At 33.4% G+C, this 1,153,433-nt stretch overlaps 41 protein-coding genes, 5 long non-coding RNA genes and 1 other non-coding gene across 143 annotated transcripts; 23 read left to right on the top strand and 24 right to left on the bottom strand.

Annotated features, from left to right (window-relative positions):
* Positions 1–3,446: 3,446 nt before the first annotated feature.
* Positions 3,447–112,235, top strand: LOC141454872 (glutathione S-transferase-like). The gene is made up of 5 exons (XM_074129541.1): positions 3,447–3,603; positions 29,358–29,506; positions 31,277–31,447; positions 106,652–106,794; positions 107,869–112,235. The coding sequence occupies exons 2-5, from the start codon at positions 29,365–29,367 to the stop codon at positions 108,034–108,036; spliced, it is 624 nt and encodes a 207-aa protein (XP_073985642.1). The 5' UTR covers positions 3,447–3,603; positions 29,358–29,364; the 3' UTR covers positions 108,037–112,235.
* Positions 5,806–13,585, bottom strand: LOC141454873 (uncharacterized). The gene is made up of 3 exons (XR_012458999.1): positions 13,455–13,585; positions 13,143–13,240; positions 5,806–6,315 (listed from the first exon to the last, which is right to left on the bottom strand). It is a non-coding gene; the product is annotated as an uncharacterized lncRNA (long non-coding RNA).
* A 2,247-nt stretch (positions 112,236–114,482) lies between the features above and the next one.
* Positions 114,483–118,373, top strand: LOC141454858 (fas apoptotic inhibitory molecule 1). 3 transcript variants are annotated; one of them, XM_074129507.1, is made up of 5 exons: positions 114,483–114,624; positions 115,419–115,659; positions 115,741–115,954; positions 116,075–116,124; positions 117,108–118,373. In XM_074129507.1, the coding sequence occupies exons 2-5, from the start codon at positions 115,546–115,548 to the stop codon at positions 117,258–117,260; spliced, it is 531 nt and encodes a 176-aa protein (XP_073985608.1). In that variant the 5' UTR covers positions 114,483–114,624; positions 115,419–115,545; the 3' UTR covers positions 117,261–118,373. The 3 variants fall into 3 exon arrangements, with proteins under 3 accessions (XP_073985608.1, XP_073985606.1, XP_073985607.1); XM_074129505.1 differs by having other exon boundaries at positions 114,520–114,624; positions 115,499–115,659; XM_074129506.1 differs by having other exon boundaries at positions 114,548–114,765.
* Positions 118,374–121,454: 3,081 nt separating this feature from the next.
* On the top strand, positions 121,455–139,556 carry LOC141454966 (uncharacterized). Of its 4 annotated transcripts, none has more exons than XM_074129693.1 (14): positions 121,455–121,585; positions 127,381–127,507; positions 127,637–127,793; positions 127,866–127,991; positions 128,373–128,528; positions 128,786–128,903; positions 129,081–129,338; positions 129,623–129,843; positions 130,345–130,492; positions 130,592–130,768; positions 131,506–131,918; positions 136,559–136,745; positions 137,263–137,464; positions 138,516–139,556. In XM_074129693.1, exons 2-14 carry the CDS (start codon positions 127,404–127,406, stop codon positions 138,706–138,708), a joined length of 2,460 nt encoding a protein of 819 aa, XP_073985794.1. In that variant the 5' UTR covers positions 121,455–121,585; positions 127,381–127,403; the 3' UTR covers positions 138,709–139,556. The 4 variants fall into 4 exon arrangements, with proteins under 4 accessions (XP_073985794.1, XP_073985795.1, XP_073985796.1 ...); XM_074129694.1 differs by lacking the exon at positions 121,455–121,585 and adding an exon at positions 123,006–123,161; XM_074129695.1 differs by lacking the exons at positions 121,455–121,585; positions 127,381–127,507 and having other exon boundaries at positions 127,654–127,793; positions 128,357–128,528.
* Positions 127,680–133,505, bottom strand: LOC141454978 (uncharacterized). Of its 2 annotated transcripts, none has more exons than XR_012459070.1 (3): positions 133,191–133,505; positions 127,908–127,984; positions 127,680–127,811 (listed from the first exon to the last, which is right to left on the bottom strand). It is a non-coding gene; the product is annotated as an uncharacterized lncRNA (long non-coding RNA). The 2 variants fall into 2 exon arrangements; XR_012459069.1 differs by lacking the exon at positions 133,191–133,505 and adding an exon at positions 128,729–128,867.
* Positions 139,557–140,378: 822 nt separating the features above from the next.
* On the top strand, positions 140,379–164,803 carry Dlg5 (MAGUK family member discs large 5). 2 transcript variants are annotated; one of them, XM_074129689.1, is made up of 30 exons: positions 140,379–140,673; positions 141,244–141,342; positions 142,826–142,964; positions 143,410–143,575; positions 143,680–143,838; positions 144,349–144,510; positions 144,632–144,874; positions 145,232–145,431; positions 145,538–145,692; positions 146,492–146,708; positions 146,817–146,952; positions 147,693–147,823; positions 149,519–149,654; positions 149,750–149,872; positions 149,985–150,222; positions 150,468–150,650; positions 151,345–151,450; positions 151,656–151,825; positions 152,771–153,072; positions 153,155–153,315; positions 153,888–154,064; positions 155,752–156,017; positions 156,704–156,866; positions 157,996–158,151; positions 158,240–158,364; positions 158,449–158,671; positions 159,850–160,073; positions 160,213–160,442; positions 160,557–160,776; positions 161,700–164,803. In XM_074129689.1, the coding sequence occupies exons 2-30, from the start codon at positions 141,297–141,299 to the stop codon at positions 161,807–161,809; spliced, it is 5,067 nt and encodes a 1,688-aa protein (XP_073985790.1). In that variant the 5' UTR covers positions 140,379–140,673; positions 141,244–141,296; the 3' UTR covers positions 161,810–164,803. The 2 variants fall into 2 exon arrangements, with proteins under 2 accessions (XP_073985790.1, XP_073985791.1); XM_074129690.1 differs by lacking the exon at positions 153,888–154,064.
* Positions 157,204–163,127, bottom strand: LOC141454977 (uncharacterized). Its single transcript, XR_012459068.1, has 3 exons — positions 162,988–163,127; positions 157,994–158,168; positions 157,204–157,505 (listed from the first exon to the last, which is right to left on the bottom strand). It is a non-coding gene; the product is annotated as an uncharacterized lncRNA (long non-coding RNA).
* A 1,307-nt stretch (positions 164,804–166,110) lies between the features above and the next one.
* On the top strand, positions 166,111–173,579 carry LOC141454968 (uncharacterized). Of its 3 annotated transcripts, XM_074129698.1 has the most exons (12): positions 166,474–167,213; positions 167,534–167,757; positions 167,846–167,974; positions 168,108–168,681; positions 168,779–168,960; positions 169,768–169,957; positions 170,043–170,155; positions 170,379–170,600; positions 171,898–172,023; positions 172,284–172,520; positions 172,857–172,883; positions 173,406–173,579. In XM_074129698.1, exons 1-10 carry the CDS (start codon positions 166,635–166,637, stop codon positions 172,378–172,380), a joined length of 2,436 nt encoding a protein of 811 aa, XP_073985799.1. In that variant the 5' UTR covers positions 166,474–166,634; the 3' UTR covers positions 172,381–172,520; positions 172,857–172,883; positions 173,406–173,579. The 3 variants fall into 3 exon arrangements, with proteins under 3 accessions (XP_073985800.1, XP_073985799.1, XP_073985798.1); XM_074129697.1 differs by lacking the exon at positions 172,857–172,883; XM_074129699.1 differs by lacking the exons at positions 167,846–167,974; positions 172,857–172,883 and having other exon boundaries at positions 166,111–167,213.
* A 447-nt stretch (positions 173,580–174,026) lies between these two features.
* Positions 174,027–185,809, bottom strand: LOC141454964 (importin-4-like). Its single transcript, XM_074129691.1, has 19 exons — positions 185,586–185,809; positions 184,642–184,814; positions 184,084–184,258; positions 183,146–183,331; positions 182,805–183,062; positions 181,800–181,994; positions 181,460–181,681; positions 181,023–181,284; positions 180,500–180,619; positions 179,742–179,977; positions 179,542–179,647; positions 178,973–179,051; positions 178,323–178,477; positions 177,974–178,176; positions 177,172–177,333; positions 176,199–176,407; positions 175,404–175,536; positions 174,927–175,101; positions 174,027–174,321 (listed from the first exon to the last, which is right to left on the bottom strand). Exons 1-19 carry the CDS (start codon positions 185,637–185,639, stop codon positions 174,197–174,199), a joined length of 3,228 nt encoding a protein of 1,075 aa, XP_073985792.1. The 5' UTR covers positions 185,640–185,809; the 3' UTR covers positions 174,027–174,196.
* A 1,015-nt stretch (positions 185,810–186,824) lies between these two features.
* Positions 186,825–241,541, bottom strand: bchs (WD repeat and FYVE domain containing 3 bchs). 4 transcript variants are annotated; one of them, XR_012459067.1, is made up of 63 exons: positions 241,271–241,541; positions 239,794–240,043; positions 239,248–239,496; positions 239,016–239,168; positions 238,753–238,945; positions 238,478–238,664; positions 238,214–238,380; positions 237,041–237,243; positions 236,807–236,955; positions 236,550–236,671; positions 236,270–236,437; positions 235,630–235,745; positions 235,315–235,554; positions 235,083–235,240; positions 234,358–234,496; positions 233,585–233,737; positions 232,343–232,557; positions 231,920–232,215; positions 231,271–231,507; positions 230,686–230,858; positions 230,455–230,552; positions 229,951–230,081; positions 224,722–224,858; positions 224,301–224,484; positions 223,120–223,391; positions 222,473–222,705; positions 222,138–222,380; positions 221,174–221,391; positions 220,622–220,803; positions 219,815–219,963; positions 219,225–219,405; positions 218,378–218,560; positions 210,180–210,381; positions 209,545–209,749; positions 209,012–209,104; positions 208,785–208,938; positions 208,342–208,506; positions 208,096–208,257; positions 207,023–207,174; positions 206,732–206,852; positions 205,609–205,789; positions 205,332–205,495; positions 204,323–204,555; positions 203,633–203,749; positions 202,969–203,107; positions 202,671–202,882; positions 202,460–202,592; positions 201,260–201,413; positions 200,251–200,485; positions 199,816–200,036; positions 199,344–199,440; positions 197,719–197,878; positions 197,247–197,474; positions 196,273–196,464; positions 195,161–195,410; positions 193,929–194,245; positions 193,171–193,429; positions 192,329–192,440; positions 191,959–192,150; positions 191,064–191,187; positions 189,836–189,953; positions 188,864–188,929; positions 186,825–188,765 (listed from the first exon to the last, which is right to left on the bottom strand). XR_012459067.1 is itself a non-coding variant. In XM_074129685.1 (61 exons), exons 2-60 carry the CDS (start codon positions 239,992–239,994, stop codon positions 191,088–191,090), a joined length of 10,680 nt encoding a protein of 3,559 aa, XP_073985786.1. In that variant the 5' UTR covers positions 239,995–240,043; positions 241,271–241,541; the 3' UTR covers positions 186,825–189,953; positions 191,064–191,087. The 4 variants fall into 4 exon arrangements, 1 of the variants encoding a protein (XP_073985786.1); XR_012459065.1 differs by having other exon boundaries at positions 186,825–188,929; XR_012459066.1 differs by having other exon boundaries at positions 188,864–189,953.
* LOC141454965 (uncharacterized) lies at positions 211,444–216,982 on the top strand. The gene is made up of 2 exons (XM_074129692.1): positions 211,444–211,679; positions 213,728–216,982. The coding sequence occupies exons 1-2, from the start codon at positions 211,632–211,634 to the stop codon at positions 216,824–216,826; spliced, it is 3,147 nt and encodes a 1,048-aa protein (XP_073985793.1). The 5' UTR covers positions 211,444–211,631; the 3' UTR covers positions 216,827–216,982.
* Positions 226,005–229,484, top strand: LOC141454975 (uncharacterized). 2 transcript variants are annotated; one of them, XM_074129720.1, is made up of 4 exons: positions 226,005–226,161; positions 226,241–226,337; positions 227,916–228,123; positions 229,120–229,484. In XM_074129720.1, exons 1-4 carry the CDS (start codon positions 226,145–226,147, stop codon positions 229,326–229,328), a joined length of 531 nt encoding a protein of 176 aa, XP_073985821.1. In that variant the 5' UTR covers positions 226,005–226,144; the 3' UTR covers positions 229,329–229,484. The 2 variants fall into 2 exon arrangements, with proteins under 2 accessions (XP_073985821.1, XP_073985822.1); XM_074129721.1 differs by having other exon boundaries at positions 226,020–226,161; positions 226,256–226,337.
* A 1,972-nt stretch (positions 241,542–243,513) lies between the features above and the next one.
* On the bottom strand, positions 243,514–244,216 carry Chchd3 (Coiled-coil-helix-coiled-coil-helix domain containing 3). Of its 2 annotated transcripts, XM_074129719.1 has the most exons (2): positions 244,064–244,216; positions 243,514–243,964 (listed from the first exon to the last, which is right to left on the bottom strand). In XM_074129719.1, exons 1-2 carry the CDS (start codon positions 244,214–244,216, stop codon positions 243,653–243,655), a joined length of 465 nt encoding a protein of 154 aa, XP_073985820.1. In that variant the 3' UTR covers positions 243,514–243,652. The 2 variants fall into 2 exon arrangements, with proteins under 2 accessions (XP_073985820.1, XP_073985819.1); XM_074129718.1 differs by having other exon boundaries at positions 243,514–244,216.
* On the bottom strand, positions 244,110–268,442 carry LOC141454962 (uncharacterized). Of its 2 annotated transcripts, none has more exons than XM_074129688.1 (27): positions 268,249–268,442; positions 266,803–267,142; positions 261,764–261,995; positions 260,480–260,932; positions 259,242–260,244; positions 258,675–258,784; positions 257,746–257,994; positions 257,323–257,626; positions 256,977–257,104; positions 256,515–256,732; positions 255,746–255,896; positions 255,424–255,633; positions 254,224–254,356; positions 253,846–253,970; positions 253,614–253,717; positions 253,247–253,419; positions 252,810–252,972; positions 251,908–252,034; positions 251,369–251,610; positions 251,119–251,271; positions 250,836–251,012; positions 250,076–250,264; positions 248,919–249,083; positions 248,368–248,520; positions 247,690–247,930; positions 247,411–247,590; positions 244,110–246,148 (listed from the first exon to the last, which is right to left on the bottom strand). In XM_074129688.1, exons 2-27 carry the CDS (start codon positions 266,881–266,883, stop codon positions 246,027–246,029), a joined length of 5,586 nt encoding a protein of 1,861 aa, XP_073985789.1. In that variant the 5' UTR covers positions 266,884–267,142; positions 268,249–268,442; the 3' UTR covers positions 244,110–246,026. The 2 variants fall into 2 exon arrangements, with proteins under 2 accessions (XP_073985789.1, XP_073985788.1); XM_074129687.1 differs by having other exon boundaries at positions 260,480–260,935.
* A 293-nt stretch (positions 268,443–268,735) lies between these two features.
* LOC141454973 (cytochrome c oxidase assembly protein COX18, mitochondrial) lies at positions 268,736–272,566 on the bottom strand. Its single transcript, XM_074129717.1, has 5 exons — positions 271,451–272,566; positions 271,241–271,381; positions 271,006–271,164; positions 269,813–269,937; positions 268,736–268,846 (listed from the first exon to the last, which is right to left on the bottom strand). The coding sequence occupies exons 1-4, from the start codon at positions 271,874–271,876 to the stop codon at positions 269,878–269,880; spliced, it is 786 nt and encodes a 261-aa protein (XP_073985818.1). The 5' UTR covers positions 271,877–272,566; the 3' UTR covers positions 268,736–268,846; positions 269,813–269,877.
* Positions 272,567–272,670: 104 nt separating this feature from the next.
* On the top strand, positions 272,671–282,259 carry LOC141454969 (uncharacterized). Of its 4 annotated transcripts, none has more exons than XM_074129702.1 (7): positions 272,671–272,876; positions 275,462–276,267; positions 277,476–277,700; positions 278,162–278,279; positions 279,327–279,566; positions 279,649–279,822; positions 281,554–282,259. In XM_074129702.1, the coding sequence occupies exons 1-6, from the start codon at positions 272,848–272,850 to the stop codon at positions 279,812–279,814; spliced, it is 1,584 nt and encodes a 527-aa protein (XP_073985803.1). In that variant the 5' UTR covers positions 272,671–272,847; the 3' UTR covers positions 279,815–279,822; positions 281,554–282,259. The 4 variants fall into 4 exon arrangements, with proteins under 4 accessions (XP_073985803.1, XP_073985802.1, XP_073985805.1 ...); XM_074129701.1 differs by having other exon boundaries at positions 272,673–272,876; positions 275,459–276,267; XM_074129704.1 differs by lacking the exon at positions 275,462–276,267 and adding an exon at positions 273,748–274,172 and having other exon boundaries at positions 272,677–272,876.
* LOC141454976 (uncharacterized) lies at positions 281,694–299,724 on the bottom strand. Of its 5 annotated transcripts, none has more exons than XM_074129724.1 (5): positions 286,236–286,852; positions 285,982–286,144; positions 285,229–285,379; positions 284,780–284,930; positions 281,694–283,966 (listed from the first exon to the last, which is right to left on the bottom strand). In XM_074129724.1, exons 3-5 carry the CDS (start codon positions 285,322–285,324, stop codon positions 283,863–283,865), a joined length of 351 nt encoding a protein of 116 aa, XP_073985825.1. In that variant the 5' UTR covers positions 285,325–285,379; positions 285,982–286,144; positions 286,236–286,852; the 3' UTR covers positions 281,694–283,862. The 5 variants fall into 5 exon arrangements, with proteins under 5 accessions (XP_073985825.1, XP_073985826.1, XP_073985828.1 ...); XM_074129725.1 differs by having other exon boundaries at positions 285,982–286,158; XM_074129727.1 differs by lacking the exons at positions 285,982–286,144; positions 286,236–286,852 and adding an exon at positions 299,564–299,724.
* A 772-nt stretch (positions 299,725–300,496) lies between these two features.
* Positions 300,497–305,451, top strand: LOC141454972 (actin, muscle). Its single transcript, XM_074129716.1, has 4 exons — positions 300,497–300,653; positions 301,809–301,974; positions 303,872–304,250; positions 304,589–305,451. Exons 2-4 carry the CDS (start codon positions 301,849–301,851, stop codon positions 305,212–305,214), a joined length of 1,131 nt encoding a protein of 376 aa, XP_073985817.1. The 5' UTR covers positions 300,497–300,653; positions 301,809–301,848; the 3' UTR covers positions 305,215–305,451.
* Positions 305,452–307,730: 2,279 nt separating this feature from the next.
* On the bottom strand, positions 307,731–329,197 carry LOC141454970 (tachykinin-like peptides receptor 86C). 10 transcript variants are annotated; one of them, XM_074129706.1, is made up of 11 exons: positions 328,497–329,193; positions 317,408–317,540; positions 316,854–316,965; positions 315,611–315,712; positions 314,687–314,821; positions 313,934–314,005; positions 312,439–312,589; positions 312,169–312,365; positions 309,301–309,429; positions 308,583–308,632; positions 307,731–308,055 (listed from the first exon to the last, which is right to left on the bottom strand). In XM_074129706.1, exons 1-11 carry the CDS (start codon positions 328,578–328,580, stop codon positions 307,841–307,843), a joined length of 1,380 nt encoding a protein of 459 aa, XP_073985807.1. In that variant the 5' UTR covers positions 328,581–329,193; the 3' UTR covers positions 307,731–307,840. The 10 variants fall into 10 exon arrangements, with proteins under 10 accessions (XP_073985807.1, XP_073985806.1, XP_073985809.1 ...); XM_074129705.1 differs by having other exon boundaries at positions 314,687–314,817; positions 315,607–315,712; positions 328,497–329,192; XM_074129710.1 differs by having other exon boundaries at positions 307,893–308,055; positions 308,587–308,632; positions 314,687–314,817; positions 315,607–315,712; positions 328,497–329,197.
* An 87-nt stretch (positions 329,198–329,284) lies between these two features.
* Positions 329,285–351,060, bottom strand: Cad96Ca (tyrosine kinase receptor Cad96Ca). The gene is made up of 10 exons (XM_074129737.1): positions 350,733–351,060; positions 340,027–340,268; positions 338,869–339,184; positions 338,065–338,264; positions 337,189–337,314; positions 336,976–337,108; positions 334,632–334,784; positions 334,106–334,287; positions 332,724–332,863; positions 329,285–332,220 (listed from the first exon to the last, which is right to left on the bottom strand). The coding sequence occupies exons 1-10, from the start codon at positions 350,791–350,793 to the stop codon at positions 331,854–331,856; spliced, it is 1,920 nt and encodes a 639-aa protein (XP_073985838.1). The 5' UTR covers positions 350,794–351,060; the 3' UTR covers positions 329,285–331,853.
* A 101-nt stretch (positions 351,061–351,161) lies between these two features.
* LOC141454984 (uncharacterized) lies at positions 351,162–353,156 on the top strand. The gene is made up of 2 exons (XR_012459077.1): positions 351,162–351,295; positions 351,453–353,156. It is a non-coding gene; the product is annotated as an uncharacterized lncRNA (long non-coding RNA).
* On the bottom strand, positions 352,416–402,986 carry Klp31E (kinesin-like protein 31E). Of its 5 annotated transcripts, none has more exons than XM_074129732.1 (25): positions 402,644–402,986; positions 370,154–370,376; positions 369,402–369,647; positions 369,074–369,292; positions 368,704–368,983; positions 368,126–368,328; positions 367,861–368,050; positions 367,295–367,609; positions 366,856–367,089; positions 366,568–366,767; positions 366,285–366,461; positions 365,466–365,647; positions 365,012–365,198; positions 364,757–364,912; positions 364,481–364,620; positions 364,120–364,362; positions 363,213–363,320; positions 361,319–361,472; positions 361,109–361,235; positions 360,398–360,575; positions 360,173–360,313; positions 359,626–359,746; positions 359,076–359,246; positions 358,788–358,987; positions 352,416–353,783 (listed from the first exon to the last, which is right to left on the bottom strand). In XM_074129732.1, exons 1-25 carry the CDS (start codon positions 402,679–402,681, stop codon positions 353,729–353,731), a joined length of 4,488 nt encoding a protein of 1,495 aa, XP_073985833.1. In that variant the 5' UTR covers positions 402,682–402,986; the 3' UTR covers positions 352,416–353,728. The 5 variants fall into 5 exon arrangements, with proteins under 5 accessions (XP_073985833.1, XP_073985830.1, XP_073985829.1 ...); XM_074129729.1 differs by lacking the exon at positions 352,416–353,783 and adding an exon at positions 354,478–356,611 and having other exon boundaries at positions 361,130–361,235; XM_074129728.1 differs by lacking the exon at positions 352,416–353,783 and adding an exon at positions 354,478–356,611.
* Positions 402,987–404,090: 1,104 nt separating this feature from the next.
* Positions 404,091–531,678, bottom strand: CaMKII (Calcium/calmodulin-dependent protein kinase II). Of its 28 annotated transcripts, none has more exons than XR_012459073.1 (22): positions 530,588–531,436; positions 468,340–468,434; positions 465,978–466,070; positions 462,413–462,472; positions 462,259–462,313; positions 458,969–459,107; positions 451,174–451,276; positions 451,001–451,084; positions 449,836–449,930; positions 449,207–449,329; positions 448,657–448,740; positions 448,513–448,573; positions 435,314–435,403; positions 430,777–430,836; positions 425,839–425,937; positions 424,415–424,471; positions 420,205–420,270; positions 416,133–416,208; positions 415,300–415,394; positions 415,104–415,215; positions 414,493–414,715; positions 404,091–410,482 (listed from the first exon to the last, which is right to left on the bottom strand). XR_012459073.1 is itself a non-coding variant. In XM_074129740.1 (22 exons), the coding sequence occupies exons 2-22, from the start codon at positions 530,650–530,652 to the stop codon at positions 414,580–414,582; spliced, it is 1,848 nt and encodes a 615-aa protein (XP_073985841.1). In that variant the 5' UTR covers positions 530,653–530,746; positions 531,541–531,678; the 3' UTR covers positions 412,308–414,579. The 28 variants fall into 28 exon arrangements, 23 of the variants coding, with proteins under 23 accessions (XP_073985841.1, XP_073985840.1, XP_073985843.1 ...); XR_012459072.1 differs by having other exon boundaries at positions 414,490–414,715; XM_074129740.1 differs by lacking the exon at positions 404,091–410,482 and adding an exon at positions 531,541–531,678 and having other exon boundaries at positions 412,308–414,715; positions 530,588–530,746.
* LOC141454983 (decapping and exoribonuclease protein-like) lies at positions 452,023–456,348 on the bottom strand. Its single transcript, XM_074129763.1, has one exon. The coding sequence runs from the start codon at positions 456,144–456,146 to the stop codon at positions 455,070–455,072; it is 1,077 nt and encodes a 358-aa protein (XP_073985864.1). The 5' UTR covers positions 456,147–456,348; the 3' UTR covers positions 452,023–455,069.
* A 1,121-nt stretch (positions 531,679–532,799) lies between the features above and the next one.
* LOC141454980 (glutamine--fructose-6-phosphate aminotransferase [isomerizing] 2-like) lies at positions 532,800–552,256 on the bottom strand. Of its 3 annotated transcripts, XM_074129734.1 has the most exons (17): positions 552,075–552,255; positions 547,456–547,563; positions 546,355–546,444; positions 546,107–546,273; positions 544,679–544,825; positions 544,154–544,295; positions 543,684–543,701; positions 541,040–541,063; positions 538,575–538,726; positions 537,297–537,420; positions 537,060–537,175; positions 536,783–536,981; positions 536,438–536,682; positions 535,698–535,853; positions 535,484–535,612; positions 535,012–535,146; positions 532,800–534,318 (listed from the first exon to the last, which is right to left on the bottom strand). In XM_074129734.1, exons 1-17 carry the CDS (start codon positions 552,079–552,081, stop codon positions 534,208–534,210), a joined length of 2,070 nt encoding a protein of 689 aa, XP_073985835.1. In that variant the 5' UTR covers positions 552,082–552,255; the 3' UTR covers positions 532,800–534,207. The 3 variants fall into 3 exon arrangements, with proteins under 3 accessions (XP_073985835.1, XP_073985836.1, XP_073985837.1); XM_074129735.1 differs by lacking the exon at positions 543,684–543,701 and having other exon boundaries at positions 552,075–552,256; XM_074129736.1 differs by lacking the exons at positions 541,040–541,063; positions 543,684–543,701.
* Positions 552,257–554,294: 2,038 nt separating this feature from the next.
* LOC141454990 (uncharacterized) lies at positions 554,295–622,768 on the top strand. Of its 15 annotated transcripts, XM_074129778.1 has the most exons (20): positions 554,295–554,780; positions 557,233–557,379; positions 595,747–595,942; positions 596,625–596,794; positions 597,357–597,662; positions 597,741–597,863; positions 599,910–600,166; positions 600,252–600,586; positions 600,758–601,000; positions 601,088–601,268; positions 601,811–601,909; positions 611,139–611,256; positions 611,459–611,596; positions 611,713–611,757; positions 612,605–612,697; positions 614,887–615,027; positions 616,360–616,430; positions 618,081–618,096; positions 619,823–619,831; positions 621,057–622,768. In XM_074129778.1, exons 2-20 carry the CDS (start codon positions 557,275–557,277, stop codon positions 621,063–621,065), a joined length of 2,655 nt encoding a protein of 884 aa, XP_073985879.1. In that variant the 5' UTR covers positions 554,295–554,780; positions 557,233–557,274; the 3' UTR covers positions 621,066–622,768. The 15 variants fall into 15 exon arrangements, 10 of the variants coding, with proteins under 10 accessions (XP_073985879.1, XP_073985880.1, XP_073985874.1 ...); XM_074129779.1 differs by lacking the exon at positions 619,823–619,831; XR_012459078.1 differs by lacking the exon at positions 619,823–619,831 and having other exon boundaries at positions 616,360–618,096.
* Positions 622,769–624,031: 1,263 nt separating this feature from the next.
* TRNAE-UUC (transfer RNA glutamic acid (anticodon UUC)) lies at positions 624,032–624,103 on the bottom strand. Its single transcript has one exon. It is a non-coding gene; the product is annotated as a tRNA-Glu (tRNA).
* A 1,432-nt stretch (positions 624,104–625,535) lies between these two features.
* Positions 625,536–636,283, top strand: LOC141454856 (uncharacterized). The gene is made up of 2 exons (XM_074129501.1): positions 625,536–625,750; positions 635,768–636,283. The coding sequence occupies exons 1-2, from the start codon at positions 625,551–625,553 to the stop codon at positions 636,102–636,104; spliced, it is 537 nt and encodes a 178-aa protein (XP_073985602.1). The 5' UTR covers positions 625,536–625,550; the 3' UTR covers positions 636,105–636,283.
* Positions 636,284–649,707: 13,424 nt separating this feature from the next.
* Positions 649,708–672,484, top strand: Sesn (Sestrin). Of its 5 annotated transcripts, none has more exons than XM_074129767.1 (8): positions 649,708–650,137; positions 662,522–662,701; positions 663,745–663,927; positions 665,704–665,956; positions 666,283–666,557; positions 667,306–667,496; positions 667,905–668,049; positions 669,302–672,484. In XM_074129767.1, exons 1-8 carry the CDS (start codon positions 650,117–650,119, stop codon positions 669,386–669,388), a joined length of 1,335 nt encoding a protein of 444 aa, XP_073985868.1. In that variant the 5' UTR covers positions 649,708–650,116; the 3' UTR covers positions 669,389–672,484. The 5 variants fall into 5 exon arrangements, with proteins under 5 accessions (XP_073985868.1, XP_073985866.1, XP_073985867.1 ...); XM_074129765.1 differs by having other exon boundaries at positions 649,709–650,137; positions 666,283–666,563; XM_074129766.1 differs by having other exon boundaries at positions 649,709–650,137; positions 662,528–662,701; positions 666,283–666,563.
* A 798-nt stretch (positions 672,485–673,282) lies between these two features.
* On the bottom strand, positions 673,283–693,551 carry LOC141454988 (muscle-specific protein 20-like). Its single transcript, XM_074129772.1, has 5 exons — positions 693,406–693,551; positions 678,762–678,843; positions 678,156–678,285; positions 673,751–673,871; positions 673,283–673,659 (listed from the first exon to the last, which is right to left on the bottom strand). Exons 1-5 carry the CDS (start codon positions 693,427–693,429, stop codon positions 673,468–673,470), a joined length of 549 nt encoding a protein of 182 aa, XP_073985873.1. The 5' UTR covers positions 693,430–693,551; the 3' UTR covers positions 673,283–673,467.
* On the top strand, positions 682,470–688,677 carry LOC141454987 (myophilin). The gene is made up of 4 exons (XM_074129771.1): positions 682,470–682,658; positions 687,006–687,205; positions 687,513–687,633; positions 687,724–688,677. Exons 1-4 carry the CDS (start codon positions 682,653–682,655, stop codon positions 687,904–687,906), a joined length of 510 nt encoding a protein of 169 aa, XP_073985872.1. The 5' UTR covers positions 682,470–682,652; the 3' UTR covers positions 687,907–688,677.
* A 3,125-nt stretch (positions 693,552–696,676) lies between the features above and the next one.
* On the bottom strand, positions 696,677–701,619 carry LOC141454986 (serine/threonine-protein phosphatase 2A regulatory subunit B'' subunit gamma-like). Its single transcript, XM_074129770.1, has 9 exons — positions 701,295–701,619; positions 700,906–701,030; positions 699,916–700,139; positions 699,456–699,624; positions 699,093–699,281; positions 698,886–699,022; positions 698,157–698,370; positions 697,416–697,543; positions 696,677–696,835 (listed from the first exon to the last, which is right to left on the bottom strand). Exons 1-9 carry the CDS (start codon positions 701,341–701,343, stop codon positions 696,733–696,735), a joined length of 1,338 nt encoding a protein of 445 aa, XP_073985871.1. The 5' UTR covers positions 701,344–701,619; the 3' UTR covers positions 696,677–696,732.
* Positions 701,620–714,055: 12,436 nt separating this feature from the next.
* LOC141454862 (uncharacterized) lies at positions 714,056–716,420 on the top strand. Its single transcript, XR_012458994.1, has 3 exons — positions 714,056–714,371; positions 715,432–715,582; positions 716,153–716,420. It is a non-coding gene; the product is annotated as an uncharacterized lncRNA (long non-coding RNA).
* Positions 716,421–742,961: 26,541 nt separating this feature from the next.
* Positions 742,962–744,280, top strand: LOC141454891 (rho guanine nucleotide exchange factor 16-like). Its single transcript, XM_074129578.1, has one exon. It carries the CDS (start codon positions 742,977–742,979, stop codon positions 744,006–744,008), a length of 1,032 nt encoding a protein of 343 aa, XP_073985679.1. The 5' UTR covers positions 742,962–742,976; the 3' UTR covers positions 744,009–744,280.
* A 56,294-nt stretch (positions 744,281–800,574) lies between these two features.
* Arp5 (Actin-related protein 5) lies at positions 800,575–808,851 on the top strand. Of its 3 annotated transcripts, none has more exons than XM_074129651.1 (12): positions 800,575–800,795; positions 800,882–800,979; positions 801,121–801,337; positions 802,442–802,725; positions 803,311–803,526; positions 803,615–803,695; positions 803,801–803,929; positions 804,799–804,887; positions 806,038–806,218; positions 806,302–806,401; positions 807,476–807,759; positions 808,548–808,851. In XM_074129651.1, the coding sequence occupies exons 1-12, from the start codon at positions 800,693–800,695 to the stop codon at positions 808,776–808,778; spliced, it is 2,013 nt and encodes a 670-aa protein (XP_073985752.1). In that variant the 5' UTR covers positions 800,575–800,692; the 3' UTR covers positions 808,779–808,851. The 3 variants fall into 3 exon arrangements, with proteins under 3 accessions (XP_073985752.1, XP_073985753.1, XP_073985751.1); XM_074129652.1 differs by having other exon boundaries at positions 800,903–800,979; positions 807,464–807,759; XM_074129650.1 differs by having other exon boundaries at positions 800,576–800,795; positions 807,464–807,759.
* Positions 808,852–811,961: 3,110 nt separating this feature from the next.
* LOC141454946 (glutathione S-transferase theta-1-like) lies at positions 811,962–814,170 on the top strand. The gene is made up of 6 exons (XM_074129662.1): positions 811,962–812,097; positions 812,173–812,321; positions 812,402–812,489; positions 812,570–812,723; positions 813,420–813,597; positions 813,867–814,170. Exons 2-6 carry the CDS (start codon positions 812,207–812,209, stop codon positions 814,031–814,033), a joined length of 702 nt encoding a protein of 233 aa, XP_073985763.1. The 5' UTR covers positions 811,962–812,097; positions 812,173–812,206; the 3' UTR covers positions 814,034–814,170.
* Positions 814,171–815,322: 1,152 nt separating this feature from the next.
* Positions 815,323–950,887, bottom strand: LOC141454944 (serine/threonine-protein phosphatase 2B catalytic subunit 3-like). Of its 8 annotated transcripts, none has more exons than XM_074129659.1 (16): positions 950,650–950,887; positions 926,948–926,987; positions 881,845–882,048; positions 865,327–865,451; positions 858,267–858,378; positions 857,071–857,216; positions 851,987–852,126; positions 851,266–851,343; positions 848,841–848,934; positions 848,626–848,752; positions 846,836–846,916; positions 836,210–836,236; positions 827,229–827,313; positions 826,806–826,903; positions 826,192–826,415; positions 815,323–825,654 (listed from the first exon to the last, which is right to left on the bottom strand). In XM_074129659.1, exons 3-15 carry the CDS (start codon positions 881,951–881,953, stop codon positions 826,213–826,215), a joined length of 1,425 nt encoding a protein of 474 aa, XP_073985760.1. In that variant the 5' UTR covers positions 881,954–882,048; positions 926,948–926,987; positions 950,650–950,887; the 3' UTR covers positions 815,323–825,654; positions 826,192–826,212. The 8 variants fall into 8 exon arrangements, with proteins under 8 accessions (XP_073985760.1, XP_073985761.1, XP_073985756.1 ...); XM_074129660.1 differs by lacking the exon at positions 926,948–926,987 and adding an exon at positions 937,374–937,525; XM_074129655.1 differs by lacking the exon at positions 926,948–926,987 and having other exon boundaries at positions 827,229–827,304; positions 950,650–950,886.
* A 2,074-nt stretch (positions 950,888–952,961) lies between these two features.
* Positions 952,962–962,751, top strand: LOC141454855 (glutathione S-transferase-like). The gene is made up of 5 exons (XM_074129500.1): positions 952,962–953,102; positions 956,660–956,796; positions 957,599–957,766; positions 961,933–962,075; positions 962,376–962,751. The coding sequence occupies exons 2-5, from the start codon at positions 956,664–956,666 to the stop codon at positions 962,562–962,564; spliced, it is 633 nt and encodes a 210-aa protein (XP_073985601.1). The 5' UTR covers positions 952,962–953,102; positions 956,660–956,663; the 3' UTR covers positions 962,565–962,751.
* Positions 962,752–973,611: 10,860 nt separating this feature from the next.
* Positions 973,612–987,480, top strand: LOC141454950 (phospholipase B1, membrane-associated-like). The gene is made up of 8 exons (XM_074129669.1): positions 973,612–973,751; positions 980,270–980,442; positions 982,129–982,387; positions 985,543–985,769; positions 985,846–986,005; positions 986,664–986,809; positions 986,908–987,076; positions 987,169–987,480. The coding sequence occupies exons 2-8, from the start codon at positions 980,293–980,295 to the stop codon at positions 987,330–987,332; spliced, it is 1,275 nt and encodes a 424-aa protein (XP_073985770.1). The 5' UTR covers positions 973,612–973,751; positions 980,270–980,292; the 3' UTR covers positions 987,333–987,480.
* LOC141454954 (uncharacterized) lies at positions 982,694–984,526 on the bottom strand. Of its 2 annotated transcripts, XM_074129674.1 has the most exons (3): positions 984,257–984,523; positions 983,772–983,854; positions 982,720–983,033 (listed from the first exon to the last, which is right to left on the bottom strand). In XM_074129674.1, exons 1-3 carry the CDS (start codon positions 984,499–984,501, stop codon positions 982,795–982,797), a joined length of 567 nt encoding a protein of 188 aa, XP_073985775.1. In that variant the 5' UTR covers positions 984,502–984,523; the 3' UTR covers positions 982,720–982,794. The 2 variants fall into 2 exon arrangements, with proteins under 2 accessions (XP_073985776.1, XP_073985775.1); XM_074129675.1 differs by lacking the exon at positions 983,772–983,854 and having other exon boundaries at positions 982,694–983,033; positions 984,257–984,526.
* A 4,076-nt stretch (positions 987,481–991,556) lies between the features above and the next one.
* On the bottom strand, positions 991,557–992,699 carry LOC141454953 (B-cell receptor-associated protein 31). The gene has a single exon (XM_074129673.1). It carries the CDS (start codon positions 992,571–992,573, stop codon positions 991,878–991,880), a length of 696 nt encoding a protein of 231 aa, XP_073985774.1. The 5' UTR covers positions 992,574–992,699; the 3' UTR covers positions 991,557–991,877.
* A 540-nt stretch (positions 992,700–993,239) lies between these two features.
* On the top strand, positions 993,240–995,406 carry Pfdn1 (prefoldin subunit 1). 2 transcript variants are annotated; one of them, XM_074129676.1, is made up of 4 exons: positions 993,240–993,400; positions 993,607–993,729; positions 993,899–994,027; positions 995,177–995,406. In XM_074129676.1, the coding sequence occupies exons 1-4, from the start codon at positions 993,368–993,370 to the stop codon at positions 995,267–995,269; spliced, it is 378 nt and encodes a 125-aa protein (XP_073985777.1). In that variant the 5' UTR covers positions 993,240–993,367; the 3' UTR covers positions 995,270–995,406. The 2 variants fall into 2 exon arrangements, with proteins under 2 accessions (XP_073985777.1, XP_073985778.1); XM_074129677.1 differs by having other exon boundaries at positions 993,399–993,522.
* Positions 995,407–997,149: 1,743 nt separating this feature from the next.
* Positions 997,150–1,012,323, bottom strand: LOC141454948 (inositol polyphosphate 5-phosphatase OCRL-like). The gene is made up of 17 exons (XM_074129667.1): positions 1,012,023–1,012,323; positions 1,011,693–1,011,873; positions 1,011,471–1,011,605; positions 1,010,660–1,010,766; positions 1,009,829–1,009,968; positions 1,009,573–1,009,743; positions 1,009,111–1,009,267; positions 1,004,847–1,005,025; positions 1,003,626–1,003,847; positions 1,003,400–1,003,535; positions 1,002,812–1,002,991; positions 1,002,233–1,002,329; positions 1,001,166–1,001,303; positions 1,000,964–1,001,061; positions 999,981–1,000,310; positions 999,605–999,716; positions 997,150–998,428 (listed from the first exon to the last, which is right to left on the bottom strand). The coding sequence occupies exons 1-17, from the start codon at positions 1,012,083–1,012,085 to the stop codon at positions 998,232–998,234; spliced, it is 2,643 nt and encodes an 880-aa protein (XP_073985768.1). The 5' UTR covers positions 1,012,086–1,012,323; the 3' UTR covers positions 997,150–998,231.
* A 248-nt stretch (positions 1,012,324–1,012,571) lies between these two features.
* PolQ (DNA polymerase theta) lies at positions 1,012,572–1,039,260 on the top strand. 4 transcript variants are annotated; one of them, XM_074129663.1, is made up of 26 exons: positions 1,012,572–1,012,809; positions 1,013,149–1,013,260; positions 1,013,394–1,013,509; positions 1,014,223–1,014,347; positions 1,014,502–1,014,630; positions 1,015,152–1,015,353; positions 1,015,436–1,015,572; positions 1,016,227–1,016,375; positions 1,016,452–1,016,664; positions 1,017,259–1,017,392; positions 1,017,584–1,017,886; positions 1,018,264–1,018,434; positions 1,018,512–1,018,662; positions 1,019,101–1,019,344; positions 1,019,890–1,020,010; positions 1,021,022–1,022,343; positions 1,022,802–1,023,424; positions 1,023,519–1,023,712; positions 1,029,586–1,029,715; positions 1,029,890–1,030,071; positions 1,030,156–1,030,254; positions 1,030,336–1,030,513; positions 1,033,765–1,033,916; positions 1,034,121–1,034,385; positions 1,037,342–1,037,526; positions 1,038,838–1,039,260. In XM_074129663.1, exons 1-26 carry the CDS (start codon positions 1,012,720–1,012,722, stop codon positions 1,038,976–1,038,978), a joined length of 5,868 nt encoding a protein of 1,955 aa, XP_073985764.1. In that variant the 5' UTR covers positions 1,012,572–1,012,719; the 3' UTR covers positions 1,038,979–1,039,260. The 4 variants fall into 4 exon arrangements, with proteins under 4 accessions (XP_073985764.1, XP_073985767.1, XP_073985765.1 ...); XM_074129664.1 differs by lacking the exon at positions 1,012,572–1,012,809 and adding an exon at positions 1,012,880–1,013,011; XM_074129665.1 differs by lacking the exons at positions 1,012,572–1,012,809; positions 1,013,149–1,013,260; positions 1,013,394–1,013,509 and adding an exon at positions 1,013,579–1,013,714.
* CRIF (growth arrest and DNA damage-inducible proteins-interacting protein CRIF) lies at positions 1,024,363–1,025,362 on the bottom strand. The gene has a single exon (XM_074129672.1). It carries the CDS (start codon positions 1,025,310–1,025,312, stop codon positions 1,024,539–1,024,541), a length of 774 nt encoding a protein of 257 aa, XP_073985773.1. The 5' UTR covers positions 1,025,313–1,025,362; the 3' UTR covers positions 1,024,363–1,024,538.
* LOC141454949 (ribosome biogenesis protein BOP1 homolog) lies at positions 1,025,675–1,028,276 on the top strand. The gene has a single exon (XM_074129668.1). It carries the CDS (start codon positions 1,025,825–1,025,827, stop codon positions 1,028,102–1,028,104), a length of 2,280 nt encoding a protein of 759 aa, XP_073985769.1. The 5' UTR covers positions 1,025,675–1,025,824; the 3' UTR covers positions 1,028,105–1,028,276.
* On the bottom strand, positions 1,035,062–1,036,399 carry LOC141454951 (hydroxylysine kinase). The gene has a single exon (XM_074129671.1). It carries the CDS (start codon positions 1,036,290–1,036,292, stop codon positions 1,035,213–1,035,215), a length of 1,080 nt encoding a protein of 359 aa, XP_073985772.1. The 5' UTR covers positions 1,036,293–1,036,399; the 3' UTR covers positions 1,035,062–1,035,212.
* Positions 1,039,261–1,153,433: the final 114,173 nt, after the last annotated feature.

Below are 1,153,433 nucleotides of genomic sequence, written 5' to 3' on the forward strand. Positions count from 1 at the left end.
TCAACCTCTGGATTCGAAAATAATATACTGAAGCAGAAATCTCTTTCATTCCTGTCCAACTAGAAAAGTGTTCTTTATTTTTCCTTTTATTTGACAATCATAACTTAAAATTCGGAATACCGTTATTGCCTCCAATCCAATTCTCGCCTGAATTTCGAATTACCATTATAAAACCATTAAAAAAATAAGAAATACTTGTCCACTTTTGTAAAAAAATATTTGACTTTTCCTTCAGTGCAATAATAATAAACAGTTACTGAGATATGGAAGGCTAAATTTTCGTGGATTTCAAATACCTTCAAAATTCAAACCTATATATCTCTTTTCGTACTCATGAGAATCCAATCAAATCTGTACCAAACTGTAGAGAAAAGTAAACTCTACAGTAGATATAAATTGAAATGTATTAGCATAACTAGTTACTGAGATATGGAAGGATAAATTTACGAGGTTTTCAAATACGTTCAAATTTTAAACCTTTATATCTGTTTTCGTACTTTTGCCAATTGAATCAATTCTTTACCAAATTGTAGAGAATAGTGAACTGTATAGCAGATATAAACTGCAATGTATTAGCATAACTAGTTACTGAGATATGGAAGATTAAAATTTAGTGGTTTTCCAATACGTTCAAATTTCAAACCTTTATATCTGTTTTCGTACTTATGCGAATTCAATAAATTCTTTACCAAATTGTAGAGAATAGTGAACCCTATAGCAGATATAAACTGCAATGTATTAGCATACCTAGTTATAGAGATATGGAAGGTTAAATTTTAGTGGTTTTCAAATACTTTCAAATTTCAAACCTTTATATCTTTTTTCGTAGTTTTGGGAATTCAATGAATTCTTTACCAAATTGTAGAGAATAGTGAACTATATAACAGATACAAATTGCAATGTATTAGCATAACTAGTTACTGAGATATGGAAGGTTAAATTTTAGTGGTTTTCAAATACGTTCAAATTTCAAACCTTTATATCTCTATTATATACTTTTGCGAATTCAATGAGTTCTTTACCAAATTGTAGAGAATAGTGAACCCTATAGCAGATACAAATTGCAATGTATTAGCATAACTAGATACTGAGATATGGAAGGTTAAATTTTCGTGGTTTTCAAATACGTTCAAATTTCAAACCTTTATATCTTTTTTCGTACTTATGCGAATTCAATGAATTCTTTACCAAATTGTAGAGAATAGTGAACCCTATAGCAGATACAAATTGCAATGTATTAGCATAACTAGATACTGAGATATGGAAGGTTAAATTTTCGTGGTTTTCAAATACGTTCAAATTTCAAACCTTTATATCTGTTTTCGTACTTATGCGAATTCAATGAATTCTTTACCAAATTGTAGAGAATAGTGAACCCTATAGCAGATATAAACTGCAATGTATTAGCATACCTAGTTATAGAGATATGGAAGGTTAAATTTTAGTGGTTTTCAAATACTTTCAAATTTCAAACCTTTATATCTGTTTTCGTAGTTTTGGGAATTCAATGAATTCTTTACCAAATTGTAGAGAATAGTGAGTTCACAGTTGTATAGCAGATATAAATTGCAATATATTAGCATACCTAGTTATAGAGATTTGGAAGGTTAAATTTTAGTGGTTTTCAAATACTTTCAAATTTCAAACCTTTATATCTGTTTTCGTAGTTTTGGGAATTCAATGAATTCTTTACCAAATTATAGAGAATAGTGACTTGTATAGCAGATATAAACTGCAATGTATTAGCATACCTAGTTATAGAGATATGGAAGGTTAAATTTTAGTGGTTTTCAAATACTTTCAAATTTCAAACCTTTATATCTGTTTTCGTAGTTTTGGGAATTCAATGAATTCTTTACCAAATTGTAGAGAATAGTTACTTGTATAGCAGATATAAACTGCAATGTATTAGCATACCTAGTTATAGAGATATGGAAGGTTAAATTTTAGTGGTTTTCAAATACGTTCGAATTTCAAACCTTTATATCTGTCGTCGTAGTTTTGCGAATTCAATGAATTCTTTACTAAATTATAGAGAATAGTGACTTGTATAGCAGATATAAACTGCAATGTATTAGCATAACTAGTTACTGAGATATGGAAGGTTAAATTTTAGTGGTTTTAAAATACGTTCGAATTTCAAACCTTTATATCTGTCGTCGTAGTTTTGCGAATTCAATGAATTCTTTACCAAATTGTAGAGAATAGTTAACTGTATAGCAGATATAAATTGCAATGTATGATCATTACTAGTTAGTGAGATATGGAAGGTTAAATTTTCGTGGTTTTCAAATACGTTCAAATTTTAAACCTTTATATCTCTTTTCTTACTTTAGCGAATTCAATGAGTTCTTTACCAAATTGTAGAGAATAGTGAACTGTATAGCAGATATAAATTGCAATTCATTAGCATAACTAGTTAGTGAGATATGGAAGGTTAAATTTTCGTGGTTTTCAAATACGTTCAAATTTCAAACCTTTATATCTCTTTTCATACTTACGCGAATTCAATGAATTCTTTACCAAATTGTAGAGAATACTGAACTGTATAGCAGATATAAATTGCAATATATTAACATTACTAGTTATTGAGAAATGGAAGGTTGAATTTTAGTGGTTTTCAAATTCGTTCAAATTTCAAACCTTTATATCTATTCTCGTACTTTAGCGAATTCAATGAATTCTTTACCAAATTGTAGAGATATGTTAACTCTATAAATAAAATAATTTAATATTAGAATTCGTATATTACCAGGTGTATAAATTTCACTTCTTCTTTTTATTTTAATACAATGTAATAAAAGTTTTAATTTTCCGATGAAATTAACCAGTAATTGTTTGATTTTTGTTTTATTTTTAATAGCAAGTCAAAGAGCAGGCCAACCAAAGTAAAACATTCTTTAATTCTCCTTAATTGTTAATACAATGCAGCTGAAATCCTTGTATTAACCGACAAACTAGGGGAGAATTGCTCCTTTTTTTTTAATATTAATTTTCCAATCGAATTTAAAAATTCTGGGATTTCCTGTGTATACATTTTACCATTGGCTCATTGCCTAGTTAGTGGGATATTTGGCAGTATGAGGTTGCCCTGCCTGGTGCTTCCTGATTTCTAATACTGCAGAATGTCGTATTTTCCTTTAATGACTTTAAATTTAAAATGATTTTTAGTTAAATAGAAATAACTTGAAAGTACTTGGGCTTCGCCATAGTCTTTCATAACTGGCGTCCTGAGCTTCGGTGTTAATAATTCTAAAATATTTTTGAAATTATTATCTTCTTAATTGACATTTTTTTGATTTTGTTTATACAAAAAAAAAAAAAATCTTTTATAATGGACATGGCAATCGTTGTATAAGCGCACACTCTTCAGTTCACAGAGGGCACTATGTGGTTAACTGTTTGGCCGCATCGAGGCAGCTCCGTACAGAGATAGCTAAGTGGCAAACCCCTGTGGCGGGGCTGTAGGACATTCAGTATATAAATTTTCTGGAACTAGGGGATTACGCGGTATACCCTAACTTGTCTTCAGATAGTATTGCGCTGTTCGCAGTTCACCTGGACCAGAAAACCCCTTCCAAAGCCGAAGTGTTGACAATAAAGGTGAGCGGCTTCCATAATTATTTATTATTTATTAATTTGGGTAAAATTGTTTTAGATATTCTTCTAAAAATTTGTAATCATTTTTTTGTTTCATTGATTTGTATCGTTTGTTTTTTTTAAATTGCATTCTAAAAAAAAAGTTTCAGTCTAACTCTAGAAAATTTTCAGCTAACATTACATTCATTAGACGTCTTATTATTTATCACTTTTGGCACTAATTTAGAAAATGAGTTTTTACTTCATATATATATATATATTTAGGTCCCTCAGTCCTAAAAAGTGATATTAATGGTCTCTTTTTTGTCCTTTATATTATATATTGTGAACAATATATACGCTCATAACAATTATAGGTAGCTTAAAAGTTTTTTCGTGGTTGGTTATAAATCACAAGGCCTGACCGCGAGGTGGTTTCCGGTCAAAATTCCTCCACCGGAAGTGCCGCTTTTCTGAATTATTCTTGTAAGATTTCCTCTTCCGCAATAGTTCTTACATTTAACGGTCTCAAACAGATCTAAAAAGGAGCGATATCAGTTTTCTTCTACTGAATGCAAGGCTTATAGCGCCTAAGTTGTTGCTCTTATTAAAAATAAACAAAATAAGAATACCTACAGCTTATCTTTTTTTTTAACAAAATACTACATTGGACTCCTAAGTTATGGATGTTAAAAAAAATCGAAGCACAAGCGAAAATTACAGACCAGAAAGCTTACTAAGCTTAGTAAAAGTTTGGAAAATTTAATTGTTTACAGATTTTTCAATTTCACTTCTGAAAAAAATTGCTGCCGAAAATTTAATGATTTAAGGCGCGTCAACATCTCAGGTTATTGGCGCCCAGAGCTTTTTTTCAGTGCACTGCCGGCCTCCGGACAGTGATCTCTTCGTTACAGACAACACTGTCTCCATCACCGGACAGTGTGAGCTGTAAGAAGCTCCTAGGAAGAGAGAATCTACGGGGCCAGCCGCTGGATTCGAACCCGGGGACCTCCACCTTGTTGAATCCAATACGCTAACCGCATAGCTAATCCCTTTCCCTACTGAACTCTGTTGTTGTATTAACTATTTTCTCAGATAGCTATTCATCTCTTTTCATCAAACCAAATTTTTGCGAACCCCACTGGAGTTCTAATGTCTGCGTTATTCATGCTAGTTTCCTAAATGTACTGTAATTGATTCTTAGTTATTTGCATATATATAATGATGGTATCCCTGAACTTGAAAATAGAAAACTGGCTCTTTCCGAAGATACACTTACTGGGTTACACTGAACGTTCAGAAAATAAGTACATACTTTTATTAACCGAAAATAATAAGCCTAAATTGAATAAAAAAAGTTTTTGTTTTTTTTGCACCAATGGTAGCCGGTAATTTCTGAAGATATAGTGATAACAATGTAATCAATCAAATCGCCACTTTTGTGGGGTACATCTTGACGCCAAGTTCAACTTCTACTTCCTGCATCAAGACAACTTGATTGATCAAAAAATCTAATTTGAACACTTAGGACTTTCTCTAACTTCAATTTACTATAATTAAATTCTCTTCAAACTTATAATTAGTACGAAAATGTAGTTGACTTTAAATATTAGGGATGTTCCGCTTCAAAAATATCCGAAAAAAACTGCAAAAATCAACTTACAGTCAGCTCAAGATTCATGCGTCTATAGCTAAACTAATTGTTAATGGAATAAAATTGTTATTCGGCCATTTTAAGACGTTACTATAGACGAGCGGTTAGATAAGAGGCCCGCCAAGCTAAAATATATTGCTGTATTGGGTTTGAATCCTTGTCTCTAGGTCTTGGGTTTTAATTTAATGATTTATATGAGAAATTTGTAGTAAAGTATGTTAGTCTTTTGTTCTTTTTTTTTACTTTTAAATTGTCAGCCATTTTGATACTGCGCTTGCGAAAGTTAATACTCGATCTCAATCGATATCAGAATCAATTATCAAAAAGTTAACAATAACTCAAAATAACAGATTAGTGTTAGGTTCATTTAGTGCAAAGTTACACCAGAATGGGCACATGCCAAGATAAACCTGTGCTTCCAAAAGTGTGGATTTGATTATAAAAACATCAATTTATTTAATTTTTATAAAATATGTCACTTTTTATCAATTCTATGATAAGAAACATTGCATGTGTAGAGCTTTACGTCAAAAACTTATCAAGTGCAATTTGGTGCAAGTGCAATTGGACGTGTTAGGAGCAAGGTTTTTTTATTTTAGCTTGCCGTGAAGGTTGTTTTATTGTAAGTTAACAACATACTAGGCGTTTACAAAAAAGTTATTTTACACTTTACCATTCGAATAGAATCAATATATTGTATGACCTAGTTTAAAAAGCAAAAAAAGAAAAGTCCATTTTCTATAATTGCTAAATAATGTGTCCATTATTATATTAAATTTAGTCAAAGAAGTTCCATTTTCTATCGGCTGTTTTATGCACTATTTCAACCTACGCATAACTAGTGAGTTCCTATTTTTTTACAATAATCGACTAACAAAATAATAAAATATTATAAATTTTCAAATTCATTACAAATAATTACAATTTTAATCTTGAAAGTTGGCAAAACATCTTGTAAATATTTTATGTATTAAATTTTAGTCATCACTGTTCGGTAACCTAAGAGAAACCTTCTTACATAGTGGTTCGGTGGTATCTGATTTTACGCGATGGTAATGAATATTTTTCTGAAAATACTTCACCTGAAATTGAATAAATTCCAGATAATTAGAAGATAACCTACTTAAAACTTACTAATATGTATGAACTAATGAACAGCAATATTAAAACTGTCCGGTAGGACAGTTGTATAAGGGTTGATCGTCAAAAACTGCACGAAAAAGCGTAATGTTGAAAGACACCCAACTTTGACAATTTTTTCTCTTTTTCTGTAAAAGATAAAATTCCCAAATTTTCGTTAAAATATTGGGCAAACCCTCCTTTATAACAGTAATTTTTTTGCAACAACCCAGATCTAATAGGATCCGAGAAAAAAGTTGCCGAAAATAAGCAAAAACCGCTTTTTCAAAAAATGTTCTTGTTCTTGTTGTTGTTGTTGTTACCTTTTTTGTAAACAACGTAGCGCCTAAACGCGTGAACCAATTTTCATGAATGAGGTGTCATTCGATTCGGAATTTTATGTAGATGTGCCTTTTGGGGGTCTCGACGCTGTACATCAAATGGGTTATTATTACTAATTACTCTGTAAATCTCGGCCCGATTTTGATAAAATTTGGTAGGATGATAGGGTTAGGGCTCCCCTACGTAATATTAAAGCGGCGATCTGCTCTTACACTTATTAAGGGGAAGTATAGCAATCATTTCAAATTATCGACACGTGAACCGATTTTCATGAATGAAGTGTCATTCGAATCGAAATTTTGTACAGATTTGCACTTTGAAAGTCTCGATGCTGTGCCTTATAAGGAGAGGAGTTTGCCTCACCCAAATAAGGCCCTTTCTAAAAACTATTACCAATATTTCTATAACCCTTAGTCCGATTTTGATAAAATTTAGCACGAAGAAGCGGTTAAAGCTCCTCTACGTGGCTGTGAAGTGCCATCATGCTCTTACTCTTACCAAGAGGAAGTACTGCAATCGTTAAAATAATCAATAAGTGAACCGATTTACATCAATGAATTGCCGTTCGATTCAAAATCTTTGTCTGTATTCGCAGTTTATTTTTCTTACTCCTCTTAAAAGGAAGTACTGAAATCGCAGTTTAATTTTTCTATTTACGTGCAAATACCTTCCTATTTTATTCAAAACGCTTTTTCAAAAAAATTGTTATTGAGGATGGTTTGTGGACCGCAACTATAATCATTCTTTAAAAAGATCTCTTCAGTGGTAGTTACGGTTCCGACTTAACATCTTATCAGGTTATAATGATAGAATCGCTTATTCCAAATTTTAAAAAAATCTGTAAAGCAGATATGTAACTATACAAAATAGACAAAAAGGAAAATCTATCCAAAAGGTACAAAAATCTCCTTAACAAAAACTTACAGTTTAAAAAGTTAAGTATAAGGGTTGATTAAACGCCAAAAGGTACACAAATCAGCGAGTACCCAACATTTCATTAATACTTCATTGACATAATTTAAGTAATTTTACTGCATTAATTTTCATTAACATTTTTTAGAATTATTAGATGTCACAGACCCTTATGCTGGCCATTTTCATCTACAATATATTTGTTCAAGTAGCACACCATTTAACTTAAATTGATTGACTGTAATATCTTTTTATCTATATATATGCATTTTAATAAAATTTGCATACTTTTTAGGACAGCTAATTATTCCAGCATTTTACTATAAGTAAAATTAGGGGAACTAAATTAAATTAAAATTGGAAATGAATAATTATTGTTGAATAATCTACTTGTTAGTAACTGTGTGTTATTTGTGCTCACGAATATTTCGGTGAGACGAATTCAAGACTGAAATATTGTTTTAGATCCTCCGTGATTCAAATTTTTTAAACAGTAGCCGACTCTAACTTTGTCTTTTTCTACTTTAACAAGCATGAATATGTGTCAGAATAAAGGGCACATTAAAGAGAAATCATAAGAATAATTTGGAATAGAGTTAAAATAAAGTACCTATTTAATAACGAAGATATAATATACATTTTATAACAATTATAACAAAAAAATATAAATGAACTGGCCAGCATAAGGGTCTGTGACGTCTAATAATTCTAAAAAATGTTAATGAAAATTAATGCAGTAAAATTACTTAAATTATATCAATGAAGTATTAATGAAATGTTGGGTACTCGCTGATTTGTGTACCTTTTGGCGTTTAATCAACCCTTATACTTAACTTTTTAAACTGTAAGTTTTTGTTAAGGATTATCTACTGTTGCCAATCATGGTAAGTACAAAAAACATTAATTTACAAAAAAAAAATGTAATTTGCAACCAAGTAAATATTTAACGTATTTATGTTTTTAACTTTATTTTTACACTTATAAAGCTCAACTTAATTCAATATTCTAAATTTTAATAGGTACCTAACCTTCAGCGGGTAGATTTTTTTCTTTAAATTAAGGGTTTGTCTTCCATGTATTGTTGAAACAATTAAATGCACCCTTCAGAAAAGCTATTTACAGTTGTTCAGGCAATAGTTCAGATTTTTAAAAAAAATAATTCACCAGGTGAATTTCACTTAAGAAATACTTTATTTCGGACAGTATTTTGAGTTTGTTCAATTTTGAAGTACTTCACTGACTAAAAAAATCTGATTTATACATTTTCATTAAACTAGAAGGAATTTTTAAAAAATATTTGTTGATAATTTAAGAATGTTCCGTCATTTGTACTGTAATGGCGACACCTGTATAAATACTGATAGCCAAATAATTTTCTAAAAAGACAGATTTCCAATTCAGCGTATTTTAAAATTGAGTGTTATTTTAAGTCTTAAAAGAAAGTTTTACCACTTTAGCGTATTTCAAAAATTGTTCGTTATTTTAATTATGACAGTTTTTCCACTTCAGCGTATTTCAAAAATTGAGTGTTATTTTAAGTCTTAAAAGAAAGTTTTACCACTTTAGCGTATTTCAAAAATTGTTCGTTATTTTAATTATGACAGTTTTTCCACTTCAGCGTATTTCAAAAATTGAGTGTTATTTTAAGTCTTAAAAGAAAGTTTTACCACTTTAGCGTATTTCAAAAATTGTTCGTTATTTTAATTATGACAGTTTTTCCACTTCAGCGTATTTCAAAAATTTTGTGTTATTTTAACTCTTAAAAGAAAGTTTTACCACTTTAGCGTATTTCAAAAATTGTTCGTTATTTTAATTATGACAGTTTTTCCACTTCAGCGTATTTCAAAAATTGAGTGTTATTTTAAGTCTTAAAAGAAAGTTTTACCACTTTAGCGTATTTCAAAAATTGTTCGTTATTTTAATTATGACAGTTTTTCCACTTCAGCGTATTTCAAAAATTGAGTGTTATTTTAAGTCTTAAAAGAAAGTTTTACCACTTTAGCGTATTTCAAAAATTGTTCGTTATTTTAATTATGACAGTTTTTCCACTTCAGCGTATTTCAAAAATTTTGTGTTATTTTAACTCTTAAAAGAAAGTTTTACCACTTCAGCATATTTCAAAAATTGTGTGTTATTCTAAGACAGTTTTTCCACTTCGGCTTACTACAAAATTGTGCGTTATTTTAACTCTTGAAAGAAAGATTTACCACTTCAGCGTATTTCAAAAATTGTGTGTTATTCTAACTAAGACAGTTTTTCCACTTCAGCGTATTTCGAAATTGTGCGTTATTTTAACTCTTAAAAGAAAGATTTACCACTTCAGCGTATTTCAAAAATTGTGTGTTATTTTAACTAAGACAGTTTTACCACTTCAGCGTATTTCAAAATTGTGCGTTATTTTAACTAAGACAGTTTTTCCACTTTGGCGCACTTCAAAACTGTGCGTCATTTTAACTCCAAAATTAAGACCACTGTAAGACTATAACTATCGAGTTATAGTCTTACAGTGGTCTTAATTTTGGAGTTAAAATGACGCACAGTTTTGAAGTGCGCCAAAGTGGAAAAACTGTCTTAGTTAAAATAACGCACAATTTTGAAATACGCTGAAGTGGTAAAACTGTCTTAGTTAAAATAACACACAATATATCGATATTGACGTTGAATGAATGAGCAAAAGTGAATATGAGAGATGTAATGCTTCTAAAATTTACGCATTATAATATTGATTGTGTAAGTCGATATTTTGGTTACAATAATTAGAATTTAGTAATTAGACGCCTCAAGTTAACAAGCAGCACCCTACGCTCATTAGTAGGTAGGTGGCTAGTAGCGTAGACTAGGACTAAATGGGGAGCTGAATTCGACTAATTCCCAGGAGTATAGCTGGGTGTGTGCGTTGGTCCGATCTATCTGGTCAGACTCAATACACTGACGTCTGCTGGCACTGGCTAGGAAATGATGGATGTTGACTCTCAGTTTTAGTGGGAGGTTTTTCCAAGTTAGATATTGCGAATATGTATATATATATATATTGTAATCCCAATGAAGTTTCCATCAAATTGATCCATTTATCACCCAGAGAGGTAGCAATTTGTCATTCATATTTTGCTTTCTTTTTTTAAAATGGAAATTTCGTACATTCAATGGCGTCTATTGGAGAATTAGTGAAATACTGGAATTCCATAAAACAAGAAGTTTGTCCAACATGGCCTCTGAGAGTTCGCCAATCTGCGCATGATTATAACACAAAAAGTAGAAAAGTTGAAATTGTGTTGATCAAAATACATATTAAGCATCGTAAGTGTCCGTCTACTGAATCGATTTTCCATTTTGTTGTTGTTGTTGTTGTTGTTGGGGTGGGGGGAATTTATAGGAAAAGTTCTTTTACGATATCTGCCTATTTATTTGGAACTCTTTTCTCCCAGAAGTCTTTCTTCGAGGGCATTTTGGGGAGGGGCCTTCTTAAGTGCCTGTCCCGTGGAATTTTTGGGCCCACCCCTTTACTTACATAATGTTTACTGGAAAACTGGGGGTTCAGTAAGGTTACTGAAGAAAATCACGTAAACGGAAGTGGGAATCTCTTTAACTTCCGTTTGCCGTCTATTCAATGATAGATCTAATGCTTTTGTTTTCAAAATTCATGTCTTGAAAATTTAAGTTTAAGAGGATGTATTCCGGAAATTACGATTTTTTTTTTTTTTCTCTAGTGAACCTGTTGGGGAAGCACAAAATATATTAAAATTATAGCGAGTCTGAAAGGAAACAGGAAGTCGTGGGCGTGTTCACATTAGATTTATCTTTTCCATCGTGTTACAAACTAAAATCCAATAAAATGTGTGCGCCGTCAGAGGAGACAGAGGAGAGGTAAATTGAAGCTTCTATCGCTAACTCGATGCGACCGTAAGAGCTTGTTTTGCCGCCTTCGGGCTGGCGGGCTTTTCCCCTCACACTTCTGTTCGGGGCAAAAAAACAACTCTAGACTAATCCTGTGAAGCCTGTACTCGTACTGGTGCTCCTCTCTCGACACACAGAAAGCATTGCAATCAAGCAGATATTCTATTTCGGGTTTTACCGGAAATGCACGCTATGAAGTCTTCCTTTTTTTTTTTTTTATCTACGATCTTAGATATTGCAGAATCTTCTCAGGCCGCTGTATTTAAAGCTACTTTCAAGAGATGACAGACAGTACCTCTAAAGTGCTATTCCAATTTGAAGTACGTCCACATCATCTGTAAAATATTAATCTGTTTCCTTCCATTTAATTTATTTATACAATTTGCAGAGTTAGGAACGCAGGAAGTGAAACAGGTGAACTGTGGAATCTATTAGACGGGATTAGCAGGAGGAGTGAAACTACCCATTGGTTGCACTGCTGACATGATACCCTACTTTGATAGTCAATCCCGAATGAGATCTCGTGACAACTGGCGCTGTGTAGTATGGGTATTTCCTGGTATTCTTTCTTGGCTAGTGTTGCATTACCAACGGAATGTCAAGATTGTTATGTAGTGTCAGGTTTGTGACGTAGAACGGGTGATCAACTATTTGTCGTCGTGGTCTTTTAGCTCATAATATCTGTACTGTCCGTATGTTTATCTGTCAGGCTGGGCTCTCAGAGTTCTAGTACGTAGGTCCACATAGATTGGACTATAGAGATGTAAATCAGTCTTTTTAGTTCCATCGTAAACAATTTGTGCTTATACAGGGTGAACCAGTAAGTATTGTCCATAGGCCTACTGTGTGTAGTACATCTAAAGTGGAGTTCAATGACGTATTGGCCAACTTCATATTTTCCTCTGTTCTTGAGTGACGTCACTTTAATTTTTTTTTTTCTAAAATCATTACTTTTTTTCCAATAAAAATGCTATTACTCAGAAAGTTTTAGTCCGAATTCGATTCTGATGACACGGCTAGAAAGGCAGATAAATTTTCTAAAAATTGACACCATTTCGAAGCATAAGTCATTCTCCAAACAGCCTCAATCTTCCTCCTGGATACTGGGGAAAATAAAAGTAATCGAAATTTTTAAGAAAACTCATTAGGCCCTTATGTGATCATTATCAGACCCTAGGTGCTGGCACTTTTTATAAAAGTTTCCTTGTCTAATGGGCTTTCAAACGGTATATCATTTTCCAGGATTCCTTTTATCTTCGTATGAGAAATTACGTTTGTTTTGCAAGAAAACGTGTTTACGAGCACTCAACAGTGTTAATTTATCAAGTTGTTTAATTCATTGAAAACTCTTTTAGATGGACTAGTAGTCAATTTTTAAAAAGTCGATTGTCTTAAAATAAGGAAGTCAAAGGTTACAAATTGCACTTTAAACATTTACTTCTGATCTCACTGAAATATTTGAGAAAATGTTATACCGTATAAAGTGACGTCACTCAAGAACAGTGGGAAATATGAAGTTGGCGAATGTCGTCATTGAACTCCACTTTAGATGTACTACATACAGTTGCAGCTGTGGACATTGACTTACTGGTTCACCCTGTATACAGAGTATATACATTTTTTTTATACAAATTTTACTTACATCTGCTGCTAGCGGAATATCCAAGTGTTGCAATTTTTATTCCCCCTTTTGTATTTCCTTTCAAATAAAAGTATTTTATATAATCGCCTGTCAGCTGGCTGTAATTTTGATAGATAATAGATCGTTTACCAGAATTCAATTTTAAAAGATCGATTGGTGAATTAAAAGAATATTTTGACAAAATTGATAGATTGATTCGTAATTTGAGGTTTTCATTTGATTGACAATTCTTGTACATCTACTCGATATCTTTTACAACAATCAACCTAAACAATGATTGCCAAAAAATGACTTACTAAATATGATTCTTACCATACGTCATTCTTAAATTACCCAACTAAACTAGACACAGAGATGATGTTTATATCCTGAAAAGGTTGAAATCATCACGCGAATCACTATTTTACAAGGAAATATTGTTATGTTAGTGTCCAAACTGTAGTGACACCTAAACGAACTGAATATTATCCCTCCCGGAAACCTGGAATAGGAACTGGAAGGGGAAACTATTGGAGGAAACATGACGTCACAGTTACCACAAAACCACATTTACATTCCTGTTTTCTCTTTTATAAAAGTAAAGTAGAGTAATCGCCTATTTTTTTTTTTCAGGCGGGGCTTAACGTTGCTACTACTAGGTGTCCTGGACGGGGGCGGAAGCTCATAATTTACTATAAACAATTTTTTCGTAACAAATAAAAAGTAGTCATACGCAGGAGTCGAACCGGCGATCTCTGAAACACAAAGCCACTCTCTTGACCACTACACCAACACCCGCCCCTTCAAAAAAAACCAAAAAGTTTTTTCAAACTCAGCGGAACAATAAGACATGTACCTGTGGTGAAAGCTTCATTTTGAGATTGTTCAACTCAAAACTGACGCATCTGAAACCTTGGTTGCGAACATGCACACACACGACTTCCTGGCAAGCTGCTGACCTGTACGAACATGTTCACTTACACTTAAAAGTGTCCAATTAACTGATTCATTCCCTGAAAAATGATTCAAATTAAACCTTTCGATCTAAATGTGAAAAATTTTATTCCGTTAAATGGCGGAAGTCAGGTTTTCCGGATGGGAGCCAATCTAAATTTAAAGTTTCAGCTCCCTGCGATTTTTGTAGTTTTGGGGGGAATATTTTTTTCTGAAAACCAGTTTTCTGACTCAGAGGACCGGAAAACCTCGTATTTCCCACTTCCCCACCAAACTAGTTAGCATGATCACAAATAGTTTCCTCCTACCAAGGAAGGGGAAGCAATAAAATACAAGAAAAAAAGAAAAAGAAGTAAGTTTCCAGAAGCAGGAAGTCGATCTCTTTTATTCCAGGCCGCTGGTCGAGATACAGCAGGCCGTGGAGCTACTTTACTCTGGTGATTATTGATCTAGCAGGCGTAGGACCTGCTCTCCATTCAGATTGCTATAGAATTCTTTAGAGCAAAGTGTTAGAGGAGACTTCGGCATTCAAGGGCCATTCCCGTTTTCAAAGATCTCTCACTTAATACCCCCCTCAGACCACCTCCCTATTGGATTACTTGACGGTTATAACTTTTAGTTCAAAGTTTAGCTTGCATCTCTTACTTTATCTCAATCTCTGGTCTCGACAAGAGTTTTCTGATCAAGTATTTTCCTCATAGCACCGGAAAAGCATGTACACACGCTTAAAGTAAAAATACTAGGTTTTTATTTATTAAGGAAATCGCAAAAATAGATTTAGTGAAGCGCATTTTCGGTGGACGATTTTTCTTTGGGGAGGTTGGGGGCCGGGTGATTATCAAATAATTGGTTGGAAACGTGATTTTCCCGGCTTGGCGCAGATTTCCATTTCATTATCAATTGCGTGTGTTTTCTTTTTCCACATTTCTCTCAGTTTCCTTGTTAATTAATTTTTTGCTTGTTTAATCTTTCAATTTTAATTAAACTGGGCTTGTTTACTAGAGTTCACTTCAAGAGATTATCTCAGGATGCTGAGCTTATAAATAATCCTGTTGAAACTTGCTGCAATCGCTAAGTTTCAATTAAAAAAAAGGAAGGAAAAAACTTTCTGTAAAACATTGAGTTAATATGAAACGGGAATTTACAAGTTTCTCTAACATTCTGGGACTGTGGTAATGTCACTCAGAGGGTTGAAAAGGAATTGGAAATCTGGAGTTAAAATGCTTGCTACCTAAATTTGGATCAGATGCGTGGGGGAAAAACCTCTCTTGGGTAGGACAATGAGTCCATCGCTGGCGAGCATCTGCACTTTGGTCCATTAGTACAGACCTAGCGGTTGTTGATGCTTTTAGGGCTATAAACCAAGGTAGAAGTCCATCTTACTGGGCTCTATCTGTCTGGCAATCGGCAGCCTACCTATCCTGCTGGAATGCGTGGAATTCCTTGAAGGTTCCTTCTATATTGCAAGGACCAAGCCCTAAGGTCTCCTGGTAAGAATCAACTTTCTCTTATTATTTGCCATGCTGCTCTCTATTCTTTGGAGCACGGTGGGACGGAACCAATGCCCCACGGCACCGCAGCCACCAAGAGGCTTATTGTGCCTTCCCCTTTAAGTCTAGTAGGTGAAACTTCCCCTTCTAAGAAGGTGGAGGGTTTTCCCTAACAGTTCCTTCTGCGCTACAATCTCCTCTGGTCTCAAGGTACCAAAGATTTCGTAGCGCAGTCTCCTTCCGCCCTGTGAGTAGGCCTGTAATCAGAGTGATCTGATTCCTGCCCAAACCTAGAGTCACTTTAGTTCTTTGTCCGCACAACAAGGGCATAACCCTCTTGCTGTGTTTGACCCCAGGAAGCATCACCCAGTACTTTTCATGTTCTCTCCAGATCCAATCTCTGAGAGCCTCACGAACTGCACCCCTAGTGATCCCCAGGACTGGTTCCGGGCCAATGAAAGGAGTACTAGCTCCATTCCTGGCCAACTGTTCTTTGGAGCAAATGAATACCGTCTTAGTTTTCAGATCTCCCCGGGCATCCCGTGAGTCCAGGAATCGAGTATGCACAGAAGAGGGTTGCGTTGGTTAAACGACTTCTCTGTATCGTTATCTCTGCAGCCTGCCGATCTTCTAGAACCCGAGTGAAGCGTAGTACCGGATAATGTTGAAATTCTCTGCCGATTGTTATCAGATGTCAGGAGGACAACTCTGCTTGATTATAGCAGGTCTTGTGTCCGTCACCTAGTCCAGGTGTTGAGGACAATCTCCCTTGCTGTAACACCAGTTTAATGGCGACCTTATCCAGTCCTCTAATCTTCAAATCCAAATTTATTGCATTTGAAACTTGAGCCTTGAACTCCTTTTGATAAGAGGAGTTCTAAGGATGCCATGGTTTCCATAAACTCTTTTCATGTAATCATGAACCTAAATTGAAGCCATTTTTAATATTAAGCACGTAATTGCGAGTCGGCAATTGGAGGAGATGGAACAGTCTTACATCCTGCCTCCTTGTGTGAGAAATCCTGTAGCCTGGCATGTTCTTGAGGAAGTAGTATGCAAAGTTTATAAAAAATAGTTGGATGCATTTTGGAGATTATCTCAAAAACAACTGAAAAATAGCTTCAGAATGGTCGCAACTTCCGGTTGATGTATTTTAGCTACAATTTTACTACTGGAAACGATAATAGAACAAGGGGATAGTAAATTTCCGTTTTGTGGACTAGAAAACATGAATTTCCTGTGAAAATCCGACACGATTGCAAAACTTCCTCTGAATTAGTAATAAAAGAAGGTAAAAAAAAAGTGTTACAAAGCTGGAATGCAGGACATGCCTTGTATTCATGCAGGATATCCCAGCGCTTCTTCCTCAGGTGTCGCAATACCTCTGAAACTGAGTGTGAACTTTGGTTGTTGGTGGAACTGTTTAAAAGTGAATTATAATGGATTTCACGGCACCTGTGTAGCCCTGCCTGCGGTTAAGCGCAAGCCCTCTCTGAGGGTGGTATTTGTTAGCGAAACGAGTTGTGCGAGTCTAAAGGGCAGACTCCACACCCTTCAGCCACTTTGTGAATGTAACCTGTTCTCCAGGATAACAATGCTTCCCTTTCAAGTCCCTGTGAATAGCAGCAGGGTGTGCGCCTCAGCAGAGTGTGCGTATTTATTTAGAATGTAAGGTTAGCTAGGAGATCAATATGTTATACTCGTAACTGTGAAAATTTTTGCTACCTGGAGGCGGAAAACTATAGCGGAGGTGGCAGATGATTACTACGAAGTTCTCGGTCATCTTCCACAAGGTAATCCGCAAAATGGACGCATCCAATCAAAGGAATCGTTTTCCCATTTTCTTTACTTTTACTTCCTCCTACTCTTAGTGTGAGAAATGTGTCCGTGTGCGTGTGTGATCTATGAGTGGGCGTGTCTGCGCGTGCGTGTAAAAGCGGGGGAAAAAACATTATATCGGAAATGAAAAATCGCACAGTCCTGTCGGAAAGGCTTACTTAGTAACTCTATCATTAAACGACTACTAAAAAGAAAATGCCAACACTAAGCAGATAATTTGTTAGCTACAAAACCGTTCATTTGTAATTTACAAACTGTCTTCTTTAAGGCTAATGTCCCAAATAACAAATAATGTACTCAACGTCCATGGTTTATCGGATATCATGTGTCCGGTGGGATGAGCGAGAAGAGTAGTCATTTAGAGTAATGGTGGAGTCTCTGTGCTGGGTAGTAATGGGTACAGACCCCAGTCTCTGGGTATCCCACTAACCCATCTGTCTTCATTATCTCCAGGCGTCCAACCAGCTGACGACAGTGTTTTTTTTTGTTTTTTTTTTTGGAACACCTGATGTATTTCTTTAGATTTAGCAGCTGATTTATTAAAATTGTAATCTTGGTGAATATAATTAGTCATTCATCTTGGTTATGGTGAGATACACTGCACAGTTATTATAACGGCAAATTTGCTTGAATTAACTGTAACCATGGAGATACCATAAGAGGTAATGCAACCTCCGGAGCTTCTTTCAAGGCTAAGAATTCGGTGCTTTCCAGAATTTATCTCGTTCTTCCTTGTGGTAAAATGAGCCGTGAACCCGGAATAAGTGGTAGTTTAGGAAGGAGCGAGGTCTGGCCAATGAACAAGACCAAATTCCAGATCACTGATTTTAGAGGCAATCTGCCGCAGAGTGTGAGGACTTGCATGATCATGCCGCAGAAGAGCATTATTTCCTGTTGATTAAAGAGGAACTTACTTTGGACAGCAAGCTCACTTCCTAATTAGAATAGAGTTCCGCTTTTCCGGAAGCCAATGGGAAACCCTTCACGCCTTCAAAGTGCCACTACATCCATTTGCAATCCTTTTTACTTCTTAGTTGAGACAAAACAGGACTGGCCAGACTTGAACTGACAAAGAAAGCCTTGGTACATGGCCAAACAGAGTTTAAGCCCTCTTGTTGGAATGACATTTGGGTCTAATTCCCATGTTCCTATTAAGGAAGATTATGCAATTCTTGACCCGCTTCCAAATTTTGTACGACCTGCAGCTTTCCGTTAAAACGAGTGAAGGATCGGAGAATGTCCCGCCATTGCGCTTCCTCCTCTGAAATCCATAAACCAATTCGGTGCGCCAAGAATCGTCTAAGCATGGCTCCCCTCAACTTTATCAATTTCTCAAGCTTCAACCTTTCTTTAAATATTGCTCGAATTTCAAATTTTAACTCACTCAGTTTGTATTTTTTTTAAAAAACCAATTCATCACGGTCTAAACCCTTCTAAAGATGCTGTTTATTTTCCAGGAATGGCAACAAGTATTTTCTCATCTAAGTAATTGATTTTAGATCAGCCATTCAATAATTATAAAAAAAAATGCCCGAAACATTTTGTTGAAATCTGTTTTTAAGAATTTCTCATCTACCAATCTATCAGGGTAAAAAGATATTGATTTGTCAATCTTACACTTAGTTGTATTACGTTTTATATACTGTACAGTGATGCCGTAATTCCGGGATGGGGCACTGCTAGGTACGACATATGACGTCACCATCGCACTGACGTTAGTACAGCTGATATTTGATGCTATTTTTTCGTGGAAAATTCAAGAGCTAAGGTGTGGCTATTAAATAACAAGACTGATGCTGCTACAGTAGAACTATGCATACACCAAATCCCAACGACCGACATCTGTGCACAGCGTAAAGCCTTCTCTTTCGATTGCAGCGTCTCACGTGTTTGTAGAGAAATCTGTCTGACCGGAACCGTCGTTTGTGTAAGAGGTGTTAGTGTCGTTTTGCCGAAAACATGATACTACACATGTAGTAGAGCAACGAATTGTCGTGAAATTTCACATGAAACTTGGGTAAAACCGCTACTGAAACTTATCTTTTATTAAAAGAAGTTTATGGCGATGAATGTTAATCACGAAGCGCTGAGTTTTTGAGTGATTCAAGCGTTTCCAAGATGGCCGAGAAGACGTCGGAGATGATGACCGCCCGGGTCGCCCTTCCACGTCCAAAACGGATGAAAATATCGATTATAATTAATCAACATTACTACCGTGAGGTGCTTGCTCAACTCCGTGAATGAGTAAGGAAAAAACGACCCAATTTGTGGAAGAACAAGTCACGGGGTTCTCCATCAAGACAACGCGCCGGCTCACCCTGCATTGTGTCTGTCAAGACGACGTTTCTAGCCAGGTACAACATCGCAGTTTTAGGCCATCCGCCTTGTTCGTCTGACCTCGCGGCCCCATGTGACTTTAGATCTGTTCCCCAAAATCAAATCTGCATTAAAAGGATCACGATTTCAATCCGTTGAAGCTGTGAAAGAAAAAGCAGCACGCCTCATACAGGAGCTCACAGAATAAGACTTCCAGCACTGTTTCGAACAATGGTAAATTCGCTGTGGAGCGTTGTAGGGATAGGGGAGGGGTGTATATTGAAGGTGATAATAACTAAATATGTATAAATTTAAAATAAAATGGTTTTACAGCAATAGTCTCGTTATTTAATATCTACACCTCGTATTCTGGCAGTTAGGATGAATGCCTCTAAAGTGCCAATTTGGTGAAATGAACGGTCCTGTTACTTATGTGCACGATTAAGGGAAAGTTATAATTAGTTACCAAAATTCCAGAATTTCGATTCCCCAACCGGAAGTACTAATTTGGTGGAGAGATTTTTCTCTAGAGAGAGTGTACGGTACAACAAGTTAAGTTCTTAAGCGGGTGACAGATCATGATGACATCAAGAGATAATCTTTTGCCAGAAGGAGAAGGAAAGCAGCTTATCATATCCTGTTTTCACTGCCAACGCTATCGTCAAGATAACGATATGAGTTATTTTTTTGCGGCCAGAGGAGATCATATCATAACAAAGATCTCGTGGGCTTTGTAAGAAGTGGAAGGATTTACTAAGACTAGACTATCTTGAGGGATGGTGCTGTAAGCCTCTTGGCTGCGCTGCCATTTAAACAGGGCCCCGCCCACTTACTTAACAATTAATCATCATAATCATAAATCTTGTAAACTTTTATTTGAATCATTGTTCTTAAAAAGATTCTCTTATTACAGTTCCTGCTGGACGAGTTGGGAGAATGTTTCCCTTTATTGGTTTTAAACTAAATAATTGTACGAGGTAAACATGCCGTATTTGAAGTAATGTTAGCTAAGTAGCCTGAGAATAGTATTAAACGTCATGCGAGATGTCCACCCCATTTTTTTTTTAGTTTTTATCAAGAAGATACACAATGTCCTGACATTACGTTATTCGACAACGAGTACAAATATAAATATACTGCCATTTAGATAATAGTATATAAAAGACGTTGCGATAGGCACGGGTATTACAGAAATAGCATTACATTAACCTTATATCCCCTGGTACATCCTGTGTATCATTGGGCGGACACAATCGATGGACGGCCTCCCTCCCCTCAGGGGCCTTCATGACTGACACCCATGCAATTTACCATTAACAGCTGATCAACTCTGTTAATTCCCTTTTTATCCTTTCATCATTGCTTTCTAATCCTTTCTCCTGTAATTGTATCCCTCACCATCAATTGGGCGGGAAACAGAACTGGTAGCTGGAAATGCTCAACTGTATTCTCTAACTGAAATTATTACAGCTAGTCCAATTACAGGAGATTTTACAGGAGAAGACAACGTGTCAACAAAATTACAGGCGATAAGAATTTCAGTAAATTTTCATTTCCTTTTTCAGCGCTCCAACTTTAAAATGAAGTTAAAAAAAAAATTATTTTACATTCAAATAGAACCCAACTTTAAAAGTTCATTTTAGATTCAAGTACGCATTCTAAAAAAACGTATCTCGTTCCTGATTGGTTCATAGGGAGCCAAAAATTTCAGTCTTAGAATTTAAATTTATCACGCTTGTTTTCAATCTCAAGAAGTAGTAAATGAACTGACGGAAACATAAGTGAAGTCGAAATCTTAACACTATTGATTGACCTCTCAGGGAAATCAGAAGTAAATGTTTAAACTGCTATTTTTCTGCAACCATGTTGGAATGTTCTCATTACTCAATTAGAATCAGCTGTGTAATGCCCAACTTTACCTCACTAGTGGGGAAAAATTCCCGTTAGTGTCACTTTCCTCACTAGTGAGTGGAAAAACTTTATTGTGCTTCCTTGATATAAGAAGTTTTGCTATTAAATATTTTCTTTAATAAACTTTAATAAGCTTATTTAACGTAACTAAATAATTAAAAAACGAATATTAAAAAATAAAATAATAATTGAAAGGAATATAGAAATAAAAATAATATTTTAATAAATAATTAGATATTTTTAATTATAACAGTTAAAAAGGTTATAGTGTTACCTTATAGAAATTTAAAATGGATTCTAGTGATTCCTGTTTAGTTAATAACCCTAATGGTTGCAGAAAAAATATAATATTTAACTCGAGTTTAAAGTATTTTCCTCACACTCGGCAATTTGCACTTGCACTCGCCTTGCTTCGCTCGCTCGTGCGTGCAAACCCTGCCTCGCGTGAGGAAAAGTACTACTTTCCACACTTGTTAAATAAATAACTATTTTTAATTTTAATTTTTAAATAGATGTTTGGAAAAAAACCCATATTTTTTCATTATAAAACTTGCCAACCTCCTTCTAACGACCACCTCCAAACAGCGGCCACTTTGCTTTCCCCCGCCAGGGTCCGTTATTGAGAGGTTCGACTGTATATAGTTCCATCTAAATGAGAGTTCACAAAAAAAACGTATAAATATTTTAATTTAAAAACATTTATTTATTACCATCTACATGAAGAATGGTGTATTAAACTGAAAATTCCATCTACTTCTTTGTTGGATTTAAGAAAATGAATAAATAAGTAGAAGTCACCATCGTTTAAAGCGAAAGGTAACTTTTGGAAAACTCTCTCTCTAGTTCAGTTCCAAAACATTACTGTGGAAATTCGTTTTAGAAAATTTAGTGCAACCACAGTGTGATGAACTCTTTAGAGCAGGGAAATCTGGTGTGTGGTAGTAAAAGATTTGTATTTGGCATGTTGTGGAAGAGTTTGGTAACGAACTGGTGCTTTGTGACAATAAGGGAAATTGTTGCGAGTTATTATGACGTAATAGACGCAACAGTCAGAGCGAACTGAAGAGGAGTACGGTCACGAGTACATAATCTTTGTGTTGTTAGTAGGAGCATGTATAATGCTGATGTATTAGCAGCTCTTTATGTATATATTTACATACACACACACAGATGTTATACATATAAATATATTAAATTACAAGGGTTTGGGTTTCAACCAGCATCCTGACCATGTGTTGGTGTTAGTGTTCATTGCATAGACCGCAAGTGCTACCAGAAAGAGGTATATATATATATATATATATATGTATAACTAGACACAGTGCTACCAACCCACTTTGGTGCTGGCACAATGGGCTCCTACCTGAGCCCGCTCCATGCCCTACAAGTTCCTGCCTGCCTACATCCCGCAGGGCTAGGCTTCCTAATTAGAAACAAACATGCAGACATACAAAACCCAGTACTGAACACAGAACTTGTTGTACATACAGCTTTTATGTAGACGTTTGTTTACTTAACCCATTTCAAAATACGAGTACAATTCGCGCCATTTCACTTCTCTTATTCCCGCCACAATTTGAATAGCTAGTTGCAGAAATGATGGTATCTCAGAAAAAAATATTTTACCGCTTTGATAAATAATTGAATTTCATTCATTTCCCTGTACTTTATTCATTATTGTTACAAATCCCTGGGTACCACTCTATAGCCAGGGGGTCGGCAACCTATTTTACGTAGAGAGCCATTTCTCCTTAAATAATTTTAATAAATCTTACCAAGAGCCGCAAGGATGATAGTGTAAACAAACTCTGTAGATCATTTGTATTCACAAATTATTATTTTATGATATTCAATAACATTTAAATGTTTTATATATTTATTTTCACATATTGCAAAGTAAATAAACAAATAAATAATAACTATTCTCCTGGACGCCCGCCCGTTCGCTGAAGTGGTGGGTTCAAAGAGACGGTGATCTGGCCCTTTGTGGTCAATACTGTTTTTAAAAACCCTTATTTAACAGCAATCCTCTACCTTGTACTGATCTGGTGCGCTACCTTGGGCTCTACATAGACAAACGATTCACGTGGAGCCCACACACTAGACTTAAAAGACAAAGCAATGACGAAACGTGTGAAACTGCTTTACAGACTTCTTGGACGGCGCTCCAAATTACCCATTGAACTCAAACGATTAATATACAATACTATTCTCAAACCTATGTGGGACTTACAACACTAGAGCTGTGGGGTTCAGCCAAACCTACAAAACATACGGACAGTACAGGACATTTCAGTCAAAACTACTGCCGACAGATAGTTGACGCTCCTTTCAACGGTGACTAACCTCACTCTTCACACCGACCTCAACATTCCCTTCATAGACCAACTCGCTAAGACTAAATATTAAAAATTCCATACTGCTCTCTCTACTTGCTCCAATCCTCTTGTACTGTCTCTCGCCTCCTCTGACATCCCTAATAATCCTGCTCGCCGACTGAATCGCCAGTGGCCCCGCGACTTCCTTATAGTCTGAAGAACCAAACGCCATATTCTCCTCCTCGTATTCTCCTATCTCTCCTCTCTCCTATAAAGAGTGCTACCGCTGGGTAGCTTCTCTCCTCCTGCTCTCCTCCCGCACCAGTTCATCTCATTCAACTCCTATTTACTTATTGTATATAATGTATACAGATTGTAAATTACAAAATAAATATTTAAAAAACCCTTAGTATTTATTAATTTTATTTTTTTAATTTCAAAAACGCCACCAATTTTTTTTGGTTTTAATACTAAATAGGGTTTTAGGGGAAAATGGCCGATCTGGTTGCGAGATAGAGTTGAATCTCTCTGCCCCTCTCTAAACGGCCACTTCAGAATAATCTACGATGACATCACTTCCTGTTTTTGTTTCCCACAGAAAATTCTCAACAATTTGATTAGTAGCTTCTATGGAAGAGCCAACCTTTATCGTAAACACAGGGTATGAGGGAGAACCGAGCCAATAAGCGAGTCAAACTGTGGATTAAAACGGGGTTATTATCGCCCACTCTGTCAATATGTACACGGGCAAACATTGTTAAGCAATATGGGATAAAGAGAACACGGCCTGGATTAGCCTTATATCCCCGGATATCGATGTACCCTTGTTTACTTCTCTTAGTCTGGCTAAGAGGAGAGGGTTGTTGTAATCGTGCTGTTTATAAGTAATCACCGGAAGTATTAGTTTTAAGCTGCCCCTTGAGCCCTGGAGAAGTGGTTTTTACGAAGTGCTCCTATCGTCTAGGGTGATATTGGATATCCTTGAATCTGTCAACAGATTTAGCGTTATATTGTACGATATATGTAACACACTGAGTAATATTACTCGTATTTACGGTGATTACTTGATTTACGCACAATTCTAACGTTAATAATTAGATTCTCACCTGAAACTAAGTATCTCACCTGTATATCCAGGTGTTCTACCATTTGCGTACTTTTAGCGAGACCCCACAGAGTAGCGGAATCCCCAAAAATTAAAAGCCCTGCAACCAGGAACTAACGAAGGGTGACTTAAATTCAATACTTAAACTGGACCGAGTAGCCTACCGGCCGGAAATAGGTAGATGCTATAAAGTCACGCTAAGTTGATTATAAGTAAGTTATGGCCGAAGTAAAATTAACGATGACGTCAAGGTTTACTTTGTTACTTGTAATTTAGTCATTCCCAAAGTCATTATCGTGTTGCTGGTGGTGCCTGGAGCTATTATGGAAGGGTCTTCTTGCAAGGTCTTTTTTTTTTAATTATTGTTTACACTGCCTAAGTGTGTGTGTGTGTGTGTGTGTGTGTGTATGTGGAGGGGGTGGAATTATCACTTCCGGTCTTAGTTCCTTCTTATCAGGGGACATGGTTTTTGGAGAGGATGAGAGGATTGAACGTAAGAGCACTTTTTTCGACCGCCACTTCTTTGCAGCTCTGCGACCGCTTTTCTCTAAACTTAAGCTATTAACTGGCCAGATATGGGTCTGTATTTATTTTTCTTACTCGCCGTTTTTGCTTCCTTGAGGAGGAAGTGCGAAAATGTACTCTTTCGCAGACGATGGAACACCTGGCAAATCTGGATTGGACTAGCCAATCCGATCATCTGATAAGCACTGCTCATTAACTTCATTTACGATTTCAGCTGTTTGGACAAAATCCACGTTTTGATATCATGTTTTTTTTTTTAAATTATTGATGTAAAATTTCTCCTAATATGCCAACGGAGTCAACTCCACCGTAGAAACTTTAGTAACCGATCGGCCGCCCCTTGCAGGTTTCCATCTGTGGTTGCGGTTTCTGAGTGCTCCTTCCCGTGGAAAAATCTTTCTTTTTTTTTTTAATTTATTTTGTTATTTACAATCTGTATACTGTATACAATAAGTAAATATGAAGACTGAATATGGTGAACTGGTGCGGGAGGAGAGCAGGAGGAGAGAAGCTACCCAGCGGGAGCACTCTCTATAGGAGAGAGGAGAATGTATGGAGGAGAATACGAGGAGGAGAGAGGAGAGTAACAATTTAGGTCTTCAGCCTACAAGGAAGTCGCGGGGCCACTGGCGATTCAGTCGTCGAGGAGTATTAGGGATGTCAGAGGAAGCGAGAGACAGTACAAGAGGTTTAGAGCAAGTAGAGAGAGCAGTATGGAATTTTTAATATTTAGTCTTAGCGTGTTGGTCTATAAAGGGAATGTTGAGGTCATTGTGAAGAGTGAGGTTAGTCACCGTAGAAAGGAGCGTCAGCTATCTGTCGGCAATAGTTTTGACTGAAATGTCCTGTACAGTCCGTATGTTTGTAGGTTTGGCTGAACCCCACAGCTCTAGTCCGTAAGTCCCACATAGGTTTGAGAATAGTATTGTATATTAATCGTTTGAGTTCAATGGGTAATTTGGAGCGTCGTCCCAAGAAGTCTGTAAAGCAGTTTCACACGTTTCGTCATTGCTTTGTCTTTTAAGTCTAGTGTGTGGGTTCCACGTGAGTCTTTGGTCTATGTAGAGCCCAAGGTAGCTAGCACCAGATCTGTACAAGGAAGAGGATTGCTGTTGAAGAGGACCAGGTGGACAGGAGCCCCGCCGGAGAGTAAACGTGGCATGCTGTGGCATTTCTATGGGTTCATTTTAATCCGCCACTTCTTTGCCCAGGATTCTATTTTATGTAAATGTGTCCTGTAACTTGTATGAAGCTGATGAAGGATGTGTACTTGTAGCTAGTATGGCTGTGTCGTCTGCATATGTACAGAGTAGTGGAAAAATCTTAAAAGGAAATCGAGACCAATCTTTATTCGATCGCTAATTGCTAACTAAATTTTTCACCACCACCTTTAGAATTAATTTCCGTTGGCCACAAACAGACCAGTACAAAGAGTTTTGTGACGTCACGATATCCTAGTTTATACATTTTAATGAAATGAATACGTCCCCTTCAAATAGCTGGCTAATACAAAAACTATTGCAATGACGTAGGTTACGTAGCGATACGAGTACCATTTATTATACAAACTGATGTAGATAGCAACGCCATCTCTGTGCACAGCCAAGAAGTTCCGTTCTTGGCCGGTAATTCATTGCAAAGTACTGATAACAGCAGCCAAAAGTGTTGGAAGATACTAAATCTGACTTCTGTCTAAATAGCAAAGAGGTTTAACTTGCTAACATGTTTTTTGGTAGAAATAATTAGATTATCTTTTAGCACGCCAGCTAAAACTTAGTGGCGCCCTTGCCTCCGCCTGCACTCCGCGTTCGGTGTCTTTCGCCTGTTTTCTCCAAAACGGTTACCCCCCGCCCCCGCCCCATCACACACAAGATTGATTGCTAAATCCTATTCAAAGGGGATTAACTTGTTAAAATTGTAAATGGTGTATTCATGTAGTTGTGAAAAGTGCCAGCTCAGATTATTTCCATGTGTATTGTTTCGTGTTTCAAACCAATTTACTTGCTTTCTGCAATAGTAGAGATCTGTTATTTGGGATATGCGGTTAGTTATTTTAATCTAAATATAGAGTGTGTACAGCTGGGCACCTAGCACCCGGAAAACCATTATGGTTTCCACCATTTGGTTTGTCCTTGGAAGCTGGTAATAGTTTTATTGATCTTTGAGGCATCAGGTTTTCGAGTTCTTGCTGTTGAACTGTGGCAATTTATTGGTTCATACCTTGAAGTTACCTTTTAGTTACGTACAGTGGTCAAAAAAAGTATTCATACACAAAAGTTTTCTTACTTTATCTACTGAACTTTTGTTTCTAGGATGACTATTTCTTCAGCACTGAAATCGATGATAGTAACAATGAATTTAATGCTCTCATTTTCTTTTATAAACATAAAGAATTGATTAAAAAGCAGAAAAATAATTTATAAGTAATAGGGAACTTGAACCAAAAAAGATAATAAAAACTGTCCAGCACGGAGGAGGCTGTGTGATGGTATGGGGCTGCAAGAGTGCTGCGGAAGGGGGAGAACTTGTCGTCATCGATGGTACTCTTAACGCTGAAAGGTACGTGGACATAATCCGCCGTAATTTAAGCAAAAGTGCTGGTAAATTGGGGATCAAAAGCAGATACTTCTTTCAACAGGATAACGATCCCTAACATACAGCCAAAAAAACTAAGGAATAACTAAGCTTTATAATGCCCGGAAACAACTTCTCACCCCTCCACAGTCTCCGTATATAAACCCTATTGAAAACTTATGGTCTTGTTTGGAGCGGAAAATTCGAAAATTGAAATGTTCTTCTAGAAAAGAGCTCATAACCAATTTAAAGAAATCATGGGCAGAAATCACATCTCAAGAGACACTAAAGCTGGTGGAATCTATGCCAAGGAGGCTTCAGGCAATAACAAATGCAAAGGGATTGCTTACAAAATATTAGGTCTTTAGTTTTGCCTTAATTATAACATTCAGACTGAGTGTTTGATTACTTATTTTACGTACAATAAATTATTTTTCTGCTTTTTAATCAATTCTTTATGTTTATAAAAGAAAATGAGAGCATTAAATTCATTGTTACTATCTTCGATTTCAGTGCTGAAGAAATAGTCATCCTAGAAACAAAAGATCAGTAGATAAAGTAAGAAAACTTAATGTATGAATACTTTTTTTGACCACAGTACATTCAAAAAGTGTTTCTGTTGCAGGATGATTTTGGCTGGAAAAATCAGAGAGAACTTGATGAACTTTAAAGTTTTCACTAAAGAAAAGTTGTGTGTGGGTTCACTGTAGACTAGAGTATAACCCTGGACCACGCGGAAGGAAAAGCCTTCATGTATTCAAAATAAATTCATAGTTGGTGAATTTCCCACAAAGTGAAAACTTTCCCCGACATAGAAAAGCTTTTGTGAAATGACTCTTTTTTTGTTAATTCGTCCTTTAGACAATAGAGAACTTTCCAACCTAGATGAAAGTTGCACGCTAAAACAGTTTGGGTGTGGTAGAAATATTTAGGAACTTAAGAGCTGGAAGGAAGTGGAGGGGTTAGAAATTTAAAGATCGCCTTTAGCGGAAGTCAAGTGAGTGTGATGGCCGATCTTTTGGGTGAGATTAATGGAAAATGTGAAAACTTATTGCACTAAAAGCGCATCTGGAGGAGTGTTGAGTGACTAAAACTCCTTGCAATCACTCACTAGTGACTGAAAGATATTACTTCCTGTAATGTAACAATGCGACCATTGTTTTGACTAAAGACTACTTAATGTGTAATCTTTTTCTGTTGGCAGAGATCAAATGGCTGAAGAACCCAAATATAAGTTAATGTACTTCAACGCTCGTGGTAAAGCTGAACACATTAGATTTATCTTCGCCTACGCAGGAGTCGACTACACTGATTATAGAATTCCAAAAGAGAAATGGCCAGACATGAAGAAAAGTAAGTTTACACCCCATTGCTAAGTCTTAGAATGTATGAATGGGGGCTTGGTTGTTGAGCTTAAAGTAGATGCTTCTTTGCATCCAACTCAATCTCAAGTTGCCGCTATTCTAAAATAACTTGGCTGATCTAAATTCACTATTGATCTTCAAGTTCTGCTTCCATAAACATAAGATACTTGAATGTTAATCATACAATTTACAGCTTAGCCCAAGTCTCTTGTGTATCAAAATTGTGTTATTTATTTTGGGAACATTTTCTACTATTCAGTTTTTTTAAATTTATGTTATGATTATTATGTTCTACTTTTCAGTATAGTGCACATATAAGATTATTCTAGAATAATTTATTACTGAAACAAAACATAATAATGTGCGTACATATTGAATAATAACTAGAAGCCAGCTAAAGTAAACTGTAATAATTAAAATTATAACAGAGGTTAATTACATAAGTTATCGCATTTGTATTTATATTACATTCAACAAAATTATATTTAGAATATTATACAGTTTTTTTGTTGTCTAAAAATTATTCCAAATATTTGATTTAGATAGAATAGAATAGAAAAGAAATTTATTATTCTGGGACAATTGTCCCCTAAGAATAAATACAGGAACAAATAGAGGCCTTAACAGTTTGGCCTATGATTATACAGAAATTAAATAAATAAATAAGTATTTACAAAAAGTGAAAATAAAAATAACAGCAGAAATTAAGGAAATAAATTAAAACAATTAGAATTTCGGAGGAAGCTGAATAGACAGGAGATAACTGAATAGACGGGATTTAAAGATGGATAGGGTAGGAGCATGGCGGACAGTTGATGGCAAGGAGTTCCAGAGAGAGAGAGAGCACGTATTAGGAAGGACTTGTCAAAGGATGAGGTACGGTGAGAGGGAATATAGAGATCAGATGAGCGAGATCTAGTATTACGGGAATGGATCGAGGATTTAAAGATAGGTAATTTGTAATGCTTAGTTCACCAACTAGCACTTCTAAATTTATGCTACAGACTCTTAACTGTTATGATCACTCTCAGAAGATCATTTTGTCTAAATGGCAACGGGTAAATCAAATGAATCAGAGATCCTGGTGATTTTGATCTATGGAGAAAGACGTTTTCCTCAAGTAAACATTTGAAATTCCGTCCGCCAACTCCTCCTGTTCCGCTATATCTCGTTCCAAAGACTTAGTTTAAATACTGAATTTACTTGAGCTATGGATTAGTTACAGCTTCTGATGCTGTAATGTAAAGTAAAGTAATCGTCCATTTTTTCAGGCGGGCCTTAACGTCCAACTACCAATTAGATATCGTGGACGAGGGCGGAAGCTTATACTTCACTGTAAACAATTTTTTTCTAACAAATAAAAAGTAGTCATACGCAGGATTCGATCTGGCGAACTCTCACTCACAAAGCCACTCTCTTGACCACTAGACCAACACACGTCCCATCTCATGCTGTAATGCAGCGAAAGAAAATGCCTTAATTCCGAGTTTAAAGACAATTGCTCAACCTGAACTACCTATTTAAAGAATTTATTTGTTTTTTTTACGGTTTTGAATTAAGTACCCAAAATGCTTTAAAACTTTATGCTTATTTTTTTCTGTACTTCTGAGGTGAGATGAGAGAAATTTCAGAGTTTGTAGTTTAATAACTCTGAAGTTTGTTAGAATGTTTGTGATCATTGTGCTAAGAGTGACAGAGAGAATGCAAACTGGTTACAAGTTAGCGAGTATTTATGCCAGAAATCATTGATCTGTTCCAGCAATGCCGTTCGGAGTGGTGCCCGTGTTGGAGATCGAAGGCGTAGGTCTTGTAGGGCAGAGCAACGCCATTGCCAGATATCTGGCACAGAGGTACGGCTTGGCCGGCAAAGACCCGCACGAGGCCCTGCAGTGTGACGCCCTAGTCGACACTTTGGCCGATCTCAAGCAAGGTAGCTTAGCTTATGTGTGTTTTTGCTGCTCCCTCACAGGGGAGCGATCAGATTTAACCTACAAAGGAGTTTGATCCCAACTAAAGTATCAATGGTAAGCTGGTTTCTGTTTGCTTTTTGATGCGGCGAAGGCAAGACTAGGGTTCTGATGCAATCTTCACGTACATTCACGCGGCGGCCTCTGGTCGTCATCGTCCAACAAGAAGAAAGGCACGTTCGTTTGTTCGTTGCTTCTGTTTTCAAATCTTGATTGTGGGTTTCCACGTGAGACGTTTGTCAGAAAGCGGCCCAATTAATTATTGGTTAATGTTACATAATCGATAATGGCGAAGTTTTAGGGCGACGTTCTACCCTCCGCTCTAAAGCCCAGAAGTGCTTTGAACGTAATTTCCCTCGACAACTTATCAAACACCGAGATTGTAATGCTTAGCTTCTTTGTTCACCGTAGGGATTTGCGACTATTCTAATTCTGCAATACCCAGTTCCTATTAGCTCATTAATAATGACAAGAACTTAATATCTTTCTAATATCTTCACTTTTTTTCACGGGTATTAATTGCCCGGAAGTGCGTCATTACTGTAGTTTATGAAAAAGTATTACGCGCGTGGAAATTCGAAGCACAGTTTTTTGTTTATTTAAGTTAGATAAGAGATAAATATAGAATGGCGTTAACAATGAAATATAAGAACCCTAATTCCACTGAGGACTACAATGGGGAACAGTCAACACAGCGTTTGTATTAAATACCAAACTGTTTACAATGAGCTCATCAGACAGATAGTAGGGGAGGTTAACGCAATTTACGTCATTCTGGGATCTCAGTAGTAGTTACGGCGGTAAATATGTCACGCGATAGTTTTCTTTTAGTTTTAAATTTATATTTATTACTAGGAATTGTTTAATAATAAAGTGTTTACATTTATTTATTTACTTATTCACACAATGAGGTTATGCATAAATTATGTTGAAGAGGTTTTGTAATTAGTTTAGAGTAATTAGATTAGTTTGCAGCTACATTCTTAGATTATCTTTTTCTGATAATTTATTCTTAAGTTGTTCACGGCTCAGCCATCTTCTGATAGAGTTATCAAGGCGTCACGGTAGCCGAGCGGTTACAGGCTAGACCAGTACCCGCAAAACTAGATGTATTGCGGTACTAGTCCATATTCCCAATGGTTAATATGAGAACTTTACAGTGAAGTATGTTAGCCGGTTGTAGGCTAGACCCGCAAAGCTAAGATGTATTGCGGTATTAGACTATATTCCCAATAGTTAAAATGAGAAATTTATAGTAAAGTATGTTAGGCGGTTGTAGGCAAAGCTAAGATGTATTGCGGTATTAGACTATATTCCCAATAGTTGAAATGAGAAATTTATAGTAAAGTATGTTAGGCGGTTATAGGCTAGACCTGCAAAGCTAAGATGTATTGCGGTATTAGACTATATTCCCAATAGTTAAAATGAGAAATTTATAGTAAAGTATGTTAGGCGGTTATAGGCTAGACCCGCAAAGCTAAGATGTATTGCGGTATTAGACTATATTCCCAATAGTTAAAATGAGAAATTTATAGTAAAGTATGTTAGGCGGTTGTAGGCAAAGCTAAGATGTATTGCGGTATTAGACTATATTCCCAATAGTTAAAATGAGAAATTTATAGTAAAGTATGTTAGGCGGTTGTAGGCAAAGCTAAGATGTATTGCGGTATTAGACTATATTCCCAATAGTTAAAATGAGAAATTTATAGTAAAGTATGTTAGGCGGTTGTAGGCAAAGCTAAGATGTATTGCGGTATTAGACTATATTCCCAATAGTTAAAATGAGAAATTTATAGTAAAGTATGTTAGGCGGTTATAGGCTAGACCTGCAAAGCTAAGATGTATTGCGGTATTAGACTATATTCCCAATAGTTAAAATGAGAAATTTATAGTAAAGTATGTTAGGCGGTTGTAGGCAAAGCTAAGATGTATTGCGGTATTAGACTATATTCCCAATAGTTAAAATGAGAAATTTATAGTAAAGTATGTTAGGCGGTTGTAGGCAAAGCTAAGATGTATTGCGGTATTAGACTATATTCCCAATAGTTAAAATGAGAAATTTATAGTAAAGTATGTTAGGCGGTTGTAGGCAAAGCTAAGATGTATTGCGGTATTAGACTATATTCCCAATAGTTAAAATGAGAAATTTATAGTAAAGTATGTTAGGCGGTTGTAGGCAAAGCTAAGATGTATTGCGGTATTAGACTATATTCCCAATAGTTAAAATGAGAAATTTATAGTAAAGTATGTTAGGCGGTTATAGGCTAGACCTGCAAAGCTAAGATGTATTGCGGTATTAGACTATATTCCCAATAGTTAAAATGAGAAATTTATAGTAAAGTATGTTAGGCGGTTGTAGGCAAAGCTAAGATGTATTGGGGTATTACACTATATTCCCAATAGTTAAAATGAGAAATTTATAGTAAAGTATGTTAGGCGGTTATAGGCTAGACCTGCAAAGCTAAGATGTATTGCGGTATTAGACTATATTCCCAATAGTTAAAATGAGAAATTTATAGTAAAGTATGTTAGGCGGTTATAGGCTAGACCTGCAAAGCTAAGATGTATTGCGGTATTAGACTATATTCCCAATAGTTAAAATGAGAAATTTATAGTAAAGTATGTTAGGCGGTTGTAGGCAAAGCTAAGATGTATTGCGGTACTAGTCTATATTCCCAATGGTTAGTATGAGAAAATTTATAGTAAAGTAAGTTAGGCGGTTATAGGCTAGACCTGCAAAGCTAAGATGTATTGCGGTATTAGACTATATTCCCAATAGTTAAAATGAGAAATTTATAGTAAAGTATGTTAGGCGGTTGTAGGCAAAGCTAAGATGTATTGCGGTACTAGTCTATATTCCCAATGGTTAGTATGAGAAAATTTATAGTAAAGTAAGTTAGGCGGTTATAGGCTAGACCTGCAAAGCTAAGATGTATTGCGGTACTAGTCTATATTCCTAATGGTTAATATGAGGAATTTATAGTAAAGTATGTTAGGCGGTTGTAGGCTAGACCCGCAAAGCTAAGATGTATTGTTGGTTTAGTGGGTTCGATACTCCGTCTCTAGGCGTTGGATTTTATTTAATGGTTAATTAAAGAAATTTACAATGAAGTATGTTTATAGGCATTACTTTACCTTACTACTTACTTTCTGTAGAGTTATCCAGACTCAGCCCAATTAGGTGAAAACCACATTTGGGGGGGGGGGGTTCTCAATACAGATATTACCCTTACTCAAGCTTCCGTTTGGAGGAGCTTTGGAAGGAGAACTGGCTGACAGCTGGTTGGCCGCTTGGGTTAATCGTAAAAAGCGAGGTCCTACCAGTTAAAATAACCACGCTACGTAAGAGGAAGTGTGACGTTAGTTCTTAAATATTTGAAATTGAGTTTGTTTTTTTTTACCGGAAATACATGTCTGTCTGTCTGCTGGTAACGGCAGTTGTATTTTTCACTTCATCTGTATTTGAAAGATGGAAACTTAAATTTAAATGATGTTTATCTATTAAAATTCAAAACCCGCAAGGGGTGGCTGTTGCATGCAGAGACCTGGGGGTAGCGATCGCACGGGTATCCCAGCTCAGGACACCATGCGCAATCACCACAACAAACAGTACACAATACACTTACACAACAACACATACACAATGCAGACAAGGTCATGCACAGTACATAACCTAGGGCCACCGCCCCTAGGCTTTGGCGTATGCCTAGGGAGTAAAGCCTCAAAATCACAGGTCCTCCAAGTTAACATGGGGTTGGGCGTGGGGCTAACAACTCCACACCGGAAAAAAGAATATTGTTCAGAAACCACCAAAATAAGTGGTGGAGGCCTTGGTCCTTTTAAGGACTGTTGAGCCTTAGAGAAGAAGAAGAATTATAATTCAAAAAAAATAATTACATTAAAACGTATTTCATTTAGAGGAAGTCATGCGAGTGGCCACAGCTAGATTCTCTCTCACCAGATTAGTTTGTGGCCCTCTCCAGCTTCCATGCTGGCTCCAGAAAGTATTAAAAGATTTAGTAGCTTTACTACTTCCTCCTGCCGGTGGTGCACTTAGTAAATTGCAATTTTAACAAATTAATAAATGAATAATTCAGCTGCACTGTTTTCATGCTACTCTGCATACTTCCGTTTTCTTTTTAGTTCAATTCAGAAAAAAAAGGAGATTTCATTTTTTATTTACATTTCCGGTTCATCCTTCACGCACCCACTCTAATAACGATCGCGCTTTATGCAAACTTTATTACTTCTCTTTCGGAGCCGTTCGGAGCGATGTTGAGAGCATCATCTCTCTCTTTTTATCTATCCCTCTCATTCTAGTAACATTGTATCCGTGGTCACGTGGTTTTTCCTGTACTACAAGCTATTGTAATGGTGCAGATGTTTTTTTTTTTTATGCTGAGACTTCATCGGGAATATCCGGTTTTAAGTTCTCTTGGGTCTGTGTATGTTGGTATGTTAGTCCATTCAGCGTGCCCCAAAAAAACCGGACGCATTGTTCCTTATTTTGGTTCTTATCTAAATAAATATCGAATCTGAACATTATGATGATAATTTTTTTTCCCCCCTTTTTGTATGTTTCTAGTTATGTAAACTAACCTGAAGGGCACTGAAAACGGTTATATCCATGGAAACCCGAAAATAGAAAAATCTCTGCACGCACACTAGGGGATGATAGATGGTTTGGGAGGAGAGAGAGAGGGAGGGAAAGACCGCTGGACGCGAAAATAGATATCGATTTCACATAACATCAGCCACAGGAAAAACTTTTCACTTTGAAGACTTGCAGAATATTTATAGCGCCACTCCTATTGGGCTAACATATTTTAAAATAACTTTCTATAATCACGTTTACATTGTAGTATTATTACTACAGCGTGAAGTTATTAATAATTCTCTTTTTTTTGTTATTGTATGGAAAAGATCTCTTGTTTAGGAACTCCAGCAGGACATACAAATTGTAACCTTCCTTTGGTTACCATTCAGACCACTTAAACCCTTTATACTTGATTTTTACATCAGAGTTTAGGCGGTTATAGGTCTAGTCTATATTCCCAATGGTTAATATGAGAAATGTATAGTAAAGTATGTTAGGCGGTTATAGGCTAGACCCGCAAAGCTAAGATGTATTGCGGTACTAGTCTATATTCCCAATGGTTAATATGAGAAATTTATAGTAAAGTATGTTAGGCGGTTATAGGCTAGACCCGCAAAGCTAAGATGTATTGCGGTACTAGTCTATATTCCCAATGGTTAATATGAGAAATTTACAGTAAAGTATGTTAGGCGGTTATAGGCTAGACCCGCAAAGCTAAGATGTATTGCGGTACTAGTCTATATTCCCAATGGTTAATATGAGAAATTTATAGTAAAGTATGTTAGGCGGTTATAGGCTAGACCCGCAAAGCTAAGATGTATTGCGGTACTAGTCTATATTCCCAATGGTTAATATGAGAAATTTACAGTAAAGTATGTTAGGCGGTTATAGGCTAAACCCGCAAAGCCAAGATGTATTGCGGTACAAGTCTATATTCCCAATGGTTAATATGAGAAATGTATAGTAAAGTATGTTAGGCGGTTATAGGCTAGACCCGCAAAGCTAAGATGTATTGCGGTACTAGTCTATATTCCCAATGGTTAATATGAGAAATTTATAGTAAAGTATGTTAGGCGGTTATAGGCTAGACCCGCAAAGCTAAGATGTATTGCGGTACTAGTCTATATTCCCAATGGTTAATATGAGAAATTTACAGTAAAGTATGTTAGGCGGTTATAGGCTAAACCCGCAAAGCCAAGATGTATTGCGGTACTAGTCTATATTCCCAATGGTTAATATGAGAAATGTATAGTAAAGTATGTTAGGCGGTTATAGGCTAGACCCGCAAAGCTAAGATGTATTGCGGTACTAGTCTATATTCCCAATGGTTTATATGAGAAAATGTATAGTAAAGTATGTTAGGCGGTTATAGGCTAGACCCGCAAAGCTAAGATGTATTGCGGTACTAGTCTATATTCCCAATGGTTAATATGAGAAATTTAAAGTAAAGATTTGTTTCTAATAAATAAAAAGTAGTCATACACGGGATTCGAACTAGTGATCGCCCACTTACAAAACCACGCTCTTAACCACTAAACAAACACCTGCCCCAATACTTGATGTGTATAAACGGATACAAACTATTCGTCGCACTCTATAAGAACACAATTTCTCTCTTATGTTTGACTTCTAGGTGGGGGGAGGGGTTACGACTTCCGCTATCAGGAAAACCCTGGATCTAGCGATTAGATGTTCCTCCAGAATTCTGCGGTGCTTCCAATGTGCACAGGAGTATGAGAAAAGTGGAAAGATATAATGGGAATATATTTGGATGTAGATCACTTCCGAGTTTGTAGAAGCCTAAAGCTTCTACAAAAAAACTTTAGAATAATCTACGGAGTCTAACAGACTACAAACTAATTACATCCCAGTTTGGGAGCAAAGGGAAAGGGAAAGAGTCAGTGCCGCCTCATCATCCTTGAAGATAAGCCACTACTCACCCAAAGCCCATCCTGCAGAACTTATAGTTAAAGCAGAAATATAATCTGTATGTTACTTTGGACCCTTTTATGATGTCCGCCCGCATACTACCCCTACATACGCCCTAATCCTGGCAGTTACCAAGATATGCCCTTTGGTTTGTCCCTTCGTCTGTGTGTTTACTATGTCTAAAGCTAGTAAAGGAAGTAAGAAAAAAAAAAAGTAATCCCTTATTTTCACTTCCTCTTTGTCATATTAAGAGGAAGTATTGTGATCGATTGCGGAAATTGGGTTTTTGCCGGAAATACACTGAGTCCGCAAAGTAATTATTAAACTCTGATGTGCACACTCGCACGACTTCCTTTTACCGCAGATCACGTAATTAAATTACCTTGAAAATATTTGCACTAAAAAGCAGTTGAATTCCAGATTCTTCATATTCACCCTTTATAGGTACCATTTCCGGAAATATCGCGCCAAACTACCAAAAAGTAATTGTTTATTGAAGTGCTCTTCCGGAAACTAACTTTCCTCAAAGTTATTTTTTAGAAAATCGCACGAGACAGATCAGTTCGGATCAAGGTGGCATTTCCGGTTGGCAGTTTTTATTCAAAAACTTAAGGCGGAAACTTGAACTTGTCGAATAACTTCCGAAGTTTGTCGAAAACTGGACTCGCAAAACTTCCTTTAAACTGAGGAAATAGAATGTGTACGGCTAGTCAACCTGTACACCGGGGGGCCGTCCTTGGAGCGCTTATTGTGAAGGAATGGCTGCCTTGATGAAATGTCGCCTCTTTCTCCGGCTGCCCTTTACTCGCTCTGCCCCCAAAGGGAACGGCTTCCGTTCGGTTAAAGCTTTCTCCATTATGGACATTACGTAGCACTTGGAAAAAACAGGATGTGAACACTACGACACTTTCTCTTACTGCAGTTGTTTCAAAAGTGCTCTGAATGACCCTGCCGTTCGAGTACGGGCCGCCGAATGATTCAGCAAGGATTTTTTTCCGCTCAGAGAATTAGATTCCAAGTTTGGAGAAAATGTTTGCGATAGAAACCTTGCGGATAGTAGTACGAAGAGTGAGTCCCTGAGTCCTCTAGATTATTTTCTGGACAAAGCAATGTCTTCTAGTGGCCGTGCTCCATCTACAGTGTCCTTCGCATTGTTCATATACATAAATAAAAGGATTTCCGGCATTACAGTCTCATTTCCATGGGGGCCGACTAATAATCGTATTCATAAAACTATTTGCGTCCTATCAAAGCAGGTCACTTCCGTCTACATCACCCGCACCCAGCTCACAGGAAGTTAATATTCTCTTAAGCCAAAGCAGTCAAGGTTGTTGTTTCCCCAAGTACTGGTTTATAGCCCATGTTTGGCGACTAGAAGGGAGATTGCATGCCAGTAAACCTCCCCTTCCTACTCTTCATCGCCAAACACTGATAACCGCAAAGCACTAGTTCTTGATAGAGATAACAATCTCTAGGCTGGGAGGACTATATTTTGGTGCTACATTGACATCCCGTAGCAAGAAGGAAGCGTAACTTGTGCTAGTATATCTTGTTTGTCGACCTCCACCTCCCCTTCCCACAAACATTGCTTATCTCCCTGGCTGGGAGGTGTTAGACTTCTTATAGAAGATAATGAGCCTTGGCACCTCTATAGCCTTGACTGGCAGCCAGCTCTTCCATCCAAACTGGGAGCGCGGCACTATGTAAATCCTTCTGCGAGAAGGATCAATGGCATTGCCGCCTCTCCGAGGTGGCGGCGGGGCGAGGGCAATCCAACTCAAGCGATAATCTCAATTTAAACGCTCTCTCGCGCTTTGCACGTGATGAGATCTCGTGATTAGACTTATCGATCCGATAAGCAGGCCTTTCTTGTTTCTTTATCTTGCTCTCGGCTAAAAATAGGCAAGTTTTGCGCATCCTGCCATCCTAATTTAAATAATTTTTACAAAATACTATTCTGATAATAATCGCAGGAACTCAGTTACACTCTTAATTTTCTTGGTGGCCCAAAAAATTGTATGCACAATAAGAACTTTAAATAACAATAAAGTGAGTTTTTATCAAAATAAGTTTGATTTTTCATAATGTAATAAAATGTTCAGACATTAAGTACTTGTTTTTGTGAACAACTGATTTCAAAGTTCTGGTTCCGGCATTGCTGACATCGCGAACAAAGTGGAGTCACGAACATTTCCTTTGGTATTCTCGTTTTATGGCTGTTCCCAGTTCTGCAACTGTTGCAGTTCTCCACAGCGGGTGTTTTCCCTTTTATGGGCCCTCTTATAAGTAAAACATCGTTGTCCAAGGCACCACGGTAGCCGAGCGGTTAGAGGCAAGACCCGCAAAGCTAGATGTATTGCGGTACTAGTCTATATTCCCAATGGTTAATGTGAGAAATTTATAGTAAAGAAGTTAGGTGGTTATAGGCTAGACCCGCAAAGCTAAGATGTATTGCGGTACTAGTCTATATTCCCAATGGTTAATATGAGAAAATGTATAGTAAAGTATGTTAGGCGGTTATAGGCTAGACCCGCAAAGCCAAGATGTATTGCGGTACTAGTCTATATTCCCAATGGTTAATATGAGAAATTTATAGTAAAGTATGTTAGGCGGTTGTAGGCTAGATCCGCAAAGCTAAGATGTATTGCGGTACTAGTCTATATTCCCAGTGGTTAATATGAGAAATTTACAGTAAAGTATGTTTGCTAGTCGCCTCCGTCCATGACACCTAATTGGTAGTTGGACGTAAAGGCCGCCTGGAAAAATAGGCAATTACTTTACTTTACTACCCCGTGGTCCAATCCACGTTTTCCTTTTTGGCAGAATCCTGTTGGATATAACTTTTTGAATGAATCCTGTTGAGAATGAAAAGCCTCATATTGAAAGGTTTCTAACGGCTTGGCACGGCTGGTCGCAGCAAGTTCAAGATAACGATACCAGTAACAGTAGCCGCTAAAAAGAATTTGGAAACCGCGATGTGCGAATTAACAGGTCCCTAGTAGAGGCAAAATGGCCGGAAATAGATCTAGGAGCTTTCGAACCTGGAGAATTGTAGCAACAGGAAGTGGAGTGGTTGTCCCCCACCACCCCCAGTTACCCCCATCAGGAAGTAGGTGAGGAACAAAACTGTAAAAACCAATAAAATTACAAGAGTGTTAGCGGGCGATAAATCGCCATGATAGTGATTAGAAAACTTTTTAATGGCTCCCGTACGGACAGAGTTACGTTTTACTTTGTTGAAACCGGAAATTTAATGGAGAACAACATTATTTCCTTTGTACTAATTAAGGTATAAACTAGGTCAGCCAATCCTATTAGATCTGCGGTATCAAGCTAGACATCAGCGCCATCTATCTAACTTTGATTCGCTTTTATCTGTCTGTGTGTTGGTGAGATGGGGCAAACCCCAAGCACAGAACTAACGTTATTGTTAGGGACTTAAATTAATTTAGCAACTTAAATTTTATTGATTATAAAATGTAAAATTTGCCACTTAGAAGTGGCAATGTAAAGAGTGTGATTGCCTCTAAAGCGCCACTTTACTTGAGTATTACGTCATTATCGCGGGTTTATTAATAGTGAATATTATTTTGCTGCAATAACAAACCGGAACCGGAAATGTGGTTCTCTTCTTTCTCTTAAAATTTCATAAGAGGAAATCTTTTAGATTTTGATTTTCCACCAGAAATTTAAGGGTAAGGAAAAGCGATTTTTACCAATAGAACGTCGAGAAATAACAACTCTTTCCATGCAAAGAGTTGGAGGTGCACATCAGTCCACCGGATATGCGACTGCACGGCTTGGCATTTTGACATTTTCTAGACCAGGGGTCCCCCAAACTTTTTACACAGGAGGCCAGTTCACTGTCCCTCAGTCTGTTGTAGGGCCGGACTATAAAAAAACAACTACGAACTAATTCCAATGCACACTATACATAGTTTATTTTGAAGTAAAAAACAAAACGGGAACAAATAGAATATTTAAAATGAAGAACAAGTAAATTTAAATCACCAAACTGCCCAGTTCTTCAATGGGAACTATGGACCTGCTTTTGGCTAATGAGATGGTCCAATGTCCGGTTTAGTTATAGTGCTTTGCCTTTCTTCCTACTTCTGGCTGTTATTTCACACTGCTTCCGGAGCCGTGACGTGAACGTCCCGAGTCACCGGAAGTAGTACTGTGCTCCAGTGCTTTAGGAGCACAGGATGTGGATCCTGTCACTGACCACCAATGAAAGAGATGCCCCTTCCGGAAGTGCGGCGGGGCACGGATAAATGGCCTCAGGAGGCCGCATGAGGCCCGCGGGCTGCAATTTGGGGACCCCTACTCTAGACAGACTACATGTGTGTCCATTTTAACTTGGATATATCGGATGTTGGCCTTAATTTGATCTACAATATTTTCTAAGGAATATTGATTATTAGAGAAGGTCTGAGGTAATGTGATGTCACTTCAGCAGTAAGATAAAAAAGTTTTTAGTATGAATTCCATGTTTTAAGAAAATAAGAAGAAAAAATCGTTATCCAGATTTTTCTAAATAAGTCCTACTGCGCATTGAATGATTCTCGCCGTCTGTTTTGATTGGTTCTCCAATCAAGGAGGAAGTCAAGTCATAAAAAATCACTCCCCAGGCGAGATATGGTCGATTATTTTTAGAACTATTTTAAGTTTTTTACAATTTATGGGATATAAGGCGAGTGTATGTGTATGCTGTAAAAATAGATCTGATCCAGCGCGTACTGCACATCTACGCGTGCATATTGCAATGCACTGTCTAGGAGAAATATTATGGACTGGCGATACTAAGTAAACATGCACTTTGTATTCGATCTATGTTAAGAGCCACTTTAATTGATAATCAGTTCAGGGTGCATTTTTCTTGCATTCTCCTCCTACTGTACCGAGTAAGAGGAAGTGATACAACCGTGGCTAGTTTGATATCGAGTTTTGAAAACGGAAACATCCGTTTTGTGAGGCCCCCCTGACCAAAAATTTGTTTTGTTTTTTTTAACGAATTACTAGAATACCACATTATCTGAGATTAGCTGTGGAGTTTGTGGTAGCTCTATAACTGTATGGACGATTTGTTTTTAAAAGAGAATCGGCCAACCGAAAGTGCCGCTTAATGTTTCGATTTTTCATTCTTTTGAGATTTTCTTTTACATTTTCCGAAACATGTCCACCGATTTTCCCTCTTGGAAAACTTGGGATATGTTTATTATGCATGACTTTTATTTGAAAATATTGTTCAGGAAAAAATTCTGCAAGGATACCCTTGGGCTTCCTCTAAAGTACCAGTTCATTAGTATGGACTTACCACTTAATAAGGATTAAGAACCCAAAATTGCCAAATCGAAGATAATTGGCTGACTGGCATTGTCATTAGGAACTTATTAATTATTTATTATTATTTTTTGTGAAAAACATAAGTTTCCGGAAAATGAAATGATGTAAACTGTGATGAGAGGAAGTCTAGCCAGTTTCCACCATGAGTTTGAATTATTTAAGACAATAAAGTTTAAATATAATTAACCAATAAAATTCTCGTCTATTTTATCTAATTAGCTTTCAAGGTCACCTCCCCACTCACCGGTTTACGAGAAGTTCAGGTGTTGGGAGTGTTGTTCACACAGGTGTTGGAAGTGTTGTGTGTTGTGAAGTCAGGAGAGACTCCAGGTGCACTAGCGCTGGAGTATGTTCCAGGTCAGGGTTCAATCATCGATCCAAAAATCTTTCTTCACTATTGTTGTTTCCAACCTAGGTAGTTTTGCAATGATCTGGGTGAATATTATCTAGTAATTAGAGAATTACTGCAGGTTCATTTGGCTTGCTCTTATTGGTTTGAGAAGTTATTAAGATCAAAAGCCGATTTTAGGTTAGGATTTCGGTTAATTAGGTAATTTTTAATGTGTTTTTTTTTACTTCATAAGGAAAAATTGAAAGTGGACCAGAGAATTAGGTAAAAATATTTTTCCAGATTCAGTGATTTAGCGACCAACTAATGTGACAGCTTTACAGAGTCTAAGATTTTGATGAAAGTTTAAGAGAAGATGAAAATATAATATTAAGTGACTGTTCGATTCCTTACCAAATATACAGGATGAACCAGTAAGTAATGTCCATAGGCCTACTGTGTATAGTACATCTAAAGTGGAGTTCAATGACGTATTGGCCAACTTCATATTTCCCACTTTTCTTGAGTGACGTCACTTTATACGGTATAACATTTTCTCAAATATTTCAGTGAGATCAGAAGTAAATGTTTAAAGTGCAATTTGTAACCTTTGACTTCCTTATTTTAAGACAATCTACTTTAAAAATTGACTACTAGTCCATCTAAAAGAGTTTTCAATGAATTAAACAACTTGATAAACTAACACTGTTGAGTGCTCGTCAACACGTTTTCTTGTAAAACAAACGTAATTTCTCATACAAAGATAAAAGGAATCCTGGAAAATGATATACTGCGTTAGAAAGCCCATTAAACAAGGAAACCTTTACAGAAAAGTGGCCAGCACCTAGGTCTGATAATGATCACGTAAGGGCCTAATGAGTTTTCTTCAAAAATTTTCTATTACTTTTATTTTTCCAGCATCCAGTAGTAAGATTGAGGCTGTTTGGAGAATAACTTATGCCTCGAAATGGCGTCAACTTTTAGGAAATTTATCTGTCTTTCTAACCGTGTCATCAGAATCGAATTCGGACTAAAACTTTCTGAGTAATAACATTTTTATTGGAAAAAAAAGTAATGATTTTAGAAAAAAAAATTAAAGTGACGTCACTCAAGAACAGTGGAAAATATGAAGTTGGCCAATACGTCATTGAACTCCACTTTAGATGTACCACACACAGTTGGCCTATGGACATTGACTTACTGGTTCACCCTGTATACTTCATTTCAGTATAAATACCAAATTACCAACGGGCAATATCTTTTCCAAAAGTAGAAATGCTAAAAATAAAGTAGTTTTTAAATACATTAGATGAAGTATGGAAGGTAGCAGAATGTAGTAGTGACAGGTTATGTTTATGAGTTAATAAAGAAGGTTGTATAGCTGCAGGTTAAGTTGCTGTTTTGCGCGTCAGTGTTGTTGTTATGATTGAAGCTGGCCAGAGAGTTACCATTGGAAAACATTGAAATAAATCACCGCCGGCGGTGGGAGGAGAGAGGAGGGGATTTATTGCTGTCTTCACGTTTATTTTCTCTGCCACTTCTTCTTCTTCTGTCTTTTTATGTGCCCATCTTCTTTAGAAGCTTTCTCTTATCTTTTCTAGGGTCTCTGGTTGATATTTCATCTATCTGTGGATTTGTTTTCTGGGTAAACGGAAAATTGGAAAGCTACCTTTGAGTAGATCTACTTTGTGATTTGAAATTCAATATCGTATTCCATTCGGATGGGTTTCAACTTACTCATTAATTTTGTTGAAACAGTTTTGGTTTTTACAGTCGAAGGATTTAAAATATTTTGATTGAATAATTCAATACTTATTTAATCAATTGCTCTTCCCTGGAATTGAGCTACTTTTATTACGATTCCATTCCAAAGCTATGGACTTGGTCTTCCGCAGGGAATAATTAAATCGTTGAACCTGCAGGACTTGAGCTCTGTTCGAAATAAGTATAAGATTACGAGGTGTGGCCATTAAATAACGAGACTCTTGCTGTAAAACATTTTATTCTAAATTTAAACATATTTAGTTATTATCACCTTCAATATACACCCCTCCCCTATCCCTATAACGCTCCACAGCGAATTTACCATTGTTCGAAACAGTGCTGGAAGTCTTTTTCTGTGAGCTCCTGCAAGCCGCTTTTTCTTTCACAGCTTCAACTGGACTGAAATCGTGTTCCTTTTAATGCAGACTTTGACTTTGGGGAGCAGATCTAAAGGTCACATGGGGCCAGGTCAGGCGAATAAGGCGGATTGGCCTAAAAAACTGGGATTTTGTACTTGGCTAGAAACGTCGTCTTGACAGGCATAATGCAATGGAGAACCCCGTGACTTGTTCTTCCACAAATCGGGTCGTTTTTCTTCCTTACTTTTTCACGGAGTTGAGCAAGCATCTCACGGTAGTAATGTTGATTAATTATAATCGATATTTTCATCCGTTTTGGACGTGGAAGGGCGACCGGGGCGGTCATCATCTCCGACCTCTTCTCGGCCATCTTGGAAACGCTTGAACCACTCAAAAGCTCGCCCACGTGATTAATAATTCATTGCCATAAACTTCTTTTAATAAAAGATCAAGTTTCAGTAGCGGTTTTACCAAGTTTTAATGTGAAATTTCACGACATTTCGTTGCTCTACTACATGTGTAGTATTAATGTTTTCGGCAAAACGAACGTGAGATCGGCAGTACGACATAAACACGTGAGACGCTGCAATCGAAAGAGAAGGCTTTACGCTGCACAGCTGTCGGTCGTTAGGATTTGGCGCATGCGTAGTTCTCAGTCTCGTTATTTAAAAGCCATAACCTCGTATGTACAATAGTTCTAATTGGCAGTCGTTGGAGTTTTCGTTACGCCAAGTGTGAGTTGGTACTACTGCTTGATCGTATCAAGTTTCCAGTATTAAGTACTCACCGGAAGTACACGTTTTGTGATCCTCAAAGTACGAAAAATAAAGCATCACCTGCGTTTGAGTGAACATGAGCACTCGGGCTCAATAAAAAAGTCAGAAGGACGTTATATTTCATGTGTGAGTTCCCATGGGACCCAACAGGAAGTTAGCTGTCAAAATACCGGAACCAGAAGTACCATTTAAAAATGATTTTACTTCTTTAAAGATTTTCTTATATTTCACTTAATTGTTGAACATGTAGATCCTGTAACTTCCTCGATAAAAGTGAGTTCTGAGGGAGAAGTAGGGGTTCAGCTTCCCTCTACTGCATGAATTCTTAGCTTGGGTGGGTATTCACCGATTTCTAAAGATGAGAATTACCAACAAGTCGATAATATAAAATATATAAGGTATTACTTGACATTTTTCATTTATTTTTTGTCGAGGCACTTCCAGGTTGAATGGCGAGGGGCATTTTTAATTAATTTTAGCGCCCCCTCCGCTTATATGATATTAGAGAGGGCTAAATGAGTCGCTGAAATTCCAATTTTCTTGGAAAATTCCTCAAACCGGATTTTCTTGAAAAGGTTTTTCCGTTTCAGTGAATTTCACTTAAGCTAAAGGTCCAAGAACAGTGATTGTCTGAAGAGGAAGTCATGTGAGTCTACACCCCAGATATTATTCAGTCGCCAAAACTAAAAATATGAGAGAAATTGGGTTATAATAATTGTCTTCTTTTTCTTCTTCTTCTTCTACGGTATTGTTGCTAAACTTCACTTTCTTTTAATTATCTGTTTGGAGAGTTGATAGTTTGCAACATTTTGTGGTGACACATTTAGTGGTCGCGTTGCTCTCAGTATCCTGTCTTAAAATCGATTGTCCTAAGAGAAATGTTTTCTTCCTATACTCTGAATTCAATGATTACTTTACCGAAATGTAGAGAAATGTTAGCTGTATAACTGGCATAAATCGCATTGTTTTAGTATTAATAGTTATTGAGATATGGAAGGTTATATTTTCGTGGTTTACAAATACGTTCAAATTTCAAACTCTTATATCTCTGTAAAAACTTATGAGAATTCAATGATTTCTTTACCGAAATGTAGAGAAATGTTAGCTGTATAACTGGCATAAATCGCATTGTTTTAGTATTAATAGTTATTGAGATATGGAAGGTTATATTTTCGTGGTTTACAAATACGTTCAAATTTCAAACTCTTATATCTCTGTAAAAACTTATGAGAATTCAATGATTTCTTTACCGAAATGTAGAGAAATGTTAGCTGTATAACTGGCATAAATCGCATTGTTTTAGTATTAATAGTTATTGAGATATGGAAGGTTATATTTTCGTGGTTTACAAATACGTTCAAATTTCAAACTCTTATATCTCTGTAAAAACTTATGAGAATTCAATGATTTCTTTACCGAAATGTAGAGAAATGTTAGCTGTATAACTGGCATAAATCGCATTGTTTTAGTATTAATAGTTATTGAGATATGGAAGGTTATATTTTCGTGGTTTACAAATACGTTCAAATTTCAAACTCTTATATCTCTGTAAACACTTATGAGAATTCAATGATTTCTTTAACGAAATGTAGAGAAATGTTAGCTGTATAACTGGCATAAATCGCATTGTTTTAGTATTAATAGTTATTGAGATATGGAAGGTTATATTTTCGTGGTTTACAAATACGTTCAAATTTCAAACTCTTATATCTCTGTAAAAACTTATGAGAATTCAATGATTTCTTTACCGAAATGTAGAGAAATGTTAGCTGTATAACTGGCATAAATCGCATTGTTTTAGTATTAATAGTTATTGAGATATGGAAGGTTATATTTTCGTGGTTTACAAATACGTTCAAATTTCAAACTCTTATATCTCTGTAAATACTTATGAGAATTCAATGATTTCTTTACCGAAATGTAGAGAAATGTTAGCTGTATAACTGGCATAAATCGCATTGTTTTAGTATTAATAGTTATTGAGATATGGAAGGTTATATTTTCGTGGTTTACAAATACGTTCAAATTTCAAACTCTTATATCTCTGTAAAAACTTATGAGAATTCAATGATTTCTTTACCGAAATGTAGAGAAATGTTAGCTGTATAACTGGCATAAATCGCATTGTTTTAGTATTAATAGTTATTGAGATATGGAAGCTTACATTTTCGTGGTTTACAAATACGTTCAAATTTCAAACTCTTATATCTCTGTAAAAACTTATGAGAATTCAATGATTTCTTTACCGAAATGTAGAGAAATGTTAGCTGTATAACTGGCATAAATCGCATTGTTTTAGTATTAATAGTTATTGAGATATGGAAGGTTATATTTTCGTGGTTTACAAATACGTTCAAATTTCAAACTCTTATATCTCTGTAAAAACTTATGAGAATTCAATGATTTCTTTACCGAAATGTAGAGAAATGTTAGCTGTATAACTGGCATAAATCGCATTGTTTAAGTATTAATAGTTATTGAGATATGGAAGGTTATATTTTCGTGGTTTACAAATACGTTCAAATTTCTAACTCTTATATCTCTGTAAACACTTATGAGATTTCAATGATTTCTTTACCGAAATGTAGAGAAATGTTAGCTGTATAACTGGCATAAATCGCATTGTTTTAGTATTAATATTTATTGAGATATGGAAGATTACATTTTCGTGGTTTACAAATAAGTTCAAATTTCAAACTCTTATATCTCTGTAAACACTTATGAGAATTCAATGATTTCTTTACCGAAATGTAGAGAAATGTTAGCTGTATAACTGGCATAAATCGCATTGTTTTAGTATTAATAGTTATTGAGATATCGAAGCTTACATTTTCGTGGTTTACAAATACGTTCAAATTTCAAACTCTTATATATCTGTAAACACTTATGAGATTTCAATGATTTCTTTACCGAAATGTAGAGAAATGTTAGCTGTATAACTGGCATAAATCGCATTGTTTTAGTATTAATATTTATTGAGATATGGAAGATTACATTTTCGTGGTTTACAAATAAGTTCAAATTTCAAACTCTCATATCTCTGTAAACACTTATGAGAATTCAATGATTTCTTTACCGAAATGTAGAGAAATGTTAGCTGTATAACTGGCATAAATCGCATTGTTTTAGTATTAATAGTTATTGAGATATCGAAGCTTACATTTTCGTGGTTTACAAATAAGTTCAAATTTCAAACTCTTATATATCTGTAAACACTTATGAGAATTCAATGATTTCTTTACCGAAATGTAGAGAAATGTTAGCTGTATAACTGGCATAAATCGCATTGTTTTAGTATTAATAGTTATTGAGATATTGAAGGTTCAATTTCCCTGTTTTTCAAATACGTTCAAATTTCTAACTCTTACATCTCTCTAAAAACTTATAAGAATTCAATGATTTCTTTACCGAAATATAGAGTATAAATAGTAAGCTGTATAACTGGTATAAATTGCATTGTTTTAGTGATAATAGTTATTGAGATATAGAAGGTTAAATTTTCGTGGTTTTCAAATACGTTCAATTTTCAAACTCTTATATCTCTGTAAACACTTATGAGATTTCAATGATTTCTTTACCGAAATGTAGAGAAATGTTAGCTGTATAACTGGCATAAATCGCATTGTTTTAGTATTAATATTTATTGAGATATGGAAGATTACATTTTCGTGGTTTACAAATAAGTTCAAATTTCAAACTCTTATATCTCTGTAAACACTTATGAGAATTCAATGATTTCTTTACCGAAATGTAGAGAAATGTTAGCTGTGTAACTGGCATAAATCGCATTGTTTTAGTATTAATAGTTATTGAGATATTGAAGGTTCAATTTCCCTGTTTTTCAAATACGTTCAAATTTCTAACTCTTACATCTCTCTAAAAACTTATAAGAATTCAATGATTTCTTTACCGAAATATAGAGTATAAATAGTAAGCTGTATAACTGGTATAAATTGCATTGTTTTAGTGATAATAGTTATTGAGATATAGAAGGTTAAATTTTCGTGGTTTTCAAATACGTTCAATTTTCAAACTCTTATATCTCTGTAAACACTTATGAGATTTCAATGATTTCTTTACCGAAATGTAGAGAAATGTTAGCTGTATAACTGGCATAAATCGCATTGTTTTAGTATTAATATTTATTGAGATATGGAAGATTACATTTTCGTGGTTAACAAATAAGTTCAAATTTCAAACTCTTATATCTCTGTAAACACTTATGAGAATTCAATGATTTCTTTACCGAAATGTAGAGAAATGTTAGCTGTGTAACTGGCATAAATCGCATTGTTTTAGTATTAATATTTATTGAGATATGGAAGATTACATTTTCGTGGTTTACAAATAAGTTCAAATTTCAAACTCTTACATCTCTCTAAAAACTTATAAGAATTCAATGATTTCTTTACCGAAATATAGAGTATAAATAGTAAGCTGTATAACTGGTATAAATTGCATTGTTTTAGTGATAATAGTTATTGAGATATAGAAGGTTAAATTTTCGTGGTTTTCAAATACGTTCAATTTTCAAACTCTTATATCTCTGTAAACACTTATGAGATTTCAATGATTTCTTTACCGAAATGTAGAGAAATGTTAGCTGTATAACTGGCATAAATCGCATTGTTTTAGTATTAATATTTATTGAGATATGGAAGATTACATTTTCGTGGTTTACAAACAAGTTCAAATTTCAAACTCTTATATCTCTGTAAACACTTATGAGAATTCAATGATTTCTTTACCGAAATGTAGAGAAATGTTAGCTGTATAACTGGCATAAATCGCATTGTTTTAGTATTAATAGTTATTGAGATATCGAAGCTTACATTTTCGTGGTTTACAAATACGTTCAAATTTCAAACTCTTATATATCTGTAAACACTTATGAGAATTCAATGATTTCTTTACCGAAATGTAGAGAAATGTTAGCTGTATAACTGGCATAAATCGCATTGTTTTAGTATTAATAGTTATTGAGATATGGAAGCTTACATTTTCGTGGTTTACAAATACGTTCAAATTTCAAACTCTTATATCTCTGTAAACACTTATGAGATTTCAATGATTTCTTTACCGAAATGTAGAGAAATGTTAGCTGTATAACTGGCATAAATCGCATTGTTTTAGTATTAATATTTATTGAGATATGGAAGATTACATTTTCGTGGTTTACAAATAAGTTCAAATTTCAAACTCTTATATCTCTGTAAACACTTATGAGAATTCAATGATTTCTTTACCGAAATGTAGAGAAATGTTAGCTGTATAACTGGCATAAATCGCATTGTTTTAGTATTAATAGTTATTGAGATATCGAAGCTTACATTTTCGTGGTTTACAAATAAGTTCAAATTTCAAACTCTTATATATCTGTAAACACTTATGAGAATTCAATGATTTCTTTACCGAAATGTAGAGAAATGTTAGCTGTATAACTGGCATAAATCGCATTGTTTTAGTATTAATAGTTATTGAGATATTGAAGGTTCAATTTCCCTGTTTTTCAAATACGTTCAAATTTCTAACTCTTACATCTCTCTAAAAACTTATAAGAATTCAATGATTTCTTTACCGAAATATAGAGTATAAATAGTGAGCTGTATAACTGGTATAAATTGCATTGTTTTAGTGATAATAGTTATTGAGATATAGAAGGTTAAATTTTCGTGGTTTTCAAATACGTTCAATTTTCAAACTCTTATATCTCTGTAAACACTTATGAGATTTCAATGATTTCTTTACCGAAATGTAGAGAAATGTTAGCTGTATAACTGGCATAAATCGCATTGTTTTAGTATTAATATTTATTGAGATATGGAAGATTACATTTTCGTGGTTTACAAATAAGTTCAAATTTCAAACTCTTATATCTCTGTAAACACTTATGAGAATTCAATGATTTCTTTACCGAAATGTAGAGAAATGTTAGCTGTGTAACTGGCATAAATCGCATTGTTTTAGTATTAATAGTTATTGAGATATTGAAGGTTCAATTTCCCTGTTTTTCAAATACGTTCAAATTTCTAACTCTTACATCTCTCTAAAAACTTATAAAAATTCAATGATTTCTTTACCGAAATATAGAGTATAAATAGTAAGCTGTATAACTGGTATAAATTGCATTGTTTTAGTGATAATAGTTATTGAGATATAGAAGGTTAAATTTTCGTGGTTTTCAAATACGTTCAATTTTCAAACTCTTATATCTCTGTAAACACTTATGAGATTTCAATGATTTCTTTACCGAAATGTAGAGAAATGTTAGCTGTATAACTGGCATAAATCGCATTGTTTTAGTATTAATATTTATTGAGATATGGAAGATTACATTTTCGTGGTTTACAAATAAGTTCAAATTTCAAACTCTTATATCTCTGTAAACACTTATGAGAATTCAATGATTTCTTTACCGAAATGTAGAGAAATGTTAGCTGTATAACTGGCATAAATCGCATTGTTTTAGTATTAATAGTTATTGAGATATCGAAGCTTACATTTTCGTGGTTTACAAATACGTTCAAATTTCAAACTCTTATATATCTGTAAACACTTATGAGAATTCAATGATTTCTTTACCGAAATGTAGAGAAATGTTAGCTGTATAACTGGCATAAATCGCATTGTTTTAGTATTAATAGTTATTGAGATATGGAAGCTTACATTTTCGTGGTTTACAAATACGTTCAAATTTCAAACTCTTATATATCTGTAAACACTTATGAGAATTCAATGATTTCTTTACCGAAATGTAGAGAAAAGTTATCACCATAGCTGGTATAAATCGCATTGTTTTAGTATTAATAGTTATTGAGATATTGAAGGTTCAATTTCCCTGTTTTTCAAATACGTTCAAATTTCTAACTCTTACATCTCTCTAAAAACTTATAAGAATTCAATGATTTCTTTACCGAAATATAGAGTATAAATAGTAAGCTGTATAACTGGTATAAATTGCATTGTTTTAGTGATAATAGTTATTGAGATATAGAAGGTTAAATTTTCGTGGTTTTCAAATACGTTCAATTTTCAAACTCTTATATCTCTGTAAACACTTATGAGATTTCAATGATTTCTTTACCGAAATGTAGAGAAATGTTAGCTGTATAACTGGCATAAATCGCATTGTTTTAGTATTAATATTTATTGAGATATGGAAGATTACATTTTCGTGGTTTACAAATAAGTTCAAATTTCAAACTCTTATATCTCTGTAAACACTTATGAGAATTCAATGATTTCTTTACCGAAATGTAGAGAAATGTTAGCTGTATAACTGGCATAAATCGCATTGTTTTAGTATTAATATTTATTGAGATATGGAAGATTACATTTTCGTGGTTTACAAATAAGTTCAAATTTCAAACTCTTATATCTCTGTAAACACTAATGAGAATTCAATGATTTCTTTACCGAAATGTAGAGAAATGTTAGCTGTGTAACTGGCATAAATCGCATTGTTTTAGTATTAATAGTTATTGAGATATTGAAGGTTCAATTTCCCTGTTTTTCAAATACGTTCAAATTTCTAACTCTTACATCTCTCTAAAAACTTATAAGAATTCAATGATTTCTTTACCGAAATATAGAGTATAAATAGTAAGCTGTATAACTGGTATAAATTGCATTGTTTTAGTGATAATAGTTATTGAGATATAGAAGGTTAAATTTTCGTGGTTTTCAAATACGTTCAATTTTCAAACTCTTATATCTCTGTAAACACTTATGAGATTTCAATGATTTCTTTACCGAAATGTAGAGAAATGTTAGCTGTATAACTGGCATAAATCGCATTGTTTTAGTATTAATATTTATTGAGATATGGAAGATTACATTTTCGTGGTTTACAAATAAGTTCAAATTTCAAACTCTTATATCTCTGTAAACACTTATGAGAATTCAATGATTTCTTTACCGAAATGTAGAGAAATGTTAGCTGTGTAACTGGCATAAATCGCATTGTTTTAGTATTAATATTTATTGAGATATGGAAGATTACATTTTCGTGGTTTACAAATAAGTTCAAATTTCAAACTCTTACATCTCTCTAAAAACTTATAAGAATTCAATGATTTCTTTACCGAAATATAGAGTATAAATAGTAAGCTGTATAACTGGTATAAATTGCATTGTTTTAGTGATAATAGTTATTGAGATATAGAAGGTTAAATTTTCGTGGTTTTCAAATACGTTCAATTTTCAAACTCTTATATCTCTGTAAACACTTATGAGATTTCTATGATTTCTTTACCGAAATGTAGAGAAATGTTAGCTGTATAACTGGCATAAATCGCATTGTTTTAGTATTAATATTTATTGAGATATGGAAGATTACATTTTCGTGGTTTACAAATAAGTTCAAATTTCAAACTCTTATATCTCTGTAAACACTTATGAGAATTCAATGATTTCTTTACCGAAATGTAGAGAAATGTTAGCTGTATAACTGGCATAAATCGCATTGTTTTAGTATTAATAGTTATTGAGATATGGAAGCTTACATTTTCGTGGTTTACAAATACGTTCAAATTTCAAACTCTTATATATCTGTAAACACTTATGAGAATTCAATGATTTCTTTACCGAAATGTAGAGAAATGTTAGCTGTATAACTGGCATAAATCGCATTGTTTTAGTATTAATAGTTATTGAGATATGGAAGCTTACATTTTCGTGGTTTACAAATACGTTCAAATTTCAAACTCTTATATCTCTGTAAACACTTATGAGATTTCAATGATTTCTTTACCGAAATGTAGAGAAATGTTAGCTGTATAACTGGCATAAATCGCATTGTTTTAGTATTAATATTTATTGAGATATGGAAGATTACATTTTCGTGGTTTACAAATAAGTTCAAATTTCAAACTCTTATATCTCTGTAAACACTTATGAGAATTCAATGATTTCTTTACCGAAATGTAGAGAAATGTTAGCTGTATAACTGGCATAAATCGCATTGTTTTAGTATTAATAGTTATTGAGATATCGAAGCTTACATTTTCGTGGTTTACAAATAAGTTCAAATTTCAAACTCTTATATATCTGTAAACACTTATGAGAATTCAATGATTTCTTTACCGAAATGTAGAGAAATGTTAGCTGTATAACTGGCATAAATCGCATTGTTTTAGTATTAATAGTTATTGAGATATTGAAGGTTCAATTTTCCTGTTTTTCAAATACGTTCAAATTTCTAACCTTTATATCTCTCTTACTATTCAACAGAATTCAATTATTGTTTACCGAAATGTAGAGAATAATTAGCTGTATAACTGGTATAAATCGCATTGTTTTAGTATTAATAGTTATTGAGATATGGAAGCTTACATTTTTGTGGTTTTCAAATACGTTCAATTTTCAAACTCTTATATCTCTGTAAACACTTATGAGATTTCAATGATTTCTTTACCGAAATGTAGAGAAATGTTAGCTGTATAACTGGCATAAATCGCATTGTTTTAGTATTAATATTTATTGAGATATGGAAGATTACATTTTCGTGGTTTACAAATAAGTTCAAATTTCAAACTCTTATATCTCTGTAAACACTTATGAGAATTCAATGATTTCTTTACCGAAATGTAGAGAAATGTTAGCTGTGTAACTGGCATAAATCGCATTGTTTTAGTATTAATAGTTATTGAGATATTGAAGGTTCAATTTCCCTGTTTTTCAAATACGTTCAAATTTCTAACTCTTACATCTCTCTAAAAACTTATAAGAATTCAATGATTTCTTTACCGAAATATAGAGTATAAATAGTAAGCTGTATAACTGGTATAAATTGCATTGTTTTAGTGATAATAGTTATTGAGATATAGAAGGTTAAATTTTCGTGGTTTTCAAATACGTTCAATTTTCAAACTCTTATATCTCTGTAAACACTTATGAGATTTCAATGATTTCTTTACCGAAATGTAGAGAAATGTTAGCTGTATAACTGGCATAAATCGCATTGTTTTAGTATTAATATTTATTGAGATATGGAAGATTACATTTTCGTGGTTTACAAATAAGTTCAAATTTCAAACTCTTATATCTCTGTAAACACTTATGAGAATTCAATGATTTCTTTACCGAAATGTAGAGAAATGTTAGCTGTATAACTGGCATAAATCGCATTGTTTTAGTATTAATAGTTATTGAGATATCGAAGCTTACATTTTCGTGGTTTACAAATACGTTCAAATTTCAAACTCTTATATATCTGTAAACACTTATGAGAATTCAATGATTTCTTTACCGAAATGTAGAGAAATGTTAGCTGTATAACTGGCATAAATCGCATTGTTTTAGTATTAATAGTTATTGAGATATGGAAGCTTACATTTTCGTGGTTTACAAATACGTTCAAATTTCAAACTCTTATATCTCTGTAAACACTTATGAGATTTCAATGATTTCTTTACCGAAATGTAGAGAAATGTTAGCTGTATAACTGGCATAAATCGCATTGTTTTAGTATTAATATTTATTGAGATATGGAAGATTACATTTTCGTGGTTTACAAATACGTTCAATTTTCAAACTCTTATATCTCTGTAAACACTTATGAGATTTCAATGATTTCTTTACCGAAATGTAGAGAAATGTTAGCTGTATAACTGGCATAAATCGCATTGTTTTAGTATTAATATTTATTGAGATATGGAAGATTACATTTTCGTGGTTTACAAATAAGTTCAAATTTCAAACTCTTATATCTCTGTAAACACTTATGAGAATTCAATGATTTCTTTACCGAAATGTAGAGAAATGTTAGCTGTGTAACTGGCATAAATCGCATTGTTTTAGTATTAATAGTTATTGAGATATTGAAGGTTCAATTTCCCTGTTTTTCAAATACGTTCAAATTTCTAACTCTTACATCTCTCTAAAAACTTATAAGAATTCAATGATTTCTTTACCGAAATATAGAGTATAAATAGTAAGCTGTATAACTGGTATAAATTGCATTGTTTTAGTGATAATAGTTATTGAGATATAGAAGGTTAAATTTTCGTGGTTTTCAAATACGTTCAATTTTCAAACTCTTATATCTCTGTAAACACTTATGAGATTTCAATGATTTCTTTACCGAAATGTAGAGAAATGTTAGCTGTATAACTGGCATAAATCGCATTGTTTTAGTATTAATATTTATTGAGATATGGAAGATTACATTTTCGTGGTTTACAAATAAGTTCAAATTTCAAACTCTTATATCTCTGTAAACACTTATGAGAATTCAATGATTTCTTTACCGAAATGTAGAGAAATGTTAGCTGTGTAACTGGCATAAATCGCATTGTTTTAGTATTAATAGTTATTGAGATATTGAAGGTTCAATTTCCCTGTTTTTCAAATACGTTCAAATTTCTAACTCTTACATCTCTCTAAAAACTTATAAGAATTCAATGATTTCTTTACCGAAATATAGAGTATAAATAGTAAGCTGTATAACTGGTATAAATTGCATTGTTTTAGTGATAATAGTTATTGAGATATAGAAGGTTAAATTTTCGTGGTTTTCAAATACGTTCAATTTTCAAACTCTTATATCTCTGTAAACACTTATGAGATTTCAATGATTTCTTTACCGAAATGTAGAGAAATGTTAGCTGTATAACTGGCATAAATCGCATTGTTTTAGTATTAATATTTATTGAGATATGGAAGATTACATTTTCGTGGTTTACAAATAAGTTCAAATTTCAAACTCTTATATCTCTGTAAACACTTATGAGAATTCAATGATTTCTTTACCGAAATGTAGAGAAATGTTAGCTGTATAACTGGCATAAATCGCATTGTTTTAGTATTAATAGTTATTGAGATATCGAAGCTTACATTTTCGTGGTTTACAAATACGTTCAAATTTCAAACTCTTATATATCTGTAAACACTTATGAGAATTCAATGATTTCTTTACCGAAATGTAGAGAAATGTTAGCTGTATAACTGGCATAAATCGCATTGTTTTAGTATTAATAGTTATTGAGATATGGAAGCTTACATTTTCGTGGTTTACAAATACGTTCAAATTTCAAACTCTTATATCTCTGTAAACACTTATGAGATTTCAATGATTTCTTTACCGAAATGTAGAGAAATGTTAGCTGTATAACTGGCATAAATCGCATTGTTTTAGTATTAATATTTATTGAGATATGGAAGATTACATTTTCGTGGTTTACAAATAAGTTCAAATTTCAAACTCTTATATCTCTGTAAACACTTATGAGAATTCAATGATTTCTTTACCGAAATGTAGAGAAATGTTAGCTGTATAACTGGCATAAATCGCATTGTTTTAGTATTAATAGTTATTGAGATATCGAAGCTTACATTTTCGTGGTTTACAAATAAGTTCAAATTTCAAACTCTTATATATCTGTAAACACTTATGAGAATTCAATGATTTCTTTACCGAAATGTAGAGAAATGTTAGCTGTATAACTGGCATAAATCGCATTGTTTTAGTATTAATAGTTATTGAGATATGGAAGCTTACATTTTCGTGGTTTACAAATACGTTCAAATTTCAAACTCTTATATCTCTGTAAACACTTATGAGAATTCAATGATTTCTTTACCGAAATGTAGAGAAATGTTAGCTGTATAACTGGCATAAATCGCATTGTTTTAGTATTAATAGTTATTGAGATATGGAAGCTTACATTTTCGTGGTTTACAAATAAGTTCAAATTTCAAACTCTTATATCTCTGTAAACACTTATGAGAATTCAATGATTTCTTTACCGAAATGTAGAGAAATGTTAGCTGTGTAACTGGCATAAATCGCATTGTTTTAGTATTAATAGTTATTGAGATATTGAAGGTTCAATTTCCCTGTTTTTCAAATACGTTCAAATTTCTAACTCTTACATCTCTCTAAAAACTTATAAGAATTCAATGATTTCTTTACCGAAATATAGAGTATAAATAGTAAGCTGTATAACTGGTATAAATTGCATTGTTTTAGTGATAATAGTTATTGAGATATAGAAGGTTAAATTTTCGTGGTTTTCAAATACGTTCAATTTTCAAACTCTTATATCTCTGTAAACACTTATGAGATTTCAATGATTTCTTTACCGAAATGTAGAGAAATGTTAGCTGTATAACTGGCATAAATCGCATTGTTTTAGTATTAATATTTATTGAGATATGGAAGATTACATTTTAGTGGTTTACAAATAAGTTCAAAATTCAAACTCTTATATCTCTGTAAACACTTATGAGAATTCAATGATTTCTTTACCGAAATGTAGAGAAATGTTAGCTGTATAACTGGCATAAATCGCATTGTTTTAGTATTAATAGTTATTGAGATATCGAAGCTTACATTTTCGTGGTTTACAAATACGTTCAAATTTCAAACTCTTATATATCTGTAAACACTTATGAGAATTCAATGATTTCTTTACCGAAATGTAGAGAAATGTTAGCTGTATAACTGGCATAAATCGCATTGTTTTAGTATTAATAGTTATTGAGATATGGAAGCTTACATTTTCGTGGTTTACAAATACGTTCAAATTTCAAACTCTTATATCTCTGTAAACACTTATGAGATTTCAATGATTTCTTTACCGAAATGTAGAGAAATGTTAGCTGTATAACTGGCATAAATCGCATTGTTTTAGTATTAATATTTATTGAGATATGGAAGATTACATTTTCGTGGTTTACAAATAAGTTCAAATTTCAAACTCTTATATCTCTGTAAACACTTATGAGAATTCAATGATTTCTTTACCGAAATGTAGAGAAATGTTAGCTGTATAACTGGCATAAATCGCATTGTTTTAGTATTAATAGTTATTGAGATATCGAAGCTTACATTTTCGTGGTTTACAAATAAGTTCAAATTTCAAACTCTTATATATCTGTAAACACTTATGAGAATTCAATGATTTCTTTACCGAAATGTAGAGAAATGTTAGCTGTATAACTGGCATAAATCGCATTGTTTTAGTATTAATAGTTATTGAGATATGGAAGCTTACATTTTCGTGGTTTACAAATACGTTCAAATTTCAAACTCTTATATCTCTGTAATCACTTATGAGAATTCAATGATTTCTTTACCGAAATGTAGAGAAATGTTAGCTGTATAACTGGCATAAATCGCATTGTTTTAGTATTAATAGTTATTGAGATATGGAAGCTTACATTTTCGTGGTTTACAAATACGTTCAAATTTCAAACTCTTATATCTCTGTAAACACTTATGAGAATTCAATGATTTCTTTACCGAAAAGTAGAGAAATGTTAGCTGTATAACTGGCATAAATCGCATTGTTTTAGTATTAATAGTTATTGAGATATGGAAGCTTACATTTTCGTGGTTTACAAATACGTTCAAATTTCAAACTCTTATATCTCTGTAAACACTTATGAGAATTCAATGATTTCTTTACCGAAATGTAGAGAAAAGTTAGCTGTATAACTGGCATAAATCGCATTGTTTTAGTATTAATAGTTATTGAGATATCGAAGCTTACATTTTCGTGGTTTACAAATACGTTCAAATTTCAAACTCTTATATATCTGTAAACACTTATGAGAATTCAATGATTTCTTTACCGAAATGTAGAGAAATGTCAGCTGTATAACTGGCATAAATCGCATTGTTTTAGTATTAATAGTTATTGAGATATGGAAGCTTACATTTTCGTGGTTTACAAATACGTTCAAATTTCAAACTCTTATATCTCTGTAAACACTTATGAGATTTCAATGATTTCTTTACCGAAATGTAGAGAAATGTTAGCTGTATAACTGGCATAAATCGCATTGTTTTAGTATTAATATTTATTGAGATATGGAAGATTACATTTTCGTGGTTTACAAATAAGTTCAAATTTCAAACTCTTATATCTCTGTAAACACTTATGAGAATTCAATGATTTCTTTACCGAAATGTAGAGAAATGTTAGCTGTATAACTGGCATAAATCGCATTGTTTTAGTATTAATAGTTATTGAGATATGGAAGCTTACATTTTCGTGGTTTACAAATAAGTTCAAATTTCAAACTCTTATATCTCTGTAAACACTTATGAGAATTCAATGATTTCTTTACCGAAATGTAGAGAAATGTTAGCTGTGTAACTGGCATAAATCGCATTGTTTTAGTATTAATAGTTATTGAGATATTGAAGGTTCAATTTCCCTGTTTTTCAAATACGTTCAAATTTCTAACTCTTACATCTCTCTAAAAACTTATAAGAATTCAATGATTTCTTTACCGAAATATAGAGTATAAATAGTAAGCTGTATAACTGGTATAAATTGCATTGTTTTAGTGATAATAGTTATTGAGATATAGAAGGTTAAATTTTCGTGGTTTTCAAATACGTTCAATTTTCAAACTCTTATATCTCTGTAAACACTTATGAGATTTCAATGATTTCTTTACCGAAATGTAGAGAAATGTTAGCTGTATAACTGGCATAAATCGCATTGTTTTAGTAATAATATTTATTGAGATATGGAAGATTACATTTTCGTGGTTTACAAATAAGTTCAAATTTCAAACTCTTATATCTCTGTAAACACTTATGAGAATTCAATGATTTCTTTACCGAAATGTAGAGAAATGTTAGCTGTGTAACTGGCATAAATCGCATTGTTTTAGTATAAATAGTTATTGAGATATTGAAGGTTCAATTTCCCTGTTTTTCAAATACGTTCAAATTTCTAACTCTTACATCTCTCTAAAAACTTATAAGAATTCAATGATTTCTTTACCGAAATATAGAGTATAAATAGTAAGCTGTATAACTGGTATAAATTGCATTGTTTTAGTGATAATAGTTATTGAGATATAGAAGGTTAAATTTTCGTGGTTTTCAAATACGTTCAATTTTCAAACTCTTATATCTCTGTAAACACTTATGAGATTTCAATGATTTCTTTACCGAAATGTAGAGAAATGATAGCTGTATAACTGGCATAAATCGCATTGTTTTAGTATTAATATTTATTGAGATATGGAAGATTACATTTTCGTGGTTTACAAATAAGTTCAAATTTCAAACTCTTATATCTCTGTAAACACTTATGAGAATTCAATGATTTCTTTACCGAAATGTAGAGAAATGTTAGCTGTATAACTGGCATAAATCGCATTGTTTTAGTATTAATAGTTATTGAGATATCGAAGCTTACATTTTCGTGGTTTACAAATACGTTCAAATTTCAAACTCTTATATATCTGTAAACACTTATGAGAATTCAATGATTTCTTTACCGAAATGTAGAGAAATGTTAGCTGTATAACTGGCATAAATCGCATTGTTTTAGTATTAATAGTTATTGAGATATGGAAGCTTACATTTTCGTGGTTTACAAATACGTTCAAATTTCAAACTCTTATATATCTGTAAACACTTATGAGAATTCAATGATTTCTTTACCGAAATGTAGAGAAAAGTTATCACCATAGCTGGTATAAATCGCATTGTTTTAGTATTAATAGTTATTGAGATATTGAAGGTTCAATTTCCCTGTTTTTCAAATACGTTCAAATTTCTAACTCTTACATCTCTCTAAAAACTTATAAGAATTCAATGATTTCTTTACCGAAATATAGAGTATAAATAGTAAGCTGTATAACTGGTATAAATTGCATTGTTTTAGTGATAATAGTTATTGAGATATAGAAGGCTAAATTTTCGTGGTTTTCAAATACGTTCAATTTTCAAACTCTTATATCTCTGTAAACACTTATGAGATTTCAATGATTTCTTTACCGAAATGTAGAGAAATGTTAGCTGTATAACTGGCATAAATCGCATTGTTTTAGTATTAATATTTATTGAGATATGGAAGATTACATTTTCGTGGTTTACAAATAAGTTCAAATTTCAAACTCTTATATCTCTGTAAACACTTATGAGAATTCAATGATTTCTTTACCGAAATGTAGAGAAATGTTAGCTGTATAACTGGCATAAATCGCATTGTTTTAGTATTAATAGTTATTGAGATATCGAAGCTTACATTTTCGTGGTTTACAAATACGTTCAAATTTCAAACTCTTATATATCTGTAACACTTATGAGAATTCAATGATTTCTTTACCGAAATGTAGAGAAATGTTAGCTGTATAACTGGCATAAATCGCATTGTTTTAGTATTAATAGTTATTGAGATATGGAAGCTTACATTTTCGTGGTTTACAAATACGTTCAAATTTCAAACTCTTATATCTCTGTAAACACTTATGAGATTTCAATGATTTCTTTACCGAAATGTAGAGAAATGTTAGCTGTATAACTGGCATAAATCGCATTGTTTTAGTATTAATATTTATTGAGATATGGAAGATTACATTTTCGTGGTTTACAAATAAGTTCAAATTTCAAACTCTTATATCTCTGTAAACACTTATGAGAATTCAATGATTTCTTTACCGAAATGTAGAGAAATGTTAGCTGTGTAACTGGCATAAATCGCATTGTTTTAGTATTAATAGTTATTGAGATATTGAAGGTTCAATTTCCCTGTTTTTCAAATACGTTCAAATTTCTAACTCTTACATCTCTCTAAAAACTTATAAGAATTCAATGATTTCTTTACCGAAATATAGAGTATAAATAGTAAGCTGTATAACTGGTATAAATTGCATTGTTTTAGTGATAATAGTTATTGAGATATAGAAGGTTAAATTTTCGTGGTTTTCAAATACGTTCAATTTTCAAACTCTTATATCTCTGTAAACACTTATGAGATTTCAATGATTTCTTTACCGAAATGTAGAGAAATGTTAGCTGTATAACTGGCATAAATCGCATTGTTTTAGTATTAATATTTATTGAGATATGGAAGATTACATTTTCGTGGTTTACAAATAAGTTCAAATTTCAAACTCTTATATCTCTGTAAACACTTATGAGAATTCAATGATTTCTTTACCGAAATGTAGAGAAATGTTAGCTGTATAACTGGCATAAATCGCATTGTTTTAGTATTAATAGTTATTGAGATATCGAAGCTTACATTTTCGTGGTTTACAAATACGTTCAAATTTCAAACTCTTATATATCTGTAAACACTTATGAGAATTCAATGATTTCTTTACCGAAATGTAGAGAAATGTTAGCTGTATAACTGGCATAAATCGCATTGTTTTAGTATTAATAGTTATTGAGATATGGAAGCTTACATTTTCGTGGTTTACAAATACGTTCAAATTTCAAACTCTTATATATCTGTAAACACTTATGAGAATTCAATGATTTCTTTACCGAAATGTAGAGAAAAGTTATCACCATAGCTGGTATAAATCGCATTGTTTTAGTATTAATAGTTATTGAGATATTGAAGGTTCAATTTCCCTGTTTTTCAAATACGTTCAAATTTCTAACTCTTACATCTCTCTAAAAACTTATAAGAATTCAATGATTTCTTTACCGAAATATAGAGTATAAATAGTAAACTGTATAACTGGTATAAATTGCATTGTTTTAGTGATAATAGTTATTGAGATATAGAAGGTTAAATTTTCGTGGTTTTCAAATACGTTCAATTTTCAAACTCTTATATCTCTGTAAACACTTATGAGATTTCAATGATTTCTTTACCGAAATGTAGAGAAATGTTAGCTGTATAACTGGCATAAATCGCATTGTTTTAGTATTAATATTTATTGAGATATGGAAGATTACATTTTCGTGGTTTACAAATAAGTTCAAATTTCAAACTCTTATATCTCTGTAAACACTTATGAGAATTCAATGATTTCTTTACCGAAATGTAGAGAAATGTTAGCTGTATAACTGGCATAAATCGCATTGTTTTAGTATTAATATTTATTGAGATATGGAAGATTACATTTTCGTGGTTTACAAATAAGTTCAAATTTCAAACTCTTATATCTCTGTAAACACTTATGAGAATTCAATGATTTCTTTACCGAAATGTAGAGAAATGTTAGCTGTGTAACTGGCATAAATCGCATTGTTTTAGTATTAATAGTTATTGAGATATTGAAGGTTCAATTTCCCTGTTTTTCAAATACGTTCAAATTTCTAACTCTTACATCTCTCTAAAAACTTATAAGAATTCAATGATTTCTTTACCGAAATATAGAGTATAAATAGTAAGCTGTATAACTGGTATAAATTGCATTGTTTTAGTGATAATAGTTATTGAGATATAGAAGGTTAAATTTTCGTGGTTTTCAAATACGTTCAATTTTCAAACTCTTATATCTCTGTAAACACTTATGAGATTTCAATGATTTCTTTACCGAAATGTAGAGAAATGTTAGCTGTATAACTGGCATAAATCGCATTGTTTTAGTATTAATATTTATTGAGATATGGAAGATTACATTTTCGTGGTTTACAAATAAGTTCAAATTTCAAACTCTTATATCTCTGTAAACACTTATGAGAATTCAATGATTTCTTTACCGAAATGTAGAGAAATGTTAGCTGTGTAACTGGCATAAATCGCATTGTTTTAGTATTAATATTTATTGAGATATGGAAGATTACATTTTCGTGGTTTACAAATAAGTTCAAATTTCAAACTCTTACATCTCTCTAAAAACTTATAAGAATTCAATGATTTCTTTACCGAAATATAGAGTATAAATAGTAAGCTGTATAACTGGTATAAATTGCATTGTTTTAGTGATAATAGTTATTGAGATATAGAAGGTTAAATTTTCGTGGTTTTCAAATACGTTCAATTTTCAAACTCTTATATCTCTGTAAACACTTATGAGATTTCTATGATTTCTTTACCGAAATGTAGAGAAATGTTAGCTGTATAACTGGCATAAATCGCATTGTTTTAGTATTAATATTTATTGAGATATGGAAGATTACATTTTCGTGGTTTACAAATAAGTTCAAATTTCAAACTCTTATATCTCTGTAAACACTTATGAGAATTCAATGATTTCTTTACCGAAATGTAGAGAAATGTTAGCTGTATAACTGGCATAAATCGCATTGTTTTAGTATTAATAGTTATTGAGATATGGAAGCTTACATTTTCGTGGTTTACAAATACGTTCAAATTTCAAACTCTTATATATCTGTAAACACTTATGAGAATTCAATGATTTCTTTACCGAAATGTAGAGAAATGTTAGCTGTATAACTGGCATAAATCGCATTGTTTTAGTATTAATAGTTATTGAGATATGGAAGCTTACATTTTCGTGGTTTACAAATACGTTCAAATTTCAAACTCTTATATCTCTGTAAACACTTATGAGATTTCAATGATTTCTTTACCGAAATGTAGAGAAATGTTAGCTGTATAACTGGCATAAATCGCATTGTTTTAGTATTAATATTTATTGAGATATGGAAGATTACATTTTCGTGGTTTACAAATAAGTTCAAATTTCAAACTCTTATATCTCTGTAAACACTTATGAGAATTCAATGATTTCTTTACCGAAATGTAGAGAAATGTTAGCTGTATAACTGGCATAAATCGCATTGTTTTAGTATTAATAGTTATTGAGATATCGAAGCTTACATTTTCGTGGTTTACAAATAAGTTCAAATTTCAAACTCTTATATATCTGTAAACACTTATGAGAATTCAATGATTTCTTTACCGAAATGTAGAGAAATGTTAGCTGTATAACTGGCATAAATCGCATTGTTTTAGTATTAATAGTTATTGAGATATTGAAGGTTCAATTTTCCTGTTTTTCAAATACGTTCAAATTTCTAACCTTTATATCTCTCTTACTATTCAACAGAATTCAATTATTGTTTACCGAAATGTAGAGAATAATTAGCTGTATAACTGGTATAAATCGCATTGTTTTAGTATTAATAGTTATTGAGATATGGAAGCTTACATTTTTGTGGTTTTCAAATACGTTCAATTTTCAAACTCTTATATCTCTGTAAACACTTATGAGATTTCAATGATTTCTTTACCGAAATGTAGAGAAATGTTAGCTGTATAACTGGCATAAATCGCATTGTTTTAGTATTAATATTTATTGAGATATGGAAGATTACATTTTCGTGGTTTACAAATAAGTTCAAATTTCAAACTCTTATATCTCTGTAAACACTTATGAGAATTCAATGATTTCTTTACCGAAATGTAGAGAAATGTTAGCTGTGTAACTGGCATAAATCGCATTGTTTTAGTATTAATAGTTATTGAGATATTGAAGGTTCAATTTCCCTGTTTTTCAAATACGTTCAAATTTCTAACTCTTACATCTCTCTAAAAACTTATAAGAATTCAATGATTTCTTTACCGAAATATAGAGTATAAATAGTAAGCTGTATAACTGGTATAAATTGCATTGTTTTAGTGATAATAGTTATTGAGATATAGAAGGTTAAATTTTCGTGGTTTTCAAATACGTTCAATTTTCAAACTCTTATATCTCTGTAAACACTTATGAGATTTCAATGATTTCTTTACCGAAATGTAGAGAAATGTTAGCTGTATAACTGGCATAAATCGCATTGTTTTAGTATTAATATTTATTGAGATATGGAAGATTACATTTTCGTGGTTTACAAATAAGTTCAAATTTCAAACTCTTATATCTCTGTAAACACTTATGAGAATTCAATGATTTCTTTACCGAAATGTAGAGAAATGTTAGCTGTATAACTGGCATAAATCGCATTGTTTTAGTATTAATAGTTATTGAGATATCGAAGCTTACATTTTCGTGGTTTACAAATACGTTCAAATTTCAAACTCTTATATATCTGTAAACACTTATGAGAATTCAATGATTTCTTTACCGAAATGTAGAGAAATGTTAGCTGTATAACTGGCATAAATCGCATTGTTTTAGTATTAATAGTTATTGAGATATGGAAGCTTACATTTTCGTGGTTTACAAATACGTTCAAATTTCAAACTCTTATATCTCTGTAAACACTTATGAGATTTCAATGATTTCTTTACCGAAATGTAGAGAAATGTTAGCTGTATAACTGGCATAAATCGCATTGTTTTAGTATTAATATTTATTGAGATATGGAAGATTACATTTTCGTGGTTTACAAATACGTTCAATTTTCAAACTCTTATATCTCTGTAAACACTTATGAGATTTCAATGATTTCTTTACCGAAATGTAGAGAAATGTTAGCTGTATAACTGGCATAAATCGCATTGTTTTAGTATTAATATTTATTGAGATATGGAAGATTACATTTTCGTGGTTTACAAATAAGTTCAAATTTCAAACTCTTATATCTCTGTAAACACTTATGAGAATTCAATGATTTCTTTACCGAAATGTAGAGAAATGTTAGCTGTGTAACTGGCATAAATCGCATTGTTTTAGTATTAATAGTTATTGAGATATTGAAGGTTCAATTTCCCTGTTTTTCAAATACGTTCAAATTTCTAACTCTTACATCTCTCTAAAAACTTATAAGAATTCAATGATTTCTTTACCGAAATATAGAGTATAAATAGTAAGCTGTATAACTGGTATAAATTGCATTGTTTTAGTGATAATAGTTATTGAGATATAGAAGGTTAAATTTTCGTGGTTTTCAAATACGTTCAATTTTCAAACTCTTATATCTCTGTAAACACTTATGAGATTTCAATGATTTCTTTACCGAAATGTAGAGAAATGTTAGCTGTATAACTGGCATAAATCGCATTGTTTTAGTATTAATATTTATTGAGATATGGAAGATTACATTTTCGTGGTTTACAAATAAGTTCAAATTTCAAACTCTTATATCTCTGTAAACACTTATGAGAATTCAATGATTTCTTTACCGAAATGTAGAGAAATGTTAGCTGTGTAACTGGCATAAATCGCATTGTTTTAGTATTAATAGTTATTGAGATATTGAAGGTTCAATTTCCCTGTTTTTCAAATACGTTCAAATTTCTAACTCTTACATCTCTCTAAAAACTTATAAGAATTCAATGATTTCTTTACCGAAATATAGAGTATAAATAGTAAGCTGTATAACTGGTATAAATTGCATTGTTTTAGTGATAATAGTTATTGAGATATAGAAGGTTAAATTTTCGTGGTTTTCAAATACGTTCAATTTTCAAACTCTTATATCTCTGTAAACACTTATGAGATTTCAATGATTTCTTTACCGAAATGTAGAGAAATGTTAGCTGTATAACTGGCATAAATCGCATTGTTTTAGTATTAATATTTATTGAGATATGGAAGATTACATTTTCGTGGTTTACAAATAAGTTCAAATTTCAAACTCTTATATCTCTGTAAACACTTATGAGAATTCAATGATTTCTTTACCGAAATGTAGAGAAATGTTAGCTGTATAACTGGCATAAATCGCATTGTTTTAGTATTAATAGTTATTGAGATATCGAAGCTTACATTTTCGTGGTTTACAAATACGTTCAAATTTCAAACTCTTATATATCTGTAAACACTTATGAGAATTCAATGATTTCTTTACCGAAATGTAGAGAAATGTTAGCTGTATAACTGGCATAAATCGCATTGTTTTAGTATTAATAGTTATTGAGATATGGAAGCTTACATTTTCGTGGTTTACAAATACGTTCAAATTTCAAACTCTTATATCTCTGTAAACACTTATGAGATTTCAATGATTTCTTTACCGAAATGTAGAGAAATGTTAGCTGTATAACTGGCATAAATCGCATTGTTTTAGTATTAATATTTATTGAGATATAGAAGGTTAAATTTTCGTGGTTTTCAAATACGTTCAATTTTCAAACTCTTATATCTCTGTAAACACTTATGAGATTTCAATGATTTCTTTACCGAAATGTAGAGAAATGTTAGCTGTATAACTGGCATAAATCGCATTGTTTTAGTATTAATATTTATTGAGATATGGAAGATTACATTTTCGTGGTTTACAAATAAGTTCAAATTTCAAACTCTTATATCTCTGTAAACACTTATGAGAATTCAATGATTTCTTTACCGAAATGTAGAGAAATGTTAGCTGTATAACTGGCATAAATCGCATTGTTTTAGTATTAATAGTTATTGAGATATCGAAGCTTACATTTTCGTGGTTTACAAATACGTTCAAATTTCAAACTCTTATATATCTGTAAACACTTATGAGAATTCAATGATTTCTTTACCGAAATGTAGAGAAATGTTAGCTGTATAACTGGCATAAATCGCATTGTTTTAGTATTAATAGTTATTGAGATATGGAAGCTTACATTTTCGTGGTTTACAAATACGTTCAAATTTCAAACTCTTATATATCTGTAAACACTTATGAGAATTCAATGATTTCTTTACCGAAATGTAGAGAAAAGTTATCACCATAGCTGGTATAAATCGCATTGTTTTAGTATTAATAGTTATTGAGATATTGAAGGTTCAATTTCCCTGTTTTTCAAATACGTTCAAATTTCTAACTCTTACATCTCTCTAAAAACTTATAAGAATTCAATGATTTCTTTACCGAAATATAGAGTATAAATAGTAAGCTGTATAACTGGTATAAATTGCATTGTTTTAGTGATAATAGTTATTGAGATATAGAAGGCTAAATTTTCGTGGTTTTCAAATACGTTCAATTTTCAAACTCTTATATCTCTGTAAACACTTATGAGATTTCAATGATTTCTTTACCGAAATGTAGAGAAATGTTAGCTGTATAACTGGCATAAATCGCATTGTTTTAGTATTAATATTTATTGAGATATGGAAGATTACATTTTCGTGGTTTACAAATAAGTTCAAATTTCAAACTCTTATATCTCTGTAAACACTTATGAGAATTCAATGATTTCTTTACCGAAATGTAGAGAAATGTTAGCTGTATAACTGGCATAAATCGCATTGTTTTAGTATTAATAGTTATTGAGATATGGAAGCTTACATTTTCGTGGTTTACAAATACGTTCAAATTTCAAACTCTTATATCTCTGTAAACACTTATGAGATTTCAATGATTTCTTTACCGAAATGTAGAGAAATGTTAGCTGTATAACTGGCATAAATCGCATTGTTTTAGTATTAATATTTATTGAGATATGGAAGATTACATTTTCGTGGTTTACAAATAAGTTCAAATTTCAAACTCTTATATCTCTGTAAACACTTATGAGAATTCAATGATTTCTTTACCGAAATGTAGAGAAATGTTAGCTGTGTAACTGGCATAAATCGCATTGTTTTAGTATTAATAGTTATTGAGATATTGAAGGTTCAATTTCCCTGTTTTTCAAATACGTTCAAATTTCTAACTCTTACATCTCTCTAAAAACTTATAAGAATTCAATGATTTCTTTACCGAAATATAGAGTATAAATAGTAAGCTGTATAACTGGTATAAATTGCATTGTTTTAGTGATAATAGTTATTGAGATATAGAAGGTTAAATTTTCGTGGTTTTCAAATACGTTCAATTTTCAAACTCTTATATCTCTGTAAACACTTATGAGATTTCAATGATTTCTTTACCGAAATGTAGAGAAATGTTAGCTGTATAACTGGCATAAATCGCATTGTTTTAGTATTAATATTTATTGAGATATGGAAGATTACATTTTCGTGGTTTACAAATAAGTTCAAATTTCAAACTCTTATATCTCTGTAAACACTTATGAGAATTCAATGATTTCTTTACCGAAATGTAGAGAAATGTTAGCTGTATAACTGGCATAAATCGCATTGTTTTAGTATTAATAGTTATTGAGATATCGAAGCTTACATTTTCGTGGTTTACAAATAAGTTCAAATTTCAAACTCTTATATATCTGTAAACACTTATGAGAATTCAATGATTTCTTTACCGAAATGTAGAGAAATGTTAGCTGTATAACTGGCATAAATCGCATTGTTTTAGTATTAATAGTTATTGAGATATCGAAGCTTACATTTTCGTGGTTTACAAATAAGTTCAAATTTCAAACTCTTATATATCTGTAAACACTTATGAGAATTCAATGATTTCTTTACCGAAATGTAGAGAAATGTTAGCTGTATAACTGGCATAAATCGCATTGTTTTAGTATTAATAGTTATTGAGATATTGAAGGTTCAATTTCCCTGTTTTTCAAATACGTTCAAATTTCTAACTCTTACATCTCTCTAAAAACTTATAAGAATTCAATGATTTCTTTACCGAAATATAGAGTATAAATAGTAAGCTGTATAACTGGTATAAATTGCATTGTTTTAGTGATAATAGTTATTGAGATATAGAAGGTTAAATTTTCGTGGTTTTCAAATACGTTCAATTTTCAAACTCTTATATCTCTGTAAACACTTATGAGATTTCAATGATTTCTTTACCGAAATGTAGAGAAATGTTAGCTGTATAACTGGCATAAATCGCATTGTTTTAGTATTAATATTTATTGAGATATGGAAGATTACATTTTCGTGGTTTACAAATAAGTTCAAATTTCAAACTCTTATATCTCTGTAAACACTTATGAGAATTCAATGATTTCTTTACCGAAATGTAGAGAAATGTTAGCTGTGTAACTGGCATAAATCGCATTGTTTTAGTATTAATAGTTATTGAGATATTGAAGGTTCAATTTCCCTGTTTTTCAAATACGTTCAAATTTCTAACTCTTACATCTCTCTAAAAACTTATAAGAATTCAATGATTTCTTTACCGAAATATAGAGTATAAATAGTAAGCTGTATAACTGGTATAAATTGCATTGTTTTATTGATAATAGTTATTGAGATATAGAAGGTTAAATTTTCGTGGTTTTCAAATACGTTCAATTTTCAAACTCTTATATCTCTGTAAACACTTATGAGATTTCAATGATTTCTTTACCGAAATGTAGAGAAATGTTAGCTGTATAACTGGCATAAATCGCATTGTTTTAGTATTAATATTTATTGAGATATGGAAGATTACATTTTCGTGGTTTACAAATAAGTTCAAATTTCAAACTCTTATATCTCTGTAAACACTTATGAGAATTCAATGATTTCTTTACCGAAATGTAGAGAAATGTTAGCTGTGTAACTGGCATAAATCGCATTGTTTTAGTATTAATATTTATTGAGATATGGAAGATTACATTTTCGTGGTTTACAAATAAGTTCAAATTTCAAACTCTTACATCTCTCTAAAAACTTATAAGAATTCAATGATTTCTTTACCGAAATATAGAGTATAAATAGTAAGCTGTATAACTGGTATAAATTGCATTGTTTTAGTGATAATAGTTATTGAGATATAGAAGGTTAAATTTTCGTGGTTTTCAAATACGTTCAATTTTCAAACTCTTATATCTCTGTAAACACTTATGAGATTTCAATGATTTCTTTACCGAAATGTAGAGAAATGTTAGCTATATAACTGGCATAAATCGCATTGTTTTAGTATTAATATTTATTGAGATATGGAAGATTACATTTTCGTGGTTTACAAATAAGTTCAAATTTCAAACTCTTATATCTCTGTAAACACTTATGAGAATTCAATGATTTCTTTACCGAAATGTAGAGAAATGTTAGCTGTATAACTGGCATAAATCGCATTGTTTTAGTATTAATAGTTATTGAGATATCGAAGCTTACATTTTCGTGGTTTACAAATACGATCAAATTTCAAACTCTTATATATCTGTAAACACTTATGAGAATTCAATGATTTCTTTACCGAAATGTAGAGAAATGTTAGCTGTATAACTGGCATAAATCGCATTGTTTTAGTATTAATAGTTATTGAGATATGGAAGCTTACATTTTCGTGGTTTACAAATACGTTCAAATTTCAAACTCTTATATCTCAGTAAACACTTATGAGATTTCAATGATTTCTTTACCGAAATGTAGAGAAATGTTAGCTGTATAACTGGCATAAATCGCATTGTTTTAGTATTAATATTTATTGAGATATGGAAGATTACATTTTCGTGGTTTACAAATAAGTTCAAATTTCAAACTCTTATATCTCTGTAAACACTTATGAGAATTCAATGATTTCTTTACCGAAATGTAGAGAAATGTTAGCTGTATAACTGGCATAAATCGCATTGTTTTAGTATTAATAGTTATTGAGATATCGAAGCTTACATTTTCGTGGTTTACAAATAAGTTCAAATTTCAAACTCTTATATATCTGTAAACACTTATGAGAATTCAATGATTTCTTTACCGAAATGTAGAGAAATGATAGCTGTATAACTGGCATAAATCGCATTGTTTTAGTATTAATAGTTATTGAGATATGGAAGCTTACATTTTCGTGGTTTACAAATAAGTTCAAATTTCAAACTCTTATATCTCTGTAAACACTTATGAGAATTCAATGATTTCTTTACCGAAATGTAGAGAAATGTTAGCTGTGTAACTGGCATAAATCGCATTGTTTTAGTATTAATAGTTATTGAGATATTGAAGGTTCAATTTCCCTGTTTTTCAAATACGTTCAAATTTCTAACTCTTACATCTCTCTAAAAACTTATAAGAATTCAATGATTTCTTTACCGAAATATAGAGTATAAATAGTAAGCTGTATAACTGGTATAAATTGCATTGTTTTAGTGATAATAGTTATTGAGATATAGAAGGTTAAATTTTCGTGGTTTTCAAATACGTTCAATTTTCAAACTCTTATATCTCTGTAAACACTTATGAGATTTCAATGATTTCTTTACCGAAATGTAGAGAAATGTTAGCTGTATAACTGGCATAAATCGCATTGTTTTAGTATTAATATTTATTGAGATATGGAAGATTACATTTTCGTGGTTTACAAATAAGTTCAAATTTCAAACTCTTATATCTCTGTAAACACTTATGAGAATTCAATGATTTCTTTACCGAAATGTAGAGAAATGTTAGCTGTATAACTGGCATAAATCGCATTGTTTTAGTATTAATAGTTATTGAGATATCGAAGCTTACATTTTCGTGGTTTACAAATACGTTCAAATTTCAAACTCTTATATATCTGTAAACACTTATGAGAATTCAATGATTTCTTTACCGAAATGTAGAGAAATGTTAGCTGTATAACTGGCATAAATCGCATTGTTTTAGTATTAATAGTTATTGAGATATGGAAGCTTACATTTTCGTGGTTTACAAATACGTTCAAATTTCAAACTCTTATATCTCTGTAAACACTTATGAGAATTCAATGATTTCTTTACCGAAATGTAGAGAAATGTTAGCTGTATAACTGGCATAAATCGCATTGTTTTAGTATTAATAGTTATTGAGATATCGAAGCTTACATTTTCGTGGTTTACAAATAAGTTCAAATTTCAAACTCTTATATCTCTGTAAACACTTATGAGAATTCAATGATTTCTTTACCGAAATGTAGAGAAATGTTAGCTGTATAACTGGCATAAATCGCATTGTTTTAGTATTAATAGTTATTGAGATATCGAAGCTTACATTTTCGTGGTTTACAAATAAGTTCAAATTTCAAACTCTTATATATCTGTAAACACTTATGAGAATTCAATGATTTCTTTACCGAAATGTAGAGAAATGTTAGCTGTATAACTGGCATAAATCGCATTGTTTTAGTATTAATAGTTATTGAGATATGGAAGCTTACATTTTCGTGGTTTACAAATACGTTCAAATTTCAAACTCTTATATCTCTGTAAACACTTATGAGAATTCAATGATTTCTTTACCGAAATGTAGAGAAATGTTAGCTGTATAACTGGCATAAATCGCATTGTTTTAGTATTAATAGTTATTGAGATATGGAAGCTTACATTTTCGTGGTTTACAAATACGTTCAAATTTCAAACTCTTATATCTCTGTAAACACTTATGAGAATTCAATGATTTCTTTACCGAAAAGTAGAGAAATGTTAGCTGTATAACTGGCATAAATCGCATTGTTTTAGTATTAATAGTTATTGAGATATGGAAGCTTACATTTTCGTGGTTTACAAATACGTTCAAATTTCAAACTCTTATATCTCTGTAAACACTTATGAGAATTCAATGATTTCTTTACCGAAATGTAGAGAAAAGTTAGCTGTATAACTGGCATAAATCGCATTGTTTTAGTATTAATAGTTATTGAGATATCGAAGCTTACATTTTCGTGGTTTACAAATACGTTCAAATTTCAAACTCTTATATATCTGTAAACACTTATGAGAATTCAATGATTTCTTTACCGAAATGTAGAGAAATGTTAGCTGTATAACTGGCATAAATCGCATTGTTTTAGTATTAATAGTTATTGAGATATGGAAGCTTACATTTTCGTGGTTTACAAATACGTTCAAATTTCAAACTCTTATATCTCTGTAAACACTTATGAGATTTCAATGATTTCTTTACCGAAATGTAGAGAAATGTTAGCTGTATAACTGGCATAAATCGCATTGTTTTAGTATTAATATTTATTGAGATATGGAAGATTACATTTTCGTGGTTTACAAATAAGTTCAAATTTCAAACTCTTATATCTCTGTAAACACTTATGAGAATTCAATGATTTCTTTACCGAAATGTAGAGAAATGTTAGCTGTATAACTGGCATAAATCGCATTGTTTTAGTATTAATAGTTATTGAGATATCGAAGCTTACATTTTCGTGGTTTACAAATACGTTCAAATTTCAAACTCTTATATATCTGTAAACACTTATGAGAATTCAATGATTTCTTTACCGAAATGTAGAGAAATGTTAGCTGTATAACTGGCATAAATCGCATTGTTTTAGTATTAATAGTTATTGAGATATGGAAGCTTACATTTTCGTGGTTTACAAATACGTTCAAATTTCAAACTCTTATATCTCTGTAAACACTTATGAGATTTCAATGATTTCTTTACCGAAATGTAGAGAAATGTTAGCTGTATAACTGGCAAAAATCGCATTGTTTTAGTATTAATATTTATTGAGATATGGAAGATTACATTTTCGTGGTTTACAAATAAGTTCAAGTTTCAAACTCTTATATCTCTGTAAACACTTATGAGAATTCAATGATTTCTTTACCGAAATGTAGAGAAATGTTAGCTGTATAACTGGCATAAATCGCATTGTTTTAGTATTAATAGTTATTGAGATATCGAAGCTTACATTTTCGTGGTTTACAAATACGTTCAAATTTCAAACTCTTATATATCTGTAAACACTTATGAGAATTCAATGATTTCTTTACCGAAATGTAGAGAAATGTTAGCTGTATAACTGGCATAAATCGCATTGTTTTAGTATTAATAGTTATTGAGATATGGAAGCTTACATTTTCGTGGTTTACAAATACGTTCAAATTTCAAACTCTTATATTTCTGTAAACACTTATGAGAATTCAATGATTTCTTTACCGAAATGTAGAGAAATGTTAGCTGTATAACTGGCATAAATCGCATTGTTTTAGTATTAATAGTTATTGAGATATCGAAGCTTACATTTTCGTGGTTTACAAATACGTTCAAATTTCAAACTCTTATATCTCTGTAAACACTTATGAGAATTCAATGATTTCTTTACCGAAAAGTAGAGAAATGTTAGCTGTATAACTGGCATAAATCGCATTGTTTTAGTATTAATAGTTATTGAGATATGGAAGCTTACATTTTCGTGGTTTACAAATACGTTCAAATTTCAAACTCTTATATCTCTGTAAACACTTATGAGAATTCAATGATTTCTTTACCGAAATGTAGAGAAAAGTTATCACCATAGCTGGTATAAATCGCATTGTTTTAGTATTAATAGTTATTGAGATATTGAAGGTTCAATTTCCCTGTTTTTCAAATACGTTCAAATTTCTAACTCTTACATCTCTCTAAAAACTTATAAGAATTCAATGATTTCTTTACCGAAATATAGAGTATAAATAGTAAGCTGTATAACTGGTATAAATTGCATTGTTTTAGTGATAATAGTTATTGAGATATAGAAGGTTAAATTTTCGTGGTTTTCAAATACGTTCAATTTTCAAACTCTTATATCTCTGTAAACACTTATGAGATTTCAATGATTTCTTTACCGAAATGTAGAGAAATGTTAGCTGTATAACTGGCATAAATCGCATTGTTTTAGTATTAATATTTATTGAGATATGGAAGATTACATTTTCGTGGTTTACATATAAGTTCAAATTTCAAACTCTTATATCTCTGTAAACACTTATGAGAATTCAATGATTTCTTTACCGAAATGTAGAGAAATGTTAGCTGTATAACTGGCATAAATCGCATTGTTTTAGTATTAATAGTTATTGAGATATCGAAGCTTACATTTTCGTGGTTTACAAATACGTTCAAATTTCAAACTCTTATATATCTGTAAACACTTATGAGAATTCAATGATTTCTTTACCGAAATGTAGAGAAATGTTAGCTGTATAACTGGCATAAATCGCATTGTTTTAGTATTAATATTTATTGAGATATGGAAGCTTACATTTTCGTGGTTTACAAATACGTTCAAATTTCAAACTCTTATATCTCTGTAAACACTTATGAGATTTCAATGATTTCTTTACCGAAATGTAGAGAAATGTTAGCTGTATAACTGGCATAAATCGCATTGTTTTAGTATTAATATTTATTGAGATATGGAAGATTACATTTTCGTGGTTTACAAATAAGTTCAAATTTCAAACTCTTATATCTCTGTAAACACTTATGAGAATTCAATGATTTCTTTACCGAAATGTAGAGAAATGTTAGCTGTATAACTGGCATAAATCGCATTGTTTTAGTATTAATAGTTATTGAGATATCGAAGCTTACATTTTCGTGGTTTACAAATACGTTCAAATTTCAAACTCTTATATATCTGTAAACACTTATGAGAATTCAATGATTTCTTTACCGAAATGTAGAGAAATGTTAGCTGTATAACTGGCATAAATCGCATTGTTTTAGTATTAATAGTTATTGAGATATGGAAGCTTACATTTTCGTGGTTTACAAATACGTTCAAATTTCAAACTCTTATATCTCTGTAAACACTTATGAGAATTCAATGATTTCTTTACCGAAATGTAGAGAAAAGTTATCACCATAGCTGGTATAAATCGCATTGTTTTAGTATTAATAGTTATTGAGATATTGAAGGTTCAATTTCCCTGTTTTTCAAATACGTTCAAATTTCTAACTCTTACATCTCTCTAAAAACTTATAAGAATTCAATGATTTCTTTACCGAAATATAGAGTATAAATAGTAAGCTGTATAACTGGTATAAATTGCATTGTTTTAGTGATAATAGTTATTGAGATATAGAAGGTTAAATTTTCGTGGTTTTCAAATACGTTCAATTTTCAAACTCTTATATCTCTGTAAACACTTATGAGATTTCAATGATTTCTTTACCGAAATGTAGAGAAATGTTAGCTGTATAACTGGCATAAATCGCATTGTTTTAGTATTAATATTTATTGAGATATGGAAGATTACATTTTCGTGGTTTACAAATAAGTTCAAATTTCAAACTCTTATATCTCTGTAAACACTTATGAGAATTCAATGATTTCTTTACCGAAATGTAGAGAAATGTTAGCTGTATAACTGGCATAAATCGCATTGTTTTAGTATTAATAGTTATTGAGATATCGAAGCTTACATTTTCGTGGTTTACAAATACGTTCAAATTTCAAACTCTTATATATCTGTAAACACTTATGAGAATTCAATGATTTCTTTACCGAAATGTAGAGAAATGTTAGCTGTATAACTGGCATAAATCGCATTGTTTTAGTATTAATAGTTATTGAGATATGGAAGCTTACATTTTCGTGGTTTACAAATACGTTCAAATTTCAAACTCTTATATCTCTGTAAACACTTATGAGATTTCAATGATTTCTTTACCGAAATGTAGAGAAATGTTAGCTGTATAACTGGCATAAATCGCATTGTTTTAGTATTAATATTTATTGAGATATGGAAGATTACATTTTCGTGGTTTACAAATAAGTTCAAATTTCAAACTCTTATATCTCTGTAAACACTTATGAGAATTCAATGATTTCTTTACCGAAATGTAGAGAAATGTTAGCTGTATAACTGGCATAAATCGCATTGTTTTAGTATTAATAGTTATTGAGATATCGAAGCTTTCATTTTCGTGGTTTACAAATACGTTCAAATTTCAAACTCTTATATATCTGTAAACACTTATGAGAATTCAATGATTTCTTTACCGAAATGTAGAGAAATGTTAGCTGTATAACTGGCATAAATCGCATTGTTTTAGTATTAATAGTTATTGAGATATGGAAGCTTACATTTTCGTGGTTTACAAATACGTTCAAATTTCAAACTCTTATATCTCTGTAAACACTTATGAGAATTCAATGATTTCTTTACCGAAATGTAGAGAAATGTTAGCTGTATAACTGGCATAAATCGCATTGTTTTAGTATTAATAGTTATTGAGATATGGAAGCTTACATTTTCGTGGTTTACAAATACGTTCAAATTTCAAACTCTTATATCTCTGTAAACACTTATGAGAATTCAATGATTTCTTTACCGAAAAGTAGAGAAATGTTAGCTGTATAACTGGCATAAATCGCATTGTTTTAGTATTAATAGTTATTGAGATATGGAAGCTTACATTTTCGTGGTTTACAAATACGTTCAAATTTCAAACTCTTATATCTCTGTAAACACTTATGAGAATTCAATGATTTCTTTACCGAAATGTAGAGAAAAGTTAGCTGTATAACTGGCATAAATCGCATTGTTTTAGTATTAATAGTTATTGAGATATGGAAGCTTACATTTTCGTGGTTTACAAATACGTTCAAATTTCAAACTCTTATATCTCTGTAAACACTTATGAGAATTCAATGATTTCTTTACCGAAATGTAGAGAAATGTTAGCTGTATAACTGGCATAAATCGCATTGTTTTAGTATTAATAGTTATTGAGATATGGAAGCTTAAATTTTCGTGGTTTACAAATACGTTCAAATTTCAAACTCTTATATCTCTGTAAACACTTATGAGAATTCAATGATTTCTTTACCGAAATGTAGAGAAATGTTAGCTGTATAACTGGCATAAATCGCATTGTTTTAGTATTATTAGTTATTGAGATATGGAAGCTTACATTTTCGTGGTTTACAAATACGTTCAAATTTTAAACTCATATCTCTGTAAACACTTATGAGAATTCAATGATTTCTTTACCGATATGTAGAGAAATGTTAGCTGTATATCTGACATAAATCGCATTGTTTTAGTATTAATAGTTATTGAGATATGGAAGCTTACATTTTCGTGGTTTACAAATACGTTCAAATTTCAAACTCTTATATCTCTGTAAACACTTATGAGAATTCAATGATTTGTTTACCGAAATGTAGAGAAATGTTAGCTGTATAACTGGCATAAATCGCATTGTTTTAGTATTAATAGTTATTGAGATATAGAAGGTTAAAATTTAGTGGTTTTCAAATACGTTCAAATTTCAAACTCTTATATCTCTGTAAACACTTATGAGAATTCAATGATTTCTTTACCGAAATGTAGAGAAATGTTAGCTGTGTAACTGGCATAAATCGCATTGTTTTAATATTAATAGTTATTATGATATGGAAGCTTACATTTTCGTGGTTTACAAATACGTTCAAATTTCAAACTCTTATATCTCTGTAAACACTCATGAGAATTCAATGACTTCTTTACCGAAATGTAGAGAAATGTTAGCTGTATAACTGGCATAAATCGCATTGTTTTTGTATTAATAGTTATTGAGATATGGAAGCTTACATTTTCGTGGTTTACAAATACGTTCAAATTTCAAACTCTTATATCTCTGTAAACACTAATGAGAATTCAATGATTTCTTTACCGATATGTAGAGAAATGTTAGCTGTATATCTGGCATAAATCGCATTGTTTTAGTATTAATATTTATTGAGATATGGAAGATTACATTTTCGTGGTTTACAAATAAGTTCAAATTTCAAACTCTTATATCTCTGTAAACACTTATGAGAATTCAATGATTTCTTTACCGAAATGTAGAGAAATGTTAGCTGTATAACTGGCATAAATCGCATTGTTTTAGTATTAATAGTTATTGAGATATCGAAGCTTACATTTTCGTGGTTTACAAATACGTTCAAAATTCAAACTCTTATATATCTGTAAACACTTATGAGAATTCAATGATTTCTTTACCGAAATGTAGAGAAATGTTAGCTGTATAACTGGCATAAATCGCATTGTTTTAGTATTAATAGTTATTGAGATATGGAAGCTTACATTTTCGTGGTTTACAAATACGTTCAAATTTCAAACTCTTATATCTCTGTAAACACTTATGAGATTTCAATGATTTCTTTACCGAAATGTAGAGAAATGTTAGCTGTATAACTGGCATAAATCGCATTGTTTTAGTATTAATATTTATTGAGATATGGAAGATTACATTTTCGTGGTTTACAAATAAGTTCAAATTTCAAACTCTTATATCTCTGTAAACACTTATGAGAATTCAATGATTTCTTTACCGAAATATAGAGAAATGTTAGCTGTATAACTGGCATAAATCGCATTGTTTTAGTATTAATAGTTATTGAGATATCGAAGCTTACATTTTCGTGGTTTACAAATACGTTCAAATTTCAAACTCTTATATATCTGTAAACACTTATGAGAATTCAATGATTTCTTTACCGAAATGTAGAGAAATGTTAGCTGTATAACTGGCATAAATCGCATTGTTTTAGTATTAATAGTTATTGAGATATGGAAGCTTACATTTTCGTGGTTTACAAATACGTTCAAATTTCAAACTCTTATATCTCTGTAAACACTTATGAGAATTCAATGATTTCTTTACCGAAATGTAGAGAAATGTTAGCTGTATAACTGGCATAAATCGCATTGTTTTAGTATTAATAGTTATTGAGATATGGAAGCTTACATTTTCGTGGTTTACAAATACGTTCAAATTTCAAACTCTTATATCTCTGTAAACACTTATGAGAATTCAATGATTTCTTTACCGAAAAGTAGAGAAATGTTAGCTGTATAACTGGCATAAATCGCATTGTTTTAGTATTAATAGTTATTGAGATATGGAAGCTTACATTTTCGTGGTTTACAAATACGTTCAAATTTCAAACTCTTATATCTCTGTAAACACTTATGAGAATTCAATGATTTCTTTACCGAAATGTAGAGAAAAGTTAGCTGTATAACTGGCATAAATCGCATTGTTTTAGTATTAATAGTTATTGAGATATGGAAGCTTACATTTTCGTGGTTTACAAATACGTTCAAATTTCAAACTCTTATATCTCTGTAAACACTTATGAGAATTCAATGATTTCTTTACCGAAATGTAGAGAAATGTTAGCTGTATAACTGGCATAAATCGCATTGTTTTAGTATTAATAGTTATTGAGATATGGAAGCTTAAATTTTCGTGGTTTACAAATACGTTCAAATTTCAAACTCTTATATCTCTGTAAACACTTATGAGAATTCAATGATTTCTTTACCGAAATGTAGAGAAATGTTAGCTGTATAACTGGCATAAATCGCATTGTTTTAGTATTATTAGTTATTGAGATATGGAAGCTTACATTTTCGTGGTTTACAAATACGTTCAAATTTCAAACTCATATCTCTGTAAACACTTATGAGAATTCAATGATTTCTTTACCGATATGTAGAGAAATGTTAGCTGTATATCTGACATAAATCGCATTGTTTTAGTATTAATAGTTATTGAGATATGGAAGCTTACATTTTCGTGGTTTACAAATACGTTCAAATTTCAAACTCTTATATCTCTGTAAACACTTATGAGAATTCAATGATTTGTTTACCGAAATGTAGAGAAATGTTAGCTGTATAACTGGCATAAATCGCATTGTTTTAGTATTAATAGTTATTGAGATATAGAAGGTTAAAATTTAGTGGTTTTCAAATACGTTCAAATTTCAAACTCTTATATCTCTGTAAACACTTATGAGAATTCAATGATTTCTTTACCGAAATGTAGAGAAATGTTAGCTGTGTAACTGGCATAAATCGCATTGTTTTAATATTAATAGTTATTATGATATGGAAGCTTACATTTTCGTGGTTTACAAATACGTTCAAATTTCAAACTCTTATATCTCTGTAAACACTCATGAGAATTCAATGACTTCTTTACCGAAATGTAGAGAAATGTTAGCTGTATAACTGGCATAAATCGCATTGTTTTTGTATTAATAGTTATTGAGATATGGAAGCTTACATTTTCGTGGTTTACAAATACGTTCAAATTTCAAACTCTTATATCTCTGTAAACACTAATGAGAATTCAATGATTTCTTTACCGATATGTAGAGAAATGTTAGCTGTATATCTGGCACAAATCGCATTGTTTTTGTATTAATAGTTATTGAGATATGGAAGCTTACATTTTCGTGGTTTACAAATACGTTCAAATTTCAAACTCTTATATCTCTGTAAACACTTATGAGAATTCAATGATTTCTTTACCGAAATGTAGAGAAATGTTAGCTGTATAACTGGCATAAATCGCATTGTTTTAGTATTAATAGTGTTTGAGATATGGAAGCTTACATTTTTGTGGTTTACAAATACGTTCAAATTTCAAACTCTTATATCTCTGTAAATACTTATGGGAATTCAATGATTACTTTACCGAAATGTAGAGAAATGTTAGCTGTATAACTGGCATAAATCGCATTGTTTTAGTATTAATAGTTATTGAGATATGGAAGCTTACATTTTCGTGGTTTACAAATACGTTCAAATTTCAAACTCTTATATCTCTGTAAACACTTATGAGAATTCAATGATTTCTTTACCGAAATGTAGAGAAATGTTAGCTGTATAACTGGCATAAATCGCATTGTTTTAGTATTAATAGTTATTGAGATATAGAAGGTTAAAATTTAGTGGTTTTCCAAAACGTTTAAATTTCAAACTCTTATATCTCTGTAAACACTTATGAGAATTCAATGACTTCTTTACCGAAATGTAGAGAAATGTTAGCTGTGTAACTGGCATAAATCGCATTGTTTTAGTATTAATAGTTATTATGATATGGAAGCTTACATTTTCGTGGTTTACAAATACGTTCAAATTTCAAACTCTTATATCTCTGTAAACACTTATGAGAATTCAATGATTTCTTTACCGAAATGTAGAAAAATGTTAGCTGTATAACTGGCATAAATCGCATTGTTTTAGTATTAATAGTTATTGAGATATAGAAGGTTAAAATTTAGTGGTTTTCAAAAACGTTCAAATTTCAAACTCTTATATCTCTGTAAACACTTATGAGAATTCAATGATTTCTTTACCGAAATGTAGAGAAATGTTAGCTGTATAACTGGCATAAATCGCATTGTTTTAGTATTAATAGTTATTGAGATATGGAAGCTTGCATTTTCGTGGTTTACAAATACGTTCAAATTTCAAACTCTTATATCTCTGTAAACACTTATGAGAATTCAATGATTTCTTTACCGAAATGTAGAGAAATGTTAGCTGTATAACTGGCATAAATCGCATTGTTTTAGTATTAATAGTTATTGAGATATGGAAGCTTACATTTTCGTGGTTTACAAATACGTTCAAATTTCAAACTCTTATATCTCTGTAAACACTTATGAGAATTCAATGATTTCTTTACCGATATGTAGAGAAATGTTAGCTGTATATCTGGCATAAATCGCATTGTTTTAGTATTCATAGTTATTGAGATATGGAAGCTTACATTTTCGTGGTTTACAAATACGTTCAAATTTCAAACTCTTATATCTCTGTAAACACTTATGAGAATTCAATGATTTCTTTACCGAAATGTAGAGAAATGTTAGCTGTATAACTGGCATAAATCGCATTGTTTTAGTATTAATAGTTATTGAGATATGGAAGCTTACATTTTCGTGGTTTACAAATACGTTCAAATTTCAAACTCTTATATCTCTGTAAACACTTATGAGAATTCAATGATTTCTTTTCCGAAATGTAGAGAAATGTTAGCTGTATAACTGGCATAAATCGCATTGTTTTAGTATTAATAGTTATTGAGATATGGAAGCTTACATTTTCGTGGTTTACAAATACGTTCAAATTTCAAACTCTTATATCTCTGTAAACACTTATGAGAATTCAATGATTTCTTTACCGAAATGTAGAGAAATGTTAGCTGTATAACTGGCATAAATCGCATTGTTTTAGTATTAATAGTTATTGAGATATAGAAGGTTAAAATTTAGTGGTTTTCCAAAACGTTCAAATTTCAAACTCTTATATCTCTGTAAACACTTATGAGAATTCAATGATTTCTTTACCGAAATGTAGAGAAATGTTAGCTGTATAACTGGCATAAATCGCATTGTTTTAGTATAAATAGTTATTGAGATATGGAAGCTTACATTTTCGTGGTTTACAAATACGTTCAAATTTCAAACTCTTATATCTCTGTTAACACTTATGAGAATTCAATGATTTCTTTACCGAAATGTAGAGAAATGTTAGCTGTATAACTGGCATAAATCGCATTGTTTTAGTATTAATAGTTATTGAGATATGGAAGCTTACATTTTCGTGGTTTACAAATACGTTCAAATTTCAAACTCTTATATCTCTGTAAACACTTATGAGAATTCAATGATTTCTTTACCGAAATGTAGAAAAATGTTAGCTGTATAACTGGCATAAATCGCATTGTTTTAGTATTGATAGTTATTGAGATATGGAAGCTTACATTTTCGTGGTTTTCAAAAACGTTCAAATTTCAAACTCTTATATCTCTGTAAACACTCATGAGAATTCAATGATTTCTTTACCGAAATGTAGAGAAATGTTAGCTGTATAACTGGCATAAATCGCATTGTTTTAGTATTAATAGTTATTGAGATATGGAAACTTACATTTTCGTGGTTTACAAATACGTTCAAATTTCAAACTCTTATATCTCTGTAAACACTTATGAGAATTCAATGATTTCTTTACCGAAATGTAGAGAAATGTTGGCTGTATAACTGGCATAAATCGCATTGTTTTAGTATTAATAGTTATTGAGATATAGAAGGTTAAAATTTAGTGGTTTTCAAATACGTTCAAATTTCAAACTCTTATATCTCTGTAAACACTTATGAGAATTCAATGATTTCTTTACCGAAATGTAGAGAAATGTTAGCTGTATAACTGGCATAAATCGCATTGTTTTAGTATTAATAGTTATTGAGATATGGAAGCTTACATTTTCGTGGTTTACAAATACGTTCAAATTTCAAACTCTTATATCTCTGTAAACACTTATGAGAATTCAATGATTTCTTTACCGAAATGTAGAAAAATGTTAGCTGTATAACTGGCATAAATCGCATTGTTTTAGTATTGATAGTTATTGAGATATGGAAGCTTACATTTTCGTGGTTTTCAAAAACGTTCAAATTTCAAACTCTTATATCTCTGTAAACACTTATGAGAATTCAATGATTTCTTTACCGAAATGTAGAGAAATGTTAGCTGTATAACTGGCATAAATCGCATTGTTTTAGTATTAATAGTTATTGAGATATGGAAACTTACATTTTCGTGGTTTACAAATACGTTCAAATTTCAAACTCTTATATCTCTGTAAACACTTATGAGAATTCAATGATTTCTTTACCGAAATGTAGAGAAATGTTGGCTGTATAACTGGCATAAATCGCATTGTTTTAGTATTAATAGTTATTGAGATATGGAAGCTTACATTTTCGTGGTTTACAAATACGTTCAAATTTCAAACTCTTATATCTCTGTAAACACTTATGAGAATTCAATGATTTCTTTACCGAAATGTAGAGAAATGTTAGCTGTGTAACTGGCATAAATCGCATTGTTTTAGTATTAATAGTTATTGAGATATGGAAGCTTACATTTTTGTGGTTTACAAATACGTTCAAATTTCAAACTCTTATATCTCTGTAAATACTTATGAGAATTCAATGATTTCTTTACCGAAATGTAGTGAAATGTTAGCTGTATAACTGGCATAAATCGCATTGTTTTAGTATTAATAGTTATTGAGATATGGAAGCTTACATTTTCGTGGTTAGAAATACGTTCAAATTTCCAACTCTTATATCTCTGTAAACACTTATGAGAATTCTATGATTTCTTTACCGAAATGTAGAGAAATGTTAGCTGTATAACTGGCATAAATCGCATTGTTTTAGTATTAATAGTTATTGAGATATAGAAGGTTAAAATTTAGTGGTTTTCAAAAACGTTCAAATTTCAAACTCTTATATCTCTGTAAACACTTATGAGAATTCAATGATTTCTTTACCGAAATGTAGAGAAATGTTAGCTGTATAACTGGCATAAATCGCATTGTTTTAGTATTAATAGTTATTGAGATATGGAAGCTTACATTTTCGTGGTTTACAAATACGTTCAAATTTCAAACTCTTATATCTCTGTAAACACTTATGAGAATTCAATGATTTCTTTACCGAAATGTAGAGAAATGTTAGCTGTGTAACTGGCATAAATCGCATTGTTTTAGTATTAATAGTTATTGAGATATGGAAGCTTACATTTTCGTGGTTTACAAATACGTTCAAATATCAAACTCTTATATCTCTGTAAACACTTATGAGAATTCAATGATTTCTTTTCCGAAATGTAGAGAAATGTTAGCTGTATAACTGGCATAAATCGCATTGTTTTAGTATCAATAGTTATTGAGATATGGAAGCTTACATTTTCGTGGTTTACAAATACGTTCAAATATCAAACTCTTATATCTCTGTAAACACTTATGAGAATTCAATGATTTCTTTTCCGAAATGTAGAGAAATGTTAGCTGTATAACTGGCATAAATCGCATTGTTTTAGTATCAATAGTTATTGAGATATGGAAGCTTACATTTTCGTGGTTTACAAATACGTTCAAATTTCAAACTCTTATATCTCTGTAAACACCTATGAGAATTCAATGATTTCTTTACCGAAATGTAGAGAAATGTTAGCTGTGTAACTGGCATAAATCGCATTGTTTTAGTATTAATAGTTATTGAGATATGGAAGCTTACATTTTTGTGGTTTACAAATACGTTCAAATTTCAAACTCTTATATCTCTATAAATACTTATGAGAATTCAATGATTTCTTTACCGAAATGTAGAGAAATGTTAGCTGTATAACTGGCATAAATCGCATTGTTTTAGTATTAATAGTTATTGAGATATGGAAGCTTACATTTTCGTGGTTTACAAATACGTTCAAATTTCAAACTCTTATATCTCTGTAAACACTTATGAGAATTCAATGATTTCTTTACCGAAATGTAGAGAAATGATAGCTGTATAACTGGCATAAATCGCATTGTTTTAGTATAAATAGTTATTGAGATATGGAAGCTTACATTTTCGTGGTTTACAAATACGTTCAAATTTCAAACTCTTATATCTCTGTAAACACTTATGAGAATTCAATGATTTCTTTACCGAAATGTAGAAAAATGTTAGCTGTATAACTGGCATAAATCGCATTGTTTTAGTATTAATAGTTATTGAGATATAGAAGGTTAAAATTTAGTGGTTTTCAAAAACGTTCAAATTTCAAACTCTTATATCTCTGTAAACACTTATGAGAATTCAATGATTTCTTTACCGAAATGTAGAGAAATGTTAGCTGTATAACTGGCATAAATCGCATTGTTTTAGTATTAATAGTTATTGAGATATGGAAGCTTACATTTTCGTGGTTTACAAATACGTTCAAATTTCAAACTCTTATATCTCTGTAAACACTTATGAGAATTCAATGATTTCTTTACCGAAATGTAGAGAAATGTTAGCTGTATAACTGGCATAAATCGCATTGTTTTAGTATTAATAGTTATTGAGATATGGAAGCTTACATTTTCGTGGTTTACAAATACGTTCAAATTTCAAACTCTTATATCTCTGTAAACACTTATGAGAATTCAATGATTTCTTTTCCGAAATGTAGAGAAATGTTAGCTGTATAACTGGCATAAATCGCATTGTTTTAGTATTAATAGTTATTGAGATATAGAAGGTTAAAATTTAGTGGTTTTCAAATACGTTCAAATTTCAAACTCTTATATCTCTGTAAACACCTATGAGAATTCAATGATTTCTTTACCGAAATGTAGAGAAATGTTAGCTGTGTAACTGGCATAAATCGCATTGTTTTAGTATTAATAGTTATTGAGATATGGAAGCTTACATTTTTGTGGTTTACAAATACGTTCAAATTTCAAACTCTTATATCTCTATAAATACTTATGAGAATTCAATGATTTCTTTACCGAAATGTAGAGAAATGTTAGCTGTATAACTGGCATAAATCGCATTGTTTTAGTATTAATAGTTATTGAGATATGGAAGCTTACATTTTCGTGGTTTACAAATACGTTCAAATTTCAAACTCTTATATCTCTGTAAACACTTATGAGAATTCAATGATTTCTTTACCGAAATGTAGAGAAATGTTAGCTGTATAACTGGCATAAATCGCATTGTTTTAGTATTAATAGTTATTGAGATATAGAAGGTTAAAATTTAGTGGTTTTCAAAAACGTTCAAATTTCAAACTCTTATATCTCTGTAAACACTTATGAGAATTCAATGATTTCTTTACCGAAATGTAGAGAAATGTTAGCTGTATAACTGGCATAAATCGCATTGTTTTAGTATTAATAGTTATTGAGATATAGAAGGTTAAAATTTAGTGGTTTTCAAATACGTTCAAATTTCAAACTCTTATATCTCTGTAAACACTTATGAGAATTCAATGATTTCTTTACCGAAATGTAGAGAAATGTTAGCTGTATAACTGGCATAAATCGCATTGTTTTAGTATTAATAGTTATTGAGATATGGAAGCTTACATTTTTGTGGTTTACAAATACGTTCAAATTTCAAACTCTTATATCTCTATAAATACTTATGAGAATTCAATGATTTCTTTACCGAAATATAGAGAAATGTTAGCTGTATAACTGGCATAAATCGCATTGTTTTAGTATTAATAGTTATTGAGATATGGAAGCTTACATTTTCGTGGTTTACAAATACGTTCAAATTTCAAACTCTTATATCTCTGTAAACACTTATGAGAATTCAATGATTTCTTTACCGAAATGTAGAGAAATGTTAGCTGTATAACTGGCATAAATCGCAATGTTTTAGTATTAATAGTTATTGAGATATTGAAGGTTAAAATTTAGTGGTTTTCAAAAACGTTCAAATTTCAAACTCTTATATCTCTGTAAACACTTATGAGAATTCAATGATTTCTTTACCGAAATGTAGAGAAATGTTAGCTGTATAACTGGCATAAATCGCATTGTTTTAGTATTAATAGTTATTGAGATATAGAAGGTTAAAATTTAGTGGTTTTCAAATACGTTCAAATTTCAAACTCTTATATCTCTGTAAACACTTATGAGAATTCAATGATTTCTTTACCGAAATGTAGAGAAATGTTAGCTGTGTAACTGGCATAAATCGCATTGTTTTAGTATTAATAGTTATTGAGATATAGAAGGTTAAAATTTAGTGGTTTTCAAAAACGTTCAAATTTCAAACTCTTATATCTCTGTAAACACTTATGAGAATTCAATGATTTCTTTACCGAAATGTAGAGAAATGTTAGCTGTATAACTGGCATAAATCGCATTGTTTTAGTATTAATAGTTATTGAGATATAGAAGGTTAAAATTTAGTGGTTTTCAAATACGTTCAAATTTCAAACTCTTATATCTCTGTAAACACTTATGAGAATTCAATGATTTCTTTACCGAAATGTAGAGAAATGTTAGCTGTATAGCTGGCATAAATCGCATTGTTTTAGTATTAATAGTTATTGAGATATGGAAGCTTACATTTTTGTGGTTTACAAATACGTTCAAATTTCAAACTCTTATATCTCTATAAATACTTATGAGAATTCAATGATTTCTTTACCGAAATATAGAGAAATGTTAGCTGTATAACTGGCATAAATCGCATTGTTTTAGTATTAATAGTTATTGAGATATGGAAGCTTACATTTTCGTGGTTTACAAATACGTTCAAATTTCAAACTCTTATATCTCTGTAAACACTTATGAGAATTCAATGATTTCTTTACCGAAATGTAGAGAAATGTTAGCTGTATAACTGGCATAAATCGCATTGTTTTAGTATTAATAGTTATTGAGATATGGAAGCTTACATTTTCGTGGTTTACAAATACGTTCAAATTTCAAACTCTTATATCTCTGTAAACACTTATGAGAATTCAATGATTTCTTTTCCGAAATGTAGAGAAATGTTAGCTGTATAACTGGCATAAATCGCATTGTTTTAGTATTAATAGTTATTGAGATATAGAAGGTTAAAATTTAGTGGTTTTCAAATACGTTCAAATTTCAAACTCTTATATCTCTGTAAACACCTATGAGAATTCAATGATTTCTTTACCGAAATGTAGAGAAATGTTAGCTGTGTAACTGGCATAAATCGCATTGTTTTAGTATTAATAGTTATTGAGATATGGAAGCTTACATTTTTGTGGTTTACAAATACGTTCAAATTTCAAACTCTTATATCTCTATAAATACTTATGAGAATTCAATGATTTCTTTACCGAAATGTAGAGAAATGTTAGCTGTATAACTGGCATAAATCGCATTGTTTTAGTATTAATAGTTATTGAGATATGGAAGCTTACATTTTCGTGGTTTACAAATACGTTCAAATTTCAAACTCTTATATCTCTGTAAACACTTATGAGAATTCAATGATTTCTTTACCGAAATGTAGAGAAATGTTAGCTGTATAACTGGCATAAATCGCATTGTTTTAGTATTAATAGTTATTGAGATATAGAAGGTTAAAATTTAGTGGTTTTCAAAAACGTTCAAATTTCAAACTCTTATATCTCTGTAAACACTTATGAGAATTCAATGATTTCTTTACCGAAATGTAGAGAAATGTTAGCTGTATAACTGGCATAAATCGCATTGTTTTAGTATTAATAGTTATTGAGATATAGAAGGTTAAAATTTAGTGGTTTTCAAATACGTTCAAATTTCAAACTCTTATATCTCTGTAAACACTTATGAGAATTCAATGATTTCTTTACCGAAATGTAGAGAAATGTTAGCTGTATAACTGGCATAAATCGCATTGTTTTAGTATTAATAGTTATTGAGATATGGAAGCTTACATTTTTGTGGTTTACAAATACGTTCAAATTTCAAACTCTTATATCTCTATAAATACTTATGAGAATTCAATGATTTCTTTACCGAAATATAGAGAAATGTTAGCTGTATAACTGGCATAAATCGCATTGTTTTAGTATTAATAGTTATTGAGATATGGAAGCTTACATTTTCGTGGTTTACAAATACGTTCAAATTTCAAACTCTTATATCTCTGTAAACACTTATGAGAATTCAATGATTTCTTTACCGAAATGTAGAGAAATGTTAGCTGTATAACTGGCATAAATCGCATTGTTTTAGTATTAATAGTTATTGAGATATGGAAGCTTACATTTTCGTGGTTTACAAATACGTTCAAATTTCAAACTCTTATATCTCTGTAAACACTTATGAGAATTCAATGATTTCTTTTCCGAAATGTAGAGAAATGTTAGCTGTATAACTGGCATAAATCGCATTGTTTTAGTATTAATAGTTATTGAGATATAGAAGGTTAAAATTTAGTGGTTTTCAAATACGTTCAAATTTCAAACTCTTATATCTCTGTAAACACCTATGAGAATTCAATGATTTCTTTACCGAAATGTAGAGAAATGTTAGCTGTGTAACTGGCATAAATCGCATTGTTTTAGTATTAATAGTTATTGAGATATGGAAGCTTACATTTTTGTGGTTTACAAATACGTTCAAATTTCAAACTCTTATATCTCTATAAATACTTATGAGAATTCAATGATTTCTTTACCGAAATGTAGAGAAATGTTAGCTGTATAACTGGCATAAATCGCATTGTTTTAGTATTAATAGTTATTGAGATATGGAAGCTTACATTTTCGTGGTTTACAAATACGTTCAAATTTCAAACTCTTATATCTCTGTAAACACTTATGAGAATTCAATGATTTCTTTACCGAAATGTAGAGAAATGTTAGCTGTATAACTGGCATAAATCGCATTGTTTTAGTATTAATAGTTATTGAGATATAGAAGGTTAAAATTTAGTGGTTTTCAAAAACGTTCAAATTTCAAACTCTTATATCTCTGTAAACACTTATGAGAATTCAATGATTTCTTTACCGAAATGTAGAGAAATGTTAGCTGTATAACTGGCATAAATCGCATTGTTTTAGTATTAATAGTTATTGAGATATAGAAGGTTAAAATTTAGTGGTTTTCAAATACGTTCAAATTTCAAACTCTTATATCTCTGTAAACACTTATGAGAATTCAATGATTTCTTTACCGAAATGTAGAGAAATGTTAGCTGTATAACTGGCATAAATCGCATTGTTTTAGTATTAATAGTTATTGAGATATGGAAGCTTACATTTTCGTGGTTTACAAATACGTTCAAATTTCAAACTCTTATATCTCTGTAAACACTTATGAGAATTCAATGATTTCTTTACCGAAATGTAGAGAAATGTTAGCTGTATAACTGGCATAAATCGCATTGTTTTAGTATTAATAGTTATTGAGATATGGAAGCTTACATTTTCGTGGTTTACAAATACGTTCAAATTTCAAACTCTTATATCTCTGTAAACACTTATGAGAATTCAATGATTTCTTTTCCGAAATGTAGAGAAATGTTAGCTGTATAACTGGCATAAATCGCATTGTTTTAGTATTAATAGTTATTGAGATATAGAAGGTTAAAATTTAGTGGTTTTCAAATACGTTCAAATTTCAAACTCTTATATCTCTGTAAACACCTATGAGAATTCAATGATTTCTTTACCGAAATGTAGAGAAATGTTAGCTGTGTAACTGGCATAAATCGCATTGTTTTAGTATTAATAGTTATTGAGATATGGAAGCTTACATTTTTGTGGTTTACAAATACGTTCAAATTTCAAACTCTTATATCTCTATAAATACTTATGAGAATTCAATGATTTCTTTACCGAAATGTAGAGAAATGTTAGCTGTATAACTGGCATAAATCGCATTGTTTTAGTATTAATAGTTATTGAGATATGGAAGCTTACATTTTCGTGGTTTACAAATACGTTCAAATTTCAAACTCTTATATCTCTGTAAACACTTATGAGAATTCAATGATTTCTTTACCGAAATGTAGAGAAATGTTAGCTGTATAACTGGCATAAATCGCATTGTTTTAGTATTAATAGTTATTGAGATATAGAAGGTTAAAATTTAGTGGTTTTCAAAAACGTTCAAATTTCAAACTCTTATATCTCTGTAAACACTTATGAGAATTCAATGATTTCTTTACCGAAATGTAGAGAAATGTTAGCTGTATAACTGGCATAAATCGCATTGTTTTAGTATTAATAGTTATTGAGATATAGAAGGTTAAAATTTAGTGGTTTTCAAATACGTTCAAATTTCAAACTCTTATATCTCTGTAAACACTTATGAGAATTCAATGATTTCTTTACCGAAATGTAGAGAAATGTTAGCTGTATAACTGGCATAAATCGCATTGTTTTAGTATTAATAGTTATTGAGATATGGAAGCTTACATTTTTGTGGTTTACAAATACGTTCAAATTTCAAACTCTTATATCTCTGTAAACACTTATGAGAATTCAATGATTTCTTTACCGAAATGTAGAGAAATGTTAGCTGTATAACTGGCATAAATCGCATTGTTTTAGTATTAATAGTTATTGAGATATAGAAGGTTAAAATTTAGTGGTTTTCAAAAACGTTCAAATTTCAAACTCTTATATCTCTGTAAACACTTATGAGAATTCAATGATTTCTTTACCGAAATGTAGAGAAATGTTAGCTGTATAACTGGCATAAATCGCATTGTTTTAGTATTAATAGTTATTGAGATATAGAAGGTTAAAATTTAGTGGTTTTCAAATACGTTCAAATTTCAAACTCTTATATCTCTGTAAACACTTATGAGAATTCAATGATTTCTTTACCGAAATGTAGAGAAATGTTAGCTGTATAACTGGCATAAATCGCATTGTTTTAGTATTAATAGTTATTGAGATATGGAAGCTTACATTTTCGTGGTTTACAAATACGTTCAAATTTCAAACTCTTATATCTCTGTAAACACTTATGAGAATTCAATGATTTCTTTACCGAAATGTAGAGAAATGTTAGCTGTATAACTGGCATAAATCGCATTGTTTTAGTATTAATAGTTATTGAGATATGGAAGCTTACATTTTCGTGGTTTACAAATACGTTCAAATTTCAAACTCTTATATCTCTGTAAACACTTATGAGAATTCAATGATTTCTTTTCCGAAATGTAGAGAAATGTTAGCTGTATAACTGGCATAAATCGCATTGTTTTAGTATTAATAGTTATTGAGATATAGAAGGTTAAAATTTAGTGGTTTTCAAATACGTTCAAATTTCAAACTCTTATATCTCTGTAAACACCTATGAGAATTCAATGATTTCTTTACCGAAATGTAGAGAAATGTTAGCTGTGTAACTGGCATAAATCGCATTGTTTTAGTATTAATAGTTATTGAGATATGGAAGCTTACATTTTTGTGGTTTACAAATACGTTCAAATTTCAAACTCTTATATCTCTATAAATACTTATGAGAATTCAATGATTTCTTTACCGAAATGTAGAGAAATGTTAGCTGTATAACTGGCATAAATCGCATTGTTTTAGTATTAATAGTTATTGAGATATGGAAGCTTACATTTTCGTGGTTTACAAATACGTTCAAATTTCAAACTCTTATATCTCTGTAAACACTTATGAGAATTCAATGATTTCTTTACCGAAATGTAGAGAAATGTTAGCTGTATAACTGGCATAAATCGCATTGTTTTAGTATTAATAGTTATTGAGATATAGAAGGTTAAAATTTAGTGGTTTTCAAAAACGTTCAAATTTCAAACTCTTATATCTCTGTAAACACTTATGAGAATTCAATGATTTCTTTACCGAAATGTAGAGAAATGTTAGCTGTATAACTGGCATAAATCGCATTGTTTTAGTATTAATAGTTATTGAGATATAGAAGGTTAAAATTTAGTGGTTTTCAAATACGTTCAAATTTCAAACTCTTATATCTCTGTAAACACTTATGAGAATTCAATGATTTCTTTACCGAAATGTAGAGAAATGTTAGCTGTATAACTGGCATAAATCGCATTGTTTTAGTATTAATAGTTATTGAGATATGGAAGCTTACATTTTTGTGGTTTACAAATACGTTCAAATTTCAAACTCTTATATCTCTATAAATACTTATGAGAATTCAATGATTTCTTTACCGAAATATAGAGAAATGTTAGCTGTATAACTGGCATAAATCGCATTGTTTTAGTATTAATAGTTATTGAGATATGGAAGCTTACATTTTCGTGGTTTACAAATACGTTCAAATTTCAAACTCTTATATCTCTGTAAACACTTATGAGAATTCAATGATTTCTTTACCGAAATGTAGAGAAATGTTAGCTGTATAACTGGCATAAATCGCATTGTTTTAGTATTAATAGTTATTGAGATATTGAAGGTTAAAATTTAGTGGTTTTCAAAAACGTTCAAATTTCAAACTCTTATATCTCTGTAAACACTTATGAGAATTCAATGATTTCTTTACCGAAATGTAGAGAAATGTTAGCTGTATAACTGGCATAAATCGCATTGTTTTAGTATTAATAGTTATTGAGATATAGAAGGTTAAAATTTAGTGGTTTTCAAATACGTTCAAATTTCAAACTCTTATATCTCTGTAAACACTTATGAGAATTCAATGATTTCTTTACCGAAATGTAGAGAAATGTTAGCTGTGTAACTGGCATAAATCGCATTGTTTTAGTATTAATAGTTATTGAGATATGGAAGCTTACATTTTTGTGGTTTACAAATACGTTCAAATTTCAAACTCTTATATCTCTATAAATACTTATGAGAATTCAATGATTTCTTTACCGAAATGTAGAGAAATGTTAGCTGTATAACTGGCATAAATCGCATTGTTTTAGTATTAATAGTTATTGAGATATGGAAGCTTACATTTTCGTTTTTTACAAATACGTTCAAATTTCAAACTCTTATATCTCTGTAAACACTTATGAGAATTCAATGATTTCTTTACCGAAATGTAGAGAAATGTTAGCTGTATAACTGGCATAAATCGCATTGTTTTAGTATTAATAGTTATTGAGATATAGAAGGTTAAAATTTAGTGGTTTTCAAAAACGTTCAAATTTCAAACTCTTATATCTCTGTAAACACTTATGAGAATTCAATGATTTCTTTACCGAAATGTAGAGAAATGTTAGCTGTATAACTGGCATAAATCGCATTGTTTTAGTATTAATAGTTATTGAGATATAGAAGGTTAAAATTTAGTGGTTTTCAAATACGTTCAAATTTCAAACTCTTATATCTCTGTAAACACTTATGAGAATTCAATGATTTCTTTACCGAAATGTAGAGAAATGTTAGCTGTATAGCTGGCATAAATCGCATTGTTTTAGTATTAATAGTTATTGAGATATGGAAGCTTACATTTTTGTGGTTTACAAATACGTTCAAATTTCAAACTCTTATATCTCTATAAATACTTATGAGAATTCAATGATTTCTTTACCGAAATATAGAGAAATGTTAGCTGTATAACTGGCATAAATCGCATTGTTTTAGTATTAATAGTTATTGAGATATGGAAGCTTACATTTTCGTGGTTTACAAATACGTTCAAATTTCAAACTCTTATATCTCTGTAAACACTTATGAGAATTCAATGATTTCTTTACCGAAATGTAGAGAAATGTTAGCTGTATAACTGGCATAAATCGCATTGTTTTAGTATTAATAGTTATTGAGATATGGAAGCTTACATTTTCGTGGTTTACAAATACGTTCAAATTTCAAACTCTTATATCTCTGTAAACACTTATGAGAATTCAATGATTTCTTTTCCGAAATGTAGAGAAATGTTAGCTGTATAACTGGCATAAATCGCATTGTTTTAGTATTAATAGTTATTGAGATATAGAAGGTTAAAATTTAGTGGTTTTCAAATACGTTCAAATTTCAAACTCTTATATCTCTGTAAACACCTATGAGAATTCAATGATTTCTTTACCGAAATGTAGAGAAATGTTAGCTGTGTAACTGGCATAAATCGCATTGTTTTAGTATTAATAGTTATTGAGATATGGAAGCTTACATTTTTGTGGTTTACAAATACGTTCAAATTTCAAACTCTTATATCTCTATAAATACTTATGAGAATTCAATGATTTCTTTACCGAAATGTAGAGAAATGTTAGCTGTATAACTGGCATAAATCGCATTGTTTTAGTATTAATAGTTATTGAGATATGGAAGCTTACATTTTCGTGGTTTACAAATACGTTCAAATTTCAAACTCATATCTCTGTAAACACTTATGAGAATTCAATGATTTCTTTACCGAAATGTAGAGAAATGTTAGCTGTATAACTGGCATAAATCGCATTGTTTTAGTATTAATAGTTATTGAGATATAGAAGGTTAAAATTTAGTGGTTTTCAAAAACGTTCAAATTTCAAACTCTTATATCTCTGTAAACACTTATGAGAATTCAATGATTTCTTTACCGAAATGTAGAGAAATGTTAGCTGTATAACTGGCATAAATCGCATTGTTTTAGTATTAATAGTTATTGAGATATAGAAGGTTAAAATTTAGTGGTTTTCAAATACGTTCAAATTTCAAACTCTTATATCTCTGTAAACACTTATGAGAATTCAATGATTTCTTTACCGAAATGTAGAGAAATGTTAGCTGTATAACTGGCATAAATCGCATTGTTTTAGTATTAATAGTTATTGAGATATGGAAGCTTACATTTTTGTGGTTTACAAATACGTTCAAATTTCAAACTCTTATATCTCTATAAATACTTATGAGAATTCAATGATTTCTTTACCGAAATATAGAGAAATGTTAGCTGTATAACTGGCATAAATCGCATTGTTTTAGTATTAATAGTTATTGAGATATGGAAGCTTACATTTTCGTGGTTTACAAATACGTTCAAATTTCAAACTCTTATATCTCTGTAAACACTTATGAGAATTCAATGATTTCTTTACCGAAATGTAGAGAAATGTTAGCTGTATAACTGGCATAAATCGCATTGTTTTAGTATTAATAGTTATTGAGATATGGAAGCTTACATTTTCGTGGTTTACAAATACGTTCAAATTTCAAACTCTTATATCTCTGTAAACACTTATGAGAATTCAATGATTTCTTTTCCGAAATGTAGAGAAATGTTAGCTGTATAACTGGCATAAATCGCATTGTTTTAGTATTAATAGTTATTGAGATATAGAAGGTTAAAATTTAGTGGTTTTCAAATACGTTCAAATTTCAAACTCTTATATCTCTGTAAACACCTATGAGAATTCAATGATTTCTTTACCGAAATGTAGAGAAATGTTAGCTGTGTAACTGGCATAAATCGCATTGTTTTAGTATTAATAGTTATTGAGATATGGAAGCTTACATTTTTGTGGTTTACAAATACGTTCAAATTTCAAACTCTTATATCTCTATAAATACTTATGAGAATTCAATGATTTCTTTACCGAAATGTAGAGAAATGTTAGCTGTATAACTGGCATAAATCGCATTGTTTTAGTATTAATAGTTATTGAGATATAGAAGGTTAAAATTTAGTGGTTTTCAAATACGTTCAAATTTCAAACTCTTATATCTCTGTAAACACTTATGAGAATTCAATGATTTCTTTACCGAAATGTAGAGAAATGTTAGCTGTATAACTGGCATAAATCGCATTGTTTTAGTATTAATAGTTATTGAGATATGGAAGCTTACATTTTTGTGGTTTACAAATACGTTCAAATTTCAAACTCTTATATCTCTGTAAACACTTATGAGAATTCAATGATTTCTTTTCCGAAATGTAGAGAAATGTTAGCTGTATAACTGGCATAAATCGCATTGTTTTAGTATTAATAGTTATTGAGATATGGAAGCTTACATTTTCGTGGTTTACAAATACGTTCAAATTTCTAACCTTTATATCTCTCTTACTATTCAACAGAATTCAATTATTGTTTACCAAATTGTACAGAAAAGTTAGCTGTATAAGTGATATAAATTACAATGTTTTAGTGATAATAGTTATTGAGATATGGAAGCTTAAATTGTGAGGAAATTTTTTTGGAGATGAAGTAGTTTGGTACTTTATTTGGTGAGTACATCCCCCGGAGTCTAAGTGCAGTTAGTTTTTCTATTTAGGTTAAATTTTCAACAGAATAAACAAAAACAAAAATCAAAAAAGTTGACAATTGGCTTTAAATAGGTAGGTATCACTCATGGTTTGGTCTGTGGTGCTCAATAATATTGACATGTCATCAGAGTTTTTTGTATTATTTCGAAAGGGGGGGGGGCGCCAAATGGCTTGTATCAAGTGAAAACAAGGTTTTAGATTGAAATGTTATTTTTTAAGTCTTTTTCTTACATAATCATAAATATAAACACGTTTTGTTTAGCAGGAATCCAAGGTTCCAAGCATCCTTATCACAGTTAATTCCAGACTTGTATGTTGAATCGATAAAAATCGATTGTGTGCGATTTGTCGATCGATATATCGTCCGATAAACAAGGAAATGCATTGGCCAATACTCATATCGATTAATGATTGGCTACAGCCTGAAACTATGATTATTTACTAAAAAAAATACTACATTTTTTCTGTGAATTTTTTTTTTATTATTGTTTCTAGAATACTGACACATAGACATAATTAGTATGTCAAAATAGGCAAGTATGACGTCATATCGCTACAGTGAGGTTATCCAATCTTGTAGTCATACATTTACATATGATTACTAATTTTCAAATTATTTCATTTTCCTGGCTGGTTTAGCGACGCACATACAGACCATAGTTACTGTCACCAGGCAAATGAAAAAGGTTTTGCCTACATGTTAAATATTTTATTTTCGTGTTTTCCCTGGAAATATCGAGGTTCCCTGAATTAGGGAAAGAGTTTTTCTTTCTTTTTTTTTTTTAATTTAATGTGTGAATGAACAAAAATTTAAAAAAATAAAAATAAAATTTGCAGGGAGCTGAAGCTTTATATTTAATTTGTAGGTTAAGTAATTGTAACCTGGCCATAGAATCCCTTCACCGAAAGTGCCACTTTATTGCTGAAAACGTCTTTAAAAAAAAGTCAAAAATTTTTTTTTTCAATATTTGGGAGGGGGCGGAATTTTGGCATTTAGAGGGATAAGTTAAATGGTTCACCTCATCATCACCAAATCATCACCCCCAACAAACCCCTTTTTTTTAATATCAAGGCGATCGCAAATCGTTAATATGCGATGATTGTAAATATTTCCTCTCAGGCCAGAACGAGATAAAAGAACACTGTAACGAGTATGCTGGTTGCAATAGTTAGTATGCAGCTACTTCATCATTTTGATTGCTAGCACCTTGTACCTTAATCTAGAATTCTGAATGAGAAACATCTAAAATATTCAAGAAACATTTCTGTACCAAAGAAGTGTGCAGATTCCATTATTCTTCTATACGGTTCATTTAATCTATTCATATAAATTGTATGATGATCTTGAATGCTTCTTTCCGGTAGAAAATACAAATCTGATCGACAAAATTTTCTTCTCTCTTGGAAACATCCGGTCGCAGCTAGTTACCAGACAGACAGTAAAAACCACTCAGATGGTTTAAAATGGTATAGTATTTCCGGTGTGTGAACTCAATATGAACAATTGGACACGATTGCAAAACTTCCTGTTTGTTTGTACAGTTATAGAGGAAGTATAAAATTTGCGTAAACTTCTCTCTAGGAATACCATTTCCATTTATGATGAATCGATAAATATCGATTGTGTGCGATTTGTCGATCGTTTATATTTTAGCTAAATGTTTGGCTAAAATTGCGAATTTAAAGTAAATCCATAAAGCCTTAATGGATTTTTCACGAATATGACTTCTATGATTCGCATGAACTCGTCTTGCTTGACAAAACACTCAAGACTTACAACTCTATCCACATTAAGAACTCTAAGAAATATCAAAATCTTGATGGATTATATGTTGAGTAAAGTACAGTAAATCGCCTATTTTTTCAGGCAGGGCTTAACGTCCAACTACCTAAGGTGTCATGGACGGAGGCGACTAGCAAACATACTTTACTATAAATTTCTTTTATTAACCATTAAATAAAATCCAAGGCCTAAGACCGGGGGAATCGAACCCATTACCACAATGCTTATTAGCTTCGCAGGTCTTATATGTTGATTATTACCTCCTTCCACATCATCATCATCACTGCTCAGGCAATCAGAACTCCTTTGAACATGAACAGCGCAGTCACTGTTAGAAGTTACTCTGGACTGTACTCCATCTGCACCACCTGCTGGTGTCATTAAGTTCCAGGTCTATTCATAAGCAAGGTCTATTGTTATGACGTGTAGCCTATTTGATGCTCATGCCAAAGCAAGAGATCTACTATTTAATGATATTTTATCAAGAAAATTAAGCTCTTTATAAATACTTTGATCTGTCCATTAGGCTTTAATGTAATTTGTTTGAAAACAAACAAAGCTCCCTCGTATTTTCCTTTAAATGAAATTAATTTACATGGGACTCGATCTGTAATTTACAATAAATTGATGAAAATGTTTTTCTCCACAAAATTAATTCCACAAAGGTGATCAGTTTGGGAATATTGGGCGCATTTAGCCATAAAGAGAGAGAGGTTTGATAAACGCTATTAGGGCGTTTAATTAATTCAGAGGAAATCTAGTTATAATCTATACGTGTTTATAACCTTCTCATTGGATAACAAGACTGGGAAAGAGCGCGTCAATAGAATAATTACAGCTGTTCAATTTAATGAAAAATTAGTCGTTAATGTTTTTCTTTAATCCTGAATCCCTTTTGCACAAAATATCTCTTCACAGTTTAAATATTGTTCTTATTGATTTAATTTTCTAGTTGATCAAATTTACTTTTCTTCAATTTCTTTATAGGATTATTTAACAGAGAAAGTATTACCTTTAATTTATCAAATTACCTTTCAAATAAAGAGTCATTGTCTGTTTCCATTAAAAATTAAGAATAAATTCTGTTTTGAAATTCTCACATAACTTCCTTTACAATGTTCCTGCATTAGCTATGAGGTTAGCATACTGGACTCCCACGCGGAGGTCCCGGGTTCGAATCCAGCAGCTGACCCTTAGATTTTCTCTTCCTAGGAGCTTCTTACAGCTCACTGTCCGGTGATGGACAGTGTTGTCTGTAACGAGAGAACACTGTCCGGAGGCCGGCAGTGCACTGGAAAAAGCTCCGGGCGCTAATGACCTCAGCTGTTGATGCGCCAAAAAAAAAAAAAAAAAAAAAAAAAAAAAAAAAAAAAATGTTCCTGCAGAGACCTCGTCACAGCTGTTTCGTAAACAATGGATTTTACTAAAACTCCTTAAACCATGGTTTCGCCATTGACAGGTCAAGATAAACGAATAAAAAGAAAAAAACAAAACAAAATCAAACACGTAGTATTATTTCCGGCCAATTCTCCTCGCAGAATTGGGCGCCGATGGCCCTGAGATCAATTAACTACACGTCCTTATGTTAGCCAGTGTGTAGTCTAGCCAAGACTACCAACACTGGTAGTTTCTCGCTCCTAACGAGGGTCAAATTTGTTGCAAAAAAAATACAAATTTTACAATAAAACCTTAGAGCATTGTAGTTAGTTTTGTTCACGCTAGATTAATTTTAGTTTTGAAAACGTTTCCTTCTACATTTCTTTAACTACACGATATACATCGGATGCAGTATCTAGTTTCAAGGAGGATAGCTCACTAAATCAAAGTAAAATTGAGGAAGTAACGTACAGAGACAATAGATAACTAAATATTAGGGGTCGCTACAAGTTTATCCATGAAAGCCCGGCTGGTCATTACTAGGCTAGGTTGGCCAGAATAGCCTGGAGGTTGGCTCACTGAGTCGGCAGTAATACTCTCAAAGCTAGCTAGGGGTGTGACAACTTAAAGTGCGAACTTAAGATGGCCTCCAGCACTAAGTTCTTCCCCCCCCCCCCACTTAGATAAACCGTATCACAATGGGCTTAAGTTAATAGGATACCACTTAATCCTTCGGGCAGTTTTTCACTTTCCCTAGAAAGTGCTGAGATCGAATTAAAGGTTTGATGTTTACGTAATTAAAATTTCCTAATACTTCGAATTTGTACTTACAAAAAAAAAATTGAAGCTCAGGGCACCAATGACCTTAGATGTTGAGCGCCTTAAATTTAAAATGTATGTATCTAATATATAAATTAATTATTAAACAGACTTTAATAAATACAGTTTTAAATTTAAAATTATAAGTCAGCGATATCTTTCAAACACGAATGGAATTTGAGATACCCTTGTGTAACCTAAGAGAAACCTTCTTACACTAGCTTGACTTGTCTTGAGGTGCGGTGATGTTTACATAATTTAATTAATAGATAGTAAGGAATATTTTTCTAGAAATCTCTTGTGTTGGAAATTAGTAGATAACTTACTTAAAATTTACAAGAACACAGCAGTAGCAACTTAAACAACAGTAAGATTTCGTGCTACTGTTAGTTGGGAAAACAATTGTAAGTACGTAAATATTAGTACAAAAACATTAAATTTTAGTCTTTCTAAGCAATTTTGTTGCTTAATTTGCACACATAAAGTTTAAGTTAATCAAATATTCCAAATTCAATAACTTACATCTTCAACGTGTAGCATTTTCATCTAAGTTGGACTCCGTGGGTGAAAACTGTATTTCTACACTCGTAGAATAAATAACTATTCTCTAAATTTGTTTTGGTCAACTTGGTTGATTTCCTAAATGACTAGTTGTGCTTTTTTAAAGTAAAGATATTAACCGAACACTTCGATTGTTGAGAAACTTTCGGCAGTTGTTTTATTTTTTTCTTTTAATCTTTAATTTCCATTTTTTGTTCTTATTTTGCATGGCTAGTACTGTGGCAGTATCGTACCGAGGATGACCCCATCAAGAAGGAGGAGAGGAAAGCTAACCTGATGAAAGAAGTAATCCCTTACTACCTGAAAAGATTTGAACGAATTGTTAAAGAGAATAATGGTTTTGCAGTTGGTGAATCGGTCAGTATCTGCCTTGTTCTCTGGGAAGGGTATATATTTTTAAAATATTGTTTAGATAGATAATAAAGATGTATAGGTAATAGGTAATAAAGTATACTTTTTACTGATTATGAACAGCTTAATTTTAATGACAGTATTAGAGTAAAGAGAATGGTGAATAAGAAAAGTTAAAGCTAGATTTTACAGAATTAATTAAAAACCCCGCTGATTTGAGTACTCCATAACTTTGGTAAATATATTTTACACAATTTAATTTATTTTTCTTCAATTTGGTTCTTGATTTTCTCGTGTAATCTACATCCCCATCACTCATATTCGGAATTCGAAGTCTACTTCCAAGGCGCATCTTGATGATACAACCGTCGTTTTTTTGGCATTGGCTTCCGCCATTCAGCCAGCATCATCTAGGTGCTTATCACTAGAATATCACTCACTCTCCATTCTTTGCTTATAAATACATTCGCTTCACACATTCATCCCTCTACTATATACAACTATTTACATACAAACTTACAACTAATGGATGGATCAGTACTCTATATTCCTGCCATCCTTATAGCTTAACCTGAATTAAAATCACAGGAATCCTTCTCTAATCATTTTCTTCCATTCATTCTAATCGGCTATAACTTTTAAATACATTCATATTTCTTACCTAGCACTGCTACAGATGGTGGAGAATATTAAGTCTTCGTAGCGAAAGGGTGCATCTAAATACCTGTATATGTCGTCAAACATGTACTTGATCTTTTGTCAGTTAAATCGAAGAACCTGCTTTTTTGGTTATCTTTAGGAGTATTATTCAGTCTAATACTGCACTTCTTGGCGGCTGAATTATTAACTACATCATCAGCATATGCTGTTCGATGCGTCAGTCTGTAATGTAGGTGATATTCGGGGTGGCTTCGCAACCTAACAAACTGCTTTATCCCGGGGTAGTTAAAGTAATATTGGGTATAATGGAGACACCGAGTCCAATTCTGGACCATACTCTTTCTTGTAATTCCACACTGAGCATTTCAAAAATATTGTGTTCATTTTTCTGTGTATATTTCTTTCTTTTCTTTTTTCCAGGTCACTTGGGCTGACTTTGCTTTTGCAGTTTCTTTGGAAAATTTTGAATTAATTTTTGGTAATGGATCATTAGAGCCGTATCCAAATTTAAGAGCTCTGAAAAATATGGTCTTCTCTTTGCCAAATATTAAAGCATGGTTGGAACGAAGACCCAAAACTGAATTCTAAACAAATAATAAATTACAATAAAGAATATATATATTACGCCAGGTGGTAAAAAGTAAATTGGCGCATCGTTAAAATAACAAGCTGCCAGAAATTTTATTTTTAAATATCTGAGTTTTAAAAAATAAAAAACTAAAAAGTAGAATGCACAAAATGAAAAGCTTTTTATAAAGTTAAAAAGGAAAATCCAATAAACAAAAAGGAAACAAAGGCTGAATTTTTCTTTTATTTATTACAAAAGGTATATTTGATTTGTTTTGTAAATGACAATGAAATAAAAAATTAATTCATTTTTTAATACATATAATTCATTATTTTGGCAAATATTATTCAATTTATATTTTATATATTATTTTGAAAATCATTGAACTACCAAAGTTCGTGAACAGAAAATATATGTCAATATAATTATCAAAAATATATCAAATAATTTATTTTAATTTGAGTTTAGAAAGTCCATGTTTGTATTTTTTTAATTATTTTCCTTAGGATATGTTTAATGTACTATATATTGAATTGTATCTGCCGTCTCATTTAAGCTTAACCATAAACCAACATTAGAATTCATCAAATACAAACAATTATCTATTAAATAAACTAAATTCATGAAAATAAGTAAAACATCAGTATTTCCTTCATGATTAAATGTTTTGTTCTGTTTTTTAAAATGTTATTAGATGGCCTATTAATTTTCTTATATAAAGAAAGAAAAACACAACTTGAAAGGCATAATTTCACACAAATTTAATGTTGACTTTAAATAAGTTTGTTTTCAAATTTTCGGAGGAATATGCAGGTTTTGATGAATGAATTCTTCGGTATTATCTAAAATACTAGGACTCTCTTTAATTTTGTTCGTTGGTTGAAAATAAGTTGCATTTAATGATAAAAGAATTCACTATTTTATTTTTGACAGAATAAATATGTTTTAGCTAGCATTTTGAAAAATTTCAATTGATTATACAGAAATCTATTTGGACATAGAAAAATATAAATAATCTACTTCTATTTTAAGCAAATAGATTCCTTCATGCATCTGTTTTTGATTTTATTAAACATCTACATTTAGGGATAAAATAATTGATATTGTGGACCTGGCTGCTTAAATATTTATACCCTAAATTATTTAGTTTTGTAGATTTTTTTTTTTTTTTTGAAAGGTGCTTTAACAAATGAGATCATAGGCCCCCACACAGCTTTTTAGTGCACAGTTGGGGGTCTGGACAATGATCTCTACTTAGAGAAGAGAAAATCTAAGGGCTGGCAGTTGGAATTCAAGCAGAACTAACTGACAGAACTTGACTTGTACAAAAAAAAGCAGACTTCCAGCTAAAGCAACCGCGTAGTTATCATTGAGTTCGAAATCTTTGGAATCACCTCTTGTACTAAGTCAAGTATCATAGGTGGTAAAGGAAAGCCCTAATTAGGCTTAATAGCCTAAATGATCCTGCAGATTCTGCCTGAAAGCAGATTGGATAATTTATATTGGATGTGGAAGCTGTAAGAGAATATTTATATCCTGTCAGAAACATCATCTCTCTAACTTATACATATATTTTCATAAACAATGGGAATAACGTCAGAGGAAACAGCTCAGGTGAAACAATTAATTTAGTAAATGTGCTGTATTCAAACATTCCCATACTGTGGCCCCAGTTTCAGTTATAAAATTAAGGATTAAAAATGTAGGCAAAGCAACATTTTTAACAAAAGTTGAAACTCAAAAGAGTAATTTAGCAAAATGTATATTTATTGTGCAAGGTAAATGTATATTTTTGTTTCTAAAATAAACTCGACAGATCTAGGTGTACGTTAATTCTAGCATTAGCAGTGCAGCTGTTTAAAATTAACACTTCAAAAGGGAAATTTATTCATTCAAAAGAAGCCTGCGCAATAGGATGCGATTAAAGTGTAGAGTGTAGGGTTAGTGCAAACCTGGCCAGCCAGTAGTTAGTTGGGCGAACCTGCAGATGGTAACTTGCTCATAGCAATAATTGAGCTACTATCTTAGGCGATAGATCTGCTTTTCAAGAAAAGATTTTCCCCGCTTTATTAAAGTAAACTCTAATGAAAACAAATTAAATACTTAATCAATCCGGGCAAGAACGAAATCATTGAGTGAATCGATGAATAATAGTCCAAATTTTAGTAATATTCAATTACATGGCAATTTATTGCAGTAAAAGCGTTGGCTTAATAATAAGACAAAAAAAGAAGAAAGGTTAAACTAACCTTCAATTCCTTGTAGGTTATAATTTATAAACTCTCTCTCGTGACCATGAGCCGTTTTCTGTTTTAAAATCTTGAAAACTTTTTTGTTTTAATTCTTTTTTAATATGAAAATAAAATATATATTTTTATTTAGTGAGGAAAAAAAAAGTGATAATAATGAGGTGAGAACACTCTATAACTTTCTCTTTGCTACCATTCTCAAAATTGTGGAAATTTTCTGTAGCTTAATTTAACTGCATTCCTGTTGATCTTTTTTTCGTTTTCGTTTCTTTTTACAAAAGATTTATTTGGTGTATAGTTAAAATTATGTAGAACTTCCACTAGTTTTCTTCAATACTTCATTCATGACACTCGATCACTTGATCTGCCACTGAAGAACCATAAACACTTTCACTGTGGTAGTATTGCCAACAAAACTAAGAAAAATCATCTAATCAAGTCAGGGTATATTGTAACAATATTTAGGGCTAATCAGAATTTGCATAATGCTTGTAGAGTTTATAAATTCAAGAAAAGAATAATAATAGTAATGTTATAACCAAATATAATCAATGTTAAATGTAAAATATATTATGTATATGTTAAATAAATGTATATTGTGTAAGAAAAAAAATACATAAAAACAAGATATATATTTTTATGTGTCAAACTGTAGTTTATAAAGGATTATCAAGAAGTTAATTTTTTGTAAAGGTAAGCTTCTTAAGATTAATTAAAGAGTTTATATTTAAAAATATATAATATAAATAAAATTGTGAATAGTGTTTGTATAAAAATAACATGCCCTAAAAAAAAGAGAGTATATGTTTTGTAGTGCTGTTAGATTATATTTTGTGTAAATTTAGTAAAAGTGAAATAAAAAAAAACAAAAATGCACCACTATTTTGGCTATAAAAATTTTGTTTAATCAGGTACAACAGTATCGATTGAAAAGTACAGTTCGATTTAGGAATTTATTATAGAGAACTACAGGTGTTGAAAAGCAGGCGATTTTCCAATTAGACTTTTTTTCTAGAGATGTTCACCAGTAAAGTTTAAAAAAAATGGTCAAATTTAACGAATTTGTAACCTTTCATGTGGAGTGAAAGAATGACTACCTATATCCATTGTATTTTAAATTAATAAGGGGAACTTAATCGCTGATGTGAAAGAATACTTGTTTGGAGTACTTTTTGTTTCTAAGTGAAGCACCAGTACCATCCGCTTTAATCTTTTAGTTTTCTTTTAGTCAGCGAGTTCAACTGTCAAAAGTCCTCACAATGCACACATTGGAACATGTTACGCATAATTCACGTGCAAACTTTCAATATTTTTTCACATAGTCTTTTACCTTTACATTGATTTTCTTTCTTGGTTGTCCACAATTTTGCTGGCGAACTAGGAATTACTATTTTAAAAAAAGCAATTGTTGAACATTTTTCATCATAAGTAAGAATGCCATTCAGCCGGATGAGCTGCTCGAAAATCTCTTGCCATTACTGGAACTAGTCTGTCACTTGATAACTATTTTGTGATTAGCCTTGGCAACTTTAGGTAAATAAATATACCATTTGTACCTTACGTTACCATAACCATTTATACTTAATTAGACCCAATGCGAAGGTAACCTCAAATTGGCAAGTATCACTGAAAAACTAGCTTCTCCACTTTCAACTTAAACAAAGACAACCCATTTATTTATTTTTTAAAAAAAAAAGTTTAATGTAATCTTATCAAACAGGTATTTTATCGAAGTACAATTAATAACACTTAAAGCAATCTATTGAATCTGATAACCAAGATAATGGTTAAAATCTCCGAGATTTTTTTAAAAAAAAAAAAACAATTTAGGAAGTCTGCTGTAAAAATTCAATTTATTCTTATACATGAAATTGACACAATAATGAAATAGATTTATAACAAATCGTAAATAAATGTTAATTATTGTAAAAACAAGAACTACTCGTATTACTTTGGTGATTCATGAGGCATAAAGTTTTTTTTTTTTTTTAAATCAACATGTGTATCAAATGTGTTCACTTAGTTCAATAAATAAAATTTTAAAAGAAGCTATTTTCGTGTTTTTTTTTACTTCCTGAAGTTTATTTGTTAATCTATCTAGGATCTAGAAGTGTGTTCCTATATAAGTAGAAACCAGGGCTTCAATGTTACAAACATTTTCCAAATAATAAATCTACTGAGATGTTCTATGGGTACCTAAATAAATTTTAGAGACGATAAGTACTTGAAAGAACTATTTCCAACTTTGCGCACGTTGATTTCAATTACAGAGTTTTAATAACAAAAATTAGACGAATCTTACGTCATTTTTTATATTAATTACAAATTGGATATCATTAGGGCATGGGTTTTCATGATCATTTTTTGTAGCAGATATCTAGAGTATTGTTAACTTCAATAGTTAAATTATTATTCTTAAAGTTTCATAGTGGTATTAAATTACACAATTTTTACCTTTGTTTTACGAGATTTTTACATATTGTTAGTTTTTTATCCATACGCTTATTACCTGGCAAACACCATAAATTGTACTTGTATCGTTTCTAAAACCTTCAAACTTCTAAATTGGAATAAATGGTAACAAATTATCATGATCTTATAAACACAATAGTCCAGCATGAAATTATTAACTGACCGCAAGTACAAGTCCATGTTACCTAGTGGCAGAACATAGAACTAACAAGTGTAAATACTACAAAATAGTACATAGTACTGCCGCTAGGTGATAAGTGCGCATGTATTGCTGGCATTGACTGCCATCTAATTACATATAAACAAATTTTGTATGGGATAAGACGTCAGTATGACAAATAATGCACTTTAATGGAACATTAAATGCATATCTGTAGAACGTTAAAGCACATTCGTTGAATATTAATGCACAATAATGGCCATTGTCACATTATTAGTGCAAATTAATGGACATTTATGCACTTTAATTAAATGTTTTGAAACATTAGTGCACTACTAATGAATTTCTTCGGCTTGAAGTAACCGAGAATTTTATTTGTATTATACATATATGGGAAAACAGAAAATAATTAACATTTATCAATGTAGCAACCTAAACAGTATCCTGAAACCGAAAAAGTTTTTTTTTTTTACAAAATGTGTTTTAATGGGTTTTTGATGTGACCGTGTGGGTTAGTGTGAACCACTTATACTAAAAACGGAAAATCCCACAAAGTTCAAAATCGATATTTCGGCCAGATGCCAACAGAGGACGGAAAGTTGTAAGAAGCTCCTAGGTAGAGAAATCTAAAGGCCATCAGCTGGACTCGAATCTAAGGTCTTGACACTGGAATCCAGCATTGGCTAATCACATATCCCATTGCATATTCATATATTTATAAGTTGTACTATGGGATAGGTTCCCTGCAACGTTTCCATTCAATGTTTTACAATCTTTATAATGTTACTTAGTATTAAATGTAAACATCGTCGGATGAAAATTTACGTTCAGAGCGATTAAGTCGTATGAGTGTTCACAGCGTATTTTTCATTTTATTATTTATTTATTTACTTTTCTACTTGTTAATTAAATTATTATTGTATAAATGATAATATAATCATAACAGATTATATAATATAAATAACTGATATTTATTGTTATTTTCTTTAATTGTTTTCATCATTACTAATTTAAACTATTTATAAATTTCAGCTAATTAATATGTTAATCATCTAATTATTATTGAAATATTGCAATATTGTATTCTTCCATAACGAAGCATTTTAATTGGGATTCAATAATCTGGTTTTATAGTCAAAGGGGAATGTCTCCTACATCATAACTACCCTACCGTATTTGATAAATCCAACGCAATAAATGGTACTTAATTTTCATTTTTAAACATTACAACTTCATCACCATACATTTATTACATGCAAACAGAATATGATACAGATTTTCTTTTTCGTGAAAATTACAAACATCATTATCATTTTCATCAGTTTTGCCGGGGAACGTTTTGACGTAGATGGACAAGTTCCAACTGAAGATCGTTAAGTGATGATAGATAGATAGATTTATGCAAACCATCATTGATGTTTGGTAAGCATGGAATCAACAAAACAAACCATGTACATTAAACCTAACCAAAATATTACATATTTTCCCGTTTTATAAATAAATTTTAATTCTCGTAGGCATTTCTGAGCTGTTCGTTTTCAAATTGGCTTAAATAAACCAAAAATAATTTTCAAACGTTTACATATAATTAGCCTGAAATTAAATTTTCCTATTAAAAAAGAATCAGCGCTAGAGGCGTGTGGCAGAATGGAGAAGTAGTTACTGATGAGCGAGCACCGCTCTGTTACTGATTCACCAGCAAATGAATCCTGAGATAATATTATTCGGTGGGTAAAAGCAGTACATTACATTCAACCGAGTCAATCAAAATTGGAGCGCACCACGTGATTATTCCACCTGTCTGTATGTTGTTGTTGTTATTTCATGGACGCACTGTACACAACTATGGGTTGAACTTCACAAGTTACGTTTGTACACATGCTTATCTAGTAAACTATGTAGCATTCACTCAAAGTACTTGAGCACTAGATGATCAGAACATATCAAAAATCTGTTACCTATTTGCCCATTAATTAATTTTCTATATGCTTTATGCCAGCGATTTCCAGCTGTCTATTTTAAAGGAGAATATTATTGATTTCTGCTTGGCCTTGAAGTACTCTACAATGTCCAGCCACTGTTTAGCAAAAATATGTTCTAGAATAAACATCCGCACGGCTTTGTCTTACCAATTTAATTATTTATATTTATCTTCAATCAATAATCAGCTGCAAAGTCAAAGCAGTCGAAGCCAGTAAATCGAATTAATAACAAATATGAATGCCATGATGGCACGCCAGTTTGCTTCGTGCCAAAATATAAAGGTACGAAGCAGAGGTGGTCAACCAGAGCGCCGCATGTATAATAAACAAATAATACCAATAACAAATAAAATAAAGTAATAAAAGAGACGTATGCTTTGAATCGATTTATCCATTGAAAAAAGCAGCCGATGAGTGAATCGTTAGAAATTGGTCATATTCCTTTTTAGTTATTTTAAGATACAGTTTAGGGTTTTTGTAAACATATATTTTTTTTTCTATCTATTTGGTTAATTTTATTTTGTCTTCTTTTTATGCAGTGAATAATCCCGCTTAAGTCTGGAAACTAACTATAGAGTTAGTGATTAAAATAGAACATTCTGTTTACAAACATTTCCAGCGGGCAATTTACTTGGAATAAGCGACTGGCAGTACAGATTGCACACGATGAGTGGAGATGTTGTTGGAATATGGAAAGTACCTCTGCCCGATGGATTATACATCGTAGAATTCCAGCATGGTACTGCGACCGGTAAAAGAGTGGTCATCGTTAACGATAAAGTCAGTGATATGTTTTTAATTTGTTCTGTGCTTAATATGTTAATCATCATACTGCTTACTATTGCTTATCTTGTTGTCCAGGAAGTATTCAGATCTGACTGGATGTTCAAGCTGGTGGGCGATCAGGAATTTAAAATTGGTCAAGTTCCTTGTGTAATAAAAATTGAACCAATCTCTGGATTTTCTTACCAGTACTCCCTGGTGGTAGACGGTAAACCTTTAGAAGAGTTCACTAAGAGAAGATGCGACCGCGCGTGTACCTGGACAGTTGGCGGAGAGCATCGCGTGGTACTAGGTAAGATTAAGCAATCTCAACGATTCCATCAGTAACTTGAAATTTCTACTGTCAGTTCTAATCTAAATAATATTTTTTATTGTAGTGTTAAATAATTTTTTGTTCATTGATATGTTACAGAGAAAGATACCTTGGACATTTGGGTGGACGGCCAGAAGGTGGATGCTGCAGTAAGAATTTTAGTTTTCTATCCAACACCTTTATTGATTTAATTATACCTTAGAAAAAATCACATAAGATATATAAGGTTGTCACAAAAATCAAATATAACTAATCAAGCAAAAACTTCATGTCTCAGAGATTTGCCTGTCAAGCCGGTTGATGTTGAACTCTTGTGAAAACCGTTGGTTTTAACAATCGTTTAGATCGTAGTAACTTCTCTTTCTATTAGTAAATCCTTTTACGATGTTGCTGAAGTTTTTGATCTTTATTCTTTTAAATCCTTTGGTAAAAGATTTCCTAACCATGTGAGATTTGACTAATTTGTTAGGCTATATCTGTTTCGAATTGATTTCTGACTTAATTAGTGCCTTGCCTCCCTGGTTTAGCTTTCACCATCATTCCTTATAAGAAGCACTTGAATATGAACAGAAAGGTAGGATAATTTTCCTTTAGAATTGGTCTGCAGAGTTTTCTTGTGCTGTTCTTTAAATAGTTCTTATTTGTTTCTTCCGCTGTTTGAAAATTATTTTTCAAATGCTTGCAGTTGCTCTCCAGAGTTGAATGACAAAAGCCACCTGAGACTCGAACAAGCCATTTTAACTAGATGGAGGGCAACAAGCCCCACTTCATGCCCGGTTTTTTTTCAATATATGTGTTACTTTATTGCTCTTAAGGAAAATTCCTTATTTAGCACCTTTTAACTCAGAAATATATAGAAATGCATAATCTTTCAGTGTGCTGTAAAGTTTACAATGTAATAAGTTAAAATGAATAATTAAAATCATTGAAAATTGTAATATAAAGATATTTATTTGTTAATTTATTAAATAAAGTGCAGCGTTCGATAGTTGGATTTGAGCAAGCTGTTTCTTAGGAGCGTTTGAATCAATGTCATTTACAGTTTGTGAAGCCAGAGCTTTAAATCTAGAAGATGGTTTCTATCTATAAGTTTTCACGAGAAGTAAGAACATAAATGATGCTTTGATTGCAGGGAGAATTCGTAGATGGCGGTACGGAGACCCACTTCACAATCGGAGAGAATGTGGCATGCATAAAAGCAGTGAGCAGTTTCAATCGGAAGGAAGGCCTCATCTATAGTCTAGTATGCCAGAACCAAGTGGTGCCGCCCGAATGGGAATGCTGATCACATTGACATCTCTATCGGCAAGTCTGGTTTGATAGATATTGAGGGCCAGCATTAACATAAGCATAGAATTTCATTTTTTGAACTCCCTAAATAGAGACTTAAAAGTATTTGCATTTCACAGCATTAATTTTAACGTGTTCAGGACGACATGTGAAACTGTTATATTACCTTCTTAGTTACGTACTGCTCTTGCCATATTAGCATCATCATTTTTTGGCGTCAAATCGTGTAAAAAACCAAATGTTTCCCTTAAGACCGAGAAAATTCGATTAAATGCAACATAGATAGACTAGTTACTACTCTACGCCACTGCAATCCAGAGGGTTTTTAATAACTGGACGAAATCGCACCCTTGCGGACAATCTCTGAACTTCAACAATCTCTCGTGCTATTTTTTTAACCGCCTAGGATAGTGTATACTTTTTTTTTTAACCGGCTCTAATTCGTTGATGTTTCATGCACCAACTTTGATTTGAGTAACAACCAGCAGTATTGGCGGCTATGAGAAGATTGTCGGGAACTTCACCGTAAATTCGCAGTCAGCTATTCTAGTACCTGGCGGAAATCAGGCCACAGATAATTCCTCACTTGCATTCGCAGAGAAGAACTATCTGAGCTGGTGAACAAAGGCTTTGATAGTGGATCCCAAGCCATTCTAGGATTCTAGGAAATGATGACAGCAGATTTGTTGGCAAAGTTAGATGCATTACTCCGCAACAGTAACTCTAGTAGTAACACTAACACTAGTTTCACACACAATGCAGTAAATAGATCAAGATTTTCTTTTAATACAATTCGAGGAATAAGCTTCTTCTTTATTATTGTAACCTTTCTTAATAGGGCTTATTTCTTTAATATGTAAATTACTTATTAAGTCCTATAAAAATGTATAAATTAATTTCTATCAATTAAATAAATCTTAATGTTATTTATAAAAAAAAAAAAACTTGATTCCTTTATAATTCTGCACTTGAATTCCCATTTTCATTGTTGATAAGTACGTTGCCATGACTACCGCAGGCGATATGACATATCATACATTGTAACAAATAAAGAATGTGCGTTGTTTATCTTAAATTTTATTAAATATGTTATATATTTTTTCAACAAGCTTAAATTTTTCTATATTAACTTTCTCTTAGTTTAAAATTCTTAGAAGCAACTAACTAAAATGAATTTTTGCAAGAAAGTATTTCAAATGAAAGATCCAAACTCACAAGTGTAAACCGAAGTTTATAGAAAATCGTCCTGCAAATGTTCTTGGGAGAACCAGTTTTCAAAGAAAAATTGCGAAAAGGTGTATTTTTTTTAACGAGATCAAACATTCCCTTGTTGGAAAAGGGCACCAACACGGCCGTTCAACATGAAAATCAAAACTGGACTTACAAGATTCGTTGTCTTACTAATGAGGATTGGATGAATATCAGAGGTTAGCTAAACCCAATTCTTAAAGAATTCCATCCCATAACACTTGTTGTAACACCTGTATGACAGTGAGTAGAAAACCAAAATAGTAGACCCAAAAACCTTCTCACCGCCAACTTTGATCATTCTCATAGTCTAAAACGGGACTAAGCACTAAACGTAATGAACTCTCGTTGATTCGTTAATAGATAATGGTTGACCACTGATGTCTATACAGGCATCAGTGTAGCATGGCTTCCCTCGTAAAGACGTTTGAATTATAACCTTCGGCATGGTCCTCTAAGATAGTTAACTGTCCTTTAGAACAACCTAATGTTAAGGCGTTAAGTCAATAGCCCAGGTAACAGCTAAAGATCGAAACCTCTACCAAGATTCATTTGTTGGGAATGACGATCTTCGTCACTAAAGGCGCCCACTTCCTTACAAACAAGATTTCACACTCAAAAGCACCTTCAGTGCACAAATAAGTTGGAGAAATTTCACAGAATAACCATATAAAAAATTGCAATATATCAGTTTATTCTTTTTTTACAAAATGGCATAAAATTACTCCCTATAACTACTAACAATCTATGGAGTCAGTGCCTCTGAAGGGCTGTTCGCTAAATGTGCACCAACAAAACATTGAACTCTAATAAAAATTAAGAGGTTTTGCATGACTTAACAACAAAAAGTTGACTTTTGTTATTCAGTTTTTGTTATGTTTTCCAATAAATTGATTTATCTCGCGTTGATAACGTTTTTTGCCTTGGAAATTTGAATTTTTTTAATTCCAGATTTGTTATATAATAATAAACTAATTAATATGCTTCCTGTTTTTGTTCCCATTTATGAGAGGGAATTCCATTTTGAATTTATTTAATTACTTTCAATTTAATTAATAATTTTCTAAATTTTAATATGGTTAAAAAATTATTATAGTTTTGTCTTCTACTAAAAGTTTCTTTTATTAGGTAAGGAAAGCACTAACCAGGTAAGATTCTATCAAATTTTTGATTTGGAGTTCTCACTTTAACCGAAAATCTCACCTGTTTTGAGGCCCCCCTAGATCCAAATTTTATACTTGGATTCCTTCCTTTTTCAGAGCACATGACTGCTCCCTAGCGAACTAAGTGACTATGATCTTCAACTTTCTATATCGTTGCGTTTCTCTACAATTATTTCAATTATTTTATTTATTTATTTATACAGCGTTCCATTTCAGTATGATGTGCGAACTCGTTTATGTTAAATGTCTTGATTAAATTTCCTTAATTTTAGACTTCATGCGGTGATATACTGAAATATTTGTTGGAGACATGGCAGCATTGATTGCAATATACCAATGTATATTTTTATTTATAAATGTAAAGTTTGTATATAAATAAATTATTGCTGTTCATTCTTTTTGGTGACTGATTCATAGTTTCAATAGGATGAAAAAATTAATGCCAGTTTTCAGTCGTGATACATTTATTCTGCCCAGCTTTCGACCTAGGGACTAGTCATCTTTAGGACTAATTTACATTGTAATATTTTACATCATTAAAGGGTTGATGTGTCTCCTGTCTGTTGTCTGTTCATGGACTGAGTGTCTACTCTATCTACTAGCCCTGAAGATGACCTAGTCTCTAGGTCGAAAGCCCAGCAGAATAAATGTATCACGACTGAAACTGGCATTTATTTTTTCATCCTATTGAAATAAATTATTATTATTAATATATGAAGATCTCAAGAAAGGTGTTACTAGGTTTGCTCTGCTGTGGATATTAAAGTCTATTAGGATCGCAACACACTTTGTGACTTAAGGCGAACAGTGCTTACAGTTTGATGCTGATTTGAACCTTTTGAGAAAACTGTTGGATACAGGGATTAGTTGTGAGAGGAAAACTGTGCTGTAAAAGACTTAAGATTTTCTTTTTCCGATTAACAATTATCATAATTTTCGCTACGAAGAAGTGTAATTAGAATGAAACAGTACGAAAAATCTGCACTAAATATTAAATAGATAAAGTTAGAACGGTTCATTTTGTAATGTTGAATAAGTACCATTTTAAAAAAGTTTATTTTTCAGGGAACTAAAAAAATATTCAATTGTTTAGTTCAATTTGTGAATATATATTATATTTCAAAAATTACTTTTTAGCATTAATGTAGTTAGTATGCACTACATCTGTAGTACAACCACTTGTCAACAGATAGCAAAGGCTGCAGTTTTTTTAAAAAAAAATTCAAAGATCTGAAGTCTCCAGAAGCATTTTTATAGAAAAATATTGTAAACAAAAGTCATAGATCCACACGTGTGTTATGAGCACATCAAGTTTAAAAGAAATTGTTGCAGCCATTTTTGTTTTTTAGAATATTATTAATAAAATGAAAAAATATCGATAGAGCAAAGTATCAATTCCAATAGGATCACTTGGTCCAAACCTTATAAGCAGCTCCCATGGTAGTACCGATTCGAAACATAAAAATAGTATAAAAAGGAAAAGCAGGAAAAATCTATAATAGGGAATAGGAAATAGAGGTTGAAGGCTGTGAAGAAGTGGCAAGGCCAGGAAAGGAGGATGATGTTCCTGAATCCAGATTTTTGTAGAAAAGAAGCAATGTATTGATGAAGTGTCCTGTTTGTTTGTTTTGTTCCTTTATCTGGGGTGAAACCTTATCCTTGTGAGAAAGAATTCACTTTTTAAGATTTAAAAAAAATAGTTTATTACAAGTAATCATGGAGTAATTACAAAGTTAATTAATAAGATTATTATTAATCGCTATTATGACAAGTATCTGTATTGGAAATGACGAGCGGTAGTGGGGGGTCCTAATAGATAATCTGTATCAGAGTTCACATCTGCCATCAGTCACAAGGCTCCAGTTCATCGACATTACGAAGTGTGCATTCTCGACTACTGCAACTCAAGGTAGGTCTTTCAGAACTCTGTATGCTTCACCCATTGTGCTTTAAAATTTCACTAATAGTTGTAATAGTTACAATGGAACTTGTTGGCATGATGGCAGCACGCTGATATACATCTCACTATCTCCATGTTTTTTTGCCGCCTCTGCAATTTGCAGACCATGCCGTGTCCTCGGACACTACATACGTCAATTTATTTAAATGCCTTTTAGGAGTTTCAAATGTTCTTTTAATTGACAACTGTTCAATATACTAAATCACATTTTTGTCTTGTCTGTTACTTTCGTTTATGTTGGTATGTTTTGAAGCCTTGGGAGCGATTCGGATTCACAAAATTAAGTTTTATTTGGAATTACAAGACCTGAATTCAACGAATTTCAAACTGTGTCTAAGCGCCACTTATAGAATAATAACAACTAAATTTATTTTTTGAAGCACACTGTAATGAACAGTCTATAAGTTTTTGCAATTTTTCGAAAATTACTCCAATACTTATTTTACATATTACAAACATAATCTAGTTGTTCATAACCCGCGATTCGATATTGTTAAGCATAAGAGTAAATCAAATTTCAGTGAAAAGTAATTTTGAAAATGCAATTTTACTGGAAATGCATGTTTTGAAGAGGATTGGAGGACTTTAGAAAACGAATAAAATGTTTTTAGCGATAGTTTAGGTGTTTGAATATAATGTCCCAAAATTTGAAAATCGGGAATAGCTCAAAAACTAACATCTTGTAATGGTGCCAATATCTGTAGCTTGTGATACCAAAGTGTTGGCCGAAATCCATGTCTGGAAACTATTCGAAAGCCATTTTTTCAGTTTTAAGTGATTTTCTCAAAAAAGAATACACAAGTTTTTTAAAACTTTGTTTTCAATGGCATATTACTTCCACTTGAAACTTTTCCCCGATAAATTATTCTAGGGGGAGCTTAAGAGTTGCTATATTAAGATTTTTTAAATGTACTCCTTCAGAACAATTCACCATTCTGCACTGTACAATATCTGGGGACACTAAAAGCATTGATAGAATACCGATTTTAAGTTTCTTAAAATCCTTAAGTTTCTCGGTTTTTCGGTAGAAGATGGAAAAGGGTTATAATGGTTTTCTCTGCATTTGTTATTATTTCAATTCAAATCTCCAGTTTTTCCAATAATTTTATAGAAAAATTATTTTGAGTGTTGTGAGAAACAGAATGTTAGATATATGTTCTTCAAGGGAGGAAAGGTTCACGGCAAGTACGAGAAGAGTAGAAGATTGAAAATCTTGCTTAGAATCATATACTAACAGTAGGTATATAAATTTAACGGATTGTTTAATTTAATAATAATATATACGTTTTCAAATTTCAAATTTATGAGTTACCAATTGTAAAAATGATAAACAATTTTAAGCAACCCTGTTCTGTAACCAAGAGAAGCCTCCTTACTCTTACTGTTTAGTTATACGCGGTAAAGAAGATCTTCGATAAGAAAATTGAAAATAATCCGACTGCAAAAAAACTAAACATACTAGTATTGTAGTTTCAACTAATAAACAGCAAGAATGCCTACCATGTCAGTTCTGGTAATAATTAGAGTAAGTACAATAAACATCAATATATAAAAGTTGAATTGAAATTTATCTTAGCTTTAAAAATAATTTGTCAACTTCTAAGACTCAAGATTGTCTTATATTCTAAATTCAATAACTTACCTGTACTTCAGTGGATAACCTTAGAATTATTGAAACAATTTCAGAGTAAAATTAATATTGAAGTCTCGTGTATTTTCACATTCTCTTTCCCATATAAATAACTATATCTTTTCTATTTTAATTTGGATGTTCAACATCTAAGGCAGGCCACAACCACTTTTTTTGAATGCTGGCTTTAGTGGTCACTACAAAAAACTATTCTGCAATCCCTCTACGAAAAATAAGTTTTTGGGTGATTAGAAGTTTTTTTCCGTTAGATTGCCTGTTTTAATTCTCAACCGTTTCACCATTTTGCCTCCTTCATCTGTCCCTTCATTTTAGGAAAAAATGTTTGGGTTCAACCGATGTATCTCGCTATTTTATATAAGAAAATTGCAGTAAGAAAAAGAATATGATGTTTCCTTAATTTGATAGTTCTAAAGATTTGTTATTTATTTATTTAATGTCTAACGTTCTAAATCTATTGATACAACACCATCCTCGAAATTTTTCTTGGAATACCTGGATTTGAATCGTCCATAGTTTTCTCCTTTCTAGTAGTGTAATAAAAGGTTTACTATTTTTAGGTCCCTTGAATGCGGTATTCAATTATTTTTGTAACTTCATACGCTAATTGCAAACATGTACTAAATCTATAATATTTATTTGAAACATTTTTCCTGAAAAGTTCGATTAGGGCCATCACTTCTGGGGTTAAGTGGTCTGTATACTTCCGAGTGCAAATTATTTAAATATGTTCTTTCTCAATTTTCTTGGCTACCAATCAAGCGGCAATGATTAAATAGAATGTCCTGCAAAATTTTGGAAAGATATGTATGTATGTAAATTAGGTTATTGCAGAGTCCTACTGATTACCGCCGTGCTAGCACAAACAAATGCAAACTGATCATATGACATCACAATCTTCAAAAATAAGAAAAAAAAATTAATTATAATCAAAATATAAAAAGATATAATAAAAACAAAAAAAAAACAGATGACCCAATTTTAGCTAATTCTATAAAAGTAAAATTATAGATGTATATAAAATTTCCTCAGCAAGGACATCTATCGTATTCATGATAATAGCGAATGGTTCATTGAGCTATTTATCTAAATCAACCCAGTTAGATTTTGTTACCACTTTTAATATTGGAAAAATTTTATTTGACATATTTTGGGGATTTTTGTTTTGCACTAGGAACCCTGGATTTTGAACCACACTATCAAATAATTTGATCAAATATGTATAGTTATGTAATTAATTATTAAGTATTTAACATTAGCTGTTGGCAGGAGTGAGGCTTGTATTCATTATAATCCATACGTTAAAAGAGTTGAAGAAAATTTAATTTAATTTAATCTAGTGTTTACAACGAATAATAAAGATTGTACATACCAGATTTTTCTTTCTCTTACCAGGTTTCCAGGAAATTTTAGAATTTGAGTTTTAACTAAAAATATCCGTTTCGAAGACCCCTTATATGAAAAGTAGTTTTTCAACATTGGTCTGTATTATAATTGGACAATTATAATACAGACCAATGTTGAAAAACTTACTCAAAGACAAAAAATTGTAGAAAGTTCAAATTTGATATTACGCTTAGGTCTGTTTTAGAGAATCTACAATATTTTTATTAAAATCGATATGCTCAAGTCGTACCACTTTACAAAATAAATTTTTAAAATTTTCTCAAAAACGGCTTGAACTATTTTATTTAAAATTGGTGGAGTAATTATACGTCATTATTAATATTTGTTCTAACACATAAATAGTAACTAGCTATACACGGGATTCGAACTTAAAATTCCCACGTACAAATCATGCTTCATAACCACTGAATTAACATCCACCCGTGGCTACCTCGATAAATCAGTTTTCTTGGATAATTTGCAAAAGAAATTGTTGTACATTTAGGGACTAAAAAACTGTATTTTTTTAAAGCATTTTACGAAGTTAAAGCCATTATTGAGAAAAATGAAACGAATTCTGCCCTCTCAGAAGAGGAATGAGCAGAATTAGTGCGCTGAGCTATACAACTGCAATGTAGCTGCTTTATTACCGTATTACTGTGGCATTGGTCTCGAAAGGATATTAGTAGGGATTTATAACTAGATTTGTAATCTAGGATGATTTTTACCTAAATATTTACATTATAACAATATCAGTACTTGGCAAAGACCCGGCGGTTTTTCCAAACGACACCCATCCACCGCGGCCCCTGAAGCTGTTGGACAGGAGAAGTAACTTAATTATAGCCAGCATGCGACTACAATTCTACCCCAGAAGCAATTTATGGGCGAACTACGAATACTGCTGGCTTAAGAGGTTAGATCTTGACCCGAATACTGCTCGCTTAAGAGGTTAGATCTTGACCCGGGCCTAGTCAAGTTCCCTGGCGATATAGGTCCAGAAAACATCACTGAGCATCCCCCTTGGGTAGATCAAGCCCCTGAGCTGAATGTAACGGGTGGAGAGTAATCGTTGTTTGCTATATGAAATCTCTGGAATTTTGAGAATAGAGGTTATGATAAGAAAATACAACTGTTGGGATCTTGCAAAAGGGCATGCTTTTTTTCCTGCAAGAACTGCAAGGAATAATAGGCCTCTTTACTAAACAGGTTATTAATCTTTAAGAGCCTCTTTGCAGACTCTGGAAGGAAGTAATGGCCGGCCATGTTTAGATTGATTTTATGCATTCGCTTGGTTGTGGTACCCTGGAACCAAAGAAGAACATATAGCAAGTTAAAAAAAGAAGGCTTAACCTACTAAGTACTAAGCATTCAGGTAAACTTATTATAAGCCTATTAAGTTGCACTGCATTAGGAACAGGACTGCTACTTGTTCTTATCTAATAAGGAAACATTAGGGTGCGTAGTTTTGAAATCATAACAAAATATTTGCTTTGAGGCCGTCAAAAATAGGTTAGGAACATTACGTCTTAAGAGGATTAGCGTGAATAAGCTGAAGAACTCCCTGTAGACCATCTTTATTATTATTTATTCAATAACGTAATCTACTTCCAAATAGTAAACAAATCTGGTAGACCTAACACTACCAGTTTTTCTATTATGACACAAGTAATTGGACCCTACGTCACTTGGCCTAGTTCGATATTTATGTACGGTAGATAACTCGGATCATTAATTAAATATTGTCTTATTTACTGATTGATAAATTTAGTTAAATTTCTAGTTTTTGGACTTCTTTTTTTTTTTAAATACTATCAGTAGATAAAGTAAACAGATTCAAATTTTGATCTCATCGATACACAAGTTTTTAGGTCTACTGAAATTTAAAGTTTTCTTTCTCAAAAAATATACATATATGTCCATTAACGATGTCTTGTTCGCGATTTACTTAAGAATGATTTCTTTAAACTGTGCATGCACAACCCATTTGTAGATCTTACACTTTTTTATTTGGATTATTTTCTTAGAAACATTTCACTTTATTACTATTTGGGAGATTTTCCTCGGGTATGATCTGGTTGGGAAAACCTTATCCCCGTCTAATCCCAGATGCCTTGAAATGGCTACTCCTTATAAATATGTTTCAAATAAAAGTTATAGATCAACAATATTACATGAACTTCAAAGAAAATTTGATGTAGCTGCCATGAAATGAATTTCAAAAAAGTGGAAAATCTTTCTAGAATAAAAATGGGCACTCTAGATAGTGCAATTTAAAACAAAATCACATTTTAGCCTGGTTGCACGTAGTTGAAAGGTCAAAGTTGTGCTTTCCGTGATTTTCGGTTTTTAAATTTGCTAACCCAGTCAAAACTATTAGTAAAGCTTATAGCATGCATTTCCCTTTAAAATACAGAACTGAAAATCTATATTTATACTAAAATATTAAACATAACTAAAATTAAATCGTACTAAATTTGTGTAAAGAGGCATTTTACTATGTTTGAAGATTAATAAAGAATGTAGGGAAGGAATTAGTTCAGTGGTTAGTGTATACTGGATTCGAAGATCCCGGATTCGAATTAAGCTGCTAGTCCTTAGATTTTCTCTTCCTAGGAGCTTCTTAGAGTCTGCTTTGCAGGGAAATTTAGCCACAGGAAGTGATGTATACACGTCCTATTGTTTATTTTGTACTTTTTTTTTGTTTCAGCATTAAAGAAAGTATAACAGAAGATGGTTCTGAAAAAGGAGGTGATGGCCCCCTTGATTGTGGTGTCCAACAGACTGCCATTCGTATTGACGTACTCTGATAAAGGGGAACTTGTACGCAAGCCGAGGTTGGTTAATTTTCACGCTGTACTGCAGAATTTTACTTTTTTTTAAAAAAAAAAAAAAATACAGCATTGAAAGTAAGTAATTTTGTTATTGAACAAGATTAATACATGAATATTTGTTGGAAAGTATAGCGCTGGTGGGTTGGTGACAGCCGTGGCTCCTGTGGTCATCGAGTGCAAGGGTCTTTGGGTTGGTTGGCCGGGCCTGCACGGTTTGGGACCCACAGTCAAACTACCGGAGGCAGATTCCTCAGACAGGGCGCCCACCTCGGGACTCCTTTCTTCGCAGGTACCTGGCTAGGTTTTCCTTACATTTTAACATTAACAACAGTTTTGGTAACAATTTCTTTACTTGTTTAAGATAATTCCTGTACACATAAAGGAGAAAGTATTTGAAGCTTACTACAATGGATGTTGCAATGGGACACTTTGGCCGCTATTTCATTCCATGCCGGACCGAGCGGTGTTCAAGGCGGACACCTGGAAGGTAAGAACAGTCAGTTCTTCCTGGTTAATTCAGAAATACGAATGCAAATATCATTAAAAGAAGTCATTAACGATTCATTCTGGAAATTAGTATTATACAACTATTCCAATCTATCAACGATATTTACATTTTAAGCGGTCAACATATTCTTGTAAACTATATTTTTTAAATTACAAAATTTACACAAAATAATGTATTAATGCAATTCTAACGCAAATAATAGTTCGTTTTTTTTAAAATTTTAAAAGAACACAAGTTTAAGAGAGTGCCACTTCCATTAAACATGTAAAACACATTTGCTTAAAAAAAAAGATTTACTAAATTTGCGTAATTTACAGCTTTTTTTTTTTTTTTTAAAAAAAAAGAAATTATTATTTGCAGGCATACTGTCTTGTCAATGAAGAATTCGCTAATTGTACTCTAACTGCTTTAAGGAAAGTTTTGAAAGAATTAGATGCCCAAGGAAAAAGTAATATATCCCCAGTAATCTGGATTCACGACTATCAGTTGTTTGTGGCGGCCAACACTATCAGACAGGTGAGTAATGCCCTTCAAAACAGTGATATGTTATCAGTAGGGACCAACTCTCACCTTTAACAGCCTTTTACTTTGAGTAACTCTGTTAGTAGTCACTGAATAAGTCCGGGCCCTTATTTAAGCAAGATTTCTCATTTCTAGACCCCAAGTAAAAACAGTTTTGAAGCAAAATACACTGTGAGGCTCCGGACGCCAATTACCTTACATGTGGATACGTCTAAAAAATAAATCATAATGAACTATATTTGTTTGTACAGGTTTGTGATGAGGAGAATCTCAGATGCAAATTAGCATTCTTCCTTCATATTCCTTTCCCTTCCTGGGATATCATGCGCCTATTTCCCTGGGACGACGTTATTCTGCAAGGCATCATGGGTTAGTATTAATTTTTTTTTAAACTAAAGCTCATTTAATACATTAAAAAAAAAGGACTTCTAATCTCATGTCCGCCAAGAACTCAGGCCAACCCAATATACAAAGATTACTTTTATGAACAAGGGTTTAAGTTAGTTTAATTTAAAACTTTTATGATTCATATTATTTCAATTACAGCTTGCGATTTTGTTGGATTTCACATTGAGGATTACTGTCTGAATTTTATCGATTGTTGTTGCCGACGCCTTGGATGTAGGGTTGATCGAAATAAAATGTTGGTGGAATTGGCAGGGCGTACGGTACACGTCAAAGCGCTGCCAATTGGTATTCCCTTTGAGAGATTTGTGGCACTAGCAGAATCTGCACCAGTATACGTTAAGGATACTGATCAAGTAAAGACTATTTTGGGTGTAGATCGACTGGACTACACGAAAGGTGCGAATTTTTGTTATTATTAGTAGAATAGTACTATCATTGTTATTATTATCCAAATTTACTTTCACAATGTGGATTGCAAAAAGATAATCGTTTGACTAAACAAAGCTAAGATATAAAGACCTTGCCATAATTTGGTACACTTATGCCGTTTTCTCCTGCATACTTACGTTAGATTTTGTACCAAACAGTAATTTTAAAAACTATGTGTAATGTCATTGTCTTGTGTTTCTGTATGAGTTAATTTACGTGATTAACTTTAATAAATTGAAATTTGGTTTCAGGTTTAGTTCACAGAATATTGGCTTTTGAAAGACTTTTAGAGAAATATCCAGAATATGTTGAAAATGTGAATTTTTTACAAATTTCCGTTCCGTCGCGCACCAATGTGAAGGAGTACAAACAGTTAAAAGAAGAAATAGATCAGCTGATTGGAAGAGTTAATGGTAGATTTTCAAGGACAAACTGGTCTCCAATAAGATATATCTATGGATGTCTTACTCAGGTAAAAAGTTGAAACTTTGTATTTACTAATATTTCATGTATCTAATAATTTATTTAAGAAATAGTTTGTTGTAACAAAGGTACCACAGACACTAGTACCACTAGACAGGCACAGGGTGATTTGAAATACAGTTATCTTTGCTTTAAGCCTAATGCTTCTCTTATCCTACGGGAAGTAAAGTTAATAAGAGTTCACAAGTTTAAGCACGAACAATTAGTCATTTACACTTTTGCTTTTTGTAAAGAACGATTTAGCATAAACAGGATGTGCTTACGCAAAAACAAACTTTTTATAAATATCCAGTAACTTAGTACCTTGTCTGAATAAAAGACCAAACTTTTTCGGCATTATTGTTTTCATTTAAACATTTATTATTTAATTTTATTCAAACATCTTTTTTATTTTTGGAAATAAATGATCTTCTCCTCTCCATTTTTTTAATTATCTTTTCCATTTGAACAAACAATATGTTTTGATGAGCTTCTATAATTCTATTGATAGGAACAGCTGGCTGCTATCTACAGAGATTCATCGGTGGCTTTGGTCACTCCTTTACGAGACGGTATGAACCTGGTAGCTAAGGAATATGTAGCCTGTCAGATCAATGATCCTGGTGTACTTATATTATCACCGTTCGCCGGAGCTGGAGGTGGTTATTTTAAATATAAAATAACTAATTAAACAGCATTAATAAAGCTTCCGCTTTATTATTATTATTATAATATTTTTTGTTTACTATTATTATTAGGAATGATGCATGAAGCATTACTGGTGAACCCATATGAAATCGATGACGCTGCGGAAACTCTTCACAGAGCGCTGCGTATGCCTCTGGACGAACGGCAATTGAGAATGAGGCAGCTAAGAATTAGAGAACAGATGTTTAATGTGAATCATTGGATGCAGTCGTTCTTATCATCGATCGGTTAGTATCAATTAGATCGATCAGTATCATCGATCGATTAGAACATCAAAATGTTTAATATATCAGTAGAAAAACAAAATAATCTGCAACTCTGAAATAATGCTCACAAGTTTTTTCTTATATTTCTTCTATTAATTTATCTCCTCTGATATTTCATTATTATACAGCTGTGTTTTACAAAATTAAACACACTTTTTAGTATTTTAAATTTTTTACACCTTCTCCCCTTTGCAAATTTCATTTACATTCACATTTCATTAACTATTTACTTTTTTTTTTTTTACTTTTATAATTTATTTTAAGTAATTGTGTTCCTAAGGTTTCTCTCTTCGATAACAAAGACCTCTGTTTGGCTTTCCTTCATGACACTCAATGTACCGGAAGACATCTCTTGCTCGTTCGTCAGTTTTTAATTGGTTGGAAAATTTTCTCTATGTTGATTCCTGGTACCTTATTTAAATTATTTAAAGAATGCAATTAAAAATAAGGACTATTTCAACAATTTTAAATAAAACGAAAGTCCAATACTTGCAAGAAACTTGGTAATCGAGTAAACATAGAAACAAGAGCGTGAGACATATGTACGTGCATTCTTTCCCAATTTCATATTAAAAACAAAAAGTGGCCATATTCTTAAACCAAATCGATGCGCCTAAAATCGATGTTTTTATTGTTACATTGATCATTCAATTGGCGATAGAGTATAATTTACTTATTTTAGCTCTAAATTTGTCCAGGTGCGTTAACTGATGAAGATGAAGATCCACTCACAGCTAAAATGTTGCCATTATCTTTGGACGACTTTGATCATTACCTCAACCATCACATTGACGAGCAGTGCAAACTCTCGCTAATTCTGGATTATGATGGTACCTTAGTACAACTGGCCTCACATCCCGATCTGGCAGTACTACCTTCTGAAACTAAGAAAGTATTAGAACGTTTGGCAAACATGCCAGACGTAAATATAGCCGTAATATCTGGTAGGAGTTTAGAGAATTTAGTGCATATGGTTGGCATTGACAGTATCACATATGCTGGATCGCATGGACTTGAAATTCTCCATCCAGATGGTACTAAGTTTATGCATCCCGTGCCGAATGCATTCGCTGAAAAGTTGAGGGAACTGATGAGACTGCTTCAGGATGAGGTAACTAATCTAATATTTAATTACAGTATTAATTTAAAAATATTTAATAAGAGATACATACTATTAGAATACTTAACAAGGTTTAATACTTTTTCGCCCTTGTTCTAACAAGTGGACTCGTTTTAATTATTGGAATTATGACAGAATCGTTAAATTTGAGAATTATAGTTATCGTAATATTTGCTGTTCTCTCAGGTCAAATATTTTGATCGCCCTATTAATTCAAACTTAAAAACTTAATGAATGAATTTTCTATTTTTAGCGTTTTCCCCAAACTGATTTCAAACAATTTTCTTAGTTATTTTGCTAATAGCCATGAATTGAGATGGTGCTGATTTTCAGTTTTCCCTGGAAATATACTATTAACGGTTGAATTAGACGAAAATGTGATTTTTACAAATTAATGTGAGTATAGGCTGGATAACTCTAAAATGGAAAGTCGAGGAAAGTTTTTATTCAATACTTTAATTTGCTTCTACCAGGGGCTGTGACAAGATTTTGGTCAAAATCAGTGGATGTTGCTCTTTTCTTAAAAAGATACTTCCATTTTTAAAAAAATATTTTTATGGCAATAGATGTGTAAACTGTGTAATACACATGACTTACCCGTAGATGGACAACTTTCTATAACTATTATTTTACCGTGAAAATGATTTTCTGTGAAGTTCTGAGATGGGATTGGGAGTAAAGTTTTCTCATTCACTCTTGTATCGATTTTGTTTTTCGTAAGGTTCATTGTACAAACTGTATAATGGTGATAAATGTTTTTTTAAAAATCCGAGTTGTAGGAATTGTATAATTAAGTACTTTTAGAATTGTTGTAAGGAATAATCGGGTGAGTGTTCACTCCAGTTCAATTTATTTATGTTTATCGCTGATAAAACGATAATTAGCTAAGATTTATGATTTTTTTTATACCTTTTTTATTTCATCCTAATAATTTGTAACGTATTATTGGTTTTTTCTTTTATTTTTTATAAGATAATTTGTATTTTATCTTTTTCTGTTTGTGTATAGTTGTTTTGATATCTAATAGTTTAGATTGCATCATAAATTGTATATTTACATTTAGATGTAAATGTATATTTAGCTTCAATTTCATAATTGGATTCTGGTAATAGAATTAAAAAACTGATAGAAACACTCACATTTAGTTTCTCAATTATTAAAACCATAATTGACAATTTCTTAACAATAATAAATTTTACGTGAACGTGTTCAATTATCAGAATTATGTATACGTGATACTGCCTTAAATTATATTTCAGTTACCTAAAATTGTAGTTATTCTATTCCACCATCTTGTTGAGGGCTGCATCACACATTTAATTTAGAATTATTTCTCAAATTATACCACTGCCTTCTATAAATTTTAAAAGGGCGCCGAAATATGTACATTTATTCAATTAAGTTGCTTTTTTAAAAAGTTTTCTCATGAGGCAAAGAATTGCGATTACAAAAGTAAGTGAATAATAAAAAAAAAATGAAGAATTAGATGAAAGTAATGATAATATAACCGTTCTTAACCAAAGGATATGATTATATTGTTATATTTATTTCATAAATTGTAAAAACAGAGGACATACAAATTAGTACTATATTATTATTTTAAAATTAAACAAATAATAATAATAATAATAGTAATTATTATAATAATAATAACAATAATCGTAACAGTAATAATAATAATAGGCGCTAATGGCCAAGTTGTCGATGCGCCGAAAAAAATAATAATAATTTTTTTTTTTTTTTTTTTTTTTTTAAAGAGGGGTGAAATGCATCTTACGCACATTGTGCCGGACTCCCTCGCGGCCTACCGGCTAAAACACCCCCCTACTACCAGGCCTAGCCTGGATTCGCTTGTGCAGCACTACTTCAGGCTAGGCTCCTGTTCCTTACCCACTAGGGGTTATCCTCCTCTCCATCCATGTCTCTTCTTTTAAGGGTTAGAACTGCCCTTGTAAACATCGCCACAGCATTCCACTGCGCCCTGCCAGAGAGCATTATGCTTTGAAAGCGCTCAGGAACCCATTGACCCACTCTTTCTTCCAGATCTCTTCTGATACGACCCCATGTTTCGCACTCAAAGAATGTGTGATGGGCGTCGTCTCTTATTCCTGAACAGTGGGGGCAATTTCCCACCGACCGCTTCCCTATCTTCCGGAGAAACTCCCGGAAGTAACCATGGCCACTGAGGAGCTGGGTGAGGTAGTAATCTACCTCACCAAAACCTCTACCAACCCAACCTCTGACATCTGGGAGCAGAACTGCCGTCCATCTGCCACGAGTTTCCCCAGTCCACGCATCTTGCCACGCAGCCATTGTGCGTTCCCGCTCTTCTCTGTAGGCTGCTGCTCTATCGGCCTCCCACCTTCTTTCAAAGAGCCGTTTCCTCTCACCGGCCAGTAGCGCCACGGGAATAACTCCCGCGATCACCAAAATGGCCGGTTCAGAAACTGTTCTGTAAGCGGAGGCAATCCGTAACGCACCAACCAGTCTCTTTCTGTATACCTCCTTCTGGAGCGCGTCCGCCCAGATCTCAGCCCCGTATAGCAGTAAGGAGTGCGCTACTCCCATTAGCACCATACGGGTATGAGCCCTAGGGCCCCCTACGTTAGTCAGTAACCTACTTAACTTTCCGACATATTTTGATTCCTTATCGGCGGCCTTCTGTAATTGCTTGCCGAAAGTTAACTTGGCATCTAAGGTTACTCCTAGATACTGGACAGCGTCCTGTGAGACAATCGTCTCTGTACCCACCTTGAATGGGAGGCCCGTCTCAATCCGTCTCCTGGTGAGCATTACGACCTCTGTCTTCGCCAGTGCCAATGACAATCCGTGTGCCGCCATCCACCAATTTACCCTGCGCATAACCTGGTTTAACTTCAGCTGGGCTACATTGAGGTCCCGCGCCGAAATTAGAGCTGCTACATCATCCGCGTATCCTATCAACAGCGTTTCCTCCGGTAATATTAGCCGAAGTAACCCGTCGTACGTTATGTTCCAGAGGTCAGGTCCTAGAATCGAGCCTTGCGCTACTCCGGCCGTAACATTCATGGATCTAACCCCTTCCTCCGTCTGATATACTACAACTCGGTTACTGAAATAATCACCTAAGATCCGCTGCAGATATGTAGGGATCTTGAAGTCCTCTTCCAACGCGCGCATCGCATCTACCCATCTCAGCGAATTGAACGCATTTTTAACATCAAGTGTGACTAGCAGCACTATCCTTTGCAGCCACTGGGAGTGATCCTCCGCTCTTTCCACGGCTCTCACAACTTCCTTTATCGCGTCTAGGGTCGATCGGCCAGCCCTGAAGCCATACTGCCTCGGTGACAGATCTCCTGCCGCTTGCACATATTCAATGAGTCTTCCTCTAAGGAGCTTTTCGTACAGCTTCCCAGCAGTATCAAGCATGCAAAGTGGGCGGAAGGATGTGGGGAGTGATCCCCCTTTCCCTTTATCGATCAATACTAGCCGCGCCACTTTCCATCTGTCACAAAAAATTCCAGCTTTTAGGCATGCGTTAAACATTCCCAATACTAAGTCAGGATGCTGCTGAGCAACTTTCTTCAATATCTCGTTGGCAATGCCATCCGGGCCAGGGGCCTTTCTGGTTTTTAGGGTACGTACTGCACCCTCCAACTCTTCCTCCGTAAACAGAACGGGGGTCTCTATTTCGCCCCAAAGCCTAGCAATAATAATAATAGTAATTATTATAATAATAATAACAATAATCGTAACAGTAATAATAATAATAGGCGCTAATGGCCAAGTTGTCGATGCGCCGAAAAAAAAAATAATAATAATAATAGTAATTATTATAATAATAATAACAATAATCGTAACAGTAATAATAATAATAGGCGCTAATGGCCAAGTTGTCGATGCGCCGAAAAAAATAATAATAATAATAACAGTAATAATAATAATAATAGCTGGTTTGCTTTTCAAGTTTTAACTATCCTCTGTATCTACATTATAATTAAAATCCAACAGATAAATAACCTCAATGTTATTGTTGGGGACATGACGTATTACATTATTGCTGCTCTCACAAAAAGTTGTTCGAAATTATCGAAGAAGAAATCTAAATTACAAGCAAGTTTAGATATGTTGAACATTAAATTCTTCAATCTTGAATAATTTCATTACTTGAAATTTTGCTTCGGCAATACAAATACTAATTATAAAATAATAAATAACGTACATTCTCTTCAAATCGAAATTCTAGCAAAGCTTTTAACTCTCTATATTTTAAACGTTTAAGTTAAACAAAAACGAAACACAGATTACCAAAATAATTTACCCTGTGTTTGTTGACAATATGTTATAAAATGTAAAAAATATAATCATCAACAAAGATAAGGTAAATTATTTTTGTAAACTGTTCTTTTTACATCAAATTATGTAAATTATAAGCTATCATTGTCAAATATCTTCCACAGCCCTGAAGATGACCTAGTTCCTAGGTCGAAAGCTTTGCAAAAAATAAACAAAAAATTATGACTGAAATCGGGAATAATCTTTCTACTTTTTGGATTAATTCACAGAAACACTATAAACAGGGAAAAAATTCTGAAGTCGATCACGATTGCAATACTGCTTCTAAATAAAATTGCTAAAAATGTTGGCAGGTATGTCATGATGGTGCATGGGTAGAAAATAAGGGCATTTTGCTTACATTCCACTACAGAGAAACACCGTCATCGCTGAGGGATTGCATAGTTAAAAGGGCGTGTGAAATTTTCCATAAAGCTGGTTTTCAACCCCACAGCGCTCATATGGCCATAGAAGCAAAGCCACCTGTAACTTGGGATCAAGGTACATATATTCGGATTTGTTGCCTTTGATTGTAGATAATCTATTAATTATCAACCATGTTGGTGAAATATTAAATATAAAAACAATAGTCTTGGCACAGAGATCTTCAGGAAGTTCTAATTATTTAATTATTTTCAGATATTTTGACTCAATCAAAGTTAGTTCTTAATTGAATAACTAATAAAAAAAATAGAATTGAATAATAATTTATTTTGCCGATAAAAATATAAGTACTTAATACATAAAAACCATTACTCTTCCATGATGATCTGATGAGTTAATCTCACTGCAATGTTCACAAGAGAAGATATATTATACGCAAATAATATCGTATTCTGTGACTAACTCTGGGGTTATCCATCTGGGATGTGCGGTGGTAGCAATGCAATCAGCCCTTACAGATCTTGAGGATCCTATCCAACGATAATGCTCTTTAAATTAAGTGAACAATTTTTAAGCCAAGCTTCAAAGCACTTTACTCCCTTGACTTCTAATATATTTTATTATTTCTGATTAGGTCGAGCTTCTATATACATGTTAAGAACCATGTACGGAGTAGACTGGTCGGAGAGAGTTAGAATAATTTATGCTGGAAACGAGGGCGCTATGCAAGCTTTACAAGGTATTGCATGTACCTTCAGAGTAGATTCCTCGCCAACGGTTAGAACTGCAGCTGACTTCAGATTGGCTGGTTCAGATGAAGTTCTTACTATGTTAAAGTTAGTAAAATAATAATTCTCTCCTTTATTTATTTTTATGAACTGCATCTATAAAATTCTTCTACGAAATTCCAAAATTGAGTAAACAATTTCGCTGAGATTAAATACAATTTCTATAATCTAAAACCTTGGACTTTGTCTAGCCTCCATGATTCAAAAAAAAAAAAAAAAAAAAAAAAGGAAATGCATCTGTTATCAAGATTAATTAAAAACAAACAAAAAAATTATTGAAAAGATATGTACTTCTTATGTTGACATTTTGATGAATGTTTTGTTAATTTAATTTATTTTGTACATGCTTAAAATGTTTTTTGCCATGATTCCGGCAGACTTTTATAAAAACAAATTTATTTTATAATGTAGTACATAAAATAAAATAAATCAATAATAATAATTATAAGCTAAAAGGTAGGTATAGCAAATTCCTGAAAACTTAAATAAGTATATAATGTTTGTAGACAATTAATTACTTCTAATTTAGTAAAGATAAAAACTAAACTAAACAATAAAATGTAATGTTGTATAAGCCCCATTTGGACAAAAAAATAAAGTTTAGATTCAGTAAACTACTGATTTCGTGTAATATATTTTAGTAGGCTCAGTATGTGATTAAATGCCAATAATTTTGTACGGTTATCTAAAAAACTATCCGTTAATATTAATACTCACTTATTTAGGAGAAATGCACTTTTTCAAGTTTCATCTATGCAAGTTTTCATCTATAGAGTCGATAGTTGTACAGAGGAAAATAGCCTTCATACTTAGAATTTATTAAATTATGTAAATGTAAAGTACAGTTACCGTTACTTAGTATATCTGGAATGAAATCATTTCTTATAGGGTACATAAAAAAAGAAAAGGGTCATGGATAGCTTCTTTTACGTTAATCTAGCAAAGTGAACATAGCTTTTGAGGATCAATTTTATAGAAAGTATTTCTAAAACTGAATTTGATAAGATAATGATGTACACTAAGAATTTCTCTAACAACTTTACAAATATTATAAGGCAATCGCAAATCAATTGTTAATATTAAAATACTTTTTTTTCAGATGGGTTGAAAAGAAAATGAATTGTAGATCTCCACGTATGGTGACCTCACCGAGATTAACCCGTTCGCCGAAGATTCAGAAGAAACAACAATCTAAAGAGAGCATACACTCGCAGATGAGTTTTGAAGACGAAGATGACAAACTTCCTTTTATATCGAAAAATGGCAATGTGTTTATTCCACTTATCGAATAAGTTCTTAAAATTATTACCATTATTTAAAAAAAAAAAAAAAATCAATACGATTTTATAGAAACATAATTTTAAAAGTTGACTTTTTAAAAATAACTTAAAATATTTTTAAAAAATTGGTTTTTCAGTTCATAAATTGAAATGCTTTGAAATAACTAACTACGATTAAAGAAAAAAAACTCTTTTTCTTTTCACCATTTACCAAAACTCAAGAATCGTCAAAGGAAAAATACTTACAGGTCAAGAATACCACCATTTTAAATGTTTTTTGTCATTCTTGGCAAATTTCGATTGGTGGAACATTTAATCTGCTCAAAAAATTGCTAGTTTTGTTAAAAGATTTTAAGTACTTAGTAAAAATCTGTGCATAGGAACAAGTGATAATTATAATCTCTAGAGATTAAGAAAAGAAAAATAGAAACGAATTGTAAACAATATACGAGTATCCTTTTACTTTATTAATTAGCTTAAATAAGGATATTTGCGTTATTTTTTGAAATTAAAGTTAGAACACTGGTGCTGCTGCAATTAGTTTGATATTAGTGCAATTTTTAAGCCAATTGTAAGAATTTATATTTACTTATAAAACAATGTATAATATTGATGTTGAAGAATATATTTTTGTTGTTATAAATAGAAACATTTTATTCCTATTTATTTTTTTGATATAATACTTTACTGGTTAGGAAAAATAGTGTCTTATTACGGTCTCTAACTTCTTGAAATAATATAACTTTGCTTTTCAGTCTCCTCTGATACTATATAATTAACTCCATAACATGTAAATTGAAAGTATGTTTAATAGAGTACACTTAAAATGAATAGAAAATAATAAAGTGTGGTGAACTGAGTGTCCATTTCTTGACAGATTCCATCTTGTCCCGGAAATCACTCAACGGCTATCGCCCAAGCATCCTACGTTCCAAAATAAGGGAAGAGTGTTAGCTGGAATGGTCTTTGTAAAATTCTCAAAAAAACGGAAGAAACTCCAGGAAATTTGCATATTTTCTTCAAATCCGAATTTTTAGCAAGTTATCCTCTTCAATAATGTAAGTAATAAATGCATTTATCAGAATAAAGTGACATTTTGTTTGAATGACAATATTGCAACGACAATGTAAATTATGTTCCAAAGCCCTGAAGATGACTTAGTCCCTTTTTCGAAAGCTCGGTAAAATAAAAAATATAAGCTTTCAACATTTTATGATATTGTTTACTGAGAAAGAAAACTTTTTTTCTGAACTGTTTTAAAGTTGCCCACCTAGCTAATCTTTTTTCTTCACATTTGGGTTCAAGCAATACTACATAGCCTTATTTTATAGACCTGGAAAAGCCGTACATCATACTGAAGCATTTAAACAATAAGCTAATGTTAAGAGTTGATAATGCTTCTATCAAAAGTGATAGACGAAGAATAGATATAAGCTGGAAGAAAATGTTTTCCAAAATACTTGTGAAACTGAAAAGTTTGTATTTGAGTAATTTTTCTGTTCAAATTCGTTTTGTATATTTTGAGGAGTTTGTTAACATGTTTCTACAAGTCAACAACTCGAGAATTGTAAGAGAGGGACGGTAAGTTCTTAAGTATTTTTTTCTTATGTAGATTTTGAATTTGGCGGCCAATGATATCAACATTAAGTTACTGGCAAAATGGCCGGCCAGTACAAACAGCTGTTGCCTTCATCAGTATCTATTTTGCAATTTCCAGTTGGCTTTCCTCGTAACTTCTGCACTTTAGGGACAGTTTCACTATGCTTTTTAAGATTTGTGCTTGAAATAGGGCATACATTTATGTGTTTCTGATACTCTTGATAACCACAGGCCATTGATAATTTGGATATATTTTTAGCATGTCAATAATCTTCCGGTTCTACTTCTTTTTTCGAACTGCAGCGAATTGGTGTCGATACGTCTGTCAACCTAAGTGAATTCGGATGACCAGCACTTAAAAACAGATATCAAGTTAAGGTAAAAATACTTTTTTCTTCTGTTGAATCAACAATTCTAGATTCCATTTTATTGTTTAGGAGGTTGGAGTTTGTTTTCCATTTTCTTATAATTACTTTTTTTTCGTTCTATTTGTTTAACGTATATCTGAGTTCGAAGTTATTTGAGTAAGTGTTCAGGAAATAAATAATTTAACAATATTTTAGAGATAATATTACAGTGATAATGTTAAGTTGTGGCATATGATTAGGCAGAATACGATTCAAGTGTTTTTAAAAAATAATTTTGGGATTCCAAAGAAGGCTTTTATTTATAAGTGCTTTTAATTTTTTTTCATAGCCCGTTGATTGTTCTGCACCAGTTGATCCGGTCATTATTTCAGCTACGCGGTGGATTATTGCAAACACTTTTCTAGAAGGGAAAGCTTGTCTTACATAAATTTCAATGAAATAATTTCACTTTTAATTTTCTTTAAGGGTATTTAATTTTATTTCACGTTTGTATCAAAATATTGTACGTTTACTTCTTTAAAATGAAAAATGTCTCATTAACAATTTTTTCCAACGTTTTACCTTAATTTTTATCTTCTAGATGGAAGTAGACATTTAACGTAAAAATTATTTATGGGATATATCCATTAAATAATGATGTCTTCGGGCAACTCCTCACTTGATGGAGTATCTAATTCAGGTTAGTTCTATCTTTTTATAAATGTTTATGACCTTACTATTTTTCATCTCTCTGTACATTATTGTAATGAAACATTTCACTTTTTCGTAACCTGCAGAACTGGCAATTCGATTTCAAAAAACGTTCTTAGTGCTAATGTCAAATATTGATCAGGATTATATGTGCTTTCCTATTTCATAGCATTTTTTTTTTTATTAACGGAGTCCGCCCATCCATAACAAAATTTACATTTTTTTTTTTAAGAGTCAAAGTAAGAAATTTCAATACAAAAATTTACGGAGAGTTAAATAGAAAGTATTTGGGTCTTCCAGAGATTATCTGCAGCGTGAGTTTTTGAAAGTCCATTGAGGTTGCTGGGCTTGTATATTCAGTTTTTTTTTTTTTTGATGCCCCAAAGTAGTTAATTTTCTACATCTTTAAGGGCCCAATTGATAAAAGATTTTGATCGTCAAGTCAGGAGAATCGAACTAAAAACTCAACTAATCTCAAATCTCTTAAGAAAAATTGCTCGCCTTTGAAATGTTGACATTGTTTCCAAATCTTATTGAAGAAAATTTCATCATTTTCATAGAACTTGTGCTCGTCTTGTTCTGCTCTCACTCACATTCTTTGGCAGTCTTCTGTGCTGGTCGTGTGAATATGCTGAAAATGCTCGTTTTCTCCGAAAACATTTTTTTCCGGTTATTATACTTTTTTTTGGTTTTTATACAATTTAGAGTCATTAGATGACGAGACATCCTTTTGAATACTAAAGGTACAATTAACAAATTTTAATCTCTTGTCCGAAGCATTCGCTAAAAAGCAATGATTCAGTTTTAATTTTTTTTTCTTAGCAATATCACTTATAAAAATAAAAGTTTTAGCTCTTTCGATTTATTCTATTCTACTTTAATTCTGTTAGTAAAGTAATCGCCTATTTTTTCAGGCGGGGCTTAACGTCCAACTACCATTTACTAGGTGTCGTGGACGGAGGCGACTAGCAAACGTACTTCACTATTTCTCATTTAACCATTAAATAAAATCCAAGGCCAAGACCGAGAATCGAACCCAGTACCATAATGCATATTAGCTTTGCAGGTCACGCCTCTTAACCGATCGGCTACCGTGGCGCCTTTTTTATTCTATTATTTTATTCTATTTTTAATCCAGTTTTAAAATATCCTCCGTACATTTATTTTAAATGTTGTGCACATTTGTGTGTGGGCTAGGTTACCCGCAGGGACTCCAAGAAAAAAGAATCCTTGAAGAAAGGATTAGTCCAGTTCCCTTTCAAGTTTTAACTTTCATTGAACAAATTTTTATCCGTACATTTCTTCAAATTTTCTTGTACAAATTCCATAAAAAGATGTTTATAACAACCAGTCTTTTTAAAAATATTTTTGACTTTTTTCACATGTATATTTGCATCAACATTTCTCCTCATGTAAATTACTTTCTATCCTTATAGATTCGATTAATAATTTAAAATTAAAAATTGTTCCAGATACGCTAACTCGCAGTTATTCCACTAACTCCGAAAGAAGCAGTACAAGTGGAGGAAGAGAGAGTTTACCTTCTAGGGATTACGATGGACTCAAGTCACAATGCGAGAAAGCAATGCATGAATTGCAAGTGCTTAGGAGGTAACCTTTTTCGTGAACTGTATTCAAACGCGGCGATCCCGAGTTGGAATCCAGCTGCTGGCTCTTAGATTTTCTCTTCTTTGGAGCTTTCTTACAGCTCACTGTCCGGTGATGGACAGTGTTGTCTGTAACAAGAAGAGAACACTATCCGAAGGCCGACAGTGACTGAAAAAAAGCCCCGGGCGCCAATGATTTCAGATGTTAACGCGCCCTAAATTAAAAAAGAAATTAAACACTAAAATACCGTACCAAGCGAACTTTGTCTGTCAGGAAATAGGCACTGATTTTTTTTTGTCGAAACGTTTTAAATCAACGGAAAAATGTAGAAAAACAACCTTACTAATTATCACAAAATACACGCCAAAACGGAAGTTGGGAATCGCTTGAACTAACTCCCCCTTGAGAGCATGGATTGTTTTATTAATATTATTTGTGCTATCCTTAGACAACACAGCGAGACTGTACGGCGATGTGAGCATACCATGAAGGAATTAGATTACTACAGAGGACAGCATCATGCTGCAATGGCACAACTAGTGGAATCCGCCGCTCAGGAATCATCTTCGTTAAGAACTAAATATGAACTTGTCTCCGATCTCAGGACGAGTCAGGTATTTATGCTTACAATTTAAATAGTCTTTTATAATATGTACATATGTATTGTAGATTTTAATTGTACTTGTTAATTATTTGTTTGGCTAATTTGTTTTTTTAGGAAGGAGACAATGGAAACATCGAAGCTGTCAATCAGCTGTATCTGACAACACTGTCCAAATATGAAGCAATGAAAAGTGATTACGATAACCTTACTAAAAGATATGATACTCTGGCAACCTCACACACTGTTACCGTGGACAAATTAGAACTGGCTCAGGTAATTGGCTGATATCTTTTTGTATTTATTTGTAATTGTGTCAGTTAGGCGTATTAATGCCAGGATGAAGCCTGATGTTCTCAGTTCTGTGTTGGTCTGTCGATTTGTACTTCCGTTAGGGGTCAAGCAGCTAGAGAGCGGAGAAAGAGAAAATCTATGTCACGTCTTTTGAATAAAACTCTGCACTTTATAGACTCGATGAACCATCCTTCTTTCTTACAATTATGTAATGGACTTACCTACTTCAGTGTTGATGGTCGAATAATTTTATGGCTTAGTACCAATGGAAATTCCTTCTTTTCAACCTTTTACTTACGAAAATGTTGTTCGATCTTGAATACTTTCTCTTGCTAGATAAGGAAAGCATTGCAATCATGTTATCATTAGATTATTCTGCTAAACATTACAGGAAAATCATTTCTAATTAATTATTTCATTATTAACGTACTGAATACCTTCAAATTAATTAATTTTTACTTAAATTATTAATTGACTTATTTTAAATTATAGGAGGAAATGGCGCGAGTTAAAAAGCAGTGTGAAGAAATGATGAATGAAAGGAATTTAGCGATTAGAGAAAGAAATGGTCTGAAACAACAATGTACCGCGGCGATCCGACAATGGGATATAGCGTTAAGAGAGAGAAATGAATATCAGGAAGCTTTGGTCAAGGTAAATTATTATTTTTTAATTAAATAACATTACAAAAACTTGTAGCTGTTTAGATTGGTACACGTAAGTGGTAGGATTAGGAGAAGATAGTCTGGTGCATTAACTTGAAAGTTATTCTCAGGTACAACAACAACATGAGGAAGCTGTAAAAGAGATCAATCAGGCGATGGCAGTGCGAATGAAAGCAAGCAAAGATATTAAACGGTTAACGGAAGAAAGAAATGCAGCTATGCAAGAATATTCATTAATAATGTCAGAAAGAGACACCGTGCATAAGGAAATGGAAAAGCTAACTGAAGATTTGACTGGAGCATTCAAAAAGAATAGTATTTTAGAGGCAGAACTTAAGGAACTACAAGATGAGGTTTGTACAATTCTTGTGTTTTGTTTTTTTTTAATGAGAGGATTATTAGGATGTAGATTTCAGCGAAATTAGATGGTTTGAGTTTTCTGTTTTTCTAAAAATATAAAACTTTTTTTTTCACTTAGGACTTAGTTTACTGCTATTTATAATATAATTTTTAAAAAACTGATAGTCCACTCACAAGACCTTTTGTATCTGAGATTTACGTAATTAATTATTATTGGTACATAGGATTAGGATCATGTAGAAAGAAAGTTTTACTTTCGTTTCTTTTTTGTTGCTCTTCGCCTACCATTTACTTACTTCATTTATAGTTACTAAAAGTATGTTTAAGAATTGTTTTATAATCTATTGTAGAAAAAGGCCTTGGCGTATCAAGTTGAAACTTTAAAGAGAGAAATAGCATCTGCTCTTCACGATCGAGATAAGGCACTGAAAGAGTGTAACGATCTTAGAGAAAAGTTTGGCGAGCTATCCACGAGCAGTTCCTTAAAGGAAGACGATCACCATAGACGAGATAAGACCAGATTGCTCGTGCAAGGATACAGCAGAGAAAGGTTCACTTGATATCATTTTTTATGAATAAATAGTTAACTAATAGTTACTGAGTAAACATTTGCCTGAATTCTAAAACGTTTTCATGTAAATTGTAACCTTTAACAGGGAGAGTGGCAGTAAAGATGAATGCGAGTCTCAGTCAGGATCAATGGAATTGTATGTGAAGTGTCAGAAGGAGAGAATTGAGAATCTGGATCAAGCCGACCAAGAGATCGAAAGAATCGGTCGACAGAATGACAAGTTACAGGCCGAGTTACAAGGTACTTTATATACTAATTATGTTTAATGAATTATGTATTGTATTTAATGATTAGAGCTATGTTGTTTCGTCCAATCAAATGTATGAATACTTAAAAAAGACAATCAGAATGGGTAAAGAAATAAGTCAATCCCTGGTGCCGTAAATGAATGCTTGACGTAAAGATCAGGAATATTTGAGGAGGCAAAACGTCTAACGAAAATTCAAGTAAAGCTTTTGTCTTGGTTTCCCATGACATAATAATTGAGGAAAAAAAGATTTGTGTGATCAAAATATTAACCTGGACATTGGATTAAAGATTTGAAGATTGGAAAAAATCTCAATTGATAACTGAATAGCAAAAACAGGAACAGTTCAAAGAATTCCATAAGCCTAATTTCTGTCGTACATTGTTGTTTATGATCGTGACAAATGGTGTAGGATACAATGTCTCTGAAAGAATGGTGCTGCATTCTTATGATTGCGTTGTTACTACGGTTCAAAGGGGGTGAAATCATTGTTAGAAAGTTTGTGAAGAATTCACTGCAGCGGGCAGTAATTTGTGACTATGTCACGCCACAGACTAGCTTTTCCATGATCTGTAGATGAATTCCAGAACCTACTCCTAGTCTCAATGTTACAGTCTCCAGTTACAGATTTCAGAAGTTTCTGCTAGTTTACAATATTATTTTTGATATAAAAAATGTTTTAATTCATGGTTATTGTAATTATTTATTTTATGTGCCTGTGGTTTCTTTTATTGATGTTTTATACAATGTTTGTGACTGTAAATAAATATTTTTTTTTTTTTATTCGAACAGAAGCTTTACAAGAAGCGGAGGTGTGTAAACGCCGAAGAGATTGGGCCTTCTCGGAGAGAGATAAAATAGTATTGGAACGAGAAAGTATCCGCACACTCTGTGATCGATTAAGAAGGGAACGTGACCGAGCTGTCAGTGAATTAGCGGAAACTCTGAGAGACTCAGATGAAGTTAAGAGGCAGCGAGATACCATCACAAGGCAGTTGAATACTCTGAAGTGAGTCTCAAATTTTCTGCATTAAGTTAAATTAATAGAGTTGAAATTAAAAAAAGTCTGATATGAAAAAAAAACTGAATTAAATTAACATTTCGTTCTATTATTCAGGGAGAAAATGGAAGCACAGATTGAAAAAGAAAATCGAATGGTACAGCTTCATTCAGTCGGTCACAACTACAGTCATGATTCTGCTATAGATACGGACATGCAGGAATTCGATTCTGAAATGTTAAGCATTGATTTGGCAAGTTGAAATTTATTTAATTTAATGTTATTCACAATATTTACAGAAGATATAAAGAAGATATAAAATTAATGGAAAGATTTTCCATAGACTAACCTAGCATGTAATTTATGTATTTATTTCATATCGTACCAGATCCACACTCCTTGTATCGTTCCAAAATCCTTGTGGAATTTGAACTCTACAATTTAATGTTCGAAATTATTGCATATGCAACTTTACATTAATCAAGTACTTGATAGTTATTTGTTTCAACTTAATTGACTTCCATACCGGAAACATTTACAAATAAGTGGAAACAATCATGAATAGCACTAACATAATTCAGAATTCAAAACTAGCGATAGTAGTTTCAGGAGTCTATCATGCATTGCGATGGTTAGTCTAAAAAATTGTAATAAACCAGTAATTATGCGTTAGCTACATTTGAATTTACTTAGATTAGCTTTACTTGAATGGCCAAATTGTTCGGAATAGTGAACTCTTAAAAATAGATTTTCTCTTGCTAGGAATATTTACAACTCACTGGCCAGTTGTCAGTACTGAACATTTCTTAAAGCTGGCTGTGCATTATTAGAAGTTCCGGGCGCCAATGACTTCAGGTGTTGATGCGTCCTAAATTAAATTATAAAAATATTAATAGCGTTGAATTTAATAAACACTATTACTTTGTATTTACTGTTGGAAGACTATCGTGAGATGTAACTCTTCACTAAAAAAAAATTGTTTTGTTTTTACAGAATGGAATGAACTCTACTGAAGATTTAGGGGTAGAATTATGTGGTGGCCGCGATGATCCACAGTATCCAAATGATACAGGAATCTATGTATCTTCGGTGGCCAAAGGGAGTATAGCAGATGGGAAACTTAAGTAATTTTGTTATTCTACTTATTTTATTTTTTCTGATATTGATAATTTTTTATTTTCGGAGCGATTTGCTCATAGTCATTTCTAGCAGGCGTCCTTATTTTATTTTGTTCGAATAATAAGTTCAACTTCACAGACCACAATTGATTGCAAAGCCTTCATAAATTCGTTCCAAAACTTTAATATGATCGAGTGTTTTCTTATAAATGAAAAACATTTTACGCTCTCAAATTTTTCTTGTATTTTGATTATTTACTGCCATTTTTAAGATTCCTATCGGGCAATGATTCTTTACAAATTAAAAAAAAAAAAACTTAATACCTAGCTCAAACAATTTTCATTTTTTCCCAATGCTTTTCATATTTTATATTTTTAAGACAGTAGAAACATGATTTATGTTCATAATTTCAACCGAACAATCTACTCTTTAACAAAAACCTACTAGTTCAAAAAGTTGAGCAAGTAAAAGAGTTGATTAAAACGCTAAAGCTGCAGAAATCAGCAAGTAACAAGCGTTTCATTAAAAGATTTCATTAAATTCGGAAAAATAGGAAGGGAGATATAGAGGTTTGAAATTTGAAGGAATTTAAAAACCACCAAAAATATAACCCTCTATATCTCATTAACTATTATCACTAGAACATTGTAGTTTATACCGGTTATAGAGCTAAGTTTTGTCTACAATTGGGTATAGAATTCAATAAAATCGGAACAAAAGGAAGGGAGATATAGAGGTTTACAATTTGAAGGAATTTAAAAACCACCAAAAATATAACCCTCTATGTCTCATTAACTATTATCACTAGAACATTGTAGTTTATACCGGTTATAGAGCTAAGTTTTGTCTACAATTGGGTATAGAATTCAATAAAATCGGAACAAAAGGAAGGGAGATATAGAGGTTTGAAATTTGAAGGAATTTAAAAACCACCAAAAATATAACCCTCTATGTCTCATTAACTATTATCACTAGAACATTGTAGTTTATACCGGTTATAGAGCTAAGTTTTGTCTACAATTGGGTATAGAATTCAATAAAATCGGAACAAAAGGAAGGGAGATATAGAGGTTTGAAATTTGAAGGAATTTAAAAACCACCAAAAATATAACCCTCTATGTCTCATTAACTATTATCACTAGAACATTGTAGTTTATACCGGTTATAGAGCTAAGTTTTGTCTACAATTGGGTATAGAATTCAATAAAATCGGAACAAAAGGAAGGGAGATATAGAGGTTTGAAATTTGAAGGAATTTAAAAACCACCAAAAATATAACCCTCTATATCTCATTAACTATTATCACTAGAACATTGTAGTTTATACCGGTTATAGAGCTAAGTTTTGTCTACAATTGGGTATAGAATTCAATAAAATCGGAACAAAAGGAAGGGAGATATAGAGGTTTACAATTTGAAGGACTTTAAAAACCAAATTTTAACCCTCTATATCTCATTAACTATTATCACCAGAACATTGCAATTTTTACCAGTCGGACATTTCTATTAAACACACTATTCTATGTTTCGGTTTAAGAGTTGATTAAAAATAAATAAAAGTGAAAGCGTTGATAGATAAATCCAAATAAAAATATAATTTTTAATTCAAATAAAATGAATGTAGTTTTATCGGTAGTATAAGGAGGCAAAGAGATCTTTGGAAGGACCATTTTAATTAATTTTCAATTTTAATATCTGCAGACCATACGACTGTGTGGTAAGAGTGAACAATGTCGACTGTACAAATGTTAGCAAAAGACTTGTTCTGGAGACAATGAGATGCGTGGGCAATGCTGCTATTATGGTGGTCAGAAGAAGAAGGTTATACACGGCACAGGTTAGTTAATTATTAATTTATTTAATTTAAATTTTGAAGAATCTATTCACTTTATTGCAGCTGTCTTTTAATTTGTTTTTTTTTTTTTTTTGCAGTTGAAGTTGAGCAAGTATGACCATGGAATTACTCTAGAATCTGGTATTTACATTTCAAAAATTTCTCCAGGTTCTTTAGCAGCAAAAGAAGGCAATCTTTCCGTAGGAGATCGGATAGTGAGTGTAAGTAAATTGGCCAAATTTTTATTTCATGATTCATAAAGATTATAGTCGTGTGTTTTATTATCACAGAATTTATGTAAAATGGTGAGAGATTTGTTGTGATTTGCTATAGATTAACAACAAAACCGTTGAAGGAGTGATGTCAAGTCGAGAAGCAATGTCGCTATTGAATGAAGCTAGAGATGTTCTGTTGATTACCACTTTGAAGAGCTACAACAACATGGCCAGTTCGTCGCTGGTATCTGGGAGTAGTGCGGGCAGTTCCTCTACAGAAAGCCGCCAGATGAACTGCTCCACACAGACCTCTGTCGATCAGTTGACCCATTCTCCGCGCACCAACCTACCCACCGGTATCGTATCATATATCTTTTACATATTGTTTCATACAGAAATTTTTGAAAACCATAAATATAATAAGTCAGTTTTAACCTCTTGCCTACTATTTCTTATTATAGGGTGTGATTTTCTTTTCTTTTTATTATTCTTTTAATAAAATTTTCTTGCCAAGAAGGTTACAACTTTAGTTCACCATTTTAAATTTTTGTTTGCTATGAAATTTGTAACTTTTGTAGAAGGCAGTAGTTAAATTTTTTAGGTAACTCTCCGTCGCCAGTCTCAACCAAGTGGGTGAATCTTGCTGAAGAAAAGAAAAAGAATCGTAACTCTTCTCCTGTAGTAATATCGCCAACTCCAGCAGAATCACCCACGTCATCATTCGACAGAGAAAGAGAATCGGCATTAGGAGTACTCGATTCGGTTATCGCAAGCTATTCGAAAGGTTTGTGTACTTTTAAATTAACATATACTTTGATCAAATTTTATTAAATTTTCTTCTATTTGTTTTTAATCATAGGAATGACAAAATAATTTGGAAATTAGATTCGAGTACTTTATTCATGTACTGTCTTTTTGTTTGTTTTTTTTTCACGACGAAGCATTTCATAAAACTTCACATCAAAAGAAAAGTGACCCGAAGGATTGCTAATTCGGTGCTAGAACAAATGCTCTGAAAACGCACTCACAAACTCTTGCTAAGACTATTTCACTTAAATCGGTATTTTCTTATATTATTCTTATATCGGTGTGTAACCACCTAATTGTATCAAAAATTGATTCTGCACTTACAACTTTTTTGGTTTTAGGCTTAAGCCTGCCTTATACACTGATGCGAGTATCTATTACGAATTTATTTAAACACGATTTAAGTTTTTCTTTCGAACCGACTGGCCATTTTACTTTCTCTCCCTAGAAAAACTAGTAAATTTTCGCACATAATAACTTTTTGAACTTGAATTTTCCACCGGTAATATTCGTTTTGAGTCCCCTTAGTCTGAAAAATAGCCGGAAGCTATTATAAAATTTTTATAGGTTAAATTCCATTTTCATTTGGAGAAGATTTAAAAAAATTAGTGTGGTCTAAATTTCAAGAGACCGTTGCTTGAGTGATTCTATTGCCAAAAATTAATTTTCAGGAGGTGGAACCATTAGGGAGTCTAGCCGACATAAATATTCTAATGGAAGCGATGGAGTGCAAGGAAAATTAGCCTCAATGGATGGCGGAACCTGGCCAAAAGCGAGGTAGTTACCACCTACTCACACATTATTTATGCATTAAACAATATGGGTCTATTTATGTTACGAACTATTTATTCTTAGTAATGTGATTTTGATTAAGTATATACAGTAAGTATTGATAGTATTTGAGATAAAAATAGTTTAATAACTATTTCTGTAAAGGACTTGGTGATGAATTATGAATATGTTGTTATTTGTGTTGTTAAAGAGGGTGTCCGGCCATTGAAGCAGGAACCGCGACCATCCTGCCTCCTCGCAGAAAGACTCGTCTTCCATTATCCTTGTTATTAAATAATTCTCCCAACTATCTTAGCTTTCCTGCATGCTGCGAACAGAGCCGAGCTGACATGAAAGAGTTGGATTTAAACGTTAGAACAGGTAAAACAACAATATTGACTCATGGCAGCGTCTAGGTTCTGTAATGAGTTTTTAATTTTAAAGATCGAAATATATGAATGGGTGATTATACTTTTCAGAGCTTGTTTATTCACAAAATCAAACTTGGAAAAGTATTGTATAAAACGCTTTTCTTTCATTGCTAAAATATTTCTTTAGTCCACTATTAGTGAAAAATAATTATTTTTCTGCATCATTAGTGACAATAATTCTGATTATTCCATTGAAATCAGTGAATGAAGTGGTTATGTAAATTCATTTCTAGAAAATAACATTTTTAATTACTTAATTTAAATATTAATCTAGATTGACTAATAATGTCTAGAAAAATGTTGATGACTTTTCATTTTACAATTGAGGGCGATATTCCTGTTGAATAAAGTGAGAAATCTGAAATAGTTGAAAGGGATAGGTTATGAATTTAGATTATATCCATAAAACCTACCATCTCTGCTTTACTGATACAGCTGTAAGCGGAGTATTGAGTTCCAAAATTGAATATATCAAAATCAACTTTCAGTTTTTCCTTTTGATACCTACCCTAGCGTGTAAACATGGTTTATATTGCAGTAGCCAATACCACTTTATTCAGTGAATCTTTACTTTTTATTATCCTCTCTCCTTCTCGAAATTGCATCTTGAATTAACTTTTATATTCCAAGTGTACACCTAAAGTGAGAAAAGCACATGATCTGGAGCTGGAAGTGCACTCATACTCAAAAACCGGAAGTGCTTCAGGCCCCAATGACCTCTAATATTGGTTCACCTTAACCTGGAAGAAACCCCTGAACATGAAAGGAACTTCATAAACCAATCATCAACAAATACTGTCTGTTGCATTGGTTCACCTAACTCCCACAGTGTTGTGGCTAAATAACTTTGGTTTAAACAGAACTATTTAAATTATTTTTATGAACTTGGTTACAGGTAACGCCGGTAAGGAAGAGTTGGAGTACTATGTGAAGAAGAAAGGAACTCGAAATGAGTTGTTAAGCGGTACAGCAGGACCGGGCCCAGACGATACTTCGCCCTTAGTGGGCAGTGTGGTTACTAATGCTGTTCACTCGAGAATCCACTCTCAACTTTATCCTGGAGCTCCACACTATCCATTACCGTTTCTACAGCATCCTCATTCACATAGACATGGCACTGGAACTCCATCTAATAATACCAGCACTGCTTTAGCTACAACTACATTTTCATTTCACCCATCATACAATACTATACAGGTTCCTAACTATTCAACATAGTGTCGCATAAATTAATTTCAAATTTACCTTCAAGTAATTATGAAACTTCAATTAATTTCAGTATGGCGGCCACCGACATTCACCTTCCGCTGATTGCCACTACAATAAGATGAGGTCTGTCGAAAGTTCAGTAAGTGCAACCGATCATGATCTAGACCACTCCCATCATCACCACTTTACAGCTCCTGGAACGTTTCCGCGCAAGAGGGAAGATCGTTTTAGGTAAGTATACTAGACAGAGTATTAAAATTAAATTCCAATATGCCACAGTTCAGATACTTTTCATTCCTAAGAGTTTCACTTAAAACGAAAATGAAAAGGAAACATAGCAGATCACGGACCTTATACTCGCAATTTAGAATGTTTCGAAACCAAAAAGTGAGCAATGAGCCGCCACACAGTATACTGATTGGAGTGATAATGTGCACTTTATTTGGGCCCTCTAGAGGCAATAATGTGAGGATCTCTCTGATCAAAATTAATTTCAGAATTTGACCTATTCAAGTGGTGCAGGTAAGAGAAAGTAAGTAACTTTACATTTTTTTCGTCCAATCGCAAAATTTGAAATGCTACCTTCAGACACAAGAGCGTTACTGCTAGCCAAATACTTGATGAGCAAGAAGAAATGTTTATCTGCATCTGTAGTTACTAATTGCAGAATATTTTTATTTTATATGTTGAATACAAATACATTTGTAAAAACTGAATTTATATTTGTAGTTTTAGAAATGAGGATTAACAAATTATTACGTTGTATCTGTCTCTTTGTTACTTATCACAAATTAATTAAACAGGATTCCATCCAATCCATCCGTGGCGTCCAAGTCTAGTGGTGCGAAAGTGTCATCCAGTAGTATAGAAAAAACTTCAGACCGTGGTAGTCCGATGCCAACATTTCATGTTGAAGTACTTTCGCCAGGACATCGCCAAAATAAGACCACTTCTTTACCAGATTATTGCTGGCCCCACAAGTATTTATTTTTTTTATTTATTTGCACATTATTTGGTGATGGGATAAAGTCTTTTATTTATTTATTTATTTATTTTTTTGTATATTTTTTTGCCATTAACGGAAGACCCAGCAGCGCCCTTGTTCATTATCTTTATTTGTTTGAATTATAATTGATTTACCAAAAAATGTATACTTACTTTTGCATGGAAACTCTAAAACTTGTATTTTTGCAATTTGTTCTATCAATTTTTACCCAAAATCCTAGTATTATCATAGTGAGATGGTAAAAGTTAGGAATCCTGAAGGGATGAGTGGACAAACATTACTATAGGGCTCTAGTCTCTCCGGCAATCAACAAAAACAACAATTACATCACCCCATTTTGGTGGGATCAGTCACACACCCAGGCAAATTCCAGCTTCATTATCTCGTACTCATTCACATTTATACAGCTTTGCATGGGCTGACAGTTAAAAATCCATTAACATGTGGACGAAAGAGATCATTTAATTGCAATGTAATTTATAGTTTATTAGAAGTTCCTCGAATACATAATAGTCTACTAAAAATCCCAATGCAGTGATTAGTACTTTTATTCAACCGTTCCGAAAGATTCGCTTTTCTGTAAGACTGTCCTAAACGACATGAAAAGGCTTTTTAATTCCTCAGTTCTAGTCGGCAATTCCACGTGCAAGTCAGAAAGACGGTAAAATAAGTGACATTAAGAAGGAAGTTTTCAAATAAACAGTCAATTACAATATTGATGTCATTATTTTACAATTGAGGGCTATATTTCTCTGTTGAATTAAGTGAGAAATATGAAAATTTACAAGTAAAAGTGGCAAGTTGAATGGAAATACTTATTACCACTAAACGCATTTAATGAAATGCCTTAAACATTTCTTTGGACGAGCAGTTAGTTGTGTGACGAAAAGCCCCACAAAGTAATTAACATCAAATAAAATCAAATGAAATCGAAATTTTATCAGCTGATGCTAACATCGTAATATTTACTGTCATATGGTTTGCTGAAAATCCTAATCTTTCTCTACCTCACTATGATTTGTGCTAGGATTTATCAATTTCGTCTTTCGAAAAATAAAACTTCTTGCGTATTTTGATCTTGGATATCTTAATATTAACAATTTTACCTAAAGATGTATGATTTTATCATCGAAGTCTTTGTTACTTTCTCTTTTAGAAAAAATATGCATTATTCATGCCTGGTATTTTCAAAAAGTTATGGAAAGATCCATTATTTGCGGATATCACTAACATTATTTGCCTTTTTTTGTTATTAACATCTCACTAACATTTATTTTTAATCATTCAAACTATAATGAACAGGGGTAAATAAGATAAATTGCTATTATTCCGTAGTTTTTTTTTTCCTCTGCCGAAGCATTAACATGGAACTACAACTCCATTTTGCTTCTTGCTTGTAAACTTTACATTGGTTACCCCCAGTTGTTGGGTGCTTCTTCGTTCTTTTCAAAGAACATGGGCATGAGACAACATGCCCCTTTATGTAAGTATCTTCAAAACGGGACACTTGAAGCTTTTAAGTACTCATAAAGTTACAAAAGTATCGTGTGTAAAGAAATTTAGCTGTACGTACTGCTATTCAGTAATAGTATTTAGTAATTAATGGTATAAATTATGGCTTATTATTGCTTGAATCAAAAAATAAAATTTTTAAATTACAGACCCTCACCAGGAGAGTTAAGACGGGTACACATAGATAAGTCTTCAGAGCCGTTGGGCATCCAGATCTCATGTTTAGATAGTGGCGGAGTTTTCGTGTCTACGGTCAGTGAAAATAGTCTAGCATCTCAGGTTGGCCTCAGAGTTGGAGACCAATTATTGGAAGTTTGTGGAATAAATATGAGGTGTGCAACGTACAGGCTGGCAGCCTCAGTTCTCAGGCAATGTAGAGATAGTATCACCATGTTGGTCCAATATAGTCCTCAAAGTAAGTACGTTATATCTTATACAAATAATTCATCATCCACGTCCACTGTAGGTTTTTTTCCTCTAAAGAGCATTGATTGAGAAAATATTCGGTTTTTTTTTGCAAATAAGAATATCCTTTTAAAATGTAATTAATGTAACCTAATGGATAGATTAGCTAAATTGGCTTGCAGAAGCAAGCAAATCTTGGTTTGGTTTGAAATAAACAATGATGTCTTAAAATTTTCTTTTAAAAAAGTCTTTAAAAATCACTATCTGGTGATTACTAGATGTTTTGCAACGAGAAAACAAAAATATTCTGGCAGTTATAGTATTGATATGAAAATTAATTTTATTGATCTGGGAGCCCGTGACCAAGATCTGGTGGGATCATTTTTACGGCTTCCTCTGACTACGTTTCTAAGTATTCCATGGTCGTTGATCTAAGTACTATGATTCTTGATCTAAGGACTATGATCCTCGTTCTAAATACTATGATCCTTGTTCTAAGTACTATGATTCTTGTTCTAAGTTCACATTTATAGTCCTCCAATATGTACAAAATATTTAATTCTAATGAAGTTAAATCTGATAACCGCACACTTATAGGGAAAATATCATAAAAGTGAAAAATCCAGTAAAGTGATTATGGGATTTCCCGCAAACTTTTATTTTCTTTTACCAAACTTTTCCTTTGTTCGATTTCAGAGTACCACGAACTGGAGGGAACAGGCAGCAGTAGTGGTGACAGCAAAACGAGGTCTGGTTCTCCGACTCCATGTAATAGTCCGCGATCCAATCGCAAATCCTTACCAACTCATCTTACACAGGCTATTACTTCAATGGCTGTGTCTAATGCAAGTTCACCCAGGTATGTAAACATCCTACTGTCGGAGATCCTAAAATTAATATCTCGAAGTTTTTTTATTGCTCTCCAAGGGGCTACGCCTTTTTAATCAACCAGGTTAAGAAGGTGTCTTTGACGTAAAATTAGTTCAGAAGGTGGTTGTTGACCTCTTGTAGTAGTATGGAAATTCATGATGAGGATTGAGTGCAGAACATAATTTTTTTGTGAACATATGCGGCCATACGGTCTGTATGACTTTTTTCAACGTTTGATTGTAACTCATAACCTGAAATGGTTCATTTGAAATTGAAGACCTTTACCAACTGTTATTTGTGAAAGACTAAAATTACAACAAATAAATATTTTTGACATATGATTTATTTCTTTGCTATGACTGTGAACTACGTCGATGCATTGGCAATAGGATTCTACAATCACCATATAGTATGTTCGCTTGAAAAGGGCCTTGCGTGGTCAAGATGAAGATGTGCTCGATCGGAGCAGAAGGTTTTCCATGGATGTAGAAAAAACTTGAATCATTACACAATTTTGAATCAACGTCCTCTCAATGTCCTCGACATTCGTCCGGTCATCATTCGGGTGATACTCTTGGTGTTCACCGTTGCTTGGTGACCCTCTAGAAGTTCTTCCAGGATTTTCTTTCTAAATATTCGATAAATTAACTATTACATGAATCAATCTGGGGGAAACAAATGGTCATAAAGAAAAAGAAGCGTCTGCTAACTTCGCAAAATCAAAGGTATGAACTGTACTTCATTTTGGACGGCGATTTAAAGTTTAAGTAAAAGATTTAATTTGCTTTGAATATGTTTTAACTGGTAATAATATGTTTTATATGTAATTGAATGTGATTTTACAGGAGCTTACACTAATTCAAGATACAATCGCAGGTACATTTATAGTTAGAGTGAGTTTTCTTGTTTCTTTTGTCACCCATCCTTCCAGTTTTCCCAATTTTCTAGTTTATTTTCCATCTGATAATTACTTTTTCATCCCCTTTATAAGTGTTCACCTTACACCAAGTGTATTCTTTGATTATTACAGTTTTATAATCTAAATGGTGTCCAAAAAAGAAGAAGAAGAAGAAGATGGTTACTGAAAGGATAATTAATCTTGGAATTTTTGCTTACAGAGCGAGTCCTGTATGTTGTAGCGATGAGCCTCGCTATCTACTCATTGAGACACAAAAATGCAGCAATCTTGGAATCAGTTTAGTGGGCGGAAATGCTGTTGGTATCTATGTGCACAGTGTTCAGACTGGTTCTCTGGCTTACGAGGCTGGACTCAGGTATATTCTCTGCAACACTAGATGAATTTCAGCAATTATTTACTTTTACATTATATTTAATACAAAAATTATGCTTAAATAAAAATAGAATGGGTGATCGAATTTTGGAATACAATGGTACGGACCTGCGACAAGCTACTGCTGAAGAAGCAGCGTATGAACTTGCAAAACCTGCCGATAAAGTTACAGTTCTTGCCCAGTACTGCATTGAACGTAAATAATGATATCTTGCAGTCATTTCTTTTAGAAGTTGCATTTAAAATAAACGAGGCATTAATTAACTATCATATCATTTAGGGTACAACGAAGTGAAAGATAAACCTGGTGATTCCTTCTATATAAGAGCCATGTTCGACAGACTAGGAGATGTAGGAGAAGTACTGCAATTAAGATTCAAAAAGGATGATATCTTACATGTGGATAATACTATGTTCAATGGAGTGCCAGGAAGTTGGCGAGCTTGGTTGTTAGATGAAGATGGATTTAGGCAGCAGTGTGGGATCATACCTAGCAAATACAAGTAAGTTATTTAGTCAAAATTAAATACGTCACTTTTTGTTGTAAATTATTGTCACCAGAATTATATCAATATTTACTCAAAACTGATAAATTGTTTTAAAGACAATCTATCCCCAGTATAGTACGTGCAGTGTACTTCAGATCAAAAGTTGTATATAAATACATACACTAATTCTCGGAACAAATGCGCTGGGGAATGAATTTTGTTTACCATCCTGACAATGTCTTATGTTTTCTTTGACGGAAGGTAATCAAATGCTTTCTCTGCTATTGCTATCTTTTCGCTTACGCTTATGGTTTACGAGTAAATTGACTTTAAAAACATAAGTGCAGGAATTGAAAGTAGTGACTTCGTCACTGATCGGCTATAATTCGTAAACAAACTACCATTTAAGTGAAAATTGCGTGTAATCATTTGTTAGTTAATGCTCACTAAGTATTGAGGAGGTTATTTTGTATAACCTACTTTATATGTATATTCACGCAAGATAGTAAGATATAGTAATAATTGATTATTTACAATTAGGAATTACTGTTCATTATTTTTGGTGTCTGATTCATAGTTTCAATAGGATGAAAAAATAACTGCTAGTTTCAGTCATGATATATTTTTATTATGCCGAGCTTTCGATCTAGGGACTAGATCATCTTTAGGGCTAATTTACTTACCGATCACACTCAGTCCATGAACAGACAACAGAAGACACACCAACCGCCTAATGATGTAAAATATTACATTGTCAATTAGCCCTGAAGATGACCTAGTTTATCATGACGGAAACTGGCATTTATTTTTTCATTCTGTTACAATTAGGAAGTTATTAAGATGCAATAAAACAAAATAAAAATAAAAATAAGGGCTTATTTTGTGTGTGAGGTATATAAAATTATGATTTCCATAGATGTTATGTGCTTAGTCATGTAATTCCAACAGAAATAGCTACAAGTTCAAAGAAAGTGTCCCCGAATATTTACTTCTATTGATTGAATTTATGTTTCTTTTAATGACTGTGATGTCAGATGCTAAAAAATATCTAAGAGAATTAAGTCCTATTTTAAAAATTAGAAATATTTCCTCTATTTACTTCCGTAATAATCAATTAAATGTTAAAGTGGAAATTTCATCCATCAATAGAGAGGTGCAGAATGATATTTCGCTTCATTATTATTTTTTTTTAGAGTTGAAGAAGAGATGGTTGTCCGGCGAAGTTTGGGCGATCTTGAAGGTGAGGCCAGACGAGGAACAAGACGTAGTTTTTTCAGACGCAAGAAACATCAACGATCCGATAGTAAAGAATTAGCTTCTTTCTCCAACATCGGAGTTGGCTGGTACAGTGACAGCGGCATGCTCAATGAAGATGCTTGTCCTTTAGCTTCCTATCAACGGGTTATACGACTCAATTGTTTGTATTCATTGTTTTATTAATTTTTAAGATTAACATGATATAAAAGTCTTATCCTTCTATTATTGATTCTTAAAAGAAACCTCAGTTAATTTCTTCTTAATAATATCAGTTTTGTTAATAAGATGATTATATTTAGATCCACAGTTGAGAGCAGTGCTAGTGGTTGGTCCGCTATCAGACTGGGTCACTGATAAACTCATTCAAGATTTCCCCGATAGATTTTGTCGTTGTGTTCCTGAAGTCATGCACTGCAGTCAAACTATCATGGACAAAGGAGTAGCCGACAATGTCTTCGTTGATTATAGGAAAAAAGGAAGTTTCTTTGAATGTACTTCCGTTTCTGCTGTCAAGGATATGTGTGACAAGGTACTAAATGTTTTTTTCCTAAAAAAGTCAAGTAATAATTTTTAAAACTTAACTTATCAGAAAGATTATTTTATTATTATTAAAAAAGTAATAAGTGTGAATTATAATTTTCAGAATGTTCATTGTATCTTGGACGTGGCGTTATCTTCTGTAGAACGATTACATCGCCATCAAATTTATCCAATTGTTTTATTAATAAAATTCAAATCAACCAAACAGATAAGAGAGGTAAAAGACACTAGATTTCCATTGGATAAGGTTACTGCCAAAGCAGCGAAAGAAATGTACGAGCATTCATTGAAACTGGAATCTGAATATCGCCATCATATTTCAGGTAAGATTTTATATATATATGTAAACTACGTCATATAAGTAAATAAGTTCTTTATGATTAATTTTCTAAATGAAGATTGAAACTAAGTTTGGTATGAACTCTTTAAACAATTAGAACAAAATGTGACTAACTTCATTTTACCTCGCGAACGATGTTGAAAGCTTGGCAAAAAATAAAAAAACTGAAATCGGCAACAATTTCTCTTTTCTTTTGGTTAAATCAATTAGTCATCAAAAAAAAGATGAATATTGATCAGTATATTGTTGTTAAAGGGTTGCCCAAGGGCCGTGCGACCTGACCTTTGTTTCGTTAACCTCTGCACCTAACCTAAAACGTCTTTCAAAATCCAAAATGTTTTGAGGAAAGGAAATTGATTTGCTAGCCACATCTTTTTACCCTCAGAATGAGCATTAGCTACACTGAGCACATGCGACTATTCTCCTCTTCATCTCATCCTGAGAAGGCTTTTTTTTTCATTGCCACACCGATAAAAGAGATAAGAAATGTTCCAAAGTCAAAAGCGCACTTTCGACGCCGATGTTGGCATTTTTCTCTTAGCTCCCACTAAAAGAATGTATTTTACTTTCTACACCACTTTGTAATCTTTGTTTTGTCTTATTTCCATATGTGGTATTAGAAAAGTGCAATCTAAAATCTATCAAACGTAAATAGCGCAACATTAAATATGCTACTTTTCACAAGCCAAACATTTTATCTTCAGGGTAAATGTTTCAACTAAGGACAACAATTCCGTTTTGCAGCAACACAATCAGTGTGCCAAATCTAGAAAACTGTTTGGTGAAAAGTCAATGCAAAAAGATAAAACAAAACCAAAAAATCTAATGAATATTAATGGTTTTTTTTTCTGAGAAAACTGAAAAACTGAAGATTTACACTTGCAAATTTTTATATCTATTTTACAGCGGTGATTCCAGCGACTGGAGTGAATATAGCGTATATGTGCACCCAGATAAAGGCAGCTGTGGAGATAGAACAGAACAAAACCTTGTGGGTGCCGTACTGTAATCAATAGCAGTCGGTTTGCCGCTGTATACGCTGTTCCTATTGGTGTAACAGTGTCTGTTTGTGGAACAGTCCTATTACTGCTGTTGCTGTTTAACAAAAGCGGCCGCAGACTACTATCTAGAGTGGGCCAGTCTGCTTTATTTTGTCCAATTTTGTTCATGTGATATTTTATTTAATTTTTAAATGCATAAAAACGCTTAATTTTATTGTTACGCACACTATGTATGTATATATTGTGCAAAAAATAATTGACAGCCCGGAAAGAGTAAAATTTGGCGTACATTTTTTCTAGTTTACTAACATTAACAAAGCAATAAATTGTATAATTAAGGGGAGTGAATTACAATAAAGAAGTTTAATAATGCGTTAGTTTGCGTGGTCGTCACGAAAGAGAAATGCTTGAAATGAAGGGATTGCTGCGGTCTAATGGGATAAAAGGGTCCACCTTGAGCACACTTGTGTACTACTAGGTTTACTTCACAATAATGAACTTATCGTATGGACATCATTTGTCGTTTATCCAATTTAATAGGAGCTGGGCAGGCAAAGTTTGGGTGGCCACGATCTTCGCGCGATTACTTTCATTGCTGAATACCTTCCACAGACCAGGATCTCCATACTCGAAGCACTGACCAATGACTATATTCCGAAGTAGATTCTTGCTTCATGCATTTGCTTAACTGCGAATGAATTTTGGCAATTCTTGGTTACAAAGTAAGTTAAAATCTCTGCTTTTCATGAAATTGTAATAATTATTGAATAGAACTTCATAAAAACAAAAATTATTCATCTTGTGAACTTTTTATCGGTTAACCTGTTCTTGTTATTATTTCTCCTATTGAAATAATTCACTACTAATGTTAATGTAAATAAACAATAAAAGTTTCAAGCTTGTAACTTTACTTCTACTGGGCTGTACACTTCCATATGGGTTAATTGGCACCTAGTTTTTATAATATATATAGTTCCTGATGCGATAATGGACATGAATACGAAATTTTTGTAAGTATAAAACATTATAATAAGGGCCTAATTAAACAATCTACTACTATTAGGTCATTTTTGAAAGAATAATCAACATCAGTTTGCACCATTAACTTTACATGATTATTACATAAGTACTGATACTACCAACCTAAGTTATATTGTAAATACATATATATTTTTTTTATGCTAATTACTTACTATAATTTACTTTTTGGCTAATTTTGCTGAAAGGCAACAATTCTTATCGGCGTATTTTTTTCATACAAAAACAAAGTTCTTTTTCTTTACATCAATAAAAATTTGTACGAACAAAAATGTAAATCGAGTAAACTTGCCACAAAGTAGTTTTTTAAATATTTATTTGTTAATAGATTAAATTATTGAATCCTAAAACCATGCAAATATTTTTATTTTTATTCATCTTGTCTGTATATTTTCTTTAATTTTTGTATTACCTTCCAATTTCAAAGTTTGGTTAATCGATTTGTTTTAACGAATTTGACTTCCACAAAGTTTGGTTAATCGATTTGTTTCAACGAATTTTACTTCCGCCAATAAAGTTAATTTCTTTTAAAAACTTTGCAAAAAGTCAATTTCTGTAAGCGAACTAATTGAACCAACACTTAGAAAAACAATAATCTGAAAACCGCGAGAATAAAAGAAGTATGGCGATGCTGCATAGTAAACAATGTTCATAAAAAATGGAGGATAATCGTCTTTTTTTTTCTATTAACCAAACCTCTTTGTTTAATTTTGTTTAAAACTAAATAAGAATGTTCTATTTGAAATTGGACTGCCATTGAATAATTAGAATGTGTTTTTTAATTCGAAAAAATTGCTCAAATAATTTGGAGCAGGTGTTTACTATTGTTACTTTTACAGAAAAAAAAATATTTGCAAAAGACCATTTTCTCAGATTAAATGTCAGAACATAGAAATAGAATCCTTAGAACATAAAGGAAATATTGAAGAGGTTCTTTCCAATGATATAGCCTGCTTCGCTGCCTTTGACCTATTTTGGTTTTGTCTCATCTTCAGTTTTTAGCAGACAATTGGCAAGATTTTTACTTTTTCTTTGCTGCAGTTTTTGGATAAATCTATAAGTATCTAATAAAAAAGTTAAATTTAAGAACCTTACTGACTGAGTCGAGACTATCATGTAAAAGCTCTCTTAAGATTCATATGCAAATGGGTTACAGAATTGATTTCTCAATCGACTTTAGAAATCAATTAATCTTTCTAATAATTTATGTGTCCCTCAAGATAATTAAAGTTGTGGTATGGAGATTCGAAATTATTGTTTTTAAACTTTTATCAAAACTATTTAAAAAGACTTCTAACAAAACTAGTTATTTTTTAAGATATTTCGTTGTTTACATAAACAACGTTGTTTTCTGCATATTTCAACTCCAAAAAGCTACTACCGAAGAAAGGGCTCAAGCATTTGCTTAAAATATAATTATTTCAAAATACTCAATACGTAAAATATTTTTAAAAAAATCTTAAAAGTCTTGTGCAGAAATACTAGTTTACAGAAAACAAAGCACAAAACTTGTTAGCACTATGTACTAAGAGAGTTATTTGTAGTATAATATAAATCGTAAACCAAATTTGATTATTATACGTTCAGTATAATTATGTTTGCTTTTTATCTTTATATGTAGTTATTGATGTGTAAACTGGTATAGAAGTTGTTATGAGGCAGCAATACTTTAATGAATCTTTTAAAACCGCTAATTATCTGCTTTTGATATTTGTTAGGTATATAAATTAGTTTAAGTCAGAAAAATAGATTAGATTATCTTTACACTATTTTGGAATAGAATCTTTCATCTATAATTGTAAAGAATAGGAAAAAAAAAATGTATTCTTTTGAAGAACGCTGCTGTCAGGTAGCTGCATTTCATAGCTTTACTTATTCTTTAATGCCACAATTTAATATTCCAATTAATAGTTTTGTATTCAATATTTTTTCAATTTACAAAAATTTGTATTCTGCTCTTTGAAGATTATGGGGGGGAAAAAATTACAGATTAAATTTTATTTGAGGTGTAGTAAATATGTAATAATTATTTCTTTTGACAGAATTATTAACTCGCAATAATGTACCTCGTGCCAAAGACATTAATTATGCACTTATTTCCAAATTTTGATAAAAAAAAAATTCATAATTTCTTTTTGGATTATTGCTAATGCAGTAATTTCTAGGTATTACCTTATAATGGTAATGTTTTAATATAATTGAAAGCGCACAACTGAAATTTTCCTACAAAATTATCAATCTAGAACAAATCTTGTATATAATGAAATAATAGTACAGTAAATATTTGTTGTGTAGTTATTATGTAAGTTCTACTGCAGTGTATTACTGCGGCAATTCATGTAAAGTACTGCTAATAAGCCAAAATTTATTTATCCAACCTTAAAATATAATTTTGATTGCGATTTATACAAATATTAATTTCGCAAGAACTTTCAATATTATAACTTCGTTTAACATGCAATAAACAAACTGCTATTAAAGTTATAATTTTTCTACATCATATTTACCTAATGCTTAACAAATACTTTTTAATTAGATTGATGTGTAGAATGATTTTGAGTGCTTTATGGTCATCTCATTTACTTGTCTAGTCTGACGCTTGTACTCTTCTTCTTATTATATGCTGTATGTATTATTGTTATTAAATGTATTTATATTTGTATTTAAATTTATATTTCTGGTGGTTGAAATAAAAATTATATATATGAATTCAGCTAGAATATATTCTAGTTGAATTATATATACTATATATAATATTTATTTTTATTCAATTAATTTGTTTCCCAAGTCGACTTCAATGTTGCAAAACCATAAATGTATTTTTTTGATTGACAGTGAATTTAAGTTGCAGTAATAACCCCTGTATTGATAAGACCAATTAATCAGATATCGATCAACTATGACCACATCATACAATGAAATTTGATTTTACTTCCTTAAACTGTTCCTAAGTAAGCACAACTGAAATTAATTCAGGAAGAACAAAAGATGAAGCAGTCTGAAATTGTGCGCTCAAGTAAAGTTTAAACCCACTACACTCTACATCTATAACAATTACCTTAGCAAAATTTGAAGAATATAAATATGTACAATACATAAAATAAAGAAGTATAAATGTATACAAAAAACATTTCAACCTTCTTAGCTAAGTAAATAAGAGAAAAGTTAGGTGAAGAGGATTGGAATTCAGGGAAAAACGAGGAAAAACCTAGTGTAGAAAGTTAAATTAGGATATGTTTTAGTCTTCTGTGTCTGTATGTTGTAGAAGGATCATAGGAGGCTATGTCGCGGCATAGTGGATTGGGATGGTAGTCTAGGATGGAAAGGAGTTTGAGCAGACGATTTTTGATAAAGGAGTGTCTCACGTAGTCTCGTGGAGTGAGTCAATTCTAGTACGTCGTGGAGAGTCTGTTGCAAAATTTGATTTTAAAGAAAGAAACGAAGTAAATGAGGAGTGGTAACCAAAAAGGATATAGTAAAAAGAACTAAGGGTATACGAATGTTACTGAATGAATCAAATCAGAATTAAAGAAATATAATAATCTTGACTAAGGATAGTGTAAAATTATAATTGATAAGGTCTTCGTCTCGTAACCGGCCGACCAATGCTGATTGTTATAACCTCGTGCGTATCTCTCTCATCACTACTTACCTAGCCACCAGATGGAACTGTTAAAACTAAACCTTCTTTATGTTTACCATGATTTATAACCTACTTATGTGAACAGAAGATGTTTCGTAGTAGGTTCCAGTGAATTGGGATACTTAAAACAGTAAATTAATTAGTTTGCAGCATTAAATCATGTTAGGTGCCAATTTAGTTCGAACACCACAAGGTTTAAATATGCAATACGCAGAACAGTCAAGAAGTGCTTCCACCGATTGGGAATCAACTTTGCATGAACCATCTAATCCTATAAACAATTTTCAAGAAAAGGAAATTGAATGTTTATATTATCCATATAGTAGTGTACTGAATAGTTTGTCCGCCCAAGAACATTCTTGGAGTACTACGTCCTGTTCACAAAACGCTGGCCATAATCAGGATCAAGAAGGAAAAAAGAAGAATCAACAAGAAATTGAACAACAGCATCAAGCAGTTTCATCAGGCGAATCTCAGAAAGTAAAATTAGGATGTCCAATTGTTTCTACCTACCATGATTTTGGCAGCTATTCTTCATATTTCCATGATCGATCAGATGCAGATGTTTTAAAACAACAACAAAACTGTTCGATTATAAGTGATTGTGATCTAACGAAATTGTCTGATTTCGCACCAGATATAATCAATCTAGAAGGAAGTGTAGGCAGTGATCTTTTGAAAGTGGTCGATTCTGAAGAGGAAGATCTTGTCGTCGATGATTCTGAAACAGAAAGCGAGGTTTTTATTATTGTATTTTATATATTTTTATATTACCACCTGGAGAACAAGCCAATAACCTTAAAGAGCAAAATCTAACAACCTAAAGAGCCAATTTATCTAATTTTTGCCCAATATTTTTTGCAGTATTTTAAAATAATTTTGCGACAACATCCACAATTAGAGGGCATTGTTCCTTCCTTCATACATTGAATAAAAAAAAGTAGTAACTTCTAATTCTTTGTGTTTCTTTTTAATGATTAAATGACTGATCATTGGGGCATTTAATTTATTAGTACTGTCTTCAAATTGAGATTGAAATAAATAATTGTTATTTTTAGATATCTATTAGTGATACCAGTTCCTTGCCGACTCAGTATGAACGTCACTGCATGGTGTGTGGTCTACCACAATCACACACAGTAGAGGCCAACTTTTTACATGTTGACAGTACGTATCCATTGACATACGTGTCGAAGACTCCAGTGATTGTCAAGTTGGTGGAAATTATTCCTTCAGATATGCATTCAAGGTTGAACATTGGTCACAGTATAATATGCAGAAGGTAATGGCAGTTTGAGCAAATTATGATGTACTTTGAAAAAAAAGAAAAAGGTTTTTAGTTTTTTGTATTTATTTTGCGTATCTGAGAGAGGAAGGACCGCTTTTTCGTTCCTAGCTGCAGCATGCTGCCTTCCATGGCTCCCATCCTTCGTCAGGCATGTTAGAGACAGGGTCTCTCGTCTAGTATATTCTGCCATGGTTTCTACACAATTACAATTGTAACTTAAATTGTCATATTATTTGATACAAAGTTGTGGGACCGTTCACAACATATTTTTATAATAATTCTTTTTTCTTTTTATTTACTTTTGTATGTGCTACTGACATTCTTTTTGAATGCTTACATTACAGATGTTTCAATCTTATCGACACTGCGGAGAATCTAGAATTGAGATTGATTACAGTGAAACAGGAACTGTGTGACTTTGTAGCTAGAACTCAAGCAACTGCACCACTAGTTGAAGGGAGCAAACCAAATTTAACATCATTTAGACAATACGGTAGCCATGAGGTACCAACCTACAGTGCAGCCATTATGTCAGCAAAACCAACAACTTTACAATTAGCAGAATATCAGCGACATATTGCTGCAAATTGTGGTTTATCTGAAAACTTATACTTGACTAGTCACGGGCCATCTTATTTTTATAGAAACACTTTTACAGATAAGTGTTTCTTAGAAGTGGAAAATTGTGCACAATCCAAATCAGTTAACACAGTTTGTCCATCTCCAAATAGCTTACCAACTGATTGCAGTTCGAAATGTAATTTAGGTTATTCTCAGTTTGGTATAGCACTGCCGACAGAGAAAGAAAATCAGTGTTCACAAACCTATCTTAATTCACCTTCAGATACTGTCAGTAACAGTGAGTCTAATTTGAGAACATCTCAAGAGGAAATTTGTAAAGTAGAAGCAACAGAGAAGGTAAACTGGAACCATTTTTTCAATGGATCTCTGTTTAATCAATCTCACACCACTCTAGGTAAGCAGATTAAAAATTATAAATGTAATTTTCTTTTAGAAATCTTCAGTTGAAGAAATTATTACCGAAGAAATTGTAACTGTGGGCGAAGAAAATTCTGAGAAAAAAATCAAGAGAGTTTTTAAAAGCCGAGGTAGTTTCCAGTGCGATAGATGCGGGCGAACTTATTGCCAAAAATTTAAATTAATGAATCATTTGAAGAAGCATTATGACGATTTCAGGTATGATGTAGGAAACAACAGCTATTCGATCGTTCATTTCTTAATTATTTTGTTATTTCTTTGTTAATGTTGGAAAAGTGATCTACTTCGTATAAAAAACCACAATTTTTTCCCATCGAACACCTATAAAAGAAAAGTAATTGTAATTTACACTAAATATTTACTTAAAGGAATTCCAGCAATGAGACAAGTTACATTGATTATAAAAACATGATTTTATGTAATGTCTCCATTCTAAATGTAACGCCAGAAAAATAAAACAAAAAGTTTAGATTATATTTCGTGGAGTAGCCAAGCCACCTTAGAAATGAAGACACTTTGTAAGTAAAAGTCTTCAGATGGGAAAGGAATGCATTTTTCTTTACCGAAATGGTGACCTCTTAGTCGAACAGCCCTTTTTGGTGTTATTATTGAATTATTACTTCATACATATCCATTTCTGTTTGTGGCTAAAATAGAATCACCTTGCTACCTGAGTATTTTTTTCTCATGTAATCTCACAGCAGCACAAATAATTGCTGTGTTCAGCTGGCAATCATTAATCTACCCGTTTAATGTGACACATTGTAATGGAAATTGCAGTTATTCAGAATAATAATACATAGTGTGAATACAATACAACATAAAAACAGCCCATTTTTACGTTTTACTCGTTTTTTATCGGCTCTCCTGTCTACCAACGGGTCTTGTTTTCCTTGATGTAAACATTTTATGTTCTAAAAATGATAATAAATTTTTTTTTCTGTTTGTTGCTGCAAACAAAATTGAAGACAAATGTTTTTTTATCAAAATTAAATGTATTTTTAGATTTAAGTGTGAACACTGTTCCAAAGGCTACTCCACTGAACGGCATCTAGTGCTACACTTGAGATGCCATAATGATGTCAGACCGTACGTTTGTGAGAGATGCCCTGCTAGCTTTCTCAAAGCTGAACAGTTGAAAAGTCATCTACTTTTCTGCATTGACAAGATGTATTCCTGTAATAGTTGTAGTAAAGTTAGTTTTTGTATCGTTAGCATTTTGATTGGATATTTAATAACTAAAATTAACATAGATAACCAAAAAATGTTTTCCTCTACAGGTTTTTGTGTCTTCTGAAAAATTAGGTGAACATTTAAAATCTCGTGTAAGTAAGGACAGTTGTAATTCAAAAATAAAAAAATTGGAGTGTGAAATTTGTCACAAACGATTCAGGTATCTGATGTTTTTCTCATATAACTATTTCATTGTTTACTGATAAAGTAATAGAAAAATTAAAAAAAGCACAACATTCCCTAATTATAGATATATTAAATTCAAGCGAGGAAAAAACTGATGATATTAAGTGCAAGGAGAGGCGATTAGAAATGTGTTCACATTTCATATATAACAAATAACAACATATATTTTGTGAAAATCAATTGCTTTTCATTTACAGGTACCCTACAGATCTAATTAATCACCTCAGTTCACACAATGATGATAAGTCTTATAGGTGTAATATATGCGGCAAGTCTTACAAACATAAACGCCATCTCAACAGACATCATAGAGTTTCGCATTTGAAAGGGCAAGAAGAAAAGAATATGGATAATTTGGATGAATTGGTAGATAATATAACCAGTGAACAAGATTGTAAACAACAACCCGACATCAATATGTAAATGAATCCCTTTTTATTATAATCTTGTAAGAAAGAAAGATAATTGCTAAATTTGGTAAAACATGGAAATTTGAATGACCTTTCTTGAGAGTTTCGACATTTCAGACAACTTAATTAAAGCGGTTCATTACAAAGATTATACAGATAAACGCCAAATATCGATAAGTTTGTTTCCGTTCTATAAAGTGAAATCTTTAACTTCTAATATCTCGAAAACTGCTCGATAGATTTTTACAAAAATTTACACAATTATAGATAATAGTAGTCTCCATATTGGTAAAAGTTTTTTTTTTTTTTATTTTAATGAAAAATGTTTTTAAGGTAAGAGGTCAGCTCTTAGGACTGAATTTTAGAATTGGGAGAAGTGAGCAAGAGCATTTATGCAGTTTGTGCAATCTGGGTCAAGTGGAAGATGTCTACCACTACATTGCCGTTTGTCCTGTTTTAAGGGAGTTCAGAATTAAATGTTTTGGGACAAAACAATTAGGTGAACCCCAATTTTTAGAGTATTTGAATGTAAGGACTGGGCACAGCTTAATATGTATTGTATATGCGCAGGTAGATATAGGAAGTTTATGATAGAACAGTTTAATTTTTAGTTTCTTCTCTTAAATTTTATGTATTTTTGTTTTATTTTATTTTTTTGTTTGTTTTGTATCAAGTTAGAATTTTAGTTAGGTGCTTCTCTGCTGATGGACCAAGTCCATGCATTTGTGTTATATATTGTAATTTTTCTTCATTACGTTTATTGTAAATTGGAAATATACACCTTATTATTATTATTATTATTAGTAGTAGTAGTAGTCTCCATATACAGCTAAAATATAAACAAAATCTATCGTGTAGTTTTCGAGATATTTGTAGTTAAAGTTTTCTCTTTATAGTAGAGAAACAAACTTTAACTCTAAATATCTCTTTTTCTGCTCGATAGATTTTTACAAACATTTACACAATTATAGGCAATAGTAGTCTCCATATACAAGTAAAATATAAACAAAGTAGTTTTCGAGATATTTGAAGTTAAAGTTTTCACTTTATAGAACAGAAACAAACTTTAACTCTAAATAGATTTTTACAAAAATTTACGCAATTATAGATAATAGTAGTCTCCATTTACAAGTAAAATATAAACAAAATCTTTTATATTTTACCTGTCTATGGAGACTACTATTATCTATAATTGTGTAAATTTTGTGTAAAAAACTATTGAGCAGAAAACGAGATGATTTTATTAACAACGATTTTATATAATAAATATATACCCGGAATTTTGAATTAACGATTTGTTTTCCAGATTGAATGAAGAATTAAAGTCTGAAAGGAAAACGTCACAAAAGAAAAGGATGTGTCCGATTTGTAATAAAGTCGTTTGGAAACTTAAGACCCATATGATAAGCCATTCGAACATCAAAGGATTCAGGTAAAGCAGGTTCTTTATTTATTTATTTTATGTTTTTTTTTAATGTCAGAATTGGTTTGGGCTGGTAAACTGAATTTATTTTTAATTATTAATAAATTTCGCTAAGACGTTGACCTGTTAATCTACTACATACGATCTTAAAGGGGTCTATTGTGACAAGTTTTAATGCACTGATTTTTTTTTGTTTGTTTTTTGTACTAAGATAAGAACAGATTGAGAGATGACTATAATTATTCTAACAGCAATTTGTTTTTATACAGCTGCAGTTTGTGTAATGTGCAATTCACGCTGAAACAAGGCTTAGTCAGGCACATGCGCAATAAACATGCCGCTGAAGAAAGCAACAAGATCAGTTAGCGAACGATCATTGCTGAAAATAAATGTATAAATATAAATAGTAATATGTGATTAGAAGGTTTTGGGAAGAATTGTCGATAGAAAATTTGAATTAAAAATGATGGTTATATATGACTAGTAAGTCATCAACATGGTTAAATGTGAGTATAACTATAGAATAGAATAGAATATATTTTATTTTGCCTGTACATATGTTTTACATACAATAGACTCGTCATAATAATCACAATAAACTAGTTATAATGAACTTTGAAATGATCCGTCAAACAATGTCTTTGTACAATTTACTTCAGTTCACTCAACTTTGAAGTGAGTTACAGTCCATCTACTTGACAAGAAGTCCTCTATTTTATAAAACATATTATTCAATAAGAAGTCTTTAATAATTTTCTGAAATTCCTTTTTCTCTGTATTTCTTATTGATTGTGGAATTTTGTTGAACATCCTGGCTGCCATCATGCCCGGCGCCTTGTCAGACCTACACAATCTCCGTCTAGGCAAATGTAAGTCATTTTTGCTTCTTAAATTGTAGGAATGTTCATCACTTCTTAAAACATTTTTCTCGTTGTTCTTTATATGCATTATATTGGCATAAATAAATAACGACGGTAATGTTAATATTCTATTCTCCTTAAATAGTGGTTTACTTATCCTTAAATATGGTATAGATTAGTAATCTGCTCGTAGTAGAAATAATGTTGGCGATGATTAAGATTATTTATTTGTGACAGAAAAAAATTAATCACGACTAACGTTTACAACTATTTAGTAGCGCTTACAACTTATTAATGGTTAATCGTTACTAATATGACACGATTGAATTAGTCACGACTATTTAGTCTCGGACTAATTTTGTAATCGTAATTTTAGTCATGACTGAAAATTTTGCCCAACTCGTTGGTATTATCGTGAAAAAGAAAGCTTCATTATACAAGTAATTGATGATAAACCCTCTGTAAACGTTTATTTCATAGCATTATATGGGTTTGTAGATAATTATATAATTTAATAATTTTGATTTTCAGATTAGAAGTAGCCGATTGTGGAATATTGACTGAAAAAAGTCGTAAAACATTTATCAACTGGAAAAATACATTTTTCATCTTATAATTTTATTATGTATTTATTGTAAGATAGTTGTATTATATAAAAGAAACATTATTATTAGCAAAATAAAATGAATTCTATTTATTCAAAAAGTCTTCATTTATAAGCCAATGTTTCTCATAGTCCCAAAATTTTGTATTTTATTTTTAGTCAGTAAAAGCAAAAATATTAATTAAAAAAAAAATTACACTAAAAATTTATAAAATGGAAAAGTAATAGTTCAGAAAATAAGGTAGCAGCACCTACTGGACAATTGACTTAATACGACTTCCACAAGTCACTAGATAGCACTTCATATTACCTTAAAATATAAGAATAATGCTAGTAGAGGAGAGATGTGTTTGTTTGGATGGTCGAGGCGGAAATATTCAAATTTTTAAATCCACCACTCTGAAAAGTAAGAAAATTGGTCTGAATCACTTGTTTACCGGCTGTTTATGCCAGAGTGTGTAGAGAATTACTTACTATAGAAACATGTAGAAAATTGGCCTCATTAAAAATCAAAATATAAACAGTCAAAGAGAATTAAAACAAACAAATAAATTTAAATATATTTATTTAAACAGTAACACAATTCCTAAACAAATTAATTGTTTATTTTGAAAATAGTTCACTTTCAAAGCGCAGAATAGAAAGCATCATCCAGTGGTGACATGATAGGATCCTCTTTTTGCAGAAGTCAGTCTACACACACACACCACCTGTAGCATTAAGTTCCTGCAGCGTGTAAAGTGCTGGATACGTCTTGTGGTAACTGGGAGAGTGCCACAGTAATTTCTTGTGGGAAGGTAGTATTTACTAGCTTGATTAGATTCACTACTATCTCTTTAGTTTCTGAAAGAAATTTTAGCCTAAATATACATTGTTCTTTCAAGTTATTAGCATTCAAGTTTTATTATTAAAATATAGGGCTTATAATGAAGCTACACAATGATGCCAGCTTTAAAATTGTTGAGGGCGCCGATGACTCTATAGGGTACAGTATACCCATCTCTGAGGGCGTTCTTGAAGGGGTGATATTGCTATTTTCCTGGTATGTTTCAGATGTGGTAACCCTTTTTTTGAATGATCGAAACATTAACGGAATTAACATTAAGGGTGAAAGAGATCTCAGTTTTCTGGTTTATGACGATGACATGTCATTTCTATGTCACTCTTGGCATGATACGCAGCGTAAATGGTATATACTGACAGAATATTGTAAATTAAATGGTTTAACATTAAATACAAGAAATAAATTTTCTATTGGTACATCTCAATAAGGTCGAATTGGAAAGATCCAAGGGTTTTTACTTCGATTTAAATTCGATTATACAGCGCTGATTAGTGATCGCTATAACTTTTGTTCAAAAACAATAAAGATACAGTAAAATATCAATAATACAAAAAATACAAATATAATATACAAGACCATAATTATTGAATATTGAGAAACTAACCATCGTTTAAATTGTGCGAATGGAGAGTATGTGCAGCACAAATTACAATTTGAGCTATTAATGGTCTCAAATGATGACAACCATTTTGGAATAATAGTGTTAACGACCAATAAATGTATTTATCTTCATCGAAGTCCTCTCTTAATGGAAGTTTTGATACAAATACTGGTAATATCTGAAAGAACGTGGAAAATAATGTATTTTTAAAAAATAAATAAATTTAACTTAATAGATTTGGTTGTTAAGTAAAAAAAGACTGCCAGAAATCTCTAAAGTTTATTATATAATTAGTTCATTAAACTAAATGTCTGAAAAAAAAAATGCACTTTTTTTTCTCTTTCTGATATATGAATTCTTCGTTTCATTAAATTTACCCGTTTAAAAATATTTTTGCATTAGATTATGCAAAAGATAAAACTCATTGTTACCACGTTCTATGTGCTAATACTTTTAAAAAGAGGAAAAACTATAGATTACCTGATCTAAAGGTAGTAATTCTGAATTAGTGAGAATTAGTCGAGCTATTACACCGCAAGCGTTGTCCATTACTTTTCCATTCTTTTCGGTTGCTATTGATTGTGATAGCGCGGTCAGTAGTTCATTATAATGCCTTAAATAGTTTACAAAGTTAAGGAATGTTTAGAAATTACAGGCAACTGGTAAAAACCCATCCAAAGGACAAATAATAATAATATAGGGAAGGGATTAGCTATGAGGTTAGTATACTGGACTCCCACGCGGAGGTCCCGGGTTCGAATCCAGCAGCTGTCCCTTAGATTTTCTCTTCCTAGGAGCTTCTTACAGCTCACTGTCCGGTGATGGACAGTGTTGTCTGTAACGAGAGAACACTGTCCGGAGGCCGGCAGTGCACTGGAAAAAGCTCCGGGCGCTAATAACCTTAGATGTTGACGCGCCAAAAAAAATAAATAAATAAATAAATAATAATAATAATACCAAGGGAAGGGATTAGCTATGAGGTTAGCATACTGGACTCCCACGCGGAGGTCCCGGGTTCGAATCCAGCAGCTGACCCTTAGATTTTCTCTTCCTAGGAGCTTCTTACAGCTCACTTTCCGGTGATGGACAGTGTTGTCTGTAACGTGAGAACACTGTCCGGAGGCCGGCAGTGCACTGGAAAAAGCTCCGGGCGCTAATAACCTCAGCTGTTGATGCGCCAAAAAAAAAAAAAATAATAATCTCTCTTTCTCTTTAGAGAGATTAGAGAAAATAATATACTATTGTAACAACAAATTGATAATATGTAAAGGATACTTGTATAAAACTTGTTTGCCGTGTAAAGCCATCTCTCCTAACGCAAACAGTGAATTATTTCTTACATCTGAATTAGAACTTTTACATCTAGATAGGAAACATGTTAACAATTTATTAAGAAAACGTTCTACATCCTGACCCAGCGGCGCCATACATTCAGCCAGCGTTCCAATTGTGTTCGCTTCATCTTCATCGGCTCGAGCTTTACCCTGAAAATTATTAGTATTATTATTATAGAAAAGAATTAATAATTTAAGTCCAAATACAGGACTCTCTTTGTTTCTTTCCAAGCCTTTTCTCCATATCAAATTGGAAATATAATTAATTTTTGAACAACTGTCTCTTGGGAAAGGTTTATTGTTGTTGTACAGAGAAAATGTATGCTTTACAGAAAACATTCTGGCCTCCATAAATCTTGAATCTTGCCAAGAACTTATGAACTTATTAAAAGTATTTAAGTAAAGAGGGAAGAGAAATTATAGTCTTATAGTCATAGTCTTATCAATCATAGTCTTATTTTGTTCTAATTTTTGCCTAAGATTTCGACCAAGAGACTAGGTCACATCTACAGGGGTTTTACTGATTAATAAACTACGGTAAGTTAACAGTTATTTACATGGTGGTACTTTTTAGGACTTGGAGCACAAAGTTAAATGTTGCTTGTTTCTATGGTGATCACTATTTGTACGTCACAACAGTTAACAAACAGTTAAGTTTTGATGATACACTGATCATCGAGGCCAGAGAAATACTTGAGGAAAAGGGAAATATTAGATAAATGCATATAATTATACATAAACATCCAGTACAATGGAAATTTAAAATATATATACATATATATGAATTGTATGATTCCAGTAGATTTTTCAATTTATTAAACTATCTTGTAAGTAAACTTTTTATGAGCAGAGCAAGTGATCTTTATCTAGAAGCTACAACTGTTTACAACTTAAAAAAAAAAGGTGCCCATTACCAGTCTTTCCATAAAAAGAGGAAGCAGTTCGGCAAACAATGATAAAAATTCATCATGGGTCATGATGACGGCCAATGTTGGTACAATGAAACCTGCTGCGTCCATTAGATCCTCTTCGCTATTCCATTGATCGTCATCTTCCTTCCAACCTTGTGCTTCCGTCTGTTAACACACGCAACGAGTCAAATTAGCACATCAACCATAACTACTAGAGGTATACATATATTGAAAGTAATAATAGTATAAAATTTAAAAGTGATTAACTTTTTTTTTGAGTTGTATGGACCATTTGTAAAAACCATTTTACAAACTCACAGGACTATAAAACAGATATTTCTGATAAAAAAAAAACTCTATTAGTAAGTAAAAGTAAAAATCAGTACAATTAAGAAACCATTAGCAGTGTGAGAAGGCTTAACTTTCGTAAACACAACTTTATATTTGAACTAGCGGCCATCTGGATTTTTAGTCGATAAAATAACTTATCATATCGAGGTGAACTATCGATGAGTTGAAACGAGAAATATAACCTCATGTTCAATAAACAAGCATAACCATCTTAGCTTAGAACACAGAACATACTATAAAAGAATTCAAAGTGATTATCGTAAACAGTTCAAATTTCATTTGAGGTACGAACTCATTTTAACTATTTTACAGTTTTTTTTTTTTTTTGTAGACAAGGTTCTTAAATTTCATCTGTTCCAAGAATTTGGGAGAATTCCATTTTTTTTTTCCTAAATATTGAAATTATACGTATATTTTAATAGAAATTGACAAAATATATGAAAATATAACATACTCTGGAATTGAAAACATCTCTAACACAAGATATGACTTTTTCACGAATTGAAGAACTGGTAGAAAACTGTGATCCAACTTCTTTCAGCAAGAGTGAGAGTCCTTCCAAGGCGGCCATTACTACATCCTTATCATCGTCAATTCTGACCAGCATGGCTGCTTTGGATACTAGCTGTTCTGCCACAGAGCTAACGCTCACACCATCTGTGGTGGGCAGAAAAACCACAATACGTTTAGCATATTTCCATTATGCCTGTACGAAGGGATAATAAAGCCGACTTCGTTAAAGAAAAGCCCAATAAATAATAAATGAAAATTGTAAATACCAACATGAAACAAATCATACAAACCATGTTGATTATCTCTAGCAGCCACAATTTTGGCGTAAGTCGTACAGAAAGTAAAAGCTGCTTCCAAGGCAGCTTTTCTTACATCACTGTTTGGGAAATTCAATAGCCGAAACACTTCGACAAAACTTGGTTCCATAAATGGTAAGAAAGACTCGCTAAAATGGAAAAGAGAAAAAAATGAGCTTATTATTATTTATGTTTAATCAATACTATTCTTTAATTATTAAGTTTAATTAAGTCCTCCCCCTTTAAGTCCAAAATATATGTTCTTAAACTTGTTAAGTCTGTTGGTCGTAAGTGAACATCGACTCTCCAATTGTTTGAACGATTATAACCGTAAAAAAATTTTAAAACTTACTAATTTCACTTAAGATTTAATGCGAAATGAAAGTGATCATTAAAAAACAAATAGAGTTTGAGTCAATTACATAATTAGGAGGAAAAGATTAATGTACTGTTGTATTTGATCAATTTAATCCATTGTAATGCTCACAATGGCAATTTCTTACTTGTATTCTCAAGGTTTCTGCATACATTCTGAAGGTAGCTACATACACAATTCAAGGAGAGATTGCTAACCGGGATTAATTAATAGCAAAGAAACCAGTAAAACTGACTTGTTTTTTCCACCATTAAAGAAACTAACCCACCCTGTGTTAGCTGCCAGTTCACTGAGCGCCATGCAAGCTTCTTCTTTTTCTTCTATATAGTCATTTTCCACACATAATTCTAAAAATAAATAAATCAATCAATCAATAAAGTGCTTGTATCAGATGTGTAGGTTTGGGCACAAAAATACGACTACTTATATCCGTGAATCCTGGCGAGTTCTGTTGTAGTGTTTACAACAACAAGGAGAGGACCTGGAAGCGATTAGTAATCCTAGACTCTTCGGCTAGGTTGTGCATTTGTACAACGGAGTTAAATGTGTAGAGGCTTGTAATCAATCATAAATCGGCGTCCTTATTTCGACCCACGACTGTGCAGTGAAAGTTTCTCGAAGAGCAGGAAGATCGTGGGAAGGACATAGGGTACAAGACCTGGATGTGGGTTCTATGATAAACTAGTATAATCAAGGAGCTGTATACGCAGTAATTTGGCGGACTGGGTTACAGAAAAAAAGTATGTATATTATGATGTACTTCAGCAGGTCCCTTGCCTCCCCACCAAATGGTCGCCTAAAACATCCCATCGCAGTAATAACTGTTCTGGTACAAACCACTGTCTTCCCAATCTTCTTCCCCGCCGCTCTCCACTTCCTGTTCATTTTTACAAATATCGTCCAATCCTGGAAAGGTCAAATCTTCATTATCTTTATGAAATGCCTGCAAGATCAAATAACACAATTTGAAAAAAAAAACAAAAAACAGAAATGAAGAGAGAATATTAAAAAAAAAGAATGAAAGTAAAGTGACTAACAGTGGCGGTAGGTGCATCCCTCAGTGCTGTCAGTATCAGTGGCACAATTGTGGCCAACATGGGCGCCATATTCTGTTTTAGCACCGTAGATACTGATGAAAATACTCCATAAGAACTTTTCCTAATGTCTGGATCATTAGTGGCGGCCAACAGATCTAATCCAAGTTTTACCGTGTCAACCGCAAGCGATTCAAAATTCTTTGAACCAATACTTCGTGCCAACATTGCCAATGCATCTAAATAATACCTATTCATTATTAAAATAGTTTTTTTACATTAAAAACAAAACAGAAATTAGGTGTGAACTGTCGCAAGTCTTTCCTTACTTCATACTTAAGAACCTTTTAACTTAAATTAAAAAATGCTCAAAACGAGTTATCCTATAAAAATTATTCATACACAAACTTTTGATATAAATATGAAGTTTAAAAGAAAATTTGGAAGACATTTTAAAGAAAAATTCTCCGAAAAATTAAAAATCCATTAAGTAATTGGAAGTGTTGGAATATTAATTTTCGCAACAACTTTATTCGTTCTTTGTAATATGCAGGGAACATTTCACTCTAAATATCATGTTTTATAACCTCCCTTCTCAATGGAGTGAATGAGTTTTAAAAGCAATGCAGTGTAAGTTAATAACAAATACTATTAAAGACTAGTAAACACAATTAGATAATACTTAACTATTCTTTGCCTTTTAACACTATTTAATCAGAACAATTACATGAAATTATTCTTTATATATAAGTCTATATTACCTAGAGCTTCAACTTGTAACTGTATTTCCTCTTCGGGTGGATTATGGTTGCTAAGGTACTGCCTTAAAACTTGCAGTATTTGATCAAAATATGGCATTATGTCTTCCTTCATTGCACCCACTGTAATGGTAATATATTTTATTAATATTATGAGATTAATGCTCATCGTATGAGATTAGTGCATTGTCACTAGGAAATTTTAAAATATTTATCAATTTTCTGCGTTAAATTTTAAGGAAGGCATGTGATGCCTTTACATGATACTACTCTTGATAAAAGTAACATAGGTTTTTTTCAATAAGAATTACTTTTAAATTTTTCTTTAATGTGAATGAACAATTCTATTTGAGCGCACTCAGAAAGGTAACACAAAATATATTATAATTTTAAATGTTTAAAACATTTGTAAAAAAAGTAAACTATTGTCTTGAAACAACCCTCTCTCATATAATGAGGTGATTGAGATAGTTAGGGAATCTGAGCTCCTCTTATATAAATATCATAGATTATGCAGTTTTATTACCAATTGTTGCTATAGCTCCTAAAGCTAATTGCCTGATATGTTTATGATAAGGAGGTGAAGCCAATTGAATGGTACACAGCAGAAGTTCTTCAGCGTAGGGCGCTAAACCTTTCTCTAAATTTTCAGCAAACCGTTCAATGGCGAAGAACAGGCGATCAACACGATTTCCAAATTTTTCACCAGTTCTTCCCTTTGTTTGGATTTGTTTTAACTGATTAATCAGCAATGGTAATAAGTCAGATGATCTGCTACTAATTTCAGGCTGGAAAATATTTGTTTTAAATTTTTAGATTAGTTGCAAGAATTATATAAAATGTAGAGTTGAAAATTTTACTTCGTAAATCTATGGGGCCTCCCTCTTGCTACTGACGGTCTCCCTAATTATATTTATCAGTTATAAATCAGTACAAATTAAGTCAATTTTATCAGTTACAAACCTGCAAATGTTCAGCAAACTGACCAACAGTGAAGAGAGCAGCGTTTCTAGCGACTGGCTCAGAATCAGATATGCCTGCATAGATTAACGAGACGAACTGTTCCAGTAGATGTGATCTCACGTAAGTACTACAACCTTGACTGATTATACCCAAACATAGATAGGCTGCTTTCCTTTGGTATGGGTTAGTATGATTCTCAAATGGTGGTTTTATCAAGTTCATCTAGCAGTGGACAAATACAAAACAAAGTACACAAATGCTTAATCGGCTTACTTAAATGTGTCATGAGTTATTGACAACCAACCCAGTTTTAAAGAATAGAAATAAAAATCATAATTACCATTGGCTGTAATAATGCTAGCGGATTGATGTTCATTGCAATGTCGTCTAATGTTTCACAGGCACAAGTTACTAGTGTATCGTCTTCAGGTTCTGAAGTAAAATATTCTTCTAGATTGTCATCTTCAGGTTTCGAGCACATTATCGTGAACAATACATCAAGAACTCGATTCAGAAGATTATCTTTTAATAAACTCTTGTAAACAAAAAAAATAAATAGCAACAAAATACAAAAATATGTGAGTAATAAAAAGTTTTTTTTTTTAATTTTGAAATGAAAAATTGAATAATGATGAATTTTATAAAAACTTGAACAATTTCCGTGTAACCATGCTTTAACTTTTAACTGATAACCACCACCAAGTTGAAACCTTCCCCGAAAAACTGCTTTAAATTAAAGTTTCCAACAAAAAGGAAAAAGAGAAATAGTTATAAAGCTAAAATATTAAATGTATGTAAATAAGTTTAAAGGAAAGACTGTGGGCCATTTTCGAAAAAGTGAATAATCCATTTAGTTAAAAATAACTTCTGGTTGAAGACTCGTTTCAAACTCAATTTTACGGAAAGATTTAACCATTTTTAACAAAACAGCAAACAAAAAAATAGAATGGAATAGAAAAAGTGGCACTTTAGAGGAATCAATCCAATCCATCCGCTTTTCCTTAAGTTTTTCAAACAAAAGTTATAGATTACTTATTATTACATCAAGTTTGTGATTTTGTGACGTGTGGTGGAATCAGAGTAAGTAGTAAAAACCATTTCCTACTAAAGGGCCCTCAAATCTTATATTTCCGGTGAAACCTCCTAACCGGAAAACTGCACCTAGTAGAGTAAGAGGAACTAAAAATTGAAGTAAGAAGACTTTTGAGACATTCATACTCAAGGGACGCATCCACAATCTCCTCATTATATATTGCATCGAAAAAAAAATTAAATACATGTTATCAAGCTAGAAATATTAAATTTCGTAAAAGAAAAAGTGATTTAAACGGAGTTAAATAATTACCTTTACGCGAACTCTGGCTAATGTTCCAATAAAACTGAGGGCCTTGATTTTTACATCTTCAGATTTACAATTAACTACTAAATCTAAACAAGTATTTATAATTAACTTTAAGTTTGGTGTAAGAATTGCCATGCCTTCTCTTTCAGCAAATTCAAATAAGAAATCTAAAGCCTCGACTGCTCTATCTGGCCTTTTTTTAGATAAACATTTGATCACTTCTAATATATCAGGAACTGTCTCACTATATAGTTTATTCAACTGCAGCGAAAATGTAAACAAAATTAATATTAATGGAAAAACAATTATATTGAATAATAAAAAAAAAACAGAATAATCAATACCTCTTTATTTCCTTTGACAATGGGCGCCAGAAATGTTAAACCTAGAACGGCAAAGAAAGCCACTGGAGATGCTTTATCGGTTAGCGAACTCATTGTATTTTTGAACAATAATGTAAAAGAGTTGGCATGTGGGAGAAAAGAAATGGGCGATGTTTCTAGAAGAATGCAGCACGTGTAGAATCCCAACTAAAAAAATAAAAGTTATTGAAAACGAGCTGAAATTTATAAGAAACGCTAAATATTAATATAAAATTAATTAAATATTTGTTTAATTCAAATTAAATTATAAAACGGGTCAATTTATTTGAATATTTATTTATACGCCCAACACTCTTATCGGAATAAAATTCGTACAAATATTAAAATTATACTGACAAGCACTTTTCGGATTTATCGCTAAGAAAAAATTAAAGCAACAATTGGCCTACAGGATATAGCTAGATTAACTTTATGTTATCCATGGATCTAAATTGCAAGGAAAATACACGACATTCTCCGTGATTCTGGAATTATTGGTTATTATTTATAGTTTCGGCAAATATATTGCCTTCTTCAGGGAATTATAAATTTGTTGCGATGTGACAGTTATGATGATGTAGTAGCTAAACATATAACTCTACAATTTATAATTTCCTGAGGAAGGTAATAAATTTGCAGAAAATAAAAAAGTATAAAAAAAAGAAATAAGTCTACAAAATTTTATTGACCGTTCCTAAAAATTCCAAGGATAATCTTATTTTCTCTTAAATGTGAATCCATCAAATGGAAAAATGTGACCAACCCCAGGATATTGCTTACATTAACTTCCTTTATAGCACTATTGTGAGTAAGGTAAGTTGCCAAGATAATTCGGGTGAATGTATGGGATTGTATTCCACGAGGGACACTAAAACAAAAGTGGCCTAAATGTTTATGTTAACTTAAATTAAAAACATTACCTCTTTTTCATCATTATTACTACTAGTCATGGAATTTTGTAGAAAATGAAGTACTTCTGGCCAAGTTCCACTCGACATTTCATATTTAATTATTGTCCCAATAAGGACTGCAATGGATTTTTTCACAGATTTTTCTGTTTCAGTTACGAGAAGTTTCAAAATGTTTGCCTTCAAGCTAAAATTAAATAAACTGTGTATAATTTTTGCCTAACTTAAGAAACTCACTAGTGAATTCAACAAAATCAAACACCAATAGCAATTCACTATCTTTGTGAATAGTAATAATACATTATATTATTCATTTAAATGAAAGTTTAAGAGAAAATGTTTTGAGGCATTTTCGAGTAATAAACCCTGAAAGTAAAGATCTATTAAGCAAAATGGTTGTTCGGATTGTAAAATTTCTTCCAACTGGGAATTTTAGCAACACATTTAATACTCCTTAGCAATATATACCAGTTACTAGGATTAAAGATGCGAAAGAACACGAGAATTAGATTAATACAAAACATTGCTTCATAATAATCAAACAATTATGAACAAAAGCACATGACTTACTTAATCCTCTCATCCTTCTGAAGTTTTTCCCAAGCCGTAGATTTATTAAATTTTCGTTTGAGTATCAGAGCTGCATATTGTCTTATTGAGCAATCTTGTGCAGTAGCTAAAGTATGCAATAGAGCTGAATTAACGTGCGGTTCACATAATGCTCTTTTTAATTCTTGAGTTCCCTACATAAGAAAATTCAGATTAGATTAAATAATTAAGTATTTCATCAATTAATATTGCTTAATAACTTTCGTTAAAATGGCCCTAGATAGACAACATTTTGGTTCAATAATTTGCCGCAAAGTGTAGTACCAAAAAAAAAAACAGAACGGTGTGGCCAACAAAAATTGATAATTTTTTTAACTATTGCAGCAATTAGTTGCCGGCGTGCATGCTCAACCTTCAAAAGGAACTGCAGATTACTTGTAACTCTAGCTAGGTTTCACACGAAGACATACTTTCTAGAATTTGTAGTAGCTATTTCATTAGTTCAACATTTGAGGCTTAAAAGAAAGTAGACAACATGAATTCATATAGGTATAAAATTATTCAAATTGAAATTAAAATGTACAAAGATACAATTAATCTAATTGTACTAACAAACCTACTTATTTTACAATTTAAGAAGATGGCTAAGGCTAATAATCTAAAGCAAAATAATAATGATAACTAGAAAAAAAAGGAGCAATACTTGAAATAAAAACAAAATGATCAGTTAGTAGCTTCATGTGATAAGCTCTTTTTAAAATCTTCAATTATTCGATCTATATTTTAACTTAAGAATTAGGAAAACCGAAATTTAACATTCTTAAGTTGTTGCTGCGAATAATGTCAACTAATTTGGTCCACTTAATTTAACTGTTGGCTTAATTTAATCTGCTAAAAAATTAATTTTAATCCTGCTCAAATATCATTTAACTCGAAATTTAAATTAAATTCAAATACTGTCATACCTGATCAATTGATTCTTTACTATTACTCATAAGTTTTAGTATTATATTATCCATTATACGAAGTAGATTAAATACTCTTTAAGGCTAATTCTCAATCAACTACACGATTAATATGGAAATTTAGAACTAAAAAATAAGTAACTAAATATCAACTTGCGATCCAACATACTATGATCTAACATGTGATTAAGGTAGGTTACACTTCTCTGCAGCCTCTCACTGCGCACACAGAATATTGGTATTATCGATACAACAATGTTCGATTTATATTTCTTTCCACCAATAATTTTCTGCATTTAAGTGACCAAAAAAATAAGGAAATGCCTACTTTTTATGACGGGCTTCTAATGACCGAAAAATTCTGAAATCAGCAACGACTTATATTGCAAATTACGAGGAACTAAACTCTGCGCTGCATCCTCATAAAACTGTCTGTGTTGTCTATGAACCACTACGATCAGCAAGGAGTCCAAACTGGATTTTATGAGAGCCCGTTACAAACAGAATTTCGTAACTTGTAAAACAGCATTACAAGAACCAAGCGACAAGAGTGAATATGTAGTTTAGGCATCTACGTCTAATTTCCGGTGTAAACTTATTTTCGGAACTTTGAAAGGTTGCAACTTGCTCTTAGAATAGGAAGATTGAATTTAAGAAATAATATTAATTAATATACTTCTTGATTGAAATTTGATTTACTCTGTTTTGCCATTTCGGGCGTGGGAAATGAAGAGACAGGCCTTAGCGCAGTTAATGCACAAATAAATCCAAAAACATCAATCGTACACCATTCGGGCTAATAACGTGATTGTAGGAAGAAAATTTCTCATATTAGAAAAAATGTTTAAATGCTGCTCACAATAGTAATAAAACTGCATTAGTTTTATTTATATCGTCAAGAGGTTTGAAGAAGAAGGATATATGTACCTACTTATGAAGAATATTCTGCAGAAATATTGTCAGTAAAGTTAAGTAGTAAATCAGTAAAATTTAACAGAATAATGTCTTGTAGATTGAACGTAACATCTTGAAACAACGTTTGAATAAGTTAGTTAATCCCCCTTCAGTCAATTATTTGGACTTCTTTAATCAACTGAATTCAGTGGGGTTCCTTTTAGTAAAATCACTAAATGTTCCTGCACATGATTGAGGTTACAAGTGGGCAATGATGCCCAAGAAGGTGACAAAAAAGCTGTTCGCCACAAAACACTTTCTGAAGGACAACAAAATGAAAACATCTCTTCTTCACATTTACATTTTATTATTTATTTTATTACATTGCACTACCTGTTTTTATTGCACTATATCATTTTTACACAATATTGTCTGTCTCATTATATAGATTCTCTTTATAAAATATCAAGTACAACATTCAATTCTGACATTTTATATATATTTATATATATATATGGTGTATTTATAAAATTCAATTATATATATAACAATACTTAATACACCATCATCTTCAGCGATAAATACATATCTTTTTATTAAAAAATAAATAAACAGAACAATGTTACGTGATTTCTACTTAAATGCATTTTTATGTAACATTTTTTTTAGGATTGCAGTTATGTATAGATCTACCAGTTTGGCAAATCCTTTAAGGGCGGAGCCTACAATAGCACTATTGCACATTCCAAACTTAATACGGGTGAAGTTAGACAATATTTTGTCCTTAGTTGCTATACTGTTATATTTTGGGTTCGTTACTTTTAATTTGTGATCAGAAGTTATAATGTTGATTAAAAAATATACCTTTAAGGACCACGATAATATAATCTGGTGTGTAACTTCAACAAGATTTCTTTTCTGTCTTAAGCTCCGACCCTAGAGGAGTCTCATGTAAATGGTAAAGCCATACGTTAGGTATTGCCTTAATATAATATAAATTACAATTCTTGTAGAAGGAATTGATTTTCTGTTTAGGATAAATAAAACTGTAACGAGAAGCGGTCAGAAATTTTAGAAAAATAATAACCATACCAAAGTTTCTCCACATTATTATTCTATTAGATAATATTTATTTACTTATTCGAAAATCTTAAGTATCAGCCTGAGAATTTTACTAACAATCTAACTGCTTCGGCATCGGCAGAACGATTTTTTAAATTTATTTTTATTGCCAGTAGTCAAGGAACTGTGAAAAAGTAGACTTAGAATTTAGACTAGACTAAAATTTATTTAATGATTTTTCATAGATTTTATATCTTGAATCAAATGAATCAACTTTTTATCTGATAAATTAATTTGATGTTGATTTTTGTCCGTTGAAACAGTTAGCTGGGATCAGAAAGTTCAAATGATATTTTAAAGTAAAAAAGTAATCACCTATTTTTTCAGGAGGGGCTTAACGTCCAAGAACCAATTGATATTTAAAAGTAATATAATAATAAAAGTGGTATTTCTTTAAATACAAGACTACCAAAGGACCTAAAAAGTTTTGGGTCAAACCACTCAATAAGATGGGCCCCTTTACTGATTTGAATTTTTCAATTTTTTCGTGAGCTCCAAAGAAAAAGCTATGAAGGTTTTTGGGAGTTGTAAAGAAAATACTAGCCCGGAATCACTTTTGGTTTCATGAATCATGTATACAGTTAAAGACCTTCAGTTTTTGTGAACTTTTTCTATTCAGTCGATGAGATGCACAAGAGGCCATTTTTCTACTTGTATCCAATAAAATTTAAAGTAAACTGTTTAACTTTTAAAAATTTATTTTTGTTCAAGTTTCAGACACATTAGATCCCTTATCAGTTCAGCTGGGGCGGAGACCTTGAATTTTTAATTACCAATTATTAGAAGGAAGTTTTTTTTTTTTTCAAATCTGGCCGCTTCTCTTCAACTAATTTACAAATAATTCGAGAAAAATGATCGATAAACAAACCATTCAATTAATTGTGCAGGTAGAAAATATACCAAACCGTTAGCGTTGCTGCAATCCCTGTGTTGTTTGCAAATTGTTAAGGAAAGGAGATCACTTAAAAAAAATTTATGTGCTTGTTCACACATGTAAGGGAACTGATAACTCACTTCGAATCGATAGAGAGTGTACATACAGCCCTCGTTCCAAATTAAAACAATCCATAAAAAATAAAAAATTGAATTTTCAAATCAGACAAGTGGATGCAGTAATAAACAAAAATATTATGGTTATTTTTGGAAGATTTAATCTTAAGAAACCTGTTGGAATGAAAAAGAAAAGATTTTTCGATAAATAAAGAGACAAGTTTGAATAAATGTTAGTAGATAATAAATAAGAGCACTTCTAAAATCGTTACCTAAAGCGAGATTGAGAGAGCACAGCTGAAAGAAAAACGTTTAGTGGACTGCTGAGCGTTGAATGACTGAAATAAGTTAAAGCATATTAAGACTTTCACTTTGAGGTGAGTTAATTTGGCAAATTTTTTTTAAAAAAAAAAGTAACAGTTACCAGATAAAATAAACACATAGAGATCTATGCATAATCAGGATCATTAGATCATGATACTTGGGGTTTGGCATATTTACACTTGCCATCTAACCAGTAATAAATATTTTTCATTATTAACAAAAATACATACAGTATTATCTTCTTTTTTTTTTTAGATTAGTATAAATATAATAAATAATTTACAACAAATTAAAAATAAGTTATAGAATGTGGACCAGACAGTAGTTAATAATAAATACTTTTTAATAATACATTAATTTGGGAATATTTGGTACCGAGAGATCAGTTTTCTCACGCCAATTCACCTAATGTTTAATACATTTAGTTTACATATACATATTTATTACCTCACTGAGATACAGGTGATAGGTAGTTTTTATTAAGATAATTGTAACATAAAAAGGATTTGGGTAGAGTATTCGCCACTTTAAAAATACTTGTTATTCTACAACTCTTATTAATCATCTCGCAACCTATACATTAACTTCATTCGAATATAACCTTCATGCTCAAACGATAATAAAAAAAAAAAAAAAAAAAAAATGAAGAGAAATATTTATCACAGCTATTTTGTTTTAATATAAATGTTTATTTATATAAGTCAGCTTTCTTATTTTTATATAGTTATATATACAAAATATATCAACTAATATATTATTCATTAATATTTTTTTTTTTAAATCAGTACCTTCGGCCAACACTTTTCCGCAATATTAACAAAATATCCAATTTTATATTTATAATAATAGGTTTCTTAAACTGAGACCCACCGATTAAATACAAAGAATCCTTTCTCTATAATAAAGTATTTTATACTTACTTTAAATATATCTTCTTTGGAATGTTTATTTACTCCTGCCTTGACTTTTTTTGTTTGTTTTTTTTGTATGTCGTCAGTCACTCAGAAGCTTTTTCTTTGAGCGGAAAATAACCCTTAACTAGAAAATATGAGGGAAAAAAGTTATTAAAACATTGTTTTTAGAAAATATAAAGTTATCAGTTTCTATCGTTAAGAATATAAAATAACGATGCCACCTTTTAATAAAATAATTTGAAAGTTCTGAAAATGTTACTAAACTTTGTTGACGAATCACAGGTTTTTAATGTAAATATCTAAAACAAAACAAAAAAAATAGCCTAAAGCATAACTTGTAAAGTTTAAGAACTTTTTGTTAGAAGTCAGTCTACACTCCTTTATAGGTTTTTTAGCTATTGATGATTTTGCAAACTAAAGAATTGGTTGTGAATCTGTGTAGTCATTTTTAACTCTCGCAAGAGTAAAGTTTCTTAACTCTCTTTCTACTAATCTTTCTTGTAGAGTTCGTGATTGTATTTATTATTTCACTTGGGTAATTGTAGTGATGCAATTAGAAGGAACTAATGTTTTTCCTCGTGTAGTTTATTTGACTCCACGGGTGGATAGCTCTAGTATTTTTTATGGATCATCCGTTTATTAAGTTCTGAGTTTGCGGAATCCCGGTAACTTATATAAATAACATAAGCACGTATAATTAAATAATTTTCTGAAATGAGAGCATGCCCAATTTTGATGGAAAGCTCCAGCTTTTTAATGACTTGGTGAACACTGAACTCAACGAAATTGGGAACTAAGTACTAACCTGCTGCGACAACTCTTTAATGCTTATGGTTCTTCTATCTATTCTGCCATTGAAGAAAAACCAACATTTCGAGCATTGGTAATGAAATCTAGTTGACTGTTATAGTAACCTACATTAATGTAGCTATCATTTAAAACGCGAGGATTTAAGGTCTAATAATTCTATATTTAAGATAATGCATGCATTCGGACATGTTTATCCAACATTAAGTATCTTAATCCTTTTTCTTCAGAAATAACATAAATGATTTTGTTTAGTATTCATAATTTGGTTTTAAAGTAATTAATTAATTAATGGTAATTCACATTCAGTGAAATACGAATTAGAATTTATCCGAATTAATTTCTGTCAGGCTACAAAAATAAATAAAATATTAAAAGAATAATTAAAGAATATATTCATAAATGAATTTCACCAAAAAACACTTACCCATATGCAGAAGGATATTTAGAATCAATGTTGTTGTATTCTTAAGGATGTATGACATCCCTGGCATACTCTTACTGGTTTAAGGATCCTAAGACGGGAAATCTCTGATTCAAACCTACTGCACCTACCACGAAAAATGAAAACATTAGCCAAATGGAAGGTTTCAAAACGGCTGATTGATTATTTCAGTTATTAATGTCAATAAGCAGGTTATAGATCAGTAGGATAAGCTGTATAGTTAACTGAATTAAAAGTGACTAAAAGTAAAATAATATTCTTATGGACAAGATCAAAATAGTAAAACCCTCAATTTATCTATTTTTAAATTTTAATTCGTCTGAATCCTTAACAGAATTTTCAGAATTGTAAACTTAGAAAGGTGAGATCCAAAATGTATTTAAATTATAATGATAATTATCATTTTTAATCAGCATTCTGTAATATGATGTATATGTACACATATATCTAATCTGGTCAGAATTTTTTTTACTCATTCCTTCAAGCTGAAATTAGATTATGTAAGAAGTATCTGTCATCGACGAAATGTTTATATTAAATAAAGGTAAACATAGTATGTAAACGGTATGCGTTTGCTGGTTTCACTCACAAATACCGGGTGTTAATATTAAATGAATTAAGCTGGAATATTGCATCAACAAAAAAATAAATAAAATTGTTTATAAATTTGAATTGTTAGAGCATTGATTTTTTCTTTCTTAATGACATATATTTTTAATTTCAAGTTTATTTTCTAAATTAATCTTTTCATCTCGCTATTTTATTTTACAATTTTAAGAGACTTTTCATTTATGTTCATTACTTTCTATGTATTTGTATTGTTCAAACAAATTTAAAGATTATCCTCAGTTAAAAATGTAAAACAACTTTTACTAACTTGGAGCAGAACAATAGGCCACAATTTCTACAGTGATGCCTTCTTTCATAAATGGAAAATCTGACATGACAAGCCGTGCAAACTTCCGCTCCATCATCTTTCAACCAATGATCAGCTCTTCCAGGTTGTTCGGCAACACTCCAAGAGAACACTCGACCTCTTGCGTCGCCCACATACACTATTCGGTGATCCCTGTCATAATTTTTAACTCATTTTGATTAATAAAGTAATTAAGTTTTTAAAGTTAATTTTTTTATTTGGTTATTTTTTATTTATTTATTTCGTTAGCAGGGCAATTAATCTAAACTACGATATATACAAACAAAATAATAAATAACGCAAATTTAGGAAATAAATTACAATAACAAACCTTGATACAGCAAGTGCAGTTATGGAAGCCGGTTCTGCGTTATCCTTTCTATCGTATGCAGTGTGCATGGTCAATTTGCTTTTAAAAACTAACTGCTTTTGCCAAACAAACCCTGTGAAACATCCATTCAAATTCTTAACCGAGAAAAGAGAACAAAATTACTTGGATATGGACCACTTGGGCCCTCTAATGCGAGAACATTTGGGTCATTAAAAATTTGATAAAAAATAAGTTTTCGTATAAATTGGTACCATGATAAATGAAATTTGATATTTGATTGTTGAGTCTAAAAATGTATTGTCACCAAAATATGTATAAAATAATAGTCTAAAAGTCTAAGAATCAACCTGAAAAATGCAGGAAGAAATGAAGATAATTCAAAAAGGCTTGAAGAATATTTCTGCTTGGAAATATTCATATTCAATAGCTTTGTATGTAAAGTAAGTAAAAGTAAAGTAATGCCTACTTTTTCAGGCAGGCTTTACGTCCAACTTAGGTTAGTTTTATAAGTACAGATTACAGCCTTTTCACCTAATTTTTGCTTCTGATGCTTAATAGGTTAAACTTTTTTTTTTCTTGCAATAAAATGTACTAATTTACTAATTTCTAAGAAAAAATATACTAATTGTAATCAGAAATGAGATTTCTAACTTTTACGTTATTGTTTTCTACTATTTTGTTTTATGTTTCTTTTAAAATAAGGGAGGTATGACAACTAATGGGTGTAAATATGCGTTAAATGTACAACCGACAGTGTTTATTAAATGAGATTGACGATAGATATGTGAGACACCTTCTCAAAGAGCTAGCTGTAGATGTACATAGGTGGAAGAAATATTTACCTTCCCTCAATATATGATGGCTGTGTCTATTCTTTCTGACAGGAACTATAGGAACCGCTGAACTAACTGGCTCCTTAACTGGACAATTGGCATTTCCACCGATTTCACCAATCTCTTCACCATTACCACTAACGATAACAAAACTCTCTGTCAAAGACGTATCACTCTTGCTGGGCCTTATTTTACCAATATGCTCATCTCCTACTGTCAGAGATTCCACATCGGCCAATCTTCCAGAAAGGCATTCAGATTTGCGTAGCTGTGAATAAACAAATGCTATAGAATACGCAAAAAATTATTCATAAAACATTCAGGTTATTCGAACTTAACATATTATATTAAATCTAAAAAACAGAGAATATATTCTAATTTGCCAACAGTTACTGCGATCTTTTATAACTATTGTGTTGCCACAAGATTAATATCGACCCTAACCTAAAATAATTGCGCCAAATATCGAAATTACATGATTCTAAATAGTTTTACAAGAAAAAATATATATTCAAACCATCTCCACTAACTTTGCTCATCCTTAGGATTTAAAGTCTGATCAGGAAGAAAAATATAATTTTCACCAATTGTTTTGATTTTGAAAAATTGTCTGCTTGCCAAACCTCACAAACTTAAGCTTACATCCTCTAAGCTAAGGTAATGGCGGTTAAGTTGAAATAAGAATTTCAATTCCGCGTCGTACAATACGTACTCCGCTTTATAATGGCAGATCTTGAAAACTTGAATATACATATCTGGAATTATACCTGAGAATTGGCTCTTGCAGAAGACCTCCTTCTTCGAACCACAGGAGTAGGAGGTTGGGACTGCGGAGGCGATGAATTACCCGGACACTCAGAGTGCTCGTCCGTCACTACGACCACCACCTCCTCTACGCTCTGACTGTTTGGTTCGCTCTCTTGCGTCTCTACTTTGGCCAATCCGCTGGTGTTCTCTTCATCCTCTCCACTGCATCGCTCTTTTTCTTCCTCTTGTACATCTTCTTTCTTCCTTCCTCTTCTGCTACCTTCTGATTTCTCACCGTCTTCAGACAAACTACTTTCTGACCCGCTTTTGCCTAAACCTAAAAATAAGTTTCTTACTTTAATTTATTTACAAGGGTTTTAGAGTTGTAAATAAAAAAAAACCTGGTATGAACACTCAAACAGCATTCTGTTGCCTTAACTGACTCTAAAATTTCTGAAACGGAATTTTTAACAAAAAAAATAGATACCTTCATCATAATACTAAAGCTTACAACCATAAGTGATATTATTGTTCCCCAGTAGCCTACTAAAATCAAATTTAAAAAGGCAATGTGATGCGCCCAACTTGCGTTTTAATCAACAAAATTAAAAGTACACTCTATTTTGGTATACTAATATTCTTCCACCTTAGAAATTATTATACCTTTATATTCATAAATATTATTCAGGCGTTAAAACGGTACAATGTACTAAAACGGTACTTTAGAGAAGAACTTAACTTCTCTCCACCAAATAAACTTCGCTTAAATAAATGTTTTCAAAATCTGAAGAAATGTTACAAATAAAACTAATATGTGGCCTGACTATAAACTTTAAAAATAATATGTGTTTTCTAAAAAATAAAATTTAATAACGTACCACTTTCAGATAATCGATTTCCTTCATTTTGGAATCGAACTTTTATGTTTCATCTTTATTAACAAGTACGTTGAGCATTTAAAAAATAATGGGAAGAAAAAGTTGCTTACACAAAACTATTAAAAAAAAAATTCGCAATTTTCTAAAAATGTACACATTTTCGTTATACGAAGTACCGATAACCACACAGTAAGCTTAATTTCGCAAGGTTAATTTATAAGAATCACCTTCGATGTCTCTTTTCTCTTTCCTACGTAGGAAAAAGACGGAATAGTGCCTTGGTGAAGCAGATATTGCTTTTAAATTTCAAAATGATAAAAGTTGACTAAACATTTTTTAACAGGTAGGTGCTCTAGCAAGACAGATATACTAACTTTTACTATCCAGGCTAGTAGGATATTCAGTAGAGCCAGAAGTGACGTTCATCTGTTTGCCAAGTTTGTGCACAGTTGTGGCAGTTTCTCCTTCCACTTTAGCTTGAGGTTTCAGCGGAGGGGGCGCTTTTTTAACGAAACTTTTTCCAGAATTTCTGTCGCCATCTTCCTCTAACGATGATCCAAATTCGGCATTATCACCACCATAGTGTTCATCTTTTGGAACTTGCACATAGTCTACGGACCACATCTGCAATTTATAACGATTTTTATTAAAAATTAATTTCCCTTTTTTAAAATAAAAGTTTTTCAGTTTTTTCAAATTGAATCGAGAAAAAGGTAGGAGCGCTGTGATAACAGGAAAGAAATACTGGTCGCTCAATCATATCATGGAGAACTCTAAAGTTCGAACTTAGTGTATGCTCGGCTTTGTAGCCTAAAGAGAAGTTACACCATTAATGGGTAGATAAGATCCTGGACTTAGTACAAAGGAAAACCTACTTTGAAAAGAGTCGTGAAATTACCAAATTACTAAACTTCTATTCAATCGCTAATTATAAGCTTGAATTAGATAGATAGATAGATTCTACCGGGGGAATTGGCTATTCACAGCCTACGCCACCGCGACACCCCAAGGATCTATTGTGGCACCCCCCTAGTTGGAGACCCTCCCCCTATCCTGTCCTTAACCGAACTGTGGAATTGGGGGGGGGCTCCCAGGTGGTCAATCAGAGCACCCTCTCGAGTCCTGCTTGCCTTAAAAGCCTTAATAGGTCCGAGAGAGGGCCCTGGCCGAGGCTTGTTGGCACCAGCTTCTCTTTGCCAAAGAGGCGGTACCTTAGCCAGACCAGCCCCTCGCACTGACATACCACATGCAGTGCCGTCTCCTCTTCTTCCTGACAAAACCTACACAGGCTATCCGTTGCCAGGCCCATGCGATGCAGTGCTTATTTAATCTACAATGGCCAGTGAGAATGCCAACTGCTATCCTTATGGCCACCCGGCCTAGTTGGAGTAATTCTGCAGTTAGCTTGGGCGAGTAGCTATGGATAAACTTTTTCGCCTGTCTCTGGCCAAGCTTGAATTATGAAACCATTGAATTTTTTACTTACTCTAACAACACCATCTGTTGATCCAGTAAGCAGGACATTTTGTGAATCCCATTCTCTACACTGAGAGAAAGCCACACACAGTATCTGCTGCATTCTGTCCGCCCGGCCGACACTCGTGTTCACAGAACATAACTGCTCTCCGTTGATGGTCCACACATGTAGCCAAGTACCCGCACAAGTTCCTATATCTCCCTACAACCGGACAAGTAACACAAAAGTTTCAGAAATTCAATCTTATACTTAAATTTTAAGGAAAATAGTTCTTTTATTTTCAATTTTCTTTTACCCAAAATACAAGACGATGTTTTGCTATAGTGCAGATTTTTTATTTCGAGTTTTTCCAACAAACGTTTTGAGTCCCTCCGAATACGAAAAAGTGATTTTAAATGTACGTGCGACAGTATGTGTGTGTGTGTGTATGAGTTTGTCGTCAATTAACCTAAAATCGTAAAACCTCAGAAATTCAAATTTGATATTTTGCTTAGTCGACAGGACAAGAACAAGAACAATTTTTACTAAATCCAGCAATTGAATCAAGTTTCCGATACTAAAAGAACCAATATCGATAATGGCTCCAATGATTTGTTTTGATTTTAATGAGGTACACTTAATAGCACAGCTGTAGATCTGTAACTATTATTGGAAATATTTTTTTCTCCAGAAAATTCTCCGGGAGAAGAATGAGGACAGACTTTTCTCTAATGTTTAATTTCTGCGTGATGTAAAGACACATCACTTGTGTTGAAGATTTTAGCAATCAATTTCAAGTTAATCTTTTAAGTAATGCATTCCTTTTTTTAATTTAATTTTTTTGTTTTATCTAGTTCATGGTAGGAAAAATATTGTTTAACTAGTGCGGAAGTGTTTCTTAATAGAGCACTTATTTCACACTCATAAAAAGCAAACAATTTTCAGCATTAGCCACATAAATATTAATAAATTCTTAAATAGATAATATTAAAGAAAAGACTTACAGTGAGATCATTGATGGCTACAGCTGCAACAGGTGCATTATGTCCTGTTAATTGTCTAACAAAAATCCTATGACTTAGATCCCAAATAATTGCCGTCGTATCTCTAGATCCAGACACTATAACATTATAAGCAGGACTGGCTGCCAAACACGTAACCGCTTCATTGTGCCCAATTAATGTTTTAACTACATTTAGTTGCTTCCTTGCATATTCCCATATTGTCACCACCTATCCAAAACATCCTTAATATTAATAAATGTTCCTTTAAATAGTAATATTTTATTTATGTTTATGTTTTGTAACGCATTAATCATCCATCAATTTAATTATAACTGAATTTAATACTAAATATTTTTGCAAGCTTTGACGATAACACATTCATAGCGTTTTCCACCAGCTGTAAATTATTATTTCACAATTAACATAAACATTACGAGAGCTCAATATTTAAAGACATATTTGTAATACATACAGAGGTAGTAGCAGCTGTAATGACAGTCTTTGAATTAGGACAGACGCAGGCGACGATCTCGCCTGTAAAATGCATCACTGCTTCACATGTCAAAATGGCCTTATCGCTGTCGTAATTTCCCATCCTTAAAGTGTGATCAGCAAATCCCCAAGCCACATACCTAATAATAATAATTATTATTATTACTATTTAAAAAAAAAATTATAACATTTCTGCTAAAACATTGCTATGAACTACTCATCAGGTTAATTTTAGAAATTTTAAATAAGTGATTTCGGCTTTCCAATTCAAGTTTAAATTTGTCTTTTAATATTTGAAATGTATGAGCTTAACTGCACAAGTACTTCTTATAAAAAAAAGTTTTACTACTTTAAAATCGCTGAATGAATTTAATAAGTTTAATCACTATAAATTTAACTTTAATGAGAAGCTTAAGAACTAAAATCGAATCCAGTTTTTTAGATCAATGCCTCTAAAATATAAAATGAATTCCTTATTATAAAATAATAATCACTCTGATTTAAAATGAGCCCTCGTACTGGGTTAAACTTAACTCTGAGCATTAACCTTAACAAATAATTGTTGGTTGCCATTCTGTGCGCCAACATTATCACAATGGCCGGCAAAATGGCCCCTCTCCCAGAATCCCATAAATAATTTCAACTTAAAGTGATACGTCACTATTTGAGGGTAGAGCACAAATTTATTTATTAAAAAATAACGAAAAATTCTAATTAAAAAAAAATAAAAATTACAAAAGCTCTTTTCAAACAACGCTCAGATCCGTTAGGCTGGAAACATAGTGGAGCGGCGAGCAAAGCGGCGCTGATAGCGAAGAGCGAAGCGGCGAAATCAAACACAAGTAAACATATGGGACCGCGCATAGTGGCGAGCAAAGCGAAGATAGAGCAACTCTATCTATTTCTAGTTTTTGTTTTTGCCGCTTCGCTCTTCGCTATCAGCGCCGCTTTGCTCGCCGCTCCACTATGTTTCCAGCCTTATGGTCAAGTGACATCCAAAAGAACAGGTTATGGAGGTCATACCATTATTCCCAGGTGAGAATTTTTTTTATAATCCCTACTTTATTGCCTCTTTCCCTGTACACACTGCATGAAAATATATTTTAATGGTTGTACTAACATAGTTATGGGTTTCATGTTTATCGTTTGTCAATATACAATCCACTGTAGATTACTTAGGACCACAAGAAAATAACTTCTGAATTAAGTAAATTAGAGCTAAAGATAGCGCATCTAAGAGAAAAAGTATATACTGTATTTTTGAACGTTCAAATTTATCTTTCACTTTTGAAATCATTTACAAAAGTAAATTTAATTTTCTCAACTGTTTAATTGCCAAAGTTGAAATGTGCACAGTAAGTTCACAATATTTTAACAATGTGTAATAACATACACTGCTTTCGGCGCAGTTATAACCTAAATTTGAACAGATCGTGAGTAGTGGGAGGAATGAAGCAAAATTTAAACTTTGATCCCCCGATTAATTTCACCGACTTTAGTGAACCTTGAAGAAGTATCGAGTTTTGGCTTTCAGAAGTAAGCTAAAGCATTAATAAAATACGATTCACAATATAGTTCATATTTAAGCAAAAAAACAAGTAATACCTGTTATATTGAGGCGGAACTAAAACTTTATTCTGTTCCACTGCTAAAACTGAGTTCCGGTCGCATTGTATGATCTGTCCAACGGGACCCTTCAACTCTGTAAAATAATTCCAAATTAATCCATTTCACTTGTAATGTTTAAATTTTGAAGTCTTTAAAGCAACATCACAGATCTAACCAACACTGAAGCAGATTGAGTTTTATAATGGTTCTGCACTAAAGCTTTTTAGTAACTGGTAATTTACAATGTTCCAATTCTAAATAGAGTTACTGCTGAATACAAAGAGGTTTTTTACTTATCCTAAGTGAGAGAGCAATAAACTTACGTCAAGGATAAATTGCTGATTCTTATCGCAAATTAAAGCACGTTGAGTTAGCAACATTTTACCACAGCAGAAGTTTATGTTGAAAGCGTATAACGAAATTCATGCGGGCAAGGTCGCTAAAATAAGCTATTACAGAGAAAACAAACCTTTGATTGGATGAAGTGATGGCCTTAGATTGTCAAGGTTATGATAGAACAGCTTCTCTGGTGATAGGCAAGGTACAGCTGTTAGCGGATTTGCTTCTAAAACGGAAACCCTTTGACCTAATTTCTTAGCAGGATGCGGTTTCTTGAATAATTGTTTAGGAATTTGTCCAAAGTTGTTTATAAAACCGATGGTAGCATTTTTTTTTAATGGATCGTCAATGCTATAAATAAACAAAATTATTTACTTCACAATACAAATTACTTATAAACAGAAAATGGAATGAAAGTTATTCAATTGTTTTCAAGCCACATTAATAAGAGTTTAAAAGCGTCTGGCAGTAAAAAAAAATTTAAAAAAAGTTTGCTTTTTTGTCTAAGCGGATTTTGGAGTCGAAAAACTCGGCGTATCATGAACGGTTATAAAACACTACTAACTTGTATATATCAACATTGCCTTCATAGAAAAGATGATGGAATACATTTACAGCATCCACTGCCGCTTGGCCTTGCTGTTTACAGCCAAATATCAGATCGATCCAATGATGTAAATTCTGTGACACAAAATCGCATTCCAGAGCCTCACGGTGCACTCTTATAAATTCTCTTGGATCATTCTTCGCCCAGGGTGGTAATACAACATCGCCCAACTGAACACCATTTTGTTTGCATCCTGTGGTCATTATTATAAATATAAAGAAAGTAATTAGACTCGAAGTGTTTGCAATAGTAATTTAACTAATAAAGGTCAAGTGTAAAGGTAAGAGTTAAGGTTTAATTAGTGTGATTAACTAACTTTTTTGGCAAGAATATGAAACAGCTTGACATGAAATACTCACACGACTTTACAGTGCGCTAATTCTAAAATTTTGAAGAACCATTGCTCTTCTAAAAAAATTCCGAATTGCAAAGCACATTTAATTATTATTAACAACATGTAGTTTTTAAAATCGCATGTTACACCGAATAGACGTTATGATGCCTTCTTTTCACCAGCGAAATCTATCATCCCTCTCCTCAATAATGTTCTAAAATGAATATTCCTAGAAACAAAAATATTGTTCTACGCCTATGTTATGTGATTAACAATTAAGAGAAAATCATGGAAGATATTTTTGAGAAAATCTCGGGAAATAGGAAAAAACCTATCAAATTACCTCCCCTCAAGTGTTCTTGACACAATTTACCAGGAAACAAATTTTAAATAAATCGTAGACAACTAAACTACAATAAGAACGCCAAATTTAAAGAAAATCGTTGAAGCCAATTCAGGAAAAAGAAATCTATCCATAATTTAGAAAATCTTAAGGTAAAGAAAGTGTATTTCCAAAAGTTAAAAGTTCGATCATTAAAAAGAAACAGAAACCAAATACCGGACGAAACAATATTGTTTTAACTTTTAATTGTATGCAAAAATATCTTTTAAATAAACTTATATGGTACTAACCAAGGTCAAAATTGTTGGCGTTTGTTAGAAACTGAGGTAGATAGAAGAATTCGGGAATTAGCTCTTTAACATCCGCCATGTTGTGCTTAGAAGCAGAAAGCCAAGCCTCGCGAATACTGTGAAACATTCTGTCTGCTAAATCAAAATGGCCACCCTAAACATTTAAATTTACAACAAATTTACTTTTTAATACATAGTTTTTAACTGTTTTTTTTTTTTTTTTTGTAACAATTCATGTGAGATTAAAATTGAATTTTACAATTCTAAACCTCTACAATTCTCTGGGTGTCTATAAAGCTGTAATCGATTTAGTTAAAAAAAAACTATTAATGATTAGATGGAAGAATAAAAAGACCTACTACGAACATACAAAATTCAAAACGTTCAAAGAGAAATGAAGTGAATTAACGTATCCTCTTCATATTTAACTTTCACCCATAATTTCCGTGATGCCTAGAATCTAGGTAAGTTCTGGTCTAAGATTTCCTATGATGTGAAAGCCCCTTTCCTTTGACGGTCCTTAGTTATCCAGCATTGGGTTAAGACCTAGCCCTATGAATGAGTTCTTAAAGGCGCCTTTAAACTCAGGAAACATCCTGAAACCTGTCAGAATGCTTCGCAATCACAGTTTGCAATTAATGGTAAGAGAAAATATTGCGCAAAAGCAACAGCTGGGAAAAGCTATCCCTCGTAAAAAAGGGAGATTTCCCTTCTAAAATACTGCTCGATTGGGCTCATATTTTCTAGGGTCCCTGTTAAATTGTATCAGGAACAGAACGTAACCGCCATTAATTCTGTTTTACTGCGTTTTAATCACAACGTTGCAATAAGAGATCTCTTTCCAATGAGAATGAAGACGCAAAAAAACGACTGGTGAGTACGCCCATTATCTCTTAAAAAGAAAGGTGATTGCAAATAGAGACTTTACCTTCTCAATTCATGAGATTCGGTTAGAGGAAAGGATCACAAAACTAAGATGTACTGTGGTACTGGATTGGATTCCCGATCTAGGTCTTGGATTTTATTTCGGTTAATAAGAGAAGTATGGACGTAAAACCTGCCTGAAAAAAATAGATATTACTTAACTTAAATTACTTTGGTTCTTTCACTTTGGCTTAAGTCATGGAGTAATCTAGGAGAAAAGTATAACATCAATAAGAAAAATACACATTCCAGCAAAAATAAATTTGGTCAAATTACCTGCAACCTGAGGAAGTGTTGTGTAAATGGCTCCATACGAACAAGATATGAGCAGACAATCATGGCTGAAGAATAATGTGTTCCATAATGATAGGGCGGGGTCTCCCCATGTGGATCATCCCACTCCTTAAATCTAAATAAATAAAAAAATCATCACCACCCAGAATTAATTAGAAAATGGTCTACGAATGCCTAAGTAGGCTAATATTACCTTTTATTGAATTGAGCCAATCTTTCAGGGCTTTGAGCACCCATTGGCCTGGTAAAATCCCTAAAAGTTGTAGGATCCATAAGGTCTAACTGTTCAGATTCATAGTCAGCTAGTATCCAAGGGAAAACTGGATACTGCATCAAATCATTATAACTTCGTCCCGCCAATGTATTTAAGTGCATCAAATATTGAAAATTGGTCAGTTCGCCGCGCTGTAAAACACCCACAAAAGATTTATAATTATTTAATGGATATCATCAATTTTATTGAACTTTTAGTACTCAAAAATGAAACTTACAACCCATCTTTGTGTAACTGAAGTTTCTCCGATTAAGCTAGAAAGCAGGCTTGCCCCTTGTTCAACGTTAGCGGTCCTTTTCTGACCCGCGACCGATTGTTGTGCGCTGTCTGCTATTCCAGTGGCGAATGCCAAGAACCTGTCCAACAAAATTTAATATTCTTATGCCGAATATATTTGTAACTTAAAATATAACCGTTGAAAATTAGATAGTGCTAGGGCTCTTTCAAGGAATTTGGAGAAGCGATTGTAAGACGTCACTTGTCAAGAAGGAATGTTAAGTAGTTGATGAAGTAATCGTTATCTCATTGAGGCGAAAGTAACAAAAATAATTCGTAGGTTTACTATCAGTGCGGGACGATTCTTCCTGAAATAGTAATTGTGTGCGAAAGAAGAAGAAGAAGTATAAATGATTACTAATAATTATAAATAATCAAAACTGATATTGTTTAAGTTGGGACAATTAGTAGCGCAGGTTTCCGCAATGAATCAAGTTGAAAGCAGTTATATTTTGGTTTATTACAGACTGTAATCTACGTAGACCATGTCTAACTAGCAATACAGTAAACATAATTTTTATGTACCATTACAATAGTACGTATATTTAAAACGGAAAAAATAATTTAACTTTGGACATTTGTAAAAGTATATTCTCGTAGCTTACCTTTGATAAACTTTGTTTCTAATTTTCCTAGGAAATGCCAACAGATAATTTCTTCCATCACCGGAAAAAACTTCGAGTGCCATTGGTTGCAATAAATATCTCCTTTTATGTACTTCTCTAGAGAAAAAAACATGCTTTTGTAAGTAACATTACTAAAGTAATGAAATTTAATCTATTATTTATTAATTTATGTATAAATATGTAAATATATAATCAAATAAATAATAAACCACTTATTTAGCTTGCCCCATTCACGTGCTTTTCAATGGGTTGTTAATTAATAAAAAGTACCGAATGAAATGTATAAAAAAAAGGAAAAAAGTAATTACGTTCTAGGTGAAGCCAGAATTTGTCACAAACCTCACCAAATTACACTTCACTATGGCCACCGTATTCAACTATTTATCAAAAGCATTTGAAATCTTTATTTAATACATTAAATGATAAAATAAAACTTCTCTTGATTAGTTAAACATTACTTTCATTTTTTGAGCACGCCAACCATTATGAAATTCATTAAAGTTATTTACCAATTATGCGAAAAATATGGCATATTCATTAGGTTATGTGGTGGACATTTTAACGTTAGCTTTTGCTGGATGTAGATATTCACATTCATAAAAAAAAATAATTGAAAAAAATCAATTATTTAATATGAGTAAAAGTAGAAATATATACCAGTTTTCCTACCTTATATCCTCGTAACTAAACTTGGAACATTGCCTTTTCGATGAACTGGCGGTTCCCTGAGGCGGCAATATAGGTTCGTAACACTCTTGTGGCAACGATTCAATATCTCTGATCTCACGTGATTTTAGTAAAGTAAACCCATCAACAATGTACAAGTGTTCCTTGCCAAATAGCAATAAGCCTTCCATTGTATCTAATCCCTGTATCCTGGCGCATCTAAACATATGGCTTATCTGCAAAAGTCAAATCATATACAATAATTTCAAACATTAGAAGCATGAGCAAAGTAAGTCCATAAAATAAAAGGATAATTATCTTCTATAATTATTTAAAGAGAAGATTGTTAAAAAAAAGGTAATATTTGATTGAAAAGGGTGCTTAAAAATGAATTTATCAGAGCACCTACAAATTTAGGGTTAATATCATTTTATATAGAAAGTTTTTGGTAAAATAGCATTTCCAGTCCTCCTATTTTCTTCAAATTTTGTACTTTGGCGATATATTGGACTCACGTTAATATTGCACAGATGATAAAAATGTATATTACATAGAAATGGCACGTTAGAGGAAAGTCAGCCCCCCCCCCAACAGTTTCACGTAAGTTATAAAAAAAAAGTTTTAAATAAAGAACGTGACATTAGTATAAAGTTATATACACGTTTAAATAGAAAACCACTGACTAGAAGATCTCAAAAAATTAGAAAATTTATTCTACGGGCGGACTGCCTTTTAAAGTGGTAGATTTTCACTAAAATTTTTTCAATTTTCTGATTCAAGGGACTTCCAAAGATTTAATAACTAGAAAAATTAGAAAATTTATATTAAGGTAATATCTGAACTTGTGAAGAGTACGAGAGAATACAAATAGGTACCAAAATACAGGAATAGAATATAGTTGAAAGACATTTGCGAATAAATTACAGTAAATGACTTTTTTCTTCACTTGTGTGAAGTAAACACATGTACATGCATTGGTCTCGCGTCAATAATTGCTTGAAATAGATGAAACCTTTTCATTGTTTTCTAGCAGACGCAGAATGGACTGATTGTCAGGCGGAGACTCGTCTTCATTTCCAGGTCCTTCAGTTTCACATTCATCTCCTCCCTCATCAGGCTCGGACACGGAACGCTTTACAGCCCTGCGTAGGCTGACCTGATCCAAGTTATCTATGCCTAAAAGAAATTGTTCAATTTCCAATTTTTTCTACTAAATAATTTAATATTCATATTACATCTCATTGATGAAGTAAAGTGCAATAATTATAGTACTTATATATCTGTCCAACCTTGAACAGATGAGTTGTCTTCAAGAGTGTTTTCTTCGACACTACTCTGTTTGTCTTCACTTAGTGAATGGGTACGTTCCTGTGGATCTGCTCCGATATTGCCAATCTGCAGTGGTGCAACGTACTTCTGATAATATTCTTTGCTATCCCAACAGGTTGCCACCTTATATTTTAATGACCTCTAGAAAAACCAATTTAACTTCATTGCAATAGTTTTAACAAATATATTATTCTTATTAATAGAAATAGAAGCTTTAGACGTTACCAACAAAGCCAGTAATTAAATTAAAGTAAGAAGGTATTAATAACATCTATAAAAAAGATCACTACTAAGTAGAGATATGAGTAAATAATTACTCAAACGACTTCACTTCAAAAAAGTGAAACTCGAACTTCTCACGGATACTGAAGTTCTAGAATATGGGTTGTTTGTACAATACAATCATGTAACCAGCATTCCCTCGGTACTACATTAGTTTTTATGATTGTATAAAAAATGACTAGGCATGATTTTTGGAAGGTAATTTTGTTTGTTCAGCCGTCGGAACTAAAACTAACGATCGATTGCATCGAAATAAAAAATTGGGATAACCAAAAATAAAGATTTTTTTCTATTACTCTATTTATTTTTCGCTAATTTTGTAACTTTTATAAAATATAATTTTTTCTCTATGTAAAATTAGATTTCGCTCTACAGTTTTACTGAAAAACTCCTGTTTATTACAGATGGTTTTTACTCTTCAACTTTTGTTGCATTTTATCGAAGTTGTTAATGGAAGAACATCGAAATTTTCTCCGTTTCCCATTTGCCATTATTAATAATTTATTTTACATGAATTGAGGTTTCCCTACCCACTCAATTCTCTATACTCTCTATATAAATTTGTTGTCAAGACTAAAAAATATCAAGAAAAAAAAAAGAGGTGCTCGATAAAAAAGAACATTTTACTCAAAATCTCTTTTTAGGATTCTAAGATCAATTTATTTCCTTGAAACTCAATTACGAAAATCTAAAACGAATAAAATACTTCCTCTTACAGCTGTTAAACTCATGGTTTACTTCATTTTCATGTTTTTTTTTATTTCAAAATAAAGAATGACTTTTGAGGAGAAAAAAAATTACATTTTCACTTGAATCCAATTCAGGTCGGTAAGGATAATGTTTGTAAAACTGATCATTTCTCATCATTTTCTTTCTCATACGGCATGGTCCTTCAGTCATATCTAGCATCCATTTGTCCAATCTGAAATGAAAGCAAAATGATAAATCATAGTCTACAGCTAGTTATGAATTTTCCAAAGCTATTTCCAGATTATGGTCATGGAAATTCAGCCACTCACTGCAGTTAACTGAGAATGAATTAAAAAAAAAAAACTCAACAGATAAAATTTCAAATTTTATAAGCATTATCACCTGGAAGTTTTGACTGGGCCCCAGACAGCTCTTTCTCTTAAAAGTTCAGCTTCTGCTTGCAGCCATTCCTCCAGTACATATCTTTCAACATAATCCTGAGTAAGGGCGTGCTGCTTAGCTTGAACTTCCACCAACTCACGAACTAACTGAATCTAATCACATTATTTTAAAAATTTGGTTCATTTAAAAAACAATACAAAAAAAGAGGAAATATCTGGATAAACCACTAATAATATTAACTAATATTGTTAAGTATTAATATTATATTAATATTATTTCACAGCGAAGGCCATATTTTAAAAATTAATGATGTTTGATTGACCGTACCTGCTATGTAGGAAAGATAAAACATTTTTCAACTGTAAATATACATTTGTAGTGATCGGATTGTTTATTACATTACTAAAGGAGGATCATTTGTGCGACTTTTGCCTCAAACTTTTTACGACATTTACTGCATAATTTACTTGCATGCAATTCAGCGCCTCCATTGGGAAAGACTTAGCTCATGTAGGATAAATAAAGCCATTATTAATTGATTTCTCCTTTTCAAATTCAATTGGACGTTGGTCAAATTAAAGTACGATTTCTATCAAGACACAATTTTTAATTGCTTTCAAGTACTTAGTATTTAAAAAAACAGCAAATAGGCTTTATTTGCTTTTATATATCTTTATCATTTATATAATCAGTAAAGAAACTTCTGAACTGTGATGGTGAATAACCTTTAATCAAAATACTGAATGTCGATTTATTTAAATTTAGGATTTTGATGTAAAAATCTACATTTACTTTACCAGATACATCAGGCCTTCTTTTTGTAATCATTATGGCTTCAAACTTATTTATTTTTGACTTAATCCTTTACTATTGAAAGTATGTATTAAGTTTGTGGTGAACAGATTCGCTAAAGTTGCCAATAAGTTGTAAAAATCGCTGCGTTATAATGCACTATAGATAGATTTCATCAGACAAACTTAATAATACTTAAAATTAGAATTTTAATGAACACACCAAGCAACTTATACTTTTGTGTCCATTCTTGAAGTTAATCGTAGTAGTAAGTTAATCACCTGATGAGCTGTGGTGACTGCCCAGGTTGATTCCACGTCACTACTGCCATATCCACTTCCACTACCGCCAGATACTTGCGACTTCACTCTTAAGGAATCTTCTTTCTTCACCTTGGATCTGCTAGCCAGTCGCGTCAAGCCGCCAGTCATTTTCTGTATTTTCTGTAATATTTTTTTCAATAAGAGTAAAGAAAAAAGCTACAACAATACCACCGCTTTCAACAGAGCTGAACATTTTATAGTTACCGATTGTATTTGATTATGAATTTCCCAAGGATTTTTGTAGGTTGCCTTTCGTTCAGAATCTACATAAGCAAGCCAAATCTTGGTGGCCGTATCGTGAACTTGTTCTCTTATTGCCGCTAGTTCTGGTGCTTTATTGTTAGCAGCAATCAAAGACATCTTGAAAACCTAAAAACAAGTAAGTGAAAACTGAAGAAACCCTTGTTGGAATTGGTGATTAAGGTTTAGCAAATTCAAGAGATCCTGCTATGAATTAAAAAGATGAACTGTCCATTGTGATCTAAGATTTACAATAAGGGCAACCATAAGCTTGCTAAATCTTTACGCATTTAAATAAAAGAATTTTTTAAGTTTCAAAAACATTAAGGATAAAGTAAAATGAAACTACATTAATTAAAAATCAAAACTAAAGTTTATGGAATAAATCTAAATATAAAATTACTAACTTCTTCTATCAAAGGTTTTTTACAAACGTATAATTCATCCCAGACTCTTCTAGCAGCCACACCAATTAGGTTTTGGCCTTGACGAGAAGTCAACTCGTCTGATTCCTCAATCTGGGGATTAATATGCCATGTTGTCTTCGTATTTGTATCCATTCTGTAAATTAACTTTTGTTAGATGGTGCAAAAAATAAAAAATAGAATATGATGTTTTAAAAGCAATAACTTACAATATCTTCATCTCGGAGGTAAGTTGAAGCAAGCAATAAGTTAAGCAACCAATGAATTCTAATTCGTGATTACCAGCACCAAAAATTAAACTCCTGTATGAGTAAACACGATAGAAAACATATCAGTAACAGAAATAAAAAAACAACCTTACATTCAAATCCTACATATATAACAGCTGTATGTTTGAAATAAAAAAAAACTTCGAGCTATTTTTGAGAAAATCTCGAATAGTTTCCTATAATCGCGCTAATTTTCACTCAAGTAGTGATAACTGCTTGATAGAGGAGTTTCGAAGGCTATAGGATAATAAAATCTTAAGACTTTCTTCAATCACTAAAAATAATTATATGAATATCTAATGGTAATCTCTCTTTAAGGATACTTGGGAAATTTACATCTTTTCGAAATATAGTTTCTTACGTACAAACTTCCTCAAGAAATCGAAAAAATTTAACTAATCTCTGTTTTTCTTGTTTTAACCAAAGTTTCGAATGTGAATAAGACAACACAAAAGTAACCAACTTTTGTTTACCTGTTATTAGTTAATTTATGTAAAGCTTCTAAGACAGACATCTGATCTGCAATGGTATCAGTTCCTCTGGACAACAGGTAAAGTATCGTTCGGTTAAGACAATGGTATAGAGTATCCGTGCAACTGGATCCTTGCTTTCTTTTGGCCTGGATAAGCAGCTTCACAATAAATTCAAATATTTCGTGCGGATCTTTTAGAAGGACACCTACAAACAAAATTTTCTAGAAATACTAATGGTTTGTATAAAATCACAATTCTAGTCGTAACAACTTTTATCATAATTAATGTTGATATTTCGGTGTTTGTATAACCGCGATGTAAGAAGCTCTCGGGAAGAAAATATCTAAGGTGAGGAAGGATTTGAAACTGGGCCCTCCTTGTGAGAATCCAATGCACTTGTCACTGAGCAAATCCGTTTCTTACTTAATGCGTTATTCTGTTTTTGAGTCCTCTGATAAGCAAACGCAAATTTACTTACAATAAAAAGTTTCTTAATTGTATCAACTGCTATTAAACCAAAGAGATCGTATTGCTAAACTATGTCAAAAGTACATTGTAGAATAAATAAATAAAACAAAAATATAAAATTGAAAGAATCTACATATACAATATAATCATCACTTAATTTGGTTTACCTTGCCAAAGTTTATCTACAATTCTGGCAGATAAATATGATACATTTGGAGCTATGTTTTGGGCACAGCCTCCTTGCACGACTGGTAAGGCTGCTTGCTCACCAAGAAGTACATCCGCTGCCAGTAGATGGTCCATTAGTGCTCCTAATACTTCGGTTTGTATTCTTGATTGATCAGACAGGTTACCCATATCTCCGGAGCACTAAATTATAGAAAAAAAAAGTTTTTTAAAAATAATAATAATAATAATAAGTAGTAGCAACTTAAATCTATTAAATCAATTAATGCGTGGTAAAGAGCCAAGTTATATTTGTATTCAACATTTGTTTCAAAGGTTTATGATTAATCTAACATTTCAATAAATTAATTATTATCTATTCTAAGATTGTCATCAGTTTCTTTCTTTTTTTTTTTTTTTTTAGGTGTTCAGAAAGTTATTGCTGAATTTATCAAAGCACATTCTTCTTTAATTCAGACGAATTACGAAAATTTTTACAGCCACTTTAATGTTTCAATCTATTGCTAAACTCGAGGACCATAAGATAAAAATGAAAATGTTGATTTTAATAATAAATAAATTACTTGCTTTAATATGCAACTTTCTTTGCAGGCCTTATATGTAGTTCAGTGTGAATGTTGTGAGAGAGCGCTTGTTCGTATAGCACGGATACCCGCAGTGACGTCAACATTTTTAAAAAAAGTTGCTTTATTCTTTTATTTTTATGAAGGGTTCACAAGTACTATTTTCCAGAATATATAAATAAACAATAATTTTGATCGCCTAATCATCAGAAGTAGTTAAAAACCTTCCCGGTCCGATGAAGGCACCTAGTACCAAATTCAATGCTCATTGACTCATTTCTGTGTTTGAAGTATGCTGCCAGAGCGTTTGTTTGCGGTGAAAATAAAAATAAACCAGCAGAATCTCCAGAGAAGGTTAAAAAAATACAAGCATTCTACAATTAGAGATTTTTATAGTTGTTTCTTATTAGTTTTTGAACCAAACTCAAGAAAATCTCTGCAACTGATTCTTCGTTCAAAGCTACATATTTTAACTGCAGATACCAGTAGGGGTGCTAACAGATCGCTAACAGATTTAAATGAAATTATGAAATAATTAAATGAATTCTACAGATTAAATAAACGTAAACGCAAGCTTGAAAAATGTTAAATATAAAGTTAATTAAAGTGTCAAAAAAATACCATGTTTTAAAATATAATTTTTTTTTTTATAAAGTTTTCAAATAATTTTTAAAATAGCAGCTGTTATAATTTCAGAAAAAAAAAACACACAAAACAAACAATGATCATTACACACAATTTTAAATACACAGAAAGAAGATGTAAACAATAAAAATTTTAAAGTTCAAAATGTCAAGTTTTCAAGGGGCTATTTAGCTTTATAAATTCAACAAATTCAACACAAACATCACACAGAGATAAACAATTAGAATGAATCGGTTATCGGGGCGTATTCCCAGGGTGTTCTACCCTGAAAATGTAAGTAGTATCTGAAAAGTACTTTGATGTTTTTATATTGAGCCCTACTAACTCTATACAGTCCTCTATAGCGCCTAATAATTCGATTTTTCTTAATCTTTTTTTATATTCGTAACGAATTACAGAAATAAAGTAATGGAAATAAATATGACAATCAATCCGTACAGATAGAAAAGAAAAACCTGATAAAGTACCAGCACTGTCACTGATTAGATCTTTTAGAATTATTAATTGACATAGTACAACTTTCTCTGAAATCTGAACGATATATACAGTGGTCAAAAAAAGTACATATATACCGTTTTTTTACTTTATCTACTGAACTTTTGTTTCTAGGATATTTCTTCAGCACTGAAATAGAAGATAGTAACAATGAATTTAATGCGCTCATTTTCTTTTATAAACATAAAGAATGGATTAAAAAGCAGAAAAATAATTTATTGGATGCAAAATAAGTATTAATACACTAAGTCTGAATGTTATAATTAACGCAAAACTAAAGACCTAATATTTTGTAAGCAATCCCTTTGCATTTGTTATTGCCTGAAGCCTCCTTGGCATAGATTCCACCAGGTTTAGTGTCTCTTGAGATGTGATTTCTGTCCATGATTTCTTTAAATTGGTTATGAGCTCTTTTCTGGAAGAACATTTCAATTTTCGAATTTTCCGCTTCAAATAAGACCATAAATTTTCAAATAGGGTTTATGTTTATATACGGAGACTGTGGAGGGGTGAAAAGTTGTTTCCGGGCGATTCCTTAGTATTTTTGGCTCAATGTTTGGGATCGTTATCCTGTTGAAAGAATTTAGGCGCTTCGATGAGCACGCCAACTCTCAGAAAGCCTCGCGTCAACTTCAAGGACCCTTGTTACGTCACAGACCATCAGGAATCTATGCCAAGAAGGCTTCAGGCAATAACAAATGCAAAGGGATTGCTTACAAAATATTAGGTCTTTAGTTTTGCCTTAATTATAACATTCAGACTGAGTGTATTAATACTTATTTTGCATACAATAAATTATTTTTCTGCTTTTTAATCAATTCTTTATGTTTATAAAAGAAAATGAGAGCATTAAATTCATGGTTACTATCTTCGATTTCAGTGCTGAAGAAATAGTCATTCTAGAAACAAAAGTTCAGTAGATAAAGTAAAAAAACTTAGTGTATGAATACTTTTTTTGATCACTGTATATATTTAGAAACATTATTTGTCAAAGTCAGTCATAAGATTTGCCTATTTCTTGGTCATGAGGAGATACAATTCCTAAAGCTTAGTGTCCATATCTAAGGAATCACAACCTAACTCTCTCCCGCGTTTGGGCTACCTTACTTCTCGATCGCACAGTTCCAAACTGATACGTCTTTTTCTTAAATACATAGAAGAAAATAACGCCACTTCTACTTTGTATAATTCTCTCCTAAACAACGTACACATCTTCAACACTTCCTTCGTTCTCACTCAAGCCTATTTAATTTACTCAGTCAGTCGCCTAGGCAAAAAAATTTTTTTTTTTTACGTGTTAATTTTTGCTATATTAGCGTGACGGCGCAATAAGTTGCAATTGTAATTTTCAAGAAAAGTGTTGACGCTATTTTTAAGAAAAGCTCAAAGAAATAAATAATCCAAGTAAAATGCTACTTCCGTTTTTGGAATTTTAACAAACTCAGAATTTTAGCGGTACCTTTACTATCTAGGAAACATAGGATATGTTATAATATTCAAGTAGGCCTTTAGAAAAAAAAACGTACATAAAATTCCAGATAGAAATCAACATTTTGTATCCTCAACCCACCTATTCTCCTCAAAATATTTCAATTATCTCCTTGAAGTAAAATAAATTATTTTTATTGTGCTCAAAATTTAAGCGTAATTTGTGATGATTAAATTGTAATACTGAATAATTCAAGTGCAAAATCGATCAGTATTTCGTTGCATTAGTTATGAAAAGTTTATTGCGATTCCTGTACGGAATATTACACCAGATTGTTGTTAAGCAACATAGATTTTGAGAGATTTTTAAATTGTTTCATATTACGTATTTGTTTCAGGTCTGGCAACCCAAATTTACTGGGCTTGGAGTTATTCAGCCAAAAAGACAATTTGCCGATAAATTTCATTTCAGAACAATATGTAATCACTTATTAAAGTCATATGGATCTTTAAACAAGATTTATGCACTACCACATACTATAAAAAAGTATTATTCATGTTCAGAATGTGCCATTCGATACTTTAAATTACCATTTGATGTATTCAACATCTTTAGAAAAGGAGGAAAAAAAGATTGCAATAAACCAAAAGCAGCGAAACAAAAACAAGCTAAAAAGTCCCAAAAGAAGCAACATTGCAAACAGAAAAAAGAGAAGTCGAAATGCAAAACCGATCTAAAGAAACAATGTTTAAAAAAGAAAGACCATTCCTCAAAGAAAAAAGATCCTTGTGAAAAGAAAAAGAAAGAAAAGAAGGCTGATCCCTGTAAAAAAGAAGAGAAGAAGAAAGAAAAGAAGCATGATCCATGTAAAAAGAAAGAGAAAAAAGAAAAGAAGCATGATCCATGTAAAAAGAAAGAGAAGAAGAAGGATGACCCCTGTAAAAAGAAAGAGAAGAAGAAAGAAAAAAAGCATGATCCATGCAAAAAGGAAGAGAAAAAGAAGGATGATCCATGTAAAAAGAAAGAGAAGAAGAAGGATGACCCCTGTAAAAAGAAAGAGAAGAAGAAAGAAAAAAAGCATGATCCATGCAAAAAGGAAGAGAAAAAGAAGGATGATCCATGTAAAAAGAAAGAGAAGAAGAAGGATGATCCCTGTAAAACGAAAGAGAAGAAGAAGGATGATCCCTGTAAAACGAAAGAGAAAAAGAAAGAAAAGAAGGTTGACCCGTGTAAAAAGGAAGAGAAGAAGAAAGAAAAGAAGCATGATCCATGCAAAAAGAAAGAGAAGAAGGATGATCCATGTAAAAAGAAAGAGAAGAAAGAGAAGGATGATCCATGCAAAAAGAAAGAGAAGAAGGATGATCCATGTAAAAAGAAAGAGAAGAAGAAGGACGATCCATGTAAAAAGAAAGAGAAGAAGGATGATCCATGTAAAAAGAAAGAGAAGAAGGATGATCCATGTAAAAAGAAAGAGAAGAAGGAAGATCCATGTAAAAAGAAAGAGAAGAAGGAAGATCCATGTAAAAAGAAAGAGAAGAAGGATGATCCATGCAAAAAGAAAGAGAAGAAGGATGATCCATGCAAAAAGAAAGAAAAGAAGGATGATCCATGCAAAAAGAAAGAGAAGAAGGATGATCCATGTAAAAAGAAAGAGAAGAAGGAAGATCCATGCAAAAAGAAAGAGAAGAAGGATGATCCATGCAAAAAGAAAGAGAAGAAGGATGATCCATGCAAAAAGAAAGAGAAGAAGGATGATCCATGCAAAAAGAAAGAGAAGAAGGATGATCCATGTAAAAAGAAAGAGAAGAAGGATGATCCATGCAAAAAGAAAGAGAAGAAGGATGATCCATGTAAAAAGAAAGAGAAGAAAGAGAAGAAGGATGATCCATGCAAAAAGAAAGAGAAGAAGGATGATCCATGCAAAAAGAAAGAGAAGAAGAAGGATGATCCATGCAAAAAGAAAGAGAAGAAGAAGGATGATCCATGTAAAAAAGAAGAGAAGAAGAAGGATGATCCATGTAAAAAGAAAGAGAAGAAGAAAGATGATCCATGTAAAAAGAAAGAGAAGAAGAAAGATGATCCATGTAAAAAGAAAGAGAAGAAGAAAGATGATCCATGTAAAAAGAAAGAGAAAAAGAAAGATGATCCATGTAAAAAGAAAGAGGAGAAGAAAGATGATCCATGTAAAAAGAAAGAGAAGAAAGAAAAGAAGCATGATCCATGTAAAAAGAAAGAGAAGAAGAAAGATGATCCATGCAAAAAGAAAGAGAAGAAAGAAAAGAAGCATGATCCATGTAAAAAGAAAGAGAAGAAGAAAGATGATCCATGCAAAAAGAAAGAGAAGAAAGAAAAGAAGCATGATCCATGTAAAAAGAAAGAGAAGAAAGAAAAGAAGCATGATCCATGTAAAAAGAAAGAGAAGAAAGAAAAGAAGCATGATCCCTGTAAAAAGAAAGAGAAGAAGGACCATTGCTCTCATGTCGTCCCAATTGCAACATCTCTGACTGGAGGTATGATTTTCTTCCAAAATGCTTTCAATTTACTCGCCAATTATTCATTGAAGCAACTTTGCCTGCCTTTTTTTAAAATATTTAACAACCAAAACGCAGAAAATATCCATAAAAAAGATATGATTATGTTACGAATGAATTCTCAAAAATCGGGAAGTGCTGCAGAAGATCATTTACCAATAGAAAAAGAACTAAAAGATAAAAAGCCATGCCCTCAGAAGTTGAGCAATGACGATAAATGGTGTAATCCTGAATTAATGGACTCTCCTATAGACAGAAGTTACCATAATAAAGAGCCATTACCTTGTAAAATTGCCCGGGCCGGATGTAGAGTAAGAACATTGCTTAAGAACAGCGCTGATCCATATGCTAATAACAAGCTCTTTGAAAGCATTTCATTGTTTTTTATAAGATTATATGACAACCAAATTGCGGAAAATATTCATAAAAAAGATCTGATGATATTATCAATGAATTCTCCAAAATCGAGCATTAATGAGGAAGACAAAATTCCAGTAGAGAAGGAAATTGATAATAAAAAGCCATGCCCTGAGGGGAATGTTGGATTGGAATGTGTTACTGGTGAAATGGAATCTCCAATAGATTTAAGTTACTACAATAATAATAATCGATTACCTTGTAGAATGAATAAGAGTGACTGTGCACATAAGAAACAGCATAAAAACGATGCTGACCCCTACGCCAATAAAAAGCTCTTTGAAGGCATCTTATTGATGTACGATGAACTCAACGCAAAAATGCCAATAGCCAAAGATCTTGGAAGTAAAGGTTTTTTCCAAGAAGGAAGTGAAAAAGATTCAAGCTTCTATGATAGTGGGATTACTTCACCTATTGATGATAAAGCAGTTAATAACCGTTTTCCATGGAAAATAGACGGAAAAACATATCAACGAAATGAAAGGAAACCAACATGGGATCCGTATGATAACGCTAAACTGTTCGAAGATCTTCGAATTAATGTTTGATCTCAAGAGTTCCTGATGATAATACCAGCAGAAGAGCGCCAATAAACAATAAGCCGATACAGAAGTAAAGGAATTTAATGCACGTTTACAAAAAAAACTTTACACACAACATGTTTACATATTTAATTGTGAAAATTAATAAATGATTAATCCTTATTAGATTTCTCTTTCAATTATTATTTTATCCTTCTCATAGAAGTATAACTCTTAACTAATTTCTGTAATACTGTGTGAATTCAACGAAATATTCTATTAAAAAAAACAAACTTAGTTTTTAAATGCATTAGTTTGTATGGTATTGAACAAAAGATATATTTATTTACATTTTTAGTATAAACAAGCACGTCAATCAGTCTGGGATACTTTTACCAGTTTGATTGTAAGATATTTTTTTTAATGGCTTATCCTAAAGCATTCTTCTCTCCAAACCATCATTACTGCAAGCAAATCAAAGCAGGCAAGGAATAGCGCTTATTCTTAGTTGAATCTGCTTGTTATGCCAGAATGTCCTCCCACAACCACTGATGATTTGTAAGAAAGGATATTGTAAAAGTTTAAAATAAGGTTCTAATACTTGAAAAAAAAACAGGTTTTTTTTTTATAATGCTAATGATTAAAAATGCAATGCTTCTACTATAAAAAGTACAACTTTCGGGAAGAAAGATGTTTTAACTAAATATTTCGTCTAATTTGCCGTTAGCCTAATATTCGACATTTCAATCTGGTATTCTGTGGACTTATTCCCCTCCACCATAAAAAAAAAAAAAAAAAATTCTGTCATATAAATGACACATTTGAAAAACCGTGTCTCGCAAGTTTTCATGTAAAACTAACCTAAAAATTTTATTAAGATGGGATCAGGAACGAAAAAAGAACATTATCTGTTCGTAAATGCTTTTTTTTTTTTGTAGGTTTTCGAAATACATTTTTTAGAGCCCCTAAGGCATATTCAGAAGAATAGTGGAATACTGGCGACATATTATTGATCTAAAATAACCAGTAAAGATTTGAACAAAATTGTCTACAGGAAAACGAAACTTTGGTTCCTGAACGTACATGTACATATTTATCTATATTATGTTCTCGTATTCTTCCATGTACATTACTCTTTATAAAAGCTTTCAAACATTCAAGTATTTGTATCATCCGGTTATTTTGAATCCGGATCCTACCCAATGGAGCCTAGTGCACTTTAATCTGAGAAACCTTTTCAGTCGGAACCGATATTTAAAAAAAATATTTTTTTTTACGAAGATTTTGTCAATGGGATCTGAATGAAGATAAATAATAGAATAAAAATATTATTTTAATAAAAATATATACAAAAACTAAATAAATGAAGTATAATGTACAAAACATTGTAACCTTCATAACAGTACTAAGTAGTCAGGTTAAGTGAGCAGGATAGGAATGCAGGGAAAAAGAGGAAAGGAAAAACCTGCAGCTAGTGTTCCTATATTATACAGATATCATAATATTCCACAGGATATACTTAGTATTTTTATTTTTGCATTACCGGAAACTGTATAGTATATAATAAATGTAAGTTACCTCCAAAACAATATCCAAAGGCGGTGTGGCCTTAGCTGTGACCGGAAGTGAGAGAGAATTAACAATTATGAAACGAATGAAATCCATTACAAATTTGTGAGCTGGATGGCCAGCTGTGGCGGCCTCTTGATTTTGGTTACTTCCTTCCAATACATCTTTTGTATTTTCACCAGTATGAAACACCTGTGACCAAATACTGAATTTACAAGAACATAATAATTACTGTTTATATATATATATATATATATATATATATATATATAAAAATCACAATATGTGCTAAAATATTTCTTCAAATACTGAGTGTTCGTCTAACTTTTAAAACATTCTGCACGGTTTTTTGAGGAAATTATGTCCGTGCTGAAATCGTAATAACAAGAGAAAATGAGTTCAACTCCCCCAAAAAACCGATTCAAAACATAACAGAACGGATAATGCGCGACGTTTGCTCTTTTATGCCCTTGATACTTGAAGTTAATTTTTTGAAGTGAATACCAGTATATTTAGTTCAAAAATATTGAGACGGCAAATGTGACATTTTACTGAAACATAAGTGAAAGTCAAAATCTCTGCACAACCCTGATAAATCAACTCTCCTGTTGAAGGATGAAAATCCGAAACCGGCCAGAAATATAAAAACAATTGCCCGTGCACGGATAAAACCAAGGAAAAGAATAATAATCAAAGGGAAAATATTCCTTGTGATGCAGAGGTATTAGAGTTTAAATGAAATTAACAATTGCGAACTACATAATGATTGTCGATATTTAAGAATTTACAATTCAGATTCACTAGAAGATGAGGAAAGCAATGATAGAATGTATTAATTAAATTCAGAATAACTCACTTCATCTGCAGGTGTGGGTGGCTCGCTTGTCGCCGGGAATAAAGTATTGGCCAACGCTGTCAGTACCTCTTGTCCCATAAATATCGGCATCAAATGTGGATTACTATGATAAACCAAGAATAAAAACTGGATAATGTTGACGGCATAGTGCACCCTGTCGCATTCCGACTCAGTTGATGTTCTAACAACAACAAAAAATCGTTTCTTAATACAGGTCCATTTATTGATAATTTTACAAAATACATAGTTTTACACAAGAAAAGCTTTTTATTTTTTCTTTATTATCAGTTTAGAAGATATTTTCACTTAAGCTTTCCGTTTTGAACAATCAATTTAATCGTTTATTGATACATAAAAAGATACCTAAAAGTATTAAGTACGAGAAAAACATTCATTATCTGTCTTTCAGGAGAATTACAATTCGTAAACTTGTTGATTTTGGAAATCTAATACAAAAAAAAAGCCTGGTCCAGTCTTTCTCTATAAAACTCATATATTTTCATAATTTTTTTGAAAGAAATTTTGCTCATAATTATTCATTTGACATATTAGAAGCCAGAAATAAAAATATTTTTGAAATTAGAACTTACACTTTCTGTGGGCTGTACAGCAAAACTCTTACTGTTGTAAGCATGAGAGTAACTGCTTCAGGTACTAACGTAATTTTCGACATAACACTAGACATAGGCTGGTTGGCAGCAACACCAAAAAGTAAGCTCCATGCACTCAGTAAATCCAGCTGTCAACCGAAAGAAATAAATTAAATCTAAAAACTTATTGGACAAACATTTAAAATGGCTTCACAACATGAAAACTGAAAACATTATATACTAATTCTTAATAATGTTGGTTGAATAATAATAACAATAAGAAGGATATCACGTCAGGTTATGCAGCTGGGCTTCGGAGACATTCCACAAGATTGCGGCCTTATTGGCACATGATACTCCACCATGGATGCAGCAGAGCTAAGACTAACTTAAAGTAATGAGCTCTACTACAAATATTTCCCTCAACTGGTTCTTCAGGACAAGCCCATTACTAGAACCAAGTGGTCTTAAAGTTGTCCACATTTGTGCATTCTCGGCCGAACTGGTACGCTAAGTTGGAAAGTCTAGTGGCACATCCCGCGTATAATAATAAAAAAATAAAGCACTAAATATTAGTATGACTAGTGATTTAAGTTCACGGAGGAAATATCATTGATACAAATAATGATCTCCATCCACTATACTTCTAAATTGTAACCTTTAAAATAAGACTGGTCTACTTTTTTATTTACATTAAATTTGTTAATATTTTTTAGCTGATTTTAGCATCGCAGCATGCTATCGGTTTCGATTTTGAATTCATATATATTATCGCATTATATGTATTCAACAGATTGAATTCCTCACCTTAGATTCAGGAGGCATCAACTTGACAGGCTGTCCCATCATTAGGGCCATTAGAAGGAAGTAGATCTGCGAGACGTCAACATGATGCTGAAGAAGCCAAGTTAACTGGTGAAACCCTGGTGGGCCGCTAGTTTCAATTCTGTATTCCCGTTTAGGAATTGACGCTCCTAACTGACAACCCGCTGTGAACATTAACCAAAAATTCAAATCTCATTCCTAATCTCACTTTTCCTCCACTGTGCACAGTTCCGTGAATGTCTAAAAAAAAATCAGAACAGCATTGGAAAAAGGACATAACCTTGATAAAAATTGTCATAATCGAAGCTCATCAATTAAATGACAATCTCCTCGATTACAGAGTTTACTACATACATAACCGTAGGTGCACCATTTAACGTCCAGTTCATTAGTAAAGTAAAGATGCCCAACTCAGTGCGATGTTTGTTTTTTGTTTTTGAAGAGTAGATTAAGGAGAGTAAATAAACTGTAACTAGGTGAGCAACAAATAACTTACATTCTATTTATCATTACTAGTGAGGCAATGAAACCCACCTAAAACCACAGCCATTCTGTTCTGAAGAACAAGATCAGTATCTTGCAACCACCCTCCTGTGCAAGCTCCTTCTCTGAACTTAGTAAGCAGGGCTGGAATTGAACACAGAACCACCAATACTCGTAGTCCCCAAACCACGGTAGTACTATGCAGCTGAGGTTGGAGAAATAGAAGTGGCCAATCTAAGCCCAGTACTTGAGCAATTTCTTCACAAAAACTGAAACATAAAATTAAGCTATTAACCATAACTTTTAAAAGTGGAAATCATTTCTATTATCAAGGAAGTATAGAAGATATTTTTATTAAAAAAATATCAGAAACCAATCAAAATCAGCAAAAAGTACGTTGTGACCCAGGCCTTTAATTTATTTCCGGAATTTCTTTTAAACATTTATTTACCTTTAGTGTCTAACTATAAAAACTGGCCACTGAATGCTTAATTAGCAAATTTGTTCATATTAAAACTGTCCGGTAGGACAGTTTTATAAGGGTTGATCGTCAAAATTTTAAAATTTGGGAGTGGGTAATAAGATGTGGCGTGTGTATCACTCGCTGCAGCAACACAACCATTTATCAGTGCTGTAGCAGTAGAAGAGTTTGGGATGGAACAATTTGCAGGCTAAAACTACAGGTACTGTCTTCATGCTGGATATTCTTTTTTACCTAAGGAGTGAACATCTACGGGACGGCTGTCAAGACGCATAAAGAGACGTCCAGCTTAACCAGGCATTTTTTGGTACTTAGTAAGTGAGGAATATGAAAATGAGGATTTCCCATCAGATCAATGCAACGTCATGCGAGCAGCGATAAAAGTTAAAGGGGCGGAAGTACGCTTTTGTGTTAGAAATAATATTGCCTCAGAGTAAAAAAGAAAAAAAGTTACAATTTCAGTACTAGGAACTTCATTCAGACTACATACAAACAAGGGTTTAAGGAATAAATACAAATTCTTAAACAAATTACTTGGTATTGACATTATTTCTGGAAGTGAACAGCAGAGAGTGCAACAACTGTAAACATCTGTTGCGTAGAATGATGAAAGTTGCTGAGTCGGTGACACCTTCTACTTCGATATGATCGAATGAATTTTGCGAACTTCTAATGACCGGTTCTTGTAGAGGAACCTGTCGTTCATTCACCATCGTTGCATTATTAACACCTCCTCCTCCACTTCCCGGTAATGTAGAAACAATGAATTGTCCAAATCTGCCAAATTAATTCATTTTTTTTAAGCAATTTATACGTGTTCATTGAGCAAACAAATAAAATAGAAAACAGAAAACCAAGTAAGCACCTACGCGAGTAAATCGTGGTGATCAGGTTGTGCAAGTAACAAGGCACCAAGCAAATTCAACATCAACCCTCTAGTTTGGTTGCTGTTAACAGCTGGTAAAATAAAAAGTAGCCGCTGAACCAGACGCATTTGTCTTACTAAATTGAGATTGCTTCGTTTTTCGCTAGATTCTGCTACTAATTCATAGAGATGCTCAAAAAGACTCCTCTGTAAATCACCAGGTGCTTCGTGCCACACCTAAAAAACAATCATACACTGACGAATTAGAGATACAAAACATGGAAAATAAATGTCTACCGGAGCCGACAACTTTTTAAAGAGTCTTTTTTTAAAAACAAGTGAAAACAAAACACAAAATCTTTATTCGAAATTTATTATTTCTAAAGACATATTAGTTAAAAGGATATTATTTAAAAAATTCAAAAACTTTTTATAGTCCAAAATATAAATCAAAGAATATGAAAAAATCCGTCCCGTTTGAAATTGTATTGCACGGCACATGCTCGTTATCCCCCTTGTTGCCGTGAATAATAATTCAGATAACTTACTAGAAAAGCCAACTGGTGATAGAACCACGGGGAACTGATTAAAGTTCCTCTGATCTGTTCTAAAAAAAAAAAAAATTTTACTTGCAAACGTAATAAAAGCTACCTCAATATCACACAGTAGATCCTGGAATGCCATCACGTTCGGTATGGTTGATGTATGCGAAGCAGAATCCACAGTTCCAACGAGGCTGAATATTAAATGCAAGATATGACTATTTAACATGTTCTTCTTCCTTCTAAGTAGCATGGCTAAAGTTTGGTAGGCTCTGCGTCGGTCCATTTCGGCCTGTGCTACTCGATCAGTCTTCACCACGCACACCAGTGCTTTAACTCCAGCGTACAGGCTTTCAACGTCTTGTGCCATTGATATTAAACCTACAATAAATAAAGGTTTAATCATCAACAATACAAAAACTTAGTACTGAGTCATTATCCTAACGCGAAGCTTATTCATTTTTCAATATTCTCGCAATTTCAATATAAGTACGTAAAGTGGCAGAATAGATCTCTTTCACTTCAAAAAGTCGCACTAAAATTGAATGCACTAAAGAAAGGAGGATGGAGGACAAGTACCTAGAGATTACCCCAGACAAAATCTCCTGCACAGGAATGTAGAAATAACTACTTGTACTGTGATGGTTTGCAGAAATTCTTTTCTATAACCAGACTGCCATTAAATTTGTTGGAAATGCTTTAACAAACTCTGTTCGTAGTAAGGAAAATTCTGATCTTTTGGGTGCAAGGACATGTCGGCGTAGTAGAATAAGAGAAGGTTGAATTAATGGCGCTGCATCTCTTCTGTGGGACCCAAACTGAGGCTCAAGAAAGAGAGGAGGAAGTCAGCGGTGCTAAATTCTGGAAATTGACAAAAGATCTTTCAGGGCAATTATAATCGGAATAGATCTGGGCTTGCCTTGTCATAGAAAAAATAGGCTGTGCAAGTTGACGAATTAACGTCAACTCAGTGGGCAAAAAAAAAGCTTAATAAGACAGCACCAGCAGATTCTGAAAGGAGATGAAGCAGACTTTATTACAATTCCTGATGATACTCAAAGGAAAATTGAATGCCTAGACTATTTTGGAGAAGAATATACCCACGAACACTTTTTAATCTTTAATATATCTTAAGTTCCAAATTTGGAGGGGCCTCCAGCCAGAAAGTAAGCAGTCCCGCCAGTCGCCAGTTTGAGTCACAATAATTTGTGAAGGACGAAGTCCTCCCCAAAATAAGTTACAAAGATATATATTTCAATATTGTCTGGTATGTATTATCAATCCTCTTACCTAATAACAGCGAGCAACCACCCAGTGAATCTATCATCCTTGCTACTGGTCGGGCCGTGAATACTCGAACACCAAGGTAGCCTACCACTACTCCTCCAAGCGATCTAGCTGGCCCACTCAGGTGCCCCGCTGAGTTGTGCAACACTCTTATCGGCGTAGCGTTTTCATGAGAAGACATTCCTAACTATGTTTAAAAAGAATCAAATTATTATAACAAAAATAAAAATTAAGTTAAACATTATTTTAAATATATAAATCCATTCCTTAGTAAAATTAGGCATAAACAATCCAACATTTTGGATAACAAACTGTTCTTCTGATTAATACTAGTACCACAATAAATTTTACTTATTAAGTAATTTAATCAAGAGTAAAAATGCTTCAAACATAAATAAATATACTAGTAATTTCATTTGTTTACCTGTTTTGCAATAGATTTTGTGTCTGCTCTACTGTAAAGTTTCCTAATTTTGGACATCGTCAGATGTGAAACTGCCTTTGCATTAAGACCGAATATAATTTTCTCTTCAGCAACCAGGGGTGGCATCGGCTCATTTCCTGAAACAAACAGTAATGCTATAAAATTTCTGTTTTTCTTTTTATAAATTTCGTTTGGAAATAACCCTAAAGAAGGAAACTTTACTTCTTTCTAAAGACTAAGTTTCCATTAGAATTTTTCTTATTAGTATCCCTTAGCCTAAAGTTAAACAGATACTAAGTTCATGCATTGATGAGTGTAAAGTTTTGGTAAAATCTGATAACCAATAGCAGCTTCTTTACTCAAGAATTCCCCTCACCCTAAAAACGGCTACATCAAATATTTTTAAACTTCTGTAGCTTTTAATTTCAACGTTTTCTCAGAAAAATAATTCTAATGACAGTTCTGGAGGAAGGGTGGGATTATAATACTTTATAAAGTGTCATTTAAGGCCTCAACGTCTGAATAATATTAACAAAAATTATATACATAAAGCAAAATCGCGATTAGAAGAAAATTAGTTGGGTAAATTAGGTAACTTTATTAATCACAATTTTTGTCATTAAATCCTACATTACCGTAAAATTCTAAGCTTCAAGATAGTTTATTAAATCAATTGTGGTTCAATAAGGAGTACAGTTTGTACACAATTGTATAAATTTTATTAATTGTTTATTAATTATTAAATTCTTAATGAAATTCTTTTTATTAGATACTCTCTCAAAATAATAATAATAATTATAACATTTTAGACTTTATTATTATTAATAATAATAATAAATCCTTATAACAATTCCTCACTAGAGCCCAAATATATGCTTTCTTAATTTAGAAAGAAATATATAATTGATTTCAGAGCCACGTAGTTCTATTAAAACATAATTGGCTGGAATTGAAAATTTCATCCCGTTTGAAGTATTGTTTGTTTACAATGAAATGTTGAAAGTATGTAGAGCTTTCTCTATGATACTTTGAGAAGAAGGTTATTAGGTCAAACAATTAAAGGAAAGAAAGTTTACTAAACACTTATTTTTATTTAAAAAATCTATACATTCATTCTAAAATAACAAAAATGCACACATACTCATTCTACAACTTTAATACTAACAAAATTCATTGACCAAAAATTATATATTCCCTTTGAGGTAGTGCGTAATAAAAGAAATAAAAAGATATATTTAATATAGAGCATGATTATTTCTGTAAATAAAAACGATTAGATGGGGACCCCTCTCCTAGGTCAGATTTCAGTACAAAGAGCGAACAGCCAGCTCATTAAACTAGGGGGACAGTTTTAGTTCACCGCCTTCTGGAGACACATCATTCAATATTTTTTTTTTCCAACTCAATATTTACTTCGTTAATAATGCATCTTATATCAAGGTTAGTCACTAAATAAATTATTAGATAAATAATTAGCAAAAGTTTCTCTAATGTAAGTAATTTTCTGTCTAATTTTCAGTTGTTTTCTTTTAAGCTCAATGATAATTATTGTGGTTAGTGAATTAAATAGCAATTGTCCGAAACTGGGACCCAATCTATCATTCAACAGCCAGCAGGTAAATTTGTCAAAAAGTATCAATTTCAATATCGTACATTTTATATAATATTTAAAAAAAAAAAAACTTTTAACGGCAAATCTCTAGGCATTTTTTAAAATAATAGAAATAACCTTAACTATAACCCTCACACGACTTTCTCTGAGCGAAATTTTTTCAATTTCAATTTGAGTTTAACAAACTGAGTATTTACTTTCAAAAAAGTAAATGTAATAGCTGTCTATTCTGCCTAAAGTTAAGATAACGCGTACTAAATACAAGGTTCACTATTTAAATATTTGATCACTTAAAAATAAGATATCATTTATTTCTAAGACAAAATTCATTTGATTTGTCTAGCCAGCAATCGTTTCTTCAACTTCTTAGGTTTGTACCAAACCTAATAGTAAGAGCAAAATATTTTTACATCCTAAATTGACTATAAACTTACAATGTTTAGTTCTAGTGAGTAATTAATAAAACTACCTGTCAACTTCAAACGGAAAGCTTTCAGGTTTTCCCCAAGTTCTGGGTGAATAGAGTTCAGTGTATTATTTGTATTTATAACTAAATACCGTTTTATTTATTAAGTTAAGTTGAGTTAAGTTAAATTACTTGAATAATTAAAAATACTGTACGGCTTGGATAGAACCATCAGTTTTTATGATTAGCGTATTAGGAAGGTGCTTCTAATATAAACTTCAAAGTTATTGAAAAATTCTCCCTTCTGTCGTAATTAACGTTGCTTAATTCTGAAAAGTTTTGTATTGGACTTATGTTTGTCTTTAGACTCCGACACGAAATTTGTTTCAAGTTTTTTAGGTTTATATGATTTCCTCAGAAATGATTCTGACAATTTTCTAAATATTTCGTATGTTTTCTACTAAATGCCATTTAAAGGTGAGAGTGTCGCTCTACCTGGACATCAGACACAATCATAGATCTTAGCTATTTTCTTGTCTCTACGATTCCCATCTAAATTTACAGTTAGTTGCAAAAATAAAAAACAAATTGTAACCCCTAGTTGCAGTAGGAGAAAGTTGGGCGACTTTTTATCTTAGATTAGTTATTTTTTATTTAGTCTAATTTATTTGTAAATTAAAGGGTAGTTATTCCTCAATCCATCAAAGTTTATTATAATAAGACGTTATTACCAAAATTCAGAGCTTTAGATGTGACTCGTGTTTCATTAAAACGTTCCAATGTAAAACAATATTGTCGTTGGGATCAGCGGTCAAGATCAGTCACTAAGCCCATACCCTGTTGTGAGTTCCATTAATTAAATTTGACTAGTGACAAGTCTGATGTGAGAAACTGCACAATCATTCAGTTGACAGTCTCCCATTCTCACATCGTGATTGAAGCCTCAAAATATCTAGAAATCCATGAGTTTCATTAATCATTTATCACATTTGTCTCAAACTGACAAACTTTTCCTGGCAGCCAAGCTGTACAGACCTTATAAGGTGTTTTCAGAATCGGTTCAAATGAAACTAGTTACTACAGGAAAGATCATTTTTTTGTAGCACTAAGATCCAACTACATAATATTATATTTTGTATTGAAAGAATTCCTAACTACAAGGAATTTGTGGTCTAGCACTTTGGAGTTTGGTACGCGGTTCGTGGTATTGAGCACACCCATCAGCTTAAGAACAAGGTCAAAAGAAATAAATTGTGCCCTCAAGTAATAATAACGAACAAAAGTAATAATATTTGGGAATTCGAATGGACTATGAACGAAACTAGAAGATTTAAGTTGAAGGAAGATCCAAATAATCCCGGAAGGCTGACAAAAATGGTTAAAGGTAAAAATATATATGTAAAGTTAATTTTGAATATCAACTTGTTTCACTTAAATTAGTTAAAAGATACATTTATGTATTTAAACGATTGAAAAAGAGGTGGTAATGAACTTCAATATTACACCATGAGTGTTACCACTTCACTTGCGTATAGATTACAAAGAAAAAATTATCCTAACCATTTTTAAAAAGTATGTAAAAAATGAGCGAAAGAACTATTTCTCTTATTCTTCCAAGATTCCAGGAGTAATGTGGCGTAACGCTGCAGGTGGGATTTCAACAAGATATCAAAATAATTCTACTCACCCATTTGTAAAATGCACCACCAAATTGTCAAGGGCTAAATAAACGGTGCATTCGCACTGCTTTAATTTGAGCCGTCTCATTTTCTTCCCCTTGCGACAACTCCAACCTCCCCTAACCAAGCAAGCATTCTTTTCTTCTTCCAGTAGTAGAAATGTCTCGCTAAAAGTCCTGAATTATCTACCTCGAAAGTACGATTTTTTTTAGATGTAGGCAGCACAGAATTCGGACCTCATTTATGACATTTACCATCCTGACGATTATCAAACCATAGTGTGCAAAAACCGGCACAATATGCAAGCCAACATCAACAATATTTTCCGTTTCCATTGGATCAGAGCAGTACATTGCTAAATCATCATGATTCCTAAGAATGGATTAGCAACTGGTTTTTTGTATAAGGAGCCATCTCATTTGCATCGTACTGCGGCCTTGCGCTCTTACAACTGGTAGGCATTAGATAAGCAGATAACTAGCCTCAAGACGATAAATAATCACTCCTGTTTAGTGAGGTCTAAGCGACGATTTACTTAATATGCCTCCTCAGAGACTGTAAGGTTCGCTCTGTGGACTGCAACAAAATTAGCAAGCGGCTTCTAATTACCCTAGTGGAATAACAGGCGAGAAGTTATAACGGTTATTATTACTAAGGCAATACGAACCCAAACAACACCTAATTCCCACATATATTTTTAGGTGAGACGATCGGACAAATGCAGATCACAACCTTACCTGGAGTAAACAATATTTGGGCAGCAACAATTTGCAAAAGTGACGATACTCGAGTGGCCAGTGCAATTCTTTCATCAACGCCTGTATTCAAGAAAGAACAGGTAGAAAAATTAACAACAACTTTACACAATCAAGGACTCAACACTGACTATGTATATGACCGCTGCGATTAGACATGTGTTTCTTATTATTTCAAAAACTTCCCTGAGTACATTGCACAATACATGTAGTTTCAGAAGTCAAAATAGAACAGAATTTAGAATAAATGTGTAACACAGTAGCTGAGTATTAGGATACTTCTTTACCCTTGTAATAAATATAATTTTTTACTTTTTTTTTCTTTTAATAACCATTTGACATGAGTGATTCCTTACCTCATTTTGCAAACGAACTATTAATAATTAATGCAATTTTCTTTACCCCTGAGAGTTTTTTGAGGAAGCCCAGTCTCTTTTGCCCTTTTTTCTACTCTATCGTAACACGATTGCACTAGGAGAGTCTATTATCGAAATTCATTTCCAATGATGTTAAAAGTTTTTTGGAGTACTGTCTTATTAAAGTAGTAATTTACCTGATGCAACTTAATAGTATTGTAGAAAGCGCGAATAAATGAAATGGTAGAAGTCAAGCTTTAAACTCATATACTGTAATTATGGATTGAGAATAAATATTGTACGAAAACTATAAAAAAAAGGAAAGTATTAACTATTTCTTCCTACAAAATATACTTTTAAATAAAAAAACAATAGTAGTAAGATTAATACTGTGCAGATATCAACAAAATAAAAATAGTACCGTGTAACTGAGCCGCTTGTAGACTAGCCAGGTAATGAGGGCCTAACTGGTAGATTAGAGGAACTGTGTGAGGACTGATCACTTCTTCTATCAAATGACAAGGACCCTGTTTCCAAACTAATCTTGAGTATCTAAAATAACAATATAAATAAACATTATAATAAAACAAAAAAAGAAAAATGTCATCTTACAATAATGATAATAAAAATAATTATGACAATATTCACGAGCCTGTAATTTAAATTAACTATTTTCGAGAAAGAGAAGAATCTATTGTGTATAGAAATATTCCCGGTACAGTACTTTTCTTTATCTAGATTTTGCAAAACATTTAAACCCCCTTTACCAGTAGACTGTTTCCGACTATACTGTCCATAACCAGACAGTGAGCTATAAGAGGCTCCAAACAAGGGAAAATAAAAGGCTGACAGCAGAATTCGAACTCAGGATCTCTGCGTGAGTATACTTCCCCTTCATATATTATATGAATATTTACTACATTACCTTCTCCATATTGGCGGAGTGCCGATGTAGGCGTACACTGAGGAAGCTATGGTCAGGTTTGCAGCACCACCTCCAGGATTTTGAGATATGTAGTGTAACTGAAAGTGGTAATAATAAAATCAACTATCTATACAATTACAATGAATTAATACGATGGAAACTAATTTAAAAAAACAAAAACAAAAATGTAAGAATAAACAACCTTCTGATCACTATATCATTAAGTATTACCTTCTGGGTATGAATGTGATTGCCATCAACATAAATAGACAGTGCAGAATTTTTGAGGACAGCGCGATTCAAAACCAAAACTATATGGTGCCAATGACCTTCTTGTAGCAAATCTGGACACCAAACACGCGCTGTGTAGTCTGAGATGTTATCTGGCTCCCAGTCTGGACCAGCTAATAACAGTATAGGTAGCAAATATTCAAGATTATAAAATAAGATGCTATTAAATTTCCGATACATTCTAACGTATCAATATAAACCTATAACTAAAGAGGAATAAATATGTTTCCAAAAAACCAAACAAATATGAACGAGGACTGAACCAAAAATTTAAATATAATTTATTTTCAGTTCACTTTAATGTTTCATATTTTGTTTTCAGTTCACACTCGAATAATCACTGTTTTCTTACTCTAATGTTTCCCATAGATTCTAAGAACTAAATTTTGAGGTAGTAGGCTAAGATTCAAATCTTAGTGTGGTGAAAGTATAGAAAAGCTTCTATTTCAAATTCCATTTTCTATTTAAAGAATGTTCAATTGAAAAATGTTCCAATAACTTACTAAAAATGAAAAAATATATTACTGTGTGACAAAGGCGTTTCCTGTGTTGAAACTATGATTGCTTTGTCTCGTACAGATAGAACCACGGCTAAACATATCAGATGTGGTTCTTTATTTGATGAGGTAGATCCTGGTTGCAGACTCCTAACCAATGTTAATAATCTTACACAATGTGGATCCGTACGTGGATCAGAAAATCTTTCTACACAAATCCAAGTAGAATAACTCAAACCAGTCTGAGGTGGGAAAAGACGATCGCCTAGAACAGACAAAAATTCATTCTTTAAATCCATTTAAATTAAATTTGACCAAAATCTTACTGTCACCTCTGGGGGCACATAGTCAAAATAACAAATTTGAAATTTCTATCTTAGTGATACACCTCGCAAAAATATTCTTGCAACACAAATTAATTTGTAAAACAACACTCAAGTTAAAACCTTAGGTTCTACAAAAAATATTAAGCGAATTTAATTAATATTCATTTACAAAAACAAACTTTTTACGAATACAAATGAATGTTTGGTAAATTAACATAATATTAAGAAAAAACTGAAAGATTTAAGAGAAAAAAAAATTTAATAATAAGTTAATAAGGGAAAATGTATATACTGTAAATGAAAAAATGTATAAAAGAAAAGAAATTTCAAATATATTCAAGATTTATATACCTGCCCCAATGCCTTGAACTGAATCCGCTGTAGAGAGAGAAGTGGTCACATTCACTATTGAAGTGGGTCCAATCGACTGAGGAGCCACGCTTGCCAGGTACAAACAACCAAAACCTTCGCCAGACATGTCCATTTCAACAAAGGGTGGACTACTAGCAACCACACTTCCAGATCTTGCAGTAGTCATAGAAACCAGCGTTTTCACCCTTGACAAAGGCACTGGTCCACCACCAACACTATCACACATCTCATCTGCGTTACGACAGTTGAGTGGTTTACCCAGCCGCAAGAATTCTCTGTGGATTGTAATAAACAAAACGTTCTATTTCCAGCTAACTAGGTACTATAATGTACGATGTCTAAAAAACTTCTAATCGTTAAAAGAATAAACAAAATGAAAAAGTAAAAGATAAAGAAATTTACCTGAGATCGTTGTGCCCCACTGTTTGTCTAAATAGACGATCTGTCATATATTGAAGAGACTGATGCAAAGGATGTGTTTCATCTGTTAGACTGACCTGGCCAACTGATAGCAGCACCGCGGAAAGTCCTGCTTCGCACATTACCTGTTGATTCCTCTCGGATCTCACTAGAGACTTGATCATATCAACGCAAAACAATTGCAGAGCCAGTGACATCTAAACAAATTTATGAAAATTCTTGTGATAAATTTATTATTGCAATATAATAATATTGCTAAAAGAAAATTTTTATTAGCTCCATCAAAAGATAGAAAGTTACAAAAGGAAATTGGAAAATTCGAGGAAAAATTCCGACTTATACACAAAGTAAGGGTGGGAGAATAGTGTCTGACTAAACGGTAACTAGTATCAAAGACACCAAAGTTTTTGGGCCAAATTTTCGAAATTGGGTTTTGAGGTTCGAAAAAGTGGTTTTTAGAAGAATGTAGAAAATGTTCAATCTCAAAAGCAAAAATGGCAATAAACTTTATATTTCGATTAAGTCCAATTAGGTTCTTCTTATGAGGTAAATTTAATCACTCTTGGAAGTAGGACTTTAGCAAAAGAATTGTTTTAAGATTTTCACAAAAACGGTTCCACTTCCATTGAACCGTTTAGAATAAATATCTTTTGAAACATTTTTCCAGAAAAAAAGTCGATTAAGGGCACTTTTGAGAGGAAGTGCTTTTATTCTTATCACGAATGCTATTTTAATGAATAGTTCATGATGATACTCGTACAAACAATACGTTCCGAAATTGGAATATTATTTTTCCAAACAGTAATCTCTGCTTTTTCGCAGCCCGGACAAGTGTACAGTATAACTCTTTCGAGACAGAAGCTTCATAAGAGGAAGTCTTACAAACTTGAAGAATCGATTAATGTAGACGAATGCAATACGATTTCCTTCAGAATTACGAGAAAACTAGCTTGCGTTTTTCAATCAAAAAATCAAATTTTTCAGTCAACTTGGCCCAAACAAAAATATGCAGTGCCGGTTGTGAGTTTATAATACTGACCTAGCGGAATACTATTGCGATTCTGTAGCTATGAGTTCATTACACTCGTAGTGTAAGTGCTTTATGAACAGGAAACAGTCTTTCAACCATATTGCTAGACTATATGGTTCAATATTCTCAAATAAAGCAACCACTACGATCCAATTAAAGATCTGAATGTAAAACCATTATCAATTAAAACATACCTGACTATGACGATCATGGAACATTGCTGGCAATAAATGGAATATGGCTATTACAACGCCAGCATGAACTATTATTGGCTCAGGTGTAGGAGGTGTTAAATTCAGTGATGCTACCCTTCTGCTAGAATTTGGAGATTCTATCGACTGCTGATTCTGTAAATTTAAAGCATACATGAGAATAAAATAAAAAAAACGGTAAAAGATGGATCTCACACTAATTAACATAGAAATCATTATCTCTTGCGTTATTCTGTATTTTGGATTTATCGTTCGGGGACTTTGAAATGAGTTACAAATGAGAGTGAGATACTAAAGCTTGTTGCAAGGGTTTAAGAAAGTGTAAACACAACTAAAAACAATGAAATAAATTGCATGAGGAAAGGACACTCGAAATCGAGCAATTGCTCTGTAAAACCTTAAACTTCACCCTGTCATGAAGGTTCAGTGAACAAAATGTTTCGAAATGTTTGTATTTGTCACTTGTAAACTGTTTATTAATTCTCGTATGATAAGAAAAACACAAAAATAATAGATTTCTGAGATCAATTTTAAGGTAAAATAATATTATTTTCTCTTTTAGATAAACAAGAAGAGTAAATCAACCCCGAATGAAATTCTAAGGACATATACAACTTCTTATTTGTTTATTAGAATAATAATATACATTTGTAATAAATTTATTAGAAAAATGAGCATTCTTTAATATTTTGTTTGTCTTTTCCAGTTTGATCAAAAAGTACATTTATACAGGTAAATAAATATCTCATATATACCTCGATGTGTTTATGTGAAGGTGATCTGAAGTTTGCCGAAGGACAGTTAGGTTTATCAAACGCATCTATAGCCACATCGTAAAGAAGACGTAGCACGAGACAAGCGTAAGACAAATATCTAGGAATGCTGTCTGTCAAACTGTAAAACAAGTACCAAATACCATTAAAACACAAAAATAATGGTAATAATAAGTAATTAATGAAATTCATATTAAGAGATCAGTTTTTTATTAGAACATGGCAGGTAAAATGTGTCCTTGTGGATTGTACTGACTGTCTAATTAGGGCATTAAGGGTGGGTCTTATGAGCATCTTCATCGATCTTTCTGGAAGCGTCTTGAAGTTATTACAGACTAAGGCAGTTAGACCAATGGAGAGACAACCAAGATTTTAGTGTTTTATTTTTTTAGTGAAAATTTTTCTTCATCTTATAATTAATTCTCCAAGAGACGCCAGATGTCTCGGAGGGTTCCTTTTCGACAATCATCCCAGTGCCATCCATCCATAATGGCCGCATGATATCTTGGACTGTACTGAGATAGAGTTCGTTAAACCCAAACATTGGGTACATATCAAGTATCTCTATGGGTCCTGTCTATTGTGTATCGGTTTTTTGTGCTGTACTGTAGGCAAGCCAAGATCCCTGACGAAGTGACTCATTCGCTCATAACCTCATTATAATGTTTTAGTAAAGTTTTTTATTAAAAAAAAAAAATAATACTAACACAGCATCCAAGACGTTCGAAGCAAACAAATTTTGAAAGACCAAATCATCATTCGAAGCTGGCCAGACCGCCAGTGAATCATTCATCTCATGTAAAGTTGTTCGCTCACTAAAACATCCTAATAACCTTAAGGTATCGCATAAACTCGTAGTGCAAATCTAAAAAATTATTTACAAAAATTACTCTTTGAACCAGCAAAAAGCATTAAAATTGCTTATTTCGTTAATCTTACCTCCTGATGAAAGAATTTAGCATTAGCCGGTTCAAATCGCATAGCAACGGTAATAGCATTAAAAACTGTATGCAAAAGTGCCAACAATTGATGTGGTGTAAATTTATCCCATGGAGGCTGAGGTTCATCTTTAAGGCAATCTTCCATAGATACAATTACACTTAAAACATAAACAAATCCACCAACTTTTCGGAAGACATTTCTAGTTCGATGGCTTTCTCGTAAACATTGCAGAACACACTAAAAATAGATTATTAATCGTGTTTTTATTAAAGAGTTAAACATTAAAAACATAACTGTTATTATAGAACTTACCTTTAAAATATGACCTTTTAAAATTAAAGCATCCGCTGGAGCTGAATGCATCATTGCAAGTAACGTTCCCATGTCATCATCTCCACCACCGTTTAACATTAGTTCTCGAACAACACCTGTAAAATTATTAATAACTAGTCTCATACCGAAAAATATTAAAAAGACTTCATTTGAATGGTAAAAATCCGCTTAATAGGCAATGATTGCTCTAAATAGGCAATTATGCCTCATGTTCATAATTATTTGTATATCAAATGTTTGTCCTTGCTATTAGTATAATTTTTACAATTTCCATGTTGAGGTATAGGCGGAGAAGCTTACTTAATGCGGAGAAGCTCAAATTTCTTATAATACTGAGAAGTATACGCTCTAAAAAGTTATCTCATATTTGGTTTGATTTTAATTAGAGAACAAGCTGATTTGTTTTGTTCTATCCATTTTCTAAGAATATAGTTTGCCATTTTGTCTCTTTGATTATATTTATTTCTGTTGACGCTCATAACCAAGCTGTCGATGCGCCAGAGAGAAAACAAAAATTATTTCTGTTGTATCAAAAGTCTACTACACTCGGGTTTTGAAATGTAATCCATTAAAAACTCTACAACTTTATTATCCTACGCTACCATTATCTAAAATTTACCTAATGCTTGGTGTCTGCATCGGTCAAATAGAACCAGGTTTAGTGCACACTTTGCACCCCCACTCTCTCTGAACACGTTTGCGTTGTTGGTATTACTATTCAGTAAACAGGACAGCGCTTCAATTACCATCATTCCCAACTTTTCTTCTTTCTCATCGATAATGATCTCTTCAAAATTATGTAAATAAAACAAAACAAAATGGTTTCTAATTATTTATTGATTAGCCAATAAAAATTTGAAAGAGATCCATTCTGGCGTACCCAAAATTCATTTACTTACCAGATCCAGGCTCAATAGTTGGTTGTATCTCTTTCATCATTGAACTATATCGCTGCAAACAGGTGACGAATACCTCCAATATGCCAACCTCTCTGTATACATCTTTGAATATTGTATTGTGCCTGAAAGAAAACATATTTTCCTGTTAGGGGATATTTAACTTCATGTTAAGTAGTGTCAATTTCTTTTTTTAGAATATCTACAGTATAACATTGTAGTTATCTGAAAACAAAAACAAAAATTAATAATTTGCTTACTTCAGTATGTTTATCAAAGTCTGCATGCATATAATACTGCAAGATATAGAGTTATGTCCTTTTAGAAGGATTGATAATGAAATCAACTCTTTACAAGGTACAAAATTTAACTGAAATACAATGAATTCTAGAAGATGAAAGAATTTCTCCTGAAAATAAATAAATTGAAACAGTTAATATAATTTTAGGCATTTATGCTCGATAATTTCAAAAACTTATGTTTATGTAAAGTACCTGTATTTCAGCAGGTTTCAGGTGTATCTTTTCAGCAAACTGTGGCAACGTATGTTGACTTTCTAATATAAAATAATTGGCATTGTCTGCATGGTACACACTAGAAATTGCATCCAATATTGTACAGCAAAGATGGGCGGAATTTGATTTCAAAAAAAGAGATTGTAAAACTAGAAAAGCTTGAATATTCCGAACGCTGACGCCTGGATCAAAAGAAAAAAAAAAACAAAAACAAAGTTTAGAGTTCGGATTCCGTAAAAAATTATAGAAATGTATACCATTTATGCAATAAAAAAACTTAACTTCAGAGCATCAAACATGGAACCATAAAACTTCGAAAGCATACAATCGCAATGAAGTTTTACCGCTTATAAGTAGAATTGTGAACTCGAATAGTTCATTTACAATAGAAACTGTGTGATAACATGCTTTCGCAGATTTTTTTTCTGCCGTAGTAAGAAAGGTTTTCTATATTTCTGACCGGTTTCGGATCGGATACAGTCATATTAACCAGTAGTACAGACCAACTACATTTTGAGTAAATAATTCTTCCTAGCTTTAACAGAAAGTGACTATTTTCATTACAAAATTTAAAATTTAAGAGTTCCAATTCAATTCTACAGAAAATGAAGTTATAATTTGTAGAGTAGAAAGAAATTTTTCTGAATAGAAAGTTTGTTATTTTTTAAACATATTTAATGCATGATAACTTTTGAATAGATATTGTTTTCGCATTACTGGATAATCGCGAGATTTTATACCTTAACAAGGTTTCTACAGCACAACTTATCATTTTAATGAATTCCCTTCAATAAACGATCATCTGAGCGAACTTGATGAAAGTACCATGAAATTCTAAAAACCTGACGAAATTAAAGTAAAGAAGCAAGCTGAAATCTCAGGTTCACAGGTGTTTATACATTATGTTTACCAATAACGAAGACGACTAGGCGTTGGTTCTACAAACAAATGTTCAATGAAATATCTGCATCTTCATGTCTGAATGTATTAATTTATTTACCAAAATTTCGGTGTAATATAACCGGCTCTATGATTCCTTGCCTGTTTGGCAATGTTATATACTCAGTTTACTGATTATTTACACTCTAGGTATACAAAATTTCGTCTATTTTTTTAATATTATAAAATTATTAGTGAATACTAAATACAAACCTCGACCTGAAGGTTGAGGTAAAGAGAATCCTAACATTTGAAATAGCGTTCCCATGCTTGCTTGATTTGGTTTCAATTCATTTTGTCCGCACATAGACAAAGAAGCTATCATTAAAACAAGATTTCTCATAGCTTCCATCGCTTCGGCAGATTTGTCATGCTCTAATCTAAATACATAGAAGTAAAAATTAAACAACTTTCTTCTAACAATCCAGACGTAAGGGTCGTAGAAACTAGTAATTTATTCAAGAACTTAATGTTTACTTGAGCAAGAAGTCACTGAGGAATGTATATCCATGGCAAGTACGAAAGTCTTCTAAAAGTGTCTGTGATACTTCACTGGAGTCTTTTAGGAAGCAAAACACTGCTACGAACATTTCTACAATTTCAAGTGGAGAAAGATTCTGATTTCTTTGCATATTCTCCAAACAGAGTGAAACGCATCCTTTACCTTAATAATAACGAGTACCTCTTTAATTTCAAGATATTTGACATGGGTTTGAAATGGGTTAAATATAAAGTCAAAAATTAAAACTTACTGTGAATATAGGCGACAACTAAATGCGAAAGTCCATGCCTAGAAATAGTCATGAGAACTTCGGCGGCAGACTTCCGCCAGTGCACATTATGTGCAGGACACCAGCTGGTGATGGCAGAAAATAGAAGTGTTAAATCATCTTTACGAGACAATTCTTCAGCGGGTTCTACATGACTGCACAACCTTACCAGCACCTGAATTCAAAATATTTTGAATAGAACTTAGGCGAGCAATCTATAAATAAAAAATCAAAATAAAAGTCACCTGTACAAATATCTTCTGTAAGAGAATTCTTCTCTCGCGAGGTGAAAATTCACTTTCAGCTTCCGAAACGCTATCATCAGACATTTCTGGCAAATCGAAAAAAAGGTACAAACATTTGACTAGAGTTGATGGGAGGCTTACTGTTGTCATCACCTGTTAAACATTACAGATATTATTCCTATTGAAATTTGAATTGTAATAAATATATTTAAAAAAAATTCACACTACTTACCTGCACTAGCGCAGTGTCCGATGCAGCAGCAAGAAGATTTAAAGTAGACAGCAACATCCAACCGTTACTTGATTCTTCACAACCTTCTATCTCTAAAAACTTGGCAATAGCACAAGAGGCCGCCTCTGTTGACTGGTTAGAGGCACGACGCCTAATTTCAGAAACCATTAACTTCGAAACTTGTTGACAAAATGAAACGATATCTCTAAATTTTGCCGTCATATCTGAAGAAGGGCTGTTGCCAAACACCTAAAAATAATATATAGTTGAATTTTAGATGAATATTTTAGCGAAGTAAATTGAATTTCATAATTGGAAATATCTGTCAATGTTGTAAGAGATAATATTTAATAATATGTGTCTTTGACAAAGAATCTATTTCTCTGTTTTATCTACCAAATGAAAATTACTAATTACAATATTTACTAAACAATATTTTCACTGAACATTAAAACTGGCACTGAGATTGTATTGCCAATCAATCCCCCGTTTCAATATATAATCGCTAGGTATTTTATAGATAGCTATAAAATCAATTATAATTACTTTGCAGAACAAAGGTAACATGTTGTACAGTTTGTCGTCTCGCTCTTTATCACTAAGATTCTGTGCAGGATGAGTGTATTCTGAAAACAGTTTCTTTAGATGCATCAGACCTAGTGCAGCATGTTGAGCGGTACCAGCTTCATCGGGCACGCTGGTGTTGACAGCACCGCCACCACCTCGCAGCTTGCGCATGATGTTCATAGTGCCCCTCCGCTGGCTCTACTTGTTAATTCTTCAACTAGCTACCTCACTATAACCATATATTAATTACCATTACCAACTTTGAACCATTTAACTTTACTACCTACATAAAACATTTAAAAAACTATAAATAATGGAGCTTTTTTTCCTTCTCCTTCTTCAAAATTCACTAGGAAATTCTAGAAAGAAAACTGGAAGTAAGGGATAATTATTCAACGGTGCTCTCTCTAGTCTATAGTTTATTTCCTGATAACCACTAAACTTCAATACCACCGTAGATATTTGAGGAGGCTTTTCAAATGAGTGTATTCCCCTCTAATATCAGAGATATCCCACGAAGAGCGGGGATTTTGAAGTTAGTCTATAACTGGTGCTACTCATGCAACTAATATTCTGAGAGGAGATTCATCATTTTTGGAATTGCGGAAATTATCTACATTAGATATTTATCAGATCCGGAACATTTAACTTTTTCTTCCTGACCCCCAAGGCTTAATCTTAGTAGTAAGGATTAATACTTTAGTTTGCTGAAGAGAAATAATTCAAATTTAAAATTAAATCACGCTTAAATTATAGCAAAAGCTGAAAAGTTTTAACTAGTGAATTGCACCTTAAAAATAACAATTCCGGAACTTTTCAAACGAGTTATGAATGAGAATGTTTTTGGTTGTAATAAGTAATGTTAAAGTTATACACTTCATTTTCTGATAAAACTAAATTATTTATGTTAGGGCTTGGCATCTCAATGGAGAAATCCTTCATTATTTCATAAACAATACCAATTTCGCTGATACACTAACTTAAAGACAATTGCTATAATATAAAAAGGACTCGCTAATCACAAAGGAGATGTACTTAATACAAAAACTACGCCCTAAATAACGTATAAAATAATTTCAACATACATGGTACATCAAACAAACAAATGTGCAAATTCTATGTTGCATATGTGTAGTGCTTCAACGACAATCATGTAAATTAAAATATTTAAACTGCAGAAAATCGATTGCTGATTCAATGAAAAAATTTGTTGAAAGGAGCTAATTAATGTTTTATCCTATATGTTTTTTTTTTTTCAGACAGACTGCACAATCGTATTAATTAAGATAGCTTTCTCATCCTCAGTGTACCATCCAACTACATGAAAACAAGATAATCTAAGTAGTAGGCGAGAAAAGCCTGCATATCATTCAATTAAGGTAGAACTTGGATGCACAAATACATGATGTCAATCCTTTAAATTAATATTCAAAGTTTTTGCTTAGATCCAGCATACCTTTATAGGATTATCCGAAAAAATTTCCAAATGATCATACATTTTGTTCGGCAATCTCTTCAATCACAATATTTGACCACCGATAAACAAAATTACTACATTTTTCGACACAGCACATAAGTGTTACAGAAACATTTCTGTGTTCTTGTGTTATGTTTTGAGAGCACACCCAATCGAAAATACTGACGCCCTATATCTGCCAGATTTACATCACGAATAATCAACGACCAGCTGAGTGGGTATTATTGAGTGCCACCATTTGACACTTCATTCATGTTACTGCCACCAGTTAAGAGGGCGCATCGCGCACTATTCGTATTAAAATTGTTGCAGTTTATCACGAACTTAACAGTGTAGTTTAAAACCATCATTAACGGACAGCGAAACTGAAGAGGTTTATTTTTTTGCCTAATAAAATGAAGTCATAAAAGAAGCAGTTACTGTTGCCGCTTCAATGCTATCGAATATTCTTCAATATCAACCATCAGCGCATGGAGCTTGCCAATGCATTGCTATTTGCCGGCCAATGGCTCTTTCGTAAATGAGAAGTTCATTAGCAGTCGAGTCTCCTGGAAAAAAACTTTTAAGTATCGCACGCCTAGCCCCAGTACATCCGGCTTTCCAGCCAAATGCAGCTTCGACCCAACTAGAACCTAGAACTTCTCCACTATTTATACTTTAGGCACTGTCGACGGCGCACTTCCGCTACTGTAACAATTCTTGTCCAACATCCTTCACAATACCAACCTCCTTTTATAAGGCCCTTCTCTGTTTCGCCTCCTTCTTGGCTTAACTTCTAAAAGCTCTTAAGGATACCCTGCTTTCATTCATTCGATGGGTTCAAGCTAAAGGAGAACTTAATCTAGTTTAAAAAGTCGCCAGATCTGGTTTCCGAATAACTGTACATCTTCATTTCTTCTTACAAATCCAACGCTCATTTTCACAGACAGGTCTTAATATTCTCCGTAATATTAAATATACTGTTAGGGACGCATGCTGGATAATATCGTGGATTTTATTTGACATAACGTATGTTTTTCTATTTCTGACCGACGTTAGATTTTTTTATCAGTATTTTGTAGAGAATTGTTTCACATATGCTTCTTTTTTTTGGGTAGTATCATTAGTTCAAAGAGGTTTTAGAAAGTTTAGGGTTCGTTCCCCAATCTTATTCAAGTAATACATCATATACACACCTATTTAGTAATATACTCATATATGTTACAGCTTAACTAACAAATACATCAAATATAAATTAAATACACTCATAATAATATTCAGTTACTATATTTGACAATTAGAACAAAATCAATATTACTGAAATGCACTTTAGAGAAGTAAGTATACTCAACGGAAGCATTCCAGAATTAATTTTCACGAATAAGAGTTTAAACAAAGCATTCTTTATAGCAAAGGTTTAAAAAAGGGGTAAAATAGTTAAAACAAAAAACGCAGATCTGAAATAAAAAGTTCTCTGAGAAATTCGCACTTCTGGTATTGCATTTTAAATGTCATTTAGATAAATTCTACAGGAACCTCTTTCAAACAGTTAGGGATCAGTTTTAACGACAAATAGAGCTACACCTAAGGCAAGATACTTCTACTAAAAATTTCTTAAGGCATAAGTTGGTTCTCTAGTCGTATTTGTTCTATAAAAAAAAACGAGGGTTTAGATGTCATCTTAAATAAGCCCAGATAAGTTTTCTATTGTCTATTTAAAGATTTAAACATTTACATGTCTATTAAAGAAATGCCTTTCAAAGAAAAATAGCAGCTTTTCAAATTAATTTACAATGCAGTTTCGGGATTGTTACTTTGCCTCTTGTGCAAAAAGTAAGCGCAACGAATTAAATTCTCATTCTACAGCGATTTGCCATGTACTGTTTCAGATTAAAGGTTTGGTAAAAGACAATTACAAATATTAAAACTTACTCAAAAATTTGAAAGTAAAATATTTGCTATTTCAAGCACAAAATCTTTTAATTGTATATTGTACTTTCTTTAGCTGCACTTGTATTTATTTAAATTAACTTGCCTCTTACAATTTCACATGTTAATATCTCAAAGCGCGACCCGCGACTTACTGGATTTCATACTGTTCTAATGATGAATAATTGGCGAAAAGTTTACAATCAATATTAGACAAGTGAAAGAGTAAAAGTTATTACAACTAAATGTATTATGAACATCTATTTGATGAAAATAAATAAAGTTATCAAGTAGTTATAAAACAAAACAAAAAATGAATTATTAAAGTTTTATTTAACTAAATTTATTTACAAAATATTCTAAACAAACTTTAAGTAATTGTGTTTTTAACAACTTACTCTTTGCAATAATTAATGACTTAATTACCAAACTTCTTGACTTAAACGCAGCTGACTAAATTTTATCTTCATCTTGCAATTTGATCCTGGTATTTGTCAAACAGTTTGCGAACTGCTCCACTTCTGCAGCACAATTAAGTGGCTGTTGAGGATGACTTTTGTAACATTTAGTAACGTCGCTTCGTCCCCCTTGACAAGGTAATTTAGCATTTGCTGGGCGAACTTTCGGTAGTATCTTCTTGATTTCTTCAGTTGCTTTCAAATATTCCTCTTCCATGATTTTATCCATCTGTTCATGAGTCTTCTGTAATTCACCGATTCTCTTTTCCCAATATTCATTGTTCTTCTGAATCTCTTTTTCTAATACCTGTTGAATATCTTTAGATGTTATATAAGGTAAGCCTTGGATGGGCAAATTTTCTGGCACAGCTACATGATGAAAATGAGTTAATCCATAGTTCCTTACATTTGGTTTGCTTATTTCCTCTTCTTCTTTCTCCATAGTTTGATCAGTTCCTCCTTTTAAACGATCAACAACTGATTCAGAAACTTTTATCACAGACGCTGGATCCCCTTCGTTGTCAATAGAGATTCTTTGTGTGCTATGTTGTCCACCCATTTCCCACTATATTATGTTTTCTCACTATAATTGTATTATTAAATCTGTTAATAAAATAAGATTCCTGTAATTCATGAAAATATAGAATGCTACAAATTTATATTGCCATATCTAACCAAACAGCTGTACTGACTACTGTTTAATTAAAAAAAAAAAAAAACAACGCCTTTGAATTATCCAAAATATGTAAATAACCACCAAAGAATGTATATTTTTAATATAAAAATAAAAACATAAGTAAAATAATTTATAAATACTTAAGAATTAATTTATATATCATCTGAATCGGAAGGAACGTTTGGCCCTAGTGGTGATAATTCGAACTTACTTTAATATTTTTTGAAATTAAAATAATTAGGTTCACGCCAAATCCTTCTCGAAACGTTAAAATAAGCTCCCTAAGACGAATAATTATACAAATTACAGGCGAATATTAGAAGAATCATTGTTGTCCAGCCTTTCTTGTTTACCCAAGACTCAAAGCTTTGACTTTATTTGTATTAGATGCCAGTAATACCAGTATATCATCAATAGGATTAAAAAGCAAAGAAAAATTCCATAAATGGAGGAAATAATTCCATTTAAGGAATTTGGTGAATCGTAAAAGATAGAAGACATCTATGGCCATCGCCCTATGCTTGCTTTAGAATACCTGCTTAGAAATAAAGTTTTTGAACTATTTCTTTAAGTACTGAAGCGTAATTCTCTTCATTTCTATTTAGTGAGTCAAATAAATATAAACTTGAACATTTAAATGCGCAATTTATAAGAGTTTAATCTACAATAGTTTGTTTAAACATGACGTCTTTGTTGACCCAATGTGGACAAGGTGTTAAAATCAATAAAAAAAATAATCCATGTCATTTTATTTTATTTACTTTATTGTTTTTATTTTATAACCTTCTTATCAACATTACTATACTTTAAATAAAAATTAAAAGAAATTTAATAAAATTAAAAAAAAAAACAAGTGTACTAAGGAATAGGACAAAACATAAATAATTGTACAAATCTTGCTATTGTTTGGTGACTAATTTTATTTTCGGTGAATAAATAATTATGACTTCTGATAATGCCTACTTATGTATGTAATGTAAACTAAGATCTTCAGATTCTATCTTAAGAGTTGAAGTTTTTTTACGACCTCTTATTTAATTCAGAACTTATCAATCACTTATCACTTCTAATCTAATCAGAACTTATCGTCACATATTGTGACGCTAAAACACCAACTGAGGATGTTCTACCGAACCCCTAATTTTAATAAAAATAATTAATTAACTTCAGTAAATGTAACTGATTACAGTAAAGAAGCTGATGATTAATATTTTTGTGTTTGGGTACAGAGACTAATTAAATTATATCTGAAATAATTAAAATTTGTATGTAATATATTTTCAATACTTATCCATTTATCTTATGCAGAGCAGTTAATTTTGTTTATTATCCAATTTATATAATATACATTGTGTATTTAACAAAATAATTATGCATATTTTCTAAAATTAAACAGATCTTAGAAAGTAAATAAGCTTATTTATACAATTTTTCATTTTTAGAAATCATATAACCTATTTCTTAGAATAACCTTTTGTTTTACCAATCTGAGTTCTTATGTGCTGAATTTATCCTCAATGTGTTGTAATTTGTTTCAAAATAAATTGTTTATTTAAAACAGTTCTGCTAATTGGTTAGATTTCTCGAAAAATTGGCTTTAAAATAGTTTTTATTTTTATTTTTACCCATTTAACGAAGAAAGAGTATTCTCTACACTAGCTAACAAATTTAAAAATATTAATTAAACCAGTGGTCACAGAACTAATTTACTATGTATCCAGTTAGTAAAGTGATGCACCTTAGTATAGACTCCAGGACTATTCTTCTTGCCACATCCATGGCCCCAGCTGGTAATTCCGTATAGAGTAAAGCGATCTGTAAAATAGTTACCAGTTGAGTTTGTGTTTTTATAAGATGCTAGCCTAATCAGTGGTGTAGCACGTATTTTGGAGGTCTCCTTATTTGGGGGATTCTCGTTAAAAAAAAAGCAACGTTTGAGAGGAAGGATCGCCTCAATCTGGGGATGTTTGAATGAATAAACCCAAAAAGTCATATTCAACACATGATTCTTTGAGAACCTTTTTTACTTTCGTTTAAGTAAAAGGAATATCAAAGTTCTGAAATTTGAGTAGTTACATGGCATGACTGAATAGTAAAAAAATGTTTTTACCGCCTTGTACAAAGGATTAGATCTTTTTACTTGGAAAAAGTAACTTGGCATTCCATTTTGGTAATATTGTCGCTTTTAGTATAAGTTTTCGCCGAAATCGAACGGCCGGATGAGAGAATTTATCAATTCGTTTAAGATTTTCTGGAACATGACTCCAATGATTCCCATTCCTCCTTAAAATAAGACCAAATTAATATTACAATGGTCAAAAAAAGTATTCATACACTAAGTTTTCTTACTTTATCTACTGAACTTTTGTTTCTAGGATGACTATTTCTTCAGCACTGAAATCGAAGATAGTAGCAATGAATTTAATGCTCTCATTTTCTTTTATAAACATAAAGAATTTATTTAAAAGCATAATTTATTGTATGTAAAATAAGTAATCAAACACAGTCTGAATGTTATAATTAACGCAAAACTAAAGACCTAATATTTTGTAAGCAATCCCTTTGCATTTTTTATTGCCTGAAGCCTCCTTGGCATAGATTCCACCAGGTTTAGTGTCTCTTGAGATGTGTTTCCCGCCCATGATTTCTTTAAATTGGTTCTGAGCTCTTTTCTGGAAGAAAATTTCAATTTTCGAATTTTTCGCTCCAAACAAGACCATGAATTTCAATAGGGTTTTATTTTTCTGCTTTTTAATCAATTCTTTATGTTTATAAAAGAAAATGAGAGCATTAAATTTATTGTTACTATCATCTGTTTCAGTGCTGAACAAGTAGTCATCCTAGAAACAAAAGTTCAGTAGATAATGTAAGAAAACTTAGGGTATGAATACTATTTTTGACCATTTTATTGACAAGGTCGTGAGTAATGACTCAAGGTCTTATCCCGACAGGATACTGTGAGCTCGACTCACCTGACACTGTATATTAATTGTATTGCTTACCATGGACCGTATGTTCAGGTTCTCACGCCACTAGGTGTGACATAGTTTGATTCACTAATACAAAGCTATACCTACCTCCTTTGGAACACAACAGCGGACCACCCGAATCTCCCTGGCATGAATCACTTCCACCTGTGAGACTTCCAGCGCAAAACATACTTTCAGTTATGGCCTCACTTCCATAAACATCGTCTGACTTACATCGCTCTTGCGACAAGATTTGAAGCCAAGCTGCTCGTAAAGTTCTAGCAAATCCTGTATGTAACATATATCAAGATTGTTCATGAGTACCATATATTGTTTTTGCTCATGGTTTTGGAAATAGTTTCAACAATTTTTTTGAGATACACTTACCAGTTCCAGGACTACCATCTGATCCCCAACCAGAAATGGTGCAGTTAACATTTGAAACGAATTCAATAATATCTCGATCATTTGAAGGCAAGCAGGCTGGTGCTACCCATTTATTGAACATGAAACCGGGGTCTTTTAACTTGGCCACAGCTATGTCATTGTTCAATCGTGTTCCAAAATCCAAATTTGGATGTATCCAAAGATCATCCACTTCTATATCTTGTTCGGTCCCTTCATTTAACTGGAATAAATAAATAGAAATTTAAAAAAATGTAGATCTTCAACGAAGTTTGAAGAAATAAGTAAAAACCTTGAGAATAGTGGTAAGTCGGGTTCACACCAATGTGTTTTTTAAATATCGTGTTCATTTATATGTACTCAAAAATCTATCCTTTCATTCTTTTATTGTTTAGTAAAAACTAATTGATTTATAATAATAATAATTGATTAGAAATATATTATGCTTTTTCAAGGAGTTTTTGACTATCAACCCTATACAACTATCCTACCTAAAAGTTTTGATATATGATTTTATCCGCAACTGTGGACCTAACCACATTTACAATACATAAGTAGATATATATTAACTTACAAATTGTGAAACATCAATTACAGAAATAAGTCCAGTGAGAATTGTACAGAACATTAAGAAGAAATTTAAATCTAAACAAATTTTACCTCAGTATCGTAGTCGCCAGCTCTAATGTAGTAGTAAGACTTGATGTAATCTCTGAGACAATGTCCAGCAGTGAGTATGTGATATTTGGAAATGATCACCGCTCCACACCAATGAGAAGATTTACCAGATACACTCTTAACTCGAATACTTGCCTAAAAATTAATTTTACTGTAACTAAACTAAATCTCATTTTATTAATATTCTTGAGTAGAGGGTATTTTGATCAAGAAGAACTGAAAATGTTCAGTAATGTTTGTAGTAGAATTTATTCATAATTTTTTACTCTTAGCACTTAAAGAAATTAAGATTTAGAGTAGATACTAAGTCTATTGGCTAGAAAGCATAATCCACCATGACCAAACGATCTTTTGTGACATCCAACTAGTTAGAGCACCTCTTCGACTCTTCTCAGAATAACAACTCTAAAAGTTTTGTTAAAGCTGTGCAACACTAAGCGGTTTGTAAATTTCATTCGAATTCGAATTTTTATCGGCTTAACAATCAACTAAATCAATGATTCAAAACTACTAATTAACACACTGGAGCTCACCTGCCATGGATAATTGCCTTTTGTCGTTTCAAAGCCAGAAACCACCCTCGGCTTAAAGTCTGAAGAAACTTCATAAAATTCAGGAGATACCATGCCACATTTTTCGGGCAGAATGTCATCTATATTTATCATGTTGCTTTCAATACTGCTTGCATCATCAGCTCCCTTAAAAAAAAAATAGCAAAATATTTTTAATATTCTGACGGAAACAGGAGAATGTCACCCACTTCATAAAATACGTGACTAAGTTCAAAAATAGCGCAGAAACACCTGTATTTATTTATTTTATTGCCTGTTAACTGAAAAGTTGTAGCAATGGTTGATCGGATATAATCAATCTAGTAAATTATTTAAGTTAAATTTAGATAGAAATAGTAAAACTTATGTTAATAGCATACAGACAACACAAGATACATAGAAATAGAACACTATTTGAAAAAATGCAGATAAATAATATCAAATAGACATTAAGCGAGATAATTCAATATTGTGGCTGAATCAGCAATAAACTGGAAAAATGAATTAAACAATAAAGTTATTTTTCATTCTGCCAGACTTCTCGAGTAATTGCAATATACCGCGATAAAAGCAGTAAAAACCTCAGTCATCACAGCGTTGTCATAAACAATTTCACGATTCTTATGGTCTTCGGGCTAATTTCCAGCTCAAACAATTATGTTTTATATTTACAGCAAGAGTAACCAGTAATGAAACACTTTCCCCTTCTAAAATGAAGCACATCAATGTAGATAAGTGGAAATATAGATGCTGAAATTTGCTACAAGATGATTCTTTGCATGGTAGCGACACTAAGCATTCTGCCAAGTAGGCGAAAGGCTTTTTAAAACTAAGCATAACTCTCAGATTCTCCACAACTCAGAAATCAGGAAGCTAATCTTGTAAAATCGCTCTCCAGGTTCAGCTATTTATCCAATCTTTTATACTAACATTCGAAAAGAAACGTACAGCCAGCTGGAGAGTACTAACTCCATCAAAATCTCTAAAAATTCAATTTTCCTTGATCAATGAATCTTATATTTCTGATGAAATCCTCCTCTAACAAAGCAGTAAGAAAAAGTAAAAGTAATTGTTAGGCAAGCTTCAATATGTAAACTTGCAATTCAATTAATGGTTTATTTGACGCTTAAATTGATTACCTGACCACTTCCAGCGACATTAATTTTCTGGGGAGAACATGCAATAGCGACATCCTCGTTGTGTCTACAATTGGTCTGACCCCAGGGTTCATGAATGCAGTTGGATATGGAAGATTCATTTCCTCCACACTGGACCTGATCAAGCCAAATTATCCCAGAGCCTTGTCCATAAGCAGCATCTTTATAAACCTGAACAATAGCAAGAATTGGACTTTAGATAAATGGATAAATAAACTTTATCAGTAATACGTACAATAATTACAAACATGAAGCGCCAATAAGTGATTATATTAAAACCTTCATTACATAGTATAAAGGAAAGCTTAGGATAGGAAGAATAGAGAATATAGGGGAAAAAAGGATAGAAAAGCCTGCAGCTAGTTTGAGTAGATCATTGGAGGCCAGGTCGCAGCAGAATTGGTTCGGATGCCAATCTAGAGTGGAAAGGAGAAAACCTTACGATTTTGGATACAGCAGTGTAAGGGGAAAATGGATGCAATCTCAAGGAGTGTCAATCTTAGTGCGTCTGTCGCCTGTCTGTGAAATTTGTTTGACTGTCATGTACTTTTTCGCCATCAACGCGATAACCAGTGATTGTTAGCTTTTTATTTTATCTGGCATACTGGAATGATAAACAAAACATAATAGAGGAATACATGCACCAGTCAACTTGGAAAAAAAAGATGAAATGGTCTAAGAGATGAACGAGTGAACTGGCTCCGGGCAGCAATTTTAGCAAGTGGCTGATAAGAAAAATTACCTTAGCAGGTCCAGGAAACCCTAGCGAGTTGCAGACCACTTGGGCTTCATTTGAGGTAAAGTCGTCGTCGCAAACAGTGCCCCATATGCCGAATTTTTTCACCTCCAAACGACCTTCCGTCACTTTGTTGCTTCGGCTTTCTCCTCCAAGCCCAACTAATCTAACGGTGATTTCCTCCTAGTAAAATAATAATAAACATAATCAAAATACCATTTCAGGCACAATTCTAAGGATTAAAGCAGTAGAGTTGTTGGTTTCACAACACTCATCAAGTTAACTGTACTTGGCAGAATTGAGGCTTCTCATCGGATTTGTCAGAGCAGTCAGGTACACCATCACAAATGAAGTTAATAGGTATGCATTCTTTAGAGTGCACGCAATTCCAATATTTGCTTCCGCAATCCATCTCATTGGTTTTACAGACAACTCCAGCAGCCTGTAACATTAAAAAACAAAAACTAAAAATCCCAGAAAATTGAAATTCCTTTTTTAAATTTAAATAATGAATAAAACTTGAAAAATGTTTAGATTACCTCGTGCGGCTGACAGTTGTGAACACCCCATCCGGCATGTTTACATTCTACTAGTTTCTGCTCAGTTCCAGTACACTCTATGTCGTCTAATAAAAATGTATGATCACTTCCTACTAATGTTGATGGAAGAGTGTGACGTTTAACTTGTGCAGCTCCTAATGAATATCCAAGATGTCTGCAAGCAACATCTGCAGCCTTTAAGTCGAATTGATCATCACAAATCAGCCCCCAACGACCATTACCTGCAATCGCCATCTCAGATAAATAACTTGCGGGAAAAATAATGGAATATCTGACTCTTGGCAATTATTAAGTACATAAGAATACTCAAAACCTAAAAACATGGTTTTTAGAAATTGGTCGTTGTTTACGGAGAACACACTAACTCAAAAACATCTTTAGCCACAAATAAATTTCTGCAAAATGAATTTTATAGTTTTTTGAAGTAGTAAAACATTGATTATAAATAGACCCTTCCTCAGTTAATTGGAATTCTTAAAAATAGGAACAGAAGGTAATAGCATTTAAGTATAACATACCGAATACTTGAATAGTTCCTTCATTAGATATACTATTCCCGATCAATTTTATTTTGAATTCATTTTCAAGCCAACTGCAGTTTTTCTCATCTGATTTATCACCACAATCGTCTTTGTTATTACATAACTGAAATTCAAAAAATGTAATGAACAATTCACAAAGAACAGATTATATGCTAATTTATGTCAAACATTGGGCCCAAAACTACTTGCAATGTTAGCTTTTATTAAAAGCACTCACATTTTATGGGACGTTTGAGGACAACGTAACTATCCGCTAAAAAAATATTTCTGCGTTAATTGTTAATTAACTCATCGGTGATAAAGTTGAGCAAGAAGAATAAGTACTGATTGCTTTTGGTCAATTGTAGAAATAATATGCTCATATTTAAAGTAAATTTAATGAAATATTCAAACTTATATAATGCTTTATTATATGCCCTTTTACAAATAAGCAGAGGCGTATCTCGAATTTCCCAGATAGGGATGATTTAAGAAGTGCATTATTGTCAGAAGCAAGGCAAAGAATAGCCTCCTAAACCATGTCTGAATCTAAAGATATGGCTAAGAGTCTTAATCTCCTAAAAGAAGCTGAATGGACTTTGCATGTTTTTAAACCTAGGTTCTTCTGTAACGCTTTCTTAGTTAAGCAAGGTGAAACTCAAAATGCGGCCGAGAAGGTATGTGAAGCCTATTTTTACTCAGAGAACACCTCAGCTCAGAGTTTTCAAATTTTAGACTGATTCGATTTCTAAAACTTTCCATAAATTAGCATGCAAATATAATTTTATATACAAATATACAAGCATAAAAATATAGTTTAAAGCTATAATAAAAAGAGCATAAACATCTCGAATGATCGTTTTAATAGTTTTCAATATACTGATTGATAACAAGCTTACCGTACTGTTGCTCAAACACTTTCCATTGGAACAAACAAATGAATTTTCGCAGCGCAATGATTTCGATTTCAATTCATAATAATCAAGATTTTCTATATGTTCGTCAAGGGCTCCAGAAAGACCTAGATTGCTATCGCTTAAGTAGCACTTCTTATCTTTATTGCTACAATACAAATAAATAAACATTCAATAATTTGCCTTTTCTTTAAAGATAAAAATATGGCATACAATTTAATATATAAACTAAATTAAAACAAAAAAAGTCTGTATTTTTTCTGTCATTGTGAGAGTGCGGTAACTTCTTCCCTAATTAAAAATGCAATCGATTAAATTTATAGACACCACAATCGATTAAATTTAGAGGCACCAAGTCTATTAAAACTAAACACACACATACACGAAAGGTCCTTTTATATACTACTATGGATCATACTAACGAGTAGGAAAATGAACGGCAGTCTTCGTTGTTTAAGCAGTTCCTGGCACATGTCGATAAGTTTGCATTCTCAACAGTTTCTATATCATAACCAACAAGTTTAGTATGTGCGAAATGTTTAAACTTCAATAAATTATCTGTGCAGTTACGTTCATCAAGACCATTTGAACAATCCTATTAAAGTAATAAACAAAATAAAATACAACATATTCGTACAAATAATAAATGTTTCTGGTAGAATAAAAAATTATTTTAGGAGTGATACTCTTATATTTTTCAAATATTTCTTCCCTCTCATCCATGTTGAACATAATTAATATGTGATCAACTACTATTATTTATAATAATAGCAAAATTTCTGGACTTACTGAGTGGCCGTCGCAAACTTTCTCATTCGGAATACATTCCTTCATCGTCTGACAAGAAAATTGTTGGGGGTTACATTCATGTACAATATAACGAGCAGACTTTTCTGAAATACAAAATTAAAAAGATGGCAAAAACAAAGTTAAAAAGATTGGTATTAGAAGTTTATTTATCGGTAAAAAAATCTGGTAAAAACTTCAAAACATCCAAGATGGTTTACATTTAAATACCTACCTCTCATGCACTGGGGAATATCGCAGTATTCTTTGGTTATACCATCTGAATTTTTAACGAAGCACCAAGGACTTTTATCAGTTGCGGCTACATTACGGCAATAGTTGTGCCCAGATAGTGTTAATCTGTAATCATGAATTAGTACTGCAAATAATGGTCGTAGGCTCCGAGAAGTTACAAGAGAAGAACTGCAGGCTATTCTGATCAAATAACTACGCTAATTTATTTGCTTTATGCTATTTATGGTCAGATTTGTTCGGGGGCGCTATTATTAAGTCATTATTCTTCCTTTTATCATAGTACTGGCAAAGACCAAAGAGACAGGACATTTTAAACATATGGTAATGTTATAACTTAACTTAGAGTTACTTTACTTACTTCTTGTCAGCATCAGATATCTGATAACTAAGAAGAGGTTCTACCTCTTTGGTGTCCCAAGAAAGACACAATCTACCAGATGCCGTCACGTTAGCACCTCCACGATAATTGACTCCTGAATCAACTATACAGCCTGAGTAACAAATAAATAAATATAGCCAATTATTTATTGATAAACAATAACTATTAACAAAAATTTTATGATAGAAAGCGGTAACTTAATAAATAAATTAAAAGAAAAACAAATATGAAAGAAGTTTTACAAATGTCAGACTCGACATAGTTATTTTCAACAATGGTTATTGACCACAATGTTGTTTTTTAGGAAATAATAAATACAAAAATAGAATAACTAACTAAATTGAGAAGCAATGAGTTCAGTTATTTATTTAATTAAAAGTGTGGTGGCAACCTTTAAGACATCGTTTTCTGTTTAAGGAAACATTAGGCTTCACCTAATCTTTACGAAGACCATTAAAGTAATGCACTCTTAAGAGAAGATCCTTATCTGTACTAAAACTCGGCGGATCTATGTTTGCAGAACTATTAAAAGTCCTACCTTCCTCCTTCCATTCTTGGATTTCTTTACAACGTTTCAACCATAACAAAGGGCATAATCCTAAAGTGTACTAAAATCTTCTAATGAACAAAATAATAAAATGAACATTTAAGAAAATCTCTTACACCTTTGAGTTTCTTTTGTTTTTGAGACACACATTTATATATAAAACATACTTTTTTATAAAGTAGATAATAATAGTAGAGATAGCCCCTTTTGGTGGTTTGTCAATCAAAGTATTTAATGAAACATTATTTATTTCCATTAGATGAGAACCAAATTATTGAGATTAGTTGTATTACGATCGCAGTTAATTTTTGAAATTACATTTTCACCAGAAATGTATGTTTTAAGGTCTCCTGGTCTGTGTGTATATGTAGGATGAGTGAAAAACCAAAAAAATCGCGGAAAACTAAACTTCGTATACCGTTTTATTACTGTAATAGATTCTGTCACAAAGGTTTTGGCAGAGATTTCAAGTTTTTCTCTAAAATGGCTTCACAGACTTCCTTTAATCATCGACTGTTCTATACTATACTTTGAGAAAACTTTTCATAAAACTAACTTTAAACTTACAATTAACAAGAATACCTTGGTGAACAATTCTTCAATAAACGAATAATATAATGAATTATAATTACCAATTTTATCCGCCGCTCTTTTACAAATATAAGGTAAAGTATTAGCCATAGTTCCACAATCCTCTACATCCCAGAAGTAATACTGAGTGTCACAAAGACGGGTTTCTAATCCGTCCTGGAAGTTCGGGCAGGAAAACCATCGTCGCATCACTATACACATGGCCCTGTTAGGGTAGGTTTGAGGTGCCACTGTCTTGCTACTTCTCCAACCTAGAAAAAAAAACACAACTTTATTTTGTGTACTGTATCACTAAGGTGGACATTTTTTTTTGTTCTTTTATAGATATTTAAAGAAATTTGCATGAAATTACAAAATATATACCAGGCCACCAATTTTGGTAAGAGAAAGCATCTTCGCTGCCTTCCCAAATCCAAATAGGCATACCCATCACAGATACCCCAACGCCAGAAGTCATAATTGTGTCGACAGAATCTTGACGGACAAGCCATTCTGATATATAATCATTTTCCATCTAGAAAAATTAGAATATAACCGATGAGAAACTATTGTTTCGTAATTCAAAATTATCTCAATTTTTTTTCATGAATTTAGTTCACAAGAAAAGGTCACTGCGCACAAGACTAAGTTCACGGAACTAAAACTCTTCCAATATGGAACGCCTTAAAACGACATTCTAGTCCAAAATGTGATCAAATTTTGGCGTGCCAACACTTTTTGACGATTGATGTGTTCAACACTTTTATGCGAATTTTAAAAATCTAAAAATAACGTACAAAAACAATACAATGGCATCCTGTTTCCTTTTCCAATTATAATATTAAAAAGCAGGAATAGATTGGGTTAGTGGTCAGGACACTGGGTATTTCCCACATATAAATCAGGCTGGATAATCTTAGATTTTGTATTCCGAAGAAAGAGGTTGTTGTTGGAAAAGGGAAGATGATGAATCTAATCCCAAACGCAATTTAAATATAAATTGAGAATTGGTGTTTCGTATTAAGGCCTTCCATTTGGAAGAGGTATGGTTGTGCTATCTTTTTCGTCCTTTTTTTCCAGATCATTGAACTTTTAGTCTACAATCGATCCAGAATTGAAAAAGTTGTTTTAATCTGAAAATGAAAAACCTTACTTGTGACATAACATTGAGTAAATGGCCACCCAAAGTTTGACAGTGAGCTATAGCTTCTCCTTGACTAAAGCCAACTAACTCTTGGGCATTTTCTTCATTAGGTATCACAAGGTGATAACATTTATCCAAGAAAGACATCTCCCCTGGATGACACTGTGACTGAACATTACTACGACATCTAGTCCATACTGCATCTTCTTCCACATTGCAATGCTTCTCTGAAATTATATTAACTTCAAATTTAAGTTTTTAAAACTATGGATGAAAAGTTTTCTAAGTTTGTACGGAGCTGATTATTTTTCCGCTTTCCTCCATTTAGTCTGGCGGAAACATTGAATTCAAAAATATAGTGTAGACCTACTTACTAACTAACAAGATACGATACAATGAAAGGCATAAAAGATTATGAACTTTTTTTAAAAAAAATTGCAATCAGATTCAACATGTCCAAATTTTGCTTACCCTCTGAAATGTAGCAATCCAAAATTGATTCCTCAAAACCACCGCATCTGATGGTATTGCTGGCAATGTTTGCGCTATAAGATACATTTTCAAAAGCCGGCCTTCCTTGCCATAATAATTCAGCTCCCCTGATTAAAATTAAAATAAATTGAAACTAAAATTTATTTTTTAAAATCAAATATTTCCTTTTTTTGTTCACGTGGACTCTCAATTCAAAAAAAATAAAATAAAAATCTCAATGTGATGGGGTTCTTAAAAAATGAAACGTTGGTTAGGTGTCTTTAATTTCTATGCATTTTATATCATATTATAAACAAAGTGGAAGTACAAAGGGCTAGTAGATTACCTTTCAAATCCTAGAGATCTGCAAACAATGTTCGCTTCCTTCTGAGTCCACTGATTTCTAGAATCACAGAGCATGCCCCAGCCCAGTTCCTGATTAATAAAAATTTCAACATAACCTTCGCGATGACTAGGGCCGCCTCGAAGTCTCACAACTTGACCTTTATGTTTTGTTTCGTCCTCAGATATTCCATTTTTTATTAAAACTTTTCCAAATGAAGCCTCGCTAGGTCGGAATGAATGTTTGCTTCCATTACTGTTACCACTTTTTTTTATATTTTCTTGCTGTTCTGTCAGACAGTTTGTTCCTATTTGAATAAAGTATAGTTTATAATTTACTTATCTTCATGAAAATTCTTTAAAAATATTCTTTGTACTACTAGAACTTTCCTTTTAATAAAGTACTAAAATAACAGTTTTATACAACCTGTGCAATTTTTCTTATTTTCCACAGGAGTTTCTTCTAAGGAAGAACTGGCTGAAGAAAGGGTATTATTGTTAGGCTCGATAAAGAAACCTCTTAATTGAGGATCGTCTGGATGAGGCTTGTGAACAACGTTGTGTCGTGTTATAGAAGGCGGAGGCCTAGAAGTAGATCCTCTTCCAACATTCAAAGATTTTTCTTTAGCTACATTTAAAACTTGCTCAGATCCTTCTGGTTGAAGAATTTCCTGCTCTAAAACAAAGAAATTGGTGCACTAACACTCACACGACTGTCTCTTACCAATATTCTTCAAGTTCTAACTCACAAATATCCTTCACAATGTACGGATGGAATGATTTACAAAGTTCACAGAAAAGTCATTTTCCAAAGTATTTCCGTTTGAGAAATTTTTTCTATAAATTCAATTTTAGCGGTTAATTTAAACCTCTTAAAGAATTTGATTTTAAATATTGAAAAAAATTAAAATCATGATGTTCAAAAATAGAGATGGAGTTGTTTGCCGTGGATTACGCAACTCCTAAGACTTTTTCATAGAATGTAGAGAAGTCTGAGTAGAATATACTGAGAATATGCTAAACTCAAGCAGTTGCATCAACAACCTATTGTGGAGGAATTATATCTGTAATTATATCTATTGTATCTGTTGAAGTGTGGAGGAATGTGAGTCAAGCCTTCTGGGAATCGACGAAAAATAGACGTTGCTGCTGGGCACCTTAGCTTGGGAATTTGAAACTTCTTCATTATTGGGCAACAACAAAGCTAGTGCATTGTACGAATGTAAAGGAATCAGTCAAATTTCTGTAATAGAATTTTAGTCAGCGCTAACATTTCTGACTAAGTGGCTAGTTCACTTTTTCTGGCGAGAATACATAAAATACATACGCGAATCAATCAATAATCAACAAGGCTACCTGATTCAATGATTTGAAAATCGGTTTCAGTTTGCGTTCGATAGATTTCATCATCATCCGGACACTCTACCTTATCTGGATAATCACACATCAGCAATTGAGGATTAAATCTGCAATTAACAAATTTTCTTTTGTAACATGAAATGTGAATAATAATTCTGTGTAATGAATTAAAAAATTGTAATAAATATCCTAATGGGATTGTGTCGTATTATAAATGGAATGAATCATTTTTAGTAGAAAGAATTATACTTTTAATTTCTAACTAAAACTAAAACATTTAAAAATAAATAAAAAACATTTTTAAAAAAATCTGGTATGATGATCTGCATGACTTTCTCTAACAATGTTCTCTAAATTCTAGCTCACCAAGTTTCTTCAAAATCCTAATATTCCATTCATAGTTAATAAATATCTGTCTCTACTGTGGATGCCAAACTAAACGAGCTTATTGAATACAGTAGGTATCCCTTACTATAAAGTCGTCCCTATGTTGAAGTGTAGTAAATAATTTATGGTATTCCTAATTAATACATACGTTCAGTTATTTTTAAAAAAATTGCTTACCTAGTTCCATTACTACAACTCATCAAATAAGTCCTGCCATTGGAACAGCTGAGAAATTTTCCACAGTGGGAATGTGGAATCAACCCTGAGAAGTTAGGTGGACATTTCTCGAATCTAATTACTGATGATGTTTGGACAACTTGTGGATTTATTTGAGGAATACTGGTCTGTGAAGGATTAATTTTATAGCCTGTATCAGTATTAACTGTTGAAGTGTGGAGGAATGTGGCTGAATGTGAGTCAAGCCTTTTGGGAATCGACGAAAAATAGACGTTGCTGCTGGGCACCTTAGCTTGGGAATTTGAAACTTCTTCGTTATTGGGCTGTAATGATCCTAAATTGTTATGATTAATAGGATTTTCTTCAATGTTTACTTTGGGAGTATTCGGAAAGTTTTCTTTTGTAACTGGATTACAGTTGTGGTAATTATCAGGAAATTTTGGAGCGTTGGCTGAGCCGTAACCATTTTCACCATGAAAACTAGATTTCCTATTGTCAACATGCAATCCTGTGGAAGAATGAGGATTATCAAATGTAGGATCAAGTTCTTGTCCTTGATTCGAAAAGTGGGTATTGTCACAAGGAGCAAGATTTTTTGAAGTGCCACTTCCTGAAGAAGTATCATGAGATCTTTCATTAGCAGTTTGCCCGGAATAAAAGCCCGAAGAACCTTGTATTGAATCTTGTACACCCCCTGGATATGATCCTGGTGAAGCTTGTTGCGATGGTAAGACAGGCGGCCATTGCGGTGATCCAGGTGATGAGTGATCTTCGTTCTGAGTTGGCACCATTGGCCGCCAAGGCGGCTGCACCCCAGCATGGCTCACCCGTTTTCCTTGATAACTTCCAGCATTTTTCGTGGGTGGAAATGAAGGATTAGTTAAAACACTTTCAACTCGAGGCTGCCTTACATCTATGTCAATCCCATCAGAAGTTTGCCCGGTATTTGGAGGCAGATCTTTTCGCTGGGAACCTCTGTTGTCTATGGGTGTATAGATATCTCCTGTAATAAAAAAAAATCAAACTAACAGCGACTAAGAAGGCTTAAGGTAAAAAGTAATGTAAAGTAAAGAGCTTTACGTTTAATTATTTCGTGGATAGAGAGGACAACAAACACACCAGAATGTCATGAAAGCTTATCATCAATTTTTTGGAAAAGTCTGAAGCGAAGTGGGTGGTCTTGCATTTTTGGTGGTTTTGATGAAAGAATAAAACACTAGTTTCATAACAGACCATACCTGAAGGTACAGGAATAGTATGCTGGAACTGATGGTGATGGTGATGGTGGTGATGATTGTGATCATACTGATGGTGGTCGTGCTGATGATATTGATGACTGTGGCCGTGTATGTGATGATGATTGTGGCTTGGTTCGTACTTCTGTTGCGGATAATGATGGGCGTGATCTTGTTGTTGACTGTGTTGGTGAGGATGATTTGGTCCTGGCAAATACTGTTGGTGTTGTTGGTACTGATGTGTATGACTTAGATGACCGTGTTGATGACGATTTTGGCCCCGCTGATGATGGTTATTCTGATGTCGCTGTTGATACTGATGGCTGTGGCCCGGTTGATTTTGATTATGGCTATATTGATGTTGGTGATGATGCTCTGAAGGCCAACTAACATCACTACGCTTTTGATAGTTGCCTGGTCCTGTACCATAAACAGATTCCTTCCCATTAGGACGCCCTGCTAAAAAACAGCGAAAAAAACAAAATTAGAAATGAAAAGGAGTAAGAATTACGGTCAAGATGGGTTCTATGTGCAATCAGCTTAATTATAAGAGTCAAAGATTCTTTTATAAACATTTAATATTATTTACACTAAATTTCAGAACCATATCAAATTTTGCTCAATTAAAGACTAGTTCAAATTCTACAAATTGAGAAAACTTCAATATTTCAAATAAAATACTGGAAGGGATATAGAAATAAAATGTAATGATCTTGCATTGCGCTTAAATTTTACTTCGCAACGTAAAGTTCAGAACCATAAAAAATTGAGTTCCTACATTCAACTTTACGATCAAATGGGCCTACAGCATACCCAGACACCCAAGTTGTGTTGAAGACGGGGTGTCTTCCCTTTAACGTCTGATAATTTTACAGAATTTCCAAGTAAAGCCAATTAGAAATAACCGCATGGGACTCATGCCACCCCAACGTTTCTCATATGTTCTGAGTTGAATCCTTAAACTGAGGAACCATATTCTCCTTAGGAAGTGGATGAAAGAGAGGAGAATCGGAAATCAGGGACTTCTTACTGGAGCTCTAGGCATCCCTCCTTCATGACATTTGTCCTTTTGAGGTCGACCATGTTTATTCCCGACAATATTTTAAGCATCTGAAGAGCCACCCCAACAGTCATGGCATTTAATGGCAGCTAAAAATGATCAAACTCAGGGACTACATTTTTGGTTGCAATCCAAAAGAACTAACCTTAAGTTTGGAAGCTTTTGGAAACTAACAAAAAAAAATATATATAAGAGTCTGATTACACATTACTCAGCAGGAAACTTACCTGAAATACTTTGTTGTCTTTGCAATGAGCCAGTAAAGCAAGTGACTTTGTCTGGAAAATCACATTCCAATGTTTGCGAGTTGAAGAGAGTTCCAGGCGCGCATACACTTAACATTCCTCTTCCTTTCCAGCAATTATAGAACTTCCTACAATCAGGAGCATATGGAAACTGTCCAGTAGCGCTCCTAGGGCAACCTCCTCCATCCCATTCTGGGCTACTTCTCGATGACACCTATTTTAGGACAGGTTAACATAATTGAATGAAGAAACACAAAATGGAATGATCCATCAGAATAAAAATAAACTTATAATAATGAATTAATATACAAGCAGTGAAGCCTAGAATTTAGGAATGCTTTGCTAAACGGAATCTAATCTTAAATGTTACATCCAATTATGAGATTAGAAAATTATGTATCGAATGCAAATATACGTATTTATATCAAATATAGAAGAACGAATTTCTCCAGTAGTCTACATTTTTATTCAATTTCGCCTAGATTTAACTAGGATCATCTTAAGATCTGTGGAACATTGTCAGAATTTAGACTTAATATAATTCAAAGTGACATATATACTTCTATATGTATTAGTGTAATGCAATCTTATGATGAAAAATTGACACATATTCTTCAATTACTTCCTTGCTTGCTAACGGCACAACTTAGTTCGGAGTTCTCTAACTAACTGAAACTGTAAATTATGACCCAATTTGAAATCAGTAAACTGCTTGGCTAGCAGATATAAGTTTTCCATGCCAAACTCGCAAGGCTGTCGCTTAAACTTTTTTTTCTTGGTGGTTATAAAATCGTGGTTAACTTTTACATACATATATTAAATGCATGCCAACTGATCTGTGAATAATGAATATCATAACCTAATGGAGAGCTTTTGGTTTACCTCCTGTGCCAACTGCCAACCGCCTTTTTTACATTTCCGGGGTTTCGTCCCCGATCCTTGCAAGTGTTTCAACTAAAAAAACCTGACCAAATCTCCCTTTCTATCAAACTAGAAAAAGCACAGATTACTATTTCTGAACAGATTTTTCCTGTACTGATTTTCATATTACACTTATTTAGACAATTAGTGTCTGAAAAAAAGTCTAAAAAAACAATGGCAAAGCCTCCCGTCAGATTATATAATTCAGATATCGACTGGCGTGCGGTTGATTGTATAGGAAAGTACTATTTATTAACCTAAATGGCAGCGACTTCTAGCTTTTTGTCGCATAATTTTACGCTAATTTGCGGCTACCAACTTTTGATTGAACTATTTAAATTTAAATGAATACATTAAAACTGTCCGGTAGGACAGTTGTATAAGGGTTGATCATCAAAAACTGCACGAAAAAGCGTAACGTTGAAAAACACCCAACTTTGACAATTTTTTTCTCTTTTTCTATAAAAGATAAAATTCCCAAATTTTCTTCATAATATAGGGCAAATCCTCCTTTATGACTGTAATTTTTTTGCAACAACCTAGATTTGATAGATTTTGAGAAAAAAAGATGCTGAAAATGAGCAAAAACGGCATTTTCAAAAATTGTTCTTGTTCTTGTTCTTGTTCTTCTTGTTGTTGTTGTTACCTTTTTTGTAAACAACGTAGCGCCTAAACGCGTGAACCGATTTTCATGAATGAGGTATCATTCGATTCGGAATTTTATGTAGATGTGCCTTTTGGGGGTCTCGACGCTGTACATGGAATGGGAGAGGAGTTAGCCCCTTTTATGTAAGGCCCCCTCCAAAATTATTATCATTAATTACTCTGTAAATCTTAGCCCGATTTTGATAAAATTTGGTAGGATGACAGGGTTAGGGCTCCCCTACGTAACATTAAAACGACGATCTGCTCTTACACTTGTTAAGGGGAAGTATAGCAATTGTTTCAAATTATCGAAACGTGAACCGATTTTCATGAATGAAGTGTCATTCGAATCGAAATTTTGTACAGATTTGCTCTTTAAAAGTCTCGACGCTGTGCCTCATAAGGAGGGGAGTTTGCCCCACCCAGGTAAGGCCCTTTCTAAAACTATTATTACCAATATTTCTATAACGCTTAGTCCGATTTTGATAAAATTTAGCATGAAGAAGTGATCAAAGCTCCTCTACGTGGCTGTGAAGTGCCATCATGCTCTTACACGTACTAAGAGGAAGTACTGCAATCGTTAAAATTATCAATGAGTGAACCGATTTACATGAATGAATTGTCGTTCGATTCAAAATCTTTGCCTCTTTGCCTTTTAGGGAGAAGTACTGTAATCGCAGTTTATTTTTCTTACTTCTCTTAAAGGGAAGAACTGAAATCGCAGTTTAATTTTGCTATTTACGTACAAATACCTTCCTATTTTATTCAAAATGCTTTCTCAAAAAAATTGTTATTGAGGATGGTTTGGGGACCGCAACTATAATCATTCTTTAAAAAGATCTCTCCAGTGGTAGTAACTCCGACTTAACACCTTTTCAGGTTATAATGATACAATTAAAATTTATTATTCCCAATTTTAATAAAATCTGTAAAGCAGATCATACAAAAAGGAAAATCTATCCAAAAGGTACAAAAATCTCTTTAACAAAAACTTACAGTTTAAAATGTTAAGTATAAGGGTTGATTAAACGCCAAAAGGTACACAAATCAGCAAGTACCCAACATTTCATTAATACTTCATTAATATTTAAGTAATTCTACTGCATTAATTTTCATTAATATTTTTTTGAATTTATTAGATGTTTCACAGACCCTTATGCTGGCCAGTTCATTCATTTTCTTTTTCTTTTTTTTATGATTTAAATCGCTTCAACATCTAAGGTTATTGGCGCCCGGAGCTTTTTTCAGTGCACTGCCGGCCTCCGGACAGTGTTCTCTCGTTACAGACAACACTGTCCATCACCCGGACAGTGAGCTGTAAGAAGCTCTTAGAAAGAGAAAATCTAAGGGTCTGCAGCTGGATTCGAACCCGGAACCTCCACGTGGGAATCCAATACGCTAACCGCATAGCTAATCCCTTCCCTTTGTTCATTCATAATATTTTATTTTTTTGTTCTAATTATGATAAAATTTATATTATATCTTCATAATTAAATAGGTACTTTATTTTAGCTTTATTCCAAATTATTCTTCTGATTTATCTTTATTATGCTATTTATTCTGAGTAGTCACATGTATGTACGAGTATGTACATGCACGTTAAAGTAGAAAAAGACTAAGTAGAGTCGGCTACTATTTAAATTTGAATCACGGATTTAAAACAATATTTCAGTCTAGAATTCGTCTTTCCGAAGTATTTGTGAGCACAAATAACGCGTAGGTAATATCAAGTAAATTATTCAACAATAATTATTCATTTCTCAATTGTAATTTAATGTAGTCCCTCTAATTTTACTTATAGTAAAATACTGGAATAATTATGTTAGCTGTCATAAAAATATGCATATCTTATTTATCTTATATTCCAAATATATAATACTGTGGGAAGACCTAGATTGAGAATGTAATTGAAGAAAACTATATTATTTTCTATAAAGCCAGATTAATTATTACCTATTATTATAAACGTTTGACTACTTCATAAAATAACAATTACTTTAATCGAAGAATTAACTTAAACCAACGATTTTTATTTAAAAATAAAAATAAATAAATGAAATCATTGATGAATGTTGGTGTAAGCATTTTTTTAAAAAAGTTTTTGAATTTTCTAGCCTCATATTTTTTTAATAAAGTTTTTCTTTTTAACCTGTGATTAATAGTTTGTTGATTAGATATTACAGTCAATCTAAGTTAAATGGTGTTCTACTTGAACAAATATTTTGTAGATTAAAATGGCCAGCATAAGGGTCTGTGAAACATCTAATAAATTCAAAAAAATATTAATGAAAATTAATGCAGTAGAATTACTTAAATATTAATGAAGTATTAATGAAATGTTGGGTACTTGCTGATTTGTGTACCTTTTGGCGTTTAATCAACCCTTATACTTAACATTTTAAACTGTAAGTTTTTGTTAAAGAGTATATATTGGTTTGTTGTCAAAAATTCTAAAGATGTCCCAATAACTGATTTATTTTCTGCCAGCTTTAATATGACGTATGTTAGTCAGAGAAAAAAATTGTAAGAATTACCAACTTTTCAATCTCTGTAATTTTCCTTAGGCCACTCAGCGGGTGTTCCAGTCGTAACAACACACATATCTTACACCCCCAACACTTACACAATTAACATATTGCTGCAGAGATGGGGCTCGGCAACTATTTTGGTTTAGCGAACTCTTAAACTTAACTCCAGTTTAGACTATATTTCCACATTTTATTAAAGACACATTGACACTTTTTTGTGCCTATTATTTGGACACTTAGGGTGCCACCTACCAATTGTGAGTACTAGTAGCCGCTTCCTTTATAAACACAATCTACTGCAATTTATTGGTCCTTATTGAAAACTTACAACTTGAGATTTTAGTTACAAATATAATTTTTATGTAAAAATAAGTCCTATCTGACGTATTTTCCGAGAAAAGGCATAAAAAAAAGTGAGAGTGAATTTGCATAACACAAATAAGATTAAAAGAAAATCGAACAAGCCAGTAAAACTTAATTCTGCCGCTCACGAACTGACAAGAAAAGAAAGAGAAAAATTCTAAATGATGCAGAACTGTAGAAATAATTGTTAGGATCAGATTAAAGCTAAGAGACTGTTCGTGACTATGTTAAGTGAAATCAGACATTAGTGATGAAATGTTTGAATTTTTCACTTGTTGCACATAGCAATTATATTCTTGAGTACTTCACACTCAACATCTCAAATTGTTTCGTGCAGATTGATTTTATGAAATGTTAATCCACATTAAAATCATCAGGTTAACTGATCAAATTAATAAACTTCTTCACCTAATGATGGTTTACTGTTAACAAAGCTAATGCAAAATGAAAACAAGTCACAGGAGTAGCCGAAAGTGAATTTGTTTAAGGTGCTTATCAACTAATTTATAAAAGAAATCTTCATGAAGCTGTCCATACGTATATTGTTAAGATAAGGAAACTTACCTCCAAAGCATTAATGAAAAAGAATCCTAGAAAACTTTCAATAACGATAAGAAAATTGAAAAATATAAATAAATAATCCATTTATTTAAACAAACAATGAAAAAATAAACACTTTCAAGTAATTTAAATTAATAAAGTAATAATTCGAATGTAGGATAAACACGAAGAATAATGTTTAGCGATAAGAAAAGAGGTCAATTCCAGCTTCAATCTCAGGTCATACGATTAAAGTTCATGACGATAGAACTGATGTGTACATAATAAACAAAACTGCCATTTTCTTTATCACTTTTCCTGCAATCCAACATACAAATAACATTTCTAAGATTTTTCCTCAATTCTGAAAAATAAAAAAAATGCATTATGATTTTTGTTTTTATATTGAATATTTTATTTATTTTTTTTCTACGAAACAATGTTTATTTAGGAAAGATTAGAAACATTTAACTAAAATAGAAGTGAATGTGGCACTTTTAACAAGATTCCTGAGGCCATGCGCAGTAGTTCCCCTCTCAAAATTGTTGGAAACTGCAAGAGGGAGCCAAAACGTCTGCAAATTCTGGAAACTATGGTAACAGGAGACAATTGTATACATCAATACAAATAATCACTCAACTTTACTTAGTGATATAAAGAACAAAGAATACTGGCACCAGCCCTTAACAGTTAAATGTCGCTTAATTTCCTAGAAAATCTGATTTGATATTTTCCCATTTAAAGGGCTGAAAATACTACAGCCCTTTTTACTACCTTCTTCCCGCAGAAGAGATTCCAATCATATGAGTTGAAATGATGTCACGGAGAGGTAACAGAGACTAGTATTTGGGAATCAGGATGCAAGTGGAATGTTTGCTATCTAAATTTGGGCAGCAATCTAGGAGATCTCTAGGGCAAAACGTTGTGCAACCATCATTGGGCGAAGACATGCACTCGGATCTTGAAAACGGAAATGTGGTAGCACTTCCGAGGGGCACCCTATCACCGGAAACCCTTAGAGCTTTGAGCTGAGGAGAGGTGAGTGAGTTCCTTAGGGCCAGCATACGATATAAAAGTTCATTCTACTTATCTCCGCAAGTGAGAGCAAACGGCGAACCTCACAGCAATCCTGCTGATAACTGCCGGCGAGTCTTGTTTGTCTCTTAACTAGGATCCCAGTTTACGTCAGCAAGAGTAGGAAACGGTCTCTCACATTCTTTTTAATTGCGTTACAAACAATAGGTTATGGTTTAAGACATTCGTGAGATCAGAGACCTTACTGCAAAATGAAACCTGGATCTTGTAAAGAAGGGGAAGGCAGTAATCTATAAAAATTTGAGGGATGGTACTATAATAAGCTTCTTCGCTACAGTGCTCTTATCTAATCTGATGTTCTTTCTACATATCTACATTTAGCCAACTTGATTTCAAATTTAACATTAATTATCTATACATTCTCATCCCACTTACCTTGATGAAATGCATTCTATTCAGTGAATGCTCATCGGTCTTCATCAATGTCGGCATCATTCAACTTTAACTCTCCTTAATACTGCTTTCTTCGCTAATTATTTCATTATATTAATATTTACTGCTGAATAAATTGAACAAAAAATAAATAAATAAATAAACAGAAATAATAACTGAATAATAAATGAGCTATGATTTTTTTTCGTCTGATTTTTCTCTACTATTAAAGAAAGTAGAGAACAATTTGCCTCTCTCTTTTATATCAACCATGAGTTGTAGATACGGGTTGTCTAAGGTGGACGGCGTGTCTGGTATATGGAAAAAGTGTCTAACTCGATTCGACATCAAAAACAGATTTTGTCCCAAACCAATAACACTTGAAGTAGTCCAATAGAGACATACTGCCTGCAATTTAAACCCAAACTTTATAAATATCTAGTTAATATTAATATTGTATTATTAATAATTTAGAAAATGATTTACGTACGGAAGGCACCGTTGCGGAAATTGGTATCAGGGCAAGGCTCAAGCATCGAAAGAAGTTAGTGACGTACCTCTGAAAATTATGTCCTTGACGCACTCTTCTTAGAGCTTGCAACTGCAACGAAGTGAACATCAAAATAATCTTTTCCTTTTAGGAAAAGTGTAATAAAAGATTTTATTCATTTAACTGGAAGAACTGTTCACCTAAATTAGGGCTGATATTGCACTTTGTTCACTTAATACTTATTATTGATATTTATTTTTCAGTATGTAATAGAGTTGGGATTGTTATGTTTATTTAATAAAGTACCAAAATTTTGAAATTCATTCAATACTGAAAACTTTTTTTTGACAAAAGGCCTAACAGCTTTAGAATTTGTTAGGTTGGGCCAATGTTTTGAATTTTTCTTGCACAATATTAGTTTAAAAATTTTCTGGAAGGAGATTTGAAAGAAAAAAGGAAATGTCAAAGCTACCAAGATCCCAAGTTCATACAGCCATTTTAAGAGGAGCTAATCTTCTAATAAGTATTATAAAACTTGCAGGCGAGGTAGGTCTATCTCAATGTGCCATGAATAGCACTTGTTCGACATTGTAATGGTGCCTCAACTAAAGAAAAAGAAAAAAAGAAAGCATACGGTTGAAGTTTTTCAAACTCTTCTGAAAATACAGCCTTTTTTAAAAAATAGTATTTTGTTTATTTATCGCATCGAGGAAAAAGTAGCGGCAAGAAGTGCTGGGGAGTTGCACATTCCTAGTTGGTTATCGAGAGTGTGCTACCACAACTGAACTATAATTAGCACATGCAGATTGGGTGCACGTCTATAGTTCTGTGTTTTATTTGGTTTAATTTCTTGCGATATTTCATACCATGTATTTCTAATTGTAAAATAAAGTGCTACTATATTATAATTTATTCTTTAAACTCAGCTAAAGATAAATAATTGGATTGACAAGAGAATCTTAGTTTTGGACAATTCTTAATTGTCTAAGTTCAAATAAATAATGATTAACAAAAACGCTACACCATATAGAGTACTAATAATAAATCAAGATCATTTGCAATTTTAGTCTATATTACCTCAATTATAGTTAAATTAGAAATTCCCAGTACTGCAGGAAGGAACCACGTATGATCGGGTAACGTTAAATTAGGAATCCAAAGAAAGCCTCCGACACACATCTGAAGATATTGTACTTGAGCGGCTGCAATCAATTCATTAAGCAGGAATATCAAAATCTGGCTCTTAAGCTGTTTATTTCACTTCTATTATATTACAGGCCCAAATAAATAACATCAATGAATAATACATCAGAAAAGAAGTAGTTTTAAACACAGAAAATTTATCAATGACGAAAAGAGTGAGAACTCATTAATCCTTACAACTAACTTAAGAGTTATGGGGTGAGATCTTATGGGGATTTTCTCTACTTGCCTTTAGTTCGGCTGTAGAAAAAAAAAGGCCACACCCAACAAATCAGAGAATTTATCGACATTTAAAATGTAGCATCAAAGAGAAGCCCATGCATTTATAAAATGGGTCTGATAATTGGAAGTTAGGGTACTCAAAACCATAAAAGTGATCAGAAGTACTGTCACAACTTTTCATTTCTCAAAAAAAAAAAAAGGCCTTTCAACTTTTATTTTAAACATTTTTCCAAGAAAATTGGATTAAGGGCACTTCTAGCAAAGGAGATGGGTAAACTTTTTAGAGCAACATAGTCTCTTATCACTTTATTGGCGAGGATGACTAAATTGTATCTTGAATAATTAAATTCAAGGTATTAATATTCTAATTTATAAATAACTAGTTTGCTATCGAATCACTTTTATTGCTCGTGTCTAAACATATGTTCTTACACAACAAATTACTAGATAATAAATTTTAAATAATTAAAAATCAGTTATTGAACACTCTTTAACCCAAGGATTCATCATCATCTCAAATATAGAATAATAGAAATGTCCACCCAATTCTACATAAAAAATGTTGTATTAATTATCTATCAATCTGACCGATAACTTACAAAATAAAGAAGAAATGCAAAGTAACGAATTAACTAAGAGGTTAGTGCATTAGACTCCCTAACCGGAGATTTTGAGTTTGAGACCAGCCAGGCTTAAATTTTTTTTCTTACTAGGAGCTATTAAGAGCTCGGTGTCTGAAGGCTGGCAGTGGCCAGCGCTGGGAGTGCACTAAAAAAAGTCGGTTTGCAAATGACTTCAAAAGCCTTAAAGAAATGAAAGAAAAGAAAAATCAATACAGATCTTACTCTTATCATACCTGCGTCCGCAATCGGGTTCAGGTAGGCAATATTACGCAACGCAGCGGTGAGGAAAACCCACATTGGCAGCTGAAACCAAAGTGTTATCGTTCCTTTTAAAGGGTGGCAATTGTCTCTCACAACCAAGTTGTCCCATCTTCTTTTCAGCTAAAATAGAATAACCGTCTATTATAATACATATAAATACAGAAGTAGAATTATGAAAATGTTTGAAGTTAATCACCATTCTCTTATACACTATTCGCGTTCGTCTGTCATCCCACTTGTTTATTAAAGCAAGAGAGGCAACTTCTTTTTTTACTTCACTCGCTACTTCAGGCATTTCGATAAGCGCTAGATTTTCCACTTTTGAAATTATGTAAGCCTAAATAATGAAAATTATGTTAGAAATTTTAAAACTAAAATTAAGGATGAACATATAAACATCTTTTACCTGATAAACAGCGAGTGGTAGAGTTACGGCACTTCTGAGTACAATCGTCGTGCAGATAATTGTGCCCCACCATGGTAATCCTGTGAAATCATGCACTGACACAAGAAAATCCTTGGTATATTCAACAGGAGTACTTTCTGCCACCCAGTTATAAAAAGCTCTTCCATCCAGATGGTCATTAGAAAAATGTCTCCTTTGTTGTTTATGAATTTGTTTACCACTTAAAAAGGGTAAGGAGGTGTTGATTGCTAAACTGGCATTACAAAATGTATAACTATTTTTCATAAACTGATTTCCGTTATACTCACACAAACCTCGTGTTATTACGTTCATAGTAAATTTCGTTTGCCGGGCGAAATTTACATTAATTCGAGGCTGCAAGGTAGCAAGGACTTTCGGCAGCGTTCCGACAATAACCTGATGCATGATTAGCACTACAATAATTTAAATAGTTATTGTTTTGATGGAAATATAACGTGGCGCTCTTGTGTCTAAAACATTAAACAAAATGCCTTAAGCACGGACAAGTAATTTTAAACTATATCGCAAATAATACTGTTACGTCATGAGTTGTTGTCATGCCACAATTTTTTATTTTAAATAAAGGTAGTTAAGGTGACTAAGAAAGGTTGAATTTTTATCATATTGCAAATTAATAACTTGTCTAAATAAACAATTCATCTATGTATCAAGATTTTGGATTACCAGATATGCACTAAAGCTTTGAATTAGATATAGTTAGTGTGGCTCTAATCTGCAAACTCCTTAACGAATTATACAACTTAATGAAATACGATTTCATGCATAAATAATTGAAATTAACCTAATTTGAGATTAATTAATTCATGTAACAAGAGAAATGATGAGGAAGTTGTCCTTAGAGATTATTCACTTAGTTGTCTTATGTTACAATTACTTTCGAACTATATCCAGTAACATCAATTATATTTATTAAATGAAAAAAAAAACTTGCTAAATCACGAGTAGAAAACAAACATCAAATAATTAATTCCATTTTCTGGAGCATTAGTAAAACCACACTTTTCTACAAAATCGTAAATGATAAGGTTTCTTCTTACTGATTCACTATCTGAAATTCTGAATCTAAACCTAAATAAACTTTAGTCTAGGATGTCTAATAAGACAGCATTAAGCATTAAATTACAAACATGCCTGCAGACAGCAGCACTAAATATTGAGAAGGCCAGAAGATTCTAACTTTGGATTGGAAGCTTCTAACTTCTAATTCTAACCTAACAGGACAACAGTTGTACAGTTTCAGTGTTTTTGTGTTGTCGGACATAAAATATAATAAAAGTTATGATTCTCTCGTGATTTGTGCTTGTGGTTGTTGAGAAAATCCAATCTGATCTCTGTATATAAGTTTCTATTGGCACATGTCTTCGGAATTGATTGGTGAATTGGGGTAATATTTTGTGTGATTTTCTTCTTACTTAAAAATAATAGATATTAGCGTGTAGTAACGGTCGTCTTTGTCCAAGAGAACACGGAATTTAATTTTTATTACTCATTGTACTAGCATTATTACCTATACTTTACAATCTAGTTATTGTCGGTTTTATGATGAAAAACTACAGCATAATTTGAAAGTTTTTAGCTTAACATTCAAATAGATTAGTTGGTTACATGTGTTATTAAGATGTTGCTCATGCTAGCAAATTTCCTATGAAAATGCATTTCTAGCCGTGTGGATTAAAAATAAAAGGCGCCACAAACTTATGAAGAAAAACGAAATATTTTCTAGAGTATTGTTCATTGCTTTTGGTGAATGATTAATTAATACATCCTGAAGGAAGAAATTAAAGTCTAAAATTGGCAATTCTTTCTTCCTTCTGTAATTTTTCTCTTAGATGCTCTTTAATTTTACTAACCAACTGATTACTTAATTTCTTAAATTCACTTATTAATCGACTGTTAAACCGGTAATTATTAATGTCAGATTGGTATAAATTTCAGTATCTAGTTCCTCTAATTTATTTGAGGTACAATAAATTGATGGTCAAAAAACGGTATCCAATCAGCTTTATTGAAATTAACCTGAGAAATATTTATTTAAAATTTCACCCTAAAGGGAATTCTGTATTTTAATTATTCAAAGCTAGATTAAGAATTGATACAAATAATGTACATTCTTTTTTCCATAAATGTGATAAAATTGAAAAGAGGATGTGTTTAGTAAAACATTTCTGATTTGGCATTAAGGTTTATTTAGCCGGACAGAAAGTTTGGCCGGTAAAATATGTTTGCATGCGTGTGTGGTGTGTGGTGTGTTGCAGGCAAGTGGGTCTAACGATCGGCCAGAGTCCAGTCTCAAATAACACAGCCGCTCCAGTTGGATGCACCAGTGACGAAAGTTCTCCAGAAAGAAAACGACAATGGTCAGTAACATCTTCCGGTAGGCCTGTAAATAGGAAACGATTTCGGCACGCCTGGCTTATGTTTGATATATTCAAAGACTGGTTACGTCCACATCCAAGCCCGGAGCTAGCAAACTGTATCGTCTGTAATCGAGTAATCAAGGCAGGCAAAAGTGAACTGGAAAAACATGCTGCTGGAAAAAGGCATCTGAGCATGCTGAACGGCATGAATGCCGCTGGAGGAGGAGGAGCCAGTGCAGCGGATGGACGCCATACTCGCGGTCACTCTCGGCATATGGTCATACTTGGTCAGGATGTGGTCGAAGTAGATTCTTCATATGATGGTCTGTATCTTATGCAACTTAGTGCTTTACTCTACCTATTATGGTTAATTGACAGAAATAAACGCGTTGCCTTTTTTGTTTTGTTTTCAAAATGGTTTTTAACACAATAAATTTTTGTTCCAATAGTTATGATACCACGAAATTGAGTGATCTCCCACTCCCCTTAGCTCATTATACCCTAGATTTGTATTTGTGTAAGGTATCCCATTGATGTGGAACTATGAAACAACTGTTTCTCTGTTTTTAAGGAATTATGCATTGTATATTTGTTTACAATGAGAAACAAACCCCTCATAATACTTAAGCTAGGAAAAATGAAAAACAGAAAATAAATATTTTTGTTTATCACATTCACGTTCAAGTCCTATATTTTGAGCCTCTGCGCCCCAAAACCTGCCGCCAATTGCCAATTATTCAGCAAGCCATACACACACGACTTTCTCTAACCTGAAGTCTCAATGTTCTAACTTGACCAGTTTTAAAGTTTTATACTTTTCTCTAATCAATTGGGATGGAATATGTCACCAAGTTTCAAGCAAATCGCCTTTTCAAGAAAAACAGAAAAAAAGTGTGAAAAATCTCCATAATGGCGAATCAATTAATCGATTTTTTAGTTTTCCGCAGTTTTCAAAAAAAAAAAAAAAAAAAAATGGCATAAAGGTTTTCTTCTGCATCATCTCTCTGCATTTGTTGGGACTGGAGCTTTTTGGCAATGAATGTTGTTTGTGTTGGGCTGCCCGCAGGGACGCCAAGATTGGCTTATCTACTTTCCTCCTCGGAAATTTCTTAAACATTATTAGCTCTATTTTAAAATTATAGTTCCTTAACAGATTAATATAGAAATTCCAATCGGTTTAAAAGTCTTAATTTTTTTATCGGATGGACAAATTGTATTGGATGGGAAATAGAATTTTTAGAAACCAAATTATTTCCTGTACCAAAATATGACGACAACCCTTATACAACTGTCCTACCGGACAGTTTTAATTCATTTTATACATTATGTATTTTGTAACGTACTGTCAATGGCCAAAATATGTATTGTACATAGTTCTATTAAGTATATTTCTGTTTCAACCTCCAGTACAAGTCGAATACAGAAATGTTTTACTCACTCATTAATTTTTGTTTCTACCTCTTTTAAAGAAGTATCCGGAAGTTATCAATTCATTTTTAAATACAGAACTACCAATTTAATTTTTTTTTTGTTATTATTGAAAATATTTATTACTAATTGTGGGGGGATTAGTGCGATTTAAATGAAATTGAGAAAGTCGGTTTTTAAGCAGAAAAGTGGTTGGCATGGGGCTAGAAGGCGGCCTGGTCCACTCTGAGGTCGTCGTCATGGAAGAGGAAATGGGGGTCCCGAATGCCACCGCAGTCTACCAGCAGCAGCTGCCTGCAGTCATTACGACCTACAACGGTAGTGTGATACTGCCACCAAGTACCGCCCAAATCACTGCGACTCATACTGCTGATATGAATGAATCTGTGAAATTTGGGTGCAGCTCTATTGTGGAAATGGAACAGGAAGTAGTATGTACAAATCATGTGTCCCAAGAGGAAGTTAATATGGAATCCGCCAGTGCTATTAGAAAAACAGCAGTAAAATTAAATCCTCGCATGTCGTTAGAAGAGCTTGGATGCCACGATAATAATACAGTAGTCGAAGAAGAAGTATGTTGTCAAGAAAATGTGACTGCTGCGGCACAAAAACTGGACCATTCAAGAGATGATACTGTGTCAACTAATTTGTTAAGTAAAAGTTATGCTTGCATCCCAGATCCAGGTACTGCTACTCGACGCGGAGGTCCAGGACCAACTAAACGACAATCCCAACGTTATCGCAAAGCCTGGGAACAATTTCCAGAATTCAAGGACTGGTTAACATCACACCATAATGTTTATAGAGCTGTTTGTAGGATTTGCAACAAGGTTTTATTGGCTGATTTTACAGTTATTAAGGCACACGCCACCGGCCGCAGACACATGTACCTAGCTGAGAGAGTTACTAAGGGGAAACAGCGTTTATCTACTAGTAGAGCGGAAACTTATATGGAAGAGAGTGTGGTGGATGGCCTGACTGTTTCTTCAGGTGATTTTATACAGTATTGGAACTCGGTCTTTCCTGGGTGGAACGATTCTTTGAGTTGCGAATAACGCCGACATTCTCAATTTCATTTAAATTTACCGATCGGTCCACCCAAGGTCTGACCGAACGGGCTTAGCTGTGCTTTTAACGTTTCTCTTCATCGCCATTTGTCACGTAACAAATCGAGCGCTGGCGTATTTATTTAAACAACAGAAGAGTGCATTGTTGTCACTTTAAGAAACTTTTAAGTACCATTGTCTCACAAACCGTGGTAGTTCATGATCTACTTCAGATTAATACTTGGATTGATAATTTATTGTTATAAAAAAAGAAGCTTTTAAGCTTCACTTTGGCTAATGAAGAGCGGCTTATTAAAGCACAGTTTGAAATTATTTGTTTGCTTTTGAACTTTTTCTTTTATACTGTTTATTATAACTATCCAAATATCAGTTCAATATCATTGATATAACTTTTCCTTCAAAACGTTCTATAAAAAGGCAGAATTCAGTAAATGATTTCATTAGTAAAATCTTTGTACGGTAATTAATGTCCTTGAACTTCCTTTCGTTGATTTTTCGTTGATTGGGTTGGTCTCTTTCTCTCTCTCTCAATCTCTACCTCTATCCGGGAATATTGCATTGCGATCTCTTGTGCTACCCATTGGTACCAGTCGGACCACTCACTCTGCAATAACCATTCACTGAGGGGAACTCATTAAAATTCGCTTGATAATGAACTTTATCTCATGCCTCCGAGTTTCACACATGCTTTTAAATAGAACTGCCAAGATATTTATAATGCCGTAATTCAGGTCTTATGAAGACACCAAAGAAAACCTCCTAAAACCAGCAAGTATACTGGTCTTATACTACCTGAATTTCCTGAGAGTTTGTTTGGTAAACAATAACCCTCATCAGGGATATGTAGACAGTCCGAGCTACTTGAGATAAAGATGATTCTGCAATTGGTTTTCCTTTTCTTGTAATTTCCACGGAACACAGCTAACGTTAAATTTACTTACGTTATAGAAATGGCGAAACTACCCTGGAAAACAACAACAAGAATTCTGCCACTAGTTAATAATGCAGTAATTTACCCTCTTTTATAACTTGTTTGCTATTGTTTAGAAAAAGTTCTGCCTGTGTTAGGAGGTAAAAAAAAAAAAAAGTAAAAGTAAAATTACATCTCAGTAAAATAAAGATTGCGTATAGAGAGTGGTACACTGAGTGGAGGAGCCGAAGGAGAAAGTACGTTCAAAGAAGACTTTGAAAACAAGTTGCCGGACGTGAACAGAGGTAACAGCGGCGCTGGTGGCGGAGGCGCTGCTTCTGGACCTGCCCAGACCGGCGACAGCTCGCAGGCCAGTTATACCACGGGCATCTATGTGCCCCAGCAGAGAAATCTACCTCCAACACATAATCTCTCCAAAGCTGTAGGTATGGCAATCTTATTTCTTTCATGAAGTGATATCTAACTGTCATTACGTTTACATACGTTAGCAATCACTCTCACTCAGTTAGGAACTACAGTGTATGTCTAAAATATAATGGAAGTTAATTCTCTACTCCAAACTGACGATTTAACCTCTAATGGATGAAAATTCGAAAAACTGGGCAGTAAATGGTAAAACATGCGTGCTGTGATGTATAAAATCTATGATGACCCAGCATTAAGGACCCAAAAGTTTGCTTTGATGTAGGCGGCCCAATATTTATTTATCTTGTTCTTTTGCTGTGTCTTTGGTTTAGTATATTATTCGTATTATAAATAATTTTACAGTATAGTTATATCACAAAACCACACATATACTTTTGAATTCCGTTTATTCAAAAGTAAGGTCACTTATATTTATCTAGAGTATTTACTTTTTGTGTTTATTCTGATCTTCTATTTCTAGTGATGAGCCCGGCCCCAAATTGGAAAGCTACAGCCATCGTTAATGGCCACGTAACCAGACTTGATTTGAGCGATTATGTCGGAAGATATTTAATATTAGTGTTTTATCCTCAAGATTTGTGAGTATTTGTTGGCAATAAATTGTATACAATTTTTTTTTATTTTTTAATATGTATATATAAACTCACGAAATGTTACATTTCTAAAAAAGATGTGTTCTATGATTTTAGGTTTTTGGATTAAATTTTGGAATCAACAGAATTATGACATTCTTTTGAATTTTTCCGATACTTTTACATCTACTTTTTTTTGGCTTCAGTATATAATATAACTACTAGCCATAATTCGAAGTAGTTATGCTAAATAAAATTATGATTCAGTTTGCCTTAATGTCTCGATAATAAAACTAACAAAAAATAAATTTTTTCAATTAAATAACATTAAATTAAGTTAAATACCTGTCTATTTTCACTTTTAAGAAATATGTACTTTAGAAGTGTAATTTCATCGGAAATAAATATTTACTTAATTCACCATAACCTTCCTGAATATTTCATGATTTGTACAGCTCATGCGAGCAAACAGCGCACTGAGGAGTGTCTAGCTATCCTATTTTGTGGAGATACTATTTGATTTTGATATTTGCATGTTAATGATTGTGATGGCTGTTTATTATTGTCCCAGTACTTATTATATAGAGTTGCTTTTTTTCCCAGGGGTTGATGACGAATTTTTCTTTATCGAATATTTCTTGCTGCCTCAGCCATTTACTGTTCAAAAGTGTCTTTTATGGTTAAAAAATGCTGCAGTTTTGTTATGCTATTGCGTCCACCACCACATTCTTTATACCAAATGCATCCTAATTGCTGATGAACATCGACTTTTGCGTCCCCTTCAATCTTAATGAAGTTGTATTAATACAATTAACCATTTAGTTACTTTCCTTGTACTTACTTTGAAAATGACAGTCGAAACTGGAGTGTATAATATATATTCACAATTGAAATAAACTATTATACATCTCTTAATGTAAAAAATTAACAAATATAAATATTCTTATATTTTTGTTTGATATGTCCATAAAATTTATTATCTTTACTATTTGGACTCACTTTTATTAATTATATTTTATTAGTATCAATATATTTCACTTTTTCTTGTTTCAGTTCAAAGATTTGTGCAAGCGAAATAAATGCCTTGAGTGACCGTTCCTATGAGTTCCGCTCTATTCAGACAGAGATTGTAGCTTGCTCAGTGGACAGTCATCTGTCTCACCTTACTTGGTCCAAACTTTCCCGAGCTGATGGTGGTGTCAACCTTCCCAAAATCCCTTTAATAGCTGATCCAACCCACGCCATAGCAAGAGCGTATGGAGTGTTGCTGCCAGACAAAGGGCATACTCTCAGGTAGAGGGATCATATCCACTCCACTTTTATTTATGCTCTTTTATCCGATTTTATTGCTTATTTTTGAATTTGGTTTTGCCAGAGCTCACTTTATCATAGACAAACGTGGAATCCTACGACACATGAGTGTTACTGATACACTGGTCGGCCGGGGTACAGATGAACTGCTTAGAATTGTGAAGGCACTGCAGTATGTAGATGAAGTAGAAGAAGCCGTACCTGCAGACTGGTCACAGCCAAGCGAATAGGATTCATAGTAACAATAGTTTTTATGTTTTATTACTAGTTTTTATATTATACAAGTACTATTTTCCATTAATGTCGTAATTGTGGAAAACAGTTTTTAAAAAAACCAGCTTCCGGCGGTATTACTAATGATTTTCATTTTCTCTTACTCCATTAGATAAAGTTTTCTAATCGTGCAGATTTTCTGTTCTGGGATTTCACCGGAAAGTCCGTTTTAAGGTACCCTCTGAGCTTAGGAAAAATTGTTTTTACAAATTAGTCGATGTGAAAGCGTCTGTAATTATGCACAGTAACTAAAAAAAAAAAAATTGCAGAACGTTATAATTTAATATTTCGCTTAGGTAAGATCAGAGGATGCCGCATTAAAGGTTTTGGTCAAAATAAGTCTGCTGGAAAACTACTTTACTGTATTGTTTTATCAGTTTTTTGGAACAGAAAATTTCAAAAAAGATTCTAACTATTTTCCATTAAGCTATATTTGCTATTTTTATACAGTAGATGCAGTTCTATAATTTTATTTCTTGGAAAAATTATTGAAATAAAACTTTTTAGATCTAGATGTGTTCATTGTGTACCAAGTTTAAATAAAATCGCTAGATCCTTGATCTAAAAAATCTTGGAAACAGTTTTTCAGTGCACGAAATAAAAAAAAACAAAGTAATATCCTACGATTTTTCGTTGACATAGAAACAGGCTATTTCCAAAAACCTCTCTGGTCCCTCAAGTAACTTTAAAATATGTATTTTAGGTGAAAAGTCAATTTTGGAATTTGACATAATCGCAATCTCTTATTAGTTGTTGCAAGAAGAACTTAAAAACTAATTTTAACCAAATTTCGAGCATTAGCAGTCCTTGAATACGAGAAAAATGACTTCCAAACGTCACGCACAATTCTCAGATTCCAATAAAAGCAGTTGTCTGATCTCAAAATTCGCACGAGATAATCCGGTTCAATTTGATAGTTCACCGTATTTAACCTTCCGTACAATGCATTCTTCAAAAGTTGGTCACCCTACCAATATGCTTAAAATTATTATTATTTTTTTTTTTTTGCAATAGTCAAGTACTGTACTGATTTTAATAAGGAAGTTAAATCTTCCTCGCCCAAAATAAATAATTTAATAAAAAGTTAAATTCAATATTAATAATACAATTTAGAAGGTAAGTTGGCAATACTATTAAATGAAATTTTGTGCAGTAAGGTTATGTAGCATTGCCAGTAATGAAGAAAAATATCGTAAGTCAACATCACTAACAATAATTTGTAAAAAATTAAATAAAAATATATCTTATTAATTTGTTTCTTAATTTTTACAATATTCTAAACGCGATAGTAAGTCCTACATTCTTATAATCTATCTTAGCGTTCAACTAATATCCTTAATGATGGTTATGGTTTTTTCGACCGTTGTTGATACGATGATTTTTGGTGAATATCGAGGTGCGGTCTTAAATAAAAACAACTTTTTTGTTTTATACCAACTTTTCGGTAATTTTTACTACCTTCTTCAGGGTATTTTAAAAAAAAAAGGTTGTGAAATTTAATGTAGAGCTACGAGTATATCATCATAACTGTTGATGACAGTTCGATATTCACCAAAAATCAAATATCCTTAATATTGTATTTGAATGTAGTGCATTTATGTTCCAAACTATTGAAACTATTCCAGTAAATTAAACTTATGTATTACGAATTTTGAATAAATAGTTTATTATTTATTTATTTATTATTTTTTTTTAGATTCAGCGAGATATGTGCGGTGGATAAAAGAAGATAAGATGCAGATGTGTCCGAGTGGTCCAAGCTAAGCTCTCGCAGTTTCCTTTCTACAACCAATCTTAGTTACACAACTTTGTATATTTTTAGTTTGATATATGTACATTTTCATTGAAAAAAAAAAAAAAAATCCTCAGGGAACCATCAAGTTTTGGCTCTAATTTAATTGATTACAATTACAGTTTACTTGTTTCTCAACTGTAGTCATTAATTTGACATGATAAAAAAGGCCACTCCAGCCAAATTATGTTCTTGGACTTTATTTGACATTGTTGGCAAATTTGTTACTTATTTTAGTAAATATTTCTTTTTTAAATTAAACAATGAGTGATTAAGTTAGCTGTTAGGGGGGGGTCCCTCTATTAGGTTGTATGTGACAGTCTCCCTTAATTGCATTATTTTTTATCTGATATAGTACTGATTTGTAATTCAGTATTAATGAATAATTAAACTAGCATTTTTAAATTCTGAACTTAGAACTTAGTTAAATATGGTCTAATTCGTAATAATTGACTAGAAATAATTTCTTTAAGAACTTTTTGTTAGTTAAAAAAAAAAAAAAATAGCATACTGTACATCCTCTCAAATGTTCGGGATCGAATATAAAAAGTTACATGTTTGTGGTATTATCAGCTTATATTATCTAATTAAAGAATATTTTAAAAAATAATTTGTATTGTATTTATACTTCACCTCTTCATCAGTTTAAAAGAAGTGACTGTTTATTCTTCGTGTTTATTTCGGTAGTTCGCCGTACACTGAACGAAACGGAAGTGTGCAAGGCAGAAGAAACAGCTTGCCCTTTCCGCATAATAAAACCTTGCATCATTAAATTATAAAAAGAATAGAAACAAAAATTATTGAAAGATATTATTACTTATTTACGCTTTAGTGATGTAAGATCATTGAAAGATTGTTGAAAGCAAATATAGATTTACAGAACAAACGAGACCATGAACATTGTCAGGTGTCTTCATGTTTACTATTACTCTTTACTACAAATGAGATGTCAATTTGTAGAAACTTCTAACAATAATTTAATAAGATCATTTGTCCGGCAGTTCCCTGATGCTGTACCATTCGCTGCTTTAAATCAATACATTTTTCTCAATTGTCGGAATAAGAAGTGTATGATAAACTAATTTTGAAATGTATCATATAGTTTTATTTTATGCGAGTTATTTTTGCGTATAGTCTAGAATACCTCTGTGTATTTCTAAACCATCTTTAAGTCAATTTCTTTTTTTAATCATTTTTTTTTTACAATTTACTCAATTAACTTAAGGCTGCGCACCAGCTAGCTACTAAATTTTACCAAGAAGAAAATTAGAGGTCCAAAATCTCGTAACACCGTTAACTGCGGCAAAGATACTCCAGTACTTGTTCATTGATGTGTATATCGCTGGCGTCCAATAAGTGGCCAATCGCTTTTTACGATGCAGGTTCGCTAATCACTGAGCCTAAGAAATTTATTGAAACGGGACAAACTTTAGCCCATGGAGTTTTATCAAGAGTCCTTATGCAGCAGCTCAAGATCTATATCTTAACTTTCTGATCATCCTCTCGAGTGAAGAATGTTTATTCTTCAGCTCAATATAGTGGCAAGATAGTAAGATTGGTGCGGTTCAAGTTATATACAAATAATGGGCACTTAATTTTTGGTTAGTAGGCGTTTATTTTAAAACTGCAAGAAGTTTTTCTTACACTTCATGTACCTGGAGGGAAAAAAATTGACTAGTTCTTTAGCATCTAATTAATCTTTCTGAGGAAATCAGCCTAACCTGAATGCAATGAGCATTTAAACATCTCCTTGGGGCTTGTGGCACACAGTTAACGTGTTAAGAAAACTTGTGTAATTGAATTACTATTTACCAAAAGAAAGGCTGGAGAAGAAATGATGGGAATCAAGTCAGAAAAATCAAGACAACGAGTTTTTGATTACTTCCGCTTGCAACGAGTGTATATTTGGATGGAGCTTTTGGTTTTTTCAATGCAAAGGAGGCTTTTGATTTATCTGCCGTTACAATAGTAAATGATAATAATTTATTGAATAATTTTAATTTTTAATTCTGTAATTAGAGTACCCTTATTCCAAAATACAATTATTTTGAAATGTATGTTTCTTATATCCAAGATTAATTTTTGCTGTGGATTAATGGATTTAGTATTGAGATATAAACAGGTGCTACTGATGTTTTAATTGAGGAAATAACAAAGGAACCGATTAAAAAGAAATGTACGATAATAATTAGCATGCTATATTTTTATTAAAATCAATGCCTCATCAGTCTTTTTTTAACTTGAAAATCTTCATTTAATACACCCTTCATTAATGTTTCTTTTATTTGTTCTAGGATTCGAAACTCTTCCAGCAAGCCTGAAAGTTATATTTCCAGAATTAAGTGAGACTTTTTATACTAAATATTAATGATAGATCTAGAGGTAATTGGCAGCTCTAGATGTATTGTAGGTATTCATAAATATTCTATAAGGGAAGAATAAGTTAATTACTACGCCTCGTCTCTCTCCTACCCCATTTCAGTTTTCAGAAAATCAGTTTTTCACATCTCTCAATTAGATAAAAAAAAAAAAAAAGGAAACAGATGTATTCTATTAAAAACTTTTTGGGATCCCGATGTTTTTTTTAATAGAGCCCTTGAAAAGAAAGGTAAAAAGAGACAATGTTGCCAAACACTTTATTAAATTAAATGTTATATTTTTAATTGATTTTGTTTATTTTTTATTCTAATGGATTCCCGTTGTTAATAGTTTCTTTTTATGTATTGAGATATATCTTAAGACATCACGTCAGATTAAGACCTATCTTCAGGTACGAACTTGAAACGTCAAAGGGCAAGTATTCTAGATTCCGAAAAAATATAGTTTTTATGTAATTACCCACACTTTTTTTTTTCTTATTACAATGGATATTTTATAAGTTTGTAATTTTGCTATACCGAAATTATTGCTTCTTGTCAATGGGTCGTATTTGAAATAAATTCCTCTCTTTTCTTTGGGAAGAAACAGAAAAAGAGAAACATTCTTGGAAAGCAACCAAGATACGCAGGCTCCTCTTTGTTGATAAGAACTACTAAAGATAATAGTAATTCTACTTATATTAAGATTTTTTTTTTTTATTTAAAAAAAATGTTGGGCATTATTATTAGGACTGAAAGCAGCTGCATTTTACCTAGTTCCTCTCGGCTCGCCAAAAACCTACCACGGAGTACTCCCTCAAGATAGCACTTCTCACCTTCCACTTCGTCTTTTGCTTTAGTCAGAGCTTCTTTCAAATGTTGTATAATTTCTCTCTGAATTTCTATTTCTTGTAAAAGATCTTCCTGAAAATGAATTAAGTAATATCAAAACTTAAAATTACTTAAAACGAGCCCCAAGTTACATATAATTCGTCCTTTACAAATGGGTGCTTCCCGTTTCACTGGGAAATTTATAGTTAGACAAATATTAAAGACCGAACGATAGCTTTATATGGCAGGATCTCTTAACTTTGTCTTAGGTAATAATTAAGAATTAGCTGTAGAAGGCGTCATTTTGTAGAATAATATTTTAAATTTCTTGTCAATACCTAACTATGTGAACTGCAGAGTGTACTTTATCTGATTTAGATTTGACACTGACCTGCTCCTTTAGAAGTTCTGCTTTTTTTAATTTATTTCCCTTTCTCTTTTTAAATAAAGCGCTAAAACGATCAAAAACTTCGCTTTTAAATTCCATTTAATTTCCACGTCTTGCAGAGTGTTCCTATAAATAGCACTTAGTTTTCTTGGAACTGAAACAGAAAAAGAATACACAAATCTGATGAGAGTCGACTAAAGGAGACTTTAAAGACTTTCCAAACCTGAGTGGATTCTAAGTAGAATACTTGAACTCTGAGGGGTAACCTCAGTTAGAGCGAAAAATTAACAATTAGGGATGAATTCTCCCTCATACAATTCGCAGCTCTCTCCTCAATGCTCTCCATAGTGAAGTTGTATGGTCTTGATTAAAGAAACCGTACAAATTAAAGAACGTCACGCTTCTAAATTTTTTTTTTAAAAAAATAGTACCGCCCCGCATTTCTAAACTTAACTCGGTCATTTTAAAATCGTACAGATGTTTCAATGAACTGATAAAGTATGAATTGAAAGTTACAGGGGTAGCTACGATATGTGAGTTTTGATACACTTGATAAACAATTAGGGTGAGGATTGGGAGGGCTAAACGTGTAGAATTTTTTTACAACCTGTTTAGTTTTAAATAATTCACACTTTCAGTTTGTGTACTTATTTTTATTTATTATTATTATTTTTTTGTAATAACCATAGTAAAATACTATTTGAATAAAAAATAATTTTAATTAATCTTTGGTAAGTCAAGCAAAATGTATACTACCTTTTTCTAGTCACACTACCCTATTGCATTGGTAAGTTGAGGGCTGAACCTTTTAAATGTGATATGTAGTAGATGTCTACATTCCAAGAAAAAATACTTAAGGGAGCCATAATAATCTTTTTTAGGTTGCTGAGGATTTGACAGTAAGTACCCGCTCTAAACTCTACAATTTACAAACTGACTTAGAACTATCACAGTACTTCCTCGTGAAATAAAGTTTTAAATATGCTTAGGAAATGAAATAAGAAGTGTACCTGCTACTGGCATGTGGAAGTTTGAGTCGTCTAACAAAAAGAACTACCTCTTCTATCAGACATTCAGGTATCTCTCTCGATAAGAACTGATGCACGAGTTCCCCCACGTTAAAGATGTGCAAACATTATCTTGATTACTTTCAAAACATTTAGCAGGAAACACTTGCATGACATTCCATTTTTGCAGTTAACCGCCAAATTTTCAAAGCATTGTTACCAATTATTAGTTACTTTTCAAATTGTATTGCTTCACCGCACAAAACAATATTAGAGAATATCGTGGTCCCAGACTAAGTTTATGTTAGTTAGAATTGAATAGATGTCTGAAGAATGTTTGTACAGAAATTGAGAATTTAAAGGGAATCAGTCACAAAAACGTGTGATTACGGTAGACAATAAATAGAATTAAAATAGAAATATAGGTAATGGCAGATTTTTTGACGTAGCTGCAGCAGTTCCCAACTTAGAAATAGAAATAATGTTAAAAAAAATTGCTAGCAACACCAACTACTTATAGTTTTCTGTATCAACGATTAGGCACAATTTTATCTCGTAATTTTAATTTATTTCACACCTTATCTAAATTAATGTTTGTTTAAATATTGATTTTGTTGTTTTCTTGCATTAAACACAGAAATCAGGGTCGTTGACGTCAGTTTTCACACTTTTATTTTAATTCATCTGTTCATACATATATGTATGTATGTATTTCAAAAGTGAGATACACAAGACTAAATTTTGGTGGATTTCAAATTTGTACAAATATAATGCATTTGTATTTCTTTTCGTATTGTTCAGATTAAAATGAATTCTTTCCCACATTATAGAAAAAAGTAAAATTCATAAATGGCATAAATTACAATGTTCTGTTTTAATAGATGAGGAAAAATAGCAGGAAAAATTTAAGAGTTTTTCAAATACCTCCAACATTCAAATATTTATTCACCATTTCGTATTGCCCAGAATTCAATGATTTCTTTAATGAATTGTGGAGAAAAGATAGCTCTATAAGTGGTATAAATACTAATGATAGAAATTAAATTATTTCTTTACGAAATTAAAAAGAAAAGATAGGATCATAATTGCGATAAATTGTACCGTTCTAGTGAAAATAATTATTGAGATATGGAAAATTAAATTTTCATGGTTTTCAAATACGTTCAAACCTTTATATCTCACTTCCTGATGATCTGAATTCAATAATTTCTTTACGAAATTGTAGGGAAAAGGTAGCATTATAATTGGTATAAAATACATCGTTCTAAGGATAATGACAAAAAGAAGGTAGAAATTTTAAGGATTTCAAATTCCTATAAATTTCAAACCTTTATATCCCTCTTCCTAATTATCAGAATTCAATGAATTCTGTACCAAATTGTAGAGAAAAGTTAACTCCATAACAGATATAAATTGCAATGTTTTGGCATTAATAGTTTATGATGTAAGAAAAGCTAAATTTTCATGGTTTTCAAATACATTCAAACCTTTGTATCTTTTTTGAACTGATGAGAATTCAATAAATTCTCTACATTGTAGAAAAAAATTAGCCCTATAACAGATATAGTATATCACAATGTATTGGCATAAATAGTTATTGAGATATGAAAGGTAGAAAATTTGAGGATTTCAAATTCCTCTAATTATTAAAACGTGATATCTCTCTTCCTAATGAATGATAAGAATTCAATGATTTCTTCACCAAATTTAAAAAAACCGAAGGTTTATAACTGAGATAAATTGTATCGTTCTAGTGAAACTAGTTATTGAGATATGGAAGGTTAAAATTTCGTGGCATTCAAATATATTCGAAATTCAATCCCTTATATCTCCTGTCCTGCTGATGTGAATTCAATGATTACTGCACCAAATTATAGAGAAAGCTTAACTCTATAACAGTTATGAATCGCAATGTTTTAGCATAATTAGTTATTAAGATATAAAAGGTTAAACTTTCGTGGTTTTCAAATACATTCAAATTTCAATCCTTTATATCTCTTTTCGTACATATGCGAATTCAATGAATTCTATACCAAATTGTAGAGAAACAGTTCTATAACAGTTATTAATCGCAATGTTTCAGCATAATTAGCTATTGAGATATTGAAGGTTAAATTTTCGTGACTTTCAAATACGTTCAAATTTCAAACCTTTATATCGCTTTTCGTATGATGAAAATTCAATGAATTCATTACCAAATTGTAGAGAAAAGTGAACTCTATACCAGATATAAATTGCAATGTTTAAGCATAATTACTTATTGAGATATGGAAGGTTAAATTTTCGTGGTTTTCAAAAAGGTTCAAATTTCAATACTTTATACATATCTCTTTTCGTACATATGCGAATTCAATTATTTCTTTATCAAATTGTAGAGAAAAATGAACTCTATATCTCGTGATCTGCCCGATAGATTTTTACTAAAAATTATACAATTATAGACAATAGTAGACTCCATATACAGATAAAATATAAAGCAAATCTATCGAGTAGTTTTCGAGATATTTGAAGTTAAAGTTTTCACTTAATAGAACAAAAACAAACTTTAACTCTAAAAATCTCGTTTTCTGCTCGATAGATTTTTACTAAAATTTACACAATTATAGACAATAGTAGCCTCCATATACAAGCAAAATATAAACAAAATCTATCGAGTAGTTTTCGAGATATTTGAAACTGAAGTTTTCACTTTATAGAACAGAAACAAATTTTAACCCTAAATATCTCGTTTTCTGCACGATAGATTTTTACTAAAATCTACACAATTAGAGACAATAGTAGTCTCCATATACAAGTAAAATATAAACAAAATCTATCGAGTAGTTTTCGAGATATTTGAAGTTAAAGTTTTCACTTAATAGAACAAAAACAAACTTTAACTCTAAATATCTCGTTTTCTGCTCGATAGATTTTTACTAAAATTTACACAATTATAGACAATAGTAGCCTCCATATACAAGCAAAATATAAACAAAATCTATCGAGTAGTTTTCGAGATATTTGAAACTGAAGTTTTCACTTTATAGAACAGAAACAAATTTTAACCCTAAATATCTCGTTTTCTGCACGATAGATTTTTACTAAAATCTACACAATTATAGACAATAGTAGACTCCATATACAGATAAAATATAAAGCAAATCTATCGAGTAGTTTTCGAGATATTTGAAGTTAAGGTTTTCACTTAATAGAACAAAAACAAACATTAACTCTAAATATCTCGTTTTCTGCTCGATAGATTTTTACTAAAATTTACACAATTATAGACAATAGTAGCCTCCATATACAAGCAAAATATAAACAAAATCTATCGAGTAGTTTTCGAGAAATTTGAAACTGAAGTTTTCACTTTATAGAACAGAAACAAATTTTAACCCTAAATATCTCGTTTTCTGCACGATAGATTTTTACTAAAATCTACACAATTAGAGACAATAGTAGTCTCCATATACAAGTAAAATATAAACAAAATCTATCAAGTTGTTTTCGAGATATTTGATGTTAAAGTTTTCACTTTATAGAACAGAAACAAACTTTCACTCTAAATATCTCGTTTTCTGCTCAATAGATTTTTACTAAAATTTACACAATTATAGATAATAGTAATCTCCATATACAAGGAAAATATAAACCAAATCTATCGAATAGTTTTCGAGATATTTGAAGTTAAACATTTCACTTTATAGAACAAAAACCTAAATATCTCATTTTCTGCTCGGTAGATTTTTACTAAAATTTACATAATTATAGACAATTGTAATCTCCATGTACAAGGAAAATATAAACAAAATCTATTTAGTAGGTAATTGTCGAGATATTCCAAGTTAAACTTTTCACATTATAGAAGAGAAACAAATTTTAACTCTAAATATCTCGTTTTCTGCTCGATAGATTTTTACTAAAATTTACACAATTATAAATAATAGTAATCTCCAAAAACAAGTAAAATATAAACAAAATCTATCGAGTAGTTTTTTAAATATTTGAAGTTAAAATGTTCACATTATAGAAAGAAAACTAACTTTAAATATCTCGTTTTCTGCACGATAGATTTTTATTAAACATTATATAATTATAGACAATAGCAGTCTCCATATACAGATAAAATATAAAGAAAATCTATCGAGTAGTTTTCGAGATATTTCACTTTATAGAACAGAAACAAACTTTAACCCTAAATATCTCGTTTTCTGCATGATAGATATTTACTAAAATTTATACAATTATAGACAACAGTAGTCTCCATATACAAATAAAATATAAAGAAAATGTATCGAGTAGTTTTTTAAATATTTGAAGTCGAAGGTTTCGCTTTATAGAAAAGAAACAAACTTTAACCCTAAATATCTCGTTTTTTACTCGATAGATTTTTATTAAACATTATACAATTATAGACAATAGTAGTCTCCATATACAGATAAAATATAAAGAAATTCTATAGAGTAGTTTTCGAGATATTTGAGGATAAAAGTTTTACTTTATAGAAAAGAAACAAACTTTAACTCTAAATATCTCGTTTTCGCGACGATAGATTTTTGCTAACATTTACTCAATTATAGACAATAGTAGTCTACATATACAGAAAAATATAAAGATAACCTGTCGAGTAGTTTTCAAGATATTTGAAGTTAAAGTTTTCACTTTATAGAAACAAAACCAACTTTAACTCTAAATATCTCGTTTTCTGCTCGATAAATTATTACTAAAATTTATACAACTATAGATAATAGTAATCTCCATATAGAAGTAATATATAAACAAAATCTATCGAGTAGTTTTCCAGATATTTGAAGTCGAAGTTTTCGCTTTATAGAAAAGAAACAAACTTTAACCCTAAATATCTCGTTTTCTGCTCAATAGATTTTTATTAAAAATTATAAAATTATAGATAATAGTAGTCTCCATATACGGATAAAATATAAAGAAAATCTATAGAGTAGTTTTCGAGATATTTGAGGATAAAGTTTTACTTTATAGAAAAGAAACAAACTTTAACCCTAAATATCTCGTTTTCTGCTCGATAGATTTTTACTAAAATTTGTACAATTATAGACAATAGTAGTCTTTATATACAGATAAAATATATACCAACTCTATCGAGTAGTTTACGAGATATTGGAAGTTTAAAATTTCACTTTTTCAAACGAAACAAAATTTCAACTCTAAATATCTCGTTTCCTATTTGATGGATTTGCATGACATTTTATACAATTATAGATAATAGTAGCCTCCATATACAAGCAAAATATAAACAAAATCTATCGAGTAGTTTTCGAGATATTTGAAACTGAAGTTTTCACTTTATAGAACAGAAACAAATTTTAACCCTAAATATCTCGTTTTCTGCACGATAGATTTTTACTAAAATCTACACAATTAGAGACAATAGTAGTCTCCATATACAAGTAAAATATAAACAAAATCTATCGAGTAGTTTTCGAGATATTTGAAGTTAAAGTTTTCACTTAATAGAACAAAAACAAACTTTAACTCTAAATATCTCGTTTTCTGCTCGATAGATTTTTACTAAAATTTACACAATTATAGACAATAGTAGCCTCCATATACAAGCAAAATATAAACAAAATCTATCGAGTAGTTTTCGAGATATTTGAAACTGAAGTTTTCACTTTATAGAACAGAAACAAATTTTAACCCTAAATATCTCGTTTTCTGCACGATAGATTTTTACTAAAATCTACACAATTATAGACAATAGTAGACTCCATATACAGATAAAATATAAAGCAAATCTATCGAGTAGTTTTCGAGATATTTGAAGTTAAAGTTTTCACTTAATAGAACAAAAACAAACATTAACTCTAAATATCTCGTTTTCTGCTCGATAGATTTTTACTAAAATTTACACAATTATAGACAATAGTAGCCTCCATATACAAGCAAAATATAAACAAAATCTATCGAGTAGTTTTCGAGAAATTTGAAACTGAAGTTTTCACTTTATAGAACAGAAACAAATTTTAACCCTAAATATCTCGTTTTCTGCACGATAGATTTTTACTAAAATCTACACAATTAGAGACAATAGTAGTCTCCATATACAAGTAAAATATAAACAAAATCTATCAAGTTGTTTTCGAGATATTTGATGTTAAAGTTTTCACTTTATAGAACAGAAACAAACTTTCACTCTAAATATCTCGTTTTCTGCTCAATAGATTTTTACTAAAATTTACACAATTATAGATAATAGTAATCTCCATATACAAGGAAAATATAAACCAAATCTATCGAATAGTTTTCGAGATATTTGAAGTTAAACATTTTACTTTATAGAACAAAAACCTAAATATCTCATTTTCTGCTCGGTAGATTTTTACTAAAATTTACATAATTATAGACAATTGTAATCTCCATGTACAAGGAAAATATAAACAAAATCTATTTAGTAGGTAATTGTCGAGATATTCCAAGTTAAACTTTTCACATTATAGAAGAGAAACAAATTTTAACTCTAAATATCTCGTTTTCTGCTCGATAGATTTTTACTAAAATTTACACAATTATAAATAATAGTAATCTCCAAAAACAAGTAAAATATAAACAAAATCTATCGAGTAGTTTTTTAAATATTTGAAGTTAAAATGTTCACATTATAGAAAGAAAACTAACTTTAAATATCTCGTTTTCTGCACGATAGATTTTTATTAAACATTATATAATTATAGACAATAGCAGTCTCCATATACAGATAAAATATAAAGAAAATCTATCGAGTAGTTTTCGAGATATTTCACTTTATAGAACAGAAACAAACTTTAACCCTAAATATCTCGTTTTCTGCATGATAGATATTTACTAAAATTTATACAATTATAGACAACAGTAGTCTCCATATACAAATAAAATATAAAGAAAATGTATCGAGTAGTTTTTTAAATATTTGAAGTCGAAGGTTTCGCTTTATAGAAAAGAAACAAACTTTAACCCTAAATATCTCGTTTTTTACTCGATAGATTTTTATTAAACATTATACAATTATAGACAATAGTAGTCTCCATATACAGATAAAATATAAAGAAATTCTATAGAGTAGTTTTCGAGATATTTGAGGATAAAAGTTTTACTTTATAGAAAAGAAACAAACTTTAACTCTAAATATCTCGTTTTCGCGACGATAGATTTTTGCTAACCTTTACTCAATTATAGACAATAGTAGTCTACATATACAGAAAAATATAAAGATAACCTGTCGAGTAGTTTTCAAGATATTTGAAGTTAAAGTTTTCACTTTATAGAAACAAAACCAACTTTAACTCTAAATATCTCGTTTTCTGCTCGATAAATTATTACTAAAATTTATACAACTATAGATAATAGTAATCTCCATATAGAAGTAATATATAAACAAAATCTATCGAGTAGTTTTCCAGATATTTGAAGTCGAAGTTTTCGCTTTATAGAAAAGAAACAAACTTTAACCCTAAATATCTCGTTTTCTGCATGATAGATATTTACTAAAATTTATACAATTATAGACAACAGTAGTCTCCATATACAAATAAAATATAAAGAAAATGTATCGAGTAGTTTTTTAAATATTTGAAGTCGAAGGTTTCGCTTTATAGAAAAGAAACAAACTTTAACCCTAAATATCTCGTTTTTTACTCGATAGATTTTTATTAAACATTATACAATTATAGACAATAGTAGTCTCCATATACAGATAAAATATAAAGAAATTCTATAGAGTAGTTTTCGAGATATTTGAGGATAAAAGTTTTACTTTATAGAAAAGAAACAAACTTTAACTCTAAATATCTCGTTTTCGCGACGATAGATTTTTGCTAACCTTTACTCAATTATAGACAATAGTAGTCTACATATACAGAAAAATATAAAGATAACCTGTCGAGTAGTTTTCAAGATATTTGAAGTTAAAGTTTTCACTTTATAGAAACAAAACCAACTTTAACTCTAAATATCTCGTTTTCTGCTCGATAAATTATTACTAAAATTTATACAACTATAGATAATAGTAATCTCCATATAGAAGTAATATATAAACAAAATCTATCGAGTAGTTTTCCAGATATTTGAAGTCGAAGTTTTCGCTTTATAGAAAAGAAACAAACTTTAACCCTAAATATCTCGTTTTCTGCTCAATAGATTTTTATTAAAAATTATAAAATTATAGATAATAGTAGTCTCCATATACGGATAAAATATAAAGAAAATCTATAGAGTAGTTTTCGAGATATTTGAGGATAAAGTTTTACTTTATAGAAAAGAAACAAACTTTAACCCTAAATATCTCGTTTTCTGCTCGATAGATTTTTACTAAAATTTGTACAATTATAGACAATAGTAGTCTTTATATACAGATAAAATATATACCAACTCTATCGAGTAGTTTACGAGATATTGGAAGTTTAAAATTTCACTTTTTCAAACGAAACAAAATTTCAACTCTAAATATCTCGTTTCCTATTTGATGGATTTGCATGACATTTTATACAATTATAGATAATAGTAGTCTCCATATGCAAATAAAATATAAATAAAATCTATCGAGTGGTTTACGAGATATTTGAAGTTAAATTTTTCATCGTTTGAAACGAAACTAAAATTTAACTCTAAATATCTCGTTCCCTACTTGACAGATTTTTACGAAATTTAAATTTTCGTGGTTTTCAAATACGTTCAATACTCAAACCCTTATGTCTTATTTCTCGCTGATGTGAATGCAATGATTTCTGTAACAAATTGTAGAGGAAAGTTAGCTGTAAAACAGATTTAAATCGCAATGCTTTAGCAATAATTAGTTATTGATTTATGAATGGTTATATTTTCGTGGTTTGCAAACACGTTCAAACTTCAAACCTTTGTATCACTTTTCGTACTTATGTGAATTTAATGATTTCTGTACCAAATTGTAGAGAAAAGTTAGCTTTATAAGTGGTATAAATTGCTTCGTTTTAGTAATAATAGTTAATGATATATAGAAGGTAGAAATTTTGATGTTCTCAAATCCTTTCGTATTTCTAACCTTTTTTATCTCCCTACCTAATAATCCGAATTCAATGATTTTCTTACCCAATTGTAGAGAAAGGTAAGCTTTTTACTGGTATATCGTGGATCGTTTAAGTGACAATAGTTAATGAGCTATAGAAGATTTAAAATTTAGTGTTTTTCTAATCTCTTTAAATTCCAAACCTTTAAATTTTTTTTTCTAATGATCAGAATTCAATGATTACTTTACTGATTTTTTGGACAAAAATTAGCTCTATATCTGGTATTAACATCGATTTAGTGATAATGGTTAATGAGATATAGAAGCTAGAATTTTAAAGATTTGCAGATGAAGGTGTTGCTATCATATTTTTATGGCCTGAAGCAAGAATTTGTGTATAAATTGCGGTGGCTGTTTTAGATCTTTCTGATAATAACTATAAGATATCTATGTAAAATAATTATCGTCTTACAGAAATCATTACAATTTGCGGAGTTTCCGCAAATGGAGATGTCTGGCAATAGTTGCAGTAGATGGACTTGCTTGAAGCTCTGTGTGATTGGATATGAAGTTAAATATAGACAAGGCAGTGCTGGGTTTATTTAGGCCGGGATCCCCCCCCCCCCCACACACACACACACAAGTGCGAGTTCACACTTGGCACTAAAACTGGCCCGGTTCGGACGCACCGCTGTAAGGCCGCTCATTCATCTCGCAGCATCGCGCGCCATAAATAGTACGCGTTCTGTTTAAATTTTCTCACTTGTTTGGTGTTTGCGAGCGCAACAAACTGATCGGTGTAGCCACTGTAAACAATCATTACTTGTTTTCTGTCAAGGGTCTCTTTCCTGGGCCCTGCCACCAGTAAATTTTAAATTTGAAAAATGATTGCTTAGAAAAACTATAGCCAATTTTACAATTCACCACAAAAAACAATTTCTATGAATTCTTCTTAAATAACTTCCCTGAAAGGGAAATTAATCAAATCGTACAGATTTTCTATTTTGTGCTTACATCAGAAATACTCGTTCTAAGGTCTCCTTTTACAATAGAATGGTTATTTCAAAAAGTTTGTGTTATACGTGGTCAGCACAAACTGAACAGAAATAAAAAACCGTAAATAGTTAATATGTGAAATTTAGTTCAGGTGAACCACTTGAGGAGGTTAACATGATTTTAGCCTAAATAAAACCACCAAGAGTATCGCTTCTCTGAATCGATTTAAATCTGTGTTCTCAACATTTTTTTTTCGGCCCGTACCCCTATAGAAATTTCACTTGAACCTCACACCTCCTGAAATTTATATTTTGCTCAAGCATATATACATATAAAAAAAATCAAACCTATGGAGTGTTTTTTTCGGCGTAACTTGCCATTTAAGTACAATTTACGTCCATATCACATGGTATAATATTTAGGAAGATTAAAAGAATAATCTAAGGAAGGTTAAAACACCGATTTTAGAAAAAGATTTAAAGAAAGAAGCAAAGAAGAAAAGAATTATGCCAATTTCAATTATGATTTTTTTTATATTGCCTAGGTTTCGAACTTGAGACTAGGTCATCTTCAAGGCTGTGGAACATATTTTACATTGTAATTACAATCATTGTATTAAACTGAATTTGTGTAAAATAATGTAGATTACAAAGATGATTTACTTTATTACCTTACCTTATTTTACCTTACCTTAGTCATTATAATACAATCATTATAACTCTAATGTAAAATATGTTCTACAGTCATAAAGATGACCTAGTCTCCAGGTCGAAAGCTCGGCAAAATAAAAAATCATGACTGAAATTGGCATTATTCTTTTCTTTTTAATTGATTAATAAATCAATCACTAAAAACAATGTACAATACTTAAAAGAAAATTGTTTTTGCAACATTTTTTTAAGGAATCTTCATCATTTTATATCACTTCCTGCGACAAAAAATAAATACCTTACTGGTATTCTGTTTATTTCTTCAGTTTGATTTCTAGACACAGCCAAATCCGTAGGAAGTATTTGAGGTATCAAGCATATCCTAACCTGGCCATGTACAACTTTTCAGATTAGCAATAAGTTTTTATTTAATTAAAATGATGTTTTGAAGGTTTTTATTTTTAAGTTCCAAGTGTTTGAAGCGCTAAATAAATTGGTTGGCTACTTGCACTTCCATCCAAGTCGTAAAAATGTAAGTTACAACAGTAGTTAATGAGGCTAAAATTCAAAAAATAAATCGTCAGATTTTTAATAGAAAGGCATATTTATAAACATTATTATCTATTTATTATTATTATTATTATTATTATTGTATTTTTTGGTATCTGTCAGAAGGAGCGACATACAGTAAGACCCCGCTTAACGCTGTTTCGTTTAGCGCTGTTTCGGTTTAGCGCTCTTTTATTTCAAACCGGGGATTCCCAGAAATTGCTCGCAGCACTACGGGGATTCCCCGAAATTGTGGAAGAAATAGTGGAATTAGCGAAACAAACCGGTTTAGATGAGGTAAATGTGGAAGACGTCGAAGAAATAGTTCATGTTATATAGTTAGTAGAAACATATTAAGATAGCCTCGTTTAGCGCTGTTTCGCATTACGCTCTACTTTGATGGAACGTATCCCCCGCGTTAAGCGGGGTCTTACTGTATCTTGAAAATGAATTCATAGCTCTTTTAGAAGCGTTTCTGACAATCCAATTTTAAGACTTCATCAAATATGTAGGCGATCGGATGAGCGATTTCTAAAGTTGATTAAATGGAAGTTAATCTAAATAAGAGGGAAAAAAAAGTCTAATTGAGTGCAATGTGAAGTAAATGATAGAGAAAAATGTGTTTAGTTTCTCATAATAGATGTACAGAGTTGGTTAAGTGGAGGCAACATTCATGTAATTAGTTTATCAAGATTCTATTATTGCTTTTAGGATGTAGCAATTGTATGGTCAAAACCTATTTGTGTTCACTCTTGTCCTAAAAAATATGTATACCAAATTTGATCGAAATCGGAGCAATTTCTGGAAGCGTATTAAGAACATATACACATAAACAAACTCACCAAAAATTGGTAAAAAAAAAAATAAAATCTGATTAGGGAAGATGTGATTATGTTAATTGATTGGATTATGCGATATAGTATTTTTGGAAGGAAAATGCAATATTTTTGAAAAGCTCATTGTGACTGATGCGCTTAATGGTATGTGAGGTACCGTGTCTCAAAAAATGAAAAGTTCCAATTCGATGATTTATCTACGATGTTGCAGGCAAAATTGATCACTGACTTCTTTTTTATTTTTGTATTGATTGACTTTTATCCCTGACTCCATTTTTAGTATTAAGACAGTGTTTTAAAAAGAGGCTTCTACGTGTTTTTTAAAAGTAGGTATAGTGATTAACATAGGTAGTTATAAAACTTTTATTTTACATTTTCCCAGTTAAGTTTGATTAAGGGCAGTTCTTAGGGACAGTTTTCCCTTTATGGTGTCGACTGTGAAATTTACAGCCTTACAAACAGAATGTCAGTCACTGCTTCGTCACTAACTGTGCAAATTATGGAGTTAGAAATAATTTCAAATTAGAACAAAAATTGTTATTCTGCAGTTTGATAATTTTTTTCATATATGTAGAATTAGTTCTTCTGAACAACATTAGAGAGCCTCAAAAATTAAGAGTTGGAATTTGAACTTGCTGTGAACTCACGCATAGACCTGACCTCTCTTCCTCGAACTACAACTTATTTCGATCAATTTTTTTTTGTGCGGGGGGAGGAAACATTTTACTATTACGATAAAGTTTTTAATAACGTAGATTATCATTTAAAGACAAAAGTGGTAAGTCTTTTTCTAACTCTATAAATGAAAATGAAGATTAAAGCAAAGTGCACAAAGTCTTGCAACAATCCAGATTAGGGCAACTGAATAGTAACCATTCAGTTAATCTGTTACCTTCTACCTTATCAAGAGATCTGCAGAAAGAGAAATAGAATGAGTGTCGTACCAGCTTCTTGTCGTAGGATAAGGCTATTCTTCAGGAAGGCGCATGTTTCAGTTCAAACACGAACAGATAGACAAAATCAAACAAGATTCAGCCAGGTATTAATCAAAGGAATTTTAATGCATGCTACTACTGAAATAGTGATCTGCCAGAATATCTTAGGATATCCAGACGGTTCTAAACTACTTTCTGATATTTCAGTTCTGTAAATTTGAAAAAAATTATCACATTAAAGAGCAGAAATGACTGCTTCCCGTACAATGGATAGATTTTTAAGCAAGAATCATGCCGATAAGAACTTAATTCAAGTGCAGCCAAGGGTTTTGTCAAGTCTAATGAGATTAGGCGTAATAAAAATTTACGAAGAAAATTATACAAGTTTCACCTGAACTGAAGTGGGAAAATGTGCCTCTAGTATGTTGATTGTGCATGCAGAAGGTCAGGGAGCCGATGCAATCTAGGCATCAAAAGTGCTGACTACCGTATCTGTTGATTGTGGTTTCCATTTTTAAATTTCCACCAAAGAAAAATAATCATTCAATAGTTTCTAAAGTATTCAACACTTTCATTTATACAATTATTTGTTGATTAGCATTTTCTGCACGAAATTTAAGAATAGAAAAAAAAAGTCGAAGTGCTGTTGAGAGAATGATACTATGCTTATCGCGTATAATAACTCATATTTAAAAAAAAAATTGCAAACGCGAAATTTCCCACAAACTTACTTGTAGTAAAACATGTGGTACAATCTTAAAATTAATTACTTATTTCAAGAGATCTTTTTCTTATTAATTTCCTGTCGAGCTAATTTCGTTTTATTGAAATTTTAAATGCGTCTCTGAGTAAGAACGGTATGGCTTAATAATATGTTAAGTGATCCCAGTGAAATGTACAAAGAGTTTAGCGAAATAAATGGTAAGGATTCCAGAATTAAGAGTTGGAAGTAAATAAATACGTTCAAACCTTGATAATTAGGAGAAAGAGAAAATCTAGTGAGTGATCATATTTATTCGTCTACTGTTGCGAGGTTGATTTGGTGGCTTTAGGGGCACGAGAGGTAGTGAGTTTGGTTTATTATTTATCAAGGAGAAGGGGGTGCGTGATTTTTCGTTAAATTGTCTTAAATTTGCCGGGGCGGCAGGCAAGACCAAGGTATTTGTACCTATTTGGGCAGTAAGATCCCTCACCCCGGAGGGAGTGATGGTATCAGTTATTAGCGAAGAGAGAGAGACTTGCCACAGTTGGAGGGGCGGAGTGCGGGCATGCTCGCCATGAAAGGAAGAAGGAAAACTGGGCCTCAGTGTGTGTGTAAGCGTGTAAGTAGTGTGAGTGAACACTACTTTTGTCGCCGACAAAGGTGGGGGCCGCGGGCACCCAAATATGGTCTGAGGGGCGGCCCTGGTCGGCGGTATATCTAGAGGCTGCACCCCACTTTTCGGTTCACTCGCTAGGCCCACTCGGGAGCGTTCGCACAGGTACGTTCATCTCTGCACATCCTCCAACAGCCTCTTATTTTCTTACAATTTGCTTGATTTTTTTTTTCTTCCATATTTTGATCTCTAAACACTTGAATACAAAAATCAATTTGATCATTTAGTGTTTAATTTAATGGACAGCAAGTGACATTGTGACTAAACAGTGAAGAACTAGTGAATCAAAGTGGTCTAAGGGCATCTCATCTGTTCAAAATTTCAATTTATTTGAATTAAATTTTCTTCGTAAAGTAAGGAAGTGTACATAAGTGTTTCACCAATTAATTGTTCAGATTCGCGTATCTAATACCGTAATTATCTGTCGCTTTAGTATGAAATGAAGCATGTGAAATCAGATCCGTCAGAATAACCTAATAGTTTCCAAACTGCTATTAAGTAAAAGTAGGATCTTTCAATTTTGAATTTTCACCGGAAAAATATTGTTGAGCCCAGAGTACGTAGAAGTGGTTTTAACAAATTAATTTGAAAAACGGAAACTTTCAATTTAATATTTGATTTACCATTTATTATCTACTCATTTACTTTGAACTTTTTAAGCACACTTTATACTTTGACTTTAGAGATGGGAGCGGGTGAAGACAAGCTTTCGTCTTAGGTGCTATTTCCGCCAAGTGCACGGTTCTAACTCTTGAATAATAACTATGAGGTGGTCATGTCTAAATAGAACTCCGGAATGGAAGACTCAAGCGGAAGAACGACTGTTACTGATCGCGGATTTATACAATTTTCTAGGAATTCGCCACAAAGTTAAATTTGAATTTTGATTTAACATGTGTTAGGGCTATTTACTGATTTCAGCATTTTTCCTGGGGAACATTGATTTTGGAACAAATGCTAAGTTTAAAGAAAAATTAATCACGGTAGGGGGAAATCGTGAAAGAAAATTATTCTTGAATAGAGTTCTGACCGAAAGAAATTGGGCAATCATTTTTAAAAATTAAGAATTTTAACCCAGCTGGTTCTTTAGATTTAATTGACACAGAATTAAAATCTCTCAAAATTCTAGCATTTAGGCACGTTTATCAAAGTTTTAGACCTTTAGGTGCACATACATGAACACAAATACACACCTAACAGCTTTAGATAGAAAGAAACAGACACATTGTTTACTAATTTGTGCATTTCCAATATGTTCAGGTTTTAACGAGAGAAGACAAGGCAAACCCCAGACGACAAGATGTGTGACGATGATGTAGCGGCGTTGGTTGTGGACAATGGCAGCGGTATGTGCAAGGCTGGCTTCGCCGGAGACGATGCCCCCAGGGCTGTCTTCCCCTCCATCGTCGGCAGACCCAGGCATCAGGTCACTAATCAAATTTGTATTTTTTAAATTCTATTAAGCCAATGTCCTGCTTTTCTTACTTAAGAACATTCAATATTAAAAAGTTCAACTTAAAACAGCACTAAATCATTGATCTTAAATCACAATCAATTCTTTTCGTTCTTCCATAATATCATCCAGAAATTATCCACAATTTCATGATCTATGTCTAATATAGATTCTTGGAAATATAAGGGTTGTATAGATTCTTGGAATCAATTGCATAGCTTTTTTTAAAAAAGAATGATCCAAACATTCTGAGCCCCGAAAAGTTTAATCGGGTACCTAGACACTGTGTTTACGAACTACTGCCATGCTCGAGTCTTTTCTTTAGCGCTAACTGATTTCCGTTTTAACTTCATCAGTCGGATTCATCAAGTCTCTAAAGAAGCTAAAAAATGCCTTAAGTTTAACACCTAAAAAACTGATCAATCTGATGATAAATTAGTTCCTCTTTATAATCTCGATTGAGAAAGAAAAATCAGGGAACTTTTTAGAATTTAGAGAGATCTATATCAGTTTGCAGATTCTGTTATTAACTTGATCTTAAAGAAAACAAAAAAAATTAATTAGTTACAACGAATAAAAAGTCTAGTAACAGCATATTGGACGGGAAATGTGCTATCTATGTTTATAAGGAAGAGATGTGATCATTAATGAAATATATCGATTGGTGGAATCTTCAAAACTCCAATTAAATAATTTTTTTTTAATTTCAAAAAATTATTGGATGCTGTTTTTAAGTACCTCTTGGTCGTGGCAGAAATGTATTTATTCTGACCAATTTCAAGGGAACTCGAAAGTAGTAATTCAAATGTTACTTTTCTTGTTTACATTCTCTTCTGTTTCAAACAATCACTCTAAAATGTAAATATTACTGAGACAATTTTTACTCCTTGTCTATTTTAACCGCCAATGGAATTTAGAACAGAATAAGTGACTACTGTTGAACAGTTTAACGGAATGTTATATGACCAAAAATGGTAATAGGGAAGTTGGTTTGAGATATCTGGTAAGATGGGTAGTTATGTGGTGGTCCAATGTTAAAAATACGTAATCCCCGGCGAAGTGTACCATATTAGGCCGAGTGCGCGGCGAGGGGTTGGACTAAAAATAGAGCAGAGTGTTGCCCTTCAAGGCAGCGCTGGCCCACAAATAGTTTGGCTGCTCTCACTCGACGCATTGAGTCACCCCCACCCCTCCCCAAGCTACCCACAGCTCAAAAAAGAGTAACTCTCATTTACCATTATCTAAACTTAGGTTGAGCCACCCTTAAAAAAGGAACATTACCTTAATGCACTCAAATCGTCTTATGGCTTTTTCTAAAAGTGAATTAGAAAAGTTCTTGAAAGAGAAAATTGAGTTTAATCAAGTTTAACACCTAAACCTAAACGACAGACATTGAGAGTAAAAATGGCCTGGAATTTTGAAATAAATGACGGAGCTAAAAACTCTGCGCTGTCAAAAAATGAAGCGTGTGCACCTGCAACAAAACGTGTGGTGCATGTGCAATTATAAATAATGAACTTTCGTGGACAAAACCAGGGTACGTTGAAGATCTACTGATATCAAAGTTGATATGATTTATTTTCTTTCATATTAGCCGTCCTCTTGTATCCAAAAATCTGTGAGAAAATATGTGTTTTGATCGTAACTTACCTGTGTTAGGGTTAAATGAATTTTGGAGACTAAAAGCTGTTTTTTTCTAGTTACACATTAAAATCCAAGATGTGTTGCGTAAAAGTAATTTTTGAAATCAAATACCTAAATATAAAGATCAAGTTCTTCAAAGTGAACGTTTTTTTTTAGAGATTATTCTAACAAGTTCTCTGGACCACTATCTATGTTATTAATGATTATTGTTTTATGCTAATTACAGGGTGTGATGGTAGGTATGGGTCAAAAAGACTCATACGTAGGTGATGAAGCCCAATCCAAAAGAGGTATCCTCACCTTGAAATACCCAATTGAACACGGTATCATCACCAATTGGGATGATATGGAGAAGATCTGGCATCACACCTTCTACAATGAACTCAGGGTAGCTCCAGAAGAACACCCCATCTTGTTGACTGAGGCCCCACTTAACCCCAAAGCTAACAGGGAAAAGATGACCCAAATTATGTTTGAAACCTTCAACACCCCAGCCATGTATGTAGCCATCCAAGCTGTATTGTCTCTGTACGCTTCCGGTCGTACCACCGGTATCGTCTTGGACTCTGGTGATGGTGTCTCCCACACTGTACCCATCTATGAAGGTTCGTCTTTGTTTTTTTTTAAATAAAATATTTATATAATTGTCATAAATTGCTACAACAGACTACCAGTTTCGTTATAACTTTGCTAGTTTATATTCCTAACAAGTGTTGCACAAACATTGTAGTGTAAATTTTTCAAAAATGACAATTAGTGGAGAAGTATCAAAGGCAAAAGTTTTCTACCTATCTTAGATCTGTTTGATTAGGAGTCACTAATTATTCTATTCATTAACTTGCAAAGTTTTCAGATTGTGTAGTCGGTGGAGGCAATTTTTTTTAAAAACAACCAATTTTCCCAAATTATTGGGTAATGCAAAGGTAATGTTATCTTTGTGCAGGTTATGCCTTGCCCCACGCCATCCTCCGATTGGACTTGGCTGGTCGTGATCTTACCGACTATCTCATGAAGATCCTCACTGAAAGAGGCTACTCCTTCACAACCACCGCTGAGCGGGAAATTGTCCGTGACATCAAGGAGAAGTTGTGCTATGTTGCTTTGGACTTTGAACAAGAAATGGCCACCGCCGCTGCTTCCACCTCATTAGAAAAGTCCTACGAATTGCCTGATGGTCAGGTTATCACCATCGGTAATGAAAGGTTCCGTTGCCCAGAAGCCCTCTTCCAGCCATCCTTCTTGGGTATGGAATCTTGCGGTATCCACGAGACTGTATACAATTCCATCATGAAGTGCGATGTAGACATCAGGAAGGACTTGTACGCTAACACCGTACTCTCTGGTGGTACCACCATGTACCCAGGTATTGCTGACAGGATGCAAAAGGAAATCACCGCCCTGGCTCCATCAACCATCAAAATCAAGATCATTGCTCCACCAGAAAGGAAGTACTCCGTATGGATCGGTGGTTCCATTCTTGCTTCCCTGTCCACCTTCCAACAGATGTGGATCTCCAAGCAAGAATACGACGAATCTGGACCCGGCATTGTCCACCGCAAATGCTTCTAAACAGCTACCTTTTATTTTATTTATTATTTGGTCTCTCTTTGTTATATCTAAACAGACGCTCAGGAAAGAAGAGGCGAGTCGTACAATCTGAAAGGGCCTCATTTCTACTATACATTTGAAATGTAAATATACGTCACCAACATTTTATTTATAAGGGTTGTCTCTCTATATTGTTTATATTATATATATTTAATAACAACTTTATATTTAAATTACAATAAACAGAATCTTGCTTGATCTCTTTATCTATCAGTTCGTGGTTGAACTCAAACCTTTCTAATGACAGCCTCCTTGAAGTAAGGGCCATCAAATAGTAACTCCTTCAACACATTATTTTTTCTTTTAATGCAGATCTCTTGCTAATTTAGGAAGTAAAGACATACCTGGATGATTACTTTTTAGTGGCTCTAATATTGAGCTGTAGCACACCAGTGTACCTGTTTTTAGTTTAATTTAATGACTAGGGAAGAAAGAAAAAAGAACTAGTTTGTTCGACAAATACCATTTGTTGTTAGTAATCACTTCGTTAGGTACTTCGAAGGTTTTCTTTTGGAGGCTCAGAATACAATGCTGCTACTTTTATCTCCTGTTCATAGTAAAATTGACTACGAAGTCCGAAGGAGGAAGGTCTGGACTGTAAGAAGGATGAAGAAGAAGTTCAAACTTTAGCTCAATAATTTCTGAGGCAATCCGTGCAATGCCGTGTGGCCGTGTGCGTCTGTACCATGGAGAGAAGGGTAGACTGGTTAAGGTAGACATAACCACCTTCCTTAGTATTGATGGGTTGTTCATCCTCTTATCAAAACGAATGCTTTGAGATTACTTTATGCGCCGAAAATCATGGGATTTTTAACATATTTAAATCTTGTTTAAACTTCTGTTGAGGTGACAATTCTTGAAGAAAGACCTATAGCTTTCAAAGTCCTCGATGAGTAAGACACCCAAAACACGACTGACTACAAGTTTTTGAAAGTTTACATGAAGATCAGGTGCTCATAAAACGTCTCGAGTCAAGTGTTTCTTGGTCGCCCACAATAATGAAATAGCCCTTCGTGGTAAAGATTTGACTGCTCACCCCCAATTCTTTCATTTTAAATACAATTTTCTGGAAAAATAGTTTTTTTAAACTCAAAAGTTGAAAATCTTAAAATTTATTTATTGACTTTTTGCAAGTTTGAAAAAAATTTTTAGCATACTTCAGTAATAATGGAGAAAACTGTAATATTAATCTGTTACTTCTTTCAAATATGAAGATCAGGTATTATTCGCTAAATTAATCAAATATTGCCTCCACTGGTCTGTTTATGTTCAATGGTTTTCAATTCCACTTTTTGTAATTTTGGAATACTTTATAAAATGAGGTTCTCGAACACTTGCGGGGGTTTTGCGAGAAGATGGGCTACAGTTTTAGCAAACTAAGATCTTATATATTTAAAAAATACATATATAGGAGAAACATCGCAGTATTTTTTTATAAAAAAAAACTGTATCAACACACACGTATGACAAAAGCTTTCATCATAAAATCATCATTCTTTCCATTTGTGAAGATACTGAAATAAGTAACATATTTTTACATATCAAAGACGAAAAATAGTTCACGTTTGAAAATTGACATGAACAATTTAAACAACATAAACACCAACTTAAGTAGTATCTACCTGTTCAAACTAGGAAGCAATTTCTGTGTCTTTGTAAGGGTATTTAGTTTTATTTTAGCCATTTTGAGAGAATTGGATGTACTACTTAGCTCTGGCCGTTGTGCTATCTTTCATTCACAGAAATAGTAACAAATTGTGAGGCGATTACGTATTTTTCCAGTGGTTTTGTTACTTCTTAGAGCTACTTCAGATGCACTATTTTAGAACGAGTATTCTATTCCGCGTTCTTCCAGTGGTTTTGTACCTCTATTTTAAACAAATAATAGAAACAAATTTTCGACCCTTTTTTACTTAATTTTAGTAAATTAGGGCGTCACATTATGTACAGTCCGGAATGCATGCTGGCAATGACAGAAATAGCCGATTTCTAGTCTAACTAGAAGACAATTTCGTCTTTTTTCAGTGCTGTAACGCTTGTATTTTAGCGAATTAAGGAGATGATGTATGTAGTATCTGGTACTAGCCTTAATAGCTGTCAGTGACAGAAATAGCACCATTCTGATCAAACTAGGAGACAAAATAATCGCTAAAAAAAAAAAAAACCATCTCCGCTCAATCCATTTGTTTTAAATTTTGAACTTTTCCTAGCAGCTGAATTCTTATTAGTGCCTTGAAGGTAATGAGGCCGTACATTCGCCGTAAATTACACTTTAGAGGGAAGCTGAACTTTGCCGGAACTGTCCTTTTATGTGATTGGAATTTACGGGCGGAAACAGTACAAGAAAATTAAAGAAAATCTTTGAAACTTTTTCCATAAAAACATGATCCTCATTGACTGTCGATGGTGCTGCATTCTACGTTTCTTGTAAACAGCAAGGATATGGTTGGTTACTTTTAAATCGACACAATTACGTAATAGAATAATTTATTTGAGATTTAAGGAGGATGTCTCCAGCAAACTGAACATTTCATGAACTATCATACAGGAGACAAACATATTTACACAAGTTTTTTTAGATTGGCAGTCAGAGTAAACAGTCTGTGTTGGGCAGAGTTGAAAGTGTGGTCGAAAAGTGGCGTCGTTGTAGGGCAGCAGATCGGTGCTGCAAAGCGGTGTAGAGCTGCAACGGCATTGCAGGCTGCAGCGCGGTGTAGAGCTGCAGTGGCGTTGCACGCTGCAGCCGGCCGTTTTCAATCCGTCCCCTTGCTTCACCCACCGAGCCGTCTTCTAGTGTCCCTCCTGCAACATCAAGAAACGCTTCTTCTCTTCGGCTTTCATTCAACAACTATCATCAAAAAAGTTTTAAACCTTTGTTCTGTTTTTATGCAAAAATTATTTTGTCTAGACAATAAATGTGCTTGACAATTATTGTATAAAAAGGTTTTATTTATTAATTTAGCTTCTGTGGACTAATTTGTTATTCATTTGTAACACTCTTGTTTAACGTATATACTTTGTCGTTTTCTTATTAGAAAATTTTGCAACAGTCCTTCAGCGTTTAACTTCAAATTTGGTTGTTTGTTTTTGAGATCCATTGTACGTAAGTCATTCAGCAACCTCATTTCTTGTATTCAAAGGTGTTACAGACTGAACTCCAACCAACACCAATTTAAACTCTTCCAAACCTCTCACTTTACTCATAGCTTTAATTGATTTCACAAATATTCTGACTACTTACCAACTGAATGAAATAGACTCATAAAAAATTTAAAATTCTTTTCAATTGTATAAGTGAATAACTTAATCTGAATGCACCTTATACTCACTAACCTTACTGCGCACACTGGTAGTTGTTCCTAATGATTTCAACCACAGCCTGTAATAAATTATTAGAAATTAAAATATATTCATACCGCACTGTTGCAGCGTTTGAAACGGAATGCTTCTTTTTTGAAATGCACTAAATAGTCCAAATGGTTATAGTTCTCCTATAAAATAAAACTATAGCTTGTACATTTATCCTAACGTTGCTCTTGAAACCTAAAGAAGCTTCTGTTGAAGAGCAACGGTACTAAACGAAGAATTTTTAAAAAACGTATTGCTGAAAGAAATCGTTTAGTCTTTAAGTACTTTGCACTTTATTTTCATGTAAAAGTAATTAAAAAACTTTTATAGTTCTGTTTAGGAGGAGAGATTACCCCTCTGGATCTGCTTCTGTTTAGAATGCATGAAAAATGGTAAATTTGTAATGGTGGACGCATCCTCGATGAACGCGACATGCAGAGTAGTCCTGAGGACACTCACTACCTTTTTAAAACATAAACAGTAAATTATTTCATATTTTTCTTCACGGCGGCAATCATGATTGATTAATTCTGTATTCACAACTTGGGTATAATAGTTTTCTTGTACTATGGGATAAAGTTGGCTCGTCTTCCGCTACATTAACTCCGGAACCCTCCACAACTCAGCAACAGTTAATGACCAGCAGCGGTATTGGGATAGAGAGCAATCAAATAACTGTGAGCAATCTCACCTCCTGACCTTGAATAAGAGTGGCTGAATCTTCTGATGGGCGGAGTCTCCGCCCCGTCTAGATGCTGCGTGAGAGACTGTCTGGACCAGAGTTGACACCGCCATTCACACACGGCTTTCCGGAAGTATTCTCTGAACCTACGCACATACAATAATACGATCATTAGTACAGTTAGAATCTCTCTCTAAAATATGGCACCATCACCATCTCAGATATCTAAATTCTATTGACTCCAACCTGATACCCTCGAGAACTTTCAATCTTAAACAGAGAAAAATCTACCCAGTAAAACAGTATTTCCGTTAAAACGGTTTCGCTTCTTGCAATGTATCGCCTTACACACAGTGTACGCAAAGAGGTATTTCAGGGGAGTGATGTTTTAATTGAGAAAATAATTCGGACTAATCTAGTCTGGGCGATTACAAAATTGATCTGAAGGGCTAGATGTAAGTAGTGGTCGTAAGGAAGAGTTGCAGAGACTAAGCTCGATCACACACATATTTTTTCCAATCTCTATTAAAGTACTGAGGCAATCACTAACTCTCCGGTGGTCTTAATTTGGATAATTTACTACAATCACAATACTAGCTCGGCCTAAGAAGATAGAATCAAAGAAATAATCACGTTTTATAATATCTCTTGATTGAACTAAGATTTAGTAAAACGTTTGGCACAATGTAGTCCCCCCCAAAAAAATTAGCAGGCCTCACAATTTATGAAGAAAACCGTTAGTGCCATTTTCGAAAAAATGATTCATAAAACTACGAGTTTTAATAGTTTAATACTGGGCGTAGTCGCCATGAAGCTTCCAACTTCTGTTATCCATTCATACCGCCCACTTTTCACACCTCCACCTCAGCGCTCTGATTGGTTAATTATTCAAGACTAATCATTTCATAGAAAAACATTGTCTAGAATTTTTTTTTTTTACTAATTTTCCCCCGCAGATATTTGATAAATTATCAGATTTTGAAATAAAAATTTTCAATTTTTCAATTGTTAATCATGCTAAAGGATAAAAGAAAATTAAATAGATTTTTAGGATTTTAAAGGGGGGAATGGAAAATCGAATTCTGCTTCGATATGAGTCAGAAGAAGTAATTTCACCATGTTGTTATGTTAATATGATGCCTTTTAATAAAAAATAGATTCCCAAACATTATTGAATAATGTGTAGATTCCTGAGTGATCAATATGATCGATATGAGTAGTAACATTAGGCGCGAACACCTTTAATTCTTTAATGCAGCTCTTTTGACGATACATTTCGAATCGATCTGATCGAAACTGTCAAAGATCTATGAGGATGGCATCTTACATCTCAAAATCTATTACACGTTGAGATATCTTGTGAAACTACCATCTAGAGCAAAGGAATCTCTGAGATACCACTTGAAAGGCACAATAAGTTCATAACAATTATCACAGCATTTCGATTGTATTGAAACCTAACCTACTCACGGACAAGGACGAAGGAAGTAGGCCTATAGCTGCCTACGCGCAATGAAAGCTTTATTTTGGAAATTCGATTTTAAAATCAATTTGTTAATATCTCTTTTTTGGACTCAAAATTTATATTTTCTAAAAAAAAATTAAATTGGAAATCGAGTAAGTTGTAGTTTGTTTCTAAGTTCGATTACCGGACCATAGGATTCTCAATTACGTAAGTTCTCTTAATTACAGTTGTTAGTAAAGTGTGTTAGCTATTTACCATCCTCTACACCTGATCAATAGGAGGTTGTAAATTCCGCCTAAAAACATTGGGGCGGTTGAATTTATTTATTTAAAAAAAAAGGCTGAGAAAACAAAAAGAAACAACTGAAAGTAATTCATTAGGCGAGATGAGTTGCTTTAATTAAACGAAGTAATATTACAATAAAAAATACTTTCAGCCATTTGAAATGTTCATAAAATCAATTACTCCATAAAAGCTGCACTTTTAATTAAAAAAAAAAAAGCTCTGATAGTTCGTTTCAATTGTTTCTCTCTTATTCTTGAAGGAATTTTATTAAAAATTTCAGTCAAATTTTGAAATGAAGCTTTTTCAAAAAAAAAATTGAGATCAACGTTTCAACAAATATGATGTCGACTGGAATGAAATTAGACGTCACAAGTTATTTTTAAAGTTCAATAAATAGTCTTTATTAGGTAGTAGGATCTATTATCTATTCTGGAGACTTTTCTCTTTCTTGGTGAAATAAAAAGCTGAGGGAAGCGTGGCTATATATTCAACGGGCGGAAATAAGTTTGAAGCTATTTCGAGCTTTTTTATTTTTTCTTTTATTATCATTCTAACAGCTATGCTTTGGTGCCTCGCCACCGTTATGCTCAATATTCTATTTCAGAATGGAATAGACAATAACAGGCAAGTCTTTATAAACAAAACTGGGACTTCTTCGCACAATTTCCTCAATCAAAAATAACATCAAAACATAATAATGATAACAGCAGAACACTCCTTTGTACTAGTCTTTTCCAGCCAAGTTTACCACCTACCTAATTAATCAACTAAAGATACAGCTGTAACTTTAATTTTCTTTTCGATCAGATTTCCGTTTTCACCGTAAGTACTCCTTTTAAATTGTTTTTGAATACGTTTTCACAATTTCGACCATTTTTTTTTCTAAAATATCTTTTTTGTTCAATAATATCCCAAAATTCAAGTTTTTGATCAAATATTATCACTCATTAATTAATGACATTGAAGCTGCAATGATCATTCAAATTTTAGAAATTTCACAGCGAAAATAGATTCGAGATTTCACAGGCGGTTGGTGGTGTTCTATTCCATTTTTCATGTAATTTGTTCTATTTTTGTTTGTCATGTTTGTGCAGGACCATCCTGTACAACCATGAGCGTGGGCCGGTAAGTTTACCTGTGATTCATGGAGTAGTAGATGAGCGGATTGAGCATGGCGTTGCTCATCGCCAGCCAGTAGAAAGCCAGGTAGACATGTTGAACGTGTCTGGTGTAGACGAGAGCTGGCCAGTGGTGGGCGCACAGGAAGTAGCCATGATAGGGCAGCCAGCACAGTCCGAACACCAATACAATCACCAACAACATCCCTACCACCTGTACAGCATGTGCGATCTTCTGGTCCACTACAAAACTAATCTGTAACTCAGTAAGAGCAACTACAACTTACCTTGCGTTTAGACTTAATGGAGTCCAGCTGTCTTTGAGTGAGTTCGCCGATTGACCTGGAGCCCCAGAGTTCACGGCCCATGGCGGAGTAGCAACAAACCATCGCCGTCATCGGCACTACGTACGTCACCAGGAACAGCACTAGGTTGTAACTGTCACACAATTAAGAAACAAAAATCTGGTACAATCGCAACTTCTATCCAGAGCACTACCTCCAACTATGCATTAAATGCAAGATTTTGTAAAACCTCTTCATAACCTATTACCTCTAACTTCTGTTACTTCGGTTTTAATGAAATTAATCAAATATGTAAACAAAACTCTTAATTTGAAGAAAATTAGTTCATCAGGACCCAATCAATCATACGTAGCGTTATGTTCCAATGAAATGCAAAGATGGGCACTCTACATTCATATAGATCTGATTCTTTTATTTTGAAACACTGCAGAAGGCTTGGTTAAGCGAAGTTCTTAGGAAAGGTGTGTTCTTTTAGTGACGAACATCCGTAGAAATATCGAACTAAGAACAACTAAAAGAATACCATTTACACCAAATGAACACGAAATACTACAGCTCTTTCTCCAGTTCTAGTTTGCTCGTTTGAAAGGTACCTTTATGGGCGCAAAGAAGAGCCCGCGTAAAGGTAGTTTCCAAACAAAGGTAGACTGGATTTACTCAGGACTCCACAAACTCGGAGTTTGAAATAGAAAATTAGGTGTAACTTTGGGTTTTTAAAGTTCCGAGGAAGCTGTAACCTGAACTAACCATGTCTCCTTCAGTAAGCAGAACTTGTCTGCCAGTTAGAACATGATCGAATTGCTTCTACACGCTGCCGTTCTGTTCTATTTTTAAGTGCTTTTATTTTCAGTATTTTTTCAAAACCTCACATACAATTTACGGAAAATTTAAAAGAAGAAAAATGTCAGTCAGCTGTCAGATTACTAGAGAACTGCCACTAAGCGCTAATAACCCGGCTAAATCTGGCACAGCAGTTAACTCACCTGGGACCAACACAATTTCAGATTAGCGACCGTTATTGATCGCTCTGACGTAGTAATTGACCAGTAGATTAGAAACCAATCTATTTCAAATAATCAAAAGGCAACACTCAATATTTATACTCAAAAGGCAACACTCAATATTTATACTCAAAAGGCAACACTCAATATTATGTTAAAAATAAAAACTGTGATCTGACTCACACGACTTTCTTTCTCTACTACCACCGGATATTACAGCACCTTAGAAGGAATTTTTTCATCACTTTCAGTTAATACTACAGTTTCTGTACTTGATAGTTAATAATGAGACGAATGCAATAATGCACATTTTCATCAGTATGTAGTAAAAAAAACAATTAGAAAAAATGGAACTTTTCTCCTAATTTCACAGAATAGCTGCTAGTTTTGTATTTGATAGTTAATATTAAGGGCAACACTTGATTGTACGTCACGGGTCGATCTATTTTGAAAATGGGTTTTCAATCAATACTAACATGTAGTCCAAGGTGGAGACGAGAGGTTGTCCGTCTGGCCAAAGCAGGGTGCAAGCAGTCTGTCCACTGGGTCTGTAATCACGCCAAAATTTTTGTTAAAATTTTAACAGTTATTCCAGGAACTTCCAGGTTCTTAGATTTCTTAGAGTTTGTAGATAATTATTAAATGTCCAATCATTAAGGACGCTTTCGGATCATCTCCTAGTGCTTACTCACTCTATGTAATACCAATACAAACTGAGGTAAGCCAAGAATTTCAGTTTGGTGTTATTATTAAATATGAATATAAGTAATTATTCTCGTTACAGCTTCGTAGTGTTTTTGGAGAGACTAACTCCCTTAGCTCTCAGAAGGAAACTCACGTTAGCGAGAAGGGCTGCAGGAAAGGAATATGGGAACTGGAGCAGGGGATAAGGAACATGGGGGAAGTCAAGGTAACGGAAGCCTTGCATAAAGTTGCCTTGCTGTGAGCCAATAGGAGAGCTTTCAGTTAAGTCTTTCTAATTATAGTCATCATAAGTCTCCACCACTGTCGTTCCACTGACTGTCATTACCTGACGATTCTACACCTTGAATCTCCATAATTCAACGTTTCAAACATAAATGTACGAATGATGTACAAATCATTCTGAAGCACTAGATAAAGGAGGCTATGGCGAGTCTGGGCTCTCAAAACTCTGCACTTACACTTTAGAATCTAGAATGCTGCACGATCATCATATTGCCCACTTCTGCCCTAAAATCCTGACTTACTTGTGTGTAATGGTTGTCGAATAGAGCAGGCATGGAGTTGCTAGGAGCAAGCTTGCCGCCCAGATAGCCAGTATTGCCAACTGTGCGTTCGCCTTGGACATTCTCGGCTTCAGTGGGGTGATTATGGCCAAGTACCTGCGCACAAAGTGTGGATATCTTCTTAATAGTTAAAATTAAAGAACAACCTACCTACAGAGGATTCTAAAAATAACTATAATTCTGAATTATCTTCGAGTAAGCTGAGTGGTTATACTTTCTCTTAGTCTAGTAAAGGAAGTACGAAGTATCGTAATTGAACATTTTCAAGAACGAGTTCATTGATTAAAAAAAATTCCGTTTGCGAATAGTCTACAGAGGAATGAGTACACGTTTGTCAAAGCTGTTTTAGTAGCAGGAAACTCAAACTTAGAATTCCATTTGAATTCATTCACTTCCGTTATTAAGGTTCGGCCGATGTTCTATCAACTGGATGTTAATTTTTTATTGATTGGATTTTCTAGTTTTAGCTAATTTTCCATGGGGTACGAGTTCATCAACACAAAGCATTACTCAGTTGGTAAACCCGAGTCTAGATCACCATCAGACTGACTCATATCCCTAAACACCAATAAGACTGACGTCCTAAAGACCCAATGTTCGTGGCTCGAGTTCTCTACGGTTTTTCCCCCAAATTTCAATTCTCCCTATTCTTAGGGGCAACAGAGGGGGTGACAAAACTATTCCCGAAGGCAAATTCAAGACATTCTCTTCCCACAGAAAAGAGAGACTCTACGAGACCTTTCCACGGCTCGAAAAGATGGAAAATAGAACTCCTTACGAGCAGATCTCGAATCCTTAGCATCATTAGGCCACAAATACTAAGTCTCCTACTCAAAATAGGCTGCAATAACAACTACCAGCTAGTGCATGAGGTGTGAGAGGTACCTGTCGACGGTGATGCAGGTGAGAGTGAAGACGCTGGCCGCCACGCTCACGTTTGCCAGGTAGTTGTTGACGGTGCAGTAGCCGCTGCCAAAGGTCCAGTCACTGCCGAACAAAACTCACTTTTAGAACTGTTAAAACATTTGCCTCCATATTCTTGATGATCCGACATGATTGACCTGTCTCTGGAACCACCACTATGACACTTCAGCTTGTTAGAGGAAATCTTCAACATTTGAATGTTCTTATTTGAATATTTTACGCTGGGAATCGGAAAATCTGGGTTAACCAGAGAATCCGCCCTTAAGGACCAATTTTCCAGTTTTAAGAAATACTCCCATGACTTCCTCTGAGGGTCGCACAAAAAGCCTACGCCCCCCGCGACCTTACTGACTATTGTGGCGATCTTAGAACTTAGCGAACACATTATACGAATTTGCTTTGAAACATTTCTTCTGGGTAAAACATTTAAGGGGTAGGGCGAACAAAGCCCTTATTAGTGTGGTTCCAAAGAATTATTTTAGTATAATATTTGGATCTACCAATTGCGTGTTATTCTTAAGAATTGCACGAGTTACTCCATTTTCCGGTTTACCCCGATCGGAAATATCTCTTCACCGTTTCTATTGGTAGATCTTGTTTTTCTTCTTCTTCTTGCATGTCTACAACTTTTATTTGAAAGATTCTTAACAGAAACTTTGTTTAAGGGCACTTTAGGAAAAGGAAGTTGCGGTAAAATTTCTTCTAAAGAACAATTTTAGTGTTACACAGGGTTCTATGTCTTCGAAACTATTGTATTAACGGGAACTGAAATTGAGGCTACAAATTTCAAGTTTAGAGAGAATCCCTCTACAGCAAGTATTACTCTACTAAATCTGCATTCTGCAATTTCGATTTTCTTTGAAATTCCCATTTTTTTTTATTTAAAACATGGAACTAGCTCGCAGGACGTCAAAAGGTTTTCCATTCTTTAAAAAGGCAGTAAATAAATTATTCTTTGCTTTAACCTAAACTGTTTTTATTTTGATCAGGCGTAAAATAGAAACCTGGGTCCACATTGTTAGTGCAACATACGAGTATATAATGTAAACAAGTCCTATCAGTAAATAGCACTTTTGAAATGCAGATCAGGATTGGTGTTTGATAATGGTTAGTGATTCTGGGGCGAGAATCTCATTGTGTGGCTTAGTAATAACAAAGTTACCCTAAAACAGCACGAGATGCTGTACAAGAATGCATCACTTACTTGTTCACCATGTAGACGAAGTTGAAGAGACAGTTGAAAGTGGACATCAACAGATCCGAGAGGCTCAAATTCACCAAGAAATAATTTGTAACCGTTCTCATCCTTCTGTGTGCTGAAATCATTTATTTCTTTTTGCTAATATATTCACAATAAAATAATTACAATTGTAATATGCAATTTGGATTGTACATTGTACAATTACATGATTGTGTCGAATTTTGTAGAACTTCCTGTTCAACTGTTTCGAAGCAGTAGATAAATATACTGCTCGCCAATCGGCAGCGTCACTATCCGTTTAACAAATTTACTATCGACTCCGGAACTTTCGCAGAGCAATTTGGTTTTTGTTTTATTTTTAATGTTTAAAATAAGTTTACTGGGAACACTTTTTGAGAAAATTCCTTAAAACTTAATATTCTTCTGGACCAAGGACCAGGATACTCAAAAGAATTATTTAAAAAAAATGGGAACATTTCCCTAACTAAGGGGCTGAAAAATGACGATAGTTGCATGGTTACTCTAGTCAGTACAGAACAAGGTGGTTCTGAAGTTACCGAAAACACTCCAGATGACGATGAGGTTACCGGCCACGGCGACAAACACCATTCCAGTGAAGAGCCCTGCCCAGGCGAGCTGCAACTCCAGTGGCATTCTGGCTCCTCGGGCTCGTCTTCCAGGGCCGACAGTCTGAAATAGGCCCGAACAGCCACATTGTCAAATAAGTAACGTAAATTATTCTAAGCATCTTTATAAACAATTATCAAATGTTAAGAAGGAAGTTACACTTGACGGAATACTCTTCTCCGCTGGAACCAAGAAGATCACTGGACCACCCTGGTGCCAGCTGACACCACTCTCTCTTCATCAGGTGAAGATGATGAAACAATACCTCCAGGTTCTCAAGGGAATGCCAGGAAGAACAGTAGCAGCCGGTAATTAGGGATAACTACTTCCTGGTGCAAACTCTCTCTCTATCCCCTACTACCCCATCAATCGGAAGGGAACAGAAGGTTTTCACTAAGCTCTTGGACAAAACTTCAGCAAACTATTTTTTGAATTATGAAAGTGAACTTTGCTGGACGTGCAGCTTAATTAGGACATGAAAGTAAGTCCACTTTATTGTCTACATCTCATACTTGACGGACAAAACCATTAACAGAAAATTAAGAGATATTTCAAAAGATGGTAAGTGCTAAATGAGGAAAAAACGTGTAAAATACTTGGTGAGAAGAGCCTGAACGAGGAAAATTTATTGAGCGGTGAGAGAAGGCAAATATAAAAAATAAATGATTGAGGCCAGCATCGTTCATGGATTATTGTGATGGTTGAGGCCAAGGCTGGATGAGACTGAAAAGATACCTTCGCTCTCATCCCTAAAAAGAAAACCCTTCTCAATCATGAAAATTGCTCTCTTAAGTCCAATACAATGTAGGACACAAAAAATAGGGGACATTAAAGGACACGTAAAATCCCAAGAAATCCTAACAGATCGCTTTGACAGAAGCACGATTTCCGAGCTGGCGGAAAGGTAGTAATTAATTAATTTAAATTATCCTGGACCACTTAAAATTTCCTTCTACTCGTAAAAGGGACTTAAGCCTTCAATTTATATAATTGGGCTGCTTTCTTCGGAATTATTTTAGTAAAGGGTATACCTCTCACTGCAGCTCTGGTGTGTGGAGAAAGGGCTGATACCCACTCGTATTCCTCTTCCCTCAATTTTTTGTAACTCAATTTCCTTTAAACCTCGTACTCTCACTAAGAAGGTAGACGCCAATTATATTAGGTTAACTTGCTTCATTGTGAATGTGTTGAGGAAGTTTGGTTTTTTTAATTGTTCAGGAAATGGTCGGTGGATAGAGCCTCAAGCTCAAAAGTGAAAAAAGGAGCAATATCACTTTAAATTCAGGTTAGCAACCTCCCCTTCGAATGCCGTAGAAACAAAAAAAAAATCGATCAAAATACCTCAATCATCATTTTGTTGATGGTGTTTATTTTTTAAATTCTCTCCTAAATTACTTCTATAATTGATTAACTTTCGATTCTCTTTGCACTGAATCGCCCTACAACTTTTCTTTTGAAACAAGTTTACTGGAAAATTCGATTAAGGGAATTGTTTGTTAGAGATTCGAGTGCGCAGGCTTGCCTCTAAATATTGCCTTACCAGATTTTACAACTATTGAATGTTATAAAGAAATTATCATTTTAAATAATACTGACTTTGAACAAAATGTAGGAGTTTTGCAAGAGAAGGTTAGGTTACTGATTACTAGTGTGGGGAGGAACTGAACGAGTAAAAATAACTAAGTAACATCTGAGAGAGAGCATTTCCGCTAAAGTTCAGGAGAGATGACAATTTAAGCAGACAACGGGAGAGAACGTAAAGATCGAGGAGATAGAGATTACATAAATGTCAAAAAGCTCAGCTTCTGCCCTCGGTTTGAAGAATTATTTATAAAAATACTTTTTAGCTTTCGAAAATAGAAAAATACGAGAGTATTGGAAAATAATCTAGTTGGAAAAGGAGGAAAAGAGCATTATGTGATAGTTTTAAATGTTTTGCTTGTCAGTGCAGTTGACAGCAACACTGCTTCAGTACCGTAAATTACTATTTCTGCTGACAGCTCACTTTGTTCTTGTATAAAACCTCTTCTTGCTGTAATTCCTTTCGGCCCATGAAGGTTACCCTGTCACACCGCTGCAGCTGATCCTCACTAATTTTTGAAATTTAGTTTAATACGATTTGAACTTCAATTAAAATCTCCCCCCCTTAAACCATGCGAAAAGATCTGTGAAACCATGACTTTCTCTTACTGCAGTTTACGTATTTATATTTTCTTGAAACTTGGACTTTGTACTTAAGGCTTTAATCATACATTCTCACTTTAAAGGAACCATTTTCGTCAATGAAGTGGAAGATCCGGTTGGATGGTTTCTCCAATAAAAACATTTTGACGGTTCCGATGGTTAAACCTAAATCAAATTTGAACTTTCTGCGATTTTTTTTGGTCTGGACTCAGAGGACCTTGAAAAATTTGACGATTACAATAACTTTCCCTTAATCAAGTAAGAAAAGCGAAAATATTTCTTATAATCCACGACTCCTCTTATCCCGATAATCACAATTTCTTTGGACTTCCTACTTAACTGAACAATTCTGGTCGGCCAAGAAATATATTTAGGTATGAACTAAAACACCCTTTTGGGCTTCTAATCACAGCCTACTCTTTATAATAAAAAAGAGAAAACATTTTTCTAGCTATAATTAGCATCTAAATGAAATAGCTTTTGTAAAATAATTTAGTGTAATTTTGAGTTGCACACTCCAAATGCGGAAGCTATATTTAATAAGGTAGGATACCGTTGTGGTTTTAAGCACAAGCGAAGATTGGATTCCTTTAAGAAAAACCTAAAGGGAAATTTAACTGTCATATCCAAAAACCGTTCCTTCCTGTATTTTCCGTCTTGTACACACCTCATGCATATCTTTCTAGACTTTTCCATTTATTTCATTATTATATTGAAAATATTAAAGTTTATGAATATTTGTAGAGACCAAAGTCTGCGATCGTGATATTTAATTTCAGATATTAATGGAAAATAAGGAAATCTTTAAACGAGGTTGTAGAGTACAACTATTGAGAGAGAGAGAGAATTGATTTCAACCATAAGGTCCAGTCGGCCGAAATTAAAGAAAATTTAAATAAACTTAAAATATTAACTAAGTGATTAAAACAATTTCAGATAACCTGTGCTCGTCCATTGATTCAATTTTTGAAATCCAACTTTAAATTTGTTTTAAAACGGACTCAATTGATTGGCCGCTTAATTTTGGTAAGCAGAGTATTCTCTTAAAGAAGTAGTATCTTCTTGGTCAACTTAGTGCCGCAATCATAATCAGGCCTTCCCGCAACATATAAGTGCCCGGATTCCTGTAAACAACTTTCCTGGGAACTTTCCGAAATCGGAATTATCAGCGTGGCACTGTTTTAGGGGTCACTATATTCAAGTTACCGACAAGTACTAGCTTTACTTATCGAGCACTCTACTTATCCAAGCATCGACGAACAAATATTCAAATAAATGGAAAACAATATAAATAACCTTGGCGGCTATTTAAAAAAAAAAGGAAGGATATCAATATAAATGGAGTAATAAGAGACAATGACGTCAGTCGGGGCTTACTTTGATGTAAACTGATGAATTATAAATGATTGGGAAAGAAAATTCTTACCACTGCTGTTGCATGATTAACCAACTCGGTGAATCCCATTCACAATTAATCAATATTTACTAAGGACAACTCTTTAATATCACAAGATTGTGTCGTGTAGTTGTTTACTTTCTCTTTAGTTGATTATTTCCTCCAAGGCGTACCACAAAAAAAGGAAACCAAGCTGATTTGTCTTGCAGTCACTTTATTAATAAAGTATGAAAAAAAAAAAAATGCATACGCAAAAAATATTTAAAATATGAGTATTTTAATAATAATTATATATTAGCGAATATCATTCGGATAATTGAAGTCAAAATTAGAACTATTTATTCTAAATGTTTATCAAGAATAGTAAAAAAGTGATTGTATTGTGACAGAATTGTACTTTCATGAAGTGAGAACTTGCCTGTTCTGAATTACGGCTTCAGTTCTTAGTTTCATGCTCCTGAGCAAAGTGGCAGCGTGATTTTAAGGTAGATATTAGTGCGTATTTCTTATACGGTTCGCAAGCTCATCTAACTGGTCTTATATCTGGTATAAATTGGTGTTAAAGACGTATTCACAAAGAGTTATAAAAAAAAGTGAGTTTTTGAGTGAGTGAGTTGGCTACACTGATCAAAGTATGTATCCAGGCAACCAAACATTGGCACCTTGCCCTCTCGCCTCTTCATTTCAAATTATGTTTAAGTAAATAAAGGAGAAAAACATGTGTTCAATTGGAATTGTTTGTGAGGAAGCGGTTAGGCGGACTTATCTGCCATACTTAAATATTGATCTCTCAGCAAGAGTCCAATGAACTTTACAGCGTGAAAAGTAATTTGGAAAAACGGAAGTGCGAGCGCGAAAAGATCTGAAGGCACCGCTACATCAATATGTAACAGAATCAGGGGGAAGTTTGCATTCATGCTGGCCAACTTCACAGTCTATATTCTTGTTTCAGAGAGAGATAGATTGCTGACTGAATACTCATGGAGACCTACTTATCGTATGCCGCCCCCTGACGTCATCTCTGCCTCCAGCCACAGCAGAGGGCAGCGCACCCAAAATTAGGGCCAAAATATTGTCACAGTTTCACTTTGTTACCATGACAATATTTTCGCTGGTGGGGGACGTACATATGTAGGTATGAGCATTTTTTGGGAAAGTGATTGACTGCAATGGTTGTTCTTTAGATAATAATTGTTCATCGTCACCTTTCATCGGTTTCATTTTCATCCATTTTCAGAGATTTCCATCATCAGTTTGGTTTAGAGATTATTTGGTGTAGAGGCTATTTGATGTAGAGGTTATTTGCTGCAGAATTTATATTTATTAATAATTAATGTATAATTATAACTAAATAATATGGAGTAATATTAATCGAAGTTTAATATGCAATAATATAAAGCCAAGTCATAAATTATAATAAAATAAACATTATGATAGAAAGCTACATTATAAATACATATGTACATATGTACGTATGTACATACATATATGGCGCATCACGTCATTTTAGATAATCCATCCCATGTTCATCAGAAACCATGCAAACTAAAAACATGTATAAAACAAGACTTAGACTTTCATATAAAATAGATTCCGTTCAAACTGTGAACCGTGTGAATCCATAAAATGAAGATTAAGTTATGTAGAGATATAATTATGAAAACTGAGTAAAATGAGATGGCGAATTACTGAGAAAAACATAACCGCCAAACCAGGGAATGTAGTATAATCATTATTCACACTATTTTTTGCTCACTAAATTACAATTATAAGCAGATATTTCATCAAAGTTTCACATTGTTGATGACTGGCTAGAGTTGAGACGCTAGCTGCAATTTTCACTTCATTATCATCGCTGGTTGTGGTATAATTCCAGTTATCATTATTTGCTTATTGACTGATATTGTGAAAGAGCATTTTTGACTGTTCTTTGAAATTATAGTGTTCTCTCACTATCCAAGATCTTTGCTCAAAAAATACATTAGCAGTTTTATACCAAGTCGAAGAAGCCCTTCTGTGAATTTACATTTTCAGGACTTTTTAAGGACTTCATAGAAAAACTGTAACATATTCTCTTGCAAAAATTACCTTAATAGAATTTTCCAAGAAATATGCTTCAAATAAAAGTAAAGCAACATGAATGCAATAATTTAAAGAAAATTGATCCAGTAAAGTTACATAAAACGTTGTGTATTTTGCTCATTTTTCATGTTTGAATAATGGTAACCTAACCACAATAGGTAACCTAATTACAATCTCCTTAACAAAAACTTACAGTTTAAAATGTTAAGTATAAGGGTTGATTAAACGCCAAAAGGTACACAAATCAGCAAGTACCCAACATTTCATTAATACTTCATTAATATTTAAGTAATTCTACTGCATTAATTTTCATTAATAAGTTATTTTTTAGAATTTATTAGATGTCACAGACCCTTATGCTGGCCATTTTCGTCTACAAAATACATGTTCAAGTAGCACAGTAGATTGACTGTAATATCTAGTTATTTATAATAATCAAACTGTTAAATACAGGTTAAAAAGAAAATCGTTTTAAAAAATAAAAAAAAATTATGAGACTGAAAAATTCAAAACTTTTTTTTAAAAAAACTTACACCAACATACATCAATGATTTTGTTTATTTTATTTATTTATTTTTATTTTTAAATAAAAATCGTCGGTTCAAGTTCATTCTTCGATTAAAGTAATTGTTATTTGATGAAGTAGTCAAACGTTTATAATAATAGGTAATAATTATCTGGCTTTATCGCAAATAATATAGTTTTCTTCAATTACATTCTCAATCTAGGTATTCATCCCACAATGTTGTATATATGTAATATAAAGTAAATAAGATATGCATATTTTTAGGACAGCTAATTATTCCAGTATTTTACTATAAGTAAAATTAGGGGGGCTAAATTAAATTACAATTGAGAAATGAATAATTGTTGTTGAATAATCTACTTGTTATAACTGTGTGTTATTTGTGCTCACGAATATTTCGGTAAGACGAATTCAAGACAGTAGCCTACTCTAACTTTGTCTTTTTCTACTTTAACATGCATGTACGTATATGTGATTTATCATAATTATAACAAAAAAATATTATAAATGAAATGGCCAGCATAAGGGTCTGTGACATCTAATAAATTCTAAAAAATAACTTATTAATGAAAATTAATGCAGTAGAATTACTTAAATATTAATGAAGTATTAATGAAATGTTGGGTACTTGCTGATTTGTGTACCTTTTGGCGTTTAATCAACCCTTATACTTAACATTTTAAACTGTAAGTTTTTGTTAAGGAGATTTTTGTACCTTTTGGATAGATTTTCCTTTTTGTCTATTTTGCAAAGTTACATATCTGCTTTACAGATTTTTTTAAAATTAGGAATAAGCAATTCTATCATTATAACCTGATAAGGTGTTAAGTCGGAACCGTAACTACCACTGAAGAGATCTTTTTAAAGAATGATTATAGTTGCGGACCCCCGAACCATCCTCAATAACAATTTTTTTGAAAAAGCGTTTTGAATAAAATAGGAAGGTATTTGTACGTAAATAGCAAAATTAAACTGCGATTTCAGAACTTCCTTTTAAGAGGAGTAAGAAAAATAAACTACGATTGCAGTACTTCTCCCTAAAAGGCAAGGGGGCAAAGATTTTTTTAATCGAACGACAATTCATTGATTTAAATCGGTTCACTCATTGATAATTTAAACGATTGCAGTACTTCCTCTTAGTAGGTGCAAGAGCAAGATAGCACTTCACAGCAACGTAGAGGAGCTTTAACCACTTCTTCATGCTAAATTTTATCAAAATCGGATTAAGCGTTATAAAAATATTGGCAATAATAGTTTTAGAAAGGGCCTTATTTGGGCGGAGCGAACTCCCCTCCTTATGAGGCATAGCGTCGAGACTTTTAAAGTGCAAATCTGTACAAAATTTCGATTCGAATGACACTTTATTCATGAAAATCGGTTCACGTGTCGATAATTTGAAACGATTGCTACACTTCCCCTTAACAAGTGTAAGTGCAGATCGCCGCTTTAATGTTACGTAGGGAAGCCCTAGCCCTATCATCCTACCAAATTTTATCCAAATCGAGCCAAGATTTACAGAGTAATTAGTAATAATAATTTTGGAGGGGCCTTACATAAAGGGGACTAACTTCTCCCCCATTCGATGTACAGCGTCGAGACCCCCAAAAGGCACATCTACATAAAATTCCGAATCGAATGACACCTCATTCATGAAAATTGGTTCACGCGTTTAGGCGCTACGTTGTTTACAAAAAAGGTAACAACAACAAGAAGAACAAGAAGAACAAGAACAAGAACATTTTCTGAAAATGCCGTTTTTGCTCATTTTTGGCAACTTTTTTCTCGATACCTATTAGATGTGGGTTGTTGCAAAAAAATTACAGCTATAAAGGAGGGTTTGCCCTACATTTTAAAGAAAATTTGGGAATTTTATCTTTAGTAGAAAAAGAGGAAAAAATTGTCAAAGTTGGGTGTTTTTTAACGTTACGCTTTTTCGTGCAGTTTTTGACGATCAACCCTTATACAACTGTCCTACCGGACAGTTTTAATATCTGTTGCTGTGAGTTGCGAGTGAAGTGTATATTCAGCTCACAAGTTGCCATCAATATTTTTGCAGTTGGCTAAAACGACTCGATCCTGAATCGTCTTTTTCTATGTGTTACATTTGCTCTCACTGAAGAAGATCTTATACATGATAGGCCAGCCATGAAATTAATAACAATGTGAAAGATCAGCGAAGCGATCAAGTTACAGTGTTTGGTTCTGGCAGGGTACAATATATCATTTCGCACCAACAGGCCATCAATTTGTATTTCATAAATCATCGAACTAGGATGTGTAAGGTCAAGTTCAACTGATCGTTTCATTGGGACATATGATGATTTTTCCAACAACAATTATTTATTTCCTCCATTGTAGTGTTCATGACTTATTTTCAAAACAAAATGTTCATTAACTCAGCGAAAGAGCAACCACAGGAGAAGTTTTAGAAGTTATATAATTGTAAAATAACTAATGTGAACACGACTTTCTCTCGGAGTTCAAAGATTCAAAGTCCTCTAAAGTGCCGTTTCAGTACATTGGTACTATTCTAGCACCTATAAAATATTTATAAATATGAAATGGCCAACAAAAATTCTGTGTCAGGAGAATATCAGTCGAATTGAAAATGCGAACGGTTTTTTGTAGGTAGCTGCCAGCTGGGGAGTAATGTGATGCCATGCTTCCTTCAACAGAACTGTTACGTAAAATATGAGCTTTACTTTTTATTATATGAGCTTACGTAAAATCGAAGTGAAATACCTTCTTTAGTTCGAATTATGAGTTCCAAGAAAATGTATTACGTAACTTCCCAGCAAGAAAAAGTCGTACATATGTGGTGCTCATACCAGATGTAGCGAAGTGGAGGAAACAGTAAAGTGAACTAAATAAATAAAATTTAATCTATTCAGAGGTAACATAATCTTTGGCAAGCTGCTCTTTGTACTAATTAAATTTTCATTGTCATTAATAAGCATATCTGTCAGCTATTATAAATTAATCGAAATGCTAATTTAAACTTTGAAGTTCCAAATATTATAAATTAATTGAAATGCTAATTTAAACTTTATAGTTCAAAATATTATTTTGTTGCTTGTAAACGCACCACCTTGCAAATTACCAAATATTTCCTGTAAAAAATTATTGAAGGTAAACTTTATTTAACAAAAAAAAAAAGAAAAAATTATCGTATTTATGCAAAAAAAAATCTGCCAAGCAAAGACCGCCCTAACAGACAGACAAACAGCAATCAACCCTTCATTGCTTTCTACTGTAATCATCACGATAATAATTTACAAATTTACCTAAACAAAACGAAGTGTTTTGCAATTATGTGCAGCTCTAGTTGCAAGCTCCTAGCCACTTCCTGCGATTGGAGTCTTCATTCCCCTCAGCTGTCCCCCAAAAGATTTAATTTTTAATACTAATTATTATTTTTTCTGGAGAAATGCTGCAAGTAAAAGTAATTAGTTTTGTATCCATCTAACTGCGCCACAAAATGTGGTGTGAACACTTACTGCAGTTTACTCACTTTTTCCTCAACTCACTAAATTTTTCTAGTATTATAAAATTTGTAACCAAATTGCGCTAGGGAGCAAGCGATTCCAGAATGTTACTTCCCTCTCTCTCCCGAGTCCAATCCAAGGCTGGTAAGAGCTGACGATGTCAAAAGCGAATCTTACGAGGTACAGTAAGCCCGCCCAGATAACCAACCAGGGATATTTTATTCAATAACCAACGAAATTTTTGTTCTTGTCGACTGGTCAAGAACTGATGTATCGTATTACAGTTTTGTTTTTTTTCATTTCCAAACTGTTGCTTTCATTTAGAAAACAAGAAGATGAAGAAGTAAGTGCGAATCAAATTCCATTTTTCGTGATTTCTTTCTTTTAATAAGGATTAAGAAAAGCAAAGATATCAATCAAGCTTTCATTGGAAATATCCGATCTGCGGTCCCCCTCAGTTCGAAAAAGATTTTAGGAAATCGCTTTCGCGTGTTCAGAACTCTCTAGCACAAATCCGGCAAATAGCAGGGAGATAAAAAGAATTACTCAAACTTTATCCATTCATTTGTGTACCAAGATGTAAGCCGTGTTTAACTTAGCGGTTAACGCAGTCTCAACAAGAAGTTGGCACCTCATTTCATTTTTTTGAAATTTCTTCGAAAGTCACTTCACTAATAATTTTCTTGGATTTTTATTATTCATAGACCTCAAGACAAGTTACATTATTTGAAAGCTTGTTTTCAAGTAGATACGACCTAGGACACATCTAGGCTTCCCGCTAACGTGCCATTCACAAGAACATATGCTAAATCTACATAAATACAATAACACATTTTGGAAGGAAAATTGTGTTGCTAAAATTTTGAGTTTCAAGAAAATTCCCTAGGAAAAGTTTATTTTGTCGCAGAGTTTTCACTTTCATATTTCATATATTTCAGAGTTTTCATATTTTTTTTTGTACATTTTATCTACAAAGATTTTCTTTTAACTCAGTAGTAATTTCTGTCTACTTACATGCATGTAGATCCATATTTTTTTATTTGAATCACTTTACTAGGAAAAAAATGTTTGCAAACAGGATGTAGTCAAGTAACCGCAAGCTATAAAATGAAGTGAGTAAATTGCAGTCGAGCAAAGTAAACACTGAGTAAGTAGGGCCGTCCTTCTCCGTAAGCGGCATTGAACGGAACAAAGAAATGAAGACAAAATTTAAAAAGAGATGCCTTCCTTTTGCTAATGATATGCTGCCGCCAATACGAAATCAGATATTTCGCGGACCTTTGCTTTTTCAACAATACTCTGGGGGAAAAAAATAATTCAAAAAACGGAAGAAGAAAGAAACGTACCTGATAATTAGTGTGGTTGATCTGAGCTGAAAAATCAGAAACATTGATGTCGTAGAAGGTGTAGGGCGAATAGGTGACATTCATGACGTCAACGAAGCTGGAGATCGCGGTTGGCGGCAGAAGTGGATAGTGCGAGGATCACAGTGCCACTGAGGCGGCTCGCTGGGGGTGGCAAGCCACCACCGCCACCTGTTGCCTCAGACATCACCACTTCTGTCTACTCCCACCATTGATAAAATTGCTAGGTTCTCAATCTCCAATCAAGATATTCAATGCCCCATCAGTTGGTTATCACTTCCTTTTAACTGATTAACCTCCTAACGCACTCCACCGAATTAACTCCTTTGGAACATACTGATTTTTGTCATTGTTTTTGCTCACTCCTTGAACTTTGGTTTCATATTAAAAAAAATATTTATTCGCCAGTTACTTAAGCGCCTTTCCTTCCTGTTTATTCCCAATCTGACCAAAAAAGTGCCCGTCAGACTTTCGAGAAAAAGTGTTGCCTAACTTCCTATAGTATAAAATCATCACCTTAGGCTGCCAACTCTTGTATTTAAACTCGCACTTTTAGCCATATACTTCTAGACCTATGCAGTTCTTTGACCAATATGAGACAGAATTCCTATGCACGGTATAATTGTCAACTGGGATGGGCATCAGATGTTCCCTAAATGATCAAACAAATTTCTTGCAATGCTTTCTTTTATTATGACCGAGCCATGAAGAGAAAAGTGCAGTGGATCTGAAACGGACTAAAACAGGATTTAATATAGAATTAGCATTGGTCCAGTTCGTGAATTAAATATAATTTATATACAGCTAATAAATTACAAAAATATAAATAGTAACAGCAGAATTATTTATAAAAAAACAGTATTGTGTTATCACAATAAAGGTTTATGTATTAAAACATAAAGGTTGGCATAATTCTAAATTTAGAGAGGTCCAATGTGTTACATTAACTGTTCACATTAAATTTACACGAACCATCCAACCTGGTAATTAGTATAAAGTTTACAAAACAAAAACAAAAAATAGCAACAAAACGTCAGTATTTACATATTTAAAAAGCCACTTTTAATATTAAAACAGTTCTTTAGTGTCTTTTAATGGATGAGCAAGAAAAAGTTTTGTGGAAGTCAAAATGTCGTTTACAAAATATACATTTTAGCGAATACCACTGTGAGTTGGTTGTACTTAAGGTTTCACGGAATCAAAAGTTAAATTTAGGTTATAAAGTTTCTGTGACGTGTTTTTTTGTTTAATCTTTTATTGAAATTTACAATTGCAACAAGTAAATGCGGTACATGCTAATACAATGTTAGGATTATAGCTTTAATGGTTTATGTTTGTAAATGCCAATAATGGTAGTGGAGGATATATGTAGGTAGTAAGTTGTAAAATGTGCATAATCGTATCTTAGTTATAGTTGTAAACTTAACCATAGATTTATAAGAATTTGAAACCTTCATTAATTAAAAGTTCCGGTTTTTTTTGTTTTTTTTTTAACTATCTCCAAATCAAAGATGGTTTTAAAAAAAATTATTAGTGCATAACATTTAATTGAAAGAAAATCGGAATAAAGTGGAAAGTAAATAAATAAGTAAATAATATTGCTCCACTTTGAATGCTAGTACTATCGAAAGCGAGTCTCATTCAAAGAGAATATATAGTTTGAACTACATGAACTTTGTTTGTCCTTCATATCACAGACCCAGAGACTTCTTTTCATGATCAACAACATTACAGGTACTTCTTGAAACTGAGACAACTCTATTTCGAAACCTTGAGCTGATCACAAGACCCACAGGTGACTCAGATAAATTAAAAAAAAAGCTTTCTGAAAGTTAATACATGCACGCTAATAATTCAATAAATAGTACATACAAACAAAACACATATATATACATAATACAAATAAAAATTTCTAAAATTAAATTCCATTTGTTATTGCACTATTTACATATATTATTTCATAATCATAAACTAAAATAAATTATCAATTTTATTGTTAATATTACTTTAACAAACTGATAAAAGTATTGCATTTTGTTTTATTTAATACGATATGGCATAGGTCAGAGATTTACACAGCTGTGAAAATGGTGATAGAAAAAGTTGTTAATGAAGGCGGTTCAGTCTACAAGGTAATCCAATTGTCGAGAGTAAAATGAATGAAATTCAGCGGTTTCAGAGAGCTCAATTCACTTGAAGATGTATTGTGTAAAACAACTAAAAACTTTTAAATGTTAACTAAAGGCAGAATTGAAAAAGAAAAAATGCTTAGCCAATTTCCCCACATGAAATTCTGTAGAGTGCCATCTGATTTAGGGCCTGTTTCAATTTCTCACATTTTTAAATATTTATAGTGAATACCCACATTACATTATTTTACTATAAGTTTCACTTTGTCAGTTTCTCAACATTTACTTTGAACTTGATGGGCCACCAATTAGTTCAAGCCAATTAATTTACAGGTTGCATGGGAGTATTGGGCAGTCTGTAAACTGCGTCATTGAAGGCCTATTCCATAATGAACGCAAACATTTATGTAGTAAATATTCCAAGTTCAAAGCAAACATGACCATTACTTGCGACAAGAGTCTTGTTAATAGTTCTTGTCAGATTTTATTTATTAATTTTTTTTAATTACATAATTTTTGGGTATTCATATATTGAGGCCACATTAGGGTGAGTAAATTCTCGAGTGCTGAATCGTTTTCGTTTTTGACTTTTAGAGCAATCTTGCTCTTAAAGAACATACTCACGAGTGGTACCCGTGAGTTATTATTAATAACTCCCATTATTACATAATTTTTATGCGCCATAAAACTTTTAGAAATTAGTTATTGTGTCTTGAGTGCCACTTGCAACAGTTTATACACTTTATATTCAACCCAGTAAAATGAGGGAGTTGGAAACATCTGAACAATGAGGCCTGCAACAGGCATGTCGTGACCGCAATCTCAAACAAAATTGGTAGACCACAGACTATTGAGAATTGATTATTTCTGTAAAGATCAGCTAAGTAAAAATTTAAGTAAAAAGTTTTTAGTCATTAAAAATTTTTTTTTTGTTCATTTGTTAATAAGTACACCAGACTTCTTACCACCGCTTCCTTAAATATGTTAAATGCTTGCAATTAATTTTATTTATACTTTAGATAAACGTTTTCCTATTAATTTTACGATTAATTCCATTAGTCATCTAATTTAATAAATAAAATGGCAGTGAAGTAATGAACTCATAAAGCAGTCTGAGGTAAAGGAATCAGCGTCCTAACCTGAATTACAAAAGCGTTCTCCTTGCAAGACTCTTTTTTTAACTTCAATGGATGAACAAATGTAAACCATTTTAAACTTTCTCGCCGGACAAGGAGACTATATTATAATAAGAATGATCTGGAAATCTTTGCAGTTCAATATAATCGGTTTCTGATAACAGCAACTGCTCCAATAGATCGACTAATTCCGTAAAGTCTGGCCTTTCTTTAGGGTCTTCATTCCAACAATAGAACATAATATTGTAGAGTTCTCGACGACAATGTTCCGGCTTGTCAAGACGATAACCTTCCTTAACCTTCTTCATGACATCCGGCGCTGATAGACCTGGATAAGGTGTACTGCCCAACGTCACAATCTCCCAAACGAGTACCCCGAAACTCCAAGCATCAGATTTCACGGAGAACACATTGTCATAAAGAGACTCCGGTGCCATCCATCTAAACACACAGAATAAAATAATGTTTTTAAGTAGAGAATTGGATACTTGTGTTGGGTGGACTGTAATTTGAATATAATAATCAAGCAGGTTGAAAATAATTAACTTATTTCAGGAAAATTTGCCTTTTTTAACTATTTTTTTTTTTTACTTCTTATTACTGAACCAGCTCGAACGAAGCATTCACTATTTTGCCGAAATATAGACTGTGCAGAGTTATAGTTTCAAGACTGGAAACCATTTCTCCTAAAGTAAACTATTATGATTACTTGTAGTATATAATTTATAGTTCATAATAACTTAAAGAGTTAACACTATTTCCTGCAAGTTGTCAATGTTGTATTTTAATAAGCCGCAAGTATTTATCTAGTAAAAAAACTCTGAAAGCTCCTGGCTGGAAAATTGGCCAAAATTTTTCTTCCTCATTGGCACATAACAAGAGAAAATAAAGAAAAAAGAGATGTTTCGTTTCATTTGAGAGTCAAATTAGATGAAAAAACCTACCTAATGGGAAGTCGTCCTTCTGATTTCCTTTCATAGACATGGCTGCCTATTATATCTCTGGCGAATCCGAAATCCGCCACCTTGCACGTATGATCTGCGCTGACCAATATATTCCTGGCAGCCAGATCTCTGTGTATTATCTATAAACAAATCAACAGGCAAAACTGAGGAAATGTACCATAACTGGGTGCTTCATTGGCTGAAATATCGTTGAACTAAATTCTTAAATGTGCGTATTAACAGAAAGGGAGCTGAAAATTCTATTGAATATCTAATTACATCTCTAAATAATAGGAATCTGTAGTAAACACTCGTACGTCTATCTACAACACTCAAGGCTCTTAACATTTTGAATTCGTACTAAGTTTTCTGAATTGGTATTAAATTTTAGCAGGTTTCACCAAACGTTTATTATAATTAAGTTCCATCTCCCATTTTAAGAAATCCATTTAACTCTAAATAAAAATTATATTGATTCTAAATAATTGGAACAGTTTTCTAAAGAGCGTCTTAGTGTTTTGATAATTCTTCCATCCAAGGGGTTCAAAAAAAAAGAATTTTTAAAGAAACAATTCTTTAAAAAAAAGTAACAGTGTCTGATTAAAAGCTGTTAGTTCTTACAAACTAACTAAAAAACGCAAGAATAAGCGAGATGAATACACCCGGAAAGAGGAATTATGTAAGTACATAGATTCCCGGCAGTGTATCTCGCACCAGGAAGAATTATGGCCGCATTTTAATGAAACTGTAATCAGCAGAAATCAGGTACGAGGAAGGGAAATGTCAGAAATATAAGAAAATAATAAGGTGGTGGACTGATGCGCATAAAGGGAAAAACAAAGAAAATTGTGACAAAAATTGGACACAAGCCCTTTATTTACTCTCTGAAATTTGAAGATTTAACATCTAAAAGCAATTAATCTTCTCCTAGTTTACCTTTATCAGGGCAGCATCCCAACAATCTCACCACGTTCGGATGAGGATCCAGTAATTTCACACAGGTCAGGAAAATTATTTTATACTTTCGTTCCGACGAAACGACTTTATATTGACATGTGCCTTAACTATTGCACTCCTGGGATAAATTATAGACCTCCACCGCTGAGTGAATCGTGAAGCCGTCTCAGTCAAGGGTTGAGGTTGACAGGAAACATGAAAGATAAAAACTGCCAATGAGAGTATTCAGCTGAGCGAAAAGGCGAGAGTAAAACTTCTTGTAACGAGCGCAGAGATTAGGTTGGCACTGTTAGGTTGGACTGAGTGGTTCGGTTAGAGACAATGTACAGAGCAACGGTACTCAGGTGTAGAATTTTCGATTGTAGTGCTTGGAATCGATAGTTCTTGAATAGAATAATAACATTAATTATTAAGATGAAACTAACCCCTTTACTAGATAGAAACTGCATTCCTCGGGCGATCTGGTAACAGAAGGACGTGAGATGCCTCGATGTCAAGGTATTGCTCTTGCCGTGCATATTGTCATAGCTCCTGGTGGCTCGCGAGTTCCTCAGAAAGCTCTGCAGCTTTCCATTTGAAACATACTCCATTATTACGAATATCGGATCTAAAAAAAAAAGAAAATCGAAACATTTTAATTACTGTAGAAACCTGTAAAATGTACATAAAGACCAAAATGAGATCAAGTCATACAAAACAGGTTATTCTAAACTGTTACAAGTAAAATAAAGGAAACTCTGTAACAGAAAATAAACGAGAGGTAGAATTAATAAAGTATAACTTTTAATTATTAAAAAGTCAACTTATCTTCTCAGTTAACTGGATTTTATTTAACTTGGCATTACACCCACACAGATATATAGGATAGGGAAAATTAATAAGCCCTGTTTTTAAATTCTTTGAAATTTGAAGATTAAACATCCAAAAGCAATTAATTTTCTCCTAGTTTACCTTTATCAGTGCAGCATCCCAACAATCTAACCACGTTCGGATGAGGATCCAGTAACTTCATTACTTGCAGCTCCTGCAAGAGATCAATTCTCTCCCGCTCACCGGCGTTCTCTTTCAACGTTTTCACAGCCACGATCGTCGGGCCATCTTCTCCTGTAAACATCCATACACAATATTATTATGATAGAGGATTATGCCCTTACACATTTATGAGTGCAGTCAGTATACAGAGGAATGAACAAATTATTTCTAGTAATGGGTGTGCAAGCTAAACGTTATATAAGTTGATATTCACGCCATCAGTTGAATGATAGCTGACTATTGTGATTCTGGGAATAGATAGACCGAGACTTAGTGAGGGGTAAGGAGATGACGTGTTTAGGGCACCTAGGAGGTTATTCGACGTCCTCTGCCCTTCTTAGAACTCCCCTATAGAAGATCTGGGTAAATTGTTTGATCACCTGGAGATGAAATAGGATGATTGGTATCATCATCTCGTACCCAGAAAGGGCACGATAAATCTATTTGCTTCCAGGGCAGAAAACGTTGCTGCCACCATGTCCACCCTTAATCTCAGACTTAAAAACAGAATACTCTAGATGTAGTCTGAGCATAAACTACAGTAAAACGTTCGCGGCAGACTATTAAATATTTCCAGTCTTGCTCTAGTAAACTTTCATATATTATTAACTCTTGTTAAAATATTAATCTATATATATAAAAATGAATGTGTGTCTGTTTGTACTCGATAGATTCAAAAACCGTATATCCAATCGCCGTGAAAATTTGGGAAATTATTAGGTATATCCCCGGGAAGGTTTTTGCAAATTTTTTCTAAAATCAGAGTTGGGGTTCTAGGTGCACTCGAATAAATATCCCAAAAATATCAAAATAACATTTAATTAGTAATATTTGTTAAAAGTGTAACCATGAAAACCATGAAAAACAGTTTTTTGCAATTATTAATACGAGAATAAATTATACCGAAGATGGTGGAAAATCCATTAAACTAAAAGAACTCAACAATACTATTGACGTTGATAATCGTTGGGTAGTACCATATTCTCCATTACTACTAAAAACGTATAACGCACACATAAATGTTGGGTACTGCAATTCAGTGAAAGCTATAAAATATATTTGCAAATATGTGAACAAAGGAAGCGATATGGGAGTGTTTGGAGTGGAAAATACAACTGCATCTAACGATGAAGTCACCCAATATCAACTGGGACGCTTCATAAGTAGCAATTAGGCTGTATGGCGTATTACCTGTATATCATTTTCCATTCATGAACGATATTCAAGGTTGTTCATTTAGCTGTACATCTTGAAAATGGACAGCGTGTGTATTTTACATCAGAAAATGTACGTGCAAGAGCAATGTCACCACCGCCAACAACATTAACTGAATTTTTCACATTATGTAGAAATGCTACCTTTGCAAGGACACTACTGTACTCTGAACTAGGGGTAATTTTATTGTTAATTTTCATTTCGATGTATTGTATACATTTGGTCATTAATAAATTATGTTTGAGGTATCAAAACTGCCTTTTTGTTCAAACACAGCAACGTGTGAACGGGTACAGCTAGTATTAATTAAAATTAATGAAATAACTAAATTTTAAATTATTGATTTAAATATTAATTAACTTAAATATATATATAAATTACATATTAATAACTCATTAATATATTATTAACAATTGGTACGGAATCAAAATCGTAAAAAAATCGTCTTTTGCAGAAATAACCTAGATATTCAAGTAAATCCCTTGAAAGAATTCAAATATATCTAAAAACAAAACAAAAAAAACTAATACACTAATTTCTTTAAAAATATGAGTCTACCTAAGTTCACGTCTACCTAGGCGGCTTCTCATTAAAAAAAAACAACAACAACAACGGATTTACAACACTAGGTTAGCCTAGAAAGGAAGGTAAACATACCAGCTGCTTTTAGCTCTGTTAGACCAACTGTTAAAGCTATATAAGAACAAAATTGTGTGTTTTTCAACATTACGCTTATTCGTGCAGTTTTTAACTGTATGATCCGAGCGGTTAGAGGCGAGACCTGCAAACCTAATGTGTATTGTGGTACTGGGTTCGATTCCTAGTCTAGGCCTTGGATTTTATTTAATGGTTAATATGAGAACTTCGTAGAAAAGTTTGTTGGCTAAGTCCGGACAGCAAAATGAACGCATAATTCTTTAATTATTTTAGTGCTAAAAACTTCAAACTCATCAATACAACTTCAAAACGAATGGATAATTGTTTGGTCTTTAGACTAGCTGGCCGTGACAAATGCCAGTGAACAAATGGAATAACAGCCCATAATTACCACTAATGTGTTTTGCCTCGCACTTCCACACCTGTCCAAAACATCCTTCCCCCAGGATGTTGAACACTTTCAGCTGATGTCTAGGAAATTCCCAACGATCTTGAGTCTTTGTAGGAGGTGCCAGCGATGTATCCTGAGAGATAAAGGAGAGTTATTATTATACGAAATCTGAAAAAGTGGACGAATGTAAAAGTATGGCCTGTGTTGAAGTACCTGAGGAGCAAAATTCGGTCCTAGTTCCGTGTCCCAAGCCGTGTAACGGTTACTGAACGCTCTCGGACCTCGCCAGTGATGTAGCACCATCGGCTCCTCCGTTACGCCATTGGATGCCTTCTTTTGCTGCAACGACATGCAAAATGTGCATTCTATAAAATTACAGTTATCTCAAATAAAATAATTCAATTAATTTAAGCCATTAATAAAATAAAGAATATAAAATATGAAGAGAAGGATTTCCTTGGAGCCAAGGTTTAACACAACCAAGGAATGAAGTAGTCAGGACTCAAACTAAGAGCTAATCACAGTCTTGAGCCAATGGTTTCATTAATAGCGAAGGACTGCCTTTGAATATCTTCCTCACAAGAATTAAAACCGCAAAGAGGTTTTATACATTTATGGATATTTAGCCGAAAATAAGGAAATAAATGTGATGATTGTGACTTATAGTCTGTGCCTAAACAAGTTGGCGAGGCAGGAAATGAGAAAGTCAAGAACCTGGGCAAGCTTCCCCTTTATGTGGAGGTTATGCAGGACACCTCTTTTAAGTGGAGGAACTCAAAACTGATATTACAGATGAAATCTCAACCGAAAAACTTGATACGAATGAAATACTCCGTTTCTTTGGCAGCCAAAGAGAAACTTCTCACTCTTAAAAGGATATGAAAAGGAAGGAAATTGCAATGGACACTCTGACGATCTCAGCTGTGTCTCACCATTCTTTTATTTTCATATTACTGGATTATCTTCCCAAGATGCTGTGGCTATGAAAAACTGCACACGCCCTCGAAATGCGTTAATTGTCACGGATACGTGCTAAAAAAGAAAAACCCGTCTCCGCTTTGAAAGTGACCGTTATTGCACATAGCTAACCATTTCCTCTTTGCTGGGTTTCTTCTTTGTGCTGCAGATCTTCTTCCTGAACAGGTAGATGACAATGGTGGCCAATGCGAACAGAATGCAGACCAGAGTGACCGGCACCACGGTGAGTGCGATGTCCACTACGTTGGGTCTGGACTGGGTTGGCTGGCCTGAGGCCAGTTCCGGCCTCTGTGATGAAAAGTCGTCTAATTCTGTAACGAGTGCAAAGTTATTGTCGTAAATATATAGATATATATATGTGTGTGTGAGAGAGTATTTAAATATATATTTAAACACATATATGCGTGGAATACATTAACAATAAAGCAATTTTACAAACTAAAACTAGGATTCATAAAGTAACCTACTTTTCGAAAAAAATAAAAAATCGAATTACATTTATTCCAAAAACCATTTAAAACGGGTTTCGAATATTTGTAAAAAGTAAAGTTCATCTTTTATAAAATAATTTTCCTTATTTCAAATTATTAATTTTTTTGATTCACAAACTTCCGACTTTTTTTGACCAATAAAATAAACTTTTGAAGTTAGAAACAAATTACTCTTAGATAATATTTCAGATATTTGCATTTATTTTAAAAATATAAATATAAGTTAACGAACGTATTCCATTTGTAAACCCGGACATTCGTTATCCGAAGCAATTATCCCAGTGAAATGAAAACAAAAACAATTATTCTGTTCTAGCCTAAATGAGGAGGGGATTTAGAAACTAAAAGTTGTGTGAGTGATCTTGAAAAGGCCATTCACTGATATCAGCTGTCCGAAATCTAAAAGAGAATTTCAATGTGTCACCTGGTTGTCCAGTAGTTGACTTAGAGTTGGAAGGTGGACTAGACGAAGAGGAAGCAGTCGTGGCTGCAGTGCTGGTAGTAGGTTGCTGTGTGGTAGTGGATGCAGGAGGTCTGGATTTGGCGAGTACTGTCCTCAATGGCGGCGCCAACATAAGAGGTGGTCGGGGCATCGAGTCCGGACTAAACTGCAGAGGCACCTGGGCTGGCCTAAGACCACTAGCTGAACCATCCTTGGCCAGGATAATGGCCCAAACTGCACTCTTCTGCGTCAGCTTTCCATCCGTAACTGTTACATACAGGAACACATTTTCGCCAGCCTGCAAGAAAATTAAAAAAAACAAAAAACTTCTTTTAAAGTATGCACTTAGCTACAGTTATTTTGATGAATTGTAAGGTAATCAGCTCCAGATTTAGCGGAGAAAACTAATGGATGATGGTGGACCTGCATTTGGCACAGTCCGAGATGGGAGGGTCCTGAATCCTTTGGTAGCATTGCGCAAGTATGTCAAATAACTTACAGCCGTCAAACAAGAGGGTCGCATGTAGGAGGAGATTAAGTTCAATATTAACTACTCCTCTTATTTTACCCATAAGCATTACTTCAACAAGGTATTGGATGACCTTCTTGACAGTAAAGTACAAATGAGCAATTACTTTGCGGGCAGGAATATCCTGTGTAGTCAGGCATGAGAGGGTACAGTGAAACAAGGGCTGGACTAGTGTGGAGAAGAAAACCTCAAACTTTTAAATAAGTTCATCCTGGAGTACCTCACCAGACTTTGATTCTGATTAAACAGGCAGCTTCAGGTAATCCGTTAAGACTCCTAAAGGTGCTACAGCATACCTTCTAAATGGCTATAAATAAGTAACTCTCAGAAAATATCTTAAGAGGCTGCACCTTAGAGGATACAATGGGGAGTCCACTATTCATTCTGATTCCTCGCTGGGTAGTAATTCATAAACCCAAGATGCAGTTTCAAGAGATATCTTCTTCCAGAATTTGAAATTTTTTAACACTATGGAAATTTCAAAATCAGTTTACTTTTACGCTAAGAATAAAATAGTGTTTCCAACATGTTGCAGTAGTTGTCACAGTTCTAATTAGATATATTCAGTTACGGTAGATAACTCTAGGGAGTAGGAGAAATGATGAGATTACCCTGCCGACAAGAGACTGGTTGGTGTAGACCACGCCGGTACTGTTGTCAATACGAAAGGGCAGAGGTCTGGTGTCGTTGATTTCCAGATTGTACTCGTTTAGTCGTTCTAGTCCGTACACCAGATGGTCTCCCTCGGTGTCACTGCCATACACACGAGTCACCACCGACCCGACAGGCTCTGTTTCCTGGATCTCCCATTTCCTGTTCAACCTTAACACAGGAGGCGCGTTGTCCAGTTCACCTGCAATAGAAACAATAATTTAATACATAGTTCTTTGTTTAAAAGATTAGTGCAGTAATGGGTTTGCGTGCAAGTTTAGTAAATAGCTATGATTTGCTAGTTTATGCAGTTTACAGTTGGCTGACTGCCGGCTTTCTCTAGTGCTCTTTCAAACGGAACCTGACGTCATCAGTTTCCACTCTGATTTCTCCCTCTTTCTTAAAAGTTTATGAAATGAGCAAATTCGTACGGCAATACAAGATCGGTGCAGCCCTGAGACACGGATTTAGGGGGAGCCAAACCTCCTTCCCCACGAACTGGACAACACAAGACATTTTGACGACAACAAACAGTAGCATGACGCACTAATTGTTGTGAGCAAAACGCAGTTCTCTCAATAGAATACATTTTTAGTTTTATTATTTTAACATTTCAACTAAACAACTTCTTTTTCCGATGTGTCCAATACTCAGCGATTTCACCTTGTCTGTGACAAGCATATAAAGTGTATCTGCTGACAGCCTGTGCGAACTATACTCAGGCTTCAGTGGGCCGGTCAGACGATCGCCCGAATGGTCTCAGTCTTCACCAACAATAGCAACGACTGTGCCTTCGGTCCATCGGTGTTACAGCAACCCTCCTTGACAGTGCACCAGTTACAGGGTCATACCCAATTTAGACATAGAACTTCGGAGAACAGGAACTCCCCTCCTTCTGGGGAGTTCTTTTAATCAAATATTTCTGGAAAAAAAGTTTCGAGTCGAATTTTCACACGAACCTACGAACACAATAGGTGATACAAGATGAAAGAAAATCGTTCGAGCAGGTTTCCATAAAATCTTGGGCACTTTTCTTTTTCTAACTCACTGTTTTAGGTACTCGAATAAAATAAAAATTTAAGTTACGAGTGATTATTCTGGTTTTGTGAGTTCAAGTCTTCACATACAGACCAGTTGCTGCTAAAAACCAATTTTTCGTTATGAAAGACGTCAATTCTTTTATTTCCGGTGATAATTTTGACATTAAGAACGGGACACGATTGCAACACTTTGTAGTAAAAGGCGCGATAAGCATAAACTTGACATTATTATTGCTCCCGGTAAATCGATTTCTGAATGTTTTAAAGATTTCATGAAAATAGAGGCAATGGTTTCCCCAAAATTGGGAGTGCTATCCATCCTCCTCTAATTGACACATGTTCCCCGATATCCGTCAGATTTTCTGCTCGGAGCAGAATAATTTGAAAAACATTCCCACCTCCAACTGAGTTTGTGACTTATGATAACTTTCAGTAAATTCCAAATATGAGGAAAATTTTGTAAAAAAAAAAACCTCATGTGGAGGGGCACCAGAAGGACCCCCAAAGTTCTGTGAGGCAGCTCTTCAAGGAGCCATACTCGGGCATTGTTGGCTCGCCCGTGGGAGCGTCAGTCTGAGCTGACCAGCTGTGACCCCCGCCCCGAACAGCGCTACCTCTATACCTGCTGCACCGTTATCCGCCACGACCTGCTTCTCACTACGCACGCAGCAACAGGTATTCTAGACCTCCTACATCTACCATCTTTGCGAGCTTCAAGTGAATCAACGTCAGTAGTTCAGCTTAGAGCAGGTTTTTTTAAAATTAATTGGCTCTATTTTTGTCAGCCATCTACAACGGACAATTCATCTACAGAAAGGAATCTACTGTGAGCATTCACATGACCTCTTCCGCCACGATCTTGTTCTCTCCCAATACCATGGAAATCCTCAAACCTTTTGTTAGTAAATAGTTTCTTAGCGAAAAGTTTCAAGCCAATATGAAGGCCTAAAATAAATGGGTACAATGTAACCCATCCACCAACCTATAAAATGCAGAAAACTGAAAGTTACAGTCTATTGGAACCGAGAAATAAAACCCTGAAATTGACTTTTAGGGAAGACATTATTGCCCACTAATAACTCCGTTTCAATACACTTTCAACACGGAAAATGTTTCAACCCAAAATAACACACGCAGAATTTAAAGAAAATCAATGGAAATATTTTTCTAAAAAAAAAAAAATCGATAAATACTAAAAAATATGTACACTTCAGTACAATTGATTTTTCTAAAATTTGGAATGAATCTATTATTTTATTTTTGTTTTTAATTTTTTGAAATTAAAGTTATAGATTTCCATGAGTTTACACTGTTTAATGAATGTTCGGTAGTTTTGGAGGAAATCTCCAGAAGTAAGGTTACCCCCTGAGAAAGGTTACTTTCGATTGAGTGATTTTGAACGCTACAAGACGTCCTGTGATCCCATGGTGGTCCCTGAATGGTTTTCAAGTTACGAGAGTACTCATTTTTTTGGACTCAGCGGGTATCAAAATCTAATCTTTTCAATAATGTAGAAAATTAACAGCACGATCGCAATACGCGCTCTTCTGACTGGCGCAGACTCTTCACTCTAAATGCATATCAGAAAAATTCAGCATCAATACCCACTGAATGAACTGTCTCAGAAATCTTAGAGGCTGTCGCTCCCCTGTTTTTTTTTTTTTTTTTAAATTTAAGGCGTATCAACATCTGAGACTGTTGACGCACGGAGCTTTTTACAGTGCACTGCCCGCTTGCGGACCCCGTTTTCCAGTTACAGACAACACTGCCATCGGACAGTAAGCGGTAAGAAACTCCTAGGAAGAGAAAAAGCTAAGAGCCGTTGGACCAAATTTGAACCTAGGATCTCCGTACGGTAGCCAGTACGCTGAATACTGAGCTAGTCCTTCCTTATTGGGCAGTACTGTTTCCTTTGACTCCATTTTAATAACAGGGTGTAAAACTTTCACAACGGCCTGGCATTTAAAGCTTCACTAATGGACTGCACAGTGTATGACTAATCGCATAACCATGTGTGCAATGTAATCAGTGTAATCTTCGACCGGGAACAATTTAATTTACGAGAAAAATTAGTAAATAAAACTAAAGTAGTTTTCAGGCGGAAAGCGATCATTCATTTCATCGAAGTTCCATCTACTGGAAAGCGAAAGTTCAGCAGGCTGTTTACAGCGAGAACAGTCCTTCATTAAGTGACGTCATCATTTCACTATCGGTTAATGACGTGCTGTGTGGACATTGTCGAGAGTAATGTAAAGCAAATAGTCACTTTAAAAACGATTATAAAATCGATTATACTGTACGTTCAAGTACGTACAGTATACCAAGTTAGGAGTATATTTTTAGGAGTACTTTTTTGAAAAAATATCAGAAAGTGAAATATAATTAATTCCTTCCGATTAAGGAATGTTCTCGCTAAGTTATTATCCGGTCTTCCAGTGAGACCATCGAAATATTAAGTTTCATCTTCGTGTTATTTTTGGGTTATTTCGTTCACTCCCACCAACCACTTTTTTTCGGACTACGGGGACCTTAAAATGGGCATTTACAGCGAAAACTCGTTGAAAAAAGGATTGCAATACTTCCCCTAATTCGGCGTAAGAGAAAGAAATCATTCTATTTTACCTAATTAAATGGTAATTCAAATCAGTAAAGGGCCACAAGTTCATGTTAATCAACTACCTAAATATCAATGTATTCCATAATTACTAGTTCGAGGAGAAATCAATCACTACCAAAGGAAGGAAGGACCTTGATAAAGATTTGTTTTCATCATGTGAAGGTCTATATGATGAGTTCCGGGATTGACTATGACGTCACAGTTTGGAGTGTAATAGAAGAGAAAGCTGGACACGTTGTGCGTGAGTTAGTTGGTAACACTGACCATCTTACTTCCTCACTGCTCACCTCTTAACAATGCTGTTATATTATTAACCAAACTGTTAAGAGTTGCCATTGTGTTTGTAAACAGATTATCGCATAGCCTAATTGTGGGATAATCGGCTCTCTCCATTCACTTTCCCTTCCCGGACGGTCTCCTCACACACTTCCCAAGGTCGGTCATGGAGTACACTCGATTCTCACACCCAGTTAGATAATGTGATGCCTAATTTTCAGGTGGCCTTTACGTCCAACTAACACAATTAGGTGTCATGAACGGAGGCGACTAGCAAACATACTTTACTGTAAACTTCTCATACATACTATTAAGTAAGATCCAAAATCTACTATACCAGGAATCGAACCAAGTATCACAATACCTCTCAGCTTTGAGGACCACGCCTCAAACTGCTCGGCTACCGAGGCGTCTCACACCAAATTGTTTCAATTATAAATCAAAACCTGTCAATTCATGTGACTTTTTAACCTCGTTCGATGAATCAACAACATTTTTATGGCTTGGTTCATGTAACAACGATATGTAAGTTCTATTCAATCGTGGAATCCGATCTTTTAAACGTTGGCAAGTTTCTTCAGCACTGGCGATTTCCCTTTTAGCTTCGATTATAGCCTTCTCGAACATAGTGATAGCAGTTTCGGAAGAACGAAGACTGGCCTTAATCATAGACTTCTTATACTCTTCTCGAAAAGTTTGGTATCTACATGTCACGAAATATCTGTTGCGTGCATGCATTAGAGTACCTATGTCCAACGATTCTGTCTCGAATAAAAGGGTTCAGACAAGAAAAAAAAACAATCATAATTGGGCAAGTAATCAACCTAAGTATGAAGACCAATAAAATCTGGTGTTTTTATGGGGAAATTTTCGTGAACGGTGAGAGCATAGTGATTCCAGAACGAGGAAGGTGAGAGATGTGTGGTGGCAACACTGCCGGAGAGGACGCCACGAGGTGAAAGTAGGAGAGACGGTGTGCCACTAACCCACTGTAGGGCGACACACCCGGCCTTGTCCACTATCTGCGCGCGGGCATCCAGAGCGTCCGTTTGGGGGGGGGGAGCGGATCTAGTAAGAAAAGGAAATGGCCGGAAGTCGGGAAAGGGACCCTTTAAATACAAAATTATTGCTACTGAACAATAACATAACTGATCGTGACGAGTATAAAGGGAATTCTTTCGGTCAAACATTCTTTTTGTGCTTTCGAAAATTTTTGTGTTTCATTTTAATGAAGATAGTATAAAAAACTATAATTTCAGTAAAAAGTAAACATGTCTCAGAAGTGTAAAGTTTGAAGAAGTATCTAAATTTGAGAAGCTTGAAAACTGAAGTATAAGGAAGTTGAGCGAGAATGCGTAGAAAACATTACTGGTTATTTCCACCGGAAACTCATTCATCCAACACCGAACATTATTCAATTCTGTTTGAAATGTTTGACGTAAAATGTACTTTAGTGAGGTTAGTTATAGACTTAGATAATGAAGTGGGGCTCCAGAGCAGCCGCAGATAGTGTCTGCGGTCGAGCCAGGACACCGCAGGCGACCACAAAAACATGGATTCCCAACATCTAGCAGTTCTATTTAGTAAAATCTAAATGTAAAGTTTTGCTATTTATTTTCTACGACATTGTGAAAGTGGGTCAAAGACAGATTTAGGTAAATCTCTAGGTTCTGACTTTACTAGCAAGAGAAGGTATAAATATCTTTTTTAAGTCCCCCAAAAATCTAGATTAAATAAGTTAGTATTAATAATCTTTAAGTTGCAATGGAATTCAGCGAGACTGCGCACTGTCTCAGCACCATTCCTTGAAAACGGTTAAATCTGTCGTATTATTTTTGTTAATAGCTTGTAACGTTCAAATAAGTGCAATTACCATTACAGTTTAGATGGTTAGTTTATGGAAGCAGTGATGACAGAAATAAGTTTTCAGAGAATCAGAATAAGTTCTTCAAAATGGTGCACGAAACATGGAACGCTAAATGCGTGAAGATAAACTACAATGAAACAACCTCCATACTAAATTATTAGTAAACAACTTGTACTTCAGCTGAGGGAAACTCAAGTTTCACAAACTAGCCACATCCGGTGTTACAGCTACATGTAACATCAGGAAACTTTTAAACTAACGCCTGGTGGAGAAACGCTGTGGTGGAAAGTAAAAGCTGCAAAGAGAAAGTGGAAGGTTGCAACACCATAACCTTTTCTTATTTTCATTTTTGCAGTAAAACAGCTAGTGACTCATTCCTCTACATGTCAGAGTAAATTTCTGAGCATTCAGTCGTCATCTGAATAGGTGGAAACGGCAATTCAAAGAAAGGTTTTTACTGTATGCGTTTACTGGCAATGTGAATTCGAAGGGAAAATAACAGAAGATTATGGTCTAACTTCAACCTTCCAGGCTTTCTTTAAATATGGATTTTGCAAGAAATGTTAGCTGCCTTCAGTAATAGAAGAAGTTTAAGGGAAGTTTGACGGCACAGAACCCCTACTTAAAGCCAATTAATAATTTCAAAGCAGTATGCTTCCATCTACTTAAGTCATTCATTTATTACTGTTCATTATTTTTGGTGACTGAATCATAGTTTCAATAGGATGAAAAATAAATGCCAGTTTCAGTCATTATAAACTTCATTATGCCGAGCTTTCGATCTAGGGACTAGGTCATCTACAAGGCTAATTTACAATATACTGTTTTACATCATTAGAGGGTTGGTGTGTCTTCTGTCTTGTCTTGTCAGAAGTGACAGAAGGCACACCAACCCTCTAATGATATAAAACCCGTATATTGTAAATTAGCCCTCAAGATGGCCTAGCCCTAGGTCGAAAGTTCGTCTGAAATTGGCATTAATTTTTCATCCTATTGTCATTCATTTAGATGATTCACACCTCTTTCTAGAGATTTCATCGAATTCACCAAAATTAGCGACATGATTCTTGAAATCACAAAATAAATGACTTTTTTTTTTAGAATCCCTGCCGCACCAACTCAAATTGCTTTAAAACTGATTTTTCTTGATTGTAATGGTGCAACGCTTTTCTTAAAACTTAGTTCCTTAATTGCATACAGATCTATAACTGTTACTGGAGATTGTTTTTCACAGAAAATTTCATTTAAAGACACTTTTGGGGATGGGCCAGACATGACTTTAATGTGCCATTTTAAGGCAATTGTATAGTCGCATATTAAAACTGTCCGGTAGGACAGTTGTATAAGGGTTGATCGTCAAAAACTGCACGAAAAAGCGTAACGTTGAAAAACACCCAACTTCGACAATTTTTTTCTCTTTCTCTATAAAAGATAAAATTCCCAAATTTTCTTTAAAATACAGGGCAAATCCTCCTTTATAGCTGTAATTTTTTTGCAACAACCCAGATCTAATAGGTTTCGAGAAAAAAGTTGCCGAAAATGAGCAAAAACGACTTTTTCAGAAAATGTTGTTTTTCTTGTTGTTGTTGTTGTTGTTGTTACCTTTTTTGTAAACTGCGTAGCGCCCAAACGCGCGAACCGATTTTCATGAATGAGATGTCATTCAATTCGGAATTTTATGTAGATGTGCCTTTTGGGGGTCTCGTCGCTGTACATCGAATGGGAGAGGAGTTAGCCCCCTTTATGTAAGGCCCCCTCCAAAATTATTATTACTAATTACTCTGTAAATCTTGGCCCGATTTTGATAAAATTTGGTAGGATGATAGGGTTAGGGCTCCCCAACGTAACATTAAAGCGACGATCTGCTCTTACACTGGTTAAGGGGAAGTATAACAATCGTTTCAAATTATCGACACATGAACCGATTTTCATGAATGAAGTGTCATTCGAATTGAAATTTTGTACAGATTTGCACTTTCTGCAAAACTCTCCTCACAAGGAGGGGAGTTTGCCCCACCCAAGTAAGGCCCTTTCTAAAACTATTATACCAAATATTTCTATAACGCTTAGTCCGATTTTGATAAAATTTAGCATGGAGAAGTGATTAAAGCTCCTCTACTTGGCTGTGAAGTGCTCTTACACTTAAAAGAGGAAGTACTGCAATCGTTAAAATTATCAATGGGTGTACCTATTAATGAATTGTCGTTCGATTCAAAATCTTTGCTTCTTTGCCTTTTAGGGAGAAGTACTGTAATCGCAGTTTATTTTTCTTACTTCTCTTAAAAGGAAGTACTAAAATCGCAGTTAATTTTGCTTTTTCGAACAAATAACTTCCTATTTAATTCGAAACGCTTTCTCAAAAAAATTGTTATTGAAGATGGCAACTATAATCATTCTTTAAAAAGATCTCTCCAGTGGTAGTTACGGTTCCGACTTAACACCTTATCAGGTTATAATGATAGAATTGCTTATTCCAAATTTAAAAAACATCTGTAAAGCAGATATGTAACATTGCAAAATAGACAAAAAGGAAAATCTATCCAAAAGGTACAAAAATCTCTTTAACAAAAACTTACAGTTTAAAATGTTAAGTATAAGGGTTGATTAAACGCCAAAAGGTACACAAATCAGCAAGTACCCAACATTTCATTCATGCTTAGTTGATATAATTTAAGTAATTTTGCTACATTAACTTTTCCTTCACATTTTTTAGAATTTATTAGATGTCACAGACCCTTATGCTGGCCACTTCATTTACAATATTATTTTGTTATAATTATGATAAAATGTATGTTATATCTTCGTTTGTAAATAGGTAATTTGTTTTAACTCTAATCCAAATTATTCTTCGGATTTATCTTTAATATGCCCTTTATTCTGAGTAGTCATATGTACATGCATGTTAAAGTAGAAAAAAACCAAGTCAGAGTCGGCTACTGTTTAAATTTGAATCAAGGATTTAAAAGAATATTTCAGTCTTGAATCCGTCTTACCCAAATATTCGTGAGCACAAATAACACACAGTTAATAACAAGTAGATTATTCAACAACAATTATTCATTTCTCAATAGTAATTTAATTTAGCCCCCTAATTTTCTTATAGTAAAAAAAGGAATAATTAGCTGTCCTAAAAGTATGCATATCTTATTTATTTTATATTACATATTTACAACGTTGCGAGAAGAACAGCTACATTGAGAGTGTAAATGAAGAAAACTATATTATTTGCGATAAAGCCAGATAATGATTACCTATTACTATAAACGTTTGACTACAACATAAAATAACGATTACATTAATCGAAGAATGAACTTAAACCGACGATTTTTATAAAATAAAAAATAAATAAAATAAACAAAATCATTGGTGTATGTTGATGTAAGCATTTTTTTAAAAAAAGTTATTGAACTTTTTAGCCTGATAATTTTTTTAATTTTTTATAACGTTTTCTTTTTAACCTGTATCATTATCATTAGATATTAAAGTCAATCTACAGTAATATTTGAACAAATATTTTGTAGATGAAAATGGCCAGCACAAGGGTCTGTGACATCTAATAAATTCTAAAAAATGTGAAGGAAAAGTTAATGCAGCAAAATTACTTAAATTATATGAACTAAGCATGAATGAAATGTTGGGTACATGCTGATTTGTGTACCTTTTGGCGTTTAATCAACCCTTATACTCAACATTTTAAACTGTAAGTTTTTGTTAAGGAGATAATATACAATAATTGGCCTTCAACATGCCAAAAAACAAAACATATTTGAAGAAAACCGGACGACGGTGCCACTTTATTGTTTCATTTTAATTTTTCTTCGTTGAAATTTCCCAAAAGCTGCCGAAGAGTTCCATTTGAAGTTGGACGAGACTTATGTAAAGCCATCATTACGGTTTGTAATTTTACTCGTGAAGTATTGTTCTTACTTCTAAGTGAACTGTTAAGTCACTTTCTTTAGCATCACCATTTTAGTAAATAGTAAAAATCCGAGTTACGAAGTAAAACATGAGCAACTTGATTTAAGCGTGCAGTTAGGAGGTCGTTGTAGGCCACTCGTTTAAATCTCTGCACTGACTAGCAACAGGTGGGCACTCTTTTTCACCTCTATTCCGACCAAAATTATTCATTTTCATTTGCCTTTACTTCTTTTTTTTCTGTTTCAAAATTCATTTAAAAGTAAAAGGGTTTTGTAAAGGATTCTGATTTTAATTGACGTTACTGGAATAATGACGGCTAAGTCCCTGATAACCCAAGCACAAAAACATTCTTTACATAAAAATTGGTTTTAAAAACGCATGAAGAATGTGAAAGAAAAGAAATACCGGAGTTAATTTTTAGAAACCATTAGGAGACTGGATTATAACCATGTCAGAGCCTACTGTCTCATTAACTTGATGTATTAACGAGTATAATAATTAGTCTGCCCAATTAGTTGTTCAAATCTCCAAAACTAAGTGAATCAATTAATTCAGTATCTCAATCAGTCGATATTAGTTTGTTTCCAAATACTGATAGAATGGTCGTGCACAAACTATTTTGAATAATTACAAAATTTAGGTAACTTGCTGTATTTCAGTATAAACTATTTAGAATTAAAATTAATTTAAAAATGAAAAACAATTGCTTTAGGAGAAATTATCAATGTACCTTCTGTCATCTTATTTTAGTAATAATTTACCTTATATTGCATTCCATTAATTGCTCTTAATGAGTTTACTTCTGTGATAGATCAACAGATCGGATAGTATTAACACAAGTGCAAAAACTCATCCAATCTCAGAGAATACATGTATAGTATCTGCATTAATTTAAAATAAATAGGTATAATCATTTGTTAATATTAAAATAGCTTGATAATTAATTACCGATACATGTGGTGATGAAACAGAATATTAAAGCTGAATTCCAAAAAAATACAGACAACATTGTTCAGATGAGATTTATGAAGAAGACTTGTGGCTACAATGAACTATCCAATAGATTAGAGAAAACTTGAAACTTTATTCCCAATAACACAAATTCTAAGGCTACTTGCGGGCCTAACCGCGGCACTTCCTGCCCCACACAATCAGCGCACATCTGTTAATCAATGTTTACACACAAGAACTGGATACAAAATGGTACAATTCCAAGGTTTGCGTTTTGACGTACACTTCGATCTCCATTGACTTGGCCTGACTAGCCTACTGGATCTAGGACATTTCGTGGTCGGCCATCTTAGAGTCGGGTTTCCCCTCTCTTTAGGCATTCCCACTACTGCACACAAGACAGAACTCTCCTACTTACTGCGAGTTGTAATTACAAGTTTGGATATCTTGTCAAATTGAGCATTTTACGCTTTTCTGAGAGTATTGCTACGTAACATAACATGGTTTCTCAATATTGTAAACCAAAAACTGATGGGCTGTATGTAAACACCAATATGAATGTAAGCTATGTATATCGTATTACAGAAACGATAAGACTCTGTATTCTTGCCACCAACACGAAAGAAATGAAATGATGAAATTACTTACTGAAAAATCAGGTTTGACACTAACGAAACTTTTTTTTTTTATCGAAATTACTTTTTTTTTTTAACCTAGAATATGCAGCAACTAAAAGAATAGATGACTTCAATAAAATAAACTTTTCTCTAAAGAAATGATGGGTTCTGTTGAAGAGGCGTAACCACAAATTTTCCTAAAAATGAACTAAGATCAATATTTCGTGACAGAACAAACGAAATGAAACTGCAATTGCTAACGTCAACGGAAATGGTACCTTATTCGAATAACAATCTTTAATTTCGAAGAGTTTAGGAGAACTGAAGAAACAGATATTCAGTCACAGGAGAGTAATTTGTTTGTTGTATATGAGTAATAACAATAATAATAATGTGTTTATTTTGAAACAGTAGGTACAATAATTTTGGATATACATATATACAAAATACACTTGTACATGGAGCGTAGTCCGCCCGACAAGTTGACTCTCACAAGCTAAAAGAAAAAATTGAAAAGTATAAAATGAAAAAATTGAAATGTAAAATTAAATATGATCTGTTAACTCCAGGCTCTCCTGGTGTACTCATACAAATTGTCCCAGCCGTAGTCACCATTCAAATAATTTATCACCCCTTCATAAGATAAATAATTTTCCCCCTAGCCATCTGATTCTAAACTCCTGGAGTACGAGACCCAGAAAATGGACTACATTTTCTATTTCACCTGTATTTCAGGACATGTATAATAGGTACCAGATCTGCTGACGTTATAATTTAGCTTAAATAATTGGGCCCCTTAATTTGAAAATAACCTGTTTCTTGTAAACAGTATAATTGTCATTTCCCAGATAATGCCTCTCTCACCCAGATTTACTTTAAGCTCCTTGTATAAACAGTGAAACTGGGATTTATTCATACTTAAGCGCAGTCTATATGTAATACAGTATGTAATGATAATCAGTATGTAATACAGTATTGCTGCAAACTCTCGCAATCAACAAGAAATTTAGTGTCCTTTATAAAATCATGATGTTAGGGAATTGGGATTAATTAATAAACAATGTTTAAAAAAAAATGCATTTATTTTAAAAAGTGGTTAGTCTATAAATATTTTGGTTTGAATTTCTTAGTGTACTATTTATCTTGTGGCAAATACTTTTAAATGTCGTACATATAATCTGTTTATTGTCTCTTGTAATTTGTTTTATTTATATAAATTATTAAAATATTTACTTCTAACAACTATTTATAATGCGTATTTCAAGGTTGATTGGAAATTTTAACTGCTATCAAATTTGGCGTCGTCTCACTATAATGCTATTAACAAATTTGACTGATTTTAATAAAAAATACAAAAATATAAATCATACCTATCTTATAAAACGTTTGTTATGTACATACATGCAATATAAAATTCGCTAGCTTTGGCAATTGTTACAATTGTTTTGTTTAAAATCAATAAAATACTAGCAAGTTAATTCAATGATAACAAGTAGATAAATATGTTTAATAAATACAATATATTATTAAGAGAGATAACATTATACTTAACAACTTGATTGTGTCTTTACAAATTAAGTGAAATAAATTAAATCTCTATGGACAAAGCTAACAGTGAATTACAAAAATCAGCTGTTATTTCATTAAACTCGCCCTGTAATCTCTTGCCAGATAAAAGGGTTGTTTTGTTATTTTCTTTATCGCAGGAATAACATGGGAATAAAAACAGGAATGTATTTGGAGAACTTAAATGGATTTGAAAACAAAAAAAAATAAATAAATATACATAAAAAAAAAACAAATTTACAAACAAAATCGCTCGGCGGTTGTAATTTAAAATTTAGGAAGACTAAAATGAACACATTCATTATTTAGGCTTAATAAAATCTAAAGACGGGTATACCCTGTTGCTAAAATTCTGTCTAAATGAGCAAACTACTCAGAGGCGATTCTCCACTAACCTTTTGACCGCCTTTATTACTCACGACTTAAACTACCGTCATCTAATTCTCTAATTCTCTTGAACAATTCACTGGCCCAACGGATCGGTATTACTAATCTCTTTTTTAGCTTACCAATCGCATATTGCACCTTAACTATTTTTTGACTTGTCAAGAAGTGAATTAAAAAAAAAAAGTATAAGATTCTCAATTCTACTGATAGAATATAATAGCACTTGGTGATCTAGATCTCTATAGATCTTACAGTCAGCGCAAAACTAGGCTACCAATTTTATCAAGTGGTGGAGGGTTGGTCTGCAGAAATTTCGGCTATCACTTGATCTCGTCTGGCAGTTTCCAACACCACTGTCCGATACAATCTGGCCAAGAACCTCAGTATCTTCAACATCAGTCTGAACATCACCCTGCCAAGGTGTCATACTAACGAGTCCAATCGTTGATTCAGTCTCCATAACCGACAGGTGTTGTCACTAGAAACAGACAAGAGTTTAGTTATACTTAAGAAATCTATAATAGGAACCTATTGTTCTAAAAATTTAGTTGGGTCCGCAACTATTGTACTTAAGACATACGTCAAGTTTGTTTTCTGTATTTTTTACCGCTTCAGCAAATGATAATGGCCAAAAATCCGATACCGATCAAAAATAAAGAAAACAAGCTTTATAAAGTTTGATCACTCAGATCAAGAAACTTTCGACCACTTACTTTAATTAAACACCTCCTTTCTGAAATTCATTATAAGTTTAAGCCCATGATTAGAAGAAGGCAAGCTCACTGGATTAGCTGGAAAACCCAGTTTCGGTAAAAGTCACTTTTAGATTTTCTCCTCCTAGAAGCTCTGCAGCTAATGTTTGGTTTTAGAAAGTTCAGATAGGCTTAAAGCCTGCTAAGACCTGAGAATAGAAACAATGGCTACAAAATTTTCGCACCTCAAGAAAACAAAAAAACGCAAATATTGTCTCAACATGGTGCGAACATCTTGTACAAGTTGCAGGATCTAGCTGTCTGTTGATAGCAAAAAAGTTCACTTGTTAAGCGATCAATAGTTGTCCAAACAAACATTCTAGGGAATTCGGTCACGTAATGGAAGGAAACGAACAGTCTGTGCAGTACCTTAACAATTTGGTTATACTCGATAAGACAGGTTGTAAACAATAAACAATCTCAATCAAACAGCTGTTTAATATTGCTATCTTTTTTTGTTCTTAAACTATACATCTATTTAGATGACATTACGATAATACAGAGAAATTATTTTCCTATAATACTCAAATTCGCAGTACAATGAGCAATATTTTCCCTAATTTAAAATAAATCAATTTTTACAAAAATTTTATCATTTTTTTTATTAAAATAACCTCTTACATAGGCATACCTAAAACAATGTTAACATAATATACGAATAAAAATAATTTATTATAAAATATAAAATTATTACAATTAAACAAGAAACAACGATAAGGAATGTATTGTATTCTGTGATAGATAATGTATTTTCGGAGCTACAAAACTGAGATGTGCCAAAATCCGGAGCAACGTGAGATAAACCAAACTCACAAATACCAGTGTTACTTGAAAAATGTATCGAGACTTCTTTTTTTATGATTTCGAGTGGATTAAATCAGTTCTAAAATTTCGTATATAAATAAATACTTAAAAAAAAAAACAATCTCTTAGAAGTGAAATTAATGGCTAACAATTACTACTATACAACCTCATAAAACACGGGAGCGCTCTTCTGAGAGCCAGTCTCCAAGGAAAAGAAAATTTAATTAACTTGGATAGAAAACTAAGAAACAAGCCGAGTTGACAGTGATATGACACATAATAGATCTATGAAAATATTGGGTTCCATTTTTATACTCGGCAGAAGTTTTCCTAGGGTCTTCCATTATAGGACATTCCAAATCCCTTTCTGTTTGGGCCTACCTTAAGAACTCCTCAGAAATATCTAACTTAACATCTAACAAAAAAAAAGATGTTCATTTGCTAACTTAGGATATTCATCAGAATCTGAAATTCGATATAAAATTAATTGATTCTGGGCGCTCATTTCGAAGCGATCTTTAGCAGCAAATTAATCTCTTAAGTCCCTCAATAAGTTTACTTGACCTAAGCCGGACAGCCCTTATAAATTTACTTTAAAGAACACTTTTATATTCCATTCTTAAGAGAGTAATTAAGTTCTGCAGCAATAAAATTACTAAATTATCAATTAATTTGAAAAAAGATCTACAAATGAAAAAATATGTATATTAATTACAGAGAATGATCATAGTTTCAATATTTAATAAAACCTTGAAGATAAAATAATTTTATAGTAAATTGCACATTTCAAAAATATATACTAAACTACTATTTGGCATAATACTATATGTTTGTTAAGGCCTGCATAATTTTCATCTTTGTTAATTGAATACAATTCAATTGACTATAAAATAGAATTTCATGGCGCGTTACAACGTAATATTAATTACCGTTCTATTTACATAATTAATTGATTACAAACAAACCAAAATTATTACAATATTTTAAAGACATCGGCATCTGTTCACCATATGTCTTTATTACATAATAAAAGCTTATTTATGTTACATTATTTCAATTATTGCTAATGTTTTACAGTAAATAGTTAATTTGACTAGTTAATTGATTGTAATAGTTAATTGATTTCGCTCGACAACTTTATCGTTAAAAGCTCAGCCAATTGACAATAACCAGCTCCAGCAAATTATTTATTCTATTAAATAATTATTTTTTTTTAAAATAAACTTTAAACAGAATTTCGGATTAATTTTTTAAGCTGAATGACTCAATTATTATTTAAACGCCATGTCTTTGCTGCAACCAGCAAAAAACTTCTACGTTATCGAGCTATTATAATTTTGATTATATAAAAATGAGTGATTACATTGAAAATATGCAATGATCTATAATTTTGGAACATACTGATAACATTTTTAAAGATTTCATCAACTCGTCTAAACATTATTGTTCTTCTAATTGCAATCATGAAGCTAGATGTTGAAGCCTAAAGACTTATGAATTCAATGTTGTAAGTTTTAGAAAGCATACTTCAAGATTACAGTTTGACCAATTTTTTTTTTAAATTAGAGACTCTTTTCTGGAAGGCGATTTTTTTAATTTGTTTTATTATTATTATTTTATTTAAACTGATAACTGGAAAATATGGCCAGTTGACATAGTCATGATATCGGGTTGCGGCTCCAGCATAGTGCCGACCGCCACTGTTCCACTATTTGACGAGTTTTCCTTCCACATTTTCACTTCTCCAGTACTGTTAACAGTCAAACAACAAAAATGTCTGAAAATAACATTTCAGACGAGTTCTTTTTTTTTTGGTAATTTATAAATATTTATTTGCTCTTCATTTTGGTCAAGCCATTAGACACTCAGTGCTTAGTGCAACAAGTACAAAAACAAATACATATTTATGAAGCATAAGTTCAAGTGAATGTTTTCAATTTGATATTCCATTCGCTTCATTTCAAATTATATGTAAAATAAATACATACACGTCATGGAGGGTTCAGTAAGTTCGCACCATACATCTTTCGCACACTTCTGAACAAATACCCGCTACACTTTTACACATAAGCCACACCAACAGTGTAAAGGGAGCATTAGTGAAGATTATTTGCTACAGGGGTCGAGCTTAAAACAATTTATTGAGATTTGCAGTCACCATGTTCGCAATGGAAACTATGTGCTTGAATAATACCAAAGACTTAAATCGCAACCCTTTATTGCAGCCAAATTCAAGCTCTTCGACAAATGAACTTACTATTTGAAAGCAACATGCGCACTACATTGTTCCAACAGAATGATTATGCAGCAATAATAATAATAATAATAATAATAATAAAAACAAGGGAAGGGATTAGCTATGAGGTTAGCATACTGGACTCCCACGCGGAGGTCCCGGGTTCGAATCCAGCAGCTGACCCTTAGATTTTCTCTTCCTAGGAGCTTCTTACAGCTCACTGTCCGGTGATGGACAGTGTTGTCTGTAACGAGAGAACACTGTCCGGAGGCCGGCAGTGCACTGGAAAAAGCTCCGGGCGCTAATAACCTCAGCTGTTGATGCGCAAAAAAAAAATAATAATAAAAAAAATAATAAAAATAAAATAAAAGGCGTGAACACAAACACAATTTGCTTTTCCTACGATTCTTAAGTTTCTGACAAATTTTCTTCAGAATATTTAATTTTTATCAACATTATGTAAGTTAACATTATATTAGTTTATAAATCCTCACATTACACTAAAATATAACCTAAAAGGGAAGCAAATAACTCGTCCCCACAAAACGAATTTTTCTTGTAAAAGGATTTAAGTAAGGTTATACAGCTATGATGTAATATTTTTGCCTTGCAACAACCTCCTTGATCTAATGAGAGAATGTGATCCTTGTTCAGTAAGATTCCGGGTACGAATTTCTTCATGAGCATTGACACTTGCGATTTTCCACTTCACAATACAATTTTTCTTTTATTTTAAAGTAAATTTCCTTCATATTTAGTTTCGGGAATCTGAGACTTCAATATTCTATCCAGCTTCTACATTCACCTACACTCCTCGCTCTTACACATTTTATAATAAAGGAAACAAAACGACTGTTTTTTGTTTTTTTGTTAAAAAATCATCTTTTCATTAATTTTTGGTATTTATGATCATATACAACCATTGTATCTGACGCTTTAAGCATCTTCAGGTAGCTGTTGGATTACTCACAGACATCAGATAAAAAAGAAATAACTTCTGCACTTCAGTTTCAGCGAAATTATCACATTTACTTTCTCGATGGAAGTGGTGCTTCAGGTAATGCCTTCTCTTCAAACATGGAAGTTTAGCAAATAATTGAATCCTCTTTACTATAATAAAAATGCTATGGCCAAATATTTCAATAAAAAAAAAGAAAAAAAAAAGCCCCTCTCCTAGAATTGTCTTTAATAGAATTTTCAAATAAGAAAAATACTGAAAATTCCAAATAGAATCAAATCAGTCTGAAGTAAATTTTAAATGTTTCTCAGCCTTCAGAAAACTGAAATCAAAATTGAAACCTGTTCTTTTCAAGGGCAGATTTTTAGAAGACTTTTCTGTCGTAGAATTGTAGAGGTTTTTAGAAAAACTTCAAACGAGAGAAATAATTCTGATGTTCAAGGGACGAACTACTAGCGACCCTGGCTGAACGAGGATTATGGGAATCTATGCGCTATTAAAAGACAACTACCTACATGAACATGAGGCTTGCGTAAGATAGACCGGAAATACATTTGAAGATATGGAAGTCTATGCTGTACCAAGATTACTTACTATAATGTCATTTTTAACGCACTAATTTTTTTCAAATAGATCTAATAAACTTCAAAAGTAAATCTGAGTGCCAAACTACGGTATAAGCAGTTGTGTTTGTTAAGTAATACATGTAAGTTGAATGCATCAATAGTATACCTTGCCGCAGTGAATACATGCGATGAATTCGACACGATGGCGTTAATGGGTGAGGTATGGGCCTTGATTTCGGCCAGCTGAACACAGTTGTCAGTGGACCACAGCTTCACAGTACCATCTCTGCAACCAGATAGCAGTACCGAGCCACCCGGTGAGAGACACATGCCAGTCACCCAGTCTTTGTGAGCACCATTCAGCGACTGCGAACATGATCAACAAACCTTTTTGTAGCAACAGTACCAAACACCATGTTCTTTATTAATTATATGGATTCAGAAATTCACTAACCAATAGCAGTTCATGATTATCCAGGCTCCATTTTTTGATAATGCAGTCTCTAGAACCAGAAAAAAGTGTATTTCCTTGGATGGCAAGACACTCTATTCCATCGTAATGAGGAGGTTCCAGAGTAACTCTAGGCGTCAGTATACCACCTGTTTCTACTCCAACATCGAAAACCTGAAATAATCATCAAATTTATTAACTGGCAATCCAGTTATTCATATGAAGACCAGAAGGTGCCTTAAAAGCCACCTCCAAGGGGCGAATGGGGTATATTGCGCTTCTTACGGGCCTCGCGAATGAAAAGAGCTTACACTAGTTATTGAATTTGGCCAAATATTTATGAATCATATACATATATTAAACGAGTATTCTACTCATTCATTGATAAATAATTATATTTGTAAGCAAAGAAATCTATTAAGCGTCGTAGGGCGGAAATGAGCTAGCGCTCGGGGACCGCACCCCCCAAAAAAATTAAGCGTTGTAAATGATTAATATCTTTCTTTCACTCTCCTAAATAAATAGCTTCTATCGTTGTAAGAAGACGAATTACCTTGATGTAGTGGTCTTTAGAGCCGGTGACCACCAGATCCTCGCCAGTGCTAGACCCTGACACAGCCAGACACATAACGGCCGCTTGGTGTCCGCCGATCAATTTACCTATCACAGAGAACCTGAAACAATTTCGATAATACCGTGAGTAATTGTGTTGCAGAATATCTTCCTAGAGTTGAGATTTATAGACTGAAGTTGGAATGTTGTTTACATTGTTCGTATCTGTTTTGAAATTCAAACTATTTTCTGTCGTTACTAAAATCAGAGATAAACAAAAAAGGAAAATACTAGAAATGATTTACATAAAAAGGGCAAAAAAAGTTTGATTATCAAAACGGAGGGAAGAGATTTGCTCAGTGGTTGGAGAATATTAGATTCCTATGCGGAGATCCCGGGTTTGAATCCAGATTTTCTCTTCACAGGACTTCTTACAGCTCACTATCCGGTGACGGACAGTGTTGTTTGTTACGGGAGAATGCTGGCCGAATGCCGGCAGTGCATTGATAAAAGCCAAGAACTTCAGAGTTGAAAAAAAAATAGCTTACTTCCTGAGATCCCAGACACGCACTCTGTCGCCGGAAGCTGTATAAAAAGTTAAACCTCGATCATTGAGAGCAATATCACTAATCTGAGCTTCACCATTCGACATCTGATTGTTAGACCAGGTAGTAGACATTCCAGATGAACTAATAAAACAAAATGACTCCATTAACAAAATATCAGCCAGACTTTTCGTGAATTTTGGAAAACACCTAGAAATGAAATCCAACCTGAGCATGCGCACACACTTGGACGCCCTGATATCCCACACTCGAACTACGGAGGAAGAGACGCTGAACACAAGACGGCTGTTGGGTTCGAACTTGACGGCCACCACGTTGTTAGGATGTCCGCCAAACACCTGGCTCTCCTTCATCTCGGTCAGGTCCCACATCACCACATTGCGATCTGCATTGCAAAAAAACATGTTAAAGTAAATGTATGGAATTAATTTTTACTAACACCTGAAAGGGAATAATGAGAATGTAACCAATTTTAGAAATAGAGATTTCTGTCTAAATAATTATCTTCAGGAACGACTTTTTATTTTAGCGGATAGTACTTTTATCTGAAATGAAACTATTCGAGGGTCTTCAGTTCATTGTCATTAATCCGCAGCGGATTCCTTTTAATCCGAGCACGATTTCCTAATCAAAATAGAATTTTCTTGGCATTTAGAAATTTTGCGAAAATAATCGATAAATGGCCAAAATCTACTCCGTAAAGTCACACTTCTGCTACATGAATTTTCTTCCAATTTGTTATTTTACTAACTTCTGTTAATTATATCTGTTATTTATATTTTAGATTTAAATCCTTACAATATTTACCTTCCTTACAATATTAGTTAGAGCTGTAAACTCAAGAGAAATTACCAGATTGAAGGTAATTACAGTAAAATTAACCTAAGTACAATGAAAAAAACGTTGGGTGAACGATACCAGTGTTAAGGAAGACACTACCTCTGGAAGCGGTGAATAGGAACTCGTCGGTAGCATGTAACGCTAGAACAGCTCTGGTGTGACCCTCCACAATGTGCGTACAGTAGATGGGTGTTTTCTGGCCTCTCTACAGAAATATTACAGACTAAAGTTATTTACAGGAACAAAAAAAGAGCATGCAGCATTTTATATTATATGAACTAGACTTACTCGGGAAGCGTGTGCAGTGATCTTGCCAGACTGCCTACTGAGCGAAGTGGGCGCCGGCTGCGATGTCAGCCTATTGAACACGTTCTCCTCGCGACTGGTCTGCCGCCGGTAGATTGGTGGCGAGTTTGGCGGTGAACTGTCCAGCCCTTTCTCCCTGGATGGCGGCCAGGGTAATATTTTGGGGGAAGGGACAGGAAGGGGGAGGAAACAATGCATGAATGAAATTAGTTGCAAACCGCTAGTTAAAGTATTAACAACCACCAGCAACTCCACCTCAGCTAACTAGTTAATTGCTCTCTAGTTCAAAAAAAATTTTAACCCATCTAAAATCATTTAATTTAATAATTAATACTTCAATGTTAACTGCACACTTCTTGCAGAACCGGGTCGCTAAATAGTTATCATACAATGTAATAATTTTCTGAATTACCACAGTTATTGAAAGCTTATATTTGCAGACATATTTAAAAATGTAAGACACGATTTTTTGTAAAAGCAGATAAGGGTCAGTAAACACAACAGGAGTACACCAAGCCACTAAACTCCCACATCCTTGAAATCTTGGGTATTATATGGCTATAATAGGCCTCTGGCTACCGAAGAAGAAAGTGTTTCAAGTAAGAAGTCTCCATTGCTTACTTTATTTATAAAAAAAAATAGGAAATGTTCATCATATGTGAATTTTTACCATTCATTTAAACTTTAAGCATGCAATAAAGAAATTAAACAAGACGGCAGCGTCACGTGTCTAAAGACTAGAAGGATTCGGCTCTTCAAGCTCAGCGACTTACTTCACATTGTGCATTAGTCATTATTTCGCTTAAACTTTATGCCGGATCCTTCATTTTCTTCGAAAGAAAAAAATACTTTCCAATACGAAAATAAAAAAACCCAAAGCTCACCGAACAGGATCTGTCTGGGTTCAGGCAGCAATCTCTGATTTCCTAGGCGATTTAGGTGGGTATCTGTAGCAGTGCAAACCTGGAGCAGTACGCCCTCAAACTCTAACCAAAGTAATATTTATTTAAATATATTTATATTTAAATAAATATGTGTATGTTTTATTTGTATTTTTCATAAACTTTGAACTATTTTGTGTTACTACCTGTTGTTTCACTCTTTCACTATTCTATTTCAAAATTTAATGGTTTAACTCTTTATGAACTACTTTAATCAAGCACTTATTCTATTTATCTTTTTTGAATAACACCGAATTAATTGTTTTATAATTTTAAATAAGCAGTGTAAGTTGTTAAACTTTGGTTTAACTGATGATCAGAGTATTTTTGAAATTGGAGTCAGCTTTACTATATGAAACCCTAAAACCTTATATTACATCGCACAAATCTGCGCTTCGACGATCTGTCGCAGCGATTCAATCCTAAAAGCTTATATCGAATTATGAACTTGTGGTAATTCAAGATAAACAATCGATAAACACGATCGATGGACAAGATAAACGAAGTTAATAAGGGCAGGTTATTCAGTACGTGAAAGTTATTCACTTTATTAACTTTGTATTATGAGCATGCAGGGTTCAGTTAAAGATACAAAATATGAAACAATTGTTAAAATATAAATTATGTAAAGATTGTCATGACGACAACGACAGGACGTCAATCAATTGCAGGCTTCTGGTGGCAGGTACTGTGGTCGTCATTACTTTGTTAATATTCCTTATCTACTACATATTATACAAATGAAGTACTTTTTTTTTTTACGAAAAAAAAGCGAACAATAAGCTTATGAGTTGACGTGAAAGTGTCATTGATGTAACGCCGATTTGAGGAGAAATGCACAATCCTAGAATTAGTTTGGTAATACACACACACACACACAAAAAGAGCTACACATTTATTTATTAACATTAGGTTAATTGGGGGAGGTAACTTACATGGAAGGATGGTTGGAGGATGAAATGATGTAGGTTTTTCTGTTGACCCGCGGCGAAATGGACAGTCCTTTGCGCAGGGTGACTGGCGAGCCAGGCACAGATTGCACCCTAAACGTGCATTTTGTTGGTGCAATGTTGGTTTGGGAGCACATGTGCAAACACATAAAACAAGCTACTTACAGAACCCATATCTTAGTATATTTATAAACATGTGTAATAAAAATAAAAAAGATTTTCAAGTATTTTACAAACATGTAATATTAGAAATTTTAAAAATAATTCATGCCTTCAATGAGCTCAGAAAAATAATACAGAACCTTTCGCGGCGGCTTAATGGTGAAAAAAAAAAATTGAACTCCTTGATATTGGGTTACAAGGTCGCCTCGTGAGGGTGCGCAGAGCAACTTGATCGAGGGGCGACACTCAAATAAATAATACAAAGAATAACAAGCAACCTACTTTAAAATACATAAAAAACAAATAGTCCTTCAGAACATTCTGTCCATCCACTTCCCCCTAGAAGAGCCCTGTATCGAATCTTCCTGGACAAACATGTTCAATAAAGTTGTAGCCCACCATTAGGACAATATGAGTAGTTCTCAGAAAATCAGTCAGACTATTGGCAATCTAAATATAAAGTTTCAGTTAATAGCGATTTTTAATATTTAAGATATTCAGTTAAACAGACACATGAACTATTTTCTACATAATTAACGGGCATCAATAAAATGCTGTCGGTATCTGTCACAAATTTTTAGTCTACGCTGCGGAACCGCCTCTCGTCAATCGACAACTGTTTAGCAGGGCCCCAAATTGCATTTTAGGCGGACTTAACTACTACATTGGTTACAAATAAACAGATGTTAATAACTTAACAAATAAAAAGTTGAAAAAAAAAAATACTGACTTGATAGTGGTGAGGGACCTGGTCAGGGGTGGAGGCACCAACGCGGTCGAGGCAGTCTGTTCGACCGGACTGTTCAAGGCAGACTTACTGGCCTGCACGCCTGTCTGCTGCTGGCTCAACAAAGGCAATGGATTTGGAAAAAGCAATTCATTGGGCGCCAAAGCCAGCCGCTTTCTACGTTTTCTCGACACAGCTGGAGAGGACGAACTGTTGCTCAAGAATGGACCGATGTTACTGACACCACTGTTAAAAGCAATACATAAAATAATTCTCCTAGTTTAAAGATTTATAAAATAGTAATAAATAAAAATTAATTCAGCTTTTTAACTAATCGCTAACTGGTAAGTAAGGAATTACTAACTTGTCAATAGGAGAAATCGATCTAGAAGATTTACTGCTGTCGGGACTTGAATGTCCAGTAGATGTAGCTTCTTTGAAAGCGCCTTGATTTTGTAGAAGATGCTTCAATAGTTCTTCCTGCATCTGGCTGTCACGTTTCAGCTGTAACCAAAGCAATCTTATAATCAGAACCAGAAGAAGTTGTTTTAGATAGTTACTATTAACACCTGACGTATTATTTTTTGCATGCCTGATCATATATTAAATATTTTAAAAATAAAAATTTTCATGAAAGAACCTGCTCATTTTCTGTCTGCAGTTCCCGAAGAGTGGTATCTTTTTGGACGACCAAGCAGCTGTGGTGCAAGGCCATGCTGTACAACTTGTCCAATATGTAGGCTATTTCAGACACGTCGGTCATTGATCCCAACAAATCTCCGCTCTCAAAGACCACCTAATGTTTTATAGGACCAAAATCAATTTTACAATTTCTAGATACAAAAGACACTAAAAATAAAAATAAATAATTTTGCCAATAATTAATAAATTAGACCTTATTTTCTTCAACTTGAAGTATTTCATTTTGTAAATCAGAAATAGTCGCTTGGACATGTTCAAGGCTGGCTTTCAGGTTTTCTACTTCTTCTTGAACCAGTGAACTGTTCTTGTATCTAGGATCAGCTAGCATGGCTTCCTTGGCTTTCAGCTCTTCCTGAAGTTCAGCACGCGCTTCAATTTTCCTGTAATGTTTATAGAATTATAATTTATATCCAGATTAAAATTGCCAACTAATTACTATCTCTGTTCAGACAACCTTCCAAAAAAGTCAATCGTACTTTTTCTCTGAAGGCTGTTATTAGAATTTTAAATGACAAAATGGATTTTACTACCAAACAATCAGCTATGCTTGTTTCTAAATTTGTCATGATTACAATACTTCCCCTGATTAGCATTTATAGAACATAAGTGTTCCCAGGTAAAAATAAAATAAATAAATAAAAACCTACTTCTCCATTTCCCGCTCTAGTGTGGCCATGGAATGTTTGTTCATGGTGCTCTCAGAAATACTCTTCTCCAACGAGATCCACCGCTGTTTGGCCGCCTTCGGCGAGATACCTTTAGCACCCAACTTGCCCCTAGTACCTCTCAGACGATTGTGAGACTTTGCAACTCTTCGCAAAGCAGAAACCTAAAAAAAAAAAATCCATTTCTTACTACTGGCAATAATTCTTATTTTAAACCAAATATTTGATATAATCTAATAAATATATTTTATTGATAATAAATTGGATGTTTATGTGGGAATTTTCGTCGTTACTCTTTTGCAGTTACTCAAAGGTTCTAAAACCATATGGAAAGAAACCGCGTTGAAGTCCTTGACAGAAGGAGATTTCAAAAACGAGTATAAGAATCGATACAGTAAAGTTGAGAGAATTCTAAGTGAAGCAAATATCGCCAAAAAAGAGAAATCAATACTGGAAAACTAACAGTGAACGCTTTCAGAAAAAACAAAAAATCCAAAGCAGTTAAAGCAGGTATGTTTCCCTTTTGAAAGAAATGAAAAGTCAACGAAAGCAAAACAGCAGGGAAAATACCCATACTAACAAAAAATCCAAAGCAGTTAAAGCAGGTATGTTTCCCTTTTGAAAGAAATGAAAAGTCAACGAAAGCAAAACTTAGCAGGGAAAATACCCATACTAACAAATAATCCAAAACATTTTATGTAAGATTACAGTAGAAAGAAAATCTGGTGTAGGAAATTGGGTGGACGCTTAGTGCATGCACTCTATTGAGTAATGGAGGAAATGACAGCTTTGACAGCTTACCTCTTCCTGTTTCCTTTTCAAAACTATCGCTTTAGCTCTTTTCTCAGCTTCTAAATTCTTGATCAGATTTGCATCAAGCCTAGTTTGCTTTCTTAACTGAGCAATTTCCCTGTTACGTCTGCTTTCCGCTTCCTTATGTCTGGCCGCTTCTTCTTTCATCTTGTTCATTAATTTCACCTGCAGCGATAATAAAAACTCTTACTAAAAGCAAAAGCTTTTACAATGAGTTGGGAAATAAGCAGTACGTTGAAGTGTTACCGGCCAATTTAAAGACATTACCAACCTTCGTTTTCTTCATGTCACCGACTTCATTGGACAGTGTTCTGATCTGGGACTCGTACTGGGTCTGGCTTCTTAGCAGTTTAGCGTGCTCCTTCTTAGCCGACTGCAAGCTCTTCATTTCTCGCTGCATGTCAGTCAATTTCCTTTCGTATTCTTCCTTGATCTTCTTCACTTTTTCAGTCGGTTGTTTATTTTCGTTTGCTATCACACAGGCATACAAAAAAATACAATTAACATCTAAAATAGAAATCACGTTCAGTCTAGTAATTATGGAATTAATAGAAATTACTGTATGAGGCCAGAACTGCGTCTCGTTCCTGTTGGGTGGCCAGAATCTTCGCTTGCAGCTGGCTCAACTTGTCTTCATAGTGTTGTTTCATGTTATTCAAGCGCTTCTGCGCCTTCTCCAGCTCTTCTATCAACTGCTGCTTCATGCTAATCTCTGACGTGAGTGCCGCCAGCTCCGCACTGTACTCCTCCCCTGTTTCGGCCTCCTCGTCCTCGCTTTCACTGGAGCCACTCTCTGCAACCAGTATTATATTGGGCATCATTTAAAAAGCTGAAGAAGGAGATCATGAAATAAAAAGCTTAGAAACAAAGCAGTAATTTCTAGTAATCAACGCAGGAGAATTCAGGATAGCCCGCTGGTGGGCGACGGGTTAAAATAACTTTAGTATATCTTGAACACTGACAAAAGAAACGACGGCCATCTAAGAAGTAAGACTTACCCTCGTTAGAATCTGACTGATCGCTGGCAGATTCCTTTAATTTAGTTCTGTTATTCAGCTGGTCGACGTTTTTCTGTAGATCTTTCTTGGCCAGTTCAAGAATGCTGTCCACTCGGCTTTCACTGATCGAACTACCACCGGTGGGAGATGCTGGCCTCAAGCCTCCGCAGGTAATGCTGGTTCTGCTCCTGGACACCGCTTTACGCAGTTGGCCGCACACGGATTCAGATTCTAAAAGTTTTGCTCGAAGGCCCTCTATTTCAGCCAGATAACCTTGAATCATTTGACTCATGTCGTCGTTTTTATTTTCTCCATCTGTAAGGAAATGTTACCAACAATGTTACAGTGGCAGTTACATCAGAGGCGTGACGTGAATGGACAAAAGAGGGTTACAGTAAATTATGTTTCCGCTATCAATAGCAAAAGAAACGAACGTGTGAACAAGAATTTGCTGTTGGCTATTAAATCGAAGATTTGAAGGCAACTGTTGTTAAGAAGCAGACATGTTTTCTTTTAAAATAAAAGGCAAAATCTACTGAGAACGGCAGTAATGTAGCCGCACTGACCGCAATTGATCCACTGAGACATGGCTCTTTCGGCCAGTAGTTCGGAGTTTCTGGCCGACAGCGATTCTATGGTTTCCTGCATGCCCTTCACTCGGGTCCGCAGGTTGTCCAGTTCACTTTGTAGCAAAGTATTCTCATGGAACATATCATTCACAGCCTCTGATCCGTCTTCATTTATCACACGCTTGCCCTATCAACAAAGACACTATGGATATCTATTCCATTCAAAGATCCCTTAAACCTAGTAAAGAAGTTATCTACAAACCTGTTTATATTCCAGCAATTCTAGTTGCAATTGCTGAATCTCCTTCTTTAGTAAAGAGATCGTACGAGATGATTTGTCCTGGTTGATGACCACCTTGTTCTGAATATTTCTGGCACGATTGGCATAGTTCAGGGTGTTTAACGTTTCCATAAAGTCTCGATCGCTGGGTGACACGCAGGCGATCATCAGGGTGCGACTATTTCCTGGAAAATCATACATTGGTTAGAGCCGCCCCTCTCTTCCTGACCTGGTGGTTCGCTGAATCAGCAGCCGCAGGAGGAAAAACTACTAACATGGAGATAATTAAATTTTTCCATTTACACAGAATTGGAAAACCGGTTATTTCTGCTAGCAAGCCAGCATACCTTTAAGTGAAAGAAGGAAACCCACTGAGGCTGCTGATCAAATAATTTTTGTGTGAAAATGGTTTTCCAAGGAAAGAGAAAATCCAGCTCTTTCCCGACAGAAATGCGAACCACCCAACCGACGTAATAATTAGGAAAACTGCACTATCACAATACTTCCTACGAAAGATATCAGTGAGTAAAAATCAAACCGGGTGTTCACCATGTGCTCACCTCCTAAAGAATCCTGCAGAAGCCTAGTGAGTTTGCTGTCTCTGTAAGGAACATGTAAAGCCTTCTTGCTCTGGTCGCCGAGCGCAGAGATGACATTGCCCAGCGCCAGAAGGCCAGAGTTTATAGAGATCCCCTCCTTGGCACGTTCTCCGGTTGCTCCGGTTCTCTTCAGTCGTTCTGAACCGGCCAGATCTACGAAATGAAACTTTGCTGTGAGCGTTTCAAATTCTTCATCGCCGCCTCCGACGTCCGCCGCACCTTCATCCTCTTCAATGTCATGCTGCAATGGAAAAGAAAAAAAAGAAATTGAGCACAAGTTCGAGAAGTCGACGTGCAACTAAACGACTGCAACAATGTAATCTACAATCACCTCAAGTTTGACGAGCCGCTGCTGTTTGATATGCAACGTAAAGATGGCATGACTCCTGGATGACTGAGTGTTCATCTGGGTGCTGGCGGTCGTCCTAGATAGGGCGCCCTGCCTCAACCACTGTAGAGCTTCTTCCGCCGAGCTGACCCTTTCGCTCTTCACACCAGTCAGGTAAATACAGTGGCTGCAGTCCTCATGTATTCTAATGCCACTCTTTCCCTGTCGACAGAACATCAGGAAATATTACTATTATTATTATAATTATATTAAAATAATAAAAAACAATTATAAATATAAACATAATAAAATGGTAGGAGTAAAACACTACCTTGGTAGCCGAATAGTCCCTTGTCTGATCAAACAGATCTTTGATCTCCTCGTTGTACAGTTCCAAGAACTGGGCGGACACTTTGAACTGTGGTGGTGGCTGGCCCCTCGATTTTGCATCCTCTGTGATTTGGGCGATGCCAGAGAACAGTTCGTGTATGGCACGAGGAATTATGCCTGTCTGATCGCCAGACTGAAATTCCACATCAAAACCAGTGCCCATCGTGTATGTCTTACCACTACCGGTCTGAAACAATAAGGTGACGATAAATAATTGTTTTGAATAAAAAATAAAATTAGTAATTTAAAGAAGTAAGATGAAAGCTGAAATAAGAAAGTTTGATTCGGAAAATGTCCAGGAAATGGAGTCTCTGCACCAAATGCAGTTGCTCAATCTTCGTTCGACCGTACCTCCTTCGAAATGACAATTCTAATAGAAAAACACCTGTTCGGATACTTTGAAGCAAACAGGGTTCCCTTAGGCTTGGGGAACGAGTATATCGAAAACTTGAACTCTAAGTCGCTTGATTGGAATTATATGCTGGATTGAAAGAAAAAAAATATTGAAAAAATGAATTTTGGCTGATAATTTAAGATGAAGACAAGACTGAGCTTAAAAGAAAGAGAAGTGGAATCTTCGGAACATCCTGGGAGATGGTAGTTCTCTGAGTTCATTTAGTAAGAGAATGGAATAATTACGTAACATAAACAACCTTATGGTTCCTCTAAGAAGTTAACATCAGTGACTCTTACCTGACCATAGGCAAGCACTGTGGCATTGTATCCTTCCAAGGACCCTTGCACCAACGTCTTCGCGCATGTTTCGTAGATGGTAGCCTGGTCACTGAGCTGGTCGAATACATAATCGTAGGTGAAAGATTTGTCAGAGCCTAGGGTGACTTGAGGCTCATTTGGGGTAACGTTCGTACATACGCGGCACATATCTATGATCTCTCTGGGCAGCTGCGGACGAATCCTGCAACAAGCAAGTAAGGTAGAAAAATTATTTTTGATACTTTTAAAAAAGTGATCACAGATGTTTTTAGGTATTTAGAAGAATCTAGAATTCACTTGAACGTTGTGTGTAAATCTTTGCAGAAGTTTGCAGGATCAGTCTCTCTTCCCATCTTTCTTTCTATCTGTCGCCATGCATGCAGAAAACTGTGGTGTGAACGCTCACAACAATTTTAATAACGGCTATTTCCACGACTCAAAATCCGCACGACTACAATACCCTCTCTTACAGATAGAGTAGAAAAAAAGAAACAAACTTCTTCAGGATGTGAATAAAATGGTAAATTGCGTAAACAAAGACAAAGGCCTCCTACTGAACAAAAAAGGCCTATATGAATAATAAAATACCTGGTATTCACATGACTTGAATTTTAAGGGCCTTTCAAAGCAAGAAAATGTTTTAAAAATTGGTTTGTCTAAGAGCATAACATTTCCGGACTGCAGACATTGGCGCTGACTGTCCATAGAAAAGGACATGGTTCAAAACTTTTCGAGGAAGTTTTTAACGCCCAGAGAGCAGCTCTTCCAGTAGGTGATAAGAAACACTGACTCAAGGCAGTCAATGCTTTGTATCATAGAGGACAGGTAAAGATTTGCTGGCTGCGACAGACAGGCGACTGTGTCCGGTCAAGAGGTCTTTGTGAGTGAGATAGAAGTACAGAATACACAAATGCACTGCCATCTAGATAGTGGCGCTCTCATTAACATACTGGTGCTGTCGCACTCAGACGGTATCACTTCATTCATCTGTACAAGTTGATTGGAGAGACGGTATGAATGAACTGGCAGTGTGTGTGCGAGAACACCTCCCCTGTGTCCCTCTACCGGTCCGCTTCCCTTCCGCTCACTTCCTGTTTTAAAGTCCACTCTTACGTCTCTTTTAATTGAAAAAAAAAAAACCTTGTGTGTACACTCACTTGACTATCTCTTACGGCAATTCAGAAGTTGTTGACTTACGAGTATACACAACTTTAACACACCTCAAAATGCCATAAACGAATTTTCTCAGAGAAACTAATAAAATAAAACAATATTGATATAAACATGAAGTTTGGAGAAAATGTAGCAAGCAAAACTAAGAGAAAACTACATTTTGATTAATGTGGTACAATCTTTAGCGAACTTAGAATTTAATCAAGACGTTTAACTTACATTACTCAAGGTGTACATTTCTCTGAAATGCTATCTCTTCTCTCAAGTGTCCTTATCTCGAATCGTCCAGGAATAATTTATTTTTTAAAAGAAAGGTGCAGTAACGGAACGAGAATTTATTTCTTCCAGGCTATTCTGTACAGTTCGTGCACACATAAACATCATTTCAAAACAGTTTTTGGGAATGAGCTGAGAGAGGCTTCATTAAGGTTATATTTCAGAGTAAAGTACGGTTGCCAACTGTATAAAGTTGGTAAGAATAAAAAATATGAGTCAAATGTTCGATGTTTAAGGGAAATTTGCGAGTTATAATAACCTTGAGAATAGTAGTTAGTCGTGTGTGTTCAAATTTTTTGATGCCCGTTCTAAGAGGAAGTATTGCTTTAGTTCAACTTTCCTTTAACGCAAATTGTTTATAAAGAGGTTTCTGGTGGGAGGGCTCCGCACTCTTTAAAATGTTTTATTGACTAATTGTTTAAATTTAAAAGATCCTAAAGTACGAGTATATTAGTATAATACTTGTATAATCAAGAGATTACAAAATTTTTAGATAAGTGACAGTACGTCAGGCCGCCAACTGATAGTGAGTCATTGTATGTGTTATGGTCTCAACACTAACAACATTGCAGTGGCAACACTGCGCCCAGCTGATCGGCCCAGGACCGCCTCTCTAGTCACACTATCTACTAGTCATTCTAGCCAGCATGACTCTAGTCTAGTTCTGGTTCTGGGCTGGAGGTGCCAAAGTTAGAGCAAGAACAGCCGATTATCGGTTCCCACTGCGATACTATCTGCGGCGCCATCTGACGTCACTCCCACATAAACAAACTACATCATGAATTATAATTACACACTTCCTTATATTACCTTGAATACTGTGCAGGTTTCTTTTTTTGTATTTTTTAAAATAAATTTCTCACTAATTATTCAGGTAGAAAAGGTCACGCTGCTTGTGTCCTCCAAATCATCTACAGATTTAAAACTAATGTGGCGAATAATCAATTAATAAAATATTGTAATTGTGTTTGAATCAATTAGAACTCTTTAATTTCACTAATACAATCTTAAATCATCCACGGGTGGTCCATGAAAGAATTTTTAAACTGCAGTTTATGTATTCTGAATTCTGTTTCCGTCTACAAGATCAGTCTGACTTGAAGCCTGTGTATTGTTATTGGAGGAGATTCATTAGCGGAAATGAATAGTTAAGATGAACGTAACAACGCGCTGCATTGTAAGCATAGTATGTTTACACAGTGACAGCAATGCTCTTATATATCATTGTTGCCAACCTTATTGTTACAGAATATCCATTGTATAACGTATTCCTTTCTCTCGCTAGCTTAGTTGTCCTACATCCAGTTGCTACAAGGCGTGGCGTGCCGCATACAAGGAGGGCCTAAGATAAAAAGAAATATACAAGATGGGACTTGGGAAATTTAATTTGTGAGGCATGTGATGCTAAAAAAAATCACAGTTTTTTTTAAATTTATTCTTTAGACTTAATGAATGTTTCGAATAAATAAATAGAAAGTCTTTTTCTCAAAATTACGAATACATAACTTCACTAATACTAACTCCACTTAAAACGTAAACATATTGTAGATAGACATGAAGAAGTTTTTAAGTCTCAATCCGTATAATCTCCTTGGCGAGATTATATGAGATTATAATTAGGGAAAAAAGAGGAAAAACCTACCGCTAAAAGAGAATTTAAAGGAAAATATACGTAACTCTCTAATGTCTGAAGAGAAGGATCATCTGAAAGTATTTAGCGGCAGAGTGCTTAGGCTGACGATCTATACAGGTAAGGAGTTTCTATAGACGGTTTTGGAAAAAGGACTGAACTAGAAATATATCTTTTGGAAGGAGTCGGTACTAGTCTAGAGCAGAGTTGGGCACTGATTAAAAAAAAAAAATTAAATTCTAAATTTAATTGATTAAATTTATTTTTAATTTTAATCAGAATTTAATAGTAATTTTAATCATATGACAATTATTTAATCAATTAAATTTCAGATTTAATCGTTAATCAAACTAAAAAAATTATGATTAAATCTGAGAAATAAATTGAACATTAATTTTAATCACCGAATTAGTTCAATTTCAATCGTTAATCAAACTAATTTAATCATCCACTTTTATGGCTTTTCAACCAATGGTTCGAACCACGTATTGGCGAGGCCGTTTTTCTAAGCGTCTTCAATAAATACTTTTCGGTTAATTTTTGTAGACTTGGACTTCTTCACGAGTCTCTAGACCAGTAGTTCTTAACCATTTCATAGACGCGGAACACAATTATATGTATATATTTTCCTCGCGGAACACTAACATTAAATAATTTGAAATTCGGTATTTAGCAAGAACTTAAAATTAAATTCAAATTAAAAAAAAAAAAGGAACAATTTTTTGTTTTCCTATCTTAACTAAGTTTCCAAATTTCAATACATTTAAAATTTAAATTTTGCGGAATACTTGGACCATATTCGCGGAACACCGGTTAAGAACCACTGCTTTAGATCTTCTAAAATTATAGATCTGTGCACAAAATAACTATAGTTTATAATTGAGAAAAACAAAGTGTACAAGAGAACAACATTTCATACGAATACGTGGTTCACAGTGGGAGATATAGAACGGCCATAATTTTACAGAATTTCATGACCCAAAACATTTTCAACCCTTTATATCTTCTACCTTTTTAGATCTGTGCACAAAATAACTATAGTTTATAATTGAGAAAAACAAAGTGTACAAGAGAAAAAAATTCCATACCAATACGTGGTTCACAGTGGGAGATATAGAACGGCCAGAATTTTACAGAATTACATGACCCAAAAAATTTTCAACCCTTTATATCTTCTACTTTTTAGATCTGTGCACAAAATAACTATAGTTTATAATTGAGAAAAACAAAGTGTACAAGAGAACAAAATTCCATACTAATACATGGTTCACAGTGGGAGATATAGAACGCCATAATTTTACGGAATTTCATGACCCAAAAAATTTTCAACCATTTATATCTACTACCATTTTAGATCTGTGCAAAAAATAACTATAGTTTATAATTGAGAAAAACAAAGTGTGTAAGAGAAAAAAATTCCATATCAATACGTGGTTCACAGTGGGAGATATAGAACGGCCAGAATTTTACAGAATTTCATGACCCAAAAAATATTCAACCCTTTATATCTTCTACCTTTTTAGATCTGTGCAAAAAGTAACTATAGTTTATAATTGAGAAAAACTAAGTGTACAAGAGAACAAAATTTCATACGAATACGTGGTTCACAGTGGGAGATATAGAACGGCCATAATTTTTCAGAATTTCATGACCCAAAAAATTTTCAACCCTTTATATCTTCTACCTTTTTAGATCTGTGCACAAAATAACTATAATTTATAATTGGGAAAAACAAAGTGTACAAGAGAACAAAATTTCATACGAATACGAGGATCACAGTGGGAGATATAGAACGGCCATAATTTTACAGAATTTCATGACCCAAAAAATTTTCAACCCTTTATATCTTCTACCTTTTTAGATCTGTGCACAAAATAACTATAGTTTATAATTGAGAAAAACAAAATGTATAAGAGAAAAAAATTCCATATCAATACGTGGTTCACAGTAGGAGATATAGAACGGCCAGAATTTTACAGAATTTCATGACCCAAAAAATTTTCAACCCTTCATATCTTCTACCTTTTTAGATCTGCGCACAAAATAACTATAGTTCATAATTGAGAAAAACAAAGTGTACAAGAGAACCAAATTCCATATCAATACGTGGTTCACAGTGGGAGATATAGAACGACCATAATTTTACAGAATTTCATGACCCAAAAAATTGTCAACCCTTTATATCTCCTACCTTTTTAGATCTGTCCAAAAAATAACTATAATCTATAATTGAGAAAAACAAAGTGTACAAGAGAACAAAATTTCATACGACCTCGTGGATCACAGAGGGAGATATAAAACGGCCATAATTTTACAGAATTTCATGACCCAAAAGATTTTCACCCTTTATATCTTCTACCTTTTTAGATCTGTGCAAAAAATAACTATAGTTTATAATTGAGAAAAACAAAGTGTACAAGAGAACAAAATTTCATACGAATACGTGGTTCACAGTGGGAGATATAGAACGGCCATAATTTTACAGAATTTCATGACCCAAAAAATTTTCAACCCTTTATATCTTCTACCTTTTTAGATCTGTGCACAAAATAACTATAATTTATAATTGGGAAAAACAAAGTGTACAAGAGAACAAAATTTCATACGAATACGTGGATCACAGTGGGAGATATAGAACGGCCATAATTTTACAGAATTTTATGACCCAAAAAATTTTCAACCCTTTATATCTTCTACCTTTTTAGATCTGTGCACAAAATAACTATAGTTTATAATTGAGAAAAACAAAATGTATAAGAGAAAAAAATTCCATATCAATACGTGGTTCACAGTAGGAGATATAGAACGGCCAGAATTTTACAGAATTTCATGACCCAAAAAATTTTCAACCCTTCATATCTTCTACCTTTTTAGATCTGTGCACAAAATAACTATAGTTCATAATTGAGAAAAACAAAGTGTACAAGAGATCAAAATTCCATATCAATACGTGGTTCACATTGGGAGATATAGAACGGCCATAATTTTACAGAATTTCATGACCCAAAAGATTTTCAGCCCTTTATATCTTCTACCTTTTTAGATCTGTGCACAAAATAACTATAGTTCATAATTGAGAAAAACAAAGTGTACAAGAGAACCAAATTCCATATCAATACGTGGTTCACAGTGGGAGATATAGAACGACCCTAATTTTACAGAATTTCATGACCCAAAAGATTTTCAACCCTTTAAATCTTCTACCTTTTTAGATCTGTGCACAAAATAACTATAGCCTATAATTGAGAAAAACAAAATGTATAAGAGAAAAAAATTCCATATCAATACGTGGTTCACAGTAGGAGATATAGAACGGCCATAATTTTACAGAATTTCATGACCCAAAAAATTTTCAACCCTTTATATCTCCTACCTTTTTAGATCTGTCCACAAAATAACTATAATTTATAATTGGGAAAAACAAAGTGTACAAGAGAACAACATTTCATACGAATACGTGGATCACAGTGGGAGATATAGAACGGCCATAATTTTACAGAATTTCATGACCCAAAAAATTTTCAACCCTTTATATCTTCTACCTTTTTAGATCTGTACACAAAATAACTATAGTTTATAATTGAGAAAAACAAAGTGTACAAGAGAACAAAATTTCATACGAATACGTGGTTCACAGTGGGAGATATAGAACGGCTATAATTTTACAGAATTTCATGACCCAAAAAATTTTCAACCCTTCATATCTTCTACCTTTTTAGATCTGTGCACAAAATAACTATAGTTTATAATTGAGAAAAACAAAGTGTACAAAAGAACAAAATTCCAAACCAATACATGGTTCACAGTGGGAGATATAGAACGGCCATAATTTTACAGAATTTCATGACCCAAAAAATTTTCTACCCTTTATATCATCTACCATTTTACATCTGTGCACAAAAAAACTATAGCTTATAATTAAGAAAACCAAAGTGTACAAAAGAACAAAATTCTATATCAATACGTGGTTCACAGTAGGAGATATAGAACGGCCATAATTTTACAGAATTTCATGACCCAAAAAATTTTCAACCCTATATATCTTCTACATTTATAGATCTGTGCACAAAATAACTATAGTTTATAATTGAGAAAAACAAAGTGTACAAGAGAACAAAATTCCATATCAATACGTGGTTCACAGTGGGAGATATAGAAAGGCCATAATTTTTCAGAATTTCATGACCCAAAAAATTTTCAACCCTTTATATCTCCTACCATTTTAGATCTGTCCACAAAATAACTATAATTTATAATTGAGAAAAACAAAGTGTAGAAAAGAACAAAATTTTATACGATTACGTGGTTCACAGTGGGAGATATAGAACAGCCATAATTTTACAGAATTTCATGACCCAAAAAATTTTCAACCCTTTATATCTCCTACCTTTTTAGATCTGTGCACAAAATAACTATAGTTTATAATTGAGAAAAACAAAATGTATAAGAGAAAAAAATTTCATACGAATACGTGGTTCACAGTGGGAGATATAGAACGGCCATAATTTTTCAGAATTTCATGACCCAAAAGATTTTCACCCTTTTTATCTTCTTCCTTTTTAGATCTGTGCAAAAAATAACTATAGTTTATAATTGAGAAAAACAAAGTGTACAAGAGAACAAAATTTCATACGAATACGTGGTTCACAGTGGGAGATATAGAACGGCCATAATTTTACAGAATTTCATGACCCAAAAAATTTTCAACCCTTTATATCTTCTACCTTTTTAGATCTGTGCACAAAAAAACTATAGCTTATAATTGAGAAAAACAAAGTGTACAAAAGAACAAAATTCCAAACCAATACATGGTTCACAGTGGGAGAGATAGAACGGCCATAATTTTACAGAATTTCATGACCCAAAAAATTTTCAACCCTTCATATCTTCTACTTTTTTAGATCTGTGCACAAAATAACTATAGTTCATAATTGAGAAAAACAAAGTGTACAAGAGAACAAAATTCCATATCAATACGTGGTTCACAGTGGGAGATATAGAACGACCATAATTTTACAGAATTTCATGACCCAAAAGATTTTCAACCCTTTATATCTTCTACCTTTTTAGATCTGTGCAAAAAATAACTATAGTTTATAATTGAGAAAAACAAAGTGTACAAGAGAACAAAATTTCATACGAATACGTGGTTCACAGTGGGAGATATAGAACGGCCATAATTTTTTAGAATTTCATGACCCAAAAAATTTTCAACCCTTTATATCTTCTACCTTTTTAGATCTGTGCACAAAATAACTATAGTTTATAATTGAGAAAAACAAAATGTATAAGAGAAAAAAATTCCATATCAATACGTGGTTCACAGTAGGAGATATAGAACGGCCAGAATTTTACAGAATTTCATGACCCAAAAAATTTTCAACCCTTCATATCTTGTACCATTTTAGATCTGTGCACAAAATAACTATAGTTCATAATTGAGAAAAACAAAGTGTACAAGACAACAAAATTCCATACCAATACGTGGTTCACATTGGGAGATATAGAACGGCCATAATTTTACAGAATTTCATGACCCAAAAGATTTTCAGCCCTTTATATCTTCTACCTTTTTAGATCTGTGCTCAAAATAACTATAGTTCATAATTGAGAAAAACAAAGTGTACAAGAGAACCAAATTCCATATCAATACGTGGTTCACAGTGGGAGATATAGAACGACCATAATTTTACAGAATTTCATGACCCAAAAGATTTTCAACCCTTTATATCTTCTACCTTTTTAGATCTGTGCACAAAATAACTATAGCTTATAATTGAGAAAAACAAAATGTATAAGAGAAAAAAATTCCATATCAATACGTGGTTCACAGTAGGAGATATAGAACGGCCATAATTTTACAGAATTTTATGACCCAAAAAATTTTCAACCCTTTATATCTCCTACCTTTTTAGATCTGTCCACAAAATAACTATAATTTATAATTGGGAAAAACAAAGTGTACAAGAGAACAAAATTTCATACGAATACGTGGATCACAGTGGGAGATATAGAACGGCCATAATTTTACAGAATTTCATGACCCAAAAAATTTTCAACCCTTTATATCTTCTACCTTTTTAGATCTGTACACAAAATAACTATAGTTTATAATTGAGAAAAACAAAGTGTACAAGAGAACAAAATTTCATACGAATACGTGGTTCACAGTGGGAGATATAGAACGGCTATAATTTTACAGAATTTCATGACCCAAAAAATTTTCAACCCTTCATATCTTCTACCTTTTTAGATCTGTGCACAAAATAACTATAGTTTATAATTGAGAAAAACAAAGTGTACAAAAGAACAAAATTCCAAACCAATACATGGTTCACAGTGGGAGATATAGAACGGCCATAATTTTACAGAATTTCATGACCCAAAAAATTTTCTACCCTTTATATCATCTACCATTTTACATCTGTGCACAAAAAAACTATAGCTTATAATTAAGAAAACCAAAGTGTACAAAAGAACAAAATTCTATATCAATACGTGGTTCACAGTAGGAGATATAGAACGGCCATAATTTTACAGAATTTCATGACCCAAAAAATTTTCAACCCTATATATCTTCTACATTTATAGATCTGTGCACAAAATAACTATAGTTTATAATTGAGAAAAACAAAGTGTACAAGAGAACAAAATTCCATATCAATACGTGGTTCACAGTGGGAGATATAGAAAGGCCATAATTTTTCAGAATTTCATGACCCAAAAAATTTTCAACCCTTTATATCTCCTACCATTTTAGATCTGTCCACAAAATAACTATAATTTATAATTGAGAAAAACAAAGTGTAGAAAAGAACAAAATTTTATACGATTACGTGGTTCACAGTGGGAGATATAGAACAGCCATAATTTTACAGAATTTCATGACCCAAAAAATTTTCAACCCTTTATATCTCCTACCTTTTTAGATCTGTGCACAAAATAACTATAGTTTATAATTGAGAAAAACAAAATGTATAAGAGAAAAAAATTTCATACGAATACGTGGTTCACAGTGGGAGATATAGAACGGCCATAATTTTTCAGAATTTCATGACCCAAAAGATTTTCTACCCTTTATATCTTCTACCTTTTTAGATCTGTGCACAAAATAACTATAGTTCATAATTGAGAGAAACAAAGTGTACAAGAGAACAAAATTTCATACGACCTCGTGGATCACATTGGGAGATATAAAACGGCCATAATTTTACAGAATTTCATGACCCAAAAGATTTTCACCCTTTTTATCTTCTTCCTTTTTAGATCTGTGCAAAAAATAACTATAGTTTATAATTGAGAAAAACAAAGTGTACAAGAGAACAAAATTTCATACGAATACGTGGTTCACAGTGGGAGATATAGAACGGCCATAATTTTACAGAATTTCATGACCCAAAAAATTTTCAACCCTTTATATCTTCTACCTTTTTAGATCTGTGCACAAAAAAACTATAGCTTATAATTGAGAAAAACAAAGTGTACAAAAGAACAAAATTCCAAACCAATACATGGTTCACAGTGGGAGAGATAGAACGGCCATAATTTTACAGAATTTCATGACCCAAAAAATTTTCAACCCTTCATATCTTCTACTTTTTTAGATCTGTGCACAAAATAACTATAGTTCATAATTGAGAAAAACAAAGTGTACAAGAGAACAAAATTCCATATCAATACGTGGTTCACAGTGGGAGATATAGAACGACCATAATTTTACAGAATTTCATGACCCAAAAGATTTTCAACCCTTTATATCTTCTACCTTTTTAGATCTGTGCAAAAAATAACTATAGTTTATAATTGAGAAAAACAAAGTGTACAAGAGAACAAAATTTCATACGAATACGTGGTTCACAGTGGGAGATATAGAACGGCCATAATTTTTTAGAATTTCATGACCCAAAAAATTTTCAACCCTTTATATCTTCTACCTTTTTAGATCTGTGCACAAAATAACTATAGTTTATAATTGAGAAAAACAAAATGTATAAGAGAAAAAAATTCCATATCAATACGTGGTTCACAGTAGGAGATATAGAACGGCCAGAATTTTACAGAATTTCATGACCCAAAAAATTTTCAACCCTTCATATCTTGTACCATTTTAGATCTGTGCACAAAATAACTATAGTTCATAATTGAGAAAAACAAAGTGTACAAGACAACAAAATTCCATACCAATACGTGGTTCACATTGGGAGATATAGAACGGCCATAATTTTACAGAATTTCATGACCCAAAAGATTTTCAGCCCTTTATATCTTCTACCTTTTTAGATCTGTGCTCAAAATAACTATAGTTCATAATTGAGAAAAACAAAGTGTACAAGAGAACCAAATTCCATATCAATACGTGGTTCACAGTGGGAGATATAGAACGACCATAATTTTACAGAATTTCATGACCCAAAAGATTTTCAACCCTTTATATCTTCTACCTTTTTAGATCTGTGCACAAAATAACTATAGCTTATAATTGAGAAAAACAAAATGTATAAGAGAAAAAAATTCCATATCAATACGTGGTTCACAGTAGGAGATATAGAACGGCCATAATTTTACAGAATTTTATGACCCAAAAAATTTTCAACCCTTTATATCTCCTACCTTTTTAGATCTGTCCACAAAATAACTATAATTTATAATTGGGAAAAACAAAGTGTACAAGAGAACAAAATTTCATACGAATACGTGGATCACAGTGGGAGATATAGAACGGCCATAATTTTACAGAATTTCATGACCCAAAAAATTTTCAACCCTTTATATCTTCTACCTTTTTAGATCTGTGCACAAAATAACTATAATTTATAATTGGGAAAAACAAAGTGTACAAGAGAACAAAATTTCATACGAATACGAGGATCACAGTGGGAGATATAGAACGGCCATAATTTTACAGAATTTCATGACCCAAAAAATTTTCAACCCTTTATATCTTCTACCTTTTTAGATCTGTGCACAAAATAACTATAGTTTATAATTGAGAAAAACAAAATGTATAAGAGAAAAAAATTCCATATCAATACGTGGTTCACAGTAGGAGATATAGAACGGCCAGAATTTTACAGAATTTCATGACCCAAAAAATTTTCAACCCTTCATATCTTCTACCTTTTTAGATCTGCGCACAAAATAACTATAGTTCATAATTGAGAAAAACAAAGTGTACAAGAGAACCAAATTCCATATCAATACGTGGTTCACAGTGGGAGATATAGAACGACCATAATTATACAGAATTTCATGACCCAAAAAATTTTCAACCCTTTATATCTCCTACCTTTTTAGATCTGTCCAAAAAATAACTATAATCTATAATTGAGAAAAACAAAGTGTACAAGAGAACAAAATTTCATACGACCTCGTGGATCACAGTGGGAGATATAAAACGGCCATAATTTTACAGAATTTCATGACCCAAAAGATTTTCACCCTTTATATCTTCTACCTTTTTAGATCTGTGCACAAAATAACTATAGTTTATAATTGAGAAAAACAAAATGTATAAGAGAAAAAAATTCCATATCAATACGTGGTTCACAGTAGGAGATATAGAACGGCCAGAATTTTACAGAATTTCATGACCCAAAAAATTTTCAACCCTTCATATCTTCTACCTTTTTAGATCTGTGCACAAAATAACTATAGCCTATAATTGAGAAAAACAAAATGTATAAGAGAAAAAATTTCTATATCAATACGTGGTTCACAGTAGGAGATATAGAACGGCCATAATTTTACAGAATTTCATGACCCAAAAAATTTTCAACCCTTTATATCTCCTACCTTTTTAGATCTGTCCACAAAATAACTATAATTTATAATTGGGAAAAACAAAGTGTACAAGAGAACAAAATTTCATACGAATACGTGGATCACAGTGGGAGATATAGAACGGCCATAATTTTACAGAATTTCATGACCCAAAAAATTTTCAACCCTTTATATCTTCTACCTTTTTAGATCTGTACACAAAATAACTATAGTTTATAATTGAGAAAAACAAAGTGTACAAGAGAACAAAATTTCATACGAATACGTGGTTCACAGTGGGAGATATAGAACGGCCATAATTTTACAGAATTTCATGACCCAAAAAATTTTCAACCCTTTATATCTTCTACCTTTTTAGATCTGTGCACAAAATAACTATAGTTTATAATTGAGAAAAACAAAGTGTACAAAAGAACAAAATTCCAAACCAATACATGGTTCACAGTGGGAGATATAGAACGGCCATAATTTTACAGAATTTCATGACCCAAAAAATTTTCTACCCTTTATATCATCTACCATTTTACATCTGTGCACAAAAAAACTATAGCTTATAATTAAGAAAACCAAAGTGTACAAAAGAACAAAATTCTATATCAATACGTGGTTCACAGTAGGAGATATAGAACGGCCATAATTTTTCAGAATTTCATGACTCAAAAAATTTTCAACCCTTTATATCTCCTACCATTTTAGATCTGTCTACAAAATAACTATAATTTATAATTGAGAAAAACAAAGTGTAGAAAAGAACAAAATTTTATACGAATACGTGGTTCACAGTGGGAGATATAGAGCGGCCAGAATTTTACAGAATTTCATGACCCAAAAAATTTTCAATTCTTTATATCTCCTACCTTTTTAGATCTGTGCACAAAATAACTATAGCCTATAATTGAGAAAAACAAAATGTATAAGAGAAAAAATTTCTATATCAATACGTGGTTCACAGTAGGAGATATAGAACGGCCATAATTTTACAGAATTTCATGACCCAAAAAATTTTCAACCCTTTATATCTCCTACCTTTTTAGATCTGTCCACAAAATAACTATAATTTATAATTGGGAAAAACAAAGTGTACAAGAGAACAAAATTTCATACGAATACGTGGATCACAGTGGGAGATATAGAACGGCCATAATTTTACAGAATTTCATGACCCAAAAAATTTTCAACCCTTTATATCTTCTACCTTTTTAGATCTGTACACAAAATAACTATAGTTTATAATTGAGAAAAACAAAGTGTACAAGAGAACAAAATTTCATACGAATACGTGGTTCACAGTGGGAGATATAGAACGGCCATAATTTTACAGAATTTCATGACCCAAAAAATTTTCAACCCTTTATATCTTCTACCTTTTTAGATCTGTGCACAAAATAACTATAGTTTATAATTGAGAAAAACAAAGTGTACAAAAGAACAAAATTCCAAACCAATACATGGTTCACAGTGGGAGATATAGAACGGCCATAATTTTACAGAATTTCATGACCCAAAAAATTTTCTACCCTTTATATCATCTACCATTTTACATCTGTGCACAAAAAAACTATAGCTTATAATTAAGAAAACCAAAGTGTACAAAAGAACAAAATTCTATATCAATACGTGGTTCACAGTAGGAGATATAGAACGGCCATAATTTTTCAGAATTTCATGACTCAAAAAATTTTCAACCCTTTATATCTCCTACCATTTTAGATCTGTCTACAAAATAACTATAATTTATAATTGAGAAAAACAAAGTGTAGAAAAGAACAAAATTTTATACGAATACGTGGTTCACAGTGGGAGATATAGAGCGGCCAGAATTTTACAGAATTTCATGACCCAAAAAATTTTCAATTCTTTATATCTCCTACCTTTTTAGATCTGTGCACAAAATAACTATAGTTTATAATTGAGAAAAACAAAATGTATAAGAGAAAAAAATTCCATATCAATACGTGGTTCACAGTGGGAGATATAGAACGGCCATAATTTTTTAGAATTTCATGACCCAAAAGATTTTCAACCCTTTATATCTCCTACCTTTTTAGATCTGTCCACAAAATAACTATAGTTTATAATTGAGAAAAACAAAGTGTACAAGAGAACAAAATTCCATATCAATACGTGGTTCACAGTGGGAGATATAGAACTGCCAGAATTTTACAGAATTTCATGACCCAAAAAATTTTCAACCCTTTATATCTTCTACCTTTTTAGATCTGTGCAAAAAGTAACTATAGTTTATAATTGAGAAAAACAAAGTGTACAAGAGAACTAAATTCCATATCAATACGTGGTTCACAGTGGGAGATATAGAACGACCACTATTTTACAGAATTTCATGACCCAAAAAATTTTCAACCCTTTATATCTTCTACCTTTTTAGATCTGTGCACAAAATAACTATAGTTTATAATTGAGAAAAACAAAGTGTACAAGAGAACAAAATTCCATACTAATACATGGTTCACTAATAAATTTAGCTTTTCGTTCGGTTTTAAGAGCTCATAATGTGTAGGTCCTCGAATGTCCCACTATATACACAACATTCTTTTATTCAGAGTGAAATTAGGTTTACAGGTGGAAGGGCTAGGTTTTCCTGGTTCACAATATATCCTTTTCCTTACGATGTTTTCGTAGGTAATCTACTTTTCATCCCCAGTTATCATCCGGTTCAAGAAGAGCTCAATTTTGACCTCGAACTACGGATTTAGCCCCAATAGACTATTTTCAGAGGGGATATCTAAAAAATAAAGTGTACAGTAACCTTAATCCCTTGGCTTCAATCGAAGATCTGGAATATCGAATAGCTGTAGCCTGCCTAGATCTGGTTTGTTCCATTTGAAAAAAACTTACGATACTGTATCTGGGGAAATTGGGGTTTAAAAAATACGTCAATTACTGAAAAAAAATAGATTTGATTAAATACGTGTTTTCTATTTTTTTGAAATTTCCCGCCGTTTAAAAAAAAAAGTGGGTGGAACACATAACTCTGGTCACCCTGTTCATAAGTCTATTGAGTCGCCAACTAGGTTAAATGTGAGTGTAAGGTGGTCCTATCTAAGTATAGTGAGTGGTAAACTTGGTTAAATGTGAGAGTAAGGTGGTCCTATCTAAGTATAGTGAGTGGTAAACATGGTTAAATGTGAGTGTAAGGTGGTCCTATCTAAGTATAGTGAGTGGTAAACTTGGTTAAATGTGACAGTAAGGTGGTCCTATCTGAGTATAATGAGTGGTAAACATGGTTAAATGTGACTGTAAAGTGGTCCTATCTAAGTCTAGTGAGTGGTAAACATGGTTAAATGTGAGAGTAAGGTGGTCCTATCTAAGTCTAGTGAGTCGCCAACATGGTTAAATGTGAGTGTAAGGTGGTCCTATCTAAGTTAGTGAGTGGTAAACATGGTTAAATGTGAGTGTAAGGTGGTTCCATCAAAGTCTAGTGAGTGGTAAACATGGTTAAATGTGAGTGTAAGGTGGTCCTATCTAATTCTAGTGAGTGGTAAACATGGTTAAATGTGAGTGTAAGGTGGTCCTATGTAAGTCTTGAGAGTCACGAACATGTTATAGATGAGACACCAGACTGGTAGAATCAAGGTGCCAAGTTTGGGAAAGGTGATAATATTGATAGAGAAGAGGCACCAGCTAGGCGGAATAAAGATGCATTGGTCCGATTCTGGTTTAACCATTGGCAATGTTTGGTTTTAAAAATTTAATCTCTCATATTTTGATTAAATTAAAAAATTTAATCGTCCAAAGTGATTAAAACTAAATTTGGAATTTAATTCAATCAATTAAAATTATGATTATTTAATTTTAATCTTAATTTTTAGTTATGATTAAAAATTTTAATTGATTAAATTCCGATTAAATTAAAAGTGAATTTAATTTTAATCAACTAATTTGGGCCGATTAAATTTTTTAATTTTAATAATGATTAAAATTAAATTTCGGTTTAATTCAATTGGTTTTTAATTGATTAAATTTTTGCCCAACGCAAGTCTGAGGAGTTTGTTCCGTGTTGTCGTACGGGCATTAAGCGACATCGTTGTCACGATAAAAGCTTATCTAACCCCCCAACTGACGCTCATATTCAGATAAAGCAGCGGTGAAGGGGAGAGTGGCTTGCTGGTCAATATTATGTCCGGGCAATCAATATCTGTTTTTCCCCGCGAGCAGCTCGGTCTACATTTAATGTCTGCACTCGCTGTATTCTGCTACATAATTCTCTCTCATCAAAGATGCAGTACTAAGATCTATTTCTTTTTTCTATCAAACATCAAAATTGATGAAAGTTCGTCTATTTACCGCCTAACACTATTAAGAGGAAAAATGACAAGCACATTATTGCAATGCGAAATAAATGTTGAAGGACATGCATCCTACTTTAAAAATGCAACTTGAATAATAATGCATTTAACAGCAGAAAAAATTGTGTAAATGAGAGAGTTATAAAATAGCTTTAAATGTAACCACATTCTCCAACTAGAAGCCTATTTCCGTTGTTCATTCCAAAAGGAACGGCAGTTTTCTTTTGCTTTTTTTAAAGATAAAATTAATGACAAAATTGAATATAGTTATTCTATGTGTGCATTTTCAATAATTGAGTTTCATAATATAATTTTTCCAATCCAAAAAAGTGACCCAATTTTGCTACGAAATGTGCCAGTTAAATTTTGACTATGATCGTTGGATTTAGAACAATACGCTGATATTTTCAATTAAAACAATTAATTCCTTTCTCTTACTACTAGAGAGCATTGCAATCTTGCAGACATTCCATTTTGGAATCTCAATCGAAATATTCTTTATAAGATTTTTTGAGTGTTATATTTTTGATAGTATCCGTCGCAGTGCGGCATTATTGCAACCCTGACCGGCTACGCAATTTCATCCATCCTCAGAGATAGCTTAATCAGATTGGTGTTCGAGTTTTCGGTTTTACTTGTCACCCGTCTCGCACGACACTTGCAGATGAAGCAGGCAATGAGCGAAAGGACCTGCGGCATCATCATATGTTTTTATTGTCTATAATTACTGCTAGTGCTTACTACAAGTACTTATTGTATGGATCGTCTGAGAGAGAGACAAGATTTGAGATTGGAGAACTGCAAGGACATCTTGTACTGGTTCCTGATTATCGCAAGATTAGAGAAGAATGATATATATATAACCCTAAAGCGAGCCGCAAAGTCATTCTGGGACTACCGGATCCTAAAAAAAGAATAAATTATGATATCCTCTCCATAATAAATCAAACTATGACGTTCAGTTAATGACATCAAAACAGAGCACTAAATCAAACCTAACAGGTGACACTACAGAATTAGCCATGCTTGTTTATACACAATATTAATCATACGATCTGCCACAGCCTTAATAATCGTTACGTCTAGCTGATCTTTTCTTTTTTCATTTGATGTAAATATTCACGCCATTTTCTCATAGTTAAATTCCTAAACTTGGTTTTTTTACTAAATTTTCGTTGACTACAGAAAACAACACACACTCTATACTCCCGTAAAGTTGATATATTATTCCAATTATGCGTAATATTATGTGTATGTTAGTTCTGTGCCCTTAACCTGCAGTAGCACTTAAGAAGAAGAGCAATAAACTATGGAGGCAATTCAATTACTGAAAATAAGTAAAGATGAAAATCTACTTACAAAATGAAAGTTAGTCCAATTTAAATAAAGACATAATGAGATGAATTCACGTATTACGGTACGAAGAGCTGACCTCTGAGAGGTAATTGTCAGGTTTCCCTACTTGACGCACAGAGGCCACATTACTAAGGACGCAAAACCTAGTCGGACTTCCGACCCCCACCACCTCCTCAGAAGCACGCTTAAATGGCGTTTCCTGGCAAATAAACTTTGATCTGTAGTGTGCGCGCAAGTAGTGTGCAAAGATAAATAAATGGGTGGAAAAAAAAAATGCAAAAAAAATTATTTAGTAACGTCATATTTCTTTGTATGTTATATTGTAATAAATATTTTATTGCAGGAAAAAAGAAAACAGAAATTCTATCGACAGTTTGTTAGCATTTTCGAATTATTTAGTTAGCATTTGTAACGAAATATTTTGAAGAGTAGTACCTTACAGTACGAAAATATTAATTACTGGAGGCTTCTCCAAAGACAAAATGTGGGTTACATTTCATTGAAACAGATAAAATAATTAAAATAGCGACATTTAAACACAAATATATTTGTAATTTTAAATAATAATTAATACAAAATACAGTAATTAAAATTTTTGATAGGGAATCTACTAACTATCTACACTAAGACTACTTTGTAAACACTTCATTTCCCACTGTTTTTTTGTAGCTGAAGGTTGCGAAATTTTGGTCAGCCTGAAGAATTACATTTCACCTAGACTCAGCATTTAACTTAGTGGGCAGCATCACTGCTCCTCAAGACTAAAAGTCTCTTTTTAGAAAACTAGTCCTTAAATATCCCCAGGAAGAATGGAACTACTTTATTTCTCTCCAAAGGAAGCCCGGGAATTCGCCCATCACCTCAAGGTTCCTTTATTCTACTCAATCTTCAGAATTTACAACCTTTAGAATCATAAGAGCATAATTAGAAATGCCCTATCGGACAGGTTTTAATATGTTATAATATACGAGTAGGTATATGGTGTTTTGTATCATTGTATCAAACTAAATTATCAAGATATCATAGAAAAGCCGCATCTGTACATTGTGCAGTAGACCCTTTGGAAACTGAAAGCGCCCATGGCATCTGACGTTGTTTATTACCAAGACATAGTGAAGTTTAAAGATTAAAAGATCTTTCATTAAGGAAACTGGATTCAGTTTCCCATATACGTAGTTCTATCTAAAATATTATTTAGATGTCTCTACAAAAACGTTTTACAGAATAATAATCGGAGGTTTCATCAGATAAAGATTTCACAAATGAAATAATTAAGCTGCACTAACTGAGTTTAATAACAAAAGTTTCAGGAAAAATAACTTTCTTTGGATCATTACTCAAGCGATCTCAAACAGAGATTTCTATACTGAAGAATTCTGAGGAAGCATTTACATTGAAGTGCTCTCTTTGGACAAGTCGGCTTTTTTTCTTTGTCCTGCTGTTGAAAATCCGGATGTTGAACGCCAACACTCTCTGTTATAAAGCAGCGCGGCAGGAAGTACCAATGAAGAATAGTTTACTTAAAAATTTTCTTAAAGAGGAAGTGAAAAACGGAAAGTAAAATTCCCAGGTGGGAGTTGCCAGATCGATGAAGCCGTGGCACCAAACTACAGCACTCCGAGTTCCCCACGTATGCGTCAGTTAGCCGCTCTGCCAACCCTGTATTGACTTAATAATAATCTTTGCAGCGAACGATTACAGAACTGGATGGGAAATATGAAGCGACTGCCTTGGGCTTGCACTTTCTGCAGAAGTTTTTCAGTTCGAAACTCACGGCATCTCTTCTGATCAAGCAGCCAGTACTGTACTTCCGGAATAAAACAGTTTATTTCGTGAAATAAAGAAACAAAATTAAAGGGATTGCATAAAAAGTTAATTTGATGATGCAATTATTTGTTCACATGATTAAACGGATTATGAGACAAACGGGGACAATAGGATTAGTGCATTTAGATCTAATTACGTAAATACAGTGTGGTGAATTTGGAAAATTGCGAGCGAAGATTCTCATAACTTCCTTTTACCAATGCCGGCATAATATTAATAAAAGGATGTCGTCACAGCTCCTCTTGAATCAAGCTTCAAACCAAACATTATGTCCTAGTTCAAATTACATCCTATGGTTTTCGGGTTTCTCAACCCTGCGAACCCTATTTAAATATGGTATCCTACAAAAGTGTTACGAAAGAAAAGTAAATAGACCCAAAATTACGCAGTAAACTTTAAGGCTAAAACATTGGCTGTGTGTATTGAGCGGAAAACTAGAAAACCCATTTAGTAAAACGGAAATCCGGTTGGTAGATTTTGTACTTTTGATATTTTCCACTTTTGAGTGACACTTACCAGTCACACTACTGAGAAATATTATTTGGGAAATGAGGCCCCGTCAGCAAAGCTAATCTCAGAGGAGGGTTACTCACATGAAGGTCATTTAGTATTATAATGCTAGCAAGGCATACGTGAACACAAGATAACTTGTTCATTATCTAGTAATGACGTAGATAAAAATTTGTTCAAATTAAATATTATACAATCTGTGAACTAGAAGGCAGTGTGTGGGGTGTAGAACAATGCTATAGATAAGGTTACAATGTTTACACAAGAATATCTGAATAACCTTCCATTGGGGACAAGGTCCACTAAACATTGTGTAATTACAATAGTAAGACACAGTGTTCACAGTGTAAGGTTATTTATTGTTTGTAGCGAGATGCGTGCCACAGCGGGGGGGAGGGGGTACTTGAATCCTCGCCAGGTCACATCCTGTGTCCACCGAAACTACTCATAGTCTGCTTAAAAGTTCTTTGGTTACTGGCCGACACACTTAAATCTCAAACTGTGAGGGACACTAAGTTTTCAAGAGGAACCACACAAATCTCTCAGACCGCCATTATTCCCTCGATTCAGACCTGATAGTCTTACGATCATTGGGGGGGGTTAGTAATATGCAGTTTTCAAGCAGAAGAACCAAAGAAAAAAGTGGCTTATGTGCGTTTGTACAAGATTAATAAGAGAGAAATACGGGAAATCGTAGATGGTTATAATTTAATATTTCGGTGAGGAAACCTCCACAAGATGCAGTAATGGAGGTTTTGGATCAAATCAAATAACCGGAAATGCTACAAAAAGGGGTTCAAAATATCGGGAATAACATTAAAATGTTCGAAATGTTAAGAAAATAGAAAAATTAAGTGGCCAAAAGTGCCACCTAATAAATAGATTTTATAATATTTTAAGTATAATACAAACAAATACAAATATACAAACAAACAAAATCTACAAACATACAAATCTACAACTATTACTAGTTATATTTTTCAAGAAAAATTCGATTTAGAGGGGAGGGGAATGAAAAAATCTCTTAGAAATGTCCTTTTGAGTAATTTACCGCCATATCCCTGGGGTGTAGTTTAGGAGGGTAAAGGTTATTATTAAAATTCCGAGGTCGAAGAAAAATTCCTCCATCTGAAGTACGTCTTTACTTTAGAAGGATTTTGTTCACATTTTTTTAAAAAGAATTCCACAAAAAATAGCTCCAAGGTTTTTTCCGTCAACTTCAAGAATACATTACACAGACAAACACACTACAGCTAGTAAAATCCCTGAAAGGCTACAGTGTAATATACGGGGACTTAAAACCCCCCCCATAAATATCCGTTTAGGGAGATAATTTAAGAGTAAGAGTAGCCTGCGTGTAAACACAAAATTATTTTCAGGCAGAGGGGGCGCCAGTAAATTCTGTACGAAATGTGTAGTTCAGGGCCTGGGGCCTAAACAAAGTAAATTGGTTACAATCAGACCGAAATTGTTACCAGAATTATCGAAGAGAATAAATACTTCATTATGATCTAATTTAGATTAATTGTTAATTCTATTAATAAGTACGGAATTACTCGTTAGGGCTTTAGTGTTGGATGATAATTTTTGGGCCTAGGAAGTGATCAAGGAGAAGCAGTCAGAAAAGCCAATAGATCGCCGAAAGTGATCAGGTGTGTCTGCATGAGCAAGTTTCCATGGCAACACGTGTTTCCAATCCACAGACTAGAAAGTGACATCCTTGGACCAAAATCTAAAATGTCATGAACATATGTTCAACATAGTTTAGATTCAGTTCTACCTTTTACCTATTTTATGTTATTTTTATTTCTTTAACAGTAGAGCTCTGAATGAAGCAAACATGGCTTCCAACAACCAAGGTAGTGGAAAAACTCTGCCTGCGTCAGGTAGTACCTGACATGACTTCGTTAATGAACGCTTAAGGCAAAACTATAAGAGGAAATAGTGTTTAAAAAACAATAATACGCACGCCAGGGGCAAGGAGAGGTAAGTGACGTCAGCGCACGGTGAAGGCCGCCAGCGTCTTTTTTGAGACATTCGGCGGGAGTAATGTGTTCTAAGGTACCAATTGCACTTCCGCTGAGGCTGGTCACATTCACACCAGTGTTTCCTTCCGGTTTGACTCAGTAACAAAATCATCAGCAACAGAAGGCCTACACCAAAATTCTACTACATACAACACGGTGCTACCTCTAAGGTTGATTTTAGTCTCGTGTACCCAGGTAGGAATTGGCAACTTTTTGGGAAGCACACCAGATTTTTTTCCGTACTTGGCAGCAGCCTTCTGTTACCTGTTCCTCACCTACTTTGTACCAGTTTTTTTTTTCTAGTGACCTTTAAACTATGAAGTACAGGATGATTCTCTTGCCTTTTACAGGGGAAAAAAAAGAACCCATGGCGCACCCCTAACGAATAGGTGAGTTTGATAAAACAGCTGTTCATGACGAAGCAGTACTGGTTTCCGCCGAGTGTGCGCGTGTGCAGAACAGGAAGTTGACTGGCGGGGCAGATAGTGCACCACAGTTCGCTAGGCGACTTGCTGTCTACCCGGCCAGTGATAACAGCATTGGCTGCCAGCCCAACTTTACGCACACGTCGACTTATTCTGCTGTCAGTATTCCAAAAAACAAAGGGAGTTCATTGATTCATGTTCCATAATTTACATTACAACTAACTATTTTAACTTATATTATTATTAAGACAAAACGCTATAACGCAATAACACGAAAGTAAAAACATCATGAAAAATTATGTTAACCATCACAATACAATCATAACATTTCAATAGAATAGAATAGAATTTATTTGCTTTTAGAGTTACACTCTTTACAAATGGGTCTGGTCATAATTTTTAAAACAAAAGTAATTCTTGCAATAATTATAAAAGAAAATTTACAAAACTGGAAAACTGAAAGAAAACAAACAGAAAACAAGGAAAAAAGAAAGATAAAGAAAAAATACAATAATATAAAAGAAAATAGGCTAAAGCTAACATGCCAACATAAGATTCTCAATTTTACATTTTGTACATTTTATTAAGTTTGAGAGGGCAGAGTACGGAAGTAACTGTATTATTGAAGAAAGAATAATAACAATAACAATAACAGTAGAAATACCCATATTATCATTAAGTAACTTATTACAATAATTTTGTCGTATCTTTAAAGCTTCTAATGCAAAATAATAAATATCATTTAATTTTTCTTTAGAATTAACTGTTAATATATTAAGCAAATTTGTGAGATTAGGGAAATTTTTATTAATATACTTAACATAGATATCTGCTCCTAGGGTCATTATACATAGGAAATTCTATTAAAAAATGCAATAAATTCTCGGGACTACATGAATTGCAAATCGGGCATATTTCCTGAACTGTTTAACTTGAAATGTTCATTATTAAGATAAAAAGAAGGCGAATCAAAATTAGATAGGCGAATTTGAGAAACCAATCTATGCTTTCTAATAGAACATCTAAATTCAACAAAGTACTCTTCACCGCCCTTTAGAGAGCTAAAATGTCTAAATTCCTTATTATAATATTGAATGGATGACCCTATCGATATCAGACGATAACAAATGGTTACAGAATCGCTCATCAATATTGTTTATTTCAATACTAGAAAGGCTGCTGGAGTTTAATTCTAAAATATGTTGAGAACCAATAGGCAATAATTTGTTCTTAAATTGGGTATACCAGTTATAATTTACATTATTATATTTGCTACTATCGATTACTTTTAAAGCATTAAATATAATTTTTGGTAACCTCTGGTCAGTCGTATTTTGTATTTTATGAATAATAAGAGCATGAAGGAAAGGAGACCATTCTTTTCACTACTTCAGTCTCTGGATGAGGGAGACCAATACAATATGCGGCATAACTTAATAGAAAATAACGTATGATTAAATTTTAGGGAGATACAATCGATCTTGTAGATTTGGCGTTGTACAGCCACTCCCCCTCAACACTCTAAACTAACTAAAGATTCAGAACTCGAACTCTCTCTCAACTACCTCTTACTACTATTCTCATGATTCTAACTTACTAACTAAGGGACGAGTGTTGGTTTAGTGGTTATGAGCGTTGCTTTGTAAGTATGAGATTCCAAGTTCGATTCCCTCGTATTTAGCTTTTGTAAAGAGGTACTTCCGATTTTGGCAAAACCTTATTGTAGTCTCCCCTCTGTTGGCGCCCAAAAGTAATATTGTCATCAAATTTCTGCGCTTATTCGCTCAAGAGGTGTGGCGAGTACATCTCAGGTTTACTAAATCTTAAGTTGAAAACTTTCAGCCGATATTCGTCAATGTGGAAGAGTTTTTAGTAGAAGATTAACCTTCCATAGCTGTCCGAAGCCTTTATTCTTGTCCAAAAGAAAGTTGTCCTTTCAAGCTAAAAATGAATAATAAGAGCATGAAGGAAAAGTTGTCAAAGGAGTTCAGTGCACGTGGCACAGCCGGCTAAATTAAGAAAAGTGCCCGATCAGCAGGAGAAAACCAGGCATTATGTGGCACCGTCACGAGAGATGAACAAGCGCTAAAGGAAGTGACGTGGAAAGTGTAGCTTTAGTTTCGATTGGGGAGCGGCAAAGAGCGTTCTAACTGTGGCCTGGAATTCGAACAATCAGACTAGAACCTCTAGTCACGTAATCTGCACAAACTGCTGCGTCTGCGACGTCAGCAGGAAGTTCTTACTAGGTAGGGGAAGTATTGCAATCACAAGCGAATTTCGTTATCGAACTTGCGCCGGAAACATCGTTTTGATCCCGTGAGTACGAAAAAAGCAGCAAGTTCAAACATGATTGTGTTTTCCATTGGGGGAGCTGACAAAAACTTACCCATCAAAATCCACCAACCGGAAGTACCACTTCAAAGAGCGTTTTTCCAATTTTCTTTTTCGAAAATAGCTCCAAATTTTTATTGACTTTTGAACACTCCTGTTAATCGAAAACTTTTACTTCGAATTTTTTTTTTTTCCAGGAAATTGATTAAAGGGTCTTCTTGGAAACGGAATAGTCCCTTTAAAATGTTGTTTCAGAATAATGTGACGTACATAAAATTAAGTAGGTTGAAAATCGTCGCTAAACTACTAAATTTAAAGAACAGAAAGCCCACTGTGCGGAGATTGTTTTTTTTTTGACATTCTGCGATTAACAGTATATTTTTTGAAATGAATTTTGGTTTAAATATGTTTTTTTAAGGAACAATGAGTAAATCAAATAATGGGTGAAAATCGATTCAGTAAACAGGCAGTTCCGTTCGGTTTAATTATGTCCGGAATAATGTACTACGAGGTTTTAGGATGGCTGTGATTTCCGTTTCTACATCATGCTGGCCACACACTCACGTACAGACAAATTTGTAGAAACCACTGATTTTCACACTCAGGGGACTTAATATTTGTATTTCCGGTGAAAATTTAAAATCTGCTGGAAAACAATACTCACCTTCTTTTTAAGAGAAAGTAAAAAAAGAAAAATCAACAAGCGGGCTGCCAAGCGTCTCTGTCAGATTGTAGAGCACAATCTAGGCGGTGAAAGTTGGCTATCTCCATCAATTTCCTGCATCAATGAGCGACTATGGCCTAGTAAGGCTCTTACGTAATTATTAATTAACTATTGTTACGAGCTCACATGGTATTATTTGCGAAAATAGCCGCATGAAGGCTCCCAGTAAGCACAGACTTCAGATTGCGGTTTGCGGTCTCAACTCACTTTAATCTCCTGCGGTAGAAAGCATCCACTTGCACAAACACCAAAACCCGTACACTGCCGTCTTGATCAGTAATCACTTAAATCCTCTCAATTTGTCTTTCTATGTATTTCATCTCTTTCTCTATCCATTCTAAGCACAAAAAATGCCAAAGGTGCCGATTATACATTTTGACTTTCGCCGGAATACACGTTCTGTGGCTGCCTGAGTGAAAGGAAGTGCTTTCTACAAATTGAATTTTGGAGCGGAAAGTATGATCAGCGAAACTCAATCGCAGGAAGTCCAAGCCGACCAGTGAAGTCTCGTTACTGAAACGATTTTTGCAGTTTTTTTTGTTGGTTTTTCTCTAAAACGGCTGTAATCGATTTTCTTTAAAAATAATGTTTGCGATTAATTACGATTAAAATAATTGTTTGCGATTAGATCTCAATTTAATTGAAATATTTTCCCGGGCAGTTTGTAGTATTTAAATAAGTAAAATAATAACTAATTTCTTCAAATTAGTCGACTGGAAGAATCACTTTACTGCATCGATTTTCAAGCTTTTAGTATTTTATCGAAATTCTTTTTAATAGAGTCCTGTAATTTATTTGTGAACACGAGGTATTGTGGTACAGAGTTTAAGATTCATGGCTTTTATTTTTTGAGTTAAATGAGAAAATTTTGTAAATTTCGAGAGAAATTTAAATGAATAAATTGCGAAAAAGAGAATGACGTGTGCCAAGTTATAGCAGAGATATGTTTACCTTTTGTAAGAGTAAAAGAACCTGCATTAAGGTAACCTTTGGTATAAACAGGTTATATCGTACACCACGTAAACAACTCAGATAGTACTTGGTTGTTGGTTTTTGTTGGCGTAAATATGTGTCATTTCTCCTTCAGCTCATAATCCCACGCACGCCCTTGGACTAGGATCTCGGTCATCCTGCAATCACAGCTAATTTCCATACTGACGTCCACTGTCCAAGAATTTCTATTTATATAACAGAGTGTAGGCCTTCTTATGCAGTTACTGTAGCAGTGAATTGAATACAAAACGTCCGTCGTGGTCATTCTGCATTACAGGTATGTAACATAGACGAGATGAACTTCACTTAATGAATTGAAACTAGAGCTCATTGAGAATATAACAAATCATTCTCTTATATCAATTCAAATTCTTTCTTTTTCTTAAAACTCTGAATTTTATTCATACAGTTAATTCTCAACATGATGCAGTTTTCAAACTCGCACTTTACGCTGTAAGGTTACTCTAGAGGAGAACGTCCTCTTCTCTCAGAACTGCTCTAAAACAATCTTTTTTTTAATGATTCAAGTCTAAGTGTAGGTAATGTTTTCAGTTAAAAATTACAGCCGTCATTAACGGAGAAAAAATTCTAAAAAAAAAAAGTTAACAAGGAGGTATTCTTTTTAGTAACAGCTTCAGTAACAATGCGGGGTATTCAATATTTTGTGAATACTCGGGGGCGACCATTCACAGTAGGTTAGAAAGGGATCTAATCCAGGTGGAGTACATCTCCAGGTGAAAGCTTTGTTCAATTTGGAACTTCCTTTTGAAAAAACCAACGCACCCTTCAACATCCTCTGATCCCAAATACTTTGGGCACTATAAAAAAGAATGAACCTCGATACAATGATAAAGATCTGCAGTTTGGTTATTTATTTCCTTAATTAGAGGATTGTTCGTTAGCCTTTCTGGTGCTATTGAAAGTGAGGAAGTGATACTTGAGAAGTTAGTATTACTCCAGAATACTGTTAGTGGTGTACATATGTGCCTTCAGCATCCATCTTTCATTTGATCTGAAGCTATATCAATTAATTTTGATTTTTCCAGATTAACACTTTGAGGATCCATGGTCCACAATAATTTTCGAATTTTAAAATTAAATAAATGTTCTGCCCAAGACCTCAGAGAATTCTGGTCTCATGATCGCGTGTTATTTTCTTTAAAGTAAGTTGGAGCTTTAAGGTAGAAATTATTTCCCACATTTACCCAAATTCAAGTAGTTCTACAACATTAATGTGTCACAGGCAAGCCTCATGTCCTACTACAAATTATATCATTAAGAATAACGTAAATACGATAATGGACTTAGGATAGACCTTCAGGCACCTTACCATGGTACGGCTAGATAGAAGAAATACTCGTAGATTAGTAGATAGATAGCACACAGAGTAAATTCAGAATTTCGAGGGAAAAAATCAAACATTCCCATTACAGATTCTAGCAAGAATCGTTTGAACTCAAATGGAAAATCAACTGCGCAAAAAGAATCATGTTGACTCCTTCAGAGATCAGCCCAACCTGAGAGATGACTGGCCCAGATTTCGCTCAAACAGTCGATGACGAAACAACGAAAGATATCATTATATGCTATCTAAATGTATTTGTCAGGGGTTTGTGTGTAAGTATACTGTTTGAAGGAGCTGGAACATGCCTGCCAGCTAAATCTGACATCACCTGCCAATTATTTATTTACTAATGTGTAGTGTCTGCACTGATCCTCACAGTTATCTGCACTAATTTCTCACATCACTCCACGTAGAAAAGAGATGTGGTGGGTGGTTCTGGTGTCGTTGACTGTTATAAGTTAATGGTCAGCATGCTGCGCAAAGTCTCTAGTGGTGTCTAAGGAGAACTCACCTCTACCTCATAGCTGGACTTATTGCAACTAGCTAAGCTAATCAACCTGATGGTTTGGCAGAGCCAGCCAGTTTAATTTTGCACTCCAGAGATTTCGAACTGAGAAGCACATTTCCGGTGAAAACTAAGTATTCTAAAGTTAGTATGACTGCAGCTCTGGCTCTTATCAGTGATCGGAGAAAGCAGGAGACTCCAGAAATAGACCTACATTTGGATATTTAACAGGGCCAGCTGTGTTGGTACGAGAGAAATTGCTGTGTTTAAGGTGAACTCTATTGTCCGTGGGAACTAGTGGAATGTGACCCAATCTCAGTGGAGAGATGGAGGTGAAAGTTGGAGGCGTGCTACCAGGCGGTAATGTGCGCCGCTCTGACCGCAGTCTAGACCGCTTCAATCTACACAATTTTGAAGTTTATGTATAATAGATAAGAAGAAATAGGCAACCAGAACTGGCTGACCCTAAACGGCTCTCTCACATCCGCCGATTTAATGACTGCTATTAATTAGTATTTATGAGTGTCTTCCACATGTACCCCTAATAAACAACGATGTCACAGCTTTCCCGGAACCACACTAAAGTCATTCTTCTCTTTCAAAATTTTGAAACTCAGGCGAAGGGCCTAAAACATCTGAACAGAAATGAAAGACTATTGCGACAGTCTGGAGAGTTCCAAAATACTGGAGTCAAACATTTCAACTTCCTACTCAAAATGTTCGGTACGTAGACAATCTCTTCCGAGCTTGTAACCACACATGCCACGATCAGAGGACCACATCTAACACCCAGATAACCCTCTCCTCAAAGCCCCCAAAGAAGGTTGCTCCCGTTTCTCTAGAGAGGGGAGTGACCAGATTGTGTAGCTTCTTTCCGCTGCCTAACAATTCCTCCACTACCTGGCTACTACATATACTTACTAGGGAAGTCAAATGGCCTCCCAAACCCGAGCTTAACAGAAAAGGAGTACCGAGGGAGCGCTGGGGCTCCGAAGACTCCTTTGTCTGAAAGCGATCATCCTAGTGCCATCCATCCTTCGGCAAGGGTCACATAATACCTCGAGTTATACTGAGGTAGAGTTTGCCAGTGGTTCTCTAAGCCCAGACAGTTGCACGTATCCACTATCTCAGAGGTCTACAGGTACAATGAAGTGGCAACATAGCCGAAATAGAGTTCATAACCGATAAGATTGCTGTGCAGATTCTGTGCCAAATCCACCAACAAAATATTGGCAATTTGGACGTGACCATCCCGGTGATGTATGCCAGCAATGATACAGAATAAACAATTGAACAGTTATTTATTCAAACAATAACAGACAGAACGATGTTTATTACTGAGTAAGGACGCTGAATTGTGCGTGTGCAGTCAAATGGAAAGAGGCAAGCGAACAGGGAGAGGCAGTCTGCCAGATATTGGACATTGTGCTCTGAGAGCTGCAGTACTTCCGGATGTGGCTGTCCTTTTGCAAACAACTAGCTGCACCCTTGGGTTCTCCACCCACATCTGGCTGCCATTGCTTGAATCACATCACCCGTCCACACCAACACTCCGGATGGACTTGGGATACTTCAAGCCAGCGCTCCGTAAAAAATATTATTTACATGTGTGTCAGTTGGAAATGCGGACTTTACACTGTCGACACACGCTAGAGCAATGCATCCGAAATCGGAAACCTTTTCGTAATTTGTACTCAGATGGACTAAATGAAAGTAGCGTGGACACAAACAGGTAATGGCAATCAGTTTAAAAAGCAAATGCAACTAATCTAGGGGGAGGCAAAATAGCAATTTCTGCAGTCAAGTGACTGAATAAGCCGCGATACCATATCTAGGAGGAATGCTGAGGTCTAGATTTTTAAAATTTAATTTCGAATTAGCACCAAAGTTTATCCTTCTTGCCAGAGTGCAAGTGGTAGGATGGTATATTACATTAGAATAGCCCTTTAGAAGTAGGTCTAACCTCTCCCTCTATCAGAGGTGGCCTTCATCGAATTCTCCAGTCATTGTTCCAAACCACAGATTTAGAGCAATGAGTGTTCCAGGATTAAAGAAAATGATCGCTCCATTTTCTAGAAAAACTCAAAAAAAGTGGAAATCACCTCCGTATTTCTTCCGGTAATACTCCGGTAAAGGAATTTCGGCTGCTAAGTGGCTAAATAAGTACCTCAGAGGTAAATACGAAATATAAAATTTGACTTCAGCGATTTTTCGAGATCGACAAAAGTGTTCACACAGTGACCCATTCAGTAAAAAAGCACTTTGGACTCTAACATCTAGATTTGCCACGATCGCAATAGTTCCGCTTATAAGTGCTGTAACAGAAGGTAATGTATAGAAGTTGGGGAGGTAAAGCTAACAATGTGATAACGGCAAGGTTAACTCAGCCAGCAGACAGGTGTCACCTGAATATAGTTAATGCTTTTGTTATTTAATTAGTGCTCATCACCCAGTGATACCCCAACTCAAACTGATAAGGTTTGTTTTAATTTTAATGGAAAAATTAAAAAAGAATAAATAAAAGTAAAGAATTCTTAGTGAGTAGAACGGAATGTAAGATAAGTGAAGTTAGTTGAAAATACAGCTGGCTAATTACACAACAATACTCATGTGACGCCCAGTTCAGGTGGGCTGATCTCTTTCCTTAAATCTGTACGTGGGTAGCAATCTCAACACCTGGCGTAAATATTTCTCAATTACTGCAAAACAATGACAGATATCTGGAACTTATATTGCACACATTCCAAAATTAACTGTGTTCAGAATACCTGGGGGGGAATTAGGATCAAACAAGGGCAAAGAGGATTGAAGTAGTGAGTAGACATGAGTGACCGGCAGTAGTAAGCAACCAACTTCAACTCGGTGAATGAACTTTGCACCATTTGAACTGGAACTCAAGTATAGGGCATCTAGATCTGGTACACAAAATGGAGATGCACACTTAAAAAGGGAGAGTGACTGACTATAATTCCGCCCTACACTAGTGAACCGTACAACAGTGTGAGGGCCGGCCAGAATGAGGTTCAAGTGAAGCTGCAGAGTGCATCAACCAAGTTCGCAGATCGATAATGGGGGGCTGTCTTACTCTATCGCCCGGCTTACTCTAACCACAACAAAACTGCAAAATAAAGAAAAAAAAATTGCTTTCAATACTCTTCTACATTTATATCTAACCATCAAACAAAGCGTTAAATTAACCAAAAGTTACGTAAAACTGCTGAAAACATAAGTAACAAATGAATAAACATAAACAAACTTACCTTACAGCCACCCTGACACTGGACTCATCATCTGTCATGTTGATAGAAATTGGTTTGATGTTAGCTGGCAGCTGAGACTTGTAATGTTTTCAACTTTGGGATACACGTCCATGCAATTAAGTTTAATTCTTGACGAGAACATAACACTTATTTCTTTGTCAAATTAATTTTTGACTAATTAAAATTAACACTACTGATGATGTCAAAACTGTTACTGTTAAAACTATACAGGATATGAATTTTGACAACGATCTCCTCTGAGAACCGCTAACCGAGAACTGAACCTAAACTAACTTCACTAGTCGTTCGTGTGCTGTGAAGCAGATCCATGGTGGGGACCAGCTCAACTGCCATCTACCAACATAAACTGCAACTCAACTTGCCTACCAATTCTAGTCTTTTACCTTACAAATTTAAACGTCCTGACTAAACGTTCGCACAAAATGAAACTATCAGCTAACCTATAATATGCCTCTCATTTTCTACATTTTTCCTGATTTACTTAATTTTTAAGAACGTATTTTTAATAAACCTCACAAAAGAAGTTATCATAAGGTAATCCACATTATCTTCTGGAACATATGTTTAAAATACCATTGCAATGCCAACCAGATTAATAATTTCCAAATATTATAAATTTAAAAAAATATCAGCGATGATGAACACTCAAGAATCTTTCTCTTACCGTAATTTTACCTGATCAAGTTTACTTGAACTTTGTGACGAGAAATGTAAGTTCTGTTCAGTTCGTTTTACTACATCAGTAGTCAAACTTCCGGGAAAATTGAGCAAGATACGTCAATAATGAGTCAGTTTTATTTTATACTTCTTTTTTAGTGGATTAGCTTTAGCCTTCTGGGGAATTTTGAAAAGATGTTGAAAATGTTTGTTTTAAGAAAATTCTTGCCTCAACAAACATAATGAATGTTTTAATTAATGAAAATTAGTTATTAATCTAGAAGTCTTGAAGTACAGATTAAATAACAATGATATGTGATTCATAGCTGGTTTGTTTATTTCACTTTCATTTTTAATTTACAAAATTTGACAATCATTCGATTGTATTGATCTTGAGATAAGTTGATTAATGCTTGCAAAATCAAAAAAAATGATTACCTATTCAGGTAATGGCTTATTCAATCAATAAGGTAATATTAGGTAATCAAGTTGATGATGTTAAGACTTGTCTTACCGTCCTTCTCTCGTGTATTTTGATATGAATATGAGTAATGACAATGCTTGATTGATCATCATCATACTTCCAACAACTTATCAATGGTCATAGACGGTTAATAAATTTCTCAAATTGGCAGTGCTCACCTTTATACACGTTGAGGGCACCAGTCTACCCATTTTTGTCAAACACATTGAAAGATTCTCCAGTGCTGTTGGGATTTTTGTAAACTACACTCCAACCAGGGTAGAGGTGAAAACAATGAAAAGAGAGTTTTCTTTTTGAAATTTCGTTATTTTTATTTTTCAATTCAGTATCAATAAAATACTTAAAATTTGTCATAAATGTCAGAAACACATGAATATATATAATATATATATATATTTATATAATTACAACCAAAAGATAAAAACAATTTTTTGTTTCAATAATATATATATATTTATATAATAATAGTATTTGCAAAGTTTACAGAAAGAGCTTGGAGTCTGTGTTTGCCTTCTCCGCGATAAATAACGCTTCTTTAACTCTTTTTTTCTTTTTTACATTTTCTTTACTTTTATTTATTTATTTTTTTTTTTAGAGTAAAATGGCACTTCTTCTAAATATATATTTAATAATTTAAACAAACGAATTTTTAAAAAAATTAAATATTGACAATATTGTAATAGTATATTAATAAAGAAATGTACAATTATACAATGAAAATATTCATGTGATGGGCAAGCCTTCCTCAAAGTACTCACTAATTGTAAAATTGTAAAAAGAGTTTCCAATAATTATTAATTATTCTTACAATTATTATGTAGTAGTAGTTGATTTATTTTAATTAATTAATATTATTATTGTTTATTTAAAGAGAAGTTTGTAAAATGTGAATACGGCGGGGCGCAAGCAGTCACACACCACGAGCCCCTCTCACTAATTTTTTATTTCCTTCATCTCACACACAAAAAAATCCTAATTGAGGATTTGAATTTGTTTATTTGTATTTTATATATATATTACAATAATTAGAAATTATATTGAAATTATTTTAATGACTAAAAAAGTTTCGTTCGCACGATATAATATAAAGACAGTCTGCTTGAATAAGTTGCATTCTTTTTTTTAAAAACTTACATATCTAGATTTACAATTATGACATTTATCTGTACACCAAACTACACACTCACATATGTTCATGGAGCCTTAGATCCGCACGCATGCGCACACAGACATATACAAACAAATCGCTCTGTCACTTACATTCTCCTAGTCAATCGATTTCAATTACATTCGATTGGCCGATTGAAAAAGAGGAAAAAGGTTTCAACTTCATATTATTGCGAAATGTGAAATTTTAATTAAATACACACAGTGAGAAGTTTATGGATAACAGGGATGTGCGCCATTACTATTTGTTTTAAAATAAAACTTCATTGAACGTAAATTGGAAATTTTGTTACTTGAGCGTCGTACTGATCAGTAATCAGCTACAGCTGGTATCTTGTATGTAAATTGTGCACAATTCTAGTGATGGCAACATTCTCTGGTGCCAGTTTAGTCAAACATGAAATTAAATCTAATTCAAATAAAACGCTGTTCTTGCAGGATTCATTATATTTTCTATACTCCTCAACGAAATTGTACTTTTCGTGATTTAGGCCGGATACACTACTATTCAATAGACATCTTCAACTGTCTGTCACGGTCACCTTCACAACGAATAACTGCCTACGTGAAAAAGAAACTTGAGAATTTTACAGTAGTTAGCAGAAGAATTGAAGCCACCAATTTTGAGAGCTGTGCGGATCATAGGAGAGTCCGCAACAGACCTTCAAGAAGTACTAAAACAGCTGACTATCATCTTAGAATTGTTTTGATTGTTCCAAGTAGTTATGGACGCCAAATCACAATAACGCTGCGTTAAAAGTTAAGTTTAATGATGTGTCATTCTTTGATTTCTATTTCAATGAAAAAGTGCATCTTTTTCTCGGCCAAATTAAGGAAATACAACTATAAGTATCAACCCTCTACAAAACTGATGGAAACCCTAAGAGGTTGGACATATTGACATCTAGAATCGTGAATGCATACTGTGACATTGAACTTTAAAAACCCACCAAGAAAGCTACGGCATTGCTAACTTCCTCATTAATTCTGACAAGCTGAGTGTGACTGGACAAATCTGAACTTTGTTATTTTTATTACCAATAACTATAAATATCTATTTACATTGTTCTTTCAGACAAAATGACCATCTTGAAACCAGAGGTGCCCAACTTAGTAGCCGCAGGCCAAAGTTTCGATCCCTCAAAACTTCGATCAGTGATGTAGTGAATGTAGTGATGTAATTCTTTGCCTGTCTCAGGACCTTTTCTATATTTTACTTCCACAACTTGGTGATCGATGTTCTCAAATCGTTATAATGTCCAAACCAATACAGATGTTCTCATAACAAGTTTGATAGCAGTTCTCTTCATAGTTTTCTCTAAGAAACTCGTCTAGTTGTCTTAAAGCATCAAGAATCAGACTTCTTTGCTGTTTTTAGTCATAAAACTGGACATTTTTTTCCTCCCTCGGTAACTGGGAGAGAAATATTACGGATTACGCGGAGTGAATGTACCAGCCGCAAGGGGTGAGATCCAAAAAAATAAAATTAAAAAATTGTGTTTTCATAAGTGGTCAGCGAATACTTTGCAAACAAGAGCTTACCATTTACCATTTACAATCGACACCTCGGGCAATTCTTCATTGGGAACTCCTACACTTATCATAATAAATAAGAATTTGGTAAGCTCTAGAATATCGCTACATAATTTACTCAAACGCCGAGGCGAAGTATGGGAGCCATAAACTGTAGTTTTGCAGATCCAATTCTCTACTCTTGGAACGACTTTCTTTTTTGGAAGTAAGTATATTCGATTTGCTTTCCTGCAAGAATACTGCTGTGTTAGGTCATGTAAGGACAGGCAGATTATGTTTAACCATTCACACGTACAACACACAACGCTCGGATATCCATAATCCATATATGGCTGTCTGCAGAAGCACATTATAATACATTCGTCCCTTAATATAAATATTACGACTTAACTACTACACAGTAACCATACTGATGTTTAAGTAACCAAAATGAACCTTAGCTTCAGTTGTGTTCATTGAATCCCCTTTAAGATCACTCTTAAAAATATAACAATCAAGTATAAAGAATTATTTCTATAGCCCCATCCTAAATTTCAAAAAGTTCTTTTTATATTGACGCTAAGATTGATCAAATAATGCTAAAACGTAACTTTAATTTATAAATTATTATTATTATTAAAAAAATATGTCCATTCGCTTAAGTAGCACGAATCATACATAATGGAGTTTATAAAAGAAAATGTTTTTGTTCAGAGTTTTGTGTTGTGGGCGTTGACATCTGGATGTGCACCTGATCAACACTTCACTCTCGCACTAGTAACTGTCCTACGGATTCAGTGACAACTCTAGTGTGCCCTTTCTACTGCCAGGCCTTCCACCGTCTGCGACAACACTGACCAGAGAACAATTTGGAGTCAATGCTCCACTCGGGAAATGGTTCCCTAGGCGAGAAGTTCGCTGAATTTACCGTACATATATGGCAGTTCTTCAGAATAAAAAGAAATAAACTATATACATATATACGTTTTTGTACCGACATTTACAGTCCACTCTGGAGTCCGACTTAAATAGGATTAGAATTTTAATATCAACTGATTTAGAATGCGCAAGCTAGCCTAAAATAGATTTAGAAGCTGGTATAAATCTGTATAATCATTTTTGAGTAAAGAAAGAGGTGCTTTAAATAATTTCAAGATGTTAGAACAATCTTAAAGAACACATTTAAATAGCAGCTTAATTTTTTATCCAAAATAAGATAACTGAAAGCATTCTAAGCTTAGAGGTGGTAAAATTTTAGTAGAGAATTTTATCCAACCAGAGAACTTCTCTTTCAGTGCTGTCCACACAAAAGCATTTTCCTTGAATGTACGTGTTTTACAGATTACATTCCATTAATAGGGCAATAATTTATTAAATTATTATGCTTAGTTAAGTACACTTAAAATGAAAAAATATGAAATCCTGAAATGGTCTAAAATGAAAGGAAAATTAGAATTTAGCAAAGTGAAATGGCAGAGGCCGGCCTTCAATAGAACTTGCACAGTCACAAAACCTTTCACGAAATATTCTTAACTTCTTTTATATTATAGTTATTTTGTAATTTTTATTATTTATTTTAGTATTTGGTTTATAATATGAGGAAGGTCTCTTCGGGTGGATTACAATCAACAATAAATAGAAACAACTTGATTGGCTAGACGTTGGTGACCAGATATGCGCGCAAGCAGTACAGTAACTTGCCGTTGTTTGACCGCTTTAGTCAGATTTGCTACTATTTACAGCCTGAAGGAATACAATTCAATGTGGACAAACCCACTTCTCTCCATTAGTACAAACTGGTCACCGCTTCATAAACAGCTGTCCTTCCTTACATATTCTCATCATATGCTTCGGTCTATACACCAAACAGATCTACAGATCTTATGATTGCAGCATTGCCTAAAGTTGTGAATGCCGAATAACAAAACTGAATTCCCGCTTCCAACCATCCTCAAAAGCGGATTGCTTTGCAGCATATTTGTAAGTTAACTATGATATCTCAGGGGCTAAAAGACAGCGGATCTGGGACTTCCCCAGAGGAAGAAAGACGCACCGAATGATATCAGTAGACCTTGAAGCCATGCGAAAAAAAAGAAGCTACGATCATCGCCACTATTTCAACCTATTCTCCACCCTAGATGAAGATATTCAATGGAGATTGTGATGGGCAACCGGGTGGCCGAACGGCACATTGTGAACAAGGTAAGTTTGTCCGCCTCATTCATCAATTACAGGTGCAGTACTTGGACTGTGGCTCCATTCTGGGTAAACAAGCTGCTTCAATCTCCAATAACTTCGCCAAAAGGTCCGCGATGTTTTGATATTTTTTAAAATAATAACTACAAGTTTATTCTGTTTACTCGTCATCCAGTAAATCGAGATATCAACCAATGGATAACAGCGCAAACTTTGCCAAATGAATCACCCAGCAAGCAACAAGGCGAGAGACTATCGATTCCGTCATCCAAAAAAATGAACACCAGAACTAGTATCCAGTTAAATAATTCTATTCAAGAAAGTGCGAGAAGAACTTATTTCAAGTACGCTAGAAGACGATGCATGGTCTGACCCAAGAAGACCAACCTTTCACCCTTTTCACATCAGAGATCACGAAATTATTGACTAAGTACACTATAGAAAATTTATATATTTTGGGAAGAATTGATTTAAGCGCTAATTAGAAAAGCACAAATTTAAAAAAATCTAATTTATTCGACTACACGACAATTTGGTTTACTCAGCTGTGTCAATTTCAATTTAAGAAAGCAAATAATTCTAGTAAATGAAATACGTAGATCCGCTATAAATTGAGAATGACAATGACCCTGATATTCACTTTAAAACATGTAATGAATGGCCTACCAACTTTAAGACTGTCAAAGAAAAGTAAATCCACTGACATAGCAAAGGAGATCTGAAGGAAACAAATGGCATAAGTTGTAAATTAAAGTTCCGCTAGTAGCTATCGACCATGATCCATTTCCTCACGTTCGTGACAAATAACCCCCCGACAGGAAACTGGCATAACAGTCTTGAAATCAGCCTTCAGAGGACTCATATTTCACATGGACAGACGGACTTTTAGAAACAGCCGACTAAAGAGATGTTTTTACCTGTGTGGAATAGCTCTCACCGAAGGACATGCGGGTAAAAAGGTGTCACAGGGATCGCCGACAGAAGAGGGAATTCAGCTGATCAAAATTACATTGGACACAGGAGGATCGCTCTGCTGCAGGGACTGCACAGCAACTTGCTCCACAATCCCAACTATTTAATACAATCTTTTTTTAAGTTCTAATTTATTTTCTTTTTTTTTTAAATAGCTAATATATTTCACAGTTGATAATTAGGCCCAGTTTATCTAATAATTATCTTGGATTTCTTTTATTCGGTAATCAAAGTATTTAACACACCAATTAATTTAATCAATCAAATATTAATTCATCATAATACCCTTATTTTGCTTGTCTTTTTAAATTATTAATTTTAAAGTTTTGTTTAAATTTAAACATTTATTATAATTTGAAAGTTATAACAGCGTACGTTCATTGTACGAACATTGCATGTTGTGGTTAACACACAACTTGTGTGTTTCGACTTTCGTTCCACATAACAATTTTTATATACCAAAATTCAGTCATTTTTTTTGTTAATCTAGTAAACTAGAATGTAAAAAAGAATCAAAGGGATTGTTACATTTAAAATGTTAACTGATTCAAGGTGACTTAGGCGAGGGAACTGGCTGTCTGTGTGATCCCCAGGGAATGAATGGCCTTCAAGATCTGCTTTATTAATCTCGAAATGAGGTTTAACAGTTTTGTTCGCTTAAAACATTGAGCCGAGTTTTTTTTTTTTTTTTTCCACTACAGAATTATAAATTAGCTCGTGAACTTTCCATTTTATTATTAATTTAATGTTGGTACAAAATTCTTGAAACTGCTGCGTTCCTTGTGTTAGGTTGGTAATTCTGGTTGCGGCGTCGATATTTAGCTCCAATACTAAAAGGAGAATTAATGTGTGTCTGTAAGCCAGTGTTATGCAAAACTGCGTTATTATAATTTTTTTTTAAGAAACGATTGAAAATTTTAATTTAGTTTTGTGATAACACAGTTGATCGCATAACTGCATGACTAAATGTAGCGTCCTTAGTCATGATTCGGCTAAAAGTAATTTAATCGGTAACTATATAACCTAACCTAAAACTGATGTCTCTTTTTTTCATCCACAATAATTATACCCAAGACTAGGGAATTGAGCAGTGAGAACCGAGTGATACTGGATACAACGGAGTGACAACAAAACACTACACTAAATACTTAAAAAATAATGATTTAAGGTACACAGCTATACCAAATAGGCAAGGCATCTCCAAAAATAATGGGACGTCAGACACTTACATGTTAACAACAGGGTATCAGCCATGTTCCTTTAACAAACATGTTAGGCTTGGCATAGAACTGTAAAAAAAGGTATTTTCCACAATATTCATAATTTGGTGGCCATTCTTTGTTTTGTTTTTTTCTGCCACTGGTGTTAAATTATTGTATGAAATTTTTCAAAACCAAAGAATCATTTTATACAATTTCAATCGCAGAAATAACATAAAAAGGAATATTGCAGAAATGTTATTTTTCTTTGAAAGAATAGTAAGTAGGTATATTTCAAGCAAATATTAACAAATAGATGATATAAATAATCAATAAAATCCGTTATTAAACCCGGGTGAAAAGGTGTGTACCAGTAAAATGTTCGGATCGTTTCCAAACTACTAGGTTGTTCTAGAGGACATTTTTGTATGTTCTATTCGTTGATAAAAAAAAGGCACATAATATTTTATTTTGTGTTTTAGTACTTATTTTGAATTTTCGAAACAAATTTTAAAATTGTAGAAAAATCGAAAAGCGTTTGTTACAAACCTGTGACGGTTTAGTCTCAGTGGGGCCTTAACCAGTGCCATCCTTGGACATTGCTCTTAAGAAAATAACCAAAACCTCTTTAGACTCGTATACGTTCGGATTTTTGACAGATTCTGTACGATATTTCTGTACAGATTTGTGTTATTTTTCCTTTACTCATTTACACATAACAATAATAAAATATAATAATTAACAAATAATATTCAACATGAATATAACAAGAAATAACATCTGCTGTGTGAAATGGTAGTTGTACTATTTTGTTTCATGTACACGTATTCTGTGAGATTAGGAACATTTCAGCTGAGATTATAAAGTCCAAGTTGGGCACAGTGATTTACAGTTGATTTTCTCGACGTTTATAATTTTATTTTAAAATTATTTAATAATTTCTGAATGGTTTCAAACACAATTTTTAGTATCTGTATAGACAAGAATGTAATTCTTAATTAAGTTATGTGTTACACGATGAGCGCAAGAACAAAATGAATAAAAAAAACAGAAAATAAAATATTACGTGTGTTTTTATCAAGGCGGATAGAGCTTACAAAAACTTCCAAAATGAATTTCGATTCCAAGTTTAGCCGGGACTCTTTCTCATCTACCTGGTGATGCTAAATAATTTATTCCTTCTCAAAGTTTAAGGGATCACCAGCATTATATTAATTTCAATAAACCAGTTAGAAGGAAGGGATGGTGGATCTGTTGGCAGAGAAATGATAAGGGGGATGATGACCCCCAAATAGTAAACTTTGGAGGCGAGAAAGACATGCGGTAAGCGGAGGCATTGATAAATTATGATGGTCAGCAAGTCGAAGACTATGACGGTAAGGCTTACGCTACTAAGTAACATATTACACAGATAAACCTCGCTCATCTAAACACCTCAAAATCAAATAATAAAACATACAAAATTAAAACTAAATTTATTCGCACTGTCAACACTAAATGTACTGAGTTACACAATGTTTTGCTTCCACATGGAAACTTTGTAAAAAAAAAAGAAAGTTTTTCTTCCAGTCAGTCTCTACTAATTAATAAATATCTTCGATAATTTTGAATCTCTGATTTCCTTTATAATTTAAATTTGTTCATTTGATTACCTATATATTATCAGAGTAAGTAATGAACTGTTTAAAACAAAATTGGAGTAACAAAGACGAATATAATCCTTGAAAGTAATGCGGTTTGATTCAACTGTGGGGAACCATGGTGCATGTTAGTTGCGGTCGTGATGCGCATGCGTAGATACATTCAAACTCTGAAGTATCTGAAGACACACGATATACTCGTCGTACAAGTCACTTTGACAGGACTATCCTAGGAAAGTTTACTTGAGAAGGTCCTACTGTTTTATAATTTCCAATTATGGCAATTATTTTTTAAATGAGCTAATTGAGCTTGGAGCTAATTCTTCAACCTTCCATTTAATTCCTAATTGGAGGAAATATGCAGGCGATATACAGGACAACTTCTCCAGTAGTATATTTCTCAACAAACTGGACAGTTTGCTGCTCTTCAGTTCCCACTTATTCAGTCAGTTTTTCTTTTCAAACAAAAGAAATATTGGGCAATACGAGTACTATAAACCTTGTTAAGACAACACTGAACCAGCAACGGTTTTTTGTGCAGGTATCGGAAACAGGTGTGGAGCCCACTGAAAGAAGTGATCCTGCAATTTACCTTCAGTAAGTTACATTGAAGGAATATCCAAGTTTCATTGTTCGCACTCTAACTTAAATAGTATGTGAAAGCCGTTCGGGCTTCATGATGTACGGCCTCACATATCTTCGCTTCATTCCCCATTTATTAGTGAACCAAACCGAATATTTAAAGTAGAAAATAGAAGGGAAAACCCTATTCGGATATTAAAGTTTATTTTTAATTAATTAATTAATTTTTTTTTTAAATTTATTCCTCCAGATATTTTAATTATTATTAGAAAAAGTATTATATAATTCAAGAATTTGTAAAAAAGTTACCGATTAATAGGGACAAAGTTGGAGGAAGTCTGGACAAGTCTGGCAGTCAGAGTTATGGAGCAGACTGTCAGCAACCTCCAATCAAACGCGCTTACCAAAAATCAAATTTTTCTTTATTGTTTAAAATACTTGAAGTGTCCGTTTGGTTAGATGTGTTAAGGTAGACGACGGTAGTGAACGGACAGACAAGTGTCAGTTCTTGAGAAATTAAAAGTGGAACCCAAGAAGAGCGGTTCCAAAGTTGCGAGGACCAAAACCAAATGGTGGAATGATTTTTTTTTTCCCTGTTCTACAGGGTTGGTCAGAAAATGATAAATCAGCCAAAGTTTTGGGTTTTGTACTCAATAATAATCTTCTGGGATGCGCAAGAATGCATAACTGCATATAAACAGAGAAAGTCTTGTTTAGTAACAAGAACAAAAAAAAATTTAATTGAGTACTTCCGGTTAATGACGAGTAATTAGTAAGCGTAATAACTTCCGCGTTTGATGTCTTGTGTTAATATTATTTTCGTACGATACGATATCGAGATTTGTAAATAGTCGAATTGATAGTGGCTGTTCAAGTATTTGTATTTGGGAACAGAGCAACGTAATTTATTTTGTTTTGTTTTTTATGGCTAATAATTTCATTTTTAAACTTGACAAGGTTTAATTTTAGTAGATAATGGTAATGGGAGTAGATGGCATTGCTTTTAGAATATCAACCTTCTGGCCCTGAGAGGTTACACATTGAATCAAAAATGAGAAAGAAGGTGTTTATCATTTCCTGACCAATCCTCCAAAATAAAAATAAAAACCCACTGTTCGTTACAATTGTTCGAAAAAAAGCAACATTTCGAAAGGAGGAAGATACAACTGCTGCCACTCTCATTGACTTTGCTGACTCGGCAGCGTTGCAATGGAATTTCATAGATTTCCAATTCTAATATACTAACAAGAGACAAGAAAGAAGAGAGAGAGAGAGAGAGAGATCATATATTACCCACGTATTTAATTATAAAATAGGTGATTATATAGCGGAAGTGGTGTTAGTGTGTGGAAGCGATAAGATTTATTGTAATATCCGGTCTTGTAGAATAGTTGTCAAAAAAAGAGGGCGCCTTACTACCAAATATATTCCACATGTATACAATGATGACTATGACTTAGATGGCTGCGGAGGCGGGGGTACTGGTCGCCGTTTTCTTGGTAAGGACTACTTGAGAGCCGCCGGCGGGAACGAGAAAGGCGGGCTGTTGGAGGAGCGGTGGAAGTGCACGTTCTGCCACTTGCTGTCCTTCTTGTGCCAGACCCGGGTCTCCTCGCACTGACTACTGTGCGCCATGCCTTGCCTGCAACAAACATCTTTCTGTACTCGAATATCTCATTAACCATTAACTTCTTACTTAACTTCATCATCTTCTTTAAACTTGCAAAATATGAAGGATATTCTTATTATTACTATTGGGATGGGTCACGTGGACGTTTCGGGAAATAAGGAGGTGAAGAAAATAAACTGTTGGCGTTCTCTTTGAGCAAATTGCAACCTGAGTGTTATCCTTGCGTCCTCTTTCTTTGGGAGAAGCTAAATAGATACATTAATAATGTAGTTATGTATTTAGCTTGCTGCAATAAACTCTCTTTCTCTTCTAGAGGCAAACCAAACTCTGTGAGAGAGATGCTTTGGACATTCAGTCTCATAAATTAACGCTAGAACTCGCCCTTAAGAGTAAGACTTACTTGTCGATGTACTGGGTGAGCCTAACGTAGGCTATGCAGGCAGCTTCGTCGCCCAGCAGATGGACGTTCGGGTTGAGGATGGTGGTGTTGATAGCCTTGCAGTTCTTGATCACTAAATCAATTGCCAATCATCAAAACTAAGTAGTTCAATAATCATATATATTATTATTCTAACACAGATTAAACACAGAATTACCGTTGTCAAAGTAAAATTTATGAAATTCCATCCCTTCTACCAGATTGCCTAATGCTTCAGGTTCGAAAGCAGTCAGATGAGGATCACATATCTTTCTAAAAAAACAAAATTAAAAAAAAATTATTTCATATTAACATAAATATATTTTTTCGGAAGAACTTGTTCAGGAATATCGATTTGAGCAGAATATGAGAGACTTCGATATATCGGGAAAAGTGTGATATGTACTCGACTCGGAAGCTGTATTCTCTTACTATAAATTGTCTATTTATTTACGTAAACTATTAATATTTTTTTCCTTTATTTCTAGTTTAGGTTCACTTCATTTGTAATAAAATTTCATAGAAATAAAAGATAAAAGAGAAACACATGAAGGCTGATAGTAATTCCAACAAATCGGATCAAAAAAACAGTGCCCTGGCAATCTGAAAAGAAATAACAAATTCGCCTCCATCTGATTGGTCCATCTTAACGCACACACTAATCATACCTACTAACGTATAAAATAAATACATATTTTGTCGTCTTCAACGGGCCTTGAAACATCTATTGCAAGATGGAAACACCATCTCGATAAACTGATAACCGTAGGATTTCTTTTTTACAAGCAGCAATATTGCCAATAGAATCGGAAGTGGTAAGACTTATTTTTTTTGTCGTAATACCCACCCGTGATTTTATATTTAAGACATCTTCGTCAAATATAGCCTTTGCCTACTGTTCAGTGCAGTAAGTTGATGAAGTGGATCTTTGTAAACATTACATGCTGAATTCTGTTAGTTTTCTAATTAGTGGTTAAAATGTTGAAAAATGAATGTTATCAATGTACTCACGTGTAGGCGTCGAAATCACCCGTATTGATGGCTTCGAGTAATTGTTCAGTTATTTTGATAACCTCTTGTTTACGAGCTGTAACATAATAGAAAATAGAAAAATGGATGAAATGTAAGTAAATTTATAAAAAGAAAACACCCACCACACAACACACACATTGGTCACAAATGAAAACTCCCAAACACAAAAGAAATAAAAACTTTGCATGGTTACTGTGTACAATGTTACTTCTTAACTACCACATAGTGTGTGTTATTAAGTAATTATTGTAGTCGAGTCAAATGTTTTTTATATCGAACGTCTCTCAATATGCTCATTCGATGTTTTAATATTTGATTCGACTAAACTATTTATGGTAGGAGATAAACACGCCTGTGTGAAATATACTTGGTGCCAGTCTTCTTCTAAACTACACTTTGTATTCGCTTCTTGTTAACTCGCTGTAGCTAGATCTATTGGAATACAATGTGCGTACATAAATCACCACACTCACTTTGTTCATGCAAACTCAATTAAGTGTAAAAATAAGCGTCTCTATACGCGTATGCGTATTATTTTATTCAACTAAAATTTAAAAAACAAAATTCTGAATTTACTAAAAATAACAATTCCAAACAAGTGACACATTTTAAAATGTATTTGCTTTGTGAGAAACCATCATGAATAATCTCTAAAAATTAAATCCAGGTTTTCTGCTATGTTTATGGTTAGACTGATCTCAACTCAAGGGTGGGCAATATAAAAGTTTCCTTTAAGAGGTTTCGTGCCTCTCCCAGGTGTTTCATAATCAGTGTAAACATTTCTAAAAGATACGATTGTGATTAGCTAATGCAAAACATTTAATAATAAGGTAAATTTACAGCTGTTTGTATTCCCTTGTTCATTACAAACTGATTACAGCTTAAATATCAATTTAAGGGACACTCGCACGACTTCCCCTTATTAAAATTGTCGAAGAATTCATTTTTAGATTTATTCAAATTCTAAATCTAGAATATTTATCTAGATTGGGAGTAATCAATCATTTTATACCTCGACGACCACATTTGCATCTTAAGTGATAGCAAAATTTTCTCAGCACCCCCCTCCCGGTGGTAAAATCTATTGAAATTTACTCCATTAAAATTAATTATTGATTAGTAAAGTAAAGTAAAGCTAAGCAAATTGCCTATTTTTTCAGGCGGGCTTTACGTCCAACTACCAATTAGGTACCGTGGTGGCGACTAGTAAACATACTTTACTGTAAATTTCTTTTATTAACCATTAAATAAAATCCAAGGCCTAAGACCGGGAATCGAACCCAGTACCACAATGCATATTAGCTTCGCAGGTCTCGCCACTAACCACTCGGCTACCGTGGCGCCTTTATTGATGAGATCAATGAGGTAAATGCTGCGAAACTAAATAGATATCTGGTCCATTTTCGTAAAGAAAAAAACAGGTCCTACATTTTTGAAAATATTCAAACGGTTCTAGTTCCATCATAATACAATTAACAGCACCTAGAGCCCGACTCTACAAGATATGTAATAAGAAAACTGTTTTCAAACCTTGAAATAGATGATATTGAATATTACAAGGCATTTAACATTATTTTCCACACATTTGGATATGATGCAGACATAGGTTTTCAATTCCATCACTGCTGAAATCAGGCGAAACCCCTATCGGCCATCATGAAAGCTTGATTCGGTCACAAGTGGGAAGTGGGCATTTGGGACCGATACGACACTTTTTGGGGAAACCAAGCCATTTGTCCTCCAAATGTCCTTATTTTGCTAGTATTCTGAATAATTTTAAAAACTGAAATTATTGATTTAAGGACGAAGTTCGCCGACAATCGTACAGGCACTTAGACATAATCACAGAAAAGTGTAAAATACTTTCTGCCCAGTGTTACTTCAACTGGGTTGGGAAATTTCAAGCTCAAAATTATGTTTAAGCTCCTGACAGGACCTAACATTATACTATTAGTAGCGTTTCTATTAGTACATGGGTTATAGTTGATTCAGTCGGGTGTTCTTCAGTGATGATGTAGTCCAGAATTACACAACGAGTCAGCGTAATGCCTCCTGATGTTCCAACTTCCAAGCGATTTCTTAATTGTTAAAATAGAAAGATTTTTATTTCAAAGCTTCCTCAGAGCGAAGCTGTTTGCTTGTGCTTGAGATACGTTTTTACTTCAGTTTTCCTTTCTGGAACCAGTTTAATTAAAAGTTAATTCTGGCTTTCAATCAGTGATGATACTTTGATGATGTCTACGCTGAATAAGGCTAACATTGTGACGCATGTAGCGAAACTTACAATTAAATAAGTTTGTAATGAAAATTGTTAATTTGGTTCAGAACCTCGATAAGGGTAAATGTTTTAAATTATCTAATTACAATCTGATAATTAAAAATTTTGAAACTGACGATAAATCTCCTGAACGGTTCGAAATGTCTTTTTAATGAAAATTTAAAATAAAATAGAATTTTGAAACTGAATTTGGCTAGTACATTAGGCCACCACAAAATTAATACTTTGTTTACACAGAGGTCATCAAAAGGTCAAGAAGACGATTTCCTTCTAATTTGGAAATTTGAATGGAGTAGGTGTACATCTTAAAAAATGTCTTATACAAAAAAAAAAAAAAATACGAAAACTAAAAAGCAGCAGATTGCGAAAACGGCCAAAAATTTGGCCTTTCTTACAACAGAATATCGTTTTAATCACAGCCAAACAGAAAGAACAAAGTAAATGTTATAAAAGCCCATTTTTATTAAAACAATTTAATAATTAAAAAAAAAATGTGAGAAAAAATGTAATTAGTGAGAATAGGCTTACCTTGGTGCCCAGACAATACTTAACTATAGTGTACACCTAAGGTGGAGGAATATGTCAACTAGGTATCACTATTTGCGACGTACAAATGAAGCTATAGAAACGTCACGTCAGCCTTAATTTTCATGCCCAAACATCACTTCTACCAACCTAACTAGGTATAACAATTCTCTCCGCCCACTGCAATACTCCAAGTAAACGCACTTCCGCTCACCAATCCATTAAGAGGATGAAAAAGCTATGGGACAGCTTGCAAAAGGCAAGAAGCCTAGTGGGTGGGCAAGCTCATAGAATGGCTTTTCGCCATACTCATGATCTGAACCAGAGAAGCGTCATGGTTGAAATTTGGAGAACTCTTCCCAGAGGAACTGACGGTTCTTCCACAGTCGTTCAAGATCAAGAAATAAAGACAAAGAACAATACAATTAAAGACTCTAATGTCGAAGAAATGGGTCGAAGGTTGCTGCAGGATACACCACAAAACTCTTTGGCACAATTAAGTCAGCATGATGTGCGCTTCTTCTCATCTGGCATATGTGCTTTGCCCTAACCACTAACACCGTCCCAACTTAGCTTAGCTTGGCTCTGACAACTTGAAGAATAGAGCGCCTCATCTCCATGATTTTAAACAGATGGACTTCCACGCGGATATCCAGGGTTCAAGTGTTGTCTGTAATAATAAAACATTGTCAGGGGAATGGCAGCGCAAAACGACTGCAGGCGCCGATGACTTCAAATGTTGATGCACCGAATGAACCAAAATATGCATTTATTAATAATATAATATGTATCTTGCTATTAATTTTTATACGGGTTATAAGTAACTAAATGCAGTATTAAACATTTATATTTATATGAAATCTGTACTCGCTTCGGCGGTACATGTAGTATTATGAAATCTGTCTTTTATCTTAATATAAATGTAAATTTTTAAACTGTTCATCTCCTAATTTTTGAAACAAGGTTCATTAATGAATAAAGGCCTCACTGTCATACACCTTCTTTAGCTAGAGAAGAATCGAATGTGATGAGACTGAATAATCAATTTTGATTCTTCCATAATACTCAAGTTTCGAACTAATGTCGATGAAGACAACCCTCTCCTTTACCGAGCGATTATGGTTGGACTGCGCGATGGAGTATTGCAGCGCGTAATTGAAGACTATGACAAGATTTGTTTACAAAGTAGCACGGATACTGTCTAAATCCTCACACAGATTGCTCTTAGAGAGAACGGCAGATGCTTACCTGATCCGCAGGACGCCGTTGAGGAATGCTGGGAGTAAGTCTTGGTTGGGCACACTATCCTCACTTCTATCCAATGGGGGGAGATCGCCACATAACAATGTTTAATAAATAGAAAAAAAAAAAAAAAACAATCATAAAAATTTACAATCTCTTATTTCCAACAATTTCCCTAAATATCCCAGCTATCTTAATTATTAATTGTTTCAATATATTTTTCTTGATTGGGGGCGGGCTGCAACTCGGCAGTTGTGTGTGTAGACTACAAGTGTGTGACATGGTGTACTAGCTACTGTTCCCCATGCAGACCGTCCAGCTACTCTGATCATCCTCTACAGCTTGCGTCACCAAAATTTGACTGGGATCAAACGCCTAGCTTCATTCTTCATGACGGGAACAATGAGTTCTTATCCCCTGCAAAGGAATCTTACCCCTTATAGAGAAGGCTTTGGAAAGCATTGGCGAATTAGCACCAGAGGGTAATAACCCTGGATTTCTGTACTCCGATCTGAACTTGAAATAATCAAGATGCACAGTTTTGTACGGAATTTCTCTTCGAGGAGAGTACCAGACGCTGACTTGCGATAATGTCCCAACATTATCTAGACAGGAAATTCACGCAGTGATGCGTTCAGATTAACCTCTACCCGAATAGGAAACTAGGAATGTAACCACATGCCTTTCCGTTAAAAGGTGGAATTCCTTTGTTGATCATAACCTGGTAATGGTCCAATAAAGCTGGTACTGGCTGAATAGTAAACATCGTTTCTAAATGAAACTTTCGTTTTTCCAAAAGGAATGGACAGCAGTCATTGCTGGCAATAAGCTAGACAATACTACTGACGCAAATTACTGTAGAGGCAAATTCCTAGATGGTTCGGCCGAAATTGGCAACACCCCCTAGATCTGACAAAGCGAATTACCTTCAGCTATTTTGCAATCAAGAAAGTAGGCTGGCAGACTAAAAACTAAGATTTTAGTTCCAGTTTTCTACAAAGTGGCTATCTAAAGCGAGATGTCTTGGCGGAGCGTATTACGCCATCAGTGGTACAGATTGACTAGAAGTGTAAACAGGTGTGTCCCAAACATGTTACAAGTTAACCTTAGGTATTGAGATTTCAGGTAACAATCACTAAATGCCGTGTATAAACATTATATAGTGTGCTCTTGTATAAAAGCGACAAAAATTAATCCACTAAATACAAGATATATTCAAAAGAAAAATTAAAAAGAGAGAATTATGTTTAAGAGTTTGACATCACAGATGCAATAATATTAAATGAAAGCAGAGTGACATTTGAATTAATTAAAGATAATAACTGAGCCCCACACTCGGTGCTATAATCAGCATGCAAACCTTGCAAGATTCTTTGGCCAAGGTTCAAAACTGAATTCAGGCACAATAAACGTTTTTTTTTCTCTAGAGAATTTCTGACATGTGGCATGTATTCTGAAGTAAAGGCTTGAATAAACACTAACTAGTTATAAAATACTTGGAAGAATACGATTATTCGACCTCGGACAGGGTTGTCAGTTGATCTTAATTTCCGGGAAAGGTAAATCCTGAGACCTAAACTGCTTGTAATTCATTGGAAGAGCTCCCCAAACGGAGTTATACCTAGTCAATCCTAATCTCGATTAAGACAATCATTGCAGTTGACACCTCGATCTGATAATCGGTCACTTCAATATCCGGGAATCAACAACTATCCCAGGAAGTCATTCACTCAACACGGCAACTCGAAATGATAGTTCTGCTTCTTTAACCCACTTCTTTCCCAACCGTTCGATAGAGAACCTGAAATCAGAATAGATAGTCTTCAGCAGCATGAAAAGTCACTTAGAGCTCTAAATGGAAGTTTCAGCAAGTTTGTTCAAATATTCTTCAAGTCCCCAAAAAAAATATCAATGTAAGTACAAAAAAACGATCGATGTCTCATAAAATCCTTGAAAGCTGAGCTCTGAGCCAAGGTCCAGATCTACAGACAACAGGGATCCTGAGGTTGTCGGGTCAGCGAGAGTCAATTTTAGAAGAATCTGCTAGTGAACATTCCCTGAAGTAACCTGAGCGGTATACTCTTTCCAAGATAGTGTTAGTTTAGTAAACTGGTATTTCAAAAATAGAGCAGAACTGTGAACGATCTTCACCTAGCTAACACGAAATCATGCGAACAGCTGTGATTTAGTGAGTTAATCATTTCCAATCCAGAAAACCTCTCTCCTTCTCTAAAACATTGGATACCTGTTCCCTGAAATGTCGAACTGACAACCTCAAGCCCTGAGGCATTCCTCACTCTTCAGTTTTTATTTGCCACTTTTACCAATAGCTAGATTAAACTCTAAGAAACAACTGAATGCTTACGAAACATTTACGTTGCCTGCATTTACATAGAGAGGCTATTTTGTTGTTGTTGTTTAAATAATAAGAACAAGGTAAATCAGTGTGCGTGTAAAAGTAAACATTGCGATGGCTGTGGCTTTTGCAATTAGAAAAATATATTAAAATAGAAGATATTGGGGCGGGGCTGAGAGAGCCTGCAGCCAGTGTCTAGCTAATGTGGATATGGTTGTCCGATCACTTGGAGACGTCACCAAGTGCTCTCTGGCAGCTGGTCTACATAACAGTGCCATATCAATATTAGCTGAAACAACTAGACATCACATGTTTTCCAATAAGGTAATTAATATGAACCAAATCATAAAGCTGCCTAATGATGCTGTTCTTATGACAAGATCTGGACTAAACAAACTTCCAGGATACCAGCTAAATTGCTCTCACTATACTGACCGACTGAGACTGCCACTAGACATGTCGCATCTATCCTCTAGCAGAGATTAACATTCAATTAAAAGAAGATGCGACGTAATGTTTTCTGATTATGTTCAGCAACATAATTACCCAGTCTTATATTGTACAGAATCCTGCTTAACTTATTTCCTAATGGTATGATTAAATTTTAGCTTTATGTTGATCTAGTTACTGCAGGAAAGTTTGCAGAAGTATCAGTTACAAAGTTCTACAACAATTTTAATGGAAAAAGTCAACGAACCAATGAACAATGAACTAAAAGTTGTGTTTGCTTCTCAAGGTGGATTGTTGGATGAATAATGGAGGAATGGACGGTTGGATGAATGGGTCGATGGACTATGTTTCTGGGGAGTGGCTTCTTAAGGTGGATTGTTGGATGAATAATGGAGGAATGGACGGTTGGATGAATGGGTCGATGGACCATGTTTCTGGGGAGTGGCTTCTTAAGGTGGATTGTTGGATGAATAATGGAGGAATGGACGGTTGGATGAATGGGTCGATGGACTATGTTTCTGGAGAGTGGCTTCTTAAGGTGGATTGTTGGATGAATAATGGAGGAATGGACGGTTGGATGAATGGGTCGATGGACTATGTTTCTGGGGAGTGGCTTCTTAAGGTGGATTGTTGGATGAATAATGGAGGAATGGACGGTTGGATGAATGGGTCGATGGACTATGTTTCTGGGGAGTGGCTTCTTAAGGTGGATTGTTGGATGAAGAATGGAGGAATGGACGGCTGGATGAATGGGCAAATGGCTGGATGGGTCGATGTACTGTGTTTCTGGTGATTGAGAGTAAACAGTTGCAAGACCCTTTATAATATCAGAATGGCCACTGGATAACCACTTCTTACCTTAACGCCGTTAGCTTCACTACCAAAACATAGTAGTAATTAGGTCATTGCCAATAGTAGAAACGCAATTTTTTCACGGTGTATAAAGAACACCATTACCAGCTCTTATACAACTCCAACCTAAATTCTTGCACCATGGACAAGAGCGCTAGATAATGGACCATGCATGAGTATTTCTCTACACAATTAAAAACATGAAAAATTCTCAACTTCACAATTCAAATATTGATGGCGTTTTCCCTCAAAAAATATTTTAAAAAAATCTGTGCTCATATGTTTGGATATTTGCCTTCAATTGATTTTAGAAATCATAATGCGTTCTCCAGATTCAGAAGGAAAACAAATAGTAACTCTTTCAATAAGGTAGCCTTGAGAACGTAGCAGAGGATATTTTCCTGATCAACTATAAGATTCATTTCAAACGGAAGGAAGTGAAAAGATGGGTGTCGTGCTCCAGGAAACAACCATAAGTCATCCACTGTAGCAATGGTAATACATTATATTTGAATAAATTGAGAAGAGGAGTAGATATATATAGTATGAAGATGTTACCTGCTTGGCTGTCATGGGAGTCCAGACAGAGCCGCCGGTAGCAGTACTCCGATCCATCTAATGGCAGTCCATAAACATGCACACGCCAACAAACACAAACAGTATAATTGCACTAAATAAAAACAAAAACAAACAAAAAAAAAAGAAACAGAAATTATAAAATATAATAAATTTAAATAAGAAAAAAACAAAGAAAATTAAAAATAAATAGTGGCCATCTGCAAATTAATCCAAAACTTAAAATTTAAAAAAATGTCGAAAGAATAAATGTTGTGCAAAATTACCTAAATTAAACAAAAACAAAAACTAATAATCTTTTTATAATGGAGTTTTTCAGTACGTCTGTTTTGATGTTCGAACTCATTACAGTTTAAATGAGGTTCATTAATTAAATCTGATAAAGGATAACTCCTAAAATAAAAGAAATGCCTTAACCGAAAATGGTTCCCCTCACAGTTTTCTTCAGCCTTACTCACGGCTAGCAACATCTCTTTAAAATGGCATTCTCTACATTTAATTTCATTCATTGAATTCATTTATTATGTCAATTGAATTAACTGACTGACTGCATTTGAATTTGTTTTTTGTTTAGCAACAACAAAACATGATCATCAATAATCATCATTATTTTTCGCTATCTAGTAGTGTTGCACTAATTTTCTACAGCACTTATAATATGAAAGATCCATCTTTGATGACCATTTCTAATTTCTGCAACTGTTTATACAAATGCGAGATTATGGTAACAAGTCTTTCCACACTCAGTTGCTAGACCGCAACAATATCAAGAAATTTCGACTTTAAACTGGCAGCTATCTCTGACTGCGTTGTCCCTTAATTACACGAAAGAATAGCAAATTAAGTTGATTGGCTAGCCATTAATGGGGCAATATAGTTAAGGCTGAGAGATTAAGGTCTTGTGTCCTTTCTCATTGTTTCATCGTCACCCGCAGTGACCAGCTAGCAAGCTGTGACTGCTTCTGGGCTTCCTTCGGCCTTCCGCAATGAATCCTAGGACTGACTAATTTCGCTAATTAGAGAGGAAATAAATTCATTGACTTCCGCTCACAATGCCAGAGACGGAAAGTTCACTGTATTATCTCCAGTTTTGAACTAGTCGCTGTAAGAGCCCATTTGCGATGTGCTTAACTCAACAGCACTAACAATCACTTCCAGACCACGGTACAGGGTTAAGATTCTGATTCTACATGGTAAGTGAAATCAGAAAAAACCTTACGAGAGAATAACCCTCCAGGAACTTTTAATGAATTTATGGGGATAAAAATTAAAGAAAATTAAAACTAATAAAAATAAAATGATTTGTAAAACTGATAAATAAAATATAATTTTTTTTTTTTGTATTCGAGGTTATTTTTTTTTTTAAAAAAAGGTAGATAATGTATGTGAGAAAAGATTATGTTTACCTGAAGCGACAGAATCGCTCTTGTTGATGAAACTGGAGCCGGCGGTGTTTTGGTCGAGCCACTGTTGGCAGGTCCGTCTTAGCTCGACCTGGCGGCCATCTGTCGACGGAATAAATACACGAGGCATGCACATGCGTTATTCTCACACAATACATCCCGCCATTACAACAATTCCGTAACAAACATGTGATCACATCAAAAAGGAAGACATATATTTAACATTAAGTACAACCAAGAATGAAGTTTAAATTAAAAAATTTTAGTGGGTGGTAAGAAACAAGAAAGATTTGAAGAGCAGCGAAAGGCAAAAGCTGGCATAAGGCTCGGTTGAAGTCAAACCTGGCACCTACAATTTTACATCACTTTCTCTTTACCATTTCAAACAAGATATATGACAACAGGCGAGTTCATATTGATAACCTGCAATTCAGTTCTTAACACTGTTAAGGTTGCAGCATGTTTACTGTACATCCAAGAAAACATATTAACCTAGATTAAATAGAGTAACGTTCAGTGTTGCCATTTTCTTTGCAAACCAAATTTCCCAAAAAAAACAAAAATAAAAAAAAACAAAAAATGAACCTGAAAACACTGAAAGTTAATCTCGTGTTTGAAAAGAGGCAAAGTAATTGTTTTATAAACCTCAGTGATTATTACCAAAAAATACTTATTTTAATTTTTTCCAATTTATTTGGAATTTGGAGATATGAAAAAAGTTGTTAAACAAAAACCTTTTACTACTAAATTTTTGAATATTAATTTTATTGTTTGTTTCAAGTAGTTATAACTTTTTTGTTGCTAATATTAGTTGTAACTTACAAAAAATAGGCTTCTTTGCCAGTTAATTGTGAATAAAAAATAGATATTATAAAAGCCAACGTTTTGACAAGTAATGCGACCTTTCTCAAGATCTAGAACAGTACAAATAAGTATTTTTATTCTGTTATATAAACTATAATAAACAATAATTTACATTCAAGGAAGTTTTTCCCCAAAATATTACGATCGTTAACCAACACCTACTAAAAAAAAAAAATTTGCTTTGAGAGGACCGTCTATGGAGAGGATGATGGATGAAAGTACTTCACGTAACCTGAAGAAGACAGCCAATTTGTCGAAACGTTGGCGTAAAGACGGAGTTATTGTTTTATTATTTTGACCGAATCCTCGCTATTTCAATCCTAATTATTAAAAGTTTGCGGTCACTAAAGGATAATACAAATTCATTTTGGCTAACACATTGACTTTTATTCATTTTATGAAACTTCGAATAATTTTAGATAAAGAGGTAAGATCGAGAAAGCTTTTAAGAAATAAGTTATTTAAAAAACTACTGATTCAGGCTTTGAGAAAGACAATTATTTGTCGAAACGTTAGCAAATAAGTGGTTACTTTAAAAAAAGTACAGATTTTTTTTAAATCCAACAAACCAACAAATTGGAAAATATTATTAATATCATTAATAAAATCTCAGTTCCAGTAAATATTTGGAGCACAAATCTATGAAGTCACAAAATTGTGGTATTGTGGTAGATAAGCACAGTTCTCACCTAAAACAGGTTAGGGCAAACCAAGCCGCACGTATCTCTAGATCCAGAACAAATCAAACACTATACAGATGCTCATCCAACAGGTCAACACTCTTCATCGTTAAATAGCACAAATCATTTTTATTTAAAAAAAAGGCAAATAATTTCTTTCCATTCGCTTTGAGGCTGTCCGGTCTCTGGAGAGAGAGCCAACTGAAGGAACTGTTAGTCTCTAGCGCCAAGATAGCAGAGTTTGTTGCCCTCTGTTCAGCACACAACCACCAATAAAACGTATGCTCTTAAAACAAAAACCAAAAAGCACGTCTACAATCCATTTACAAATCTGCGGTACCTTGCAGCACAACTGCACCAATGTTGAAATCACTCGCGCCCGTCGTTTTGTTGCTACCCGAACTTTGAGCCAACGGGGTGGACGATGAAAAACTGGGCGATTTCGCCATTGTGGCTAGGATGGTGGCGGGCGAAGGGGGAGGTGTTCCGCCTGCTGAGTGCATAATCCTTTAATTTCAACTTTATTTAAATTGTCTAATCTATTTTAGGAGATAAGTTATGGGTGGAGTAGTCAATCCTGCAGGCGAGAGTGAGCTATCTGCCAGATCGCAGCACGGTTCATCCCTCTGGCCCACAGAATTAGTCAGATATGGATATAGATAGAAATGGAAGAGTAGCTGTTTCGACATGAATCAGCGATGAACTCCAATACAACAGCAAAACGCCGCATGTAACAACGCAAATTGCATCACACGAACATAGAGAATTTCTTCTTATATTATCAAAATACCATATGAGAAAACTCGTGTCCAGTAAGAGGTTGAATATTTAATATTCGTTAGGCGTTATGTGAAAGTTGAGGTAAAGGTTGATCCGTCTCTTAACTTAAGGTTTCCAAGTTCTAGACGAACAGCTTGAGATTTTACCTATCATTCTATTTGGGAATTCCAATTAGACGAGGTAAAGCTACCCTCTTAACATTACTTTTCTCTCCAGAGCTAGATATTGAGATTTCTCTGCAATTTACTTCGAGAATGCTGTTGAAATTTGATTTATTCATAAAATTAGAAAAATAATTATTGATATTTATATTCAGTACAAATATAACTAATTGATATCTATCTGTAAGAACTTATACAGTATTAATCTAACCAGGGTTTAAGTAATAACCATCCATGCAAAAACATAAATTAAAACAGCAGAATTTAAGTGAAAACGGATAAACAATGATACTGGGTAGTAAATAAAATAAAATTTAAACCAAGACTCAGCAAACTGCCTTTTTGTAGTCGGACTACTTGAGTTGTTAACACAGGGAAGTGGGTACACAGCACAACAAATTAAGCGGAAATATCTGGCAGGAACAGGAGATACAAAAGGCAGTAGTAACAATTTAAGGTTTAGAAATGAGACGCCCAAACACAACTGCTTCTACACCAACAAACTTCTTCACAAATACGTACAAAAAAATAAAAAGGCCCCACTTAATAGATATATTTAGAGATTACCTATATATACAAAACAAGATTATTTATTTAAAAAATACGATATATATTTCGTCTACATAATTAATCACATGCTTAGAGAGATAGTGAGAGGATAGGAGAAGCTATAGTCAGCTAAAGAATAGACACCCAACAATTCGGGAGGTTTACATGCAATCAATATTATTAACTAAAGAATAATCAATTATATTTTGGACTATAAATACAAATTACAAGTGTTACAATAGCCAATTAGATTGTGGAATAGTAGAGAGGGGGAATGTGTCCACCACTCTGCCATCTACCGCACTTTTCACTGTACTGAGCAACAACAGAACTCCCCTTCTCCTACCATCTACATTCTTGTCTCAGTTTTTGCTTATTCTTTCTACTTCTAATTCATCTTTTATACAAATGAACAATAATTATAGATTTCAAATAGAGACTTGCTGTCTGATCAGAGAATCTACTTTAGGAGTTATTCAATTACAGTTAATAAGATACAATATCTTATAGCTTCGTCTGGTATCCTGGTAGCTATTTACCAACATTACAAACTAAACAACCTTAAAAAAAAACTTATTGAAAGAAAACTTACAATAATCAGACAATCTGTACAACACTATCAATTATGTCTGCTTTACATACAACTTATTACTCAAATAATATATATTATCTGTACTGTAACTATAACAGAAATAAAAAAAACAATAAGTTAATTATAAAAAAAAGAAAATTTGATGAAAAAGAAAAGTGAAAGTGGACAAAGTTTGATCGTGGAGGCGGCAGCCCAGCTGAGTGGAGGTTACAACAGCCAGGTTCGGCTGCGGTTCTGCTAGCATGTCACTTTTATACTTTGTGTGACGAGAAAAGGAAATTAATGCAATGATGTCAAATGTACTTTTGCAATCTCCTCTAATTTTAATAGTCACTTGATTATTGCTACTAAAATGTCGAATTGTTGCTACGCAAAATGTTACCTTTACCCCCAAATTGCAGAATATCAATCGTCACAACATCAATAAAACAAAATGATTTTAAATCAGCTGGGATAAAAAATTACTTGAAGGCCCATTAAATTCCTTAGTTTGAACAAATGTCAACAGACAGTGTACAGAGCTGCATTGTGCTGCTATCTTCAGATGTCACACTTATCCCCGCCAGTGGATTTCAAATTGCTTACAGTCAGCCGAATATACTCAGGCAGAATAAAGTATTCGATACTTAAAGTAACCCGTTACATAAATCGAGGAATAATTTGAAAATAATCACCATTTATTAAAGAAAAAGAATTTCAGTAAAGGTCCTTTTTTATATTTATGCTACTAAGAATCGTCTTTGAAAAATATTTATGTACATTAAAATGCCTCTGAGTATTTTTTAGTTGTCACAATCGCTGCTCTCATCTCTGAACTAGGCAAAGTATAAAAGTACCAAAGTGAAGTTCCTTCAAAGGAGGATTCAAAGGTTCAGCCTCAGTTCTTCACCCCCAAAAAGTCAGGTTTAACATTATGAGCAATGAGGTACATATTTTCTCTTTGATTTCTTGGCCATCTGGCAACAAGTGAACTAACCACTAGTAGCTTGATATGTAGTACCTCAAAAAATTCGCGAAAATTCCAAGGAGAAATTAAATTCATGCTTATTTCTAAGGTGAGTGCTCAATACGGAGCGAATCGACATTCAGTAATCGATTGATTTTTTTTAGAGCGATCCACATCAAACTTTGTCAGTAAAAAAAAAAAAGAAAAGAGACGTGAACGTAAATAGATATTGATAATTATATTTATAATAATAATTTACTGTGAAACAAAATATTAAAAAGAAAAAAAAAATCAGAAATTAATGCGTGTAATAATATTTTAAATAAATATCAAGATGGAATGAGAGTTGAGTAGACAGTAGCTATTTACCTTCGGGCTCTTTTGCAATGACGGTCGAACAACGATCCACAGGCCCTTTCGACTTATCATCTGTCACAACAGAGACCATATAACAAACTCTAGTCTGGTACAATCAGTTTGCCCGCAATATATACATACATATACATGTAACAACATTATAACCTCAACAAGTTAGAATACTAATTTAGAACTAGTTAAAGATAATCAGCTGTTTTGTGACGACACCCAGTGTATAAACCCACCAGGTCGCTTGTTTTGTTTTTTTTCAGACTGTTATTTTCATGGGTTAATGAAAATACCTGAAATGCTTCTACTTCTCGCACAGATTTAAATAACTAACGGAGGAGGAGGAGGAGAAGGTCGTGGAGGAAATGAACAGAAATTATTTTCAAAAAGGAGAAAACTGAAAAAATTAAGATTGACTAAAACAATAAAATGGGGGAGCCTCTATAGGTTTCATGCAAGCTCAAGTTATTTAAATATGAACATGCTGGATTAATTTTCTTTAAGTAAGTGCATTCTATTATTCTATATAAGATACGAGGACGTTCTAGTTGATTTTGCATTTGGACAACCTGACCAACTCAGTGCAACCAAATGGTTGCATGTCAGGCACTGCCATTATTTTGTCTTTAGGCCAATCACAGTCACAAATTACTATGATTACAGGACACGCTGTCCTCACCAAATGCACGAACTCAATATGTTGTTTTACGGTCATCCTACCACGGTCATCCCGGATTCTTCCTTTACTAATAACATCTTTCTTTTAGCTTTCCTATTTTATTTTTTAAAGAAGTTTATTTAGCAACTCCAGAAATTCGTTTAGCTGCTCCAGAGATTAATACTGCAGGAGTTTATTAGCTTAAAAAAAATAGGCTCGCGGAGCTGTTCATAAATAAAGACCTTTTAAAAAAATAATAAATACGATGGTTAGCAGTAGATTTCGAAATGTAATTCCCTCGAGGTAACATGGAGTGTTGTATGATGGACCATGGATAAGACTGGCACCAAAATACACGAAGATGTCATGCTTACGGGTTCTATTACGTCACTAATTGCTTTCACCCCGGACGATAATGCTGACGTCTCCGCAGCAGCACCAGAACTTCAATCATTCTAGAACTGCCTTAAAGAATCAGAAATCACTATTTTAGGCAACACCTATCCTTATTAAAGGAAGTCAAATTTGCATGTTGTAACTTCCCCCGAAAGGGAACTAAACGAGTTAATTTATTTCAGGGATCTTGGCGTCCCCTCGCTCAAATCCCACTCAACTTTTATACCGCATGGAGCCGATCAATATTTGGCTTTGAATTTACATCCTGCAATTATTGATAAACAATATTTACAGCCAATCTAGCAGCAAGTCTATGTCATACTTACTCCGACCAAATGACGTCTTGGAATTTACATCTTTAGGGCAAACTCTAGTTCACTATTACTAGCGCTCATGCAAGCTCTCATTTATGGTGTACTTTGCGAAGATTTCTTTTTGAACAGACATTGATATGAGCCAAATTAGATACTGTAGATTGAAGTGGATTTAGCTTCAAGTTAGTCCTAACTCTACGTGTTTCCACATGTGGAATGCATGTTGGTACAACTGTTGCATCAACCTTGCTAGCAGTAATCAAGGTTATTTCTTTAAACAAAGGGTAACCTCCTTTTCCAAGTCAATAGTTTGGTTTTTCTTTATTCTGGAACTACAAGCCTGGAAAGTACCCATTCCCATAAACAACAAGCAATCAGAACTGAGCGGATAACAAAAATAACTAACTTCTTATTTACATTATTTTTGGAACAAGCATCTACTTACAATGCTACTTATTACGGTATTTATAAATCTACAACACCCTTTTTTTTTGCGTTAAATGTACAAATATTTATTTAAATTTATTAGCCGAACTACACTCAAACTACTTAAGAGATTCAAATGCTGGGATAATTGTATATTGTATACAGAAAGCAGCTAATAGGCTACCGGAAATAGACTACCAGAAAACCTGTTAGCATACTGTGGACCTACTCTCAGTAACTTTGCAGTACTGCGACTGTGCTTATGTAAACTTGGGTCTGTTAATAGCTTTTGCAACTATTTTGCTCCTTCCGTAAATTTAAGCTTACGAAAAATGAGGGAGTCAAAGTATTCTAAATTTTAGCCTAGCTGATACAGGGTACTGCTAAAATCGGCTAAAGTGAATCAACTCATATTATTTCAATAAACATGCTTCTTGGAACAGAAAGTTATTTGAAGATCCTTGGAAGAGAAAATCTAAGGGTCGGCAGCTGGATTGAACCCGAGACCTCCGCGTGGGAGTCCAGTACGCTAACCGCATAGCTAATCCCTTCCCTGGAAAGTTATTGAAAGTAACATCTATTCTCAGTCGAGTAAACGCTCAGATGATACTGCTCCATAAAGAATATTGCTAAGGGTGTCCAGGTTGTGGGTGAAGTGGGATTCTGCCGGGACGCCAAGTCAGTGAAGAGGCAGGTAATGCAAAGTTTCCTTCTATGATTGTGACAACTATGTCATCTTCAGTAACTATATTTGGCTTCAAAAGAAGACTGCTGGATGAGGTTGGTACCGAAGAATGGTTTTGTAGTCATGGCGTACATGGGCAGCTAGAATTCTCCCAATAAGTTAAACCTCCGCTTTATCTTTTATTGCTAGCGGTTGTCTAAGGTAATTTTAACTTTTTTTTTAGGAGCACACAGAATTGATTCAGTGCACTTAAGCTTCTTATTGTTTTGATGCTGTCTCGAGGAAACCAAAAGAGCCTACCTCGCTTTAATTGTACAGAAATGTATTCCTTCTTCCAACCTGGCTTAAAATCCAATGAACCAGCAGGTTAATTTTGATAGTTAAAAGTCGAAATGCTTTGTTGTAAAGAACTCGCTCTGTGGGGTCTAAACTTGTCGTATGCGAGTACAAAATCTGGGCTGATTGTTACAGCTACTGGCTGCAGTAATGGTACCAAGCTATCTAGTTACTCCATGTAAGGCTGTACAGGCAAATCGTTTTACATCATAAGTTAGCCTCTGCTGAATGCATACCAGATTTAACCAGGTAAGGATGATGATGCTTCCCAGTCATTCTGCTAACTCTAATTGGATCATGATGTTAAGACCATTCAGAAGACCCTGTCCCGGCATTTGTCAGTGTTATGTGATTATGAGCAAACTGGAAACTTCTAACTCAGTAAACGGCGGTTAGCCTCACAAGAGAAATCCTTATTGTTTTAAATTCTACTTCTAATAATAGTTCCAATTCGCATATTGGGAGCTGAAGAAAAGATGGTCAGTTTACATTCGGTAAGCAAAGAAGCGAACCGAAAGCCTCAAGAATGTAGATTTTGCCGTGAAGATCCCAGAGCCCTTTGATGCCTTTAATGAGTTGTGACAACTTCAATGCAGCATTTTAGAACTCAATACAGTTTAAACCTACTATTCCTCTTCCACAGATTTTGAACGAACTGGAATCAATCAACAGTTTTGGAGGTTTGGCGATTCCTCAAGATGGCATCAAACACATTAACAAGAAACTTGCCCGTCAATTTCAAGCAGTAGTAAATGCCCTAGGAGGGCAATCAGGTACTAAAAATGAAAAAATGAGAATTAAATAAAAGTTTTTTCTAAAAAATAAGATTTAAATAATGAAGTACGAGTACACACTTTGTGGCAACAATTTAAAAACAAATAAAAATGCACAAATAATTGAAAAAATTTTGCATTAATTTATTAAATGATAGGATAAATTCCTTGTTTTTATGAATGAATAATGTTTAGGTTCCACTTTGTTGGTTTCTCAAATCTTAACTTTATTTGACAATGACAAGGATGGTATCCGAATTGAAAGTCGTCCTCAGGCAAATACTGAAGTGACCGACATAAAGTGCGGACCTTTGACAGCAACAAGGATTCCATTAACTGTACTCTGGTATTGAACTAATACGAACTGCAGAGTGTGCACTCGGCGTCAACATGGATGCACCGTCAAGCTCGATTTCCGCAAACATTCAAATTCAATTCTGCAAACAGAATCTAAATATGACACCTAAGACAGTTCTAAGCACTTGTTGCACACACTTCTGCTACACAGGAAACGCCGTCTTTCACTGGCCCAACCAAATATTATAAAACAGGAACATTCGCGAAAAGTAGATATTTCCAAAATTTTCTCTGAAATGACTTACAAAGGATTTCTTAGTTCCCGGGACCTTAGAAAACCTATTTCCGTTCTAAAGGTTCTAAAATTTCGGTACGCTTACTGTGCTTGTAAAAGTTACACAAAGTTCGGTCCAATTTAGATGATACTTGGAAAAATATGGCGGCTTAAATGTTTGCAGCATGACGAGGGTGCTGAAGAGGCCACAGTGGTTGAGCCCTAAACCATAGATAACAGTTCGGCGACCCTAAGCTACATTCAAGTGTGTGTTTACAGAAATGGTTGGCACATTACTTTCAGAGGAAAAAAAAGAAGTTAATAATAAAATATGAAAGAAAGTCAGTCTGTACCAGAACCAAATGAATTCGGAATGATTACCTTTAACGTCGTCATCTTCCAGTGTTGTACTGCTGTCTGTGGACTCCTTGACCTGCGAGCCGTCCCCTTTCTTCGTTATGATACTGCGACCTGCAACCGCACCACATCTATTACTCGATGCTAGCCAGATAAACATCACATATCCTCCAACACCTTCCAACATTGCATTGGCTTGCACTCTAGGTGCTGCTCAAAGCTCTAACAAGCACATCTAGTGCAATTGTCACATTGAATGATTCTTTTTGCTATTTCAATAATAAAATGTAGAAAGGTGTAGAGAAAGGCTTAAATATATTCAGCAATCACGGCGAAAAATCAGTTTGCTAAAAATGACTGTTTTTCTGGCAGATGGTATGCTTCCGTGGTTCTTCTGACTGCAGTCAGAACTATTCAAATTAATAAAGCGTTTGGATTTTCTCTTTATAAAACCAACCTTTCTTTACAAAGATGTATAATGAAAAAAAAAAAATCCTTAAATCTAAAAAAAATAGTCCTGGGAAATAATTCAAAAAAAGCGATAGTTCTTTAACTGCATACTAGGAATACCAACTTACACTCTACCAAATCTTTGGTACCAAGATACCAACTTAAATGTATTTGAAGTAGTAATAGTACCCCAAAAACTGATCTTGTACTAATTTTAGAGTATTTGTAGTAGTGATGAAGCCCCAAAAAATTTAAGCTTCTTAAGTTTTACTTCCTTTGGCTTTTCTTATTTTTCTTTGTTAGCACGCGCACTGATCACACGCATTGTGCGAGAGAAAGAAGTAGATGAAGAGAATCCTGGTTCCACTGAAAAACCAAACTAAGATTACCTGAAAACAATAACTGACAATAGCTCTTCTAAGGTGGCTGGAAAACAGCCAACTCACAATGCACATCTTTTGCATTTATTGGAACTTTTGCACTGATTTTTCGCTGTAAATCTATAATAACCATTATAATATTTGGTCAAAAATTATCCATAGAATAAAATATATCTAATGAATAGTTAAAATGAATACAAATCAAAAGAGGGTGAGCAAGCATTCAATTGTGTCTAAAAATAATGGTTAAGAAATAATAAAGTAAAGCTACAGTTAAGAGCACCAATAGAATACATAAATACAAATGTTTACCAAATTTTGTACAGATCTATGTATATTTGACATGGATACAGGAACAAAATGGCGAATGGTCAAATAAAGTAGTGATCTATCCAAAGTAAAAGTGAGTTAGTCCTGTTCTCTCCAATATTCATGTCGTTTTCGTCAAGTAAAAACGTTCAAAACTCCGAAACGTAGAACCTCTAAGGTAAGGTTATTGATCCACAATGCCCAAAATATGGCTTCTACCATGGCCAACACCTGTACTAATTTTCTCCTTTTTACAGATTCAAGTGAAAAGTTTATTTTAACTACACTAATATGTTTTTTGTTTTTCCAGCACCATAATTATTAGGAAGACCTGCAAACTCTTTAAAATAGTCAGGTTATACACGTTCGTAATGTACACAGACTTTTCTGTCCTATGTCCTTATCCCACTTACATTGTGTCTTTTTTAAGAAGAAAAAGCAATTGTAAATGCTAAAAAATGTCACCTTTTTATTTTGCGCACAATTAGAACATGATAGTTGCACATGTTTACGTAGTATGCTATGTGCCAACAATATTATCTCAAATAAAGAGCCTCCCCTATTTCTGAAAGTAGATTTTTTATTCATGATAAACAAGTACAAGAACATGAAAATGGGGCATGCGGTTCTGCAGCATGCCCTTAGATTTCCCTTCCTAGAGGTCACAGTTAACTACGAGAGAACACTTTTCGTAGGAGGGCTAAGTACTGAAAACAACTCATGGTGCCAATCAATGACCTTATACATAAACGCCTTTATAAGTAAATAAAGAAAACAAACAACTTAGCAAAACCATTAGTATAAATTTATTCCTCCCCTCAAAATATCGTAAACTCCAGAACTGTTTAGAAAATCAGAAAATCAGAAATAAATATTAAAAGTTCATTTTAACATTTGAAATAATAATAGTAAGTTAGCACCGATTTGGGCACATAACTTTGAATTAGGCAAAAAAAAAAATGATATACAATATTTTGCCAACTCAAAAGAGACTAGAGATAAATGAGGTAAGCAAGGACATCCTATATGCAAACTTCTATTAAGATAACTGAACAGACGAAGCGCTCTCTGATCTGTTAGAGGTTGAACTGCCAGAAGTTAAGGACATCCTATTGATTAACTAACTAGGGGGAGATATCAGCAAACTTTTCCAAACAATTGCAGCGTGACAATAATTTATGAGATTCGCGGAAATAAAAGGATCTTTTTATTTCTTTGAAGGAAATTCACTTACAAAGAGCCAATGCTACAGAGAATGCGATGAATCCTGTCGTGTTGGACCGATCTAGTTGGCAGAGTTCGAATCTCGAGCAGATTTATTTTTAAGTATATCCACTAGTGGCAAATCACTTATGGCGCTTAAATGTGCCAAATTAGTTCACATTTGGACATAGGTTCGTTCTGATCGCATGGAACAACAGTAATGTTCACTGAATTATGTGTTCAGAAGGTTCCGGAACTAACAGATTTTTGAAGATATTCACTTTACAGCCACTTTGTGTTTGAGAACTGTTGGGATAAAACAACTACCTATGTAAGGTAACTTTCTAAATCATGCTTCTTTAAGACACCAGTTGTTCAAAACTTTTTATTTTTAATTAGCAAATTTTATTGAATGCCAAGAAAAGGTATTTCTTGTCTAACAGTAGCAGCAGATGGCTGGTCCATTAGGCATCTTCAAGGATTATATCCGTGTCTCTTGAAACACGTTCAGATCGTTTTTTTTGTTGTTTTTTTTGTAAACATTGACCTTATACATGATGTAAGATGTAACAAAGCAGCTTTATTTAGTAAAAGTATTAAATTATTATTTTTATGGTTTAGAGTAAATAGAAAGTGTTTAAAAGAAACATGCAGAGTGAAAATAAAAAATAAGAGCATGCACTTAGCGTAATTAAACTGAAGAACACATATATTGTAATGTCATATAAATAACACATATAAAACAGCGCGAAAACCAGAACTAATGGATGGTAAATGGATATGGATGATAAGAAACATGCAGTGAAATGTCCATACAGCTGGGCAACATCAACAAGCAGAGCAGCCAACCTCATGCCCCGCAGTCATGCCAACTTGCATCAGTTAAATCAACGAAAGTTAGTACGCCTTGTGAAGGAGTGTGCGCCGTAATGTTCTTTTGTGACGCTGTCGTATGAATTATGTGAATGCTAATCATTATACTAGAGGAACATGCACTGACATCTTCTCCAATTGATGGAATTTATATATAAAAAAAAAGAAAAGTAAAACTCTTTCACTTTGTTGTATCTTATTTCTTTATTTATATTATGAAAAAGTTTATAAGAGTGAACATTTAAAGAAGCTGAAGGCACCATACCAAGCAGCCTCTGTTTGCCCCGACTGTCCATTGCCCGTATTCACCATTTCCGTCGGCGTTCTGAAAGGAAGCGGCTTCTTTACGAAAACAGAAAAAATATTGCTTCACCAAACGATAGATTATTGGCCCTCTCTTGGGTAAAAACAAATTCGCAGCGGACGGAAGCTTCAGAGAAACTTGAGGAGGATATTTTCTGACAGTAATAGCGTTGAGGACAATTACAGAGCTGAGAACTTGTCAGATTCACTTATTGCTCCGAAAGCTAGTGATGCAGACAAGCACATGGTAGCTCAGCAAGATGCGAAATGCAGTTCTAATGCATGTGTGTTGCTCGAACCCTAATCTCTTGGTAGGTGATTTGAGGAATTTTTAAACCACCAACCCCTATAAGAAAAAGATGTAAGACCTCCCTCTACAAGGCAGGCATTACTCCACAGAGGCAAGAAGCACTCCGATGACGACTAATGAATGAAAAGACTAAACGCAACCACCAAATTTCACCTATTCGATGACATAAACTCCAATGAAGTCTTCTTAGAGGTGGCAAGATTGACACTTTGAAAAAAGGCCCGATCGGGACAAATCTAAATTCAATTATCGACATTATAGTTCTCTATCATGGCCAGAATTTGAAGTACTCTATTAGAAGTTAGTTAGGAAGATGAAAAGAGCAATGTTTATGAAGTTTGTAGATTTTAAATGCACGCATCAGAAGTTCCAGTAGAAAACCAACTAGTAATAACAGCTATTGCTGTATCGCAGGCGAAAAAATAATCTGGCGCAGTATCGAAATATTACCGAGAGCTAATCACTTTCTCTAAACAAAGGAACGCTATTAGCAGTAAATCGAAAGCAAAACATCGACTGTGCCATGGTGCCTACAAATATGAGATATATTTAAAATAATTATATAAATGGCAGAATATATCTTAAGCGAAACATAAAAACTCCCATTCAAATAAACATTGATTATAATATGGTTATGAACTCAAAATTGTAAAAAATTAAATAAAATAAGAAAAATTAAATTAAAAAAAAAAATTTAATCAAAGAAATGTATTTATTCTTACCACTTTCTGGTTTGGTGAGTGGAGAGGACACGTTACAGAGAAATACGAGGAGATAAAACAGACAAGACTGAATATAAATTGTGAAATTATAGCACAAATAATAGAGAGATATTGTAATCTTTCTTCTTTTTTCAGATGTAAATACATAATTTCATTATTTTTATTGATATTGTCTAGGGCATTGTTTACATCTACATATTGCTACACACACAATTCACTAGCCAAATCGTTTAATACATCTGTTTTGAAGTAGGTTAGGAGGAGACAGATTATGTTTTGTACAGGTTAATTATCCTTAACTGAAAATTCAGGACTTATCACTTAATTATTTTCTGTCAACATCCTACAAACCTTTATTAGTAAACTTGAGAAGTTAAAAATAAATAAATAAGGATTTCAGGCAATCATACAAAAATTATTCTACGGGCTAACATTTGCACAACGGTACCACTTTAAAGCACTAGCTAGACTCTCTATCAATATGCTTTTCTTCTCTTTTCATCAGTTCGACTGACTAAACGAATGCTCTAAATATTAATAAGAACTTCTTCTCACATTCCTTTAAATTTCATTAATTAGCTACATAAATAAAGTAGATAGTTGAAGAATGGAGTTTTAGTAAATAGAATAACAACTGAACTAACTGCACGGGCTAACTCTGTAGACCTCAGCGCTGCCAACTCACGCTAGTGTTTTTGTAAAAAATCTACAGATCTGGGATGCATAACCTGGCACTCACTAGAAGGGCGTTTAAGTATTAAAAAAAATCACACTAAAGTATCGCTATTAAAACAAATTAAATAAAAAAGAATTTTTTTTTTTAAATAACTGACAAAAGGAGTGGAAAGTTGCAGGAATTATAGCAGGTGGGATTTATGTATACAGTCAGGCTTTATATAAGTATTTAAAATGGCTTATAATTAATTTGTATTTGGTTGTTCCAGGATTATTTTCTGGGAGAATGGCTGCGCCCTGTTCTGCCCCTCGGATGCCCGGCATTTTCAACTACGCCCGGCTACTTCTCTTAGGACCGGGGGACATACTAAGGAAGAGATCCATCCTCAGTACCTATAAGCAGGGCCTTCTGCCGATCGCCAATCATGATTTTGCTTAGGGTCCAAAATAAAACTGGGCGAATGAAGTCCACACTTAACTCTAAAAGTACTTCACTTTTTATTAGAAGTACTTCAGAATTTCATTCTTTGAGTTGCATTATAGCACTCACTCACTTGTTGAAATAGCACTAGCTTTTAGAACGTACAAAAGCAATTTCAGTGGGGTCTTCTATCCAATAAACATTTTTCACACTCGATGTATTCTCTTAAGGCACTTGGAATATTTCTCGTCACTTTCAAATAACCAAAATGGCTGCCAGATATCCTTAGCTTTCCTTTCCATATGTAAAGATGTGAGCCCACACTGAGACTTTTCAGAGTAGTAGCTCTCCATATGTTGGAAGTGACGAATAGAATTCATTAAAGCAAGCATGTATTCTTAAAAACAGACAAATTCTCTAATAAGTTTGACATGCCCTCGGATAACCACGGTTGCAACCGCCAACAGTACTGGTGATACTATTTTTAAACTTATATTTTACTGTATTGCCCGCTTTTTGCAGCTCTCCAAGAGCAATGAGTATTTACATTTTGCAACAACTTAAGATTTTGGTCTTATGACTTAGCCTTTGGAAAAAATATTAACGAACAAAAATTGTTCTCATTTTAAAAGACTCTTCTAACAATGCCACTCTCACAAAATTTACAGAAGAAACGATTGCACTAACCTCCGATTAGAAATCTTTTGTTTTTTCCGTACCTAGTTTTAGATTTGAGCAACTTAAGTAAAATTGATCATTGTCTATCTAACCTGATTAGCGGGGATAATGCTGGGTAGGTTTATTGAAGAGTCAAGGGGTCATTTTCCCCTTGTTAAGTCTTCAGGACTGCTGTAGATCTGGGGCCCTGGGACCTTCTTCAAAAATAAAGCGACTAGATTAATTACAGAAAACGCAAAAACTTGAAAATCGCAGATATAGATATATTCCAATAGGCGTAGAACCCCTATTTCGGCAAAATAGCAGCCGAAGGCCTTAGGCTATTAGCCCCTTAGGCCATTAAATTAGGCAGAAGTAGAAAGAGACTAGGGCGCTCAACTTTGCAAAGTCTTTTTATCTATCCTAAACCCTTCCACCTTAATCCAGAAACAACCTACGGTTCACTACCCAAATTTCTTCTTGTTTAAATTTCTGTCTTAAAAAAGGTCTTAAAAATTGGATGAAAACATTGAAAATGTTTTAATAGAACAATTTTACATTAAAAAATAAAAATAGGACTAAGTAAGATTTGTAGACTACCTTAAACTATAGAGAAATAATAGAGGTTTAATATGGTGTTAACGTTAAGGTGGTCTCATAGCTAACATTAAGTCTGTAATAAGGTCACATTGTCTATGGTTAAGGCCATTTAATGGAGAGATGCTTTTAAGTAGGAAGGACCGCATACTAAAATAATTATATATATTTACAATAACTGAACAATAATAGTGATAACAAAACTTTTAAATCTGGATAGTTAAATGGTGATAGAGGCATGGCTACAATGTTCAATGCAAGTCAACATCCTTCTTAATTACTTTTGTCTACCACTAAACAAATTAAATAAAAACCAAATAAAAATTAAAAAGTTATAATAATAATAAACAATGGAAACAAGAAAATAAAAATAGTTCACTTAGAGGACAACAGCTATTACAAAGGTGAACATAGCAGGTTATAAAGGAGCAGGTCAAGTTTTAATTATTTTTAAGTTTTTAATCTATATAGTTTTATTTAGCATTGGAGTATTTTAATTAAACATTTTTCGGGCTCATGTTATCTCAGCCAATCTGCACATTTATTTGATAAGTATCTATAGATGCACATTAGATGAGATGGAAGACCATTGTAGTCAATTACAATGGGCACCATCGGTTCTGAAAGTGAACACATAGTTACTAGTAAATTATCTAGTGTGCATCCCCATCCTAGTTGCCATTTATTATATTTTGCAGAAAAAAATTTGGGATACACCTTGGCAAGTTATGCAGGAAACGCAACTGAAGGATGAAGTTGGTTTAAAACATAATTTTTGACCCCAATGGATTAGCGCATGGAGAATCTATTTACTTCAGACCCCTAAAGGAGGTTGTTTTAAAGGATTTTAGTTTGAAAATAGTTTTACTTTTAAATCAGCCTTTGATTTACAGACTAAAAAATAGTAGGCAAAAAACGATCTCGAAGTGAGGCGAGGCTTTTCCTGCTAAAACTAAAGTGATTCACCCCACAGAAGGCCTCTTCTATTCACTGGAGGGAGTGCTCCAAGGTGGTAGATGTTAGATAGTGCCCCAGATAACGCAAGCCAGGAAGTAGGTTCACTGGTCTGAGAAGCTAGCTCAAAGAACTACTCCCTGCTACCTCTACATGACACCATCACAACCACCAGGTACGCAAATCTGTTATACAGACTTGTATAGAGATACAATGTCCAGAAGAGCCTTGACTTTTCTAATATTCACCTTCAGCGGGCTGCTACTTTCTATAGCCATCTACTCATTTCTTTTTTTACGTTAATAAGAGCCCTTGCAATGTTGTATGGGAAAGGGAATATTCTGCTTATAGGGTGCGTGGCACTATGCGAGTACACTACAGCTGGTAAGTAAGCAGGTAGTCAGGGTGTTTTACACAAAAAACATTTAGCACCATCAAACGGCAACTTCAATTGCGTTGCGTTTCCTTTACCATTGCTCAGGATGTTAAACGACCATTACTGTTTTAGCCTTTTACACAACTAAGTACATAGTAAAAACCTTTCATTTTGGATTAAATTTTTAATTTTACTTTTAATCAGACATCACGATTAAATATAGCTGCCATGATATAACTGTTTTAAGTAGTAAATCACATAATAAATGTACAAGCATGCATAATGATAATAGATAATTTAAACTGTAAATACCTCACAGACCCCACTTGACCTTATTTAGTTGGGAGACAACCTCTACATGTGTGTTCCTTTTAGTTGCATGGATTTGTTGCACAAGAGTAAGTTCCAATCATCATACTCCCACCAAGATTAGCAAAACCAGCGCCTGGATTTAGTTCTACCAAGATCATGTACAAAGTTCGCCACTAACTAGCAGTGCACACAGGATAATCATTTCTCAACGTTACCTCTAACAAACTTTGTGATGAAATGCGCAAGAGCACTCCCAAAAAAAAACAATGTAATAACCTTCTTCCAAGTTTATTGTTGATCGAGTACTCCTACAATAAAACTCTTGCACTTTTAGCAGCAATATCATGGGAATAATAATACATAAATATTCTACAGGCCACGTCCATCTACATATCTCCGGGCTTCTTGAAAATGAAAAAAATTCGCACGACTGCCGTAATCATAACCGCGCAAAATCCAAATTGGATTATTACCGTTAACAACTTTGTAGAGTTATTCGACCATTTGTTTTGAGGAATTCTGACTCCAAAAAAAAAGAAGATTTTCAGAAAATGGTACGATGGACGTGTGTGTGCGTAAGATGAAAGATATCTCAAAAACTAAAAACCTAAACCAGATGAAACTTTATGCTTTGATTGAAAGCAATCAGCGAGGACTTTGCAATCTAAATCCCTCAACTGGAGCTACTTCTTAACTTAATAAACTTTATTTTTTACCTCTTTATTGAAGAGACTTTTTTGAAAATTTCTCAATGGATTTCAATTAATTTCATTACAGTTAAGCTACATACGTATAAATTTTGTCTATATAATATTTCGTGTAAAATTCACTTTAGAGCGACCTTTACAGTATTCGGGGAAGCTTAAGCGTGATTTTGTGAAATTTTCGAGAAAATTTAAATTATACATTATTTTTAAACTTCGGATATCTAAAACATTACCCCAATCAATAACCCCACACAATAATAACATTTTACTGCTTTTTCAGGATAACCTAAAACAAATTTTAAAGAAAAATTATGAAAACTGCACATAGTTTAAAGAAAAGCGTAGCCATTATCGAAAAAATGTCAACAGAATAAAAACATTGTTTATTAAAGAGTCTTATGATCGCATCCAATCAAAATCATAAGTTTTAGTTTTCTGAGATTTGTCCACTAAGGGAGGGGAACAGCTATGCGGCTAGCGTAATGGATTCTCACGCGAAGGTCCCGGGTTTGAATCCAGCTGCTGCCCCCCTTAGATTTTCTCTTTCTAGGGGCTTCTTACAGCTCACTGTCCGGTGGTGGACAGTGTTGCCTGTAATGAAGGAACACTGTCCGGAGGCCGACAGTACACTGAAAAATGCTCCGGGCGCCAATAACCTCAGCTTTAATCATTTAAAAAGAAAAAAAAATTGGTCCACTCGTCTTTTTAAATAATTTTTCGGACTCAGGGAATCTCAAAACGGATTCTACAGCAAAAAGTCGGATATGACGTGGTCACTTGCCTTAGCGTTGGTACAGAAACAGTTGTTTATATTATACATGTTTTTTAAGAGAATCACTTTCACTTTAATTTTCGAACACAAACTGAATCTAGTTGCTTCTAACGCCGTGTGACTGATTGTTAATTGGCAATGTATGTATATATAAATATAATTGGAGTGAGAGAACGAAGTGGGCATCTCGCAAGTTTGCTGTTGATGAATCTGCAAGGATAACTAAGAAAAGAACGACAACGAAATGGCTGTTCACTTTTATGGTAATGAGGCAGATCAAAATATTTGCTCGTTAAAGCAAACATTGGGGCAAATCAAATATATTTAAAGTAAAATAAAATACATGTATTGATTCAGTTTTGTTTATTAGCGAATTTAGTAATGTGATTGCGGTGATTCTCAGTTCAAATTCGAGTGGGAAATGCTTCCCTCATTCAGCTTGAGAATCAGGCTGTAGTGCGCTCTGATGCTTCAAGAACTCGTAGAAATCATCGCTATCATCCAGATCGTCTTCAGCTATGTCCTGACTTTCATCCTGTTCGGGCGGTCCCATCATTTCCGGCAAGTCTGGCGCCTTTCGACTTTCATCTTCCGCCGTCTTTATCACATACTCCTCCTCTAGTTTTGGTAAAATTAAGATTTTATTATTAGACAAACTTTAGCCGTACGTTTACACTATTTGGACTCTATCGGCTAATACTAGAACCTATCGGCTTATTCTAAGCTTTACGCTCAGACACCCTGTGCTCTCCCCGGCTGGTAAAGTCACAGGCTCTTTTTTAAAACGAAGTGATTATCAATTAATGGGCAATATGAATAAAATCATACGTTTTCTGGGAGGAAGACACTAAGCGACCTTACTAGCCAGGCGGTCAATGGCGATTAAATCAGGTTACTACTATTTTGTATAGCACTTGGTAAGTATAGCAACCTGCAACTCACTACTTGAACATCAAAAGAGGCGGCTAGAGAAAATTCTTTAACAACATGGTCACAACGTCAAGTGATCGTCGAGTCTGGTATCCCACCAATTGGAAAGTTCGTTTATTCTTTAGTGGTACGCACGTACTGTTATTCATATTGCCCAATAATCAACTCAATGAAAGTAAATCTTACCGCTGTCCGGTACTGACGTAGTATTATACTCACATTTTAAACACGAATCACAATTTACCATCAAGTGAAGGGAAGTAATGTTGTTTAGACAGATCTGTGCATTCTCTAGTTGGTAAAGTAGTTGATAAAATTTTGACTGGCGTAGTAATTCTAGCAATTCGCAACAATAGACCTTCACTCAAGGTCGTTTATCATTCGTATCCGATCGTGACCGCTGAAGATATCAATATTAAATAATAAATCTATTGTTATTCATGTATACGGTTCAGCTAAACCGAACTTTCTGTAAAATTATAATTATATTGAGCAAATCAATTATCTCTTCCTGGAACTTGTAAATAATAATAAACAAAATAAGATTTAGATATAAATTGTGAGCCAGTTCAAGAATAAGAGCCAATAGGTGATTGTGCCTTCTTCTCAGAGACACTTTAATTCATCTGTAAAGTTTTACAGAATACGGGCTAATCTCTAGATAAGAATGTAGCTGGACAACCTACTGTTGATACTTCAGTCAGTAGGGAGTTAAAATAGCCCAACTTCTGAGATTCTGTCTCTACTTAATCTTTTTGTTTTAGAATTGAAATAAGTCCATTTTTTGGTCTCAGAACTTCTTGTGGATTATTTATTTTACATTTCTCTTCATGTACAGTACATATCTTTGTCCCATTATAACCGCAGACTGGTTTGAGATTGTTAGAAGAACGCGCAATGAGATGAGTTTGATGTTCCAAAGAATTCAAGCTGATTCCAAATTTTTGTGGCCTTTATCATATCAAAATGCAAACCACCTTCAAATGTGATCGATCAGACAACCAAACCAAGTACCAAACAGTACATGCGCACTGTGCTGCTTCATTTGTGTATTCAAGTGTTTCCTCAGAACCAAAACTCAAATCGAATTCAAACCAATACAGAGATCCCGCATATGCGTAAATAATCACAAAACCAATTGGCAACTGATGACAAAGAATCTGATAGTACCTGAATAAGACGGCACTAGCTTAAACAAAAATTATTTAGCGAGAGAAATCTTCTTTGCGTAAAAAGGGCTTTAGACAAAGTATAAAGCTTCTTGCAAATTTCAGTTTTTGAAATCGAATGTTCAAAAACCTTCATAAACATACACAGGCTATCGTAGCGCATGTGTTTTGTACTTCTGACCGGTTGGAGTCGAATTCTTTACACCAATGAATTATTAGTTCTCTGATGATGGAGAAAAGCCCGAAAAAACCAGTCAAGCCACGACGGATAAAATCAGCCCATACAGAACATTTCATATAAACTTATCGAGAAACCAATAACAAAGGTGCTTTAATTTTCCTAACAATAGTAAATATAAACCAAACGGAGCTTATTGCAACAAATTAGAAGGTACAATTTTAGAAGATAAAGTATTCCAGAGCATCAAGTTCTAAGCATCTGAATTATGGGCTAATCCTATTGAATTATGCCTAAATTTAAAATTCTCAATATTTCCCAAGAATGCGCACTATTTAATCGATAATATTCTCTATCAATTTATTTAACAAGCTGTGGGGCCAACTTAAATTACCGTTGTTTTCCAGCTATATTTAAATGAGGCACTATATAAGCTTTATTTATTAATATCTCCAATTCAATCGACCTTAATATTGTTTTAATTTAAATGAAACTTTAGGGAAAATAAAAAAAAAAAGGTACAAATAAGTGAAAATAACAAAAAATTTTTTTAGAAAACATAAAAGTGAATACAAGTGGTTAAAACTGTCTGTAGAGATAATACGAGATATTAATGGCATTGAGTGAGATTTCTACCACATGAAACAATAGGGTTTTTAGAAGAAGGGTTAAATTGACCACAACTACACATAAGGTTCTCTTTACTGTTATATCAGTATTAACTCATGTACAACATCAATGGTGCCAACATTCGTATCGTGATGTAGAGAGACGTGTACGTGTTTTTCAGGTAGGCTAAAGGAACTTTTTGAAGACTTATTTCTTTAAATTTCTTTTTCTAGTAACTTTAATTTTTTTTTTCGCAGGGAGGTGGGTTAATACTTAAGTATTATGGAGAGAGCGATGGGGCCTGTGAGGTACTTACCATGAGCATCATACTTACTGGAGAAGTTACGCGTGGCCAGCATAGTGGTCAATATAGCGCCCTGTATAAACAAAAAATATAGATACAAATTATTTCAGCTCCGTTTCTCTTTAGTTCATCATTAATTAGCTGATGCTGACTTACTTTTAATTTGCGTCTGGCATTGAATTTCTTCAGGCAGTCCACAGTCTCCTGTCTGTGCACCACAGACGCCACTCTCTCCCTTTGCTGTAACATTGAATGGCTTACATTAGTTTAGTGTTTTGACCATGTCTATCATAAATGTACACACTACTACTACTAATTTTGCAATCTCGCCCAAATGTTTACAATTTATTGTTATTAAAAATAATTTCATTCAACATTTTTAAAGTTTATTGTCCAATTGTTTGATCACTTTCACCATTCTTAGAAGTTAGGTCAGTTATTATTCTTTAACCACAGTTTTCACACTTAATATGTTTGGAACTTATATGTTTATAACCTATCAGTCGAATGGTTGAAAAATAAAATATTTTGTTCAAATAATAGTTTTTTGTTTGTATGAACCTCACTACTGTTGACTTTTTAGGTTAACATTTTAGGCCTTGCAAGCCGGCTGAAGTAGGTAGTCCATATATTGAAGCAGCACTGTTCTATTTTCATATAAATCTTTATACTAGGTAAAGGAGGCAGCCGCTAGATATCAACTTACACAAATCCAGGGATGTTTCAGTGCATCCGATGCAGTTATCCTCTTCGATGGGTTTACAGTCAGCATTTGATTGATGAGGTTCTTCGCTTCCGGAGTGACCGTGTCCCACTCTGGTGAAGGATACTGTGAATCACAATAATATTAAGAATTCAAATTATACAGTTATCAACCCTACTTGTGCAAATTTATGAATTTTTTCATCTCTTATTCTGTAAATTAACTATCGAAATTCTAGATTCATTTAGAAATTCATAAGATGAATTCACTTAAGCCCACTTTTCTACGCCGGCCAGTAAAAGGGTTTGATATTATTTTTACCACATATACACATTTCTTAAAATATTTTCTTGTTTGTTAAATGATTATTTTATTTATTTTTCTGTTTTCATTTCTACGCACTTTCAAATGTAATAAGCCAAGTTATTAAATATTTAAAACTTGTCTATCTATTCTTCCTAAGAGTAATTGGATGACTCTCGACGATTAAAAGTTGTCAAATGCAATAAGCTCAGGCATTTACTGTACCAACTGTATCAGAATGTGGTGGTTAATCTAATGAAATTAAAAAAGTGTTACTTTTTTTATTGCAGTAAATTTAAAAACTGAATTTAGAATTAGAACATACTCACATCATAAGCACCAGCCTTGATCTGTCCATAAAGTCTGTGTTGGTCTTCGTCCCAGAATGGTGGATATCCCACCAGCAGTATATACAATATTACACCTGGAACAACAAAAGCCAAGCTTAAAAAAATTATATTCGAATGATGTGCAAAATTGGAAATGATATTTGAAAAAACAATATAATCCGCATTGCATCAAATTACAGACGTCCTCGAACTAAGGCGCATCTAATTTTCTAAGGCAAGGGAAGTTCTGCGATTACGTCAAACTTTAAATTTCGAGTCATCACTAGAAATATCTGTTTTGTGTGTTAGAATGTCAACAACTTGAGAACTGCAGTAAAATAGAGGCGTGTGAGTGCATTCAATGCATTTTGTAATCGATATTGTTTATAATATCCATCAAACACTTCTCGCAATCTCGCTTACTTTCAGTTCATGCTGTATCCAGCTCATGATAAGATCTAATCGATTCCAAAAATTGCCGAATTGAGTTTAGAGATTTAATGATCTTGCATAACTATTATTAAAACAATATTTTTAAAAAGTTCAAAATAAGGGGTGATTCATATTTCGGCACTTCTGTTATTAATAAATAGGGAAGCGAAACTTTTCTCTGATGGGTTTCTTAAAAAGAAAAATCCAGAAAAGGAGATAGAATGGATGGATGGAGTAAGGTAGGTCCAGGCGTCTACTGTCCTTGGTCTCGATTCTTTCTCCAGCAGCTGTAGCACCGTATTCTTATTCACGCATCAAAAAAAATTTCAGGCCAACTGGCATAACCCACTCAATCGTATTCGAGCAGCCGACAGTGTTGTTAGAAGTCAGTATGGAAAGTGGTAGTATTAGGAGTCCCGTCTGTGCCTAGGTTCTATGCCAGAATGTAACCTGAACGCGGGGCCCTCCCTCGCGATGGCTCTGAGCTGTGCATTCCTGACTGGCAACTGGCGTGAAAGCCATGATTGCATTTCTTGACCCGGAGTGGTAAATCTGTATTTGATAAGATGAAAGCTGGCTACCTCAGGTTATCTAAGTTCAGTCGTTAGAAAGGAGAGCTGCTAATTGAGATTGTTAACATTATATTACCTGATTTCACTCAATTTACAAAGAAAATAACAAAAGTGATGAATAATAAAAAATCTAACAAAAATAAGAATATTACGAGACATACCACAGGCCCATATGTCTACTGGTTTGCCATATGGTTCCTTTTTCAGCACTTCCGGCGAGAGGTACCCTGGTGTGCCAGCGAAACCTATCATCAAACCAGATTAGTGAAACTTAAACAATCATCAAGAGTATATTAGAAAGCAGAAACATCCAAAAAGCTGTTCGTTTACTTACCGAACCATGCTTGTTGTTCCCCTTGAACTTCAATGGCCAAGCCAAAATCGGCCAACTTCACAGCAGCGCCTTTGGCTTTACTAGCTAACAGTAAATTCTCCGGCTGAAATAAAAAAAAGTAATACACTATACTAGTCAAGTAAATCAGCTTTGGAGCAACGATTTAGCAGCGACGGCGATTAAAAGTCAGCATCTTTTCTACGTCAATAATCTAAAATTGGAAACTTTTAGGGAAAAGGTTTCCGTCGTCAGCACCGAATATGACTTAGGGTTCCAGAGTTCCTCAGACTGCTGTTCGGCAGCAGATGTGATGGAATCACCTTCACCTCTTAACAGAATCTTCAGTAGTTCTAAACTTCAGAAAACTAAACTCCGGAAGAAAAACAATTGTAAAGTTTCCATAAATTGTTTTGTTTCAGTTTAAATTTTACTAGATCACACCACAATATCATAATTGCACAAAAATTTTTAAGTGTCTAGTCATGGAATTAGTTCTATCTTTGTTTCTTCCAAGTGCACTTCTTAAAGTGACAGGGCCTTAGTCGTAGTTGCTGCTGATAATCGCTAGGAAAAAACTTAGTAACTTAGTTATTCCAGTTCAAAACATTGTGCTGGTCCATGCTGTCCAAATCCATGTTAATGACTACAAATGCTTATCTACTGAAAGCCTCTGGAGAGAAGCAACTAGTCAAACACACCTTCCAGGCGGATGAGTTTCCACAAAGTCTCAAAATGTTCATTGGGTTCATTAACCCCACACTCCAGACATCTTCCATTCAGGGCAGAATATTTTTTTCATTAACTCCTTTTTATAGATTATTTTAAGTCAGGGAAATTAATGTAAATAAGAAAGAACCATCTGTCATTGTTTATTTAATCTGCACATTTACATCGATTGTACATTATAATCAATAAAGCTTTCTTAAACAAATATTTGAAAATAAAGTTTTATAAAAAATAAAATACAAATATTCAACCAGGAAGAGGGTAATATGTTATAATAAACGAAGAGAAATAATACTAGATATCACAATAGGAAATAATAGAGGGCGATATGAATGGAGATGAGATTTGCTCGTTTATCGGCAGGCTTCAGATTCATAGCATTACAAGGAGTGATCTTACTCAACAATCGTAACTAAGACCTTACCATCTAGCTCTGCAACATACAGAACTTTCAATCATCTTGAACAACCAGAATTGTGGTCCTGACATAATTTTATTGGACGGAAGTAACTATTCTCTACGTAGTCAACTTCCACCAGTCAGTTGCGTAACTTTGATGGTGTCACAAAATGAAAGCATGGACTAGAAGATAGGTCTCTAGTTTGGAAAGCTTGATATGTAAAGTTGGACAGAGAACATTCACTCTGTCTCATAGTGAAATCTGGCAACTGCTCTGAGCGATGGACCCCCATCAAATTCAAAAGAAGAAGGAGCATCTCTTTTACCCTGTTAGATTGTGTTACAATCGCTAGTCTGCGATATTAGACATTTACAATTCTAAATTTGAAAAAAATGGTAGACTTTTTAAAAAAATGATTTTCTAACCAACAGAAATCGGAATAGTTCGTTTTAAAGTCTCGATATTTTAACTAACTGCAACCCTGTAAATTCTCATTTCTATTCTTATTGCCCATTGAGTACATAATTTGTTTAGAATACTTCAAACCTACCCAATAATTTTTTTTTATAGAGTATAACGTTAAAATATTTCTTGTCATATTACAAGTTACAAAATAATTTTTTTGGCACAATTAAATAATTCAGCCCTACGCATCTAATTAAACTTAATATTAATAGATTATTATAAGTTGAATCTTAAAAATCATTTGTAAACGCCGAGAATATGAAGAATATTCTATTTTTAAGTACAGGCTGTTGGATCTGACTTAAACTAGAGGAAGTGCTCAGAGATTCTGGCTGTAAAAGGAAGTGAAATGTCTGGCGCTATAGCCGCAAAAAGGAAAAGCAATATCAAGCAACAATGAAACCATTTCTAGTATCAAAAGTTCAAATTTCTAATTATTGTTTCGACAATACCTTCGAATCAAAATTTTACGGACTTGACATTACTTGTTCAGTAAGAGATATATGTTCAAACATATTTCAAACGGATTTCCGTAAGTCGGCTGATCCAATAAAACGAGATTACTCAGACATCTTAATTAACTCTTTGCGGCTAGGTGGGTTAAAAACTGTCCCACCTTTTGCTTAGTTTTTGCTGCATGGTGGGATATATTTTAACCCACCTCGAAAAGTTGAAGTTATTCATACATACAGCTTAATATTTATTTAAAGTTTTTCATTCAGTTGGCAGTGCAATGGTAAATGCGAAAATAAGTGAAATAATTTTTATATTCATTATAAACTTGACCGATAGTAAAAAATGGTGGCACCGCATACTGTTCTATTATTTGGGTGCAGCTGTTGTTAATTCATATATTGTTTATAAAAAATTGGGTCAAAACATGGAACTTAAACATTTCAAGGAACAGTGCGCTGAAGGACAATGCTGTAGTATATCTGCAAAGTACCGCTTTGTTTTGGTAAAAAGTTGTGTTTGAATGAACATCATATAAAGCATTAGTTGCATAGTGGTATTATACAATACCAGTGTCCCGCACTAAAAAAGGACTATTGAAATGGTATTAATTTTTTCTTTTCTTTTTTTCTTATTTCGAGAGTGATGATTATTTGAGAGGGATGATTACATCTGTAAGATAATGGGAATGAATGTTTATTCTGTTTAATGAATTCTGTGCAACTAGGGCTTTTAGTTTCTTTAAAATCGTGTGCCTCAAAGAGTTAATTTGAAGTTCTACCTCAAAGAAAAAAAAAATGAGATAGTAGTTCTGGACACGAAACAGAGTTAGGTAAATCTCCCAACTGGCATCAGACAATTAATGAATGTTTGGAAGCTTAGTAAAGACTAAGTGTGAAAGAAGAAAATATCCAGCTTTCTAGAACCTTGCTTTAATTAATTAGGCTTGGAAGCGCAATTTCTCCATCACATGAGAAATGTGGCTTTTGTAGAGCACAGTATAGATGAGAAAATATTTGAGTCAAGTGCTGTAGAACATCCAGCTAAAATAACTGTTTTGGTTGCTTTTGTCACACATTTTTTTTAAACACTGGCTTGAGTGGTGGAATTTATCATTCATTAGATTATTATGGAAGCCTTAACCCTGAGCTCAATCCATTCAACATACTCTTGTTTCTGTACATTACTGTAAATTTTTATAACACTTTTAACATCAGTAAAATAAGGATTCATAAAACATTTGAAAGAAACAAATTACGATATTTAAAACATAATTTTAACTAATTTTTTTTAAAACAATTTGTAATACAAATTTTTAACTGCTAACTGTTGATATTTAAAACTTAAGAATTTTAAAAACTTCTCCCCCTCCCCATTGGATATAAAAGATTTTGAAGCCAAGGAGGTTCAATCCGGCGAGAAAAAAAATATTTTCTCTTCAAAAGTTATGTAAGTCCAAGTAAGACCGCGGGAAAGAAATAAAGTGAAATCATATCGCACTGCAATTAATTAAAAAAAAAAAAAAAAATTTATTTAAAGATTAAAAAAATATGAAAGAAACATTTCTGTTTCTTCTTAAATGTCTTAGAGCGTCGTCTGTCGGACTCAGCTTATGCTGGTCATAAATAGCTTTTTTATTTGAGAGTTAATTCTCTTAATTAGACTTAATACATGTACATATATAATCAAATTAATGCAAGATATTTAATTATTCTAAACATCTCAGCTGAACATTTATAGTCTATAGTTACTTCTTTCAACAGCTAAAACATATATAAAATAGTAACATGGAATACCTCGTAGAATACTTATAGATAACTGGCTGACAGTAAGCAATGTGAGCTAAAAGAGTTTACCTCTTAAGAAAAGAGAAATAGCACGGTTCGTCTAGAGTTTTACACTTGACTGGATGTCCTGGCTTCCAAGAGAACACAAACACTTTCCGCTCTCGATTTGTCTCTTCGCTGGCCACAGTTTTCTTCACAAAGTCTAAAAAGTCATTCAGAAAATTCAAAGACGCAGCTGGCGTCAACGGTGCCCAGAATTCTGGAAACCTCCTTGTCAGGTCCTTAACTCGAATCCTTTCTAATCTAGTGACTATGCCATCATAATTGCGATATCCTACCAATATTGTTTGTATGCCGACAAGAAATGACTGGGCCCACCATTTACCAGACTTATATCTACCAAAAGAGATTTTATGTTTGGTGCAATCTAAGTGGATACATGTTTTGGCTTCAATAAATTCGGCTTGTCTGAGCTCTTCTAAACTGTTTATTTCCTTTTCGCTGACAATCCCATCCATTTCCGCTGCAAACAACAATCTGTGCTCATTTAATTTTGCTTCGTACACACAATCGAATTCACCTCCCTCTTCAGCTTCTTTTCCTGCGGGTTTCTCTAAAGGTTTATCACTAAATATGTATCCTTCAAATTTATATCCCCATGATGAACACCTTTTCTGATAATCTGAAGCATTATTTAGTCTTTCTTTGTCTTCTTCTGTCTCAAAAGGGTACATATATATTTTGTCTTTTTCCACTGAGGCACATACCACCCAACCGTCTCGTCTTTCAAATGGTGTATTCATTACTTTGGTTAATACACATCTAAATGATATAAATTCGCATTTTTTATAAAATTCTTCATCTTTTTGTGACTGAATCCACTCGCACAGAGCATTCATTGACAGATTAATGTTTGAAGATCTTTCTATTATATTTCCTTCATTCAAATCAAATCTCACAGATATACTCAAGTTAGTAAATTTCTTAAACAGATACTTTAATGCTGACATATCATTTTTATATTTTTTATCCTCACCAATCATTGTGTAGCATCCAACAAGCAATGGCTGTGTGTACGCTGGAAAATCGCGATGTCCATCTCTACAATAAGATGGCACTTCTAGTAATGACAGCTCACTCATGGCTTCAGTCGAATACACTAAAATAATGAAAATTAATGCACTGTAATGATGAACACAAATAGGCGACCTATTCACTGAAAAAGGAACACATTTACTTTACATTACAACCTTCACACCCATACACAACTTAGGCAAGGTTATAACAGTAGGAAGTTCAGCCGCTAGGAGCGCTATGTCACATTCAATAAGTTGCCTCAACTGCCTACTGAAGCATACTACTTACTAAGACATCGGTCCTCCCTATGTGATTATTTTTGAACGAAAAAAAAAATTAAAATTCAACCCTTAATATAATAAAAACTCTCAACTCAAAAGTTGAGTTTCTGTGATTGAAGGTGGATGGATAGTGGAGTTGACTTCTGAAGCTTTTGCAAGCCTTGTTAATTGATATATCACAATCGATTCAAGGGCCCAGACAATGATAGCTCCGTTGAGGTTATCAACTTAAATGAGTGCAAATGTAAGTGTAAGGAGTGGTAGCTGATGAACTTACGGCGCATAGCTAATATTAATGTTAGAATAATCCAATATGTCTTCATATCTAATATTAACTCAGAGAATTCAAGAATATTGGGTAAGTCCACCGAAACCCCAACTAATAGGCTACTTTGTAGAACCTAGATTTCGATCTGAAAAAACAACATTTTCTGATGAACAGAATGTTTTAGGTTCCTTAAAATATTACAATAAACGTGCAGATTTAAGCAGTGATAATTTATTTCCAATTTTTAAAAAAAAAACAGACAAACTTGAGAGAAAAGAATCATTTTTATTGCTGAAACCTTTGGAGGAATGGATTAGCAAACGTATTGAAATGGATGCTGTGAGAAGAGCGAAGTTTGTTACCGACAGAGAGACTTTAGCATACATACTGCAGACACCATCGAAATCATTTCAGTGGACGTTGACTTTGAAATACATAAATGAAAAATATTATATGTGGGGGAACGCCGGTGTTAAACCATGTGATAAACTCAGTTTTTTAGAAGCTGTAAAGCTTTCTCTATTTAAAAACATGCCTAACACTCATTCTCTGGACACTATTGGCGAAAAGGATCTTTTCTTTAATGAAGTTTATGAAATTCAGGTCGGTGACAGAAGTATAATATATTCTGCAGAGATCCCTGGTGTCTCAAGTGATAAAGTTGTTAATAATATTGAAGAACTCAGAGCGGCAACACATATTGATACTGCGGTGTGCAGTGATCCCAGTACTCCTGCCAATTGTCTAACATGCACATGTTCATGGACCAGAGCAGTTCTAATAGCTGCCGAACGAGTGATTCTAGCCTGCTCTAAGGAAAAGTACCCTAGCCGTTATAATCAACGTGCGTACAGTTGTGTCTTTCATCAAACAACTGTTGACGAATTGATTGCAACGGATATAAATCAATCAATTGGTGCACCTCAGTCGAGCTGGAATATCCTAGATGATTTGCTGGCGTTTATAGAAAGAGAAGTAGACAGTGATGCAGGTTCCTCCACTGCGACGTACGAGTTTGAGTTTGAAACGGACTCATCGATCAGCTGTAGAAAGATTATGGTCGCATAGCTGGAACGTAGGTTATCGTCAGTGACATTTACTAATTCCAGCCACAAAGTTAATGAAGAATTAGTTGAAGTGAGCAGCTCTGTTTATTATTAAAGTAATATCTCTTGCTTTACTAAGAAAATATGTGTTAATATATGTTTGCGAAAATAAAACATGTGTTTTATTTAACCCAATTTTGATTGAATCTGTCAAAGTTATCAAATAAATGTGGTTATTACAAAATAAATTTGGGGCGGGTGTTGGTCCTATGGTTAGGCAGCGTGGATTTTTAAGTGGGCGATCATCAGTTCGAATCCCGTATGTATCTATTTTGTTATAAAAAATGTTGATAGTAAAGTATGTGTTTCCGCCTCTCGTCCCAAGACACTTAATTGATAGTTGGACTTTAGGCCCCGCTTGTGAAAGTAGACAGTTACTCTACTTCACTAAACAAATTTTCTTAACTTTGATACACCCAAATATTAAGAGTTTTAATGATGCCCAGTTCTGCCATATTTTTCTTTTTTTAAAGTTTCGTGCTCTACTGCAAGTGTAATAATTATTAGCTTCACAATAAACTTTCAAAAATGAGTTTTTATCTGAAACACAAGTTTCAAGATTCTGCACTTTCTCCCTAGTTCAAACCATGGTCTATTTTGGTTCTAGCTGGAGTTCCGATGTCACCATCGGATCGCCAGACTGACCGGATTTGCCAAATTTGATGCAAATGGCTCTAAAGATCTACTTTTAAACTCTATGCACACATTTCGGACCATAACATTTATTTGGAAAATTTTTAGAGGACAATTCGATTAAGGACACTTCTCGGAGAAAATGGTGAATAGGCAATCATCTAAAGAACCTTTCGAGTATAATCTATGGCTTTAAGGTCTACATTTTGTGAAAGAGAGTTTAATTGTCCGCCTGAAACTTCGAATTCGTAGTAGAGAATTCTGAAAATGGAAATACCACTTTTTTGAATGAGATTTTTTGAAAAATGCCTCTTAGGATTATCTTTAACTTCCTGTATACACCAGAAGATTGTAATTTTTGTGGAAAAATCCGTTTTAGGCGTTATGAGTTGTAAGTTAAAATGTTGGACAGCACCTTGAAAATTGTAATTGTAAAATTAAAAAAAAAAAAAAAAAAAAATTCCATCGCGATATTTCTGCTATTTCCGCGTTAAGGAAAAGTACCAAAGCGATTTCCTGAAAAGATAAAGGAACCAGCAGTGGCAAAGCCTGCAGTTGAATAAATATAGAAACAAAACAAAAAAAAAATAGGAAGTTACCTTCAAGTCCCTGTGGACGACCCCATTCTGGTGGCAGTGATTCACACTCTCCAGAATCTGCTGTATACAATGTGATGCATCCGCCTCAGAATAGAACTCCCTGGCGACAATATCTTCAAACAGCTCTCCGCCTGTAACCCTGGCAACCACAGTTTTCAAAAGATCGTTAGTGACTTTTAATATTTTATTGAACAGGTATTGCAAGATCAGTTAAAACCAGTTTAATTTAGGCAGAACTTAATGGGCCAGCTTTTCTTCAACTACTCTGCAGCGGTTTATACTGACCTAACTGATGGAAAACTTGAAAATAAAAACACCAAGGATTGTCATTTCCTCTCAAACGTTTTATTACAAAACTCAGAATTTTCTGAATGCATTTAATTCTCATTTTAATCACAAAAAGAAACAAACTTTCACAAGATTGTGCAAAAGTGCGACGATACTTATCCCGGAATTACATATGCCTTAGTCTAAGACATGGAGTGCCCTTAATTTAACTTAACAGTAGAAAAGACGATAAGAGCCAGTTTTGTCTATCTTCAGGTACTATTTTAAAGGGAAATCAAAGGCAGAACCATCACAACAAACATACCAATCTAATACTCCAAGATTAGCTGAAACGACTGTACAGCCAAGTAGACTGGTAAGACTTCATAAAATTGGGAGAAAATACGAGGGTCGTTTGAAAAGTCCGTGCAAAGTCAGAGAGATAGCAACACTGGCGCGTATCGAGGTTATGTTTAGTTAGTAGCATCTCTTGGAAGAACACACACCAAGTTTCAGCCAGATCGGTCTATTTCTTAGTGTTTGGCATTCGTTTGAATCGAGGAAGTCGAGTGATTTTCAAAAAATGGACGAAAAATAATTTCGTGTGTTGATTAAACACTACTTTATGAAAGGCAAAACGCCTCAGGAGACTAAAGAGAAGCTTGATAAACATTATGGTGACTCTGCACCTTCGATTAGAACAGTTTATAAGTGGTTTCAAAATTTTCGGAGTGGCCATATGGGCACAAGTGACGCTGAACGTTCTGGACGCCCTGTTGAGGTTACTACTCCAGAAATCATTGATAAAATCCATGATATGGTGATGGATGATAGAAGAGTGAAGGTGCGTGAGATTGCTAGTGCTGTGGGCATCTCGAATGAACGGGTACATAATATTTTGCATCAACATTTGGACATGACAAAGCTATCCGCAAGATGGGTGCCGCGATTGCTCACGCTTGACCAAAAACGAAATCGTGTGAAGTGTTGCAAGGACGGTTTGCAGCTGTTACAGAAGAATCCGCAGGACTTTAAGCGTCGTTTCGTCACTGTGGATGAAACATGGATACATCACTACACTCCTGAGACCAAAGAACAATCTAAACAATGGGTTACCAAGGGGGAATCTGCGCCAAAAAAGGCGAAGACCGTTCCTTCGGCCGGAAAGATTATGGCGACTGTCTTTTGGGATTCACAAGGAATAATCCTCATCGACTATCTGGAAAAGGGTAAAACTATTACAGGTGCATATTATTCGTCGTTATTGGACCGTTTGAAAACCGAGCTGCAAGAAAAACGCCCACGATTGACCCACAAAAAAGTCCTTTTCCATCACGACAACGCACCAGCTCACACCTCAGCAGTTGTGGTCGCAAAATTAATGGAAATAGGGTTCCAACTCGTTTCACATCCCCCCTATTCTCCAGACTTGGCTCCCTCGGACTACTATTTGTTCCCTAATATGAAGAAATGGCTGGCGGGAAAAAGATTTTATTCAAACGAGGAGGTGATTGCAGAAACGAATGGCTATTTTTCAGACTTGGACAAATCCTATTATTCGGAAGGGATCAACAAACTAGAGCAGCGTTGGACGAAGTGTATAAGCCTAAAAGGAGACTATGTTGAAAAATAAAAATGGTTTACCCCAAAAAATTAAGTAGTTTTTATTTTTGCACGGACTTTTCAAACGACCCTCGTAGAGAAATAGCAGTTATAACAGAGAGAAAAATAGAGCATTCACAATCCTTCACTCAACCTCCCACCAATTACTTTAAGATTATGGTCAAAGAAAATTTCAAAAACAGAAGATATATGTTAGAGATGATACACTTGGCCAGAGATCTTAATAAATTACCTAACTCACAATTAACTTTAACCCAAATTTACACCTATAAAATTAAAACTCAGTCAAAAAGGGTATTAGCCACCATGACAATAATCTTCATATGAATTATACTCCTCTCACGCTGCACTCCTCTGCAGGGTATTAGCAACTGATACTAAAGGTACTCATTCTTCTCAAATCGTTTGGCAACTTGTGAAAGACAATTTTTTCTAGACCTACACCACCAAACCAGACTTCCAAACATTAAAATGAGTTTAAAAAAAGGTCAATAAGCTAGAAACTCAGACAGTAACTAAATTTTTTAGTTTAATTAAGCTCAATTTAATATTATTTACAAGTATCATGTAACCTTTATTTTATTTTAATGGTTTCCATGGTAAAATGGCTATTTATAAGATTTTATAATATAACTGAATTTATTAGTAAACCCAACCTCCCCCTTGATTTTAACCAAATTTTTACGGGAAAAACATTTCAAATAAAAGTAATAAAACTACTCGTCTTTTATAAATATAAGTTTGAAGAATGCCTTAGCAGTCGTTTTCCAGCAAATCTCAAAGAACTGATAAAATCGATTCAGTAATATTGCACTTACTGAATCGATAATCGATTTTGTCTCAAACCATTTTGTTCCGATACCTTATTGGGACGGCACCTAAACGAAATATGCAATTCTGCAATTTTTCAAGTATGAGTTATAGTGGAAATTCATACCTTTACCTTCATACAAATTTCAACAGTTTTTAGAGAGGTCGCCTTGTATTCTCTAGCTCTATTACTTTCAATGGAATCATTTTTCCAGCAATGTTCATTTTATGGCACTTTCCAGGAGAGAAGGGCTTCTCTCTCGTTGGCGACCTTTTGGTGTAATATACGGTCCTACGCACTGTATAATGTAAGAGTTAAAAAAAAATACGATTTTTAAGAAAATGTACAAGGTAGAACTTTGAAATTTGTGAAAGAGGTTCACAGATTATATTTATTTTTTGAGATCTCTAGTTCACACACATACTGAGCAAAATTTCAAATATCTAAGCTTCTTCTTCCTGCAATCAGCAGGAACAGTCTTCCTTATGGGGAAAAAAAGTTGTTTTAATAGGGAAATCTGGTTTCAACTGATATTGTAAGGTGGTAGTTACACCGATAGCAAGGTTAAAGCCTAAAGCTGAATACTCACAGATCGAATACCAGATAGTGGAAGTTCTCCTCCTGGATGCTGTCGTGGAGTCGCACTGCACACACACAAAGCAATTAAACTGGAGTCGCCAGTCACCTTGAATACTAGGCGATAATCTAGGACTGACTCTACAATCAGAACTAAACTTACTCACCAATGTTTGGATGCTGAAGCTTTCTGCATATCCTCGCCTCTCTTTCTAATTTTTGGAAATCTGCAACACACATACACAATGGAAACATTTAGAATGGCTAGCTTTCATGATCAGTGCTTAGATCTTGAGACTGGTAAATTTGTTACTATCTTTGTTCAATATTATTGAGCAATATCTGTCGAATTTCCGCATGGAGTCTCCAATCGGTTCGGACATGTTCAGATTAGGCGATTAGAGTGCTTACGAATTCTTCTTACTGAAGTATCTTGGTTCAAATCCTTAAAATTTCATCTTCCAACCGCGAATTTTTAAAAATAAATCAATTCCTACAAGCTGAAGTGACTAGTACCAGTGAGTAGCCAGTCTCACAACACAACTGCGCTAAAACGCATTTTCCAAGAAAATTATTCTTGAACATCCTATTGAAGAGTTTTCTTAAAATTATTCAATTCTTTTTTTCTTTTCTAATTACACATAAGTGATCTATTTCGATGGGTAGACGGAAAGTGGGAAGGCCTAGAAGGAGGTGGGACTAAGGAATTGGAGGAGGGCCTCAGAAAGATGGGAATCAGGCATTGCAGACAAAAAGATCAGGAAACAAATATTAAGAAAGTGGAGGCCAAGGCCCAACTTGGGCTGTAGAAACAAATGAAGAAGAAGAAGAAGAATGACTGTACATTACCTCGAAATGGCTCTTCTAGGGTGGAACACATCCACCTCTCCAAGAAGTGCTTTTTATCGAATTTTTGCTGAAGAAGTGTTTTAAACAAAACTTAGTGCAATCAGTTTCCATTGCTAATTACTGGCCGATCCCTGGAGGTTAGTAAACAAAAAATTGTCAATTTTGAGTTTCCTAAAGATTGTTTTTACCACAAACCACTTTTTAAGATTCAGGCCACGTGAAAATACTAATTTCTAGTGGAAACACAATCTTCAGAATTTGATCACGATTTTGTGAAATAACATCCGAGTTTGAAGCTTGGGAATAGTTGTAAAAGAATGTATGAAATCTACTGTCAAGTTAGCCCATTGACATAAATGCAGTTTTGTTCATTCATGTGTACCATTAGTACAGAAAAAAATAGTAAGAAATGTTAGTAAAGCTTACTTATTAATAAACAGGCATGAAAGAGAATTTGAGATGATTAACATGTAGTACTTACTCTCTCTCACACACAGAACGAGAATCGACTAGGAGTGGAGGAGGTAAATCGATATGCGAGTGACCCACATTGCCACGGAGCACAGCGCTGTGCCTACGGGCTGCTCGCACAGGTGGGCCACACACACGAGCACAGATCGATACCTCACATCTCCTAATCTCCTTAATGAACCTCCTCCACCTTGCGTCCGCCCATTCTTGTACAGTAGTTTCAATTATTTAATTACATTGGTATCAAAATCTATGATCAAAACCAATTCTAAAAGTTCCCTCATAGATTCCGACTTTGGTTCCTTACTTTTAGATCTAGACTTTTCATTCTATTGCTTCAGAATTAATTGAAAGTTTTAATTTAAAGTGGACTTTATTACTTGATAAAAAAAAGCAATTCTTCTTCACTACACTGAGAGTACACCCCCTCTTACATAAACTTTTTTAAAAATATTTTCCAATCCTCGTTACATTAAACGATTAATCAGAAACGAGGAATGAAAAGAGCTCCAGGCGCCAATTACCACAGATTTTTCGAGCCTTAAATTTAAAAAAAAAATGGTCAAGTGTCTAACATTAAACGTTGGAATTAAACCAAGATTTTACTGCAATCATCTGTATGTACCGCTGCAGATTTCTGACTTCTGATTTTTTCCTTCTTGAGAATTATTTATCTTGCTAAGAGGAGAATCAACTTTAACCGTTATTCTCATGGGCCAATATTTCAAGAAACTTATTTACTTTTACAAATCAAGAAAGGTACACCATCTTGTGAACAAACAGAACCATTAAGGTGCAACATATTGACTATTGCGATAAAGTGTTAGCCGAGGAATATATAGTTTAGAAGTATTCATAAATAATATTATTTCTACAGTAGTATTATCTGTTTTAAAATAACTAGAATTCTATTTGGTAATTTTTCTTAAACATTTCTAAAAATGTACATTTTCCAGCAGCTTTATTTGCTGACAGCCCTGTTGAAGTGAATAAAGTACATGGAATAATGACCTAGTTGAATAAAAGTCTCTTGGTCCTCTACCCAAGAAAAGACACTCAGAAAGAGGAGAAAAAAACCTTAATACAAAAGAGATTGAAAAATTATCAAACCAACACATGACTGCTTATCTTGATGGCCTCTTATGTTCTTACAATTGGTATTCTTTAGTTCAACACTTTGAAAAGATTATTTAAATTTGTAAATATGACGTAGTAATCAGTACTGCCATCACTGATACCTGGTGCACAGAGCCGGACTTGTCGATAAGAAGAAAACATTTCTATTGTTTCTAAAATCGAGAATCGTTGAACTGCTTACCAACCCTGGTTTATTCCTGGCTTGACTTTTGACTTTAGGCGCTTAAAGAAGCTGGATCTCTTTATAAATCGATTAATTATCGAGAGATCCGAATTATGGTAAGAAATAATAAATTACAGCAAGAGAGAGAAAGCGAAAGAATGAGTTTGCTGAGAATTAATAAATGGAGCAGATCATTATTCTGGACTTCTAGTACTACCCGGAAGGCAAATAAAAATGTGGGCACCACTGAGAGTGTGGCGTCCGTGTTGTCGCCGGCCTCAAGGGAAGGAGGAAACTCTATAGTCAGAGACTGCCTTCCTGATAATGATTTATAGCGGAGTCATACGGGCGTGGGCATCAGTAAAACCCGCCACAGTGTCCATTCCGTGGCGGCCGCCCGCCAAAGTGGCAACAATGATTTATTGTCGTTCGATCGCCGGACAACAAGAACCCTCCTCTCGGATCCCCAGGAACCAAGACTCCCAGAGTTGTTTGCGGCCTCCCACAGATAAATCTTCAAATTATTTAGTTAGTATTTATCAACTGGCAAATAGATGTCCACTCTGTACTGGTGTGGAACAGTACTTAAGAACAAAGTAGTGGGAGGAAAGATTGCAGTAAGTATTTGAATAAAACGAACTCCAAAATTTGAGTAAATTTTTACTTTTTTCAATCAGGGGACATTAAAAAGAATATGTCCATTAAAACTTCAAATCGAAAATCGCAGATTACAATTTCACTTATTAGTAAGAGAAAAAGAAGGATAGGAGAAAATAGGTATTAAAGTAAAGTAAATTGGGCGGACAGTGAAAGGACAAGAGGATTTGTTAGGATGCTGTATATTTCAGACTTTCTCTGGACAGAATGGAGCAGCTGGAGGCTCTGAGTTAGAGAGAACAAGTTTGCCGCTTTCTTTCACTTCCCAGAACCACAATAAAGAACGAGACGTCCAAAAAAAAAAAAAAAGTTCTGTCTTAGAATAACGAGTAAGTTCTTTTCTTAGCACATGTGGCGGTGTAATTCATTGCGAATGTTGGCACACCTGTCGCCACCAAAGTTATAGGCGCCCGCACCCTAAACACTAGGCAAATAATTGAACCAAATATAAGTACGTGGTTCCTGCTCGTCCATCCATCGACTGAACAGTGTCCAGTGGCCCTTTCTTGGATCTCGGGAGGCTATTTTCTCGTAATAACGTTCACAGTCTGTAAAATATTTAGTGCTTAAATTAAAAATTGTTAAATAAATAAATATTTATGCCTAAGATATGAAAATGATCTTTTACTGAACAACTAGCCGAGGTAATTACTTTTTAGCCATTTTATTAAGAATTCTACCTGTGTAACTTAACTAAATTGAAATGTAATACCACAAAATAGGACGTAACTTGAATGGGAACAATTATCCCCAGATAATCATCATTAATTAACCTAAAAAAAGGGTAACGATGCGCCATTGACCTGAACATGCCTGGTGATCTGGTATGATCACCTCACACAACTTGATCTTACATTAGCTAGAGAGAGAAACTCTCTTGCGGCTGCAAGGAGAGGGGTATTAGGGGTGGGTGGTGGAGAGAATTAGGGCTACACGGACATTTCATAGCCCCCCTTTGGGGTATGACCCGGATTGGATGGCAATATTTAATGGGTCAGTCCAATGAGCGAAGCTAGGCTAGATGTCGTGATTACAGCACGTAGATAACGGCTAGGAGTAATCGGCCGCTGGCCAATGCCATACTGTTTATAAAATATGCACTTCCCAGTGGCAATGCTTACCTGTATCTATCGATCAAACAACTCAGTTAATCGATATATGCTTTCAAAGTAATTAAAATTGCCGTTCTATGATCGAGTATTCTTTGCAATTTAGTTAAATGCATGAATTGTTCGCCAGGTCAAACACATTACTGCCAAATGTCATAGAATGTTGTTGAGAGGTGCCCTAAAAGAGCTATGATTAGGGAGGACCGATAGATGTGCTGGGGTATTACAATGGTACACCTAATTATACTACTTCATGGTCAGGCAGCCACGTGACCAAGATGAAGTGTTTTAATTGTTGAAATACAACTACTGAGTCCCCCTGAACAAGCGAACGTGTTTTTTTTTTTAAAAAAACAAAAGTCTGTGCTCCAATTTTTGAATTTCCATCAGTGAAAATGGCGGAAAGTTTTTGAATTGTTTAAGAAAAAGTTGCTTAGCACTTCAATATAGTTTCATTTTCTAATTGTTCGTTTATTATATATTTTGGTCACACAATGACTCACAGAAACCATTTATTTGGACTCGGGGGAACCTAAAATATGGATATTTCCTTAGATCTAAAATTTAGCATGATTTTATTACTTCCTTTTACCAGCAATAAGAGAAAGTGAAAAAGGTTTTATTTTTTCAAATGCAATTAAGCCTGGCAGTGTTGCCAAATTGTTATAGAGTTGTTGAAAGTTTTTCAGAAATATTTTTAACATGTGTGCCAACTATAGGAAAAAGAATTTATTATGTTGTTTCAGAGAATTTTCTAAGTGAATATGTGTGCATTTAGATCTCTGCGAATGGAGTTTAACTATTTATGTCGGTGTGTGTGTTTTTGTCGTGTGTCTTTGCACACACTGTTGAGGTGTGCACGCAACTTGTCCCATTATATTTTGATTTATGTTCACCGCCTCCAGTTATATAATATGTAATCAGAGTTATGGCCCATGTGTAAGGTCCTGAAACTGCCACATTGCTACCAACCTTCTCTACTTTTTACTCACGACAATTAATTTCGTGAACTGTTTTAATTTTGAAAGAAAGTAAGTTGAATATAATAAATAACTTTCTGAAATGTTGTTACTTTCAGAAAATTTTGAATTAATGCCCTTGAGAAATTATATCTGCTTTACCTCAATACAGATTAATACCAATTGGGTTGAGTGGACCAGCATCCCCCTTCTTGGCGTCTCTGCGGGTATCCCAGCCGAAGGAGTATCCTGAATTTGACAAGCATTTATTCGTGTACAAAATGATTTGCATACGCAATTTCAAGTTTTATACGCTTATTAAATACATCGTCGTAACTGGTTTGAGTATTATTTGAATGTCTTCTTCTCTATAAACCTTACAGGAGTATCTCTTGCCGCTATTGGCTTAATTAAATGTTCATCGTATTTTCTCTTATTTTAATAGGTAAGAGAAATTATTGTGAACAATGATCATGTAAACGGAAAATATCCGTTTGGAAGTTAGTTGAGTACGAAGAAGTGGTGTTTGTGAGTCTGCATCCGCTGTAGCTCAATAAAGAAAAATCTTAAAAAGTTGAAATTTATTATTTCGCCCACAAGTGGCGCACAAGTGACTGAGAAGTTAGAGGTTCATTAGCAGCACACTGGCCAAGGAGGATTAGTTGAAAATACTATTCATCTATTTTCTGGAACTGCGGGAGAAGATGATGTTAGGACGATAAGGAGAGAGTAATGATGAGTAGAATCACCTCTGGCCGACAATTTCTTCGTGTTGATGATCTTGGCAGCAAACTCCAGTCCGGTACACTTCTGCACACATCTTCTGACCACTGAGAACGCTCCTCTGAAACAGATCACAACGCCCTGATTAGCCCAGGTTACTTCTATCTGTAATCTTGAACACTGTTAAAGCTGCAAGGTAAAGCTCACTGGTCTGAAATGAAAGTTAATGTCACATGGTAATCAACATTTTGGCAACAATCTGGTTTTAAACCCGAAAAGACGATTTTCGCTGATCAAAGGAAACATTTCGTATAGATTCGCAGCAAAACTATGAATTTTATCATCAACTTGATTCGCATTAACAATATCTGGCTAAGCTTAGAATTGCCAAAAATGGCGCTTGTCCTGGAGAAGTGTTTAAAATAAAAGTTGTAGATCCACTTTGATAAATGAGTAGTTTCTAACTCAGAAGAATTGGAGCCAGTTTCGAGAAAATCTTAAAAAAAGGAAAAATAAAAACTGCTAGGTAAATTATTAACTTCCGGTCAGTCAAAATCGCATACAAGTTTGCAAAAGAAGAAAAACAAAATAATGGAAAATAAAACACTAGGGTCGATGAAAAATGGCTGCACTTCGAGGTATCTATGTTTTCCTCTTTATAGACTTAAATTTGAAAGAACCCGTGGGGGTGCGAAAAGTTTTGAAACAAGAATTAAGGGGTTTTTCCCATACTACCAAGTACATAAATACTCAGTTTAAAGAAAACCAGGGGCGGGTGTTGGTCTAGTGGTCAAGAGCGGGGCTTTGTAAGTGGGTGATCCCCAGTTCGAATCCCGCGTATGGCTACTTTTTATTGGTTAGAAAAAATTGTTTATAGTAAAGTGAAAGCTTTCGCCCACTATCCACGACATCTAATTGGTAGTTGAAATAATAGGCGATTACTGTACTTTAAAGAAAACCAGTTATGGAGGAAAAGGGATCTTTTCTGACAGAATGGTGAGAAGTGTTGGTCCAATTTTATCAGGACGATCGGTAGGGAATATTATATTATAAATGAGGTTAGGTTGGCAACATTTGGTTACGGGTGAAACGGCGTTATCTTTATAATATAGAATTCTGTCAGTTCGGTGAAATTTCTTCGATTATACATCGCTAGTTTACCCCAAAATATTGTCTGTAAGATGTCTGTAGAACAAGATATTCAGTGTATTACAAATAAATGGCTATCTCGTTTGAAAGATGGACAGTCTGTCATCCGCACCAACTGAATCGTTTTAATCATTCAGCTAATGGTGGCCAAGGATATCTCTCTAGTTCTTGGCAAGTTTGATTGGATCTTACCACTCCAGTGAGGTCATCTTCCGCCATCAACGAAATCAATGTTTTAGCCTTTATTTTACACAATTCGTACGCATGGGCGTCGCCAGCTTGTTTACAGGGAAGGGGGGCAGCTAATCTTTTATAGATTTTACAGGAAGTCAGTTTAAAGAAGTCGCATTATTAAGGAAATAACTGATAATTAATTAATTGAAAAGGATTTTTCAGGTTCATGAACAGTTTTCCAAGCTTAGTAATCGCAGACATCGACCTTACCTTTTCTGTGTTTATTTGATCAGCTGGTTAATCAGGCTGGAAACACATTGAAAGCTTTATCGTCACCGCTAATGTTAATTCAGCCTCCTTCTCCAAGACTTTAGTAACGTCCTCGTCGTTTAGCTCTCCACTTCTACTTTTCTTTCCTTTCCTTATTTTGCACCTAAGTTCTAACTATGCTTCTAGTCTCTCCAAAGCAGTGTTCCCTCTAATTTTTTGTGACCTGTGTGCACACTTTTTTAAGTGTGTGCAGTTTTTTCAAAAATAAACAAATTTTGCGCGGCAATTTAAAAAAGTGCATATAATAAAAATAATAATAATAAAAAAATACAATAATAGTATTAATATTCAGCCAAATTTTGTACCTACTTGCTACTTATACGCATTGACTCGATCTTACAGCATACCACACGTTACAACGGAACATAATTAAAAACAACATAAAACAAGTCAAATGATTAGTTCGTGAAGACAGAATTTAGCTGATTACTGTGGCTTCCCTTTTCCATTTAAATGAAAAATAAGAAAATTTAAATACTTAAAATGTAAAAACGTTGTCTGCTTCTAACTTTTTCAATTAAAACATTTGTCAAAACAAACAAACAATAACAACAATTCACAACCCATTAAGAGTCCATGAACAGACAAGACAGAAGACACACCAACCCTCTAATGATGTAAAACAGTATATTGTAAATTAGCCTTGTAGATGACCTAGTCCCTAGATCGAAAGCTCGGCATAATAAAGTTTATAATGACTGAAACTGGCATTTATTTTTCATCCTATTGAAACTATGATTCAGTCACCAATCATTCTGCATAAATTTACTTAAATTTACAAAAAAATTTTTGTGCGCGCAAATATTTTTCATGTGCGCTTTGTTTAAAATTTATGTGCGCGCGCACACGCGCACAGCTTAGAGGGAACACTGCTCCAAAGGGTAAAAACTGAAGAATAAAGCTTGCTATTCTCTTTTATTAACCCACTGTCAGGAGTAAAGAATTTGAACTGCGTGCCAAAATGCAAAAAATATGGCAACTCCAAGAAGGAGTCAAATTAAAGGTTTGAAACTTTCAAGTTGATACATTAAGTTAAGTAGCAAAGGATGAAAAAAACAACAATCACAAAAGAAGTTTAATATTGAGTTAAACCAATTACTAAATCGCTGTTCTCTTTTGGCACCTGTTCCCAGGGTTGCTTAAGGTGACGAAGTAAATCCTGCAAGTTGTTCGCTGAGTGGAGGGAACGCGGCGTCGATCCACACGTGTTCTGTTTGAGCACACATGTTCTGGGGAGGATGAGCTGCACAAGTAAAAAACTTCTACTTGTTCTGGAAATATCGAAAAGTTTAAGGCTAAAAATATCGATTCTCTTATTTTATTTCATTATCACCTGTACTGAGGTATATAAAAGGGATTGAGATGTTGATGAATACCTGAAGGACAGGTTTTTCCCTTAATTTAGTTTTCGTTATGCCATTTCCCTCTGACTATCCCCACTAGAACTTTACTACAATGTAAATGGCGTGCGAAAAAATGATGTGAGTCACTATAGCACTGCCATAAATACTTCAACGATAATACCATTTAGTAACACGGAGGTTATGTGATGCATAATACAGTTATCTAGCCATCTACTATTTCTAGTGAAGGCTAGAAAAATTGAACCAATCTATTTCATAATATGTGGAACTTCTAGTCACGATGATTTGGTTCAAAACTGGTGGCTTCAAAATCAAATATGGAATTGGTTCTGTCTGCGATTTTCTAATATTGAATAACACATTACAAAACTTACCAGTTTGTAAAAAAATCACTTTTTCTCATTCAGTGCACTTTAAAACGTATATTTTTGGCAGCACGATCTCTATGCCTATTTGTACAATTAAAAAAAACGTTGGTAAAAATGTTTATTGAGGGAGAACTCTGAAGCAACTAGTTCCTTTAATGTTTCATTGATGAAATTGAGAATAAATGCGCTTTTTGGGGGGGGGGAAATTGTGAATTTCATTTTGTGGTTCAGGATGCCTTTATTGATTAGGCAAGTAAAAATTTACTTCCATTGCAAAGTTGGGAATGTAACCTCTACTACACTAGCGCCTATGGCAGCATTTCTTACATATGTAAGTACTTTTCATGTATACATAAACATATGAATATGAGTACCTAGTCTACATAATGTATGAGATACATTTTATATGCAATATATGCTACATATGTAGATAGTCCATCTGCGGAAATAACTTTTATTTAGGGTATCAAGAGAAGGAAATAAATACGATGAGTGGTTTGGAGTTATTTCTGACAGAGTGTGCTCAGGTGGCCAGTGAGTGTTGCGATCTCGCGGCCGTCTAGCACACTACAGCGACGGAGCTCCTAATCGCACGATCTCGGTAACTAGAATGCTGTAGAACACGCCAAGCTACAGCCAAATGATCGCTAATCGCTAACGAGAGTCTAAGCGGTTGAAATTTCTGAAAATTATCTGCTGTGAACTCACAATACTTTCTCTCACTAGAACTCTTAAGGTTCTAACTTACAATTTACTTATTTTTTACCAACAATTGAGTCAATTTGATGCTGATTAAAATTATACAATTTGCAACTTCACATCAAATTGTAATGTACACCATTCCCTTATACGCGAACCACCCTAAAACGAATTATTCTACAAAAATGATTAAAGGAAAAATTATAAATCTGGATGATTGCAATATTTAATGAGCCATTTCCGACAAAGTTCATGAAATAAAGAGGTACTTCCTATTCTTCAAACTTGGTTTTAGCGAGCATTTAACCCTTAACAATAAACACCAGCTAGGATAGGATCCAATTCAGAAAAGTGGTTTTTTAGACCTCCTTTCCCGGAAATACCCTAAATGAAACTATTCAGAGGAAATGTTTCAAATAATGGTTCCAAAACCCGTCTACGGGAAATTCCATTTCAACCAGGAACACAGCGCTCATTAGATTGGCACTCTGACCTTCACAGAGCTACACCGCTATCTCTTTCTTTGATTTCTCTGAGGAAATCTTGATCACCACGCTGACCCATTCCGCAGACTGAGTAAAGGGGTTTTGATGTTTAAAAAAATATTTTGAAATTCGTCTTTTTAGTGACCAACACGTGCACGGCGAACCTTAGAGAATGAAATGTTATAATCACCTCCCACGGTTTCATTTCATTCTTTGTGCGTGCGTTTCCTGACAGACCGACACCATATCGACCAGGGCGACCCAATGCCGTATTCTTGGAAGTCAAGTTTGTAGCTAGTACTAGCCAAAGTTTGTTACTTCGTCAGGCTTTCTTATTTTCACCGCTACTAATCGATCACTCATTACGCATGTGCACTAAATGCTCATCGTTGCATATCGATAAAACTGTGGACATATACGTCAGCCTTGTGTTCTCAGAGCTTAAGCCTGTACACGCTATAATCTTTCAACTTCATCCCTTCGCAAGCATTCCTCCAGTTGTTTCTAATTTGAGTTTCCACAATAATCGAAATGTTTTCGATTCTTCTCAATCTGAAATTGTGTCCCCGCTCCCATGAAAATAAATCGAAGAATTATTCATTCACGAATAGATCCATGAAATGATTATTTATTGAACAAGCGTGTATAGTAGAGTTTCCATTCAGAGTTTTGGCCACAGGAGCGTAGCGAGTGGGCTCAGTCGAGGGAAATCACTTCCTCAAGAGTTCAATAGTAAACTTTTCCAGCAATCACTTCAATAATTCAGGAGATTTATGCTCTACAGTTACTCGAACTGGCCGCGTTCAAGTTTGCAGATTATTGGATTAACAGAGCTTTAATAAAGAAAGAAATATATTGTGATATAATTTAATTTTGTATCATTACTTTCTTATTCTGTCACGGAGAAAACCAAATGAAGTTATGGGCGAACTAAGCGCTAAGTATCTGATATTTTCAAGAAAAGATGGTTTATGAAGATGAGGAATTTGGTGAAGTTCTTGAAGAAAGTAATAAAACTAGCCGCCAGAGCCTGGTTTCACTCTATGATGTTCAGCGAGCCAAAATAACGTGAATGATCTGGGATCTTTCTAACCTAAAACTTGAAATATAAGAGTTTCAAAACTTTAGAATAGATATATCCTCGGCGCTCCATCTCTTGGTTTCTACTGATTTTTTGGGGGCGTAAAATTAAAACGTTTGTGGCCATTATTTAATATATTGTCGTTTTATAATGAGTTTGGTTTTTTACCACAGTTTGGAAATAACAACTAGGTTGTGTTTCTCTGAAAGAGAGTTTTATTTTGACATTAGTAATATTAATAAACATTAATTTTTTCGATACAAATTATTTAAGTGTTCTTCACTACATGAAAAAGAGAAACGACAGTCACAGTCGTTTATTTACATCACTATGTTTTTAGAACCTAACCTGCCCATTTTTCCCTACCCACGCTTCACTCGAAGCTACGAGCATGCGCTCTGAGATGGACGGAGTAATTTAAATTAAATATCTTTTAGTTATACAATATGTCATATTTAATAAAATAACGGTACTTCATTTTATGAGTAAAAAAAGAATTAGCGGTTTGTAGACGCGGGCTTTCTGGCTGTGTGGGTTTCCACAGTGAAGAGCGATTTCTATGACACAGTGCCAAGCGAAAATTATACATAATAAGTAGATATTCAATCCATCAACACAAGGCTGTCTCACACCAGGCGAACTGTACCCGTTGGTACTACGGCGGCAAGGAGTCGCGTCACGTCGAACCGGAGGTCACATGTCTGTATGAGACAATATTCAGAGCGCTAGGTTTCATTGGATCAGGTTAGTGCGCCATTATCTGACAGTTATTGAACCAGCAGTTATATCGGCTCATCAATACTTCGCTAACAAGCAGCCAAGGCCGTGCTAATGTCAAAACTATAATTTTTCTTATCGCCCAATAAACAGACTAACGGTCATTTCGGTTAAGTTGTTTAACCAATCCAACAATACTGTTTGCTGTACTTGCAGTCAGATCAAGCGGATTTGAAACTTAGTGAATTTGAAAAACACATTTGGAACTCGCATGACTTGTTTCAATTTTGACTGTTTTCAAGAAAAATCTAAAGAAAAATAAAAAATGAATTCCTATTAGGTCAGAATGGGAAGAAACGGACTCTGCAACTACAATAAAGCAAATCTGCGTGGAGCTACAGTGAATTTAATAACAAACTAGTTTTGTAGTACCTCTACCTTCTTCTAGTGCTCATTCTTTAACATAATCGTTCTATTTCGTGATAATGGATAAATCATTGTCTTGATGACAACCCTTCAGACGGCCCGAAATACCAAGAAACATGACTGCCGAACGTTCTGCGCTTTCCCGTCGTCATTGATTCGTTAGGCTTAACATATATGGCTCGTCAACATTATTCACTATAAAACTATTTAATTCCTCCAACAATAAATACTGTTAATTCATATTGCTCATTACAAGTAAAAATAAAGAATCATTTCAATTAGATTTCCATTTTCGTTTGTTTTCATACTTTTCTATTTTATAAACATTATATTTTTAATAAAAAGCTTTCTGAATTAACACTTTTTCTATATTTTTCTTTGTTCTGGAACTTTATGAAATATTTTGAACTCTGGTCGCCTTTAAACGAAGGGCTGCGATTGCGCCCTTCTTAATGCTGATGGTTTCTCTTACCCCCAAGGATCAAATTCTATATCCTACTATTCGGACTACAGGCACCTCAATAAACACGTACTGAGGAGAATTAAAAGAAAATTGTATGGGATCTCAAGAGAGGAATGTTAGTTACAGCAGCGGTAGAAAGGCAGCTGGACAGATAAGAGAACGAGCGAGTGCATGAGGCCCTCGGGCCAAATGGAACCCAGTGAACACCACCCTGTTAGCAAGTGGGAAATAGTGAAAAACAAACATGGCCGCGCACGTGGGGAAACTGGTGCCCCGGGATGATACTGCTCGACCTTTGGTCCTCCATTGAGATTTATGAAGACAAGTGACCTTTTATACTCGCAGCAACACTACCACCACCACGTTTTGGATTTTCATTGCATTCATGGTTGCCGCCTAATGAAAATATGAGCCAGCATAAAGCTTCATCATATTCTCCAATGGCTTGAGGTGGGACACGGAGTAGTTTGCCGCCTCTCGGTAAGCTACCGCCTCATTTCACACAAAAACACAAATTGTTGACTGTGCGCGAGATACTTTCACAACTCTACCTCGTACGCTTTGTTGACGATAAATTCGTGGCATAGGTATAGTTTAGCTAAAATAAATAAGGATGAAAACTGGGTACACCCCCCTGGAGTAGAGGTCGTTATGGCCCCCAGCCAGCCTTACACTCTCATCACTAGAAATCTACGTCGTAAAATCTGCGTAAAATAAATCTAAAATTCCAAATTTTAGAAACATATCCTTAACTAATATTGTGCAATTTAACAACAGAAACAACAGAATTTAGCAAGAAGAAAAAGGTATCTCGGTTTTGGTAACACATTTACTACCCTCATTAAGAATAAACAACAGATGGAATCACCTCCGAAGAACGGCACTTTTGAAGGAGTCTGCGCAAAATATCAATACACCCACACAAAGATCAATTAGTAAAAATCCTTTTTCGAACTCAGGGACCTCAAAGCAGGATACTTACGGTCACATCTAAAAATCAAAAATCTGCACAATGGCTTCTCTCACCTCAAGAAAAAAAAAGTTCCCTTACGAAGAATCTAATTGGCTGACGGAAGGAAGTAGTTGGGCCGCAAAACTTAGCGACTGAGTCTTAAATTCTTAGCCCTAATTAATTCCTCATCATCAGCAGAATGAGAAGCGGTGGCCATGGCAACGCAGTGCACAGCCTGCCGCATTCTCCAAACAGTGTTCAGACTTGTTGTTTAGCAATGCAGATGGAGGTGGTCTCTCCGTGCCGCCCTCTTGTTCTACTCCTCCAACTCTAATTGATGCAAATTGAATGTTTTAGCGAAAAATATTCGCCCTTACAAAAGCATAACAATGGAGGCGGCAGCAGAAACGCCCACCCCCCAAAGCAGACATTAATATTCATGGACTAGTTGAAAGTAATTTTATAACCTGTTCGTTACTCGCACGTAGGAGGAACTGTTACGATTGTGTCTTACTTTCAAAATTGTGTTAGCGCCTTAAATATTGGTTTTTATAGTCTAGTATAAGAATAAAATATTTTTAACGCTTTTGTTCTTAAAGATGTGTAGACTTATTATCTCACAAACGTATAGTTGTTTCAAGCTCAAAGTTAGTAAGTCTCTTCAGCACACCCGATACGAACACTTTGTTCCGATATTCCAGGAGGTTATACTTATGTAAACCTGAACTTGCAGCTTACCTCCTCCATTAGTGCTTTCTTAATATTACTAATGCAAATTTTCCCTTACCACGCTGATAATTCTAGTCTAATTAAAAGTCTTCCAAAGTTCGGTTATTAATAATTTAATATCTACTTTAAAAGGAGTTATTAATAAAAAAGGCAAAAAGTCAGCGCGCATCTGGGCTTGGAGAAGTTTGTATTACTTAGGTCCTAATGCCCCTGAGACGGCTGACTACCATGATGACGTCATCACATGTCATTGCCTTCTTAATGGATCTATAGTAACTCACTGGTATTAAACAAAACAAAAAACTATATGGTATTAACCATAAGGCGGCTTTCTTTTTATTAAATCTGATTCTATCACTGGCACTTCTTTGAAAATCTGAATTCTCAAAACATAATTAATTCTTATTAAAATTATTAGTCTCTAAAACAGTGGTTCTTAACCTTTTCATAGATGCGGAACACAATTATATGCATATATTTTACTCGCGGAACACTAACATTAAATAATTTGAAATTCGGTATTTAGCAAGAACTTAAAATTAAATTCAAATTAAAAAAAAAAAGAACAATTTTTTGTTTTCGTATCTTTCCTAAGTTTCTAAATTTCAATACATTTAAAATTGAAATTTCGCGGAACACTTGGACCATATTCGCGGAACACCGGTTAAGAACCACTCCTTTATATCTTCTAAAATTATAGATCTGTACACAAAATAACTATAGTTTATAATTGAGAAAAACAAAGTGTATAAGAGTACAAAATTCCATATCAATACGTGGTTCACTGTGGGAGATATAGAACGGCCATAATTTTACAGAATTTCATGACCCAAAATATTCAACCCTTTATATCTTCTACCTTTTTAGGTCTGTGTACAAAATAACTATAGTTTATAATTGAGAAAAACAAAGTGTATAAGAGAACAAAATTCCATACCAATACGTGGTTCACAATGGGAGATATAAAACGGCTATAATTTTACAGAATTTCATGACCCAAAACATTTTCAACCCTTTATATCTTCTATATTTATAGATCTGTGCACAAAATAACTATAGTTTATAATTGAGAAAAACAAAGTGTATAAGAGAACAAAATTCCATACCAATACGTGGTTCACAATGGGAGATATAAAACGGCTATAATTTTACAGAATTTCAAGACCCAAAACATTTTCAACCCTTTATATCTTCTATATTTATAGATCTGTGCACAAAATAACTATAGTTTATAATTGAGAAAAACAAAGTGTATAAGAGAACAAAATTCCATACCAATACGTGGTTCACAATGGGAGATATAAAACGGCTATAATTTTACAGAATTTCATGACCCAAAACATTTTCAACCCTTTATATCTTCTATATTTATAGATCTGTGCACAAAATAACTATAGTTTATAATTGAGAAAAACAAAGTGTATAAGAGAACAAAATCCCATACCAATACGTGGTTCACAATGGGAGATATAAAACGGCTATAATTTTACAGAATTTCATGACCCAAAACATTTTCAACCCTTTATATCTTCTACCTTTTTAGGTCTGGGCACAAAATAACTATAGTTTATAATTGAGAAAAACAAAGCATATAAGAGAACAAAAGTTCATTCGAATACGTGGTTCACAGTGGGAGATATAAAACGGCTTTAATTTTATAGAATTTCATGACCCAAAAAATTTTCCAACCTTTATATCTTCTACATTTATAGATTTGTGCACAAAATAACTATAGTTTATAATTGAGAAAAACAAAGTGTATAAGAGAACAAAATTCCATACCAATACGTGGTTCACGGTAGGAGATATAGAACGGCCATAATTTTACAGAATTTCATGACCCAAAAAATTTTCAACCCTTCATATCTTCTACCTTTTCAGGTGTGTGCAAAAAATAACTATAGTTTATAATTGAGAAAAACAAAGTGTATAAGAGAACAAAAGTTCATTCGAATACGTGGTTCACAGTGGGAGATATAAAACGGCTTTAATTTTATAGAATTTCATGACCCAAAAAATTTTCCAACCTTTATATCTTCTACATTTATAGATTTGTGCACAAAATAACTATAGTTTATAATTGAGAAAAACAAAGTGTATAAGAGAACAAAATTCCATACCAATACGTGGTTCACGGTAGGAGATATAGAACGGCCATAATTTTACAGAATTGCATGACCCAAAAAATTTTCAACCCTTCATATCTTCTACCTTTTCAGGTGTGTGCAAAAAATAACTATAGTTTATAATTGAGAAAAACGAAGTGTATAAGAGAACAAAATTCCATACCAATACGTGGTTCACAGTGGGAGATATAGAACGGCCATAATTTTACAGAATTTCATGACCCAAAAAATTTTCAACCCTTTCTATCTTCTATATTTATAGATCTGTGCACAAAATAACTATAATTTATAATTGAGAAAAACCAAGTGTACAAGAGAACAAAATTCCATACCAATACGTGGTTCACATTGGGAGATATAGAACGGCCATAATTTTACAGAATTTCATGACCCAAAAAATTTTCAACCCTTCATATCTTCTACCTTTTTAGGTCTGTGCACAAAATAACTATAGTTTATAATTGAGAAAAACAAAGTGTATAGGAGAACAAAATTCCATACCAATACGTGGTTCACAGTGGGAGATATAGAACGGCCACAATTTTACAGAATTTCATGACCCAAAAAATTTTCAACCCTTTATATCTTCTATATTTATAGATCTGTGTACAAAATAACTATAGTTTATAATTGAGAAAAACAAAGTATATAAGAAAAAAAAATTCCATACCAATAAGTGGTTCACAATGGGAGATATAGAACGGCCATAATTTTACAGAATTTCATGACCCAAAAGATTTTCAACCCTTCATATCTTCTACCTTTTTAGGTCTGTGCACAAAATAACTATAGTTTATAATTGAGAAAAACAAAGTATATAAGAGAACAAAATTCCATACCAATACGTGGTTCACAGTGGGAGATATTGAACGGCCATAATTTTACAGAATTTCATGACCCAAAAAATTTTCAACCCTTTATATCTTCTATATTTATAGATCTATGCACAAAATAACTATAATTTATAATTGAGAAAAACCAAGGGTACAAGAGAACAAAATTTCATACGAATACGTGGTTCACAATGGGAGATATAGAACGAGCATAATTTTACAGAATTTCATGACCCAAAAAGTTTTCAACCCTTTATATCTTCTATATTTATAGATCTGTGCACAAAATAACTATAGTTTATAATTGAGAAAAACAAAGTATATAAGAGAAAAAAATTCCATACCAATAAGTGGTTCACAATGGGAGATATAGAACGGCCATAATTTTACAGAATTTCATGACCCAAAAGATTTTCAACCTTTTATATCTTCTACCTTTTTAGATCTGTGCACAAAATAACTATAGTTTATAATTGAGAAAAACAAAGTGTACAAGAGAACAAAAGTTCATTCGAATACGTGGTTCACAGTGGGAGATATAAAACGGCCCTAATTTTACAGAATTTCATGACCCAAAAAATTTTCAACCCTTTATATCTTCTACCTTTTTAGATCTGTGCACAAAATAACTATAGTTTATATTTGAGAAAAACAAAGTGTACAAGAGAACAAAAGTTCATTCGAATACGTGGTTCACAGTGGGAAATATAAAACGGCCCTAATTTTACAGAATTTCATGACCCAAAAAATTTTCAACCCTTTATATCTTCTATATTTATAGATTTGTGCACAAAATAACTATAGTTTATAATTGAGAAAAACAAAGTGTACAAGGGAACAAAAGTTCATTCGAATACCTGGTTCACAGTGGGAGATATAGAACGGCCATAATTTTACAGAATTTCATGACCCAAAACATTTTCAACCCTTTATATCTTCTATATTTATAGATCTGTGCACAAAATAACTATAGTTCATAATTGAGAAAAACAAAGTGTATAAGAGAACAAAATTCCATACCAATACGTGGTTCACAGTGGGAGATATAGAACGGCCATAATTTTACAGAATTTCATGACCCAAAAAATTTTCAACCCTTTCTATCTTCTATATTTATAGATTTGTGCACAAAATAACTATAGTTTATAATTGAGAAAAACAAAGTGTACAAGAGAATAAAAGTTCTTTCGAATACGTGGTTCACAGTGGGAGATATAGAACGGCCATAATTTTACAGAATTTCATGACCCAAAAAATTTTCAACCCTTTATATCTTCTACCTTTTTAGATCTGTGCACAAAATAACTATAGTTTGTAATTGAGAAAAACATAGTGTATAAGAGAACAAAATTCCATACTAATACGTGGTTCACAGTGGGAGATATAGAACGGCCATAATTTTACAGAATTTCATGACCCAAAAAATTTTCAACCCTTTATATCTTCTACCTTTTCAGGTCTGTGCACAAAATAACTATAGTTTATAATTGAGAAAAACAAAGCATATAAGAGAACAAAATTGCATACCAATACGTGGTTCACAGTGGGAGATATAGAACGGCCATAATTTTAAAGAATTTCATGACCCAAAAAATTTTCAACCCTTTATATCTTCTATATTTATAGATCTGTGCACAAAATAACTATAATCTATAATTGAGAAAAACCAAGTGTACAAGAGAACAAAATTTCATACGAATACGTGGTTCACAATGGGAGATATAGAACGAGCATAATTTTACAGAATTTCATGACCCAAAAAATTTTCAATCCTTTATATCTTCTATATTTATAGATCTGTGCACAAAATAACTATTGTTTATAATTGAGAAAAACAAGGTATATAAGAGAAAAAAATTCCATACCAATAAGTGGTTCACAATGGGAGATATAGAACGGCCATAATTTTCAGAATTTCATGACCCAAAAGATTATCAACTCTTTATATCTTCTATTTTTTAGATCTGTGCACAAAATAACTATAGTTTATAATTGAGAAAAACAAAGTGTATAAGAGAACAAAATTCCATACCAATACGTGGTTCACAGTGGGAGAAATAGAACGGCCATAATTTTACAGAATTTCATGACCCAAAAAATTTTCAACCCTTCATATCTTCTACCTTTTTAGGTCTGTGCACAAAATAACTATAGTTTATAATTGAGAAAAACAAAGTGTATAAGAGAACAAAATTCCATACCAATACGTGGTTCACAGTGGGAGATATAGAACGGCCACAATTTTACAGAATTTCATGACCTAAAAAATTTTCAACCCTTTATATCTTCTATATTTATAGATCTGTGCACAAAATAACTATAATTTATAATTGAGAAAAACCAAGTGTACAAGAGAACAAAATTTCATACGAATACGTGGTTCACAATTGGAGATATAGAACGAGCATAATTTTACAGAATTTCATGACCCAAAAATTTTTCAACCCTTTATATCTTCTATATTTATAGATCTGTGTACAAAATAACTATAGTTTAGAATTGAGAAAAACAAAGTATATAAGAGAAAAAAATTCCATACCAATAAGTGGTTCACAATGGGAGATATAGAACGGCCATAATTTTACAGAATTTCATGACCCAAAAGATTTTCAACCCTTCATATCTTCTACCTTTTTAGGTCTGTGCACAAAATAACTATAGTTTATAATTGAGAAAAACAAAGTGTATAAGAGAACAAAATTCCATACCAATACGTGGTTCACAATGGGAGATATAGAACGGCCATAATTTTACAGAATTTCATGACCCATAAAATTTTCAACCCTTTATATCTTCTATATTTATAGATTTGTGCACAAAATAACTATAGTTTATAATTGAGAAAAACAATGTGTACAAGAGAACAAAAGTTCATTCGAATACGTGGTTCACAGTGGGAGATATAAAACGGCCATAATTTTACAGAATTTCATCACGCAAAAAATTTTCAACCCTTTATATCTTCTACCTTTTTAGGTCTGTGCACAAAATAACTATAGTTTATAATTGAGAAAAACAAAGTATATAAGAGAACAAAATTCCATACCAATACGTGGTTCACAGTGGGAGATATAGAACGGCCATAATTTTACAGAATTTCATGACCCAAAAAATTTTCAACCCTTTATATCTTCTATATTTATAGATCTGTGCACAAAATAACTATAATTTATAATTGAGAAAAAGCAAGTGTACAAGAGAACAAAAATTCATACGAATACGTGGTTCACAATGGGAGATATAGAACGAGCATAATTTTACAGAATTTCATGACCCAAAAAATTGACAACCCTTTATATCTTCCATATTTATAGATCTGTGCACAAAATAACTATAGTTTATAATTGAGAAAAACAAAGTATATAAGAGAAAAAAATTCCTTACCAATAAGTGGTTCACAATGGGAGATATAGAACAGCCATAATTTTACAGAATTTCATGACCCAAAAGATTTTCAACCCTTCATATCTTCTACCTTTTTAGATCTGTGCACAAAATAACTATAGTTTATAATTGAGAAAAACAAAGTGTATAAAAGAACAAAATTCCATACCAATACGTGGTTCACAGTTGGAGATATAGAACGGCCATAATTTTACAGAATTTCATGACCCAAAACATTTTCAACCCTTTATATCTTCTACCTTTTTAGGTCTGTGCACAAAATAACTATAGTTTATAATTGAGAAAAACAAAGTGTATAAGAGAACGAAATTCCATACCAATACGTGGTTCACAGTGGGAGATATAGAACGGCGATAATTTTACAGAATTTCATGACCCAAAAAATTTTCAACCCTTTATATCTTCTACCTTTTTAGCTCTGTGCACAAAATAACTATAGTTTATAATTGAGAAAACCAAAATGTATGTAATTGTCCAGTAGAGCACTCCACGATCCCGACCATTAACGCGAGTGCAGGTTAGAAGACTGTGAAGGTTCTTAGAAACTTAGAGAGTGACGCTCAGTGACTTGATTGTTTACATTGTGTAATTTTTATTTAGTTGGTTGAAACAACTTGTAATTTAATTATTCTTTACAGGTTTGTTTTATTTATATTATCTTTTGCAGGATTTATTTGTAACATTATTAAAATAATTTGTATAATTCTTTACAGAATAAATAAATCTGTGTTTACCGACTTTACAAATTAAATTACAAGGATTGAATACCAAGAAGGATGGATCATGAACCAAAGATATTTGTGCATATTATTAAAAAAGGTGAAAATGAATTTGAATTGGCTGGTTTATCTGAAGATAAGAGGTTATGGTACTCTTTACCCGTGGAATATCAGGATTTGAAGGTACACAAAATATTATCTACTAAATCATCAGTGAAAAGGGCGATTGTAGCAATAAAACCAATTAATGGGTACCGAAAATTGGGAGTTAAACTAGATGAAGAGTTAAAGAAAATATATTTTGATGAAGATAGTAATTTATGCTATACGAACATTTCATTAGAAGAAATCGACCCAAATGTAGATACAAATGGGAGATTTGACCATTCTGAAGAACAAAATTTAGTTAGGCGAATTAAAGAATTGGAATTGAAACTAAACAGTAGTGAGATGAAGTTACATGAAGTAGAAAAGAAATTTATACTGGATAAATTTGATAGAAAACAAAATTCTACAGAGTGGTTAAATCAATTTGAAAAAGAATGTGATAGACATAACGTTATGAATGCCTTAAACAGAATAGAAATTTTACGGTTTTTTTTAAGTGGTTCTGCCAAGGACTGGTATGAGGCTAATTTAAAGAAAATTGGTTTGTTAGATTGGCAAAAATGGAGAGATTCCTTTTTAATTGTATTCGAAGATAAAGGTTGGTCAAAGATTCGAAAGGCATATAGCTATAAATACTTAGGAGGGTCGTTGGTGGATTATGCCTTAGTTAAAGAAAGGTTATGCTTAGATATTGAGAGTAATGGCACAGTTTTATCTCGAATCAATATGATTGTGGTAGGATTACCAATAGAAATACAAAATTCATTAGATCGCCAGGCAATCGAATCCATTGAAGAACTTTTGAGGGAATTAAAAAAGTTGGAAGACTCAGTAATGAGAATACAGAAAGAGGTTATACAGCACCCAAGTAGCCACAAAACCAATGGAAAGCAAAATTTTAAAATTGATATGAAAAAAAAACCTAACGAATTACAAAAAAAACCGTGTCCCCTCTGTGATTCTTTAGGGTGGCCAAATCGGTACCACCCGATAACAGAATGTCGAAATAAAAATTTGCATGCCACGAAACAACAAGTTAATTTAAGTGAAGCACGTGAAGAGCCAGAAATTGATGACAAAGATTTAAACTAAAGAGCCCGGGGAATTTTAATCCACTAATTAAATTAAACGTAGTAGTAGATAAAAAGAGGAAAATAAAAGCCGTCTATGATAGTGGATCGAACATAAGTTTGATTAATCAGAGACTGGTAGATGCTTTGAAATTAAACTTGCTACGACATAAGAACGCATTCCGAACCATTAATGGATTAAATTTCTGTACAACCCGGGCAAATATTACATTAAGAATAGGAAATTTAACAAATACGCTTCATACTTATGTAGTCAAGAACAACCATTTTTCTTATGACCTTCTCTTAGGTCTTGATGCCATAAAAAAATTTAAACTTTGGCAAAATGATAAGTTAAAAATATTACAAAGAGATAACACAGGCAAATTAATTGATTTAGAGGAATTGAATATAACTACAACCAATTGCGAGGAGATTGAAAAAAACAAAAATAATAATAAAAAAGAAGAAAAATTAGATAGAAATATTTATAAAAAAGACGAATTAGATGGAACTATTAAAAAAGCAGAAAAATTAGATAGAAATATTGATAAACAAAGAAAAGTCCATGACATTAGGGATATAGAAGAGACATTACAAAGTCCTGTAGAGGTGAGGTTCAATGAATCTACTGAAATAAGCAAATATCTTGAAAAATTAGACCACCTTAAAGATGAATCTAGCAAATTACAAATTTTTAATATAATGAAGAGGTTTGACGATATTTTTGCAAAACATAAATTTGATGTAGGTAAAGTACAATCCAGAGAAGCTGAAATAAAATTGAAGACAGATGAGTACGTTACTATGCGGGCTTATAAATGTTCTAGGCCTGATGAACTTGAAATAAAAAAACAGATTAAGATGTTGCTGGAAGCAGACCTAGTAGAAGAATCAGATTCACCTTTCGCCTCCCCAGTTACACTGGCTTATAAAAAAGAAGACGGTCGCAGAACAAGACTATGCATTGATTTCCGGAAATTAAATAAATTAGTTGTACCCGAATGCTATCCGTTCCCTACAATAAATGAGGTAATAGATAAAATATCAAACTGTAAATTCTTTTCAGTTGTAGATATCAATTCTGCATTCTGGTGTATTTCAGTAAAAGCCGAAGACAGAGAAAAGACTGCATTTATAACTAAATATGGAAAGTTTATGTTCAAAGTCCTTCCTTTTGGTTTTAAAAATGCTCCAGCGATTTTCCAGCGAATACTTTCAAATCTCTTAAGGCGCAATAACCTAGATGAGTTTTCAGTAAACTACATAGATGATATCTTGATTTTTTCAAAAACTTGGCAGCAACATATGGACCATATCGAACAACTACTCATGGTATTACATAAAGAGGGCTTCAAGCTTAAATTGGAAAAATGTACTTTTGCAGCTAGTTCGGTTAAGTATCTTGGACATATTATTGAGGAAAACAAAATTTCTCCAGCTCAGGAAAATTTAATAGCTATTAAAAACCTAAAGAGGCCACATAATAAAAAAGGTGTACGCAGTATTTTAGGCACCATCAATTTTTATTTAAAATATATTCAAAATAGCGCACAAAAATTTGAACCGTTGCACCACTTATTAAGAAAAAATGTTAATTTTAAATGGACGGAGGAGTGCGAAAAGACTTTCACTCTAATCAAAGAATATCTATGTTCCTCACCAATCTTGTCCATCTATGATATTAACAAAGACTTATATATTGAAACGGATGCTAGCTATAAAGGTATTGGGGCAACAATGAAACAACCTCAAGCTGATGGGTTATTACATCCAGTGGCATATTTTTCGAGAAGACTATCGGAGAAAGAAAAAAAGATGGACGTCATTCATTTGGAATGTAAGGCAATTAAGGATGCTATTAAGTATTGGCAATACTATGTAATTGGTAGGGAGTTTACAGTTTGTAGCGACCATCGACCTTTAGAGAATTTGAGAACAAAAGCTAGAACCGATGAACTTTTGGGCGATTTAGTACACTATTTATCACAATTTAATTTCAAGATTGTTTACAAGAAAGGCAAAGACAATGTTCTGGCAGATATGTTGTCAAGGGAACCTGTCTTAGAATATTTTGAAAATGAAGATGCCATCAAAGTGGTAAATTTGATTCAATTAAATGAAATACTGAAAGATCAAAAAGAAAACGCCCAAGAAATTGATGCTACGAAACAAACAGAAACACGCAATAATATTATCTTTAAAAACTTACGAGGCAGAGCTCGAATATGGGTCTCCGTCCCATTTGGCATCAAATTAATAAAAAAATTACACGAGTATTATGGTCACATTGGGGTGGCCCAGCTCAAACAGAAAATTAGACAATTTTACTATTTTAGAAGACTTGATAAGTTAATAACCAGTTTTTGCGCAACTTGTTCCATATGTATGGAGAATAAAGTGCGTCGCGGTAGACTCATTGGACAAATGTCAAAACTTGGCCCCGCTTTAGAACCATACGAGATTATGTCTGTAGATTCTGTTGGCGGTTTTAGTGGAAATAGATCACCAAAAAAATTTATGCATATTTTGGTAGATCATTTTAGTCGTTACGCTTGGATATCCACTACAACGGGCCAAAGTGCACGAGACTTCATAAAGCTTATCGATCCTATTGCACAGAAAAACAAAGTGAAGATAATTTTAGCCGATCAGTATACAGGTCTGAATTCGGAAGAACTGAAACAATATCTGAAAAAAATGGAGATTAAATTAATATTTACATCTATTGATTGCCCACAGTCAAATGGTCCAAATGAGAGGCTGAACCAAACTCTAGTAAATAGAATTCGCTGTAAAATAAATAGTGGAGACACTAGAGCTTGGTCGAAAGTCGCAGAGGATTGTGTGGCCGATTACAATAAAACAATTCATTCCGCAACTAAATTCGAACCCGCATACTTACTTTTTGGACAACAATCCAACATTAGTCCGCCAGAAACTATACCCCAAAGGGATTTAGCTGAGGATCGGAAAGAAGCCTTTCAGAATTCAATGACTAGTTTTGAAGCCAACAAGAACGGAATTGACAAGAACAGACGAATTCATGAATTCAAAATTGGGGATCTAGTATATGTGGAAAACGGAAACAAACTCAATCGAAACAAAATGGATAGAGTCAGGATTGGTCCTTTTCCCATTACAAAAAGGATATCCTCCACAATGTATGAAGTAAATTGCGGCAAGAAGAAAAAGATGTCAAACTGCTTCCATACCAGCAAACTATCACCTTTCCTTGGAAATGTGACCTCAGAGGGGGAGGTGTAATTGTCCAGTAGAGCACTCCACGATCCCGACCATTAACGCGAGTGCAGGTTAGAAGACTGTGAAGGTTCTTAGAAACTTAGAGAGTGACGCTCAGTGACTTGATTGTTTACATTGTGTAATTTTTATTTAGTTGGTTGAAACAACTTGTAATTTAATTATTCTTTACAGGTTTGTTTTATTTATATTATCTTTTGCAGGATTTATTTGTAACATTATTAAAATAATTTGTATAATTCTTTACAGAATAAATAAATCTGTGTTTACCGACTTTACATGTATAAGAGAATAAAATTCCATACCAATACGTGGTTCACAATGGGAGATATAAAACGGCTATAATTTTACAGAATTTCATGACCCAAAAAATTTTCAACCCTTCATATCTTCTACCTTTTTAGGTCTGTGCACAAAATAACTATAGTTTATAATTGAGAAAAAAAAAGTGAATAAGAGAACCAAATACCATACCAATACGTGGTTCACAATGGGAGATATAAAACGGCTATAATTTTACAGAATTGCATGACCCAAAACATTTTCAACCCTTTATATCTTCTACCTTTTTAAATCAGTGCACAAAATAACTATAGTTTATAATTGAGAAAAACAAAGCATATAAGAGAACAAAAGTTCATTCGAATACGTGGTTCACAGTGGGAGATATAAAACGGCTTCAATTTTATAGAATTTCATGACCCAAAAAATTTTCCAACCATTATATCTTCTACATTTATAGATTTGTGCACAAAATAACTATAGTTTATAATTGAGAAAAACAAAGTGTATAAGAGAACAAAATTCCATACCAATACGTGGTTCACGGTAGGAGATATAGAACGGACATAATTTTACAGAATTTCATGACCCAAAAAATTTTCAACCCTTCATATCTTCTACCTTTTCAGGTGTGTGCAAAAAATAACTATAGTTTATAATTAAGAAAAACAAAGTGTATAAGAGAACAAAAGTTCATTCGAATACGTGGTTCACAGTGGGAGATATAGAACGGCCATAATTTTACAGAATTTTATGACCCAAAAAATTTTCAACCCTTTATATCTTCTACCTTTTTAAATCTGTGCACAAAATAACTATAGTTTATAATTGAGAAAAACAAAGTGTATAAGAGAACAAAATTCCATACCAATACGTGGTTCACAATGGGAGGCATAAAAGGGCTATAATTTTACAGAATTTCATGACCCAAAACATTTTCAACCCTTTATATCTTCTATATTTATAGATCTGTGCACAAAATAACTATAGTTTATAATTGAGAAAAACAAAGTGTATAAGAGAACAAAATTCCATACCAATACGTGGTTCACAGTGGGAGATATAGAACGGCCATAATTTTACAGAATTTCATGACCCAAAAAATTTTCAACCCTTCATATCTTCTACCTTTTTAGGTCTGTGCACAAAATAACTATAGTTTATAATTGAGAAAAACAAAGTGTATAGGAGAACAAAATTCCATACCAATACGTGGTTCACAGTGGGAGATATAGAACGGCCATAATTTTACAGAATTTCATGACCCATAAAATTTTCAACCCTTCATATCATCTACCTTTTTAGGTCTGTGCACCAAATAACTATAGTTTATAATTGAGAAAAACAAAGTGTATAAGAGAACAAAATTCCATACCAATACGTGGTTCACAATGGGAGATATAGAACGGCCATAATTTTACAGAATTTCATGACCCAAAAAATTTTCAACCCTTTATATCTTCTATATTTATAGATCTGTGTACAAAATAACTATAGTTTATAATTGAGAAAAACAAAGTATATAAGAAAAAAAAATTCCATACCAATAAGTGGTTCACAATGGGAGATATAGAACGGCCATAATTTTACAGAATTTCATGACCCAAAAGATTTTCAACCCTTCATATCTTCTACCTTTTTAGGTCTGTGCACAAAATAACTATAGTTTATAATTGAGGAAAACAAAGTATATAAGAGAACAAAATTCCATACCAATACGTGGTTCACAATGGGAGATATAGAACGAGCATAATTTTACAGAATTTCATGACCCAAAAAATTTTCAACCCTTTATATCTTCTATATTTATAGATCTATGCACAAAATAACTATAGTTTATAATTGAGAAAAACAAAGTATATAAGAGAAAAAAATTCCATACCAATAAGTGGTTCACAATGGGAGATATAGAACGGCCATAATTTTACAGAATTTCATGACCAAAAAATTTTCAACCCTTTATATCTTCTACCTTTTTAGATCTGTGCACAAAATGACTATAGTTTATAATTGAGAAAAACCAAGGGTACAAGAGAACAAAATTTCATACGAATACGTGGTTCACAATGGGAGATATAGAACGAGCATAATTTTACAGAATTTCATGACCCAAAAAGTTTTCAACCCTTTATATCTTCTATAATTATAGATCTGTGCACAAAATGACTATAGTTTATAATTGAGAAAAACAAAGTGTATAAAAGAACAAAATTCCATACCAATACGTGGTTCACATTTGGAGATATAGAACGGCCATAATTTTACAGAATTTCATGACCCAAAAAATTTTCAACCCTTTATATCATCTATAGTTATAGATCTGCGCACAAAATAACTATAATTTATAATTGAGAAAAACCAAGGGTACAAGAGAACAAAATTTCATACGAATACGTGGTTCACAATGGGAGATATAGAACGAGCATAATTTTACAGAATTTCATGACCCAAAAAGTTTTCAACCCTTTATATCTTCTATATTTATAGATCTGTGCACAAAATAACTATAGTTTATAATTGAGAAAAACAAAGTGTATAAAAGAACAAAATTCCATACCAATACGTGGTTCACAGTGGGAGATATAGAACGGCCATAATTTTACAGAATTTCATGACCCATAAAATTTTCAACCCTTCATATCATCTACCTTTTTAGGTCTGTGCAACAAATAACTATAGTTTATAATTGAGAAAAACAAAGTGTATAAGAGAACAAAATTCCATACCAATACGTGGTTCACAATGGGAGATATAGAACGGCCATAATTTTACAGAATTTCATGACCCAAAAAATTTTCAACCCTTTATATCTTCTACCTTTTTAGATCTGTGCACAAAATAACTATAGTTTGTAATTGAGAAAAACGTAGTGTATAAGAGAACAAAATTCCATACTAATACGTGGTTCACAGTGGGAGATATAGAACGGCCATAATTTTACAGAATTTCATGACCCAAAAAATTTTCAACCCTTTATATCATCTACCTTTTCAGGTCTGTGCACAAAATAACTATAGTTTATAATTGAGAAAAACAAAGGATATAAGAGAACAAAATTGCATACCAATACGTGGTTCACAGTGGGAGATATAGAACGGCCATAATTTTAAAGAATTTCATGACCCAAAAAATTTTCAACCCTTTATATCTTCTATATTTATAGATCTGTGCACAAAATAACTATAATTTATAATTGAGAAAAACCAAGTGTACAAGAGAACAAAATTTCATACGAATACGTGGTTCACAATGGGAGATATAGAACGAGCATAATTTTACAGAATTTCATGACCCAAAAAATTTTCAATCCTTTATATCTTCTATATTTATAGATCTGTGCACAAAATAACTATAGTTTATAATTGAGAAAAACAAAGTATATAAGAGAACAAAAGTTCATTCGAATACGTGGTTCACAGTGGGAGATATAAAACGGCCCTAATTTTACAGAATTTCATGACCCGAGAAATTTTCAACCCTTTATATCTTCTATATTTATAGATTTGTGCACAAAATAACTATAGTTTATAATTGAGAAAAACAAAGTGTACAAGGGAACAAAAGTTCATTCGAATACGTGGTTCACAGTGGGAGATATAAAACGGCCCTAATTTTACAGAATTTCATGACACAAACAATTTTCAACCCTTTATATCTTCTACCTTTTTAGATCTGTGCACAAAATAACTATAGTTTATAATTGAGAAAAACAAAGTGTACTAGAGAACAAAAGTTCATTCGAATACGTGGTTCACAGTGGGAGATATAAAACGGCCCTAATTTTACAGAATTTCATGACCCAAAAAATTTTCAACCCTTTATATCTTCTATATTTATAGATTTGTGCACAAAATAACTATAGTTTTTAATTGAGAAAAACAAAGTGTACAAGGGAACAAAAGTTCATTCGAATACGTGGTTCACAGTGGGAGATATAAAACGGCCCTAATTTTACAGAATTTCATGACACAAAAAATTTTCAACCTTTTATATCTTCTACCTTTTTAGATCTGTGCACAAAATAACTATAGTTTATAATTGAGAAAAACAAAGTGTACTAGAGAACAAAAGTTCATTCGAATACGTGGTTCACAGTGGGAGATATAAAACGGCCCTAATTTTACAGAATTTCATGACCCAAAAAATTTTCAACCCTTTATATCTTCTATATTTATAGATTTGTGCACAAAATAACTATAGTTTATAATTGAGAAAAACAAAGTGTACAAGGGAACAAAAGTTCATTCGAATACGTGGTTCACAGTGGGAGATATAGAACGGCCATAATTTTACAGAATTTCATGACCCATAAAATTTTCAACCCTTAATATCAGTGGTTCTTAACCTTTTCATAGACGCGGAACACAATTATATGTATATATTTTTCTCGCGGAACACTAACATTAAATAATTTGAAATTCGGTATTTAGCAAGAACTTAAAATTAAATTCAAATTAAAAAAAAAGGAACAATTTTTTTTTTCGTATCTTTCAATATATTTAAAATTGAAATTTCGCGGAATACTTGGACCATATTCGCGGAACACCGGTGTGCCGCGGATCAGCGGTTAAGAACCACTGCTCTAAAACCTAACCTAACATTTTAACTCAGAGAAATAGAGTCTCATCATTCCGCCAGAAAAGAATTTTGCTGGAGAAATGATAATAAATAAGCCAAAGTATCTGTAAAGTATAAATACAAAGTTTCAAAATGAAGCAGCGCAAGTCCCTGGACAAACCCTATGAATCCTGCGGCGCAGAGACGTGAACTGTCCAAAGTAGTAGACCAGCAGTTTTTAGAGAATCTTCGTGGTGGGAATAATGAGACGTTTATTCAGACCAGTGTATAGGAAAGGTACTTGGCGGAATAGGTCTAACCTAGAGTTTCGAAGACCTGGATACGCTATGAAGATGTAGTTCGTTTCATTAAATCTAAAAGAAAAAACCGGCTTGGGCATGAAACTACCATATCAGAAGTTAGTCAAGGCAATAACAAAAGAGATACTCCCTGGGAAGGAAAAAAGAAAATGCCCGAGGAAAACGCTTGACTAAAGACTAGCTGCTAGATTTTTCTGAATTTGGAAAATGTACCGCATGGAGTGTGACAAGGAACTTCGAGTGATTCTTCCAAATTGTCGTGTAAAATTAAAGTCAACTAAATGTTCTGTCAAGATAAAGAAATCTAACTAAATTGTGGCAATTGAAAGGCAGTTGCTCCAGAAATTCAGTGTTTAGTTCACTTCTGGAAACTAAAGAGGATATGTTACGGCGCTACCAGAATTTCGATTGAACAGCGGAGTATCTATACCATATAACCTCTTCTTGTTGACAATCTTGTGGGTTGTCTTTGTCGACCGATGGTGTTGGAAACTACAGCAAGATATTTCGCGCCAGTTGAGACAAAAAAGTCCAAATAATTTCTTTTGAGTACACAATCAGAGCTGAGTGTATGTGTGTGTGTGTGAAGTAGACACTATTAGAGGCTCACACTGACTACTCACAGTAACCGGAAATTATACCACTTCCGTCAGAGGTCTGTCTACGGGCATTCTTTTTTGAGCGGCATGCTCATTTCCTGGAGCCGTTACTCCCGCTCGGTTGGTTTGCCGCCCAACTTCACTTTTGTTAACTTTCTTTTGAAGAGACTTTCAGCTGTGGCAGCCATCTTATTCTGGGTTCAATTTATTCAGTAAGGCAGGCGGCGACCATGGTAAGTGCTCTTCGACTTAATGATGTGATGGTGTTTTGTCTTTTTATCTAAGATTTAGTCAAAATTGTGGAAAACTAAAAAAACAAAAATACATGTACAGAAAAATAGGACATCCGGTTTCGACCACAAATCTTCTTTTCCAATACCCTGGGGTTTCCATAGAAGAACATCATGATTATCTTAATGATATGTTTTCCAAACGAACCAAAACACAAAGCGAGATTAAGCCATCTTCGACCTTTCACATTCGGAGTTCTTAAAGCCTCATTTCTGCCCAGCAAGGGTAGTCAAATCTGGCAAGTGACCCTCATTCTTCACATCATCCTCTTCCTGCACTAATGACGACTCATATTTACGAAGTAGCTTCTAACTTCGCATCTCTCTAACGTTCGATATTCTTAACTCAAGTTGAGTGCAGGTAGCAACCAGTGGGCCAACCAGAATGTCTAGTTGAGCATTTTCTCCTGGTCTGTTTAACCGTTCACACGTCATTTACAAAGTCCTGAAGATGTTTCGATTTAACAATAAGAAAAGGTCGTCGATAAAAGTAAGAAAAGGTTTTCATTCATTACTAAGGTTTACATCAATTGTGGCTAAGTCAATAAGACCTTAGTCTCTCTCTGTCTCTAAGAGCTGCAGCTGGCCTGTTGTCCGAAGTAGGGGAGGAACTGCTTTGCCTTACTTCCCCTTCCAAGAGTTTCCGGATCGACTACAAATTACCGTACGTATACCAAGTCTAACACAATGATTGATAGAAATTTGGTAACTGAATTGATGGCGGTCCAAATAATAGTTATTTGGCACAGCCTGCTCGATTGTAAGTACATTATCCACTTTGAATTCAATGTGTACAGGCAGGTGAGAAAAACGCCAACAGTGTACTGGCTCATTGTTTACTACGAGATAGTTGAACGCTGGCCAAATTATAAAAAGAAAAATATACATAAACAAGAGTTAGTCGCCATGGCGACGCGGCCACATCCTCCTTGACATTTCTAGTTGGTCAGATAAACAGTATGACGTCACGTACTATATTGGTTGGCTTGCTTATCAGATTGAAGGTATATATACCCCCCTCTCCACGACCTTACTTAACCAATACGTGCATTGTTTTCAACCTTGTTTCTATATAATATAGATGGCTTTGTCTGCGAGTTCAATTTTAAGACAAGACTGGCAACACTGGTTTCCGGCCAAGTTCGTATCAGCTGTTCTTCAGATGCTAATCTGATCTAACTCTACTTCTTTACTAGCAAGATGTCTTCAACAGATACTGCTTTTCCACCGCCCCAAATTGGTAAATACAAAATTTCCCTCACGACTTAACCATTTACTTTCGACCAGAGCACTGATATTTATGATCATTCTCTACAAAAAGTATCAATTGTAATTGAGCTTATTCTTCGATTCGCCATATTGTAGAATACACTTAGAAATTTCAAATAAAACTTTTTTTTACTTGATTACGAAATGCACTCATAATGTAAAAGTTTACGGTTTACAGTGTGGGTAAAGCATTGTGTATGTTTTATTTGAAGACAATTATTATTGTAAGTTAGAACTGTAAGAATTATAATAGGGGAAACTTAGGTTAAGTGTTCACTGCAGATTTACAATTGTAACATGGTTACCAATAAATGTAACTAGGGTAAGGTATCTTACTTTATTACGCTGCCCTTGTGATTAGAGTGGATCGCCACGCAATCTAGTCTCCAATCTCCTTGGAGGATTACCTGGTATATAAGGTACAAGGTGTTCGATTAAAGGATTGAGCTCTACAACTTCCATTCGCAACATTTCCCCAGGAAACTAGGATTAAGAGACGGGAAGGGGCTGATTAAGGAGGATTAACTGTTTTGTTTAAATTATGAAGTTAAGGAAATGATGAATCGATTTGTGATTTTCTAGCAACCAGTCCTGACGATTTCCTTACTAATCGACTCGTAACTTTTGTTTCGATAATTTTTTAAAGAATGTTTTTTTTAGGGAGGGGCCAGTTTTAGGTTATAGATGGGGATTGGTTTCCTAACCAAATTATAATGTACCATTTCAGAGTAATTTATAGTTTTAAAAACTGGTAGTAAGAAATAAGAACGTTTCAAATTTGGTCCAGAAGGTGATGAACCAATCCATCAGCGTTGCGACAACATGAACCCCCCTCCAAAATAGACACCTTTCTTTGACGACTTAATGTTGACAACTGTGAGATCTACAGTGTGCGGTATGGAGTATCACTTGGTGGAACTAATGCCCCAGATTATGCCATGCACTTTGTTCTGTAAGGTATCGATCTATCTGCTCCATTGTTTGGTTCTGATGGCAGTGGTTAGGGCAGCTCTAGCCACAAGTAGCATTGATGGAACCATTGTGCGGCCATGCGCGTCTTTTGTCTACGATCTGCTATTGTCTTCACTTGCCAATACTCTTTAGCATTGGTACTTCCCTCTTTTGTAATGGAATTCGGAAATCCATCGAGAAGTTTACGAAATTAAGCTGCACCCGGAAATCACGTTTTGAGCTTCCCAACAGAATAAAACTCTGGTGTGACTCACATGAATTACTCTCATAGCAGTTTACTTAATTAACTTTTTTAAACTCTGAATGTTTACTAAAAAATCATCTACTTTAACATTATACATGTTCACATCGTAGTTTTACAAGACATCTCTACATAACGGGGCTAATACCAGACCTTTTTTTGCTATCTGAATCGTTCATTCCTGCTCAAATCTGAATCGTTCATTCTTGCTCGAATCTAAATCGTTCATTCTTGCTCGAATCTGAATAGTACATTCTTGCTCGAATCTAAATCGTTCATTCTTGCTCGAATCTGGATCGTTCATTCTTGCTTGAATCTAAATCGTTCATTCTTGCTCGAATCTAAATCGTTCATTCTTGCTCTAATCTAAATCGTTCATTCATGCTCGAATCTAAATCGTTCATTCTTGCTGATATTATCTAGCACTGAACTACCAACCATCTATTCAACTACATGCTTATTCAATAATGTTTGAGAAAGCAGTTTTCATTAAAAAACATAATTACATCACAAAATGGTGGACATACTTCTTCGGTCCCACATCTAAACAGTTTTTTAATTTTCCTATCTTTTCCGTTGTAATCATGAAAATCTGCTTAATTTAATTTTTTCTTTAAACATAAATAAGGTTAACCAATAAATATATGTTACATAGTCAGCATTGGAATAGTTATTTTCATTAAACATTTTTATTGCATAATCTGGTAATTTATCAAATACCTACGGGGGAAAAATTAGTAAAAAAAATCTAAACTATATTTTTCTGTTGAATAATTAACCAACCAGAATGCAGAGGTAGAGGTGCAAGAAGTAGGCGGTTGGATTAGCCAATCAGAAGCTGAAACTTTAATGGCGACCACACCCAAAGGCCCTCTCCTATCCGATGATTGCAATGGCTGCTTATTGAAATGGGCAAGCTTTACTAAGCTTTTAAAGGTTTTGAATGATCAAAAATAAACTATAAAAACCAATAGTTTTTACCCCTATTTTCCGAAAATAGCTCCAAAGATTTTCTTTAATTTCTAGATTGGTTGGGGGAGGGGGCAGCATAAATAAGTGTATGAAGTCTTTATTTCGTACAAAAGTCACTCCGCAGAGGAAAGTGTATTTCTTGGTGTGAATAATAACGGAAGGAAGTACTTCTTGCATGTTTCCGCTTTCTCAAAGCATGTGAGGAAATTCAATGTTCAGAAATGATTACAACTGCATTCAACCTCAACGAAAATCAGTCGGCAGTTTACGAGTGTTGATCTCTAAACGGTAAATGATTTCTAATGATTAATGTCTCTGCTAGCACAGGTTTTGCCTTGTGGGTCTCGTCTGCCAGGCACAACCATCTTAACAGAAAATCGTAGCCATACTTCTTGTTATAAAGAGAAAAAGAATGTAAAACAGAAGATAGCCCGATGTTGGAAGAGGTAAGTGATTGGAGGTGGGCGACTGGAGGCAGCAGACTCTCTCGTCTTACCACTTTTCTTGACCTGGAAGTTTCCATCTGAGTGGCTAGAACAGTTCACTGAGGCTGAAACATAAAAGTGTGTTCAGTGGAGCCTGAACAACAACAGTGACTCTTGAGACCTTATTTATTATCATCAGTTTTCTGGAGGGTGGCCCCTCGCCCTCTTTGTCCCAGTTTCGAGACAAATAGAGTGCGTTAAACTATACCCCCAGCCCACAGACACACACAAAGTGAACTTATCTTTTGTCTCGTCCTTTAGTTTTCTTCTGCTAGAATATTTTTCATTTTATTATTATTTAGAAATCTGTTTATTAAAGTGATAATTGCGGAAAACTTCCAAGCCCACTTCCGCCGTAAATATTTCTCAACTATCCGCACAAAACAGGACATCCACTACATCATCTACATCATTCTGGATGACTGGCGCTCTACTAAATAATTTACAGCCTCTATAAACTTGTTTGTTGGAACAAAATATCCTGTTATTAGATCTGTGTAGGTGTAAGCAGGTAAAGACAAGTACAGTCAGCCTCACTTTCAATAAAACTCAACAGAATAAAGTGAACCTCAATCAACGCTCAATCGCTGCTGAAGACAGTTTTGTCAGCTGGAAGCTCAGGAGTTTCTATGATTATGAGATCTACTACCGTTGCAGTAGATCTGGCAAATTGGTCTGTGAGACTATTTATAGACCACCTCTTCAGTGTAAAATCGAAGTCGAAAGAAAATTTACCCTCGTAAGTAAGTCTTACAAAAGTAAGAGACAGTAGTGTGAGTGTTCACGCAAAATTTTCGAATTGCAACTTGATTAAACAAACTCTTTTGTGCCCTACAGTCAGTTATTCGACAAAGAGATCGAATTAAGCAACGAAGTTATAAGTAATACTCAGTATTAGATATTAATGAACAATCGATCAAACTAAAAAAAAGAGAATTCAATAATCGGGCCACCAAGTTCACCGGAAGGGGGTGGGATGGAGCCTCACTACCACCACCACCTTCCTTCATGACATCATCAAGTAGCTGTTCATGTTTCTTCCTGTTCCTGTAGTCGCAGAACTGCCACTATCTTGCACACTCTTACGACTTCTTCTAATTTTTTATTTATCCCTTTAACACCACCTTTGTGGTTGACACAAAAACCAAAATATAAGCAAAAACTACATGTCTCACGAGATTCGTCTGTCAAGCCGGTTGATGTTGAACTCATTGGTTCAAACAATCGATTAGGATCCCAGTTTTCACATTGTTCTTTGACATCTTTTAGAAAAGATTGATAATTTTACTAAAAATCAATAATTATCACTTACTACTGTAAGAGAAAGTGTAGAAATGTAAGCAGTGACAGATAAACTGGGCGAACATGTTTACGAAATGCAAAATTCAACATTTGATTATTCCAATACAGGTAAATAACGTGATCAGCAATTCGCACTAAATCATTTAAATAATTTACATTGAGGAATTGCATTTTCTCTTTTGAAATGAATGGGGTAAGTAATGGAATGAAACAGAAATAATTAAGTTTAAAAGGAGACGAAGAAGGATGGACAATGAAGGAAGGATTGCAAGGAAGAACGCATAAGTGCTCATAACAAGGATAAAAAGGAACAGTGTTGATGGAGAAAAGACTTCTAGGATTCAATTAATGTAATTTGAGTGGATGGCGGACGAGGTACAATAGCACAGAAATTCAACTTGCTGAGCAGAACAGTGATTAAGGAGGCTGAGGAGCACGGGGGTAAGTATGCGTGCGGTCACCGTGGTTACCATCCGGCTATCAGCCGGCGGACTATCCTTACTAATATTCTCTAACGGCCATTCTCCGTACTGGACATTCAGGTTGGACGATAGTAATTGGACGATTAGCTAACCATGTGTGAGTGCACATGGACTGCCAGTGGTGCCCCATATATGTGCAGCGACAAAGTGCACATGCACTGCGAATGTCCATATATGCAGCGACAAAGTGCACATGCTCGACATGTCACTCATACTGACGTACACCGTGAGAACTACTTCCCTTGGCGCCTCCTAAGGGTTCTTCATTTCATGCCCTGAATGCTGACGACTAAATCTTCTTTTTTCTGTCAATGCCCAGCATGGATGTACTTCTTGTAAACATCTGCTTGTCATCTTAGATCGTCCATCAAGCAAATCACTCTGCTACCTTCGTTCGTGACTCAACTGCTGATTGGACTATTTTATTTACTCTTGTGTAACTCCATTTAATACAGTCAGAAGAAATGTTGTGATTGAGCAAAGGTTTTCTATCTCTTTCTAGAAAGAGAAATCTATGACGATCTTGGCAAATTCTCTCAGTAAACATCCGTTTTGTGAGGTCGCCTTAGTCCGAAAAACTGGATTTTACAATGTGGCGTGTATTTTAATAAAATATCTCCAAAAATAGAAACAGCAGGAAGTTGTATATCTACATTTAGATTGGATTCTCTGTCAGGCAAAGTAACTCTCAAAATTACTTTATTGAGTTTTTCTCAAAAGACTTTTCTCTAAAGAACCATTTGAGTAAAATGTACGGTTTTATGTCTTACCTCTTATGACGGAGAATGGAATGTGTAGCTGAAAGTTCGTCTGCAATGAAGATCCCACCACCGGAAGTAACTGTTTACAGAATCGATTATTACTGAAGCAAAGACGTCTTCCCAGAATCTATCTTGAATTCCTGAGAATAAATCTCAGCCCAAAGAAATTGGCCCAACAAACGTCATATCCAAATGAGAGTACTTTAATACCTTTGGTCGACTAATAACAGCAACTGTAGTGCGAGATGGTAACGTAAGTGGAGTCAAAATCTCTACACCTAGAGAAGTCCGAAACCGGTCAGGAAAACAAGAAATATACATGCTGCAACAAGATAAGATCAAAGATACATTTTTGGTAGAAACCATTTTTTTTCGTTCGGAAAGCACATCAAGAGGATATTTCCGGTGAAAATTTATAAATCTAATGTCAAAAAGGAAGCGAGAAATGTGGCGTTTCCGCTTGCTGCGACTTTTTGAATATCTCACATGCTTGCATACACACACACACACACATACATGTACGAATATAGTTCAAGTGGTAGCATTCTATTTTGAGTAATTACGCAGTGTGAAGGTTGGCAACACTGCTCACAGGTTTGTTTACTAGGTTGTTTGTGGGCTGGGGGAGTGTGGAATTATTTGTGTTCAGAGTTAGGTTACCTTCAATGTCAACAGCCCACAAGATAATCTCAGATTGGCTAGTTTTGAGATTAAGAACTGGCAGATTTAAGGGGGGACTGAGGAGAGGAAGTCAGAGGTCATGAACGCACTCTAGATGCAAAACAGAATGCAAGTACTTGTAATCTCATTGGAGGCGGACGACGTGAATCGCGCAATACATACGAAAGAAAGCCAACCCGGAAGCCACAACTTTGCCGAATGGTTTCCACTTAGTCGAACTAAAGGAAGGAAGTACTAATATCGCGGGGAATGTGCTGTTCCATCAGAAATGAAAGCAACTTCAAACTGATTTGTGATTGATTAGCATACTCAGAGAACTTAACCATCTACTGTAGTATAATACAGGTTAGGCAGCTCTATTAGTCTGCTTTAGGAAAGTTTCGATCCCTATCTTGAACATTATTTGGGCATGCGCAATGTAACTAAAGTGTTTTATCAGAATCAAATTAAAATAGAATTCAAACCACAAATTGATATTCACCAACGGAAAACTGGTTCTCTAACTAATTATAAGGAAGTGAATATCTACTACTATCGTCAAGTTTCGAACTCATTAATAGTCTTTAAACTCGTAATATTTGACCCAAATTAATTCTTATCAACAGTTTGTCAAAGTGTACAGTACTGCCTTACAATGAAACCTTCCCAACCAAAACGAAATTTACGGAAAAGCCCAAGAGCCAGTTAAACTGAAAGAACAATCCATTGAATAAACAGGTACTTCGCTTGAGTACAGACAGATTAAAACTGTCCGGTAGGACAGTTGTATAAGGGTTGACCATCAAAAACTGCACGAAAAAGTGTAACGTTGAAAAACACCCAACTTTGACAATTTTTTTCTATAAAAGATAAAATTCCGAAATTTTCTTTAAATCTTACTCCAAACCATCCTTTATAACTGTAATTTTTTTGCAACCACCCAGATCTAATAGGTTTCGAGAAAAAAGTTGCCGAAAATGAGCAAAAACGGCTTTTTCAAAAAATGTTCTTGTTCTTGTTCTTGTTGTTGTTGTTGTTGTTGTTGTTGTTCTTGTTGTTACCTTTTTTGTAAACAACGTAGCGCCTAAACGCGTGAACCGATTTTCATGAATGAGGTGTCATTCGATTCGAAATTTTATGTAGATGTGCCTTTTGGGGGTCTCGGCCCTGTACATCGAATGGGAGAGGAGTTAGCCCCCTTTATGTAAGGCCCCCTCCAAAATTATTATTACTAATTACTCTGTAAATCTTGGCCCGATTTTGATAAAATTTGGTAGGATGATAGGGTTAGGGCTCCCCTACCTAACAATAAAGCGACGATCTGCTCTTACACTTGTTAACGGGAAGTATAGCAATCGTTTCAAATTATCGACACGTGAACCGATTTTCATGAATGAAGTGTCATTCGAATCGAAATTTTGTACAGATTTGTACTTTAAAAGTCTCGACGCTATGCCTCATAAGGAGGGGAGTTCGCCCCACCCAAATAAGGCCCTTTCTAAAACTATTATTACCAATATTTCTACAAAGCTTAGTCCGATTTTGATAAAATTTAGCACGAAGAAGTGATTAAAGCTCCTCTACGTGGCTGTGAAGTGCCATCATGCTCTTACACCTACTAAGAGGAAGTACTGCAATCGTTAAAATTATCAATGAGTGAACCGATTTACATCAATGAATTGTCGTTCGATTCAAAATCTTTGCCTTTTAGGGAGAAGTACTGTAATCGCAGTTTATTTTTCTTGCTCCTCTTAAAAGAAAGTACTGAAATCGCAGTTTAATTTTGCTATTTACGTACAAATACCTTCCTATTTTATTCAAAACGCTTTCTCAAAAAAATGGTTATTGAGGATGGTTTGGGGACCGCAACTATAACCATTCTTTTAAAAGATCTCTCCAGTGGTAGTTACGGTTCCGATTTAACACCTTATCAGGTTATAATGATAGAATAGCTTATTCCAAATTTTAAAAAAATCTGTAAAGCAGACGTAACTTTGCTAATAGACAAAAAGGAAAATCTATCCAAAAGGTACAAAAATCTCCTTAACAAAAACTTAACAGTTTAAAAAGATAAGTATAAGGGTTGATTAAACGCCAAAAGGTACACAAATCAGCAAGTACCCAACATTTCATTAATACTTCATTGATATTATTTAAGTAATTTTACCGCATTAATTTTCATTAATATTTTTTAAGAATTTATTAGATGTCACATACCCTTATGCTGGCCAGTTCATTCATAATAGTTATAATTGTGATAAAATGTATATTATATCTTCGTATAAATAGGTACTTTATTTTAACTCTATTCCAAATTATTCTTCTGATTTCTCTTTAATGTGCCCTTTATTCTGAAGTTGTTACATATACATGCATGTTAAATTAGAAAAATACTAAGTTAGAGTCGGCTACTGTTAAAATTTGAATCTCGGAGGATTTAAAACAATATTTCAGTCTTGAATTCGTCTTAACGAAATATTCGTGAGCACAAATAACACACAGTTAATAACAAGTAGATTATTCAACATTATTTATTCATTTCTCAATTGTAATTTAATTTAGTTCCCCTAATTTTACTTATAGTAAAATACTGGAATAATTAGCTGTCCTAAAAATATGCATATCTTATTTACTTTATATTACATATACACAACATTGTGGGAAGAACACCTAGATGGAGAATGTAATTGAAGACAACTATATTATTTACGATAAAGCCAGATTGACTACTTCATAAAATAACAATTACTTTAATCGAAGAATGAACTTAAACCGACGATTTTTATTTAAAAATAAACATAAATAAATAAAATCATTGATGTTTGTTGGTGTAAGCAATTTTTAAAAAATTTTATGAATTTTTTAGCCTCTTATTTTTTTATTTTTATTACGTTTTCTTTTTCACCTGTAATCAATAGTTTGATTATTATAGATAAATAGATATTACAGTCAATCTGAGTTAAATGGTGTGCTACTTGAACAAATATTTTGTAGATGAAAATGGCCAGCATAAGGGTATGTGACATCTAATAAATTCTTAAAAAATATTAATGAAAATTAATGCGGTAAAATTACTTAAATAATATCAATGAAGTATTAATGAAATGTTGGGTACTTGCTGATTTGTGTACCTTTTGGCGTTTAATCAACCCTTATACTTATCTTTTTAAACTGTTAAGTTTTTGTTAAGGAGATATACACACACAGTTTACAATTTTATAAAAACCAGTCAGATATGTCCGATCTGATTAATCTGCACGATTACAATAACTTCCTCTTACTACAGTAAGGGAAGAGTAAAAAATCTAATCACGCAAAATAAAATCATTTCCGGTCTCGAAAAATGAAGTAAAAACATTGACATTTGGATGGTTAAAAAAATTAAAAAAACCAATCAATAACCTACCCGAGCGTAAAGGTTAGACACCAATAAGTGAGTTCCCGATCGAAATGTAGTGCGTTCGCCTGGCTGTTTCCATCATCTGTTCGCACATCCCAAATTTTTATTAGTCCCAAAATACAAGATTGCCAGCATTGGGAAAAGTTCACGTGAAAGGCCAGAAGGTGGAATTGAGTTAACCTTTCGCTTGCGAACGGTATTGACTTCAATCAGCCTTTTACGAGTCTACGTGCCGACTGAATGTAGCTGATTGGATAAATTTAAAAATTAGGGGTAGAGGGACGCACAACAAATATTACTTCATAACACGTTGGCAAACCTAGCATTATGGTGTACCATCGGTTTTCCTATATCAAAGTGAATTTCCTTCCGCCAAAAGTTCCTTTGATAGAATTTTACGGAAACTTTTTTTTTTTTAAAAAAAAAGACAAAACAACACTTTCCTCTAAGAGGGAAGTTTAGACCAAGTATTGTATTAGATCTTCGTCCAATAAAATATCTGTATTAATTTAGCCTGTGGCAGGGAAAGATCAAGACGAAATGGGTCAGTGGAGACTCGGAACAAGCTCGCTCTGTCTGCAGGCTTGCAACAAGCGGAGGGCGTACGGAGATTGGTTGCCAAGGAGACAGGAGTGTGCGTCCATTGCGCTTCTTCTTTCAGGATCACAAACCGAGCTAGAAGACTGGTGAGAGAGCAGGCAGGTCGATATCTAGCTGGAGTTCGGCGCTCTCCAACTCCTGAGATTACAACAGGTCCACTGCTTAGCTCTATCCCAGCTTCTTGGCTGCATTACATCCCAAATGTAATCTTTGAAGGCACGCTTCTTCATTTCTCTTACTGCTGCGATGAAGATTTGTTGCAATATATGTAATTATCGCAATAGTCCACTGCTTCTTAAACCTTTCGCAACCGCGACCCCTTTTTCAAGTGAAAACTTCATGCCGACCTCTTTATATCCGAACACCTAATGATTAGGCTATAAGTCGATTTAAGATCATATTTGGATACGATTATATAACGTAAGCTTATATATGAAAACATCACGCTGTAACATCGATAAATTTATTCTCGATTTTTTTAAACAGGAAAAAATTGAAGTTTGTAAAAATAAAAATACCGAATATTAATTTTAGGCTAATATATTTAGAAAGATATTGATAATTATAAAAGCAATTAAAACATCAAATCAATATCAACACTTTTTAAAGATAAAAAACATTAATATAAATTTTATTTTAAATTATCACAAATAAACATTAATTGTAAAACTAGAAAACCATATTAGAATCGTTTAATTAATTTTAATGAGAAGGATGTGCTAGTTTACCTTCACACAGTAAATTAAATCTGAGATAAATATTTGTTATTGAAGGCCTCTTAGCATTTTCAATGATTTTAAATATTGGAACGGTTCTTTGTGTTTTTATTGACGTTAAAGTTCACATAAGTATGTGGCGGCAAATGGCAAAAGAACTTTCAATGCTTCGTCAAGAGATTTTTTCCTTCTGCTTTAAGTCTCTCTACAAATCTAAGATTTTTGCCTGTCATGGCTGCACCACCATCAGAACAAACACCAATGCAGTTACCCCCACTCCAATCCCTCTTGTTTAGAAAAATCATCCAGTTTTAAGAATATGTCCCTGTTATATGATCCTTCCAATGCCCTGCAAAATAGCAAGTCGCAAAACAGCGAGAGGTCGCGACCCATGGATTAAGAAATACTGCAATAGACCACCATCATCATCATCAGAATATTCCTGTTCTTTTTACAATCTTCCATCTTTTTTCCCAGAATTATTATCTAACAACCGATTTACTTTAGCCCAATTGAAAGCTGTCTCTGAAAATGGTCAAATAACCTGTTGTTTTCGCTGGAGTACTTGGGACAAGAAAATGCCGCTACTTTCTCTTGTAGTTCGTTAAGGGACAGTAACTTAGAGCTCTTCATTCATTGATTTATATTCCAATCAAAGCTGCGTTTGAAAGCGGAAATATAAGTAGAAGCTGAACTACTCATGAGTAAACGCGATCATCGTTATAACGTTAGGTAGACTGCGGGAGTAGATGTAGCGTGAAGCGGACATGCAACAGGCTGGCCAGAAATATGTTTTATTCATTTATTGAATTGCAGGTTGTGCATGTTTTATATTTGTACATTTGGGTAGTAATGTCGACGGGTGGCAACACTGCGATGTGTCGGCCAGCGCACGAACCTCGTCAACGCCAGTCAGTAAATGAGTTAATCCCATCATGAGCACTCGTAATGGATGACGTATTTAGTCAACCATAACATCCGCTTAGCTCCTCAGTAACTGATATAGTGATCTAAATTCATTTTACAGTTGGTTTGAGGTTGTTTGAAACGGGGACCTCGCTAGGGTGTCCTTCAGGATGGATTCACTAACCGGGATGATTTAACTTTTTTGAAGTTCCATGTTTGAGGAAAGTGAGTAAGTTAGAGCTGTAAGACCAGCAGTCGTGTGAGTGCGGAAACTGACCGATGTTTTCCTATTCTCGAGATATTCAGTGGTAACTCGAGTCGAGAAGATGTGACTTCCTCCAATTTGAGGAAGTAATGTAATCGAAAAAAAAACCTTCCAGAAAACTAATGAGTGTGCTTAGATCACATTAAATACAAGCACACGTGTATGGAGGCGTCCAAGGGAGTGCAACACGTGTGGCCGACCACTTAACGAATGAGAATGCGACCTACTCTGGACGCAGACGCACTTTAATTAACATCGCCGCATAATGAAGTAGTCCACAGCCAGCTACAATAGCCAAACCATTTCTCTCTATTGCCCAGCCATTATGAAGAGGATGCTAAGCAATTTCTACAAGTAGAGTTAGTATGATATAATAAGAAAAAGGGAATTCCAATTCCATAACTTTATCTTGATTAGTTTGGCAACACTGCGCTCTAATAAAAAAGAGATTAGTCAGAGCCAATTATAAATCGTGTATCTTGGACGGCAGTATTCAATAAATGAAGACGCCCTTGGGGGCCAATAATTACTTTTTAAATTTCTGGCGATCACCCAGTGACGCGGAGACGTTGCAGACTCCACTAGATATGCTAATCACTTCCATTAGACATTTCCTCCTTCTGTCGAGATCATGTTCTGCTTTACTGGTGGCTATAAATAACGGTCCAAGATTTGAGGAAGCACTCCAGCTTCTTTCTGAGAGGAACTCCCTCCCAGTCTCTCCTTCTGTTCGTAAAATCTCGAACACAAGAAGAATGCAACACCATTTTGGCTATAACGGGCGTGCTTGAGACTGATCTGGCCTTCTGTAGGGAGGGAGGCTGAATCATTTGGCTTGAAACAAATACTAATTACAATTTTACCACTTTTTATTTCCCGGATGGAATATTGTTAGATCTACTAGGGCAAATTCCGTAGGGAACCAATTCAGTAATACCCCCTTCACTATATTGGTCCCTCCACTCAGCATGGTCCACTGTTTAAATATATTTTCTTCCATTTTATCACATCTATTTGATGCGGGCTATTAAAATTAAAAATACCTGGTTTACATACAAAGTAATATACCATCAAAGGGAAGGGATTAGCTATGAGGTTAGCATACTGGACTCCCACGCGGAGGTCCCGGGTTCGAATCCAGCTGCTGACCTTTAGATTTTCTCTTCCTAGGAGCTTCTTACAGCTCACTGTCCGGAGGCCGGCAGTGCACTGAAAAAAGCTCCGGGCGCTAATAACCTTAGATGTTGACGCGCCTTAAATCATTAAAAAAAAAAAATATATACCATCAACTTTATCAGCAGACTTCTTCTGCACTTTGCCAAACGAAATTACAGGCGTTGATTTTGTGTACGATGGGCATCAGAGAAAGCTCTAATCGATACTGGGGTAGAGGAAAGCATTGGTCGGAAGACACAATCAGTGGATGAGAATCGGCTAAATTCAGACTTGAACCTCAGGTGAAACATGAAGGAATCGATATAGGTGAAATAGAGATTACCAGATTCTCCTTAATAGAGTATCATTGCGTCACTTTCTCTCCCTAATTAGATTTTGTTCTGACGTAGCCGGATCTTTTTTCATTTCATTTTCTTTTTTTTTTTCTTTTAATATAATTCAATTTGATTCAGTCCCTTTCTAAAGGTATTTTCACTTTTTGGTGCTGGAACTGTTCAGACGAGCACTCCATATTGCACAGTACGAGCAGCTGCAGTTGCTTAGCAACGATTCACCCAATTCTAGATTTTACACTTTTGAATGTCCGGCTCTTTCTGACTAATTAACGTTCCTCTTTTTTGTTGTGCAAGGGAGGTGGGGGGAGCTTGCCATAACTTCTTCACCAGTTCTTATGGCGTTCCTTAAATAATAATTTTTAAAATATAACCAAAATTACGAAGGTGATAGGAAAGAACACATTTTACTGAACATTTTCCAGTTTTAGCGATGTTAGTGTTCGCCAATGTTTCCAATCATTTCCTTCAACTTTCTCATTATGATTGGTTATCTTCCATGTTCTGAGAAAAATTAGTCTCAATTATGGAGTTTAATTTTCATTTCATCAGTGTGTTTTCCAGCAAAGTGGTTATAGCAGGGACAGCACCACTTCTTGTCAAATCAATAGTGTGAAACTCTTTAATTCGGCTTCTTTAATGTGCCTTCATCAGACAAAACTCCACCAAAAAAAAAACGTAATTTTTTAATGCATAACTATTATCGTTGTTATACAGGCGCCACGGTAGCCGAGCGGTTAAGGTACTAGACCCACAAAGCTAAGATGTATTGCGGTTTAGTAGGTTCGATCCCCGGTCTCTAGGCCTTGGATTTTATTTATTGGTATTTAATAAAAGAACTTTGTAGTAAAGTATGTTTGCTAATCGCCTCCGTCCACGACACCTAATTGGTAGTTGGACGTAAAGCCCGCCTGAAAAAATAGGCATTACTTTACTTTATAGTTGTTATGCCCTAATCTTAAAAATGATTAAGTTCATAGAATTACATCATATTCAATTTAAAATCAAATAAAACAGTAATGAAATAAAAAGTAACGGCATAATTAAGACTGTAATTTTGTTTACAAAATAAGGGACATTACATTACGTCAAGTTATGTATAAGTAATAAGTCTTGAAACTAAAACGAAAAAATACACTTTGAATGTAAGTCTACTAGTTTTATATGAACATTTTCCCAAGAAATAAAGAAAACTTAACTAAAGGAAAGCTCTAAGGGGGAGATGAAAGCTCCCCTCTATACTTTGCTACAAAGTTTTTCCGAGTTTTTCTATAATTTCTACTCCAGACAGGATTTCCAGAAGGGTTTCCAATCTGACCACAACTTATCCCTAGAAACGCTTTCACCCCTTTATGTAACATTACCAATTTACAGCAGTGAACATTTATACGAGTAACATGAATCTTTTTAGTAAAAAATTCTGTTTCGGGGAAATGTAATCAAGTAAATGGCGGCTAGAGGAAGGCAGTATATCTTGAATTGTTTTCAAATAATAGACATAAATGTTGAGTGTAGGCAAGAACTCTTAACTCCCAAGAAAAATATCAGAGATAAGTCTGGCTTGGAAATAGTTGGTGTAAATAAAGTGTATAGGGGTTTGGGGTTTGGTCTGTTGTGCAAAATGTTGGAGCAGTTCTTAATGTGGAGGGGTGTAAGCTTTAAAGCAGGGAAGCAGCCAGCACAGAGACTCCAGCTCTGCCGCGGGGGGTGCCGCACAGTCGGCTCCAGCTATCGGCCGCGATAATTCTGGAAGTTTGCCAACTGGACGAGAAGTGCGATAAGAGTGTCTAGCAGCAGAAGCTCTAGTTGGAGGCCTCGAGTACCCTTCCTCGCTAATATTTCTGTTTTATGGCCCGTGTCGGGCACATGCCCCTCCACAGCATACTATACACCATCTCAGTCTCCATGTACTTCTAGCGATGTAACAAAACCCTCGTACATCAAATTAGTCGGCCAGACTATACCTAAACCGTTGTTGTTATAAATCACTTTAACTCACTCACACTTGTGCCAGTTTTTCAATCGCTACCACGAACGTTTTGGCAAGCAAGAACTCTTCTTTCACCTGTTATACCACAGTAAAACTCTTACCCCACAAAAAATATGAACCATTATGAGGTTTGGATTATAAGGTTTTGAGATATGGACTACAAGGTATGGAGCTTTGAACTATAACCAGGGTCAGAAACAAGTTCGAATCTACCTCACTAATTTTAGAGTTTAGAGGCAAACTTACTTGAGAGGCACTCCTGGGGACACTCACCTTTGGAACCCATTTATTTGAAACCCTATTCCAGAACAAGCAAATTAAGGGCACATCTTGGAGAGAGGCATTCCTTCTAAAGTTCTATTTCATTCCAAAGTTCGCTCCTAGGCACTGATTTAGCTCGAGTATTAAATATTGTAGGAGTTGCTGAAATTCCGAGTGTGAAGGAAGTGGCATTACCGGATGTGCGAACTTCCTGACTTTATCCTTTCTGGGTTTTGTCCGCAACGTTCTCCGCCGCCACAACAGAGCAGACTTACGCTCGTCTGAGACGTTTTTCGTGCAAATGAATTTTAAGATTGTTTTTTTTTTTTCTTTTCTAAAGAGAAGAGTGTAAGTAAAGAGTAAGTAAAGTAAAGTAATCGCCTATTTTTTCAGGCGGTGCTTAACGTCCAACTACCAATTAGGTGTGGTGGACGGAGGCGACTAACAAACATACTTTACTGTAAATTTCTTTTATTAACCATTAAATAAAATCCAAGGCCTCTAGACCGGGAATCGAACCCACTAACCAACAATACGAGTACATATTAGCTTCGCAGGTCTCGCCTCTAACCGCTCGGCTACCGTGGCGCCTAAGAGAAGAATGTATTTGGGCTTCTATCTAAAGTGCCATAACTGGGAATTTTACGGCCTTACCATTCCGCACAGTTACTATATATTGCTGGAATTTCCATTGAATGTTTTTACACGCTAGATAATCTTTTTAATTTTCCCGGAAACAGCTCCTCCCCCTTTCCATCTACCACACTAACTGTGACAGACACAAACGGCATTTTTACTCGGAAAAGATATTTTTCAAAAGTGATTTCTCTTTTCTTGGAAGTTTATGAATAAGGCGCTGCAATCTTTACCAAAGTGCACCTGATCATAAAAATGTAATGCAGAAACTTGTGGTCAAGTGCCCAAATAATTCTATTGGCTTTCTTTTTACTCTGGGAAGTGCTGTAATCTCGCCAAACTTTCATCTGTTCCCTTGAAGTCCCCTGAGTCTCTAAACGAATGGTGTGTAGAAAATGGTCCGCGTGTAGTTTACTAAAAAACGAAAAACATTGCAGGAAGTTCAGCCTCAATACTTTCATTTGAGAATCCCATGAGACTTAACAACGGAAGTACCACTTTACAGGATATGTGGGTACGTTTTCACATTCTACGTCTATTATTTGAAACAAAGTTTTTAAACTTTTTGTATTTTTTTTTTGTTTCCAATTTTTTTATTTAAACTTTAAACTGTATAAAGTAGTAAGAGGTCAATATTTTGGGCAAAATTTATTGTTTTAAGTAAAAGTTAGCTTCCTTTGGGAGTGTCACACCCCAGTTCATTTTAACACTTCCGTTAAATCGATTGTTGCAGAAATATATGTATTATAGAAATTAAGTAGGAGAGAGTTCTTCCTTGTTTCCTTGTGGCTAGTTCTGGCGGCAAGAGATGAGCCGTGGCGGGAGGCCGCAGTGCAGAGTATTGACCGGGGTGGGAGAAGGGGTACGCCCCCCGCTGGGGGCAAGAGTCACCGCCCCCCACAATCTCACACTCAAAATCTGACTCAGTAATATTCACCTGTTAATTTTCATTAAATTTTAATAATTTTATTCGCAAAGAAAATTAGGTAACAAGTTGCACTCCACAGGTCAGGATATCCTCCTGTGACAGGAAGAAGGAAACGTACGAGTGACCAATGGGGTATTCTATCAAATCAACAAGTTGCAACTTGGACTTGGAGAATTAAGACCAAGCCAATAACTATTACACGTGGCTGAACACAAGGGTGTACTTTATCGTCTGCTCTGTCCTACTTACACGTGTTGACGTTAAGCACGTGTAATCGCTAAGTTCTCTTTAGCTTTTTAATGTCTCAATTAAAACTAAAATTGGGAAACTGATGGAAAACTAAAATTTATGCAATAAAGTGAAACTTCCGTGGAATAGACTTCTTTTTAAGTAACAATTTCAATCAAATAAATAATTTATATTAATATTTTACAATGAAGAGGCTGCGAAATACCCTATAACACTTTGGAGGGAAGATTGTCCAAACTCTAACCAAGAACTCAAGTCATATCTTGTAGATAACTGTTGTAAGAGACCATATGTTTTGACGTGTGAAAGGTTAACTTAAAACAAAAGGATTCAGTAAAATGGGATGGGACGATTTTGACCAAATCCTTAATGCCGCATCTCTTAATCCCACGACCAGAGTTAGGGAGCGACACCCTTAGAGGCTCTGGTCGACCGCAAACATCTGGCCAATGCACTTCCAACAACGGATTGGCACCAAGGATGTTCTCCTCCCGCTCAACTCGTAACCACAATTATTGGAGTTAATGCCTAACGCCATCGACTACTACCAAGCAACTGGCCCGGGAATTTGGCTTCCGCCTGTAGTTCAGAGTTACATAAAGTATAACGCCCGATAAACTTGTCTTCTATTAATTTGTGATCATTGTCTGAGGGATAAAGGTTCACTAACCCAAGATACTTGCAGTCAAGGTCATAGGATCAGTGTGAGCAAGGAAAAAAGGGAAACCTCCAGTGGCTGATAGCCTCCGTTAGGAAAAGGTCAATCGAAAGCACTGACAGACAACAAAGCTTTTGTAATTAACTTTGGAAAATAAGTTAGAGACATGAAGTTAGAGGAACTAATGAGTTTGGAACTTAATTAGAACCGCATTCAATTAACAGTCAGTGTCAGGTGCACTCACCTTATTATAACCTTCCAGAACAAGATAGCCTGCCTGAGTACTGACCCAGACAATTTAGTAAAATCTGAAGCTTCTTTAATTAAAACTGCAATCAAACGGCCCTTCCTACAATTAAATAGTTGTTTTGCTTAAATATCGATATTATGTATAGAGTACGAGCCTGTTAAACTAGCGGTACTAGGAGGAACCATGCCCATTCTGCCACTCATTTTAAGATACCCTGTGACAGAAAAACCGAGGTTTTAGCGAATGTTCTGAGTGAATCTACCACCATAGTAACTCTATCAATGGTTAAAACAAATTAGAACGATATTTCATTAGATATTATATGTATGTTAGAATCGAGGCGCCACGGTAGCCGAGCGGTTAGAGGCTAATATGTATTGTCGTACTGGGTTCGATTCCCGGTCTTAGGCCTTGGATTTTATTTAATGGTTAATAAAAGAAATTTACAGTAAAGTATGTTTGCTAGTCGCCTCCGTCCACCACACCTAATTGGTAGTTGGACGTTAAGCCCCACCTGAAAAAAATAGGCGATTACTTTACTTGTTTTATATGTAGAATCTCCGAGTGTCTTTCATAGATTGAGCGATAGGTGAAAATTAAGGACACGAAGACTGTTCCCGTATCTTTTGCCTAAAAGAGTAGTTACCAAAGGAACAGATGACCATGGAGTCTGCGGGAAAAGCAAAAAGTGATATTGAGATATACTGTGAGTATCCCAGAGCTACAGCCAACCACCCAACACGAAGCAGCAGCTAAAAACTGCTAGGCCTGGTAGCCTGGTTACCTGCAAAAGAGCCGGCATCAAACTGACTCAGTCAGCGAGAACTCTGGTCATTACGTAAGACTGGAGGAAGAGTGGGGCCTTGCGGGAAGGGGCGAACTCTAGTGATGCCCGCGGCTAAATATAAACACCACGATGTGCTTACATAATGACCTAAATAGCGGGCCCCCACTACGGGTCAAAGCGGCCCGCCACTCACACTTTCTCCTCTCACCAAACTTTGCCCTGTTATCTAGCTTCTACTTGGAGGCGGCACACACTCGTCAAATAGCTTCCTGTCCGCCACAAGGTACCAACATTAGTCCCTGTGCATATGCAGTGCTTCATGTTTTTTAACATGTTACCTTAGGGTGTCTTATTTAGGGACATCTGATTTATGCTTAACATTAAAGTAATCGCTACAATGTTCTGCCTTATCAAATATACGCTATTTGCAATTTGAAAGCAAGAGGAAGACCTTTTCATTTTCTCATTGATGGCAAATTGGCTGCACCTAAATAATTTGAGAAGAAGGAACTAGCGTACTAGCAATCACTAGGGATTTTTAGTCTGGAATTATGAGGCAGTTGGCAGCAGTGAGGGAGAGAGAGAGACCAGGATTGAAGATAAGGGGCGGCCGGGAGATGCAAGCCGATAAGAGCCAAGGACCTTGACCGGCTGTGGCATCCGGGCACTCCCACTTCCTGCAAACGCTACTCACTTCCTTTCCTGCTAATCACTTCACACTTCTAACCTCATACTCCATATTTCTGCTCCATTGTGTCCAAACTCCTAGTATAATGTTCATCAGATCATCCTAAAGAAAGTCACTCCAGTATTTTAGAACATCCACAATGGGTGTCTTTGGCGGCTACTTCTCAAATGTCTAAAGATGAATAATGCTACTGGTGAAGGTAAAAGTTGCACAAATAATATCACAAAATCTTGGTCGAATTCTCTCCCGCGCAATTCTGTTTAACCGACTTATCGACAAGCAACATTGCATTTACTGAAAACGTTGTAATGTTATTCCTTAATATTACACAGTTTACTATGGTCACATAAGGCTACGGTTCCTTAAAAACCAACACAATACGTGTATATTCCAGAGTAAATGTTTTTCTAAGCAAAAGAGAATATATAAAGTCTTTGGTGCTTAGTGGTTGTGGAAGGGTCAATTGGAACACCACATTTCTGACTTTATGCCCAAAACTAAATTTCCAAAATTTGCCCTACTCCTTTTTTTGGTAAGAGCAAAGCACAAAACTACACCAGCTAGTTTCGATCTTGATGTCAGACCGGCGTTTTACTGGTGTAGAGAACAGCTTGTCCTTGGCAGAAGTGCAGAACTGTTGCATCATTCAGTACGGTTGCATGTCACCAGTGAATCAGATAAGGCCGACGGCTCAGTTAGCCCCAGAACGATAATGGGCCAGGCCAACATCTTTCTCCTCTTAAATTCCTACTTTCTCCTACTCGTATTCGCCGGAAGAATTACGAAAAGTGTCTAATTTTCGTTACTTTACACCGGAAATACGTCATAGTACGCAATTTTTTTTTTGCGTGTGGTTTGTGGACGGATGTGAATAGAATACCTCAAAGACAGAAATTGAAGCGAAAAATTGAGGAGCACTTTATCGAAATGAAAGGATCATACTTAGGAAAGTAAGTTGAACTTATTCAGCATTATTGTTTCCTCAACAACTTGTCTGCTTCTGAGTTCTGATCGGCGAGATGATATCCACGAAGGAGATGAATATCTGTCTAGGAGTCTAAAACAAGACCTACTGCCCTATAATGCTCCTGCATATTTCGTGCTGACTGAAACAGGTGTCAAGGCTGTGAAAGACATCCAATTTCCATCTTTATATTAAGTTCATGGACAACTAATTGTCCTTCTGTATAGGACAAAGTTAACACCAGTAATCTGACTAGATAAGACTCCTTTCTTCATAACTTTCAAGCGACTGGAAGATGACTGGCCGATGTTCGTTTACTTCGCCTGGAGCCTGGACCTGATGTAGTAACATCAAGAAACTCTAGTCAACTTGGAACAAATTTCACTGTTTCCAAACGATCTACTAGAATCGGACTCTCTCGATGACATATTTCCCACAATCACCGTACCCTCGTTTATCCAAACCATATAGCTCAAACGTCTCCCCACTGTAAATTGAAATCCTATTCCAGTCTTCCGTCAAAAAAACAATTTCCTTATCTAATAATTTCCACTAGCTGCGTATTTCCCATTTCTCTTTTTTTCCATGCATGTAAACTTCTTGCTCTAACCTAAATGTTCCGAAGGTTATATATAGTATTTCTTTTAGAAGTTCATACAATAAAACTTCTTGGTTTATAAAAGATACGTATAAATTTTTAAATGCAGTATTCATAGTGCAGGTATATAGTATTCTTAGAGCTGCAGAAATCGGACTTACTGATTCATTAAGAGAATGCAGAGAAAGCAATGGTACACCTAATCATACTCTGTGCAGAGTATTTGGGGGTGCAAGGAGCTGCAGATTGACTCTAAAAAACAACAAACTTGGAAAAACAGGAAGTTGTAAAGTATGTTGCTCTCCACGTCCAACAGAAGAAAGTAATGAGTTTGGCTGTTACATCCGTTTATACAAACCTATAACCGTGAATGACTGGCAAATTTTTCTTGAATCAAATTCCATTGAAATTGCGCTACAAAAACTAGCCATTCTGGTACTTCGAAGACTGCTCCTCTGCAACGGTTTTTCAGGACAGTAAAATGTTGAAAAAGGAATAATGACCAACTTCCTGATCTTCTTGTTTCCAGGTCGATATTTCAGTAAAAAACCCAGAAGTGCTGGACTTAGCTTATCAAAGCGAGATATCTGATACAAAAAAATCAATTTATGTTACTGTGTTTTCTTTTATTTACGAGCTGGCAGCTGTTATCGATGTGCTATTTACCAGCTAAATTTAAACGTATTTACAATATCTCGCGATATTGTGAGCTATTTATCATGAGTAACATTGCTACAATTAAACAAATGATAATACGATAATTCCAAGGTCGTACGTTCTACAGTGGTCCACTGTACAATATTATGTTCATATGAAATAATCTCCTGCAGTCATTTCTCTCTTTATTATACTTGGTTGTAATAAAAGTGAACAATAGAATGTCGATAGTTGTAGCTGAGATAAGGTACGTAGTTGTAATGTGCGAGACACGTTGACCTTGTAATGTTCACCGTCAGATTGTTATGTTGGGACAATTTGTTAGTTCAGTTATGATCTGTAGCTGCTTCTTCTCATCTCTACATTTAGCCTGTCCTGCTTCCGCAATGAGTTCTAGTTTGTCAAGATTACTTCTTATTTCCTGTTACTCCAGCTAAGGAAGGATCGAGCCAGTTTTGACTTCCTCTTGGACATATTCGTTTTAAATTTCATTGAAACACTAAAAAAATTTTTAGACGTAAATGATCCATACGTGAACTAAAGTAAATCTCAAAGTTTTACATAGGACCATCTTATACTCTCATTTCACAAGGCGTTAAATAAGGTTTCCTAAACTTCCATTTTAGATATTCTAAGATTTTACTACCTCTAAGTATTTGATTACTAATTTCTAAACAAACTTCCAAGAAGAAATAGAATCAATACCCCGGAAGTGCAATTTTAAAGAAAGGCTTTTCCTGTAATTCACTATGAATTTGCCGAACGGATTCAATTGAAGCTGATCCATTAGATCAGTACGCCATTAGCGTACTTAAACTAAATGTCAGTTTGGTTTGTAATTATTGCTTAAATAATAGTTTGGTTCAGAGAGAATGTGTCGCATTCTATCGACATTATTATTAAATTGATCTCTTTTTTCTTTTTTTTTTAAATGCAATTCTATGTTACAATAAAATTTAATTATATTCGTAAATTATGGTAAGAAAAAGTCATGTGAGTGTTCGTGCGAGATTCTTTTCATGAGAAAGTAAAGTGAAACTGTCGAATATTGGCGAAAACTATTCAAAAACGATCGTAACTTAAGAAAAATTTCTTGAAAATTGAGAATGATTTAAAAAAAAAAAAATTCTCAGCATTATTTCTCAATATCTACGTAAGATTAATATTATTTCTAAAATACTAAAAAAAAGTTAATAAAATATGAGAAAATAATGAAAGATTTAGAAAAATAAATGAAAGGTATTGCAGCACCATTGTTAGTATGCTGTGACCAGCCCATAACTGGTTTTCATTGGACGGGGCGTGACTACACTAGAGGTGGGCGTGACCCGCCCACTGTCTGCAACCCTACTACGCTGTGATTAGCCAATACTTTAACCTTGATAATTTCAATGAAATAATTAATTTAAATTTTTTTTCCCAACATTTCTCCCATAGGTATTTGATGAACTTTCGAATTAAGCAAGAAAAAAAAAATCTTTAAAAATAAGATAAATAATATTTATTTTGGTATGATACTTCATGTTTTACACAATTGTCGTTAACAGAAACAAAAAACTTCAGAAATGGTATTTTTTAAATCGTGAAATAGATAAAAGAGAAATAGGCAGTTAGTAGACTTGTAGGCCGCCATTAAATAGGCTGTAACTTTGTACTCCATTCGGTAGAGAACTCTGGTGGCAATTTCTGTAAAACATAAATGCAGTTTCTACATTCTCATTTAACCATGTTAGAAATTCACTAGACCTACATAGGTTTACCTAACACTAACATTTAACCACGTTAGAGATTCACTAGACCTATATAGGTTTACCTTACACTAACATTTAACCATGTTAGAGATTCACTAGATCTATATAGGTTTACCTTACACTAACATTTAACCATGTTAGCGATTCACTAGGCCTACAAAGGTTTACCTTACACTAACATTTAATCATGTTAGCGATTCACTAGATCTACATAGGTTTACCTTACACTAACATTTAACCACGTTAGAGATTCACTAGACCTATATAGGTTTACCTTACACTAACATTTAACCATGTTAGAGATTCACTAGACCTATATAGGTTTACCTTACATTAACATTTAACCATGTTAGCGATTCACTAGGCCTACAAAGGTTTACCTTACACTAACATTTAACCACGTTAGAGATTCACTAGACCTATATAGGTTTACCTTACACTAACATTTAACCACGTTAGAGATTCTCTAGACCTATATAGGTTTACCTTACACTAACATTTAACCACGTTAGAAATTCACTAGACCTACATAGGTTTACCTTACACTAACATTTAACCACGTTAGAGATTCACTAGACCTATATAGGTTTACCTTACACTAACATTTAACCACTTTAGAGATTCACTAGATCTATATAGGTTTACCTTACACTAACATTTAACCACGTTAGAGATTCTCTAGACCTATATAGGTTTACCTTACACTAACATTTCACCACTTTAGAGATTCACTAGATCTATATAGGTTTACCTTACACTAACATTTAACCACGTTAGAGATTCTCTAGACCTATATAGGTTTACCTTACACTAACATTTAACCACGTTAGAAATTCACTAGACCTACATAGGTTTACCTTACACTAACATTTAACCACGTTAGAGATTCACTAGACCTACATAGGTTTACCTTACACTAACATTTAACCACGTTAGAGATTCACTAGACCTATATAGGTTTACCTTACACTAACATTTAACCACTTTAGAGATTCACTAGATCTATATAGGTTTACCTTACACTAACATTTAACCACGTTAGAGATTCTCTAGACCTATATAGGTTTACCTTACACTAACATTTAACCACGTTAGAAATTCACTAGACCTACATAGGTTTACCTTACACTAACATTTAACCACGTTAGAGATTCACTAGACCTACATAGGTTTACCTTACACTAAAATTTAACCATGTTGGAGACTCACTAGACTTAATAGGACCATCCTACACTCATATTTAACTTATTTTTACCACATTACATGTGATCTATTTATGTATTAGTCTGATTTTTCATTTTATGTACAATACACTTCATGTTGGTGAAGTAAGTAATTTGTGCTACTTCTTTTTCACCTTTGCAGACGCTCCTGGACTAGAAATGTCCCACATAAGGCTACATTGCTCAGGTAATTAGTGAGTAATTGTTTCAGAATTATGCATACATTACAGTAAATCTCACTTTATGTAACATTGAACCAACCTAGGACCGACTTGCCTCTTACAAATGTAGGCGAATACTACTTTAATATAAACAGAAATAACCTTCCTTTCATCTTTTTGAACCGACTTGGTTACTCAATGCGGATAGAGAGGATGCACTTTATTCCTCATTTATCGGTGTTTTCCGTGAGCAAGTTAAAAGAATTACTTGTTACTCCTCCAATAAACTATCTATTATTTGTTTTACAGATTTCATTAACAAAAATCCTATTTTAAAGGTGCCCCTTGCCCATGGCCGGATTTTCCTATAGGCTAACTAGGCTTCAGCCTAGGGCCTCAAGATCAAGAGGGGCCTACATTCAAATTGTTAGCAAAATTAAAATTACATTATTCTAAAAACAGTACCAATAACAACATGTTTCATTTAATATATCACTGTAGTGATGTATTTTATTATCTCTCATGTAATTTACAAACTTAAAAAAGGGAGGTGAAAGGGCCTCATCAATGGAATAGCCTAGGGCCTCTTTTCATCTAAATCCTGCCCTGCCCTCACCAAACAATTGCTCCAGCGATTCCGTTAATAGAGACGTTATCAGAACTTATTTCAAAGAACGGATTGCGATAATCTTCAACCAATGTCCTCAACAACATCTTGAGTTGTGAACAAAGGAAGACAACCACACAATTTTTGGAGAGGCGTCTTTGGGATCAGAAAGGAAACAATAGTTAAAGAGAAGAGATATTTTAAAAGTTTTTTCCCAATTCTCCAAGTACTTTCTACAATTGGTGGCACTCATATTGGTAAAATAGAATCAACTAATTTTGGTTGATTAAATTTTTTAATTTTAATCATGTTTAAAATTAAATTTTGTTTTAATTTAATTGGTATTTGATAGATTACATTTTTTCCCATCTCTGACTCGAGTAGTCATATGCGCACTGCGAGGACCTCATTCCCGCTGATAACTCCATTTCTATGGTAGCGTTTGATTGAAAAAGGAACCTCAAATTTCTTTTTCATCGGTCCAAAAGTAATGGAAGGTGAAATCACTCAAAACATGGAATGAAGAAAGTGAGTTGGTAAATAGAAAACAAGCAGAGATATTGACTGCGTGCAGCTACAGATTAGCTGGCCAAGGTCGCCCGTATCGATCGCCATTGATACATTCCTCGCGTCGCTCTTCACACCCAGATCTAGTCGGACCATATCGGCCGGTATTTCTCGAGTCGCACATTTCCGTTATTTAAAGAAATAAATGAGGTCTACACTAGAATACAAAATACTTGGCGGGTAATTATAGATCCTGTGAACTGGCTTTATTTCCCCTCAGTACCCTTTTCAATATCCACCACTGCCTTCTCTATAGATACAACGCATTCCTGATAGTTCACTTATATGTTTATCCAGTCTTTGTTTTTTTGTTACATTTTTTTACATAAACGTTCACGCCATCTCTAATTCCTTTTCAACTTCATCCTTTTTATAATTTTGTAAAAACTTTTCTAATAATTATTTTTAAGAGAAACAGTTTTTCCTTTTTCAGTAGTACCCTTCAAGAAATTTTCTTGGAAAAGCAATCCAAGTGACAAGTTCATTTATTAAAAGGGAACATGCGCATGAAGTAGTTGTGCTCAGTTACTTAAGTCGCACTGAAAAGAAATGCAAATTTTGAGGTAGAGTCTAACACACAGAGTAGATGTACTTTAATATCGATTTTTTTTTTTTGATTCCAGGGTCAACAAAACATTGAAGTTGTAATTGATAAAATCGATATCGGAAATGTGACGCGTCGCAAGACTTTCCTTTGGAAGAGGAATGAATCAGCAGACAGAGGGTGCCAGTAGCAGCCGCTCACATATCTCAAGAAATATAAATTCTCATTAGAGAATTCCGCTCGAGCTGGAAGCAGTGACGTATTAAAAGTTGTAGGCGAAAACCGGAAGTATATCCAGTTATGTCACGCAGTCAGGAATTCAGTGTGAGAAGCCTTGAGTAAGGTGAAATAACTTAAGTCTGGCGTGCATCACCCGTGTCCCTGTGCAGACATTTAATAAAGGAGTGAACGCGTACGAGCGAAGGTTGTGGGTGTGTTAGTTTGTCAAACTGCACACAGCCAAGACTACAGCGGACTGTATGAATACAGAGCGTATATCCTTGTGGTGGCTGTTTTTCACACTAGCACTGGCTCTCTTCATCTTAGGGACGAACACCACAGTCACGTGACAAAACCAAATACATCGCGCTTACAATAAAGTGGTTACCCTGGGCAACAGAGCGCTCTAACTGCTTGTTAACAAGTTTAACATACACGACTCTTTTTAAATCTTTCATCGGCTGTAACCTGTTGGGAGGTTTTGTGAAGTACAGTACAACCTGGCCCTTTAATACCTTCTTGTTTTTATATTTCAGACTTTCTCTTTGTTTGAAGAGTGGTTGATTATTTAGGCGTCACTTAGTAAAGGAACTCGAAGCATTTAATGCCCCTTCATCACCCAAATAAACTAATATCGCCGACTTTCTTAACCATGAATCGAAAAAAGTCTACAACATACACCAAATAAATTGGAAAATTTCAAATATATAAATCTGGTGATTAAAAAAAAAAAAAATGCATCCTTCTAACTAAATAATATGAAAGCTGTAAAGAGCTTTTCTATCTTCCGTAGAGTAAAAATAAAAGAATGGAGTCCTTGCTGGTCAAGTATCTACTATTGATTAAATCAATATAATTCAAGGCGCCACGGTAGTCGAGCGGTTAGAGGCAAGGCCCACAAAACTTACAAGAAGTATTTGTTGTGTGGTAGTAGGTTCGATGCCTCAGATCCAGGTCTTCTATTTAATACAATGGTTAATATGAGGAATTTTAGTGAGTCGCCTTCCACGCGATCAAATTTGGTAGTTGGACGATTTAGCCCACCTAAGGATGTACACATTACTTCTTAAATCAATATAATTTACAGGTGGGAATATCATAAAATTTATTTATATCATTTATTTTTTTTACAATTTATTTTTTATCATATTCAAAGTGTTTTTTGGGAAGTGCCTCCTTGCAGCAATCCTCTACAGCTTTCCTTCTAATGCGGCGATGAACAACGATCCTCTTTCGTAATACCGATCCGGTTATACCTAAGAGAACCTTACAGAGCATCTAACTGAACTAGAAGGAAGACTTTTTTTTTTCTTTTTTTTTTAATTGGGATGTAACGTGAATGAAACCTAAGCCAACTTTATCTCCTTTGCTTTCTTTAGGAAGAGGTCTGGTTGCTCCCGTCTATTGTAACCAAATCCCTGTTCCGAGTGCAGACTAAGTACGCTAAGTAGGTTAATATGACTCTACAAAGTTTACTAGGGAAGTAAATTATCACTACGTACAAGAAAGTTATAACCTCAACCATTGTACAACCTTCCAATTCCCGTCATCCAATCCAAACTCTTCCGACCAATCACTGATGCTCCTATCAAGAACACCATCAGTTCAACCTCTCCTGCCTGACTGCCCATGCCAGTCCCATGAGTTTACAACACTCTCCACACCAGTCACACCGGTAAGTACCATCTTTTGTACTACTATCACAATTATGCATTTTCATTCTAAAGAGGAATGTGCTTACGTCATAATGGGCCCTTCAATACTTGAGCTCAAATTCTAGCCCTTAGACTTCCAATGATTGCAAACCCCTACTCTAATTAGCTGCTCTCGCTGCAGCCAGTGTGGGAAAATAGCTCTAGAGAAAACGTGCTGCCACCGTTTGCGCAATAACAGTGACAAATTGAGCTGAACGGAAATAGACGCGGTAAAGTGGATGACACACGTGTCGCCAGCATCTGTCAACAGTCTCCATTTCTTGTCTGGTAGTCAATAAAATGTTTAGAAACGCTCGCATTAGCCAGCCAGAATCTGTTTACATTCAGATAGTTTGCACTTAACTTTGTGACGCAAATAGATAACGATAGAATCTTGCACTTCTGTTACATATTTGGCGATCGGAGCGCCATAGTTCTAGAGTACGGCCGATTGGATAGAGTAGGAGGAGGTCCTAGGCTACAGCTACAGCGAGCAACATCAGGGATTTAATTGTCCTGACAATGAACCATCTACACGAACTAAAATATTTGAACTGAAACTACAAATTTAAGCGCAATCTCATGCGGCGCCAATATTAAGTCGCACAACTGTTTTCGATCAATCGATTTCCTTGAAATTTGAACATTTATTCTGATGGAGGCACTCTAGAGGGAAGATGAGCCCATCCTCTAAATTTGAACACTTGATATGGAAGAGTTTAGTCACAATAATCTTTCCTCCTCCCTATCCAGCAAGGCTAATATGTATTGCGGTACTGGGTTCGATTCCCGGTCTTTAGGCCTTGGATTTTATTTAATGGTTAAAAAAAGAAATTTATAGTAAAGTTCATTTGTTAATCGCCTCCGTCCACGTCACCTAATTGGTAGTTGGATGTAGAACCCGCCTGAAATAATAGGCATTACTTTACATTTTTTATGTTTCCAATAAAAATGATGGGCATTTCGATAGCTTTGAAGGTTGTGAACAAACAACGGTTGCAATACTTTCGCTTATCAGCCAGAAATGAAAGAAAAAATGTTAGTAAGATACGTACAAACTTATAACACGGAGGTGGTGTGCGCAACTACGTCACTAAATGTAAGGTTGCCATGGTTACAGGTTCTCTTCTTCCTTACTTGGAAGACCATTCCTTGAAATAGCTCACATCTTATTGCGCCATGGCATTTCTGCGACCCACCTGACCTTCTATTTACCTTCAAGGGCTGTTTATGACCGTATCCTCTGTTTTACTCGCTGACCAAATTGGATTTCTCAAAGATAATTCTCCGTCTGGGTAACATCCACCCGTAATAATTGCTTGGGTTCGACATGGGAGTTATATTTGCCTCAATTCTTTGTTGTCTAGCAGATTTCGGGGCAGATCCTCGAGCAAGCAAGGCTGCACTCTACAATAGCGGGTTGCTTCAGCTTTTGAATATCTTACAGGAAGTTACCATCAATCAATAGAAGTCTCCAACTTCCGATACGAGATTGGTCGGTCTCTAAACAAATCATTGTTTTTAAAGTTGGCATAATATTAAATAACTGTTATTTAAAGCAATTTCCCAAGAAAAGTCAAGAATGGGTGGAAACTCTTCTCTGAGGTACCATCCCAGTATAATGTACGGTCTCACCATCACCATCTATACTGAATTGCAATCAGACAGCCTCTATCATCTAAATATGACACTAAAACGAGAATGCAAATTTAGGTCCGACCAGATAATTTAGTCTGTAGCAAGAACGAGCGCAGGAATGCAAATATCAATGTGCTAATGAGTTGCCATAGTGACCAAATCTAATTATCTCACATATGGCCGACTTGGTCACAACACTCCTGGTGGTAACAAAACGTCTCTCGGCGCTTCCAGTATGGAGCCTAATGGAGTAGCTGATATCATCAGAACATTGGCTGCACCAACGATCCCCAGTGGCTCAGTAATATCTGCTGGAAGCGTGCATTGCACTGGAGTGTCACGTTTACTGTTTGCACTTTAAAGTTAAGAGGCGGGAAATTTTTTTAAAAAACTACCCATTTAGAAAACTTGTTGCAATCGCCACGCTTCCTTTACACCAAATTAGAAAGTAAAAACAAAAATCAATATTTCATTACACTGGTTTGTATTAGTAAAAGTAAACCAGAAACATTTTGGCCAAGAGAAAATTAAGGAGTTTTTAGTAGGTGAAGGCGGAAGGAAAGGGGCGTGTCAGAGACCACGGAAACGTTACAGGTGTACCAACTGTTTGTGTGGAATAGAGGGGCCAGTTGGCAATACTGTTCCTAAATTTCCTATGCTGTGTAAAAAAGGGGTGCGTGCTGGGACTAATTTATCTTGCCAACTGGGGGCCATTTTCTCAAATACACTCGTAACCACTAACACAGGCTCTGCAGTAGGCAGTTTTTCCATTTAGTAGCTGTTACTAATTTCCAAACGACTTTTCACACATACTTACGCAGTTAGGCTTGGACAGGTTGCCTTACTACTTACTTCCACATAACTTGGGGAGTCCCCAGAGTATAGAAAACCATTTTAACAGCAAATGACACTTTTACCTTCTTACTACCACTAGTACGATGGACGGAGTAGATCGTACCAAAGTTTCCATGTAGAACTATCCTTGGAAATATCCGCATTGAGGTTTCATCACTCTTTTTCAAATTGAAAAATTTGAGCCCAACCCCAATACTTTCTCTTACCTAGTAAACAATAAGAGGAACTAAAAGTTAATGTACAATAATGCGGAGAATAACGGAAATGGGTCAATATTTCGACGACAGGATGCCTCAGCACAAACTTGGATATCCACAAAGTTTTTGTTAAGTTGACGGCACACACAAATCGTATCGCTAACAGCCCTAAATCATTTACCTTGCCCTAATAAATAAAGGGAAGACCTTGGATAAAGAGACACGCGATCATGCCAGTTGGTAGCTGCCCGCCGTGATGAGAAAACTACATTAACTCTGTCCCTCCCGGCTGACTATCAAATAAATATATTAAATAGAAACTAGCTACATGCAGTTGCAATAAATAATATAGACAAACTGTTTCGTTACGAGTAGTTGATCTTCTGCATTTTGAAATGTTTATCGATGTTAGTACTCGCCTATTATCTTCCGCTATGAGTACATTTCTTCTTTCTCTTTCTCATCCTGCGAAGGCTCAGCTTCCTGTGAAGCTCTAAGGCAGTGCCTATCCAATATATTTTTCAGAAACAAGAAAACATTGACTAATAATAGTTTTTTTAATCAACTTACAAATTAAATCATTTAGAATATGCGCTCCACGAACAAACGAAGTCTGAAAGTTGAGAAACCATAACTGCAAAGCTTGTCTAGGCCCAGTTTGCCAGCAGACACCCATTTTTTTCTTTTACTGAATAGTTTTGGCTTTTATTTTCAAAATGGTTTCAATGAGTTTAGTTAAATTTTGTATCCAGACTATTCAAAGGAAAATGTATTAATTTTATTTAAAATATTCTTCCTCACGGTAAAAGTAAGTTGTTGGAGTGATCAGACTAGTTTTCCTTCCTGTAAGATGTTAGTTATCGGTTTGAGGTCTCCTAGAGACTAAAAAAGTAGTTTATAGTAAATATATAAGTAGTGTATGTGTGAAAACTCTACCACAAATACGAAAAATCGATGGAAGAACAAAATTTACAATTCGATTGTCCTATCGAGGGATCCGATCGTAACTTTTGGCGGTAACAATCAGTCAACCGGGAGTACTACGTCACCAAAAGTTTTTTACCTCCATTTTTCAAGTTTATCTCATCAAAACCTCAAAGGATTTCCTTTAAAATTAGTACTCTGACTGTATGTAACGTTGCTCTATAACTATTATTTTTCATAAAATTAGAGTAGACTTTTGGGTAAAAGGGTTGCCATCAAAATGCTTTGTTAGTGTGGCTCCTATCAATTAAGAAGTTACTATTCATTATTGGAACAAGGGGCGGGTCCTGTTCTCTAAGGCAGCTTCTTGTACCATTTATGAGTTTCTAAGAGAATGGTTTCAAATATTTTGTTCGACTTCCCGTCAGAGCAATGTTCTCTTTTAGTCATGATAGAAGTTACATAAAATGAGTTCAGCTTGTCTGCTAGGACTGGACATTTCTTCTGACTTGAAGAAAAAGATACGAGTTGGTCATTTGGTAGTCCAAGCCATATTCTACATATATTTATGTATATTTTATAAAATTAATAAATTTTAGACACTATAGCGTTAAAATGGATAAATTAAGGCAACAACTTGAAAGTTCTATTTTGGGGGAAACTCGCTGAAAACATTTTCAGAGTTAGAATTTAATTAATAGTATCTAGGTCAGTCTAATCGGAAGGAGAATTCCAAAATTCATTCGAATGTCATTCACACAGTCCTCAGCTTTCGTCTAAACTATGGCCGCAGTTTAGATACAAAGAGAATATAAAATTGTTATTGTTCTTTGGCAAAAAACTGAGGTGCCGACAGAAATCCATTTACCAGGATTAATACAGTTCATAAATTAGTAAAACTGTAAAAAAGGAATAAAGCAGATGGAAGAATTCTTCTTCATAAAAGTACGAGAGTAAATAATAATTAGGAAATACAGGATAATTTACATCTTCTTGTTTACAGTTTGTTTGGTTTTTTCTTTTCCAATACTGATGCGCTTTTATAACCTATCTTTTGTGTTATATTGCAAATTGACTCGCGCTGTATACATAAACATGTGCAAAACTTCTGAAGGTAATAGAGTTAATTATCTTGAGTCTATTTCAGGGTGACGTATAGCTCTACAAATTATTTAATGTTAGAGAGAAATTTATGTTTCGGAGTTTGCCTTTGAAGGTCGTGTGAGTGTGTTTGCAGGTTCCAGGACGATTGCTGGCTGATTGAAGTCTAGTCCAGTGGGAGTAGCATAACCCAGATGGGCACACGATCTTCCCTTAACTTAGCTTACATAATTAATTATTATTGAAAGCTACTTAGTCTTTATTAACATTAAATGGGTGACAATTCCTGACATAACGCAGAAATACCACTTTAGGGCAAAGCCCAACTTCCCCTCGCCCATATTGCGTTTTCCAATAACGTTTCAAATTCAAGTTGTAGGCTTTTGTGAGATAAAAATTTAAAGAAAAACGATTTGGCACTTCCGGCAGGCTCATTTTGGCGAAAAGCTCACTGTGGGGTCCGACAGTGGAACCTAATCCAGAAACTATAGTTGAACTTACTGGGATGTTTGTTTTTTTGGGGTATGCTGACCCACACTCCATTGATAGAGTTACATGTACCAACAATTTGTAAAGCCATATTTTTTATTAAACTTAGGAGAGCAGAAAACACTTCTATCCCGTGGGAATATGCAAACCCAAACCATCGCAACACTTGCTCTCATGCAGTACCGGAGAGCAAAAGATAATATATTCAGTGCTGATTTTTGGCGGATTCTGGAGGAATCGGTGAGCAGAGAGCGAGATTGCCCGGGGGAACACTGTAGCCCAAGTTTGGGCAGTGAAGTGGGCTATGAATGTGGGTCCAGTGTGTGGGTTCCCGGTGCCACGAATAGCGATACCCCACCCTCCCTCGCCCTTCTCGCCAGCAGAAATAATTTTACTTGGAGCCGGTAGAGTGCTCTCGCTCCAACAAACAGCTCAGGTTCAACGTTCGCTTGCAATTTTTTTTCATTATACTTAATAAAAAAAAGATAAAAAAGTGAGTATATCTTGGAGTGCTCGCCTGGAAGGGCTTTACCTACTGGGACAAAATGGCAAAGACATTGTTACAATTAGAAATGCAGGTTGTGGTACTTACTTGCCGAGTTCCTCCTTCAGATCGTAGTTATCGCTGAACCGCGTACAGGCTGCTATGGCAGCCATCCCTGAGCTGGTGGCTGGCACTCGGTCTCTTCTTTATTTTGGGACCAATCAACACTCACTGATACATTTATTATTTGAGCCGCTTTTAACTAATCTGCAAATGATTTATTTTATTTTTTAAAACGTTCTCTACTAAAGCTTTTTTGGGGGATTATTTCAAGTTTTTGTTTTTTTTTTACTTTAAGCGAACTAGATTTTAGACGAATTGTACAGGTAATTATTTATTTTATCTTTTGGAGGGGAATAACAACACGCAGCCTAATCTCTCTGATGGAGCACGAACTAGAACACTAATTAAGTTATCTAGTATGAAATTTGGGTGCGATTCTTGATTAGTATGTATTATTATTAATTTTTTTTTTGGTAGAGTGGGTGACTGATTGAAAAGAAAAATTGTAAGTGTCGCAGTGGAAAGCTGGACGTGGTGTGGCAGGAAGGTGCTGCTCTCTATGGGGGGGCGGCTAGCACGCAGGTCCCGCCTCAATCAATAGCCGTTCGGCCTTCCTCGCACGCACTCGCCGCCTCACTAACCTACAAATTTGGAGAACCAACAAAATAAACAATCTCTAGCCGACCACCCGACACTTCATTAACTTTTGTTCTGTTCCAAAATTCTTAACTTGTTCAAGTATCAAAATTTAACGGTGAACTAACATGGCAAAAACAACAAACAATCTTTCAGAACCATTTCTCCAAAGAGAGAAAAAAAAAATTAATTAAATAGATGAACAATGAACAAACTAGGAACAATATTTAAAAAAATGGGACATTAACAGTGAATTAACGAACGACAAGGCAAGACTGAGTAGCGACGAATCTATTCCGGGGATAGGAGCTTCGAGTTACGTCACCTGACTTCCCCCATGTGCGTACATATCTATTCTTTACCTCGTCAGCTGTTCGTACCCCCCTCTCTAGCCAACTTCCAATCCCAGACCAAATCTCGCAGCCTACTAATTCTTCTTTCATTATTTCTACCAGCGGCGAAGTGTTCCACTGATTCGCATCCTTTCTCTAGGTATCCAAAAGCTACGTTTTGTACACATTACACTCACCGCAACACCATATTGTAAAAAGTAATACATTCTCTTCAATAAAATTTAAGCTGGTGGAAATAAAACACAAAACACTTTTTAATAAAAACTTGTAATATATATATATTTATATTTTATATAATATTCTTTTATAATATAAGTAATTTTAGATATTGCATCACATATGACAGTAATGTTGAACAGCAACGGATATACAGCTGTTGCCTTAATTAACTAATAAAGTAATCCATATTAAATACTGTCTGTCTAAAATATGTATTCTATAATAAAGTAACTTTTTAGTGTACTAAATGCGACTTAGTAAAGTGGTCCCGATAGGCTTAAGATACCCACATCGCGAACTGCATCAACATTAAGGCTAGACGCATTATGAGTAATGTCACAGAATGGTAAGCAAGGTCACCATGGTTTATTAGGCTCAGCTGATAAGGAAAATGTTACTCCAATGCCTTGCGAAGAGCACAGAGTTCATAAGATCCTCACGAAGTTCACAGATATTAACGAACAGTGTCCGTTTTTAATCCCACATTCGCCCCGAACATAGGTTTTCCTGTTCTCCAGTTCTTCTCTTGGTTTCTCTATTTCTAGAATGGCGGAGGATCGACATCTGGACTAGATGTAAGTAAAGTTTTTTGGTTCCCGGTCATTGCGTTTATTTATTTTTACAAACTCCTTAGATTATGTTGCTCACTCTCTTGCATCAGAAATTTCACGGAGGCTGTATTCCTGTTTGTTCTTCAGCCTTGGGACTCCACTAGCTGGAGCTTCTTCATTTTCAATTTCAAGACAGTTTATGTCTATAATCTCTACGTTAAACCTTTCTTTACAGTCCTCTTTTTCTTTAGTACGAAGGAGTAAGCCTAATAACCTTCTTATGTCAAGAGTTATTGTCGATTATATCAAGAAGAAGAACCGACTTAATGAAGCCTTGACTTACATACAAAAACAAGATGCAACCATAAATGCTCCGAAACGTAAACCTTGCGAGCAAAAAAAAACTAAAGAATATTTTTTTCTTCTGTTAACTTTTCAAATTTTGGGGCAATTGTACATTATGACGTGTCCAACATGACACCCTTCCAATCTTTTCCGACCACATTTACATCATGGACAACTGACATCATTCACATCTCCTCAGGGAGCACCTCTCTCTCTGGGTTAATACAAGTAAAATAATCGCCTTTTGCGAATTCAATTATAGACGTTCATAGCTTTAGAGGTTACAATGGTATAACTGATTGATTGGAAATAGCAGCAATGTGCAAAATGTTTTGAATCAGAAACCGACATCGATGTCACGGCTAACAAGTCCAAGAACATACATAAAGTACTTTTCTAGGCGGGGTTTAAGCATAATTCTCGATAGGTGTACCTTCAAAGGCCCTAGAGGCGGAAGTAACGATTGTTCAAGCCATGTAAGTCTTGCTCTATCCGGGAAGTGTGTTTAGCAGGGGACCGGGGAGCTATTAGGGCTCCTAACAGTTCGTCCAGAAAGCAGAAGCTAGCATGACGAGATAAAAAAAAAAAAAAAAGCTGAATCATTCGCTAGCAAGAAAAATGGGATCTTGTTCGAAGTTCTTGTTACTTGGAAGTGTATATGTGGCCAGAAATGATGTGCTTTGGAGAGTGATTATAGAAAGCAATAATCCTCTATGGAAGTGTGATGGCAGAAGTGGAATGGCAACGCCAAAACGGAGTCTATTGGTAGGATCTGGGCTCCAGCTAGGCTAAAGTATGGTTTGGTTCTTCTCCGTACCGGAGAATTATACCGTATCGGAAATAATAGCCTTTGATGTCGGATGACAGAGATCTTGAGATCTCCGATCTTCTGAGGGGGTCGCCGAGTTAATAAGAATCACGCGGTGTATGGATAAGAGTGGGGGAAGATAAAACATTCTAGTGACGTTACCTGCAAGGGCGCTAGTTGGGAGTTCCGCCATAGCGCACAATTACCACAAGTTTAATGTGCACAAAATAGTTAAGTGAATATAAACACATTTGCTCGCAAGTTCCGGTACTCTGCTTTACGCACAATTTTTTTTTATTTCATGTTTAACATATTTTTGTTTTTATTTATTTATTTTTTTTGCGAAAAGTGAATGGCACATAGAAAGTGTATGTTTTTACGTCCGTGTTAATATAAGTGCACTTCACCAGTGGTTATGCAAAACCAACTCTTGTATGGAGATAAATTAAAAAAATGGAATGTAAAAATAAGTACAAACTAAGTTAAGTACTTGTGGCGCCACCTCCACAATCTTACTTTAAACAATATCATTAGTATTGCACACGAGGTTATATTCTTAAAAAAAAAAAAAAAAACTTGAAAACATTGTGATGTTCGATGGCTGAATAATTTTATTCCAGTTCCGGTCGAATAGAACTGGAAGATTTTCTGCAATTATTGTAATTCCTGGCAAAATGTGCGCGTTATTGTAGTTTGTTATTGTTGCCGTAGTTGTGTGAATTATTCATGACTTCTCAGACGAAGCACCATTTTCTATTCCACGGTGACAGATTTGGCCAGATTCCTTGGACAGTCCACGTTACAGCCTCTGAGAACGGCGATGTGGTAAGATAGCAGTTGCATAGGGATCACTGTCAGAATTCCCTGTAATCAAGACAAAATAGGATAATAAATTAACTTGCTTGCGGAAAATTAAGGATCTGGTGTTATGAACACTTTTACTCTTCCAAGAAAAGCTAAACATTTTCTTCTTTTATTAATTTTCATTTTCTGTGTGGAAATTAATTTTTGTATTGTCATGATCATCATTTTGAGTGCCTTTCCCAACCAATATTTTTAAAATTTGAGACATGCCTAACTATTCGTACTATCTACTGCGCGTAATCGATATGCTGTTATCTAAATAAATCATAAAGCAATAATTTTGTGTAGTTTTATATTATTAGTATTAGTATATATTATAATATTAATAACGTTAAATGTGTTAATAAAACCGAGTTTGGTGAAAATTTCTACGCAGCTTCTTCTTCACTATCTGGAGGACCGCTAAGTGATTTACATACTAATTCCATATCTGCGGATATAACTTTTCTTTTATTACGTATTTTGATAAAAAAAAATTCATTTTAGTGCAGTCCTAGGGGAAAGGTCGGGATAGTCTCCCTGTAAGTATTCATTTCGGTATAATTTTACAGCTTTATAAACTGTATAATGTTTGAAATTAAATATAATGTTTCGATGAAAATTTGTGAATAATAACTATGAGAATCTAGTAAGACTGGGTCGAGTTTACTCTACACATTTTTTTTGTTCATCTGAATTATTTATTCAAATTACCTGCAGACAATCGACTGTGTGTGGCACTTCAATAGTTCTGGATGCAAACCCTTGAGTCTCAAGGTCACCCTTCTCACAGATAACGATGGGTCGCCCTTCTCGAGCCGTCACTTGTTGTAAAGCGTTCATACATTTCTATGGACACAGCAAAAGTAAGTTTTAATTTTGTGATCAAGTTTTATTAAAAATATAAAGTAAATTAGGTATCGGATGGTAGATGAGTCTGTAAGATGTAGAGGTTGCAGTCATGTTTGAGTGATAACATTTATATTTGTGCACTTATCTGCACAGACGAGAGAGATCCACTTGCAAGAAGTCACTCTACAGAGTGCAGGATCTTTAGAGGAAACCAGATATAAGAACGATGGAAATCCTGACTTTACCTAAACACTTATTATCTGAATGTAATAAAGATATTACATCACTTTGTAATATGAGAAAAAGAAGAGGAAGAAGCTGCATAGTGTGTTACCTGATAGACGGGATCTCTGGTCACAATGAGGATAATGGGCATGGCTTTATCCACCAAGGCTAAAGGTCCGTGCTTCAGTTCGCCAGCCAGGATGCCCTCGCTGTGCATGTAAGTCAGTTCTTTCACTTTCTGAAAGTACATGAACTTAAATTATACATATATCTGTTACAGCAGAGACACGAAGTACAGATAGAACTGTAGATAGATCACCGACCAGAGCTCCTTCCATGCAGGTGGCGAAGTTGTATCCGCGACCCATGATCAGCAGACTCTTCTGTTGGTACAGATCATTGGCCAATGACTGGACTTTATCGTCCACTTGGAGAACTTCTCGGATCTGCTCGTCCAGATTCTGAAGACCTTTAATTATCTACAACAAAAAATTTATAACTTGCTGATATTAAAAATAGAAAACATAATGTGAAGAGAATTTGTAGAGTTAATACACGGAAGCAGTTTTGTCTTTCACAATATTCTCTCCTAATCGTACAAGAAATTTCTGTAAAATAATTTCAACAGATGCTGGGTTTATATTTTACTTTGTGGGTGTCCACTTTACGTCAATGCCGCCTATTTTAATAGGCAACTAACTTTCATTGATACATGATCCATTGGGCACAATCACAGAGATCAGTAAATTTGAATAAATTTCTTTTCTTTTTAAAAAGCAGAAGTTCTCTTCTAAGACAAGTAGGCGTTCGGAGAGTTCCCTTAAATGATACCTTACATTCTTTAAAATAAAAGAGAGAGGTAGTTGTTTAGGAAATTATTCAGGTTAACGTAATTGTTTCTTTTTTTAAAAAAGTCCTTCACTAATGAGTTTTCCAAGGTTGACAGAAATGACTGGCACCTGAGAGCCCAGATAGTAAAGTCGACCTCACAAGCCTTTGTGAAGAAACCCCAAATTGAAAGTTTTGGGGGAAAAACAATCATAAAAACGGAGATTATACCCACTTCTTTTCTTCGTTCTTGTAAGGAAATTCTGTCTTCTGACATGACCAAAGCAAACATCACTAGCGAGATGAACTGAGAAGTGTAGGCTTTAGTGGAGGCGACACCGATTTCAGGGCCAGCGTTGATGTGAATGCCGCAGTGCGATTCCCGACATATCGAACTACCCACAGTGTTAGTCACGCCGACGATCAGCGCACCTCTCTGTTTGCAGTAGCGTAATGCCATCAAGGAGTCTGCTGTCTCGCCTGCAAGCAAAAAAAAAAAAAAAAAATGAACCTTCTGCTTGGGAGAAAGAAGAACATAAAAAAATTACTGCAGAAGAAAATGGGAATCTATGGAACCTACCTGACTGCGAGATAAAGAAGGCTACATCGTCTCTGAAGACCGGGGTGTTTCTGTCGAGGAAGTCGGAGGCGAGATCAACCATTACTGGTAGTTCTGTAAGTTCTTCTAAGAGTTGTCGACAGGCGACTGCAGAATGATAAGATGTCCCACAGCCGATTAACATCAGACGCCGACATCTCCTTATTTCTGGTATATATTCCTGCGCAACAAATTACTTTACTCACTGCTGCACTTCACAGGGAATTCAGAAAAATAAGTAAATATGACAGTGACCAACCTTTATGCCGCCCAGAACTACATTCTTCGTCTCGAAGTTAACTCTACCCCTCATGGTGTTCACCACAGATTCTGGCTGTTCAAAGATTTCCTTTTGCATGAACGAGCTGTAGTTACCTGAAACAATTAATAACTTTCCACATACTGGAGAGGCTGCAAGAGGCACTAGCATCTCTTTTATATCACTCTTGATGGTTTGGTCACTAAATTTAATTAAATTTTATACACTATGTCCTACCTTTCATGATCTGCTGTATTTCCATTTTGACGGTGGTGATCTCCCTGGCATGCGGATCATCCAGTGACCTGCGGAGTCTATGTATACTGAGCAAACCATCTTTAACTGCAGCCACATCATCGTCCTTTCAAAATACAAACCAATATCATTCTTACAAAAACTTAGAAAATTTAGAAATCAATAGTTCTAATCAAGATATAAATACTTAAACAAAGAAATAATGTTATTTCTCAAATAAAGATGTCTTAACACCTCAGTCGTCAATCTGAAGTATGCTGGCCGTAAAATTACTCCTGTTAGGAAGTTGGAATGTGTTCATGCAAAGTGATACTCAAGTGGTGTCCAGATCTCACTTAAAGTGTTTGTGTTTACAATTTTGACTTATAAGATTAAAGATACATCCAAACTGAGGTTATTAGTTAAGTCACTGAATAACCATTTTCTTTTAAGTACTTTTGTAATTAATTACGGCCCTTTGTAAGTAGAGTACTAGAAATTTTATTTCGATAGCAACATTCGATTACAATAACCACTTACTTCTGTGCTCTATAACATACGCCAGAAAGAAAACTATGAAAGAAAAGTAAAAGGCTTCTTTGAAGAGATTTTTCCTGCTCATCTTTGGTTAATATTTTTGTACGTGTGTTGTTATAAAGTGGCCTGAATTTAGTGTTTTTGGAACAAACAAATAACAACCATCACTTCTAACCAGATGCCATGTGTAATCTAAATCATGTGTCAAGCTATTAATAAAAAATATTTTTATTGTAGAAAATTTTAACGAACAGATCAAGTTTTTTGAAAGACATATATGTGCATGATAACTCCCTCTGAATACATAAAGAATAGAGGGTTTTAGCCAATGAATTAGTTCTGACGATTTACTTTACACTTAAGTTTACAAAGTTCACGCGTAAAGGATCATCCTTTTTACTTAAAAACAATTTCTCAAATAAAACCGAACACAAACAATTCGCGATGACTTCCTATTAATTTATAAAAAATGTAAAGATCAACTTTTTTAACAAAACAAAAAAAAAGTTTAATGTAAAAACTTTTTATTCTATTTTGATGTTTTTTAAATGAACACTTCGAAACACATGGGAATTGCAGCAGGAAAAAGTCGCGAGTATACTTTCAGAAAGATTAAGAAACTGTGATTTTGAATGAAGTTTGATTGTCCTGGCCCTGTCAATGCCACGTGGTCAACGTTAAAACAGAATACACATCAATAATACAAAACTGAAGAATCAGAATTTCTTTTGATCACGTAATTACCTCCAAGAAGATGACCCGGTTGGTATGTTCGATGACGGCAGAAGCGTCCGAAGCGAAAAAGTATTCAACTTCTTTATCTTCTAATGGTCTAAATTCCGCTGTTGAGTCCGACCTGGGTATTATTGGCATCTCGCGACCATGCGGCCGATGATCTGTAATATATATAATCACATGAATTATTCCTCTATCCGTTCATAAAAAAATATTTGTTTTGATGGACTAGCACGATGTAGCGGTCGAAATAAAGACTGTCCTAATTTTACAGCCTATCACTAGAACAAATTATTTACAGTAATAAATTTCTTGAATCACAGCGTTTAGCTACTGTCTCAAGGTGGCAGCAAAAAGTGGGCGAACAGAAACCTAAGGACTGGATAGTTTCACACCACATATCCGTAGGGATGAGGAGCTTTGACAGATTGCCAGCACAATGCGGATAGGGCGTTTTAAAAGGATTTGAGAGTAGAAGGCTCTGATGCTCTGTGAGAAGATACTGGAGGAGGTTTGTATGGTCACTGTGGTTTTTTGGAGGCTTCTGGGTCTCACAGGATTGATTCCACCAAACCCTCTTGGAAAGTCTATGGATTTAGAGGGATAAATCCAAACATATTAAGGAATACTAGGTTTAGCACCTATAGTTCGGAATAATTTGTAAGAAGAGCTACTGATCCCTTAAGGCCTGCTTGGGTCGTAGATGGATTAGGTGTGGGACAGGAAATACTCTTTGCGTAGAATCTGCGAAGATTTAAAACCATTTAGATAATGAAAGGGAAGCACCAGGTCCTATGTGACTGTAGGGACTGTTCTGCATGTTCAAACTTGTAGGGTCCGTTCATCTCTTTACATGGATCCCTCCTCTCCACCTGGTATCCTTTCATTTAAAGTATCTTTGGAAAAACTTGAATTCTATTTTCATTTAACGGTGCTTAATCCAAATGCCAAAACTGGAAATTATTCCTGTTTCTTTTACCTACTGCTGTGAGGGGAAATATGGCTACAGTTTCGATCCAATAAAGGAGAAGAGTCTCTGCTTTACAATTTGAATTGTTCTTTAAATTTATAAATATATCTAAGCTATATGAAATTGAATTGTTGAAAAGCAATACCATAATACTGTTATTCATGCTTTAAGGTCTATCACAAAATTACAAGCAATGTTCCAAATATCACAGCATACAATCGACTTTGCACAGAATTAAATTCGTTCACATCTTAGAAGCGGGCGTTGTAGATTCCTTAAATAAAAATAGAAGGAAAAAAAACTGTTAGATTTCTAGTGACAGAGCGCGGACCGTGCTCATATTAAAACAGAACAGAGATATCGAAAACCTCAAAAGGGCCACTGCCTCTTATTAAGACATCGGAGTCCATCAAAAGGAGTTCTTACAACTTCCTGTCTTTAAAATAAGTTAATTTATAGCAGCTTGTTGTAGGTGTGTACGGAACCATTTATAGATAGTGTTCTAATCAAGCCTCTAAATTTAACATAACCAAACTTCTGAAACCAAAGGAACAAACAAAAACTACAGTTAGGGGTTAGACCGTTGCTCATAGCAACTAAAAAAAGATATTATAGATCCCTTAGGTTAAGGGCTTTCGGTTTGGTCACCTCAATCCTACAATAAAATTTGAGTCAAACTCAATATTTATAAATTGTCTTTAAATTTTTGGGACGTTATTTTCCCAGGAGCATTTTGGAACCGGTTCCTGTAAAAACGTACCGCTATATAAACTTAAACGTCAAGGAGTAATGTAATTGTAATGTCGGAATGTACCTTACACCGAAATAACAACTGATGATGGTTCTGGGGTGATCCAAAATGTCTCTAGCTAATAAAGAGATTCTTTGTAGAGACTTCATTTTTAGCCAATCTTACCTTGCAAAAAAAAAAAAAGTCAATAAGAAAACATGTAAATTTAATATTTAAATACTCAATTTAACAAAAAAAAAACTCAATTTTTTATAGTTTTGCCCAATTAACACTGCCAAGACTTTTTTTTTACCCAGTGAATATGAAAAATGCCGAACATAGCCAAGAAGCTCTCTTAGACAGTTGACGGCATTCAAGAATTACTACTACAACGCCTGCTTCCTTCAAACAATAAGCAACAAGTGTTCAACTTTCGAGCGATGATGTGTGAGTAAATACATAAAACTTGATGACGTCATGAGGTGCAAGTCCCATCACCGCGCGGCCGAAGCAACGTGTGCCAAGTTCACACAGACTCCAAAAACAAAAATCTCTTATTCCTACACACACACACACACATTCAAATCATACCCCCACACCACTAACACAGTCACACATCCTGTCATAAGAGTACATACTAGATATACAAAAAGTGTAAATCACACATCCGGCTGGTAATAATGAAGCTGGCAAGCGTACTCCACCACTTTGATCTGAGAAGTTGTTAGATATGGATGGATGCGGTGAGAAGTGGCTGAGGTAATGAGAAAGTACCTGACTTGGAATGTGGCTCGGCGTCTGAACAGGACACGATTTATTATTATTGGTAATAGAGCGCAGCACCACACAGCACGCCAACAGTAACAGCAAACAACACACATTATAAAAAAATAGAAAATTAGAAAATGATAGATAAAACAAATAAAACAAAAATAAAATAAAATAAAATTGCCAAACTTATTAATTAATAATAACTCACAAGGGGTGGGTGGGGAATTAAGTAAACATAAACTATGTACACACGAACATAACCTTAACATAGAATATAGAGAGATCACTGCAAACAGTTGGCATGCAAATTATTTTACAAACACATATCTCCACAGTTATAGCACTGGATCCCATCAATTAGTGGTTTATAAATGATATGCAGTTACAATAACAGAAGACTGGCATTGTGATAGGAGGTAGGAAAGGTGACCACAAATTTTTAAGGATTTACTTCGAGGGCATTTGTTGGATCAGCAAGAAGAGGAAGCTGGTATATAATTATTTGGGCTTGGCGTTGGAGATAAAGAGACAAGAGAAGATGTAGGTTGCGAAGGCATGTTTAACAAACAAAACATTTAAAATTAACAAAGAAACCAAAGTTTCTTAATCTTACAGATGAAAAAAGATCCTATAAAGTGAATGACAAAATCAGGCAGTTTGTTTTTCTAAGTTTTTTGTGCAGTCCCGAATGCCCAGACTGGGTCAAATCAGAAACTTTACTACAACTCTGAAAGTAACCTTCATTTGGACGACTTCCCAGCAAAGACAATGTAAAAAGTAAGTGCTGTGTTAACGGAGTTGTAATGAAGATCCAATAATAAATCAAGGGTGGGTTGAGTTGAAAATAAGGTATACTTCTTATGGTTGTACTTTAATAAGGACAATTCAAAAAAAGAAGAAGAAAAAACTGACATGCAAAGTTGAGCCCGAGAAGTATGGACAAGAACTAGTGAAATGAAGGACAAGAGGTTGCCCTACCAGCTTGTGGAGTCTGGAAGAGGTCTAATGTTGGGTCCTATTAGGGATACAGGAAAAGATGCTCCTGATTGTGTAACCTAATTACTTTGGGAAAACAGGAAAAGTGAGTAAGTATATAGTATATACACCAGCGTGCTTTCCAATTATTTCAATTAGTAGTACCTTTTATGAATATATCTTTCTTGCGCATCATGAAAGCAAAACACAAGTGGAACATGGCAACCAGTTTCCACTTCCTTACTCTTCAGTCAGAGGTATTGCTCTGATTCAATTCGCTCAGAGAATTTCACACGCATTGATCTTCTTAACTGCTGCATGATCTCCATTCAGATAGTAAAGTAAATCAATCTAATTTTAATCAGTAACCTGAAGTCAATTTAACGCATAATCTGCGGTTTAAGGTATTGAGGATTGTGGTTCCACTTAGACTGATTTCTAAATTTATTTTGAAAATCACCATCGACTGTGTGACATTAGATAAACCGTAAGAAATGCCGATCACACGTATTATTTAAGTCATTTACATCCGCTTCTAAAATTTGTGTACTTGCGTTCCACATCAACTAATAAGATCTACTAATCGTAGGATCTACAAATAAAATGTTCTAATTTCTTTAATATGTTTAGTAATATATATAAAAAACACAATAAACGTTTTTATTAGATTTCATTTTGAAATGCCTGGATATGGCACTGTCTGTTCCTGCAGATACAAGTATTTATATTCTCCGTGTATTACATATCCTTGGCTTTCTTCGTCTAGGCACTACTACCCTCATAACTGATTAAAAACAAATAATCCCGCAATGCGGAACACTAAGTCGCGTAAACAATAATTGCTTTCACATGTGATCTGTTCTGCCAATTGGTTTTCCATATAATCGAGGCTATGAAACTTGCGTAAATTAATGGCCAGCTTGAGAGGAGAAAAGCAAACCTGAAGAGTGTGACGCCGTATCTTAGTGAAACCCACATTGCTAGAACAGAATGCAGATTTTACTTTCTTTCAATTTGGCCAAGCCTGATAATAAATTAGAAACACAATCAGTACTTTTTTCTGTCACGACTTTTTCTTTGGAAACAGTCAGCTTCCGGCAAGAAAAGTCCAATTATCTCAGTATTTTACTTCTCAGATTCAAGGTCTTCTACGATTTCTTCTTCCTTGATCGAAAATCTTTCACCAGAAATCCCAAAAAAATTACTCTAGCAATGATGGCAATTTCTTTTTTTTATGTTTGCTCTCTGGAAACCAGAGCTGTTTTCTAGCCTTGGTTTGATGCTTGATTCGAGCTGATCAGCGGTTTACAATCAATCCAATTCTCGTCTCATGTCACTTTTTGCCAAAATACTGCTGCTTCATTCAGAATCTTACACTTTTGAAAGTTGTTGCAGGTAACTGAAGTGCTTTTAGAATAATCTCTCTATTACTTTATTGTTTTTTTTTAGAGAGAGAGAGAGAGGACAGCTGGCAGCATAATGGAGCCTCAGGGATTTGAAATCCCAGCAATCCCTTCAATGGCCTGCTGTCTGTCTAAAAAACTTCGTCTTAATCACACGAGCTTTGATATTTTTAACCCAATTTAAAAACTAATAAAATAATTAGCTATATACAAATAAAGTAAAACTAGTAGATAGAACTAAAAGTGATTAGTAAGGAAGGAAGTTGTACCTTCTTGTTCCGGTTCCTCTAAAATAGTTCACAATGTAACACACATGGTGAGCGACAGACAGAAACAGCAATAATCATGCAAACAAAATAAAAAAAAAAAGAAAAGTTTGTTTTAGTTAAAAAGAAACAAATTAAAATGGAGGTGGATAGATAAAAAATAATTGGAGAAAATTATAAAATTAAAGCCATTAAAAACACAAAGCATTCCATAAGTTTGTTTGAACAGTGACAGAGCTATGTACACATGCTGATCGTTTTGTAAACACATTCACTCGAACATGCTCTGATTGAAATATTAGGAAACATACATTACCACTGAAATGAAGTGAAATTACATCTGAAATAGTTCTGATTAGAACAAAAGTAAAAACAATAAAGACAGAGAAATGTAGTTAAAGACTAGGAGATCAGGCACATGGTGTTCAGCAAACACTTTAGTGACAGTGAAGTGAAAGGTCGATGGGTGATACCTTTACTGTAGAGGATGGGCACATGATCAGTGGCCAGTCTAGTCTTGGTCTTGATGCCCACCAGCAGAGGACTGCCTCGCCGGGTCGCCACACACTCTCCTGGGAAGTGTTTGCTCTTGAAGCACAACGCGAACGCTCCTTCCTAAATTCCACCACATCACAAATATAATTAATCATTACTTATGTCAACGGCCTCTCATCCGTTCTGTATCGTACATCCCCTTCTTGTCGTATCCAAGAAAGATAAAAGTCATAGATAGTCAGGAAATTGTATAAGTTATAATGTTTGTACTTTATAATTTTTGGCTTAAAAAAGATATTTCTGTTAAAAGTTGCGTGCGCTCTACAGTTTCGAAACCACTGACGTGCTTTTTTTTGGGGGGGGGGGAGGTAGCTAAATATGCTTTCCACGAGGTGCTAATTATTTATGGCAAGACAGTCACTCCATCTTGACATCTTTTAGCCTCGGGAGGCTACATAGCCTTGGGAGAGAAAATAAACAACTAAATAACACTTTCTGTTTACCAGCTGGCTGATGACTTGCTCCACAAGCTCTCTGAAACTGTAATCAGGATGCTGCTGGTACATGTGCTGCACCAGTTTGGCGATCACCTCAGTGTCTGTCTCCGATTCGAATTTGTGGCCTTTATTCATCAGAAAAACTTTCACGTCCTGTAATTCAAGAAAAGAAAAAATTTTTATTAATTTGGGTTCTTGAGATAATTCAAGGAAGAATTTTAACGACAAATTTATGGCATTTACAGAATAGAAAAACTAGCAGACTAGAGTAGCAGTATCCTGCTGTGTTAAGCAAAGGGTTATCATTGAGATTTGAACATGAGGTTGCTTTAAGACTAGTGAGGTTGCCAAAGAACCTTTCCGTTAAATTGACGCAGTCGTTTCAAATTTGACCCATGATTTATTTCTGGCCATGTACAATTTAAACAATATTGTTTGCCGTTTCATGGTGCAACAACATCCACAAACTTATGTTCATGTAAACTTGAGGGAGCGGAAATGAAGTGTCCAGTGGTGATACCTGGAATTAACACCGGCAAATGCTCTTTTTCTTTCTTTAAACATGGAGAAAATTGTCGAACAAATTAAAAGTGAGGAACAAGTAAGAGATATCTTCCAGTTCATTTGTTGGTCAGAGGGAAAGCTATTGTAGATCTTCGTTATCACAGAGAGAAATCTTGGAAAGAAAAAATTTCTTAAACAAAAAAATCTGAAAATTTAAAAAAATGCTAAATAGTAAATGAAAAACTGTTTTTAAATAGATTATTCCAAAAGTGGGGAAGGAATAGAAAGCCAGTTAAAATAAGCGAGTATTTAACGTCTAACCTACAGCTATATAATAAAATAATGGTTAGTTTAAATAAAATAGTTAAAAATAAGTATGGTTGGAATGTAGGAACTCAAAAGTGATTCTGTGTTGATTATTTTAACAGAGTGGGCAGAATGAAAGTTATTTTAGTACTTCATTCTACACAAATTAATACCTTTCAATTGTTACCATTAATGGTAATTTAATATCTGAACTGTGAAGCAGATGAACATATTTACTAATATGAACTTTCAAAGCAGCAAAGGGCATAACATTGAGTAACAGAATTATGGAAATGTAGTGGGGATTCATTCACAAACTGTATCAGCTCTTAAAGAAAACAGAAACAAAAGTTAGATTTCTTTCGTAATCATCTGTTACACGAGGTATAAAGATGTTAATTTCACAATTTAATCTAAATTAGGGACAAATTAGTGCTTTAGGCGTGAAAATTACTGCAATGGTTATTAAACTGAATCACTTGGTCATTTACTTTTACTGATAATTTGTCTCGTTTTTTTTTTTTGCCAGCTTCAGAAGACTGCGTTAAAGTAAGGAGATAGAACTTGTCCTCAGTCTTAAATCATTTTTTAGCAAGAAAGATCAGATTTGAAAAGGGAACTTACTTTGTAATTTGTGAGAATACCGTTGTGCACGACAACGAATGCTTGATTGGAATCGGAGCGTTGTGGGTGCGAGTTGACCTCGCTGGGCACGCCATGGGTGGCCCACCTGGTGTGTGCGATGCCCACATGGCACTCCGTGGTGGCGTCGAACTCCAGTTGATTGGCTCCTAAAGACCATATGCAAGCTCATTATTACCAAACCACTGTCCAACTACTCGGAAGATACACAGACTAGAGTATGAACTGACTCAACATGATTTCCTCTTCCAGGGCCTGCACCTTGCCACTTTTTTTGACGATGGCAATCTCTTTGCCGTCTGGCTCGTCCACCGCCACACCTAAAACATGGTCATGTTAAGCAAACACTTCCAATCAGCATTAAAATATGCTCTAGCTATAAATCATTTAAGTCAATAATTAAAGTAATTTTTTTTTTTTTTGAAAAGCCAAATAGAATGATAGTGTTCTCCGAGTAAACGCTATTGATCAAGTACTCGAATACTCCAACTGGGTCAAGTATTGCCTGTCACTACACATTGGCAACTATTGGCGAAACACACGGCTGCTTAAAAGGCACGCTTTCATCTGCTCCACACAAGAGGGAGCCATATCAAAGTGGATAAAACTGGATTCTTTTGAGACTCTCCTCCGACGAAAGAGCACCTAAATGTAGCTTCGTCAAAATCTTCAGAACAATGAAGCTTGTAAACATGGACAACCATTGTCACGAGGCTCTTTATGGTGTACTGATGGCACCAAGATAAGAACAGAGGGGCAATGAACCGTCGGCAGCGAGAGGTAATAAGGCAACTTTGCCGCTCCTAAACTCTTTTGCAGCTCAGCAAAGTGCCTTACTAGAAAGACATCAGGCCGACGAAGAATTCTTTAACCACCCGCTTACTTTTAATACAGAACTATCCAACCAGCCCGGGCGGCCTTTCCGTTGATCTTTTATGAGTCTCTAAACTGAGAAATCATAAGCGTCGCATTGGAAACCTTTTATAGGTTTTGTTAGGAGAAGAAAGATGCAACAATCCGTGTATTGCGTAAATAATATTACCGTCTTATGCAATTCCATATGCAAGTGGCTTATCAATGTTGCAATCAATGACATAAATTCAACACAAAAAAATCAATTTGTCTCCAGTACAGCTGCATAGCTCGTAAAGCTATCTACCTCATTGTAATACATATTGTTTACAGTGTTTATATAAGAAACGGTTGCATGCTCTCGGAGTCTGGATTTGCTTGCCAACCGTGAAGAAGCATGACCCAGGTGATCGTGCGCAGTGATTACACACAAAAAACTTTCATTGCATGATCATAAACTAGCATTGTAAATAACTAACCTGCTGAATCATAGCCTCTATACTCCAACCGTTTCAAGCCGTTAATAAGTACCTCAAGAATCTCCTTTCTGCTCTTTGGGGTTAGGTAGTTCAAATAGGCGAAGATTCCTGAAAATCAAAAGTTTGTGACTTAGTAATGAAGAGTGTAGTTTTACAATAAAACCAGTTTCTGCGAACAAAGGCAGCAACAGAAGTTAGAATGTGGTTTTCAAACCAGTCCTTCTCAGGGTGACCACTTACAAAATAAAAAATACTCAATTATCGTACTTGTACTTAATATTATATAACATTCCTTTTTTGAGTATCATACTCAGATTCAAATGTTTATAGATTACAAACACATCGATATCTTAAACTTCGAGGTGAACGTTTTTACGATATTTACGGGGTAAACTTCATTCTAAAGTAACATTTTATCTGGGTTATTGTTTATTTATGAAGGAAATATTCCATCAAAATATCATGAAAAAACTAGCGTATCATTTAAAGTTGGCAACCCTTTTCGATGTCCATTTTTTGAAAAATTCTATTTTTTTTCGGGTTTCATTAAATTTAGATTTACCGATAAATCGAATTCGTGTGGGGGCCCTATTATATTCAGACCAAAACATTTAAATCACTCTCTGATTCTGAATCAAGAAGAACTAGAAATACTGACACTACATTTTTAACAATGCTTAGTTTTAGATAATTTGAAAATTAGTAACAGAAAAGAAAGGTGATTGAGGATTGTTTCGAAACCTAAACATAATGCAGAAGAGCTGACCTTGGCAGAACATAGCAATCCCCCCCCAAAATCACTTCAGTTAAGGGCTACTTCCTCTTGGCTGATACTTCACTGAAGGTTATATTGATGGTACAGAGATACCTTTCATCGAATATAGGAGGGCCTCGAGTTGAAAAGGTGGTGGTTAGAAACTGTGGGGCTAAAGAACGAAGATGGAACTTCAATACTCTTGGGTATCCCATGGGACCTAAATGTTAATGACTGGAAACCGGAAGTAATACTTTAGAAGGGGACTTTTCATTTTTTTTTTTAAATTTTCCCGAAAATTGATCTTATGATTTTCACCAAACTTCTAATTATATTTCAAGTACTAAAATCTGTAACTTTTAATTGAATTAACTTTTCAGGAAAATTAGACTTGGAGCTTTTTAGGGTGGAATGGGACTCCAGGCTTTCCAGCCCGGGAATACGACTTCCTGGAGAGTGATCATTCCAGACTTTACTCCCTAATAAACACTTTTAGTAATAATTACAATATACACTGTCATCAAGTTGCCGGGGGGCAGAATTGCAGTTTATTCCCGAACTGAAGCCCGGCCTTGTACCGGGAGAAATCCGGTACGTAATTCATTGTTCTTAAAAGTGATTAAAAAGGCAATTTACTTCTACAGTAAACGAGTTCACTGTAAAAAAAAAAATTCGTCAATTTGAACCGATGGTAGTGTTTGTAAATAGGCGTAAAGTGGTGGGTACTTGAAGGTGCGATAGGAGGAGGAGTATGCGGACGACCCTGAGCTGACATTGCAGACCGGTAGATCCAGGCGTCCAAGGAGAACCGCCGCACATAACGGCACTTCAATACCAACAGTTCTCCTCGCAAAGTATTCAGTTACCACTGGCTGCTATTAAAAAGATATTCCACTCTCTGTGTGTGAGTCAGCCACTACTTTTACTTTCTTTCCCTCCACTCGTAAGCGGAAGTATTGTCTTTATGCAGATTACAGATTCGTGTTTCAACGGAAATATACTCTTGGAGCACCCCTGGGCATGAAAAACGTTTTGAAACTTCCTGTAGTTGTCTATTCGCGGAAGATGAATATCACTTTTCCAGGAAAAATTATTTTTTGGGTGTTTCCGGCGGATCCGTTTAGCTGCAAGTGAAAGGAAAATTAGGCGCCCCGTCTGTCGGTTGGTTACAACTTTCACTTTAACCAGGAAAATTCTTGAAGAAGTATTTGAGGAAGGTTTGTCCTCTTACGAGGCAGAGTCTCACGTACGCCATTGTCGCCTTTACAATAAATAATATGAATTAAATATGTAAGCCCTAATTTCCCTATTTGAAAAAGACTCAGTCGATTGGGAGTCCCATCTTTAGTGAGTGGCTTTTCTGTTATTTTCTTTAACCTGAGTTAGAAACTATTTCACAGGAAATGTTATTTAAGCAGGGGGTTTGTTTTTAAAAAATTATTTTATAATATTGAAGTGAAGTACTTTTTAGTACAAGTCCTAACTTGCTAGAAAATGTAACTCGCCCCTTGGCAAACCCTTCTTGCCCAATCAAACCCATCTGCGAAACTTGGCCCCTGTCAACCCTTCCAAGGCAATGAAAGCCAACACAGGAAATTCTCCAAGAAATTCCGTTTTAAAGGAGCATAGCTCCCCTCTGAAGACTCAGTTAAGTGTAAATTCTCATGACCAGTACGTCATTAATAGGGAATAATATGCAACGAAAATTCGGAAAAAATCAATTCACAGGATGTGACATGCAATTTCCTCGAATTATGAGGAGTAAGAGATCGAAATACGATAGAAACTGGAACCCTGCATTGCATAACTTGTTGCTAGATTTAGGGTCAGCAATAATGTCCATCTGTAAGGTGAATCTGGCAATATCAAGCAATGTGTTTAGATTTAGCACACAATCCAGAGATTAGTAGGTAAACAGTGTGCCATAGACAACATCAGGTCCGCCCCACCCCGGCTGCAGATTGGGCCGACCACAAGTGAAAGTACAAGGATAGTTTCCTACCACCACAACCTATCTTGTTCTTGTATCCAGTCTAAAAATATTTCCTTATAATTCACTCCATGCAGCCTTCCACTAAGGTCAAAGGACACGCTTTAATCTTTCTTTCTCTCGGCTCAACTTAAATATCACAACATTTACTGCAGTCCATTGGGGACCACTTTTCTGCTTTTGCTCACTCTGCAGCGATCTGCTCAAACAATCGAGATTAGGTTTGCGCCGGAAAGATGTGCGCTGAGGGCTCCTCAAAGAATTAATCTGAGTGCTGTTTGTGCTAGCAAGATGGAGAAGTAGTCGACTGCGGAGTGTGAGTTCGCAGAAAGTGACAAGCTGATATTCAGTTATCTTGATGGGATCTGGAAATGAGCAAACCGGAAATGCCACGTTCCAGTTTTGGTGGGATTTTCTCTAAAGTTGGTACCCAAACCACACGGAGTGCTTTTTAACTTTAAATTTTTTCAAGATGCTTTGTATCAGAGGAGTTATTGGGGTGAGATGAAGGAAAGCTACCCTCTAAAATCGTTTCAGTACATTGTACGGTTCTAACAGCAATACTTTAGGAGTGTGCAATGTCTATCCTAATTCCAAGTTGGTACAATCGTGATTGAAGACTATTGTTCAGAACGGCTTATTCAAGTTTTTTGTTCAATTTCTTAGCGAAAAGGTTTAATCAAACCAATAAACATTGGTTTGCAAAGTATTTTTGAAGAAATTTGATTTAAGTGGGGGTTATGAAGTACTTGTGACGTCACGCTTTCTTCAGCAGTAGTTCGTATAACATGAACATATGCATAATGTTGGAACTGTTCATCGTTTTTGGTGACAGATTGATTCATTCAAGACAGAAATGAAATTATAATTTCAGTAGTAGGTATTTTGCCAACTTTTCGACTTCAGGCAACATCATCTTCTAGGCAACTCCCTTCCCAAAACTACCCTAAATTCCTCAGTAAATTAATTGAAATAAAAGCTATCGATCTACAAAGTTCAGAGATAATCTTGGAGGCAAATTAAAATAAACAAAAAATCTGAAAAAGGGAAAATTCTTCTGAACAAAGTATCACTTCCGCTTGTGGAATTTTCTTCAAATTAATTAGATTATTCTTAACAGAAGATACGTGGACGAACTTAAGACAGAAGCTGCACTTCAGAGAGAATACTATAACCATCCACCTTCGCCATTTCTAAAAATCTGTTAAGTTTTGGACACGTCAGAGCAACAACTGTTTAAAAGGATCGGGATTTTCTCAAATTAAAATCCACTTTTCAAACTGATGGATTGCACTTTTACTATTCTCCCTAAATTTCTTATACATATTACCTACAGGCAAACTTCTTACATACAACTATAACTTTCATTTGAAACATTTATCATTAATTTTGTTTTAGCACAGTTTAGGAGGTGGTGCCATTTTAAGAGTAATATACGGTTTTACAGGGTCAAAAATGCAAGTACAATATTAAATATGTTTCTTTGTTTGATCAAAAACGTATAATTTAAAATCTTCGAGAATAGTAAAGTAAGTCGCGGGATTTTTCTTGAGTGTGTTTGAAGTCTTTCTAAGAGATAAATAACGTGGCATGTTTTGCAGTTACAGTATAAATTATGATTTCGTTAAGTATTAAATAAATAATGGAATATCATAAAACTGAAGTTATGGAAAAGCAGGTTAGGTTACTGTTACAGTAAACACAGTTGGCGGAATTAACTAATAGTTCAGTATATTACAAAGGAACAATTATCATTTGATAAGAAAGCTTCAATGTTTGTAATGTAATAGGTACCATATCAGATGTAAACTGCCCGGGTAACATAACCTGAACATAAACATTGAGCATAGTGGCTTATAGTAAACACCTACTTACCGCACATGTTGGACTAATTCAATTAGACTGCAATAGAATAAAACCGAATGTGCCGGCGACCAAAATGGCAAAGTGATGACGGACGACTGAACGCGAGCTGATTGTGCGAAGAATGAACACTAGTGCGGAGTTACTGTACCACAGAATAACGCTAGGTGGGAGGTAACCTCTCCACACTGGCGTGCCCGGACCGCGTCACAACCACCGAGAGCTCGTGAGCCGTCCGGAGTGGGGGCTGCGCATGTGCCTGGGGAGCCTTGCTAAATACAGTAGATACTGTTAGCCTGTCTACTGTCTGCAAACCAGGGACGGCCGCAAATAGTGTCCGCTGCAAAAAAGTTCAACTCTTTCGCTGCTTTTACCATACTTCTAAGAGAAGGTGTAATCAAGAATATTTCCAATTTTTAATTTTCAGTGGAGAAAAAATTATACTTGTACTATGTGCTTGAACATGTCCATCGTAATTCAAATTTCAAAAAAGAAAAATCACAAAGATACTCAAATTTGATATTTTTTTAAAATGCCAACAGAAGACAGGAAGGTTTTGATACAAATCAGTCTACCGGAAATACCAAATTTGAAGAAAATCGACACTCATCGGAAGTGGTTTTTTTTTTATATAAATCTACAATTTTTATTTAGAATTTTTTTTCTGGCAAATTTGGTAGATTCGCTCTAAAGTGGCTGCCTCTTCTTTCAGAAGTGTTAAAAGTATCGATAAAATCGAGTTGGAAGACAATTACCAACCGGAAATCCCTCTCTACTCATTAGATTGGTCTCGTTTTTGAGATTTTATTGAAAATTGCTCTTAGGAAATGCTGTTAAATTTCGTATAGGACAGTTGTGTAAGGGCCCCATAGATTTATTACCATTTTTATAGGCAAATTCGTTCTTTGGAGGCAACCCAGAAATGTTAAGGTTTTACAAACTATAATTTTAGATAAAAAAAAATTTTGAGTTAGAATCTTGATTCCTGAAACACAACTACAACCTTGTTTAATATTTAAATATTATTTTACCCTCTAACTTTAATTTCAGTTAATTTCCCTTTCTGAACAGGTAATAAGGCCAGATAAATGTGAAGTTAAAAAAAGGGGTCAGAGCTGCATAATAAGGAAAACGCTGCATTCCTTGCAAAAACTGCACTCCATTGAGCCGCGGTGGGGCCTGCTCTTACTTCCCCTTCAGAGGGGCGGCGCCCAGATTTCTGAATTTATTAGGAACAAACATTTGATTAATTTTATTGAAAACAAGCAATGACCCGGACAGATATTACTTCCTGGTTGTGAAGAAAACGTGTGAAATCCATTAATTCGATCAACTTTTAAGGTCATTATTCGGAGATTTACACCAAATACGTTTAGACATGGACGGTAAAACTTGGGTGAGTAGCTTGGCTACACGAGGTTATAATCGATGCATCGAATACTCGATTTACTCGACCTTGACTCCGGCCAAGGACTTCCTGTTTTTACCTTTCTATAAGAACTTTTACTTTAGGCAACATTCTATGGATTTTTTTTACCTCATTGTACGTACGCATTCACTCCAGTTACCACAACTTTGCATCATACATTCAATTTCCCATAACCTTATCTGCAGCTAGAATAAAGGGTTAGTTCGTAGGAAACACAGCTCTTATTGGTATCACTTAAATTTTATTCCAAAACCTGCAGTAACCATCAGTCTTGAAATTTGAAAAGTTAAAGTAACAAAACTTGAAAAAAAAAATGACCGAATTCTATTCTGGTTTGCACTATGAGCAATGTTTTTCGTTTTTTACAACTAGAATTATGGTATTATTTTATATAATCTTTGTATATTATGAAAATCAAAGTTAACATTGTAATTACCTTATATAGCAGGAAATGATGATGTTGAAATTTTATGAGCTGTCAAAAATTAGCTGCTTCCGTCAGCTGTTTTGTAGGTAAGTTCGTCTTAAGCGTGTTTTAGTGAGGAATGAACAATTTTTTGATGTCAATATATCGATTTAAGGTATTGTTAAGTTCGATAGTACCATAATCAGATTGTGATCGTAATTGCTTTTTCTAATTTCGTTTAGCACAATAGTTTAAACAATATAGCATGCGTACGAAAGTGTTGGCGAAGTTTATGTTAATTGAATAAAACAATGATTAACTGAACTGATGTCTTGTTGTTTAGTTGGCAGCACTGATGTCGCCGATCAATACTCCGAGGGTGGACCAGCTCTGGAAGTCAACCCCTTCTCACAGTGCAGGCCGCAGTATATGAGACATGCATCATCGTGTAATCGAGCAACATGCATGCATTCATCGGACTGCATCCTGAGTGAAATTGCGCGAGCGATCGCCCTCGGGTGTGCGACTAGTTGGCTAACCACTGCACTTTGATTCGGCCCCGAATTTGCACCTTATATTCTTCATTCGTCTACCGCCTGGCTGTTGTTGAGTTCTATCATCCAGACTTTCCACGCAATATTGTGTAATCGTCAAGATATCTCTTATCATATTATCGAGACTGTAGCCGTTATTCTGTAGTTTGGAACTCTTGTAAAACTAATCATTGTGCAAATAGTTTGTTTACCTAGTCCGTTTGTTTTTCTTGTTCCTTTCCTGGTAAAGTCCGCGGACTGGAGAGCGACGCATGAGAGCTGTGGAGTTCCGTTTTGGCGAGATATGTCCGGAGAGCTAGCCAGCCGCTCATTGCAACTTAATATTGCAGGTAACTCTTCTTTCGGATTGCAAGTAGATCATTAGCGTGCATTATGTGCATTTTAATAAATCTGTGTATGTATTAATGAATGAATTACCTTTATCCCACATTAGATAAACTCCACATTTTGCTACCTCATCCCAAACTTATCAAAGTCACTTTTCATAATCTGCTTTAAATGCAGCAGAACAGGATTTCTGGAAAAACTAACAAACTGAATACCTGATTTTCTCCTGCTGCATTTCGCATAGCTGTAGTGAGTAGATGTTCACTTACTCGCGTAACTAATGGCAATCTTGAGGATTTCCCTATTTGAGTAGTAACCACTAAACTGTCCATTTTGAGGCCTTCTCGTTTCAGATAAAATTGGTTTTGACAAAGTGCTCTGAATGAGTGAAACTCACAAAACTGAATACTGCAGGAAGTTTCAATTTTAAAGAGATACCTCCAAAATGGTTTTTTTGTCATAATTACTCACCGGAAGTGTCACAGTGTCAATTTTCCAGTTTGTTTTGTTAGAAATGTTTTTTTCAAAATTTACCAAAAGATTTTCTTTAAACTTAATTGCATTAGGCAAATCTGCATAGCCTTATAGATCTGCAACATTTCCCCCCAGGATTAAGGCAGATAACTTCCTTTTAAAGTGGCAAGAGTAAATGCGGCTCAGTTTCGGCAGTAAGTGTACCATGTAGAAAGATATCAACTGGACTGGATCTCGTGAAATTCGTCGACACGTGAAGACCATTTGTATTTCCGGTAGCACCATTTCCTTCGTAGTTATAATTTCAGCCATTCATTCAACCCTTATTGATCCTACATAGGTGTTTGGACCATAAATTTTATTAAAATCGAACTTTACAGCTAAAGCTTACAGTTTTACTTTTCCAAAAGTACATTAATTAAACTGTCCAGTAGGACAGTGTATAAGGGTTGATCGTCAAAAACTGCACGAAAAAGCGTAAAATTTATTTGGGGGGGATTATACAGTAAAAAGTTGTAGATCAGGTGGCAATGAATCACTTGCACACCTAAACAAAAAATGGAAACTGTTTTCGAGAAAACTAACAAAACAGAAAAAATCTGAAGTGCCCTAAAATAAATTTGACTGGAAACAAGTAAAGGTAACACACACACCAAATTTAAAGAAACCTGATGAGCTGTTTAGAAGAAAATGGCGAGAAATGAATTTATAATTAACGAACCGAATATTCAGGCGCCCCTCCCTGTTGGCCTTGCCTACATTTAGGTGGCAGCTTTGGCTCTCGAGCTAGTCCCTCCATATCATTAAATTGTTAGAGGCAACCCACAAACTGTTCTATTTGAATAAAATTAATGTTCCTATTAAGCAGATGTAAAAAAAATTGTCCAGAATCAACGAAAAGGCTGTCAGCTCCTTATAAATTAGAATTAGGTTATAACAGGTTATATAACTTTCAGTTTAGGTTACTAAACAACCAGTTCGTCTGGGAAATAGTGCTACAATGTACATTTGATTGTATTTATATACATATATGTATATGTGTTGTGTGTGTGAAGTTTATGTAACGTGCCTTATTATTACCACTACTTAAGTTTGTGAACAACCTTTTTTTTCGTGAAAATTGATTATACATAGAGTACAATACTTTAGATTGATCTTGTAGTCCATTCAGATTACTGGACGAGACTGTCACCAGTTGGCTAAAGTTCTGAGCTGAAGAAACAATCTAATAATAACACCATGCCACCCATTTTTTGGATCGTGCTTTACGTAATTAATTTTTTTTCAAACTTTGTACTCAAGAGACGTTTAGCTTCAACATTACACATAAATATAATAATAATAGAAAAATACGGTACTTTTTCTGTACTTGTAATCATAAATTCATTTAAAATAATTTGCAAAAAATACATGACAGCAATACTTTTTTCAAATAAATATAAACAGGAGCTTAAGACAACCGTGTTGGTCGTGGATCGTCAGAGGAAACACATAAATATTATGATGCTATTAAAGGAAGTGTGATGTTACAGCTTCCGCGGAACCACCGTACAATCATGGATCTTCAAAAACAGTTTCAAACCTAGGTGAGACCTAACATACGATAGGTTCGAGTAAAAATTAAACCTTTGGCTACTTTATGGACAATTACACTAATCTCGAAGAAGCCATATTGACAATAATAAGTACTTAACAGCGGAGCTTAACTTCACCTCACTTAGAAAGAGAGAAATGAAGTTTCCGATAAAACGATCCGCATTTTATTTAGTGTGGCAAAATTGTTTGAACTATTAGAGATTGTAGGCTCAGTTGATATTGTCGGCACAACCTCCGGACTGCCAAACATCCTGGCCACCTCCAGGAAATAAAATCTATTCAATCGAACTTTCCTGAATCAAATGGAAACTTAGGATTAGTTAAAATGAGTTCAAAGTTGCAAATATTGTAATATTAATTAATATATCGATTGTGTTTGTGTAGCTGCAGCGACTGATCACCAGAGGGAGGAGCGTGGCCACCTGTATGGGGCAATGCACCTCCAGTAAATCTTCCCAAATCGACGAACTGTTCAACAAGAAGAAGTCCAAGTCTAATTTGTTCAGACCTCAGTCCAAAGACGACAATAAGGTACTGTTCTCATGTTCTTTCTGTAGCATGTTCAGGGGTTGAATGTCTGTCGCTGCCTGACTGGTTAACAAGTATTTGATCGTGTTAAATTTCATAAGTTAGAGTCCACCAGAAGTCAATTATTTAGAGTTTCCAGTGTAGGAAGAACAACTGTACGCGCATGTGTAAGTTCGTGAGTACGAAGGATGATTTAGAAAAATGTTTTGATCACTCACCGCGGTGAACATCTGAGGTCGTGGGCACCCAGACCATTTTTTCAATGCACTGCAGGCGTCCAGACAATGATCTCTCGTTACAGACATCACTGTCCATCACCAGATAGTGAGCAGTAAGTAGCTCCTAAGAATAGAACATCTAAGGGCAGTTGCTGGACTCAAACACGGGATCACCGAGTTGGGATTCCAGTATTCCCTAACTAAGCTAATACCTTCCCAGATAACGTAATTAAATTTACTTAAATCTCAGTAGTTTTATCTCTGTTAGTGCCGTTAACTTACCTAGGCAAACGGTTTGATCCAGTTAATATTGTCGGCAACGTCCGTCAACTAGGTAATGTCCTTCCTCTGGAATGTGTTATTCCGGATAAAGTTACTCTCAAAATGATTTGAGTTGAACATCTTGGGGTAATGGTGAAGTCAAGGGCAGGTAAGTTTGTTCTTGCATTGAATTGATTGAGTTATCACTGCCGCTTGAACCATTCTAGAGTTTGTAGCAACCAATCCGTTTGTATTCCTAGAATAACCAAATATTTAAAGGTTACGACCTGGTCAATTCCAGTTCTGGATTGATTGTATTTAGTAGCAGCTATCCCCTAGGCCCCCTAGACGCCTGAACTTTATTGAGAGTGGCCGGCAGAATCTGTGGTTATCCTTGAGAGTACAGGTTCTTCCACGATATACGTCCCAGCAGAGTAAGTAGGGGCAATGAAGGTGTCGCCTCGCCTGGGGGGGTCTTCACTGGTCATTGTCCACACCTCATCAACATTCCCGGAGCTGATCAGAGTTTATTCTCCGCTCTCCCAGCTGACCACGCTGGCACCTCCTGCTTGTAAGTTGCAACGCACTGGAGGGGGGTTCAGATTTACGATTCTGAGATCTCACCGGTAATATCCGTTTTTGCGATCCCCTGATTACGTGAGAATAGGTTTTACAAATTGCCAAGTGCGTGGAATCAACCCACAGTAACTCAAGAACCAAGAACCGTAGAGAGTTCAGTTTCATAGTTCTCTTAGCGGCCAACAGATACCCCAATAAATTGGTCTACGGAAAGTGCTCGAAAGTATTTTATCAAAATTTACTGAGAAACAGCTTAATCGATTTTCTTCCAATCGATTCCAATTGTGAGGACCTACAACTTGTATTTGAAACATTTATTTTGGAAAATTGGATTTTTGGTAAAAGATGCTGGGAGATTTCCTTTGAAAAGCCATGGACGCCACCATCTCTTGAGTATTATTTAAAAGAGTTGAAATTGTAGCTAAAATCGCACAAGAAAAGTTCTAAACCGGATGTACCCCTCGATGGATTGTGGCTTCCATGAAAATGCACCCTAGCTTTTCCCTAAACTTCGCATGAAATACAAACAGGTTTATAACTTTACCTTCTATTATTTTTCTAGAAAGAATCGTTTAAAGGCATTTCACTGGGTGGAGTTAGACTAGTTCTCTCTGCAAGGTTACAGATCAGTAAAATGTATGAATTTATAAACTGAATAATGTTGGTGAGGAATGAATATGGCGCCAATATTCCCAGTTTGAAAGTGGTAAAGGAAGTCCTGTGAGTGTTCAAAGTCAGATTTTCAGTTTTTCCTTGAGAAGAGAGCGTTTGTGATTTTGGATTTCATGACAAGATTAAACGTCACAATTAAACGAACATTTCCAAATCAAAACGACCATAAGATTTGTTTCCTTGGAAATCTAACTTAAAAATATTTGTTCCTTGAAATTAGAAAACTTGTAGATAACATCTCTGAACATGGCAGAATAAATTAATTCATGAATGAAGCACAGTGAGAAAGATGTCACCTTGAGGTTGCTTACACAGAGAATCAGTGCAAATCTGCAACAGCACGTCGTGTTGGTGTTTCTCAAATCTGTTGTTGATTAGTGAAGTATGGCAGGCCTTAGAAGTAGAACGCCATGATTATAACCTTGATAATAGGAGTGCTACTCTATTGGTTGATAAAGCAGAGATTTGGCGGAGTAGGCATCGCAGTGTTGACCTTGGTACTCGTGTGCAGCTACTGGGTGATGCTGATGGTAATGTCGATTCTTGCCTTCAACCTTTGAATAGAAGATGATGCAGCTAACTCGAACTGGAATAACTGTACTGAACCAACTGAACGGAAGCCAAACAGTCCAGGAAGTACAAGTGGAAAATCTGACTGAAGGGGAAAAATTGAATGCACCAGAACGTCTACATGTGGGCTTGCACTCGCGTGATGGCACTTTTTCACAACTAGAAATTAAATTAAGTACTTTTTAAAATTGAATGACAATCACAATCGTTGTAAAAATTACAGTGTTACAAAACAGGTTAGTTGTTTGGAGAGTTCTTGGTCTTGCAGCACGGTGAGGTAAAACTAGTAGATATATCCGAGCGCAGTCTATGGCAGGCGGTTACCAGCCTCCTTTGCTCAGGATAATAAGAGATAAAATACATTATTTATAAGCTTCTTCTAGAAACCTATTTGGGACTTACGGACTGGAACTTTGGGGATCAGCCAAGCATTCTAATATCCATCGCTTTCAATATGAAATCCTTCGCCGGGCAACCAATGCCAGCTGGTTCTCCAGATAACCAATCATAGCAACCTAAAGGAACCTTCATCAAGGACTTCCTCTACTCTCGCTATAATAATTCCATTCTCGGCTCTCTGGACATCCAAATCCTTTATTACATCATCTCTCTTCTTCGTCCGTCTCAGACAATCCCATTCTGAAACGACCCTGAAGATTTTTTCCACATGGGAGGTCGAGGAGTGAGTCATTTCGGAGAGTCACTACTGGGTGAAGACTCCTTTCCCTGGGGTAAGTTTCAAATTAAATTAAAAAAGAATAAATAAACTATTTCTAAATAAATATTTCTGTCAATTTCATCAGGCTTCTTAGTTGGCTTAATCCCTTGTTGCCTTTCATTACTTTCTAACTGACTGGAACATTAAAACTGTTGTAGAGTTCTCACCTAACAAGAAACACTTTCAGTCCGAAAGAGTGCTCATCTGGAAAATAGCTGATTTCAATCAGAAAGCAATAATCAGAAAATTCACCAAACAAATAACGAACTCATTGTCTCTTCAAACAAGGATCAGCTGGAAAAATTGGTTAAGCCGCCTTAATGTTCACCTTTATTTCACAAATAACCTATCCGTATAGGCCTGCCGCCTGAGCCACCTGCTAGTGCTAAGCAACCCGCTGCCACCAATCTGAAGTGCAAGAAGCTAGAGAGAGGAGGAGTTCGTGTTCCCACCAGAATGTTTAATTCGATCATGAGACATTGCCAAAGAAGTTGCTTGCACAGTCGAATATATTGCCTGCGCACTAGAAGTGCCTTCGGGCGGCCCAACAATAGACGAAGTGCATTGGCTCCAGCTCCAGCGCGGTCATTGGCCCCCCTCGCTTCCAACCTCGCACAATAGACTGCACTATAATAGACTAATTAATCTGGGCACCTTAAATTAGTTTTTTTTTTTCTCACTAGTTTGATATTGGCATTGCTAAACAAAACTAAGGGTTAGTTGAAGAGGTGGGGTCAAAATCATTGAGGTCCTAAGCACGAAGATTTGGGTGGCCCCCCTATTTTATGTGCTATTCAAAATATTAACAATAATAAAACATAAATATCGATCACGTTAAATGAAACACAGTTCGATAAAACATAATCTTTATTTCTGTTCCTTTCACTCATTTTATTTTTGACCCTTTATAGTTTAATTTGCCAAGTCATTGTTCAGTTCGCTTAAGTAACACATCTGTTTCTATAATTAAAAAACAAAAGACACCTCAGCTGCTTAGTTCTGATCGGACTTGACCCGAGAAAATGAAGTAAATAAAAGATAATTTTAGGGTCGGCAGACTAAAGCATTAAAGTCAAAAAATACCAATTTTTACATAAGTCTTCTTATGTACTTTAGGTACATCCTTAAGGGTTTAACATCATGGAAAGTGAAGAAGAACATTTATGGTTTCGGTAACACAAACAATGGAGGCTGACTTGTCTGCTTTGGTAGGATTGTAATACAATAATAATAACTAAATTCCATTTTTTGACTGATGTGCTTCGGTCTGCCGAATTCAGATAATAAATTATTAGTGTCATAGCTTGAGCACCTTAATGATGGCAGGCCCTTAGATCAACCTCCCTGGACCATGTGCTTCCTGAGATCTCGTGCTTTTAGGCATTTGATTACTCGAGGTTATTTTTAAAAGATGTTTTTGTTTGAATTAATTTTCATCGTTTGAAAATGAATTTCTGCAGAAACTCACTAGAATAGAATTGAGGAACTTTTAAATAAGCTTTAAATTTCAGGTGAATCGTAATCAAATGAATGCCAAGTCGAATGCAACCAGTGTTCAATACAAAGGGGCTCTTTATTTATAACCTAAATTTGGTTTTTCATTACTTAATTTTCTGACTTCATTAAATTCATAAAAATAAATTTTGAAATGTGCAGCTGAGAGTTCTAATTCGTTTTTCTACTTCTTCATTGATAATATATATTTCTTGTTAGATTATTGGACAACTGGATGCAATTTGCGCTAACTTTGCATCTGCTAACAAACCGAGCAACTCAAAAACAAAATTGTGAGATAATTTATTGAGGTGGGCCGCCCCTCAATGAAGTTTCTTCCTCAGGCTGAAGTCATGGAGTTTCTTTAAAACTAAGCCACTATTTGCTAGTGCTTGATATATTTAGAACTAGTCTGATTTGAGGATTAGTGTGGAACACAATGTCTGGAGAGGTTATATACGAGGTTATACACTTTCTAAATCCAGTAGAGGTTAGTGACAGGTCGGGATATACGATGACGTAACTGTCGGAGAGCAGCAACATTTCGTGACGAACGACGTATGACACCTCGTCTTCTATTCAGACACTTCCATCAGCTGCACACAAAATAACTAAGAATGGTTACCTAGTGCCACAGCTAGTTTGATAATATTTCACATCGAGATGATAAGTAATTTTTCTCATCTATTATAAAAGCTTATTTTTATTTTTATTCTTTGAGATTTCCGCTACAATATGTGATTTTCGTCCAGTCAAATATTTTTTCAAGTACGATGGCAGGGATCAATTCTTCAGATTCCATCCCTTCCCAAATTATTTGATTCCTTATCTCTTGAAGGAAGGAAGAATTCGCTAACGCAGAGAGAGAGACAATCCTTGGAGCCCCTTAATGTTTGCATTTTTGTGAGCACAATATTTACTACGTCATCATCCTGCAGGATAAGCCAATGTTTGAAGGAAGTTCTTGCTGAGAGTGAAAACAACTCAAAAAAGAGAAGGTAGGAATTGTTAAGATGAAAAAAAGAAAACTCTTGATGGTAATTGATGGTAGATGAGAGATAATGGCACCGAAGCGGAAATTGCAGAGAATATTGACGCATGTGACTAAAGAGAAGGTCATTTCCGTCAAAATGATGAAACTTCCGCAACTAGTGAGGACAGTATTGGTCATCGGCGTTGATTTAGAAGTCACACTTTAGTCAATTCTGTTTGGTAGTCGCAGTCTTCAATTGTCAAAAATATCATTTGATTACTGAACCTACCAAAATTATCAAATACAGTAACACTGAAGTCGATTTAAACAAAAGTTAACTTAAAAAACAAAGTAGTTTTGAATTTCTCCCACTACTAACTGTCCACATTCTAACTTAGACACTTCTTTAAACTAAGAACTTTGAAACACTAACTTAAACTAAAATCATTCTAAAGTTCGAAAAAATCTCAAAAAAAAAAGAGGAAAAAATTCTTCTTCCGGTTGGGGGATTCTGATCGCTAATTGGAATCTAGGTGGCACTGAAAAGAAATTTAAAGTTTCAGCTTTGAATTTCAGTTGTGACTTTTCGTTTTAGAGATGTTTTCTTCATCCACACAAAGATCCTCTTTCTCGAACTCAGAAAATCTCAAATGGGAATTTCCTGTGAAATCCATAAACCGGAAGTTTGATAAGATTACGATACTTTTTTGATCCTGGTAAGAGAAGGTAGAAATATATTTCATTAGATTTTTCAAGGCTCTTTAGATTCTAATTTGATTAACATCGACTTACCATTTAATTTTTTTTCTATTTATACACTAGATCGTTTGAAGACATTATGTCAATTTTATTTTGAAACTTGCTGTAAGAGTTTTCCAAATTTACATGACAAGAAAACGACCGAAGAGTCTTGCTGGTTCATATTTTCAGCCATAGAGTAATGTAATCGCTGCTGGCAGTTATCTTCAACAATTGGGTTGTTGAGCAGTTTGTAACGGAGGATTTGGAGAAGTTGTGCCTGCAATGGTGGGGCAAACTGACCGCCAGTGGGTAGTTGGTGCTCTCTAGGGAGTACCCTAAGAACTTATTCCAACTTCCTTGGCCAGTACATTGTCCAAGTTAACCTTGAAACTAGTTGGAACTATTATTTAAAATAAAATCAGCTAAATTTAAGAAACTTTTCTAAAAACATAGACTCCCATTCTTTATTCTAATTGGATAGAAATGTTTATAATGGTGGGGCAGCAGTAGCCCAACAGAGAAGTACTAGCCGCGCTATCTTTCAGCAAGTCTCTAAACTAAACAAGGCCATTGTGACGCACATGCCCCTATTTTGAAATTTCATTGTATTTCAACTGGCCTGCAGAATAACATCTGAAGACGAGATGACGTAGGCAAGCTGTCAAAAATTGCACAAAAAAGGGAAACATTGAAAACACCCAACGCAAGAAAACCATTTTTTTGATCAAATTTTCTATAAAACATAAAATTCCTAACTTTTCCTTAAAACAATTTAATATTTAATAGCTGTATAACTGGAATAAATCGCATTGTTTTAGTATTAATAGTTATTGAGATATGGAAGGTTATATTTTCGTGGTCTTCAAATGCGTTCAAATTTCAATCCTTTATAACTCTGTAAATAATCATAAGAATTCAATGATTTCTTTACGCACATGTAGAGAAAAGTTAGCTGTATTACTAGTATTAATCGCATTGTTTTAGTATTAATAGTTATTGAGATATGGAAGGTTATATTTTCGTGGTCTTCAAATGCGTTCAAATTTCAATCCTTTATAACTCTGTAAATAATCATAAGAATTCAATGATTTCTTTACGCACATGTAGAGAAAAGTTAGCTGTATTACTAGTATTAATCGCATTGTTTTAGTATTAATAGTTATTGAGATATGGAAGGTTATATTTTCGTGGTCTTCAAATGCGTTCAAATTTCAATCCTTTATAACTCTGTAAATAATCATAAGAATTCAATGATTTCTTTACGCACATGTAGAGAAAAGTTAGCTGTATTACTAGTATTAATCGCATTGTTTTAGTATTAATAGTTATTGAGATATGGAAGGTTATATTTTCGTGGTCTTCAAATGCGTTCAAATTTCAATCCTTTATAACTCTGTAAATAATCATAAGAATTCAATGATTTCTTTACGCACATGTAGAGAAAAGTTAGCTGTATTACTAGTATTAATCGCATTGTTTTAGTATTAATAGTTATTGAGATATGGAAGGTTATATTTTCGTGGTCTTCAAATGCGTTCAAATTTCAATCCTTTATAACTCTGTAAATAATCATAAGAATTCAATGATTTCTTTACGCACATGTAGAGAAAAGTTAGCTGTATTACTAGTATTAATCGCATTGTTTTAGTATTAATAGTTATTGAGATATGGAAGGTTATAATTTGATGGTTTTCAAATAAGTTCAAATTTCAAACCTTCATAATTCCATAAATTATACTTATGAGAATACAATCATTTTTTTACCGAAATAACTGCCTTTAATTGCATTGTTTTAGTGCTAAAAGTTATTGAGATAAGGAAGAATAAAATTTGATGGTTTTCAAATACGTTCAAAATTCAATTCTTTATGATTCCACAAATACATATGAGAATTCAATGATTTCTTTACTGAAATGTAGAGAAATGTTATCTGTATTACTAGTATTAATCGCATTGTTTTAGTATTAATAGTTATTGAGATATGGAAGGTTATATTTTCGTGGTTATCAAATACGTACAAATTACAAGCCTTTATATCTCCATTTGTACTTATGAGAATTCAATGATTTCTTTACCGAAATGTAGAGAAAAGTTGCCTCTATAACTGCTATTAATTGCATTGTTTTAGTGCTAAAAGTTATTGTGATATGGAAGGTTAAATTTTCGTGGTTTTCAAATACGTTCAAATTTCAAACCTTTATATCTCCTTTCGTTCTTACGAGAATACAATGTTTTCTTTACCGAAATGTACAGAAACGTTAGCTGTATAACTGCCTTTAATTGCATTGTTTTAGTGCTAAAAGTTATTGAGATAAGGAGGGATAAAATTTGATGGTTTTCAAATACGTTCAAAATTCAATTCTTTATGATTCCACAAATACATATGAGAATTCAATGATTTCTTTACTGAAATGTAGAGAAATGTTATCTGTATTACTAGTATTAATCGCATTGTTTTAGTATTAATAGTTATTGAGATATGTAAGGTCAAATATTCGTGGATTTCAAATACGTACAAATTTTAAACCTTCATAAATCCAAAAATAATCGTGAGAATACAATGTTTTCTTTACCGAAATGTACAGAAACGTTAGCTGCATAACTGCCTTTAATTGCATTGTTTTAGTAATAATAGTTATTGAGATATGGAAGGTCAAATATTCGTGGTTTTCAAATACGAACAAATTTCAAACCTTTATAAATCTATAAATAATCATGAGAATACAATAATTTCTTTAATGAAATGTAGAGAAAAGTTAGCTGAATTACTAGTATTAATCACATTATTTTAGTATTAATAGTTATTGAGATATGGAAAATTATATTTTCGTGGTCTTCAAATACGTTCAAATTTCAATCCTTTATAATTCCATAAATACTTATGAGAATGCAATCATTTCTTTACCGAAATGTAGAGAAAAGTTACCTGTATAACTGCTATTAATTGCATTGTTTTAGTGCTAAAAGTTATTGTGATATGGAAGGTTAAATTTTCGTGGTTTTCAAATACATTCAAATTTCAAACCTTTATATCTCCTTTCGTTCTTACGAGAATACAATGTTTTCTTTACCGAAATGTACAGAAACGTTAGCTGTATAACTGCCTTTAATTGCATTGTTTTAGTGCTAAAAGTTATTGAGATAAGGAAGGATAAAATTTGATGGTTTTCAAATACGTTCAAAATTCAATTCTTTATGATTCCACAAATACATATGAGAATTCAATGATTTCTTTACTGAAATGTAGAGAAATGTTATCTGTATTACTAGTATTAATCGCATTGTTTTAGTATTAATAGTTATTGAGATATGTAAGGTCAAATATTCGTGGATTTCAAATACGTACAAATTTCAAACCTTCATAAATCCAAAAATAATCGTGAGAATACAATGTTTTCTTTACCGAAATGTACAGAAACGTTAGCTGCATAACTGCCTTTAATTGCATTGTTTTAGTACTAATAGTTACTGAGATATGGAAGGTCAAATATTCGTGGTTTTCAAATACGAACAAATTTCAAACCTTTATAAATCTATAAATAATCATGAGAATACAATAATTTCTTTAATGAAATGTAGAGAAAAGTTAGCTGAATTACTAGTATTAATCGCATTATTTTAGTATTAATAGTTATTGAGATATGGAAAATTATATTTTCGTGGTCTTCAAATACGTTCAAATTTCAATCCTTTATAATTCCATAAATACTTATGAGAATGCAATCATTTCTTTACCGAAATGTAGAGAAAAGTTGCCTCTATAACTGCTATTAATTGCATTGTTTTAGTGCTAAAAGTTATTGTGATATGGAAGGTTAAATTTTCGTGGTTTTCAAATACGTTCAAATTTCAAACCTTTATAACTCCTTTCGTTCTTACGAGAATACAATGTTTTCTTTACCGAAATGTACAGAAACTTTAGCTGTATAACTGCCTTTAATTGCATTGTTTTAGTGCTAAAAGTTATTGAGATAAGGAAGTATAAAATCTGATGGTTTTCAAATACGTTCAAAATTCAATTCTTTATGATTCCACAAATACATATGAGAATTCAATGATTTCTTTACTGAAATGTAGAGAAATGTTATCTGTATTACTAGTAATTATCGGATTGTTTTAGTATTAGTAGTTATTGAGATATGTAAGGTCAAATATTCGTGGTTTTCAAATACGTACAAATTTCAAACCTTCATAAATCCAAAAATAATCATGAGAATACAATAATTTCTTTACCGAAATGTAGAGAATTTCTGTAAAACGAGAATTCAATGATTTCTTTACTGAAATGTAGAGAAATGTTAGCTGCATTCTAGTATTAATCGCATTGTTTTAGTATTAATAGTTATTGAGATATGGAAGGTTATATTTCGTGGTTTTCAAATATTTACAAATTACAAGCCTTTATAACTCTGTAAAACGAGAATACAATAATTTCTTTAATGAAATGTAGAGAAAAGTTAGCTGAATTACTAGTATTAATCACATTATTTTAGTATTAATAGTTATTGAGATATGGAAAATTATATTTTCGTGGTCTTCAAATACGTTCAAATTTCAATCCTTTATAATTCCATAAATACTTATGAGAATGCAATCATTTCTTTACCGAAATGTAGAGAAAAGTTACCTGTATAACTGCTATTAATTGCATTGTTTTAGTGCTAAAAGTTATTGTGATATGGAAGGTTAAATTTTCGTGGTTTTCAAATACATTCAAATTTCAAACCTTTATATCTCCTTTCTTTCTTACGAGAATACAATGTTTTCTTTACCGAAATGTACAGAAACGTTAGCTGTATAACTGCCTTTAATTGCATTGTTTTAGTGCTAAAAGTTATTGAGATAAGGAGGGATAAAATTTGATGGTTTTCAAATACGTTCAAAATTCAATTCTTTATGATTCCACAAATACATATGAGAATTCAATGATTTCTTTACTGAAATGTAGAGAAATGTTATCTGTATTACTAGTATTAATCGCATTGTTTTAGTATTAATAGTTATTGAGATATGTAAGGTCAAATATTCGTGGATTTCAAATACGTACAAATTTTAAACCTTCATAAATCCAAAAATAATCGTGAGAATACAATGTTTTCTTTACCGAAATGTACAGAAACGTTAGCTGCATAACTGCCTTTAATTGCATTGTTTTAGTAATAATAGTTATTGAGATATGGAAGGTCAAATATTCGTGGTTTTCAAATACGAACAAATTTCAAACCTTTATAAATCTATAAATAATCATGAGAATACAATAATTTCTTTAATGAAATGTAGAGAAAAGTTAGCTGAATTACTAGTATTAATCACATTATTTTAGTATTAATAGTTATTGAGATATGGAAAATTATATTTTCGTGGTCTTCAAATACGTTCAAATTTCAAACCTTTATATCTCCTTTCGTTCTTACGAGAATACAATGTTTTCTTTACCGAAATGTACAGAAACGTTAGCTGTATAACTGCCTTTAATTGCATTGTTTTAGTGCTAAAAGTTATTGAGATAAGGAAGGATAAAATTTGATGGTTTTCAAATACGTTCAAAATTCAATTCTTTATGATTCCACAAATACATATGAGAATTCAATGATTTCTTTACTGAAATGTAGAGAAATGTTATCTGTATTACTAGTATTAATCGCATTGTTTTAGTATTAATAGTTATTGAGATATGTAAGGTCAAATATTCGTGGATTTCAAATACGTACAAATTTCAAACCTTCATAAATCCAAAAATAATCGTGAGAATACAATGTTTTCTTTACCGAAATGTACAGAAACGTTAGCTGCATAACTGCCTTTAATTGCATTGTTTTAGTACTAATAGTTATTGAGATATGGAAGGTCAAATATTCGTGGTTTTCAAATACGAACAAATTTCAAACCTTTATAAATCTATAAATAATCATGAGAATACAATAATTTCTTTAATGAAATGTAGAGAAAAGTTAGCTGAATTACTAGTATTAATCGCATTATTTTAGTATTAATAGTTATTGAGATATGGAAAATTATATTTTCGTGGTCTTCAAATACGTTCAAATTTCAATCCTTTATATCTCCTTTCGTTCTTACGAGAATACAATGTTTTCTTTACCGAAATGTACAGAAACGTTAGCTGTATAACTGCCTTTAATTGCATTGTTTTAGTGCTAAAAGTTATTGAGATATGGAAGGTCAAATATTCGTGGTTTTCAAATACGAACAAATTTCAAACCTTTATAAATCTATAAATAATCATGAGAATACAATAATTTCTTTAATGAAATGTAGAGAAAAGTTAGCTGAATTACTAGTATTAATCGCATTATTTTAGTATTAATAGTTATTGAGATATGGAAAATTATATTTTCGTGGTTTTCAAATACGTTCAAATTTCAAACCTTTATATCTCCTTTCGTTCTTACGAGAATACAATGTTTTCTTTACCGAAATGTACAGAAACGTTAGCTGCATAACTGCCTTTAATTGCATTGTTTTAGTACTAATAGTTATTGAGATATGGAAGGTCAAATATTCGTGGTTTTCAAATACGAACAAATTTCAAACCTTTATAAATCTATAAATAATCATGAGAATACAATAATTTCTTTAATGAAATGTAGAGAAAAGTTAGCTGAATTACTAGTATTAATCGCATTATTTTAGTATTAATAGTTATTGAGATATGGAAAATTATATTTTCGTGGTTTTCAAATACGTTCAAATTTCAAACCTTTATATCTCCTTTCGTTCTTACGAGAATACAATGTTTTCTTTACCGAAATGTACAGAAACGTTAGCTGTATAACTGCCTTTAATTGCATTGTTTTAGTGCTAAAAGTTATTGAGATAAGGAAGGATAAAATTTGATGGTTTTCAAATACGTTCAAAATTCAATTCTTTATGATTCCACAAATACATATGAGAATTCAATGATTTCTTTACTGAAATGTAGAGAAATGTTATCTGTATTACTAGTATTAATCGCATTGTTTTAGTATTAATAGTTATTGAGATATGTAAGGTCAAATATTCGTGGATTTCAAATACGTACAAATTTCAAACCTTCATAAATCCAAAAATAATCGTGAGAATACAATGTTTTCTTTACCGAAATGTACAGAAACGTTAGCTGCATAACTGCCTTTAATTGCATTGTTTTAGTACTAATAGTTATTGAGATATGGAAGGTCAAATATTCGTGGTTTTCAAATACGAACAAATTTCAAACCTTTATAAATCTATAAATAATCATGAGAATACAATAATTTCTTTAATGAAATGTAGAGAAAAGTTAGCTGAATTACTAGTATTAATCGCATTATTTTAGTATTAATAGTTATTGAGATATGGAAAATTATATTTTCGTGGTCTTCAAATACGTTCAAATTTCAATCCTTTATAATTCCATAAATACTTATGAGAATGCAATCATTTCTTTACCGAAATGTAGAGAAAAGTTGCCTCTATAACTGCTATTAATTGCATTGTTTTAGTGCTAAAAGTTATTGTGATATGGAAGGTTAAATTTTCGTGGTTTTTAAATACGTTCAAATTTCAAACCTTTATATCTCCTTTCGTTCTTACGAGAATACAATGTTTTCTTTACCGAAATGTACAGAAACTTTAGCTGTATAACTGCCTTTAATTGCATTGTTTTAGTGCTAAAAGTTATTGAGATAAGGAAGTATAAAATCTGATGGTTTTCAAATACGTTCAAAATTCAATTCTTTATGATTCCACAAATACATATGAGAATTCAATGATTTCTTTACTGAAATGTAGAGAAATGTTATCTGTATTACTAGTAATTATCGGATTGTTTTAGTATTAGTAGTTATTGAGATATGTAAGGTCAAATATTCGTGGTTTTCAAATACGTACAAATTTCAAACCTTCATAAATCCAAAAATAATCATGAGAATACAATAATTTCTTTACCGAAATGTAGAGAATTTCTGTAAAACGAGAATTCAATGATTTCTTTACTGAAATGTAGAGAAATGTTAGCTGCATTCTAGTATTAATCGCATTGTTTTAGTATTAATAGTTATTGAGATATGGAAGGTTATATTTCGTGGTTTTCAAATATTTACAAATTACAAGCCTTTATAACTCTGTAAAACGAGAATTCAATGATTTCTTTACCGAAATGTAGAGAAATGTTAGCTGTATTATTAGTATTAATCGCAATGTTTTAGTACTAATAGTTATTGAGATATGGAAGGTTTTATTTTCGTGGTTTCAAATATATTCAAATTTCAAACCTTTATAATTCCATAAATGCTTATAAGAATTCAATGATTTCTTTACCGAAATGTAGAGAAAAGTTAGCTGTATAACTGCCTTTAATTGCATTATTTTAGTGACAATAGTTATTGAGATATGTATGGTTACATTTTCGTAGTTTTCAAATAGAATTAATCTTCAACCCTTTATAACTCTGTAAATAATCATGAGAATTCAATGATTTCTTTACCGAAATGCAGAAAAATGTTAGCTGTTTTACTAGTATTAATCGCATTGTTTTAGTGCCAATATTTATTGAGACATGTAAGGTTACATTTTCGTAGTTTTCAAATAGAATCAAACTTCAAACCTTTATAAATATATAAATAGTTATGAGAATACAATCATTTCTTTACCGAAATGTTGACAATAGTTAGCTCTATAACTGGTATAAATTATATTGTTTTAATATTAATAGTTATTAGGATATTGAAGGTTATAGTGAGCTTAAATTTGATGTTATTAATCGCTAGCGATCAAATCTAAGTGTGATTTTGGCTAAGAGAATCTTTCCTTTTTCACGAAACTTCTATGGTTTTATTTGAGTTCGACAATCTTGTTTTAATGGAATCTGTCCTTCCGTTAACTCACGTAAAATTCCTTTAGTTTAGAAGAGATTGCCAGTTATTATATTTCAGTCCACCAAAAGAAATAATTTCGCTAGTTAGAGTGCTGATCGCAATAGTAAAGGTACGAGGGTCGTTAGTTGAGATCAAGATGAATATTTGCCCAAGTGCCGTTTTAATACCAGGACAAGGTGTAAACAAATGGTTTCTTCACAGCCAGCAAGACAACAACTAAATCAGTTATAGATAGGTTAAAAAAAAAAAAATGAACACAGCAGAATCTAGCGGTGGCTTGCTGATGGTGCAAGAGGGGCAGTTATCTGTTGGAGGGGATAGGGGAATGTGCTGTTGAAGTACCTGTCTAGTGGAGAGCCAGTAAATGCGGGGTGCTTGTGATGTAGCCTCGTTGACGCGGCCAGATCGGGCAAGTATCACGTGTCAGACCACCTTACTACTGTGCGGGCTCGTTTTGTGTACGTGTGTGTGTTGGTACTTGGGGGTGCTTCTAATACTGTCTCAGCTCACAGCACCGTTGCTGACTCAATTCAAGAACCATCCGGTAACGAAGCCATGACTTCAATGGGGAAACAGTTCTACAAATATGCTTCCACACGTGACCCTTAAGCCACAGCCTCTGAGAGCAATGTGATCTCGCTCGCCAGTGGGAGAATCCCTGAGCTATCAGCAGCTCGATGGTCCTGTTTCCGATGTGTACCTGTGTGTGTGGACTGTTCTCCAGACTTGGTCTAGCTAAGCAGGATCATGTGGCCCAGGTAGGTCCGCAATTTACCAATTCAGTTTAACGTACTAATTTCTAAATACGAGGTGTGTTCAAAAAGTAACGGGAATTTTCGTTTATTGAAAAAAATATTTATTTATTCATCTACATTAATATTGTCGCCTTCAAAGTAGTCCCCTTCGCATACAATACACTTGTGCCAGCGCTTTTTCCAATCCTCGAAACACTTCTGAAACTCGATCTTTGTGATAGCTTTCAGCTCTTTCAGCGATTCGCTTTTAATGTCATCTATGCTTGTAAAACGACGGCCTTTTAATTTTCTCTTTATGTTTGGAAATAGAAAAAAGTCACATGGAGCCATGTCTGGCGAATATGGAGGCTGGGGCATCGTTAAAGTTTTGTTTTTGGCCAAAAATTCACGAACAAGCAATGAAGTGTGAGCAGGTGCATTATCGTGGTGCAAAATCCATGAATTGTTTTGCCACAAATCCGGGCGTTTTTTTTCGGATTGCTTCACGCAAACGGCGTTGAACTTGTAGGTAGTACTCCTTATTGATTGTTTGACCTTGTGGCAAGAATTCATGATGCACTATGCCATTAAAATCGCATAACCTTCACATTCGACCGCACTTGTCGAGCCTTTTTCGGTCTTGGCGATCCAGAATGCCTCCACTGGGACGATTGAGCCTTAGTTTCGACATCATATCCGTAAACCCATGTTTCGTCACCTGTTATAACACGTTTCAGTAGATCCGCATCGTTGTCGACTTCATTGAGTGAGTCTTGAGCAACTTCCATTCTCCGCTGTTTTTGTTCGAAATTCAACAATTTTGGAACAAATTTTGCTGCCACACGTTTCATACCCAAAACATCCGAAAAAATTTCATGGCATGAGCCAATTGATATGGCAACATCATCAGCGACTTCTCTGATTGTGATTCGGCGATCGTTCATAACCATTTCTTTCACTTTTTTCACGTTTTCATCGGTTGTTGATGTGCTTGGACGTCCAGGTCGTTCGTCATCTTCAACGTTTTCGCGGCCATCTTGGAAACGCTTATACCACTCGTAAATCCTTGTTTTACTCATAGCAGACTCACCATATGCCTTTATTAACATTTCTCACACTTTATTACACTTTATTTCATTTTTTACGCAAAATTTAATACAAATTCTTTGATTCATTTTTTTTAACAAACAAAAATCGCCAAGCTCGAAAAACACGTCTAACCTTAACGGCTGCCACTTAAGAAGTAAACAATGAATATTACTGAAAATTTTATCGTACTTCAGGGGCATGTGTACCAACATAATAATAAAAAAAAAATTTACAATCAGACTCTCCAAACCCGCGAAATTTAAAAATTCCCGTTACTTTTTGAACACACCTCGTATCTGGATTTGAGCTTTCAAACATTGTATGGATCTTTTGGCCAAACAGCCAGATTGTATAACTAATTACAATTCTCACAATTTTACTTTGGGGTTTACTTGGTGAAATTTGGATTGCAGCTAATTACTTAATTCGTAGTAACGTTATAGAAGTGGTGAAACTATAGATTACATTGAAGTGAATGTCACTTTAGAGAACGCTTGAACATCTTTCTCCATAAATGTTTGATAAATAATCAAATGAATTTAACGGAACTTGTACAACTTGAAATACAATTTTACTAAATGAGATTCCCTCCTCTATTACACATACTTAGATCTACAATTTTACTTCTATAGGAGAATTAGTTTTGATACTGTTCTGGGAAAGAATGGGATAGACTAATTTTTTTTTTTTTTTTTAAATAAAATACGGCTTTACAAACTGTATGAAGTTAGGCGCCACGATAGCCGAGCGGTTAAGAAGCTAGACCCGCAATGCTAAGATGTATTGTTGGTTTAGTGGGTTCGATTCCCAGTCTCTAGGCCTTGGATTTTATTTAATGGTTAATAAAAGAAATTTATAGTAAAGTATGTTTGCTAGTCGTCTTCGTCCACGACACCTAATTTGGTAGTTGGACGTAAACCCTGCCTGAGCTGTGTATGAAGTTAGTTAATATTAAATATTTTTAAATTAAGAGTTTGAATCTCTGGGCCTCGAGAATTGAAGCAGCAGGAAGTTGTGATGAAGGAAATTGAACAAAAAAAAAAAATTGAGTGCGTATTGGCGTGTTGTTTTCATTTGACTTCATGAACTCAATATCGATACATTGAACTAATTCTACAACTACCTGGGCGACCTCGCCTAATAAATAATTTTTCTTGCTCCAAGCTAGAGTTTCAAGTAAAGATTAACTATTTTTGTAAATAAAAGGGTCAAGTTTAGATAAATAGTCATTATCATGACTTGACCCATCATAAATACTAAGCCGGATGAGAATGTAGTCAGTTTTGCCAACAGTAAAAACATTCACTGCCTTATCATAGCAGCCAGTAATAAACCAAGTGTGATTTCCTTTTTAGTAAAGGGTGTAGTAATTTATTAGGAGTAAAAGTTGTCTAACTGAATTGAAGGAGATTTAAATTGTAGATTCCTGGAGACCTTTCGCCAGTAGGAGGGGCGCTGATCTGGGTAGACAGGCACATCTTGTTTCTAGTTCCTTTCACGCTGACTGCCCATCTGATCTATACTCATCCAGGCCGCAGGATGTAATTATCCTGGAGTGTTACTTTCCCAGAGTACCACTTCCTCATTGGACAAGTGAAGGGGTAGGTGCCACTTTCTGAGCCGAACTGAAAGTTAGGAAACCAAACTAATTGTTGTCTCGCCGTGCAGGTTCTTGGAAAACTGGTGACTCAAACAAGAAAACAAGAAAAGTCCCACTTCCGTTCTAAAGATTTCATCAAACTAAAAACTTGTGTGCATCACAGATGCTCACTTGTTAAAAACTGAACTTGAAGTGGAGATTTAGATCATTCTATCCCAGAATCCCAAAGAGTAAGGCAATTCTCTTCCAAAAATCTTTTTAAGAGAACTTCCTCAATAAGCTGAGGTTATGAAACTCTCTCTATCAAGTGCCCGGAAAAGGAAATCTTATCAAAATAAATCTCTTCACTTTAAAAATAAACTTCTCTTAAAAAATATTTCATAACCTTTACAGACCTGTTCTGTATAATAAGTTGAAACTTTAAGAAAATACATTGAGCCATTTCTTTGACATAAACGCAGAAAACTGTTAAATATCTAAATGATATAGTGTAATATCTATTCAGTAAAGAGTTACTTCCGGTGGAACCTATTCAGTAAGAGTTACTTCCGGTGGAAACTATTCAGTAAAGAGTTACTTACGGTGGAAACTATTCAGCAAAGAGTTACTTCCGGTGGAAACCATTCAGCAAAGAGTTACTTCCGGTGGAAACTATTCAGCAAAAAGTTACTTCCGGTGGAATCTATTCAGTAAGAGTTACTTACGGTGGAAACTATTCAGCAAAGAGTTACTTCCGGTGGAAACCATTCAGCAAAGAGTTACTTCCGGTGGAAACTATTCAGCAAAAAGTTACTTCCGGTGGAAACTATTCAGTAAGAGTTACTTCCGGTGGAAACTAATCAGCAAAGAGTTACTTCCGGTGGAAACTATTCAGTAAAGAGTTACTTCCGGTGGAAACCATTCAGCAAAAAGTTACTTCCGGTGGAAACTATTCAGTAAGAAATACTTCCGGTGGAAACTAATCAGCAAAGAGTTACTTACGGTGGAAACTATTCAGCAAAGAGTTACTTCCGGTGGAAACCATTCAGCAAAGAGTTACTTCCGGTGGAAACTATTCAGCAAAGAGTTACTTCCGGTGGAGCCTATTCAGTAAGAGTTACTTCCGGTGGAAACTAATCAGCAAGGTGGAAACTATTCAGTAAAGAGTTACTTACGGTGGAAACTATTCAGCAAAGAGTTACTTCCGGTGGAAACCATTCAGCAAAGAGTTACTTCCGGTGGAAACTATTCAGCAAAAAGTTACTTCCGGAGGAAACTATTTAGCAAAGAGTTAATTCAGGTGGACCCTATTCAGCAAAGAGTTACTTCCGGTAGAGCCTATTCAGCAAAGAGTTACTTCCGTTCGGCTTTTTGTTCACTTTTTCTTACCACGAAAGAGGTTTTACTGAGCATATAGAGGTCTACTCGGTTTATTTGACTTTTTGTTTTCAATATCATTTAAGCTGGCCTCTAAGTGGGTGGTGTGAGGCCCACAGGAAATAGTCCAGAGAGAGACGCGACGGACACACTTCCTTTAACACTACGGTATTGGAGCATTCTAATTTTGAATTTCTAGACTATTAAATTACGCAAACTTGAGACCACAGAAAGCCGTGGCTGTTGTTGATGAACAAGAAATTTGGGCCTTCCGGGCTATGGAGTGTGAGCGTGAAGCGACCGGTCGGAATTGCGGCTACAGAACGTGAACATTAGTTCGGCATGCCGTGACCCTAACTCGAGTCAGAACGTGATCTACTCCGGCTGATCCCACCTGAACCATTCTCCTCCCAGGATTGATTGTTCGTGATCCACCTTAAGGCATTGCCATGGTCCTTCGCTTACTAGCTGAGAATGTGATGGATATCCGGAACCAAACTAGAATCCCTTGTGAGACCCCCCTTCATATGACTTTTTCTAACTCCAAATTGGTGTTCTCATTGGCATATTTACTTCTAATAATTCTTATGGAATACTTAAGGTACGAGTATTTTTCACCGTCATCAAGATAGTGAATGGTTGGTTGGCTTGCAGACGGGATAGCGCAACTTATGATTACCATGTCCCAGTTAGAACCTTGAGAGTGGTAGTAAGACAAAGTCATGCGAGATTGTTGCTTTTCGAGTCTGCGCACCCAGGAAGTTGTGGGCGGTAAGGTCACATTCCTCGATCTGGCGGCACCGTTACTCTATCCACTCGTGGCGGCCCCCCTACTCAACGTCACCCCACACCACAGTTCCCCCCCTCCTCTACATATTACTACTGTTTAGTGAATTAATAGTTTAATTTTCAGAATTACTTCAAACAGAAATCTGCACGCCACTCTGTCACTGTTCGTATTTCTCTTATAACATCCTGTTACGTCTAGAAAGAATCAGTGACGTCATTCGCATTCCAAATTTTCGATCGAAAACTTTCACTGGATATACTTGTTTTGAGCTCCTGTGAAGCCTAAAGTGGTTTTTAGATTGTTGATTGACAGCTAGGTAAACGGTCTTTGGGATGGCTGTCTTCAGCTAAGAGATTGGTTAACATTTCTGAATAAATGATTTCATAATCAAGTGTAAGATAAAAAAAAAGGTAAATAAATGAGAATTTTAAACAATTTAAGTGGGTAGCTATTTCCATAAATTTTTAAAATAATGAATTTAAATTAAAAACAAAACAAAATATCTGGAACGCACACTCAGACGACATCCTGTTACTACTTCTCTCAAGGTTCTAGCTCAATATTATTCTTCGAAACTCGGAATCAACGTTTCCTTAAATTTGAGCCATATTTAATTCTCTCCAACATTATATTTTGTAAAACCGTATATTAGACTGAAATGGAAACTTTCCTGCGAGGGGCTATCCCATCCCGACGAATTTCCCTAGGGAATACTGTAAGGAAAATGTATTAAACTAAAGTACAGGAAGTCCAGAGGAAAACCCGGCACCCATCTACGACAAAGTGAACCATTTATGAAACAAAGAGGTATTTCCGTTGATGGAATTATTGTCGCACATAACTCACACAAAAGTTAGAACCTCAAACTGGAACTCTAGAAAAACCTGTTCCCACTTGTATTCCCAATCATGATCATCACTGATTACTTCATGGGAAACTACACTTAGGTGAAAGACATTTGTGTAAGATCCACCATTTTTCAAGTTTGCTTGCCCAAGGATTCCAAATAATGAAAAAGAACTGCTCGAGGTGCCTCCAACTTGCTCTACTAAGAGATTGTACAAGTGAGAGGCAATTAAACTTAATCATTTTCATTCCAAATAATGAAAGAATCATTTTCATGCAACATCACAACGGCATGTTTGAATATTTACCTACAAGAATCTCCTTCGATTAAGAAAAATGGCGAACCAAATTCAAACTAGGTTCCGTCCTGTGGTAAGAACGCCACGTAATGTGTTTGCAGAGGGCGTACTTCGTGCAAAGAGTGGAGTGCAACCATACGAACATGAAATAGATAATGAGTTCAGTTCGCCTGAAGCATGCCATGTCACAACCGTGAACTTGGGCCCCTAACTCCGCCTCCAGTCCAGGAGGCTGAGCTGGTGCTGATCGATCTGAGCGAAGGGGCGGTGTCGTCCCTCTTCTCACTCGCCGCAGTCAATTCTTAGGCGCACTGGCCAGCTCACTACTGACAACTATGAACGACGGTGTTCCCGTAGGAAGTGGTTGGTTGCCATGGTAACCGCACCTTCCTGTTCACACACTGGTTCATCGACCTCATGTCGTTACTTTAAATGGACTCCGCCGCGGTACACTCACGGAGAATGAACACACAGGGCGATTACATCCCTGGGAAAATGCACCTAAAGATTTTACTAACTTTGAAAAAGACAAATTTTCATAAATGCCTTCTTGATCTGTGCTACTCAGGGACTCGTCCAGAAGGAAAACCACCGAATATACTTCTGAAGTCTTTCACAGTTTGTGAAACATCTGATATATTAGCAGGACTGCACACATTGTTAATACTTAGTTCCTTTTACTCACCAGACTCCTAAAAGAGACAATAGAGTTCCGGTGTTCTTGGTTTTAACCAAAGAAAATCCGTGCAGTTTGCATAATGGTTTCGAACCGCAAACCCTCGTAGCTTGAGCGTGCTGACTTAATTGAGCTTCAACTCAAAAAAAAAAGTTTATCATTTTAAATTCTACAGATCGAAACAGAAAGTGTCTAGTCTGAACAATTTTTTCAACCTAGATGCGAATTCGGAAAGCGTTCTCAAATGAATGTTTCATTATGTTTTCCTGGTTCTTAATTTCTCTTCAGAAGAATATTGCTAATAAAAGTACTACACACATACAATGGCGATTCTCACTAGGTCCAGTAAGGGTGGAGATTCTTGCTGAGCATGAATTAGGTGGATACTCCCTTGAAATAAACCAAACATCCCGATCTAGAAGTTAGAGTAAGTAATAAATTGATTTACTGTCGGTGAAGCAGAGAAATGTTTACACAACTAACCGAAATGATGACAATAAACATGTAAGGTTACACTCAGACAGGTTATTTAACTCAATAACCATTGCAGCAAAACTACTCGTATTACTAGGCCAGTAGAACCTAACCTATCTCGTAATATAAGGTCAGAGTTCCTCTTTAAATTAGTTACTACTGCTGATTGGATGGTAAAGGGCAAAGGTTACGTTGATTTAGATTAGGACGAGAAAAAACTTCACAACTACTTCTGCTCATCAAACTTTACTAATTCTCTGCGCTGGTTATTAGTTAGTTAGCGTGCTGGTGACGTCAGATTAAAGTTAACGGCATTCGATCCGCAAACCCTCGTAGCTTGAGCGTGCTGACTTAATTGAGCTTCAACTCAAAAAAAAAATTTATCATTTTAAATTCTACAGATCGAAACAGAAAGTGTCTAGTCTGAACAATTTTTTCAACCTATGGATGGCGTCATCGCTGAGAGAGAAAATTTCATTTTCAACGCGTCATAAGATGAGAAAATTGGTGCCGGTTGTCTTTTAGGTACATAGCTATCATACGGAGAGTATTCTACTCAGTCTATCTGTCTGACTGACCATCTCCGAAAAGAATTCAGTCCAACTGAAGAATTAGAACATTCTTGGCCATTTAATAGATTAATATTACGCAAGCAATAATTCATTCGGCGTGAATCTCTTTGGCCACCACACTATTATGTAAATATTATAGAGTTGGTTTTATTAAATAATTACAACAATTTGTAGTCTTTTTTTGGTGAATATGAATGTTGCAAACTGCGGTAGACAGTGCATTCCAGTGGCTGGAATGTTCTAGTCTGCAGAGCGATGCTGTGGTTTCTCTCCAGCCTCCCAGACACGTTACTCTCTCTCGTTATTGCAAGCAGTTCGCCATAATGCTCTTGCGTTGAATTAAATACATTAGGTTTTTACCGGGAGTAGATGCTTTGAGTACTTTCAACACTTACTCGACTTCCTCTTATCTACGTTTTGTGGCTAATCTCCGTTGAGATTTCTACTGAAATCATTTTCTATCTTAAGTTAGGTCCAAATGAAAACCATATGGAGATTCTACAGACCTCATCACTTACAGAATGAAAACAGGCAAAATCCAAACTGGACCGTCCCACTTCCGGTGAACGGTCCTTCCTCTAATTTAGAGTTTTCTACACAACTCACTAATTGCTGCAGTGGGTGTGATGAAAAATCTAGCGTTTGTTGTGGGTTCGCTTATCCACTTCTTTGGGAAACCCTGTATGCATTGCATTGGGTGTATGCGAAGGAAGAGAAAGTCTGCATTCATTACAGCACTTCCGGTGACAGTTTGGATCTTCGTCTCAGATCTTCTTAGTACTTTCCCTTTGTTTAAATATTCACAGGGTATCCTGGTTTTGGAGTGGCCACAAAATCATTCGCTCTCACATTCGCAGATTACAGGGGTGCAAGCGAGGGGCGATAAGTGGTGCGGAAACAGTTGACAATAGGTGGAAAAGTGGCGCCGAGCAGTGGTTAGTAATGGGTAATACCGACATCCATCATACCTACTGGTGCTGCTGGTGACAGGATGTAAACATACTATCGTACACACGCACTGTTTTAGAAAGACTTCCTGAATTATTCATACACTTGGAATCTTCGTTGCATTAGCAATTGGGTGCAAATCTTAAGATTCTGGAAAAACCGCACTCAAACGAAGGGCAAGATTTAAGCAGCCTTCGATTTTCAAATTTTCTTAAGAGAAAAGTCATGTTCTCACCATATTACTCGTATTTTAAAATAATTTTCCATAAAAACAAAAATCCTATTGAAATTTTATTTTTCTTTAATTTTGCTGTTCTACTAAATGTTTGTTGTTGGTTTCGTTTAGTTCAGTGCAGGTTCCCTATAAATAAAAAGGTTACTTTTAAGAAAAACTGAGGCTTCAAAAGTTATGGGAGACGATGGTGATTGAGCTACCCAGAAAAGTACCGCTTTATTGCTGAAAGAGCAATCAACTAACAATAAATTCCAAGTCCGAAATTTCAAAATTATTTCTAATGAGAGTCTTAAGAGTTATCACAGCTGATTTTGATTTTTCCATTTGCCACAAATTTATCGAATTTTATCATCACAGTTCCTTTTTTTTCATTATTATTATTCTGGGAAGTGAATGTGGGATTATGATAATTTAATGTAGGTACAGTTAGTAGGTTCCCACAGAGGTAGGGACCGTTATCCTGATGGGTCGTGCGAATTCCAGCCCTGGAACTATTCATACATCATCATACAGGTACATAAATATCTGCATGAGGAGGAGTAAGTGAACATAATTAACCTGCAGCACAGTTTGTTGTAGCGTCGTTTTCCTTGCATAAACACAATCGTAAAACATCTGTACACCTTTGAACTACATTTAGAACTGCACTTTAATTGATAGTGAATTGACATTCGGGTCCACAATCATACAGGTATATAGAAATTATGTGAAAGACAAAGGCAAAGTATGTTCAAAATAAACTAAGGAGATAAAGTTCAACTTTAAACACTAGGGTACTTACGAAAGATTTTCCTACGGTAATGTAGTTTTTCTTCCTATCTCACGCTTATTTACTCCGTCGTTGATTTTGTGAAAAACCTATTAAGTAAGAGCCGATTAAATAATTTTTATCCATTGGGAACATGGCCTTTGTAAAGTTGCAATTACTGGAAGAAGTGAACAAATAACCGCTAACCTGGAATAATTGCTTAACCAATGCCATTGTCTTCTAGATGAATACAGTCGGTTGCTGGGAGATTGAATCGGCAGATGAAGTAGACAGAAAATAAAATAACGTTTGAGAAATCCATGCTAAAGCTATATGGTAGGTTATGTAACCTAACCTAACCTACTTATACTTGACTATTGTGTTGCGACTTGAAGCATGCAGAATCAATGTTCTTAATTTCACACTTATTTATTACAATTTTCTAATTATGTCTTATACATTGAAGTCTAAAAAATTGCATTTCTCCTATCGCTCGGCAAGAACATGAGTGACGATCGTGTCGAGTATCTAATTTTCACTAGATGTATCAGTCTTGAGGTTGCCTGAGTTTGAAAAAGGGTTTTTTATTTATTTCAATAAGTGGAGTATGAATGGGAACTCTAGCTCACTAAAATTTACAGGAGGCTGTATATCCCTCAGGAGTCCAGAACTGGAATTTGGCAATCAAAATCTCCCATTCGAAAGTGATATCCATTTTGTCTTCTAAACAAAATTACATCTACAATCGTTGTTATACGTTTCATAAATAACCTGCAACTGAGCGAATTTTCAATATGATGTAATTAAAAAGCAAAGTATTGTGACTTAAACATTTTAATTAATAAAAATTTTAAGGAGCGAGATATTTGAGACGAAGAGAAAGATGTTTGAACAATGCAAATTTTTTAAACAAAACTCTGCAGGATTATCAGTCAAATATCAAATTTGAACTTGGTTCGATTTTTTTGATCACTGATGGTTTTCACAACTCACACCAATTTATTTATTTTTTTAAAATTCTTAGCTCCTCTTATTTACACAATCTACACTGCCGACTTACCTTCTAATCTTAATACCTCTATTTACACCTTCGCTGACGACACTGCCATTCTCTCCACACACTCTGACCCTATCCTCGCAGTACACTCACTACAGTCCCACCTTCACTCAATAGAACCTTGGTTAGAAAACTGGCGTATAAAAATTAATCCAACTAAGTCTAAATACATAGTCTTCACACTCAAACGTCAAACTCCGCCACCTGTCTTCTTACATCACACACCTATCCCACCAGCCGACCATGTGCGGTACCTTGGAATGTACCTAGACAAGAGACTTGCCTGGAACCCCCATACGAGACTTAAACGTACCGAACTAAACAAACGATACAAACTTCTAGCCAGGATACTCGACAAACGCTCAAAACTCTCACTACAGAACAAACGACGACTCTATACAGCCCTTCTCACACCAATATGGACTTACGGACTCGAACTTTACGGAACAGCTAAAAAATCCAACCTCAATAGACTACAAACACTGCAATCCAAAATACTCCGCCGCATACTAGACGCCCCATTCTATATTAGCAACCACACAATCCATACAGATCTCCAAATTCCAATCATCTCCGAACTTGCCAAAATTCGATATAAAAATTTTCACCAAAAACTCTCACTTCATCCCAATCCTTTAGCTGCAAATTTGTCTACAACTACGCTACCCTCCAATCCTCGAAGACGGCTGAGGCGCCGTTGGCCCCGTGACCAACTGGGTAGCTAATGGCGGCCATCACTGGATGACCGTCATTCACGTCTGACACGCTATTGATTTATACTTATCACATTTATTGTACCCTCTAGGTACAGGTGTAAATTACATCAAAAGGATAATAAAAAAAAAATCTTAGGAGGGGTACCTCAAAACTAATACTTTGGTAAAAACTCAAAAATATGGCCTATTGCAATATTATAAACTGCAGAACTAAAACTACGCAGGCAAAAAGTTTGCAAACGAAGATAATTTGGAAATCTGCCATTGTCCTAAGAAATTTATAAAGCTCTTTCAAGCTTTTGATTGCCTAGTGCAAGTTTAAAAAATAAATTTTTGAAAAAACTCGAGGAAGCGAGACTGTCCAACAGTGAGATCTAGGCGACGTGAATTGAACTAACACTGGATAACTTTGTTCCACTCATTAGCTGTGTGCAGATGGCGCTAACTGGTGTTACTCAGCGGTACCTCGACTACACATCTACAACAGCACCATTCTTGTGTTGGCTGTAGAATAAAATGATCGCAATTAGGTAAACAGTGTTGTTAAGGTCGCTCAGCTGTTTGCTGTCACCACAATTATTTATCGGCTTTATCTCTGAATTATCACCGACATGTGTTGTCGCTTGTCACTTAGCACCTGTAGATAACACTTAACTGCAACAATATCATATTTTTTTTAAAAACATATTCACGTTAACTTTAAAATCCTTCTGAAAATTGGTATTTCTTTGGATAAACTCCAAATATAAAAGCCGGCCCGATATACCTCCTTGAGTAAGAGATACTTCGCAAAGTTAAAAGAAACGTAGCTGCATTTTTTATTTTTTTGAGAATTTCTGAATTTTGAGAAAAAATCAAAACATTTTCACTGATCTATTAAAGAAAATTCAAATTAGAGTAGGTACTTTAAACTTTTTTGGTCGCTTTTAAAAACACAAAATTACAAATCAATATATTTTTTCAACAATGAAGCTGAAAACTTGTATTTACAAACACAATTTCGAAAATTAGACAGAGAATTTAAGAAGTGAATTTATAACTTGTGATTCATGCTAGGCCATATTTATAGATTGGCAGTACTGAGCCATATGTTAGCAGTCGGTGACGTCACGATCATATTGCCGCTAAAATGTGCATCCAAAGTGGTTAAGGTCTGTCATTAAACATCTTTTGTCTTTGCCTCGTGCGTCAATCTTGCCTGACAATGGTTCTTCGTTTTACTTCTGTGACCACATTCTTTGAATTACTAATGGGGTCACGTGATGTGCAGTAAAGTTATTGTTCTGTCTCCTGTTGTTGATAAGGAATAAGCAAAATACAAACTGCGCAGTAGGTGATGATCAAAAACTTTGCGCTGACGTTTGACCATTGACGTAGCTTCCTCTTACGGGGAAAAGGCAGGGGGGTCTACCCAAAATAATTTTTGAAGTAATAAAATATTGATTTTATTAGTTTTACGTCACTTCCCATATTTCCGCCTACAAATACAATCAATTAATTGCATATTTTGAGGAATTTCCTGCAGATTGTGGAATTTTCCGAGTAAGTTTATACTTGTTTGCCCATTATCCATTGTCAATCTTAAATTTTTATTCACTCACTCACTCTGAGGTCCTGCAAATATGTATTTTCGGTGACAACGCAGAATAGAAAATCTGTACAATAACAGAGCGCTTGTAAAACTGTGTTACAGATGATAGAATCTACCCTACGATTTCAGTGTGACTAGATACAGCTGCTGTCTAGATTTCATTAAAAACAATTGGACGGTTTGCTTCCTGATTAGAGCTTACTGGTCGACCCGTTTAGAGACGGCCACGGCTATTCACTTTAAACATATACTGATGACCTCAAAATGTATATATCGCTCGCTAAAACGGCAAATTTATTTGTGGTTAACCATGAGTCTAGCTGGATTTAGCCACTGAACTGTATAGAAACCATGAAATCGTTAGGTAGCTAGTAAATCAAAAACCTAAGTTAGTATTTTTGTTTTATACTGAACTATTATTTACTTCAACATTCTGCCCGATTGCTTTACATCCACTTTCGATAAGTGAGCGAAGTTAAACAAAAAAACACCGTTTACTGCCGTGGTGAAAACTTGAGAACTTGATTGGCTACAAGCACGTTTATAAATCTGTTTATAGACCAAAGTTATTATTAGAGTTACAAGTTTAAGCGAACGATCAATGAAGTCATGCAATGGAAATCATGTGAGGTTTCATTCAGCACTTTCACTTCCTCTTCCTGCACAAGGGATGGCGATCATGAAGGCTTCAATGCTGAGGTAACAGAGAATTCCTCGGCCGGAAGTCGAGCCTTCTCATTAGATTTCTCAAATTTTAGGAGATTTTGTCAAAACTGCCCCTCCGATAGTTTTTTTCAAAACTTCATACTTCAAAACTTTGGGAGCAGGCTTTCCTCTTAAGTGTAACCTACAGGGTTACCAACTGTATAATGTTAGTGAGACGTTGCCGGAGAGAACTTCCGAATTAGAACCTTGAAAATTGTAGAAAGAGAAAGTCTTATGAGTTTTCGAACCAGAAATTTCTCATATCCGGGGGAATGAAATTAATTTAAACGAAGTAAAGTCTCTCATTTGATCTTCTGTCTTGAGCTCTCTGCCTGTGGTTGCTATGTGAGAAACTAGAGTATCTTGGAGAAGTGGGATAATCGAGCGGAACTAAAGATCTGGTCCATTGTTTCCCTGAAGGGGGTCCCTTCACTGGCATTGTTCCATACCGGAAGACGGCCAAAATTACTGGAACATTTTGTAGTTATCAGCTCACTCGTTATGGCTGTTTGTTGGTTTCCGGCTATGGTTGGTGACGTTACACTGCCAAGATCGTACCGAACGAGTATTGATTACTTGTTAACGAGATATTGATTTTTCAGATGTAAGTTAAACTGGTATTAAGACTTTTCGCTCAACAGGTGTTACTTTGCTTCAGCAAGGGAAATGTTTAAAACTCAAGGGTACACTCACAATTCTTAATTAACTGGAAAGTGGCCATTTGTACCATAAAGATGGCTGTAATCAGCATTAAGCATGTTTAATGAATTAAGAAGGATACTGTGAAGGAAAGGTGACGTAATAGTTGTCCTAGAACACTGTTAAGACCATGATTTCTTGAGATCCAAAGCCAGGAGGTAGCCCAACAGAAGTTACGTCCAAGTTCAAACGCCTCCAACTCTCAGTTTAAACTCTGGTGGCTGCCAAGAAGAATTACAAGGAATCGTTCCAGCTTCCAATGATTAAATCTTCTATCTCAGAATTTCACTAATACATTTTGATGCAACAAAATATCGTACAGTTGATGGAATCAAAAATTTGATAATTTAAATTTGAAAATTTGGTCAAAATTTTCATTATATATAGGAAAGCTGCTATTAGGTAAGTTACTTGTAGATCGGCTATTACTATTAGTCCATTCTGAAGGTTATTGGAATAGAAATGACTTCTATAAGCCTGTACATAAGATCCTAATGGCTGTGAAATATTAACTTTATTTACGTGGATAAATCAACAAAGTCAATTAACACTCCGTTAAGACTTATGTTTATAAAGGTTAGTTTAGGTTAGGTATTAGAAATGTAAGAATTTCGACGTCCACAATAGAACTTTTCCTTTCAGCAGAGTTGTTGCAAAAAAAAAAAAAAAAAAAAAAAAAAGAATTACGCAGGACAAAGATTGCAGAACAGATGTTGATCACTGGAGACGCCTGTTGTGTCAGCTGTCCTTGAGGTTGTGCCCATGAAAGTGGATTATCGACAGTCCGCACCGAACTAGGTCGCGTCCTTCAATGAATAATCGAACTCCATTTCTGTGTTGCTACTAGATACTACATTCTGAGCAACTTGGATTGCGTGACATTCCTTAAAAGATATTTCCAATTATCATCCCTGCTTTGCACAGTATTCTAAAACTGTCCCAGGTTAGTAGTGCATCGATTGGATGGAGGCAGCCATGGAGATGTCACATTGGAGGCGGAAAATTGGAAAAACCACATTGTTAGGGCACTAAAGGAAATCGCCAAATTGACATTAGCTCATGTATCCAGTTGGAGGAAGAGTTTGTTCTTGGAGACGGAAAATCGGAAAAACCACATTGTTAGGGCACTAATGGAAATCGCCAAATTGACATCAGCTCATGTATCCAGTTGGAGGAAGAGTTTGATCTGGGTGGAAATGGGGAGATGCAGGTCGGCTTCCAAGAGTGAGGACTCGATCGTAGTTCACGATGTGCTCGACTAAACGTGAATAGATCTCAACTTCCTCGACACTAGAAGAGCTCCCTTTAGGCGGTGACGCATACAGAGGAGTGATCAACAACTCCTATCCAAACTGTTCCAAACAAGTTTCGACGTTACATTTGAAGTAACTATTACGAACAATACTGTTACCTTCTGCCTTCATTATCCTACTGGCATTGTTCTTCTGAAGACAGTAAAACCAAAAAAATATGGGAAATTATAAGAACGTCTCAACATTATTAACGAGACATTCAATTAAGAAAAGAAATGCAATGAAAGTTGCATTAAGATTGAATAACTTAAATCTTCATAATTATTGTACTTCAAATTCCAATCTCTCAATTGCAGTAGCAAACATTCTCTCCAATTGACTAGAATTTTATTGAAAACTAAATATTAATAAATGAGATATGAAGATTCTAAATCTTGGGTGTAATGAAAGGGTCTGAAAATTAAACATATCTCCCAAACTACGGCATCTAATATGTTCTAATTTCTCTTAATTTGTAGTAGCAAACATTCTCATTAAGTTGCTAGAATGTCATAAAAACTGACTATTAGTTATGGAAATAAGAAGCGTCAAAATTAGCTAGTGTTATGAGTTCATGGATTGCCCAACACCTATTCGTGTTGATTGGGTCACCAGACAGCTTGTTCATTACTCCCACCTGCAATTTCTACTAATAACAGGTGGTCTCTTAATGGAAATGACTCAGTGCTGCATGTCCAGCAACCTAATGGAGCATTTTAGCTTTCTTCTACAGCTGCAACATTGTGGAGATTAGGTTTAACTGACCAGCCTAAAGTCTTAAAACGAAATACCAAAATTCTGAGGTGTTCTGGAGTGTAGCCCGTGTAGACTATTGAGTAAACGCATGCCCAATTCGTTTTAAGGCACTTCTGGGGTATGGAATAATGTCTTTCCGGTCTATAGTGCGACCTAAGTGCAATGTACGGATCTATCGCTTTTATAATATTTGTGAAGAACTGACGAGTTCCTGGATTTGCGATTTTGAAGGAAATGACGTGACCAGAAGTGCGTATTTCTTTAGGATTTTATGGTAAAAGTGCGTTCCAGGTTATGTTCTTAAACAGGGTACATTATTCGCTCATATCACTTCTATAATATTTATGAGAATGAAATGTTTAATCCAAATGTTTTAGTTCATGAGCTAGTCTCGATTTGTGAACACCACATGAATTCTGCGTTGGCATTCAGCAGTAAAATGCAACAGCAAGGCCCAACTAGACTCGGTGGCCAGTCGGCTGCAATCGAACTTCCAATTCGCTTGCGCAGTGCGCCCCTATCAGTCCCCACTCTCACTGCTGCTCCCCTCTTCCTGCTCTTGCTGTTAACTAGCCGGCAGTCTTCGTTATCACTACTTCTAGTGCGTTATTCTAGTCACAGTATCTACCATTAGTTTCTTAAATAATTAGTTGCTTTCTTCTTGATTGTTTGTTTAGTCTGTTATCAATAGTAGTCTTCTATTCAACTATTTTTTAAGTTTAACTTTCGTAACAAAAATAATAAAAAGAAAAACAAATGTTTATACTACTCATATCATCAGCGTTTAGAAGAATTGGCCCTTTGAACTCAGAGGATGGTGAAATCTAGAACAGTTTGTCCACTCAGATGGAGACTGAGGTAAGCTTAAGAAAACTTTGCCTAAGGGCAAAGGTCTAGTTAGTCTAATTAAGATTCCTCCTAGTAGGAATATCCTATCAACCGTGACTCTGTTCACTTCAACAACTCATCTCATTTCTAGCTGTCACTAAGAGATCAACAAGAATCACTTGCACGATTTTGTTTTTTTATGTGAACATTAATCGCCATCATCATTCACGCTGTCTCATTTTACGTAATTAAGTTTTAATGTTTACAGGAAAGCCAGCGGCAATCCTTTCCCTAAAGTACCTCTTTCCTGGACATAACTTACAAATAAAGGTTATCCCGCTGAGAAAGTTTCTATTTTCCAAATTGCGCGTTCACAGGTCGCCCGTTCTCGAATCGGAAGTATCTAAAAGTTAGTTGGTTTACACCCAGCAAAAGAACGCATTGGCCGTGCAACTGTTTCCGGCAAAGTTCAACATCAACTTTGTGCGAACACTTTTACACGACTTTCTCTTACGTCCGTTTCCGGGATGAAATTTTTTTGGGACTTAGAGTAAGCACCAAAAAAGATAGTAAACTTAATAGTCTATAATAATTATAATAATGTCTGGCATACGGCTGCAAGTAGCCATGCCAATATACTTTTTTCTTAAAAAAAACAAAGTAATATTATTATTATGATCAATAATAATGTGGTTCATTAAGAATACAGAAATACAAATTACAGAAACAAAATAAAAATTATAATTTTAACAACTTCGACTCGGTCATAACCGCCCGTCAAGTTTCTTTAAAATTAAAAATACTAATCAACAAAATAAACTTTCTATTCAATAATACGTTAATTTTAGGATAACAAATTACTCTTTTTTTTTTTAAATTTAAATACCTACCTAACAGTCCAGGAAGTTTACAAAAGGGATTAATTTGACTTATTGATTAAAATTAAATTGATTGATTAACTCTAGTCTACAATTGATTAGCACACTAAGTACACTTAGCAGACTGAGTACATAGAGGTAACCTTGGAACTTGGTTCGGGAAAAAATCGCTTAAAATTCTAAAAACTCTGAGTGGTGGTATTTGACGTTAACCAATTTTCTTCAAATTTGGCATTTTGGTTGTTTCTGTTATCAATATTGTGCAGATGAGAAGACCATAGATTGTATTTAGATAGCCGCACCCATCTCTCAAAAAAGTGCATTTAAATGAGCTGTATCTATGAATAAAATGGTTAAACGATTTAGTAGCAAGTTTAAAGGAAATGATTTTGAGCAGTTATGGAGAAATTAGTGGAACATCCGGTTCCGGAAAAGCGGCACTTCCGTTTGGCTAATTTGCATCAAAATCTTTTCTGTGAGTGATTTTTGAGGCCCGGCGTAATCCGTGATGTCAAATTTTAATCTTCCTGCGGTTTTGAGTTGTGCTGACCCACAAACATTCATTTCCTCTTACCAACCAGTTTGGCGAAAACCACTGTTTAGAACTCAAGCAGGGAGCTGTAAAAGTGCATTTCATTTGAAGATCGCTAATCTGCATTACCTGATACGGGAAGTGTGCTCGATAGAACTCAGTATTTCTGGCAATGATTCCATTGTTCACAAAACTGTTTGTTTAGGTGAGCTGCACGAGGTCGCACTCCACAGATAACAGTAGCTACTCGAAAACATCAACGTTGAGTCATCATCTGTTGACAGGAAGTGGTGTGCTGATAACGCGCTCAACACTGAGTTTTTCCTTCAGTCAGTCATTCACTAAAATTTTGTGAATCTCAATTCTCCATTGGAGAACTGTGTTTGTTTGCGTATAAATTAAAACGAATTTATTTTTGTGGCCCGTATTTTAGTTTGCCCCACGAACGCTAGAGGCCACCTTGGTGATTTTGTTAGAAATAAATAATCCGAGTGGAACTTATCAGATAAATCAAGATGTACTTTAGCACTTTATACGCGATATCGAATTAAAAAGTTTAAGACAAGAAGATGCACTTTACAGCGCTTTTCTTCATTTTCCACAGATAAAAGTTAATTAAAATGGTTGAATTCGGTCATCTCGAAACGGAACTAAATTACTTCCCGAGAATAAATTTTTTTCCACTTTTTTAATTTCCATCTTGTAGTTGATTGAACTAATACTCTGAGAGGTGACTATACTTCAAGGTAAGTAGAAGGATGTTGCAGCTGTGAGAATGGCCGGAAGTCACAACAAACAGCACCTCTGCTCTGACTCACTGCAGCCTTAAGAAGGCATGTTCCTCCCACTGCTGTTTGTCTTCGCTGGGGTCACTGTCATATTATGAGATTATGCACTACTGCAGGAGTTACTTCTAAAGATTCCCTCAAAAATCAATTTTCCTTGAAGGAAACTTCAAAAGAAAGTGATCATCCTAACGTTGTAATGCCTTTGCCGATGGCCTAGAATTAGATAGAAATAGCAGTTGTGCAATGTCGCACTTCCGCTTTCCTTCCCTGCACTACTTTAGCAGAATCGCCCTCCTCCCAAACGTTTCCTTCTGTATCTGTTACTGCTCTCAACAGTGGCATTTTTTTTTTTTTTTTGTGAAAGATTAATTACTAGAGCAACTAAACCTCGATTAAACATTCCAAGTTTGAAGATTACTTCGCGCTTGTGAGCGGAGCTAATGGAAGTCATGTGTCGTGGTAAATACTGAAGCATGAGGAGGAGTCCATGTCCACCAAAGAGATAAAAGTTGATAGTTGTGAAACTATAATCCATTAGAGCATAGACAGGACCTTAATTGTCAATTTCCGGTCTCCAGTGATGCGCAATGTGCTAGTTAAATACCTTGCTGACTAGATGCCAGTGTTCTGGGTCCGCAAAACTCATCTCCGAATTCAATAATGTAGGATAGAAGTACTAACATACATATGGTTTTTTTTTATTGCCTCTCCAGTGTACAAATAGTGCTTTCAGTAAACATTCTGTCGCTATATTAAATCGGCATGTCTTAAGGTCGTGAGGGGGAGAGTTGTCGCTAGTAGAGGAACTCCATTAAATCTTCAAATAACTGGTTGTTGGTATTCATTGAAAACGGCGTTCCAGTTTTCTTATAGAATGACTTGGTTTTGTGTGGAGAGAGTTTCGAGAATGAACCGTTTGGAATGGATCTGGTGTGTTAGAATTTTTGTAGCGATTTTTAATGTCGTAAAAAAAGAAATTTCTTAGATCAGTTTGAAGGTTAAGATGATACTTAGAACAGTGGGCTGAACATTTCAGAATATATAGTGGAAGGATATAGTGTGTCTAAAAAAAACAGCTGTAATCCTTGTTATAACCATATTAGGGGCTAACCTGCACTCGACTGTGTTATATAACCCTAAGGCTGGAAACATAGTGGAGCGGCGGGTAAAGCGGCGATGATAGCGAAGAGCAAAGCGGCAAAAACAAAAACTAGAAATAGATAGAGTTGCTCTATCTTCGCTTTGCTCGCCACTATGCGCGGTCCCATATGTTTACTTGTGTTTGATTTCGCCGCTTCGCTCTTCGCTATCATCGCCGCTTTGCTCGCCGCTCCACTATGTTTCCAGCCTAAGGGTGTTATGTGTTATTGAGGTAGCGTGTGCTCATTCGCGCGAAACGTTAACAGTGCAAGAGGTTGCATCATTAGATAACCTGCCACGCTGCACTTCTTCACAACATTCCATAATTTAAATTACCAAATAGCGATTTAACAAAATATAACTTCAGTTTATTCAGTCACGACTAGCAGTGCGGTCTAGTTACACTGTCTTGCCAGCATGAAGATCGTTATGTTCTTGTTCGGATGGGTGAGTAAATTCAAATTATTTGTCAGTTCGTACTTCCTATTCTCTCTGCACTTCCGGTTTTTCTTGCTTTCCGAGCTCTCAGCATATACTCGGAATGGTCCTTAAATTAAAAGTCTGGGTGCTGAATTACAGAATTTAGGTTAGGGAACCCCTTGCCGAGATCGTACACAAACTGGACAGCTGGAGTTATTTCGCATTTGGAAAACTAACTCAAAAGTTTCTTTACTTGACATTCGTTAGGTGAGTAACTTGATTGAGTAAAGTCTGGAAGTTCCCGAAAACAGAACCAAAGTGATAAAATATTGAAACACCCAACTAGGTGCCAAATGCATAATAGCAGAATAGGCGTCCTCAGCATCAGTTTATTTAAAGAAGACAGATTTAAAGATTAGCTGACTGAAGTGATATGATTTACTCTAATTGCAGTTTTCGTAATGAAATTTTCTCGAAAGTGTTTTGTGCGAAAAATATCACCGTGGCACCGACATTAATTTTTTCGTTATATTCGCTACTTTCTATTCGTGAGTACTGACGGAATTGTCGTTAATCTCATCAATACTTAACTTCAATGTTCTTGTCAACATTCAAGGGTAATGGCCGTATGAGGTTCTCTGAAGTCCCAAGGACTCATCGCTGTCCTAATGCAAGTAGTAACCTTCTGTAGGATATACTGAATTTATTATTAAAAGGTTTATGAATACTTTTTAATTTTTTTCCCAAGCATACAATAATTTGACTTGATTCAAAACATAATTGGTTTTACCAATATTTCACATTGCCAAAATGTGGTCAGATCTCTTGACAATGAGTTCTCGGCAATTATATAAGAAAATATTAGATCCGTAAGTAGATCGATGCCTCCAAGGTAAGTGGTTATAGAAAGGCCTGCTATCGATCTGTTATTCCTGGCAGCTACATTCAGCGAGGCGCTTTCTTCACTTTATTTTTTCCTCAGGAAGGACGGTGGGTCCGCTCATCAATTACTTAGTGGTAATATTGCCGTGTGACATGGCGGCCTTGAATGCTCTGCGATCTGGTGTGACAAGATGATCATGGCAGGTTAACTGGAGACAGTCCGTGCAGGGTACCACTGTCTAGCGTGCGCATATTACAATATTATGTGCAAATTAAAAAAAAATCAGAAATGAACACAAAGTCACAAAATTTCTTTCAACGCCAAGGTTTATGGTAAGTGTTGGCCTAGGGCAATATTCCATTTGAATCTACGCCAACGTTTCGACAAAACTCTACTATGTTTTTCAAGGCTTAGTAATTGGTGATCTATGTGGTGTGCAATTGTGCATTGTAACAGTCATGTGTCACTGGACACTCGATTTGTCACGCTTCCAAACAAATCGTAACACTCCACATGTTACAGCGCTCAATGCAACAACACAATTCGACATTTAAACATTTCGTAAGTTTCCCAAGAGAGTTTATCGATCATAACAATGAGTGCGGATGTTTCTTATGCGATTATCTATTGTTCACAGATGGAGAAAGGAAAACGCTGTCCACAGATCTCGCGTGGACAAGTAACAATGTTCGGTTTTAAGAAACCATCACCGCCGTCTGGAGCCACACGAGGCGTGGGTCTTCCCACTGAGCCGTCACTGCCTTCGGAGACTGGTGGCGTCCTGCAGGAGACCATTGAGCGATTAGTTATCGTTCCCGTGCACCCAAGGCAAGGTAAGTCAGCCTAAGAGTTGGCGGATTTTATGTAAGAAAAGAAGTAGATAGCGGCAGGTGAAATTCAGTAAAGGAGGAACTCCGGATAAGGTGGGGAAGTACACTACTGGCCGTGACTCAACTCTGTAGACAGTACGACTCCTCCGCGCGGACGATCTGCAGATCGATATTCGCATGACCTCAGACTGTGCCAAGTCATGCAACCGGCAAAAATAATTGTACATGTACATAGTGTCAGCAAGACCGTGGGAAAGCCAAGCCCTTGGGTCTTCTGTTAAACAGACCGCGGTAGATCGAAATTGGGAAGTTTACTGAATCCACCGTTCACCAGGTAGACTCATAGTTCTAATCTAGTGCCATCTCTGTTTTCCTGCTTTCATTTTCTTGAGATTTGGAATTCGTGTGAATAAAAATTGTTAAAAATAACTGAATTATTCACTAAATTTGGACTTCCGCTGACTAAATATTTTCCAAAAATGTCGAGTTTTGTTTATATATTTATTTCCTATTAATTTCATCGAGGCAATGAGACCGGATATTCTACTTAAATGACACTTTAAAGGCAAGATTAATCTACTGCTCCCCAGAACTAATCATAACTAGGATCTCTCTGGAAAAATCGTTCAAAAAAAAAGTTAATTAGAGTGGTGAATTGAAACTAAGTTGAACTTTGAACTCTTAGGTTCATCGAAACTAGCCAGAGCGAAGAAAGATGGAACCAAGTCGACCAACCGTTTCGGATTCCGGCCACCATCAGCGATGTCAAAAGTGGCCGACATCAACCAATCAGATTCAAAAAGTGAATCCGACTTCAGACAGAGTAACCGACCTCAGTCTACACCGGCGCTTAAAGTAAGTCTTTTCACTTGTGTTTGCAACTTTTTAGGATCGTATGAAAATTTAGAAATTGGGATTTCAGTGGAAATATATTTTAAAGGTCCCTGAGTTTGGATCCAGTGATGCGTCTCTTCCTCCTGCAGTTCGTTATTTCTGATTAATGACCTTATCTGGACTGAAAATTTAATTCAGTTCGTGATGATGTGAAGCTTGATTTATTCATTATTTTATCCTCCACTGCACATTTGATTTCTTTATTTCTGACACTTGGATTATCATACGTTACCAGAGATTGATGGTTCTTCTGTTTTAAATACATATAGAATTTAGATAATGTAGGTGAACGGAAACGTGTATGCTAAGGGCAGAAAACATCTACAGTATTCACCCTGAGTGTTCTAAGAGTGGATTCGCAAATTCAAATTACTCGTGTGAAGTCCATCACTTCCTTCGCCTTAATAATTAATAGATTTTTAAATGTGCGAATGAGAACTATAAAACTAGCATACAGAGAAAGGTGAGTGTGATTCTCTGTGCTTCGCTCTGCTTGCATAAGGTTAACTGAGAATTTTTGTAGCTGGCCAGCAAACAGCGCAGCATGTCTGAGCCCAGATGCAACAATAAATCTTCCAGCAGTGCGTCCGCAAGTTGCGTCTCCAACGTACCGGCGTCGCCAGCAGCTCAGCAAGTCTCGGGCAAGTATGCTCTGAAGACGTCTCGACTTCCATTGCCGCAGAGCGCCACCTACAGGCCGACATCCGCTGTGAACGGCGTCAACGGCATTGGACCTCAGGCTGACAAACTGGCCAAGACCAAGGCAAACAACCAGAGGGCCGCTCAGAGCAAGCAGTTCTACACCACCTCTGCACCAAACACTTCCTCCGTGAGTCTCTCCCTTCAACTCTTAACTCTAAATCTAACCAAGAAATTCTTACTGAAATTAAGTTCTTTTCTGTGACAGAGTTCACCTACAGATTCTGGCTTCGGCGGACAGAAGCCCTGCAGAAATGATAACGTGTTGGAAATCCAACAGCTGGAGCACAGCCCAAATATGGCACACAAATTCAGAAATTTCCATCACCAGGTAAAGTAGGAACTTCCGCTTTGTGAATTAGTTTTGTAACATTTCCTTAATAAGAACTCACAGTTTAAAAAGTATAAGGATTGATTCATAAAAAAGTAACTAGATCAGATTGCAAAACGTGCAGGGAATGCACGGAATGAAAGCTGCAGAGAGTAATGTGCATACCCCACCGCTGGTAGGATGACGTAACATGTTGCCCACATGTTCCTATGTAGACACATGTCCTCTGGAGTACAGATGTTCGTTCTCAGAACCTAAATCACATAATCAGCTGCAGATGTTCTGATGTGCAGGCGCAGTTTTAACACTTAAAACGCTAATAATTAATGTACACGTGTTCGCCATACTTTCCTTGCTGATTTGGTACTGCTACCCCGGCAAATCATTTGAGATTCCGGTTTTCATTGCTCTGTTTTGAGTGAGATCAGTACATCTCAAAACCGGAAGGTCACAACAACAGACACACCTATCCTTACATATAACATGGTAAAAAATATTATAATTGTCAATAGCATATGGTAGCATATTTTATACAAAATAATGTTCATGATAACTGTAAAATATGCCCGACAGCCCCAAAGATGATCTGGCTGCTAGGTCGCAAGCTCGGTAAGAATATTAACTGGCATTATTCTTTCTTTAGAATATTTACATCCGCTTTTAGAGCCATTATGGGCCTAAATCTATCAACCGGAAGTATTGCCCGGAAGTGTAATGGTGTTCCACTAAACTGTCAGTCTGGGTTAATGCTCTGATCTGCCGAAGCACGCTGATAAGTTTTGAAATTCGGGTCGTTCACCATCGAACTCAACACGTCGCGTGGAAATTGGCGATTAGTCAATGGTACTCATTCATGTACTTCAGACAGCTTTCATGTCCAACCTCCTACAGAGCTCTCAATAACTTTTTGTTCATGAGATAATAGGCGCCTAGTTAGCGGAGAGATATAAAAATATCCTGGTCTAGTTAAACACTCTGTAACTCTACAATGATTCCCTCGCTACCGGCGCGTTATTTGGGAAGATTGGGCTGGCGAGCGGCCAATCTCCAGTCTGTGGAGCTCTCAGTATGTTCGGGACAGTCTCGGTGTGCAGCTAGTCTGTGGTTGGAGGCTGCACTAGTTCTGTGATGCGCTTATAGAGTGCAGCCTAAGACCAGCCGTCCACATCCGGTACTGAACACTCAGCTCTCTCAATTTTAAATTCATCATGAGGGTGACGTATTCTTCTATTTCCGTATTTACTTTTAAAAGAGGAAGTTTTGCTTTTCGAAATTTACTTACAGTTGGATATGCCCGTTTCGAGGGGCTTTCATTTAAAAGGGTTTTTGTTTTCCTCAAACGATTTGATTACAATTCATCGAAGAGAGTTTTCAATTTTTTGATATTTCTCGAAAACTGCCGCTAAATTCAGTTTTTCCGTGCAAAATGGATTTTAGGCACCTGCATCCTGGAAAGGGCTACTTTGTGACAAGTAATAGCAGCGTCGCCTGTAGGTTAAGTAACTATGAATGTTTTGTTAGATTTCAGAATCTTAATCAGATTCATAACTGGAAATGTATTTTAAGGAGGTATGTAAATTAAAAATCTTTGAATTTTATTTGATTAATTTTGTGTAGAAAAACCATTTTGGGATTGGTGAAGGAATTTGGATTCTGGAGAATCAAAGACGTTTATTTCGATGTAGCATATCAGAAATAGAAGCTGGATGTTTATTTTGGAGCAGGAAATACTGTCTTCCTGCCGCTCGAGTGTAGACTTGGTAGTTGCCTCTACAGTGCTATTTCGGTTTAACCTCCAGTTTAAAACTTCTATTCGAAAGAACTGAATAAAGGTTCGGCGTAGGAATCTAAAAGACTTTGTTTCAAAAAAGGATATGTTTGGGTTATCTAAGCCTTTGGCCTGATCGGGAAGTTACACTGAATTAAGTTTCCGATTCAATTAGTTTAGCATGGACGATTAAAAGTAAATGTTTTGAGTTTAGAAGGTGACAGATTGGAAGTCAAAGTTTATTACTACCCTCATTCTGATGAACATTCCGTGCACAGAAGGCGCGACCCATGGAGATGGTATTCACGGACGGCCGGACCAAACAGTTCGAACTGCGAGACGTGCAGCCAAGCCGTTCTGCCGCCTCCAGTGAGGATGGGGGCATAGGTCGCGCTCAACAGCTGGCCGCAGGCAACTCACCAGCTAGGCACCCATTGCGACAAGCCACCAACCGTTCACCTCTCACAACTTCTTCCTCTTCCTCTTCCGGCGATGAAGTTTTCGACGAAGTGTCCAATGAAGAAAAACAAAGCAGGTTTGTAAAGTATTTTAGTCTGTAACACCTTCTAATCCTAATGTTACTTTTAAATAATGAACTCGAGATTTTCTTTTCGAACCAGAGATAAATTATCAAGTGAGAAAGTAAGACTGGGCTGTAGTCCTGAAGAGGAGGATACGGCCAACTTAGATGAAGAAGACGAGGAGACTATGTGGGGAAGGGGTGAGGCGATGGCTCTGGATGAACAGTTGCCCTGCGCTAACATGCCTGAACTTGACCAGTCACCGGGCTTGAGATCAGTCCTGCTGACTATCGAAGACCCTGAGTTTGCCAACCTGGCCGTTATGGATCAGTCCGCATCCATGTTGGAGGACGAAGTGTTACCTGAATCGCCGGATATCAGCTGTAGTGAAACAACTTCCGTAGAACCGTTACCACCTCCACCAAACCTTGCAGGTAGTTTTTTCTTTTTTCTAACTCTAGGTAATGATCTAATAATAAATAAATTAATTTAATAAATGATCGTGAGTATTCTTCCCTGCATCCAACAATCCATGGTTAAAAATATTAAGAAAAATGGTACATTTTAGAAATTATTAAAAGGGTTGATAAGTTGATAACTTGCAGACGCTCCCGGAAGCCCAGGCACGCCCACCAACTCCTTCAGCTCGGATGCCAAGGACAGAGATTTCTTAATAGATGATGAAATAGCAGATCAACCTGGCTTAGTATTCGACACGGAAGGCAGCCATAGATTAAGAAAGGATGGTGTGTCGAGAACTGAAACAAGTGTCCGATCTGAAGACAACATAGATCTGTTGGCCTCTCTGAATGCAGATGATGCCTCCATACTGAACACATCCAGGACAAGTACGTATTCTATTGCACGATTTTGATCTGTGATATGTGACAGATGTAATGCGCGCAGAATGGTAAAACTAATCTGGCAAATTTCAGTTAGTAGACTGGCCGGGGAAGTGTCGCAGGTGTTGGCCAACATGAACGGAAGTCAGGTGTCCTGCAGGAATGGACGACCTCAGCGTGGTAGTGTTACCTCCCTGAACACACTCTCGCCGTGTGAATCTCTGGCTTCTGACGACCTCATGCTGGATCATGATATCAGCGCCCAGTTCGATGAGTCAGTATTACTCACATTCACATTGGTTAAATATTAAAGTATGATCAGTTAAGTTAGATTACTTATGCTGAGTGGTTGTAGCTTCAAACTTGACCGAGAAATGTCAAATTTAATTTTTTCCGATTTTTAAACACATTATAAAGGAAATTAACTTTTTTCAAATCTTGATAAACCAGACCCTGGCGAATTGAGAATGAAGAAATAGACCTGCTGAACCGGATCCAGCCATCCTCCTCAACACTTGCCACTTAAAGTCACTTTGCTTCCTCCGCCATTCACTACTTACTGGAAACTTCAGAGTGATTTCTCCAAAATCAAAAGACTTCTTGGTTTATCTTTAAAATATCACTAAATAGTAGAAAATAGATAGAAGTGATCAAGACACGCCATGTGGAACAAGTTGGTTATTCTCCATTTCGAAACCTTCCTTTTACTCGGGATGGGGGATAATCAGAAAGTGCGCATTTTCTGACAATCTAACCGATTGTATACAGTCTTAAAGATGGCAGCTGTGAGTAATTGATGCACTTGGTGTCTTGCAGGCTGCACGAGCTGGAGGACGCGCCGTTGAGGACGGAGATCATGTCGCAGAGCAACCAGGTCCTGCAGGAGTGGAGCTCCCTCCTGTCCACACATCCCGGGTGAGTGCTCCTACTCCACACATTCCGCAATAACACAGTAGCAGCTGGCTCAGACTATCAGCTCATTGTACATAAACACACTAAATTATGGATTTTATAGTACATAAATTATTATTTATTACACAGTCATCAGTGCGTCTCTACATTAGAGTGTTCAGAAAAGGTTTCTGTTTGGTTTATTTATTTTTATTTTGTTTGTGGTTCACTCAATTGCAGATTGTACATATTTATTAAAATTTATTTGTACAAAGGATTTATTTCATTTTTCATTTAATTTCATTTGATTTACTTAATTGACTTAATTGATCCACAATTGACTCCAGACTGGATGTTCTCTTTGTGTTGGAATAGTAATTTAAATTTCACAGTTTGGCATTGGCATGGGCATGAATTGTTGTATGGTGGTAGAATGATGGTTTAAATAAAACACGAGCATGGTGCAAAATGAGTTTGGTTTTTATATTTGCATTTTTAAATAATGTATTGCACTACACGAAGTTGGATTTAACACCCGCGTGTAACAAAAGTCTGTGCTAAATCCATAAAATGTGCTGTGATTGTGTCGCAAGTTCACCGGAAGTCAACCATAGAACTTCCTCTCTTGGTGGCAGTTATGGCCGGTGCTGGTGTGACTAGATCCAGCTTCACAACTCCCTAGATATTCGGGAGTAGATATTTCTCCCACCAAAACTCGGAAATCATTTAACTCTTCTTAATAATATATAAGTAAATATACATTAAACTAGAATGAAAGTTCAGAGGGAAGTGCATGTTTTATTTTTAAACGCAAGACTTTTGTTGCACAGCGAAATGGTGCATCCTGAATGAGAACGGGACGCATGCAAATTACAAAACATCGAACCCTTTAAATGGTTTACTTTTCTCCCAGTTAAGCTTTTATTCCTTTTCTTTTTAATTCCTACGTAAATTGTGTAGTTCTACAGGATTTAAAAAATTTGCTTTGATATATTTTTTAAGTTCCATTTACAAGTTATAAAACACCTGAGAACAGAGCTGCCATTCAGCTACTGTGCAAGAGACTGAACTCGCGGTGGAACCGAAAGTAAACTGCTTGCCCTTCAAATTTTCAGCAACTTATATCGCAGGCAAGCTCACTTTCTCTTCAGCGACTTCTTACTGGTGGTAGAAGAAAACTTTTTGAAGAAGGAAAATATGAAAGTAACCAGAGGAAAACTGGTGAAGTGATTCTTTTTCAATTTTACTCTCATCATAATTACCGCATATGAAAAGTAATTACCGTTCGCATATCCAACATATGCGATATATTTGTGAACTCAATGACTCTGTAATAGAATATATTTAAACACATTTCTAGAGGAAATAATTATCTTCAACTCTGAGACAACGTCAACAGATAATAGCTTTGTTCGTAGAGGCAGTTCAGAACCTTAGCAACTAATTTGGAACTAATGAGTAAGCGCAAAAAGGCTTTAAAGTTTCCGAAATCACTATTATGCTGGCACACATTAGTTTTGCTCTCCTAACAATTTTGAACTGGCCGCACGAACCGACATTAGGAATGTTTTTGCAGTCAGTGCGGGTAAACAGCATATTGGGGCAGACAACACCAATGTGTACACTTTTATTTAGAAAACACCATCTGTAATGATGAATCTTAAAGAGTGGATGTGCAGACAAATTTCTGTAACACATACTATAACATTTACAAGCTCTTAAAAGTTAGACAACTTGCAAAGTTTGTAGTGAGAAACCACAAAATAGATACGGTGCTGGCGCATTCTCTCATGGCCAATTAAGAAGTAGGGTCTCCTGGGCTAACCCACGCCTCAACCTACGAGTCTTCTAAAACAGTTGGCCCGCCTGGAAGTTTCTCATGAAGTGATAACATATCGGCGTGGCGTGATCTTTGTATCCCTGAAGAAGCGAATCAATTTCTCGAAAGATAAGCTTAGAGAAAAAAAAAGCCATTTACAAAGGAAGAAACTCCGAAAAGGTGGGGGAAATAGAAAATCGAAAAATTGCCAAAACTGCTAGCAAGGAAAATAAGCCCAGGTGGAGACAGAGAAGAGGTAAGTAAAGAGAGTCAACTAGACTGAACATTATGTTGAAGAGGTAGTGCTAGGAGAAATTTAGTCATGAATAAATTATTCATAGATTGGTTTTAACGATTAAAGATTTGGTTATTCATTTTTGTAATGACTTAGTCATTTATTTCATTTAGTCATCTCTATAATGGAGTCTTCAATATGTAGACTGCAAGGTGCAAGCAGGTGAGCACCCAATTCTGGAGTTTCCGCTTTATATCCAAGACTTTAGTGGTAGCATTGAGACATCCCCTAATCCAGCATTGGACAAGCACAACATTCGGACCTAGTGATTGGTAGTTGGACGTTAAGCCCCTCCTGAAAAAATAGGCGATTACTTTACTTGCATTCGGACCTAGTGGCGGTTGTCCAGAGGCTACAGCCCATAGTACACTTAGTACCAGCTGGCGACACGCAAGTCCCGTCTACCAGTGGTCCCGCTTTCCTCTAGCAGTTGGAGACCAGAGGAGACAGTATTGAGAAAGGGCAGGTCGGAAACCCTGGACCTCGTAAAAAGGAAGTGTTTTCCATTAAGAAAGAATCGCCTCAATGGATCTTTTCTCTTCGTAGGGGGATTATTCTTAATGATCCTTCACATCCTGTTTGGCTGCACTGCAATCATTAAGCTGCGTTATGATTTCTATGACTTCCTGAAACCAGAAGAGATCATATAGCAGAAACAAATCATTGGTTCAGATCATAAGATCTTGAAATGAGGGAAAACACGTGCTAAACAGTTAGCGATTATACAGTAAGCTTCTATCACAAAGTTCTTTGAGGTATAGGATCCAAACTTTCTTCTGGTCTTATTCTGCAGTCGATAGCCGAAACCGGACTATGACTAATTGACTTTGTAAGGGCGTTGACCAGTAGCTAGGGAGAATTACCTGTAAGAAGCTAAATTTAGATATATTTTTCAGTTATTGAAATATTCTGTGCTGTTTTTGGTAACCGTTAATTTCAAAATAAATTGTCTGTAGTAAATATTCTAATCTTACGTCTGTGTGAAAAGGTGGACTATTTCACGTAACAGTGTTACAGTTGTGTTGGAGGGGCTGACAGGTAGGGCGCCCCTCTCCACCGACCTGGAGAGGGGATCTGGTCGTTCGCCCCTCCTGCAAGCAACATTGTCAGTCCAGTTGTGGTGTGTGGCCAAGCGTTCGAGAGTTTTTCAATTGTTTTCCCAACTTCACTATCTGCACTTTTCATCAGAGTTCCACGGCCAGCCAACTAAATTGCAAATCAGCGAGGTGAGAATAACTGAGCACAGCAGTCAAAATCCGTGTCTGAAAGTAGTCACGAATCATCGCTGGATGATAAACTATAGCAGTGAGGAGGTCCGCTGTGCGACAGCTAGTTCCCGATGAACATGAAAGAGTTGGAACGTGCTCTCCCGACCAGGCACAATGGGTAAATACATCTAATCTAGCTGTAGTGTAGTCGTTGTCTTCACAACCGTGTTAATTCTGTCCAATGTTGGATGTAAATTGAGATAAAGAGGGGATTGGTCAGTATTTTTGGTCTAGCTCCATGAACTTAATTCAAAATAGATGCGGTTTGGGTGATTATCTTACAATCTGTTACTTCCTTTTAGATTCTAACGGAAAAATCCGTATTTTAGGTTCCCTGGGTTCCAAAAAGAGCCACAGTAAGGTTTTAGCCAAAATCGGTTTATCGAAAGTGCCGATATTTCCTTCCGTATTTGGAGATTTACACGAACATTTATTCTAACTCAGTATAGTGAATACAAAAACCTTTTGCTGACAAGATAGTTCCCTAAAATTCGATTAAGGTTCCATCAAAATGAGTAGGTCGGTTTGTTTTCTTCTAGAATGAGTTATGATCCCGGCTCGAATATTTAAAGTTTATAAGTTCGAATCTTGAGAACAGCAGTAAGAGGAAGTCGGATGGTTATTCACTCCAGATATTTCCGTGTGGTTTTTTGAAGTTGTGTGGGGCTAATTTTTGGCATAAATGTTTTTACAATTTGTCCATGTTTTATGCTAATTAGAATAATTTTCTGTTGAACATGAACAGTTGATCTCCATTCTATACTGTTTGGTTTGAACTCAAGTAATGTTTACTTTGACAAGTCAATGTCATGATGCGCGACGGCAATCCTATACTCGCGCAATTTATAAACTTTTAAGTTTTTAAAATTAAATTTTATTCAGTCTATTTCTGCAGATAACTAGTCAAGTTATAGAGATTTTCTCGAGTTTCCACAGCTTGTTTGAAAAACATCGGCTTGATTTTTGCACTCATAAAGTTTATTTGTAAACTTCAGCAAATTACGGATTATAAATAAATAAAATAAAGTAGCATGAAAGGATTAAAATTACAACTAGGGTTGTAGTTTGTAGTTTTAGTATTAAAAACTTGGTTAAGCGATAAATATTACTATCAGTTTCTGTTTGTCAATGAGTAAAATTATTACTGTTTTTTAGAGTTTAGAGAACACATATACAGAGTGCCCTAAACATATTTGTCCGTTATAATTTTCACAAAATTGTGTCCGAAACAATAATTGTCGCTCTTCTTGCAGCTGGAATAGTTTTCACGTATTGTTTTATGAGACCCACGAGTGAACTTTTTGTTTTCAATAGTTGGTGTTTGCCGTCCGTGGATATGCGGTTATCGTTTTCTTTGTCCACGAATGGTCGGTCTTGTTTTACACAATTTAGTTTTGGTTCATCCATATACTCTATTAGCACTACATCAAAAACAACCAATCAATGCTTCGTCATCACTGGATCCTATAGCTGTTAGTTCTTCTTCATTCGGTCGCGGATGAAGGATTCTCATAAACATTGGTGTCTGCCAGACTAATTGTCTGCTTCTTCTAATTCATCCTCAGGTTTTAAACAAACTCAATAACGACTGAGGTAACTAGAATATGATTATTCCATAATAATCGCTGAATTTTAGTCCTTAAATAGAAACATCATTTACAAGTAAACTTGAATGCTGATTTCACAAAATTGTATAAAAACAATAGAGAAATAAGGAACTAAGAGAAATCAGCTGAGAGATAGTAAATTAAACAGACTATCACTAGATCCAACACTGATATGTTAATGTACTGTGATTCAACTGTGGAACTGCATATAAAATTGCAAGAGTTCTCTGAAAATTGTTGTGTTCGTTTTGTACTTTAATGAACACACCTCTCACATTTTATCTTGATTGGTTAACAGTTAGTTAATTACAGAAAGAATGTTTCGTTGCTGTAGGAAAATGTTTTCCCTACTGGCAGTGCTGGCTGCACACCTGTTGTAGTCAGGCAGCTGTGCGTTGAGTCATGAGCCGTCAAGGTTATCTGCAGCCCGTGCTCCTAATCAGCCCGTTACAGCGATGACCGCTTGTCACTTTCCCTTATCGCCACGCTTTTACTCCTATTACTCATTCCCATAGAAATCATTTTTACTTTAAAATTCATTGTTAAAAAATCATTATAAAACTTTCCCTTAAATTTCGATTCCCACAGAGCGCCTTCACTGCCCAAAACATTGTATTCTTCCAGAATCACTCTCTTAGAATGTGGGGAGATCGGTTCATTAAAAATCTTATTGAACACACGCACGGTTTTCTCCAAGTTCGAACTCATCCAGTTTCTTCCGTTTACAAACACTTTATTCTCATTCAATCCTTACCAAAGTAATACAATTTTTAAAACCGTCTGTTTCACTGAATTTAAACCTTATAAACTTTTCTTTTTCTAGAAAAATGGTAAAAAATCTATGATTGGATAATGTGGTATTTTAGGATAAGGAATTTTCTTGGAAATCGTGTCCAAATGAGTGTGTGGGTGTGAAGTTTGAATCGAATTCAAGAGCATTTCGAAACCATCCGGATTCTCTCTGGGAAAGTTGCAAAGATTTTTGGTAAACTTAGCAACAGCGAGTTTGTAATCGAGTAAAATTTGTGTAACAATACTGGGGGCATTAATGCGGGCACCACAAAAGCCATTTGCGTCCAAATTGTTCGGCAGGGCGGTGCCTATTTGTAAAAAAAAAAAAAAAGGTGCAAATGTGCACTATTTCTGGCTAGCATAAGTTACTCTGTTTGGCGGATTGCTAAAGTTTGAAACAATGGAAACGATAAGATCGATCTTAAATTTCAATCCATTATCTTGATTGGTAGATATTAATCTCGAGTTGTTGAGTTGTTTAATGGCTGTTGGCAAACCTGTCACACTCTCTCTCCCTCTCCCTCACCCAATCGCACTCACCTCTTGGTTGCAAAATACTTTACTCGACCGGATCTTGCAAACTGACTACTTTCATTTCCGCGGGACAGGTTTGCACGTGTGTTCCTTCACTTCAGCAATATCTTTAATTATTCTCGCGATACAACTTGTCCATCTGGAGGCTCAGTTACCTTGCAGTGTTGCCAGACTGTGCACTTGCGTTGTGCTGCGTACTAGTACACTTAATGGATACACTCAAGCAGACTGATGTAGGTATCCCGAGGGAGGAAGAAATCCAATTAGTAGAGGCGCTAAACTAAAATTTACTCTCCTTTGAACATCTAATGAGAATGATGACTTCCCGAATGATTCTGTTCCTAGGAGCTTCTTACAGCTGATTGTCTGGAGATAGGTCAGTGTTGTCTGCAATGAGAGTACACTGTTCGATGTGCCAATGTTGACGTGCCTTAGATCGAAAAGGAAGAGAAATACTTTCTCTTGCCCCAGGGGGAGCTACTTTAAGTCTTCATTGCAAGTATTTGATTGGAGATCCCCTGAGTATAAAAAAAGTGATTTTTACAAAATAATTTATTTATACACATTAATGTCCACAGGTTTGTACGATTGTCAAATCGCGGTAAGTGTTAGTAAATTTAGAGTGAGTAAACGAAGGAATGCATTTTAGGTAGATTTAAGGTGTGTGATTGTATTTATTTAGATGAAAGTATTTATATGGATGAGTCTGTTTATTATTAGAATGATTGTTTTGGAATAAACTGGTGTAGTGTCATTGAGCAACATTGTCACGTGCGAAGGACCTTAGATGTTGAGCATCTTTTAAAAAAAAACATTAAAAAAAATAAGAATTAAAAACTTTTAAAAAATCCAAATTTAAGAAAAATCGGCCGGCCGGAGGTGCCATTTTAACGAATCGATAGTTCTAGTTTATCGATTTATTCGGAAGTTTTAAGGTAACATGTGTGAGGTTAACTTCAATTACTTTTTAGTAAACATTTGAAGTTTCCAGAAACTTTCATCACGTCAATGGCGGCGGGAAAAAGCCCTTAAGGTCTTGCACCAGGCTTTAGTTCATGTCTGAAAGGTTTTATATTGTGAAGTAATATCAAATGCTTGGACCGATGCTATCTACCTTGATAAAAGTCATTTTGCTGAAGTGGCCTTGTTTACCAGTATCCTGCTAAAAGGTGTGTACACACGAGTATCCGATTACGTCACACATATCTACGTTACACACGCTCTAGAGAAAGTGAAAACACCTGGGGTAGCGAATGCGTAGTAATGATTTAGTGTACGCATGGCCAGTGGACCAATTTAACTCACTCTCTAACCAAGAGCTAATTAATGACCCAACTGCGCTCGACTCCTTGCCTGTTAGCTCCCAAACTCCAGCTTGATCTACTCCTTGCCTGTTAGCTCCCAAACTCCAGCTTGATCTACTCCTTGCCTGTTAGCTCCCAAACTGCAGCTTGGTCTACTCCTTGCCTGTTAGATCCCAAACTGCAGCTTGATCTACTCCTTGCCTGTTAGCTCCCAAACTGCAGCTTGATCTACTCCTTGCCTGTTAGCTCCCAAACTGCAGCTTGATCTACTCCTTGCCTGTTAGCTCCCAAACTGCAGCTTGATCTACTCCTTGCCTGTTAGCTCCCAAACTGCAGCTTGATCTACTCCTTGCCTATTATCTCCCAAACTGCAGCTTGATCTACTTCGTGCCTACTAGCTCCCAAACTGCAGCTTGATCTACTTCGTGCCTACTAGCTCCCAAACTGCAGCTTGATCTACTCCTAGCCTATTAGCTCCCAAACTGCAGCTTGATCTACTTCGTGCTTGTTAGTCCAGGTTTAGTATCGAGCCACGATGCAAAACCAGTTCTAGTCCCATTTACACCTATAACAGCATGTAACGGCGTGCGGCGGAAACAATGAAAATGAATTTTTACTCAAAAATCATCTCAAATAAAAGAAGTACAAAGTATTTTCTGTCAGTGGTTATCAACCTCCCATCAGTCGCAATGTAGAATGCAACTTTTTTGGGCAGAGAATTCCAACTTGATTTTCTGTATACATCGTCGGGAGGATCTTAATCTTGATCATCTATTAGTACCTTAACTGTAACCTTTCGATGGAAACAGAAATTCATATTTATCTCTAAAACTTTTCTTACGGTTAGATGGTATAGCTACACTGATGATGTCGGTCTACTGTGATATTAGAAAGAATTTTATCACGAGTGTAACCAAGTTGTAACCTTCTGGCGTGAAAGAGAGTGAAAGAAATTAGCAGTAATGTTTAATACATGCAATACACCTATGGTATCCTCCTAACGAAAGAGTTCACGAATTTATCATCTGCAAGAAACAAAAGCAGATGATTCTGTGTTTAGAGTTGGCAATACTGCTTTGGTTAGTAGAAGCATGTAGTCTGGCTATGTCCAGGACAAAACACACACCATGACCGATAAAGTGGCAGAGTGAGCCCGCCAAGGGCAGTGCGGGAGTGTTGACCTTGACAGTTGGAGGGGCGCCATGAGTCACACGATCTCGGCGGAGCGCGCTACCTTCAAAACAATGCACTTAGGCCCCGCCACCCTTTACTGTGTTTTTGTTTTTTTTATTTAAATAAAACCTTCTTGCTGTTTCTATTTATATAACCTGGCAGTTCGCGCTCCCCTAATAATTGTAACCATGCTCAATCCAAGGCCTTCTACACTTTTGTAACTTGCGAAACTTTTGCTACAGATCATTAAACTCAAATCAGCTGTTTGGCAATAAAAACTTGAAAATTGTTACATGAAAAGCGGAAAATTCTTTCCACTTAATCCCAATGCTAATTATTTGAGGATCCCAACCGTAAGTAAACCCCCTTCACTTTTCATTGTGTTTCTGAGATTTTCTCAAAACTTGTGTCCCCCCTCCGCAGAACAGTGAGGATGCTAATGTGAGTTTATCTTTCTCCAGGTTGAGTAATGGTGCGAGCGCTCGGACTCCTCCCAGACCCATCCGGCCGATGATGAGGCACACCACCAGCGGTTCAGCGTCGCCCAGCAATGTCACTCCAGCGCACAGCCGAGTCCAGGTAACCCTTACTACTTCCTATTTTTTCTAATTTACTGTAACTTTACATCTCGGAGGAAACAGGTCACGGTCTTGCTTTAATATCTTTGACTTAGATCTTAAAGCCTCGTACATCGTTGGAGATCCATTGTTCCTAGACATGCAGCTGCCAACTTGCTGCAAGTGAAACAACCTCAGTTCAATGGTGCATTATGTGTTTACAGGTGAACAGTTCGTGTGGCGAAAGTGCCTCCGGAGGAGCTTACACCACAGTAAAACGGGAAACTCTGGACCAGATGGCACAGGATGTGGCCTATCTCAAGTCTGTGCTGGTCACCCTCAAAATAGTTCTGGAAGAGGTAGTAAGCATTCTGTTTTTTTGGGGCGGGAGAAAGATTAGAAATTTTCTTTTTTAAATTTCTCTAAAGTAGACATTTTGCTTTTCTTAACTGTTAATACATTTGTTTAATGTTTACAGTCTGAGACGGAACAGAAACGGGTTGTCGATGACCACGATAGAAAGGTGAGTTCACTCCTTCAACTCTAGCTGTAAGAATTACTTCTACTTTTTAGAGGAAGTTGTAAGATCAACTCAAATTTTATATTTAGAATATTCTTGGGATTTTGTGTTTTGTGGTTTTGAGCATGTTCTATGTGTGTGTTTTGGTTCTAGCGAAAATACCACTTTACAGTGTCGATTTTCAAATTTTTTGAGATTTCCTCAAAAACGGTTTTCATTAAATTTGGTTCACTAATTTATGTAGATTCATAACTTTTTTTGAAATATTTGCCCAAGAAACAATGATTACCGGTATTTTGGGGAGAAAATAGAATCCCTCAAAGTGCCATTTCCGTGTAATGTACGTTTTTATTTTTGCGGAAGGATTAAATGCGTGGTCAAATTTCGGAGATTGGAGAACTTAGCCGGAAATACCTCTTTACTTCATGGATTTTGACCTTTTGGGATTTTCAAGAATGTAGCTTCTTGGATTAGATGTAAACTTCTTATAGATATTACCTAGAATTAGATTTATAACTTCTTCGTTTTAGTGCTGTCTGCGGGGGTCGAGGAGGTTCCCAGTGAGGGTGACATTTCATTGTAAGGAAGGTTTTCCTAACTGTGTTATGTTTGTTAAAAATTCAATATTCATGCCTTCGGTGTCTGAAGAGAAAATCGTGGTAGAACCTAGAGAATATTACAATAGTAAGAGAAAGACGTCCAGATTATTCTAACCGCAAGAGAATTGTTTTCACTGTGATCACTAACTAGCTGTCTGTTTGTATGTGGGTGACCACCGGGCATGCGCTGTGACACCATGTTGGCTACGCTGACGTCGATTGATCTTGACGCCATCTCTGAACCTGAACAGAACCTGCTTTACACGGGACTGGCGGCCAGCGAGGCGGTCTCAGCTCCAGGTGAGGGCGCCACAAGTCCACAGTTAGCAGACTTACAGAGACAGGTACCTTGACCGCCTTCAAGAAAGAGACACTAGAACGGAATCATTCGGTCATCACCTCGCCTCCCTCATTTAGTTCATTAACCTCTCATTTAGCTAACCACTTTCATTGCTTTCGTTCTATTCATTCCATCTATCTCGGGCAGGTGAAAAGTCCTTAGTCGTTAAGCGAAACACTGCTTTTGTTTTTTATTTTCTACGTGGTACACTTTGTCCACAGTTATCGCCATGAAAATAGATGGTACGTTCGGTTCTGGAAGCTGTGGAAATACATATTTTCAGCTCAGAATTTTCATCAAATTGGTGGAAATCCAAACCTTATGAATGGGTAGTGGATATTCCAACAATTTGCATTTCAAATCCCTGGAGAAAGGAGCTAAATCCGAGTGCTACACTAAAAGTACGGCGACTAACAACTTGCCCGTAAAGGGAAGGTCCTCAAAGATGGATGACCAACTTTATTAGATGACCTGGTTATACTATTAACTACACAGCCGACATGGCTTTGCATATCGGTCGAGTCCAAGTTGGATGTACGCCTAACGTTGTAATCACTCTGGAATACTGTGCATAAATAGCTTCTTTGAAATTATGTACTAGTGTAACTCGAATAGTAATCACGGTGTGAATTAAGGCAAACTCTTTGACCCAAAAGTATCCATCGTCAGTAGAAAGTGCCATCTCCAGTATTGAGTATACTACTGGAGTACAATTTACTGCTGGAGTACTACTCACCTGATCACTACAGGTGAAAGAAAAGGATGAGCAAGATGCTGGCAATCTAAGGAGTCTGCCCTGGACTGTCAGAGTGGCCTGCTTGCTAACCTAACGGCGGCTACCTGTAAGTGAAACTGCTAACACTAACAGCAGGACTCACACATTATGGTTAATTTGGCAAGGGATGGCATTGAATTTTAAAAAATCTAAAACAGGTAATTTCCATCTGTTAAACATCGATTTATCAACTCCGGATTTCACTTAGAGTTCCTTTCACGTGGATGGAATTGAAGACTTCCCTCCGAGATTCATGATCTAATCATTTCATTTCCATCTTCAACCTTTCTTCATTTCATTCATCTAGCTTCTTCATTTTATCCCACAGCAGATTATGTATTATATATTTGCTTTAAGGTGTGTCTAGTTAATGGATAAGTGGAATATTATCAGCTTGTAGTCACAATTTCCCGCTTTCCATCTCTCATGACTAACTTCCATTTTGCGCTAACTTGTCCTAAACGTCACACTCGATTACTTGTTATGGCTAACGCTTGACTATGTGTGCTTTTATGACTTAATGTTGGACTAGATTTAAGTGTATCTTCTTCTTCTATGTGTTTTTGTTTATTTGAGTGCCAACACGTATTATGTGTTTGAAAATTCATCGGGCTGTTGCAGTAAGATGTACGAGTATCTTCATTAGTATGGAATTGTGCAATGGTCCTCTGAAGGAAGAACCGTTGTAAGAACAAATACATTTCTCATTGAAATCGTAAAAACACAAATCGTGGAAAAATCACAATGAATTCAGTGAGCGTGAAAACGCGAACTAACTGGCCCAACTGTTTATGCACTTGTGGGTAAAGCAACAAATTCCTCATGAAGATCCCAGGCGCTGATCATCCTTATCTTAGAAAATTAATAATCACAAATATATTTTGTGCTCGTGGGGATGCGGATAATGAGTAATGGACAAAAAATAATTCAATTAAAGTATATGGATGAAAGATAAAGGTTATAAAAAAGTTATCCGAATATTTCTGATATATGATACAGTAGCTTAAAAAAATGTATTGTCTTCTGCCGAGAATCTTGCGTGGAATCTACAGAAACCTTTGTCCTAGTTCAGATTCCTCTTCGGATATTCTAGAGAGTCGGCTGCCCGTTGTGGGGGGACTCCCAGCCACAATGTTGTCCTAACTGAGCCATGTATGTCAGGATGTCTCAGACCTCAGATGTTTCCTGATTCTCAGCCCAATATTACACCTCACATAACCAAAAATGAGCTTAATGAAAACAATGCAGAGTGTAAGTTTGGTTTCTTGAGGTGACGGTTATTTACACTAAACTGATGGTCGTCTGCATGTTAGCGTTTTTACACAAGTTTGAAGAAAGGGAATGTCGCTAATCTTATTGGAGTACCTGTTCAGCAAGTTGCATCCAGATGATGATGTTCATATTCTATCTGTGTCTAGATAGTGCTGTTGAACGCACAACTGGAGGAGCGCGACTCCAGACTGGCGCGTCAGGAGGAAGCGATGAGGAGACTCTGTGAAGCTCGTCCTCAGCCTACCAGCCCAGGACTACGAGTGAACGTCGCCACGCAGACCGACAGAGTAAGATATCCAGTTGCCGAACATCTAACCACTGCCATTATCACACTTGCTGCCACTTTTCATTGTTGCTTTCAGTAAAAGTTTTTTTGAAGTTTTTTGCTGGTCACGCCGATTATGCTTCGCTTTATACCAGCTCGTACTTTAAGTCCTGCCGATGTACGAACTAGAGCAAATATGTCAGAGCATTGAACAGGTCGCTTACAGACAACAATTAGCTAGATTGATGCAACCCACTTAGTAAAGAACTGTACCCTAAACTCAGATTCACTTTTGAAAGTATTATTGTGCAGAATAGTAACGTTTTGCATGCAAATATTTATTATCAAGATGGATCTAAATGAAGTAAAGATTCAGGCAAGTAATTATAGATTTTTGCGGCCATGCATTGCGGGCTTCATTCCCAAATTTGTTGTACATATGTACATCCCTCGTATGAATTTTGTAGACGTGTCATTTTGTCGTCAATGCAGCGCATTTGTCAGCTGATAACTGCAGCGTAATGTAAGAAAGCTTGTTCGCGGGAAAATTACGCTACAACTGTTACCTTTCTTTCGCCTGCATATCTTTGTGAGCACCTTCTTTTGAAATAGAACCGTTTACCGCTAGATCTCCTTCAGGTAGTTTTTATTTATATAATCAAAATTTTATTTGTTCAAGCCTCTTAGTTTTTTTCTTTATATCAATTTTGTAAAATTATTAATACATTGCCCTGTATTGCTTCCTTTATAAAATTGTATTTTATTCAAAAATTAATCCAGGAATGTTCAATTCGTGAAGCAAGAAGACAGCTTCTTTAGGCAAAGTATAAAAAGCGTGAAGCATGAAAAATTTTACATCGTTTTTGGTTAAACGATGTAAATGGCGATTTAAAACATCTTCACACCAATTTTTCGCTGTCGCTGGCCCGGTCTGACTAATTTTATAACGGTTTACTAATTTGTTTTACCGGTCTGTAGTTCAAAAGTAGTTCAAGGCGAATTGTGATCAGAACTAAAACAATTGTTCTCATATCTTAAGTCCTTATATTCATCAAGAATTGCCAGCCTTGAGAGTATCGATTCTTTTGTTTGATCAACCAGATTCATTGAAAACATTAAAGTTTTTAAGGCATACGCTACGCAGCTAACATCAATTTATTTTAACAGACTTACAAAAGCATAACTGGTGCTGTATTAATTTGTCATGACGGAAATTATATTTAACAGAATTCTGATGGTTCTAAACAATTGTATTAACAAGAAATAAGAAGTCGAAATTTTTCAGCCTTTTTAAAAAAAAGACTAGTGTGAGTAAGAATTGATGATTTAAGAAGATTTAATCTCTCTGTTCCAGATCCGACCATTGTCATCAGGTCCAACCCTGTTCCAGACATCGCCTGACAATACGCCGACCTCGTTCGTAAGGTCAGTCTCGACTGAAAATAATTCTCCTTCAAGTGAGCTAGTCAATCATTACAATAGATGCATCGTCTTCAATACACCCTATTTTAATCAATTACTAAACGTATCCTAATAAACTATGTGTAGTTTCTAATCAGATGAATATATATATTTATAGATATGTAATAACAGTAACATAATTTAAATAAAAGAATAATAATTAAGGCTAAAAGTAGATATTCTTATTGGTATATATATTTAATTGTCATGTAAATGTAGTTTCAACAATGTTAAATGTTTAATTTGAACGATTTCACTGATGAAATGCAGTTTGCCGCGATCTCTTTACTTCTGGTTTTGATTCTGCCTCTCGCAGGCCGTACGGATCGAGATTTTTCTTGCAGTCAAGTTCCAGTACTGAGCATTATCTATCTCCAATTACCGGAACTTCCATCATAAAAACTAAAACACTTCTAAATCGGGCAATTTCTTTCATTTCTTTGTAATCTACAGTTGACATTCCCACAACATTCTTTAACAGCTATTCTCAAAAATCTAGCTCCAAAGTATCTTCAAACTATGAATTAATAATGCTTAATCTTCAATATCACTTCAATAACTAAAGCGAAACGAGTGTTGTTGGAAGCATAAAGCCCCTTGTCCCAACGAGAATGTCAAAATCAATCTCCTACGGAGAAAATCAAACAAAAGCGATTCATCCAGTTTAGGAAAAGACATAAAAAATCATTCAGCACTTCCATTCTATCTTTTACTCTCAAGTGATTACTCGAAATTAAAATTTGTACTCTCCGTACTCATATTTGAAAATGGGGCCATCTCTGAAGATGGACGAAAATTTGAAACCGTTCAAAATTAAAAAAAAAGAAGAAAAAAATCTAAGGTGGATAAAATCTCCGATATTATGCCTCACTGAGATCCAATCAGATGTTAGCAAACTGATTTTTGTTACTTTGTTTGTTATTTAGTGGTGACTAAACATTTTTGTAGAAATGGAATGTCAAAGAATTTTTAAGAATGGGTCTCTCCCTTTAACAGTTAAGGTTTATCCATAAATAATTTGTTCTTACAGACTAGACAATGTTACTAGTAAATTTTATTTAAACGTTTAAAGTGTTTCCATTTCCAGAATTTGTCTTATTCTTCCAGAATATTTGGTTAGTTACACTCAACTCTTGTGTTGTTCGTAGATTTTTGGTCCTATAATATAAGTAACGACAGTGTTGTTGGATCATCCAATTCGTCCAATTCACCACCTTGTGACTTCTTTATACTTCCAGAAATTAGTATCAAGTTGTTATTTCCACCATACAAACAGTTTTGACGCGTGCTTTGGAGCCAGTCCCACAAAGTGAACTCGTTATCATTATTAAATCGCTGAAACAAGTGAACAATCAAATCAAATAATAATTTATTGCCTCTACTTTATTTTACATACCCATTCTTAAATATTCTCTGACACATGAATGGCCAGTTGATCTCTGCAGGTGAATCCTGCCCAGAAACTTCTTTAAAAAAAAAACAGAAATAAATTCAAAGTAAAAATATAAATAATTAAAAAACAAAAACAAAAAATCATGAATTCTAGTGCATTAATTTACTAATACAAACAAAATGTTTGGCGCATGCGAACCCGGGCTGGCGGATCTACCTCAGCTTCCGATTTGGCCAGGTATGTTACGCAGATATCGCCCTTGCCGCCATGACCCTTCTAGCCATAGACCTGGTCTGTCTCATACACCTGGCTCCCGGTGCATTCTTCCTGCATTCTCCCCACAGACAATAACTCCCCGTAGAGATAAGCCTGCCCTGTACTGTTTTTGTAGTGATAATGACAAAATCGTGACATTTACAAGTTTTAAAGAAATATATTTATATTTTATTATAAAGACAAATGCAGCTTTATACCAAGATCAGTCAGGAAATATCCCTCTGGTAAAAAAAATAATATAAGTAGTTAGCGATAAAGTTAGTAGTACTGCTGTTGGTTGGCGGTGAACAGCGTTGAATGAACTCGACCATATTGCAAGGGACTCTTGAAGAACGGCACCTCTTCCCGGTCACATTTCTTCATCAGACTTTGAACTAGACTTGGAGAAAGGATTATCTGGAGCTTATCAGGCAGTCTTACTATCTAAGCAGTCTGCGAACTTGGCTCCAAGATGATGTGAGCTTACTGAATCTGTCAAACTCAGCTAGAACTAGATACAATACCACCTCACCACAGAATCTCCTAAAGACTATGAGGACTGTGATTTCTCTTTATCGGAATCATTGACTCTGGTAGAGGTGATTTCGTTTTAAATCTCCTTGGTACAATAAATGCACCTGTACCCTCAGCTTAAAATAAATGTAGCTGATTTGCCTTGGTTTACTGAAGGTGAGTCTAATTCAAGACTTAATTGTGGCTAAGACTGCTCTAGGCTCAAAATCAGTCCGTCATTAATGAAATGAAGAAGCTAGACACTATTTGTGCATTGTGAATAATGCTGCTCTGGATGTCAGCAACGTTTTTTTTTTGACATATTTCAGAACTGCGTTGGTCGATTAATGGTTGCCTTGAAGTCACTTCAGCGGCAGATCCACTGCGGACATTTACTGGCTGATCCTCCGAAGTGCCTTTTACTTTTAATTTCGGAAATAATAAACCAAAGAAATATGTGGCGGACGCAAAGTGAGCTTTGGAAAACATTGCTTCGTTGTGAAATGCGTCAGCAAATATTTCGTTTGTTTTCATATTGATGTGATTCTTCATGGAAGTCACAGCAAGAGGCGTACTTAGTGCCTCTTGCCTTAATCGAAAACTTTGCTCTAATGTTGGAGTTACGCGATTTAATCGACTCAATAAATGAAAAAGTCTTTGGAGTTGATCGTTCATCGGTTTTAGTACAAAGTTTCCATTTTTGTTGATTCATTCGCCAATTTTTTTTTGGTATTCAAAATGTTTTTGTAAATTCAAATGGTTGTAGATTTGGTTGTACTCCAGACCTTCTTGTCTGGCGAAACACTGATCGTATCATCCTAAGGGGAGACCGCACCAAAATTCGATATTATGCTCTAGTCTTTAAACACAATTTTTGATTAAATTTATGTTATTGGAGAGAGCGGAGTGTGGACAATGGATAGTCAATATCCAAACCGTTCCTTGTTCCCGTCCTGCACCAAACCGTTCCTTGTTCCCGTCCTGCACCAAACCGTTCCTTGTTCCCGTCCTGCACCAAACCGAATCTCTGTTTCCCAATTATCTGTTTGGCTTGGCAGAAATTGGCCTCTTCACTAGCATCAATATTAATGCACTAGTTAGTAGACTGCACTTCTCTGCATTGCACACCTCTACTTATAAATCTGTTTTGTTTTCTGTTTGCCCCTTCGCCCACGTGTACCGCTACCTCGGCCAGACCCTCTATGTAAGTATGACTTCCTTAATACTAACTACTGTTTCAATCCTCCATCTTCTTTGCCTTAGTTTCTAAATATTCTAGATAGCCTAGTCTTCAATAATTCTTCTTCTTAAACAGTCACTTCACCATCATTAACCTAAATAAGTCATCTGTTATAATTGTAAATATTGTAACTATTAGTGCTAAGAACTGATCATCCGAGACTAACATGTAGATGTGGAGTTGTCTTAGTCCTCTCTGTTAATTCATAAAACCTTTTTCTCTGTGTCTGGAACCACTCTGGTCATCCTCCATAGTTCATCTTTTACTTACAAAGACCACAATATACAAAGCAAGCTTTGGTGGGCCGCTTCGGATAGAAAAAAAATTGTGTTTTATCTATCTTTGTATCAAAAGGCGAAGGCCACACAATAGAAGAACATTCTATGTTCGATGAACTGTTTTCGAAATAATTGCATCATATCATTCGAGAGCTTAAAATTAAGCAAGTATCTTAACTTACCAAATTTGAAAGATAAATTCCATCAAGTTATGTTTCTTATCGAGCGATAAACAGCCAAATCTCTTAGAATATTCTTCAGTTTATGCTCTTCCATTCCATGTCTTATTTCACAAGTTATGTTTTCACGTCTTATGTTTGCAAGACGTAGCTGAACCATGTAAATCTTCACTTTAAAAAACGTAGTGAAAACATGAATATCAAAGAGATGTTAACATGGAAAAATTAATATATATATGAAAATATAACTATAAAATAAATAGACGTTAATTTGTGGTTAGCGTACTGGATTTCCATGCTGAAATCCCGGTCTCATAGCTTCTTTCAGCTCACTGGACAGTGTTGACTGTAGTAAGAGAATATGTCCGGAGGCTGGAAGTGCTCTGGACGCCAGTGAATTCAAACGCTGAAGTGTTTTAAATTTCAAAAAGAAATCGTAATATTTTGTTAATTTTACTCCTCTTAGATATTCATGTTTTCACCTCTTTGTTATTTCTACAAATTCCCTTGTGTAGGAGGTAGGCTTCCTGCTAGACATTCAGGGAGCTTCTTAGAACAGCGGAAACAATCTCCTTCCTCTTTTCTGGTTTCCGGGACGAATTAGATGCTGTAACGCTGTCGATTGGCATTGTCTCCCTTAAACTGTGACTTTTGCTTTTTAATTCTAATTTTTACTTTAAGCTGTAATTTTTGTAATTTTAATGACTTGTATTTTTTTTGTCTGTTCTACAGTGGGATTGAAGTCAGTCCGTTCGGCTTGCCCAGACACGTCTTGCCCATGTACAGACCGAACAAAAGGATTACTGACGGCAGCAAGCATGACTGCCAACTGAAACATAATAACTGATGAAACTTTCTTTTAGCATTTTTCTCTCTAAAGTTGCATAATTCCGAAGATCATTCTTAATTAATTTCTTTGGCATGGGCTTTGGAATAAAATTTCTGTTAGTTTCCTTGATTCTGGTTCCAAATAATGCTGGAAATAGATTACAAATGATCCCTGCAGACATATTTTAATTGTGAATGGAAGTAATGAATGAAAGACTATAGTGTAAGAGTCCAATTTTACAAGTGATTTTCCCAATCTCAATATAGCTCCCAGTTGTTATCAAAATGTGTTTATTAATATTGAGTTCCCATAAAGAAATTTAACAAATCAAAAGCCTATTTTAAAAAAATATATATATAATTAAATGTTAAACAAACATGGTATCTAAAGATTGAATGAAAATTCTGTTTGCCTCAAAGAAAATAAACCGTCCATTTTTCTTTATTCCCCCCTCCCAAAGAAAAGAAAGTATCATAACGAATGTCAGTTATCATTAGCTATTTTGGGCTAGTAACTTGGTAAATAAATTTCCTTTGATCTCCCTCTATACTGAAAACTACCGACTCTATGATGTAAAAGTCATGAAATTGTACTGTAAGTAGAATAATGAATAAAGGATATTAAGTTCTTTGTACAGAGAAATTTAGAGTTAGATTAAGTTGTTTGGCAACAGTGAACCCCCCACGATTCCAGCTTTTACTTAATTATTAATGTAAAAACATAACTAGAGGTTTATTACAACTTGATTGTATCAATAACAATTATTGCTTTTGGAATTTGGCAACCTTACTACATGAATTTGGCACAATTTTTCCCAAACGGGTAAAACAAGATCTAATTTGGAAAAAAAAGTACTTTTTTTTCTTTTCTTTTTTGTAATATTGCACAAGTTATATTTTGCTGTAATTATTGTTTTGCATATTTTACTATTGTGATTTTAAAAAGTAACGATGGTAAAAGTTTTTATTCAATTCCAGGACCAGTATTAATATTGTAAATATTTTTAATTTAAATTCCTGTCCAAGTGTTTAAGTGCAATGGTACGATATTATTTTGATTTATTAAAATCAATCCAGCAAACAAAACTATCTCCAATTGTGATTTATATGTTTTATTTATTTATTTGTGTGTACAGGTGAAGAGTAGGTAATTTATTTGTAAATTTATAATTGTTGTAAATCAAAAATATTTTTTATGATCTTTAATGTTTTAAAATAACTATCGAAATTTGGATCATGTACAGGGGTATTATGGTACCGTTGTTGATTGTATGGTGAAGTCTGTCAGTAATGTCAGTCCCCTGAAGATAATTAATTTTTTGTTGTTCCTCGCACAGAACTCACCACATTGAATATTCCGCCTGACTACTCTCTTAAAATTTAATTTTAAAATTCTTTATGTGTATCTCTGAAAACGATTTCAAGAAACTAAGCCCCTAGTTTTTCTCCATTTGTAGAATAAAATTGAAATCTATTTTAAACAAAAATAATTATTACAAGAAGCCATTGTGTAGCGAAATGTGAACATTATTGCAGTTATCTGTTTTGTAATTATACGGTTATATTATATCGCAAGTTTATTTAAAAGAAACAAAATGAATACTTACAGAACATTATTGCTGTGTTTTCTAATTTATTTATAACCCTTTACAGTTGAGTAGCCTCCACACACAATGCCAACATCCATCTTACAAATCGTTTAAATAATTGCACGCTGTGCTGAGCAAAACATCTTTTTTCATTTAAATTTGTCTCAACAAAGAAGGAGGCAGCAGAGAGTAGCATTGCAGCATTTCTTCAAGGTTAGTCAACAACATTTAGCTGGTGTCACTTTTTTGTTTTCTCTCGACAATTCCTTCGACATTTCTTTCTGCAAACAGCTGATTTACCTCGCATAACCTTCCACCTAAACTCTTTTATGTGATGAGTATTTTATTATATGGAAATATAGATTATAAGTAAAAAAGACCGCTTCATGACTTACATGATGATCTTGACTTATCGTCTCATCAGTTTATAAAACTGCTGCTGTTTATGAAGTCTCAAAATGAAACTTTATACTCATAGAACAACGATGAAAACAGGGCCATATTGGAAGTTTTTGCCATTTGATACTGATCTGCACACGATTAAATCATCATCATAATTGGTCACCAACACGAAAATATGCAGTAAAAGACTTGAACAACACAAGAGTTTTTTTATTGCCAAGTTACAGTCGGGTTCCCTTGTGGGGTCCAATTAAAATATAAGCTTCAGTGTGTAACGATATTTTATTTTTTGAGATTCTTTGTTAGCATTTATTTTTTTCTAAAAAACACTTTTTGAGGTATTCTAAAATACCTCAACACAGATATCTCTGATGTGAACTCATTATCGTAAATTTAACATTATCGCACCGCATTCCTGTAATAAGGGAAGTTTTCCCAGAGAAATATTTCAAATAAATTCGGGAGCGAATTTAAAGAAACTCGAGGGAGTCGTTTATTAAAAAAAAAAAAAAATGTAAAAACTAAAACTATCGATTTAAAAAAAGAACATTGGTTAACTGGAATATTAGTAATTTTAACTGAATTATTAAATTTGTTGATAAATGAATTAAGCCGGCTTGATAACACACTCACCAATTTATTTCCGTTTCATGGAACTCTGCTGAACGAATTACTATTATTCGACTAACTACGAAAAGAGGCAGTAAGAGATTTGTAAAACACCATCGTCATAAATGTAGTTAGCACAGCCAAGAAATGGGAGTCAATTTAACCAATTACTAAGCAAACTTAAAGTCATCTCTGAAAAATAAATTCAATTTAATAAGAACTTATAAAATTATTTTCGTAACGTTTGAAAGGATAATTTTTTACAATAAAAAAAAAATATTCCGGTACCGGGAATCGAACCCGAGCCTCCTGGGTGAAAGCCAGGTATCCTAGCCACTAGACCATACCGGATCATGCTTGTAGTGTACTTCAGTCAATATATAGAAATGTCTATAGTGTTCAATTGTACAATAAATTTATTAATTTCCGCCTATGTAAACAGATGTTTTTTAAATTATGTCTTCATCATTTTCTTTAATTTTAATTAATCCCAATTAGATAAATTTCATGGAAAAAATTAAATAAAAGTAGGTCAACGAAGAGTAAAAGTAACGTAATAGCCTAACATTTCAGGTGGAAGCACATACTGTACTTTTTATGAGTTTGAATATTCTATTTTTGATTTTTTCAAAATCACTGTTGTCTTGGCAGAAGACTGGTACATAGAAGAGTTAACATATTTCTGCGCAATGTTACCGAAAAGTACTAATAATTAAGCCAAAAAAAGTGTATTTTTTATTCCTCTGCTTCAATATTCTAATTTGTTGTGTTGCATATTTATAATATCCAGGCCCTGTAAAAGACTATAAATTTGTCGAAACGCTTAAAGACGGAGTTATTTTATTATTTTGATCGAATCCTCGCTATTTCAATCCTAAATACGTATTAATAGTTTACGGACACTAAAGGATAATACAAATTCATAATTAGACAACTTCTACATTAATAAAACATCTTCTATTTATTAATTAAGATGTATATTAACAAAAATATAAAAAGTCAGTATCAAAATGTAAAAGTATAAAAAAAGGAAAAAATTCAGCGATTTTCTAGATTTTTCAGGAAAAAATGTTCAGGTAAAAGTTTTAAATTCATGTTTTCATTCGCTACCAACAGTTTATATACTAAGTCGTGGGAGTTGTCACAAAATACGCAAAAAATCTATCGATTAAGTGGTTCAACTTTGGTTCAACCAGATTTCTTGAATTTTAACATTAAGTCCTGAATTTGATTTTAATTAATACTACACAGGTGGTAATCGATTGTAATGAACAGTAATGACACTTTAGAGGAAACCCTAACTTCTCACTCAAACGGAAGTAGCCTTAATCGAATTTTCTTGGAAATTTGTTACATATCTATGAATCTACAATTACCTCACTACGTTTTTTGGAAAATGAAAAATCTTTACTTCCGTTTGAGTGAGAAGTTAGGGTTTCCTCTAAAGTGTCATTAATGTTCATTACAATCGATTACCACCTGTGTAGTATTAATTAAAATCAAATTCAGGACTTTGGCTATCGATTTTGGCCCAAATAATTCTCCACTGGTGCCTAAATATAAACTAAACTTTCTGCCATTTTTACTTTTTTTTGTTTATTGGAGATGTATTTGCAGACCTATTTGTGAAAACCACTTCTCTTTCTAGTAGAGCTGAGTAAGTAATAATAATATGAGTCTCCATTTTGAATACAGAAATAAAAATACCAATGGGAGCAAAGAAACGCTAACTTGAGTACCAAATACCTGAACAATATAACGGACTATAGATAACAACTAAAGCGGCGATCAGACGGGGATGGAGGCAGTGGAGGGGAGAGAGCTGGAAAGTCTCTCTCTCTTTAGTCCGACGATCACAGCCGGGTGTCGAGTCAGACGGTCCAGTGCCACAGTAGATCGTGTATGCCACCAACCCGTTCCTGAATTGTCCACTCTGTACCACCGGACTCGCGTGCTTACACTGATTATCACCTATCGTCACTACACTGACCACTTCAGGTAAGATACCACTGCTAATAAAAATTTGTGGTTTATCAACATTTATATCATTTCTTTTATGGATCTGGGTCAGTTTGGGGTTCCTTGGATCGGCCAAGACAAGTTTAATGAGTAATCTAGATCGGCGCTCGAGTTTAAGCCAAAAACGAAACCTGCGAAAATTTAAACCATTTCCGCATGAGTTCGCTTTTAGACCAAACGTGTAAACCGGAAGAACTTCTTTAAAAATGGATTTTTTTGTCCAACTCTCGGGATTTTCTTAACATTTTCTTTAAACTTCCGGCCTCGTAAGGTACTACTCCGTGAAGTGCTGCCTGGACATGCCTCTTGTGTTCTACGTCAGCTAAATTTCCAGGTGTTCCATAATTCACCAAGTTTCAAAAGGATTGGCTAACCGGAAATACTATTTTTCAGACAGATATCAGTGCAGCTCCATTGCAGCAACTGAACGGATTGAATGATTCAAGTAATTGTTATGAAATTCGGTGTGAACCCTATTTCGACTTCCTCTCAAGATATACTTTAAAGTCGGAACTTTTACTTAATGATAATCGCTTTCCCGTGAGTGGTTCTTTTTAATAAAAGTTGTTGCGAGATATTTTTTCGTCCCAGAACCCAACTTACAAAGGATTTTTAGAAAATGTTCAGGAGGATGCCTACTTCCTTCCTCTGATCTTTCCAGCTGGACTGAGATCGCAATGCCTTAATATTTGTGGCCTTTGGTCCACAAATCTGACAGTACTGGAGCAACCGGCCAATGAAGAAAAAAATGCCCAGATGGTATCGCCGTTGGTCTGTAAATTGATTGACCTTTCGTCTGGCGGCTGGCTGTCTGCCCACAGTTCCAGCTCACTGGAAACTCCGCACCTCAATAGCCGCCTCTTTGTGGACAGCTCGCACCGACTGTTGCCCTCTGCCCCTTGCTACTTTGCTCGGCGTCTTTAGTTTCAGTCTTTTTAAAAAAAATTATTGACATTTACCAAAACTGTACTTATAATACTTTCTACCTCTTTGTCACCATAATGTTTTACAGTTATATCTATCGGGCACATCCGGAAGTAACATTGTTTTAACGAAAAAGTCATAATGTAGTTATGTACAAAAATAATGCATGAATATCGTCTTAGCCAATTCCAAAAATATGAAGGAAAAACTCAGAATTCTAGAGCAGTACCACTTTATCGTTCAGAAAGTGCAATTTCAGTAAAGTGTATCGCTTTGAGAAAAAGTTAGATATAAAATGAAGAGTGTTTAGGCGGGTATACTATTCCTATTTAGAGAAATTCTTTGGACTCATTTTCGAGACAAACCACGAAAAATAGAAAAATAGCTTTGATTAAGTCCCATTTCCGGTTATAGGATTCCGGCGGAAACCTTGTTATCTAAGCAGACCTACATTCTATCCCCTAACAACTGTATTTGCAACAATGAAACCTCTAACCAAAAGTGCACTAGAACTTTTTTTGAAAGAGTTACTTTGTAACTTCCTTTGCTATTCCAATGTTTTAAGAGATTTCCTCGCAGAGAATTGATTTCAAGTTTGTTATGAGATGATGTGACCTTACGCTTCCTTCAACAGGGATATTGAAGTATGAGAACATGGTTAATATTGAAGTCACTTCCTTTTTTTCGCAAATTCCAAGTTTCTAGAAGATTCAATTAGTTTAGAGATAATGAGCGAATCTCCACATCAAATTCTAACCGCAGCATCTCCTGATACAATCTGTCCCTCCACGGGTAATCGATTCCCCAGATTCATATATAAATCAAAAAAATTACTCACTTACTTTTTAAAAAATAGAAACCATGCAAATCAAGAATTCTTTTATTCCACGTAAAATAGTCATGCTAAGTAACAGAAGATGGGAAAAAAATATTGACGTCCATCACAAGTCGATCTTTCTTCTACGTACATCATTACAATGGGGTCTACGATTGGGTAAATGCGCAATTTTCACGGAACATTACCGCGGAAAATTCCTTTTTCTTTATTATGTATGATTGACTGCTGATGGACTAACTGACACTGTCTCATTCTTGAGGATACAGTCGATCATTTAAGAAAAACCAATCCACAATTAGGAGTACACTAACCATCAACATTAAAAAACGTTGCAAAGCTTTTGTTGATGGCTGGGGATATTTCCCTCATTATTCTGCAGGACATAACTGAGGCGATTCTGGGTTGAAGGTATACAAATTAATGAGACTTTTATAAAGGACAGACTGAATATCGATATATTTAATTAAAAATGACCATTGGTTTTGGGGTATAAAAAACCTACTTTTTCTTATTTATTCGAAATATCAGTTTTAACCTATAGACTCTCACACATATGTATGTTTTTGCGAAAATTGAAAATCTGGAAGAAAATACAATTTAGAAACACAGGTGTTAAACTAGCTAACCGTATTTTTATGGGAAGGGGCGTGGTCCACTTGATGTGGGCGTGACCAACTTGATGTGGGCGTGGCCACCTAATTGTTCGTATTTTTGATTGGGCCTACACGTACAATACCTTCCTTCTACGTTGTGACTGGCCAAGTATTTATTGCTATTAATTTCTAAGAAAAGTACAATGTAATTTTTTTTCTCTAATTTTTCTCTTATAGGTATTTGATGAATTATCGAATTACGCTATAAAAAATAAAAATATTTGTAATTGTTAAAGAAAAGAATTTTTTTAAGTAGTTGGTATTTTGTGATAATAATGTAAGAATTTAATGGAAAAGCTGCAAAGTTATTTATTTATAGCAGAAAAAGAGATTTATTCACATTGTTCTGCTGTCAATACTGAATTTTCTTCATTTATTTGCTGGCTGCAGGCAGAAAAGTTCATCTGAGAGGATTGACCAATAAAAACCACGTAGAGGAGGCCCATCTGTCCCCAAATCAAACCGTAAAGGGCCGCCATCTCACTGATATTCTCAACATTTACTATGACCAGCTCAATCCCTTTTCTTCTTGTTGACAAAATAATCATTTCCTCCGTTCTCAATATGATCTTTGGTCTTGAACTTAAAAGCTAAATAGAATGTTTACTGAACTAAAAGTGTCTCTGTTTTATAATCAATTAGGCAAAACATTCTGGAAGACCATTAGTATAAACTCACGAAATTGCCACTGCTCGATCTGGTGGGTTACGCAATCAGCAGTCGGGCGATGATGTCAGTGCTGAGGAAATATTTTATTTTGTTGTAGAATTAATATCAGCACTGGGTGTCGTGCAATCTGTCGGCCGTATATCCTGCTGATTGTGTATCGAAGATGCTGAGTTGGCAGCCACCGGACCACGTCTTCCTGTCACGCCTGCGCAGCAATCTCTATCCGCTCACTCAGAACTGCGTAATTTTGTTCTGAGTTCTTTATTTATTTACAATCTGGCTGGAATATCTAAAACACTTTACTATCCATGTATATTTTAGAAGCATGTAATGGATCACTACCCAATATAATATTATATCGCATCGCTAGAACTCCACGTTTGTAGAAAACCAGGCCAGGAAACAGTTGATTGTTTGAGATTGAATATATTTACAAAATAATTTAGGCAACACTGCTGAATTCCGAAGGTCTACTACTTCAAAGAGGGTTGACCCAGACTGGGTACTTGCTACGTCACTTCTGGACAAGCTATATTTCCAAAAGCCTTACATACCCAGAGGTTTAGAGTGGAGAAGAGATAACTGTTATATGTAAAGAAGGTTAGTTGATTATTGTGGACACTTTGGCTGCTTTTGCGTAAACTTAATCATTATTAGGCTAACTGTAAACAGGAATCGATGTTAAGTTCAGCGTCCTTTATCCGTGACGCCGGCGGTTAGCTGCCTCCAAACGTAGTGGGAGGGCGGGGGGGTCAGGCGGCATGTTTAAACGTTTCAAATTGACTGCGGGGAGTGTACGTTAAGTTCGAGTTCTGTAATGGCGGCTGTGCATGCAACTACCTCAAGTTGAGGTGGCACATCAGTCGAGAACAGCTGATTTAAATCTGAATTTTTGGAAGAAAAACGCGACAGGCTGCTAAAAACGGAAATGCTGCTAAACTCCTTTTCCTGTGATCTTGTAAAGGGTATATAGTTTAAATAAAAATCGATGTGTCGTTTTCGAGAAAGAGATTTATTTTCAAGAACAGATTTATTTCGCTATCTCTTGTTCTCTTCAGGCGATGGTGTCCTTGATTCTGGTCGTAGTGGCAACTAACAACTGTTGTTCCAAATATTGTTAACCTACGTGAAGTTACAATCACAATAACACAGTCGTCCATCGCACTAAATCTAGCCGTTTACAACGTAAGGAAGTACTGAAGGTTTCTTCGCCCAAGAGCTGCTAAAAGTTGCCTTACAAGATGTCCATGTTTCCTGGAGTTCTATCCGCTGATGGAATCTTCAGGCACCATTCAGAAGCTTAGACCTTCACATAAAGGACTGACTCTACTAAGGTGTTTACAATACAAAGCGATAACAGCTATCAGGCTTCTAATCTTAATTATATGTTCCAACTAGTTCAGGTCAGGTCAAACTTTCTTTTAGGTTTCACTTTAAAACGCAGTGATAACGCTAATTACTGGGTGCGCTAAATTGGTTTACACTACTTACCACTGCTCCAGATGTTGGCATTTATGAGTGCTAAGTGGGTTGTTTGAAACTAGGTGTTACTATATTTACAAGGCCACTGATTCCTGCCTTGCTGAAAGGACGTCCTGAGCAACTCTGCTTTGGCTGGCAGCATCCGCCCTTCCTCTTACTGTACTTAGTAGAATTCTCAATCTTGTAAGTGAAAATATTCTGCTTATTTCCCGCGAACAGGGTAATTTAGCAACATATTTAATTCACAGCAATTGAAAAGGTGGTAAAACCGCGTAGCAGACAGAAGTTTGGGCACGTTAGACGAGTGCCCAAACTCCTCTCTTTTCGTAAATCATTCTTAAATCGATCTTCACGGGGAAAAAAAACGAACAATCCCAGCATGTGCACTTGGGATGATCAGTTTAGACTGAGTCTGTGCAACCCGTAGCCCACAGAACCCTTTGGTGCGGAATGAGATTTTATTAAAAACTTATTAACAACTCACTTAATTGATTTATCCTCGTTTTATAAAATAATTGCTTTATCAATAAAATTAGATTTGTAAAACACTTTTACCTTTAAACTTAATTTCTGCCGTTACTTTACTGAGAAAGTTGTTTAAAAAAGGATATTTCTTGTTCATTTATGTCACAGTCAATGAAATTAGATTCAATTCGGCATAATAATCGGTAGGAGGTGGTTACGTCAGTGTATCCAATTGTCGCAAAACTGCAATATAATGTGCATAAAGTTTGTATATCTCGCAGTTTAATCTTCTCTCGACTGCGACGCGCGATACCTGTGGTATTATCGATACTTTGTCTGGCAATAGTTGCATCTTGAACCCAGAGAAGATGATATTGATGGATGAAAAACCAACTCCCACTAATGGATAAGCATCCACGATAAGCGACCCTTAGTTGTGATGCAATCTAATCTACACTCAAATTTTTCATTCTTATTCATCAATATTCTCACAGATATTTGTAGTTTATGGCTTCTAGATGTGTCATGCGCAAGTTTAGGTGCCGAAGAAGGAGTTCGCCCGTGGCGAAGTGGTCTTAGACCGCCCCTGTGAACAGTAAGAAAATATCGAGTGGCAGTTATTGCAAGAGTAGCATCCATTCTGATGTTGACTCGGTAGTATTGCTTCAATCAAACTCATTACGAAAAAAATAATAAACATTAGTTTTCCCAAGTACGAAACTGCAGCTTTTTTTAAAATGAAAAGCGGATGATACCATTGGTTGAAGCCAATCATCACGCGACAAGAAGGGATAAATGATACTCTTATCTTAAAACAAAACCTAACCGTTGGTTTCTCTGTAAACATATTTCTTAGATACCAAACAAATATTTTCCATAAATGGGAGGGGGCAGAGTTCACCAATGGTACGGCCCCCGCCAACTTTTCAACGGATTTTACAAGTGGCCCGATGGCTTAAACAAGTGGCACACCTGTCTGCTGGTTCAAAGAGTTCCGATCGATTGCTTTTTAAGAAAAAACAAAAAATTCTCTTTCCGCTGGAAAAGCCAATTTCTTCTACTTTGGAATTTCAGCAACTCATTTAAACCTTCTGAGAGAGTACATACGAGTATAAAGGTATACTAACCTACAAACATGCACATGTGTATATAGACCGGTGAGAACTCAATACTTAATCCTGAAGTGATCACACTACTTCTCTAGCAAGGAGTAAGAGAAAGAAAACAGTTTGAAGAGATTGATATGGATGAAAGTTTCAGAAATTAGTCAAGCACCTACCTTTGTTTCGACTACTTTGCTTCCGCTGTGCTTGTACTGCCAAGAAAAATTACCTATTATTTAGTAACTGACGTAAATATAAACGCAAATTGTACTTAATATTGGGAATTAATGTTTTCTGATGATGATTTCATTCTAGGAAATGGACTGAGAAGTGAGGGTCAGTCTACAGCCAGCCAGACACAATGAGAGTTAGCTTACTCGGCAATACGAAGTGTGACGCTATCTGCCTCTAATAGCCAGACAATTACCGCTCTATAATTATAATGTAGTTGCGTCAGACTGTGTGACTTTGCCAATTAACCTCAGCAAGTGAACCGAGGACTAGATGTGAGATAGTGGGCGGCACTTCTAGAACTAGACAAAAGAAACTAGATCAGTGGAGAATCTCAAGGGACAGCATGCTCGCCGCTCGATATTGTTGCTGGTTGGAGATTGAGGGCTTGCACAATGCAAAACCACCACAAACTCGCACCAATTCATTAAAGTGAGAACCGTGAACAGCGCTGCGTCTCCCCCTGGGACTATCACTTCTCTCAACAATAACATAATAACGTATAGCCAACCTACTTTCTTTCTTTACAATGCTGCCAACATCATTTCACTATTCAACTTCCAATGTTACAAATTCCATAAACTTTCTCTTTATAATAGCCTGCAAGCCTTGGTTTTTAGCACTCTCGGAGTTTGTAATTTCTAAGAGTCAGAAAGAGTCATGGAAATTTTGGCAGCCCCCCCAACATGCAAACACAAGTCAATGCCAAACACAACGACCAAGTTCAAATGAAACCCTTTGGTTACTACATGTAATTGACAGTTTGATCGAAAAGAGTTCTGTACAGACGCACTTCCGGTATGTTCTTTCAAATCGAAATTTGATTAAACGTTCGGATTGATACCAATTTTATACAAGAGTTAGAACCATCAATTTATAGAAATGGCAGACTGCCTATTAACTGACAGTCTGATGGCAGATCAGTTCCGAATTAATTCGCACTAGGAGCCCTTGAAAGATTGTATTCCTGGTGAATAAACAAACTAGAAAGGGCAGGTGAAGGCTGGAGAATGTAATTTGATGGTTTCGGGTGCAAAGAAGACGAAGCCAGGGGTGTCTAGATTATATTGTTGATTTTATCCCGTCGTGGCACGCCTGTTTATTGCGTTCTCTGTCCGGTTTCGAACTTTCACCCATCATCAGTGGTACTTTAATCAGTTTGGAGTAGAGATTTCCACTTCAGTTAAGTTTCCGTACAAGCTGGATATAGCTCAGTATTGAATTAGTTGCAGAACCGAGGGTACTGACCCATCTCTGTGTTTACATCTTACACCCAACTGTATCATTACCTTTTCACTGTGTTTGTGTGATCGTTAAGTGTACTCGTGACTATATTAAACATCTGCGTATATTATTACAAGAAAACATTACGTCATTGTAAACACTCTAAATGAGCTTCTTTGTTTGCATATTTATAGATATTTGATTTTTCAAACAAAATAAAAAATCAAATGGCACTTAATAAAGAATAAATAATGTTGTTGTTGAATAACTAATGGTACACATTACGTCATGTTGATTGTGTTTATCAGATATTAGTATGTTTTATCATATAAACAATAGAGCTTCTCAGCAATAATCAGCTGGTCAGAAGTACTTTAATTTTTTTTTGTTTGTTTGACTCTTGCGTCGAAAAGTTGGTGTCAAGCGCTGGCAGTTTATCTAATTATTACATTATAATTATTTCATTATTTACGACAAAACTAATTTTCAAAGCATACAACCCACTTTATTTCAATCTCTGGTGTTACGCATGAAAAGCTTAGCATTTTAAATCCAAACTTTTCCTGAGAAAAGTTGGGGAAGGTTTTGAGAAAAACATTAAAACTATCTTCAGCCACATTATTTATTTATTGTTTAAATATACTTTTCATAGCTAAAAGTTTCAAAATGTTTTAAACAATGGTTGAAACAAACATAGAAAAAAAAAATAGAAATTTATACACACTACACATCACGCCCTTGAAATGCTTTGACGAGGTATTCGTCTAAGAGAACGTTTTAAACAAAAGTTAAGGTTAACACAAATACGAGTTTAATAAAAATCAAGGAAATCTTTTTACAAAATCTATGCAGTGAGGCTGTATTAGATTTGATCCAAAACCTTCAAGTTGTGCGTCCAGACGGCACTAAAAAAACAGAATTTTAATTTCTACAATTTCCCATTTTTAAGCGATGATAACCACACCCATTTGAAATAAACAAGGACAAACAAATATTTATGATCGAAACATCTATTTCCAGCTAAAAGTCAAATTCAAAATATGCACGACTTTTTACGAGACGAAAAGAAAGTTGGTAAGTCTTGTCAGAATTCCCAACAGCGGTTTCTACCTGTCTTGGGCACATGGTGAATGGATTCAGTGTTACCAACTAAAAGTGAATTTGGCGCAGTTGGTTTTTAGCGAGCAGGTTGAAGGATGGGTAGGTTACCAAAAGGTTAAGTGGTTTGTTATTTTATTTCCATAGAGATATGGTTGCGATCAAAGTGCTAATAAATGTTACGTGCGCGATAAGTGTAGTGTTATCTCAGTACTCAAGGCGCTGGAGGGGTTGCCCTTTGATCCTCAGCGTTAGTTAGGTTCGTTTTCGCTGTCTAATCTGGGTGAGTAGTTCTTTCATCCTTATATAATACAGAAGGCAGGCAGTGCGTTACTTTCGTTTGCCGCGGATACTTGCCTCAGGTACATTATGGTACTTTCTGTTTAGGGAATTTTCTTCATTCAAATATAGTATTGTAGCAAATCATTAATGCCCAAGTATTTACATCAGAAGTAATGTGAGTTTGCAGTACAGCCGAACTACTTTCTCAAAGCAAAGAGAAAAACTCTGATCCTAATTCTCATATAACTTTCTCTTACTGCAGTTTTCAAGTTTCTCTTCAAACTCGAATATGTTTAACACAATCAATTGTTAACTTACAGCTTGTAGAACCTTTCATTATTCCAAAATGGTACAGTAAGGTGAATCCAGCTCATATGAGTTGCTCATTTTGTTTCTCATAGATTACAGGAGAAAACGTCAATGCAAATTGGTTAATAATAAATTTAACCCTCCCCACTAATTATTCTGTAACGATAAAACTATTATTTAACGACTGAATAAAACAATTAGCTCTTACAAAACAGAATTGGTTGGTATTGAGTGTTGTGTATTATGTATTGGCAGCCTTGGCGTTTTTTCCATTCGTTAATGCAAATCTAGCAATCATTTGTAAATCGTTTAGTGTATCAACCAACGAATGTCCTTCATTCACCTAGCTTCATGTGCTGCACTGAGCCATTATTAAGTTATAATTTCCTAGATCTAAGCAAAACGTTAGATTTGGATTTCCATAACCTATTTGGAAAAGCCGTACTGTTGATTAAAATACTTAGCTGACAGAAGTTTGAGAATACTTACATGAATGGCTAGTCAAGGATCACAGAAACAGCGTGGTGTTGGATATAGTGGGTTCGGCAAAGTGAAGGATTTTATTAGGATGAACAGGGTAGCAAGAAGGAGTTAAAAGAAGGGTGTACTCCGGGTACTACCGAGGGCTATTTAAATATTTTATTTAATGAAAATTACTCTGATTACCATGTCAATGAAGTGTAATTATTAATATATAACATACTCTGGTCTGTTGCAGGTACATGGAAGTAGATCAGCCAGTCTGGGTGTTGGACCGACGAGATTCCGGCCACCTTTTCTGGCGTCGAGATCATTCAGTGCTGGACAGGCGGGTGAAATTTCGTTATGACGTAGAAGTGTTGGAATTTTGGCGCAGCGATGAAGAACGCCAACAGATGTTGTGTCCAGCCGGGTCACAGTGGCTAATGGAGACGGCGCCCGGTGAGAAGGAGATTCAGCACGGCTGTCGCGCTGTCGAGGAGATGCCGCCCCCTTCGTCGCTGGCGGCCGCATTCTGTCTTTGCGTCATCGTGGCCACGCTCAGTTACAACTGGCTCATGTCGGCCGCGCTCTGACCCGCCGCAAGCTCCATTCACTAACAGCCGTTAGCACAATGGCAGCCCTGTCACAAGCCAAAACTATCCACTGTGTAAATACATTGTATATTCTCGCCGACTGTAAGATATGACCGTTTATTGAAAATATTATTTATTGTAATTTTATAATTTATTATATAATAAATGATGGAGACTGATATCTTATAATGGCTAGTTTTAGAATCCTCAGCAATACTAGCCTCAGCTTTTCCAGGATCTTGGTGATTATTCTAGCCTGACCGTATTTATCCAGACATCCTTAACTCGCTCACAACCCATCAGAACCTGCAGCACTAAGGATTCTGATTTAGCCAACTCCAGCTCACTTATTCACTTACCAAATCCACAATTAAACATCATTTTAAACAATGATGAAATCGACGACTTTGAACATGATGGTACTTCTGAATATAATCTTCTTGATTAACCAACTCTTTTGCCTTTCCTTTAGTTCTTCTCCGAATTCTCATCTTCATGTGCTAATTTCAGCATTAATTCTGCTTCATTTTAATGTCTTCACACCCTCAGCGCGTGGAGTGACTTCTAATTTCATCATCACTTCCTGTCGTGGGCTGTAAAAACCTGGAAACATTGAACTGAGAGCTTATCCTTAATTGGCATGCCCATTTCCTGCATTTCTTCCATCTGCTCCAATGGAAATAGACATAAACAACTAGTTCAGGAGGTTTATTTAGAAACAGGACTAACTCTATACCCAAACCAGACGACCATATTCTAATGATGAATGTAAACCCAGTCAGAATTAAAGTCAAAAAAGCCAGCTAAGTGAGATTGTACTTAAAGAGCCAATTAGTATTTCGTGAGTGTCCAAATATTGACTCGGTAATGGAAGACGTGATCAGCGTTGGTATCTCAAATATGCGTAGCGGACCGCCATAACGATAGTTGTGTGGTCTGGCAGGCCTTGGATACAATTCGCAGTAAGGAACAGTAGGTGGTCATCGCCCAATGTACAAACAAGTCTTTGTGCATGTTCACTCATGAAGAACAATTTTCGAACTATCTAGTGCGGAAACTTTTACGATTATTCTTACCGTGATTTGTGTAAGTGATCTTTTGGGAAAAAAAACCTCCCCACCTAGAAGTCCCCTTAATGGAATTGGTCTGGGACATAGAACTGCGCATGCCTAAAATAAATATACCTAGTTGCAGCCATTTATAAGAAATCTAAAAACAGTGAAAATCCACTCAGTGACGTGGTACATTCGGTTTTTGGATTCTTGTTGCTTAGAGTACCGAACCAAATCGAACTGTAAAGTTTCAGCTTCTTGTAATGTTTCGTTTTCGGGATATTTTGTAAAAAAAAAACACCTTCACTGATTAAAAAACCAGCTTTTCTGAAACAGTGGCACTTACAAAAGGATGAATATTCACGATTCGAAAATTGGGCATAATCATTTCTAGTGGTAAGTGTAAGTAAAAATAGGAAATCACACCAGAGAACTTCCGGATGGTCGACTTTGAAGATAACAATACTTCCTGTCTCCAACTACAAACTCTGAACTCTGCCATTTTCGTTTTTTTTTATTTTGCCTTCTCTCACACTCCTTCTCTTTCCCTACGCAGAAACAATAAGAAGAAAACTGAAGGGGAAGTAAGTTGGGCCAACTATATTTAATACAAATAAATACAAACTGTAATATTTGTAAATAACTATCAGCTGTGAAGCGAATGGGAGGTGATTAGAGTGAAAGCCAGAGCTACCTAGCGGAATAAAAAACAACTACCAACATATACCAATCCTTTACAGAGATGGTTTAATAAGGTAAATTGAACTAACAAAAATAAAGCTTACTTTTGCTGGCTGGCTGGCTAGGTGTACGCCATTAGTATGAGAGAACAAAAAGTCATGCCAGTTTTCGTCTCCATTAGCGAGCAAACGAGTAAGAATCTGTCCTACAAATGGCAAGCAGCCATTTCCATTTCTTTTTGCAAATGTTAAACTATTAAACAAAAACCGAACTCTCATTGGTTCCAAGCTTATAAGGTTTTCTTGCTTTTAGAAATATGTTTACGAATAAAATTATTGTTTTTTATCTATTATTAACATGAATTTGAGAAAAATAATGGATCCGTTTTCCAGAAAATTTTAAAAATTCACGAAAACGATACTTTGCCAGACTATAGGTTTACCAGAAATCTTGTATACCCAAACTACAAACTAAATGTTCAATCAATACGTTAAAATTACTTGGTATTGTCTAGCAGACAGTGGAACTTTAGAAGAAGTTCTGGAGTAATTTACTGCAAGTCTCCCAGGATCCAGAGTCGTAAAAGTGGATTCAGTAAATCAATTGGAATCAAGCTGGGCGTTGATACCCCTGAACCGAATATTTAGTTTTGTGCGTTCTGCGATTTAGGATTTTTTTTGTTTTAAATTCACAATCACCATTTTTCCAGCTGAAAAAAAAATCCATTAGGAATTTTTACGCGTAGTTACTACTTTCTTTTACAGTTATGAGAGAAATTAGAAATGTCGGCCGAATTGAACTCAGCGCTCGACGCTGGGAGCGCTCCAAGTCTAGGACCGTCCGATCTCTTGCTCAAAAGATAGCGTGATCGTGCAAATTATACTCGTAAAAAAAAAAACTACTGTAACCTAGCGGATTTTTTTTTATTCAATTTTTAACAAAAATAACCGCGTTCAGGTGGTAAATACTGGGTGCGAGTGAACTATCGCCATAACTTAACAAAATGAAAATCACTGACAATTCCAATTTGATTTTAGACCTAGCTGCCAGCGAAAAGGAGCACGACAAAGTCGGCTAGAAGTACTTCTTCATTGAGTGGATTTTCCAGGTTATGGGAAGTTCTCTCGGGAGCGGATCTTTTCGATTTTCTCTAAACTTGGTTTGTCTACTGTGTACTAGCTTCTCTTATTAACGCTTTCAGACACTATTTCTCTGAGACTGAAAGGCGAGAATGGGTTTTCCAATAAAGTCCATTTCTGAGCGATTTAAGGAATTAAAATCCATAAATATTAGTTAGAATAAAGGAAGTAACCGATATTCCAAGTAGATAGAATCGGATGAATGGAACGCCAATTTCCTCAATTGAATAGAATTTTTAGTTTTTATTGATTTTTCTTTTTTGGAAAATGGTCCTATTAAAGTGAATATCTACTTGGGAAAGATTCCACTTTGAGAAAATTTAACTACGTAAAAGAGAGTTATGAATGTACTCAATGCAGGTTTGTGCATGTTGTCCGTGTTTTTGTGTTTGCGCATTTTTTTCTGATTAGATAAGAGGAAGTATTTGCGATGGTGTGAACCAGTTTCCACGGTAAGTTCTTGTTCTGAGTCCAAAAACGTGGGTCTATTTTGTGTTTTTTCCATTTTCTTGAAAATTTGATACAAGGAACATCTGTACGGAGGAAAATAGTAGCATGTCCTTCAAGGTAACAGTATGCTGTACCTTTGTAGATATCGAACAAAGTTACACAGATTGCTAGACGATACTGAGCAATTTCCTCATCAGAACAATCATTTTACCGAATGGCTTTTAAGATTACTCTTTTATAATTTTATAAATATTTGACTAAAGTTAGATCGGATTCTAACTGTTATTTGCATTGTTTTTCTGTAAATTTTTGTTAGTTATGTGTTTTTTTCTAGGAAGAGGCTCATCCGAAGCGTGTCAGTTTAATGTTGTTCTGTATAATGACGGTAACACATAAATATTTTTAGTGGAATTTAGTATTTGAAGCAAATTAACGTTGGAGCTTTGAACTTGTAGAATTGTAGTGAAGAAAGCGGTGCGTTTGTGAGGCTACATGGAGAGGGTGAGGTGTGGTGCTGGGGGAGTAACGACCTGGGCGGCGCAGCTGGGCCGCTGTTGCTATGCGGCCAGCTGGCAGTCAGCTGGCCAACAGCTGATCAATACATCCCCACACTCACACTAATTACTGTGGCAAGCTCCTATTGAACTATTTTCTTCCCAAATTACTCCTGGCCTTGTGCTCACCCCGACATTTCCTGTTCTATTGTGTTGCTTTTAAATTAAATTCAACTTTACCTCTGTTACTCCTTCTTGCCTTTTGTCATTCCAGGGAAATACTTCATTTAGAAAACGCAAGGGGTTACAAAACAAAATCAGCAGTGCCTTGTACGTACTCTCGCAGTGCGATAGTCACCTAGTCCCCAAGACATAGTATATATTTACTCGGTCTATTGAGATCGAGACCAATTTTGAAAAGAAATGTTTTCTGGTTTTTCTTATTGTACAAGTGTGAGAACGTATTGTAGCCGCGCAGATTTTCGATTAAGAGATTTAACCCACAGGAAATGACCGTTTTAAGATCCCCTAATTACGAGAAGGAGGTTGGTGTGTATGTTTGTGCTTATATCCGCCCTGACTCAAAAACCAAAAATAGCGGAAGGTCTCGGCTCAGAAACAGGATGCCTCAATTAAGTTATGGTCAAAACCAGTCAACCGCGAAGCGTGATTCCAATTCTTTTTTTAATATTTGATCAACAACAGCTCCAAACAGCTCTCTTTAGTGCATTAATTGCATACACGTAATCAGTTGCAACGTTTTCCTGGAATCGTCGAATAATGAGGAAATGGGGTGGTCCACTAAACTGTCATTGCGCTAGCATAAGTACTTCCTGTAAGGCGTCCATTCTTAACTTTTAAAAAAATACAACTATCTAGATGTTCAGGGGAGCGATCCTCGTTGGAGTTGGCCGGGACGCTAAACAGCCTCGATCCGGTCCCTGCTCATAACCAGATTGGCCAACTACCCTGTTTTTGACCTCCTCAAGATAAGCCGCAATACAGCCAACCATCTATCTAAAAATAGTTCGAGTCTGAAATAAATCAAATTCTTGAGGGTTGAATGTACTGTACAGCTGGTGCAGTGCTGTGTCAGGTGTCGCAGGTGTGCCAACGCACTCTTAAATTACCCTGTCAAGAAGTCAAACATAAATCTGCCCAACAGTGCACTTAACGGCGAACAGAGAGAGAGAAAGAGAGAGAGAGAGGCCGTTTCAGTGGAGCTTTTGCTCAAGTGGAATGCGAACTATTCCCTATTTCTGTTCTCTATTTCTTTATCCGTTCGAGTCTGCTTGACTGCTACACCAAGTTTACACAGCGGCCAGAAATTAAAAAGCAATCAGCTGGTCCTCTGCGAACTTTGCATTTACTTTCAAACAAAGTGAAAGTCTGCTTTCTCTTACCTCTAGTAAGTGGACGTTTGGCGATCGAGGCGTATTTTTGAACAGAGGGTTTATTACAAGTATATGTTCTGGAATCCTCCTAATTACGCCTCTTTCAACCAATAGCATTTTATTTATAACTTCAAGTACTCAAGCAAGATATGATTTAACTTATTTTTTTATTATTATTTTTTTTTTAATGTGGGTTTCCGAGGTAGGGATTCCCATCTAAGCGCAGTTTTTCTGATTATTACCAATACAACGCAAGAGGGCATAATAATCCATTGGTTCATTGCCCCCCCCCAAAAAAAAAACGCAAAAGTGAGTATTTATTAAAATTTTCATTTGCGAAATATTCGATGAAAATTGTTCGTGTATTACTCAGAGAATTGGAGAGAGGAAAAGACTGCATTAGAATATTGGCGACTGTACGGGAATAATGGGATGAATATCCACAGAACTTCTTGCGAATTAGTATTTTCTATGACACCATTTTTGTTTTTGTAGTTTCAAAATTCGTAGTTTAAAACCAATAACTGTAGTCAGTGAAACTCGTTTGAGCGTTAACACGAGATATTTTGCTGTATTCAGAAATGGGAGAATGCAAAATCAGATTCCTCCTAGAGGCAGTTATCTAGTCGGCATTGATTTGAATAATGATATAGTTGGCGGGAAGAGATTGCAGCAGGGCGAGCATTATTCCGGTGATAACCTTGTATGAATGTGTAACAGCGAGTGTTGCCTCCCCTTGACGATTGTCCACACTCACTTGACGACCTTCGACATGATCCTCTCCCCCATAACCTCTCGCCACAGTCACTGCCCACCGCCAAGACTTTGTTTATTTCGGTTTAAGTGTACACTTGCGATTTATTTGTTTACCACTAGTCGACTCAACAGAATTATATACGTAATATAGCTGAGATAAACAACTGCTGCCTGAATAGTATGTACATGAACAACTAAATAGCTGTGTGCCCTGGCAAGGCCTTCTTTTTATATTTGTGAATACTGAGTCAGAATGTTTTCAAATAAACCTATCTGCTCTATACAAAACTAACAAAGCATTCACCGACTCTCGCTTACATTCTAGCCTGTTCTCTATGCATAAAAATTATAAGTTGAGGGAATTGGAAGTTCCCGACTCGTGAGGAAAGAATCATTTCAGCGAGGGATACAAGTCTCGTAAATTTCCAATTTTGATGGATGCCTACATTAACAAAAAAATTACAAATTCTTAGATCGGGAAGTAGTTGAATTAAGACAAATTCAAATACGAATATTAAATGATATTTCTCTTAATTTATTTCCATAAAATCGTTATCTACTACGGAATTTGCATTTCCCTTCTTCCGTTTTGTTCTGTTTCCTCTTTTTCCCAAAATGTTTATCTACACTTGCTAATTACGAGTTTGAATTCGACGGATGTGATTCACATACTGAAATCGGAAATCAACATAGCCGACCCATATACAAGTATATAATGTAAATTAGCAGAATGAGTTTGGACAAAATGAAATTCTCCGGAATTTATTGAGCATGCAATTTAGTAGAGTGGCACAGGCTGGCCAACATTAACAGCTTATGGCAGCCCCTTACATCTTTGCAACATTGTCGGCTAAATTGTGCAGTATTGTATACTTGATATTAATATGGCGGGCGGCTGAGCGTTACGGCCGATAGTTCTGGCTGAATGTAAGAGAGTGTGGGTCCATATTAATGTGGGACAGCGAGCAGGAGTTGTGGCAACCATGGCTGCAAGTTAGTCTCTTACTACGACCTCTATACTCTTTGTCCGTACCTCCTACATGCACGCTGACTTTCAGGTTATCATCTACCTCACTGTGCTGCAGCTTGTCTACCGCGCTCAGTACTTGCTGAATCTCGCGAAAAGAGTTATGCTTGACTGAACTGGTGACATAGAACCAGTTCGCTGCGTATCAGAGGCTTGGTCATGAGTGAATGATCTCTTTAGAGCTATTATTATCGTACAGGCGGTGGAGCTGCCTGAAACTTCAATAGACGCTATTTGATTGTTAAGCCCAGCTCCCGTCCACAAAGCGTGTTCCCTCGTCGGCTCCCAACAGAGCGATTAGCTCATCCAAATACCTTCCTTGCAGAACACTTCCTGCTCTATGTTCCAAGGCTCCTTCAGTTGATAGCCAGAATAGGTGTAATATTTTTAATCGACGAAACTCGCACGAAATCCCAAGATTGATAATTACAGGCGCAATCGTGTGCGCGATGCACATTCGCGAAGCGAGCCGAACGGTGCCTGGCGGACAACCTTGGCACCCCCCCGGCTTGTTTACACCAACAGTCACTCTATAAATAGATTGTTATTTGTATCGGTTACTTTGTTATTTATTAATTTTTTACTCTACTCCAAGAATAACTGACCCAACTTTAGAATCCAGTTAGTTAAGTTGTTAAGTAAACAAAGTCAAGGCGAACTTAGCTTCTCGCGAATACAAAACATTGACTAACACGTCTGGGGTAAACCTTCGCCATTTTGTCACATTCAGGGATATCTCCTATGTCATCATAGGAAACCATATAAGATAATATTGGTCCGAGCGAACATATTGGTGCGGAAACTTACGTCTCTTTCTTTTACCCGTACTTACGTAATGTCGTGCTATCAGAAAATATTGGAAATTCCGCAATTACAACTAAAATTGTAATTTTACGTCCACCATTAATAAAACTGAAATATCACTTTAGAAGAAGATTTACTGACTCCCCCAAAACTGAAGTTAGAAGTGTTTTCCGGGAAATTGTATTCAATAAATGTTATACTCGTAGTCTCTGGAGCTAGAAAGAAAACAGGACCCTCCACATTCCAGGAAATCGCAAAAAACTGGAAAACTTGTGAGGAATTGTTTGATTTAGTGGCCAACTTGAAGTTCTAGAACCGGAAGCTGGAAATGTCACTCAATGGCACTTGCTCTCACCTTGAATAGTAAGAGGAGTGACCCTCGCACGACCTTCTCTTCACCCAAGGGACACGATGACATTTCTCTGGATCATAGAATTTGCATAGAAACAATATCTTAAAATCCACAAAATTTATGCAGCAAGTATCACTTCCCTGAACAGGGGTTCTACAAATTTGGAATTCCACTCACATACTTAACTGAGAATAACCAGCGCCATTAGTCTCTAGAAGGCCACTCTGACGAGAAGGACAGATTTGTCCATTTGGGCATGAGCCTCGATAGCGGCGGGAGTTCGGCAAGGTTGTCTTCAAGGAGGCGTTCGGTCATCCTTGGTTAGACTTTAGTCGTTGATGACCTCTTGAATTGGCGGTCCGAAGAAGGCTTCCATTACATAGGTTAAGGCCTGCTAGGTTACAAATGTTGCTTGTTAAATGCAGATTCCTGGACAGGATTATCTGATAGTACTCATTCACTCATTCCTGGATTCCACGAGAAAACGGACGAATTGGTCCCTTAGGTTTTAGCTATTCTTTCGGGGAGGAATCTGAATAATCAAACGAACTCAAATTGCACTTTCCTGGTTGCGGCTTTTGAACGAAATCTTCAAAATGATGGCACCTAAAGGAAATATGATGCAGTGAAGCGATTATCTCTCACCCAGCGTCACTTCAAGATTGCATTATTTGAGGGAGATAGCTAAAAGTACATTAAATAAAACCGACCAGAGATGACGTAGCAGAGTATTGTACTGGGCGAGGCAGCCTGCATATCGTCTTGTTATTGTTTTATTGTGATGGATCGTAAAGAGATTTAATTACCCACGAGGAGGAGGGGGCCACCTTCTTCTCACGTTCTCCTCTGTCAGCTGTGCCTGCTAAGATGGGCCGCCTTTGTTACACTTCACAGCCTTCTCAGTAATAACCTTCTCACCCTATTTATTTGACAGAAATATAACCTGGCCGACTGCTACCTCTGTTTCCCATAATCCCTTACTCACTAGGGTAGTTAAGGATTTTTACTGCCCGGCTTTAACGATGCTGGTGTAAGCAAAGATAATATTTAATGAGCCATATAAAATGGGAAGCGAGCTCCATCATCCACTCTGTAGTTTGCTCTAATGCACAAGTTAGTAAACACCATGTCCCAGTAGTTCAACTAATGTATTCTCCTAACTAAACTGATCTGTTCGCCGCATCCCCTAGTTCGTTATAGTTCACTCTTTATAGCCGAATTGTTTATGCTGAACATTTATAGTTTCATCATGTCTTCACGCTCCTCTCCTTCAGAACTGCCAAAGGAAGCATTTTACAGAGAATATGTTTCAAATACAAGTTATTTATTGAAAGTGTCCTCTGGGTGCGGTTGATCGTCAAAAAGCATAACATTGAAAAACACCAATTTTGCCATTTTTTCCCCTCTTTTTCTATAAAAGATAAAATTTCCATATTTTCTTTAAAATATAGAGCAAATCCTCGTTTACAAGAGTAATGTTTTTGCAAAAACCCAGATCTAATAGATTTTGGGGAAAAAAGTTTCCAAAAACGGGCAAAAACGATATTTTCAAAAATTCTTCTTCTTGTTTTTACCTTTTTTGTAAACAACGTTGCACCTAAACGCGGGAACCGATTTTCATGAATGAGGTGTCATTCGATTCGGAATTTCATGTAGATGTGCCTTTTGGGGCTCTCGGACGCTGTACATCGAATGGAAGAGGAGTTAGCCCCCATATATGTGAGGCCCCTCCAAAATTATTATTACATTAATAACTCAGAAAAACTTAATCCGATTATGATGAAATTTGGAAGGATGAAAGGGTTAGGGCTCCCCAACGTAAGTTTAAAGTGCCGTCCTACCCTTACACCTACTAACGAAAGTATGGCAACGTTTGAATGAATGAAGTGTCATTTTATTCAAAATTTTAAATAGATTTAGCCTTTATCGGGTCTGGTCTCGATAGTACATACTTTAAGAATTGATTCTTCATTAAATAACTACGGAGGAAAAATTAGTAAAAAAAAACTTTAATTAACTAAAAATTAACTTTAATTGGAAAAATAATTGGCCATTCACAGTGAAAAATGTAAGTGTGAAAAGTAGGCTGAGTGATTAACCAATCAGAAGTTAGAAAAGTTTATTAAACCACGCCTACCCACTATCACACCACACCTTCTTTAGCCCTTAATAAAATGGAAGATCTGTATTTTTCATGTTTCTATTTTCTATTACTTATACGAACGAAAGTATTGTCCAATTTTATTTAAATGAGGATTTAAACGCTTATACTTAACTTCAAATACTGAAGTTTTTATTAATGAGATTTGTAATTAGTGAACCAATTTCAGAAAAAATATCTACATAAGTGCAATTAGTGTTTGAGGATTTAGTAAAGTTAGGTGGAGGTAAAGATGATGGCATTATTAAGAAGACAGATCCGTGGACTGCTCACATCATTGGAAAGGAATATGACCTGTAAACATGTATGGAGTCGCCCAGCCCACATTGTATGCTGATGAGCTGAGACTTGCGTCTAACTAGAAACTTTCAATGTCACGGATTAATCGACCATCTTAGTACATAGAGCGAGTCCTTAACTAACAGCCTCCGCAACCGGTCCATGGAGAGCGACTCCAATTTCCAGAACTGTCCTCCAGCAATGAGGTCCTAGTTAAGACAGAATGATGTACCACACATCCACCGCTCTCAGTGGGATAGAATTTTCCAAACGCATATAGACGATGTACTTATGAAAGTTCGCAGAATGAAGACTAACTCCACTTTCTGTTCCTCAAATCAGAGTGCAGAACGATTGTCTTTTAGTTCTCCTATTTTTTTTTCCCTGCAATCCGCTTTTCATTTCACTCCAAAAGCTGTTTAGCCCTAAGTGAGCAGCTACCGTGCAGGAAGTCGGTGTTTAGCTCAGATTGTAATTCTTTGCAAGAAGAGCTTACTTTCTGCACATCACTTTTTTACTTAGATTACTTAGCTTCTTGTTTAAAATAAGATTACTCAGTTATATTTTACATTTATCTTTCAATACATTTTTTTATTTTCATTTCTACAGAAATACACTCAAATATAGGTAATCAATTATTTTAGCAATAAAAGCAAAGTATCTATAGTTAACCTAACCTTACCTAACCTAACCTAACCTTTACTGTTAGTGTTAATTAATGATATCATTCCTATTTGAGCAGTTTGGTGAGTTAATTGCTGTGAATTGCTTGTATTTTAAATTATTACTTTTTAAATTCTTTTTCATTTTTTTCTTTCGCCACAAGAAAAATATTATGTGTAACAATTGTGTGGAAGTGATTTCTTGCTCATGCGTTACAACACGAGCTAAAGGTTTGCGTCGCAATACTCGCAAGAAAATATTTACTGAATGCACTAATCGCACAAATAACTATTAGGTGTGGTTAATTGGCAAGATTGTGCAATGTTCTGTAGGATGCCATCACAAAACGGCGATCTGAGCAGATAATGACAATGAATGCAATTATGGTTGGGCTGGTGCATTCTCAGCTTGAAGTGCAGATTTCTATCTGCATTCTTGCAGCCATTATCGCAGACATCAGGGAAGTCGCTGACACCATCAGTGGCTGTTCATCACAACCACTTTAACTTCTACTGATGGGAACAGATGCTCAACTTTTTCTTAAGTTCTCTTGAATTTAGAAAATAACTTCGATTGTACGAGTATTTTGCACAAAACGGTGGAGGTACAACCTACTTTATTGGAGACTGAGCAATCGAATCTTCCAAAAGTTCCAACTTTTACAATTCAAATTTAAGTTGAGGCCAACAGGCCACAATTCTCTGTCACAAAAGAAGAGAGAACTGACTAATTTGGTTAAAAAAATCGTGACAGGTAATCTAAAGAAGAGTTTTTCCGGGGGAAGTCGAAATCAAAACTTACACGATTGCAACAGTTACTCTTATTAAGTGGAAGTGCTGCGGAGTAAAACTGGACAGCGAGCATGTTCGAGCAGGACGCACTGCCACAGCAGAATTGAGGCGCCGATCCAATTGTAGTAATTACAAGCACACGAGCCGCTCAGTTTGCTGGGGCTTGTAACCATCCGCTGGTCCAAAATGACCATAATGGTAGCAATGCAAGCAATTTTTATACGAAACATGCACATCGATAACTCTATTGATTCATTAACTTGTTGGGAACCATAATTGAAATTGTTACCTTCATATTTTGAACTTCGTAAAGCTTTAGGTAATGTGATCTCACAGGAAACATGCATTTTGAGGTAACGCGAGTCCCGTGTGTTTATCAATGTAATGAGCTCACTGGGTTCGCCTTATAAATATACCAATACATATATAAATGGGACTCGCTCAATAGCAGAATATTGGGAAACTCAGACATTTTGAGGCAGCACACATCAGAGATCAATACATCTGTCAACTTTGCTATTCCAGGAAAAACTGGGTTTGAAGGAAAGAGAAGAGAATAGCTATTTGTACTTATTAATGTGGGTAAGGATTAACTAAAGCTCTACTAGTCGAAACCGAAAGTGTCCTAAATGTGACCACCTGAAAGAGTGACTGCATCAACTAAGAACAATACAAAAAGAAAACTAAATTTTAAAAAATAATTTCCGCAAAACAGAGCGACAAGGCCAACTGCTCTTCAGTCTGCATCTACCGCCAATACTTTGTTCTTGTACAAAGCTAATCCTACCAACATAAAGTTGCGCTCCTCCTACTTAAAAGATAGAGGTTAAGAATTCCAGCATAAAGATGATTGAATTAAGAATGAATTTTTTTTAAGTGACTGTTCTGAATGGAGAAGTTAGAGTGTTCGACTGTTCTGGTGTTTCCAACTGGGCCTTACTGCTGAATATATCAAATAAATATTATGGGTGTTGATTCGTGAAGAGCTTGTACAAGAAATTGCCAAGGAAATACTTCCTTGTACAAAGTACTTAGATTCAGCCAACCAAGAAATATGAAGTGAGGGGTTCATCCCTTCTTACATTCAATATATAACGAACACAGGAATTCAGAGACCCAGAGAGGCAGAGAGGAGAACTATATTGAGATATTTAATTATGAATTTTATCAGATTAAATGGTCTGCATTGATGTATAATATCAGTTTACTGGCCAGCAGAGATATGCTGTGCACACACTGAGTTAAGTGCTGTTGTGATGAGAGCTAAGGTTGAACTTTCAAGGACAGAGCATTAGGTGAGATAGACGAGATGTGTTTTCGCTTGAATGTCCAAGATACACTGATAATGATAGTAAATGGTTGTAAGCATGTAATAGGTTAGAAATTGATCATATTAATGAGAAATATTAGTAAATATTAAAAAATTGAAAAGTATGTTAAAATAAAATGAATAGATTGTGTTGGTTGGAAGAGACGGTTGTGTTGCCGGGGGAACTCAGCTGATGCAATAGCGGGCCAATGGAGGGCTGCGGGTCCCCACCACAGCGCCATCGACCGGCCGCTCTCCGGCCAGTCAGTCCGTTCTTTGCCTCCTGCTGAACTGGTCATGTCATAGACAATTACAATGTTGGGCCTATCTACTTTTTTATTCATCCAATAATTAATTCTGTTCAAAGAAATTTTTAGTGTTCATTGATTTATCTTTTGTAAATAAAATTCTGCGCGCTTTGTTTCACCAATTCATTTGTTTTTTAAACCATGACGAATCTCTGGTTGAAATGAATTAGCAATTTTTAAGGAATTAATTTTATTTTCAAATCTTCTTTTTTTCTGTTTTAAAGAGACATAGTTAGTGAACGGCAAGTTATATTCAAATTTCGTAGCCAGTGTCGAATAGAACGGCCTCAACATTCCCATCGCCAGCAGAATAGAGCAGACCGGCTGTGAAGCCGTCGCAGTTCCGGAGGATATGGGACACCACATTACTCATGTAAGTCTCCTCATTCTACCTTATACTTCTTTCTTTTGGCCTTCTGGATCCAACTGTTACTTGAGATCAAAATCTCCGCAACTTGACCTCAAAAATCCCAGTAACTTGACGACAAAATTTCCATAATCACTTCTGTCTCTTTACGGAGGTTGTAACACTTGGAGATTATCTCGGAAATAGCTATTAGGATTCTAAAAAAATATTTATTGCAGTCTTTGGAAAGGTGATTGCTTGTAAGAACCATTACACAGTAAATAGTTGTCATGAATAGGAAGTCAATCTGCCATTCGGTGGTCTGCTCAACTTATAAACGAACTATAAACGGAAATCTCTGTATTTGGATTAAGTAGCGCCTAGGACAATAGATAAGCTTTTAGACAAAATTATCCAGCATTTGGTGCCACTTTTTTAATCTAGTATTTCGAGATGATGTCAAAAAACGGCCCTTAATATCTTTTTAAAAACTTTTTATATTAATTAGACACTTTGAGAAATCTATAACTTTGATCGCTGTTATCTGAAACAGTTTCATAGGCTACTATATTTAAGGCGTTTTTGGTGAAGGGGTAGTTTGTCTTCTCTCTGACTGGCCACTTTAGCGCGAAGTAAAGTTTCGAAACATGAATAGTATTAAGAAATAAAAAGTATCATAAACTTACATAGGAATTGCTGTTTAGTTGATCGAAAGGCCCACTTCGCTGAAGTTACTCCACTAGCAAACTTAAAAAAGTTTCGTACTATTTCTACGATTACCTTTCACACATGACCTGCTTCCTTTCATTGGAAACTTCATCGAAACTCGATCAGGAGCAAGAAGAGTGGTAAGGTTCCCTCTAAGTACCAGTGCAGTACCGACCTGAACAATAATAGTCGAAAGTAAGTAATGTTAATCATTCCACAAATGTGTAGTGGTTCGGTATACTTTACAGAATACATTTTCAGTTTTTAGAGGTTTTTACTTTGTCTGCTCTTTCATTAGAATAAGTTTTGCAATCGTGCAGGTTTAAGACTTGATTTGCCTGAAAATATCAGGAACTGGTTTTCACTAATTGATCTGTTTGTGGGTCTGTCAGGAGTACCCTTCACGACTCTAAATCGAAAAATCGCTGAGTCTTACGCTTTAATGAATACATTTTTTTAGTTTTTTATTTGTATTTTCTCGAAAATTTTCCGATTATTTTTAAAACTGATATTGAGGAATATCTCTTCTATTTTGAGATTTTCTTGGAAACCAAATTTGAGCGGAGCTTCTTAGGATGGCCAAGCTTTCCTCTGAAGTGCCTTTTCAGTCAAATGTCCTTTGTAATGTTAATGAGATTAACTGTACACTATTCCGAGTTAGAGGAATATCAGTCCGACGGAGTGCTTCTTCGAGTTTTCAGTAATTGGCTGGTCACTGGCCTGAGGGTTTCATTTAAACTGGGACATATCTTGTATAAAAACCTAGGTTTGTAACTTTTTCTCAGGAAATCTGGATTTTAGTGGCGTTCTGAGGGATTTTTGGCGCCACTCTTTCTTCAAGCACAGAGTTCGAGCGCTTCGAATGGTGTGCTCAATGGCTTCCTAGTTAGGACCTTAGCATTTAGTTAGCGGTTTGCTATCTTCTTGCTTACCGGAGATGTTTTGTGGTCTGCTGTTTGCTATTAGCGGTTTGATTGACTCTTAAATAATGATTGGCAGCGCTGCGGACGGCGCCTCGTCAAACTATCTCCACTAAAACAATAATGCTAAGTTTACCGTTAAAATTTTCTTCTTAAATACATAAATACGTCAGGAGTGCCACAGCTTGGCACGATCGGCTGTTAATAATTTATCTTTAGTGACTACATCAATGAAAGTAGTGAAATAATTCATACTGCATTCTGCAGTCCACTGAGAGATAGCCTCATTACTTTCTGTAAGTGATTCTCCCAGTTCTAACTTTTCTCCTAAGTTGAAATCTTTATAGATAATATTGATGGATTTGATGCTGCATAACTTATCCAAAAGGAGAGGCTTTTTCTTTGCAAAGGGTATTAATAAAGTATTTATATTTTTTTTTTTTTTTGGCGCATCAACAGCTGAGGTTATTAGCGCCCGGAGCTTTTTCCAGTGCACTGCCGGCCTCCGGACAGTGTTCTCTCGTTACAGACAACACTGTCCATCACCGGACAGTGAGCTGTAAGAAGCTCCTAGGAAGAGAAAATCTAAGGGTCAGCTGCTGGATTCGAACCCGGGACCTCCGCGTGGGAGTCCAGTATGCTAACCTCATAGCTAATCCCTTCCCTATTATATTATTATTATTATGCATCCTACAGTTAGGCCAGCTGTTAAGGATTCCCAAGTACCACTTCAATCTGTTTATTTTTACTTTGTTGAAACATCCTCCTTAACGGGTGTTTCGAGTTTCTCTCGCATCGCAAACTAAATCGTATGTTCTACCCTACAGTCCAGAGTAGTTATATGAAACAAATAAAGTTTTCCTATTACGCTGTAACTATTGTAAGTATAACTACATTGCGCACTTATATTTTAGGAGGAATTCCAGCTCTAAGACAATATGGCTTCAACATCTATATAGAAATATGAGTCCACCTGCATTCTAAAGATAATTCTACAATTGAACTTAAGTTTAGGTTAGATTAGTTGCAGAGAGGATCTGTAGTGTACCTTCCAGATGGGGCCCCGCTGCAAACTGGAAGGACCCTTCCTGACTAAAGCTTGAAGGCACGACTTTTTCTACCCAAAGAGCCGAGACATTTACGTTCTTCACACTGTCAGGAAATCGTTCAATATGTGCACTAGTTTTTCTGGGGGTAGAGCGATGTCTGGGCCATGTGTTTACAGGGACAGCAAGGGGTCTGTCAAGAGGTCTACGATCGTTTGGAGTAATAACCGTGGTGAAGTTGGAACATCTGGCCAATAATGGAACCTTTTCTAATGCAATGCTTTGGAGTAAAATGCTTGACTAAACATTTCTATTTGAATTTGCGGCCGGACTAATGAGAATTGTGAAAATGTTCGCTCTCAACGAATCACAAGGTCAAGTGAAGGTGGAAAAGTGACTTGTCTAAGAGAGTTAGCGATCGAGTAGGCAGTGTAATAACGGATATGAAGAAGGTTTCCTGGATCACGAAATAGTCCAACCAGCGATGGAGGGGGCCCACACACCTTGACGCTTTAGTTTTGTAATCGCTATTTGGAATGGATATCTTAAACACCATCACTGGGATTAACCGTGTTGGTTGGTCTGAACAATCTGGAGGTTGCAGTTAAAATTACGAATGAAGGTTTCGCTAGGTTACACAGAAATGATTTAGCCTCTAAACAATGCTCTCGTAGATCTTCATTTGAAGAGAAAAATCGTGTTTATTTTTAGCGGCGATTTGTCTTTAAACAACTTTCTGATTCAAACTTATTATCAGTCGTTTGCATGAAGCGATCTCATTGTCATCACGTACCTTTTCACCTAGGCTTTCAGCAAACAAATGTAACAGACATCAAGTTGTTTTAATTAAGGAAACCCCACTTTGTGATTGACAGATTCCGCATGTAACCAAGAGGAAGTAAAAGTAGAAGGTCACCTGCGGCTGTGAACCGCATTTTTTGTTTCTTAGCTTTTCGTTTAGAAAACAATCAGTTCAGTGGAGACCTGGATAGTCTGGCATTGCTAACTGTGATGGTTTGTTAAGGTTAAGGCAATGAGTTATTTATCCCGATAAATAGCCGACGGTAAAATAACATTGGGGGAAATGCCTTGCAATCTAATAGCGTCAAAATATCGATATCTAGGCGTGTTGTTTACCAGCCAAAGAGAAGATATGTCGAGGCAAACAGTTTGTTTACCGCGGCTCTTGTTGTTTTAATGAACAATTATTATTCGCTGCCCCCCCCCACTGCTTGGAGCAACAGTAGCTGCTATCTGACTCATTGCACGTTATGTCGCCAGTAAACCCTCATCGAGCACATAATCGCTAATTGCATATATTGCATAGCATCTGGTTCCACCATTTCTGAATGCCAAAAGGAAGTCTGGTGTGAACACTCGATTTCCGGTTAGCGCATAAATTAAACTTTCTCAAAACTTGGAGTTGGTCCTGAAAAGATATTTGATTAGACATTATTAACAGTAGGTGTAATAAGTCTGGATTTAAGTCAATTTGACTGTTACAAGGAGCGGAGATTTTGCATAATAGTTATACAATGCACACGTGAGTTGCTAATGAGGTGAGGCGGAAAGTTTAGCAGATTCAGACGATTCAAGCGTTTTGATAAATGGAATGTTTACTTAATTCTACGCTTCACCGCCCAACTGCCCTTTTGGAATTAGACTTTTAGTGATATCTATTGCCCCTGAAGCCCGCGCAAATGATTTTTCCGGGAAATTGTTTTCAATCAAAATAATTGTTTATTTAAACAAACAGCGCCTTAAAACGTAATAAATACCGTACTAAGAGAAAATGAAAACATGCCATGCACAGTTTTGGCGGGAGAAAGTGCTCCCTCTGTATACGCGCCCAAGTAGGTCTGATTAACAGACGATGCAGGAGGACACGATCGCCACAAGTAACGGGTAGATAAGGAGAAGATCGCGCCATATTGCTGTTTTCTTCTTTTTTGTTGTTTTCATTTTGGCGGGAATAAGTGGAGATATGGCGGGCCTTCCGCGGAGACAAACAAGCCGAAGGTCAGCTGGTGACGAGGCCGAGCATGCGCCGTCCCCACACCCTTATCACCGCCACAGATGCGCGCGCAAGGTCACAGCCAGATAACACTACAGTACTAGCTGCTTAAGTACACTTGATGTATGAAACCATCTAATCACAATTATTCAGAGTTTGGATCTTTATATTCCAAATATTTGTCGATTGTAATTATTTGAGAATTTGGATCTTTTTGTTAGCTAGTATATGGTCAGGATATGGTCTTCAAAGCGCCAGAATTAAATCTTCAATTCATAACAGTCAAGTTAATTTATTCTTCTTCCGGCCCAGCGGTCAATTTAGGACCACTGCCAGCTCAATCATCGCTTCCTCCACTCTGCACGATCATTCGCTTCTCTTCCCCATCTCGCAACGACCTTCCTCACATCCACCTCCACATCATCCAACCATCTCATAGTTAATTATAACAAATTGTTTAGGAGTTTAAATTCTTTAAAATTACCATTAAAAACCTCAAGTACAATTAGCAGCTAACTTATTCCAGTTTTGATTCTTTATGAATACATCCATTATTGGTCCTTTGTATTTGTGGATGGTTCAATTATTTTTGAATCATTTGAGGGTTACCTATTTAAGGAAGACAATTTCAGTTAAGCTAGGGCCAATCATTGCTGGCTTTAGAAAAGATCTATTCTAGATTCAGGTCAAAAAAATTCTTAATTTATATTAACACAACTCGCACAACTATAATTATATTAATTAATCAATAAACTGTTATTAAATCCCTAAATAGAGTTGAAGCACAGAAAATCCCCACTTTAACAGTGTACCAAGTTAAGGAAAACTGTTCAGGCCTTTTTCATGTGAATCGCGAGAAGCTGTATGAAGCATTTAAAAAAGTCTTCTACTTCTGATTACTTTCTGAAAGCCAAGAACGGAAGCTACGACAGTAAGCGTGCTAGTTTGAGTTTCCTATGATTTCCTTCAATAAATATAACATCGATATCAATTTTGTATTTCGAGTTTTTTACCGAAATATCACATTTAAGTCCTCCAAGTCCAAAAAAAAAGTGGTGAAATGTGTGTACGCCAGTGGTTGGTTGGCTGTCGGTGGAGTGCGTATTCAAAAACGGAAACTGGCTGTGAACTCAAATTCGATATTTCGTTTAGTGGCCACCATCGATTCGTCCAAAGAGAAAATAGAGGATTCGCTGAACCGATTTTTTTGTTTCTTTGAGATTTTCTCCAAAACGGCTCCGACGACTTCCTTTGACCTTGGAAGATTAATGGCTCAAAAGTTTGTAACATTTTCCCGGGTCAAATACGATTAAACTTCTTCGGGGCGAATGGTAGGCTATCCTTTGAAGTCCCTTGTCAGGATAATTTATGGACTTATCGCTGTTAAATATTGTTACATGATTAAATATATTCGCAAAATTCTAAATTCGACGAAAATTGGCCGACTGGAATGTATTTCTCGAAGAACTTTTTGTAGTTTTGAACGATTTTTTTTTTTGGAAATGGTTTCTTTAAAGTGAACAACTAGAGTTTCGAAATCAACTGCTTTTTAGTAAAAATTTATTGTTTTAAGAAAACATTATTATGTAAATTGCCGTCTGTGAGTGTTCGCAGCCGATTTTTTTTTAGACATTCCGTTCTGTCTCCAGTATTTTTTGAGTGAATTTGAATCAGAGCGACAGACTAGCGAACGCAGTGAAATCTTGGTTGGTTAGAATGTGAAATGAGTAGCACATGAAGGTAAAGTTGGCTACAAGCCTGCTGGATAGTAATTAGCAAACAATAAGATTTGTGTCACAAGAGTGGGGGGGATTCAGCACACCTCAGCGCTGAATGTTAAGCAACACAATCTCGGTGGTGACGTCAACGCGCTGTGACTCATCCCCGGGCAGCGGGCAGTCTGCTGCCATGTAACCTCTCCTCTCCTCGCCATCACCCCTTCCACAGTTTACCTTATTCAATATTCTTTAATCTTTGCCAGTTGTTCTAAAAAAAAGTTTTGCTCAAATATTAAAATTAATGGCCACCTAAAGAAAGTACGAGCTTTGCTGCAAAGGATCAGAACTCATTGTAACCGAAGTGGATTTTTCAATTATTGGATAATGGCGGTGTTTTTACTTTCCTTTTTCCAAGCCAGATTGGAATAGGCTTAGAATGAGGAATTGCCTGTAGTGGGTTTTCGGTCCTCTGCAGTAGATTTTTATAAAATGGTCAACGCAGTCAACTATAAATGCGCACCTCTACAGGATGTGACAGTAACTAGCAGGCGGAAGTTACCTCACATTTAGATTTTCACGCAAATGGCTTCTAACGTTTGTACCTAACTTTTTTAGATCTTTTTTTTTTATTATTATTATTATTTATTTTCTATGAAATGCTTTTTAAGACAGAACTAAGAAAGTGAACAAGGGTAGGTTTTCCTCCAAAATGTCATTTCATAAATTTGTGCAAGAGTTGAGTGTTTCAAAAATTGAGCGTTGGAATTGAATATGAGATTTTGAACGGCTGCGGCTATTCTGAGAGACATCTGGTTATTAGTAATAACTCAGAGTTGGAAAAAACTGACATTATGAGTGGGGGCAGTGTGCTAGTGCTGGAAGAAGAGGGGCTCGGGACACTCAACAGGTCGCGCCGATCCAGCGGGGCGCAGCCCAGCAGGCTGGCCAACACGCTCCTGGCCGGTTCTGGCAGTCGCAACGTCGCTTCCTAGAAGTGGCCCCCACCACCGGCATCTTATCTACACCGAGCATATCGCCTCTCGCTGATTACTGCTGCATTTAATCTCGAACAGCACACGAGCCTCTTTCCGCCGCCTCCGCACGCTCCCACGGTTATCTATTTCCACCATTCTCCAGGTTTCCATCGAACAGAGAATCTGCCCTTTCTCTCACTGCTAAGAGGAAGTATGATGATCTTGACAGTTGGTCCTTATCGATGTAGATGTTTAGAAATCCCCTGAATGTGTCGCTGTTGAGGATGGCCAGTGCACAGTAGTAGTTTGGGTTTGTAAAAAAGGGCCTTACCCTTAAAAAAACATCCCTTTTCAAGAAAAGAACCCTCTTTGCACAGAAGCTTTTAAGTGGCTGTTGGTTGCATTTCGGCCACAGACAATACACTTTCTAAACCAACTGAAAGGTAGAGTGAACGGTTTAATAAAGTCCAATGTAAGACGTACCCTGTGTAGAGTGTATGCAGTGGGAGTGAGTATGTGTAATGGTGAACTAGAGTTTGCCTGTGGGTTCGCTAAGCCCACTCTACCTCTGCAGTTGTTGTTTGTGACATATGTTGGATATCTGCTGTTGGATTTGTAACCCAACCTGAGCTTCTTCTTCTAACATGAGCCCACCCAACTAAACCGCAAACTGCCAACTAGATATCTCCACAATCGAGAACTAGTAAGCCTGAGAGTGCGCACCAGCTGATCATACCGGAAGTGAACATGTAATTTATTGGGTCGGCTGCAGGCAGCACCAAGCAAACAAAGGTTGGCACACTTGCAATTAATTGTTTAGTTTGAATTGTTGGTTGAAATGTGGTAATTATTGATGTGGCGACGGGACCCCGTATGCGGGAACAATAGACACAGCTGTGCTGGTGTGAGGTCACCGGGCTACAAGTGCCCCCTCCACCTCCAACCGTTACACCGCGCTGTGTGCCACTTTCCGTCCTCAGGGCAAGCCTGGTCCTCTTCTTGGTAATATCTCGCTTCGCGCTTCCACCGTCTAAGTAGAGTAAGTTCTAGCTCCTCTAACCTAGAGGTAGCCGTGCGGGCAGAACCGTTTCAGAAACGAATACAGAAATCAAAGTGGGGTCGTACAGTGAAAGAGATTCACTCTGCCAAACTAACGTCATCCTATTCCTCACCAGTAAGAGGAGGCAGATTTCCTGGATCGAGTTTTCAAGAGAAATAGACTCCGCTTGGAGGTGCCGCAGTACAAAACACTAGTTCTGTGAGAGAGCGTTTTAATGTGCGAATGTTGCACGCTCGCTGGAAGGCTCAAACTTGCATTCCTCACTAGCCTAGTTTCCGGTACTGGCTTTCCCGCGGGAACCAGTTGAAATACCACTTTATTGAATCTAAGATGCTGAAAAAATCAAATAAGAACTTACTGTGATCATTTCAGAATGAAGTACAAAACACAATCGCACTCATAGTCCAACTTGTATGATTGCCTTATTTTGGGGGAACAGTCTACATGGTTGCCTCTCTTAGAGAAATTATTTCTGTCTTCTAAGAGGTAAGAGAAATTTAGAAGAAAGAATGCAGAAGTTGGTGGATGGATGCACTGAAGAAGTATGGGTTTATTCTGGTGCATTTCTTAAGAACCAAACATTTTATCAAAGTTTTGGTCAGTTTTAGATGAACCACTTTTTATGCCAACTTTCCAACTATATTTAGTTAATTATCAGGGCTCTCTAGGAGTTTACAACAACATCTAAACGACGAACAAGAACATCATAAATAATTAATCTAAAACCTAATTAATGTGAAAGCTATTTTTGTTCATCTTTGTCCCCCTCTTCATATTTTATCAAATTCTCAAAATATGTTTTTTAAATATTTACTTATTATATCTTTTATTTAATTTCGTTTCCTCATTTTAGTTAGAGATTGGAGACATTTGTTTCTTTATTATAAGGCATAGAGATTGGATATAATCAGAGATTGCTGTTAGTAGCGGGAAGGGGCACTAAAATGGATTATCATTACTGTCCTGTTCTTTCAAATTTAAATGATTAGCACTGGCGACTATAGAAAGTCGCTCAAAACGTGTAGAAACAGATCTCTCTCAAACTGAACACCAATCAGTTTGCACTATTTCAATGAATTCATCCAATCAGGGCTCATTACAAGGATAATACGCCGTTGCCATAATTCCATTAATCAGCACTACCGTTAGGTTATATGTACCTACCGTATCAGCTATAATTTTATTAATTAATTTACTGAAAATTTAATAGTAAATATTAAAAAATTAAATGCGTAAATACTTTCTATTTTTAAAAGTAAACATTATCAATTTTATACATAATTCACTTTATTCCAATAATTTGAGTGTTTATGCTATTATGTAATTAAATATCATTCGTGCAACAATTTTTCTTCTGCAGTTTTGAGTGGGCAATTAACTCTTGCCTTGTTTCCATTAAACTATCTCTCTAGGACAGTTCGCGCTCGTCAAATAGTTAACATGGAAAAGAGGAAAGCGTAAATTATCTACTCAAATTAGCAGAAATTTTATCAGCACTCATGTTATATCATTGAAAAAATCACTGTATTAAGTTCAATGATTAACTGGTATTTCATATTGAGTATTCGCCTCACCAGTTGTTAATGTTAACGCCTGGGGACTTACTATTACGCCTCCGAGCATGAGAATTTAAAATCCAGTTAGTAAAGGTAAATGGTGCTCTGGTTTTTTTCTGCTTTGGAGAAAGGCTATAGTGAGGGGTGGCACAGTGACAGCTAGACCCGCAGTGCAGGTTGGTACACCTGCCGATGTAACCTGCTCGCTGATAGCCTACAGCCGTCACTCGCCTTATCACTATTTTCGTATTAAACGTGCTTTTATTAATTCTTTGTGTCGGAATGAGTCATTAACAACTGATGGTGAGCACACTGATTGCAATTAGTAATCACGTTATCTGTAGCTACTGATGGCAGGGTGTCGTTATAGACTGATGTTTGCCATTGTTCAGTGTCTAATAATTATTCAGTATTTCTTAGAGTTAGTAGACCAGGTCCTCGTCTTATATGTTCAAATATCGTAAGTATAATTTTTAAATTATGTCAACACTATTGAATTGACTTGTAAGTTAATTTCTTTACTTTGTAGAAATTTTCTATTGCAATCTGCTATACTTTTTATGACATTCATTTAAAGAATAGGATGATTTACAAACAGGTGGATCTAGATAGATCTACCTCTACATTCTTTCCACTCTTATGATTGAACTGCAAAATATAACTAAAATAATTTTCCACAAAATGTTTGCAATATAAATGCTTTACATATTTTCTTCTTTATTATACGAAGTTTAAAGGAAATGGTTGGAGATAATTTGAATGGAAATCAATTTTCTAAATGCCGCATTTCCTTTCTCTTTAAGGATTTTTAACAAACCTTGGTTGAGGTTGTGATTTCTCTGTGTGCGAAACAAATCTAATGTAAATCAAGCAAACATCTCCATTTACGTAGTTCAATTTTTTAGCAGAAGCTATAAAGGAGGGTTGTCCTTTATTTTAAAGAAAATTTGGGAATTTTATCTTTTGTAGAAAAAGAGAAAAAAATTGTCAAAGTTGGGTGTTTTTCAACGTTACGCTTTTTCGTGCAGTTTTTGACGATCAACCCTTTTACAACTGTCCTACCGGACAGTTTTAATGCCTCAACTTCCTGTTTTGAATGGGCCTCATGAGGGGCTCTGACTGTTACTTGGCGATCACGATCTTTCAGCTGGAAGTTTGATTTCTAGAACGGTATCCTCTACTTTTATTTTCTCAGGAACGACTCGTGACGATTTCTTTTTAAACTCTAAACATTATCCCTGAAAAATTCCAATACGGGCATTTCTGGGAGAGTGAATGGGGGAACTGGTTTGAACTTCCGGTTCTTAGACAATCGAGAGGTTGGCAATTTCTGTTCTGGACTAGGTCTGCAGTTTAGTGAAGATAAGATGGTTCTGGAGGGTGCTAGGGAGTCTCTTTTTCTTCAGAGGATAGCTATATTTAAGGAACTTGTGTTAAGAGCAAAACATGCAGAGAGGAGTCCAAGTTAAGAAAATATTAGGACTAGAAGTTAGTAAGAGAAGTGTGACGAATCCAGCTTCACTTGGTTGGAGGGACAAAAACCGGTCCGCGGGCTGCAGACATGTCAGCTGGGCAGGCCTAGTAGAAAGTGATGTACTTTCTCGAACGGCGAGGTAGTGGCAGCGCCAAGCCCAAGTAACTCAGCTGTTTTCCGCCCTCCTCCGCCCCTTCACCTGACACATGTTTCCTGTTGCTGTTTTCGCACTCCCAATGTGCGCAAGTACCACTTTAAAGTTAATTTTCAAATTCAGGAGGCAGTATGAATATCCAAGTCACACACTTTCAACTTGAGTGGCGGCTCGTTAAAGGAGTGTCAGGGTTCATAACTCATTCCTTGAATACCATTTTTATGCCGATCTTTATGGGAATCAACCGAATGATATTTAGGAATTACCACAATATGACTCAATGCATTTTTTTGCTCTTTCATGATCTGCGACTTAGCAAAGAATAGCCTTCTAGGACTCACGAGGTTACCCACCGCCAAAGCAATAGTCCCCATTGATTTTATTTCGCCGATTCCATTCGGATTCAAAATTAACAACTTATTACATGACTAATTTTCATCAAAATACGTACTTTCGCGTTCGCGTTCACTCCTTGTAAGCGGAAGTATTGTGATCATGCAGATCTTCTGCAAAATACAAGTTCTGCGACGTGTAATAAAACTATTTTCAAGAATTTGACTTTGTGTGTGTGGAGCATTTCTCAAACAACGCATTTCGCAGAATGTTTCATTTCTTACATATAATTTATATGCTTTCCCCTAATTCTAAGTTTCATGTAATTTGCATAAATAACATAACTTGCGGAAGGAACCAGGATTTTGGTTATGAGTAGTATCTAAATGCGCTGCAATTCGAACTCACTTTGTCATTTGGTTTACTCTGACAAGAATAAATAGAACACTTGCAGTTACAGGCCTCACACATGTTGTTCATCGATGCATTTCTCCAGAGCAACCGACTGGACGAGATTGGTCAGGTGATGGGTTACCACCCAACCTATTTGGACGTCTTCCTGCGCACCCAGCACTTCATTCTCAAGGGTGACGGACCGCTGCCCTACGATTACCGCCATTTCATCGCCATCATGGTAGGTTCCGCCATTGCTTATTTCTCTAATTTTAGTCACAAATTTATTTCAAGAATCAGCTAGTATCCTACTTGGCACTTTTAACCCCTTGATGAGATGCACCACGCCGTTGGTGAGCTAGGGTAATAATGAAAAATCGCCGGAAGCTATGATTTGGCGACGCGTGTGAGTTTCGAGCGGATCTGTTTGCAGCTTAGCGATCTCAACCAGAAGTACTAACCGAATATTTTTTTCACTTTTTTGCAGTTCTCTCGAATCCGCTCAAGCACCATTCTACACTTAATACTTCGAAACTCGAGTATTCTTTGCACACAGATCCGCCACGTTTATTTGAAACATTTGGCCAGGAGAATTTGATTAAAGGTATTCTAGCAGAGGGACTTTTCTTTTACGTGCCATTTCGGCTTTATGCACGGCTATCATTTATATTTGTTAACATTTTATGGTAAATGTATTGCCAAAATTCCTATTTCCATTTAATTTCTTTCACAGAAATATCACTTCACTGGACATACCACCTCTTTTAGTGAATTTTTTCGAGAAGGGCCCCGACGATTTCCACTAATCTTTGAAAATAGATTTCATACATTTTCATTTATAATAATTGTTGTTGGAAAATTCTGTAAGGGCAGTTTCAGGGGAGGTATTCTCCCTTGAAGTCTCACTAAGTATAACTTATGGTTTTAAAACTACATCTTTTAGTAAGAAGAAAACGTCTTAGCAGGAAGTAAGTAAAATTCAAAAAACTGAGAGGGAAGGAAGTGCCAGTTGGAACATTGAGGAGTAGGTAAAGTGGAGGGTGTTTAATTGATGATCAGCGTGGCGTCGCTGCGGCAATCAGCCAGAACTGAACTGATTGTGATAGTAGAGTCGCAGAGTGCGGGTTTGCATCATTGGAAACAGTAATCAAAACCATCGCTAATTATTATTTAAGTCACACAATCTTTATGTGAACATAGTGCAGTTGGAATAGTTAGCACTGTTAGAGATATGAGTTGTTTTCATCTGAAATTACGTATATTTTTGTTTTTGTTTAATTCCAGGCGGCCGGCAGACACCAGTGTAGTTACCTGATAAACTCGCAGAAGCAGGAATTCCTCGTGCAAGGTGGTGACCAGAGCTGGCTTCTAGGATTAGCGCACATTCCGCAGAAATTACGCGATCTGTACGAAATCAATAAGGTTCTGGCACACAGACCCTGGCTGCTCAGTAAACATCACATACAGGTAAATGTCAGACTGGTCAGACAGGTTTGTGTGAGTTAGGTGAGACAATGGCTAGCCAGGTAAACCTCCACTGACCATCAGAAGATTTGTTGCATGTAGATCTCCTGTTTTCTTTCAAAACAATAGAAAAAAATTAAGATTGAAAACCGTTAAAAACTTAAAAAACAAAACCTCACATTGGTGACAGAGCGTTATCCACGTGTAGACAAAGATAATTTGCAACCTGCGCAAATAGCCTGTCCATGGGCCATTAGCCTGCAAGTTATCTGCAACAAATACGCTGAATTGAAAATTTGAAACTGAAATTTGAATTGAAACTGAAATTTGAGTTCCAATTCTAATGATTTTTTTACTCTTTTAAACCTTCATTTTTTTTGCCAATCATGATTAATCCATCCTCTGTTCGATTGACAATCCTATTGAAGGACTATTTTGAATCGCCTCGATTTTGAGGCTAAATGTTTTCCTAAAAAATTATTTAGAGGCATCTCGGAGTGTAACAAAGGGAGGTTGAGCAATCCGAAAGCTGTAGACATTGGCCAGCGTCATGTACCACACGATCTCATGTTGAAAAACAACAACGCTAGACGGGAGAGCTTGTGCGGTTGCTAGGCGACCTAACCTATTGCCCCCACTCGTCGCACTCCCAAGGTTCTGCTCAATTTAAATCCACACTTTTGTTGTTGTTTTGATCGCATTTCGTGCCGCCATTTAATCTGAATGTTTATTGCGGAATTAATTAGCCTCTTTACAAATATAGCTCACGTTAATAAATTTAAATCTCATTAGAATATAAATAATATTGTTGGACAGTATTATCTGCGTATCTAAATGAACTTGACACATTTGCATTCTGAGCACTACCAATACGCTTTGTGGTTTTAGCAGAGGCTTAAATTTTGCGATCGCGTCCTTTTTTTCTGTTCACAGGAAGTATCGTGATCGTGTTTATTTTCAATTTGGGGTTTTCAACGGATACACATGTTTTCAGTTCAAAAAAGATGTTCAAAGACAAAAGCGGATAATCGCAGATACATCAAACTTAATATTCTGTTTTTGTGCGACCGCGGGTCCTGACAATAGCATTTCAACCAAATCGCCCATTAGGAAGGGCAGTTCATCAGGGAAGGACATTGCAGTATCTCCAGCAGAAAGAAATGTTGCAAAATTAAGATATTCTAATTGTAGGGGAACGGCAAGTGGGGATTAAAAGTTCGCCAATCACTGCAGAGTATATGTATCTCAGATCATCCTGCCACAACTAACTCCACACTAATCCAAGTTACCCACTTGTGTCTATTAAATATTTTGCACCTGTTATTCTATTTGTTCATGGCTGATATCATCCTTTACCTCAGCTACCTGGCTGTTGCACACTTCCTCAGACTTTTACCCACCTCAATTTCAATTCCTTTTTCTGAACAATTTCCTTCAACTGGATAGGAACGCGGGAATCCACTACACTAACCACTAAGCTAATCCCTTCCCTAAACTAATATTATTATTGTTTGGAGGCTCAGCTTTATTAATGAGCAAGGGAAGAGATTTTACTTAATTTATTATTTAATATTAATATTTTACTGAAATTAGCTGTAACGTAGAAAAAGATTTGACATTATCATGTTATTTGAATCACAAGCACAAGGACAGTTTTTTTAGAAGTGACCCAATCTAGCAGATGTAATGTATCCACATACCACTAATTCTATTGCGACTCTCGTGTAAGCCAGATATCAAACACAGATAGTTGGCACTGATTGTTGTTTGAACATTTAGAAGCTGACGAAAGGCTGTGATAGATGGTCCCTGGCGGAGGTGGTGCACGCTCTGGTGCTGCTGGCGCACTTCCACTCACTGTCCAGCTTTGTGTTCGGCTGCGGGGTGTCCGAGCAGAGTGACCAGGAGGAGGCCGGCGCAGCTGGAGGAGTGCGCCCCAGGACCATGTCTGAAGCGGAACGATCTCCAATCGGCAGTCCGCAAGACCAGCCTAGTCAAACCGCAGACGGTCGCAACGGAACTGTTGCAAATGGTAACGGAAGTTATTCTAATTTGTTTGGTTCTTCTCGATGTAGCTAACGATATCTAGGGAATAAAATACAATAGAAATGCCTCCTATATAGTAATTAAAACTTTAAAATTTAAAAACCAGAATTGTTACTTCATAAATAGATTTACTTTCCTTTTTTTGAGATAATTTCAAAAATGGCGCATACAATTTCTCTTAAATTGATTGTAGATCACAAGTTTTTAGTTGAATAATTTTTCTAACAAAATGTCTTTTGGCATTTTGAGGTGTTCAAGAATGTGTGAGTGTCCAGAGCATTGTAGCACTCTATCTGGTTGTGTATGTTGCAGAGCCGTGGGCCGAGGTTGGCGTGGACACCCTGATGGAGCGCATGAAGTCGCTAGCAGAACGCACCCAGGAGGAGTGCTCGGAGAGCGAGATGGCCAAACGTTTCGAGCGGGTGGAGAATCAGTCGGCGGAACTGCTGCCCGTCGCGCCGCCTCTTCCGCTGGCAGACGGCAGTAGTGACAAGTGCTGCGCTATAGGCCAGTTTGTGGATGACCCGGGCTTTCTGTATGAAGATTTCGCCAGGAGGTCGGACGCCTCAGTTATTCCCACATTTAGGGTACAGGTGTGTTCTATACTACTGCACTGCATTCCGCTTCTTCTGCACTTCTAAATCTTCACTTACTCATCATTTTCATTACCCCAAAACACCCTTTTGCTGGCCAAACTAGCAGATAGTTTCCAATTTTTCCTAATGTTCTTCTCAATGAATATAAAGATAAAGGTCTACCCCAGTTTTAAGTTTAGAAATGGCCTAAATAACCGTAGTTATCACCCCAAACATCTTTTTACTGTCCGAACAGATAGTGGCTGATTTTTCTTTCCTTACAATAGGCATGTTCTGTTAGAGAAAGCGAGAGAAAAGTCTGTACTCCTAACTGAGAAGACAGTAAGTGAACTGCAGAAGGTGAAGCTGTAGGCTCTACCAAGTTATGGCGCAGAGAGTTTCGTGGAGTACCTTTTATTTTCGTTAGATTGAAACACTGGTCTGTGTCTAGATAACATCGCACTAAATCATTGGCATTTTCAAAACACAGTCGTGAACAAATTTACAATTTTTCAATTCATTCCAGAGATGAGTTTAAAAAAGAAAATGTCATGATAATTTCATTTCAGTTAATTTTCATCTGATAGCACTGCACGGGCATGCACTATATTGCAGAATAGTGAACTTACTAAAGGTTTGCCTGTGCAGAGACTTGGAAGTAAGAATAGAATTAAGAGCTAATGACTCATTAGCAGAGCTAGCCTAGAAATTTGGAACTATTGCAACCCAAAATAAAATCTTTTATTTCATTTTCCCCCAGGATTATTCATGGGAGGATCATGGCTATTCTCTAGTCAACCGTTTGTACAACGACGTAGGCAATCTCTTGGATGAAAAATTTAAAACGGCCTACAACCTGACGTACTATACAATGGGAGGTCGCCGAGATGTGGACACTTCCAAATTCAGAAGAGCTATTTGGAATTATATTCAGTGCATGTTTGGAATTAGGTATCTACTTACTTAATTGCACCATTTTTTTCTTCTTTTTTTAACATAAGATTGTGGTGAAAGTGGTTGCCAAGACTTGTAGCGCGAACTGATATCCTCTAAATGTAGAACTAGTAGAAATTATTAGACCAGAGACCTCAATAGAGAAGGTGGAATAAATAAGAAACTGACTTTTACAGACCTCCACAAATTGCATTCAAATTTTGGGTCGCAACATCTCACGCTGTACAATTTTATTCAATTTGAATTCATAATAAAGGTGAAATGCGCAGGTTGATTTAATACTGAGAAGAAATAGTTCTCATTACACTCATTGCAGCCTGAAGATATCATCACTGTATCCTCTAATGAGCAACTAAATGTTAGCAGCTAGTCACTACTTAACAACTTACTCATTCCTAATTACAGACATGACGATTACGACTACGGCGAGGTAAATCAACTGTTAGAGCGGTCGCTGAAGGCGTTCATCAAGTCTGCATGCTGCTACCCAGAGAGGGTGAACAAGGTCGACTACGACAAAGTTCTCCGGGAGTTCAGACATAGTGAAAAGGTAATTGTATACTTGCCTTCCTGTTATTCGTATTTCTCTCAGGTGCGGTGAGACAATCGCCTTTGAGTAAGAGGAAGTAGTATTGCAAGCGTAAAATTGTCTCCTTTAACCGGAAAGTACACGTTTTGAGGTCAATCTGTGGAAGCTCTAACTTCCTATTTGAGAGGACCCTACTTATTCTCACAAACATGGACTGTGGGGTGCGACTCCTTGTCTAGATCTTGGATTTTATTCAGTGGGTAGTAACGTGCCTTATCCGGGTTCAAATTTCGCTGCCCTTAGGATCGCTCTCCCTAGAAGCTTATTACAGCTCACTGGCCGGTGGTTATCTGAAAGGAGAAATCACTTCCGGACAAAATACATAATCTAAACATAATGAACAATAATGCGAAATCTATGTTCAGATATTCAAGTAAGTGAGAATGCAAAACATGGCAATAAATTGAATTTCAGAAATCTGGTTGTTTTATATTTTATTTTAATGTTTTTTATTATTTTATTACATTTGAGATTAATATTGATAACTATATTAAAAGCTAGCCATTAAAATAACTTTATCAATTAATTGATTAAGCTGAATTCGTTTAATGTTAACTTCTAACAAATATCCAATATTTCATCGTCGCAGCCCATTTATTTTCATTTATTTAATTTATACCTAGTGTTGACGTCAGACATTTCTTAGCCAAGTAATGTTACGTGGATTTAGCTAGAATGCAGCATTTTATCTACATAAAATGAGACTGCCACACAAGGCCATTACATTTTGTCGCTATTCTGATTAGAAGTTTCGGTTAATCTGACATTTTAATTTAAATACATACATTTCGGATCTCATCTTTACAATAAGTTACAATAATCCTGAAGAGTTTGTGAAGTAAGAAATTAAATTATACAATGTATAAGTGGAATGAGTTTTGCCTCTCTTGGTCATAGAGAAAAAAAAGTAAAGTAATGCCTATTTTCTCAGGCGGGGCTTAACGTCCAACTATTAATTAGGTGTCGTGGACGGAGGCGACTAGCAAACATACTTTACTGTAAATTTCTTTTATTAACTTTTAAATAAAATCCAAGGCCTAAGACCAGGGGAATCGAACCCAGTACCACAATACATAATAGCTGCGCAAGCCTCGCCTCTAACCGCTCGGCTACCGCTCTTATAAATCATTTTACCGGAGCAGTTAAATATAAAACAAGTTGTTGATGTTGTATCAGATTAGCGTGGATGTATTAATTGATCACTTCTGTACAGGTGCATGTGAACATTATGATCCTGGAAGCTCGAATGCAAGCAGAACTGCTGTACGCTTTACGTGCTGTCATGCGCTATATGACGTAAGACCAGTGCTGAGCTGCCCCTTGGCTGCAACTTTCACCTTATTTACTTTTAAGTTGAACAATGGAAACTCAAGTCAGTTATTTTAAAGAGAAGAAAATTTGTAATCATGCGAAAAAAAAAAGAAGTTAAACAATATACAAAAAGTATAATAAAAAATTTATTTGTTTGACAATTTAGATGGTTAAATAATATAGTCGGCTCGGAGACAGAGACGTAAATCAAGACTACCTAAGATTTATATCAGATTTCCTTTATTTTATATAAATACAAATATAAATATAATAAAATATATATTATGGTTATTTCGTTGAATTGTTCAGCGATGTGATTTATTTTAATTATAATATTAAAGTTCTGTTGGTTTATTCTTTATTTTAGAACAAAGTGAAAGGTGTAAAGTTTATTTGAGAGCTGCGTTATTCAGGAATTGTTTAAAAGAGTGAGGATGAGCATCTAGTGTGTCATATCTGATGGAAAACATTCATAAGAATAGTGGATTAATAATATGGAATTATAGTTCGACAACTTGGACAACTATCGGTTTCAAATGAACCTACTGTTGGTTTGGCTGCTCATGGCTATATCCTTCAGAGGCTGCAGGTCTCTCATGTCCAGTGTTAATATCCCAAGAACAGGGAACTGGTCTGCTAGTGAACATTTTCAGATCTTCGCTAGCATGTACTCCTTGTCACATTACTGGATTCAAGATTCCATGAGTTTTTCTAAGGAGACAGTGACAGTAGATTAGACAGATTAGTTAAGATCATGGAGCGGTCTCTTCCGGCATGAAAAGCTTCCCCCTTTTTAAAAATGTAGTCTTTAAACCTCCTCCAAACCCTCAATTTTTTTGGGCATGTTCTCCAAGTCTGACGGATTATAAACGGCATATGGCCAGATTGAAGTTTGCCAGCCCTACGATCGCCCACCTAATGTGCTCCCCATGGCCCAAACTTTTTTTCCCTACTTAGGTAGCAGGATGTCAAGAAACTTAAAACTTTTAATACTAGTCCCTGCTTCCTGTGTGAGGGAACTAATGGGAACCTCCGGAACAGGCACTCCTGGCTTCCAGAACACTCATAAGTACACGACATTTAGGAAGCCAACTCAAAAATAAATGATCTCCTTCACGAAACTGATTCAATTTACTAATCCACAACTAAACTCTGACCATCTAAATAGCTATCACTGTTTTCCATCCACAGTAGCACCACCATGCTTGAAGCATTGAAACTATTCACATTTCTTTTTTTAAGAAAAGTATAAGTAAATGTAGTCACACCAGAGCACCGGTTTGGAAAAGTTCGTATTTATATGAGCTATGCGTTACTCAAGTCTCCAAGTTGTCGAACTATGTCTGGGTACCAGGTCGTGTTGTACCAACAATTGTATCTCTCTGAAATTTACATTTCAAATTGAAAGTTAATTATAGTCTGAATAAAATTTTTGGAAAAACTGTATTTTAGAGATGTATTTTTTAATTACTGAGATATTGTAAGCCAAGAAGCATTGATTGTTTTTAGACTGATTTTTATTTCGTTTTTCTTCTTCTACTTTTTTCAAGATAATAGTTATGTTTATAACTTCCATTTGTTTCTACCTGCTAGAATATAGCTTTGTCTAGGATATGGAGGATGATTTTGGGACACGCAGCAGTAGTAGCGCCTTGTCCTATTCTTTCCTCTATTCAGAGGGTTGTGAATAGAACACTTGTGAGGCTTGCCAACTTTGGCAAATCCAAAAAGCCCATTCGGTAAAAAAAAAAGCACAGCCTACACCGCCAACGTCCAGCCTTTTGTCAAAAATATTGATGATCTGACGGCAGTTCGATCAATTCCACTGTCCTATTATTTTCAGTAATATTGACGATAAGTTTAATCGTTTAGTCTCAGTTAAAACTACGAAGAAAATAGCCGTTATCCTGGAAATGGTTTTGCTCCTAAAACCTTAACTGCACAGTTTTCGTTAAGGTCGGTCAGCAATAGATGCAGTGTTTATTTCAATACAATGAAATTTTAGCCAATTTTCTTGGCTTTTAAGTACAAATTTGTGAGTTGTTAAAGTTAATCTAACATTAAACCAATCCGAAATCGTTGAAAATGTGGTTTGGTCTGCAATGCTATGTAATATCATTGATTTTATTTGTCGTCGCTGATGTCCTTTTTCAAATTTCTGCCGGGGCTTCGGATTTTCATCCATAACCTTTAATTATGTATGGAAATCCGAAACCTGGCAGAAATAGAAAAAAGATGCATGCCACAAGAGAAACCAACGACATTGTTGTTGATCTTGCAGTGCCATATCGCCTAATAGCCATGGCTGAACACTTTGCCTAAAATCACCTAATGTCCAAAAACATATTACAGTTTAAATTTATGGCAGTGGAAGCGTATTCATAGTACCTTTGTTTTGTCCCAATATGGCGAATTTAAAACTTTTTTTTTTTCTAAAATATGAAAATCTAAAGTATTTGTAATGTTTATTTTTTCAATTTCATTTATTTTTTAATTAAACAACGTTTATTGTTGCAGAAATTTTATACGATATTGTGAGATTTGTTTGTTTCACAAGGCGCGCTACTACCTAAAGTGGGAGTCAGTGTTTTGAACTGTGATTTATTTGCGAACTTGTCAGCGGAAAATTTGCTTAGTTTCCTGTTTTGAAAAAGAAGGGGACAGAATATTGTTAAACGTGATTTTGTTTTTGTTTTTTTTAAGAATGTGATAGCCGCGAGCTTCAGGAAATTTTGTATAAATGGGGCCCGAATAGTCATTCAGAAAGATGGTACTTTATTAATAAAGATTATTTTTTATAAGTTTTGAGTTAAAATATCACTCTAAAATCCCACCTGTAGTAAGTTTTATTTTTCTTTTATTGTGTATATGCAAGTGATATTGGTCTGTGAATTAAAAAAAATAATAGAATAAGAAATGTTTTTACGAATATAAAAATGGAGCATGTTTGTTTAGAATAGTCGGCCGGCAGAGGCAAGAATTATTACAGTTGGAAACTAATAGATAAGTGTGAGACCAATGTTAAATCATCATTTATATTATTCTACTTTTTGAATACATACGATTGTAAAAAAGAAAGCAAAAACCTAAGTTTATTTCAATTTCCTTATCCAAAATAAAGAGTCGTTTATGACAGAGCGTAAAAAGTTATTTAAACTCCAACTTAACTTAAGAAAGTCAAAAAACTGATAATTTTTTTACATTATTTATCGCTTTGGTTTAATCCAGAATATAAAATTTTCAAAAGTACTTGTACCCTAATAACTGAATCCTTGTTATTGTGTGATAATCCGTAATTTCAATACGGATTCAATACGTTTTCAATAGTTTCTTCATTATTAAATGATGTTTACTAAATAACTTCTGTCCGTTGGATTCGTCACTATGATAGGTCGGCTTTATCACACAACAACATTGGTGCCAGTAATAATATATCAGAGACTGCTTAATGGTCCAGACGGTGTCGCTAGTGCTTTCAGACTCCAGTGTGAGCATTGTTGTAAAAAAACTGAGCCTACATGGCTGTTGCTGCTAATTAAAAGAATTTAGAAAGATGCGAGAGAATTGTGTTCTCATAAGGGACTGGTACAAGCTACAGTAACAGCCTCAAGTGAAGAGAACTCATCTACTAATATTACTTGTAACAGGAAATAAGGAAAGTTTTAAGTTCTTAGCCGAACAAGAGCAGCAGACGGACAGCGAAGATTACGACAGCAAAGCGATCTGCCCACCTTGAACTGGGGGTGGTGCTTCATGAAGAGCCGTATCTATTTACCAAATTTAGTTTCTGGAAAACTGCGCAGTAGAGGGACTTGAGGCAGTCGACGGTGATCAATTCCTACACTGTTTTTAGGACTCCTTGTTGATTTCATAAAATAACTAGTTATATCGGTTTCAAGTAAATATTTTATTAAATATTAAATAACAATTTTAAATTGCATCCATTTTGGCACGACATCAAGTTCTCTTTCTGTACTAACAGTAAGTATATGCTAGAATTAATTAAATTAACTTTTAGAAGATACAAGCTGTACTGAAGGTGAGTTAAATTCAATGTCTTAACTAGTTTCATTTGCCAAGTAAAATTTTGCGAGTAGCTCCAAAATTCTGACCAGCTTGTGTGGCACCCTTGTTCTGGCCGGCCTGCAGCCCTATGACTCCCTCACCGGCGCGCAGTTGTTCTTCCGTCCACTGTCTCTTGTTCTCTTCAGACGGTCGGGGACCCAGCCAAGGGCCATGCCATTCTGGATGTTTGTACGCCTAGAGTTTGTTCACATTTTATTACTCAGGTTATCTGACAAGAGTACCTTTAAAACTGAATCAATAATCAATTTCAGTTCGATTTACTTACAGTTCTGCCGATTGCATAGATAGTCATAGTGACTGTAGCAATATTTTTCTGGTCGAATAGGTCCACAGTTTGGAATAAATCGACGTCTGGTACGCCGTACTTGACGCAAGCTTGCTGGAATCTGGTGATCAATAACAAAATGATGTAATATTTCAATAATAAAAAAAATTGTAATCATGATTATTAATAATGAAATTGCAAGCAGCTTACAAACTAAGGACAAAGTTGAGGTGTTTTTTCTCTCCTTCGACATCCAGTTTGAAGATCAACAGCAGAGAAATGTAAATTTTTGTCTCGGTTTGTTACCACAGCCCGCTAACGTTTCAGCTTAAGATAGTTACTTTTCCTTACTACATAAGACGCAGCTTCGGTACGCGATAAATTTTCAAAATTAAGTTCTGAAAGATGGTGTCACGCTTTTGATTAAAAATGAGATGTAGCGAACTCACCATAAGAAAACTGGTTTTTATTTATTGTAAAAATACCATTTTATGATTTAATCTTAATTATAACAAATTTCTGGCAGTTCTCAAACACTGCAACAATCAACGTTGCCACCGTTGGTTCTGCTTTACGCCAAAAAATAAGACGTCCGTGTATCAGAAGAGCAACATACTGTAGGAGCTCGCCTCAGCTGATCAGCTGGAAGTGTGATTCCTACCCTATCACCCCATTTCACGTAACGACATAATCTAGTAGTACTTTTTTGTAGATCATATGTTCATTCGTACCTAATTAATGGTAGATAGCTAATTTTCTTGGCACCCCTGTATGTCAGGGAAATCGTACTAAATTCAGAACTAGCCACTGCAGAAGATAGATTTAATTAATTATAATGAACAAGAAGAGATATTTAATGCAGTACAGAATAATTGTAAAGCTGTGCTATTCTTTCTGTACATTCCATTGCCGCAATTTAAAACGTTATAAGTCATTTATTTTCTTCAGACTCCTAATTTCAAAACATCGTAACTAACATTAAACAGTTTGTAAAACCGGATATTACTCTTGAATGACAAGTTAGTTGAATGTATTGTCCAATTAACATTGTATATCCAGGAAGATTAAATAAATAGATGAATTCGAATTCAAAGAAAAGTCAACTCACCAGGAGGTTGTCAGACAGACAGACGGAATGAACTTTTCATTATTTCTAGATTTTTCTCGTCAACAAACATTCTCGCTGATAGACATTTTCTCCACAGTTCGTCATTCTTTACTTTTAACTAGTGCTATCATTTTCGTATTAATAATTTTCTTGACAAAATGGGATTTTTCTTGGAGCGGGTTGGATAAACATCTTTTAAAGTACATTTCGTGGGATATTTAATTTTACAAAATGTTCATAAGGATTAAATAAATTTAAAAACTCGGATTTTGATCCTTTGAATCTCGAGAATTAAGAAAGAGAAACTTGTGAGAGTGAACATGATTTCTCCTAATTGGGGCACACTTCTCTCAATTATATATAGAATATGTGACTCGTAATCAGATTTTTCCAGGTTAAGGGGATTTTAAAACTATATTTCCAAACTGTATAGATTGCAAGAAGTATTATAATAATAAAATAAATGAAGTAATGTCCTAATAAGATATCTTTAATGGAAGATGAACTATGATGACCCTGCTGAAGAGAAATACTAGTAACTAGCAGAGCTCCACAGTGTTGCTTTCCTCCTGGTAGAATTTCCCTAAGTTGCGGGAATATTTCTACAGTACGACATGTTCCTGTGGGAAACAGACCATACTGGTGATAGTAGGCTTGCACCACCCCAGGCAATATGATTCCTTTGTGTCCCAAACACAAAGCCGGGGGAGGGGGAGAAACTAGCTACTCTGTTCCTTCTCTTTCAATCCATTGGGACTGAATGTTAAAACCAATAAGAACCTTTATTTTTATAGGATCAAAACATTTTTAGAACAAATATTAAGAGAATAAAAACACTTTTTAAAGTCATCGCAGCGGCGGCAGACACGTCCATCAAAATGACAGCGAGGGATCTGCAGAGAGCGCTGTGTGGATCAAGGCAACATGAATGACTAAGAGCTCCGCACTCTGTTGCAGGCACATCTAATTTCTTCCCCTCTACCCAACCTTCTAATACATTTACTCAACACTAATATCTTTAATTCTTTTGCCGTAAAAGTAACTATAAACTCTTTTTGTGCAGCATAACTACCCAATCTGAGGTTACGCTCAAATTTTTCTTATCATAACTTAGTTTTCTTGAAACTTTGAATTTGTGCTTAACTACAAGTTATTAATACGAGTCCACTTAAGTATGATTAAACTTAAGCATGACATCACTGAAATGATTATCCCACGAAGAAGAAGTTTTAACGGCGGGGATTGAAAATGTCATCTTCTTCCCCAAGTTTTTTTTTATCTACATACTAAGGCAGAAAGTTGCGTGTTAATTATTTTTAGAAATCTCACACAATTGAGTTGTCTCTCTGATTAACAAGTTGTCTAGAAATATTCTAGCTGCTTCAGTGATGTAAATCCTTAAAGAGACTATTTGCTCAGTGAGTTTCTCGATCTTATGCTCCAGTCCACTGTTTGTAGAAACGGTACATACGCTATCAGGGCGGTCGATTTCATGGATTTTGTCTGCTACACTCGCTAACTTGTCGACCTCAGCGTGTCCCGTAGAGAAGAGGATTGCCTGTGTAGTATTCGGGAGAGAACGGAGCCATAGAGTTTTAACAACATCCGTTGCTACCGTGTCTCCTGCCAGTTGCTTCATTTGCCGCAAGAGTTGTGACGGTTTTTCGTCTCCTAATTGCTTGCCCTCTAATAATTGTTGAATCCTTTTATGTTCAGATTCGGCGTATGTATTAATTAATCGAGTTTTTAAATCTTCATAAGGGGCATTACTTGGGTGTTTGACTATATCTGCTACCTGTTGAAGCACATCAAACTCAAATTGAGGAATAACAGTCTGAAATTTTGTTAAACTATTTGTGATCCCACAACGCGAAAACACTGCCTCCATCTGACAGAACCATAGTTCTGGGTCTGGTTTCCAAAAGGGAGGTATCTTATTACTGGAGGTCAAAGCAACTATTTCTTCTTTTGCTTCTTCCTTCATGATTAGCTGAGTTTTTTTTTTTAAAAAAAAAACTAACAAAAAGAACACAAACACAAACAAAAAGAAACAATCAAAATATCCTTAACAATAAAAAAATTCTTAGAAATAACCTTAACTTATTATGAACAATTAACATAAAATACAACGAAAACTAATTTGGTATTAGATTAAAAACAATTTAAGAATTATATTAATTAAATTTAAAAAGTCCAAATTATGAGATCACAAAATCACGTCGGGGTCACCACTGTTACGCAAAAACACACTGTAACGTTCAATAAATGAAATATATTTACAAAAAATACACTTATTATTTATTAATAAAATTGTTACGCAAAAAAAACACACGGTCTTGGCAAGGCGGGACTCTCTGTCTGTATATGTTTCTTGTAACCTTCCCATGTAATAGTTTTCACCATCGATAAGCAGTTGTTATTGGAGGAGCCCCTCCGTTACAACGGCGATAGTTGGGATTTTCTGTGGTTTTCACGAAGGTAGGTGGGTTGTTTCCCTTAATCGCCATCTTGGGGTAAGTACAGTCGTAGTTTCTATTAGGAAGGAATGCGTAGCTAAAATTCCTAAACCGGAAATACTCTTTACCCCACAAAGTATTCACTTTTTGCCGCAGGGGCCCGAACGGTTTTCTTTAAGCTACCTTAACCTTACACAAACTTGGTATCGATGACCTAATCTTTTATTTGTAACATTTTTCTTGAAAAATTTATTTTAGTACAGTTCTGGGGGGGGGGGGTAGGTTTTACAAACTGTATAATGTTAGTCAGATACTTTTTTTGAAATATGGAGTTTAAAAAATGAATAACTTAGAATTTTGAAAATAGTACAAAAGGTAGCGTTTAGTACGGATTTTCCATGTTTTTAATACAAATCGGAAATTTCCAACGGAAAGACAAGAACGGTACAGGAAAGTAAGAAATCGTTTTATTACAGAGAACTGATAGAATATTGAAGGAGGCACTGCAAACTTCCACGTTTGAAGTGAATTGGAGTTTGGATGATCACAGACAGAGGGAGAGAGGGAAGGTCGTATGAGTGTCTTCGAGATGTTCACTCGTTAGTCAAGACCGCTAAACCAGGGCCTCAAAATATGCAATTACAATGAAGACTCAAATTGCACTGATTGCAATTACTTCCTCTAATTGGAAGAGTGAGAAGCTAAAAAACAAACAAACTGATTGGTTCAAAGGTAAGAAATGTGAAGATCGGATGGATTTGAGAGTTAAAGGAGAATTACCGGCTGGGATAGGAGTCCATCTGGGATAGCCGCCTCGAATGTATGTAATGGAAATACTCACTGGTTGATGTTGTCCATAAACTTGTAGTCACCTCCTGAAGTGTTGATCCTGGTGATGCTGCCAGGCAACAGGTTGTTCATCAGTTTGCAAAGCAAGATGCCGTCTCGGAGGGCCAGTTCGTATGGCAGTCCTGAGAAAAGTAATTTTCTATGAACTATTTGGACCGAAATTGTTGATTGCCAAGCTTATAATTTGAGTTTTTACTGCAACACTAATGTTGACTCTTGGCGTATGCTCTGTTGTAGCTCTTTATGAGCCTTTTAGCTAGCTCAGTGGAGCCTAGGTTTTTCAATCGTTTTTCATACACATAGATCGATACTTATTTTATTTTACGATAGTGTTTATTTACAAAAAAATATCTCTGCAATATTTGTAATAATACTATTATTGTGATTTACTTCTTTCTGCTTGGCCGAAAAACTAAATACACGAAGGAAATTTTTTTTAAATAAATAAAAATGGACGAAATTCTCACTTAATGAAATTTCATAATTTTTGGGTGAACGAAGGACAAATAAATTTTTGCTCAGCAAATAGACCACCTCAATTGGGGCAACAATAATGATCCAGGTGAAGGTGAATTAGCGGCAAGATGAGAGAACTTACCTGGCGGGAAGCGCTCGCCGATGACCGCCTCGATCCAGTGCTGAGCCTCGGCCTCCTGTTCAGCGTCTCTCTTGCCCGCCACCTGCACATAGAGCACTCTTTCACCAGGAATAAGCACTGTCTGATCATGGCCCACCATCATCGCTCTTTACTACTCTCCAAGGAATATTTCTTTATAGAAAATTGTATTAAGTTAGACAAATTTCAAATATTAAGAAAATCAGTCGACCATAACCGTCCGCCTCTTTACTGAGTACATTTTCCACTTTTAGGCTAAAGGTTCTAATGACCCACTTTACAACTAGATCTAACAGGGTTTCGTAAACTTCTTCTATGAAACTTTATTCTCTGTTTTCAAGGAAGGGGATAAACTCTACTCTTAAGTGCCGCTTTCAATATGGCGTACAATCTGTTTGTACAGGAAATGGCTATAACCGAAATTTCTGAATAAAGAAATATCAGTTCATCGGAAATGTGACATTACACAATTGTTTTATCCAGTTCTGTGATACTATATTTTGGTGTCAAAATCCATGACAGGCCTATCACTTTGATATAAAACATTTCCTTATGAAGAGATGTGACGCTCCTTCTTCATTAACAGTCAATCATCTTCATCTTCAATATTGGAATTCCATCAGGTGTATTAAATTGAATTGACTATCATTTAGTAAGAATGATATGTTCCAAGAAAATTTTATTATGCAACAAGTGGCAATAGGAAGTCGGGGGAATGTTCACAGCCAATTTGACTGGAGATGCGCGAAGTGGAGGAACTCCGGCCGGCAGCTGAGATCCTGGTCAGGTAGCGCGCTGGGCATTCGAATTATTTTCGTTGGTTATCTCTTAAATACATTCTTGCTTGCATAGCACAGAGCTGCCTGTGCAACCTCCACTCTGAGCACGCCTCCCTCACCAAAATCGGAGTTAACTTCGCACGGCTTTCCCTTTATACTAGTCTGTCAGTTCTGAAGTTATACTATTTCTTCTGGCTGGTTTACTGTTAGTTATTGCAACTGAGAGGTCTCCATTAAGATGGATGATTTGTTTCTGATCGCTACTGGCGCATTCCTATGGATTTCCATTACGATTTCTCACCGCAAATTTACCTTTCTAAGATTGAAAAGTTTTTGCCCAAAATGGGTACGTGCATGTTTATCCACCACGTAACTTGAAATCATAAAAACCCAGAAAAGTTCTAAATTGATATTTGCAAACTTTGGGCGCGTCAAGATCTTGTAAACATTCAAAACACCAGTTCAAATATTGCCGTTTCAATATTGTGATTTTTTGATAGTTACTCGAAAATGGCTACTGCTGTTTTCATTTGAACAATTTGTGCACTTTTATTGGAAACATTTTTTTCCAGAAAATTCGATGAAATGTTCAGGAAAAGAGTTGAGCAGATAACCCACTGAACTGCCATTTTTATGTAATGGACACTATTACAGAGGAGTAAATGTGTTGCCGAGATGGGGTTTGAAGTAAGGCAGCGGGGCAGGGGTTGGCGAGCGGCAGCCAGTCGTGTGAGTGTGTTCACATTGGATTCTTAAAAAGTGGTGAATTAATATTTTTGGTTGTTCGACTAAACGCCGTACGTCACTACATGCCATTTAACGCTGTTTTTAGCGAGAGGGCTTGTAGAACATGCAATGGGTGGGGCAGATTGGCCGCAATTGAGGCTGTGACGTCAGCAGATCAGCTATTTTCGGGTTTTGGAAAAGTGGGAATCCCCAAGCGGCCAAACGCTCCCGATCTACTCTCCCTGACATGCACTTCCTCCAAGTACAGACGCCTCTACAACTCACTCTTTCACCTGCACATGGAAGTCATTTCGTCATAATTAGATGTCATTAAGATATTCGTATATGATGTATGTGCACCATTCTGTAGATCAGAACAAAATGTTCGCCCCTGTATTGCCTGGATGAATCATTTCTTTTCGGGACCTGGGCATTGATTTGGTTAATGCAGTACCTTATATTGCATGTACCATATGTTTAAATTCCAACTGTTGGTAATATTCTAAAAGTGTAGGGTTCGACGAAATATGGTATCTACAATCTATTGATTATTCCCTTCTATTATTTTAAATTTAACTATTCAAAATTTAATCCTAATGAAATGATTGAATGCCTGAATTTATTACAACTTATTTCAGCTATTGCTTTAGAGAATTCTGCAATAGCTTTTTTTTGTTCGTTTTTTTTAACTCAGATTCTAACTGTAGAATCGGAGCCACAAGTTGGCCCAAAAACAACTCAACGAATTGCCGCTATTTCTGTAAATTAGTTTTGGGCGCCAACTGCCAACAAATTCACCGCCAAAAAAATAAACCTCGCTAACAAGCGGCTTCGTTGCACACATTTTGCCAAATTCTTGTATCTCAGATATTTTAAAATCTGTCGCAATAACGGACCTTTATCAGTCATTTAATCCATCAGGATTTTCCATTGTTCGTATTTCTGGTCTGCGATTCTTATTTCTCTTTCGGGAGACTGGATGAACTTCAGCGGAAACATTTCACTATTGCTTTGATGAAAACTCAAGTGGACAGACTTCAAATCGTTTATCTTTGCGGTGATGACTCGATTTCGACAGTTTTTACAGAAAGAAGAATATTCTAATTCTGTAAAAAGGTATTTGTTTTTTCATTTTTATTGGAAAGCATTCACGTTAAACATTCATCCCCACACGATAAAAATAATCTTAAAGAAGTTTTATAGCTTTCCGCCGATTATCTTTCTCAAACTGTAAACATCTCAGAAAAAGGATGCAAATACTAAACTGCTTTAGAATAAAGATGGCAAGTTTTGAAGCGTTAATGACTTAAAACTCCTTTATTGGGTGTAGCCTGCCTCCATTTCCAATACAAAAACTGATTGATCAGGGGAGGCGGATTGGAGCGGCGCCAGTTTAATTAATGTTTAAAAAAACTACCTCAGACAGACATTATTTAACAAGCATCTTAATGATGGACACTATTAATAATGTAGAGTGAAGATTGGCATTCCTGGCTGTTGACAAGATGATAATGTTGTCAGCAGTGGATAAACAGATGTGGCTGTTGGCTTGCTTGCCAACTGTGCTCTGTTTCAACCATTTTGGTGGCTTGGTGTTTGAATGACTATTGTGAGTAGGACAAAATAAGCCAGCGAGAAGTCAGTGAATACAATGACTTGAACAGCGGCCAGCATCTCTTTCGCGATAGGCCGCCATAAATATCCGTGTTTATTTACATCCGAAGGGGGAGGAACCCAGTTACTACAGGTACTAACTAGAAGACAATATGAAGTATGTGAATTGGTGGTCCCACAACAAGTCTGGCACGATTCGCCGCAGTTACCCAAAGTTGCAGTAATACTAGCCCGCCGCTTGCAAGGGCCCAATTCTAATACCTCTGAAGAAAAAGGTACAAAACCATTCAGTACACTGTCATTTCCAATTGATTAATCTCGACCAGTATCTAACTGACCAGTCCACATCTAAACCAATAGCAACTGGGTTTTCTGCGGCTTTTGGCTTTTGAGATAGTCTGACCTTGAGCAAGACTGTAAACACCAGTCTCAAGTTGGAGAATTCTAGACGGCTGCAGTACAAGATGTTACCGCCATGACAGAAAGCGTCAACCAGAAATTGATAGATAAAATGAACAGTGTGGGCTGAGAGGAAGTGGTCCAGCTGTTGTCAGTGATGCCAATTTAGAGCAACTTTGGTATAGAATGGGCCCCCTCCCAACAATCTGAACAGTGTCCGCCCATCGCAGTAGCGACTCGCAGCGCACCAACTCAGTTTGTGCTCAACAACTATTTAGCCCAGATAGCCACAAATATATCATTTTCACTTTATCAATCAATATTTTCAAATAATTCTTCGTTACCACAACCAAACATGCCAGTAAGTGATTTTTTTTTTTAATTTAATCATTTGGTTCTATTATGAATCTGATTTTTTCTGAAATTCTAACTTGATCTTTATTCGAGCTTAATCTATTAAATAAGTCTGGCGAGAACTCTGCTCGACTTTCTCTGACCAGTCCTCGACTTATCCACCAATGCATTTTCTCCATGTTTTCTTTAGAAAGGAAAACTACTTTACAGCATGATGCCACTTTAGAGCCCTACCTACATCTGTCCAAAAAGGACTTTATCTAGGATAATAATCCAAGCAGAACACAAGACTGTAATCCTTTTAAATTTTTAAAGGGAATTGCGGGAGCTATTTTTAAAAATCTCAGGAAAAAATAAAATTCAGCCCAGAAATTGGACGTTTCAATAGTGGAAAATTCTTCCAGTTTGGATTAGCAGCACATTTAGGCCAGCTTGATAGTAAAGTAATGTCTATTCTTTCAGGCGGCCTTTACATCCGACTACCAACTTAGGTATCATGGACAGAGGCGACTAACAAACCGACTTTACTGATAAATTCTTTTACTATAGACTCAAGACTAGAGACCCGATGCCTCATGTTAGCTTTGCGGGTCTCGCCTCTGACTGCTCGGCCACCAAGACAATATCGTGTACCACTGAGCATAAATCGCTAGTCTAATTTGTAACCGGCAAATCTGCTCATTCAACCAACCTTTATAATATATAAGGCAAGTGCTGGAACACTATACTGAGCTGACACTTGCTGGACAGCCAACCTCTACCCCAAGTGTTCTTAACTGTATTTCCCTTGAAACATTATTCAATTTAAAATTGTAGACCAACAAGAGTAGTTTAAGAACATTGTTGGAGCTGTGGTTGGATAAAATCTCGAGAAGAAGAAAATACTCATTAGGAACTGACGCCGGAAGCTCGGAGATATTGAGGCGATAGCGGTCGCAGGGGACATGATAATCCGCATTCAATCCGTAAACCGTTTTAATAAAATAATCTGTAATACTGAACCGATACAATTACCGCCTTTATAACATCCTGGCTTCCGGCCGGCACAACTACTCACTTTGAACTACTTCCGCTCTAAACTGGTCAATAAATCCCTTTTTTTAAAAAAATAATAATAAGAAAGATAGAAAACAGTCGGTGAGTTCTATTCAGGAGATGCCGCCCATTTAGTACGTCAAGTTTAAGGATTTAGCTAGGATTTTCTGGAAGCATGAGATAATACATTCTGTAAACCTTCAGGGGTGACAAGGGGCGAGAGACGGATCTCTTAAACAATCCATTTTAGGAATCCGTGAAAGCTGTAATTAAAAAATGAAATAGCTGCTTAATTTCGAACAAAGCTACTCCGTAGATCACCAACGAACCCCTATCCGAACAATGTGGACCTTGTTAAGTTTACATTCTTGGAATGTAGGATCCCGTCAAATTGAGCTATAGGATTCCGGACCGTTTTCATGTTCCACAGTTTTCTAGTCATCTCAATAAGGAAAAAAATATTTTCTGGATATCTCAATACACGAACTCGACATATCAAATATAATCTATAGGAAGGTGTCCACTTCTTTGGAACAGAATCATCCCAATATGAATTCTGGCACAAAGCGGCTCGCTGATGTACTGAATGGATTTGTTTTAGTAAACTACGTCATTCTAATAACTTACTTTAACTTTTACTTGAAACATTTCTAAAGAACTTTGATTTTCGGGGGATTCTGAGGGAACTGCAACCCCCCTTCTGTAAGAATACTACGGCATTACAGTACATATACAGTTACATACAAGTTCAAGGCATGGTAATTCGGAGGGATGCGTGTCGCTGCACTTCTTTTGAAAACATGGAATACATAAATTATATTCCAACAATATAATATTTTTAAAGGAAATCGTTGAGCCATCGACAAGGAGACTGTACCGGAAGTATAGATTAATGATTTTGGCCGAAACATTAATATAAGGGAAGTACAACGTCTTAACATCCTGTTTGAAAGATTCTGTTAAACAGCAGAACACGCTCCAGATAAGTTTTTAGCAGCATATACGTTCATTTCGGGAAAAACGCATTATTGAAAATTTGACCCTTCTCACTATCTCATCTTGGGAGGGGCACAGAGATCAGAAGGGTTGAAATCACTTTAAACTAAGAAAATCGCTGCCTAGATCTGCATCTATTATTCATTTTAAAATAAACACAGATGGATTTTTAGAAATAGACCGACTGCCTTACAGCTAACATGGCCACCGTCCAAAGCAATTAAAGCGTGGACTAGTGTTTATTTAGTAAGCTTGTGATTAATTGTTTTCTATTTTCGTCCCATTAAAAACTCTGTGTTGTTAATTATTTCTATTAACCTTGCGTTGTTTAGGGTTGATAGATTTTGTGTAGTTCTGAAAGGGCCACCTGAAAAGAGTGTATAAGAGTAGTTGGTCTGCGAAGGGCGTAACAAAAGTGAATGGTGCTCAAGATCTAGTATTAATTTATTAGTTAGCCTTTCTCTTAAATAGTCAGAGATCATTTTGCTCTCATGGCCAGTGTTTCAGCATCTTAGAACAAGCCACAGTTGCAGTTCCATGATACTTTGTTCATAAACTTATAAATATTGAAATCCAACAGTTCGCTCAGACTAACTAGGTACATTAAGGGATGTAATGTGCGAGTGAAAGGTTCGCAAATTTACTTTTTAAACTGTTGACTACCGATTGTTGAATGAAACGCACTCAGCACTAATATTCGATCATGTTCTTATTAGAAGATTCATTCGGGAAAAGGGTCAATATCTAATCAAAGACAAACAACACAATCACAATATTCACCCTAGTGAAATTGACATGAGTACGGCATGTGACATAGAACATGTCCCAATGTTCTATCGCCCTTCACAATCCAAACTAGCTCTACCCATTTCCCACAACGACCTCATGCAATTTTTTCGTATTATGTTTGTACTCACTCACATGACAGTCAATGACTGTGGGAAAAAAAAAACAGTCTCATCGTAGGCGTCCTGATAGGCTCTTTAGAGGAATGCATAACTTCACTCCTCCTTCCATGACTTAAGTAAATATGCGCTACATATCTTACAGAGCTGACCATGCTGTTTGCTACGTTACTGAAGAGGAAACACCAAAAGTAAGGTAAGAAGCAGATCTTAGGTGCGATTAGTTTCCGAAACCAAACTAGTGGAAGATATGTGGAATGCGCGCGCGTCAACAAAACCGTCAAATTATTTTAGAAAACCTCGCCACGACACTGGCGAACTGGTGTCATAATTTAGCTCCAACTGCACTTGCAAGGAAATTTATCGACCAAGAATATCGATTGTTTCAATTTACTAGACACATAACATTTGTACTCTATGTTGCTACAAGAAATCTAGGTTACATGGTGCCTTAGGTTACAGTTGTTTAATAAATAAAATATTTTATAAAGTTTAGTGTCAATTAGTTTTCTTATTTTGAGGGAAAAAGTTGGAAACTACGTTAATGATGGCATAAATCAGACAGGAACAAGTGTGAGTGACAGAATGTGTGGGAGGGTGCCCAAATCTATATTTAGAGCGCAGATCTATTCATCATTTACCCAAATAAAAATATTTTTTTCAGAAAAAATAGTTATTAACTAATGTTAAACTATTTCAGCTGGCAATATGCAGCGTTATAGCAGCAATCTGGTGTGATTTATCCCAACTACATGGTGTTGCTGGACAGTTATTACCAATTACCACACTGCTCAGAATAAATTTGTTTCAAGTTTATTTTTAAACATACACAATCGCCTCCTGTAAGTCAGAAACAGGCAAATTAATCTTTAAAGAAGCACTTTCCCGATAAACCCAGGGGTTCCAGGGAAATAGTTTTCTTCAAAAGAAAATTTAAATGAGATGGTCGAATCAAGGGGTCTATCTTTTCCTTTAAAGGAACATTGTCAGACATTTGGTTTGCGTTTACCAAATTAAAAGATATCATTTTTAATAAGGGTAGGTGTTGCAATCGTGTAAATATTCTATTCAGAATTTAACCGGAAATATGAGGTTTGCTGAAGTCGAAAAAGGGCCTTGTACCTCCAAAATTAAAAATCGTAGATAGCTCAAGTTTATTTTTGGTTAGGCTGAAATACGATCTAACAAAGTTTTGGACAAAATCAAACCACTGTATCACTTCCCTGAAGAGGTTTTCCAGTTTTTAGCCATTTTCCGGAAAAACGTTTCCATTGATTTTCTAAAACTTCAATTGCGTAAAGTTTCGGCCGGTTATTTTTATTTGAAAGTTTTGTAGACATATTACAAAAAACCTTTCGGCAACTGTATCTTCAGGGAAACTAATTAGAATATTTCTGAAAAATGGAAATGATTTCTAGGGTCGCAACAAGGAGCAGGAGTCTGAGGTGATTGAGTGGATAGAGGCGGTTCTCGGCGAGAAACTGCCCAACCAACCCTACGAGGATGTCCTCCGAGACGGTGTCGTCCTCTGCAATCTAATCAACAAACTCGCTCCCGGATCCGTAAAGAAAATACAGACTAAAGGGACCAACTTCCAACTGATGGAGAACATTCAGAGGTATGCGTAGATGACTCCTGTGTTCAATCCAAGATATGGTTCATCAATAGCACAGGAAAAGTAGCCTTGATCAGTGTACTTATTATTATTGATATGGTTTTATAAGAACAAAAATCATATAATGTGTCTCTCTGCTGGGTAAGAACAAAGTCTTTTAATGCCGTCTTTTAATGGACGCAAAGGCAATTCTATAGAATAAATGATTAGCGCCATTTAGCTCTTTCTTGGCTCTGTTTGCCCATAAGTATGTCACTTCAGCCGCAGATAGTTTTCGCTTCATTTTAAGGAAATCATGGTTTTGTTTAAGGTTCCAAGCAGCGGTAAAGAAGTATGGTGTCCCAGAAGAGGAGATTTTCCAGACGGCGGATCTATTCGAAAGAAGGAACATTCCCCAAGTGACCTTATGCTTGTACTCTTTAGGAAGAATAGTAAGTCACAATGAATGTCCAATTTCCCCAGAGTGTTGTTTTTCTGTCTGGCCCAGACAATATTTCAATAAAATGGCATTTTTATTCTAGACTCAGAAACATGCAGAATACGACGGACCTAGGCTAGGTCCGAAAATGGCCGATGCTAACAAACGAGAATTCACAGAAGACCAGCTGAGAGCAAGCGAAGGTCATTTAAATCTACAAATGGGCTACAACAAAGGCGCTTCGCAGTCGGGACACGGCGGTTTCGGCAACACCAGGCACATGTAGGCCAAGCTGAATGGCTTCAACGGCGTCTAGATGTTGTGAATAACTGTGTTACAGTAACCAATTAGCGGCGACTATTCCAGCAAAGCTACACTACGATTAATCAATTTGTTGTTTGTATTAACGGTTTGTAAAGTATATTTTCCATTCTTACAGATGGAAAACATACTTTCTCTTTGATGTGCGCAAATCTTAGAAATCATCACTTGTGAAAGATTGCGGGTGCAGTAGATGCAGAGATGATTTATAGATTAACGTTAAGAGTAATTCGACATTCTAGGAAAATCTACTTAAAGGCTAGCTTAGGAACAGATCTAAGCACAATTATAAAGTGGTACTTGTCATTTATTGAAATTAATCGAGGTGTACTACATTACCCCATTTTTCAATATCCAGTTCATATATAACAATAAATGGCGACACACACCGATGGAAATGCTGTCTTTGACGAGAAATGATACAAGCAGAATAATTTTTCCCGTTTTTGTTAATTGCAATAATATTACTAAACTCTTAAGATCTAAGCACGAAAAACTCTCTCAGCTCTATTCTGTCCATGAAATATTATCTACCTTTAAACCTCTTTCATTCTAGAATGTAAGCCAAATGCAATATGTAAAATAAAGCACTAGATCCGTATTTAAATATTTATCATTTGTGTTAAGTTTTTGTGCTTATTAAAAATAATCTTGAAAATTGCTTTAGCTTTTTTAAATGTTGAAATTAATTATGTATATTTTGTTAAAAATAATAAATTCTGGGTTTTATTTCTAATTTTTCAATAAATATATTTATTTAAAACTAAATTAAAAGGGAATTTATTACTTATGAATTAAATTTGAACCAACTCATTAGGGAATTTTATACACAATGGTTTTACAATTAGTCTGAGGTGATATTTAGAAGGGGAAATATTAAAAAATTTTGTTTAATGATATATGATTTTTCAATTAATTACTCCAAAAATAGGGGCCTGAGAGTTGTAGGTGGCAGCACCAGACAAGGAGCAAACTTCACTTTCTGTCCGCTAGAGAGCATTAGCTGCTAGGTGTTCCAAGCAGCTGTAATTTATTTGGTGCTGGTTATTGGTCAGAAGAAATTGTGTGATGTCACCAGGTCGAATTTAAAATAAATTTAAAACGGTAGCTTTTAATTTTTTCAATTAAACATACAGATTTTGAGCAATCAAAGTTGTTAACGTTTTTGTAAACAACATAACGCCTAACGCATGAACTGATTTTTATGAATGAGGTGTCTTTCTATGTGAATAGTGTCAATATTTAAATATATACTATTCGCTAAAAAAGCTTTCTGAAAGCAGGAGATTCGACGAAATTATTTAAAATGCTTACGTATTCATTATTTTAGTAAAGAGAATTTATTTACAAAATAAGAGGGGGCGAAAAGTTAGTGAAGTTGGTAGCAATGGGAGAATAGCAAGGCTTGCAGCCCACGAAGACTCTCTTTAAAATAAAACAGATGAGTGGCGTCAGTGTTCATTGTTTAAAGCGATGCTAACACTGAATCACAACCAAGTGTTTGGATTGTAACTGCTTCACTGAAAACAGCACACGGCGGCTCTTAGAGATTCCACGCTATTCTTAGCCCTTGTATCCATCGGTCTAAATTTAGCGACTCGTCTTGTAGCCATTGTGGGAGTGACTTTCCTTCCAACACTATCAAGTTACCAGAGCACCCACGGCTTTTATCAATGGTCTCGTAGTTACATATATTACTTACAAAAACGTCACAGAAACTTTTACTGCTTTCAAAATGCAAATCGTCAAATGCAGTCGTTTCCGTTGCAAGGATGCTGGCTCCAGTCATGTAACTTTTCTACATTTTTTTGATTCTGTGACTTTTTAGAAAATTTACTTCGAATTTCTGTGAAATTACTGCACTACTACTTCCGTATAGGCCTATCAATTTTATATTAAACATTTGACTCGAAAATTTTGAGAAAACTCCATAGTAGGCACTTCTTTCCAAAATTGTTCAATGTTCGGCCGCTTGTGTAATATCAAAGGCCAAGATACAGCTAATAGAAAGCTAATAAGGTGAATCAGTAGGTGAACTATGGTCCAGCAATGTAGAAAAATCTTTTCATACTCATTTTGAGCTGAAATCGCGGCTGGTATCCTGGACGAGCTCTTGTTCAGAGTGGAGAGTTGATTGTGGTTTTCTCTTTGTGGACAACAAGTACGTCGACGTGACGCCTCAAGAATGTGTACCTCTCTAAGTGCTGCCCCATATTTCTAAATGTAGCATCTGATGGAGAACATAACAGTTGTTCTCCTGTACAAGTCAGCTCCTGCAGAAATACTTACCCTCCACTTCGTAAATGCGGGCAATTTCACTGAGGGCACTTTTTGCTCAAAGTAATTACTGTTTAGTGAAGGAGATTTATTCTTTCCAACAATTAGTAAAAATTTCATAAACAATTGTAAGTTTCCAAAAAAGTCAAATATAACGAACTAAGTTGCTTTAGTTCAGAAGAATAAGGGTATAGAATAGCTATAAGTGAGAACTGAGAGCGAAAAATGAAGGATACAATCAGCTGGTTCTGCCGGAAGAAGGTTGTCTAGCGGAAACCCGCTTTTTCAGCCAGTGCTAAATGTTTAAAACTAGAGTGGACAACTTTCTTGTCTCTCGTTGCGAATTACGAAAGAAATTTAAAAAATATGTTTTGTAATAAAGACGACGGCTATTTAGAAGTAAATGTAACAACCAGGGCGGATTCTTCCCATTTCACTCATTGCGGCCAGTTGCGGCCAAGGTAAAGGAGCTGCCATCCTTTAGAATAACAGCATTTCCAGAGAAAATAAAATTAGAATCTTCAGGTATGATATTAAGGATGTTTTGTACAGGACCGAAACTGGGGCAACCTCAAAAAAATCTAATGTCTAAAATAAATGCAGTCGAAATTAAATATTGGAGGAAGTGTAAAAGAAAAACAAGATCCGATCGAATAAAAAATGAAGAAATTCTGAAAGAAATGGGCATAAAGAAAATAATTAGAAGACAGACGAAAGGTAGTTAAGATTGTAAGGGCTTTTATGTCCCCAACCAAAAGGCCTGAGAAAGTTAGGAAATTGATCCCCTTCGAAAGAAGAAGAAGAGGCGACCAGCGCATCCAAAGGAGGAGGAGATGATGTACAGAGGCTTGAGAGACGCAGTTTGGAAGGAAAGGAGGCTGCGGAGGCAACTACTGACATGAGGCGAACTCTTTTTGAGAAACAGTCAAACTAAGTAGGCGATAAATGAAGCAAAAACTGGGAATTACAGCGGCAGAGTCCGTGAGCACATCTGTTTGGCGCCCTGACAAGAATCTCTCTGCCCGCAGTACTGACAAATTATTTAACTAATTCTGGTAGAATTCACTTTGTCCAGACAGGATTTATTAGCACTAGCAAGACATGCGCTGCTTCTTTAATTAGGCCACTTGTCACAGATAGAAATTAGAAAAGTGGCAGTGGATGGTTTAAGTGGGGGGTTGTGTTCAAAGTCAGTGCCGACACCCGGTCAAGGTGAATCTTTTTAAATGACGCATTACATATTAGGGCATACCGACTTGTATGGTACTGATCTGTAACCTTCATGAACAGCCGCGAGGGCAGCACTGCGCTACTGTCGGTGGTGGCTTTTTCATAAAACTGCAGCTGGAACATTCTTAGTTTCTCATCAACTCCGATGGTTTCTGATTTGAGCCCTTACCAGAAATCCATGTTTGAGCTCCTCTGAACGAACCTGGAGTCAACAGGAACAGTTCATAAAATGGAAGGAAGTGAGACCTCTCCACTTTTCTGCAACAACACTACCATCATTTTTCTCTCATAAGTTTCAAACCAAAATAGTAGATCTTGCATAAGTTACTTCCGGATTCTATACATTTTAACATAGCCAGAAAGCCGTACCGGATGTGTATTTTCGGGATCTGATATTCCTACAACTCGGACTTTTGGCTTCACATTTGGATCTAATTTCATTGTATACATTATTTGGACACAATAGCAGTTCACAATATGTGAATAGCGTAGCCTAACTTCATCCCTCCTTAAGTTCTTAATAAATTTATTCACTTGCAATCAGTGCACTAGTTTAAAATAAGTTCTCAAGAAAATATGTGTGAAGAAGTACGTACTTTTGGTTGAATAATTTTGACCAAAACCTTATCGCCTCCGCTATTCAGCTCATAAGCAAAATCTCAAATTTAACAATTCTTTTCAATTTTTTTGTTTTGTTTTGTTTCTATTAGTTAGGGCAGGAGCTTAATTTATAAAAAGTGCTTTTCCATACTTAAGGTACCTCAAAACCTCATTTTCATTGTCTGCAGTCAACATAATCCTTCGAAATACAAACTGCGTATCTATGAGAAGAGAGATTAAGTAAGGTTAGACACAGAGCAGTTCGGAGTGCAAGTTTATGCTTTAAAAATAGAAGACCATTGAAAACAAGCAGGTGAGCGGAGATGTTTAGGTTATCTAAATTTACTCGTGAGTATTGCATCCCGCCCAATAATTTACACTATATCACAATATCTTAGGCATTTATATATCGTCTTGACTTAATAACGGAAATAAATAAATGTCAATTAAATATAAACCTATGTCAAGACACTTGCAAATAGCTAATCACCCTCTTGCTCTTTATAAGTTGTTTGTATAATTTTGGAATTTTCTGTTAAGGAAGATGTATTGTATGATGCTTACAAATAGCACTCTGAACAATTGAAGTTCAAATAGAGAACATATTCCTCACTTTACAGGTTTACATTTTCTTGCCCCCAGTAAGTGCGATCTTGCAGATTTCCAATGATTACTTTTCCCAGAAAGCAAGAAAAATACTATGAATTTATAGTAACACGTCAGTATCTGTTTGTCTTCAAAATAGCTCAAAAATCAATAAACGCAGTACAATCAAATTGGATATTTCGTTTTGGTGCCACCTGGGGAAGCGGCAAAAGCTTTCGTCCGAAATTCAAATTGATGTCATCAATTTAATAGGTTTTAAAGCTTTTTCGAAAACATTCTAACGACATTCATTTCTCTTTGTAGTCAAACAGCATAAGTGCATGAACTGCGGAAAGAGAAGTCGCTGGAGTGTTCAGATTTTTAAACTTGGGTGGGGCCTGCATGCAATGGTAGAACAGCTGACTGCTGCAATTCGCACATCAGCTGCTTTCTATTTAACGAATGCATTTTAATTTGAAATAATGAAGCCAAAACTTTAACAGTGATGAACAACGTTCAATAATATTAGTTAAGCGTTAGTTTTGAGTTTCACTTTAAAAACATCTGTACGTTTCAGACATGCTTCAGAACTTTGAAAATCAGTTCTGCGAATTGGTGGTTATCTTTGAACAATGACTGTTACAATGTAAACCAAGCTTTGTATTGGAGCAGCTGTTGCATATTTTTAACCCACTTTCTATTTAATCAATTAATTTCTTTGGATTTCACCTGAAATAACATGCTATACTACTGACTGTGATTGTGTACCCACCTGCCAAAGAGGTCTGTTTGCCATGGTTGTGCCTGTGTGCTGTCCAGATATCCAACTGGTGTGCCCTCGTTGGTCTCGCAAGTAAAGTGTAAAATCGTAAAACTTGCCCTCAGTGACTTGTTCGTCAGTGGTAGGGGTTATTTGTAGTTGACGTCACTCGCCAAATCTAACTACTTCTGACTCATTGCTCGGCAAAAAATTCTTTTTTTTTTTTAAATCTTGTGTAAAAAAACTTTATTAATAACATTATATTCATGAACTTGTCTATCAGATCTATTTATTTAGAGGATTGCCACGGTTGGGATTACGTCCTACAATTTTCAACAAAGAGACGTCCACAGAGTTTCAGGAATTAGGGTAACCCAACTGTATCTCTAGAATCAGGGAATCACTGATTGATTATAACGGGATTCTAATTGCAATTTATCTGACCCAATTTAGTGAGTATAGGTGGGCAAATATTAGGCATTGTTGAAACTGAGAGCCCGTAAATAGTGAATTCAATGGTTAGTTAACCTCGGTGCAGAAATTTGTCTTCAGAATCGCGTAATGGTACATCGCTTTCAAGAACCTTGAGCTTGACAAAAGTGATGAATTAGTAGTTGGCTCATTTGCAAAATCTGACACTCATTAGTAGAAATGCGGTATGGTGACGCCCATCACCGACATTTCTGTACTACATGGATCCAACTCTTACATTACCTTCTGGTTTCGAATTTTAGATAATTAGTTCTCACGCCCATTACTTACAGACTGTAAAACGTCACACGAAATGACAATAGAAGCTGGACTACCAATTCATTCACTTTAAAACTTCTCGAAAATACTCCCAGCTATAACTATGAGTAAGTAGCTATAACTTCTCTGTATTATAAACATATTAGTTTTTCCATTCTCAAAATAAAACAAATTTTCCTAGAAAATATTTTATTCATAAGAAGTTGTGAAACTGCGAGTTTGTAGAACTCTCTGCCCCAGAAGTACTCTAAATCGAATTGCTCTAGATAAAAGTAGCCAATAATGGTTCAGTATCAGAACGAGTTCTGGAAGTTAGAAGGAAATCGTTGAAGCCATTTGGGAGGAAATCTGGAGACAAGGAGATATCCTCTCTGCGAAGTGGTAGTTCTGGTGGAGGAATCATAATTCTTGAGTCTCTAAGTTGCAGTAGAGTCCACTAATTGGTATTTGAAGAGTCCGCTTCCTGATACTTTTTGTGTGTAACCACCATCACGTTTATTGATCTCGACTTTACAATTTAATAACCAACTTCCCTTTTACTCTGCTTATTTCAAATCTGTTAATTCTATAGATGTACTCACGAAATCAGGATTTTAATAAATTCATTTTAACAATAACACCAAAGAAACTTTGGTTAATCTAACCTTTACAGTATGTATAAATTTATATTTTAATCTGTTAAAATATTGTGTTCAAGTGTTGAGCGGAAGTGTTTCCTTACTTGTGCAAGCCTAGGCTCTAGTCGCGACATTCCGCACGAGTAACTTTTACGGGAACGTGTACTTGTGGAAAATCGAAATCAAAATTAAACTTAATCTGAGGCAGTTTTGAATTGAGCACGTTGAAGGTGCATAAATTCTGCAGCAGATTAGACTCGTAGTTATTCTCTGCATCAGCGGGACCTTGCAGATCATTCACCACTTCTCCTAACTAGCATTACTAGTAGGTAGTCAAAATGTGTCCATATTTGTTTATGCAACCGACCTTGACTGACATTGCATATCAGGACAACTGAAGCGGTTCGGCCAACCTGAAATCTTATACGCGCACACAGTTCTTTGAAATCACCTAAATCACTGTCGAGAATTAAAATCACCTCGTTTATTATTCAATAAACTAGTTACAGCTGATCACTTGTTTATTTTCTCATGCCCCTCGTATAGGTGAAGTATTGCAATCATACAGATTTACGATGTTATCTTTTCACCGGAAAATAATATCCAAAATCGAAAAGAAGTGTTTTTATTTTATAAAATCCAAAACCTTGAACCTTATATTAGTTAGGGTGAAGGGATTTCACAGGAAGCGAGTTTTGTTAGAGATGAGAGCACTCCTCAAACGGAAGTACCTCTTGACGGAATGTATTCGCCTTCGTTTAAGGTTTTCTCACAACTCGCTCTTACGATTCGCTTTATTCTAAGTTGGCTAAGTGAAACTATAAATTGTTCAAGAAATCTACCAAGTTTTTAAATACCTACATCAAATGGAATTGATATCGTTGGAATTGCACTTTTTGGCTCATACCGCTTGCTGGCTGACCCACAAATTTCTATTTTTAGTGATGTATTGAGAAAATGAGGGAGAATAGCCAGTGGCGTAACCTCGCCCACTTGGCTCAGGGCTGTTCCATTTCTGAAATTAGAAATAGCTACGCCTGTGTCAAGCGAGCCCTGGGGGGAGTATTTTTGCTGGTTCTCTGCAACGTTTTTCGATTTCTATAATTATTTATAAACACATTTTGGTAATTTTAAATTTGGAGTCACTTGTACAGTTCACACACATCTTTGATTCTCAATGAAATAGATTAGCCCGCTCACATATGCAATTCTCTGACCAGTGACAACGTACGAAATTAGAAAAAAAAAAAAACAAGCGATAAAAAGTGGCGTTCCACCATTCTTGTTATAAAATAATTTTTATTATTGAGTACTGAATAAATAATGTCAGAAAAATGACCAAATTCTCGTGGCTAACGTAGAGTTTTGAAATGTGGCCAAACCAATAGAAGTCATTCTGTAAAATCCCTATTAGAGTCTTAGATTCTGGAATCATCTTGACAGCTTCCCACCATCGTAGCGATAATAAATACCTAGACTTTGTAGACCTGGTAGACTTTGGGGTGCACGAGAAAGATAGGTAGGCCGTGGACGAGGCAATCAGAAGGGAAGTCGAGAGAGTCTCAGGAAAAGTAGTGAAGAAGAAGTCTAGTAGATGGAGATCCTGAAAAAACGCAGATAATGGACAGAACTGCCTGAAGCGTGTGATGCTAATTCAAAGTTTATTCAAAAATAGAAAATAATATTCCCTATTTACTAGTAGAATATTTATAACCATGAGTTTGTTTCGGTGATAAACTTCTATCAGCCACAGCCAGCTAAACTTTTCTTAATATTTAATACTTCCAACTACACTTTGAGGGTAAAACGTACACTTGTAAAAGTAAAATCAACAAATTCTCTTTGTTCACAATGTCAGAAGTAAATGTGAAGATAGTTATTCAGCAGATGAAGTGGGAAGGATTATGTGGAATAAATTTTTGTAAAAATGAATAACTTTATTTAAAATTTTGTAGCAAACATAAGAAAAAAATTAAATATCGGACGGATCTTCGGCGACTCTAGCTTCTCGATTCTCATGTGTCCAGAAACCATTCAGATCAATGAGGATGCTGACGAGCGTCTCACCTTGCCCACTAGAACAAAAATCGAGACCCAGTCATTGATTTTTTTGCCCATCACCAGTATGTTCTAGATAACTAAGATTTAGTTACCCACACATATACTTACACATATAAGATGGAAGGAACTTTTGCGGGTATGACATATGTACTTTCAAATTGGTTTCTGATTAAAATATTACACGTTGTTGGTAGACTTTCTTATAGCAAAGTTGCTACTTTTATTATGTACGCGTGTTTTTTATTAAACCTTTATTGTTGGCTTTCTTTCTCGAATTTAAGCTAGAAAAGAGTTCTGCCCATATAACTTCAAAAAATAATGCTATTTGGGGCACCAATAGTAAGCCCTGAGCAACGTTGGTTGAAGAAATTTTGGTTAAATATATTTCCCACAACCCTCCATTTGGTTAGGGTCGCCTAACAAAAAAAAAGGCAAATCTTGGCACAAAATTCAGACTGACTTCAGCATATTGATTTTGTCGAAAATGAACTCCTCGATGGACATTTGGAAATAGTAATAATTACGGCCAACAATTTAGGCAACGGCCATTCTTGCACTGGCTGAGCTCGTCACTACGATTTTTGTCCTTCCTACCTGTTGATAATATCCTGCAAGGTGATCTTCGCCGGATCTGCCGGCTTTATCATATCGAACAATTCGTCTTTAACATCCTGAAAGCTCACCGGCTCCTGACCATTCTGTCTCATCTGATCCTGTATCGCCTGCAAATGCAATTAATTATTATCATTAAAACATTAATTTTGAAGTATATGTTGAGGTAAGTGTGGGAAAAAATAGGGAAAACACAAATGTTCCAGGAGAAGTATACATTTACCAACTTAGCTGGAAATTTTCAAGTTTTCTTAATTAACCGGCGTATGAGCAGGTATCTTGGGAAATGTGTGATCAAGAAAGCGTGTGAAAACATTCATTGGAAAATGGGTAAATATAATGATAATATTATGTTAAATAGTAAGTTTTAGTTTAGCTTATAACCATTTTGTATGTTTTTATTGTAGATAAGTAAAATTAAAAGTTTTTATTTTATCGTAAAAGCAAATTTAAGCTGAATGTTGAATAATTCCTTAGCTGAAGAACGATTTCTCCTTAATTCAACATTACCACTTCACTAACCAGAACTAACGATATTAGTTTAACCTGAACCGCGCTTATATTAGGTCGGTCTTCAAAGTAGTTTATAACTTAGAATATGTACATTTACCAAGAAATGTCGGTAAAATTGAGTAAGAGCATACCTTGGTAGATAAAGGTACTCAATGTATATTTACTATTAGATAATTAAATAAATAACTAGGGGGGGGGGAATGAACTTACCCTGAAGAAATAATTTAATGAAAAAGTGTCCAGGTATCCCTGTGAGTTGATGTCCAAAATTTTAAACAGATATTGTAAAGATTGAGGTTCATGTCTGTTTTCCAAAGCCAGTACAAAGTCCAAATAAGTTTTATAATCCATTTCTCCTTCGTAAGTCAAACATTCCTGGAATACTCGTTCTACGAAAACTGAGGTCAGGGTGCCCGTGCCCAGTCTGTCAAATATAATAATCAATTTAATATCCATCAAGCAAATCTGGGCAGAATCAGTGATAGAATAAAAATTGCCAATCTGGAGTACTAGTTCAACCATCTCGATGTTGTAACATGAAATACAATGTACCAAGAAGTAACTTATGAATAGGCCTGGCGATTTGACTTAAATCTTTCTTTGACAGGTACTACGGGGTCGAAGTAAAAATGAAACTTTAATTTCAAAAGATTAACATTAAAAATGAAACATTATACTGAAGTTGGAATGGTTATCTGGGGGCTCGAAACACACAGTTCTATTTCCACAAGCTAGGCACCCTTAACCAAGACCTTTCTGATTAGCCGAGAATCTACCTATCTTTAGCTTCTGGAAATATTTTTGGGCTCTTCATGATTTTGCTTATTATTGTATTGGTGTTTTCACGTTTCATGGACACATTCAATGTGAATTATTATTATTCAATAATAAAAATAACTTAAACAAACAAAACTTGGGGCTTAAATTTAACCAACAAACCCTGATAATTCTTCTTTGTTGAGCATCCCATTATGATTCTTATCCAAATTTAGGTACTGTCCATAAACCCTTAAGGCAGAAGGTGCAGAAAACCAATTAGATTCTTGCATATCTTTAGGTAGATTTTCATCGCGCAACTGTGAAAACATGAATCAAGGCATTATAAGAAATCGGAAAAGCCACTTCGATTAATTAAATCTTATTTACCTCCACAAGGTGATCAAGAAAACCGGACGCCAATATATCTTGAACCCTGATTCTTCCAGTTCTCAAAGGATCCAAAAAGAAGAGAAACTTTCTTAGAGCGGTGCAAACGTAAAAACTGTGGAATGACTTTTCTAGGCCGTCAAGTTGAGGTAAGGTAGGAATCAATTCTAATATATAGTTTTCGAGATCCTAGGATAGTAAAAAATTCAGTTATTGGTTCATTTATTGGATAGATAGAGCCAATAATACTAAGTTTATTATGATTCCACTTTAAAAAAAACAAAAAATTATTCAGAAAAAGAGTAATTGCAGTTAGAAAAGTCGACAGCTAAAAAGTAGTATTAGCATTAAATGGATACTAACAGACTCTTTCAAGTATCCTTTTCCGGTGGCATCGTATAAAGATAGTCCTATTCTGGATTGTTGGAGCCAAGTCTTTCTCATAGCATAGTTGAACAAAGCCATTATGCTAACTCTGCTGTAGGCATCATTCTCTTGAAGTTGTGCAAATACCGACGGTGTAAAATACTTCCTGAAATCAAAAATAATAATTATCAGGCAGGGAAGGAATTAGCTTGAGTAGTCAGTACTTGACTCAATTAGGAAATCCACGTGTTTCAAGCCTTGATTTTAGCGACGAAATTGGACGCCATCCTTCCCAAAATAATTTTAAATTTCTTTTGACAATAAAACCCAGCTCCTACACGATAGTAGTAGGTCTGAGGCGCCATCAGTTGGATGGAAAGCTTGGCTTACAGTTGCCAAACACCACAACCCTGTGTTAGCTAACATATCAAACTCTTCGGAAGTAACTTTAACTAACCTGCATTTTGGGCTAGCCTGTTGAATGACTTTCTTCAAGTCTTGATAGTTAATCAGCTGATCATGGTTGGAAGTGGTATTAGGAGGTGAATGGTATTTATCCAACAGTAAACACAACTGCTTCAATTCTGCGTTATCCAGCAATTCTTGGCCTCGGCGTTGTAACGAGAGCGACCTGGCTTCTTCACGCAGCTTTGCTGGTAAACTTTCGTCATCTTCGTACACCTTTAATCCAGAAAATCACTATTATACAACTAAATGCAGGGTTCCTAACTGATGAACAGCATGCAGGGTTCCCAACAAATGAGCAGTCCTACTAAATTCTCTCTTAGAAGGTGAATAAAAAACAAAATAAATAACCCCACATGGTAGTTTTGAATTATAGTAGCCTCACATATGGACGATGTAATTTCAAATAACATTAAAAAAAAAAAACAACTAAAATGTCATATCTACAGAATCTCTTATCCGATATTTTCATGTTCAATGACTCGTTATCATAAAAAATCACTTTCAGGAAAAAAATATTAAGAAATTGTGATTTCTATTTGAAATAATAAACTGAACACCAATTTAGGCACGCAGCTTATTGTGCTTACGTGAGGTACTATCATACTCTTAAAACTACGGTGAGAACCCTCATACAACTTTAGCTTACAATTCTCAAGATTCTAATTTGATTGGAACATATTTACTTCTAAAATATCTTTCTGTTTGTAAACCCTATATACGCTGAAATGGTGTTTTCGAGGGAATCCAACTTCTTAAAAAAATTATTTATAGATAAAATATTTTAAATAAAAGCTAAAGTTCTACAGGTAAGTTATAACTAGAATAAAGAAATTAAATAAATAAATAATTCCGTTCATTAAAGAAATACTTCAATGAGACACAAGTCCAAATATGCCATTAGTTGGGACACCCTGACTATGTTAACAGATAATTTTACAATAAGTATATAATATTTAAGAATGCAATTCATTTAACCAACTGGATGGTAGAATTTCGGAATTAATTTGTAGGTAGGGTTGGTGGTTTCTGTTTTGTCAGATTTCCACTCATTGTAGAACGATGTGAACAGATCACTTTCGTACTTCACATCGGGAGGATTGGTTCCTGAAAAAAAAAAGTATTACTGCAACATATTATATTAATATTATAACTGTAACATTGTACGATTTTATATTATACTCGTATTATAGTAGTATAATCGTTTCATCTATTGCTTAGCATTTGTAATGTGGTTACCAATACTACAGTCCTGCTTTATAGAATAATCGCTTAACCAAGACCATGGCAAGAAATTCAGGATTGAATTTTAATTCAATTTGCCAGTCCAGGATAGTTTCACACTAATAAATGATTAGAAGCATCACATACCTTTTCTGTTTGCTAGATAGTTTGTCAAACCTTCTTTCAATAGATTCATGGTTCTTGATTCACACGCTGTACCAATTGACTACCTCACTGCACTTTTAAGTAGTAAAATGTATGTAACAAATAGCATTCCTACAAATTAAAGTTGCCAAATGTTTAAACACTACTTTTTTTTCAGGGCAAAATTTAAGTACAACATTATACTGTATCCTGTACGATTCTTTTTAAATTAATTGTTTTGTGTTTAAAATTTAATTTTTGAATAGTTTGTTTACTAGAATCCTATCCCGTTGATGACTTTATAACCAAGAAGTTACCTCACTCTATGAAAGTTTGCCCACAATACTAGCAAGTGGTGCTGCCTGGCGGACTTTTAAATAAGTACCCTTGATTTTTCTCTCGCTGGAAATTTCGGAATCAAGTTGCAGGTTAACTTTGTCGTACTCTGTATTAACCAGGAGAGAGGCTTAGCCTCAAACTTGGCATGATTGCTTTTATTCATTAGTGACATTTAAGTGTTAAGCTCAAGTCTTAACAATACACAGAATGGATTATTCCCTTTTTTTTTGAGGCTTCGGAAATACATTTCTGGTCAATTCTCAAAATATAAAATTTGACACGTTTGCCATACTTAGCACTAAAAACTTCATAAAAATCAATTAGGGTTGTTTAAATTAAGTATCAAAGAAAAATCCGAACAAGGTTTTGTTGAAATAACGATCCATTGACAGGTGTTCCCGCCATCAAAAATGGGAATTCCAGCCATGTATTCATTAAGATGATAAATAACTTGGCAACATGGATCAGCTTTTCGGAGAATTATATACAAAAATTAGTACCTGTGGGAGTGGAGGTTAATAAATAATGCAGTATTTACAAAAACTTACTTTAGCGAGTGAATTGAAATTAGAGAAAAGCAAGATGCAAATTTAAAAATATCTTGCCGCATTGCGCCTAGAGTGGTTTGGCCACGTTGAAAGGATGGGTAAGCTTACAGGAGCCTAATGCCCTATGAAAGACGATGAAAGAGGGAGGAGGAAAGAAGTTCATGGATAGAGGAGGATTGATAGATGATTAGGGGAAAGGGGGCAAGGCGTACAGGACTAATTTATATAAACAGAACATTTTCTTTAGCAAAATTAAGTAATAAATACGGTAATTAACAGATCTGCCATCTTATTGTTTATTAACAAGTTTAAACTGTGCAAATTGTCTGCAGCCCGTGCAAGAGCACATCCTGTTCTAAAGCGATGAAAAGGATCTGAGCGTAATTAAGTGAAGAACAGGGCAACAGAAGGGGCAACATCATCCAGCTGATGACGTCTATGATCTTCGTTGAGGAAAACTGAGCATAAACGATTCTATGAACATGATTACGACTGTTTGTTAGCTATTAATTTTTTTTTTTTTTTTAAATGCAAATTGGTGGAGTGCCAAGGACTTGCAGGGTTGCCAGTGACGTCACTCCGGTTAATGGGCCATTACGGATGATCACACCAGTCCGTCAATGTTGACTATCAGAATAAATATTTACCAGAATTTTCTAAATTCCGATGGTTTGACTTAATTTGTGGTACCTCTAGACCGAAAAGGGTGCATGGGCGACCTCCTGCCCCCCCCCAGAACAAGTTGTTTTTAACGCTGAAAGTTATTTAAGGATAAAAGTTCATTTCCTTCACATTCTAAGTCGCACCCACACGATGGAACTTAATGTCGGTACAGAGGTACTGGCTATTCAGATTGGCTCTCGCTGGTGTTAAACGTACGAATATCCGAGTACAAATCGAGCCTCGCCTCAATGTTATTGCCAACATCCTTGACAGCAATGACTGCTCGCCAGGAAACTCCGCTGTCCATGGTGGAGAGTATCTGTCTGGAGCATGACTGTAGGCCGCATCGTTGTAGCCGATACAAAATAAGTTGATGTCGTCTTCTATCTGTTTCTCGTGAAATACAGACCTACATCCGGCTCTGAAATAGACTATTTACTCACCATACTAACGCTACCACATAGAAGTTCTTTACATGAGCAGACTGAGTAACAACACCTTTTGTAGAGTTTTTAGCAACTATACTTGGGCACGGATTACAAGCTTAGAAGATGAAGAATGAACTTACAGTGACTCCCATTAATATTGGGACAGTACATACAAAGTTAAAAATTGACGAAAATTAAAAGTGGCACCCATTTATTCAAATTTTTATAAATTCAATTCCTTTTATAATTACTATTAATTAAATAAAAACTATTTAAATAATTAAATAAAAATGTTTTGGTAGATTAAAAAATATATATATTATAATAAGTGCAAATTCTACCTCTCATAAATATTGGGACTCTATTATAATTTATAGTTTGTCCAAGGTTTTGCCCGAATATTTATACAATTTGTAAATATTTACCTTAAGCATATATTCAATATGAAATTAATAATTAAATTAGTTTATATAAATCAAGCCAGGTGTAACATGTCGCGCAAAAATACAAATACAACGATTGAACAAAGAAATATTATAATTTCTTTGCACAAAGACAATAAAAAGTGTTAGAGAGACAGAAAAACTGATCGGACCTAAAACATCTACTGCGTGGAACATCATTCAGCGTTACCAAAAAGAAAAAGAATTGTTTCAACCCCACAAAAAGGCCGTCCTCAACTGCTCTCTGAGAGAGAGCAGCAGAGAGCAGCGTTATATATTAAAAGAATTAAAAAAGATCACCGACTTAGTGCTCCAAAACTTCTATGTGAAATTTTTGACATGTTTAGAAAGCAAAAAAGGGGCAGAAACTGTTCGGAGAGTGCTAAGAAAACTCGACTATCATGGTAGAATAATAGCCTGGAAGAATCCTTTTGTCAGTAAGATAAATCGTGTTAAGAGAGTGAAATTTGCCGAAAAATGTTTTAATGGAAATAGTGACTTTTGGAATGATATACTCTAGCGATGAATCAAAATTTAATGTTTTTCAGTCAGATGGATGGGTTATGGGCTGGAGGAAAGCGAATGCTGAGCTCGAAAAGAAGAATTTACAGCCAACATTAAAGGGTTTTAAAGCTCCACCTCCGGGTGGAGGTGGGTCAGTTATGGTTTGGGGCTGGATGTCCACATCAGGATTTGGAGAATTAGTGTTTATTGATGGAATGTTGGACAAAATAGTTTATAGTAATATATTAAAAAATAATTTGGAAAAAGTGCCAAAAAATTGGGTATTTTAGGGTCTTTTAAATTCTACCAAGATAACGACCCCAAACCTACGGCTTGGGTGATACGTCAGTGACTGTTATATAATTGCCGAAAAGTTTTCCAAACCTCTCCGCAGTCACCAGATCCTAATCCCATTGAAGATTTATGGCAATATTTAGCTAGTGCTTTAAGTAAACGAGTAATATCTAACAAAAATGAATTAAAACGATGTTTCCTGGAAGAATGGGAAAAAAACACCACCTGAATTAACCAAAAACTTGTTTCACCTATGCCTGATCGTTTGAGGACTATTGTAAGTCAAAAAGCAATTATTAAATTATTACCAACCAAATATTAAATAGTATGAGATTTTAATATTGAACGTTTAAACACTAGCACTTCTGGTGTCCCAATATTTTTGAGAGCTTTATTTTACACTTTTTCAAAAAGTACTACCTAACAGTTTGGAATTTCATTGAGTTATACTTACATATATATAATTTGTACAGATGTTGCTAATGTTATTTAAAAAAAAAAATAATCCAAACTTTTGTATGTTGTTTTCATTTTCCTTTTAAATCATTTTGTAATAGGTGTCCCAATATTAATGGGAGTCACTGTATATACATTTTTCGTTACTTTTTCTCAAACTAAGTTAAGATTAATGAACTGATATCAACTCCAGTGTAGGTAATGAAATTACAGTGAGTAAGAGTGGGAAGTACAGGGCGGGATGGAATCATAAGTCGAAATCTTCACATCAAACTGATTCGATTTGCCCGATTTCGATTAACCAGGTTCAAGAAAAGCTTCCAATTACAACACCCTTTTTACTTTCCACAGTCCAGCACTGTTCGTGTAGATCGATAGATTGATCAATGTGAGTTGATGTACGATTTCAACTTACATGGCGTTTTTACAGAACCAATCTACCAATAAATCGAGGGTTAACCATACTCCCAGAGTGAGCACCAAGTTATAAAGTGGTTATTCCAAATTACATTATACCTACACCTGTTCTAAATTGATCATGAATCAGGTGACTCGATGGCTGATGTTTTAAATATTTAAGGTCGCAGATTATTTATTAATAAATGTGTCAAAAGTGGGTTGTTTATCTCAGCTCTGTCAGCAGTTGGAATTGATCAACAATTTCATTAAGAAGGGGATAGGAGGTGCAGAAATTAGCCACTAGGGTCTCTGCTGACTATGCGACAGACAAACACGCAGTTGGACGCGAAATGTTCACCCCTGCACACAATGCAGATGCAATGCGCCCGGGTGGACAAGGTCGTCACCTGACTGCCAGGGGAATGCCCAAGCTATAATTATAACCAATAGTAATGTATATTGGGCGGTTTATTTATCACGCCGATTCACTACTTTTTCTTCCGCTAATAATTAAGTTGACGTCAGCACCAAACAGTCAAAAAAAACCTCTCACTTCACTCGTAATCACGTTATTGTTCTCCATTCTTAGAAATTGTTACATGACGATTAGATAATTGTTACAAGGGCGTCAGAAATATCACTGCTACATATTTATACTACTATAATTAGAAAAAAAACTGTTTACATTGAGATATATTTACATTGTATATCTAAAAGCAAGGAATAATAACTAATAAACGGAAGGAATTCCCCGCAAGCCGGAAATCAAAAATTGGTTTTGTTAACTGCTTTGTAAACACAGGTTGCCAGTAGATTACAATTGCCTGGGCGTTGTCAAGATTTCAAGGATTCTGTGCCGTATGTTCTCAAAATGGTGTTTTTATCTCCACTTACGCACTTCTGGTTGACCTACTTTCTTCAAATTTGTAATTCCCAGCAATTCTTCTGATGACCTCTGACATTATTCCAATTTTAGAGTTCTCCATTGCACTTTAGAATTGGGCTCTTGTTTTTGGCATTCTGGGACCACATTAAGAAGGCAAATTTGTTCTTAAATTATAACCATTTCTTTAGGACCGCTTATAGTTACTGCTTTGGCCATCCTTCCATTACTGATCGCTTTGCTCAGCTTCAGCTACTTCTCCGATGAGCAACTCTTACAAGAATTACCTTTCATCCATCTGGTTCCTCCTCTCACATTGCTACCATCAAATCTCTCAACCTCGGATCCCTTTGTGCACCATATGGCCAAACAAAGGGCCGCGCAGAGACGCTGATTTTCGACACATCCCCCATTACATTGTTCGATCGGAAAAGTAATAATTTCTGTGACAGAGATATAATGGTTCCGTTCGAGGAGACCATTAAAACACTAGTTTTAATCATAAAACATCATTCTTCTTGCTTGCATGGATGAATTGGTCATCAGAAAGGTTAGGTTAGGTGTTATTTGATATTTAAAGAAAAGGTTAGGTTAGCGAGACTTCAAGTAAAGTACGCCCGCTCACATCTTCCCTTTTTAAGAAAGCAGGCTCTTTGTTAACCTTCACCAACTCAGGATGAATTTCCGTTGTTGAAGAACTGTCCAAAATGTACAATTTTATAGCAGGACATATTCCAATTCCAATTCCAATTTCAAACTAACTACTCAACTCATCAACATTAGACAGTAAACAATTGCACAGATCATGTAGACCGTTGTCGCGTTTTCTGTTACTGAATGCGGTATTCTCATTAAGAGCACCAACTTAAAAGAAAAAGGAAATTTCATTGACATCACGCCATCTCTGTGCAAGTCGAGAAGTATTCTCCTCGCCGGCGATCTTAACAATGCCCATTTAGTTATACTTAATGTTGATTTGATTTGTGGGTGGTCATACGTTAAGTTCAGTACTTAGATCTTACATGCAGGAGAACACATAAGGGAATATCAAGTGTGTCACCACATCGCTTTTCGTTTGCGAAAAGCACTAACCCACGTCTACTGACCACCCAAAGAAAATCTGATTGAAAAACCAGTCTTCCATTCCCTTTGGAAAAGCACTTTCTCATTTTAAAATCGGAGAAACATTATCAGCCTCAGTGTGAATGAAGGTTGATGGGCAAAAATAATTATCAGAAAATAAATTAGTTTTCCAAAAAGTAGACAAATATCTAATTGTGGGGGGGCCGCCGGTGAGTTTGGAGCCACTCTTATCGTTAGTATTGACATTATTAATGACATTCCACTGGCAATGACCTTCTGACTCGCATTATTACTATTTCATTTTAATCGAACTATTAATTACCATCTAATCTTTAGTAAAACTTGTCTTATTTCAATTTTTTACACAACTAATTGATTTCTTGTTAGACTCGCCGATCTTAAAATGGCGCGCTATCTTTAAGCTTTTTAATAATAAGATATTTATATGTGGTGGTGATGGCGCCTTGCTGTAGATAACCACCGTCTGGTCTTGGCGAGATCTCCCTGTCTATTTGTCTCTAATCTTGCTTGCTGATCAGCCCAGTTCCACCAGTTCCCAAAAATCACAGTCACAACAATTTAATATTTCGCTCTACATCATAACACTGGAAAGTAAGGTTTCAATCGCCAGAGAGGAAAATTTACTTAATTGCATTTTTTTATTGTCGACGATTTTCGGGGAGTGGCTCCAACTTCCGTCGTCCTTTATACTTCTAATACTTATGACTTCTATTACTTCCTCTTACTCTTCTAACGAAATATCCGTTTTGAGCTTTAAAGTGGTTTTTACAAATTGTCCTCCCACTTCCTCTTTGTATGAGGAGGGGTGTTTGAGATTTGCTCTTTTACGTTTGAAGACAATTAGTGAGTTACTTACTTGAGAACCGCGTTAAGAGAAACTCGAGTCAGTCTCCTTCTGACTGCATCAACTCCTCTCCTTCTTCCCATACTTAAGTTCTTCCTCTCTTTCCGCTTCATAAAAATGCAGTACGCCTTTGAATTCTCTGTCATGTAACCTTTACATTGAGCAAGATTTACGCAAACAACACTGTTTAGTGGTAATCATCGTGAATCATATGTTTGCACCAATGATAATGTTCCAAGAAAATGCATTAAATAAACAATATCCAAGTAATAATTTTAGTTCGGAAAATTTTTGCGAAAACACGTAGGCAGGAAATCCCGATATGAAAAGCAACCTTGTTGTAACCAGTGTACGGAGATAACCTTCACGAAGTAGTCCACCACAACTGACGAGATCTCGAGGTCTTGGTCAAGGCTCGCAGATTTAATTGTAAATAGTATTTTTAGAATCGATCTGTGATGCAATTTGTGATTATATTTAACTAAATTTGGAAAATTCAGAAATGATAACATAGTTTGTATATGAAAAACGCGTAACCTGTCTGGATACCACGTTTGTATCCTACTCTAAAATTTCGGTTGAAGTCAACCCAACTGGAAGTCCGATTTATAGACCAATCAACTTCCTGGTGGAGAAAGTCACGTTCCAAAATAGAAGCGAAAAGAAAAAGTCACTCGCCCCCGCTCCTACATATCGGTCTGAACATTAATGAAGCACACCTCTCACAGATCGATTATTCATTTAATAGAAACTTGGTTCGACATTTTAGATATCGAGCGGAACACGCAGATTCAGTCAAACAGCACAATGAAGAATTCAACAAGTCCGCCATCACTTCTCCAATAATAATTTTATTATTAGATTATTTACCTTCCGCCCAGGGTCAACACCAATCCACAGTTCTTGTCTATTTAAGTATTTATTGGGGCTATAATTTGTTTCGTATTGTAGTTGTCCCAGCAACAGATGTTTTGAGGTGCTGAAGCCATGGAAACGAATAAATTTTGAATATTGTTCAGCAAATATAATTCAAGCGAACTCTCAAGGATAGAATGAAGCTCTGCTATGAAGTATTGTTTCAGCATATTATGCGATTCTACTCCGTATAATATTTTAGGTATCAAATGTATTGGTCACTTCGCACAACGACTGCACGAAGAGCGACTGTATAGAATCAGTTATTTAAGCGATTACTATAAATAAGCACTGGCCAAAACGTTTAATTTGAACATGGACTTATGTTCAGCTCTTTGATTTTGAATCGTTCAAAGGGCGATGAATTTAATCAGTTCTAGTGACGTAATGTGCCGCTTCCTACAAATTCATCATTTGTTACAATGAAATTTTATAATTTTGGAGCCAAAGATCTCCTAATCTCTCTTAATTGGAACTAATTCTAAGTTACAAGAAGATGTATAAGAATCTAATCCGCGGAAACGGGAAGTCCAGCTGACTATTAATGTTTATAGCGCCGGATTAGGCGATGCCGATTGTTTCGGTTGACCAATCTAGATGGGCGATTCATTTTCCTAGCGTTGAGTGTTCGGTAGGTCTCGACAAATGTTGGTATCTTTCCGATGAAACACATTTTTACTAGATTGTTAACTAGATTTAATTAGGTCGAAGTAACAGTGTGTTTCCTCATCTTGAATCTCACAAAATTTGGTTGCTTAGTTTTTCCTAAAAATGAAGAAATGTGAACGTCCGACGAAAATGTTTCGAACCCTAATCGCTTTAATAAAGAAATCAATTTCCGATTAGCGGATTTCGAGTTATGTCATAAGCGCCAACAATGGCAAGCTTCACTTTCCAGTGGTTTCTAATTTTGGGGACAATCTGATCATTCATATAAACAGTCGGAACGAATTTGAACATCTTAAGTGCCGTTTCCGGCAAAAACCTATTTTCTTACTTAATGTCGTAAATTTGAACCAATTTCTCTTAAGGATAGAGTTAAAGAGAAAGACAAAAAACTTGACAACTTATGATTTTTTATTTCTGTGACTTACACTCGTTTGAGCAAAATGTCATTGTATTGCAGTTTTGCTTGTACTTATTTTTTTTTTTTAAACTGCCTTTTTGAAACTAAATAAAACTGACTTCACCTGCAACAAAGATAAATTTGTCTATTAAATGATGGTGGCAGTGAACAATGATAAACAGTGAAAAGGTAAGTCTTAGAGAGTCGAAGAAGCTATTTCCAACTGTAGATTTATTTCGACCACCCAAACTAAACACCCCGCACAATCAACTGTACCCTAGGTACGGAGAGAAAGATACGAGAACAGCAGCTGGTGAGCGGTGGCGTTAAGAGGGACCACATTCGTTATGAGTTACTTCCGGTAGAATTTGTTTCTCATCAAACAAGAGCTGCAAGTGTATATGAGACTTTAAATTACCGTGGTACTCTCTTAGACCAAATGGGCCTAATAAGGGAAATGTTAAATCCCCTTTACTCATGGTTGGCAAACCTTAATTGAAATTGCTTGTTAAGTCAATTTGCGATTTACAGCTGGCTACAGTTATATCAGAGTGGTGAAATTGAGCAGGAAATTACTTGATTGACGGTTGAGTTGGTGTGGCAACGTGATTTAATAACGAATTCAGTCAAATGTTATCAGATTAATTATAAGCTAATGGACAGGATTCGAACTGCTGAATTAAAAACGAAGAAGAAAAACCCAGACACAGAACATTTTGAAGCATTAAACCACCACCGGTAATCGAAAATAAACATTGCCAAGCATTCAGAGTTTCGATATCGGTAATCGATCTGACAGCACAACTATCATTAACAATGATTAATGGCCGATTTCTAAGTTTTATTCATGACTGATTATCTGTCAGGTTTTACGTATATTTCGTTATATATTCTTTGTTTTATTGCAGTTACTATCATCACGACCCAGGTGTCGCCATTTACGTCATTTCTTCGGAAATACTACACACCTGGAAATTATGTTCACTTGCTTTCAAAATCCTTAATATTCTTTGGATAATTCTACTGTGCGATTCTCACTCGACATTATGAAGAAAAATTCTGTCAGACAGCTCATCTTATAAAGTAGAATTTAACTACAAATAAATATAAGTAATCGAACTTGACAATAAACGTGGCCCCACCCTTTCTCCTGTCCGTCCCATTAGATAACCTAGAGGCTCCTGTAGCTGAGACTGAAAGAGAAAAAAAAAGATGTATATAAATTGGCTAAGCCGCCACGGTAGCCGAGCGGTTAGAGGCGAGACCTGTAAAGCTAATTTGTATTGTGGTACTAGGTTCGATTCCCGGTCTTAGGCCTTGGATTTTATTTAATAGTTAATAAAAGAAATTTACAGTAAACTATGTTTGCTAGTCGCCTCTGTACACTACACCTAATTGGACGTAAAGCCCGCCTGAAAAAATAGGCAATTACTTTACTATATAAATTGGCTAACTCGCTGAAGAAATGCTACATTATGGAGTGAATGCATCTGAGATAAGGAGTGCTACCCTGACCTGGCAAAAGGCGTCCTCAAAGAGGTTCATCTCAATCCCAACGAGACTCTCTGTTTAGCCTGCTCTTTGAGTCGGTGATCACTTTTTTAGAGCACAGAACGTTTAATAGAACATGTTTGATATTTTAAAGAACGTCTCTACTAGTGATTCTCATTCAGAAAGCCATTCTCTAGACTGATACCTTCGTATCCACGACGCATCAGTCAAGTATAAGCCAATCTAATCAATCGAGACCAATCAGGTAGATATGTGGCTAGCCGAATTCAAGCGGGCAGATCGACAGAGTGCCTTCTGATGCAATGGTTAAGGCGATGTGGCCATATGGATCAGCAGATGTGTAGATAATGTGCGATTGTGTAATCCGACGATTGTTTATTAACCACATTATCATGTTGTACTGGTGGAGTGTTTGTTATTGCCATATTGCAAATACTTCCAATTGTTTTTGTTCATGAAAACGCCTGGTGGACACTCTCATGACTTCCTCCTACTACAATCCTGAAAGTTCTAATTTCAATGAGACAAGTTTACATTATAATCCATGGAATTGGCAAGATAGGCTGCGTCACTATGATCCAGAGGTTCTATTATTGTAGGACCACCTCCAGGGCTAGAAGTCTGGTAAAAGGCTATCCGGCCAAGAATTACCTCAAGAGTTTTTATCCAATGATCGGTACACCTTCACAATATGCAGCTCTGTTCCCTCATATTTGTGCTAGACTGAACCCTAATGGCTGTTGCCGGGTCCCTAGACGAAAAAAGACCTTCTTTTGGCTACAATTCCAGTCCGGACCTCCAAGAACGCTTTTTATGGTGTTTCTTGACACTCTCTTAAATGTTGCTCTCCGGATCTAAAGGCCAGGGACTACAATAGCCCTTTGGAGACCTTAGAACGGATATTTCTGGTGACATCTCAAATTCCTAAGATTACAATACTTGCCCTTAGTTAGTTAACTGTGCCATTAATAAAATGGGTTGCAGAATGGCCCCTTTCTCTTGTTGAACTGTTTGCTGTAAGTGTCCCGGTCGATTAACAGCGAGACTGATGATACCTCATACTCGACTTGGAAATGCAGATGAACCCGTTATGTTCTTCTTCAACTGTTTAACTAACACAAGGACTACAGAAGCGATTCTATCATGGCTTGTGAATTGATAAAGTATAACGGCTATAAAATAAAACGAAATGGAATCTTTATATCAATGGAAGTGCGTGTGAAGTGCACGTGATGTGTAGCGCCATTACAATGACATCACAAAACGTGCGACCTAAATCTATTGAGAACAGTTGTAACTATAAACGTGAAGAAAAATCCATCTCATTGACGGCCGTTTGGAGCCGAGATTCGCTCACGTGATGTAGAGATGCAATATTAAACAAGAATATGGAAAGAAAATAATGGCCAGCTCTGAAGGAATCGTGAAAAATTTGGCGAAAAATCAGTTGAACCATTCTTGTGGTCAACGGATTTCGATCCAAACCCAAGTCTGTGCAAACACATCTACAACTCGTTTTGGAAAATCAAACAGCCGGAAATACAGTGACTTCATTGATTTCAATATAGTGAAGTACTGTTTCAATTCCCATCTTCAAAAAACAAAGAAAAACGAAAAAAGGAACTGGGGCCACCCATTTAAGTTAGGCCATGCGCCCCGCTGTCCGGACTGACATCTTGTCAAATAACCTATTGTACTCAGGAAATATTAAAACTTGGAATTCCGTAAAAACTCCGAGTCGAAAATCCGAACTACCGCGATAGGAAGAAAAGAGTTTGTGCCCTAAAACACTGCAGCCTGCAGAGGAAGCCGGTAGACGCCAGACTGCTGTCTTCCTCACCAGTTCCTAAAATAGCCCCTCTCACTGACTTGCACAAAAATCAGAACTGATTCATCTCTTGTTCTACGCATTCCGCATTCATTGTAATGAATGGAAAATTTATGAAATCTAAAATAACACCTTCACACCAAAAAGTATGACATTTCTGAAAAATGGTAATTTCCGTGGAATTTTAGGGAAATCCTAAATTTAAAATAAACATTTTTAAAATCTTCTTCTGAGAAGGAAAGAATAAAATATCCGTTGTAATACCCAATTTAAACTGAATTGAAAATATATATACGCCTGATTCAGATTTCGCCAAATATTTCCATTTCGTTTACGATTCAATAAATTAATGAGAATTGTTCTTGAATAAAACATTGAAGATTGGCACTGAGATGGAAAACAACATCCTGTGACGTGTTGGAGAGTACAGGTGTTACGCAGAGGGGTGTGGAGATACGCGCATTTGTGAATGGAGATCTCCCAACGGCCCCCCACCACTCGACCCTGAGTATATAAGGCCATGATAGCGCAATCTCCCGGCATAAGGTCGTGTTACCGGCAGTAGATTGTGCTCTCTTTCATTTGTGTTGGAAACCTCGTGGCTATTCATACGAACATCATGTATCCAAATCCATTCGACAGGAAACACTCAACAATACGTCAAGTGATTGACAGATTCCTCAAACCGGATGCTAATAACAATCTGAGAAGACCTAACTCTACCAGCAGATGTTCAACTTCCTCCAGTCCAGCTTACGGCAAGTACTACAGCCTGTCCTCCGGTAAAGGGAAACCAGTCAGGGTCTAATGAGAAGGGCGTCAGAAGAAACGGGCCGAGTACACCAAGTAACTAGGTATGTCCAGCAGTTTTATTCTCTCTCTTTGTAAAGCCGCTTGATTGATTCCACATCCTAATAATTCCGCAGTTTTAAGCACCACTGTCAATCCTGAACTGGGAAGTGGGTGTATTCTTCATTTTCACCAGATCTAATGAGAAAAATTCTGGTATAAACCAGAAGATTCTAGGTGTACTAAGAACATAGTTGCCAAAGTGCAAGATGAGACTGTAAAGGAAGTCTCAGGTCAGATCTCCTCCAGATCACCTCTGAGTGAAAAGGGCAAACCATTGACGGGTAGTTCCACCTTACATCTTCTCCTAATCCAAATAAAATCCTGCGGATATTGGCCAGAGTTTAGCCGGGACGGTTGCACTTCCGGTGGAATGAGATACTGGTAGAAATCGCACCTTCATCAGTACTATAAATGTGTGTAACCGCTTACAGGCTTCAGGAGCTCCGCCCCAATAAAATAGAGTATCAGGGAAACACCCTCACCAAAGGGACTTTGGTCATTGTCTACGCGTGGGTAGAGGGGGACTTCACGATTTAAAGGAAATTGTTGAGATTTTGAAAAAATTACTAAAAACAATCGAGTGGCGGCACTTGATACGTCCTGGTCCTCTAGATTACTTATGTCAATGTGACTAGCGAAATAACATATGTTATCTACATGGAGCCCTGAAAGGTCTAATCTTGAAACGTGACTTCAGGAACAGAACTTTACCTTCCTCTGTCCTATCGTTCTTCACTGATACCGGACTAAGAGAAACAATTAAGCTCAATGGGCCTCTATTTCTTCCCAACGGAGACCAATTTCCTCATTAGGCAAGATCAACCGCTAAAAACAATCATTTAGTGACATTAAAAATATTTAAGAGGCATTAAATATGTTTAAGTGGTTTTAAAAATGATATCCACAAACTTAAATATTTATTAAGCGAGGCGTGAAAGTCAATTTACATTAATTAAGCGGTGACGTGGGAGAAAAATTTGAATTTTTATTATCATAATAATGGCTCTAGTGACGTCAATGCTGGGCGAGTGCACCTGCTAACTGCAATCATCTTTGTTACAGATTGGGGTCCGCCATTAGAAGACTGTCGCAGACTGTGCAGTACCTGTCTCAACAAATATTACCAAAGATCTTTGAAGTCATCACTTCAAAACAAAAAAAAACAACACAAAAAATGGCTGTGCAAGACGGAAGTGCTTGGAATACTATGAAAGTGAGTCTACTGTGAACTATTATGAATGCAGACTGCATTTTAATCTAGAGTTAGTTTTATGTTACAATTGCGTGCAAAAGGTTTTCGAAATACGAGTATTTGCCGGAAAAGCAGGTTTTGAATTTTCCTTTGAACAACAAAATAACTAAATGAACACATTTAACACCACAAGCCCAAATTTAATAAATAAGAATTTGGTACTTATGGAAACCTCAATAGATATTTTTTAGCTTTTTACTCCCCCATTTTTGTCAATGATTTCTTAGTGAATAAATTAATTTCTTTGGTAAGTTTGATGGGATGGGAAAAATTGCTGTTAAGATTAGACGAGGGGTGGGGGTGCGCCCAGGGAAGTATTAATAATTGAAAGAGACAATCGATTGTGGTAGCAGTATGTCGCAATGCCCCCTATTAGCTCCAATTGAAAACATCAGCCTCAATCCGGCCAATTTGCTTCCATTAAGTAGCTCTAGTAGTGCTGATTAAAGCTAACCTTCCATTGGTTCTGTATACAGCAATTCTCGCCAATTGTAGCTGCACAAACTTCTAATTTCCGTTTCTTTGTTGCAGGTCGCAAGCACTAGCCAGCTGAGTGTCTCCCAACTTGTAGCCCGACGCCCAGATTTCCTCTTCAAAACTTAAGAAGAAAATAAACCTTGATCAGTATTTCGCCAAATATATTTTAACTAATTCTAGTGCTTTTAAAGTGTAGATCTCAAGAATATATTTTCTATTTTAAATATTTCATTCTTTTTCTATTAAGCTTTAATTTATTTTTTATTTATTTAATGGAAACAAAAATCAACTGTATAATATGAATAAATTTTTTATAAGATTATTAGACGTTATATTTATTATTTTCTTTAAGCTACTCCTTTCAACTCCTTTTTAAAAATTTAGATTTAATGTTCTCAGTTTTGAGGTCCCTTGAAGACGAAACTACCAACTCCTCTTATGGCAATTATCATCTTGTGATTCACAAATTTTCTTTAAAAAAACTGAAAAGTGGTTACTTATGCAGTTCAATGGTTGGCTGTAGCGCATTACATCATCTAGGTTAGGTATGATACGCTACGTCAAATTCTCTTATTACACGTCAAATATATGTTCCAATTTTCGGTAGAAATACATGGAAACTATTTTTTGGAAACAGAAATGAACATTTATCGAGAAGTTTCCATAAGGAAATGTGAACAAGTAGAACAAGTGCAGTATTCGTCTCGAGTTACCAGGGTTACGTCATATTAGAAGTGTTCCAAGTCGGGACGCAGTCAGGCCTTACACTCGAAGACTAGTTTCAGTTGGGTGTTTGAATCCACCATCGTTAAGAACAATTGAAATACTCAGGAACTGTGAACAAATGCCAGCGGAAATTATAGCGGGATATTAATATTATAAATGTGAGAGATAATTTTTTGAATAAATTCAAAATATCTCCTTGGATGGAGATAGAATTATCACTGTGGAGGGCAGACTGCTGGGAGATATCTCTTTGTAAGGGTCAGCTAGCGCTCATACATTGACTACTACATCTTTTTGATCTGTCTCGTGGAGATTAGATCTCTTATCAGTAGAGGATTTTATTTAAATTTATTTATAAATACACTAATTACAGTTGGTTACCGGAGAAGGTTTCCTGTTCTAAGCTATAATTAACGGCTCAAAGTCTGCCAGTGGAGTGGCAATTGGCGTCCCATAACCTGCTGACTCCTCTCGTAGTAAAGTAATCGCCTATTTTTTTCAGGCGGGGCTTAACGTCCAACTACCAATTAGGTGTCGTGGACGGAGGCGACTAGCAAACATACTCTACTGTAAATTTCTTTTATTAACCATTAAATAAAATCAAAGGCCTAAGACCGGGAATCGAACCCAGCACTACAATACATATTAGCTTCGCAGGTCTCGTCTCTAACCGCTCGGCTACCGTGGCGGCAGCAGTTGTTATTGTGTGACTTAGTACTCTCTCAATACTCAATTACAACTCTCAATTATCTAACTCACTAATTTTCTTCAATTTCTGAATTTTTTAAACAAATCCAATCCTCACAATCATTATTCACTTTGTAAAACCGTACATTGTACTGAATTGGCACGTTAGAAGGAAGTCTATCTCAGAAATGCTCTAAAAACTGTATTTCCCCAGCAAAATGTTTAAAATAAATGTTTAGATCTACTTTGATCTGTTATAGATGCCAAACTTAGAGGGTATCATAGAAGAGATTTATGAGATAAAAGTGAGATATCCATAGAGAGATACTTCCTGTAGAGTCCTCTTTTCTTGAAATCTTAAAATTTTGAAAACATCCTCCGACTCCGCAAAGGCACTTCGGGGAAAACACTGGCCGCACGCTCTGATCAGCACTGGTACGCGTTTATGGTTAGCAAATATACCCAGTTTTTGAATTGAATGTATGAGTGAGCTATTTAAGGATTGTGAAACCAGAAACTCTAGTGAGTTCTGGTCCAGAGGAGCTCAAAGTGTAGTTCAGTTTCAGCAGTCTCTTTCACCTGGTATACGTGTCCATTCCCTCGCAACTTCATCTTGCCCCAATTTATGTTATTTTTTCCTAGATTTGCGGCGACAAATTGGCTAAAAACTTCAACAAATTATTCGAGGTGGAACTTTTGCTCCATTAATTTACTTAAAATCAGAGTTTTGGATTGAATTCGCGCACAAATATGAGCCGTAGTTTCTTACATCAAACTATTGTTCAGTTTGCAGAATTCTTCATAGAATAACAACATATTTAGTTGAGAGTAATCTAATAGGGGAACCGTAGAGGAACCTGTGTGAGGATGACTGTTGCTTCCAAGAATATGTTCCACATCTGAGTCAGCGGACGGCGACATAAGACCAACTGATACTCCGCTAGTTCATCCTCCTTCTCCATCGGGCCAATGAGCAGAAGTGAAAGAGTTCCAATTTCCCAATTAGTTGCACTCCATTTCCCAGAAATCAGTTGCTCCAATTTCTCCACCAATTGTGCCAAGTGTCTCCAGTGTCACCTTGATCTCCGAGACCATACTCAGCGCCATCTAGTGGGAAATCCTGACCTCTGGACAATGTTAGATAAACTAAATTAGTTCTTTAGATGATTGCTAGTAGTGTCGTGACCTCTCTGGTGATTAAATTCAATAAAATTGGAACATCTTCATTAATCAATAATTATTACAATATTATTAATACAAAATATTTATTCAGAAAATGGTTTCTTTTAGAGTTTCCTGTTTACATTGAGCCCCTTATCCTAAATCCTAAATGCACAAACTATTCTTCATTCAGAGTCCCTGGAAAAAGTTTTCCACAAAAGTGAAAATGCTTTAAATAAATGTGGAAAGTTCAATCAGTTTTAGGAAAACTGATGATTGGTTTTAAAGAAAATTAAGGAAACTTAAACAAAAATCTTTCGAGAAAGTTCACTTAACTTACTGGAGTTTTTTAGTATATTTGTAGCGTTAATTTTTAATTTAAACAGTAAATAAAATTATTCTTGAAGATTATTCATGTATTGTTAAAAAGAATAACGAACCCGGCAAATTTTTAAAATATATGTTTCAAAAGTGTGGCCCAACATTATGAAAAGTAAAAAAGTTAATTCTCGTCGTACAACCCTGATTCTAACTTAACCAAATAGATCTGTAAACAGACAAAAACTCAACCCCTGTGTCAGCTAGAAAACACATAATCTAGAAGAACGAAGACGAGACGGGCAGAGAGCCCCCCCTCCCACTAGGATGTCTTGTTTACAGTCGTTTCGCCGAACAAATATTTAAGGCACCGACACGGCCATTATTCAAGGTCACTGTCAGCGTGTGCTCATTCATAAAATTAATGACTGGGGAATTTTGCGCAATCACAAACACCAGTGTCAAGTACTGGCTGATAATTTAACAACGCCCCCCACTCCAAACTCCAATTTAATCGATAGTAATTACTTTCTCTCAGCCTACCAGTTAAAGTCGAGGTACTCTAATCGATGTAGGTTTGTCAATTTTAAGATTTCACCGGAAATTTGCGGTCCCTTAAGTTTGAAAAAGCGGTTACCAAATGGTCAAAAACAAATCAGCGCCGAAAGATCAAATTTGATCCCAGCAGAGGATGTTCCAAAAAGTTCTGGGGGAAAAGAGGAGATCAGACTGCCTGCAGACTACCCTCTGTTGGAAGTTCACTCTTGTTAGGAGGGAGGAGGTTTCATTTAAATAATCTATTAAATTCCAGAAAATATTTATAGAGGAGGGGTGGGGAATCTTTAAGTCCGAAATTTTAAATATCCAGCAACTTCAAAGGAAATCAAGCGGCGAACTCAACATGTGTCAAGAAACTTCCTCTTGTTCGTAAACTGGAAGGAAGGCGCCCAAAATCGAACTGCATTCTTCTTATCTCAAATATTTCCGACGTCTTTCAATGATGGATCAAGCAGTTAACAGATTATATTTTGTAGAAAAATTGATAGCATTGGCAGCTGCTAATTGCTGTGTTATGCAAATGGACTTTTTTAAATTGATAAAAATGATCCACCAAAAGACCTGTATCATGCAACGTAGTAACGGTGCAAGAGAAATCCATCAAAGCAGAATACCTGTTGCCAGAGAATGGCGTGCAACAATGATGCTGTACTCTCATTGAGATTTGATTTTGTGTGAAAAGAACGAAATGCTCTAAAAATAAATTGCATTCATCATCACAGTTAGACGCAGAACGAATTCAGAAATAAAAAATAGAGAGCAATTTGAATAAATTAAAGATAAAATAAATAAATATATAACTATAAAAAAAGCAGTGGTAGATTGTGGCTTTAAATACGGAGTTGCGGAATAGTCAAGGTTAACCGCTGTGATGGTCCGGCCGCAGGTATTCCCAGCATCACTCTCGGCTCGATCTCGCGGCTGCCATTAACCTTCTAGCTGCTTCCCCAACACCAAAACAATCCTTCGGCAGGAGCCAACACTGCACAATAAACGGCTAATTCTCTTCCACTTCTAAAAGCAAAATTTCCACAAAATACGAAGAGAGTAGTTCCGAAAGAATAGCAATCGTTTCAAATTATCGACGCGAAAAGCCATTTTCATGAATGAAGTGTCATTCGAATTTTTGTACCGATTTGCACTTTAAAAGTCGCGTCGCTGTGCCTTATAAGGAGGGGAGTTTGCCCTCTCTTAAACTATTGTTACCAAAATTTCTATAACGATTAGTCCGATTTTGATAAAATTTAGCATGAAGAAGTGGTTAAAGCTTCCCTACGTGACTCTAAAGTGCCATTATGCTCTTGCACCTACTAAGAGGAACTATTGCAATCGTTCAAATTATTACGTGTGAACTGATTTACGTCAATGAATGGTCGGTCATTCGATTCAAAATTTTATGTGGATAAAGCTTTTGTGGATCTCGACGTTTTCAACATTGGAAACGCAATTTACCCCACTTAAGTAAGGCTCCCCCTTAATAATCAATCAATAACTACCACCAATTTTAATAAATTTTGGCAGGAAGAAATTTTCAAGTTTTACTGCGTGATATTAAGGCTAATTTTTTTCAAAATCGGACTAAGCGTTTTAGTAATATTAGTAATAATAGTTTTAGATAGGGCAAACTCCCTTCCTTATAAGACACAGCGTCGAGACTTTTAAAATGCAAATTTATAAAACATTTTGATACGAATGACACTTCATTCATGAAAAAAAAATGAAACGATTACCATACTTTCCCTTAACAGGTGTAAGAGCAGAAAACGCTTGAATGTTACGAATGGGCGAAGATCCTAATCTATTCATCCTGCAAAATTTAATCAAAATTGGGCGAAGATTAACAGAGTTATTAGTGACAATAATTTTATTGGGCGCCAATAACCTAAGATGTTGACGCGCCTTAAATCATTAAAATAATAATAATAATAATAATAATAATTTTTGAGGGACTCTCACATACATGGGGCTAACTCCTCTCCCATCTAATGTCAGATGGGTGCCGTGACAAACCTTGTTCGGTCATCTGATTTATGGCAGCACTCAATAAGGTTCATTAACAGCCAATGTTATCGCCCCATTAAAATAATATGTTTCAAAATATAAAAAGAAAAAATAGCGATTAAGCAACACTGACTATTTAGTTGAACTGAAATCGATTATTCCCTTGTTTAAAGTGTCAAGTTAAGACCAAAGATTGCTCGGCGAGAACGCGTTTCAACACGAACATCCAATTAACATACTGATAGAGCAAGGGCGCAGCCTTCAGCTGAGAGCAGCGACGAAGCTGCCCGGCCGGCTTAATGTGGTCATGTTTTAGAAATTTATGTGCTTGCCATGACACGCGTCGCGGAACTCGCCGAAATATCCACTTCAAAGCCGGAAGTCTCAGTCACCTTTTATTAGCAGACTCAAGGATATGTTATGTATAATATTAAATCTCCTTATTAACACCCACATGAGTACACCCACCTCAGTAAATATAACTGAGTATTTCAGATTTGAAAATAAATTGACATTCTCCATGGTTGCCTATAAACCATTATCCTAACTCTTTTCTTTTGATTGCGTTTAGTGATTAGTGAGATTCAGTGATAATGCACGATGATGTGGTGCTCTCAGCAGAGGATCTTAACACTGTTCAATCTAAAACTGTGGACATAGGAATCATATTGCCACCAATGGAAGCTTTTTGTAAAATTGAATAATTCTAAATCCTTGATTTAGAAGGCGTAAAGTTTTATTCATAAAATATATAATTTTTTAAATAATTTTTCAAGAGAACCATTTCAACATAGACAAACAAATCTATCGAGTAGTTTTCGAGATATTTGAAGTTAAAGTTTTTACTATTAAGAACGGAAACAGAATTTAACCCTAAATATCTCGTTTTCTGCTCGATAGATTTTTACTAAAATTTACACAACGATAGACAATAGTAGTCTCCATATATATGTAGAATACAAACAAAATCAATCGAGTAGTTTTCGAGATATTTCAAGTTAAAGTTTTTACTATTAAGAACGGAAACAGATTTTAACACTAAGTATCGCGTTTTCTGCTCGATAGATTATTACTAAAATCTACACAACGATAGACAATAGTAGTCTCCATATATATGTAGAATACAAACAAAATCAATCGAGTAGTTTTCGAGATATTTGAAGTTAAAGTTATTACTATTTAGAACGGAAACAGATTTTTAACCCTCAATATCTCTTTTTCTGCTCGATAGATTTTTACTAAAATCTACACAATTATAGACAATAGTAGTCTCCATATACAAGTAAAATATAAACAAAATCAATCGAGTAGTTTTCGAGATATTTGAAGTAAAAATGTTTACAATTTAGAACGGAAACAGACATTAACCCTAAATATCTCGTTTTCTGCTCGATAGATTTTTACTAAAATCTACACAATTATAGACAATAGTAGTCTCCATATACAAGTAAAATATAAACCAAATCTATCGAGTAGTTTTCGCGATATTTGAAGTTAAAGTTATTACTATTTAGAACGGAAACAGACTTTAACCCTAAATATCTCGTTTTCTGCTCGATAGATTTTTACTAAAATCTACACAATTATAGACAATAGTAGTCTCCATATACAAGTAAAATATAAACAAAATCTATCGAATAGTTTTCGCGATATTTGAAGTTAAAGTTATTACTATTTAGAACGGAAACAGATTTTTAACCCTAAATATCTCGTTTTCTGCTCGATAGATTTTTACTAAAATCTACACAATTATAGACAATAGTAGTCTCCATATACAAGTAAAATATAAACAAAATCAATCGAGTAGTTTTCGCGATATTTGAAGTTAAAGTTATTACTATTTAGAACGGAAACAGACTTTAACCCTAAATATCTCGTTTTCTGCTCTATAGATTTTTACTAAAATCTACACAATTATAGACAATAGTAGTCTCCATATACAAGTAAAATATAAACAAAATCTATCAAGTAGTTTTCGAGATATTTGAAGTTAAAGTTTTTACTATTAAGAACGGAAACAGACTTTAACCCTAAATATCTCGTTTTCTGCTCGATAAATTTTTACTAAAATTTACACAATTATAGGCAATAGTAGTCTCCATATACAAGTAAAATATAAACAAAATCTATCGAGTAGTTTTCGAGATATTTGAAGTTAAAATTTTTACTATTAAGAACGGAAACAGATTTTAACACTAAATATCGCGTTTTCTGCTCGATAGATTTTTACTAAAATCTACACAACGATAGACAATAGTAGTCTCCATATACAGGTAAAATATAAACAAAATCTATCGAGTAGTTTTCGAGATATTTGAAGTTAAAATTTTTACTATTAAGAACGGAAACAGATTTTAACACTAAATATCTCGTTTTCTGCTCGATAGATTTTTACTAAAATCTACACAATTATAGACAATAGTAGTCTCCATATACAAGTAAAATATAAACAAAATCAATCGAGTAGTTTTCGAGATATTTGAAGTTAAAATTATTACTATTTAGAACGGATACTGAATTTAACCCTAAATATCTCGTTTTCTACTCGATAGATTTTTACTAAAATCTACACAATTATAGACAATAGTAGTCTCCATATACAAGTAAAATATAAACAAAATCTATCAAGTAGTTTTCGAGATATTTGAAGTTAAAGTTTTTACTATTAAGAACGGAAACAGACTTTAACCCTAAATATCTCGTTTTCTGCTCGATAAATTTTTACTAAAATTTACACAATTATAGACAATAGTAGTCTCCATATACAAGTAAAATATAAACAAAATCAATCGAGTAGTTTTCGAGATATTTGAAGTAAAAATGTTTACAATTTAGAACGGAAACAGACATTAACCCTAAATATCTCGTTTTCTGCTCGAGAGATTTTTACTAAAATCTACACAATTATAGACCATAGTAGTCTCCATATACAAGTAAAATATAAACAAAATCAATCTAGTAATTTTCGAGATATTTGTAGTAAAATTTATACTATTTAGAACGGAAACAGACTTTAACCCTAAATATCTCGTTTTCTACTCTATAGATTTTTACTAAAATTTACACAATTATAGACAATAGTAGTCTCCATATACAAGTAAAATATAAACAAAATCAATCGAGCAGTTTTCGAGATATTTGAAGTAAAAATTTTTACTATTTAGAACGGATACAGACTTTTACCCTAAATCTCTCGTTTTGTGCTCGATAGATTTTTACTAAAATCTACACGATTATAGACAATAGTAGTCACCATATACAAGTAAAATATAAACCAAATGAATCGAGTAGTTTTCAAAATATTTGAAGTAAAATTATTTACTATTTCGAACGGAAACAGAATTTAACCCTAAATATCTCGTTTTCTATTCGATAGATTTTTACTAAAATCTACACAATTATAGACAATAGTAGTCTCCATATACAAGTAAAATATAAACAAAATCAATCGAGTAGTTTTCGAGATATTTGAAGTGAAAATATTTACTATTGAGAACGGAAACAGAATTTGACCCTAAATATCTCGTTTTCTACTCGATCGATTTTTACTAACATCTACACAATTATAGACAATAGTAGTCTCCATATACGAGTAAAATATAAACAAAATCAATCGAGTAGTTTTCGAGATATTTGAAGTAAATATTTTTACTATTTAGAACGGAAACAGACTTTGACCCTAAATATCTCGTTTTCATCTCGATAGATTTTTACTAAAGTCTACACAATTATAGACAATAGTAGTCTCCATATATAAGTAAAATATAAACAAAATCAATCGAGTAGTTTACCAGATATATGATGTAAAAATATTTACTACTTAGATCGGAAACAGACTTTAACCATAAATATCTCGTTTTCTACTCTATAGATTTTTACTAAAATTTACACAATTATAGACAATAGTAGTCTCCATATACTAGTAAAATATAAACAAAATCAATCAAGTAGTTTTCGAGATATTTGAAGTAAAAATATTTACTATTTAGAACGGAATCAGACTTTAACCCTAAATATCTCCTTTCCTACTCGATAGATTTTTACTAAAATTTACACAATTATAGACAATAGTAGTGTCCATGTACAAGTAAAATATAAACAAAATCAATCGAGTAGTTTTCGAGATATTTGAAGTAAAAATATTTACTATTTAGAACGGAAACAGATTTTAACCCTAAATCTCTCGTTTTCTACTCTATAGATTTTTACTAAAATTTACAAAATTGTAGACAATAGTAGTCTCCATAAACTAGTAAAATATAAACAAAATCAATCGAGTAGTTTTCGAGATATTTGAAGTAAAAATATTTACTATTTAGAACGGAAACAGACTTTAACCCTAAATATCTCCTTTCCTGCTCCATAGATTTTTACTAAAATCTACACAATTATAGACAATAGTAGTCTCCATATACAAGTAAAATATAAACCAAATCTATCGAGTAGTTTTCGCGATATTTGAAGTTAAAGTTATTACTATTTAGAACGGAAACAGATTTTTAACCCTAAATATCTCGTTTTCTGCTCGATAGATTTTTACTAAAATCTACACAATTATAGACAATAGTAGTCTCCATATACAAGTAAAATATAAACAAAATCAATCGAGTAGTTTTCGAGATATTTGAAGTTAAAATTATTACTATTTAGAACGGATACTGATTTTAACCCTAAATATCTCGTTTTCTACTCGATAGATTTTTACTAAAATCTACACAATTATAGACAATAGTAGTCTCCATATACAAGTAAAATATAAACAAAATCTATCAAGTAGTTTTCGAGATATTTGAAGTTAAAATTATTACTATTTAGAACGGATACTGATTTTAACCCTAAATATCTCGTTTTCTACTCGATAGATTTTTACTAAAATCTACACAATTATAGACAATAGTAGTCTCCATATACAAGTAAAATATAAACAAAATCTATCAAGTAGTTTTCGAGATATTTGAAGTTAAAATTTTTACTATTAAGAACGGAAACAGATTTTAACCCTAAATATCTCGTTTTCTGCTCGATAAATTTTTACTAAAATTTACACAATTATAGGCAATAGTAGTCTCCATATACAAGTAAAATATAAACAAAATCTATCGAGTAGATTTCGAGATATTTGAAGTTAAAATTTTTACTATTAAGAACGGAAACAGATTTTAACACTAAATATCGCGTTTTCTGCTCGATAGATTTTTACTAAAATCTACACAACGATAGACAATAGTAGTCTCCATATATATGTAGAATACAAACAAAATCAATCGAGTAGTTTTCGAGATATTTCAAGTTAAAGTTATTACTATTTAGAACGGAAAAAGAATTTTAACCCTAAATATCTCGTTTTCTGCTAGATAAATTTTTACTAAAATTTACACAATTATAGACAATAGTAGTCTCCATATACAAGTAAAATATAAACAAAATCTATCGAGTAGTTTTCGAGATATTTGAAGTTAAAGTTTTTACTATTAAGAACGGAAACAGATTTTAACACTAAATATCGCGTTTTCTGCTCGATAGATTTTTACTAAAATCTACACAACGATAGACAATAGTAGTCTCCATATACAAGTAAAATATAAACAAATTCAAACGAGTAGTTTTCGAGATATTTGAAGTTAAAGTTATTACTATTTAGAACGGAAACAGACTTTAACCCTAAATATCTTGTTTTCTGCTCGATAGATTTTTACTAAAATTTACACAATTATAGACAATAGTAGTCTCCATATACAAGTAAAATATAAACAAAATCTATCGAGTAGTTTTCGAGATATTTGAAGTTAAAGTTTTTACTATTAAGAACGGAAACAGATTTTAACACTAAATATCGCGTTTTCTGCTCGATAGATTTTTACTAAAATCTACACAACGATAGACAATAGTAGTCTCCATATATATGTAGAATACAAACAAAATCAATCGAGTAGTTTTCGAGATATTTGAAGTTAAAGTTATTACTATTTAGAACGGAAACAGAATTTTAACCCTAAAAATCTTGTTTTCTGCTCGATAGATTTTTACCAAAATTTACACAATTATAGGCAATAGTAGTCTCCATATACAAGTAAAATATAAACAAAATCTATCGAGTAGTTTTCGAGATATTTGAAGTAAAAATGTTTACTATTTAGAACGGAAACAGAATTTAACCCTAAATATCTCGTTTTCGGCTCGATAGATTTTTACCAAAATTTACACAATTATAGACAATAGTAGTCTCCATATACAAGTAAAATATAAACAAAATCTATCGAGTAGTTTTCGAGATATTTGAAGTTAATATTTTTACTATTTAGAACGGAAACAGACTTTAACCCTAAATATCTCGTTTTCTGCTCGATAAATTTTTACTAAAATTTACACAATTATAGGCAATAGTAGTCTCCATATACAAGTAAAATATAAACAAAATCTATCGAGTAGATTTCGAGATATTTGAAGTTAAAATTTTTACTATTAAGAACGGAAACAGATTTTAACACTAAATATCGCGTTTTCTGCTCGATAGATTTTTACTAAAATCTACATAACGATAGACAATAGTAGTCTCCATATACAAGTAAAATATAAACAAAATCTATCGAGTAGATTTCGAGATATTTGAAGTTAAAATTTTTACTATTAAGAACGGAAACAGATTTTAACACTAAATATCTCGTTTTCTACTCGTTAGATTTTTACTAAAATCTACACAATTATAGACAATAGTAGTCTCCATATACAAGTAAAATATAAACAAAATCAATCGAGTAGTTTTCGAGATATTAGAAGTTAAAATTTTTACTATTAAGAACGGAAACAGACTTTAACCCTAAATATCTCGTTTTCTGCTCGATAAATTTTTACTAAAATTTACACAATTATAGGCAATAGTAGTCTCCATATACAAGTAAAATATAAACAAAATCTATCGAGTAGATTTCGAGATATTTGAAGTTAAAATTTTTACTATTAAGAACGGAAACAGATTTTAACACTAAATATCGCGTTTTTTGCTCGATAAATTTTTACTAAAATTTACACAATTATAGGCAATAGTAGTCTCCATATGCAAGTAAAATATAAACAAAATCTATCGAGTAGATTTCGAGATATTTGAAGTTAAAATTTTTACTATTTAGAACGGAAACAGACTTTAACCCTAAATATCTCGTTTTCTGCTCGATAAATTTTTACTAAAATTTACACAATTATAGGCAATAGTAGTCTCCATATACAAGTAAAATATAAACAAAATCTATCGAGTAGATTTCGAGATATTTGAAGTTAAAATTTTTACTATTAAGAACGGAAACAGATTTTAACACTAAATATCGCGTTTTCTGCTCGATAGATTTTTACTAAAATCTACATAACGATAGACAATAGTAGTCTCCATATACAAGTAAAATATAAACAAAATCTATCGAGTAGATTTCGAGATATTTGAAGTTAAAATTTTTACTATTAAGAACGGAAACAGATTTTAACACTAAATATCTCGTTTTCTACTCGTTAGATTTTTACTAAAATCTACACAATTATAGACAATAATTGTCTCCATATACAAGTAAAATATAAACAAAATCTATCAAGTAGTTTTCGAGATATTTGAAGTTAAAATTTTTACTATTAAGAACGGAAACAGACTTTAACCCTAAATATCTCGTTTTCTGCTCGATAAATTTTTACTAAAATTTACACAATTATAGGCAATAGTAGTCTCCATATACAAGTAAAATATAAACAAAATCTATCGAGTAGATTTCGAGATATTTGAAGTTAAAATTTTTACTATTAAGAACGGAAACAGATTTTAACACTAAATATCGCGTTTTTTGCTCGATAGATTTTTACTAAAATCTACACAACGATAGACAATAGTAGTCTCCATATATATGTAGAATACAAAGAAAATCAATCGAGTAGTTTTCGAGATATTTCAAGTTAAAGTTATTACTATTTAGAACGGAAAAAGAATTTTAACCCTAAATATCTCGTTTTCTGCTAGATAAATTTTTACTAAAATTTACACAATTATAGACAATAGTAGTCTCCATATACAAGTAAAATATAAACAAAATCTATCGAGTAGATTTCGAGATATTTGAAGTTAAAATTTTTACTATTAAGAACGGAAACAGATTTTAACACTAAATATCGCGTTTTTTGCTCGATAGATTTTTACTAAAATCTACACAACGATAGACAATAGTAGTCTCCATATATATGTAGAATACAAAGAAAATCAATCGAGTAGTTTTCGAGATATTTCAAGTTAAAGTTATTACTATTTAGAACGGAAAAAGAATTTTAACCCTAAATATCTCGTTTTCTGCTAGATAAATTTTTACTAAAATTTACACAATTATAGGCAATAGTAGTCTCCATATACAAGTAAAATATAAACAAAATCTATCGAGTAGATTTCGAGATATTTGAAGTTAAAATTTTTACTATTAAGAACGGAAACAGATTTTAACACTAAATATCGCGTTTTTTGCTCGATAGATTTTTACTAAAATCTACACAACGATAGACAATAGTAGTCTCCATATATATGTAGAATACAAAGAAAATCAATCGAGTAGTTTTCGAGATATTTCAAGTTAAAGTTATTACTATTTAGAACGGAAAAAGAATTTTAACCCTAAATATCTCGTTTTCTGCTAGATAAATTTTTACTAAAATTTACACAATTATAGACAATAGTAGTCTCCATATACAAGTAAAATATAAATAAAATCTATCGAGTAATTTTCGAGATATTTGTAGTAAAATTTATACTATTTAGAACGGAAACAGACTTTAACCCTAAATATCTCGTTTTCTACTCTATAGATTTTTACTAAAATTTACACAATTATAGACAATAGTAGTCTCCATATACAAGTAAAATATAAACAAAATCAATCGAGCAGTTTTCGAGATATTTGAAGTAAAAATTTTTACTATTTAGAACGGATACAGACTTTTACCTTAAATCTCTCGTTTTGTGCTCGATAGATTTTTACTAAAATCTACACGATTATAGACAATAGTAGTCACCATATACAAGTAAAATATAAACCAAATGAATCGAGTAGTTTTCAAAATATTTGAAGTAAAATTATTTACTATTTCGAACGGAAACAGAATTTAACCCTAAATATCTCGTTTTCTATTCGATAGATTTTTACTAAAATCTACACAATTATAGACAATAGTAGTCTCCATATACAAGTAAAATATAAACAAAATCAATCGAGTAGTTTTCGAGATATTTGAAGTGAAAATATTTACTATTGAGAACGGAAACAGAATTTGACCCTAAATATCTCGTTTTCTACTCGATCGATTTTTACTAACATCTACACAATTATAGACAATAGTAGTCTCCATATACGAGTAAAATATAAACAAAATCAATCGAGTAGTTTTCGAGATATTTGAAGTAAATATTTTTACTATTTAGAACGGAAACAGACTTTGACCCTAAATATCTCGTTTTCATCTCGATAGATTTTTACTAAAGTCTACACAATTATAGACAATATTAGTCTCCATATATAAGTAAAATATAAACAAAATCAATCGAGTAGTTTACCAGATATATGATGTAAAAATATTTACTACTTAGATCGGAAACAGACTTTAACCATAAATATCTCGTTTTCTACTCTATAGATTTTTACTAAAATTTACACAATTATAGACAATAGTAGTCTCCATATACTAGTAAAATATAAACAAAATCAATCAAGTAGTTTTCGAGATATTTGAAGTAAAAATATTTACTATTTAGAACGGAATCAGACTTTAACCCTAAATATCTCCTTTCCTACACGATAGATTTTTACTAAAATTTACACAATTATAGACAATAGTAGTCTCCATGTACAAGTAAAATATAAACAAAATCAATCGAGTAGTTTTCGAGATATTTGAAGTAAAAATATTTACTATTTAGAACGGAAACAGATTTTAACCCTAAATCTCTCGTTTTCTACTCTATAGATTTTTACTAAAATTTACAAAATTGTAGACAATAGTAGTCTCCATAAACTAGTAAAATATAAACAAAATCAATCGAGTAGTTTTCGAGATATTTGAAGTAAAAATATTTACTATTTAGAACGGAAACAGACTTTAACCCTAAATATCTCCTTTCCTGCTCCATAGATTTTTACTAAAATCTACACAATTATAGACAATAGTAGTCTCCATATACAAGTAAAATATAAACCAAATCTATCGAGTAGTTTTCGCGATATTTGAAGTTAAAGTTATTACTATTTAGAACGGAAACAGATTTTTAACCCTAAATATCTCGTTTTCTGCTCGATAGATTTTTACTAAAATCTACACAATTATAGACAATAGTAGTCTCCATATACAAGTAAAATATAAACAAAATCAATCGAGAAGTTTTCGCGATATTTGAAGTTAAAGTTATTACTATTTAGAACGGAAACAGATTTTAACCCTAAATATCTCGTTTTCTGCTCGATAGATTTTTACTAAAATCTACACAATTATAGACAATAGTAGTCTCCATATACAAGTAAAATATAAACAAAATCAATCGAGTAGTTTTCGAGATATTTGAAGTTAAAATTATTACTATTTAGAACGGATACTGATTTTAACCCTAAATATCTCGTTTTCTACTCGATAGATTTTTACTAAAATCTACACAATTATAGACAATAGTAGTCTCCATATACAAGTAAAATATAAACAAAATCTATCAAGTAGTTTTCGAGATATTTGAAGTTAAAATTTTTACTATTAAGAACGGAAACAGATTTTAACCCTAAATATCTCGTTTTCTGCTCGATAAATTTTTACTAAAATTTACACAATTATAGGCAATAGTAGTCTCCATATACAAGTAAAATATAAACAAAATCTATCGAGTAGATTTCGAGATATTTGAAGTTAAAATTTTTACTATTAAGAACGGAAACAGATTTTAACACTAAATATCGCGTTTTCTGCTCGATAGATTTTTACTAAAATCTACACAACGATAGACAATAGTAGTCTCCATATATATGTAGAATACAAACAATATCAATCGAGTAGTTTTCGAGATATTTCAAGTTAAAGTTATTACTATTTAGAACGGAAAAAGAATTTTAACCCTAAATATCTCGTTTTCTGCTAGATAAATTTTTACTAAAATTTACACAATTATAGACAATAGTAGTCTCCATATACAAGTAAAATATAAACAAAATCTATCGAGTAGTTTTCGAGATATTTGAAGTTAAAGTTTTTACTATTAAGAACGGAAACAGATTTTAACACTAAATATCGCGTTTTCTGCTCGATAGATTTTTACTAAAATCTACACAACGATAGACAATAGTAGTCTCCATATACAAGTAAAATATAAACAAATTCAAACGAGTAGTTTTCGAGATATTTGAAGTTAAAGTTATTACTATTTAGAACGGAAACAGACTTTAACCCTAAATATCTTGTTTTCTGCTCGATAGATTTTTACTAAAATTTACACAATTATAGACAATAGTAGTCTCCATATACAAGTAAAATATAAACAAAATCTATCGAGTAGTTTTCGAGATATTTGAAGTTAAAGTTTTTACTATTAAGAACGGAAACAGATTTTAACACTAAATATCGCGTTTTCTGCTCGATAGATTTTTACTAAAATCTACACAACGATAGACAATAGTAGTCTCCATATATATGTAGAATACAAACAAAATCAATCGAGTAGTTTTCGAGATATTTGAAGTTAAAGTTATTACTATTTAGAACGGAAACAGAATTTTAACCCTAAAAATCTTGTTTTCTGCTCGATAGATTTTTACCAAAATTTACACAATTATAGGCAATAGTAGTCTCCATATACAAGTAAAATATAAACAAAATCTATCGAGTAGTTTTCGAGATATTTGAAGTAAAAATGTTTACTATTTAGAACGGAAACAGAATTTAACCCTAAATATCTCGTTTTCGGCTCGATAGATTTTTACCAAAATTTACACAATTATAGACAATAGTAGTCTCCATATACAAGTAAAATATAAACAAAATCAATCGAGTAGTTTTCGAGATATTTGAAGTTAACATTTTTACTATTTAGAACGGTAACGGACTTTAACCCTAAATATCTCGTTTTCTACTCTATAGATTATTACTAAAATTTACACAATTATAGACAATAGTAGCCTCCATATACAAGTAAAATATAAACAAAATCAATCGAGTAGTTTTCGAGATATTTGAAGTTAATATTTTTACTATTTAGAACGGAAACGAAATTTAACCCTAAATATCTCGTTTTCTACTCGATAGATTTTTACTAAAATCAACACAAATATAGACAATAGTAGTCTCCATATACAAGTAAAATATAAACAAAATCTATCAAGTAGTTTTCGAGATATTTGAAGTTAAAGTTTTTACTATTAAGAACGGAAAAAGATTTTAACACTAAATATCGCGTTTTCTGCTCGATAGATTTTTACTAAAATCTACACAACGATAGACAATAGTAGTCTCCATATATATGTAGAATACAAACAAAATCAATCGAGTAGTTTTCGAGATATTTGAAGTTAAAGTTATTACTATTTAGAACGGAAACAGAGTTTAACCCTAAATATATTGTTTTCTGCTCGATAGATTTTTACTAAAATTTACACAATTATAGACAATAGTAGTCTCCATATACTAGTAAAATATAAACAAAATCTATCGAGTAGTTTTCGAGATATTTAAAGTTAAAGTTTTTACTATTAAGAACGGAAACAGATTTTAACACTAAATATCGCGTTTTCTGCTCGATAGATTTTTACTAAAATCTACACAACGATAGACAATAGTAGTCTCCATATACAAGTAAATTATAAACCAAATCTATCGAGTAAATTTCGAGATATTTGAAGTTAAAGTTATTACTATTTAGAACAGAAACAGAGTTTAACCCTAAATATATTGTTTTCTGCTCGATAGATTTTTACTAAAATTTACACAATTATAGACAATAGTAGTCTCCATATACAAGTAAAATATAAGCAAAATCTATCGAGTAGATTTCGAGATATTTGAAGTTAAAATTTTTACTATTAAGAACGGAAACAGATTTTAACACTAAATATCTCGTTTTCTACTCGATAGATTTTTACTAAAATCTACACAATTATAGACAATAGTAGTCTCCATATACAAGTAAAATATAAACAAAATCTATCAAGTAGTTTTCGAGATATTTGAAGTTAAAATTTTTACTATTAAGAACGGAAACAGACTTTAACCCTAAATATCTCGTTTTCTGCTCGATAAATTTTTACTAAAATTTACACAATTATAGGCAATAGTAGTCTCCATATACAAGTAAAATATAAACAAAATCTATCGAGTAGATTTCGAGATATTTGAAGTTAAAATTTTTACTATTAAGAACGGAAACAGATTTTAACACTAAATATCGCGTTTTCTGCTCGATAGATTTTTACTTAAATCTACACAACGATAGTCAATAGTATTCTCCATATACAAGTAAAATATAAACAAAATCTATCGAGTAGATTTCGAGATATTTGAAGTTAAAATTTTTACTATTAAGAACGGAAACAGATTTTAACTCTAAATATCTCGTTTTCTACTCGATAGATTTTTACTAAAATCTACACAATTATAGACAATAGTAGTCTCCATATACAAGTAAAATATAAACAAAATCTATCAAGTAGTTTTCGAGATATTTGAAGTTAAAATTTTTACTATTAAGAACGGAAACAGACTTTAACCCTAAATATCTCGTTTTCTGCTCGATAAATTTTTACTAAAATTTACACAATTATAGGCAATAGTAGTCTCCATATACAAGTAAAATATAAACAAAATCTATCGAGTAGATTTCGAGATATTTGAAGTTAAAATTTTTACTATTAAGAACGGAAACAGATTTTAACACTAAATATCGCGTTTTCTGCTCGATAGATTTTTACTAAAATCTACACAACGATAGACAATAGTAGTCTCCATATACAAGTAAAATATAAACAAAATCTATCGAGTAGATTTCGAGATATTTGAAGTTAAAATTTTTACTATTAAGAACGGAAACAGATTTTAACACTAAATATCTCGTTTTCTACTCGATAGATTTTTACTAAAATCTACACAATTATAGACAATAGTAGTCTCCATATACAAGTAAAATATAAACCAAATCTATCAAGTAGTTTTCGAGATATTTGAAGTTAAAATTTTTACTATTAAGAACGGAAACAGACTTTAACCCTAAATATCTCGTTTTCTGCTCGATAAATTTTTACTAAAATTTACACAATTATAGGCAATAGTAGTCTCCATATACAAGTAAAATATAAACAAAATCTATCGAGTAGATTTCGAGATATTTGAAGTTAAAGTTTTTACTATTAAGAACGGAAACAGATTTTAACACTAAATATCGCGTTTTCTGCTCGATAGATTTTTACTAAAATCTACACAACGATAGACAATAGTAGTCTCCATATATATGTAGAATACAAACAAAATCAATCGAGTAGTTTTCGAGATATTTCAAGTTAAAGTTATTACTATTTAGAACGGAAAAAGAATTTTAACCCTAAATATCTCGTTTTCTGCTAGATAAATTTTTACTAAAATTTACACAATTATAGACAATAGTAGTCTCCATATACAAGTAAAATATAAACAAAATCTATCGAGTAGTTTTCGAGATATTTGAAGTTAAAGTTTTTACTATTAAGAACGGAAACAGATTTTAACACTAAATATCGCGTTTTCTGCTCGATAGATTTTTACTAAAATCTACACAACGATAGACAATAGTAGTCTCCATATACAAGTAAAATATAAACAAATTCAAACGAGTAGTTTTCGAGATATTTGAAGTTAAAGTTATTACTATTTAGAACGGAAACAGACTTTAACCCTAAATATCTTGTTTTCTGCTCGATAGATTTTTACTAAAATTTACACAATTATAGACAATAGTAGTCTCCATATACAAGTAAAATATAAACAAAATCTATCGAGTAGTTTTCGAGATATTTGAAGTTAAAGTTTTTACTATTAAGAACGGAAACAGATTTTAACACTAAATATCGCGTTTTCTGCTCGATTGATTTTTACTAAAATCTACACAACGATAGACAATAGTAGTCTCCATATATATGTAGAATACAAACAAAATCAATCGAGTAGTTTTCGAGATATTTGAAGTTAAAGTTATTACTATTTAGAACGGAAACAGAATTTTAACCCTAAAAATCTTGTTTTCTGCTCGATAGATTTTTACCAAAATTTATACAATTATAGGCAATAGTAGTCTCCATATACAAGTTAAATATAAACAAAATCTATCGAGTAGTTTTCGAGATATTTGAAGTAAAAATGTTTACTATTTAGAACGGAATCAGAATTTAACCCTAAATATCTCGTTTTCGGCTCGATAGATTTTTACCAAAATTTACACAATTATAGACAATAGTAGTCTCCATATACAAGTAAAATATAAACAAAATCAATCGAGTAGTTTTCGAGATATTTGAAGTTAAAATTTTTACTATTTAGAACGTTAACGGACTTTAACCCTAAATATCTCGTTTTCTACTCTATAGATTATTACTAAAATTTACACAATTATAGACAATAGTAGCCTCCATATACAAGGAAAATATAAACAAAATCAATCGAGTAGTTTTCGAGATATTTGAAGTTATTATTTTTACTATTTAGAACGGAAACGAAATTTAACCCTAAATATCTCGTTTTATACTCGATAGATTTTTACTAAAATCAACACAAATATAGACAATAGTAGTCTCCATATACAAGTAAAATATAAACAAAATCAATCGAGTAGTTTTCGAGATATTTGAAGTTAAAATTATTACTATTTAGAACGGATACTGAATTTAACCCTAAATATCTCGTTTTCTACTCGATAGATTTTTACTAAAATCAACACAAATATAGACAATAGTAGTCTCCATATACAAGTAAAATATAAACAAAATCAATCGAGTAGTTTTCGAGATATTTGAAGTTAAAATTATTACTATTTAGAACGGATACTGAATTTAACCCTAAATATCTCGTTTTCTACTCGATAGATTTTTACTAAAATCAACACAAATATAGACAATAGTAGTCTCCATATACAAGTAAAATATAAACAAAATCAATCGAGTAGTTTTCGAGATATTTGAAGTTAAAATTATTACTATTTAGAACGGAAACGAAATTTAACCCTAAATATCTCGTTTTCTACTCGATAGATTTTTACTAAAATCAACACAAATATAGACAATAGTAGTCTCCATATACAAGTAAAATATAAACAAAATCTATCAAGTAGTTTTCGAGATATTTGAAGTTAAAGTTTTTACTATTAAGAACGGAAAAAGATTTTAACACTAAATATCGCGTTTTCTGCTCGATAGATTTTTACTAAAATCTACACAACGATAGACAATAGTAGTCTCCATATATATGTAGAATACAAACAAAATCAATCGAGTAGTTTTCGAGATATTTGAAGTTAAAGTTATTACTATTTAGAACGGAAACAGAGTTTAACCCTAAATATATTGTTTTCTGCTCGATAGATTTTTACTAAAATTTACACAATTTTAGACAATAGTAGTCTCCATATACAAGTAAAATATAAACAAAATCTATCGAGTAGTTTTCGAGATATTTGAAGTTAAAGTTTTTACTATTAAGAACGGAAACAGATTTTAACACTAAATATCGCGTTTTCTGCTCGTTAGATTTTTACTAAAATCTACACAACGATAGACAATAGTAGTCTCCATATATATGTAGAATACAAACAAAATCAATCGAGTAGTTTTCGAGATATTTGAAATTAAAGTTATTACTATTTAGAACGGAAATAGAATTTTAACCCTAAAAATCTTGTTTTCTGCTCGATAGATTTTTACTAAAATCTACACAATTATAGACAATAGTAGTCTCCATATACTAGTAAAATATAAACAAAATCTATCGAGTAGTTTTCGAGATATTTGAAGTTAAAATTTTTACTATTAAGAACGGAAACAGATTTTAACACTAAATATCGCGTTTTCTGCTCGATAGATTTTTACTAAAATTTACACAATTATAGACAATAGTAGTCTCCATATACAAGTAAAATATAAACAAAATCAATCGAGTAGTTTTCGAGATATTTGAAGTTAAAGTTTTTACTATTTAGAACGGAAACAGAATTTAACACTAAATATCGCGTTTTCTGCTCGATAGATTTTTACTAAAATCTACACAACGATAGACAATAGTAGTCTCCATATATATGTAGAATACAAACTAAATCAATCGAGTAGTTTTCGAGATATTTGATGTAAAATTATTTACTATTTAGAACGGAAACAGAATTTAACCCTAAATATCTCGTTTCCTACTCTATAGATTTTTACTAAAATTTACACAATTATAGACAATAGTAGTCTCCATATACAAGTAAAATATAAACAAAATTAATCGAGTAGTTTTCGAGATATTTTAAATAAATTTTTTACTATTAGGAACGGAAACAGATTTTAACCCTAAATATCTCGTTTTCTGCTCGAGAGATTTTTAATAAAATCTACACAATTATAGACCATAGTAGTCTCCATATACAAGTAAAATATAAACAAAATCAATCTAGTAATTTTCGAGATATTTGTAGTAAAAGTTTATACTATTTAGAACGGAAAAAGACTTTAACCCTAAATATCTCGTTTTCTACTCGATAGATTTTAACTAAAATCAACACAAATATAGACAATAGTAGTCTCCATATACAAGTAAAATATAAACAAAATCTATCGAGTAGTTTTCGAGATATTTGAAGTTAAAGTTTTTACTATTAAGAACGGAAAAAGATTTTAACACTAAATATCGCGTTTTCTGCTCGATAGATTTTTACTAAAATCTACACAATTATAGACAATAGTAGTCTCCATATACAAGTAAAATATAAACAAAATTAATCGAGTAGTTTTCGAGATATTTTAAATAAATTTTTTACTATTAGGAACGGAAACAGATTTTAACCCTAAATATCTCGTTTTCTGCTCGAGAGATTTTTACTAAAATCTACACAATTATAGACCATAGTAGTCTCCATATACAAGTAAAATACAAACAAAATCAATCGAGTAGTTTTCGAGATATTTCAAGTTAAAGTTATTACTATTTAGAACGGAAAAAGAATTTTAACCCTTAATATCTCGTTTTCTGCTTGATAAATTTTTACTAAAATTTTGCACAATTATAGACAATAGTAGTCTCCATATACAAGTAAAATATAAACAAATTCAAACGAGTAGTTTTCGAGATATTTGAAGTTAAAGTTTTTACTATTAAGAACGGAAACAGATTTTAACACTAAATATCGCGTTTTCTGCTCGATAGATATTTACTAAAATCTACACAACGATAGACAATAGTAGTCTCCATATACAAGTAAAATATAAACAAAATCTATCGAGTAGTTTTCGAGATATTTGAAGTTAAAGTTTTTACTATTAAGAACTGTAATGGTTGTTGAGGGAGTTGTAGGTTGTAGATGTTGATTGATAAATAACACTTTTAGTATCGGTGTAAGATATTATATTTGTATGTGACTGACTGCCAAGGACTGTATACTTTACACAAGAACCGAACAGACTGACTGACGTGGCTAAACGATGTGTACAACTGAAGTGTAAGACTTTGAGCAGAAACTTCGAACTGAATATGTAACGCAATATCAATATGATCTATCACTGAATTGAATCCCAGTTGAATCTCCAGTTGAATCTCGAATATATCATTGAATTTCCTCTTGTTCTTATATACCTTCGTCGAGCCTCCCTTCTCTGTGTGCCAAGGGGGCTGAACCTCTCCCTCTGGCTAGAGTGGATGAGTGGTGGGGTTTCACTACCCCTACGCTAGAGTGGATGAGTTGTGGGGGGTTCACTACCCCTACATCATCCCCCCTCCTGAAGTAATTTTTCGTTGGCGAAAAATTAGCGTTGGTAGCTTGGCTGAATGCTGGCGAAAAATTAGCGTTGGTAGCTTGGCTGAATGCTGGCGAAAAATTAGCGTTGGTAGCTTGGCTGAAATGATGTTGTTGATGCTGCTAAATTTATAGCATATTTGGCTAGTGATATGCGACTAGCATGCTGTTTTTATGAGAGCCAGAATTGTCATGTCTGTTATAGAGAATTTAAAATTTGGAGCAGTCTTTGGCAGTAATTTAAAATATGTACATTGAAAGAACAATATTTACATGGTTGGTTAATGACATAAAAAAAGAAAATGATTTAAATACATAATATTGGATCTGCACTTGTTTCAGAAATATTAAGAGATCCATTAATTATTTACATTCGTAATCCAGATGCCATGGAAAATTTACATACATTTATTAAATTAATTATTTCCAATTTTTTGGTATTGAAATACTTGGTAAATCCATTACTAAGTATCATGTAAGAATAAAAATTATATATACAAGAGTTTTGCTGTAAATGATATTACAATTTCGTTGAGAATACAAATAATTTTTGATTATGTGCATCATGTATTCATTTGGATTTTAGATGACAATTCGATTCATGCTGTTTTGACGTTTATTGTTAAACATATTATGAAGAAAGAGAATGAACATTGTTTGTTGTACAGCATGCGTTTAGTTTAGCAAGATTAGCATCTTTATCATATAATTGACAGATTGCTGAGATTGATCTCATTTTGCAAGTATGGATAAGAATTGATTAATAATTCTTCATTTACATATAATGAATTTATATACTAACAATTATAAATTTAATAATGATTAAATAAATTTTTTTTTTTTTTTTTTTTTTTTTTTTTTATCTGTTTTTGATTAAATAAGTATTTTCGCTTGAGTATGAATATTAAACAATTGAAAAAAATTCATGATTCATTTTCGATATAAAATTAGAAATTTAAAAATTTGAATAAAATTTGACTAAATCTAAGGTACAATAATGATTAGAAAGATTTGTGATAAATATGACAATTATAGAACTAGATAATTAATAAACAAATGTGATGTAAAAAGATGCAGAGTAAAATTTAAAAATTAATACATACTTAAAATAATTGATAGAAAATGACATAATTGATTTGATGATATAATATGATTTATATATGACATGATATAATAAAATATATAATTTTTTTTTTTTTTTTTTATAAAATTTTGTGATTAATATATTCGTCGATTAAACTTATTTTCCGTCGATTAGTTTAAAATCATATGATGTATATTTTCGTTGACGTCGTTTTCAATTTAAATTGTTATAACTTTGATCGATGGTAGTATACGAAGAAGGCCTTGATAGAAACGTTACTTAATTTATGTAAACTTAATATTAATCTATAACTAGTGGACGAAATCGATTTCTTGCGAGCAGGAATGTAGGAATGCGCAGCTAGGGGAATGCGTAGCTAGGATACGGCCGTAAGGAGAAGTGGGTGTGAGCTCATAAATAATTAATTAATTATTCGAAGTTCGATGAATGTTTGCATAATTAATTAATAATTCGAAGTTCGATGAATGTCTGCATAATTAATTAATAATTCGAAGTTCGATGAATGTCTGCATAATTAATTAATAATTCGAAGTTCGATGAATGTCTGCAGATTATGTCGACAGAATTCGAAGTGCTAAAGCTAGATAGATTAAGCGAATATTTTGTTAGTGGTAAACAAGTATTATAATAGCATTATATATATATAAATGTATATGGCCATTTGAAAGAAAATTATTTAGTTGGGGTGTTGATTTTAATCACCCTTCAAGGTACATGCGACAAAGAACAATTAAAAGTGAAAGTAGTAAGTATAACAAACTGGGTTTTTACCAGGTGCAGAAAGATATGTCCTTTTATTAGTACTTCCATTGATCGGCTATTCCTTGAAGATTACAATTTCCCAATTGACCTGGGAAAATCCTTTCCTATTGAATGTGGCTGGAATTCCTTCCTAACGTTTGTAAGGGGCTATGCTTATTGTTATTTCACCCTTTTTGTCGGCGTTTTTATTCTATTAACAAGAAGCAAGTCAATGAAATATATCTAAGAATTAAGGGTTTTTACCTGTTTTGTCGGCGTTGAGACAATGCTGTGGAAGTTGTATTCAATGTTTATAATTTTTCCAGTATTTTAATCCTGTAATAAATTCTAGCATTGTACAGTTTGTTAAATTCCCGTATTGTTTGTTTTCCTAAAATAAGAAATCTATTAGTAACAATTCTCTTTATGACTCCTTTTGCTGGTATCTAAAATAGGAAATGTTTTAGTAATGCTTTGTATAAAATTTCATAAAATTCGATGTTTAAATAAATAAAGTGTTTAACCTAAAATTGTTAATGCCTGGCCCGGGTGTATTTACTGAGATATCATGTTGAATTTATTTTTTAATTAAAATGTTTATTTTTTGTGATTCTTCGCCCATATTTCTGCGTCGAAGTGATGCAATAATCTCTGCCAGTAATCCACATATTGACCATCTTCCTCCGGCACCTCTTATATCCAAGAAAGACTTACCTCATCAACCCTATTCTGAAGAACATTTATACGAAGAAATTCCGGACATTAAAGTTAAGAAGAAAGCCCTTCAAGCTGAACAAATTTTGGTTAAAAAATGGAAAGATTCTGTACAAGTCAAACAGTCAGGCCTCTTGAGCAAGCTGACTGCACGAGAGATTTCATTAAACGAAGCTAAATACAATATAATAACTTCAGAGCATATTTTTCTAAAGTCTTTGAAAACCTTTATGAACGTTTACTACAGTTCGTCGAATCTAAAAGAGTCAATATCTGAAAAAGATTTCCACAGACTATTCGGAAATGTACCCGAAGTGATTAAATGTTCAGAGAACTTCCTGCAAGACTGCCTGGAGGCGCTGCATGGGGACCCACTCATGAGCAATTTGAGCAATATAGCGCGAACACATGCAGTCACCTGCTTCGACCCTTACATTGCACATTGTCGGCAATATGCATTAGTCAAGAAGTTGCTAGATATTCTATTGAGAGACAATTTAAAATTTAGAAGATTAGTGAGGGAAAAAGAGAAGAAAGAAGAAGTAAGAGGTCGGAAGTTGCAATACTACCTCTTTCTACCTTGTCACCATGTCACTCAGATGTCGCTACTTCTGCACAAAGTGTTGAGCCAAGAAACGCCGGGAACCTGCCAGTATCGAGAAGCCTTGCTCGCGTTAAATGCACTTCAAAAGCTGACCGATGACTGTGGTGAAGCTGTGAGATCTTCAGAGCACAAAAACCAATCGGATGTCGTCTTAAATGAAAGGTTTAAAGAGAACTTATCGATCGAAATTGGTGAATTACAACTAGAGAAAGTCAAGTATAACAAAAGCAATGAGAACTCTGAAGATGAAAAAGATGTAAAAGTGGGAAGGCCCTCAGTGAAACTAACTGGACTATTCTCTGTCTGAAGAAGTGACAGCTAGAAATATGAATAAAATTTTTGCAACATCTTATCAAGATAAAATCCTTTATTGATTATTGATTAATGTGTTATACTCTGTGATAATTAATTTCCTATTTACCAGCCCATGTCTACGTGTTAACCAACAGAAATGTAGCTATCGTGCCAAATGTTATATGAATATTTTCATTTCTTCTTTTTATTTAAGTCAATTAAATTTTTAATGCTTAAAGTAAAATGTAAAAATAAAATTAATTTCAGTCTTAAAAAAAAAAAAAATTTTCCTGGTGTTGGGAGGAGACCATTACATTGGTGGCAGCGCTATCGAAACCCAGCCATTTCTCATTAAAAGGTAAGATAAATTTTTCATTCATTTTTCTATTATTCATTCTAATTTTATCTTTTAATTTACACTATTTTAAATTTATTTGCACGTTTCATATTTTTATTAATTTCGACTTACTTCTTATGAAAAGAGCCGAAATTATTCAGACATTAAAACATCATAAACTTCCTACTAGTGGCAATTTATTAATATTAAAAGAAAGACTATCAACAATCATGTACACAATCGATGGGCAACAAAAATCTGCTGATCAAGCAATCGAGTATTTATTAAATAAAATTAATTCATCCAACACAGTTAACATCCGCAACTTACAGTTAATAAATAACCTACCGGTATTTGATGGAGCACATAATAGCGACATCAATTCGTTCATAGAACAAATTAATAATTATAGTACGATTTCGGGATGGTCAGAAGCCGACAAACTGGAAATCCTAATTCTAAAATTAACGGGTGCAGCAAAAATTTTCTTTGACATTTTTAAAACGCAGTGTACAAAGGATAACGTCATTTTATCATACCGACTAGCAACGGACAGTCTAATTGCCAGATTTAAAAAAGAAAAAACGCCCGTGGTATTGTTGCAGCAAATAACGAGCTTGCAACAAAATCCATCAGAAACTCTGGAAGCTTTTGCTGACAGAATAAAGCATATTTCCACATCGCTCTTATTTAAAGCTCAACAGAATCCTTTACAAACGCTACAAAATCTCGTAGAAAAATTAACAACAGATGCCTTCATAAAATCACTTCCAAGTTCCATGAAGGCCCAAGTCCAAATTAAACTCCCCAAAAACCTTGATGAGGCTCAAACTTATGCAACAGCCCTCAGGGACATACAAAGTGCAGAACCTCAAGGTTCGATATTTGCCATTAAAAAGGCAGATTCGCCAATACAGTCTTCTGACAAACCGCCATCGCCATGCAAACATTGTTCCGGCGTCCATTGGAACTCGGAATGCACACAAAAATTTCAAGTTGTGACAAATAAGAGAAGGCGAGTTTCTATTTCTAAACCACCTTCGCCTTGTAAATTTTGTCAAGGCAACCACTGGAACCGCGACTGCAACAACAAAAATAATAATTTTAATAATAATAAACAAGCGCGTACTAATTTTGGCAAAAAGCCACAATTTCAGCCAGACCATCGTACCTTCAGGCAAAGTAGGCCCTATTTCAAACAACAAATGCCCAACAAGAATAATAATAGTACTAATAACAGCAATAATAATAACAAATTTAATACTGGCAATACGTCGATTAGATGGGTTCCACCAACATGCCAGATATGTGAAAAACGAGGCCATACTGCAAAGGCATGCTGGTTCAATAATTCAAAAAACGATTAGGCGCTCGAACGGTTACCACGGTCTTGATCCCGGCACTCAACGATTCAAATAATTTATCAATCAACATCCTCAACCAACAACTCTCTCCTAAACCATTACAGAACGGAAACAGATTTTAACACTAAATATCGCGTTTTCTGCTCGATAGATATTTACTAAAATCTACACAACGATAGACAATAGTAGTCTCCATATACAAGTAAAATATAAACAAATTCAAACGAGTAGTTTTCGAGATATTTGAAGTTAAAGTTATTACTATTTAGAACGGAAAAAGAATTTTAACCCTAAATATCTCGTTTTCTGCTCTATAGATTTTTACCAAAATTTACACAATTATAGGCAATAGTAGTCTCCATATACAAGTCAAATATAAACAAAATCTATCGAGTAGTTTTCGAGATTTTTGAAGTTAAAATTTTTACTATTAAGAACGGAAAAAGATTTTAACACTAAATATCGCGTTTTCTGCTCGTTAGATTTTTACTAAAATCTACACAACGATAGACAATAGTAGTCTCCATATATATGTAGAATACAAACTAAATCAATCGAGTAGTTTTCGAGATATTTGATGTAAAATTATTTACTATTTAGAACGGAAACAGAATTTAACCCTAAATATCTCGTTTCCTACTCTATAGATTTTTACTAAAATTTACACAATTATAGACAATAGTAGTCTCCATATACGAGTAAAATATAAACAAAATCAATCGAGTAGTTTTCGAGATATTTGAAGTAAAAATATTTACTATTTAGAACGGAAACAGATTTTAACCCTAAATCTCTCGTTTTCTACTCTATAGATTTTTACTAAAATTTACACAATTATAGACAATAGTAGTCTCCATATACTAGTAAAATATAAACAAAATCAATCGAGTAGTTTTCGAGATATTTGAAGTAAAAATATTTACTATTTAGAACGGAAACTGACTTTAACCCTAAATATCTCGTTTTCTATTCTATAGATTTTTACTAAAATCTACATAATTATAGACAATAGAAGTCTCCATATACAAGTAAAATATAAACAAAATCAATCGAGTAGTTTTCAAATTATTTGAAGTAAAAATATTTACTATTTAGAACGGAAACAGAATTTAACCCTAAATATCTCGTTTTCTATTCGATAGATTTTTACTAAAATCTACACAATTATAGAGAATAGTAGTCTCCATATACAAGTAAAATATAAACAAAATCAATCGAGTAGTTTTCGAGATATTTGAAGTAAAATTATTTACTATTGAGAACGGAAACAGAATTTGACCCTAAATATCTCGTTTTCTACTCGATCGATTTTTACTAAAATCTACACAATTATAGACAATAGTAGCCCCCTATATACTAGTAAAATATAAACAAAATCAATCGAGTAGTTTTAGAGATATTTGAAGTAAAAATATTTACTATTTAGAACGGAAACAGATTTTAACCCTAAATATCTCCTTTCCTACTCAATAGATTTTTACTAAAATTTACACAATTATAGACAATAGTAGTCTCCATATACAAGTAAAATATAAACAAAATCAATCGAGTAGTTTTCGAGATATTTGAAGTAAAAATATTTACTATTTAGAACGGAAACAGATTTTAACCCTAAATCTCTCGTTTTCTACTCTATAGATTTTTACTAAAATTTACACAATTATAGACAATAGTAGTCGCCAAATGCAAGGAAAATATAAACAAAATCAATCTAGTACTTTTCGAGATATTTGAAGTAAAATTGTTTACTATTTAGAACGGAAACAGATTTTAACCCCAAATATCTCGTTTTCTGCTCGATAGATTTTTACTAAAATTTACACAATTATAGACAATAGTAGTCTCCATATACAAGGAAAATAAAAACAAAATCAATCGAGTAGATTTAGAGATATTTGAAGTAAAACTTTTTACCATTTTGAACGGAAACAGAATTTAACCCTAAATAACTCGTTTTCTACTCGATAGATTTTTACTAAAATTTACATAATTATAGACAATAGTAGTCTCCATATACAAGGAAAATATAAACAAAATCAATCGAGTAGTTTTAGAAATATTTGAAGTAAAACTTTTTACCATTTAGAACGGAAACAGAATTTAACCCTAAATAACTCGTTTTCTACTCGATAGATTTTTACTAAAATCTACACAATTATAGACAATAGTAGCCTCCATATACAAGTAAAATATAAACAAAATCAATCAAGTACTTTTCGAGATATTTGAAGTAAAAATGTTTACCATTTAGAACGGAAACAGAATTTAACCCTAAATATCTCCTTTCCTACTCGATAGATTTTTACTAAAATTTACACAATTATAGACAATAGTAGTCTCCATATACAAGGAAAATATAAACAAAATCAATCGAGTAGTTTTAGAGATATTTGAAGTAAAACGTTTTACTATTTAGAACGGAAACAGAATTTAACCCTAAATAACTCGTTTTCTACTCGATAGATTTTTACTAAAATTTACACAATTATAGACAATAGTAGTCTCCATATACAAGTAATACATAAACCAAATCAATCGAGTAGTTTTCGAGATATTTGAAGTAAAAATATTTACTATTTAGAACGGAAACAGATTTTAACCCTAAATCTCTCGTTTTCTCCTCGAAAGATTTTTACTAAAATCTACACAATTATAGACAATAGTAGTTTCCATATACAAGTAAAATATAAACAAAATCAATCGACTAGTTTTCGAGATATTTGAAGTAAAAATGTTTACTATTTAGAACGGAAACAGACATTAACCCCAAATATCTCGTTTTCTGCTCTATAGTTTTTTACCAAAATTTACACAATTATAGGCAATAGTAGTCTCCATATACAAGTAAAATATAAACAAAATCAATCTAGTACTTTTCGAGATATTTGAAGTAAAAATGTTTACTATTTAGAAGGGAAACAGACTTTAACCCTCAATATCTCGTTTTCTACTCTACAGATTTTTACTTAAATTTACACAATTATAGACAATAGTAGTCTCCATTTACAAGTAAAATATAAACCAAATCAATTGAGTAGTTTTCGAGAAATTTTAAGTAAAAATTTTTACTTTTTAGAACAGAAACCGATTTTAACCCTAAATATCTCGTTTGCTACTCGATAGATTTTTACTAAAATCTACACAATTATAGACAATAGTAGTCTCCATATACAAGTAAAATATAAACAAAATCAATCGAGCAGTTTTCGAGATATTTGAAGTAAAAATATTTACTATTTAGAACGGAAAACGAATTTAACCCTAAATATCTCGTTTTCTACTCGATAGATTTTTACTAAAATCTACACAATTATAGACAATAGTAGTCTCCATATACATGTAAAATATAAACAAAATCAATCAGGTAGTTTCGAGATATTTGAAGTAAAAATATTAACTATTGAGAACGGAAACAGACTTTGACCCTAAATAACTCATTTTCTACTCGATAGATTTTTACTAAAATTTACACAATTATAGACAATAGTAGTCGCTATATACAAGGAAAATATAAACAAAATAAATCAAGTAGTTTTCGAGATAATTGAAGTAAAAATATTTACTATTTAGAACAGAAACAGACTTTAACCCTAAATATCTCGTTTTCTACTCGATAGAATTTTACTAAAATGTACACAATTATAGACAATAGTAGTCTCCATATACAAGTAAAATATAAACAAAATCAATCGAGTAGTTTTCGAGATATTTGAAGTAAAAATATTTACTATTGAGAACGGAAACAGACTTTGACCCTAATTAACTCATTTTCTACTCGATAGATTTTTACTAAAATTTACACAATTATAGACAATAGTAGTCGCTATATACAAGTAAAATATAAACAAAATAAATCAAGTAGTTTTCGAGATAATTGAAGTAAAAATATTTACTATTTAGAACGGAAACAGACTTTAACCCTAAATATCTCGTTTTCTACTCGATAGAATTTTACTAAAATCTACACAATTATAGACAATATTAGTCTCCATATACAAGTAAAATATAAACAAAATCAATCGAGTAGTTTTCGAGATATTTGAAGTAAAAATATTTACTATTTAGAACGGAAACAGACTTTAACCCTAAATCTCTCGTTTTCTACTCGATAGATTTTTACTAAAATTTACACAATTATAGACAATAGTAGTCTCCATATACAAGTAAAATATTAACAAAATCAATCGAGCAGTTTTCGAGATATTTGAAGTAAAATTATTTACTATTTGGAACGGAAACAGAATTTAACCCTAAATATCTCGTTTTCTCTTCTATAGATTTTTATTAAAATTTACACAATTATAGACAATAGTAGTCTCCATATTCATGTAAAATATAAACAAAATCAATCGGGTAGTTTTCGAGATATTTGAAGTAAAACTTTTTACTATTTAGAACGGAAACAGATTTTAACCCTTATTATCTCGTTTTCTACTCTATAGATTTTTACTAAAATTTACACAATTATAGACAATAGTAGTCTCCATATACAAGTAAAATATTAACAAAATCAATCAAGTACTTTTCGAGATATTTGAAGTAAAAATGTTTACTGTTTAGAACGGAAACAGACTTTAACCCTAAATATCTTGTTTTCTGCTCGATAGATTTTTACTAAAATTTACACAATTATAGACAATAGTAGTCTCCATATACAAGTAAAATAAAAAACAAAATCAATCGAGTAGTTTTCGAGATATTTGAAGTAAAATTATTTACTATTTAGAACGGAAACCGATTTTAACCCTAAATACCTCGTTTTCAACTCGATAGATTTTTCTAAAATCTACACAATTATAGACAATAGTAGTCTCCATATACATGTAAAATATAAACAAAATCAATCGAGTAGTTTTCGAGATATTTGAAGTAAAACATTTTACTATTTAGAACGGAAACAGATTTTAACCCTTAATATCTCGTTTTCTACTCTATAGATTTTTACTAAAATTTACACAATTATAGACAATAGTAGTCTCCATATACAAGTAAAATATTAACAAAATCAATCGAGTAGTTTTCGAGATATTTGAAGTAAAAATATTTACTATTTAGAACGGAAACAGAATTTAACCCTAAATATCTCGTTTTCTACTCGATAGATTTTTACTAAAATCTACACAATTATACACAATAATAGTCTCCATATACAAGTAAAATATAAAAAAAATCAATCGAGTAGTTTTTGAGTTATTTGAAGTAAAACTTTTTACTATTTAGAACGGAAACAGATTTTAACCCTTAATATCTCGTTTTCTACTCTATAGATATTTTCTAAAATTTACACAATTATAGACAATAGTAGTCTCCATATACAAGTAAAATATAAACAAAATCAATCGAGCAGTTTTCGAAATATTTGAAGTAAAAATATTTACTATTTAGAACAGAAACAGAATTTAACCCTAAATATCTCGTTTTCTCTTCTATAGATTTTTACTAAAATTTACACAATTATAGACAATAGTAGTCTCCATATACATGTAAAATATAAACAAAATCCATCGGGTAGTTTTCGAGATATTTGAAGTAAAACTTTTTACTATTTAGAACGGAAACAGATTTTAACACTTAACATCTCGTTTTCTACTCGATAGATTTTTACTAAAATTTACACAATTATAGACAATAGTAGTCTCCATATACAAGTAATATAAAAACAAAATCAATCAAGTAGTTTTCGAGATATTTGAAGTAAAAATATTAACTATTTAGAACGGAAACAGATTTTAACCCTAAATCTCTCGTTTTCTACTCGATAGATTTTTACTAAAATCTACACAATTATAGACAATAGTAGTCTCCATATACAAGTAAAATATAAACAAAATCAATCGAGTAGTTTTCGAGATATTTGAAGTAAAACTTTTTACTATTTAGAACGGAAACAGATTTTAACCCTTAATATCTCGTTTTCTACTCTATAGATTTTTACTAAAATTTACACAATTATAGACAATAGTAGTCTCCATATACAAGTAAAATATAAAAAAAATCAAACGAGTAGTTTTCGAGATATTTGAAGTAAAAATATTTACTATTTAGAACGGAAACAGACTTTAACCCTAAATATCTAGTTTTCTTTTCTATAGATTTTTACTAAAATTTACACAATTATAGACAATAGTAGTCTCCATATACAAGTAAAATATTAACAAAATCAATTGAGTAGTTTTCGAGATATTTGAAGTAAAAATATTTACTATTTAGAACGGAAACAGACTTTAACCCTAAATTTCTCGTTTTCTACTCGATAGATTTTTACTAAAATTTATACAATTATAGACAATAGTAGTCTCCATATACAAGTAAAATATAAACAAAATCAATCGAGTAGTTTTCGAGATATTTGAAGTAAAAATATTTACTATTTAGAACGGAAACAGATTTTAACCCTAAATCTCTCGTTTTCTACTCGATAGATTTTTACTAAAATCTACACAATTATAGAAAATAGTAGTCTCCATATACAAGTAAAATATAAACCAAATCAATCAAGTACTTTCCGAGATATTTGAAGTAAAAATGTTTACTATTTAGAACGGAAACAGACATTAACCCTAAATCTCTCGTTTTCTACTCGATAGATTTTTACTAAAATCTACACAATTATAGATAATAGTAGTCTCCATATACAAGTAAAATATAAACAAAATCAATCGAGTAGTTTTCGAGATATTTGAAGTAAAACTTTTTACTATTTAGAACGGAAACAGATTTTAATCCTTAATATCTCGTTTTCTACTCTATAGATTTTTACTAAAATTTACACAATTATAGACAATAGTAGTCTCCATATACAAGTAAAATATAAAAAAAATCAAACGAGTAGTTTTCGAGATATTTGAAGTAAAAATATTTACTATTTAGAACGGAAACAGACTTTAACCCTAAATATCTCGTTTTCTCTTCTATAGATTTTTACTAAAATTTACACAATTATAGACAATAGTAATCTCCATATACAAGTAAAATATTAACAAAATCAATAGAGTAGTTTTCGAGATATTTGAAGTAAAAATATTTACTATTTAGAACGGAAACAGAATTTAACCCTAAATATCTCGTTTTCTACTAGATAGATTTTTACTAAAATTTACACAATTATAGACAATAGTAGTCTCCATATACAAGTAATATATAAACAAAATCAATCGAGTAGTTTTCGAGATATTTGAAGTAAAAATATTTACTATTTAGAACGGAAACAGATTTTAACCCTAAATCTCTCGTTTTCTACTCGATAGATTTTTACTAAAATCTACACAATTATAGACAATAGTAGTCTCCATATACAAGTAAAATATTAACAAAATCAATTGAGTAGTTTTCGAGATATTTGAAGTAAAAATATTTATTATTTAGAACGGAAACAGACTTTAACCCTAAATATCTCGTTTTCTACTCGATAGATTTTTACTAAATTTTACACAATTATAGACAATAGTAGTCTCCATATACAAGTAAAATATAAACAAAATCAATCGAGTAGTTTTCGAGATATTTGAAGTAAAAATGTTTACTATTTAGAACGGAAACAGACTTTATCCCTAAATATCTTGTTTTCTGCTCGATAGATTTTTACTAAAATTTACACAAATATAGACAATAGTAGTCTCCATATACAAGTAATATATAAACAAAATCAATCGAGTAGTTTTCGAGATTTTTGAAGTAAAAATATTTACTATTTAGAACGGAAACAGACTTTAACCCTAAATATCTCGTTTTCTACTTAATAGATTTTTACTAAAATTTACACAATTATAGACAATAGTAGTCTCCATATACAAGTAAAATAAAAAACAAAATCAATCGAGTAGTTTTCGAGATATTTGAAGTAAAATTATTCACTATTTAGAACGGAAACCGATTTTAACCCTAAATATCTCGTTTTCAACTCGATAGATTTTTCTAAAATCTACACAATTATAGACAATAGTAGTCTCCATATACAAGTAAAATATAAACAAAATCAATCGAGTAGTTTACGAGATATTTGAAGTAAAAATATTTACTATTTAGAACGGAAACAGAATTTAACCCTAAATATCTCGTTTTCTACTCGATAGATTTTTACTAAAATCTACACAATTATAGACAATAGTAGTCTCCATATACAAGTAAAATATAAACAAAATCAATCGAGTAGTTTTTGAGATATTTGAAGTAAAACTTTTTACTATTTAGAACGGAAACAGATTTTAACCCTTAATATCTCGTTTTCTACTCTATAGATTTTTACTAAAATTTACACAATTATAGACAATAGTAGTCTCCATATACAAGTAAAATATTAACAAAATCAATCGAGTAGTTTTCGAGATATTTGAAGTAAAAATATTTACTATTTAGAACGGAAACAGAATTTAACCCTAAATATCTCGTTTTCTACTCGATAGATTTTTACTAAAATCTACACAATTATAGACAATAGTAGTCTCCATATACAAGTAAAATATAAACAAAATCAATCGAGTAGTTTTTGAGATATTTGAAGTAAAACTTTTTACTATTTAGAACGGAAACAGATTTTAACCCTTAATATCTCGTTTTCTACTCTATAGATTTTTACTAAAATTTACACAATTATAGACAATAGTAGTCTCCATATACAAGTAAAATATAAACAAAATCAATCGAGCAGTTTTCGAAATATTTGAAGTAAAAATATTTACTATTTAGAACAGAAACAGAATTTAACCCTAAATATCTCGTTTTCTCTTCTATAGATTTTTACTAAAATTTACACAATTATAGACAATAGTAGTCTCCATATACATGTAAAATATAAACAAAATCAATCGGGTAGTTTTCGAGATATTTGAAGTAAAACTTTTTACTATTTAGAACGGAAACAGATTTTAACACTTAACATCTCGTTTTCTACTCGATAGATTTTTACTAAAATTTACACAATTATAGACAATAGTAGTCTCCATATACAAGTAATATAAAAACAAAATCAATCAAGTAGTTTTCGAGATATTTGAAGTAAAAATATTAACTATTTAGAACGGAAACAGATTTTAACCCTAAATCTCTCGTTTTCTACTCGATAGATTTTTACTAAAATCTACACAATTATAGACAATAGTAGTCTCCATATACAAGTAAAATATAAACAAAATCAATCGAGTAGTTTTCGAGATATTTGAAGTAAAACTTTTTACTATTTAGAAAGGAAACAGATTTTAACCCTTAATATCTCGTTTTCTACTCTATAGATTTTTACTAAAATTTACACAATTATAGACAATAGTAGTCTCCATATACAAGTAAAATATAAAAAAAATCAAACGAGTAGTTTTCGAGATATTTGAAGTAAAAATATTTACTATTTAGAACGGAAACAGACTTTAACCCTAAATATCTAGTTTTCTTTTCTATAGATTTTTACTAAAATTTACACAATTATAGACAATAGTAGTCTCCATATACAAGTAAAATATTAACAAAATCAATTGAGTAGTTTTCGAGATATTTGAAGTAAAAATATTTACTATTTAGAACGGAAACAGACTTTAACCCTAAATTTCTCGTTTTCTACTCGATAGATTTTTACTAAAATTTATACAATTATAGACAATAGTAGTCTCCATATACAAGTAAAATATAAACAAAATCAATCGAGTAGTTTTCGAGATATTTGAAGTAAAAATATTTACTATTTAGAACGGAAACAGATTTTAACCCTAAATCTCTCGTTTTCTACTCAATAGATTTTTACTAAAATCTACACAATTATAGACAATAGTAGTCTCCATATACAAGTAAAATATAAACAAAATCAATCGAGTAGTTTTTGAGATATTTGAAGTAAAACTTTTTACTATTTAGAACGGAAACAGATTTTAACCCTTAATATCTCGTTTTCTACTCTATAGATTTTTACTAAAATTTACACAATTATAGACAATAGTAGTCTCCATATACAAGTAAAATATAAACAAAATCAATCGAGCAGTTTTCGAAATATTTGAAGTAAAAATATTTACTATTTAGAACAGAAACAGAATTTAACCCTAAATATCTCGTTTTCTCTTCTATAGATTTTTACTAAAATTTACACAATTATAGACAATAGTAGTCTCCATATACATGTAAAATATAAACAAAATCAATCGGGTAGTTTTCGAGATATTTGAAGTAAAACTTTTTACTATTTAGAACGGAAACAGATTTTAACACTTAACATCTCGTTTTCTACTCGATAGATTTTTACTAAAATTTACACAATTATAGACAATAGTAGTCTCCATATACAAGTAATATAAAAACAAAATCAATCAAGTAGTTTTCGAGATATTTGAAGTAAAAATATTAACTATTTAGAACGGAAACAGATTTTAACCCTAAATCTCTCGTTTTCTACTCGATAGATTTTTACTAAAATCTACACAATTATAGACAATAGTAGTCTCCATATACAAGTAAAATATAAACAAAATCAATCGAGTAGTTTTCGAGATATTTGAAGTAAAACTTTTTACTATTTAGAAAGGAAACAGATTTTAACCCTTAATATCTCGTTTTCTACTCTATAGATTTTTACTAAAATTTACACAATTATAGACAATAGTAGTCTCCATATACAAGTAAAATATAAAAAAAATCAAACGAGTAGTTTTCGAGATATTTGAAGTAAAAATATTTACTATTTAGAACGGAAACAGACTTTAACCCTAAATATCTAGTTTTCTTTTCTATAGATTTTTACTAAAATTTACACAATTATAGACAATAGTAGTCTCCATATACATGTAAAATATTAACAAAATCAATTGAGTAGTTTTCGAGATATTTGAAGTAAAAATATTTACTATTTAGAACGGAAACAGACTTTAACCCTAAATTTCTCGTTTTCTACTCGATAGATTTTTACTAAAATTTATACAATTATAGACAATAGTAGTCTCCATATACAAGTAAAATATAAACAAAATCAATCGAGTAGTTTTCGAGATATTTGAAGTAAAAATATTTACTATTTAGAACGGAAACAGATTTTAACCCTAAATCTCTCGTTTTCTACTCAATAGATTTTTACTAAAATCTACACAATTATAGACAATAGTAGTCTCCATATACAAGTAAAATATTAACAAAATCAATTGAGTAGTTTTCGAAATATTTGAAGTAAAAATATTTATTATTTAGAACGGAAACAGACTTTAACCCTAAATATCTCGTTTTCTACTCGATAGATTTTTACTAAAATCTACACAATTATAGACAATAGTAGTCTCCATATACAAGTAAAATATAAACAAAATCAATCGAGTAGTTTTCGAGATATTTGAAGTAAAAATATTTACTATTTAGAACAGAAACAGATTTTAACCCTAAATCTCTCGTTTTCTACTCAATAGATTTTTACTAAAATCTACACAATTATAGACAATAGTAGTCTCCATATACAAGTAAAATATTAACAAAATCAATTGAGTAGTTTTCGAAATATTTGAAGTAAAAATATTTATTATTTAGAACGGAAACAGATTTTAACCCTAAATCTCTCGTTTTCTACTCGATAGATTTTTACTAAAATCTACACAATTATAGACAATAGTAGTCTCCATATACAAGTAAAATATAAACAAAATCAATCGAGTAGTTTTCGAGATATTTGAAGTAAAACTTTTTACTATTTAGAAAGGAAACAGATTTTAACCCTTAATATCTCGTTTTCTACTCTATAGATTTTTACTAAAATTTACACAATTATAGACAATAGTAGTCTCCATATACAAGTAAAATATAAAAAAAATCAAACGAGTAGTTTTCGAGATATTTGAAGTAAAAATATTTACTATTTAGAACGGAAACAGACTTTAACCCTAAATATCTAGTTTTCTTTTCTATAGATTTTTACTAAAATTTACACAATTATAGACAATAGTAGTCTCCATATACATGTAAAATATTAACAAAATCAATTGAGTAGTTTTCGAGATATTTGAAGTAAAAATATTTACTATTTAGAACGGAAACAGACTTTAACCCTAAATTTCTCGTTTTCTACTCGATAGATTTTTACTAAAATTTATACAATTATAGACAATAGTAGTCTCCATATACAAGTAAAATATAAACAAAATCAATCGAGTAGTTTTCGAGATATTTGAAGTAAAAATATTTACTATTTAGAACGGAAACAGATTTTAACCCTAAATCTCTCGTTTTCTACTCAATAGATTTTTACTAAAATCTACACAATTATAGACAATAGTAGTCTCCATATACAAGTAAAATATTAACAAAATCAATTGAGTAGTTTTCGAAATATTTGAAGTAAAAATATTTATTATTTAGAACGGAAACAGACTTTAACCCTAAATATCTCGTTTTCTACTCGATAGATTTTTACTAAATTTTACACAATTATCGACAATAGTAGTCTCCATATACAAGTAAAATATAAACAAAATCAATCGAGTAGTTTTCGAGATATTTGAAGTAAAAATGTTTACTATTTAGAACGGAAACAGACTTTATCCCTAAATATCTTGTTTTCTGCTCGATAGATTTTTACTAAAATTTACACAAATATAGACAATAGTAGTCTCCATATACAAGTAATCTATAAACAAAATCAATCGAGTAGTTTTCGAGATTTTTGAAGTAAAATTATTTACTATTTAGAACGGAAACAGACTTTAACCCTAAATATCTCGTTTTCTACTTAATAGATTTTTACTAAAATTTACACGATTATAGACAATAGTAGTCTCCATATACAAGTAAAATATAAACAAAATCAATCGAGTAGTTTTCGAGATATTTGATGTAAAAATATTTACTATTTAGAACGGAAACTGACTTTAACCCTAAATATCTCGTTTTCTATTCTATAGATTTTTACTAAAATCTACATAATTATAGACAATAGTAGTCTCCATATACAAGGAAAATATAAACAAAATAAATCAAGTAGTTTTCGAGATAATTGAAGTAAAAATATTTACTATTTAGAACGGAAACAGACTTTAACCCTAAATATCTCGTTTTCTACTCGATAGAATTTTACTCAAATTTACACAATTATAGACAATAGTAGTCTCCATATACAAGTAAAATATAAACAAAATCAATCGAGTAGTTTTCGAGATATTTGATGTAAAAATATTTACAATTTAGAACGGAAACAGATTTTAACCCTTAATATCTCGTTTTCTACTCTATAGATTTTTACTAAAATTTACACAATTATAGACAATAGTAGTCTCCATATACAAGTAAAATATAAACAAAATCAATCGAGCAGTTTTCGAAATATTTGAAGTAAAAATATTTACTATTTAGAACAGAAACAGAATTTAACCCTAAATATCTCGTTTTCTCTTCTATAGATTTTTACTAAAATTTACACAATTATAGACAATAGTAGTCTCCATATACATGTAAAATATAAACAAAATCAATCGGGTAGTTTTCGAGATATTTGAAGTAAAACTTTTTACTATTTAGAACGGAAACAGATTTTAACACTTAACATCTCGTTTTCTACTCGATAGATTTTTACTAAAATTTACACAATTATAGACAATAGTAGTCTCCATATACAAGTAATATAAAAACAAAATCAATCAAGTAGTTTTCGAGATATTTGAAGTAAAAATATTAACTATTTAGAACGGAAACAGATTTTAACCCTAAATCTCTCGTTTTCTACTCGATAGATTTTTACTAAAATCTACACAATTATAGACAATAGTAGTCTCCATATACAAGTAAAATATAAACAAAATCAATCGAGTAGTTTTCGAGATATTTGAAGTAAAACTTTTTACTATTTAGAACGGAAACAGATTTTAACCCTTAATATCTCGTTTTCTACTCTATAGATTTTTACTAAAATTTACACAATTATAGACAATAGTAGTCTCCATATACAAGTAAAATATAAAAAAAATCAAACGAGTAGTTTTCGAGATATTTGAAGTAAAAATATTTACTATTTAGAACGGAAACAGACTTTAACCCTAAATATCTAGTTTTCTTTTCTATAGATTTTTACTAAAATTTACACAATTATAGACAATAGTAGTCTCCATATACAAGTAAAATCTTAACAAAATCAATTGAGTAGTTTTCGAGATATTTGAAGTAAAAATATTTACTATTTAGAACGGAAACAGACTTTAACCCTAAATTTCTCGTTTTCTACTCGATAGATTTTTACTAAAATTTATACAATTATAGACAATAGTAGTCTCCATATACAAGTAAAATATAAACAAAATCAATCGAGTAGTTTTCGAGATATTTGAAGTAAAAATATTTACTATTTAGAACGGAAACAGATTTTAACCCTAAATCTCTCGTTTTCTACTCGATAGATTTTTACTAAAATCTACACAATTATAGACAATAGTAGTCTCCATATACAAGTAAAATATTAACAAAATCAATTAAGTAGTTTTCGAGATATTTGAAGTAAAAATATTTATTATTTAGAACGGAAACAGACTTTAACCCTAAATATCTCGTTTTCTACTCGATAGATTTTTACTAAATTTTACACAATTATAGACAATAGTAGTCTCCATATACAAGTAAAATATAAACAAAATCAATCGAGTAGTTTTCGAGATATTTGAAGTAAAAATGTTTACTATTTAGAACGGAAACAGACTTTATCCCTAAATATCTTGTTTTCTACTCGATAGAATTTTACTCAAATTTACACAATTATAGACAATAGTAGTCTCCATATACAAGTAAAATATAAACAAAATCAATCGAGTAGTTTTCGAGATATTTGATGTAAAAATATTTACAATTTAGAACGGAAACAGACTTTAACCCTAAATTTCTCGTTTTCTACTCGATATATTTTTACTAAAATTTATACAATTATAGACAATAGTAGTCTCCATATACAAGTAAAATATAAACAAAATCAATCGAGTAGTTTTCGAGATATTTCAAGTAAAAATATTTACTATTTAGAACGGAAACAGATTTTAACCCTAAATCTCTCGTTTTCTACTCGATAGATTTTTACTAAAATCTACACAATTATAGACAATAGTAGTCTCCATATACAAGTAAAATATTAACAAAATCAATTGAGTAGTTTTCGAGATATTTGAAGGAAAAATATTTATTATTTAGAACGGAAACAGACTTTAACCCTAAATATCTCGTTTTCTACTCGATAGATTTTTACTAAATTTTACACAATTATAGACAATAGTAGTCTCCATATACAAGTAAAATATAAACAAAATCAATCGAGTAGTTTTCGAGATATTTGAAGTAAAAATGTTTACTATTTAGAACGGAAACAGACTTTATCCCTAAATATCTTGTTTTCTGCTCGATAGATTTTTACTAAAATTTACACAAATATAGACAATAGTAGTCTCCATATACAAGTAATCTATAAACAAAATCAATCGAGTAGTTTTCGAGATTTTTGAAGTAAAATTATTTACTATTTAGAACGGAAACAGACTTTAACCCTAAATATCTCGTTTTCTACTTAATAGATTTTTACTAAAATTTACACGATTATAGACAATAGTAGTCTCCATATACAAGTAAAATATAAACAAAATAAATCAAGTAGTTTTCGAGATAATTGAAGTAAAAATATTTACTATTTAGAACGGAAACAGACTTTAACCCTAAATATCTCGTTTTCTACTCGATAGAATTTTACTCAAATTTACACAATTATAGACAATAGTAGTCTCCATATACAAGTAAAATATAAACAAAATCAATCGAGTAGTTTTCGAGATATTTGATGTAAAAATATTTACAATTTAGAACGGAAACAGACTTTAACCCTAAATATCTCCTTTTCTACTCGATAGATTTTTACTAAAATTTACACAATTATAGACAATAGTAGTCGCTATATACAAGGAAAATATAAACCAAATAAATCAAGTAGTTTTCGAGATAATTGTATTAAAATTATTTACTATTTAGAACGGAAACAGGTTTTAACCCTAAATATCTCGTTTTCTACTCGATAGAATTTTACTAAAATCTACACAATTATAGACAATAGTAGTCTCCATATACAAGTAAAATATAAACAAAACCAATCGAGTAGTTTTCGAGATATTTGAAGTAAAACTTTTTACTATTTCGAACGGAAACAGATTTTAACCCTTAATATCTCGTTTTCTACTCTATAGATTTTTACTAAAATTTACACAATTATAGACAATAGTAGTCTCCATATACAAGTAAAATATAAACAAATTCAAACGAGTAGTTTTCGAGATATTTGAAGTAAAACTATTTACTATTTAGAACGGAAACAGACTTTAACCCTAAATATCTCGTTTTGTGCTCGATAGATTTTTACTAAAATCTACAGAATTATAGACAATAGTAGTCTCCATATACAAGTAAAATATAAACAAATTCAAACGAGTAGTTTTCGAGATATTTGAAGTAAAACTATTTACTATTTAGAACGGAAACAGACTTTAACCCTAAATATCTCGTTTTGTGCTCGATAGATTTTTACTAAAATCTACAGAATTATAGACAATAGTAGTCTCCATATACAAGTAAAATATAAACAAAATCAATCGAGTAGTTTTCGAGATATTTGATGTAAAAATATTTACTATTTAGAACGGAAACTGACTTTAACCCTAAATATCTCGTTTTCTATTCTATAGATTTTTACTAAAATCTACATAATTATAGACAATAGTAGTCTCCATATACAAGGAAAATATAAACAAAATAAATCAAGTAGTTTTCGAGATAATTGAAGTAAAAATATTTACTATTTAGAACGGAAACAGACTTTAACCCTAAATATCTCGTTTTCTACTCGATAGAATTTTACTCAAATTTACACAATTATAGACAATAGTAGTCTCCATATACAAGTAAAATATAAACAAAATCAATCGAGTAGTTTTCGAGATATTTGATGTAAAAATATTTACAATTTAGAACGGAAACAGAATTTAACCCTAAATATCTCCTTTTCTACTCGATAGATTTTTACTAAAATTTACACAATTATAGACAATAGTAGTCGCTATATACAAGGAAAATATAAACCAAATAAATCAAGTAGTTTTCGAGATAATTGAAGTAAAAATATTTACTATTTAGAACGGAAACAGGCTTTAACCCTAAATATCTCGTTTTCTACTCGATAGAATTTTACTAAAATCTACACAATTATAGACAATAGTAGTCTCCATATACAAGTAAAATATAAACAAAACCAATCGAGTAGTTTTCGAGATATTTGAAGTAAAACTTTTTACTATTTCGAACGGAAACAGATTTTAACCCTTAATATCTCGTTTTCTACTCTATAGATTTTTACTAAAATTTACACAATTATAGACAATAGTAGTCTCCATATACAAGTAAAATATAAACAAAACCAATCGAGTAGTTTTCGAGATATTTGAAGTAAAACAATTTACTATTTCGAACGGAAACAGATTTTAACCCTTAATATCTCGTTTTCTACTCTATAGATTTTTACTAAAATTTACACAATTATAGACAATAGTAGTCTCCATATACAAGTAAAATATAAAAAAAATCTAACGAGTAGTTTTCGAGATATTTGAAGTAAAAATATTTACTATTTAGAACGAAAACAGAATTTAACCCTAAATATCTCGTTTTCTCTTCTATAGATTTTTACTAAAATTTACACAATTATAGACAATATTAGTCTCCATATACAAGTAAAATATTAACAAAATCAATCGAGTAGTTTTCGAGATATTTGGAGTAAAAATATTTATTATTTAGAACGGAAACAGACTTTAACCCTAAATATCTCGTTTTCTACTCTATAGATTTTTACTAAAATTTACACAACTATAGACAATAGTAGTCTCCATATACAAGTAAAATATAAACAAAATCAATCGAGTAGTTTTCGAGATATTTGAAGTAAAACTTTTTGCTATTTAGAACGGAAACAGATTTTAACCCTTAATATCTCGTTTTCTACTCTATAGATTTTTACTTAAATCTACACAATTATAGACAATAGTAGTCTCCATATACAAGTAAAATATAAACAAATTCAAACGAGTAGTTTTTGAGATATTTGAAGTAAAAATATTTACTATTTAGAACGGAAACAGATTTTAACCCTAAATATCTCGTTTTCTCTTCTATAGATTTTTACTAAAATTTACACAATTATAGACAATAGTAGTCTCCATATACAAGAAAAATATTAACAAAATCAATCGTGTAGTTTTCGAGATATTTTAAGTAAAATTGTTGACTACTTAGAACGGAAACAGACTTTAACCCTAAATATCTCGTTTTCTACTCTATAGATTTTTACTTAAATTTACACAACTATAGACAATAGTAGTCTCCATATACAAGTAAAATATAAACAAAATCAATCGAGTAGTTTTCGAGATATTTGAAATTAAAGTTATTATTATTTAGAACGGAAACAGAATTTTAACCATAAAAATCTTGTTTTCTGCTCGATAGATTTTTACTAAAATCTACACAATTATAGACAATAGTAGTCTCCATATACAAGTAAAATATAAACAAAATCTATCGAGTAGTTTTCGAGATATTTGAAGTTAAAGTTTTTACTATTAAGAACGGAAACAGATTTTAACACTAAATATCGCGTTTTCTGCTCGATAGATTTTTACTAAAATTTACACAATTATAGACAATAGTAGTCTCCATATACAAGTAAAATATAAACAAAATCAATCGAGTAGTTTTCGAGATATTTGAAGTTAAAGTTTTTACTATTTAGAACGGAAACAGAATTTAACACTAAATATCGCGTTTTCTGCTCGATAGATTTTTACTAAAATCTACACAACGATAGACAATAGTAGTCTCCATATATATGTAGAATACAAACTAAATCAATCGAGTAGTTTTCGAGATATTTGATGTAAAATTATTTACTATTTAGAACGGAAACAGAATTTAACCCTAAATATCTCGTTTCCTACTCTATAGATTTTTACTAAAATTTACACAATTATAGACAATAGTAGTCTCCATATACAAGTAAAATATAAACAAAATTAATCGAGTAGTTTTCGAGATATTTTAAATAAGTTTTTTACTATTAAGAACGGAAACAGATTTTAACCCTAAATATCTCGATTTCTGCTCGAGAGATTTTTACTTAAATCTACACAATTATAGACAATAGTAGTCTCCATATACAAGTAAAATATAAACAAATTCAAACGAGTAGTTTTCGAGATATTTGAAGTAAAAATATTTACTATTTAGAACGGAAACAGATTTTAACCCTATATATCTCGTTTTCTCTTCTATAGATTTTTACTAAAATTTACACAATTATAGACAATAGTAGTCTCCATATACAAGTAATATATAAACAAAATCAATCGAGTAGTTTTCGAGATATTTGAAGTAAAAATATTTACTATTTAGAACGGAAACAGATTTTAACCCTAAATCTCTCGTTTTCTACTCGATAGATTTTTACTAAAATCTACACAATTATAGACAATAGTAGTCTCCATATACAAGTAAAATATTAACAAAATCAATTGAGTAGTTTTCGAGATATTTGAAGTAAAAATATTTATTATTTAGAACGGAAGCAGACTTTAACCCTAAATATCTCGTTTTCTACTCGATAGATTTTTACTAAATTTTACACAATTATAGAAAATAGTAGTCTCCATATACAAGTAAAATATAAACAAAATCAATCGAGTAGTTTTCGAGATATTTGAAGTAAAAATGTTTACTATTTAGAACGGAAACAGACTTTATCCCTAAATATCTTGTTTTCTGCTCGATAGATTTTTACTAAAATTTACACAAATATAGACAATAGTAGTCTCCATATACAAGTAAAATATAAACAAAATCAATCGAGTAGTTTTCGAGATTTTTGAAGTAAAAATATTTACTATTTAGAACGGAAACAGACTTTAACCCTAAATATCTCGTTTTCTACTTAATAGATTTTTACTAAAATTTACACGATTATAGACAATAGTAGTCTCCATATACAAGTAAAATATAAACAAAATCAATCGAGTACTTTTCGAGATATTTGAAGTAAAATTATTTCCTATTTAGAACGGAAACCGATTTTAACCCTAAATATCTCGTTTTCTACTCAATAGATTTTTACTAAAATTTACACGATTATAGAGAATAATAGTCTCCATATACAAGTAAAATATAAACAAATTCAAACGAGTAGTTTTCGAGATATTTGAAGTAAAAATATTTACTATTTAGAACGGAAACAGACTTTAACCCTAAATATCTCGTTTTGTGCTCGATAGATTTTTACTAAAATCTACAGAATTATAGACAATAGTAGTCTCCATATACAAGTAAAATATAAACAAAATCAATCGAGTAGTTTTCGAGATATTTGATGTAAAAATATTTACTATTTAGAACGGAAACTGACTTTAACCCTAAATATCTCGTTTTCTATTCTATAGATTTTTACTAAAATCTACATAATTATAGACAATAGGAGTCTCCATATACAAGGAAAATATAAACAAAATAAATCAAGTAGTTTTCGAGATAATTGAAGTAAAAATATTTACTATTTAGAACGGTAACAGACTTTAACCCTAAATATCTCGTTTTCTACTCGATAGAATTTTACTCAAATTTACACAATTATAGACAATAGTAGTCTCCATATACAAGTAAAAAATAAACAAAATCAATCGAGTAGTTTTCGAGATATTTGATGTAAAAATATTTACAATTTAGAACGGAAACAGACTTTAACCCTAAATATCTCCTTTTCTACTCGATAGATTTTTACTAAAATTTACACAATTATAGACAATAGTAGTCGCTATATACAAGGAAAATATAAACCAAATAAATCAAGTAGTTTTCGAGATAATTGAAGTAAAAATATTTACTATTTAGAACGGAAACAGGCTTTAACCCTAAATATCTCGTTTTCTACTCGATAGAATTTTACTAAAATCTACACAATTATAGACAATAGTAGTCTCCATATACAAGTAAAATATAAACAAAACCAATCGAGTAGTTTTCGAGATATTTGAAGTAAAACTTTTTACTATTTCGAACGGAAACAGATTTTAACCCTTAATATCTCGTTTTCTACTCTATAGATTTTTACTAAAATTTACACAATTATAGACAATAGTAGTCTCCATATACAAGTAAAATATAAAAAAAATCTAACGAGTAGTTTTCGAGATATTTGAAGTAAAAATATTTACTATTTAGAACGGAAACAGAATTTAACCCTAAATATCTCGTTTTCTCTTCTATAGATTTTTACTAAAATTTACACAATTATAGACAATAGTAGTCTCCATATACAAGTAAAATATTAACAAAATCAATCGAGTAGTTTTCGAGATATTTGAAGTAAAAATATTTATTATTTAGAACGGAAACAGACTTTAACCTAAATATCTCGTTTTCTACTCGATAGATTTTTACTAAAATTTACACGATTATAGACAATAGTAGTCTCCATATACAAGTAAAATATAAACAAAATCAATCAAGTACTTTTCGAGATATTTGAAGTAAAATTATTTCCTATTTAGAACGGAAACCGATTTTAACCCTAAATATCTCGTTTTCTACTCAATAGATTTTTACTAAAATTTACACGATTATAGAGAATAATAGTCTCCATATACAAGTAAAATATAAACAAATTCAAACGAGTAGTTTTCCAGATATTTGAAGTAATAATATTTACTATTTAGAACGGAAACAGACTTTAACCCTAAATATCTCGTTTTGTGCTCGATAGATTTTTACTAAAATCTACAGAATTATAGACAATAGTAGTCTCCATATACAAGTAAAATATAAACAAAATCAATCGTGTAGTTTTCGAGATATTTGATGTAAAATTATTTACTATTTAGAACGGAAACTGATTTTAACCCTAAATATCTCGTTTTCTATTCTATAGATTTTTACTAAAATCTACATAATTATAGACAATAGTAGTCTCCATATACAAGGAAAATATAAACAAAATAAATCAAGTAGTTTTCGAGATAATTGAAGTAAAAATATTTACTATTTAGAACGGAAACAGACTTTAACCCTAAATATCTCGTTTTCTACTCGATAGAATTTTACTCAAATTTACACAATTATAGACAATAGTAGTCTCCATATACAAGTAAAATATAAACAAAATCAATCGAGTAGTTTTCGAGATATTTGATGTAAAAATATTTACAATTTAGAACGGAAACAGACTTTAACCCTAAATATCTCGTTTTCTACTCTATAGATTTTTACTTAAATTTACACAATTATAGACAATAGTAGTCTCCATAAACAAGTAAAATATAAACAAATTCAAACGAGTAGTTTTCGAGATATTTGAAGTAAAAATATTTACTATTTAGAACGGAAACAGATTTTAACCCTAAATATCTCGTTTCTCTTCTATAGATTTTTACTAAAATTTACACAATTATAGACAATAGTAGTCTCCATATACAAGTAAAATATTAACAAAATCAATCGAGTAGTTTTCGAGATATTTTAAGTAAAAATGTTGACTACTTAGAACGGAAACAGACTTTAACCCTAAATATCTCGTTTTCTACTCTATAGATTTTTACTTAAATTTACACAACTATAGACAATAGTAGTCTCCATATACAAGTAAAATATAAACAAAATCAATCGAGTAGTTTTCGAGATATTTGAAGTAAAACTTTTTGCTATTTAGAACGGAAACAGATTTTAACCCTTAATATCTCGTTTTCTACTCTATAGATTTTTACTAAAATTTACACAATTATAGACAATAGTAGTCTCCATATACAAGTAAAATATAAACAAAATCAATCGAGTAGTTTTCGAGATATTTTAAGTAAAAATGTTGACTACTTAGAACGGAAACAGACTTTAACCCTAAATATCTCGTTTTCTACTCTATAGATTTTTACTTAAATTTACACAACTATAGACAATAGTAGTCTCCATATACAAGTAAAATATAAACAAAATCAATCGAGTAGTTTTCGAGATATTTGAAATTAAAGTTATTACTATTTAGAACGGAAACAGAATTTTAACCCTACAAATCTTGTTTTCTGCTCGATAGATTTTTACTAAAATCTACACAATTATAGACAATAGTAGTCTCCATATACAAGTAAAATATAAACAAAATCTATTGAGTAGTTTTCGAGATATTTGAAGTTAAAGTTTTTACTATTAAGAACGGAAACAGATTCTAACACTAAATATCGCGTTTTCTGCTCGATAGATTTTTACTAAAATTTACACAATTATAGACAATAGTAGTCTCCATATACAAGTAAAATATAAACAAAATCAATCGAGTAGTTTTCGAGATATTTGAAGTTAAAGTTTTTACTATTTAGAACGGAAACAGACTTTAACACTAAATATCGCGTTTTCTGCTCGATAGATTTTTACTAAAATCTACACAACGATAGACAATAGTAGTCTCCATATATATGTAGAATACAAACTAAATCAATCGAGTAGTTTTCGAGATATTTGATGTAAAATTATTTACTATTTAGAACGGAAACAGAATTTAACCCTAAATATCTCGTTTCCTACTCTATTGATTTTTACTAAAATTTACACAATTATAGACATTAGTAGTCTCCATACACAAGTAAAATATAAACAAAATTAATCGAGTAGTTTTCGAGATATTTAAAAAAAATTTTTTACTATTAAGAACGGAAACAGATTTTAACCCTAAATATCTCGTTTTCTGCTCGAGAGATTTTTACTTAAATCTACACAATTATAGACAATAGTAGTCTCCATATACAAGTAAAATATAAACAAATTCAAACGAGTAGTTTTCGAGATATTTGAAGTAAAAATATTTACTATTTAGAACGGAAACCGATTTTAACCCTAAATATCTCGTTTTCTCTTCTATAGATTTTTACTAAAATTTACACAATTATAGACAATAGTAGTCTCCATATACAAGTAAAATATTAACAAAATCAATCGAGTAGTTTTCAAGATATTTTAAGTAAAAATGTTGACTACTTAGAACGGAAACAGACTTTAACCCTAAATATCTCGTTTTCTACTCTATAGATTTTTACTTAAATTTACACAACTATAGACAATAGTAGTCTCCATATACAAGTAAAATATAAACAAAATCAATCGAGTAGTTTTCGAGATATTTGAAATTAAATTTATTACTATTTAGAACGGAAACAGAATTTTAACCCTAAAAATCTTGTTTTCTGCTCGATAGATTTTTACTAAAATCTACACAATTATAGACAATAGTAGTCTCCATATACAAGTAAAATATAAACAAAATCAATCGAGTAGTTTTCGAGATATTTGATGTAAAAATATTTACTATTTAGAACGGAAACTGACTTTAACCCTAAATATCTCGTTTTCTATTCTATAGATTTTTACTAAAATCTACATAATTATAGACAATAGGAGTCTCCATATACAAGGAAAATATAAACAAAATAAATCAAGTAGTTTTCGAGATAATTGAAGTAAAAATATTTACTATTTAGAACGGTAACAGACTTTAACCCTAAATATCTCGTTTTCTACTCGATAGAATTTTACTCAAATTTACACAATTATAGACAATAGTAGTCTCCATATACAAGTAAAAAATAAACAAAATCAATCGAGTAGTTTTCGAGATATTTGATGTAAAAATATTTACAATTTAGAACGGAAACAGACTTTAACCCTAAATATCTCCTTTTCTACTCGATAGATTTTTACTAAAATTTACACAATTATAGACAATAGTAGTCGCTATATACAAGGAAAATATAAACCAAATAAATCAAGTAGTTTTCGAGATAATTGAAGTAAAAATATTTACTATTTAGAACGGAAACAGGCTTTAACCCTAAATATCTCGTTTTCTACTCGATAGAATTTTACTAAAATCTACACAATTATAGACAATAGTAGTCTCCATAAACAAGTAAAATATAAACAAAACCAATCGAGTAGTTTTCGAGATATTTGAAGTAAAACTTTTTACTATTTCGAACGGAAACAGATTTTAACCCTTAATATCTCGTTTTCTACTCTATAGATTTTTACTAAAATTTACACAATTATAGACAATAGTAGTCTCCATATACAAGTAAAATATAAAAAAAATCTAACGAGTAGTTTTCGAGATATTTGAAGTAAAAATATTTACTATTTAGAACGGAAACAGAATTTAACCCTAAATATCTCGTTTTCTCTTCTATAGATTTTTACTAAAATTTACACAATTATAGACAATAGTAGTCTCCATATACAAGTAAAATATTAACAAAATCAATCGAGTAGTTTTCGAGATATTTGAAGTAAAAATATTTATTATTTAGAACGGAAACAGACTTTAACCTAAATATCTCGTTTTCTACTCGATAGATTTTTACTAAAATTTACACGATTATAGACAATAGTAGTCTCCATATACAAGTAAAATATAAACAAAATCAATCAAGTACTTTTCGAGATATTTGAAGTAAAATTATTTCCTATTTAGAACGGAAACCGATTTTAACCCTAAATATCTCGTTTTCTACTCAATAGATTTTTACTAAAATTTACACGATTATAGAGAATAATAGTCTCCATATACAAGTAAAATATAAACAAATTCAAACGAGTAGTTTTCCAGATATTTGAAGTAAAAATATTTACTATTTAGAACGGAAACAGACTTTAACCCTAAATATCTCGTTTTGTGCTCGATAGATTTTTACTAAAATCTACAGAATTATAGACAATAGTAGTCTCCATATACAAGTAAAATATAAACAAAATCAATCGTGTAGTTTTCGAGATATTTGATGTAAAATTATTTACTATTTAGAACGGAAACTGACTTTAACCCTAAATATCTCGTTTTCTATTCTATAGATTTTTACTAAAATCTACATAATTATAGACAATAGTAGTCTCCATATACAAGGAAAATATAAACAAAATAAATCAAGTAGTTTTCGAGATAATTGAAGTAAAAATATTTACTATTTAGAACGGAAACAGACTTTAACCCTAAATATCTCGTTTTCTACTCGATAGAATTTTACTCAAATTTACACAATTATAGACAATAGTAGTCTCCATATACAAGTAAAATATAAACAAAATCAATCGAGTAGTTTTCGAGATATTTGATGTAAAAATATTTACAATTTAGAACGGAAACAGACTTTAACCCTAAATATCTCGTTTTCTACTCTATAGATTTTTACTTAAATTTACACAATTATAGACAATAGTAGTCTCCATAAACAAGTAAAATATAAACAAATTCAAACGAGTAGTTTTCGAGATATTTGAAGTAAAAATATTTACTATTTAGAACGGAAACAGATTTTAACCCTAAATATCTCGTTTCTCTTCTATAGATTTTTACTAAAATTTACACAATTATAGACAATAGTAGTCTCCATATACAAGTAAAATATTAACAAAATCAATCGAGTAGTTTTCGAGATATTTTAAGTAAAAATGTTGACTACTTAGAACGGAAACAGACTTTAACCCTAAATATCTCGTTTTCTACTCTATAGATTTTTACTTAAATTTACACAACTATAGACAATAGTAGTCTCCATATACAAGTAAAATATAAACAAAATCAATCGAGTAGTTTTCGAGATATTTGAAGTAAAACTTTTTGCTATTTAGAACGGAAACAGATTTTAACCCTTAATATCTCGTTTTCTACTCTATAGATTTTTACTAAAATTTACACAATTATAGACAATAGTAGTCTCCATATACAAGTAAAATATAAACAAAATCAATCGAGTAGTTTTCGAGATATTTTAAGTAAAAATGTTGACTACTTAGAACGGAAACAGACTTTAACCCTAAATATCTCGTTTTCTACTCTATAGATTTTTACTTAAATTTACACAACTATAGACAATAGTAGTCTCCATATACAAGTAAAATATAAACAAAATCAATCGAGTAGTTTTCGAGATATTTGAAATTAAAGTTATTACTATTTAGAACGGAAACAGAATTTTAACCCTACAAATCTTGTTTTCTGCTCGATAGATTTTTACTAAAATCTACACAATTATAGACAATAGTAGTCTCCATATACAAGTAAAATATAAACAAAATCTATCGAGTAGTTTTCGAGATATTTGAAGTTAAAGTTTTTACTATTAAGAACGGAAACAGATTCTAACACTAAATATCGCGTTTTCTGCTCGATAGATTTTTACTAAAATTTACACAATTATAGACAATAGTAGTCTCCATATACAAGTAAAATATAAACAAAATCAATCGAGTAGTTTTCGAGATATTTGAAGTTAAAGTTTTTACTATTTAGAACGGAAACAGACTTTAACACTAAATATCGCGTTTTCTGCTCGATAGATTTTTACTAAAATCTACACAACGATAGACAATAGTAGTCTCCATATATATGTAGAATACAAACTAAATCAATCGAGTAGTTTTCGAGATATTTGATGTAAAATTATTTACTATTTAGAACGGAAACAGAATTTAACCCTAAATATCTCGTTTCCTACTCTATTGATTTTTACTAAAATTTACACAATTATAGACATTAGTAGTCTCCATACACAAGTAAAATATAAACAAAATTAATCGAGTAGTTTTCGAGATATTTAAAAAAAATTTTTTACTATTAAGAACGGAAACAGATTTTAACCCTAAATATCTCGTTTTCTGCTCGAGAGATTTTTACTTAAATCTACACAATTATAGACAATAGTAGTCTCCATATACAAGTAAAATATAAACAAATTCAAACGAGTAGTTTTCGAGATATTTGAAGTAAAAATATTTACTATTTAGAACGGAAACCGATTTTAACCCTAAATATCTCGTTTTCTCTTCTATAGATTTTTACTAAAATTTACACAATTATAGACAATAGTAGTCTCCATATACAAGTAAAATATTAACAAAATCAATCGAGTAGTTTTCAAGATATTTTAAGTAAAAATGTTGACTACTTAGAACGGAAACAGACTTTAACCCTAAATATCTCGTTTTCTACTCTATAGATTTTTACTTAAATTTACACAACTATAGACAATAGTAGTCTCCATATACAAGTAAAATATAAACAAAATCAATCGAGTAGTTTTCGAGATATTTGAAATTAAAGTTATTACTATTTAGAACGGAAACAGAATTTTAACCCTAAAAATCTTGTTTTCTGCTCGATAGATTTTTACTAAAATCTACACAATTATAGACAATAGTAGTCTCCATATACAAGTAAAATATAAACAAAATCTATCGAGTAGTTTTCGAGATATTTGAAGTTAAAGTTTTTACTATTAAGAACGGAAACAGATTTTAACACTAAATATCGCGTTTTCTGCTCGATAGATTTTTACTAAAATTTACACAATTATAGACAATAGTAGTCTCCATATACAAGTAAAATATAAACAAAATCAATCGAGTAGTTTTCGAGATATTTGAAGTTAAAGTTTTTACTATTTAGAACGGAAACAGATTTTAACCCTAAATATCTCGTTTTCTCTTCTATAGATTTTTACTAAAATTTACACAATTATAGACAATAGTAGTCTCCATATACAAGTAAAATATTAACAAAATCAATCGAGTAGTTTTCGAGATATTTTAAGTAAAAATGTTGACTACTTAGAACGGAAACAGACTTTAACCCTAAATATCTCGTTTTCTACTCTATAGATTTTTACTTAAATTTACACAACTATAGACAATAGTAGTCTCCATATACAAGTAAAATATAAACAAAATCAATCGAGTAGTTTTCGAGATATTTGAAATTAAAGTTATTACTATTTAGAACGGAAACAGAATTTTAACCCTAAAAATCTTGTTTTCTGCTCGATAGATTTTTACTAAAATCTACACAATTATAGACAATAGTAGTCTCCATATACAAGTAAAATATAAACAAAATCTATCGAGTAGTTTTCGAGATATTTGAAGTTAAAGTTTTTACTATTAAGAACGGAAACAGATTTTAACACTAAATATCGCGTTTTCTGCTCGATAGATTTTTACTAAAATTTACACAATTATAGACAATAGTAGTCTCCATATACAAGTAAAATATAAACAAAATCAATCGAGTAGTTTTCGAGATATTTGAAGTTAAAGTTTTTACTATTTAGAACGGAAACAGACTTTAACACTAAATATCGCGTTTTCTGCTCGATAGATTTTTACTAAAATCAACACAACGATAGACAATAGTAGTCTCCATATATATGTAGAATACAAACTAAATCAATCGAGTAGTTTTCGAGATATTTGATGTAAAATTATTTACTATTTAGAACGGAAACAGAATTTAACCCTAAATATCTCGTTTCCTACTCTATAGATTTTTACTAAAATTTACACAATTATAGACAATAGTAGTCTCCATACACAAGTAAAATATAAACAAAATTAATCGAGTAGTTTTCGAGATATTTTAAATAAATTTTTTACTATTAAGAACGGAAACAGATTTTAACCCTAAATATCTCGTTTTCTGCTCGAGAGATTTTTACTTAAATCTACACAATTATAGACAATAGTAGTCTCCATATACAAGTAAAATATAAACAAATTCAAACGAGTAGTTTTCGAGATATTTGAAGTAAAAATATTTACTATTTAGAACGGAAACAGATTTTAACCCTAAATATCTCGTTTTCTCTTCTATAGATTTTTACTAAAATTTACACAATTATAGACAATAGTAGTCTCCATATACAAGTAAAATATTAACAAAATCAATCGAGTAGTTTTCGAGATATTTTAAGTAAAAATGTTGACTACTTAGAACGGAAACAGACTTTAACCCTAAATACCTCGTTTTCCACTCTATAGATTTTTACTTAAATTTACACAACTATAGACAATAGTAGTCTTCATATACAAGTAAAATATAAACAAAATCAATCGAGTAGTTTTCGAGATATTTGAAGTTAAAATTTTTACTATTTAGAACGGATACAGACTTTTACCCTAAATATCTCGTTTTGTGCTCGATAGATTTTTACTAAAATCTACAGAATTATAGAGAATAGTAGTCTCCATATACAAGTAAAATATAAACAAAATCAATCGAGTAGTTTTCAAAATATTTGAAGTAAAAATATTTACTATTAAGAACGGAAACAGAATTTAACCCTAAATATCTCGTTTTCTCTTCTATAAATTTTTACTAAAATCTACACAACGATAGACAATAGTAGTCTCCATATATATGTAGAATACAAACTAAATCAGTCGAGTAGTTTTCGAGATATTTGATGTAAAATTATTTACTATTTAGAACGGAAACAGAATTTAACCCTAAATATCTCGTTTCCTACTCTATAGATTTTTACTAAAATTTACACAATTATAGACAATAGTAGTCTCCATACACAAGTAAAATATAAACAAAATTAATCGAGTAGTTTTCGAGATATTTTAAATAAATTTTTTACTATTAAGAACGGAAACAGATTTTAACCCTAAATATCTCGTTTTCTGCTCGAGAGATTTTTACTTAAATCTACACAATTATAGACAATAGTAGTCTCCATATACCAGTAAAATATAAACAAATTCAAACGAGTAGTTTTCGAGATATTTGAAGTAAAAATATTTACTATTTAGAACGGAAACAGATTTTAACCCTAAATATCTCGTTTTCACTTCTATAGATTTTTACTAAAATTTACACAATTATAGACAATAGTAGTCTCCATATACAAGTAAAATATTAACAAAATCAATCGAGTAGTTTTCGAGATATTTTAAGTAAAAATGTTGACTACTTAGAACGGAAACAGAATTTAACCCTAAATACCTCGTTTTCTACTCAATAGATTTTTACTTAAATTTACACAACTATAGACAATAGTAGTCTTCATATACAAGTAAAATATAAACAAAATCAATCGAGTAGTTTTCGAGATATTTGAAGTTAAAATGTTTACTATTTAGAACGGATACAGACTTTTACCCTAAATATCTCGTTTTGTGCTCGATAGATTTTTACTAAAATCTACAGAATTATAGAGAATAGTAGTCTCCATATACAAGTAAAATATAAACAAAATCAATCGAGTAGTTTTCAAAATATTTGAAGTAAATATTTGAAAAATATTTACTATTAAGAACGGAAACAGAATTTAACCCTAAATATCTCGTTTTCTCTTCTATAAATTTTTACTAAAATTTACACAATTATAGACAATAGTAGTCTCCATATACAAGTAAAATATTAACAAAATCAATCGAGTAGTTTTCGAGATATTTGAAGTAAAAATATTTATTATTTAGAACGGAAACAGACTTTAACCCTAAATATCTCGTTTTCTACTCGATAGAATTTTACTCAAATTTACACAATTATAGACAATAGTAGTCTCCATATACAAGTAAAATATAAACAAAATCAATCGAGTAGTTTTCGAGATATTTGATGTAAAAATATTTACAATTTAGAACGGAAACAGACTTTAACCCTAAATATCTCGTTTTCTACTCTATAGATTTTTACTTAAATTTACACAATTATAGACAATAGTAGTCTCCATAAACAAGTAAAATATAAACAAATTCAAACGAGTAGTTTTCGAGATATTTGAAGTAAAAATATTTACTATTTAGAACGGAAACAGATTTTAACCCTAAATATCTCGTTTCTCTTCTATAGATTTTTACTAAAATTTACACAATTATAGACAATAGTAGTCTCCATATACAAGTAAAATATTAACAAAATCAATCGAGTAGTTTTCGAGATATTTTAAGTAAAAATGTTGACTACTTAGAACGGAAACAGACTTTAACCCTAAATATCTCGTTTTCTACTCTATAGATTTTTACTTAAATTTACACAACTATAGACAATAGTAGTCTCCATATACAAGTAAAATATAAACAAAATCAATCGAGTAGTTTTCGAGATATTTGAAGTAAAACTTTTTACTATTTAGAACGGATACAGACTTTTACCCTAAATATCTCGTTTTGTGCTCGATAGATTTTTACTAAAATCTACAGAATTATAGAGAATAGTAGTCTCCATATACAAGTAAAATATAAACAAAATCAATCGAGTAGTTTTCGAGATATTTGATGTAAAAATATTTACAATTTAGAACGGAAACAGATTTTAACCCTAAATATCTCGTTTTCTACTCTATAGATTTTTACTTAAATTTACACAACTATAGACAATAGTAGTCTTCATATACAAGTAAAATATAAACAAAATCAATCGAGTAGTTTTCGAGATATTTGAAGTTAAAATGTTTACTATTTAGAACGGATACAGACTTTTACCCTAAATATCTCGTTTTGTGCTCGATAGATTTTTACTAAAATCTACAGAATTATAGAGAATAGTAGTCTCCATATACAAGTAAAATATAAACAAAATCAATCGAGTAGTTTTCGAGATATTTGAAGTTAAAATGTTTACTATTTAGAACGGATACAGACTTTTACCCTAAATATCTCGTTTTGTGCTCGATAGATTTTTACTAAAATCTACAGAATTATAGAGAATAGTAGTCTCCATATACAAGTAAAATATAAACAAAATCAATCGAGTAGTTTTCAAAATATTTGAAGTAAATATTTGAAAAATATTTACTATTAAGAACGGAAACAGAATTTAACCCTAAATATCTCGTTTTCTCTTCTATAAATTTTTACTAAAATTTACACAATTATAGACAATAGTAGTCTCCATATACAAGTAAAATATTAACAAAATCAATCGAGTAGTTTTCGAGATATTTGAAGTAAAAATATTTACTATTTAGAACGGAAACAGACTTTAACCCTAAATATCTCGTTTTCTACTCGATAGAATTTTACTCAAATTTACACAATTATAGACAATAGTAGTCTCCATATACAAGTAAAATATAAACAAAATCAATCGAGTAGTTTTCGAGATATTTGATGTAAAAATATTTACAATTTAGAACGGAAACAGACTTTAACCCTAAATATCTCGTTTTCTACTCTATAGATTTTTACTTAAATTTACACAATTATAGACAATAGTAGTCTCCATAAACAAGTAAAATATAAACAAATTCAAACGAGTAGTTTTCGAGATATTTGAAGTAAAAATATTTACTATTTAGAACGGAAACAGATTTTAACCCTAAATATCTCGTTTCTCTTCTATAGATTTTTACTAAAATTTACACAATTATAGACAATAGTAGTCTCCATATACAAGTAAAATATTAACAAAATCAATCGAGTAGTTTTCGAGATATTTTAAGTAAAAATGTTGACTACTTAGAACGGAAACAGACTTTAACCCTAAATATCTCGTTTTCTACTCTATAGATTTTTACTTAAATTTACACAACTATAGACAATAGTAGTCTCCATATACAAGTAAAATATAAACAAAATCAATCGAGTAGTTTTCGAGATATTTGAAGTAAAACTTTTTACTATTTAGAACGGATACAGACTTTTACCCTAAATATCTCGTTTTGTGCTCGATAGATTTTTACTAAAATCTACAGAATTATAGAGAATAGTAGTCTCCATATACAAGTAAAATATAAACAAAATCAATCGAGTAGTTTTCAAAATATTTGAAGTAAAAATATTTACTATTAAGAACGGAAACAGAATTTAACCCTAAATATCTCGTTTTCTCTTCTATAAATTTTTACTAAAATCTACACAACGATAGACAATAGTAGTCTCCATATATATGTAGAATACAAACTAAATCAATCGAGTAGTTTTCGAGATATTTGATGTAAAATTATTTACTATTTAGAACGGAAACAGAATTTAACCCTAAATATCTCGTTTCCTACTCTATAGATTTTTACTAAAATTTACACAATTATAGACAATAGTAGTCTCCATATACAAGTAAAATATAAACAAAATCAATCGAGTAGTTTTCAAAATATTTGAAGTAAAAATATTTACTATTAAGAACGGAAACAGAATTTAACCCTAAATATCTCGTTTTCTCTTCTATAAATTTTTACTAAAATCTACACAACGATAGACAATAGTAGTCTCCATATATATGTAGAATACAAACTAAATCAATAGAGTAGTTTTCGAGATATTTGATGTAAAATTATTTACTATTTAGAACGGAAACAGAATTTAACCCTAAATATCTCGTTTCCTACTCTATAGATTTTTACTAAAATTTACACAATTATAGACAATAGTAGTCTCCATACACAAGTAAAATATAAACAAAATTAATCGAGTAGTTTTCGAGATATTTTAAATAAATTTTTTACTATTAAGAACGGAAACAGATTTTAACCCTAAATATCTCGTTTTCTGCTCGAGAGATTTTTACTTAAATCTACACAATTATAGACAATAGTAGTCTCCATATACAAGTAAAATATAAACAAAATCAATCGAGTAGTTTTCAAAATATTTGAAGTAAAAATATTTACTATTAAGAACGGAAACAGAATTTAACCCTAAATATCTCGTTTTCTCTTCTATAAATTTTTACTAAAATCTACACAACGATAGACAATAGTAGTCTCCATATATATGTAGAATACAAACTAAATCAATCGAGTAGTTTTCGAGATATTTGATGTAAAATTATTTACTATTTAGAACGGAAACAGAATTTAACCCTAAATATCTCGTTTCCTACTCTATAGATTTTTACTAAAATTTACACAATTATAGACAATAGTAGTCTCCATATACAAGTAAAATATAAACAAAATCAATCGAGTAGTTTTCAAAATATTTGAAGTAAAAATATTTACTATTAAGAACGGAAACAGAATTTAACCCTAAATATCTCGTTTTCTCTTCTATAAATTTTTACTAAAATCTACACAACGATAGACAATAGTAGTCTCCATATATATGTAGAATACAAACTAAATCAATCGAGTAGTTTTCGAGATATTTGATGTAAAATTATTTACTATTTAGAACGGAAACAGAATTTAACCCTAAATATCTCGTTTCCTACTCTATAGATTTTTACTAAAATTTACACAATTATAGACAATAGTAGTCTCCATACACAAGTAAAATATAAACAAAATTAATCGAGTAGTTTTCGAGATATTTTAAATAAATTTTTTACTATTAAGAACGGAAACAGATTTTAACCCTAAATATCTCGTTTTCTGCTCGAGAGATTTTTACTTAAATCTACACAATTATAGACAATAGTAGTCTCCATATACAAGTAAAATATAAACAAATTCAAACGAGTAGTTTTCGAGATATTTGAAGTAAAAATATTTACTATTTAGAACGGAAACAGATTTTAACCCTAAATATCTCGTTTTCACTTCTATAGATTTTTCCTAAAATTTACACAATTATAGACAATAGTAGTCTCCATATACAAGTAAAATATTAACAAAATCAATCGAGTAGTTTTCGAGATATTTTAAGTAAAAATGTTGACTACTTAGAACGGAAACAGACTTTAACCCTAAATACCTCGTTTTCTACTCTATAGATTTTTACTTAAATTTACACAACTATAGACAATAGTAGTCTTCATATACAAGTAAAATATAAACAAAATCAATCGAGTAGTTTTCGAGATATTTGAAGTTAAAATTTTTACTATTTAGAACGGATACAGACTTTTACCCTAAATATCTCGTTTTGTGCTCGATAGATTTTTACTAAAATCTACAGAATTATAGAGAATAGTAGTCTCCATATACAAGTAAAATATAAACAAAATCAATCGAGTAGTTTTCAAAATATTTGAAGTAAAAATATTTACTATTAAGAACGGAAACAGAATTTAACCCTAAATATCTCGTTTTCTCTTCTATAAATTTTTACTAAAATTTACACAATTATAGACAATAGTAGTCTCCATATACAAGTAAAATATTAACAAAATCAATCGAGTAGTTTTCGAGATATTTGAAGTAAAAATATTTATTATTTAGAACGGAAACAGACTTTAACCCTAAATATCTCGTTTTCTACTCGATAGATTTTTACTAAAATTTACACAATTATAGACAATAGTAGTCTCCATATACAAGTAAAATATAAACAAAATCAATCGAGTAGTTTTCGAGATAATTGAAGTAAAAATATTTACTATTTAGAACGGAAACAGACTTTAACCCTAAATATCTCGTTTTCTACTCGATAGAATTTTACTCAAATTTACACAATTATAGACAATAGTAGTCTCCATATACAAGTAAAATATAAACAAAATCAATCGAGTAGTTTTCGAGATATTTGATGTAAAAATATTTACAATTTAGAACGGAAACAGACTTTAACCCTAAATATCTCGTTTTCTACTCTATAGATTTTTACTTAAATTTACACAATTATAGACAATAGTAGTCTCCATAAACAAGTAAAATATAAACAAATTCAAACGAGTAGTTTTCGAGATATTTGAAGTAAAAATATTTACTATTTAGAACGGAAACAGATTTTAACCCTAAATATCTCGTTTCTCTTCTATAGATTTTTACTAAAATTTACACAATTATAGACAATAGTAGTCTCCATATACAAGTAAAATATTAACAAAATCAATCGAGTAGTTTTCGAGATATTTTAAGTAAAAATGTTGACTACTTAGAACGGAAACAGACTTTAACCCTAAATATCTCGATTTCTACTCTATAGATTTTTACTTAAATTTACACAACTATAGACAATAGTAGTCTCCATATACAAGTAAAATATAAACAAAATCAATCGAGTAGTTTTCGAGATATTTGAAGTAAAACTTTTTGCTATTTAGAACGGAAACAGATTTTAACCCTTAATATCTCGTTTTCTACTCTATAGATTTTTACTAAAATTTACACAATTATAGACAATAGTAGTCTCCATATACAAGTAAAATATTAACAAAATCAATCGAGTAGTTTTCGAGATATTTTAAGTAAAAATGTTGACTACTTAGAACGGAAACAGACTTTAACCCTAAATATCTCGTTTTCTACTCTATAGATTTTTACTTAAATTTACACAACTATAGACAATAGTAGTCTCCATATACAAGTAAAATATAAACAAAATCAATCGAGTAGTTTTCGAGATATTTGAAATTAAAGTTATTACTATTTAGAACGGAAACAGAATTTTAACCCTAAAAATCTTGTTTTCTGCTCGATAGATTTTTACTAAAATCTACACAATTATAGACAATAGTAGTCTCCATATACAAGTAAAATATAAACAAAATCAATCGAGTAGTTTTCGAGATATTTGAAGTTAAAGTTTTTACTATTTAGAACGGAAACAGACTTTAACACTAAATATCTCGTTTTCTCTTCTATAGATTTTTACTAAAATTTACACAATTATAGACAATAGCAGTCTCCATATACAAGTAAAATATAAACAAAATCAATCGAGTAGTTTTCGAGATATTTGAAATTAAAGTTATTACTATTTAGAACGGAAACAGATTTTAACCCTAAATATCTCGTTTTCTCTTCTATAGATTTTTACTAAAATTTACACAATTATAGACAATAGTAGTCTCCATATACAAGTAAAATATAAACAAATTCAAACGAGTAGTTTTCGAGATATTTGAAGTAAAAATATTTACTATTTAGAACGGAAACAGATTTTAACCCTAAATATCTCGTTTCTCTTCTATAGATTTTTACTAAAATTTACACAATTATAGACAATAGTAGTCTCCATATACAAGTAAAATATTAACAAAATCAATCGAGTAGTTTTCGAGATATTTTAAGTAAAAATGTTGACTACTTAGAACGGAAACAGACTTTAACCCTAAATATCTCGATTTCTACTCTATAGATTTTTACTTAAATTTACACAACTATAGACAATAGTAGTCTCCATATACAAGTAAAATATAAACAAAATCAATCGAGTAGTTTTCGAGATATTTGAAGTAAAACTTTTTGCTATTTAGAACGGAAACAGATTTTAACCCTTAATATCTCGTTTTCTACTCTATAGATTTTTACTAAAATTTACACAATTATAGACAATAGTAGTCTCCATATACAAGTAAAATATTAACAAAATCAATCGAGTAGTTTTCGAGATATTTTAAGTAAAAATGTTGACTACTTAGAACGGAAACAGACTTTAACCCTAAATATCTCGTTTTCTACTCTATAGATTTTTACTTAAATTTACACAACTATAGACAATAGTAGTCTCCATATACAAGTAAAATATAAACAAAATCAATCGAGTAGTTTTCGAGATATTTGAAATTAAAGTTATTACTATTTAGAACGGAAACAGAATTTTAACCCTAAAAATCTTGTTTTCTGCTCGATAGATTTTTACTAAAATCTACACAATTATAGACAATAGTAGTCTCCATATACAAGTAAAATATAAACAAAATCAATCGAGTAGTTTTCGAGATATTTGAAGTTAAAGTTTTTACTATTTAGAACGGAAACAGACTTTAACACTAAATATCTCGTTTTCTCTTCTATAGATTTTTACTAAAATTTACACAATTATAGACAATAGCAGTCTCCATATACAAGTAAAATATAAACAAAATCAATCGAGTAGTTTTCGAGATATTTGAAATTAAAGTTATTACTATTTAGAACGGAAACAGATTTTAACCCTAAATATCTCGTTTTCTCTTCTATAGATTTTTACTAAAATTTACACAATTATAGACAATAGCAGTCTCCATATACAAGTAAAATATAAACAAAATCTATCGAGTAGTTTTCGAGATATTTGAAGTTAAAGTTTTTACTATTAAGAACGGAAACAGATTCTAACACTAAATATCGCGTTTTCTGCTCGATAGATTTTTACTAAAATTTACACAATTATAGACAATAGTAGTCTCCATATACAACTAAAATATAAACAAAATCAATCGAGTAGTTTTCGAGATATTTGAAGTTAAAGTTTTTACTATTTAGAACGGAAACAGACTTTAACACTAAATATCGCGTTTTCTGCTCGATAGATTTTTACTAAAATCTACACAACGATAGACAATAGTAGTCTCCATATATATGTAGAATACAAACTAAATCAATCGAGTAGTTTTCGAGATATTTGATGTAAAATTATTTACTATTTAGAACGGAAACAGAATTTAACCCTAAATATCTCGTTTCCTACTCAATTGATTTTTACTAAAATTTACACAATTATAGACAATAGTAGTCTCCATACACAAGTAAAATATAAACAAAATTAATCGAGTAGTTTTCGAGATATTTTAAAAAAATCTTTTACTATTAAGAACGGAAACAGATTTTAACCCTAAATATCTCGTTTTCTGCTCGAGATATTTTTACTTAAATCTACACAATTATAGACAATAGTAGTCTCCATATACAAGTAAAATATAAACAAATTCAAACGAGTAGTTTTCGAGATATTTGAAGTAAAAATATTTACTATTTAGAACGGAAACAGATTTTAACCCTAAATATCTCGTTTTCTCTTCTATAGATTTTTACTAAAATTTACACAATTATAGACAATAGTAGTCTCCATATACAAGTAAAATATTAACAAAATCAATCGAGTAGTTTTCGAGATATTTTAAGTAAAAATGTTGACTACTTAGAACGGAAACAGACTTTAACCCTAAATATCTCGTTTTCTACTCTATAGATTTTTACTTAAATTTACACAACTATAGACAATAGTAGTCTCCATATACAAGTAAAATATAAACAAAATCAATCGAGTAGTTTTCGAGATATTTGAAATTAAAGTTATTACTATTTAGAACGGAAACAGAATTTTAACCCTAAAAATCTTGTTTTCTGCTCGATAGATTTTTACTAAAATCTACACAATTATAGACAATAGCAGTCTCCATATACAAGTAAAATATAAACAAAATCTATCGAGTAGTTTTCGAGATATTTGAAGTTAAAGTTTTTACTATTAAGAACGGAAACAGATTTTAACACTAAATATCGCGTTTTCTGCTCGATAGATTTTTACTAAAATTTACACAATTATAGACAATAGTAGTCTCCATATACAAGTAAAATATAAACAAAATCAATCGAGTAGTTTTCGAGATATTTGAAGTTAAAGTTTTTACTATTTAGAACGGAAACAGATTTTAACCCTAAATATCTCGTTTTCTCTTCTATAGATTTTTACTAAAATTTACACAATTATAGACAATAGTAGTCTCCATATACAAGTAAAATATAAACAAAATCTATCGAGTAGTTTTCGAGATATTTGAAGTTAAAGTTTTTACTATTAAGAACGGAAACAGATTTTAACACTAAATATCGCGTTTTCTGCTCGATAGATTTTTACTAAAATTTACACAACTATAGACAATAGTAGTCTCCATATACAAGTAAAATATAAACAAAATCAATCGAGTAGTTTTCGAGATATTTGAAGTTAAAGTTTTTACTATTTAGAACGGAAACAGACTTTAACACTAAATATCGCGTTTTCTGCTCGATAGATTTTTACTAAAATCTACACAACGATAGACAATAGTAGTCTCCATATATATGTAGAATACAAACTAAATCAATCGAGTAGTTTTCGAGATATTTGATGTAAAATTATTTACTATTTAGAACGGAAACAGAATTTAACCCTAAATATCTCGTTTCCTACTCTATAGATTTTTACTAAAATTTACACAATTATAGACAATAGTAGTCTCCATACACAAGTAAAATATAAACAAAATTAATCGAGTAGTTTTCGAGATATTTTAAATAAATTTTTTACTATTAAGAACGGAAACAGATTTTAACCCTAAATATCTCGTTTTCTGCTCGAGAGATTTTTACTTAAATCTACACAATTATAGACAATAGTAGTCTCCATATACAAGTAAAATATAAACAAATTCAAACGAGTAGTTTTCGAGATATTTGAAGTAAAAATATTTACTATTTAGAACGGAAACAGATTTTAACCCTAAATATCTCGTTTTCTCTTCTATAGATTTTTACTAAAATTTACACAATTATAGACAATAGTAGTCTCCATATACAAGTAAAATATTAACAAAATCAATCTAGTAGTTTTCGAGATATTTTAAGTAAAAATGTTGATTACTTAGAACGGAAACAGACTTTAACCCTAAATACCTCGTTTTCTACTCTATAGATTTTTACTTAAATTTACACAACTATAGACAATAGTAGTCTTCATATACAAGTAAAATATAAACAAAATCAATCGAGTAGTTTTCGAGATATTTGAAGTTAAAATTTTTACTATTTAGAACGGATACAGACTTTTACCCTAAATATCTCGTTTTGTGCTCGATAGATTTTTACTAAAATCTACAGAATTATAGACAATAGTAGTCTCCATATACAAGTAAAATATAAACAAAATCAATCGAGTAGTTTTCAAAATATTTGAAGTAAAAATATTTACTATTAAGAACGGAAACAGAATTTAACCCTAAATATCTCGTTTTCTCTTCAATAAATTTTTACTAAAATTTACACAATTATAGACAATAGTAGTCTCCATATACAAGTAAAATATTAACAAAATCAATCGAGTAGTTTTCGAGATATTTGAAGTAAAAATATTTATTATTTAGAACGGAAACAGACTTTAACCCTAAATATCTCGTTTTCTACTCGATAGATTTTTACTAAAATTTACACAATTATAGACAATAGTAGTCTCCATATACAAGTAAAATATAAACAAAATCAATCGAGTAGTTTTCGAGATAGTTGAAGTTAAAATTTTTACTATTTATGACGGAAACAGACTTTAACCCTAAATATCTCGTTTTCTGCTCGATAGATTTTTACTAAAATCTACACAATTATAGACAATAGTAGTCTACATATACAAGTAAAATATAAACAAAATCAATCGAGCAGTTTTCGAGATATTTGAAGTTAAACGTTTTACTATTTATGACGGAAACAGACTTTAACCCTAAATATCTCGTTTTCTGCTCGATACATATTTACTAAAATTTACACAAGTATAGACAATAGTAGTCTCCATATACAAGTAAAATATAAACAAAATCAATCGAGTAGTTTTCGAGATATTAGAAGTTAAAATTTTTACTATTTAGAACGGAAACAGACTTTAACGCTAAATATCTCGTTTTCTGCTCGATAGATTTTTACTTAAATCTACACAATTATAGACAATAGTAGTCTCCATATACAAGTAAAATATAAACAAAATCAATCGAGTAGTTTTCGAGATATTAGAAGTTAAAATTTTTACTATTTAGAACGGAAACAGACTTTAACCCTAAATATCTCGTTTTCTACTCGATAGATTTTTACTAAAATTTACACAATTATAGACAATAGTAGTCTCCATATACAAGTAAAATATAAACAAAATCAATCGAGTAGTTTTCGAGATATTAGAAGTTAAAATTTTTACTATTTAGAACTGAAACAGAGTTTAACCCTAAATATCTCGTTTTCTGCTCGATAGATTTTTACTTAAATCTACACAATTATAGACAATAGTAGTCTCCATATACAAGTAAAATATAAACAAAATCAATCGAGTAGTTTTCGAGATATTAGAAGTTAAAATTTTTACTATTTAGAACGGAAACAGACTTTAACGCTAAATATCTCGTTTTCTGCTCGATAGATTTTTACTAAAATCTACACAATTATAGACAATAGTAGTCTCCATATACAAGTAAAATATATACAAAATCAATCGAGTAGTTTTCGAGATATTTGAAATTAAAATTTTTACTATTTAGAACGGAAACAGACTTTAACCCTAAATATCTCGTTTTCTGCTCGATAGATTTTTACTAAAATCTACACAATTATAAACAATAGTAGTCTCCATATACAAGTAAATTATAAACCAAATCAATCGAGTAGTTTTCGAGATATTTGAAGTTAAAATTTTTACTATTTAGAACGGAAACAGACTTTAACCCTAAATATCTCGTTTTCTGCTCGATAGATTTTTACTTAAATCTACACAATTATAGACAATAGTAGTCTCCATATACAAGTAAAATATAAACAAAATCAATCGAGTAGTTTTCGAGATATTTGAAATTAAAATTTTTACTATTTAGAACGGAAACAGACTTTAACCCTAAATATCTCGTTTTCTGCTCGATAGATTTTTACTTAAATCTACACAATTATAGACAATAGTAGTCTCCATATACAAGTAAAATATAAACAAAATCAATCGAGTAGTTTTCGAGATATTAGAAGTTAAAATTTTTACTATTTAGAACGGAAACAGACTTTAACGCTAAATATCACGTTTTCTGCTCGATAGATTTTTACTAAAATCTACACAATTATAGACAATAGTAGTCTCCATATACAAGTAAAATATATACAAAATCAATCGAGTAGTTTTCGAGATATTTGAAATTAAAATTTTTACTATTTAGAACGGAAACAGACTTTAACCCTAAATATCTCGTTTTCTGCTCGATAGATTTTTACTAAAATCTACACAATTATAGACAATAGTAGTCTCCATATACAAGTAAAATATAAACAAAATCAATCGAGTAGTTTTCGAGATATTTGAAGTTAAAGTTTTTACTATTTAGAACGGAAACAGAATTTAACACTAAATATCGCGTTTTCTGCTCGATAGATTTTTACTAAAATCTACACAACGATAGACAATAGTAGTCTCCATATATATGTAGAATATAAACAAAATTAATCGAGCAGTTTTCGAGATATTTGAAGTTAAAATTTTTACTATTTATGACGGAAACAGACTTTAACCCTAAATATCTCGTTTTCTGCTCGATAGATTTTTACTAAAATTTACACAATTATAGACAATAGTAGTCTCCATATGCAAGTAAAATATAAACAAAATCAATCAAGCAGTTTTCGAGATATTTGAAGTTAAAATTTTTACTATTTATGACGGAAACAGACATTAACCCTAAATATCTCGTTTTCTGCTCGATAGATTTTTACTAAAATCTACACATTTATAGACAATAGTAGTCTCCATATACAAGTAAAATATAAACAAAATCAATCGAGCAGTTTTCGAGATATTTGAAGTTAAATTTTTACTATTTAGAACGGAAACAGAATTTAACCCTAAATATCCTGTTTTCTGCTCGATAGATTTTTACTAAAATCTACACAATTATAGACAATAGTAGTCTCCATACACAAGTAAAATATAAACAAAATTAATCGAGTAGTTTTCGAGATATTTGAAGTTAAATTTTTACTATTTAGAACGGAAACAGACTTTAACCCTAAATATCCTGTTTTCTGCTCGATAGATTTTTACTAAAATCTACACAATTATAGACAATAGTAGTCTCCATACACAAGTAAAATATAAACAAAATTAATCGAGTAGTTTTCGAGATATTTGAAGTTAAATTTTTACTATTTAGAACGGAAACAGACTTTAACCCTAAATATCTCGTTTCCTACTCTATAGATTTTTACTAAAATTTACACAATTATAGACAATAGGAGTCTCCATATAGAAGTAAAATATAAACCACATCAATCGAGTAGTTTTCGAGATATTTGAAGTTAAAGTTTTTTCTATTTAGAAAGGAAACAGAATTTAACCCTAAATATCCTGTTTTCTGCTCGATAGATTTTTACTAAAATTTACACAATTATAGACAATAGTAGTCTCCATATACAAGTAAAATATAAACAAAATTAATCGAGTAGTTTTCGAGATATTTGAAGTTAAATTTTTTTCTATTTAGAAAGGAAACAGAATTTAACCCTAAATATCCTGTTTTCTGCTCGATAGATTTTTACTAAAATTTACACAATTATAGACAATAGTAGTCTCCATATACAAGTAAAATATAAACAAAATCAATCGAGCAGTTTTCGAGATATTTGAAGTTAAATTTTTACTATTTAGAACGGAAACAGAATTTAACCCTAAATATCCTGTTTTCTGCTCGATAGATTTTTACTAAAATCTACACAATTATAGACAATAGTAGTCTCCATACACAAGTAAAATATAAACAAAATTAATCGAGTAGTTTTCGAGATATTTGAAGTTAAATTTTTACTATTTAGAACGGAAACAGACTTTAACCCTAAATATCCTGTTTTCTGCTCGATAGATTTTTACTAAAATTTACACAATTATAGACAATAGTAGTCTCCATATGCAAGTAAAATATATACAAAATCAATCGAGTAGTTTTCGAGATATTTGAAGTTAAATTTTTACTATTTAGAACGGAAACAGACTTTAACCCTAAATATCCTGTTTTCTGCTCGATAGATTTTTACTAAAATCTACACAATTATAGACAATAGTAGTCTCCATACACAAGTAAAATATAAACAAAATTAATCGAGTAGTTTTCGAGATATTTGAAGTTAAATTTTTACTATTTAGAACGGAAACAGACTTTAACCCTAAATATCTCGTTTCCTACTCTATAGATTTTTACTAAAATTTACACAATTATAGACAATAGGAGTCTCCATATAGAAGTAAAATATAAACCACATCAATCGAGTAGTTTTCGAGATATTTGAAGTTAAAGTTTTTTCTATTTAGAAAGGAAACAGAATTTAACCCTAAATATCCTGTTTTCTGCTCGATAGATTTTTACTAAAATTTACACAATTATAGACAATAGTAGTCTCCATATACAAGTAAAATATAAACAAAATCAATCGAGTAGTTTTCGAGATATTTGAAGTTAAATTTTTACTATTTAGAACGGAAACAGACTTTAACCCTAAATATCCTGTTTTCTGCTCGATAGATTTTTACTAAAATTTACACAATTATAGACAATAGTAGTCTCCATATACAAGTAAAATATAAACAAAATCAATCGAGTAGTTTTCGAGATATTTGAAGTTAAATTTTTACTATTTAGAACGGAAACAGACTTTAACCCTAAATATCCTGTTTTCTGCTCGATAGATTTTTACTAAAATTTACACAATTATAGACAATAGTAGTCTCCATATACAAGTAAAATATATACAAAATCAATCGAGTAGTTTTCGAGATATTTGAAGTTAAATTTTTACTATTTAGAACGGAAACAGAATTTAACCCTAAATATCCTGTTTTCTGCTCGATAGATTTTTACTAAAATCTACACAATTCTAGACAATAGGAGTCTCCATATAGAAGTAAAATATAAACCACATCAATCGAGTAGTTTTCGAGATATTTGAAGTTAAAGTTTTTTCTATTTAGAAAGGAAACAGAATTTAACCCTAAATATCCTGTTTTCTGCTCGATAGATTTTTACTAAAATTTACACAATTATAGACAATAGTAGTCTCCATATACAAGTAAAATATAAACAAAATCAATCGAGTAGTTTTCGAGATATTTGAAGTTAAATTTTTACTTTTTAGAACGGAAACAGACTTTAACCCTAAATATCCTGTTTTCTGCTCGATAGATTTTTACTAAAATCTACACAATTATAGACAATAGTAGTCTCCATATACAAGTAAATTATAAACCAAATCAATCGAGTAGTTTTCGAGATATTTGAAGTTAAATTTTTACTATTTAGAACGGAAACAGACTTTAACCCTAAATATCCTGTTTTCTGCTCGATAGATTTTTACTAAAATCTACACAATTATAGACAATAGTAGTCTCCATATACAAGTAAATTATAAACCAAATCAATCGAGTAGTTTTCGAGATATTTGAAGTTAAATTTTTACTATTTAGAACGGAAACAGACTTTAACCCTAAATATCCTGTTTTCTGCTCGATAGATTTTTACTAAAATCTACACAATTATAGACAATAGTAGTCTCCATATGCAAGTAAATTATAAACCAAATCAATCGAGTAGTTTTCGAGATATTTGAAGTTAAATTTTTACTATTTAGAACGGAAACAGACTTTAACCCTAAATATCCTGTTTTCTGCTCGATAGATTTTTACTAAAATCTACACAATTATAGACAATAGTAGTCTCCATATACAAGTAAATTATAAACCAAATCAATCGAGTAGTTTTCGAGATATTTGAAGTTAAATTTTTACTATTTAGAACGGAAACAGACTTTAACCCTAAATATCCTGTTTTCTGCTCGATAGATTTTTACTAAAATCTACACAATTATAGACAATAGTAGTCTCCATATACAAGTAAATTATAAACCAAATCAATCGAGTAGTTTTCGAGATATTTGAAGTTAAATTTTTACTATTTAGAACGGAAACAGACTTTAACCCTAAATATCCTGTTCTCTGCTCGATAGATTTTTACTAAAATCTACACAATTATAGACAATAGTAGTCTCCATATACAAGTAAATTATAAACCAAATCAATCGAGTAGTTTTCGAGATATTTGAAGTTAAATTTTTACTATTTAGTACGGAAACAGACTTTAACCCTAAATATCCTGTTTTCTGCTCGATAGATTTTTACTAAAATCTACACAATTCTAGACAATAGTAGTCTCCATATACAAGTAAATTATAAACCAAATCAATCGAGTAGTTTTCGAGATATTTGAAGTTAAATTTTTACTATTTAGAACGGAAACAGACTTTAACCCTAAATATCCTGTTTTCTGCTCGATAGATTTTTACTAAAATCTACACAATTATAGACAATAGTAGTCTCCATATACAAGTAGAATATAAACCAAATCAATCGAGTAGTTTTCGAGATATTTGAAGTTAAAGTTTTACTATTTAGAACGGAAACAGACTTTAACCCTAAATATCCTGTTTTCTGCTCGATAGATTTTTACTAAAATCTACACAATTATAGACAATAGTAGTCTCCATATACAAGTAAATTATAAACCAAATCAATCGAGTAGTTTTCGAGATATTTGAAGTTAAATTTTTACTATTTAGAACGGAAACAGACTTTAACCCTAAATATCCTGTTTTCTGCTCGATAGATTTTTACTAAAATCTACACAATTATAGACAATAGTAGTCTCCATATACAAGTAAATTATAAACCAAATCAATCGAGTAGTTTTCGAGATATTTGAAGTTAAATTTTTACTATTTAGAACGGAAACAGACTTTAACCCTAAATATCCTGTTTTCTGCTCGATAGATTTTTACTAAAATCTACACAATTATAGACAATAGTAGTCTCCATATACAAGTAAATTATAAACCAAATCAATCGAGTAGTTTTCGAGATATTTGAAGTTAAATTTTTACTATTTAGAACGGAAACAGACTTTAACTCTAAATATCCTGTTTTCTGCTCGATAGATTTTTACTAAAATCTACACAATTATAGACAATAGTAGTCTCCATATACAAGTAAATTATAAACCACATCAATCAAGTAGTTTTCGAGATATTTGAAGTTAAATTTTTACTATTTAGAACGGAAACAGACTTTAACCCTAAATATCCTGTTTTCTGCTCGATAGATTTTTACTAAAATCTACACAATTATAGACAATAGTAGTCTCCATATACAAGTAAATTATAAACCAAATCAATCGAGTAGTTTTCGAGATATTTGAAGTTAAATTTTTACTATTTAGAACGGAAACAGACTTTAACCCTAAATATCCTGTTTTCTGCTCGATAGATTTTTACTAAAATCTACACAATTATAGACAATAGTAGTCTCCATATACAAGTAAATTATAAACCAAATCAATCGAGTAGTTTTCGAGATATTTGAAGTTAAATTTTTACTATTTAGTACGGAAACAGACTTTAACCCTAAATATCCTGTTTTCTGCTCGATAGATTTTTACTAAAATCTACACAATTCTAGACAATAGTAGTCTCCATATACAAGTAGAATATAAACCAAATCAATCGAGTAGTTTTCGAGATATTTGAAGTTAAAGTTTTACTATTTAGAACGGAAACAGACTTTAACCCTAAATATCCTGTTTTCTGCTCGATAGATTTTTACTAAAATCTACACAATTATAGACAATAGTAGTCTCCATATACAAGTAAATTATAAACCAAATCAATCGAGTAGTTTTCGATATATTTGAAGTTAAATTTTTACTATTTAGAACGGAAACAGACTTTAACCCTAAATATCCTGTTTTCTGCTCGATAGATTTTTACTAAAATCTACACAATTATAGACAATAGTAGTCTCCATATGCAAGTAAATTATAAACCAAATCAATCGAGTAGTTTTCGAGATATTTGAAGTTAAATTTTTACTATTTAGAACGGAAACAGACTTTAACCCTAAATATCCTGTTTTCTGCTCGATAGATTTTTACTAAAATCTACACAATTATAGACAATAGTAGTCTCCATATACAAGTAAATTATAAACCAAATCAATCGAGTAGTTTTCGAGATATTTGAAGTTAAATTTTTACTATTTAGAACGGAAACAGACTTTAACCCTAAATATCCTGTTTTCTGCTCGATAGATTTTTACTAAAATCTACACAATTATAGACAATAGTAGTCTCCATATACAAGTAAATTATAAACCAAATCAATCGAGTAGTTTTCGAGATATTTGAAGTTAAATTTTTACTATTTAGAACGGAAACAGACTTTAACCCTAAATATCCTGTTTTCTGCTCGATAGATTTTTACTAAAATCTACACAATTATAGACAATAGTAGTCTCCATATACAAGTAAATTATAAACCAAATCAATCGAGTAGTTTTCGAGATATTTGAAGTTAAATTTTTACTATTTAGAACGGAAACAGACTTTAACCCTAAATATCCTGTTTTCTGCTCGATAGATTTTTACTAAAATCTACACAATTATAGACAATAGTAGTCTCCATATGCAAGTAAATTATAAACCAAATCAATCGAGTAGTTTTCGAGATATTTGAAGTTAAATTTTTACTATTTAGAACGGAAACAGACTTTAACCCTAAATATCCTGTTTTCTGCTCGATAGATTTTTACTAAAATCTACACAATTATAGACAATAGTAGTCTCCATATACAAGTAAATTATAAACCAAATCAATCGAGTAGTTTTCGAGATATTTGAAGTTAAATTTTTACTATTTAGAACGGAAACAGACTTTAACCCTAAATATCCTGTTTTCTGCTCGATAGATTTTTACTAAAATCTACACAATTATAGACAATAGTAGTCTCCATATACAAGTAAATTATAAACCAAATCAATCGAGTAGTTTTCGAGATATTTGAAGTTAAATTTTTACTATTTAGAACGGAAACAGACTTTAACCCTAAATATCCTGTTCTCTGCTCGATAGATTTTTACTAAAATCTACACAATTATAGACAATAGTAGTCTCCATATACAAGTAAATTATAAACCAAATCAATCGAGTAGTTTTCGAGATATTTGAAGTTAAATTTTTACTATTTAGTACGGAAACAGACTTTAACCCTAAATATCCTGTTTTCTGCTCGATAGATTTTTACTAAAATCTACACAATTCTAGACAATAGTAGTCTCCATATACAAGTAAATTATAAACCAAATCAATCGAGTAGTTTTCGAGATATTTGAAGTTAAATTTTTACTATTTAGAACGGAAACAGACTTTAACCCTAAATATCCTGTTTTCTGCTCGATAGATTTTTACTAAAATCTACACAATTATAGACAATAGTAGTCTCCATATACAAGTAGAATATAAACCAAATCAATCGAGTAGTTTTCGAGATATTTGAAGTTAAAGTTTTACTATTTAGAACGGAAACAGACTTTAACCCTAAATATCCTGTTTTCTGCTCGATAGATTTTTACTAAAATCTACACAATTATAGACAATAGTAGTCTCCATATACAAGTAAATTATAAACCAAATCAATCGAGTAGTTTTCGAGATATTTGAAGTTAAATTTTTACTATTTAGAACGGAAACAGACTTTAACCCTAAATATCCTGTTTTCTGCTCGATAGATTTTTACTAAAATCTACACAATTATAGACAATAGTAGTCTCCATATACAAGTAAATTATAAACCAAATCAATCGAGTAGTTTTCGAGATATTTGAAGTTAAATTTTTACTATTTAGAACGGAAACAGACTTTAACCCTAAATATCCTGTTTTCTGCTCGATAGATTTTTACTAAAATCTACACAATTATAGACAATAGTAGTCTCCATATACAAGTAAATTATAAACCAAATCAATCGAGTAGTTTTCGAGATATTTGAAGTTAAATTTTTACTATTTAGAACGGAAACAGACTTTAACTCTAAATATCCTGTTTTCTGCTCGATAGATTTTTACTAAAATCTACACAATTATAGACAATAGTAGTCTCCATATACAAATAAATTATAAACCACATCAATCAAGTAGTTTTCGAGATATTTGAAGTTAAATTTTTACTATTTAGAACGGAAACAGACTTTAACCCTAAATATCCTGTTTTCTGCTCGATAGATTTTTACTAAAATCTACACAATTATAGACAATAGTAGTCTCCATATACAAGTAAATTATAAACCAAATCAATCGAGTAGTTTTCGAGATATTTGAAGTTAAATTTTTACTATTTAGAACGGAAACAGACTTTAACCCTAAATATCCTGTTTTCTGCTCGATAGATTTTTACTAAAATCTACACAATTATAGACAATAGTAGTCTCCATATACAAGTAAATTATAAACCAAATCAATCGAGTAGTTTTCGAGATATTTGAAGTTAAATTTTTACTATTTAGTACGGAAACAGACTTTAACCCTAAATATCCTGTTTTCTGCTCGATAGATTTTTACTAAAATCTACACAATTCTAGACAATAGTAGTCTCCATATACAAGTAGAATATAAACCAAATCAATCGAGTAGTTTTCGAGATATTTGAAGTTAAAGTTTTACTATTTAGAACGGAAACAGACTTTAACCCTAAATATCCTGTTTTCTGCTCGATAGATTTTTACTAAAATCTACACAATTATAGACAATAGTAGTCTCCATATACAAGTAAATTATAAACCAAATCAATCGAGTAGTTTTCGATATATTTGAAGTTAAATTTTTACTATTTAGAACGGAAACAGACTTTAACCCTAAATATCCTGTTTTCTGCTCGATAGATTTTTACTAAAATCTACACAATTATAGACAATAGTAGTCTCCATATGCAAGTAAATTATAAACCAAATCAATCGAGTAGTTTTCGAGATATTTGAAGTTAAATTTTTACTATTTAGAACGGAAACAGACTTTAACCCTAAATATCCTGTTTTCTGCTCGATAGATTTTTACTAAAATCTACACAATTATAGACAATAGTAGTCTCCATATACAAGTAAATTATAAACCAAATCAATCGAGTAGTTTTCGAGATATTTGAAGTTAAATTTTTACTATTTAGAACGGAAACAGACTTTAACCCTAAATATCCTGTTTTCTGCTCGATAGATTTTTACTAAAATCTACACAATTATAGACAATAGTAGTCTCCATATACAAGTAAATTATAAACCAAATCAATCGAGTAGTTTTCGAGATATTTGAAGTTAAATTTTTACTATTTAGAACGGAAACAGACTTTAACCCTAAATATCCTGTTTTCTGCTCGATAGATTTTTACTAAAATCTACACAATTATAGACAATAGTAGTCTCCATATACAAGTAAATTATAAACCAAATCAATCGAGTAGTTTTCGAGATATTTGAAGTTAAATTTTTACTATTTAGAACGGAAACAGACTTTAACCCTAAATATCCTGTTTTCTGCTCGATAGATTTTTACTAAAATCTACACAATTATAGACAATAGTAGTCTCCATATACAAGTAAATTATAAACCAAATCAATCGAGTAGTTTTCGAGATATTTGAAGTTAAATTTTTACTATTTAGAACGGAAACAGAATTTAACCCTAAATATCCTGTTTTCTGCTCGATAGATTTTTACTAAAATCTACACAATTATAGACAATAGTAGTCTCCATATACAAGTAAATTATAAACCAAATCAATCGAGTAGTTTTCGAGATATTTGAAGTTAAATTTTTACTATTTAGAACGGAAACAGACTTTAACCCTAAATATCCTGTTTTCTGCTCGATAGATTTTTACTAAAATCTACACAATTATAGACAATAGTAGTCTCCATATACAAGTAAATTATAAACCAAATCAATCGAGTAGTTTTCGAGATATTTGAAGTTAAATTTTTACTATTTAGAACGGAAACAGACTTTAACCCTAAATATCCTGTTTTCTGCTCGATAGATTTTTACTAAAATCTACACAATTCTAGGCAATAGTAGTCTCCATATACAAGTAAAATATAAACCAAATCAATCGAGTAGTTTTCGAGATATTTGAAGTTAAATTTTTACTTTTTAGAACGGAAACAGACTTTAACCCTAAATATCCTGTTTTCTGCTCGATAGATTTTTTCTAAAATCTACACAATTCTAGACAATAGTAGTCTCCATATACAAGTAGAATATAAACCAAATCAATCGAGTAGTTTTCGAGATATTTGAAGTTAAAGTTTTACTATTTTGAACGTAAACAGAATTTAACCCTAAATATCCTGTTTTCTGCTCGATAGATTTTTACTAAAATCTACACAATTCTAGACAATAGTAGTCTCCATATACAAGTAAAATATAAACCACATCAATCGAGTAGTTTTCGAGATATTTAAAGTTAAAGTTTTACTATTTAGAACGTAAACAGAATTTAACCCTAAATATCCTGTTTTCTGCTCGATAGATTTTTACTAAAATCTACACAATTCTAGACAATAGTAGTCTCCATATACAAGTAAAATATAAACAAAATCAATCGAGTAGTTTTCGAGATATTTGAAGTTAAAATTTTACTATTTAGAACGTAAACAGAATTTAACCCTAAATATCCTGTTTTCTGCTCGATAGATTTTTACTAAAATCTACACAATTCTAGACAATAGTAGTCTCCATATACAAGTAAAATATAAACCACATCAATCGAGTAGTTTTCGAGATATTTGAAGTTAAAGTTTTTTCTATTTAGAAAGGAAACAGAATTTAACCCTAAATATCTCGTTTTCGGCTCGATAGATTTTTACTAAAATCTACACAATTATAGACAATAGTAGTCTCCATATACAAGTAGAATATAAACCAAATTAATCGAGGAGTTTTCGAGATATTTGAAGTTAAATTTTTACTATTTAGAACGGAAACAGACTTTAACCTTAAATATCCTGTTTTCTGCTTGATGGATTTTTACTAAAATCTGCACAATTCTAGACAATAGTAGTCTCCATATATAAGTAAAATATAAACCACATCATTCGAGTAGTTTTCGAGATATTTGAAGTTAAAATTTTTACTATTTAGGACGGAAACAGACTTATATAATATAAACGGTATTTCAATAGGTATTTAAGTCAAGTTTCAAATTACAAGAACATCAGTTGAGCAATAATGCAACTTTACTGAATAAATTTTATGGCTTTTGGTGATTTCTTTTGACAATTGGTGCCAGCGATTTCCTTTGAATTTTTTTTTTCAATCTAATGCAGGTCTGTTACTTTTATTCCAGAATTTTTTCAGGGAAATCTATTCAAAGCAGTTCTAAATAAAGTTTCCTTCTGAAGGGCCATTTCAGTCTAATAATTCAATAATTAGTAAAATTACAAATTTGAAGAAATCCGTTTACCGTATTTTCCATTCCACTGAAATCGCTCTACTATCAAGTTTTTAGGCTCCATTAAAAAAAAAAAAATTATAAGATAAGTGTATCTTTTTGAGTATAAATCCTAACTTTCAAGAAACTTTAGTCATCTAAACTGGTTTAAGAGAAAATAATGTGACTGCCTTTACACGTTTTTCATTAGCGAGTTATTAAAAATTTATTTGGTAATGGTTTACATCTTGGTGATGATCTTTTATGTTAAATAGCTTAATTAATGTTAGCAATAGAACGAATTCTTAATTTTGGATGTATTGCAGAAGAAAAGCATCTCCTTATACTTTTTGTTTTGAAATTACCACTCTGCACTCTTCCTGACCGCCTGTGAAGCGGTTAGAACTTAGAAGAAGGTTCTGCAATGGTTAGGAATAAGGTTATTTAGATGGTTAAACTAAGTCGTAAAGGCAAGTATTTGTTGGTCGGGTCATTATTTATTCATTATTGATATTATTATTGCACAATTATGGATATTTTGGAATTCAAGGATATCAAAACAGTACCTGACATAGTCCATCAATACACTAGTAACCTAAGAAACAATTCCATACCAATAGTCATTGACAACGGTGAGTGGTGCTTTCTTCTATTGTTTCTAAAATTAAACATAAGAATATAATTTTGCAGTAAATATCCTTTATGAATATCTTAACAGGATCATATAATTGTCGAGCAGGATGGGCAGTCTCTGAAAAACCATTGCTTATTTTCAAAAATGTTCTTGCCAAACCTAGAAGAGAACGAGGAAAAAAGGTAAATGATCATTAAAGAAAAATTGGAATGTTTTTCATTGTATGGTTTTAAGCAGTCGTATTGATAATTATAATGTCTTCTAGTAATGATTATCTCTTTTATTTCCGTGCATAAATTATAATATGGTTTACTTTTTGTAAGGATGGAGAAATGCAAGTTGGCAACGACATAACAAATATTGAAGCAGTTAGATTTCAGTTGAAGAGTCAATTTGATCGAAATGTTGTTACTCACTTTGAGGTTCAAGAATACATTTTTAATTATACATTCAGCCATTTGGGAATTGACACAGAGTATAGAGTTGACCATCCCATTGTGATTAGTGAACCTTTTCTCAATCCTAATTATTCCAGAGCTTGTAAGTTAAATTTCATGTTTATTTACTGTCTAGGAAACAATTTATCTTATAATATTTCATATATTAGAGTGGTTTTATTGATGGCTCCGTTGGGGTTGATTAATTAAGTCACTCAGGGAAGGCTCAGCACTTAGTTTACAGAATTTTCATCTGGGGATTGGAATCCAGTTGCTTCTTCTTAGATTTTTCTTTTTCTTTTCATTTTTTCAGTTTCCAAATTGTATTTTGTTCTAGCGCAAAAGCTTGTAGCTGTAGTGAACAATAATTTAAGCTTAGCTAATTTCAGATTGTTTTTGTCGATTTTTTTAAATGACAATTTTGAAGTTTAACTCAAGCTGCCTTGAGCATAATGTTTTACTCTGACTTGCCTAAAGCATTCACTTTAACCATTACATTCCCTGATACACAAATTATCAAAGAGAATATCCGTTCTTATTATTTTCTTTTGTCACAATAGTTTAAAAAACTATCTCTTCTTTCTTTGCCAGGAACCCTAATTAGATGAAGGGTACCAGTGACTCAACTGCGTTCAGTTTATATATTCCTACTCAATCCCTATTAGTATTTTTAATACGCTAGACTTGCAGCAGGTGCCCTAAAGTTTCTATTGCTCTAGCACAAAAGCTTTAAGAGCCTCAAAAAAATTCAGTCTTCCACACTGGCTTACTTTGAAAAAGTACAGTCAGTAAATTAGAAGGATGCCTAACGGTCTTCTTCATCGGTCAAAACTTAGCTAATCTAACTGCAATTCAATCAGATTCAATTTGAAAATGTAATTGCACCTAGGGATGGATACAATAATTTTTAAATAATAAAGCTAGCGTATTTTCCTTATTTCTAACCAGTTTCAAATTTCTGCCCATCATCATAGGTAGACTTATAACTTTGTTATAGACTAAAATTAAATTTATTTATAGTTTTCTTGGGCACAATCTCTCTGAATCATTGCTCAAATTATTTAAGAGGAAGTGAAAAAACAGAGTTAGAACTCAGATCTGCAAATCTCTAACTCTCTTGAAGTTGAAGCATAAAACTGTTGAATAACCACATCATCATTTGTTTTATTTGTTAATGATGTGCACTTTGTTTTCTTTTGGCGACTAGTGATGTCAGAGTTGCTGTTTGAATGTTACAATGTGCCCGGAGTGTGCTATGCTGTGGACTGCCTGGCCAGCTACAATCGCGACAAGAACGCCAGCATGACCACTCTACTGATTAGTTTGGGCCAACACGCTACACATTTAGTGCCAATCCTGGACGGTCAGGTGCAATGGAAATTCTCGCGCAGACTGGACATTGGCGGCCATCACCTGTCCGCCTACATGCACCGCCTTCTGCAACTGAAGTATCCAGCCCACTTCAATGCTATTACTCTGTCCAGAGCTGAGGTGGGTGCTTTATTCTTTAGAATTAGCGTAAAATAGCTTTCTATTCGTTAAGAAAATATCAATCTAATTGTTACAGTCTTAAAATGTAAAATAGCGAATGAAAATATATACTTTCCAAGCCCACTATAGAAATGTAAATTATTGTGATCAATTAGAACATTTGTTCTGTAAGTGTTGAAGTGTCACCGAAAAGAATTTTATAGCAATTACCCCGCATAATTTTAAGCTTTTTATTTTATTTTTTATTTACGGAGTATTCTGCAATAGTGGCCAATACGATATCTGTGGTATCCCTCACTAAGGTAGGTGCGACCACCCACTCTGCTGCATGCTCATCATCAGGATGATGGTTCATCAACAACCCATCCAGGATCTCTATTGAACTACTTAGAAGAGAAGTGGAAGCCGGCAGTTAGGGATAAACCCTGCTGAAGCGTTGAAGCTGTATGATGAATTAACATACGCAAAAACCTTGCAAAGAGCGACCTAACAGATCTGAGGGTTGCTCATAATCAAATTTACTTAAAGGTTTCATTTATTTGTTATAAATAATTTTATAATTATTTATTTGAACTATTTAAACAGGAACTGGTGCATGACCACTGCCGGGTGTCCGAGAGTTTCCTTGAAGAGTTGGCTCTCTGGTCTGACGTAGAATACTATGATGCTAACGTTATACGTGTTCAACTTCCGTACACTGTCGGTCCGTCATCTACACTGACTCCCGATCAACAGCGGGAACGTCGCAGAGAACTTAAGCGTAGATTTATGGAGATAAACGCTAGAAAACGTGAGGAGAAAGTAAACAAAATATTTTATAAATAAAAATTTTAAAAAATGTCTTATTTGAGCTTTGCACGAGACGTTCTTTGTTTTTATTTTCATATAGCTTGCCGAAGATGAAGAACAATTGAACCAACTTTTAGCCATACAAGATCTCAGAGAAGAAGGTGAAGAAGCTGAATTTGAGGTAGGTTTCAATTTGATAACTTTTCAATAAGAAGAATATGGCCAAAAAAAAACTAATGAGTAAAACGACTTTAATTTTGTACTTGTATAATGAACTGTGTTGCAGAAAGCGCTGTCTGAGTTTGGACTGTCTAATAGTGAAGAACTGCCCAAACTTATCGGACAGATACAAGCCAGGATTGAAAGAACCAGACAGAAGATTGTCACAGCCAACACTACGGAAGATATCTCCGAAGTAAGGGATCTTTATCCATTCCCATTCTACTCTTGATCGCTTGTTACAGAAATGAACTCTCCTTAATACTTAAGTGATCATCTACATCTAAATGATAAAAAGGGGCATTTCAATTTGTTTATATACATATATGGTTGACTTTTTACATTAATCAAGGGTTCTCGCATTGGAAGAAAAAACCCTGAGAGAATGGTTGAGGGCGAATAGGAATTGATAGGCAGAATCGGAGCAAAGTTCAGGAGGAGATTATATATAGAATCTTAACGTGCCATATCTATTTCTTCTAATTATGACGCGAAAGTGTTCACTTTTTGTGCTTAAATTGAACTTCAAATCCATTTATAGATGTTTTAATTTATTCGATGATGATGGGAATCTAAAATTTTTAACACAGCTAATGTTTAACAGAAAAATTGTTTTATACAAAGAGTTAGAGAAATTATGCGATAAGTATGGCACTGACAAGTCTTATAAATGAACAATTAAACATTAAAGATGTCTTACGAACTATTTTGCCAGATAAATAAGAAATTTTCGTTTAAAAGGTGCCAATAATATAATCAGTAATGATAGGCGTGTATTTATTACGTGGTTTATCAAAACTAGAGGGAACCTTGTACTAAAATACATACATAATCAACAAAGACATAAAATTATGTTCAATATGCAATTTAAAAACGAGATGAGAGCATATTCCATTACATAGATATATGCCCCATTCTCGTAGAATTTAGAATAAAATAATTTAAAAAAGAAATATAAATTTTGAAGATTATGTGAATGTCAAAGACAGCATTACTTTATTATTATTGTAAAATTAGAGATGTTTGAAAAGTAAACTTAAAACTATAAACTTTTTTGTTAACCAGGAAAACAAACAGAAAACCATGAAGCAATTCAATACACCTAAAGATGAAGAAGATTTCAAGATCTGGTTGGATGGAGTTCGGAGGAAAAGGTAATGTTAATCTTCAAGTTCATCTGCACATTGTATATTGGCCAATGTTTATTAGGGCAACTAGCCTCTTGCTATTATCTCTCCCCCTCAATGGCTTAACAATAATTTACCAAATCAGTGAGTTTAAATTTTTCTTCGTTCAATGTTATGATTAGGTTTTATTCGAAATTATCTAAACAACTATTGTGCGAATTGTGCTCAAACATGGTTTAGTAGCTCGCATTAAACGTGTGATTTTTTTAAATAAAACAAAAACCACTACTCAAGAGAAGTTTCTTCCAGCTGGAAAGATTGGAAATGCATCTGATCCCCTTAGGCCTGTGCAATATTTAAAATTGCAGAGAGGGCACTTTTGAGGTAGCATTACTTTCACCTCTCCTCTTCAGAATCCTGACTAGGTGAAATTTCTTAAGAAAACTATTTCAATAGACGTTTTTGGAAATATCCTAGATATTGAGGCCCTTTGAGTCTAAAAAAAAGGTGATTTTTAGAAAATGGCCTGTTTATGGGTGAAAAAGCTCGAAAACGAAGAATCATAGGAAGCTGAACCTTTAATTTTCTGTTAATTTCCTGGCACCCGAAAGGAAGTCATCCTGTACGAATCCTCAACAGCCAGTACCAATAACCTGAAGGGGGGATTTTCCAGAAAAAGCTATTCCATTTTTATTTTGTACGCGCACATTAGCCAACGATTTTCTTTAAATTTCTTAATTTTTTTTTTCAACCTTTCATTTTTCTTGGAAATCTTTTTGGGGCAGTTGTCAGGGTGGGATGGAGTACACTTCGCTCTAGTTTCATTTCCGAGTAATGTGTGCACTCATAATTGTAGTAAGAAGAGAAAATATTTCAATAATTGGGAATCTGTAGACGCCACTTGAGTGTACTAGTAAGGAACTTGAGAAATAATTATTTACGTGCTCTAAATGAGTGTATTGGTGCAAAGACTGATGAATGGTGCAAGCATTATAATATTTTGGTGCTTTTATATGACCATTTGGCTTTTTAAATAAATCAGTAATAAATATTTCACAGAAAAACCATTAAATCTGAAATACCGAATAAAATAGGCCACAACGATTCCCTTAGCTAAGTGCTATTCTGAAACTATATTCCTCATTATTTTCTGCCACATACATATACTTGTTTGCAGGGAAGAATTACTGGAATGGCGAGCTGCGAGACGTCAACGTCGCCAAGACATGGCGCGTAGAAGGACTGTTGCCTCTGTAGAAAGAATGCGGTTGATCAGCCAGCTGGCCGGAGGAGGCAAAGCGGACGATGACTTCGGCACCAGAGATGAAGACTGGGATGTGTATAAAGTAATTAACAAGGTGGGTCCAATTAGATTATAGATCTGAACAGGTGCTCACCAGATTTGTATTCACCATTAATGTTTTGAAATAATCTGTGGCAGGAAGGAGGGGATAGTGACAGCGAGGAGGAGGGTGAAAAACTGCTTCAGTTGGAGCAGATGTTACGAGCTCACGACCCTTCCTTTTCAACGGCTTCACAAGGTACAGGACTAATCTCCATCGCTTGTGTTCGTTAAAGTTGACTATCACTTCTACTCAGTTTGTTGATAGAGGACTCTTTATTTTCTGACCAAGCATCTAAACTTGAATTCCCACCAAGCACACCTGTAATTTTCGCATCACTGGTTTTACCCTACTAATAGGCTTTATTCATAACATAGCTTCGAAATAAAGCGAGCCTTTTAAGAGCCTCGCTTTCGAGAAGTTTGGAAACGGAGACCACCATTTAGGAGAATCCGTGCAGTACACTGACAGCAGCGAGATAGACGAAGAATTTTTAACCTTGGCGAACTTGTGATTTGACCTCTCGTAAGCTTGTGTAGATTAGCTTCACTCTTTCTGGCGGAATGAATCTTACCTTTCACAAGGTGAGAAATCATCAATTCCAAAGTCGTCATCTTTTTGAATAGTCATACTACCTTACAGTTGGCTATCAGACCTGTGAAGTTGAGACTAGTACGAGACTGTTTAGGAATTGTGACGAGAATTGGTAGCTCTTTTACTCGACTCAGTGCGCGGACTTTCAAATTACAGAGGCAATGAAGCGCATCCAAAGGCGAAGATGAGAATCGTATAAGTGCAAACATTTTATTAAACAATTCTGAGCAATACGATCGCTTTTCAGCTTAAGTAAAATTATGTAATGTCCAACTGCCAGTGCTTATCTCATGCAGCAGCATCTTATGTAGGCTTTGGAAGTTCCAGAAGAGTTTTTAAGAAATTGATTTGACATCTTAGACAATATTGCTCGTATCTCAACTGCTGTATGCTGGCGACTGTAGAATCACAGAAGACCTTTTTACAGTTCCTCGAATCGAATCTAATTTCTTTCCACAAAAACTTTTTATCGCTTGAGGTTGACGCTCTTTCAAGTGATTAGGACTTACTCTAGGGCTCTTCTTTGACTTTTAAAAATACAAGGAATACATATTACTTTTTCATTAACTATTATTCAAGAGAACTGGAAACAGCTGCATCTAGGTTGCCGCCTATTTTGTATGTATTAAATTTCAAGGAAATACAAGCATCTTTATTTACACTAAGGTATGTTTGGAGGCGATGGAACTAACAGTGGCACTGGAAGCGGTGGCGAAGGAGGTGAAGCTCCCGGTGAGACGCACAGGTTGCACGTAGGCGTGGAGTTGATCCGGGTGCCAGAGGTGCTATTCCAGCCATCGTTGGTAGGCTCCGATCAAGCAGGACTAATCGACACCGTAGAATACATCTTAAAACAATTTAGCCATAAAGATGCGGAACGATTAGCGGCCGATATCTGCCTGTGTGGAGGTTCAGCCAATTTAAAAGGACTTGCCCGACGGATGTCCAGGGAGATAATACAGGTACATGCCCTAGCTCCTCAATTTCCAACTTTTTTTTCCGATCGCTGTCACTTCCACTAAGCCTCCCCTCTTCATCCTTTTCTCTCCTCCTGTCCTACTAGTACCTTCTCTCACTTCTACATCTTTTCTCTCTAATAAACTCTCAATATCACTGCTAAGCTGGTAAATTCCAGATTTTATGCTTTTTTGTTAGCGGTACTGCAAGCTGCCTTTTCAATAAACCAGGATACTCTCAATGCTTAAGGTCTGGGCTAATTAGAGTAAATGAAATGTGCTTGGAACAGAGCTAAAGTGATTATTTTCAAACTCTGGTTTAAATCCATTTTTTATCTCTATAATTGGCAATATAGAGGTCGAATTCAGTCTGAAAATTTTGTTTTACTTTGCGTTTTTTGACACCAATATTTCCTTGGAGACTTCTCCTACTAACTCATCCCAAAATCTTCCTATATCATTTAAATCCTTCATTTCAAATCCTAAGTGCACCATATGCCTTCCCGCAAGGTAGCACCTACATAAATCCTTCCTGACCGTGTCTGCACCTTGCCTTTAGAATTCCAGTTCCGATATCGGATAAGATATAAAATGAAATACTAAAACAAGTATACACACACATATCTATTTATATATATTTGTATTTGTGTGTGTGTGTGTGTGTGTGTGTGTGTGTGTGTGTGTAATACTTTTTAAGAGATGTATGTTTACGAAAGTATTTATATAGAAAAAATTCTTCTTAGTAGAGTAATGACAAATTCCCAAAAAATCATATGCCAATCTTAACATTTCAGATTCGACCATTTAAATCAAAAGTTTCAGTAAGAATCTCTAAAAGTCCTTCATTTGGTGGTTGGTTTGGATTACGTGACATCGCGTTAAATGAGAATCTGCTGTCCGGTTATTCGATCACTTCGTCTGATTACAAAGAAAAAGGAGCTGAACACCTCAAACAACATAGATCTTCTAATCCATATTTTAGAACGCCCTTGCCAAACTTAGATGTGGAAATAGAAGTGGCATAAAGTTGGTTTCTATTTATTTGTGTGTATTCTTTTCTTTTTTATTTACTGTCCGTTTAATTTAATATTAAATATTTTTTAAAAAAATGTGTTTTTATAATATGAGAACTTCATTTATAACTGCTATTTAAATTGAGGTCTGCATAAGATAAACGTTTTGAGTTCAAGGAATCTCTATACAGATGTCATTCTACAACTAGAAGTTGTTTGCACTTTTGCTTCTTAAGTGCTTCTTACATATAACACATGGCATTAAACGATGTAAACATATGGAAATGTAAGTCAGAATGGATTATTTATATTTACATCCAAGTTCAAGTCAGAGGAATTGCCTACTGTCCATGTATTCTTCTATTTCTCTTGACCGGAATATTTCCATAAGTTACATATTTCTTTTATTCAAGATTTATTTTACATATTTACAAACGTTCAATAAGTTTTATGCGATTCGCAAAATCTTATTTTCTGGTTTTATATTATAAAAAAAAACTACAAATGCACCTATCAACTAAAAAATGGTGCCCACAATAGAAACAGAAGGAATAAAGAAAAGCCACAACTTGAGTTGGCCCGTAAAAGGTTTAGAAACCGTCCAGATATTTCTCTCCCAGGACTTTTCGATATTACTCAGTGGATCAATGCTCTCACGACATGATCTGTCAGTTGCAATTCTCACACAGGAATAGGCTTTACGCTCTTCTTTACAACCTGCGCTGGGGCTAGTGTTCATTAATCCCATCCTGAGAATATGTTTTCTGAATCAGCCGTACCTTGTAAGAAGACACAAGGTCAATTTGGATCAACATGCAATGGTAAGGTAAAAAGGGGAAAAATATATTTAACAATTTCAAAAGAACACCATGAGTAACTATCTTGGACATTTCTAATTTGACCCGCTACTCATTTTCATTTGCGGCATGCACTACTTCCATAGAAACAATAATTTCGTAAAATAATGTTTTATTCTACTCCTTGTGGATTGATGACTAATTTTTTTAGCTCCTTTAGAGTATGAAATGTTTTAGTATAACTAAGTAATTTATTAAAAATATCAAGAATTAAGCGTATTCAGGGTATATAAGATTTTCGTAACGAAAATTTAAATCTATGTTAAAAAATAAACAATTTCTTCAACACAGATATGAATACAACTAAGTTAATTTTCCGATCTGTCTCAAGTAGTGATGGGCTATTTGAGCGGACTCGTTCCATTGGAACGAGTCCGATGGTGGAACGAGTTGATTCAAATCCCTATTTTTAAAAAAAGTGATTCCGCCCCGCCCCAAAAAATTTAGGCAAATAAAAATGAAAATGAGGCAGCAGAAGGTTTGGAACGATTAAACATAAGAACAAATGTCACGCAATTTATTATATTATTATATCATTAAATGTTAGCTTTCCCAGTTAATAACAAAACTATATTTCTTTAACACACATTGAGTACTATCCCTAATTTCCAATTGCTCTGATAAATATAAAATTAACAACGTAATACAAATATTAACACAAAAATAGGCTAGTCAAATATAAATTAAAGCAATGCAGTTTTGTCATTATCTAGCTTGACCACTAGAAGACTGGAGTTAACTTACTTCAAGAGTATTCAAGGTAGAGAAACGGAAATGGGTAGGAAATTATTCCATAAAAATTCTAACCCTTCAAAATTATAATTACTCATAATATTTATTAACTAAGAATTGAATATCAAGCTTTTAAAATATTATCTTATTGTTTTACAAAAAGAAAAAGCTGTGTGCTTAATCTTAAACTTAGCGCTGGACACTCTTACTCTCATCTTCATTGGCGTAAGCTTGAACGTGTACATGTCAGCTAGACGGTCAAAGTAAAACTGGGCCAAAATTTAGTATTACCTAACTGGTTTACTTAGTGTAGTATCCCTCCCACTCTATCACCTATTTCACAAACATTCATCGATTGAAAATATTTTTTAGTTAAATATTCGTTTCATTGGAATACAAAAAACATTATAACGCTTTCTTAAGATGATTTGAATTTTTAAAATTTGTTTTTGTCCGTTACTCTTATAAAATACGAAGAATTTCAAATAAAATATAATATACAAACACAGAATGATCTAGTGTGCAGGTGGAGTCAGTCGTAGTTTCCATGACAACGGAACCGTTAAACGACTCCGGCCCAGCTCTAGCATTTTCATTGGTTAAATCCACTGGAGTTGGTGGAGTCGAATCCGGAGTGATTTAAATCCTTTTGAAACCGGACTCGTTCCATTTTTTCGTTCACTGAATCTAGCCAATAGAAATTGCTGGAGCTGGAACCGGAGTTGTTTAACGGTTCCATTGCTATGGTAACGAGGACTGACTCCACCTGCATACTAGATCATTGTGTTTGTATATTATATTTTATTTGAAATTCTTCGTATTATATAAGAGTAATGGACAAAAACAAATTTTAAAAATTAAAATCATCTTAAGAAAGCGTTATAATGTTTTTTGTATTCAAATAAAACGAATATTTAACTAAAAATTATTTCCAATTGATGAATGTTTGTGAAATTGGTGATAGAGTGGGAGGGATACTGCAGTAAGTAAACCAATTAGGTAATACTAAATTTTGGCTCAGTGTTACTTTGACTGTCTCACGGTCATGTACACGGTTAAACTTACCCAATGAAGATAAGAATAAGAGTGTCCAGCGCTATGTTAAAGATTAAGCACACAGCTTTTTCTTTTCGTAAGATAATAAGATAATATTTTTAAAGCTTGATATACAAGTCCTAGTAAATAAATATTTCTTTATTTATGAGTAATTATCATTTTGCTTGAAGGGTTAGAATTTTTTTTATGGGAATAATTTCCTACCCATTTCCGTTTCTCTACCTTGGATCCTCTTGAAGCACGTTAACTCCAGTCTTCCAGTGGTCAAGCTAGATAATGACTAAACATCATTGCTTTAATTTTTATAATTGACTAGTCTATTTTTATGTTAATTTTTGTGTTACGTTGTTAATTTTATATTTATCAGTGCAATTGGAAATTAGGGATAGTACTCAATGTGTGTTAAAGAAATATAGTTTTGTTATTAACTGGGAAAGCTAACATTTAATGATATTTTTTAATGAATTGCGTGACATTTTTACTAATGCATAGGGTAAGTACAGAGACCGGAATCGGTGAACGAGTTGTTGGAATCGATTCCAACCCTGGAACTGATTCAAATCCAACGAGTCCAAAGACGGACTCGTTCTGCCCATCACTAGTCTCAAGACAATGTGCCTGAGCAGATAATGGCAAAAGGGTGGGGGGAAGGAAAGGGCATTTTATGGTTATATTCAAATGAATCGGTAAGGAAGGTTTTATTTATTAAGTAGGTATTTATTTTATCTTATCTTAGTTTTATCTTTATTTTTTGGATTTAGTCTGTTCAGTTCAATTCGAACTCTGTGACTAAGCATGTCTAAATTAAAGTTGTATCTTGATACTCTTTCACAACCGTGCAGAAGTTTATTGATATTTCTTGAGAATACTAAGATTCCTTACGAACCGATAGTTGTTAGGCTTGGCAAAGGTTAGTAAATTTTATGTTCCTTCTGACTTACAAAACAGTAATTTCATCTTTTCCTTGCTTTATGAATTACAAATTTCTAGGCGAACAGAATAGTCCTGAATTCTTGAAAGTGAATCCATTACATCAAGTACCAGTCATTGATGACAATGGTTTTATACTGAGGGAAAGGTATTTTTAAAATCCCAGTTTACAATACTTATCTTCAATTCTGTCAGTTAAATATAATTACTGATACGAGTATGTTTTAGTGTGGCCATTCTTCGTTATTTGTGTCGTGAGAAAAAGAATGTAGCAGATCATTGGTATCCTAAGGATAGCAAAAAACAGGCAAAAGTTGACGAATACCTAGAATGGCAGCATTTAGGCACTCGCCTTGGTTGTGGATTGTATTTTCGAACTCTGGTAAGAGTTGTAGTTAAATTAAGCTGAACGAAGAATTGGAAATTTTGTTTTAATGATAATACAAATTATCATGAATCGTTTATCATCACAAACGTAACAGTGAAATGTTGTGTTGTAATTTGTTTTGCATGTCGTCATGCATAAATTAGACAGAATTCAAAATAATAAAAAATTAAAAGCCTAGATACTAATACTCTTACGTGTAGAAGAAATATTTTAAAGTGCATTACATTTCATTGTGTTTCTACACGAATAAGAAGATTAAGTGTGTTGCTGAAACTCAAAACGTAAAGAACTGTGCTCTAGGGAAAGAAACTTCGATACTGTTATTTTAAGTATTACTTTGGATAATAGCTCTTACGCTTTTCTCTAAAATTTTATTATTTTACATACATGGAGATCTGTGATTTTCATTTGAATAAAGAAAATTTGTGTCGGGCGTTTCTGGTAAGATGTGGTGTATACTTCCCCATAAAGGGTCATTTCAATGTAATGTACACTTTTACAAATTGCATGTTGTTAGTGAGAACTGAATATGTTTTTAAAAAAATATATGATTTAAAACCATGAGAATTACAGTACCAGAAAGTCATTTGACTGTTCACACTGTTACATTTATTTTTTTTTTTCTGAAACCAGAAATATTTGTAGGATTTTATTTGATTGAAGAGCGTAATTTTTGCTTTTTGATCTTAGTGGTTAGAGCCTCTTGCTACGGGCAAAACTCCAGATATAAGGGACATCCAGCGATGTAAAACACAAATGGTGACTGCGTGTGACAGCATAGAAAACCACTGGCTTAAAAACAAGTATATATGCGGCGATGAAATCTCTATTGCCGATATACTTGCCGCTTCGGAACTTGAACAGCCAAGTAAGTAATAATTATGTACATTGCTTGTAAAAGTTGGTGATTGTCAAGTTGTACTTATTCCAACTTTTTGGAGCCGGAATAACAAAAAAAAATCACTTTTCCTCTTAAAAAATAATGCCGACCTCAAATTTCCTTCTGTTTGATTTAAGTAAAAGAAAATTTATTTTTTGTTATTCCTTAAGAAGGAAAATTTAAGTGAAAAAGGGGGACGGGAAAGTAAAAAAAGATCCAATTGTATTATCATTATTTTTTCCTAAATCGTTTGACAGGACTGGCAGGTTACGACCCCCGCGATGGACGACCAAAATTAACTGAATTTATGGCCCGAGTCCGGGAAGCGACTAATCCTTCGTACGATGAAGCACATAAAATAATCAACACTATTGTGGACAAGTATAAAGGCCAACCTCCGCTAAAGGAGAAGAAATCTGGATAGAAGGGGATATAATAGATTTTAAACAGTGAATGCTGTTTCGATTTTTTTGTAGGGAAAGTTTTGTCAAGTTTTAGAAATATATTTTTTGTATAAGATATTGCTAATTTGTAAGCAGAATAAACTTATAGCTACAAGAACGATGTAAATTTTGATTTCCTCTTCAAAAACTGGATCCATCTAGGTAGAAATCTATTCTTTTGATATAAATAGAAAGTAATATCGTGCAGTCTTTCGATTTAGAAGTTTCACCACAAATACAAATTTTGTTTTCTCCTGAACGTACAGGGCATAGCGAATGCATTACTCAAAATCGAAAAATATTCAAGTTTGACATTTATTTAAGAACCCACAATGGCAATCACTTATCCTTGAGCTAAATATCCTGTTGTTTAACTTGTATTAAATTGAATTCTTCTACTTTTTACTATAATTTTTAAATTTCAAGGGAATTCAATTGCACAAATTTCGGTAATTACGATTCATGTGAGGATTGAGTACGAATGTTTATGTAACGAAATTGTGATCGCAGATAAACGAATAGAAAACATGCAAGTAGAAACATTAGCATTTGTTATTTTAGTGGTCTGTTGTAAAAGCCTAACTACTAAGTATTTTGCCTCTGTGACTGAATAGCTCTCTATAAGTTATTCATATTTCTGAACCTTCCTATGGACTGTCCAATGGCCCAGATTATTTACTCGTCCTAGCGGATGAAGCAATATGCGTTCCTACTTACCTACCTGTATAAACATTTCTATTTAGTTCATCATTTGTTCAGAATCCCATAAAGAATCAATTGTATTAGATTGATTAATTTTGGCTGTACAAAGTAAGTATATTTTTAAGAAATAAGGTTAGACTCCTTCCAGTGCACTTTGCCACACTGTATGAAACCAACTCTGTCATTTGGTTGTCTGCCTGGATTTACATCTGCTAAAACAGTTGTGAGGGTATCCTCCGGTCATATTGCCTGGCCTAGTCTCTTCGACGCGCATTGCTCTTGCTCCATTCCAGCAACTTTGGTGAGAATTTGTTACTGCAGCTGCACAGTCAGCACTAGTAGTTTGTTTTCTTCACAACGTGCTCTGTACGATTCAATATAGCTTCAATTTGCCTGAACCACAACCATGATTTCTCATTCCAAAATTGAGGCAGCTTAGATGACCCTAGAAGTAAGATTGGGTAAACACGGAAAAGAGACCTAGTCTACTTCAGTGAACTTAACATATAGCATGCCCCAGCTTTGAGACTTAAGAATATTTAGGGTCAATAAAAGTATTATACAAATGAATGTTTCATCCTTTATTGTATCAACAAAATCTCAAACTCATCACCAACAATTCAGGAGGCATTGAGTTTACATGTTTATTTATTAATTTGTATTTTATTATTATTTTTTTATATATATTTATATTTTGTTTATATAATAAACCTTTATTAATATGAAAAGAAGGAGAAAAGATAAACTGGTAGAATGGCACTCGTCATATCATAATGTGAGTCTCAATATGTACACATTACATAAGTAATCATAGCATTAATTATATACTATGTATAAGGTTATTTATAAATGATTTTAATTTTTTAAATATACTTATTTTTTCAAAAACAAAGAAGTAACAAAAGGAGAAAGATTCTTTTTTAAAAAGTTATTTGTACATCCGTTTACAATTAATTTGGTAATGAAAGTATATAGTAAAACTGCCTTCGTTCTGAAGCTAACCTCTTCCGCTTGCAACAAAATAGCCAAATCTGTTCGTTAGATTAGTATCATTTTTTGTTAAATAATATTTCTATTAAACATTAATACTTTAAAACTCAGAAATACTTCAGAAGGGAAAATTTAAGAATGCATTTTTGTGTGGATCACTATTTTAGTATGCGAATTGTTATGTTACCAACATTAAAAACAAAAAAATCCCCGAAAAACAATCGCCCTGCTCCATTCCTCACATCAAACAAATATTTACTTGAATAACATTTTTCTGAATAGAAAGAACCCAAACCGATTTTTTTTCTTGTTTTTGTCATTTAATTATCCCTACTATTTTTTTTTCAACGAAATATTTACACAGATTTTAAATAATTTATTTACAAATGTTTTAAGAAATCCACATTATACTCCATTAACTTTTTTTAAAATCTTTGAAATGATGACATATTCGCAGAAAATAAACAAAAAAATTTCTTTAGCTTATTTTTTTAGACAGATTGATGAAGAGGTATTATCTTGACAAAAAGTTGAGTTTCCAAATTAACTACTACACTTTATAACGTGTATTTAAAAGTGAACTAAAACAAACATCTTGCGCAATGGAAGAGTGCTCACCGTGTCAAACGATCTCTTCGCAATCTAGTTAAGAATTATTGCTATCTACTGACAAACTGTTGCTTACCTTTTTTGCATTTGATGGAATCGTTTAAAGAATTATTCATTATTTTTTATCAAACTAGAGCAATTATTAAAAAGTACTCGTTTGGGGCGAATCTTCCAAATGCGTTCACGATAAGGATGACAAATGTAGACTATCATCATTCCGAGTACGTGATTCAGAGACTTCGATTCTTTTACTTTGTGATAAATAACAATTTCTTGAAAACAATGCTTACTTAGATTTTAGTGACCGACCACAAACAGATATTATGATCAAATATAACAGTTGGGTATGTATTGTCATCTACTCGGATAATGCAAAATGATTAATGATGAAAAGACTTTTAAATGATAATTTGCTCATTTTTTTTTGTTGCTTCTCGACTAATTGTGTCCCAAAAAACCCAAACGGTTGGACAACTCTACTGGTTGGTATAAGGTTTAAAATTCGCAAGGTTTGGTAAATAGAATAAAGGGTTTTTAATCTTATCCATTACTTAATGGATGCCTTTGAAGAAATCTAACGCCAATCCGCGCCCGGAGTCTTCTCAGAGTACTGCTAGCCTTCGGAATGTGTTCTTTTGCTTCAGACAACTATGTTTCTATCTATGAACAGTAAGCTGTGGCAAAGGCTTCTACGAAGAGAAAATCTAAAATAGCGCGTCTGGGATTAATATTTTATTTTTTTTGTTTTATTTTTTATTGTAACTATTTCTAAGTGATAGATGAGATGCAAGTGACAGTCGCAATTGAAGGTTCTACTACGTTGTTTATCAAACGAATAAGTATAGCTCCAAACATCAAGATACAACTCATGTAGATATATAGAGGGAGTAGACTAAGCCTGAAGAAAAAGAAGTAATTATATCAGATATTTAAAACAACGCCCACTTCTGCATAAATTAGGAAGCAATTATAATGCGGTGATAACATAATTATTTTTGCCAAGTGCAAGAGTACTATATTTTCTAACCATTTTTCTATAGATTTTTAAATCCAAAACAAGAAATGATTGCTGCTTCTGGTTCATTCAAGGCTACGAATTGTTTTTCTCAAATGAAACTTGTGATCGTAACTACTTTAAGAAACATCTACGGTGCAGCTGTAAAACTATTTTAAACCAAATAAATTTTTTTGTTTATTTTGTAACTACAATCATCATACTAACTAATTTTTCATACTAGAGGCGAAAAAAATAATAAAAAGGATATCATTTTAACGGGGGGATCATCTTTAATGATACATCAATAAAGAATAAAAAAGAACACGTTTGTTTCTAACGATACCACAAACATTTTGATTCAGTCATATAAGACATTGTAACAATTACTTTTATTATAGATCTTCCTAACAAAAACGACAATGAAAACTAAAGAAACCACACAAGTTCGCTTTTAATTATAATAATAAATTATTATAAAACATTTTTTATTTCATTTAAGTAATTGTTATCAAGAAGGCAATAAGTTTCTTATATTTTTATATATATATTTATATTTACTTACATGTAAATCTTAATAAATAAGTTTTGGAAAAGATCATTTTTGTACAACAAATAAAAACAAATAAATAAAAGGTAATAGAATATTGGTAAATCGAATTTTTTAAAACGTGTACAAAGAATAAAGCAGAGATTTTTTGTAATTAATTTATTATCTAGAAAAGTTATACTAGACTCCTAAATTGATTTAGTTTTTTTTTTTTTCCTTCCGGGAAAAGAGAATTTTAGAAATTTAAATGTTGTTGATTTTTTCATTTTTGTAAATATTTACGAAAAAAGTTATTCGCTCAATAAATCAAGACCTTTTTAAAAATTTTTTTTAATTAATTTCTAGAATGATTTTCAAAAAAAAATCTGTGAAGGATTCAAGCAATTAAAATAGGATAACGACACGTTAGCACTGACAGTAAGATAAAAAACAAAAAACGTTGAGCATATGTAAACAAATCTGCAAGAGGAATAAACACGTTCACTTCTGACAAACGAACCTGAGCTAATTTTGGACCAAACAGTAAGTAATCTTTAATATGCACTAAATATTTCTGAAGCCTGTAATTCCTTTAAGAATATATTTGAATGTTTTATCCAATATATGTATGTTTATATTATAAAAGTATGAATTAATAAAAATTAAGCAAAAACTTTAATTAAAAAACATGAACTGGTACATAAAATGACTGTACAAGATATTTTTTTGATTTGTTCTTTAGAACCTAAATAAATGTACATCAAAGAAGTAAGTCCAATTTTTCTGTCAGCTGAGGGTGGAATATTTATGAAGCTATAACAAGCAGTTCCAAGCAGTTAAACTGTCGTAGAATGAAAAATAATAAGCGTTTTCACAATGCGTACAAAATCATAGATGTTAATCGAAAACGTGCCCAGGCATCAATAATAAGGGATAACAGCATTATACCCAGGAAATACTCCTGGAGCCTTTGCTTTTACAGCGGTGTCACAAGAGTCATTAATTTGGGCCAGGCCTTCAAAATCAGAGAACCAATTGTTACTTGAAAACCAGTCCATAGTTGTCACTTGACCACAACTCATTGGATCTTGGTCTATGGCATCACCTTTAGCGATGAGAAGTATCAAATCTGTATCACACTAAAGCAAAAGGCAATGTGTGCATATTGCTGTGAATCCGGGCGATTTTAGTGAACGGTACACGAAGTGAACTCAGGGAAATCTAGTAGTTCTAGAGAGAATTATTTGTGAACAATGTGTTCGCTTAAAGTTTTCCAAAATTTAGAATGCTTTCACATCACAACTTCTCTAAATTATTTATTATTATTATAAGGAATTACTCAGGTCAAGATTTTCTGGGCACAGTGAACATGATGAGAACGTTTGTATTTGCTCAAATTGTAATTATAACTGGAATAATAAAAACAAAATACAACAAATTCCTATGAAACATTCATTAAACCATAAGAAATCCCTTATTTCTACCTTAAGCACACCAACTCTTATAGAACACTGCGATAAGGAGAAGTAACCTGAGGAAGATAACCTAGACATTTCAGCGCCTGGAATATTAACAAGAGATCGCTTCTCTGTTTACATTTACTTAATATGCAATGGCAATTACAGTTTTCTTCCTTAATGATAACTTTGCCTAATAGTTGTATTACTTGTGTGATGTTGTAAACATTACATTACATGTTCAGTTTGGTTATTTCTCTAATTGTCGTCGTCAAGAATTTAACTGTTTGGGAAAAAGGGAAGTCGAATGTAGTACAATCTCTTCAAATATTGAGCACAAAGAAGTAATTTTCGTTCATATCACCTCTTAATTATTTATTTATAAGTAAATTTTATTTTCAATTTCAGATTTTTTTTTCTCAGGTATTAACTTTAGTTTTATTTATATTTAAAAATTGTGAAAAAATGTCCTCTACATGATTACTAAAATTTGAATTGCTTACATATGTGTTTGTTTTACTTTTTTTGTTTCAAATTGGTTGCTTTTAATAAGAGAAAAATATTTAAAAATTGTACTTTTTTAGCAAATAAGTTTTTATATTATTAATACGTTAATGAAATATTTTAGTGTAAATATAATATAATGAGGAGTTATTGCGATATGAAAGAATACCTTTGCTATAAATATATTATATATACAAAGTTTTGACATAAATACTAAGTGCACATACAGTGAAACAAGTCTTTCCGGTATTTAATTACTTTTTCCCATGAAAAAATGTTTATATATTTATATGATTTTTCAAACGACACGTCAAAAAATTAATAGGGGTTAGCGTTTACAAGAAGAGAATATAAACAAAATAAAACACCAAATTAGAGGCCTAGAAGATACATTGCATGTGTGAAGTGCAGATATTACTGCACTCATACGATTTCTTTGTTTACATGGTAAACGGAAATGTGTTTTCATTATTATTTATGTTATGTATAAAATTTTACAATTATTCAAGAGTTTTAAAAGTGTTTTTTAAAAAACAAAACAAAACTCAAAACAAAACACTTGATTTCATCGCGTAACATTTTTCTATACCGGTTTAAATAGCAAGAGCTTTCTTCATTCCACACTTCTTACTTGTATGCTTATTTTATTACATAAGAGACAAATTTCAAGTATCATTTTTTTATATAAGTTTAAAAATTTCTTCAATTCTTTATACTATATAATTATTATAATATTTATATTTTTTACATTTAAATTACGAAAAACCAAAAGTAAAAGAAATAATACATGCAACATTTTAATTAAAGCAAAGAGACATTATACAATTGACAACACCTAGTGTGCTAAATTTCATGTTAGCTTATTTGTTTGTTTTTCAAGTATTTAGCAAAATATTTTACATTGACAGCATAGATACCTGATTCATTCACATTGATTTGTACGTACGTTCGTATATTTGTTTGGTTGTTAAGAGTATCCACTATACTGCGTAGATCTGGGCCATCTCTTGAGAAAACAAGGTATAAGTTAAGATCAGTAGAAATGTAGAGTTCTGGTGTCTCCACAGAAAAACTGGTTGGATAAAGTAAGGACAAAATGCAATTTAACGAGGTACTGAAGCTGAGAGAGTACGGTTGTTTGGAAAGGTGCTGAACAAGAATGAGAGAAATAGCTTTGCCAGAGGTCAGATGTTTGGATTGAGTGGAGGACCAGGTCTAAAGGATGGTTATTGCGAAGAATGGAACTCTTGATCCTGAAGTTGGGTAGTCTCGGAAAATAGAGGTTTTTGTAGAAAGATCGTTTACTGGCCGTCAATCGTGCAGAATCTCGTACACGGCTGGTAGCCGAGGCGTAAAAAATGGCTGGTATTGAAACGTGATCTCTCTTCCCTGAAACAGAGCTGCAGGGCAGAGACCCTCCATATTTTTGGAGTGCCCAATACAGTCTTGCAAATTACTTCCCATTAGGGGGGAAGAATGGGATAAGAAAGCGAGGACACCCTCCTTTAGGAAATAACCGAGTGTATGTCACCTGGCGGCTCCACTGCGTAGAAGAGACGATGAAACCCGGAGAATGCAACTGCGCCACTCACTCGAGAAGTAAACTACTCTTCCCTCACGCGGTTTATCTTCGCTTAGGAGCATCAACCACACGAGAAGCTCAAGCCGTAATAAAAAGTGTAAAGTAATTAATTAAATTAGTTGGAAGGTGTTGGAGAGGGTTGGATCTAAACTCCGGGAACTCATTCGAAAAAACTGCCTCTCAGAAGTGTTGCTAGTGCCGTACAGTGTGATATCTGGTTGGAGTATCTCCCACGGACTCTTCAAGAAGATATGCTCGAACTGCGGGCCGGCAGTGTAGCTGTAAACTGGTTATCCTCTCTATCTATTTACTGAGAGTCCATCAGGAATGTCAATTCTGTAGATCCCCTGGTAATAGCTGCCTGGTAGTTTACTTCAAGGTTGCCACGAACTCTATTTTATCAATTGGGAGGGACATAAGGAAGGATATTTTGGCAATTCTGTATTTTCTACTGTATTGGCTACTTATTATTTTGGAAAGTAAGAAACATTATGGCATGACGCAACTTATAAAAATCAATTAAAAATATTTTAATTCCTTCACTTTCAAATATTTTAATTATAATTTTACAATTGTTAGTGCGATTAGTCTGTTAATTATTTAAATGAGAAATTGTGAAAACTAGCTGATTGTTAAAGTGTTGATAACCGCTCCTAGTAATTATATTTATCAGTTCTTAAGTTTTATTTCTAAATAAAGTAGACATTATTTATTTATAAATATTTTGTGATATTAGTGTGTTTTTTATTTGATCACTGATCACATTCTCCTACCCCTGTTAAGGAGGAACTAGCTTTGGTACGGTTTTGGGGTTGTTCAGGCGAACAAAGCCATGATAATCATTTATATATACTGAAGGGGCCACCAAATGTTATCCCTGATAAAATACACAGATTTTTCTACCAAAAATGAATACTATATTAAAAGAAAAGGAGGGTTGATTATGGACTCTTATTATGATTCGGTTGAACAATAATAAATTCGTGCCGATGCACGAATCGGCAGCGATGTGACGAAGCAGTGTAAGAGAAAAAGAGTCAGTGTCTCATCTCAAAGTCATAAACAGAATATCTTGACTGACTTCTTGAAAGGCACCAAATTAGAATTCTGGAGGGAGAAGAACGCTTCAGTGTTTTCACAAGCCCTATGTGAAAGAATGCTTTTAAAGTGAACTGAAAATTTGAGACTCTTCCGCCCCATAAAAATTCAAAATCCAAACTTCCCATAAATCAGATTTGATGAACGATTTTTTTTTTAAATAATAATAAATAAATTTATAAAGAATAAGAAAAATACTAGTCTTCATCGAATTTACAAAAACTTTACGTATTCCGCATTTTCTTTTGAATTCTCAGGTTATCGAAGAAAATTACAAAATACGTAAAAGTGTAAGATGAGATGGTTAAGCAAATTTGAATGATCTCTTTTTAATAAGATTTTAACGCCCATTTTCCTCCAATGAAAACTCAACTTTCTCAATTAGTAATCAGAATATGCAAAATGAGTTAAAATAATAATAAAGTTTAAGTGAACAGAGTAAAAATAATAAAAGTGGAACATAAATTTAAAAAACTAAATAGAGCTACCTAGTGAAAGGTTGGTAATTGTAGCTTTGTAGGGGACTGAGAACAAGAGTAGACTGTGATCGACTTCTTCTACATTAAAATTAAGCTAAATTTGAGTAGGTCAAAAGTTCCCGAAGATCCTTTAATATGATTCAAGAGGCGCTGGATACGTATGTACAATCAATATTTAGCCAAATATAGAGGTTGCCGGGTTACAAAAGTGTGTTTACAACACCTTGGCGAAATAAATAAAACAAATTATAAAACCTTCCAAGTGGAAAATAAAATGAAAACAATTTAAATAACATGTCTTTTTATGACATTTTCATTAATATATTATATACAATGATGTAACAAGTGTGATATAAATATATATATATATATTTAAATATATATATATTTATATATTTACAATAAGAAGAATAAAAGGAACCAATTATTATTAATATGGTATCTGATACGAGCCTCGAACCCAATTCATAGTTGGCCTAACAAACATGAAATTAGAGAATAAAAGTAAGAAAAGTAACAAAAATATGGGAACGGTTGGGACCGACCTCATGACTAGATACCTAATTAATTGCAATACCCCCACAATCAGTTGTACACTAGATAATTACAAAAAAAACTATTTAAAACAAAGATATCAACATTAAAAACAAAACAATAACTGAACAAACACAATATTTCTGTTCAGGGGTAGATTAGAAGAGCATGATGTTGCCAATCCAATAATTTAAACTTCGATATCGCAGATTATGATAACAATATATCATTTATTACAATTTGGCTATTATTTGGATGATCAATCACATTTTGGATGCATTATATTCAGTTTTCTGTTCAAATTTCGATAATAATTGACCCAACCCTGTACCATCCCTTATCAACTGTAGCTTCCCAAAACTTCTTCATATTAAATTGGGACTTTTTTAATGGGAGAAAAATTAATATTCAAAAATATTTCATTTTTTGCAGATAGATTTTTGTTAAGAGAATTGGGCTCTAATGGAAAAAAAGGTCCACTCCTGACGAAGATTTCTGTATTTGGTTTGTCCTTTTCATCATCTTGGCAACTACAATCATTGGGGACTTAGCGTAAGATGGGAATAAAGTGTGGCCTACCTCTAGAAGATGGTCCAAGCCACACGTTGAGAGAGAAAGCCAAAGGTCAAGACCACAAACAATGATGTTCACCAAGTATAATATAGTGAAAAGATGATCTTGCTGTATTCAGCAGCTGCCACGGCTTAGAAAATACCAATGTTTACCTAGGAAAGTGTTTGGGCCAAGCGTAAAGCACCAAGGCTCTGCAATCAGCTGCAAGCACGACAACGCCACAAGTTCTCCACATGTGGGTGAAACTTGGACATTTTGTTCCAGAACAAAGTGTAATCATAATCAAATTATTTCCTTAGACGAACCAAAACAACACATTTGATTTAATTTTAACCTTTCCTTTCTCAAAGAAGGGTTCTCTAGCCGAGCAGGAATTTCCACTTGCTTCCTTGGATTGTTTGAAAGGAAAACCGAATGTTCCTCTCCCAGCTACCAACTACAAAAAGCTGGAAGAAAAAAGCATCCAACATGGCCGATCATACAATTCAATCTGAACATATATATTTAGAACATATAATTTATAGAACTTGAACATATAGATTCTGTTGTATTATATACTTTGTATTTACAAAAACAAAACAAAAGTCAAACAATTATTATAACTTTGAATTATATATATTATAAATAATAACAAGTAATAGTACATAATAATTAGCACAAAGTGACACATGGTTAATTGTAGGTGGTGGGGGAAGAGTTGTCTCAGATCTCGAGGAAATCTCAGTCCTGCTGAGTGGTTGGTAGGTACAATTAGGACAATCAATGTTGCCAACTCAGACGTACATGATGATTTCTTCTCTTTTTATTTTTATAATTATTATTATTTTCTTCTATTTTTTAATTTTTTGTTTGTTGAAAAAAAAAATTGAAAAATTTGTGTGCGAAACAGAAAGAGTGAAAACCCCACTAAAGAGAACCTGTCAGGTCCAGACCTGCTGGCACCAAAACAGCTAACACGCATGCGCGCGCTCACCACCTTTATAATTATCAAACATTTTCTTTTAAATGGTTCCAACAATTCTATTTTCGCCTCTACAGATAATTTACTTACATTCCCTCAGCAGATATAATCCAATCAAAGGTAAAAACAAACCGGAATTATTTTTCCATTAATATTAACAAGATAAATTTTTTTTCATAAATGGTCTTTTTCATATATTTTTAGTATTCACACTTGCCTTCATTTCTTATTAATTACTTTATAGAGTTCTTTAATTAATTTGTTTTTGTATAATTTAATTGCAGACATGAATGAAATAAAAGAAAAAAATTGTTATCTTTCGTAAATATATAGTTATTAATTATTATTAATTTATATTATTAATATAATTATATAGAGACTATATTATATAATGAATACATTTTTTGTTGTTGTAATATAAATATTTTTTTAATCATTTATCTGGTAAAAGAAGTAGAAAAATTATTCAAAAAAACTGGGTCTTATTTTGTAATTTATTTTTTGCTTCAATCAAAATAATGTCGCAAAAAAGGGGGAGAAATTGGGACCCGTCCAAACTTGAAGTAACCTCTTTATCTTCTTCATTTCATCTGAAACAAGAATTGTGGTGCGCACATTAAGGTAGCCAAACAGATCCGGCTCCCAAAATTGAGAAAACTTTATTATTTCCAAGAGAAAATATTTAAAATAAAACTACAAATCTAGCAATGGAAGCACTGAGTGAAGAAAAGTTCCGGCATTTTCGAACAAAAAAACTTACTAATCATAATGGCACATTAGCCTACACCACTTCACACAGAACTAGCCTTCATAGAACTTCCCAGGAAATATGTTTTAAATTATAGAGACCTTGTATGGTGCACTGTGGGCAGCATGTTTAAAGGAAATAGAGCAACTGACCAAACATTCCAATAGATTGTGAGGAATACTCGGAATGATGCAAGCATTGGGGACTTGGGCCAATGGAGGAGTTAGAGCTTGTGTTCTCTTGGTTGTTGGTGAACGCTCCTTTTGAGGAGCGAGTGTAAAACTACTATATTCTGATGGCCAGAGGCGGACAAATTCTTTAGTTGACCCAAATAATGGATGAAATGGTTTAAGAAAATGAATATAATTTGAATATTAACTTTTAAATGAGGCTGATTGACTCATGAGTTAGCGGAAGATGTAGTGTTAGCAGAGGCTGCATTAGAAGCACTGGTGGTCGAGCCTCCTGCTGGCAGTGTCTTCTCATCGGACACCGGTGACGGCGGGACATCCTTCCGTGGAGGCATTCTCTCATTGATTGCATCTAGACCTTTAGCCTCGGCAAATGATGTAATCTTGTGATTAGGAGAGAATCCTTGAAGTGCTGTGAAAAACAAAAACAAATTCGGTATTAGCACGCAGTGAAACCTTGAGATCGTTTCAGTACTTAAAATATTTCTGCCTTATGTCATATTAATCAGAGACTGAGTAGCGAGTCTGCAACTGAGGATGTCTCACTCCCAACTTCCTAATGTCCGTTACACCTGACATAAAGATTTACTCTAGATCCTTTACTATTCTCCCCTCCACAACTATCTGCTATAATAAAAATAAAACGACCGTTCGCAGATGTGTGACCACAAAAGAAGCTGGCTTTCACGGAAACCAATCATGGATATTCCAAGTATTGGCTTTGAAGAAACAATCGCACTGCAAAAGCAACAAACTGCAATATCAGTCTTAATCTAAAGAATATTCTCAGGATTCCACCTACCATTCTTCAATGATGTTTTTCCGCCAGAGAGAGCTCCCAGGGGAAGAGATCCTGTTGGGGTGAGTCCTTTCAACTGCAAGACACTTTCACTCTCTTCTCTAAATGTAATAAAAATCTTTATTAGAACAAAGTAAACCATCTGGAAACAATATTCGTAAATGGTGGGTGATGGACAAAACTAGATGGAAGTGAATATCTGGTGAGAAGACTCTTTCGACTGCCTCTGGCGGCATCGACCTAATTTCCTTGGATCCCTTCAGTATTTTCGTTTGCTGGTCATGCTGATCGGACAGCTTACACACTCCTCAAGAAGAACCACTTTTTCCACACCAAGGCCTTCAAAACTATTTCCCTTGAAAGTCTGCACGAATGCTACCTCCTCTTGGAGGCAGAAAACATTTAAAAGAAACTAATTATATTTACCTGAGGACGGAGAATACTCGCGCCATCTTGCCAATAGCTCGTATCTTATTGCGGATAACCTCTTTCCGTAGATTTGCTGCTGTACCTATTGGAGCAATCACCAGTGAACACAAGTAATATTAATTTATTCAAATATTAAATCTAAAGTTAGTCTTATATCATTCTACAAATATTTATTGCTTAAAATTAAAACAAATTTATGATTTAACCAAAATAAAAGAATAATGTAGAACTGAAATTCGGTCGAAAAGAAGTACACATGTTACTTGTTTCTTTCCTCGCATTACTCATGTGAATGTGGGGTCGTGACCACAATTTGTTTGTATAATTTCTATTGGCAGATCTGACTATATAAGAACTAAAGATCTAAGAGGAAATCGAAAATATTTTGCGACCATCACTTTTTTAAAATAAAATCTATGAAATTGAGAAAAGGAATAAGATTCAAGCTTCCTTGCGGGCTATTGGCATGGCTGATTAAATCTCCCTGACCTTTACGGAACAAACTCTGTCACAAACTCCTAGGAAATAGCGGCGTAGTTTACTGAAAACAGCGCAGGATTACCCCGTAGAGGAACGAATTTTCTCTCAAAATCGAAATGGACTGAGATACTCAGATTTTGATATGGTCCAGAATTCAGATCGAATTGGCGTTTTAATAATTAAAAATTTAAAATTCCAATGAATACTCCCTCTTGTTCTGCCAATAAAAAGTATACATTAGATAAACACTCCCAAATTCACATTCCTAATTCTTTGCAAAAACACAACTCATAATTAATATGTATTTAAATAAATAAACTATGATAAATTTGAGATGGCGGCCAAAAATGTAGTGGTAAATCGAAACGCTCTTCGGCAGTTTGATAAAGAAGTATGACCACTCCGTGCAGTGAGTAAATTTAGCACAGATCAGGCCCATTTATTACTGAGCAGTTCACAAACCTCATTGATCTTGGTGAATATAATTCAAAAAAGAAAGAAAAAGAATCTGTGTATGTGTGTGTAAGAATGGAGAGCAGCAATAAGAATGAAGATGAAGGCTTGGCACATTCTTGATTAGATATAAAAGTAAGAAAATATTTGATAAAGATTGTGATTGCGTCGGTAAATAATGAAAGCGAATTGTAAATAAATAGTAAAATTGCGGCATGCAAGTAAAACCAGTAAATAGGAGCAATAAATGTTTGCCTTGTAATATACAGCCGGAAGTTACTTTTTATCTGAAATACTCTTTAATTAACTCTTTCAAAAAGGATAAATTTGAGCGGTAGATAAATAAAGAAGAAGGCCCTGATGGAGTGGAGGATGCGAAGAGAAGTTGCAGACGGAAGGGAGTGTTGCAGCGGCTGCATTTTCAAGAACCAATTCACACTACACCCTTATGCTGGTCTCTTTCTACAGTTTTTTTGTACCCCTCGAATCCCAGGCTATTGCTCTGGCTCTGTAAATAACTATGTTGTGCCAGCCAGCATTCTCTCTGGAAACAGTTTCAAGACAGACGCAAGGCAAAGCTTTGCGAAAGCAAGTTAGTAGAAGCGTTGCAGGTGAGGACAATTTGTCACCCGTAGCGTGAGAAAGAAGTGTGTTCTTTTCAATGTCTCATTTGCAGGAGATCACGCTTTTGTTTTGCAAACCATAAACTTGCTAAACTTAACTGCTTAGATATATTAGTTACTTGTAAAAGAGAATATTTCTAAACTCCATTTTACTATCACAGCTTCCTGACCCTGAGCTATACTAAGCACTTAGTAGCAAGTGTGGAAGGTAACTGCATTGCTATAAAAAAGCGCATTAATAACTTATGCAATTACCAAACACTGAACTTTCCGCTGGACAAATTAATTAATATAATGTTGACCACAAATTCTAAAGGAGGAAATTTCAAATTCTTCCACCCAAAATAACGATCTATTGTTACCACCGGTCAGAGATATGGGACTGGGCGCAAGTCACGTTGGTCGCTCTGTTTTCCAGGCTATCACTCATTTTCCAATTAAATAATTTCCTATGTGCAGGAGAACAAAGATAAGAAAACCACCAATAGTACGCTTTTAGCTACCTTTTAGTTCACTGCGCAACAGACTCGCGCACCTTTGATTCCCTAACGAATCGTGTATTAAACTAAAATTGGCGAAGTGAAGTTTTTCCAATAAAAACAACTAAAATATCTGCCAATTTGAGAGCCCTGATTTTGCAGCTTACATAGATATTACGTATTTTATAGTAACATAGAATTTTGGTTAAGTGTCCCAGCAACATTCGATAAGTCCCCTTAAGAAATAAAATAGCCTCAGGCAATCGGCTCAAAGCCAATCGCTACTGAACCCAGACAAAGTATAGAAGCTACACGCTTGGTTAGTTATGCAGGCATTATTTGACTGGCGAGAATCACTTAGCTTTGATTATGTGTTGAGAATCGTCAGTCGGTTCAGCTCAGAGCCTCAGCTGCCAATAAATTGGATGTACTTCTTGTACGGAAAAGGCGATTGTCAAAATGGAATTTGTTAGCACAACTCACTCTTAAAATATAATTAGTCTGGTTTATTAAGTATAAGATGAGCTTGGAATGGCAGTTTTGGATGATTTCCTGAGTATGAATGTGGCTCCAATGAAGACGTTACTTATCTACACACACAGGCACGCACTCTTACATACTTCAAGTATCAGACACAACAATGAGATATGTGAGATGGGAGATGGGAAGGCGAGCAGTTCTGCAGGACAATGGGGGCGTCTGTGTTCTCTGAAAATCTATTCTATTCTCAGAAATTTATGCTCACACTCAAAATTTATGTTTAATTTTAAACCTTCCTTAAAATAGTCTTGTCTGTAACTCACAAATAAGAAGAAGTAGGGGGGGCACTCACCGAGTGAATTCCAAAATTTGTGTAGAGTAATAGAGGTTGAACGCCATCATGTCCACGCAAATCAAAATGAAAATCAAAAACAAAAAAATTCTTTTAAATAAATGGGACCAAAAAAAGTATCATTTTTCTTTTTTTTTATTCAGTTTAAACAAAAATAAATTTAAATTAAATTAAAAAATAAATAAATAAATATAAACATTTCTGGCAGAATAATTAACACAATTTAATGTCCGCCATATTATTTGAGCTTCTCACTGAGGGAATAAAAACACAAAACAGACAAAAGTAAAAATTAATTAAAATGTAAACATAATAAACAGGAAATAGACAAGAGAATGCAAATAAACAAAAGCCTCTGTTTGGATGCACAAGAACATTGTTTTCTCTTTCGCTCACATTTAGCAGAAAATTGATTGTTAAATCAATAACATTATTTCATATAAAAATTTGGCATGCATGTTTTAACGGCCTGTGGTGGTGTGTGGAGGGGGGGGTCATTTTCATGTTCCAACAGGAAGTATTTGGTGATAAACATTCTCCTGACTTTCTCCTACTGCCCCCCCACCTTAAATTACTTTCTCTGCGAGTTTCTCACACGGAGAGCGGACACGCCATGATGCCGTGTCTCTACCCAAAATCTATTTAATTTAATTCCACTTATTTCAGTAATACTAGTGAAATGCACACAAAAAATAGGGATTCCATTTATTTATTTCAATAAATAAGTCCACGAAAGACTATTATATGTAAATTAATTACAATTGTTACGATTCATGTTTTCTAACTCCCTTCGGTCGTGTCGCGAAATTCCGTTCCGCAAGAACAGAACCTCATTCCGCACTAGTGTCTCGAATAACTATAACCCTGTCTATAGGAGGTTCAGGTAATAAGTGAACGTGTGCCCACCACACGCAGCGCAATCAAGTCCGGCAATCCCTAGTTTCAGTACTAGAATTCCATCCATGGCTTATCAATTTCCTCCAAAAATCGATGGTGGATCTGAACAATTTACTGAGATAGCACACAGGAAGGATGCAGGTACCCTGGAAATCTTCCTAAATATCTTCCATGCCCTTGGAAGTTTTTTTTTTAAAGATATTGAGAAGACGGGGTGGTAAAACATCCTGAATATCTCAAGGCTTTAAGGAAGTAGACTTGGTAATCTAGTGTTTAGTCTATTCTGGCTCTCTCATTGTATGATGAGGAGCTAGACTTGTGAAAGCTAAGCTCACACTGAGTCCGTTTCACATTTTGCAGGCCCTTTTGGGCAGATTTGACTTAATGTTGTGTTACAAACAAGTACCCGTAGAGACGCTAAAATCTCTGGAGAATCCGCATGATTTTAGAAGGTACTAAGTAGCATCAATATAACCTCCCACAAGCGCAGTAAGAGCAAGCCAAAGAAAAAAGTACAGCGAAAAATGAAAAAAAATAAAAATATTTTAAGAAGAAGCTTGCTTTCATTTTTATCTTTCATTTTTTTGAAATATTTGATTAAATTAAAGAAAAAAAGTTCCTTTTCGAGATGCATACACAATAAAAGGCTTGTGTCTAAATGTGCATAGTTGGCAATACAAAATTAAATACATTTATTTAAAAACAAAAATTAAATGTTGCAAAAAAATTGAAACAGTAGTGCCAACGCAAGTGTAGAAGTAATAAAAATAAGAAAGAGGACAAATCCACATATCTGCCATCTTTCCCTATTCTCTAAACATTCTCAAATATTCTATATATATATATATATATATATAAAATGAACCTAGAGAAAAGAGAGAGGTCCTGTAAAAACAAAATGTGTTATATTAAATTTGTACACCATAATGTGGCTAAACAAGTAGGAAAAAATGCTGTAAAACTAAACATGCACATCTCGATCTGTAGAAGTGTGTCTGCAGAATTGTTTTTACAAAAACAGGCAGCTGAGTAATCTCGAAAAGGGAAATGCGCACTCAAAATTGGGAAAGCTAAATTTTTTGGTGTGATTAGATTGGTGTATTACTATCGATAGTTTAATCAATCCGACTATTTCTGCATCTACATCTCACTATTAATAACTTTAATAGTATGCCAAACAAATTAAGTTTATCATAACTGTAATAAAAAGTATTTAAAACAGATTTGTTTTTTAAAATATAAAAGTATTAGCACTTTAATAGAAGAGGCAGTGGAAATATAATTCTTCCGTTATGTCAAAGGCCACAGTGGTATTTTGGCAACCAAGAAGGTTATTTAACCTTCTTTAATGTTTATGATTGTATATTGCGCTCATTAGAGGCACAGTTCTTTATTTCCGTTTCTTTTCAGAAGGCCATTTTCTTCTCAAAAGAAAAACTCTTTGTAGTTTCAAAGTCTTCTTCCATTCATTTCGGCTACTTGCAACCATTTATAGTGAAGTACGATCGTGGGCCCATTTATTACCAATTTCAATTTAGGCTATAATTCATTTTTGTCCTACGTTGTACAAATTTTCCACTTTTGTGGCCACAGAAACAGAAAAGGGTCATGCAGTTCTTGGCATTCTGGATTAAAACAAGTCTTATTTTTAACGTTTTAAAAACGGGAAATGTGTACGAAAATGAAAACTGTCTGGAGCTAAATTTAAAGTTGGTGGAATCAGATAGACATCGGCACACAATCGAAACGTCACTATAAATAGTAATCAGAAACCAAAATAAGTCTTTGAAACACTTTTCAAAGTGCTTTTCATTTTAATGAAAAAATACCTTTAAATAGAGAAAATCAACTCTTTATTCTTTGTTCAAATACGGAAGGTAACAAACATAAAACCTTCCACGCACGTTGCATTCGCTGCATCCTTTGAGCGTCTTGATCCTGCTACAGACAGTGTGACTGTTGTTCGTGCTGATAGAAGCTGCACATCTGATAGTACGATAAACTGTTACATGTGAGTCCTGCTAGGCTCTGATCGCTGACTGCTTTCTACATGGGATGATCTGAGAAGGTTTCGCATTAGAACGAACGTAGTGATATGGGTCGAAGTAAACCCAGTTTTCACATAGCAACGATGAAATCTACGCCGAACTCAACCTTTAGATAATCGTCACAAAGGCTGCAAGCACCGAATTGAGAACTAGATCCACACCCTAATTTTACATCAATCCCAATTACGTCACATCCGCTTGCTGAACCCATTGACAGCAAGTTTTAATTTTCTTAATTTGTCAATATCACAAGAAGCCTTTCTTCTTTGAATCAGAGCTGTAAGAAAGTAAACTAACTGTAACCGTCAGATCCACTGCCGCCATTAAAGCACTAATACTGTGGTGGAGAACTTTGTCTCCGGCATGCACAGGAAGTAAGAACAAGAGTCAGTAGACTCTTCTTCAAGATATGAGTAGACATCCGTGATATGAAATTTAGAAAGATCAGCGTAAGACACTTTGACGGCCATTGTCTTTTGTTTTATATTCTTCAACAGGACATAACAACAGAGTTTTCTTCTTCAAATAACGATATAGACTATTACAGAAGGTAGGATTATAATTTGGAAAACAACAACAAAGTCACTTCCTCAACACAAATTAAACTTACAGTGTGTTTAGTTCTACTAAACCAACAAATTGGAATTAAAAACGTAAAAAAAAAACAAACAATAGAATGAACAAAACAAAGAATGAAAGTCTAAATGATTGGTGTCTCTGTTTGGTAATAATTTGGTTTTTAAGAGAGTGACACGACTACAGCGCTAGGCACAAATAATGAAATAGTTCTTAATGCTAGTTTGTGTGCACTATGTTACCAAAGAACTAGACAAAAATGGACTACAAGTTAAAGTCGGAAAATTACAAAACCAAATAATCAATCTAAAATATCGAAAATAATAGGCATACATCCAAAGTAATAAAAGGTTTCATATGGTATATAATAATGTTTAATTCAGTGTTACCAATGTCTACACACACAATGCTGTCAGATAATACAAAAAATCCCAATAAAAAACGTTGTTTACAAAACAAAAGAAAAACAAAAAATAAGTTATATAAGATAAACAAATAAATAGAAAGTAATTTAAATTAAAAAAAGAACACTCCATGCTTGCAACTAAAAACATAACGAAAATAATAAAATACAAATAATAAAAACGAAATAAAGACAGGAGCAAAATATATAAGGGGCACAACCATTTTTTTTTTTTTTGTTTTATTTTTTGTCTTGAATTAATTTTCTTTTTTTTTTATAATTTTAGTCTCAAAGTTATTAATTTTGGATGATTTTTTTTTTTGTTTTGGCACAGATTAAAGAAGGTAGAAAAAAAATTAGGTTATACTTTTAGAGGTTATTTTAGGTAATAGAGAGCAGACAAAAGAGTTCTCTAAAGGGAGCACCGTCAGGGGCGCTACAATACACTATTAACACTGTAGTACTAACTAAATAAATCATTTTAAAAAGTAAACAAAATTTATAACCTGATAATGCCTTGATTGGCCCAGCCAACTATACATTTTTTGCAATTTCAAATTTAAATGTTATTATTTACGAAGACTTTTTAATTTTTTTTACAAAAATGAAATTTCAAAAATCAAACAAATATACAAATAAATAAACAAAAAATAGGATGAACCCGAAGGCAAGAATTAACGGCCTGGAATGTCAACAATAAAAAATATCTGTAAGTTTTAAGACTTGGGGGTTAGAATTCGGTCTAATTTGGTATAAAATAAGCTTGCAGGCGGCGGTCTACCAAGTCTGAAGTCTATCGTGCCTCTGAGAGGGTTTGATTTTGTAAAACTTAAACTCGTATCAACATCAAACGGCCACTGGTACCCGGTGCTGGTACATTGTTTGCCGCCCTACGGCCAAGGGCCCCCGTTGCTAGATGTGAGCTATATAGATTGCTAGGAAGTGAGTTTTTATGGCCAGCTGGATGCGACCAAGGACGTCGCTTCTAGAAGACTGTTGTTTCCTCATTCAGGAGGCAAAAAGGTCATCACTGAACGCAAAGCAACTCTACGCTTGAGATTTTATATCAAGCTCTTCGACAGCCTCAGTATAGTCATCCTGGGTACTCAATCATCTGGAATGAAGACTTTGGGGCAAGATCTTTATCCTTTAATTCATGTAACAAGAGGAATTGATTGGCTATCCGCTCCATCTTGATCGGTACTAGGAAATAAAGTCAGTCTAAAGCAATAGGCATCACTTCTTCTAATTTGTATTCACTTGCAGAAAATGAAAAAGCCCAAGAAAACTTATGTGAATTGTTTAAATGTATGACCAGTTTCGTATTTTTATGCACCTCCATAAATCAGTTTCATGCTGAGATTTTGGCTTCCGTCACCCAATTAGGGCCACAGCCACAATCTCAAATGCCTCTACAGAAACATGAAAGAATCCCATCTCTGAACCTGGACTAACAACACGTAAACACGCCCTGTTGGATGGTAACAGTGCTTGAACCAATCACTGAGAGGAATTATGCGATCACACTTTGCAATTAAGACATCCTGAGATTGGGAGATAACTGAAACTGAACTAAATACATGAGGGGAAAGCAACAGCAGGATTCTTCCAGTTGCTGACCAAGTACACGTAGTTTTGCGTACAGAATTCTTTCGAACGCGATTTAAGGCGAACCGGTACATTACGGTAGCTCGTTTTGGGTCACGTCTAGTGAGGAAAGTAAACAAATATAACCAACTAAAAAATTTAAACAAAAATTCAAACAAAAACTTTGGTAAAGGAAAGATTTGTGTTTATTAAATAAGCTGACAGCTGAGGGACGCGGTGTTGTTATGCTCTTGGGCAATATTTAACTGGATATTTTTGATCTTTTTTTTTTCTTTTGGAGAAACCAAAATTTTAAATTATAAAAAAATAAAACTAAAATGTTAAAAAACGGAAAGAAGCAGAAAATTAAAATCATGGTAATAATAACAAATATTTTGTTTATCCTTAATCCAAAGTAAAATAATTAATTAATCCAAACTGAGGTGAACAAAAAATAAAAATTTAAAAGAATTAATCAAAACAAAATAATGTAAAAAAAGGAAAAGAAAAACTCAAATAAAACGAAAAAATTAAACTTGTAAATAATCAAACTTAAGGAATTAATTTTTAAAAATTTAATTGCAGTAAATAATAACTTACCATTCTTTTGTTTAATTATAAGTTTGGCTGGAGCCGCGCCAGGGCAAGGCAATATAGGGCAAAGAAACAATAATATAGGGTGTGCAACAAACATAACTGTTCTAGCTAGGAATCACTACTCTCATACTTGCACTCAAATTGTGATTTATTTTCTTTTAATAAAGAATTATTTTAGGATGGCAATTGTGGTTATTGAACATCAGGTCATCAGTCTTTAATATTATCGAGGGGCGTTAGATTAAGAGATGTAAGGAGAAGAAAAACGCTGTACAGAATCGGCGCCATCTTGTGGCTACAGAACTAACTATACTCTTGCTTTTGGTGGACCATTGCGGTAGCATACGCTTGCTGTACGACAGCAATGTCACCGAGTATGACTTTAATCTTGATTCTAAAGCAGTTAACCACTTCTTTCTCAGACTGCTCCTGCTTGCAGCTACAGCCAGGTTACTGGCTTCTAACCTCAATACCAACATCTCTCTTTTTTTTGCCTCAGGGGCTTAATGTAAGGTTCGGGTCCAAGGGTCGTATATCCTTAGATCTCTCTTCCATGAATCAATCTCCCTCTCTACTACACAATTGACTGAAGTTCTTCAGCTGAGCATATAGAAAATGAGAGTAAAGGACTGGCAGATGAGTGAGGAAGTGGTTAACGAGAAGATATAAATAGAAGTTATACCAAGCGTTAAATGTGCGGACGATAATGAAGAGGAAGGGACCAAAAGAGAGACCACTTGAAGGCGACACAGAAGATGAGGTAAGAAATGGCAGATGACTTTTGGTTTTGAAAGATCCTTGTAAAAGGAAAATCTAAATAAAAAAGGAACCAGCCAAAAAAGATGGAATCGTGGAATTATTGATGATGAACTTATGGAATCTGTAGCTCTTAGGAAGCGGAGTCAGACGAACTGACTCTTGGGCTAAGTTGGGGGCAAGAAGGGCGGGCATTGGACCTTCACTCTTAACCATCCCAACATCATGCCATGAACAATGTCCATATGGAAACATTTTGACACACCGAGCTCAAAAGGTTCGCCATCACTGATCTAGTAAGTCCATGGAGTTCCTTCTAAACATGATCCTAGGCAAATGTTGTTGAATGACCCAGTTCCAAGAATGAAAGGCAATGTAAGCTGGATGAAGCTAATACAATATATTCTACGGAGTAAAGAGAAGGCTGAAAATGGTGATTTAGTTAGTTAGTTTGTCACGCAGCTACAAGATGGCGCCGTTCTGTACGACCGTTACACATAATGTCCTGCATTTCTTACTGGGCGCCCTTCAGTGTGAACAAAATTATTGTATACACAAATGCATACATATATATTTATATATATTTAATATTTAAGTTTACTGCTTTAAAACTGGAATCAACTCTAAGGAGTTCTATCTTTTATCTTTATCAATTACTTTATTTCTCTTTTTTTATGAGGGTGAAGGAGCCAAGGTAAGAAGAGAAACCTCTACTCGTAAAACGAAATGAGCGAACAAAACAAAAACCAACAAAACTAATAAAAATAATAATAATGAAATAAAGGGAAATTAAGGGGTAATGAAAGAAGGTTGGCTGCAATGCTGTTCTAGATTCCTTTTCTACTATTCATCAGCCAGTGAGTTGCTAATCGCTTGTGCTAATCCTGGCCTCCCCCAGTATTCTCTGCTAACGGTCTTCAATTGTGAAGAAGAGAAAAGAAAAGCGATGGGCTTTGCCAATCTATTCACAAAAGAAGTTCTGAAAAACCTACAAAAAAAGTGCACTATCGGTTGTTAGATTTTGGCCGAATCTTTAGTAATGAAAGCCTACCGAGATTGCGAGCAAGTCGATAACGAATGCATCAAGCAAAGTAAGTTTGCCGTAGAAAATAATCACGTCAAACCACCGCATTACCCGAACAGTTGAAGATGCCCAGTTCGCACTCGAATTTAAGCCACATAATTTTTACAGCAACCTGAACCGCTTTGAGAAAAAATAAGACAGACCTTAATAATTTCTAAATACACTAACCTACCCCAGACAATCTGCAAGATAAAAATAATTCTCTCTCTTTACCACAGATACTCTACAAAAATGGTCTAGAACAAGTACAAGAACAAGTTTTAGGCATTATGTTGGAATTTCATATTTTAAAAGTCTTAGACTCGGCCAAATGAAAAAAAAAAACCTTTCTAATCGTCTAATCGTCAGATAAAGTGCTCAAGGAAAGCACAGATCCAAGGAAATGACAGCATTACTACCAACCCAAAGTTGAAAAAAGTAATAAATTTAATAGAATGGAGAGGGGCGAGATATTTTTAAAAAAGTACACACATTTCAGATTGACAGTGCAGTCTATTAAAAATATATAAATATATATACATATATATATTAAAGGGAGAAATAATGTATATATAGTAAATAGTAGACACAGAAATACACCTAGAAATAGTGAATTATATACTAGATCAGACTATCGATGTACAGGAACATTATCGATATATAGGAACTTAATTCTACGTACTACTTAAAAATTCGGTTATCAGTTTTTTTTTAATTTATAGCCATTAAATTTTATTTTAGATTAGTTTATTTAATTTTTTTTTTACTTTTTGACGATGTTTTTTTAATGATTGGAGATAGTGAATAAAAATGGATTTCAAAAACAAAAATGGCCGCATCAAAAATGCAATTCAATAGAAAGAAACAGAATATAAATGAAAAATAAATATAATACTAAATCAAAACACTAACAAGCATTTCTTAATAACCAACATAACCTAAAGGAACACCAGCAAATGTACCAGCTTGTTTCAGAGCGTGGACCAAAACCATGATCTTTGGACCTTAAATAGTCAAACCAATTTGTTGGGTTCATTTCAAAGTTTTTGCTGAATGCAACTATGAGCAAAAAAAAGAAGTTTATTTTCATGTTACACCCGCTTAAATTGGGAAAACCCATCTGACATAATTTACACTCATTAAAAGTTTTTCGTGACGTTTTTTTCTTTATAATGAACTAACCTCCTTTCTTCAGACCCCAAAAAGAACTTCATTTCTCATTCGATTACTACAATCATCCAAAGGTCCAAAGTAAACTCCCGTGACTTGACACTTCAATTGAAGGATGAAGGACAAAACTCTTGAAACCAGACAATCTCCGAAGACTCTCATCGTTTCTTTCGGTCTCAGCACTAAGAAGTTCCTTCCAAGTTAAAAGTCCAGCACTTGTCCACCTCACATCCGAACAAAATCTGGTCATAATAAGGATTAGTGAGACTATCTACACTTGTAAACTCTATGAACAAGGGCGGTTACGTTAAAAACGATGTAATTCTCTGCATTATTTTATTCTCTACCAAACGATTTGGGAGAGAGAAATTAGCATCACGAATAGAAGCATTTCGGAAAACACAGGTGGAAGCTGGAAGGAAGTTATAGTGGGAGATCTCTACCTTCTTAGGTCTCTCCCTCATGAAAGTACAGATGAGAGTTTCGATAGAGTTTGGTCGGCATCTGCACGCTTGTGGCTAGCCATTTAGCTAAAGCTAAACGCATAGATAGTCCACAATACCAAAATTATTCCACTAACGGAAGTAATGGTACAGGTCAGGGCCCAACAATCGTACCTTTGAAGAGAAGAGGAATTAGAATTGCAACAGAAATACATACTATCCAAATTCAAACAGGATATGAGATACAAAGTTATTTGAAGGATTTGTTTCGTGCAGGCCGCTTCTGTCCTTAAATTAATATTCTAAACTATCCTCTTTTCTTAAACTTTCTCATTTCTATCGCGCTGAATGTTCAGCACAGGAACACCCTCCAGAAGAACTTGGGTAGTTTAGATGAACGATATAGCACTCTAATTATGTTAAGTATTTTCTCTTATAAAGAAAAAACGTCTCAAAAAACTCAAAATGAGAGATCAAAGTCCGTTACTTTCTTTTCTTCTAAAACGAACTTGAAAGTGAAAAGAATCAACAAGCTGGTACATTCGCCGACAGAGTAAATCTTAATGGGAACAACAAGAAGAAGAAAAAAATATAGAGAAATTGAAATAACTAAATGAAGAAACTAAATTTGTAGCAAACATTCCAAAATGTTGATCAGTTGTGAGCAACACTAAAACAGAAATAAGGGAACACTTCTAACGTGTGGAGTGTTTGTCACACTAAAAGTATTAATAATATAAATAAATAATGCTATAGAATAGAAATAAAAGAAGAGCAACATAAACAAAAACACAACTAAAAAATAAAGAAAACAAAATTAGGGCACAGTGTCGGGATAGACACGCACAATACAGGATGACTACACGCACAATACAGGATATTGTGAGGCAGTAATTTTCGTTTTCACTTTTCTTTCTATTATGCCTAGCTAGCTGGTTTCAAAACAGAACAATACAGGTGGGCTCAATGTTTACAATCTCTAATATCTGTCTGTCAAATAACAAAAGCTCAATTTTTTTTTTTGCAGGTAAGGATATTGTATTTGTTGTAAGGGGATGGTCTTTTCTTTTTTCCTTGGAGGGGATAGAATGAAGAAGGTGATTGATTGTTGGAAAGAGGGTGGAGTTGGCACAGGGGTTTGGTCAACACCGTCTGGACTTGCAGGGCCAAACAAGCAAACCACAACAACAATATCAAATAATGCAGTAGCTATACTAAAATAAAATAAAAAAATCACTAAATGGAGATTGGACATTCATCTCTTTATATTTTACTGTTCGTATAATTTCACTAAGTTTGTACTGAAAATTCAATGTTTCATTTTTAATAAAAAAATACAAGATGTAATTTCTTTAATGTCAGAAAATATATTTGTCTCCGTGGCTTGACTAAGTGAAAACGCCAAAAGTGCAATTCTCTTCTTCATTTCAATGCAATGTCGCATGATGATATGCTTTTCTGTGTATAAGTAGCTGTACAATGTCTTAGCAGAGCCTCAAGAATGTAATAAGTGGAAGTACTACCTCAGCTGGAGAGAACAATCGACCAATATTTGGCTGGGTTCAGAGAAGATGCTCTCATTTGAGGACGCCAAAAAGTGGAAGAACCGGAACCGAGCGCAGCATTTCTGCTTCAATGCCTGTGCTCGGTAGAGAACATATTGTGTGACTGGGGCATCGTGTGGTTGAGCTGCATTATCTCTGCACGACTGTGCCTTGAGAAGGAGTCAATTTATCAGAAGCGCCCAAATCCAAATGAGACCACATCCTCCAACATGAAAATGGCCGCAGATATTTTGTGAACAATTAACTCCTGCCCTTTTGCCCAAGAAATCGCCCTTTCTCTCTCCCTCAGCCTAATGAAATCCCTTCCACAATAAGCACGATCTTCAAGACTTCCTTGATGAGCATTCTGCAGCAAAACCTGTACTTTTTTCCCCCAGAAAGGGAGTCTAGACATCCCACACTTTGCACCATCAGAGGAACAGTCGGGAGAGAGAGAATAAGTGTTTGGTTAATTCTAAGTCCATTACTAATTTTATAAACCTAATATTTTTGAAATGAAACAAAAAACATAATCACTTTTTTTATAGTAAATACCGAACACTTTCTTAATCACAATTTATTTAATGTTAGAACCTTCTTCAATTTAAGTAAATAATTAATTATAATCAGGAATTTTCCTAATTAAAGTACAAAAGCGATCATTTAAAAAAATAGATTTAAGGAGTATTCAGCAATGGCGCTAGTCGGCCTTATGTAGCAGTCAAAGGGCCCCCGCTAAATGCACAGTTAGTTCCTCAGCAATGAGGACTTTGAATCTATACCGGTCTGCATTTATGTTCAATGTTGGTAGTAGAACTAGCCTTGTTTTTACTGCTATTTCCAAACAACCTCAAGATGGCCTCCGTTAGCTGCGTCATCACAAGAGTAGCACCTCCTTGCTTGGGGAAAAAAGAAACAATGACTACTTTAAAAAGTCAATTTTAACCAGCAGGTATTATTGCATACTCAGCTGTGAGTTTGATTAATCTAAAAGTGAGCCAGCATGCAGTTCACGGCCAGTAGTGTTGTTCAGGTAGCATGCACTCCACCTTGCCACGCATTGTGGTGGTGACGTCCTTTAATCATATGTACAGATATTTACACTGATTTGGTCAATTTCTCATTGAAACAAACCACTCAATTTCTCACACTCGAATCCTCACAGTTGGAGCAGATCTCAAATTTTCTACAGAAAGATTTCTTTTTAATGACTACAATACAACGACGGTGGAACCTCTAACTAAAACGGAAATTAGCAATTACCATGTAATGGTGTAATAAGCGATCAATTTGCTCGGAAATGTTCTTCAAAGAAAAGCGTTTTGAATAAGTACATCCGGAAAGAAAAAGCCCTCCTGCGCCCCAAAAGAGAAGAAACTGTGTTCCCTCCACAGGCACCAAACCTTCCTTGTTACCTTCGCTTGGAAATTAATTGTTTGTTTACTTCTTGTTTTCTGAGGTTTCTCTTGTTTTTGAGATAATTTTTGCCCTCAACTTTGTTTTTACGGACGAAGTAGTTTAGCATTTTTATAGGACATTTCAGTTCAGAGTGTTTCTCACTTTGGTAGTGTTTGTTCTGGAGATTATAATGGAAAGTTCCAGCTAATCTATTCAAATCTATAACCGCACACGTACCTTCCAGTGACCTTCATTTCTTTCCTCTATTTCCCCCAAATAGTTCAATCAGGAATGTTTTGCAATGGGCACTAGTGGTGGCAAACATCCACTAACTACAAATAACTTAGCCGATCAATACAACATGGAGCGGAACTATGAAGAACCAACCACAGTGCGGTGGGAAAAGTACTGCTTATCTGAAGGCCTTGGTCGGATTGGTCACTTTTTTTATCCAATAACTCCGTCATATACGGCAAAGGAAATGAGTTTGTCTAGACTGAAACATCATTAAGCAGCAGCCAGAAAGCCATCTGGGTAAAGTCCAGATCAAGGAAAGACCAGCAGCTGGTTTCGAACCTCGTAGGAATGCAGTACGCTAATCAATCAGCTAATCCCTTGCCAAGAATTATGCTATTATCTTTATAAATATATTATCCGAGCTGTCAAGGGACCAATAAAGAAAATTAATCAGTGAACACTTGGAATGCATTTTCACTTTGTCAATGAAGAAAAATATTTTCAAAAGCAAAGAAACTACATCTAGCGCAGATCTAGTCATAGACTGGACGCTAGCTGAGCTGGGAAAATATATAAACAGGTGGTTAAAATAAAATTTAAAAAGAACTAGAAGAAATAAATTAAAGAAACATAATAATGAGCATCTACTCTGAACTGGAGACAGTTTCAAAAAAAAAACATTCGCAGCACTACAGCAACATCATTCCATTGTCCAAATAGTCGAGGGTAGTTTGGATAACTTTATAATTATGACGTTCTTTTGTTTATAATAACTAAGATTTAAAATGCGGGCGACAAACTGGTTCACTAAGGGAAGTGCTGTCACAACAACTTCAGCGCACTACTTCCGGAATAATTACAGTGCAGGTGAATCAAAAATGGGATGTCATAACTATCAAGCGAATAGAAATAGTAAATACTTTGGTGTTTCCTGAAAGTATAATAGTAATTTTGCCTAGCTGAAATCAATATCAGTAGATGACGAGACTTCAAATTCGACGGGCCTCTCTCCGTCAAGAATTGCGAATGGTGCCAAGGAAGTAAGCGTTTCAGTTTATTCAGTGCCTGGTTGTGGAAAATATGTTAGGTAATGATTGCCTAACTAGCGCAGTTTCCACTAAAGACTTCAACTCACTTCGCTGAAAAGATTAACCGACTCAGAATCACTATTCATCTTAGAAGCACTCTTTCAGGCTGAAATCTTCGCTAGATTAATAAAGGATAAGGGCATATAGACAGACGAAGCGCCATCTTCTTTTTCAGTCAAGCCGCCCTAAAGGTTGCGGCAGGTTTTGGTGTGTAATACATGGAATTAGAACTGTCCAACACGACAGCTTGCAACAAAACTGGGTCTGAAACACAAAGGTGTCCAAGTAACGAAGAAAGGCCGAAGGTGGCAAAGGAGAAGGCGTGACGAATATCTTCCGACCTCAATCTTCGTTGCCAATCCATACTTAATGGCGTCACTACATTATAACTACTCAGACATCATTCGTACGGAAAATAATTTTAAGGAGGAGTTTAGAGGGGATGAGACACTTCACGATCATTCTGGAGAGGCAAACATCTCGAATGACTATTTAATGGCAAGCCAATCTAATTTAGATAAAGGACAATGTCACGTAAGGATGTTCCTGGGACCGCAATGTGGGAAACCTGGCAGGAGGTCGTAAATCCTTACCATCCCCATGGAGAATAGAAGCAACGTTGCCCTTTCACATAACCAAAGTATTGTTCAAACTATTTCTTTCGCCAACAAAATACGGCTCCCACTTTAAATTCAAATATATGTACACATAGAAAACATTAAAACTAAAAATAAATAAAGTGATATAAATAGAAACATACAGGGAGAATCTGGGGTTTTAAAAGTAAAAATTGAACAATTGAAGGAGGGCGCCACATCAAAAAAGAAAAGTCGGAAACGGATTCTTTCTTTGCTCTAATATTTTTTAAAGACAAGAAATATTTAAACAAAAACAGGGAAAATGTGAAGTTTTAGAATGACGACAATTAGATAAATACGTAGAGTTCAGCTAAAATAATAATGTAGCATTTGTTTGTTCTAAGTGATCAACAATAAATATAATAAACAATACAATTATTAGAATTTATTATGAATAGAGAGATGCAACCATCTCGGATTCTTACCATCTATTATTTATTGCGAGAGTGTTGCAGATGGCGGACAACGAGGAGAAGATAAATTATTGGCAGATTCCATAGATCCGTTGGCACAGCAGCGATATTCCAGAGAGAAATTTGTTTTATTCAACAAAATCAAAAAGAAAACAAAAAAGGGCACAATTTTGTGTGTTTGAGGGGGGCCGAAAGAGAAATCGGAGAAAAGGAAATAGAGAGAAAAAGACACAAAAATTATTTTCTCAAATTGTAATAAAAGTTTGGAGCAGTTTGATTGATAATCAAGAAAGCAGAGGTGCGAAAACAGGAAAAATAAATCGATATAAAACTAGGTGAGGTAAGTGAAGAAGTCGATTGATAATCGACGGGCTGATTGATTTTTTTTTTTTGTTAATGCACAATAAAAAAGAGAGTTTTATCTCTCTATCTAAATGAAAATGGTTGCCATCTTATTGGCTGCACTGCCACAATAAGATGGCATCCAGAATGCAAACATAACCCACTGTAAGCGTTGATCCATTTTATTGATTTTTTCTTCGATGCAAAACAAAATTCAATATTTACGTAACTGAAAATTTAAAGGGATAACCTTATAAGTCGGATCACACACCTAGAGAGCCAATCTAAGCAATTAGAAGACCTCGTTAATGTTTATGTAAGCAGTTGCAGGATGAACCAAGGGGCCTGGGGGCCATCGCAGGAAAAACTATGTAGGAAGTTGAAATGATCCCTCAGTAAACTGAACCCATTAAACCAGTGCACTGCAGTCAGTTCAAGGTCTAGTGTGCGACTGCAGAACTAGAAGTTCATGGCGTTGTGAATATGTCACAGATCTGCCCATTAAACATGGGAGAACAGAAACGGTGGAGGAACTCACGCCTAGGAGAATACAAAAAGTTGATCATTAATTTTTGTCCCGCAGTCCTCTACGGTTATAATATTATCATTCGGATGACCTAGGCCTCCTGTCAATGGGTAGCGTGCAAAGAAGAAGACACCGTTCGTGTCAAATCTGTGCGAAGGATTAGAGTTAGGCTCTTTAGAGAGTAAAATACCTTCATCGTGACGTCTCCTATCTAATCTAATGATCAGAACTGGAGAAGGTACCTGAGGGTGCCACAATTCTAGGTGGGAGCAATAACTTAGATGTGGTTTATTAAATCTAAATCTTGATTAACGCTGCAGGCGCAAACTGCTGAACAGAACTGTGCCAGTCGCCCAACCTTCCTACAGTTTTAGGGGGGGGGGTCAGCCGACGCACGATTGCCTTCTTTGATAAGGCTCTTGGCAGAATGAAGAGGACTCAGCCTAGCATTACTGAGACCCAAGAATGATGGAAGTGTCCTCGATGAAGAAAAGGTGATCCCTTTAACCGTTCCTTCCGGTCTGCTAATCTAACAGACGAAGCAGGAGGAAGTCGTTCGTTCTGTATGGGAGCCATGAGGTCACCCTGATCTCAGACTGGACAATATCAACTCCCGCGCAATCTATCTACAATAAAACTGAATAAAACATAAATATACATAAAATTGCAAATCTATTGATCACAGCTAGAAGCCAATCCAAATTAAGAAGTAAATAGTATTTCTTAGCTTACAGCAACTTATGTGCTTGATTGCTGGATCAGAGAGTTCGAAAAATAAACAGTTCCATTAAAATTCTATATATAATAGTAACAGTAAAAATACTTCTTTTTTTCTTAAAAAAATGACTAGATAAATAATATTATAGAGTAAGAAAATGGTGGCTAAAAAGCAAGAGAAACAATCGATAGCAGCATATAAAGAGAGAATAGTGGAAGTAAAGACTAGATATAGAGAGCATTTGTTATAAATTACTGACAAGAAATATTTAAATAACAATTTGGAAAACATACCTTCTTCGAGGGCATCATCGCCGTCAGACATTAGTTCATCATCTGAACAAATGTTCAGCACGTTCACTAACATTTCAGTCACTGTTGAACAGAAAAGTGATTCATCGATTAGAATTACAAATCGATTCAATAAAATAGCGCAATAGCCCAATGTATTGAAAAAGGGTAGGGCCTTACATCTCTCTTAAAATTGATTACTAATAACTCTGTAAACTGCATGTCAAATTTTGCAAGATGATTGGGGTAGAGAACCACTACGTAACATTAAAGTACCGTCTTGCTCTTACACCTACTAACAAGAATTATTGCAATCGTTTAAATCCGATTTTCATCGATGAATTGCCAATCAATTCGAAATTTTATGTCAATATGGCTTTTTGGGTTAAGAAAGGAGTTTGCCCCCTGTAAGAATGCTCTCTCTTAATCTGATATCAAATGGATAACCAGATATGCAACTTCATGGAATTCACTTTCAAAGGCTTGGAATTTTTTGGAAAACAGCATTTTTGATCATTTTGAAAATTAGAATGACAATTAAAGAAATATTTTACCATTTCTTTCATTGGAAATTATATTACAAAAAAATAATGGGATTTAAGGGTCCGATATGTCCAAGTGTACCTAGCTCGTTATATGAAAAATCTCAAGTTTAGTCCAAAGACAAATTGTGGTCCTGGGTTCGATTCCCGGTCTAGAGGCCTTGGATTTTATTTAATGGTTAATAAAAAGAAATTTACAGTAAAGTATGTTTGCTAGTCGCCTCCGTCCACAACACCTAATTGGTAGTTGGATGTTAAGCACTGCCTGAAAAAATAGGCGATTACTTTACTTTAATGGGATTTAGGTTTCTGCGAAATCTATGACATTTGGTGTCAAATGTGCATGGGTGTCCAAAAGCTCAAGGCAGCATTAATAAATCTTTTTATCCCCCTAAACCCTGCGTTAATCAGCCCAATTATTCCAGATAACTTAATATTTATTTATCATGATTTATTTAAAGAAGTTCAATTCAAGGAACAAAAAGCCAATCTACTCTAAAAGGTACAAAAATCTCCTCTACAAAAACTTGCAGTTTAAAAAGTTAAGTCTAAGGGTTGATTAAATGACAAAAGCTTCACAAATCAGCAAGAAATTCATAAGAAACGTTCAAAAAAACTTACGTATTTTATTCAAATTTTACAATAATAACATTTAAGTAATTTTACTGCATTAAATTTTCGTTAATATAGTTTAGAATTACGAGCTGAAGTATAAATGAAATGATGGGTACTTGCTGATTTCTGTACCTTTTGTCATTTAATCAACCCTTGTACTTAACTTTTTAAATTGTAAGTTTTTGTTAAGTAGATATATTTTAGGTTACAGTGCGTGATTAAAGCATCTCTTTAAATAGTTGAAACATAAATCACTTTTCAGAATATAAAAGATACATCGAAATTATATTGTGGCCATAAACTCTAAAGGGAAAGTAACTGTGGAAGGCACAAGTGACGGAGGCTAACCGTACGTTCTTCTGGCCAATGCTAGTCAAGGCTGAAACGAAGTTGTGACGTCCTTTTTTGACGTGCGTTCTAGAAAAAAAATTAATCGTTCTAGTACAAACGTCCGATAGAGTGTCAACTACTATACATGTACTTCCCGTAGTTGTGGACTATAGTTTATAACTTTCCAGTGAGGAAGAGGAAGTATCTCAATTATTACGTAGAATAAAAAAACATTCTTCCAGAAACAGTTGGTAGTAGTTAAGATGGCACAGAAATTCGGTAATCTACCATTTTGTTTGCTCCTACCTTTCTCACCGACGAAGGGCAACGACCACGTGAAGACGTCCATGAAGTTAGGCAGCCAATAGGGATGCGGCGAACAGTTAAACTGCCGGATGTTCATCACGTTGTTCTCGTACTTAAGCACTGCCGCCTGTAAAAACAAACGTGTAAATTATAATACCAGTACAAGGATATAAATTAGATCAAAATTTTTGTAAGATTTGTTAGTATAACCTCACCTTATTGTTATACACGTCCAGGTAGTTGGGGGCGGAGAAAATGGTGATTAGCGAAGGAAAACCTGTCGTCTGGCTTTTCCTATACATTCTATATCTGCAATGGTTGCATTAGTAATGTTTACTGAACTTTAGCTGCACTTAGGGGTGGATAACAAACAGTTAAATGCATCACTTATGCGCTATTTAATAATATATGTTCGTTGCTTTTCCAGTCATGTACGCCGTAATTATTGCATCATCAAAACTTGCCTTAGATTATATAACTACGTTTCAGTAATAGTAATAAAACATGAAGATTTAGCTAAGGCGAAATTTGCAGTTTGCTAGCTGAAAGTGAAAATGACGATTTCAGTAGTTAATTCCGTTCAGATTTCGTGCTTCCTGTTTGGTGTTGAACTGAGGAGATGAAGATGGAGGGGAAACCAAGTCTGTGAGACTCTGAGAAAACCAAGCCAATCACACAGAATTGAGATGTTAAAGTCACCAGAGTCCAACTTGCTTCCACAATCCGTCTTAAACTCATTTCGATATACGTAAGAAACTTCCAAACGGAAGTGACCGCCAGGAGGAGATGTTCGACAGGGATATGTATGTAAGTTTCGTTACACAAATGGAGCCACTTTTAAGACATTTATGGCTGGTAGAGCACCGGACTACTTTAGCCTCGCAGTGAACATGTGTTTTAATGATACCTCTTTCATCTGATCAACAAAAACGTTTGCACAACAAACGGCCTTTCAACTAAAGTATTAAAACCTTTTAAAAATACTCACTAATCAAAACAATGTCATTGTTCAAACTTCAGAGCACAAAAACAATAAACAAACAAGTTCCTATTTAACAGAAAAGATCTGCATTGTTCCAACTAACTTTGTTACCCTGCGGGTTGGTGCCCAATCCAAATAAGTTTCATCAAAAATTATTTTGGCATAAAATGAGATTTGTTTTAAATTCTTTATTTAAATATAATCTGTGTATTTGTCGTACAACATATGGTTCGTTAAAATAGAAAAATTGTTCGATCTAGGCAGATAGCATTCGGCTAGTCGATTGTAATGAATCTTAACGTCATGTGCCACATAGACGAACAGCATTCCGTTATTTATGGTATTCTGTTATAGTGGCTATGTAGTTAATTAATTTTAGTTAGGTTAGGCAAATCACTTACTTTTCTGTTTGTTGTTTGCAATTGATTGTTGACTGCTGTTAACCGTTATTTTTTTTAAAAAAAAAACTAATTGCATGACTTAAATAAAATTAAAAATTAAGTTAATTAATAATGTTAATAAAGAATAATAATGTTTATTACAGGGTAACGATCATGGGCTCTCACTTCACAGCTATTAACTCCAACTGATCCAAACCAAACTAGCAAAGATAATTCGCTAATACGATTCCCGATCATCCGTACTTTAACCAGGTCAGAGACGTATCATGAATCTATTGCATTCTGGTTCCCGCCTTTTTGCCCTTTATAACCTTTATTTAGAAATAAAAGTAAATAACAGTTTTGATCAAATTCTGACATTCTATTTTTTTTTTTTTTTTTAAGTAAAACATACTCAGGTCCATAAAAACGTTAAAACAGATATTTCCTTGGACATTCAACAAATAAGTCAAGTTCATGCAGCCTTAGTGTGTACATGATAAAATAAAACTTGAATATCATAGGGCTGAAGAGCACATTAGGAAAAAGCTCTAACCTAGCCGAATCTGCCAGTATCTGTCTAGTCATAAAGGAACGTTGATGGCAAAGAAACGAACGTCTGCTTGGACGAAAACGCTAACACGAAATTGAACGCCCACCTGAGAATCTAGTTGACTTGGCATGCCAGATCGTCTGCTACGTTGTTTACAATAATATCCTTAGCCGTAGAGGTGCAGAAAAAACAAATATTTTGTTTTCTCAATATTTACAATACGCGGTGTTTAAGAAATATATTTAATTAGAAGATCGATAATTAAATTGCAGCACGACAATGCTAACAATATCATGTACAAGACATCCCAGTTATCAATTCAAGCGAGTTTAATTCTACTATTAATGTAGGGTTAATAATTCTAGGGTTCTTCGACATAATAATGCCTGCCCCAATACCGCACGCCGAATCAGTCTTTCAAGGCCTGCAGCAATGGGAGATGCTTCTAAACCGACCTACTTCCTTATTGGTCAGCCACTTTCGCTCATTGCAGAACATAATAGGTAGATGAAAACTAGTGGTCCATCTTTTTCATAAATCATTGAACTGTGGTGAAGAAAGCCACATTTATGCATGCTCTAAGTACCCATCAGTGTTAGCTTGATTTAGCAGCCCAAGAAGATCGACTGCACGAGATAATGGGCCACTCATCTGACTGTATTTACGGCTGCAATTCGAAGTTTATTAAACAATAATTTAATAATTGCAGAAATGATCATATTTACCCGGCGTCTTGCGCTTCGTGTGCTCTGATAATCGATAAGAGGTTATTGTTTGTGAGAAAATCGCAGCATGCAGCATAACTGTAACAAAGTCACCATTACATAGAATAAACTGAGAGGTAAGTTACAAACCTAGTGCAGCAGCAAGGTACCGATGTTTTGGCCGTCGATGACCATCCGTCCTGCATCGCCGTCACCCTAAGAGGGTCAAGGTCACGCCGTATGTATGTATTCACTTCAAATAGGTTAAATACCACTAAACCAGATACAAAAAGCTTTTTGCCTAAAGGCGTGAAGAAATGACAAGCTGGACCAAGTAATTATATTCCAGCACCTTTACTAGAAACAACAAAACTAGCCGCTGCAGCAGTAGAAGACTCGTCAGCATTGTGTGAAGTTGTTTCTGCCAGGATTATCACCTGGCTAAACTGAAGACGGTCTTGGTTGAAAGATGGCTACCAAGAGCTCCAGTATGTTCCTCACTAATCAGATCCAAAACAAAGAACGTCCTCTGACATTCCAGTAAATATTTTCGAAAAGGCCACGAGAACTATTCGACTGCTCAAATGTACTATGGCAAACGTCAGTGGGACACGAGTACTAGCATTCACAAAAGACATCACCTTTGATGTCATCATCAATGAGGGGCGGATTGGGGGTGATACTGAGTAGGATGAGTACCTTGCTGCCCCACACAGACAATCTGAACTGAACATGGAAGTACCTGTAAAAATAAGAACACCCTCTCACTGAATTATGGCTGAAATGTTCCGCATTCTTCTCGTTGCCGAAGTCTTCGAGGGGATCCGACCACAACAGGTCACACATCGGTCCGAAGGCTGGAGGTTCTTTGAATCGATCCAGCTGTAAAGAGAAAATAATTACAGTAAACAGAGTGATCAGCAGAGTTCATTCCCTCACTGTACAGGTGTAACAACTTCAATTGCCCCCCGAAGTCTAGAGCACCACCATGATCAGGGTCTTTCGACCACTTTCTCTCATCGCTGTTCAAGTATTTTCTTCAAATCTAGAAGTTGTTACACCTAAGTACTCTTAAATAATGTCGAAGAAAAAAATGATGTCACAGCCCTCCAAAATCCAATCAAATCGACATTACTTAAATCGAATTTCTAACCAAAATGTATACCACAGTATATCCGAGTTCCAAATGTCTGCCTGACCGAGGCTCAACTCACTTACGTATACACTCCTCTAATTGGCGTCTAAGAGCCAGATATTAACTCTACCGCTGATTTTTCTTCCAAAAAACTTACTAACAGAAATAAGTGAAGAGTTTTAAAATTGTTTTACGTTTAAGCAAAAGAACTGCGAGCAGAGTCTGGCCGATTTAAGAAAAATGAACACAAATAGAAGGAGCGATTAATTGGATAAAAAGAGGGTGTTTATTTGGAAAATAGATAAATAATTCAAGACAAGCCAAACTGGGGGGCAGGTGGAGAAGGGGGATGGAAGTGGAAAACTAATTAAAGGGTGAGTTTAGCGGTTAGGACGGGGGGGACTTAGCCGCAGGCGGGTCAGGCGTCTTCACTTCCAGCGGCGAGGAAATGAGAAAATCAAAGATGGAGCAAGAGCGGCAGGTTCCTGAGGAGCAGGTTATGAATATTTTATGAACTGTTGGCAATGAACGGCAGGGAATTATTTGAATAGACGAGCAGTTGGCTCTACTGCCCGACATCTCGCCTTCCTGTTCAGCGTCAACGCAAACTGTACCACTCCGAGCCGCTGCATGTACCTGCGCGACTCTCTAATCCTTTCGGTTCGGCTAGAGAAGGAGTACCCACCCCTCGCAGTTAGGGGTGAGACTTCAAGTTTCTGTTCTCGTTAAGAAATACTTTTTTCGACAGGGGGGAAAAAACCTTAAGTTAAAAAAACACATTTTACTAGCTCAAGTTTCAAGGAACAGGTCGCCTTTCTCGAAACATTAGGCTGATGGGTTTCTTAAATAAGCTACTTTATTAAGCTACAAGTAAAGATACCGTCACCACTTCCAGATTCTCGGGATAACTTTAGCATCATTTCCAGCCAGATGTACGCAAGCTGGAATCCTTGTCAATAAAATTGGAACAAAAATTGGATACATAAATTGGACTTCTCTGATAAGACTCAGATAAGACTGCCCAGATATATCTAGCAGTACACTCACACGACTTCCAGTTTGCGCTCTTTATCTAATGAAATTCGTTTGATAAATAGAATTTGAACCAGACGGTAGTTGTCTTCAATATTACCCATGTTCACTACTGTTGCAGAATGCATGTCCCCGCTATTAGGACCGCGACTAGGGTAAGTTCGAAAAAGCCAACCGGCGCATTTTTTCGGTAGAGAAATACCACGGAAGTAGTTGTGAGCAATATAAATACCAAGAAGAATTCAAAGAAAATCGTGGCCACCGCTTCGCCGATTCTCTCTGACAACTACTAATCAAGGTTCTAGGGGCTCTCATGGGAGGTTTAATAAAATAAATTAGTGCTAACCCAAAGTCTCCACCAGAGCTGCAGTGTTACTGCAAGGGATAAAAGTGGAAATTATAAATCTGTGTCTAACGTACACATAGAAAGCAATCTGGAGAAGGTGAATTATCCACAGACTCAGGTTGACTTCAGCAACGCACTGAAACCTTCTCCCTCCTAACAGAGAGTCTGCAGAGTCTAATCTCCTCTTTTCCACTGAACTTTAAATCTAATTTTCCATAGAAATTGTTATGGACAAAAGTGATAGATCTACACATACCAAGGTTATGATTACATTGTCTGTCTCACACACCGTCGTGACTCCAACATAGATATTACCCATGGAAACTGAAATTCTACTAATTAGAGGAAACGGAAATTAGAGAAGAAACAAATACTGACTTGTGTGCAAAAGGAAAGTCTGGCTTCAGCGGCCGAGAGAATGGTGGCCTATATTTCCGGGGATAAGCTTCAAATGGGTGTAAACAAAACTACTTTAGAATGTTTTTGTTATAACAGCAGCATATCCGGTAATAATAAATGTTTTTGGTAATCGCAATGGCGGTACAGTGAGAAGAAGTAAAAACTCCAACTTTGAAGAAAGGCTGGTGCGTGGAGTGAGTGGTGTGGAATGGAAGGCGGTGCCCAGCCGGTACCCTGGTCTCTATTGATCGGCCACCTCCAGCGGCCGCCCCCTCCTACTTTCTAAATAATCCTCCACATGCACAGCTGGCCGCCACGCACAGAAATATCCAACTAATCAGATGCCTACTCCACTAATTTACTTCTTTCTATCTTCTTTCTCTTATCATTATCCAATTTGTGTAAATATTGGATTCGCTGCTTAATTCAAGGATAGTGTCTGAGCGCACTGCTAGCTAGCAGCACTGTCTAATCAAGATGGATGCCGAAAGCACAATGACAACATTGTCCTCCTTAAAACAGTGACGTGCAGTAATGGTTAGTAAATGAAGCACCACTATTTGACAGTTTTGGCAGATATAAACATGGCGCAGCTTTACGAATCAACCCACTGATCTGTCTTTTTGAACTCGCTGAGAAATTATACTGTCGAACTCCTCGTACCATGCCTGCAGCATGACACTGTGATCGGAGAGGGATGTTCAAACACCTAGTTGCGGAGTTGCTATTTTATTAGAAATCATATTTTCACCTAAGTTAGAATAAGTTCGCGGGGCGCAATGCACCTCAGCCAGACACCTGAATAGCACCTTATTGGCCGCATACATTGTTATTCTTGAACGATATTAATGGCTGGCCATATTCTCATTTTATTTTAATATTTAGCTCAGGTAGAGTTGAGTTATAATTGTTGAAGGTGTGATCACTATTCAAGAGGAAAGTGTTCTGTAAAAAAGTATATAACTAGCGGACGTTTCGTCTAAGACTTTAATGGCGGGAAAAAGAAAACACTTTTCCATGGGAGGCTGCACTGGCCTCTGTTGGCTGGAAATGGAAGCAAACAGCTGGAGATTTCCTTCCAGAAGGAAGTTTCCTGGAATGGGTGCAGAATATTTACTCTGTAATTAAAATATCACTACAGAAACACATGGCCACGAATTAATTATAATTAATTAACTTGATAAATGACGAAGAATGTGGAGAAACTGGGCCAGGGCGATTTTTGAATGTTGTAATGTTTAATCACCACGACACGGATTTGAGAAATCAAATGTTACAAAATGAAGCAACCTGAAGAAGTTGGTAATACTCGTACAAGAAGCTGATAGAGTCACAACTTCTACAGTTCAGAGGTAACCTGTTCTAATCCTGCAGGAATGAAAGCCATCCTCTAGGAAAAGAGTGTCGGATAATAAAACACTATTTATAATAAAGACCTCATCCTCGCGAACAGTTGAAAGTTGAACCATGCCTTTTGTCCCACTCCAGGAACTTAACTTGAACCTGCTTTCCTGCGACCAACACAACTGTTGTCTATATTAAAGCACGAGTTAAATAATTCATTTTCGTGCTGTTTCTTTAAAAATTATAATTAAAATAAAACTTTAAAAAACTAATTTGATCTAATAGAGCCACATTGGAGCAATCAGAACAGTTTTATAAACTGGAATTAGCAACTGAAAATCGCGATTCAATCCGGGTAATTAGTTTAGACCACGTAGCCGAGCGGTTAGAGAAGAGACCTGTAACGCTATATGTATTGTGGTACTGGGTTCGATTCCCCGGTCCTAGGCCTTAGATTTTATTTAATAGTTAATAAAAGAAATTCACAGTAAAGTACGTTTGCTAGTCGCCTCCGTTCACGACACCTAATTTGGTAGTTGGCGTAAAGCTCGCCTGGAAAAATAGGCATTACTTTACTTTCTTTTTTAAGTTTAGTCCCGTCACCTTGGTATGATGCTATATGGACTTTACAGGAGAGTTTTTTAACAGCTTGGTAACAATTTGGGCTCTGCGAGCTTGCCGCTAAGTCCACTAACAAAGTTCCCGCCTCCCCGCGGACGGTTTGGAAGTGAGAGTTGGCGCCAAAGAGTTGCTTGGAGAGCCCTCCCCGCATAGAAGTTTGAATTACGAATAATTACGTCGTAATGTTACTTATTGTCAAACTCATGCAAACTTTAACACAACAAAATCTCTGGATCGATCTAGAGGTGCAAAATAATAACCCCCCCCCCCTGGGTTATTACAGCTAATTATTAATATATTACACCAAGACGGGTCGAAACATTTGTCCCACATGCAAGGTGCGCCTGTCGTGACTTCCCCCACTCTTTGGAGCAAACACTTTACATTTCGTTCGTTATTACACCTAAGGACTACATGTTGCCAATAGTATTACTTCAAATATGTAATAGCTGCAGCTTAATCAATTGCAATTTAAGAAATTATTAATTAGTTTGAGATGGCCATCTAACTTCCTTAAGGATATGTGCTTACTGCTCGGCAAGAACTCCACTGAAATCTGTATTCTCAGGATAGTTTCGAACCACAGTGACAGCCTAGCATACTTAAGTCCAAGATCAAATGAAATCCGACCCGGGAAACTTGATAAACCGATTTAAGCAGTTTTACTCTTCCAACTCGGAATTCGAACACCATAAACTATACAGGCGTTAGAAGTGTGCAATATACAAGAGGGCACATTAGAGGAGGCTCAAGATCTGCGATGGAGAAATTTTGGCGAAATTCTAAAAAATAACTTAACTGGTATTTCTGGTTACGGATGTTGCCTAAAATCTGATTACGCTGGCAGCGCTCAGGAAATACTCTAAAAATCATGTATTTCAAACTCGAGTTTGTTTGTCGATGCGAAACTACAAAGAATAGCGCTGAGCTCCTAAAACGCAACACTCACCTTCCTGATGTCGTCCAGGTTGTGTATCTCCGGGGACAGTCCGCCGTGCACGCACAGGAACTGTTGGTTCATCAAGGCCGCCAGTGGGAGGCAGTCGAACGCTTCCATGCAGGCGTCGTACACTCGTTCTGAATACTTAATTTTACCTGCAAAAAGATCCATTAATATACGGTGGGCAAGCTCACTCTTCGAAAATTAAATTTGCAAGAGTAAAAACTTGGACTCTTATGCCTAGCCACCTTGTGCATGTTGAAGCAGTCTGTGATCGCACAGGGGCGGCCAAGCCTCACTATTACCTACGCTAGTTTTGGCTAGATATTAGATTTAAGGTTATTAGCGTCTTGACTTTCGAATATGAGTACCAAGTCGAATACTTTTCTCTTGCTGTGCTAGAAACTTGGTGCATCTAAATTCACTTTAGTGCAAAGGCGCAGCCTGCATGAGGTGCAGTAAGGAGTATCCTTCCTTATTGGTAAAGTTAGTGGTCTACTCCTTCCGGTGACGCTAAGCTTTTTGCCACGCCCACAATTTGAAAACACTGTCCACGTTATAATATTTAGGCACTAATTGAATACAATACAAAGTCCATAAAGAATGCCAACGTTAATTGCTTCATACAAAAAGTGAAACATGATAAATGAACGGCTAAAATTTGAAGGACATTTTTTTTTCTTTTCTTTACCAAATTAAATGTATTCATACTGACGCTTCCATTTATAATTTATGTAGATTAGAACTGTCCAGTTCGTAATGGGAACAAGGGCTCCAATGAAAGGAACAATATGTCTGCCCAATTATCCCAGTTTTTTGAACAGCCTTTTGTTCTTGGTTACAGGAAGGCCGAAGACAGTTTTGGGCTGTATGTTTTCTGTGCTTTTCCAAATGTTGTCCATACGGAGCTTTTCAGCCACGGCTGATTACTTTTCTAAGTACTTTTTAAAAAATTTGTTTCCACCTTTTAAGCTCAGCTTGTTGTTTGGTGACATCCTTATATTTCCGGCTACTTTCCGTACTATGTTCGGCATAACCTTGTGCGGATAGAGATCTTTAACGTAGTGTTTCTTTTTTCCGTCTACATACTTTAATTGAACTCTTTCGAAAACAAATGATAATTTAAAATACTTACTGTAAGAATTTTTTTTGTTTTGTCTTTAATAAATGTAAATTCTAAAGAGTTTAAAAATTAGGGCACTTACATTCTTGTTTGAAGGTGAAATATTCAGTGAGATGCCTACACTCGTGATTGCCTCTGAGTAGAAACAGGGTTGTGGGATGGCACAGCTTCAGTGCCCACAGGTACAACACGCACTGTAACAATTCAACAAACCATCACTGACTGAGAGAACTTCGCCAAGTTTTGTCAGCTCTATACTGCGCAAAACTCTTGTTCTGGTATTTTGTAAAAAAACCTTACTTCCGGCTAAGCGGTTTCCCTTGAAATGAGAACTCCAAGTCCCTTACTGTTATAGGCCCAAGGGCTCCATATACAGCTTCCGTTAAAGAAGGTAGTGTTTTTGTAAAGAAAAAAAGAAAAAGGTTAGGGCCGATTGAAAAGGACCTTGCCGTTACCCGGCTCACACTCTAATTTAAGAACGACTAGCTCTAAAGAGCTAATTTTTCGACAACTACCATCAATCTCTCTGTGGCTGGAGGCTTCGCGTATCAAATAATGTGTGAAGAACAAGCGAAATGTGAACTAGAGAGCAGTGAGGTCCTCTTTAATACGTAACTAATATTAGATATGACGTCTTGATACAAGAGTTCACTTTAATTTCCATTACCCACCGCCGCACATCTGGGCGCCATTGTCGCAACACCCACACAAAACAGGAACAAGTTGGCAAACTTCTAATTAGCAGCATAACATCTCAAAATATTTATTAAGTTGATAGCAGAATAGTGGAAGAAGCAGCAGTGCTGCGGCGGGTGTGATCCACAAACTTTGTTTCAACATCAACATCAACAGCAACACTAAACTAAAACCACAACAACACTGACACGCGGACGGGTTCAAGCATCCTCCCCACACAGCAAAATCAAATTATCAAGTTAGCGGAGTGCTGCATTCACACAACGTCTGCCAGTTTTAAACGCATCTAGCTGCTCGTCACACACACCTTGGTACATAGTACCACCCAGAAGCGTCTATTCAACCACTTTTAGTTAACACGTCCAAATTGAACTCTTGTACTTCATGAGAGTTGCTACTTAGAACAGCTGGCGTCTATCGACTTCCACCCATCTACAGAGCATGATAAGGAGACGAGCTCTTCGACTTCCGTATTTTCTAAACTGAACAAATCTTTAGCCCTATCGCTGTGCCTCACGATTAAAGAAACAAAATGATCATTTACTTCCAGATAAATTTAATCTTCATTGCCTTCTTAATATTCACAACGGCTAAATCACATCACATGAATTCGAGTGACGGAAATTGCGGACACCAGTTAGATCAACTCAGAAAATCTATGAGTGGATTCAAAAATTCTTTTCCCACAAAACTCCTTTGTTACAGGAAACGACAGTCATTTGAAATACTTTTCACGCAACTTAAACGTCACGGCAAAAGTTTCTGTGAGATCAAAATACACAAACTTTAATCATTATGGAGAATCATTCAAATGGGGGAAAGGTGCATTCTGTGAGAACCACTTGCGGCCGAATGATTTGGTCCAGAAGTAACGCAGCTTCCACGGTGATGGAACCGCACTAAATATCGAATTGAACTTTGGCGATTATTTACTTTCCAGTTTCGCTGAACAGACAAACGCACAAACGTGAACATTTTTCGTACTCAGGGCTACTGTTATTGTTATTCGAAAATTTGCACAATTGCAAATAATTGTATTTAGATTAGAGAATTATGTTTGGAAAGCAAATAACAGATAGATTCAGGTGACGATGCAGTGGGTGATTAAACTTCAATCTTGTACTAGAACTGGAACTGGTCCACTGCAGAGGCAGCCGAGTGGATAAAACCTGCAGCAGATATTTGGGAGTAATCAAAAAATTCAAGAATGAATAACAATTAAAACTAGTACACTGAAATTGCACAGGGCACTACCAACGGCTCCGGAGCCAGTGACATCAGATGTTGATTAAAATTCATAAAAAAATGATGTTGAACGAATTTTCTCAAAGCACAAATTAATGACTGCATTCATGTTCCATGCAAGATCCAAAGAAAAATGAGCGGTGTAAGAATGATTGGGCACACTCCCTTTCTCAGGCCTTTTCACAGGATCAGTTGGCCCTTTAGTTCCAAGTATGGTGCAGCAACCTAATTGCTAGCAGGCCAAATATTTGAAAAATCTACTTTTATTTTTCTTTCGCTTCCATAACACTACATGTCAATTCCTATTTTTGTACCCTGTTATCACACAACTTTTAGTTTTCCCATATTACTGGACACGCAGGGTAGATCCTCTCCTGTGTAAGCCACTATCAGTCCATCTACTGTAGCCGTGAATAAGAGAGGACTTCGTGCCACCACGAGCTGAAGGAGAGAAAATAAAAGTAGAAAGGTATGTGCCGAGTGGGTAATGGGAGGCCATATTGCATGCCCTTCAGGGGCGCCGCCTCCAAGGGTACCACACATGAAGAGAGAGGGTAGTGCGCACCAAATTATTAATCTTTATCTTGAGAACGTGCCCATTAGAAAGGTCACGTAAAACATTTAATAGGAGTAATATATTTTTTAGAACTGCCCTTAGCTAGATCATAGGGCCGGCCGGCCACTCGGAGGGGTAACAACGGACCAGGCGCAATAAGGGCGCCATCTTGACTCTGTGTATGTCAGATCGCAATCTTGGCGGCCGTAAGACTGCTAGCCACTAATGTGCGCCCCAACATTACCATCATGCTTAGTCTTGGTCTATATCATGCAATCTGGTACTTGCCTTAACTTCTTACTAAATCTGTCCAACTTACAAATCGTAGTTTGCTAACAAGAAACCTGCTAGTACTAATGTACGATCGAAAAGTGGACAGATTTCTTCCTCTGAACAAAGAAGTCTTCTAGTTCGAGCTTTCACCTAAAACAGCCCTTTTTGAGAATCCGGAACTTGGTCTGGTTGTGTGCGTGTGAATGTGGGCAGCTTTACTCACTCACGGAAGTTTTGGCTACCCCCAATCAGACCCAACAATAAGCTTTCCATACCAGTTAAAACAGTATTTGTAAACAGGGAATTTTCGAAACACATTCAATGCTCTTTATAGAGCAACTATTATTAGTGTAGTAGAGGATGCGCCGCGTCGAAATGGAACATGAGAGGGAAAGGGCACCCAAGCGCCCCTCGTAGAACGGAATTTCAAATAAAAATAGAACATTTGCACTTCAAGGAGTGTCGTAGAAGCCGTTCTCGAAGAAATCTCAAAAAGTAAAGCCAAAAAATCCATTAACACTTCCTGTAGAGGAATTTCCGATCCAAAGTCACAATGAGCGGCACCATTGCTTCACTGGAATCGGAAACCTTTTTTGGGACTTAGCAGACCTCTAAACGCGTATTTCCGGTTTTTACTGACCTCCCATTATGTCAACAATTTGACGCGATCTTCATAGTAAGAAGAAATAAGAATTGCTTAGTAGAGTAGACTAGAGATGGAAAATGGTGCGTCATCAGAGCAGGGAGGCATTGAGACATCAATGTACCACTGGAGATGGTGCTGCGGCCAACCACACATTGTACCCGACAAGCACACTCGTGGATAGCCGAAAACACAGGTGTAGTTAGAAGTCCCTCGTAAACAGATAACTGCTAACTAACTTTCTCTTCTGGGCACTACCGGATACAAAGGGGAGTGAATCGAATCCTCTAGCCCACATAACCTAACAGAACAATGACGATCCCCAAGCGCTGGTTCCCGCCAGATTTGCTAGACCATTTGGCCAATCTGATCGCCCGCCACCGACCAACAGACCGATACTGGAATAAATCGATTAGATATCGCATGTTTTGCTTGTTGATCTGAAAAACCAACGGCTGAAACTGTCACGGAGTTAAGATACTATTTGGAGGCTGTGATCTCGCCTAGACTTTAGGTCTGCTATGAGTGGTTCCTCTACTTTACGGCATAATATAATTTACCAAAATTTTCTTCTTCAGTAGGGCATTAACCGAAAACAGACTGCCCTTAGGGAACCCCAAACCTTCAATTAATTCGTTCATCGTAGAAGTTGGCAAACATTCCACACCGTTTCTAGCAATAGCTCTCAACTAACTGCCAGTTGTTCTTCTTCTACGATATATACAGTTATTACAATTATTTCTGAACACTGAATTTCCCCACATGCTTTAAGAAAGCGGAAACATGTAAGAGGTACTTCCTTCCATTATTATTCACACCAAGAAATACACTTTCCTCTGCTCAGTGAGTTTTGAATGAATTAAAGACTTTATAAATCAACATGTCCGTATTATCTTATCAATGCTAGTGAGTGTATCTCTGCATGAAACTGTGCTATTATAATATTGATAAAATAACTAAAGATGCGGGAGGTAAGTGATATATCTTGGAAAGAATTTTAGGAACATTGCTGGCAAAATATTGGAGGAAGGGTTATTCTTTTAATAGTTTTATTAAAAGTAAGAAGTTCCTTAAGTGTAACATTTGGGCAGCTGCGCAGTTCCACAAACCAAAGATGCTTTAACCTCCAGTGATAAAACACTAGCCAGGGACCAGCTGTGCCCCTGAAGGGGTCTCCTCAAACTGGGAAAGCTGCAGCATATGAACCTTGCTATCCCACGCACTCTCTCGATTTCTTAATTAATTCCTTGACCTTTACCAAATGCTGCCAAACTTCCGACTAGAATACGCAAGTCCCACCCTAAAACAGTCCGGAATCTTGCTCCCTTGGGCAATCTACCGTAAAATATAATTTTCATTACTTATTAACATGGCAAGAGGGGAAGAAGAAAAAATGTCGGCCAACCAAACATTCCTTGACTTTGTGATGTAGTATAGGGGGGAACGGAAACGTGAGAACAATGTAAGAATGTTTGTGTGTGCGTGAGGCTGCCACGGCTCTGAACCCCTCTGGGGAGAACTGTATCCCACCATCCCTTGTCGTCACACTGTAAACAGTGTCGCTCATTCACCTGAGCGAACAATCAGCGGCCTTTGCAGCTCCATTGTTACACTGTAACAGTGTGCATTGTTAGAGCCGGCCTCTTGGCCTCTAACACGCCTCTGTAAACTTTGTAAACCCAAACAAAAGCAACACACTTATTCTGGATTTAATAATTTTTATTTCCTCTTATTGTATGAAACAAGAGGATTTAAAACGGATACTCCCGGTAGGAAAATCGATATATCGAAAATTCTATACGATCGCTGAACTTCCTGTGACCTTAGGAAGAAAAAGGGAAACCGGGTTGAAGACCCTGGTCTAGATTAAGGATGTATGCTGCTGGGAGTACTATGAGGCTGAGTTCGCAGAGAAGCAGCGGGGGAGCTTGTAGTGAATCGGGCATGTCCCCCCCATTAACAGGGTCTACTGAGGACCATCTGTTTAGTACGGCTGGATATTAACTAGACTGGTAGTCGCCACTGCTTTCTTGATACGTGCTCTAATACGAAGTACCTAGCTTCCGCTCTGGGACTCATTACGTTCAGCTGTTGGACTTGAGTTTAAACTGGAATATTGACTCCAGCACTAGGAGTACTTGATGAACTTTTAGCTTTGGAAGGTCCAGGACTTCTTCCCCCTATAAATTACACTTTGTAAATATAAATGTTAACAGGATTAGACGTATATTAATGCCTTCTTCTACGTCACTGAAGAATGATTTACAGGGTGCCAAAAAGAAAGTAATACAGTACTGAAGAACCACCGGATGGTTCCAAATTCCATATAAACCATCTCTGCTAAAGGAGCTGTTTCCGGTTCCCATAAGAAGGTTCCAGCTGGAACATTATTTATTATATTGCTTTAAATTTTACAATTTGCAGGGTAAGGGTAGGACTTGATCCTGAATTACCCATAAGCATTAGCAACTATAAGTGATTGCAACTGTACTTTCTACTTCTAAGCAATTTTCAATTTACAACTAAATCATGAAAATATCTCTCTAATCTTTGAGAAAATACAGAACTATAGTTTTGTAAGAATTGATTTAACCTTTACCATTCCGTAAGCGAGTCCCAAACGCCAATCAAAGAATTGTCCCTTTACTCACTTTCTTTATGATTCATCAACATCAACAGCATCCCCAACATTAGAAATTGAAATTTGGAACAATCCTAGCTAAGTTTTAGTTTGTTTTAAGCGTACTCACAGAATGGCGAACAACTGACGAACAACTTGATAGCAGCGAAGATGAGTTTGGATGTCCAGTTTTTTTGTGGAAAACTTACAACATAATAGTTTATCATACTAGGAGAGCTTCCTGCAGTGACTTATAGTTTGGCCAAATAACTTTACTCTAGCAAACTGAACTATCATTTATTATACAACTTCCAATCGAAAGAACAGCTAGTATTCGATTGGGGGGGGAGGAGCACAAAACATGGATTCTTAAGTAAAAAAACCAATCTCAAAACTTGGCAAGATCGTAGTATTCTACGATAAATGATGTTGATGAAGTTGCGCCGGGATGTATCATTAACTTGGGCTCGTAGATGTGTTTAATTATTTAGCTGTTCTGCAGCATGTTGACAGATGAGGTTGGATATCCTCAGGGAGCAGTATAACCCCTGCAACGGCAACAACATCTGCGCTCATACCACTGCGGCCACCTAACTCTCGTTCTTCACGAAGTAACCAGCAGTCCTGCTTAATGTATTAGGGCTAGGTGATCAGTTCACGGCCTAGCCCAGAGATGACGTTGCTCTCAATGAAGTATTGCTTTAATTTTCTGGCCAGGGCGAATATCTAATTGGTCAACTTGAAGATTCCAAGTAGACGTGCTTGATTTATTTCGTTGAAATGCATATTCCATGTTATTCTTTTCTGGATGATTCCTAGGCAATAAAAATTTCTCCCAAGTTTTGCTGCGGTTTGCATGAATCACTCTCAAAAGGAGAAATGCGGTCATATATCGGCAACATTTTCCAGTAGAAGTCCACATCCCGTTAGTGCAAGGCAAGTTGGGATGTGTTAAGACAGTTACCACTTCCGACAACTAAATTACAAACGAGTTGAGCTTTGGCATATCAGCACAGTCTACCAAGAGTGATTGCACATCCTGTGGTACCACTAACTTGAAGTATCTGAACATATAAAAACTGTTAGAAAGAGATCTTGTGCACACATACCTCTATACTAAAGTAGCCTCGGTCTACGTAATCACCAAGGAAGAGGTACTTGGTTGTGGCAGGGGGTCCGCCTACTTCGAATAACTTCATTAGGTCGTAGAACTGTCCGTGGATGTCACCGCACACTGCAATCAAACAATTATAAACATATAATTAGCTATTTTGTAAAACATCTGCAACATAAAGTAAATCTGTCAGCTGATCACACTCACACCACCTTCTCTCACTACCACACTCACAGCTCCAACGCAACAATATTCTCCAAACTCCTAATATCTCACCAACACTAACAAACAGTCTTAAAAGTGTAAATAAGTCTGATATGTATCTACCCTGCCAACTCATCCCAGAAATATTGCCAAGTCACGAGCACTCTCAGATGGAGTAGAGTGGAACAGGATAGAAATATCCTCAGGAAAGTTGGTGCACGCTCAATCGTCATCCCATTCGCTCTGGATATTAAGAGGAGACAAGAATTCTGAGGGAAAAGAGGTGATGTTCGGGAATTGCTGAGGAATTGGGCAACACTGGCGCTGAACAAAGAATTCAACTTGGCATGTGACTACTACCGCCGCTCATTTGTCCGCCCTTTTATGCATACATTCCCGCGAAAAAATTTAACTTCAGCGCGCCATAATGAATCAATGAATTCACCTTGCAAACGCTATTGGTCATGTGACCTCATGCCATTCGAGATCTAGATAAGGTCTGCGATTAATGTAAATGGCGATCCACGAATCGATAGACGAATTTGGTTAGATTGTTGCCTATCTCACAACTACTATTTCGCCAAATAATATGTCGGAAATTATAGGATGAAAAAATAATTGCCAGTATTCAGTCGAGATATATTTATTCTGCCGAGCTTTCGACCTAGGGACTAGGTCATCTTCAGGGCTAGTTTACAAAGTAATATTTTTACATTACAGGGTTGGTGTGTCTTCTGTCTTGTCTGTTCATGGACTCCACAAGACAGAAGACACACCAACTCTGTAATGTAAAAATATTACTTTGTAAACTAGCCCTGAAGATGATCTAGTCCCTAGGTCGAAAGCTCGGCAAAATAAATGTATCATGACTGAAACTGGCAGTTACTTTTTCATCCTATTGAAACTATGAATCAGTCACCAAAAAGAATGAACAACAGTCTGAAATTATGTTTCAATTTAGTGTAATATCAAAGGCGGATAAATGGTTAATTTAGGCAGATTGCGTTAGGCTTTTTGACGACACTGTCTCCTCATTGACATGCCATTTCTCTGGACAAATATTGTCTTGTTGTTGAGTTAACTATTTGTCTCTCTAAAAACGTTCAGCTATCATGCGAATTTTCCAAATTTTCGACCTGGAATTACCAGTGAAAATTTTATAAAGATTGGACGAGCACTTAAACACGTCCTCACTTTGCCAGTCTAAGGTTATTTTGATTTAATCATTGCTTTGAATGGTGAGATTTATTAATGAAATTTCGTTATCTTTCATTTTTATCTGATTTTAATTATTATTAGAATTGTTAACTAGAGATATGTGCGTGTTATATACTTATTTTGGCGCGACAGACATTTCATAATAAGTATAAATATATAATATATACACGTCACACCCTGTTGACATCGTTGAGGCGCAACAAAGCCATCAGGCATCAGATGAAATGTCTCGCTTGACATTATGCCGGTATTAAAACGTTGAAGAAATAACTCCAGCCATTTTCCTAAAATTGCTCAAACCTGATAACAAGCAGCCGACAGAGGAATCTAATTCATGGGTTAGCTGATTCGTTCAAAGATTACGATCCGGGCAGCTCAACTGGAGGTATCTAAACTTAATTTATCAATAGTAGTAAGTAATCGCCTATTTTTTCAGGCGGGGTTTAACGTCCAACTACCAATTAGGTGTCGTGGACGGAGGCGACAAGCAAACGTACTTTACTATTTCTCATTTAACCATTAAATAAAATCCAAGGCCAAGACCGGGAATCGAACCCAGTACCACAATGCATATTAGCTTTGCAGGTCTCGCCTCTTAACCCGCTCGGCTACCGTGGCGCCTACTTAATTTATCATTTAGCTACTAAATGACCACTCACACGAGAGACTCTAATGGCTTGTTGAGAGAAAGGTTTACTATGAACAGAATGTCGCGGGCACCAAACAGAAACCTCGATCAGAAGCAGAAAATCCATGACGTAATTATTACGAGGATAGATTGAAAAGTGCCGAGTGATGGCGAAGGAACTCGATAATGTGGAGGAGGCGGTAGTAATTATTAATGAAGCTCTGCTCTCGCCTGTGGACTGTCATCACGAGCAAGTAACACCATCTTGATGGAATATTCTAACAAGCAGCCGACAGAGGAATCTAATTCATGGGAATATTGTAGAGAGAGAGAGAGAGAGGATGCTCCTGTCAGCTGATTGCCATGCCGCCTCCAGCTTGGCTTGCAACTCATCCAGTGATTCATTAAAGGAATTACGCAGTAAATCACTTGTCCAAATATCTAGCGCTACATCATCACTAATCCATTGCTCACGGCTAATCCTTCGCACTACTATTACCGCATTCTTTAAACTTGCCATGTTCACTCAATGTTAAGTAATTTCAATAAAACATTTTCTCTTCTCTTCACTTTTTACTTCTTTGTTTAGGGTAGGATGGCAAATAAAAAACCTTAGTAATAAAAATATAAATAAATTGAACTAAATGAACAGATAATTCCACAGATAAAGTAAAATAAAACTTCCGCCATTCGGCAAAAAGGCCTCAACTTTTAAAGCTCCAGTTTTTATTGAGGCCCACATTATTCGTTGATGAAGTTCCTAGACGCTCAAGTCAAACTTACTACTAAAGTATCTATCCAAACATACCTTTCTACGAGGCTCATAGATGGAGGTGGGCAAGCTCTTATAAAGTTTTCTGAATTATCTGACAGCTGGTTATGACAAAAAGTACAACTTCTTGGCTTTCTAATTTATATCACACGATTCCAACTGGAGTTCGAAATATTGCTGGGGATCCTTAGTTGGATGATTTATTTATGACTTTCCTGGAGTAGAAGCAGGACTCCGTCAGCCCAATAAACTTGGAAGTATTAACTACATCGCTGCTAGAGCGATGAGAAGGCGGAAGAAATTACCCTGACAGGTTTCAGTAAACATGTGACGGACCCGGAAACGTTCTGCTGCGAGCCCTATCGGTCTTCAGACCTGACAGTCCAATGTCAACAACAAATCTGCTCAACCAGAACTGAAGACTCTTCATGGGTCTACCGACCCCTGACACCTCTTCGTGACACTCCAGTCACCAGTCACAAGAATGAAAGGTGAAAGAGCTGTATGATTAGAGAGCAGCTTCTTGACGCCAGTCTCACTCCAAATGAATAACCACGCTTTACTACTTTTCTACCGACAACTGTTTTTCTGTCTAGAAAATTTGAAAAAGATCACATCCTCCCAACAATAATCAGAGGGGATGAACACAGAATTAAGGGAGTTAGTTAGCCATCTTCAGTTTGTTTAAATTAAAACGCCAATCTGGTTGAAGGGGTGGAAGAAGGTATTTAAAAAGTTGCTCTACGCTAATTTAAATTTGAACATAACTTTTCTTTGGGAGAGATTGCCAAACTTGTCTAAAAATATCTCTGAAATCAATTATTGCTACAGCTGACCTCCAACTAACATTCTTGTGTAAATATTTCTAACTTGTCCACATGAATTTACTTCCGGCCAAAACTTGAGCCAAACGGAACTAACTGATCACGGCTACAAAATCGAATTGAAATCGATACTTTTTTATTTTCCCAGTATTAGGAAGTAATTTTAAAGAAACAAATTGATTGGAAAAACCAAACTGTTTTTTTTAGAGTTGTGCGCGCCGATTTACGCAAACAGAGCAGTTTAAAGAAGAAAACATTTTTTCATTCCAGAGGAGCTGAAAATGTATCCGATGAAAAGGCCCAATATGGACAAGTGTTGTATTTCCCTTGTAAATAAAGTAATCGAAAATAAAATGTACAAACTTAGGACGATCGCGAAGGTTGGGTTAGATGGGGCTGGACCAGACTGTAGGGGGTCATTAGCGCCCACCCTCTATTCGCCTTCTATTTGAACACCTCTACATTTATGTGGGGCCAGGTGATCCTGCAGGGAGGCGTCATTAGCTTTGGCAAATCCATCCGGAGTGAATGCATCGATTGCCCGGATACCATCGAATGGACCCACACACACAGTGAAACTCTCACTTCAAATCGAATTCAGACCAACCAAGAGCACTCCTCTCTGCCCCTCGTCAAACTGTTCAATCCACTCTCGTTTGTTCAGCTATTTCCCATACTAATGGCCAAAATGAAAAATAACTGCGTAGGGACCGTGAACGGGGGCAGAATCAGGGGCGGAACAAGTCATGTTCGGAACGCCTTAATCTCTAGGGTAGCGCTAGACTGATTCTAAGTAAAGTGCGATTTAAAGAACAATCTTCTAATTCTTGAACGAAATGCAAGGAGGGTGTGACCGCGTAAAAATGAGTTTGTTTGTAAACTAGGTGTGACTCGATTAAGGGAAATTGTAGGAAGCGTTTAGACCGGAAGAGTCCTCCATGCCCATATCCAAATTTACTTATCAAGGAAATAATTAATAGAAAATTGTTCTACTAAAAAGAAATTTTGAATTTATGTATTTAATTAGACTCTAGTATTTCAGATTTGTTGGGTGGAAAATTAAGAACATCTCTTTTTGTAGTTTATAGTGTAGCACAGTTTAATTGAAGAGCAGAAAACAAAAGCGATTAATAGTTCTAGCTATATCTATTATAAACAATTATTGAACTCAGAAATAAATATTTTGGATAGTAATTTAGATGCTAACTCCGTCGGATGGATACTTAGAACAAGATGTGAGTTACTATATTTGAATAAATATTCTTTGACGAGGTGGTGTAAAGTTATGATCTCTATGTAACAGAAAGGAGGAGCAGGATATCCGCTATTTTCTTGATGTCTGTCCGATCATAAAAGAATTTCGATTGCGATATTTAATAAAGTTACCCAGTGAATTCATTGATTATTTGAATGGCTTAATCAACTATTGTAAATCCGCTAGGAAATATAGATATTCCTTGATAGTTGAATTTGAATTATAACAGTTAAATCTAAACAAACTGAAGCCAGAGTTTATATCGATTAGAAAGTATCTAGAAATGCATTTATTGATTTTTTTTTTATCGATAAGTGTAATAAGGCTTTTCTTTAATATTAAAAGTTTATATTTTAATTTTATTTTATAGTTGTTAGAAGTAAAGTTCCATGTTTTGATTTTCAAAGACAACCACTAAGTCGGTCACTTGACCTTGAGTGAGTCTGTCAACAAAATATATTTTTTATTATATCTTGTATTAATTATTGAATTATCATTATTATTATTTTATGGTTTAAGGCGCGTCAACATCTCAGGTTATTGGCGCCCGGAGCTTTTTTCAGAGCAGTACCGGCTTAAGGACAGTGTTCTCTCGTTACAGACAACACTGACCATCACCGGACAGTGAGCTGTAAGAAGCTCCTAGGAAGAGAAAATCTAAGGGTCAGCAGCTGGATTCAAACTCGGGACCCCCGCGTGGGAGTCAGTACGCTAACCGCATGGCTAATCCCTTCCCTCTATTATTATTACAAAAAATATCAGTCCAACGGAAGTATGCTTGTACTAGACGGCTTCCACAAGTTTTATTAAATTTTCAAGAATAATCCGCTGTTTCACCAGAACCTGAACGTCATATGACCACTCCGCGGAGTTTCTGAGAACATTCTGGGCGTGACGTCACACTTGCTACAACCCTACCTTGTGAGCATGCACATAGAAGTCAAATATCTTATTAATACTATAAATTCCAAGTTTAAAGAAAATGTGATCAACCGCCGTGCGAAAGGAAGGAAGAGGCATAGTGCGATATTATGATTCTGCACGTGTAACACACGTGCTTGGAGTGGACGGAACTAAGTTCGCCAACTGCTAAGAAACTCTCTGACTGACTTAAAACTTTAGTTGGAGTTGTGTGGAAGTCCACAATTAACTTCCAACTTACTGGAAGCCCACAAACTATGGCAGCACATACAGTTGGCTGGGCCAAGAAGTGACGGGCTCCCCGGGGTGGTCCAGTCGAGCAGCGGAGCTCCGCCTCCACTAAGTTTTGCCACTGCGCGTTAAGTACACTGTTCACTTCCTTTTAGAAAATACCTAATGGAAGCCAATAAAAATACGAAAATTTATAAAATTAGGCGGACAGTGGGCAACAATAGATTTAAATGTATTTTGTGTTGGAAGAACATTTTGGAAAAGCTAATTCATTAGAGTATCTTTATTCCTGCAGTAGTAGATCTGAGGGAAACCTTCTCTCTAATTGCACGAGTATGTTAGCGTCCAGTAAAGAAGAATGTTACGGTCGATTTGCTGGGTAAGGAAGCTGCGGAAATGGTGGCTTCTCAGGATATAAATCCGCAAGAGTCTCAAACAGATCTGGGCGAGGAATGCTCCTAGCCGACTGAACCGACTCGGTGAAATAGACACTTCACAAAGGAGGAGTCCCTAGATATTACAGTCAGCAGGGAAACACTCCCATTATCCAGGCTGGACTTCTACCCAAAAGTGGCTTAGGCCGTACAACAGCTGTTCAGCACAACCTAAATAGGACAGCTGATGCGATTTCATATTCTTTGTTGAGATTCTCACGGCTGGGAAATAATTTCAGTGGGTTTTGATGCGAGAATATTCGTCCAAATCCACGAACAATTAATTTAGATTTACAGATCTAGAGTGGAAATTTGCAGTTTTAGTTTAGATTCAGGAAGCTGGGAGGGGGCTCAGAGTAGAAGATCTATTGCGCCTCCTTATCTACATGTTCTCTCAATATTAAGCCTTATTCTGTTAAAATTATTACATATTATTGTTTTCTCTAGTTATGATTATTACTGTTATTGTTGTGCGATTGTTGGTTTCACACCTTACACCCTTACAAACGCACACACGACTTCCTTCCTTTATCTCATAGCAGCACGTGACATATATCCCGAGGAAATAAGAGATAAAGTAGTGTCATTGCCAAAAATGGCACTTAGCATGAGACGTGAATCAATTATGGTTACTTCCACCCAATAACAGTACATACAAACACACATTTATTGGAATTCAGCGCACCGCGAAATGGACATTTTGGATAAAATCAGAAAATTGATCGATTGCAATACTTGCTAGAGGTGGAAGTGAGAGAAAGAAGAATGTGCGGTCAGAATAAGGGGGAGGGGGAGGGGAGGGGGAGGGGGAGGGGGAGGGGGAGGGGGAGGGGAGGGGAGTGGCAAGCAGATTGGCTTGTTAAACTTTTCTTTTTTTTTAAATGGATTTTTAAAGTTAATTAAAACAGAGTTTGAAAAATAAATTTAGAACGGTAAGATTAGGTGAGTTCGTTTAGACTCATTAGCATTTTGCGTGACTCGAGATATTTAAAAATTAAGGAAAAAAAAGTAAGTCTGGTAAAATGGTCTTATAGGGCGAGGGTAGGGCTGCGAGGTTGACTGCAGGTATCAACGGAACCGGAACCCTTCCTATGGCAACTTTGCTTTGCTTAACATCCTTCTTACCTCCTATCGTCCTTTTTGCACTTCCGGCAGTCATGGTCAGTACCGATGAGCTATTCCAAACCATACAATCTGCTACACGTCCAAAGGAGTATCATAGACTACACACATCACAGGAGTATCTGTTTGTCAAAAACCTGTTTTCAATCGCGAAAACAATGTGTCTCTATTCCAAATCTATGTAATTAGGCTATGTCTGCGCTAGAACAAGAGCTAATTGAGGTCCTGATGTGAGCTGTGGGAAGCTGGATGAATCAGGATGCCCTCAATGGGCCACATGGTATGCAGCTATGTTGGCAGACCTGCTGGTCGCTATCCTGTCACAGTTCTTCTATTGCCAAATATCCGCCCACCTGGGTCTTTACTCTGGATATTGGCCATCCCAGTATTCCCAGAAGAGCTTTCTCTTACTTCATGGAATGAGCCACACAATAGATCATTGGGTCGCGGTGGCGTAGGTCTTTAAGGCCGTCCTACTAGAATCTAATCTACTTCATAGAATCACCCAATCCATTAAGTACAAAAGAACTTATTTGTAGCTTCAAAGTTACTAGCTTTTTTTGTGGATTTAAAGTGAATAACTTCTTGATCGCTTCAAGGTCACCAACTTCTTGGTCGCCGTTAGAAATAGATCCGCCAAAAGCTAAGGGAAGGGTCTTTCCCTGAATGGACGAATCCTGAAGGCGAGATGAAGGTGAAAGCCACTTCAGAGTATTTACTATCAGAATATACAATAAGCTTTCATGTTCGAAATTGGGCCAATTCCCTGAAGTGGAATGAGTTAATATTTAAAGTTGTTGTCTCAAAAGATCTCAGAGGGCATAGCTAATCCATTCCCTCTATTGGAAAACCAATCCCTCATAGACATTCCTCTTCCTACAGATCTTTCAAGAATGGTTCCGTGAACCTAACGAGGCCGACAGCAGACCACTAAATTCAAAGAAAAACCTTAGAAGCCCAATGGGTATCAACTTCGCAAATCTTAACAAGATCGTCTAGACATACGAGGTGTGTTCAAAAAGTAACGGGAATTTTTAAATTTCGCGGGTTTGGAGAGTCTGATTGTAAAATTTTTTTTTTTATTATGTTGGTACACATGCCCCTGAAGTACGATAAAATTTTCAGTAATATTCATTGTTTACTTCTTAAGTGGCAGCCGTTAAGGTTAGACGTGTTTTTCGAGCTTGGCGATTTTTGTTTGTTAAAAAAAATGGATCAAAGAATTTGTATTAAATTTTGCGTAAAAAATGAAATAAAGTGTAATAAAGTGTGTGAAATGTTAATAAAGGCATATGGTGAGTCTGCTATGAGTGGTATAAGCGTTTCCAAGATGGCCGCGAAAACGTTGAAGATGACGAACGACCTGGACGTCCAAGCACATCAACAACCGATGAAAACGTGAAAAAAGTGAAAGAAATGGTTATGAACGATCGCCGAATCACAATCAGAGAAGTCGCTGATGATGTTGCCATATCAATTGGCTCATGCCATGAATTTTTTTCGGATGTTTTGGGTATGAAACGTGTGGCAGCAAAAGTTCCAAAATTGTTGAATTTCGAACAAAAACAGCGGAGAATGGAAGTTGCTCAAGAGTCACTCAATGAAGTCGACAACGATGCGGATCTACTGAAACGTGTTATAACAGGTGACGAAACATAGGTTTACGGATATGATGTCGAAACTAAGGCTCAATCGTCCCAGTGGAGGCATTCTGGATCGCCAAGACCGAAAAAGGCTCGACAAGTGCGGTCGAATATGAAGGTTATGCTCACTGTGTTCTTCGATTTTAATGGCATAGTGCATCATGAATTCTTGCCACAAGGTCAAACAATCAATAAGGAGTACTACCTACAAGTTCAACGCCGTTTGCGTGAAGCAATCCGAAAAAAACGCCCGGATTTGTGGCAAAACAATTCATGGATTTTGCACCACGATAATGCACCTGCTCACACTTCATTGCTTGTTCGTGAATTTTTGGCCAAAAACAAAACTTTAACGATGCCCCAGCCTCCATATTCGCCAGACATGGCTCCATGTGACTTTTTTCTATTTCCAAACATAAAGAGAACATTAAAAGGCCGTCGTTTTACAAGCATAGATGACATTAAAAGCGAATCGCTGAAAGAGCTGAAAGCTATCACAAAGATCGAGTTTCAGAAGTGTTTCGAGGATTGGAAAAAGCGCTGGCACACGTGTATTGTATGCGAAGGGGACTACTTTGAAGGCGACAATATTAATGTAGATGAATAAATAAATATTTTTTTCAAAAAACGAAAATTCCCGTTACTTTTTGAACACACCTCGTAGAATGTGGCTGGGTATGCGAGTTTGGTGTGTTGAAGCCGAGTTCTGTTCATTGGCAATTCTGCTCGCCAACTCTCTAAACTACGTGAAATTAGCTGTTCAACATTCTCTGCTGGTAAGTTCCTGGTAAATAACAATCTGGCGGAAAGTAGGTTAGAGACATGACCGGTCTTCTTCTTCCCAAACGTATAATATGGCTGATAAAACTGTATTTATGATAATTATTGAAAATGAGAAAAAGAATATGGAAGGGGGTCGCCGATAAAGATAGCAGTGGTTTACTGAGTCCGTATATGGGTTGGTAACACTGATTGGCCGGTTCTCATCAGTATTCATAGGTTAGTATGTTGAATGGCAACACTATCGGCCGCTCTGTCCACGAACCTCTTCTTGTAGCCCCTGAATACTAATTTCTCGCTTGATTATGTAATCACAGATTTTACTTTTTTTGTGCGGCCCCCCCCCTCAGCGTTAAGAATAAATTCCATTAAAATATTTGCACACAAATCCCCACCACCAGGTTGACTGAATATAAAAAGTTTATTTGGTTATTTTAAATAAACTTCATGCAAATTTAATTGATTTTTGTTTAAATCGTGGACTTTTTGCTCCCTATTATACGACAGCATGAAGTATGATATGAATATCGTGCCAGTGTTTCCTGTATGATTTTTTTTTTACCGGAAATAGTTCACTTCCTTCTTTGTTGATCGTTACAATCAGAATTTAATTAGTAAGGCATACAAATTAATGGACCCGATAAGCTCGAAAATAAGACCAGCTCCAAAATCCTGAGATGAATAAGAAAATTCATTGTGAGGAATTCTCTCGAAAGAAAATCCCTCTGATCAGATGACCCGTGGAAAACGACCCAGCTCTGGAAGGGAGAACTCTCCTTAACTGAGAAAGAAAGAAAGAGAAAAAGTTGTTGATGTTTTGCAAAAATACGTTCTCGGACTTGTAAGTAGAAGAAAGTGAAGCCAGAGCGGGCTAGTGGGTGTAACCAGGGGGCTACACAGTCGGTCGATCAAAGCCCCCCCGCACGTTACTTGGATATCATCTCTTTGGTCGTGTGTGAGCCACTGGAATGTCCATCCACCTGGAAATAGTATTTTACCTTCAAAAAGAAATATCTCAACTTGTGTCAACATCTTGCCCTAAATTTCCCAGCTCTGAACCTCCTTCCTCCGCCTCCAATCTGCAATCACGTCTTCAGTGTACAAGTCTTCTAGCAAGGAGAAGGGAAAATCACAAAACAAACCCTCCTGCGTCTCACAGTCCACTGCCTACCCCCTTCCCCTAGAACCTGACTTTAAAACAATTCAAAGAAATTGGAGGACCTGCGAAAGATACATTGTAACTGGCGCATACACTTAAGGAAGTAAGGAGTACTGGAATGCAATTTTGCAAAACACAGAATCATCTCATCCATCGCTCTCCCAGTAAGTAGTAAATCTAAGACGAAGGATTTCAAGTGAACGGAAACGCGACAATTGAAGAATAAAGTACATGACACAAATATCATTTTGATGAACAATAAATTGTTTGTGAATATCATAGTCATTAAAATAATCGGTCTGCAGAGACTGTGAAAGTGAGAAGGTTAAGTACGTAACAGGAGGTGAATGGGCCCAAAGTTTGACTTCAAGTAGGCTTTGCTAGTAAGTCCTCAGCTATTCAAAGTACCATTCAATTATTCTGCTGTAGCAAAACTTTGGAGTAGTTTCCCCAGTAAAATGTAGAACACTGCCATATCGATAGTGTTTCTGATTGGCTGATTTGGTCAAGAAGCTTGTCATAAGTTCCATAGTTAAATGTGGAGTTTCGGTTTTGGACAGTAGGCTGACCAAACCTTCTCTCCAGACTCTACACATTCAACACAACAAACTGGGAATATAACTCTTTGGGACTCAGGTAACCTCAAAATGTTCTCTCCGCAATAACTGAAAATGGAAAATCTGAATGAAGAACGAATGAAGGTGAGAAAACTGAAGAAAACTCCGGCTGAAAAATGTCATCGTTGTTAAAGCTTTCTGTGAGTAGGCATTGAGTAGGTAATGGGAGAAGGGAAGAAAAGTGCTTCTAGCGATGGGAGGACGTCTCTAGAGCAATGGCCAAAAGGGTACACAGTAAGTCAATGGCACCCATCTATCATGGGATACTGAAAAGGGCCAGGATAGTGGGCGTACAAACTACCTGTACCACCTGTATCGACCTGCACCCTGCACACACCCTGCTGGATATCGCAGCCACCCCTGCCATCTTGTAGAGGGATAGCACAGAAAAGGGGTCTGAAGCGGATGAAGCCCAGAACTTGTTCTCTCAAGTAAACACACATCCTCTAGGATCCAACTCTAATATTCCCTTCTATCTACCAATTTTAAAAGAATAAGACTTCCAAAATTCAGTCTGCTAAACAGACTGGCATGACACTTTGGAGGCAACCATCATCTAGATCTATGCAAATATAGGAAACGAAGTTTACAAACGACGATCGTAGAGCAATTTTTTGAGAAAACTGCAAAAACTTTATCTCCAAACTTCCGTCTCTGTAAGTTCCTGTTGTGAGATTTCAGCGCTAACCTCCATAGGGAACACGAAATAGATATTTTCTTCTTCCTTTGATGTTTCCTTTTTTTCAGCAGGGATACAGAACTCTGAGGACCTCAAAAACTACACATTGCTGGTGAGAATTCAATTTATCAAGATGCTTCCCTTTCCCTTTCTCAGTGAGGGGAACAGTTGCTCTCGCAGTTCCCAAGTTATTACTTTCATTCTATATGAACTCGACGTCACCGCTATGGCCACCTCCACCGGTCTGGACACTGATTCCAAAGCTGGACACTGTGACGTCTTGTTCCGGAAGTCTTGTTCAAACCGGATTCTTTAAATATTATCCTTAAAATTGAGACAACAAATTTTCAATAGTGAATATTAATGGAACTGGAACAGACGATTACTGGAGGGGATAATCGCACGATCCATGCCGCCGCATTACCTGGCAGTGCAGGAACTCAGAAGTGGGAATGGCTAGTTTCGAGGAGTGGGTCGACAGGAATCAACATGTTACAGCAGTCCAACACAATCAAATTTTATACATGACTATGGAGGCAGTTCGCGTACGAACCGAAACTTGTTGGTGTTGGCATAGAGTTGGCTAGGGTTGGAGTTCAGGCTAGGGTCTCACGTTATTCTGGCTATTTGAAGGTATCGCGAGGGAGGGGGTAATTACGAGGGGGGACTAGCGCGCTGCCGGCGGCACGACATGTTATCTCGGGTCGAACCCAACAGGTTCTTGAGGTCTGCGTGATACTACAGAACTTACCCCGGTAGGTAATGCACTTCGCGTGACCGATAAAACAACTAAAAAAGCGCGCGCAGAACAACACCCGCCAAATAGTGCCCTCCCGCTAACACTTATCTCCAACGTGATCAACCTTTGACCTATATTTAAATAACCAAACAACACACAAAGCGCAATTACCCTTCTGAGATTATTAGCCTGCTTGCCAACAGTGTTGCCAATACAATAAATCTCCTTGCTCTTACTTCCACCAACTTTGAATTTCTACTCATTGTTGGTTGGCTTCAATATAATAAAAGTTAGCTGGCTTCGCCACATTTAATTGGTCGAATACAGAAGCAGAGATGTCAACTTCTATTCTTTTAGCCAACTAAAAAACAAGAGTAACCAACACTATCCAATCATAACACTGCTTCAACAAAATCTTTATCCTCAAACTCACACGAACTTCACTGACTAAGATTAAATAAAAATGTATTCAGTCCTTCCGGGAAATCGACTTTCTGCAAATTAGTAATTTTATTTCTACCTTGGATGGCCATTACTGTGCCGTAAAGATGCTTCAACTTACTTTAGCGATAAGTTCGGCTTTAGGAAGCACTTTTCTAGGTGATTCTTTTTGATTAAGTCGAAAGAAGTTGGAATAGATAAATTTCGTTTTTTGTACATCTATCTTTATTGTCTAGTCTTTCTTTCCTTCCTCAGTTTAATAAAGAAAATAATGTTTCACCAATTCACGCCTCTTTGCCTTGAATGAACTGATAAGGGATGCAGGTTGATGTGCACTAATTGGCCCAAGTTCCAAGAGATTTGGCAGCCATGGAACAGAAAGAGAAATCAAGTTCAAATTTTGAAAATCTTTAAGCTTTCCAGAGAAAGGTAACATCTTGACTTTGTGGAAATTTATGGCTAAAGCCGTTGCTCGGCTAGGAAGATCAGGGCCTGTTTGTAGGACGGAAATCAAGATCATTAAACATTTTAAATTGACCAAATTCACGATAACGGAATATAATTTATTATCATCCCCTCTACCTTCACATCCTTTCAACAAACTTCTAAAACCCTCTAACCAGAGTGTATCCGATGTAATAATCAATCTAGAGTTCGGAAGTAAGTCCTTCTCGTTCAACGGCAATCCATTTATTATGGACTAAACCTTTCAATAAGGTACGCAAAATTAAAGCTATAAGAGCTATCGGACTTAAAAGTAAGCTGGAAGTAATGAGGTGTGGTGTAAGGGCGTTATCGGGTGAGTTAGGAAGTGCTGCAGTATGCGGGTTACTTAGCGCCCATCTCATCATGCCTTCAATATTACAGTGGGGCTCTAGCTCGTCAATCATTCTCCAATACAACATATCGACTAGAACACAAACCTCCCGCACCTATCCCCTCTTGACTTGTTCATCTCAAAGTGAATTTTGGAAAATGGATTATTTCGCCAAGTTCCCTTGTTTTCAGTTGAATTAAAAGACTGGCGGCTAAAATGAAGTTTTTGAGTTAATGGCCCAGAATTTGGTCCAAAATCCATGTGAATAACGAATGCGGTAGCTGATAAAAAGACTACGTGAAAATCACGAGTGGCGAAGGCACCCAGTGGTGTCACTCCAGTAACGGGCTTTGCTATACTGCTTTCACGATAAGAGTAGATCACGTTGGTAATCCTTAGAGGATCACGTTGGTAATGTGGAGTAAGATAGGTGTTCTATGAGAGGGTTAGGATGAGCTGCTCTAGAGGAATGAAATTTGAGAAAACGAGTGTTAGCAAGATCTGTAATAAAAGGGATTTTGAGGTCATTATGCGTTAAGAAGTTTTCGAAGTAATTTTGACTGTAATGTCTGGAAGCGTAGTGAGTTGGAACGCTTAGTCGATCCCCATACTTCAATGCCGTATGACCAAATAGGTCGCAGTAACAGTAGATATAAGAATCTTTTGTTGTATAGGATAAGTTTCGAACGTTTGTCAACTAGTCTGGCGAGAAGTTTTGTAGCGTTGGTTAGTTTCTTGTCTTTTCAGTCTAGTGTGGGGATTCCATGTCAACCGTTTGTCTAGGTGCAGTCCAACGTAGCGTACTTTATCTACAGTTGGTACAGGAGTTTGGTTCAAGATGATGGGAGGTAGGATTTCACTTTTTTGAACACAAAACCGATATTTAAGGTGAAATCTCAAAATGCAAATCTGCAAGTTACACTTCCTCCTCTTATCAGTTAGTAGAGTACAGAACCAACCATGAATAAGAACAGGTATTTTATTATTGTCTGTAGATATTGTTGGTGTCACTGAAGTTATGTTATATTCAGACATATTCTGCTAGTAATTAGTTAGAATAGTTTCGCATTTACATAAAATTACTATCACAGGGAACCACAATAAACTATTCCAGACTTATATAAGTTCTGGTCAGACGAAAAATAAACTAACTTTCTGTCTAAAGACTTTAAACAGATAACACTTCAGAAGAAATCTCGATTAAGGAAATTTGTCACTTTTCCGTTTTTATACGCTGTCAAAGAAAGTATCAAATGAATAAATAAATGCAAATAAACATAGCCCAGGCTACAAAATAATGCAGATTTGATGTAGGCTATGTTTTGTGTGGGGACGCATTGAGAGAGAGAGAGAGAGAGAGAGAGAGAGAGAGAGAGAGATATCTGTGACATTAGGTGTCAGCAGTGGGGGGCGCGTACACTCGCAGATAAAGCAGCACATATAGGCTGGCTGGCTGCACATTGCCCGTGCAGAAGATACCTGCTTTGAGAGTGTGCACGATAACCTTGCCAGTGTGTAACAATCAATACTAGACAGAGGTCCACCATGTTGACGGTAACAGCCAGTTATCTCCTACCCCCTCGCCCCGCAAATACCGGCTCTCTACTTGTCAATCGTCACAACACAACAAACAAACCTGGCCGCCCGTAACCTGCCCACTGTTTACCTGTTAGATAAGGGCGAGAGATGCCAGCACCCCCTTGCGGTACAACTCAATAACTATCAACTCGCATTATTACCGCTGCGTGTTCCACATTCATGTAGACAATTTACAAATATATTAAATATTTAACTTTTCTAGATTTGCTGCCACCCTGATTCAGTAAAGTATTCAATAAATCCCTGAGTCAGCTCGCCTTCTAACCAAAATTTAGTTTTTGTTGCAAGAACTGTAAGTATGAGCTAATATACCCCTGCTGTTTCATGATATAACTGTCTTAGAAGGAGCCAAAATGGTGCAACGCAATATCTGTGAAGATGTAGGAACAAAAAGATACTACAGACTAGGTAATAGTGGAAGGTGTCGAACCTGTGACCGGAGCTTCGATGTCGATCATTGTCTTCTCCGATCGGAGCAGAGTGGCGCCCTCGTTGATGATACGCAGTGCGGCCGCCTCGTCGATGCGCCCTTCGGCCATAAAGTGTTGCTTAAGAACATCCGGCCTAGGGCGTCCTGTTCGGCCTTCGAAAACTTCGCTAGCTGTCAGCTTGTGAGGAGGTGGGGACGGTACATCTGCAACAGAAAATCATTTTGCTTTATTCTTGCTTTACTTGGTTCATTACTGGTCCAATATTAAACAGACACGCTCTGATTCAGCCTTTCAAGTCCGAAGAGGGACTTCCGTCAGTTTCTCTTACAGTGTATATATAGCAATTCGAATTAGAGAGTGTACAGCGGTCCAAATTGGCATCTCGACACCATTTTGACCAACTTAGTCGCCAGTCTTATCGCAAGCATCACTTTTAATTGGAAATCGTGATGAAGAGAAATGTCAGTAGTAAACACGAACACGTCAATCTATTAGTTTAGTTTAGGGAATTAAAATGATCCTTAAACTGGGAAAACTAAACAGGTAGTCAGTCGACATGTTGTAACATGATCACTGTAATGAAATGCCATTGGAGCGTGATGTCGCAGCAGCTCCTCCGCAGCATCCTACTACAGTCGAATTTTTTGAAAGTTACGAACCCAGTGTAGGCCACATTGAATGTTTCACCTGATGACTGCAGAGCAAAATAAAAAAAACCCTTGGGTAGGGCCGCCAAACCGGTGGGCTTATTTCTTCCGAATCGGAATTTTGCTCTAACATCTAACGCTGATAAATTTCATATATAATTAGTTGGAATCGTATTATATACTTAAAGGACAGCTAAAAGGAGAGCTCACTTCTTCCCCAGCACAAAGGACCTCTGGTAAATGAGTTTCAAAGAAAAGCCCTGAAGAATTTTAAGGAGAAATCGCTGCGGCCAAAACCATCTATTCAGGCTATTCAGAAAAGAAGCACGCCTTAGTAAGCCGATTAGTTCCGGGACTAGGAATTTCCGATCCTTAATAAATTTGAATTCCTGTTAATGTTATTCAGCTGATGAGACCATGTAGCCTCCTGCCCTCAGCCCCCGCTCTTAAGGACCTTCCAGAACTTTGATTCAATTAGAACTCGCAGTTTTTCCAAGTTAAAAGAAAACCGTTTGAGCTGTTTTCAAAATAAATCCTTTAAATTAACCTGGAAAATCGATTCAGTAAACAGATACTTCCGCCAGACTAATTCAGTGGAAAAGCTTCCTGACAGATTAGTGAAAACCTACTTTTCTAATCCGCGGGACCTCTAAAAATATATTTCCGGTGAAAACACAAGACATTTGCACGATTGCAGTACTTCCTTCATTAGAGTAGAGAAAGAAACGAAATTCGCGTCATTAAAAATAGGTTTTAAAGAAAAGTTAGTATGAACGGCTATTTGTTCAGACGGAGATTAACGTCTTGGAACCAGCCAGACTTATATATCAATTAGACGATATATTTCAAAGTGACTGGACAGTAGAATGGTGTACGATCCTTCCTGTAGGATGTCAGTCCCCAGGAGAGCAGTTCCATTTTCAGAAGGAGAGGTGTTACACCAACATTCCATGTTAGCGGGGGTGGGGGCCTGATAGGGATTTAGAAAACTCATTAAGTTGGCAAGACTGTAGAAAGCCGTGACCTCACCGCCGCATACAGACCGCACTGCCCTCCTAACTATATACATTTATTAATTGATAAAACAAAAATTCATTCCGCCATACTAGAGAGAACGTTTTCATTCATAAATCATAAAATTGCAATTATGTTACGTCTGCTTCATTTCCCTCGCTAATTCATCAGCCATTTCAGAGAGCTATTTTGCACGGGCTACGGTTAATACTCGTAATTGAGTTCTCCATTTTGCGACTGGCTGCTTAAATTGAAGCTTACATTTATTTGTGTAAAATTAAATTTAATTTTATCGCTCTACCGGAAATCATAGGATTACTTGATTTGTCCAATATTTTTTTTTTTTTTTTTACGCGGCTGTTGTAAATATTTTGTTGAAATTGACATATTGGGATGCAGTGACAAATCCTTAGTTTTTTGATTGGTTTAGCGCCAAAGTTTGTGAAAGTTATACTAGAATTCATCTGTGAAATCAAAAAATCACTTCTTCTCAGGAAACATCTTCAAACCAAAAGTGATTATTTTACCTAGAGCATTAAGAATTAAGAAACAGCCAATAATAATAGGTTTTAGATGACTGACTTAGACGACGTTGCCTGCAAAAAAATAACAATAACTACAACTCTCCGGAAGGACAGTTATATAAAGGTGATTAAGGCAGATTCCGTAGATTTGGGGGAAAACGACGTCAGATTCCGGAAAAAAAAACCAGCGTTTTAAAAAATTGAGCTGGTTCACTTTCCTGTCTTACCAACAACAGATCGCAGATGTGTAGATGTGCCTGTTAACGCAGCGTCTACTTCAGGAAAGGAGTCAGCCTCAAATATGTGTGGCCCCCCCCCTCTAATAACTATAGTGATACGATGGTTTCGTATTTCTCTTCCTCTAACCAAGAGAAAGTACTCTTAATCTCACCAGTTTCTTAAAAATCGAGTTTTTGCCAAAAACATTCGAATTTACCATTCCCAAAAAAAGAAACTTTTAGAAATAGGTTCGAGTGTGGAGGCAGCAGATAGTCTTTAAAACTGGAAAATGGCGGGAAGCCAGCACAAAGTGACATTCTGCTTTCATTCAAGAAGGAGAGTTTGGCCAAATTTAACCATTTCCATCTGAGACTGTGTTCAATAGGTGCTGCAACATTACGGGATGATAATCGCTAACATCTTGGCCTGGGAGCACCTAAACAAATTTGAATCTTTCACTTCCGACAAGTATTCATTTAATTTCGGATATTTTGGGTGAGAAATCGATTTCGAAAAGTAGATGCCATCAGCTTACGGAAGTAAGCACGTCCTGGTAAAAGTGACAGCTGAATTGACCATTCCAGAAGAATGGGAGGATCACCCTTGGAGCCTGAAGTTCAGAACCTCAATTAGTACTGGGAAGCTAGGAAGGCTCTAGTTAGTGGATAGAGTACTGGATTAGGGCAATTTAGAGCGGGTCTATATAGACATCTGGTGCCGATAGGCAATCTAACTAGATTGTGTTTGAAACAAGGGCACCCACCACCATACGGCCGGAGAATTTACACAGATAATAAAGGTGCCAATATGATGGCAGCCTGAAAGTGCCGGCGCGGTGCGTGCGTACGTCTGTGTTGTGAGTGCACGTGACTAAAAAGGGTTTGCCCAGAGGAGCGGAAGGGCCAGGCTGAGAGCTCTAGTTCTTGCAAGCGAGAGGGCCCATTACCACCGACCATCCTTGGCCCATCCACTTACATTCTGCGACAACATTAAGCCTGCCTGGCCTCAACCTCAATACCCCCACTCTGGCAACTTTCTTTTGCCTTTAGCACTCCCCCTCCACTCCCACACACGCCCTGCCAAAATAATAAATATACCTATTTGCTATATCGGCTGGTAAAACACTGTGGTGGAAATTACCACCATCTTGAGAGGCTAGTTTTCTTTCCAGTTTTCCCGAGAGTGGCCCCGATGATTTCCTCTAATTTCCTCTATGCTAATGGACAGATCACGTCTATTACAAAAATTTTCCTAGCAAATTTGAATTAAGGAGTTCTCGATGCAGTAAGAGGAACTAACATAAAACAATCAGAATTCCAATGCCTCTACAATAGCGTTGCGGGCAAAACTACTACAGTTAGGCAATTAATATAATTGAAGATAATATCAGATCAGCTGGTTCACATGCACCGGTTCCGTTCTGCCTAGCCACTAATTATGGATGAGCCCAGCTTAGTCACCCGACGGGTCAAACCTTTGAAACGCCAGTCCCGTTGATTGCTGCGCCATGTACCAAATTACTAATTAATGGCCTAATTACAAGTTAACTAAAACCAGCTTAATTAATTTCATTACAGTTGGCCTTTGCTGAATGAACAAGAAGTGTTGCGATCTGGGTTTCCGCCGGAAATGGAAGCTTTGAATTACGGGGATTTGTGGCGGTGTCTAATTGTCCATATGGTCTTCCTCGGGAATGTTGTTGGCCCCGTCTGTTCAAAAAAAAAAAGTAGTAATCGAAAAAGATCTGCTTTTGGGTTTCCACGTGCTTGTGTGTGTACGTCATTGGGTTGAAACTGAAAGTAGACAATTTGAGAAAGTAAAAGATAACAAATGGTTTGTCATGCGTTTGCGCCATCAAGGAGCTAAAGTAGAAATAAAGACTGGGGGGTTCCAGGACCTGTTCAAGGAACAATAAGGCACATTTTAGCATTGATAGTTAAAGTAAGCACCTTCTCCTGGTTATGGTGGAGTTCATTCAATGTTGTCGTGAGCATCTAGTTAATGGATGAAGTGTGACCTACATCACGATTTACCTACACCGAGTTCTGCACTGGCTATTTGAAACACTCAGGTGGATGGCATTTCCTTGGTAATATTAGTAAACGGAGCGCTTTCTTCTTGCAGATGCTCTGATTATTGGGAATGACTAGAATTTTGATTGCTACATTGGAGGAATTGTAACTTTGCAAGAATCAAAATTCAGCCAAATTTTACATTTTACAAAGGCAAACACGAATTCTCTTTGTCAAGTAGGACGGAGTTGATACAGAGTGTATAGTGATAGATACGTGGAATCAAATTCTGTCTTTGGCTCTGGCAATAAGAGAATGAGGACACTTCAATGTCCTGGAGGTGTCCACTCCGGAGAGCATCCCTTTTTTTATTCAGTTCCAAACCTACGTCAGACCTTCAATATGGCCAAAAAGTATTAAAAGCCGCTTTCAAAGAAAATTACTCTATTAAATGATACACTTTAGATAACAAGACTTTTCACTTGATCGAGGTTTTCGCGGAAATAGTTTCTACGATTTATCGTTCTAGTATGATTTTTCCTAGAATGGGTTATGGGTATTCTAAGGAAGGACGGGCTCCATTCTAAGATAGCTTAAAGTTTGCAAAATGCATAAGAAGAACTTAGCGAATTGCAATGAGAGGAGCACAATAAGTGCACCAATGATTGGCTAGCGGCTCTAACTAGTGGTTCTAATGGCAGTGGCAAGTCAAGTAAACAGTAAGTACGATTAGCCCAGATGGTTTATTCCTGTGAACCTGACAATAACACTTCCACGATTTGAAAAACAAAAAAACTGGTTTCCTGAAGAGTGCAACAGTTACCATCCCAAGTCACAGGGCGAGCTCGCAAAGTGCGAATTATCTGGTAAAATTGGGGTGCAGATGCAGCAGAGACTGGACTAGTGCCAGATATCTCCAGCAGGCGCGCTATCGATCTTCCTGACAGAACAGAGTTGGCCGGGCGCCCTATAACGTCCGCTCAGCCCCCCTCCCTCCTAACAGAGAGATTGCTATATCCACCGGATGGAGCACCTCTTTTACTCACACTGGCCACGGCCTAATCGAGTCCGTCACAGAATCATTAGATTTGAATCAACTCCAAAGATTGGAACACACTCTGACCATTCTGTCCTTTTTAAACCAATTTCATATTCCTACGAAATAACCTAATATTAGGCTACTTCACAAGAACGAGTCAATTAGTTTTATGGCATGCAACATCTCAGAGTGTCCAAAGGCCAAACTGACATCCGGACTTGACCAGTGGAACTAGAGTAGCAAGGGATTCTTTGAATGGAATCAGTGAACTGATTTCACGATTCACTAACATTAAAATCACTCCGCGTTTGATTTTCTGTCAGTTCAAAGTGATTCATTGCCAGAAAGAATTCCCAGATTGGAGCTGCAGTTCAAAACTCTAGCTGCCTCTAATGAATCAGAAAGTTCATCTGCAACTGTTCTCCATTACACAACACGTTATAGCGGTGATCATTTTTTGGTTAAATTAGAAGAATTTCCCTGTCACAACCAAAATTTAGTCTCAATCCTCCTCTCAAACAACCTGTCAAAGTTTTATAGACCCAAGATCCCCTTCTATCCATGGAATATATCAACTAAGCCTCTATTCTCCAGTTTTACATGATTGCCAAGGTAAAGCAAGTCCTTGGTAGTAGTCAGCTGATCTATCTAGTTCAATGTCAAGGTCACTATCAAGTGCACGCGCGCGTGAGTACACTCGATAAGTGCAACCAGTAATTCTACAATTGCTCCATAAATTGGGAGTTTCTGCAAAATCAATTTGTGTTTTATGAATCCTAACGAAAGCTAGGACAGCAAGCTGAGTGATCTAGAAGCAAAATAAAGGCCCAATTTCCGTAGATGGTCTGACTAATAAAATAAAACGTAGGGCTGAGGAATAAATCAAGGGATAGCAAATATTAACTCTCTGGTAAATGGGAATTTTATAGTCCGAGTCCAGGTGTGAAATAGTAGTTAGCTAGGCCTGATATATGGGGGCCGCCGATGTGATTTGAATTGGGCTGGGGAGATTTATGGAGCCCACGACTAGGCTTACAATTTGCCTTGGCCAACTGTAACTAAATTCCCTTGCTAGGCGGTAATAACTTGCACCTTCAACATGACTCCACTGCCAACTGGAGGAAACTGTACATCCTTCTTCTTAATTACCCAACAGTTCTGGAGCACCGGCAATAAGGAAGAAATAAAGTGCTTACTAAAGTACAATATCATTCTGATATACTTTACAATTACAACACGCAGACACATTAAATTTCTGTAAACGGCCAGTTAGTTGCATGCTGCTTGCCGATTTACCGGATATTTACATCTACGGATAGTAAGTTTTTGTGCATAATTATGCTTATATCTGGATGATAACCAATTAGGACTTACTTCCTCTTTGATGGATGTAACTTCAATGAGACTGCCTAAGGTATTTCCACATCAGTTTGGCAACAAACAATGTTTGTCAGAAATAAGAACCAATAAATATTGGGAGGTTAATGCTGTATTTATGTCGGCCAAAAAGGGAGTACAGGAGAACCCGATTAATTCCGCCAATCAATCCAAACTGGAGGGATCTCTAGCAGGAATTCTTGCAGGAACATAATAATACTTTGGCTAAAAACTAAAACATCAAGTTAACGTGTTGGAATTCTCTAGAAACGGAGGCCAAATCTTTCTCTTCCGTGAAGCTGTAATATTCCACTGGCATTCCCTCTAACTATCAACAGTCATCTAGACAGCCAGCTGGTCATTGGATGCTGGGAGTGTGGACGGTCCTAGTGCTCAATGAAACATTAAAGAGCTGAGCTGGAGAGGGGAGATGGATGTGTCAAGAAGAGAAAAGTGGCTCATTTGCAAAGCAGACCGAAAGGGTGCATGAATATGAATTAGGGCTACATTAAAAGGGGGTACAAGTGACCGAGTCGGCTCCCAGAAGGGCGACAGCAGAGTGTTGCTGGGACAGGGATCAGCCGCAGGACAGCAGTGCGAGTGATGAATACCATATACTCCCACCATGGCCTCCGGCGCCGCAATATCACGCGCTCCAACCTCGCTGTGGCGGCCACTGTCAAACACACTCCAAATCTAGCCACCGTCGAGTATCTGCAGTACTCCTGCGTCCACGTTACCTTCTCTGCGGCGCATGTGTCCGTCTATGGGCGCACCAGATATTCAAATTTACCAAGTCACACCTTCAACATTATAAACCTCGAGTGCCAGGTGTCTACCCACACCAATTGCCAAACCCGCCGTTAAAAGTGTCCGGCACTCCTCACACCAGTTCCAACGAATAACACAGATTTCCTTCAAACTTCAAATTCAGAATTTTAGTGACGTATTTACTATTTATGTACATCATACTAGAGAAGACCGTAAAACACTATTCTGCCTGAACCATCAAATCTCAGGACTGAAAGGAATTTTCATAGAAGATAATTCAAATAGAAAATAAAGAGCTTTGAGTATGTTATATAAATAAATGGTTTTAAGGAAACCGAGAAAAGCCATTAAAATTAAAACTAGAAAAAGTGAAAACCCTTTAGAGGAGAGCTGCATAGAGGTGACTTCCTGTCGGATCTCGCTTGGTGGTTCCTAACAAAATAGTTCGATCGTCCGACGACATTCCATTTTGGGCTTGAACATTCAAGGTGCACATAGGAAATCCGCATGATTGAAGCAGGAGGAAGGGAAATTAGAAATTCCAAATGTGTAAAGGAAGGACAAATTCATTAATTTCGTTGACTTCAAAAACGTAATTATATAGGAAGCAGTGAAGTGAAAGAGGCGATAGGCAAGAAGCAGGAGGCCAGCCAACATTAACATGAACACGGTGAGTGTGTAGCGAAGACTGCCGCCAACAGGGGGAGCTACTATGGCAGAGATAAGAAGTGGACATTGAGAGAGGGAAGCTGTCAGGCTAGTAGAATGGACTTAGAGGTCCAAACTTTCCAATCTCTGCCATACCCACACCAGAGTACACAAGCGCTGCAACTTCCGAACTAACTTTACCGTCATCTACCAACCAGTGAAACCGCCCAGAAAACAAAGAAAGTCCAGGAATCAAATTTCTTAACTAAATTGTAATTATGTATTCCTGGGCATAGAAAGTGGAAGATTGATATGGAAAGTAGAAGCTGAAATGTGGAACGCGGACGGATAGACTACATCTACCGTCCTTCGCAGGATCTGGACTACCATCCGCAACACCATTGTTGGACACTAACACGACTACAGCATGCTACAAAATTTCACGTTTTATTTTCTGCTGGCAGGAGAGAGTCGTGATGATGCCAATTTTCGATTTCCGGACTTCATCGGTAAACTCGCAAAGGTCATTTGAATAAGAAAAACTGAATCTTAAAATGTGTGAGCCAAACAGGAAGTTGACCTCAGTGACTGCAACCCTCCAACTTGAAGTGCTAGTTTTGTTGAAGAACTTCCTGGGCAATAGCTCCGATTGTTTTTTGTTTCAGTTGCATTCATGTTGATCAACAATGATTCTTTGAGGCATTTTCCAACGAAAATTTATTTATTTTTTCCGATGTTTCAAAGAAAGCCAACTAAGAACAACAACAATCTCAAAATCAAAAACCGCAGGATATTGTGCAGTAAATGGCACTTGCTTCTAGTTTCAAGGAGTTCGTCCGAAAACCGTTACTTTGCCGTGTATTTTCTTTCTTTTTTTGGAGGTATTTCCTTCTCTCACAATTTTAAACTTTAGCACGATCGCAATACTTTCTGTATAGGCAGGATGTGCGAGAGTGATATGGAGGATAACGCAGTTTGGGAACTGTGGGCAATGCGGCCAATTCCAAAATGATGTTCCAATGGTTATGTTGCTGTTATGAGATTGTTGACTGCCCCCAAGTAGGTCGGTTTACTCATCTCAAGTTACAGCCCGGATTAGGAAGCCATTCAGGCGCTTCCCTAACACTTCTCACACTTCCTTTCTCGTGCGGCCTTAATATTCTAATATTGTATAAAGCACAAGAAACTCTCACGAGGGAAAAGTTGCCGAACTGCAACTCTCTTCAGTCAAATGCTCTCTTCTGTTCTCCCTGATGGAATTGATTAACAGGAGCAACGGGTATAGACGGAGTCCCACGGCCCAAACCAAAACCCAATGGGTCCGCATAACTTACTCACTCTGACAGTCTAGGTGAGTGTGTAAATCAATGAACGTTCACTTTGAGGAACCCATAGGGTTTGAGGATTGGACCAATTAGTTACACCTTCCTGGGGCATGAAGTCCGCCAGACGGTATTCACCAAGCGAATAAGCGGGTGAAAAACTAAATCAGAAATGAAATTCGCTTCAATATTTGGACCATTTTCAAAAACGAATTAAAAATGATTGTTTGCTCGTTAAAAACTCACGACAAACCTGTCACGATTGCCATGTTGCCTCTACGACGATATTCACGAAGATCTGTTAATATTTATATTCAATTGGCGAACCCAAACTCAGCCAACGAGGTAATATTTTCAGATATAATTTATAAACAGATGGTTATTGGTGAAGAGTGGGGGTATATCGCGGGCCAAGTCTGCCAACAGCACTCAGTTGGCACGCCTGGGCTCGACTACCTGCTATTGGAACTAGGTACCCCCAGCATCAGGTGCCAACTGTTACCCCAGCAGACCAACAATTAACAAGTTTAATATTAACTCGACATTGTCGCCAATGTCCAATGCCAAATTAATTAATAAATCATATTGTGAGATAATTATGGATGTTCGACATCGCCAACAACTTCTATTTACTGATCACGAGGTTGTTATGTACTCTCTGTGTGCCCCATTATCTGCACAGACGGCCACCTACATCCCCAATTTGATACTCATTACTTCTGCTAATTTTTACTTCTAAAGAATCATTACTCATTACCAACATATTAAAGAAAGTACAATGTTCCAAACAGAGAAAAGTTGGGATCTTCTAAATTTTCAATATCATGGCTAAGTTTGGGATCAAGGGATCGAATCCAGCTGCCTGTTCATTTTTTTTCCAGGAGCTTCCTGCAGTGATAGTGTTGTCTGTAACGATAGAGACGAAAATAGGCTAATGACCTCAGTTGTTGACGCGCACTATAATACAAAAAACAAAATTTGGGGATAGATCCTATTAAATGGGACTACACAGGAGAGCCTTACCACCACCCCTCGCCCTAAAGAGAGTTTTTCAAGGAGAATTAGTCGAATAAAATTTGTTGTACAACTATTCATACACAGTAAGCATTTGACGTAAAAAAAAAGGAAGTCGTGGGAGTGGTCAGGGGGACAATCTGAAGCTTCCTGTCCAGTCTGACCGCAGAACCAAAATTAAATATAAAATTTGGACATTCTGAGATTATTTTTATTTTCGAGTTCTGCCGTCCACACTTTCAACAGGCACATCAAATGCTTCCGTTGAAAACCGGAAATGGATAGCACTACTTCCTACCTAGCGTAGTAAGAGGAAGTAAGAAAGGTTGTAGATCTCTGATTTCAAATCATGCACGATATTGTGACTGGCAGCAAAAAGGAAGAAACTCGAGTGTGTTCTTCTCTGGGTACAACAACATAACGACTTACAGACAAAGCCGGTGTCTTGGATTGCGGCCCAAACGGACGTTACCAAAAATAATATTCGCGTTAATTAAAAGAATAAAAAGATAAAAGTAATAATTTCTGGACGACAATAAATATACAATGGCGAGCAGTTCTTGTAGAGGGTGGTGGCACGTCCGCTCGAGTTTATTGTCATGATGCCAACCTAAATATCTGCTTGATTACTGCTGAGAGCCGGGGTCCGGAGAGTGCGTGCTCAATACTGCAGCAAGTCCTCCTCTGGTGGAGGCGAGCACTCCGGACATCAATGGCCGTCTTAAGGTCTTTCAGCCAACATGTCAACTTGTACAATTATACTTGTACCACTCTCTGGTAACAAAAAGGCTAGAGTTTCCTCTAGCCTAACTTCCTTTTGCAGCAAATTATGTAATTACGTGCTCTTGAAGTTTAATATTTCCGTCATGAGCACTAGATCCATGATGGCCCCCCTTAGAATATTCCTCTTCAAGTAGCTACTTGAAAGCTTCTCCCCTCTCTAAAAACCCCAACTTCCTCAAAAATCCTTTCAAATTAATAGACTAGAAGTATGTGAGGGTAACCATCGGAAAACCGGAACTGACACTTAATGAATAGAATTTTCATTATTTTCGAGATTTTCTCGAAAAATCACTTCTACGGTTTCCTTTTAAATTTGCGAGTATTTGTGCATCTATTAATACCGGAAAAAATCGATTGCGGTTACTTTTTGCGGGAAAAACGGGATGGAAGATTCCCGCAAAGTGCCATTTTTTCTGTAATTTAGGTACCATATTTTGCGTGCAGTGTTGAGAGGATTACGAGTAAATTTGTTAAGAAAACGGAGTTCAGGTATACATTCTCCAACATGTAGAGCACTTCGTGACTCCCAACAACTTCTTATAACAATCTGGCTCCAGACTACATTACAATAGTGACGCGAAGTAGAGGAAGCTTGCAGGCTCTACCAGAATTCGCCAGTTTGTGGATATTTACACAATTCAACTCTTGTTTAGATAATAATTTACTTCTCTTACTGCTCGCGGTAATAAGAGTATAGCGCAGCATCCGACCCTTAAGGACCATCGAGATTAATGGACAGATTTTTAAAAAAATCTCAGGGAACCCTCTCACGACTTTGTGTTGAAACCATTCTGAAGATGCCAACTTGATCTCTTCAACTCCGCATGTCTGATATTGGATCTTCTTATTAAGTAAACACTGTCCGGTGATTTCAATCTTGATTGTGAGAACGTTTCTTCTAGAATTACGCTAACCATGCACAGTGCACACACACAGACAGACTGTCACTCAGGAAAACTCAAAATCGGAAAACTGATACTTCCTTTTTTTAAAAAATAAGAAAAAGTAAAACGAGAAAATTCGACCTTTGACCTATATTAGAAAACTAAAAAGACCTTCTGCTGCAGACACTTGGCCGCCAAAACAAGCGCGCCAAATATGACATGCGTTTAATAATGCGTAAATTTACTATACGTTTAACAGGTTGAACACATGGAGTTCACACACACCTGATACAGCTCTCATTAAACCGCCACACCTGGATGTAGTTATTAGCGGAGCTATCCGCACTGGGTCCCGGCAGAAATGTTATCGGGAAAGTTCAACTTTAATTTCGATACCAAGCTCAAGAACTTGGCGGGAGAGTTTAATCGTCCCGCGCTAATTACTGCAATTAACTTTAGATTAACTTGCGAGACATTTAGCGGCCTATGCTGAAATGATCACCTGCTTTGCCTTCAGTTGCTCAGCATTGGCTCTGTGCTGATGGACAGGCAATTAGTCGGAGGTCATGACATCACCAGTTCTTTCTAGAAGTTGCTAAACTTGATTGCTACCAATTTAAGGAAACAAAGAAATATTTGCTCTTTCTCTTAAAGAGATCTGCAGTTAATCCGCTAAGGTGTCGATCCTTGGATCCAGCAGTATCCTGACTTCATTCTCTCAGCCCGAGTTATATATTTGAAAAACTAACCGGAAGTGACACTCACACAACTGTCTCTTAGTGCAGTTTACGTCATTAAATTCCCTTGAAACTTTCGACTTGTACTAAAAGGATGTTGACTTTTAAAATGTCCACTTTAAAGGTGTCACTTCCGGAAATATCGCTGCAAACTACAAACATCCTTTAGTGAAATGAACTTCCGGCCAGCCACATTTTCTTAAATTCGGAATTTCTGTTACATATTTAATCCTTAATTATATTTGATAGGTGGTAAGGGCAGACACTGCACAGTGAAAAGCCCTTAGAGGAAAGGTCTGACCAGTCTCTCGGCGAGATGAGCTCTTATCCGAATCGTCCGGAAAAACGTTTCCAATAAAAGTTTCAGGACTAGTCATGCGGAATAAATATTCCAATTTCTAAGGAAGTCGTAGGGCGGAATCCGAATTTCAAATTTAAACTTCCTGTGAAATACTTTGCAGATCACATCTCAGCAGAGAGAGGCCAATTTTGAAAAACCAACCTTGGTGACGTCAAAACGGATACACTACCGGTGAAAACTACAATTTGAACCAATCCCAATACTTGCTTTTACCTGGCTCGTGAAAGTAAACCACTGAGTGAATCACCTGGACAATAAGAACGGTGCAGACGTTCGAACATGATCTTAATAAAAATAAAAAGAATTAAGAAATAAATAATGGTACAAGAGGTAATGGGCCGCGTTTTGTCGCAGCAGCGGCCGAATGGCTTTAATTTTATCAAATTTACTTCAAATTTTAATTATTTTCATTTTAATTTGTCTAATTTTGGTAAGATCTCCTTTTATTTGATTTCGGATGCTGCGAACCCGCTCTCATTTCAGTCAGTTGCCTTAACTTCGTAGCTGCGAAATGAATAGTTTCAGCACTAATTTGGTTCCACATTATCAAAAAAGAAAAAGAAAAAATATTCATGTATCTATAATAATATATTATCGTATCCATGCTCAACCGGAAGTTCAACGAGAATCTGAGCGTGATGTAACAATTAAAGGGTAAAATAACATTTGTTTTCTTAACCATACACTGTATTTACTTATTTATTATATTTTGGCGAGCAAGAATCTTAAATATATATATGTATTGGTGTGGTTAGGAATTGGTGCCAGATGACGCAACGTTTGGCATCACTTCAGAAATACAAGAGATCAGCAGAGCAGCAGCGTAGGAGCTGGCGACATTACTGGGGCTTACCAAAACAGCTTTCAAAATGGAGACCGACTTGGCGTACATAAAAATAACATAAAACTGATGAAAAGCGCAAGACGAGGCAATTGCTGGGGTCTTAGTTTCCACAATATTGATATTGCAAGTGAGAACGCGCTGTAAGAGAACGATCTTGGGCGTTCCATCGCGCAGCACTTCAAAATCTCCGCTCAATGAGATTATTTCCTTTTTAGTACGGTCTGATCAAGGTGGTGCTCATTTAAGTCCTAACTAACAGATTAGGTGATTCCAAAACTTATGAGAATTGATCATAACATCTGATTTAACATCTGCTTCGACCTTGTCAAAGAAAGTATTGCGGAAGTGCAAATTATCGATTTTTACTTTTACCAGATATACGCGTTTTAAGATCCACCTGGTAATAACGTGGGGGGGGGGGTCCTACAACTCAAAATCTGGTGTGACAACCCGCACGACTTCCACTTAATATAATTTCCGCTATTAAATTGTCTTGGCTCTAAAAAGCAAAAGTATAGAGAGGTTACTTCAAGTGAGAAAGCTTTCGGCCTGGTAATCACTAAACTTGAACACATTGAAACCTCTGCTAAGGTAGTACCTCCGTTTAGGGGATGAGCTGCATTGAGGAGATCAATCTCAACCTGCAGCATCCCTCCCTCCCTCCCTCCCTCTAAAATCTTATTTACAGTTTTCATTTTCCAACGCAAATAAATGCGAAACGGTTTTTGGGAAAATTACATTAATTTTCCTATAGATTGTTAGACTTTTGTGAACGAATGAGGAAATTCGAGATTCTATCAGAGAATCAGTTTCGATTCGCGAGTTTCGAATAAAGGCCATAAATGATATCCGCCACACTTGAACAGCACAATAAAATCTAATTTTCATTTTCTACTGACAGTAACAGTTGAAGGAACCTACCCCACTGCTAGAAAGGTAGATTATTTCCGTATTACAAATGTTAAATATTCAAAAAAAATAAATAAACCAAAAATAGAGGAGCAGATACTAAAAATCTGATTTTTTTTTGTCGCTGCCACCGTGAGATCGCATAATTCGACTTTTGGATGATCAGCGGAAGTGCCACTTTCCACTTCCTCTCACTACCAATCTGACCAAATCTTCGATATCGAATACAACTTTCATTAGAACATTTTTCTGAGGAGTGGACAGGCCTTTCTTTAAGGGAGCACTTCACTTCCCGCGAAGAGGAAATCACTCAACGTCGGAGTTGGTAGAGTTGGCAAAGTCGTGTGAGTGGGTGAATAGTGATTCTCCTTGAGGACACACAGTAGCCAATCCGCTTGAAGAGGGGTGTAGGCTAATTAACTTCGTTCCATTAAAATTGAGGTCATCGCACTCCCTCTAGCGCTCTCCCCCTAAAATGTGAGGTGTTTACCAAGAAAGAAGGTCAGTGGGAGCTAACTAGAACTCGAGCGTCTCTGCCTACCTGCCAAAGTGTAACCTATCTCTAGTAATTAACTGAAATGCTGAGAGAGCGAGCCACCACCGCAGTCAAACAGGCGGTGAACTACTGCCACATGGTTTCAATCGCGGCCAAAGTTGGCACTACTGAAGGAAGAGGAAGTAGACACAGCTAGATGTTTATGCGGTAATCACGAGCCCTCTACAAACACGATTATATCTGGCAGTAGATGGTCCCCCACAGACACAGAACTCACTGGTCCTGTTTTACAGCAGCAGCAATCTTCCCCTTCCTCACCACTCGCTTGCCATCCAAATTTTTAATTTTATTTTCATTCTGTCGTGCATGATTTCATTATATATATTAGAAAGCGGCCTTATTTGGTTTACACTTTGCCCTTTTATCGCGATTTTCGCAAATATCAAATACCCATGTTCTAGGCATCAGCGACAGAGCTTAGGACACGCCAAAAAAGTGGTAAGGGTATTTCTCTCTTATTTATGACGTAGAATTTTTTTAAAACAACCTTTAAAAAGCTTCTAGGTACGAAATGAAACCTTTGCGGCTAATTTCAAGTCTTGTGGCTTCGCAGATTCGTGATAAGTGCGTAGAAGATGGCACCTGGTTAATATAAATTTATTTACCTGCGAAGCTAACAATGCATTGTGGGTATAGTGGGTTGGATTCCCGGTCTAGAGGCCTTGCATTTTATTTAATGGTTAATAAAGGAAATTTACAGTAAGGTATGTTTGCTAGTCGCCTCCGTTCACTACACCTTAATTTGGTAGTTGGACGTTAAGCCCCGCCTGAAAAAGTAGGCGATTACTTTACTTCATATAAATTTATTTCATTTATTTGGTGGGGGGAGGGAAGTCACTTCCGGCCCCGCACTAGATAACTCTCTTCAGATGATGCTCAAATGATGCACGAAGCTGTAGCTTCATAAAGTCATCAAACATCACTTCTCTCGCGGTCTTGGAGGAGTTACTTGTGTTTTGCCAAAAAATAACTTTGGAGCTGCAGCTTCAGCCTTCCGTTGGAAATGAGGGAACCGAATAGGATGACAGAATTCAGCTTTCGGACCATTATACAGAGTTGACCTGTTGAGCATTGGTTTCCAAGGCACACTGACGGGCGGTGACAGGCTAATAGAGTTGCGGAAATGACTAAGAACCACAACATTACAGTGGGCGGTAAGTTGTAGAGGAAATGGAGAGAGAAGGCGAGAGATCTGCGAGAGAAGACCAGCCCGGAAGTGGCCGCAACTGGCGACGTCATCAGCCAACCACCTCCACCACCCTGCCGCCCTAGTGTGCTACGTATTGAGTTTCCTGCAACATGTTCAAATTATCTGGCAGGAATATTCTGTATCAAATATAGTAACTACCAACAGATATACCCCCCCCCGTACAGAAATAAATTTCAACAAAAGTAAATAAAAAAAGCAACTCGGCCGGCTGCTATCAAAAAGATATTCATTCTGTTTTACGTCGCCATGCTGCTTTACACCAATGGCCACTTCTTCTGCGTACAGCTTTCTTTAGGCCCAATAAGACATATGCTCGTGTAACTCGTGTAAATGGAAAAAACTGGAATTTGCTCTTCACTCAGTGTGAGTGGGTAACGGAAGTGAAGTCGCACTGTCTACACCAAATTGACCAAACTACCACTGATGATGGATAAAAGACGGAAATCGGTCAGGGATGCCTCACTATGACGGATCAAGTCAGCACTGGGAATCATCTAACCACATCTGGACTGATAGTTCAAAACTTATTCAACAAGTTCAAGGAACATTACCGCTAACTACGGCACTTGTCAGAAACCTGCCTTCATCTCTGAAACAACTATTTAAATTTGTAAAAAAACAACAATTTATTTACGTAATCCTTCATTAAATTATTGATTTATACCGATATTCAATCAATTTATCTTTGCGCTAACAGTTAGTAAAAGTAAAATAAAGTAATCGCCTATTTTTTTCAGGCGGGGCTTAACGTCCAACTACCAATTAGGTGTCGTGGACGGAGGCGACTAGCAAACATACTTTACTGAAAATTTCTCATATTAAACATTAAATAAAATCAAGGCCTAAGACCGGGAATCGAACCCACTAAACCAACAATACATCTTAGCTTTGCGGGTCAAGTCTCTTAACCGCTCGACTACCGTGGCGCCCAACAGTTAGTTTTAATGCTTTTCTCTAAATTATAAATTCCAAAATTATATAAATACAAATTCTATTTTTGAACGTGTACGCGCTACTTAATAATAACATCAGAATATTAATAACTAAACGAAAATATGTGCTTTGTATTGTTTAAATAAAGAAGAAATGAAGCCATACTGCGACATTTACAAATCTGTGATAATTACTTAGCCAATAACTTTGTTTCAACTGAGTAATTTCCTCTACAGCTTCTAATTAAGTGAACTAAGTCCCCTCTCTGAAAATAAACACTTTACAGCCCATAAAAGCTAATACGACACTCTAAGAATAAACTTGAACAAAAACAATGAATACAAACAAGAACGGCACGTTTATAGCATCGAGATATTTCAATCTAGAATTGAACTACGTAAGGTAACCCTTTTACTGTTCAGAAAGAATATGTCGACCATTAAACCAGAATGAAGATGTTAAAACAGTGGGAGACCAACTTTAAGGAACAGAATTATGCAATCGCCAAAGTATAAGATGTGTACATTATTAGTAGATGTGTTTTACATTTAGTTGACGAGGTTAGTAAAGTAACCACCGTATCGAGAGCTAGCGCTAGCGATAGAAATAGATTTTACTGCACTTTCTCTACTTGAAATTAATCTCCTTAACAAAAACTTACAGTTTTAAAAGTTAAGTATAAGGGTTGATTAAACGCCAAAAGGTACACAAATCAGCTAGTACCCAACATTTCATTCATGCTTAGTTCATATAATTTAAGTAATTTTGCTGCATTAACTTTTCCTTCACATTTTTTAGAATTTATTAGATATCACAGACCCTTATGCTGGCCATATTTATCTACAAAATATTTGTTCAAGTAGCACTGTAGATTGACTTTAATATCTATTAATATTAATCTATAATAATCAAACTATTAATTACAGGTTAAAAAATTCAAAAACTTTTTGAAAAAATGCTTACATCAACATACATCAATGATTTTGTTTATTTTATTTATTTTTTTAAATCGTCTGTTTAAGTTCATTCTTCGATTAAAGTAATTGTTATTTTATGTAGTAGCCAAACGTTTATAATTAAAGGTAATAATTATCTGGCTTTATCGCAAATAATATGGTTTTCTTCAATTACATTCTCAATCTAGGTGTTCTTCCCACAATGTTGTATACATGTAATATAAAATAAATGAGATATGCATACGTTTAGGACATCTAATTATTCCAGTATTTTACTATAAGTAAAATTAGGGGGTCTAAATTAAATTACAATTGAGAAATGAATAAATAATGTTGAATAATCTACTTGTTATTAACTGTGTGTTATTTGTGCTCACGAATATTTCGGTAAGACGAATTCAAGACTGAAATATTCTTTTAAATCCGTGATTCAAATTTAAACAGTAGCCGACTCTAACTTTGTCTTTTTCTACTTTTGCATATATCGTATATATGTGACATCTCAGAATAAAGGGCAAATTAAAGCTAAATCCGAAGAATAATTCGGAATAGAGTTAAAATAAAGTACCTATTTAAAAACGGATATAATATACATCTTATCATAATTATAACAAAATAATATTATGAATGAACTGGCCAGCATAAGGGTCTGTGATATCTAATAAATTCTAAAAAATGTGAAGGAAAAGTTAATGCAGCAAAATTACTTAAATTATATGAACTAAGCATGAATGAAATGTTGGGTACTAGCTGATTTGTGTACCTTTTGGCGTTTAATCAACCCTTATACTTAACTTTTAAAACTGTAAGTTTTTGTTGAGATTTTTGTACCTTTTGGATAGATTTTCATTTTTGTCTATTTTGCGAAGTTACATATCTGCTTTACAGATTTGTTTAAAATTTGGAATAAGCAATTCTATCATTATAACCTAAAAAGGTGTTAAGTCGGAACTGTAACTACCACTGGAGAGATCTTTATAAAGAATGATTATAGTTGCCATCCTCAATAACAATTTTTTTGAGAAAGCGTTTTGAATAAAATAGGAAGGTATTTGTACGTAACTAGCAAAATTAAACTGCGATTTCAGTACTTCCTTTTAAGAGGAGTAAGAAAAACAAACTGCGAATACAGTACTTCTCCCAAAAAGGCAAAGAGGCAAAGATTTTGAATCGAACGACAATTCATTGATGTAAATCGGTTCACCCATTGATAATTTTAACAGTTGCAAGACTTCCTCTTAGTAGGTGTAAGAGCATGATGGCACTTCACTGCCACGTAGAGGACCTTTAATCACTTCTTCGTGCTAAATTTTATCAAAATCGGACTAAGCGTTATGGAAATATTGGTAATAATAGTTTTAGAAAGGGCTTTACTTGGGTGGGGCAAACTCCCCTCCTTATGAGGCGTAGCGTCGAGACTTTTAAAATGCAAATCTGTACAAAATTTCGATTCGAATGACACTTTATTCATGAAAATCAGTTCACGTGTCGATAATTTGAAACGATTGCTATACTTCCTCTTAACAAGTGTAAGATTAGATCGTCGCTTTAATGTTATGTAGGGGAGCCCTAACCCTATCACCCTACCAAATTTTATCAAAATCGGGCCAAGATTTACAGAGTAATTAGTAATAATAATTTTGGAGGGGGCTTACATAAAGGGGGCTAACTCCTCTCCCATTCGATGTACAGCGACGAGACCCCCAAAAGGCACATCTACATAAAATTCCGAATCGAATGACACCTCATTCATGAAAATCGGTTCACGCGTTTAGGCGCTACGCAGTTTACAAAAAAGGTAACAACAACAACAACAACAACAACAACAACAACAACAAGAAGAACAAGAACAACAACAATTTTTGAAAATGCCGTTTTTGCACATTTTCGGCAACTTTTTTCTCAAAATCTATCAGATCTAGGTTGTTGCAAAAAAATTAGAGTTATAAAGGAGGGTTTGCCCTTTATTTTAAAGAAAATTTGGGAATTTTATCTTTTATAGAAAAAGAGAAAAAAATTGTCAAAGTTGGGTGTTTTTCAACGTTACGCTTTTTCCTACAGTTTTTGATGATCAACCCTTATACAACTGTCCTACCGGACAGTTTTAATTTGAATAATTCTACTGCATTAATTTTCATTAATATTTTTTTGAATTTATTAGATGTTTCACAGACCCTTATGCTGGCCATTTTAATCTACAAAATATTTGTTCAAGTAGAACACCATTTAACTTAGATTGACTGTAATAAGATAAATAAGATATGCATATTTTTATGACAGCTAACATAATTATTCCAGTATTTTACTATAAGTAAAATTAGAGGGACTACATTAAATTACAATTGAGAAATGAATAATTATTGTTGAATAATTTACTTGATATTACCTACGCGTTATTACCTACGCTCACAAATACTTCGGAAAGGCGAATTCTAGACTGAAATATTGTTTTAAATCCGTGATTCAAATTTAAATAGTAGCCGACTCTACTTAGTCTTTATCTACTTTAACGTGCATGTACATACTCGTACATACATGTGACTACTCAGAATAAAGAGCATAATAAAGATAAATCAGAAGAATAATTTGGAATAAAGCTAAAATAAAGTACCTATTTAATTATGAAGATATAATATACATTTTATCATAATTAGAACAAAAAAATAAAATATTATGAATGAACAAAGGGAAGGGATTAGCTATGCGGTTAGCGTATTGGATTCCCACGTGGAGGTTCCGGGTTCGTATCCAGCTGCAGACCCTTTGATTTTCTCTTTCTAAGAGCTTCTTACAGCTCACTGTCCGGGTGATGGACAGTGTTGTCTGTAACGAGAGAACACTGTCCGGAGGCCGGCAGTGCACTGAAAAAAGTTCCGGGCGCCAATAACCTTAGATGTTGACGCGACTTAAATCATAAAAAAAAGAAAAAGAAAATGAATGAACTGGCCAGCATAAGGGTCTGTGAAACATCTAATAAATTCAAAAAAATATTAATGAAAATTAATGCAGTAGAATTATTTAAATATTAATGAAGTATTAATGAAATGTTGGGTACTTGCTGATTTGTGTACCTTTTGGCGTTTAATCAACCCTTATACTTAACATTTTAAACTGTAAGTTTTTGTTAAAGAGATTTTTGTACCTTTTGAATAGATTTTCCTTTTTGTATGTTCTTCAAAGTTACATATCTGCTTTACAGATTTTATTAAAATTGGGAATAATAAATTTTAATTGTATCATTATAACCTGAAAAGGTGTTAAGTCGGAGTTACTACCACTGGAGAGATCTTTTTAAAGAATGATTATAGTTGCGGTCCCCAAACCATCCTCAATAACAATTTTTTTGAGAAAGCGTTTTGAATAAAATAGGAAGGTAATTTGTACGTAAATAGCAAAATTAAACTGCGATTTCAGTTCTTCCCTTTAAGAGGAGTAAGAAAAATAAACTGCGATTACAGTACTTCTCCCTAAAAGGCAAAGAGGCAAAGATTTTGAATCGAACGACAATTCATTGATGTAAATCGGTTCACTCATTGATAATTTTAACGATTGCAGTACTTCCTCTTAGTACGTGTAAGAGCATGATAGCACTTCACAGCCACGTAGAGGAGCTTTGATCACTTCTTCATGCTAAATTTTATCAAAATCGGACTAAGCGTTATAGAATAGAAATATTGGTAATAATAGTTTGAGAAAGGGCCTTACCTGGGTGGGGCAAACTCCCCTCCTTATGAGGCACAGCGTCGAGGCTTTTAAAGTGCAAATCTGTACAAAATTTCGATTCGAATGACACTTCATTCATGAAAATCGGTTCACGTTTCGATAATTTGAAACGATTGCTATACTTCCCCTTAACAAGTGTAAGAGCAGATCGTCGTTTTAATGTTACGTAGGGGAGCCCTAACCCTGTCATCCTACCAAATTTTATCAAAATCGGGCTAAGATTTACAGAGTAATTAATTATAATAATTTTGGAGGGGGCCTTACATAAAAGCGGCTAACTCCTCTCCCATTCCATGTACAGCGTCGAGACCCACAAAAGGCACATCTACATAAAATTCCGAATCGAATGATACCTCATTCATGAAAATCGGTTCACGCGTTTAGGCGCTACGTTGTTTACAAAAAAGGTAACAACAACAACAACAACAACAAGAAGAAGAACAAGAACAAGAACAAGAACAATTTTTGAAAATGCCGTTTTTGCTCACTTTCAGCATCTTTTTTCTCAAAATCTATCAAATCTAGGTTGTTGCAAAAAAATTACAGTCATAAAGGAGGATTTGCCCTATATTATGAAGAAAATTTGGGAATTTTATCTTTTATAGAAAAAGAGAAAAAAATTGTCAAAGTTGGGTGTTTTTCAACGTTACGCTTTTTCGTGCAGTTTTTGACGATCAACCCTTATACAACTGTCCTACCGGACAGTTTTAATTCGTTATAACTAACGTTATTCATACTGATTTATCTCACGTTATTCATCCATTTGTTATTGGAACATCCTGAGGCTGTAACAGTAATTAAAACAACAATCTCTTGCTCTCTAATTGTTTATTGCTCTCCAAATACATCATTCGTAATTATTGAGTAATATAAATAACTAGTTATAAAATTTTAGTTAAAAATCAATTAATGAATATTTTATGACAGTAAATACTAGCAAACCCCCACAATGTTGTTTAGAAAACTAAATACAGACGGATACGACCAACTTAATGCCGAAATTACATATTGACCGGAAACGTCCCCCCAAACACCAGAAGTGGACAAGTAAATTAGGTCTTGACCCTTTTCCTCTAATTTACTCCTCAGTTTCGAAACTTATTAGAAAAAAATAAGAGGTATTCAACTAGCGCCTGAGCGTAGAGCGGAAGTTGGAATTAATTTAGCAGTAGTTGTACAGACAGGTCATCACTTGAATGGTGTAATCACAAGTAGCACCGACGCAGTCAGAATTCTGATTTTGAGGGATTCCTGTACCACCACATCCTTTAGAGTCCAACTTCCAAGATCACTTTGCCAGCTAACAGCTTACTTTAAAACCTATTTAACTGTGACAGTACGAATGCGTGTTCCACAACGGAAAATGGGAAATCGCTCTGAGTTTAAATTAGATACTTCCTTTAGTTAGCCAAATTGCACAACTTTCTAATTCAACATCAATAGTTTTCCAAAGCTCTGTTCCGTGAAACTGACGTATGCGAACTTCTGAATAAAAAACGAAAATCGCAGGTAGCTTTATACGTGACTGACGACACCTCTACGCAGTCATCCGTCATCCGGAAGTGCCCCTCCTTGACCCTTCTTCAGTTCCATCCTAAGGCGAACAACAATTTACAAATTCTGATCTATTTTCCCTAATAGAAGTTCAATATACATTAATTCGGAGCTTGTTGTCTAGAAAACCTCCATGATAATAAAAGCACTAAAGATTTATTCCATTTGTTTATTACCTGTTCGCTTTATGAATACATGAGAATTAAGTATCTTCCTCAACTATCTATCCCAACCACAATTAGCAGAAAGGAATAACTATTTAATTTACTGTCGCTGCAATCGAAATCCGACTGTTTATAAATATTTACAATTATATCATAAATGTGGTAATGTTGCGCTCATCCATACTTAATCACTAATATAAGTTATAATGTAATGCTAAAATATTTAAATAGGGTGAAAAAATAATTGCCATTTCAGTCTTAACAGATTTATTTTGCCGAGCTTTCGACCTAGGGACTAGGTCATCTTCAGGGCTGTGAAACATGTTTATGCTGTGGAACCCTGAAGAACGGGTCGAAAGCTCGGCAGAATAAATCTATTAAGACTGAAATGGCAATTATTTTTTCATCCTATTTAAACTATGAATCAGTCATTAAAAAGAATGAACAAAAATATTTAAGTTATAATTTAATTTAGAAGGTTAATTTTCATTTGTTATGATTATTCTTACATTATGTAATTTATTATTTTCTTTATTTAAGTTATGTTTAATTTTTATTTTGTATTATTTGTTTATAAAATGATTTGTGTATTTACTTTTGGTAAAAACAGAATAGAAAAATAAAAATAAAAGCACTAAAAATGTTACTGATACAGAGTAGAACAGGCCCCATCACGAGCACCGCGGGCAGTTGTAGATGAAATGACCTTAATACGTATATTATGTACGAGTACATTCAGCCTGTATTAATATAATCATATGCTTAATTAGTATTTCAAAGAAAAGCCGCAGTTTGTTCCAAAGATTGGTTAGAGATGAGCGGAAACTGTACTGCAGATTATTCCGCAGGTATTACTGATTATATCCGTCGTTGGTTTTGCTCGATTTCTAGCCGATTTAGGAGTCTCAACCATCATCAGAGGTTGATGGAAGTGAAAATAAGAATAGCTACACGAATTGGTTTTTTACTGTGTAGGTGTGGAAGTTTCAACGCAGAGATCTAACTAGCGCACTTGTGGTTAAAGCGAGGATGGAGGTCTTGCTCTCTTGCCGATCTTTGAGCTGTGTGTGTGGTGTGGAAGTGAGAGATCCAGGTGGAGATCAGCTGAGCGGTGAGGTACCACCATGGAGGGAGGTGGAGGCGGAACACCACAGCTGGTGTTCAACTATATTTAGCTCAGGCTTGCCAACCCGAACCCACTTTCTCCACTTCCTGAGCCACCCTGGCCGCCAACCACCTTCTTCCTTCTTAGTTCACTCCCCATTTTATATTTTGGTTGGTACAAAAACAGAAAATAAATAAACAAACATCAAGAGCCGGAGGGAGAGAGAGGGGGAGAGGAATATCAAAGAAGCGGTCTCTTTCAAGTTTTTAGAAGAAATATAATTTATATTTGTGAGAAAAGTGCCAATAAATTCGGACAATATGGCCGCCATTACTTGCTTCTAGAAATAACAACCACAGTCTTGTCCCTTTAATCCACCCCCAACCCCCCGCACCGCCCACCTAGCAGACCCTGTTCACCCCCTCTCACTGTGTCACATTCTTTTATTGCTTTATTTTGATTGCCTTAAGCAATTCCTTTGCAAGTAACTACTAATGCGGCATTGTGCCAAAGATCGCTTACCACAATCATTTCCAATCCCAACTAGAGAAGTGATTGTCGGCGACCTATTTAGGGAAAACGGTTCCCTAGCTGGATACTTCCGCCCTTCCCAAACATAACTTTCATTAACGTAATCCAGTTATTCCTATATACGCGCGTAATTCGCAATTATTGTGTCTTATTCAATCGTGGCCAAGTTGAAGGGCAAGTTCCGCACCGTACTTCGGGGTACTTTAGAGCGCCCGTAAGTGAACAAAATATGTAAGATCGTAAAAGGTAGTCACTTTATATTTCACACCAGATGACCTGGCAGTACCTTGGCGACCAATTTTTCCTTACCGGAAGTACATCAATCAGATGACACCTAATTGAACACTTTGTTCAACACGATGAAAATCAGCCAATCTAATGAACTCTACAAATTACAAACATCTACATTCTACAGTCTGACTTGCAGTTAGGACTACTACAATACAAACAAGACAGCCAAAACAACATGTACGAATCTGTTGCGGCCCGCTCTTACCGCGACTTATAGATACACAAGTTTACTTTCAACTTAGCATTTACTTCACATTTCCTTCTACGAGGGTGGTTTGAAAAGTTCTCGGAATCACCGCTAGATGTCTGTGCTAGAGCAACGAGGTTCCCGCGCAATAATCACACATCCTTTGTGAGTGAACACGTGGCGCGTCAGTGCTCTTGCTGCAGAAGAGTGGTAGTGACGAAAAATGTGTTGAAAAATAAAAACAGTTCCACCAAGGTAAGACACTTCTTTCTATATTCCGAGAACTTTTCAAACCACCCTCGTACATTTTCGTGAACTTTCACTACAATGAGTTTTCCAAGAAGTAGAAGACCAAGTGTCTAATAAGTAAAATATTATTGACGTACATTGCGGAAAAAGAAGTCCTGTAAACACCAGATTTAGTCCGGACAACCTCCAGAACTTGCTCTTCCAATTACAGTGTGAATAGTTAAGACAGAACACTTTGTGAATGACAGGACAAGTAGGCCTATTACTTTCCCTAGAAACAAGGAGATACTGAGGAGAGGGATGAGGGATGAGCTCTCCTCTCTAAAGTGCTGGGCGGTTCAACCACTTGTGAAATAAAACGTGAAGGTGAAATGTCTAACAACCAAAATTCCCAATCGGTGGCGTATTAGTAAATGCGCCAGAGAAGAGCGGCTTTTCGATTTTCTGACAGTTCCTAGACAGCTGTGAAAAGTTTCTTTTGGTCTTTCGACGATTAGAGGGTATTTGAAGCAAAACTTCAAGAGAATTCAATTAGCTAAGTGCGGAAGTCCTGCCAGTATCCGCACCAAATTTTACTCTTTTAGTATTCCAGCAAGGGTTCCCGTTGAAACCGCCCAATCTTATTCTTCCTTAAAGAAAATTTAATTTTCCCATCTTTTGTAAATAGCTGTTCATTTTGCACAATTTATATTTACTTTCTTCATTGTAGTTCCAATTGCCCAGCCAATCAAATTACTTTGAAATCTCATCTTCAAACGGGAAATTTCTCCAGTTTAACTATATTACGGTATTAATCCTCTTCAATGCACTAAAATTTAAATAAATGCATCAATGTAGTTGTCCAATAAGAATGTACGAACGAGCGAGGAAAATATTGCGGAGAAGTGCCATCTAAGGCAAAACGAGGTCAGAAAATGTAGAATTACTGGTTGTACTTATCGGGTGTACTCACGCGCGCGCGCGCACTATCAGTGACCTTGACATTGAACTAGATAGATCAGCTGACTACTACCAAGGACTTGTTTTGCCTTGGCGTCATGTAAAACTGGAGAATAGAGGCTATCATTGATATATTCCACCTCCATATTATTGGATAAGACAGAAATATCTCAAATTTGGTACATTTAAAGAAAATAAGACCACCTCAAATGACTTTTCACAAAAAAGATTTTCGAACCGGTCTCAACAGGTTCCTTTAAACTGAGCACAAGTAGGCCTATTACTTTTACTGGAAACTCAAGGGGACCTTCAGATGACTGATACAGACTGATATTACTATCAGGAGAGAAATGAATCTTTGTTGGATCAGGGAGAGAATTGAGAAATAGAGCCACTAAACATGGAATACAGGAATCATAATATCGGAAGTTTAAGACCAACTAAAAACTTGCTCTCTGGAGTTTAGCAAAGAGAACTAAAAAGAAGGTAGTCTGGAGTGGGAATACCAGATACGGAGATAATCAAAGGAAGCATTTTTAAGGAAGCATCTCTAAGATGCGGCTCTTCTAAACAATGCGGCAGTTCCAGTCTGCGTCTCGGTGGAAGTTTCAAATCATGATCTGCATGTGTGCGCAAGCAAGTATTAAGGAAGTCTTGTCTCAAACCTTATTATCGGATTCGATACTGGCAAAATCATACTGTTACGTATATACGCCATTTTCTGGACTCAGAGGACACATAGCGGATATTTTCAAAAACCACCATAGATACTGCTCCCTTAGAGAAAGTAAAAATCAAGCATAAAAACTCTGCTTTTATTGGTCGGGGAGTGACTTACATCATGACGACGACATCAGCTGACAATACCTAGAGACCGCCTACATTTCACAACTCCAATCCGCCAATGAGACTAGCCAATCCTTTTTCATAAATATTTCCACTAAAAATACGATTTCTATTTTTTTTACTAATTTTTCCACCGTAGGTATTTGATAAATTATCTGAATATGCAATAAAAAGCTAACGTCATAAAAACACCAAGAACAAAGATCATTCCTGCATGATCTTTCCTCTATTGTACTTCTTATGTTACCTAAAATCAATAAAGTTCATAATAATATAGATATATAAACCAGATGAATAAAAATATAAAAGAAAGATACCACATCTCTTCGGCTGGCCAACTCTTGCTTTTATTGGTCGGGGAGAGACTTACTTCATGACGACGACATCAGCTGACAATACCTAGAGACCGCCTACATTTCACAACTCCAATCCGCCAATGAGACTAGCCAATCCTTTTTCATAAATATTTCTACTAAAAATACGATTTCTATTTTTTTTACTAATTTTTCCACCGTAGGTATTTGATAAATTATCTGAATATGCAATAAAAAGCTAACGTCATAAAAACACCAAGAACAAAGATCATTCCTGCATGATCTTTCCTCTATTGTACTTCTTATGTTATCTAAAATCAATAAAGTTCATAATAATATAGATATATAAACCAGATGAATAAAAATATAAAAGAAAGATACCACATCTCTTCGGCTGGCCAACTCTTGCTTTTATTGGTCGGGGAGTGACTTACTTCATGACGACGACATCAGCTGACAATACCTAGAGACCGCCTACATTTCACAACTCCAATCCGCCAATGAGACTAGCCAATCCTTTTTCATAAATATTTCTACTAAAAATACGATTTCTATTTTTTTTACTAATTTTTCCACCGTAGGTGTTTGATAAATTATCTGAATATGCAATAAATAGCTAACGTCATAAAAACACCAAGAACATGTAGTAATAATAGTTAAAGTGATATGGAAGGTTAAATTTTCGTAGTTTTCAAATACGTTCAAATTTCTATCCTGTATATCTCGCTTCATACTGATAAGAATTCAACGTATTCTATACTGAAATGTAGAGGATAGTTTACACCATAACTGGTAAAAGTAACAATATTCTAGTAATAATAGTTAAAGAGATATGGAATGTTAAATTTTCGTAGTTTTCAAATACGTTCAAATTTCAATCCTGTATATCTCGTTTCATACTGATAAGAATTCAACATATTCTATACTGAAATGTAGAGGATAGTTTACACCATACCTGTTATAAATAGCAATATACTAGAAAGAATAGTTAAAGAGAAATAGAATGTTAAATTTTCGTAGTTTTCAAATACGTTCAAATTACAATCCTGTATATCTCGTTTCAGACTGATAAGAATTCAATGAATACTGCACCGAAATGCTGAGAATAGTTTACTCAATACCTGTTAAAAATAGCAATATACTAGAAAGAATAGTTAAAGAGAAATGGAAGGTTAAATTTTCGTAGTTTTCAAATACGTTCAAATTTCTATCCTGTATATCTCGCTTCATACTGATAAGAATTCAACGTATTCTATACTGAAATGTAGAGGATAGTTTACACCATAACTGGTAAAAGTAACAATATTCTAGTAATAATAGTTAAAGAGATATGGAATGTTAAATTTTCGTAGTTTTCAAATACGTTCAAATTTCAATCCTGTATATCTCGTTTCATACTGATAAGAATTCAACGTATTCTATACTGAAATGTAGAGGATAGTTTACACCATACCTGTTATAAATAGCAATATACTAGAAAGAATAGTTAAAGAGAAATGGAAGGTTAAATTTTCGTAGTTTTCAAATACGTTCAAATTTCAATCCTGTATATCTCGTTTCATACTGATAAGAATTCAACGTATTCTATACTGAAATGTAGAGGATAGTTTACACCATACCTGTTATAAATAGCAATATACTAGAAAGAATAGTTAAAGAGAAATAGAAGGTTAAATTTTCGTAGTTTTCAAATATGATCAAATTTCAATCCTGTATATCTCGTTTCATACTGATAAGAATTCAACGAATACTGCACTGAAATGTTCTGAATAGTTTACCCCATAACTAGTATAAGTAACTATATTCTATTAATAATCAATAAAGTGATATGGAATGTTAAATTTTCGTAGTTTTCTAATACGTTCAATTTTCAACTTGGTATATCTCGCTTCATACTGATAAGAATTCAATGAATACTGTACCGAAATGTACAGAATAGTTTACTCCATAACTGGTATAAGTAACATTATTCTAGTAATAATAGTATTAGTGATATGGAAGGTTAAATTTTCGTAGTTTTCAAATACGTTCAAATTACAATCCTGTATATCTCGTTTCAGACTGATAAGAATTCAATGAACACTGCACCGAAATGCAAAGAATAGTTTACTCCATACCTGTTATAAATAGCAATATTCTAGTAATAATAGTTAAAGAGAAATGGAAGGTTAAATTTTCGTAGTTTTCAAATACGTTCAAATTTCAATCCTGTATATCTCGTTTCAGACTGATAAGAATTCAATGAACACTGCACCGAAATGCTGAGAATAGTTTACTCAATACCTGTTATAAATAGCAATATTCTAGTAATAATAGTTAAAGAGAAATGGAAGGTTAAATTTTCGTAGTTTTCAAATACGTTCAAATTACAATCCTGTATATCTCGTTTCAGACTGATAAGAATTCAATGAATACTGCACCGAAATGCTGAGAATAGTTTACTCAATACCTGTTATAAATAGCAATATACTAGAAAGAATAGTTAAAGAGAAATGGAAGGTTAAATTTTCGTAGTTTTCAAATACGTTCAAATTTCAATCCTGTATATCTCGCTTCATACTGATAAGAATTCAACGTATTCTATACTGAAATGTAGAGGATAGTTTACACCATACCTGTTATAAATAGCAATATTCTAGTAATAATAGTTAAAGAGAAATGGAAGGTTAAATTTTCGTAGTTTTCAAATACGTTCAAATTACAATCCTGTATATCTCGCTTCATACTGATAAGAATTCAACATATTCTATACTGAAATGTAGAGGATAGTTTACACCATACCTGTTATAAATAGCAATATTCTAGTAATAATAGTTAAAGAGAAATGGAAGGTTAAATTTTCGTAGTTTTCAAATACGTTCAAATTTCAATCCTGTATATCTCGCTTCATACTGATAAGAATTCAACATATTCTATACTGAAATGTAGAGGATAGTTTACACCATACCTGTTATAAATAGCAATATTCTAGTAATAATAGTTAAAGAGAAATGGAAGGTTAAATTTTCGTAGTTTTCAAATACGTTCAAATTACAATCCTGTATATCTCGTTTCAGACTGATAAGAATTCAATGAATACTGCACCGAAATGCTGAGAATAGTTTACTCAATACCTGTTATAAATAGCAATATACTAGAAAGAATAGTTAAAGAGAAATGGAAGGTTAAATTTTCGTAGTTTTCAAATACGTTCAAATTTCTATCCTGTATATCTCGCTTCATACTGATAAGAATTCAACGTATTCTATACTGAAATGTAGAGGATAGTTTACACCATAACTGGTAAAAGTAACAATATTCTAGTAATAATAGTTAAAGAGATATGGAATGTTAAATTTTCGTAGTTTTCAAATACGTTCAAATTTCAATCCTGTATATCTCGTTTCATACTGATAAGAATTCAACGTATTCTATACTGAAATGTAGAGGATAGTTTACACCATACCTGTTATAAATAGCAATATACTAGAAAGAATAGTTAAAGAGAAATGGAAGGTTAAATTTTCGTAGTTTTCAAATACGTTCAAATTTCAATCCTGTATATCTCGTTTCATACTGATAAGAATTCAACGTATTCTATACTGAAATGTAGAGGATAGTTTACACCATACCTGTTATAAATAGCAATATACTAGAAAGAATAGTTAAAGAGAAATAGAAGGTTAAATTTTCGTAGTTTTCAAATATGATCAAATTTCAATCCTGTATATCTCGTTTCATACTGATAAGAATTCAACGAATACTGCACTGAAATGTTCTGAATAGTTTACCCCATAACTAGTATAAGTAACTATATTCTATTAATAATCAATAAAGTGATATGGAATGTTAAATTTTCGTAGTTTTCTAATACGTTCAATTTTCAACTTGGTATATCTCGCTTCATACTGATAAGAATTCAATGAATACTGTACCGAAATGTACAGAATAGTTTACTCCATAACTGGTATAAGTAACATTATTCTAGTAATAATAGTATTAGTGATATGGAAGGTTAAATTTTCGTAGTTTTCAAATACGTTCAAATTACAATCCTGTATATCTCGTTTCAGACTGATAAGAATTCAATGAACACTGCACCGAAATGCAAAGAATAGTTTACTCCATACCTGTTATAAATAGCAATATTCTAGTAATAATAGTTAAAGAGAAATGGAAGGTTAAATTTTCGTAGTTTTCAAATACGTTCAAATTTCAATCCTGTATATCTCGTTTCAGACTGATAAGAATTCAATGAACACTGCACCGAAATGCTGAGAATAGTTTACTCAATACCTGTTATAAATAGCAATATTCTAGTAATAATAGTTAAAGAGAAATGGAAGGTTAAATTTTCGTAGTTTTCAAATACGTTCAAATTACAATCCTGTATATCTCGTTTCAGACTGATAAGAATTCAATGAATACTGCACCGAAATGCTGAGAATAGTTTACTCAATACCTGTTATAAATAGCAATATACTAGAAAGAATAGTTAAAGAGAAATGGAAGGTTAAATTTTCGTAGTTTTCAAATACGTTCAAATTTCAATCCTGTATTTCTCGTTTCAGACTGATAAGAATTCAATGAACACTGCACCGAAATGCAAAGAATAGTTTACTCCATACCTGTTATAAATAGCAATATTCTAGTAATAATAGTTAAAGAGAAATGGAAGGTTAAATTTTCGTAGTTTTCAAATACGTTCAAATTTCAATCCTTTATATCTCGCTTCATACTGATGAGAATTCAACGAATACTGTACGGAAATGTACAGGATAAATTACCTCATACCTGGTTTAAATAGCAATATTCTAGTAATAATAGTTAAAGTGATATGGAAGGTTAAATTTTCGTAGTTTTCAAATACGTTCAAATTTCTAACCTGTATATCTCGCTTTATACTGATAAGAATTCAACGTATTCTATACTGAAATGTAGAGGATAGTTTACACCATAACTGGTAAAAGTAACAATATTCTAGTAATAATAGTTAAAGAGATATGGAATGTTAAATTTTCGTAGTTTTCTAATACGTTCAATTTTCAACTTGGTATATCTCGCTTCATATGATAAGAATTCAATGAATACTGTACCGAAATGTACAGAATAGTTTACTCCATAACTGGTATAAGTAACATTATTCTAGTAATAATAGTATTAGTGATATGGAAGGTTAAATTTTCGTAGTTTTCAAATACGTTAAAATTACAATCCTGTATATCTCGTTTCAGACTGATAAGAATTCAATGAATACTGCACCGAAATGCTGAGAAAGTTTACTCCATAACTGGTAAAAGTAACAATATTCTAGTAATAATAGTTAAAGAGAAATGGAAGGTTAAATTTTCGTAGTTTTCAAATACGTTCAAATTTCAATCCTTTATATCTCGCTTCATACTGATAAGAATTCACCGAATACTGTACCGAAATATACAGAATAGTTTACTCCATTACTGGTATAAGTTATATTATTCTAGTAACAATAGTTAAAGAGATATAGAAGGTTAAATATTCGTAGTTTTCAAATACGTTCAAATTTCAATCCTGTATATCTCGTTTCATACTGATAAGAATTTAACGTATTCTATACTGAAATGTAGAGGATAGTTTACACCATACCTGTTATAAATAGCAATATTCTAGTAATAATAGTTAAAGAGAAATGGAAGGTTAAATTTTCGTAGTTTTCAAATACGTTCAAATTACAATCCTGTATATCTCGTTTCAGACTGATAAGAATTCAATGAATACTGCACCGAAATGCTGAGAATAGTTTACTCAATACCTGTTATAAATAGCAATATACTAGAAAGAATAGTTAAAGAGAAAGGGAAGGTTAAATTTTCGTAGTTTTCAAATACGTTCAAATTACAATCCTGTATATCTCGTTTCAGACTGATAAGAATTCAATGAATACTGCACCGAAATGCTGAGAATAGTTTACTCAATAACTGTTATAAATAGCAATATACTAGAAAGAATAGTTAAAGAGAAAGGGAAGGTTAAATTTTCGTAGTTTTCAAATACGTTCAAATTTCAATCCTGTATATCTCGTTTCATACTGATAAGAATTCAACGTATTCTATACTGAAATGTAGAGGATAGTTTACACCATACCTGTTATAAATAGCAATATTCTAGTAATAATAGTTAAAGAGAAATGGAAGGTTAAATTTTCGTAGTTTTCAAATACGTTCAAATTACAATCCTGTATATCTCGTTTCAGACTGATAAGAATTCAATGAATACTGCACCGAAATGCTGAGAATAGTTTACTCAATACCTGTTATAAATAGCAATATACTAGAAAGAATAGTTAAAGAGAAATGGAAGGTTAAATTTTCGTAGTTTTCAAATACGTTCAAATTTCAATCCTGTATATCTCGTTTCAGACTGATAAGAATTCAATGAACACTGCACCGAAATGCAAAGAATAGTTTACTCCATACCTGTTATAAATAGCAATATTCTAGTAATAATAGTTAAAGAGAAATGGAAGGTTAAATTTTCGTAGTTTTCAAATACGTTCAAATTTCAATCCTTTATATCTCGCTTCATACTGATGAGAATTCAACGAATACTGTACGGAAATGTACAGGATAAATTACCTCATACCTGGTTTAAATAGCAATATTCTAGTAATAATAGTTAAAGTGATATGGAAGGTTAAATTTTCGTAGTTTTCAAATACGTTCAAATTTCTAACCTGTATATCTCGCTTTATACTGATAAGAATTCAACGTATTCTATACTGAAATGTAGAGGATAGTTTACACCATAACTGGTAAAAGTAACAATATTCTAGTAATAATAGTTAAAGAGATATGGAATGTTAAATTTTCGTAGTTTTCTAATACGTTCAATTTTCAACTTGGTATATCTCGCTTCATATGATAAGAATTCAATGAATACTGTACCGAAATGTACAGAATAGTTTACTCCATAACTGGTATAAGTAACATTATTCTAGTAATAATAGTATTAGTGATATGGAAGGTTAAATTTTCGTAGTTTTCAAATACGTTCAAATTTCAATCCTTTATATCTCGCTTCATACTGATAAGAATTCACCGAATACTGTACCGAAATATACAGAATAGTTTACTCCATTACTGGTATAAGTTATATTATTCTAGTAACAATAGTTAAAGAGATATAGAAGGTTAAATATTCGTAGTTTTCAAATACGTTCAAATTTCAATCCTGTATATCTCGCTTCATACTGATAAGAATTCAACGTATTCTGTACCGAAATGTAGAGGATAGTTTACACCATAACTGGTAAAAGTAACAATATTCTAGTAATAATAGTTAAAGAGATATGGAATGTTAAATTTTCGTAGTTTTCTAATACGTTCAATTTTCAACTTGGTATATCTCGATTCATACTTATAAGAATTCAATGAATACTGTACCGAAATGTACAGAATAGTTTACTCCATAAGTGGTATAAGTAACATTATTCTAGTAATAATAGTTAAAGAGATATGGAATGTTAAATTTTCGTAGTTTTCTAATACGTTCAATTTTCAACTTGGTATATCTCGATTCATACTTATAAGAATTCAATGAATACTGTACCGAAATGTACAGAATAGTTTACTCCATAAGTGGTATAAGTAACATTATTCTAGTAATAATAGTATTAGTGATATGGAAGGTTAAATTTTCGTAGTTTTCAAATACGTTCAAATTACGATCCTGTATATCTCGTTTCAGACTGATAAGAATTCAATGAATACTGCACCGAAATGCTGAGAAAGTTTACTCCATAACTGGTAAAAGTAACAATATTCTAGTAATAATAGTTAAAGAGAAATGGAAGGTTAAATTTTCGTAGTTTTCAAATACGTTCAAATTTCAATCCTTTATATCTCGTTTCAGACTGATAAGAATTCAATGAATACTGCACCGAAATGCTGAGAAAGTTTACTCCATAACTGGTAAAAGTAACAATATTCTAGTAATAATAGTTAAAGAGAAATGGAAGGTTAAATTTTCGTAGTTTTCAAATACGTTCAAATTTCAATCCTTTATATCTCGCTTCATACTGATAAGAATTCACCGAATACTGTACCGAAATATACAGAATAGTTTACTCCATTACTGGTATAAGTTATATTATTCTAGTAACAATAGTTAAAGAGATATAGAAGGTTAAATATTCGTAGTTTTCAAATACGTTCAAATTTCAATCCTGTATATCTCGCTTCATACTGATAAGAATTCAACGTATTCTGTACCGAAATGTAGAGGATAGTTTACACCATAACTGGTAAAAGTAACAATATTCTAGTAATAATAGTTAAAGAGATATGGAATGTTAAATTTTCGTAGTTTTCTAATACGTTCAATTTTCAACTTGGTATATCTCGATTCATACTTATAAGAATTCAATGAATACTGTACCGAAATGTACAGAATAGTTTACTCCATAAGTGGTATAAGTAACATTATTCTAGTAATAATAGTTAAAGAGATATGGAATGTTAAATTTTCGTAGTTTTCTAATACGTTCAATTTTCAACTTGGTATATCTCGATTCATACTTATAAGAATTCAATGAATACTGTACCGAAATGTAGAGGATAGTTTACTCCATAAGTGGTATAAGTAACAATATTCTAGTAATAATAGTTAAAGAGATATGGAATGTTAAATTTTCGTAGTTTTCTAATACGTTCAATTTTCAACTTGGTATATCTCGATTCATACTTATAAGAATTCAATGAATACTGTACCGAAATGTACAGAATAGTTTACTCCATAAGTGGTATAAGTAACATTATTCTAGTAATAATAGTATTAGTGATATGGAAGGTTAAATTTTCGTAGTTTTCAAATACGTTCAAATTACGATCCTGTATATCTCGTTTCAGACTGATAAGAATTCAATGAATACTGAACCGAAATGCTGAGAATAATTTACTCCATACCTGTTATAAATAGCAATATACTAGAAAGAATAGGTTAAGAGAAATGGAAGGTTAAATTTTCGTAGTTTTCAAATACGTTCAAATTTCAATCCTGTATATCTCGTTTCAGACTGATAAGAATTCAATGAACACTGCACCGAAATGCAAAGAATAGTTTACTCCATACCTGTTATAAATAGCAATATTCTAGTAATAATAGTTAAAGTGATATGGAAGGTTAAATTTTCGTAGTTTTCAAATTCGTTCAAATTTCTATCCTGTATATCTCGCTTCATACTGATAAGAATTCAACGTATTCTATACTGAAATGTAGAGGATAGTTTACACCATACCTGTTATAAATAGCAATATACTAGAAAGAATAGTTAAAGAGAAAGGGAAGGTTAAATTTTCGTAGTTTTCAAATACGTTCAAATTTCAATCCTGTATATCTCGTTTCATACTGATAAGAATTCAACGTATTCTATACTGAAATGTAGAGGATAGTTTACACCATACCTGTTATAAATAGCAATATTCTAGTAATAATAGTTAAAGAGAAATGGAAAGTTAAATTTTCGTAGTTTTCAAATACGTTCAATTTTCAAACCTGTATATCTCGCTTCATACTGATAAGAATTCAACGTATTCTGTACCGAAAAGCACAGAATAGTTTACTCCATAACTGGTATAAGTTACATTATTGTAGTAATAATAGTTAAAGAGAAATGGAAGGTTAAATTTTTGTAGATTTCAAATACATTCAAATTTCAATCCTTATATCTCGTTTCAGACTGATAAGAATTCAATGAATACTGCACTGAAATGTTCTGAATAGTTTACCCCATAACTAGTATAAGTAACTATATTCTATTAATAATCAATAAAGTGATATGGAATGTTAAATTTTCGTAGTTTTCTAATACGTTCAAATTTCTAACCTGTATATCTCGCTTTATACTGATAAGAATTCAATCAATACGGCACCGAAATGCCGAGAATAGTTTACTCCATAACTGCTATAAATAGCAATATTCTAGTAATAATAGTTAAAGAGAAATGGAAGGTTAAATTTTCGTAGTTTTCAAATACGTTCAAATTTCAATCCTTTATATCTCGCTTCATACTGATGAGAATTCATCGAATACTGTACCGAAATATACCGAATAGTTTACTCCATAACTGGTATAAATAGCAATATTCTAGTAATAATAGTTAAAGAGGAATGGAAGGTTAAATTTTCGTAGTTTTCAAAAACATTCAAATTTCAATCCTGTATATCTCGTTTCAGACTGATAAGAATTCCATGAATACTGTACGGAAATGTACAGGATAAATTACCTCATACCTGGTTTAAATAGCAATATTCTAGTAATAATAGTTAAAGAGAAATGGGAGGGTAAATTTTCGTAGTTTTCAAATACATTAAAATTTCAATCCTGTATATCTCGTTTCAGACTGATAAGAATTCGATCAATACTGTACCGAAATGTACAGAATAGTTTACTCCATAACTGGTATAAGTTACATTATTCTAGTAATAATAGTTAAAGAGATATAAAAGGTTAAATTTTCGTAGTTTTCAAATATATTCAAATTTCAATCCAGTATATCTCGTTTCAGACTGATAAAAAAATCAATGAATATTGTACTGAAATGCAGAGAATAGTTTACTACATACCTGGTATAAGTTACATTATTCTAGTAATAATAGTTAAAGAGAAATGGAAGGTTAAATTTTCATAGTTTTCAAATAAGTTCAAATTTCAATCCAGTATATTTCGCTTCATACTGATAAGAATTCAACGAATACTGTACCGAAATGTACAGAATAGTTTACTCCATAACTGGTATAAATAGCAATATTCTAGTAATAATAGTTAAAGAGGAATGGAAGGTTAAATTTTCGTAGTTTTCAAAAACATTCAAATTTCAATCCTGTATATCTCGTTTCAGACTGATAAGAATTACATGAATACTGTACGGAAATGTACAGGATAAATTACCTCATACCTGGTTTAAATAGCAATATTCTAGTAATAATAGTTAAAGAGAAATGGGAGGGTAAATTTTCGTAGTTTTCAAATACATTAAAATTTCAATCCTGTATATCTCGTTTCAGACTGATAAGAATTCAATCAATACTGTACCGAAATGTACAGAATAGTTTACTCCATAACTGGTATAAGTTACATTATTCTAGTAATAATAGTTAAAGAGATATAAAAGGTTAAATTTTCGTAGTTTTCAAATATATTCAAATTTCAATCCAGTATATCTCGTTTCAGACTGATAAAAAAATCAATGAATATTGTACTGAAATGCAGAGAATAGTTTACTACATACCTGGTATAAGTTACATTATTCTAGTAATAATAGTTAAAGAGAAATGGAAGGTTAAATTTTCATAGTTTTCAAATAAGTTCAAATTTCAATCCAGTATATCTCGTTTCAGACTGATAAGAATTCCATGAATACTGTACGGAAATGTACAGGATAAATTACCTCATACCTGGTTTAAATAGCAATATTCTAGTAATAATAGTTAAAGAGAAATGGGAGGTTAAATTTTCGTAGTTTTCAAATACATTAAAATTTCAATCCTGTATATCTCGTTTCAGACTGATAAGAATTCAATGAATACTACACCGAAATGCCGAGAATAGTTTACTCCATACCTGGTATAAATAGCAATATTCTAGTAACAGTTAAAGAGAAATGGAAGGTTAAATTTTCGTAGTTTTCAAATACATTCAATTTTCAATCCTGTATATCTCGTTTCAGACTGATAAGAATTCAATCAATACTGTACCGACATGTACAGAATAGTTTACTCCATAACTGGTATAAGTTACATTATTCTAGTAATAATAGTTAAAGAGATATAAAAGGTTAAATTTTCGTAGTTTTCAAATATATTCAAATTTCAATCCAGTATATCTCGTTTCAGACTGATAAAAAAATCAATGAATATTGTACTGAAATGCAGAGAATAGTTTACTACATACCTGGTATAAGTTACATTATTCTAGTAATAATAGTTAAAGAGAAATGGAAGGTTAAATTTTCATAGTTTTCAAATAAGTTCAAATTTCAATCCAGTATATCTCGTTTCAGACTGATAAGAATTCCATGAATACTGTACGGAAATGTACAGGATAAATTACCTCATACCTGGTTTAAATAGCAATATTCTAGTAATAATAGTTAAAGAGAAATGGGAGGTTAAATTTTCGTAGTTTTCAAATACATTCAAATTTCAATCCTGTATATCTCGTTTCAGACTGATAAGAATTCAATGAATACTACACCGAAATGCCGAGAATAGTTTACTCCATACCTGGTATAAATAGCAATATTCTAGTAACAGTTAAAGAGAAATGGAAAGTTAAATTTTCGTAGTTTTCAAATACATTCAATTTTCAATCCTGTATATCTCGTTTCAGATTGATAAGAATTCAATGAATACTGTACCGAAATGTACAGAATAGTTTACTCCATAACTGGTATAAATAGCAATATTCTATTAATAATAAATAAAGTCATATGGAAGGTTAAATTTTCGTAGTTTTCAAATACGTTCAAATTTCAATCCTGTATATTTCGCTTCATACTGATAAGAATTCAACGAATACTGTACCGAAATGTACAGAATAGTTTACTCCATAACTGGTATAAATAGCAACATTCTAGTAATAATAGTTAAAGAGATATAGAAGGTTAAATATTCGTAGTTTTCAAATACGTTCAATTTTCAACTTGGTATATCTCGCTTCACACTGATAAGAATTCAATGAATACTGTACCGAAATGTACAGAATAGTTTACTCCATAACTGGTATAAGTTACATTATTCTAGTAATAATAGTATTAGTGATATGGAAGGTTAAATTTTCGTAGTTTTCAAATACGTTCAAATTTCAATCCTGAATATCTCGCTTCATACTGATAAGAATTCAACGAATACTGCACCGAAATGTACAGAATAGTTTACTCCATAACTGGTATAAGTAACATTATTCTAGTAATATTAGTATTAGTGATATGGAAGGTTAAATTTTCGTAGTTTTCAAATACGTTCAAATTTCAATCCTGAATATCTCGCTTCATACTGATAAGAATTCAACGAATACTGCACCGAAATGTACAGATTAGTTTACTCCATACCTGTTATAAATAGCAATATACTAGAAATAATAGTTAAAGAGAAATGGAAGGTTTCAGACTGATAAGAATTCAATGAATACTGTACCGAAATGTACAGAAAAGTTTACTCCAAACCTGGTATAAATAGCAATATTCGAGTAATAATAGTTAAAGAGAAATAGAAGGTTAAATTTTCGTAGTTTTCAAATACATTCAATTTTCAATCCTGTATATCTCGTTTGAGACTGATAAGAATTCAATGAATACTGCACCGAAATGTACAGAATAGTTTACTCCATACCTGGTACAAATAGTAATATTCTAGTAATAATAGTTAAAGAGAAATGGAAGGTTAAATTTTCATAGTTTTCAAATACATTCAATTTTCAATCCTGTATATCTCGTTTCAGACTGATAAGAATTCAATGAATACTGCACCGAAATGCCGAGAATAGTTTACTCCATACCTGGTATAAATAGCAATATTCTAGTAATAATAGTTAAAGAGAAATGGAAGGTTAAATTTTCGTAGTTTTCAAATACATTCAAATTTAAATCCTGTATATCTCGTTTCAGACTGATAAGAATTCAACGAATACTGCACCGAAATGTACAGATTAGTTTACTCCATAACTAGTATAAGTAACTATATTCTATTAATAATAAATATAGTCATATTTAAGGTTAAATTTTCGTAGTTTTCAAATACGTTCAAATTTCAATCCTGAATATCTCGCATCATACTGATAAGAATTCAATGAATACTGTACCGAAATGTACAGAATAGTTTACTCCATAAGTGGTATAAGTAACATTATTCTAGTAATAATAGTTAAAGAGATATGGAAGGTTTCAGACTGATAAGAATTCAATGAATACTGCACCGAAATGCAGAGAATAGTTTACTCCATACCTGTTATAAATAGCAATATACTAGAAATAATAGTTAAAGAGAAATGGAAGGTTTCAGACTGATAAGAATTCAATGAATACTGTACCGAAATGTACAGAAAAGTTTACTCCATACCTGGTATAAATAGCAATATTCTAGTAATAATAGTTAAAGAGAAATGGAAGGTTAAATTTTCGTAGTTTTCAAATACATTAAAATTTCAATCCTGTATATCTCGTTTCAGACTGATAAGAATTCAATGAATACTACACCGAAATGCAGAGAATAGTTTACTCCATACCTGGTATAAATAGCAATATTCTAGTAACAGTTAAAGAGAAATGGAAGGTTAAATTTTCATAGTTTTCAAATAAGTTCAAATTTCAATCCAGTATATCTCGTTTCAGACTGATAAGAATTCCATGAATACTGTACGGAAATGTACAGGATAAATTACCTCATACCTGGTTTAAATAGCAATATTCTAGTAACAGTTAAAGAGAAATGGAAGGTTAAATTTTCGTAGTTTTCAAATACATTCAATTTTCAATCCTGTATATCTCGTTTCAGACTGATAAGAATTCAATCAATACTGTACCGACATGTACAGAATAGTTTACTCCATAACTGGTATAAGTTACATTATTCTAGTAATAATAGTTAAAGAGATATAAAAGGTTAAATTTTCGTAGTTTTCAAATACATTCAAATTTCAATCCAGTATATCTCGTTTCAGACTGATAAAAAAATCAATGAATATTGTACTGAAATGCAGAGAATAGTTTACTACATACCTGGTATAAGTTACATTATTCTAGTAATAATAGTTAAAGAGAAATGGAAGGTTAAATTTTCATAGTTTTCAAATAAATTCAAATTTCAATCCTGCATATCTCGTTTCAGACTGATAAGAATTCCATGAATACTGTACGGAAATGTACAGGATAAATTACCTCATACCTGGTTTAAATAGCAATATTCTAGTAATAATAGTTAAAGAGAAATGGGAGGTTAAATTTTCGTAGTTTTCAAATACATTCAAATTTCAATCCTGTATATCTCGTTTCAGACTGATAAGAATTCAATGAATACTGTACCGAAATGTACAGAATAGTTTACTCCATAACTGGTATAAATAGCAATATTCTATTAATAATAAATAAAGTCATATGGAAGGTTAAATTTTCGTAGTTTTCAAATACGTTCAAATTTCAATCCTGTATATTTCGCTTCATACTGATAAGAATTCAACGAATACTGTACCGAAATGTACAGAATAGTTTACTCCATAACTGGTATAAATAGCAACATTCTAGTAATAATAGTTAAAGAGATATAGAAGGTTAAATATTCGTAGTTTTCAAATACGTTCAATTTTCAACTTGGTATATCTCGCTTCACACTGATAAGAATTCAATGAATACTGTACCGAAATGTACAGAATATTTTACTCCATAACTGGTATAAGTAACATTATTCTAGTAATAATAGTATTAGTGATATGGAAGGTTAAATATTCGTAGTTTTCAAATACGTTCAATTTTCAACTTGGTATATCTCGCTTCACACTGATAAGAATTCAATGAATACTGTACCGAAATGTACAGAATATTTTACTCCATAACTGGTATAAGTAACATTATTCTAGTAATAATAGTATTAGTGATATGGAAGGTTAAATTTTCGTAGTTTTCAAATACGTTCAAATTTCAATCCTGAATATCTCGCTTCATACTGATAAGAATTCAAGGAATACTGCACCGAAATTTACAGAATAGTTTACTCCATAACTGGTATAAGTAACATTATTCTAGTAATATTAGTATTAGTGATATGGAAGGTTAAATTTTCGTAGTTTTCAAATACGTTCAAATTTCAATCCTGAATATCTCGCTTCATACTGATAAGAATTCAACGAATACTGTACCGAAATGTACAGAAAAGTTTACTTGATACCTGGTATAAATAGCAATATTCTAGTAATAATAGTTAAAGAGAAATGGAAGGTTAAATTTTCGTAGTTTTTAAATACGTTCAAATTTCAATCCTGTATATCTCGTTTGAGACTGATAAGAATTCAATGAATACTGTACCGAAATGTACAGAATAGTTTACTCCATACCTGGTACAAATAGCAATATTCTAGTAATAATAGTTAAAGAGAAATGGAAGGTTAAATTTTCGTAGTTTTCAAATACGTTCAATATTTTATAACCTTAATAATAACATTAATATAACATTTATATCTTATTTTATACAAATGAGAATTCAATGAATTTTTTACCGATATCTAGAGAAATGTTATCTCCATAACTGGTACAAACTCGCAATTTTTGTTTGTGTTTCATTTTGTTATAGTTTTTTTGTTATGATGGTAGAAAATTCATTTAATTTCATAGCATTCTTTGTGTAAAAGCAAAATTTGAAATATTAAACTATATTGATAGGGTAGGGTGAATGGTTATAGGGGTTGTGGTGCTAACAAGGTGGGGTGTATACATTACCAGTCCTTCTTCCACAGCAACATACGCGCCCTCAACTCACCTGTAACAGACAGACTCAGGTTAGTTGGTTAGGCACCCTAATCCTAACGCTACTTAATAGCTATCTCCTCCGACTTTACTTTAAACTTTACATTTGCCTTACTAGCTAGCTAGCATCAGATGTTTTCTTCACTCAATGTGTTAATTCATTAGCAGAAAATTCTTTATTTAATGATATATAGCTTTCAATAGCTTCCAATATTTGAAGAGATATTTTTCTATAAAAAATGGTTGAGGGGTTTCTATATAGATGGAACAGCAATGAAATAGACTTGTCACTCGTAAAACAATTCGAAAGAAATATTACAGGAAACATTTGAGACTATAAAACGTTTGTTATTTTTAATACTACAATTAATAATAATTATGCTTAATAATAATACTAAACTAATATTTATTTAAAAGAAGAAACAAATGCGGAAAACAAGTTGGTTAGATACAGTTCCAGAAACAATAATGAAAGAAGCTCTCTCTAGCGTTCATAACCTTCCTATGCGTAACCTTTTTACAATAACACATTTTATTGTAAAAAATTATCAGACAACTTTTTTAAGTACCTGAGAACTTGGTATACAGGAGTATATCGCTAGATACCTGTCGTCACATGTTGTGATACCCTAACCCAACGTTTCCCAAACTTTTTTGACCTCGGCCCGGTACGAGATTTTAAATTTTTTCGCGCCCCACCTTATTAAAAAAAAAACATTTATTTACAAAACAAATTTTATTTTTTAATAAAAATCAAAATTCAAGTTATTTGATTGTTTATTGACATTCACAAAAATTGCAAAATAATTAGGTATATAACAAAAACATAAGTAATTAAAGACAATCCATTATCCATTATCTTCATTTTGTTTTACATATTTTGACCTTAGTGCCATCCATCGATGTTGTTTTTCATCACATATGTAGTAATTTCAAATTAGGACTTAATGATGTTAATTTTATTCTCAAATTAGGTTCGACATCCAATCTGTTTCGATACTTACTTTTTAAGTACAACAAGGCTGAGAACGCAGTTTCACACGTATAAGTGGTGACAAAAGGCATTAAAAATTGTATCGCTTTTTCGCTTACGCTTGGATATTCCTTTTGACAGCGCTACCAAAAATTAATTAGTGGTACAGTTTCAAACACTTTTGTTTTTACAATTTTTGCCACGACCCAGCTGAATTTTTCTGCGACCGGGTGCCGGGTCGCGACCTACACTTTGGGAAACGCTTCTCTAACCTAATTAGAGCGTTTGATGTTTGGAAGGAAGGATCTGAGGAAAGCTTTACTGTGTAATGTCACTTCCGGATAGTTTTCTAAACTATATAATCTGGAAATGCAGAATCTGAAGAAACTTTATTTTATAGAACCTTGAGTACTGGTTAGAGTGATCGCATTAAATAGAAAACAGTGAATGAGATAAAGTCATTAGATCTCAGTTCGAAGCTGTAATAACTGCCTGCTACACTGATCTGCTCAGCATTCCGAAAGCGGATGCAAGCAGAACTGGTGCACACGCTATCTTACCTCATTCAATGATGCTGTACACTACAATTTTTAATATTTCGCAATTTCTGAATTTTTTTTTAATGTATCAACAATACAATTTGTATGAACAACTCCAGACCGACTTGGAGCACCATCCTAATAATAACGCCGTTTAAGTAACATTTTTACTTACTTCCGCCATTAAGGTATCGTAATCGAGAAGATTTTTGATTTTGAGATTTTCCCCGAAATATCCATTTGAGGTATCCGGAGTCCGCAAAAACGGTTTCTGCCAATTGGTGTGGACAATGCTAACTCAATCGCGGAAAGTTCCAATTTGACATTTCTCCTAGGTAGCACCAAGGCACCAGGGGGTGCTCCTCTAAATTTATGGCCAAATTCGATCTTCAATGACTACACCACTTTAATGGCATGACTTCTTTAATTTTATTGTTTTAGCTTTTCTAGAAAGACAAAAAGTTCATTAACTTATGAACTAAATTTTAAGACTGTAAGACTAAATTTTAAAATATAAACAAATAGACTGAAAGGAATTTCCATTGCACAGGAAGAGCTTAGCAGTATTTTGAGGCTTCCTCGTAATCGACTTTAACGACTGTTTTATTTAAACTTGTCAATTACTATAATACAAAACTAAAACTTTAATTTGCTACCTTTTTGCCGGAAATATTAAAGGAAAGGCGATTAAAGGTATTTCTGGGAGACACATACGTCCCAATCTGAATGGTCTGACCCAAAGGTCGAAATAAATGAGTCTAATACTTTCCGAGTCTGAACCAAATTCCTTTACCGGACATTCTTCTTGGATTTTTCCATTGCTTGAGAATTCCTAGGAAGAGACTTCTAAGGATTTTTTTATAAATTCTACTTTCATCTTTCTAAAAAATGTCCTTTTTAGGACAAATCTCTGGAAAGGGTTGGCGTAGCATGACCCTCCTCCAGTCAGGAGGTATCAGTTCAGCGTTCCGTTCGCTTTCAACACACTGTGCAATCTGATTTCAAAATTAACAGTTTGAGGAAATATGAATTAGAATCTAGAATAATTGTAGTTGAAGAGAGTAGAGGATAGTTTGCCCCAGATTTTCCTATTTTCCGGCCGAGGTACAGTGCGGAGATACTGATTTTGGAAATGAGTTCATTTCCATTGTCCTGTTCGAAACGAGGTCGTTTGGCGATAGTTTTCTATTTAAATATTGTGAGCTTTGAGAGTCCAAATTCAAGCTGGAAGAATTAAAGTGCAATCAGATTTTGGCGAGCTTTAAATGAAACAAAAAGCTTTCACAATGATATTGTCACCTGTTGATCAAAGCACTATTACTAGTTCTGTCTAAACCATAGTCTAACATATGCACTAATGCATAGTGCATTTATTAGCCATGAATAGAATACCTGGTGGCCCCCCCTTTAGTAATAATTGATGATATTCAAACTAAAGCATGAAAATGATGCAGGTTAGCCACCATTATATCAACTAGTTTTGGGAGATACTTGGGGGTTATACAAGTTAGTACAGTTCATGTCGCACCAAAGATCATTAGAATTATTAGATCTCTATGAAATTTGATACTAAAATTTAATAGCTGCACTGGGAACGTTCCTGGGTTAGATCTACTAACTGCTACCCCCTCCTCTTTCTTCCCCCTCCCAGGACTTCCACAAACACTTCTCCCCCTCTGAGATTTGGACCAACTTTCACATCTTTCTAGATCCAGAACTCTCCAGAAATAATTCTTTTGATTTATTATAGTCGACAAATAAAAGGATTTATAACTCCGAATATGGGGAGCAATCGTCGCGCCATTTTCTAATAAATTAAAAATACGGTAACGCGGTTCACCGGAAACAACCAAAAGCATATCTGCACGTTTGACCAAATAGATACTCGTTTTTTTTTATTTTTCCTTAAAAACTTGGTGCGGGCAAATTGGCTTACGGCCAATCTCAGTAGGTAAAGCTCTCTGCTGCCTTCTATTTGATTCTTGAGGGTCCCATTGGGAGTGCAAAACCACATCAATACAACAGCACTAATAGAAAGGCAAACTGGGGTGTAAACAGTGGCCAATTTCACATGTCTAGCAACATCGGTAAATTGGGCGGGCTAGAACTAGAGCCAATCAAAAGGAGGTGATGAAATGATTGGCGACAGCGTCGGAAACAGCGACATTCTCCGCCCATTGCTAATTTCATTAGCGATGATAACCTTCCCAAGTTCATGTTATTGCACTACTAACTTAATTGCTTGTCATCAACTTCCTTCCGGTCTCTATTAGCATGTGCCATCCCCATCAGTCATACGTCATCTAATATTTATATACATGTATTAATAATAATAAACGCTTTATTCATTTCAATAATTAATACAAGATATAATAAAAAAGATATTTTGTTGGCAGACACACTCAAGGTCAACTGACCAACTGAGGGGTTGTCTTTGAAAATCAAAACTTGGAACTTCGAACAACTATAAAATAAAATAAAATATAAACTTTTAATATTAAAGAAAAGCCTTATTACACTTATCGATAAAAAAAAAATCAATAAATGCATTTCTAGATACTTTCTAATCGATATAAACTCTGACTTCAGTTTGTTTAGATTTAACAGTTATAATTCAAATTCAAGTATCAAGGAATATCTATATTTCCTAGCGGACATAGAATGGATGTAAGTTCTGTTCATATTTGTGAAGAAAAACTAAAGGAAAGAAAATAGATTGGAAGGTTTGGCGTCGTGCTCCGACAGGAAATACAGTCGCTGTTTCAAGAGAAGATTTAAGAGATCAATTGATACGAAATATTAGAAATATGAAAAGAGTTATTTCATTATTATAGAGTAAAGGCCGTACAACCTGATAGGCCTCAATTTTTGACGACGCAGAAACCTATTTAAGGCTCTGGTCCAGCCCCTGTGCAGGCCGGGACAGGAGTAGAAGAAGCGATCTCTTACATCCGGTCTGATTGTGAATTATGACTTTGTTAAAAATCCTTGAATTTGATAAAAAGGAGTGCAAAATGATTTGGGGCCCCTGTCTGCGGGACCAGCAATGCTGTTCTCTGTCTCCCATTTCAAAAGACAAATTAACCCTCTTCTCAAAATTTCATTTCCACTGAGTGCCGTAAGGTGACGCATCAGTGCTTGAGCGGTCACCGGAAGGAGTGCTAAACAAAAAGTGCAGCAAATATTTACACAACTCCTGCAGTGACGTCATTAGATTTATATCAGTAAGTTTGAGTTGTGTGAATGTTTCCAGCATCTTTTTTGTTTATGCGGTTTAATGAACTGGCGGCAGGTCTTTGAGTCGATGAGACATATTTCCTGGAAAAAAAAAACAGCCATAACTGGAGAGTCCTACACAACTGTTGATAGAGAATACTTGGTTTGTTGATCCAACGGACAGAAATGGAGGAGGCTGGAGAGCAACCTGTTGAAGTGGAGAGTAACTAGGCGGTAGTAAGGGCGAGTACGCAGCCTGTGCAGCGCTGGACAGGAGGAGCTCGGCCGCTGAACTGGCAGAATATGGAGGCGGCCGGCGGCTTCCTCCTCCATATTGATCCTGCAGGTTGTACTCCTGCTTGTACTCACCGCCCACTCGGTCGCCGATACACTTCCAGCTCTGTTTGAACATATGCAGCATCCTCCTCTGCAGCACAGAGGGCCACCTTCTCCACAAAGTGCCCCAAGTGGCCCAACTGTGGCCACTGCCAGCTCTCAGTACCCCACTGCTGCATGCAGCCAGTTCTAGTTGCATCACAGCGTGTCTTTACTTGAAGCCGCAGTAAGCTCGAGTAGCACGTGTGGATCTACGGCACATAAGAGTAGCACGACATATGCTCAAATTTCTGTACCTGCAACTCCTTACCTTACGCTTCGCCATAATTTTCAATCACTTTCTTTTAATCAACTGCAAGTTACTCATAATAATATTATAATTAGCAAATATATTATTTAGTACTGAATCCTAGATAGACATGCTCAAGTGGGAAAATCCGTTTTAGTGCAGTAACAATCAAAGGAAGTAATTTTAAGGTTATAAGTAATAATTAAAAATTCCGAATTTGGTATTTTCTGGGAACAGTGCTAGAGGAATTCATGGGAGTGTTCTAGACCAGATTTTGATTCCATCCAATCCAGACAACTTATCTGCGAAAACTCATTTCCAAATGTGAACTTGATCGGGACAGCTATTACTTGACTAGCAAGAGAAAGTAAAGGATGCCAGCCGTACGGACGCGGAAAGACAGGCTCGTGTGAATGTCTCTCGCTATCTTGGTGTATTTAGACTTGGATCGATACTACACCCTCGGAGAGTCCTGGGTGAATCTGCCTCCAGCCAACTCCAGGGGCCGGGGGTCAGGCTTTGTCTGCATGTCGCTCCACTTTGCTTTGGGCCTAAAGTCAGTCTCTCTCCCCCTTCTCTTGCTCTAACCCACTCGTAACACATCTTTATTCATTTTATTTACATACAGACGGAAGCCACCCAAGGCAAACTTCTAATCTAGCTTTCTAGGACAAAAATAAATAGCCCCGATACAAAGTCCGCACCAACCACTGCCGGATATGATGATCATGTTTAAGGACTAGTTTTCTTTCCAGATCTACCACAAGTAAAGAGGAAATGGGCAGATCATCCTTCAGTAGAACGTTTATGGAAACATAAGACGATAAAACTATGTACGAAGGTGTGTTCTTTTTCGGCTACTTCTTTTTAGGACCTTTAATTCATTTTCTAATTTGAAGTTCCTCGGAAAAACCAATTTTGGCAGACCACTAACGACGATAAAACAAATTGTTATTGAAGATAAAGCGATGGAATCAAATTTTAGAAATTGAATTTTTCCGGAAGTACGCGACTGTTTTCCCTAAAAAAGTGTTTTTATAAATCGTTCGTATGTCTGATACAATTTCCTTTAGAACATCTTAATCAATTTTAATATTTAATAAAAACGTTCCTCGCACTATTTGGAGAGGGGAGAAGTAGGATTCTCTCTGAATGCCATTTTACGAGTGTAAAGTACTGCTAAGAAAGGACAGCGGAAGTTGATGTCTTCTCTAAACTGGTATGCACACTCGCGCCATTCGCGTCCATTTATCACTTTCATCTGTTTAATACCACCATTTTCCAGGGAAAACGTTTTCTTCAGAAAGGGAGGTAGGCTTCCCTCTAATAAAGTGCCATTTCGGTGTAATGAGTAGTCGGTAATTAGAAAAATATAAATGTTTTTACATTCTAAGAACTCGTAGGAGACAGTGTTGCTCCTCGAATATTTTTAGTCTAAGTTAGCTTTTGGACAATCAGCAATCCGGAATTGTCATTTTAACGAATCGAACATTCAGCACCTCTGCTTACAATTAGCGAAGGTATTTTCAACAAAATTCAACAGCCCCTCTGACAACTGGGCCTCTGCTTCCTGCGTAATGATCATCGCTAGCTATTATCCTTCCGCGATATTATCGCTCCTGCGATCATTGCAAAAGAACAGTTTTAAGTTTCATGATTTAAACTGCAGAAAGAGTCAGCCTGTGTACGTCAGTGATTCTAAACGAATGTGCCGCGCGGCACTTTTGCGTGCCGCGAAAGTTTTTGAAGTGTGCCGCCAAATTTTAGAAATGCATGGCTATAAAAATGACGATATGAGAGTAGCATTGTCATTTATACGACCAAATATAAACTGTAATTATCAAAAAAACATCAAGCTCAAATTTCTCATTAAATGTATTCTTATTATTAACTTGTAATTAATCCCTCAATAAACATACGTCTACTGTTGTTGTTTTTGTTGTACAATATTATTTTATTTTACATTGAAAATAAACATAAACTATTTTACACAGTGTATTATGGATAAGTAAAATACTTTTAAACTTATCTTATTGTTAGTGTACCGCCCCAAATTTTGAAATTGTTAAAAGTGTGCCGCCGCGACAGAAAAAAGGTTGAGAATCGCTGGTGTAAGTGTACAATGAAACATTTGATTTGAAGACGTTCTTTTCGGCAAAGGAAGAGACCCCATCCGGCATTACTCCAAGTAACTCATGAGCTCTGAAACATTTCGTCGATTATTGCCTCTGACCTTTCGTGAGAGCGCAGTCCTGGACCTCGCAGCTGCTCTCTTTCAACATTTGACCTCTGAATTTGGGAAAAGAGAGACTTTATTCAATTCATTTCCGAGCAGTTTTCCTGGAGGTTAGTTCCTCAAGAAAGTGAAACTCAACCCAACGGCTGAACTGTCCCTCAATATGTTCAATTACTCGGGGGTTAACGACCTTACTTGACCTACCTAACCTAACCAAATTCATCTCTACACTTAAACAAATGTTTACATAATCCTTAAGCCAAGGTGAAAAGTTTTCATCCGCGCTCAGAGATGGCGCATTTTTTATTCCAATAACTTCTAATATATACTCGTATATTAGAAAAATGAAGGTAACTTTTTCCGCCATTCGACTAGTTTCAATGGACCAAATGGATTCATTCCAGTGGATCGTGTGCGATAGAATGGCCCAAAAGTGGTCAGCAGTCGCGGGTAAAACTTCCTTGCAGAGCGAACTTCCGGAGAAGCACCACTGCCAACTTGATACTGTACTAAGTTGGAGTGTGCGGCGATCATTCATACTTACAAGAGCCAGATCAATATGGAGTCAGCCCCTCCTCGGCAGATATTTCCCTTATCTTGTGACCTCCATTTCTAAATACATCCAATCCTATTTACAATAGGTTCCGGTTGGCCGCCCACTCGATGGGGCGGCAGATATTGCTCATACCATCGTCTCGCCAGAGTGTTCTAGTTGTAGTAAATCTGCCACCTCCATACAATTAACTGCACGTCATATTTACAGCCCCCTTACCCACCAAATCATTCCACCCCCAACACACTCTGTTTTTCCCCATTAATTTCCATTTAGTACTGTCTATCCACCCCCACCCCGCTTACTTTTAGGAGCAAGTATTGCTTTCCGTGCAGATTTAGTAGTCTTGAATCTCTTTGTAAACAACGTTTCCTTACACGAAAACATGTTTATACGTTTGGTCCGTAAGTCTGCATGGTGAGTTTGGATCAATTGATCAACCAATAGTGACTGTTTAGTGAATTGATTAGTGCAGGGCTTTTTAAACCTTTCGTGACCCCAATCCCTTTTTAAAGTGAAAACTTCATGCCGACCTCTTTATATCCGAACACCTAATGATTAGGCTATAAGTCGATTTAAGATCATATTTGGATACGATTATATAACTTAAGCTTATGTATGAAAACATCAGGCTGTAACACGATAAATTTATTCTCGATTTTTTTAAACAGGAAAAAATTGAAGTTCGTAAAAATAAAAATACCGAATATTAATTTTAGGCTAATATATTTAGAAAGATATTGATAATTATAAAAGCAATTAAAACATCAAATCTATATCAACACTTTTTAAAGATAAAAAACATTAATATTTTCACAGTTTAAATTAACACAAATAAACTTTTATTGTAAAACTAGAAAACCTTAAAAAATATTTCGTATTAAAATCGTTTAATTATAATTAATGAGAAGGATGTGCTAGTTACCTTCACACAGTAAATTAAATCTGAGATAAATATTTGTTATTGAAGGCCTCTTAGCATTTTCAATGATTTTAAATATTGGAACGGTTCTTTGTGTTTTTATTGACGTTAAAGTTCACATAAGTATGTGGCGGCAAATGGCAAAAGAACTTTCAATGCTTCGTCAAGAGATTTTTGAATATTCTTATTTTTAACTCCAATCCAAAAAAGTTGCTAAACTTTTCTTGGGCAATTCACAAGTTTAAGAGTTCAGCATCAGCAGGAAGTTCTGCAAATTCTTCCGGTGTCTTTAGAGTGATAAATGTTGCACTTGATCTTTAATTAAGTTGATTTAATATTTAAATTGACTTCAACAATCAATCATACTGATTAGAGACAATATCTGAATGTAAATATTTCTGAAATTGATTTTCTAAGTTGTCCAAATGACCAAGTATAGTCTATTGTACTTCCTGAAGACAGCTTAAACTTAAATTATAATCAATAATAAAGTCCCTCACGCTGTTGAACATTTCATAGGAGTTGCTCTCTATTTTAGTTTTCCAAATGATTATTTTTTTTATGAATGCTTTTACTTTGTTTTTACTTTGTTGGGAGAATGTTAGTATTTTCTCCCTGAAGAGAGAAGTTTAGTTCATTTATCTTCTCAAAAATATCTAATAAATAGCATAATTTACAAAGCCAAATAATATTATTGTGAAAAATATTTTCATATTCTATCTGATAAAAACCACAATACTTCATTTTTCCAATCAACTAATCGTTTTAAAGTTCGCCGTTTTAAAGAGTGCCATCTTACTTCTGTACTTCACTACCTTTTCCTCCATAGGTATTTAGTAAAGAATGAAATTTTGCAAAAACAAAAATATATTGTTTTGAACATTTATTTTACGTTTCACCAACAACTACGGTTTATAAATGATGGCAGAATAGGTTTTATTTTAATTATGATGAGCCTAATTTTGATTTAATTGAAGAATTTTGTTGGAATATAATATTCAAGTTAAAAATTACATTAATTTCTGTATTTTATTTCATTATTTACAATCTGTATAATATAATATACAATAAGTAAATCATGGTTGCGTGAAAAGCAGGAGGAAAGAAACTGCCCAGCGGTAGCACTCCTCTACCTTTAGGCCTTCAGACTGCGAGGAAGTCGCGGGGCCACTGGCGATTCAGTCGGCGAGGAGTATTTTTAAGCATGTCAGAGGAGGCGAGAGACTGTACTAGAGGATTGGAGCAAGTAGAGAGAGCTGTTGGAATTTAATTTCTGTAGTAAACATTTTTATCGCATAAATTGATTCTTTATGACATAAATAATATGGTTATTACCTTCTGCTTTAAGTCACTCTACAAATCCAACATTTTTTGCTGTCATCAGTACAAACACCAACGCAGTTACCCCCACTCCAATCCCTCTTGTTTAGAAAAATCATCTAGTTTAAAGTATATGTCTTTTGCCTGTTGTATGATCTTCCAATGCCCTGCAAAATAGCAAGTCTTCAAATACATTATTATCATGACATAATCGAACAAATACAGGCAATTGAGCTGAACCTTGAATATCTGTAGACTCATCAAGGTGTCAATGGCAAATTTTGTGCTTTGTTTAATTCTTTCCATTAATTGTTAAAACAAGTCCTCACCAATTTCTGTAATCCTTTTACAAACTGTATCATTTGATAATCGAATTTTACGCAGTTCAGCTGTACACTTTGTTCGATGAATCAACTTAGTATCTTACTTAACTGCTACGGGAAATACTAGTTCCTCACCAATAGTAATTTTTGCTTTCGCTGTCAATATTGATGATTCGAAGGATGCTAAGTACTTTTCCTGGACCGCAGCATATTTATCAAATCTTAGTTTTTCTTTTCTTTTTTTTTTATCTCTCAAAAGCCTTACAAAATATTCGTCGGTTTTATTTGAGTGGGTGAGGATGCTTCGTTTCAAAATGCCTTTTTAATTTTGTGTGCTTCATGCTCTCATCAGCCAAAGTTTCGTTGCAGATCAAAACAAAGCGGTTGCTGTTTATCGTGGTGATTATTAAATAAAAGTAAACCCGTATTACAGAAATGATTCATTGTATGTATTTTTTTTCTCGACGAATCCTGGCACTTTTCTTGTATTTTCGACTTATTTGCCTATGAACTCGAAGTCATTTTGGTTTCTTCTTTTTTGGATTCACATTTCTTCGCATGATTTAGCCACTTTTCCAATTTCTGAGTACAAATTCAACTAAAATAATTAGTAAATAAGTGTAGGAGGTTTTTAATTCGTATGAAACGTAGAACTTTATAGCCATTAACATTTACCATATATTTGAAAAGACACTATGCAATTGGACGAAATATAAACATCATTGAAAAATGAACTGTCACAGAACCACAAAACTTATACTTCATTTGCATGCTATCTCTGATAGGATCACAACATATATCCCCACTACTAGCTGAACGTACGCGAGTTACTGACGTAAACAAAATACCTTGTTTCTTTCTATTTACTTGTTACTAAAACGTTAGGAAAGTAAATTAATTTATCAGATCACAACTCCCGAAAATTCTCTCGCGACCTTTCTAAGGGTCGCGACCTGTAGTTTAAGAAGCACTGATTTAGTGAATGATAATGCCCTGCTCCAGTTGGTGTTAAGTAAGGAGGTCCACTAGGCGATATAATAGATCTGTCTCGCTTCCAAACAGGACAATTTCAGGAAGCTCCTACTTCTCTGTGCTCGTTACGGCGGCAAAGCAACAGGAATTGTTTAAGATCATTTAGTTGGATGTATCCGTTTTACTGGAAACCCGTTTGAAGATTTTAGTTGAAACGACGCTTAATGAGATCGTTAAATTTAGCGATAGAAGGTTACGTCACCGAACCTCCGCCACGGAACTGCTCTTGAAAACGATCACTGAAAAATATTTTTCAAATAAAAATGTGAGCAAATCAGGAGAACATGTTGAAAAATAAAAACCGTCATTTGGGTTTTATGGGGAACTTCAGAAAGAGACAGCAAGAAAGCAATCCGTCCGGTGGAGTGGTACTTCCGGCAGCGGCTTTTTGAGTCCTAAAATGGAAGGCGGGAGGTATGAGCCAAGCCGAATGTACGCATCCATTGTCCTGTTTATCGCTTCCCATTCTCCATTTTTGGGATATTCTTTTGGCACACATACACACGCGCGCGGGGACGGGGAAAAAGGAACAGATTAAAAGTGTTCCTGGAAAAACGGTTAAAGAGCCGCTGAGTTATACAACTACGTAGAAGCTAAGCGATGACAACGGGAGAGACCGGTCATGTTTCACAATTCTAGAGATTCACTACGAACTCTTCCGCCGAATTAGCCAGAAGCCAAGCGAGTTTGAAGCGACAAGAAATCCTCTGCACAGAATTGCAATAAGTTGCATGGAATTAAAGCCACAAGCAGAGATTCCGTGAGCAAGGTGGCGGGTCCAAAGCAAAGCGACCCACCAATATAGTCTCGATATCACGGAACGATTTTACCAAATGGGTATTTCCAATTAAGCCCGATTGGTTTAGAAGGAAAATTTAATTGAAACGAGGACCAATTACTGTGGCGCCCAATTAGAAAGAATCGCGCGGCCTTTACTGAGGCGCCACTTCCGCCAGCTCGCCGCCCCACCAGCCAGCCCCCAAAAAGGAGCAGAAATTTTACAAATTAATTGAAATGCCCAGTCTAGCCGATCTACTTTCTCTTTCGAAGGTCTCATCTTGTCAAAAGATGTGCTCTGAAAACTCGCCAAATGTCTCCATCAGAGGTGAAATCGGCTCCTGCCTGCTCCAGGACTGTTTCTCAAAGCCCGCAATCTGTAAGCGCTGTGTGGCCACAGAATGTAGATCAATCAGTGCAATATCTTTGTTACTTGTCATAAACTTCTTGATCAATCCTATAATACACTCAATTTCATTAACATTCCTGGAAAACAATTCCAAATGGTCCTTCTTGCATGCCGTTTAAAGTTTCACTCGCCATTATTTTGGTAATGATTCATTATTATAATTTTAGTATCACCACTTTTTATTCTTAACACCATCAAATCACTGGAGACACCGATCATTATCCTGGCATTCCCCTCCAGTGGAAAGTCCAGTTCAACCCAAACCCAAAAGTACCCTGTATATAGATCATACTGAGAAAATGATTCGAATAAAAGTTATAGATGTTAATAGGAGCCGTTAGAATGATAAGCGTAAAGGTAGTAGTAGGCAAGAGCAGGAATAATTGGGAAAATATTATAAAAGGACTTTTCCTGGTTTATACGAAAGATAACCTTGTCACTTATAGCTAAGCGTGCCGGAACTAAGAGGAAATAAAGAGCAGCTGTTTATGAAAGGCGGCGGATGAGACAAGTAACAGATTTGGTGATCCCTGGGCACCTGAGAGAGAACTGAACTGGCAGCCTCGCTCTCCTAAGTTTGTATGCAAATTAGCACCGATATTATACACCACTAGGTTTACACAGTTACGTAACATACAGCCCACTTGTTTACACCGCAGCTAGTAGCTCTTCTTTCAGTGCCGGTATTTAACTAAAAATATCACTGATCAACACCACCAAGGACGAGCATGAAGAAATTTGGCAGCCCGGTATTTTTACTTTCACTGCTCCAACAAACTACTTCACAAGGACCTAACCTCAAAGAAATGGGGGGAAAAAATATCCCCATCAATGTTAGGCTCTCATGTGACCGTAACTGCCAGCCACTGAAAAGAATTCTAACAATACCGAACATCTCAACAACACCAGACCGATTAGTCAGCGGTAAAAGACCTTCGTGAGCCCAAATAAATTCACCTAAGAATATTACTATTATCAGCAAAGAATCAGAATTATCTAAAAAAATAAAGCACATCCGAATTCCCCCCCCCCCCAAAAAAAAATACAAAATAACTAAATAATATATTTAACTACAAATATATAAAAAACTATTTAAACTATAATGCTAATAAGTGGATTCATATCAAATAAATATAAATTATTAATTTTCAAGAGTGACCAAGTTATAATAAGATGATGGTATTCAAAGAAACCAAAACTCTAAAACTAAATATTCTTCCAACAGTCCACTTGAGGGGCATGTCAGCCTTCTACGTAATACAGGTAAAACTTTCTTTATGAATTCTACTTTCAATATCTCAACAACTATTATCACTAGAACATTGCCATTAATATCAGTTATAGAGCAAACTATGAGATACAGGATGTTGAAAATAGAAGAAACATAAACCACCCCAAATTTCCATTTCAATTTCTTGATTGTAAGTATTCAGAAAAGCTATTAACTATAAAAATATAATTAAATAATGTTTTTTTTACCAGTTCGATTTGTTTACGTTGTTGAAAGGTGAGGATTAGTGAGAAGGGGGTAAATGTTTGGTGGTAACACTGTAGGTGAATGTTTGGTGGTAACACTGTAGGTGAATGTTTGGTGGTCACATTGTAGGCGAATGTTTGGTGGTAACACCGTAGGTGAATGTTTGGTGGTCACATTGTAGGCGAATGTTTGGTGGTAGGTGAATGTTTGGTGGTAACACTGTAGGTGAATGTTTGGTGGTAACACTGTAGGTGAATGTTTGGTGGTCACATTGTAGGCGAATGTTTGGTGGTAGGTGAATGTTTGGTGGTAACACTGTAGGTGAATGTTTGGTGGTAACACTGTAGGTGAATGTTTGGTGGTCACATTGTAGGTGAATGTTTGGTGGTAACACAGTAGGTGAATGTTTGGTGGTAACATTGTAGGTGAATGCTGTGAACTGAATGTTAAGGAAGATGCGTCAGTAACATCCACTATTTTTACTAATCTTGATTGGCCAGTTACTATTGTCTGCAAAATGGTGAAGTATTGCAGAGAAAGGAGCTGAACAAGAGATTGCCCTTGATTTAGGTGGATAGTTTGGAAAAACTAGTAGCTGGTAATAAAGGTTATCTTGTGATGCCAAGGTAACAGTAAATTTCTGTGGTATTCCTAATGAAAAGTCAAGGTTACTCTATTTCGAGCAGTTTTTGACGGTCAACCCTAATACACCTGCCCTACCGGACAGTTTTAATATTTGACATATTCTCAACACTTCCTCTTAATTTGCATAATGCATAAAATTGGCCGCAGCGAAAGGAAGTGATCGACGTTTCAGTTGGGCGGAAGTAACAACCAATTAGATGTCTGGACCCGGATCTACTACTTCATCATTCCCGCCCCATGTCGCGGCACAGTGCTAAGGGAATAAAACGCTGGACAATACGGTCTGACGGCTAATCATGTAGTGCAATCATCTAATCAGTACGCTCTGTTTCACTTGATTTACAGTAACAAGATCACCGCTGTCAGGAGATCAATGCAATCAGCTGTAGTTCATCTCTCCAGTTCAAGCTACTGTTTACCAACACTTTTGCAGCTCTTGTATCAACCTTACTCGAACAATGAATTCCCATTAGGAGCAACTCTTACACGGCTGTTTCCATAACTATACCATTCTAAGATATAGAAAAACTGTGGTAGGAGAACCGTGTCTGGACACCAACACCATCTCATTACACGTCCGAAAAACAGGTGTTTCTTATTACTGCTCCTCTTACTTTCATCAGCATTGTGAAAAGATCTTCTGATTTAATAGTTGGAAAATTAAGAGCCAGTTCAATTTAATTCAAACAGGAAAACAAATACTGTTTACTTAATTAACCAAGTATCAGGATGGTAAAGCTTCACAGAGGCTACTCAGGTCAGGGATAGAGCTTGAAAAAAGCCTAGGCTTGTACTCGGCATTTAAGAACTTCTAACTTCGGCTTGGTCGGCCAGCACCAGAACTGGTAACTTAGTATATTGAAAACTGGTTAGGTCTTGAAATGCTGCTTTCATGGATGAAGTGAAATTAATGTTTTCTAAGGAATTTAAAAAAACGTGTGCGCTAAGACGAGTTAGAAAGAAAACTGAGTACGCCCTACTGTTAGGCAAGGCTAGTAACGCGAGTAGCCTAGGACAACTAATGGAATGGCAAATAATTGGGTACGCGACACATAAATAGAAATATTAATAATTAATTATATATAATCAGAATTAATAAACAGTTATCTTGTAGAGCCTTTACCTTGACTAACATTAATAGTAATAAACTTAATTAATAGTTTGCCCATGCGGGTCTCAATAGGCGCTTCCGTAAATCTGCGTCGTAGCGACGATTGGAGTCCCACGCGACACAGGTTCTCAATGAGCGCCTGTCTTTTATTTCGCCACGAGCGAGCAGTTCGCCAGGGTATCAGCACAGCCAGCTGCCTCTTCAAGTCTCTGAACGCTTCTTTACAATGGCTCTTATCCGCGACGCGGGGATTTTGCTAGACCTCGCCCTAGTAAATGTGATGTACATGTAAAAAACTTATTAGAAATATTTGCCACAACAGCATTAAGATGTAGGCCAAAAGAGAACAGACAGCCTAAGAAGTTGCTCACCGGAGCAGCGCTGACGGCTGATATCACCTGCGGATTTGTTCAGAGAATATGGTGTCGCAAGAAGAGCCACTCCTACAGCAGGGAGCAGGTTTCAACTTGCACCATCGCACGCGCCTACTTTCTATATTAACTAATTTTGTTACTATCTAATATATAGCTACTATGAAATTCAATAACTCGCCAACCAAATATTCACTGGCATCAAGGCCATACAGTTCAAAAGGAAATTGATTTTAGAGTAAATCTCAAACAGTGAGCTATTCCCTTCGTAAATGCAAACTTCCTATTTTGACCAAAGTTTTTTCCCTATTCCCCAGAGGCGCCACAAACTTGTCTCCTTTTTGTAATTTTCACCTTGTGTGAGCAATGCTAGCCTCAAATTTGTATGCACTACGCGGATCCTAAATAGTGGTTTTTCCAAATAGGTCTCACCGCTCTTGAAAAATGGAAAAGCGCTGCATGTTTCAATCGGCGAATCGGTGCAAACATGGAGGCTGGAAAACAGCGACCGAAACTGCACTTCACAGGATCTATTTACTCAATGTTCTTTTAAACGGCTCTAACGATTTTTTTCAGGAAATGGAGAGCAAAGTTAAGAACTAGTGATCCAGATGATTCCTGAGAAACTTGCCACTACTTAGGTCTCCCACTTTGGATGCAAACTCCTTCTTAAGCGATTTCCTGAGTGACTCACATGCAGGAATATTTAAATATGTAAGTGGGAAGAGTTTGAATGTACTTATTGATTTTTTTTTCTTGTTCCGGGTGACGTGAAAACATGTGCCTACTTCCGGTCCAAAATCAGTCGAAAAATTGGACAGATTACAAGAAAGTATTGTAGGCACATAATCTATCAAAGTACTAGAGACAGTCTAGTGGGGGCGGTAGAGGCGGATATAGAACTGGGTGACGAGGCAAGGTGACAGTGTGTAGTTGGGAGCTGCTTCTATTAATATCTAGCGGCTCCAAGCTCACTCACTATACTGGCGGTCATCTGGCCATAACTACCCATTCTGTAGGCCAATTAGACCAGAATTATGGCTTCAACAAGGTAATACGATATCTGTCAAACCTCGTGTGATCATCGCCGGAAATCTAACCATCATGGGCTCCTCCTCGCACATGTCACCACTTCCGCTCGTCATATCTAATTCCCACTGAGGGGATATTTATTTGTTAACTGTTTACAAAGAGAACTAGGCCACTTGATCTTCTCACTCTGCCTGTTCTGCGTAAATATTAGTTCAATAGATCTAAGTATATCGTAAGGTGAGTGCAATAACTTCATCTTTATTACGCTATTATCCTTATCTCTTACCTCAAGGTAAATAATTAAATTCTCTACACAATTAAAATTGCATTAAAATGATAGGCATCTTGATATTATCCAGGTAACCTTAGGGGAATCATGTTACAGGAAAATGCCTAAGAACTAAAAAATATATCCCGTAAAATCGAAATAACGGTCAGCCATTGTCTTCAAATATGGGATTCTGGTTAAACATAGAAACAGCGCTTCAGCATTCAACCACTCGCCTCGGCCCGCTCACACCTTAAATCAAGTTTATCGGGGTAGATGTTGTTTTAAATAGGAATACCCGAGAACAATGTGCATTAATTCCAAGTTAAGAAAATGTCGTGGGGTGTAGGAGGGCGGGGAAGAAAATCTCGCAAGAGTAGAAATAACCTTACATAAAGTGATACTTCCGGAAGGATCATTCATGGTTACTATTGGGTACCATTTGAGTACACACAATAAAACCAAAGTATCCAGGTTTCGGACATTTTTCTCTTTGAGGTAAAACACCTTTATAAAAACCCGCAATCCCCAAGTCTGGAGTTCACTGAACAGATTTCCGGCAAATACTCGATATCACCAAATATGAAACGATCATAATACTATCCTCTCCAGCAATAACAGGAAGTAAAAAATCTGAAGTGAACACTCTCACGACTTCCGCCGCAATTGATGGAATATTATTTCTTGAAACTTACAATTACTACGTATAAGATTGCGCGCTAGAAGAACATACTTCCTCTGCTGAGAGACCGTCTTCGCAGAAACCACTTCCGTAAAGTCGCAGCAGTGAACATTCTATTATATACAGGCGATAATTACCATTAAGCGTCTATTGTACATTCAGGAAGTTAACACAATCTCAGATCGTGGGTCCAAACACTGAAATTGTACTTTAGAGGCGAGAGTAATGCGGCTGCCCTCCCAGTGTACTTCTAATCGAATTTGCTCAAGAATATGCCGATCAAAGTTACAGCTCAACAGGTGTGCACTTGGTGTAAAGAAACTCCCACAAATCCATTCAGTAAAGATGCATTTCCTGCTGACTAATTAGGCGAAGAGCTTATTGATCTCTGATTGGCGTCTTAACCACTCGATTACACTAATGAGATTTAAACGCTGCCAAGTTCCGTTTTTACGGTTATGATGACCTCACACATTAAAAACATCCTCACTCACACACATGCACAAATTACCAAACAAACTTTTTCTTACTCAGATATCCTCAATATCAAGAGATTTCTAACGGAAACCCGAGATCGAGAATGTGCACCTTCTCTAACTGATACAGAGAAGAGAAAAAGCAAAGAGCTCTTTGAAGAAGTTAGTGCATGAAACCTGGAAGATTAGAAAAAAGAAACCCAATCTGTGACGGAACATGTTGGGACATGCTCCAACATGTACGTATACATTGTTGAAGAGATTAGCTTTATGGTTAACGTGCTGGGGTCAAATGCGGTGATCCCAGGTTTCGAACACACCAGCTGGCTCTTGGATTTTCTCTTCCAAGGAGCTTCTTACGGCTCACTATCTGGTGATGGACAGTGTCGGCTGGACCGTGGTGAACACAGTTGAGAGGCCGGAAGTACATTGAAAAAAAGCCAATGACCTCAAATGTTGACGTGCTTTAATTATTTAAATAAAAAAGAAAAGAAGCGAAACAAAACTAAGATTTTAAAATATTTTAATAAGATTTAAACAAAAATGTGAAAAATAACGCAAAAATAGAAGGCAACTATATGTAAGGCAATGCTGCCCAGATTACAGCTAATCCTCTTGCCTGCTGATAAGACACCACGACTTCCAATTACCGCCTCCTCTGGTTCGCGCAAAATATGTGTGAATAAGATTTGATGAACATAACAGCATTTGTTTGAAACTTAGGATTTGGGATAAACAGATAACAGACTCGATAAATACACGTGGTCGCTATTTTCCTAGCGCAAAACATCACGTGACGTCACATGCTCTGCTCAAATTAAGGTTGAGCACATTGAGCTTCTACGTACTTTGTGCAGGTACTTGTTCTATATAAATTGAATAAAGATTTGTCATCAAAATATTATTGAAATAAGTTTCAAAACCAACTGATGTACGTAAAGCACGTCATGGTCTGTTTGAATGTAACCCTGCGAGAGTACTCGGCTGAGTGCAGTCGCTTTTTCCGGGAATTCATCCACCCACCCCCTCTGAACTTTGATAACAGCTTTCGCTTCATAAAATTATAGCTTTTAGAACCGAACTTCTGAGACGACTCAAGGTCACCTCTGGTTGCTTAAATGAAGTATTCTGTCAAAATATTTCAAATAAACGTAATAGATCTTCCTGCATGTAGTTAGCAACTTTAAAGACCGCTATTTCCGGCCAAATTTGGAATTTCAATATTAATAATATTTAATCCGTACAAAAACACTTTTACGTAATGTAGCGATATGTGTCCTTGTCGTTGAAAACTAAAAAATAGAAATTATTATTGCAGTTAGTAAAATTTGCTCGTGAGTAAGAGGAAACCGATCAACTGAGGCAAACACGACTGTCTTATGGCTCAGTTTGGCGTAGCATGTCTTCTTGTATCAAGACCGCAACCAAATTGTTGCTCTCAGACAATATTCCAAACCCAAAAGGTTAGGACTAATTTACACGTCCAACTTGACAAGAAACCCTGTAGCGATCTTCTATTCAATTGCAGAGCACTTGTAAACAGGACTACTTCCGGAAGCTTCATAAACACGCTACGTATTCGTAGTCTTGGAACTTACTTTGCCAAAGCAGAAATGGTTTGGCTAGTTCCATCCTCCATGGTTTCCCCAGGAAAATGTTCAACTAAAAGTCGAATACATAAACATTAGCAATCAAGATCTCAAATTAAGTGGTCAATTTTTGAACTATTTTAGAGTATAACCTAAATACTCCAAAATCAAAACACTTGTGGCCCACTAATAATCTTCAAATTTAGGATTTTAGATTCATATTTGATCCTTACAAATACTTCTTGTGCGGCCTGGCCTACTGATTGTATTGGCCAAAGAGAACGTGCATATATATTATACAGGTGTAAGTCCATACTGTGGCAGTTCAGAGTAAACATAACCACCCTCTCACCAAGATGTGCCCTATTCGAATACTTTGAAAAATAAAAGTCAAAAATCGAAAAGTAAGGACCAGGCGTTCGAAATTCAATGATCAGTGGTGATCGACTAAAATCTGATATCGCCATCTTAAATAAAATTTCATTTTGAACTGTTTACAGGCTAATTTATTTCTTTTACGCAGTAAATTAAAAATGAATAAGCCCGCACGATAGTAATACTGCCTCTTAAGGGAGAACAGAAAACCCTGAAACCTTAAAACAAGCATTTCCTAGAGAAGTAATCAATTTTACCAACTGTTCCTCCATCTTAATATGTCTTCCAAATCTGCTTATTATTTGTTATAATACATATTTTATTGTTTTAATTTCAATCCTAACACTGTGGTTCAAGAGTCAATCATTATTATTGGATTGTGTAAAATTTTAAGAAGCAAACAACTATTCTGAAGATAAGATCTGGGAGTAGGTTGCGAAAACTGGGGAATAGCAGCTCTAGCAACACGAGTTATTAATAAATCTTTAGAATGACTGAAAACCTCTAACAGACACCTGTCCTCAACTGTCTTGAGGTTTCAATTAGAAAAACTCCTCTGAACTTAAAAAAGCTAAGTTTAGACAATTTAATTTATTATTTTTGAAGCCCCCAATGGTAGAGTCTGCTGGCTATCTGTGAACTGATAGCAGCCCTATTTTGGAGATGGGTCTGTATTTGGAGGTAGTTCCGCGATATCAACAAACTTTCCGCACCAATATCGGGCAAATTATTGTGCAGTAGTTATTGGCAGTCACATCGCTGGCAATAAATGTTTTCTTGGAAATTTGTCATGGTAGGAATATAAGGTCACCGGAACGTTCTGGAACAAAGCTCTAGTAACACTCGTAGGACTTCCTATACTCACAGACTCGTTAGTGTTAAAGATTCTTCAAATCTTCTACTATTCAGAATTTTAGAGACTTATTTCTAACACAGGAAGGTTTTACATGTAGCAGCCAGTAGTCTCTCCGGAAGGAAGCCCATAATACTCTTCCTCCGGAAACCTTCCGAAAAACAATTTGCAAATCTTCCATGCAAAACTGATAAGCTCGAATCATAAATAATGATCCCCTTTAGTTCCCAGTTTAAAAAGTTTCGCTTGACAGTTTTCGTGAATATCGCGGAAAACTCTCGAAAAAACACTCTCAGAAATGCCATTTGCTTCCTACTCGGAATTTAACCTTATCTGACAGGACTATAGCAAGGAAGTAGCTCCTGTTCGAGAGAGCAGCTTAACCACTGCTTCCCAAAGAGAGCCCTCGACTGAATTAAAATTAAAGTGGTAAATCTGTAGTGCACTGAGTGATCACGTTTAAAGGAAGTGGTTGCAGGAGTTGGAGGAGAATACAGAAGTTGGCAATCATACTATTTAAATTTCCTGTCGAGGGACTTTCACAGATAGGTTACTGATCATGTCCCAAGGGGTTGTTACACCAAGAAATATAAATCTTAAGCTCCTTACGATCCAGAGCCTCCAGCCGGATCACACACTGATCATGCACACAAATTATTTTCCAAAAATTACTTTTTTTACATTTTATAAGTTTATTTCCGGTAAAAACACTATTCAAAAATTTTGACACGATTTCAACACGCCCCCTCTTAGATGGCAAGAAAAAGTCACGATTTCAACACGCCCCCTCTTAGATAGCGAGAAAAAGTCACGATTTCAACACGCCCCCTCTTAGATAGCGAGAAAAAGTCACGATTTCAACACGCCCCCTCTTAGATGGCAAGAAAAAGTAAAGAGTGGTGGTTTCTACCTTAGTGAGAGTTTTTGGGTCGACTATTTGCCAGATTGATTTTCCTCTAACGTGCCATCTGAGTACAATTTATGGTCCTATTGTTTCGTACATTGTCCTATAGTTGGGTAGAATATCTGCTCATAGAATGCTTTATTGTAAAATTCCATGTTTAAGAAGGTTCCTCAATCACTTTACTTAACAGAGCCGAACTGGGGGTATAACAACAGTTTTCATCCTGTTATTTCAACGAGGTGTTTAATAAACTGCAATGTTAGTAAGAAATTAATTTATTTTGTAAGTTATACTTTGAGAACTTAGAGTCAGTTTTTACACGAGAATGTTAACTATTCAAGATTGGTGCCTGGCAGTTGGAAAAGTGATAATAAACTGAGAATATCAGCAAGTTGGTACTTCATTGATAAGAGGATGGTTCCCCACCATTGTGAAGAACCGGCTTGGTTGGGGCTTAATTCACCTATTTTGTGCCTAGATAAGGAATATGTAATGGGTAAACGATGTATTGTTTACTTATGTGGTGTGTTATTATTGCCTGCTTGAGGTTAACTTTAGCCAAAACTAATGTGGCAGGTTAGGCTTAGGAGTCACAGGTTGTACGGGTCACCTTCTGTTGTCGCCCACACAGGAAACCTAACCCCTGGGGTACCCCTCTCCGCTGAAGGGTTCCCTTGCACACAACAAATGAGGATCTAGGAATTTAACAAATTCTAACTCCGCTCAATGTGTTTGTTTATTGCGGGGGCGCCTCCCTCCAGGTAATTCAAAACAAAATGCACCAAGTAATCGATAAGGCTGAGAGTATGCAGGCAATGGCGACCCAAGAAAATCAATCCTGTTAATACGTTTAGCCTCTTTATTTATGAGCCTCAAGCTACACTAACAAAGGGGCTTGACTACTTATCACAATCAAAACATATGACCAAATAAAAACAACTAATAAGTTAAAAATAGTATAACTTACTTTGTATAACACGGGTTGTAGTCGAAAGTTTCTGACTGTTCGACGACATGCTGAAATGTTTCTAAATTTCTTTCTTCTATTCTTTTTTTTTTTTCTTCCTTATATTACACAATATACATCGGATTTCCGAAGAAACCCCGAACTTGAGACACACACACGTTCCGCAAGAAGTCTCACATATAAGAGTTCACCAAACACTGCGCACAGCCGTGCGCAACCATAACATCAGCCTGGGTTAGTTCGAAATGGCGGCGACACCGTACAGAGCAGTGTTGCCCAACTATGATCATTACCTTATAAATAAAAACCCGTACTTTACTTCAAACAAACGTTTTAACGTTCAATTTTGTTACTACACACTTTCTCTTTTTGTCACATTGTACATAATTGCATCAATTAATTAAATATTCGTAATTTAAATAAATAAAAAAAGACAAGTTATTCGATAGTGTACCACGGAATTTTAATTCCCAGATATGAACAAAAGGTATAGGAGGGTTATTAATAAAATGTTACTAATGTTTTTCTATAAACAGCTAGTTCTACACATCAAATAAGTTGTATACTTACCATGGAATTAGCCATTAAAAATATGTTCAAATGAAATAAATAATTAACTTAAAATGCCACTCCTAATAATGGTTATTGAGAGCAAATATTTATAGACATTTTTACCTCGACCAGGACCCACAAACATTTAGATTTCTTCTCTCGTTAACTAAATAAATAACAAAACAAAGAAACAAAGATAAAAAGAAAACATTATTAGGAACGAAAAAGATAAACTTCAGATTGTATTTATGAATAAAACATGAACACCTTAATGTGTGATTATTTTAATTTTCATGGTCGTCTCTATAATTAGCCGTTTATACTCATTACTTTTATCACATTACTATTTTTATTTAATATTGAATTTTTTTTCGTACATTTTCAAATATTACATTCTATTGAATGTATTTATATCGCAGAAAATGCATAAAAGCAGTTTGTGTCAAACCCGAAATGAAGGGCTCTAATCAACTGTAATATTTTAGTTCAACTTATTTCTATATTAGGCTTTACATTAAATGAAGGTTTTTTCCGGCATTGGACAGATAAAATCTTTGTTTTTATGTAGTGTACACTAACTTTTTTGTCGACAAGTGTAATGTATAATTTTTGAAATTAGAATATAAGATCTAAGCTACTAATAAAACCACCTTGGATGACACAACAAAAAATGAATGCAATAATTGAAAAGTAATAAGTATTGCAGTAATGTCAAATATTCAAAACTGAAGTTAATAGAAATGTATTTTTTGATCCACATGAATTTTTTTGGTGCATTGAGCGTTTCTTGATAGAAGAATATTTTAAAATACAGAAGCTAAATGTAGTTTACATTTTTTTTGAATTGGTCGCTTCTGTTGCTTAGGTATTGGTCATAAGCTGTCTACCGAAATGGGTGTGTGTGAGTGTGCTTTCAGCGTTTCCGGTTCTAGTTTTACACAAGTCGGACACAAGCCTGAAACACCCTCATACTTGGACAGTTTCCAAGATTTGTCGATATCAATTGTTTGAAAGACGTTCGTTCACACGATGCCCTTGGTTTTGTTTTACAACTTCATATTCTGGACCAATGAATGGAGTGGCTGGATGCTCTATTCCTTGCGACCTGATTTATCTCTAATACAAGTAAGATAACGCTCCCAATCAAATGCAATCTGAATGCAAGGAAAAGCTGCCACCGAGTCACCCTATTTTCCCATAAAAAGTATTCATCAATTGATTTCAGCTAAATATCGTCCCATGCATTTGTTTGTTGTATTCAAATTCAGTTGTAAATTTAACATTTATTTTTAATTTTATTATTTAATATTAAACTAAATTGATAGTATACTAATTGAAATCAACTATTCTTTAGTTAAAGTTACAGGCAAGATGTATAAAGAAATCTTCGATAATTGTTCATGGGAAAATTGTATTAAAAGAAATACGTCTCATATAAAACTCATCTTGTTAGCACTCTGGACTAAACTAAGAAATAAGTATCTAACTACCAGTTTGAATTTAGCGCCTTCACTGAACCAATTTATTGCACTTGATATATCGTAATATACCGTATTATCGATTACATCAAAAAGGTGAAATTTATTATAAATAATTTTACAGAAATTTTAATACAAAATTAAAAATGTATTATATAGTATAACTAGGTAATTTTTTTAAAAAAATTTATGGTATTCGAATAAAATAATACAATCAAATGAATACGAAGTTGGTTGCCTGGTTTCCCATTCCCCTCCAGAACAGACAGCACTCTCAATAAACATGATGTCGAGTGTAAACAAGCCTGAGTTGTAAGCGAAGTGTGCTGTGGTACGCACGCAACCGGCATCAAGTTCTTTTTTATCCGTTTACAGTTTCTGACTTGAGAAGATTTTCAAATATTGGCTCTTCAATTTGATAAGGTTAGTTAAATAAATTGTTATCTTCATTTAGCGCTTCTTCATTTTGAATGTGTGAACGAGATGGTCGCAATACTTTCCGTATCTTTAGTGAGAAAATCTATATTTAAAAAAAAGGAAAGATTGATAGGTTTTCCATATTCTAATAATATGCTTTGAAAAGTTACTATTTGTGAATAGTTCATTCATCCATAGCACTCTATTCATTAACACAAGTTATTTGTTACTTCAATTTTTCAAAATGTGATAATGAAAAGCACTTAATCTGAAGGTCATTTTTACTAACTTTTTTTTTGTTATCGGGTTTCATTACAGCAATTTACATTTTTATGCAGTTGGCATAAATTTTCTCAAAAAAGTTCAGTTTTTAAAAGAAGATGCTTGGTTTAATTTTTCAGTTTGTCAAATTATTTTATAATTGTTATAATTTATGAAATTTCTTTCCTTAACCGAACCGTTCAGGGGGGAGCCACTTAAAGCGCTACTTTTGTGGCTTTATTCTGTAGATGCTGAAAATTTAAATTTTTGATAACATGGCATGAATAGAATAGTAGGTTTTCAGGTTTTTTTTTTCATTTTTCTTACTAGTAAATTCGTTTCGAACTAACCTTGGACCGAAAAACCGGGAAGCTGAACTTCCCGATCAAAATCCCATTCTCACGTTCCGTTCTAGAGATTTGCTCCAAACTATGAACATATTACGCAGCCTATTTAATTGTTTTTAACCCTAATATTACTTTCACTCTTATGTCCATGTTGAGGTACACTATGTCGAAAGAATTCAGGATGTGATCTGTAGTGAACACTAACTCAAAACGGAAAATGTTAGAAAATTTGACGATTAAAGTGAGTTCAGTAAATAGCGGTCCAGATCTCCTCTACCAGAAGTATAGTTACTTGGAGTTCTGAACTTTTTAAATATCATCAAAAACGGCTCTAGCGATTTTCCTTCAACTTCCTATACTAATTGCACCGACGTAGATCAACGATTTCTTATTTGAAATATTTTATCAAGAAAATTCAAAGCCATTGTTCCGTTATGATATTATCGCCACTAGGAGGATTAAATCTGATGCTAAAATTTATTTCAAGATTAAGAAAATTCCACAATTGGACATGTCACGTTACAGATTGGTTTTAAATGGTTTTATTTTTATCGAAAGAAGCCCCGATTATTATTTATTTATTTATTTTCAGCTTCTTACTCATAGTAATATAAGATATATGCCCCTATTTTTTTACGAGCTTTTTTGGGGGGGACTCTTAAAATACTTTGTAATGAACAAACCTTACATATTGTGCAGAGAGGGACAATTCTGTAACCCTTAAAAAGAAGTAAATATAAAAAAATCAGAGTCTGTAAGCCGAGAGAATAGTGTTCGAACCAGATTTATGATAAATCATCTGACGTACACAGAAGATTTATAAGACTGCTTTTTCTTGCTTTGGCGACCTCAGTCGTGCATTTTCGGAGAAACTAAAAATCTAAATTCTGTGCCATTGCAGTACTCTTACTGGAGTAGTTCAGGAAAATAAAAGTGCCAAATTCAACTCGATAGATGGGCCCAAGGAGGTTTATGTTGCAGATATGTCGTATAGTTTGCGCAGACAGACTTAATTAGGTATTTTGGAAAAGTCTAAGTTGGTTAGAAGATTGACTTGCACCTACTAAGCTGATCGCACTTTAGTAAAACTCCCTACTTCATTTCTTTCCATTTTTAAGCCTGCATTGCTAGTGTGTTCCTTCTGATTGCAGTGAATACACATTTTTTTTAACCCACTCTAACATGACTGATTGCTCCTGTAAAGCACTCGAGTTGTTTTGATCAGAGAGAAGCAATTGTACTTGTTATCGGCAAAGTGACGTAATATCATCAGCGATGTAAATTTCAACATAAAATAAATTTAAACAGTATGACTCACACGACATTCTCTTCCTAAACTTCTCAAGGTCATTTATTTTCTCCAAACTCGAAATTCCAAAAACATATTTAATTCTTACCAACATTAAGCAAATAATATTTGATTCTAGATATGGTTGTCCGCTTACATACATCTTTGTTGGCTATCGTTTTCTTCACACACTAATATCTTTTCAAGTTTTTGATTAATTTACCAACGTTTTAACAAGCTTTGCCTGTCTTCTTCAGGGGATTACAAAATAGATATGAAATGTGGTGATTATTTATCGATTTACCATATTTTCTTAAGTTTAAGAGAGGCTACTTCTACTAACCAACTCAAACATATCTAATTCTCTTGGTAAGGCGTCGCGTCAGATGTAGCAGCGTATCAGCTGTAGCAGACATATCTTAGGATACAGGATTATTAAGAGTTCCAACGAATGATGATACACTCGAAAACGAAGAAATAGGTGAGAGAAAAAGAAAAGCGTCATTTGAGGCAAGCGGAAAGAAGAGATTCCGGGGTAATCAGTTTGTGGATGCAGTGAGAGTCCTGATTAATCCACTTTTTAAGACCCATATTCTCTTAGGACTCCATTTTCCTTAAAGTCGTAAAAAGTGTATTAGTAAGGTACCAAGCAATTATCACGCGAAGAATGGTTAATGAGATTCTTAAAGACATCTGGTACTGACTTATTGGTTGCCATGACCTTGAAGAAAATTCATTCTGTATATTAACTAATTCCAGGGAAGGGATTAGCTATGAGGTTAGCATGCTGGACTCCCACGCGGAGGTCCCGGGTTCGAATCCAGCAGCTGACCCTTAGATTTTCTCTTCCTAGGAGCTTCTTACAGCTCACTGTCCGGTGATGGACAGTGTTGCCTGTAACGAGAGAACACTGTCCGGAGGCCGGCAGTGCACTGGAAAAAGCTCCGGGCGCTAATGACCTCAGCTGTTGATGCGCCAAAAAAAAAAAAAAAAAAAAAAAAAAAAAAAAAAAAAAAAAAAAAACTAATTCCACTAGAGGGATTGAAGATTTGGATCATCTCGGACTATCTTTTCTCTCCAAATTCTCTTCAGACAATCAAGCAAACTTTGGTCTAACAGAGTCAATCGCAAAAATCACTATTACATATAAGACTTAACTCCTTCTTTCTGTTTCTGAAAAGGGTCCACAGTTTCCTTTAAATTTTATGTACTAAACGCTCAAATGAAGCCATGTTACATTCACTTAAACCTTGCGGAAATGAGAAAAAGTTGAGATTTATGTGAACTATTATTTTTGGAAATTCCAAGGTCCTAGTTAGTTTATTTTTTAAATTTTAAATAAATAAATGATTATAATCAATAGCATTTTAAATAATAAATAGTTTTAAGATGAAAAGTTGCCATTCAGTCAAAGATCAAAAAGAAGAATAATATCTATAAATATGTCAAAATGGGCTTTATATAAATAAATAACAAGAATTTATTATTGTAGAAAGTTGACGCTGCTGTGGCCGGCCATTGAAGCCAAATATGTATTTTGATAGTGTCCTAACTATAAAATATCATCAATGCGTCAAACATATTTATTTATATTCTCGTCCAAGAAAAATAAAAATTAAGAAACTATAAATAACAAATATTTTTTAACGTTTGATGTTATATTTCAGGAGGATGTCTATGCCAAAGTTGACTTACTTCAATTTAACTGGCCTAGGAGAGCCGATTAGACTTATGCTAGCCTACGGGAACATTAAGTATGAGGATTGTCGACTAACCAAGGAGGAATGGGCCTCCATGAAACCAGGTACAAGACTCTTAGTACCAAGAATATGTAAGGCTTAGATTTGTTGAGGAGGTGTCCGAGCCTCCCTTGGTTCAAGAAAGTAGGCGCGCTTTCTCTATGCCGGCCGTTGTTACATTACAGTGTTCAATATTGAAGCCTATTTTTGAACATTTTACCAAAAATTGTTAGTTGCGAGCAAGCTGGGTAACAGAAACCAAGTAACTTGTGGTTGTTCGAATCAGATGTTTTGTGTAGATTTAGGTCAAACCAGCAGCGCTGGAGTAACTATAATACATTTCTATTTTGCCGCCGAATATTCTTTCAAATGTTGTATTGTATTCCGCGATCCGAAGAATGCGGTATCAAGTCATCTTTCGATTTCTAGACCAATACTCCTTTTCTACAGTTTTTGCTTTTTATGCCTTGAATAATGTAACAAATGATTTTACGTCATCCGAACTATTTATTTATTTTGTGCCTAAAGAATGACTTCATCTAGCGCTGATGTATGAAAGATGTTTCCAAAACGACCATTTTTAGTATTCTGGCAGAAGTTTAGTACCTGCTGCTGGTTACTTCACTCAATGGAAGGAAACCACGAACCAGAGACAATGAATGATTTCTTTTTACAGAAAAATAACTTTTCTGAGCCAATAGGCTACGTTGTTGCTGAAACAATTTGAGAGGAAAAAACACATTATATACCTACATTGTTTTATTATTATTATTATTATTATTTAATTTTAATTTTTTGATCTCTGAGCTATGGAGCCTTTTCATGTTATACTTTTTGTTATATATCTATATTTGTTTTCGTTTGCAGGTCTAGAATGGCCCCATCTGCCCATGTTGGAAATCGAAGGGAAAACTTTGTTCCAGTCAATGGCCATCTGCAGATATCTTGCCAGACAGTTGAACCTGAATGGCAGATCTAATTGGGCCGAGACACAAATTGACATGACAGTGGATGCGCTGAGTGACTTCAGATCAAGTATGATGCAGACAGTATTAAAATGTAATCATTTAAGTGTACGTGTATTATTTATTGGCAGGGGAGGGGGCAAACGTTTTGGTCTGGAATGTTCTCGTTTCAAACTGGATTTAAGAAATTACTTCCAGTTCAAAATCAGTTTGTTAAACCTTGCCCTAGTATCGAAATATCTCGAAAATGTAAAATTATATTGATTGATTATTTCTGCATTAATGGAAGTGCTTTGAACGCTAAGAAAAGTAATGTATTACTTTAGTTAGTTCTAAAAAAAATTGTTTTACACTGGAAGTAAGATTCAATGCGGTATTAAAACTGTCCGGTAGGACAGTTGTATAAGGGTTGATCATCAAAAATTGCACGAAAAAGCGTAACGTTGAAAAACACCCAACTTTGACAATTTTTTTCTCTTTTTCTATAAAAGATAAAATTCCCAAATTTTCTTTATAATAAAGGGCAAATCCTCCTTTATGACTGTAATTTTTTTGCAACAACCTAGATCTGATAGATTTTGAGAAAAAAAGTTGCCGAAAATGTGCAAAAACGGCATTTTCAAAAATTGTTGTTCTTCTTCTTGTTGTTGTTGTTGTTGTTGTTACCTTTTTTGTAAACAACGTAGCGCCTAAACGCGTGAACCGATTTTCATGAATGAGGTATCATTCGAGTCGGAATGTTATGTAGATGTGCCTTTTGGGGGTCTCGACGCTGTACATGGAAAGGGAGAGGAGTTAGCCCCCTTTATGTAAGGCCCCCTCCAAAATTATTATCATTAATTACTCTGTAAATCTTAGCCCGATTTTGATAAAATTTGGTAGGATGACAGGGTTAGGGCTCCCCTACGTAACATTAAAGCGACGATCTGCTCTAACACTTGTTAAGGGGAAGTATAGCAATCGTTTCAAATTATCGAAACGTGAACCGATTTTCATGAATGAAGGGTCATTCGAATCGAAATTTTGTACAGATTTGCACTTTTAAAGTCTCGACGCTGTGCCTCATAAGGAGGGGAGTTTGCCCCACCCAAGTTAGGCCCTTTCTAAAACTATGTTTACCAATATTTCTATAACGCTTAGTCCGATTTTGATAAAATTTAGCAAGAAGAAGTGGTTAAAGCTCCTCTACGTGGCTGTGAAGTGCCGTCATGCTCTTACACCTACTAAGAGGAAGTACTGCAATCGTTAAAATTATCAATGAGTGAACCGATTTACATCAATGAATTGTCGTTCGATTCAAAATCTTTGCCTCTTCGCCTTTTAGGGAGAAGTACTGTAATCGCAGTTTATTTTTCTTACTCCTCTTAAAGGGAAGTACTGGAATCGCAGTTTAATTTTGCTATTTATGTACAAATTACCTTCCTATTTTATTCAAAACGCTTTCTCAAAAAAATTGTTATTGAGGATGGTTTGGGGGACCGCAACTATAATCATTCTTTAAAAAGATCTCACCAGTGGTAGTAACTCCGACTTAACACCTTTTCAGGTTATAATGATAAAATTAAAATTTATTATTCCCAATTTTAAAAAAATCTGTAAAGCAGATATGTAACTTTGCAAAACATACAAAAAAGAAAAGAAAATTTTAGCTTTATTCCAAATTATTCTTCTGATTTATCTTTATTATGCTCTTTATTCTGAGTAGTCACATGTATGTTCGAGTATGTACATGCACGTTAAAGTAGAAAAAGACTAAGGTAGAGTCGGCTACTATTTAAATTTGAATCACGGATTTAAAACAATATTTCAGTCTAGAATTCGTCTTTCCGAAGTATTTGTGAGCACAAATAACGCTTATGTAATATCAAGTAAATTATTCATTTCTCACTTGTAATTTAATGTAGTCCCTCTAATTTTACTTATAGTAAAATACTGGAATAATTATGTTAGCTGTCATAAAAATATGCATATCTTGTTTATCTTATATTCCAAATATATAATACTGTGGGAAGAATACCTAGATTGAGAATGTAATTGAAGAAAACTACATTATTTGCGATAAAGCCAGATAATTATTACCTATTATTATAAACGCTTGACTACTACATAAAGTAACAATTACTTTAATCGAAGAATGAACTTAAACCGACGATTTTTATTTAAAAATAAAAATAAATAAATGAAATCATTGATGAATGTTGGTGTAAGCATTTTTTTAAAAAAGTTTTTGAATTTTCTAGCCTCATATTTTTTTTTTTTTTTTAATAAAGTTTTTCTTTTTAACCTGTGATTAATAGTTTGTTGATTAGATATTACAGTCAATCTAAGTTAAATGGTGTTCTACTTGAACAAGTATTTTGTAGATGAAAATGGTCTGTGAAACATCTAATAAATTCAAAAAAATATCAATGAAGTATTAATGAAATGTTGGGTACTCGCTGATTTGTGTACCTTTTGGCGTTTAATCAACCCTTATACTTAACTTTTTAAACTGTAAGTTTTTGTTAAAGAGATTTATATTGTAGTGTGCGGGTATGACGCTAGCAACTTGTTTGTATGCAATATGATAATGGTATGATGTAAACACATCCCTGTGATGACGTCAACTACATTACACATAATAAAACAATAGGCCTTCATTTTAACGTGGTGAATATAAAATAATTGAAAGGAAATTATATCAATTTAATTTGTAAAAGTTATTAGAATAATAAGTAACACGTGGCTAGCTGTATGGCGAAAGCCAATGCCAAAAAAAGAGAAGGTTTTAGGGGTTAACTTTTGGGGAAAATATATGAGAAATTAATGTTTTCCAATAAAGTGCGAGAAAAAACGTAATTTTGATGCAGACTGTACCCCGTCTTCTGGAAATCCAAGCTCTAAGAGAAATAAATAAATTATTCCTCCATCTGTATTGAAACATGATTGCCTGCATTCTAAACTAATTCTGTAATGTATCGTAAATACTGGACGTAAGTTTAGATTACATACCACGGTGGTAGGTCAGTCAAGCCATGCGACTATGGGAATTTGTTGTGATTCCTTCCAATGCTCTCAGGATGAAGAGGGACTCCTCAGTAGAGCTTGAAGACATCATTTTCTAATGAGCCACCTCGCCCTTTACTTGACCATGTTCTCTTTCCATCAGCGCCAACTCTTCTACTTCTTGACACACCTCTCCAGCTGGCTTGTGTAATGCTGTTTATTTAGTCTGCAATAAAGAGACGGTACACCAAAGAGTGTACCATCGCCCGGAGCAATATTAGACGAGAAGCTAATAATGGATTTTTGCTTGTCTGAGCTTTTATCTACTTCTAGTGCAACTCTACGCTTTGTTCCTGCACTAGAGTGGCATTCTGAAGTGGCTTGTATGACTCAAGGCTTTTGATCATACCAAGGGAACTCTATCTGGTCAAGCAGATTGCCGTCATTGGACCTTCTTGAATGCTCGGGCATCAAGCTAATACTCATTGAAATTGCCTGCCTTCATTTAACTCCGTAGAACTTGTAACCAGTAGAGCTGTCTCCATGACGACTAGACTTGATTATCTTTTAATATCAGCAGCACCAGTTTATTGTAAAGAGTTCTGTGTGAAAGGCTGTTGCCAGTTTTGATGGTCTTATCACTCTTCGGATCAGCGCCTTTACATTGGAATATGGGCGAAGAAGAGTAGTAGTAGGTTCATTGATTATCGTTGTAAACAGCAATCGACTGGATGTGAGCATGAATTCAAGTACAATTCTTTAGTATGGTCAAAAATCCTGCAAATCAAAATTGATCAATCGCCCTGGAAAGAAAAGATCAAAGGAAGAGATTTTTTCTTTCTTTCTTTGCCAACTGCCTGTCTTAGTAAACATTAGAAACATAAAACATAATTGATTGTAAAATACCATTAACTCCATAAAGTACTGACAAGTTTAGATTGAAATATTGGACGTAATCGTAGTTTTATTTAATTTAAAATCAGTTTTTTATGGGGCATTGAAATTTATCAAGATTCTAAAATGATTATATTTTTACTGAAAGTCACTGACTGATAATTGAATGGTCTAAAAAAAATACATTCCATAAGTTATTCCATCACAACATCCTCGGGCTCCTGCACTGTAAACATATCGGCTAACTTAGTGTCCTACTTGCACAACTGCTAATCCTCTAACTAAGCATGTAAGCATACAGTTATTTTAGGCAGCATACTTTATCTGTGCTAATCAAAGATTTTTGCCCAATTGCAGAAGTGGCCAGCTACTATTACCTGCCGGATGGTGAAGAACGAGAGAAAAAGAAAGAAACCGTGCTGACGGAAGTGCTTCCGCTCTATCTGGATAGATTTGAAAAACAAGTTGCCAGCAATAAAGGTTATCTGGTGATCGGCAAGGTAATTCACCGCTTACTTCCTAAATTATTTAGAAAATTCTGTAATGAGTGTTTTTTAGTATAAGCCTTTTAGTATTTTCCCACAAGATAGTGCTTACGATTAGATATACAATAAAGTTAAACTGACATGGCAGTTTCCAAAAACCCTTCTGGTGGAAACTCGATAACGAAAATCCACGTGAATATCTTCTTGTTTTAAGGAATTAGAGAAAGTAAAAGTACATTTAAATAAATAATACTATACTAGTATAATCTGTAATTAAATTAATCGAATGTAACGCAGGATTTATTGTGCTCACAGTTGACGTATGCGGACATCATATTCCTTTCGTTTATTGAATATATATCGTACATGTTGGACAAGGCTGTATTGGAAAAGCATCCCAAACTGAAGGAGCACCATCAACGGTTGAAATCACTGCCCGGCATAGAAACTTGGCTGAAGACTCGCCCGCCAAACCCAGATGATGCCAGGACTTTGTTCAGCTGATCGTCCAGTATGTTTGAACTTTTGCTTTGATCGATTTGCTGACCAAGATATTTTAGGTTTCAAAAGGTTTCTAGATGAACTTATTTACTAATATTCATATATTTTATAAAGTGATTAAAACAAGTAAAGAAATGGTTACGATTGTGGACTGGTTAGTTAAATTAAATGTGTCTTGTTTTGGGTTTTATTTTTCTTTTACAAACAGAACTGTGCGCATTTATAATGTAATGTGTTTTCCTTGAGAAAAGCCATACTTTTAGGAAAATAGCTTTTGCTTGGGCTGATTCGTTTTTACTAGATGGAACAGATTCTTGGTTGATTGCTAAATTATTAGGCAATTAGTAACCTTCTAAATGTATTCTAGAATATGGCGTAAAACTCTCCTTGGCGGAAGAAGGTACTCTCACTCCTTCATTTCTTCGTATCGAAGGGTAACAGAGACTAGTTCTTACAGTTAGGGATGTGGTGATGACGGGCGGTCGCTACTCTTCCAAGTTTTCAGACTTCGTGATCTGGCGACAGTTCCGAGGTCCCGACACCCTCCCCCTGCGGTCCTTGGAGGTGGTTTTTAGAGACAGTAAGCAAACTTCAGTCTTTCCCACGTCCGACTAACCTCAAGGTACTGATACCAAGGACTGGTAGTCAAGGCAACTGGCACTTCCATTGAGGGCGGCTCGATGGTCCTCAGTTGGTTGCTGTTCGTGCACCCACTCACACAAACAAGGCTTTTAAACACACAAACGTAATAAACCTATTATTTTTACCCTCCCACCCGATGCTATCGGCCTAGGCAAATGCGATTTTGCTGAAATTACCAATTACTTAGTTTTAATCCAAGATTAAAGAATGTTAAGTTTCATTTCCGAGAAAATGGATTAAAACTTTCCCGTAAAGTGTTATTTCCGAAAACGAAAATATGATCGGTCGGAGACGCGGATTTTCCCAATATAAAGTTTCACTTTCCTGCATTTTCAGTTTCAATTTCTTGCATTCAGCGATGGGCTATTAAAAAAAATTTGTTGGAACATTAAAAACTTTTTTGGACTAAAGTTTTCTCTAAAAGATCGATTGTCTCTTGCCCGCAGTAAGAGGAACAAGAATCTAATAAAGCTATTAGGGTTGAACATGATAAATTAAATTGATTTTTTCCTAATTGATTTGTAATTACGATAAATGACTAGCCTCACAGATGTATCTATTTTTGCAATAACCATATTGATTCAGAAATACTTGTATTTTTGCAATTATTGGACATGCACTATATTTTATGTACCTTTTATGTACTTTTTTAATGCAATTTTATTAGAAAATAAAATGTCAATTATATCACATTTCTTTCTGTAATACTACCTCAGATATACACTAGCAATTACATTGGAGCCAGAAGTAACAGGGAAAAACAAACAACTGTTTTTATAGATTTTATTATCTTTATTGCTTCTTAAGCTGTATGAGGGATTGTTATCTGGCTTTTTTACCTTTGTTAAAATATTCTCTGCCATATTCAATTGCTCTCCTTTTTTTCAGTAAGATTGCGGAATTCGACAGATTATTCATTCTAACACATTATTTGGAGGACACAGGGCACTTGCACCTTGCACTAACGTTGAACAGCTTTACTGGCGCTAATGACTGAGGCAAGGCAGTCGATGCGAAATAATAATAATATTAATATAGAAAACTTCAAAACCTAAAATGGCTACATAATGAAAAAGGAAATTACTAAAAAAACATAAAACTATTATTTGACAATTCATAATATAATTTTTTTTGTTAATCATTTATTTAGTTACATTCAACGCATTTTGCGTTATAAGCAACAATGATAACAATAAATAACATTCTCACATATCAGGGTGGAGAAGTTATCCAGCGGTAACACTCCAAAAACATTCTAAATTCTACTGACACTCTTCATCAGAGAGGAGATCGTGAGACCACTGTCTTTTAAGACGTCTGGAAATGTTCTTGAAGATAGATGTTGTACAAGTGGATTGTGATGTGTTTGAATGTTAAGATGGAATTTTCTGTAACGTGTTTTTGCATCTTGTGTGACGAAACGAATGTACAAGTCTGTGTGAATGGTTTGATTGGTGACGTAGAAAGGAGCGTTTACTATAGAGCGAAGAATTTTAGATTGCAAGGACTGGAATATAATAATTAAATAAATAATCTCCTTTTCTTATTAACATATGTAAACTGAGATTGAGAAAATTTATTAATTAATTAAAATTAAATTCTCTATCGCAATATTTTATAACAGAGCTACTTTTAAAGATTTACTGGAACACTCCAGACATCCTTACTTTCAGGTACTTAGTTCTGCTTTAGATTGAGGTGCTTTCATAGGACAGATAGTTCAATCTGTCCAGTATAGAAATGGAATAGTGTAAAGTTTTCTAATCATAATTGTCACAATGCTAGCTTAAAGGACCTTTAATTTATTAAATGTACTTTAAACTTAACTTTTCTCAATTAATCTTAAGAACCAACTCTGCTCGCGGAACTCTAAACTTTCTGTTAATCTTAATTGAGCATATAATCCCGTATTGGCATCATGACGATGAGGTCGTTTTGTTCAGAAGAAACTAGAAAAGGAAACTAATAGAGGATTGTGTGAAATAAGGATTATGGATGTTATTTAACATATATCAGAAATAAGGGCGCCACGGTAGCCGAGCGGTTAGAGGCGAGACCTGCAAAGCTAATATGCATTGTAGAACTGGGTTCGATTCCTGGTCTTAGGCCTTGGATTTTATTAAATGGTTGCCTCCGTTTGCTAGTCGCCTCCGTCCCCGACACCTAATTGGTAGTTGGACGATAAGCCCCGCCTGAATTATATCAGAAATAAGAGAGTAAAGTGGCTTATAATTATTTAGCATCGCCATTTGAAAGAAAATTGTCTTGAACGGGTATTAATGTTTGTATTTTAAAACTTGTTTTCTTCATTTCTGGCATTTCATACAATCATCAAGATGTCTTCTGTAACATTTAATAACACCTGTATTATTGTATTATCTTTAAAGGATACTTTACTCTACCGTGTAAATTTATTATTTTTCAGACTTCACAAAACATGACTTGTGGTCGTATCAAACTCTATCTGGCCTCATAATAAATTTCCAAAGATAAATTACGATACAAACTGCAATGGTTGACTGGGTCTAGTTATCATTTAAACGCATACTTTCTCTCGTGAGGTTATTATAAATTCAGCCATAAAATTGTTGGCTAAGTTTTTTTGTTTCATTTATTCATTTTGCATAATGCACATTAATTTAGCCCCCAACGTTTTCTTATCTTATCTCTCTTCTTCTACTTCTTGCTGAATTAATTTGAACAGTAGAAGAGGACACATGAATAAGTTTTAAAGCGGGAGAATCGAATAAGACAACAAAGATGTTGAAATCATCATTTCGACGAATACATCTGGACATTTCACAAAAAACCAAGGCAAAAGGTAAGAATAACCGAAATGGGCTTCTGGCTAAAACAACAGGTTGTTTTTTTTAAGGAACAAAAAAGTAATGGGGATAAAATTAAAAAATAATGAAAAACGTTTAGACGGTTCTATGCAAAATATGAACCCAAGAAACTGTCGGTTAAGGAAGGAAGATATCTTGCCTGAGCAAGAAGTGAAGAGATGGTTTCAAGAGCAATCCCTGTGATTCTAAGCATCGGCGACTGGCTGGCAAAAGGAATGACAAAATACCTTCAGCGAACGGTTACTTTTATTTTAGAGAGAATCTGAAAAAAGTAAAGTAAAACTGGCACTTGTGATAAATTGATTTTATGTAGCTTTGCTATTAGCGGCACTCTTCAATTTCTTTATTCTTAGATTATCTATGAATAGACTCCTAAACTTGCAGAACATTCTTTAAGTTGACTTCTGAATGCAGAAAGATTAAACCAGAAATGAGATTTATCTGTACAGTTAGTACCCCAGTTTAAAGAAAACTGTTCAAGCCCAAATAAACACAAAAATAAAATATAAAAAAACTAACAAAATTAACCAAAGAAAATTCAAAAAATTTTATGAAAGAGACTGATTTAAGTACTGAATTGACAAATTTAACGTTTGTGGAGTAATTTACCTGAATTTCCCATTGGAAATATTCTACAGTTCATAAAAAAAAGAACTTTAATTCAAGACGAGGAAGGCAAAAGAAAATTATTAGATTCTAGAAGAGCTTATAAAGCTTGAAAATGTAGTACGACTTGAACTATGTACATACATGTTATAAAGTACGAACCTAAACTACTGTACTTCAACCTAAACACGACAGCAGAATAAATTATTACTGGCGTTTTTAATTCTATTGTGCTAAAATAAGCGGGTCTTCCAAGTAATTAAAAATTGAATATATTTGTACATTAAAAATAAAAAGAAACTTGGCGTCTGAAAAGAACTTAAAATACACCAATAAAAACATCAAATTAAACGAAATATAAGCTTTAAGTCTAGTTGACTAGATTTCTGCAAGCGTTGCTGCACCACATCTTCACTTGAGACAATTGATGCACTTTATGAGCAACGTTACCAACCGCTTTCTCATAAGTTATCAGTTAACAGCAGACAGCAGAGCCACATTTCGAGTACGTTCTACTAATTTAGTTTTTATAGCTCTCACGTTAGCTGTCCAGTATCAAAACTGTTTCAACCAATTTTAAATTTGATTCATTCAATAGGCTTTTGACACTTTATAATATTCAATATGTTCCATTTCATAAATGTTGTGTAATATTGTAAATAGATTTGTATACAGCTGATGACAATTTTTTATGCAATGTCAAAGTAATGTTTGTATGTTAAAATGGTTTTAGATTAAACATTTTTGCTGCTTCTTTGAAAATGAAAATTAATAATTGTGATTATCCTTTTAATGTGCCTTAATGAACGATCTGAATTTGTGCAGTACTGTACTTGAACTGGTGGTATGTGCTCTAACTAATGGTTAATTAAAAAAAGGAATCCCCCAAAAGGAATTAAACATGAGAAGGGGATGAAAAGATTAGAAATATTAAGTAGGACCACAGACAAAATAAATAAATAGATTTAACTGGTATTCTATGAAAATTTAAAGAAAATAGATGAGGTCATTGTCAAGAAAACTGCTTCAGTGAAGTTACACTTCTGTTGCCCTGCAGATCAATGCGTTATTTGTGTGTTCAGGGACAACATGAACATCCCGGGAAAACTTTGTACGATGGCCATACTTTCTTCATCAAGAAGTAGCTTATAAAGCACAAAGTAATGATCGCACAAGCTAATAAAGGGAGCAGCATGCGGGGGCCACGATGTTTATGAATCAAGTATCAAGGTCGTTACCAACTTTCTAAATCTCTACAGGCGAGCGGGAGAAACTTCAAGCAAGGGGGGGTCTCCAAACTGTCACTATCGGCACCTGGACGGCATTCCATTCACTACTTTACACATAATTAGAACAGTTTCATTCAGTCTTAGATGACGAATATTAGGCCTGCCGCTTTATACTGAAAATTTTTCTATGAGACAAATTTTTCTATAGAGGAAAAGGTGTCGTCACCTTCCTTCAACGGAATCAGTTGCAGCAGTGAACTTGCAAAACACGATTTTTACTTTTTCGTTTTGGAGATACAGTCAGACAGTTCTGAAGGTTCCTGAGGTCGAAAAGGCGATTATCGCTAATTGGTCTGTTTGCATAGTATCCAACTAACTCAAAAAGAAATTCGCATCAAGTTGCAATTTGACATTTCACTTAAGTATTGCCAGAAGATATCGGCACTGCCGACAAATTTATCAATCGGATACGGCATTTTTTAGTATCAGTTTTTCAGTTATTTAGAATATTCTCTGAAAAAAAATCCAACGATTTTCTTTAAATCGGAAGTAATTGTACCTCGTAAGATCTCTAACTTTTATTTATAGATTTTCCCGCAAAATATGATAGAGAGAAGTTCTAGGAGATGAGGCGGCTTGGTTCTCCTTAAAAGGCTTTTTAAGTTCGTTCTCATCACTGGTGATCTATCGAGGAGGGTTTAATTTAATATTTATGTGGCTAAAATTTCTTGTTTGAAGAAAATTCCTAAACTCACGCAATGGTTTTTTTCAGTTCAAGATTTTCTCGAAAATGGGATTTTCAGCAAACTTTGTGTTTACATTCATAGACACAGAGTTGTAAATTTTACAATTATTCTTTCTTTTATAAAACCTCCTGTTGGAGCCATTTTTGAAAAGGAGTGATTTTTTAGTAGGATTCCCTGAAAGGTTACATTTCGTGTAATGTGTAGCTTTACCAAGTGCGTGATGTTGTTAAGAATCAAATAAAACTCATTTACTCGGAGTTTGCAGGAATGGATAAGTAAAGACCTTGAAACTAGAAATGAGGGAAAGTAATGTAATTTTTAAATTGCACTTTAATGAAAATGAATTGCGTGCATTAGCTAGTTTTATTAATATGGTTCTGATTTGCATCAATAAGATAGTGGGTAATTAGGTGTTGTATTGATCAATATTTCTTGCCTTCCCTTCAATATTATTGTCATTATCCAAGGTTATATCGATATGTTCGAACACCTCACTATTGCAGAGCCACCCTGTCGTAAACGGATCTTCATGACTGAAATGTGTCTAGAACATCCTTGCGCGAAGAAAAGAATCTACTAGATAAGAGGTAGTCTAGGATATGGTAAGTGAGCCAATGCATCAGTGTTTTTGACAAAGAGAAGTCACAAGTCTGAATGAATTGACAGTTTGATCAGTACCGAGATCAGAAACCTAATTATCAACTTTACTGTCGCAATAACCTTAAGTTTGACCGTCTAGGGTTCTAGTTGCAATAAGAGTGTAGAAATTTTTATTTTATAAATGGCGCAATTGAGGCGAAATTTAGATTGCCAGAATTCAGCTGATGTTGCTGCAAGAAAGTCATACTGTCTACTTTGAGTTTCAACAAACATCTGATAAACTGTCTGCTTAAAAGTTTAGGTCCGGAAAAATAAACTCTCTACTTCCTGATGGAATACATTGCTATATTAAAGGCTTAAACTTCCTTACTTTGGCAGAAATTTAAACAGAAGCCACGTATCAGACTGTTATAATACCAATATAATTCTCTCGGTTTTACCATCGGAACAGAGAGAGGCAGAGTATAGAATTACTCACCTCTTTGTACAAAGTAATGGTACATTGCGAATTATTTTGTTCTAAAGGTAATAATTAAAGAAAATTCTATTAATTTTGGGAGGGACGGTTGCCTCTTCTAGACCGCGCTTGCTTCTGGATCCGCCGTAGAGATTCGGTTTTGTTACACAATTACTGAAAAACTTCCTCTTAGTGGATGGAAGAAGATTATATTGAAGTACCCACTATATTGATGTAGAATTTCTATTGCTTTGTTAGTGCATTAGTACTCAACAACAGTGTGCGTTCTAAACACTATTCAAGATCTCCATTCGGTACCCATTAAGTAAGTAAACAAAGAAATACGTGATCAGAACTGTCTAACTGTACAACTACAACGGAACATTATCTTTTTTTCCTTCAACGATTGATAAAGTAGAGTGAATTGAATGAATGAATATTTGCGAGGGAAGACTCGATTGTACTTGTAATGAGGAGGAAGGTAATTGTTACCTGTATTGTCGGCAATGCAATTGCAGGGGTGTGGCCAAAGTTTGTTTTGTCTGAGGAAGGAACAGTAGAGATGACACACCTATCTCTAAACAAAGGAGAAACTTTTATTAAAAGACCCCCAGCTTTTGTAACTTATTATTTCCACAATTTTTTGTTTTATCAATTTGTTTGTTTCTTTTATCTATTTATTTATTATTAAGTAATATTACTTTGTAAAGTAATAAGTAAAATAAACAACAACATTTTTAACAAGTGTCTGATAGAAATCAAGCTGGTTCAAGAAAGGATACGCCAACAATCTTCTCATATTTTATTTTGTTCTTTTCGCCTTAATTCAAGTAAACGGAAGAACTGGGATTGTGTCAAATCTTAGAAGACTGATCAGATCAGTAATATCACAGACACTTTGTTGGGACTTTTTTTTACATAACAGTGGCAGCATGTACGTGGTGGGTCAGAGCAAAGGGCAGTTACGTCTTAGAGTTCGATTAAGAAACATCCTGGCCTCCATTCTTGGCTCGGCACTCCTAATACTAATTAAACTGAGAGAACTGGAGGAAGTGCTCTGACAGTGGGAGCCACAATGAACCATCTAGGTCGCAGTGGCGTAGGTGTCCAGTCCAACTTTCGTGTGGAATCTAAACTGTCAACACAGTCAGCCCTTCCAGCAGTTGAGAAATGTTCAATATTAGCAGAAAATTTGTCAACATTACAATTGAAATGAAAGTCATGCGTAGTGTATTATCATTTCAAGTTTGACAAATTATTGGGTAAAATTTATATAAGGACCTTGCTTACGTCACTGCAGTTTGTGTTCTAAAGATTGAAATTTAGAATACATATCATTAGGTGAAGGAGATGACATACTTGGAACTTGCAGGAATTTGGAAACGATAAGTACTTAGCAATTAAAATAGTAATAAATACATCTGAGAGTGTCTGCGTTGCGTAAATTTGCATTGAAATGGGCTGGTGAACTGTGATTAGAGTAACTGAGTGAATGACAGTGGTACCGACACACCTTGACCCGTCCATTTAGCCGCTTGGACACGAGACTTGCCGTGCTGTTCTCGTATCAGGCTTACGATCATGCTGTTATTACGTAGTGGTGTATCCTTTCTGCGGATAGAGAACTCTTTGAAACAATGCTGGTGTGAACGCTCTTGTCATGATTTACGTGATTTCTCTCATTTCGATCGCCATACTTCTGAAGGTAAAGAGAAAGTGATTAAGGGTAAGAGAAAGTTACGAGAGTAAGTTTATGTAAAAGGGTCCAACAATTTCACCACTTCTGCACTCAGCAGTACGGTACATATTAAGTTCCAGTGTTGTAATCTATTAAACAAATTTCTTAATTAAATATACACTTTCGATTCGGTGCGTGCAGAACCTGACAATGTGTTCTATGTTTGGCATTCTGTCGCAAGACGCAGCTCAAACGACCAACACATAGTAATTATGTAGTTTAACAGTCGAGAACTTTAGTTTCCTATTCTGCTTACTTTCTCTCACCAGAAGAAAGAGGAAGTGGTGTTTTCACTCTAATTTCATGAGAATGCTGAGGTTTCTGCCCAACTACTCCAGGGTTAGTTCCACTTAATGATGCCATCTTTTAGTTTTCCAATTTAAGCTTTGTAAAAATTCAAAATTATGAGTTAGAACATAGAGAATTGTAGTAAGACAACGTCATGTGAGTGTGCCCAAAGCATTCTCATCAAGTTACTTTTTGATCTATAATGGACCAGACTCTTTCTTTTGATATGCAGACGGTGTCAGCTACATCTTTTACATCTTTCGTTGCCGTTACCTTCTTCTCGATATGTTGCCGATTTTACAGTATGTTCTTTAGAGGAGATCATGTCCAACAGAAGTGCGGCCAAGTTCTAATTCAGCCGCAGATTTCATTTCAGTTGAAATTGAAGAAGACTTCTTGGAATGAAATTGGTTTTATTTTGCCAATAATATGAAGTTTACGTGAAGTTGCCGTCAGATAAAGCCTAGTACTTGACACTGCAAGAATAAGTGAACTTTCGAGTTAGATGAATAAAAAACTAGACGTACACAAAAACACAAGTGAACAAGTCAATAAACCGCAGTGAATGTTGAACTAGTTACTTGCGGCGAGCTCTAGTTGTCCTAAATACTGTAGGACGTACAATCCGACAGATATTTCTATGAATTTTTTTTAAAAAACATTTTTGCGTCAGTGTTACCTCTTGCAGAAACTGTTGACGGACTGCTCGCCGTTAGACGCGAAACTATATCGCAGCACTTCGTCAACCTTTTATTAGGCATGTGCAAATTACGGAAGTACGTCATACTGAGGGCATTCTGTTTGTGGGCATCAAACAGGACGTCAAAGTTGGAATTTTGATCTCTATAAAGAGGATTTCTACCTCTTACCTAATCCAACAAGCCGTTTCCAAAGAGACCTCATCGTTTAGCTGCTTCAGCAGCTTTATTTCTCTGGCCAGCTCAACATGTGACATGACCATTCAGACGAGCCCAAGTTCCATACTAACGCCTGAGAAATTTAGAAGTGGTTGAAAATTTACAGCATTTTCTGTTAGAGTCAAAAACTTAATATTATCCCAACTAATAAACCATAGCACAATATGGGAACTTTGGATGAACTTCCTTTAGTGAAAAACCAAGAACCAAGAATCCGTCGTCGATAGGATACCCCACTTTATCGATATCAACGAAAAGCAGTGTCAAGTGTAATCAATTCTGCCCTTCTAGAATCCAGGATGCAGCCATCACGAGCACCGAGATGTTTAGGTGTTCATGTAATAAGTGGCACGACTGCCTAGACGGTAACAGAGTATGGCGCGGATCTGATCAATCCATTTGGAAATTCAATAATTTGGTGATTTGGCTCAATTGCAACGCGCTCTCATAAATGATAAATTAAATAAATCACCCAACCAGTTTCAAATGTGGGGCATGGCCGAGATTAAATGAGTAACGGAAATACGATCTGCGATTACCAAATGAGGCAGTTATTACCGTGAAATGATTTATTTGTTGTCTAAATGGAGAAAAGTAGAAAATTTGGTAAGCGAATTAGTTAGCTGAGGATCATAACCGGAGTGGGGTGAACAATGACAGAACATCTTCTAGTTAAATGTTCTTTAAGAGATTAGAATTAGCATCCAGTCAGTCCTCTGTTATCCTAAATAACCTCCTTAATCTGTATTACTTTTGTTCAGCAATTTTTTTATAAACAGTCATGAGAGAGCCAAAGGTGTCTGTCCTCTTTAAGGGTAACTAAAGGTTGCTGATAGTAGTATGAGTTCTGTTAAGTGTCAAACGGCTAGTCTCAGCTGGCATCAATAAGGCGGGGATTGTTTGATTAGCAAACGTTAGAATAGTTGGTAATGGTGACCTGGATGGCCTGGGCACTCTGGAAGGAGTAGCGTGGCTGATAGAGGGAGGTGCACAGTAGAGATACAAGGAGCTTGGCACTTCATTCAGTACTGCATCAGTCCGGGTGTCAGCTGCATCCTAGCCGTGCGACTGACCGTCTCCTGCATTCACGGCCTCCTTGACCTTGTATATATATCTCACAGGTATTCTAGTGTTCTTTTATCTATACAGGTATACGTTGACTTCTGGCGCTTCTCGTCTGCTGCCACGTGCATATTAACGCATCCAATTACTTTACTACTTTTCTCTGTAGCCACCTGACGTTATGTTGTTATTGCATCGAATACTCGGGCTTACGTAAGCCGGTCCCTTAACTCCGTATAATAGGATGGGCCGAGATAAAGAGGCTAGCGCACATCAACGAGTAGCTCCAGGCAACATCGCCTCTTATCGCTTTTAACTATTACAAAATTAGGCTCTATTATCTACAGCCTCGATATCTAGCCGGTAACTACCTTGGGAGGGGGCACTATTATCTTCTATTGCTACATATCTGAACTCAAAATGTTTGAAGGAAAAGTGACATACCTCCATAAAAAAGAGATTACAATTAATCGTTCAGAAGAAATCCGAAGAAAATGAGTACGGTATTTCCACGAAAATTTGTTGGCAGTAGCTCCTAAACCAACTAGGGAACCCAAAGGCACAAAACAGTGAGCAGAATTCTAGCTTTATAACTTTGCTGTTTGCAATGAAGTGACAGATCTATCTATGTGTATATTTAAAGTATTCAAGAAAGCGTGAGAAAATCATTAATCTCTACGGGAAGCTGTAAACACTTCCGCTTGAGGGAGCATTTTGATCGCTGAATCAGAGTCAGGCCCGCAAAGTTCGAACTTCCGGCGAGTTTTGGTTTTTGAAATGTAAAATGTTCATTTTTATTGAAACATTTCCTAAAAATCACTTTTTCGAACAAACGGGGCCTTACTTCTGGAAATGAAGATCGGAAATCGGCTTGGCTGAATCTCTTGGTAGTGAGAGAAAGTGTAAAATAAACATTTGGCACAATTTAGTATCAGGTGAGCGCAGTCGCAATAACCTTGTCAGTGGTAAAAACCAGATTGGCAACATTTTTCGTTCCTTAAACTTTAATATTTTAATTCACACTTCATTATTTTGGAAGGTTCTTTTTGTGGCAATGGTTAGGCAAAACCTTTTCACTTTGAGATCAATAAATTTCGCTAAGGACGTTCAGAGAAAAGCTAGATTGTCTGTTTTGGGCGGGGTGAAGAGAGTGGCGGGTAAGCGGACCCTCAATATCATCGACATATCCTTTGATAGTAAACAAACACTGCAATCTGTTGGTGATGTGACGACCGCTCGCTCAATATTTTCAGTGGAAACCTAATTTTACTGGAAAAGTCCTTGTTTTGACCAAGTGCTGGAGGAAGTGGGGACAAGGTTTCGCTTCTAAGTGTCATCAACAGACTCACTTCCTTTACAACACTAATAGGCATTCATATTGTCATGTATAATTACAAATTTTAATCAAATTGTTTAATGGAAGTGCCACTTTACGAATAAATTTTGTAGTCTTTTACGGTTTTACCCACAATAGTAAGTTTCTAAGGAATGTGTGCGTAGGGATTGATTAGCGAAATTCGCTTCATTTATAAGAGCGAGAGATTCTAAAACAGAGCAATTTCCAAAAAGTCTTAATCGACAGCAAGATGTAGAGAGCTAAGTGCGATCTGAAAGCTACAACTCCCATTATTGTCTAGACTAATCAACTCTCTGCTTGATAATTACCTTCTATATTAAAAATCGACCAGGTTTTCCTAACCAAAAAGCACTTGTAAACCCAATTCCTTAAAACTGCAGAGTTTCGTCTGACTGAGGTAAGAGAGAAATTTGAACAGCCGCTGAAGCTAGAGTACTACATTCTAATTTAGTTGAGATTTGATCACTCTGACTCTATGGCGGATACAAATGTCAGCCGTTGACCTCTGCCCTTTGAATTATTTGTCTGCGATAGTAGCGTTACTGCAACTATTTCATGTCTAAGATTAGGTCACAGATACGAGCGGTGAGGTGCAGACTAGCGTGCAAGTCGTCTCTGCCCGAATGACCCACTCTGCATATCTGGAATTCCCGTAGGAGACAAGTGAAGAGGCAGTAGAAATAGAAATAGGCCAGCACTAAAACTTTGGAGAGATGTCCATGCTATGGAGTTTCCATTGTTCTCCGCCAAGTTTCCTGGAATCATTCCCAAAATAGAAGCCCTCCAAGTTCATGGTTTGAATTTAGATAGCAGTTATGTCTGGAACTTGTGCCCGTCCAAGATCGGATAATGTCCTACATCTGCTTGGCGTAAATATGGAAGCAGAACTAGCCTAGATCTGAGCCACATTCCACAAGTGATCTGTTGATTACAATGCGAGACATAAGCTTCCACGAGATTCGCACCCATTATCTCCTTCGCTATCACCATTTTGTGGTTAGTAATTGTCTTCTGCTCATGGAAGCAGTAGAAGAATTTCCCATTCATATCGTCGTTACCAGATATTATGATGTAATTTAGTGCCCCGTTTGTGATTCGAAAATTTTTTCACGCCGCAGAACTGATTTGTCATCGACCTAGCTGTTCCACACTTAGACAAAGAAAGAGTCCTCTACTGTGCCAATCTTCATCTGGAGATTATAATGCCAGATACTTGTGCTTTATTTAATGTATTTATTTTTATAGCAAATAAGTAATAATCTTTTACTAAAAGTTCGAGAAAGAACGTTGCAATGACCACTATTCTTTGAGGCGTAGTTTTAGGTGAGCATTGATTGTGGTAATGGTCATGAGGAAAGTTAGAAAGTCGTGAGGGTCGCACCATAGTTTGTGTTTGTGAGAAGTAGGAAACTTGAGATGGTAAAGTTTTGTGAGAAACGTGCGCTTTGAGCGCAGGGCTCAGTGGCCCCCCCTCAACTAAGTGTTCCGTTAGGATTGATAATTTAAAAGTGATGTAAAACACGGTAGGTTTGAATGAAATTTGCCCAACTGAATTTAAGAACGAGGAAAAGAGAAAGCCAGCCAGTAGTTCCCTTTTCCTGTTTTCTCTTTTTTTCCTGTTTTTGTTTTTAAACATTGAAACTTCAGATTATTTTAGAAGCTGTTTTAAGACAATTACATTAAATTAAGCACTTTACAAATATCGCTTGTATCATAACAGGTGTCTAGCTAATTATAAAAGAACTAGATCTTTTTCACGATACGAATACTTACCTAAGTTTTTTTAATTACTGTATCTCTTTGTTTTGTGAGTGGCTCATTCTCGCTTCTGATACATAGTGTGACGCCTCTATGGGACAAGCGGTCTAACATACTTCACAGTCTACAGCCTCTCACTTCTCACTTCCGATTGCAAAAGGACAGCACGTTTCACGAAAATCGCTGGAGCCGTTTTGGAGAAAACTCCAAAAACTGAAAAGTAGATACTGTAGAATGGCACTTTGGATAACAGATGATTGCCATCAAATTTGGAAACATATATATTGTGTTATTCCTCGTTAGCTTCTTTTAAATTTTATACAGGTCTTAAGGGAATAGAATATGAAGATACGGTGATTCTAGAAGAATGAGGGTGCGATGCGACAGTGCCAGATTCTTGTCTCCAGGATTGTGTAACATCCATTTTCAAGATTGCTTGTTACAGATGAGAAATGTCCCCATTTGCTTCCCCACAGTAATGTAAAATAATCCTATTTTCTTGTTGAGACCATGAGGGGGCGCAAACACAGGCAATGATTTATAAAATGCTTCAATTTGGGAAATTACTAAAGTGATTTATTAAAGAACAAATTGACATTACATAATAAAGAGTATTAGCATTCGAGAGATTCCCTGCTAAATGATTATTTAGTACAGGCAGACTGTGTAACCTATCATTAGGAAGCGTTGTTACCAAACATTACTACTATTATGTGAGCTGTGTACAAAGCCGACACTCTAGTCACCATTGTAACTTAATTCTGTTTATATTATGCCCTTTAATGAGAATACTATGCCAACCATTTACACAAAAGTGCTTGCTTATGTGTGGTTTTCTAGGAGAAGGTTTTAATTATATGTTATAAACCTGCACAAATCAAAACAGTACGAAATAATCCGACCAGTGTGTGAGTAAAAATTCGAAAAACAGATTCAGTTAGTTGAACCTCCGGTATAAGATTTTGACAAGACGCGCAGTAGCCCATCTATCAAATTTGATATTGAAATCATAAACTCCAGACAGACAAACACACAATGGGCTATTTTTTCTTTAAAAAAAAAACACTTTTAAAACTCAGGGGTATTTCTGTTGAAAACAAGAAATAGAAAATTTTATACGATCGCGATAGAGGAGTGTGGAGTCCTGTCTGAGGTATCTCACAGTTTGGTATAATTTTCAATTACCTTCATTTATATTCTAAAACTGAATATTCCATGATAATTGTTTTGAATTTATATAAACATATGCCAAGTGATATGGAATGTATTATGGTGGACAGTTTTCGTGACCGGATGTAGAAAGTTCTATTTTGAAGAAGTTTAGTAAGCATTGTGAAATAGTTTGTGGCTGGGATGTAACGCTCAGCAGGCAATTAGACAATGGCCTTCTCAGCGCTTTATTCCTACCATTAGAATATTTCCAATCTTAAGTAATAGATTTGTGTGAATCAAGTAGTAGTAGTAGTAGTGAATCAAGAATCGAGTGTGTAGTGGAGTAGAGGACCTTACCCCATAGTCAGGTTTTGGCTCCAACGAGTTAGATTTTTCTCGCCCTCTAGCTACACTAAAAGCCTCTATCACTAACTATTCCTAACAAATAGTGGAATAATGTAAATTGGGCTATGGATAGAAATAGGATGTTCCTTCCTTTTTGAAGGGGCACCCGAAATATCTTACGCTACTAGGCAGTATCTAGCGAGAAAACATTGTCCGGTGTAGTCTGTAGCGAGAGAACTCTGCCAGGAAGCTGGCAGTGCACTGATAAGACTCTAAGCAGGCGCTAAATAGGCATTTTGATGCGCCTTAAATTAAAAAAAGCAAAATCCGTGGGTACTTAGTGAGATTTGGTACTATTGCTTCACTGAAGTTTGCGATGTTTACAGAATGGCGTTTACAGCAAGTTTACTCTCAGTGTTTATGTTTAGAAATACTGTGGTTCCTGTTATAAAGCGCAAATTTCCGTACGTCTTTAAATGTAAACAGAGGGCCAGTAGTGATGCAATAATCAATATGTTGGGAAATGTTGGCATCCTCTTCGCACTTGTCACACATAACATGGATACGTGCCTCAGGTAAATTACACGCTGTATAGGTTACTTCCATAGTTTTACTTCCTGGATGTGAGCGTGAGTACTTCACTACTGATCTGCTCGGTTGTTGCTCTTACTATGAGTATCTTCTGAGAGCCGTTAGTTTCCCTAGCTTGGGTCATCTAACTAGCGACACCTTATCTCTATAGACAAGATGGATGTCTGTAATGCACTAACACATATATTATACGTATTGTATAACATAAACGTTTTTCCTACTGTTACTATGATAACTAGCTATTAAGGTCGGCACATCCTTCCTTGTGCATGTTCTTAATAACTGCAGCAGATCTTCTCTGTAATCGGAGCGCCCTCTTTGTGCTCAGCACGTATTAGTTTACTCCGCCTTATCTATGAGAACATTATAATGAGTAATACTAATCTACTGAGGACACTATACGACTTTTTCTTGCTAATTACTGAAAATTCAGAGTTTCTGATATTTATTTCTAACAGCTGGGAATGGCAATCTACAAGCGGAAAGCTTCCCGCCCGCCTCGACTTAAGGGATTTTCTTCAAATTCGGAACTTTAGCATCTCATCTAAAGCTCCCTTTGTTGTTTTTGAATGGTAAAGCCGCACATTGCACCTAAGGTTACGACAAAGAGGAGGTTATTTCCATTGTACAAATTAAAAACCAAAAATCATAAAAACTGAAAAATATATTCGGAAAAGTAGCACATCCGCTTAGATAAATTTATACATATCTGGATTTTACTTAATACAATCCATATTAATATTACCCAAGTGATAATTCAATATATTTCACTGAAATGGTAGTTTAGGTGAAAAACTCCTCCACTCGTCCACCGAAAGTGCATAAATGGATTTTTCAGGGAATGTCTGAAATAAAAGTTTTTTTACCTTCATAGTAACCAATTGGGGCGGAAGCCTAAGGAAAATTGTAGGGACGGTTTTAGAAAAAAAATCCAAAATATAGGAAAATAGCTTCAATGAGGTTCCACTTCCGTTTGGTTGTGATTGCGTCAAAGCTTATTTTCGGGTTCGATGGCGGCACCAAAACCAAATATCAAATTTCGTGCCTTTAGGCGCTACGTTGTTTACAAAAAAAAAAAGGTAGCAAAAAGAACAGTTTCTGAAAATGCCGTTTTTGCTCATTTTCGGCAACTTTTTTCCCGAAATCTATTAAATGTGGGTTGTTGCAAAAAAAGTTACAGTTATAAACGAGGTTCGCTCTATATTATTAAGAAAGTTTGGGAATGTTATCTTTTATAGAAAAAAAGAAAAAAAAATCAAAGTTGGGTGTTATTCTTTGTTACGCTTTTTCGTGCACTTTTTGACGATCACTATCCTAATATCTAAGTAAATTAAATAAAACAATAATTAAGTGTGAGCGGCATGGGGTTTGCAGGAGTGGATGACAGCCGGACAGTGATGAGGGGGGCGGCACTGCTGGTGCTGGTGGTGCTGCTGCCGGCGGACGTTCTTGGCACTAGATCTGCCGCCTCCAACAAGAGATCAAGCAAGAGGGGTCGCAGTCTAAACAGCTTCGTCTTCGTGCCACATGATGTCGCTGATAAGATGGTCAGTATTTCTATGTCTTGATTTAATTTCCAATTTGCACAACAGTAAATCCTAAGAAACAAGTTGAATTTTCTCGGAATTTCCTAGAAGAGAACGATTCTACGACAGGGAAGATCACAATGATCTAAAATGGACTTGGCAAAAACAAATTATCTTCAAGATGAAGTAAAACTGTTCATGTACTTGGGGAAAACAGATAATGGGAGTTAATTTTCACATTTACAACAATAATAAAACCAACCTTATGCTGATAATGCCTAATGAAAGAGGATGATCCAAGGCGAATTCCGACGATGTCAGCTGTCAGTGGTATTGGGCGCCATGCCCAAGTGAAAAAGGAGCATTACATAAAAGCTCCCACAGAAAAGCGGAATTTAAAACAAAAATACAAATTACTAGAGGCATTGTACTTTTCTGAAACTATTGTACTTTTTCACAAAAACGAATTATCTAATTTTTACTTATGGTTAAATCTTTAAGGAAGTAATGCCTTCGTGTAGATTTCCAATTTGAGACCCGCTTTAAAGTTTATTACTTATGAAAGTTAGTTTTCACAAAAACGAATTATCTAATTTTTACTTATGGTTAAATCTTTAAGGAAGTAATGCCTTCGTGTAGATTTCCAATTTGAGACCCGCTTTAAAGTTTATTACTTATGAAAGTTAGTTTTCACAAAAACGAATTATCTAATTTTTACTTATGGTTAAATCTTTAAGGAAGTAATGCCTTCGTGTAGATTTCCAATTTGAGACCCGCTTTAAAGTTTATTACTTATGAAAGTTAGTTTTCACAAAAACGAATTATCTAATTTTTACTTATGGTTAAATCTTTAAGGAAGTAATGCCTTCGTGTAGATTTCCAATTTGAGACCCGCTTTAAAGTTTATTACTTATGAAAGTTAGTTTTCACAAAAACGAATTATCTAATTTTTACTTATGGTTAAATCTTTAAGGAAGTAATGCCTTCGTGTAGATTTCCAATTTGAGACCCGCTTTAAAGTTTATTACTTATGAAAGTTAGTTTTCACAAAAACGAATTATCTAATTTTTACTTATGGTTAAATCTTTAAGGAAGTAATGCCTTCGTGTAGATTTCCAATTTGAGACCCGCTTTAAAGTTTATTACTTATGAAAGTTAGTTTTCACAAAAACGAATTATCTAATTTTTACTTATGGTTAAATCTTTAAGGAAGTAATGCCTTCGTGTAGATTTCCAATTTGAGACCCGCTTTAAAGTTTATTACTTATGAAAGTTAGTTTTCACAAAAACGAATTATCTAATTTTTACTTATGGTTAAATCTTTAAGGAAGTAATGCCTTCGTGTAGATTTCCAATTTGAGACCCGCTTTAAAGTTTATTACTTATGAAAGTTAGTTTTTACAAAAACGGACCAACTGTAAACTAATCGCCTATTTTTTTAGGCGGGGCTTACCATCCAGCTACTAGTTGGTTTGAAATTGAATTACTTGAATTGAGCCGAGTTCAGGGAAGATTCGTCAAGCTTCTTACCACAAATTCCACTTATTTTAGTAACAGAGTATTGTATTGATGTTGACTAGTTTTTTAGAACAACTTCTGAATTCACCAGTATTCCAACATTTATTAAGAACTAAACCTAGTAAATTCCATTTTAACTCACTGGTCACCAATTTAATGAAATAATAATCAAGTTTTCCTTTAATCCAGGACCAGAGTGCACTGTGCGATCAAAGTAAATCAGAGTTCCGAAGGCAGGCACTTATATCGGAATCCGTCGAGTTTCCTTGCCGGCCAGGCGATGGCTTGTACAGATCTTCCAGACGACCTCTCTCCGTACACAGACTGAGGCCAGGAGATGTAGATGTGGTTGCAGCGATGGGTGACTCCCTAATCGCCGGCAATGGTGCCACTGAGGACTACGCTTTAGGTACCTTCATTGAATCCAGAGGTGTGTCCTGGGCGATTGGTAAGTTCCTTCTACCTTATTACATGGAGTTCTATCGCAAATCAAGCATCGTTGGTCTGTTTGACCATTTCTAATTTTGTTTTCAAAATATATTGTGCCATGTCACTGCTGTGCTTTAAGGAATGTGAATCACTTGTTCAGTGACCTTAAATCTCTTGCGGGTATCCTCGCACTGTAATACTCAAAGGTGATCTCTGGCTCCGTACAAAACGAGCGACGAATGTACGAGTACCATGCCAACTGCCTCCATCGTCGTATCGGATGTTGACCGTACGCGTTTTTTACCCAGTTTCATTTACAAATAATTTACATAGCACTGTCTTATCTATCTAATTAAAGTAAATGACAATCCTCTGAGTTAATTTGTATAATTTATTTCTTAATTGGCTTGCAAGATTTCTATATTGTCAGGTACAAATTGCTGAGATACAGTCTCTCTCGAGTTCTACGGTGCCGAACTGCAGTGTAATCGGGACGGGAAGTGAGGGGTAGTAGGGCGGTTTGAAAGCGTGGTCCCAGGGCGCCGGCACCAAGTGTACCAGAGCCAACAGGTCGTACATACCGAGACTGGCCTTCAGCGCCTTGTACACGCTCTGCTTGTACTTGGGATAAGGTTCTGGAGCCACATAATGGTAGGTCGACGATCCTGTGGACAGAAGAATTGTTAGTGCAGAAGGGTAATTGAGGCATCATTTCCAAACTACCTAGAAGCACGATTCCCATTGAAGGAAGTTCAATTTTGTGTAGAAAACATATCGGAAGAGCAATAAACTTTCACATGTGTGTTGAAAGTAAGCTACTAGGGAGAAGGTTCCCACTTCCAACTATTCGGAAAAACTCCGAATAGTGGCTCCCTCAGTTGGTTCCCCTTCTTTCAGGGATTCCCCGCTAACTCTCTCCCACTTTAACATGCGAGCGATTTCTCTTCTCTCATCATTTGCAACTTCTTTTCGTCTTTTACTGATGCAATGATGACGATCTTTGTTCCTGCGCTATTACGTACTATCCTCTCGCCCGGGACTGTCTATGATACACTTAAGATACCTTTATTCGCCGCTGACCTCCGCGTCTAGAAGGCGTTCGTCATCCACCTTAATCTACTTCCGAGTAGATTTTTGAAAGCTCACTGCCTCGACTCTATTTCTCACTAAAAAGGCGCATTACATTTTATCGCACTTTAGGCGTCCATGACTAAGTTGTTCTTTTCATCTTTTTCTCCAGTCCTTAATAGTATTTACGGGGGGGGGGATTCTAACTCTTCCGGGCAAGGTTAATTCCTAATTTAGTCATTACCCATTGCTTATACCGATCCCACGTGTTAAAAGAAAACAACATCGACTCTCAATTACGCTGAATGGAGTGTTATGTACTTAGTGGCACTTACTGGCAGCTCTCCTCCAGCAGTAGTCGGTCTTCTTAGCCACACTTGTCATTTTATGTACTCCTTTTTGCCTTCCGTTTCGAGATCTAGAAAATATATGCACAGAACGTAAGCGTGTGATTGTTGAATCGGGCCGTCATATTCATATTCCGTTACAAAGCTGTAACATTCTAATTAAGAGCAAATGTCGCTACTGCAGGTAGAGCCCTTGGATTATTCTGTTTGGAATGAGTCGTGCTAGAAGAAATACTTTCTTGGGGAAAAGATCCCAATTAAAACGGATCAAACATTTAAGCAATCTCGGACTCTTAAGGGAAAAAAAGATAACATCTTGCATTTTTACACTTTTATGATTTATCTTAACCTGTTGGGAAGAGCAATATTATAATAAGGACAAAAATGGACTTGTTTTAAAAAATGGTAAGATAGAGTTTTCTTAGGCACGAGACACACTTGGCTTACATAATTTACTGGATTTTAGCACTAACCTGTCATTTATGAATGTTTTGGCGGCCATTGAATTGCAATCATACGATGGCGCCAAGATTGAAGTGCTAACGGCCTGCGACTGATTGGATTCATATCGGATGCTGCGCGAGTCTTCTGACAAGGAGGTTGTGGCCATCTGCAGCGAGCGTAGCTCTCTTAAATCTGATTCCAGACTGCTGCTCATCGTCGTCCACCATTTTTTAACAACATCTACACAAACTATTGTCCAACTTGTCGTTACCATGGCTTCAACCCCAAACGCTTCTATTTTATTTTAAATATTAATTCGTGATTTTTTTTTATTATTTATGGAAAAATAGTGCAACCAAATCTTCAAATATTTATTGTTTTCTAGGGCGAGATAAGCACAACACCTTCTACTAATGCGCAATAGTACAAAGCGAATGTGTTTTGAATGTGCAATGTGTTCGCTTCTTGTGGCGGCTCGCACTTAGCGCTTGCACAATCCCAAACTAAAATTCGAAACCAAGCTTTCATACCATTTCATGACATTATTCCATACTTTGCTTGCAATGATTGCTTTGATAATCATATTCATCGTTAAGAATGATTTTAAAAAACCTATTGAACTAGAAATGCAGCAGTGAAATGTTACATTTAGAATTAGGTGTGTGGCGCACACCACTACGTAAAAGCAACCAACCAAGGTTTAGTGGAATTTTGTAGAAAACTTGTTTTTTGTTTGCTTTTTTTACTCCCTGTTGACACAGTTACTCCAATTGTAATTTTGAATTTACCTGGTTTCCTGTATTTTTGGTACCAATTACGGGGAAATTCGTAAAAATGTTTGAATTCGCTTGATGTTTATAAGAAATTCCCCCAAATTTCTTTCTTTGATCAGTAAAGAAAGATTCAAGAGCATTTATGGATTTATTTTTATTCTCAAACTAATTGAAAATTAAAACATAATTTTTCAAGCGATAATGTGGATATAGAGGGTCATTTTTGGTTGGGTAAACTTATATTTTTGTCAGTTTTACGGACTTCTCAGTTTGTGCCCTCTAACATCAATTACTATATTCTAAGAGATTGGGGAAAAATAGGTAAGACTTTGGGCAAGTTTTAAAAAATTTGAGTTTATTTATTAAACAATATATATTTTTGTTCCTTTTATTTGTCGAAAGCCAAATTGTGATTGTGGAAGAAACATCCGTTTTATCACGATGGATTGTTGGATCTTTGGTTGGAACAGATTATCAGGAATATCCTGAGGATGTAACATCATCGAAAACAAAAGTAAAATGAAAAACTCCTGAATTTGTAGGTGGAGATGCTACCTGGCGAGAGTATCTTACATTGCCGAACTTGCTGAAAGAGTTCAACCCCCGGGTGACTGGCTATTCCATGGGCAAAGCCGAGTTTCTGACTCCGTCTACTGCACTGAACGTAGCCTTTCCCGTTTCAGCCGATCAAGATGCCCTTTCACAAGCCAAATCTTTAGTGTTTAAGATGAAACAATCGCCAGCCATAGATTTTGAAAATGATTGGAAGGTATGATTGTGTTTAATTATTATTTTTTTTATAAATTTAATATTAGAAATAAACATTAATGAATCACTTTTTACAGATGGTGACCTTGTTTTTTGGAGCGAACGATCTCTGTTCTGGCCAATGTTATAAAAAAGAGCAGTTTACGCCTGCAGCGCATGCGTACAAGCTAATGAAAGCATTGGATTACTTAGATGAGAATCTGCCCAGAACTTTGGTGAACCTTGTGCCAGTTTTAGGTAAGCAAGATCTGATCTTACCCTTACCTCCATTCTCTTTAATGTTCCAATCATCCAAGGAGCTTGACTTCCATCGCCTCAAACTCATCCTCTTCATCATATTGTTCCTAACTCTCTCCGCGTCAAGCACTCGCTATCATCACGAGCCTGGGTTCGATAGGCTATAAATCTCCTGATTCTATTTCCTTTCTACTTGAAATTTCTTCGTTTTCCACTTTTCACTCTTTTATCACTTCTCTCACCGTTCGAAACAAATGTGTTCTTCCTTGTTAAAAGTTCCTAATTATACCTAGTCCTCCATTAAGCCAAGACTCCCTCAGAATAAAGCCATCGTCATTTCATTTCTCTCTTCTACCATAATAGTCGGTTATCAGCAAACAATAGAACAGAAAAAAAATCAATAGACCATTTCTATCTTATTATACTTCTTATAGTATTTGCGTCAAGGAATATTTTAAACAGGGGTAGCGAAATTCAGCGACCTAATGTATAAATGGCTGTGAAAGTTTCGAGGCTACTTTAACCTAACTTAATCTAATCTTTCTTAGAGCACTGAAGAGGTACACAGATAATCCCATCTACAGGATGTACTTATGATCTTTTACTTTAGCGTTTTCATAACCAGAAAACTTGCATTACTATATTAATTTCGTTCCAGATGTGTCAGTGAGTGTGCGGATCAAGCGATCTCTGGTGTGCAGGATGCTTCACATGCTGTTCTGTTCATGTTTCCACAGGTCTGGTGACGTTATGTCCAACATCATCTCCATGACCAGACAGTACCAAGATCAGGAACAAGTCTTGGTGAGTTCGCTCTCTCTCATGCAGATGAAGACCTAGCTCTGATCATACTGTACCTCAAAACACAAAAATTTAAGTTTTAATATTAACTTGTTGCATAGATTTCTAGCGGTCGATACAATAGAAAAGATGATTTCACTGTAGTCATCCAACCTTTTATGACGTTCTTTAATGCGCCGTCTAATGCCACCGATCGATATAAAGAAGTCATCGACATATCTTACATAACTCATGACTGTTTCCATTTCAGTCAGAAAGGACACGCTCTAGGTTAATAGTGATTGCTTATTTTTACAGAAATTTTTTCTAGACAAAAAACTCAAGATATTTATTCATCTAAAAAAATTGTTTCTTTATTTCAGCGGCCAATCTCTTATGGAACAACTTGTTAGAGCCTGTAGGTGCAAAATCTCGTCGAAGTATAGATTATCCTTTCCAAAAAGTCTACTGCCCAACTACCAAAAATCCGTACCTCTTCACCTATAATAACTCTATTAGATTTTATCAAACTGGAAGCCAGCTGTGATAAATACAATATATATATATATATATATATATATATATGTGTGTGTGTGTGTATGTGTAACGTAACACGAGATTAGGTGAAGATCTTAAAGGAAAAAATAAATAAATAAATCTTCGAAAAAATATCAAAAGGTGACACATCCTCTGAGTGTAATGGCACTCCGGAGGAAGTTGATTCAAACTCGTACGTTTAACAATAGCAACTCCTTTAAACTCCTTCAAAATGTTTTGTAGAACAGATAAGACTGTACATAACTCAAAATAGCACAACATAGTGGTCTGTCAAGTTTGGCCCTCAACCTTCTCTTCATCAATACTGCTTCCGCCTGCCTCTATTGTATCACCTTACGTTAAAAGCATAACTAAGAAATCAAAAATTAGGAAAGTCGGCCAGCTGAAAATGCCTACTTTACAAAAAATAATTTTCTGTTTTTTTTAGAGAATTTGATCTAAAATTATTAGCAAAATTTATGCTCTTTTATCCGTTGAATCTAATTTATATCATCTTCACCTATAATTTTAATTGAAATCATTTTCCTGGAGCTTTATTTTTTGATCTTTTGAATTTTCTGCGCGAGAATGCTTACATAAATTTAGTCAACAACATTTAACTAAAATCTCACCTTGCATTTATTTAGTGTCTGCACTTTAACAAATTAGACTTATAAAAATTGTAAATTCTCAAATTATAATAATTGGAATAAGAGCAATTTATGTGATTTTAAACACCAAATGTTTAAATTTTTGTACTATTACTATTATTTTATAATTGTCAACTCTATCAACAAACACATACACCATTTCATGGAACCATTTTTTACCTGAATATCCCTGACCTCAGGGAATTTCAATCCGTTGGAACATAAATACGGAAAGTAGGAACTTTAAGTGGAAATAACTTCATCTTACCTTCACTACTAAATGAAGAAAGTACAAATTATACCTCAGTAATAAAAAAATATTATGATTGTATATTATATATAAATATTTAGTAAATTAGTACAGGTCGGAGAGAGAGCCTGTGCAATTAGTTTTAACAATTTTAAGAAATGCTCAATTACTTTTTTAAATGTATATATATTTGTAAATTTTCTCCGCCATTACTGTGAAGATTGGCTGTAAAAGTAAGACGGAAAAAACAAAGCTGGACAAAAGTTCAGATAACTGCAACTTCAATCAAATGCAATGTATGAAATCTTGTTCGAAATGAAAAACTGGCGTAGTCAGCATAATCTTAATTACAATAAAATTATTAGAAACTAAGGTTGAATTTGAATATGCAACAACCAGATTTTCTCAGTATTTTTTCTCTAGCATGAATCTATCATAATGGGAGTTAGCTAAAAGTTATAAGCAAATTAAGTACAAGTATTTTTTTTTTTTTTAGCGACAATAGATGCAAAAGCGTCGCAGTGCGTAGGCCTTAAGGGCCCCCCTATTAGAATCTTTTTTTTGCTTGTTTTGTTAAAATAGTAATATATAAAAGAAAACAAACTAAGTAATCTTTACTTGAAAATAAATACAAATTTATTATTTACAAAACGAATATTTCCAGTGATAACACTCAATTTGGCATGATCAGTGCGATCTAGTGAGAGAAAGTAAGAAGAAGCAATAGCTGATAGTAAATATTCAATAGACGTTATCTTTTAAGTATAAAATAAATAGTCGATGAGCCTGAGAGAAATTTTAGTTCTAAAACATTCCATAAAAGAGCGCTATCGATTAGAGTAACCATTTTGTTCAAAAAGTAAATGGCTTAATTTTGAAAATTTCTTGGAGGACAAGGCATAGCAATCAATCAGCTCAGATTGGCCAAAAGTGACAAAGCGAGTGAACTACATGAGTAATTCTTCCCTTAGCATACAGGCACTTAAACATTCCATCAGTGAAAAATGAATGATGTGATAAAACATATTTTTTGAACATTCAATTTTTTTTTTTTTTTTGGCGCATCAACAGCTGAGGTTATTAGCGCCCGGAGCTTTTTCCAGTGCACTGCCGGCCTCCGGACAGTGTTCTCTCGTTACAGACAACACTGTCCATCACCGGACAGTGAGCTGTAAGAAGCTCTTAGGAAGAGAAAATCTAAGGGTCAGCTGCTGGATTCGAACCCGGGACCTCCGCGTGGGAGTCCAGTATGCTAACCTCATAGCTAATCCCTTCCCTAACATTCAATTGACCTTTATCACTTAAGATTAATTGCCTTAATATAAGTACATTTGTTACCATATTGTTATATCTCACCTCAATTGCATTGGTTTCAAAATATGAAATCTGCTTAAATGCTCGCTTATTCAGAATTAACTGGGCGGAATATTAGAAAATGAAATAAGCTGTCCTAAGGGTTCATGTATTAATGATCCTCCTTAGAATTAACTGTATTACTAAATCTTGTAAATAATCTTGAATATTGTAACTTCTTGAGGTTCTCAACAGTGTTTTGGTTGGTTATTGAGAATGGTATCTTAATTTAGAGGTACGCTAAGGAAGCTTCCAAAATCTTGCATATTCTCTGATATGGGACAATTTTTTTGTGGGCAGATGATTTAAATTAGAAAATAATAATATTAATAAATGAGATGAAGTGTTTATTCTGCCAATCATTACGATTCCGTTCCATCACTGGTGAACTAATTATGATCGTACTATGAATTCAACCAAGTGCTTGCAAATATCATTTAGCAGATAAATTCTACACGCTCAACCAATTCAAAACAGATGATATTAATTTGCTTATCGTTGAATCCGTTCAAGATTTGGATATCAATTTTACTTTCTCTAATTACTTTCGGTGCACACATTGCGGTGACTACATCAGAAGGTAGTCGTTCTACAAGCTGAGCTTTATTAATTGAAATATTACACTTTTACCAATATCATCTCTTTTAACTTTTCAACTTTGCGGGACTGTCATATAGCAATTTCAGTGCTGAGGAGTTTAGACGTTCTAAACAACGTCCCACACCAATTCTTGACATGATGAAGCTGGTGTGGTTTTCTATACATTCTATGGTAGACTGTCCCAATCTTCCTTTTCTAAATTCTTACCATTTTTAAGTAGACTTGAAGAAATAATCTTGGTCAAAAACAGTTTTTTTGTAGTATGAAAGGCACTCGACTTTCAGTGGCCATGAGTATTGGAATGATTCTTGGTTCAGACATTGACTACATTTTATCGAGACATATTGGGCTTTTGTACAATAAGATATTCGCAGATTCTAACTAAAAATAATTTGGGCTTAAATAGTATAATTATTTTTAAATTAGCAACCAAATCAAAAATTATATTCTCATTCAATAAATCAATAATAATCAAGTAATCTTGGCACAAGCAAAACTGTTAAAATACAGGTCAAATATTTTTCCAATTGTGAGATTTAGGCTTTTCAGTTGGGTAATTCCAAAAGTTTAATGCGCAGTTTCGCAATTTTGGTACATCATCATTCGTAACGATCTAGTTACAGATTTCAAGTGATTTCTCAATAAGTTATAAGACAATGAACCGAAGAGCATTTTGGAGAACTGACTTGACAAAATAAGTGCTTTCATAACTAGGTTCAAGTTTTCCATATATTATTCTTTGAATAGCAACAAATAGAAATAATTTATTCCTCGAAGACCATTTTCTAATTTTAATTTGCCATTTCTTCAGATTTTTCAGTTTCAGACCACACTATTTTCAGAAAAGAAAAAAAAAGACTTTCAGACATGCAGAGGTATCTACAGAACTTACATAGATTAAAATCCGTTAACAACAACCTATATTTTTGCTTCTACTAATTGAGTTTTCACCACAAAACAATAAGTTTTAGAAAGTTAAAAATTGGTATTCTGTTTTGAACCAATGAACTTTTAACTACAACTTCCCAATTATCTATTTTATGTAGTGACCGCATGTTCACTTAGCTTTATTAAAAAATGTAAATAACTGTCATCATAATTATTATAAAATGTAGTATTAAGAATTACATGCATACACACTAGAAAAAAAATGTGGCCTCACCAGCTTCGTCTCGGTATAAAGGGCTAAGATCACATTGTGCAATTAGTAGCAGTTCTCCAGCAGCCTTAGGTCGCAGACTCCAGAAGCTTCAGTGATTTATACATTTATCTAAAATAAATTCTAGGAAATATTACTTAAAACAATCAGAATGTTATAAAAATTATCAGTTATTTGAAAGATGGTGCAGCTCTTTGTAGACTTCCAGGTCAAACCACTCAATAATAAGAAACAGTAAATTTACTTTTATTTTCTTTTACTTAAACACAATAAGTACAAAGAAATGCCTCTTAAAAAAACAAAGCTAACAATCCTTGGCATACGAAAAGAAATAATTACAATAAAACTTTGTATTAAATTTAAAGATAAAAGGCACAATTTTATTTCTTTTTTTGGTATTAATGTATGTTTGGATTAAAGAAACTTATTATTTGATAAGCATTACATACAGTAAATGTTAAAGGATATTTAAATAAAGTCTTCCCAACTCAAATTGAATACTCCATAATATTTACAATTCAATAATTTTAAATATTTCAAAACTTATTCATCTTTTTTGGACTCTTCATCGCCCTGAACCCTTAACTTTAACTGTAACTTCCTGTGCTCCTCATTCAGCCTGTCGTATTCCTTTTCTACGGCTTTCGCTTGTGAAAGTACAGCATCTTTATCTTTTTTAGCTTTATCTAATTCAGACTTCAAGGAATCAATTTCATTGTTTAACTTGTCAATTGCTTGTTGATGGGCCTCGTTTGAACTGTTCTGTGCAGCTTCACCAGATCCTTGAGCTGCTAGAAGATTTCTAGCAGTGTGTGTGGCCGATTTTGCTTGCTTCATGATCGCCTCATTGTCTGACATCAATGTTGCTTGAGCAGAAATCAATGAAATTAATCTGCGAATAACTAATGATAAGAAAAGCGAAAAACCAGAGATGTAGAAATTTCTCTGAGCACGAAACAAACGCATACTCTGTTGCAGTTCACTTTCCAAATGTGAATGTTCAGAATGCTCCTTATTAGTATATTTTCTCATCTCTCGGATTGCATCCAAAAGGAATAATGTGAGAATAAGCACAATAAAACCAAAATACCATTGGGTCTGATTGGATAATACTTGGAGGAACCTTGATTTGAAAAATGATTGCCATTTCTTTGGCGAGAGAAATGGTAAGACTAATATAAATACAACAAAAATTTCTAAATAAAGAAATCCGGCAACTAATGTCCACTGTAAACTCATCTTGTTTTAAAATTACTTCTATGTACACAGGTAATGTGTAATATTACGCAAGTATCGATGATAACACACGCACTAATTTTCTGGAACTCAGCTAGTTAGGTTAAAATAAATAACATATGACTGTTAAGGAATTAGTCACAGGTATCTAAATGTAAACATCCATCCACCCATCTGTATTAGTCCAATTTCATGGATTGAAGAACTTTTATACTTTAGAACCTGTTTAGATTCAAGAGGGAGCAAATTAAACGGGGATAATAACAAATAGTAATTAAATATGTAATTCTAAAAAACAGATTTCATCACGCTGACCAATAAATGGGTTTAATGGCCCAATTTAAAATTAATTTTTTAAATAAAATTTTCAAATCTTATTTGCGCTCTCAATATTTATAAATTAGTTTTCTACAAACACAAGACGTGTTTGATGTTTGAACACTTAAAACATCAGCAGGGAACAAAAAAGACAATAATGGATACAAATCTAGTTCCCACTGAACGAATCTTTTATTAACTATAATTTTACTCAGAAAGTGATTCTTATTAAAACAATAAATTATAATTAACTTTTTAAACATTTATTTTTATAAAAAAGTCAAATTTATTTTGATATTTAGATAATAGACATATACCAAGTTTAAAATGGGCATTCCCAGATTTATTTTCTAATTAAATTTCTAATAGAAATTTTCTAACCTTGGTTAACCTTTTCATTATTAGATAACCTCTCTCTGAGTGAACAGTTTATAGTGTTTTCTTGTGGTTAATTTTAGTAGATAAATACGAAATACAAAATGTCAATGACAGTTGATATGGAATTAAAAAAGGTAACATCAAATCCCCCGAACTCATTTCTTTATTTTTTTCACTAATTCCATCTATAACTTTTTATTTCAACTGAATTATAGTTATCAAAAAATGTTAATCTTTACATGATTTATCACATATTGTAAGTCACGAAATAATCAATTTTTTAGATAGCAGGTAATTTCCAAACCTAGCACTTTTTTCAAGAATTACTTCTTATGTGTAGGCGTTCACGGAATTACAACAGAAGATGTTAGAAACCACACAAAAGGTGAAACTAGCAGATTTACAAATTGAATCTTTAAAACGGAGTCGGCAACGTGCAGATCTTACAACACTTGAAATAAAGGTAAGTATCAAACAAATTTTTCAATTCTCATTATCTCCTGAAAGACTGAAGGACAGTATGAAAATATTAGGTGCTATTTCATTACCTGCACGCATCAGGCCGCCTGTATCACATATAATAGAATGCGATAGCTGCCAGGGAACGTACATATTTATTAATTCTTTTGCAGGTACTCCCAGAAAATACAATGACATATGAGTCGCTCGGACGAATGTTCATTAGAACGCCAATACCGACTGTTTTAGAAAACCTGAGCACTAGATCTGCAGCGTGTGCGGAGCAAATAAAATCATTAGAGGTGAAGCTGGATTGACTATATTTTTTATATTTTTAAATTGTACGCAGCTTTAAACTGGTTTTCCGTCTGTTTTTCATGTATTTCATCTTCATTTATTACCTTCATTCCTGTGGGTGAGAAATACGGTAATCCAAACTTCTCTAGGGCTCAAAGTAACCTAAACTTATCAACCTTAACCGAAGCGTAAGTCAGTATCCTGAGATTTTTCTAATCTCCTAAGATTCACTAAACTAAAAGTAGTGCCTTTTTTTCGGCGAGCTTTATTTCCAACTAACGATTAGGTGTCATGGGCATAGGGGGTTGCAACAGTCTCAAATTAACCATTAAGTTAAATCCAAGGTCTATTTTGGTAATCGAACCTAGTACCACAATACATATACCTTAGTTTTGAGGGCCACGCTTATAACCACTCGACTGTCTTCTAAGCTTTACTATAGGATGAACATGAAGGAATTACTATTTGGACTTCAATTACGGTTTTGCACTATTGCCCTACCTAATCATTTTTTCCAATAAGTTTCTGGAGTGGTTAAGCATGTCTTAAATTAAATTTTTTAAAAAAGTTGTTTACTCTCCACGTAGATCGGCTGTACCCAAATATTGAAATATTCTCCAGAAAAGTTTATTTAGGGAGGAGTGAGGTTAGCACTTTTCTAATTTCATTTTAGAATGTTGTACAATTTCTAGCAGCTGTACTATATTTATGAATATGCTATGTCTAATTAAAATTCTGTATAAAAAGAATAAATAACCGAAAGTGCGACATTGCAAGGAGGCTTTCCTAAGTAGTTGCCAAATGGATTCATTTGAACATGGACATAATGTCTGAGCCAATAACTTTGTTGGAATCTTTCTCTCAGGGATATTGATTTTTGTAAGGTCCTGGGGAGCTTTGACTTCACGTTTCCATTAACAGTAACAATGGACTTGCATAATAATCAAGTCAACTATTTTTTTTAACTACTGTTTTGATAAAATTTAATTACGTTAGTTGCGACAAGATAAACTCATAAAAGCGTTTACACCAATTTTTTAAAAAAATATTGAACCAGTCTAGTGTTAGTACGTTATTTACAATAACTGTTGGAAGATACAATATTTTCTTTATTCCGTTAACACTTCTGATCCAATAATGGATATCATTTGTAGAACAATAAAGCTTTCCTGGAGAAGTCGATGAAGGAGAGTGAAAACAACCTGCGGGAGATGGTGCAGCAGCGGAAAGAAAAACAAGAAAAATGAAACGTCCTCTTTAATAATTTTTCTAATCTTTTTTTTTTGTTTTATTTAAAAAAACATTTGATTTTGAGTTTGTGAACTATTTAGGTAAATTATTTGCCTTATATTGTTAACTTATAAATTTTTCCATTTTATAATAACGTATTATATAAATTTACTTAACCTTATCAAATTCCTGATATAATCAACTTTTTCTACTTCTACGCTACAGCTCTAGAGCTGATACCCATTCTATATTGATTCTTACCACAATTCTATTCTCTTTTTACGACTTAGTTGGGACCATGGAAAGAATCGAAGTGACTACTAAACACAAGCCTGCCCTTTACAGGAAGTGGCAATGAAAAATCTTACGCCTTTATTTGGAGGATCGTTGCGAGGTCTGAGGCTCCTCTAGGTGTTCTTGGAGACTTCACCATATTTCCATCTGTGGTATTGAATGATCCTCGTGAAGGATCTGTATGCCTAGTTCCATTTGACCCTATTTCTGTTTTGCGAATGATTGTATTTGCTTCCTGTCTTTAAATGTCTTTTAGTCGGTCCTTATAACCATCAACAATCGTGGAAGGTGAAACAGGAGTACATAAAGAGCCTTTTTTGAGATCTTCATTTGCTTGAATCAAGCAGAATTATATTTTGTTTATTCCATAGGAAGCGAACTTGTAAAACACAGAATTTAATGTTTAAAATATTCTTGATTAAGTTAATTGTAATAAGGCTGATAACATAAACTTTATGATGGTAAGTCATTATTTTGGTTTTGACATAAAATTAAAATTTAGTAGAAGCTTTTACGAAGGGAAGGGATTAGCTATGAGGTTAGCATACTGGACTCCCACGCGGAGGTCCCGGGTTCGAATCCAGCAGCTGACCCTTAGATTTTCTCTTCCTAGGAGCTTCTTACAGCTCACTGTCCGGTGATGGACAGTGTTGTCTGTAACGAGAGAACACTGTCCGGAGGCCGGCAGTGCACTGGAAAAAGCTCCGGGCGCTAATGACCTCAGCTGTTGATGCGCCAAAAAAAAAAAAAAAAAAGAAAAGCTTTTACGAAAGAAGACACACAAAAAGTACATATATTTAAAATAATATCAACACACAGTTAAGTACTTTTAGCACAAGAAAAAAAATTGATTATTTACTTAATTCAAGTAGATAGTAGGCATGTTTTACACATTATGCAAATGGTAGCTATAAAAGTTTTTAGTCTTTTATATATAATTGGATAGTAAAAACTTTTTCTTTTTTTTGCAAATTAGAAGACTATAAAAATCAGCACAAAGCATCAGCACAAAACTATTCAATTATTCGTACTTAGTGACTTACAAAGTACTCAAATAGTTGACAAGGGGCAAAAACAAAAATCTGGTTTGAAGATTCACAATACTTTCTCTTATACACAATTGTTTTCATAAATTTTCTAATTAGAAAAACAAATTAATTAAAACTAAGAGTAATTCAAATTTTCTTAAAAATAAGTTCTTAGATTATTAAGCTTCCAGCCAAGATATATGACTGGATATAAATAACCTGTTTTCTTTTTTCATTAAATTTGTTATCTCTCTTAAACCAAATTATCTCTTAGAAATTATTTTTCCATAGTTTTATTTCTGATACATAAGTAAGTTTATATTCTGAAGATATCACTCAAGTTTTGTAAAAAGCATTCGAAATCTTTTTATATAAAAATACTGCTTTCTGCGGTTGACAAAATTTCAAACATACTTTTAGGTTTATATAACTGATAAAACCGTTCATTGTTATGAAGTAGTACTTCGTAAGGACGCTTATGCCCAAAAACTAATTTATCTTCCAAAATATTTCAAAGCAACAATATAAAGATGCACTGCAACCAAGGTATATTGTGTGCCCAAAGCTTAGGGAGAATATGTCCACCAACAAAGTTACTTCTAACAAAAATATTTGATATGAGCAAATATTTTTGCACTTTGTCCACGTGCCAGAAATAAATTCGCTAATAGTGTTATTTACATGTCAGAAGTGAATACACTGCTTTTCACCTGAAAGCAGTTCACATTTCACTTTAGAGAGCTGAAAATTTCCTTTGGGGGAAAGACTTTGGTGAAATTTCATGATTTAACTAATAATAAATGTAATGAGACAATATGAAAATTCAGAAAATATGCATACATTAACGCTAAACCAATGTTGTGATTGCCCTACAATTATGAACTAAAACCTTTACTACCTTTGTACAAGAGTAAAATACTCAAAATTGCGTTCAACAAATAATTCGTTAAGATAAAAAAAAAAATATTTAACCTTTTCCAAATTGCCTGAATTTGGAGAAAACACGGTGTCATCGTTTACTTAAATCTTATTAGACCATTGGAATAATCAAGAGAATCAGCTGATGCTCTCTACATTAGAAAGTTCTCAAGGTAGAGAAGCTTGCTTTAAGACACTGATCATTCACAAGGTTGATGAAACCCTTCATCGATTTCGGCATACTTATATATAAATAAACAGACAACTTACAAGCTAAATATATTAAATTTAAATGGCCATGATTTAATGGAATCTTTAAAGTTTTCAGAAATGATATGTTTCATAATTAAAATATAAAAAATTCAAAGCAAGGCATGTATCTTATTAATGTAATTGTACAAGGATGTTCGGAATATGCGGACTATACGAGAATGCGGAATGTGTCAGGCTAAATATACATTGCATGATACGGTTCATGTCAAATTTATATATACAAATATCGACCATCTGGGAGTTTTAAACTAGAAAATCTATTACAATGAACTACGCACTGAAATGAATTTATGTACAAATCCGGACACAAATTTACATTGAAGTATAGTATGCTTTGCGAAAATATTTTGGTAGAAAAGCTACGAAAAGCTTTTTCAATAGCTTTTAAAGCTTACTAAATACCAAACAAGGTTATTCATAATCGTACACTAACAAAAAAGAAATTAAATACTTAAAAAATAATTCACTAATTTAAAGCGGCTACAGTATGGTATAAATGTGGATCTTCATTGACAAGAAAATGTGACACAAAAGTAGATTTTTTTCTTTCCGTAGAATTAATGTGAGATGTCCAAGAAGATTTTGAGGCGAAATTCTGTGCCGTCTGACTTCTGGTGCTGTCCATCGGAGGATCTCGCAAGAAGACTCCTCCAAATACCGTAGCTGTAACATTATATGACGACATATAATCGATAGAGAAAAATTATAGGACTTTTCAGTTTTCTAAAACTGATTACTTCCTCTGAAAATGAGTACATATTTCTCAAATACATTTCGGACATGTTTATTTTCAATCTATAAACGTAAAGTAACTATAACTTTGAACTACTTATTTACATAACACAATTTTATTTCTTGCTGGTAAAAGCATTGTATAGCGATCGTCTTCAATTTTTGACACCGAGATTTAAACAGATATATCTTTGTGGTGTGCAGTGCCCGAGTGAGAAAGAGGCTTTTATGCATTTCCGTTTCATCAAACTATCTCACAGATGAAAACTCGCAGGAAGCTAAAAATTGTTATTTCGATTGGATACAAAGGGAGGATCCTGGTGTAACCCAGCGAACAGTCTGAAGTACCACATAACCGAATAGATTCAAACCATCAAACTTTTAAGTATAATTAAATATGTTCGAAAGTTTTGAGTTAAGGAAAATTCCACATCAATGTACCATTAGGGTTTTTCAATTTTCTAAATTTTTGCAAAAGTAGCTTACACGTCTGACGGAGATCAAGACAATCCAAAGTGTACCACCGGACAGCAAAAGTTGCCAGAAGGCTGAAAGTGCCATTACTTTTCAGCGCAAAACCTTTTTTTTTTACCTTGAGAATAGTAATAAGGGAAAGTAGTGTCAGAGAAAATATTGCGTTCATATAGACAACCGAAAAACTTTTTTCGACTTTGTCAAGCTTCACTAAGCAATAGTTCAATTATTTTTTACGAAGGAAAAATAACTAGTGAAGTACTGTTGAATACATGAGGATAAGTTTAAGTATGTAGAGGTGTAGCTTCCGATAAACCAGGTCAATAAAAAAAGCTAATCCTTACTAGTGGATGAATCAATACAATTAGCTCACTATCCGTACATTTAGAAGGGATTCGCCATTTTTTCACTGTAATTACGGTTGTAAGGAGAAACTGAAGTGAGTTATTTGCCATGGAGGAGGATGCCGAACCCAAGTTATTTTATTTCAAACAGAACCAGTAGCATCACCTGTAACTGGGTCAGATTCGTGGTAGTACTCGTATCACTAGGAAAATCTTGTAAACTTGAAAATTGAAAAAATATATGATAATTTAATTTAAAATTAAAAAAAATGAAAACAAACAAACATACCTAAAGTCTTAATGTCTAGTCCATTATCTTCGGAATGTGTAAGCAATTCTCTGAGAAACAGACATAAATAGATGAAGACGTTTTTACTATGGTAAGGGAGTTCCTGTACTATCTGCAATACAAACACATGTACGAAACTTTCATTTAATTTAAATACGGAACATTCGCTGTGAAATAAAAAGGTAGCTGTTTAATTAAATGACTGTCATTTAAAAATGAAATCAAGTTTTACTCCCCTTAGAAAGGCAGGAACCCGCCTTAAGCCGGGATCCCGAGAACTTAAAACAATTGAGTTTTGCCCAGAACCCTAGTTTTCTCCTTTAGCATAAGTAATTGAACGTACATTCCACCGATTTAGAATCCCATAAATGCATACCTGTTTGCACTGTAGATAATTGGACGCTGATTCTAAACTTCTGTGGTGCACTTCATAAGGTACAATGGGCTCTGGGGTGGAATCTAACAACAGTAATAGAGCTTCTGCAACAGAGTGAACACTTCCTTGAAGCGGCACAAGAGACCAATTGTCCAGCCAATGTCTGATTGCAGAGATCTCCGACGGTAGACCTGGCTGGATAAATAAATGTGGCTGCTTCATGCCATGTCTATGAAGGTGATCCACCAAGAACCAGACTTCTTTTGGAACCGGATAACTTCCGCCTCCGTCTTCTCGCGCCACTAAACTTCCTACACTTCTTTTTTTCTCCTGCGCACATAATAAGCACATGATTTTTAGAATTAGGCGCTTCCTTATCTTCAATATTGGCCCTTGGAGCCCATCTGCGGAAATTTTAACAGTAGTGGCTTATAGCATGTAAATTTGAAATCTGGATCTTCACATTAATGAATTGACAAAATACTAGGTTAAAGAAACAGCTTGAAAGGAAGTACGAATTTTCAAAATGTTCTTTTTCGCGATCTATGCTATTTTCGTGGTTTCTTCTCTTGTTGCACTAAGCAGTATTAGTGAACGTTGCAAAAAGTTTATGTGAGGGAATAATATTGAATATTTTCAAATTTTGGAAAGCTTTACAGAACCAGGGCTTAATGTTATTCCGTATTAAAAACCGTCACCGTTCTCCGCATTTTTTTTTGCGAGTGGCGGGGAACGGTGGTTAGTGATTCACATTATTTTTATATTAACTGCAAGCCTTGTTCTAACAGTAAATAAAAATCTAATTATTCACAGACCTATTTAACTTCGCTTACAGAGGAGCATCCTCCTATTCTGAAATTTACCGAAAAAGAGCTCAATAATCTGTGAGTTGGTTTAATTTATCGGTTTACCTGAATTTAAATTCCGAAATTAAGGAATTTTAAATTTTCATAAATTAGTACCTACTGATAAATAATTCTCACCATTTCTACAAGTTTGCCGAGTGGTATTTCCTTAATCGGGACAGGAATATTTGATAGTGTCTCCAATGATGTTCCAAAACAACTGCGTTCATACTCACCTAAAAAAGAAAGACAACTGCAGCAAAAATTTGTAGATAAATACTACAAGCTGAATTGTCCGGGATTTCAGGAGAAAATAAACGACAAAATCAGAATTAAGTACCTGTAACTGTGATGAATATGTCCTTGCCGCCAACCAGATGCAGTACCAAGATGTCGTATAAATGATCCTGACCGGAATTCAGTTTGTAAGCGGATTTTTTGTCAACTAACACCTCCAGTTTTATATCACATTTTTCTCCTAACCAAACATTACAAAAAAAAAATTATAACTATATTATTATTATTTTTAAAAAAAAATGATTTAAGGCGCGTCAACATCTAAGGTTATTGGCGCCCGGAGCTTTTCTCAGTGCACTGCCGGCCTCCGGACAATGTTCTCTCGTTACAGACAACACTGTCCATCACAGGACAGTGAGCTGTAAGAAGCTCCTAGGAATAGAAAATCTAGGGGTCAGCTGCTGGATTCGAACCCAGGATCTCCGCGTGGGAGTGCAGTACGCTAACCGCATAGCTAATCCCTTCCCTTTTATCAGTATTATTATTATCATTATTATTTTAAATCTCATTTACATTTTTTTTTTTATTCAGAATGTTTAGGTGACTATTCACTAAAGAAAGAAGAACTTTATCGCTAGATTTTTTTTTTTCAATAAGAATAAATCTAAACTAACTTTTTTAATTTTTAAAAAAGACTCCCATCCCTACATAACGATGAGAAATTTATGGGTAAATAGAAAGAGGACATGAATAATACTCTATATATTCAAGACGTGAATATCCCATTGGTCTGAGTATTTATTTTCCTGTAAGAGTGTGTATAAGATGGTCAAAAATTAAAAAATGAGACGTGTTCAAAGATGTACACACAACAACTGTCCTGATAGGTGTTCCAGGTAGTATTGGCCCTAGAGATGGAGGCGATTTCCACAAAAAAGTAAACCAAGTTTCTATTCTTCGTCGAAAGGGTGAAACGGCCATTTTATTATTATTATTGTTTCTTTTTTAAGCCCCAAAAGGGTTTTAACTGCTAGGCGTTTAGCGAAGTAGCGAATATAATTTTTATAAAAAGAACAAGCATTAAACTTTCCACAATATATTCACTTACATTAATAGTAAATGCTCAAAATACTAATTTCTTACTGAAATCTTCAATAAAGTAGAGTTTACCTGGTTTAACATCACCCATATATGGTTCGATCCTTAGCCAATCTTTGCAATAGTTGGCGTCATCTAACTTCTTAATAAATTCGAATTTTACAGGCACCTGTAAAAAAATATTTTTTTCTGCAAAATTGAAACTAGAGATCTAAATGGAAAAGAAGGGTGCGCCTTTTTTTGTGGTTGATAATGGACTTCACAAAAGGCATTTAGTGCTAAATGAAGTGACGATAAAAATGACATAACTTCGAAACTGATACTGATTTTACAGTAAATACGGAACTCCGAGAGGGACCATGAGTTTAAATACTTTCATACTAATAATATATTCAGTAAAAATCTCTGTCGATCTTGTGAAACAAAATATTTGAAAAAAAAAAACAAATGCAGTTGATAGATAAAAAGATTCAAATGATCGGGAACCTAGTAGCAAAATTATATCAACCGCAAATGCAATTTGTTTTTAAACTTCCGGTTACAAGTTTTAAAGATTTCCTGAACCCTTTATTGTCACTTTTACTGATGATATTGGTGTGAATCTATCGCTTTTGACTGTAGCTGAAAATAATCTAGTGTTTAGAAAATTACCTGTCCAACGTTGGCTATAATCAGATCTTTGGTTTGAGATTCTAAATATACCACTGTGTCAAATTGTATTTCATTTGTATCTACGTGCGCCTGTGGTAGAAACTCATTTTCTAGCCTATCCAGTTTCTTCATAACTTCCTCATGTATTTTTCTGTATTTTACCGTGTCTATTATCCTAACCTGAACAAATAAAAATCGTGACAGTGAAAAGCCATCACTGATTATAACCAGAGAAAGTGGGGAGACATAGATTTTGTGACCGTACCAATAGAGAAGTGAGATAAGTATAACAATTTTCAAGTTAGGAGTTGTACATTTTTCCAAACTCTGACTTTTAAAATCTTTAGCTAGACCCAGGTTCAACGCGGCAGCTAGTAATTTTTTCACTGAAAATTTCGCGTAATTTGATAAGATACTTGGCTAAGAAGGCGTGCTTTAAGCCTAAAGCGTTAATTAAGATAGTGTTCGTGGTCAAAATAAAGTACAGCTTCATTTCAAACTAGAGAATTCACCATCTAATCTTAATTGTGCCAGTATTATTGACAATGTTAGACTTATGGACCGTTTTATACCAAAGGAAAGTCTTACCTCGGATCGGAATATCGAGCTTACAGGCTTATGATCACTGATCTTGTAGATATTATGACTCCTATATTCAATCTGGTATATTGATTTTCCCCGCCACAATATTCTATCGCACCAAGCGGGTGCCCGATTTTTTTCACTGCAAGTTCCAAAAACAAAAGTTTATAATTATTTATGCAAAGTATAAACAACGTAACTTCAGTATGTGTTTAAATAAAAAAAGCCTCACCTAGAATCCCAATTATCTGTGCCAGGATCGTATTTGTAAGTGGGCCTGAATGAGATTGGTCCTTCAATGAAATTCTGGAAAACTGCCCCACTTCTTCTTTGTCTATTTAACTGATCAAATTCCAAAATGGCCGAATAATTTTCATTTTCTATATGTTTCTTCACAACCGCCGGTGACAATCCAGTTATGCGATAATTCAAATCGCCCAGCCAATATATCTGACTAACACAATTAAAACTAATTTCTTACAAGGCTTTGTTAAGTACATGCTTAACTAGAACTTTAATTTTGTGTTTAATTGCAGAGAAAGTTCATATCTGATACTTAGTGTAATTAACAACAAACTTTAAGATTTTCATGAGAATCCGCTAACCAAAAGTGTCACATTACTGCAAAGATATTCCGTTATTTTTTGCGATGTTTTCAGAAGAGTTCCAATGATTTGCTTTAGACCCAGTGACTACACTAAACACTCGATACTTCTATTTGAAACATTATTCTAGAAACTTTATTTCTACTCTAATGTACGAGTATGTAGCACGGTTCGAATACATTCACGCATGTATAATTGCCAAATATCTGTAATTTTTAAGAGAGTCGTCCTAGAGCGTCTCTTTCAACTTGGATGTGATGCAAATTAGGCTCTACCACTTTAGTTTGAAGCTTTTTTTTTTTTTGAACAACACTGTAGTAGAGGGTTTTTTTTGGGAATGTAGAACTTCATGCATAAGTCTTGGGTGACCATTCTATTTTTTAATTCTGCAAATTCTTAGAACAAGGCATCAAAAAGGTTTTCTAAATAGTTTAAATACCATTTTGAACCTGTTTTTTCTGGAAACCATGGTTTTAATGAGGTTTAGGATGCTATTCTTCTCTCCAAAATTGGCATTTGACTGTGAACGTAAATATTATTGAAGCACCTAAATATTTTTTAAAAATTCCATTAGAAGAAATTTCTCGAATAAACAACATAATACACAACAAAAGAACATAGTGACAGTGTTTCTCGCCAGATTATATTTTCTTGCTTCAGTCCCAGTATCCGATATTCAACCATCAAACGATCATCATTTTTACATTTTGAACATCCGAATCAGGTAAGAAAATTCTTTTCCTACTTCTGTATGCAATACATCCGCTCGGCCAAAATGAGCGAAAAAGTGAAGTACTTATTTTATTTTTATTATTATGATATCCGATTTTAAAAACTAAAATACTCACTCGTGATCTTTAATTGATTTCGGTGGGGTAAATGATGTAAACAAAGTTCTAGAACATATGTCTTTAAAGTCCTGATTTCTCCTTTCAAATTCTTCAACATGTGCTGCAAGATGGGCATTTACAAAGCACATAGAGGTATTGTGAACTTCCATTCGCACAGAAACACCTCCTTTATTTCCCTTTAATATAGAAATTAAATATAGATAGCATCAGTTTAAAACGCTAACAGTTTTAAGCCTTGAACTTGTTAAACTTCTTGTTTAAACAAAATCGTAAATTTGATTTAAGGAGTTTAAATAAGGAAATACTATAAAATAAATTATTAGTAACTGAGATATTAATTATGGGGGGTGATGTCAGTCGCCTACTCGTGGTGCCCCCTGTTCTCGCTGATCGACTGACAATTGTCGCCGAATGCAGCCCATGACAACACTACAATAATTGCGACAATAATAAAAATTATAATTATAATCATGGCTAACGCACAAGCAAACGGCCTTTCTCAAGGCCTTGACGACTGCCTGCTTAGAATATTATTCTGGAATGCAGGTGGAATTAGTAAGGACAAGTTCACTGAACTAAAACATATTATTTTAAGTAATAACATTGACGTTTTTGGCATTATTGAAGCAGGCTCTGCTTCAGACGATTTGCGGCATTACCAAATGCCAAGTTTCCAGACCTACGCACTAAAACGCGCCCGTCAAGTTTCATCCGGAATAATTGTGGCTGCAAAATCTTCATTGCTGGTTAGCTTTAATATCCTGAAGGAAATGGAAGATGAGGATAAATTAGAATGTGCTGAACTGAGGGTATGGAAGGATGCATATCTGCGACGTCTCTTATTTGCCTATAACCCGCCCGGAAACAAACCTAAACTAGAATGGTTGGAAGCACAGTGGGATAGACACTCAATTCTTTGTGGTGACCTAAATGCTCCATCAATGCGATGGGGTTACTCATGTACAAGCGCGGTAGGCAGGATTTGGCAGGATTTCATTGATTCAAACCCAGTTTTATTCGTTGACAATACTTCAAATGCACCGACCTTTCTATCCCACGCCGGTCATACGTCTCACCCCGATATTGTGTTGTCTCATCCTTCGAGGCAACCGGAAATTGTTCATTCACTCCTACCTGCCCCTGGAAGTTGTGGTCATAAGATACTCCTAATCGATTTACAGTCCACCTCTAAGAAGCCTCACAATAAAAAACGAACCAGGTGGAATATTAAAAAGGTAAACTGGCAGCTTTATAGAAAAACCACGGATGAGTCTGTTACTGGGAATTTAGTAGCCGATAATGTGGATCACTCATTCCGAAAACTACAAACAGCCATTATAAGTTCTGCTCACAAAGCTGTTCCTAGAGGATGTGTAAAAAAGTATTCTCATTTTTGGAATGATGCGCTGCAATCACTGAAAGACGACAGGGACCATGCTAGAGATCAGTATGAGAGCACTCGCAATGCTGATGACCTCATTGACTTGAAGCGTAAAGCAGCAACTCTTAAGAAAAGTATAATCCAAGCCAAAAGAATGACCTATAAAAGATTCTTACAAAATCTTGATTTTAGGAAAGATGGGGCAAAGGCCCATAAATTCATTTCTGCATTGAATAATAAGGTCCCCTCCGACAATCAACCAATGAATAAAGGCGACAAATTGATTACAAATGAAAAGGATATTGCCAAGCATTTCTGTAAATATTATCGCAAAGTTAGCAATTTTAGACCGAAAAAAGAAAACGGGAGTCCTAACACCTCGTTACCAATGACTTGTAATAGACAAGAGGATGAAGACCTATTTAATAAAAGTTTTCAACTGCCTGATTTGGATTGTGCCTTAAAAACCACCGATACTAATAAAAGTGCAGGGCCGGATGAGTTACTGCCAGCATTCTTGGTGAACCTTGGCCCTAAAGCTAAAGTAGTAGTGCTTGCCTTTCTCAATCTTGTATGGCAAAAAGGAATCCCATCAGAGTGGAGAAAAGCCGAAATTGTGCCGATTTTAAAAAAAGATAAGTCCCCTAACCAGCCTGAGAATTTTAGACCAATTTCACTCACGAGCTGTTTTTGCAAGATATTCGAAAGAATGGTTCTCAGGAGGCTGCAGCATTTCCTGGATAGAAACAAGCTCATCTCAGACTGCCAAGCTGGTTTCAAACCCCGTAGAAACACCATCGAACATGTGATACGTCTCTCCCAAAGTATTAAGCAAGGGTTTCAGCACAAGCAGAGCACGTTGGCGGTATTTATTGATTTTAGGGCAGCATTCGACAATGTATGGAGAAAGATGTTACTGCACAAACTACTAAACTTGGGCATAAGAGGCAACCTCTATCGATTTATACATTCATTTCTTGCGCAAAGGTTCGTTCGGGTTAGATATAAAGATGCTGTATCGGCTTTTGGACAAACGAAACAAGGCCTACCGCAAGGTTCTGTTATAAGCCCAGTATTATTTAACGTAATGATAAATGATGTACTGGAAGCAATAGAAACTCAGCCAGGTTTGAATGCTCTGCTACATGCGGATGATTTGGTGATATGGGCCACAAGTAGCAATATACAGGCTTTAGAATCATGCTTAAATGATTCACTTAAAGTAATCGAACGATGGTGTTTGGAAAATGAGATGAAGGTAAACCCCAGGAAAACAGAATACCAACTCTTCACGCTGTCCACTAAGCAGTATGCACTCTCCTTGAAGTATTGCAATGAACATATTGTAAGAACCGATGAAGCCACTTACTTGAGTGTAAAATTTGACCGAAAGCTAACTTGGGGGAAGCATGTTGAGAAGCTGGTGGAACGAAGCGAACAACGCATATCGCTTCTCAAGAGACTGACGGGTATTAAATGGGGTGTGACACAGGAAGTGCTTACCCTCGCCTATAAAACGTATATAAGACCCTCGTTAGAGTATGGCACGGAAGCTCTGATTACTACCCCTGAAACAATATGTGGTAAACTAGACAAAGTTCAAAACGCGGCCCTAAGAGTTATACTAGGTGCCCCTCGTTCGACCCCTATTACTTCAATGGAGATGCAAGCAGATATCGAGCCACTTGCCGTCCGACGAGAGATTGCTGCGATCACCCTCGATGAAAGATTAAAGCGATTACCCATTAAGTACTGGCAAACCGAAAGTGTGCCCACTTTGAGGTTGAAAACTCAAAAATGCTTTGCGGGTAAAGTTCGAGATTTACGTGAGCAAATAGGGCTTGAGGATTTACAAGATCGGAAACCCTTTTCTGACTCTGATTCCTGGGAAGAGCCACAGTTGGCGCCGGGTAGACTGAATTTAATAGAAGATGTAAGAAAGCAAAGCAGTCCCCCGCATGAATTAAAACTGTTTGCCCTGGAAACAATAAATAATGTTTTCCCTTCTCCGCCTTGGGTGCATGTTTACACCGATGGTTCTGCCGAAGGTGCAAACTGTAATGCCGGCGCAGGAGTCTACGCAGTGCAGTTCCAATTGAGTGTTCCTGTTGGAAAGTTAGCATCAAATTTTGATGCAGAACTGCACGCCATCGCCATAGCGTTGGAAGAGGTGGCTAAAAGGGACTTTTGCAAGACTGCTTTACTTGTGGATTCCCAAGCAGCTATTTCAGCAGTAACCGGCTATGATGATAAAGACGACATCATTATAAAGAAATGCAGGGCTCTCATAGATAGGTTAATTTCGCAAGGGAAGCAAGTTGTACTGCAGTGGATCCCGAGTCATGTTGGACTCCAGGGCAATGAAGAAGCTGACAGATTAGCAAAAGAGGGGGCGAATCAAGTTCAGTTCGAGGCCCCGCTGACGCTTAGAACTGCTAAGAGAGAGATCCGGCTCCGATTTCGATCGAAGATGGCCGAAGAACAAAGGGGAAAAGCACAAGGGAAGCAGTGGGAGGTGCTTGAAAATATCAAAGGAAGACTCCCCACCGATCTGCCTAGATCAACAGCTGTGGCATGCTTTAGATTATTGACGGGGCATGATTACCTTCAGAAGCATCTCCACCGAATTGGCATTAAGGACAACAGTATCTGTGTGCTTTGTGGTGGAGATGTTATGAACGGTCCGCACCTGCTAGCATGCTCCCAACTGCAGGATGTCCGGGACAATACGCCCACGGACCCACACAAAAAAAATAGTATTTTATATTGGGCTGCCAGACGTCGCATGGCCGTAGTAGCCATTGACCGTGAAGGCGTAGGATAAAAAAAAAAAAAAAAAAGAAGATATTAATTATTTTCTATTTTGAAAAGAATGCTTACCATTTTGCCCATGATTCCAGTTCCAACTGTATCAATTGCTACCCGTTTCACTTGATGTCCCTTCTGTACAAATATTATCAACATCATTCCTACTAATCTCACAAGAGCTACTTGATCATATTTCGCACCGTTATGTAGACCCTTTTCAACTTCACTTCTGAAATAATTAATAATAAACTTAAAACATAAATAAATATTACTGCCAAATTTAGAAATTTAAAAGATACATTTGAAGCTGGCGACTCCAATCATTTACGAAGAGGAACAACGTATACTTTTTCAGGCAACACCGAAGTTACTGCCAAAAATATTTGTGAAAAAGGCGACAACTCGTAAGATGCAATTATAGATCTAAATTTCCTTTTTGTCTGAGAACAATTCTTTAAAAAAAAAAAAAAAAACTAACACTAATCTATTGTAAAAGAAAACAAAGTTAGGGAAAAAATTTGACACTTTTATTACCTCCATTCTTCTTCTCTAGGGGTATCATTGAAGAGGAAAGCTTCCTTAGAGAGATCTAATTCTTGGAATCCAATGGCATAAATATCCGGAGGTTCTATGTCACAAGCCAGCCAGTCAGCAAGGCCCACCGATGGAGGCTGACCATTAACGTTCCATGTGCCGACAAATACACTAAAAAAATAAATGGACCATTTAATTTACAGGAAAACTATAAGTATTGAGATTACCCAATGCAGTAATAGAGAAAACAAATTACCTGAGTGATTGCTTAAATGTATAATCATTTTCCAACATAGACATTTGGTACCTAATAACTGTCTCTCTGGCTGCAATAAGGGCGGCTCCGCTGGCTATGCTTTCTCGTGGCAAGGAAACGTCGGGACTCTCATCCAGCATCTATGATCATTATTTAGGGCAGTACACCGTTAATTTAATGTTAAGAATGAAACAACAGCAGCAGTAGATAAATGCCATAAATGTTGAAGACATATAGAGCGAAAAATCCTTTGACCCATCCTAAACTGATGATAAAGAACTAATTCCATTATTCACATCGTACTGTAGTCGACATCGTCAACTTTTTTGAGAGAAAGCAATTCCCTGGGCAATGAATTGGGTTTTTACGAAGACTTATATGGAAGCCGGGAGGTATTAACAATTTTACCTAGTTCTGAATTAACAGATCGTCTCTTGCAGTTTTTTCGTTTAATTTTTCTCACCTGTTTCTTTTGATCTTAGATTCATGGGTTCTAAATTGTTTAAGGTCCCATGATTCGTTAAATTTTGTCGGAAAAATACATTTTGTTAGATTTATCAGCAAAAAAAAAATCTCAGAGATCTCGTTTTCAATCATTGAGGCATTTGCAAAATCTAGGTTATCTATTTCGTTTCATTTTATTCCTTTTGCTTACACACTCTTCTCGATGATCGTCTAAGCTCCCGAATATAACATGAACGGTGACAGTTACCAATATCTGTCATTTTTATTGTTTTGTTTACAAGTAATTGCATTACTTGCAACATGCTTAGAATATGGGTGTAGAGTTCTAAATAAAGAAAAAACTCAGTCCGTAAAAAATGTACGTACGGAATCTGATGCTTCTTTGCCAGGAATTCCATTACCGTCGCTTTTTATCAGCGGGTTATATTTCTTTAGCCAGCCTATTTCTACAGAACCATTCTTCTTATTAACTTCTAAAAAAATAATAATAATAAATATGTATGATGAAAATTATCAGTTATAATAAAAAATTAAATACATTTGGATTGGAAACAAATTATTGTCAGTCTCCACTGCAAAAGTTTTATTTTTTCTTTATTTTAACATACTTTCTATTTCTCAAAAATGTTCATTTTCTATCTTTTTAATTACACCTTAAAAGAACAATATATTTGAAAAAATACTGACACATAACTAACCTTGTTTACAAAACTTTGTTCATAAATTTTCGAAAAACGTTTTTGTCTTTATAAATTTATTTTTATGCTTTAATATAATTGCAACTAACTTTTCATATTGTTAACCTTCTCTTTCGCACTTTGTTCTTATTAATTTATGTTATTCACCTAAACTCTGCCTATCTATACTCCTATTCTGTTGCTCAAGGATCTACACTAGATCACACCCGTTCATTACTTAAATAATTCCTCTTCTCGAACTCTTCATATCAACGTTGCCTAAGCGTTGATAACGCGGTTTTATAAGATTTTTCGTGAATTTGGAGAAAAAGTTTTTTAACAAGTGCCTTATACACAACAGCTTTTTTATTTGTTTAATAATTGTGAGTTAATCTTCAAGCGTACGTTTATAGATTGAAAATGAATACGATTAAAACTTCTAGGCAAATAAGGAAACGGATAAAACTTAATCTAATTAAAGACTTGCACAATTTACTTACTATCCGATGCTTTATACAATTCATTTACAAACATATTTGACTTCTCGCCGAGAATCAACTCAAATAATAGTTTCAAGTTACCAGATGAGATATTTAAATAAAGATCAGTGCCTGAATCGTCCTTATTGTCCGAATCTGGAAAAGAAAATTAATAGAGAAAGGAGACAGAGAGAAAAAACATCAATTTGAGTAATTTAAGAAGTAGTGAAACAAAATGTTTACCTATATCACATTTAAAGTCATTATTAATCGGTATTATTCTTTCCACACAAATATCCTTGGAAGAAGTGGGTGGTACATTATTAGAAGTGAGGATAAAAAAAGCACTTGAAAAGCCATTACTTAGAACTGCTAGAAATCTGGTAGTTCGCACCCATCCCTGCATCAAACTAGCATCGATACACTTTACACCAGTTAAGGAAAAACCATGAAAAAAGGATTTTTAGCAAAACGAACTTAAAATCAAATTATACTGTGAAAAGATAATGCAACGTTCCAATTTCATGCTTTCTAATTAACTGTAAAAAAGAAGATAAATGAAGTAAAGGATACAGCAACTATATTTTCACTTGGAAATTTAGATTGTAAGAGTGGCACTAAATCTACTGAACCCATATTTTATTGCAGATTATGTCAAGTCAATACTGAAGAAATTAAATTCATTTTAAAAAAAGTAAACAATTAGGTTCTTTCAATTGAAAAGTAAACGTAAAGTAGCTGGTAAGTAATTTTACAATGTTAGTCACAAAAACAGTCATGATTAAAATAAAAACAATTTTTCCTGATAAGCGCTTCACATCTTCTTTCAAAACCAACACCCACAACGGACTCAAAGGAACCAAAAGCGAAAACTTCCCTAGGCTCGTGTAAGGTTATGAAATAAAATCACAACAAGAAAAAACAAAAACTACAATAAATAAAGCTTCAGAGATAAAAATTAAAATTAATACTTATTTTGTTTAAGAGTTATGATTAAAAAATAAATAATGGTTATAATCTAATCTGTTCAAGTAACTTTTTTTTACCATCTGACTACCACCTGAGGCGGGAACTTTGGATTTACTTTTGTGTCTTTATCACTTGGCAGTACTCCATCACTTATATTCATTATAATTGTCGCTAAAATTATTAAAATGACGAACAACTGAATGTGGAGATATTAGTACTGAACTTATTTATTTTGCTCAACCAAGTAGATAAATTTTGTTTTAACTTTACGGTAAGTATTCATATTTCTGAGTGATTGTACATGTCATTTAAGATGCCTAAAGAAGATGAAAGCGTATCTTTCGGAAAGCTTAAGTTGGAAACGTGGGACCTTCCTCTTCATATAATTGAGGTAAGATGGTACCAGTTATTCTATATGTGCGTTTCAATTACAAAGAAGTAATTTTCTATTCCTGCTTTATATAAGAATTTGAAAAAGAATTGTGTGTCAAAACTGGAAAAAGTGAGTTTCTGTGAACTTCATTGTGAGAAATTAACAGGTCGCATTAAAAGATAAATCCTAAACTTTACGATTTTCAAAAATTAGTTTAAAGGTAATGTCGACACTTACGTTTGTGACAAAATAGTTTAGTCTTTGCTGGAAAAAATTATTTCGCTTCACACTAATTCGAGGTAAAATATCGAAAAGAATAAAAATCATTCGCTAGAATAGTAATTTATTATCTTGCAGAAATACAAACGTCGAGGTATAAGTTGCATGTTTCCTTGGCAAGTCGAATGCCTGCTACTAGAAGATGTCCTCAGCGGACAGAATTTGGTATATTCTGCTCCAACCTCAGCAGGTTTTTGCTCCTTTTTTTTTTTTTGTAAATAATTGACTTTTTAATCGTGCTTCATGTATCTGCGATACAGTTTTCATTAATAATTTCATTGCATTGTTTATCCTACTCTTAACCTCTTCTTTTTTTTTTAAAGGAAAAACATTAGTGGCGGAGATATTAGTACTGAAAACTGTGTTAGAAAAGAGAAGAAAAGTAATTATCATATTACCTTTTATTTCTGTCGTCAGGGAAAAAGTTCTCTATTTACAGGTTTGTTTGATTTTTAGGTTTATTTTTAGCAAGATAAGGGATTAGCACAGTATTAATAAAAGAACTGAAGCAGGGGAGGATCAGGCTTTGCATCTTTGCAGCTGCTGAAAGCATACACTACTTGGAATGCAGCTACTGTACCTTGTGAGTCACAAGTTGTGACTACAGTTACATCAAGTAGATCAGCAAACTGCTATGCTAAATGGTTATAATGCTACCTCCATAATTTAAATTCCTTTATAATATTAATTCTTTTCAAGTACTAAATTAATTGGGGAGATGGAACTTGCCTCAGTCCTACACTTAAAGAAATTCCTATAGCATTGACTTTGCACTGGTAGTCAACTAGTTTGCTTTCTGCTCTCTCACAGTTTTTTTCGACATTATTGCTGCTAATATTTTCATTGGGCTTTAAATAAATAAATAATGTTTGTAACTGCTACTAGTTTTAAGGAAAGTATTACTTTCTTTTGACAGTTAAACTGAAACAGGGTTTCAAGTTCTCTTATACAAACGTGGTAAAAATCTGGAACCAATCGGAATGAAAGAAATTACAAAATCCTGATTAGTCAGTCCTATTTAAAGTCTTATCAAGCTGGTTTTATTTTCTGTGTGTGTTATGAGTCTGACAAATTATTCTTTAAAATAAATTTCTGTGGTTTTCTTTTATGTTTATAATAATTGCATTTAAAGTATTTTGTAATATTTTTTAGGATATTCTGACTGGTAGTGGTATTAGAGTGGAAGGTTTCATGGGCTCTTACAATCCTCCAGGAGGGTTTCGAGCTGTCCATGTGGCAATATGCACTATAGAGAAAGCCAACAGTCTTGTTAATAGGTATTGCATTTAATTTATCCCAGAAATGTATAAATTGTCAAGCTATTATCTTGTATTAGTATTCGCGTTATAAATCCGTTCAGTAGGGTTGTTTGGTAATTGAAATAGTCATTATTACATCAGATCAGCCTAGAGAGAATTTACAAATTTACAGATTACTGGAGGAGAAGAATTTTGATAAAATAGGATGTGTTGTGGTGGATGAGCTGCATTTAATTGGAGATCCTCAGCGAGGTTATCTGCTGGAACTATTACTGACAAAAATTAAATACATTTGCAGCAGGTAATATCTATTGTGAATCTGAAATCTTTCTTAAGTTATTCATTTTATTTTCAAATAAGATTAGATTAGAATATGGGACGGATGCCAATCCCTTGAAATTCTGGCAGGAGCGCTCTCGCCTTTTTAAAAAGTCCAGAGTTTTCTCCCATATCGGTATAAGCAGACCTACATTAGAGGCTTTTGGCCTTGACCGATACCGCTGGAGATACATCATTTGCAAAAGAGGAAGTTTAGGACTTTTATGTTGCCTGCTAGCCGAAGAAATACTTTTCCAAATTACCCAATGAATAGAGTGTTCCTCGAAACATCCAATAGGACTTGATTACTGGGTCGAGTGAATGGAATCGTTAGTTCGTACGACTGCACAAGAGGTCTCCTACGTCAGTCCAAATTTAGATAGGAAACATGCCTGACAAGAAACCTAGCTCTGAATACTAGTAGAGACCGAAATTACTTCCCGCCTGCTTCAAGTAGCATGTTAAATTTTAAATACTTATTGTTGAACGATCAATTAATTGCAGAGGCGCAGCTGAAGTTCAAGTAGTTGGAATGTCGGCCACTCTACCAAATCTGAATGATCTGGCTAACTGGTTGAATGCTACCCTGTATAAAACGGATTTCCGACCAATACCATTGAAAGAGTTTCTCAAAATTGGACGTAAAGTTTTAGATTCAAAAGAACTTCGATTTAGTCATGAAATAAATTCCACTTTGGATATTAAGGTAATGTAAAAATATATATTTACTGGCAAAAAAATTAATTAAAAAAAAAAATAGATTTGAGTGCAAACAACTTTTCTTTCAGGATGATCCTGGTGATGTAATATATCTTTGTGTTGATACTATACTGAAAGGCTTTTCTATATTGGTATTTTGTTCGACGAAAAATTGGTGTGAAACTATGGCTCAGCAAATTGCAGTGGAAATCCGTAGAATAGGCAAGTATCTGGCATTTCTAATTTTGTAGAGAATTCGCTAGAAACTATTGTGAATAGTTGCGATGATGCACATATTCGTGTGGTATTAGTATAGTAATGAATTATGCCAGTAGCGTTAATCAGTTTTGTATTCCCAATTCATGATTACAATAGTATCACAAAGATTTGGGATTTCTACATCTTTCTCGAAAATTTTTTTTTTGCTACAGTGCTACTGCAATCACCGAAAAACATTATCTCCACAGTGACAAATAATTCCACCTTCGATTCCGGAAGAACTACTTAAGATATTCATAAAGAACATTCCTTCTAAAACCCTCCACCATTCATGGAGGGAAGGGACAGAATAAATAAGAATTTATAAATAGTTCGAAAAAATAGCTTCAATTCTTGAACGTTGACGTGTGTACTTTTATAATTAGTCTTGAACCTTCTTATAACATCATTTCTGTTCATATTTTTCTTTATTTTGACAATTATATGAGAGTTTGGTTGAACCAACTATTTAGAAATGCAATATAAAATATTTCTATTTTTGCGGAATTTGTTACATGCTGCCATTAATAATAGCTATGGCTGGCTAGCAGAGTGAGATATTTCTGATCATACTTAAAAATCCTTGAAGTACTAACCAATATTCAACAATCAGTACAGGTAGAAGTCAAAATGAAAGTGCTTTGAAACTTAGAGAACAACTCAATTCGGAAGCGATTTCTGATATACTGGAACAGTTAAAAAAATGTCCTGTTGGGTTAGAATCATCTTTAGAAAGAAGTATATCTTTTGCAGTCGGGTATCATCATGCAGGTAAATTTGATTATATAACAAAATTAAATTTCTTTAAGTGCTACAATTTGTATGAAAAAAAAAATCAACTTTTTAGGACTGACAATGGATGAGCGTGATATAATTGAAGGGGCTTTCAGGAAGAACATCTTAAAAGTGATAGTAGCCACGTCAACTTTGTCTTCCGGAGTGAACTTACCGGCCAGGCGAGTTATAGTGAGATCACCTTCTTTCGCGGGTCGTAGGATGGACATTCTCTCTTATAAACAGATGATTGGTCGGGCAGGCAGGATGGGCAAGGATACTGAAGGTAATATTAATATTATTTATTTCTGTTATTAGACTGTTCTAGATTTTGAATTTGACCTGATTTTCTTTTTTTGAGATAAAAAATCGTAAAAAGTGTCCAAGTCTTAGGTTACCAAACATTGGGAGTTATTTACATCCTCTGAAGGGCCATTTTAATCTATTGAAGTTTCTAACCATGAAGTAAGGTTATCAAAAAATTATATTTCCGAAATTAGGAATATGCAGAAAGTTTGTTCTCTGGCAAAATTCACTGAGACAAAACAGAGCGGTATGATTTCTTAAATACAATTATTCATAGCAGTTGACTAAAGATCTAAAGATTGCCTCTGAATTCCTTAGATCAACAACTATTACTGTAGGCCCTACGAAGTAGAGTTCCCACTAAAGTGCTATTTCATTGTTGTGTATATTTTTGTATACACTATAACCTTAGGAAAAATTTATATGTAACAAAAATTCAAAGTTTGGACCTTGATCAATTAAGAGAAAGTCTCATCAGATAAACAACAAAGGGTTCCTCAGAAGTTGGTACTATAGATAAACTAATTATACTTTGCAGACATCTCATTAAAGTAATAATGCAAATTTATTTCAGGTGAAAGTTATTTAATCTGCACTGAAGAGGACAGACATTTTGGAGAACAGCTTGTGAAATCCGAGCTTCCAGCCGTTGCGAGTTGTTTGGGTCAAGGAAATCTGTCTTCCAGTCTTAAGAGAGCCCTAGTAGAGGTTATAATTGTTTATCTATGTTATTATCATCATTGAAGTAATAGAGTTTGCAAGGTTTGCAAGCTTGTTTCTTTCTATTTACTTACAAGCATTGATATTAAAGTTGAAAATGTGGGTAGATCAATAGATCTGGATAAAATCAGTGATATTCATATCAGTATTTATGCCTTTAAATTTTTGTTTGATTGAAGGTAATTGCCAGTGGGATGGTTAGCAATAGATCGCAGGTACTAGAATATACAAGTTGTACACTCCTAGCGGCGACATCTAGCCAAGATATTCTGGAAAAAACCATCAAATCTTGTTTAATATACTTGGAAAAAAACAATTTTATCAACAGTGAAACTAACTCAGATGGTATGATCGCGTCCCCGCTGGCGGTCGCGTGTCTTAGTTCTTCAATGTCTCCAGATCAAGCTATTATACTTCTCAAAGAATTAGACAAAGCAAGGCAATGCTTTGTTCTTGAATCTGACCTGCATGCCATATATCAGGTACATTTTGTTTTTACAGTCATGCAGTTAGAGTAACAAAAGTTCTACGATAGCTGACCATGCAGAAAAAAAAAAAACTGCCGCGGATCTACAAAATATTAAACATTATAAGTAAGCAAACAGTGTTGAGGAAATGGAGATGGACACTGTCTTTAAATGAACCAGGAAAGTAGTCAACATTTCATGCCGGAAAATCTTACCGAATGAATTTTTCAGTATTAAGACTTTCTCTAAAATAGTCCTTTCAAAGAAACATTGAAATTTTTACACGAACCTTTTATTTTCTCTCACTTACGATTAAGAGAAAGGAAAAACGAAATAAAATTACGTATAAATGACGAGACATCAGAGTGTTTGACAATGGATTAATTATGCAGGTGACTCCGTTCTCAGTGTGTGATCATGTTTCCATTGACTGGATGAAAATGTTCACGATTTGGGAAGGACTTTCTTTGAACTTGCAAAAAGTTGGGAAATTAGTAGGCGTAGAGGAAGGTTTCTTCATCAAAGCCATGAGATCTGCTATAAATCTGAATTCAGATAAATACGTTAGTATAAATTTTATTAATCACACATGTGTATTTTATAATCTTGATTCAAATGTCAAAAAGTTACCTCCCTTTAGGTAAGAAAATTATCCGTGCATAAAAGATTTTATACAGCGTTGGCGCTACAAGAACTTATTAATGAGGTACCATTAAAAGAAGTAGCAGAGAAATTTGGTTGCAACAAAGGAATATTACAAACATTACAGCAATCAGCTTCAACATTTTCTGGTAACTCAAATAAAATTTATAAAAGTCAGACCCTGATTCCGTTCCGATATATTTAATTTATAAACTTTTCTTCAAACAAAAAATTATAGAAACTCATTTAAACACTTAATTTTTTCCTATAAAAGAAACAATTCTGAAATTTTCTTTAAAATAAAGAACTTATCTTCTATTGTAAGTGTTATTTTTTGCAATAACGCAGATTAAATACATTTCTTATAATACAAACATATTGCTATTGCAATTAAATTTGTGGAGTTACAGAAAAATCAAAAGCTTTAAAGGGATCATGAATAAAAAACAATCTCATTCAGAAAGTGATTTTAGTGGATCCTGAAAGAAATGAATTGTTTTCATATGAAAAAGCATTTACTTCTTAAACCAACCCTACCCCCCAAAAATATTACAAATTACCACAGGTATTACAAATATATTTTCCAGGTATGGTGACTATTTTCTGTCGAAAACTTGGTTGGAAAGCTTTGGAAGTTGTGCTGGCAGAGCTTGGTGCTAGAATTCAGTTTGGCGTGCAACGTGAGCTCCTGGCGCTAATGCAGTTGGATTGCATGACTGGAGTGCTGGCCAGATCATTGTACAATGCAGGCATTGAAACACTTACGGATTTAGCTCATGCACATATCCGCGAAATCCGGATCGCTATAAAAGCAGCTACTCCTTTTGTTAGGTAAGTATTTGAAGAATTTAGAGGAAAGTTCAGTTTAAAATGTTCTCTTTGCTGGGAAATGAAAACTCTTTGTGACTATAAACATATGAATTACTCAGTTTTCATCAACTTGAAAATCTACAAGGAAATTTCATAAAATTCTTTCATCCTGTGTGCGCCTTCAAAAGTAGCTTTCTTAAATGGAAAACTGCCCAATTGGCTTTGTACTATTTCAATTTACTTTTCTTTTACATGTCGATTCTTACACCTGTCAACATTCCACTTTCAGCTGAATCATTTTTCTCCTAAAAATTATGGGTTTGTATAGGAGAACTAGTGTTGAAGAACATTTCTATTCGTAACTCGTATGAAACCATGGTTTTTATGTAAAGAATTTTCTGTCTATTATTATTTATTAAATATTGAAATTTTGAAATATTTTTTGGTTACACTTGAAGTTTTTCTTTCACTTCGGAGGCTAGTCATTGTAATTAGTTGAGAGAAGTGCATTTTAAGAGTACTTGAAGAATAGTTGAAGTACTTACAGTGAACATCATTGATTGCAGTGAACATTCCGACGTAACCGAACCAAGTGAAAGAAAAACTATATGCTTACCGGGCCGGCCAGGACTTACCGAAGTGGAAGTCGCCGATCTTCTACTGCATGAAGCTCGTACTTATCTAACGGTAACTTTTTTTTTAAGCAGAACTTATATTTTCAATTCTTTTTACTTTAATGTATCATTATTACTTAAAATTTTTATCAATATCTACTCGCTCAAACTTTCTGCGATACAAGGCTGGGTAACCATTTGGATTATATTAGGTCTCCTAGTAGGCCATGCAGATTAAAGAACGCATGCATTGCACATGCCTGGTAGTAAATTGCCTATGCGAGGTCGCGTTTACTTTGGTTATTTGGCACACTTCCCTTATTTAAAATTCTATCCTTCGACCCTTTGTAGGTAGTTAGGAGGAAGAAAAAATAAAGATATGCACGTATTTTAGTGTGGAAAGCTGTGGGCCTCGAGGTACGGCTCTTCGGAGAAGAAAAATCTATGCCTTTGTACTGTGGCCAAAATCTTCTATCAGACTGTCAAGTCCACTTAAACAAACGGATTGAGATGAAGAGCTATCTAGTAGATGCCGCAGTAGCCTCCTTGGGTTTGTTGGACGCATAAGGAATACGTCTGTCCCTCCGCTATCCAAAGTAATCCCGCAATCCTAGGAAAACATCATCTCTGAAGTAAGCAGACAAATCTATTAGGCCAAACAACCTAAGCTATTCGACTGACATCTTGTTCATTTCATAAATTCTATGTAATATATAAAGTAATCTTTTAAACTAATGTGCCGACTTGCAGCGAGAGTACATAATTTACTTCGCTAAGGAGGCCTCGATTTTAGATTAGTTCAAATGATTTTTAAAGTTTAATACAGTAACTGCTTTATTGCTTCGTCCTATAGCAAATTAAAAACCTAGCCTGGAAGAAGCAATCAAAGTTTACTCCCATCTCAGAATTGAACCCTACACCAGACGAAAAGTATAACACCTCAGTACAATGTAATCCGGAAGAAATCGTTATCAAGTCCTCTCAAGGCGACTACCTGACCCTTAAGAATTATAAAAAACCAACTTTTTTTTGTACCTCTGTCCTTTACTTTGATGGAGTATCAGTTCTGATTATTTTTTTGCAGAGGGCATTAGGTGCTCAGAATGTTAATTGGAATGATGAGGATGAAGAATCAATTTACAATCAGTCCACACTTTCGCCCACAGAATGGAGCTCAAGACGTGCTAGCAGCTGTATGCCAACCACTGATAACAAAGGACATTCACAATTAATTTTTAATAATCATATTGATAAGAATCCGAGTGATACTGAACATCCTAAGAGTGAATCAAACTTAAATCTACCCAAAAACGAAAGTAGTATCAAAAGGGATAATGAAGAAAGAAATAACATTCAAAAAGATCTAGTAAAAGAAATAATCAAAGTGGAAGCCTCATTAAATCAAACAGAAAATATTATCTATAATGTGAATGAAGTGTTGGTGCCAGAAACTCAAGACTTCAATATATCAGCTTTAGAAGATTCAACAGCCATTAACAGTTTTAAAATAGCAGACGTTGATTTTGTATCAAAACCTAAATTTGTAACAAATATATCAGAAAATTTCTCATTGAAGTTTAGCGAATCTTGTTTAGTCCCGCAGAATATCATCGAAAATAAAAGCAAGAAATACAGTATGGACTGTACAATCAACGCTTTTGAAAATATGTCAAAAAGACTGGAAAATAGTAGTACACCTATTGGATCTCCTGAACTTAAAGACGTCGGTGTAGCAGACAAAAAGTGTGCAGTAAATTGTGAAAATACGATATCATCTTTGGGTAACAATCGAAGTTATGATTTATTTGATTCTCCGTTGGAAAGTAACTCTAGAAATATTGAAGTTGCAACTAATCAAACATTTTTAGAGGATATGGATCCAAATCTAGGAGGTGACAGTCTTTTACAAGTTTCTTTTGGACAAGAAATTAATGGGTTGAGTGTTGTACAGAATAGAGGCACAAAAAGAAAAATTGCAAGTCCTCTCAGAGATAATATACACAGTCGTAAAAAATCTTGCTTTGCTGCAGAAAATAAACTAAAAAATCTTGGAAATCAAAGAAAAAAAACCAGTAACTCCAGTGTATCGGACTTTTTTGACAGTTTTGAAATGAATACTCAAGTGGAAGAGGTTATCAGTAAAAAGCCAGAAGAAGTCTGCCCATTAGTTCAACCCACAAGTTCAGAAATTGTAATTAGTAAAGAAAAAGAGAAACCTAAAAATACTGTGATGGAATCATTTTTGATTGATGCTTTTGATGATACATTTGACGCTCCAATTCAAGAGGAAACTATTAAAGTTCTATTGAAAGACTTCCGTGTTCATGAGCAGCCATCAGTTTCTAAGGATGAAGTAATGAATATTTCTGACCTAAGATCTGAAGATCTTTTTAGTAAAGATATCAGGTAGGTGTAACTGTTTTTAATGAATGAATGCATTTTACTGTAAGATAAAACTTTCTACTTTCTTTTATGCTTGTAAGATGTCAATGTTAAGTTTTTAAGGAGATTTGAGTCCGAGAAATGTGTTTACTGAAGAAACGGAAAATCGCAGAAAAATCGATATTTTGTTTTTAGGAGCTACTTAATAACTCTTTACTAACATTTTGGTCAACTGACAAAACTATGTTCTCGATTGCTGAAAATATGGTTAGGTCCGCAGCATTAGGTTTTGGCAGGGACAGTTTAGATATAACTAAACAAGGAAAAAGCTAATTAGTAAAGCTTAAATGAACTTAATTCTCCTAAGCATTAATTTATCCTAAAAATTTATTAGGATACCATGTGCTATATATTTTACTCAGAATAAACATAAATGATTGGCGATTAAGATAATTGTAATCAACATAATTTGTGTTTTGCAGCGTTAATAAGGTGGAAAAGAATAAAGGAAATTGTAAGATTTGGAGAACTCCGACAAAAAAAATAAACAAAACAACATTCTCTCCAGCAAAAATATTTTCTCCTTCAAAATCAGCAGTAAAATCTCCTCATAGTAAAAGTAAGTTGAAAGACAAGTCTCCATCCAAATATCCGTCCATAGGGATCAGCATTATAAAACAAAGTAAATCGCCACAGAGGATGCAAGGAAATACTAATATCTGCGTTGAACAAAATCAAGGTGGGCATTACTTAGGAAATGATAATAAAATCACTGCAGTAGGGAATGCTATTACTATTAACCAAGAATTGGATATAAACAAAGAAAGCTCAAATTTAGAATCTTTTAACAATGGCAGCGTTAAGGCATGCTCTGAGACCTCTTTGATAAAGGAATTTCTATCGAGTATGTTGAACAGAAAAGAGGCAGCTTTCTCTTTACAATTTGAAGATGTGGCCGAAGAGCAGGCGCAAATTATTGGTGCTAAACTGTTGGCCAAAGATATTACACGGAAATCATACAAATTCCAATATAAGTCTAAAGCTTTGACAGCAATGGCTATCACATGGGGACAAAAATCTTACTTGTTTGAACTTATAAGTCCTGGTAAGCCTTAATGATTGTTTTGTAAAATAATTTTTATTGCATGATACAGAATTATTATTAATAACTTTTTTTTTGTCTTACTATTAACTTTCAGATTGTGGATGTTTTAATACAATTAAATCTTTAATGGAGATGAAACAGATAAAACTGTGGGGCTATGAGACAAAGGTTCAGCTCAAATTGTTATCAAAATGTTGTAATGTAATGGTCGGATGTGAGCTGTTTGATGTTTCTGTTGCCAGATGGCTTCTGGTGCCTGACGAAAAGATATATAGCCTTAGAGAGTTGGTGAGTGCAATATTGTATTTTTTTAACAAAATAGACCTTGCTGAGTCCCTTAAGTTAGATCTTGTTATTCTATAAGGTGGCTCTTCAAATATTCAATGTTGCTAAACCGATAAAAAGTTAGATTGTAGAAAATTTAGAATAAAGTTGGAAAATGGGTTTGAAAAACTCACACTTCTTTCCCTAGTTCCAATTTTCGTGATATAAGTGACAATATTCTGCGAGCAATAATTTCAGCAACATATTTAATTCATAGTAACAACATATGGATAGAAATACCGTAAAGTTCTCATAAATATATTTTAAAGAGAAGCGCAAATACAAAAACAACAAATACTAAAGATAAATTGTCATGTAATTCACTGAAGTCAGTACATGAGTGTAGAATACTGAGTTCTGCTCAACTGATTTCGAGAAAATCGCTACAGATCTTAGATAAACACATTAACGAAAGTCGCACTTCCGACAATACCTTTTTCTTCGAACGTGGAATTTCAGTAACTCAAAATCCTCCATAAAATTATATAAGTGCTAAGTCCTACATCACATTAAAACAGCAGTTTCGAGGGTATTTACCCAATTCTAGCTGAATTGGGCTAGAGTTGGCAAAAGAAGGCAATAGTTTTGTCGAAACGTTGGTATAAAAAAATAAATATGTTTACAAAAATTTTTTTATTGACCGCTCCTGAATATTCCAAAAGCAAAATCTATCAACAAGGTCGAAAAAACTAATCCATCATAAAAAGGAAATATCAAGGCTTTGCCAAACGTGACGATTATAACTAATTTACATAATTATTGAAAGTTTTAAAATTTATATTAAAAGTTATTAACGTGGTTCTTCTTTTTCAAGTGAAGATAGTAATTTTTCTTGCTTTGCCTTAGCCCGTTCTGCTTTTAATTTTTTCTTTTGATCTCGTTCTTTTTGCAATAACATTTCCTTAAATTTCTCATCTCTAGGATCAACTTTAAAGCCAAAATGTCGTCTAACCTCTTCAATAAGTGCATCTTTCTTTGCTTTTGCAGCCGCAGCTGTTTGTAACTTTTTAGCAGCTCGGTCGGCGATTTCTTTCTTCCATTGATCCAACTTTTTAACATTGTACGCCAGTTTAGCTTGCCTTTCTGATATTGTTTTTTCCTCCTCTTCTCGACGCTGACGTACTTTTTCCCACATTTCCGGAATTGTATAAGGATATGCCACTTTTTCATATTCCATTCTTTCTTCAATTTCTTCAGTGCTAGGCCACAATGCGCCTGGATTTACTCCACTTTCATAGCCATACCGCCCAAACATTCTTTTCTTATATCTCAGTGAACTATGAATGTCACAAACAGGTTCATTGTAAGGTACCTTACCATGTAAAATATTGTGGTGCTGTGGTCGAAGCATTGATTTATTCCTTTTTGCTTCTATCTCAGCCTCCTTTTCTTCCAAATATGCCTTAAGATTATCATCTCCTCGTACGCTATACAATTCAGATGGTGCTTTCTCTTCAGAAGCTTTTGATAGTAATCTGCAATTACTATTAATTAATTTTAAATAACTTTTTCGAATAACAGAGCTACGCGAAATTAGTTTACCGAAATTCATTGATAAATTCATTGTTAGCTACAGACCTTCGAAGTAACCTCCGAGAAGGTTTTACGCCTTATAACAGGTAATTGGAGAAGGTTATATAATTTGTTTCACAATTATTAACAACCATTTATAAAAGTTTTTTTTTTGCTTATAAAAGTTATTTGTTTTAATTAAATTATTATATTTTTTTAAACATGAATTTTTTTACCAAAATATTGAAGCTTAGTGGACTGAATTTTAAATTCATTTTGCTCAAAATTCAATCTCATTTAATTATTCCTCTTAAATTTGAAAGTTATTTTTAATTATTAATTGATTAAATAAAAATCAAATTGACAACATCAAAATTAAGATAATTCATATTCCCTTTTATTGGTAGCGAGAGCTTTAATAACTAACCAAGCAAGGTATAACCTTCCTTGATACATAAAGTTTGGTTTTGAAGGAGGTCCCATGTGGAGGTGGAAATCGTAACTTTAGAGTTTTTGTTTTAATTAGTGAATAATTAATAAAACTTTGTGATACATAAAGTTGAAATGAAGCGAAAGTATCTCAAGTCTTCTAAATGTGACGAAATCATTTCTGATACTGTGCAAGGTGAGGAAGAGCCGAATCTTTTTTGTTCCATAAATGAATCTGATAGCAATAGTGAAGATGAAAGGGAAGAGGAGGAGGAGGAGGAGGAGGAAGAAATGAGCAGCGAAGGTGAAGACTTAAGTAGTGAATCCGAAGGAGATCTTGATGAGGACAATGATAGTAGAAGTGACAATGAAAATGGATCAAAAGAACCTTTAGACGAAAATGAAACTGTTAGTACTAATAAGGAAAATGAAGAGCTGCCAGACGCCGAATGTAAACATTTAAATAGCGCCCCTGAAGTAGATGAGTATGAAGGAGGTGACACTTCTGACGAAGAAGATATTCGCAACACCATAGGTAACATTCCGTTAAATTGGTACGATGATCACGAACACATAGGATATGATTGGGAAGGAAACAAAATTGTAAAGAGTAACCAGGGAGATCAGTTAGATTACTTCTTAAAGCAAATGGAGGATCCAGACTTCTGGCGATCTGTTAAAGATACCCAAACAGGTCAGGATATTGTACTTTCTGATAAAGACATTGAACTTATTAGAAGATTAGGTGAGCATAAAATTCCAGACAAAGATTTTGATGAATACGCTCCTTGGATAGAATGGTTCACTTCAGAGGTAATGGAAATGCCTTTAAGAAAATTTCCAGAGCATAAGCGTTCTTTTGTACCAAGTAGGGATGAAATGAAACGAGTTTCTAAGTATGTTTATGCTTTAAAAATGGGTTGGATGAAATCACGTCGTGCTATGAGAATGAAAAGAAAAGCTGAAAGGGAAAAGGGTCCTCAGTTTTACATGTTGTGGAAAAGTGACGATGCGGCGGAAGAGATGCGCAGGATACAAAATCATATACCAGCTCCTAAACGTCCTTTACCAGGACACAATGAATCCTATAATCCTCCAGAGGAGTACCTATTCAATGAGAGGGAAAAGAAAAAGTGGGAGAAAGAAAGGAAGTCTTTAGGTAATAAAAAACTCCATTTTGTACCCCAAAAGTACAACTCTCTAAGGGAAGTGCCTGCCTATAAGAGATTAGCTAGGGAGAGATTCCTAAGATGTCTTGATCTATACATGTGTCCAAGAGCGGTGAAAATGAGGTTGACCATTGAACCTGAAGATCTATTGCCGCAGTTGCCAGACCCTAAAAGTCTTCAACCATTTCCAACTACTATGTCAATGGTGTACAAAGGACATAGAGACATGGTTCGTTCAATTGCTGTTGACATTACTGGCCAGTATTTAGCATCGGCTTCGGACGATGAAACTTTGAGGATCTGGGAAGTTAATACAGGAAGATGTCTTAATATAGTGCCTTTGGGAGGTATTGGAAAATGTGTTGTGTGGTGTCCAAGTTCAAGAATTACTTTGGTGGCAGTGGCAGCCGACAAGAGAGTTCTACTTATAAATCCCAAAGTTGGCGATAGTTTAGCACAGAGTAAGACGGACAGACTGTTGGGTCAAGTGCCATCGGAAGAAGTGACAAAAATCACCTCTGAAAGGGTAAGAACTGCGGTGAACTGGGAGCATGTCTTTTCTGGTGAACAGTATGATGTAGGTGTTAGAATCATAATTAACCACTTTAAAGAAGTGAAACAAGTAGCTTTCCACGGTGCTGCTAATTATTTTGTTTCAATATTACCGGAAGGTCAAAATAGAGCGGTGATTGTACATCAGTTGACTTGCAGGTCTTCTCAGCTGCCATTTTCAAAACCAAGAGGACTTGTTCAAGCTGCCTTATTTCACCCATCAAAACCTAGACTTATTGTCGCCACACAGAGGCATATACGTATTTATGATTTGGTTAAACAGGAAATGGTTCAAAAATTGATGTCAAATTCTAAGTGGATATCCAGTATTGCAATCCATCCTGGTGGAGACAATATGTTAGTCGGAACATATGATAAGAAGTTGTTATGGTTTGATTTAGATCTTTCATGTAAGCCGTACAAATCGCTGGCTTTACACAGCCAAGCTATCAGAGGTGTTGCCTATCATAAAAGATATCCACTCTTTGCTTCAACATCCGATGATCAAAGTGTAATCGTATCCCATGGAATGGTCTACAGTGATCTTTTACAGAATCCATTGATAGTTCCTTTAAAAAGGTTTTCTAATCATGAAAAATTTAATGATTTCTCTGTATTCGATGTAGTGTTCCATCCATATCAACCTTGGGTATTTACTAGTGGTGCAGATTCAACAATAAGATTGTACTCCTAATCAGCCTTCTTTTAAAAGTACTGGCAGTAAATTGGACGGATACAGTTTTTTAAAGAAGATTTCTAAACAAGTTTTGGCCTCCATTTATATAAAAACAAGTGTACATATTTTTCTTTATAATTATTGAATTTGTGGTGAATTAACTTTTTTCTAAATACATTTTTGAATAGCAGCTTTATTTTTTCTAGACAATCTATAAAAATTTGTATAGGCTCTTACAATGTGAACCTTTATCTACTTTTTGTTTATCTATTTTGTTTAATTATTATTATTTTTTTGTTCGAAATTTCTAATATTTATGTAAATATAAACATTTTCAAAAAAAAGGAGTTTTCCGCGTTTGTATCACATCAAGCCCTTCATTTAACGAAATCTTTGTTTGAGACATGAAAATCTTGATTTTTAACATCATCGATTATCGTCTAGCCCAAACCTTAGATCTGGACTAATCCAGATTTCTACTAGATAGATTACATTGTGTTATTGTATCATGTGATTATTCGAAAAGTTTTTTTTATTTATTTTAAAATAAGAAATTCACAAATATTTCTAGAAGTAAAGATCTTTTTGTTATCTCTTAGCTGTCTGAGATTAAGGGATCATGTAAAGTTTATTATTTTAATTTTGAAACGAACTAGATATTTACGGGGAAATGCCTGGGAGTCCCTTAGAGCTCCTGTTCGGTGGAGGATAGTATTGTCTATATCGAGAGAGCACTATCTGTCTAGAGGCCGTGCGTTGAAAATTGCTCAGTGCCCCATTGTAGATGCGCTTTCAATTAAAAAAATTCAATTAATGCGCCCATAAAATTGAATCAAACTAACAAATTAGTGCTATAAGAATTAATTATTACATATCGTGACTAAAAATAAACCAAGAGCCATTGTATTCAACTAATTTTATTGCTACCATTATGTTTTTTTATCACCAGGTGTTTTTATTTATTATTGCGTTCCAGTCATCATCAGTTAATAAACTAACTTTTAATATAGCAGCATAATATTCTGAACACTTGAAAAGTGTGTCCTGCGAAGTTTAAGTTATGTTTCTGTAATTAACACTAATTAATTCCTATAACAAAGGATTTGTATTACTGATTTGCTGACCTTCAGCTTGTATTTAAAATGTAAACTGGAAAAAAAGAACAACTAGTTTTCAATTACTTCCTCTTCTAAAATCCTATTACGATTGAAATTTATTATTTCATGAAAATTGATTTTATGTCCGAAAAATGGGATTTCACATCTACCTCAAAAGTACCATTTTATAATGGTACAAAATGATGCATGTATTTATACATATATAAATAAATAAAACAGCAAGCAAATCAAAATTAGAATTTAAGCTAGATTCCCGAGAAAGAGAAATTCGTCACAGTTTGAATTATTTATTTTTATTTGAACTCATAATGAGCGTATTTATATGTTCAACATTGATTCCATGAAATTGATATCAGTTTTAACTGTTTAAATTCAATTTAGGCAAACAAATACAATGTTACGTCAAATATCCAAGACAGTCAACTGAGTCAAGAAACAATGATGATCTGGCAATTGCACAATGTCCTGCTAAATAAACTGAAACACTACAATCTCCTTCAAGTATTTCGTGGTAAATTTAAAAATTATTAATTAAATCACTTATTAAATGGTTGAATTCCGTTTATTAATACTGGAAGATCTTAGCACACCTCTTTGGAAATTTTTATTGCCAGCCATTAAAAGTTGTTTAAAATTTTGGCCTTTTCATATTAATTAACTAAATTTGAATTTGTGTTTTTCACAGAAGTTGAAATGCCAGCCCAATTCATTTTAATGAATATGGAAATATCTGGAATTAAATTCAATCGAAAGGAAGTGCAGGAACTGTGGTCTAAAGTGGAAATCACTATGAAAATATTAGAAAACAAGGCCTTCCAGATTGCTAATAAAAAGTTCAACCTAGCTTCTAGAAACGATTTAAAAAAAGTAGATACATATATAATTTTTTTTACCTTATTTATTCTATTCCGGCAGAATTTGACTTTTTTATTCTATTCTTTGTTGTTACAGATAAAAGAACTACTTAAAATTAAAACTGATGTGGAAATCAATCATCCACTAACAGTGATAGTCAGAAATTGGAGAAAACTCAGTTCACTTAAAAGCAGAGTACTTAATTATGGTTAAACAATTTTCATGTGAAGATTAACAAAAAGCAGTCAGCTTTATTAATACAAATATGTTTGTTAGACACTGAGCCAACTGTTGATGACAAAAATGACTGATGATCGGCTGTTTGCTGAATGTTGTACAAGAACACAGACAGGGAGAGTGAACATTTACGATCCTAGCTTACAGAATGTTCCCAGAGATTTCTCGGTGGATGATGTGTTGTTTTCAGTTAGATCAACATTTACACCTGCTGAAGGTTGGTTCACAATATATGTTCACAGTATTAAAACTGTCCGGTCGGACAGTTGTATAAGGGTTGATCGTCAAAAACTGCACGAAAAAGCGTAACGTTGAAAAACACCCAACTTTGACAATTTTTTTCTCTTTTTCTATAAAAGATAAAATTCCCAAATTTTCTTTAAATTATAGGGCAAACCCTCCTTAATAACTGAAATTTTTTTCCAACAACCCAGATCTAATAGGTTTCGAGAAAAAAGTTGCTGAAAATGAGCAAAAACGGCTTTTTCAAAAATTGTTCTTGTTGTTGTTACCTTTTTTGTAAACAACGTAGCGCCTAAACGCGCGAACCAATTTTCATGAATGAGGTGTCATTCGATTCGGAATTTTATGTAGATGTGCCTTTTGGGAGAGGAGTTAGCCCCCTTTATGTAAGGCCCCCTCCAAAATTATTATTACTAATTACTCTGTAAATCTTGGCCCGATTTTGATAAAATTTGGTAGGATGATAGGGTTAGGGCTCCCCTACGTAACAATAAAGTGACGATCTGCTCTTACACTTGTTAAGGGGAAGTACAGCAATCGTTTCAAATGAACCGATTTTCATGAAAAAAGTATCATTCGAATCGAAATTTTGTACAGATTTGCACTTTTAAAGTCTCGACGGTATGCCTCATAAGGAGGGGAGTTTGCCCCACCCAAATAAGGCCATTTCTAATACTATTATTATCAATATTTCTATAACGCTTAGTCCGATTTTGATAAAATTTAGCACGAAGAAGTGATTAAAGCTCCTCTACGTGGCTGTGAAGTGCTATCATGCTCTTACACCTACTAAGAGGAAGTACTGCAATCGATAAAATTATCAATGAGTTAACCGATTTACATCAATGAATTGTCGTTCGATTCAAAATCTTTGCCCCTTTTAGGGAGAAGTACTGTAATCGCAGTTTATTTTTCTTGCTCCTCTTAAAAGGAAGTACTGAAATCGCAGTTTAATTTTGCTATTTACGTACAAACACCTTCCTATTTTATTCAAAACGCTTTCTCAAAAAAATTGTTATTGAGGATGGTTTGGGGACCGCAACTATAATCATTCTTTAAAAAGATCTCTCCAATGGTAGTTACGGTTCCAACTTAACACCTTATCAGGTTATAATGATATAATTGCTTATTCCAAATTTTAAAAAAATCGGTAAAGCAGATATTTAACTTTGCAAAATAGACAAAAAGGAAAATCTATCCAAAAGGTACAAAAATCTCCTTAACAAAAACTTACAGTTTAAAAAGTTAAGTATAAGGGTTGATTAAACGCCAAAAGGTACACAAATCAGCAAGTACCCAACATTTCATTAATACTTCATTGATATTGTTTAAGTAATTTTACCGCATTAATTTTCATTAATATTTTTTAAGAATTTATTAGATGTCACAGACCCTTATGCTGGCCAGTTCATTCATAATATTTTTTTGTTATAATTGTGATAAAATGTGAATTATATCTTCGTATATATAGGTACTTTATTTTAACTCTATTCCAAATTATTCTCCGGATTTATCTTTAATGTGCCCTTTATTCTAAAGTTGTCACATATACATGCATTTTAAATTAGAAAAAGACAAAGTTAGAGTCGACTACTGTTTAAATTTGAATCACGAGGATTTAAAACAACATTTCAGTCTTGAATTCGTCTTACCGAAATATTCGTGAGCACAAATAACACACAGTTAATAATAACAAGTAGATTATTCAACAATAATTATTCATTTCTCAATTGTAATTTAATTTAGTCCCCCTAATTTTACTTATAGTAAAATACTGGAATAATTAGCTGTCCTAAAAATATGCATATCTTATTTATTTTATATTACATATATACAACATTGTGGGAAGAACACCTAGATTGAGAATGTAATTGAAGAAAACTATATTATTTGCGATAAAGCCAGATTAATTATTATCTAATATTATAAACGTTTGACTACTACATAAAGTAACAATTACTTTAATCGAAGAATGAACTTAAACCGACGATTTTTATTTAAGAATAAAAATAAATAAATAAAATAAAATCATTTATGTTGGTGAAAGCATTTTTTAAAAAACGTTTATGAATTTTTTAGCCTTATTTTTTTTTTAAATAACGTTTTCTTTTTAACCTGTAATTAATAGTTTGATTATTATAGATAAATAGATATTACAGTCAATCTGCTGTGCTACTTGAACAAATATTTTGTAGATGAAAATGGCCAGCATAAGGGTCTGTGACATCTAATAAATTCTTAAAAAATATGAATGAATATTAATGCGGTAAAATTACTTAAACAATATCAATGAAGTATTAATGAAATGTTGGGTACTTGCTGATTTGTGTACCTTTTGGCGTTTAATCATCCCTTATACTTAACTTTTTAAACTGTAAGTTTTTGTTAAGGAGATAATAGATGGCTAAAATTTATCAAAATTTCCCACAGAAAGATGGAAAAAGCTTACTATTTCTTCTTGGCTTCTGGCGTCCCTGATTAATGTCAGATTAACATTACAAACATTAATAATGATTTGTACGAAAAAAAAACATGGCACCCAAGTGACAATGATTTAATTCGTTTAAGCGTGTCTTTTTCTCTGAATTCTCACCGGTCTTTCCCTTTTTATCCACCTTCCTAAAGTTAGTGTTTGGAAATGTGACTTCCACTTGTAAAGCTTTTGTTCGTTGCCAACGTACTATTTTTATTAAGGCATGCTATCTTTAGCCTAAAGCTTTCTGGTGGAAATCAAATTTCTCTTTACAAACTTTTGAATCTTAATTAAATCTCTGAAGATGGATGACATTCAGAAGAAGCAAGTTAGAATGAGTAAAACAGGTGATCTAAGACGGATGATCCAGCACTGCCTGGATGTTCCGAATAGAACCTAAAATAGAAATTCCTGGATAGAACCGAATATTAGGTCACAAATAACGTCCAGTGGAGTGTTGTGATTGCCACTTCTACAGCAGCTAGCTCCGCTTAAAAGTCACGAGTATCCCATAACGTATTCCACTTGTTTCAATCTGAGTGCACAGATAAAAAAAAACAGCACCGTTTGTTTCAACAATAAACCTTCATGTGAGTCTTCACTTATGCCATTCTGTCTTAATTTGGATCTCTCCTTACGATCTACTCTTTCCTTAGCCACATTTTCATACAATAGATTTTTATATTTAATATTGTTAACGTTAATAATGAAATTATTAAACTCCACGTTAACAATAATCTTTTCTCTATAAGGAAATGTGTTACTGTCGGCGGACTTTTGCCAACTGGAGCTGAGAATACTAGCACATTACTCTGGAGACAGTTTGCTGACGGAGATGATCAAAAGTGATCTTGATGTATTTATCAGTATTGCTTCTGGATGGTTCAATGTACACCACAGCCAGGTAAGCTGGTTGCTTTTAAAAATAATCAATAATCTATGATGGTTTCTCCACCTTCCTAGAACATAGATCCGATTAGACCCAGAGAACGTTAGATATATTTAACTTTCTCAACGCAGCCATGATGATATATTTATTCACAAAAATAAATAATAAAATTCACTAACTTCATTTTTTTAATAACTGTGCTGAAAATTATTTTTTTAGGTAAATCAAGAAATGCGTCACCAGACCAAACAGATATGTTACGGCATACTGTACGGAATGGGTGATCATGCTTTGGGAGAAGTACTTGGAGTTAGCACGGCTGAAGCTGCGGAATTGGCTGCTAAATTCCGTTTAAGATATCCTGGAGTGGGCAGATTCATTGAACAGACTGTAGAGGAATGTCGAAAAGTTGGGTATGTGAATACACTGACTGGCAGATACAGACGATTACCGCATATTAACAGCAGTAAAACTGCCGAAAGATGTGAGTTTCATTTTTACCTTTATCTCATCTCGCTTACATTTATATTGATGTCCTAAATGGACGGATCTTTGAAACGTTGGTATTCATTTGTACTTCGTATGAAGCAAAAACTACATAATTCGTAATTATAGTAAACATTTCAGTGCGGAGAACATGATTAGACTCTCAGAGGGTCCGATATGTTCACGGACACATTTATATTGATGTCCTAAATGGACGGATCTTTGAAACGTTGGTATTCATTTGTACTTCGTATGAAGCAAAAACTACATAATTCGTAATTATAGATGTTAAATTATCATTTTTAGTTATAAACAGTGGTAATTGAAAACGCTTGGTTATAGTATTAAACATGACTCAACTTCTTACGGATTGGTCTCGTTCCTCTGACAAATCATAATTTACATTCTGACTGAGCAGTACTTACCGAAAGTTGGAATTACGTATTTCATCGTTCATATTTTCTTCGCGTTGGACTAAAACTTGCTGTCAAATATGTTAAATAAATATATTAAAATTCTGAATTAAAAATTTTAAAAAAAGAAAAAAAAATAAACTATTTATAATTTTAATATTATAGTATACATGTTTATTCTGTTGCTACAGAAAATGAAAAGAAACAAATTAGGCTGTTTTTATAGTTTTACATAAGATTTCTCTGGCAATCTTTGCAGAAGTAAGATGTATTAGATAATAATTGTAGTTGTAGAATGAAGATGTCCAAACTGTCTTACCTTTTAAGAAAAGGTTTTGATAAACCTTGACTGTTGCGTAGATGTCTGTAATTATTAAAGAAAAAAGTATAATCAGTCATTAAGTTTAATCAGTCATTCACAAGTATAGGTCAACTGCCACAATTTTCTCAATTGAAGTTCGTCAACTTCATCAAGTTTTCTCAGTAATTCCCAGCCCACTTGCTGAGTGCTCAAAACATACTTATTTTTATAAATTTTATGAGAATGCAATCCGAGCACTAAACTTTGACACAGCCTTGCACAAACACATATTTTTATCAGTCTTTCTTCATCTGCTGTAAGTTTCCTACGTTTTCTGTAACCGTTGATGATATGTTGCCCGTACGATATATCCTTAGAGTGAATCAACATGTAACAAATACAAATGGCCAGTTCGAACAAGTAAGGTGAATAGTGGGCATCGCCAAAGTCCAGCAGTGCTTTGATTTGTGTACCTTCTTCAGTTATCAACAGGTTCTGTTCGTTGAAGTCCCCATGGATAATGCCTCTCTCTAAAACAGGAATTAATGGTAAAACTTGCTGTTCAAATTGAGCAACATATTGCTCGACTAATTGTAATAGCTGTTGATCTCTTACGGCATAATAATATCTACGAATCTTCGTTACGTTTTCTAATGCCCAAAGAGAATTACAACTATTGTAGGCTTCATGTTCAAAACTTTCTAACGCACTGTCAATATCGGCCATATAAATACCTACATTCTCGTAAAGTTCTGCTGATGGTTTACTATCATTCAACAGGAAGCCCGGCTCAAATCTTAACATCTTGATGGCATGGAAGACTCTAGGGCTGCTTGCCAATTCTTCCAGTGAATAAAGATTCCCATCTTTGTTCAAAATTGGGACAGGTACATTGAAACTGTGTTTATGTAAGTGCAACATTAAACAATTTCCCGCTTCAATCAATATTAGATTTTTAGAATCTTCAGCGTTGATTACTTTCAGCACGTAACCGTGTGGCCAGACATCCTTGATGTTCTTGTTGTCGCACAATTTTCTATCCGCTTCCAGTTTGAAGTTTCTGTCATCATATCCGTTCAATTCTTCTATACTAGTCACCTTGATGCCATATTTAGCTTCTGCTAATTTTATTGCTTCATCTTTACTCAATTCGGGTCTCTTGTTATCACTGCTTGAATTGAGCACACTCATTATACAAAAATCAAACTACTACTTTATGTCACCTGGAAAAGTAGAACTATCTGGAGCAGACTGAGTTTAACGAGCTCGCCAGCCTCGAATCAGTGTTTAAGGAGAAGGGCAATTATGAGTGGAGGGGAGACAGTGCGCCTTGATGCTAATTGAACTCTATCAGATTAGATAGGACATGTTGATAGATAACAGACCAGGCCCTTCCTCCTAAGCCTTGTTTTATTTTACATTCACTACCTTCTCCTGATATTTTTCAATCCTTATGTTTTAGAAACTTCACACTAGATATTTCGTTCCAACAAGAAGGTTTTGGTCAAAATCGCCCTCCAAAAGTGTCTTGAGATCTTTTTTTGAAAAAATATAGATTTTTCTCAAAGTTGCATCCTAAAACTTTCGAAAACATTTTTTTCAGATTATCATTTCCGGATACGTAGTGATTACTTTCCAGAATAAGATCTAAATCTTTATAAAAAGACTGAAATACAGAAGTTTTGAGCCTTTTCTAATAATTTTTCATTAATTGGTTTCATTTAATTAAGTTTATAACAATTTATTCTGATGAACTATCGTTGCTTAAATAATTTACATCATTGTAACCGTATATCTTGATAAAATCAAGTTATTTTCCTTTATAACTTTATCAGCTTAAAACATTATTAATGTAATATTTGTCGAAAGAAATACATTATTTCTTTGTAATAACATTGCAATATGTAGAGAGACAGAGCGAATTATTCTAAAACATTACTGTAACTAAACGAATGATTCGTAGAGTAAATACGGCGAGAGGAAAGAATGAGGCAATCGACCTCAATTCAGATCTGCCGGCTGCTTCTTTCTCCACTTCTCTTAATTTACTAAATTCACCCTTCAAGTTTACAAAATTATTTATTTATTAATAGAGTGTATCGAAATTTAAATTATTTATTTTTTTTTTACAGTGTCTAATTTTTTAATTGTCCAAGAGTTTTCTTACATCACTGTAACCAAGAAAAGAATAGAACCTGTAATACGTAATGTCTTCATAAATAATATCATACCTTTTTAAGTGCAAGCTGAACGCCAAGCAGTGAACTCCCAAATTCAAGGATCAGCCGCGGATATAGCTAAAAAAGCAATGGTGAACATAGAGAAGCGGTTGACCCAAGTATTTCCTAACAGGACGAATGTTCTGCAGAAGGGCGGTGAAGCGGCGCATCTGGTCCTTCAACTTCATGATGAACTACTTTATGAGGTGAATCCATATTATTTTGCAGTTTTAAATACAAATATTAAAAAGTTTGTGATTAATTGGAAACAATTTTTAGAAAGCACTCAACTAAGGACAGACATTATTATTTTAATGCGAACTTATTTGAACTTAATTAGCGAAGCGTCAATGTATTATCTGGTTAGTTGTAACCGAGGAGAATCTACAATTGTTCTTAGTCATATTTCTTCTAAAATTGTTCTCGAATGGCAACTACGCTTTTCTCTGAATTTTGTATATTACATTCTCATAGATTTATCTCTCTCTCTTTAAATAATTTTTATAAGACTAATTTTAAGGTATTCTCGGATAGGAGTTGGTGTAGGTTTTCCTGGTTGGTGAAAGGTTAAAAACTGTGTCGTATTGGTAAGAATACTGTAAAACGAATGATTAATTAAAACATAATAATTAAGATTAACCAAAAAATACCAGTTGTTAAAATATTGTTTATATTTAATTCAAGAATGCGTTAAGTTGTATAACAATGTGAGGTACGTAATTGCTGATAAACATGAATAAAAGTATAAGAATGCAAAAAAGTTGTATAAAAATATGAAAAATAAGTTGTTCTGTGTAAGTATGAATTTGCGGAATGTGCCTCATAAGGAAATGAAAGAATTAAGAAGCTAAATTGAGTTTTTCCACTGAAAATGTTAACGTTAGAATTGCTGTTTACTGAATGCTTCATTCTAGGGTATGGACTTTAGACATTTGATGCATAATTCATGTTGGCCAACACCAAATTTAATTTTTTACTTTGTGAAGTATCTGGTAAAATTAAATTTTGTAAAGGAATAGCAAATGTGACTATTTTGTTATCATGGTGAATGAGTTTAAGAATAAAAATAAGGTCAATCTGTTGGCTGCGGGGTATCACAGGCTGGTTTGGAAGCAACATCCTGAGATCTGTGTTGTTCAGAGTTTCTGCAGGAAAGTACGATATTTATGATTAACAATAAGGCTATTTGGGATGGCTTCAAGTCTACTAGTCAAGGTGATCAAAATACTGTACAATAATTTAGAATTGTATGAACTAGAGAGATTTTTTTAGAGAGAATGTTTTTATGGTTTTAAGAATATTGAATGTACTTCCATATCCGGGGATATATACTAGTTTTTTAGGCTTCCTCTATAACGCAGACAATAATAGTAACCATTTCATGAGTTTTGTTGCAAAATATTTCTTATTTCTAATTTATTCCCAACAATATGTAGTTTTATTAAAAAAAAAAAAATCAATTAATAAGCGGGGTAGCGCCCCTTAAATGATTACTAGCACATTAATTTACTTTTCAGGTAGCAGAAAACAACGTTCACATGATGTCCAGGATAGTGAAAGAGGAAATGGAGAACACCTTCCATTTGAACGTTCCATTGACTGTGGTCGTGAAAATTGGAAAATCTTGGGGCCAATTGAAGAGAACGGAAATCAGTTGACCTAAATTCTACAAATTATTAAGATAAATTTAACTTTTAACTAGGAACATAGAATCCAAAGATGATACAATTTATTAGTATTCTAAAAAGTTTTTCAAATCTTTCAAATTATTTATTTGTGACGGTTATTTAATCTTAATTTTAACACAGATCATTCTATTCAGTTTGAATTTTTTGTTTTAATTCATTCATTTACAATTCAATTCATTAATATTTCAAGTGATAAGGACTGCTATGAATGTGTATTTATTAATAATTTGTAATTGCATTAAAGCACTTAGATTCTAAAGTCGTACAGCCACTTAATGCGCATTCAATTTCTTGCCAAAGAGGTTCTATAAATATGTTTATTTCTTAAGTAAATGGTTGGATTGTAATGTTAGGCAGTTCGTTTTGATTTCTCCAATCATGATTGTGAATTTCTAACAGTATCCTGTTATACTGAAGGTCTTCATCGGGTTGCTGAACTTCACCATCCTCCCATAAAATGATCCTTTTCTCTTCTCCTTCACACTGTCATACTGTCCTGGTACCTACCTGCACACAGTCTTCTCATCTTTAGGCAGTTTTAGGCTTGTTATTCATAATTTTTTCAGAACTCGGTATTGAAACCATGTCATTTTCGGTCCAGTATTACCTCCCCAATACCTAAATGTGTCTGTACACATTGCTACAATCTTACTTTCGCATGAGTTAATGAGAGAATAGGTTTACTAACACTCTGGCATTTTGCGGAAGTAAAACAGTATTTAAACCCTTTTCCTATCTTATGAAAGCAAAGGATCGTTTCATGCTATAATTATTTCTTTTATAGCTATCGTACTTCGGTGAACACTTCCTTAATATACTTGAAGAAACGTTTATCTGAAAGTTTTGGTTTATGACCTTACTGTTTAAAAGTACCATGCAAGTGTAGAAGAATTCTATTTTCGCTTTTCATCAAACAGTCTCTATAATGCAGACCGTGCACCAGGAACTCTGGAAAAATAGAAATTTCTGAAAATAGTTGTTCAACTTGCTTGAGTCAAGCTAGCTACAACCATTTCAATTGTTCTACAAATTTTATTTTGCAACTAAGTGTATCTTTATTTTTTAATACTTTATTATTCTTGAAATAATTAGATCATTCATGTACATAATGTAAAACAATTTGTTACAATTTTCTTTATAAATAGACGCTTTAATTTTGTATTGATTCTTGTTGAAAATGTTTTTAAATATCACTGAAAATATATGATGTCTGTTTACCATTCTATCTTTTAGTTTTTACCAAATTACAGACTCGATTTAATTACGCAATTAATTTATCATTGTAATTAGCGATTAACAAATAATTAGCAATCTCTTGCTATAGTACTGACATCTTAGTTTTTATAGCGGCCGCTAGAGCGCAATTCCTGTAAGAAAATGAATATGGGTCTTGCCAAGACTTGAATGGATGCATTTTCCATTGATGAGATTTTCTGTAAATGAACGCTAATTCTAAACTTTGAGAATACATTATGTATACTCTGTGTGATTCTGTAACATCCACTTGCATTAGTTTATCGAAGTCGCCGATGCCATCATACGAGAGCGCCGCAAGAACAAAATATTTGCAACAATGATCAATTCTACCTAATTTGTATGGCAACATAATTAGTTATTTGACATTCATTAATTCACAAACTAATCATTTCTAACTAGCGAATCCTGTTATTATTATCATTACTTTTTATTTTTTTGTATTTAAGACGCGTCAACATCTGAGGTTGTTGGCGCCCGGAGCTTTTTTCAATGCACTGCCGGCCTCTGGACAGTGTTCTCTCGCTACAGAAAACACTGTCCAATGCCGGATAGTGAGCTGTAAGAAGCTTCTAGGAAGAGAAAATCTAAGGGCGACCAGCTGGATTCGAACACATGTCCTCCGCGTTAGAATGATTACTTTACCGAATTGTAGAGAAAAGCTAGCTCCATAACTGATATAAATTGCAATCTTTTAGTGCTGATAACTATCAGCACTATTCTATATCTCAATAACTATTGAGATATAGAAGGTTAAATATTAGAGGTTTCCACATACGTTAAAATTTCAAACCTTTATATCCCCCTACCTATTGTTCAGATTTTAATAATTATTGTACAGATTAAAACTGTCCGGTAGGACAGTTGTATAGTGGTAGATCGTCAAAAACTGCACGAAAAAGTGTAACGTTGAAAAACATCCAACTTTGACAATATTTTTCTCTTTTTCTATAAAAGATAAAATTCCCAAATTTTCTTTGAAATATAGGACGAATCCGTAAGTAATTGGTTAATGTGCAAACAAGACCACTATAATAATAAATAAATAAATAAATAAATAAAATAGGACGAATCCTCCTTTACAAGTGTAATTTTTTCGTAATAGCATAGATTAATTAGTTTTCGAGGAAAACGACTCTAAAAGTGGCAAAAACAGCATTTTCAAAAATTGGTCTTCTTCTTTTTCTTGGTACCTTTTTTGTAAACAACGTAGCGCCTATACGCGCCAACCGATTTTCATTCAATTCGGAATTTAATGTATATGCGCTCTTTGAAGGTCTCGACGCAAAATCTATCGAGTAGTTTACGAGATATTTGAAGTTAAACATTTCACTGTTTTAAACGAAACCAAAATTCAACTCTAAATATCTCGTTTTCTAGTCGACAGATTTAAATGTAATTTTATACAATTATAGACAATAGTAGTCTCCATATATAGATAAAATATATACAAAATCTATCGAGTGGTTTACGAGATATTAGAAGTTAAACATTTCACTGTTTTAAACGAAACCAAAATTCAACTCTAAATATCTCGTTTTCTACTCGACAGAATTAAATGAAATTTTATACAATTATAGATAATAGTAGTCTCCATATATAGATAAAATATAAACAAAATCTATCGAGTAGTTTATGAGATATTTGAAGTTAAACATTTCACTGTTTTAAACGAAACCAAAATTCAACTCCAAATATCTCGTTTTCTACTCAACAGAATTAAATGAAATTTTATACAATTATAGATAATAGTAGTCTCCATATATAGATAAAATATAAACAAAATCTATCGAGTAGTTTATGAGATATTAGAAGTTAAACATTTCACTGTTTTAAACGAAACCAAAATTCAACTCCAAATATCTCGTTTTCTACTCAACAGAATTAAATGAAATTTTATACAATTATAGATAATAGTAGTCTCCATATATAGATAAAATATAAACAAAATCTATCGAGTAGTTTATGAGATATTAGAAGTTAAACATTTCACTGTTTTAAACGAAACCAAAATTCAACTCCAAATATCTCGTTTTCTACTCAACAGAATTAAATGAAATTTTATACAATTATTAAAACTGTCCGGTAGGACAGTTGTATAAGGGTTGACCATCAAAAACTGCACGAAAAAGTGTAACGTTGAAAAACACCCAACTTTGACAATTTTTTTCTATTTTTCTATAAAAGATTAAATTCCCAAATTTTCTTTGAATCTTACTCCAAACCATCCTTTATAACTGTAATTTTTTTGCAACCACCCAGATCTAATAGGTTTCGAGAAAAAAGTTGCTAAAAATGAGCAAAAACGACTTTTTCAAAAAATGTTCTTGTTCTTGTTCTTCTTGTTCTTCTTGTTCTTGTTACCTTTTTTGTAAACAACGTAGCGCCTAAACGCGTGAACCGATTTTCATGAATGAGGTGTCATTCGATTCGGAATTTTATGTAGATGTGCCTTTTGGGAGAGGAGTTAGCCCCCTTTATGTAAGGCCCCCTCCAAAATTATTATTACTAATTACTCTGTAAATCTTGGCCCGACTTTGATAAAATTTGGTAGGATGATAGGGTTAGGGCTCCCCTACCTGACAATAAAGCGACGATCTGCTCTTACACTTGTTAAGGGGAAGTATAGCAATCGTTTCAAATTATCGAAACGTGAACCGATTTTCATGAATGAAGTGTCATTCGAATCGAAATTTTGTACAGATTTGTACTTTAAAAGTCTCGACGCTATGCCTCATAAGGAGGGGAGTTCGCCCCACCCAAATAAGGCCCTTTCTAAAACTATTATTACCAATATTTCTACAAAGCTTAGTCCGATTTTGATAAAATTTAGCACGAAGAAGTGATTAAAACTCCTCTACGTGGCTGTGAAGTGCCATCATGCTCTTACACCTACTAAGCGGAAGTACTGCAATCGTTAAAATTATCAATGAGTGAACCGATTTACATCAATGAATTGTCGTTCGATTCAAAATCTTTGCCTTTTAGGGAGAAGTGCTGTAATCGCAGTTTATTTTTCTTGCTCCTCTTAAAAGGAAGTACTGAAATCGCAGTTTAATTTTGCTATTTACGTACAAATACCTTCCTATTTTATTCAAAACGCTTTCTCAAAAAAATGGTTATTGAGGATGGTTTGGGGACCGCAACTATAACCATTCTTTAAAAAGATCTCTCCAGTGGTAGTTACGGTTTCGATTTTACACCTTATCAGGTTATAATGATAGAATAGCTTATTCCAAATTTTGAAAAAATCTGTAAAGCAGACGTAACTTTGCTAATAGACAAAAAGGTAAATCTATCCAAAAGGTACAAAAATCTCCTTAACAAAAACTTACAGTTTAAAAAGTTAAGTATAAGGGTTGATTAAACGCCAAAAGGTACACAAATCTGCAAGTACCCAACATTTCATTAATACTTCATTGATATTATTTAAGTAATTTTACCGCATTAATTTTCATTAATATTTTTTAAGAATTTATTAGATGTCACATACCCTTATGCTGGCCAGTTCATTCATAATAGTTATAACTGTGATAAAATGTATATTATATCTTCGTATAAATAGTTACTTTATTTTAACTCTATTCCAAATTATTCTTCTGATTTCTCTTTAATGTGCCCTTTATTCTGAAGTTGTCACATATACATGCATGTTAAATTAGAAAAAGACAAATTTAGAGTCAGCTACTGTTTAAATTTGAATCACGGAGGATTTAAAACAATATTTCAGTCTTGAATTCGTCTTACCGAAATATTCGTGAGGACAAATAACACACAGTTAATAACAAGTAGATTATTCAACATTATTTATTCATTTCTCAATTGTAATTTAATTTAGTTCCCCTAATTTTACTTATGGTAAAATACTGGAATAATTAGCTGTCCTAAAAATATGCATATCTTATTTATTTTATATTACATATACACAACATTGTGGGATGAATACCTAGATTGAGAATGTAATTGAAGAAAACTATATTATTTACGATAAAGCCAGATTGACTACTTCATAAAATAACAATTACTTTAATGGAAGAATGAACTTAAACCGACGATTTTTATTTAAAAATAAAAATAAATGAAATAAACAAAATCATTGATGTATATTGGTGTAAGCAATTTTTAAAAAAGTTTATGAATTTTTTAGCCTCATATTTTTTTTTTTTTTATAACGTTATCTTTTTCACCTGTAATTAATAGTTTGATTATTATAGATAAATAGATATTACAGTCAGTCTATGTTAAATGGTGTGCTACTTGAACAAATATTTTGTAGATGAAAATGGCCAGCATAAGGGTATGTGACATCTAATAAATTCTTAAAAAATATTAATGAAAATTAATGCGGTAAAATTACTTAAATAATATCAATGAAGTATTAATGAAATGTTGGGTACTTGCAGATTTGTGTACCTTTTGGCCTTTAATCAACCCTTATACTTAACTTTTTAAACTGTAAGTTTTTGTTAAGGATAGACAGTAGTAGTCTCCATATATACACAAAATACAAAACAAAATCTATCAAGTAGTTTACGAGATATTTGAAATTAAACATTTCACTGTTTTAAACGAAACCAAAATTCAACTCCAAATATCTAGTTTTCTACTCAACAGAATTAAATGAAATTTTATACAATTATAGATAGTAGTAGTCTCCATATATAGAAAAATATATACAAAATCTATCGAGTAGTTTACGAGATATTTGAAGTTAAACATTTCACTGTTTTAAACGAAGCCAAAATTCAACTCCAAATATCTCGTTTTCTACTCAACAGAATTAAATGAAATTTTATACAATTATAGACAGTAGTTGTCTCCATATATAGATATAATATAAACAAAATCTATCAAGTAGTTTACGAGATATTTGAAGTTAAACATTTCACTGTTTTAAACGAAACCAAAATTCAACTCCAAATATCTCGTTTTCTACTCAACAGAATTAAATGAAATTTTATACAATTATAGACAATAGTAGTCTCCATATATAGATAAAATATAAACAAAATCTATCGAGTGGTTTACGTGATATTTGTAGTTAAAGATTTCACTGTTTTAAACGAAACCAAAATTAAACTCTAAATATCTCGTTTTCTACTCAACAGAATTAAATGAAATTTTATACAATTATAGATAATAGTAGTCTCCATATATAAATAAAATATAAACAAAATCTATCGAGTGGTTTACAAGATATTTGAAGTTAAAAATTTTATTGTTTTAAGCGAAACCAAAATTCATATTAAAATATCTCGTTTTCTACTCGACAGATTTAAATGATATTTTATACAATTATAAGAAATAGTAGTCTCCATATATAGATAAAATATAAACAAAATCTATCGAGTAGTTTACGAGATATTTAAAGTTAAACATTTCACTGTTTTAAACGAAACCAAAATTCAACTCTAAATATCTCGTTTTCTACTCGACAGATTTAAATGAAATTTTATACAATTATAGACAATAGTAGTCTCCATATATAGATAAAATATAAACAAAATCTATCGAGTGGTTTACAAGATATTTGATGTTAAAAATTTTGTTGTTTTAAGCGAAACCAAAATTCATCTCTAAATATCTCGTTTTCTACTCGACAGATTTAAATGATATTTTATACAATTATAGACAATAGTAGTCTCCATATATAGATAAAATATAAACAAAATCTATCGAGTAGTTTACGAGATATTTGAAGTTAAACATTTCACTTTTTTAAACGAAACCAAAATTCAACTCCAAATATCTCGTTTTCTACTCGACAGATTTAAATGAAATTTTATACAATTATAGACAATAGTAGTCTCCATATATAGATAAAATATATACAAAATCTATCGAGTGGTTTACGAGATATTAGAAGTTAAACATTTAACTGTTTTAAACGAAACCAAAATTCAACTCTAAATATCTCGTTTTCTACTCGACAGATTTAAATGAAATTTTATACAATTATAGACAATAGTAGTTTCCATATATAGATAAAATATAAACAAAATCTATCGAGTAGTTTACGAGATATTTGAAGTTAAACATTTCACTGTTTTAAACGAAACCAAAATTCAACTCTAAATATCTCGTTTTCTACTCAACAGATTTAAATGAAATTTTATACAATTATAGACAATAGTAGTCTCCATATATAGATAAAATATAAACAAAATCTAAAGAGTGGCTTACGAGATATTTGAAGCTAAAGATTTTATTGTTTTAAGCGAAACCAAAATTCATCTCTAAATATCTCGTTTTCTACTCGACAGAATTAAATGAAATTTTACACAATTATAGACAATAGCAGTCTCCATATATAAATAAAATATAAACAAAATCTATCAAGTGGTTTACAAGATATTTGATGTTAAAAATTTATTGTTTTTAAGCGAAACCAAAATTCATCTCTAAATATCTCGTTTTCTACTCGACAGATTTAAATGAAATTTTATACAATTATAGACAATAGTAGTCTCCATATATAGATAAAATATAAACAAAATCTATCGAGTGGTTTACGTGATATTTGAAGTTAACGATTTCACTGTTTTAAACGAAACCAAAATTTAACTCTAAATATCTCGTTTTCTACTCGACAGAATGAAATGATATTTTATACAATTATAGACAATAGTAGTCTCCATATATAGATAAAATATAAACAAAATCTATCAAGTAGTTTACGAGATATTTGAAGTTAAACATTTCACTGTTTTAAACGAAACCAAAATTCAACTCTAAATCTCGTTTTCTACTCGACAGATTTAAATGAAATTTTATACAATTATAGACAATAGTAGTCTCCATATATAGATAAAATATAAACAAAATCTATCGAGTGGTTTACGAGATATTAGAAGTTAAACATTTCACTGTTTTAAACGAAACCAAAATTCAACTCTAAATCTCGTTTTCTACTCGACAGATTTAAATGAAATTTTATACAAATATAGACAATAGTAGTCTCCATATATAGATAAAATATAAACAAAATCTATAGAGTGGCTTACGAGATATTTGAAGCTAAAGATTTTATTGTTTTAAGCGAAACCAAAATTCATCTCTAAATATCTCGTTTTCTACTCGACAGAATTAAATGAAATTTTACACAATTATAGACAATAGCAGTCTCCATATATAAATAAAATATAAACAAAATCTTTCGAGTGGTTTACAAGATATTTGATGTTAATAATTTTATTGTTTTAAGCGAAACCAAAATTCATCTCTAAATATCTCGTTTTCTACTCGACAGATTTAAATGATATTTTATACAATTATAGACAATAGTAGTCTCCATATATAGATAAAATATATACAAAATCTATCGAGTGGTTTACGAGATATTTGAAGTTAAACATTTAACTGTTTTAAACGAAACCAAAATTCAACTCTAAATATCTCGTTTTCTACTCGACAGATTTAAATGAAATTTTATACAATTATAGACAATAGTAGTCTCCATATATAGATAAAATATATACAAAATCTATCGAGTGGTTTACGAGATATTTGAAGTTAAACATTTCACTGTTTTAAGCGAAACCAAAATTCATCTCAAAATATCTCGTTTTCTACTCGACAGATTTAAATGATATTTTATAAAATTATAAGAAATAGTAGTCTCCATATATAGATAATATATAAACAAAATCTATCGAGTAGTTTACGAGATATTTAAAGTTAAACATTTCACTGTTTTAAACGAAACCAAAATTCAACTCTAAATATCTCGTTTTCTACTCGACAGATTTAAATGAAATTTTATACAATTATAGACAATAGTAGTCTCCATATATAGATAAAATATATACAAAATCTATCGAGCGGTTTACGAGATATTAGAAGTTAAACATTTCACTGTTTTAAACGAAACCAAAATTCAACTCTAAATATCTCGTTTTCTACTCGACCAATTTATATGAAATTTTATACAATTATAGACAATAGTAGTTTCCATATATAGATAAAATATAAACAAAATCTATCGAGTAGTTTACGAGATATTTGAAGTTAAACATTTCACTGTTTTAAACGAAACCAAAATTCAACTCTAAATATCTCGTTTTCTACTCAACAGATTTAAATGAAATTTTATACAATTATAGACAATAGTAGTCTCCATATATAGATAAAATATAAACAAAATCTATAGAGTGGCTTACGAGATATTTGAAGCTAAAGATTTTATTGTTTTAAGCGAAACCAAAATTCATCTCTAAATATCTCGTTTTCTACTCGACAGAATTAAATGAAATTTTACACAATTATAGACAATAGCAGTCTCCATATATAAATAAAATATAAACAAAATCTATCGAGTGGTTTACAAGATATTTGATGTTAAACATTTATTGTTTTTAAGCGAAACCAAAATTCATCTGTAAATATCTCGTTTTCTACTCGACAGATTTAAATGAAATTTTATACAATTATAGACAATAGTAGTCTCCATATATAGATAAAATATAAACAAAATCTATCGAGTGGTTTACGTGATATTTGAAGTTAACGATTTCACTGTTTTAAACGAAACCAAAATTTAACTATAAATATCTCGTTTTCTACTCGACAGAATGAAATGATATTTTATACAATTATAGACAATAGTAGTCTCCATATATAGATAAAATATATACAAAATCTATCGAGTGGTTTACGAGTTATTTGAAGTTAAACATTTCACTGTTTTAAACGAAACCAAAATTCAACTCCAAATATCTCGTTTTCTACTCTACAGATTTAAATGAAATTTTATACAATTATAGACAATAGTAGTCTCCATATATAGACAAAATATAAACAAAATCTATCGAGTGGTTTACGTGATATTTGAAGTTAAAGATTTCACTGTTTTAAACGAAACCAAAATTAAACTCTAAATATCTCGTTTTCTACTCGACAGAATTAAATGAAATTTTATACAATTATAGATAATAGTAGTCTCCATATATAGATAAAATATAAACAAAATCTATAGAGTGATTTACGAGATATTTGAAGCTAAAGATTTTATTGTTTTAAGCAAAACCAAAATTCATCTCTAAATGTCTCGTTTTCTACTGGACAGAATTAAATGAAATTTTATACAATTATAGACAATAGTAGTCTCCATATATAGATAAAATATAAACAAAATCTATCGAGTAGTTTACGAGATATTTGAAGTTAAACATTTCACTGTTTTAAACGAAACCAAAATTCAACTCTAAATATCTCGTTTTCTACTCGACAGATTTAAATGAAATTTTATACAATTATAGACAATAGTAGTCTCCATATATAGATAAAATATAAACAAAATCTATAGAGTGGCTTACGAGATATTTGCAGCTAAAGATTTTATTGTTTTAAGCGAAACCAAAATTCATCTCTAAATATCTCGTTTTCTACTCGACAGAATTAAATGAAATTTTACACAATTATAGACAATAGCAGTCTCCATATATAGATAAAATATATACAAAATCTATCGAGTGGTTTACGAGATATTAGAAGTTAAACATTTAACTGTTTTAAACGAAACCAAAATTCAACTCTAAATATCTCGTTTTCTACTCGATAGATTTAAATGAAATTTTATACAATTATAGACAATAGTAGTCTCCATATATAGATAAAATATATACAAAATTTATCAAATGGTTTACGAGATATTTGAAGTTAAACATTTCACTGTTTTAAACGATACCAAACTTCAACTCCAAATATCTCGTTTTCTACTCGACAGATTTAAATGAAATTTTATACAATTATAGACAATAGTAGTCTCCATATATAGATAAAATATAAACAAAATCTATCGAGTGGTTTACGTGATATTTGAAGTTAAAGATTTCACTGTTTTAAACGAAACCAAAATTAAACTCTATATATCTCGTTTTCTACTCGACAGAATTAAATGAAATTTTATACAATTATAGATAATAGTTGTCTCCATATATAGATAAAATATAAACAAAATCTATAGAGTGATTTACGAGATATTTGAAGCTAAAAATTTTATTGTTTTAAGCGAAACCAAAATTCATCTCTAAATATCTCGTTTTCTACTGGACAGAATTAAATGAAATTTTACACAATTATAGACAATAGCAGTCTCCATATATAGATAAAATATAAACAAAATCTATCAAGTAGTTTACGAGATATTTGAAGTTAAACATTTCACTGTTTTAAACGAAACCAAAATTCAACTCCAAATATCTCGTTTCCAAACAACAGAATTAAATGAAATTTTATACAATTATAGATAATAGTAGTCTCTATATATAAATAAAATATAAACAAAATCTATCGAGTGGTTTACAGGATATTTGAAATTAAAAATTTAATTGTATTAGGCGAAACCAAAATTCATCTCTAAATATCTCGTTTTCTACTCGACAGATTTAAATGATATTTTATACAATTATAGACAATAGTAGTCTCCATATATAAATAAAATATAAACAAAATCTATCGAGTGGTTTACGTGATATTTGAAGTTAAAGATTTCACTGTTTTAAACGAAACCAAAATTAAACTCTATATATCTCGTTTTCTACTCGACAGAATTAAATGAAATTTTATACAATTATAGATAATAGTAGTCTCCTGATATAGATAAAATATAAACAAAATCTATCGAGTAGTTTACGAGATATTCGAAGTTAAACATTTCACTGTTTTAAACGAAACCAAAATTCAACTCTAAATATCTCGTTTTCTACTCGACAGATTTAAATGAAATTTTATACATTTATAGACTATAGTAGTCTCCATATATAGATAAAATATATACAAAATCTATCGAGTGGTTTACGAGATATTAGAAGTTAAACATTTAACTGTTTTAAACGAAACCAAAATTCAACTCTAAATATCTCGTTTTCTACTCGATAGATTTAAATGAAATTTTATACAATTATAGACAATAGTAGTCTCCATATATAGATAAAATATATACAAAATTTATCAAATGGTTTACGAGATATTTGAAGTTAAACATTTCACTGTTTTAAACGATACCAAACTTGAACTCCAAATATCTCGTTTTCTACTCGACAGATTTAAATGAAATTTTATACAATTATAGACAATAGTAGTCTCCATATATAGATAAAATATAAACAAAATCTATCGAGTGGTTTACGTGATATTTGAAGTTAAAGATTTCACTGTTTTAAACGAAACCAAAATTAAACTCTATATATCTCGTTTTCTACTCGACAGAATTAAATGAAATTTTATACAATTATAGATAATAGTTGTCTCCATATATAGATAAAATATAAACAAAATCTATAGAGTGATTTACGAGATATTTGAAGCTAAAGATTTTATTGTTTTAAGCGAAACCAAAATTCATCTCTAAATATCTCGTTTTCTACTGGACAGAATTAAATGAAATTTTACACAATTATAGACAATAGCAGTCTCCATATATAGATAAAATATAAACAAAATCTATCAAGTAGTTTACGAGATATTTGAAGTTAAACATTTCACTGTTTTAAACGAAACCAAAATTCAACTCCAAATATCTCGTTTCCAAACAACAGAATTAAATGAAATTTTATACAAATATAGATAATAGTAGTCTCTATATATAAATAAAATATAAACAAAATCTATCGAGTGGTTTACAGGATATTTGAAATTAAAAATTTAATTGTATTAGGCGAAACCAAAATTCATCTCTAAATATCTCGTTTTCTACTCGACAGATTTAAATGATATTTTATACAATTATAGACAATAGTAGTCTCCATATATAAATAAAATATAAACAAAATCTATCAAGTAGTTTACGAGATATTTGAAGTTAAAGATTTCACTGTTTTAAACGAAACCAAAATTCAACTCCAAATATCTCGTTTTCTACTCGACAGAATTAAATGAAATTTTATACAATTATAGATAATAGTAGTCTCCATATATAAGTAAAATATAAACAAAATCTATCAAGTAGTTTACGAGATATTTGAATTTAAAGATTTCACTGTTTTAAAGGAAACCAAAATTTAACTCCAAATATCTCGTTTTCTACTCGACAGAATTAAATGAAATTTTATACAATTATAGATAATAGTAGTCTCCATATATAAATAAAATATAAACAAAATCTATCAAGTAGTTTACGAGATATTTGAAGTTAAACATTTCACTGTTTTAAACGAAACCAAAATTCAACTCCAAATATCTCGTTTTCTACTCGACAGATTTAAATGATATTTTATACAATTATAGACAATAGTAGTCTCCATATATAGATAAAATATATACAAAATCTATCGAGTGGTTTACGAGATATTAGAAGTTAAACATTTAACTGTTTTAAACGATACCAAAATTCAACTCCAAATATCTCGTTTTCTACTCGACAGATATAAATGAAATTTTATACAATTTTAGACAATAGTAGTCTCCATATATAGATAAAATATAAACAAAATCTATCGAGTGGTTTACGTGATATTTGAAGTTAAAGATTTCACTGTTTTAAACGAAACTAAAATTAAACTCTAAATATCTCGTTTTCTACTCGACAGAATTAAATGAAATTTTATACAATTATAGATAATAGTAGTCTATATATATAGATAAAATATAAACAAAATCTATAGAGTGATTTACGTGATATTTGAAGCTAAAGATTTTATTGTTTTAAGCGAAACCAAAATTCATCTCTAAATATCTCGTTTTCTACTGGACAAAATTAAATGAAATTTTATACAATTATAGACAATAGCAGTTTCCATATATAGATAAAATTTAAACAAAATCTATCAAGTAGTTTACGAGATATTTGAAGATAAACATTTCACTGTTTTAAACGAAACCAAAATTCCACTCTAAATATCTCGTTTTCTACTCGACAGAATTAAATGAAATTTTATACAATTTTAGATAATAGTAGTCTCCATATATAGATAAAATATAAACAAAATCTATAGAGTGGCTTACGAGATATTTGAAGCTAAATATTTTATTGTTTTAAGCGAAACCAAAATTCATCTCTAAATATCTCGTTTTCTACTCGACAGAATTAAATGAAATTTTACACAATTATAGACAATAGCAGTCTCCATATATAAATAAAATATAAACAAAATCTATCGAGTGGTTTACAAGATATTTGATGTTAAAAATTTTATTGTTTTAAGCGAAACCAAAATTCATCTCTAAATATCTCGTTTTCTACTCGACAGATTTAAATGATATTTTATACAATTATAGACAATAATAGTCTCCATGTATAGATAAAATATATACAAAATCTATCGAGTGGCTTACGAGATATTTGAAGCTAAATATTTTATTGTTTTAAGCGAAACCAAAATTCATCTCTAAATATCTCGTTTTCTACTCGACAGAATTAAATGAAATTTTACACAATTATAGACAATAGCAGTCTCCATATATAAATAAAATATAAACAAAATCTATCGAGTGGTTTACGTGATATTTGAAGTTAAAGATTTCACTGTTTTAAACGAAACTAAAATTAAACTCTAAATATCTCGTTTTCTACTCGACAGAATTAAATGAAATTTTATACAATTATAGATAATAGTAGTCTATATATATAGATAAAATATAAACAAAATCTATAGAGTGATTTACGTGATATTTGAAGCTAAAGATTTTATTGTTTTAAGCGAAACCAAAATTCATCTCTAAATATCTCGTTTTCTACTGGACAGAATTAAATGAAATTTTATACAATTATAGACAATAGCAGTTTCCATATATAGATAAAATTTAAACAAAATCTATCAAGTAGTTTACGAGATATTTGAAGATAAACATTTCACTGTTTTAAACGAAACCAAAATTCCACTCTAAATATCTCGTTTTCTACTCGACAGAATTAAATGAAATTTTATACAATTTTAGATAATAGTAGTCTCCATATATAGATAAAATATAAACAAAATCTATAGAGTGGCTTACGAGATATTTGAAGCTAAATATTTTATTGTTTTAAGCGAAACCAAAATTCATCTCTAAATATCTCGTTTTCTACTCGACAGAATTAAATGAAATTTTACACAATTATAGACAATAGCAGTCTCCATATATAAATAAAATATAAACAAAATCTATCGAGTGGTTTACAAGATATTTGATGTTAAAAATTTTATTGTTTTAAGCGAAACCAAAATTCATCTCTAAATATCTCGTTTTCTACTCGACAGATTTAAATGATATTTTATACAATTATAGACAATAATAGTCTCCATATATAGATAAAATATATACAAAATCTATCGAGTGGTTTACGAGATATTAGAAGTTAAACATTTAACTGTTTTAAACGAAACCAAAATTCAACTCTAAATATCTCGTTTTCTACTCGACAGATTTAAATGAAATTTTATACAATTATAGACAATAGTAGTCTCCATATATAGATAAAATATAAACAAAATCTATAGAGTGATTTACGAGATATTTGAAGCTAAAAATTTTATTGTTTTAAGCGAAACCAAAATTCATCTCTAAATATCTCGTTTTCTACTGGACAGAATTAAATAAAATTTTATACAATTATAGACAATAGTAGTCTCCATATATAGATAAAATATAAACAAAATCTATCGAGTAGTTTACGAGATATTTGAAGTTAAACATTTCACTGTTTTAAACGAAACCAAAATTCAACTCTAAATATCTCGTTTTCTACTCGACAGATTTAAATGAAATTTTATACAATTATAGACAATAGTAGTCTCCATATATAGATAAAATATAAACAAAATCTATTGAGTGGCTTACGAGATATTTGCAGCTAAAGATTTTATTGTTTTAAGCGAAACCAAAATTCATCTCTAAATATCTCGTTTTCTACTCGACAGAATTAAATGAAATTTTACACAATTATAGACAATAGCAGTCTCCATATATAAATAAAATATAAACAAAATCTATAGAGTGGTTTACAAGATATTTGATGTTAAAAATTTATTGTTTTAAACGAAACCAAAATTCAACTCTAAATATCTCGTTTTCTACTCGACAGATTTAAATGAAATTTTATACAATTATAGATAATAGTAGTCTATATATATAGATAAAATATAAACAAAATCTATAGAGTGATTTACGTGATATTTGAAGCTAAAGATTTTATTGTTTTAAGCGAAACCAAAATTCATCTCTAAATATCTCGTTTTCTACTGGACAGAATTAAATGAAATTTTATACAATTATAGACAATAGCAGTTTCCATATATAGATAAAATTTAAACAAAATCTATCAAGTAGTTTACGAGATATTTGAAGATAAACATTTCACTGTTTTAAACGAAACCAAAATTCCACTCTAAATATCTCGTTTTCTACTCGACAGAATTAAATGAAATTTTATACAATTATAGATAATAGTAGTCTATATATATAGATAAAATATAAACAAAATCTATAGAGTGATTTACGTGATATTTGAAGCTAAAGATTTTATTGTTTTAAGCGAAACCAAAATTCATCTCTAAATATCTCGTTTTCTACTGGACAGAATTAAATGAAATTTTATACAATTATAGACAATAGCAGTTTCCATATATAGATAAAATTTAAACAAAATCTATCAAGTAGTTTACGAGATATTTGAAGATAAACATTTCACTGTTTTAAACGAAACCAAAATTCCACTCTAAATATCTCGTTTTCTACTCGACAGAATTAAATGAAATTTTATACAATTTTAGATAATAGTAGTCTCCATATATAGATAAAATATAAACAAAATCTATAGAGTGGCTTACGAGATATTTGAAGCTAAATATTTTATTGTTTTAAGCGAAACCAAAATTCATCTCTAAATATCTCGTTTTCTACTCGACAGAATTAAATGAAATTTTACACAATTATAGACAATAGCAGTCTCCATATATAAATAAAATATAAACAAAATCTATCGAGTGGTTTACAAGATATTTGATGTTAAAAATTTTATTGTTTTAAGCGAAACCAAAATTCATCTCTAAATATCTCGTTTTCTACTCGACAGATTTAAATGATATTTTATACAATTATAGACAATAATAGTCTCCATATATAGATAAAATATATACAAAATCTATCGAGTGGTTTACGAGATATTAGAAGTTAAACATTTAACTGTTTTAAACGAAACCAAAATTCAACTCTAAATATCTCGTTTTCTACTCGACAGATTTAAATGAAATTTTATACAATTATAGACAATAGTAGTCTCCATATATAGATAAAATATAAACAAAATCTATAGAGTGATTTACGAGATATTTGAAGCTAAAAATTTTATTGTTTTAAGCGAAACCAAAATTCATCTCTAAATATCTCGTTTTCTACTGGACAGAATTAAATAAAATTTTATACAATTATAGACAATAGTAGTCTCCATATATAGATAAAATATAAACAAAATCTATCGAGTAGTTTACGAGATATTTGAAGTTAAACATTTCACTGTTTTAAACGAAACCAAAATTCAACTCTAAATATCTCGTTTTCTACTCGACAGATTTAAATGAAATTTTATACAATTATAGACAATAGTAGTCTCCATATATAGATAAAATATAAACAAAATCTATTGAGTGGCTTACGAGATATTTGCAGCTAAAGATTTTATTGTTTTAAGCGAAACCAAAATTCATCTCTAAATATCTCGTTTTCTACTCGACAGAATTAAATGAAATTTTACACAATTATAGACAATAGCAGTCTCCATATATAAATAAAATATAAACAAAATCTATAGAGTGGTTTACAAGATATTTGATGTTAAAAATTTATTGTTTTAAACGAAACCAAAATTCAACTCTAAATATCTCGTTTTCTACTCGACAGATTTAAATGAAATTTTATACAATTATAGATAATAGTAGTCTATATATATAGATAAAATATAAACAAAATCTATAGAGTGATTTACGTGATATTTGAAGCTAAAGATTTTATTGTTTTAAGCGAAACCAAAATTCATCTCTAAATATCTCGTTTTCTACTGGACAGAATTAAATGAAATTTTATACAATTATAGACAATAGCAGTTTCCATATATAGATAAAATTTAAACAAAATCTATCAAGTAGTTTACGAGATATTTGAAGATAAACATTTCACTGTTTTAAACGAAACCAAAATTCCACTCTAAATATCTCGTTTTCTACTCGACAGAATTAAATGAAATTTTATACAATTTTAGATAATAGTAGTCTCCATATATAGATAAAATATAAACAAAATCTATAGAGTGGCTTACGAGATATTTGAAGCTAAATATTTTATTGTTTTAAGCGAAACCAAAATTCATCTCTAAATATCTCGTTTTCTACTCGACAGAATTAAATGAAATTTTACACAATTATAGACAATAGCAGTCTCCATATATAAATAAAATATAAACAAAATCTATCGAGTGGTTTACAAGATATTTGATGTTAAAAATTTTATTGTTTTAAGCGAAACCAAAATTCATCTCTAAATATCTCGTTTTCTACTCGACAGATTTAAATGATATTTTACACAATTATAGACAATAATAGTCTCCATATATAGATAAAATATATACAAAATCTATCGAGTGGTTTACGAGATATTAGAAGTTAAACATTTAACTGTTTTAAACGAAACCAAAATTCAACTCTAAATATCTCGTTTTCTACTCGACAGATTTAAATGAAATTTTATACAATTATAGACAATAGTAGTCTCCATATATAGATAAAATATAAACAAAATCTATAGAGTGATTTACGAGATATTTGAAGCTAAAAATTTTATTGTTTTAAGCGAAACCAAAATTCATCTCTAAATATCTCGTTTTCTACTGGACAGAATTAAATAAAATTTTATACAATTATAGACAATAGTAGTCTCCATATATAGATAAAATATAAACAAAATCTATCGAGTAGTTTACGAGATATTTGAAGTTAAACATTTCACTGTTTTAAACGAAACCAAAATTCAACTCTAAATATCTCGTTTTCTACTCGACAGATTTAAATGAAATTTTATACAATTATAGACAATAGTAGTCTCCATATATAGATAAAATATAAACAAAATCTATTGAGTGGCTTACGAGATATTTGCAGCTAAAGATTTTATTGTTTTAAGCGAAACCAAAATTCATCTCTAAATATCTCGTTTTCTACTCGACAGAATTAAATGAAATTTTACACAATTATAGACAATAGCAGTCTCCATATATAAATAAAATATAAACAAAATCTATAGAGTGGTTTACAAGATATTTGATGTTAAAAATTTATTGTTTTAAGCGAAACCAAAATTCATCTCTAAATATCTCGTTTTCTACTCGACAGATTTAAATGAAATTTCATACAATTATAGACAATAGTAGTCTCCTGATATAGATAAAATATAAACAAAATCTATCGAGTAGTTTACGAGATATTCGAAGTAAAATATTTCACTGTTTTAAACGAAACCAAAATTAAACTCTAAATATCTCGTTTTCTACTCGACAGATTTAAATGAAATTTTATACAATTATAGACAATAGTAGTCTCCATATATAGATAAAATATAAACAAAATCTATCAAGTGGTTTACGTGATATTTGAAGTTAAAGATTTCACTGTTTTAAACGAAACCAAAATTAAACTCTAAATATCTCGTTTTCTACTCGACATATTTAAAAGAAATTTTACACAATTATAGACAATAGTAGTCTCCATATACAGATAAAATATGAACAAAATCTATCGAGTGGTTTACGTGATATTTGAAGTTAAAGATTTCACTGTTTTAAACGAAACTAAAATTAAACTCTAAATATCTCGTTTTCTACTCGACAGAATTAAATGAAATTTTATACAATTATAGATAATAGTAGTCTATATATATAGATAAAATATAAACAAAATCTATAGAGTGATTTACGTGATATTTGAAGCTAAAGATTTTATTGTTTTAAGCGAAACCAAAATTCATCTCTAAATATCTCGTTTTCTACTAGACAGAATTAAATGAAATTTTATACAATTATAGACAATAGCAGTTTCCATATATAGATAAAATTTAAACAAAATCTATCAAGTAGTTTACGAGATATTTGAAGATAAACATTTCACTGTTTTAAACGAAACCAAAATTCCACTCTAAATATCTCGTTTTCTACTCGACAGAATTAAATGAAATTTTATACAATTTTAGATAATAGTAGTCTCCATATATAGATAAAATATAAACAAAATCTATAGAGTGGCTTACGAGATATTTGAAGCTAAATATTTTATTGTTTTAAGCGAAACCAAAATTCATCTCTAAATATCTCGTTTTCTACTCGACAGAATTAAATGAAATTTTACACAATTATAGACAATAGTAGTCTCCATATATAGATAAAATATAAACAAAATCTATAGAGTGATTTACGAGATATTTGAAGCTAAAAATTTTATTGTTTTAAGCGAAACCAAAATTCATCTCTAAATATCTCGTTTTCTACTGGACAGAATTAAATAAAATTTTATACAATTATAGACAATAGTAGTCTCCATATATAGATAAAATATAAACAAAATCTATCGAGTAGTTTACGAGATATTTGAAGTTAAACATTTCACTGTTTTAAACGAAACCAAAATTCAACTCTAAATATCTCGTTTTCTACTCGACAGATTTAAATGAAATTTTATACAATTATAGACAATAGTAGTCTCCATATATAGATAAAATATAAACAAAATCTATTGAGTGGCTTACGAGATATTTGCAGCTAAAGATTTTATTGTTTTAAGCGAAACCAAAATTCATCTCTAAATATCTCGTTTTCTACTCGACAGAATTAAATGAAATTTTACACAATTATAGACAATAGCAGTCTCCATATATAAATAAAATATAAACAAAATCTATAGAGTGGTTTACAAGATATTTGATGTTAAAAATTTATTGTTTTAAGCGAAACCAAAATTCATCTCTAAATATCTCGTTTTCTACTCGACAGATTTAAATGAAATTTCATACAATTATAGACAATAGTAGTCTCCTGATATAGATAAAATATAAACAAAATCTATCGAGTAGTTTACGAGATATTCGAAGTAAAATATTTCACTGTTTTAAACGAAACCAAAATTAAACTCTAAATATCTCGTTTTCTACTCGACAGATTTAAATGAAATTTTATACAATTATAGACAATAGTAGTCTCCATATATAGATAAAATATAAACAAAATCTAACAAGTGGTTTACGTGATATTTGAAGTTAAAGATTTCACTGTTTTAAACGAAACCAAAATTAAACTCTAAATATCTCGTTTTCTACTCGACATATTTAAAAGAAATTTTACACAATTATAGACAATAGTAGTCTCCATATACAGATAAAATATGAACAAAATCTATCGAGTGGTTTACGTGATATTTGAAGTTAAAGATTTCACTGTTTTAAACGAAACTAAAATTAAACTCTAAATATCTCGTTTTCTACTCGACAGAATTAAATGAAATTTTATACAATTATAGATAATAGTAGTCTATATATATAGATAAAATATAAACAAAATCTATAGAGTGATTTACGTGATATTTGAAGCTAAAGATTTTATTGTTTTAAGCGAAACCAAAATTCATCTCTAAATATCTCGTTTTCTACTAGACAGAATTAAATGAAATTTTATACAATTATAGACAATAGCAGTTTCCATATATAGATAAAATTTAAACAAAATCTATCAAGTAGTTTACGAGATATTTGAAGATAAACATTTCACTGTTTTAAACGAAACCAAAATTCCACTCTAAATATCTCGTTTTCTACTCGACAGAATTAAATGAAATTTTATACAATTTTAGATAATAGTAGTCTCCATATATAGATAAAATATAAACAAAATCTATAGAGTGGCTTACGAGATATTTGAAGCTAAATATTTTATTGTTTTAAGCGAAACCAAAATTCATCTCTAAATATCTCGTTTTCTACTCGACAGAATTAAATGAAATTTTACACAATTATAGACAATAGCAGTCTCCATATATAAATAAAATATAAACAAAATCTATCGAGTGGTTTACAAGATATTTGATGTTAAAAATTTTATTGTTTTAAGCGAAACCAAAATTCATCTCTAAATATCTCGTTTTCTACTCGACAGATTTAAATGATATTTTATACAATTATAGACAATAATAGTCTCCATATATAGATAAAATATATACAAAATCTATCGAGTGGTTTACGAGATATTAGAAGTTAAACATTTAACTGTTTTAAACGAAACCAAAATTCAACTCTAAATATCTCGTTTTCTACTCGACAGATTTAAATGAAATTTTATACAATTATAGACAATAGTAGTCTCCATATATAGATAAAATATAAACAAAATCTATAGAGTGATTTACGAGATATTTGAAGCTAAAAATTTTATTGTTTTAAGCGAAACCAAAATTCATCTCTAAATATCTCGTTTTCTACTGGACAGAATTAAATGAAATTTTATACAATTATAGACAATAGTAGTCTCCATATATAGATAAAATATAAACAAAATCTATCGAGTAGTTTACGAGATATTTGAAGTTAAACATTTCACTGTTTTAAACGAAACCAAAATTCAACTCTAAATATCTCGTTTTCTACTTGACAGATTTAAATGAAATTTTATACAATTATAGACAATAGTAGTCTCCATATATAGATAAAATATAAACAAAATCTATTGAGTGGCTTACGAGATATTTGCAGCTAAAGATTTTATTGTTTTAAGCGAAACCAAAATTCATCTCTAAATATCTCGTTTTCTACTCGACAGAATTAAATGAAATTTTACACAATTATAGACAATAGCAGTCTCCATATATAAATAAAATATAAACAAAATCTATAGAGTGGTTTACAAGATATTTGATGTTAAAAATTTATTGTTTTAAGCGAAACCAAAATTCATCTCTAAATATCTCGTTTTCTACTCGACAGATTTAAATGATATTTCATACAATTATAGACAATAGTAGTCTCCTGATATAGATAAAATATAAACAAAATCTATTGAGTAGTTTACGAGATATTCGAAGTTAAACATTTCACTGTTTTAAACGAAACCAAAATTCAACTCTAAATATCTCGTTTTCTACTCGACAGATTTAAATGAAATTTTATACAATTATAGACTATAGTAGTCTCCATATATAGATAAAATATATACAAAATCTATCGAGTGGTTTACGAGATATTAGAAGTTAAACATTTAACTGTTTTAAACGAAACCAAAATTCAACTCTAAATATCTCGTTTTCTACTCGATAGATTTAAATGAAATTTTATACAATTATAGACAATAGTAGTCTCCATATATAGATAAAATATATACAAAATTTATCAAATGGTTTACGAGATATTTGAAGTTAAACATTTCACTGTTTTAAACGATACCAAACTTCAACTCTAAATATCTCGTTTTCTACTCGACAGATTTAAATGAAATTTTATACAATTATAGACAATAGTAGTCTCCATATATAGATAAAATATAAACAAAATCTATAGAGTGATTTACGAGATATTTGAAGCTAAAAATTTTATTGTTTTAAGCGAAACCAAAATTCATCTCTAAATATCTCGTTTTCTACTGGACAGAATTAAATGAAATTTTATACAATTATAGACAATAGTAGTCTCCATATATAGATAAAATATAAACAAAATCTATCGAGTAGTTTACGAGATATTTGAAGTTAAACATTTCACTGTTTTAAACGAAACCAAAATTCAACTCTAAATATCTCGTTTTCTACTCGACAGATTTAAATGAAATTTTATACAATTATAGACAATAGTAGTCTCCATATATAGATAAAATATAAACAAAATCTATTGAGTGGCTTACGAGATATTTGCAGCTAAAGATTTTATTGTTTTAAGCGAAACCAAAATTCATCTCTAAATATCTCGTTTTCTACTCGACAGAATTAAATGAAATTTTACACAATTATAGACAATAGCAGTCTCCATATATAAATAAAATATAAACAAAATCTATAGAGTGGTTTACAAGATATTTGATGTTAAAAATTTATTGTTTTAAGCGAAACCAAAATTCATCTCTAAATATCTCGTTTTCTACTCGACAGATTTAAATGAAATTTCATACAATTATAGACAATAGTAGTCTCCTGATATAGATAAAATATAAACAAAATCTATCGAGTAGTTTACGAGATATTCGAAGTTAAACATTTCACTGTTTTAAACGAAACCAAAATTCAACTCTAAATATCTCGTTTTCTACTCGACAGATTTAAATGAAATTTTATACAATTATAGACTATAGTAGTCTCCATATATAGATAAAATATATACAAAATCTATCGAGTGGTTTACGAGATATTAGAAGTTAAACATTTAACTGTTTTAAACGAAACCAAAATTCAACTCTAAATATCTCGTTTTCTACTCGATAGATTTAAATGAAATTTTATACAATTATAGACAATAGTAGTCTCCATATATAGATAAAATATATACAAAATTTATCAAATGGTTTACGAGATATTTGAAGTTAAACATTTCACTGTTTTAAACGATACCAAACTTCAACTCCAAATATCTCGTTTTCTACTCGACAGATTTAAATGAAATTTTATACAATTATAGACAATAGTAGTCTCCATATATAGATAAAATATAAACAAAATCTATTGAGTGGTTTACGTGATATTTGAAGTTAAAGATTTCACTGTTTTAAACGAAACCAAAATTAAACTCTAAATATCTCGTTTTCTACTCGACAGAATTAAATGAAATTTTATACAATTATAGATAATAGTAGTCTCCATATATAGATAAAATATAAACAAAATCTATAGAGTGATTTACGAGATATTTGAAGCTAAAGATTTTATTGTTTTAAGCGAAACCAAAATTCATCTCTAAATATCTCGTTTTCTACTGGACAGAATTAAATGAAATTTTACACAATTATAGACAATAGCAGTCTCCATATATAGATAAAATATAAACAAAATCTATCAAGTAGTTTACGAGATATTTGAAGTTAAACATTTCACTGTTTTAAACGAAACCAAAATTCAACTCCAAATATCTCGTTTCCAAACAACAGAATTAAATGAAATTTTATACAATTATAGATAATAGTAGTCTCTATATATAAATAAAATATAAACAAAATCTATCGAGTGGTTTACAGGATATTTGAAATTTAAAATTTTATTGTTTTAGGCGAAACCAAAATTCATCTCTAAATATCTCGTTTTCTACTCGACAGATTTAAATGATATTTTATACAATTATAGACAATAGTAGTCTCCATATATAAATAAAATATAAACAAAATCTATCAAGTAGTTTACGAGACATTTGAAGTTAAAGATTTCACTGTTTTAAACGAAACCAAAATTCAACTCCAAATATCTCGTTTTCTACTCGACAGAATTAAATGAAATTTTATACAATTATAGATAATAGTAGTCTCCATATATAAATAAAATATAAACAAAATCTATCAAGTAGTTTACGAGATATTTGAAGTTAAAGATTTCACTGTTTTAAACGAAACCAAAATTTAACTCCAAATATCTCGTTTTCTACTCGACAGAATTAAATGAAATTTTATACAATTATAGATAATAGTAGTCTCCATATATAAATAAAATATAAACAAAATCTATCGAGTGGTTTACAAGATATTTAAAATTAAAAATTTTATTGTTGTAGGCGAAACCAAAATTCATCTCTAAATATCTCGTTTTCTGCTCGACAGATTTAAATGATATTTTATAAAATTATAGACAATAGTAGTCTCCATATATAGATAAAGTATAAACAAAATCTATCGAGTAGTTTACGAGATATTTGAAGTTAAACATTTCACTGTTTTAAACGAAACCAAAATTCAACTCTAAATATCTCGTTTTCTACTTAACAGATTTAAATGAAATTTTATACAATTATAGACAATAGTAGTCTCCATATATAGATAAAATATAAACAAAATCTATAGAGTGGCTTACGAGATATTTGAAGCTAAAGATTTTATTGTTTTAAGCGAAACCAAAATTCATCTCTAAATATCTCGTTTTCTACTCGACAGAATTAAATGAAATTTTACACAATTATGGACAATAGCAGTCTCCATATATAAATAAAATATAAACAAAATCTATCGAGTGGTTTACAAGATATTTGATGTTAAAAATTTATTGTTTTAAGCGAAACCAAAATACATCTCTAAATATCTCGTTTTCTACTCGACAGATTTAAATGAAATTTCATACAATTATAGACAATAGCAGTCTCCTGATATAGATAAAATATAAACAAAATCTATCGAGTAGTTTACGAGATATTTGAAGTTAAACATTTCACTGTTTTAAACGAAACCAAAATTCAACTCTAAATATCTCGTTTTCTACTCGACAGATTTAAATGATATTTTATACAATTATAGACAATAGTAGTCTCCATATATAGTTAAAATATAAACAAAATCTATCGAGTAGTTTACGAGATATTTGAAGTTAAACATTTCACTGTTTTAAACGAAACCAAAATTCAACTCTAAATCTCGTTTTCTACTCGACAGATTTAAATGAAATTTTATACAATTATAGACAATAGTAGTCCCCATATATAGATAAAATATATACAAAATCTATTGAGTGGTTTACGAGATATTAGAAGTTAAACATTTCACTGTTTTAAACGAATCAAAAATTCCACTTTAAATATCTCGTTTTCTACTCGACAGAATTAAATGAAATTTTATACAATTATAGATAATAGTAGTCTCCATATATAGATAAAATATAAACAAAATCTATAGAGTGATTTACGAGATATTTGAAGCTAAAGATTTTATTGTTTTAGGCGAAACCAAAATTCATCTCTTAATATCTTGTTTTCTACTCGACAGATTTAAATGATATTTTATACAATTATAGACAATAGTAGTCTCCATATATAGATAAAATATTAACAAAATCTATCGAGTAGTTTACGAGATATTTGAAGTTAAACATTTCACTGTTTTAAACGAAACCAAAATTCAACTCTAAATATCTCGTTTTCCAATCGACAGATTTAAATGAAATTTTACACAATTATAGACAATAGTAGTCTCCATATATAGATAAAATATAAACAAAATCTATAGAGTGGCTTACGAGATATTTGAAGCTATAGATTTTATTGTTTTAAGCGAAACCAAAATTCATCTCTAAATATCTCGTTTTCTACTCGACAGAATTAAATAAAATTTTACACAATTATAGACAAACGTAGTCTCCATATATAGATAAAATATAAAAAAAATCTATAGAGTGGTTTCCGAGATATTTGAAGCTATAGATTTTATTGTTTTAAGCGAAACCAAAATTCATCTCTAAATATCTCGTTTTCTACTCGACACAATTAAATGAAATTTTATACAATTATAGACAATAGTAGTCTCCATATATAGATAAAATAAAAAACAACATCTATCGACTGGTTTATGTGATATTTGAAGTTAAAGATTTCACTGTTTTAAACGAAACCAAAATTAAACTCTAAATATCTCGTTTTCTACTCGACAGAATAAAATGAAATTTTGCACAATTATAGACAATAGTTGTCTCCATATATAGATAAAATATTATCAAAATCTATCGAGTGGTTTACAAGATATTTGAAGTTAAAAATTTTATTGTTTTAAGCGAAACCAAAATTCATCTCTAAATATCTCGTTTTCTACTCGACAGATTTAAATGAAATTTTATACAATTATAGACAATAGTAGTGTCCATATATAGATAAAATATAAACAAAATCTATCGAGTAGTTTACGAGATATTTGAAGTTAAAAATTTTATTGTTTTAAGCGAAACCAAAATTCATCTCTAAATATCTCGTTTTCTACTCGACATATTTAAAAGAAATTTTACACAATTATAGACAATAGTAGTCTCCATATACAGATAAAATATGAACAAAATCTATCGAGTAGTTTACGAGATATTTGAAGTTAAACATTTCACTGTTTTAAACGAAACCAAAATTCAACTCTAAATATCTCGTTTTCTACTCGACAGATTAAAATGAAATTTTACACAATTATAGACAATAGTAGTCTCCATATATAGATAAAATATAAACAAAATCTATCGAGAAGTTTACGAGATATTTGAAGTTAAACATTTCACTGTTTTAAACGAAAAAAAAATTCAACTCTGAATATCTCGTTTTCTACTCGACAGATTTAAATGAAATTTTATACAATTATAGACAATAGTAGTCTCCATATATAGATAAAATATAAACAAAATCTATTGAGTAGTTTACGAGATATTTGAAGTTAAAAATTTTATTGTTTTAAGCGAAACCAAAATTCATCTCTAAATATCTCGTTTTCTACTCGACATATTTAAAAGAAATTTTACACAATTATAGACAATAGTAGTCTCCATATACAGATAAAATATGAACAAAATCTATCGAGTAGTTTACGAGATATTTGAAGTTAAACATTTCACTGTTTTAAACGAAACCAAAATTCAACTCTAAATATCTCGTTTTCTACTCGACAGATTTAAATGAAATTTTATACAATTATAGACAATAGTAGTCTCCATATATAGATAAAATATAAACAAAATCTATCGAGTGGTTTACGTGATATTTGAAGTTAAAGATTTCACTGTTTTAAACGAAACCAAAATTAAACTCTAAATATCTCGTTTTCTACTCGACAGAATTAAATGAAATTTTATACAATTATAGATAATAGTAGTCTCCATATATAGATAAAATATAAACAAAATCTATAGAGTGATTTACGAGATATTTGAAGCTAAAGATTTCACTGTTTTAAACGAAACCAAAATTCAACTCAAAATATCTCGTTTTTTACTCGACAGAATTAAATGAAATTTTATACAATTATATATAATAGTGGTCTCCATATATAGATATATATAAACAAAATCTATCGAGAAGTTTACGAGATATTTGAAGTTAAACATTTCACTGTTTTAAACGAAACCAAAATTCAACTCTGAATATCTCGTTTTCTACTCGACAGATTTAAATGAAATTTTATACAATTATAGACAATAGTAGTCTCCATATATAGATAAAATATAAACAAAATCTATCAAGTAGTTTACGAGATATTTGAAGTTAAACATTTATTGTTTTAAGCGAAACCAAAATTCATCTCTAAATATCTCGTTTTCTACTCGACAGATTTAAATGAAATTTCATACAATTATAGACAATAGTAGTCTCCTGATATAGATAAAATATAAACAAAATCTATCGAGTAGTTTACGAGATATTCGAAGTTAAACATTTCACTGTTTTAAAAGAAACCAAAATTCAACTCTAAATATCTCGTTTTCTACTCGACAGATTTAAATGAAATTTTATACAATTATAGACTATAGTAGTCTCCATATATAGATAAAATATATACAAAATCTATCGAGTGGTTTACGAGATATTAGAAGTTAAACATTTAACTGTTTTAAACGAAACCAAAATTCAACTCTAAATATCTCGTTTTCTACTCGATAGATTTAAATGAAATTTTATACAATTATAGACAATAGTAGTCTCCATATATAGATAAAATATATACAAAATTTATCAAATGGTTTACGAGATATTTGAAGTTAAACATTTCACTGTTTTAAACGATACCAAACTTCAACTCCAAATATCTCGTTTTCTACTCGACAGATTTAAATGAAATTTTATACAATTATAGACAATAGTAGTCTCCATATATAGATAAAATATAAACAAAATCTATCGAGTGGTTTACGTGATATTTGAAGTTAAAGATTTCACTGTTTTAAACGAAACCAAAATTAAACTCTAAATATCTCGTTTTCTACTCGACAGAATTAAATGAAATTTTATACAATTATAGATAATAGTAGTCTCCATATATAGATAAAATATAAACAAAATCTATAGAGTGATTTACGAGATATTTGAAGCTAAAGATTTTATTGTTTTAAGCGAAACCAAAATTCATCTCTAAATATCTCGTTTTCTACTGGACAGAATTAAATGAAATTTTACACAATTATAGACAATAGCAGTCTCCATATATAGATAAAATATAAACAAAATCTATCAAGTAGTTTACGAGATATTTGAAGTTAAACATTTCACTGTTTTAAACGAAACCAAAATTCAACTCCAAATATCTCGTTTCCAAACAACAGAATTAAATGAAATTTTATACAATTATAGATAATAGTAGTCTCTATATATAAATAAAATATAAACAAAATCTATCGAGTGGTTTACAGGATATTTGAAATTTAAAATTTTATTGTTTTAGGCGAAACCAAAATTCATCTCTAAATATCTCGTTTTCTACTCGACAGATTTAAATGATATTTTATACAATTATAGACAATAGTAGTCTCCATATATAAATAAAATATAAACAAAATCTATCAAGTAGTTTACGAGACATTTGAAGTTAAAGATTTCACTGTTTTAAACGAAACCAAAATTCAACTCCAAATATCTCGTTTTCTACTCGACAGAATTAAATGAAATTTTATACAATTATAGATAATAGTAGTCTCCATATATAAATAAAATATAAACAAAATCTATCAAGTAGTTTACGAGATATTTGAAGTTAAAGATTTCACTGTTTTAAACGAAACCAAAATTTAACTCCAAATATCTCGTTTTCTACTCGACAGAATTAAATGAAATTTTATACAATTATAGATAATAGTAGTCTCCATATATAAATAAAATATAAACAAAATCTATCGAGTGGTTTACAAGATATTTAAAATTAAAAATTTTATTGTTTTAGGCGAAACCAAAATTCATCTCTAAATATCTCGTTTTCTGCTCGACAGATTTAAATGATATTTTATAAAATTATAGACAATAGTAGTCTCCATATATAGATAAAGTATAAACAAAATCTATCGAGTAGTTTACGAGATATTTGAAGTTAAACATTTCACTGTTTTAAACGAAACCAAAATTCAACTCTAAATATCTCGTTTTCTACTTAACAGATTTAAATGAAATTTTATACAATTATAGACAATAGTAGTCTCCATATATAGATAAAATATAAACAAAATCTATAGAGTGGCTTACGAGATATTTGAAGCTAAAGATTTTATTGTTTTAAGCGAAACCAAAATTCATCTCTAAATATCTCGTTTTCTACTCGACAGAATTAAATGAAATTTTACACAATTATGGACAATAGCAGTCTCCATATATAAATAAAATATAAACAAAATCTATCGAGTGGTTTACAAGATATTTGATGTTAAAAATTTATTGTTTTAAGCGAAACCAAAATACATCTCTAAATATCTCGTTTTCTACTCGACAGATTTAAATGAAATTTCATACAATTATAGACAATAGCAGTCTCCTGATATAGATAAAATATAAACAAAATCTATCGAGTAGTTTACGAGATATTTGAAGTTAAACATTTCACTGTTTTAAACGAAACCAAAATTCAACTCTAAATATCTCGTTTTCTACTCGACAGATTTAAATGATATTTTATACAATTATAGACAATAGTAGTCTCCATATATAGTTAAAATATAAACAAAATCTATCGAGTAGTTTACGAGATATTTGAAGTTAAACATTTCACTGTTTTAAACGAAACCAAAATTTAACTCTAAATCTCGTTTTCTACTCGACAGATTTAAATGAAATTTTATACAATTATAGACAATAGTAGTCCCCATATATAGATAAAATATATACAAAATCTATTGAGTGGTTTACGAGATATTAGAAGTTAAACATTTCACTGTTTTAAACGAATCAAAAATTCCACTTTAAATATCTCGTTTTCTACTCGACAGAATTAAATGAAATTTTATACAATTATAGATAATAGTAGTCTCCATATATAGATAAAATATAAACAAAATCTATAGAGTGATTTACGAGATATTTGAAGCTAAAGATTTTATTGTTTTAGGCGAAACCAAAATTCATCTCTTAATATCTCGTTTTCTACTCGACAGATTTAAATGATATTTTATACAATTATAGACAATAGTAGTCTCCATATATAGATAAAATATTAACAAAATCTATCGAGTAGTTTACGAGATATTTGAAGTTAAACATTTCACTGTTTTAAACGAAACCAAAATTCAACTCTAAATATCTCGTTTTCCAATCGACAGATTTAAATGAAATTTTACACAATTATAGACAATAGTAGTCTCCATATATAGATAAAATATAAACAAAATCTATAGAGTGGCTTACGAGATATTTGAAGCTATAGATTTTATTGTTTTAAGCGAAACCAAAATTCATCTCTAAATATCTCGTTTTCTACTCGACAGAATTAAATAAAATTTTACACAATTATAGACAAACGTAGTCTCCATATATAGATAAAATATAAAAAAAATCTATAGAGTGGTTTCCGAGATATTTGAAGCTATAGATTTTATTGTTTTAAGCGAAACCAAAATTCATCTCTAAATATCTCGTTTTCTACTCGACACAATTAAATGAAATTTTATACAATTATAGACAATAGTAGTCTCCATATATAGATAAAATAAAAAACAACATCTATCGACTGGTTTATGTGATATTTGAAGTTAAAGATTTCACTGTTTTAAACGAAACCAAAATTAAACTCTAAATATCTCGTTTTCTACTCGACAGAATAAAATGAAATTTTGCACAATTATAGACAATAGTTGTCTCCATATATAGATAAAATATTATCAAAATCTATCGAGTGGTTTACAAGATATTTGAAGTTAAAAATTTTATTGTTTTAAGCGAAACCAAAATTCATCTCTAAATATCTCGTTTTCTACTCGACAGATTTAAATGAAATTTTATACAATTATAGACAATAGTAGTCTCCATATATAGATAAAATATAAACAAAATCTATCGAGTAGTTTACGAGATATTTGAAGTTAAAAATTTTATTGTTTTAAGCGAAACCAAAATTCATCTCTAAATATCTCGTTTTCTACTCGACATATTTAAAAGAAATTTTACACAATTATAGACAATAGTAGTCTCCATATACAGATAAAATATGAACAAAATCTATCGAGTAGTTTACGAGATATTTGAAGTTAAACATTTCACTGTTTTAAACGAAACCAAAATTCAACTCTAAATATCTCGTTTTCTACTCGACAGATTAAAATGAAATTTTACACAATTATAGACAATAGTAGTCTCCATATATAGATAAAATATAAACAAAATCTATCGAGAAGTTTACGAGATATTTGAAGTTAAACATTTCACTGTTTTAAACGAAAAAAAAATTCAACTCTGAATATCTCGTTTTCTACTCGACAGATTTAAATGAAATTTTATACAATTATAGACAATAGTAGTCTCCATATATAGATAAAATATAAACAAAATCTATTGAGTAGTTTACGAGATATTTGAAGTTAAAAATTTTATTGTTTTAAGCGAAACCAAAATTCATCTCTAAATATCTCGTTTTCTACTCGACATATTTAAAAGAAATTTTACACAATTATAGACAATAGTAGTCTCCATATACAGATAAAATATGAACAAAATCTATCGAGTAGTTTACGAGATATTTGAAGTTAAACATTTCACTGTTTTAAACGAAACCAAAATTCAACTCTAAATATCACGTTTTCTACTCGACAGATTTAAATGAAATTTTATACAATTATAGACAATAGTAGTCTCCATATATAGATAAAATATAAACAAAATCTATCGAGTGGTTTACGTGATATTTGAAGTTAAAGATTTCACTGTTTTAAACGAAACCAAAATTAAACTCTAAATATCTCGTTTTCTACTCGACAGAATTAAATGAAATTTTATACAATTATAGATAATAGTAGTCTCCATATATAGATAAAATATAAACAAAATCTATAGAGTGATTTACGAGATATTTGAAGCTAAAGATTTCACTGTTTTAAACGAAACCAAAATTCAACTCAAAATATCTCGTTTTTTACTCGACAGAATTAAATGAAATTTTATACAATTATATATAATAGTGGTCTCCATATATAGATATATATAAACAAAATCTATCGAGAAGTTTACGAGATATTTGAAGTTAAACATTTCACTTTTTTAAACGAAACCAAAATTCAACTCTGAATATCTCGTTTTCTACTCGACAGATTTAAATGAAATTTTATACAATTATAGACAATAGTAGTCTCCATATATAGATAAAATATAAACAAAATCTATCAAGTAGTTTACGAGATATTTGAAGTTAAACATTTCACTGTTTTAAATGAAACCAAAATTCAACTCCAAATATTTCGTTTTCTACTCAACAGAATTAAATGAAATTTTATACAATTATAGATAATAGTAGTCTCCATATTTAGATAAAATATTAACAAAATCTATCGAGTGGTTTACGTGATATTTGAAGTTAAAGATTTCACTGTTTTAAACGAAACCAAAATTAAACTCTAAATATCTCGTTTTCTACTCGACAGATTTAAATGAAATTTTATACAATTATAGACAATAGTAGTCTCCATATATAGATAAAATATAAACAAAATCTATCAAGTGGTTTTCGTGATATTTGAAGTTAAAGATTTCACTGTTTTAAACGAAACCAAAATTAAACTCTAAATATCTCGTTTTCTACTCGACAGAATTAAATGAAATTTTATACAATTATAGATAATAGTAGTCTCCATAAATAGATAAAATATAAACAAAATCTATCGAGTAGTTTACGAGATATTCGAAGTTAAACATTTCACTGTTTTAAACGAAACCAAAATTCAACTCTAAATATCTCGTTTTCTACTCGACAGATTTAAATGAAATTTTATACAATTATAGACTATAGTAGTCTCCATATATAGATAAGATATATACAAAATCAATCGAGTGGTTTACGAGATATTAGAAGTTAAACATTTAACTGTTTTAAACGAAACCAAAATTCAACTCTAAATATCTCGTTTTCTACTCGATAGATTTAAATGAAATTTTATACAATTATAGACAATAGTAGTCTCCATATATAGATAAAATATAAACAAAATCTATCGAGTGGTTTACGTGATATTTGAAGTTAAAGATTTCACTGTTTTAAACGAAACCAAAATTAAACTCTAAATATCTCGTTTTCTACTCGACAGATTTAAATGAAATTTTATACAATTATAGACAATAGTAGTCTCCATATATAGATAAAATATAAACAAAATCTATCAAGTGGTTTTCGTGATATTTGAAGTTAAAGATTTCACTGTTTTAAACGAAACCAAAATTAAACTCTAAATATCTCGTTTTCTACTCGACAGAATTAAATGAAATTTTATACAATTATAGATAATAGTAGTCTCCATAAATAGATAAAATATAAACAAAATCTATCGAGTAGTTTACGAGATATTCGAAGTTAAACATTTCACTGTTTTAAACGAAACCAAAATTCAACTCTAAATATCTCGTTTTCTACTCGACAGATTTAAATGAAATTTTATACAATTATAGACTATAGTAGTCTCCATATATAGATAAGATATATACAAAATCAATCGAGTGGTTTACGAGATATTAGAAGTTAAACATTTAACTGTTTTAAACGAAACCAAAATTCAACTCTAAATATCTCGTTTTCTACTCGATAGATTTAAATGAAATTTTATACAATTATAGACAATAGTAGTCTCCATATATAGATAAAATATATACAAAATTTATCAAATGGTTTACGAGATATTTGAAGTTAAACATTTCACTGTTTTAAACGATACCAAAATTAAACTCTAAATATCTCGTTTTCTACTCGACAGAATTAAATGAAATTTTATACAATTATAGATAATAGTAGTCTCCATATATAGATAAAATATAAACAAAATCTATAGAGTGATTTACGAGATATTTGAAGCTAAAGATTTCACTGTTTTAAACGAAACCAAAATTCAACTCAAAATATCTCGTTTTTTACTCGACAGAATTAAATGAAATTTTACACAATTATATATAATAGTGGTCTCCATATATAGATATATATAAACAAAATCTATCGAGAAGTTTACGAGATATTTGAAGTTAAACATTTCACTGTTTTAAACGAAACCAAAATTCAACTCTGAATATCTCGTTTTCTACTCGACAGATTTAAATGAAATTTTATACAATTATAGACAATAGTAGTCTCCATATATAGATAAAATATAAACAAAATCTATCAAGTAGTTTACGAGATATTTGAAGTTAAACATTTCACTGTTTTAAATGATACCAAAATTCAACTCCAAATATCTCGTTTTCTACTCAACAGAATTAAATGAAATTTTATACAATTATAGATAATAGTAGTCTCCATATTTAGATAAAATATAAACAAAATCTATCGAGTGGTTTACGTGATATTTAAAGTTAAAGATTTCACTGTTTTAAACGAAACCAAAATTAAACTCTAAATATCTCGTTTTCTACTCGACAGATTTAAATGAAATTTTATACAATTATAGACAATAGTAGTCTCCATATATAGATAAAATATAAACAAAATCTATCAAGTGGTTTTCGTGATATTTGAAGTTAAAGATTTCACTGTTTTAAACGAAACCAAAATTAAACTCTAAATATCTCGTTTTCTACTCGACAGAATTAAATGAAATTTTATACAATTATAGATAATAGTAGTCTCCATAAATAGATAAAATATAAACAAAATCTATCGAGTAGTTTACGAGATATTCGAAGTTAAACATTTCACTGTTTTAAACGAAACCAAAATTCAACTCTAAATATCTCGTTTTCTACTCGACAGATTTAAATGAAATTTTATACAATTATAGACTATAGTAGTCTCCATATATAGATAAGATATATACAAAATCAATCGAGTGGTTTACGAGATATTAGAAGTTAAACATTTAACTGTTTTAAACGAAACCAAAATTCAACTCTAAATATCTCGTTTTCTACTCGATAGATTTAAATGAAATTTTATACAATTATAGACAATAGTAGTCTCCATATATAGATAAAATATATACAAAATTTATCAAATGGTTTACGAGATATTTGAAGTTAAACATTTCACTGTTTTAAACGATACCAAAATTCAACTCCAAATATCTCGTTTTCTACTCGACAGATTTAAATGAAATTTTATACAATTATAGACAATAGTAGTCTCCATATATAGATAAAATATAAACAAAATCTATCGAGTGGTTTACGTGATATTTGAAGTAAAATATTTCACTGTTTTAAACGAAACCAAAATTAAACTCTAAATATCTCGTTTTCTACTCGACAGATTTAAATGAAATTTTATACAATTATAGACAATAGTAGTCTCCATATATAGATAAAATATAAACAAAATCTATCAAGTGGTTTACGTGATATTTGAAGTTAAAGATTTCACTGTTTTAAACGAAACCAAAATTAAACTCTAAATATCTCGTTTTCTACTCGACATATTTAAAAGATATTTTACACAATTATAGACAATAGTAGTCTCCATATACAGATAAAATATGAACAAAATCTATTGAGTAGTTTACGAGATATTTGAAGTTAAACATTTCACTGTTTTAAACGAAACCAAAATTCAACTCTAAATATCTCGTTTTCTACTCGACAGATTTAAATGAAATTTTACACAATTATAGACAATAGTAGTCTCCATATATAGATAAAATATAAACAAAATCTATCGAGAAGTTTACGAGATATTTGAAGTTAAACATTTCACTGTTTTAAACGAAACCAAAATTCAACTCTGAATATCTCGTTTTCTACTCGACAGATTTAAATGAAATTTTATACAATTATAGACAATAGTAGTCTCCATATATAGATAAAATATAAACAAAATCTATTGAGTAGTTTACGAGATATTTGAAGTTAAAAATTTTATTGTTTTAAGCGAAACCAAAATTCATCTCTAAATATCTCGTTTTCTACTCGACATATTTAAAAGAAATTTTACACAATTATAGACAATAGTAGTCTCCATATACAGATAAAATATGAACAAAATCTATCGAGTGGTTTACAAGATATTTAAAATTAAAAATTTTATTGTTTTAGGCGAAACCAAAATTCATCTCTAAATATCTCGTTTTCTGCTCGACAGATTTAAATGATATTTTATAAAATTATAGACAATAGTAGTCTCCATATATAGATAAAATATAAACAAAATCTATCGAGTAGTTTACGAGATATTTGAAGTTAAACATTTCACTGTTTTAAACGAAACCAAAATTCAACTCTAAATATCTCGTTTTCTACTTAACAGATTTAAATGAAATTTTATACAATTATAGACAATAGTAGTCTCCATATATAGATAAAATATAAACAAAATCTATAGAGTGGCTTACGAGATATTTGAAGCTAAAGATTTTATTGTTTTAAGCGAAACCAAAATTCATCTCTAAATATCTCGTTTTCTACTCGACAGAATTAAATGAAATTTTACACAATTATGGACAATAGCAGTCTCCATATATAGATAAAATATAAACAAAATCTATCGAGTGGTTTACAAGATATTTGATGTTAAAAATTTATTGTTTTAAGCGAAACCAAAATACATCTCTAAATATCTCGTTTTCTACTCGACAGATTTAAATGAAATTTCATACAATTATAGACAATAGCAGTCTCCTGATATAGATAAAATATAAACAAAATCTATCGAGTAGTTTACGAGATATTTGAAGTTAAACATTTCACTGTTTTAAACGAAACCAAAATTCAACTCTAAATATCTCGTTTTCTACTCGACAGATTTAAATGATATTTTATACAATTATAGACAATAGTAGTCTCCATATATAGTTAAAATATAAACAAAATCTATCGAGTAGTTTACGAGATATTTGAAGTTAAACATTTCACTGTTTTAAACGAAACCAAAATTCAACTCTAAATCTCGTTTTCTACTCGACAGATTTAAATGAAAATTTATACAATTATAGACAATAGTAGTCCCCATATATAGATAAAATATATACAAAATCTATTGAGTGGTTTACGAGATATTAGAAGTTAAACATTTCACTGTTTTAAACGAATCAAAAATTCCACTTTAAATATCTCGTTTTCTACTCGACAGAATTAAATGAAATTTTATACAATTATAGATAATAGTAGTCTCCATATATAGATAAAATATAAACAAAATCTATAGAGTGATTTACGAGATATTTGAAGCTAAAGATTTTATTGTTTTAGGCGAAACCAAAATTCATCTCTTAATATCTCGTTTTCTACTCGACAGATTTAAATGATATTTTATACAATTATAGACAATAGTAGTCTCCATATATAGATAAAATATTAACAAAATCTATCGAGTAGTTTACGAGATATTTGAAGTTAAAAATTTCACTGTTTTAAACGAAACCAAAATTCAACTCTAAATATCTCGTTTTCCAATCGACAGATTTAAATGAAATTTTACACAATTATAGACAATAGTAGTCTCCATATATAGATAAAATATAAACAAAATCTATAGAGTGGCTTACGAGATATTTGAAGCTATAGATTTTATTGTTTTAAGCGAAACCAAAATTCATCTCTAAATATCTTGTTTTCTACTCGACAGAATTAAATAAAATTTTACACAATTATAGACAAACGTAGTCTCCATATATAGATAAAATATAAAAAAAATCTATAGAGTGGTTTCCGAGATATTTGAAGCTATAGATTTTATTGTTTTAAGCGAAACCAAAATTCATCTCTAAATATCTCGTTTTCTACTCGACACAATTAAATGAAATTTTATACAATTATAGACAATAGTAGTCTCCATATATAGATAAAATAAAAAACAACATCTATCGACTGGTTTATGTGATATTTGAAGTTAAAGATTTCACTGTTTTAAACGAAACCAAAATTAAACTCTAAATATCTCGTTTTCTACTCGACAGAATAAAATGAAATTTTGCACAATTATAGACAATAGTTGTCTCCATATATAGATAAAATATTATCAAAATCTATCGAGTGGTTTACAAGATATTTGAAGTTAAAAATTTTATTGTTTTAAGCGAAACCAAAATTCATCTCTAAATATCTCGTTTTCTACTCGACAGATTTAAATGAAATTTTATACAATTATAGACAATAGTAGTCTCCATATATAGATAAAATATAAACAAAATCTATCGAGTAGTTTACGAGATATTTGAAGTTAAAAATTTTATTGTTTTAAGCGAAACCAAAATTCATCTCTAAATATCTCGTTTTCTACTCGACATATTTAAAAGAAATTTTACACAATTATAGACAATAGTAGTCTCCATATACAGATAAAATATAAACAAAATCTATCGAGAAGTTTACGAGATATTTGAAGTTAAACATTTCACTGTTTTAAACGAAACCAAAATTCAACTCTGAATATCTCGTTTTCTACTCGACAGATTTAAATGAAATTTTATACAATTATAGACAATAGTAGTCTCCATATATAGATAAAATATAAACAAAATCTATTGAGTAGTTTACGAGATATTTGAAGTTAAAAATTTTATTGTTTTAAGCGAAACCAAAATTCATCTCTAAATATCTCGTTTTCTACTCGACATATTTAAAAGAAATTTTACACAATTATAGACAATAGTAGTCTCCATATACAGATAAAATATGAACAAAATCTATCGAGTAGTTTACGAGATATTTGAAGTTAAACATTTCACTGTTTTAAACGAAACCAAAATTCAACTCTAAATATCTCGTTTTCTACTCGACAGATTTAAATGAAATTTTATACAATTATAGACAATAGTAGTCTCCATATACAGATAAAATATAAACAAAATCTATCGAGTGGTTTACGTGATATTTGAAGTTAAAGATTTCACTGTTTTAAACGAAACCAAAATTAAACTCTAAATATCTCGTTTTCTACTCGACAGAATTAAATGAAATTTTATACAATTATAGATAATAGTAGTCTCCATATATAGATAAAATATAAACAAAATCTATAGAGTGATTTACGAGATATTTGAAGCTAAAGATTTCACTGTTTTAAACGAAACTAAAATTCAACTCAAAATATCTCGTTTTTTACTCGACAGAATTAAATGAAATTTTATACAATTATATATAATAGTGGTCTCCATATATAGATATATATAAACAAAATCTATCGAGAAGTTTACGAGATATTTGAAGTTAAACATTTCACTGTTTTAAACGAAACCAAAATTCAACTCTGAATATCTCGTTTTCTACTCGACAGATTTAAATGAAATTTTATACAATTATAGACAATAGTAGTCTCCATATATAGATAAAATATAAACAAAATCTATCAAGTAGTTTACGAGATATTTGAAGTTAAACATTTCACTGTTTTAAATGAAACCAAAATTCAACTCCAAATATCTCGTTTTCTACTCAACAGAATTAAATGAAATTTTATACAATTATAGATAATAGTAGTCTCCATATTTAGATAAAATATAAACAAAATCTATTGAGTGGTTTACGTGATATTTGAAGTTAAAGATTTCACTGTTTTAAACGAAACCAAAATTAAACTCTAAATATCTCGTTTTCTACTCGACAGATTTAAATGAAATTTTATACAATTATAGACAATAGTAGTCTCCATATATAGATAAAATATAAACAAAATCTATCAAGTGGTTTTCGTGATATTTGAAGTTAAAGATTTCACTGTTTTAAACGAAACCAAAATTAAACTCTAAATATCTCGTTTTCTACTCGACAGAATTAAATGAAATTTTATACAATTATAGATAATAGTAGTCTCCATAAATAGATAAAATATAAACAAAATCTATCGAGTAGTTTACGAGATATTCGAAGTTAAACATTTCACTGTTTTAAACGAAACCAAAATTCAACTCTAAATATCTCGTTTTCTACTCGACAGATTTAAATGAAATTTTATACAATTATAGACTATAGTAGTCTCCATATATAGATAAGATATATACAAAATCAATCGAGTGGTTTACGAGATATTAGAAGTTAAACATTTAACTGTTTTAAACGAAACCAAAATTCAACTCTAAATATCTCGTTTTCTACTCGATAGATTTAAATGAAATTTTATACAATTATAGACAATAGTAGTCTCCATATATAGATAAAATATATACAAAATTTATCAAATGGTTTACGAGATATTTGAAGTTAAACATTTCACTGTTTTAAACGATACCAAAATTAAACTCTAAATATCTCGTTTTCTACTCGACAGAATTAAATGAAATTTTATACAATTATAGATAATAGTAGTCTCCATATATAGATAAAATATAAACAAAATCTATAGAGTGATTTACGAGATATTTGAAGCTAAAGATTTCACTGTTTTAAACGAAACCAAAATTCAACTCAAAATATCTCGTTTTTTACTCGACAGAATTAAATGAAATTTTATACAATTATATATAATAGTGGTCTCCATATATAGATATATATAAACAAAATCTATCGAGAAGTTTACGAGATATTTGAAGTTAAACATTTCACTGTTTTAAACGAAACCAAAATTCAACTCTGAATATCTCGTTTTCTACTCGACAGATTTAAATGAAATTTTATACAATTATAGACAATAGTAGTCTCCATATATAGATAAAATATAAACAAAATCTATCAAGTAGTTTACGAGATATTTGAAGTTAAACATTTCACTGTTTTAAATGATACCAAAATTCAACTCCAAATATCTCGTTTTCTACTCAACAGAATTAAATGAAATTTTATACAATTATAGATAATAGTAGTCTCCATATTTAGATAAAATATAAACAAAATCTATCGAGTGGTTTACGTGATATTTGAAGTTAAAGATTTCACTGTTTTAAACGAAACCAATATTAAACTCTAAATATCTCGTTTTCTACGCGACAGATTTAAATGAAATTTTATACAATTATAGACAATAGTAGTCTCCATATATAGATAAAATATAAACAAAATCTATCAAGTGGTTTTCGTGATATTTGAAGTTAAAGATTTCACTGTTTTAAACGAAACCAAAATTAAACTCTAAATATCTCGTTTTCTACTCGACAGAATTAAATGAAATTTTATACAATTATAGATAATAGTAGTCTCCATAAATAGATAAAATATAAACAAAATCTATCGAGTAGTTTACGAGATATTCGAAGTTAAACATTTCACTGTTTTAAACGAAACCAAAATTCAACTCTAAATATCTCGTTTTCTACTCGACAGATTTAAATGAAATTTTATACAATTATAGACTATAGTAGTCTCCATATATAGATAAGATATATACAAAATCAATCGAGTGGTTTACGAGATATTAGAAGTTAAACATTTAACTGTTTTAAACGAAACCAAAATTCAACTCTAAATATCTCGTTTTCTACTCGATAGATTTAAATGAAATTTTATACAATTATAGACAATAGTAGTCTCCATATATAGATAAAATATATACAAAATTTATCAAATGGTTTACGAGATATTTGAAGTTAAACATTTCACTGTTTTAAACGATACCAAAATTCAACTCCAAATATCTCGTTTTCTACTCGACAGATTTAAATGAAATTTTATACAATTATAGACAATAGTAGTCTCCATATATAGATAAAATATAAACAAAATCTATCAAGTGGTTTACGTGATATTTGAAGTTAAAGATTTCACTGTTTTAAACGAAACCAAAATTAAACTCTAAATATCTCGTTTTCTACTCGACATATTTAAAAGAAATTTTACACAATTATAGACAATAGTAGTCTCCATATACAGATAAAATATGAACAAAATCTATTGAGTAGTTTACGAGATATTTGAAGTTAAACATTTCACTGTTTTAAACGAAACCAAAATTCAACTCTAAATATCTCGTTTTCTACTCGACAGATTTAAATGAAATTTTACACAATTATAGACAATAGTAGTCTCCATATATAGATAAAATATAAACAAAATCTATCGAGAAGTTTACGAGATATTTGAAGTTAAACATTTCACTGTTTTAAACGAAACCAAAATTCAACTCTGAATATCTCGTTTTCTACTCGACAGATTTAAATGAAATTTTATACAATTATAGACAATAGTAGTCTCCATATATAGATAAAATATAAACAAAATCTATCGAGTAGTTTACGAGATATTTGAAGTTAAAAATTTTATTGTTTTAAGCGAAACCAAAATTCATCTCTAAATATCTCGTTTTCTACTCGACAGATTTAAATGAAATTTTATACAATTATAGACAATAGTAGTCTCCATATATAGATAAAATATAAACAAAATCTATTGAGTAGTTTACGAGATATTTGAAGTTAAAAATTTTATTGTTTTAAGCGAAACCAAAATTCATCTCTAAATATCTCGTTTTCTACTCGACATATTTAAAAGAAATTTTACACAATTATAGACAATAGTAGTCTCCATATACAGATAAAATATGAACAAAATCTATCGAGTAGTTTACGAGATATTTGAAGTTAAACATTTCACTGTTTTAAACGAAACCAAAATTCAACTCTAAATATCTCGTTTTCTACTCGACAGATTTAAATGAAATTTTATACAATTATAGACAATAGTAGTCTCCATATATAGATAAAATATAAACAAAATCTATCGAGTGGTTTACGTGATATTTGAAGTTAAAGATTTCACTGTTTTAAACGAAACCAAAATTAAACTCTAAATATCTCGTTTTCTACTCGACAGAATTAAATGAAATTTTATACAATTATAGATAATAGTAGTCTCCATATATAGATAAAATATAAACAAAATCTATAGAGTGATTTACGAGATATTTGAAGCTAAAGATTTCACTGTTTTAAACGAAACCAAAATTCAACTCAAAATATCTCGTTTTTTACTCGACAGAATTAAATGAAATTTTATACAATTATATATAATAGTGGTCTCCATATATAGATATATATAAACAAAATCTATCGAGAAGTTTACGAGATATTTGAAGTTAAACATTTCACTTTTTTAAACGAAACCAAAATTCAACTCTGAATATCTCGTTTTCTACTCGACAGATTTAAATGAAATTTTATACAATTATAGACAATAGTAGTCTCCATATATAGATAAAATATAAACAAAATCTATCAAGTAGTTTACGAGATATTTGAAGTTAAACATTTCACTGTTTTAAATGAAACCAAAATTCAACTCCAAATATTTCGTTTTCTACTCAACAGAATTAAATGAAATTTTATACAATTATAGATAATAGTAGTCTCCATATTTAGATAAAATATAAACAAAATCTATCGAGTGGTTTACGTGATATTTGAAGTTAAAGATTTCACTGTTTTAAACGAAACCAAAATTAAACTCTAAATATCTCGTTTTCTACTCGACAGATTTAAATGAAATTTTATACAATTATAGACAATAGTAGTCTCCATATATAGATAAAATATAAACAAAATCTATCAAGTGGTTTTCGTGATATTTGAAGTTAAAGATTTCACTGTTTTAAACGAAACCAAAATTAAACTCTAAATATCTCGTTTTCTACTCGACAGAATTAAATGAAATTTTATACAATTATAGATAATAGTAGTCTCCATAAATAGATAAAATATAAACAAAATCTATCGAGTAGTTTACGAGATATTCGAAGTTAAACATTTCACTGTTTTAAACGAAACCAAAATTCAACTCTAAATATCTCGTTTTCTACTCGACAGATTTAAATGAAATTTTATACAATTATAGACTATAGTAGTCTCCATATATAGATAAGATATATACAAAATCAATCGAGTGGTTTACGAGATATTAGAAGTTAAACATTTAACTGTTTTAAACGAAACCAAAATTCAACTCTAAATATCTCGTTTTCTACTCGATAGATTTAAATGAAATTTTATACAATTATAGACAATAGTAGTCTCCATATATAGATAAAATATAAACAAAATCTATCGAGTGGTTTACGTGATATTTGAAGTTAAAGATTTCACTGTTTTAAACGAAACCAAAATTAAACTCTAAATATCTCGTTTTCTACTCGACAGATTTAAATGAAATTTTATACAATTATAGACAATAGTAGTCTCCATATATAGATAAAATATAAACAAAATCTATCAAGTGGTTTTCGTGATATTTGAAGTTAAAGATTTCACTGTTTTAAACGAAACCAAAATTAAACTCTAAATATCTCGTTTTCTACTCGACAGAATTAAATGAAATTTTATACAATTATAGATAATAGTAGTCTCCATAAATAGATAAAATATAAACAAAATCTATCGAGTAGTTTACGAGATATTCGAAGTTAAACATTTCACTGTTTTAAACGAAACCAAAATTCAACTCTAAATATCTCGTTTTCTACTCGACAGATTTAAATGAAATTTTATACAATTATAGACTATAGTAGTCTCCATATATAGATAAGATATATACAAAATCAATCGAGTGGTTTACGAGATATTAGAAGTTAAACATTTAACTGTTTTAAACGAAACCAAAATTCAACTCTAAATATCTCGTTTTCTACTCGATAGATTTAAATGAAATTTTATACAATTATAGACAATAGTAGTCTCCATATATAGATAAAATATATACAAAATTTATCAAATGGTTTACGAGATATTTGAAGTTAAACATTTCACTGTTTTAAACGATACCAAAATTAAACTCTAAATATCTCGTTTTCTACTCGACAGAATTAAATGAAATTTTATACAATTATAGATAATAGTAGTCTCCATATATAGATAAAATATAAACAAAATCTATAGAGTGATTTACGAGATATTTGAAGCTAAAGATTTCACTGTTTTAAACGAAACCAAAATTCAACTCAAAATATCTCGTTTTTTACTCGACAGAATTAAATGAAATTTTACACAATTATATATAATAGTGGTCTCCATATATAGATATATATAAACAAAATCTATCGAGAAGTTTACGAGATATTTGAAGTTAAACATTTCACTGTTTTAAACGAAACCAAAATTCAACTCTGAATATCTCGTTTTCTACTCGACAGATTTAAATGAAATTTTATACAATTATAGACAATAGTAGTCTCCATATATAGATAAAATATAAACAAAATCTATCAAGTAGTTTACGAGATATTTGAAGTTAAACATTTCACTGTTTTAAATGATACCAAAATTCAACTCCAAATATCTCGTTTTCTACTCAACAGAATTAAATGAAATTTTATACAATTATAGATAATAGTAGTCTCCATATTTAGATAAAATATAAACAAAATCTATCGAGTGGTTTACGTGATATTTAAAGTTAAAGATTTCACTGTTTTAAACGAAACCAAAATTCAACTCTGAATATCTCGTTTTCTACTCGACAGATTTAAATGAAATTTTATACAATTATAGATAATAGTAGTCTCCATATATAGATAAAATATAAACAAAATCTATAGAGTGATTTACGAGATATTTGAAGCTAAAGATTTCACTGTTTTAAACGAAACCAAAATTCAACTCAAAATATCTCGTTTTTTACTCGACAGAATTAAATGAAATTTTACACAATTATATATAATAGTGGTCTCCATATATAGATATATATAAACAAAATCTATCGAGAAGTTTACGAGATATTTGAAGTTAAACATTTCACTGTTTTAAACGAAACCAAAATTCAACTCTGAATATCTCGTTTTCTACTCGACAGATTTAAATGAAATTTTATACAATTATAGACTATAGTAGTCTCCATATATAGATAAGATATATACAAAATCAATCGAGTGGTTTACGAGATATTAGAAGTTAAACATTTAACTGTTTTAAACGAAACCAAAATTCAACTCTAAATATCTCGTTTTCTACTCGATAGATTTAAATGAAATTTTATACAATTATAGACAATAGTAGTCTCCATATATAGATAAAATATAAACAAAATCTATCGAGTGGTTTACGTGATATTTGAAGTTAAAGATTTCACTGTTTTAAACGAAACCAAAATTAAACTCTAAATATCTCGTTTTCTACTCGACAGATTTAAATGAAATTTTATACAATTATAGACAATAGTAGTCTCCATATATAGATAAAATATAAACAAAATCTATCAAGTGGTTTTCGTGATATTTGAAGTTAAAGATTTCACTGTTTTAAACGAAACCAAAATTAAACTCTAAATATCTCGTTTTCTACTCGACAGAATTAAATGAAATTTTATACAATTATAGATAATAGTAGTCTCCATAAATAGATAAAATATAAACAAAATCTATCGAGTAGTTTACGAGATATTCGAAGTTAAACATTTCACTGTTTTAAACGAAACCAAAATTCAACTCTAAATATCTCGTTTTCTACTCGACAGATTTAAATGAAATTTTATACAATTATAGACTATAGTAGTCTCCATATATAGATAAGATATATACAAAATCAATCGAGTGGTTTACGAGATATTAGAAGTTAAACATTTAACTGTTTTAAACGAAACCAAAATTCAACTCTAAATATCTCGTTTTCTACTCGATAGATTTAAATGAAATTTTATACAATTATAGACAATAGTAGTCTCCATATATAGATAAAATATATACAAAATTTATCAAATGGTTTACGAGATATTTGAAGTTAAACATTTCACTGTTTTAAACGATACCAAAATTAAACTCTAAATATCTCGTTTTCTACTCGACAGAATTAAATGAAATTTTATACAATTATAGATAATAGTAGTCTCCATATATAGATAAAATATAAACAAAATCTATAGAGTGATTTACGAGATATTTGAAGCTAAAGATTTCACTGTTTTAAACGAAACCAAAATTCAACTCTTAATATCTCGTTTTTTACTCGACAGAATTAAATGAAATTTTACACAATTATATATAATAGTGGTCTCCATATATAGATATATATAAACAAAATCTATCGAGAAGTTTACGAGATATTTGAAGTTAAACATTTCACTGTTTTAAACGAAACCAAAATTCAACTCTGAATATCTCGTTTTCTACTCGACAGATTTAAATGAAATTTTACACAATTATAGACAATAGTAGTCTCCATATATAGATAAAATATAAACAAAATCTATAGAGTGGCTTACGAGATATTTGAAGCTATAGATTTTATTGTTTTAAGCGAAACCAAAATTCATCTCTAAATATCTCGTTTTCTACTCGACAGAATTAAATAAAATTTTACACAATTATAGACAAACGTAGTCTCCATATATAGATAAAATATAAAAAAAATCTATAGAGTGGTTTCCGAGATATTTGAAGCTATAGATTTTATTGTTTTAAGCGAAACCAAAATTCATCTCTAAATATCTCGTTTTCTACTCGACACAATTAAATGAAATTTTATACAATTATAGACAATAGTAGTCTCCATATATAGATAAAATAAAAAACAACATCTATCGACTGGTTTATGTGATATTTGAAGTTAAAGATTTCACTGTTTTAAACGAAACCAAAATTAAACTCTAAATATCTCGTTTTCTACTCGACAGAATAAAATGAAATTTTGCACAATTATAGACAATAGTTGTCTCCATATATAGATAAAATATTATCAAAATCTATCGAGTGGTTTACAAGATATTTGAAGTTAAAAATTTTATTGTTTTAAGCGAAACCAAAATTCATCTCTGAATATCTCGTTTTCTACTCGACAGATTTAAATGAAATTTTATACAATTATAGACAATAGTAGTCTCCATATATAGATAAAATATAAACAAAATCTATCGAGTAGTTTACGAGATATTTGAAGTTAAAAATTTTATTGTTTTAAGCGAAACCAAAATTCATCTCTAAATATCTCGTTTTCTACTCGACATATTTAAAAGAAATTTTACACAATTATAGACAATAGTAGTCTCCATATACAGATAAAATATAAACAAAATCTATCGAGAAGTTTACGAGATATTTGAAGTTAAACATTTCACTGTTTTAAACGAAACCAAAATTCAACTCTGAATATCTCGTTTTCTACTCGACAGATTTAAATGAAATTTTATACAATTATAGACAATAGTAGTCTCCATATATAGATAAAATATAAACAAAATCTATTGAGTAGTTTACGAGATATTTGAAGTTAAAAATTTTATTGTTTTAAGCGAAACCAAAATTCATCTCTAAATATCTCGTTTTCTACTCGACATATTTAAAAGAAATTTTACACAATTATAGACAATAGTAGTCTCCATATACAGATAAAATATGAACAAAATCTATCGAGTAGTTTACGAGATATTTGAAGTTAAACATTTCACTGTTTTAAACGAAACCAAAATTCAACTCTAAATATCTCGTTTTCTACTCGACAGATTTAAATGAAATTTTATACAATTATAGACAATAGTAGTCTCCATATATAGATAAAATATAAACAAAATCTATCGAGTGGTTTACGTGATATTTGAAGTTAAAGATTTCACTGTTTTAAACGAAACCAAAATTAAACTCTAAATATCTCGTTTTCTACTCGACAGAATTAAATGAAATTTTATACAATTATAGATAATAGTAGTCTCCATATATAGATAAAATATAAACAAAATCTATAGAGTGATTTACGAGATATTTGAAGCTAAAGATTTCACTGTTTTAAACGAAACTAAAATTCAACTCAAAATATCTCGTTTTTTACTCGACAGAATTAAATGAAATTTTATACAATTATATATAATAGTGGTCTCCATATATAGATATATATAAACAAAATCTATCGAGAAGTTTACGAGATATTTGAAGTTAAACATTTCACTGTTTTAAACGAAACCAAAATTCAACTCTGAATATCTCGTTTTCTACTCGACAGATTTAAATGAAATTTTATACAATTATAGACAATAGTAGTCTCCATATATAGATAAAATATAAACAAAATCTATCAAGTAGTTTACGAGATATTTGAAGTTAAACATTTCACTGTTTTAAATGAAACCAAAATTCAACTCCAAATATCTCGTTTTCTACTCAACAGAATTAAATGAAATTTTATACAATTATAGATAATAGTAGTCTCCATATTTAGATAAAATATAAACAAAATCTATTGAGTGGTTTACGTGATATTTGAAGTTAAAGATTTCACTGTTTTAAACGAAACCAAAATTAAACTCTAAATATCTCGTTTTCTACTCGACAGATTTAAATGAAATTTTATACAATTATAGACAATAGTAGTCTCCATATATAGATAAAATATAAACAAAATCTATCAAGTGGTTTTCGTGATATTTGAAGTTAAAGATTTCACTGTTTTAAACGAAACCAAAATTAAACTCTAAATATCTCGTTTTCTACTCGACAGAATTAAATGAAATTTTATACAATTATAGATAATAGTAGTCTCCATAAATAGATAAAATATAAACAAAATCTATCGAGTAGTTTACGAGATATTCGAAGTTAAACATTTCACTGTTTTAAACGAAACCAAAATTCAACTCTAAATATCTCGTTTTCTACTCGACAGATTTAAATGAAATTTTATACAATTATAGACTATAGTAGTCTCCATATATAGATAAGATATATACAAAATCAATCGAGTGGTTTACGAGATATTAGAAGTTAAACATTTAACTGTTTTAAACGAAACCAAAATTCAACTCTAAATATCTCGTTTTCTACTCGATAGATTTAAATGAAATTTTATACAATTATAGACAATAGTAGTCTCCATATATAGATAAAATATATACAAAATTTATCAAATGGTTTACGAGATATTTGAAGTTAAACATTTCACTGTTTTAAACGATACCAAAATTAAACTCTAAATATCTCGTTTTCTACTCGACAGAATTAAATGAAATTTTATACAATTATAGATAATAGTAGTCTCCATATATAGATAAAATATAAACAAAATCTATAGAGTGATTTACGAGATATTTGAAGCTAAAGATTTCACTGTTTTAAACGAAACCAAAATTCAACTCAAAATATCTCGTTTTTTACTCGACAGAATTAAATGAAATTTTATACAATTATATATAATAGTGGTCTCCATATATAGATATATATAAACAAAATCTATCGAGAAGTTTACGAGATATTTGAAGTTAAACATTTCACTGTTTTAAACGAAACCAAAATTCAACTCTGAATATCTCGTTTTCTACTCGACAGATTTAAATGAAATTTTATACAATTATAGACAATAGTAGTCTCCATATATAGATAAAATATAAACAAAATCTATCAAGTAGTTTACGAGATATTTGAAGTTAAACATTTCACTGTTTTAAATGATACCAAAATTCAACTCCAAATATCTCGTTTTCTACTCAACAGAATTAAATGAAATTTTATACAATTATAGATAATAGTAGTCTCCATATTTAGATAAAATATAAACAAAATCTATCGAGTGGTTTACGTGATATTTGAAGTTAAAGATTTCACTGTTTTAAACGAAACCAAAATTAAACTCTAAATATCTCGTTTTCTACGCGACAGATTTAAATGAAATTTTATACAATTATAGACAATAGTAGTCTCCATATATAGATAAAATATAAACAAAATCTATCAAGTGGTTTTCGTGATATTTGAAGTTAAAGATTTCACTGTTTTAAACGAAACCAAAATTAAACTCTAAATATCTCGTTTTCTACTCGACAGAATTAAATGAAATTTTATACAATTATAGATAATAGTAGTCTCCATAAATAGATAAAATATAAACAAAATCTATCGAGTAGTTTACGAGATATTCGAAGTTAAACATTTCACTGTTTTAAACGAAACCAAAATTCAACTCTAAATATCTCGTTTTCTACTCGACAGATTTAAATGAAATTTTATACAATTATAGACTATAGTAGTCTCCATATATAGATAAGATATATACAAAATCAATCGAGTGGTTTACGAGATATTAGAAGTTAAACATTTAACTGTTTTAAACGAAACCAAAATTCAACTCTAAATATCTCGTTTTCTACTCGATAGATTTAAATGAAATTTTATACAATTATAGACAATAGTAGTCTCCATATATAGATAAAATATATACAAAATTTATCAAATGGTTTACGAGATATTTGAAGTTAAACATTTCACTGTTTTAAACGATACCAAAATTCAACTCCAAATATCTCGTTTTCTACTCGACAGATTTAAATGAAATTTTATACAATTATAGACAATAGTAGTCTCCATATATAGATAAAATATAAACAAAATCTATCGAGTGGTTTACGTGATATTTGAAGTAAAATATTTCACTGTTTTAAACGAAACCAAAATTAAACTCTAAATATCTCGTTTTCTACTCGACAGATTTAAATGAAATTTTATACAATTATAGACAATAGTAGTCTCCATATATAGATAAAATATAAACAAAATCTATCAAGTGGTTTACGTGATATTTGAAGTTAAAGATTTCACTGTTTTAAACGAAACCAAAATTAAACTCTAAATATCTCGTTTTCTACTCGACATATTTAAAAGAAATTTTACACAATTATAGACAATAGTAGTCTCCATATACAGATAAAATATGAACAAAATCTATTGAGTAGTTTACGAGATATTTGAAGTTAAACATTTCACTGTTTTAAACGAAACCAAAATTCAACTCTAAATATCTCGTTTTCTACTCGACAGATTTAAATGAAATTTTACACAATTATAGACAATAGTAGTCTCCATATATAGATAAAATATAAACAAAATCTATCGAGAAGTTTACGAGATATTTGAAGTTAAACATTTCACTGTTTTAAACGAAACCAAAATTCAACTCTGAATATCTCGTTTTCTACTCGACAGATTTAAATGAAATTTTATACAATTATAGACAATAGTAGTCTCCATATATAGATAAAATATAAACAAAATCTATTGAGTAGTTTACGAGATATTTGAAGTTAAAAATTTTATTGTTTTAAGCGAAACCAAAATTCATCTCTAAATATCTCGTTTTCTACTCGACATATTTAAAAGAAATTTTACACAATTATAGACAATAGTAGTCTCCATATACAGATAAAATATGAACAAAATCTATCGAGTAGTTTACGAGATATTTGAAGTTAAACATTTCACTGTTTTAAACGAAACCAAAATTCAACTCTAAATATCTCGTTTTCTACTCGACAGATTTAAATGAAATTTTATACAATTATAGACAATAGTAGTCTCCATATATAGATAAAATATAAACAAAATCTAACGAGTGGTTTACGTGATATTTGAAGCTAAAGATTTCACTGTTTTAAACGAAACCAAAATTAAACTCTAAATATCTCGTTTTCTACTCGACAGAATTAAATGAAATTTTATACAATTATAGATAATAGTAGTCTCCATATATAGATAAAATATAAACAAAATCTATAGAGTGATTTACGAGATATTTGAAGCTAAAGATTTCCCTGTTTTAAACGAAACCAAAATTCAACTCAAAATATCTCGTTTTTTACTCGACAGAATTAAATGAAATTTTATACAATTATATATAATAGTGGTCTCCATATATAGATATATATAAACAAAATCTATCGAGAAGTTTACGAGATATTTGAAGTTAAACATTTCACTGTTTTAAACGAAACCAAAATTCAACTCTGAATATCTCGTTTTCTACTCGACAGATTTAAATGAAATTTTATACAATTATAGACAATAGTAGTCTCCATATATAGATAAAATATAAACAAAATCTATCAAGTAGTTTACGAGATATTTGAAGTTAAACATTTCACTGTTTTAAATGAAACCAAAATTCAACTCCAAATATCTCGTTTTCTACTCAACAGAATTAAATGAAATTTTATACAATTATAGATAATAGTAGTCTCCATATTTAGATAAAATATAAACAAAATCTATCGAGTGGTTTACGTGATATTTGAAGTTAAAGATTTCACTGTTTTAAACGAAACCAAAATTAAACTCTAAATATCTCGTTTTCTACTCGACAGATTTAAATGAAATTTTATACAATTATAGACAATAGTAGTCTCCATATATAGATAAAATATAAACAAAATCTATCAAGTGGTTTTCGTGATATTTGAAGTTAAAGATTTCACTGTTTTAAACGAAACCAAAATTAAACTCTAAATATCTCGTTTTCTACTCGACAGAATTAAATGAAATTTTATACAATTATAGATAATAGTAGTCTCCATAAATAGATAAAATATAAACAAAATCTATCGAGTAGTTTACGAGATATTCGAAGTTAAACATTTCACTGTTTTAAACGAAACCAAAATTCAACTCTAAATATCTCGTTTTCTACTCGACAGATTTAAATGAAATTTTATACAATTATAGACTATAGTAGTCTCCATATATAGATAAGATATATACAAAATCAATCGAGTGGTTTACGAGATATTAGAAGTTAAACATTTAACTGTTTTAAACGAAACCAAAATTCAACTCTAAATATCTCGTTTTCTACTCGATAGATTTAAATGAAATTTTATACAATTATAGACAATAGTAGTCTCCATATATAGATAAAATATATACAAAATTTATCAAATGGTTTACGAGATATTTGAAGTTAAACATTTCACTGTTTTAAACGATACCAAAATTAAACTCTAAATATCTCGTTTTCTACTCGACAGAATTAAATGAAATTTTATACAATTATAGATAATAGTAGTCTCCATATATAGATAAAATATAAACAAAATCTATAGAGTGATTTACGAGATATTTGAAGCTAAAGATTTCACTGTTTTAAACGAAACCAAAATTCAACTCAAAATATCTCGTTTTTTACTCGACAGAATTAAATGAAATTTTATACAATTATATATAATAGTGGTCTCCATATATAGATATATATAAACAAAATCTATCGAGAAGTTTACGAGATATTTGAAGTTAAACATTTCACTGTTTTAAACGAAACCAAAATTCAACTCTGAATATCTCGTTTTCTACTCGACAGATTTAAATGAAATTTTATACAATTATAGACAATAGTAGTCTCCATATATAGATAAAATATAAACAAAATCTATCAAGTAGTTTACGAGATATTTGAAGTTAAACATTTCACTGTTTTAAATGATACCAAAATTCAACTCCAAATATCTCGTTTTCTACTCAACAGAATTAAATGAAATTTTATACAATTATAGATAATAGTAGTCTCCATATTTAGATAAAATATAAACAAAATCTATCGAGTGGTTTACGTGATATTTAAAGTTAAAGATTTCACTGTTTTAAACGAAACCAAAATTAAACTCTAAATATCTCGTTTTCTACTCGACAGATTTAAATGAAATTTTATACAATTATAGACAATAGTAGTCTCCATATATAGATAAAATATAAACAAAATCTATCAAGTGGTTTTCGTGATATTTGAAGTTAAAGATTTCACTGTTTTAAACGAAACCAAAATTAAACTCTAAATATCTCGTTTTCTACTCGACAGAATTAAATGAAATTTTATACAATTATAGATAATAGTAGTCTCCATAAATAGATAAAATATAAACAAAATCTATCGAGTAGTTTACGAGATATTCGAAGTTAAACATTTCACTGTTTTAAACGAAACCAAAATTCAACTCTAAATATTTCGTTTTCTACTCGACAGATTTAAATGAAATTTTATACAATTATAGACTATAGTAGTCTCCATATATAGATAAGATATATACAAAATCAATCGAGTGGTTTACGAGATATTAGAAGTTAAACATTTAACTGTTTTAAACGAAACCAAAATTCAACTCTAAATATCTCGTTTTCTACTCGATAGATTTAAATGAAATTTTATACAATTATAGACAATAGTAGTCTCCATATATAGATAAAATATATACAAAATTTATCAAATGGTTTACGAGATATTTGAAGTTAAACATTTCACTGTTTTAAACGATACCAAAATTCAACTCCAAATATCTCGTTTTCTACTCGACAGATTTAAATGAAATTTTATACAATTATAGACAATAGTAGTCTCCATATATAGATAAAATATAAACAAAATCTATCGAGTGGTTTACGTGATATTTGAAGTAAAATATTTCACTGTTTTAAACGAAACCAAAATTAAACTCTAAATATCTCGTTTTCTACTCGACATATTTAAAAGAAATTTTACACAATTATAGACAATAGTAGTCTCCATATACAGATAAAATATGAACAAAATCTATTGAGTAGTTTACGAGATATTTGAAGTTAAACATTTCACTGTTTTAAACGAAACCAAAATTCAACTCTAAATATCTCGTTTTCTACTCGACAGATTTAAATGAAATTTTACACAATTATAGACAATAGTAGTCTCCATATATAGATAAAATATAAACAAAATCTATCGAGAAGTTTACGAGATATTTGAAGTTAAACATTTCACTGTTTTAAACGAAACCAAAATTCAACTCTGAATATCTCGTTTTCTACTCGACAGATTTAAATGAAATTTTATACAATTATAGACAATAGTAGTCTCCATATATAGATAAAATATAAACAAAATCTATTGAGTAGTTTACGAGATATTTGAAGTTAAAAATTTTATTGTTTTAAGCGAAACCAAAATTCATCTCTAAATATCTCGTTTTCTACTCGACATATTTAAAAGAAATTTTACACAATTATAGACAATAGTAGTCTCCATATACAGATAAAATATGAACAAAATCTATCGAGTAGTTTACGAGATATTTGAAGTTAAACATTTCACTGTTTTAAACGAAACCAAAATTCAACTCTAAATATCTCGTTTTCTACTCGACAGATTTAAATGAAATTTTATACAATTATAGACAATAGTAGTCTCCATATATAGATAAAATATAAACAAAATCTATCGAGTGGTTTACGTGATATTTGAAGTTAAAGATTTCACTGTTTTAAACGAAACCAAAATTAAACTCTAAATATCTCGTTTTCTACTCGACAGAATTAAATGAAATTTTATACAATTATAGATAATAGTAGTCTCCATATATAGATAAAATATAAACAAAATCTATAGAGTGATTTACGAGATATTTGAAGCTAAAGATTTCACTGTTTTAAACGAAACCAAAATTCAACTCAAAATATCTCGTTTTTTACTCGACAGAATTAAATGAAATTTTATACAATTATATATAATAGTGGTCTCCATATATAGATATATATAAACAAAATCTATCGAGAAGTTTACGAGATATTTGAAGTTAAACATTTCACTGTTTTAAACGAAACCAAAATTCAACTCTGAATATCTCGTTTTCTACTCGACAGATTTAAATGAAATTTTATACAATTATAGACAATAGTAGTCTCCATATATAGATAAAATATAAACAAAATCTATCGAGTAGTTTACGAGATATTTGAAGTTAAACATTTCACTGTTTTAAATGAAACCAAAATTCAACTCCAAATATCTCGTTTTCTACTCAACAGAATTAAATGAAATTTTATACAATTATAGATAATAGTAGTCTCCATATTTAGATAAAATATAAACAAAATCTATCGAGTGGTTTACGTGATATTTGAAGTTAAAGATTTCACTGTTTTAAACGAAACCAAAATTAAACTCTAAATATCTCGTTTTCTACTCGACAGATTTAAATGAAATTTTATACAATTATAGACAATAGTAGTCTCCATATATAGATAAAATATAAACAAAATCTATCAAGTGGTTTTCGTGATATTTGAAGTTAAAGATTTCACTGTTTTAAACGAAACCAAAATTAAACTCTAAATATCTCGTTTTCTACTCGACAGAATTAAATGAAATTTTATACAATTATAGATAATAGTAGTCTCCATAAATAGATAAAATATAAACAAAATCTATCGAGTAGTTTACGAGATATTCGAAGTTAAACATTTCACTGTTTTAAACGAAACCAAAATTCAACTCTAAATATCTCGTTTTCTACTCGACAGATTTAAATGAAATTTTATACAATTATAGACTATAGTAGTCTCCATATATAGATAAGATATATACAAAACCAATCGAGTGGTTTACGAGATATTAGAAGTTAAACATTTAACTGTTTTAAACGAAACCAAAATTCAACTCTAAATATCTCGTTTTCTACTCGATAGATTTAAATGAAATTTTATACAATTATAGACAATAGTAGTCTCCATATATAGATAAAATATATACAAAATTTATCAAATGGTTTACGAGATATTTGAAGTTAAACATTTCACTGTTTTAAACGATACCAAAATTCAACTCCAAATATCTCGTTTTCTACTCGACAGATTTAAATGAAATTTTATACAATTATAGACAATAGTAGTCTCCATATATAGATAAAATATAAACAAAATCTATCGAGTGGTTTACGTGATATTTGAAGTAAAATATTTCACTGTTTTAAACGAAACCAAAATTAAACTCTAAATATCTCGTTTTCTACTCGACAGATTTAAATGAAATTTTATACAATTATAGACAATAGTAGTCTCCATATATAGATAAAATATAAACAAAATCTATCAAGTGGTTTACGTGATATTTGAAGTTAAAGATTTCACTGTTTTAAACGAAACCAAAATTAAACTCTAAATATCTCGTTTTCTACTCGACATATTTAAAAGAAATTTTACACAATTATAGACAATAGTAGTCTCCATATACAGATAAAATATGAACAAAATCTATCGAGTAGTTTACGAGATATTTGAAGTTAAACATTTCACTGTTTTAAACGAAACCAAAATTCAACTCTAAATATCTCGTTTTCTACTCGACAGATTTAAATGAAATTTTACACAATTATAGACAATAGTAGTCTCCATATATAGATAAAATATAAACAAAATCTATCGAGAAGTTTACGAGATATTTGAAGTTAAACATTTCACTGTTTTAAACGAAACCAAAATTGAACTCTGAATATCTCGTTTTCTACTCGACAGATTTAAATGAAATTTTATACAATTATAGACAATAGTAGTCTCCATATATAGATAAAATATAAACAAAATCTATTGAGTAGTTTACGAGATATTTGAAGTTAAAAATTTTATTGTTTTAAGCGAAACCAAAATTCATCTCTAAATATCTCGTTTTCTACTCGACATATTTAAAAGAAATTTTACACAATTATAGACAATAGTAGTCTCCATATACAGATAAAATATGAACAAAATCTATCGAGTAGTTTACGAGATATTTGAAGTTAAACATTTCACTGTTTTAAACGAAACCAAAATTCAACTCTAAATATCTCGTTTTCTACTCGACAGATTTAAATAAAATTTTATACAATTATAAACAATAGTAGTCTCCATATATAGATAAAATATAAACAAAATCTATCGAGTGGTTTACGTGATATTTGAAGTTAAAGATTTCACTGTTTTAAACGAAACCAAAATTAAACTCTAAATATCTCGTTTTCTACTCGACAGAATTAAATGAAATTTTATACAATTATAGATAATAGTAGTCTCCATATATAGATAAAATATAAACAAAATCTATAGAGTGATTTACGAGATATTTGAAGCTAAAGATTTCACTGTTTTAAACGAAACCAAAATTCAACTCAAAATATCTCGTTTTTTACTCGACAGAATTAAATGAAATTTTATACAATTATATATAATAGTGGTCTCCATATATAGATATATATAAACAAAATCTATCGAGAAGTTTACGAGATATTTGAAGTTAAACATTTCACTGTTTTAAACGAAACCAAAATTCAACTCTGAATATCTCGTTTTCTACTCGACAGATTTAAATGAAATTTTATACAATTATAGACAATAGTAGTCTCCATATATAGATAAAATATAAACAAAATCTATCAAGTAGTTTACGAGATATTTGAAGTTAAACATTTCACTGTTTTAAATGAAACCAAAATTCAACTCCAAATATCTCGTTTTCTACTCAACAGAATTAAATGAAATTTTATACAATTATAGATAATAGTAGTCTCCATATTTAGATAAAATATAAACAAAATCTATCGAGTGGTTTACGTGATATTTGAAGTTAAAGATTTCACTGTTTTAAACGAAACCAAAATTAAACTCTAAATATCTCGTTTTCTACTCGACAGATTTAAATGAAATTTTATACAATTGTAGACAATAGTAGTCTCCATATATAGATAAAATATAAACAAAATCTATCAAGTGGTTTTCGTGATATTTGAAGTTAAACATTTCACTGTTTTAAACGAAACCAAAATTAAACTCTAAATATCTCGTTTTCTAATCGACAGAATTAAATGAAATTTTATACAATTATAGATAATAGTAGTCTCCATAAATAGATAAAATATAAACAAAATCTATTGAGTAGTTTACGAGATATTCGAAGTTAAACATTTCACTGTTTTAAACGAAACCAAAATTCAACTCTAAATATCTCGTTTTCTACTCGACAGATTTAAATGAAATTTTATACAATTATAGACTATAGTAGTCTCCATATATAGATAAGATATATACAAAATCAATCGAGTGGTTTACGAGATATTAGAAGTTAAACATTTAACTGTTTTAAACGAAACCAAAATTCAACTCTAAATATCTCGTTTTCTACTCGATAGATTTAAATGAAATTTTATACAATTATAGACAATAGTAGTCTCCATATATAGATAAAATATATACAAAATTTATCAAATGGTTTACGAGATATTTGAAGTTAAACATTTCACTGTTTTAAACGATACCAAAATTCAACTCCAAATATCTCGTTTTCTACTCGACAGATTTAAATGAAATTTTATACAATTATAGACAATAGTAGTCTCCATATATAGATAAAATATAAACAAAATCTATCGAGTGGTTTACGTGATATTTGAAGTAAAATATTTCACTGTTTTAAACGAAACCAAAATTAAACTCTAAATATCTCGTTTTCTACTCGACAGATTTAAATGAAATTTTATACAATTATAGACAATAGTAGTCTCCATATATAGATAAAATATAAACAAAATCTATCGAGTGGTTTACGTGATATTTGAAGTTAAAGATTTCACTGTTTTAAACGAAACCAAAATTAAACTCTAAATATCTCGTTTTCTACTCGACAGATTTAAATGAAATTTTATACAATTATAGACAATAGTAGTCTCCATATATAGATAAAATATAAACAAAATCTATCAAGTGGTTTTCGTGATATTTGAAGTTAAACATTTCACTGTTTTAAACGAAACCAAAATTAAACTCTAAATATCTCGTTTTCTAATCGACAGAATTAAATGAAATTTTATACAATTATAGATAATAGTAGTCTCCATAAATAGATAAAATATAAACAAAATCTATCGAGTAGTTTACGAGATATTCGAAGTTAAACATTTCACTGTTTTAAACGAAACCAAAATTCAACTCTAAATATCTCGTTTTCTACTCGACAGATTTAAATGAAATTTTATACAATTATAGACTATAGTAGTCTCCATATATAGATAAGATATATACAAAATCAATCGAGTGGTTTACGAGATATTAGAAGTTAAACATTTAACTGTTTTAAACGAAACCAAAATTAAACTCTAAATATCTCGTTTTCTACTCGACAGAATTAAATGAAATTTTATACAATTATAGATAATAGTAGTCTCCATAAATAGATAAAATATAAACAAAATCTATCAAGTAGTTTACGAGATATTCGAAGTTAAACATTTCACTGTTTTAAACGAAACCAAAATTCAACTCTAAATATCTCGTTTTCTACTCGACAGATTTAAATGAAATTTTATACAATTATAGACTATAGTAGTCTCCATATATAGATAAGATATATACAAAATCAATCGAGTGGTTTACGAGATATTAGAAGTTAAACATTTAACTGTTTTAAACGAAACCAAAATTCAACTCTAAATATCTCGTTTTCTACTCGATAGATTTAAATGAAATTTTATACAATTATAGACAATAGTAGTCTCCATATATAGATAAAATATATACAAAATTTATCAAATGGTTTACGAGATATTTGAAGTTAAACATTTCACTGTTTTAAACGATACCAAAATTCAACTCCAAATATCTCGTTTTTTACTCGACAGAATTAAATGAAATTTTATACAATTATATATAATAGTGGTCTCCATATATAGATATATATAAACAAAATCTATCGAGAAGTTTACGAGATATTTGAAGTTAAACATTTCACTGTTTTAAACGAAACCAAAATTCAACTCCAAATATCTCGTTTTCTACTCGACAGATTTAAATGAAATTTTATACAATTATAGATAATAGTAGTCTCCATATTTAGATAAAATATAAACAAAATCTATCAAGTGGTTTACGTGATATTTGAAGTTAAAGATTTCACTGTTTTAAACGAAACCAAAATTAAACTCTAAATATCTCGTTTTCTACTCGACAGATTTAAATGAAATTTTATACAATTATAGACAATAGTAGTCTCCATATATAGATGAAATATAAACAAAATCTATCAAGTGGTTTTCGTGATATTTGAAGTTAAACATTTCACTGTTTTAAACGAAACCAAAATTAAACTCTAAATATCTCGTTTTCTAATCGACAGAATTAAATGAAATTTTATACAATTATAGATAATAGTAGTCTCCATAAATAGATAAAATATAAACAAAATCTATCGAGTAGTTTACGAGATATTCGAAGTTAAACATTTTACTGTTTTAAACGATACCAAAATTCAACTCCAAATATCTCGTTTTCTACTCGACAGATTTAAATGAAATTTTATACAATTATAGACAATAGTAGTCTCCATATATAGATAAAATATAAACAAAATCTATTGAGTGGTTTACGTGATATTTGAAGTAAAATATTTCACTGTTTTAAACGAAACCAAAATTAAATTCTAAATATCTCGTTTTCTACTCGACAGATTTAAATGAAATTTTATACAATTATAGACAATAGTAGTCTCCATATATAGATAAAATATAAACAAAATCTATCAAGTGGTTTACGTGATATTTGAAGTTAAAGATTTCACTGTTTTAAACGAAACCAAAATTAAACTCTAAATATCTCGTTTTCTACTCGACAGATTTAAATGAAATTTTATACAATTATAGACAATAGTAGTCTCCATATATAGATAAAATATAAACAAAATCTATCGAGTGGTTTACGTGATATTTGAAGTTAAACATTTCACTGTTTTAAACGAAACCAAAATTCATCTCTAAATATCTCGTTTTCTACTCGACAGATTTAAATGATATTTTATACAATTATAGACAATAGTAGTCTCCATATATAGATAAAATATAAACAAAATCTATCGAGTAGTTTACGAGATATTAGAAGTTAAACATTTAACTGTTTTAAACGAAACCAAAATTCAACTCTAAATATCTCGTTTTCTACTTGACAGATTTAAATGAAATTTTATACAATTATAGACAATAGTAGTCTCCATATATAGATAAAATATAAACAAAATCTATTGAGTAGTTTACGAGATATTTGAAGTTAAACATTTCACTGTTTTAAACGAAACCAAAATTCAACTCTAAATATCTCGTTTTCTACTCAACAGATTTAAATGAAATTTTATACAATTATAGACAATAGTAGTCTCCATATATAGATAAAATATAAACAAAATCTATAGAGTGGCTTACGAGATATTTGAAGCTAAAGATTTTATTGTTTTATGCGAAACCAAAATTCATCTCTAAATATCTCGTTTTCTACTCGACAGAATTAAATAAAATTTTACACAATTATAGACAAAAGTAGTCTCCATATATAGATAAAATATAAAAAAAATCTATAGAGTGGTTTCCGAGATATTTGAAGCTATAGATTTTATTGTTTTAAGCGAAACCAAAATTCATCTCTAAATATCTCGTTTTCTGCTCGACAGAATTAAATGAAATTTTATACAATTATAGACAATAGTAGTCTCCATATATAGATAAAATATAAACAAAATCTATCGAGAAGTTTACGAGATATTTGAAGTTAAACATTTCACTGTTTTAAACGAAACCAAAATTCAACTCTGAATATCTCGTTTTCTACTCGACAGATTTAAATGAAATTTTATACAATTGTAGACAATAGTAGTCTCCATATATAGATAAAATATAAACAAAATCTATTGAGTAGTTTACGAGATATTTGAAGTTAAAAATTTTATTGTTTTAAGCGAAACCAAAATTCATCTCTAAATATCTCGTTTTCTACTCGACATATTTAAAAGAAATTTTACACAATTATAGACAATAGGAGTCTCCATATACAGATAAAATATGAACAAAATCTATCGAGTAGTTTACGAGATATTTGAAGTTAAACATTTCACTGTTTTAAACGAAACCAAAATTCAACTCTAAATATCTCGTTTTATACTCGACAGATTTAAATGAAATTTTACACAATTATAGACAATAGTAGTCTCCATATATAGATAAAATATAAACAAAATCTATCGACTGGTTTACGTGATATTTGAAGTTAAAGATTTCACTGTTTTAAACGAAACCAAAATTCAACTCAAAATATCTTGTTTTTTACTCGACAGAATTAAATGAAATTTTATACAATTATAGATCATAGTGGTCTCCATATATAGATATATATAAACAAAATCTATCGAGAAGTTTACGAGATATTTGAAGTTAAACATTTCACTGTTTTAAACGAAACCAAAATTCAACTCTGAATATCTCGTTTTCTACTCGACAGATTTAAATGAAATTTTATACAATTATAGACAATAGTAGTCTCCATATATAGATAAAATATAAACAAAATCTATCAAGTAGTTTACGAGATATTTGAAGTTAAACATTTCACTGTTTTAAATGAAACCAAAATTCAACTCCAAATATCTCGTTTTCTACTCAACAGAATTAAATGAAATTTTATACAATTATAGATAATAGTAGTCTCCATATTTAGATAAAATATAAACAAAATCTATCGAGTGGTTTACGTGATATTTGAAGTTAAAAATTTCACTGTTTTAAACGAAACCAAAATTAAACTCTAAATATCTCGTTTTCTACTCGACAGATTTAAATGAAATTTTATACAATTATAGACAATAGTAGTCTCCATATATAGATAAAATATAAACAAAATCTATCATGTGGTTTACGTGATATTTGAAGTTAAAGATTTCACTGTTTTAAACGAAACCAAAATTAAACTCTAAATATCTCGTTTTCTACTCGACAGAATTAAATGAAATTTTATACAATTATAGATAATAGTAGTCTCCATAAATAGATAAAATATAAACAAAATCTATCGAGTAGTTTACGAGATATTCGAAGTTAAACATTTCACTGTTTTAAACGAAACCAAAATTCAACTCTAAATATCTCGTTTTCTACTCGACAGATTTAAATGAAATTTTATACAATTATAGACTATAGTAGTCTCCATATATAGATAAAATATATACAAAATCAATCGAGTGGTTTACGAGATATTAGAAGTTAAACATTTAACTGTTTTAAACGAAACCAAAATTCAACTCTAAATATCTCGTTTTCTACTCGATAGATTTAAATGAAATTTTATACAATTATAGACAATAGTAGTCTCCATATATAGATAAAATATATACAAAATTTATCAAATGGTTTACGAGATATTTGAAGTTAAACATTTCACTGTTTTAAACGATACCAAAATTCAACTCCAAATATCTCGTTTTCTACTCGACAGATTTAAATGAAATTTTATACAATTATAGACAATAGTAGTCTCCATATATAGATAAAATATAAACAAAATCTATCGAGTGGTTTACGTGATATTTGAAGTAAAAGATTTCACTGTTTTAAACGAAACCAAAATTAAACTCTAAATATCTCGTTTTCTACTCGACAGATTTAAATGAAATTTTATACAATTATAGACAATAGTAGTCTCCATATATAGATAAAATATAAACAAAATCTTTCAAGTGGTTTACGTGATATTTGAAGTTAAAGATTTCACTGTTTTAAACGAAACCAAAATTAAACTCTAAATATCTCGTTTTCTACTCGACAGAATTTAATGAAATTTTATACAATTATAGACAATAGTAGTCTCCATAAATAGATAAAATATAAACAAAATCTATCGAGTAGTTTACGAGATATTCGAAGTTAAACATTTCACTGTTTTAAACGAAACCAAAATTCAGCTCTAAATATCTCGTTTTCTACTCGACAGATTTAAATGAAATTTTATACAATTATAGACTATAGTAGTCTCCATATATAGATAAAATATATACAAAATCTATCGAGTGGTTTACGAGATATTAGAAGCTAAACATTTAACTGTTTTAAACGAAACCAAAATTCAACTCTAAATATCTCGTTTTCTACTCGATAGATTTAAATGAAATTTTATACAATTATAGACAATAGTAGTCTCCATATATAGATAAAATATATACAAAATTTATCAAATGGTTTACGAGATATTTGAAGTTAAACATTTCACTGTTTTAACGATACCAAAATTCAACTCCAAATATCTCGTTTTCTACTCGACAGATTTAAATGAAATTTTATACAATTATAGACAATAGTAGTCTCCATATATAGATAAAATATAAACAAAATCTATCGAGTAGTTTACGTGATATTTGAAGTAAAAGATTTCACTGTTTTAAACGAAACCAAAATTAAACTCTAAATATCTCGTTTTCTACTCGACAGAATTAAATGAAATTTTATACAATTATAGATAATAGTAGTCTCCATATATAGATAAAATATAAACAAAATCTATAGAGTGATTTACGAGATATTTGAAGCTAAAGATTTTATTGTTTTAAGCGAAACCAAAATTCATCTGTAAATATCTCGTTTTCTACTGGACAGAATTTAATGAAATTTTACACAATTATAGACAATAGCAGTCTCCATATATAGATAAAATATAAACAAAATCTATCAAGTAGTTTACGAGATATTTGAAGTTAAACATTTCACTGTTTTAAACGAAACCAAAATTCAACTCCAAATATCTCGTTTTCTACTCAACAGAATTAAATGAAATTTTATACAATTATAGATAATAGTAGTCTCCATATATAAATAAAATACAAACAAAATCTATCGAGTGGTTTACAAGATATTTGAAATTAAAAATTTTATTGTTTTAGGCGAAACCAAAATTCATCTCTAAATATCTCGTTTTCTACTCGACAGATTTCAATGATATTTTATACAATTATAGACAATAGTAGTCTCCATATATAGATAAAATATAAACAAAATCTATCGAGTAGTTTACGAGATATTTGAAGTTAAACATTTCACTGTTTTAAACGAAACCAAAATTCAACTTTAAATATCTCGTTTTCTACTCAACAGATTTAAATGAAATTTTATACAATTATAGACAATAGTAGTTTCCATATATAGATAAAATATAAACAAAATCTATCGAGTGGTTTACAAGATATTTGATGTTAAAAATTTATTGTTTTAAGCGAAACCAAAATACATCTCTAAATATCTCGTTTTCTACTTGACAGATTTAAATGAAATTTCATACATTTATAGACAATAGCAGTCTCCTGATATAGATAAAATATAAACAAAATCTATCGAGTAGTTTAAGAGATATTTGAAGTTAAACATTTCACTGTTTTTAACGAAACCAAAATTCAACTCTAAATATCTCGTTTTCTACTCGACAGATTTAAATGAAATTTTATACAATTATAGACAATAGTAGTCTCCATATATAGATAAAATATAAACAAAATCTATCGAGTGGTTTACGTGATATTTGAAGTTAAACATTTCACTGTTTTAAACGAAACCAAAATTCATCTCTAAATATCTCGTTTTTTACTCGTCAGAATTAAATGAAATTTTATACAATTATAGATAATAGTGGTCTCCATATATAGATAAAATATAAACAAAATCTATCGAGAAGTTTACGAGATATTTGAAGTTAAACATTTCACTGTTTTAAACGAAACCAAAATTCAACTCTGAATATCTCGTTTTCTACTCGACAGATTTAAATGAAATTTTATACAATTATAGACAATAGTAGTCTCCATATATAGATAAATAATAAACAAAATCTATCGAGTGGTTTACGTGATATTTGAAGTTAAAGATTTCACTGTTTTAAACGAAACCAAAATTCAACTCTATATATCTCGTTTTCTACTCGACAGAATTAAATGAAATTTTATACAGTTATAGATAATAGTAGTCTCCATATTTAGATAAAATATAAACAAAATCTATCGAGTGGTTTACGTGATATTTGAAGTTAAAGATTTCACTGTTTTAAACGAAACCAAAATTAAACTCTAAATATCTCGTTTTCTACTCGACAGATTTAAATGAAACTTTATACAATTATAGACAATAGTAGTCTCCATATATAGATAAAATATAAACAAAATCTATCAAGTGGTTTACGTGATATTTGAAGTTAAAGATTTCACTGTTTTAAACGAAACCAAAATTCATCTCTAAATATCTCGTTTTCTACTCGACAGATTTAAATGAAATTTTATACAATTATAGACAATAGTAGTCTCCATATATAGATAAAATATAAACAAAATCTATTGAGTAGTTTACGAGATATTTGAAGTTAAATATTTTATTGTTTTAAGCGAAACCAAAATTCATCTCTAAATATCTCGTTTTCTACTCGACATATTTAAAAGAAATTTTACACAATTATATACAATAGTAGTCTCCATATATAGATAAAATATAAACAAAATCTATCAAGTAGTTTACGAGATATTTGAAGTTAAACATTTCACTGTTTTAAATGAAACCAAAATTCAACTCCAAATATCTCGTTTTCTACTCAACAGAATTAAATGAAATTTTATACAATTATAGATAATAGTAGTCTCCATATTTAGATGAAATATAAACAAAATCTATCGAGTGGTTTACGTGATATTTGAAGTTAAAGATTTCACTGTTTTAAACGAAACCAAAATTAAACTCTAAATATCTCGTTTTCTACTCGACAGATTTAAATGAAATTTTATACAATTATAGACAATAGTAGTCTCCATATATAGATAAAATATAAACAAAATCTATCAAGTGGTGTACGTGATATTTGAAGTTAAAGATTTCACTGTTTTAGACGAAACCAAAATTAAACTCTAAATATCTCGTTTTCTACTCGACAGAATTAAATGAAATTTTATACAGTTATAGATAATAGTAGTCTCCATATATAGATAAAATATAAACAAAATCTATCGAGAAGTTTACGAGATATTTGAAGTTAAACATTTCACTGTTTTAAACGAAACCAAAATTCAACTCTGAATATCTCGTTTTCTACTCGACAGATTTAAATGAAATTTTATACAATTATAGACAATAGTAGTCTCCATATATAGATAAAATATAAACAAAATCTATTGAGTAGTTTACGAGATATTTGAAGTTAAAAATTTTATTGTTTTAAGCGAAACCAAAATTCATCTCTAAATATCTCGTTTTCTACTCGACATATTTAAAAGAAATTTTACACAATTATAGACAATAGGAGTCTCCATATACAGATAAAATATGAACAAAATCTATCGAGTAGTTTACGAGATATTTGAAGTTAAACATTTCACTGTTTTAAACGAAACCAAAATTCAACTCTAAATATCTCGTTTTATACTCGACAGATTTAAATGAAATTTTACACAATTATAGACAATAGTAGTCTCCATATATAGATAAAATATAAACAAAATCTATCGACTGGTTTACGTGATATTTGAAGTTAAAGATTTCACTGTTTTAAACGAAACCAAAATTCAACTCAAAATATCTTGTTTTTTACTCGACAGAATTAAATGAAATTTTATACAATTATAGATAATAGTGGTCTCCATATATAGATATATATAAACAAAATCTATCGAGAAGTTTACGAGATATTTGAAGTTAAACATTTCACTGTTTTAAACGAAACCAAAATTCAACTCTGAATATCTCGTTTTCTACTCGACAGATTCAAATGAAATTTTATACAATTATAGACAATAGTAGTCTCCATATATAGATAAAATATAAACAAAATCTATCAAGTAGTTTACGAGATATTTGAAGTTAAACATTTCACTGTTTTAAATGAAACCAAAATTCAACTCCAAATATCTCGTTTTCTACTCAACAGAATTAAATGAAATTTTATACAATTATAGATAATAGTAGTCTCCATATTTAGATAAAATATAAACAAAATCTATCGAGTGGTTTACGTGATATTTGAAGTTAAAAATTTCACTGTTTTAAACGAAACCAAAATTAAACTCTAAATATCTCGTTTTCTACTCGACAGATTTAAATGAAATTTTATACAATTATAGACAATAGTAGTCTCCATATATAGATAAAATATAAACAAAATCTATCAAGTGGTTTACGTGATATTTGAAGTTAAAGATTTCACTGTTTTAAACGAAACCAAAATTAAACTCTAAATATCTCGTTTTCTACTCGACAGAATTAAATGAAATTTTATACAATTATAGATAATAGTAGTCTCCATAAATAGATAAAATATAAACAAAATCTATCGAGTAGTTTACGAGATATTCGAAGTTAAACATTTCACTGTTTTAAACGAAACCAAAATTCAACTCTAAATATCTCGTTTTCTACTCGACAGATTTAAATGAAATTTTATACAATTATAGACTATAGTAGTCTCCATATATAGATAAAATATATACAAAATCAATCAAGTGGTTTACGAGATATTAGAAGTTAAACATTTAACTGTTTTAAACGAAACCAAAATTCAACTCTAAATATCTCGTTTTCTACTCGATAGATTTAAATGAAATTTTATACAATTATAGACAATAGTAGTCTCCATATATAGATAAAATATATACAAAATTTATCAAATGGTTTACGAGAAATTTGAAGTTAAACATTTCACTGTTTTAAACGATACCAAAATTCAACTCCAAATATCTCGTTTTCTACTCGACAGATTTAAATGAAATTTTATACAATTATAGACAATAGTAGTCTCCATATATAGATAAAATATAAACAAAATCTATCGAGTGGTTTACGTGATATTTGAAGTAATAGATTTCACTGTTTTAAACGAAACCAAAATTAAACTCTAAATATCTCGTTTTCTACTCGACAGATTTAAATGAAATTTTATACAATTATAGACAATAGTAGTCTCCATATATAGATAAAATATAAACAAAATCTTTCAAGTGGTTTACGTGATATTTGAAGTTAAAGATTTCACTGTTTTAAACGAAACCAAAATTAAACTCTAAATATCTCGTTTTCTACTCGACAGAATTTAATGAAATTTTATACAAATATAGACAATAGTAGTCTCCATAAATAGATAAAATATAAACAAAATCTATTGAGTAGTTTACGAGATATTTGAAGTTAAACATTTCACTGTTTTAAACGAAACCAAAATTCAACTCTAAATATCTCGTTTTCTACTCGACAGATTTAAATGAAATTTTACACAATTATAGACAATAGTAGTCTCCATATATAGATAAAATATAAACAAAATCTATCGAGTAGTTTACGAGATATTCGAAGTTAAACATTTCACTGTTTTAAACGAAACCAAAATTCAACTCTAAATATCTCGTTTTCTACTCGACAGATTTAAATGAAATTTTATACAATTATAGACTATAGTAGTCTCCATATATAGATAAAATATATACAAAATCTATCGAGTGGTTTACGAGATATTAGAAGCTAAACATTTAACTGTTTTAAACGAAACCAAAATTCAACTCTAAATATCTCGTTTTCTACTCGATAGATTTAAATGAAATTTTATACAATTATAGACAATAGTAGTCTCCATATATAGATAAAATATATACAAAATTTATCAAATGGTTTACGAGATATTTGAAGTTAAACATTTCACTGTTTTAACGATACCAAAATTCAACTCCAAATATCTCGTTTTCTACTCGACAGATTTAAATGAAATTTTATACAATTATAGACAATAGTAGTCTCCATATATAGATAAAATATAAACAAAATCTATCGAGTAGTTTACGTGATATTTGAAGTAAAAGATTTCACTGTTTTAAACGAAACCAAAATTAAACTCTAAATATCTCGTTTTCTACTCGACAGAATTAAATGAAATTTTATACAATTATAGATAATAGTAGTCTCCATATATAGATAAAATATAAACAAAATCTATAGAGTGATTTACGAGATATTTGAAGCTAAAGATTTTATTGTTTTAAGCGAAACCAAAATTCATCTGTAAATATCTCGTTTTCTACTGGACAGAATTTAATGAAATTTTACACAATTATAGACAATAGCAGTCTCCATATATAGATAAAATATAAACAAAATCTATCAAGTAGTTTACGAGATATTTGAAGTTAAACATTTCACTGTTTTAAACGAAACCAAAATTCAACTCCAAATATCTCGTTTTCTACTCAACAGAATTAAATGAAATTTTATACAATTATAGATAATAGTAGTCTCCATATATAAATAAAATACAAACAAAATCTATCGAGTGGTTTACAAGATATTTGAAATTAAAAATTTTATTGTTTTAGGCGAAACCAAAATTCATCTCTAAATATCTCGTTTTCTACTCGACAGATTTCAATGATATTTTATACAATTATAGACAATAGTAGTCTCCATATATAGATAAAATATAAACAAAATCTATCGAGTAGTTTACGAGATATTTGAAGTTAAACATTTCACTGTTTTAAACGAAACCAAAATTCAACTTTAAATATCTCGTTTTCTACTCAACAGATTTAAATGAAATTTTATACAATTATAGACAATAGTAGTTTCCATATATAGATAAAATATAAACAAAATCTATCGAGTGGTTTACAAGATATTTGATGTTAAAAATTTATTGTTTTAAGCGAAACCAAAATACATCTCTAAATATCTCTTTTTCTACTTGACAGATTTAAATGAAATTTCATACATTTATAGACAATAGCAGTCTCCTGATATAGATAAAATATAAACAAAATCTATCGAGTAGTTTAAGAGATATTTGAAGTTAAACATTTCACTGTTTTTAACGAAACCAAAATTCAACTCTAAATATCTCGTTTTCTACTCGACAGATTTAAATGAAATTTTATACAATTATAGACAATAGTAGTCTCCATATATAGATAAAATATAAACAAAATCTATCGAGTGGTTTACGTGATATTTGAAGTTAAACATTTCACTGTTTTAAACGAAACCAAAATTCATCTCTAAATATCTCGTTTTTTACTCGTCAGAATTAAATGAAATTTTATACAATTATAGATAATAGTGGTCTCCATATATAGATAAAATATAAACAAAATCTATAGAGAAGTTTACGAGATATTTGAAGTTAAACATTTCACTGTTTTAAACGAAACCAAAATTCAACTCTGAATATCTCGTTTTCTACTCGACAGATTTAAATGAAATTTTATACAATTATAGACAATAGTAGTCTCCATATATAGATAAATAATAAACAAAATCTATCGAGTGGTTTACGTGATATTTGAAGTTAAAGATTTCACTGTTTTAAACGAAACCAAAATTCAACTCTATATATCTCGTTTTCTACTCGACAGAATTAAATGAAATTTTATACAGTTATAGATAATAGTAGTCTCCATATTTAGATAAAATATAAACAAAATCTATCGAGTGGTTTACGTGATATTTGAAGTTAAAGATTTCACTGTTTTAAACGAAACCAAAATTAAACTCTAAATATCTCGTTTTCTACTCGACAGATTTAAATGAAACTTTATACAATTATAGACAATAGTAGTCTCCATATATAGATAAAATATAAACAAAATCTATCAAGTGGTTTACGTGATATTTGAAGTTAAAGATTTCACTGTTTTAAACGAAACCAAAATTCATCTCTAAATATCTCGTTTTCTACTCGACAGATTTAAATGAAATTTTATACAATTATAGACAATAGTAGTCTCCATATATAGATAAAATATAAACAAAATCTATTGAGTAGTTTACGAGATATTTGAAGTTAAATATTTTATTGTTTTAAGCGAAACCAAAATTCATCTCTAAATATCTCGTTTTCTACTCGACATATTAAAAAGAAATTTTACACAATTATAGACAATAGTAGTCTCCATATATAGATAAAATATAAACAAAATCTATCAAGTAGTTTACGAGATATTTGAAGTTAAACATTTCACTGTTTTAAATGAAACCAAAATTCAACTCCAAATATCTCGTTTTCTACTCAACAGAATTAAATGAAATTTTATACAATTATAGATAATAGTAGTCTCCATATTTAGATGAAATATAAACAAAATCTATCAAGTGGTTTACGTGATATTTGAAGTTAAAGATTTCACTGTTTTAAACGAAACCAAAATTAAACTCTAAATATCTCGTTTTCTACTCGACAGATTTAAATGAAATTTTATACAATTATAGACAATAGTAGTCTCCATTTATAGATAAAATATAAACAAAATCTATCAAGTGGTGTACGTGATATTTGAAGTTAAAGATTTCACTGTTTGTGACGAAACCAAAATTAAACTCTAAATATCTCGTTTTCTACTCGACAGAATTAAATGAAATTTTATACAGTTATAGATAATAGTAGTCTCCATATATAAATAAAATATAAACAAAATCTATCGAGTGGTTCACAAGATATTTGAAGTTAAAAATTTTATTGTTTTAAGCGAAACCAAAATTCATCTCTAAATATCTCGTTTTCTCCTCGACAGATTTAAATGAAATTTTATACAATTATAGACAATAGTAGTCTCCATATATAGATAAAATATAAACAAAATCTATTAAATAGTTTACGAGATATTTGAAGTTAAATATTTTATTGTTTTAAGCGAAACCAAAATTCATCTCTAAATATCTCGTTTTCTACTCGACATATTTAAAAGAAATTTTAAACAATTATAGACAATAGTAGTCTCCATATACAGATAAAATATGAACAAAATCTATCGAGTAGTTTACGAGATATTTGAAGTTAAACATTTCACTGTTTTAAACGAAACCAAAATTTTACTCTAAATATCTCGTTTTCTACTCGACAGATTTAAATGAAATTTTACACAATTATAGACAATAGTAGTCTCCATATATAGATAAAATATAAACAAAATCTATCGACTGGTTTACGTGATATTTGAAGTTAAAGATTTCACTGTTTTAAACGAAACCTAAATTCAACTCTATATATCTCGTTTTCTACTCGACAGAATTAAATGAAATTTTATACAATTATAGATAATAGTGGTCTCCATATATAGATAAAATATAAACAAAATCTATCGGGAAGTTTACGAGATATTTGAAGTTAAACATTTCACTGTTTTAAACGAAACCAAAATTCAACTCTGAATATCTCGTTTTCTACTCGACAGATTTAAATGAAATTTTATACAATTATAGACAATAGTAGTCTCCATATATAGATAAAATTTAAACAAAATCTATCAAGTAGTTTACGAGATATTTGAAGTTAAACATTTCACTGTTTTAAATGAAACCAAAATTCAACTCCAAATATCTCGTTTTATACTCAACAGAATTAAATGAAATTTTATACAATTATAGATAATAGTAGTCTCCATATTTAGATAAAATATAAACAAAATCTATCGAGTGGTTTACGTGATATTTGAAGTTAAAGATTTCACTGTTTTAAACGAAACCAAAATTAAACTCTAAATATCTCGTTTTCTACTCGACAGATTTAAATGAAATTTTATACAATTATAGACAATAGTAGTCTCCATATATAGATAAAATATAAACAAAATCTATCAAGTGGTTTACGTGATATTTGAAGTTAAAGATTTCACTGTTTTAAACGAAACCAAAATTAAACTCTAAATATCACGTTTTCTACTCGACAGAATTAAGTGAAATTTTATACAATTATAGATAATAGTAGTCTCCATAAATAGATAAAATATAAACAAAATCTATCGAGTAGTTTACGAGATATTTGAAGTTAAACATTTCACTGTTTTAAACGAAACCAAAATTAAACTCTAAATATCTCGTTTTCTACTCGACAGATTTAAATGAAATTTTATACAATTATAGACAATAGTAGTCTCCATATATAGATAAAATATAAACAAAATCTATCAAGTGGTTTACGTGATATTTGAAGTTAAAGATTTCACTGTTTTAGACGAAACCAAAATTAAACTCTAAATATCTCGTTTTCTACTCGACAGAATTAAATGAAATTTTATACAGTTATAGATAATAGTAGTCTCCATATATAGATAAAATATAAACAAAATCTATCGACTGGTTTAAGTGATATTTGAAGTTAAAGATTTCACTGTTTTAAACGAAACCTAAATTCAACTCTATATATCTCGTTTTCTACTCGACAGAATTAAATGAAATTTTATACATTTATAGATAATAGTGGTCTCCATATATAGATAAAATATAAACAAAATCTGTCGGGAAGTTTACGAGATATTTGAAGTTAAACATTTCACTGTTTTAAACGAAACCAAAATTCAACTCTGAATATCTCGTTTTCTACTCGACAGATTTAAATGAAATTTTATACAATTATAGACAATAGTAGTCTCCATATATAGATAAAATTTAAACAAAATCTATTAAGTAGTTTACGAGATATTTGAAGTTAAACATTTCACTGTTTTAAATGAAACCAAAATTCAACTCCAAATATCTCGTTTTCTACTCAACAGAATTAAATGAAATTTTATACAGTTATAGATAATAGTAGTCTCCATATATAAATAAAATATAAACAAAATCTATCGAGTGGTTCACAAGATATTTGAAGTTAAAAATTTTATTGTTTTAAGCGAAACCAAAATTCATCTCTAAATATCTCGTTTTCTCCTCGACAGATTTAAATGAAATTTTATACAATTATAGACAATAGTAGTCTCCATATATAGATAAAATATAAACAAAATCTATTGAGTAGTTTACGAGATATTTGAAGTTAAATATTTTATTGTTTTAAGGGAAACCAAAATTCATCTCTAAATATCTCGTTTTCTACTCGACATATTTAAAAGAAATTTTAAACAATTATAGACAATAGTAGTCTCCATATACAGATAAAATATGAACAAAATCTATCAAGTAGTTTACGAGATATTTGAAGTTAAACATTTCACTGTTTTAAATGAAACCAAAATTCAACTCCAAATATCTCGTTTTCTACTCAACAGAATTAAATGAAATTTTATACAATTATAGATAATAGTAGTCTCCATATTTAGATAAAATATAAACAAAATCTATCGAGTGGTTTACGTGATATTTGAAGTTAAAGATTTCACTGTTTTAAACGAAACCAAAATTAAACTCTAAATATCTCGTTTTCTACTCGACAGATTTAAATGAAATTTTATACAATTATAGACAATAGTAGTCTCCATATATAGATAAAATATAAACAAAATCTATCAAGTGGTTTACGTGATATTTGAAGTTAAAGATTTCACTGTTTTAAACGAAACCAAAATTAAACTCTAAATATCTCGTTTTCTACTCGACAGAATTAAGTGAAATTTTATACAATTATAGATAATAGTAGTCTCCATAAATAGATAAAATATAAACAAAATCTATCGAGTAGTTTACGAGATATTTGAAGTTAAACATTTCACTGTTTTAAACGAAACCAAAATTAAACTCTAAATATCTCGTTTTCTACTCGACAGATTTAAATGAAATTTTATACAATTATAGACAATAGTAGTCTCCGTATATAGATAAAATATAAACAAAATCTATCAAGTGGTTTACGTGATATTTGAAGTTAAAGATTTCACTGTTTTAGACGAAACCAAAATTAAACTCTAAATATCTCGTTTTCTACTCGACAGAATTAAATGAAATTTTATACAGTTATAGATAATAGTAGTCTCCATATATAAATAAAATATAAACCAAATCTATCAAGTGGTTTACAAGATATTTGAAGTTAAAAATTTTATTGTTTTAAGCGAAACCAAGATTCATCTCTAAATATCTCGTTTTCTCCTCGACAGATTTAAATGAAATTTTATACAATTATAGACAATAGTAGTCTCCATATATAGATAAAATATAAACAAAATCTATTGAGTAGTTTACGAGATATTTGAAGTTAAATATTTTATTGTTTTAAGCGAAACCAAAATTCATCTCTAAATATCTCGTTTTCTACTCGACATATTTAAAAGAAATTTTAAACAATTATAGACAATAGTAGTCTCCATATACAGATAAAATATGAACAAAATCTATCGAGTAGTTTACGAGATATTTGAAGTTAAACATTTCACTGTTTTAAACGAAACCAAAATTTTACTCTAAATATCTCGTTTTCTACTCGACAGATTTAAATGAAATTTTACACAATTATAGACAATAGTAGTCTCCATATATAGATAAAGTATAAACAAAATCTATCGACTGGTTTAAGTGATATTTGAAGTTAAAGATTTCACTGTTTTAAACGAAACCTAAATTCAACTCTATATATCTCGTTTTCTACTCAACAGAATTAAATGAAATTTTATACAATTATAGATAATAGTGGTCTCCATATATAGATAAAATATAAACAAAATCTATCGGGAAGTTTACGAGATATTTGAAGTTAAACATTTCACTGTTTTAAACGAAACCAAAATTCAACTCTGAATATCTCGTTTTCTACTCGACAGATTTAAATGAAATTTTATACAATTATAGACAATAGTAGTCTCCATATATAGATAAAATTTAAACAAAATCTATTAAGTAGTTTACGAGATATTTGAAGTTAAACATTTCACTGTTTTAAATGAAACCAAAATTCAACTCCAAATATCTCGTTTTCTACTCAACAGAATTAAATGAAATTTTATACAGTTATAGATAATAGTAGTCTCCATATATAAATAAAATATAAACAAAATCTATCGAGTGGTTCACAAGATATTTGAAGTTAAAAATTTTATTGTTTTAAGCGAAACCAAAATTCATCTCTAAATATCTCGTTTTCTCCTCGACAGATTTAAATGAAATTTTATACAATTATAGACAATAGTAGTCTCCATATATAGATAAAATATAAACAAAATCTATTGAGTAGTTTACGAGATATTTGAAGTTAAATATTTTATTGTTTTAAGCGAAACCAAAATTCATCTCTAAATATCTCGTTTTCTACTCGACATATTTAAAAGAAATTTTAAACAATTATAGACAATAGTAGTCTCCATATACAGATAAAATATGAACAAAATCTATCGAGTAGTTAACGAGATATTTGAAGTTAAACATTTCACTGTTTTAAACGAAACCAAAATTTTACTCTAAATATCTCGTTTTCTACTCGACAGATTTAAATGAAATTTTACACAATTATAGACAATAGTAGTCTCCATATATAGATAAAATATAAACAAAATCTATCGACTGGTTTACGTGATATTTGAAGTTAAAGATTTCACTGTTTTAAACGAAACCTAAATTCAACTCTATATATCTCGTTTTCTACTCGACAGAATTAAATGAAATTTTATACAATTATAGATAATAGTGGTCTCCATATATAGATAAAATATAAACAAAATCTATCGGGAAGTTTACGAGATATTTGAAGTTAAACATTTCACTGTTTTAAACGAAACCAAAATTCAACTCTGAATATCTCGTTTTCTACTCGACAGATTTAAATGAAATTTTAAACAATTATAGACAATAGTAGTCTCCATATATAGATAAAATTTAAACAAAATCTATCAAGTAGTTTACGAGATATTTGAAGTTAAACATTTCACTGTTTTAAATGAAACCAAAATTCAACTCCAAATATCTCGTTTTCTACTCAACAGAATTAAATGAAATTTTATACAATTATAGATAATAGTAGTCTCCATATTTAGATAAAATATAAACAAAATCTATCGAGTGGTTTACGTGATATTTGAAGTTAAAGATTTCACTGTTTTAAACGAAACCAAAATTAAACTCTAAATATCTCGTTTTCTACTCGACAGATTTAAATGAAATTTTATACAATTATAGACAATAGTAGTCTCCATATATAGATAAAATATAAACAAAATCTATCAAGTGGTTTACGTGATATTTGAAGTTAAAGATTTCACTGTTTTAAACGAAACCAAAATTAAACTCTAAATATCTCGTTTTCTACTCGACAGAATTAAGTGAAATTTTATACAATTATAGATAATAGTAGTCTCCATAAATAGATAAAATATAAACAAAATCTATCGAGTAGTTTACGAGATATTTGAAGTTAAACATTTCACTGTTTTAAACGAAACCAAAATTAAACTCTAAATATCTCGTTTTCTACTCGACAGATTTAAATGAAATTTTATACAATTATAGACAATAGTAGTCTCCATATATAGATAAAATATAAACAAAATCTATTGAGTAGTTTACGTGATATTTGAAGTTAAAGATTTCACTGTTTTAAACGAAACCAAAATTAAACTCTAAATATCTCGTTTTCTACTCGACAGAATTAAATGAAATTTTATACAGTTATGGATAATAGTAGTTTCCATATATAAATAAAATATAAACAAAATCTATCGAGTGGTTTACAAGATATTTGAAGTTAAAAATTTTATTGTTTTAAGCGAAACTAAAATTCATCTCTAAATATCTCGTTTTCTCCTCGACAGATTTAAATGAAATTTTATACAATTATAGACAATAGTAGTCTCCATATATAGATAAAATATAAACAAAATCTATTGAGTAGTTTACGAGATATTTGAAGTTAAATATTTTATTGTTTTAAGCGAAACCAAAATTCATCTCTAAATATCTCGTTTTCTACTCGACATATTTAAAAGAAATTTTAAACAATTATAGACAATAGTAGTCTCCATATACAGATAAAATATGAACAAAATCTATCGAGTAGTTTACGAGATATTTGAAGTTAAACATTTCACTGTTTTAAACGAAACCAAAATTTTACTCTAAATATCTCGTTTTTTACTCGACAGATTTAAATGAAATTTTATACAGTTATAGATAATAGTAGTCTCCATATATAAATAAAATATAAACCAAATCTATCAAGTGGTTTACAAGATATTTGAAGTTAAAAATTTTATTGTTTTAAGCGAAACCAAGATTCATCTCTAAATATCTCGTTTTCTCCTCGACAGATTTAAATGAAATTTTATACAATTATAGACAATAGTAGTCTCCATATATAGATAAAATATAAACAAAATCTATTGAGTAGTTTACGAGATATTTGAAGTTAAATATTTTATTGTTTTAAGCGAAACCAAAATTCATCTCTAAATATCTCGTTTTCTACTCGACATATTTAAAAGAAATTTTAAACAATTATAGACAATAGTAGTCTCCATATACAGATAAAATATGAACAAAATCTATCGAGTAGTTTACGAGATATTTGAAGTTAAACATTTCACTGTTTTAAACGAAACCAAAATTTTACTCTAAATATCTCGTTTTCTACTCGACAGATTTAAATGAAATTTTACACAATTATAGACAATAGTAGTCTCCATATATAGATAAAGTATAAACAAAATCTATCGACTGGTTTAAGTGATATTTGAAGTTAAAGATTTCACTGTTTTAAACGAAACCTAAATTCAACTCTATATATCTCGTTTTCTACTCAACAGAATTAAATGAAATTTTATACAATTATAGATAATAGTGGTCTCCATATATAGATAAAATATAAACAAAATCTATCGGGAAGTTTACGAGATATTTGAAGTTAAACATTTCACTGTTTTAAACGAAACCAAAATTCAACTCTGAATATCTCGTTTTCTACTCGACAGATTTAAATGAAATTTTATACAATTATAGACAATAGTAGTCTCCATATATAGATAAAATTTAAACAAAATCTATTAAGTAGTTTACGAGATATTTGAAGTTAAACATTTCACTGTTTTAAATGAAACCAAAATTCAACTCCAAATATCTCGTTTTCTACTCAACAGAATTAAATGAAATTTTATACAGTTATAGATAATAGTAGTCTCCATATATAAATAAAATATAAACAAAATCTATCGAGTGGTTCACAAGATATTTGAAGTTAAAAATTTTATTGTTTTAAGCGAAACCAAAATTCATCTCTAAATATCTCGTTTTCTCCTCGACAGATTTAAATGAAATTTTATACAATTATAGACAATAGTAGTCTCCATATATAGATAAAATATAAACAAAATCTATTGAGTAGTTTACGAGATATTTGAAGTTAAATATTTTATTGTTTTAAGCGAAACCAAAATTCATCTCTAAATATCTCGTTTTCTACTCGACATATTTAAAAGAAATTTTAAACAATTATAGACAATAGTAGTCTCCATATACAGATAAAATATGAACAAAATCTATCGAGTAGTTAACGAGATATTTGAAGTTAAACATTTCACTGTTTTAAACGAAACCAAAATTTTACTCTAAATATCTCGTTTTCTACTCGACAGATTTAAATGAAATTTTACACAATTATAGACAATAGTAGTCTCCATATATAGATAAAATATAAACAAAATCTATCGACTGGTTTACGTGATATTTGAAGTTAAAGATTTCACTGTTTTAAACGAAACCTAAATTCAACTCTATATATCTCGTTTTCTACTCGACAGAATTAAATGAAAATTTATACAATTATAGATAATAGTGGTCTCCATATATAGATAAAATATAAACAAAATCTATCGGGAAGTTTACGAGATATTTGAAGTTAAACATTTCACTGTTTTAAACGAAACCAAAATTCAACTCTGAATATCTCGTTTTCTACTCGACAGATTTAAATGAAATTTTATACAATTATAGACAATAGTAGTCTCCATATATAGATAAAATTTAAACAAAATCTATCAAGTAGTTTACGAGATATTTGAAGTTAAACATTTCACTGTTTTAAATGAAACCAAAATTCAACTCCAAATATCTCGTTTTCTACTCAACAGAATTAAATGAAATTTTATACAATTATAGATAATAGTAGTCTCCATATTTAGATAAAATATAAACAAAATCTATCGAGTGGTTTACGTGATATTTGAAGTTAAAGATTTCACTGTTTTAAACGAAACCAAAATTAAACTCTAAATATCTCGTTTTCTACTCGACAGATTTAATTGAAATTTTATACAATTATAGACAATAGTAGTCTCCATATATAGATAAAATATAAACAAAATCTATCAAGTGGTTTACGTGATATTTGAAGTTAAAGATTTCACTGTTTTAAACGAAACCAAAATTAAACTCTAAATATCTCGTTTTCTACTCGACAGAATTAAGTGAAATTTTATACAATTATAGATAATAGTAGTCTCCATAAATAGATAAAATATAAACAAAATCTATCGAGTAGTTTACGAGATATTTGAAGTTAAACATTTCACTGTTTTAAACGAAACCAAAATTAAACTCTAAATATCTCGTTTTCTACTCGACAGATTTAAATGAAATTTTATACAATTATAGACAATAGTAGTCTCCATATATAGATAAAATATAAACAAAATCTATTGAGTAGTTTACGTGATATTTGAAGTTAAAGATTTCACTGTTTTAAACGAAACCAAAATTAAACTCTAAATATCTCGTTTTCTACTCGACAGAATTAAATGAAATTTTATACAGTTATGGATAATAGTAGTTTCCATATATAAATAAAATATAAACAAAATCTATCGAGTGGTTTACAAGATATTTGAAGTTAAAAATTTTATTGTTTTAAGCGAAACTAAAATTCATCTCTAAATATCTCGTTTTCTCCTCGACAGATTTAAATGAAATTTTATACAATTATAGACAATAGTAGTCTCCATATATAGATAAAATATAAACAAAATCTATTGAGTAGTTTACGAGATATTTGAAGTTAAATATTTTATTGTTTTAAGCGAAACCAAAATTCATCTCTAAATATCTCGTTTTCTACTCGACATATTTAAAAGAAATTTTAAACAATTATAGACAATAGTAGTCTCCATATACAGATAAAATATGAACAAAATCTATCGAGTAGTTTACGAGATATTTGAAGTTAAACATTTCACTGTTTTAAACGAAACCAAAATTTTACTCTAAATATCTCGTTTTTTACTCGTCAGATTTAAATGAAATTTTACACAATTATAGACAATAGTAGTCTCCATATATAGATAAAATATAAACAAAATCTATCGACTGGTTTACGTGATATTTGAAGTTAAAGATTTCACTGTTTTAAACGAAACCTAAATTCAACTCTATATATCTTGTTTTCTACTCGACAGATTTAAATGAAATTTTATACAATTATAGATAATAGTGGTCTCCATATATAGATAAAATATAAACAAAATCTATTGAGTAGTTTACGAGATATTTGAAGTTAAATATTTTATTGTTTTAAGCGAAACCAAAATTCATCTCTAAATATCTCGTTTTCTACTCGACATATTTAAAAGAAATTTTAAACAATTATAGACAATAGTAGTCTCCATATATAGATAAAATTTAAACAAAATCTATCAAGTAGTTTACGAGATATTTGAAGTTAAACATTTCACTGTTTTAAATGAAACCAAAATTCAACTCCAAATATCTCGTTTTCTACTCAACAGAATTAAATGAAATTTTATACAATTATAGATAATAGTAGTCTCCATATTTAGATAAAATATAAACAAAATCTATCGAGTGGTTTACAAGATATTTGAAGTTAAAAATTTCACTGTTTTAAACGAAACCAAAATTAAACTCTAAATATCTCGTTTTCTACTCGACAGATTTAAATGAAATTTTATACAATTATAGACAATAGTAGTCTCCATATATAGATAAAATATAAACAAAATCTATCAAGTGGTTTACGTGATATTTGAAGTTAAAGATTTCACTGTTTTAGACGAAACCAAAATTAAACTCTAAATATCTCGTTTTCTACTCGACATATTTAAAAGAAATTTTAAACAATTATAGACAATAGTAGTCTCCATATACAGATAAAATATGAACAAAATCTATCGAGTAGTTTACGAGATATTTGAAGTTAAACATTTCACTGTTTTAAACGAAACCAAAATTTTACTCTAAATATCTCGTTTTCTACTCGACAGATTTAAATGAAATTTTACACAATTATAGACAATAGTAGTCTCCATATATAGATAAAGTATAAACAAAATCTATCGACTGGTTTAAGTGATATTTGAAGTTAAAGATTTCACTGTTTTAAACGAAACCTAAATTCAACTCTATATATCTCGTTTTCTACTCAACAGAATTAAATGAAATTTTATACAATTATAGATAATAGTGGTCTCCATATATAGATAAAATATAAACAAAATCTATCGGGAAGTTTACGAGATATTTGAAGTTAAACATTTCACTGTTTTAAACGAAACCAAAATTCAACTCTGAATATCTCGTTTTCTACTCGACAGATTTAAATGAAATTTTATACAATTATAGACAATAGTAGTCTCCATATATAGATAAAATTTAAACAAAATCTATTAAGTAGTTTACGAGATATTTGAAGTTAAACATTTCACTGTTTTAAATGAAACCAAAATTCAACTCCAAATATCTCGTTTTCTACTCAACAGAATTAAATGAAATTTTATACAGTTATAGATAATAGTAGTCTCCATATATAAATAAAATATAAACAAAATCTATCGAGTGGTTCACAAGATATTTGAAGTTAAAAATTTTATTGTTTTAAGCGAAACCAAAATTCATCTCTAAATATCTCGTTTTCTCCTCGACAGATTTAAATGAAATTTTATACAATTATAGACAATAGTAGTCTCCATATATAGATAAAATATAAACAAAATCTATTGAGTAGTTTACGAGATATTTGAAGTTAAACATTTCACTGTTTTAAACGAAACCAAAATTCAACTCTGAATATCTCGTTTTCTACTCGACAGATTTAAATGAAATTTTATACAATTATAGACAATAGTAGTCTCCATATATAGATAAAATTTAAACAAAATCTATTAAGTAGTTTACGAGATATTTGAAGTTAAACATTTCACTGTTTTAAATGAAACCAAAATTCAACTCCAAATATCTCGTTTTCTACTCAACAGAATTAAATGAAATTTTATACAGTTATAGATAATAGTAGTCTCCATATATAAATAAAATATAAACAAAATCTATCGAGTGGTTCACAAGATATTTGAAGTTAAAAATTTTATTGTTTTAAGCGAAACCAAAATTCATCTCTAAATATCTCGTTTTCTCCTCGACAGATTTAAATGAAATTTTATACAATTATAGACAATAGTAGTCTCCATATATAGATAAAATATAAACAAAATCTATTGAGTAGTTTACGAGATATTTGAAGTTAAATATTTTATTGTTTTAAGCGAAACCAAAATTCATCTCTAAATATCTCGTTTTCTACTCGACATATTTAAAAGAAATTTTAAACAATTATAGACAATAGTAGTCTCCATATACAGATAAAATATGAACAAAATCTATCGAGTAGTTAACGAGATATTTGAAGTTAAACATTTCACTGTTTTAAACGAAACCAAAATTTTACTCTAAATATCTCGTTTTCTACTCGACAGATTTAAATGAAATTTTACACAATTATAGACAATAGTAGTCTCCATATATAGATAAAATATAAACAAAATCTATCGACTGGTTTACGTGATATTTGAAGTTAAAGATTTCACTGTTTTAAACGAAACCTAAATTCAACTCTATATATCTCGTTTTCTACTCGACAGAATTAAATGAAATTTTATACAATTATAGATAATAGTGGTCTCCATATATAGATAAAATATAAACAAAATCTATCGGGAAGTTTACGAGATATTTGAAGTTAAACATTTCACTGTTTTAAACGAAACCAAAATTCAACTCTGAATATCTCGTTTTCTACTCGACAGATTTAAATGAAATTTTATACAATTATAGACAATAGTAGTCTCCATATATAGATAAAATTTAAACAAAATCTATCAAGTAGTTTACGAGATATTTGAAGTTAAACATTTCACTGTTTTAAATGAAACCAAAATTCAACTCCAAATATCTCGTTTTCTACTCAACAGAATTAAATGAAATTTTATACAATTATAGATAATAGTAGTCTCCATATTTAGATAAAATATAAACAAAATCTATCGAGTGGTTTACGTGATATTTGAAGTTAAAGATTTCACTGTTTTAAACGAAACCAAAATTAAACTCTAAATATCTCGTTTTCTACTCGACAGATTTAATTGAAATTTTATACAATTATAGACAATAGTAGTCTCCATATATAGATAAAATATAAACAAAATCTATCAAGTGGTTTACGTGATATTTGAAGTTAAAGATTTCACTGTTTTAAACGAAACCAAAATTAAACTCTAAATATCTCGTTTTCTACTCGACAGAATTAAGTGAAATTTTATACAATTATAGATAATAGTAGTCTCCATAAATAGATAAAATATAAACAAAATCTATCGAGTAGTTTACGAGATATTTGAAGTTAAACATTTCACTGTTTTAAACGAAACCAAAATTAAACTCTAAATATCTCGTTTTCTACTCGACAGATTTAAATGAAATTTTATACAATTATAGACAATAGTAGTCTCCATATATAGATAAAATATAAACAAAATCTATTGAGTAGTTTACGTGATATTTGAAGTTAAAGATTTCACTGTTTTAAACGAAACCAAAATTAAACTCTAAATATCTCGTTTTCTACTCGACAGAATTAAATGAAATTTTATACAGTTATGGATAATAGTAGTTTCCATATATAAATAAAATATAAACAAAATCTATCGAGTGGTTTACAAGATATTTGAAGTTAAAAATTTTATTGTTTTAAGCGAAACTAAAATTCATCTCTAAATATCTCGTTTTCTCCTCGACAGATTTAAATGAAATTTTATACAATTATAGACAATAGTAGTCTCCATATATAGATAAAATATAAACAAAATCTATTGAGTAGTTTACGAGATATTTGAAGTTAAATATTTTATTGTTTTAAGCGAAACCAAAATTCATCTCTAAATATCTCGTTTTCTACTCGACATATTTAAAAGAAATTTTAAACAATTATAGACAATAGTAGTCTCCATATACAGATAAAATATGAACAAAATCTATCGAGTAGTTTACGAGATATTTGAAGTTAAACATTTCACTGTTTTAAACGAAACCAAAATTTTACTCTAAATATCTCGTTTTTTACTCGTCAGATTTAAATGAAATTTTACACAATTATAGACAATAGTAGTCTCCATATATAGATAAAATATAAACAAAATCTATCGACTGGTTTACGTGATATTTGAAGTTAAAGATTTCACTGTTTTAAACGAAACCTAAATTCAACTCTATATATCTTGTTTTCTACTCGACAGATTTAAATGAAATTTTATACAATTATAGATAATAGTGGTCTCCATATATAGATAAAATATAAACAAAATCTATCGGGAAGTTTACGAGATATTTGAAGTTAAACATTTCACTGTTTTAAACGAAACCAAAATTCAACTCTGAATATCTCGTTTTCTACTCGACAGATTTAAATGAAATTTTATACAATTATAGACAATAGTAGTCTCCATATATAGATAAAATTTAAACAAAATCTATCAAGTAGTTTACGAGATATTTGAAGTTAAACATTTCACTGTTTTAAATGAAACCAAAATTCAACTCCAAATATCTCGTTTTCTACTCAACAGAATTAAATGAAATTTTATACAATTATAGATAATAGTAGTCTCCATATTTAGATAAAATATAAACAAAATCTATCGAGTGGTTTACGTGATATTTGAAGTTAAAGATTTCACTGTTTTAAACGAAACCAAAATTAAACTCTAAATATCTCGTTTTCTACTCGACAGATTTAAATGAAATTTTATACAATTATAGACAATAGTAGTCTCCATATATAGATAAAATATAAACAAAATCTATCAAGTGGTTTACGTGATATTTGAAGTTAAAGATTTCACTGTTTTAGACGAAACCAAAATTAAACTCTAAATATCTCGTTTTCTACTCGACAGAATTAAATGAAATTTTATACAGTTATGGATAATAGTAGTTTCCATATATAAATAAAATATAAACAAAATCTATCGAGTGGTTTACAAGATATTTGAAGTTAAAAATTTTATTGTTTTAAGCGAAACTAAAATTCATCTCTAAATATCTCGTTTTCTCCTCGACAGATTTAAATGAAATTTTATACAATTATAGACAATAGTAGTCTCCATATATAGATAAAATATAAACAAAATCTATTGAGTAGTTTACGAGATATTTGAAGTTAAATATTTTATTGTTTTAAGCGAAACCAAAATTCATCTCTAAATATCTCGTTTTCTACTCGACATATTTAAAAGAAATTTTAAACAATTATAGACAATAGTAGTCTCCATATACAGATAAAATATGAACAAAATCTATCGAGTAGTTTACGAGATATTTGAAGTTAAACATTTCACTGTTTTAAACGAAACCAAAATTTTACTCTAAATATCTCGTTTTTTACTCGACAGATTTAAATGAAATTTTACACAATTATAGACAATAGTAGTCTCCATATATAGATAAAATATAAACAAAATCTATCGACTGGTTTACGTGATATTTGAAGTTAAAGATTTCACTGTTTTAAACGAAACCTAAATTCAACTCTATATATCTTGTTTTCTACTCGACAGATTTAAATGAAATTTTATACAATTATAGATAATAGTGGTCTCCATATATAGATAAAATATAAACAAAATCTATCGGGAAGTTTACGAGATATTTGAAGTTAAACATTTCACTGTTTTAAACGAAACCAAAATTCAACTCTGAATATCTCGTTTTCTACTCGACAGATTTAAATGAAATTTTATACAATTATAGACAATAGTAGTCTCCATATATAGATAAAATTTAAACAAAATCTATCAAGTAGTTTACGAGATATTTGAAGTTAAACATTTCACTGTTTTAAATGAAACCAAAATTCAACTCCAAATATCTCGTTTTCTACTCAACAGAATTAAATGAAATTTTATACAATTATAGATAATAGTAGTCTCCATATTTAGATAAAATATAAACAAAATCTATCGAGTGGTTTACGTGATATTTGAAGTTAAAGATTTCACTGTTTTAAACGAAACCAAAATTAAACTCTAAATATCTCGTTTTCTACTCGACAGATTTAAATGAAATTTTATACAATTATAGACAATAGTAGTCTCCATATATAGATAAAATATAAACAAAATCTATCAAGTGGTTTACGTGATATTTGAAGTTAAAGATTTCACTGTTTTAGACGAAACCAAAATTAAACTCTAAATATCTCGTTTTCTACTCGACAGAATTAAATGAAATTTTATACAGTTATAGATAATAGTAGTCTCCATATATAAATAAAATATAAACAAAATCTATCGAGTGGTTTACAAGATATTTGAAGTTAAAAATTTTATTGTTTTAAGCGAAACCAAAATTCATCTCTAAATATCTCGTTTTCTCCTCGACAGATTTAAATGAAATTTTATACAATTATAGACAATAGTAGTCTCCATATATAGATAAAATATAAACAAAATCTATTGAGTAGTTTACGAGATATTTGAAGTTAAATATTTTATTGTTTTAAGCGAAACCAAAATTCATCTCTAAATATCTCGTTTTCTACTCGACATATTTAAAAGAAATTTTAAACAATTATAGACAATAGTAGTCTCCATATACAGATAAAATATGAACAAAATCTATCGAGTAGTTTACGAGATATTTGAAGTTAAACATTTCACTGTTTTAAACGAAACCAAAATTTTACTCTAAATATCTCGTTTTCTACTCGACAGATTTAAATGAAATTTTACACAATTATAGACAATAGTAGTCTCCATATATAGATAAAATATAAACAAAATCTATCAACTGGTTTACGTGATATTTGAAGTTAAAGATTTCACTGTTTTAAACGAAACCTAAATTCAACTCTATATATCTCGTTTTCTACTCGACAGAATTAAATGAAATTTTATACAATTATAGATAATAGTGGTCTCCATATATAGATAAAATATAAACAAAATCTATCGGGAAGTTTACGAGATATTTGAAGTTAAACATTTCACTGTTTTAAACGAAACCAAAATTCAACTCTGAATATCTCGTTTTCTACTCGACAGATTTAAATGATATTTTATACAATTATAGACAATAGTAGTCTCCATATATAGATAAAATTTAAACAAAATCTATCAAGTAGTTTACGAGATATTTGAAGTTAAACATTTCACTGTTTTAAATGAAACCAAAATTCAACTCCAAATATCTCGTTTTCTACTCAACAGAATTAAATGAAATTTTATACAATTATAGATAATAGTAGTCTCCATATTTAGATAAAATATAAACAAAATCTATCGAGTGGTTTACGTGATATTTGAAGTTAAAGATTTCACTGTTTTAAACGAAACCTAAATTCAACTCTATATATCTCGTTTTCTACTCGACAGAATTAAATGAAATTTTATACAATTATAGATAATAGAGGTCTCCATATATAGATAAAATATAAACAAAATCTATCGGGAAGTTTACGAGGTATTTGAAGTTAAACATTTCACTGTTTTAAACGAAACCAAAATTCAACTCTGAATATCTCGTTTTCTACTCGACAGATTTAAATGATATTTTATACAATTATAGACAATAGTAGTCTCCATATATAGATAAAATTTAAACAAAATCTATCGAGTAGTTTACGAGATATTTGAAGTTAAACATTTCACTGTTTTAAACGAAACCAAAATTCAACTCTAAATATCTCGTTTTCTACTCAACAGAATTAAATGAAATTTTATACAATTTTAGACAATAGTAGTCTCCATATTTAGATAAATTATAAACAAAATCTATCGAGTGGTTTACGAGATATTTGAAGTTAAATATTTTATTGTTTTAAGCGAAACCAAAATTCATCTCTAAATATCTCGTTTTCTACTCGACATATTTAAAAGAAATTTTAAACAATTATAGACAATAGTAGTCTCCATATACAGATAAAATATGAACAAAATCTATCGAGTGGTTTACAAGATATTTGAAGTTAAAAATTTTATTGTTTTAAGCGAAACCAAAATTCATCTCTAAATATCTCGTTTTCTCCTCGACAGATTTAAATGAAATTTTATACAATTATAGACAATAGTAGTCTCCATATATAGATAAAATATAAACAAAATCTATTGAGTAGTTTACGAGATATTTGAAGTTAAATATTTTATTGTTTTAAGCGAAACCAAAATTCATCTCTAAATATCTCGTTTTCTACTCGACATATTTAAAAGAAATTTTAAACAATTATAGACAATAGTAGTCTCCATATACAGATAAAATATGAACAAAATCTATCGAGTAGTTTACGAGATATTTGAAGTTAAACATTTCACTGTTTTAAACGAAACCAAAATTCATCTCTAAATATCTCGTTTTCTACTCGACATATTTAAAAGAAATTTTATACAATTATAGACAATAGTAGTCTCCATATATAGATAAAATTTAAACAAAATCTATCGAGTAGTTTACGAGATATTTGAAGTTAAACATTTCACTGTTTTAAACGAAACCAAAATTTTACTCTAAATATCTCGTTTTCTACTCAACAGAATTAAATGAAATTTTATACAATTATAGATAATAGTAGTCTCCATATTTAGATAAAATATAAACAAAATCTATCGAGTGGTTTACGTGATATTTGAAGTTAAAGATTTCACTGTTTTAAACGAAACCAAAATTAAACTCTAAATATCTCGTTTTCTACTCGACAGATTTAAATGAAATTTTATACAATTATAGACAATAGTAGTCTCCATATATAGATAAAATATATACAAAATCTATCGAGTGGTTTACGAGATATTAGAAGTTAAACATTTCACTGTTTTAAACGAAACCAAAATTCAACTCAAAATATCTCGTTTTTTACTCGACATATTTAAAAGAAATTTTAAACAATTATAGACAATAGTAGTCTCCATATACAGATAAAATATGAACAAAATCTATCGAGTAGTTTACGAGATATTTGAAGTTAAACATTTCACTGTTTTAAACGAAACCAAAATTCAACTCTAAATATCTCGTTTTCTACTCGACAGATTTAAATGAAATTTTATACAAATATAGAAAATAGTAGTCTCCATATTTCGATAAAATATAAACAAAATCTATCGACTGGTTTACGTGATATTTGAAGTTAAAGATTTCACTGTTTTAAACGAAACCAAAATTCAACTCAATATATCTCGTTTTTTACTCGACAGAATTAAATGAAATTTTATACAATTATAGACAATAGTAGTCTCCATATATAGATAAAATATAAACAAAATCTATTGAGTAGTTTACGAGATATTTGAAGTTATATATTTTATTGTTTTAAGCGAAACCAAAATTCATCTCTAAATATCTCGTTTTCTACTCGACATATTTAAAAGAAATTTTACACAATTATAGACAATAGTAGTCTCCATATACAGATAAAATATAAACAAAATCTATCGACTGGTTTACGTGATATTTGAAGTTAAACACTTCACTGTTTTAAACGAAACCAAAATTCAACTCTAAATATCTCGTTTTCTACTCGACAGATTTAAATAAAATTTAATACAATTATAGACAATAGTAGTCTCCATATATAGATAAAATATATACAAAATCTATCGAGTGGTTTACGAGATATTAGAAGTTAAACATTTCACTGTTTTAAACGAAACCAAAATTCAACTCAAAATATCTCGTTTTTTACTCGACAGAATTAAATGAAATTTTATACAATTATAGATAATAGTGGTCTCCATATATAGATAAAATATAAACAAAATCTATCGAGAAAGTTTACGAGATATTTGAAGTTAAACATTTCACTGTTTTAAACGAAACCAAAATTCAACTCTAAATATCTCGTTTTCTACTCGACAGATTTAAATGAAATTTTATACAATTATAGACAATAGTAGTCGCCATATTTCGATAAAATATAAACAAAATCTATCGAGCGGTTTACGTGATATTTGAAGTTAAAGATTTCACTGTTTTAAACGAAACCAAAATTAAACTCTAAATATCTCGTTTTCTACTCGACAGAATTAAATGAAATTTTATACAATTATAGATAATAGTAGTCTCCATAAATAGGTAAAATATAAACAAAATCTATAGAGTGATTTACGAGATATTTGAAGCTAAACATTTCACTGTTTTAAACGAAACCAAAATTCAACTCTAAATATCTCGTTTTCTACTTGACTGATTTAAATGATATTTTATACAATTATAGACAATAGTAGTCTCCATATATAGATAAAATATAAACAAAATCTATCGAGTGGTTTACGTGATATTTGAAGTTAAAGATTTCACTGTTTTAAACGAAACCAAAATTAAACTCTCAATATCTCGTTTTCTGCTCCTCAGAATTATATGAAATTTTATACAATTATAGATAATAGTAGTCTCCATAAATAGATAAAATATAAACAAAATCTATCGAGTAGTTTACGAGATATTTGAAGTTAAACATTTCACTGTTTTAAACGAAACCAAAATTCAACTCTAATTATCTCGTTTTCTACTCGACAGATTTAAATGAAATTTAATACAATTATAGACAATAGTAGTCTCCATATATAGATAAAATATATACAAAATCTATCGAGTGGTTTACGAGATATTAGAAGTTAAACATTTCACTGTTTTAAACGAAACAAAAATTCCACTCTAAATATCTCGTTTTCTACTCTACAGAATTAAATGAAATTTTATACAATTATAGATAATAGTAGTCTCCATATATAGATAAAATATAAACAAAATCTATAGAGTGGCTTACAAGATATTTAAAGCTAAAGATTTTATTGTTTTAAGCGAAACCAAAATTCATCTCTAAATATCTCGTTTTCTACTTGACAGATTTAAATGAAATTTCATACAATTATAGACAATAGCACTCTCCATATATAGATAAAATATAAACAAAATCTATCAAGTAGTTTACGAGATATTTGAAGTTAAACATTTCACTGTTTTAAATGAAGCCAAAATTCAACTCCAAATATCTCGTTTTCTACTCAACAAAATTAAATGAAATTTTATACAATTATAGATAATAGTAGTCTCCATATATAAATAAAATATAAACAAAATCTATCGAGTGGTTTACAAGATATTTGAAGTTAAAAATTTTATTGTTTTAAGCGAAACCAAAATTCATCTCTAAATATCTCGTTTTCTACTCGACAGATTTAAATGCTATTTTATACAATTATAGACAATAGTAGTCGCCATATATAGATAAAATATAAACAAAATTTATCGAGTAGTTTACGAGATATTTGAAGTTAAAAATTTTATTGTTTTAAGCGAAACAAAAATTCATCTCTAAATATCTCGTTTTCTACTCGACAGATTTAAATGAAATTTTATACAATTATAGACAATAGTAGTCTCCATATATAGATAAAATATAAACAAAATCTATCGAGTGGTTTACGTGATATTTGAAGTTAAATATTTCACTGTTTTAAACGAAACCAAAATTAAACTCTCAATATCTCGTTTTCTACTCGACAGATTTAAAAGAAATTTTACACAATTATAGAGAATAGTTGTCTCCATATATAGATAAAATATGAACAAAATCTATCGAGTAGTTTACGAGATATTTGAAGATAAACATTTCACTGTTTTGAACGAAACCAAAATTCAACTCTAAATATCTCGTTTTCTACTCGACAGATTTAAATGAAATTTTATACAATTATAGACAATAGTAGTCTCCATATATAGCTAAATGAAATTTTATACAATTATAGACAATAGTTGTCACCATGTACAGATAAAATATAAACAAAATCTATAGAGTGGTTTCCGAGATATTTGAAGCTATAGATTTTATTGTTTTAAGCGAAACCAAAATTCATCTCTAAATATCTCGTTTTCTACTCGACAGAATTAAATGAAATTTTCACAATTATAGACAATAGCAGTCTCCATATATAGATAAAATATAAACAAAATCTATCGAGTAGTTTACGAGATATTTGAAGTTAAACATTTCACTATTTTAAACTAAACCAAAATTCAACTCAAAATATCTCGTTTTCTACTCGACAGAATTAAATGAAATTTTTTACAATTATAGATAATAGTAGTCTCCATATATAAATAAAATATAAACAAAATCTATCGAGTGGTTTACAAGATATTTGAAGTTAAACATTTCACTGTTTTAAACGAAACCAAAATTCAACTCTAAATATCTCTTTTTCTACTCGACAGATTTAAATGAAATTTTATACAATTATAGACAATAGTAGTCTCCATATATAGATAAAATATAAACAAAATCTATCCAGTGGTTTACGTGATATTTGAAGTTAAATATTTCACTGTTTTAAACGAAACCAAAATTAAACTCTCAATATCTCGTTTTCTACTCGACAGATTTAAAAGAAATTTTACACAATTATAGAGAATAGTTGTCTCCATATATAGATAAAATATGAACAAAATCTATCGAGTAGTTTACGAGATATTTGAAGTTAAACATTTCACTATTTTAAACGAAACCAAAATTCAACTCTAAATATCTCGTTTTCTACTCGACAGATTTAAATGAAATTTTATACAATTATAGACAATAGTAGTCTCCATATATAGCTAAATGAAATTTTATACAATTATAGACAATAGTTGTCACCATGTACAGATAAAATATAAACAAAATCTATAGAGTGGTTTCCGAGATATTTGAAGCTATAGATTTTATTGTTTTAAGCGAAACCAAAATTCATCTCTAAATATCTCGTTTTCTACTCGACAGAATTAAATGAAATTTTCACAATTATAGACAATAGCAGTCTCCATATATAGATAAAATATAAACAAAATCTATCGAGTAGTTTACGAGATATTTGAAGTTAAACATTTCACTATTTTAAACGAAACCAAAATTCAACTCAAAATATCTCGTTTTCTACTCGACAGAATTAAATGAAATTTTTTACAATTATAGATAATAGTAGTCTCCATATATAAATAAAATATAAACAAAATCTATCGAGTGGTTTACAAGATATTTGAAGTTAAAAATTTTATTGTTTTAAGCGAAACCAAAATTCATCTCTAAATATCTCGTTTTCTACTCGACAGATTTAAATGAAATTTTATACAATTATAGACAATAGCAGTCTCCATATATAGATAAAATATAAACAAAATCTATCGAGTAGTTTACGAGATATTTGAAGTTAAACATTTCACTATTTTAAACGAAACCAAAATTCATCTCTAAATATCTCGTTTTCTACTCGACAGAATTAAATGAAATTTTTTACAATTATAGATAATAGTAGTCTCCATATATAAATAAAATATAAACAAAATCTATCGAGTGGTTTACAAGATATTTGAAGTTAAAAATTTTATTGTTTTAAGCGAAACCAAAATTCATCTCTAAATATCTCGTTTTCTACTCGACAGATTTAAATGAAATTTTATACAATTATAGACAATAGTAGTCTCCATATATAGCTAAATGAAATTTTATACAATTATAGACAATAGTTGTCACCATGTACAGATAAAATATAAACAAAATCTATAGAGTGGTTTCCGAGATATTTGAAGCTATAGATTTTATTGTTTTAAGCGAAACCAAAATTCATCTCTAAATATCTCGTTTTCTACTCGACAGAATTAAATGAAATTTTCACAATTATAGACAATAGCAGTCTCCATATATAGATAAAATATAAACAAAATCTATCGAGTAGTTTACGAGATATTTGAAGTTAAACATTTCACTATTTTAAACGAAACCAAAATTCAACTCAAAATATCTCGTTTTCTACTCGACAGAATTAAATGAAATTTTTTACAATTATAGATAATAGTAGTCTCCATATATAAATAAAATATAAACAAAATCTATCGAGTGGTTTACAAGATATTTGAAGTTAAACATTTCACTGTTTTAAACGAAACCAAAATTCAACTCTAAATATCTCTTTTTCTACTCGACAGATTTAAATGAAATTTTATACAATTATAGACAATAGTAGTCTCCATATATAGATAAAATATAAACAAAATCTATCCAGTGGTTTACGTGATATTTGAAGTTAAATATTTCACTGTTTTAAACGAAACCAAAATTAAACTCTCAATATCTCGTTTTCTACTCGACAGATTTAAAAGAAATTTTACACAATTATAGAGAATAGTTGTCTCCATATATAGATAAAATATGAACAAAATCTATCGAGTAGTTTACGAGATATTTGAAGTTAAACATTTCACTATTTTAAACGAAACCAAAATTCAACTCTAAATATCTCGTTTTCTACTCGACAGATTTAAATGAAATTTTATACAATTATAGACAATAGTAGTCTCCATATATAGCTAAATGAAATTTTATACAATTATAGACAATAGTTGTCACCATGTACAGATAAAATATAAACAAAATCTATAGAGTGGTTTCCGAGATATTTGAAGCTATAGATTTTATTGTTTTAAGCGAAACCAAAATTCATCTCTAAATATCTCGTTTTCTACTCGACAGAATTAAATGAAATTTTCACAATTATAGACAATAGCAGTCTCCATATATAGATAAAATATAAACAAAATCTATCGAGTAGTTTACGAGATATTTGAAGTTAAACATTTCACTATTTTAAACGAAACCAAAATTCAACTCAAAATATCTCGTTTTCTACTCGACAGAATTAAATGAAATTTTTTACAATTATAGATAATAGTAGTCTCCATATATAAATAAAATATAAACAAAATCTATCGAGTGGTTTACAAGATATTTGAAGTTAAAAATTTTATTGTTTTAAGCGAAACCAAAATTCATCTCTAAATATCTCGTTTTCTACTCGACAGATTTAAATGAAATTTTATACAATTATAGACAATAGCAGTCTCCATATATAGATAAAATATAAACAAAATCTATCGAGTAGTTTACGAGATATTTGAAGTTAAACATTTCACTATTTTAAACGAAACCAAAATTCATCTCTAAATATCTCGTTTTCTACTCGACAGAATTAAATGAAATTTTTTACAATTATAGATAATAGTAGTCTCCATATATAAATAAAATATAAACAAAATCTATCGAGTGGTTTACAAGATATTTGAAGTTAAAAATTTTATTGTTTTAAGCGAAACCAAAATTCATCTCTAAATATCTCGTTTTCTACTCGACAGATTTAAATGAAATTTTATACAATTATAGACAATAGTAGTCTCCATATATAGCTAAATGAAATTTTATACAATTATAGACAATAGTTGTCACCATGTACAGATAAAATATAAACAAAATCTATAGAGTGGTTTCCGAGATATTTGAAGCTATAGATTTTATTGTTTTAAGCGAAACCAAAATTCATCTCCAAATATCTCGTTTTCTACTCGACAGAATTAAATGAAATTTTCACAATTATAGACAATAGCAGTCTCCATATATAGATAAAATATAAACAAAATCTATCGAGTAGTTTACGAGATATTTGAAGTTAAACATTTCACTATTTTAAACGAAACCAAAATTCAACTCAAAATATCTCGTTTTCTACTCGACAGAATTAAATGAAATTTTTTACAATTATAGATAATAGTAGTCTCCATATATAAATAAAATATAAACAAAATCTATCGAGTGGTTTACAAGATATTTGAAGTTATAAATTTTATTGTTTTAAGCGAAACCAAAATTCATCTCTAAATATCTCGTTTTCTACTCGACAGATTTAAATGAAATTTTATACAATTATAGACAATAGCAGTCTCCATATATAGATAAAATATAAACAAAATCTATCGAGTAGTTTACGAGATATTTGAAGTTAAACATTTCACTATTTTAAACGAAACCAAAATTCATCTCTAAATATCTCGTTTTCTACTCGACAGAATTAAATGAAATTTTTTACAATTATAGATAATAGTAGTCTCCATATATAAATAAAATATAAACAAAATCTATCGAGTGGTTTACAAGATATTTGAAGTTAAAAATTTTATTGTTTTAAGCGAAACCAAAATTCATCTCTAAATATCTCGTTTTCTACTCGACAGATTTAAATGAAATTTTATACAATTATAGACAATAGTAGTCTCCATATATAGATAAAATGTTAACAAAATCTATCGAGTAGTTTACGAGATATTTGAAGTTAAACATTTCACTGTTTTAAACGAAACCAAAATTCAACTCAAAATATCTCGTTTTCTACTCGACAGAATTAAATGAAATTTTTTACAATTATAGATAATAGTAGTCTCCATATATAAATAAAATATAAACAAAATCTATCGAGTGGTTTACAAGATATTTGAAGTTAAAAATTTTATTGTTTTAAGCGAAACCAAAATTCATCTCTAAATATCTCGTTTTCTACTCGACAGATTTAAATGAAATTTTATACAATTATAGACAATAGCAGTCTCCATATATAGATAAAATATAAACAAAATCTATCTAGTAGTTTACGAGATATTTGAAGTTAAACATTTCACTATTTTAAACGAAACCAAAATTCATCTCTAAATATCTCGTTTTCTACTCGACAGAATTAAATGAAATTTTTTACAATTATAGATAATAGTAGTCTCCATATATAAATAAAATATAAACAAAATCTATCGAGTGGTTTACAAGATATTTGAAGTTAAAAATTTTATTGTTTTAAGCGAAACCAAAATTCATCTCTAAATATCTCGTTTTCTACTCGACAGATTTAAATGAAATTTTATACAATTATAGACAATAGTAGTCTCCATATATAGATAAAATGTTAACAAAATCTATCGAGTAGTTTACGAGATATTTGAAGTTAAACATTTCACTGTTTTAAACGAAACCAAAATTCAACTCTAAATATCTCTTTTTCTACTCGACAGATTTCAATGAAATTTTATACAATTATAGACAATAGTAGTCTCCATATATAGATAAAATATAAACAAAATCTATCCAGTGGTTTACGTGATATTTGAAGTTAAATATTTCACTGTTTTAAACGAAACCAAAATTAAACTCTCAATATCTCGTTTTCTACTCGACAGATTTAAAAGAAATTTTACACAATTATAGACAATAGTAGTCTCCATATATAGCTAAATGAAATTTTATACAATTATAGACAATAGTTGTCACCATGTACAGATAAATTATAAACAAAATCTATTGAGTAGTTTACAAGATATTTGAAGTTAAAGATTTCACTGTTTTAAACGAAACCAAAATTAAACTCTAAATATTTCGTTTTCTACTCGACAGAATTAAATGAAATTTTAAATAATTATAGAAAATAGTAATCCCTATATATAGGTAAAATATGAACAAAATTTATCGAGTAGTTTACGAGATATTTGAAGTTAAAAATTTCACTATTTTAAACGAAACCAAAATTCAACTCTAAATATTTCGTTTTCTACTCGACAGATTTAAATGAAATTTTTTACAATTATAGACAATAGTAGTCTCCATATATAAATAAAATATAAACAAAATCTATTGAGTAGTTTACGAGATATTTGAAGTTAAAGATTTCATTGTTTTAAACGAAACCAAAATTCACCTCTAAATATCTCGTTTTCTACTCGACAGAATTAAATGAAATTTTATACAATTATAGACAGTAGTAGTCTCTATAAATAAATAAAATATAAACAACATCTATCGAGTGGTTTACGAGATATTGGAAGCTAAAGATTTTATTGTTTTAAGCGAAACCAAATTTTATCTCTAAATATCTCGTTTTCTACTCGACAGAATTAAATGAAATTTTACACAATTATAGACAATAGCAGTCTCCATATATAGATAAAATATAAACAAAATCTATCGAGTAGTTTACGAGTTATTTGAAGTTAAATATTTCACTGTTTTAAACGAAACCAAAATTCAACTCTAAATATTTCGTTGTCTACTCGACAGATTTTTCGAAATTTTAAATATTTATAGACAACAGTAGTCTCCTATTTCAGATAAAATATAAAAAAAAACTTATTTAGTAGTTTACAATATATTTGAAGTTAAAGAGTTCACTGTTTTAAACATAACCAAAATTCAACTATAAATATCTCGTTTTCTACTCGACAGATTTAAATGAAATTTTATACAATTATAGAAAATAGTAGTCTTTACATATAAATAAAATATAAACAAAATCTATCGAGTAGTTTACGAGATATTTGAAGTTAAATATTTCACTGTTTTAAACGAAACCAAAATTCAACTCTAAATATCTCATTTTCTACTCGACAGATTTAAATGAAATTTTAAATAATTATAGAAAATAGTAATCCCCATATATAGGTAAAATATAAACAAAATTTATCTAGTAGTTTACGAGATATTTGAAGTTAAATATTTCACTATTTTAAACGAAACCAAAATTCAATTCTGAATATTTCGATTTCTATTCGACAGATTTAAATGAAATTTTATACAATTAAAGACATTAGTAGTCTCCATATATAAATAAAATATAAACAAAATCTATTGAGTAGTTTACAAGATATTTGAAGTTAAAGATTTCACTGTTTTAAACGAAACCAAAATTCAATTCTAAATATTTCGTTTTCTACTCGACAGATTTAAATGAAATTTTATACAATTATAGAAAATAGTAGTCTTTACATATAAATAAAATATAAACAACATCTATCGAGTGGTTTACGAGATATTGGAAGCTAAATATTTTATTGTTTTAAGCGAAACCAAAATTCATCTCTAAATATCTCGTTTTCTACTCGACAGAATTAAATGAAATTTTACACAATTATAGACAATATCAGTCTCCATATATAGATAAAATATAAACAAAATCTATCGAGTAGTTTACGAGTTATTTGAAGTTAAATATTTCACTGTTTTAAACGAAACCAAAATTCAACTCTAAATATTTCGTTGTCTACTCGACAGATTTTTCGAAATTTTAAATATTTATAGACAACAGTAGTCTCCTATTACAGATAAAATATAAAGAAAAACCTATTTAGTAGTTTACAATATAGTTGAAGTTAAAGAGTTCACTGTTTTAAACATAACCAAAATTCAACTATAAATATCTCGTTTTCTACTCGACAGATTTTTTTGATATTTTAAATAATTATAGACAATAGTAGTCCCCATGTACAGATAAAATATAAACAAAATCTATCGAGTAGTTTACGAGATATTTGAAGTTAAAAATTTCACTGTTTTAAACGAAACCAAAATTCAACTCTAAATATCTCGTTTTCTACTCAACCGAATTAAATGAAATTTTATACAATTATAGACTGTTGTAGTCTCCATATATAAATAAAATATTAACAAAATCTATAGAGTGGTTTACGAGATATTGGAAGCTAAAGATTTTATTATTTTAAGCGAAACCAAAATTCATCTCTAAATATCTCGTTTTCTACTCGACAGAATTAAATGAAATTTTATACAATTATAGATAATAGTAGTCTCCATATATAATTAATATATAAACAATATTGATGGAGTGGTTTACATGATATTTGATGTTAAATATATCACGGTTTTCAACGAAACCAAAATTCAACTCTAAATATCTCGTTTTATACTCGACAGAATTAAATGACATTTTATACAATTTTAGTCAATTGTAGTCTCCATATACAGATAAAATATAAACATAATCTATCGTGTAGTTTACGAGATATTTGAAGTTAAATATTGCACTGTTTTAAACGAAACCAAAATTCAACTCTAAATATCTCATTTTCTACTCGACAGATTTAAATGAAATTTTAAATAATTATAGAAAATAGTAATCCCCATATATAGGTAAAATATAAACAAAATTTATCGAGTAGTTTACGAGATATTTGAAGTTAAAAATTTCACTATTTTAAACGAAAAACCAAAATTCAACTCTAAATATTTCGATTTCTATTCGACAGATTTAAATGAAATTTTATACAATTATAGACATTAGTAGTCTCCATATATAAATGAAATATAAACAAAATCTATCGAGTAGTTTACGAGATATTAAAACTGTCCGGTAGGACAGTTGTATAAGGGTTGACCATCAAAAACTGCACGAAAAAGCGTAACGTTGAAAAACACCCAACTTTGACAATTTTTTTCTCTTTTTCTATAAAAGATAAAATTCCCAAATTTTCTTTAAATCTTACTCCAAACCCTCCTTTATAACTGTAATTTTTTTGCAACCACCCAGATCTAATAGGTTTCGAGAAAAAAGTTGCCGAAAATGAGCAAAAACGGCTTTTTCAAAAAATGTTCTTGTTCTTGTTCTTGTTCTTGTTCTTATTCTTATTCTTGTTCTTGTTCTTGTTCTTGTTACCTTTTTTGTAAACAACGTAGCGCCTAAACGCGTGAACCGATTTTCATGAATGAGGTGTCATTCGATTCAATATTTTATGTAGATGTGCCTTTTGGGGGTCCCGACGCTGTACATCGAATGGGAGAGGAGTTAGCCCCCTTTATGTAAGGCCCCCTCCAAAATTATTATTACTAATTACTCTGTAAATCTTGGCCCGATTTTGATAAAATTTGGTAGGATGATAGGGTTAGGGCTCCCCTAAGTAACATTAAAGCGGCGATCAGCTCTTACACTTGTTAAGGGGAAGTATAGCAATCGTTTCAAATTATCGACACGTGAACCGATTTTTATGAATGAAGTGTCATTCGAATCGAAATTTTATACAGATTTGCACTTTAAAAGTCTCGGCACCGTGCCTCATAAGGAGGGGAGTTTGCCCCACCCAAATAAGGCCCTTTCTAAAACTATTATTACCAATATTTCTATAACGCTTAGTCCGATTTTGATAAAATTCAGCTCGAATAAGTGGTTAAAGCTCCTCTACGTTGCTGATTCTCTTGCTCCTACTAAGAGGAAGTACTGCAATCGTTTAAATTATCAATGAGTGAACCGATTTAAATCAATGAATTGTTCGATTAAAAAATCTTTGCCTCTTTGCCTTTTAGGGAGAAGCACTGCAATCCTAGTTTATTTTTCTTACTCCTCTTAAAAGGAAGTACTGAAATCGTAGTTTAATTTTGCTATTTACTTACAAATACCTTCCTATGTTATTCAAAACGCTTTCTCAAAAAAATTGTTATTGAGGATGGTTTGGGAGCCGCAACTACAATCATTTTTTAAAAAGATCTCTCCAGTGGTAGTTAACACCTTATCAGGTTATAATGATAGAATTGCTTATTCCAAATTTTAAAAAAATCTGTAAAGCAGATATGTAACTTTGTAAAATAGACAAAAAGGAAAATCTATCCAAAAGGTACAAAAATCTCCTTAACAAAAACTTACAGTTTAAAATGTTAAGTATAAGGGTTGATTAAACGCCAAAAGGTACACAAATCAGCGAGTACCCAACATTTCATTAATTTTCATTAATACTTCATTAATATTTAAGTAATTCTACTGCATTAATTTTCATTAATAAGTTATTTTTTAGAATTTATTAGATATCACAGACCCTTATGCTGGCCACTTCATTTATATTATTTTTTTGTTATAATTATGATAAATCATATATACGTACATGCATGTTAAAGTAAAGATAAAGTTAGAGTAGGCTACTGTCTTGAATTCGTCTTACCGAAATATTCGTGAGCACAATTAACACACAGTTAATAACAAGTAGATTATTAAACAATAATTATTCATTTCTCTATTGTAATTTAATTTAGTCCCCCTAATTTTACTTATAGTAAAATACTGGAATAATTAGCTGTCCTAAATATATGCATATCTTATTTACTTTATATTACATATATACAACATTGTGGGAAGAACACCTAGATGGAGAATGTAATTGAAGAAAACTATATTATTTGCGATAAAGCCAGATAATTATTACCTATTATTATAAACGTTTGACTACTTCATACAATAACAATTACTTTAATCGAAGAATGAACTTAAACCGACGATTTTTATTTAAGAAATAAAAATAAATAAATAAAATAAACAAAATCATTGATGTAAGTTGGTGTAAGCATTTTTTTAAACAAGGTTTTGAATTTTTTAGCCTCATATTTTTATTTTATTTTTTATAACGTTTTTCTTTTTAACCTGTAATTAATAGTTTGATTATTATAAATAACTAGATATAACAGTCAATCTACAGTGCTACTTGAACATATATTTTGTAGACGAAAATGGCCAGCATAAGGGTCTGTGATATCTAATAAATTCTAAAAAATAACTTATTAATGAAAATTAATGCAGTAGAATTACTTAAATATTAATGAAGTATTAATGAAAATTAATGAAATGTTGGGTACTCGCTGATTTGTGTACCTTTTGGCGTTTAATCAACCCTTATACTTAACATTTTAAACTGTAAGTTTTTGTTAAGGAGATTTGAAGTTAAAGATTTCACTGTTTTAAACGAAACCAAAATTCACCTCTAAATATCTCGTTTTCTACTCGACAGAATTAAATGAAATTTTGTATAATTATAGACAGTAGTAGTCTCTATATATAAATAAAATATAAACAAAATCTATCGTGTGGTTTACGAGATATTGGAAGCTAAAGATTTTATTGTTTTAAGCGAAACCAAAATTCATCTCTAAATATCTCGTTTTCTACTCGACAGAATTAAATGAAATTTTATACAATTATAGATAATAGTAGTCTCCATAGATAAATAAAATATAAACAATATTGATTGAGTGGTTTACAAGATATTTGATGTTAAATATTTCACGGTTTTCAACGAAACCAAAATTCTACTCTAAATATCTCGTTTTATACTCGACAGAATTAAATGACATTTTATACAATTTTAGTCAATTGTAGTCTCCATATACAGATAAAATATAAACATAATCTATCGTGTAGTTTACCAGATATTTGAAGTTAAATATTGCACTGTTTTAAACGAAACCAAAATTCAACTCTAAATATCTCGTTTTCTACTCGACAGATTTAAATGAAATTTTACACCATTATAGACAATAGTAGTGTCTATATACAGATAAAATATAAACAAAATCTATCAAGTGGTTTACGAGATATTTGAAGTTAAAGATTTGACGGTTTTAAACGAAACCAAAATTCAACTCTAAATATCTTGTTTTCTACCTGACAGATTTTTACCAAATTTTAAAAAATTTTAGACAATACTAGTCTCCATTTTCAGATAAAATTTAAACAAAATCCATCGATTTTCTATTCGCAATTGTAAAGAATAGTTAGCTCTATAACTGGTATGAATTGCAATATTTTAGTGCTGACGGTTAAATGTTAGAGGTTTTCAAATACGTTTAAATTTCAATCATATTAAATACAACATCCTTTTTTATGGTTTGATTTTAATGATTTCTTTACCCAATGTTAGAGGAAAGTTATGTTGTGTGAGTTTCCACTTCCAATTTTTTAATATAAGTAGATCATTTTTGGGTTATTTATAGGTTCGGTTTTTCGTTCCAATCTTTTATTATTTTTTCTGTTTCAAAGGCTACAGGAAACCACAATCTGATTCAGATAATGTTCTTTTTAATAGACTGTGGAGATGTTTATGTGTTAGTTGGTTAGAACATTTATAGATGTTGTTTAAGTTTTATTGTTTCTATTGTTAAGCGAATATTAAAATAATATCTTTGAAATTAATGGTTTCGAAGTATAGTAGTTTCATGGATTATAAATATCGTTTAAGATGGGTGATCTTTTTAAGTTATTCGATGAAATTTTCAGTTATACAGCCGGTGAGAAGGCGCATTTGATGAGTGTTATTCGTAGAGATGAAATCCTCAGAATTCAGCATCGACTGAATATTTTGTAAGTGGCGATTTTAATTTTCATTATTTATGTTAGTTAATTTTCTGGTATTACTAGTGAGAGCAAATTGTTGATCGTAGTTGGGACCCTTCAAAGCTGTTGAGTTTTTGGTTGCGATCGTATTTTACAAAATCTTTATATGAATAGAATTTCTTTACGGAATGAATAGTGGTGTGAGATGGATCTAAAGTTTTATTTTTAATATTTAAAACTTGGTTTATTCATTTAATTTTGTGGAGCTGCTAGTCTAATTGTGGCCGGTGTTAGCTTTGGAGATGGACGCTGGTCTCAAGTTATAAGTGAAACCAAAGCTCGGTAATTGCTTAGAAGTTAGTAACATTGAGAGAGTGTGACGTACCTTGGACGTACGCGTGAGCACAGCGCGGTGGGGTTACAACACTGGCCGACTAAATGCCAAGGGCGACCTATATTTCCCACTATCGCTGTCCTAATAAATTTACATTTGTATTTCATTAGAAATATATTTTTATTTTAACGTAATAGTTTTCTTTCTATATTTTTAAGTTTGGTCAAAGTAGTTATTTTGCATTTTATTATTGTAGACTAATCTACTATAATGCTGTACTTGCAAGCGATTAGAGCCGGAAACTTGGCATCTCATCAGAAATGAAATCAAAGCTTTTTACAAAGCAAGTAATGCGATTATGTTTGATATCCGGTCTGTGTGTCTGATTGGTATGAATCTGAAGAAACTAACTCAGAACTACTTCAGTGCGTGAGAAAGATCGCAGAACTATTTAGTTATCTGGGATACCAAAATTACTGCTGCAGTTTACACCGAAAAATAATTGTTTAAAGTAACCGATACCTAACTGTGATCAAAGGTTCTAGGGATTGGGGTGTGTTAATCCTGCGAGAAGGAATCCGCAGTGGTATATCTACTTGTATCTTGTGGAAGAAGTAAATTTTCATTCATTAGAAAGGATCGTAATGGTATGGGGTGAACGAACTCAGATGGTGCTGCCCCATGACGTCACCCGTTTGCTAAGACCTCTAACTTTGATCTGTCTGATCCCACAACAAGCCACATATTGTGCTCAAGTAAGAAAGAATATTTACTCACAATGTAAAGGATTCGCTCAGTGGTTAGCGTAATGTATTCCCACAACGGATATCCTAGATTCGAATCCAGCTACTGACCCTTACGTTTTCAGTTCTTCGAGTTTTATACAGCTCACTGTTTGAGAACACTTTCCGGAGACAGATCTAGTGATAGAGTGCCGGGCCAATGACCTCGGATGTTCTAGCGCCTTAAATAAAATAATAAAATATTTCGTACTTATATCCGGTATGGGAAATATTCCCATATGACCACTTACTCATGTAAAACTGTTTACATTCATAAAACAGCATCAGAATTGTTTTACTTTATTTTTAGATGGTGGAAAAAATTTGAATGTTCTCCCGCCTTCTATATATTCTGCTCGAATCCCACTCTATTCGATCTACCTATCACGCTAGAGTGAGGTCTTCCTTTCTGGACTTGCTGCAGTATGATAAGAGCTTAGCTGGGCGTATCTCGTCTTCAGTGAAGGAGAATTAATTACGATAAAATTTTACTATTCAAGGTAATAAATTCTATGAAATCTTCTGACAAAAAAGTAGAAATTAAAGTTCTATATTGCTAATCGTTATAGCCCTTCTATTTCTAAGGAGGTTTTCTGCAGTAACAACGCTACTCAATTGCGAGATTACAATTCTCCATTTGGTAATGATTTACTGACTTTTTGAATTTTCCCATTGATTTCTTCCTGGAGAAACTATCTGGAAGAAAGAAGTATTGACATGCATTAAATTAGAAATTTACCAATTGACACTACCAAACTTATGATCCACGGAAACTTTCCTTGATTAGCTGGACTGCGTCTTCTTGCGTTCAAACTGACCAACTAAGAGGAAGCATAATAAGGAACTAAGCAAATCCTTTAGCTGCCCAATTACTTCAGTTAGATTGAATAATCAACCGTTACTGCGGTCATCAAAGTAGCCTAGATCTGCCTAGAGACGGTGCTCTGTCAGTACACACACACATTAAGACAGTTGTTAAGAGGTTGAGAGTTGTCTTACAATGACAGCGATAGACCAGATAGTCCATCTTTGGACCTTCTTCAGGAGATTCAGTTTCTTCGCTATTAAATGGAAGTGTTGTGATTAAATCTTCCGGCCAAGTTTATTTTTAGAACTACAGAATTTCTCTGGCGGCAATGATTACAATTCTAGTTGCCAAAATTTATCAAACATTGAATTTCACTGTCCGTCTAAGAAGTTGGTGGTCTACCACCATCTGTGACTACTAACGGATGAAGTTGTGCAAAGTAGCCTCAAATAGTTTGTTCCTGGAAATTGCAAAAGCTCAGTTGGAAAGCCAGATTTCAGCCAAATCTCTAATAACCAAAGCGACAACAACACCAAAACGGATTATGCAGTTCGAACATTCTGGACAAGATTTGGGACATTCTGTTAAAAGAGAGGAACAAACACATCTATGCGCTAACATTTTTTTTTCGTGAATTAAGAGATCGCAACTTCCGGTAAAAATCCAACGTCGAAAATTTTTTTTCTCTTGGTGGTAATTGACAGATGGTAAAATTATATGAGATCTGCGAAAATTGGCAGAGTTGGAATATCCGCAGTCACAGCTGTGGATATTCTAGGTCCTGTGAGTGTGGCTGTCAGATCACCGGACACGGGTGGGCTGCAGATATGGCCTAGTTAGTGGGGGCCACATGTATCCAGCCTACCTTCTTGTCACAGGACACGTGGGCTGTCCACTGCGGACACAAAGACATCTACTTTCTCTCTCTCTAGACAGTACTATTTCTTCTAGATGACGCAGTATTTAATCAGAAAAAGAAAAAAACAAATAGACCCATGCGAGTTGGCTATCCAACAACTGTACGAAACAATTTTGTTTAATATAACATTTAAATAAAGAAAAATAACCTTACTTTGCCTAAAGTACTTAATTTCAATTCGCTGCTCAGCTTCGTACTTCTAAAAGAAAGAACCGTAGTAAAAACATGTGAATCAGGCGGAAAGTTTTCTTTTCTTACGGGAGTAAGAGATTATTAGCGGAAGTACCATTGATTGCGTCTATTGATTTGTTTTTCGCGTAGAAAGTGTTTCGTCAGCCAGTGATGCCACTACAATCTTAACAATAAAGTAGGCAGACAAAGAAATAAATGATTGCAACAGTGAACCTCTAAGGAGTGGCCCGGAATGGCGTCATTGTATCGTGACGCTGAGGAGAGGATGTTGCTAAACAATGCGATGATTGCTACAAAATGGTTGCTGGATTTTCCGCAAATGTTCCAGATTACATTTCTTTTCCTAAGTTTTCGAAATTTTGTTTTCGAATAAGTGATTCATTTGCCCTTGCTTTTCTTCAAGGTTAATATTTCCTTCCAAACTCTTTGATGTGGTCTCAACTGCTCAGCATAAAATCCCACAGCCTGGAAGATTAACTCCGATACTCTATTCCGCAAAGAGAATGGTATCCCAGTTAACCGAGTTTCTTCAACTTTGAACTCTAGCATATCATTTATAATTATTTGAAACTGTAAAGGCTAAGACCCTGTAATTCGTACTGAAGTGCTGTTGAGGTATGGCACCCTGAAAACTCTTCCGGGCTGAGGGCTGCTTGAAGTTTCAGTTCTTTCAGAACACCTCATTAAATAATCGAGAAAACTTTTCAAACATAAGTGAACGTCTAGATAAAAAGTATTAAACAAATATTAAAGAAAACATTGTATAAGTTTTCTCAAACTATGGATTTCAGGTGGAAATTCGATTTGGAAAATTTGGCACGGTCGCAATTCTTATAGGAAGCATCAGGAAGTCAAAATATGACCATAACGGGTCCATAGAGTGGCTGCCCTCTGTAGTAAGGAGACTTATCTGGGTTATGTAGCATTCTATGTACTGGACAATGTTGGCAATAATTAAAGTGATACAAATTTTCGGGGTTTGAAGGAATACATGAGGTAGATACTTGGGATTAGTGTAGGAGAGAGTTACGTTTTTCTAATTTAATGTCCTAATAACTAATTCGCCATAAATTGCAAATAAATCAGATGGCAGCAGGTTGACAAGTTGGTGTAGAATATAATTAGATAAATTGAGCTGAGATGAGAAAGTAAGATTGCGGTGGCAGTGCGAGCGAACAGCTGGCTTCAAGGTGACTCAACTCCCGGGGGCTGGCTCCGCCATGGCGGGCCTGCGACCGGTTCGGCCTCTCTCTCTTGCGCGCTCAAGTACAAGAAATACAACCTCTTGGACTCGGCCGTTCCATCATGGCACTCACAGCGTGCCCAACTTGCTAAAGTGCTCTTTGAAACTAAGTGCACTTGTGTGTCCCATTTACACTTCACCATGTTGATCCGGCACTCACTAGCAGCAGCGTATCGTGGATATTTCAATTGGGTTGTCTGCATCCGCAACAACTCCTAACCTAACCACTAAATGGGCGCCAGTTAAATAAACATTGTATAAATAAGCGTGTTTTAGTGTGCCAAAGAAACGTTTGTTGTCCATATTCATTTTTCGCCGTTTATTAGTGACTCTTACTCGCTCCCAAAAGAAGTATTGCGATCGTAACATTATGAAACTGAGTTTTCACCTGGAACCCAAGTTTTCAGCTGTTTTGAACAGGAGAAAATGTTTCCGGTCTGAGTGTGTGTGCTAACAGAAGATGGCGTAAGATTTGGGTCGGAAATTCAACCGGAAGTGCTACTAAAGTTTCAATTTTGCTAGAGTATTTCCGGAAATTGCTTCAAAAATTTTCGTTAGACTTGGTAACCTATCTACCCACCCAACAGCCTTTCACGTTTAACTGAAACCTTCTCCTGGGAACATTGCTTTTTGAGTTGTTCTCCGAAATGAATTCTAAACACTCGTCTAAAGTGCAAATGATTTTTTGAAAAAACCGTAATGCGGTCTGTGTGGCATCTCGACATAACTATCGTCGGCTGAGTTTAACCCTCATGTTGTTCAAAAGCAGAACTTTTCTGCAGCAAGATGCAGTTTTTGATAGATAATCATTTTCTAGAATTGAAAAAAAGTCCACTAAAAAAGTCCAAAAAAAAAGTCGTAGAAGTCGACTCTACTGACACATTTGGATACCGCCCTTCTGCAGCCTACTTTTGGGCAAATAAATATGAAATAAATGAACTTAAATAGTAGAAAATGTAAAACAGAAATGATTTTGAGGGTGCTGTGCTTGCATTGTTTGACTCAACAATGGAATTGTTTACA

Source organism: Rhodnius prolixus, unplaced genomic scaffold (assembly GCF_049639745.1).
Source record: "Rhodnius prolixus isolate KJV_2025 unplaced genomic scaffold, Rpr scaffold_15, whole genome shotgun sequence".
Classification (NCBI taxonomy): Eukaryota; Metazoa; Arthropoda; class Insecta; order Hemiptera; family Reduviidae; genus Rhodnius; species Rhodnius prolixus.

Bases quoted from the DNA above. Each gene is read 5' to 3' on its own strand.
- LOC141454872 (XM_074129541.1), top strand. From the start codon at position 29,365: ATGGCTGAAGAACCCAAATATAAGTTAATGTACTTCAACGCTCGTGGT. The intron at 29,507-31,276 runs GTAAGTTTACAC...GATCTGTTCCAG, and splicing joins ATGGCCAGACATGAAGAAAA to CAATGCCGTTCGGAGTGGTG. The intron at 31,448-106,651 runs GTAGCTTAGCTT...TTGCATGGCTAG, and splicing joins TTTGGCCGATCTCAAGCAAG to TACTGTGGCAGTATCGTACC.
- LOC141454858 (XM_074129505.1), top strand. From the start codon at position 114,600: ATGAATCCTGAGATAATATTATTCG. The intron at 114,625-115,498 runs GTGGGTAAAAGC...AAACATTTCCAG, and splicing joins TCCTGAGATAATATTATTCG to CGGGCAATTTACTTGGAATA. The intron at 116,125-117,107 runs GTAAGAATTTTA...CTTTGATTGCAG, and splicing joins GCCAGAAGGTGGATGCTGCA to GGAGAATTCGTAGATGGCGG.
- LOC141454966 (XM_074129693.1), top strand. From the start codon at position 127,404: ATGGTTCTGAAAAAGGAGGTGATGGCCCCCTTGATTGTGGTGTCCAAC. The intron at 128,529-128,785 runs GTGAGTAATGCC...TTGTTTGTACAG, and splicing joins CGGCCAACACTATCAGACAG to GTTTGTGATGAGGAGAATCT. The intron at 131,919-136,558 runs GTAACTAATCTA...AAATGTTGGCAG, and splicing joins TGAGACTGCTTCAGGATGAG to GTATGTCATGATGGTGCATG.
- Dlg5 (XM_074129689.1), top strand. From the start codon at position 141,297: ATGATGTCTTCGGGCAACTCCTCACTTGATGGAGTATCTAATTCAG. The intron at 143,839-144,348 runs GTAATTGGCTGA...TTTAAATTATAG, and splicing joins ACAAATTAGAACTGGCTCAG to GAGGAAATGGCGCGAGTTAA. The intron at 147,824-149,518 runs GTAATTTTGTTA...TAATATCTGCAG, and splicing joins ATAGCAGATGGGAAACTTAA to ACCATACGACTGTGTGGTAA.
- LOC141454968 (XM_074129698.1), top strand. From the start codon at position 166,635: ATGTTAGGTGCCAATTTAGTTCGAACACCACAAGGTTTAAATATGCAA. The intron at 167,758-167,845 runs GTAATGGCAGTT...CGTATCTGAGAG, and splicing joins CACAGTATAATATGCAGAAG to AGGAAGGACCGCTTTTTCGT. The intron at 168,682-168,778 runs GTAAACTGGAAC...ATTTTCTTTTAG, and splicing joins AAGTAGAAGCAACAGAGAAG to AAATCTTCAGTTGAAGAAAT.
- LOC141454964 (XM_074129691.1), bottom strand. From the start codon at position 185,639: ATGGATAATATAATACTAAAACTTATGAGTAATAGTAAAGAATCAATT. The intron at 179,978-180,499 runs GTAATATAGACT...GGTATTATTTAG, and splicing joins GTTACAAGTTGAAGCTCTAG to ATGCATTGGCAATGTTGGCA. The intron at 178,177-178,322 runs GTTTGTATGATT...TGCCCACCACAG, and splicing joins TGCTAGAGATAATCAACATG to ATGGTGTGAGCGTTAGCTCT.
- LOC141454965 (XM_074129692.1), top strand. From the start codon at position 211,632: ATGAATCGGTTATCGGGGCGTATTCCCAGGGTGTTCTACCCTGAAAAT. The intron at 211,680-213,727 runs GTAAGTAGTATC...TATTTGTTTCAG, and splicing joins GGGTGTTCTACCCTGAAAAT to GTCTGGCAACCCAAATTTAC.
- LOC141454975 (XM_074129720.1), top strand. The intron at 226,338-227,915 runs GTAAATTTGTCA...TTTGTGGTCTAG, and splicing joins TATCATTCAACAGCCAGCAG to CACTTTGGAGTTTGGTACGC. The intron at 228,124-229,119 runs GTAAAAATATAT...ATATATTTTTAG, and splicing joins GCTGACAAAAATGGTTAAAG to GTGAGACGATCGGACAAATG.
- bchs (XM_074129685.1), bottom strand. From the start codon at position 239,994: ATGAACATCATGCGCAAGCTGCGAGGTGGTGGCGGTGCTGTCAACACC. The intron at 235,241-235,314 runs GTAAGATTAACG...ATAATTTTTTAG, and splicing joins CTAAATTCTTTCATCAGGAG to ATTTGCACTACGAGTTTATG. The intron at 222,706-223,119 runs GTAGCTTTTATT...ATTGTTTTTTAG, and splicing joins ATCTACTGTGTGATATTGAG to GTGTGGCACGAAGCACCTGG.
- Chchd3 (XM_074129718.1), bottom strand. From the start codon at position 244,216: ATGGGTGGACAACATAGCACACAAAGAATCTCTATTGACAACGAAGGG.
- LOC141454962 (XM_074129687.1), bottom strand. From the start codon at position 266,883: ATGGATTATTTATTTATATTTTTCAATTTTCTTATCGTTATTGAAAGT. The intron at 251,611-251,907 runs GTATGTTATACT...TGGCGATTGCAG, and splicing joins AGGAACTATTCAAGTATTCG to GTAATGGTCGTTGGGGGCTG. The intron at 251,013-251,118 runs GTACAGTTAACT...TTATTTTACTAG, and splicing joins AGAAGCCTCAATTCTGCCAA to GAGGAAATCACCGTTAGATT.
- LOC141454973 (XM_074129717.1), bottom strand. From the start codon at position 271,876: ATGCATCAGGTTATTGTCGGAACGCTGCCGAAAGTCCTTGCTACCTTG. The intron at 271,165-271,240 runs GTGATTAACTTC...ATTCTATTTTAG, and splicing joins GAATAGTGTATAAGAGAATG to CTGAAAAGAAGATGGGACAA. The intron at 269,938-271,005 runs GTAAGATCTGTA...AATTGATTGCAG, and splicing joins CGGACGCAGGTATGATAAGA to CCGCTCAAGTACAATATCTT.
- LOC141454969 (XM_074129701.1), top strand. From the start codon at position 272,848: ATGTCTTCGGAATTGATTGGTGAATTGGG. The intron at 276,268-277,475 runs GTGATTTTATAC...GATTGCGTATAG, and splicing joins TGGCCTGACTGTTTCTTCAG to AGAGTGGTACACTGAGTGGA. The intron at 279,567-279,648 runs GTAGAGGGATCA...TGGTTTTGCCAG, and splicing joins GACAAAGGGCATACTCTCAG to AGCTCACTTTATCATAGACA.
- LOC141454976 (XM_074129727.1), bottom strand. From the start codon at position 285,324: ATGGAATTTAAAAGCGAAGTTTTTGATCGTTTTAGCGCTTTATTTAAA. The intron at 284,931-285,228 runs GTCAGTGTCAAA...ATTCATTTTCAG, and splicing joins CAGAACTTCTAAAGGAGCAG to GAAGATCTTTTACAAGAAAT. The intron at 283,967-284,779 runs GTAAAATGCAGC...TATAACTTTCAG, and splicing joins GGCGAGCCGAGAGGAACTAG to GCTTGCTGGAAGAGTTTCGA.
- LOC141454972 (XM_074129716.1), top strand. From the start codon at position 301,849: ATGTGTGACGATGATGTAGCGGCGTTGGTTGTGGACAATGGCAGCGGT. The intron at 301,975-303,871 runs GTCACTAATCAA...TGCTAATTACAG, and splicing joins TCGGCAGACCCAGGCATCAG to GGTGTGATGGTAGGTATGGG. The intron at 304,251-304,588 runs GTTCGTCTTTGT...ATCTTTGTGCAG, and splicing joins CACTGTACCCATCTATGAAG to GTTATGCCTTGCCCCACGCC.
- LOC141454970 (XM_074129706.1), bottom strand. From the start codon at position 328,580: ATGAATGTCACCTATTCGCCCTACACCTTCTACGACATCAATGTTTCT. The intron at 317,541-328,496 runs GTACGTTTCTTT...GGCCTATTTCAG, and splicing joins TCAACCACACTAATTATCAG to ACTGTCGGCCCTGGAAGACG. The intron at 309,430-312,168 runs GTAAACTTACCG...GTATGTGCGTAG, and splicing joins TACTACTCCATGAATCACAG to GTTCAGAGAATACTTCCGGA.
- Cad96Ca (XM_074129737.1), bottom strand. From the start codon at position 350,793: ATGTTGTCTGTATTTTTTTGGAATTCAGCTTTAATATTCTGTTTCATC. The intron at 334,785-336,975 runs GTAATTATGGGC...GGATGTTTACAG, and splicing joins CGAGGCAAAACACATTAGTG to GAGAAGATGGCCCGACGATC. The intron at 332,221-332,723 runs GTAGGTTTTTTC...CTGTGTGTTTAG, and splicing joins GAAGGACGACTTCCCATTAG to ATGGATGGCACCGGAGTCTC.
- Klp31E (XM_074129728.1), bottom strand. From the start codon at position 402,681: ATGACAGATGATGAGTCCAGTGTCAGGGTGGCTGTAAG. The intron at 369,293-369,401 runs GTAGTGTTTTAC...TTCTGTCGACAG, and splicing joins GGGACTATTCGGCTACCAAG to GGAAAGAGTGGCATTAGAAT. The intron at 363,321-364,119 runs GTCAGTATTTTT...ATGCACGTTTAG, and splicing joins AGGTCCCTCACCACTATCAA to GGTGCAATCTGTGCCTGGCT.
- LOC141454983 (XM_074129763.1), bottom strand. From the start codon at position 456,146: ATGAGTGAGCTGTCATTACTAGAAGTGCCATCTTATTGTAGAGATGGA.
- CaMKII (XM_074129740.1), bottom strand. From the start codon at position 530,652: ATGGCTGCCATAGCAGCCTGTACGCGGTTCAGCGATAACTACGATCTG. The intron at 416,209-420,204 runs GTAAGCATCTGC...ATTATGTTACAG, and splicing joins AACGGCGTCCTGCGGATCAG to CTCGTAAACAAGAGGTTATC. The intron at 415,395-416,132 runs GTGAGTACATTG...TTGTTTTTTTAG, and splicing joins GGTGATTTCGACGCCTACAC to AAAGATATGTGATCCTCATC.
- LOC141454980 (XM_074129734.1), bottom strand. The intron at 537,421-538,574 runs GTAATTACGTGA...GTATTTTGAAAG, and splicing joins ACCGGGTCATCTTCTTGGAG to GACGATGATGTGGCTGCAGT. The intron at 537,176-537,296 runs GTAGGACATAGT...TAATTGTTTCAG, and splicing joins AATACAGCAGATCATGAAAG to GTAACTACAGCTCGTTCATG.
- LOC141454990 (XM_074129773.1), top strand. From the start codon at position 557,275: ATGGGGCAATGCACCTCCAGTAAATCTTCCCAAATCGACGAACTGTTC. The intron at 596,795-597,356 runs GTAAGTCTTTTC...GAATTTTTGTAG, and splicing joins AGTCTACACCGGCGCTTAAA to CTGGCCAGCAAACAGCGCAG. The intron at 601,910-611,138 runs GTGAGTGCTCCT...ATCTTTCTCCAG, and splicing joins CTCCTGTCCACACATCCCGG to GTTGAGTAATGGTGCGAGCG.
- LOC141454856 (XM_074129501.1), top strand. From the start codon at position 625,551: ATGGAGGCAGTGGAGGGGAGAGAGCTGGAAAGTCTCTCTCTCTTTAGT. The intron at 625,751-635,767 runs GTAAGATACCAC...GGTCTGTTGCAG, and splicing joins CACTACACTGACCACTTCAG to GTACATGGAAGTAGATCAGC.
- Sesn (XM_074129765.1), top strand. From the start codon at position 650,117: ATGGGACACCACATTACTCAT. The intron at 663,928-665,703 runs GTAAATGTCAGA...TTGAACATTTAG, and splicing joins TCAGTAAACATCACATACAG to AAGCTGACGAAAGGCTGTGA. The intron at 667,497-667,904 runs GTATCTACTTAC...TCCTAATTACAG, and splicing joins CAGTGCATGTTTGGAATTAG to ACATGACGATTACGACTACG.
- LOC141454987 (XM_074129771.1), top strand. The intron at 687,206-687,512 runs GTATGCGTAGAT...GTTTTGTTTAAG, and splicing joins CTGATGGAGAACATTCAGAG to GTTCCAAGCAGCGGTAAAGA. The intron at 687,634-687,723 runs GTAAGTCACAAT...TTTTTATTCTAG, and splicing joins TGTACTCTTTAGGAAGAATA to ACTCAGAAACATGCAGAATA.
- LOC141454988 (XM_074129772.1), bottom strand. From the start codon at position 693,429: ATGGCAAACAGACCTCTTTGGCAG. The intron at 678,844-693,405 runs GTGGGTACACAA...CTCTATGTGCAG, and splicing joins CAAACAGACCTCTTTGGCAG to GTGGCGGGCAAGAGAGACGC. The intron at 673,872-678,155 runs GTGAGTATTTCC...ATTGATCACCAG, and splicing joins TTTATGGACAACATCAACCA to ATTCCAGCAAGCTTGCGTCA.
- LOC141454986 (XM_074129770.1), bottom strand. From the start codon at position 701,343: ATGAATCTATTGAAAGAAGGTTTGACAAACTATCTAGCAAACAGAAAA. The intron at 701,031-701,294 runs GTATGTGATGCT...TTTTTTTTTCAG, and splicing joins CTATCTAGCAAACAGAAAAG to GAACCAATCCTCCCGATGTG. The intron at 699,023-699,092 runs GTAAATAAGATT...ATGTTTTCACAG, and splicing joins TTCTTGATCACCTTGTGGAG to TTGCGCGATGAAAATCTACC.
- LOC141454891 (XM_074129578.1), top strand. From the start codon at position 742,977: ATGTTTATTTTTTGTGATTCTTCGCCCATATTTCTGCGTCGAAGTGAT.
- Arp5 (XM_074129650.1), top strand. From the start codon at position 800,693: ATGGATATTTTGGAATTCAAGGATATCAAAACAGTACCTGACATAGTC. The intron at 803,696-803,800 runs GTAGGTTTCAAT...ACTGTGTTGCAG, and splicing joins GTGAAGAAGCTGAATTTGAG to AAAGCGCTGTCTGAGTTTGG. The intron at 806,219-806,301 runs GTGGGTCCAATT...AATCTGTGGCAG, and splicing joins TGTATAAAGTAATTAACAAG to GAAGGAGGGGATAGTGACAG.
- LOC141454946 (XM_074129662.1), top strand. From the start codon at position 812,207: ATGTCTAAATTAAAGTTGTATCTTGATACTCTTTCACAACCGTGCAGA. The intron at 812,322-812,401 runs GTTAGTAAATTT...ACAAATTTCTAG, and splicing joins AGTTGTTAGGCTTGGCAAAG to GCGAACAGAATAGTCCTGAA. The intron at 812,490-812,569 runs GTATTTTTAAAA...AGTATGTTTTAG, and splicing joins GGTTTTATACTGAGGGAAAG to TGTGGCCATTCTTCGTTATT.
- LOC141454944 (XM_074129653.1), bottom strand. From the start codon at position 950,698: ATGTCGTCGAACAGTCAGAAACTTTCGACTACAACCCGTGTTATACAA. The intron at 858,379-865,326 runs GTATGTGTGCAC...GAATTGTTACAG, and splicing joins GAGGCTACTTTAGTATAGAG to TGCGTGTTGTACCTGTGGGC. The intron at 846,917-848,625 runs GTAGGAGCAAAC...TCTGTTCAACAG, and splicing joins GCCCTTCGTCGGTGAGAAAG to TGACTGAAATGTTAGTGAAC.
- LOC141454855 (XM_074129500.1), top strand. From the start codon at position 956,664: ATGTCTATGCCAAAGTTGACTTACTTCAATTTAACTGGCCTAGGAGAG. The intron at 957,767-961,932 runs GTATGATGCAGA...GCCCAATTGCAG, and splicing joins GCTGAGTGACTTCAGATCAA to AAGTGGCCAGCTACTATTAC. The intron at 962,076-962,375 runs GTAATTCACCGC...TTGTGCTCACAG, and splicing joins GTTATCTGGTGATCGGCAAG to TTGACGTATGCGGACATCAT.
- LOC141454950 (XM_074129669.1), top strand. From the start codon at position 980,293: ATGAGGGGGGCGGCACTGCTGGTGCTGGTGGTGCTGCTGCCGGCGGAC. The intron at 985,770-985,845 runs GTATGATTGTGT...CACTTTTTACAG, and splicing joins ATTTTGAAAATGATTGGAAG to ATGGTGACCTTGTTTTTTGG. The intron at 986,810-986,907 runs GTGAGTTCGCTC...CTTGTTGCATAG, and splicing joins AAGATCAGGAACAAGTCTTG to ATTTCTAGCGGTCGATACAA.
- LOC141454954 (XM_074129674.1), bottom strand. From the start codon at position 984,501: ATGGTAACGACAAGTTGGACAATAGTTTGTGTAGATGTTGTTAAAAAA. The intron at 983,855-984,256 runs GTTAGTGCTAAA...TATATTTTCTAG, and splicing joins AAAACATTCATAAATGACAG to ATCTCGAAACGGAAGGCAAA. The intron at 983,034-983,771 runs GTAAGTGCCACT...TTCTGTCCACAG, and splicing joins CTGCTGGAGGAGAGCTGCCA to GATCGTCGACCTACCATTAT.
- LOC141454953 (XM_074129673.1), bottom strand. From the start codon at position 992,573: ATGAGTTTACAGTGGACATTAGTTGCCGGATTTCTTTATTTAGAAATT.
- Pfdn1 (XM_074129676.1), top strand. From the start codon at position 993,368: ATGTCAATGACAGTTGATATGGAATTAAAAAAG. The intron at 993,401-993,606 runs GTAACATCAAAT...TCTTATGTGTAG, and splicing joins TTGATATGGAATTAAAAAAG to GCGTTCACGGAATTACAACA. The intron at 994,028-995,176 runs GTGAAGCTGGAT...TATCATTTGTAG, and splicing joins AGCAAATAAAATCATTAGAG to AACAATAAAGCTTTCCTGGA.
- LOC141454948 (XM_074129667.1), bottom strand. From the start codon at position 1,012,085: ATGGGTTCAGTAGATTTAGTGCCACTCTTACAATCTAAATTTCCAAGT. The intron at 1,010,767-1,011,470 runs GTAAGTAAATTG...TTATTTTTTTAG, and splicing joins ATTGTATAAAGCATCGGATA to AAGTTAATAAGAAGAATGGT. The intron at 998,429-999,604 runs GTATGTTTGTTT...ATAATGTTACAG, and splicing joins ACTAGACATTAAGACTTTAG to CTACGGTATTTGGAGGAGTC.
- PolQ (XM_074129663.1), top strand. From the start codon at position 1,012,720: ATGTCATTTAAGATGCCTAAAGAAGATGAAAGCGTATCTTTCGGAAAG. The intron at 1,020,011-1,021,021 runs GTAACTTTTTTT...ATTTTTTTGCAG, and splicing joins AAGCTCGTACTTATCTAACG to AGGGCATTAGGTGCTCAGAA. The intron at 1,033,917-1,034,120 runs GTAAGCTGGTTG...TTATTTTTTTAG, and splicing joins TCAATGTACACCACAGCCAG to GTAAATCAAGAAATGCGTCA.
- CRIF (XM_074129672.1), bottom strand. From the start codon at position 1,025,312: ATGAATTTATCAATGAATTTCGGTAAACTAATTTCGCGTAGCTCTGTT.
- LOC141454949 (XM_074129668.1), top strand. From the start codon at position 1,025,825: ATGAAGCGAAAGTATCTCAAGTCTTCTAAATGTGACGAAATCATTTCT.
- LOC141454951 (XM_074129671.1), bottom strand. From the start codon at position 1,036,292: ATGAGTGTGCTCAATTCAAGCAGTGATAACAAGAGACCCGAATTGAGT.